The following is a 1,153,433-nucleotide window of genomic DNA, read 5'->3' as shown; positions in this document are numbered from 1 at the left end:
GCTGATAGCACGTTAGCTCCACAATAGAATCCTGCGACAGCCGGCTATAATTATACTAGCGCTAAGTGCGCTTAGCGATAATTATCGCCGGTTGTTGCTGATATGCCCCTTGGGGAATAATTTTCCTTGTTAATTGGAGAAATGTTGTTTAGCGACATTCTCCACGTAAGTTTGGCAAGGTACGCCCACTTTGCATCTCATTAGAGATGCAAAGCTTGGCGTTATGGGAAAGGGCGCTAAGGCAATAATTCACGCGATAGCGTGACCTTGCTGATAAGGCGATAAAATTATCGCCGCTTTTCAGCCGAAAACAGACGCAAAAGCTGCGATAATTTTATTGCGCCTCCTTGATGATATGCCCCTTGGTTCTGACACATTTTGAGTTGTAGAGGATTGTGTGGGCACTGGAGTCAGACACGAGTCAGGTAAGCAGGGTTGTTGGCCAAAGAGTTGGCACGAGTAGGCCATAAGCAAATCCATTCCCATTTCATATGGAACGAAGAGCTTATGACCAGAACGGGAATCCCATTTCTCTTGTGATTGGACCCCATATGTTTAATGGGGATCAGAATTTCATGCAGAATCCAAATTTGGAACAATATACTCAGGGAGGTCAGAGTGTTAGAGAAGCATACTGCATTTATGTATCTCTGTTTAATCAGTTGTGAGTGATAGGAAAGGAAAATGTGATGTTGTCAAATTGGGTGAGGGTTGCTTACTGACCTGTTGTGCAGATGCTCCAAGATATCCCATTTTCGATTTTGTTAGAATACTGCAGAAACAGAAAGTATTGAGGATTGTTTAATCGTGAAAATATTAAGACATCCCGATATGCTGATCTGTCATCGAATGAACCTTTATGCAAGAAATATATTCAGCAATACCTTATGAATCTCTGCATAAAATGTAACATATATTATTTTAGTAGGCATGTTTGATATGATTATTCTACTTATTGGTATTCTTCTTATAGCTTGAGATACATTCCAGCTTATAAAGTTGGGAACTTCGAACAGCAATCTTCTGAGAAATCAATGAGAGACAAAAATCTACATTATATATTCCACGACTCTGAATGGCAATGGCCAGTCCCATAGCTTACCTCCACACAGAGTTTTGAACCTGCCAAAGTCTCGACGATCACCTGTCACTGCTGGAGACCCGTTTAAAAAGTAAGTAAATCACCAATGTCCGACGATTTAACTGCTGAATTCCACAGGGATCATCTGACCTCAGGATGGCTTAAACATTGTCTACATACAAGTAGAACTATGTAGGCATCTAGGTCAGTTTGAGCAACAGTGGTAAGTCTTGCTACACACCACACGAGGGACATTTCTAAGATGAGAAAGTAAGGCAGAGAAAGAATTCAGACCATTAACAATCTATGGTGAGGAGGCATTTGACCACTAACTTCAAATGCTGTTGAAGGTGTGATATCATCAGCTCGCAGACACTCTTATCATTGGCTGGCTGCCATGAACGTTTTGCTTTTGAGTTTGACGAAGAAACGTATCTCAGTGTACGTAGTTTATTCAGGTCTAAATGGATTTACTATATGGACTGATTCAGCATGGTCGCAGGAGGAGAAAGCATTGTTTTCATTGTGAATGGTATCAGATAGTTTGCTCACAATTTATTATAACTGGAAGATGCCGCAGTTTTATTCAAAATAGGAAATACTGATCTAGGTTCCAAATTAACTGATGCTCTTTCAAAAGTTAGGAAGTAATTAAACAGGTATGATAATATAGGTTTAAGTCAAGAGGGAGTTTGACACCATCTGTGTCTTTCCGCTCACCAGAGGGGGTTAATTCTGCTCAAATCTCAACGAAACCCCTTAGAAAGACTACTGCTCTTAGCAGAATGATGCACACAGTTGATATATCATGCACATCTGTGTTTCACCGCATAGTACATCTGCTTTCCGGTTGCTCGCACACTGTAGCCATCCCAGAATAATGATACATTCTTTGCATGAATTCAGAGACCCAGGTGCTGAATGCTACTCTATAATTTGCACTCACAGGCTAAAATTGTGCTAAGCAAACTTTACTCAGACCTCTTGTGACTCCCTGCCTTACTCACATGTAACAGGCCGGTGTCAGTCAGGTGAATTGCTTCCGGGTCAGTGGCGATTGGCGACCTGCGATCGGCGAGAGAGGTGAGCCGCAACCCGCTTCCCGCTCGTGCATGCGGTGTTCAGCGGCAATTCAGCTTGCCCAATGAACTCCCCCATAAGAGCCGTTAGTCGGCAGCCGCAGTGAGTGCGTGCCCTTGGCGGCTTCGCGGAGGCGGCCTGATTAGATCAGGTGCAGCCTGCGATGCCACCCAGAGAGCCCCACTTGCTCTCATCCTCACTCGCCCCCCCCTGCCCACTACAGCCCATTACAGCCCATTGCAGCTTGCCTCCCCAGTACCCTGTCATCGCCACTTCAGCCACCTCAGCTATTAGCAGAGCTGGAGCTAAGCTGATTGTTTAACTCGCCACGAGAGGAGCCGGGAGGAGCCGGGAGCAGCAGAACCTCGGACCCCCGGGTGAGCATTCCAGGTTACGCACAGGGGAGGGGACCCCTGAGCAGGGCTGAGGAGGGCCCTGAGGCTCCTGTGTTTCTCCACCCCCTCCCTCCTTCCCTCCCTCATCACCTGCCCACCACCCACTGTCTACTGCTTACAGCCGCAGCCTTTTGCTCCCTGCCGCCGTATTGCTGCTGAGTGTCGAGACAGGGTGTTGCGCGTCAATCTGACCAGAGAACTCAGAAAACATTAATAAAAGGACAAAAGTTTCAGGACAAGGGCAAAGACAAGAACAGAATGGACAGTTTGAAGCTCCCCGTCATCCTCTGTTGTCTTCTCACCATCTAATAGCACATTCAACATGAAGCAGCAGACCGCACTCTTAATTAGCCATCATTTCCAACTATGAAATCTGGGAGAATCAGGAAAGCCCCCGCTCACCCCCCACAAAAAAATCTAAAGACAAGGGTCACCCACATATATTTAGACACAGCAGCTATGGCCCCAACTCCATCACTAAAACCTGCGACATTACAATCAGGTCCAGTTTTTGAGCACAAGCCACAGGTACAGCAACCTTCAATCCATTCCCAGTCCCCCAAGGCACCTGCGCTCAACAAGCTGCACGGGGCACTGGTAAGCATCAGGCAAATCTTACGTACGAAGAGTCAACCTCGGGACTTCCAGTGACTGGAACATCCTCATTAAAAAAGATGTCATTGAGGGACTATTTTAGGAGCTCCGTCACCGTTACAAAGCTAAGATCTAGTTTACTCGACACACCTCTGACTTTTTCTTTACCCACTCCAGTCTTAGTTTTGCATCAAATACTGGTTCAGCCTATGATCCACGTGACCGCTAGTGGGTCAGACACCAGCGCATCATTATCAAACTTCTCAACGAGGTCTGAACGTCATCCAAAAGAAATCCCCGACGCCCTCTTGCCGTCCCAGGCCTCGACCAGTTTTCCATCGTCTCACAAGACGCCAACTCTTCCGTGGCATCTGCCTCTCCATTAACTTTTACTGCAAGCAAGTTCCCCTTGGCAACTCCTCAGCCTGTTCAGAATCCTAGTCAGTTCTCTCTCTTGGCACTCAAGTCCCCAATTTTTATGGCCCACTTAGCAGGGAGCTCCAAAATTCTCATTCCAGTAGCTGTGTCTTCGGAAAGCTCCCAATCAAGCAACTTTATATTGCCGTCCCCAAAAAGTTCATTAACCATGAGCAATCAGTGCCATCAAAAGGCTCATTCAGACGGGGACCACAGCATCAAGATCAATACCTCTCTTGACCTGTCTTTTTTACCAATGAACTAAAAATGTCCGCAGACCAGCAACCACTCCCATCGCCCGATTTAAATGTACTCTGGCCACAACTTTCCTAACCCCTCCAATCTACGGTGTCAGCACTGACCTACCACTCAGACAAAATGGACCTGCAGGTGGATCTTTTAAACACTGTCGCTGTGTACACAGCTGGGATTGATCACAAATTGGAGGCGCTAAACTTGCTGATAACAAAAGCCCAATCTCAAGTTCAACTAGTTCAATCACTGTGTTGCTGTTCGCCAATTATTGATTCCTTATCATCACTACCACAAGTCCTCTCATCAGTATTAACAGAAATCAAGAAGTTACCAACATCCAGGCATCCTGCCCCTCCATCTCAGGCATTCTCTCTGGGCGAGGCTTTGGGGTCCGACCCCTTGCTCAATCAAACCCGAGCCTCCTCTCCAACAATCAAGGAACAAGCTGCTTCTATTGTAACCACAGACGTAACATCTCATCGTCAACATATCCATCAGCTGTCCAAATGGGAAAAAAAAGACTTCAGAAATCCCGAAATAGGCAAACAGCCGAAACTACAAATACAATTAGGAGTTATTTCTCAAAAAACAAACCTGCGACAACACGGGGTCCGCTCACAATACCCAATGCTACTTCCAGTTCGTCATCAGTAACTCAGACTTTAACGCCTCAAAGAGCTTCTTTAAAACTGAATTTTTCACCAGCAGCAGCGCAGCCTCAAGTCTCAAGGCACTCTTTGCACCCAACCCAGCAAACAACTCTCGGAAACAGTCACATTCAAATTACTGATGAACCGCCACTTGTCAACACATCGGCGATGATCATGTCTCCTCAAAAGTCATCTCCTGCCACCAGAGCCCTTCCCCCAGTCCAAGTGGTAAACAACAGACCAGACATGCACTATACAGTTAACTACAGTAAAGGCCCCGTCGGACTGCATTCGCCAATTCCATCGAGCCAACGCCTTTTGGCGTCCTTGCGTAAACCAGCCCACACCTCATTAACAACTGAACATTTCTGTGAGCAAGCTCCTTTCTTGCACCCTACATCTATTCCTCATCAGTCATTAGACGTAAACCTTAAGCCATCTGAGTCCTCAACAACAGAGGAAGCCTTCAAACCAGCCATTGACAGCACTGAGACCAAATTGCTGTTAACTCCAGAATACGTCTCCCAAGGCCTGCACGACATCTTAAATCGTGGGAACATTCTCAGACTCTTCAAATCGTCCCAGGATCTATGCTCTATGGAATCAAAAGACATATTTGCCATCAAATTCAAACCTCGCAATTGTACTCAAAGAGGAAAATCAACCTTAATCACATTAGCATCTTCTGCCATAGGGGAGCTGGTACAATCCAAAGCCAATCAATTAAAAAACTGGGACATAATCATAACAACCCCCTATGTTCCCTATTATCCATCCATACTTGCAACTTCCCAGGCTCATTCTCCCGGTATAACCTCTGTTCCCTTCTCGGTACTAAAATCAGCCAGAAGCTGCTCTCCAGTCGGCAATATCGAGCAAAGAGTTGATCAGCACGTCACACAAAGAGCAGACTGGTCATGGCTGCCAGCAGCGCTATCCAGGAGTCGGAATGACTGAAATAATACTAATCATGGAGTAACAATATTTTCTTGGAACATTAACGGACTTCTGACGAAATCCCAATCTTCAGACACACTTGGGGGCATATTTACAATAACTGGCGCATCCCTGCATATCAGCAGGGATGCGCCAGTTAATGTGCACCACAGCTCCGCCACCATGGATGCACTGCATTTACAATGCGGCGCACCATGGGGCAAAAACAGCACAGATGCGTGACGCATCTGTGCCGTAAAAGTGGCGCATTGCTGGAGTTGCGTCGCTAACGCGACACAGCTCCAGCAATGCTCTGGGGGGCCCTATCTTGTGAATGCTGCGTCAATCCTTACACCTGCTTCAGGCAGGCGCAGGGTTTTGACGCAGCATGGGCTTAAAAGTGACTGAGTGAAATCTTGTAGATTTCACTCAGCCACTTTTAGGAGACGTTCCTGCGACGGAACGTCCCCCCCTGCCCAGGAACGCCTACTTCTGGCGCAGGGCTTTACAACGTAATGCATCTCCCAGATACGTCACGTTGTAAGTACCCTGCACGATGGCCCAGAATTTGCGCCGCCGCTGCATCACAAAAGTGACACAACAGCGGCGTAAATGAGGCGCAAGGGGATTGTAAATTTGCCCCTTAGTTTTCTGAAAAAACACAACATTATACTCCTTCAGGAAACATAGGTAGCAATTAGCATCCCCGTTGAAGGCTACCTGGAATTCATGTCTCCCGCCACAAGACAGTGTAAGTTCAGCAGACTTTGTGGTGGCCTTTCGATTTATATCACTACTAACCTGTCCACACGCATGAAACAGCTAAAATTTTCATCTGACTGGGTCACCAGCATTGTGGTTGGAAGTTCCACTTCTAACAGCCAGTTACTCCTGTTCAACGTTTACATCTCTCCGTGCACCACTGACAAAAAAAAAGAACTGGATCGTCTGAACGAAATCATCTGCAACATATTAAGAGACTATGGTAGCATACCCTGCTTAGTTTCTGGAGATTTTGATACAAATATTTTCTATAACTCATTAGAGGACCTTGGGATTGTGTTTCCAGCGGTTTCCCCGCACCTCGCCTCACAATCAACACCCGCAGGATACAGACCCACAAAACTGGGTGAATATACAGTTCTTCAGTTTAGCAGACTGGGCTACATTGTACTGAATGGGTGCTATCCCACGGACACCCCCCCTGCCTGGACCAGAACCAACGGTCGAACTAACTCATACTTGAATTTTACATTAGGCAGCAGCGAAATTCTCCCCTTGATCGAGAGCTATTGCATCGCACCACAAGGGGAGAGCGACCACCGACCTCAAATAATAACTCTATCATCCAATATTCCCTGCCAAGAGGCAATTGCACACGCGCTATGAGGTTGCCACTATGAGAATTTAAGTTGAATAAAATCGTTGTCCAGCTCTGTCTTCTCCATAACCGAAAAATGTAGATTCTTATTTAGCTTACTGACCAAAAACGAAGCTGCTATTATTGAGGGATGAGAAGTCCTCGTAAATTGATTAATCAACAAATTTCCATCAACGAGTTGTACCTGGCAGCACACAACACAACCTTGCATCTCACTAGCGACAAAAAAGTTAAAATCTCAAAGAAATTTGGCCCTACACCTGGCTAGGAAATTCCAAGGAAACACAAACTTATTTAACAACTATAAGCAAGCACAAAAAACTTTCAAGTCAGCCATAAACAGGGACAAGCATACTGCGTCCCATCAGTTTTGGCCAAAGCTGGTCCACGCAAGCAAGAATTCCAACGCAAAGTTATTTTGGTCTCTAGTGAACAGGGGCCCTCTAGGTGGAAGCGGGAATGGCCATGCAGATATAAGTGCAGAAGAATGGATTCAGTTTTTAACTAAACACTTCAGCGAACATACAAAAAATGGTCGTCCCTTCGGCCCCCTTCCATCGACTGATTAAGAATCATCTCTTTCTGAAGCCAAATGCACTGGTATGCCTGGGCCAATGAGCTCAATCGTTTACGTTTTGAACACAACAAAAGTTGACGGAAAGGAGAAAAGTGAAGATCTTATGATGGAGAACGCATTAACACCTGAAGCTTTAAGAAATGACATTGCTCGTACGGTCAGGAAAGCTAGTTCAGAAGGAGCTCCTGGTCCTAACGGTCTTCCCCTGGCCCTGTTCAAATCGGACGTAGACCTGTGGTCAGAAAATTCGGCCCCCTTGTTTATACACTGCAAGATTAAACACAACATCCCGGAGTCCTGGCAAAGCGCTATTATCCACCCAATTTATTAAAGTGGTAGGAGAAATTACCCCAAAACTACAGAATGATAGCTCTCCTTGATGTCAAATCTAAATACTACGCCAGTATTTTATTGGAAGAGCTGTCAGACAGTGCTGAATCAACAAAGCGCCTCCCCTTTAACCAGACCGGCTTTGTGGCTAATTCTGGAACAACCAGTAACTTACATGCATTATCGGTTCTGATGGAAAAAGTGGTTGTTCAATGTAACCAACTCCACTGCTGCTTCGTTCACTTCAAGGTGGCCTTTGACCAGGTGCCACGGGTGGGCTATGGCAAAATTAAGAGAACTGGGGCATCCCCCCCTCCACTTCTTAAAAGCCATAAATTAACTCCACTCGAAACCTGCATCAGAATAAAGTTGGGAGAAGGATTTCATGTCTCACGGAAGATTCAAACCAAAAGTGGTGTTAAACAAGGCTGCATGTTGGCTCCACTCCTCTTTAATTTGTTCATCACGGATCTATCTCCCATGCCTGACAATGTCAATTCCAACCCCCCACAAATAGATGGCACCTGTAATAGCAATTTGCTATATGCTGATGATCTCGTATTACTAAGCCACACAAAAGTAGGATCACAGAGGTTGCTTGATCAGCTGCTTCCCTATACATTAAATAACTCAGTCGAATTGAACTTGTCAAAAACAGTTTCTTTAGGGAAGCGGAAGCAGCAGAGTGGAGGGTGGTTTTTCAATAATAAAAACATTGACACGGTAGCACAATATAAATATCTGGGAATCTTTCTGGACACCAGAGGCTCCTTTGTAAAGCACAAAGAGGCAGTAAGGGCAAAAGCACTGTCACTATAGGTCGCTTCAGTGAAACTTCGAAACAGTTACCAGGCCCAAGCCTATCTCCACTGCTAAAGGTGATGAAGGCCAAGATTACCAACGCCCTATCATATGGGCAGGAGATCATGATGGGCGCAATAAGCATTCCACTACATAGGTTAACCACCAAACTTTTTAAGCGTGCATGGTGCTTGCCAAAATCCTCATCGCCAGCCCAAGTTAGACTTGAACTCGACCTACTAGACCATCACGGAGTCAAGGCCAGCTCATTTATCAAGCTCTGCAACAGACTGCACAACTCCCAAGAGGGTAGCCTGGAGGTTAGACTTTGGAATGAAATATTGACCAGCCAATCCAGCCAAAAACATCGGCACCACCTAGACCATTCCTTGCAGCTACTCACCGTCAAGGAATACTGGGGAACAAATCCATCTCAGCCGGCATTAAAATCTGTGATTAAAAGATGTGTCCGGCTGTGGTCCTTTCACTCAGATAGGGCGACACTGTCCGTAAGGAAACATGCCTGGGTTGTCATCTCCAACTTCAAACCAGGGGTTGAATCATCTTATTTATCAAGCATGTTTGTACTTTTTGGGAAGTTAAAGTTTATGGCCCTGAGGTTGGGAGAATGGCCTTTTTTTAGAGCATCTACCTGAATGGCGGCGACCTAGTGTTAGCACCGAATGTAGGGAATGCGGCTACCACTCTGAAGCAATGGAGCATATAGCCTGTGTATGTCCCGCATTGCTCACCGACAGAAGGACCTTATTGTGGGATGAATGGGCTAAACTCGGAGCTCGCACATGTCGACAGGCTATAATAGACACCTTGTTGTCAAATAACATGCAGTTGAACATTTGGTTCACCAAATTCGTCACCAGAGCGGCCAAATTGTTGGAGAAAAACAGGGTCACCAATCTCCCTCCCTCTCGCTGCACTGCTACGTTGCCCTACAATCAACTCACGATCTCCTGATCATCTAGAACAGCTCATACGAACATTGTCTCTTGCCTAATACTTGCTGCTTACACTTTTCTATATGGATTCTTGAAAATGTATGTCTAGCTATTCCCCTCCAGCTTTTAACAGCGTTGCTACGATGGTCTTGTCAATTAAGGTTTTGTTTATTATAGGCAATTAATCAATAGTCGGTTATTTTAATCACACTCCATTTTTTGTGAGATTATTGTACTTTTTCAGTAATAATTCTGCGCCTTTTAATAATTTTGTATTTTGTACATATGAATTGCGTGCTTTTTAGAAAAAAAATTGCTATGGTTTTAAGTAATCACACAATAAACTTGAAATTTGACATGTAACAGTAACTACATCTTGAAGACATGGTAAATAACACTCTACATTAGCCCAGCTATCAGGGAACAGAAGACTTTGAAAAGAGCACATACCTTGACAATGAGTGAGCTACTGGGAAACTTACACAGCAGTTCAGCTGTCTGCATCAATACATAGGGAAGTCAATCCATTAAAGCCAGGATACCTGCTGCATGTCTGACTCATGCCCAAATGTCTGGCCATCAAACAAACAAACCCTTGTTGACCATCAAATGGATGAGGCACCAGTCTATGACATGCAGTGCTGTAATACTTCATGGTGAGCACTCTGAATGTCTGCATGTTGTCTTAAAGGAACTGAGGGAGGAGGATGCACCGGCTAACTTTTTGCTTGTAAAGTGATGTGTAAAATAAATCAGTTTCTTAGTAACTCTGAGAAACGTGCATCACGAATATGTGGATGCTAAACAAAGCCAGACTGAGAGAGATGCCTTTAATGCTTAGATTTGATAGTGATTTTCAATATGTGTTACATAACGTTTTATTGTTGAGTAAAATACAAGTCTAACCTATCTTCTTGGATTTCCTAAATTTTATCCTAAGTCCCATGTTACATAGGTATTTAGTAAAGATTAAATTGGGCCTTGTCAATTACTGTTTAACTCCTTACCAGTACTGTTGATACTTAGAGCCAGATTTCCAAAGATGCCAGGTAATGCCACCCAGCAGTCAAAGCGGCTGTGCTGCGCTGTGTGACAAGGAAAAAGAAGGAGAGCAATATATCTACAGAGATATGGCACTCTCCTCCTCTCTCTAGCGCCAGTGCAAAATCAGGCAACCGTGAGCCACGCACACATGCCTTTGCACCACATGGTACTCTTAATTATTACCAGACATAATGTAACATTTTTCCTTCTTGCATGTGTGCTGTGCAATGCAGCACACATGCAAATTCAGAAAAGAAAGGAAAAATAAAAGTTTTTCTCCATTTTAATGCCTGCTTCAAAGTGACGTTATTGTTTGATGCAGTACTCTGACTACTATTGTGAGTAGATAGGGATTTGCACCAAAAAGCATAGGTAGCATGGGAGCGCCCATGTACGACCCATATAATGCCCCTCTGATGCAGAGTAATGCAAAGCAGGACGTTGCGCTACTTTGTGTTACTTTTAGGCAACTTTCAAGCACAAAACAAGTTTTGCACTGGAAAGTAAAGCCAACAAATTACGTTTTTCAGTGGTGTGCATCACATTTGTGGTGCAAATCTAGCACAAATGGTTTGTAAATCTGGCCTTTATAGTCACGTCTCACTCATCTGCCCTCTACATTTCGATCTTAGAACCCTTCATTTTCGATTAATACTGAGAGAGAGGTTTGCCTTGTTTTGCTCACTTTGGAATGTCCTAAGTAGTTTTGGCAGTACTATAGTTTTTATTTTATGTTGATAAATTACGTTAGTGATTGCTGTCCTGTGTTTATAAGGCATTTTTGTCTAATAAACTATTTTATAAATGAAAACAAAAATATCATCGTTCCTCTTCCTTGTCTCTACTGGTGGTGCCCAGATTTAAGACGAGCAGAATGGGAGGATCAATGTTCTCCCTCCTAGCTCCACAATTTTGGAATTCTCTACCTTTCCAAATAAGATCTTCTCCCTCGTACCTGGACTTCCGGAGCACCCTGAAAACAAATCTGTTCGCACAGGTTTTTAAAACATAAGCTGCACCACTTTCTCTCTCCGGTGTCGTTTCCTCTATAGCGCCATGAAACCGCCTGGTGTCCGAGCGCTCTACAAATATTTTTAAATTCAAATTCAAATTACATTAGCTGTTGCAGGCCAGAATATCATGAAGGAAAGCCCTACTCACAACTGCTGTATAGACTGATAAATGCTAGATGAAAATTAAGCCAAGAAGAAGAAATTAATTTCACCTCATGAAACAAGCAGACTTGTCTTGTTATATATTTATATAGGCCTCGTCGAGAAACACCACCATTTTAAATTTTCATGTTTAAAATTGACGTCTTTCTTAAACGTTGACTCTTCATACACATTTGCATGCACGCACATATTGGATAATATTCTCTGAAATGGATTTGCTTACACTTACACTTCTTCATAAGAATATTATCAGGGCCTTGAATGTTCTGTATCAGGCTTAAGTTCACTGTGCAAAATGTTGATGTTTGTTGTTGTCCGCTTGGCGACAGCCTTGCAAGGGTAGAATCAATAATGACCGCTTGACTGGGGCTCCGGTATGGTAACATGGGTAAAGTATATTGTATAAATGACACCAATCCTTTGTTTAGATAGAGGATCATTTTGCTGTCACTGCCAAGGTTGACCCATGACAGAATTCCACTCCAGCTGAATCCTGTTTCCTTTCCTGAGAAGGATGATGGCCTGCTCCGCGCAAGATCGGGAGCCCAGATGAAACATACCCACAGGTACCTGGGGAGTTAGATCACATTAGGGTATTTTGGCCCGACTCCTCCCCCCCTAAGCCCACTAGCTTAGGAAGCACAAGGTAGGAGTATAGATACGATTAAACATGTATGCTTATAATCAATGTACTTACATAATGGTTGAATTGTTCATCTTCCTTACAACTCTAGTAATGTTGATTACTCTGTTCTGTTTCCTTCTAATAATCTTTGCATCACATATATTTTACACAAGAATCACAATGCTTCAATAAATGATTGAAATGCCAATTTGAGTATTTCTTGTGTCTCCCTTTGGGCATGCATATGTTACTAACGAAAGTTACTGATCTGTTTCCATGATTTCCTTCGGGAGTCAGATTTGTCATGTCCTGAGGTTGCACATGCCCTTCGGTACCTTGTAAGGTTTAGAGGTCCAGTGGGTGCACTGTGAGCTAGCCAGGACTAAGACCAACATATCCTGATGGTGTGCATGGATCCAATCTGGCATAGTTTTGACTTTTATATTGTCCAAACGCACGGTTTTACTGCGCTACCAATGTTCTAGCTTGAGTACTTATTTAAATTGTCCCCCAAGTCACTTTTCTTTTCTGTGCCCAAAGACCCTCTAACCAGAGACGTCAGTGGTGTTAGGGAAAAAATAATCCTCAGCAAAATAGGGAGCCCCTACCCTGGCTTTAGGTTGTTCAAGCTTGAATGTTTAAAAGGATCACCCACAGAAGTATCCTCTCTGAATTCCAGATTTTCACATGGCTAATCCAGCACGAGTGGTTTTGCCACTAAATTGGAAACATTCACTAACACAAATGTTATCAGACCATGGGCTCACCCTGACAGGTGGAGACGTTACCTTTGCGGCAGAGGTCCACAAATCATATTGAACAGAAGTATTCAATTCATGGCTCACATTCCAAGCAGCAAATGCCAACACAGGGAATTTTCACACACACACACACTGAAGCACAAGTACCAAACTATAGACCATAAGAGGATTTAAAAATCCCATTGACATATCAGCAGCACATGAATAGGTTCCTAAGCGCCCTTCCTCATGCAACATAAAATGTTAGACTAGGTTGCCTCAGTAATAAAGGAGCAACATGGCCAGTCCTAGCCAATTGCACATCTTATCCAGAAGCAACCTTATGGCTTCAGAGCTATATGTACTATGCACAGGTATAGTTACATTATATAGACAACTATTATAATTTCTTATGTGAACCATAACAGCAAACCCAGCAAGGGCTGTTCAAGCTGCTCAACCACATTTGGCGAGACCTGGAATTAGTCCGGAGACCATTAACGCAATAATGGGTAAATTTCCCGTCAGTAGGGATGAGTTTTTGTTCTGAAATGCACAAAAAATGAATCAGCTGCAAGCAGTGTTAACCCCATAATGGACCCCTTATGGGGGTAACACTGTGAATTCTCACAATGTGCCTACTATGAGGGATACTTCCCCCGATGGAAGACTGCACCACTTGGGGCACAGATTTTGCTTTAGTCTGTACTATAACACATGGTACACCATCATAATCTGTCTTGCCAGAGGTACTCATACAGATTTAAAATGAATACAGGCCAGTCATTGCCGTGGATTTGGGGATCAAATCAATGGGCAATTTTGCTACATAATCCTTAATGATTTAAGTAATATAAAAGGGGAAGCAGCAGTGTTAGCAGTATGCCAGTGGCTCGCTCAGGTTTCTCCAGTAGACCAGAATACAAACTACTAAACATTATTGCAGCAACCTATTCTTCAATAGGTCAAGATAATTTGGGAGCTACATCTAATAAACCACAACTAAAGGGTAATTCTGAAAAGGATAACCCGAAACAGGTACCAGAGCCTTCTAATCCAAAAAAATGCAATAATAAGAAAAATAAAGAACAGACTAAACCAGGGTGTGAATCTCCTACACAGGAGTCCTCTGACAAGCACTTGTGTAACTGTGATACAATCAAACAGGATACTGATTCACATCTTTCTTGTTCTTTTCAGAAATCATCCGAAAAATGCTTTGAGATAGGAGAACGATCAGAATACAGATTAGAGGAGCATATAAAACTGAAGAAAGACCCACAATAATCTTCTGACTTCATAATAAGCAAGCATTTGTAAATGCATTAGGTTTCACCTATGTGCTTAATAATGAGCTTTTTGTTGTTGTAAGTTGTAGCTTGCTGAGTATATGTACAATATAAGTTACAGAAAGTCTGTTAAAGTGTCATGACTTGTTCATGTACAAAAAGGCAATATACTGTGCTGGTACTAGTAGCATAGTGCAGGTCAGTAGTAGCAAAATGTTGAAAAATTAAAAGAAAGAGGTAAGTCATATAATTAATTGATGAAATAGCAATATTATGTGTTTAGAGGAGTTCTGACAACTTTCGGGCCCGTTGCTACTGCACCTACTGCATCTTTCAAATCATAACCCTGTTGTTTGCAAGGAGACTGCACTTGTGGCTGCCTGTTTAGTAGCAAAATATACTATAGCTCTTGTACATTAACTTTAGGTTTAATGCACAATGTTTATTACAGCATTTAGAATTTTATCACACTGATCAAATAGATTAGTTTTAAAAAAATCAATCCAATAATGCCTACAAAGTGCAAAGATGGTACTGAGACATGAATAGGGAATGCCACAAACGTTTGAAGGTTAAAGCAACTATGTAATAAAATGCCAGCATTCCAGCATGCTGTTAATAGGTGCCTGCCTTTTCTGTGGGAAGAGATCTTATCTTGACAGCAAATGGGGCCTAAATATTTGAACAGCAGTAGAAGAAGTATTGTAAAAGCGTGCAGCCAGGAGAAGTTAAAAAACATAGGGGTGTATTATCAAGAAACGGCGTTAAAATTATCGCTGCTTTAGCGGCAGAAAACTGCCGCTAAAGCGGCGATAATGGGCTTGATAATATGTCGCAGAGAATTCCAATAGAAGCCCATGTTGACACCAGAACATGGGCTTCTATGGGAATTCTCAAGGGCATATGATAAAGTCAATTATCGCGCTTTAGCGGCAGTTTTCTGCCGCTAAAGCGGCGATAATTTTAAAGCTGTTTCTTGATAATATGCCCCATAGTTCCACACAAAAGCGAATGAACATAGTTATTTATCAATGGGAACTGATAAGAGCTCCCTTTTAAGATGTATTAAATACCAGAGATTTCACAAGCACATCACTAGTGCTGTGCAGGCGAAACCTAAAAAGGAAGAAAAACCTCTGTAGCAAAATCCTCACTTTAAAAAGAAGAAATTGGCTGGGATAAAAGTAAAAAATGCAAACACCAAAGGGGATGATGGACAGAGTGTTGAACATTGCAAGCACTCACCCCCAGTCAACTGATCTGGGTTTAATCCATCATCATTCTTTAGCTCACTCCGCCACCCCAGTTCAGATCTCATCAGCCAGGCTATCTTGAACCATCTTGAACTGGGGTGGCAGAGTGAGCTAAAGAATGATGATGGATTAAACCCAGGTCAGTTGACTGGGGGTGAGTGCTTGCAATGTTCAACACTCCGTCCATCATCCCCCTTGATTTTGCTTTATAAAAGTTAAAAATGACACAAATATTGAGGATTCTGCATTGGAAAATGAGGCATTAGTTGTGTGGCTTGCACAAGTAATAGGTCTACATTTGTCCTCCACTGGGAACCAAACACCCCATTGTAGCGCTTCATTTTCATAGGATGGCATTGCAAAGCAGTCCAAGACCTACTCAAATGAGGAGGTGTGGGCTAATAATCACCATTTACAGATACAAAATAACACTCAATAAATGACTATCCAGTCTGTGCTTTTCTTCAGAAAAAGGAAAAGGACATTTATTACACACACACACTACCAAATACTATGCAACAATTTTACATATATACATAAGCCGATGGAAAACCTTCTTGAAGACGTTGAGTGAACAGTAACACCCTTCCCACAGTAGGGGGATCTAGTACCACCACTCATGTAAAGACATTATCTGGTCCCTAAATACCAAGGGTTGACCATAACTTGGAGTGAGGGCCCTTACCACTGGCACCAAACAAGTGGCTGCATTATTTTAACAACCATTTCATAATGGGAACACATGCCAGAGTTACATATAACTCTGACTGAGAACACTTAATACTGACAATAAAGTATAACAAATTTAATCACGGTGGCTGATAGTCTTGTTATTCAACTAAAGCCCTCACAAGAATAACTGTCAAAGCATGACTTGGGAGCATTGTATACTTATCATAACTGATACCATGAATAACGCAATTCGATCACAGCCCCTAAGGGACACCAAAGGGATCATAGCAATGTGCCATTATACTTCCTACACCCCTAAAGGATCCTTGCCACATTGAGAAATACCATTAAAACATGTTGCATATGAACTGCATTAAAAAAAGAATGTCATTCTAAAGCCTATGGCATATGCATAATGTTTGTAACTACATACCTGCACAATTACCACCTCCCACCCCTAGAGAGTGTTTCACAACATGAAAGCTGCCAATGGACTAACTTTGGCCACAAGCCTGCAACCATAATCCTTGTCCCTAAAAGAAATGATCCTCCTCACTGTAAAACAAAAGTTCCAGCACCAGAGCAGCTGAACCAATCAGGTAAACCTGTGAGGGGTTATTCTTTTACAATTCCCGGACACTTATGGTGGAGACTTTTTAATTCGTTTGGGGGTGTCTGCCCTGCTCCTGCAGCACCTCGTACCGTTGCTTCCCTTTGGCAGTGAGCCCATTCTACATGCCACAAACAAGCAGTTTTTCCTCTAAGTATGGCCAGGCCCTGCAGGGCGTTATGAGGTGCTCCGTTGGAAGCGTGCATACTCAATCTCCGGGAAGAGCTGAGCTGGATTTGAGGGCAGCCTAGCGCCACTGTTCACTTTTTCATGGGGTGCCCGGTCTCACCCAGGCACCCCATGTGCAGGCAGCATGTCAGAGAGCAGCTCAGGGAGCCCACCCCAGCTGCTCTTGCCAGCTGCCCGGGCCGCCAGCGCGCTTGCGTGCTGTTGCGAGAGCCAGCACTCCTCATTTGGTCTGCCGGGCCAGCGGGAGCATGGGGCTGCTTCACAGGGAGCGCAACAGTGCTCCCTGGCTTCCTCCAATTCTCAGTGGCCCCTGGCTGTGGTCCTGTCCCCCTCAGGCACCTTCATGGGGGTGCGATGGCAGTCTCCAACTTTACTGTTAGGCACCATCACGGGGGCGGAGGGTGCTCCCTGGTTTCCTCCACTACTCCGGGGCCCAGGGTTGGGAGCCTGGGCCCTCAGAAATCTTCACAGGGGGTTGCGACAGCACTCCCCGGCTTCACTTCTGTGCCCCTTCAGAGGGAGCGCAATGGTACTCCCCAACTCCCCAACTCTCTCTGCTTCTTTGGCCCCCAGGGATGGGATCCTGGGTCCTTTGCCAGATTCAAGGGGAACACAACGGCGCTTCCTGACTCTGTCTTCTTCTGGGGGCAGCCCCCAGGACCCGGCGTACCTGAGGGGCACATCAGACACCGGTCGTCGAGCCCAACACGATTCGTCGTCAGTTCTGCTGAGGTCAAAGGTCACCTACCTTCTGGGGGGCATATCTCAGGCCCAGTTGAGCCGATTTCAATGATCTTGGCCTCTTTTCAATCCTGGTGGCCAGCCCAAGCCACCTAGAGCATCTCCTTCTGCCTGTAGGGAGCAGGTTTTGCTGGCTCCCTGCGCCAGCCTTTCACCTGGTCTGGGTTTCTCTCCTTGCGCAAAAACCCATGATTTCCCTCACTGGTCCTGGACTCCCTCAGAGGCTCAGTCCAGAGTCCTGGGGACAGTCAGGGGGTTCCTCCTTCCAACTGCCCATGGCGTCAGCCTCCAGTCCCAGTGGTCCTCAGAAAACACACATCCCAGAGAGAGCTCTTCTTCCTGTGCCAGACCTTTTAAGGAGGGGCAGGCAATGCTGGCAGGAATGCACCTCTGGCTTATCCTGCAGTTCCACATGACCTCTCTGCCCCTGTTCCCACCTTCCTGGGATACTTCAATATGGCGTCGTCCAGGGGTTCCATGCCACATGGTCTCTGAAAAGTCCACTTCTCCCACTTGCTGACATCATGCCCCGGGCCAGGAACAGGCATGGTGCCTGGCACCGGGTGACAGCTGCTGATTAATGCCCTGCAGCTTCACCCCATCTCTCCCTCTTAGAGAGAAGACCTCCACTCTGGGGAATTCTTGGCATGAAGGGCTAGGCCTCCGATGCTATAGCTTGGGGAGGAAGGCAATTATTGCAGTCTGGCATGGTCAAACAAGGTCTGGGCTCTGGTTTTGAGCTGAGGCAGAGGAATATGGAAATTCTGGATGACCCATTAGTGGTACAGATATGCTTCTGGACATAGCAGAATGGCCCTTTTCACAAAATTTACAGTGCACTTTTGTGCATGTCACACATTGATTTTGACGCTGCCCCATATTTCCAAGGGTGGTATAAATATGGGGCAGCACCAAACTTAAGACCAGGGAAAACCTTGTCTTAACCTGGTGCAATGAGAAGAAATATTTCATTTCTCCTCGTTTTTGCTGTTTCCATGTGTTGTGCGTTGTGCAGCACACATAGAAACAGCAAAATGCCATTGATTGTTTATGTGCAGGAAGTTGTCACTTCCTGCACATAAGCAATCATTAAAAAAAGCGTATTGCAACTTCTATGTGTGCTGCATTAAGCTGCACACTTAGAAGTGTCAAAACGCTATTTCAGAGTGTTTATGTGCAGGAAGGTGAACCTTCCTGCACATAAACAATCCTTCCTCTAAATGCAGGCCCCCTTGCGCTATGGTGCAAAGCTCACTGCGTTTGTGCTAGGCAGCTAAATTAGCGCCTCCACAGGGGGAAACGCAAAGCTGCACCGTATTCTTGTAAATATAGTGCAGCCCTGCATTGCAGAAGTGGCAGAGTGTGGAGTTAAGCCAAGGAGGCTAACACCGCGTTCCGCCACTTCCTTGTAACCATGCCCGAGAGCCCCAAGTCAATTATATTATTTACAGCTTTAGATGGAGGAGGATATACCACGTACTAGTAATATTCTCTCTTGGGAGAACTTGCCATTCGGATACGACATTCTCTTGGCTGAAAAGTTTTGCCACCAAAGTTTGTTAAGGAATGTCCCAACTGGAGAAACAATAATACTACCACCATTTTCCGACCTCATTTTGGAGGTAAAACACACCTCAGCCTTAGTGGGCCCTAGCACAAGCTCGAGTGCTATACCACAATCACACGAGTTGGGATGAAGGATCCCCGTGCCACATCATACCAATAAGGTCTAGCCCACAAGCACAGCCACAATATTCCATTAAGCATGATGAAAGAAACAACTGGTTAGAGAAATACTCACACAACTTAAATTTCAGGATGTAATAGAAAGTTGTATATACAGTTACAGTTGAACAGCGCTACACGCAGTACAAAACCCGCATGGCGCGGCACTAGCGAACAATATAGTGTGCAAAAAATATAAGACCACATTAGGCATTTCAAATGGGGTTTTCTGCCAAAATGTAGCACCTGAAAGCAGGTATATGACTTCATTTGGTGCCCCAGGCTCTCAAAAACAACGTTGGTGATTGCCACAAGGGTATAAGATAAGCTGTTCCAGCCATGTAACGAAACTGTTACAAGACTTTGATGACTAAGCACTGTCCTATATGGATGACATATACTTGATGGATGATGACTTAGCAAAATATTAGGCCAGTGTAGACCACATAATACTAGGGTTTGTTCACAAGGACTATAAATATAATTTAAAAAAATCAAAAATTGCCTATTTTATTGTCCTGTTCTTGGGATACGCTTTGTCAAGTGAAGGCAAAAGTCTAGCAACACATTTCCAAGAGAAGTGTGAGCTTTTACAACCACCAAACACATAGAAAAAACTCAAATTAATATTGGGTTTTCTAAATTTTGGCAGCACATACAAACCCTTTTATGATTCATTTCGTCCAGACTTTTCAAGCACACATACACTGAGATTTTGCGCTCAGTACAAGCTGACATGCTAGCTTCATAACACTTTGAGACGCGTGTTAACACCATGAATTTGGTGATCTACCTAATTGCTGGAACCTCAGGTTCAGATATGTCACATTCAATGAGAGTGACACTGTATCAATTGCATGTAAATCACCCCATACACAAATGCAGAAATGCATTTTGCACCAACAGACAAGATAATGACTGCAGTACAGACTGCTCTAGTAAAAGAAAACAAATAATTGTCGTGACCCTGATTCCAGCCTTAGAGGTTGTTACAAAGGCCAGCGTTCCTAATGTAAATGTTTTACATCCAAGATGGATACAGTGGGCCACTTCACTAACAGCAACAGATGTATATTATGTCTTCAACTCTGCAATATGAGCACGAATATTCTCTTCCCAGTAAAATAATGCCTCTAGATAAGTATCATTTCATAATCTATACTGTTGGTCCTGCCCATCCTGCAGTTGTAACAAAACATCAATACTCAGCCGTTTGCGTTGCGATAAAGGGTAAAATTAGGAGTGGAGAATTCCAACCTCATAAAACATATATGCTGTCACTAGGTCATTGCACTGCACAGCCAACTGAACTGAAATCCCTCTCACACTTGAGAATATAGATCTTGAATTCCCCACACTTATAGTGTGTGATTCCTATTATTGTGTCCAGTCTTATAATGAGTATCTACACTATTGGAGCTAGAATGCATTCAGAGATTCAAAAGGGTACATAATTAAGCATAAAATGCTATGGGCACAATTTATGATGCTGAAAGCAAGTTTGCCATATTATTCACACAATGAGCCACCAACGTGTTGAAATACACATTGCAGGGAATTCACTGGCGGATGAAGCCGCAAAGGCAACTGTGCAGGCTGCTGCCATAGCTGCAGTGGCTCGTTCCAGCACAAGAATAAATAGTGGCTCCCCCTTACCGAAAGGTATTCCAACAAAATACTCCTACAAGCTGTGTGTGCAAAACATTCCATTTGCTCATCGTATTGGAGTGGGGGATAGAGTAATCCCTAATTCTGATCACAGGTTAGAATTAATCGTAGCAGAACATGAAGGTCTAGCATCTGCTATTGCAGGGGTGGCAGCAACAATTTCACTATTGCAGTAACACTACTGGTGACCAGATCTATACAACTAGACAAAAGACTATGGGGTATATTTACAATAACTGGTGCACCTCTGTTTTGCCGCAGTAATGTGCCGAAAAAATTACCGCCATGGTACAACAGATTCCAACGCCATGTTTGTATCTTATTTCAATTTGGAGCACCATGGCATTAGGAAGACGTCGGAGTCGTGTAAACTGGTGCTGTTGTGTGCACCATGCCATTAGGAAATGTGACTCTAATGCTGCAAAAGTGATGTATGGCCAATTTACTTCAAGAAAATAGACGCTAGCCGTCCGAGTGTCACTTTTGTGCGTCTAACGGGAAAAAAATACAGAAATGCTGCTACATAAAAAAAAGTCCACTTTCCTGAAAACAGCAATGGAGCAGCCATCCGTGAGCAGAGCCCAGGTCAACAACCCTTGCAACCCCAGTACCAGCCAGATTCTCAGGTGAAGGGGAAGGGGCAGGTGAAGGGGAAGGGGAAGTTTAGTGAGAATGAGAATGAGATCTTGATCACGGAGGTGACGAAACACCAACACCAGCTCTTCGTTAGCTCCAAAATGTCATTAGGGAGGAAAAAGACCATATGGCAGACCATAGTGGACACAATGAACATGGTTGCCAAAGTCAAGAGGATTGTGAGTGACTGTAAAATGCACTGGCATGATTGCAAGTGCGGGACAAAGGAGAACCTAACAACCAATCTCAAGGTAACACTGCCAGGTTTTCCCTGGTCTTAATTTTGGCGCTGCCTCCTATTTACGCTACCCTTGTAAATAGGGGGCAGCATCAAAATCAATGGTTGTTGCGGTGGAACGCCCACCACAACACCCACTGCCCACCCCTTTCACACTGAGCATAGCGTGAAATGGGGCCTTATTTACAAGGCAGCGTTAAGCCACGTTAAGTGGCTTAACGCTGCCTTGTAAATAAGGCGAAGACCCTATTGCCAGAGAAACGTCACTAAAAGTGACATTTGTGTGTCAGTAGGGGCTTGTGCATGTGCCCCTGAGAGTGAAACATATTTGGTTAACCCTATGTGCGTGTTGACTAGCAAGTAGTTACTCAAGGTTGCAAGCACAAAGTGCAGCAGGTGTCATGCAGTCAGTGTTAATCATGAATGAAGTCATACCAAATGTGCCAGGTCTACCCTACAATCTGGCCTAATGTTTTGAGCACAACATCCCTTCAAAGCATTAACTAAGCTAAGCTAAGCTATAAAATCATTAAGACCACTATTAAAACTATGTATAGCAGGAAGGGCAGAACGGCTCCCTGTAACTAATTTGGCTAGGGTCTTGCCAGTGCCTGCTTCACTTCCCAGAGCAGTTTAATTGCCTGGTCCATCTTGTGCTCAAGCATCGCCACCCACAACTTGAGGTCCAAACAGGTCCTTCTTTATTTTGAGCTCAAATAAGCTAGCTCCTCCTGTGGTCTGAAGTGTAGGGACAGGTGGCTACGCGGGGATGCTGGTGGACATGCTGGGTATTGATGCCTTTGAGGTACCTTTGCCTGCCCATCCATCATTTCCTTTGCTTGTCTTGTCCAAAGTTGGAGGTCCCAGAGGGAACACTTTCCACTTGCACAGAGCCTTCTCCTCTTCATGTTGCTTCCTCATTGCCCTTTGAGCCTTAGCAACTCGTCGAAGGTGAAAGTAGCTTTCCTTCCTGAGATAGATTGTGCTTCCTCAAATGCTCTAGGGTCATGTTGTCTGCCTAAATAAAAAGGAAAAATGTTAGTCAAAGGGTGACTACGGACAGGTGCAAACATCATGAACAATCATATTTTCACAGCATCAACGGTAGCAGCCCCTACAGCCTAAATTCATCTTGCAGCTTAAAGTGAGCATACACATGCCTATTATCTATCATCTCAGATTTACTAAAGCACCATAAGAACCTAAACAGTAGAGCGAGGGTAAGTCGTCCGGCTAGTGAGCCGCATCCACACCGACAAAAACATTTAGGGTTACCTCTACTACAACTTGATGAAGTTCTTTACCAACCCCGGATGGGTGGTTATGTTAAAAGGTACTCCACATTTAGGTTCTTATAGTGCTTCGTATACCACCTAAACTAACTAGGATTCCAACCACTGTGTAGATGTAACACTTGCTTTATGGTCCTGATGAATTGTTAACTGATCACTTTTGTGACAAGCGAAGAAAGAAACATGTTGACCTCTTAGTAGAAGCAACCACAGAACATTATTTAAGTGGTTTGAGAGTTCTGTTTTTAACTAGACAAGTAGACTCACTGATTCAAATTATTTTAGAGTACTACCTAGTCTATTTTTAAATCCTTTTTATGCAGTTTAAACACCAAACACAACCATCTATACGTCACAAACCTTCACTTGCACTTCACATTACGGTTTGGGAACAAAAAGATCTCAGTTAAAGAGCACCCTTTAGGGTGCCCATCGAGCATTGCAGCACCGGCCCGACGAGGAGCAAGCCCTATGATGAAGCATGACACCCTTTTGGGTGTGGAGGGACCCTAGTTCCAAAAGCAATAGACCCCTGTTCTTCCCTTTAGATATACATACACCGACCAACCTGTAAATTCTTTCTCTGTACCCTTAAGGAACTGCATACCTTATTGACATAATTTGACATGTACTTGGGGCTCGCATGCTGGACCAATATGCGCCCCTAGTCCCCCATTCTTTGATGATATATGTTGAGATGTGTCAGATTCCGAATGGTATACCCCTGGCTACAGTACCATGTGAGTGGGCTTCCCTCTGACATACATGGGGCCTTTTATACAAGAGGCATGTACAATTGGAGTCTCATGCGTAAGGACAGTTCCAGTGGCTCTGGCCTCAAAAACACCTGCAGGAGGCCATGCAAAGCCAGCCTGCAGGATTTGCAATGCATTCCGAGGTATGGAGTCACGCAAGCCAGAGCAAAGCGCAGCGTAGCCATAATGGGCATCAAGGAGCCATACCTTTTACATAAGAAATGCTGCTCAAGACCAGTGCTATGTGTTTTGCCACATTCACAGGTTAGCTAAGCTGTGTTAGCCATGGCAGGCCTAATTTATGCCTGACTACTCAAGGGAGGTATGCCAAGGAGGATAATCGGCACATCACTATGTGTCATTCAGTATTGTCTGCATGCTGCATTTCAATGCACACAGACAAAAGTGTCATAATCTGCCTTAGCATTTCTTTGTGCTGAGAGCTATCCCTTCAAGTACAATACAGATAATGGCAACAATGCACACACATGTGCACCATAGGTCAAGGGTGCGTGTATATGCATTTTCTGTGTTTTGGGGGCCAGCACATGACAAATCCCTGTGAAATGCACAGCATCATTAATTGTGAATTGCACTCACCCAGAATTTCTCTGAAAGTTTGGGGCTTTTTTACAAGGCCCTTGCACCACCAGTGCATCCATTTTGATAAGGGAAAAAGTGACATCTCTGTGGCAAAAGTGGCTTGTTAATTAGCCCCTTTCGGTGTATGTTCTGTAATGGCCTATCACAACTGTCCCTGACAAATGCTTGTTGTGAAAGAATCGCCTCTAGAGCTGATCTGCACTACCTGGTCTGTCATCATATGAGCTGTCTGGATGGGCTACGGGCATGTGCATCAGCTCACTGATTCCCTGGTACTCATTTATAGCACCGAAAGGGACAGTAACACTTGGGTTGTCCGCTCAGTGTCACAGATAGCACTGGTGCACATATCGTGCCAGCACTCTTACCACAGCATTTCCCTCATTTGCATTGGGCATGGCTATTTTGAGCAAAAGTAATGTGAACCATACCTAATGTTACCACTATTCATCAAAGATAAATAAGACACATAGGAAAATACACAAATCATGTGTACTTACCAACTTGGATGCCAACGTAGTTGAGGAGGTCAGACTCTCTGCCAATCACATCTGCCCAGTGAAGTTTGAGCTGATTGAGGTTCTGGTTGACTCCAAGCAGCCTCTGCATCTGTTGGTGCACCCTCTTCCAGCATTGCTTCTGCACCTTCACGGGGTAACCCTGGAGCACACATCCCCCACTGGATACCATGATGGGCAGGTAATGGGTCACTAGCCACATGTAGCTCTTAAACACCTCTTTGCTTGTGAGGTTAGACCTACCCTTCCAAGGCATGATCCCACCCAAAAACAATGAACACCCATACAAAACAGAACCCCTCAAATACCTAGAACTACCCCTATGACAACAATACCCCAGGAGCCAAACACCCCACAGCACAGTACACAACAGAATACAACAAGAAAGCACAAAAAGGACTTAAGGGACATGACACAGACAGCAGGAACAACAAACCAGCTCCAGACACCAAAATACTCTCCAGCACAGCCCACACACAACTACTCTCAAGCACAGACAGGAAAACTGTGACTTAAACAGAAAATGAAAGGAACTTTATACTTCCTGGTTTGCAGCATGCATGATCCATCACTTCCCTTTATCATCCATAACATCACTTCTTGGGGGGATGCATAACGTTTTTCAGCCGATGCGTCCTTTTTGACGCTACCAATCAATGTGTCGGTTTCACACAAGGCCAGACAAGGCATCATGCTGTCATTCAGACATGTGGAAAGGGATTCATCATTTTTGGCTGACATGATGGTTGCAAAATTCACGCTTTAGGACATGCATTCTTCTGATTTGATACAATAGGGCAAATGTGTGTATTTTGGTGTATTGTGATGTGCTATGTATGTAATCATTTACAGGGATTGCTGTGTTGGATGTAAATAGCGGAGTTGACCTGCTCAGTGTCTTTCCATGTGTTTACCATGTGCTTTGAAAGTGTACATATGTGTGAGTTCATGCTTTTCAGGGATAATACTATGCATAGGGCCCAATCCCTCTGGTAGCACAAGGGCACACCTTCCAAGAGGTGACCTGTGTGCTAAATTAGCATTAGCACCCAATGACATTGCTTTAGCCTCCCCTAGGGATGCCACAAACTAGCATTGCGATGGGGTCAATGTACCCACATCTACGACAGCGCAGCCTATTGCAAATCAGCGCCATTCCCACAGTGGAGGCAGCAGGCTGTGGGGAAACTTGGGAGGGTTACATTTTCCCTTGCAGGCAAGTGCTGCGATCAGCTGCAACCACCTGGAAGGGGATTTATGGAAGGTGCCAAATGACTAGCTGAGTATAGGTCATTCATATTCAAGGGTCATACCCCACAGGAAAGTAACAATGTCAGCATTTGTGGGCAATATGATTCTCATTCATGCTGACGGTGCTATGCTAGATCATCATGCGTGCCTTGGCGTTTCCTCCTACATATTGCAGACAGTAAGTCTACTTAAATCACACCATACTATACTCTGCATTAAGGCAGTATTGCTTGTGCATAGCAGTGGGTGTTCACATGCAACAGTCATGTAGTTTGACACAGAGATAGGTGATGGGATTCACATTGGACCTGGCACAGTCCAAAACCTGACAGGCATCCCCTGCAGATCCAGAACATGTATGTATCAATTGATGTAACTTTGGCTCATCTGTTTCCATGTGTCCTAAATGCTTTTGCTCACATTGGCCACGTAGAGTTATTCCATGAATCGTTTATGTGCAGGGAAGAGGCGCCACTGTATCATATTGTGGTACACATACATCAGCTGTATGGCTTTGTGTCTGGAAGAAGATGTGTGGGCCGTGCACATTGCAATTGCACATAGTCTTTACCACTAAGAGTAGCCTATGATTTGTGAGCCACAAGGTCAGCTTGTCTAGCCACAACTAGTCAGGTGTATTGCAATAATGAATATGTTTGCCATTGGATCACTCACAATATGTTTCTAGAGGTTTGGTGAAGGCTATGCATTCAGACATGAAGTTCCCCTGCTATTTTCTTGCCACGCTGGAACACCATATCTTGGGATGCATCGGTGCATGGCACCATATCTTGGGATGCATCAGTGCATGGCACCTTGGCTGTATTGACCTTGTTCTATTTGATTTCTGATGCTCAATTATTACATATTCTGAATCTGGGTGCTGTGTCTTCACATTCACACTAAGACTGAGGAGTGAAGCCATTGTTTGTATCTGAGTGCAGTATACCAAGATGATAGGCCACATCACTGCTTGTCTCATTGGCTTATTAGCCTAGTGGGGCAAGTAGGGCTACATTCTCACTAGGTAGACACTGTTGCAATGACAAAGTATAATAGGTAGCATTTGTATGTGTGATATTAGATCTCCTAATGGATGTCATTGGTGGATACAGTATTTGATGTAGCATATGTAGACTGTAGGTGTGGGATTTTGTTCCCATGCACATACTATGTGGATCACTTCACAGTCAGCACACTATGAGTGAATGGACTCTACTATCATCCACAAGTATGAGGCCGTATAAATGTCACACTGTCTACATTACCAAACCATGTTAATTGTGGCTGGCAATGGAGGACTATTTGCTACAGGTAGTTGGCATTGGTTCACTTATAGAATATCGATGCTACAAATATCGATGTCAAAAATATCGAAGAAAATATATAGTCTACAAAAATATCGACTCCCATACCTAAACAGGTAAGTACAAAAATATTGAATCAAAAATATCGATGTACACATATATATATATATAAAATATAATAATATATATAAAATATAATAAATATTAATATTAACAAAATAAATGAAGTATCATATACATTTCTACAAAATATAACACATGAATCTAATAAAAAAAATAAACACACAAAATAATAATGCATACATATATCTATTTACTTAACATATATATATTTACTTTAACATAATTAATAAACTATTATCTTAAATTTATTTTAAACTTTAAAATTATATAAAAATGTTAAATTATATAAAAAAAAATATATATATATATATATAATTTAAAATATAAAATCACATTCTAGAATCAATTAAAACATTAAACAATGAAAAAATAATTAAACTTAATAATTACAATTAAAATGCGCAATGCAACCGGTGCAACAGTAGGGAAAGTGTAGGATAGCAAAATAATTAAATTTACCAGTGAGCACAACAGTAGGGAAAATTTTGGATAAAGATGGGTAAAAAATACTATTCTCACACCAAAGCGTGCAATAGTAGGGAAAGTGTTGGATAGTTGAGGGGTAAAAATTACTATTCCCACTACGGTGAGAGCAACAGTAGAGAAAGTATTGGATAGCGGAGGGGAAAAAATTACTATTCCAACTCCAGGCAATGCAACAGTAGGGAAAGTGTTAGATACCGTAGAAAACAAAATTACTATTCACACTCAAACACTTAAAAAATAATATATATTAAAAATGAAAACAATGATAATTAATAAATAAAACATATATATATATATATATTAAACATATAAAAAGAGCACATATTATAATATTAATTGCATATCACAAAAACCTATAAATATTTTATAAAATAATTAATTTTATTCTTAAATGTATTTCTACAGCCCCACAGATTTTACACGCCGCAACCACAGCTGTTCACAATTTTAATTCGAAATGTCCCTGCGAAGCACAGCAAGTCTCGGACATCGTGTATAACTGCCGCCCAGCGGGGAATCCTCAACCCCCGCGCATGGTAAGCTACGGGTGTGTTCGCCGCTACTGTGACGAATTTATGGCACCAACATAAACATAAAGAAAGGCAAGTTGTGCTTACTCATTTCATGCCACCTATATATTTTCATCTGGGTGACATTTGTTATCATAATGTTTGACTTGTACCAAGTTAGTCACGTCTCAGAAGCCCCATTTTTTCTACATCAAGCCGCCAGAATTGTTCACTTCTGTGACTCTGTAGTGTTCCTGGACATTGCAGCCTTCAAAATAGCTGACAAGGGAAAACGTTCCTCATAATTTGCGCTTTCTTGAGAAATGAATCTCTGCGTGTAGTGTAATGAATGCGCATATCCTTCTATCTTTTTTCTATGTGGAGAACTGAGAATTTCTGCTATTTTGAGCACTTTTTCATTCGTGTATCTCCAATCTTTGTAAAACAGTAAACCCTTATAGTGTTTTATAGCCAGAAGCACAAGTACTTTTGTTTCTGTAATTAATGGGAATCTACTGAGCTAATTTAAAAGCACTTAAATACATAAAATGTAGTAGTTCTACATATCATTCTGTGAAGAGTATTGGCTTAAAGGAGGTCATACCCTATCTAACTGTAAAAGCTATAATTAACTGCATCTGAGGGGCAAACATTCTTTTATGTTTCCTGTCACATTTTTTGTGAATCTGTTTTTAAAGAGCTTTCTCTATTTACTAATTAGGATGTCGATTTTCCGATGTCTAACCACAAGAATGGAAACAAAATCACTAAGCAACCTCTTTTGACAGAGGCTCATAAACAATCGTACGTTATATCCACGAAAGGTCCATCTTCGCCACCATCTCACCCATCTGTACTTACCTCAACAGCAATATCAGGGACAACTATGGAGCGCATTTTACAAGAAATTTCGACAATCAGTTGCCGTTTAACGGACATGGACGCTAACATTTCTTCTCTCACGGCAGAAACCAAGTCAATTAGAGCTGATTTTTTACAATTTCATAACAAAGCAGAAGGGTTGGACCAAAGAATAACTGTGGTAGAAAGCAGACTTGATTCAACACAAACCAGAGATCAAGACCTTCTACTTCTTAGGAGCAAGCTTGTTGATTAGACGACCGCAATACACGAGATAATATTTGTTTTTTCGGTTTTCCAGGAAAAGTTTATGGCCAGAATGCTCAAACTTTTTTATGCAATGTCCTCCCTAAATTGCTTGGCACTGCCTTTGATCCGTTACTGGAAATCCAACGTGCTCATCGTGTAGTGTATGTTCCTATTTCCCTGATAGGCTCTGCACATTGGAATAATATACACTATAGTTTTTGCATAGGACTAAGGTCAGTATGCTGCTATTGAGTACATTAAACTTAATTACTTGTGTGTGCCAGCTAACTCAGAGGTCACTAGAAACTTCTCGAATGAACAAGAAGGGATTAGTTTCTGGCAACTGCATAAACATGGCAAAGTTTGTTTCCCTTAAAATCGGAACGCGTCTCAGAATCGTGGAAACAATAGATAACAGTTTCACTCAGTCAATCGTGCATGCATAGTTTCTTCAGAGTTACATAGAAATAGATAGACGGGCGTTTCAATAAAAGGGATTTATTGAACAGTCTTGTTTCTCATGTAAGAGATATGAGCTGTTACACTCATTAGACAGTAGGAAAGATATAATGCACACAGTGTAAGCAGTAAGAAGAAATAATACTGCAATAGCATTGTTTTTTAGTTATGACATATATTCATATATACATGCATAAATAACACAGGCTAAAAAGTGAATACTCGTCTGATGCTTCTAAATAGTTCTACCATAGTGTACGTAACCTAAGTGTAGTATAAGGTAAGAGTAGGTGCTGTTTTCTATAGTATGATATATACTAAGGGGCAGATTTATGAGCCCCTTGCGCCACTTTTACGTCACTTTTAACATGGGAAAAGTGACGCAAAAGTGGCGCAAGGGGCTCATAAATCTGCCCCTAAGTTTGTATGCCAAGAGTCCCTCTAGGTTCTTGTCAACTCCATAACTTAGAATGAGAAAGGTGGGAATCTCTTTCCGGGTCTCAAACTCTAACACCCCGCGAGTCAGAACACTGGAAGCTGGATTCTCTGTGAGCAGGGATGACAGCGTTTGGTCAGTGCGTCAGGGCGGGATATGGCGTGCCGAGCCGTGCCGTGGTTTGCCATGGTAAGGGAAGGTATATTTATACCTGGAAGGTATTTAGGAATGCTAGCATTGAGGTAAAGTCGGGCAGAGGAAGGCGTCATGGATGAACCCCTAAGGAATAGTAGTTCATGCATAATAGATGAGTTCTTGGAGAAATCAATAATCCTAGCTAGGGAAAGTCCAGATGGCTTCAGGGTCTGGTTTCTAAGAACTCGTTGTGACGTGGGATGGACGGATGTAGGTGACCATGCCTGTATTTAGATAGCATGGCAAATGCCTAAATAAGGACTGGGATTCTATGCCTAAATAAGGACAATGTGAATTGTGCCTATATAAGGACATGATTTAGGGAAACCTATGTACGGGCATCTAAATCGAAACACAACACTCACTCCATTGCCGAATGATCAATATTACTACATGCTAAACATGCTAAACACATAAAATTGAGTATCACATGTTCACTAAAAACATTTGTAAAAGCATACTAAAAGAAGTTGTTTGTTAAAAAACTTTGCTAGACATGAAATGCAAAGGTGCTGCACATATGAAAGCAATGTTTCATTCTAAGCATATATTTACAGTGAATGCTAAATGAATGAACCGAAACACATACACTATGTAATTATATGGTCTAGTTGTACAGAAAAGAAAAAAAGTTCAGAGCCATTTAATGTCATGATTACATAAATGCGAAGAAAGGTGACAATGTATCCCTGGAAGTGTTTTCAAAGAAGTCTGTTCTCTATGAATAGTTCTACAGTAAGCAGAGTTTTTAGCCTTAAAAGAAAAAGTCAATATTCACAAAGAGGTGATCATGGGAAAGTTCCAAATGTAGTCTTTTGGAAGAAAAAGAAAATTGACGGCCGAATTCATAGATTACATGGTACACTGAGAGCCAAATCAAAAGTTATTTGAAGATGCTGGAGAAAACATGAAATCCTCTAATCCTGTAGACAAAAATGCATCTACCGTTGTCGATGATAGGTCTATTACCTCGTTTAGAAGACTAACTGCATATAGATGTGATGCATCATCAGAAGCGGTGTTCATTGCCGATGTTACCTGTGTGCCTGTTGATCCATCTCGTACCTCAGCAGTAGCATGTTGCGTCTGTGAGATCTCAATGAATGCTGTCATCAGGATCGGTAGACTCTGGGGACTACACAGAGCATGGGCCGTTATCGGATCCAGCAGAGTATTGATATCCATTGGCATGACTGATGGGAGTGTTAGACAGATGTCTATCACGCATTCTTCACCGCAAAGCAGGCAGCGTAGAACAGGTAAGATGCAATCTTGCCAGATTGGTCTGAACGACAAAAACCATGTGGTATTTAGTTCTCGTAGATGAGGTAAACCCAATAGTTGCACTATGCGCTCATGACACTTCCTTTCCAGGAGAGCATTCTCCAAGGTGCTGGGAGTGACGCTGGTGGAGTGGCTCACCATAGTGTAACAGTAGGAATAAACACAGGATTCCTGCAACGAGTGCTAGAATTAGCGGCAGACCACCAAACACTGAGTGCATGAAGTTTGGAATGATTCCAAGGACTGCTTGAAAAGGTGTTAACAGTCCCGAACATATGGTCTTAAATACATGCACAATACCGCTCGTATCAGACATGTTTAAGATACGTCCCAACATTTCTGTGAAATGTGTAGGGCAGTTTGTCCTTAACAGAGCCTGTATCTCAGTCGAAGTCCTTGCGACTTGTAGACCATAGGTTTCTTTGGCCGAGGTCAAAGGCACGGTTTGTTGTAAAAGAATGGTTGGCCACCTTTACCCTGGACGCCACCAAAGCTTTCGATAGGGTCAACTGGCCCTACCTGGCCGCGGTGCTGAAAAGATTTAATTTAGGCGACAACTTTTGTCGTGCCATCTCGCTTCTTTACAACGACCCAAGGGCTAGACTTCTGGTTAACGGAGTTCTTACTGAACAATTTAAAATTTCGAGGGGTACTAGACAGGGTTGTCCTCTTTCCCCCCTCCTATTTAATATGTATATAGAACCCTTTGCTCAAATATTGAGAGAGGATAATAACATTCCTTCTTTTGAGTTTGGAGGTTGGGTTAAGCGGATAGGACTCTATGCGGACGACATAATAATTTACACATCGGATCCTGTGAAGGCTCTCCCGGCTATTATCAAGAGAGCTAAGGAATTCGGGCAGTTTTCGGGATACGAAATCAACGAAGCAAAGACTGAGGTAATGACCTGGAATACCCAAAATTCAGACCTGGCCGTTACCCCATCTATGCGCTACCTGGGAATAAGGATCACCCAGGAATTAGGTAAAATCGCTTATACCAATTTGGAACGGGTTTCAAGAGAATGTCGAGCATTATTAAAAGCTTGGGTCTGTCTTCCATTGACAGTTTTGGGGAGAATCAGTCTAGTAAAAATGTCCATCCTTCCCAAGTACACCTTTATTTTTAATACCATCCCTCTTGCTTTTGACCAGAAACAAATTTATAAATGTCAACAAGATATAAACTCCTTTATTTGGAACTATAAAGCCACCAGACTAGCCTGGAAAAAACTGAGGAGGAGGAGGGAGAAGGGGGGGCTCACATTGCCTGATCTACAATACTATGCCTGGGCATTTCAGTTATTGTATTCTAGAATGCTGCTGAAGGCTCCATCAACTGCATCAATTGGTAAAATGTTTAAGGCCATGCTGAATGGGGCTGATCTGCCACCTGATGGTTTTCTTTTCAAATTTGGAGACCGGAAATTCTTCAAGAAGGTGAGATTAAAGATCTTACTATCCTTGGCCAAGGTGTGGATAGCGATCAGAGAAAGGTTGGGGTTGCCATATTATTCTCGGTTCGCTCCAATCTGGGACTCGCCGGGGCTTCCTCTGTGTTTGAGCGATAGTCTTGCAACACCTATTAGAGAGGCAGGGATTGAAAGGTGGGGCCAGCTGTTGGTGGAGGGGGGACTGGTGGGTTGGGAGGAGCTATATAAGAAGGTTGGCCCAACACTTTCCAGATTTAAATACATCCAGTTAGCCAGTTGGTCCCGGGAATTGATTAGGAAAAAGACACACTTGGGGAAGAGCTGCCACCTGGAAGAACAGTTGATAGAGAGGCAAGTGGGGGGGAAAGAGGTAGCCTTTTGGTACTGGGCCATTTTGGAGGAGATGGACGGGGATTTCACTTTACCCGATGTACAGTGGGGAGGGCCAACTGGGATGCAGTGTGAGGATATTTGGATAAGATCTTTCACTCTCCTGTATAAACTGGTCAAGCCGGCCTGGTTGAGGCGGAATCACTTATTTACCCTCCATCGAGCTTACCTATCCCCGCAAAGGCTATCTAAATACCAGCCCGGGAAATCATGTAACAAGTGTAATCTTCCTGCTGCCTCTGATGTACACATGTTTATGGATTGTCCATCTATCAGTACCTTTTGGGAGGAAGTCAAGATCACGTTGGACTCTATCCTCAAGAAGAACACCCCTATTACTCTGCCGCTAATTATATTTGGGGTGGACGATAATACCACAGGCCAGGCAAAGTGCTTTCTGTTTTACGCAATTCTGCTGGCTAGACGGCAGATCTGTAAATTCTGGGTAGACCAGAAGGCACCATCTCACGCAGGTTGGCTAGAGTCTTTATATGACACATCAAAAATGGATATGGCCAGATCATGTCAACAACGCAACCTCTCCTTCTGGAATTTGTTGGTCCAGTGGAAATAAGTGGCTCCGTTGAGCCCCGGGGTTTTTTTTTTTTTTTTTCCCCGGGTCCGATGATTATGCCAGCATACTCCAGGTGCCACGGTTGCCTCTTCGGATGGCCTCCCGAGTTTAAGATGGAGTCCTAAGGGGTTGTGAGCCTTCACATATTTCTCCCTTTCCCCCTACAACATCATCCTCGAGAACGTCTCTCGCCGGTCTACACTCGTTTGATGTCAGGGTTTGGGTTGGAATGGTATCTAGTCCCAGACGACATCTAAGGGGAGTGGCGTTTCTCATGGAGATTGTGGGGCAGGCTAATGAGGACAAAAAAAAAAAAAAAAAAAAAAAAAAAAAAAAAGAATGGCTGTTATTCTACTTAAAGTATCAATTTGTATAGAAGAGATGTTCAGTGAAGGCCACAAAGGCGACTCCCTGACTATGTCTATTTGGGGGAACAATACTTGCATACAGCAAGTGACCCTGAAAGTAACAGTTACTAGATATGGGATGCCTGGCAACATGCCACACAGCTCTGATCATTCAACATGAGGTAACTCCCATTTGAAAGTTGTCCAAACATTGGATTGATCACAGCGGCCAGTGAACCTTGCAGGTTGCAGGATATATTAGCAGTTGAACCGCTACAGGCCCTGTGTAAACTAATATCCCAACATATGAATGAACCGCTTAGTGCATTTTCACAGTGTGTACCACTAATAAACACTTCACGCCCCCTACTCCAACATCTGTGTGTGTAAGGTAAATCCCAGGATGTCCTGATGTATTCTTTATCCAACCTTTCATATTTGCCTACTGGCATGTGTCTAAGGCAATACTGAAAATGGAAAGTTGTAACAGGCATGTATGATCCATTCTGTAGCTGGTTTTTCTGCTACCGTAAATGGCAATTTTTCCAGTTTTTTAATGCTCAGCACTGTATACTTTGCTCCCCTTTGTGCCAGTTCGATCTGTTTATCAGTGAGATTGTAATCAGAAAACAGAGAAGACGTGTTGATAAAACGCCAAGGCACATAGCCTGCACGCAGGTTTTGTAGCGTCCAGCCTAATAACAGAATATAACGTAATTGAGACTGACCATGACGCAGCAGGACCAAATCTTGTTCCACAATGTCTATAGCAGAGGATACAATGTTGCCCAATGAATATATCCTGGATGACAGAGTCGTTAAATCATTGTCGACCACAGCGAGAGATTTCTCTAAATGAATACTATCAATTTCTCATATTCTTTCTGCAGCGTCTGCTTGGGTAACCTTCCATATTTCATTATAAGCAGCATAGATGCCGGCATATATGAAACGTTTTTGATGCGGTTTTCTTGGACCTAGCAAGAATTCCCTAAGGTCTGCGTCTTCTTTAAGTAAAGATAAGTATTGTTTCACATCCTCTAGTGTAGATGTCTGTAGCTAATCAAGGCATAGTTTTCCTACACTGTATGTTGTTCCTACCCCTGGATTCTACCTTGGAACATATCGAGGGTCTGGCCTATTTATTGTTAAACGTTGTATTTTGTTCAGGTATCTTTCTTGACAGATGTTTGCGTCTGTGGGCCAGAACAACCATTTTTCCCATTCGGAATCTGATCTGTTGTTTTGCAAAATAGTGTGTATGTCGACCACCCCCTGTGTAGTGCTATTACTTGCAGGTGTAGGTATGGACGGCGTGTTCATGTCTTTGATCTTGGCTAACCCAAGGCAAGACGTTTGTTGGACAGTGTCATTCAAAAACATTATCTGCTGTGGGATGATGCAGGCTCTAAACAAAGCTTCTATCTCCTGTACTTGCCAATCTTTTGTACCCCAGACAGATTTTGTGTCAATTGTGTTCTTCCAAAACTCAAAACCCTGTCTAAACAGTTGGGCAATAAAGGCTGCAGAATAAATCTGTTTTGTATTAGTTAACATATTTTTCGTTCCTGTTTTGTTCACTTTTTTTTTAATTAAAGTTTTCAAAAAGGTACCAGCATAAAGGCAGCATCATATGCATACATTGATACAGTATAGTCAGAGGAATTGTTGGACTTGTCACTTTTTGCAGGGTCATCCCTGATCAATATAGCTAATACAGACAATTCCTACATTTGACAATGATATTACAAATGGCAGTGTAATACACATATAACAGCACAGTGTGTGTAACATCCGCTAAGTCATAAATTAATATTACATTGCAACAGATAGGCAGCCAGCGGGCCCCAGATGTCAATCGGCTTTGAGCTGCTAGGTAACTCTTCTGCGTAGCACTCAAGTTGATTTCTACAGTATACCATATCTTGCAGCCAACACTTTTTAGTTGGAGCAGGTCTGCCGCCCAATTAATTGATAGCCGACGCTTTGCAAGCACCAAAGCGATCGCCACCAGCCGCCAATGTGTAGCCTTGAGGTGCGCGACTTTACCCAGTAGGCAGATTGACATTAGACACTCTATCCGTTCCCCAACCATACCAGTAAGGGCTTGGGTAACCCGCCCCAAGAATTCATAAACTTTTGGGCATGCCCATGCTAGATGTTGAAAGTCGGCCTCCGGCGCCCCACAGCGGGCTCAGCTGTCGGAGTCTCGTAGACCATATTTATGTAGTTGAGATGGCATATAGTACAACTGATGTAGATACTTAAAGTGAATAATCCTCAAATTACCATTGGATATCAACTTCTCCGTTAGCCCAGAACAGAAGTGCCAGTCAGCCAGTGTCAAGGTTTCCTCTAGGATAGCATTCCCTTTTGCCAGGGGACCACCCACCTCCGTGGTTTCATCTATTTGCGAGGCATGGTATATCCACGTAACTAGTTTAACTTTGGATTGTGTAGTGTAAACCAGCTGCAGAGCACCCAGCATCTGCGGTTCCGCTGGGAACCCGGGATATAATGCTCTCATAGCCGCCCGCAGCCGAACATATACAAAGGTCATCATCGCAGTGTTGTGCCGATCTTCCCTCAATTTGGCAATGCCGATAAAGTTCCCCTCTGAGAACATATCACCCATAATGCAGAGTCCTGCCTCATGCAACTGTTTAAGTGACCCTGTCTCGGTTGTCATGGACACGTCAGCATGGTACAGGAGAGGCATGTCTGGGGCATAAAGCGTAAGCTTACGCGCCCGCTTCCCAAGTTCTCTTCAAGCATGCATAGTACATTGCACCGAGTCAATTTCATTTTTTTCAAATATTGTACTATTGTTAACAAGCATAGCTTTAAGCGGCAGTGAATGGACTGCTCCCGCCTCCACCGCAACGTGTGGAGTATAGTCCGGGGCTTGCTGCCGGTAATGGGCATAGTGTGCTTTCGCGTAGAGATAATACAGCTTAAAGTCAGGGGCTGTAAATCCCCCCCATGGCATATGACAAGGTTAATTGGGCCCAGCTTACTCTTGCCTTCTTCCCCCCCCAGGTGAGCGTGATAAGCAGCGAGCGCAGTGTGGCAAAGAAGTGCTGTGTCAACTTAATAGGAATGTTTAAAAATAGATATAAAAACTTTGGCAGTACAACCATTTTAATTAGCGCTATTCTATCTGCAAGTGATAGTGGAAGCTTAATCCATCGGGATACCTGACTCTCGAGTTTTGTGATCGCTGCTCTGAAATTGGCTCTAATAACCTCCTGTGGGTCCATGCTAACCCACACTCCGAGATATTTCACCGAATCCCCTCCCCATTCCAGTGGGTATCCCTGCTCCATGCGGGCCGTGCAGTCAGTGGGTGGGAGTATGATTGACTTGTCCCAATTGATGCCCAGCCCGGAGTGTCTTTCAAAGCGGATGTACTCAAGAATTAACTTTTCAAGGTGCGGCTAGGGTTCACGGACTTAGAGGACCATGTCGTCAGCATACATCAACACCGCAAGAGGCCGCTGGTGAAAGCGCTGCCGACGCATGCCGCTGACGTAAGATGCAGGCCAGGGGTTCTAGTATCACCGCAAAAAGGAGGGGTGACAGGGGGCAACCCTGCCTAGTGCCCCGTTGTATCGGAAAAGGGTCAGATATCTGTCCATTAATACGTATTCGTGCTGTTGGGTTAGTATATAATAATTTTATCCAATTAGTGTAGATAAAAGGTACCCCAATGCGGTGCTAGACCGCAAACATGTATGGCCATGCAACAGAGTCAAATGCCTTGGCAGAGTCCAAGAGGACCGTCACCGCATGCAAGGAGGGCTCCTATACATGTAGGAGAGAGAATAGTGTTCTGAGGTTGTGTGAGGTGGAGCGCGCAGGCACAAAGCCAGACTGATCCGGTAGGACCATCACCGGCAGAGGGAGGTTCAGTCGATTGGCAAGTACTTTAGCAAGAATTTTAGTGTATGTGTTAATAAGAGATAGTGGTCGGTACGGACCGCATCTGTCAGGCTCTTTCCCTGGCTTCAGAAGCGTTATAATGAGGTCTTCACATAACGTGGGAGGAAGCTGTTGCACATCAAAGGCTTCCATATATAATTCAAGAAGATACGGAGCCAGCTGGTCTATATACTCTGTATAAAATTCTGCCAGCAGGCCGTTAGTGCCTGCAGCTTTCCCATTTGGTAACTTCTGTATCGCCTCCCTAATTTCTTCTAACGTTATGGGATGCATTAAACAATCCTGCTGCCTACGTGATAGCCAGACCAAGGCTATATCTTCTAAATAATGCTCTATTTCTTCCACGCTCGCAGTTGATTTGCTATTATAGCGTTCTTGATAGTACTGTACAAAGTTGCGCACTATTCCCTGCGTATCGTGATTAGTGACGCCCGCGTCTGTAACCGCTTTGACTATATATGTTTTGGCCCAAGGTTCCGCTATTCTTTGCGCCAAGGCTTTCCCCGGTCTGCCCCCTTCTCCATAATATCTCGCCTGCCACCTATGCGATATGTGCTTCACCTCTTGTCTCTGCTGTCTGATTATATTCTGTAACCTTAGCCCTAATTGTAGCAACTTTTCTCAAATCAGCTGAACTCTCATACTCGCGCTCCAGGGCACCTAACTCTCGCTCAAGGTGCCCCATTGTGTTCCTTAGGGATTTGAGCACGCCGGCCTGAAGCCCTATGCAGACTCCTCGAATCATCACCTTAAACGCTTCCAAGAGCGTTCTCACGGTGTCAACGAATCCCATGTTATTACTGTAGTAGTTCGTAATTGCCGAACTTACTCCCTCTCTGAACACTGTATCGAGGAGTGAAGTTGATTGCAGTCGCCATTGGAACTGAGGCGGCATGTACGTGGGCACTGCCATGCAGAGCAAGACTGGTAAGTGGTCGGATAGCGTTTTGGGCAAGTGTCGGACAGTGGTCGTCCATGTGTTTTCATAAGGCGTGGCTAACCAATAGTCGAGCCGCGACCATGACCCGTGTATATAAGAGTGGCAAGTGCCCTCCTGCCCACCAGGGTGACGCAAGCACCAGATATCCAACAGCCCCAGATCCCGCATGCCATCCAATACAGACAGAGCAGCTTTTTTTATGCGCAGTATCAGCAGTAGTCTGCCTATCCTCCTCTGGCACCAGTACCACGTTAAAGTCGCCTCCACATATTAGCGCAGCTGGGGGCATCGCATGCAGCCTATTCCAGAGTGCAGTGTAGAAAGCAGGGTCGTTTATATTGGGACCATAGACATTAACAATAGTCATTTAAGTACCACATAATTTATCCTGTGAAATTATATAGTGCCCTTGATCATCAGCATCCACATGCAGATGCTCAAACGCCACAACTTTCTTAATCAGTATCATGACTCCTCGAGCGTAGAACGAATATGATGACGCGGTGCGTGTTCCTGCCCATTGAGTAGCTGTTGCCCCCGCAGCATGTGCAGTAAGGTGAGTTTCTTGTAGGAGCGCTAGCTGAATGTTGTGACTGTCCAAATAAGCCAGTACTTGCCAAACCTTTTTGGGGTTATTTAAGCCCTGCACATTCCATGTTACACATGTGATGTGACTACTTATTTTACCTGCCATATATTATGCGTCTGTGGATAGGTGTCGTTGTGTGCCAGTCTGTATCACGCCAATATTGACATATTATTAACCATTCCTGTACCATACACGCCAAATAATTAGAATTAAAACATACCCAAACAAACCCCCCCTCCCACTTCAGCATCCCAATTATGCTAAGGACCCCAAGAAGCAACCAGGAAAGTACAACATAACACATCGAGCTACTGCGCAAAAGAACGAAAAAGGCACCAAACAAGGTGTATAGCAAAAAGTACTGGAACTGTGTGGGGTATACCCTTAAGAGGGGGCACCATAGGCCGTCCAAACCCCCAGTGCATTGAAACCCAGGGGGGGGGTCGGAGCAGGAGCAAAACCTTCCATCCAGAAGTTGTAATACCATATCCAGGAAGTGGCATAGAAAGGCTTACTATGAGACGTCATATTAAAGAAGTGGTGTAGCAGTAAAAATAGCACAAAACAGTACAACAAGAACTATGAATTACATTGCTACACTGAGTCTCTCAGCACCGAGCAGTAGAGGGTTCTATCCCACATAATCAGCAACCCGTACAGGATCCCGCTGTCCAGCATACAGTTCTATATGTTGGCACCACCCTGGTCTGGCCCTTGAGTCACCTAAGTCCTACCGTCCCCAGCTGATGGAGAGTGAAGACATTGCCATTGCTTACCACAGTCAGCATCTCCAAACCATGGGTATATACACTGGATTTAATGAGCTAGATTTGGGCAACCAAATACGCCTGCCAGGGGTCTGGTAACATAGCATAACCGTGTTCAACTCAGGCTTGGCCTCGAGGGGGCGTAGGCCCAGGTCAAGCCACAAAGTTCTCAATTTTCACATGGTCCTATTGATCAGATGGTCAATACCATGTCCCTTTCCAACATGCATCACTGATGGAACGAAAAGCGTCAGTCTTCGCCGTCCGCATCGTCAGCAGCCGATTGTGAGGCTGCCTGTCGCTCAACCTGTCGAACAAACTGCATCACATGCTTGGGTGAAGTGAAAATTTTTACTTTGCCTTGATGCTGTATCCTCAAATGCGCTGGCGTACTGTATTTTTAGTGCCTGGAGCTTTTTCTTGGCTGGGTGGAACTCTCGCCGCGCCTGTTGTACAGTGGCCATGAAATCTGGAAACAGCGCCACCTGCACACCTTGGTAAGTCGTGACGCCTTTCTCTCTTGGCAACCTCAGCGCGGTGTCACAATAACGATAATTGAGAAGTTTGGTGAATATGGGGCGAGGTGGGGCGCCAGGCACTGGCTTGGGCACCAATGACCTGTGTGCCCGCTCCACGATCAGCACAGTGGAGAAGTGTTCCGCGCCCAGCTTGTCCTTCAGCATAGCCTCGATGTACAGCTCCGGCTTGCCTGCGTTGTTCGTTTCAGGCACTCTTCTAATGCAAAGGTTGCAGTACCGGGAGCGGGCTTCAAGATCCTCATTTTTTGCCTCTGTGACGGCCAGGAGCTTTTTCATGTGAGCACAGGAACCCGCGATGGCCCCCACCTGATCTTCCGTAGTGGAGATGCGCTTCTCTGCGTCCATGATGCGCGAGCCATGCCGATCAAGTTTCACCGCCATGTTGTCCATCCGCAAATTAAGATTATCTATTTTGCTATCAATGGCTTGCAGACTTTGTTGCATGGCTAGCATCATGCGCTCCAGCTTACTACTAATACTGGGCTCCAGCTCCGCTTCTGTGTCCGATGCGGCTGTGGTGCGCGGCTTAGTGGAGCGCTTTGTCTCAAATGTGAGCTTCTGCTGCTGTCTATCTGGTTTCACCATTTTCGCACTGCTGCGGCTGCAAATGGTCCTTTATCTGGGGCCTCAAGGGTGGCGCAGCGCCAGGGGGGACTCAGGCAGCACTGTGGAGCAGAGGTGTCAAGTATGCACTGTGTGATATAGCCCACAGGGCCTGCCGCTGCCTCTGATAAAGTTTGGTCCTCCGCTGCACGTCAAGGCTGTTGCAGTAATGAACAGGCAATAGGAGCTTACCTGTCCCTTGCCAGCCACAACACATGCTGTGCACCAATCCCGCAGGCAGAGAGCAGCAGAGAAGTACAGTTAATTGCAGGCCAGATGGAGAATGCAGGGCCCAGTTAGAGGTGTCACATCAGCGATCCCCACAGTGCCTTCAAAGGGGCCGCCTCGGTGACAGCAGCTGCCCGCGGGAGTCCGACCTCCTGCGTCCCAGGCCAGCCGCTCGGAAAGCTCCCCGTACTGCCATAGCTCAGCGCTCCTCACCCCGGGGGTTGTCGCAGTGACACCGCCTTCGTAACGCGGCTCCCGCCTTGCCGCCCCTTCGCATTGTCCGCAATCTTTAAATCCGCAGCCCCAGCAGCTCCGTCAGTATAAGCACCACACGTGCCTTCGTTGTGCCGCGACTCACACCTGTCACAGCGACCGCAGCAGCCTCAGCAAGCACACTGGGGCAGCGCAGCTGTCGGGTGCCTCGCGGGCAGCACGTTACTGGCACAGGCGCACTCCAGGCCGATAGTGTACTCTGTAATACTCACTGGCCCGTCCGCATCAACCAGGGCCACACGGGGCACAAGTATAAGCTGTTAGGCTCAGAGGACGAACGTGCTGCCAGCCGTCACCATTTGATTTTGTCTCGGCCTCAGCACTGGGAGCCCGCCATGTTGTAGCGGCCAGGAGTGTCACAGCAAAACCACGAAATCCTGCGCAAGAGCCGACTCTGGTGACATCAACAGCTTCCCGGTGTGTAGGTAAATCGATCCCAGTATCTGCGCTGTCTGGATGGCAAGGATTATTGCGGATTTTGGGTGGATTAATGCTCCGACTGGCAGAGCAGCACTAAAGTGCGGCCATTTTGCGTCGGGCTCTCTTGAGCCCCTCCATTTTGTTCACATTTTTAAAGTAAAACGTTTCTGGATTGGATGTATTGTACCCTGAAAAATATGGAAACTTAATTTCAAAAGTTTTTGAGCTACCCCTTGGTGGTGTAGGACAATGTTCCCATTGGTTATACATAAATACATTTCTGGGTGTTGCAGATTCATGCAAGAAATGATGACCATAGGGGTTGTAACAAAAAAGCTGTTCATATTCTGTTGAACCCTCTAAGTATTCATGGTTAGAGAATGCAGCAGATCTTTCTAGATCAGACATCATGGTCTTAACAGTCTCAAAGTCCCAATCATCAGAATAGGTCCTGGAGGTAATAAAGTCACTTAATGATATCTTATATAAGTGTGGAATCTTCAAAAGTTCTGATGGACCGAATATATCATAATCCGTTTTGTCCCAAACTATACCATCTTGTATAGGAACGGCTGTGATGTTCACTGCTGACAAGTCTCTTGCTTCACGATGGGATGATTTGTGTGGTTTCAAAAGTAAGTTCACATTTTTACTTTCTGTGTCCAAGTGAATATATCTTTCATTTAGCAGCATGCTCAGAGTCATTACTAAGGCTAGCCAAAGCAGAAAGAAAAATATTCCAGAAATAATCCATAGTTGAATCCATGGTGAAACCAGATAAGTCTTTTTCACGTGATAAAAGAATTCTTGTGCTTGTTCTTTGAAAGTTCTTTTGGCTGGCGTCATTTCAGGTTCACTGGGATCCTCAGAAAACATATCAAAATTAATGAAATAGCCAGAGGCAGTTCTGTCAATGGTTGAAATTGCATCAGGATTCGTTGAAATCGCTGGAACCAGTGGATCACTTGCTACGTTGGTGTAGACAGGTGTATCAGGACAAACTGTTATTTGGGTTTCAAGAGGAACGAGTTCCATAGCATTGTTGCTTAGTCCTTCATTTCTTACTGTTGGATTCTCAATGGTGATGAGTCTTTCAGTTTGAACCTTTTGGATAGTAGCTAGAGGAGTGTGTCTGCTACTTGGTCGGAGTCCACAAGGCCTACTGCTTAGTATTGGCCACATAGTGTGGCTTGATGAGGTCGATGGACACAAATCTTTTCTACTTTTTACCAGCAAGGGGCGTCAGAAGCACTGTTCTTGAGCCGTGGATTGCTAGGACAGGTACCGGTTGTCTGTAAGAAGGCCCAAATTCCTTCTTGTCCTTGATCTTCTCTCTGACTAGATCCCCAAGCTTTGGGATCCAGACAGGCCTTGCTGGGACGGTTAGATTTTCCCCAGTGGTGGTTTGTTTCTGGAACACGTTGCTTTGTTTCGATCTTATGGGCATATTATCAAGACAGGCGATAAAATTATCGCCGCGAAAACGGCGATAATGGGCTTGATAATATGCTCTATGGAATTCCATTTGAAGCCCATGTTAGATGTCCTTCACATCTAACATGGGCTTCAATTGGAATTCCATAGAGCATATTATCAAGTCAATCAATCAATCAATCAATATTTCTTTATTCGGCACTTAAAAAGATACCATAAAAGTACATAAAACAGTTAAAACACATTAAAAAACATTAAAAGGACAGTTCAAATCATGGCATTTCTTTTCATTTTCCTGGATCTCTATATACAGGGCATTGCAATCAACCCATCTCTCTCTCGAGTTCCTTATCCTTACCGCCATCTTAATAAAACTCATAATACAGGTCAAGGTATATGCATCATTGGCCTTTTGCAAAAACAATAAGGCAATCTTAGCATGTATAAACTTAGCTCGTTTCAAAATTCCCACCAGGAACTTACGCCTAGTTGATGTATAAAATGAGCATAACAAAACAAAATGAAGGGTATCCTGCGGAGACTTATTGTCGCAGCCGCAGGCACCCTTCTGCTCCACCGTTAAGGTAAAACCAAGAGGATCAGATAATAAATGATGCAAGAGGTTGAACCTAAAGCGGGTCATATAAAATCTGTCCTGTGCATTATGAATCAGTGAAAGATAAGGCTCCCTTCCACTCTCCCATTTCAGTAATCTATAGGCCACAACTGTAGATTTACACTCCTCAGTGGCCACCCTGCTTGCAGTTGTCCATTCCCCAAACTTTTTCTTGACTAACGTTTTATTCTAGGCAATGAGGGCTTCAGGCTCAGTGAAGAGGTTCTTACAACCAATGGCCTCCAAAGTACACTTTACATAGTTTAGCCATGAGATAGAGCTCCCTTTGTCTCGATTCAGACAATCTATAATTATCAAGTCCATTATCGCCACTTTAGCGGCAGTTCTGCCGCTAAAGCGGTGATAATTTTATCGCCTGTCTTGATAATATGCCCCAAAGTTCATTTAAGTCCTGTAAAACAGCCAAACGATCTTTGATATCAAATGGTTTATTTTCTACCACTATGCCTTTACATTCGCGATCAAGAACCCATATTCTTGTCCCAAATAGGACCTCATATGGATTGACCCCTCCCAGAGAACTTCTTTGCACATTATTTAATGAGCGTTGGACCCCATAAAGATGTTTGACCCACCCATCACCTGAACCTAATATTCTAGCTGTTATAGACCGTTTTATGTCCCGGTTTTTCTTTTCCACAACAGAATTTCCCTCAGGATGGAATGGAGAGGAGTAATGCAATGCAACACCCAAACTGGCCATGCCTACTTTGTAAGCCCAAGAGCTAAATGCAGGGCCCTGGTCAAAGTGTAGCGCGGCTATTGCGTATGTGCCGATAAAGACTCGTAAATCTTTTATAAAAGCTCGAGCGTCAGCCGAGCGCTGAGGCCACATCCATAGGAACCTTGCTGTACTGTCCAGCATTGTCTGAGCCAATTCTCCGTTCTTGAGTTGTGTTCTCAGAATTCTCGGCTTGTCTGATCTTCAGACCTGCTACCTTTTTCTTAGTGAATTGAGGTTTTGGTTTGTTTTTCTGAACGTGTTGATCGTCTCTGGACTTCACATGTTCTTCTTTGTGATCTGATCGTCCTCTTCTTTTGGATTTCTGCGAAGATGTCTGAAAGGTACGAGAGGAACGTGTATCAGTATCTTGATACCTGTCAGGTTTTTTCAAATTATTCCTATTCCTGAGGTTATACCTCCTGTCAGAGTGCTCCTTTTGAGGAGACCTACCTCGGGATTGAGAAAATTTCTCTTTTGAATGTTGTTTCTTGTTTTCCCACTTCTTTTTAGAAGATGTAGGGTTGTGTTTAATTGAGTTCTTTTCAGGACCCTTAGACAGTTGTGGTTTAACTGTGTAATTCTATCAATTCTTGTATTTGATGAAGTAATTCCTTATCTAACATAGCTTCAATGTCGGGATGAGGTATGTAGCCAGCTAAAATCGGCCATGTTGCTCCTGGTCTACCTAGTGGACCGAGCCTGGTAATGTGATTGAAATGTTTTAGGGCACCTTTAAACCAGAGCTGATACTCCTGGTATGTGAGTGCAATTTCAATATCCTCGAAGGGAATGTATTCCTCAGGTGGTTCATCTTCTTTGAAGAAGTGAAACACATGTGTTACTGGATTTGATTCTGGGAATGTAATCCACGAATAGAATACCTCTGTCTGAAAAGATTCATGTGCCTCTATCACAAAAACTGCTCTACCACCTCTTGGTGTTAGGCCATGTTTTATAAGTTTTAGAGTGATGGCGTTCCTTAAGTTTGGAAGGATGTTTCTAACACTCTCATCGGTTTCATTTAAACTTGTAGTATTAAAAGCTGTTGCGACTTGGTCAGCTGCAGCTTCATTATTATCCCCGTTTTGGGACATTGTTTTTGAAAATGTAGAACAAGTTTCAAGGAAACAAAGATAAGGTGCACAATATTTTTGAACACTGTATCCTTCAACGTTTAACAAACCAAACAGCTAATACATAGGATTCTCGTCCTACTCAGCTATGGTGGATATTATCCCTACCCACTCCAAACGTCTTATGGAGAATTATGAGTAGGGGTCTCTGAGAAAAGCACGGCTGAGTTAGTTCAGTATCTAGCGTTAAATTAGTGCCTTACCAAATGTTGGGTGCCATCTAGTGTAGTTCCTATTTCCCTTATAGGCTCTGCGCATTGGAATAATCTGCACTATAGTTTTTGCATAGGACTAAGGTCAGTATGCTCCTATGGAGTACATTAAACTTAATCACTTGCTAACTCAGAGGTCACTAGAAACTTCTCGAATGAACAAGGAGGGATTAGTTTCTGACAACTGCATAAACATGACAACTTTGTTTCCCTTAGAATCGGAACATGCCTCAGAGTCGTGGAAACAATAGATAACAGTTTCACTCAGTCAATCGTGCATGCTTAGTTTCTTCAGTTACACAGAAATAGATAGATGGGCGTTTCAATAAAAGGGATTTATTGAACAGTCTTGTTTCTCGTGTAAGAGATATGAGCTGATACAATAATTAGTGTCTACTAGCAGTCCCTTGACTGTATCTACAATTTATAGTGAACATCGTTATATCCTAATTATTTGATTTCAGAAAAAATCTCCTTATCATAGTAGATAAGCGTCTATATTTTAATGCTTGATTCTCCACATATTTATCCCCCTGCATTTACTTATTGATTGTTCTAACTCATTCCTCTAAGAAGATCTCGTGTATGTTAATGAGTCTCACCTTAATCCGGCTTTCATAGAGCGCTATTCTTTTTCATAGGACGAAACCAGTCTGAGTTATCTTCTACCTTGATATTAATCTGTAAAAATTACATCTTTAGTTGTGTTCAAATAGTGATTTTACATAATTATGGTTAAGACACAGTAGATAACTACCTTCTTTCATTGGTAGTGTCGTGGTTATGCCAACACCAGTCTTCTGACTTAAGTTTTGGTCGGTACACGAGGAAACTGCTTGTTAGGAGCCCAGCCTCTGAGAGTCGGCACGTTCGAGGTAAGACGAATAGAGGACAGAAATTTAGTCGGAATATACACTGTTATCTACTGTGTCTTAACCATAATTATGTAAAATCACTATTTGAACACAACTAAAGATGTAATTTTTACAGATTAATATCAAGGTAGAAGATAACTCAGACTGGTTTCGTCCTATGAAAAAGAATAGCGCTCTATGAAAGCCGGATTAAGGTGAGACTCATTAACATACACGAGATCTTCTTAGAGGAATGAGTTAGAACAATCAATAAGTAAATGCAGGGGGATAAATATGTGGAGAATCAAGCATTAAAATATAGACGCTTATCTACTATGATAAGGAGATTTTTTCTGAAATCAAATAATTAGGAAATAACGATGTTCTCAGAATCAGTAGGCAGGGACAACAGCAATGCAGACAAGTGCAAATTAATAAGAGCTTGGATAGAAAATTGGTCTTTCAAATAAATAATAAATACACTTGTTGTTTTTTTAATACTGGCAGGAAACATTGAACATTGAGAGAAAACCCTTATCAATGGTCTTGAGGAAGATAGTGGCATAAAAGAAAGCCAATCGAAACGCGTCGACGCATAGGAGATACACAATCCACAGAAACGGACATCCACTTATAGTGATAAAGAGTGAATACATCCCATAAGTGGTGGAATTCCAGTATTATTTTTGGATGTGTTAACAAATGACAGAGGGTAATGTCTTTTACATGGTGTGTTCTCTCAGTTATGCGGGTTCATAACGAGGTGGTCTCAATTTGAACAATAATTTTTTTTGTGTATTTTGATCATTGGCTTTATGAAATTTTAACTTTGTCGCATTTGTATGTTTTTAAAGTCAATATGTATTTGGATCGAATTCTGGATTGAAATTTATGTTAAGTAGGGACTAGAATAGATTGTGTTTTTAACGGTGAAGTATAATATGCTTTATTTACAATAAATTACAATTGTTTTTCATAATATACGTGAGAGTGTGAATTTTACAAACATCTGATCACTATAAATTGTAGATACAGTCAAGGGACTGCTAGTAGACACTTGCACAAAGTATCCTATTCCCTTGATTTACAAGGGGTCTCTCTCTAATTTATTATAACTGATACAATAATTAGACAGTAGGCAAGAGATAATACGCACAGCGTAAGCAGTAAGAAGAAATAATGCTGCAATAGCATTGTTTTTTAGTTATGACATATATTCATACATACATGCATAAATAACGCAGGCTAAAAAGTGAATACTCGTCTGATACTTCAAAATAGTTCTACCCCAGTGTACCTAACCTAAGTGTAGTACAAGGTAAGAGTAGGTGCTGTTTTCTATGGTATGATATATACTAAGTTTGTATGCCAAGAGTCCCTCTATGTTTTTGTCAACTCCATACCTTAGAATGAGAGAGGTGGGAATCTCTTTCTGGGTCTCAAACCCTAACACCCCGCGAAGGGAGTCAGAACACGGGAAGCTGGATTCTCTGCGAGCAGGGATGACAGCGTCTGGTCAGTGCGTCAGGCCGGGATAAGGTCACTTGCCATGGTGAACCGTGCAGTCAAGTCGTGCTGAGCCGTGCTGTGGTTTGCCATGGTAAGGGAAGGCAAATTTATACCTGGAAGGTATTTAGGAATGCTTGCATTGACGTATAGTCGGGCAGAGGAAGACGTCATGGATGAACCCCTAAGGAATAGTAGTTCATGCATAATAGATGAGTTCTTGGAGAATCAATAATCCTAGCTAGGGAAAGTCCCGATGGCTTAAGGGTCTGGTTTCTAAGAACTCGTTGTGACGTGGGATGGACGGATGTAGGTGACCATGCCTGTATTTGGATAGCATGGCAAATGCCTAAATAAGGACTGGGATTCTATGTCTAAATAAGGGCAATGCGAATTGTGGCTATATAAGGACATGATTTAGGGAAACCTATGTACAGGCATCTAAATCGAAACAAAACAATCGTATTGGTCTTTTGCGCAGAGATTTGGATTCTTGTCCAAGACCTTTAATTGCCTGCTTCTTGAGGCATGAACAAGTAAGACAGATCTTAACTCTGGCACATACACAGGGCTCGTACATATATGATGGGCATGAAATTCGCATGGATAACTGATTTTTCAAGAGAAACCAATGAAAGAAGAAAAGCATTCTTATCTATGAGACCACAACTAAGGAAGATAGTTATCAAATATGGATTGTTTGACCCAGCTCGTTTCCATATCACCAAAAATGGAGAATCAAAAGACTTCTATAATCCTGAAGACCTTCAGCACTTCCTAGACACCATTTTAATACAAGACATGGATATACAACATACTTCTCTTGATCAATCTATCCATAATCCTACACACTCTCCACAACTGCTGGACAACAGACATCGCAACACTGGTGAGACTTGTCATAGTGGCAGGTACATAGAACAAATAATTCGTACACATGAAGACAAATCATCTGCTTTACAGACAGTAACCACTTTCACACAAGGCTGGCATAGAGATAAGTCTAGATCTCCCTTAAAATCTGCTTCAGAGGGCAAATCAGACACTCAAGATATTTACTTTCACCGCTAATATTATCCAAATTCATCTCCTCTTGATGGATATTATCCAGTTTCTTAATGTCAAACTAACCTATAATCTTTATGTTTTGCAGGTAGCTGGATTTTACAACTTGGAGACATAAATGTTATCCTCACTCATTATGCTAAAAGCAGTTTTTGAATTTTTGAATGTATTTACATTAAGGTTATACTTCAGACATTTTAATAGAGGTACTTCTTTCTATGCATTAATTACAGTTCTATATCATATCTGTCATCTATTTGTTTGATGAAGAAAATTTAAAATCTTTTGCTGTTTTACTTTTATTCATCTAGGTATTGCTAATGTTACACAATATATATCAAATTACACTTTTATTCATATCTATAATGGTATCTAAGTCTATATCATTACATGTTGTTTTATAATGTGAAATGTAATATCTATAGCTGGAATTTTTTTGTAATCTAGTGTAATTTATTTTTATCTCTTGAACTTACTTATATATTGTTGGTTTTCTGCGTGTCATAAAGTATATTTATGCTTTTTACCAAAATGTTACAATTTGATTATGTTTTAGATAATATTTGAACTTATGAGTACATCTGCATTAAGGCTATACTTCAGGCCTTTTAATAGGGGAATGTATTACTATGCTTTACTTACGGTTCTGTATCATACCTGCCATCTCTTTAGTTTGATAGAGAATGTATTAATGGCTTGCTTTTTTACCCTTCTATGTAAGATTCTTATTCATCTAGGTATCGCTAAGGTTGTACAATTTATACATTTTATTACAGATAATACTCATATTTATATTTATAATTGCTTCTAGGTCTATAGCATCAAATGTTGTTTTATAATATGAGTGTAATATTTATAGCTGAAACTTTAGTCATTTAAATGCAATTTATTTTAACTTGTTGAACCCTTATTGTTGATTTTATGCCTGTCATAATATATATTCATGCTTTTACCGAAACGAGTTTGCCCTAATAGTTGCTTTTATACATATTCAGGTCTTCGGTTTTTCATACCTCTTTAAATTCTCTTTTTAGACTCCTGGTTAAGATTTTACCCTCCTGGGGGGGTTTGCACCTGTGGTGGTGCTCTAGTGAGCCCAGACCCGCGGTTGAAGTTAGAGGTCATAGATGTTATAGTTTTATTTTTCTTTTATACATATCCCTTTTGTAGGACTATCCTTATAACATTTCCTCATGTCACGTTCTGGTATTCTTCATGTGACTTCAATATACTGAATTATTTCTTTTCTTTATTCCCTCTCACATTTCTGACTGAGCTCGCTTCTTTTCTACAGTTGTTTATATTTTACCAACTACATATAGCAGCACTGATATATGTATATTAACATGGCTAATTCTCGCCCTTTGCACATTATAACATGGAATGTTTATGGCCTAACTCATTATATCAAAAGTTAAAAAGTACTATCTTACTTAAAATCGAAAAAGGTAGATGTGGCTTTACTCCAAGAAACGTATCTTGATGCACTTGAGTCTGGCAAACTATGCAGAGATTGGGTAGGAAAGGTATTTCACAGCAGTTTTCAAATTGAAAACTCCTCAAACGCAGGTCCCACTCGTAAATGTGGTGCGGCAATTCTTATTCCTAAATCTTTGCCATTTACAATATCAAAAACATGTGAAGATCCAAATGTGAGATACGTATTTATCAAGCTCCGTATTGGAGACTCTCATTTTTGTGTAGGATCTGTCTATGCACCAACAGGAGCAAAAAAATCCTGTTTCCTTCATTTGAACCGTTTATTATCAGAGATAAATGCTTCACAATATCTTTTTGGAGGGAACTGGAATCTGGCGAGTTTTTTGGATAAAACAGGCCCTTTTGGTAAGAATAATGCACCAGATAGAGCCCTTTGGAGTGACATTATGGAAGATTATTGTCTGATAGACCACTAGCGTCTTTTGCATCCCAGTGACTCTGAATACACATTTACGTCACCCACACATGGAACCCTTTCACAACTTGACTATTCTTTAATTTCTCAGAAAGTTGTCCAGCTAGTGCAAGAGTCTCACATACTAGAAGCATCCATATCTGATCACTTACTGGTAGTCTTGTCCCTACAAACAGGTTTGGCTAAACCAGAACGCAAACCTTCGCGGATGAATATACAACGTCATAAAACCTCTAAGGGCAAATCACAGTTGCGAGAACACTTCCAAAATTATCTTTCCACTAATCAAGGATCTGTAAACTCAAGTAGAATTTTATGGTCCGCAGCCAAGGCTACTATCGGGGTTCAAATCATGAAGGATGCTGCAATGGCCAATAAACAAAATGCTAATTGACAAAAAGAGTTAGAATATGATATTGAGAAATTTACACGATTATATACTACAAAACTAAGTCTACAACATCTCAAATCCCTAGAGAGAGCTCGTTTGGTGCTAAACAGCCTATTTACTTCCAAAGCTGAATATGCCTTACAAAAAATGAAAGGGAGACATTACGAGCAGGGGGAAAAGGCAGGGAGGTTAATAGCAGCTCAACTACGACAACGGGAGGCTAACATGGCTATATATCGGCCATAAAATCATCTGATGGCAATTTATTAACCCATCCCCAAGATATTGTTAACGAATTTCCTTCTTTTTACAAATCCTTATACACTCCAGGAATTCAGTTAGATAAAAACAAGATGCTCCCTTTTCTTTCGGAGGTAGATTTGCCTTGTCTGTCTGAAGAGGGCAGATCACTCTTAGAGGGGCAGATCACTAAGGAAGAAAAATCACAAGCCATAGCTAAACTCCCATTCCACCTCCAGGAGAAGATGGTTTTACCACAGAATTTTACTGTTGGTCAGGTGATAAAGTAATAGACACTCTACGTGCTGCTTTTCAGGAAGATGATAGCAAAGCTTCTTTAGGATGTATTTCTAACAAATCTGTAATAGTGATTCTTCCTAAACGAGGGAAGGACCTGCTACTTTTCAGCAGTTATCGTCCCATATCACTTCTCAACTGCGATATTAAAATCTTAGCTAGTATCCTTGCATCCCGTCTTAGCAAAGTTTTACCCTCCCTCATTCATCGCACTCAGGTGGGTTTTGTACCTGGACGATCATCGAGGAATCATTTGCGTACTTTGGCGCACACACTTCACTCGGCCAGATCTCTTCAGGAAGATACTTTGGCATCATCACTCGACGCTGAAAAAGCTTTTGCCTGAGTGGAATGGCAATATCTCGTCACAGTTTTGGAAAAATTGGGTTTGGGAACTCAATTTATAGATAAAATTAGATTACTATGTCAACACCCTACAGCTCCGGTTAATAGCGGAGGTTTCATTTTGGACTCATTTCCAATCTGTAGAGGAACTCGCCAGGGATGTCCTCTTTCTCCCCTGTTGTTTCTATTAGGTTTAGAACCCCTATCAGCAGCAATTCGCCAATCAGGAAATATAGTAGGCATACCTCTTCCAGTCGGTCACTCGAAGATTTACCTTTATGCCGATGACATTTTACTCACCATCACTGACTTATCCGGATCTGTTCCATCATTGCTTAAAATTATAGAAGATTTTTCTTCCTTCTCTGGATATAAAATTAACTGGGATAAGCGTGAAGCGCTTCTCATATCGGATGGAACCACAAAGACAGCTATACAAGGCTTCCCCTTTCATTGGCAACATTCGTGTTTAAAATACTTGGGCATTTTAGTAAATAAATGAACAGAGGAAATGATTGCAGACAATATAGGCCCTTTAATCACTCAGATGCAACATGATTTAGAAAAATGGAAGATATTAGGATTATCTTTGTGGGGCAGAGTACAAGCTGTGAAAATGGTAACACTTTCACGTTTTATTTATACACTTGGGATGCTTCCTCTCCAGATCCCTCTACCTACGCTCCATATCATAGATTCAAAAATCAAATCCTTTATTTGGGGTTCTATGAAACCACGTTTAGTTGTAAATAAACTAAAAGAACATCATTCCTCTGTGGGGTTGAGTCTCCCATCCATTGAACACTGTAATCTGGCATTGCAATTATCTCAAATCACACACGTTAGCAGAAAATTCCAATTCTCCACAATGGGTTCACATAGAAAGACATCTATTGTCTACAGATTTGGGTCTCTCTGACCTTTATGAGACAGGCACAAGCCGCCTTGATCCCTACAATCCTTTATTGGTTGCAATGCGTAAAACATGGTAGAGGGCACACCGTATCCTAGGTTCTAATCCACGTATTCATGATAAATCACCAATTTGGAACAACACAGGTATACGCATCAAAGGGAAAACTATATCCTGGTCTCATTGGAAATCAGCGGGCATCCTTACTTTAGATCAGCTTTTACATAATGGTGATCTCAAGTCTTTTGCACAATTGACAGATGAATTTAGTCTCCCATTGCATCAAGCAGCAAATTATACACAACTCAACGGCTACCTTAATAAAATACTTAGATCACACACACGGACAATGCAAACTTCACCTATTGTATCCTATTTATGTACTTGGGGAAACATACTGGAGTTACATCTGGGTTGTACAAAATATTTACATCACACTTATTTTCACACCCATTATCAAGGGATCTCTGCGTCAAATGACAAAAACGTTTATCAGCTCCTTACAAAGATAAGGAATGGTTGGATTTAAAGAAAAATTTACATGAAGGAGCTCGAGAGGCTAGATAAAAATTCTGCCTGTTTAAAATTTTACATGATTGGCACTGGTATCCGGTAAAATTACACAAAGCAGGATTACTTCCACATGCTAATTGCTGGAGATGTGATTCTCCTGGCTGTGACATTGTCCATATTATTTGTGACTGCCCTATGGTTCAATCTCATTGTTCCTACATTGGCCACACTCTACATAACAGTATACCCTTGTCCATACTGTTAACACAATGTACAATTCTTCTGCATGATTCAAGAAATTCTCAACAACTTTCTAAGTCACAATGCCGTCTTTTACATATTGCATTGGCCACAGCTAAAATTTGTATACTACGACAATGGAAATCTCCAACACCGCCATCTCAAGAGTCCTGGTTAGTAGCCATGATTAAAACTGCCTCATATGAAAGAGTCATTTATAACTTAAATTACCAAAATGATCTATTTAAGTTTGGGCTCATTTTTTATGAACAGACGCTGTTTCTATCGTAAATGATATTGTAAATCCGCTGCCGAATATTCAAACAAATAGTTACTTCATTTATGCTAATCTCTCTTTACTTTTCCCGATCCTATTTTATGCTGCTATCTTTATATCTTATTTTTTCTTCTTAACTAATTTAATGTAGATGGAAACAATATAGTGTGATGGATTCAACGTATGTCTTATTCCTACCTAACTTTCTTTAAGGGTAAAGATTTTTCTTGTCCTATCACTCTGTTATAATATTGTTATTATATTTACATTCTATCCTTCTATTTGTCTTCTTAATATGTGCTAAAATGTAACTTCAGAATTGTATTTGATTCCTGGATCTTATTGCTCAGCTTTTTCATATTTTAATCCTTAAACGTATTTATCTTAAATGTCTCCATTTATGTATTATTAATTACCTTGAACTTTGATGAATTTACTTTTTCACTTATCTATATATCACATATATTGACATTTTATGTTCCAAAGTTGTATAGCTTATTTATATATTTATATATCTGATAATATCTAATGCTAGCTATTGTTTTAAGTAATGTATGCCTTGTATGTTTAAAAGGCTAATAACAAATTTCAACACAAACAAACATAAATGTATTTATTTGATTTCCTAACCTATAACACCACACCAATAACAAAACACTCAACATAATTAATTATCAATTAAAAAAATATTATTAATAAAAAACATTAATTGACTACACAAACTTTAACACTATAATATCCACAACAAACACCTAAATTAAACTATTAAATGATAAAACGCAAATAAAACGTAGTTTAAAATTAAAAAATATTACTATTACCAACTAATAATTACATAATTAAAAATTATTTAATACCCACCCTTTACCCCTTTAAAAGTAAAAACAACACACACACAAATTAACAATTGCCCAAAATAAATATCTAATAATTAACATTGACACCTGTATATTAATAAATTAAACACAACTTATTTCCCACTCTTTAATCCTATAGACACCACAACACACACCTAAAATTAATTACACAATTATCATAATTAATTACTAATTGATTAATTTACAATTTATTAGCAACCAATTATTAATTCATAAATTAAAAATAGAATAGTTCCCACCCTTTACACCTATAAAACCCACAACACACACCTAAAATGTATTACACAATTACCAAAATTAATTACAAGTTAATTAAAATTAACAACCAATTATTAATACATTAATAATAATTTACTTTACACATTTAACACCATAACATCTAAATTAAACACATATTAATACATTAAATTATTAAATATTAATACATACAAATTAATCAATAAATGTAATGTAATTAACTTACCTTAAATCGATATTCTTGACCTCGATATTCTTGCTGTCGATATTCCTGACCCACAATATTTATGCCTCAATATTTCTGCTTCTCGTTATCTATGACTCGATATTCTGTCTCTGCACCGTTGGCATGCACATGTAATTTTTTTGTATGACAATTAGTAGCAGCTGTGATGTGAATGTTTTGAGGTGTGACTATAGAATCAAAGTGCATACACACTGGTAGTGCTCATACATTTATTTATGTATATAGCTACACAGTTAAATGTGTCATCATTTTGTGACGTCATGTAAATCACTCATGCATCAGTGAAAACATTGTTAAGTTATGGTCCCTCTGCCGTGTTGCGGCTACTGATGGAACTGCTCGATGTGGCTCCTCATTTTCTCATCCTCAATGTCCGACAGTTCCTGCTCCTCATTGCCATCAGCCCATGATATATTTGTCCTTACACAAATATTGTGTAATATGCAGCAAACAAGAATAATTTTGCATACCAGTGGTGACAAGTACAGCAATTGGCCCGCAAACATATCCAAGCTCCTGAAGTGGGATTTTAGTACGCTGAATGTCTGCTCGACTATCGACTGGGTCTTGCTTAGGGCATGGTTGTACCTCCGCTGGTATTTCATCTGGGATTTTTTAAGGGGAGTCATCACCCATGACTGTACAGCATATCCTTGGTCAGCTGCAATGACAGGAGGGTTAAAATTCTTATAACTCATGACAGGGGATGACCCACATTCATGTACTTTCTGTTATGTGTCCTGAATGACTCATACACCGTGCCTACTGTAAGTGACGTGGTATGACATTGTGTGGCATGCACGCAAGTAGGAATTGAATATGACTGACACTGTGCTACACATAAAGGTCTGTTGTCCTCTGATTCACTTACTATTTTTCATACTTTTGAGTGCCGAGGTCATGCAGTTGATGATTTGTCACCAGTAAGGAGAGTCAATTAGCCATTGAGTAGTCAGATTTCTCACAATCATCTATTGTGTCTGTTATTGTATGCTATTGCCATTCCTGAATGGATTCATGTCTGATTTTACAACCTGTAGCTGGAGCAGGTGCTATGTCGTACTTCAGTCACACATATTCGCCAGTGAAAGTTGGAGTCAATGTTGTTCACTGTGTACTGCCAAGGAAGGATAGTGAGTGGATATCAATGTGGGACATGATATTGTACAGATGGCAATGCACAGCATCCATTATGCTGACAGTAGTAGTAGAAGTATCTTTATTCGATTTTATAAAAATCAAAAAAGTAATACAATTCAGAGAATTCCGAATGCCCATTCTAAAAATAAAATTAGATTCTAAAACATGAATACATCTGCATACACTTTAATTAAAAACATAATTCAACTGTCAGCTCAGTATGGGCTACATCCAGAATTTAATCACAGTTGTTAGTAGTATCATCGGTAAATTATATACACTGAAATGCTGAATAAAGTGCTGTGTGCATTATTTCATCATTATAATTGCTGTGTAAACATTTATTTACAAAAATGGATGAAATTCGCCCCTTAATTCAAATCTTTGTCCATTATGCAGATATTGTTAATTAAAAACATGAAATCTTCCACATACAGTACAATTTAATAAAAAATGATGCACCTATCCCCTGAAGCGATGCTCATTGGGAGTATTGTTTGAAATGTATGGCACAACTATATTAATATCGATCATATGCTTAATAAAGTGTCAAGGGCAATGTTTCATTGTTCTAATTACTACATAGATAATTCCTTGCTGGAATGGATTTAGTTAATCAGAGAATACAATCTCTAGGAAGTCTCCAGTCTTGCAAGTTGATGGAATCACTCTAACTATTCCATAATACTGTATAAACATAAAACACAGACACATGCTATATATCATAATTAGTTTAGTTGTTACTCAAATTTTTCAGCATCCTCGATCTTAGTCTCCATGCATATAATGGGTATCTAGGCACAATAAAAGCTAAGTACTCTGTGCAGTCACTTTTTAAGATCCTCGTAATCTCATTCAGTCTATTTGCGGCAAGAATAGGTATTAACCATGTTCTTCTAATATGTGTATACTTGGAACAAAAGAATAAGAAATGTTCTTCAGTTTCAGGTTCATCCTTACATGCACGGCAACTTGGTGAGAGGTTTGTACCCCTCCAGTTACTACAAAAGCTGTTCCTGATTTAGAAATTCTTCTTGGTACATGTTGTCTTTGATACTAAAAACCCTACGTATCAACTCCCCTGCAATTCCTTAGTTAAGCCATGTGTCATTGACATAGAGCCAGTATCTCCTTTTTTGAATAGTACTAGGTTTAGATGAGAGTTCAGTCATACCCAGTCTATCCAAACAACAGCTCTTAAAAAAATATGCCTCTATATTCTCCCTCTAGTATCGAGTGATAATATTTCGAGTAGAGATTCTTTCATGGGTAGTGGTGTGTTATTTGACCAGATGTGGATCCAGTATGCAAGGGGTCTAAAAGCTATCGCATGAGCAACGATTTTTAGAGCCAGATCCAGATGCATCAGTGTCAAAGGAGCATTCCGAAGGAGCTGCAAAACTGATCTCAAAAATGTGTTGTCAGTTTTTCCTATCACTCCTAAATTGTTGTGGCCCCAAAGCTCTGCCCCATAAACTGCGCCTCCAATGCCCTGAGCTTGGTACACTTTGATCACTGGTGCCAAAGGTCTAAAAATTGACTTCCTTAGCTTTTTGACAAGGGCAGTGCCTACATGCTGATATGAGAGTTGGCTTTTTACTAGTTTGGGGGGCCCAATATTGTGTATTAGTCAGTCTTACCCCCAAGTAGTCAAATTGGTTCATCTCCTCTAGTACAGTAGATCCCACCCTTATATGCCCCCTAAATGTCTTACGTTGATTGAATGCCATTAATTTAGTTTTTGAAGTATTAATTTCTAGTCCAAGTTCCTCACAGTCTACACTAAACGGATGCACCATATTTTGAAGCCCCATCGGTGTTCTAGAAATGAACAGAGTGTTGTCTGTGAATAGTAATGAGGACACTACGTGTCCAGCAAGCTAGGGAGGATCACCTCTACATGCTGTTAGTGATTTAGTCAGGCCATTGATGTAGAGGGTGAACAGGGTTGGTGCAAGGACACAACCTTGTCACACTCCTCTGTTCACCCTAACATGATCGCTCAACCCCCCCTCGCTCCCCCACCTGACTTGGGCGTAGTTGGTTTTGTGGAGTCTCATAATAATCTACAATAGTTTGCTCAGAATTCCTATTTTCTTAAGGGTCACCCAGAGTTTTTTGCAGGGGACTAGATCAAATGCAGCGCTGAGGTCTACAGACACCACATATAAGTGGTCCTTTTTGTTTGTTACATATATCCAAAGGTCCATTAAAAATTAAATAATCGGTCCATGGTGCTTGTGTTGCCTCTAAATCCTGCCTTGAGAGGTGACAGAATATTCCCATCCCTCATCCAATCTAGGAGCCTCTCAATCAATCAATCAATAAATAAATAAATCAATCAAGGCATTTGTAGAGTGCACTACATACCCGTGAGGGTCTCAAGGCGCTGGGGGAGGACGCTGCTGCTGTTCGAAGAGCCAGGTCTTGAGGAGTCTCCTGAAGGTTAGGAGGTCTTCGGTCTGCGGCAGGCAGATGGGGAGGGTGTTCCATGTCTTGGCAGCGAGGTGGGAGAATGATCTGCCGCTGGTGGTCACTCTTCGGATGTGGGGGACTGTGACGAGGGCGCGGTCTGCAGAGCGGAGCTGGCGGGTGGGGGTGTAGAAGCTGAGTCGGCTGTTGAGGTACACTGGTCCGGTGTCGTGTAGTGCCTTGTGTGCGTGGGTGAGGAGCTTGAAGGTTATCCTCTTGTTGATGGGGAGCCAGTGCAGGTCTCTCAGGTGGGGTGTGATGTTATTGTGGCGAGGGATGTCGAGGATCAGGCATGCGGAGGCGTTCTGGATGCCTTGGAGCCGTTTCAGGAGTTTGGCTGGGGCTCCTGAGTAGAGTGCGTTGCCGTAGTCCAGTCTACTGCTGATGAGGGCCTGGGTGACCGTCCTTCTAGTTTCGGTGGGGATCCACTTGAAGCTTCTGCGAAGCATGCGGAGGGTGTTGAAGCAGGAGGAGGAGACGCCGTTGACCTGCTTCGTCATGGAGAGGGTGGAGTCGAGGATGACCCCAAGGTTGCATGGTCGGGGGGTGTGGGGGGTGCTCCTAGTGCAGTCGACCATCAGGAGTCGTCCCAGGCCGAGGGGGTGGATCCAAGGATGAGGACCTCCGTCTTGTCCGAGTTCAGCTTCAGACGGCTGTTTCTCATCCAGTCGGCGACAGCCTTCATTCCCTCGTGGAGGTTGGTTTTGGTGTTGTGGGGGTCTTTGGTGTGGGAGAGGATCAGCTGGGTGTCGTCAACGTAGGAGATGATGTTGAGGTCGTGCCTTCGTGCAACGTGGGCGAGTGGTGCCATGTAGACGTTGAACAACATTGGCCTGAGGGATGAGCCTTGGGGTACGCCGCAGATGATCTCGGTGGCTTCGGAGCGTAAGGGGGGAGGCGGATGGTCTGAGTTCTACCGGAGAGGAAGGAGATGGTCCAGTCCAGAGCCTTCTCTTGGATTCTAGCATCGTGGAGGCATGTTCGTAGTGTGCGGTGGCAGACCGAGTCAAAGGCGGGTGACAGGTCCAGGAGGATGAGGGCTGCGGTTTCTCCATTGTCAAGCAGGGTCCTGATGTCGTCTGTGGCGGCGATGAGGGCGGTTTCGGTGCTGTGGTTGCTGCGGAACCCAGACTGGGATGGGTCCAGGATGCTGTTCTTCTCGAGGAAGCTGGCCAGTTGTTTGTTGACAGCCTTTTCAATGATATTTGCTGGGAGCGGGAGCAGGGAGATGGGTCGGAAGTTCTTGAGGTCCTTGGGGTCTGCCTTGGGTTTCTTGAGTAAGGCGTTGATCTTTGCGTGCTTCCAGCTCTCCAGGAAGGTCGCTGTCTCGAAGGAGATGTTGATGGTTTTCCGGAGATGGGGTGCGATGGTGATGCTAACTTTGTTGAAGATGTGGTATGGACAGGGGTCTTCCGGGGATCCAGAGTGGACGTTGTTCATGATCTTGATGGTGTCATCATCGTTGATGTTGGTCCAGGCGAGCAGGCGGTTGGTGCGGGTGGTGGTCGTGGGAGCAGGGGTCTCAGGGTTGCCGGGGTGGTGATGGCATCGAAGCTGTTGTGGATGTCAGTGATCTTGCGATGGAAGAAGGTGGCCAGCGAGTCGCACAGGTCTTGTGACGGTGGGATGTCGTTGGTGTTGCTCTCCAGCAACTGCCAGCAGAATAATTTAAGTGAGACATCGATGAGGCTGATGGGCCTGTAGTTCACAGGATTACTTTTGTCCCCTTTTTTTATATATGGGCACTATCTTTTCACCTAACTAGGAGTCCGGAATTTCTGCTCCCTTTAGAATGGTGTTGTAGGTGTGAGTTGAAATTGCACCCCAAATTTTGGGTTCAGAAAAATAGAGGTCACCCGGGATTTTGTCAAGACCTGATGCTTTACCCTGTTGCAGTGTAACAATTGCTCCCTGTGTTTCTTCTATAGTGAAGGTAAGTTGGTCTGTTTCCGAATCCGCGACAGGATAGGTAATGGTTGCTGGGCTGGTATCCTTTGGTGCTACATAGAGTTGACTAAAATGATCTTCCCAAACCTATGGCAGTATATGGAAATGTTCTTCTTTAATAAGGTTTTCGACCCTTTGGATATTAAGTGCCAGAATTGTTTACTGTTTTTGGCTTGTGCTGTAACTAATACATCTTTCCAGAATCCTTCATGCCAATTCCTTTTTGCCTCTATTTGGGTGGCTCCATGCCAATTCCTTTTTGTAAATACCAAGGGTCTTGGGCAGGTTTTAATGGCTCCCATCAAGGATTATAGTGAAGTTCTACTTTTGGGAGTACGGGACGACATATTTATGTAAGATTGATGTGTATTTAGACAGCACTAGATGGCGTGAATCTCGATACCAAACTCAAGCAAATTTAACAGTCACGAAAAAATTAGCACATTAAGGAGCAGAACAGACACAAATAAGTCTTACATGAAGCGTCCCGATTGGCAAGCCAAAGAGTATGGGCCCGGCCCTGCCTCCTCCTGCCCCGGACGGCCACAGACGGCCCGCCCTTTGCCCGGGCTTAGCCTGGCGTTGCCCGCGCGCGTTCCCGTGACGCGGGGGGTGGAGTTGTATTTAAAGCGCGTTCAGGCGCGCAATACGATGTCACTGCTTCCGGTGGAAAGTAGCAGAGGAGCCTGGGATTCGTAGTTGTTGGCTCCCTCCACACAGCGGCCGCGGGAATAACCAGCACGACGGCGGGAGGGAGAGGCGATCTGCAGCAAGGATGGCAAAGCAAATAAACCAGGGAGGTAAGCACTAGATTTCCCACTTCGGCCAAATACGTTCTGGCAGCACCCGCTCTGCCGAGGGTGGAGTTGTTTTTAAAGCGCGTTCAGGAGCGCAATACGATGCCACTGCTTCCGGTGGAAAGTAGCAGAGGAGCCTGGGATTCGTAGTTGTTGGCTCCCTCCACACAGCGGCCGCGGGAATCACCAGCGCGACGGTGGGAGGGAGAGGCGATCTGCAGCAAGTGCCCCTTCCCTTTCCAGGGACTTATCTTAGGCAAGAATTGTAGGGGAGTCATGATGTTGAGAGGGAAATCTGTTGTAGATGTTAACCATGAGCACTGATCTATTATTAGTGACTCCTTGCATGCTCAGTGCCAGTAAATCAGTGGATTTTATATCATACTTTTTAATATGAACACCTAGACTGATTTTGGTCCAAATGATGAGATCACCTGATGGGCGACCCTTCTTAGATGGTACAGCTTCAACATTATAATTAGTCAAGCCCACTCTAAAAGTTTTTCAGTAGCCCAAGTCTCCTGAAAAAGGCATATGTTATAACTATCCACAAATTTACCCCAGTCTTCACAGAAAATCTTAGACCTGAGACCTTCTAGATTCCAGGACAGTAATCTCAGATTCTTAGTTGGCTCAGGAATTTGGAGGAATTTGCCTTTCCTCTTGGTTGGTCGAACAAATGATGGTTGGTGATGTAATCATTAAGGTATGGGACTGCCCCTTGGTGTCACTATTCATTTTTTCCCCAGCTACCTGAACTAACTCCGATGGTGTGTGAAAATAAGAGCTTTCCTTTGGTGAGTTCGTTGTGACACAGTCGGTAGACAGTCCTGCCTGACCTATAGGGGTTTAATTTTGAGTGTTATCGATTTGTATCCCGTGCTTTGGATACATTTCCTGGGCCTTGTTTGGTAGGGAATATTTTAACTGGATCGGCGAACCCTTGGGTGGTAAAGTGCGGAGGTCCAGATTGACTAGACCATCTCCTATATCTCAGCCAGCCAAATCCAATATGATGTAATCTAGTCCCTTGTCCATTTAGCAGCGTTTTGCAGCTATTATGTCTGATCTTATGACTGAACGGCAGTGCCTCATATTTCTTATCCAGTGGATGACTTTATTGATTAAAGCTTCATTAGTTTCTGCTGAGCCAACTTGTCAGTTTAGGTACGTTTGTCATAAATAGTCTATTTCTAGCCCCCCCAGATGATTCCACGGGGCTACAATGACTGGCTCCCCTCCAGTGCATCTCATCATCAGTACACAATCTTTCGGGAAATGTATTCATACTTGGTACCCCTAGTGGAATCTTCGCAATGGGGAGACCTGCTCTGGAATTAATTTTCCCTTGGACCCCAACTTGATTGCAAAATCTGCCCTGATTCTGCTGACCTTTGTGTGAGTTACAGTGTATAGTGTTCTTCCTTGTGACCTTCCCTCAGTTAGGGCATGGAGGCACTTGTTTTATTTAGATCCTGCTGGTGTGCGTAATGAATTTCGGGTATATTCGAGGGCGGTGAGATCGTAAATTGTGTAATCATCCCTGTGCTACTATTCCGTCACCCTTATCCACCTGATCCTTCCTCTGCTGATGAGGGAAATTGTCCATTCCCAACCCTCTGTTTGGGCTTGCGTTTAACCTGCTAAGCTGATCTACAAGAGACCCCACCGTCGTTCTCAATGAAAGCACCTCTAAAGTTAATTTCTTAACAGTTGTTTTAAGCTCGCTCAGTTCACTATAAAGAGTACTGATGTCCATTTTTGTTACATTTTTCCCCTTCCTCCTCTTGGCTTCTGCCTCATTGGCCATGGAGGCAAAAACATTCTCACCGGAATTCCTACTGACAGTAGCTTCAGTGGTAACAGTGAGAGGGTCAAACCTATTCATGCATACAATGTCTGGGACTACTGTTTACTTGGCGTTGAGGTTGGTATGACCAGTTCCAAAGGATACAGGTGAGGGGATATACTCCGGCTGCTTCCCGTTATTTGTATCGTTGTACATTGCTAGGCACATAGCAGTATCACTAAAGGCTGGGAGGTTGGGCAGGATATTTTTCGGGGGAATCCTTTGCAGAAAAATGTCTGGAACTTTCTGTCCCAATTTGGATGGCTTATTCTGACCACTTAATAGGCTTTCTACTTCTTTAGTTAGAGTGTCTATATCGCCCACCACACAGTTTGCTGCAGCAATCGCTGCAGACCTTTTAGCTTGCTTAGGAGCCTCATTTGGACTACACTTGGCCTTCCATTTGCCCATTCTCCAATGGTTAGCAGTGTCACCTAAGCTGCAATAAGCAGTAGCAGGCCTGTCAAAAACAATCCCTACAAAGTAACTGTATTAGTTTTACATCTTTTTTGGCTGTGTCGCTTACTGTATTATTGAAGGAAGAAGGTTGAGGGCAACGATACCAGAATTAGTGCTTGGTGGCAGTATCCGCTTTATGGTCTCATTATCTTGAGCCTGAAAACCAAGAGGGGTGGCCCAGCCCAGCCTCCTCCAGGCGTGGACGGGCCCGCTCTTGGCACAGGCTTTGGCCAGGCGCGTCCCATGCACGTCCTGTGCCGCGGGGCCATTCAGCGCTTCAGATCACAAGGTGGGTATGGCCTCCAATAAAAGGTTCTGGGGGCTGTAGTCCTCCCCTCAAGTTCTGATTTCTGGCGTCCTGCTGGCGGTGGCGGTGTCCATTATGCTGACAGTACACAAGAGGTTTGAGATATGTGGAAATCTTGTGCTGAACAGTACAGCTGGTAGACTAACTAACATTGTTTGGGGACAGTGTGGGACATATTTTCCACATGATTCTGTGTCCAGGGTTTGGTACCTGCGCTTGCAGAACATGTGCAACATTGCTCCAAGACAGGTGCGTTATTCCCAAGATGACTGGGCTGCACCTTGCTGCACAGTCTGGAGCCTTGGAGGCCTTGGAGGAATGTTAGAGTGGTTTGTGCACTGCAAAACCGTGTGTACATAGGATGTGATGTGTGCATATGATGAGTGATGTAATGTAGCATATTAGACATGATCTTGTTAGGTTAAAATATGACTATATTTCTCAGTCTCAAAGGTCTGAAATACATCACATGCCTCATGACCATCGGATTTACCTGTGGACACACAGACTAGAAACAGGGAATCCCTTCCTTCAACATGATGTTTGGGTGCATCATTTCACATGGCGTTGGATTATTGTGGCTCTTTCACACTACTGAGTGCACATACAGGGCCTCATTAAGCAGTTGTTGTCACTGGAAGTACTGGATGTAATCTGGCTGTGCAGACCTGCATCCAAAGTGAAGGGGAGGAATGTGCCATATTCCTAACATACAGCACATCTATGGTTCTTCCGCATACTCACCATCACATGGTAGTGACTAGTGCCAACACCCCCCTTTGCACCATGGTGTATATGTGTCAGTTTACTGTCATCAATTAACTTAATGCTTTAAGGAACACAGTCCTGCACCAAAAGCAAAACAATCTATGCTATTACCTCCTTCTATGTGTCCTTTGGAATGCTGGACACATTGTAATTGAACATGACAAAGAGACATGTAACTATATATATCCTCATTTTACCTCCCCTTGGGAGGCATACTATTTGCACAGAGTCCTAGGGTCCCTGAACGTTGGATATGTGTACATGTGTGAGATCTTCATTGGTGTTGGATGGGAAAAGCCACTGCAAATGCCCATAGTACACATCCTTAACATAGGGTGAATTAATGCAGCACTTTGCTGTGGCTTGCCTTACTGCATATCTATGAGGCCATGCAAGGGCACCCAGGCTGACTTTGCATCACATCATTGACATGATTTAGAGTCCTGCTCCAACAGAGCATAATAAACAGTGATGCTCCTGCATCTCAGTTTACCTGTACATGTGGCCAAAAGTGGCGCAGGAGGTCTCAACATGGGTGACTTGTAGGATTGTGTTGAGCATATGCCATGTAGTATGGCACAAGTATGTAGGCCCACACCTACTAAATCTGCAGTATCTTATTCAACCCAACATTAATTTGACAATGTATTCCAACATATTTTACTGTCATGTGGTCAGTCATGTGCTTGAGAAGTACTTACCAACCAGTAGGTCATTCCCATATGTCCACATTCTGTGAGCGCTTATTGATGGTGGAAGATAAAGGAATCATGAGCACTGCCTGGGTACTTAGCAAAGACATTCATGAAGAGGTGCAGATGGTCCACGATTGCCTGCACATTTATGGAATGCATGTGCCTCCTATTGCGGTACAGGTGTAATGTAGCTGCTGGAGGCACAAGTTGCGCATGGGTGCAGTCCATTGCTCCCAACACATGTGCAAATCCTAATGGCATAAAATCCTTGCTTGTATTCCTGTTGGTTCTGCGCTGTGTTGGGGAAGAAGAGGGACTGGGGTGTGAGGCTTGTAATGTCATCCAGGAAGGAGGGGAGGAACCTAGACAAAGATGCCTGGGATACTTCTGTCTCTCTGGCTGTGGTGGGTTGGAACATTCCAACTGCCAGAATGTGTGGGACCGCCAGTAGACTGGCCTGCGTAGGGATGCTGGTCCACTGTTGCAATGTAGTCTGCAGCATGGTGCAATCTGGTGCAGGAGGCGGACAATGGACTTCCTCCTGAGATTGTAATGGACAATGAACTTCTCCTCCCTGAGGTCAATAAGGGTAATCATCTGGCGGTATGTCAGCTCCCTTCTCCTGAGCTAGCTCCGTGGTGATGGTGTTGGTGATGGTGGAGGTGGTGGTGATGATGGTGATGGTAGTGGTGGTGGTGGTATTCTTGGTGCTCCAAGCTAAAGTAGGAGTAGGTCCATGGTGCCATTAAGCTTGTCAGAGTGATTTGGATATGTTCTGTTTTATACCAGTGGACATGCATCGTTCTTACGCCTGCTTTTCCGTAGCCGTAACTTTCTGCCACTATTGGGACTCTGCGCCTCTTTTGTCAAAGTAGCGCCATTTTTCTAAATCATTATAAATACAGCTGCATCTGTTTTGTGTGGCTTTTTCAAGGCAAATGCCTACCTTGCATATCATTAGTGCTAACTGCCTCAACCGGATCTGGCACTTAGAAAAATAGTCGCAAGAGTTGAAAAAAGAGACGCTTAATGTCCCTAGCATCATTTTGTAAATATGGCATCAAAATAAATGCTGGCATGGCCTCAAATAATTGATGCTGTAACAGCGATAGATCCTTGTAAATATGCCCCTATGTCCTTAAATTTAACATCTGTCAACAAATAAAGGTTTCCACCACAGCTCACCCACCGCATACACCTCATTTAACTCCAACAAGCCTCTCAGTTGTGTTTATTTGGACCACTGCGGAAACCTAAATTCTGATGGATTTTATAAATACATCATGTAAGCAGTGAATTCCTGCTTCCGATTTCAATGGGTTTGACCACAGCGATTGGCTGATGCTTAAACTCTTATGAAGTACTTGAAAGCCTTAATCGGCACATATGCAGTAGCCTCATTCCATTTGAACCAGGGTACAATGTTTGCCTCTAGGGCTTGCCAAGACACCATGGGAACATTGTGACTAGGCACTACTCCTCCCATACCATCAGGAGGGAAATCTGCGTGAGTAGTGGAAAAACTGTGACTTAAAGCAGTCTTTAACAGCTAGAGTATTAGGTTCAGGTCTCAGTTGGGTTTGTCACCTGAATGAGGAGCAGAGGGCCTTAAACAATTTGCCCAAAAGATACTTGGGTGTTCGGGCCCTAGACAGTCACAATATAGTGGTAGTGGAAACGCCTTTCAATGTCAGTGAACGTTTGGCTGTCTTACAGGTACTGAATGACTTCCGAGATGGACACAGTAATGAACTATAGAAACGTTCTGCCACTGGTGAAGGGAAGGGAAAATCAACAACTCCTGGTTGTATTCCGAAGATCGGTGATCTACTTCAAGAGAAAATACTGGACAAAAAGGTGTTTGGGCCATCTTACAGACCACCTATGCCTGTCCTGGCTGCTGAAGGTACCAAAACTGTACTTTTACCTCCTCTTGCCAGTAGTAAACACAAGAGATTTGTTTTGATTGACCTCATCAAACCACACTATGTGGCCGGTTCTACATAGTAGGCCTAAAGATAACTTGGGTAGTTACCTGACTCCTTTCACTACCATGCAGGAAATCTCTTTGCAAGCTTTAACTAACAATGAAGTTTCTTCTCCCTGGGTAGGGACAGCTACTACTGAGGCTCACTCCTTCCAGTTACATCTACAAACATCATGTGTGGCTACACAGATTTCAACACAACAAGCAAACAATGAAGTTGCTTAAAATATCCCACCAGTGGATTTATCTACCAGTTCTACACAGCTCAGCGAGCCTCTTACATTTGCACAAACCTCAGGCTACTTTGTCAATTTTGATGTCTTTTCTTTGGACCCACCGGCACTGCATGGATCATGTGCATCTTTAATTTGGCTCAAAAATACATACTTTATTCCACTGTGGGTATACATTTGGATTACAATTTTGTTACTTTTTCTCTTCCTTTGGATTGGTTTTGTGACTGTCTTTTACCTGTTTCTAAATGGACACTATCTCCAAGAACGCTCTGCCGTTGAACAGGTAAACAAGGGTTTAATGACTAATTCTTCATCACACACAGTGCGAAGGGACCTATCCCTGGTGAACATTTCAGCTGTTCTAGTTCCTGATGGAATTGTTTAGGATAAGGTGCCCTATAATATATTTAGACTGCCAGAGGAGCTGCCACCTGTATACTTTCCTTCTTCTTCTGATTTCCCCTGAGCCCTGTGCTCATCCTCTCCCTCCACCCCAGTCCACTCACGCTAAAAAAGACTGGGTGTTGAGATGAAGGTAACTTTGGCCTGAAGTATCTGTTGAGCTATGGCTTGAGTTTGAGGAAGTATCAAAGAAGGTAATGTAGCGCCTCCTAGATCAGCCCCCATATTGTTGGTTAGATTTGTTGTTATGTTGTTACTCAGACAACGACCTGGAGCACACCATCTGGAAGGAAGTGGAGCTCAGGTCATATTTGGAGATGATGGGGTTGCCTTAGTGGGTGTACCTGATCACACGGTCCATTTCAACTCGTGAATGTGGTTAAAAGGACCTGGAGCCTGGAAAAATGACCCAAGTACATGCCAAAAAGAGGATGGACAAGGGGTGTAGGAAACCCATTCCTGAATTTCCCATGGTCTGGGAGGAGAGTGAACCTGAGAGGGACACCCCGGTACCTCAGACAAAGATGTGGTTGAACTGGGGTACCTGCCTGAGCTGACCAACTGGAAGCAGGAAAGGGGGTCCCTCCATGGAAGAATTCTGCAAGGATCACAAGGAGGGCCCTACTCTTGTTAGTCTTCAGCAGCTGACTGAGGCCTAGGAAGCTGGTGACACCACGGACAGCACCTGATCTATTGGGAGAATGATCTCCTGTACAGTGAGCCTAAGGCTCTTGAGCCTGGTACAATACATATGCTGGTGGTACCTTCCTACCGGATCTGGCTTATGATGTGCCACTGGCAGGTCATTTGGGGAAAGACAAGACCTTCGACAGGCTTGTCACCCACACTTATTGCCCTCAAATGAGAAAGGCCTCAGGTGCATTCTGCAGGTCCTGTCCTACCTGCCAGGCGAGAGGCAAATCATGGGGGAGGTGCAAAGCCCCCAGCAACCTTTCCCTGTCGTTAGCACCCCTATTGAGTGGGTTGACATTTTTCGGGCTATGGATCCCAGGGCAGCAATGGGCAACAGATTAATGTTGTTCTTGGTGGAACTTGCCTCCCAGTTATCCCTCTGAGGACAGTGACTGCGCCCGTCGTGGGTAGGTCAATGTTGGGCATATTTTCCCATGTGGGTTTCCCCAAGGAGGTGATATCTGATCGGGATACCAACTTCATGTCCAACTACATGAAGGCCATTTGGAAGGAGTGTGGCTTTACCTGTAAGTTCATCACTCCTTACCTCCCCCAAACCAATAGGTTGTTTGAAAGGTTCAACCATACCCTTATAGGCATGATTATGGGTCTACCCAAACCCATGAGGCATAAGTGGGTCGTCCTCCTGCCATGCCTTTTGTTTGCCTACAAAGAGGTTCATCAGAAGAGAGTTGACTTCAGTCCTTTTGAACTTCCATATGGACACCCTGTGAGAGGACCTTTCAGTTTGCTTAAGGAAGGCTGGGAGCAAGCGCCCAAGAAGCCACCCCAGGATGTAGTTAGCTACATGCTGGCATTCCACAACCAGACAGCCTGCTTCCGGAAGCTTGCACAGGAGAACCTGGAAGATAGCCAGGAGGACAGGAAATGATGGTATGACCAGAATACCACTCTGGTTGAGTTTTAGCCCGATCAAAAAGTGTGGGTAATGGAGCCAGTGGAACCCTGGGCCCTGCAAGACCGTTGGTCTGGGCCTTATAAGGTGAAGGAGCACAAAAGTGATATCACCTACTTGGTGGACTTCACGTCTCTTAAGAATACTTTGAGGGTTCTGCATGTGAACTGCCACAATCCCTACTTTTGGAGTCTGAGATTAACTTCTGATTACTGATGATGTAAAGAGGAGAGGGAACCTCTTCCTGACCTCCTATCTTCTAAAGAGCAGGATGGTTCAGTGTATGGTGTCAGCCTCTCCCCCTACACTGGCCATAGATCAACAGTTAGACTGCCACCAGTTACTGGGCAGTTTGCCTCTTTGTTCTCAGGTTCTGCATGGACTCCTGTGGGCTCAATGTAGTCAGTCTGACTGACACACAGACCATCACCTGATCTGATCAACTCAGATCAGCTTGCAGCTGCCAAATTCCTCAGCACGTTTGACTTAACGTCTGGGTACTGACAGATTCCCTTGACCGAGCGGGCTAAATAGAGTTCAGCATTCTTAACACCAGAAGGGCACATCCAGATCCAGGTCATGCCTTTTGAGTTGAAGATCACCCCTGCCACCTTCCAGAGGCTGGTCAATCAGGTCCTGGCTGGGTTAGAGACATTCAGTGCCGCCTACCTAGAAAACATTGTGGTCGTCAGCTCTAGTTCGGGAGGACCGCTTGAAATACCTCCATGAAGTACTTTGGGCTCTGCAGAGCGAAGGCCTGACTATTAAAGCCAGCAAGTGCAAGATAGGGCAGTGTTCTGTGGTCTACTTGGGGTACCAGGTAGACGGCGCAGGATGGAGCCCTTGCAGCCCAAAATTGACTAGCTTGGGAACCTCCCTCACCCCAAGACCCAGACAGAAGTGAGAGCCTTTTTAGACCTCACTGGATATTACAGGAGATTAATCAAGGAATATGGCACAATGATTGCCCCTTTGGCAGACCTTCCTTCCAAGAATCAACTATGTCAGGTGATCTGGTCAGAGGCTTGCTAGAAACCTTTTAAAGTCCATAAGGAAGCCATGTGCATGGCACCTGTGCTCAAGGCCCCCCGATTTCTCCCAAGAGTTTGTTGTGTAGATCGACGCCTCAAAGCATGGCATGGGGACCGTGCTCTCAGAGCTAAATGTAGAAGGCCTGGATCAGCCTGTAGCCTTCATCAGTAGGAGGCTACTCCTCAGGGAACGAGGTGGAGCGCAAATTAAAGAGAAGCCTTTGTTGTGGTCTGGGCACTGAAGAAGCTAAGACCATACCTGTTTTGCACTAACTTATGGGTTCAGACCGACCCCAGGCCCCTCATATGGCTAATGCAGGGGATGGGTGAGAATCCCAAACTGTTGAGGTGGTCCATCCCCCTCCAGGGAAAGTACTTTATGGTGGAACATCACCCTGGCACAGACCACGCTAATACTGATTGTCTTTCCAGGTTCTTCCGCATTACTGAAGAGAACTCCCAAGGTGTTGGGTTGGTCTCCCCAATTTCAACTGGGGGGCCATGTATTAGGCCTGGCATCCTTGGGATTGTTTCTCCTGACTTTTTGCCTTCTGACCTCCTGTTTTGCTGACCTCATTGTTGCTGGCTTTTTGGATTCTGGGCACTTTACCACTGCTAACCAGTGCTAAAGTGCATATGCTCTGTAGTCAAAACATGGCAACCTTGACTTATCCACAATTGGCATATTTAATGTACTTATAAGTCCCTAGTAGAGTGCACTATATGTGCCCTTGACCTCTAAATTAAATGCCACTAGTGGGCCTGCACCACTGACTGTACCACCCACTCAGTAGCCCGTTAATAATGGCTCAGGGCTGCCACTGCAGAGCCTGTGTGTGCAGTTTTAAACTGCCATTTCGATCTGGCAAGCTAACCTACTTGCCAGGTCCAGCACGTCCCTCTTATGACATATAAGCCATCCTTAAGACAGGCCCTAGGCAGCCTTATGGGCAGAGTGCAGTGTATTGAAAAGGTAGGACATGTATGTACTGTTGAGCTTTACATGTCCTGGTACTGAAAAGCTGCTATATTCATTTTCCATTACTGCAAGGCCTATCTCTCCTATAGGTTAACATTGGGATTGTCTTAAAACATATTTTAAGTGTAATTTCCAATTGGGAAAAGAGGAAGATTTGGAGTTTGGTTTCTCTGGAATCACAGATTATGGTGAAGTCAGATGTTAAATTGTAATTCTGAAAATGCAACTTTTAAAAAGTTGGCATTTTTCTTATTTTAATCATTCTGTGCCTCTGCCTGTCTCCACATGCCTGGGTTGGGTGATAGCCTAGCTTTGTGCATTCCCTCCAGACCGTCAGGCAAAGGGAGCTGGGTGTGACATTTGCATGCTGATGGCCCATCACCAGGCTGATGGGCCTTCCTGGGGTAGGATGAAAGGGAGGAGCTGACACCTCCACCTGAATAGGGCCATGCCTGTCCCCACACAAAGAGCTGCATACTGCCCTGTAATGAGTCTGGAGCCAGGGCAGGAAAGGCAGGGACAGTGTGATCTTCAAAGCCCTCTTTGAAGTATACCCCCTTCAAAGGCACATTTGGGTATAAGAACTAGACCCCTGACTCCACCAATTCAGAACTTTGCTGGAAACCAAGAACATTCTGCCTCGAAGAAGAGCTGCTGTGCTGCAGGAGAGCTGCCACTTTGATACCTGCATAGCTGTGTTGGCTTGCTCCCTGCTGATTGCTGTGCTGTAGGAGGGACTGCCACTTCGCTACCTGCTCTGCTGCGTTGGCCTGCTGCTTGCTACTTCTTATTTGGGAGCAAGAGGGACTGGACTGGTTATCTAGATCTTTGAACCCAAATTTCCCCAGGGGCTTGCTGACTTGCCTCCTGTTATCTGAAGTCTCAAGGCCACGAAAGACATTTTGCAACACTGCTGGACTGCCATCTGTAAGTCCAACACTTGCCTGAGGTGCACCTTACTGCACAAAAACAATCCTGAAGCGTTTTCCTCTTTCTAGAATGCAGTACACATAGATAGAAGGAAAAAAAAGGAACATAACAATATTTCCCCTTGTTGCGTCTCCCCTGGATAGGTTTTTGGCGCATCTTCAGGTTTACAGATTCTTGTAAATCTGGGTATGCATCAAATGCATGGATGTTGTGTGGGAACGCCTCCCTGGTGCAGAGTAATCAAATGCAGCAATTTGTGCTGCATTACATTATTCCAGATTTATGAAGCCATGCAGGGTCATGCAAGTTGACCCTGCATGGTTTCATAAATCTCATTTAACGTTTGCATCACCCTTGCACCACATCGCGTGGTACACGACTGATGCAAAGTGGCTCATAAATATGCCCCCTGGTTCCTACTTAACCAGAGCACAGTAATCAATATTCTCTGTTTAGCTTTTAGCTTTTTGGAATTAGGGGGAATATTTATGAGAGGCTTCCATCACGCTTGCACCACACAAAGTGGTGCATGCATGACACAAGTCTCTAAGTCAGATTTATGAAGCCACGCAAAGCCATAATGCATTGCTTGTGTGACTTCAAAAATCTGGAGTGAGGAAACACAGCACAAATGGCTATGTTGCCTTACTCTTTGCAAGGGAGACATTTCATGGGTATTGTAGTGGGTGTTTCCACACCATGGTTTTTGACACATTCCATATTTACAAGGACTTGTTTACCTGGGAAAGCACCAAAATATTACACCTCCCCAAGTGAGGTGTAACGAGGAGAAATAACTTTATTTCGCCTCGTTTTTTTCTCTTTCTACATGTGCTGCATTCTTCAGCACACATCCTGCACAAAAAAAATCCTGCATGAACAAAGGCACCCTTGCACCATGGTGCAAGGGTGCCTGAGTCAGCACTAGGCTGACAAAATGGCACCAGTGCAAGGGGAGAGGACAGGAATGTGCCATATTGGATAAAAACAGTGGGGCATATTTATAAGAAAATGACACGCGCGGCACCCCAAGCCATTTGGCTTCGTCACACTGCTTTACATTCAAAGCATGCAAAATTGGATGCCGTGCGCCAACGCAGACACCCTTGTGCCATGGTGCAAGGGTGTCTGCGTTTCAGGGGAGATTGTGCAGGAAGGCACACCTTCATGTGAGTATTTTCCTCTTTCTATGTGTGCTGCAGATTTCAGCACGCATAGAAAGAGGACAAAACGAGGAAAAATATAAGTATTTCTCTTCGTTGCGCCTCCTCACACCTCCTCTGGGGAGGCATAGGATTCTGACGCATTCTCAGGCTTACGAAATTTGGGAAAACAGCAGAAACCCTGGGTGTTGCGTGGAAACACCCACAGCAAAACCCATGTCACACCCCTTTCACACAAAGTGCTGCATGAAAATGGGCCGTATTTACAAGGCCATGAATAGTAGGCAGCACAGGGTGCCTTTACGTGGCCTCATAAATTTGGAGCACCACACTGCACGGCCGGTGAGTCAAAAAAAGTGACGCACTTGTGGCGTAAGAGGGTTGTAAATATGCCCCGATGCATTCTAGCTTTTTCCCTGTGATGCAGGGCAGCGCAGCAAGGTTACTTGCTGAGCTGCCATATGCCATTAAACTCCAAAATATGCCCCTAGGCAGGGCCGGCTCTAGGGCGGTGCGACAGGTGCCACCGCACCGGGTGCTGACTTTGCATGGGGGCGCCTGTTTTCTAGTTTATATTGTGTTTAAAAACACACACTGCAGCCTTCCTGACAGCCAGCAAATTTCAACCAACAATAAAAATGTCAACCCTTCTCCCGTGATTGATTTTTTTCCTGGAGAGAGAAGGAAGTTTTGTCTAGTGGAAGTTTTGACTGGGGGATGTTTTGATTCATCATAAGGTAGTGCAGAGTATTAATGTGCCTGCTGCAAAGAATGTGTATCATGCAAATCACGAAAACATAATGTTAATTTGGTCAGGGGGTTACTGCTTTTGTCAGAGACTTCGTTTTGTTACTTGTAGTTTATCAGTTAAAATACTAATAAAAAACAGTGAGCTGTTAACTGTCATCAAAGAACTGAAATGCAGACTTCAAGTACAGATTAGACTTTCAATATTCTAATGTTGTACAAAGTGTTGATTTGGGTAGAAAACAATTCCAATTATTAAAGATAATCCCTAACCATGGTCTTACGTTTTAAATTCTGAGTTTGTGCTTCTCCAGTCCAAGCCCCCCTAAACTTTACTGCCTACCAGCATGGATGACATATAAATTCTACTACTCTGTCTTATGTAATGTTTCCTATACATTGATTTACACAAACATGATTGAGTAATGTGTGTACAATGAAAAAGTGCTCTGACACCCTTCACTGTTATGAGTGCACTATAAAACCTATTAAATGCATCTGAGTGAGAGGGGTTATGGTGATTTAAGGGGTAGTGGTAGTGCGGGAATTCGTTGTGCAGGTGGTCATGGGGGGGCGCCAAAAAACATTGTCGCACAGGGCGCCACCAGTGCTAAAGCCGGCCCTGCTTGTATCACTGTCACACAGGGCCGGCTTTAGGGCGGTGCGACCGATGCCACCGCACCGGGTGCTGGCTTCTTGGGGGCGCCGTGTTTGAAAGTTTATTATGCTTTTGAAGCACCTGCTGCAGCGTTTCTTTCCGCCGGCAATTACCAGGCATCACATAAATGTCAAGATAACTCATGTGATTAATTATCTTCCTGGAGAGAGATCAGCATTTTGTATAGTTGAGGTTTTGACTTTTAGGTGAAGTTAGTGCAGAAGGTTCATATGCCTGCTGCAAAGAACGTGTACCAAGTAGATTACAGAGTGTGTATGATGTAAACAGATCAGCAGGTTACTGCTTTCCAAAGAAACATTCTTTTGTTACTTGCAATTTATAACTTAAAGTCCTAATATAGGATAGTGAGCTATTAACTTTCATCCTAGATCTGCATACATACTGCAAAGTATACATTATTAGAGCACTGATTAATGTTGCGAAAAGGGTTAATTTGGCTAGAAATCGATTCTTATTTTTAAAGAAAACTCCCAACTATGCTTTTTCTTTTTTGACTCTGAGTTTGTGCTTCTCCACACCAAGCACTCTTAAACTATACTGCCTACCAGTATGGATGACATGTGACTCCTACACTTTTCCAGGTGATCCAATCCGGGATTTGCTGACAGGCGTCAGTTGAGGCAGCTGAGCAGCGAGGAGGCAAGGACGCCGCACCGTTCCTCACAGCTCCACTGCTGTACTAGCCGGCACTTTACCGGTATCGGTACCGGTACCGGCACCATACTATTATTCAACTCAGAACGCGGGAGGAACCGTTTGAATTCTCCCAATGCGGCTGGGGCCACCAAGCACTCTCCGCCATGGCCGGAGCGTTAGGCATTTTCTATCGTGGCAGGAGCCGCTTGAATTTTCCCAGCGCGGCCAGAGCAGGAACTGCAAAAAAAGGCCGGAGCCGCCTGACAACATCTTGGCACCACCTCCACCTCCACCTCCTGCGGCAGGAGCCGCCAAACAAACATTGCCCTTGAGGCACACCGCGCCGTACTGTTACGCATCATACTGGAGGAGAGAGGAGAGAAGAGAAGCGGCAACAAGCGGTGAGCTGGGTGCCGGGAGCCGGGTGCCGGGTGCTGGGTGTCGGGAGCAGGTGTGGTGCGGGTTGGGCAGAGGGGCAGCACCCCTGAGTCACCATAACGCCATAACAGCTAGTCAACAGTGCCCTCCCCGTGACCCTGCAGTGAAGCTAACCCCGATTGAGGACACAGACAGGCTTGGGAGGTGGAGCGGGAAGCAGGGCGGAGACAGTTAGGAACATTTTTTAAAAAAATTAAAAAAAGGGGAATGAGGTCGGGGAGAACACGAACAAACCCACCTAAGAATGCAAGGAGAAAAGCTAAAGCCAAGACCAAATCCCCTGCTAGCCCAGCTAAGGGAAGCCCACCTGCACTACTAATTCCGCCGGTATATCCAATTTTCAGTAACATGAACCACACTGGCAGATTTGCCTTTTTGAAAGACCCAGCAACGGCAGTATACGCAATGGCAAATACGCCAACGGGATTACAAAAACCAATGTCACCTAAAAAAATTGAGATAAGGCCAGTAGGATCAACTGCACCAAGGACTCCTCGGAAAGCCCAAAACACGAACGTGGATAGGGCAAACAGAACAGAGGAGACACAAGAATGCCACTCTTGTGAAAAACATTTTTCAATTTCAAGCCCAGGTCCACAAGGAAAATAAAAAGGACAATAAAAAGCACAACATTACTCAAGGGCAAGGACAGGAGAAACCACTAACAATTTTCACAGAATTAATTAAGACCACGGACTGCCAGCATGAAGGACACAAAATAAGTTGCTCCCCTAACAATAAACAGAACGGAGGCAACAAAATCATATCAACATCAGTATTATCAGCCAATGCCATAAACCAAGAGCGAATAATAACGGGAAGCCACTCGGCCCAACCCAGCAACGAAATCTCATATAACTCGAACACAAGCATGTACGAATTGGCACATAAGGTGCCTCTATATAGTCACTCAACCCCTAGACTGGACCAACGCATGAGCCCAGTATTGAATAAATCTATAGAGAGGATAAAGATAAAGGACTTAAACCTTGGTTGGGTGCCCCAAGTACCTAGCCATAATAAAGGAAGAACCATGGCACAAGAAGTTTGCGCGGACAATTATATAATTGAAAGCACCCAGGAGGGACCGAAAATCCGTATTAAATCAATCACCTCCGAAAATGAGGCTCCGGAAATAACTGAAAGTAACTCAGAGGGACGAAAAAACCCCAATAAAGTAATCAATACCGAAAGGATGAATCAAGGAGCAACGGCAACCGGTTGGGGTACAAAAACCTCTCCATCACATGAATCGCTAAGCAAAAACATAGTTGATACATCCAGTGGAATGAACCAAGAGGTGGACATCATTGTACTAACAGACTCACCACACGTGACTCACATTGGTGCTCAAACAGAACCGTCAATCATAGAGATCTCAAGTGCTTCAGCTGTCCCAGACGTGGTAGCAACAAAAAGTCCTGAAACAGGTCGCGAAACAAGACAAAAAACCAAAGTACAGCGTAATGATATAACATCCATAAAGCAAGCCTAAGATGGACTCCGACCTGGCTGCAACGCAGGAGACCGATACCAGCAAAAAAGAGGAAATGACATCGGCGATAATTTGGAATCCATAATCACAATGCACAGTACACTAGTGTGCATATTGGAAACCTCTATTAAAACCCTTAATATGCAGTCGGATAAACTCGACATTCATATACACCTCATGAGTACAATGGCGGAATATATCGCTAACATAAATAAAAAGTTAGACGACATGGCCAGCATTTTTGACATCATCAAGGATCAGACCCAATCGTGGGCACCATCCCAGTCTTACACCTGCCTCCCAATATTGGATAAATTAAAGAATTTGCCATCAATACTTAAAGATATATTGCAGGAATGCAAATACGCTAATCACAGTGACAACAACTCAGCCACTGGATGCGATCTCATCTCTTTTGAGAATTGCAAGAGTACACAAAACGAACACGCAGACCAACCAAATGGACCAGCAAAGCAAATAACAGTGGGAAAAACCTCACAGTATAAGTTGCCAACAAAACCTGACGATATAATAGAGGAACCGAAAACAACTGGCGCAATATCCCTCATTGTACAAAACAACGGTCACAAACTACTAGGACCAGAATCACCCAGCCGAGACGGGGCGAAAAACCAAAACGACCAGAAACGCCTAACAAAGAGGCAAAAAAAACGGGCAAGGAAAAATAGAAATCAGCTGTTAAACTGCCCACCCGCCAATAAACAGACGCTGGTCACTTATCCTATTTTTAGTCGGGTAAAAATGAAACCAAAACTTGAATCCACGTCATAGAGGGGAAACATAATCCATCACTTAAGATAGAAACGGAACACAAAAACTGGAAAGATCGAGAAGACAGTCCAATACGATTATGGATAAGCCCCAAGGCTATACCACAAGTGAAAACATCAAAAAAGTCATCGCAAACAGTGGGGGTCGCCCCCGCAAAAAACTTAGAAGCAGGGAACTCTAGTAACATTGAACTATCGAGTTCAACAACCGCCGCAAGCATTTCTGGCTGTAGCATGGACCAAGGGCTCAGCGTCATTATTCAACTAAACAAAACTTCGGATAATCTGCTGGATGAACCCCTAAAAACTGAGTTGGCCCCAAATCAAATAGGGCGCACTAGTTTTGAAGATAAAAGCCACTGCATAAAGAGGTCTGAGCAAATAAACAGCTATGAACCAAGTAATCAGAGACCCCATTGGGCTGCACTCAAAGTCATGAACAAAAATCAAAAAAAGGTCCCCGCCATTCGTGTCACACTACCAAGCTCCAATGCAACCACAGGGAAAAGTGTCACCATATCGTCTGACCTCCAAACCCCGAGAAAAAGTGATCAAAATACTCATAGGCAAATAAGAACAAAGGCAGATAGACATATGGATGATCAACTGCAACTCACGATATACACTGGCATCAATGGCATGCAAGCAACAAAAGAGAATGCAAATGTGGAAAGGAAAGGACCACCCCCAGGTCCAGTGATTACAACTAGTGGGTACCACCGTGAACAGGCAGGACCCAACAGAATAGGCCGCGAGGTAAAAGCCACGACAAACATGCCACCAGCACCAACTCCGAATGATGCGTATAATCAAATAGTGCAATATCTCCACCTCAAGGCAAAGGGTCATGATGATCAGAAATTTGCCAATAATGAAAAGGCTCAGATCAGTAGCAAAACACCCTCTGACATGCAAATAGCTACTGCAGGGAAGATACTTTTTATTCCCAACTACGAGCCTCAAGGCACTCAAGACTATCTAAATCGAGGGAACATCCTCCACCTCACATCAACCATCCCAATCCTAAGCCATTAACATCCGCGGACCTACTATCAATTGAATTCGTCACATTAGGAGATAACGTGCCCAGGGAAGGCACACTTCCCACCTGGAGGAACTTAAAAGTGGCAAAAAGCATTGTCACAGAAGTGAATAAATTTGAAGAGTGGGGAATTTCTCTGAAAGAACAAACAAAAAAGGGCTACCCGTCACCTCTGCTAAGAAGATGTAGGAAAAGAGAAGATCATACAACCCCGACCACTCGCTCAATATTACACGGTGCCAGGGGGGCCGAAACCCCAATTAATAATCACCAGAGACAGTTATTGGGCATTAATGGTAATTGAACCTATTGCGAGGCAGGTAAAATTGAAGAAAACGTAATAAAACTGCTCTCCTGGAACATCGCAGGAGCAAAAAACATCTTAAACCACAGTGGAAAGACAGCTGCCTGGGACCAATATGACATCATAGCGCTGCAAGAAACGTGGTCAATGGAGCCAATCGATGTACCAGGAAGATTATGTTTCCATGAAAGCGTGACGCGCTCCCGGCGCTATAGCCGCGCAAGGGGGGTTAATCTATCTACGTATCCACTGCATTAAAGATAAACGTCTCGCATATGCCTACATCAGCAGCGGATATTCAAATTATTAAGCTGGAGAGTATAATAAAATGCGTGGCAAGAACAATGGTCTTAATTAACATATATGCCCACCCGAAAAAACAGCAAAAAAAGAACTGTTCAAACGTGTTGTTAACGTTGTAACTTCCATCCGCCTTGACCACCCAATTTGGGAGATTATAGCTACGGGTGACTTTAACTCCAATCTTCTACATCAATCGGAGGAAGAGGACAACATCTCAGTGGCAAATGAAATGTGGAATGTCGAATCCCAGGAGGTCATATCGACCTTGAAGAGAGACAAAGTGGGCAAGCAATTGGTGTGGGACCTGGAACGACTCGGTTTACGGGTAATAAATGGAAGATCCATTCACGACAAACCCCCTGCTGCCACATACATAGGTCTTAATACAAATTCCATCCTGGATTACACATTAGTAACTTTGCCCCTGTTGAGTCTAGTTAAAAAATTCCAAATAATGAGCTCTCTGGACAGCGATCACTCAATGCAACACATTGAGATGAAACTAAGCTCCCCCAGGTATGCAAATGCTCCAGTCATACCAGGTCAACTCTCAACAATCAATCTGAAGCGGTTACAGTGGACAAGCATTACATTACCTCAAATAGTGTTGAACGCTAAGAACTTACTACAAACAGTCACGGCAGAGAAGGATCTATGCTCAAAAACTTGGGCTAATTTCCTGGAAACATTACCAAGATCCAGTAGTAAGGCTAAGAAGCAGAGCAGTCCTACGACTAAAACCAAACTCTCAGTAACTACACTAGCTATGAAGAATCATCTTCAAAAGCTCACAAGACGGATACAAGGTTCAAGGACAAACCAAAGCATCTGGCAAGAAGTTCGGTCGATAAGGAAGCAATATAAAAAGCTAGTATGGATGGAAAAAAGGAATAAAATCAATGACTTTTGGGCCAAATTGGTGTATAACACAAAAAAAGCAGATTCCAGGGCGTTCTGGGTGCAAGTCAACTCCATCAATAAAGCAGCACAACCTATAAGCATGACATGCATCCCTGAAAATGTTTGGACTCAGCACATAGTCGATACATTCTCGGTAAAACAAGTGGAGCATCAGGTCACGATGGCTACAACAGTATCCGAATCTCCAAGAAATATGGAACAGGAAAGCAAGCCTGTTCTCAGCCTTAATGGCATGTCCAACTGCCAGGAGAGCCAGGATCGATCAATGTGGTCAGTTGATGATCCACGAATATCATCTATAATTAAGAAAGGCAAGCAAGAGAGCGCACCAGGGCCAAATGGCATCCCGCAGGCGATCTATAAAGAGGACCCCAAGTTCTGGGCATGCAAATTCAACCTCCTGTTCCGGACAATCGGCAACTCAGGTTGGGTCCCGGAAAGTTGGAGGGGTGCCATCATTAATCCCATCTATAAAGGCGGAGACCGCAAAAATCCAACAAACTACCGCTTAATTGCACTGATCGATGCAGAGGCAAAATACTATGCATCCTTGGTGCTAGCTGATTTAGCACAATGGTCGGTTACGAACAGCAAGATCCCGTTAAATCAGACAGGGTTTCGTCGTGGAACAGGTACAATGACTAATGCAATGGCGCTGTGCTTGATTGGCAAAAACAGTCTACATAACCATCGGGAACTATATACCTGTTTCGTCGAATTTAAGGCGGCCTTCGACCGTGTTAATAGGAATTTACTATGGGACAAATTGAAGCAGCAGGAGTCAATCCTAATGCCGATTATCGACCTGTATAGTAACACCTGGATGCTGGTAAAAATCAACAATGGGCAAAGGCTAACTAGGAAGATCCACACCTTTGATGGATTAAAGCAAGGCTGTGTGTTGGCTTCCCATCTTTTCAACTTATTCATGGCCGACCTAACAGTAAGCCTTGACCTGATCAATGCACATCCGCCTCGGCTGGGCATGCTTCGTGTAACACATCTATCCTATGCCGACGATGTGGTCCTGCAAAGCCAGACAAGAATAGGCCTGCAACGCCTTCTACAGGAGCTAACCCACTATACAAAGAAGAACATGCTAGAAATAAACAGCATGAAAACAAAAACTATGGTCATAACCCGACGCCATAAACCACCAACAACCTTCTTAATAGATAACGTCAAACTGGAAGCGGTTGGAAGTTACAAGTATCTCGGGACACTGCTGGACAAGTGTCTTAATTTCCATGCACAATACACCAGCATGGAAAAGAAGGGCATGGCCCTAATGCACGCCTTCATGAACTTAGCAACTGAACTCAAAGGTCCTTTGGTTTCGCCTCTGCTAACAATAATGAAAGCTAAACTAATTCCAACGATAGCTTATGGGAGCATACTGCATCATGGCAAGAGTGCACAACTTTTGGACAAAGTGCAAATGAAAATCTATAAGCATGTCTTTGCGCTACCAAGTAACGCATCACCAGCCCAAGTAAGACTGGAACTCGGCCTGAAATCTCAAGTGCTGCTGAGAAAGTACGAGACCATAAAATTCTGGTACGATGTCTGGATGAACCAAGAGTTCATGCTCTATCGAGCTATGTGGGAAACTATCACCAAAAATCCAAACTCAAATTATGCCAAGTATCTTAAAACGTCAATAGAGTCAACAAATCTGGCTGGAAGGCAGCCATTAGACACTCATTGCTGGACGACAAAATAGCTTTTAGCCGCCGGTCACATGCTTGGATGACAATCCATTCTTACAAAAAACTAGTGCCGGCGCTCTTTTTGGACCTTGCATTTTCACCCTTTATCAAACGCAAATACCTTAATATAAGGCTGGGTAATCTACCAAATAATGCCGAGTATCCAAAGTGGAAGCCCCAAGAAAGTGAATGGTGTGGGTTATGTGGTGCAGCAAGACAAGACTTTACCCACCTGATTTGTATTTGCCCAGCTCTTATACAGGAATGTCGGAATTGGTTGAAAACCAAGTTCAAGGAGTATGGAATACGTACATGTCGGTCCGCTGTCATACAAACCTTATGTACAGTAGACCCACAATTCATTTGCAGGACAATCAAATTTATTGAACATTTTGAGAAAAAGCAAAAAACATTAGCAAATTGTTGAATTTGGAACATGTCACTTCTTACAGTAGAAAGATATCTGTTTTTACCTTCATTTTTTTTATTTTATTTTTTATTTTTTTTAGCTTTTCTCATTTTCACAGTAGTGTAAATGTTTTGTGTTTTAGCATATCGTCGTATTTATATTTTGTAATGGTTTATATTAACTATACAATAAAGCATTTACTTACTTACATCCTACACTTTTAGTCCTTTGGCTTATGTAACATTTCCTATACACTGATTTACACAGTATGATTGCATCACACACACATTACACAGAGACAATCAATGTGCTCGGACACCCTACACTGGTATGAGTGGTGCTGTATAACTAATTCAATGCATCTGAGAGGGTGTGGTTATGGAGACTTGGTCACTGCTAAAGGGTGCTGGTGAGGGAATCCTTGGCAGAGGTGGTCATTGAGGGGGCGCCAACAAACATTGTCGCACAGGGCGCCACCAGCACTAAAGCCGGCCCTGCCCCTAGGTTTTCAATGTGCTGCTACCTCAGAGAGGTATAATCCTGATGTCATTGATCAAAGCCACCTCCTCAACAGCAGTCAGATAATATTAGTTGAAAAATGTTCATATAGGCGAAATGCAAAACAAGACAAGTCCATCTGTATTTTGTTGCACCGAGGATGAGGAAAAAGTTTATTACAGTTCGACTTTAAACTCTACTGCGACCGCTTACAGAATTGATTATACCATAGATAAACTTCGAGCCACATTATCAAGTAACGGCGATAACATGATTGCCGCTTTAGCGGCAGGAAACTGCCGCTAAAGTGGCGAGAATGGGCGTGATAATATGCCCATGTGAATTCCGGTAGAAGCCCATGTTCACACCAGAACCTGGCGCTAAAGCGGCGATAATGTTGTCGCCGTTCCTTGATAATATGGCCCTTCCTGCGTGATGGATTATTACCTCCGAGAATACTGTTTTTTGACAAATGGGATGCAACTAAATAAATAAATTTTAAAAAACACCTAAAATCGACAGCGATGATCATAAAATAAAATATTTGATTTCGTGATGAGTAGGGCCATGGGCTTTTTTTCAGCAGAGGGATGTACGGAGTCAAAGAAGAATAGATAACCTAATTTCGTTTTTGTTTAATTTTTAGAGATGCTGCTGCAGAGAGTCTCTCAAATGCAGTGCTTCTGACATGAGTGATGAACCTACTGCACCGAGCAGCCGGTCCATTTCCCTTGGAAACACCATCTTTGCACCAACCCGATGCCTCTTACCGTGCTTGCATCATGACCACCTGAAAAATGAGCTCGGAGTAAAATTATATATCATAACCAGGAATGCGTGGCGAAATAAAAGGTCACACACCTTTTTATTTACGATGTTTACGAACACTAGAAGCAAAATAGAATGCCGACTAAATTGAAAAGAGCGATACATGTTTTCTATAAAATACCACATGCCTGCGCATGAGAATGACAATGTAAAAATATAACATGTTCAGAAACCATGCAACAAGTATTTGTCTTCAGTTTGCTTCATTATAGCCTGCAGCTTGAACTGATGTGTATTCTCTAATGCTCGGGCTCAAGCACTGGAGGGCTCACGCGTAAATCGCAATCAATTTCTTCTGTAGTCGGGAGAAAAAAGAAAATATGGAGAGGCCTCACATTATATGAGCTACCTTTATCGCAGATGTAGTATCAAATAACGGTCTTCTCATAACAAGCTGTTTAATTTACACACCGAGGGGCAGATTTATGTTTCCTGGCGCATCCCTGCAAATCAGCAGGGATGCGCCAGGAAAGATGCGTCACGCAAGTTTACCCTTGCGCCACCACAGATGCGCCGCATTTACAATGCAGCGCATCATGGCGCAAGGATAAACAGATGCGTAACGCATAAGGGCAGCGCATTGCTGGAGTCGTGTCGCAAGCACGACGCAACTCCAGCAATGCTCAGGGGCTGCCCATACCGAACATGCTGCGTCATGCCTTACGCCTGCTTCAAGCAGGCGCAGGGTTTTGACGCAGCAGCATCGGAAAAGTGACTCTGTGAAATCTTGTAGATTTCACTGCGTCACTTTTCCGAGGCTTTTTCCGACGGAACGCCCACAGTGCATACATTAAAACTGATACAGCTTTAATGTAGCGCAGGGCTTTACAACGTGACGCATCTCCCTAGATGCGTCACGTTGTAAATAAGGCGCAACATGGCGCATGGTTTACGCCGCCGCTGCATCACAGAAGTGACGCAACGGCGGCGTAAATGTCTCTCAAGGAGCTTGTAAATCTGCCCCCATGTTTTAATCATTCATATAATCTGCCTTCAGAATACATTGGTCATAGTTAATCATTAAACAGGTCCAACCATTTTACATTATTACCAGAGTATTTAAAAAGAAGAAAACAGTCATCCACAATGCCAATTATGCTGGCTTTTGTACGGGGTTAATGTTTTAGTAAGCATCAGTAAAACAAAGAGGGGCAGATTTATGTTTCCTGGCGCATCCCTGCAAATCATCCGGGATGCGCCAGGAAAGATGCGTCACGCAAGTTTACCCTTGCGCCACCACAGATGCGCCGCATTTACAATGCAGCGCATTGTGGCGCAAGCATAAACAGATGCGTGACGCATCTGATGGCATAAGGGCGGCGCATTGCTGGAGTCGTGTCGCAAGCACGACGCAACTCCAGCAATGCTCAGGGGCTGCCCATACCTAACATGCTGCGTCATGCCTTACGCCTGCTTCAAGCAGGCGCAGGGTTTTGACGCAGCAGCGTCAGAAAAGTGACTCAGTGAAATCTTGTAGATTTCACTGCGTCACTTTTCCGAGGCTTTTTCCGACGGAACGCCCACCCTGCATACATTAAACCTGACGCATGTTTAATGTAGCGCAGGGCTTTACGACTGGAAACACTGTTGCTGTCAGGGCCAGTCCAGATTCGCTGCCTGTGTTCTTGCCCCTACACAAGTACCTAGAATAATGGACTTGTTTCCACTGATGGAAAAGTCCAGCTCATATGTTGAGGAAGCCTTGAAAAGGCTCTGTTCCCCTATGAACATTACTTTCCCGCCATTCTCTTCACCCAGTGCGTGAGAGACTGTGGGGCATATTTACAAAAAAAGTGTTGAAGCGTGGGTTAGCTCCAAATTAGGTAACGTCTCACTCTGTCACTTTAGCAATGCAGAGATGCACCATATTTACAATAATACGGTGCCCCCCTGCTTTTCTCCCTGTGCTGGCGCTAAATTCAGCTGCCTAGCGCCAACGCAGGCATCCTTGCACCGTAGTGCAAGGGTGCCTGCGATGAGGGAATGATTGTTTATGTGCAGGAAGGTGTCCCTTCCTGACTGGTGATTTGAAACTCCTATGTGTACTGAATTGTGCAGTTCCCCTAAAAGTTGCAAAACGCAATTATTTTTAATGATTGTTTATATGCAGGAAAAGGACACCTTCTTGCACAAAAACAATAATTCATTGCGTTTTGCTGTTTCTCTGTGTGCTGCAGAATGCAGCTCACATAGAAGCAGCAAAAACGAGGAGAAATAAAACATTTCTCCTCATTTTGTCATGTTAAGACCAGGTTTTCCTTGTCTTAAATTTGGTGCTGCCCCATATTTACGCCACCCTTGTAAATATGGGGCAGCGTCAAAATAAATGGGTGTTGCCATGGAACACCCACCGGAATACCCATTGCCCAACCCTTTCATGCTAAGTATATCGTGAAAGGGTGCTTTATTTACAAGGCGACATTAAGCCACGTTAAGGGGCTTAATGCCGCCTTGTAAATAATGCGAAGACCCTATCGCCCTAAGAACGTCTTTAAAAGTAACGCTCCTGTGGCAATAGGGGCTTGTAAATATGCCCCTTTATCTCATGCCCTACTCCACTTATGAAGCAATGACCCTCGAACTGTGAGTCCAAATATTGTCTATGAAGGTAATAGACCAGATACAATGCTGTGAGTACATTGATGTTGGAGAGGGAAACTCATTTAAACATGTAATGACATGAGAAACCAAATTATGACACTTCTGAGAGAAAATAAATAAACGTGCACTAAATACACATTCAAGAAAACATAACAAAACAAGAGAACCTTACGTCACTGCATTGCAAAAGCATGCAGAAAAGTTGTAGCCTAGATGATATTATTTGTGTAATTAATATAGACTGCGATTTACTAATTGACAAAGTATGATGTTTCATTAACGAGTGCTAGAAATGTTAAAATGGTGGACTCTCACGTTCTGGAATTTACCTCTAATCATTTCTAAAATCATTTATAAGGGTATATAACTAAATAGAAGTAGTCAAACATTAAGATTTAACCTGATTATGATGGTGAATTTAATAAAAAGGTATCTTTGTGTGTGTAGACGTGTGCACCTAAAAGACAAAAAAAAATAAGTGTTACACATTCCTAATTAATGATGCAACAGTGAAACTTTCAAAGATTGTATTTCACACATGTCCTTATAATGTTATACACCTAAAACGAATTTCAAAATGTATGGTTTGAAATATATGTACACATTTGTACATTCGAAAGGCGTAGTGTACCATGCTGACACGGTATTTGTAACAATATTAAATGATTTCAAGTGCATCAGAGTTATTCTTGAATTATGACACCTTTATATTCTCCATGAATGTATTTCTAATAATCATTTATATTTTACATTACATTAGCTCAAACTAATGTGGGTCTAACTGTATATGCGAAGTCTCTTGACTTGCTGAATCTACTGCTCATGAGAGAATTTCTCAATATAATCAATAATGTGAGACAGTGTTTTCTTCCCTGAGTTCTCTTGTACAGTGCAAGACACCTTGCTACATTTTCGCTACAGTCTGGAACAGCTGCCTGGGAAACTGTCTTTTTGAACTCGCTCATGTGCTCCTGCTACAGGGACATTGTTCCGTCATTTCACTTATAGGATTGCTTAAGGACTGCATTAAGTGTCCACCTATTTCTCTACATTTTGTGTCTTATTTATGTCACCTGACACTCATCATATACGAATTGACCAATGAACTGAGTGGTCTGATCAGATGAGGTGACTCCAGGAGGTGTCACCCTCAGAACTTTAAGAATATAATATTACCCAATTGAACTGACAGTTCCACGCATGCAGTCAGATGGGCTGCTGACTATCCTGTGCAGAGACTTTGCGGAACTTTCTTGGCAATCTCGATTTGCCGGATGTGGACTCGCCTGGCTTCCTTTTAAAACTGACGCATACACCAAATGCGCCTAGTGGTCTCTTCCTTCTTGGGAGACTGCTGAAACTGGCATATTTCATGTCCCTTTCTGAACTCTTGAGTTTTGGTGTCTTATTAGAAATTGACCTTATCGTCTAATAACCTGATGCAAATTTACTGATGCACTTGTCTTTTCTTAACCTTTGATAAACTATACTGAAATGTTCCATATCGACTCAGCTCTCATGATTATTTCTATTCAAGTGACAGTCCATTCTAAAATGTGGGTTTATCAATGATCAAGAGAAATTATGTTAGAGAGATCTCAGCGCATCAAATACTAATGCTATTATTCTGTACAGCTTTAACTGAGCTCTTGGTGTGTATGATTTTGTCTCACCTACATTTCTTGAGGAAATTTGGGCTTGCTGTGATAATCCTTAGTCTTTACAGCATTGTTGTGAGAGTTATTTACATGATTTTAATGTGTAGTCCAGTTATCCAATTCCTGGTCCTCCCTGGATGCCTATTGGGAACCTTTATGTCTGACCCCTCTCAGGACAAAACAAGGTCCATCGGAGGACAAAGAGAGTGGTAAAAAATATAAGATAGGAAAGATCAGAAAAATTAATAGGGCCAGGAACGTTACGACTGTTATTCTGGTAGTGTGTCGGATGGTTTGCTGTCTGGTGAAGTTAGGATATAAGGAGGAAGCCCTATTGAGACCCCCTTCAAGACCCTGATTAAATTTGGACTGAATCCAAAGCACTATGTTCAGTTGAAGGTGACCAAGTGGCAGTATTGAAGGAGTACAACAAAGACAACGAGACAGTGGTGTGAGTATTAATAGGGTTGCGTGCTGCTATTGCTTAAAGTTTAGAGTGTGGAAATATGGCAGTGTAAGGTTATGTGAAGTACTTAGACTTTATGTTTGAGTGATGGCCTCTGTGCAGTAAAGTTGAAATTTGTTATTGGGTCCGAAGAGACCTAATATCCCGGGATATACACCTACAGGTGGCCTCAGTGTGGCATATACTGAGTAAGACTGTCTGCTGTGGTCTAGAAGGTACTGTGTGTGAGCCTTCGTCATCAGTGCCACTCAGTGAAGGGAAATTTCCATTAGTGCGGTTTTTGAAAATGCTTGCATTTTGTAAATATTGTTTAGACGAGAATGCACACCAAGGACTGTGAAAAAGGGGTATTAGATCTTAAGGAAAATGAAGATTTTGAAAAACTTAAAGCGTTTGATGCAGGGAGATGTGCCTGTGCCCACTAGACAAGGGGTACCAAAACCACCAGAGGGTAAGCAGCTTTACACATGACACAGTAGAGAGGATGTCACACATGTACATGGCTTGAGAACTGGAAGAAATATATTGAGAAGTGTGGACCTTAAGCTTTTCTACAGTATGGAACATTTAACATTTGAATTCTTGAGAATTTAGGAAGGTATTTTTATGAAACAAATCACCTCCGAGAAACACATAGCCCATCAGAAAGACAAACAAAAAATGTCAGGGAAGATACAAAAAAAGTTTAAATCGATATGTTGAGGCTAGATGGGATGCACAGCAGAAAGCTTGGAGAATGGAAATAGATGAGTGAAATTGTATGTATACTGTACTAGTTGCAGAGAACGAAGAAGGAAAGGAGTGTAATGAAAAGAAAAAATATCTTGAGGATTCCCAGACACTGATACAAAATGAAGATAGTGAGAATGAAATCGATGATGAATTCTTAAATGAATTGCTGTTAAATTGTCCACCACCCTATAATGAGGATCACCCCCAGAGTATAGCAAATTCCTATGGTGGGAAAAGTCTGGGTGCCCCTGTCATGCCGGTAAGTCCAAATTCACACAATCCTTTTCTACCTGTAAATGACATTGTAGGGAGACCTGAAACAAATAATGATACTGAGCTAAATGCTCCAGATGCCTTGTTTGTCACTGTGACAATAGATCCTGTAGTTCTGTTTTACTATTTTGGGAGTAGGGGACAAAACACACATACCTTAGCCGCCCCTACTGGGATAAGTGGCTCAGTTCCTACCTCTACAGACCCGAGATCAGGACAGACCAATCAAGGATCATTAATTACAACTTCAGCTGATGTTCCTAGTAAAGTTTTATCATTTCTTTGTGAAGTGGACGGAAGTCTGCGATTGGCAAAGTATCAATGTCTGGATGCGGTGTGTAAGCTGCTAGGACCAGCTGAGTTGCTCTGTCTCTGCTGAGCAGACTGAGTCTTACTTTTTCTGTGGTGTGTGGGAGGGCACCTTTAAACCAGTTTATATGCTCCTGGTAACTGAGTGGACCTTCAATGTCCTTGTACGGACAGTATTCTTCTGGTGTTTCATCCAGAGTGTAGGAATGAATTGTTTTGTACGTGCATCTTCTGGTGGGAATTCGACCCAAGAAAGAATATCTCCGTTCTGAATGACTCGTGTGCCTCAATCACGATTGTTATGGTCCCGCCTAATTCTGGGACTCCAAACTCTGCTGGTTTTAAAGTAAGTGCATTTCTGACATTTTCAGAAATGTTTATAACACCTTCCTGCTCCCCATCCCCTGCTGCATTTGCATGTGATACAAAGTTCTCTTCGACATTCATTTTGAGTTTCAAGGAAAGGGAGATAAGGTTTTATGCACAATAGGGAACTTTTATCCTTCACGCTTGAATAAACCTACAGCCAATACATAGGAAATTGCTATTCAGCTGCGCTGGATTTTTCCCTTCCCACTCTAGATGTCTCTGGGTATATGTGAGTAGGGTCTCTGAGATAGCATGACTGAACTACTCAGATTTGACCATTAAATAAGAACCAAACCAACGTTGGCAGTGCCATTTCGTGTAGTTCCTAGAAATCTGTATAGGATCTGCGGGTTTGGACAACATAAACTGTGGAATTAGGGTCCAGACTGATTCTAGACACTCCCACCGGATATGTTTGCCTGTATTCCAGCTGGCTGGCAGTGCCACTATGAACCCCTCTTATCAAGGACCAAATAGTTTTTGGCAACTATTGAACATGATAACCCTGACCCCTCAGGGATCGTGGAAACAGTACAGTACCTTTTGCTCAGGCAATCATGCTCACTTTGTTTCAGAGAGATACACAGAATAATCAATAGAGATGTTTTCAATAAGCATTTATTGAGCCAGCATCATTCTAGTGTAAAATACATGTGCTGCAACAACCATGAGACAAAAACAGATGTATACGGTTATAAGAACCAACAGAGTAAATAGATGGTAGAATTCTACTATAGTGCTAAAACAATGGATCTATGCAGGCATATAAACACATGGCAGTAATAATGTGTACTCCTGTTATGCGAACCATAACTAGATGTGCCTAAATGTACCTAGCATGTGTGTAGGTGTATAGCCAAGAATCCCCCTAGGATAAACCCAACCCAAGTACCTGAGTTGAGAGAACGAAGGACCCAGTCTTGGTCTAGAGATGAACATCCCGTGAGGGATGTCAGACCACTGTGTGCTGGAGTGGCTTCGTGCAGGAACCTCAGCATCTTGTGTCAACGTGGCAGCGTGGCAGCATGGAAGTCTTTCTCCTCTGCCCGCCCCAGCAAAGATATGGTGTTTATATGCCCAAACGGTACCCTCAGGGGTTCTACCTTGCTGTGTGTCGTGTCAGCCAAGGATGACGATAGTGATGAACCTTACACACAATTATTATGCAGAAGATGGTAATCCTGCTGTGATTCTGAGAATCCTCATGCATAATAAATAAGGCTAGATTTCAGATAAAACCATGCAACATTTATGCATCACCTAACTAGGTAAAAGGTCAGCCACAAAATAGTTATAAAGTACCATGGCAGGGTAAATGTAGGTGAAAGGTTAGGTGACTACCCAGCCCTATATTGAGGTACATTATGAATCATAACAATGAATGCGGGAAACAACCTTTACAACGCAACTATTACATTGCACTACATTTACAACGCAGGCATTACAACGGAACATCCTTTACAACGCATGACACTACAACGCATACCATTACAATGCATACCATTGGAGTTAGAATAGTCATTTTTAACCCCTACACTATCCAACACTTACCCTACTGTTGCACCCCCTGGAGTTAGAATAGTAATTTTTACCCCTATACTATCCAATACTTACCTTAAATGCAATGTAACAGTATGCGTTGTAATGGTATGCGTTGTAAAGGTAGTATGTGATGTAATGGAATGCGTAGTAAAGGTAGTTTTTTAAAATGCGTTGTAGTGTCATGCGATGTAATGGAATGCGTTGTAGTGGATGTTGCGATGTAAAAAATGCGTTGTAAGTGCATGCGTTGTAAAAGTATGCGTTGTAACGTCATCCATCCATGAATGCAGGTTGAAATGCAAACTAGGCTCAACAAACCACTTCAAATGGGAGCTCTGTACAAAGCCTCAACATTATCTCAATACTTGAAATGGACATGGAAACCCCACAATGGGGAACCCAAAACATAGCACGAAGAACTCTTCAGTTTTGATCACCAGATTCCTATGTGTCCCTTTTACCATCCTCTCCCATTACAGGTGTAGAAGGACGAAGCGAAGATTTGCTTGGGATTACACCAGAAAGACTATACCTTGGGAACTTAACAATTGGATCAGCGACAGAGCTCCTTCTATATACGAAAGGGGTGCAGGAGTCCAAGGACCTACTGTTTCAAACAAAAGTAAGGACAAGACTCTTGATGTAGCAAAACACAAGGTAGAACTAGAAGAAATGATAATGGGAACTATAAGTCCTGCTAGGATACCTGCTTATCAGGACAACAAACTACTGTTCGTATGCAAGGATATTTCCAGACGTGCTAGAAACAAGCATGAGAAATTATCTGAATTGGCACAGAAGTATGGGTTGGACATGCAAAGATCAATGACATTACAGAAATCATACAGATTACACTTTAGTGACAGAGACATTGAAAACATGAGACCTCCGGGAATGAGATTACAAATCAAAGAGTTATTAACCACACTCAGGAAATGGGGAGGGTTGGAAAAGTGGAAAGGAAGGTGGGCTAAAAAGAAGGAAGCAAAGAGAGTTACAATGCAAATTTCCCCAGTCATTGAAGATACTGGAGGTGAGAGAGTAAAGATGCTTCCAATGAGAGAGGTAGCGGGAGGAGGGTATGTACATTTGCCATGGACAAGACCAGATATATCGTCCTTTACAAATGTTTTCCCAAGATTACAAACAAGTTGAAAGATTTGGATACTGTGTTTGACATCATAGTTCCAACTGATTTGTGGGCAGAATGCAAAATGGCTATCAATTGGCCTGAAACTGAACCAGCTAGACATCCACGTACAGCTGCACTATCACCCGAGGTAATGAAGAAATACAATCAAGGCATTGCTTATTTGAAAAGAAAGATCAGTCCTAAAGAGATTGATTGGGTGAAGATTGACAGTACAAATCAGGAGTTGAAGGAGACAGTGCATGCTTATTTTGAACGGTTGTTGCAGGCATTTAAGCTACAAAGGTGGAGGAAAAAGCATTTTGAGTAATTTTGTTGTTTGTCATTAAAGGGCTCCTCCCCTGCTGGTCCTGTTCCACAACCCCTTGCCTTCATCTGGCCACACCAGGTTTCTGTGTGGATATCACTCAAAGCTAATGGTGCTGGGAGGTGCTATGTTATGTAATGCAGATTTTGAGATGGCACTTGCACCTGGGGGAGTGTCCTGGTGCTGAGCAAGGTTGAACCCACCCAAACCCAGGGCCTAGAGGGTCTACTCAAAAAGCTATGAACCCTAGAAGTCAGTATGGGGCTCTTATGTGCATAGGCAGGCTATTCCATATTTTGGGTGTATTAGAGGAGATTACTCGACCACTGGATCTGGTTATCCATATGTGTGGAATGTGTGCAAATTGGAATAAGGACACGTGGAAGTGTATGGAATGCTTGTGAAAGTGATTGTTAAGGTATGTGGTGTCAGTGTTATGTAGTGCCTTGAAAGGTTGAGGAGTATGAATTTTGCTCATTTATATAGGGGGAGCCAGTGCAGCTCCTTCAGGGGCGATGTGATGTGAGTGCAGAGTGGGATGTTAAGAGTAATTCTGATCATCGATTTCTAAATGGTCTGGAGCCTACTGGTGGGCCATTTTAAGCATTGTGTCAATATCGAGGATGACTTCAGACTACAACAGTGTACTGAGCCCACAAAACCTGATCTTCCTAGATAGCACAACCTCAAGATGGCCACATTTGATACTGTTGTCCAGTCTTAGCAAACTTAAAATAAGGTAATGCAGTAGTCTCATCTGACACTGTAGCTTGAGCAACAAAAAGTCACTCTCAGCAAAGCTCAAAAGGTAGGTCTTGTATTTCCCAGGGCTTACCAGTAGCTGGTAGTGGGACAGCTAATCATTCATCTCTCCTAACAGCATTCTTGAGCATTATGATCTCTGTCCCTCCAATAGTTCCTTTAAACACCCCCCAAAAAATTCTGAGGGACTTCGAGAAATATAAGATTTTCTTAACACAAATTCAGACTCACTTCATTTGTCACCCTACAGCTTTCCCTGATGCAAAGATCAGGGGGGATTTCCCAATTCCTTATCTTGGAGGGGATGCTGCTCAATAGTGGATACATTTAGTTAATCAGAATGAACCTATTTTATGAAGCTGGAGAGTATTCACAGCCAAGTTTCAAAATGCGTTTGATTGATGGACAGACACCTTATCCAGGAATAAAGAACTATGGGGCATATCAGCAACACCCGGCAATAATTATCGCTCAGCGCTCTTAGCGTGAGGATAATTATCACCGGGTAACGTGGATTTTTATCGCTGAGATAGCGTGCTATTAGCAACGCTTATCTCCTCAGCGATAAAAATCCTCACGCTAACTGCCTAACGTGAGATTATCGCTGGAAACCCAGCGATAATCTCAGGTAGTGTGGCGTTAGTTTGCTGATAGGGACTCACAAACTTAGCCATGATATCCACCTTCCATAGGATATCATGGCTAAGTCAGTCCTGAAGCAGACGTAAGGAAAGTAGCCTGTGCCAGCAGAGCACAAAGACTTTGTGGACTATAAATATTGGGGCTGTGACCCCATATTTTGGGAGCTTACTTGTAACTTCCAGAACTTCACTGTCAGAAGAGGACTGCTGTGGCCAGGAGGAACTGCCATTGGGGACTGATCTGCTGTCTGCTGGGTGGCTGAAAGGACTGACACTCTGCAGGGAGACCCTGTGTGCTGGCCTGCCTGGCCCTGACCTCGTCTTCTCTGGGGAATCAGTGGCGCGCCCTCCTCATCCAGCTCGTGAAGGGTGCTGTGGGAGCCCTCATGCCCCCGTGCCGTCAGAGAGGCGGCGCTGACTTATGCCATTTTGCCCTGACTGGGGACTGGGCGGGTACCCTCCCCCATGGTATTGGAAGCTGTGCCTGCCTACTCAGCAGCGTGATTTAGGCGCAGCAGTGTGTGCTGTGAAGGCATTATGCGGTGCTGATAATTCTTAGGGGATATGCCTCTCTAATGGCCACACATTTTTGCCCTGGTGTTCTTATGTGTATGGTGACACATTGACAGAGTTCTTGCACCACATGCACAGTGTCATAATTGTATTCCCCTGATGTAAATGTATATGGGGTGTTCTTTTTCCAGTGGTGATATTGGAAGGATATACCTAAGATGTGCACGCATGCCATAGCCAACCAGGAATCCCATTTCTAACAGTACTCCATGTGTATTTAACCCATTTCAATTGGTTAGTTGCTGAAACTGCCTGGTCAGAGGAAACACGATCGCTCTCTTCTTTCAGAGTCTGAAGGATGACCTCAATGATGTACTCACCCAGATAGACCCTCAACCTGCCAGTTGTACTGATTTGATAAACCAAGCCTTACATTAGGAACACAGGTTTAGTAAGACAAGGAGGGATTTGAAAAGAGGGGATACGCCTGCTGAACATTTTGAATGTCACAGCACCCTCGTACCATCCTTTCAAGGATTGATTCTGTTGGACTTTGCCCTTTCTGATGCATCATCCCCAGATTTTTTGCCTTCACACTCCTGTTTTCAGAACCCATTTAGGACTCTGCACACTTTACCACCAATAATTAGTGCTAAAGTGCTTGTTCTCACTCCTATAAACATGGTAAAATATGTTTACACCAATTGACACATTTAATTTACTTGTAAGTCCCTGGTACTAGATGTACCCAAGGACTGTGGATTAAATGCTACTGATAGGCCTGCAGTACTAATTGTGATTTTCAATTAAGGAGCCTTTTAAACATATCTCAGGCCTGCTATTGCAGCCTGCGTGTGCACTTTAAACTGCCATTTTGACCTGACAAAATAAACCTTTTTCCAGGCCTAAACCTTCCCTATTTATACCTATGTCACCCCTAGGGTAGGCCATGAGCAGCCCAGAATACAGGGTGCAGTATATTTAAAAAGTTGAAATTGTACTTTTAAGTTTTACATGTTCTGGTGGTCAAAATCTCTTCAATTTGTTTTTCACTAATGCAAGAACATTCTATCTCCCATAGAATAACATGAAGTTTTCTTATTACATTTAAAAAGTGATAACTTTCAATTGTGAGCCGGTAGACAGGTCGAGTTTGACGTTTAAAGAATTGTAATTAAAAGCCCACTTTTATGGTACAGCTGGAATTTAATTCTGAAAATGCCAATTTTAGAAAGATTATAACTACGAACAAACGGCAATGCTGACTCTATTTCACCTATATCATAGTTTGAATTATGTGGTCACACAACTTGATTACTGTGATCACCATTTATATAAATTGCTATTCATATAAACCATTTAATTTTACATACAACTGTCAACAGAGGAGCAACATCACAAAGAAATAAATCCCTTAACATGAATTTCGTGACCCACCTCCAATCAACGTCAATACATAATCACAACAGTGAATAATTAGACACAATATCAAAACAGACAATCAAAACATGTAACATTTTATATCCCTGTTCTGAAAACAGAAACCAAAGGGTACTAACTAAAATGCCTTTAACAAGCCCCTGTTTTTATGACTAATAACCTAAGGGTGGAATTTAATTTAAGGCTTAGAACAGGGATATTAACATTAAATTATGTGCATAAACAATTCCCTGTATGTATATAATTTTTTATTCCTGTAGACACACTCCCTAGTTCTCTAAAGCTGCTGAGGTGTTTCGAACCCAACTTCACTTCAGGGTTCTCCCCAGGAATCAGAACTGTAGAACACTAAAGTGTATCAAAACAGTGGACAAACAGTGAAACAAAACGGAAGTGTCATTGCAATATGTTCAAAATGTGGGCTCATAACTCACAACAGCACCACTTTTCACTTATTGACTTACAAAAGTAGCAAGAATGGTATCCTATATATGTATTCCTCTTGTCTGTTTCTCCTTAAAGCTAAAAAAAACGAAATAAGGGGAGCTCGTCCTAGACCCAGTCCTGTGTAGAAATGTAATGACTGGTGAACGTTTAAAAAAAAGAAGAAAAAAAAGAAACTCTCTTGTTTGCTTTGTTTCTAAATGAGGCACAAAACTTTTAATGCTAGTTCAATGAACCTGATCTTGCATCTTCTTCACTCCTGTGGTGAAGTAAATGCACAAGAAAGGCATTCTTTCCGTTATTTTTTGAAAAGTTAAAGGAGACAGGCATTAATTTTCAAACTCGTATTACAGGCTTAAATACAGTAGCATTTAAGAAGGTGTTGCATTCACTGTTACGTCATTTGCAATTGAAATTCTAGAACCTCTGCTGCTTTCTGTCTCGATTCTAAAAATATATATGAAACTGTCATCACTGTGTTGTCCTCCACAGGATAACATCAAAGGTGCCGATTACGATCCTGGAAAAAAACTTCCCCGTACGACTCGTATCCGGTCTTTTTACCGTACGAATCGTACAAGTGCCGTACAAACTGCCAATCACGATTCGCATGGTAAAAAGTCCATACGAATCACATTGGGAATTATTCCCCACACGTCCTCGGGCCGGAAAATGTGTCCGACACGTCCCCGGACGATTTACCGTACAAATGTGAAAAGTGAAGTCCGACCGCGGAATCACGATCCATCCCGTGCGTCCGATGTTACAACCGGATGGAAAAAACACAGTCCGCACCGAACTCCCATAGCAACCATGGAGACATGTGCCCGCATACGCGCCCAACACCCCCCCAGCCCTCCTATGTACGAGTCGAATTCCCACCCGTGTATGTACACCCGTGTATGTACGAGACGTACCCCCACCCGTGAATGTATGGAGCGCACCCCCACCCCAACCGTGAATGTACGACCCGTACCCTCACCCGCGTATGCATGGAGCGTACCCCCACCCCAACAGTGTATGTACGACCCATACCCGCGTACGTATGGAGCGTACCCCCACCCCAACCGTGTATGTACGTACCGTACCCCCACCCCAACCGTGTATGTACAACACGTACCCCCACCCGTGTATGCATGGAGCGTACCCCCACCCCAACAGTGTATGTACGACCCGTACCCCCACCCCAACCATGTATGTATGACCCGTACCCTCACCCGCGTACGTATGGAGCGTACCCCCACCCCAACAGTGTATGTATGACCCAAACCCCCACCCCAACCTTCTATGTACGACCCGTACTCTCACCCGCATATGCATGGAGCGTACCCCCACCCCAACCGTGTATGTACGACCCGTACCCCCACCCGCGTACGTATGGAGCGTACCCCCACCCCAACAGTGTATGTACGACCCGTACCCCACCCCAACTGTGTATGTACGACCCGTACCCTCACCCGCGTACGTATGGAGCATACCCCCACCCCGACAGTGTTTGTACGACCTGTACCCCCACCCCAACCATGTATGTACGACCCGTACCCTCACCCGCGTATGCATGGAGCGTACCCCCACCCCAACCGTGTATGTACGACCCGTACCCTCACCCGCGTATGCATGGAGTATACCCCAACCATGTATGTACGTACCGTACCCCCACCCTAACCGTGTATGTACGACACGTACCCCCACCCGCGTATGCATTGAGCGTAACCCCACCCCAACCGTGTATGTACGACCCGTACTCCCACCCGCGTACGTATGGAGCGTACCCCCACCCCAACAGTGTATGTATGACCCGTACCCTCACCCGCATATGCATGGAGCGTACCCCCACCCCAACCGTGTATGTACGACCCGTACCCTCACCCGCGTATGCATGGAGCGTACCCCCACCCCAACCATGTATGTACGTACCGTACCCCCACCCCAACAGTGTATGTACGACCCGTACCCTCACCCGCATATGCATGGAGCGTACCCCCACCCCAACATTCTAAGTACGGAGCGCACCCCAGGCCCCAACACCAGCACCTTCACACAACATCGTGCATGTACGAGTCGTACCAAGCCAGACACAAGGACAGCACTGTACAACTAAATTCCCGAAGTACACACCGTACAAACGCTAAAAACGCACGTACACAACCAGGACAAAGCAAAACAACACAAGAATACACCATTCGAATGGCACAAAGCCACAAAACATGTCCAACAAGCACAAAAACCACACATTCACTGACCTGCAACTGCCAAAATCCCAAACAGAGGCCCAAAACACAACCACTCCTTATAACACACCCACCCAAACTTAAAACACAGCCACACCCACCAATGGACCAATAAAAAGGGCCCACAGACACAAACCATGAGCCTTTGCAACAGACTCACTGCTGCCAGACCCCACAGACAACCTACAGCACCATACTTGAACCTTTACTACACCTTACACTTGCACACCTTCACACACCCACCTTCACAAACACCCCCTCATCACATTCACACACACACCTGCACAACCACACCCACACACCCACAACCATCCACACCCCCCCAACCAACCACACCCACACCCCTCACCATGCCCACTAACAAGAATCCAAAGTTCACTAGCCGAGAGTTGGAGGTCCTTGTCGATGAAATCCTCAGAGTCGAGCCACACCTCTTTGGAACATTGGTCAGACAGACCAGCATTTCAGAAAAAACAGCCATGTGGCAGACGATTGTCGATGCTGTGAATGCTGTTGCGGCCACCAGAAGGACCAGGCATGAATGCCAAGCCAGGTGGTACGATCTGTGGAGGAGGGTCCGAGCCAAAATGACCGACGACCACAACCAGGCCAACGTCACTGGAGGAGGGCCGCCCCGCAGACCCGTACAATACCATCCCTGGGAGGAGAGGGTGATGGCCATACTGCCGGTGGTGGCAGTCGACGGATTAGAAGGACTCCGAGACCCGGGTGAGTACACAAACAACTCACCTCACATGGGGGGAACGTCACCCACAACCAAACTCACAAACAGGCACGCAACCACCCCAAGCTATCACATGACTCAACCACACTCCATGAACACGCACATGCCACTGGCGCCACCATGCCCCATGCACCCAGCTGGACAATGCCAAGTCACAGGCCACAGAAAACACCAACACAAGACACGGTAAGCCGGATGGCGGGAGTGTGGGCCCCAAAAATCACATAGTGCAACTCAGAAGCAGACAACAATGCCCCCTGCACATATGGCCTAGGTCACAGCCAGACAAACAGTGTGTCCCCACACAGGAAAGACTTGCCAGCAAATGGCGGACGCCTTGCATTAACACATGGGGGTGACGGCACGTTTTTGCACATGACAGCAGATATTGAACAGCCAACACTGTGAAAGAGTGGCAGCACACACCACCACAGCAGCAGCGCAGACACAGACACTACACCCAATGGGTGCCTGGAGATCAGAAACAAACTCACATCAACAAGCCAAGGGCCATTCTAAGATCTGCAAAAAGTGTGTGCCTAGGAAGCTGGGCTGAGGTGACAGAGGGTGACACACAGAGGGAGGGAGAGGGGGACAGAGAGGGAGGGAGACACAGGGAGACGGACAGAGGGAGGAGGCTGACACACAGAGGGAGGGAGAGGGGGACAGAGAGGGAGTGAGAAAGGGACACACAGGGAGCCCAAATCAGCCTTGGGGGGTGTGGGAATGTCTGCTCATCAGCAGGTGGACTGCGTGCATGTAGACAAGGGTGGCCAGTGCCAGAAACCCCCTCTTCTCCATGGCAAAACACAGGGCCATGTCTCAACCTGTGCACGAGCACAACGCCAGCTACCTGCATTATCTAAGTGTGTGGAACCACTCCATGTGCCCACGTACAGTGCAACACGGAAGGCGCCAATGCATGGCTCGCCACACCTGCTCACTCCACTCCTGACTGCAGTCACAATTGACGCAGCAAGTAAGACTGTGCCACACATAGGTAAAGTCTCAAAAGCTGTGGCCAAGGGACATACCCATGCACAAGTGCACTGTGAGTGGAATGCAAGACATATCCAAAGTCCCAGAGGAAATGTGCCAACTTAGAAACTAATGAAACATGGATGTTGCATGGAACAAAAATAACATTGTCTCTCTCACACACAGGTCAACGTCGTGGATCACTCCCCAACACTGGGGGGGAAGACTCACAGGACCCGGCTCTGCGGGATGACGGACCCACCGGCAGCGACGACTCTCACCACTCTCTGGACGAACCCGACCCCGACCAACCTGGCCCCTCTGGTGTCCAACGAACTGCAGCACCTGCGTCAGGTACAACTGGGCCAACCACCACCCCCACTTCTGCCACATCCCAGGAGACACCCAGGATCCCTGCCCCACCACCACAATGCAGCCAGGCTGGCCAGGAGGGACACGGTGTGTCGGGCACCCAGGAGGAGGCAGGCGACAACGCCAATGCCACCCCTCAGGGGTCCCGGAGACCCGATGTGCCCACAAGGGCAGGCCAGGTGCAAGTGGGCAGGGGTGGTGGGAGTGGAGGACGGCGGAGGGGCGAGCCTGACCGGTTGGCTGCGGAACCGGTATATTCCCATGTCCGAAGCATCCTGGACACATACCGGCAGGACACCACGGGCATGGCCCAGGTTGTGTCCACCCTCAACGAGATGAAGGGGACCCTCGAGGAGATCAAGACCCAGCAGGCCCAGCAACATGCGGAGCAACATGCCTGTCTACTGCGACACCAAGGGCGGATGGAGGACAGACAGGCTGAGCTCGTGACGGTGTTCACGGGAATTCACAGTACACTCCGTCGGATAGCCGACAACATGGGCAACCCTCCCTGTGCCACCAGGCGTAGAACATCACCACCCACAGGGAGGGATCAGGAGGAGGAGGAGTCATCCGACGGAGCATCCCAAACATCGTCACGGCCTGCTTCTGAGGGTCCCCGCAGGAGGGCGGGTCGTCCACGGAAAAGACCGTGAGGGTCAGCGCAACAGCACCATCTCCCAGGACACCTGGCCTGGCACCTGGCCCACAGGACCAACAGCAGCACAGCAGCAAAAGACATTCTCTGCCACATGGACTTGCTGGTCACTGTCTGACCAATGTTGACAAAGACTGTGGCATGGACTCTGAGGATTTCTAATGGCAAGGACACCAACTCCCCTAGTGAACTTTGGATTCCACATACCCGGAAAGCCCCTCATGTCATACCCCCACCCCCGTACCCCAACCAAAATAAAAAGTTACACCATAAAGAGAAGATGCCTACATATTGCATTATTACCTTACATGTGTCTTGTAAAGTCTAACCATGCCTGAGTTCTCATTTGACTTCAACTATCAACACCCTGGGGCCTGAGTTTGGCACAGGACACACATGGGTATTAGGCAAGACAGACATGGAGCACCATACACACCCGTGATGGGCCCAACCAGCTGAGGGGGTGGCCGCACAACCGTGCCGACAGACATATTGAGTACAGCGACAGCCATGCGCAGAGGTCAGGGATCATGTGGAGTGTCCTGTGGGGCACCCAGGTATGTGTGGACAAGTGGCAGAACCATGTCCTGCAAGCTTGAGTCAGGTGGATGCAGAAAATGGTGGCCTGGCCAACGTTGGATGCATGGGGATGGCACATGTCACAATTCCCACACAGTCATGGACATCATGCACAATACAGTCTAATCCCACACAAACAGCTTGCATCTTGCTACTCTACACATAGACACATAGCCACTATCACGGAAAACCATGCCAGACATGCCGTATGCACCGTGGCAACACACCAGCATTGACTGAGAAGAGGCACCTTTGAGGCATAGGGACACCTTTATTAGTCATGTATTCGGGATTGCAGAGGCAACTCGGAGTACACATGAACGGGTCATGTGGAGTAACATGTGGGTCCCACACTGGAACCCCCCTTCTGCAGCACAAATGCGTGATAGCCATGGAACTGGCACACAAGTGTCGGCTAACAGCTAAACACCCCCTGCTGCTGACGGAGAGGCTGCCATACACCATTGATCCGCTGATGTGGAAGTCCCACACCATGTCAAGCCAATGCAAACCGTATGTGTCCGAGGGCAGTGTAACACACATTGATGCCATCATCACAATCCACAATCCCATCACTGATGACTGTCAACAAGTCTGACCATCTATTCAGGTGTACCCAGCTACATGTAATGTGTCCCATGGTGATGCGACATGTCTGCAGAGGAACCAAACATCGACAGGGGCAGTGTGCACACATCGTAAACAACTGCCACACCCAATACACCCCTGATGCATCCCTTACCCTAAGGAGACTTCCAAACTTGTCCGTGCGTGTAACGCTGAGTCAGCACACGATGACGTGTCCATGAGGAATAGCAGTGCCACAACAATGCAACCAGCAGACGGCATGCGCAAGTACCTGGGGATGAGAGACACACAAGAAGTCAGCCACAAAAAGCACAGCCACTTGCATGTGCATGTACTCGACACATGTAAGGATGACAACAGGCTAGGTCACAATTATGACTGGGGAAATACACTCATCACTGGCACCATCACTCCAGTGACACATCCACACACACCTCTGACTCACGTGGCATACATGCAGATGGACACACACATCGCAACACATGCCACACGGGGACCAATGCGTGCACACACAGACACTGGTACTCACCACTAAGCAAAGAAGTCGCGTATGAGCCGACTCCGGATGTCCTCTTGCGGAACCACATCCTCCACATCACTAGCCCCATTGCCAAGAACTTGGTCCTCCACGGGTGGATGGTCCTGATCATCTTGATCCAGGATGAGTGGCACAGCTTTCTCAACTGCCATGTTGTGCAGCATGCAGCACACCATGAAGATTTTGCAGACCTTCGCCGGGGCATATGGGAGTGCGCCGCCGGTCTTGTGGAGGCATCTGAATCAGCTCTTCAGGAGGCCAAATGTCCTCTCTATCACTCGCCTTGTCCGGCCATGGGCGGTGTTGTAGCGGAGCTGGGCCGGCGTGATGGGGTTGCGGAGAGGTGTGATCAGCCATGGCATGTTGGGATAGCCAGCGTCCCCTACATGGTAAGCACATGGACATTAGTAGGACAGGAGAAGCGGTCGTGCTGGAGGTCTACGCAAAATACAGGACAGACAGAGTGTACCCACCAACAACACATGCTCGTTCGTTGCGCAGCTGCGTCATCATTTCAGGCACCCTGCTACGCCTCATGATTAGGCCTGGGCGGTAAATTCCGTTCCGTTCGCGGAATTTGCGGAATTTGGGTAATTTCGCGTTCCGCGGAGAACGCGAAATTGCCCAAAAATCTGCGTTCCGCATCTTCGCGAAATTTTTGCTTGTTTGCGTTCTCAATATGCGTGTTCGCGAGATATTTCACCCCGAGCATGCAAACAGCGATCGCGAACAAGAAAAAAGTATCGCGAACAAGCAATTCCGCTTGCTCGCGGAATTTCTACATGTTCGCGGAGATTTTTTACCGTTTCGCGGAGATTTGCGTAACGCGATTACGCAAATTCCGCCCACCCCTACTCATGATGTAGGCATCGTGTGCTGATCCTGGAAAACGAGCACAGACATGTGAAATCACCATGTTGGACAGACACACCACAAGGGCATTGATGGAGTGGTAGTGCTCGCAATTCCTGTACGCTACCTCCTGTGCCTGTGGTGGTACCAAAGCCACATGTGTCCCATCTATGGACCCAATGACATGGGGCATCCCTCCCAGGGCATAGAATCCACGCTTGACCCCAGTCAACATTTCAGGGGTTGGGAAATGGATGAACTCATCCAGGTGAAGCAACATGGCCTCTAAGAAATCATGCAGCACACGGCAGAACATGCTCTGGGACATGCCACCAACATAAGCTATGGTATTTTGAAAGGTACCCGTGGCAAGAAAATGTAGGGCTGCCATTACCTTCAGCTTGGGTGTCAGTGCCGTAGGATACCTGTGCAGCGGTTGCAGGTGTGGTGCCAGCCTCGCCGTCAACTCCTCAATCAACGGTTGGGGGAAGCGGTAGCACCAGATACAGTCATTCTCCCGCATGTCAGCCAAGTACGGAATTGCTCGGGGAAGAGGAGGCGCTCTGCAGTAATTTGGAAGTGACAAGGAAGAGTGAGTGCACTACAACAACAATTTTGTGGTGCTGAGCACATGTTAATCTGTCAATACACATATGCGACATACGGAGTCAGGTATGTGCCACATGCCCAGGACACGTATGGCTGCCAGGTGACACTCCTACCAAGACCCAGCTACACACGGAGATTGTGAACCTCCACATGCCATGGCATGGGATTAGCTGTGTCCCAGTGTAAGTGAACAGCCAGACGCAACACAGGAGTGACATACATCAACACATCAGCAGAAGTAGGATGTCGATTTCAGAGACTGGTAGCAGAACACTAGAGCCACAGGTCACATGACATTACACTAGGACAGCCCACACACCTTGCCAATAAGGTGTACATGTAATGACTCACCACACATTCATAGAGAGGATGCAGACATGTCCTTGTTACGCTACTCCGTGTCCCATGCATACATACGCACCTCACATCCGATACAACATGTGGCCTGGTGTGCGTAACAGTGTGCCATGTCCATCTACACACAGACACATGTTGGTTGCTGCAACAGCTGATGCTTTTGAGGGAGCACCAACATCAAGCTAATGGGAACACCCCACACATACATGACATAGTCACATCGTGCACCGTGGGTAGTCACATGTCTGGTGTGGTAACCCCTGTAGCGGCCATCAGGGGACACTTGCGTGTGTTGTTGACTGTGCCATGCCAGTGACGCTCATCCCAAGTGTGCAGTACGACATGCACACATGTCAAAGGAGTGAAGGGCATGCCTGGCACACATTGCACCGTCACACATAACATCTGTACACATCTCATCATACATCTGGTGCCTTCTCGACTCAGGAGTAATGTGCCACATCACAGCCTTTCACACCTCTGCCCCACACATGTAGTACTGCCCAGACAATGCCTTGATGTCCATCCATGGACAAGTATGTCAGCCCTATTCCTTCCTGTGTGCTGCCTGTCACCACTGTGATGTGTGAAAGGCACCGTACTTTCGCTCAGAGGGCCTGTGTACGTTCCCTATCACTATGGGAGTGCTGCCGTATGTGTACCCATAGTGATAGTGAGCGTACGCACGCGTGTACGGTCCGTATCACTATGGGTACGCATATGCGAGAACACCCATAGTGATACGGACCGTACACGCGTGCGTACGCTCACTATCACTGTGGGTGTTCTCGCGTATGCGTACTCATAGTGGTACGGACCGTACACACGCCTGTATGGTCCGTATCACTATGGGTGTTCTCGCATATGCGTACTTATAGTAGTACGGACCGTACACGCGTGCGTACGCTCACTTTCACTATGGGTACGCATACGCGAGAACACCCATAGTGATAGTGAGCGTACAGGTGTGTGTACGGTCTGTATCACTATGGGTGTGCTCGCGTATGCGTACCCATAGTGAAAGTGAGCGTACGCACGCGTGTACGGTCCGTACCACTATGAGTACGCATACGCGAGGACACCCATAGTGAAAGTGAGCGTACGCACGCGTGTACGGTCCGTATCACTATGGGTGTTCTCGCGTATGCGTACTCATAGTGGTACGGACCGTACACACGCCTGTACGCTCACTATCACTATGGGTGTTCTCGCGTATGTGTACCCATAGTGAAAGTGAGCGTACACACGCGTGTACGGTCCGTACCACTATGAGTACGCATACGCGAGGACACCCATAGTGAAAGTGAGCGTACAGGCGTGTGTACGGTCCGTACCCCTATGAGTACGCATACACGAGAACACCCATAGTGATACGGACCGTACACGCGTGCGTACGCTCACTTTCACTATGGGTGTCCTCGCGTATGCGTACTTATAGTGGTACGGACCGTACACGCGTGCGTACGCTCACTTTCACTATGGGTACGCATATGCGAGCACACCCATAGTGATACGGACCGTACACACGCCTGTACGGGCCGTTGCTATGCATTTGTGGTGCCCTAGGCCCCCGGTACGCACCGTACCTGTGTGTGCAAACTCCAAATTACATAGGGGACACATGAGGGATAAGTATAAAGGCCTACATGCATGCTGGTTGTCATGGAGACCAAGTTTTAAGTTTGAATTTTTTTCAGCAGGTGCATAGCAGTAGTCAGTTTGAATGAATCTACTTTGTTGCAATGTGGTTCTGGAGTTGACATCATGCTCAAGAAAAAAACACAATAAGAACCCACTGACTGTGCTAGGTTTGAAGGGATTGGAGGAAACATAGGATGCAAATGTGAGTGACCAATCACTCTGTCCTTCTGTGCATGAAACAGGCCAGCAAGGCAGATATAAGGCAGCCAGGTCCCATGAGGGAGCACTTGCCTGCACATCTTTGGATTCGACGACCCAGCTGCTGCTACTGATTCCCTGGAACCATGTCAAGGTCTGTGGAGAGGTCACAGCCTTTCACCCTGGAGGAGAACCTGGCTTTGCTGGATGTGATCCTCCCACAGTACCCCCTGCTGTATGGGCGACCAGGGTATCAGGTGAGTGCAGAGTCTACTAGCACAGACTGTGTCCCTTGTTTGTGACTGTGACTTCTGGCATTGTGTCCAGGTGTGACACACATGCTATGTACTGTAGGGGGGTTCCAGGGGGGGGAAGGCCTGATGTCTCCCAGCCAGTGCATGCTGTGGTGCATGTCTGCCGTCCTCACTTGCATTGTGTTTACTGTGACAATCACTGCATGGTGCATGCCACATTCTGGCTGTCTTGTCCTCCTGGGAATGTAGCCTCTACAGTCCTCATTTTATTATGTGGTCAGCCCAGTGTGACAGGTGACTGTACCCACAGATGTGTATTAGTTCTGTGTACCTGTGCTGAGAGTGTCCACATGATGTGTTCGTACCCTGGACATCAGTGTGTGTGTAAGTCCCCTGTCATGTGGGTGGGTGCATATGTGGAGTGTGGCCCCCGGCCTGCATGAGGGATGGATATACCCTGCCCATGTGATGTGAGCAGTGGGCAGTGCTGTGTGTCTGATGTGCAGAGCCAGCCCCACACCTGTGAGCCCCCCCCCGTCTAGTGGCACATGTGCAGAGTGAGGTTTGTCGCTGCATTTGGCAATGACAGGTGGATGTCCTGTGCCTGTGTGTGTCTGTGTACTCTGTTGCGGTAGCGTCAGTGGCCTGTGGCATGTGACTGCTTAGAGGTGCTGCACATTATCCTGGTGTACCTTCTGATGCACAGTGTGAGCCTGGATCATTGATTGTGTCGTTGCCCTCATTCCACCTGTGTACTTTCAATGGCACGTACTGCTTTTGCCCTTCCCCAGAGGATCATGTCCCTATGACAAAGGTGCAATGCGTTGGATGCATACTATGCCTTGTTGTAAACAGCTAATTTGTTCTAATATGTCTCTCTGTGACATGTGCCTGGTGTATTGATGTAGTGTCACTTGTTCATCCTCACAGGTAGGCGCCTCTGCCAAGGAGCAGATATGGATGAACACCGTCAGTGCCGTGAGGAGGACGGAGGGTCGCAAGCGGCGCCTGGCCCAGGTGAGGAAACGCTGGCAGGATATCCGGTGCTGGACGCGGAGGATCGCACGGGTCCTGCTGGGGGACTCACCTGAGACCCATAAGAACCGCGGGCGCCGCCGTCTGACCCACATCCACAAGCGTGTGCTGGCGGTGGTATTTCCAGACTTGGACAGGCGCTTACAGGAGAAGCAGCAGCAGGAAGGGGGTAGGTACATGTGTGTTTGTTGTGTGTCACCAGCATTTGTAAGTGCACAGTTGCATGGATACACTGCCAGGGTTTAAAGGTGCTGTGCAGATCCAGTTACCCACAGTATAGCGGTGCTCTCCTGCCTCCCTTCCCCTCCTTGCAATGTGTTCCCTGGTCTGTGTGTAGTCACTACTTCACAAGGTAATGTAGGCTGGCGCTTTCTCCACGTGAACTATGCCTGTAGTATCATGTGTGGGGGTGGTGTGTAACAGGTTTTGGGACCTTGCCTGTGCCCTGTCCAGTTCAGTACATGTGTGTTTCATGTCAGTTGGCACTGATGCTGAGTCCAGACATGGGAGTTAGTCTCTCAAGTGTCATGCCTTACAGCACGCATGTCCTATGTTGTGGCCTGTGACATGATGTGCATGAGTGTGCGATACGCATAGTGCAGGGATGGTGGCGTGTGTTGCAGTCATTCCCATTCAGGACCATGGAGTTGTGTGGCCACTGTTGTCCCCTGGGGCATATTTTCCTAGGTGTCATGTGTGTCATCACAAAACGTGGACACTCTCAGTGTCTACAGCATAGGTTGTGCTCTGTGCCATTGTCCCCTGGCACCATGTATATTGACGTAAAATGTAGTACAAGTGTCCACTGTACAGCCTGACCTGATTTTCCTTGTTCAAACTCACGGTGGCCAGTGCCTGTGTGTCTTGTTACAATCATCTGATGATGACCATTTGTACATGATTATTTGGACAGGCGCACCTTGGGTATTTGGCGTCCAATCTTGCATTTATGCAGCCCCTGTGTATTTCACCCAGACTAAGAGATGTAAGTGCTTCCTGTGTCTCAACAAACTGTCTCATGTAGGGGGTGGTTGGTGCGGACAAAGCCTACATGTCAAAACCTGATATCTCCTTGCTAGGTCTGGCCAGTGTGTGATGTTTGTCTGGACATACACTCAAGGTGCAGTGAGCCAGTCATGGTGGGCATGTTTTCAGTATTACCTATGCAGCATGTGCCTCAAGTTCATGGATATGGTCCCTATTTTCGGCAACGCTGTGTGGTGCAGATGCAGTGCTGGATTGTCCCCAGGGCCTGGCTCCTCTGTCAAACTCCATTTCATGTCATTTGCTATTGTGTCATGCTCTCCATGGTTTTTCAGTGGCATGGTGGGTCAACCAACTGTGTGTTGCATGCCCTACATCTGAACCTTGTTTTGTAGATGTTACAGATCTTTCGTTTCAGGCTATGCACTGTAACCTATGTAGATTGGACTCATGTGACATATGTATACAGGTGTATGATTAATTGCTGTCTCTTCACCTTGCCCACAGCATCGTCGGGGGACACGGAAGGAGACATGAGCACAGACGGAGCGGAGGGACCGAGCACCAGTGCCAGCGTTGACATCGTGGCTGGCACATTGAGTGGAACTGAGGCGGAGGAGAGTGAGGCCGAGGACCTGTCCACTGGCACGACAGAATATGAAGCTGACGGGTCCAAGGATGATCTCTCCGAGTGGGCGGAGGCTGCACCAGCAGCTGACAGCGGCACAACATCTCACCCCGCCCCCTCCATTGCCATCAGCCACCTCCCACTCGCTCGTGTCCCTTCCCAGCGTGCCCGGTCACCACATGTCTCCTTCCTGCCAGGCACCGCACCCCCTGCCCCTGTCTCCACTGCTGCCGCCAATGCCAAGTCTGTGGACATCCAGCGGCAGTTGCAGGTTGGTCAGGCTGCGATGCTTAATGTCCTCCATGGCCACAGCCAAGTGCTGAACAACATGGAGGCATACTTGGAGGGCATTTTTTCATCGCAGGCTGACCAACGCAACTTGCTGAGGTCCATTGACTCTACACTGACTGCAGCAGTGGGTCTCCTGCAGCGCTACGTCCAACCCCCTACCCCTGACCTATCCACACTTCCCACTCCCATGCCTGTCCCACGTACACCCAGACGTCAGCATGCACCCACCACAACAGACACAGGCACCACACCAGCAGGGAAGGTCATACGCACACCTCCTGGCACGCACACACAGGGTGAAGTAGGCACACCCACCGGGTCGGGGGGCAAACGTAAGTCACGCAGCCAGAGTGGGAGTCCGCATTCCACCAAATCCACTCCCTCCAAATCCCCTCCCCTCAGCTCTCCTGGCCACATATCCGGCAAAGACTCCTTCATGGCCGCTCTGTCCCTGAGCCCCACTGTGACACCACCACGCAAGCGGTCAAGGGAGTCCCCGGTCAGGGTGGTTGAGTCCCCCCCCCTGTCCACACCCTCCCCCAGTGGCGCTGCGACCCATCCCTCCGCCCCCCCCCTCCTTGGGGTCTGTGGTTCCTTCGGGTGCAGGGGAGTCGCTGGAGAACCTAGCTAAGGTGTGCAGCGCCATCTTGGCCTCCGCCTTTGGCCCTGACCCACCCCCTGTGGTGGAGTCCTCCATCCCTGCACCCACGACGCCTACCCTTCGCCCTCATGTCCCTGCGGTGCCTGGTCCTTCCCCCCCACATGATGCCCTCCCCGCTCTGGAAGACGTAGGAGTCTGACTCTGCAGGCAAGCTAGGGGACATGCGTCCCACTGTGTCCCCCACCTGGATTGGAACTTTGGATTGCCCTATGGGCATTGTACTTTTTGAACTTTGAAGGGACAAACATATTTTTGGATGCTGATTAAAGCAATTTATTTTTCCTTAGTACACTACTGTCTGTCTGGTATTGCTGTTGGTCGACCTGCCCCATTATTTTGGGTGGTGATTATGTGTTGGGTGTGTGGGAATTGTCGTCTTGTGCTGGTCATAGGGTGGATCCTGGTATCTGTGTGCCATCCCAAGCTGTTGGCTGCATAACTTTGTTCATGTAAGCAGTTACTGCATGGTGACATCGTCCCAAGGTGTGTTCCTTCCTCTGTGTAACCTGACTTCTTCCCTCCTGTGTCTGGGCACTGCTGGGAGGACTCTACACCCACCCCTCCTGCGTCTGGGCACTGCTGGGAGGACTCTGCACCCACCCCTCCTGTGTCTGGGCACTGCTGGGAGGACTCTGCACACACCACTCTTGTGACTGGGCACTGCTGGGAGGACTCTGCACCCACCCCTCCTGTGTCTGGGCACTGCTGGGAGGACTCTGCACACACCCCTCTTGTGACTGGGCACTGCTGGGAGGACTCTGCACCCACCCTCCTGTGTCTGGGCACTGCTGGGAGGACTCTTCACCCACCCCTCCTGTGTCTGGGTACTGCTGGGAGGACTCTGCACACACCACTCTTGTGACTGGGCACTGCTGGGAGGACTCTACACCCGCCCCTCCTGTCTCTGGGCACTGCTGAGAGTGATAGGCACACACCCCTCCTGTGTCTGGGCACTGCTGGGGGGACTCTGCACCCACCCCTCCTGCGTCTGGGCACTGCTGGGAGGACTCTGCACCCACCCCTCCTGCATCTGGGCACTGCTGGGAGGACTCTACACCCACCCCTCCTGCGTCTGGGCACTGCTGGGAGGACTCTGCACACACCCCTCCTATTTCAGGATATAGAACATACACGGGTGTGGGTTCGCTACATGCATACGAGGTGGGGGTACGGTCCGTACATACACGGTTGGGGTGGGGGTACGCTCCATAGGTACGCGGGTGAGGGTATGGGTCGTACTTACACTGTTGGGGTTGGGGGCACGCTCCATACGTACACGGGTGTGGGTACGGGTCGTACTTACACTGTTGGGGTGGGGGGTACGCTCCATACGTACGCGTGTGAGGGTACGGGTCATACTTACACTGTTGGGGTGGGGGGTACGCTCCATACGTACGCGTGTGAGGGTACGGGTCGTACTTACACTGTTGGGGTGGGGGTACGCTCCATGCATACGCGGGTGAGGGTACGGGTCGTACTTACACTGTTGGTGTGGGGGGTACGCTCCATACGTACGCGGGTGAGGGTACGGGTCGTACTTACACTGTTGGGGTGGGGGGTATGCTCCATACGTATGCGGGTGAGGGTACGGGTCGTACTTACACTGTTGGGGTGGGGGTACGCTCCATAGGTACGTGGGTGAGGGTACGGGTCGTACTTACACTGTTAGGGTGGGGGTACGCTCCATACGTACGCGGGTGAGGGTACGGGTCGTACTTTCACTGTTGGGGTGGGGGTACGCTCCATACATATGCGGGTGAGGGTACGGGTCGTACTTACACAGTTGGGGTTGGGGGTACGCTCCATGCATACGGGGTGGGGGTACGGTCCGTACATATCTGTCCCCACGCTATGTGATGCTTGTGCGGGCCGTACCCAGGCCTTTGCCACGTGGGTACAGCCATCCCGCCATTGTTGGGATGACGTAGGTGTGGGCGTGGTACGACTCGTACCCACGCTCTTAAGGCGACGTACCTGTATTGTTGTGTTGCCGGTACGCGTCGTCAAGCACTTCCGTTGTGGCGGACGCTGGCTTTGCTGGACACGCCCCCACCCCCTCATAGTGACCAGGGCCTGGGGGTCAGGTATGTCCAGGGCATGTGTGCTGTGTGACTTTGATGGGGGTTTTGTGGCCTGCCCCTGGTCCTGCCCCCCCCTTTCCCCCCTCCCTTTGTTGTTCTGACCTTCTGCGGCGTCTGCGTCGTAACCTGTAGAGGAGGTCGACTGCTATGAGGGCCGGGATGACACGTAGGTTCGGGTCCATGTCTGTCCGTCGCGTGCAGGTACTCCTTGTTCGCGTCGTCCTGATTTCCCGGCAGTTTTTGGCTGCCGGAAAATATTCACCGTGCGGGATGACGTCGGTGCGAATCGTAATTCCTGGTTCGTGAATGGTAGGCTGCGTGCGTCCCGACGTCACGTCGGCGCTTTCCCGGATCACATTTGTATGTTTATTTTCGTCGGTCGGGGTTTTGTACGATTTGTACGGAAATGGGATTTCCGTGCGAATCGTAATTCCATGTTTGTATATTTTTTCGACTGGGTACGCGGGGGACGGAGAATATGCTCCGTCCGACGGTTCGTACCCGGTTTTTACCGGATCGTGATCGGCACCAAAGTGTTTGTTACATTGAATCTGCATGCTGTACATTTATGATGTAAATTCAGAGTATGCCTAGCACAGTGAAAATATCACAAAAGTAACATAGTCTTTGGAATGAATCCAGGAAGAGTAAAACTGATGCATAGCCGGGCGCTGTCCCGTATATTTTCCATGTTCACCAAACGGCAATTAATTCAAACGGCAAGAGTCTCCCGCTTACTTGATTCGTGCTGGTCTTCAACGTTGTAACACTCACGCCATGATTTGAACAGCAGTTGTGTTAAAAAACACTGTTTTTCCATGCTTAGTTCAGTCATTGTCAATGTAATGCTGTGTAACCATTGAGAGAGCTTATATACTTGAAAAAATCAGTCTGACCCTGTGCCTCATGGGAACAGTCCAGCCCGAACTGCCAAGCCATGTCTTCTCTGGACCAGAAACAAGGTCTCTAGGACCGGTTTCTGGCATTTCAGTCGTCTTCAGCCAGGCTTGCTTGAATCCAGTGGAAAAGTGAGCAAGGGACTCACGTCTGAGCATACCCTGCCAACTTATGGCGAAAAAAGCAAAAACCAAAAGAAATGATGGACGGAGTGTTGAACATTGCAAGCACTCACCCCCAGTCAACTGATCTGGGTTTAATCCATCACCGTTCTTTAGCCCACTCTGCCACCCCAGTGCAGGCATGGCCATATGCAAATCAGTCTGACCCTGTGCCTCATGGGAACAGTCCAGCCCGAACTGCCAAGCCATGTCTTCTCTGGACCGGAAACAAGCTTCCTAGGACCGGTTTCTGGCATTTCAGCCGTCTTCAGCCAGGTTTGCTTGAATCCAGTGGCAAAGTCAGCAAGGGACTCACGTCTGAGCATACCCTGCCAACTTATGGCGAACAAAGCGGTACAAAAGGGGGTGGTGATGGACGGAGCATCAGAACCAATCAAACACTCACACCCAGTCAACAGATCCGGGTTTTATCCATCACCGTTCTTTAGCCCACTCTGCCACCCCAGTTCAGACATGGCCATATGCAAATCAGTCTGACCCTGTGCCTCATGGGAACAGTGCTCTCCATGCCACTGGAATCAAGCTATCCTGGCTGAAGAGGGGTCAAACCCCAAAACCGGTCCTAGGATGCTTGTTTGTCCAGTCCAGGGAGGACCTGGCTTGGCAGTTCGGGCTGGACTGTTCCCGTGAGGCACAGGGTCAAGACTGATTTGCATATGGCTGGGTTCAAACTGGAACGGTATGGTGAGCAAAAAACGATGGATTTAGGCCCAGATCTCTGTACTGGGGTGAATGTATGACATTGTTCTGCATTCTGTCCATCAACTGTTGTTTTGTAGATAATTGGCCGTCATCCAGTCATAGATCATCTTCATGCCATTAGCAAAACAAACTTTCTCAGTCGCTAAGTTTTCCCAATGGTGAACATAAGCTGCATATCATCTGCGTAAGAGATGATCTTGAAGCCTAATTGTTCAGCTGTCCTCGCCAAAGGGGTCATGTAGATATTGAAGAGGGTAGGACTTAAGCAGGAGCCCTGTGGAACACCCCTCTTCAAAGGCATTTTGGGCGAGGAATAGGGACCAAGAGTGACAGTTTGGGTTCTGTCAACCAGAAACTGTTTTAGCCACTTCAGGGCAGTCCCTCTTATACCGCCAGAGGCTAATCTCTCCGCCAGCTTTACATGCGAGATAGTATCGAAAGCTGCGGAGAGATCTAGAAGAATCAGTATCACTGAGCCCCCCCGCATCTACTGTTCATCTAAGCGAATCCGTCACTGCTAATACGGCTGTTTCCGTGATATATCCTTTCCGGAAACCCGATTGTGAGGGGGCCAGAATATCATTTTGTTCCAAATAGGAGCAAAGTTGCCTATTTATGATGCTTTCCAGCAATTTTACGAGAAGTGGTCGTAGGGAAATAGGCCGATAGTTAGCAAGAATTGACGGATCCGCCGAGGGTTTTTTCAATATGGGGAAGACATATGCCTCTTTCCAAACAGTAGGAATAGTACCCGTTGTTATGGAGCAGTTGAAAATATCTCTAATTGCCGGGGCACAGCTTGTGGCTAAGAGGGCCATAGTTTTTGGAGGACACAGATCGTTAGGGGACCCCGATTTCGCTTTGGAAAGGCCTATTATAACTTCTGCAATGGTGGTCAATTCAAAGTGCTCCAGCTGGCCCTTTACTGTCTGAACTCCGTTATTCATTTTTGGCATTAGATCCAGGATTATAGAAGATTCCGGAGGGACACTGTTATAAATTTTAGCTAGCTTGTCCTGAAAGAAGGATGCCAAGGAGGTACAGATATCCTGAGATTCTATAAGTGGCTGAGAGCAAGCTCTAGGAGATGCAAAATCTTTAACTATGGAGAACAGGGCTTTCGAAGAATTACTGGCTTGTAGCCAAAGTCTGTCCATACAGAAGTCTAAATTGATGTTCCTTGTTTGCCCGCCAAGTTCTCTCAAGGCGCCTACATTTGTCTTTTTCCATCCTGAGCTCTTCTGTATACCAAGGAGTCGAAATTCGTCGTATAGCCGAGCTCCGGTTGCTTGGTATAGTTACATCAAAAGCAGATTGAAGAGCAGAGTTAAAAGCTTCCAATTTTTTGGAAGCCTCAGTTACGTTAATTCCCACATCAGGGGAGTTAGCCTTGTTAAAAGTTTCTAGGGTAAGATTCCGCAAGACCCTATATTGTTTTCCTGTTTTTCTTTTTTGTAATTCCCTTTTTTTTCCCCCAGTCTGATTAAAGGTAAAAGAGATCATGGAATGGTCTGTCCAAGTCGGGGGATCAGGGGGGTCACAGCTCAGCTGGTCGTAGTTAGTGAACACAAGATCCAACAAATGGCCAGCTCGATGTGTTGGGCCTACCACTCGTTGAGTAAGGCCTATTGACTTCAACGAGGCAAAAAGTTTAGCAACCTCTAATTTAGAGGTGTTTTCCCCATGAAAATTAAAGTCCCCAAGTAGGAGAAATGTATTTGCTGCTAGGGCGTACAATGCTATATATTCCACCATGAGGTCAGAGAAATTAGCTTTGGGTCCTGGGGGTCTGTACAGCAAGGCGCCATGCCAGCAGTCAATAGGAGATACAGTGACCTTAAAAATTCCTAATTCCAGCCATTCATTTTTTACTGTGAACACCCTATTTACCCTAAGGCGATTCTGATAGGCAATGCCCCCACCTGTTTATCCTTCCCTATTCAAATATATAAATCGATAGTTGTCCGGAATCACCAGATTTATCATGGAGAAATTAGAAGGGTTTAACCAAGTTTCCGTAAGGAAACATAGTGCGGAGGAATGAGAGACAATCATGTCCCAAATTTCGAAGGGGTGTTTGGCGAGAGACCTAACATTACATAGGATATTTTTTGACCCTACGATGGAATGGTCTGAGGCATTTATTCCTGGAAGGTGGTCCGCTGTATGCGTGATGGTAGAGAATTGACATTGCTGACATCCTACAGGTCCTTCTAATATCCCAGGAAAAGTGTGGTTACATATAATTAACCTATGTCTCTTAAAGGATCCGGTGTCTCTTATAGCACGCAATGATTCAGCTGTATAGTTAATAATGTTTTTGTAGTTAATTACCTGGGGAATGACAGCATCTCCGGCCCCTAGGCGCGCACGCGCTGTCATCCTCTTATAACGATGACGGAGGACAACAACTAGCGCGCTGCCCGTAACCCTACCCAGTATGTACGCCCGCCCCTGAATGTTTCACGGGTGTGTAAAGAGTAAAACAGGTTCCCGGTATCTGCTTCGCTCTGGGTGAGTGTGCGTAGAGTAACAGCACTTAGACCTAGGTGCAAATCTAATGGAAGGGGGAGAAGAAGTGACGGCGCAGATTAAAATAAATTGTAAGAATACCAGTGGTTTAAAAAAGGCTCCCGGCTTCCACCTCAGGAGTCAGCCTATAATGGGCTGTGTGCCATTTACTCTTTGCATTACTCTGCACAAGACTCACAGCCTGCAATGTCAGAGAGCATAGCCTTGATGAGGGGTTCCAGGGGAGGTACAATCAGTGCTGCAGCCCCAGAGGACCCTCTTCAGTACCCATGCACTATGTAATAGGTGTACCTCTTACTAGGGACTTACAGGGGAAACTGAAGTTTTGCCAATTGTGGTATAGGTTTAGGGAAAGAATACTGGTACTGGGAACCTGGATAGCTGGGACCAAGTACTCTACAGTCAAAGTTGCATAAAAAACCAGGCAAAAAGTTGGGGAATACTGCAACAGAAACCCAGTTTCCTAAAAAAAAAATACTTTTACTTTACAGTGAGTACATAGATGATATTTGTTTTTTTTAAAAAGTTATTTGTAAACAAAGAATATCTAAAGTATAAACAAGCTTAATTAATAAAAAAATAATTTATAACACACTCAGTATTAAAAATATACCATACAAATTAAATAAAAAAGTAAACATTAGATAGACATAATATTTTGAACAGCAATTTGAAAAACCATTGAAATTCACTGAAAAAACCAAAAAGTACAGGGACTTTGTAGCTCAAAAATAGAATCTTAAAAATACTTAGAAATTCACTGAAAAAACTAAACATTACAGGGACGTTATAGTTAGGCTCAGATTTCCCTTTTGCAAAACCAGTGAAATCCATCCATTATAGTTACTTTAGCTAACGATAACTTACTCCCCCACAATGCACTGCTTATGACCTCACATATTACATCACTCATGACATGGTCAGTGACATCCCTCATGACATCTCAATGACATCACTGATGATCTCATCCACAGAAGCACTCATACCCCTATACAACCTTTCATATACCTGCTCATACAACCATTTGCATACCTATTCACAGACCCATATAAGTACTCAAACAACCTCTCACTCACCCATATAGCCACTCAGATACCCCATTCACTCACTCACACAGCCATACACTCACCATATAGCTACTCACACACAGACTTATTTACCTAATCAGCCACTCACATACCCACTCATACACCATACCGTCTCAAGACAGTTACTCACTCACCCTCACAAGTACTCACACCCACACCCACACAGCAACTTATAAACCCATTTACACATCCATACCAGCGCTAACATATCTGCTCACTTCCTCATACAGTCATTCACACAGACACTCACTCTCCAATACAACCATTCACATACCAACTCACTTAACCAACCACTCACTCAAACAGCCACTCACTCACCCATATATCTACCTACATATCCTGTAACTCACTCAACAGCCATTCAGACACCCACTCACTAACCCATATAGTCACTCACACAGCCCCTCACTCACCCATACAGTCACTAACACACCCACTCATTCACTAACAGACACTCACACATCCAGTCACTCACCCACACAACTACACACATACCTAAGTATACACCCATACAGCCACTCACCCACATACAATCACTCAGATACCTACTGTTGGACCCGGCCTCGTGGCGTGGTCTTAACCCTCTTGCATTGTGCTCGTCCCCCGCACTGGCCTACACGGGCCGCCCTTTCAGGCCGCCAGGGACCCCACCTCCCTTCGAGGCCCCCTTTGGATTGTACCCGTTTTTCTACACCTGCCTCAGTGGCCCCCTTTTCCAGGCCGCACAGGGACCCCTCATCCCTTCGGGGTTCCCCCCATGCTTGCTCCACGCACCAGCCCACGCAGCCCGGCTCCCTCCGGCCTCGGCCCCAGCGAAGCCCCAACATCGAGGCACCAAGATCTGGCCAGGGGGCACCGCATGGCCACTTCACCACTCCCGGAGGAGGAGAGTTTCGATGGGACCCCCACCGTCCCTCAACACCTAGGTGCGATCGTCCTCCGGCCTCCCCGGGCCTGGCGCCTCTCCCGCTGGGCGTCTGGCCTCTCCCAGCCCGGCATCTCCGCCCCCCCAGGCGCAAGGGTCCGGACATCAAAGGGCTCCAGACCTATATCTGGGGCAACCCCGCAATGGGACAGTAGTTGTATCCCGGAGTCAAGAGCCCTGCTGATGGAATCGCGGCTGACCCTACGGAGAAGAACTCTTGCTTGATACTATACCACGAGCCCTGCTGACTGCGTCGCGGCTCCACCTTATTGAGACCAGGAATCTCACGGAACATCGGGGCCCTGCTGACGCTGTCGCGGCCCAACCTCGCTGAAGCCTCCACCAGAGCCCTGCTGACGTCGTCGCGGCTCGAGCTGAACTGAAACACCTTAAGAGCCCTGCTGACTTAGTCGCGGCTCAAGCTCCACGAACTGATCGCCAGAGCCCTGCTGACTCCGTCGTGGCTCGACTACTCCGAGACCCGGAGTCCCTCCAGCTTGAGGATCAAGAACTGGGCCTAAGGTACCCTCGTACCCAGCTGCTACTAAAGACTGTCCCGCTACCCCGTCCCTACCAAAGACTTTGAGACTCTTGCGGATCCCTCGATCCCCCCTTGTATATATCGATAACCGTAACTTCCTAAATGCTGATAAAGAATTGCTCGTCTTGAGGAGCCAAGATGGCGACCGGGACGGCAGCGTAGACTCCCGGCTCCGTGAACCTCCGCATCCCGCACGGATATCCTGCACGAGATCCTTAACCTGTGCTACGCGGTCGTGTCTCTGAAGGAGAGTGGCACCCGACTGTGTGACTCCGAAGTTTCTGGCTGCGGTATCGCCGGAGAAATGGGCATTTGAACTCTGCGGCCTGTGCGGCCCTGGAGCCGGGACCTCGAGCGGACGCCGTGGCCGGGTGGCAGTTCAACAACAGCGGCCTGTTGTGGCTGGGTGGTGTCGGTCCACCGGAGCGGTGCCAAACTCGGCCTACATTTCGTCGTGATCGTCTCTACTGTCTAGCGTGGCGGACCGAGTGCATGCCCGGGGGTGCAATGCTCAGACCCTCCGGTGGCTGCCCCTGCCTTTGATGGTGAGCTGCCCGGCCGCCGCCCGTATCCTGCCCTGATCATTGTGGGCCGCCCCCAAATTTTTACGGGAGCTGTTCCGTAGTGGGGACGACTGTTGCCCGTGACCACGCAACGGATAACTTTTCGCCTGCCCCCGGAACCCGGTCACCAGCGACGTGGACATCGAGACGCTTGTCCCAGGGTCCCGGCCCCGGTGAGGGTCGGGCATACTTGGCGGCCATCTTGTTGCGATGAAGCCTACCATCCTGTCCGCTGGGTCGCAGCGGGATTGTGAGAGTGCAACTTTCGGGAGTGTTGCGGCGCGATCGCAGAGAGCTGTGCCGGGGTACGGCGACCTCCTCGAGGCCCTTGGTGCTCTCCATTCCTCCTTGATTCATGGTGTCGGGGTCTTGGGGAGTAAGCTCGACGGGGTGGCGTCGGCGCTGGGGCAGTGGCGGCCCACCTGTCCGCACGTACACAGGGACTACCCACACTGCGCACAGGAGGACACTTTGGCGGCCACCCCTGAGGTTAGTGCACAGCTGGACACTCCGGCCGATATGCTACAGTGTGTTCGTCCAGCGGAGGACCTGATCTGCCCCGGAGGCATTAGACCTGAGTGGGATGTGGTAGCCTCGTCCCGTACGTGCCCTCCTGCGACCCAGAGACAACTCCAGCAACTATTGTCTGCTTTGGCTGATTCTGCCTTCCTGGACCTGGAGTGCGGTGTATATCCTTGGGCAGCACTGGGAAGCCGGTTTCTCCACGCTGCGGACTGTGTTGATGCTCAGAGACTTCCACCCCACCTGTGTGCGTTGCTCCTCGGACGTTTTTGGACAATCCTCTACCTTGGAACATCGGATATGGTGCTGGGTCGAGGGGTAGGCATGGGCAGACTCCCGAAGAGTGGTCAGGGATGAGGCTGATCCTTCAGGGGTGGTCATCTAGTGGACGGGCGGGCTCAGGGGTTGCGTGCTCTCCTGGCATAGCTAACAGCATAATAGGTGCGTAATGCTCCCCATTTTTCTTTGAGAAGACAGATTTTGTGCCGTGTATTGCTCACTTTGGGGGAAACTTACCGTGCGGGTGGGAGAAGCCGGGGGTATGTTTTGAAGGCCCTCCTCCAGTTTATTAATACTTTCTCTACCCCCCCCGTCTGGTGGGGTTCTTTTCCTACTTCTTCTTCCCTATTCTCCTATATTTCGGGTCTGGTTCCAGGGCGACAGGCACACTGCTGGGGGGGGGGCCGTACTCATCTGCAGAGGTGCAGGGTGGGGGGTTGGGGGAGGGGGTTCTTTAGTCTTTTATCTCTTTTCCATGGCCTCCTTTTTCTTCTCTGATTCTTTTCGTTTTTCTTTTTCTGGGATCAGTGTGATACGCCTCCTTTGCTATGACTCGTTGCCGCTCCATGTGTACCACAATTTCCGGGGTGCTCTCCGGGAGTTCTGGCGTGGGACTGCAGGCGCGACTGCTTATGATATTCTTCCCCATCCTGATGTACTTGTGCTTGCGCCATTGACCTAATGGATTGCTATAAATCGCTTACGTTTATTACCCTGCATACCTGTAACTGTTGTTTGAAAATTGTCTGGCACCTGATCCTTCTGCCTTGTTTCATCATAAAATGAAAACCTTTTTCTCCTGGTGCCCTACCTACGCTGTTTACAGTATAGCATTACGATTCTGCTCCCCGAAGTGCTGCCTGTGTTTACACTTGCCTGTTTTTGCTCTGACTGCTTAGCGGCCGGCCCCGGGGGGTTGTAGGCCCATACTTGTTCTTGATTGAACTGTCAATAAAGGTTTTAAAAAAAAAATAAATAAATAAAAAAAAAAAGAATTGCTCGTCTTGATAAACATCCTCGAGTCCTGTGTGGTGGTGTTACTGTGCTAGTACGGTATAGGAGAAGGACCTCTCCTAGGAGGCTTCTCAGCAGCGCTCGGCTACTTCGTACAGTGTGGGGGCCCCCCTGGGTGGTCTCTCCGACTCCCCCGAGGTCCGCCTTCCAACACCTACTGACACATGCATACAACCACTGACACAACCACTCACTCACCTACAGGCCTAGTCAGATATCCTTTCACTAAACCATACAATCACTCATGCATGCACACACACACCCACACAGCCAATTACTAACCCTGGACAGAGTTCGCGTAGTCGTGCTACGCTGAGCTCAGCGAAGTGGTAAAAAAAACTCCGGGAGCTACGTAGAATTCCGCGAGCACATGGAGTTACTTATTCCACCTGTTCGCCATGCGTTTTTCCTGTTCGGGGCTGCATAATGCGTGTTCACCAATGGGCGCGGCCATCTTATTTTTCACTTGTCCCGCCCATTCGCAATGCATATTTCCTGTTCCAGAACGCGTATTGCGTGTTCCCACCCATTTGCGATGCATATTTCCTGTTCATGAACGCGTTTTGCATGTTCGCAACAATTTTGCGTGCTCGGGGGGGAAATATTGCGCAAACTTGCCCATGCAGTCGCAATGTGCTCGGGCATCTTGTTTTTTACTTTTTTGCTATGGTTCTGGGCCTGCTTTTCTATCCTCCCTCTTCCTTTTCAATGCTTTGTTTCTGGAAACTTTTTTTGATCTTTTTTATTTATTATCGATCTGTCTTTTATCCTGATTCTATATTTAAAATTTTTTCTACTTTTTGTGTTTTTCACTACTTTTTCACTCTTTTTCTATTACAGGCTTTTTTCATTTCTTTTACTAACTTTTTAAATTCCTACCTTTTCTTTTCCACCCCATCCCCGATTACCAGAACCATGGCAAAGGGCAAGGCTCATAGCCACAGCCAGAGCCGCAACTGCCTTCCTTGTGGAAGGCGGTGCCCAAAAGGGGTGCAGGCACGGGCCTTATTTGTAGAGGCGGAGGTGGCCGCACTTGTTTTTTTTTGTGCAGCGCCACCTCCCCTAACCCTGGTAGCAGGCTGCAGGCCTGGGTCTGGGTACGGCTCTGGGAGCGTCACCAGTGGCGGGGAAGGGTGCGCCAGGCAGTGTTTTGCTCTGGGGTCCGGCACACCCCTAACCAGCTTACGCGCTGGTGGTCCGATATCCTGGACCAGGAGCAGGACCTGCTGGACCTGCTAGGAGTTGAGGTCCCGGGGCTTGGTGAGTAGCTGTTTAATATTACTACTTTGTGCTCTTCTGCTCTGTCTTGTATATTGCGAATATACATTTTTTACAAATAGCAAGAATGCTGCTGTTTACATTGCAGGTAAATTACGTTTAAAAACCTTCTGTGATTGTTATGTCACAGGTGCTCGGCGCTACTAATCTTACTTGTTGCAACTTTGCGCTCGCTTGGGCTGATTATGTAAGAATTTACTTTAGAGAACTTAAGTTAGGTAATACTAGAGAGACTTTAGTCCTTCCTTTGTCCTCCTGTCACTAAGAGATAGTGGTGGATTGATAGGTTTAGTTACTTATTAGTATGAGTTGGTCATTTGTTAGCGGTCTGCTTGACGCATCCTTTGTTATGTCACTTGCCGCTGAGTGCTGCTTACCCCAGTCCTTAGTAGAACCTTTTGTAGTTTGTTTAGTGAGTGGCAATAGGTTTAGCATTAGCAGAAAATCAGCAGAAACCAACCAACAATTTGGTGTATGCAAAAATGTATGCATGTGTCCTCCATCTATGCATTTCTGAGGACTAAAATAAATGGAAATGCAGACCTAGTGAACAATTGTCCCATCTAGAATAGGTGGGCTAGGTCAGGCTGTAATTAGGCTTAGTTAGTATTCTGGAATCAGAATGGAACACTGGATTAGTGTTCGTAAATATTAACTAGACAGTCCGCGAATCCCGCGATACTACTCAGATTAGATAGGTTCATTTTATTGCAATTGTAGTTTCCATAATTGTTTTTTGGACTGTTTTTTAAAATATTTTATTTGTTTCACACCAATCATCAATGTTTGTCTCTTTCTTTCTTATATCTTTCATGATCTACATCCAGGGGCAAGAAGACGGAGTTGTTGGGGTCGGTGGGAGCAGCTGCAGAAGATGCCGGCCAGGACCGCTCCTCTACCAAGGGCTCTGCTGCTGGCCCCAGTAAGTCCTCCTGTTGTTAATATTAATAATTATACTTCCCTAACTTTTACTGCACCTTATTTTTTCTGAACTATTATTTCCGTTTCCTAATTCAATTTCTTACCAACTCTTCTTTGATCTAGGCTATCTGTTTCTAAATTCTTGTTATCCCTGCCTCTAACTGCCTCTGCTATGACTCTCTATACTATTACTATTAGTCTGTCTGTAGCTAAGCTTGCCCAGTTGGCCACTCTTTATTTAAAAGGTTTTAAAAATCAGATTCACCAATAGCTCTAGCCACTGAATCCAGTCCTTTGGGTTGTCCTCTTCTAGTCTTCTTAATCTTGAGGCTTTTCAACAATTCCCACCAACAAAATGCCCAACCAGATATTTTACTATTTTTGATAGGATAGGACATACTACTACTAGTCTACTTTACTCTAGTGCCCAATTTGTACTAGTGATGTATGTTGTATATGTATGTATTAACTTTCTTTTCAATCTTGCTAGTGAAAAAGAATAAATATATATGGCATCTAAAAAATGTGTAATGTTTTTTCTAGGCGTCCCGACCACCAGTGCCGGCGCCAGCAGCGAAGGCGAGGCGCCAATTAAGGAGGGAGCAGAAGATGCAGCAGCTGCAGGGAGTGAGCCAGCAGCAGTGGTGAGCAGTTGTAAGTTATATTACTTACTTATTGACATTACACTCGCTCCAAGGGTGTACAATGTACTATTGAGAGAGACTAAGTTGTTGTGAACAACGATTGAAGAAGACACCCTTTACTTAGCATTAGCAATAGCATTAGCGGCGGGAGTTGAGAAACTAATGGCCTCTTCTATCTGACTTCAACTCAGCTGTGAAAGTTTTATGGAGAAGACTAAGAGTCAGATCAGATGACCTTGATGGATGGGTTGAAAAAAAGGGAAAGAAGGCTGGAAGCCAAGGAGCAAGGAAGGGCGAGATGTAATATTTATGACTGGCAGAGAAGGATACGTGGGATGCATGCATAGGTGGCTGATAGGAATCAGATGCATGGGTGGTTGAAGGATAGGTGGAAGGTGAAAGAAAAGATGCCTGCCTGGGTGGGTGAAACTGCATGGGTGGATAGCAAGAATCCACCGGGTTGTTTCATGGGTCAAACTCAAAGCCAAGGCAAGCAAGGAAGGAAGGAAGGACGCATGGGTGGTGGTTTAAAAAAAAAAGAATAAATGTTTGTTGTTGATGAAACAAACCAAGGTTTGTTGAGAGATTACAAATAATGATGGACATATTTACTTTGAATGAATGGATGCCTGGATGGTATTCATCATAGATAGCATAGGTGAAGACTGTCACTGGATGAAAAGTCTCAGGTTGAAGAGAATGTAAAAGAAACTGCGCCAGAGTCGCAAAGCCAAGGAAAATAGAAGTTGTATTTTCAGATTACACCCTTGACTCACAGTAGTTTGCAAACACAGCATATATATTGTGTATGTATGTTGTTATCAAGCGCCTCCCTCTGACTCCGAGGCCCACTCCCTATCTATGTTAATTTATTCTTGCCTGTGTCAGCCTGCCATGGGTAGCCTATCGGCTGCATGTTTATTGTTTACACAATCAATCAAAACAAAGTACCTCATGTCGTCCCATATTTAAGCAATGATCATTTGGATCAGAAATCATCTGCCTTTTTGTAGTAGTCAGGGTAGGGTGAAAGTGAAATTGAGCAGTTGCCCTTGATGTAACAGAGTATTGCCAGTGCCACCCGTAATAGAAAAATACGATGATTGTGTAGTCAGCTTCCCCACCTGCAGACAGTAGTAAATAAAACTAACGTGAGTCTGCGTCACGATTATGTTTTTCTTGGGCACAAGCTGACTGAGCTGGCATGCCGGCTACAACAAGGTTACGTAATTTTGGTAAACAAGAGAGAAGAAAGAGACTGGTGTACTGTGCACTCGAGTCCATAGTGCTAGTATAATGCCTGAAACTCCCATAAATGTTAGAGGCCGAGAAAGTGGGAGGATAGATACATACCACAAATGTTATGTACTGTGCTTGCTAATGCTACTGTGGCACTATGTGTAGAATTAATTTGTCTTACTGTTTTGCTAAGAGTATATTGTTACAATACTCTTTTTTTCTTCTTGATATAGCTACTCCTTCCAAAGGAAAATCCAAACCGGACAGGAAGGAGTTGGCAGCCATGGCCCGGCGCCGGAAGCTGGAAGCCATACAAACCGAATTCTGGCAGCTGGTGGTTCTGGCGGAGGAGGAGGCGGCAGCAGCTGCAGCCTCCTCCAATGCCCTGGGCCCCAGCCAGACCCAATCCCCTCCAGTGGTACGGCGCCATGGTCAGGCAGCCACCCGCCACCGCACTACATCCAACACAGCTGCCTACCGGGGACGCAATTGTAGGGCATTCAAGCGCTGCATGCTCCTCCGAATGGCACTCCTAGAGGAGCACCTAGAGGAGCGGGTAAAGGTCCTGGTGGACAAGCGACTCCCGCCGATAAGAAAGACCCTTTTTTTGGTGGGTGGGAATTGGGCGTTGGGGTTTTATTCACCGGACATTGGTTGGATTTTTCTTGTTGGACATTGGTTGGGGTTAGGGAGAGGGATGGGTCAGGTGTAGGCCTGGGCGAAAATTTCGTTCCGTTCGTGGAAATTGCGATAATTTGACATTTTCGCGTTCTGCGGAGAGCACGAAAATGTCAAAAATTCCGGTTTCCGCAGCTTGGCGATAATTTGTTTCTTGCTCGCGCTGTAAAATAATACATTCTCGCGTGCGCGCGATCGCCTTACCTGAATCCCTGCGTTCGCCGACAAGTTTTCTTGATGCGGTCGCGTTCTCCATGAGATGTTGTATTGTTTTTAGCCATTTGCGCTGTCTTGCGACAGTTCGCACCCGCAGTGACGTCATGCGTCACGCGATCACGTCTTTCTTCTCGCGATCATGCACTGCGAGACAACTCAAAACAAGATGGCCGCGCCCACAAGCAACCACTTGGGTAAGCTGGCGACCCGCAACCATGCAGAAAATCTCGCGAACATGCCGGAAAAAAACTTCCGCATCTTCGCGATATTTCCGCTTGTTTGCAATAATTTTAAACATTTTCGCGGTAATTTGCGAAAGTTAATTTCGCAAATTCCGCCCACCCCTAGTCAGGTGTTGTGGGATTTTTTTACATAGTTTGTGTTTTTTTAGGGGATTTAATTATATTTATACTTGAACGTTACATACGATGTTAATGTTTTGTGGGGGGGTTACTGTTTTACGTCACACCGTTTCCTTGCTGCTGCAGGGCCGCAGCCAGTGTTTGATTTAAAAATAATCTGCCGATTTTGTAACACACAAACAGATAGATGCGGTACCCCTCACTGAGTGACTTGTCCTACTAGTACTGTCAGTTTCTCCTCCTAGTCTATGCACTATGCAACCGGAAGACTCAAGGGGTGTGTGAATTAATTAATTAATTTCCATTATTATGTATACCTTCCCCAAACTTCTTCTCCTACCTGTGATTGATGTTTAACTTAGGCACAGCAATGCCTGCATGGCGATGGTTTGGTTTCTCAAGATGCCATGGTTGTGGTGGTAGTAGTAGACACTGGCAGTAGCATTTGCAAAAAAAGAAAATGAGACAGTCAGTCGCCTGCGAGAGACTCTGGGAGGTGTAGTAGAACGAAGTACAGTACAGTACACAAGGAAACTGCCAAACAATAATAATAATGCTGATTAGTAATGCTAAAGTACAATAAAACATGATGGTGGCGGGGATAGCCTAGTACAACAAGTTACAAACTGTAGTTTTGTCGAGTCACTCGACACAAGCGTAACCATTAGTGCTGTGTAGGAGGATGATGAATCCAATCGATGCTGGCAATTAATTATGATGGATTAGGTTCCTTTGGACAAAAAATGTACTTGCAAATATACTGAACATGGGTGGGCAAGCAAAAGAAGATCCTTGCCCTGCCTTGAAATTGAATTAGTTTTGCATTCACCACATCCGCCCCAGTAAGCGTGTGATCAATTATTGGTGTACATTTAATTTAGTCACACCTCAATTTAAATCACAAAGCATGGGGGAAGAGGGTTAGTGTTTGAGGAATGTTCGGGAAGGGGGGTTTGGGGAAAGGTTTGACAAAGAAAAACACTACACATGGACAAACAACAAAACACAATCTTGGCAGTCGACCATCATATCCATGAATCTGTTAAGGGAGAAAAAGGAAATGCATGCATGATGATGATGAGTTGATGGTTAATGATAAGTAGTGCTTACTAACTAGACTAGTAGACAGTACAGGGCAGCAATATATTATATATTATTAATTATTATGCAAATATTATTCATTATTATGCAATTTGCCATGCCTGTCTGCCCTCAGAGAGACCCAAATCCCATACATGTTTACTTCTGTTGTACCAGGCTTACTTTTTAAAGCTAGCAAAGAAAATGAAAAAATAGCTTTAGGGATCAATTATAAGCAGAGAGCACAGAACAGCAACACACAGCATAATTATTGAAGAGAAAAAATTAATCAAAATATTTAAAAGATGATGAATGTTGATACTAAAGTGTTACTGTATTTTATCCTGGTCAAATTGGGGAGTTGCATCTTGGCATTCCTCTGTTCCTCTTGTTCCTCCCTTCCATGGACGCTGCGTCCGTCAATCTTGGGTGCCACTGCCTGCCTGGCGGATGCGGATTGGTAGGTGAGTGTGTGTTGTTTTTCTCTGTTTAGCACAGGGTAAGGGCTGACCTGTAAGTGTAGATTGAAAAACAAAAGGGATATTTAAAAATCAAGGAGAAAAAAAAAGCTTAAATTATGGAGGAGTGCAAACACTTTCAGAGCGGCATGGATTTTGACTGAGGCAGACAGAGCACACATGTCACATATACAGCAACATAGCATTTTTCAAAGTAAGTAACTAATTCAATGGCATGCACAGCTGTCAGTCATACCACCACTACACTTGTAACTCGACTCCACCACTACACAGACATGTAGGTCTGCTGTGGTTGTTGTTGACTTGTTTACCTTTTATGCCACTCATGAAAAGCCCTGAGTTATTCCATCAATCATCTCCGATCCTACTGACTGACTAAGGAGATATTATGTCACTGTGGTTATATCATCATGGTGTTCTTCAACTCAGTCTGCAGTGTACCGAGTGAGTTCAGATTCCATATTCAAAAATGCAATGGATCGGCCTGCAGTAGAAGTACAATTTTGTTGTAGATAAACAGCAAGAAGGGAAACATTGACTTGAGTCACTTTTGGTGCATAGATTAAATGATACTACACAATGAATTCACTTCATGCACAACAAACAACAACAACACAAACACCAATCACTCAGAGTCAGCATCCAATGCATGCCATCATTACCTGTTCCTTGTTCTCATCTTAAGTTAAGGGGCAGTCTCTCTCGGCTTGGAAAGGAGAATAGCTATAGTAGTCATCATGTTCCACTCCTTTTGGAGGGACTCGACGAGGCAACATTTTCTTGTACTATTCTCCACCCAATCATCCTCTGGCTTGAGGTAAATGGATTTAAGGTGAGTCAGGAGGATGGAGCAGGACTCGGAGGAGTAGACTTAAGTTGAATGCACACAGCTGCAACTCCAATACGGCCATAAAAAGACTAGAAGACAGTGGTGATGGATTTGTTGTGATCCAAAGTTTCGAACCAGAAAGACAGAGACACACACAAATAAAAGTAAGTAAGGAAGAAAGAAAGTAAGAAGTTCAAAGCCTAGTTGTCAGGGAAGTATAGCTCGTCCTCAAACTCTGGTGGTTCAACCAGAAGTAGGTGATCATCTAACACACTACTTCTGTCACCTACGTCTCTGTCCTCATCTTCGTGCATTGATTTTTTTAATTCGGTGGTTTAAAGTGCTGATTCATTTTGATCATCATTAACCTCTCCACGTTTTTGGGCAAGAGGCTGGTCCTTTTTACTGTTACAATGGCACCAGCAGCACTGAAAACAAGCGCAGAAGAGACACTTGTGACAGGGCAAGCCTGATAGTTTATCGCCAGCCTGCTGAGCACTGGTCATTGGCCCCTTTTCCCATACCAATACAACAATGGGTTTTGATCAATGTAGACCTCTGTTGGGTCATCCAGATAGGCCTGGACCATCGCTCAATGTTCAGGGGTGATCCACTTTGCTGGGCCTCTTTTGTCATTGCATCAGCACTGGACCTAGCAAGCCCTTGCTGTAAGTACCAATCCTTTGCCGATTTTACTGGGGCTGATGATCTGGTTTTTGCTTTTGTCAATAGTGTTGGTGACCGCTCTGAGCCGAACGCACTGCCCACAGGCTCTGAAGTTGAACTTGACGCTGGATGCCCTGCTTCAGTACTTGTTGTGGGTTTGAGTAGCAGGCCTTTAAATACCAGCCGTTCATTTTCCAAGTCACTGGCTACCTCAGCTATCCAAGTTTTGTACTGGGCAACATCCACTTCTGAAAAAGGAATTAATGTCTTAGTGTTCAGTTCCGATTTGTACTGTGGATCCAGAATTGTGGCACAAATATAATATTTTTCTGAAACAATGCTAGTTTGCACCCTTGTATATTCAGCTAAGCGACGGGATAAGCTCTCCACCAACTCATATGCTTAATTTTTTTCTTCCACACCTGTGTACGTTTCAGACACCTCCTTCAGCTGTTGTGCAACAATGGGATAGCTTGGCCCATAGTACAGTCCTCCTTGCTGACTTCACGTGTGAAGAGCTCGAATGGAATTAGCATCTCTGTCAGCTGTCAGGCATTTAACTAGCCCCCATTGGTCCATCTGTAGGGTCATGCCTTTCACAGTCGGATACCTTATTCTTTGCATGACATAGTCATTGATTGGTCTGTATTGATCAAACAGACGATCAAGCGTGTAATAACTTGAGGTCCAACGTGTTGGCACCTCCTGGAGGAGTGCTTTGACTGGTATTCTATGCTAACGTTGAATGATCCTCAGCTGCTTCCGGGCTTTAAAAGAATGGCTGAAATGTGTGCATATTTTTTTGCAGATTGTCAGTAAGTTGCTGACTCAAGCTTTTTTCACAAATTCTTGAACAATAATTTTAATGCTGTGTGCCAAACACAGGACCCTGAAATAGCCCCCATCCTGCATGGCCCTAACTATATTACTGCCATTATCCGTGGCAACAAAAACCAATGTTAAGCCCTTTTGGACGCAGCCATTCAAAGACCTTGCTGTTAAACTCTTCCAAAATGTTTTCAGCAGTATGAGATTTCTCCATGGCAAACATGGCTACAGTTGCATGTTTCTGAGTAGCATTAAAAATCTTGGCAGTGTCAACAACACCTGCTTCAGATATTTTTTCTTTAACCCCCACAAAAGAGATCCAGTGTGCAGTGATGCACATGTAGTCAGTGGCTTGGCAACTGGTCCACATGTCTGTTGTCAGGTGGATATTGTGAACAGCACTCTGCTGCAAAGCTTGTCCAAGCAATTCCAGCACATCGTGATGTAGTGCTGGAACAGCAACTCTGGCGAAATAGGACCGGCTGGGAACCTTCCATTTTGGGCAGATGGCTGTCACAAATTCAAGGAAACCCACCCATTCCACAAAAGAAAAAGGGAGAAGGTCCAGCGCTAACATTTTAGCCAGCTTCGCATTGTACAAACGTGCCGTTGGGTGGTTGCGTTCGTACTGCCCCTCCGACCTAAGCATGCTGACAATGGTAGGCTGGATTTTTTCCTTTATGGTGCAGCTGATGCAGGTGACTTCTTGACCCCAGTTAGGCTCAACAACGCACTTTTTTTCATTGCGGTACTCTGTTGCCTTGGTGTCTCAGCCTAACTCTTACTACGGTGCCACTGAGATGTTACTGAGGATGTGGGCGGTACCACTACACTGCTGGGGACAGGGCTAGTTTGTGTACCAGAGAAAATGTCTCCCTCTTGTTCACCACCCATTGTGATCATATTTTCTTCTACTTCTTCATCCCCACCAACAGCAATGGGTGCAGTTTAACTTTTTTACGCGCTATCTAGGTGCACCTCCCACTGGATCATGTGTTATTTTTTCAGATGGGTTGTTTGGCCTCCGGTACCATAGTTTGTACCAAGCTTCCCCCGACTAACACCTTGTCGACAAATTGAGCATATAGCAACATTGTCCCCCTTACTGCTGACCGAAAAGAAGTGCCAAACTGGGGAGGTGAACTTTCTTGTGCTGCTGGAGGTGCCACTTGCAATGCCGGATGAACTGGAGGGTGTGTCTGGAATTTGACTCTGTGCAGTTACAGTACCACTATCCACTGAGGTGGTGGTTGTACTGGATGTAGGTCCCTGCCGAGCCTTTGCAAATGCAAATATGGAAGCTGGAGGTCCAGTTGGTGTTACCTTTGTTGGTGGTATCGGTGCCACATCCCACACAGCAATTTGGGATGGGGTAATAATAATGTCGGTCTCCATCTCCACTGGGGCGGGAGTGATCTTCATGATGACTGGCTCGTCATCATCCTCCTCTTCTACATCTTCCTCAATAACTCTAAGGCTTTCGGGAACATTCCTTTTCCTTAGGCTTGTCGTGTGGCATGCCTCACTCTCAGACTGAGCTGGTGGGTTCCAAGTGGTATCTAGATCATGAGAAGGGGGGCTTGAAGAAGAAGTTGATGAACTAACCGTCCTTTTCCTTGCTGGGGATCTGGAAGACAATAGATCTTCTGAAAGAGTAGCTTGCTCTTCTTCCTCTGCAGGAAGCTTAATTTCCTGAACTGCCCCTACTTCGGGAGGAACAACTACTATTGTGGGCTGTTCTTCTGGCTGTTGTTGCCCACTTATCTGCTGAGTTTCCCCCTGCGTTGATTGGGTACTACTTAGCGATAATGACATTTCAACATCACTGCTTGTTGGTGTTTGCGGAAGTAGACTGGCTACCTCTGCGACACTCATGGGCTTGGGCCTAGGTTGGTGGGGTGGGCCCTCTGATGCGGAGGTGCTTCTCCCAGCTTGCCCCCTGGACACCGCTGCTGCAGGATAAATTTTTTGTTTCCCAAAAAACATCCTGTGCGGCACACCAGTCTTGGTAAGTGCCACCTCTTCCTTCTTCTGTTCCTTCTTCTCACTGGGAACTTTCTTTGTACTGGAGGACCTGGTACCTTTCTGCGGGGCTATCTCCTTCAGATGTCAACAGGACGCAGTTGTACAAGTTGCAGAGATGTCTGTGGTCACACGTCACGTGACATCGTGCGCAGCAGGACTTCTGTCTGGCAGTACAACGGGTGATGATGAGACCTCCTCCTCAGTCTTTTGTGCACCTAAAAGCGAAGAAGCCAGAAGAACATCAGTGAAATGTTGCATTTGTTGTTGTGGTTCAATTAATACTAGGACAAACAAACAAATATAATATATAACTAAGTGTGTGGTAGTCACACTTGTTAGTGTTATATTATTAAATGTTATTAACTCAGTTATTAAAAAAACATAACAACAGTGCAGCCATTTGTGAGACGTTGACAACAAGGGTTTTCATGGTATACTGTGTACACTCAGGAAGGATTGCAAAGAAAAAGAACAAAAACTAAAATACAAATGTAATGGAAGTGGAACCTGTTTGGCATTCATTTGCGCATCACTTCATTCAGGGAGCTGCAGCTGACAAAGGGGATGGAAGCAGTAAGCCAAGAGGAACAAAGGAAAGAAATGGCCACCAGCCACATGGTCACTCACAGTCACAACAAGCAGGAGGCCTTGAAAACAATGAACTGAAGCAGGCCTATGATGCCAGACAAAGGAGGCATGCTAAACAACACAGCTGTAAAGAAAAAATGCGAAAACGAAAATTCACAGGGTTAAAAAAGGTTGGAAATTTACGCAACAACCACACCACACACACACACATCCAACAAAGGCATCTATTTAACACACACCAAAAAAGTGAAATACCCCCCAAAAAACACATTTTACAATTCAGTCAGTCAGTCAGTCAAAACACTTTATTTGATTAATTAAAATCAGAAAAGTACAAAATTCATACAAAAAGAGCAATCCAGGACATATACTGTGCCAATGTAATTACAATAGGTCCACAGAATTAAAACAACATACAAACATACATAAAAAGCATACATTAAAAATTGCTCATTGATTGCACAGGTTGGGTAAAGTTTTTGCTTTGCAGCGCATAACTGCCACCAAGAAATTTGCCACACAAAATATGATACGAGTACTACTCAGCTGTTGGAGAAATAACAGTGCAGGTCTAACTTGTAAGAAGCCAGCTTCCTTCAAAATTGGGAGCAGATATTTTTTGCGGCTTACAGTGTAGAACTCGCAAAACATAATAAAATGCAAAGTATCTTGGGATGAAAAATCATCACAATAGCATGGCATGCTACATTCGGGCCTACCCCAGGACGGATAAAAACCAAGGAGCAGATTTATAATAACTGGCGCATCCCTGCATATCAGCAGGGATGCGCCAGTTATTTTGCGCCCCAGCTCCGCCATCATGAATGCGCCGCATTTATAATGCGGCGCACCATGGGGCAAAAACGGCACAGATGCGTCATGCATCTGTGCCGTAAAAGTGGCGCATTGCTGGAGTTGCGTCGCAAGCGCGACGCAGCTCCAGCAATGCTCTGGGGGGCCCTATCTGCACAATGCTGCGTCAATCCTTACGCCTGCTTCAAGCAGGCGCAGGGTTTTGACGCAGCATGGGCTCAAAAGTGACTGAGTGAAATCTTGTAGATTTCACTCAGCCACTTTTAGGAGGCGTTCCTGCGCCGGAACGCCCCCACCTGCCCTGGAACGCCTACATGTGGCGGAGGGCTTTACAACGTGACGCATCTCCCAGATGCGTCACGTTGTAAATACCCCGCACTATGGCGCAGGATTTGCGCCGCTGCTGCGTCACAAAAGTGACGCAACGGCGGCGCAAAAGTGGTGCAAATGCAACATAAATCTGCCCCCAAGTGAGTAGTGGATCAAATTATATCTAAATCTCAGCAATAAAAATCTATGAAATGGATTGGAAACAATACTTAAATAGGGTTCCAACGAAGGAGATAAGAGAAGCAAAAAATGCACTCTCACACTAGGTTTTAAAAGTTCACTCTCCTCGCGATCCAATGTGACCCTATCTAAACAAGACTGCTTAATCCAAGCAATATCTGCCTTGACTATAAGTGATGGGGCCGAAAAAAGCTCAGGGTGCCCAATGCGAGAGAACGCCGCTCTGACGTACTCCAGCCAGGGTATTCTTTTAGCATAATCTAAGGCTAGAATGTCATTCAGGATCCGATGGTTAAGAGTGATTTCCTGGTTTAACCAGGTTTTCACCCAGAATAACAATGGGGCCATCTTCAGTTTATCTATAACATAACCTAAACCAACCTCCGCGTGAATGGAAAAAACAGGGGTTGATTGGGGAACTGAAAGCAAATGTCGCAGGAATCTATTTTCCACTACTTGGATCATATCCTGCGTAACATAACCCCACAGAGCCGCGCCATAGGAGGCAATAGCCAGGCTTTTTGAGGTATAAACTTTCAGCAGGGCCTCCATTGGTCTTGCCCCCAGCTTCTTAGCAAAACTCAGCAGTGCTGAGGTAGACCTGGCTACAGAGTTATGTTTAAGCTTGATTTGCGGGCCCCAGGAGCCATTCTCATCGAAAAGAACTCCCAAATAGCAAAAAACCTTTACCCTGGTTATCTCTTCCCCATTACAAAATAAAGATCTAGAGTTAGACTTTTTACTCTGTTTCCTCACCACCATAAAATGGGATTTCTTTATATTCACCTTAAGATCTAGAGCAGCCATAAAGGCACCAAAGGCATCCAACAATATCTGGAGCCCCACAGCAGTGCGGGCCAACAGACAGCGTCGTCCGCGTACAGAAGAACTGGTACAACCAGTTCCCCCACACGCGGCGCATCCGCTCTCGGGACCCCCAGAGACCCTTCCAGGCCGTTAATATAGATAGTAAAGAGGAGTGGGGCAAGGATGCACCCCTGCCTCACCCCTCTCTCTGACTTAAAGTGCTTAGTGCATTTCCCATCCTGAGTGACCCTCACTGATGCAGAGAGGTCCTGGTGCAGTGCTGCAAGAAAACTTACTAAAGGAGGGTCAATACCTAATTCCAGCATGATGGACCATAGCTTGGACCGATTAACTAAATCGAAGGCAGAGGACAGGTCCATGAAAGCCATAAAAAGGGACCCGTCCTTCGCCACCGTATATTTACTAATTAAAAGCTGAAGATTTAGACATTGATCCAGAGTCCCCCTATTTGCTCTAAACCCATATTGGAGGTTAGATAGAATGCCCCGACTGTCTAGAGCATCCCTGAGTTTAACGAGTAAGACCCTGCCCAAGATCTTAACCGCAGAGTCTAACAGGGAAATGGGTCTATAGCAGGAGGGATACTCACGTTGGCCCTTTTTAAAAATTGGTATAATTAGTGCATTAGCCCACGAAGCAGGAAACCTGTAGCTCAAAACAGCGTTAGAAAACATTAACTAAAATCTTTGCCCATAGACTAGGAGAGAAGCCATATAGGTCTGCTGGCACTCCGTCAGGGCCTGGCGCCTTGTTACTAGCAGAATCCTTAATGGCTCTCTCCACATCCAGCTGCTCAAAAAATAAACAGGGCATGGAATGGAGTGCTAAAGGGGTGGTGCTACTAGCGGGACTAAAACCACCTGCCCCGTAGATTTTACTAAAGTGGTCGTACCATAGCTCATCCTGAATAACACAGTCCTGGGTGGTGCCCTCGATATCCGAGAAAAAAGGATTATTAATTGTAGCCCAGAACTTTCCACTGTCCCGAAGGACATCGATAGATAAAAGGTTGTCCCAAGCTTCTAATTTTATTGCCTTTTTCCTTTTGGCAATTGCCTCTTTATAGGCCCTTCTCGCATGTGAAATTGCCTCCCTATCCCTAGTGCTCTTTTTTAACGCCTCAAACAAAATCCTATGGGCCCTAGAGCAGCTCCCATCAAACCATCTAGGGGGGTTACTACCTCGGCGAGAATTGGTGAAAGTCAAATCCCTGGAGATCTGTGAACAAATAGCCTCGAAGGCCCCTACCACCTCCTCTGGAGTTGAGTGATCATTCAGACAGGTGGCCCAGGGCCCATCCCATTTTAGCGCAAAGCTCCTCTAGTAAGGATGCAGGGGCTGAGGTTCTTTAAAATGTCATTCTCAGGGTAATATAACAAAGAACTTGGCAAAAGAAGCTGAAATATGAAAAGACATCTTTATTAAACTCAAATGAGTGAGACTACGTCACACAGAAGCCTTAGCAACTGAACGAGGCAGTCTCCAGAACAAAAACCAGTCTTCTCTTTTATACAGAATATTACGCTTTGGGCAACACCGCCCCTGTTTTACAAGTGGTCATTCACATGCTTTCGCTTCAAAGAAAAAGCAGAGTCATGATGACAATCCCACATTTCAGTTCGTTCAGCCCACAATCATTTAACCCAGCAAGGCTCAGAACCCTCATCAGATATCAGCAGACCCCAATAAAACGGGCACCCCCTGCTCGTAAAACAAGCCATAAAGTAGGAAACAGAGTCAGGTGTGAAATAGCTTAGTCAAAGATTGTGTGCGAACAAGGACTTTATGATGGGTCGAGCCCTGATGCTAATCACATTAGGCCGCGAGAAAAGGAACTGGCCGGACAGGATTGACCTCGGGCAGCGGAGTCAGTTTGCACAGGTCAGAGAGAAGTCACAGAAGGTCTACGTGTCCTTTTAGGCCTAGGCATGGCCTTAGTGCGCAGCCTATGTGAGGGCAACCACAAAATGGCTACTGTTCTAAAATGGAACCCAAGGGTTCAATATGTGGTATCGTATGCACGGTGAATTCATCAGTGAAACATGACGAAAACACTCATACATATCGCATTTGACATTTGCGGTTCGCTGATACTGAAATCGGCATGGTGGGACCATGCCACCGACATGGTTCCGAAATTTACAGTACCACAGGGCCACCTTCGCCCATTTGACCCTACGACCCTGATCTTTCACAATCAGGGGAAGATCTCTTTGACAAGCATGGCGCAAACCACCCAGGCTCTTCGGCAAAACCACCTCCATAAATACCGGGTTATGATCACTATGGGCAGATGGAACAACTGTGTGGGCTAAAACCCTAGCTAAAACGCCAGAGTACAAAAAAATATAATCTATTACTGAGCCCAAGGTAGAACCTTTAAACGTAATAGCCCTACCCCCAGCCTCTATAAGATTAGACTCAAAAATGTTGGTGGTGGCAAGGAAAACCTCAAGGGCCTCCCCCTGCTTTGTGTGCTCAAAATGAGGAGCCACAGCGCCTGCAGGCCCCTCATGGGCTTCATGGGGCCTCACATAACACTCACCAACACAAGGATGAATATTAAAATCGCCCATAAGGACGATCTCGAAACCGGTGTTTTGTTTTTGACTGTAGTCTAGCATAAAAGATTGCAAGGCGACCACATGTTGAGTAAGGTCAACGCCGTCTCTTGCATTATAAAAATTAATTAATACAATTTTGAGGGTGTGGGAAACAAGCCATTCAACACAGAGGAAATTGTTTGACCCAGAGGCCAAACGGGTGAAAGTGCCCCCCAAATGAAGTGAAAAAAGAAACATTAAACCCCCTTTGGCACGTCCAGCCCCACCCATGACTGCCGGAACCACAAAGCTAGAATAACCATCCAGACAAAAGTTACTAGAAGGGTCCCAAGTTTCCTGCATGGCAATAATATCATGTTTGCCTAAGAAATCGAGCCAGGATGGGTCCGCTCTTTTAGAACTGGACCCGGCCACATTCCAGCTAATTAGTTTACAACTAGCCCCACCATCAGAATTGTCAATACGAGGATCAGCTATCTGAGCCGAATCTGTCAGTCAATCGTTATCTGCCAAGTCTGATAGTGGGGAATAATAATTATTCAGAATCAAATTAGAGGGATGTGGCAGCAAAACATTATTAGGAGGCTGACGATCTCCAGGCATTAGTGGTACCCCAGAGTTTTGACGCCCCGCCGAATAAGGCAATCTAGACAGAGGATAGTGCTTCAAGGGTGGGGGGGAGTGTATTTAACATTACGGGCTTCAACCCGATGACTGTGTAAACCGGAAAAAGGTTTGAAAGCGGGTGGGTAGAAAAACCCTAGGGGGACTGCTCTCATTCGCCCCTGCCTTACCTCAGACCCATCCCAAAACAATCTATCTACAATATTTGGTCTATTGAAATTAACAATTACACAATCACCCACCAGCCGCTTCGGTCGTCGCCCAACCCACCCCACCCTTCTAGCCATAATGATATTAGGGGAGATATCCAAGCCGCCACAGCTAAAGACTGTGCACCAAGATCTAGTTAACCTCAATAGGTCATGCGTAGGTTCCATCGCACCCTCACGGAGCGGGGGTACCCCGACAAAAACAGCCACCAAGGGAGCCGATTCCAGGGGAAGGTCAAGTATAGCCTGGCTACCCCTATCCTGTTTCATGCTCCGGCCTACGGGCTGGGGAACAACATTGCTGGCCACACACGGCATGTTACTATAGGTATGGTTGGCTAATAGCGGCTGTACAATGGGAGGGGGAGGGTCCAAGCTCAGCTCCCTACCAGGGGCGTTACCCGACCTTGGGGAGCGTGATTGAATCATTGGCCCAGAAGAAACTCCCGTGCCCCTCTCTGACCTAGGTTGGCTATACATAGCCTGACTAGCCCCCACTTGATGAAAACTAAGCTCTTTAATGGAGGCTACCAAACTAGAGCATTTTTTAAGCAGGTCGGCCACGCAGGCATTCAGAGTCTCAACAATGTCTTTAGCGATGCCCACCAATAAAGGTTCCAATCGTGAGGAAATTAAGTTTTCTAATAGGTCCACCGTAGGGGTCCCTAATTGTCCCTCAGAAGTCAACACAGCTTTTGGGGGTTTAGGCCGTTTTGAACTCTTCTTCTTACAGTTCCTCACGGCTCCCGCAGTGCCATGGGCCTGTTGCTCCAGTTGGTCTACCACTCCATGGGTAAAACTAACAGGATCCCTTACTGTGGGTGGATTGGAGACAACCACTACGGGATCCAGAGGGATACTGGGTACAACCACACAGTCACTAGGATCACTAGGATCACAGAGCAAAATAGGAGGTACCAGGCCAAGTTCCTGTTCTGCGTTAGCGATTTCTTTAGATAACACCCTCACAGCAGAAGACAAGTATGAAATGATACAGTCCGATTTTCTGGGGACCTTCACTTTCTTACCGCTCCCCTCCAGTGACGCTGCTTGTTTGCGCTTACCCATTGTAGAGCGTTAGGGGGGTGGCCCGACCCGGCCTCCTTCGGCCTCTGCCGGGCAGTGCCCGGGCACGCCAGTGCGCGTCCTGCACTGCGTTAGCCCCCGCGATGCTTTAAGGGCTCCTGACGCCCTCCAGTGACGCCGTGAAACTGTGAGGCCTTCTGGGCGATGTAGTCCGCAGGTCAGCAAGCCGTTCCCCTCACGGCAACATTGGAAGCGGTGCCGCCGTTCACCTCATGGCTCCGCTTAAGGGCAAAATGCAGCCGTTCCCCTCACGGCGCATGCAACACAGGTAAGCGCGTACCGCACTGCGTTAGCCCCCGCGATGCTTTAAGGGCTCCTGACGCCCTCCAGTGATGCCGTGAAACTGTGAGGCCTTCTGGGGGATGTAGTCCGCAGGTCAGCAAGCCGTTCCCCTCACGGCAACGTTGGAAGCGGTGCCACCGTTCACCTCACGGCTCCGCTTAAGGGCAAAATGCAGCCGTTCCCCTCACGGCACCTGAGCTCGTATTAAGTGCGCTTAGTCCCTGCTCTGCGAACTGGTTAGCTGGGCTCCGTAAAACATGGGCGCAGACAGCGCACCTCTGCGGACCAGGCGAACGTGTTTGGTTGCAATCCTTTCTAGTTTGTGGACTTCCATGACGTGACTGACGGACAGCCGCTTATTTTCAGCAGTCTGCACTCGTATTGTCATTTTGCAATTCAATCCAATGACATCCATGCCCTAAATGATGCTTAAGTTCAACAGACACCACAGAAACAACTGTTTCATGAACCCAAGAGTAGCACTGGGCCTACTAGCTACCGACAATATTTTCTTTTTTTTAAATGATGAAAAGTACAAAAATTGTAGTTGCAGCAACTGCAATGCCCCAATCAAACAAACAACACCAACTTACTTAAAAGATCTCAAATCCAAAGTCCTCAAATCCAATGATATATGATGCAGCAGACACAAAGAGTGAAACTTCTAACTCCAAATCCAAATGAAAAGTGAATAGGACAAAGCACTGGGAGGAGCCTGCTGGACAGGAACAGGAAATTGGCGACTCTGGGGCACTGACTTGCTCTCCAAAAAAAAGTAAAAAAAGAAAAAGGACTGCTTACACAAAAAAGTACAGCCAAATGTCAATCTGAGGAGTTTTTTTCATCTAATTCATCATTTTCGAGAAGGTTTTATGCTGCTAGAGAGATCTTCTTCTCCAGATTGCAAATTTTACGTGTTGGGCATCGCGAGCTTCACCAAACTTCTGTCGGATGTCCGATGGCGCTTCCGAATGACATGTTCGTGATCGCACACTCTTTCGGGATCTCACGGCCGGCTACCAAAATCTCGTGGTGCACTCAAACAATAGGAAAACTTGTCGGCGAACGCAGGGATCCTGGTAAGTCGCCACTGTACGCACGAAAACACATTTTGAAAGCTCAAACAAGGTAAAACCTCCACTATACCGCGCATCGTTGAGTTTTTGGTAACTCCGCGTTCTACAGAGAGGATTTTTCTGCCCAGGGTTACCAATCACACACCTATATATATATATGTGTGTATATATATGTATATATATATATATATATATATATTCACAGAAAAAAACATAGGTTTCAGGGGTGTTATAGTTAGCTGCCCTTTTCACTCGTACAAACCCATAGAAATTCCTCCGTTATAGTTAGCTCTGCTAACTATAACTCACGTGCCCACAATGCACTACTGATGATGTCACATATTGCATCATTCATGACATGGTCAGTGACATCACTGATGACATCACTGATGACATCTCAAATGACATCACTGATGACATCATTGATGACATCATCCAGTGAATGTGGTTTAGTTTGAAATTTAAATATGTATTATATGTATACCAATCTGTATTGAAGATTGAGTGGATATATTACAGTCTGGATGGAGGATTTAGTAGCTGTCAGACGGTCTGTTTAAGTGAGTAATTAAAAGAGTTTCACCTAATACATGGATTAGTAACTAAACTATGTGAATGCGTGTAGCACTGTCTCTGTTGTTGTATAACATGCTGCATCAGTTGGTCACTAACTACATGAGTGTGTATATTAGTTATTGATTAGTTGGGTGAGTATTTGTAGGGGACACTGAGTTTGTGTGTGGTTGGATGGGGTGTGTGTAACTCTATGCATAGATGTGTGAATGGTTGACTAGGTGTATAGGTTTAAGAGTGCATGTGGAAACAGTTGTTTGGGTGACTGAGTGTATTTATTTGTGTGTTGGTGAGTGAATATATGTTTTAGTTGTACATCTTCAACAAAGTAAAAAAATAAAAGGCATTGTATGTGAGAGTTGGTGTATATAAATAAGTATATGTAAGAGTCAGTGATTGTGAGAGTAACTATATGAATGAGTGTATAATTGCAATGGTGATTTTTTAACATATTAACTATGAGTTACAATGTGTTTGAATAAATGAGGTGTTGGATAATTGTGTAAGTGAGTGAATGTAAGTGTGATTAATTTTTTTCATGAGTGAGTAGGATGACTGCATAACCGACTAAGATGACTGCTGATGTGTCAATGTCTAAACATGTGTATAAGTGCATTTGATAGTGTTCTATTAATTAGTGACTGCATGTATAAATTATTCTGTTGATGAATTGGTAGTTGGGTGTGTAGACTTAGGAATCAGTGAGTGGGTATGTAGTAACTGGTATTGGTGTGTCAATGGTTTCAAATATGGTACTCTGTATTTTAGGGAGAGTGATGAAAGGTTATACTAGTGTATGATGAAGTGTATAAGATTGTCACGTGGTGATGTCATTTGAGATGTCATCAGTGATGTCATCAGTGATGTCACTGACAATGTCATGAATGATGCAATATGTGACATCATCAGCAGTGCATTGCGGGCGCGTGAGTTATAGTTATCAGAACTAACTATAACAGAGGAATTTCTATGGTTTTGTACGAGTGAAATGGCCAGCTAACTATAACACCCCTGAAACTTTTTTTTTTCTGTGAATTTTTAAGGATTTTTAAATGCTAATTTCTAACTATAACGTCTCTGAAACCTATAGTTTTTTCAGTGAATTTCAAAGCTTTTTAAAATGCTCATTTCTAACGATAATGTCTCTGAAACCTATGGTTTTTTTCAGTGAATTTCAAAGTTTTTAAAATGCTAATTTTTAAGTGTGATAGTAGTTATAACTATTTTTTGTACTGATTTTCTACAGTTTTTTAACTGTTTATTTATAAATATTTTATTCATTAAATAACATTATATATTTTTCTGAAAACTGCAACAAATTATTATTATTTTTTTAAATCAAACTGAAATATTGATTAATTTTTTGTTTTCATTTATTATTTTAATATATGTATATTATTTTCTTTAAAAAAAAAATCAAATTTTTTTTCGGAGTCGCGCACTCAAAGCGTACACATCACGGTGGGTGCGCGCATTCTAGCCGCCATTTTAGAAAAGTTGTGAAGGATCCGCAAACGGTGTGCGATGGCTGCGTGGTTTCAGTTACATCATACACATTTAATATTACATGATGTGCTCGATTGGTATGCGACCAGCCAGCGACTCCTGCTCCTGCGCATTCGCGACACATGCGCATTACGGTATGAGATGCTTGCGTGGTGGTGGGTCTCGCGTGACGTCATCTACGTGCTGGGGCGTGCTGGGTGCGCGACTCCCGCAAAAAAAAATTATGTTCCAATGATCTGTATGTGTCTTTAATATACATATTAGGGCAAGAGATTATCTAAGATATTCATAATAATAATATATTTGAACTTATGATAAACTTTCGCGAAGTCGGGTGCGTGCATCGTGAGTGCAGAGAACCAGGTCAGCAGAGCTGCTGTAGAGCCAGAGAAACCAGGTCAGCAGAGCCGTTGCAGAGCCAGAGAACCAGGTCAGCAGAGCTGCTCTAGAGCCTAAGAAGCACGTCAGCAGAGCTGCTCTAGAACCAGAGACCTAGGTCAGCAGAGCTGCTCTAGAGCCAGAGACCCAGGTCAGCAGAGCTGCTCTAGAGGCCGACAACCAGGTCAGCAGAGCTGCTGTAGAGCCAGAGAAACAAGGTCAGCAGAGCTGCTTTAGAGGGAGAGAACCAGGTCAGCAGAACTGCTTTAGAGCCGAGAACCAGGTCAGCAGAGCTGCTCTAGAGCTATAGAACCAGGTCAGCAGAGCTGCTCTAGAGGTAGAGAACCAGGTCAGCAGAACTGCTTTAGAGACAGAGAACCAGGTCAGCAGAGCTGCTCTAGAGCCAGAGAACCAGGTCAGCAGAGCTGCTTTAGAGCTATAGAACCAGGTCAGCAGAGCTGCTCTAGAGGCAGAAAACCAGGTCAGCAGAACTGCTTTAGAGACAGAAGTCGGGTGCGTGCATTGTGAGTGCAGAGAACAAGGTCAGCAGAGCTGCTGTAGAGCCAGAGAAACCAGGTCAGCAGAGCCGTTGCAGAGCCAGAGAACCAGGTCAGCAGAGCTGCTCTAGAGCCTAAGAAGCACGTCATCAGAGCTGCTCTAGAACCAGAGACCTAGGTCAGTAGATCTGCTCTAGAGCCAGAGACCCAGGTCAGCAGAGCTGTTCTAGAGGCCAAGAACCAGGTCAGCAGAGCTGCTGTAGAGCCAGAGAAACAAGGTCAGCAGAGCTGCTTTAGAGGGAGAGAACCAGGTCAGCAGAACTGCTTTAGAGCCAGAGAACCAGGTCAGCAGAGCTGCTCTAGAGCCAGAGAACCAGGTCAGCAGAGCTGCTTTAGAGCTATAGAACCAGGTCAGCAGAGCTGCTCTAGAGGCAGAGAACCAGGTCAGCAGAACTGCTTTAGAGACAGAACCAGGTCAGCAGAGCTCTTTAGAGGGAGAGAACCAGGTCAGCAGTGCTGCTTTAGAGCCAGATAAACAGGTCAGCAGAGCTGCTCTAGAGCCAGAGAACCAGGTCAGCAGAGCTGCTTAAGAGCCAGAGAACCAGGTAATCAGAGCTGCTTTAGAGGGAGAGAACCAGGTCAGCAGAACTGCTTTAGAGCCAGAGAACCAGGTCAGCAGAGCTGCTCTAGAGCCAGAGAACCAGGTCAGCAGAGCTGCTTTATAGCTATAGAACCAGGTCAGCAGAGCTGCTCTAGAGGTAGAGAACCAGGTCAGCAGAACTGCTTTAGAGACAGAGAACCAGGTCAGCAGAGCTGCTCTAGAGCCAGAGAACCAGGTCAGCAGAGCTGCTTTAGAGCTATAGAACCAGGTCAGCAGAGCTGCGCTAGAGGCAGAGAACCAGGTCAGCAGAACTGCTTTAGAGACAGAAGTCGGGTGCGTGCATCATGAGTGCAGAGAACCAGGTCAGCAGAGCTGCTGTAGAGCCAGAGAAACCAGGTCAGCAGAGCCATTGCAGAGCCAGAGAACCAGGTCAGCAGAGCTGCTCTAGAGCATAAGAAGCACGTCAGCAGAGCTGCTCTAGAACCAGAGACCTAGGTCAGCAGAGCTGCTCTAGAGCCAGAGACCCAGGTCAGCAGAGCTGTTCTAGAGGCCGAGAACCAGGTCAGCAGAGCTGCTGTAGAGCCAGAGAAACAAGGTCAGCAGAGCTGCTTTAGAGGGAGAGAACCAGGTCAGCAGAACTGCTTTAGAGCCAGAGAACCAGGTCAGCAGAGCTGCTCTAGAGCCAGAGAACCAGGTCAGCAGAGCTGCTTTAGAGCTATAGAACCAGGTCAACAGAGCTGCTCTAGAGGCAGAGAACCAGGTCAGCAGAACTGCTTTAGAGACAGAGAACCAGGTCAGCAGAGCTCTTTAGAGGGAGAGAACCAGGTCAGCAGAGCTGCTTTAGAGCCAGATAAACAGGTCAGCAGAGCTGCTCTAGAGCCAGAGAACCAGGTCAGCAGAGCTGCTTAAGAGCCAGAGAACCAGGTCAGCAGAGCTGCTCTAGAGCCAGAGAACCAGGTCAGCAGAGCTGCTTTAGAGCTATAGAACCAGGTCAGCAGAGCTGCTCTAGAGGCAGAGAACCAGGTCAGCAGAACTGCTTTAGAGACAGAACCAGGTCAGCAGAGCTCTTTAGAGGGAGAGAACCAGGTCAGCAGTGCTGCTTTAGAGCCAGATAAACAGGTCAGCAGAGCTGCTCTAGAGCCAGAGAACCAGGTCAGCAGAGCTGCTTAAGAGCCAGAGAACCAGGTAATCAGAGCTGCTTTAGAGGGAGAGAACCAGGTCAGCAGAACTGCTTTAGAGCCAGAGAACCAGGTCAGCAGAGCTGCTCTAGAGCCAGAGAACCAGGTCAGCAGAGCTGCTTTATAGCTATAGAACCAGGTCAGCAGAGCTGCTCTAGAGGTAGAGAACCAGGTCAGCAGAACTGCTTTAGAGACAGAGAACCAGGTCAGCAGAGCTGCTCTAGAGCCAGAGAACCAGGTCAGCAGAGCTGCTTTAGAGCTAGAGAACCAGGTCAGCAGAGCTGCGCTAGAGGCAGAGAACCAGGTCAGCAGAACTGCTTTAGAGACAGAAGTCGGGTGCGTGCATCGTGAGTGCAGAGAACCAGGTCAGCAGAGCTGCTGTAGAGCCAGAGAAACCAGGTCAGCAGAGCCATTGCAGAGCCAGAGAACCAGGTCAGCAGAGCTGCTCTAGAGCATAAGAAGCACGTCAGCAGAGCTGCTCTAGAACCAGAGACCTAGGTCAGCAGAGCTGCTCTAGAGCCAGAGACCCAGGTCAGCAGAGCTGTTCTAGAGGCCGAGAACCAGGTCAGCAGAGCTGCTGTAGAGCCAGAGAACCAGGTCAGCAGAGCTGCTCTAGAGCCAGAGAACCAGGTCAGCAGAGCTGCTTTAGAGCTATAGAACCAGGTCAACAGAGCTGCTCTAGAGGCAGAGAACCAGGTCAGCAGAACTGCTTTAGAGACAGAGAACCAGGTCAGCAGAGCTCTTTAGAGGGAGAGAACCAGGTCAGCAGAGCTGCTTTAGAGTCAGATAAACAGGTCAGCAGAGCTGCTCTAGAGCCAGAGAACCAGGTCAGCAGAGCTGCTTAAGAGCCAGAGAACCAGGTCAGCAGAGCTGCTTTAGAGCCATAGAACCAGGTCAGCAGAGCTGCTTTGGAGCCAGAGAACCAGGTCAGCAGACATGCTCTAGAGGCAGAGAACCAGGTCAGTAGAGCTGATTTAGAGACAGAGAACCAGGTCAGCAGACCTCCTCTAGAGCCAGAGAACCAGGTCAGCAGAGCTGCTTTAGAAATATAGAACCAGGTCAGCAGAGCTGCTTTAGAGCCAGAGAACCAGGTCAGCAGAGCTGCTCTAAAGCCTAAGAACCGGGTCAGCAGAGATGCTCTAGAGCCAGAGAACCAGGTCAGCAGAGCTGCTGTAGAGCCAGAGAAATTAGGTCAGTAGAGCTGCCTTAGAGCGAGAGAACCAGGTCAGCAGAGCTGCTTTAGAGGGAGAGACCCAGGTCAGCAGAGCTGCTTTAGAGCCAAGGGACCAGGTCAGCAGAGCTGCTCTAGAGCCAGAGAACCAGGTCAGCAGAACTGCTTTAGAGCCATAGAACCGGGTCAGCAGAGCTGCTTTAGAGCCAGAGAACCAGGTCAACAGAGCTGTTGTGGAGCAAGAGAACCAGGTCAGCAAAGCTGCTCTAGAGCCTAAGAACTAGGTCAGCAGAGCTGCTGTAGAGCCAGAGAAACCAGGTCAGCAGAGCTGCTTTAGAGGGAGAGAACCAGGTCAGTAGAGCTGCTTTAGAGCCAGAGAACCAGGCCAGCAGAGCTGCTTTAGAGCCAGAGAACCAGTTCAGCAGAGCTGCTCTAGAGCCAGAGAACCATGTCAGCAGAACTGCTTTAGAGCCATAGAACCAGATCAGCAGAGCTGCTCTGTAGCCAAAGAACTAGGTCAGCAGATCTGCTCTAGAGCCAGAGAACCAGGTCAGCAGACCTGCTGTGGAGACAGAGAAACCAGGTCAGCAGATCTGCTTTAGAGGGAGAGAACCAGGTCAGCAGAGCTGCTTTAGATCCAGAGAACCAGGTCAGCAGAGCTGCTCTAGATGACACTGACTGACTGACACTGACTGACTGACACAGACTGATTGCCACTGACTGACACTGATTGACTGACACTGACACTGACTGACACTGATTGACTGAAACTGATTGACTGACACTGATTGACTGACACTGACTGACTGACTTACTGACTGACACTGACTGACACTGATTGACTGACACTGACTGACTGACACTGACTGACACTGATTGACTGAAACTGACTGACACTGTTCGACACTGACTGACTGACTGACACTGACTGACTGACTGACACTGACTGACTGACGCTGACTGACACTGACTGACTACTCTCTACAACTCTATTACTCACTCTCTACTACTCTCTACCACTCTCTCTCTACTACTCACTCTCTACTACTCACTCTCTACTACTCACTCTCTACTACTCTACTACTCTCTACTACACACTCTCTACTACTCACTCTTTACTTCTCTCTACTACTCACTCTCTACCACTCACTCTCTACTACTCTCCACTACTCACTCTCTACCACTCTCTCTACTACCCACTCTCTACTACTCTCTACTATTCACTCTCTACTACTCACTCTCTACTACTCTCTACTACTCACTCTACTACTCTCTACCACTCACTCTCTACTACTCTACTACTCACTCTCTACTTTTCTCTACTACTCTCTCTCTACTACTCCCTCTCAACTACTCTACTACTCTCTACTACTCACTCTTTACTACTCACTCTCTCCTACTCTCTACTACGCACTCTCTACTACTCACTACTACTCACTCTCTACTACTCTCTACTGCTACTTCCTACTATTCACTCTCTACTACTCTCTACTACTCACTCTACTACTCTCTACTACTCACTCAACTACTCACTCTTCTGCTACTCTCTACCACTCTCTCTCTACTACTCACTCTCTACTACTCTCTACTACTCTCTCTCTACTACTCACTACTACTCACTCTCTACTACTCTCTCTCTACTACTCACTCTCTACTATTCACTCTCTACTACTCCCTCCCTACTACTCACTCTCTACTACTCACTCTCTGCTACTCTCTACTACACACTCTTTACTACTCACTCTCTACTACTCTCTCTACTACTCACTCTCTACTATTCTCTACTACTCACTCTACTACTCTCTACTACTCTCTACCACTCACTCTCTACTACTCTACTACTAACTCTCTACTACTTTCTCTCTACTACTCACTCTCTACTACTCACTCTACTACTCTCTACTACTCACTCTCTACTACTCTCGCTCTACTACTCTCTCTCTACTACTCTCTCTCTACTACTCACTCTCTACTACTCACTCTCTACTACTCTCTACTACTCACTCTCTACTACACACTCTCTAATACTTGCTCTCTTCTACTTGCGCTCTACTACTCTCTAGTACTCACTCTACTACTCTCTCTCTCTCTACTACTCTCTACTACTCACTCTACTACTTACTCTCTACTACTCTCTACTACTCTCTCTCTGCTACTCACTTTCTACTACTCACTCTCTACTACTCACTCTCTACTACTCTACTACTCTCTACTACTCTCTCTATTACTCACTCTCTACTACTCTCTGCTACTCACTCTCTACTACGCTCTACTACTCTCTACTACTCCCTCTACTACTCACTCTCTACCACTCTCGAATACTCTCTCTCTGCTACTCACTCTCTACTACTCTCTACTACTCACTCTCTACTACTCTCTACTACTGTCTACTACTCACTCTACTACTCACTCTCTACTACTCTCTTCTACTCACTCTCTACTACGCTCTACTACTCTCTACTACTCCCTCTACTACTCACTCTCTACCACTCTCTAATACTCTCTCTCTGCTACTCACCCTCTAATACTCTCTACTACTCACACTCTACTACTCACTATCTAATACTCACTCTTTGCTACTCTCTACTACTCACTCTCTACTACTCACTCTACTACTCTCTACTACTCACTCTCTACTCTCTATTACTCACTCTCTACTCTCTACCTCTCTACCTCTCTCTCTACTACTCTTTACCTCTCTACCTCTCTCTCTCTACCTCTACACCTCTACCTCTATACCTCTACCTCTCTACATCTCTCTACCTTTCTCTACACGCACACATATGCACATATGTATATGCATATATATGCATATGCATTTATATATATGTATGTGTATATATATATATATACACATATATATATATATGTATGTGTATATATATATATATATATATATATACACATACATATATATAATCTGCATATCTATATAAATACAAATATAAATGCATGCATACATATACATATATGCATACATATGCATGTTATGTACATGAAAGTTTGAAAAACACTAATACAAGCAGAGCTAAAAAGCCAGCTGATTACTAACAGAATTGCTGTTGGTATTGAAAGTGCATGTTTCAGTCTGCATGTCAGAATTTTTTAATGGAATTGAAGAGAATTTCAGAAGTCAAAATGTGCCCTAATTTTTCTTTTTTCAGCACTGATCATAATTTCTATGGCAAAATGACCCCCTCATTGTGTTCCTTTTAAATTAAACTACTCACTCTCTACTACTTACTTGCTATTACTCTCTACTACTCACTCTCTACTATTCACTCTCTACTACTCTCTACTACTACTCTCTACTACTCACTCTCTACTACTCACTCTCTACTACTCTACTACTCTCTCTCTACTACTCTCTACTACTCTATCTCTACTACTTCCTCTCTACTACTCACTCTACTACTCTCTACTACTCACTCTGTCTCTACTACTCACTCTCAACTACTCACTCTCTACTTCTCGCTCTCTACTACGCTCTTCTACTCACTCTCTGCTACTCACTCTCTACTACTCTGCTACTCTCTACTACTCTCTCTACTACTCACTCTCTACTACTCAATCTCTAATACTCACTCTCTACTACTCGCTCTCTACTACTCACTCTCTACTACTCACTCTCTACTAATCTACTTCTTTCTACTACTCACTCTACTACTCACTCTCTACTACTCACTCTCTACTAGTCTCTACTAATCACTCTCTAATACTCACCCTCTACTACCCTACTACTCTCTACTACTCTCTCTACTACTCACTCTCTACTACTCTCTCTCTACTACTCACTCTCTACTACTCTACTACTCTCTACTACTCTCTCTACTACTCACTCTCTACTAATCTCTACTGCTCACTCTACTACTCTCTACTACTCTCTCCCACTAACACTCTACTACTCTACTACTCACTCTCTACCACTCTCTACTACTCTCTCTCTACTACTCCCTCTCTACTACTCACTCTACTACTCTCTACTACTCACTCTCTACTACTCTCTCTCTACTACTCACTTTCAACTACTCACTCTCTACTACTCGCTCTCTACTACTCTCTACTACTCACTTTCTACTACGCACTCTCTACTACTCTACTACTTTCTACTACTCTCTCTACTACTCACTCTCTACTACTCACTCTCTACTACTCTCTACCACTCACTCTCTTATACTCACTCTCTACTACTCTACTACTCACTCTCAACTACTCACTCTCTACTACTCACTCTCTACTACTCTACTACTCTCTACTACTCTCTCTACTACTCACTCTACTATTCTCTACTACTCACTCTACTACTCTCTACTACTCTCTACCACTCACTCTTTACTACTCTACTACTCACTCTCTACTACTCTCTCTTTACTACTCACTCTCTACTACTCACTCTACTACTCTCTACTACTCACACTCTACTACTCTCTCTCTACTACTCTCTCCACTACTCACTCTCTGCTACTCCCTACTACTCACTCTGTAATACTCACTCTCTACTACTCTCTACTGCTCACTCTCCACTACTCACTCTCTACTACTGTACTACTCTCTACTACTCTCTCTACTTCTCACTCTCTAGTATTCTTTCTACTACTCACTCTCTACTACTCTCTACTACTCACTCTCTACTACACACTCTCTACTACACACTCTCTACTACTCGCTCTCTACTACTCTCTAGTACGCACTCTACTACTCACTCTCTACTACTCTCTACTACTCACTCTCTACTACTCCACTACTCTCTAAAACTCACTCTCTACTACTGTACTACTCTCTACTACTCTCTCTACTTCTCACTCTCTAGTACTCTCTCTACTACTCACTCTCTACTGCTCTCTACTACTCACTCTCTACTACACACTCTCTATTACACACTCTCTACTACTCGCTCTCTACTACTCTCTAGTACGCACTCTACTACTCACTCTCTACTACTCTCTACTACTCACTCTCTACTACTCACTCTCTACTACTCTCTCTCTACTACTCACTCTCTACTACTCTCTCTCTACTACTCTCTACTAATCTCTACTACTCACTCTCTACTACTCACTCTACTACTCACTCTACTACTCTCTCTCTACTACTCTTTACTACTCTCTACTACTCACTCTCTACTACTCTCTCTGCTACTCACTCTACTACTCGCTCTCTACTACTCTCCACTACTCTCTCTCTGCTACTCTCTACTACTCACTCAACTACTCACTCTTCTGCTACTCTCTACTACTCACTCTACTACTCACTCTCTAATACTCTCTCTCGTCTACTCTCTACTACTCACTCTCTACTACTCACTCTACTACTCTCTACTACTCACTCTCTGCTACTCTCTCTACTACTCTCTACTACTCTCCACTACTCACTCTCTACTCTCTATTACTCACTCTCTACTCTCTACATCTTTACCTCTCTCTACCTCTCTCTCTACTACTCTCTACCTCTCTACATCTACCTCTCTACCTCTACCTCTCTACCTCTACACCTCTACCTCTCTTCATCTCTCTAACTTTCTCTACACGCTCACATATGCACATATGTATATGCATATATATGCATATGAATTAAATATATGTATATATATATAAACATATATATAATCTGCATATCTATATAAATACAAATATAAATGCATGCATACATATACATATATGCATACATATGCATGTTATGTACATGAAAGTTTAAAAACACTAATATAAGCAAAGCTAAAAAGCCACCTAATTACTAACAGAATTGCTTTAACTTAAACGAGGGCGAGACCTATTGCATTTTCAATGCTTGTTTACTTTGGTTCCATCAAGAAGGCATTCAGATGTGTCACACATTTGCCATAAATTCTGAATGGTAGCACTCTAGGTGCTCATTAGATCAATGTAATAAAGCTACTGCCCACCAGGGAAGTCTGCTGCTGGTATTCAAAGTGCATGTTTCAGTCTGCATATCAGAATTTTTTAAAGAAATAGTAAAGAATTTGAGAAGTCAAAATGTGCCCTAATTTTTCTTTCTGCAGCACTAACCATAATTTCTATGGCAAAATGAACCCCCTGATTTTGTTCCTTTGTAAATTAAATGTTTTAAGTGTTACCACTTTATAACAATCAAGATGGCTTCAGGTGTGCCATACTTTTGTCATAAGTAAGACTGTTCGCGCTCTACTTGTTCTTTAGAACACTCTGGGACATTCTGTCATTGGGCTATATCTGGGTGATATTTGTGTTACATTTGGGCTCTTTTTTCTCTGGTGACCATCTTGGGAGACATATTTGTTATGAAGTTTCCTAATTTCTTCACCTACTACAGTCTCCTCAGTAGGAATACTTTAAGTTTTTTTACTTTGATTTCATCAAGAAGGCTTTCAGATGTGTCACACATTTGCCATAAATTCGGAATGTTAGCACTCTAGTTGCTTATTAGAACACTGTAGCAAAGCTACAGCTCACCAGGGAAGTCTGCTGTTGGTATTGAAAGTGCATGTTTCAGTCTGCATGTCAGAATTTTTTAATGGAATAGAAGAGAATTTCAGAAGTCAAAATGTGCTCTAATTTTTCTTTTTTCAGCACAGATCATAATTTCTATGGCAAAATGAACCCCCTCATTGTGTCCCTTTTAAATTAAACTACTCACTCTCTACTACTCACTTGCTACTACTCTCTACAACTACTCTCTACTACTCACTCTCTACTACTAACTCTCTACTACTCACTCTTCTACTCTCTACCACTCACTCTCTACTACTCTACTACTCACTCTCTACTACTCGCTCTCTAGTACTCTCTACTACTCACTCTCTGCTACTCACTCTCTACTACTCTACTTCTTTCTACTACTCATTCTACTACTCACTATCTACTACTCACTCTCTACTAGTCTCTACTATTCAGTCTCTAATACTCACCCTCTACTACCCTACTACTCTCTACTACTCTCTCTACTACTCACTCTCTACTACTCTCTCTCTACTACTCACTCTCTACTACTCTACTACTCTCTACTACTCTCTCTACTACTCACTCTCTACTAATCTCTACTACTCACTCTACTACTCTCTACTACTCTCTCCCACTCACACTCTACTACTCAACTACTCACTCTATACTACTCTCTACTACTCTCGCTCTCTACTACTCCCTCTCTTCTACTCACTCTACTACTCTCTACTTCTCACTCTCTACTACTCTCTCTCTACTACTCACTCTCAACTACTCACTCTCTACTACTCGCTCTCTCCTACTCTCTACTACTCACTCTCTACTACTTTCTACTACTCTCTCTACTACTCACTCTCTACTACTCACTCTCTACTACTCACTCTCTACTACTCTACTACTCTCTACTACTCTCTCTACTACTCACTCTCTACTATTCTCTACTACTCACTCTACTACTCTCTACCACTCACTCTTTACTACTCTACTACTCACTCTATACTACTCTCTCTTTACTGCTCACTCTCTACTACTCACTCTACTACCCTCTACTACTCACACTCTACTACTCTCTCTCTACTACTCTTTCCACTACTCACTCTCTACTACTCCCTACTACTCACTCTGTAATACTCACTCTCTACTACTCTCTACTGCTCACCCTCCACTACTCACTCTCTACTACTCGCTATCAACTACTCTCTACTACTCACTCTATTACTCACTCTCTACTACTGTACTACTCTCTACTACTCTCTCTACTTCTCACTCTCTAGTACTCTCTCTACTACTCACTCTCTACTTCTCTCTACTACTCACTCTCTACTACACACTCTCTACTACACACTCTCTACTACTCGCTCTCTACTACTCTCTAGTACGCACTCTACTACTCACTCTCTACTACTCTCTACTACTCACTCTCTACTACTCCACTTCTCTCTACTACTCACTCTCTGCTACTCACTCTCTACCACTCTCTCTCTACTACTCACTCTCTACTACTCTATCTCTACTACTCTCTACTAATCTCTACTACTCACTCTCTACTACTCACTCTACTACTCACTCTACTACTCTCTCTCTACCACTCTCTACTACTCACTCTCTACTACTCCACTACTCTCTACTACTCACTCTCTGCTACTCACTCTCTACCACTCTCTCTCTACTACTCACTCTCTACTACTCTCTCTCTACTACTCTCTACTAATCTCTACTACTCACTCTCTACTACTCACTCTACTACTCACTCTACTACTCTCTCTCTACTACTCTCTACCACTCTCTACTACTTGCTCTCTACTACTCACACTCTACTACTCTCTACTATTCACTCTCTACTACTCTCTCTCTACTACTCTCTACTACTCACTCTACTACTTACTCTCTACTACTCTCTACTACTCACTCTGTAATACTCACTCTCTACTACTCACTCTACTACTCTCTACTACTCACTCTCTACTCTCTATTACTCACTCTCTACTCTCTACCTCTCTACCTCTCTCTTGACTACTCTTTACCTCTCTACCTCTACACCTCTACCTCTCTACATCTCTCTACCTTTCTCTTCACGCACACATATGCACATATGTATATGCATATATATGCATATGCATTTATATATATGTATGTGTATATATATCTATACATACATATATAAACATATATATAATCTGCATATCTATATAAATACAAATATAAATGCATGCATACATATACATATATGCATACATATGCATGTTATGTACATGAAAGTTTGAAAAACACTAATACAAGCAAAGCTAAAAAGCCAGCTGATTACTAACAGAATTGCTTTAACTTAAACGAGGGCGAGACCTAGTGCATTTTCAGTGCTTGTTTACTTTGGTTCCATCAAGAAGGCATTCAGATGTGTCACACATTTGCCATAAATTCTGAATGGTAGCACTCTAGGTGCTCATTAGATCAATGTAATAAAGCTACTGCTTACCAGGGAAGTCTGCTGCTGGTATTCAAAGTGCATGTTTCAGTTTGCATATCAGAATTTTTTAAAGAAATAGTAAAGAATTTGAGAAGTCAAAATGCGCCCTAATTTTTCTTTCTGCAGCACTAACCATAATTTCTATGGCAAAACGAACCCCCTCATTTTGTTAATTTGTAAATTAAATGTTTTAAGTGTTACCACTTTATAACAATCAAGATGGCTTCAGGTGTGCCATACTTTTGTCATAAGTAAGACTGTTCGCGCTCTACTTGTTCTTTAGAACACTCCGGGACATTCTGTCATTGGGCTATATCTGGGTGATATTTGTACTACATTTGGGCTCTTTTTTCTCTGGTGACCATCTTGGGAGACATATTTGTTATGAAGTTTCCTAATTTCCTCACCTACTACAGTCTCCTCAGTAGGAATACTTTAAGTTTTTTACTTTGATTTAATCAAGAAGGCTTTCAGATGTGTCACACATTTGCCATAAATTCTGAATGTTAGCACTCTAGTTGCTTATTAGAACACTGTAGCAAAGCTACAGCTCACCAGGGAAGTCTGCTATTGGTATTGAAAGTGCATGTTTCAGTCTGCATGTCAGAATTTTTTAGTGGAATAGAAGAGAATTTTAGAAGTCAAAATGTGCCCTAATTTTTCGTTTTTCAGCACTGATCATAATTTCTATGGCAAAATGAACCCCCTCATTGTGTCCCTTTTAAATTAAACTACTCACTCTCTACTACTCACTTGCTACTACTCTCTACTACTCACTCTCTACTACTCACTCTCTACTACTCTCTACAACTACTCTCTACTACTCACTCTCTACTACTCACTCTCTACTACTCACTCTACTACTCTCTACCACTCACTCTCTACTAGTCTACTACTCACCCTCTACTACTCTCTACTACTCTATCTCTATTACTTCCTCTCTACTACTCACTCTACTACTCTCTACTACTCACTCTCTCTCTACTACTCACTTTCAACTACTCACTCTCTACTACTTGCTCTCCACTACTCTCTTCTACTCACTCTCTACTACTCACTCTTTACTAATCTGCTACTCTCTACTACTCTCTCTACTACTCACTCTCTACTACTCACTCTCTACTACTCACTCTCTAATACTCACTCTCTACTACTCGCTCTCTAGTACTCTCTACTACTCACTCTCTGCTACTCACTCTCTACTACTCTACTTCTTTCTACTACTCACTCTACTACTCACTCTCTACTACTCACTCTCTACTAGTCTCTACTACTCACTCTCTAATACTCACCCTCTACTACCCTACTACTCTCTACTACTCTCTCTACTACTCACTCTCTACTACTCTCTCTCTACTACTCACTCTCTACTACTCTACTACTCTCTACTACTCTCTCTACTACTCACTCTCTACTAATCTCTACTACTCACTCTACTACTCTCTACTACTCTCTCCCACTCACACTCTACCACTCTACTAATCACTCTCTACTACTCTCTACTACTCTCTCTCTCTCTACTACTCCCTCTCTTCTACTCACTCTACTACTCTCTACTTCTCACTCTCTACTACTCTCTCTTTACTACTCACTCTCAACTACTCACTCTCTACTACTCACTCTCTACTACTCTCTACTACTCACTCTCTACTACTTTCTACTACTCTCTCTACTACTCACTCTCTACTACTCACTCTCTACTACTCACTCTCTACTACTCTACTACTCTCTACTACTCTCTCTACTACTCACTCTCTACTATTCTCTACTGCTCACTCTACTACTCTCTACTACTCTCTACCACTCACTCTTTACTACTCTACTACTCACTCTCTACTACTCTCTCTTTACTACTCACTCTCTACTACTCACTCTACTACTCTCTACTACTCACACTCTACTACTCTCTCTCTACTACTCTTTCCACTACTCACTCTCTACTACTCCCTACTACTCACTCTGTAATACTCACTCTCTACTACTCTCTACTGCTCACTCTCCACTACTCACTCTCTACTATTCGTTATCAACTACTCTCTACTACTCACTCTACTACTCACTCTCTACTACTGTACTACTCTCTACTACTCTCTCTACTTCTCACTCTCTAGTACTCTCTCTACTACTCACTCTCTACTTCTCTCTACTACTCACTCTCTACTACACACTCTCTACTACACACTCTCTACTACTCGCTCTCTACTACTCTCTACTACTCACTCTCTACTACTCTCTCTCTACTACTCTCTACTAATCTCTACTACTCACTCTCTACTACTCACTCTACTACTCACTCTACTACTCTCTCTCTACTTCTCTCTACCACTCTCTACTACTCACTCTCTACTACTCACTCTACTACTTGCTCTCTACTACTCACACTCTACTACTCTCTACTATTCACTCTCTACTACTCTCTCTCTACTACTCTCTACTACTCACTCTACTACGTACTCTCTACTACTCTCTACTACTCACTCTGTAATACTCACTCTCTACTATTCTCTACTATTCACTCTCTACTACTCTCTACTACTCACTCAACTACTCACTCTTCTGCTACTCTCTACTACTCTCTACTACTCACTCTACTACTCACTCTCTAATACTCACTCTCTTCTACTCTCTACTACTCACTCTCTACTACTCACTCTACTACTCTCTACTACTCACTCTCTGCTACTCTCTCTACTACTCTCTACTACTCTCTACTACTCACTCTCTACTCTCTATTACTCATTCTCTACTCTCTACCTCTCTACCTCTCTCTCTACTACTCTCTACCTCTACCTCTCTACCTCTACACCTCTACCTCTCTACCTCTCTCTACCTCTCTCTACATGCACACATATGCACATATGTATATGCATATATATGCATAAGCATTTATATACATGTATGTGTATATATATATATTCATACATATATACACATATATATAATCTGCATATCTATATAAATACAAAAATAAATGCATGCATGCATATACATATACATATATGCATAGTTACATATGCATGCTATGTACATGAAAATTTGAACAACACTAATACAAGCAAAGCTAAAAAGCCACCTAATTACTAACAGAATTGCTTTAACTTAAACGAGGGCGAGACCTATTGCATTTTCAATGCTTGTTTACTTTGGTTCCATCAAGAAGGCATTCAGATGTGTCACACATTTTCCATACATTCTGAATGGTAGCACTCTAGGTGCTCATTAGATCACTGTAATAAAGCTACTGCTCACCAGGGAAGTCTGCTGATGGTATTCAAAGTGCATGTTTCAGTCTGCATGTCAGACTTTTTTAAAGAAATAGAAGAGGATTTGAGAAGTCAAAACGTGGCTTATTTTTTCTTTCTGCAGCACTAATCATACTTTCTATGGCAAAATGAACCCACTCATTTTGTTCCTTTTGCAAATTAAATGTTTTAAGTGTTACCACTTTATTCCAATCAAGATGGCTTGAGGTGTGCCATACTTTTGTCATAAGTAAGACTGTTAGCGCTCTAGTTGTTCTTTAGAACACTCTGGTACATTCTGTCATTGGGCTACATCTGGGTGATATTTGTGCTACATTTGGGCTCTTTTGTCTCTGGTGACCATCTAGGGACACATTTGTTATGAAGTTTCCTAATTTCCTCATCTACTACAGTCTCCTCAGTAGGAATACTTTTAGTTATTTACTTTGATTCCATCAAGAAGGCATTCAGATGTGTCACACATTTGCCATAAATTCTGAATGGTAGCACTCTAGGTGCTCATTAGATCACTGTAATAAAGCTACTGCTCACCAGAGAATTCTGCTGCTGGTATTCAAAGTGCATGTTTCAGTCTGCATGTCAGAATTTTTTTTAATGAAATAGAAGAGGATTTGAGAAGTCAAAACGTGGCTTAATTTTTCTTTCTGCAGCACTAATCATACTTTCTATGGCAAAATGAACCCCCTCATTTTGTTCCTTTGCAAATTAAATGTTTTAAGTGTTATCACTTTATTCCAATCAGAATGGCTTCAGGTGTGCCATACTTTTGTCATAAGTAAGACTGTTAGCACTCTAGTTGTTCTTTAGAACACTCTGGGACATTCTGTCATTGGGCGACATCTGGGTGATATTTGTGCTACATTTGGGCTCTTTTGTGTCTGGTGACCCTCTTCGGAGACTTATTTGTTATGAAGTTTCCTAATTTCCTCATCTACTACAGTCTCCTCAGTAGGAATACTTTTAGTTTTTTACTTTGATTCCATCAAGAAGGCATTCAGATATGTCAACCATTTGCCATAAATTCAGAATGATAGCACTCTAGTTACTCATTAGATCACTGCAGTCAAGCTATTGCTCACCAGGGAAGTCTGCTGCTGGTATTGAAGATGCATGTTTCAGTCTGCATGTCAGAATGTTTTAGTGAAATAGAAGAGGATTTGAGAAGTCACTCAAAATGTGCCCTCATTTTTCTTTCTGCAGCACTAATCATACTTTCTATGGCAAAAGTAACCCCCTCATTTTGTTCCTTTTTAAATTAAATGATTTAAGAATTACCACTTTATTGCAATCAAGATGGCTTCAGGTGTGCCATACGTTTGTCATATGTAGGACTGTTAGCGCTCTAGTTGTTCTTTGGAACACTCTGGGAAGCTGCAGTAGAACACAAAGGAATCATCTGACAGTCTCTGCCCTTGTTGGATGTACATGTTTTACTGAGAATGTCAGACTTCATTCTCACATGACTGAGAAAGATAATGTATATTTACAGAAAATATGCTCTCAGTTTAGCTTATAGATCACCTTCCAAACCTCTGTGGGAAAAGCAGGAGAAAATAGTTTTCTCGCAATCATGATTCATGATATCCCAGCAGAATGTTTTTTCACATGGTAAAATCACCTTAGAACATACCACCATTCCTAAAATGAGTATGGTACCATCAACAAATGATTTATAATGTAACTAAAGTCTTATAACCTTCTATTAACTGCAATGCTTTTTAATGAGGTGCTATCATGTGTATTGGTCCCAAGTTGGCTGCCAACACTTCTTGGATGAAGTGCTGACAGCCAATCAGATCTCACAATGAGAGGTGTGGTTATGCTCCGCCCAGATATATATGTGATTGTACTTTGAATTTTCTTAGGAACTACTGAACGGATTTACACCATTTAAGCAAAAGGCATGACTCTGAACCAAGGTCTACCTTTCTGACAAATTTGGTGTAATTCCGTTCAGCAGTTCGGGCTGTAGCTGCGACTAAAGGTCCCTATGGAAAATTGCATGGGGAAAACACGTTTTGGGACCCCCCTTTTGTCTCGGCCCCCGCTTGACGAATCACCCCGAGATCTTCAGGATAGGAGCGAACAAGAGAGGGCCACGAGTTTTAAAACTTTCGCGAAGATTCGTCAACCGGCGCCAAAGTTATTCTAAATCCAATGTTGCGGATTTCCTTTGGATAATAGGTCCTAACTATAACTACCTACTGGCGTCCGCCAGTAGGTAATATATATATATATATATTACAAGTAGGACATGGATTTTAACTGCACGCACTAATCCCTGCACCCTCACACCACCATAAGGTCACAACTTCACCCCTACGCATCACCTACCTGGGTCCTCTACAATGGATTCTGGGTGTTGGAGTTCAAGTCGACTTCTTGAGCCCTCACAGGTGAGCGGGAAAAATTGGGGGCAGTGCGTTTGCTAATCAGCATAAAAGGAGGCGGGACTTACATTCACGTTGCTGCAGACCTCCTGGACACTTGGGCGCTGACGAAGGCTAGATGAAAAGCCGAAATGCATTCGCCAACATGATTCAAATAAAGTGCTTCCAATGGTTCTTCTCCTGTGTGGCCTCTGCTCTTTCCAAGGATGGAGGTTGTTGGATATTTTGTCGCGTCAGCCAGAGACGCGTACAGAGGCACCCGTTTTACAAAGATGGCCTGGATATCACTGGCTTTAAGCTGCGGCTGCAGTTTTTCTTCGTGGTCCAAGGTATTGGAAGTTCCAGGCACACCTCGGATGCTGGGAGGAAATCAAGCGGTTGTGGGGTATTTACCTCATTTTGGGCGGAGTACATTTGCACTGCGGCCCCCGCCGATACTATTCCTGACTCTGGGGTTGAAACGGTGAGGGGACCGGAGGAGGTGTTCATTTGATTCACAAGTAGGACATGGATTTTAACTGCACGCACTAATCCCTGCACCCTCGCACCACCATAAGGTCACAACTTCACCCCTACGCATCACCTACCTGGGTCCTCTACAATGGATTCTGGGTGTTGGAGTTCAAGTCGACTTCTTGAGCCCTCACAGGTGAGCGGGAAAAATTGGGGGCAGTGCGTTTGCCAATCAGCATAAAAGGAGGCGGGACTTACATTCACGTTGCTGCAGACCTCCTGGACACTTGGGCGCTGACGAAGGCTAGATGAAAATCCGAAATGCATTCGCCAACATGATTCAAATAAAGTGCTTCCAATGGTTCTTCCCCTGTGTGGCCTCTGCTCTTTCCAAGGATGGAGGTTGTTGGATATATATATATATATATATATATATATATATATATATATATATATATATACATATATATATATGCTTCACAAACGACCAAGATTACCGAAGTCCGTGGCCCATAAACAGGTGGCGAGTCGAACCGGGCAGGTCTCCCGATATTTAAATCACGCACAATAATCTTCTTCAAAGAAGGACTCGCACTCAGGACAAAACCAAAGGTTTATTCACCAAGGTAACGCGTTTCGACAGACAAACTGTCTTGATCACACAAAGTAATACACATTTCTAATGAATCTATATAGGTGCAGATACAAAAGAAGGACTAATGTTTGTCAAATGATAGTGGCAAACACGGCGGCCATTTCTAAATGTCAGACACGTATATCTCTCTGACATAAATCAACTCTCCTCGTGTTATGATGTAGCTTCTCTAATATTATGATAGACACAATAGCAAGATTCATATGTTATTTCATGTATAACCTCATATTGGCACATAAACATGTTCAAAACGTATCGTATATCGTCTGCAGTCTAAACACGTGATACGCACACGAGAGCAATGTGAATACAGTGCTACCAGCACTTGATAAAGTTATTGAAGCTATACAAAGGCAATAGTGCCTCCGAATCATTGGAGCATGACATGGACATTGAACATGGATATGTTCTGTATTGCTCTAGAGAACAACCGATACTAATGTATTTAAGGATCATAATATCTCAAAACATATTTAAGCAATAGTGCTGTAATGATCATGATATACATCCAATAATATTGCGTGCTGCATCACGGAACAGACTTTCTAGCGCCATAGTGCCCCTGTAATAGACTGTATGTATCATTCAAGTGTAAATGTACAGTTCAAGAACTTATGTGCCTGTCATCTTAATAACTTGCTGTGTCTTGACAACACACTATATAGCAGAGATTAGTACACTGTTTGTTCAGCCGACAGCAATACATTTATCAAGCATCCTATTAACAGATTCATGAAAACACAGAAAGAAAGTGAAATATACACTAAAACAATTTTAGAAAAATAGAAGGAAATCTTATCTGGGGATGGACCCATAAGACGGGGAAGAAAAGGGTAGGGTGGCCGGAACGGATGAGACAGTCCGCAACTGGGGTAACCCTTCCTTTCTTCCTGTATGAAAAAAATATTAATAAGAAAAATAAAGAAAATTGTTAAAATCTAATGGCAAAAACTATTACAGCATAGTTTGTACCTGTAATAAAATTAATACATCAGTAAGAAAACATGCAGTTACGACAGGTTATCATCTATCTCAGGCTTAATCACAACGTAAATGAGTACTTAATTCTTCATCTAGGTTGTGACCCTTCGGGTACTTAGTTTCGAGTTCAATTATCCACCTGGATTCTCTTTTGCGTAACAATAAAATTCTGTTACCTCCTCTGGGGCCGATATGGACTTGTTCCAATACAAAGTAGCTAAGTAGCGAGCTATTGGACAGATGGAACAGTTCAAAGTGTCTGGCAATGGGATAATGAATATCGTTTTTGTTTATGGCTCGCATATGTTCTAGCACTCTTTTTTTGGCCATAAACGTAGTACTGCCCACATACCACATTTGACAAGGACATACCAAGACATATACACAGTATGTGGAACTACATGTTAAGAATTGATTGATATTCTTAGGAGAGCTATGACCGGGAATTGGCACGGTTTTTTTCATACAGCTGTTCCGGCAGGATTTACAATGCCCACAAGGATAAAAACCTTTAAGATTATGTTCACTTGTAGGTTTGCTGGATGTTATATTGTTGGAGGGAGGCCCACCGGGTAGTCGGGGAGACTATTCCGGCACCTTCCTACCGCAAAGTTATAGCCGAGCGCCGCTGAGAAGCCTCCTCGGGGAGGTCTTTCTCCTGATCGTACTAGGCCCAGTAACACCACCACACAGGACTCAATAGCAGTTGCGAGATTGGATTCCTTATCGGCAGTAATACGTGCAATATTTACAGAGGGATCGAGGGATCCTGTCAGAGTCTCAGTGTTCGTTCAAGAGGATAGGGGAGCGGGACAGTCTTAGTGCCAGCCAGGCATGGGAGGGCTCTGCGCCAGACCTTGGATGCTGGTTTTAGAGCGGCTCAGACGTGGAGAGCCGCGACGTCGTCTGCAGGGCTCGGATGGTAGTTCCGCTTAGGTCGAGCCGCGACGAGGTCAGCTGGGCTCTGGTGGGAAGGTTCAACAAGGTCGGGCTGCGACAGCGTCAGCAGGGCCCCAAAGGTTCGTGAAGGTCTTTAAGCACGGTGGAGCCGCGACGTCGTCAGCAGGGCTCAAGGGGTGGTTCAGGGTGAGTCTTCTTCGTAGGGTCAGCCGCGATCCGATCAGCAGGGCTCTCGACTCCAGGATACAACTACTGCCCTGTTGTCGGGTCGCCCCAGATATAGGACGAGAGCCCTTTGATGTCCGGACCCGTGCGCCCGGAGGGGGCGGAGGGGAGGGGAAGGGGGCGGCCAGACGCCCAGCAGGAGAGGCGCCAGGCCCCAGAGAGCTGTGGGGTGATCACACCCAGGTGTTGAGAGACGGTAGGGTGTCCCATCGATACTGCCCTCCACCGAGAGTGGGAAGGGCTCACGTGGTATCCCCCGAGCCAGGGGTTGGCGTCTCGATGTCGGGCCTCGCTGGGACCGAGGCCGGGTAGAGCAGGGTCATACAGGTGGTCACGTGGAGTGACGTGCAATCCAAGATGGAGGAGCCCCGATGTGCATGGGACCTCGTGCGGCTTAGCGCGGGGAAACAGGACCACGCCACGAGGCCGGCTCCCACACGCGTCCCACCCAGCTGAAGGCAGGGAGAGTCACCCATCTTCTTGGGGGTTCTCCTCGCCGAGGCGGAAGAATCGGGACAGGCCGTCAGCATTGGCGTGGTTGTTGCCGGGCCGGTGTTCAACAGTGAAGTCCATCCCTTGTAGCGAGATGGACCAGCGTAACAGCTTGGGGTTCTCGCCCCGCATTTGCATGAGCCACCGCAAGGGCCGGTGGTCAGTCTGGACCCTGAAGTGGGTACCGAAAAGGTAGGGCCGGAGCTTCTTGAGAGCCCATACCACAGCGAAGGCCTCCCGCTCGATGGTGCTCCACCTCTGTTCTCGCGGCAGCAGTCGGCGGCTGATAAAGGCCACCGGTCGGTCGAGGCCCTTGGCGTCCAGCTGGGAGAGGACTGCCCCGACCCCGTACTCCGAGGCATCGGTCTGGACTAAAAATTCCTTGCTGTAGTCGGGGGCCTGTAGCACAGGGGCAGCGCACATGGCTGCTTTGAGAGTATCAAACGCGGTCTGGCAGCGGGGTGTCCAGTGCACCGCCTTGGGTAGTTTCTTTGAAGTGAGTTCCGTAAGGGGGCCCACAATGCTGCCGTAATCCTTTATGAAGCGTCGGTAGTAGCCTGTGAGGCCCAGGAATGCCCAGACAGCGGTTTGGGTGGCGGGGGGCTCCCACGCCTGGATGGCGTCCACTTTTAACCGGAGGGGGGCCACCTGGCCACTCCCCACCTGATGGCCCAGATAGGTCACAGATCCTTGACCGATCTGGCACTTGCTGGCCTTAATTGTGAGGCCGGCTCTTTGGAGAGCGGCCAGGACTTCCCCAAGGTGTCCTAGGTGCGCGGCCCAGTGGTCGCTGAAGACAGCAATGTCATTGAGGTAGGCCGCGCTGAAGGCTTCGAGACCGGCCAGGACCTTATTTACCAGCCTCTGAAAGGTCGCTGGGGCGTTCTTCATGCCGAAGGGCATCACCCGGAAGTGGTAGTGGCCGTCGGGGGTTGAGAAAGCTGATCGTACTTGTGCGCCGGGAGTGAGCTTGATCTGCCAGTACCCAGCAGTGAGATCAAAGGTGCTTAGGTAGCGGGCGGCCCCTAAGCGATCAATCAGCTCATCGGCTCGTGGCAAAGGGTGGGCATCGGTCTTGGTAACTGCGTTCAGGCCCCGGTAGTCGACACAGAATCTGAGTTCGGGGGCCGTGCCGGGGGCGGCGGCCTTCGGCACCAAGACTACCGGGCTGGCCCACGGGCTGTCGGAAGGCTCGATGACTCCGAGGGCGAGCATCTTGGCGACCTCGGTCTTTATGCAGGCCCGGACTCGGTCAGGCACTCTATAAGCGCGGTGTCGTACAGGGGGGCTATCCCCCGTGTCCACGTCGTGGACGCACCAGGGGGTTACCCCGGGCGTGAGAGAAAAGAGGGTAGAGAAGGGTTGCAGTAGCTTCTGGCAATCATGGCGCTGTTCTGGTGTCAGGGTGGCGGAGAGGTGGATGCCCTCCAAGGAGCCGTCTTGGCTCGAGGACCCCAGGAGGTCTGGTAGGGGCTCGGAGTCACTTTCACCCCCATCGTCGGTAGCCAGTAGTAAGCTTAGTTCAGTTCGGGCAAAATGGGGCTTGAGCCGGTTGGCGTGCAGGACCCTGAGGGGGTTCCTCGGAGACTCCATATCGACCAGGTACGTGACGGGGCTCTTCCTTTCAACTATCTTGAAGGGCCCGGTCCACTTGACCTGCAGGGCGCAGGGGTCCACGGGTGACATGACCCAGACTTGCTGGCCCGGCTCAAACTCGACGGCTGAGGCATTCTCGTCATACCAGCGTTTCATATCTTCTTGGCTGGCTTCAAGGTTGGCTTCTGCCAGGGCACGGAACTTTCGAGTCTGGTTCCGCAAGGTCAGGAGGTACCGGTAGACGTCGGACGGGGCACTCTGGACGTTCGCCTCCCAACCTTCCTTGACCAGGCTGACGGGCCCTCGGACGGGGTGCCCATACAACAGTTCGAAGGGGCTGAAGCCCAGGGACTTCTGTGGTACCTCCCGGTAGGCGAACAGGAGGCAGGGCAACAGGACATCCCATCTCCTCCTGAGGGGCGCTTCCAGGCCCTTGATCATCTCCTTCAGGGTTCGGTTGAACCGCTCGACCAGTCCGTTCCCCTGGGGGTGGTAAGGGGTGGTGAATTTATAGGTGACCCCACATTGTTGCCAGAGGGATCTCATGTACTTCGAAATAAAGTTCGTCCCCCTGTCGCTCACCACTTCTCGGGGGAACCCCACCCTGGAGAAGATGCCCATCAGGGCCCGGCCCACCACTGGAGCGGTCACAGTTCGGAGGCGAACAGCTTCTGGGTACCGGGTGGCGTGGTCGACCAGTACCAGGATGAAGCGGTGGCCCAGGGCGGTCCGGGGGTCGAGGGGTCCCACGATGTCTATCCCCACTCGTTCGTACGGGGTGTGGACGGCTGGAAATGGTTGCAGGGGGGCTTTCACGCGTCCCCCAGTCTTCCCGCTAGCTTGGCAGGTCGTGCAGGACCGGCAGTGCTGGTCCACGTCTCGTCTCATTCGGGGCCAATAGAAATGGGTCACGAGACGGCTGTACGTCTTGTCCCGCCCGAGATGTCCAGCGAGGGGCACGTCATGTGCCAGGTTCAAGAGGAATTCTCGAAATCGGAGGGGGACCACCAGCACCCGGCTGGCCCCTAGTTCGGCGACTTTCTGCTCGCTATACAATAAGTCATTGTCCCAATAGACCCAGTGGGTTCCCGAGGGGTCCCCCGCAGCCTGGGCGGCCGCCTGCTGTCGGGCCCCCTCGAGGGACGGGCAGCCCTTCTGTTCTTGCTGGAATTGTTCACGGGTGGGGCCCCCGTCGTGGCGCCACTGGGCCAGCTCGGTGATCTCGCTGAGGGGAGCGGCCTCGTTGGAAGAAAGTTCGGAGGGCCCGGCCTCCTCGTCAGGTTCCTCCAGGCTAGAGGAGGTGGATGGTTCGGGGCCCGCCGGCTTGTCGGGGGCCGGGGCGCAGCTGGCTGGACGGTCATGGACCGAGTGGTGGCGCAGGCCCACTCGGGTAGTCCTAGCATCCCCAGATGCTCTCGGCGCTCCACCTGGGCCCAGGGGGAGCTCTCTAGGTCGTTCCCCAGGAGGCAGTCCACCGGGGCGTCGTCGCGGACAGTCACTTTTAGGGTGCCGGACACTCCTCCCCACTCGAAGGGGATTCGGGCCATCCGGCACATGCTCTCGGTGTTGTCGGCGGTCCGGACAGGGCAGAGGACATGTGGTAGGATCTGTTCAGGGGTCACCAGATGGCAGCGGACAGCGGACAGCGGTCACACTGGCCCCAGTGTCCCGGAGGGCCTCGGCCCGTCGCCCATTGATGGTGACCCACTGTTGGTACTTCTGGGTGTTGCTTGGGATGGTGGTGCGGGGCACCATTTCTCGGGAGCCCAGGCATACAAGCGACATGGCGGCTGGTTCCCACTCGGGGAACCCGTCGTCGTGGTTCTCCTCCTCGTCCTCTCCCTCCCCCAGGGCTGCGGCGGCAATTTGTCAGGGAGGTGGCCCCGTGGTCCCGTTCCGTCGGTTCACGGGGCAAGCCGGGTCACTTGCATAATGGCCGGTCTGTTGGCATCCGAAGCAGGTTACTGTCGGTCGTGGTCCAGACCGGGCGATAGGGGTCCCTCTTCGGCCCTGGGTCGGGGAAGCGGGGTTGGTTGTTTGCCCTCATGGCGGACTTCTGGGCGGTCCAGCTGAGAATTCTCGACTGCGGTGGGACCCCCCTTCTCCGCTGCGCTGGCGGGGAGGTCCCGTGGTGCTCCGTTGGTAGTCCCCCACGGGGTTCCGGGGGACCCGGGTGTTGACCCATCGGTCCGCTTCGGTGGCGAGCTTCCGGGGCTCGGTCAGTTTACTGTCCAGGAGGTGTTGCCTTAGTTCCACAAAGCAGTTGTTGGCGAGGTGTTCCCAGACAATGAGGTCGAATAGTTCGTTATATGAGGTGACCTTGCTCCCTTTGATCCATCCCTCCAACGCTCGGCTGAAGAAGTCCACGTATTCGACCCATGTGGTACCGGGGATCTTCTTGCAGTCCCGGAAGCGTTGCCGGTACATCTCGGCCGACAGTCCATAGCGTGTGAGTAGGGCTTCCTTCATGTGGTCGTATAAGGTCATCACTGCGTCGAGGAGTTGCAGCAGGGTATCCCGTCCCTCGCTGAGGAACCTCCCCCATAGGCCGGCGCCCCAATCCTTCCGGGGTACCCAATGGGAGGTCATGGCGACTTCGTACGCTCGGAACCATTGCTGGATGTCAACATTTTTATAGTACTCCTTGACGACATCCTTGGGGATGTGAACCTTTGGCTCGGTCGGGGGCAGAGCGTCCCGGGCTCCGGGGTTGCTGGTCTCCCCAGCTTTAGCTTTTAGTTCAAGTTCTTTAAGGCTCCTCTCGTGCTCGAGGGTTAGCCATCTCTCCTCTAGCTCCCGATGCCTTTTCTTCTCCTCGATTTCTTCTTGTAGTCGTAGTTGCTCCAGGGCTATCTTTTTCTCCGCCAGTAGGAGCTCACCGTCCAGCCGGAGTCGGGCAAGATCCATTTCGTGTGTCCGGGCCCTTTCCCGTTCTCGTATCTCTTTGGGGGAAAGGCTGGTGTCTGGGATGGTTCGCTCCCTGTTTGTCGGGGCCTTGGTCGGCAGGTTTCCGTCCCGGGCCGAGGTCCCTTCGGCTCGGGGTGGAGGGGTGGAGGGTTCTGCCCAGGCTTTCGGGCTTTCTGCATTTCCTCCTTGGTGCCCAATCCTGTGGTTGGGATCCCTTTGTCTTTGCAGAATTGTTTGAGTTCCTTGTGGGTGTATTCCTCCAGTTTCTCCAACTGGAAGGTTGCGGCCATGGTTGCTTTTTGGCCATCCATGGTTCCCTTTTTCTCTTCTTGTCTGGTCAGGTAGTGGTTGCGTTACTTGCTTGTACGATTGCGTTTGCTCGGATCCCGCCGCTGGCCACCAAATGTTGGAGGGAGGCCCACTGGGTAGTCGGGGAGACTATTCCGGCACCTTCCTACCGCAAAGTTATAGCCGAGCGCCGCTGAGAAGCCTCCTCGGGGAGGTCTAGGCCCAGTAACACCACCACACAGGACTCAATAGCAGTTGCGAGATTGGATTCTTTATCGGCAGTAATACGTGCAATATTTACAGAGGGATCGAGGGATCCTGTCAGAGTCTCAGTGTTCGTTCAAGAGGATAGGGGAGCGGGACAGTCTTAGTGCCAGCCAGGCACGGGAGGGCTCTGCGCCAGACCTTGGATGCTGGTCTCAGAGCGGCTCGGACGTGGAGAGCCGCGACGTCGTCTGCAGGGCTCGGATGGTAGTTCCACTTAGGTCGAGCCGCGACGAGGTCAGCTGGGCTCTGGTGGGAAGGTTCAACAAGGTCGGGCCGCGACAGCGTCAGCAGGGCCCCAAAGGTTCGTGAAGGTCTTTAAGCACGGTGGAGCCGCGACGTCGTCAGCAGGGCTCAAGGGGTGGTTCAGGGTGAGTCTTCTTCGTAGGGTCAGCCGCGATCCGAACAGCAGGGCTCTCGACTCCAGGATACAACTACTGCCCTGTTGTCGGGTCGCCCCAGATATAGGACGAGAGCCCTTTGATGTCCGGACCCGTGCGCCCGGAGGGGGCGGAGGGGACGGGTAGGAGGCGGCCAGACGCCCAGCAGGAGAGGCGCCAGGCCCCAGAGAGCTGTGGGGTGATCACACCCAGGTGTGGAGAGACGGTAGGGGGTCCCATCGATACTGCCCTCCGCCGAGAGTGGGAAGGGCTCACGTGGTATCCCCCGAGCCAGGTGTTGGCGTCTCGATGTCGGGCCTCGCTGGGACCGAGGCCGGGTAGAGCAGGGTCATACAGGTGGTCACGTGGAGTGACGTGCAATCCAAGATGGAGGAGCCCCGATGTGCATGGGACCTCGTGCGGCTTAGCGCGGGGAAACAGGACCACGTCACGAGGCCGGCTCCCACATATATCATTATGTATTAGGATGTCTCTGATGTTACGACCTTTTCTATAAGTTATTTTAGGTCTACGCTTCAAAGTTTGGCCAATGATAGAGTCACTGGTCAATATATCCCATTTGTCAGCCAGCATTTTACGTATCTGATTGGAGTTTCCATTATAGGTAAGAATAATTCTACCTGTTTCCTGAGAGGTATTGGTTTTATCAGTACTTAATTGCACCTGGGGATCCAATATTTGGGTACGGTCAATTAGATCTACTCTCTTAATGGCTTTTTGGATTACCCACTCAGGGTAACCCCTGTCTCTAAATCTTTGGGTCATGATATCTTTTTCTTTAGTGAATGCAGTAATGGTACTGCAATTTCTTCGCACTCTAAGCAGCTCCCCAAAGTGGATACTCCATTTAAGGGTATCAGGGTGGCTGCTGTGAGCATGGAGAAGAGTATTGCCAGCTGTAGTTTTCCGAAATAAACTGGTTTGTAGTGTATTTACATGAGGTGTTATAAGTAGATCCAAGAATTCAACAGAATGTCTGCTCATATTGCTCGTGAGGGCAATATTTTTGTTATTAGTGTTAAGTTTGTCTATGAATTCAATGGCTATTTTCTCGGTATCTGACCAAATAAGAAAAAGGTCATCATTATACCGAAGCCAAAGTTTGACTTTGGTGAAATAGGGATGGAGTGTAATGTCCTGTTCGATGTCCTCCTCCCACTTGCCTAAAAAGAGATTAGCAAAACTAGGGGCAAAACATGTACCCATGGCAGTACCCCTAATTTGCTTATAGAGAGTACCATTGAACATAAAAATATTATTGGTAAGACAAAGTGACATCATCTCCAATAGCATATTCGTATGTTCAAGATATTCAATGGGACTCGCTTTCACATAGTGATGACATGACTTGACACCTTCAGTCTGATCTATGATAGTGTAGAGTGAATTGACATCTAACGTTATCATAAGGTCGTTGGGTTCCCAGGTGACATTTTGAAGTTTGACTAGAAAATCAGTAGTGTCTTTTACATGAGAAGGGAGTTCCATGACATACTCCCGTAAAAAATGATCCACGTATTTGGATACATTCTCTAGGGCACTCCCAATTGAAGAAACAATAGGCCTACCAGGAGGTACTGTAGGATGTTTGTGGATTTTTGGCAAAAGATATAGAATGGACAGTTTGGGATAATCGCGTCCAAAAAGCCATCAAGAGAGTAGATCTAATTGACCGTACCCTAATATTGGATCCCCAGGTGCAATTAAGTACTGATAAAACCAATACCTCTCAGGAAACAGGTAGAATTATTCTTACCTATAATGGAAACTCCAATCAGATACGTAAAATACTGGCTGACAAATGGGATATATTGACCAGTGACTCTATCATTGGCCAAACTTTGGAGCGTAGACCTAAAAAAACTTATAGAAAAGGTCGTAACATCAGAGACATCCTAATACGTAATGATATAACATCCAGCAAACCTACAAGTGAACATAATCTTAAAGGTTTTTATCCTTGTGGGCATTGTAAAGCCTGCCGGAACAGCTGTATGAAAAAAAACGTGCCAATTCCCGGTCATAGCTCTCCTAAGAATATCAATCAATTCTTAACATGTAGTTCCACATGCTGTGTATATGTCTTGGTATGTCCTTGTCAAATGTGGTATGTGGGCAGTACTACGTTTATGGCCAAAAAAAGAGTGCTAGAACATATGCGAGCCATAAACAAAAACGATATTCACTATCCCATTGCCAGACACTTTGAACTGTTCCATCTGTCCAATAGCTCACTACTTAGCTACTTTGTATTGGAACAAGTCCATATCGGCCCCAGAGGAGGTAACAGAACTTTATTGTTATGCAAAAGAGAATCCAGGTGGATAATTGAACTCAAAACTAAGTACCCGAAGGGTCACAACCTAGATGAAGAATTAAGTACTCATTTACGTTGTGATTAAGCCTGGGATAGATGATAACCTGTCGTAACTGCATGTATTCTTACTGATGTATTAATTTTATTACAGGTACAAACTATGCTGTAATAGTTTTTGCCATTAGATTTTAACAATTTTATTTATTTTTCTTTTTAATATTTTTTTCATACAGGAAGAAAGGAAGGGTTACCCCAGTTGCGGACTGTCTCATCCGTTCCGGCCACCCTACCCTTTTATTCCCCTTCTTATGGGTCCATCCCCAGATAAGATTATCCTTCTATTTTTCTAAAATTGTTATAGTGTATATTTCACTTTCTTTCTGTGGTTTCATGAATCTGTTAATAGGATGCTTGATAAATGTATCGCTGTCGGCTGAACAAACAGTGTACTAATCTCTCCTATATAGTGTGTTGTCAAGACACAGCAAGTTATTAAGATGACAGGCACATAAGTTCTTGAACTGTACATTTACACTTGAATGATACATACAGTCTATTACAGGGGCACTATGCCGCTAGAAAGTCTGTTCCGTGATGCAGCACGCAATATTATTGGATGTATATCATGATCATTACAGCACTATTGCTTAAATATGTTTTGAGATATTATGATCCTTAAATACATTAGTATTGGTTGTTCTCTAGAGCAATACAGAACATATCCATGTTCAATGTCCACGTAATGCGCCAATGATTCGGAGGCACTATTGCCTTTGTATAGCTTCAATAACTTTATCAAGTGCTGGTAGCACTGTATTCACATTGCTCTTGTGTGCGTATCACGTGTTTAGACTGCAGACGATATACGATACGTTTTGAACATGTTTATGTGCCAATATGAGGTTATACATGAAGTAACATAGGAATCTTGCTATTGTGTCTATCATAATATTAGAGAAGCTACATCATAACACGAGGAGAGTTGATTTATGTCAGAGAGATATACGTGTCTGACATTTAGAAATGGCCGCCGTGTTTGCCACTATCATTTGACAAACATTAGTCCTTCTTTTGTATCTGCACCTATATAGATTCATTAGAAATGTGTATTACTTTGTGTGATCAAGACAGTTTGTCTGTCGAAATGCGTTACCTTGGTGAATAAACCTTTGGTTTTGTCCTGAGTGCGAGCCCTTCTTTGAAGAAGATTATTGTGCGTGATATAGGAGTTCTAAGAGAGAAAACACAATAGTTTGCAAAATAACCAATACTTTTGAGGACTTTCTGTCTGTGCTTATTTGTAAAAATTCCTACTAAAATCTGACTGCATATAATCAATCACTAATTGCAATTTTGTTATGCAGCACACAGAAAAAGTAAAAACAAGGAGAAATAAAAGTATTGCTCCTCATTGCGCCAATCCAACGCCTGCAATTCAGTGGCATTAGTTTTTAGTGCTGCCTCAGTTTAACACCTACTTGTAAATCTAGGGCAGCGTCAAAAACAATGGGTGTTTTGGTGGCCTGCCCACAGCAACACCCATTGCACGCCCTTTTCACACTAAGTGATGCGTGAAATGGGGCTTTATTTACAAAGCGGCATTAAGCCAAAGAAAGAGGCATAATACCAATTTGTAAATATGGAGAAGGACATTTCACCACAAGAAGGTCGCTAAAATTAACGTTCTGGTGGAGATATCCCCTTGCAAATTTGCACCCATGTTTCTCCCTTCCAAGTATATAAAGTAAGTGCTTCTTTGTTTGGTGGAGTTGTGGTTTTGTTCCTCAGCATCAAGAACACTTTAACAGATTTTGCGGCATAATCGTCGGGGGGTGTTTTGGTATGCCGCACATCATTTTGGCAAAACACAGATGATTGTGAGGTATGTACAGTAACATGTTGGTTAAATTTATGTCATTTATATATTTCTTAAGAAAATTCGGAGTCGTGCACCCATTGCAACCTGTCCCCGTGGGTATGCGACCCGGGCGCGGTTTCGATAGTAGTAAAACATATATATAGGCACATTAAATGTTTAGTTTAAAGTAAGAGGTTTAGTATTTTTGGGGCATATTATCAAGGACGGCGTTAACATTATCACCGGTTTAGCGGCAGAAAACTGGCGCTAAAGCGGCGATAATGGGCTTTCTAATGTAAATGTAAATTGATACTTGTATAGCGCACTACTCACCCGCAAGGGTCTCAAGGCGCTTGTACGAATACCGCTGTGGAACCCATCCTGGCTTTCCCTGTGAGGCGTCCACTCCTGGGCACCCCCAAGGTGGAGGCCAGGCATCCTTAGCGTTGTGGGGGCCGTTGTGGAGATTAAGCAAGCTATTGCCCAGAGTTGCAGAGTGGGACTCCATGATTGGAATGGCACCGAGGCGAGAATTATCAAGTCCGTGGAATATGCCCTGGAGAATTCCAATAGAAGCCCATGTTCACACCAGAACATGGACTTCTATTGGAATTCTCAAGGGCATATTATCAAGCCCATTATCGCCGCTTTTAAACCGGCGATAATTTTTAACGCTGTTCTTGATAATATGCCCCATGGTAAGGAAATAACAGATGAAAAACTTTGTAATAGTTGATTTAATACTTTTTGCGGAGTTGTGACACTGTCGCACACCGTGCTGACTCAAATTTCCATAGTTGCGCTGGGTACACGACTCCAGCATTACTTTGACAGTAGTAAAATACATATATAGACACTTTTGAGGTCTACATTAACGAAAATGATTCGCGAATAGACTGAGAAAAGTAGTATACTTCGATACATTTAAGATGTTGTTTAAATGCATTTTATGAAGTCGCACCTCTACCGCGATGCGTATCCAATGTGACACAGAAAGAAATGGATTTGATAGGTTAAACACCTTTCTATTGTGAATGCAGGAAAGTCCCACCTCTTTTCTCCATGCTTTAAGAGTGGCTGGGGGTTTTCACACTTTCCTATAGGCAGTCACCATTTTGCATTTTCACTTGGTGTTTTACTTTGTTTTGTTCCATCAATTGAAGATGGTATCTGCTGGAGAAGATGTTGCGCAGCAAGAAGACAATGCTTGCCTGGAAGAAGAAGATGTTCCAAGGAAAAAAAGAAAGCATTGCGTGGCATTTCTTTTTCATTCCGAAAGGAGAAAATAATGTGAATGCATGTAAAGTAACGTTCATTCTGTGTCAGAGGGTTCTGTAATGAAGAAGTGAAAAGAAGTGCTCTTGTGGTACATCAAGTATGTATAAACATCTCCCCACTATTCATGGAACCCATCTGGAAAGATCCGAAATGGAAAGATTAAAGCCAGGAAGGAAGTTCTGCTGGTGCATGAGAAGAAGCAAGCACGTCATCTGCTTCTGGAGCATTATCTGGCATTCCGAATACCATAACGGAATTTGCTAAAGTTGGCATTTTTTGTCCAAAGTGCAGAGCAATCCTTAGTGTAGGCGAACAAACTGTGCCTACTCATGTGCAGATTATTAATGCACACAATTGTTAATTTTTGTTGAAGTAGTAGAGCACTTTCTGTTTTTGTGGGCTTGTTGCTCTAAAGGACATTTCTTTTTTTAGAAGAAACAAAAAAAACACCCAAAAAATATTAAAATGTTAAAATAAAATAATGTATTTATTTAAATGGTTCTTGTGAGATCTATGGTGAAAACAAAAGTATGCAGTTCCTATGGAAGGCAATGTATAGAGGGAAAGGTAGGCTAGTGTACCAGGTGCCAGGCGGTTGAGAAGACAACAGGAGGGATAGCTCCTTTTAGGAGAAAGGGCCCTCACACACCCAAAAGGTGTCATGCTTCATCATGGGGCAGCTCCTCATTGGGCTGGCGCTGCAATGCCCAATGGGCCCCGCCAGCGGGCTCTTTGCTGGAGGTCTTTTCTTTTTGCTGATGTGAAGTATGAGGGTGTGGGGGCAAGGAAGTGATGTGAGTAAAAATGGGAGGGTGCACTGTCATCTAAATTAGCTGTATTGATCCCACAGAATTTCTTTTATTGACTGGGTTCCTATGCTATAGTAAAAACAAGAAATAAAGAGTTGTAGCTAGAGAGGGGGAATTACAACCTCTCAAGCTCTAATTGGTTTGTGTGCAGTGAAAGCAGTCAACATGTTTCATGCCATTTCCATCCAAAAGGATCTCCGCATTTCATCAGGACCAAGGGATCCTCTTCTACTCAGATAGGGATGGGTTTAGTGTGTGTATGTGAAGATCCGTGCCCTGAAGTTTGGACTTGTGGTGTAGTCTAGCATAAATAGATATATAAGGTACCTTCTAGATGCACCTAGAAAGGGGAGGGAAATAACCCCCTCGTGACCTTCTGTGACAACTAGACACGGTAGGTCGTACACCTAGAGGAGCGCTAGTTGCAGCTCCTTCAATCGCCACTGTGCGAACATCCAGAACGTCACACTGTATATGTTAAATGATTTTTTAACAGTGTGAATGTGTCTTGTTATGTCTCTTAGTATGTTACTGAGTTTAAACTGAGTTTAAATTAGTATATGGTTGTGTATGTGATTCAATGTGTGAATAAGTGAGTGTATGAGTGGTTGTATGGGTGAGTGAGTACATCTGAAAATGGTTGTATAAGTGAGTGAGTGAGTGGGTTGTTGCAGGGATTCTGCCCAAAAACAGAACTAGGCGTAGGATTATGGAACATTAGTGTATAGGGACTGAATCATCCTACCACCTTAGTACCCATGAGCCCAGGACCGACTAGCTATAGTGTCCTACTTGCTCTCCTACTCACTCACAGAGTAACAAGTGATTAGACACCCCAGAATACAACACTACCAGATCCTTCAGAATTCGCAGTAGCAAGACACACTCTTTTGCTCGCACTCTTGTACTTGTCCACAATAGGATCTGACAGAGATACAAACAAGTTTAAAATATTTATTTTAACTAACGTGCTCTAAGATGCAGTATACATGCCACAACAAGCAGAAAAATGCATAATGCAATTCCAGTCAGCATAGCAGTTAGTCCATAAATCATGAAAGGAGATGTCATTGTGAAAAGACAGTACAGCCTAACCTCCCTCCCCTTGCATAGAAATAGTATTATTATAGATTAGAAGATCTCTGGGCGTTATCTGCAGACCCCATACCTTAGCCCAGAGGTCTTCAAACTGTGGGGCGCGCCCCCCTGGGGGTCCGTGAATGGTTTCCAAGGGGGGGCGCGAATGGCTCTGCAATTACATCCAAATGAAGGTGGCCTGGAACTCTAGCCTTGATCATTTGCTGCATTTCCAGGTTGTCTTTATTTACATGTAGACCTTTAAATTGGGACTATAAAAAGATTTGGAGTGCCCTGAAGAGAGGACACTAAGTGTCAAGAAGCTGGCTAAAAAGAAAATAAGTAAATAGTCTAAGTATTTTGTAGTTAGCAACTACCGTCACTGCAGAGCAACACATAATTGAACCCTAGTTGACGCTTTGGAGAACAGTGACCTCTGTACTGTTAGTGCTGAGAGGTCGCCAGCCTGTGACAGAAAGCACTGTGGATATGTAAGTTATTATTTTAACCTTCCATTACACACAGTCTAGCATGGAAAGCTGCAAAATGATGCAGTCTTGAAGATAAAACACGTTCCTACATAATATAGGGGGATATTAGCAACAACTTGCGATATTTATCGCAAAACGCGCTTAGCACAATTGTTTTTATCACAGCCTATCGCTGGATATTTTTGCGGAGATAACACGCTATTAGCAACGTTTATCTCCACTGTAATAAAATATCCAGCGATAGCGGCGAAATGCCTGAATATCGCTGGAAATCCAGCGATATTCACACATTAACGCCATGGTGGACTTAGCCTGACAATCCACCTCCCATTGAGGAAACAGGTAAGTCATGTTTTTAGCAGGTGTTAAATACTAGCGATAATCGCGCTTAGAGTGCCTTTTTTTATCGTTTCGCCTGCGTTGCTAATAGGGGGAAGTTGTGTTAGCGACTGTTTTCAGTCGCTTTTAGTTGGGAACGTCTACCTTGCATGTCATTAGCGATAATTATCGCTGGCATGCAAGGCAATAGGAAAACCGGCCGCTATCGCCAGAAAACTGTCGCTAACGCCCGTTAGCGACAGCTCTCTGATAGGGCGATAAAAAAATAGCCGCTTTAGCGGCAAAAAGTGCCGCTAAAGCGGCGATAAAGCCCTTGCTAATATGCCCCATAGTTTTTAGTAATAAGTAATCACACTGTACCTAGTGCAATCATTTTTAAAAAGTATCTCCATGAGTTCAGAGCTCAGCTGATAACACCCCTTCATTAACTCTAAAAACAAAATCTTTGCCAACATGAAACATTAAGCAGGGCAACTGGAATTACGTGGCAAGAGAGGACCAAATTATGCAGTAGGCTTGACTCAATTATGCAAGAAGAAAAGGTCAATTAAGTGGCGTAATCCGGCACATTTTGTGGTTAGCTTTGCTACATTTTATTGTCATTTTTACTCATGGTAACACTGTCAGGAGAAATATTATACCTCATTAGTACCAGTTTAGCATCCAAAATAAGCAACTGCAAGATGACCAATTAACCTTTATTAAGGGCCTTCTACTGCTCCAGAACACCTCGCCAGCCACCTTTAAGTAACTTTTGATTCGTTTGAACTAGAAACAAATATTTTTGTTAAAATCTGCAGATTATGCAACAGATGATGGATTATGTAGCAAATGCGGTAAACCCATAACTATGCAGAAAACGCTACTGCCTCAGAAACATATAATTCCAGTGGCCCTGGCATAGAGGGACTCAATCAATTAATGGCTGGTACGAGGATGCAGCGTTACGGCCAGAGCAGCCAAATTTGAAGCTGGGTAATCAGGTTCAAGTCTTGTCGGGAAGCTCGAGCATCCTGTGTTTCCTGGAAAATCACTTAATCTCCCTGTGTCTGAAAAAAAAAGAACGCTTCAGTCTGTAATGCAACTGGTGCTCATGTAAAATGCTCTGATACCTTCGGGTCGAATTTGCGCTATATAAAACTGCAACCCAAAAATGGCTTGTTTCTGTTTTCAACTGTCTGCACTACCCCACACTTGCTTTCAGGCAGATGCACCTCTAAAACAGTATTTAACTATTCAGGGGCAGTTGTTTTTGTAAAAGGTGAGTCCAAAGGGTGGCAGGGAGGACGTCAGCAGGGTTCCATTCAGATGCAGAGCTCTGATCTTCTTGACCCCTAGGGCCTCAGAGTAATGGTCCAGCAGAAAGAGAAAAAGAGTGAGATTCGTAGATAGACACAAAGAGATGGCCCAGAAGAGGAAGCACTGTGTGGGGGCTCATTTTTATAATTACAAATGGCCAGAGACCGCTTCCTCAGCGAGATATTGCAAGGAAGGGGACGATTTAAGGGAGCCTTTTTTTATATGTATATATAAACTCCAGCTCCAGTTTCCTTGATCAGAAATGGACATCGACACAGGGACAAGATTAAAGGTCTGTTCCTTGTTTATTGATTACGCTGTAATGCGTTTTGGCACTTCCTGCCTTGTTCACACATATATATATCAGGGTCATCCATTAGTGCAGCAGGTAACCCTGTCAGCTGTGTAAGTGGCCACTGCTGCTTAGTTATGGCCGTCTTACCATGAAGGTGAGTGGGTGCCCATTTTCCTTGTTAGCATTAGAGCCCAGGTCACTCTTTCTTCCTTTTAACACAAAGAGACAGAAATAATCATTGGTATTGGAGCCAACCAAACCTTAATTATGGCTGTTTACTATCCTTCCTGGCATTAGGACTTGCCAGTGTTGATTTGGACCTCAGAGCAATAGCCCATGAAGGGGAAAAATTAAACCATGGAGACACCTTTGTTTGGCCTCAGAGAGATGGCAGAGAAGGATGTGTTGCTAGATGGGAGGAGACTGCCCCCTTTGCAAGGCAATAGCTAACATTAGTGAAGCAGGTTGAGCAGCACTGGGGCCCAGGGGTCAGAGGGGACCACTGCATCACAACTATGACGGTCTCACTTCAAAAAAGGAACATGGGAGCTTATTATCTAACATTAGGACCAAGGGCACCATTGCACCATTGCAGATAACATGTGGGAGCTATTTTTTTCTGAACAGGAAAAGGGCCTGTTTCAAGGTCAGAGTGATGGTCCAGCACGCTGGCGAAGGGGTAAAAGAGGCAGAGGAGATAGTCAGCTACTCAGGATTAAAGTTATCATTAGTGCAGCAGGTGTTGCATTGGGTTCTAGGAGTGTGAGGGGCTCACAAATCCTCAATTATGGGAACCAGTATTTTTGGCTCAATAACTGTTTTTGTTTGATTCATTCGCCGTTTTATAAGCCTCCTATTTAGGGGCAATTACGCATCTGGCGGGACTCTTGGTGGCACTGCGGCGGGGAACTGCCATTCCTTGGCAGTGGTGCAGCAGTTAGGAGGCATCAATATACTTTGTGGGACCGCCGCAGTCCCGCTGAACATATCAGGAGTCTCCTCTCTGCCATGGTTTTAATGGTGTTTCCTCCTCTATGAAAACCCTGGTGGAGAGGAAACAAAGGGGGCTCTACAGGGCTTCCCTTCTGCCTCTGCGCCCTGGGCTGGATGCAGGGGGTCACAACATGTACACCCTGTATGCATGTACCCTGGTTCCTGCACAGCATGAACTTTTCAGTCCATGCCGTGCAGGAACTGTTTTTGGTGTTCCTATTGCGGTGCCCATTATCAGAGCACCGCTGTGGGAACATCAAAATTAAAGCTCACCAGACATGAGTTACACTTGTAATCTGCCATGCGGTCCAACCACAGCTTTGGCGGTGAGGCGGTGTGACGGACCCAGTGCTGCAGCGCCAAAAGACGTAATCAGGCTGTTAGTGTGGTTTATGAGTAATAGTAAAAGTTCTCCTAAGATGATCTCATAAGCCATGCACCCTGCGCTCAGACTTTTCCCTTCCCCTCACCCAATCGTTGCCGTAAAGTTTTGGAGGGGGTCCTGACTTTAAAACATTTTTCTTAGGGTGGGTGGTGGGAGCAAAAAAGTTTGAAGACCTCAGCCTTAGCCTATAGAGGGTAGATCTATATCATAGGTGCTGTCTCTCTCTTTCCCCTGGAAAGGTCTCTCTCCAAGTGTGTGCTACATATTTGTGTATTCCAATAAGACCAAAGTACCTTGTCCCAAACAACAGGTGCATCAGTATGTCTTGTCTAGGTGCTAAGGGATGGCCAGAACAAAATAACCAGGGGCATTCTTGGTTGACCTTGACCACAGTGTTCAGACAAAATCCCAGGAACCTCCAGAGAGTGAACACCCAGCAATCGGTTCTCGTGTGAAAGCGGCAATAGAGACAGATTAAAAAATAAAGTCTAATAGTCACGTGTGCAAAGCAGCGGGCAATCTGGAGCGTGCTCATGTTAACTTGGAGAAGACAACAATGTCCCCATGGGCCGTGTGACAGGTTGCGTGAATAAGGGTATGAATGAGTGACTGTGACTGTGTGTGAGAGTTGCTGTATTGGTGAGTAAGTGGGTACGTGAGTCTCTGAGTAGGTCTGTGAATGGGTACTTGAGTCCCTGAGTGGGTCTGTGAGTACATGTGTAAGTGTCTTGGTGGGTCTGTGTCTCTGAATGGGTCTGTGATTGTGTGTGTGAGTGTCTGAGTGGATCTGTGAGTGGATGCATGGGTGTCTGAGTGACCCTGAGAGTCAGCACATTAGTGTCTGAGTAGATATGTAAGTGGGTGTATGAGTACATGAGTGGGTCTGAGAGCGAGTGTGTGAGTGTCTAAGTGTGTCCATGAGTGGCTGTGTAAGAGTCTGAGTAGATGTGTATTGGACTTGGCCCTTTTTGCAGGGTCATCCCTGAACTTTTTGCCTTCCTCCTATATTTTTTCTGACCTGTTGTTGGCTGTTTTTTGACTCTGGGCACTTTACCACTGCTGATCAGTGCTAAAGTGCATATGCTCTCCCTATTGTAAATTGATGTATGATTTGTGATTCCATGATTGGTTGGTTTGGTTTACCTGTCAGACCCTAGTACAGTGCACCAGGAGTGCCCAGGGCTTGTAAATCCAAATGCTGCTGGTGGGCTTGCAGCACTAGTTGTGCCACCCACAGAAGCAGCCTGTAAAAATGTGTCTAAGGTCTGCAATTGCAGAGCCTGCGTGCAGTCTGGTACTGTCATGCTGACTGGACAAGTGCACCCACTTGCCAGTCCCAAATCCTTCCCTTTTTTTCATATCAGACACCCCTATGGTAGGCCCAAGGACAGGGTGCATTGTAGGGATAAGGTAGGACATGCCCTGGTGTGTGTGACATGTTCTAATAGTGAATTACAGCCATTTTCGTTTTTCACTATTGCAAGGCTACCTGTTCTCCATAGGCCAGAATAGGCAGTTTGATTATTACATTTTATAATCCTAACTGACTCATGGAACATGGTAGAAATTCGAATTTAGTATGCCTGAACTCAGAATGATAAAATACATCTTTTAGTGAAGTTGGTTTTAACATTCTGTGTTTGAAAATGCCACTTTAAGAAAGTAGGTATTTTCTTGTCTAACCATTCAAACCTGCCACTGCTAGGCTGTGTATTCCCTGTCTGAAGTTTTGAGTGACAGGGCTGGAGAATTCCAGGAGACAGGGAGAGGTGTCCCAGTGGTGAATAGAGAGATCTGCATCTAGATGGGAGGGAGGAGTTGCATGTGGGACCTGAATAGGGCTGTGCCTGCCTTCCACAATGCTGGCTCCAGCACCTGGGGAGCGGCTGATGTCTCTGCCCTGCACAGTGAATGAAGAGAAGGAATCCTGTCAACAAAGTGCTCCAGGGCTGTACTTGCTTTCCACAATGCTGGCTCAACCTCCTGTGGGGCGTCTGATGTTTCTGCCCTACACTGTGAAAGGGAAGGAGAAGTCTGGTAAACAGAGTGCTCAGGAACTGGTGTGGACTGGGCAAGGGCCCCTCTGCCCTCAGAGGACAAAGGATTTTGGGGTATAAGTATTGGGACCCTGATCCCAAGAATTTAGATGCACTTTGGGAAACAAGAAGAAACTCTGCTGAGGAGAGGAACCAAGAAGTAACTGAGGAGAGACTATCCCTGAAACTGGGGGATTGGCCTGCAGGGGTTGCCTACTGCCAAAGAGAGGAGAAAGGAACTTTGTGTGTACTTTTGCTCAACTTGTGAAGGATCTCCAAGGGCTTGGAAAAGAGATTGCCTCCTGCTGAAGTCTCAGGAACAACAGACTTCACCTCAGCTCCCCAGAGCTCTTTGGAAGTGCCTGCTGCTGTTGTTGGGCCTTCTGAGGGACTGCTTGTCGCAAGGAGCTGGAAGCGCGACTCAAGAAGGAGAAGCGTGCCGCCGTCGGAGCTGTTGTCGTCACATCTTGTAAAGTGTGTCGCCGCTGCAGCATCGCATCGAGCGGAAGTGTCTTGCATCATCCAGGAAGTGTCTCGCAACGCCGAAGAAGTGTGTCGCCATCGCAGCCATCGTAGCTGACGCATTGCACCGCATCAAGAGAAGAGTCGCGCATCAAGGAAGAAGCATGTCGCCATCGCAGCCATCGTAGTTGTCGCATTGCACCGCATCAAGAAAAGCGCCTCGCATCCACAGAGAAGCGTGCCACCGTTGGTGCTGCTGTTGTCGCATCGCGTAAAGGGGCGTCACCACTGCAACATTGCATCGAGCAGAAGCGTCTCGCAAACATCGGAGAAGAGTGCCGCTGCCAAGGCCGCTGTCGCCGCATAGCGTAAAGGGTGTCGCCGCTGCAGCTGAAGCATCGACTCGAGTCTTCTCACAACATCGGAGAAGCGTACCGCATCTGGAAGATCTTCACGTCTTTATTTCTTTGCACCAAAATCTTCAACGCATCAACATTGATGCAACACTTTCGTTGCCCTGCGTGTCGCATCTAAAAGGTACATTGACTTAAAGTGTCGCATTTAAGAACTAAAGAGAATGAAACAAAATTCTACCATCTAAAGTAACAGTATTGTGTGTTTTTGTCGATTAAGGGTCTTGTGGTAAATCTATATAAAGAATACTTATTTTTGATATAAAACCTGTGTGTTGTCCATCTGTAGTGTTGTCACTTGATTACTGTATGTGTTCACAAATGCTTTACACACTGCCTCTGAGATAAGCCTGTCTGCTCATGCCAAGCTACCAAGGGGGTGAGCAGGGGTTATTTTAGGAGTGTACCCCCTTACCCTGACTAGAGGTGAGGGTCCCTATTTGTCACAAGTGCATACCTGTGCCAACTAGAGACCCCCAAGCCTAACAATGTGTGAGTGATTACATGGGTGTGTGCGTAGATGAATAAGTCTCAGTGTATCTATGAGTGTGTGTGTGAATTGGTGAGTGAGGATTTGTTGAGTCACTGTATGGATGAGTAAGTGAGTCTGTTAGTAGTTGCATGAGTGATAGGCAGCTAGAGTGCATGTGTGGATGAAGACAGGGTGTGTGAGTGGCTACATAAGTGAGAGAGGTTGTGTTATTCGCTATTTAGATGAGTGAGAGGGTGGGTGAGTGGCTGTATGGGTAAATGAGTGAGTGAGTAAGTCAATAAATGAGTTAGTGGTTGTCTGACTGGTTGTATGTGTCAGTGTGTGGGTGACTACTGTGTGACGAGTGCAAGGCTGTATGAGTAGCTGAAAGGTGTGAAATTGAGGTTGCATGATTAATAGTATGGGTGAATGAGTGGGTGTGTGAGTGGCTGAATGGGTGGGTGAGAGTGTGTGTCAGTGCCTGTATGGTTGTTTCAGTAGCTGTGTGAGTGACTGTAGGAAAGTGCCTCTTTTAACATGGTTAGCCCCACTTTTTGCTTGATGCCAGATGTGTTTTCAAACTATAAGTACACTGGGTCCCTGCTAACCAGGTTCCCAGTGCAAGATTTCTCTCCCAATATGTACTACAACTGGCAAACCTTGTAAGTCCCTAGCAGATGTTACTCCTGGTACCTAGGTTATGGGTAATGAAGAGGGTCCACTGGAGCTACAGTATGCATTGTGCCACCCCAGAGACCCCTCACCAAGACCATGAAAACTGCCACTGCAGGCTGTGTGTCTTGGTGCAGAAAGAAATGAAGAATCAACATGGCACATAGCCCTGTGTGCCATGTGCTCATGCACTGCATGAGATGTAGATAAGTCACCCTTACTGCTCCTGGCACAATCTGGGATGCTCACGAACGTTTACTGCTGGAACAATGGACTTGGTCCTGTTATCAACTTACTACAAGAAGGTGAACTTCGTGAAAGCACTGACTGATTATCGATGCATTTTAACATTTTTTTTCCCATTGACTTCAATGGTGCGTAATTGTACACAAAAGTAATATATTTTGCGAACTTTGACAAATCATAACTCCGAAAGTACTTAGTGTAGATCAAAGATTTTGGTCTTAAAAAGTACATAAAAATCGATGCTATTTTTGTAAATTGGTCTCTGATTTATTCTTGGGTGTGTCACATTTATTGCATCTGGGAGTACAACGAATGCTTAGCACTATCCTCTGATAAGCCTAACTGCTCGCTCACTCTACCACAAAAAGAGCCTTAGAATTATCTGCTTTTACCTCTGTATACCAATTGGGGACTTTCTGGACTCGTTGCACAGTGTACTTCACTTTAGTACACTATACAGACAGCCAGCTTCCTACAGTGGTTATATGGGTGAGTGAGAGGCTGGGTGAATGCCTGTATGGGTGATTCACTGGTTGTTGAGTGCCTGTATGGGTGAGTGAGTAGTGGGTGCAGGAGTGGTTTATGAGTGAATGACAGGGTGCATGAGTGACTGTAGAGGTGAGTGAATGGGTACATGACTGGTAGCATGAGTGAGTGAGTGAGATATGAGTAACTCTATGAGTGAGTGAGTAGCTATGAGAGTAGCTGTATGGGTGAGTGATTGGTTGTGTAACTGCTATATGGATGAGTGAGAGGGTGCATTAGTGCCTGTATGGGTAAGCAAGTGAATGGGTATTGAGTGGCTGTATGGGTGAGTAAGTGGGCTTGTTAGTGCTGTATGAGCAAGTGGTAGGATGCATTTGTGGATCCATGGATCTAGAATGGGTGCATGAGTGCCTATATGAGCATGAGTGGCTGTATGCATGAGTGAGAGGCTGTATCAATAGCTATATGGATGCATGAGGGTGGATGACCACCTGCATTAGTGAGAGAGTGAGTGTGTGAGTAACTGAATGGGTGAAAGAGTGGCTGTGTAACTGGCTGTATGAGTGAGTGAGTGGGTATACAACTGACTATATGAGTGAGTGAGAGGCTATATGGGTAAGTGAGAGGCTGACAGAGTAACTGAATGAATGAGTAAGTGGGTATGTTAATGGTTGTATGATAGAGTGACAGGGTGGATGAGTGCTTAAATGACTAAGTAAGAGAGTGGTTAATTGGCTGCATAGATTACTACAAGCACGCTGTTGAGCGTTGAGAGTAAATATTAGTGAATCACTACATATATTTGAAAGGTCTCCAATGCCTGAAGCAGAATATATTACAGATCTGTGACTGAGGAAACATTACAGCAAATGATACAGTGCAGAGCACAATTGCATATGTGTTTTTTTCTTCACTTTGATTTACAAGATGTGGTCAATTATACAGTACCCTGAGAACAACCTTTGCATGGCAATTGACAACTAAACTGTTTTCCAAATCACATCCTACGATATCTCACTCATTTTCCAGTTTTTTCATCTTGACACCTTCTAGCTTGTCCTGGTTTGCTTTCTTTTCTTGAACATCAATTGACGCATTGGTAAGTTTTTATTTTGGACACCAGGTGTCTATAAGGAGTAGCTTGTGATCTACCAGTGGCTCTCCCGCCACCTATAAGTCACTCTCCTATGTGCAGCATACTCTACTAATATAGAAGATTTTGCTTCATTGAATTATTATATTTATACTAACATTCAAAAGCTTGTACTCAAGATGAATATGTGTCTATTTTAAAAACTCATAAGCTGATGTTTGGCGAAAACAAAATGTGTTTTTAAAATGTTTTTCAAGCTATCATTGAGTTGCGTTGGTTTATTACTCATATTATCACCGTAGTGCAAGGGGGACTGCAGCTAAGGCTTTTATTTATCACCCATGTGCAGTAATTTCAAATTGTCAAAGGATTTTTTCTTTACATTTGTGCTGGGAACCCTGCCTCGTGCACTGATGTGATCACTGCTGACAATCTTGGATGGGTTAGTCACTATTACATCACTAATATTAGTAGCTGGGGATGATTTTATATTAAATATAATTAGCTCTCATTACAGAAAAGGTTGGAGTCCCCTGGCCTACACATAAACCTTGAGATTTGTGGATTGTTACAGCATTTGCTAGAGACACTGGAAACTGTTGGCGACGCAGCTTCACAAGCATAAAGCATACAATAGATCGGCCAATCAGCTTCACACCATCAATCTGATCAAATATTATAGCTAGGTACTCAACCATATTTCTATTTGGAACATTCATTAAATCAATAATTTTGCTCATAGCACCATTTACTAACCCTTCCTCTACATTTAAATTATGCCACTAAATTACTAAACAGTTTTTGTAAATACATTAACACTTAAAACTTCTCCAAAGAATCCAATTTTGCATGTCGTTTCTTAGTAAGTAGTATTGTTACTCCCTGGTGTTCCATTTTATAGATAGCTGTAATTTCCAAAATACCCCAGCTTCAGTAATTTTGCCTTGAAGCTAGAACACTCTTAAAGTGTAGGCATTAAACAGATTATGCATTTGTCTTTTTCAATTAAATTAAATATTAGTTGTGCTGCTGAGTTGTCAGATGGAAATAGTTTATTGATAAGTTGACTTTCCAAAGTAAGTTTCCTCTCCTTTGTCAGAAATCTTACTTTTATGTCTTTTAGAATATGTTCACATCAGATGCTTGATACATATTCTGTACTAGTTCCTTGTAATCAAAGTTTCACCAAATATTTACACTGCCAATACTTCTCAAAAGAATTACTTGTTCCATCATGCAGAAGTGTCTTGAAAACAGGATGCCCTTTCACAGGGATGAGTTACAGTAGGTCACCAAAGACAATTAAATGCTTTCCTCCAAAGAGCACGTCATACTCTGTTTTAAAAATCTGCTGCATTCCGAAGTGTATGAAGGCAAGCATTAAGTTTGAAACCATGCTCACCTCATTGATAATCAAAAGCTGTTGCTTCATCAATACTCATGACGCCTCATGACAAACTTCACCTAATAACTTCTGGTATTCCAGCTTATTGTAATGGTCAACAGGTAGCATAAGTAGCCGGTGTAAAATTTTCCTTTAATGTTGTGTGCAGCTAATTGAGTTGGTGCCGTTACTACACATTATACATTTAATTCCGTAGTCCTCTGTAGATAAGCAGTGAGTACTTTAATTAAAAAGCTTTTCCCAGTGCCATCTTGACCACCGATATATAGTACTATTGACTTGAATGAACAGCATTCACATTTTTTTCTCGTGCAGAAATCCATGCTCTATTTTATTTTTTACTTCAATAAAAATATATTTCTGTTCATTGTTCAGTTGTGCTACTAACTGTTTGAAATCCACACTTACCTCTCTTGCTTGTTGCATTGCAGGCTCCCCCTCAGTCTCACTCAAGGATATGGCTGCTTCATTTTGAATAATTGGTTGTCCAAGTGGTTCTTGACTAAGTGGTGCAGAACTTAGACTGTTTTGTGACCTCTCCTTAGCTACTTTGGCAGCAATGGTTTATTTATGTTCAACTTTCAACATTTCCTAGAAGTTTGAATACACTGAACACTGAATGCTGTCTTTTACAGCATTGAAAACGTCTTCTTAGCTGTTGTAGACTCCAACTAGTTCTGCTTCACCACACCAAGCCTTGAATAGTTGCAGAAGTGCCAAATAGAAAAACTCTCTTCTGTTTGGCAACTCAGGTTTGTGTGGTTAATTAGATTTTCTTTGCTATATCACACTACAAAACTGTCACAACCAACTACCGCATACTTTCCTTCTTCTATGTTTTCTTTTGCATTCCTTTTGTATCTGTAGTGTATTGAAGTACTTCATAAAAGCACATGTTTTCTAGATGTGTACTTTTTCTTGGATAGTATGTACTCAGCATATTTGTCTTCTCAATGTCTGTACTTTCTGGATCAAACTCTGCAAGATAATACATGTCTGTAAAGACTTTAAAACTCCATTCAGTGTACTTGCTAGGCCTACACTTACTTAAACAATTCCTCTTGACTTTGAGAAGAAACTGGCCAAGCTCAGCCAGTCACAGCACTCATAGAAGCCCGTCCCTCTATGGGAATGAATTTTCAAACTGAAGCTGTACAATTTCCTTGATAGACTCTTTTCTACAGAAATCTCCCTGCACATCTCCTTCATCTCTGTCTTCCCTGATTTAGTAATGTATGAAGTGACGTACCGAACAACATCGATGGAATTGTTTGCAACAAATTGTAGATCCATATTTGCATTCCACATATTCAGAATCAGAGAGTTGTAGTCATGTATATATTTGAAGGTTTCTGTTCTTAGGTTATATTTGTTTTTGGGTGATTTCCGAGTCAAAGTATGTCTGACTGCAGAAATAAAACTATTCACTCTTCCTTGTTAAATCGCAAGTCATGGGAATCCAAATCGACATCTTGTATAAAATTTTCCTTTGCATCTGTATTTTCTTCAACAGTTCTTTCCACATCTATGAGTTTAAAACCGTAGAACTTGTCTTCAGCCTGTTTCACCACCTTATCTTGGGATGGCACATGTTACATACTTTTGTATGAAAGACAAGACAGACTCATCACTACCTGTTCCAAATTTCCGTGCATCCTTTATCCATAACAGCATGTGATTTTGAGAAGTACCTCTTGCTTGCTACTTTTTTCACCAAAAGAAATCAGTTAATTCGTTACTTTTTTTGTTGCAGAAGAAAGAAATCATAGCTTGAAAACTGAGGTTAAAATATATTCAAACATTAGCGATAATAAAGGAACAAAGTTCTCCAGCTGACTTCACTGTGATATTTTTAATGTTAAAGTTTCCTTCTTTCCAACACAGCTGAGTGTCAGAATCCAAGTAGGTGCACGCACCTTGATTTCGTAACATATATTTCAGCTCTCCATGACAGTAATACCAATACTTGTTGGTGCCACGTAGGCACACCATCAATTAATCAAGTTGTATTTCAAGTTTTCGTGCTTCCCGTGAAGTTTGTCAATGAATTCTTTTGCAGACAGATTTTGAAGATTAAGTCCTGTTTTCAGTATATTGTTAACAGCATATGAAAGTCCAGACAAGTCACTCTCAAACAGAAGATGGAATATGTAGGGAATACACTGTCAAAATCTTGGATCCTCTGAGTATAATCTGGTTGACAGGTATTCAGCGGCTGATATCTGTACAGGGTGGTCATCAAAGTGGCCACCTTCTCCAATGGCTAACAGCTGTGGAAAGCAACAAGCGTACATCAACAGTTTCAATATTCTATTTAAAATCTAAAGGCAAGTATACAACTCTTCCCTTAAGGCCTTTCTGGAGGTCAGCTGGTGGCAGCTTCTCTGTTATAGGCTCCATACAAACTATTGCCTGAAATGGGTGTACACATTGTTTGATAATTATCTCATAAACATTTAAATCTCATAGTTCTTGCAGAATAGATACTAATTCCAACTTGCTATGTACTGCTTTTGCTTGCATTTTATTTTCCTCCAACTTATCATTGCAGTACTTCCACATGATTTGTTGTGTTGACAAATCAAAGTGTTCATTTACAGAAAAATATACAGCAATGTGTTGCCAATTATCATTGTTCACTTGTTCACTTTTTGAGTAGAGATCAACATTGTGAGTTTGGCTTTTGTAGTGAGTGCATCTACAACGAATACAAACACTGTTTGTTTTCTCAGAAAGAAACTCTGTTAAATTTCCTAATCTCTTCTGTGAAGCTATTAATAGCAATACCTTTGCCCTTTTCCTCTACCTTTTTCACTTGCGAACTCCTTATTTTCACAACACTCCTCTTCAGGCTCAATGAAACTAAATTGAAAATCTTCACAAACTTTTCTGCCTATGCTACTCCACCATGGAAAAGAGCTCTATTAATTTGTTGTAAACATAGGGCCGGAATTTTGATACAATAAAGCCTCCTGACTAAATGTTGCATTTTAGAATGATAAACAGCCAACACACTTAAGTGGTGAAAGCTGTTTTGCACACTTTCTTTGATAGAGATGCTGGTGATTGTCCCAGTAAATCTATATAGTCCTTGCAAACTGCCAATTTTTGGTTATGCATGGAAAGATATGTAGGAAATTTCTTAGTATATCAATTGGTTCCTGCTGAACACTGCAAATACTGCTACAGTTCACTTTGCTTACAGGGGCCTGTCTATGCCTTCCCTGAACCTCTTAAATATAACTGTCAACATTCTAGGAACTAAATCCTCTTTTGGAATGGGAGCACCATCTACGATCCTTCACCTCATAATATCAACTTGTTTTTTCACCTGCATGCACTAATATGTTCACTTGAAAGTAGATTTCTCCATGAAAGAAAGGCTTATTACTGGAAGTATACTTTCATTCGCAAATGACTATTTTACAAAAATTAGTTCTATTAACAAGTCTTTTTTTCTGGCATTTCCTCTTCATACAGAACACTGTTTTGTCCAGCGTTCTCGTTCTCTTTGCTATTAAGATAGTTTATGCTTCAAGGTAAATGTGTTATCTATTATACTTTCTATGTGTTATTCTTGCTTTTAAGTTTCTGTTCTCCTTTTATACCAGTTTTATTTCTTTGCAAATTGTGAATTACCTTACTTCTAAAAATGTTTCTTCTTAAGTCTTTGTATTGTTTCTGCCTTTGGGTTGTTTCTTTAGAACTTTTTCCACTTTGAACATGAGTTATTGCTTTTCATTTCTGAGTTTTTGGTAAAACTTCCTTTTTATTCACATAATTTCCCACATTTTTAATTCTTCTTATCACTGTTTTAAGAAATTCCTTAGTTCTCTTACCAGCACATGCTTTGATCCTCTGTACATTCTGTGTACCATCTTGTTTTTTTATTCCCAGGTGTCTGTAGGTAGAATTGTTTCTTTTGCTCTTTTCTCCCCTGTTCCTTTTTTGTTACCTAAAATGGTTATTTATGAATAGAAATAGATATCTGAAAACAAATATTAGCATATATTTGAAATTCCATAGTAGAGGAAAATAAATATGCACATAATTCATTATATCAGTTTTTGATTCCATTATACATATATTAAACATAAAAGTTGAGCTTCAGGTGTGTGCAACGTCCTTCATTATTCCTGGATACATAAGAGATGCATGTGTGTACCAGTGAGTATTTAAGGGGTTAGTGTTTTGGTATGTGAATTTCAGTATGGGTAGGAGACTGCATATGTCACTGGAGATATGGGTCAGGAAGTAATTTTGGATAGGTGTGTCAGTTCTAGCATGGGTAGCAGACTGGATCTATAAGTAGAGATATGGGTCTGGCAGTGCTCATGTAATTCAATCAAATGTGAAACATCGGGGCATATTAGCAAGACCGGCGATAAATTTATCGCCGTTTTAGTGGCAGGAAACTGCCGCTAAAATGGCGATAATGGGCTTGCTAATATGCGTTATAGAATTCCAATAGAAGCCCAGGTTAAACGTGTAGGACATCTAACCTGGGCTTCTATTGGAATTCTATAACGCATATTAGCAAGCACATTATCGCCGTTAAAACAGCGATAATTTAATCGCCGGTCTTGCTAATATGCCCCATAATGTCTTATCTTTTAAGATCACAGCCCTTTGGCCTACCTATAGCATATCTCAGGAATGACATATGTTCTGGAAGAGAAGTTTAAGGCTTAGCAGCATATTTTGAATGTGAACTCGGCCTAACAGGAGAACTGCATATACTGCCTCTACTACAAGATGCCCAAGGCATGTTTAAAGGCCTACTTGTCTGGATGGATAAATTGTGAGTGTCAGTTCAGCAGTACTTTTCTGAATGAGTGTCTCAGTGCCTATGTTGGTGTGTCATTGGATATGTAAGTGCGCATGTTAATATATGTCTGGGTGTCTTACTTATTCTATGTTACTCTCATTCTGTATTTAAAGAGCTTTGTGGATCATATGCTGGCTGTCTTAGGGCCTTTAACTGTGTGTGCAACTGCCTGCATTACTGTGGCATACATAAGAGCTGTATTTGAGTGTTAGTGAATGTTTAAGTGCCACTGTCACTGTGTTCCTATGTGTATTAGTGGCTCTATGCTTTTACAGATAGGTGTGCCAGTTTTAGCATGGGTAACAGACCAGCTCTGTAACTAGAGTTATGGGTCTGGAATTGTGCATGTATGATGTAACTCAATAACACATGAAACAACGTATCTTATCTTTTAAGCTCACAGCTCCTTGCCCCATGGCCTACCTACAGCCTATCTCACGAGTAACAGACTTATATGTACTAGAAGAGGAGTTTAAGGCTTAGCAAAGCGTTTTGAATGTAAAATCAGCCTAGCAGGAGAATTACATGTACACTCTCTACTACAGGAGGCCCAAGACATGTTTAAAGGCCTACTTGTGAGTTTTAGTTCTGCAGTTCTTTTCTGAATAAGCGTCTCAGTGCCTATGTGGGTGTGCCATTGGATATGTAAGCAAGGATGCTGATATATGTTTGGGTGACTTAGTTACTCTACGGGATGCTCAATCTGTATTTCAGTAGCTGCATGAATGAACTGCTAGTGTGTGTGCAACTGCCTGCATTACTGCTGCATACATAAGAACTGTATGTGTGTGAAGTGAATGTTTAAATAAATCCATCACTGCATGACTAGGTGCCTTAGTGTCTCTATTCTTTTACAGATAGATGTGTCAGTTTCAGTATGGGTAGCAGACTGGATCTATAACTTGAGATATGGGTCTGGAACTGCGCATGTAATTCAATCAAACTTGAAAGAACATGTCTTATCTGTTAACCTCACAAGTCACTACACTTTGTGTTTTATCTTAGGGATGATTTGTATTTAAGTAAAGGAAAAATAAGATAAGGGGCTAGATATACGACAGTTTTTTGCAGTCGCAAACAGGAAATCGACCAGTTTGTGACCGCAAAAAATTGTCCTGGCATGTACAAACGGTATTTTGCGAATCGGTGACCCTTCTTAATACCGAGTCACAAAAGAATGTACTATTGTTTTTCGACTGTATTTGCGGTCGCAAAAGAGTCGCAGTTTACCACCTATTTCAAGAACTACAGCCTTAGAAATAAAATAGGCATACCAATTGTGGATAACATAACAAAACTATATGTAGGACAGAAAAATATTCACATAATTACTTACAAAGTTTTCAGTCACCTACTTCCAACTACATGACTCAGTACATAACTATATGCTATGTTATGTTATGTTATGTTAATGAGATTTATAAAAGCGCACAGCTACCCAGAGGTTTCTTGGTGCTAGACTCACTGTTTCGTTATCCAAACACCTATATGTCAGACTGTTTACATGTATATATCATTTACTTTTAAAATAGTTACTAGTACCATAAGCACTTCAATTCATATTAAATAAATTATGTCATGCCCTTTTAAGCTATATGACAGGATATGTAACTAATATACAAATGTTATTATATTTAACGGACACTTATAACTAACTATATATATGAATAGATTGTCAATGTTCCTATTTTTAACATACCTATGAATTACCTTTCTTGATGTTTTGTACACACTTTCATTCTCTGTAAGAAAGAACCAGTAATGTCAATTTTCTCTCTCTTTTTCTAGTGATACTAAAGTAATTGGCAAATCAAAATGTTCTCTTCAATTTTTTCTCTTCTTATTCCAGTTTTTATTGGTCAGTTTTTTATTAACTCTTTATTAGTCCCCTGAGAAGAAGCTCAATCTGGTAGTGCCTGTGGCTGGATTAGCAACTACGTTGCAATGCCCAGCACGGTCCCTTGTGCAACTTTGTGACAGGGTTGTGAATACATATGGGAATCCATGAAGAGCATTTACAATAATAGTACTAGCATTTTCCAACTACATTTTGAGATCCTATGTTAGTATTGAATTAGGAAACACATATTTCGCAATATGTACTATTTCTAAAGTACTTTGCTTTGTGGTTTTAAACTACAGTGTATTTACAACCCTTCCATCACACTGTTTTACCTCAGTTACTATACCAAACTCCTTTCAAACACTTTACTGTATGAGTAAGTCAAATAATCAGTTTCTAACAGGATCATGCGGCTTCAAGTTCAACTGTGACAGGTGTGGTCGATTGATGTAGTAGTGTAACATCTCTTAAATGTATCCAGAGCTAATCACAGTTCTACTTCCTTTACCTATTCAATCACAACCAATATTTAGCTACCACATTATTTACAAAACCCAATCAAATATGTCCTTTCCTCTAACCAGGTAAATTACTCAATTTTAACTGCCTTTTCTACCAACCGCCATTCATGTGTAGCCTTCTCCTGTGTGCTACTGTCCCTTCCTTTAAAATGGTTAGAGAGTGGATTGTGGGTCACAACTATGTTTTGTGGCATTGACAGAGACTTGTGCTTGCCTAAAGTGTAGATTACTTGGACTGGCCAGAGAAATCCAGGTTAAAGTGGCACCAATTGCAGTCTTTATTTGGGAGTATTGCAGATTGCCAACATCCAGACCTCTTAATTGTGCACTGTAGTGGAAATGACCTAGGCACTCTTACTGATGTAGGATTGGAAATTGTAATGAAGGAGACATTTGGCCAATTATTTACACTTTTTCCTCGGCAAATGTTGGTGTAATCCAACATTTGCCAAAGGCAGAAATGGAAATGGTCAAACAAATTTGGCCCACAAATAGACAAAGCTAGGAAACATTTTAATAAAACTTTTTCTGCATTCCTTAGAGACCACAACATGGCCTCCATCTACAATAACAACTTTTGCTTTGACACTGAGCATACATATAAAAGAGATGGAGTACATTTCTCTGAGAAAGGCACCAGGATATTCCTTGACAACTTGAAAGAGTGCATTCTATTTTATGTGTAGTAATTATCAACACACAATAAATCCAAAGACTCTTCTAAGAGTCAACCTTTATTTACATTTGTTTTAGAGTTTTATATAGCGAGACATCGGGTATCAGAGTGCTTTACATGAGCACCAGTTTCGTTACAGATGGACACATTCATTTTTTTGTTAGGCCCTGGAAGATTAACTGATTTGCCCAGAATCACAGGATGTTGAGCGTCGTTGCCGAGACTCACACCCAGCTCCGCAGCTTTGAGGTTGATCGCTCTAGCCGTTAGGCTACATCCTCTCCCCTACATACCCTATTACCAAACACTAAATAATTTTCACTTGAAATGATTTTTTAAACAAAAGATTTTGGAGTCACGACTCCATCGTGGATTCACAGAACAAAAGCACAAGATCAATGCACAATACCACATTTAAGATTTATAGTTTTGACTCTTTGAATGTGGCAATGGCTTTCTTGGTATTTTTGTGAAAGTCAAAGTATGAATATCAGTGGGTACCTATCTGAGTGGGTTTGAGAGTGGGTGTGTGAGTGTATTGGGGGTCTGTGAGTGGATACAGTAGCTTCTGAGTGGGTGCCTGAGTGTCTGACTGGGTGCATGACTCTCTGAGTGGGTCTGTGAGTAGGTACATGAGTGTCTGAGGAGATCTGTGAGTAGGTGCATGAGTATTTGAGTGGGTCTATGAGTAGGTACATGAGTGTCTGAGTGGGTATGTGAGTGGGTATGTGATTGTCTGAATGATTCTGTGAGTGGGTCCATGAGTCTCTGAATGGGTCTGCAAGTGGGTGCATGAGAATCTTAGTGGGTCTGAGAGTCTCTAAGTGGGTCTGTGAATGGAGGAAGGGCTATGGAGAAGCTGATAAAACACTGTACAAGCTCAGTCTGCAAAATTATAAACAGCTTATTTTTGCCGCCAAACAAAAGTACTTTACAATTCGTATTGATTTGGCAAAGAATTCAGGAAAGAGCTATTCAGATCTGTTTCTAATCTGGCTTCTCCAGGTCCAGCCAGAGTCCAGCGCAGCCAGGAACTTTGCGAAGATATCGGCAAGTTTTTCCTGATCAAAGTAGGTCGAGCTCTGGGGGGGTATATGCAACTGCAGAGGAACCAAAGTTAGCAACAGTTCCCATCGTAATGTTCAAGAATTTCTCACCAGTGTCTCTTGAAGACATTCAAGAGCTCCTCATGGCTGCAACCTCAGGGTCACCCTATGACCCAAGTCCAGTTGCATTGGCTAAGCTGGCTCCGATCCCTCTTGCGTCGCTGCTATTACCAATCTTTAATGGCATGTATGCAACTGGGCAGTTTCCTACATGTTGGAAATTAGCCTCCATCCTGCCCCTATTAAAAAAAAAACAATTTGGATCCTAACGATCCCAACAACTTCCGCCCCATTTCTAGGCTTCCACTCCCAGCGAAACTGATAGAAAAACATATGAATACACAACTCAGTGCCTTTCTAGTAGAGACACAAGCTTTGGACTCTTCTCAATATAGCTTTAGGGAAGGCCAAAGCACTGAGACTGCCCTCATTAAGCTTTGGACTCTTCTCAATATAGCTTTAGGGAAGGCCATAGCACTGAGACTGCACTCATTAAAGCCACAGATGAGATCAGGGCGGCTGTAGATCGGGGAGCAAGGCAGTTTTGGTGTTGTTGGATCTGTCCGCTGCCTTTGATACAGTCCATCATGATATTTTGATGGACCCTCTAAAGGTATGCGGGTTCCTTGGGAAAGCTTGGGACCTTTTAAGATTTTTTCTATCTGGCAGGAGACAAATTGTTGCACTTGGAGATCATCAGTCGAAACCGTTTGCACTGCCTTGCGGTCGTGCACAGGGCTCTTCCCTTAGCCCCACACTTTTTAATGTTTATGTTTGCTCTTTGGCGCCTATAGTTAGGGCATTTGGATTTGGCTTGACATCATATGAGGATGACACCCAAATTGTAGTGTCACTGCTACCCGGAGAGGAGACTGGTTTAGACAATCAATTCCAAGAGTGTATGTTATCAGTGGGGAGCTGGATGTCAGAGAATAGCCTAAAACTCAACACTGGTAAAACAGAGGTCATGTTGTTTGGAAACAATATTAACTTCTGGACTTAAAACTGGTGGCCAGACTCAATGGGCTCTCTCCCCTCACCCACTAATAAGGTGAAAAACTTGGGTATGATAATGGATGAGGGTCTAACATTTAGGTAACAGGTTCATTCAGTGGCATCTAAAACCTTTTATGTAATTAAAACAATCAGGAAAATATTGCCGTTCCTGCCCCCAAGCAGCCGACAAACAGTGGTCGCAACTCTCATTATGTCGAGATTGGACTACTGTAACAGTTTTTACCTTAATGCTCAACAAAGGCTCCTGAATAAATTCAATCACTGCAGAATGCAGCAGCCAGACTGCTTTTGGGCACACCTCTATTTGCGCCCATTACCAAGGAAATAAACAAATTGCACTGGCTACCGGTAAGAAACCGAGTACGCTTTAAAGCCCTGTGTCTGGTCTTCAAGGCACTGCATGGTTCAGGTCCTGACTACCTAAAACAGTATTTCCACTGGTACACAGCGAAAAGGCCACTACGCTCATTAGGGGCTAGGTTGGTATCAGTGCCACGCATAAAAAACGTTCGATGGAGAGGCAGAAGTTTCACTTACAGTGCGGCCAAGGCCTGGAACGACCTGCCGTTCCAGTTAAGATGCATCACAAACCTCTTAGCTTTCAGGAAGAGTCTAAAGACCTGTGCTCTTTGCCCAATGAACTTATTCCTTTGGCCACAGGAGATATAACTAGCGCCAGGACACCTCCGGGTAGCAGCTGCGCTGTATAAATATCATTAACATTAACATTAACAATGGGTACATGAGTCACTGAATGGGTCTGTGATTGGGTGCATGAGTATCTGCGTGGGTCTGGAAGTAGGTGTGTGAAAATCTAAATGGGTGTGAGTCTCTGAGTGAGTCAGTGAGTAGGTGTGTGAGTATATTATTGGGTCTGTGAGTGGGTACATACACTTCTAAGTGAGTACATGAGTGTCTGACTGGGTATGTGAGTTTCTGAGTGGGTCTTTGAGTGTGTGAATGTGTGTCTGACTGGGTCTGTGAGTGGGTACATGACTGACTGAGTAGGTCTGTGAGTGGGTGCATGAGTGTCTAAGTGGGTCTGTGAGTGGGTACATGAGTGAGTCTTTATAGTGACTGCATGAGTCTCTCAGTGGGTCTGTGAGTGGCTGACTCAGTTTGTGACTGGGTGCATGAGTGTCTGAGTGGGTCTGTGAGAGGGTACATAAGAGTCCGAGTGGGTCTGTAAGTGGGTGTAAGAGTATCTGAATCAGTATGTGAGTGGGTGCATGAGTTGTTTAGTTGGTCTGTGACTGGCTCCATCAATGTCTGAGTGGGTCTGTAAGTGGCTGCTTAAATTTATGAGTCTGTCAGTGGATGGCTATATGAGTATCTTAATGGTTCTTTAAGTTGGCGCTCGAGCATCTGAGTGGGTCAGTGAGTATGTGCAAGAGTCTCTGTGTGGATCTGTGAGTGGGTACCTGAGTGTCTGAGTGGGTCTGTGAGTCTATGAGTGGGTCTGTCACTGTGTGTCTGAGTGTCTGTGAGTGGGTGTGTGAGTGTCTGAGTCGTTCTGTGAGTGGGTGCATGAGTCTCTAAGTAGGTCTATGAGTGTCTGTGTGGGTCTGTGAGTGGGTACATTAGTCTCTGAGTAGGTTTGTGAGTGGCTGCATGAGTCTCCAAGTGGTGAGTAGTTTCATGAGTGTCTAGATAGGCCTGTGAGAGGGTGAATGAGTGTCAGAATGGGTCTTTGAGTGGCTGCATGAGTCTCTGAGTGGGTCCATAAGCTTTTGAGTGGGTGACTGAGGGTCCAAATGGATCTGTGAGTGGGTGCATAAATGTGTGAATGGGGCTGTGAGTGGGTACATGAGTGACTAAGTGGATCTGTGAGTGGTAGCTTGAGTCTCTGAGTAGGTCTGTGACAAAGTGCATGAGTGTCTAAGTGGGTCTGTGCATGGATGTGTGAGTATCTGAGTAGGTCTGTGAGTGGGTACAGAAGTGTCTGACTCGGTTTGTGAGTGGGTGTGTGAGAGTCTGAGTGGGCCTGTGAGCAGGTGCGTAAGTCTCTGAGTGGAGCTGTGACTATGTGTATGAGTGCTGGAGTGGGTCTGTGATTTGATATGTGAGTGTCTGACTGGGCCTATGTTTGGGTGCATGAGTCTCTGAGTGGGCCAGTGAGTAGGTTTGTATCTGAGTGGGTTTGTAAGTGTCTAAGTGGGTCACTGAGTGGCTGCATGATTCTCTGAGTGGGTCTGTTAGTGGGTCTATGAGTGGCTGAGTCAGTCCATGACTAGGTGCTTGAGTGTCTGAGTGTGTCTGTGAGTGGGTGAATAAGTGTCTGAGTGGGTCTGTAAGTGGGAGCATAAGCTTGTGAGTAGGTGACTGAGTGGTTTTATGAGTGTCTGAGTAGATCTGTGAGTAGATGCATGAATTTCTGAGTAGGTGAGTGAGTGTCTGAGTGAGTTTATGAGTGGGTACGTTAGTATCTGACTAGGTCTGTAAGTGGGTGTAAGAGTATCTAAATCAGTATGTGAGTGGATGTGCAAGTACCTGAGTGAGTCTGTGAGTGGGTGCATGAATCCCTCAGTTGATCAGTGACTGGCTCCATCAATGTCTGAGTGGGTCTGTAGGTGTATGACTATCTGAGTGTGTCTTAGAGTGGGTGCATGAGTGTCTGAGTGGGTCTGCGAGTGGGTGCATGAGTTTCTGAGTGGGTCTGTGAGTGGGTGCGTGAGTGTCTGAGTAGATCTGTGAGTGGGTGCATGAGTCTCAGAGTGTGTCCGTGAGTGGGCATGTTAGTATCTGAGTTGGTCTGTGAGTGGGTGCATGAGTGTCTGATTGGGTTTATGAGTAGATATGTGTGTGTCTGAATGCATTTGTGAGTGAGTGCATGAGTCTATAAATGGGGCTGTGAGTGGGTACACGAGTGTCTGAGTAGGTCTGTTCTTCGGTGCATGAGTCTGACTGGGTCTGTAACTGTGTGCATGAGTGTCTAAGTGGATCTGTGCATGGAGGCATGAGTCTCTGAGCGGGTCTGTAAATAAGTGTCTGAGCATTTCTGTGATTGGGTGCATGAGTCTCTCAGTGGGTCTGTGAGTCAGTGTTTAAGTGTCTGAGTGGGTCTTAGTGGGTGCTTGAGTCTCTCAATGGGTCTGAGAGTGGGTGCATGACTATCTGAGTGGGTCTGTGAGACAGTACATAAGTGCCTGAGTCGGTTTATGAGTAGGAGTGTGCATCCAAATGGGACTATGAGTGGGTGCATGAGTCTATGAATGGGGTTGTGAGTGGATAAATGAGTGTCTGAATGGGTCTGTGAGGGAATGTGTGAATGCAAACTGAGTCTGTGACTGTGTGTGTGAGTGTCTGAGTAGATCTTTACATGGAGGCATGAGTCTCTGAGTGGGTCTGTGAGTGAGTGCGTGGGTGTGTCTGAGTGGGCACATGGGTCTCTCAATGGATCTGTGAGTGGGTGCATAATTCTGAGTGGGTCTGTGAGTGGGTGCCAGACTCTGAGTAGGTCTGTGAGTGAGTGTTTCTGTGAGTTGGTGCAGGAGTCTCTCAGTGGGTCTGTGAGTGAGTGCATGAGTGTCTGAGTGGGTCCTAGTGGGTGCATGAGTGTCTCAATGCATCTGTGTGTAGGTGCATGACTCTGATTTGGTCTGTGAGTGGGTGTATGAGTCCTAGTGGGTATGTGAGTGAGTGTGTGTCTGAGTGGGTCTGTGAGTAGGTACATGAGCCTCTCAGTGAGTGACTGCGTGAGTGTCTGAGTGGGTATGTCACTAGGTGTGTGACTGTGTGTGGGTCTGTGAGTATAAGTATTTCTGTGTGAGTTACTGAATGAATGTATGTTTTTTTTAATTATCACGGTTTGCGACAACCGCAATGCTCCACAGGGGGCCATGCTAAGTGTTGCGATGGGTCCGCTACTCCAACCATGTGAAAGCAATGGTTTGGGCAATTTTAAACTCATAAGGGGTCCGTTACACACACCTACAAGGCACGTTGACCCTTCTATAGTTTACTAACTTTATTTTTATCCCTTTGGGAATGGTCCAGGTTTACAAAAGGGAGGTCACAACTTTCACACAGGTTGAGTCCATCCAATCACAGCACATCTCCTGGTGCAATGGTTCACTCAACTCAGCGTAGGCATTGCAAAGGATCCACATCCCTAGACATATAAATTAGGATTTCCTTTAATATCTCAAAAACTACTGGACAGATTTACACCAATTCAAAGAAAGTCGCATTTTGGACCAACAGCTACGTTATTGCCAAATTTGGTGTAAATTCATTCAATGGTTTGGGCCTATGGGAATTAACATCTGAAATGCATAATTTTTTTACCCATTTTTTTCTTGGTCCCCACTTGACAGATCACCCCAAAACTTTCCATGCACAACAAGAATCACACATATATATATATATATATATATATATATATATATATATATATATATATATATATATATATATATATATATATATATATATATATATATATATATATATTCACTTAAAAAAACATAGGTTTCATACATGTTGTAGTTAGGTGGATATTTCACTCGTAAAAAACCAATGAAATTCCCCCGTTATAGTTAGTTCAGATAACTATAACTCGCGCGACCGCAATCCACTGCTGATGACGTCACATATTACATCACTCATGACATGGTCAGTGACATCACTCATGACATCACTGATGACATCTCAAATGACATCACTGATGACATCACTGATGACATCATCCATTGAGTATGTGTTTCTGAACAATTTTAATATGTTTGATATATATAGGGAAAGGCCTGTTGAAGAATGAGTGGGTGTACAAGTGTGTAAATGGATGATTTTCTGTGGTGCGTAACTGACTCTATAAGTGAGTCATTAAATGTATCTTACTGCAGACTAGTGACTAAACTGTGTAAATGTTTGTATGTGTCTGTATGTTGGTGTATAAGTGGCAGCATGGTTTTGTGAATACCTATATAAGTGTCTATATGAGTTATTGATTGCTTGTCTCAGTATCTGTATGGGTTCCTGAGTGTTTGTGTGGGTAGGGTGTGTGTGACTCTATGCATAGATGTGTGAGTGGGTGATTCTATGGGTGCATGGTTTTAAGAGTACATCTGTGATGGACTGTATGGTTGAGTGAGTGTATGTATGGGTGTGTTAGGGATTGAATGTATATCTCAGTGGTACATTTGTGACTAACTATATATGTGAAAGGCAGTATATATGCGTGTAAGAGTATATAAGTGGGTAGATGTGAGAGTGTGTGATTGTGAGAGTGACTGTATGGATGAGTGTGTGCTTGTATCAATGATTCTATAAGAGCGTAAGAATGTGATACTATTTTTATGATTAAGTGAACTTGAGTGTGTATAACCGCATAGGTGAGTACATGGGAGTGTGATTATTTGCATGACTGAGTAGGTGTGAGAGTACCTCTATGGATGATTGGTAGTGTGTGAGTGTCTATATAGGTGTATAAATGCATATGATAGTTTTGTATGGAGTGACTGTAAGTATGAGTGACTGTACAGGTGAATGAGTGGAGGTGTATGTAGACCTAAGAGTTAATAAGTGGGTATGTAGTTATTGGTATTGCAGTATGTATGGTTTTGAGAATGGAACTCTTAAATTTTGAGTCGGTGTATCAAAGGTTATATTAGGGTGTGAGAAGATATGGTAATTTATCACATGGATGACGTCATCAGTGATGTCATCAGTGATGTCATTTGAGATGTCATCAGTGATGTCATGAGTGATGTCACTGACCATGTCATGAGTGATGTAATATGTGACGTCATCAGCAGTGAATTGCGGGCGCGAGAGTTATAGTTCGCTGAACTAACTATAACGGGGGAATTTCATTGGATTTTTACGAGTGAAATGTCCAGCTAACTATAACATGTGTGAAACCTATGGTTTTTTCAGTGAATTTGCAAGGTTTTTTAAATGCTAATTCCTAACTATAACGTGGGTGAAACCTATGGTTTTTTCAGTGAATTTGCAAGGTTTTTTAAATGCTAATTCCTAACGATAACGTGTGTGAAACCTATGGCTTTTTTTAGTGAATTTGCAAGGTTTTTTAGATGCTAATTCCTAACTATAACGTGTGTGAAACCTATGGTTTTTTCAGTGAATTTGCAAGGTTTTTTAAATGCTAATTCCTAACTATAACGTGTGTGAAACCTATGGTATTTTTAGTGAATTTGCAAGGTTTTTTAGATGCTAATTCCTAACTATAACGTGTGTGAAACCTATGGTTTTTTAAGTGAATTTGCAAGGTTTTTTAAATGCTAATTTATGAATGTATTATTATATTTTTTAAATATTTATTTTACAATAAGCTACCTATATATATAGTTATAGATTAACTTTATCCTGTAATATGGAATGGCTCAGTTTGTTAAATTTTTTTTTATTTGGATAGAGTTGAACAGCATAGTTAATATCTTCTATAAACTTATAAACACTTTTATTTATTTTATTTTATTTTTTTAAGTGGTTTTGACGTGCTTCGTGTGCGCATGTGTATGTGCTCCACGCACGGTGTGCGCATGGAGCACGCACGCGCACGGAGCATGCACGCGTGCTCCGTACGCGCATGTGCGCGTGCTCCTTACGCGCATGCGCATGCATGCTTGCACCCTGCGCGTACGCGCATGCACGCGTGCGTGCTCCGTGCGCGCACCGTGAGTGCACGGTGCGTGCACGGCAAGTCATATGATTTAGAAACAACACTTTTCATTGGTTTATAGTAGTTTCAGGTCACGTGATTTAGAAACAACACTTTTCATTGGTTTATAGTAGTTTCAGTTCCAGAAACTTCCAACACCACACCCACTCCCCTCATTATTACTTCTGATTCCCTGGGAGAAGGAGCTGAGCAGCTTTTCCAGTACTGCAGTACTTGAGAATGGCAGAGCAGCAGTCATCTTCTGGGAGTGAGCAGGAGACCCTTGTGCCACAGAGACAGAGGAAACAGAAAAACCCTTTTTATGGCAATTTTTCACTTTTCCAGAGGGGCAGAAGAAGGTGAATGCTCCAAAAGTCACCTGCACTATTTGTAATCGTGTCTTATCAAGAGGAGATCCTAAAAAGAAATACTCTTTTAGTATCTTCACTATGATCAGGCATGTTAGAGATGTGCATCCTGTGGCTTATGCTCGAGCTGCTAGAGAAAACCATCCAGCAGCTCAGCCGAGCACATCCACAGCAGCTCAGCCGAGCACATCATCGGCAGCTCAGCCGAGCACTTCATCTGCGGCGGCAGCTTCACCTGCTTCTGTTCCTCTGGATATACACCCTCTGTTTAAGAGGGTGCATATACGGTGCAATGCGTGCAATGCTCTTCTCTCTTATGTGGACACCAGCATTCCCCTAATAGAGAGCAAGATACAGCAGCACACGTGCGGCACCCTATAATTTTTGTCATTTTTTTGTTCCTCAATTAACACAACGGCTCTTTTTAGAGCCACCTAACATCTAAACACTTAAATTTGATTTTTAATTTTATTTTTTGAATGACTTTTTTTCCGCCGTGCGCGCACCGTGCGTGCACCTCGCGACAGTGCACGCACGGTGCGCGCACCCCGCGATTTTAAAAAAAAGAATAAAATGTTTTTTTCACCCTTCATGGTCCTTCAGGGACCCCCTGACAAAAGCTAGGGGGTCAGGAACTCTGTACCCTGCCCCCTTTTCACATTCTCCACCTTTCTTTTTCACTGTCACACACAAAATGGCGGACAACACTTCCTGATTTCGACCGATTCGAATGTTGACTGACATGTAACCACCAATCAGAATTACGCTCGCGCACGGCACTGTGCGCGCACGGTGCGCACACGGTGCATGCACGGTGCGCGCCTATAGATAAATATGTAATTTTAACTGCAATTTTCTCAGGAACTACTGAACAGATTGACACCATATAAGCAAAAGGCACATCCCTGACCTGAGGACTACCTCTTTGCCAAATTTCAAGTAATTCTGTTCAGCCATTCGGGCTGTACCTTCGACTAAAGGTCCTATGGGAAAATGCATGGGGAAAACGCGTTTTGGGACCCCCCTTTTTTCTCAGCCCCCGCTTGACGAATCACCTCGAGACTTCCAGGGTAGGAGCTGAGCAGAGAGCCCCATTAGTTTTAAAAATTTCGCGAGGATCCATCAACCGGCACCAAAGTTATTCAAAATAGAATTTTCAGATTTCCTATGGAAACACGGTCCTAACTATAACTATCTACTGGCGACCGCCAGTAGATAATATATATATTGCTGCCACTGCCTGCTCACTTTTGCTAGCTTTCCGGCGCTCTCTGATGGTGCGGTACCCCGCGGCAGAGCCCAGCCGTAATCAATTGCACAAATTCTTTCAGACAAAAGAGAGTTGGGTCGCACTCACGAGGGGTTTAAGATAATACCTTTTATTTTCGTATTCCTTTTTACAGGGTGAAAACCAAATCGACGCGTTTCGGTCTACACAGAGACCCTGGTCACGGTAATGATTACGATGTTCAAACCAGCCAATTAACTACATACTAGCTCCAATTGGGTTATTTCCTGTTTACAACAAACATCGCAAAACATTTTGGGAGATGTAGTGATATTCTACCAAATTATACCATTTTCACATTTTCTTGTGTTTAAGTGCCAAATAAAAATAAACGAATAAAAATAATGTGATAGTGTGCAATTAAGTGAAATGGACATAGATTGTTTAGTTTGTCCGGATCCTTGATACTGTTTTATATTTAGCTTAGATTCATTTGACAATTTTACAATTTCAATTAGTTCATTGGTATGACACTTTTGATCACAGATTTCGCCCTCCAGTGGGCTTTTTTTGTGCCATTAAATATTTCTTGCTGTTTTATTCAATTGAGCTTGAAAGGATCAAATTAAAGTCTCTCATGTGAAAAAAACAATTTGTGGTTTCTTTTGTTAAAACATACACACAAGTAATGGGAAGCAAATGTCATAGTTTATAGATGTATGTACAGTTCTTTGCTTTGGTTCAATCCATATGGAGTGAATGCTCACAAATTAAGAATCTGTTGTGATTACTTAATTGTCGGTGTGCCTCCGTCACATAATCATTTTGATCCCAAATGACGATGTTGCCGTCTTTGTCGACCATCTTTATTAATATTTGTTTATTCTGAGTTAAGTTGAAAAGGGCTTCCCTCTCTTGGGGGCATATTCTCAAGGACGGCATGAAACATTATAGCCGGTTTAGCGGCAGAAAATTGCAGCTAAAGCAGCGATAATGGTCTTGATAAAATGCCCTTGAGAATTCCAATAGAAGCCCATGTTCTGGTGTGAACATGGGCTTCTATTGGAATTCTCCAGGGCATATTATCAAGCCCATTAGCGCCGCTTTAGCGGCAGTTTTCTGCCGCTAAACCGGCGATAATTTTAACGCTGTCCTCGATAATATGCCCCTTGTTTAGTTAGATTATCAATTAAATTACAATTACAATTACGTATTACTAAATTCTACCAAAAATTGGAAAACAACCCCACAATAAATTTGAAAAGGGACTTAGATCAAAAACTGATGAAGTGGCTCTCATCAAATCTTATCGATGATGAAGAACAGAAATACATAACAACAGATTTTCCAATTACAGCAACCATGTATTTCCTACCAAAATTGCATAAGGATCCGATAAAACCACCAGGCCGACCAATCATTTCGGCCAAAAGTTCACTCTTGGAACCAATTGCAAAATATATCAGCTACTTCTTAATGCCATTCGTCTCAAGTCTAAACTCATATATTAGGGGTACGAGTGATCTCCTGTGACACCTACAGGGAATACCATGGCAGGAATCATACAGACTCATCACAATGGATGTAGTATCTTTGCTTACAAACATAGAGAACAACATAGGAGTGAGAGCTTGTGAGTTCTTCTTAAAAGAACGTAACATACATTATACCGAGCATAACCAAATGTTACTGGAAATGATCACAATATATATTGACTGAAAACATCTTTCTATTTGAAGAAGAAAGGCAGAACAAAGAAACCACAAGGGGGTTTTCTTTTAGCCCCAGCTACGCATGTTTAGCAATGGGGTGGTGGGAATAAACAAATTGCCTGGCACCAGCAAAATGATGAATTTCTAAATAAGAAAATGATGTAGCTTCAGTTTATCGATGATCTCCTAATCATCTGGGACGGAACAGAAACAGAGTTCCAGGAATAATTAAAAAATGTTAATTCGACCGCAGCAAAATGTAAATTCACTTATACCATCAGAAAAGAAAGATTGATATTCCTGGACACATAAATCTATATAAAAGATAATCAAATCCACACAACTCTGCACCATAAACTGACAGCAACAAATGCAACACTCCATGCGGAAAGCTTTCACCAACCATCACTAATTGAGAACATACCATATTGCGAATTTTTAAGAATTCGACGAATCTGCTCGGAGGAGGATGACTGGAATAAACCTAGCACAGTAACATCAAGGAGATTCAAACAAAGAGGATACAATAAAGGTATAATAAACAAATGCTGGATGAAATCAAATAAAAAAACGAGAGAAGGAACATTAAAAACAAAACCGGCAAATGAAAACAAATACTCCGAAATAATTAGGCTAATCATGGATTACTCAAGAGAATTAAAGGAAATTAAGTAAATACTGAGAAGAAGCTGGAAAATACTCCAATTGGACTTTACGGTGGGCAAAATTATGGGTAAACACCCAAATGTAACATTCCAGAGAGCCAGGAATTTGAAAGACCAGTTAATCCACAGTCATTTTCAAAAGAAGACAAACAAACCGAATCTGTGGTTAAAAACCAAAGGATTTATGAAATGCCACAATTGTAAAGTGTGCCAAATAGCTAAACAAAAAACATAAATAAAAATGGAAAACAACAGAATGTGGCAAATTAAAGAGTTAATCACATGCAAAAGTCAATTTGTAGTCTTGTGATGGAATGTCCCTACCCCCTGAAATATGTAGGGAGCACAATCTGCAAGCTCAAAAAACGGATTTTGGAACACGTCTGTGCTACAATTAATAAAGATCGAGGAAACGCAGTAGCAAAACATATGGAACTACATCACGGAGGGGATTGGAAGCGTTTGAGATTTTATGCAATTGAAACAGTAGCGAGGAGTGATCGTGGTGGAAACAAGGAGAGGAAACTACGTCAAAGGGAATCCCGACAGATTCTTAATTTGAGAACATACACTCCATATGGATTGAACCAAAGCGAAGAACTTTACATACACCTATAAACTATGACATTTGCTTCCCATGACTTGTGTGTATGTTTTAACAAAAGAAACCGCAAATTATATGTTTTTCAAATGAGAGACTTTAAATTGATCCTTTCAAGCTTAATTGAATAAAACAGGAAGAAATATTTAATGACACAAAAAAAGCCCACTGGAGGGCAAAATCTGTGATCAAAAGTCATACCAATGAATTAATTGAAATTATAAAATTGTAAAATGAATCTAATCTAAATATAAAACAGTATCAAGGATCCGGACAAACTAAACAATCTATGTCCATTTCACTTAATTGCACACTATCACATTATTATTTTATTTTTTTAACAACAGTTTTTATTGTGTCACTTGTCAAATACGATGCAGAGCTCTGTAACCCAGAGACATACTGCCACATGATACACAAGAAATATTGCGTTGACTTTTTAGCATATTAAAGTTATACAAAAACTGAAATACCCAAGGAACAAAAGGAGCCCCCTCTCCCCCAGCACTGTCTTCGCACAATATAATTAGAAACCCAAATGTGTCCGCATACAAAGGGTAGAGTCCGCAGGACCCAACATGTCCAGATCTACCCCTCCTGCCCATCTTAACCCTCAACTGCCACATCCCCCACCACAAGGCACTCTAGGTCCAGGCCCTTATATGTCCCCCACCTCTTCCAGATCTTAAAGTGCTTCAGCGGGCAGCCACGAGCCTAAAAATAGAAGACTCCAAACCCATATTGAAATCCAATCGTTTTTTCCATGCCAAGAGCGATGGTGGGGCCCCAGCCTTCCACTTATGGGTGATGTCCCTTTTAGCCAGAGTAAAGCCCAGCAGCATCAGGTAACGCATATAAATGTCCCCCCCACCCCTTCCAGTACATGTAGCAGCACCAATTTTGGGGAGTAAGGGAGCTCCTACCCCAAGACTTCAGCCAGACAGGCCAGGACCCCCCGCCAGAATTTTTTCAATCACCGCGCACTGCCAAATCATGTGAAACAGTGTACCATCCATAGAACCACATCGTAGGCACACCGGAGTCGCTATTAAGCCCACCTTCCACAGCCGGACATGGGTATAGTATACGCGGTGAAGATAATTGAATTGGATCAATCGAAAGTGCATGGCTATAGCCGCTCCTCGTGGAGACGCAAGGGCCTCCGTCCAGTCTTCCCTATCCAGGGGACCAAGATCGTCCTCCCACCATTCTCTAAGTTTATCCAGTGTGGTAGGACAATTTGTCACCAGGGTTTGATATATTTTAGAGATTTCATGGTCTTGTAGGTCACCATTAAACAGTTTAGCTTCAATAGGACTGAATTCGGGGAGAGACTCTAGCTCCACAACGCTGAGAAGAATGGCATGCCTAAACTGCAAGTACTTGAAAAATTGCATTTTCGGCATCTGATATTCTTGTTGAAGATCCAGGAAATATTTCAAACTGTACCGCGTATTACGTCCCCTAGAGTTGAGATCCCGATGTTATCCCAGTCTCGGAAACCCTCCAAGCCCGCAAGCTGCAGCAGTCTGCCATTGGACCAGAGGTGAGTCTCCCTCGTCAACTTACCCCACCACCCCATCCTGCACAGGGCCTGCCTCCACACCTGGAAAACTACCCTCATGGCAGACGGCAGTGTCCTGGGGAGAGACGCCGAGTATAAGACCGTATGTAAGGACGAGGAACCCATGTGGCACCGTTCCACCGCATAGGCGGGGTCAGAGCGGTCCCCATACCACAAATCGTTCAATATCAGAAGTTGCGAGGCCACATAGTAGGACTGAATATCTGAGGTGGCAAGTCCCCCACAATATGTGGACTGGAAGCACATCCGTAGCTCTACTCTAGGTGCCTTACCCACCCAAAGAAGAAATTGTCCTAGAACCAAATTATCCTGGCAAAACCAAGAGGGCTTGACAGGGAAGGGATAGTTCTGTCGTTGGTAGAGCAAGCGCGGCAACAAGACTATTTTAAAGATGGCTGACCGACCGGGAGGGAAAAGGGCATATGTGACCAGGTCCTCAATTCGTTGCGGACCCGCGCCCCAACTGAAGCCACGTTGAGGTCCCAGGATTTCTCAAATGAATCAGACAGAAAACCCCCAAATACCTCATACCGACCGCGGTGACCACAGAGGCCCAGGTGCCCAATTCGACTGGGCGCCCCAGCGTCCACAGCATGAACTTACTCACGTTCATAAATAGACAGGACGTTTCCCCGAAAATTTCCATAATATGCAGCAGTCTGGGGCCCATCTTATTAACGTCAGTCAGAAAAAAGAGGACATCATTTCGTGCAGGGCATAGTACGGAGTTGGCCCTGATCAAGGCCATGGAAGAAGTCAGAGCGGCGGTAGATCAGGGAGGGGTGGCTGTCCTGATCCTACTGGATCTATCCGTGGCCTTCGATACGGTCCATCACCAGGTGTTGATGGACCGTTTGTAGAGGCTGGGGGTGGAAGGTAGGGCTTGGCACCTCCTGAAATCATTCTTGGCGGGCAGAATCCAAACAGTTGAGATGGGGCGGGACAAGTCCAAGCCTTTTGCTCTGCCATGCGGGGTGCCACAGTGGTCCTCCCTGAGCTCCACGCTTTTTAATGTTTATGTCAGCCCTTTGGCGGCATTGATTAGATCTTTCAGGCTGCAGCGAACATCTTATGCAGATGACACACAAATTGTGTTGTGCATTCAACGAGGAACCAAAGATATTATGGCCTCGAGATGTCATGATTGTTTGAAAGACATCTCAGGTTGGATGGCCTCTAATTGCCTGAAATTGAATGCAGGCAAGACCGAGGTCAAAATATTCGGGAACAAACCCAGCATCTGGACTCCTGACATGTGGCCTGAGGCTATGGGAAAACTACCAACTCCCGCAGGCCAAGCCAAAAATTTGGGTGTGATCATGGATCAGAAGCTTGATTTTGGGGATAGGTCAGCGCAGTGGTATCTACCTGCTTCTATCTCCTTAGGATGCTGAGAAATATGAAATGTTTCCTGCCAGTGGATGGTTTCAGGACAGCAGTCTCAGCCCTCATTTTGTCGCGCCTTGATTACTGTAATAGTCTGTACCTGAATTTGAAAAAAAAACCATGTACACAGACTACAGACAGTACAAAATGCAGCGGCGAGATTGCTAAAGGGCATTCCTAGGTTTGCCTCTGCTCGAGAGGGTCTCCGGCAACTCCACTGGCTGCCAGTTACAAGACGATCACAATTCAAGGCATTCGTGTACAGCAGAAAAGTATGTATAACCCTGCTCCTCCACTTGCTGTCGTCGCCAGGAATCCACCCAGCCTAGACCCAACACCAAGGAAGATAATTTAGTTGTTTGGCCGACCGCAGGCGCTCCACCCCGTCGCCAACTATCTTGGGCCCCATCCATCACGTCGTTCCAGTCACCACCAACAGCTGTCACTCCATCCGGGACATCCGTCCACAAGGTCATGATGTGTCCAGGACAGGGGGGAGAGAGCCGTACACACTACCCAGTACCACTCGTTCCTCATAAATAGATCCTTGGATAAAGACATATCGCTCCTGGGTGTCCGCCCATGTCCTGGAGTGCAAGTATGGGACCCAACGATGGATGAGGATAGCCACCCCACGGGAACCCCTCATGAACCCAGAGTGGAAAACCGAGGAGTACCCATATCTCCGCAAGCAAAGGGCCTTGGTCCCTAACAAGTGAGTCTCCTGTAGCATAAGAACATCAGCCTGGTAGCGCTTGGCCTGGTGAAGGATGGCCCCACTTTTAACTTTATCTAGTGCCCCCCTAACATTCCAACTCACAATACGGAGGGCCCCGGCATTAGGTCATGGGCTAGCCACTGTAGCGGACATCTAGAGTAGCAATTAATGCAGGATCTGCACTGACTTGGAAACACACAGCGGAATGAAGTAGCAATACGACAGTGCAGTGTAATCAAAACAATCCCCCAAAACATAACAATGAAAGCAAAGAACATCGGTAGGGCATTGAAAAGACCCAAAAACAATGAACAAGGACATCCCCTCCAGCCCCAACCCCCCACCCCAATACCTCAAAACCGATGAATAATCTGTCGCGGAGAAGGTGGCATGGTGACTCCAAAAGGAGTCCCCAGCCCACCTCTGCCAATGGATCCCCAAAAGCCCATCCATGTGACCCTAAAGGCCGATGGGGGATAGTAGCCCAACCTAAGCTTCGACAACTTAAACACATATGCTTATATATTTGTCTGCTGGTAATAGTGTTAGAGGAGCTATGAGGCCGGCCTCCCCGAGTGGGGCACCGATGCCGACCTGCTGGCGTCACTGTGCGACTGTGATTGTCACGCGAGCGTCTATTCCCCTTGACTTTAGGTTTAGGAGGCTTGCGGGTGGATTCGCTCATTGACGAATCGGACTCTCACTGTCTCATCAGTCCATTGGAAGATGTCCTCAGGGGAATCAAAGAACAGTGTACGTGACTGATACACCACCCTCAGCTTGGCGGGATACAGCAGAGCATACGGCAGCAAGCGGGCCTTCGCTGCCATAAAGGATTGACGCTTTTGCTGAACCAGGCGAGTGTAGTCCGTAAATATGAGGATGTGGGCATTGTCAAAATGCAGGGGTTACTTAAGGCTGTTTAAGGGTTGCGTCCCGATCGTGGTAATTGAGGATTTTTGCTATGACTGGTCGGGGTCGAGCTCCCGGTGGTGGCTTCTGCATAAAGGCCTGATGCGCCCTTTCAATGATAAAGCAATTTGACTTTGATTCTGGGGGAAGCCAGATGACAAGCCACGTGGTCAAGAACTGTTCCATGTCTCCCCCCTCACAGCCCTCCGGGAACCCCACAAAGCGCAGGTTACTTCTCCGCGCCCTCCCTTCCGCATCCTCAACTCGGGAGGCCAGACCCCTAGTAAGGGTCTCCAACGAGGCCACTTTCTTCTTCAGAGTATGACCCAAGTCTTCCACACCAGAGACCCTGTTTTCAGCCGCTGTTATGCGCTCCGTAGCCTTGCGCAGGTCCTTGCACAGGAGTAAGACCTCCGAGCCCACCTCCCCAATTTTGGTCTCGAGGGCCATTCGAGACTGCGTAATTGCTGCCAAAAGAGTAGCATTGTCCGGGGATCCTCCCTGCAAACCCCCCGAGTCTTTATCCTGTGTCATGGCGGCGTTGGGGCTCCAGCCCCGGTGGAGAAAAACGACCACTTCACAGTTCGCACAACACGGCTGCAAATGAGGCCCCAGCCAGTCCTACAGGAGAGAGGTATGTCTCCACCACACAGGGACAGGCCCCATGTCCACCAACCATGCCACCCCATCATGCCACACAGGATATCACAGGAACCCCCATCCACTCACTTCTAGCATGACCCCACCTGTCAGCCAAATCCGTACAGAAGGGGGGAAAGCACCAGAAGAGGGACAAAGGCCACAGCCTCAAAAGGATAATTCTGTTACACGAGGCCAGATGGACCCCCACGCAGCGCCCAAAGCAGCTCATATACCCCCCACTGCTCTGCCAATAATGCGCCGACTCAGTTGAGGGGAGAGAAGTGCAGGATACGGGCCAGGGACCCCCAGAGCAACAGCCGGCCCAAATGCAGGCAGACGCCACTGATGTGCTGCACTCCACAACGCCGCCACTCCCTCACCTCCCAGGCGTGGCCCGATCCGACCACCGATATGGGGCAGGGCGGCAAGGACAGGGTCCGCTCCCCATAGGGTAGTCCTGCCAGAAGTCCTCTAGGTGCGGCTAATCCCACAAGGCACGGAGAGGGCAATGTCCAGTAAGGATGTAAGGAGAGGGGGGAGGGTGCACTGCAAGGCAACCTGACTGCCTCACCCCCTCTGTAGTGGCCCCCGGTATAGAACCTACCGCCGAGCCCTTGCAGACAGGGGTCCACAGCCGGGGCCTGATGTTGGCTCCACAGGGCAAGTGTCCACAGCCCCCTGCGCAGAGGCCGGCTGAACACGCACCACTGCACTGAAAGTGTGCCACCATGCAGCACTGCCACTCCCTCCCCCCCGCGCATGGTACGATCCGACCACCGATGCGGGGGCAGGGCGAAGAGAACGAGACCCACTTGCACTCCCTGGATACAGCAACCGGGAGCCCCAGAGGGCATAGTGTCGCCCAGGCCCAGGACAGACGCGGTACAGTGGAGACACAGGGGGCGGGCCTCCGCAAACTCACCAGGCTGTCTCCCTCCCTCCGAGGTTGGCACTCCCGCGCCGCACTCTCCACAACACCCCAACAGGCAGGGGCCCCCAGTCGGGGCATGAAGTCAGCGATGCCAGGCAGGGCCGCGTCCAGCTCCAGTCACGCACATGGCTGGCGCAGCTCACACTGCCTCGAGTTCACACACGGGGCCCACCGGCCACGTACTTCCTCAAAGCGGGCTGGAGCGCGCCTGGAACCAGTCAATGTCGCCGCCGTCTAACGCCCGCAGCTCTAAGCCCCTGTTTATAGCAGTCCCTCAGCAGAATAGTACGTCGAAGCAGGATGTATCCAGGAAATTGATGACGGGCTCAGCAGAGCTCGCCTACAGTGCGGCCGCCATGTTGGCTCGCTAGGCCACGCCCCCATCACATTTTTTTTTCCATTTATTTTCATCTGGCACTTAACACAAGAGAATGTGAAAATTGTATAATTTTGTAGAATATCATTACATCTCCCAAAATGCTTTGCGATGTTTGTTGTAAATAGGAAATGACCCAATTGCAGCTACAATGTATTTAATTGGCTGGTTTGTAGATTGTAATCATTTTCGTGACCAAGGTCTCTGTATAGACTGGAACACGTCGATTTGGCTTTCACCCTGTAAAAAGGAATAAGAAAATACTCACTCACGAAGATAATACCTTTTATTTTCTTATTCCTTTTTAGAGGGTGAAAGCAAATATATATTCATTTTTATCTTTATATCCAAGCATAAAGGTCGCTCTAACCCGATCCACTTTGGGCTCCTCGGCAGGGTAGCAAGCCCCTATGAATCACAAACCAGCGCTGTTTCTTTTCCTCAAATAACAGGCCCCGGACTCGAAACTGCTTGCAAAGCCTGTTTATTTAATAGCACAACAACTCATCGCGTTTCGGAGCCAAAAGCTCCTTGCTCACGAGTAACTTTGTTACATTCAAAGCACCATTTAAATATTGTATCATGTGACAATACATTTTCTCATAAACACAGAAAACAGACATCCGTTTTTAGCAAATACGACGTACAAGTCAATCAAATTCATTAAACATTATCAACTGATAATACCCATTTCTTCATTACAACAAGTTAGGGCAGTATGAAAAATTAAAATAGTTTAGCGAATTATTTTACAGGGCAGTATGAAAAATTAAAATAGTTTAGCGAATTATTTTACTGTTTACTGAAGCCCATCAGTATTATCCACTGTTAGTGTGACAATAAAGTTTTGAACCAAAATTATCAGCCTCTACTCACAGTTTATATGGTAAACACAATATCTGCTGTCTTATCACTGATAATATTGTCGTGGCCCTGTAGCGCAATGATATAATATTACTTCATTTTGGTAAATAGACATAATATCGAAAAAAAAATATCGAGTGGACAGAATATCGAGTTTTAAATATAGAATGGACAGAATATCGAATTGCCAAAATATAGGGGGGAAGAATATCGAAAAACAGGTAAGAAATATCGATTGCAATAATATAGAAGTAAGTAATATCGACAGTCATGATATAGTTGTTAAAAATATCGATTTTTTTATAGTGTTTTAAGTGTTAGTATATGTGTTAAAAGTATGTATTAATATTGTAATGTATGTTAGTATATTTTTAAAGTAATCAATTTTATGTTATTTTATTTTTGTGTAATTTAATTCCGTAGCGGGTTGTGGGTTTATAGGGGAGTAGGGTGGGAAGTAATTTAATTAAAGTACATTAAATAATAATTTATAGGAATTATTAATTATTTTTAATTTAATTTTGCGTTTTACTTCTGTAGCGGGTTGTGGGTTTATAGGAGAATAGGGTGGGAAGTAATTTAATTGTTATTAGTTAATTATTAATTGGTATTGAAAATTAAGTGGTTGTTGATTAATTATTAATTGGTAAATAATTTGTATTAATTGGTAATTAATTAGTATTAATTGTTTAATTGATAATTATGTTAATTGTATTCATTTAATATTTGTAGCGGGTAGTGTGTTTATAGGGGAATATGGTGGGAAGTAATATAATTGTAAATAATTAATTATTTAATTGATGTGTGTATATTGTTAATTAATATATCTTTAATTTAATTTAGCGTTTTACTTCTGTAGCGGGTTGTCGGTTTATAGGGGAATAGGGTGGGAAGTAATTTAATTGTTATTAGTTAATTATTAATTGGTATTGAAAATTAATTGGTTGTTGATTAATTAATAATTGGTAAATAATTTGTATTAATTGGTAATTAATTTGTATTAATTGTTTAATTGATAATTATGTTAATTGTATTCATTTAATATTTGTAGCGGGTAGTGTGTTTATAGGGGAATATGGTGGGAAGTAATATAATTGTAAAAAATTAATTATTTAAATAATTTGTGTATATCGTTAATCAATATATTATTAATTAATGATTAATTGGTATTATTAGCATTTATTAATGTTTGTTATTGAAAAACAATTGGTTGTTAATTAATTATTAATAGGTAGTTAATTAAACAAAAATAAATTGGTATTTATAAATAATCAATTATTAAATCTTGTGTGATTGGTAAATAATTGTAATACTTGTTTTGGTATTAATAATTAATTAAGTTTTTAACAAAATATTAATTTATTATTTTCCCTACTTTTGCACTTACTTGAGTGGGAATAGTAATTTTTACCCCTACGCTATCCAATGCTTTCCCTATTATTGCACTCTCTGGAGTGGGAATAGTAATTTTTACCCTACCGCTATCCAACGCTTTCCCTACTGTTGCACTCTCTGGAGTGGGAATAGTAATTTTTACCCTACCGCTATCCAACGATTTCCCTACTGTTGCACTCTCTGGAGTGGGAATAGTAATTTTTATCCCTACGCTATCCAATGATTTCCCTACTGTTGCACTCACTGGAGTGGGAATAGTAAATTTTACCCTCCCGCTATCCAACGCTTTCCCTACTGTTGCACTCTCTGGAGTGGGAATAGTAAGTTTTTATCCCTACGCTATCCAACGCTTTCCCTACTGTTGCACTCTTTGGAGTGGGAATAGTAATTATTACCCCTACGCCATTAGACGTTTTCTCTACTGTTGTAATCACTGGAGTGGGAATAGTAAATTTTGAACTCCCGCTATCCAACGCTTTCCCTACTGTTGCACTCTCTGGAGTGGGAATAGTAATTTTTACCCCTACGCTATCCAACGCTTTCCCTACTGTTGCACTCACTGGAGTGGGAATAGTAAATTTTACTCTCCCGCTATCCAACACTTTCCCTACTGTTGCACTCTCTGGAGTGGGAATAGTCATTTTTACCCCTATGCTATCCAATACTTTCCCTATTATTGCACTCTCTGGAGTGGGAATAGTAATTTTTTCCCTCCCGCTATCCAACGCTTTCCGTACTGTTGCATTCTCTGGAGTGGGAATAGTAATTTTTACCCTCCCGCTATCCAACGCTTTCCCTACTGTTGCATTCTCTGGAGTGGGAATAGTAAATTTTTACCCTACCGCTATCCAACGCTTTCCCTACTGTTGCACTCACTGGAGTGGGAATAGTAAATTTGACACTCCCGCTATCCAACGCTTTCCCTACTGTTGCACTCTCTGGAGTGGGAATAGTAATTTTTATCCCTACGCTATCCAATGCTTTCCCTACTGTTGCACTCTCTGGAGTGGGAATAGTAAATTTTTACCCCTATGCTATCCAACGCTTTCCCTACTGTTGCACTCACTGGAGTGGGAATAGTAAATTTAACCCTCCCGCTATCCAACGCATTCCCTACTGTTGCAATCTCTGGAGTGGGAATAGTAATTTTTACCCTCCCGCTATCCAACGCTTTCCCTACTATTGCACTTACTGGAGTGGTAATAGTAAATTTTACCCGCCCGCTATCCTACGCAGAAAATATTGAATATTTTTAATAAATATTACGTTAATATATATGTATTAATTATTTTTTTTACTTACATTAATTATTTATTAATTTTAATGGTATTTAAGTATTTTTAAGTATGTGTCAGTTAATTATATGTATTATTTCATTAATTTTACATTACTTTTAAAACATTTAAAAAATTCGATATTTTGACTAACTATATTATTTACAACGATATTTTGGATTCTATATTTTTGTACTTTCCTGTTTGGAGATAGGGAGTCGATATTTTGGTATTCTATATTTTGGCATCGATATTTTTGTAAGTCTATATTTTTGTAGTCGATATTATGTCAGTGATCCCTTTATTTTACCAGTGTAAAAATCTTTTTTGTTAACACAATTTCACCTTGTGCAACACATCGCCATTATGCCTGATATTTAAGCACCAATTCTGGCCCCAGAGGGCCTACGTGTCTTAATGTGCTCTCTCTGCTCGATAAAGGAAATATCACCAAGATCATTACATCACCACAATTCAGCCATAGCGGGTGAAAGCAGCTAAAGTTACTATTCTTTCTCTCAAAGTCCATACAACCGGGGCATGTTCATAAATGTGATCCGTTGTTTGTGCTGCCTAATAATGCTCTTTGGAGTGGCTTCAGTCTTCTATTAAAGATTCATGTTGCTCATTTGCCTTCCACTTGTTTGAGAATTCACATGGAAATCTGAAAAAGACATTAACAACAATTCATTATTATAAACCCACATGTGTACTTTTGTTGCTACAACTAACGTAAGTGTTAAAAAATGCTAGTGAGGTTAAAAAATATTTGTACAGTAAAAAACATGTTAGGGCTGTCTCAATTCATCCCAGGTGTGCAGACAATTCCTCATCCGCATTATGTCCAATAGGGGTCATAGTATGTACTGTATTATAATCCTGGATTCAAGACGCCTAAGTTCCTGAACCCTATCTCCCTCTCTCTCTCGAACAGGAATAGTATCCATTACACAAAAAGAAAGAAGATTGCTATTTCTGATTGTCCTGTGTTTTGAAATGTCTTGCTATGGGATGTTGTTTAACATCATTTTTAATTGATTGAAGATGTTACAGAATGAATTTTTTTGCCTTGTGTGTAGTGCTGCCTACGTAGTACTTACAACATGGATATGTATGTGTGTATATATATATATATATATATATATATATATATATATATATATATATATACATATATATATATATATATTTCAAAAGAAATTCGCCCTCCTAGAAGCAAAAATTAGGCCTGACCACCGCCCTCAGTACCAAACCTTTATTGAGGCAAACAGGTAGCATGATGCGTTTCGACTTAGGTGAGTCTTACTCATATGCCCTCACATAGTGGCCAGTCGTTAGTCTAATTTAAAACAGATATTCATCAACAGTGATGAAGGATAGAGTCCATTGTACCAATAAAGCATGAAAACAGGCTTAAAATTGTGTCCATGATGACCTCGTAATCAAATAATTACCTTATTCAAGTTCCTAAAAGAAGTCAGTGACATTTGTTGAAATGATAAATGATGCATTGGTAAATCCGTGTTAATTTCCTTTTTAGCATCTCCAATTTGGGCTCACAGACAACAGTTACTAATATTCACGAGTCAGGGACCGCATTACCCATAGTGCAGCAATATTCTTAATCACAATGTCAATGCCTCATTCATCACATCTTTCAAATATCTTTTGTCTTTGTCAGATTTTGGACATAATAACATACCCTAAATTATGCTCTTAAGGGAATCAATTCAGTTTGTGGGATTATGTTCTAGTCCGAGAATGTGCCACTTTTGTAGTCAAACCTCAACGGCGTGCAAGGGTAAATACCCCTACAAATCCTGGCTGAAGTTAAAAGTTTCCAAAATGTATTGGGCAGGCCAGCTTCCCAGCAATGGCCCTGCCTCAAACAAACTGTCCACTTCTTTATTTAGCCTGTGGGATTCCCGTTCCATCATAAATCCAAAAGAAAAGCAATGCATTGGGAAGCCCAACCTGTCACAACTGGACTTGTTGGGTCGCGCAAATCCCCCTATATTCCAAAAGAAATTCCCGGAATGCTGTAGCAAACAGGGCTCCACGAGGTTGACACCCTCTTCGTGATATCTAGCTGAAATTATTTGCAGCTGTGCAAAAGCCTATCATCAACACACTTTTGTTGGATTTAGTTAGCAGGTTTTCCCCAGTCATCCAGAAGTCTTGGGAGACAAAAGGTTTCAAAGTAAAGGGTTTCTCAGTATGGTAGGAGGAGTATACTTTGGCACAGCCCAGGGTCTAAGGACCTCAGGAACAACACCTGGGTGGTGAAGACTCACTGCAACAGAAGCTACCAGCACGGTGCAGGGCAGGTCCAGTTGGAGTATAGCCAATGTTGACATGTTTTAGGAGTCAGTACACATGCACCGTGGCCTGGGTTGCAGAGTTCCAGTTCACAAAGTCACAAAACCAGCAGCACCAGTCTAAAAACGGGGGTGATGAGAAGTCTGTTGGTTTCATAGAAGGTGTCTATGAATATGGTGAATTAATGCATGTGAGTGTGCAAGGTGAGAGGCTCATCAACAGATAAAAAGACTGTTGACAGTGGGCAGCACTTTGGTCATGGTTGACTAAGGGGTGCATCCGAGTACACTGGAGTGTGGTTTGAGGCACTGGGAGAAGTGGATACCTCTGTCTTGGCAGAATTCTAACCTGGTGGCAAGTTTGTATGGATGGAAGGCTCGTTAAAAATTCAGTGGGTAGTGAGCATTCCATAATCAGCATCCATAGGGCAAGTCTTGGAATAAGGAAGCATATTCCTTCCATCTCAGAATGTGTAAACTGGGTTATCAAGGACTTGAGGGTTATCAGAGTGTCATCTAAGGATACAATTGCAGGTCTGACAGAGCACTCTTTTGAAGGGGCTGGATTTGAGGTCTGTTGAAGTGGTCAAATGCACTGCACCAGCATGTCTTATACCAGAGTACTGTTCAGTAGCTGTTGCCTGTGCTCAGGCTTCAATCCAGTTTCAGTTACTATTATATTGTGAAGTTGACTTAGTTTTCAAATATAAAGGAATGCATTTGGTATACTCTTCAAATAAATATGGCCATAGCTTTTTTCCATTGTACAGAGCATCCCTTAATGCATTGCTATTTCGAAAAGCACACTAACTGATTCTACACATTTTAAGGATGGTTATGGTGTTTTAAAAGAAATGTTTGATTTCTTATCTGTGCCTCGCAACATGGTTCCATCTTGGTTCAGTCTCCTTTAATTTTTTTCCAGGTTTCCCCTGGAACGTACCTCTTGTTGCTGATCTTCATGATTTGCTTCAAAACTAACTCAATTAAATGTGTCTTTGAAGCTGTAAATATATTATATATGTTAGCTATGCACTTGGAGGGCAATTGATTATTTATGATCTATATATTTTATGGAACAATTCTATTTATTAAAGTCTGTCAAGTACAGCACACGGCTGTTCACTTACAACCAACGGCCGGCAGCGGGAAAGAATATATATAGCACATAAGACAGTTTCTCCATCCAAAGGCCTGTGTAACCAAGAGGTGGGATCAGAAATCCTATTGGTACCCCAGAGTGAGAAAATCACCTGTTGCACCAACCCCAGAGCTAATGCAACTTGTATCCCCTCGGTAGAGTGTACAGGGTAGGCCAAGTGGATCGGGAGTCCAATGATAGTGTATGCTGGGAACCTTGGGATGGAAGTATTGAAGGCAGTGTCAAAGTCCGTTAGCACTTGGTCCCAGTGCCAAGTGAGTTTTGCACAATGCCATAGGAGGTGGAGGAGATTACCAGTGTTTCTGCATTCCCACCAGCACTCATCTGAGCGCCCCGTGTTCCACTTGCGGATTCGTGCTGGTGTCAGAGACCAATAAGAGCCAATTTTATAAGCAGTGTGTGGGCTGGTCATGTTGTGTGCCATGTCATGTAACCTATAAAAAATATCCTCCCATTCTTTGGTGGTAAGGGCCCAACCAAGCTCCACCTCCTCATGTGTGCCTCTTGGACCTTGCCTGGGTAACCTCCTTGCTCAGAAGGGCATACAGTTCAGTAATGAGACGCTTATCATCTGTTTTAAGAAGTATCCACCTCTCAAAAAGAGACATAGGTCGTCCCGCCTGCCCCCCTTGTACTATCGTGACGTCACCCAATGCAGCAGCTGCAGATACTGAATGCAGTCAGCGTCAGTAAAAGAATAATCAGCTTTGAGCTGATGAAAGCGGATAATCCCCTTTCAATCAAAGAGGCATACTATTCATTTCCTGCCCCTGTTGCGCCACCGCCGAAACCTCTCTGGTTCCCACCCCAGGGTGAAATCAGTGTTGGTCAATATTGGAGTCATCGAGAGGGGAAAGTTGTGAGACCCTGCCTGAAGTGCCACTGAGTATCATACCTTGAGCGTTGAGCTCTTCACTGGTGAAGAGTATAGGCCCCAAGCCTATGCTTGCACAATAGCCAGACTTCCTTCCACACGTTGGAGCTGTTGACTACTTAATCCATGAAGGGACAATGTTTTTCAGAAATTGGGTGAATCCATTGTGATAAAAATAAGGGGGGGCATGGCCTGAGGCTTCAAGATGGCGGACACACTCTAAGAGTGCTCTGGACCCCCTCCGTCATCCGCCTGGCATCTGCCTGTCCTCAGCTGCAACCTACCGTTTCCAGAAGCGGATATTGTTCCCCCACACTGTCTGCTTTGGTATGGTCCCTCTCGCGAGCGGATCAGACTCCTCCTCGGTGAGACCTGTCTTCTTCCTTCCATCGGCCCCGGCCCTCAAAATGGCGGCCCCGGCGGTTCCCCGCGCCTAGGCGGGTGCTCCCCTGCGGCAGCTGCGCCTGCTACAGCTGCCACCGGAGCCTTCACAGTGGACGTCTTCCTCCCGGGGAATCCCCGAGATCCTCCGGTGCTGGGGCAGAGTGAGGACACCGTGGGGGCCTGCACTGCTGCCCCCGCTGGGCTGAACGGTGCTGCGAACCGGTAGTGCCCGCCGTGCCTCGGCGCTTCTGTTTAACACCCCCGCTTGGACCTGCTGCTGATCTGGCTGCCTGGCGGGTCGGTGGTGGCGGGGCTCGTGGAGGCCATCCTTTGGGAGCTGTGCCAGTGCCCCGTTGAGCTGGACGGCGCTGCGACCTTCAAGATCGGGGCTGCTGGAGCCGCTGCGGTGAGCGGGAAGGAGTCACCCTTCACCCCTTGCAGCCCACCGGGGACGCGGCTCTGCTTCTAGGCTGCTGTGTCCCCCCCCAGGGTATCGGGCGGCTGCTGCGTGATCACCGGGACATCAGAGACAGTCTTCGGGCCCGCACAGACGGTGAGTGGGGGGGACGGCCACTAAATTGGGTGGGGTGACAAGGTTGTGCTTCGGCCCCCCCATGTCCTTCCCCTTGGGGGTGCCTCCGGTGGTGTGGTGATGGGCCCTGCTGGGCGAACTCCTTCTGGCTGTCTTGTGCCGCCTTCTCGACCGCTCGGCCTGGTTGAGGGCGGCTGGCCTCTTAGGGGCCCCGGGTTCTGAGAGAGCCCTGCCAGAGGTGGTGGCCCTGGTGCCTGACGCACTGGGGGGGTGGGGATCGGCCACCACATTGGGTGGCAGGCGGAGCAGGAACACCGGCGCTCTGGCCCCCCCTCCTGTGGTGCACTTTCTTCCGGGGGCACCTTCGCGACCACACCGGCCTAGGACCGCATTGCCTTGGACTGGCGCCCTTCCTACACCTAACTGAGTACTCTATCCGGCGCTATCGTACTGGAGCGCCGCGGAGGCCTCCCCTTGCTGCTGTGCCACCGGCCCCTGGGGTATCTAGCCCCTAGGGCTGCGCCGGGTGTTCCGTACTGACTGTGACCCCGCCACCTGTTTACTGCTGCTCCCGCTGCAGAGGCCTGGGTCCGGCTGAAGTCGTTGTGAGGGGTGCCCTTTGCTGAGGAGCCCTGCCTGGTCCCACAGGTGGTTTCGAGACACGATTCACTTCCGTCCTCGCCGGGGACCTGAGGGGGTTGGACTTGGACACCTGTGCCCAAGCATTGATGGCCTAGGGGTCTGGGGGCCCCCCTCCCGCACTCGCACCCCGGCGGATCCGTCACCTGCCCCGAGATGGGCAGAAGCCGCCCCGTCCAGAATCCGGTCCCTCCAACCCAAACGAAAAAGGACCAATTTACCGGACCGGGAGGCGGGCCTCCTGGCACGCGGGCATGGCCGGGGAGATCTCTCCACCATCCTCCAGGCGATAAGCATCTCTTAGGCCTCCGTAGAATCCTAGATCGGCGAGGATGAGGGCGGATGTGGCTCTCATTCACCAGGACCTGCGCAACGCCACAGCGCACATCGGGAAGGCGAAATCTCGGATCTCCACGGCGGAGGACGACATCACCCAGCTTAAGACCCAGGTAGCCCGCCTCCAGACCTAGACCTCGGAGCTCCACCGTAGGGCCGAGGATGCTGAAAATAGATCAAGGAGGAATAACCTGCACCTCCTGGGGTTTCCCGAGGGAGTGAAGCAGGGCCACGCCTGGTTGCACTCCTGGATGCCCAAGGATGCCTTGTCACCATGGTTTGCTGTTGAACGGGCTCACCGATCCCTGGCGCCCAAGCCTCTGTCTGGGGCCCCCGCCTGACCCATAATCTTGAGCGTCCTCAACTTTCGAGACAGAGACGCCATTCTTGGGGCAGCCAGGGCACAGGGGCCACTGCATTACCAGAACAGCAAGATAATGGTCTTCCCGGACTACACCAGGGAGGTGCAGGCCCAACGTCGGTACTACGATGAGGTCAAGCAGAAGCTTCGCAACATGGGTCTCCGATATGGTCTCCTCTTCCCGGCCCGGCTCAAGGTCATCTTCCAAAATAAGACCCTTTTCTTTGACAGCCCCCAGGCGGCGTGGATCTGGCTCACAGAGGAAAGGCCCCTCCTGCCCTGGCTGGCCTCTTCCCCCACCCAGCGGGCTCCCCACGATCCGTGCCGGGCCCTCCCTAAGCCCCAGAGGCGCCGGAAGAGGTCCCGCAGAAAGACAGACCGCCGTGGGGAGACGTCCCGCTCCCTGGTTGCCACGTCCCCGCACCCTCCATCCCGAGCCTTGTTCCGGGGTTCTAACACTCCTAGCCCGACCTCCTCACTGAATGACTTGAGTACCCACCTGTGTCCCTCGAACAGTCTGCGCCACGCCCTTTCCGACTCTGACCTGTCTAGGAGCCCGTTGCTCCGAGGAACCGGAGAATATGAGGTGACCTGAGCGATAACACACGCAAGTGTGCTTCTCATAACCTTCTGAGGTGCCCCAAGGGTAATGGTCTTTGAACTTCCCAGGAAGGAGGTGATCTTATCTCCTCGACACCAACGACTCCAAGAACTATTCCCTCCTTCACTCCATGGACTCAACTTGCATTCTTTGTTGTTTACTTGCCCAACGTGTAGTTGCAGCTGTTCACGATTATCTTATCTGAACTCATGGAGGGGGGTACATCTCTGCCATAGTCATGTTCCGCTAATCGTTTTAGCTTTGCGACCAGTCTCTTGTTGTTTAACTTGTTTTCCTTTTCAGGGCAACAGATGCTTCACGTTCCGAAGTGTAGGGTGGGGGGAAGTGGGGGGCAAAGGGGGGGTGGGAGACCGTTGTCTCCAGTTTGTTTGTTGTTTTTAGCCGCCTACGGGCCGCTGTTCTCTGTTCCTTTTGGTAGCTACACATGCATACACGCTGCTAGCGACGACACAAGACTCACCTCGAAGCACACCTCCTGCCCAGAGGTCCCGGCTGGGGAACACGTTCACACCGGGACCAGACACTGCCTGCGCTTGCACCTCCTCTTCCCTATACCACTCACTATGATGGCGTCTACCCTATCTAGGGCCCTCCACGTGGTTTTGTGGAATGTCAACGGCCTACTAGACCGCATAAAACACACCGCTGTCCTTCAAAGCGCCCACCGGTATGTACCGGATATCCTGTTCCTGCAGGAAACGCACCTTCTGGGCACACAATGTAATTTCCTCGCCCGGTTCTGGTTTGACAGGGTCTGGCACTCTGGGTTCACGAGGGGCTTCCAGGGGGTAGCCATTCTCTGCCGGAAAGGGCTGCCCTTCACCCTGACACAAGCCAACACGGAAGCACAAGGCCGCTATGTGGCCCTGACGGGTATGATTGAGGGACATCCCATTAATCTCCTATGCACATATATCCCTCCCGCCGTCATGGTCCCTGCTCTCCGCTGCCTCTGGTGCTTTCCTCGTTTCCACAAGGCCTGACGGTGATAGGAGGTGATTTCAACGCCGTTTTACAGCCCTCATGTGACACAACGGGTACCCCATCGGCGGCCCGCCTTGCCTTTGCAAAACGATTATCTGACTGGTTCTCGGCCCTGGGTCTCTGCGACGCCCACTCTCATATCGACCTGTTTCTACTGTCAGCCGTGGACTGTCAATTGATGTCCGGGTCCACAATCTTACCCAGGGGTGTCTCAGACCACTCACCCATCTCCTTTCGTCTCAGCAAACCCCCCCGGCATCGCCCAGACGGTATGGTGATTGAATGCCTGGTTCCTGCAGGATGCCAACTTCGTTGAGTCCCTCTGGCAGGAACTGCAGCAATATTTTTCAACGAATGCGGGCTCGGTCCCCTCATCGGGCATGCTGTAGGAGGCCAGCAAGGCCGTGATGCGTGGGGTGGCTAGGGGTTTGGTCCACGCGAAACGCCTGGAATAATCTGCCTTACTCACGCAGCTGGAAGCCCAGGCAGCGCAGCTGGAGGAGACCCAGGCTACCAATGACAAACAGCTTACCCTGATCCGAGAAGAAATTCACTGGATCTCGATGGAGTCCGCTAAAATGCTCTGGCGCTCTTCGGTTGCGCGGGTGTATGGTTGGGGTGACAACAATGGCAAACTTCTCCACAATCTGGTGTCCTACCCAAGCGCCAATCGCATTATTTCCGAGATTCGGGATGGAACCGGAACTCACCACACCACCTCCCAAGACATTGCCCAATACGTTCGCGGGCTGCTACGCAACCCTTTACGCAGCCCACCCCCCCAGTCCTCCCTGGCTGCTCTGCTGACCGAGACCGGGACTCAACTGCCCTGCCTCTCCCAGACGCACCTACAAGACCTGTTTAAGCACATAGTTGAAGTGGGGGCCTTCCCACCAGAGACTGATGTGGGCACCATAGTAGTCCTCCCGAAGACGCAGCCGCCCTCCCTCGTGTGTACGGGCTACCGTCCCATCTCCCTTATCAATACCGAAATAAAACTCTTCGCCACCGTGGTGGCCCAACAGCTCCGTCCCCACTTACAAGAACTAGTGCATCCCGATCAATGCGACTTCATGCCTGCCCGGGGGACCCGACACTGCATACGCCGTCTCCACCTCGCCCTTGCGCATCGCCATCTCCTCACCCCGTATCTTGCACTGCTTTTCCTAGACTTTGAAAAAGCATTTGATACAGTGGATTGGGGTTACCTGGGGGACGTGTTGGAGAGGATGGGCTTCGTCCTCCCTTTTCGAAGCCTCGTCCGGGTCCTCTACTCCACCCCAAGGCAAAGGTCCTCATCAACGGTGTGGTTTCGGAGGCATTCCCTGTCAGGAGGGGCACCCGCCAGGGCTGCCCGCTCTCGCCGCTTCTATTTGCACTAGCAATGGAACCCCTGGCTTCCCTCATCCATCAGGACCCCCTCATCCGGGCCTGGGATCCACACCAGATCAATGAAATTGCCCTGTACGCCGATGACTTCCTCCTTTTCCAGGCAGACCTGGAGAGCTCGGGCCCGCGATGTCTGGACGCCCTTTCGGCCTTCGAACGGGTCACCGGCCTCAGGCTCAATCCGGCGAAGTCCACCCTAGTCCCCTTGGACTCTTCTCGGGCATGCTTCGACTGGCAAACGACCATCGCCCTGCAGAGGCAATCCTTCAAATATCTGGGGGTGTGGGTGGCCCTCCTCTCGGAGCTCGAGTGGGCCCTGAATATCACACCCCTGGTCACTAAAGCCAAGGCGAACCTCAGAAGATGGCAGACCCCTCCCCTTAACCCCCTCGGTAGGAGTGCCCTTTTCAAAATGATGGTTCTCCCCCGCTTCCTATACATCTTGCAAAACGTGACCATTCATCTCCCAGGCGGTTGATTTCGGGAGCTGGACGGAGTCCTTACCCGATTTTTATGGGGTGGAGGGAGAACACGTGTGTCTCTAGCGCATTGCCACATACCCCCCTATGATGGAGGAATGGGGGTGACTAATCTCCATCTCTACTATCTGGCCATGAGGCTGATTGTGATCCATGACTGGTTCGCGGGCGGCTGGTCCAACCCGGCGTACCGAGTGAAGCTCCGGACAATGGATTTTGCGAACCTCCAGGCATACCTGTACGGGAGCCCAGTCCCCCGGGATCTCCCCCTATCCCTAGAACGGTGCTCATGGCATGGTGAACCACCCTACAGTACGTTAAATGGCATCGGAAACTCACCAGGCAGACGCCTCTGTGGAGTGAGGCCTGGCTAGAGGAGGTCTCGTCCCTCCAGCACTTCCATAAATGTGACCACATCGGGATCTCGCAGCTCGGGAACGTTTGGGTGGGGGACCATGTCATATCGTTTGCAGACCTACAACACCGCCACTCCCTCCATTCCTCCCAATTCTACAAATATTTGCAGTTGAGGCACGGCCTCCAAGTCCACATCCCGGCCCCCACCTCCCTCCCTGAATTTAGTCCCCTGGAGGCCCAAGTGATGATGGGGAACCTGGACAGAGGGGGGGTGTCCCGGATTTACCGCTCCTTGGTGAACAATGGTCCAGCGTCCTTAGACTCGCTCTGTGCCTGGTGGGAGGGGTGGTTGGGCCCCCTAGAAGATGCAGACTGGAGGGACGCCCTTATGGCACCCAAGACCCTGACGACTTCCTCCAAGCTGCGTCTAGTCCAACTCTACTACCTCCACACGGCTTACCTCTCCCCGGCACGTATGTTCAGCGCTCGCTTGCGGTCCTCTCCAGCGTGCCCGCGTTGCACCCACACCCCAGCTGATTTTTATCACATGGTGTGGCAATGCCCCACTCTTGCATCATTCTGGGCAGGGGTGGAGCACGAACTTACACAAGCTCTAGGGTGCGAGGTCCCTCATGACCCGCTACGCCTGATCCTGGAGTGTTCGATGAACTTGATGGATCACGGGCTGACAAGTGTCTTTTGGGCACGGCTATGGCGGTGGCAAAGCGTGATATCACTGCGCTTTGGTCCCAGACCAGACCGCCCACTGTGAGGGTCTGGAGGCGGGGGGTGGACTGGTGTGGTACCCAAGAGGAGCCCCTCTTCGAGGCCCGAGGCTGCCCAGAACTCTTTGGCAAAAAATGGGGCAAATGGTTTAATTTATCACCAGTGTGAACGGTCTAAATGGTAGTGTATGTGCTGAGCAACGGGCGAGGGCAGGGTTTCGCCCACAAGTGTCGTTTGAGTCAAATCGTATCCCACTTAATACAATGTATCTGTATAATGTGTATGAATGATACCAATGTGTTTTTGTTCTGAACATTCAATAAACTTGATTATCCCAAAAAAAGAAAAATCTGAGTTGCGAGGCTTGGTAATAGCGGAGCAGCAATGAGACAGCTAGTCCGCCATCGCGTTTCCAGTGGTTTAGCATCTGCTGGTTAAGGCAAGATTTTCTGCCATCCCACAAAAGTTTATTAATACTTTATTGAAGGGAGTGAAAGGCATTGGGTGGGAGGGGTCAGCTGGAGTGTCTGGAACACATACAATATACAGTGTAGAATGGTCATTCTAACTGCTGCTATCAGGCCTGTCCGAGAGAGGTGAAGCCCATTTCCAAAAAAAGAGTGGAATATTTATAAGCAAGGGTATTAGGGAGAGCCCAAGCTAGCTTGATGCCTAAGTAGGGTATTGAGTCTTTCTCACACTTGAAGGGGCACCTGGAGCGCAAGTTTGTGAGGAGGAGTGACTGAGAGGTTTACTCTCCGAAATTTAAGTTTATTTTGAAACCCGAGATCCCTAACAACCTGGAGTTCTTCAACCAAAGCAGGAATCGAGGACATCAGGTGAGTAATCGATAGGATAACATAATCAGCGTAAAGGGTGATGAGGTGAAGGTCACCTCTGAAGGGAATCCCAGCGATGGCCGGGTTATCTTTCAGCTGTTGCACGCACCATAGCCTCCATGTACAGAGAAAACAAAATAGGGGACAATGGGCATCCTTGGCATGTACCCTGTAGTATGGGAAAAGTAGAGAACAGGTCTTTACCCGGCTTTGGAATGACTGGAATGGCAGCCTCTGACATAGAGTCAGTGAACGAGCCAGAGTCGGCGAAGGAGTTGTGGAGACAGGTAAGAAGGGGGGCTGGCTTGTGGCAGAAAACTTTATAGAATAGGGCACTGTAACCATCGGGTCTTGGCAATTTCAACGGTTTGAGGCGAGTAAGCGTTGAGATCACCTTCTCTATTCATATGGATTGGTCCAGAGCCTCAGCCTCCATGGCCGGGATGAAAGCAAGGATGACCTCACAAAGGCAGTGGGAAGGGTCCCCACTGGGGCCATCAGAAGTAGAGTACATAGTATCACAGAAGGCCTGAAAAAGCTGAGGCAATCTTTGCATCTGAGCAGACCTCCGTGGAGAGGCCTGTGCATAGCGCCTTGACTGCCCCAGAATGAATATTACTACAGAGACAATGCGCTAACATACACCTGCAGCGGTTGCTCGCAAGGTAAAATTTGTGCTTAAGAAGTATCAGAGCATATTCTCCTTCGTCAAGATCAAGAAGTTTAAGAAGAAGCCTCGCATTTTTGAGCTCCTGTCATATTCTGGGAGCACCTGTCCATTTGTGGATAGCCTCTAGTTCCGCAACTGATTTCTCGATGAGCTGTCATTTGTCCCGACGCCTGGGGTTCTCACTAGTGGAGACTGCTATGAGTTCTCCCCTCATCGCCAAATTCAGTGCTTCCCAAACTGACGACAGGGATAGCACCCTAGTGTTGTTAGCATGGAGATAGTCCATAATGGTCATTCGGAGGGAATCAACAGTATCATGGGACTGCAACAAGAAGTCTCTAAGACACCAACGTGAAAACAACTATGGGTGACATCTAGCCAAAGAGACAAAGAGTGGGGGGCATGGTCAGAAAGTGACTGAGGGGTAATGGCTGCCTCTGAGACAAGAGCTGAAAGTGTCAGTGTGGCAAGGAAATGGTCAATGCTTGCATACATTTTGTGTGCTGCCAGGTAAAACGTATAATCCCTGTCAGATGGATGCAGCTGACAACAAACATCATGCAGTCCACAGTCTCCCATCCACTGTAAGCCTGATCCAGGAAGGTCTTCTGTTTAGTCAGAGCGCTGTCCCGAAAATTCATATTGGTGTCCATGACAAAGTTTATGTCCCTCCTATCAGGATCAAAGGGCGGGTGCCAGGGAGCTAATAAAAGATTCCTGGTGCTCAATAGGGGCATAAATATTCACCTAGGTGAAGTTAAAGGTACCAATTTTAAGCCTGCCAAGGTGGAGAAATCCCTGGCGTGAGAACCAGTGGGGTTGCATTCTGGGCACATCTTTGAAGAGCAGGTGGGTGTCCTGTAGGATGAATATGTCACTTCTGGACTGTTCTGAAAGTGAGAGCACAGCAGACCATTTGGTGGGATTGTTTAGGCCTCGTACATTTAGGCTAGTAACCTTAAGATCCTGGAAAACAGTGTGAGGAGGAGAAAGCCTGTGACAACTTCAATACCAGGGTGAGCCCAGAGATCGCAAAATGGAGAGCCGAAAGTCAGATCAGTATGGAGGAGCGGAAAGAAACCCTATAAAAAATAACCCTTGAAAACCTATGGAGGAGATATACCACTAATAACAAGAGAAGTCCATCATGGAATGGTGCAGGTAGGAGAGCACGAACCAGTCAGGCCGGGGCATGCTCAGTAATGTTTACACAGTTTGAATACATCCCTGAGGAGGGGGAACTGTTGGGCCAAAGCATGTCCACAAAAGAGCATGCCATTCCCCATCCCTGTCCTCAGTTTACGCCCCTGCTGAAGAGAGCAAAATAGTAGCTCAAGAGTCCCAATGATTTCCCAATGATTTCAGTGCACTTCAGGCTTGTCAATGTCCTCAGACTGAACTGATTGCCTCTCCAACACTATAGATTCTGGGTCGGGCCTTATGTTAGCAGGAGAGCCTTTGGTATGCTGCCACCTTGAGAATATACGTGCTACACGACCCTGGAGGTTTGGCTGGCACCCATCTGTTGAGGGATCAGCAAAGGTAAGCACTGTGTAGGCTACTGTAAGAGATTTGATTTAGTACAATTTCCTGTCAAGTCGAAAGATAATCTGGAAAAGATAGCTCTATGAGTATGATATCCCAGACTCGTACAGGTGAGCAGTATAGGGCAAAGGTTTTGGCACTTCTGAAGGGCTATGGATGCCAGGTCTTGGTATAACACAGGTGTGTGCCCTCGGAATTGGATTGGGTGTGTTTCACGCACCTTGTGCAGGATACTCTCCTTCAGCTGATAGTCATGTACACAAACCACGATATCTGAGGGAGGAGCTTTGTCTGCTTTTGTCAGATCCACCTGGTGGTCTAGGTCCAGCTTTATGACTTTTTTCTCTTAGGCCCCTAAGATGTGTTGGAAGAGGGCCCCAACATACACTCCCATGTCAACTCCTAGGTTGTGGGTGAGGACCTCTTTGATGCATATATATTTATGCTGGGGGTGGTTTTCTAAGTCCTCTTCATGTGTTTGGAGGTCAAGGTGTTGTACTCCTGTTGAAGCCATTCCACTTCTTAAACCAATCTGGACTCTTGTTTTTCCAGGGCAGAGACCCTATACCCCACCTCCTCCTGGTCCTGATGAACCTTGCAAAGTTCAGCTGAGGGATCCTTCATCACTGCTTTCAGGTCGTCCCATAGCGACACGAATAAGGCTAGACCTAGTCACCTGTCCCTCTGCTTTGTCCGATTCGGAATTTGGTCCATGCCAGGTAGAGGTGCCTTGTCGCCCGCTGCTCCCCCAGCAGGCTTAGTCAGCATGTCCCTCAGGGAGCGGTACTTCTTCATCCTGGCCAAGAACATGGTGGGGACCTGCTACCAGGAGGAAGTCATAGAGGATATCAGGCAATGGTGGCTCCTAGAGGGGTCACCTAGTCTCCGGGAAGGTCAGCTCGGTCCCCAAATATTGATGTGACACTTTTACTCCCACCAGAGAGCCGGCTGGGGCAGGGCCTTCATGCGTTGCAGATCAGTTTCACCCCCTACCTCCAGCCTGGGCAGGTGAGGAGCAAAGCAGCCCATTGGTCAGCCAAGAGCGTGCAGATACAGTTCTTCACAGAAGGGGCCGATTGAGAGCTGGGCAGGACACTCCAGGCCTCAGGGACCCACCACTCTAAAGGGCTCGCAGCTAGGTTTTGTGTGCCCCAGGTAGAGCTCTCTGTACCTCTGGCTCCTCTAGAGAAGACTACTGATGTCCGCTCCCATAGGCCGGTGTCCGGAAAGAGGGCCTTCTGTGAGACAGCCTGCCCCCCCTTGACAAATCTGGTAGAGTCAAGGATGAGTGTCTGCCCAGTCCCAATGCTGCAATCACCAGAAGGCAGTGGGCCTGGTACCCCTAGGCCAAGAACCACACTAGTTCAGACGACAATCAGAGAGCAGCACAGGTTCAGCTGCAAAGGCCATGTGGGGCTGCAAGGGAGCTCAATAGGCTGCAGGCAGGCTTTGATCGAGGTAGGCTCTCTAAGTGGCCTACTGGTTAGCCCCACTGAGCCTCATACAGTTATATATATATGCATTTATAGCGCGCACAGATACTCTGGAGTGTCCCGGCGCGAATCTATGGGGGTAGGAGATTGAACTCAAGCAAGTACCAAGAAATCTGTATTAATTACATAGGCAAGATAAGAAGGAGCATCCTTAAACAAACAGAAAGGTTTTCAGCTTTTTTTTAAACGTACCCAAATCCTGGATGGAGCGAAGACTGAGTGGAAGAGAATTCCAAACCGTGGTTGCCTTCACAGTAAAGGAGCTACCGCCAATCCTCTGTCGCTGAAAGCGAGGGACATGGGCCAAATAAAAAGACGCGGAGCGCAAAGCCCGCCCCGGTACATAGAATTTAATCCGCTTTTGCAGATACAGAGGCCCATTGCCATGCAGAGCGCGGAAGGCAAGGATCAGTAGCTTAAATTTCACTCTAACTGCTACAGGTAGCCAGTGAAATGATCGAAGCTGGCTCTGTACACTGTCCCTGGAAGATAGTCCAGATAACAATCTGGCAGCAGTGTTTTGGACTATCTGAAGTTTTTTTAGCAAATATGCCGGAATACCTGAAAAGAGGGCATTAGCATAGTCCAGGCGAGAGAAAATCAGTGCACATATAAGTGTTTGTCTGGCAGAAATAGGCAGTAGGGGAAAGAAACATCTAAAAGATTTAAGTAGACCAAAACAGCCACCTGCCACCTTCATGATGTGTGACTCAAACGATAGGCGCTCATCAAACCAAACCCCTAGATTCTTAGCTGATTTCTCAGATGAGGTTGGACAAGGGTATTCTGGGGGCCAGAGTTGCTCTTTGAAATTAGAGGGAAACTTGCCAAAGAGAAGAACCTCCGATTTTCCTTCATTACATTTGAGCTTTGCCTCCGCCATCCAGTGAAATACTGTGGCCAAGCAGGTTTGGGCTTGGGATACCGGGACAGTATCTGTCTTCCAAGTGAAAAGTAGCTGGGTATCGTCAGCGTAAGCCATTACCTTAGCTCCCAACCCTTCCGCTAGATAAATTAATGGGGTCATATAGATATTAAACAGGAGGGGGCTAAGGGCAGACCCCTGCGGGACTCCCGTAGTGACCCGCTGTTGAGTAGATGAAAACGGTGGTATGGAAATCTGCTCAGTCCGGGCTTCCAGAAATGAGCGAAGCCATTCCCACACTGCCCCAACAATCCCGACCCTTGCCAGGCGAGCAAGGAGCAGTGGATGGGGGACCGTATCAAATGCGGCCGAGAGGTCAAGCAGGATAAGTGCAGCCCTCCCGCCCGCATCCAGACAGTCACGAATGGCCTCGGCCACCTCGACTAGCACAGTTTCCGTGCTGTGTCCTGATCTGAAGCCCGACTGAGCTGGGTGAAGAATTGACTCACTTTCCACAAAGTCGGTCAATTGTTTATTAACCACCTTTTCGCAAATTTTTGCTAAAGCAGGAAGCAAAGAGATGGGCCGGTAATTCCCAGGGCAAAGGGGATCCAGCGTTTGTTTTTTAAGGAGAGGTCGAATTATGGCTTCCTTCCAGGAACGGGGAACAACCGCTTCCTTTAGGGAAAGGTTAATGATGGAGGTGACCTCTTTGTAGATGGTCTCCGAGACTAATGCTAGTGTTCTAGCCGGGCATGGATCGCATGGGGATCCAGATTTTAAGGCCTTTAAGATTTTTTGACATTCATCAGGGACAATCAGCTGAAAATCAGAGAAAACATGTACAGTGCCTTCTGCAGGGCCGGCAAAAGCATCTGATACCTTGGTCGCCTGAGAAACAAAGGATGCTTGAATGCCTATGATCTTGTCCCTAAAGGCTCGGGACAGAGTGTCACACCAAGCTGAGGAAGACGGTAGAGCACTAGAGAGCGCCACAGGGGCCATGAAATTCTGAACAATAGAATATAATTCCCTGGCATTATTATTAGCAGCTGCTATACGGGTGGAATAAAAGAGACTTTTAGCCTGTTTGATGGCAGCGTAATATGCCTTCTGTTTGTCCCTGAGCTTCATTTTATCCTCCAGACAGTAACCACCTTTTCGCCATGCCCGTTCTAAAACCTTGCAATCATGTTTCAGGCTTTGTAAAAGGGTGTTGAACCACGGTTTAGAAGGAGAATTTCTCGAAGGCCTGATCGGCCAGGGGGAGATCACCTTGGCCACTGCCGTCGAAACCCAAGTAGCAAAGTCTGCCGCCTGGGTATTAAGCTCACCGACAAGAATAGGCTTAGAGGCTGCCAAGGCTAAGTTGAGTGCTGTGGGATCAATTTTACCACCCAAAGAAATTTGACTTTTGGGGGCAACGGGTTCAGACCTGGCTACCTCCCAAGAAAAGAAGGTTATAAAGTGATCTGACCAGGTCACCGGACAAGTCTCTACCTCTAGGATGGGGAAATTGGAGCAAATAGGGTCGAGTAGATGTCCGGCTTGGTGTGTAGGGAGGCTGAGATGTTGCTTGAGTTGAGCCAGCAGCAACCCATCCAGTACATCCTGCGTGTCCTTACTGTCAGAACAGTCCAGGTGTATATTCAGGTCCCCAAGAATCAGAAGATTAGAGAAACGAATCGCCCTAGATGTAATGGCATCCCCCACTCTTGTAAAAACGGCCCTGCTGGTCCTGGGGGTCTATAAATTAGTGACCCTCCCAGGGTAAAGTGAGCGGACATTTGTATACTGAAGTCAAGTACTTCGCAGTTACTCCAAGAAGAGCCCTCGATCCTCTGAAGGTTCCAGATGTCTTTGTAGATAACCGCCACCCCCCCCCTCTACCACTCGTCCGATCTACCCGGTTTATTTTATATCCCGGGGGCAGAGCTAGGGCAACAAGGGGGTTGGAAGAGGAGTCAAGCCAGGTCTCTGTCAAGAATAGTAAATCAAGAGAGTGGCTATCCAAAAGGTCAAATACTTCAGCATGGTGTTTTCTAAGGGACCGGGTATTCAGGGAGGCAGCCCTAACCAAGCCGGTGGGGGGTTGGAATGTCCGAACAGTGGTACATCCCATATCATGAACTATGACTGAATTCAGAGCTAGACCGCAGAAATTGCACAGAAAGCTATCGCTGTTGCCAGCATCCCAGCGATCTGCCAAACAGCTGTGTGCAGGTGCCAGAGCCCGCAGGGAAGAGGCCGAATACCTCCTCACAATGCCGGTGGTTCCATGAGCAGCATACCTGGCCCTAGGCGCTTCCGGGGCGCTGGCGGGCGCAGACGGGCTTGCCTTAGGCGCGCCCGCTGCGCCCGTCCGCTGCGCTCCCGGGGCTCGCGCATCTAAATAGACTCCGGTGCAAGAGAGCTAGACCGCCAACTACCTAAAATGGCGGCGCCTCTCGGCACAAACAGGAATCCGGAAGCGCACAGTGCAATGAGCGAGGAGAACTGTGCAAGAACAATGTGCAAAATGGCAAGTGAGCAGCAGATATCTTGTTTTATAGTGCGGGTATGCGGTCACAGTAGGTAAAATAACATCAAGAAATAAAATTATTAAAACACTTCACAAATAATGTTTCCACACAGACTAACAGAGGTAAAAGTCAAAGCAGTCCTACCCCAACGGACACAGAGTCCGGGGCTCGCGCATCTAAATAGACTCCGGTGCGAGAGAGCTAGACCGCCAACTACCTAAAATGGCGGCGCCTCTCGGCACAAACAGGAATCCGGAAGCGCACAGTGCAATGAGCGAGGAGAACTGTGCAAGAACAATGTGCAAAATGGCAAGTGAGCAGCAGATATCTTGTTTTATAGTGCGGGTATGCGGTCACAGTAGGTAAAATAACATCAAGAAATAAAATTATTAAAACACTTCACAAATAATGTTTCCACACAGACTAACAGAGGTAAAAGTCAAAGCAGTCCTACCCCAACGGACACAGAGTCCGGGGCTCGCGCATCTAAATAGACTCCGGTGCGAGAGAGCTAGACCGCCAACTACCTAAAATGGCGGCGCCTCTCGGCACAAACAGGAATCCGGAAGCGCACAGTGCAATGAGCGAGGAGAACTGTGCAAGAACAATGTGCAAAATGGCAAGTGAGCAGCAGATATCTTGTTTTATAGTGCGGGTATGCGGTCACAGTAGGTAAAATAACATCAAGAAATAAAATTATTAAAACACTTCACAAATAATGTTTCCACGCAGACTAACAGAGGTAAAAGTCAAAGCAGTCCTACCCCAACGGATACAGTGGGGCCTAGTCTGAGGAACGGGACGCTTGCAGGGCCGACAGCTGCCTGGGCAGGTGAGGGGCCGAGATGTACATGGAGGGGCCACAGGCCTATAAGCGGCTCCGGTGCCTCCTGCAGGAACACCAATGTGGGGCATGCTGTGGGGTTAAATGCTGCGGGGAGGGACCACCAGCATCTGTCCCCCCAATCTATTAAAAATGGGGCAAAGGCTGCTGAAGGGACATAACTGCCCCGTCCTCACATAGACCCACACGTCTGGCACTGGAGTGGGTTGATACCCACAGCAGGCCCACCTCATAGGCGCATTTGGGCCTCTTGTGAAGCCAACTCTTTAGGAGGTATTGAAGGCTGCAATGATGGGTCCCTCCAGGTACCGAGCCAAAGGGATAACCGGAGGGCCATAATGCCTATGCCCAGGCCAGCAGTTGCTATCTTGCAGCTAAGCATGGCTCTCATCTCCCGTCACGCAGGAGGTCGGCTCCCTACAGCAGATGGGGTCCGCCACGTCACCCACTGTGTCCCCCAGTAATCACCGCTCAGATACGGCTGAGGGGACCGTATAAAGCTGGCAGGGAGGGTGTTTATTGGTGCTAATGAGGTGGCAGGGAAGAAGAGACTGGAAAACGCTTCTCAACTGTCCGCCACCTCCGATGAAAATATTTTAAAAGGAAAAAACTGGAAAATGCAGTCCCCCTTTCCAAAACATAGTGCTATGTAAATGAATTTAGACATGGCTTTCAACAAGCAGTATTTTTAATATACCAGCAACATTTTTACATTAAATTTCTTTTGCCATAATATTGAAAATATTGATGAATGTAATGGAACTCATTTTTACATATTTAATTATTTATATCCTCTAACTACATAGCGACTTCCCCTGTAACAGTCCTGCCTGTCTTCGCGACTTCCTTAGGTATAAGGGAGCCATACCAGTGGCATATTCTATGGCGACCCCTCTGTGAAGGCAATCAGCACCAGCTGGCCCTCTTTGTATGCTCCCCGGGTGCACATTTTCCATGAACCAAGATATGTGTGCCCAATTTTGTGCCATTCCATTTTTAGCACAATTTCTCTTTGCAAATTGGTTCATAGGATAATCAGCCAGTGTGCCAAGGATGATCAAATGAGTCCAAATATAAAACATTTATTTAATATGAAAAAGATAAAGGAAGCTTCATCTGACACAACACAAATATCACAAAGCAAGCCATGTCAAGAATGAAAATAGTGCCTTTAATATAAGTTACAGCAAACGTATGCATTTCACATCACATATTTCTAAATCGCTCATCTGGAAAAATAAGCTGAAAAAATACAGAATGCTGCACTCAAAATATATCAGTGTTAATTTGTACATTATGGTTCTCTCCCTTTTGCTGGAAGTGCTGCTAAATGCACCCAAGAATTGTAACCAGTAATAACTAAGTTGCAATGAATTTAAAACAAACAATAAGGTTTAACAAAAAGTGTAAAGCTACATGCTGCAATAAACAATTCACTTCCCCATGTCTCCATGAAATATGCTGCAGTAGGTTCTAAATCCATGTACATAAACAAAGCTGTTAAACATTGGATGCGTAAATAAAATGATTTGTAATAAAATAACAATGTTTATGCTATTCAAAATAAGTGTTTATTTATAAAAATGACAGATAGGAATACAAAATGTGATGCAATGAAGGGTGGAGAAATTGGCAGGTTTGCACATGTCAACTTAATAACTACTTGCAATATTTAGAGAGATCACTAACATTTACCTCTGAATGAAGAGCTATTGACATGGAATGATGTGGGCAGAATAGCAGAAAATATTATAAATATTATGGCATCTTTAATACTCTGTTTGGGTCCACTGGCCTCATCCACGGTGGACCAAACACGTTGATGATCAAATGAATAATTAGCATATATTGTTATGCCCTTCTTGGATATGAATGAATGCATCTCTTGGGCACCTGGGATTGTAATCTGTTTTATACACCAACATTATAAGGATCTTTATTAGACCGCTAACAATGGTAATATACGATGCGATAAACAAACACTTCAAATTACTTTTTGGAGACACTTGATAATCTCTTTGTTATTATAAAATGAAATGCTGAAATCTTACAGTAAAGTTTCTTGTAATGTTAATAATGGCTAGCTATGTCTCAGATTTATTATACTTGACTTGACCTCAATGGTGTCAAAAGGCCAGGGTACACCTAGGACATTTTAAACCCACGTAGCAACACAGAGAAGAACAAACAGATTGCTTTTATGTGATATCAAAACCTTTCTAGCATCCTATTTACTTTATTTACAGGATTATAAGTACAATGCAGTAGAGTGTAGCATTCTCTGTAAGGCACTATAGGGATAAAACAGTCAGTTGGTATATTTTTTGTTGTACATTTTTCTTCAGATGTACTGTACAAGCATCATACTTCTTTAAATGGCACATTACTGCTAAAGTGTACAATTTTACTGCTGATATTATGCGGAATAGTTGTTATTTTTTAATGAAGTGGGTTAATGTTTAAGTATACCATGATGACCAAGTGCCTTGGTACAGAAACAATAATATATCACATTGGTTTGGCTCCATCTTCCTCAAATACTATAAGATTATTTTCTCAATGATTATTCTGATGTTTTTCTCTGTTGAACTGAAAGCTTTCAATGTGACAAACCGAAAAAAATGAATGAAGCCTTGTATTCTGTCTAAATATGCGGAGGTGTAGAAGTGCTGTCATTTGGGTTCAATAATGCTTTTAGATGGGACATGAAATGGTGTTATACTTGTTTTTTTTTTAAATCTGCCTTAAATATGTTTCACTATTCCTAGATTTATATATAAATAAACGACAGAAAGAGTTTGCAACAGTCTAATTAACTTTGTTAATATTTCCGCATGTGAGATCACATATAATTTACTGTGTAGGATATGTACTAACCTTTTACAGAAAGGACGTTGGCACTGAATTACATGTTTAACATAAGATGATTTTCCTGTAAAATATGTTCTTCTTGTTTTAGGTCAGAAGACTACTTACATTAAAAAAATATTATTATGTGATGTACTTCTTAGAATTGCAAATGTCTACCTCCATATTTGCCACAACCTGTTGTAGCACAGCTCTTAGAATGTGTTGCCATTTAAAAGGTTTCTAAAACAAGCAATGACCTGTTGTACCTAGCAGTAGTGGGTTTAGAACAATTGGAGCATTTTAGTCAATTTACAAGTTCCATTTATTCATGCTTATTTAGCATTAACAATATTTCCCATCTTGTTGTCTTGAATGTGATGCTGAATTGAACATGATGTGGTAGTAATTAACTCATCTAGTATCTGTATTGATTGGAGGCTTATCAGTATAATAGTTCATTGCTGTTTTTTGTTAATCAATACAGAATAGTACATCCAGGAAAAGGGGACAGGAGTTGTGTATGGTATTGATATTGTTGCTATCACTGGCTTTGATTGAAGGATAAATACTCTGATTTTCATACTGTAAGGAGAACACTCTGAATTCCATACTGTAAGGAGATCAACAATGTTTGATACCACACAATAGTTGCTTTACATTTATAAGCAGCAAGTATATGATTTTCTCTTGGGATGATGAAGATGCTAGCATTAGATGTAACCATATACATCTTTTATCATTATTAAAAGCTGGAAATCCCAAAAATAAATCTGATAGCGCTAATCAACAAATAAAGAATTCTCTTGGTGGCTTTGTTAAGTTAACGGATGATGGTTCCTACTGAATTCAGTTTTTTCTATGAGTAAGCTCATATAACTTTCAAAGTGTATGTTTATAATATGAACCATCAGAGCCATATCAGAAATTGGGAGGAAACACTGAAACAGAATAAGAAAGGAATGAAGAAATTGTACATAGCTGTGTGATTAATCAAAAATAATTGTAAAGCATTGCGCAAGATTAAAAAGCACGTATGTCCACAACTGGCAACAAAGAATACAAGCTTTCCAGGTTGGTGATAAAGCCTTCTTAAATGTGAAGGTTTGGGCCCAACTGGCCTTCTTCAGAAACTGGTACACATTCATGCTGTCTTAAACTGCCCTCTCAAAGAAAGAGAACTGAATGTCATCTGATCAATTCTTGCGTCTCATCACTCACTGGAGAAGAGAACTGAGGAGACCAGATAAAACATGTTAAGTTTTCACAAAGTGTACATCGATGTTGCTCTTGAGAACTCAAGTGATCTATTTTCACTTGAAAGAGAATTAGAGACTCCATGAAGTATGGCTCATGAAAACACTGCCATGAATTCAGGGCCTGATTTACAGTTCGGCGGACGGGTTACTCTGTCCGTCAGGATCTCGCCTGCCAATCTCTAAATCAGGCCCTCAGTCATTTTTTCTATTTACCACGTGTAAGCTGTCATCTACTGAGTTAAAAGTAGGATGCAGGATATCTAAAACCAACCAATAAATCAAATGTCCTCAAAAACATTACAGGGCTGGAATTCATTAGGACCTTAAGCCTAAAAAAACATCTAGCATCATCTCCAGATATTAGCATACTTTTGAGTTTGAGGTATATTTCAATTACTCATTAGCTGAAGAATGAACTCTCCCCTAGCGTGGGGCCACCTAATGACATCTGATGAAAGTCTTGAGAGTCTCTACAATTCTGCAAAAAAATCTAGTTGTAGGTGTCTCAGCGCAGTTTTCATTATGCAAGCATCATCGCATATAGAATTCCTTATAGTTGCATGTTTTTTTAGGGAAATTGGTATTTGTCTGACCCATATTTGTTGCAGAGATTGAACATTTTTTTCTGACAGTTTTTGCATTTTTAGGATGAACCATTTCCTTTATCGGTTCTAGTAGACGGTAAAAAAGAAAAAAAACTTTGATGCCATAAATGTGAACTACAGTTATTTATGTGAGGACAATATTTATGTAAAATGCACTTACTACTTGCATTTAGAACGTTAACTATGTGTACTGCGCCTAAACAGAATTATGTGCCTTTGTACAACACTAAGCATAATTCCCTGAGATAGCCAGCGACTGTGCAAGCCATTACTGACAGCAATGGAGCAAAATCACTTGCAGAACAGCTGAGAAGGAGGCAGAAGAAGGGAAAACCGAAGATTTGGTCAATTGGAGCCAAAATTAAACTTTGTAACAAAGGGCCTGATGCAGAGCGTGCAATCATTACAAATGGGAAAAAAGGCATACTTCTTGAGAAATGCACCTGTTCTTGGTGGATCTATCATTTAGCTGAAAAAGATCAGTAGCTCTAACTAATGCTTCTGTGTCACACGAGCCCAGTTTCTCACTGCACCAGAAGAAAAATATTGATTAAAGTCACACATTCTGCAGTCCTCTTGGTATCTTAAGCACCAGTCTGCTGTTGAAGTGGACATGTTAGGAATGTGAAATGGGTTACCCAAAAAACATGAGATATAAAAAGAATTTACAAAACTGGCAAACTAGCCAAGAGAAAATCATCAATATAGGTAAAAATGTATGCACAGAATTGCTTCAATGCTCTCCACCATGAGGACCAAACAGAACCTGACTGAAAACTTTTCTAAGCTGTCCAAAGTGCTCGGCAGGCTTTTGCTCTTGTGTTTCTCTATGTAACTGCTTTTCCTCTTTTGATTGCAAATGCAACTCGTATCACAGAGAGGGGGAACGTGGAGATCAGTGGAAGGTAATGCAGAGCTCATCTACCCATATCTAATCTTTTTTAGTGGTGGCCACGGGTGGGATATGAAGGGGTCCTTTGCAGCTAGGACTTGCAGAGATGCCATTGGCAGAGAGACCATTATGCTCGTGCAGACCACCAACTGTACAGGCCACCCTCATTGGGGGGGTGAGATCATGTCATGTGTAGAGCACACAGAAGAGCTGATGGTCACTTTGCTCTGGGAGGAGTTGGAGTGGCTTGCCAGAAGAAGCAAGGTGTAAGGAAATGGAAAAAAGTTCTCCAGGGCAGTGCCCATGGCACGAGTGTGTGCTGGTGGCTCATTGCAGTGACACAATCTGGGGCATACAAATGATCATGCACTCAAGTGCTCTTCCACAATCAGCAGAAAAGCAGTGCACGGAAAGAGGTGCTTTTCCAAAGTGAGGATTATTCTTTATTTCCTGCATCCCAGATGTACTAAAAATATGGTCATAAAATGTCGCTAAAATTTGTGGAACGACATTTTATAACCACAAAATTATTTTGAGATTTGACCTATACAGAGTAGATCAGTTCATAAATCCAGGAATCAAAGCATGTCGTAATCAGATCTATATCATTAATATTCATCCTGTAGGTCACAAATTGTGACTCACTGTGATTGGTGGCCATTTCACAGATGGTGACCTGAGAAGGTTAGCACGCCACCATGTCTGTGATTGCCTTTAAATAAAGTAAACTTTTTAAAATGCAGAAGAAAACAGGACTACATTTAAAAAAAATGCTTTCTTTTTTCAAAAGGTTTGTTTGGGAGTTAGAAGTGGTCCCCGTTACCACTGTGAACTCATACTTAAACATTTCTTAACATTCACAGGAGAGGAGAGGTCCCCAGCTGACCCATTTTTTGCGTTACCTCCCCAAATTGGGAGTCAGTCACATATCAATGTTTTACAACCAGATTGCGGTTGCAAAATATAGATATTAAATTGGTATTTAGGAGGGAAACACAAAACATGCCTCTCCCAATTGTCAATTCAATATCATTCGCTAAACACATTTGCCAGTTCAGAAAAAAGTTAAAAAAATTCCTCTTTGTGGTTAATAGTACATAAGGAATAGAGCTTTAGCATTCGCGAACCTACTGATATACTGTTTCCAAGTATATGCAAACGCTAAAACTCTTCACTCATGTGGTCCAAAGTTCTGAGATGGGTACCACTGCTGGATACTGTTTGCCACAGCTACTTTAGATAGCTGCACTTCGAAGGACACATATTTATGAAATCTTATTGTGAACTCTGATTTCCAAGAGAAAGCTATTTTACATTCGGGACTCAATGGATGACTTGACTGTGAAAAGACATTTGCTTCTTTGAGGGTCGCTTGCACACTGTCTTTGCCTAGCCTCACGTTACAATGTCTAACCATTTTAAAACATATACATTATTTACTTTCTATTTTCAAACCTACTCCGCTGTTCTTAGTTACTCTGGGTATTTCTTAAAAAAGGACCGAGTTTATTAATACACTTTGGAACACCCTGCCCCTCCATCTATGGCAATCTGCGTTGTTGACCCAATTCAGGAAGGACCTCAAGACCTGGTTCTTCGAGTGAACCTCCACACCCAAACGGATCAGCTGCGCCCCCGCAGAAACCACACCCCCGGGCCTTGAGACCCTCACAGGTTATTAGCCTCACTTTACAAATCCCTGATGGATTTGTATACTCTCAAACTCCTAGGCAAACTTCTCTCCTACCCCCTCCACACTAACTCCTTTCCCCGCTTTGAAGTGCCTTCACTCATCCTACTTGGGATATTTGCTGTAACCTCTCACTTGTATTTTTGAGCTTAGCACATTGTTGTGTTGTTTCATGCACGTTTTAAAAATGGTCGCCATTAATTTGGCTTTTCTCGAATGTATTTTAGCAGAAGCCATCAAGCAATTTTACTCCGCATTTAGGTTTGTTTTCAGTTTAGTTTGTATTTTAATCGTGATGTGAGAGATGCTGAATGCCACAATGAAACTACTGATGAAGATCTCAGCCTGAGGGGAAACGATGCCAGGCTTCAGGCATCCCTTTAACCATTCCGTGATCTTTGATGTTATTTACCTGAGGGGCCGTTTTTAATGCTGATGCACGTTAAAATTATTAGGATCCCACGCTGACACCTGTGAAGTGTTCTTGATTATTCTGATGCAAGAAAGATGGCTGTCGAAGAACTAAAAGCTCATATGAAATGAGGAAAAAATAGAGAAATGAGAAAAGCTTTGCAAATGATAATAAAGGTTTGACTTACGACTTGGCAAAACGTTTATGAAGCACATGTTGACTGGAAAAGGTGGAATCAAGGCAATAAAAAAGGATTACAAATTTGAGAATAAAAACATCAGAAATCTATGTGAGCAGGCTTTTGCGCAATTCATCATTGCAGAATGTAACCACTTTTGTGTGCTAATTGAACAGTTGAATTGGACTGAAGATACAATAAATGGCTCTATCTGTGATTGTTAAGAGAAATGTGTTATTGAAACGATTAATTGTGTTCATTACAGTAAATTCTGGTTCATCTCCATGGACAGCATCATCCTAGAGAGGTATATAGTTAATGCACAAATTAACAACATTTCTTTTGACAAAGTTGGAATAAAAATTGGGCAATTCCCATTTGGCTTCAAAGTCAACATTTTGTCTCCAATTATCTGAAAATAGAAATGGCCTCTTCTTGTCCAATTCCTGCTTCTCCCTAACCATCCAACACTATGTTCACAAGTATAATTGGATGTTTTTAAAATAATTGAAGGGCTTACTCCAGGTAGAATTAAGCATCTACAAGACACCCATGACAATTGTCACAGCCTTTCTGTCCATAAATAATCCTGGTTAGATCACAACGTACTAACCTTTTTCAATCAGAGAGATACAGACCCTAGAATAAAATACAAATATCCTAACTATGGTGTACTGTCTAATTGTTAATATTAAAGGCAAAGGCTCCCTGTCACTTAAAGTTGAAAGGAGAAAGGTGTTTAGTTTAGAAGTGGGTCACAATTCTGTAAACACAATATTGTCTCATCTATGACCGAAGCATGGGAAACATGGACGATATGTAGAATCGATTATTTTACAGCTGCTTCAGCAATCTTATAGAAGATGGTAACTATATTTACTGGATATTGTACTTTGAAAATTAATGATAAGAACTTGCCATTTCAAAGTCAGATAACTGCAGAGTCTGTCCACAAACTGTGTCATAGAGTGAAACCTGCTCCTACCATGTTGATGTCTAGTACTGTTTTTTAAACCAATTCTCTTGACATTATAAGATGTTCTCTATGATGAACCATTATTCCAACATCTCAGTGCTAAAAATAATAAAAACATTTTCAAGAGGAAAAAAGTGAATACATTCTCATTAGTATTTTCAACCATATCTCATTTTGAAATGAATACAAATGAAAACAATTTGTGTGGTTTTCCTACTGTACTACAAAACCTTCCTCGCTCCAAAAATATAAATTACTGCAGGATGAAAAGGAATTATGGATATAAATAAGTTGGTATAAATATATCTTTTTGGCTTTAATGGCTTTCATCTGAGTGAAAATATGCATAAATAAGTATTATAGAAATCATCAAAATGAGAAAACATGAGTATACCCTGACTTTGATGGACTCCGTTTTATAACTTTCATGAAACATACCTTTCACTTTCAGAACACATTACTGGTATCTGGACAGTCAATACTATGACCTTCATCGAAAATGTAACACATCATCTAAAAGATTACAATAGCAGAGGAATACAATTGTTTTCTCCTTCTTGCATTAACTTAAGGAAGGTGCATTATCCTTTATCCACAGTTTAAAATAAGATGCTTCAACTGTTTGGCACATTCGTCATTTGTAATACTGTTTTGTGTACTTGCATATATTTAAAGCTTGCTAACAATAAGAAACAATCAAAGAATAGAACTTTCAAAATGTGATGTCAAGCCAGGATGAAGTACTGAAAGCAATGTTAAATTCACTTTGTTCACACATTTAGAATTCACGTTTTATCACTTGGTATTCACTACCAGAATTTTTTAACGATCTTCTTATCATTACCCATGACAATCTATGGGCAGCGAGGTCATTTACGTTTTGGGAAATTTGATAAACCTGCCACCTACTGCATATTATGTGGATCAGGATTGTAAGGATATGCTTTACCTTTTACCACTACATTTTATGTGGCAATGCTGACCATTTAAAGCATTCATAACAATTTCAATATTGAGACAGTGCCTAAAAAGCTACAAAAATGTCCAACATTACTATCCAGTGTAACATGAGGTAATGATATGTATATGATTTCTTAGCTTTATCGCAACTTCATACAAATGATGTTCTTAAAATGGTGTGTGTTCTGCAAAGGATGCATACAGGAATAACTTTGTGGAAGCTGCTTAGCAATGCATAATCAGATATCTTGCTGGTTTTAGTAATTAACTAGCTTCACACTAGTTGGGATATAATATAATTATTGCATGTTTTGATAAGCACAAGTAACAAAATATATGGAGTTGAATATATTTCTCTTCTCATCTTGCCAAAGGTAAAAGGGCTTCCTATCATAAAATCCAAAATGTTACTAGAAAATATATATAAATCTAAGAGAAAGCCCTAAAACATTATATCGACCAGTGTCTTTATAAGGCATGTAAATGATTTGTTGATACATTTTTGGAACTGATGCTCAAGTAGTGCCCTCTAGGTTTAGCACTTTCCAATTTGTTTACTGCCCATTGTGGAATGATTCTAGCATTACAAGGGAATGGTATTGGTGACAAGCAGGTATGTCCTTTCAATAGCGTAGATAACGTTGGCAATGCTGTGTGTGGTGCTGAAAAGCAGTCATGGATTAAGATAGTAACCATTCTTTGATATTGGCCTGCACAATCAACCAGGGCACTATAAATTCAAACAAAATTCCCAATTAAAATAATGCAGAATGCTGCTCTTTACTAAATTCTTATTTATTTGCCAATTTCCCATATTGAATTACGTCCAGGAAGATCTATCCGCCAGCCTTTCTGTCGATTCACAGATTTTTCAACCTGTTGCCTAAACAGGTTACCTTCAAAACAATTGTACACTGCAAGACTGATGATACCCCATTCTATTTTTCATCTCTTGTACAGAATTTCCATTAATATTTCTTAATGCTGTATCCTGCATAAAGGTCTGAATCTGTGGCAGAGACTGAATTACAAGTGCTCTCCTTTAAAAATAAATAATTTCTGGGCCTTTTCACTTAGAACGTCTTCATTCTTGTTTACTACAAAACCGACTCCATGTTCTCACACCACTCATGGTCTTCGAGGTTATAAATAAATTTTGTCCTTTGTGACTGGTTTTTGGGAGCTGTATCCTTTCCCAAATTGTCCAGGGTCAAAGTGGAGGTAAAGAACTCACTAGTGCTGAGTCCGCCTTCGTGATTCTTTATATATTTTTTATAGTTTTTTCGTAGACAATGCCATGTAGTGGTATACAAGATGAATGCCAAGGACTTCAGGGTTATAGCAATGCTAACATACAGATACCTGTATGCAACATTGTCATACAGTGCACAAGCTCCCTGCTCTCCACAAAATGTACTCCAAAACAGACATGTCGAGTCGATTCCAGCACCAAATATCAACGGCGGAGGGATAAAACCTGTAAAACATAATACATTTATGAATACTCTTTTATCATTTTCTGCAATACTTATAGATATGCTAAGCAATCTTTTGTCTACATAAAGCAATTACGAGCACACATTCATCTATATCTACAGTGTGCAGAAGAAGCTGTGAGAACTGGTTAAAATAAGCTCATCAAAACATGGAAGGAAATTATCCAAAACAATTGACTGGGGAAAATGTTTGATTCTTATTTGCGCTGCACTGGGCATTCAACACCCTTGATGTAATAACAGTCCTATGATCACTGTAGTGCCTCTGCTGTTTGTTTGATCTCACCCACACAAAAACAAGTTGTGCAGTACACTTTATCAACTTCTTGCCAGCAGAGAAGGCAATATTAGTCCTAAAAATAAAATGTGCGGATGAGTAGAGAGGGTTCAAGTCATTAACATCTTTAAACAGCCTCCAATGGCAGACTATTTAGACTGAGGAAAATACTTCAAAAGTATACCAAACTATTCTGATTGAGCACCTGCGTAATAGTACTGTTGGTGATAAAAGCATTATTTCAAATAGATGACCAGCATTTCCTTACCTCTCATTATAATTACCAAAAATGCTTTTAAGTGTTTTCATAATACAATTGCGCTTTTTAAAATGTCACTGCTACTACTAAATTACCCGACATGAAATTGTTATGGCCAAGACTTAGACTTTGATGTAGGCTATGGAAGGAGGTATTAGTCGCCCTACATAAAGGGCCCACCATATGCCCCCAGGCTTCTAGCTGTAATAGGGGGATGATGTGGGGTATCCAGAAATCAGCTCACCTCCATCAGATGTCACCAGACCCGCCTCTGTCACCCCATCACCTCTTCTCCCACCTTCCTTCCTCACCTCATCACTTTCTCTACCACTACATCATACTATCAACGCACATTGCTGTCTCATCACCCTCTCTGCCTCACTACTACTGATTGGTTACGCATTCTAATCTGAAATGCCATACTACACTACACCACATGACAACACAGCTTATAACACATCATATGGCAATGGCTCCTTCCAGATGACACCACTCACTTTCAAATTTATACATCTCATTTTACTGCACAGGAGCACTGACCACCACCATTAATCAAGAACAAATCAATACAACACAACACAATGAATTACATTTCACAATGCATACCACTAGAGCTTAGCACACAACACCATACCACAGATACAGTAGCACTTTCAACACAGCATACTATACATAAAACACAATCCAAAGCAGCATAACATTTCAGACTATGGCATATTCAACACAAAATGAAAAGCCCCCCTCCATCACACCACACAACCACATACAGCATCATATGTAACTTTTCAGGAAGCCAATAACTTTACTGTAAGAATTGGGGTCCTGGTCTCATGATAGTAACACGTGACAGTAGACTGCAACATGCAGCAGCTCACTATGGAATGGTGCATCTTGACAAGGTAATATTACAATGTACCTTGTGCTCTACAAAGTGTCCTTTGTTATCCTATTATACTATAAATACCTGATAAATTGTGTTCTTTCTTTTGCTCCTCTGGTAAGATGTATTCGGAGTCACGCTAAAAAAAGCTAATGTTAGTCCTGGAATTTGTCTCCAATTGCAAAATGGAGGTTGTTGGGTGAAATCACTACCAATAGCAGTACGAACCCAAAATTCTATAAACTGTAAATTTAAGGATGGAATTTTGACTGGAGAAACAGAGCAAACCGGAGGCAATGAAAAGAATACAATTTAATATGACAGCGCCACTTCACATGTATTTAAACCTTTAGTTATCTTTTATGGAAATGTTATAATACCCATATTACAGGTTGTTCTGGTGGAGTTTGCACATTGTTCCACATACAGTGGGTTACGGTAAATGTTACCATCGGTGACATGTTTCTAAAGGATTCCTTCCTATTTTAGGTTCTTGTGGTAGGTTATGCTTTCTTAATGATGTGTGTGTAGGTGGATACAGACGATTCACTAAGAACGTAGCACTTCAAAACTAAATGAAACAGGTTTAAGTGGCTGGATCAAAATGGAATGTTTCACTGAAAGGTAATAGCTGTATGTCCATGTTATGTTGAATGTTATATTGTTGCAAAGGCATCCTTGTGCCTTGGGCATCCTTGTGCCTTGGGCACCCCCACTTTTTTTTTGCTGACTGGTACTGGTGGTAACTGACTCTGACTGTCCCTGTGCTCTGCCTAACTGGGCCCAGGGCCAGTGCTATGCTGAAAACACACTTTGAATACAGTGAAAACAGCTACATACACTAGGGTACACTATGAGTTAGGTTACCCCCTATGATTGGCATGACCTTGCCTATAAGGCCCTAGTACATAATAAGGCAAGGGGATCAAAACTACTGTTATGTCCCTAGTATATAATAGGGCACGGCGTTTTGGATGCCAGCAGCCCTTTCTGCACTTGCATGTGCGCACTGCTAAGGTCTGAGGTCAGTTTAAGAGCCGCCCTGTGTTGCAGGACTGCGGTTACCATGTAAAGTATGCCCAAATTCGACTTTGATGTTTGGGAAACTTAAAAATTAATAAACAACAATATTTTGGCATATTAGGTACCCCCAGGGTCTCCCCAAGGTGTCCCAGTGGCGGGGGGGGGGGTCAGGTACTTATAAGGAGAAACCTTATAAATTAGGTTTCATATGCTTTTGGATTAGTGAAATTGCACATTTCACTTTCCACTTTGCAGTAAAGTGCTTCCCAAAATCGACTTTGGTGCTAAGACAACTGTGGAGTAAGGATCTGCAATATTTTTATATATTCAGAGCCCCTAAAGTCTCCCTTAGGTGTTCCAGGCGTGGTGGGTACTGTAGATATATGCAGAGTCCTTATAAAAGATGTTTTACAGGCTCTGGTGTTGGAGAACTTTTCCAGTGCATATTCCCCATTGCAGATCCCCAGGCACATGGCAAGAAGTTATTCATTAATAATTCCCCTCAGGAGAGTCAGAAAATATTATTCAATGGCTTACTAGAATGGTATTGATAAATTCAACAATGTATTATTGTTGAATTTATCCCAACATGTACAAACAAAATGTTATAAGCCAGATGGCAGGCTATTGGAAGGAATATGCAGATGCCAGGAGGAGGGAGAATATGGAGATGAGCCATCTTGGAGGTTGGTTTAGACAGCTCTTGCCTCTCTGCTCGAATTCCAGCCATATTGAATTTTGCAGAAATAGTGCTTTCTGGGAGACCATTGAGCCACACTTTGGAAGAAATGGTCATGCTCTGGATTGTTGCCCTGCACCCCATTGGACAGGCAGCCCCTCCTGTGTGACCTCAGGGAACACTGAATAAGTGACCTCATTGCATTCCATAGCTCGAGGGAAAATCGAGCATTGGAACTTCATGAGCGCACCAGCAGGCACAAACCCACAACACAACCCTTCCTCTTCCCTACAAAATAAAAAAAACAAGAAGAAAAAAAACGCAGGTTCTACGAAAGGAGAAAATCCCCCAATACTATAAGTCAAATAAGAAACAGTACAAAAAAATGCTGAAAAGAACGAGGCACTGCCAGAGGATTACACTACAAAGTGTGTGATGAGAGTAAGAGAACATCAACATCAAGTTTGACAAATGTGCATAACATAATCATCCAAATATTTTGGTTTAACACAAATCCTCCCATCTCTAGTGACCTCCCCACTCTTAGTTCCTCCCATGTGCCCAACGCCCACACAACTCTCCCCCTCTGTAACATTTGAATTTGCACAGCCTGTTTTGGGTTAGCAGACAGAAGATGTGCACAAGTCCCTGAACCCTGAGGTGAACAGATGGGTAAAGTGAAACACTAACATTGGTTTCCAAGGATGGCCCACTGTCACTAGCAACAAGAGTCGGCCCCGGGAGACAAGCACTCCCTGAGGGGGCAACATCCTCAATACAATCATGCTTTAAGGGACGGACATTTACCCCCAAATCATATCCAACACATGGTCCTGGAGCCAACACATAAAGTTTGCATTGAGCGCACCTTTCTTTAACCTCAAAAAGGAGTTTGCTAAACCTCAATAAATCGATAGGCTCACCTGTGTAACTCACGGGCTGGACATCCGGAATTTCTAACTTCTCACCTATTTTCTCCTTGAATGAGTCTTCCCAAGTATTGTTATTGATGATGGTGTAGGGTGAGCCAGAGTCAGCCATAAGGGTTTCAGACACACCACCAGCCACAATCCTGCATACCAGTTTTTTTCCTTAGTCTGCCTTCAGCCCCGTAAGATACCTCACGTACACACAGAATGTGGGATTCCTCAACATCTGACTCCAAACTCTCCTCCCCTTGCTCAAGTTCAACCACAACACATTTCACTGATTTAGTCTTGAGACAAACGCGTGCATAGTGTCTAGTTAGCTTGCACTTGCCACATTTCTGCCCTAATGAAGGACACCTTTTGTCATGTGCCCAATGAGACGAGCTACCACACCTGTAAGATTTTCCTTTCGAGTCAGCAAACTTGTCCCTCTGGAAAGGTTTGAACCCTGTCCCCCCTTTCCCTGGTCCTTTTCATTTTTCTTCTTCACTTGCTCGTTGATGCTTGAAAAGCTCCCCTTCACTAATGTGACCATGTCTTCACTGTTATCAACCTTGCTTGCAGCAACAACAGCCTTGGTGCACCTGGTAGTAAGTTCAGCTTTAGATATGATAGCGGTAATTTCACATAGACTGGCATCCCCATTGATCCAAAGTTTGTCCTGAAGATGAGGGTTGTTACAATGCATAACTACCAGATCACGGATTAACTCTTCTTCTATAACACCAAACTTAGAAGATAGGGCTAATTTCCTCCAGGCAGCTACGTAACTCTCCATTTTTTTATTAGCGTCTTATTCACGGTGGGTGCAAAATAAGCATCTAAATCCGCTATAGCTTGTGTAAAATCGTTGCCTTCATCACCTGTCCTAGGTCTCTTTTGAATACGATTATAAACCCGTAAACCACCTGGCCCCAAACAATGCAAGAGAATATTATTTTTTCCTTTCGGGGGATAGTTCCTTACTTTCAAAAGTATCACTGTAATTAATTAGGTAATCTTTTCACTCTTCTCATTTAAGACTACTGACCTTGCCGCCCTTCACCATAAAGCGATGTGGAGCAGGAAGATTCAATGTGGCCATAGCTGCACAGTAAATGACAACTGCCAGAAGTATAAGTAAAACGTGCAATGACCCTCTCAGAAAGGATACACAAATGCACTACTGAGGGGAAAAAACAAAAGAAGGGAGAAAGTACCTTGTAGGTGTGCACACCTCAACACATCCAGCACATGCTGTAGGTGTTTGAATGTTGATACGAATATGACACTTTACTCTGAACACGTTTACAACGCGTACCATTACCTCACATTTTTTTACTCCGCAAAATCTTTTACAACGCAGAGCTTTACAACGCAATCCATTACAACACAATTTTCTATTTTAACTCCAGTGGGACATTGTAATGGGGAATGCATTGTAAAATATTTTTCTGGGTAAAAAATGTTAGGTTATGGACTGCGTTGTAATGCAGTCATTGTAAAGGATGTTTACTGTTCATACTAGTGTGACAGACAGGGTGTGCCTGTCACCATGCAAGGATGGATTTGTAGCTCCTCACACCTCTTCAGGAGGTGCACAAATGTGACACACGTGTCACTGTTGAAAAAACATGATGAATTTGCACTCTTCACACCACAGACGGGTAAAATTAGTGACACGTGAGGTGTGGGTGTCACCGTGATCGCAAACGAGCAAAGCTTCCCTTCGGTACCACCAGCTTCTGTACGGCTCTGGGAGTGACACGCAGACTGTGAGCATCACCGTAGTTGGAAATGAGGAAGATAATCTTGTGTTCTTCTGGCTTCACTACAGACACGAACAACAGCTGCTGGAACGCAGGAACAGTAGGATGGCAGACACCTAATCAAGATCGCCACCTCAACATCCATGTTGGGTGCGTAACGTGCGTAAGGACGTCGCACGCTACCTCATCATTCCATCACTGCCAAGGTTCCAGAAGCTGTCACAAGTGGCTTCTGAGAGCCGGGAATGCCTCCCACGCAGCACTGGAGATCCTTGTGTGCATGACGGACAATAACACAAAACTACCTCGGGTCTATAGAAGCACACAAATATGCATCATCATATGTGCATGAGAGAAGGACTGGAGTATAACCAAATCTCCCTTATAAATAGGGAGACAATCTCTTTTAGGACGAAAACCCTCACCCACCATGCTTCATCATGGTCGTATAGACCACTCGAGATGGACCCCACAAAACGTCTCTCCAGTGAGATAAAAAGGATGGTAGATGAGGCAAAGGAAAGAGGCTGGATCACTGACCATGTAGCATCATACTTGGTGACATCCCACTACACCTTATTTCTATGTATTGCCCAAAATACATAAAGAAAAATGACCACCACCAGGGAGACCTATCATCTTGGGTATAGGATCTATACTGGAGCCTTTGTCAACTTTTGTTGACTATTTCCTATGCCCATTGGTACTAAAAATGCCCACCTTTTTACAGAATACAAAGGACCTGTTACGCCTACTAACAGAAACTTCATTCGATGTTGAACAAGACTATTTAGTCTTGTTCGACGTAGTGTCCTTGTACACCTGTATACCCCAGGATGAGACCCTTACCACCATGGAGTCTTTACTTGAATCTCACCCTATGGACAGTATTGCCCCTATACATTTCATCATGTCATGTGCACGGATTGCCAAGAAAGAGAATTTCTTTAAATTCGAGGATGACCTGTACTTACAAACGTCAGGTACATCTACGGGTGGCGTTTTTGCCCCCAGCTTAGCTAATCTTTACGTGCACTATTTCGAGAAAACTGTGGTTTTACAAGAATTGAATCCCTTCATAAGACACATTAGTGTCTGGAAGCGTTACATTGATGATGTCTTTGTAATATGGAGAGGGTCGCCTGACACCATTAAGTCTTTCCATCTGTGGCTCAATGAGAGAAATGATTTTTTAAATTTCACCTTTGAGTTTTCCAAGGATAGTCTACCCTTCCATGATGTCATTTTTTCCTGAGTGTGAAGGCCTTGGCACTGAGCTATACAAAAAACCAATGGCTCGCAACTCATTGTTATCATATCAGAGTTACCATACCAAAGCTCTCCATGAGAACTTGCCCTTTGGGCAATTTCTCAGGATTAGGAGAAATTGCTCAACTTTGGAGAAATTTAAAGAGCATGCTAACAATATCACTAACCATCTGAAAGAGAAGACCTATCCAGTAAACACCAAACATAAATCAAGGAAAATAGCGGCAAATAACAGCAGAGAGGCCTTGATTGAGATTCAACAACCCAAAGAAGCTAACTCCAGGATTACATGTGCGAATACGTTCTGTGGTTACTCCAACCAGATCAAAAAGAGCATCTTGAATCAATGGAACATTTTGAACATTGGAAAAGAAACGCTACCTGTTCCCTTGCTTGCCTTCAAGAAAAGTACTAACATCAAAGACCAACTAGTTCATACCCGCCTGTGACACAAAAAAGATGATGGGCAAGAATCTCTTTGGGGCCTACCACCTGTTAAGGGTCATTTTCCCTGTGGGATATGTGCCGTCTGTCCGCAAACAAAACGAACAACAGAAATTGATATAGGAATGGACAGACCTTGGTTACTATCGAAACACATAAACTGCAACAGTGAGAAATTGATCTACCTTATCTGTTGTCCTTGTGGTCTCCGCAATGTGGGGATGACCACTCGTAAGATCAAGACAAGGATCTTAGAACACAAGAGCACCATTCGGTGCAAGAAAAGGTCAACCAAAATGACAAATCACTTTCTAGATATGAATCATTCGGCAGACAACCTTTTCTGGGCAGTTTTGGAACAACCGTGGATTCCGACGCACATTACAGCCATATCGGGATTACTGTTTAGACATGAACAACGCTGGGTCTTCAGGTTGAAATGTGATACCACATGACTTAATGATGAGATGCCTTGGCTGTCCTTGTGAAAATATACATGTAATATGCAGCACACTAGTGGGGTTGCCTTAGGGGTCTACTTCTAGTATTAGAGTCCGGAGTTGTCCTGTCAACACCTTGCGATTAAGTGTCCTATATCTTCTCATAACACAACAACTAGTGACGCAAAATATGGCGAGCAGCCATTTGTGTGGTTCATTACCTAACATGTGCATTTTGAATTGGTCAACTTTCCATGCTCAGTAGCCACTGTATGTCCTTCATTAACACCATATATGGCTACCAGCCGGATGTCTGGTTTTCTTAACTAATGAGATGTAATTTGAGCTTGTAAATGTTTCGTGCTCAGTAGCCTTTATATGTTTTTCCTTAAATACTCAATCTGGTGCGCCTCCGAAGTACACAACATTAGGGGATTTGCTGATTGCTTTGTCCAGTACCTAAAAATATGCACGATGAGCTTTTATAACTCTTGCGCTCAACAGCCATCATATATTTGTTTTTTTAATACGCCCTTGTAGTGCCAGCAATTCCGAAATGCGTTCTTCGCAATGATTAGCACAGCGGACAATCCGACCTCGGGAGCGTACTACACACGTACATTTCCAACTACCTTTCTAAATACATGCGACATGTATGTTTTAGCCTTAATGAACATAATTCAACTTTTGTTTACTAGCATTGTGCAGTACACCTATCTATGCACATCTATCACATCGATGATTCCTGTGTCTTCAGGGCTATAGTTATTCCTAACCTACTCAAATAAAATGAGGCTTACGTACCCTTGCCTGAATAAAGCTATCTAATTCAAAGCCAAAACATTGGGGGATAGTATTCTATCCAAGCGCATGTGCAATACACACAGTACGTATGCGCAATGTGTATTTTTTACAAATTCTTACGGCAATGTACTTGGGAGGTTATGACATCTATTTTTCATTTGTCCTTAATTTTAATCAAGTAGCGGACTATATGACGATTTGGAAAGATATCATTTTTAAATTCAGTCGACTCGAACAACTGCCACGCATGCGCAGGACTGACCTTGTTCCGTCCCTGTGCACCGGCAGCTAGCTCTGGCACCTACGGGTCTTTCACCAAAAAGCGCAGTGATCTGAACTTTGTTAGGACTATTTAAGAGCTGTCCTCGGTTCCGGTCGATACCTCCGGTGACAGGTCATGTACCGTGACAGGGTACCAATGGACAAGTGAGTGACAGCATATGGTCCTTGACTCTGTGTTTCGGTGGGCGTGTATGTCTGAGTTTGAAGAGGTTTCTCACAAACACTCAAGGGGCTATTTCTACTGAGAATAGCCTTATCAGTAATTACTCGTGTGTAGAGTGATCCTTCTTTAAATGACCCCGCTGTGATTTAGCGCACAGTCGAGTTAATTTGAGTCCCCCCCCTTTGTTAGGATTTTGGTTTAGCCTCCTCGATTACTATGCCTATTTATCAACTTAAGATAAATTCACCAATGTGTACAGGAGTCACACACTTGTTCCCAGACTACTGTGGCTTATATTGATTTGCTCTAAGTTTATGACACCATTGCAAGGGGGTCATATTCCTTAAAGTGCACGTTTATCAATTCCGTTCTGATCCCCCCGACAGTTGTTTTGATAGTTCCTTTTTGTCTGCCACAATAAGAACGAGTGGTTTAGGAAGGGGATTATTATTTCAACCATGAACAAGCCCTTGCCTAGTGGGCAAGGTGGCTATTGTCTCCATCAAATACAACACTATTAAGTCTCCTACCGTTCAGATCCCCGACATTTGTTTTGATAGTTCATTTGTTCTGGCTCAATAAGAAGGAGTGGTTCAAGAAGGGAATTATCATTTTAACCATGAATAAACCTTTGCCTAGTGGGCAAGACGACCACTGTTCCAATCATATACGACAGTGTTAAGTCTGCTTAGTTCTATAGTCTTCCTACACGTGTGTCCTGAATTGTTGGGCCCTGAATGGTTGGGTTCTATGCACACACATCGCTGAAAAGATCAGTGTCCACATTTATAAACGAATGGTGTGACACAAGACCTTGTTTCTTTACAGAGCGGGGCCCCCTTCCATGAGCTGTCGCCAGGTAGAAGTGTGGCCACTTATCCCAACTATAAGAGTAAGTGTATTTTCTCTATATACATTGTGAGAACCTGCTAATGAGGTGAAATGCTCCACCCCATAGCACCATATGCACCACAGTTAAATTGAAGGATTGGTGTCTGACCTATTGCACTTTGTTTTTTGTCCCACCTTTACAGATATTTCCAGTAATACCAACCAACAACGGATATGATTACTGGTTTTGTATTGTTTTTTGTTTTTCTTTCTTAGTAATGATTTGAACTAGCAGTAGATATTTTTTAATTCCTATTGGTCCTGAAGAAAGCCTAGATACACTCCATTGATCATAAAGGCTGAAACATGTCGACCTTACATTGAGTAGTTTTACATCAATACTACTCTTTGCATGGCTTTTTAATCCTACCAGTGCGAGCAAGCCAATAAAGTAGTTTTTTTGCATCCACTAGGTAGTTTTAACCTCACCACTTTATATTCACTTATCACGGCTGATTGCGCTGCACTCTCACCACACCAAATATTCACATATGGGATTTTAGCATCCTAGTTAATGTCTTACCATATTGAAAACATCCCAGAGCTCCTTCCTCATAGTGAGAGATTTGTAGCCCTCAGTGGGACTAGGTTTCCCACTGGGAGGAGAAACCCATATGATGAAGCATGCCACCTATGGTGGGTGTGGGGTTCGTCCTAAAAGGGATTGCCCCCCTGTTTATAAGGGAGATTTGGTGATACTCTAGTCCTTCTCTCATGCACATATGATCATGCATATTTGTGTGCTTCTATAGACCCGAGAAAGTTTTGTGTTTTTATTGTATTAGATTAGGGGATACTCTCCTCATTGGTCTTTAAACGTGTTCCATTGGACCCCCAACCCCCCTTTTATTGTGTTAGCATAACAGACAACAGCCTTTGGTAAGTTCCCAATGGTACAAAGTACAGAAAATATAGAAAATGCACCTTTCCTTAAGCAGCAAATGGAGGAGGAGAAAAGCTCACACAGTTCATTTGTCAGATGCACCTCACTCTGTCACGATTAAAGTTCCCGTAATAATGGGTACAAATGGACAATGGGCGTAATCAATGAGTGGGTGCAACAGGATTCAAGTCGCTCGTCGCCATTGTTGCAAAGCTAATACTCGGAGGCAAAAGTATTTGAATTCACTTTATTGTTAACTTGAATCCAAGAACAGGGTCGAAGAGACACAACAAGACACCTCCTCGTATACCGGTGCTCTATCCTCTGACGACCTCATCGCATTCCATAGCTCGAGGGAGAACCAGGCATTGGAACTCCATGAGCTCATCTGCATGCACAAGCTCACAACACAACTTACCCACTATGCCTTAAAAGCTCAACCTGTAAGTTAGTAGTAAGTCAGCACAGGCTGTGTTGAATAGGAAAACACTCTCTAAGGATTTGAAAGAAAAGCTTGCTTCCTTCCTATAGGATCCTGGCAATTCGCTCATTTAAGGACTGTGATAGTGGAGTTATTGCCATTTCACAAATGATTTGGCCCACTGCTGCACAGCTTTCATACCTGGTGTCCTTTAAACCACCAACCTTGCAGATAATTTCACAAGGTGTTTTCTGTTGTTTTTACTGCGTCTTTCATTTAGCTTTCTATGTTTTTATATTCTGTTGCTGATTTTGTGACTACAAGAACGTGACATGTTCTGGTGCTACCCTGATTGCTTCCTTGCCTTCTCCCTGTTGTAGCGGGAAAATGTGTTAAAAACACTGATGTGCTTAGCCTCACAGTGGGTGGGGTAGTAGTTCTGCCACTAGAAGTCGCAGATGTGACAACAATTTGTCTGACTCATTGCATGGATGTGTTTCTGTCAGTACTGCACTTTCCAGGCTTAGCTCGCCAGAGCTGTTTTTCTCAGGCGCTAAGCAACCTTCTTTCCCTGTGTGTTGTAGTTGTGTGACCTGCGTAACTTCAGAAGTTGTGTGATCTGTGAGGAGTGAGAGGAGATGACATGTCAGTGGCATGCATACGAGTCATGATGTGTCATAATGTGCTGATGGTAAAGTCACATAATGAAATAGTATTCCGGAGTGTGATGCTGATAAAACATGTGGGTCTGCTACACTTTAGCACATTTCGAAAGTGTATTTCTGCTGAAGATATACAACTTGATTACATACCTTGGCAGTTGGATATGCAATCTCTTTACTACTGTGGACTACAAAATGCACTGTGTTAGTGTCCACTTCACAAAACGTAATAAATCTGCAAATATAGCCATTACTTTTGTAAAACGTCTTTGAGAGAGTGGTTTTATTGCTTGTAAAAGTTCAGTGCCTATGCATTTTTAACTTTAAAAAGTCCATGCTTCACTTAATCCATGTTACTTACCTCTGGATGCTAGTTTTTGTTGCGATGTCTCAACGGTACTGACAGCTGTACCAGCTTCTGCCTGAAGTGTGGGCTTAATGAGTTTCCCCAGGGATGTGGGTGGTGCATCAGTACTTGCCACACATTGTTCTGTAGTGTGCAAATGGAGGCTGTACCATCTTGCATATTTCTTCTATACACCTCTTAGCCACACCAACAGCATTCATCCTTTCCTCTGTTTTATATGGAACCATATTTGTATACTTGTAGCTTAAGACACAATATGTGAGGCCTTGCCCAACAGTTTGTAATTATTGGGTGAGCACTCCCCTGTCAAAATATCCAACTCCTGATCACTTAATTTCCTTTTGTGCTTCCTACTGCCATCCTCCTGGGGATTCTGGCTAACCATGGTGCAGGAAGGGGGTGGATGGCAGTGGTTGTGCAGGCTCATTTCCTTTTTTGCTAACATCTTAGCTGCGGACAAAGCAACATTTGCAAATTGTGAATGACACTGATACCTTAATTGTGAATCAATAGTCTTAAATGTTGAATCCTAAGGTAGCACTGTTAAAGGGCTTGGTGTATTTGTTCATAACATTTTGCGACTCCTTGTTAGCGAATCATTATTTCTTGCTAATGAGGAATTGCAAAATATATTGTGCACATTAGGCCCTCAGTCAACTAAGTACAGTGACTGCTTTGCTCCCTCGCCTAAGCCAATCACAACACTGCAATGTAGTGTTGTGATTGGTCTGAGCACTGCGGATCGGCGCTCAGACGGGGAATGGGAGCCTGTGCAAGTTCCTCACCAGGCTGCTTAATGCAGCCTGGTGGTGATCATTCAGAGTGTGCAGGACTCTTTGGCCGGCCTCAGAGGGCAGGCCAAACTGTCATGCTCACTTAAATGCCCACCATTTCTCCCCTTGCTGTCTGTGCCGACAGCCAAACCCGCCCCACCCCGTAAAGCTGCATGACAAAGGGAAAATAAAATTATAATAACGCAGTGTTATTCTAATTTTATTTTTCCTTTTTTCACTGCAAAAAATGCAGTGGGGCGGCGCTCCTCCACCTTAGTGGAGGAGCTGCCACTGCTTCAAGTTCAAGTCAGGAGTCGGGGGATCGGGGGTTACGGCAGCGGGGTTGGCTTCCGTGGATGCGGTTGGATTACAGCTTTGGCAGCGGCATCCTATGGTGAGGAAAAGTGCCGGGAAGAGCAGACAGTGAAGGGGCAGGTGCAGGTGTGCGCAGGAGGCTCTGGTGATTCCCCGCTTGCCTACCCACCACAACTAACGGCAAACTCACAGCAGGTTCCAACACAGTCTGATGCCAGAGAAGCCAAAGCAGCCGGAGAAGTTGGGGGAGAGTCCCCAGTCAGACATAGGCAGCACCACTAAACTTGGGAAAGAGCCCGCAGAAGCTGTTACATGAGAGCAAGGTAGCCTATACGTTAATGTACGGAGCTAGACTCAAAGAGCTAGGAGCAGGGAACAAGGAAGAAGAAAAGAGAGGAGAATGAGGTCAGCACTGGAAGCTGTGCATCTGGGGGGTGGGCTTGAGTTGTGAGACAGAAGGACCAAAGGTGGTATATACTAGACGCTCAAATTGCTGCCCCACTGTCCCCCCAAGCTGTTATAAGCTGCCAAGCTGTTAAGCAGCCTAGCTGACTACCTAACAGCCTTCCTCCCGCTATTCCACAGTAGCACCTCAAAGTTGAACAGTTAAAATTGAAGCTGACAACACAGAAGAGAGACTCTGTGGCTGGGGAACAACTTATACTGCAGCCATCACATTTAAGACCCTCATAATAGCTGTCAAACAAACGGGAACATTGCCAGTGGAGACCCAACAGTATTAGGCACACAACCCCCGCAAACCATTATACAGCAGCACTGACAACCCCTTGTATAATAGCTATAATCACAGTCCTGAACTGCAGTCCAAATGGTGGGAACCTTCTATGCACTAAAAACCTCAAACCCAGCTCAGCTGAGAAATCAGAATTACAGAAATAGCCTCAGTCTAAATGAGGAATCAATGAGTTCAATATGAGGTCTGGGAAATCAAGGGGAGATCAGAGTAAGTAGAAAGGGACAAAGAGACCCAGAACTCCAGATACAATATTTGCAACATGCTACGAGGAAGATGGGAAATCTGATATAGCAGAAACAAACAGCAACCAAAAAAGGGGAGTTAAACAGCTGCTGAAAAAGGTGCAGAAAACAAGATAATGGAGTTTCTGATAGTGAAGAGAAACAACCAAGTGACAATAGCTGATAACACTACATGCTCAACAGGAGTTCCACGAGGGCTAGATAGTCAACAGTTGAACAAGACAACAAGTCCAAAAACACTTTCAGTTCAAGCACATGTGCATAAAGTCAACACATCATCATTTTTTTCACAACAACAAAGCAATAAACCTAAAGACTTTGAAGAAGAGTCAAAGGGATCTAATTTCGCCAAAAAATGTGGAGGTGGTCCAGGAGTCAGAAGCAACTTTCATTAGATCTGGAATCTGTGCCCGACTTTGAAAAAACAATGTGACAGTAGATTCTACCTGGATGACATATATGTGACAATAAGGTAGTTTAGAAGTACTTTGTATTTCAAAGTCAAATCTGGGCACAGTTTTATTTTAAAAGCAGAGCTGCATTTAAAATGACAGCAGGCACCCTAAATTCTGGCAGTGTTTCAACGCAACCAATTCTATCTTGCATTTTACTACTCCTTTGCATAACTTTTATGTCTGAATTTGTAATGTAATAATTTGTGTCAGACTGCATATTTGCTGCCATGACCAGAATTGTTAAGGAATTATCAAGAATATGTGGATTATTTGCTGTGTTTTATCTATTTTATATTCTAGATACATTTGTGTGATATGTTTCTAAGTATTATTTATACTATGGTCAATTGTGACCGGAGTAAATAAAGATTACAGGCACCGTAGCAGTGCACACTTAAGTGTATTAAATCTACTGGGCCTCAAAACCTACATGCCCTACCATATACTAAGGACATACCGGTAGGTTGTCAGTACCAATTGCATTTATACCTAATTGCCATACACCTTTAAAAGAGAGCACTGGCCCTAGGCCTGTTTGGCAGAGCCCAGGCCACAATCAGAGTCAGTTAGCATCAGTATCAGTCAAAAGAATGGGGGAGATCAGGGCAAAAAAGATGACTTTCTCAAACAGCCCACTAGACAAAAAGGGATGGGTAATTAAACTACATATTGGTAGTCCTCACCAGCTAAGTGGAAAAACCTGTAAAGTCCATCTGTATTGGCATGGGCAGTCACAGGTCGGTGTTCCACAGTAAAGTCCATCCTCTATAAGGAAATGGAGTACCTCAACAGGTTTGAATTGTCCCCTCTCATCTGCATGAGCTGTCTGAGAAGTCTGTGGTCAGTTTGGACATGGAAGTGAGTCCCAGACAGTATGGTCTCAGCTTCATCAGAGACCAGACAACAGCAAAGGCTTCCCTATCAATGGCACTCCATCTTTCTTCTCTGGGGTGTAGCTGCCTGCTAATGAAGGCAACTGCCTGAACTAGACCCTCTTCGTTTACTTGTGCCAACACTATCCCAATCCGTTGTTCTGAAGCATCTGTCTGAACCACAAATTCCTTTGTGTAGTCAGAGGGTAGTAACGTTGGTGCTGAGCACATATCCTCTTTCAGAAAGTCAAAAGCATTCTGAAACTCTGGGGTCCAAATTACTTTCTTCAGCTGTTTCTTTATGGGGAGGTCTGTCACGAGAGCCACAATGGTCCCATAGCTTTTCACACATCTGTTTACAATAATGGCACTTGTCCCCTATCGTAGCATACAGCTTAGAAATCATACACAGAAAGGAGGCGGTCACGCTGAATCTGTTCCAAATGTCTACAAAGCTGTCTTTTGTTTGCCAAAATCACATGCCAGCTGGAATTTGGTTTAAAAACACCAAGAGCTGCAAAGAATTAATGGTTTTGTCAAGTTATGCTAGACATTCCGTGCTTGAATGAGTGGCTCCCTGAACAACCTGTGACAGTTCGTTGGAAATAGAGGAGCAAATGAAAATAAAATAAAAATCTTCGGGAGACGACATAGGGTTGGCAATGTAAGCAGTCAGCATTTAAGAAGCCTGGGCTAGCCCCACGGAAAGAGCTGCTTTCTTTGGAATAAGCAATACCTCAGCAAAGTTCTTGTCTCAAATGCAGGACAAGAGCTCATTTGCAAAGAGATGACGTGCTTGGACAGTTGTCAACATATCAGGACTTGAAGCCCAAAGAATAATTGATAACTCATTTCTCCCCGGCTCTAAAACGCGTGTTTATGCTGTTTTTTCAGGTAATTTGATACAAAAGACCTCATTCATGTTCATCACAACCAAGTTGTCGTCTATGAGGATATAAATCAGAGACAATCACGCATATTTGTTGCACTTGTCCAGCAGTTATAGGACGAAGAAGGAAGCTACTTAAACCTGCAGCACACACAAAAAGAGGAAAATGCCTCAGGGGATTGTTTTTGTGCAGCAAGTTGTCCCTTCCAGAACACAAACAATCCTGCTTACAACACAGGAACCCTTGTAGCTTGCTTGGTATAAGGGTGCCTGCATTGGCCAGAGGCAGCACATTGTGCACAGGTGCTGGGAATCGACAGAAATACGTTGTATATTGTTAAGTGTGGTGCATTTACGTCCTTTCCCTATCATGCCATACAGCAAGGTGACTTGCTGCGCTGCATGATTATTTTTTTAAATAGGACCATGTGTTTTGGCCTAACCAGATTGTCTTTAAGTTGGTGACAGTTCCCCCTTTCCTACTAACTTCTAAGTTACTGACAATAGATCATTCAAAATAAGCCCAAAACAGACATATTTCTCTTAGCATGGCAAAACTCTGCTTAGTAAGACTAGAACAAATAACAGACTTTTTGAAATACTGAATTCATTGAATCTGGGATTTCTCCTATAGCTGCTAGGACCAGTAGGAGCGGCGACTTTCAGACTATAGACATCACTGCAAGATTTAATTCAGAAGGCAAGAGGAATCGTGTTCCAGTGCAAGAGGGATAATAGCAGTGGATAGACCTTGTAACCATCGGAGTGGAAAACCCCACATCATGGTGTGTGTGTTACAAAGATAACATGTCTGAGAATGGCAGAGTAGAAACTGATGTCACAATGGGTCCTGCGCTAGGTGAAGCAGTTTAGTTGCAGTGCCAATGCCATATAAAAGACACTAAAGCCCTCATTCTGAGTTGATTGGAGTTTTCCGACCCTGTGCAAACAACTCTTTGCGCAGGAATTGGAATTCTGAGTTTGGTCGTTTTAAAAGGGTGAATTAAATATCCCACCCATCATTAACTTTTGCAGGTCAAACCTGTGAAAATCTAACAAGGGAAAACAATAAGGTATTTACAGTGACGTGTATTTTGGTTCTGTAAATACCAAAATCTGGAAATTTCATGAAGGACTCTGGACTCCTTTCTGGCAAATCTGTATATAATATTTGAATTCCATCTTCAACTGTTTATCAGTATTTATGACAGTATAACTATTCTAGGTCTGTGGCACCGTTCAATTAACTTTTTCTATGGTAGAGCCTTGTTTTTCCCTAAACTTCCTCCCCATTTTAGAAATGAAATAGCAGGCCGAGTGTAATTTAACACATCCTAGTGGCACCAATCTCATTGTTCATGCCTTGGATTATTCTTTTTTTTGAGAGCCTAAAATCGTGCAATTTTAATATCGCATTTACGATCAATGAAACACAACAGAGAACAAAAGGTAATTTCACATATCAAATATTATGAAGATATTGTATATCAATATCACCGTTGACCAGCAAAGTTTGGAACAAAAGGTGCTCCTGGTGACAGCAGCAGTGCAAGTGCAATAGTGTAACAAAAGTGAACATGTGCGCAAGGAAAATGTATATAAAAAAAGAAAGAGACCAATGGCTACTGAACTCGACTGATTCCAGTGCTGTCTGAAAACCAGTCTAGGAAAGGAAAGTGGTAATCTTTCGAAGTTGGAATCTGTCGACCATATTTGTTGATACTCTGCTTTCTTTTTTTGAGACAATTTTATTACAGAAGCGTTACACCGAAGAGGTACCCATCCCTTTATATTCACTACATTGTGTCATAGATCAGCAATATTAGTTATGAGCTACAGAACGTTGTTAGAGTTGCTATCCAGAGGTGGGCTTTACTCTCCTTACTCGTCAGGATGTTCCTACTTCTATCCAGCTGGGGGCCATCTGTATGGCTTGTTACTCTACTTGGCATGTTTCACCTACCCTGTTATTCAACCATCCTAACATCTGTTTCCATCCAGTGTCTATGTTTTCCACAAGACTCCTTCCAATGTCCTGCCATCTTTTCCCTCTAGAACCTCTGCCTCGCTGTGAGTTTTGTCAATTATTACATTTTATTGTCATCATTTATATACAATTATCTTTGGTTTTTGGTGTCTTTCTGTTTTTTCTGTTCTGTTTTTAAGACCATTGATTTCTGCTGCTCTTTGGCCTCTATTTTGCAAGAGCATCCTGAACTTCTAGAGATTCACCTATTCAGTTTCTTAGCTCCTCTCACGCCTTCTCATGCGGATACCTCAAGATCATCTCTTCAGCTCTTTTGGCCCAGTTTCTAATTGGATGGATTCCTCATCACACTATACATCCTGCACTGGCTGTTCACATATGATGTTCTCCGGCCTGTATACCTTTCTGCATGGTGTCATCGTGACTGGATAGCTTTCACCTGTTGTTCCTGGATTGGCCACCTTCACATGCTGTTCTTTGGACTAGATGCTACCAGCGGTTTGCACTCACATTTGGATGCCAAGCCTGCGACCTTAGAGCTGTGCTAGTTTGATCATGTGCTTTCTGGCAACTTCCTCTCCAAGTTGATTGTGTCCCTAGTTTCTGTTTGGAATTTCATGAAATATTTCTTTTCCATGGATACCGCTTCTACTGTCTTGGTACTAATTCCTTCATAAGATCATTTTGGCATGTGGGGTGCAATGACAGAGGAGATTTCTGGGTGTGACTGTCTCTTATAGCTATGACATCATAATGTAGTGATTACTTGTTCATCCCTCTGTTGTTGCAGCTTGTATTAGTAATAAATACATAATGCAGTAGATTCATTGTCATTAATAAAGATTTATATGCACTAAGGCTAGGAAAATGTCAATTTCCTTATACAATGTTTCTGAATGTAATGTTACTTTTGGTAGAATCGTTTTGCAGTCGGCACATCAAAAGTTCTACTGTAAACTGGTACCCCTCCGTTGTTTTATTTTTTTTAGATTGGGATTACTGTCAACATTTATGATGTTTGGTGCACTGATGTAGTGTGATTATCAATTACTGCCAAGGCTTGATGAATGGAATTCATTTATCCAGAAGACAAGATACAATTTTAAATCTGATCTAAGCATTATTACCCCTGATTTGGTGACTTATTTACTATCTGGGTAATCGTTTGGGAGAATACTGTTTTAAAGGCACATAAAGTGCAGATCACAGTTACTCACGCGTTTTGCGGATTTCAGTTTCGTCAGGCCTCAGCCAGTTGCAGATTCTGAAGTGCGAGCACAGGAGTTTAAACTTTAGTCTTTGTGCAAACGGTAACCAATGAAGCACTTTTAGTGCTGGGCTGATTTGGAAATGATTCTGTAGTCTTTATGGTTTGTGTATTTCTTTCTTAAGAACCCCATATTTCTATCCTGGGATAGTCGTGTCGTGATAACGCCAGTCGCTGGTGAGTTGAGATGTTTCAGATGCAGGAGAAGATGGCTTCTTCGTCAGTTAATGGTTGCTCTTTTTCCAACAGTTAAAATTAAGTGCTTAAATGAGAGATTTGTATGAAACCAAACCCTGAAATTTCCTTTTTACTATTTGGGGTTAAGGTTGACATATTTCCTAATTCCTCTTGGCACTTGACTGACAGTCTGCCATATGGATTTTCATGAATCCAGTTATGAAAATTCGGTTGTCAGTATCTTTAGTTTGAGACATCTCTATTTCCTTTAGTAGTAGAAATGTGTCACATTTGACTTTTAGCGTGCTCTAGACATTACCATCGGCATGCATTTGTAATTGAGGTTGGCAAGGGGGGCTTCATATTGATTATGAAAAGTAATGGTTATAGTGCAGAGCTATGTGGGACACCATAAGTAATGTTTATTTTGCAAGACTTGTTTGTATAGAATGTGGCCCATTTTGAATTTCTGAACCATTTTTTCTGGATACATTTATAATTATCCACACCCAGGTCTGGGTGATATTTGAATGCCCAAATGTTTTTAACTTGCAACAGAATGGTCAATGGAAACTGTCTCGGATAAGCGTTCTGTAGTGGGTTGCAGGAAGCATAGTCTATATAATAACAAGAGTAAATTAGTTTAACCCTGAAGAACCACATTTACTTATTTTTGGTGTATTGCAGCACCGCAAGACTTCCTGCTGCGCTGCCCTATGTCAAAAGGTGCACAAGTGGCTGCCTAGTGCCAACGCAGGCACCCTAGCCCCATGTGCAAGGGTGCTTGCGTTGAAATCAGGTTGCTTTTGTGCAGGAAGGCCTACCTTCCTTCAGAAAAACAACTGTTATGCCACCCTGGGGTGGCGTAGGCTTTTGAAACATTCCCAGGTTCACAGCATTTTGTGACTCTGGGAATGTGTCAAATGCCATGGGTGTTATGCGGAAACACCCACCGTAATGCCCTCGGCACACCTCCCTATCACAGTGTGAGGCAATGCAGCAACTTGTGCTGTGTTGCCTCACACCTTATCTAAGAGGCCATGAAAGGCCACTGCAGATATGGCTCTGTGGTGTGCGCTGCCGGGGCATCATTAAAAGTGACTTTCTGGTGGTGCATGGGGCTTGTAAATGAGCCCCTAGGTTTACTTCATCCTCAGTGCTGAGCCGTGTTGCACAGTTCACGCTTTAATCCCTCATACCTTTTTTCAACAAATTAAATTCAAACCAAATGTGCGTCCTTTTCCCCTACACATGCATAGATAACCAGCTTTGCAAATTACACTTGTGTACAGTGAGAAAATACCCAAAAGTTTTTCAAAAACTATGTTTTTTCAAGGAAAACTCAAAAATGGAAGAAACACTGTATGTTGTTTTAAAAACTACTTTGCTAAATTCACCATCTTCTGGGCTTTCTAAAACAGGCTGGAGGAAAGAAATAGATCTGTTTTCAACATTAACCCATAACTTTAGTTTTAGAGGACGAATGCCTTGCACATCTGTCAGTGCTTGTGTAGTGAATAAAATATTAATAACAAAATACACAAAGAAAGGAGATTTGGACCCTTCAGCCATTTATTTTTGAAGTCTCAATCATATTTTGGATGAGCCAATTGGGGAATATTCATTAGTTGGTCCCCTTCAGTCGCTGTTTGTTGGAAGTCTCATTCAGATTTTGGATCATCCTCTTCAAATAGAAATCTACATATGATAGGGTAAGCATGGACAAGCAAAGGAGGCTGCCTCATTGATGTCTGCAGCATTGGACAAGAAAGTGTGACAGCAGACATGTGGTACATCAGCAGATCCTCTGTGGGATTCTGGTGAAAGCCCACCTCAACCTCCCTTCCCTTGCAATGCAGTGGCAAGGCCACTCATGAAAATTAAATCCCGCCTCCCACACATTGTTCTTAATATCCCCAAAAAACTGAAACGGAATATTCATATGTTTACCCTGCTATATACCATTCCATCAGCCAGTACCTATGAAGTCCTTAAACATATAATATATCAGAGAAATTATTAAGAACACACAAAACAATTATTTTATCTATTTTGCAGTTACCAAGGTCCTCATAAAGTCTTTTACAAGGTTATTAAACACATGAAATTACTTCAATGGAGACTGGTGACTTCAATCTCCATTGGAATGACCGGCACGATCAGGCAGTTAACACTCTTACAAACTTCCTAACTGACCTCTCCCTGACTCAATTCTGTGACAGTCCCACGCACAACTTAGGCTCGACCCTTGACTAAATTATCTCCAACCCCAACTCCATTCATCTTGAATCTATTCTCCCCTGTGACTGTTCGGACAATCACTATATCAACTTCCGTTTCCTTGAAAGCTGGAACTCCAAAAGATCACAACCATTACAACAAAAACAGTGGAAAAGATCGCTCCATAATACAAACGATAATGAGCTCATATTTCACTGCAATATCTCCCTAAAATGGCAGACGTTCACGACCTCACTAAACACTATAACAATACCTTGTTGTCTGCCCTGAATGCTACTGCCCCCCTTCAACTAAAAAGAATACCCATCAAAGACCCCAAACCATGGTTCAATGACAGCCTAAATGTTGACAAACACAGTCTGAAATTAGCAGAATGCACTTGGAGACCTTCTCCATCCATAGCTCTTCTAAAATCGCTAAGACTAAAAAGAAGTAGATACAACAAACTCATCAGAACGGCAAAAGAAACCTTCTTCAAAGCCCAACTGGACATAGCCAAAAATGACCCAAAACGACTTTTTGAGCTGATTAAGTCTCAATCCAATATCACCGCTAGCCAATCGCCACACGTCTCCTGCCCTCAACCAAATTGTGATGCTGTTGCTAACTTCTTCCTCAGTAAGGCGTGCAAGATCGAATCGGATCTTAAGTCTGTTCTAATTGAACTTGCACCCTCCCCTGACTCCTCTTTACCAACGCCCCCTCCCACACAGCCCTGTCTCTCCCCCGAAAACAATGCCTCCTGGAGTCAATTCACACCCCTCATTAACACTGCCATCCTCAACATACTCTCAACCCCATAACCTTCTAATCACTTCAATGACCCCCTTCCCCCAAACTTCTTCAAAGATATGATAGGATCACTAGTCCCGCTCTAGTCTAAGATCATCAACGCCTCTCTTCTTCAAGGTGAGATCCCTGACTGCCTGAAAGCTGGCCTTGTGCACCCTATTCTCCAAAATCCCTAGACCCACGGTGGACCCTGAAGACCTTAATATCTACCGACCAATCACAAACATCCCTACCCTTGCAAAATTCCTGGAGAAATTTGTACATGAACAACTGCACAAACGCCTTGAGCAATTCCAACTTCTCTACCAATTCCATTTAGGCTTCCGCACCGGCCACAGCACTAAAACGGCCATCACTCATATAATGGATGATGCTCTCACTCTTCTTGACCATGATGAATCCTGCCTACTAATACTACTTGATCTCTCATCTGCATTTGACACCATCAAACATGACAATCTACTTAACCGCTTGGAATGCAGGATGGGGCTATCAGGCATGGTCCTTAAAAAGGTTTACCTCTTTTCTCAACAACAGAATGCAAAGAGTCAAATCCAATCAATCTCTATCCAAATCCAGATCCTGCACTCTGGGTGTTCCCCAGTGATTCTCATTCTCCCCCACGCTCTTTAACCTTTTCATTGAACCACTGACTGTAATCCTCAAAGAATTCAACATACAATATCACATGTATGCGGATGACACCCAACTGTACATAAAAATATCCTCCCCCGAAGACATCTAATCACTCAACGGAACCCTGCTCAAAACCCTAAATTCGACAACCACCAATCACCTCAAACTAAACACCCTCAAAAAAGGAACTCCCCCTCATCTCACCCACTAAGCTAACCCCGAATGTGGAGAAATATCCAAGTACCTCACCACTCTCAACTGCACACCACACATAATTGACACCACAAAATCACTGGGAGTGATGTGAGAGAAGAACTTTAACATGCAAGATCACATCAGAGCATCTACCAAAGGAGCGAACTTCCAACTGAGCACCCTAGGAAAACCCAAACCCTACCTTGCCCAAGATGATTTCAAATCGGCGGTACAGGCACTAGTCATCTCTAGACTAGAATACGGCAGTGCTACTCTATGGGGACAGCCAAAACTCAGCTTACCCCCCACCCCCCTCAGAGCTTCATTGAATGCAGCGACCAGACTCATCACTGGTTCCAAGAAAACCAACCACATCTCTCCAGACCTGAAATCGCTCAACTGGCTTCCATTTGAGGCAAGGATCCACTTAAAAATTGCATGTATGACCCACAGAGCCCTACACTTCAACACCCCACTCTACCTGAAAAACAAGCTCGAACTCTCCGGCTGCAACAGGCCCTCAAGGAGCACCATCACACTACTGCTTGAGCCGAAGAAATTAAAAAAAATGAAAACATACAATCGTTCATTCTCTGGCATTGCCCCGAGAATCTGGAACTTCCTACCAGCGGAAACAAGACTGATTCACTCAACATTTGCCTTCAAAGGGAAGTTAAGGCTCTCTTAATGGACAATGCGCTGAACTAGAAGTTCTTCTCTGCCTGCCTCCAATCCTATCTAGCTGTTTTAGTTACTAGCTGACATTTGTTACGGCTCGTGTCACCCGCCACTATGTCATTTTGTTCCTACTGTACATTGCTTTTCTTATTCCTTTTGTATATGGTTTTTCTTTCCTTTCGCCTACAGCTATCATCCTATGTCTCCCACAACTGTATGTAGTAAAGCGCTCTGATACCCGCTTGGGTCATGTTCGCGCTATACAAATCTTTTTTAAATAAAAAAATCTAAAAATTAAATACCTATTGTCTTTACATATGGCTGATCCCATTGTTACATACGATTCCTATTAAGCTGTCTGCTTGGATTTCCCCTACGCATCTTCCTTTTGCCTTTAGTTCTTTACTTGTGGGCATCCTAAAGTGCCATGCAGCTTAGAAAGAGCCTCTGGCATCATCAAAGAAGCATTAGAGCTTTCCTGTCCCAACTAAGTAACCAGTGTAAGGAATGAATAAAAAAATGGTGACTTGCAGACCATATTAGAATTGCACTTTAGAATGCGTTTAAATTGCTGCAGAAATGTTTTCACATACGTAAATAACACATAGGAAAAATGTGCTTGCTTTAAAAGTATAAAAGAATCACTTTAGAATGCATTTCAATTTTGAGAAAAGAATGTTCACACATAAAAAATAACACGTAGGGAAAATGTGCTTGCTTATTAACGGTATATGAAAATAATGTGAAGAAACAATTTTTGTACTAGGCCATTATTCTTAAAGTGCCCCTTTATATTAGCTCAAGCGTTTTCTTTTGACTTTAGGATATTTTGCCTAGCACCAGCATCTTGCTACAGAATGAAATGAAATGAAAAAGGTATTTAGTAAAGCGCACTGCGACCAAGCGGCTTCCTGGCGCTAAAACCTGATCAAGACTCACATAAATCAAACCGAAGAGTTTTGGGAGAAAAAGCCTGAGAAAAAAGGAAGGTTTTTAAAGCTTTGCGAAAATGGGAATAGATAGGGATAGAGCGGATGGATAAGGGAAGACTGTTCCAGAGCTGAGGGGCCAAAACCGAGAAGCGAGTGCCCCCGGTTCTGGATTTGCGGAAATGGGGGATGAACAGGAGAGACATGGAAGAAGAACGAAGAGTGCGACAGGGGGCATAAGAAGAGATAAGGGAAGTGATGAAGAGAGGAGCGGACCGAGAATGAGCCAGAAAGGCTAAACAGGCCAACTTAAAAATTGAACGAGAGTGAACGGGGAGCCAGTGAAGGGATTTGAGTGCAGGAGTGATGTGAGAAGATTTAGGGAGGGAAAGAATAAGGCGGGCAGCTTGATTTTGAATGGCCTGAAGTCGGCGAGATTGAAAAGCAGGGATGCCGACGTACAGGCCATTTCCGTAATCGATGCGGGAGATGACAAGAGCCAAGACAATGGTTTTGAGGGCATCGGTGGAAAAGAACCGAGAGATCTTCCGGATAAGACGAAGGGACAGAAAACAGGAAGATACCACGGAGCTAATCTGGCTGTGCATCGAAAGGTCATGGCTGACTTTAATGCCAAGAGTGCGGACAGAGGAAACAGGTGAAGTGGGGGGGCCAAAAGAAAGGGGCCAATGAACAGGGGACCAAGGGTTAGAGGGACCACCCGTGAGGACAAGCTCCGTCTTGTCAGGATTGAGTTTCAGATGGTTGGCGCTCATCCACTCAGAGATAAAAACTAGGGTGGAACAGAATTTGGAAAGGGAATCGGGAGAAGAGGATAAGTCAAAGATGAGCTGAAGGTCGTCGGCATAGTTATATACAGAGACCCCCAGCTCGAGGAGGGAAGTAATGAGGGGTTGGATATAAAGATTAAAAAGAAGAGGGGAAAGAGAGGAACCCTGAGGAACGCCACAGGTAACCGGACGGGAAGGGGCCGAAAAACCAGAGAGGTGGACCGCCTGGGACCTATCCTGAAGAAAGGACGCAATCCAGGAGAGGGCCACACCCCGAATACCAGCTGATCTGACACGGTCGAGAAGGATGGAGTGGTCGACCGTGTCAAATGCAGCGGACAAATCGAGGAGGACCAGAGCTTGGGGAAGATTGAGATCGGCTTTCCCCTTGAGCTCATCCAAGACCGCTAGGACCACCACCTCCGTGGAATGGCCCGGACGGAAGCCTGCCTGGTGAGATGCCAACAAGCCATTCTGCTCGACATAAGAAGAGGGGCAAGAGGTGACGTGTGCTTCAAGAATTTTGCCAAGATAAGGAAGAAGGGAGATAGGACAAAAGTTGGAAAGAAGAGAGGGATCTAGACCAGTTTTTTTTAAGATGGGAAGGACAATAGCGGATTTGAAAGAGGAGGGGACAGAGCCCGAAGCCAAAGAAGAATTGAGAAGAGCAAGAGGAGGGGCAGAGCAGTTAGTGAATAGAATTTTAAGAATACGGGCTGGCGCGCAATCGGCGGGGGAGCCTGACTTGACTTTGGCCAGGAGTTTAGAGAATAGATCCGGAGAAATAGGAGGAAAGGAAATAAAGGAAGAGGGAGGGGGGGGGGGGAGAGACCAGGCAGGGTTGGGACACAGGGGGAATGTTAGCTTTGATCTTCAAGATTTTGTCAATGAAGAAATCATTGAGTGCGGAGCAGAGGGTTTGTGAAGGAACAGGGCCGGGGGTGGAGCGGTCGGATGTAGCTAGGGCATTAACCAAGGAAAATATTTCCCGGGGCTTGTTGACAGCCAAAGCCACTCTCCCAGTGAAATAAGAGGTTTTGGCTGCAGTGATGGCTTTTTTGTATTGCGTGAGGAGTAATTTGTATTTGGCGCGCCGGGAAGGGCTGTAGTTGCGTCTCCAGAGGCGTTCCGACCGTCTAAGATCCAGTTTGAGCACTTTCAACTCTGGAGAAAACCATTTATGAGCGTCGTGGGGACGAACCGTTTTGACCTTTCTGAGCGGAGCAACTAGGTCGCAAGAGGAAGCGAGCCAAGTGCAGACGGTCTCAGCTTGAGAATCGAGAGAAAGGTCGTTAAGAGCCGGAGCAGAAGAAGCTAAAGTGAGCGTGAGAGCGTCGAAATCAATCGAATTCCAGTTACGGGCTAACAGGTTTTTAGGAAAAGAGGGCTTAACAGCCATGCCCAGAAAAATGGAAAACGAAATATTAAAGTGGTCCGACCAGAGACAGGGGGAAATAAGAAGAGAGGAAATATTAGCACAGGTAGACCAGATTTGGTCTAAGGTGTGGCCCTGAACATGAGTGGGAGCTGTGACATAGGGAGTGAAATTGAGGCAGTGAAGGGTAGCAGAAAAATCTTTAGAAGAAGAGTCTTCCCTAGTATCGCCTGGCCAAAAGTTGAAGTCGCCAAGCAAGAGGACTGAGGAGTTATTGACCACCAAAGTGGCCAAAAGGTCCTGGAGGGAAGAAACAAAGGAAGGCATAGATTGAGGGGGACGATACACGAGAACAATTGTGAGAGGCACCGAAAGATTGAGTGAGCGGGCCACCAAGTAATCCACATTAGGTATAGGAGGATAAGTGAGGATTTGGAATTTAAAAGAGGAACGGATGAGCATCGCCACTCCTCCACCGGCTTTGCCTGCCGGGCGATCAGCTCGAAGGGCATAGTGAGAGTCGGGGAGGATGGCCAAGAGGTCAGGGAGAGAGTCGAAAGAAAACCATGTTTCGGTCAGACAAAGGATATCAGGGGAGTCGGAGGTCAAGAGGTTAAAGAGGGCCGTCTGATGCCTGACCGCAGAGCGGGTATTGAGAAGATGAACGGAGGCAGAGGTGGGAGCAGAGTGAGGGGTGAACGGGCGGGAAGTAGGACGAGGAGTGATAGGTGCCGGAAAAGAAGGGGAAGAGGAGAGGATGCCATGTGAGTCAAGGAGCTGCAGGAGAGGGAGAGGTGGGGGAAGAGAGGACGAAAGTGCTGTGAGCTGGGCAGACGAATACGTCACCGCCGGGGCAGAGTGTGGAGTCCCTAGTCCCGGCCCGTCGCGGACGGGCGCAGACGGGCTTAACTTAGGCGCAACTTAGGCGCGCCTTCGTCGCGCCCGCTGCGCTCGTCCGCTGCGCTGCCGAGGATAGGTGGCCATGTTATAGGGAAACATGAGGGGGAAGAGGTCGGTGGGCGTGGCAGGGTGGGAGGAGCCAAACAACAGCGACGCGGCGCCCGGACCCGGCGAAGATGGAAGACCAGCCTGTCCCGCACCGAGAACCAGGTGAGGAGGGGGCGGTCAGCAGCGGCGGTCTGGGGCGCGTGCAGGGGCAGGGCAGCAAGGGGGGATCCAAGAGCGCTGAGGCGAGAGCGCGAAGAGTGCGAGTGCAGTGGCAGAGGATTTAAAACAGCAGCAAAGTCTCGTAAAAGGATGTTGCTCCCGGAGACGCTTCGGGAGATAGGTGGCTGAAAACAGGAATGAGCGCACTCACTGGCGTCCACCTAAAGTACTTGCCAGGGTGAGAGGAGCCAAACAACAGCGACGCGGCGCCCGGACCCGGCCAAGATGGAAGACCAGCCCGTCCCGCACCGAGAACCAGGTGAGGAGGGGGCGGTCAGCAGCGGCGGTCTGGGGCGCGTGCAGGGGCAGGGCAGCAAGGGGGGATCCAAGAGCGCTGAGGCGAGAGCGCGAAGAGTGCGAGTGCAGTGGCAGAGGATTTAAAACAGCAGCAAAGTCTCATAAAAGGATGTTGCTCCCGGAGACGCTTCGGGAGATAGGTGAATGTGCTGACTTGAAGATTATGTTTCCTTAGCTTCATCATATCATATTAGATCAATACATATAACAATGAACCTTGCTGTGAATTCATAATGAATAGACTGTTAGAATGAAAAGTAATTTAGATATACTTTATGTATGCTTAACTAGAACATCATTGATATATTCATTTAGCATATCTTCTACCCTTTGTATTCCCAACAGACATTGAGCACAGCCTTTAGCTTAGGTAAGAAGGTTTTCATGAGAACTTTCCACTTGCAACAGTGTTTTTCTATGTACCTGCGTGAAGGTTTACAGTGAGAATTGGGAGGAGAAGCAAAGGATGTTGACAACACCATTGGGTAAGTGGTTTCCATTGGATGAGAGATTCGGACACCTACTAAGTTTTGTTACATTATTGTGTGATTTTAAATTAATGAGTGTTCCTAGTAAGTTAGAAGGAGATACCCACACACTGACCTCTGAGACTAACTTGGACTCTGCTATGGGAGAGTTACTCTATTGCATCCTTGCCCATTGTTACCGAAAGCTATTGTTAAAGTGACTTTATTCTTACATTTATTCTGATTTTCTCTGGTCAATGCTACTTAAACAATCATTCATCTATTAATGATATTCTGACGGTTGCCACTGCAGCTGTGGGGAACTTGGCTGAGTTTCTAGAACAACTCTTTATGGGAAGTTCTAGTCTTTAACTAGGCTCCAAAATCTTGCTCTTTTCCAAAAAGGAACACTTCATGGGTTTCTCTGCATAGGGTAGATTAGGGTTCTTAGCTAGATAGTGAACAGTTTCTTTATGGAACACTCTATTGATTTATGCTGTCAAAAATCAACCTTTTACTCAATATTTCTGTAAACTGGACTCATTTGAATAAAGATGACAAAATCATACTAATGTTGAAAACATATTCAACCTCACATCATTGACTGAATATCAAGGATCTGGAAGTTGATGATATATGCATGACTTGTGTTTTGTTGCAGCTCCATTTGTAACATGGTGGAAAAGGTCCATCTGCCCTGTCAAGTGCCATCTGGAATCTCAAATGTTGATATCTGTAAGTTTGGTGTTTAGTCCTAAATACCATTTTGTCAGTCCTATAGGCGCTAACACCAGCATGTTGTTGGACGCTTCCTTTCCTTCTATGTCGGGTGTTTAGTCCTAAATACCATTTGAACAGTCCTTAGGCGCTTACACCAGCATGTTGTTGGACGCTTTCTTTCCTTTTATTTCAAGGCTCTCTATCAGAAAAGATAGCACACAGTATCTTTCTCCATTTGAATCATGCACCACAACTACCACCAAACAGGAACACTCCATAACCTGTGTAATACCATGATGAAGGGCACCTACTAGCAAATGGACAAGCAGCACAGGTCAGCTGTGAAATGTATGAGCATTGATGTACAGAGGCTTTGATTGTGTGAGGGACTGGTCGTCAATTGCTGCCTGTCAGTAGTTCCCACTGCTTGTGGCTGATTTGAGTGAGTCCTATTCAACTATGCAGGTTGTCAATAGAAACTCAATATAAGTTTATGGTTTTGTCAGTGTGTGGCCATTTACATCTTTTTCCAATTTTTGAGGCATTCTTGTCAGGCTCTGATGATGTCACATTAGCTTAATGCTTTCAATTAGAACGATGCATTATGGTACTTTTTGCCTGTTGCCATTATAGTGATGACAAAACACATCCACCGTAGACAGGCCATTATCTTAAAATGGTCTGATTTCACAATGTGCATGGGGCCACATGGTAGTTATGCAGTTGTGACTAGTAAGGTGTCAAACAGTACAAGGTATAGAGCGATGTAGCTTTTGTTTGTCATGTCTCTTCTTATCACATGGTCCCAGTCTAACTCCTGTGGTCCAGGACTACCAATAAGAAGAATCTGCCCTTAATTTGGAACCCCAGATGCCATTACCTCCCATCTTTCTGTGCGCATATCTGTATCTGGCAAAATAACTCTATCTGATGTAAACCTCTATCCTTTGAATGACGTGGGCCCCATTGAGCACACTATTCTAACGGTTAGCCTACATAAGTTGAGGCTAATTGTACAGAGACATGCTCAGCATCGATTAAGTGCCATCTCGCAGAATGCCAAGAGGCAATCAGTACACAGTCTCTGCAAACTGTTTCAATGTGAAAATGCATGATTTTCATTCTACTCCACCTTTATTTTTATTTTCTTCATTCCTTTGCCCAGATGCACTGGTTTTGTGGCCATTTAATATCCCATATTTCAATATCACACATTCACATATTCCAGTGCTCTCCTATGCTGACCATGTATCCCTTAATCACTCTACCAAAGCGTTTTCACACAACTTCTTATACCATATCACTAAAAACTATGGAAATCTTGTTAGTAAGCCTGTATTCTTTCTTTAAGAGTAACATCACAGAGGGTCCCACTAAAACCAAGAGTGTGGAGTTAGCAGGTGTTCCAAGGGGAACCCTGAGGTTCCACCGACAAATATGGAATTACCAAGTGTACGGTAATGCAGGATCTGGTGAGTTTGGTAATTCCCCTTTGGTCCCCATGGCTTTTAGCTGTTTTGAAGAACTGTAACCTCAGAGGGAATCAAGACAGGTGTGTAGTGTTTCTGCAGACATCATAATTCTGATGAACCCCGTAACTCTTGGTTCCTGGCCCAACTAAATTAACTTGCCATTCATAGTGGCGGTCTCAAAATCCGAACCACAGAATTTTTTGCCTCATTCTGCTTTTGGAATATACAATCCATCATAACAAACTACATTGTGTGGCTCTGTTTTTACTTCTAGGACAACTATTATGCAGATTGGCAGTGTGGAAAGTATGATATGCCTTTGCATGTAGCCAGACTGTGCAGTCACTTCATGCCTTTTAGTCTATGCACGACTAAGCAACCTTCTCCTCTTTTCCACATCTTTGTGCTGTACAGTAGGCATCTCTGTTACTGTGTTGGCGAGTTAGCGTCAGCTACGAGCTCTTTCTCCAACAAGAAACTTATCTTTGTGATTGTGGCCATATCTGATCTGTCATAATTAGTCGCTCAGTGGTCCTTTATTAAGTTATCTACATTCTCTGTAGTGGAACCATTTGTTCCAAAGCTCTTTAATCAGGCACCTTTCATGCACTTCTACACAAGCACAATTTGCATTACTTTTCTATCTTCAGAGTTAAATAATCTAGAAATTCAGAAAACTAAACGAGGTGAGTTTACCAAACTTAACACAAACGTTTTATATTGTATATTTATATATATATATATATATATATATACATATATATATACATACATATATACATACATATATATATGTATATATACAAATATATTTAAAAAAATTATATCATTGTCGCATAATTGTCTCATACGAAAGAAAATGTATTCAAACAGGATAAACATCAATGTAACTCCTCTATGTCTATGGTGAACGTGTCACAGGTGAATTCAATGTAGTTTGTAATTGCACAGGGCACTCTAAAAATCGAGATGAACGTAGGACTCTGTCATGTGATCAAGGCTCCCGTGTGAGCTGAAACGCGTCATGCCGATATCGCACAAGCAACAATAAAGGAATAAGCACGAATATCGGGTCAGTTTCCGTTACTTGGGCATACCTGGGAAACAGCGGATATTGAGGGATATATATATATATATATTCACTGAAAAAACCATAGGTTTCAGGGGTGTTATAGTTAGCTGGACTTTTCACTTGTACAAAACCATTGAAATTCCCCCGTTATAGTTAGTTCAGCTAACTATAACTCGCGCGCCCGCAATGCACTGCTGATGACGTCACATATTACATCACTCATGACATGGTCAGTGACATCACTCATGACATCACTGATGACATCTCAAATGACATCACTGATGACATCACTGATGACATCATCCAGTGAATGTGTGTTTTTCTGAAAATTAAATATGTTTTATATATGTATATCTCAAGGTCGATGGAAGAATAAATGGGTATATAAGTGTCTAAATGGATGATTTGTTTTTGAAAAATTGATTGTGTAACTGACTGATTAAGTGTATCATAGTGAATACATGGCTTAGTGAGTAATGTTTAAATATGTAAATATCTGTATCAGTCTCTCACTTTGTGTATAAGTGGCTGCATGGGTTGGTGAGTAGCTACATGGGTGTCTATATAGGTTATTAGTTGGTTTTTTGAGTATCAGTCTGAGTGTCTGCATGGTTCGGTGGGGGGTATTACGTAGTGCATAGGTGCATGAATGAGTGACTCACTGTTAAATGTTTTAAGAGTTACCACTTTAATCCAAGCAAGATGGCTTCAGGTGTGCCATACGTTTATCATAAGTAGGACTGTTAGCGCTCTAGTAGTTCTTTGGAACACTCTGGGAAGCTGCAGTAGAACACAAAGGAATCAACTGACAGTCTCTGCCCTTGTTGGATGTACATGTTTTACTGAGAATGTCAGACTTCATTCTCACATGACTGAGAAAGATAATGTGAATTTACAGAAAATAAGCTCTCAGTTTAGCCTATAGATCACCTTCCAAACCTCTGTGGTAAAAGCATGAGAAAATATTTTTCTCTCAATCATGATATCCCAGCAGAAGGCTTTTTCACATGGTGAAATCACCTTAGAACATACCACAATTCCTAAAATGAGTATGGTACCATCAACAAATGATTTATAATGTAACTAAAGTCTTAAAACCTTCTATTAACTGCAATGCTTTTTAATGAGGTGCTATCATGTATATTGGTCCCAAGATGGCTGCCAACACTTCTTGGATGAAGTGCTGACAGCCAATCAGATCTCAGGATGAGATGTGTGGTTAGGCTCCGCCCACATATATATATGCTTTTAAATGCTATTTTCTCAGGAAATACTGAACAGATTTACACCAGACCTGCAAAAGGCACTTCCTTGACCTTATGGCTACCTCTCTGCCAAATTTCAAGTAATTCTGTTCAGCCGTTCGGGCTGTAGCCGTGTCTAAAGGTCCTATGGAAAAATGCATGGGGAAAACGCGTTTTGGGACCCCCCTTTTTTCTCGGCCCCTGCTTGACGAATCCCCCCGAGACTTTCAGGGTAGGAGCGGAGCGTAGCGCCCCACCTATTTTGAAAATTTCGCGAGGATTCGTCGACCGGCGCCAAAGTTATTCCAAATAGAATGTTGCGGATTTCCTATGGAAACAGGGTCCTAACTATATCTACCTACTGGCGACCGCCAGTAGGTAATATATATATATATATATATATATATATATATATATATATATATATATATATATATATATTCAATGAAAAAAACATAGGTTTCAGGGGCGTTATAGTTAGCTGGACATTACACTCATACAAAACCCTAGAAATTCCCCCGTTATAGTTAGTTCAGCTAACTATAACTCGCGCGCCCGCAATGCACTGCTGATGACAGCACATATTACATCACTCATGACATGGTCAGTGACATCACTCATGACATCACTCATGACATCTCAAATGACATCACTGATGACATGCGCGATTGCTATGTGACCGGTACGCGAATGGGGTCCATTTACAACAACATTCTGCGTTTTAATATGCAAGGCATCTATAGGAGAGATGGTGTACATTTTACTGATGAGGGTAACAGAGTCTTCCTCAACAACTTTAGACTCTGTATAGGTACTTACTTATAAGTAGCAAAATCTCTCAATGAACACAGCAGCTCTTTTTAGAGCCACTCAAGATCGAAACACATAAGCTAGATGTTTATCTGCTTGGAGTGGCACACCCAACGTGTTAGAAATCGCGCACCCTACGCAAGAGGAATTGTGCACCCAACACGTACACACCAGGGACTGCAATTGGAATCATGCACCCAATGCTATAGGAGTCATGCACCCAACACGTGCACACCAGGGGTCCGCGCTGAGCGCCGCGTTGGATGCTACCGTAAAAAAAAAATAGCACCTATCACTAATTTCTATTATCCCCGGGGACCCCATCCCCGGGGCTTATAAAATACATTGTGGACCGTGGGGGGAGCCCCAACGCCCCCACGGTCCCAGCCGGCTCCCCGCGTCCTTCAGGAGCCGGCATTGCTTTTCCACATGGGGAGCTGCTAACATGCAGCTCCCCGTGTGGAAAAGCAATATGGTTTGGATTTTGAAAGAGAGAGCAGGTTTCACAATAAATGTCATAATTTTGGATCCGTCACAATCATTCAAAGGAACACATTATCGTGGTGATAGACTAAGCAACTGCCAAAAGTGCAAGATACCTTGAATACCAAGAGGGTCATTAGTCCGCCCGCCATCCTGTTGGATAATGGGACCGCCCGCCATCGGTGCGGGGGTCCCGTTGCAGACATTAGGATGCCCCCGCCACACTGGCAGGCGCATCCTGCATCCCTGACATTGCGGCTGGTGGTGCTCTCAGCACAGCCCGCCACAACGCCAGGAAGGCATGTCGTGCACTTCCATGCACAACGTGGCAGGCACCGCGCGGTGCCTGCCATGTTGTGTATGGAACTGCATGTGCACCCCACCCCCCAGAATCCCTGGGGTCCCGCTACGGGCCACCAATGGCATAAACCGCCTACCTTTCCATGGTGGGAAAGGCACATCCCCACATTTATTCTAATATGGATGGCGGTGTCTCCCTGACACCGCCACCATGTTAGCTGCTTTTCTGCCCGGTCCACTCTGTGACCGGGCAGAAAACCGGCGGACGGTCTTTTTTGTCCGCCAGGGTCCCCCCAGCCATGGTAATGTGGCGGGGGGAATTTGGAAGTGGGCGGATCGCCAACGCCATACGGGCGGTGGCAATCTGCCCGCTATCCAAATGAGCCCCCAAGTCTCTCTCAGCCCATCTTCTCTTAGAATGATTCACCCATGTGATTCACAATTCAATACAGGTAGTGGTTGGTGATTTTTAAAAGTGACTGGAGTAGAATAAATACCTGCCCTGAATAGCACTAAGTGACCAAGCAAAGAGCTTGAGAATAACTACCTCCAGGATGGTTTGGGAAAAGCTTCTCCTACAATGTTTTGACAAAAATGCATTTTACAGCATAATTTCCACTTAAATTTGCTAAAAGAGCCACAGACCTTGAAGTAGCACTCAATGCTTTTCAAGTACTTTGAAGCACGCCAGATGCTACCCAGGAGTGTTGGAGTTTCAAATGATGAAAGTTGTGATTAAATTGTGGTAAATTGTTGCCTTTTTTAGCAAATTTCTTTATTAATTGTTTAGCGTCATAGGTGACCCAGGCATGTCAGAAAATGCAATTTAACAGTGTATATAATGTTCTCTTTATCTTCACCTCTGTGTTTCACCTCATACAAGTTTGCTATCTGCTGGCCAGACCTATTGTTTGCCATGTGAATAGAATGGGCTTTAAGTCACCCTCTTGCCCATGATTGAATGGCTTTGCTTTTTTATCACAGTCCTCACCTCTTGATTTGATGGTTGTCCTTCCTATTCTTGTGTTTTTGCCCTGCCCAGGAGTATTTCAGTCTCACAGTGATCTGATTGTTAAACTTGTAACCTTCCGCTCCTGATGCTGTTTGCATTCACGAAAGTACTTTTTTCTTTTCTATTGGGAACTCTACGGGGTGCATGTGTTTTCTTGCTTATCCCTGTGTGCTTTCTCCCTTCACTTTGTCTCCAGCTTCGCTTGGTCTCAGGTTGCTTCCCCCCTGCTACCCTAGCTCTTCACTGCTTCACCACCCCTCCAAAACAAATTCGGATTTTTAACCCTTTGTTCTCCACCCCTGCAGTTGTATTGCTACCCCACCCTTCTCACACTTCATATTTTTATAAGCTTTTTTTAAATTACATTTTCTAAACTATACCAAGTGCAGGCACTATTTCCTCTATGGAGGGCAGTCCTACATTTAGGCACGGAGGCCTCATTTACAAGAACTGGCGCATCACTTCTTTACGTCAGCGATGGATCAAAATGACTCGCGATTCGCAAAGTCATTTTTAAATGAAATAGAAGCACCATATTTACGGTATGGCGCACCATGGTGTAAAGATCAGGCCAAAAAAGATTACCCTGGCGCTGGCGTGATGTTGTAGCAGAAATTTACACATCAGGAGCAAAACCGACATAAGGCTACTTAGTGGCACTCAGAGTGTGGTTAACCACCCTGGCGTCACTTTTCAGTGTGTCAAAAAACACATTAAAATTACACTTTTTGAAACAAAAATTGGCACACAGAAAGCAGCCATGAGCAGGGAGAACATAGCAGCAGCCAGGGCAACAACCTCAACAACCCCAGCACCAGCCAGGATGTACAGACAGACTTCCAGGGGAAGAGGAGGTGCAAATTCAGTGAGAAGGAGAATGATATCTTGATCACTGAGGTGACAGAGCACCAAAATCAGCTCTTGGTCACCTCAAAATTGCCATTAGGAAAGAAGGAGACCATTTAGCAGTCCATAATGGTCAAGAACAACAACATCGGACAAGCCAAGAGGGCAGTCAATGGCAAGAAACGCTGGCACGACTATAAGTGCAGGACGAAGGAGAAACGGGCCAACAAACTGAAGTCAGCCATACAGAGGAAGCCCCGGCACCACAGGAGGTGCTGGATGCCTTGGAGAAGTGGGTGGTAGTTGTTGTCTCAGAGGGGTTTCTGGCAGGAATTCTGCTACAAGACAGTGGAGCCCATGAGGAACAACAAGACTCACATGGTAATCACAACCAGTGGCAATGTTGGGAAAAGGGTCATGTTGTGCAGTGCAGCTAGCTAGGTCACAGCACTCCACTGTGCTGTGTGCAGGGCAAAGGGCAGTCATCTTGGTCATGTGCCATTAAACAACACATAAATGTAAGTCACGCTTCCCAGTCACATGTGGCACAGCTGAGTCCAGCTCCCTCAGGTTTATCCCTTCTATGTGTGAAGTGCAGCACCAGTTCAGGTTCACATTTGTACACTGGCACCTGTAGTGGAATGTATAACATGAGTCTCCAGAACTACAAGTCCCACAATACAAACCAAAAAACATGGTGCCTCATTTACAAGGTGTTCCTTCCTACACAAATACAATCCTGCCAACAATGCAGACACCCTTACACCATGGTGCAAGGGTGCCTGTGTTGCAACTAGACGGCATTTCATGAGCCGGCTCAAAGGACTGGCATGCACTGTATCTTGTAAATACAGTGCATTCCTGACCTTTCAATTTGGCATAGGGCAACGCAACAAAAAGACTTGCAGAGCTGCCCTACGCCGAATCATTGTAAATGAGGCACTCAATATTTTCAGCATTTTTTTACATATGTATTGCTGATGACATGAATGCAGACTTTTGAGGCAGACTTCTTGTTGACGAGATGTGGTTGAATGGATGTTTACTGGAACTGTGACATAAACGAAAAGACAAGTAATGGCTGCAAACCTTTATGGTCATGTTGAACCTTCACTGCATGTCGCTTGTTCCATCCCAGAACATGTCATTCAAGCAAAAAAATGTTTTGTTGCACAATCAGTGGTGTAGCGAAACTTGTGGGGGTCCCCCGGAAAAGTACATTGAGGGGCCCCCCACCCGACTCACTCAGGAGGTCTTAGGCGAGGGTACTGTGCTGAGGGGGGCCCCTGGAGCTCAGGGTCTTCAGCACTGCAGGGGCCTTTGTTACACCACTGTTCACAATGTGTGCGCGACTATGATTACCAGCCACTGTGGCTAGTCCGCTTCCCAGGGCACATTAGTCTGCACACATATATTGTGCAGAATGGTACAAACAAGTATTATCTGCACACCGCTGGGGGCGATACACTAATCTCCCCCAGATGTTAAGCAGGCCAAAGGTTTGCTCGACAATATTGAGTGTCTTGCTGAGTGCCTGGTTGTAGGCCTTCTCTGACTCTGTCTTTTGATGTGCATGTGGGATCATTACCCATAGCTGAAGCCCATCACCTTGATCAGTAGAGAGCGAAAAGAAAGGACAAGTGTAAATGGTTTTGCTCACTGTTACAGATACATTCAAGTCCTTGTATGCTTTGTGCAGTGAAATTGTCAAGCACATTTCGTACTGATTTTCACATTATGTGTTACACAGGTGGTCATAGGTTTACACATCTCTCCAATTACTCTATGTAATAGAAAACGGTGAGCATGGGTTGATACATTGTACACTTCTACATCCTGACTGTCATGTTGATCCTGAGGCTTTCTGTTATGGCCATTTGGAGATGCTCCTGACCACTCTATGCTATGTGCTCACACTACATGTGTGAAGTGACATATACAGGATCAGATATTCAGCAAGTTAATGCTCCCTAGGTAGGTAGTGACATAGTAGACATGCCTTACACTGACACATCCATATGTCCATGGTAAACCACAGATGTCGTGGTAGGCTACATGACATTGGCACAGGCATTTAAGAGTAGATTATTAGCCAGTGCAGTAGATTAATAGGTGCATGTCAAAGTGGCACAACGTTGTCTATCGGATGATTGCCTTTGTTTCCACTATATGCACATGACAAATGGACCCTGATAATCTTAGAGTGACATTCTGCAGTGCAGCAAGGCACCTTTCTGCGCTGCACTACATAACTGAGAAAGGGCAGTAGTGCACAATAATGATGCCATACAGCACATTTTAGGTCATTCCGCCTACACTTGCACACAAGTTGCCAACATGTGTAGTACAGCCATGAGGTTTACCTGTGGAGGGTTGTTGGTAGATCTGACAGTTTTTGCCTGGAGCCTTGCTGGAATCAAGTGTAGCAGCTGTACAATGGGCTCCCTTCTAAGCCAGTAATAGGGGATTACCTCATCCTCCTTAAAACTAATTAGGGAAGTATGCTTCTGACAGATGCGCTCCGTTCTCTTGCATTGCTGGCAGGGTTGGTGGGTTGTGATCATCCCCTTGCAACTCTAAGCTGCACAATTAGCACCTCCATGGCCTAGTTGAGCTTGCCAAACTGTTTTGTGTGGCTTTTCTTTATGTACCAGAGCCCATGTGTCATTTCCTATGCCTGGCTTACCGACGCGCAGAGAATTTGATACATTTCATGCCACTTGCCAACGATTCGTCACTTTCGGCAAAACTCATAAGTATCACTGCATTTGCTTTACATTGTAAATAACGACAGAACGTCTACCTTGCATATATTAATGCTTACGCAATGCAGCTGGTTCAGGCACAGGAACATTTCGACCCCGGACTCCTAAAAGTGATGCATCAGCCTAGATGCGTCACCTTGTAATCGTCGATTACTGATTGCACCGCCATAGCGTCAAAAATGTTGATGAATTGGCAGCAGAAGCTTCTTGTAAATAAGCCCAGCAGTCTTTATAACCAAATACCTGGGCTACCTGTTTGCACTCTACTCACTATCATTTTAGCATTTGAAATGCAAACACACAGGAGAGCAGACACAACATGATTTCTGCCCTACCTACACCTGTGCTTGTCTGATGATCCGAACTGTTACTGCAGACCCATTGGATATCTACAATTTGTGATTTTTGCTGCAGTCATGAGTCAAGAGTTGGGGTCTGTGTTGTAGTTGAATATGCACATATTCATACACTCATTGTAATGGGGACACACGAGTCACCCAATCAAATGGCTGCTAAAATGAATTGCCTTGGAATCCAAGTTCTTAAAATGACTTACCATGACTTACTCCAATCTCCTTGTCTAGGAATACCAAACCTTTTAGTAGTAAAAAACAACAACTATGTTTTGCTCATGTGGGAGTCTGAAAGGGGCACTCATAATTAAACCTAAAAACCTACATGGAGGTTTTTACTGAATGATATGACACGTATTTCTGTAAATTTGCAAACTTACTTCTCAGGTTGTAAACACTTTAAGGCACCACAGTCATACCTCCACATTTAATGCAATGCATAATAGGAAAAGATGTTCTTTATACAAATTAGTGATTTCAGGTCTAATAAAATATGAATATTCCTCAGAATTTCACATGGCTGTCATTGAATAGGATAAATAATTTCAAACGTCCTTGTTCATAAATTGCCAAAATTAATTTAGTAAATTTGTGCATGGATAATATTAATGGGCTATTAAAAAGATAGCAGTTCCTCGCAGGTCAGTAATGCATTAAGCCAGCTTCTCTTTTTTTGGACGTGAATGTCATTTCACAAGAAGCACTCAAGCGACTACGGACGTGCAGATTTAAATCCAAGATAATGCATACATAATTGGATTCATGCCAATTAAATGGCAAGAATGGTAAAAACTAAATGTCATATTTCCAATAAATAATGTTCGTCTTTTAGAGTGGATATTATAGATAGCTTTAAAGTCGTCACGACAAGGATAAAACTTGAAATGGAACAAAACCTTTATCTAAAGCAGTTAATTCGACGGCACTTTTGAAAACTCTAGTATACTCTTTTATTTATGTATTTTAAATGTAAAAGAAATTCCACATACCTATCAAACGGAGAAGCAGGAATAAAACCCCCAAAGCGTAGGACTTGAGTTCGGGGCTCACTGCCCTGCACAAGAACAAAAAAAAGAGAGAAATGGATTCCAATGGCACTGCTTATTCAACATGCCCTTCATCAATACCTTATTGTAAATCAAAATAGCACTGTCAGCTCTTATGTAAATCCTTAATCGCCTTCCCCTTTCTGCAGAATGGAACACAATTGCTAATTTTTATGAATTCTACCTTCAGAAGCGTTCCTTAACTGTTAAGAACATTAGCAAAGCACGTCACTGTAAGACCTAGTCCACTCCTCCGACATGTCATCACTTATTGCACATTCCTTAAGAAACTTCCGCTCTAGTTGACAGAACACTCTAGTGACTCAAGTCAAATATGCCTTGAGTTAAATGTCTGAATCAAAATGCTTTGTTGCCAGGAAACATTTGCTACCATGTCTCACAAGCACGGCAGCAATGGTGGCATGGTGTGATGTATGTAACATGTCGACAGAGCATGTTTCAAAGAAGATGTGTTCCTGGTCTCTGAGTTAGAATATATGTATTCAATGCGAAAACTGTCTGGGTAATTGCTATCTGGCTCTATGAATGGAAGTAACCTATATTTATCTAAACATGTTGTGAAAACACCCATCTTTTTATTCTGGTTGAGTAGTGAACTATAGTTTTCTGGAGATTTTAAGTTATATCCTATTGGAATAGAAAGTGCCTTTAGGTAACAGAATGACAATCCTTACCTGGTTCAAAAATCTTATGTTGCTTTAAATTATGATGTTAGAAATAATTCTATAAAATCACAAACTGACAGATGACCTCACATATTGCAAGTTTCTATGATCACTAAATATTCCAAAATGTATAATTTGCAAGAAGTCTTCCTATATTAGAGAAATGAGACTTAAAATGTTTTTTTTTTTATCAATTAAAATGTACAAAATCCTAAATGTTGCTTACCAGTTAGAATGAAGACATCAATAGCGAGTGGGTGCCATCTTGTTGTTTTCCAGCTTGTTTGGTTTAATTTCCTGACCTCGTGTCAACAATCCTTCAAAAAAGTACAATAAGAAGTACCAAAAGAAACTAGTCTTTGAACGAGGTCCTTTCAGCCATTAGCTTTCATGCACTTTTTATTGTTTGCCTTTACTTGGATGAATTGTCAATCAAACTCATGGCATTTTGTGGATGGCAGCATTGTCAATTTTGAGTTTCCATGAGGTTTTGGTGATGAATCAAGGAGTCCTTTTGTTTGACAGCTGTTGTATGTTCTTTGATGTGCTGACACTACAACTTTTTTTTATAGCTGATTCTTGGCTTTTTTTTTTACTGTGGAAGTGTATGCTCTTTGGATGCCCAAGCCTGTCATAAAGACATCTTGCAATTCATTAATTGCCCTTGCTCATTCGTTTGTTTTACTTTGCCACCATGATAACATGTTGCTGGATTTATGGCTTTCTCTGTTTGCACGCTAAAGATGTGTGCCCACACTTTTTAATGATGCAATGAAAATACTGTCTGTAAGCCCACAGTATCTATTATGCTATATATTGTTGTTTACCACTTAAAAAGCAAGCTTCATCGCCTAACTTCTTCTCATACCACTCTTCTTATAGAACAAGAGCCACACTCTGCAATTGTTGAGCAAAGGGATACTTCTTCCAGCTGCTGCCGTACCCCATGATTTTTCTCAAGCTTTTTCATTATGGGATTTTCTTTCAAGGATTAAACTATCTTTGTGCTTTCAAACTGGGTCCAGGTTTCCAAGTTGGTAAACAACGTTTACCCCGCAACTTTTTTCCAGCTTGGAATCACAACGAGGTCGTTACAACGACCGCGTTGTGATTCCGCATACCATTGCTCCGCAAGTCGGAAGAACGACTTGCGGAGGGGGGGGAGGTGTTGGATTTAAAATCCAACACCTTCCCTAGTGTCTGCACACACTGGAGTTGGAATAGTAAATTATACTATTCCATCATCCAGCGCCCCCCCCCTCCGCAAGTCGTTGTTCCGACTTGCGGAGTAATGGTATGCGGAATCACAACGTGGTCGTTGTAACGACCGCATTGTGATTCCAAGCGGGGAAAAAGACGGCGGAATAACGTCTTAGATTTAAGTTGGTAAACAACGTTTACCCCGCAACTTTTTCCCCGCTTGGAATCACAACGCGGTCGTTACAACGACCGCGTTGTGATTCCGCATACCATTACTCCGCATGTCGGAAGAAAGACTTGCGGAGGGGGGGGAGGTGTTGGATTTAAAATCCAACACCTTCCCTAGTGTCCGCACACACTGGAGTTGGAATAGTAAATTATACTATTCCAACATGCAGTGCCCCCCCTCCGAAGGTCGTTGTTACGACTTGCGGAGTAATGGTATGCGGAATCACAACGCGGTCGTTGTAATGACCGCGTTGTGATTCCAAGCAGGGAAAAAGATGGCGGAATAACGTCGTACATTCTTCCAAGTTTCTAAAATGCCACAAGTGAATTCAGTAAAGAATGCTTGAAGTTATGAAAAAGATCTAGGAAGGAGAAGGGACTGTGGTTATGAAAGCAAGATATATAACTCTCAGGTTAATAATGCTGGATCTCTCAGATCGTTCTTTGGTAGAAGAATTAGTGCATACCACATTTTAATAAGAAACTGCTCTCGAAGATACAACCCCAAAGGGTGAAGTCACAACACTAGATTATTGAATTGATATAAGGGAGTAATCTCCATCCTCCCACTCACAACACTTCAGCATTAAACAGTACATCAGACTTTATACTGTGTAAGGGGAACCCAGGCACTGATGCAGATAGGGATGAAACTTGAACAGCCTTCTGATCCCCAATGAAAGGCATCAGTCCAAGCAACACGAATGCACTGAATCCTAAAAGCTCTCCAGGCACAAGGATCTCTAACTCTCATAAGGATGAGGAACATTGTACAGGAGCTATCTTTCACTCCATTATTTTTCCTTATGTCACTGGCTGAGATGAGGTTAGAGTTTGACGATCTCACTCACAGCCACTGAAAAGATCGGAAATGGTGAAAGCAGAGAGGTGTCTAACTCCACCTTTTCTCATATTGCAACTAGCTATGTGTAGACTAGAAAAGCTGTTCCCATCCCATGCTGTGAGAAAATAGGTTGAAAGGTTGTTCCATTGTTATGGTAGGCGTTGTCTTGCTCCATAACACACAAATGTCATAAATTCCAAAAATGAAACTGAAAGGTCCTTACAGTGTGTGTAATCACTCACTGAACACAGAGTTCTTTTCTGCAAGCTCCTTCAGTTCTTGATCACAGACTCTTGCAAAATAGGGACACTCTTCAGTTTAAGCTTGAAAGTATCTGCATTGATCTTATTTGTTTTGATATAATTTCCATAGAACTGGACATACAGCTATCTGCTTGGGAATGTCATCTGCTTTCACTTCTGACCAGGTCTTTCATCATGTGAACATCATCTGTGTGTTCATTGGTGAGTTCCATAAAAAAAATTTTAAATCCAACCTTTATACTAATAATTGTATTGGTCAAACACTCATAACCCTCACATGGCAATGTGCTCATCCATCCACTTGAGATAAAGGGGTAAGGAGTATTCGGTGGTGGAATCAAGACTACAAAGTCTTGGTATTTGGCAATCCGACATTCAGCAGTTCCAACCATGAGCTTCTGGGAAATCTTTGGGCAGTGGCACTTATTATTTCACAAATTATGCATTGAATGTTTCACCAATAAGCTTTGGACCTGAATATCATTATGGACTGGAATAGCTCCACACTCTTCTTCAATTGAAATGTATGCAACAGAATTTGCCAACTTTAAGTTGCCAATGTTTTTGGTTTTTGTGGAGAGACAGCATTTAGGAATGCTTTAGCAGGACTTTAAAGGGAAGCCATTAGCCCTAATTAGTGGGATTTATAGAGACGAAAGCATCCAATGGGAATCTAAATTACTCTTTATGAGGACTTCATAAGACAATCATTTCCCCTGATTAACACAATTTAAAGTCTTTGTACTGTTGTGAGGTGGGTGGATTGACTGCAGACATTTCTAAGTTAACACAAGATTGACTGCCATGTTGCTGCTGTTGCACATGTTACTACATGACTTTCCTTGCTGTTTTCTGTGAAATCCTTTTGGAGGCTGTTGCGGCTTATTACGCATACACTCTGTTGGATTAAGATGGCTGGCTCACTGTACACTTCTGTGCCGAGATTTTTTAGCAAAATATTTTTTTTTTTGCCTAGCCCCTATTTACAATTTGTTTTCTTTTTTTAAAAATTCAACAAATTCTAGAAGCTCTTGAACTCTGCTCTCACTTGTTGAACTCTGTGTTCGTCCTATGTCAACATCCAATGGACTTACCAGGGGAGGGTATAGTGAGGTTGGTGGATTGACTGCAGACATTGCTAAGTTTGCACAAGATTGGCTGCCATGTTGCTGCTGTTGCACATGTTACTACATGACTTTGTTTTCACTAAGACTCTGCTTGTGCCTGTTCACATGAGAACCGTCTGCTTTTTGCCTTCCTTGCTGTTCTCTGTGGTTTTCGTCTGCACATGATGTACAAGGTCAAAAAACAATGTCCCTAGTTCTGCTCTGGTCAGCCCCCACACTTATACATAACAGAAAACACAGCTGCACTGCTGAAAATCGAGTGTTTTTAATAGTGCGTTAGAAACACTTGGAGAAAAACCTTTCCAGAGAGAAGAGCTGTGCTTGTGCGGAGATGTAAACCTTTGCATCTAGACTTGGAGGTATGGGGTCCCCCTGACAAAGCCCAGAGGTCTTTCTTTTTTTTATAATAAACTAGTTCCTAGCATGGGGAGGGTGGCAAGGCACAGTAGGCCGTTTTCCACTAGCTTTATAAAATGATATCCCCGTTCATATTCTATGGAATTGTAACAATGCTGACTATATTGTGTTTATGCATTATGCTGATAGTACTGGCATGTGTACTGCATTTTAGAGCACGTTAGCTAAAATAAACATTTTAAACTATACCGTGTCTCTGATTACTCATGTTGTGGACAAATATGAGTGAGTGAGGGAAAGAGTGTTCTTGTACCCGCGATTCCTGAGAGAGTCAGAGTGACATGTTCTTGGTTGTCTAATCATTGGTAGCTTTGCTGTAGTACGGAGAACGAATGAGACACTATAGCTAGTCGGATTGGGATTTTGGGCACTAAGGTGGGTAGTTGGTACACCACTATACATCGAGGTCCTGGTTTCCTGTGCATAGTTCTGTATATGTGTAGAATCCCTGCAACATGGCGCACCCAACATTTGGTCTGGTTCTTATCTGCGAGACGCTTGAGTAGTGCTTGTCCACAATACCCTCACTTCTGTTTCCGTAAACAGCTGTGACGGTGTAGCCTCCTATATTGATGTTTTTATAGGTTCTTTCAAGCTTGATATTATTAAAAGGTGTTTTCTCTTAATTGTTAACCCTTTAATGTGCTGCCACGCATTAGATTGTTATATGTCCTTTGTCTTCAAGGCTGATACAGATATTGCAGCACATAGCTGTGGAGCACTCTGTCAATATTTGACTGCATATGGAGTGCCAGACGCGGGTGTCGATCTTATCTGTGGTGGAAGCTGATCCAACTCAACACTCTGAAGTCCATTATTCTTGGGTCACTTTTCTGGCAGTGGATGGAGACGATAATTTGTTCCATCAATACACTGCCACGGCCCTTTCTCATGTTTATCGACCCTATAGAAATCTTGAAGTTCCGCTCACGGCATGGCAACACCAGATTTGATTCAATGGTGCCCTCCCACACCCAGTGACTCCGATCCGTTTAGGCCCTTTATCTATTGATGGGGCCACTTGGCCCGTTTTGGCTGGGTATACCCCCACCCACGTTATATGACAGTTCGAGTGGAGGAACTCCACCTGATGCACACCTCTTTGGTACGGGTGCATAGAGTTGTTGTACGACACGTCATGCGCAACGTTCAGGTGGGACCACCTGGAGTTGCTGCACAACCAGCTGGGCCTGGCAGTGTGACTATCGGTTCCGTCATGGTTAATTAGGTAATGGGCAAGCCTCCTCAGAATAAGGATGATTTACCTTATTGGCTTGCTGAGAAATTTGACCAGCTGGAGGCGGTATTTCCGAATACTTCTCCTGTGGAGAAACACAGGATTTTGACTATTGGTTTGCAGAAAGAGTTAATTCCCGAGTTAACTGATTGTAACAATTGGGGTAAGGTGTTCGCAGCAGTAGATGCGAAGTGTTTCGGCACTCCCTTAATGACTGTACTCCCCTCCGTGATTAAGCGTGTTCAAGATGAGCACGTCCTGAAGCAGCTGTTGAGTTGGGGATGAGGTTGGTGGGGTGTTCGACGTAGTTGCTGATCTCATCCTTGCAAGCATTAAGGGGGATGCAGCGAACTTCCAGGTAGCTAATGCTTTGGCTCTCGTCCCAGAAGTAGAGAAGCCACAGGAATTGCCAAATATTATTGCACAGGCTTATAAAACCAATGGCCGCAATAGTTTGGGGGTTAAGCCTTTTGCTAAAGTACCACCTCAAACGCAAACACAACAGAAGTCTCAGTCTGATAAAGACAAGCGTCCAATCTTTTCTAAAAAGTATTGGAGAACTAAGAAACAGGGAAAGCAACAACAGAAACAAGGGTCGCGTGCTGCGTCATCGATATCCGAGTCTTCTGAGCGCACTTATGGAGTGGAGTGGTGTGGCTCACTGGTTAGAGGCAGCAGACCCGGAAGCAGAGGACGGCCCGGGACCAGGAGTCAATTCCCGACGCGGCAGGGTCGTGGACCAGGGCCAGCGGACTCGATAATTCTCGCCTCGGTGCCTACTCTAACCAGGGATCACACTCGGCAACTCTGGGCATTAGCTTGCCTCATCTCCACAACGGCCCCCCACATTCGCTGGGGATGCCTGGTTTCACCTTGGAGATACCCAGGAGGGACCATCTCACAGGGATAGCCAGGACGGGTTCCCCAGCGGTCTACAGCGCCACGACGCCTTAGGGCAGCAGTGCGCTTTACAAGACACATTACATTACATTACATTACTTATGATTTGCGCGACTGTGCGAGAATTAGGTCTCCTGACAGGTTTCAGGTTCCTGATCAGCGTTCTCCTCATTACTTGCAGGAAACATCAGGCCCACATGCCAGTGGAGGGGAAGGACAGGATCGCGGCAGAGGTCGGGGTGCAGCACAAGTACGTGAGCAGCCTCGGCAGACTAAAGGAAAGGTAAAACAAGATGAATTTCCTTGTCAGTGCCCTCAGTTTCAGAAAAAGAATTTGAGGCTTTAACAGCCAGATATGCCACAGACGGTGACAACCCGGCTCCTGAATTTAACATGGGCTGTGACTAAGTGTGCCAGGTATGCCCAGACGTGGGTCCTGGGCTCACTGTGCCACTGGAATCAAGCTATCTTGGCTGAAGAGGGGTGAAACCCCGAAACCGGTCCTAGGATGCTTGTATCCAGTCCAGGGAGGACCTGGCTTGGCAGTTCAGGCTGGACTGTTCCCATGAGGCACAGGGTCAAGACTGATTTGCATATGGCCAGGTCTAAACTGGGGTGGCATGGTGAGCAAAAGAATGATGGATTCAACCCACATCGTTTGACTGGGGGTGAATGTTTAGATTTATTCTGCATTCCGTCCATCAATTGTGTGTCTTTTGCTTTCTCGCCCTAAGTGCACCAGGTATGCCCAGACGCAGGTCCTGGGCTCACTGTGCCACTGGAATCAAGCTATCCTGGCTGAAGAGGGGTGAAACCCCGAAACCGGTCCTAGGATGCTTGTTTCCGGTCCAGGGAGGACCTGGCTTGGCACTGGCAGTTCAGGCTGGACTGTTCCCATGAGGCACAGGGTCAGGACTGATTTGCATATGAAGAAAAACCAAAGGGGATGCTTTCTCGCCCTAAGTGCGTCAGGTATGCCCAGACGTGGGTCCTGCGCTCACTGTGCCACTGGAATCAAGCTATCCTGGCTGAAGAGGGGTGAAACCCCGAAACCGGTCCTAGGATGCTTGTTTCCGGTCCAGGGAGGACCTGGCTTGGCAGTTCAGGCTGGACTGTTCCCATGAGGCACAGGGTCAAGACTGATTTGCATATGGCCAGGTCTAAACTGGGGTGGCATGGTGAGCAAAAGAATGATGGATTTAACCCAGATCACTTGACTGGGGGTGAATGTTTAGATTTGTCTCTGCACTCGTCTTCTCATATCATGAAACAAGACCAGACTCTTGTTAACATTTCCGCCTTTACAGTCGCTGATGGCATCGTCTGGGATGCTGTTGATTTCCAAATCTATGGTCCAACGGAGATAATCAATGTACTGAATGTACTTTGTGTTTTAATGGGAGATGTTGTGAAACAGAACATACGTTCAGATGATTGGGATGTCCAGGCAAAACAATCTTTGTTTTCAGATTTAAAATAGTATGCTGCCTTTGATGCTGAAGATTTATATTTAAATACTGCTAATTATGCTGATTTGTATTGTTACCAACATTATGGACACCATTACCTGCATAAAGCTAATACATTTAGAAATGTTTTTAATTACACAGTGGGAACATTGCCCAGCACCATTGGAAGGAAGCTCAAAAACTCTGTTAAAGAAATTTACATATTTTACAGATTTTGATAGGTCCAAACCAGAATCCTATTATTTTATATGGAATACTTCATCTACCCCCAAGGTAATGTTGACCCACACAAAACTATTGTATTCCAATTTGTTCATTAATAAATTGACAGTCGGTGGCTCTGATTTAAAATCTGTTTGGGGCTCTAGGTCCCGGCAGCTTCGAGGCACTGAAGCTTTATGTCGCGGGTGCCTCATCCCAACGCAAATTCTATTTTTAAATGATACCATTTACCAGACTACTTGCTTTGGTTTGGCAACTGCACAACAAATCAATGCCCCTGCAGTTCCTGCTCTGGCTGCATATCAGGGCTGGAGCATGCATACAAATTATTCCATTGAGGACCTGCATGCTTTATTTCAAAATTATACATTTAATGTCTCTAGTTTAGATCCTGCAGGCTGGTTAGTCTGGCAGACGTCTTCTGATGCCTGCCAATTACGTTTCCACAACACAGTCCCTGGTTACATACAGGATAGACCTAATCCTCGTTTTGCTAATACGTATTCGGTTACCAGCTATTCTGTTGGTAAATTATGCCAAAATCGGTTACAGGTAGGCCTGGGCGGTAAATTACGTTCCGCTCGCAGAATTTGCGGAATTTGGGTAATTTAGCGTTCCGCGGAGAACGCGGAATTGCCCAAAATTCTGCGTTCCGCGACTTCACAGAATTGTTTGCTTGTTCGCGTTCTCAAAATGCGTGTTCGTGAAATATTTCCCGCCCGAGCACACAAACTGCATTCGCGAACAGGAAAAAAGCATCGCGAACAAGCAATTCCCCATGTTCGCGGAATTTCTGCATGCTTGGGGAGTTTTTTTACCATTTCACAGAGCTTTGCGTAGCGCGACTAAGCAATTTCCGCCCACCCCTAGTTACAGCACTCAACACTATCGTCCGTGAAACAACATTTATCGTTGTTATCCAATAACATTGATTTGGCCAACTTTATCAAGGGACCTCCTGGTCCTAGAACAAAAAGATTTATTTTCGCAGCTTACAATGAAATATGGAAGCTTTCACAAATTGAAGCAGTGTCACGATTAAGGGAAATAGATCAGGCAAATCTAGAAAAGTTACTTGCTGTTGTTGACAATAGTATTAACACACTGTCTTCCCGCATTTACACATTAGATAATATTGTTTCATCTGTTGTTGATATTGTACAGGATGATGTGTCTGTGTTATATCATGGTCAAAATCAATTGCTTTCTGTAATGCAGTTTGCTTGGACTTTACAGACTCTTAAAATGGGGAAGGTACCATGGGATTATTTAAACGCATCTGCCTTGTTTTCACCATTTAATTTGACAGACAAACAGCAGTTTATGTCCATGAAAGATGCAACGGGCACTCTTCTACATATAGAAAAGATAGAGCCTTAACCATTCTCCATGGCTGAAACTGACTCTGCTGTCTGGCTCATACACAGTGTTATCACTTTACCATTCTCATTGTTTAAATTTAGCTCCTGCATGAAGCATTACCCGCTAGGCCGCTATGAACCCTTAGGAAACATGTTTCTGCATGAAGTGTGGTCCTTGCCTTTCACATACAGATGCCTGAGGGATGAAAAGGAGGTATATCTTACAGGGGAATCCTGTGATTCTACAGTAGGTCGTTCCCTTGTTTGTACAAACATACAATTACACAGGGCCTGCAGTGTTACCGTTCCGAACCTTGCATGTGTTTTAAAAGGTATTGCAGTTCCAACTATATAAAACCCACTTTCTTGCTGCTTGCTAACGGTAGCTATCTTCTTTTAAATAACCAAGATTGTTGCAGTTTGCTGGCTGGCATATTGTACTTTGTGACAGTTTCACAGCATGTAGTTTGCTGTAAAAATGTGCGTTTTCCGCCCCCGCATGGAAAGCTCGATAACTCGATTTGGCCTTCCATACCAACTTTAAAAGCAGACGTCAATAAGTCGAGAAGAATAAGAGCACTATTATTCCAACAGGAAGTCCCCCTTTCTTCTGCGCATGAGACCTTCGTGCTGCAGGTGGCTAGCACCAATTCTGAGATTCAGGCTCTTCTGAATACTAACCACCCACTGCATTTCGGTGAATTGATTCATCGCATTACCAGTGTGTCTGATACACACGGCCTGGCACATTTTTTTAAGGTTGTTGGCTCTGGCCTTGTGACCTCCTTTCAGATTATATTTAGTGTAATACCAGCATTTATTCATTCTATTTCTTTCCAGCGTTTTAGGTGGTTTAACGTTAATACTTGCCATAGCTGCTGGAATCCTGCTATTGATTTGCCTGCTATGCAATGGCTGCTCCTCTTGTGGTCCTGCACAGCCTGGGTCGGCTGGAAATGCTCCGTAGCTGTGTGCTTGAATGCTTTGGCACACTGCCCCTGGCTACACTTGGCGTAGCTTATGGATTGTCTTTCCGCTTTACGCACTAAACTTGCGTGCAACCCGTCTTCACATGTTACGATGTTCCTTTTCATGGGGCGTTGGATATCTGCCTCTCCAATAAGTCATGTTCGGACCCAGATTACGACTTGTTAATGGGTCCCTTAGTGGACCATGAGCAGGAATGTTCCGGAGTTGGCCTAATGGGGCATGCGGCTTCACTTGGCGTATTGGCACAATGGGATGTCTGTGCGGATGCGCAATATCTCCTACAATACAGCTGCATTGAATATCAAGCAAGTCGTCCTGCGATGCTCTTGGACACACCCTATTGTGGGGAACATGAATGCTCATTCAGCTTGCTGAATTGGATGGGATCACTTTTTGCTATACATACACACACACACGCACACACGCACACATATATGTGTATATAGCGCATAATATATAAACAACATATATAGGCTTCTTGACTTCTTGTTTTAGACAGCTAGGTAATATAACAAGTCAAAGTTTCATCAGAGGGTTCCTACATTGAATAAATCAATTTTAAATTGGTTGTCACTTTTCCATCTAGAGGTACAGTCATATTTTACCAACACCGCTGCATTTGCTTGTGTGATTTTGAATCCAACAATCTTACCGTATAAGAATGATAACCGAAGGGGTCTGGGCCATTGCTCCAATCATGCTGCAAACACACATCACACACAGGAATGTAAGGAAGGCTTCTTGGCAACCAGGACTTGGGCATTTTCCAGGCACCACTGTAGTATTTCCAGTAGGAACACCACTGACGCATGCACAGTCAGCATGGCTCTGCAAGAAAGACCAATTACAATGGTTATAAAATAATTTGATTACTTTTTCATCATTCTAAGCAGCATATCAACAGCATTTACCAAATCACAATAAGGCATTCTGTGGTGCTTTAATAACTAACTCCTCCTAATTTACCCAATTAATTCTATTTAATTTCATATTAATATTTTCTACAAGAGATTGAGTTGAGATAATTTACCTTTTTGTGGGGCTCTGCTTTCTTTTCCATTCCCTAAGGTAAATAAAACGTGGTTCACCAAAAGTTTAGCAAGAATAACGTATTAATAAAACGCAGTTATAGTCATACAATACTCATTTCATATTTATTAACTTACAAAATCCAATAGGGACGAATTTAGCCTCAGGCATAATATACTGTCAAATACACTGAGTCCTTTCTCTCACTTTTGTATAAAAATAATGATATTCAAATAAATTACAAAGGCAGTGCAATCATTTTCTGAGATGTTGTTTGCTGTAAATTCTAGATCGGTGTGAAGAAAAAGTAATTGGCTGTTAAGGAACAGTTATAACCTTGTCAAATATACTGACAAACCGAAAACTCATTTAGTTACTCGAATTCTTAATCCTGCGAATGCACATGTTTATTTCACACAAATGGCATAAGCTGACCAGTCCAAGAGTGTAACGCAATCATAACATTGCATAACCTTTACCTTTTTAGGCTTACTCTCACTCTATTAAATATGCCATAATTGGCGTCAATCTAGAAATCCAAAAAGTGAACATTTTAAGTGTATTTTGCTACTACATATGCTGTGCGACAATATGGCACAATTGATGGCAGTGTGCTTAATAAATCACATTAGGAAACTATATATCTGTAAACAGAAGAATGATAAATTATATGTCAGCAATGGTGTTATTAATTTTGGAGGGGGCTACCCCTACTAACTGAATCCACCATTTCTCATTCCTGCAAGCTATATGACACATGCAGCACGAAATCCCTAAAGAAGTGTGTGTTCATTTTAAGCAGTACTAACAATTTTACACTTTAAGAACACGACACAATAACATTTCCAAACCAAGACTGATTATAAAGCTGTTTTCTTCAGCAGTAAATCTCCCAGAACAGGCACTTTCTATGAGCCAGGGGAACATTCTAGTTCTTTATCAGAACTCTGTGATATTCAAAGGCAGCTGTTATTGGAAGAAAGCATTGCGTGTGGTATGTGGGTTGAAACTGTAATTTGGCTTGTCCCAGCTACTAGCTATGAATCTTCTGTGCGGGCTAGGAACTAATGAAAATGCAGCATTTGTGATAGTTTGACAGGGTACAACTGCAATTTACAGCATGATGTAGCAACAGTAGGAAACACAATTCCTCTCTAAGAGGCTGTTAGTGTAGTCCTGGCTCTTAGGTCTGAAATAGAGAAAAGAGCACATCTTCAGTAAGGAAGGGGAAAGGAAAGTGAAGGAAGATGCAGATGGTTGTGAGTGTGGGTGGCAGAAGGTAAGGTATTTTATTTTAATTTGCAACAGTTATGTTATGTATAGCTTCCGTATTATTCCACTGCCCCAGTGTAGCAATTGAAAACAGCAAAAGATGATGTTGGAGGACAGACATAACACTATAGATGGATAAAAGTACAGAATAGTTTTCTTCACCAAGGGGTTCAAATTGACAAAATGGACAACATGAGCTTTGCTCTGGTTTTCTATTTGAAATCACTCAAACTCCTCGGAGAAAGTAATCCTCATCACTCACTGTTACCCATCTATAATTCAATTCAAGGGAAGTCTACAATCCAAATATAAAAAGCTTTCTGTAATATTCATTACTGTTGAGATGTAATGTCTCATGATGTAGCTACACCTCTGTAATAAGTTTTTACTATTGGGTTGTGATATCATAATACCAGCTTTCAGAGCCAGCAGTCAAGTTAAAAGGCAGGTCACAGAACATCATGAGAGCTGTGGTTTAAACAATGAAAACAAGAATGTGTTTTCCTTTTTTATGTTTTGTTTTTCTAAAAGGAACAATAAGCAGCAACAATGAGCAGCAGAAAGGACAGATTCATGGCAACATGTTTATTTTTGCACATAGTTCATAACAGAAAAAAAACAATTTTTGCATATTACTACCTATTCGGAGAAACTAACTTAATTTAATCTGATCTACATTAAATTGATTCAAATTTGTTTTAGCAACAAATTACTAACTGATTTTTGGTGTGTTTAATTACACACGACATATCGCACTTTTATTCTTCATGTCTACTACCCTACTATCTCGCTCACAAGAAAGAGCAAGACCCCAAGGATTTCAGAGCATTGTGAAAAGCGTGATGGTGAGACCATGTTCTATAAGGAATAATATCCCCCCTATCATACATTAAAAGTATAATGCTAAACACATCGAAGTTCCATGACCCTATTTAGGAACTCCTTATTGACTTGCAGTATCCTGGATAAGGTACAGCATCCCAGATACAAAACAAAATATTGCAATTTGATGTGTTTAAGTTTCAGATTTGTTTTAGTACATTTAACACAGTAAGGAATGATGTTTGGCAAATCATACACACACACTGGCACATTCTCAAAAACACTCTTGATACGTATTACAAAGCCAGGTGCCCTTCAAAAGGGGCCAAAATAGATGGGACATGGTAGTAAGGCCTACACTCTCGAGCATTAGTCGACCAACTGTATTATTATTGCAGCTTGCAGTCGATACTATAGCCTTATAGCCCGCCGTAGCGGGCTATACTGGCTGTTAAAGGCCCGCTGCAGCGTTAAAGGCCCGAGCCGAAGGCGAGAGACTTTAACAACAGCAGCGGGACTTTAAAAGCCGGTATAGCCCTGCTACGAAGGGCTATAAGGCTATTAGAACATTCTGCCACTAGAGGGCAGAATGTTCTAACAAAACAAAGCCTTCAGGGAGCGCGAGGGGATTCAAATCCCCTCCGGCTCCCTGAAGTCTTTGTTCACAGCCAGAGCTGTGAACAAAGACACATTGGAATGTTGGCGCTCCGGGCTTATACCAGCCATTATAAGCCCGGAGCACTCCATTGTTTTCAATGGAGCTGCCAACATTCCAATGTTCTAATAAGCATTATAAGCAGGGCCGGTGGAATAATACAGCAGGAGAAGGTCAAATTATGTGGCACGCTTGAGGGAAATATGCAGCAAAAAACAACAAATTATGTGATATAATGCAGAACATTCTGTAATAGTATTACTTCATTATTTTGTCATTTTTAAACTTGGTAACACTATATGGGCATTGGTTGCACTCATTAGTACCATTGTAACTCCCATACGTAGAAATAAATAGCAGAAAGCTAAACCAGTCCAGCTTGTAAAGGTGTGGCAACATGTGTCACTGCATTTTTAGTCACCTTTGGTTCAAAAGAGACTAAAAATGCAGCTTGAGCTAGAAACAATTTATTTTGGTTAAAATTAGCAGATTATGCAGCAGATGATGCATTAGGTGGCAAATGCTGCAAATCTATAATTTGTGTGGAAATCACAGCAGCTGCATAATTCCAGGGGCCCTGATTATAAGTGTGGTGCATGTAGTTCTTGTAAATATTGTTTAAAGGCTAAACCCTTTGAACACATTGATCTCAAGTGCATGATAAGCCATTTCAAAAATTGCAACTCAAATGAACACCTGTATGCTATCTCGTATCCATGCTGCAAGACGTGTGGCTCAAATAACACAAAAAGTGAAGAAACTGCATCTCACAGGACCGTAGACATTGGAACATCAATTATTGAACATTACAAGCAATTCGGCTCTCTAAAGGGTTTGACACCAACCTCAAAAGAAAGTTACAGGACAAAAACCTCCAGTCCAGATGTCAATTTGACAATCTTTCACAATGTTTTTAAGGTATAGTTAAAGATGATATGTTCTTTATGTTAATCATGAATAATGCTAATAAAATATATTCAGTATTCTAGAGTTTATCCAAAGTGTTATATTTTTGCAATTTCGGTACGGTGGCCGATAGCTGGATTACGCTGGGGGGGAAGGGCCTTAGTCTGTAATAATTCCTCCCCCCCTGCAGGTGTAATCCAGCCATCAGCCACTATACCGAAACTGTAAGAATATAATATTTTGGATGAACAATTGGCATTTGTATAACATACAAGTTGTCGTGAAACAAGTGTTTGCCAAAAACATGCTACTTCTTTTTTCTAATTTGTTTTGGGATGTATATTGTTTCACATTTTGACTTTATTAATGTTTTGGTACTGCATAACTTTGGTACTGCACACATATTGCCCTAAATTAAGCCTGTTGACACTGTGCCAGAGCTACCAGGGGTTGAACTCAGGTTAATTTTGTGACTTTGAGGGTTCACCCTGACAAGGGATGTAATTATTCCTTAAAGTGGGTAGTCACCCACCCCAAATTATAATTTCATTCCTAAAAACAAGATTCTCCTGAACCTATTAATCAGCGAACAAAAGGAACTGCCTTAGAGACAGTTGTGGTTTTTTTTGTCTGTGCACCCATCACTTTTTTGCTGTTCATTTGCACTGCACCTTCATTTGGCACACCCATTACCAAATTTGATACTGTAAACGTATTTTCAACAATATAGTGCATTTACTGAAATAAGGGGTATTCATAGCCCTTAGTGGGGTCCCCCAAAATATGAGTGCCTAAATGAATTAGAAGGAACACATTTAATTTTGATATTCATAATTACCCTGGTTCCTTAGAATGTAGAGTTGACCCTAGGTTATTCTCTAATACATTTTTATAGCATTGCATTTCAGTTTATGGAATGATGTGGCAGAAGAATGATGCTAAAAAGATGCAAGCAAATGGACAATTAAACCTATAAATATAGGGTGTATGATGAGCAGTTGGAGGTATAAAATAAATATAGTTTTCGTTTACACCTATGCAAAAAATAATGGGGAAAGAAGCAAGAAGTCACTTGTAGGGAAGAGGTTAGTGATATTCACAAAAGGTCTATTAACTCAACTCTGTATAAATAGACAACAGCCTAGCACTATAAATGATCGAGGATTTTAAGTCATCAAATCAATATATTAGAAATTTGCATTCATATATTTATTTTCAAAACATACACTTATTCAGATGAATAGTTGCTTGCGCTTGTACTGAGACAATATAATGTGCTCCAAGAGTCCCATAGTATTAGTCACAAAGTTACTATAAGGATCTTCGGTAGCCATTCAGTGTGAAAAAAGTAGTGCCCATTGTTTAAAAAAACCCAATGGAAATAAAGTGAGGAAGTTATGCAACCTACTTTAGATAACACTTCCCCCTCAAGAGGCTCCTACATTCTGCTGCATGTTGATACTGTGTACTCTGTATGCTGACCACACGTTAATGGCCACGACACATTTATAAATACTTGGCATGTTACATCTGACAGCTATTCCAGGGAAAGAATGTACCACTTAAAACACTGCCCAACATTGCCTTCTTGCAAAACAGTATTGGAGCAGCACAATATAGAAAACATTGTGACAGTTGCCTATTTTGATATATAAAGGCCACAATACATGTAATGCATGTAGTTTCTTATTTTCTATTTGTGTTTAGGGTATGAAGCCTTAGGTAAAATGGTTACATCAGAGTCATGAACATGTTGCATCCAAAATTCCAGGTCATAAAATTGTTTTTGAAATCACCAAAAGGCAAATAAGTTGGAAGGAACCTGTGCCTTTTTTGCTATGAGCATGAGCAAGTGATTTTTGATTTGTAAGAGGAAAACTGCACAGTAATCATTATCATTTAGTCCACTTTCTTCCATTACGAGGTTTTCAAAGATGCTGCCACTCCAACACATACGTAAAAATAGGAACACATTGAAGGCTGAATGATAAGTTGAACTAGGAATGATTCAAATGCATGTTCATTATCATATCTGGAATATTTTTTTAAAGCTCAATTCATTTAATAATGCAAGTTATTTAAGGCTGCCGGTAAAAGCCATAAACTCTGGCTGATCTCAAAAAGACTACATCATTGTTAAATTTGATGGTAGATATGGACAAAGGTGCAAATTTTGCTGATGTTCCTGTAGACTCTTACAGTTATAAACATAATATAAATATTAAGACATCAGTTAAATCTATTTCAGCATGTCTATAAAACAATATTCACTCAAATGGCAGAAGTGATATCAATTTCTTAGATAGTTACATTCCATTTAATAAAACTTTATTTCAGCACACAATGCCATAAAAGCATCATTAAAAACACCCAATATAATACATTGAATTCATAAAAAATTTACACAGTTTTAAAATTTGATATAAAAATTTGGTATAAAAGTAATCAATGATCCAATTCCTCGTGTAGCCCCTCCCACAAGCCCAAATTATGTCCAGAGAAGTACAATATTTGAGTCGGTCATACAGATTCTGCAATGCCATTCTGGTGGGCCATCTTTTTTAGGATGGCCCTTCGGGTGCACCACATGGTAAATAAAAACCTTGAAATGGAGAAGACAATGGGCATTTGTGTATCAGATTTCAGTAGCCTATACACTTTGCTACAGTGTCTGGGCCCCAGGTTCCTACAAAGTTGGAGTAACCAGCGTGACCTAGCCCTCCTATAAGCCTTACAAAAAAATAACACGTGGAGTTCTGTTTCGTCAGAGGCGTTACATGCCGGACACCCCCCGTTTGTGGCCCCCTCCCACTTACTAGTAAAGGAACGCAGCGGGAGGACTCCGTATCTAAACTGTACGTAAAGATTTTTGGCAAGGAGTGGCTGAATATCGTCCAGCACCAGTTGTAAGCTGTACCTGTTTTTTACTACCTAGAATTCCGCCGTCAGGCAGCCAGCGGTGGATCTCCTTTCGAGCTCGTTGAGCTTAAGCTCTCTGTAGCTCTCGACTAAAGTCCTTCTAGCAGTTATTTGGGAGGTTTCTTCTGCGTTGCTCCATAGATTATCCCTACACAAACCCTCACAAATGCTCTTAATATAGGCCAACCAAGGTATCCTCCCTGAACCTCGCAGACCCATAACATCAATCAATTCATCCCTATATGCAGCTAATTCTGGCATACTCCAAAGATGGCGCCAATAAAGAAGATGACTGAGGGCAACCTTGTCCGCAATAGGTCTAACCCCAAGGTCCAAGTGAAGTGGTGTTAGCGGTGTACTAATAGGGAGGCCCATAAGGTATCTGATAAAAGAGTTCTCAGTATGGACTAACGAGCCCGATGCGCAATGTCCCCAAAGTTCTGCTCCATAGAGAGCAGCACTCCTGGCCTGAACTTTATACATTTCTACCACTGGACTAACCAGTTTTTCAGTGCAGCTCCTATGTAATATTAAAATACCTCCCGTGGTTTGAGTTAATTTCAACCCTGCTTTGTTAATTTGGGCACCCAAATCCATTCTTTCAGTCAGCGTCAATCCCAGATACTCAAAGATGGTTACTCTCTCCAGGGGTCTGCCATGAAAGCAATGTTGGGGCGGGTGGAGTTGCCTACATTAAATGCCATATACTTAGTTTTCTGCAGTTTAATCTCCAGACCCCGAAGTTTGGAGAAGGCACTGAAGTTGTCAAGGGTCCTCTGGATTCCCATAGGGTATTTTGCGAGCAGGAGTGTAACATCTGCAAACATCAGGGCTGGGATCTTGTGCTGTGCCAACCTGGGGGCATCGATGTTCTTCCCTGCATTCAAAGAATCTATTAGGCCATTGATGAAGAGGGAGAAGAGTGTTGGGGCCAGGACACAGTCCTGGCGGACACCTCTCTCTACGGGCAAGGGGGCTGAGAGTTCACCGTTCTTGCCATATCTAATTTGAGCAAAATTACCCTCATGAAGATGTTTTAGCTGTTGGCACAGATATTCTGGTACTCCCATGTCCATTAAAATTGCCCATAATTTGTCCCTCGGTACCAGGTCGAAAGCAGGTTTTAAGTCTACATAAATAATATAGAGGCTGCCCCCCTCAATGTAGACATATTTCCAATATATCAGCTGTAAACTGAATATTTGGTCAATCATTGATATTCTAGCTCTAAACCCGTCTTGTAGAAGGGTAAGAATATTATGTTCCTCCATCCAGACTTGGAGACGCCCCAATAAGACTCGGGCAAATATTTTCTGGCCAACATCTATGAGGCTAATCGGACGATAATTGACAGGCAAGAGCGGGGAACCCTTTTTATAGATTGGTATTATTTCAGCCCCTGCCCAAGTGGTGGGGATTGCCATGCCTTGTAGTATGGCATTTAACAAAGTGGCAAAGTAAGGGGCCCAGATAGTAGGTTTGGAACGGAAGAGGTCGCCAGGGATCTTGTCCAAACTTGCCGCTTTTGCAGGTATTATCTTCCCTAAGGGATCGGCGACTTCTCTTACCGAGATTGGGGGAATACCGTCAGGGTTTGAACCCGGATGCAGCAGCACTCTTGCCACACATGCTTCTCCATCCTTGGCTTTTGTGTAAAGGGTTTCATAATGTGCCTTCCAAACTCCTTCATCTATGTTAGGTTCAATGGCCGGTCTACCAGCCTGAGAACCAGTGTTTATGATGTTCCAGAAGGACCTCACGTCGTGTAAGATTAATGCATTTCTAGCGTCCTCCCATTTTTGAGCTTCCCAGAATTTTTTTGCTTTGGTCGTGGGCCTATATAAGAACCTCTTGCTTCTTTAATTGTTGCCTCGTCACTACTTTTAATGGTGGTGATTAGGTTGAATTTGGCAGCTCGACAACTGGCATTAAACCATTGGTGCTTAGGCTTATTGGGAGCCCTAAACTTTTTGTTTTGATAGAAAAAGGCAGCCAGAGAGCCAACCAGATCTTGGTGATTTTTAGAAATCCTTAGAAGGGGGTTAGGGGCTCCTTTGCTCGCTATTATTTGGGATGTGGTTAAAAGGTATGGAATTACTTGGTGGTAGAGCTTGGCCAGTTTATCCAGCGATTGGGAGATTTCAGCCCATCGGACTCTCCTCCCTCCATTGGTCAGGATCAGACTTTGCGCTGGAGTTCGAGGTTTATGCGGTGCTTTCCTGGTACATGGCAATACTATTTCTAGAATGAGAGCATCGTGGTCACTATCATGGCGGGGACTGATTTTAAAATCTATCACCCTATGCCAAGACTTAGAATCTAGCATAATATAATCGATGATTGAAGTATGGCCCGCTCTGTTGAAAGTGTGATTCCCCGGGCTATCAGATGTGGTGCGTCCATTGCATGCTCTCAGTGAGAAGTTTAATGTTAAAGTGTATATCTGGAGTGCTAGCGGTTTCCAGGCCCTCACTGAGGGAATGTTAGGTTCGGGAATGGATCAATATTGATCCTCCGCATCCATTGTTCCTGCGACCAGACCATTCAGGGGCTCAAATTGGCAGTTGAAGTCGCTGCCAATAATTACCCCACAATTTGGTGGGATGGTTGGGAGAAGAGTATTAAGTTGGTCAAGAGTCATCGACTCTTGGGCCCCGGGACAGCGGATAGTACTATAACACGTGTAGAAATCTTTACAGCTCATACAAATAAAAACATGCAAATCTACTTTTACATATAGGCTATCTAGCCATTGAATTCTCCTCGCACTGCAACTAGCCCTACTCACTCCTAGTTGGATTCATTACCTACCATACCCTATTTCGTGCACTGATGCTATGCTAGTTGGTTGTACGGAGATGTATTTGTCTTGCTCAAAGTACATTGTACTAATAACATTGGTGTGTTTGTGCTACAGAATGCCCTTATTTTGCACTTCTTACAAGCGGTGAGTAACAGGATTTCTCAAAGATTTTAAACAACTCCAGTAGCCAGTTATTGTGTATTGTTTTGTTATCTGTTGGGAGTATATTGAAATATACTGAACTATAGTTGCAATGGATGTAGAGAATGATGTTCTTGTCTTAGGAAGCGCCTACTTTTTCAGTCCTTGCTTAACCTTTTTTTACAACAGCCTAGCAGCATGAAGTTATTGTTTCAGCATATGTCAAAGATGTATGTTTCATGTTCAAAATGTTACATAACATAGCACATTTATTGGTAAAACACATATTCACCCTTTGGGCAGGATGGCACTGAAATAACAGATATTTATTGTTAGCTGACTCAATAATATTCATTTTGTCAACCTCAGGAGGTAAGACTGCGTGGACCCACTGCGATTCGAACCAGTGATCATAAGGTCAAACACACTTCCCTGGAGTGGATGTATTATGCCATTGAGCCGGTAATCATCTTTTTGAGTGCACTAAATGTTATTCCCATGTCTCAGTGTCTAAGGTAAAAATGAGATTTCTATGTAAAGACTTCTTTAAGTAAACATCCTACATACTATATCCAGTTTTGAGCTTGTTCAATCCCTGAGAATGTTCTTAAGCTTTTTTCAAGCGGAATTAAAAAAGTGAATCCCCTGCAAAGTGCCTTTGCCTCCTCTTTCCTGAATGCATTTGATAGATCTAAATGATGCTCAAATAATTTAGTGTAATTTAGCAACCTATCCTCAGTGATGTTTAGGATGTATTCATGACAAATCATGTTTGCTGGTATTGTGAAGAGCAAGATATTCATATGTTTTGTATACTTTTGTGAACGTTTTCACTTAATAGTTGCTTTGATGCAGTTATAAGTACTGTCATTTACATAAAAGTTGCCAAATTAAAATATGTTGATGTTGAAGTGTGCTTGCAAGTACTTACAAATCCTCTTTCCAGGCCTCTGAAATTGCTTTTAATTATATTTCTTCCTCCATTTTATTTTCATTCTAGCTTTCCCATGCCCTTTGTTTGCTTTATTTTGGAAATAAAACGAACGTGAACGGATTATGGTTTCTTTCTTTAATGAAATGTGAACATTGGGAATGTTTATTTGTTGTTCCTTTTTGCATCAGTCAATTCCAGTGTAAGTTTTTATGAGTACCACAATTAGTTAAGTGTTCTCATGTATTCATTGGCAGCTGTACACCTGTAATTTATTGATGTTTTATTTTCTAAAATAAAAATAGTTTAAAGAAATAAAACTATTAGGCATGTGAATAGCTCGAACCAGCAAGGTTCTCTCAGCCTAACACAAGCGACCTCAGCTTCACATTTAATCTCCTCACTGACCGCGTAGACAGATTACGGTATGCATTGACTATAGAGTTTCAGGATATATCACTCACAAATCTAACACACATGGGCAGTATTCCTGTGTTGGCTCTTCCTGAGCAAAGGCAGCTCTGTGACACTGATGTCCTTACATGTCGTATTTTCAGAGTGGTCGTCCACAGGAATGGATCCGTATTAAATCACTAACGCCCAGTGGAGACGAGAGTCAAGATGTCTCTTCTATATGGTAATCATTAGAGTTTGAATGAGTAGGAATAAAGTGAAAGTGTATTTGCATTATTTTCAACCCAGTTCTAAGCAGGTACTGCTGCTAGACCGTGAGATGGGACAAAGCAAGCTTAATTGTTTACTCGCAACCTTCGCCTAAAATGTGATCTTCTTAAAGTGATTCAAATGAACTTCACTATTCTGTATAATTTTGGCTTAAAGTAGCTGATGAACTGACAATGTTATTTTTGAGCTGAGGCAAGGGACATTCAAGTAGCCCTGAGAATAAAGAAGGGCAAATTAATGTAACAATTGATTCCTAGTTGAGTATTTTGCACGTTTACACGTCACCGGCTTCCTGGTTAAACTGTCAGAACAATTACATAGATGCTGTGTCAAGTAAAATGTTATTAATTTTAATTTTGCACAGCATAGCATTTTAATCAGGGATGCATTTTCTATCTACAGAAAGTAAATTCATGCAGTGGCACAACATAAAAGAGGTAAGCTCAAGGACATGCCATTAACACACTCTAGCAGCACAAAGACTGAGATAGGTGTGCATGCACAGGACATGTAATGAACAGATAACGGGGGCTCCGGATTTGTACGGCTCTCTCCAGCGGTGTGACTTCACTGCTTTGGCCCACAGGGCTCTCTTTTGATAACTGTAATCCAAAGAAGACGTTTCATAGTCCCAAATCCACGGAGCGGACAACACGAATCCAAATAAAATTATATATTTTGTTTGAAGGGTTTCTTTTGGTTCGAAAACGGGATTTGCCTCTATGTGTGCTTAAGACTATGTTCGTGTTTTATGAGGCGGCAGCACGTTTTGTCTGGCTTAATAGATGCATTGAAGGCAAAACATTTGTCTAAGAAGGGATTCCTAGTCATTTAGAGACACAAGCAAATATTAGTCAAAAGTGCCTCATTTTGGTTGGCTCTAATTAAATGATATTGTATTCACGTTGTAACTTAATCCAAACGCTGGGAGTAGCTAGATGTTCTTATTTTCTTGTGTGCCTTCGAATGAAATAGCACAAATAATTTTCGAAATCCAAAACAATACTTCTTCAATGCCATGACCCACAACCAGCGGCCACTATATCCCAGTCCCAAAAATATAAAAATGTAGCTGTCGTGTCCTTTATGGATCAGATATGACAAGGACACGTAATGGTCCGTGCCTTTATTACTTAACCCGACTTCTTTCCTCAATCCCCAAACCCTATCTGAAAACTCCTCCCTTCCACCTTCTCCCTTCCGCTCCTGCCTTCTCATACTCCCCGTCCCGGGTCCTAGTGTCCATGTATTTGTCCATACCAGAACACTACACCTCCCCTCTCCTTACACACTTTGAACTGACACCAACAAACAATATAGTAAGTATTTAAAGAAAGAACAAGAGCATAGTTACACTTCTTCAATTAAATGTGTGGGTCTCCGATTAATATGCTGTGGCCGACTGGCACCATCTTGAACAGGTCTTTCACTTGCAGCCAGGAGCAAAGGAGACACGTACTCACTTCTGTCACTTGATTGTCCTCTTTTGCTGCGCTTTCTGAAGCTTCTAATGATTCTCTCGTACCTGGCGTGCACCTCTCGAAGTGCGCAACATTTCTCGCTATCCTCTGGTCCTCTGAGGCGGCTGTGATCATGGTTCCTTTTTGTTTTGTTACCAGTAGGGGATGAGGGTGGTATCAGCTGTCCGATTTTCTTTGTTGTTCTTGACGGACAAGTACCCAGCCTCCTTCTTTGATGGATGACGGTTTGGCTCTCCTACGACTGTCCGCGTATTCTTTTCTCTTGGCTTTTCTAGCACCATCTATTTCTACTAAATCATCATGTTTGACCCCTACATCAAAGGGACTCTACCCAATTCAGTATTCTCATGCTCACTGTGCGACCTAGCATCAAATTCGCTGGACATCTGTCTGTCATGCTGTGAGGTGGGGTCCGATATGCTCTTAACACCTCGTTTAGTGCTGTTTGGATATTTCGCTTGGAGAGTTCCGCCTGCTGTATGGTTTTCTTCAGAGTGGCCATTAATCTTTCGACCATACCATTGGCCTGTGGCCAGAGGGGTGGGTGATCTTCTAATGTCGAAAGCTGAGATGATTTACAAAGGCGGCAAATTGCTGTCCGTCAAATGGAGGGCCATTGTCTGTTTTGACTATCTTGGGGATTCGAATCAGTTGCATCTCCTATTGAGGAGATGTCCCCCTGTGCACTGCGCAAGAATCCCACTAAGACCTTTTTTTGTTGTTATCTTCGGGATTCCCCATGCTGCGAATACTTCATCTAGCACTGATATGGTGGTGGCTGCTCTGGTGGAGGATACAAGGTGAGCAATAGGAAAATGGGAGTATTCATCCATTATGACAATGATGTATATGCCAGATTGTATGGGCCCATAAAATTCTACTGCAACATGTTGCCACACAACCTCCGGTAAGTCAGACATTTGGAGAGGAGCAGGTGATTCCGCTCTACTGACCAACTGACACCGAGGGCAGTCTTTCAAGGTGAGTTCGACCATCTGATCAAGAGAAGGGAACTAGACGTGCTCCCTCAGTGCTCTTTTCCTAGCTGTATTATAACTACAAAATAGAAACCTATGGTCTAGCTAGAAAACAAATTGGAGAGAAAATAATAAGAAGAGAAATCAAGAAGCACGTGAGTACCACTACTAGTAGTACACTACTAGACTACCTCGGTCTTCTGATCGAGCAGGAAGGGGAGGCTCTTGCACTGGTTTTATTTCATCACTTAGACAGAACCATTAAAGCTTCACATCTGTTTCAGTAGATGATTTTAATAGTCACAATCTTCACTGCACTGCTTTTTCACCACCTTTATCGATCACATCACATCTTTGTTTAACACGGCAGATACTACATCCTGAACCGTGAGTTCTAGTCTAGTTGCCCGCCAAGCTGTTGCCTTGTTCAATCTTGATGGCACAGCTAGTGTTACTGGATCCCAGATGATGTGGGTGGCTACCCAGGTGGCTGATGGGATTCATTTCCACTAGTAGTGGTACTCACGTGCTTCTTGATTTCTCTTCTTCTTATTTTCTCTCCAATTTGTTTTCTAGCTAGACCATAGGTTTCTATTTTGTAGTTATAATACATGTAGAATGAGGGGGTGAGGAACCTAGTGGTCACTAAATAATTTTCCCCTGGGCCCCCTTTGATGTATCTGGCAGTGTTCAGATATATTTCAGTTATTGACTCTTTTCCTAGCTACCATGCCTCGATGCCCTTTGTGTGCTAAATTAACGATGCCTTGACGTAGTTGCTTTGGAATGACAATCCTTTTGTCTCGTAGCAGGAGGCCATCCATCATTGGCAAAGGACAGTTCGTCTTTGATATGTCAGAAGGAAGCGAGTTCGAGGCCATCCACCTGATGTTTGCGTCCAGGCTCTTCCAGTGCCTCCAACTGTTTGTCTCAATGCGCCGTTTTACATTCTGCAATGTGGCGTCACCTGCTGTGGCTTCAATGATGGCTTCCAGTGGAACTGCTGGGGTGTTGCTTGAGCCACGAAGAAGTGTATGTATTCCTCCGCCAGCGAAGGATTCGAGCATGAGGACTTCTTAGGATGACGTGACATGTAGTCTGCTGGATTGGCTGCTTTTCCAGGCTTGTGGATGATGGTGTATGTATACTCTTGAAGACGAAGTCCCCAGCGTTCTATTCTTGGTGGCATTTTGGCTCGAGGATTTCCAAATAAAGTTATGAGAGCTTGGTGATCCGTGATGAGCGTGAAGTGCTTCCCATAGATGAAAATTTGAAAGTGCTCACAGGTCCAGACTACGGCAAGACTTTCTTTCTTCGGCTGGGAGTATGCTTGTTCAGTGTCTGTCAGACTGCGGCTGGCGTATGCCACAATGTGACGCTGGTCGCTTTTCTTGTCATACTGAGCCAGGATGGCTCCTAGTCCTACTGGACCGGCGTTCACCGTTATTTCCATCTTCTGACGAGGGTTAAAGTATGCCAGGTTTTTTTATCAGATGGAAGGCTTGATCACAGCTTGTGGACCATTGGAAAGGCTGGTCCTGTTTGGTCCGTTGCCGTAGAAGATAGCTGATAGAGGCAAAGTCTTTGATACATCGGGCACAGTGGCTGGCCATTCCTAGAAATGACCGCACATCCCCAGCATCTCGAGGGCAAGGAGTGTCATTCAGTGCTGCAATTTTGTCAGTGTCTGGTCTCATTCCTGTGCCTGAGAAGATGTGTCCATAAAACTTCAAGGTGGATTTGTGGAATTCATATTTATCTTTGTTGAGTGTCAGATTTGCTTACTACAATGCGTGGCATACGCGATCTAGTGCTTTGTTGTGTTCCTGTACGGTTGCGCCAAACACGATTATGTCGTCACTGTAGTTGAGAGTGTTGGGGATGTGATGGATAACTCTTCTGATTGCCTCTTGGAAGATTTCAGCAGCCGAACAGACCCCAAAACTGAGCCGTGTGTACCTGAAGAGACCTTGGTGAGTCAGAAATGTGGTGATGTACCGTGACCTTTCATGCAATTCGAGCTGGTGATAGCCCTTGTTAAGATCCAATTTGGAGAAGATTTGTGCACCGTTCAGAGTCGTGACCATGTCACTTATATGGGGTCCAGGGTGTCTTTCCCTTTCGATGGCAGTATTGGGTGCTCTCATGTCAACACATAGTCAGACTTTTCCTTTTGATCTTTTCTTAGGTACTACGATTACTGGAGAGACCCAGGGGGTGGGTCCAGAAGTTCTTTCAATGATATCTGCCTTCAGAAGATCCAGTAGCTCTTCTTCCACTGACAGTTGTAGGTGAAATTGTATTTTCCTGTGTTGTTGAGCTATCAGTGTCACACGTTCATTTATCTGTAGACGAAGTTGAAAATTTGCCATTTTTCCGAGTCCTGTAAACAATTTTGGAAATTTGTGAACTATGTCAGGTTCATCATCCACACGATACAGGATATCCACCAGTTCAAGCTGTTCCACTGTGGGCAAGCTAAGAAGGCAGTCAGCTTCGCGCCCCTCGATGACATGAATGTGAGCTGAAACCTATCTGTCTTTGTATGTGAGGGAGGTCTGAAATTGTCCTAAGCAGTGGTTCATTTGACATCCATGTATACACACGCACTGCAGCTTTATGCGGGAGCTGTCATGGATCCATTTAGTTATATTCTGCATCTGAGATGTAATTCAGAGACGCACCACTGTCTAATACAAACTTGGCTGAGTGTTCACACATTTGGAGATGGAGTCTGGGATATTTCCTGAGCCTGTCCGGGTCTGCGACCATGCAAACATATTCCTCACTATCTTGCGATATCGGTGTGAGGGACTGAGATTCTCGAGATTCTGAAGGTTGTGATCTGCGAGAGACATGAGAATAGAGACTCTTACGTGACGAGCTGGAAGACGTATCTCTGTGATCTCGTACTGCTTTGGTGTGATGTTGAGAGCTGTAGTATTTGGATTGCCTGTGAGTGTCCCTGCTGAGGTTCTGTAGCGATCCGAACCCATGAATTCGGTATCGTAGTACTGACACGATTTCGGTACCAATGAACCGCAAATGATCCATTACATGCATAACAGTGTTTTCGCTACGCAACTAGCATGAATTCACTGAGAAATAGGGCATTCTGTTGTAAAGTCATGGCATCCATTTTAGTTACGGCATCCATTTTGTTTCTTGCCCTCACATAGTCAATGAACGGGCGATGACCCCGGCAGAGTCACCTTGTTAAGGACACGTAAGCTCAAGCCCCGAGAAAGGCTGACGCTACATGACTAGGCAGAATCAAGCTGCCTCCCCTGCCTGAGGCCAGTCCTGCTATACTGGTTCTCGTGTCCGTTGTCCTGACTGAAAGGCCAAAGACGGTAGCCATGCCCGTTTATGATCCATAAACACCTCTTATCCTACTTTTCAATCCTTTGCACCTGGCTCTGCTCCTCTCCTTCTGGGCTTTTACAATAGGGAGGTTACGATTTTTATGATGGGGAGGATCGGGTAAAGAATGGAAAACTGTCAAGGGAACCTGATCGAATACCGAAATCCTACGACTAATTATTGTTTGATGTCTATTTACTGTTTGTTTGGGATACCGGGTTGGGCATGAGAAATATTCGTGTAATGTTGCCTAAAGACATTTTTTGTGTATTTAAAGAATAACCCACTTAATACAATTCGAACAGTCTCGTAGATTCTGCCTCTGTGTGGTTCCTATGACTTCTGTGTCCCTGCAGTAAATAAACCTTGGTCTTTGACGCCACCATCGAGAAGCCCGTGTCTCTGTTTATTTGTGCACCGAGACAGGAGGAACTCAGGGGTCTTTGGGTGTTGTTTCCCTGACACCTCTGGACTCTTAAAAGTCCAGAACCTCAAATTGGCGCCCAACGTGGGGCGACGTCATCCGGTACCGGTCCAAAGCCTGAAAAGTTCGAGAAGTTTCGTGTGAAGATTCCGGAGGGAGGTACCCCGCTTCATCGATCCCTGCATGTCGTAAAAGTGGCCCGACGATCTCTTCCACGAGGGTTCCCGTTCCCAGACGGCTACAGAGGACCGCTGCCCTGACTGTCGCCCTGTCTTGGACCCGAGATGCAGACCTTAGTACGGCGAGACGTAGACGGGTTCTCCTTGGTGACGTCTTCCACATTTCAGTTAAGTATTAAGTGGGCTACGTTCAGTTTGGTTGTTCCTTGTTGCTCTGGTTTAATTCGTAGATTATCACCTGGTTGCTCTTGTTTAGATAATCTTTGTTTTGGTATTAGTTCATTTTGGTAGGCCTAAGTTCTTTGCGCATTTTTGGTTGGAATTTGTCTTTGTTTGTCATGACTACCAGTAGTAATTGTTTCTTGTCCTGGTTACGTTGCAACGGGGATTCCCGGTTGGAGGATTCGTGTTCGGTTCCTCCGATTGGAACTCCTACATATGAGCTCTATTGTAAACATGGTGTTGGTCCTATTACGTATAATGAAGTATGGGTCCGTTATACCAGAAAAGATGGTGTCCTTAGTTGGCCACCGCATGGTAGCTTTGAAACCGAAATTCTAGACAATCTAGAAATGAAGTTGTTTAAGAGAAAAGCCCGGCCGGCAATGTTTGATTCTTTTCGCATATGGCGCAAAGAAGCCAAACAGAGAGAAATTAGGAAGACGAAGAAAGAACAGAAAGAAAAAGGGTTGACTTTAATGGAGTCTGCTAGGCAGCTGCATGTCAACGAGACTGAGAAAGCAATGGAGATGGCGAATAGAAAATATAATTTGGCAATTGATAAATGTTACCCTGTATTGCCATCTTGTTCTACTAAGCCGATGGAGGATCATGAGAAGGATCCTCTGTTGTCTTACCTGTTGAATTCACCTCCACCGTATGCACAAGGTATTACAGTACCACAGTTACTACCTGTTGTACAGCCAGCTGCTGGTCAGCCTGGAATAGTTGCTCCACTTCCTTTGATTCCAGCTCCTGTCCTTCCCGTGGTTAATGTTCCTTCGGCACCCCCTCTTCCTGGGTCGCCTGCTCCACCTTTGCCTGTCGTTACGCAAACTGCTTTACCTACTACTCCCACCCTTACTATTTCATCCGCTCCAGCTGCCCTGTCCCCGAACCCTGTGAACATTCTGACTCCGCTTTCCGTTCGTCGGAAAATAACCGACTCTGTAACTAATATCTTAACTCCTCTCTACAGGTCTTTAATTGGGACCCCCGTTTCTGACTCTATACAGAGACGTAGCCAGCTTCCTGGTCCTCAGGAACGAGACGTGTTAGATTCGACAGCTCTTAGGTGGATGTCGAAAGCTGTGAAGTATGATGCACAAAGAGTGTTAGATACTTTTATGCAATGGAATGAACCAACTCAACGTTATGTTTTTGACGTGATGTGTTCTCTTGTGCGTGAAGAATGGGAAGATGATGACTTAGATTCCGTCCCCTCTGATCTGATAAATATTCAACAGAAGTTCGCCGCAGGAATGGTGATAGGTTCAGAAGTAAGAGGAGCGATAGAACTGATTTTAGCCCATAGGGATGATTCCCCTCTTCGAGCGACAAGAGACCCTGATGGTTCACCAATTACTACTAGGAAAAAACGAGGTCAATATCCGATGAGGGAAGTTCCGCCGATATGGCGTGATGCAGTTCAAGCTGATGGGGCTAATAATATTGTAGCTGCCCCGGCACATTTCCAGAGAGTGTGGATACACATCCCTTGGAAGCGGGCCGAAGTATTAGCAGTAAAACAAGCGTTACCAGACCCACCTAAAAATCCTGCTGGTTATTACAATGAGTTAACGCAGACAGTTCAAGCGTGCATCATGAATTTGGCAGACATTGAAATGTTATTTGGTAATGTAGTGCCACAGCCTATATGGGCCAAGATTCGACAAGAGAACCACCCAGTCGCCTTAGGAGGTGATTGGCCAGCTATTGTAGCAGCAGATGCGCAACAAGTTGGCGGTGCTAAACCTGAACCTCTGATTGCTGCCTTGCCTGGCAGAATAATTAATCTGATGAAAACGCTGATGCCAGCGTTACGAGTCAATTGGGATAAACTATCGGCATGCAAACAAAAGAAGGACGAAAGCGTTTCTGACTTTTTCACTAGATTTGAAGAGACCTTCGTAGACAACAGTGGGCAAGATATGAGCACTGAAGGAGGCCAGAGATTGTTCGTCGACAAGTTTGTGTTTAATTTATTACCTGAGCTTAGTAACAAGTTAAAGGATTCTGAAAGTGCATGGGCAGTGTCGACAACAGCACAGATACTTGCAACTGCTCAGTATTACGAGAATAGAGAGAAAGAAGAGAAGGAAAAGTCAGAAAAGAAAACAAAAGATTTAAAGACTAAAGTTCTTTTGCAACAGGCGTATCCGCCTCGTTCGAATCAGTCAGATTCACAGCAGCGACCACAGTTTCAGCAACAGCCACAATTCCAGCAAGGGACGTCCCAAAGATTTAATTATGGTTTTTCCCGACAACAGTTAGCATGGAATCAGTGTGCCTATTGTAAAAAGGAGGGTCATTATAAGAATGAGTGTCCGGTACTGCACGCACAGACTAGTGGTGTCCCAGCTCAGAGAGGTACAGTTGGATTTATGCAAGCTCCTAGAGGTAGAGGACGTGGTACTATGACACCACAGGCCGATCGCCAACCGAATTATTTCGATCAGCGAAATGTACAACCTGCACAACCAGGTAGATCTTCACAGTATCATGTTGAAGATTATCATGATCATAATGAGGAGATTCAGAGAAGCGAGTACTAGGACAGCCACAGGCAAAGAGAGGGAGTAGTATCAGTTCCAGTTGATCAGAGTGGACCTTATGTCGCAGTAGTTACCTCAGGCGTGGTCGAACCGTTTCTGTTGGATACTGGTGCGGCAAAAAGTTCAATTATGCATGCGAAACTCCCTGGCGCACCTTTGTCTGGCTTAACGAACACTTCAGTAGGTTTCTCAGGCGCCCCTGTTCACAATCCTGTTTCTAATCCTTTGCCAATATCTGTGGGGCCATGCAAACTAGAAGCACCCCTTATCCTAACAACCGGTTGTAATGAGAATCTACTTGGTTTAGATCTGTTGAAACGCCTGCATGCGACACTGTACTGTTCTCCTTCGGGAGTACAGCTCACATTAGGCAAAAGAGTTATCTCTCCAATGTATATGTCGATGGATAAGCTCCCACCGGAGCTGCGTTCTCTCCCTGATACTCTTTGGGCAACTGGTCCTAACGATGTAGGCCTCTTAGAAATTCCCCCTTATGTGGTAAGTCTGAAAGCGAATGTTAAATTCCCACGAATCCCACAGTATCGGATTTCGAATGAAGGGGAACGTGCACTCTTACTGATTGTGAAAGACTTAATACAGAAAGATGTGATTGAGGACACTAGAGGAAATGTCTGCAATAGTCCTGTTCTGCCGATTTTGAAACGTACTGACCCTTCCAAGCCTCCAATCTACAGATTTGTGATTGACCTCAGAGAGGTTAACAAAATCGTGATTCCGCAGTTTCCTGTGGTCCCAGATATCACTGCATTATTGACGTTGATTCCTGCCTCAGCCTCATGGTTTACAGTTATCGACTTGAAAAATGCATTTTTCAGCATTCCGATAGCCGAGGAAAATAGAGACATTTTTGGTTTCTCCTTAGGAGGTCGCAGTTTCAGATTCAAGCGCGCTCCGCAAGGTTACTGTGAGAGCCCTTCAATTTACAGCCAAGCATTGAAGAGTCAATTAGATGCTCTTGTACTTCCTCCTGGTGTTGCTCTGATCCAATACGTAGACGATCTTTTACTAGCTGCTGATGACAAGGAAACTTGCAAAATAGCTACAATTTCTTTATTACGTCATTTGTCAGACTTACATCACAAGGTGTCACCTTCTAAACTGCAATATTGTTGCCAAGAAGTGACCTACTTAGGTCATCTTTTGTCAAAGGAGGGAAGAAGGTTGACCCCAGAGAGAATCAAAGCAATCTCGCAGATGACTGTACCAAGCACACAGAGAGAAGTGCGTGCGTTTTTGGGTATTACGTCATACTGCAGGCAATGGATCCCAAATTTTTCTCTCATGGCAAAACCATTGGTAGCCCTGACTGGAAAAGGTGTTCCGAGCCCTTTGCCATGGTCTGATGAATGTCAACAGAGTTTCTCCGACTTACGTGATGCGCTGTGTTCAGCTCCTGTGTTGGGTACTCCTGACTACAGTAAGCCGTTTACTTTATATGTCCATGAAAGAGAAGGTTGTGCGTTGAGTGTTTTAACGCAACAATTTGGTGACAAACAGCGACCTTGCGCATATTTCTCATCCACATTAGATCCGGTAGCCAGAGCATTGCCAAGTTGTTTGAGAGCTACAGCAGCAGCTGCAGTGTCTATTCGACAGTCTGCTGGACTAGTCATGAACAACATGTTAGTAGTCATGGTTCCACATGCTGTGGATACACTCATGAATCGAACGAAAACTCAGCACCTCACCAGTGCTAGACTATCAGGCTATGAGCTGACGCTTTTGGCAAGTCACATTCAGATCAAGCGATGCAACATATTGAATCCAGCAACGCTGTTGCCGACTACTCAGGAGTCGAGTGATTCAGAGCCCCATGACTGTTGTTTTAGAACTGAGGAAGAGACAAAAGGTAGCATTGATTTGAAAGATACTCCGTTACTAGATCCAGACGGCACCTTATATGTCGATGGGTCGTGCTTTAAGTTACAGAATGGTGATGTGACGGCCGCGTATGCAGTTACGACTTTGAGTACGATTGTTGAGACCGCAAGAGTAAGTCAGAATTCTGCCCAAGCTGCAGAATTAATTGCACTAACAAGAGCGTGTGTTTTAGCTGAGGGAAAGAGAGTGAATGTGTTTACTGACAGCCAATACGCCTTCGGCGTATCACATAGCTTTGGACGTCTCTGGAGAGAAAGAGGTTTTCTCACGTCCCATGGGACTAAGATCCAACATGGACAGTTAGTCAGTGATCTATTGGAATCCCTGACCCTACCGAATGAAGTTGCGATTGTGAAGTGCAGTGCACATCGGAAGATTACAGATGATGTTGACCGTGGGAATGCGTTTGCTGATGAGGTCGCCAAAGAGACGGCCAAGAACATGACGAGCCGAATGTATATTGCAACGTCTGCAAGATGGATTGCTGAATCAGGGATGTGTGAGAATACGATTGAAAGTGTGAAGGCAATCCAGAATGAAGCAACTGAAAATGAGAAGAATGAATGGAAGGAGAAAACGGGTAAAATGGATTCAAGTGGATGTTGGGTTGATTTGTCTGAGCAGCAACGTTGGATGTTACCTGATGCGTATGTACTTGCGGTAGTCACGATGGCGCATGGAGCGGCGCACATCAGTTCGAAAGGGATCTGTAAAATGTTAGCTCCAGTATGGAAGAACGATGGAATTACTAAGTGTGCGGAAAGAGTGGTGAAAAACTGCATGATATGCCTGATGCATAATCCTGGCAAGGGAACCCCAACCCCAACTGGTCATTTTGCTCCCCCTTCTTGTCCCTTTGAAGTGATTCAGTTGGATTATATCCACATGGATAGGTGTAACAATGTTAAATACGTCCTAGTGGTAGTCTGTGCCTTTTCAAGATGGATTGAGGCATATCCGTTAAAGGATAACACTGCTATGTCCACTGCCAAAATCCTCCTCAAAGAGTACTTCCCCAGGTATGGTATGCCACGGATTGTTTGGTCGGACAATGGAAGTGAGTTTGTAGGGAAAGTTATGAAGAGTGTGTGTGCGGGTCTGGGTATTACCTAGAAATTCCACAGTGCGAATCACCCACAGTCAGCGGGTTTGGTTGAAGGGTACAATGGCACCCTGAAGCTGAAACTTGCTAAAATTCAAGCTTCCACTGGTCTCTCTTGGCCAGACGCACTGCCTTTAGCTCTACTGTCCACCAGAGCGACTGTACACTCTCGAGTAGGGCTTAGCCCATATGAGATTGTGTTCGGTCGTCCTGCTAATGTTTGGGGAGTCCCTAGGCCAAAGGAATTCAAACAGATTGAATACCCAATGTTGATTGATTATCTTTATGATCTGACTGCTAAATTAAGCCTTATTCATCAACAGGTATTCGAATCCTTGCCTAAACTGCCAGAGAGTCCAGGCCAAACGTTGAAACCAGGCGACCAAGTTGTAGTTCGGAATTTCGAACGAACTCGGAACCTCCAGCCAAGATTCGTGGGTCCGTTCCAGGTACTCCTCACAACAAGAACTGCTGTACGCCTAGCTGGAAGGAAAAATTGGGTGCACGCTAGCCATACGAAGCGTGTCCCTCTCCCACTCCCCTATGACAATTGGGTTAGACAGGGATTTGGTGTATCCGAGACAGAACCTGTTCCTAGGCACATCCCTTTCAGTGATGCAGAGTACATAACGGACCACCCACGAACTGAAACACAGAACTTTGACACCTCAGCAGGAACCGCTCCTTTGAATCTTGGACCAAGTATTGTACAAGGTGAACATTTGCCACCTGTGGAGTCGAACATTTCCGCACCTGTAGACCAGCTATTTCAAGATCAGACAAGACCCGGAAAGTACAGATATAATCTACGTTCTCATGTTATGAACTAATGACATTGCACATTTACCTTTTCTGTTTTATGACTGTTTTGATCTTACTGCATTCCATTCAGTCAGGAAGTTTGCTCTAAATTTTGTATCTTTTTGTTTTTATCACCTTGCCGTCTGGGTTACCGTAGGGTCGTAACGTGTATCTTGTTTTAATTTGCAGGGAATCAGACACAAGGTCGGTTTCTTCTGTCTATCTTGGGAACTCCCAGGGTAAACAGAGGCAAGTTTTTAACAGGTACAAACCATCCGTTGCGAACGGTTGTAGAAGATGGAGCTTCCTGAACTGAGACGGGTTAATGTCATAAATGTGCACAAGACAAAGCTATGTGACATATTACATAGCAAATGTTTTCTAATGCAATGTACTCTGACACTTCTAATTGTTTTGATAACTTTGGTAGGCGGAATCATTTTTGGTATTCAGTTGATCTTTACACCTGTTACATCTACAGTATCTCCCCATGTTCCTGTTTCTCCGACTGTTGTTTCTCTCCATTCTTTCCATCCTTTTCCTGCCCACGAGCAAGCTCGACGCTCTGAGTTTATAAATAACACTTTCATTCAGCTCTTGCACCAACATCAACTAGTGGTTAACACAACAAACTGCTGGGTGTGTGGCTTGATACCACATACCATGGACAGGGGCATCCCTTATCTGGTCCTGCCCTTTAGTTATAATGGATCATTCTGGGCGTTTCAGACCATGTTCGCTTATGCCCTAGAGACCTATCCTCCACGACCTCCGCGTTCTACTCGGTATAACTCTGCTAATAGAGCCTTGGTAAAAGGAATCACTGACATGGTTAGAGATGTCAATAACACTCCGTTCATTCCCAAGGATGAATTGCGAGTTTACATGGGTTGGAATGTTACAGAATATGGCATTACACTGGGTGAGAACAAACGTAAAAGCTCGACTCCGATCTGTATCGAAACATATGTTTTCCCGTCACAGTCTTCCCCTGCATTCTTAGCTGCTAAGGGTACCTATTTTGTTTGCCAAGACAGAGCATACACATGGCTGCCTGCTGACTTCTCAGGCTCATGTTATATCGCTCAACTGCTACCTCCGACATACACTGCTGCACCGGACTATCACAAAACTAGAGTTGTGAGAGGTGTTTTCAGTAAAGAAGATACTGCTGGCCAAGAAGCAGGAGACTTCTTCAAAGGTTTCCTACCGTTCTGGGGGCCTATGGCCAACAGTAGAAACTTACGTCAACTAACACGGGTAGTTGAATCCACTATCACCGAAACTGCGGGTGCCCTTAGTAACCTGACAGCTGAGCTTCAAGCGGATCGCCTCATGACGTTACAGAACCGTATGGTTCTTGATGTGTTACTTGCAGATCGAGGTGGAGTGTGTAAGATGATCCAATCGAGTTGCTGTGTTTTTATCCCAGATAATGCGCCAACGGTGTACAAGGCCATCTCTAAGTTACATAAGATTTCTGACTCTATTCATGTAGAGGAAGGTGACTGGTCATTAATGGGATGGTTCTGGAGCCTGTTGTCTGCGTGGGGATGGAAGGTTCTGATAGTCACTGGTGTTGCGTTGGTATTTTTATTTTCGTGCTGTCTCATTGTTCAGTGTGGTCCTGCCTTATGTAACCTTTGCATTTCAACATGCGTAAGAAGACCACCTGTTTTTAGAGACACGCCACGGGATAGAGTAATGCTTCAACAACATATCAGTGACCTGATGAACATAGAAATGAATTCTGACATAGAGTGAGTTATTGCCTATGTAAGGGCAAAAGGACGGTCTGAGGTTCTGTAGCGATCCGAACCCGTGAATTCGGTATCGTAGTACTGACACGATTTCGGTACCAATGAACCGCAAATGATCCATTACATGCATAACAGTGTTTTCGCTACGCAACTAGCATGAATTCACTGAGAAATAGGGCATTCTGTTGTAAAGTCATGGCATCCATTTTAGTTACGGCATCCATTTTGTTTCTTGCCCTCACATAGTCAATGAACGGGCGATGACCCCGGCAGAGTCACCTTGTTAAGGACACGTAAGCTCAAGCCCCGAGAAAGGCTGACGCTACATGACTAGGCAGAATCAAGCTGCCTCCCCTGCCTGAGGCCAGTCCTGCTATACTGGTTCTCGTGTCCGTTGTCCTGACTGAAAGGCCAAAGACGGTAGCCATGCCCGTTTATGATCCATAAACACCTCTTATCCTACTTTTCAATCCTTTGCACCTGGCTCTGCTCCTCTCCTTCTGGGCTTTTACAATAGGGAGGTTACGATTTTTATGATGGGGAGGATCGGGTAAAGAATGGAAAACTGTCAAGGGAACCTGATCGAATACCGAAATCCTACGACTAATTATTGTTTGATGTCTATTTACTGTTTGTTTGGGATACCGGGTTGGGCATGAGAAATATTCGTGTAATGTTGCCTAAAGACATTTTTCGTGTATTTAAAGAATAACCCACTTAATACAATTCGAACAGTCTCGTAGATTCTGCCTCTGTGTGGTTCCTATGACTTCTGTGTCCCTGCAGTAAATAAACCTTGGTCTTTGACGCCACCATCGAGAAGCCCGTGTCTCTGTTTATTTGTGCACCGAGACAGGAGGAACTCAGGGGTCTTTGGGTGTTGTTTCCCTGACACCTCTGGACTCTTAAAAGTCCAGAACCTCACTACGAGTTGCCTGGCATACTGTTTCGAAGTGGTTTTCTTTGCCACATCGCCGACATTCTGACCTAGTACAGGACATGACTCAGTATGAGGAAAATCTTGGCTGCACCGATAACACTTGAGCTGTTGCTCCCGACCCTTGGTAGCCCGGTCCGGACTGTGACGACGACTTGGTCTTTGAGAATATTCTTAGGATTTGGACGGTCTTCGACCTGCAGAGGAGCGGCGCTGCATGTGTCGAGACTGTATTCGGAAGGCTTGTTCCTGTTTGTCACCTTTACCAGCTTCCATTCGTTTGGCATGTTCTTCTGCTTGAACATTGACTCTCGTCATTTCCTCAATTTCATCCAGTGAGTAACTCTTCTTTAGGAGACGTCTGCGTAAGGATTCGGATTGGCACCCTTCAATGATGCATAGCCAAAGAGCATCTTCCATCATAAAGGAATCAAAAGCACAGTATCACGCCAGCCGCTTAAGGCGCGATATGAATTCCGCCATCATTTCATCCTTTTCTTGGGAGGCGAGATTGAAAGTGTAGTGTTCATAGTCAATGTTACATTTGTGAAGAAATTTCATGTCAAGCGCTTCATGCAGATTGGTGTAGGAAGAGGCAACATCCGCGGGAAACTCCTTGATTATTTGGCCAACTTCTTTCCTAACAAGCATGCGCAAGGGGATGAGTTGTTGACCAACATAAAGTCCTCAAAGTCTTCCAGCCACTCCTGCCAGCGAAGACCCATACCCCCTCCAGGGACGAGAGGCAATGGCGCCGGGGGACGCAGAAAACAAACTTCCCCCATAGCAAAGGTCGGTCCTACCACTTGGGATGAAGAAGTGGGAGACTGGAGCGTAGCTCCCCTGTCCCGTGAATCCGAACGTTGGCCGGTAGTCGCTGAGAGAGACAAGGTTAGAGCTGACCAGGCAACAATGAGCTTGAGGTGAAGACGTCCTCAGAAGGGCAAAGAAGACTGATCCAGCGGGAATGCGTTAACGTTTGTGGCAGAACTCACAGTGTGTAAACGAAGCAGGGTGCAAATGGCGCAGTAGAGCAGCAAGGAAAATGCCAATGCACATTGTGGCGATGATCTCACCTGAACGTAGTTCAGACAGACAGCCTCAGAAAAGCAGACAATACAGCTACCTGACTCCAAAATGGCCGCTCAGAGTATCTGATAGCTGATTGGCTGGGCCTGCCTCACTTGAAAATGGCTCCTGGGCGAGGCTAACAGGAGGCCAGGGTCACACCAGGGCATGCAGCCGGTAAGACAGAGCTACACCCAGCCCCGCAAGCAGGAGAACAACAGGGAGCCACCAAGTAAGAAACAGCAGACGAGTGTAGGCAGGCAGTCTCACTCACACGCTGAGGGTGGGCTCCAGACAGCGTGTCATGGCATCTCAGGGATCTGCAGGCAGGATCACGATCCAGGAACATCCAGACGGACAAACACGCGCTCAAGGTAGGCACTTAGCGCGGCACAGCAAATCCAAGAATCCGGTGGGAAGGAGCAAGGAAAACAGGTGCAGGGAGCTGACGTACACGCTCTCAGGATGAGCTCCTGATAGTGCGGTATGGTGCAAGCACTCGCACCAGAACAGCCCGCAGAGAGTGACCGGGGTAGGCTCCAGATGTCAAGAAGCATGCAGACAACGTTGGGTGGACAGCAGGAGGGCGTGCCCAGGGTAGGCTCCCGAGGCCGAATCAGGAAGGCAGCTGCACAGGTACTGTGTATACTGGTGAGTACCCGACTGCACTCTGCCTAGAAGCCGGGGCCACGAGCAGCAGGCGGGGTCTACCCTCGTAGCCAGATGTCATGTCCTATGTGGATCAGAAACGACAAGGATACGTAATGGTATTTGAATGTGCCTTTATTTCTTAACCAGACTTCTTTCCTCGATCCCCAAACCCTATCGGAAAACTCCTCACTTTCGCCTCCTCACTTCCGCTCCTGCCTTCTCATACTCCCCATCCCGGGTCCTAGTGTCCGTGTATTTGTCCATAACCCAACACTACAGTAGCTATTAAAACAATTATGAACCACTGATTCACACAGACACGTTAAACAAAGAGACACTAATCCGACGCTATATTTAGGGATAATCAACCATTTTAAAATGGCAGGCGCTGTCTCAAACCACCTTCCACCTCTTCCTCCCTGCAATGTAAGTAAGATGGTACCAGTCTTCTCTGGTCTAGCATCACATCTGATAACGGGCATGTAAGCAGATAACACAAACGCCTAAATTCCCATAACAAATGTTACGCTACATGTTACTTCTAGTGAGCCGTAGCTGTGGTATTTTTAGCACAATTTCATAACTGTATCACTTCCTGTGAGGAAACGTGGTTATTTATTTGCGAGTGGTGGGTTACTCCTACCAACTTAATGAATCCTTCCTGGATAGTTGATGACAAATGTCCCTAGAGAATCTCTGTTCAACTCCTGGCAATTGTAGCAAAAGCAGCAGCCAATTTTCTAGAAAAATGCAAGACGGGTTCACGCAGTACCAACCATTTTAAAGCCAGAAAACAAGATAATAATTTTCAACGTTTTAAGTTAAAAAAAAATTTAAAGTTTAGAAAACATGTTAAAAATTGTTAAAGATTTAAGGGAAAAAGCAATAGGAAAAAGTAAAACACAATTGCAAGTCATTGTTTGCTGTTGAACTGGACTTAGGCATGATTTCAGGTTGATCTTGATGGACTATTATGGAGTGGAGGACAGATACACCACATTTTACCTTCTGACTTAGTCTGTGAAATCAAAGTCAAAATCTAGCAGGGTAAAGTCCAAGGCTATGGTCGATGAGGGACCCTTGAAGTTAGACATGTCATTGTCAAGCTCCTGATGAAGCCATTGGGTATGGCACCAAAAGCTCAGGGCAGGGCAAATCTGGGTTTCATTGCTGCTGAGGTTGCTTCATGGATTGGATAGATTTGCCACCTTGCCCCAATTCCAAAATGTTACCTTTGACCTTAGTCACTTTGTTGAAGTCAAAGTCCTCTAGCTGGGAAAGGTGGAAGCTGAAGCTAAGCAGGGCTCCGGAAGGCCAGATAAAATTACAGAGAGGTCGGATGAACCAGGTTTCAGTGCGACAGAAAACACTGAATGGTTTTCCTACCGACCTAGGAGGTACCCTTTCTAGGCAAGCCTCAGCACCTTGTCCATGTTCTCCAGATATGGATAAAATGGCTAACAGTGCATTCTGAAGATCTGCACACGCTATAACAAGTTGTGTTTAGTTCTTCCAAAGCAATCTGTACAGTATTCTTGCTGCCTATGAGAATTTAGTGTCTCAAATGACTACAGAATTCAGGGACTGAGAGTTTCCGACTGCTTTGAGAGTGTGTTCCGCCCATGTTACTACTTATCATCTCACCAAGGCCCATTTGTAAGTTTGAACTGTGGTTGGTCATGAGGGGTTTATCACTGCTACAGATTTGTACGTGGACCTAATGCCTTATATACAGAGCATGTCACAATCCAGATTGTGTAGTGCACAAGAAATAGTTAGCAAGCCGAGCTTCATTGTGTGATGTAACTGATATAGCAATTAGTCCCAACAAAAGATTTCCATCAACAAGAAGTCGCAAAAACTCCTTCCTCCATAATATGTATGAAGAAGGAGCCATTTTATTACTCCCTGCATGCTGACATTTGTTTTAAAAAGCAGCCATTTAATTGATGGAGCTACTTAAAAAATAAAAGGCATGCAGGGAATGAGATTGGGGAGATCAGGGTAGCAACGCATTCTGTGGTCATCCGGGCCGCTGTCTAATCTCAACAAGGCAAGCAACCCCCGTTCACCAGGTGGATGAAACAGATACCACCAAGTTTTTGGTATCAGTATATGCTTAATGGTTTGAGACTGCAACTGCAGGGAATAGCAATGATGAGAATGATGCCACTTTATCAGTCTTTCTTTTTGCAAATTGATAGCGAATCACAAAAGGTGCTTTGTGAGTCACAAACATGTTTTTGACCTGTAAAGGTACTTTTTACAACATTACAGTAGCAAAGCATGTAATTTTGTTAATCACTGGCTTAAGAACCAGAAAGAGATTTTACATTTGGCCCCTACTTCCTACTTTTTCCTACATCTTCAACTGCTCGCCTTTTTACTCGGGTGTCCAGAGTGGTGCCACCCCTTCTTAAATGTAGTTATTGTTACTCCTTTGATTTGATTTGTTATCTAGTGCCTCTTGTATTACAAACTATTTCTTTACTTTGACTCATTTGAAGGGGGAGTTGACCAATCTTGGAATCATATTTTCTAACTTCCTCAGCCTCGTTTGTGACTCCACTGTGGCTGGCCGCAAGGAGGAGGCCTGCGCAAACAATGGGCATACCACTCAGAATCTTTAAGCTATTTTTGTTGGATGGTGGTCCTATGATGTAATTTACATATCTGTTGAAAAAGTACAGGGTGAGACTGAACAATAAGTGTAAATAAATGAGACTACATAAAGATGCAGACTGTAATTCAGTGACATTCTAGGATGAACTAGTAGCTGGATGGGGATCTGTTAGTGTTAAATAAAAAGGGACGGCCACAGAAAAGCAAAAAACATAGAAGGACAGAGCAATCAAGAATTCCAGGAAAGTGGATGAGTCTGGTAGATATGCAGGACTATGAATACGTTTTGGGTGGTTGCTGAAACCAGGGGTGTAATGCAGACCCCTGCTGCTCCTGCAGCGCAGGTGTCACTGACCCTACTGGGCCCTCCAACACTTCAGGGAGTCCGCATTCAGCCCAAGGCCAATGAATACATGTGTGCTGTGTTAAACCCAGGGGCCACTCAACAAATTCCACAGGGGGCATCATCGTTTAGCGTTACTCCACTGGGTGACGCAGCCATTGGGGGCAGAAAGAACCTTCCAGCAGAGTTACCAGGGCATCACCATTGCAAAATGACAAGGGAATCTCTTGCATGTGTTCCCTGGGCTCGTTTAGAGTTTCTCTCTCACCTGAAATGAGCTTTTGTGTGTTTTCCACCTGTGATGAAGAGCATGCCAGGTAGCCAGCTTGATCTTAACTACCAGTTACAAGTGACAGGGCTACAGCAGCATCCTCAGATTGAGTTAAATTAAAGAAACACTTTTCTAGACTAAATGAAAATCAATCCTTCCATTTGAACAATTGTCATTATCAGATTTATAGAGTGCTGCATATCAACCGTGAGGTTATCCAAGTGCTATCTATGTGGGAACGGGGAGATTAATTGATGTGCCCAGAATCACAGAATGCTGAGTGGACGCCGAACCTCGAACACCTACCCCCAGCTTCAAAGTCGGCAGCTCTGGCTGCTGCGCCACAACCTCTCCCCTACCCCAGTAACAACACATCATGCTTAGTTAAACATTTTGTAGGCAAACAGGAGGTGATCGGACGACTTCCCATTTACATTTTTGCTACTTTTTTCATGTACTTCACCTGTTGATTCCTTTTGAATTGTCTTTGAATTATGACCTTTGAAATTAGTTATTAAGTGTGAACTCGAGGTCAATTTTTTACAGAAGTACATTGGATATATTTTAAATCACTCCTATAACATTTTTAAATACAACCTGTTTCGCGTGGATTCCCATTTAGAGCACCTGTATGAGTTAAAACTTGAAAGTGGTGTTTTGCGATTACAGTTGCTGAAGGGATGCAATGAAGAGTTTCCTTTTACCGTGCTCGTGCAGCCAGCAAAGCAAGCGGATAAGTATGTGATACCATCTGCTCCACAAACCGGAGTGAAGGAGTCCGTCTGGCATTCACACTCGATATTGCAAGGGGAGTATGGGTTCAAGGAAGAGCCGGGAACAGAACTGCAAACAGAACAGAGACAACATCATTATTGCATGGGTCATGTTGCCAGAAAATACGCTTCAGTTGTTCAGTTTTTTCATTCTGTGGAAAACACAAATTTAATGGATTCAATAGATCTTGATCACATCTTTCACTCCTAGGTGAAAATGTTGATCTTTATCCTTTCCTAAAACACAATTTAGAATCTCAGGGTGACCATACAGACGCAGCGGGGCAGGAAGGTAGCTCTTGAAAATCTGCATTATTGCTCAAGCAGCATCAACTAAAGCAGCATTTTCCACCAAATTGATTTTAATAGACTAAAGCACGATTTTGTTCACATCATTGTCTACGTGAATATCTGTTTTTGTAATACGGTTACCTTTTTCACAACTAGGCATATCAATTGATTGCTTATATGATCGTATCTCAATAATAACCACTCTCTTAACTTGCTGTGTTGATTTTGTACCACCATAATATGCTCAAGAGGTGGTCTATTCAGAAAAGGTCACACACAATGTGACTGTGGAGTGGTAAATCACAGAAGTAAGTTTTCATTTCTGTCTACAATGATCTTATAATAAATGCCTTATGTCTTTGTGCAATCTTTAAGAATACATCACGTTTAAATGAGGCAGTTCCTGCATCATACAGGAAGCCAATAACGAAACTCACTAAATTCCACATTCCAGATGGCAATTTTACATTTTAGATCCACTCTGCAATTTGCTGTGAATACTCACATGTTTCCATAGGGAATTGTTACGCCAGCTACAGGTCCAGTGTCACAGCCCAAGAAAAGGAAAGAGACATAGCAAGCAGTAGATACCAGGTTCACCAACATGGCCATGCGAATGGCACCCAAGGCAGAGAGGCTAAGCTTCTTTACGAGGAGGCCACCCAGGAAGATTCCTAAGCATGCACACGGGATAGCTGTCATTCCTAAATGAGCAAAATAAATGAGTTAGAGTCTATATTTCTCATGTTTGCTACATATACTTTAGGTGTATTTAGAAAACAAATTAGACAATAAAGGCACAAACAAAATACAGGCATTTTGTAGATAGCACTATTTTTTGCACACTTAAGGCAAGTCAGCAATTACACATAAGGCACAATGGGGCAAACTTGCTCCAAAAAAGTTCTTACTGAAGGCTTCTGGATATGAAAGAGGTTTACAAAATCTTTGATAATAAAGGGACTGACATGTTGTAATGAAAAAAGGTATGCTCCTTCCTAATATGCAGTATTCATTTTTTGAAACCACATTATGAGAGTATTACTATCCATATCTTTAAGCAATTCATTTTTGTAACTGAAGTAGCCTACAATCTGTTTTGAATTAAGTCTGTATTATTTCAATCTGGGGGAATATGGAGTGTATAGACAAGTTCAAAACGGAGTGAGCACCATAACTCAACTAGGGTAAATAATACAAATGGACTCAACTCAAATATGATGGTTTTACTCAAAATGTAAAGCAATAATACAAATCTCAAGGGTTCTGGACTGATTCAAACCTAACTATCAGTTCACATGTCAAACACACCACCAAATCAGGTCTAGCTACCCTTTCCGTCCTCAGACATTTCAGACCTATGTTCACTAAAACAGACTTTAGTTCTTTTGTACAACCTATTGTCATCTAGAAAAACAGACTCCAGTAATGTGCTGCTTATGGAAGCCTAAAAAAGGCACTGGTTCCACTATATGCCTTGCTTGATTTGCCAGATTGGCTAACAACAAACACCAGTAAATTCAATCACATCACCCTCACCGTGTAAGACCTCCAATGGCTCACTGTGGAGGCGGGGATTACATTTAAACTTGCCTGTTTAGAACCAGGTCAACCAACCTATTGTTGCTCGCAGTTCCACATTGCTGATGGGGAAAGAACACCGAGAAGCAAAATATCCCTGCAACTGGAACGCAAAAAATTTGAATCCCACCAAGCCTCACAAAGGCCCTTCAATGGGGTAGCCTCTCACTCTGGAACTTTTTCCCAGACAAACTCAGATGTGACAAAGATTTAGGGACTGATTTATGGCTAGGTAGTGCGTGCTTTGCACATCAGGGTGATAGTAGAGATTATGTTTATCACCCTGACAGACTGCAATATTTAAAGAACAACACTGCCCCAGCAGTGATATCCGTACCTCAAAAGATACTGCCATCCCCCTCTGAAGGCAAAATAAGTATGGTGGTGAGCTGTGTTGGTTTAGGTGGCCGTCAAATTGTAAGTATATTTTTGAAAAGCAAATCATTAATATAGCTATAGCTATAGCTATAGCACCGAGACGGCTCTGCTGGAAGTGGCGGAAACTATACGGGGATGACTGTGGACCGGGGTAAATGTGCGATGCTAGTGCTGCTGGATTTATCCACAGCATTTGATGCGGTGTTGCACCAGATCCTCCTAGAAAGACTAGCATCTCTGGGAGTGACGGGAACTACCTGAAGCTGGTTCCGCTTCTTTTTGGAGGGACGGTCTCAAAAAGTGTTCCTTCGTCCGCATGTGTCCTCTTTCAGCCCCTTAGTATGCGGAGTTTCCGCAGGGCTCAGCCTTGAGCCCTTCTCTTTTTAATGTTTACCTGGCCCTCTTAGCTCCAATAATTGAACAACCTTGGCGTAAAGGTAATCTCGTACGCTGATGACACTCAGCTTGTGTTCTCTTTCAGGGATTACTCAGAGGCGGCATTCACCAACTTCAGGCGGTGTCTGCTGAAAGTGGCGACTTGGATGACTGATAGCTGGATGAAGTTAAACGCAGAAAAAACGGAGGTACTATTTTTTAATCAATCTTCTCCCCCAAGGTCAGAACTATGGTGGCCCTCAGAGCTGAATCCCCCACCCCTTCCTGCAATGTCGGCTAGGAACCTGGGATTTAAGTTTGATTCCAATCTATCAGGCAAATCTCAGATTTGCCAGGTTTCTTCCACATGTTTCTGGAATTTGAAAGCCTTGAGAAGATTCTTGAATCTACTGCCGATGGACTGCAAAGTCAGTGGTCCACGCATTAGTCATTTCACAGCTGGACTATGCAAACAGTCTATATCTCGGTATGCCAGACTACCTAATCAGGAAACTGCAGACTATACAAAATGCGGCAGCAAGGCTTATTAGGAACGTGCCATACCGCCACCACATCTCCCCCCACCTCCGGAGCCTACACTGGTTGCCGGTTAAGAGACGTATAGAGTTCAAGGAGTTGACCCTTGCCTACAGAGCAACTAGAGGCTCTGGTCCACAATATCTCAAGCAAAGACTCCGGAAATACCATCAAACTAGGGCTCTGCGGTCAAATCATATGGGGCTATTGGTAACTCCGCACTTTAGGAAAGCTAGGATTGGTGGACGGGCCTTTTCAGTAAGAACAACCTTGTTATGGAATTCTATGCCGGTACATCTACGGAAGGCCAAATCGGAACGCATATTCAGGAAAGCACTAAAAACGTGGTTGTTTAACTTGATTGAGCACTCTTAGGGCCTCATGTAGGTAGCCAAATACCGGTCGGTAACGGCCGATTTTCGGTAAATATGCCGTTACCGACCGGTATTCAGACAAGTGAGATGTAGGAGTCCAAAAACCACTTTTCGGTAAATATGAGGCGGTAAATACCGATTCATATTTACCGAATTCTAAAATACCGAATCAGAGTTACCGAATACATAATTAACGAATCGGTAAATATGAAGTGGTAAATATGAAGTGGTAAAAAAGAAAATGACATGTAGGAGCACTCGGTAATTAAGAAATCCAAGAAAATCGGTAAATAAGAGTCGGTAATTAACACGGATTGAAAGCAGGTGGTAACCATCAACAATGCATATAGGCAAACCCAAAATGCAACAGCGTGGACAACATGGCCGCCATGTACGTCATTGCAAGGCGCCTACGTCTACAGGCAGCAGGACTGAGGGTGTGGCGACGGGAGGAACAAATCTACAGACAGCGCATCACACTATTCCAGCTGACTGATGCAGAGATACATGAGAGGTACAGGCTACACCCCGAAACCATCATGGACTTAATCAGGGACCTTCACCCACTCCTGGACCAGCCAATAAGAAGGGCGCACGCCATACCCCCACATGTGCAGGTGCTCTGCAGCCTACATCTGTTGGCATCCGGCAGTTATCAGGTGGTGATAGCTGCGGTGGGTGGGGTATCCCAGAGTTGCCTGTCACGTTTCTTCAGGAAGTTCCTGGATGCCATGATGCAGAGAATGCACCACTACATAAGCTTCCCAAACACACAGGCTGCACTGCAGAAAACAAAAACAGACTTTTATCACATGGCACAGTTCCCCCATGTCATCGGCTGTATTGATGGTACACACATCCCAATCTGTCCACCAGCTGATACAGAGCACATCTACAGGAACAGGAAGTCCACCCACTCCATCAATGTGCAGGTGATCTGTGATGCAGGGAACATCATCACAGATATTGTTGCAAAGTTTCCTGGGAGCACCCACGACTCTTACATCTTCCAGAATAGTGGGATCTACACACGACTGAGTGCCGGAGAATTCGGAGAGGGATACCTGCTAGGTAAGTAACAGTGACGCCCCTTGAAACCTGCAAATCATAGTGTATAGAGGCATGTTACTGATGGTTCCCTTTTACTCATCCAGGCGACAGTGCATATGCATGCCGGTCATTCATCCTCACTCCCTACCTACACCCAGCAACCCAGAGTGAGAGACGATACAACGTGGCACATAAAACAACACGCAATGTGGTGGAGCGCACGTTTGGACTACTGAAGAGCAGGTTCCGCTGCCTGCACAAGAGCGGAGGCGCACGCCAGTACAAACCCATCACCTGCTGCAAGATTATTGCCACTTGTGCAATGCTGCACAACCTTGCCACGAAAAAAGGTACAGATGTGGAACTAACATATTTTGAGGACAACGAGGATGAGTCAGGCCAGCCAGAGGGCAACGCAGCTAGAGTGCCAACTGCAATCGATGGGAGAGAGAGACGGGCAGAGATCACATGCAACTATTTCTGAGTAAGTGAGGGGACACAGCGAGTTGTGAGAAGTACTGACGTAGTTTTAATGTGGCACCACGCCATGAACACATGAACAGGCCAATCAGGCAATATACCATCTATACAAGGAGTATGTCCAGGGTTACGTCACCCAATGGGAAGTGGCTTAGCAGGGCCACATCAATGTTTGCGCATACGCGCTGCAGTGGTGGATTGCACGGCCTGTGCATCCTCACTAGAGCCAACCCTAAGCCGCCTGCTGCTCCTGCGTGCTTCTGGGACGGGGGGTGTGATGCTGCTGCTGGTGTCGATGCTCTCCGCAGCATCCCCTGCAGCAGTTGTCGACGCCTGACTAGTCAATAGCACCCCTAGTGCACTTGTCACCTGCACCATCCCCCGAGACAGGTCGCTGCAGCACTGTGTTAGGCCCTCCTGCATCGTCACAGAGCGCCGGCACAGTAGAGAAGTCGCAGTTGCCAGACGGTTGAGTGCCCTGCTGGTAGTGTCCCTTCTCTGGCGTTCCCGGCGCCGTGCTTCGATGTCAGCATCTAATTTGCTGCACAACTGCTGGATTGACTGGGACATGTCCCGAATGCCCGCAGCCATGCCGCTAATGTTACTGTCCATGTTGACTAATGTTGTCCTCATCACCCGCATGTGCCTCTGGACTGACATGACTGCCTTTGATTGCAGGCGCTGTTGCTTCAACATTTGGCCCTCGAGACCCAAGAAGACACCATGGCCGTCAGTGGGTGCTGGTGGACTCTGGACACGCGACCTGCGGCGCCCTCTTGCTCCCGTCTGTGCTGCCTGTGAGGTGTGGGGCACAGTGGCATGGCTCCCTTCCTGGGGCCCGGTGCGGTCTTCTGGGCCCATGCTGTCGTCTGACGAGGTGTCTAAGGCTCGTAGCCTGGCTGCTGGACGCCTCCTCATCCTCACACCTGCAAGCGGAGATGTGGCCGGTGATTCGAACATGAGTGGCGATGCTGGCTCTGGTTGTGGTGATGCTGGCTCTGGTTGTGGTGATGCTGGCTCTCGGTGAGGTGATGCTGGCTCTGGGTGCGGCGAGGCTGGCTGTGTTGGTGGTGCGGCTGCCAGTGGGCCTGCTCCCTGGTCTGTACTTGTGCTGGCTAGAGGTGATACTTGTGGCCGGTGTGCCATCTCTCCTGCAGCATGCCCTGTCCTGCATGATGTCACATCTGTGGACAGAAATACAACATTGGCTCAGTGTCCCCGAAGGGCTGCATTGCAAGCGTCACAATAAAACATTTCACATTCCAATATGTCCTCTGTCTCCTTGTGCCTCGAGTGCGTGACATGCCTTGTTGCCCTGTAACATTTACGTCATGTTTAGTGTTGCCCTGACTACATCTCCCGGAATGCATTGCCTGTCTGCACTGACACGTGTGGACTGCAGTGTGATTCTCGTTTCACAATGGGGGATGTGGGATAGGGGTAGGGGGGGCTACATTGCTGTGCTTTCGTCTTACCTTGGTGTGTTGCGGCTCTGGCAGAGCTGTCGGCGTCCCCAAGACCCACGACGCTCTCCTGCTGGATTGTGGCCGCCACCAGCTCCTCCAGTTCGGTGAGGGCAGGTGCCCTGTTGGTTCCACCTCCGGTCTGGCTGGCCTCCTTCTGGATGTCGCCCATCTTCCTCTTGGTTACAATCCTCAGGTCATACCAGCGCTTTTTGAGGACCTCAATGTCCCTGTGGGTCACTCCCACAGCATTGACCTGCGCCTGGATGGCCAGCCATATGTTGCGCTTTTCCGCCTCAGGCACTTGCAGGGATTGCCTTCCAAACAGCTTCTGGTGCTGCTTCACCACCTCCTCCACCAGCACCTGGAGTTCCTTGGGGCTAAATTTCAGCTTCCTCCTCCTTTCCCCTCCGTCTTTCTGTGTTCTCTGGCTGGACATGCTGTTCGTTTACCCGCTCGCACATGCAACGGCTCCCTGCCTCTCCTCTGCACTCCAAGCCTCTCCAGGGTTGGCTAATTATGTACACCTGCCTGGGTGTGGCCACTTCGGCTAATTATGTACACCTGCCTGGGTGTGGGCACTTCCTGGTTGGGTGGGCTGTCGTTGCACAGGATTAGCTGTTTCGTCAAGTCATGTGATTTTATTTACCGAATCCGTACATACCGATTCGGTATTTTCCGATTCGGTAAATACCACCTCGGTATTTTCCGATTCGGTAAATACCACCTCGGTATTTACCGATTCGGTGAATTCCGATTCGTGATTACCGAATTTTACCGAATCGGTAACTGTTACCGAATTTTTACCTACATATAACTTACCGATTCTAATTTACCGATTCGGTACGGCTCGGTATTTAAGAACCGGTAAATTTTATTTACCTACATGAGGCCCAAAGTCTCCTGGTCACATCGTTGCTCCTGCTGCTAGTGCCGGGACACCTCCGTTGGAGGTAGCCGCGCGCTCTACAAATGGCACTAATAATAATAAAAATAATAATTAATTAACCCCACAAATAGGTAGTCTGTGATAGTCTGCTTCCAAAAAAGACTAAAAACAATTATTTTCAAACAAACATGGAGAGAGAGAAACTGTGAGACGTAGATAGGAGTCATTACATCACAGGCAAATCTTATTACAGTTTTATTGGTAGTAGCTTACTTTGTAGGTAAGTAATTATTAAAATATTTAAATGTATGTAATCCTTTATATATATATATATATCACAAAATTTATGACATGCCAGACAACTCACTCTGTCTATTGCCTGACATGCTTGTGTGGCCTCAGGTACATAGGCACCACCATACACAGTGTAAAGATATGCATATTGGAGCATATGCGTGCTATTGCTAACAAAGATTTAAGTTACCCTGTTGCCCGACATTTTGCTATTAAGCATAAGAGCAACAGGGATTTACTACCGTTTTTTAGCATTGACCATGTCCCGATCCAAAGCAGAGGAGGAGACAGAGTATTGAGATTAAGGAGATTGGAATCCCGATATATTATTGACCTACAAACAAAGAGTCCTAAAGGTCTTAATAGCGGGGAGGAATTAGTGTTACATTTGGGTACTTGATGTGGACAAGTCAAACCTGTATGAAATGTTTCAGTCTGCTGCCCAAACTAATAAGCAATTCTGCCCAAACTAAAAAGCAAATCACAGGTAGGCTTCCTAAAGATCTTTATGTCAAACGACAACACTAGACTCCTATGCCACATACTGGAACATACTAATAAGCTAACAGAACCGGCGGTGGGTATCACCCTAGATGCAGAGAAGGCATTCGATAGAGTCTCATGGGCCTTCCTGGAACAATGCAAGCATACATTTAACTTTGGGGAGGCATACATAAGGAAGGTACTGGCTCTGTACAGAGACCCCAGAGCACGCATTGTCGTTAAAGGATCACTTTCCGACCCCTTCACATTACAACACGGAACTAGACAGGGCTGCCCTTTATCCCCCTCATAATTCCAACTGGCCTTGGAGCCCCTTATCAGAGACATCAACACTAACAATGAAGTGAAGGGGATCAGAATTAACTATGTGGAAGTCCAACTAGCCGCCTATGCGGACGGCATCCTCATCGTGACAAAACAACCTAGGACCTCCATTGTGGGCCTGATAGACTCTATAGACACATATTCAACTCATTCAGGATACAAACTCAACATGGACAAATCAGAATGTAAACCCCTCAACATCCATACCACCAGAGACACCCTAGGGAGCTCGGGCCTGACATGGCAAACAGGCTTCATCAAATACCTAAGGATCCAATTTGGAAAGGACCTTAGGTCCACACTAGAAAAAAATGAGAAGCTAATGTTAGGGACAACAAAGACTCTCTTGGAGTCCTGGTCCCCCAAGTTCATAAGCTGGTGGGGCAGAATAGAAACGATCAAGATGATGATCACCCCAATGATTAATTACCTACTGAGCATGCTACCACTTCCACTCACTGACGACTTTCACCGCAAAATGGATAACCAGATTAATACATTCCTATGGCGAGGGAAAAAAGCGCGTATAAGTATTAAAGAACGTACACTAGACAAAAATCTGGGAGGACTAAACCTAGCAGACTACAGAACCTTTCAAACCGCTTTCCTAGTCAGGCAGGAAGCTTACTGGTTGACACCCCCCAAGGGTACACACCAGTATGGCTAACAATCGAGCGAGGCATCATAGAAAACCTAAACCCACTGATAGTACTAACAGCTAATAAACACATGCACGCCTCCAGCCCAATATTCAAAAACACAAAAATTGCCCTACTGAAAATAGACAAGAAAATGGAGGTCAGTGTAAGGAACTCGAAATGAGAGTCCCTGTGGGCCAACAGCAAGATTAAATACAGGGGGAAGTGCCTATCCATGGACGCATGGAAAATGAAAGGCATCTCCTACCCAGCAGAACTGGAGGAGGAAGGCAACCCCGTCACTTTTGATACGCTAAAACGCAGACATTGGCTACCAGACATCGAGTTCTACAATTTCCTAAAAATCAGAACAGCGCTCACAAAAGCCAAACTAGCACATCACACTCCATCAATTATTCAATATATGACGAAACTCAACAGAATAGGCCATCAGGTGTCACACTTGTATTAACTCCTACGACCAAGGACCACAAAAATTAATGATAAACCATCGAACAACTGAGCAAAACAACACAACACCTCACTAAGCGAACAGGACCTGGCTCAACTCTGGGCCTCCCCCTCACGGAACAAAATCTCCCCAGTACTATCACAAACAAAATTTTGGCGACTTCATGACATACTGGACCCCGGCACGACTAGCCGCACTAGGCCTCAGGGAAAACAACATTTGCTGGAACTGCGACAGCGATAAGGGTGACCTATAAGGGTGACCTAGCCCACCTCATCTTCTACTGCCCCAAAGTTAAAATCTTCTGGGAAAAAATCTTCGTTTTCATTAAAAAAGCGATGGAGTGCACACTGAAACCAGAGTTCTCTACCCTTACCACCGCATTCATGACCAAAGCACTTGAGTCACAACACGACAGGGACCTGGAAGACCTCCTTTTGACCTCGGCAGTGAAAATGGTCCTGTCCAACTGGAAGGATACAGCAAAGACATCATTCAAGGGCTGGTTCAATTGGGTGACACACCTCAGGGGCGCTGACAGCATCGCACTGCAAAACTCACCCTGGAGGCCAGTTACTAGGGGGATGTGGAAGCTGTTGGACGAGTATCTGGACCCCTACGAACCCCCGTGAGATCACTTGGGGGGGGGACGACTGCCCACAAAACAAATAGATACACGCCCAGAATAGACTGCTACGAAAGTAGTCTTCTTGTATCTATCTTCTCTCTCCCTTCTCTATTCTTTCTTTTTCTTTCAGCTGTCCTTAATCTTCTAACAAGACATTGGAATGGGGTACAGTCGAACATGTATATCACCTACCTGTAAACGTGACAACATCAGCCAAAGCATGACTAATACCCTGTAACAGTAAAGCGAATGTACCTGTATGAAAAATTCAATAAAAATACTTTGAAAAAAAAAATGTTTCAGTCTTAACAGTTGAACAATCTGCATACATATAAACGGGCCTAAGCCGATCCACGGCGAGATGTTATTCTGGGCGATACCTGGGTGTTTTAGAATTATGTGTGCCGATATACGGCGTGTTATGTTTGACACTGTTTATATCAAGCATGATATTAGAAATTATAATAGTCACCGGTTTAACATGTGACTCGGAATATGCTGAAGGGACACATGAATCAGGTACAATTGTACTGCTCTAAGATGGCGCTGATTCTCTGAATCATTATGTGAGTCCGCTCTTTGTGTTCATAGCAAGGGTGGCCCTCTGAGAACACATCAAACCGGGATGCCGATTTTCAGCTTAATTTTTAGCACCTAGAAGGATCAAACCCAGTAAGTTTTGAATGAAATGTCATACTGTGGGGTCAATAGTAACAGAAAGAATGCTGTTGTTTTATTGCTAAAGAAACAGGAAACTGATGCGAATGATCAATGTTTTTGAAAGAATGTTTCCGAAATAATATATATGCCGATATTTCAAAACAGCACTGTAATTAGACAGTAGAAGAAGGAATTGGCATGATAATAACGATGTATATGACCTCAAGATGGCGCCGATTTGCGGCAATGCTCAAAATTAAATTTAAGTGTGACGCCTTCCAGTGTGATCTCAAGAACACTCTTCCGTGCGTTGCAGGATTCCCTCCAGAGATGGACATGGACCCAAAATTGGTTCAGAAATGATCATTTTAATGCTCCTCACGAGTCGCCATTACGCGTTTTGGCTCGCTTGAGCCTTGATCACATATTTTTTTCTTTTTTTTCTTTTCAGAAAACCAACTGCGGGAAATACAATTTTACACACCAGTAGCTCATACCCGACACCTCTTATAAGAAGCATCCCTCTTGGAGAGTTTAGAAGATTACGATAAAGTACAGAGTGAGATTAAATATTGTTTTGTCTAAAAGGGTACGCACCTACAATTTTGGGGACAGCTTCTAAAAGAGCAAGAAGTATGAACAGAGAGAATATATTGTTTGAACTATCCAAAACCGCTATGAGAAAGAAGAACAGGGTGCCACACAGCATACACTGGTTTATATCAACATATAATACTGTACATACGAAAATGTGACAATTCTTTTTTTTTTTAAAGCACTGGCACTTTATTAGTGAGGATCCGGTAATAGACAGCAGGCAACGAAACATCCACGGATTACAAACAGAAAATCCAAGTCATTGAGGGACTATCTAGTGAGAAGAAAAAGATTGCTTGGGTGGTACACTAAAACACACTTGGTTTCAACAGGAGGAAGGTTTTAGAAAATGCTTGAAATATAAGGCATGTCAGCATGGGAAAAATATCTCATCTTTTAAAACAAGTTTTTTGCAAAACTGTAAACACAAGGGGATTTTTAACCTGTAGTGCACATCTTGAAGTGTCCGTGCAATAAAGCGTATGTCGGAAGCGGGGGCGTGGCTAACCGCCTAAGATGGCGGACGTGTTTTGGTGAGGCTACGGAACCTGGGGGGAAAAGATCCTGAGCACTCACCAGATTGAGGGCTGTGATTGCTGCATGAACGATAGAAATATGCTGCTTAATGTCCGGTTCAGTGATCATCTTGATCTGGGCCCGTGAACTGCAACGACACCGGAGATATCGGCACTCAGCCGCGTCCGCGGACACTGAGGCCTGCCTGCAATGCTACGCTGGAACTGGAGCGCGGTGTCCCCCGCCTCCCGCCCGATGCCTGGTACCCAGTAAAACACACCAAGTAGCGTGATTCACCCTGCCCGGCGGCTACCCCGCGACAAATATGGTGAGCATACTGAGCCGAGAGCTGATGTGAGGGGCCTTGTCGAGTGACTAGATAGGCCCACTGTGAACGGCTCGAAGTACAAGCGGTGAATGCTGGAGGCCGTGCCGGTGGCTGGGGGTGGCTGAAGCTGATCAGGCCCCTCCCACACTACTAATACATGGCGTGAGGAGAGCGGCATAGTGTTTATCTCGCTGATCAATACCTCTGCATTGGAGTGGGGATTGGGGCGAACTGCACCACAGCGCTGCGGCTGCTTGGATCCAATTGGCCTAACTGCGCACCTCCTAGACCAGGATGACGGGGCTGCTGGCCCGATGGACACGGAGCATAATGTGGGTGTGGTCCGCTGACCCCTGGGCCATTGTAGACCGCGACTGACCCTGCAGGGGTGAGGCCCCCCCTTTCCGCAGCTGATCCAGTATACTGGAGTGGGTCTTCCTTGAAAGCGGGACCATGGAGTGTTGAGAAGGCGCATTGCTACGGAGAATGATGCCCGGGCCCCTGCGACGGTCTAGGAATCATTGTTAATCGCAGATACACTGGTCTTCATCCCATGCCTTACTGGTGATACACACGTAGATGGCTGAGTGGGGTGGTGAATGGCACGGGACAGTTGTGCTCTCCTAGAAATCACGCGACACTCGGGGAGCGCTGAGAGTACTGCCAACCTTACCTTAAGCACTAGCACGCCACAGTAAACGGACATGGCCTGAAGGGTCTGGGGGGGAAGACACGGTGAGCTCTCTGGAGCATTTTGGAGCCCATCTCATAGACCCAGTACCCACAGTGGAGGCTGCACTAAGGATACAGGCGGCTGAGACCACGACGTACGGGGCGGAGTTCCGCCTCTACTAATACCCTGCAAGCGTCAGTCCTCCCCATTAGCAGCGGACCGCCGACATGGGAAGAGTTAAGGGGAAAGTGCTGGATGGCAACCCTGGCACAGGTGGCCCCGCTAATGGGCCCGAATCTAACACCAGACCCCCGTCACCTGGGGCCTTAGCCTCTGACTTTGCTGAGACCACTCCTGACAAACTGGATCTGATCCTAAAAGAAGTTTGAGAATCCCGCATGGTAATAGAGCAACAAATCGGAACTCTCACGACTGGCCTCACCCTTCTCCGAGTGGACCATGGGAAAATGTCTGAGACAGTACAAGAACACAACAAAGCGCTCACCAATATGGAACCCCAAATTGCAGAACATACTACACAGCTTCAAACACTACAACAACAAGTTACTGGTCTCCAGGACAGAGTCGAAGACGCGGAGGGCAGGAATCGCCGTAATAACATACGCGTCATAGGCCTTCCAGATCGCAGCGAAGGCACCAAGGCTGTGGACTTCATAGAAGCCTGGTTCCGAGAATATGTGACCCAGGATGGCCTATCACCATATTTCTGTGTGGAACGGGCACACCGAATCCCAACGGGAGCGCCAAATGCAGGGGCACCCCCACGAACCCTGATTGTCAAAATACTAAACTACAGGGATCTGGAGATGGTACTACAAAAAGCAAGAGAAAAAACACAAATCCAATTTGAGAATCAAAGAATTTCGATGTATCCTGATTACACACTCCAGGTACAACGCCAACGATCATCCTGTCAAGCAGTCAAGAAGAAACTACGAGCGGCCCAACTTAAATATGCGTTGCTATTCCCGGCCAGATTAAAGATTATCCACGACCGGAAAACACACTTCTTTGATAGCCCAAACAACACAGAGGAATGGCTGGAAGTGATGAACCTAGACTCGAGCCAGAGCGGACTATCGGGCTCAGCACGCCAAGGCCCAGTGAAACCTCCGAGACATGGGCCCGACGTACTAACAAGAGCCTAACAGAGTAACACTGCCATTGGTCTGACTCACGATCAGCAGATGGCCGGCAGGGCAGAGGCACTGGCCGTGGCCAGATCTTTTCAGGATAGCATCCCCAAGATCCTGACTGATTCGGAGGAAAGCACCATCAAGTCAGACTCTGACCACAGCCTCACTCTGTTCCGCTCGGTGACACCTCAGACTGGGGACGAGTTAGTAGATAATTGATGTATCTCGCTAACACAAATGTTCAAACTTTGGTCGAGAAGGTGTATGCATATCAGCTGGAACACCAGGCGCACCAGTATCCTTTTAACGGCCCTTTGGTGACTCACCTGAAACGCTGTGAAAGTTTATTACTGTATTGATAATTAAGGCTCGGTTGCCTGATGATTATGTCATTACTATTTTTGGGGTGATGTTATCCTACTCGCTATGTCATGATATAGATGTCTGCAACAAATCATATCTGGTTTGCCCTCGTATACTATTTACATTTACGATGAGTCCATAGTTGCACTATAGCAGAAGCAACTGGCACACCGATACCGTTCACTATCCTATGTCTGTTCTAATCGTAATGCCCTGAATAACTGTGATATATTCTTTTTCTACTGCTGTAAAGTACCCAGCCTGGCTGATAATGCTTCACAGACCAGTGTAGAGGTTGATATCACCTCTCTGCCGAGACGTAGAATGCATAACTAAGGCGATATACATATATTTTGTACTGATTTGTATTTACCCCCACCACAATCCATGAGGGGGCCGGAAGAGTGATATAGCAGAAGTTATAGTTATAACGATATCCTTGTACAATCCTTTGTTTATAGTGGCCAATCTAAACATAATCAAACCCCTTGGAGATGTATTATTATACAGTTCTGTAGTATACAGCTTGTCTACTAATGCAGCGCAGAACTTTATAGCTGCTGTTCTCTGTACGAACTGCTCAGGTAACGTAAAGATATGTCTGAATGAGGCGATTGTACTGTCTTTGCAATTATATGTTTACACACCCCCCCGGGCTCTGTTGAGCTACCAGGACACTGCAGTTGCACCAACCACGATATGGATGGTGGCAGTGACCCCCACTAAGCAAATGCACCGTTACGTGGTACCTATATGTTGGGAATCTTTGTTGGGCCCAGCGTTGTTTGTTGGCTGAGCCGAGAATTATTACTTTTAAGGAAAAGGGGAACTCCTGGTCTGCGACAGTTAAACGGCTCCTCGCTACAAGGAGCTCTTACAATCTGCTGACTTGGAATGTGCAGGGGTTGGGGCTGTACAAAAAAGACACCGTGTTCATGCTCACTTACTTAGGCGCAAAGCCCATGTTGTGTTCCTCCAGGAGTCGCACCTTACTGACTCAGGCTTTAGAGACCCAGAAAAAATGGCGAGGCAGTATATATTCCACTAATTACTCAGCGTTTGCCAGAGGAGTGACCATCTGGATCCGGCATTGGGTCCCATTCGCGGAGCTCGATCATCGCATAGATGACCAGGGTAGATATATCTTATTGAAAGGAACTCTTGATTGCGTAACCGTGCTCCTGGGCTGTATATATGCCCCTAAGTTTGAACAGGACAAATTCTTCCACCGTTTGGGTGCAGCCCTTGTTGGGTGGGATACGATTCCCTGGATTCTGGGAGGAGACTGCAATACAGTACTAGATATAGACCTAGACAGGTCCCACCCCCCACTGCATGGCGCTGGTGCCTGCAAGCAAGCGGACCTCCTAAAAACATGGTTAGATGGATGGGGACTGTCGGATGTCTGAAGATTAATGCACCCTACTCACAAAGAATACTCCTTCAATTCGCCGGTCCATCACCTTCACACCAGAATAGATAGATTTTTATGCTCACACACCATTGCTACACATATCAGTCAGTCCACTTACCTAGCCAAGACATTTTCGGACCACAATCCCCTAGAACTCACACTTACCTGGGGACGAGTACCGACCCCAGTGCCCACCTGGAAATTGTGGCCCCAGTTTACCTGACACCGCGCAGACCCAGGACTTTTGCTGACCGGAAGCAGGAAGGAGAATTCACAGAGGCAGAATCCTCGGAGGAGAGAGGTTGCCGGCTGCCGGCTCTCAGCACACAGCTTTTCAGAGCCTGACTCCGACGCTCAACCCTCGGCACTCAGCCCTGCCCAACTCCGACCGTGAGGCAGTCAGTGAAGACACGGGCAGAACGAGGAACCGCGGGCAGGACAGCGAGGAGCCGCAAGGGAGCCGGCAGGGGGCATAGAGAACCACAGCGGTCACAGCGGTCCGACCACAAGGCAAAAGGCACTACAAGGCACTACAAGGCACAAGGTACCAGGAGCACCGAGGGGGACGGAACGTGGAGTGTGGCGCACTGTGTGTGGCGTGTTTGTCACGCTGTTGTGTGGGCGCTTTATAGGAGCACAGGAGTGGAGGAGAGGCAAGGCAGGGGTCAAAAAGAGCGTGGGAGCGCGGCCATAATTAGTGGCTCTGCCCCCGTTGTTCATACTGTTTCCCGATGCAGACAACTGACACCTAAGTTGGGATGGTATTTATTCACAAAGATGAAGCTGTCAAAGTACATGCTGCCACCTTTTGATAGCAAATCAGGGAGCGACTGAACAACTGTCCCACTTCCCCTGCGGCGCACTCGGAGGATCGCCTGACGAATTCGGCCGCTGGGAGCGGCGGTCTTGGAAGGGTGGAGCCGGCGGGAGTGGTGCGCAGCATACGGCGCTGCCTGGGAGGCGGAGGGAGAGAGGCGTTCACACGAGGTGGGTTCCGGAGCGGTGCCTGGAAACGGGTGCGGCCCCGCGAGGGTGAAGGAACTGACAAGCATAGACCCTTAAGCAGCAGAAAATCGGCTTGAAACACAGGTTGGTGTGCAGGAGGGAGCTGGAAACAACAGCGACATATGATAGAACTGTGAGCTGGACTCCGGCCTCACCTAGTGATACAATCTGCCTAGGAGCTCCATTGGGAACATTGGGGAGCAACATTATCATAAAGCAACAGAACTGTGGGACCTCTTTAGTTAAGTGGTTATCCCCCCCTGGGGAACGACAGGGCGCGCTTTTGCCTGTAGCGGGCAAACAGTTTTACCTGTGTTCTGGTCTCCCAGCAGCAGTTTCTTGGAGGGCCCACGCCAGCAAGCTACGGTGTTCTTCTGCCGCTGCCGCGGTTTGAATCCTCGCGGCCGCAGTGAGCAGACTACACATCCCAGCAACCTTAGCGGGAGACACCCGCCCACGTCAGCAACATCGCGCTCGAAGGCGCATAAATTAGCCGGGAGCCCCCGCGACGCGGGATCGCGCGCGGGTCGGCGCCGGGAGAAGCCCGGGACAAGGGCGGGACCGTTTGTGGCCGTTAGTGGCCGGAAGAGGCTGGGCTGGTCCATCCCTTTGAGTCCCACTCCCTTGAGCTCTGACAGTCTGAAAGGTTTGCCTAACTATTCGTAAATTCTGGCCATTGGTGTAGTACCTATATTCTGTGCTATAGCAAATTGTGATAGGGGAGTGGCTAATATCATATTGTAATTTATTTGTTGTGTATATGTATATGGTTATTTAGCTGGTTCACCATCCTGTATAATACGCTTTAGGTTTGTACTCTTTAATAGAACTTGCACAATGAGAAAGCGTAATACCCATAAAACCTTACTTGCTCACAACCAAAATGCGATTACACCACAGCTTCCTAGCTTAACAGCGATAGACCGTATGTTACAAAAGACGATTGGCGTGGTGGCAAACGCCATTGAAAGTACGGAACGTCGCTTATCATTGCCCATGGGTTGTGTCCCTCCCCTCCCCCATCCTGATCTGTCACTACTTACTACCAATTCTCAGGATTCTACCCTATTACCTTCCTTTGTATTGCTTCCAATGACTTGTCAGGTTCCTGACACCGTAGTTGTGTCTTCTATGGATAATCATGTGTCCCCTAACCCTCCCCCTTTGCCATCCCACTCAAGGCTATCCCAGTCGCCGATCATATCAGCATCCCCTCCAGGTGGTTCCCAATTAATTACCAATTGTTCAAGGTCACTTAATTTGTCTGGGACCTCAGAGGATGCCCAAATCATGAGCTCGCCTCATGTAATTACCCGAGGTCAGTCTGCTAGGCTTAGATCTGAGTTATCTCATGGGGTAAATCCCTTTGACCAAAGATCTAGTGGGGGTAGGGGAAATGCAAAAAATAAAAAGTACCAAAAATCCAAGAAGCGCAAGATATCTCTTGAAAATTCTGATGTTAGTCATTTATCTGACAACCCTATTATAATACCAGAAACTGGTGGTGTTATTCCTGGAGACTCACCCTCACATAGGCTTGAAGCACTAGCAGGAAGACTCCCGGTACAACCCAACAACGAAACTATTAATACTAGTCCCACATTACTCCAGAGTGACGCTTTAAACCGGAAACATCCCCTAAGCCGTGCTCAAGAGGTTCCTCTAATTGACTGTATTGAAAAAACTATGAAGTCTCTTTTACTTCCGGTCAATGAGAGGCTTAAAGCTTTATCTACTAGGTTGGATAAGCTTGAGCAAGATATCCTTGACAACTTCTTCTCCTTAAAATCTCTTATTAAATTGCACGCAAAAAATAGTTCTATCTCACAGGAGCAGAAGTCACAAGATCCATTGCTAATGCATACTGTTGCTATCTTAGAAAATAATAATGTTACCCCGGGTAATGTGGGTAGTGACAACTCTTCTGCATTAAGCTCGAAAAAAGGAAATAAAACGAGCAAAAGTTTAGCAACAAAAACCAATAAGGTGTTCAGAGCCGACCAAGCTTCCCAACCTAAGGCCACCCTCAATATCCCTAACAATGGAGCTATTGCGGGAAGTGAGAGAGTCGGTCCTGCCACATCTTTACAAAATTCTGGTGATAAATCCACTCCTGAGAATGCAATTGCAGTGAGGGCAAAATTGTTAAATGGTGTAGGCAGGGGTGACAATGAACAGTCTAGTCCCCCTAATATTGACCTACCTTCAGCCAGCATGCCTTATGTAGTAGTATTGGTAGGAGTCCCTCAGCTGCCATCTGGTAAGATTGAAGCATACTCGGAATTGAAAAATAAAACTATTTATCACTTGAACAAAACCTGTCCTCTCCCTCGACAGCTAGATGGGAAGGTCCTGTTTGTTAGAAGGGTTGGCTGGTTAGGCAACAGACGCAAGGAGGTCCTTGGTGACTGTATTATAGTCAATTTTCGTGATGCTCAGGCCGTGAAGTTTATCTGTAACCACCAGAATGAGTCCTCTAGCAGCACAATCAGAGTAGTTGGTTTAGATTTCTTTTATCCCTGTCAAGCTTCCCAAATACCATGGCCAGTACAGGGCAATAGATTTCGGGTTAGGCATATGAATGAGCACCACCCTTGTGCTACTTCTACCTATGGCTATAAGGGGGAATTTTTTGACCACAACTTAGGGTTTTGACGTATCCATCAGTCCCCCTCGTATTTACAAATCAACCCTATTGATCCCTTCTCTTTGGTGTCCCATTTAGTGGATATAAGTAGCACTCTGGATCTGGAAACCTCTTCCCATTGTACTCCCACTCTCATTCAAACCAATGTAGTGGTTAACTCCCCTAGAGATCAATCCGATCCAACATTGAATTGCATTAGTCCTACCCTGGAACCACTTAAAATTATTAGTTGGAACTTGGCTGGCATAAATAGGAAGTTGGGCCTGCCAGAATGGAACTCTCTGGTAGAAGATCATAAGATCTGTATTTTCCAGGAGACCTGGAGTCTGAAGCCCCTCCACAGAGTCGGGTATGCTACCTTCTTTCTGCCCGCAATACCCTCAAGTACAGGGAAGGGCCGCCCATCCGGGGGTCTCCTTATATGGGTAAGCGTTACGCTTGGATGTAATATCTCGCAAAAAAATACCAATTGCCCGGATATAATGAGAATTTTACTGAGAGGTCCCAATAGGGGGAGAGCACTGGAAATAATCAATGTTTATGCCAGGGGTCCTAAAAATGGTTCCATTTCCCCTACAGTAACTCTCCTCGAAAATGAGCTCAGAGCCGGCAGTGATGGGGCTCAGGTGTTGGTCGCGGGAGATTTTAATTGCTCATTTGAGCCCCTTGCGACCGAAGATATTTTGGACCTGGTGGAAGATGATCTAAAAAGAGGCATACCACCATTAACCATTAAACCAATTAAAAAGTGGTCCCAAAGGGTGATACAACTAAACGCGTTGACTATGGAGTTCGGATTGAGAGCTGTAAATGGCCGCACTGTCTCAGACTCAATGGGTGCAGACACCTACAATAGGGTGAATTGCTCCTCACGGATCGATTATATCCTACTGGATTTCTCACTTTGGAACTCGGTTCAGGATATGACGGTCCTATCTACTATTGAGAGTGATCATAACCCGCTGTCTCTAACCCTTAATGATCTATGGCTCAGTAAGACAAATGGATTGAGTCATAAGCCTGCCCCTAAAGTTTTACTATCCAATTGTGGGCGGCGTCTAAAGTGAAACAAAATAGCTTTAGACGAAACCAAACTCAATCTTATAGACCAGACCTTGTTGACCTCTCAAACAGAGCTTGATGCTATTTCTCAAAGTCCCCTTGCAATAGGTAGGGTAACCCTAATCTTTGAAGAAGCAATCAAAACTATAGGGGAGATTTTCTTTAAACAAGTGCCCCGGGGCAAAGCCATAACAAATCCACAGCTGAAGGGCACCCACGATTGGTTTACCCCTGCATGTAGGCAGGCAAAAACAGCATTAATTAAAGCAATTAAGGGTAAAACACAATCCCTAATACAGTCCAATAGGACGAATTACAAACGGGTGATAGCTAGTGCCAAAAAGGATTGGGAGGATGAGTACTGGTATACCCTGAAGAAGGCTAGCTCTGCTAAGGATCCTAGACTTTTTTGGGATACTATCAGAGCTAGGAATAGACCTGATAGTAACCATATCACATGCAGTATTACTGGACAAGCATGGTTTACCCATTTCTCCCAACTGTATACTTGCCCACAGGGGTCTAGCATTGGAGCACCATTTGACTACTCTGATTTGGAGGGTGATATGACCGAGCCCGATTATACAACTAAAGAAGTAGAGTCTGCTATTAAAACTATCTTGCCCCAAAAAGCGGCAGGGCGTGACGGTATTCCTGGCGACTTTCTCCGCTATGATATTCCAACGTGGGGGAAGCTTATACATTCCCTGCTTGTTGCCATCCATAAAGGTGCGGCAGTCCCGGAATCATGGAAGGGCGCGGAGGTAGTCCCTATTTTTAAAAAGGGTATAAGGGACGAGCCTTCTAACTACCGCCCTATAAGCTTATTGGATACAACCCAGAAGGTAGTCGGGAAGGTCCTATTGGGGAGGATCCAACAATGGATTGAAGACAATGATATCCTCTCCAATTACCAAGCGGGGTTCAGAACAGGCACGGGAACAATTGAGCAAGTATTTAGATTAATGCTGATCTATTGGAAGGTCGTGGTTATAGGCAAAGGCAGTCTTTATCTCGCTTTTATTGACTTAAAGACTGCCTTTGACCTTGTGCCTAGGGAGATCCTATGGGAGGTCCTCTATAAAATGGGCCTCCCACGCTATATTCTTTCAATGTTGATGAGGCTCCACGATGGTAATTTTGCCCAAATTAGATGGGGTACACAGGGCGAGAAAACAAACAAAATCCCGGTGAATAGAGGGGTCCGTCAGGGATGTGTTCTTGCTCCCACCCTTTTTTCTCTATATGTCAACGGTGTGGTTGAGCATTTGTTAAAAGACCCTTCAGACGAACCATCCCTGGCGGGCGAGCGTGTTCCAACTCTCCTCTTTGCGGATGACACGCTGTTGTTATCCAAATCCCCAATGGGCCTTCAGAAGCTCCTTAACAACTTTCAGACCTTTTGCTTGGAGCGGGGATTGGTCATTAATACTGACAAAACCAAATATTTGGTGATGAACCCCCCAAAAAAACTCGCCCGACCCCCTGTCCTGAATTCAGTACCCTTAGGTAGGGAGAGGGTATTTGATTACTTAGGAATACGCATCTCGCAAACAATGCAATGGACCTCCCACTTATCCAAAATGCTTCTAAATCATAAGAGGGTCACAGGGGCCCTACTAAAGGAACAGCGTCTCTGCACAATAAGACCGATAGCCCCGATTGTAGACATCTATAAAGCAAGAGGAGTTAGTTCAGCTCTATATGGAGCTGAACTATGGGGTACCCAAAATATAGATGAACTTTCCAAATCGGAAAACAAATTTTGTAGGTCATTGATGTTGCTCCCTCAGGGTACGCCAACTTTACCGTTGATGTTTGATTTAGGCTGTCGTTCTATAGCTGATCTTGCAAAACTCCGGCCATTGCTCTTATGGGCCCGGTTGTGGCGAGTCCCAGAACTCGCCAAATACGCAAAAGGACTGTCCGAAATAATGGCATCATCAGGATGGCACAAAATAAAGTGGTTGAGAGATGTTAAAGCTTTACTTATTGCTCTTGGACTAAGTGAAGCATGGGACAATAGATCATCTCCACCAAAGGCAACTCTAAAGTCTCTATACTGGAATTGGGTTATGTCCCGAACATATGCTGATCAGTCCCTGGGAAAATTAACGGAGGACTTCCTGAAGTTCAAGGACTTACCCATTCGGGAACTGTATCTGGACATTATTTAAAAACCGTTCGATAGAGCACTCTATTTTCAGTTTAGAGTTGGGACTCTCCCACTAAGAGCATTTACAGCACGGTGGAAAATCCCGGCACAGACAACTGCCTTTTGCCCTTTTTGTACAACTTGCACCGAGACCCTAGCGCATTTCTTGTTCCAATGCCCGGAATATGTAAAACCCAGGAAAAAGTGGCTCAAAGCATTGTGTCGGCTTTTAGGCACTAGGTCACACATTGAGGCCCTGCGTATCCTAACGTCAGATTCACGCCCACTTTATGTCTGTGGTTTATCTAAATTTTTATCATGGGCCTGGTATTTACGTAGCAAAAGGCTTAAAATTAATGTTTAATTCCTTTTTATTGTTAAATTGCTAATTGCTTTTAACTTGTACAGAATGTATTTATTTCTTTGTTGAAAATTGATGAAATCTAGTGATTCTTGTAAATGTTTTTAAAAAATGGAAAATCTATTTATATTCAGCTTTTATGATATGTTTTTATCGAAATAAAGCCTTTTTGACTTGACTTGACATTTTAAATTCGCTCTCAGTGCTGCAATTTTGGCATGCCCTAAGGAGTTCACCATAGGGGATACTCTATTTGAGTGAATTGGGATAGTAACTTCCAGCATGAAGAACACTATTCTCAGCTGTTTCCTTTCGGTGTGGTGAGGTTACTAAAGTGTTGTTTTCCACATGCAAAGTTATGTCCAAATACTCACTGTAGTCTCTGCTCATCTTATAAGTGAATTTAAGGTTCAAATCCTTACATTCCAAAATGTTAATGAACTCTGAAGCTAACTTGATGTCTCTATCACAAATTAAAAAAAGGTCACTGATATATCTGATCCAAATTTGGATATGTGTGGTGTATTTCTCATTTGTACCCATCCAGACACCCTCTTGCTCCCACCAGACTAGCAAAATATTTGCAAAACTGGCGTGCAGCAGGTGCTCATGCTTTCAAACAGCTGCTCCTTATGTCTCTTGTATGTGCTGCCCTGGGAGCATTCTACATAATAGAGCAAATCGTTCCTGTATAAAGGTGCGCTATGGCACAAACAGGATAAATTAGCCCTATCTATGATAGGACCCCAGGTACTTTCTCTATTTTCTTTCCGCCCCTTTCTCTTCTTCTTCCTTTGGGCTTTTAGCATGATAAATGTGTCTTGTTTCTGTTTTACAAGTTGAAAGTACTGAAACAAAATTATAGGGTGAATTCCTAAAGGGGTCAATACAAATTGTTCATTGATTTCAGAACTTATACTGGAGCTAGATCCAGTTGACAAAAGTTCCTGTTTTTCGTTGCTGTTTTGTTATTTTTAAATCTCTTTGAACCGAATCAAAGCTTTTAAGAAGGGTTATGATTCTTCCTTCAGCATAATCACTGTTGTCTCGTATAAATTTGCATTGCTTTTCGGCCTTTATGGCTTCCTCATAGAAATGAAGTCTTCCTTTTAAAGCCGTTAAACAAATTGACAACACCACTTTCTTCTTTGTGTTGGTCTATTTGTTCTCGTAGATTCAACAGATCTTTCCTATTTGTTTCTAAATCAATTTTGGCTTATTTGATAAAAAGTTCCATCATACCTTTGCATGTCTTGGCCCTAAACTTAGCCCATTCTTTCAACAATTCTGGATTTGGATTTTCATAGGTGGGTATAATAAAATTACGTAGGCCCCAAGGCACCCGGCCAGCGTCTATATATTTTGCTAACGAGGTAATTTCCCACCATTTACCCAACTTTCGCGTTGCTAATTTATCCAACAATGATAGGTTCTGTTTAATCGATAATTCCGTCCGGGATTACTGAACCATTTTACTCACAGTGTCCTCAATATCTACATTTTTATTGAGTAGGCAAAGTGGCTTTTCCGAATCACTCATTTCAAGAAGATCAGTGGACAAATACCAATGCGTTTCACACGATATCAGTGCCTGTTGTTATCTATGAGAGATATTTCTTCAAATATGTTTAAACGTAGCCAAGGCACTACTGAAATTAAGTCTTTTTGTGTTCACCACCTGAAATTCCATTCACAAACAGCGATGTGGTACATAGGCTGCTTGTTAGTTCTGGCAAGCAGTGGATCTACTCTGGGAGAGATTTGAAATGGGTGCAGGCATAGTTAGGCGCTGTGGGAGTAAATTCCATTTTAGAGCCCTCTGACCCTAACCAGACGGGACACTCAACTGCAGCACCCGACATTACCTGCTTACATTATAGTCAGCGTGTTGATTGTTTCCAATTTCTGTTCTTCCACTCGATGTGGGCGAATCAGCATTACATCTACTTCCACTAACCCTGCTACGGTTATCGTGGCAGTATTGGTGGAAGTGTATATTATATATATATATATCCTCCTGGTCCGTGTCTGCTTTGAAGCTGTTCTACGGAATCTGGGGATTATATATATATATATATATATATATATCCTCTCAGCCTTCATGCAGAAATGCCCTCCAATTCACCACACGTCCAGAGGGTGAGCAGAAGAACGGCACGACACAATCCTTTGCGACGAGGTAATTTATTATTTTTTTGTTGAATAAGCCTCCATTTGTCACAGGGCCATGTACAGCAAAGTGCAGAGGTGCATACAAAGAAAGATGACCTACGTGTTTTGGCTTGAGCCTTCTACAGGGTCATATATATATATATATCAAAATTCAAAGTTGCCCTTTCGTGAGATGCACTCACAGGGCGGTTCCGCTGGTAATACCAGGAGGTGCGTTTCAATGCAGGAGGCACTTGTGTGTTACCAGCAGAACTGCCCTGCCAGTGCATCTCATGAAAGGGCAACTTTAAATTTTGGTATTTAGTGGTCCTGCCTGGGCCACGAGATTACACCGCCACGTTACCCTGGTGGGTCTCTAGCTGTTTATTGGGGCAGTGGTCAGTGGAGCTGGACTATTTTCAAGTGTGACTGTGTGGGACACGTTATGGTGCCTTTAAGAACTTTGTTTTGCAATACAACCAATGGCAGCAACCCACGTGGGTAGGAATATGACTACGAGTCCCAGGAGTCAATGCGAAAATACTCACCTTAGCGCAATGCGTTGGCAGAATACCAGGAGGTGCGTGTCCATGCAGGAGGCACTTGTGTGTTACCTGCGGAACCACCCTGCGAGTGCATCTCACGAAAGGGCAACTTAAAATTTTGGCATTTAGTGGTCCTGCCCGGGCAACGAGATTGCACCGCCATGTTACCCTGGTGGGTCCGTAGCTGTTTATTGGGTCAGCGGAGCGGGGTGACGCTGGACTTTTTGCAAGTGTGACTGTGTGGGACACGTTATGGTGCCTTTAAGAACTTTGTTTTGCAATACAACAGATGGCAGCAACCCACATGGGTGGGAATACGACTATCAGTAACAGGAATTAATGTGAAAATACTCACCATAGCGCAATGTGTTATTAAATATGAGGGGATGTAACTGGTGGTCTCTGCTTGCCATTCTTTGTAGGAACTGCCCAGGAAGAAGGGCGTGAGCCCGAAACACATTGGCAGAATACCAGGAGGAGCGTGTCCATGCAGGAGGCACTTGTGTGTTACCAGCGGAACCGCCCTGCGAGTGCATCTCACAAAAAGGGCAACTTAAAATTTAAAAAAGCCACAAGGTATGGTGTGTGTTGTGTGTGTTGGTAAACATAACTGGATTGAATTAGAGTAATATGCCACGTGTGAGAGAGAACCATAACTCACGTTTTGTAAGAAATTGTGTTATTGCTTAAGGGGGGTAGAACCCCCACTCAGGCAACAACCACAATCTTTGCCCACCAAATTGACCTGTGCTTAACCCCATAGTAGCTTGGCATAAAAGCAGTCAGGTTTAACGTTAAGGCACTGTGTAAAGTATATATGCAGCACACAAACAGTAATGAAGTGAAAGCACAACAAAAGAGAAATCTGAAACCAATTTAGAAAATTTGAGTCACTTTTAATAAATAACATGATACCAGAACAGCATAAATCCAATCAGTAGAACCGGACATATTGAATTTGACAGTTTTAAGTAAAAATTGTGGTAAGAAGTAGAGAGCGTCAACTGGGGGTATCTGGTTGCCCTGGACCAGGACAAAGTCACAAGATCAGGCTGACTATGATGGAGTGCAGGCCAGGCACAAGATGAGCACAGGACCAAGTGTGGCTTGCTGGGACTTGTACATTAGATCCTTGGTGCGAGGATGTGTGGTGATGCTTTGTAGGGCTTTGTTTTGCTCTGCATCAATTCTGATGAAGCTTTCAGCTGTGTAGTGCGGTTTTTTGTGGCTTGGCATTATTCAGCTTCAGTTCTGATGACGCTCTCAGCTGTGCAGCGAGGCTTTGCATCCATTGGCGATGGTTCTGATAAAGCTGTCAGTTGTGCAGTGAGGCTTTGCTTAGCTTTGTGTCGCTTCCCAACAGATTTAATTGAACCTTAAGTTAGGCAAAGAAGAGCTCCCTCTGATTCAAGCCCACATCCTAGAAACTGGGGTTGCACGACTTAGGGGTCAGGAACTCATTCCAGCAGAGGCTAGCAGCAGATCTCAGGCAGGTCTAGTAAGTTGCAGGTCCAACCAGGTCCAGTTGCAGCAGACCAGCTGGGCATTTGCAGGGAGGCCTCTGAAGCTTGTTGTGTACCTGTAGCTCACACAGGCAGTTGGTCAACTGACCCTCGGAGTCACTCTGGGTAGCCTGGATGAAGATAAGCAGGACCAATGTACCTTCTCAGACAGCATGTCACTGACCATGTCATGAGTGATGTAATATGTGACGTCATCAGCAGTGCATTGCGGGGGCGCGAGTTATAGTTAGCTGAACTAACTATAATAGGGGAATTTCTAGGGTTTTGTACGAGGGAAATGTCCAGCTAACTATAACGCCCCTGAAACCTTTGGTTTTTTCAGTGAATTTCTAAGGTTTTTTAAATGCCAATTCCTAACTATAACGCCCCTGAAACTTATGGTTTTTTCAGTGAATTTCAAAGGTTTTTTAAATACTAATTCCTATCTATAACTTATCTCTGAAGATATCATGAAAAGCATTCTTTTTTTAAAGTAGGGTGCACATTAGTTTTGTGGAAAAGCATCTTTGTGGTTGGTTAAGAAAAAGCAGTTTCAACGTGGAGTACATATCAAAGGATAACATTTGCTCAGATCAACCACACCTGCTACTTGCATTTGAAAGGCACTGTTCGAACTTAAAACAATCGTCAACTTTTAACCTGCACGTGTCGTTAAATATTCAAGAAAATGTTACAAAAAATTATCGTTAAGTTTTAAAAAATTGATGAACTTTTAACCTGCACGTGTTGTAGATTGTTCTAGAAAGTGTGTTGATAGAATACGTTGCACTTCTGACTTCTATGTGTTGTTCAATATTAAAAAAACGGTTCATATGGAAAATTAAAAAGAAACCAATAGAGAAGTTTTGAAACCTAAAAGAATCAAGGAACTATTCTAATTTATTCTTTACATGTATTTATGTGTGCAGCAACAAAATTATAGACACAACAGCAGTAGGAAGAGGAAGAAGCAGTGAGTGGGGGGAGGGGGGGAGATGGGCAGAATGGCACATATGCACAATTAAGTACAACACACATATAGACTAACAATGGCCAAAATGAAACACACCAACAAGCAGCACAAGTCACACAACCCGCCAACATCACACCACTGAACGAGTATAGAAGTGAAAACCACGCTGCATTCATACAGGATGTGTACAAAGGCCAGTCGTTGGTGTTGTGGGATGTCTGCGACCGTGGTCATCATGGATGAGATGCCCAGCATGTAGCACATGGTCGAGTTCACTGTGTGTTATGTTGCCAAACGGCTGCACCTCCCTCCCACGAGCCCCCACACTTTTGTACGGTGCGCTGTTGTATCTCGTGCACTCGTACAGCACACCATTGTAATGCCTATTTGTGCATGTCCTGCTACATTCCAACTACAACATCACAGTGCCGTTTGGAGGTGGTGCATGCCAGTTTACAACATCAACTGCTGCGGCTCTTGTAGCAGGCCACACCAGAACACAGAGACACACTTACCGCACTTCCTGTACACGGACATGTCCGAGACACCCCGTTCCCCTTGCCGGATAGGCACACCCCTGCACTGACCTGTGAACCCCAGACCAGCACACGCCAGTTGTGTATACAGGAGGATGCGTGTGTAGCTACACATCCAGGCTCACTGCCAACGCTGAGGTGACAGCACACTGTGATGTTGCAGGGCTCGTGCCTATCATGCTAAGACAATGACCACAGGGACACACTTACTAAGACGTGGGTTTGGGGGGCATTGGTGGTCCTGGAGTTGTTGAGATGAGTCTTCTGTCCCTCATGGGTATCCCTGTATCATGCTCATTGACTCTATGGTACCTGTGGGTGTTCTGGTGTGGCTCTTGGCTGTGTTCCCTTTCATGGTGCAGGTAGTTGTCCTGCTTAACACCAGCAGAAAGCAGGTGTAAAATCCCTGGTGCTAACGTGTCTTATCGCCGGAATTTGTTTCGCATTCCAATTGGTGTGAAATTTGTGATGTGATTTTTTTCGTGTGCAGAACAATATACGAACTGAGCAGTGTATCTCATCAAGATCCAGCACCTGACGCACTATTCCCAATCAATATAACTACAATGAGATTTCTTAATAGATTTTGTGTGTACACTGTAACTGCAGCCAATACCTCAATGCAATTCAATACAGGATTTTAGTATTTAGAATAAATCGGAAAGGTGCACCTCGTGTCTTTTTGCACGGGAACGGCTACTCTCCATTTCATTATCAGCACTTTAACAGAAGTAAAGTTGAGATAAATCTAACACACTATTCAGAAGTTAGTGCAAACTGCAGATATAACCAGTATACCAGCGATAAGTCCCCCAAAATTTAACATCATGGTGGACTCCATCAAATAACAGTAATAAGAAAAAGAAAGAGTCACACAGCAGTTAAGAGAACAACCAAAAACGTTATTAATTTTTCTTGCAAACTTTATTTTTTATAATAATAAATATATAAACGAAAAACTATTTTCAAACTTTATTTTTTTATTAACATATATATGAACAATAAACTAATAAACAAAATGTAACAACAATAAAAAAAAACAACAATGCGGAACACTACTGTGGGGACAATGGATGTCGACGAAAGACCTGGAAAATAAGAAAGATTGTTAAAAAAACAACAACATGGTATTCTCAACAAAATACCACAAGAAACAAATCACAGATATATAAAATGCATACAGCTAACAATTTTTTTTTTAAGTTTACCTTACAAAAACTGGAAATGTTGCCGCATTCAAATATTTACTGAATCTGAAGAAAATGTTTTGCAGAAGGCACCACACAAACAACGTTTTTCTTCAGTGGTGAGGAAGTTTTTTACTTTTTCCAAGGAGCAAACAAAGACCAATGCCACCTTCGTCACTCGCAAGATTTGCCAAAGAGTTCTGTTACGAGGAGATCCTAACAAAAAATACTCATGCGGCACAGCAAGTATGATGAAACACCTAAGGACCCTTCATCCAAACAATCTTGCACGAGAAGAGTGCAAACAGATGAGAAACACTCCTGTTCTGTATCTGTAAAAAAGAATCACAAATAAATGTATATTAATAACTTTCAAATTTATACTATTCCATTACTGTACAAACACATTTTATATAAAAACTGGCTATGAAACTGTAGCCCTGAACCACAAGTGTGACGATCATTGAAACACGACATGCATAGTGCATACTACTTTGAAGCAGTTCATGCCCTAAAGCCTACCTCACTAAAACACTACATGCTAACTGGCTAAATGATTACAGTAGTATAAGGAGACACACTTGTTGACTCACAGGGTGTTTGCTAAAAGAGTATGAATACTAACTGGGGAATAGAAGGTGTGAAACACAACTGTGTAGGTGATTAGAGGACTGCATCCATACTGCATAGGCATTTAAAGCAGTCCATGTGCTAAGGCCTGGCTCACTGCATGACTACTTGGGTACTGACTGAATGATTATCGTACAGCAAGGAGAGTGCCTAGGTGAATTTATAAGTGCTAGGCTTTTCGCACAGAGAATAGATTAGTACTTGGTACTGAATGGGTCACTAGAGGAGTGCAAAGGCAGTGACAAGTGCTGGACTGTATGGATAATGACTAGGAAATCGAAAGTGTGAAAGACAAGCGTCTAGGTGGTTAGAAGACTGCATGCATAGTGCATAGGGGTTTGAAGCAGTCCATGTGCTAAGGCCTGGCTCAGTGTATGAATACTTAGGCACTGACTCAATGATTAGAGTACTGCAAAGATAGTATCTTGGTGAATTTATAAATGTTTGGGTTTTAGCACAGTGAATGGATTAGTACATGGTGCTGAATGGGTCACTAGAGGACTGCAAAGAGAGTCACAGGGTATTTCCTGGAAGTGTATGGATACTGACTAGGGAATTGAAGGTGTGAAAGACAATTGTGTAGGTGGTTAGAGGACTGCATACATAGAGGATAAGGGTTTGAAGCAGTCCAAATACTAAGGCCTGGGTCACTGGATGAGTACTTGGGTACTGACTGAATGATTAGAGTACTGCAAGGATAGTGCCTGGGTGAATTTATTAGGATTTGGCGCTGTGAATGGATTAGTACATGATGCTGAATGGGTCACTAGAGGAGTGCAACGGCAGTGACAGGGTGTTTGCTGGAAGTGAACGGATACTGACTAGGGAATTGAAGGTGTGAAAGACAATTGTGTAGGTGGTTAGAGGACTGCATACATAGAGGATAAGGGTTTGAAGCAGTCCAAACACTAAGGCCTAGGTCACTGGATGAGTACTTGGGTACTGACTGAATGATTAGAGTACTGCAAGGATAGTGCCTGGGTGAATTTATTAGGATTTGGCGCAGTGAATGGATTAGTACATGATGCTGAATGGGTCACTAGAGGAGTGCAACGGCAGTGACAGGGTGTTTGCTGGAAGTGAACGGATACTGACTGGGGAACTGAAGGTGTGAAAGAAAATTGTGTAGGTGGTTAGAGGACTGCATACATAGAGGATAAGGGTTTGACGTAGTCCATGTGCTAAGAACTGGCTCAGTGCATGAATACTTAGGCAGTGACTGAATCATTAGAGTACTGGAAAGAGAGTGTCTAGGTGAGTGTTTGAGTTTTGGCACAGTCAATGGATTAGTAGATGCTGTTGAATGGGTCTCTAGAGGACTGCAAAGGAAGTGACAGGATGTTTCCTGGAAGTGTATGGATACTGACTAGGGAATTGAAGGTGTAAAAGACAAGTGTATAGTATGTCAGAACACTTTTATTTGAAGCAATCTATTTGGTACTTAGAAACTGACTAAATAATCAGACTACTTCTAGGACAGTGCTTAGGTAAAACTTTTACATTTTCAGTTCTGCCACAGTGAACAGACTAGTACATGGTACTGCACCTTAGTGTCAAACCCTGACTCATTTTATCAATGCAGAAGCAAAGACTAGCTTCTAATGCTACTAAAACTTGACAACATGAGAGGTTTTAAATTAGTTATCTGTTACCAAATGCTTCTCTCACAGTGGTTCTCAAAGGCACACAGACTCACAGTGTAATTCTAGACAACAACCACTATACCTAGGAGTTTAACAAAAATCATTCACTACTGTGGAAGTGGTAAGCGAACTGCACACAATCTTCATATTTCATGACTGCACTTTTGTGTCAATGCCTGACTCATATAATGAAAGCATAAGCCATAACTGTCTTCTAATGCTACTAAAACTTGACAACATGACAGGTTTTAAAACAGTTATCTGTCAGCAAATACACGATGTTACCAAATGCTTCTCTCACAATCCTTACCCAAATGCACACAGACTCACAGTGTGATTTTAGACAAGCAACACTATCCTAGGAGTTTACCAAAACTCATTCACTAGTCTGGAAGAGTTAATGGTACTGCACACAATCTACATATTTAAGTACAGCACATCAGTGTCAAAGCATGACTCATTTAATCAACATATAAGCAAAGACTGGATTCTAATGCTATTAACACTTCTCAACATGACAGATTTTAAAACAGTTATCTGTCAGCAAATACATGATTTTACCAAATGATTCTCTCACAGTGATCCCAAATACACACTAACTCACAGTGTGATTCTAGACAAGCACCTCTATCCCTATGAGCTTACCAAAACTCATTCACTACAGTGCAAGTGGTAAGGGAACTGCACACAATCTACATATTTCACAACTGCAATTTACTGTCAATGCCTGACTCATATAATGAAAGCATAAGCCATAACTGTCTTCTAATGCTACTAAAACTTGACAACATGACATGTTTTACAACACTTATCTGTCAGCAAATACACGATGTTACCAAACACTTCTCTCACAGTGGTTCCCAAATACACACAGACTCACAGTGTGATTCTAGACAAACAACACTATCCCTAGCAGCTTACCAAAACTCATTCACTACAGTGGAAGTGGTAAGGGAACTGCACACAATCTACATATTTCACGACTGCACTTTAGTGTCAATGCCTGACTCATTTAATCAACGCATAAGCAATGACTGGCTTCTAATGCTACTAAAACTTGACATCATGACAAGTTTTAAAACAGTTTTCTGTCAGCAAATACACAATGTTACCATACGCTTCTTTCACAGTGGTTCCCAAATGCACAAAGACTCACAGTGTGATTCTAGACAAGCACCAGTATCCCTAGGAGTTTACCAAAACTCATTCACAACACTGGAAGTGATAAGGGAACTGCACACAATCTACATATTTCACCACTGCTCTTTAGTGTCAATGCCTGACTCATTTAATCAACACATAAGCAAAGACTGGCTTCTAATGCTATTAAAACTTGACAACATGACAGGTTTTAAAACAGTTTTCTCTCAGCAAATACACGATGTTACCAAACGCTTCTCTCACAGTGGTTCCCAAATGCACAAAGACTCACAGTGTGATTCTAGACAAGCACCAGTATTCCTAGGAGTTTACCAAAACTCATTCACTACACTGGAAGTGATAAGGGAACTGCACACAATCTACATATTTCACGACTGCAATTTACTATCAATGCCTGACTCATATGATGAAAGCATAAGCCATAACTGTCTTCTAATGCTACTAAAACTTGACAACATGACAGGTTTTAAAACAGTTATCTGTCAGCAAATACACGATGTTACCAAATGCTTCTCTCACAATCCTTACCCAAATGCACACAGACTCACAGTGTGATTTTAGACAAGCAACACTATCCTAGGAGTTTACCAAAACTCATTCACTAGTCTGCACACAATCTACATATTTAAGTACAGCACATCAGTGTCAAAGCATGACTCATTTAATCAACATATAAGCAAAGACTGGATTCTACTGCTACTAAAACTTCACAACATGACACATTTTAAAACAGTTATCTGTCAGAAAATACATGATGTTACCAAATGATTCTCTCACACTGATCCCAAATACACACTAACTCACACTGTGATTCTAGCCAAGCACCACTATCCCTATGAGCTTACCAAAACTCATTCACTACAGTGCAAGTGGTAAGGGAACTGCACACAATCTACATATTTCACGACTGAAATTTACTGTCAATGCCTCACTCATTTAATGAAAGCATAAGCCATAACTGTCTTCTAATGCAACTAAAACTTGACAACTTGACTGGTTTTAAAACACTTATCTGTCAGCAAATACATGATATTACCAAATGCTTCTCTCACAGTGGTTCCCGAATGCACACAGACTCACTGTGTGATTCTAGACAAACAACACTATCCCTTGCACTATTTGAAAACACATTTCTTCATCTAGAAGTAGTACTACATTTTAGTATAGAAACATAACATAACTCATTTCACAAATTCATAAACAATGACTGGTTTCTAATTCTACCAAAATATAAAAACTGCACAGTTATCTCTCTACAAACACATGAAAAACACAAATGCCAATCACAGAATGGTTTCTACATGCACACACATTGTAGAGAAAACAAGTACTCCCTACACTTTAGCAGGAAAAATACATTAGTCTGATTAAAATCAAAATAGTCCACATACATCCCCTCACAATTAAATAACTCATCTTTCAAGTTCTTTTGTAGATTAAGGAGTATATCAATCACTCACCATATTTTCTTTTGCAGAATCTCTGCACTGTGCACCTCTCAGCAAAAGCAAAGAATGGAAAAGTTTCCCTTTCATTTTCCACACATATACATGTAAACATCAAATCACAATCCCTCGCACATAAAATCAAAAGCAAACACACATTTCTATTGGTTAAACATTTCAACCCTTTCCAACTGAAATACATTTCAACCCTTCCCCCAATGTGCCTTCTGCCTGTTACCATAGAAACAGGTCATGGAACACTGCACTGAGCTCACAGGTCACAAGTTCAGCACACAATGTTCCTACACAAGACAGGAAGTGTGCTTGACTTTTCAACATATCAGCTTATCATATATAATGTTCCTTACAATCTGTTTTTGTTAACCAATAACAATCATACCTTTAAAAAACAAAGATATACACCCTACCTTTCAGTGTAGAAAGTTGTTAAACAACCAATGATTTCTTGTCTTTTTCAAAAAACGTTGCCGTGGATCCGCGCACCCACCGCGAGAGTATCCGTGCATCCAACGCGATAGAATGTGCGCACCGTGCTCGCATTTCGCCTCTTTTTTTTTTTAAAAAGGGGGGCCCCGGCGGGTCCTTCTGGGACCCCCTAAGCACCTCTAGAGGGTCAGAGTATTCCCACTCTGCCCCCTTTATATGTTTTACGCACTTATTCCCCTTGCTTCTTCAGCCTCGCTTCTACCGAGGCAGAAAATGGCCACCAACAGTTCCTGATTTCAAATGTAGAGAGAAGCTCGACGGCCAATTAGCATTCGGTTCGCGATTGGGAGGGTGCACGCTCGGTTCGGGGAGGGTTCGCGTACGGTGCGGGTAGGGTCCGCGGATCCTCCGCGGCCATAGATATCACTAACTTTTTTACCCTAATTTTCTCAGGAACTACTGAACAGATTCACACCAAATATGCAAAAGGCACGAGTCCGAACTGAGGACTACCTCCTTGCCAAATTTAGTGTCATTCCGTTCAGCGGTTCGGGCTGTAGCTGCGATAACAGATCCTATGGGAAATTGCATGGGGAAAACGCGTTTTGGGACCCCCCTTTATTCTCGGCCCCCGCTTGACGAATCACCACGAAACTTTCAGGGTAGGAGCGGAGCAGAGCTGGCCAAAAGTTTGGAGAATTTCACGAAGGTTCGTCAATCGGCGCCAAAGAAATTCCCAATAGAATGTTGCGGATTTCCAATGGAAAATAGGTACTAACTATAACTATCTACTGGCGACCGCCAGTAGATAATATATATATATATATATTCATAGTAATACATTTAAAATACAAAAATACTTCATAGAAAATTAAATAAATATTTATTTATAAAAACACAAACATATATATGAATATATATGAGCTTGTGTGTTTATGTAAGAATATATAGTATTGAATACCAGTGGAATTTAATTAATTTAAATTATACTACTTTAAACTCTAGTTATATTAAAACAAAATCGATATTTTTGTATATTTTTGGACAACATTAGTGTCAACAATATTTATTTTAAATATTTTGATACTAACCATTAAAAGTAAAGGAGCACAATATTGTGCTAAACACTTCTGAAATTGGCAAGACCTACTGTGTGAGTCATCTCAGTTAGATTTTGAGCCTTCCCATCCAGGGCATGACATCCTGAAGTTAGGTATTGACCCAAATATCTCAGTGCATTGTTAAGAAGGCCCTTCTTCAAGACAAGACTGATCGACAATACAATTTGAGAAATTATTGCTCGTATACAGCTGGGTTCCGTTGGATACCTTAAGATCTAAGTGCTTTAAGGGAAAACCAGTACATCACTGCAGTATTCATACTGTCTACAAGTTGAAATCAAATTATTTGCTATTTTATTGCGGCATTGCGAAGTGCTCTGTGAGATCCACAGCACGACATAAAATAAAAAATATTTAAATGAAAAAAGTATGCTTTCCTTTATGTGAAAATCTATATAAGATAAGACTTGACACTCCTGAACGTAGCAAGAGAATGCTACGTGATCTTTGGAAACAAAGTTATTACATTAACTGGTTGGGAGACATTGCGCAAGCTTCACCCACCACTCACTACTTCTTTCTGGAACTTATTAGTGCAGAGGAAAAGGAAAATCCTCCACGGTCTGGCAGCGCCGTGACCTGGTTAGGGAAAGCCACTCTGGCCCTAGCCTGCAGCCCTAGCCAAGTGGGATGGTTCCCTGGCACCAATGTAGGCTTCATGGACATCTCACAATGGCTTGCTCTAGTGGGATGCACCCTGGCCCTGCCTGGGACTGTCAGCTCAGTCGTTCAGCCCAGTGGTGTTATCTGCCTTCATGGAACCTAGGTATGGGTTTTTGATGTGGTTTAATCCAGCTGCATCATTTAGGCTTATCACAGAAACAATTACATCCTGACTATTAAGCCCTCTAATTGGTCCAAGGAGATGCAACAAGTTGGAGATTGCTGCTCTGGCTGGCCCTCCAGTCACTTGGTATGCCAGTTGCCAAACAGATAGCTGTGGCGAGCAACCAACCATATAGCTCACTACCATTGAAGCCACTGACCAGAATACTCAGCCTGCTGCCATATGGTCATAATGCTGATCTGTAATATAAGTGTGCTCCCACCCTCCATCAGATTATGGTGAAAGGAGAAGATCCACACATTGCAAAATATTTGAAGGCAGCCTACCTCTGACCTGGTCCAAATCCAGCCTGCCAGATGGATGATGGTGTGTGCACCCACTGACACAACAATTTGCATCAGACTCAACAGTGAAATAGCTCATCCGATTCTTTAGAAACCATCAACTGGAATTAGGTTATCTAAGAATGATAGAGTAGCCTCCCAACCCTGGTCATGGAAGAGACGCCCGAAACAGTGAACACAGATAGTCGTGGGACACCACAGACAGTCGCATGCAGCCGGAAATTCTAAGGGATCAACCCGAGGACACACTGGGAGTCTGTCATTCCCATGAGAGGGCAGCCAGCCATGCCAGTTGTGTAGCTCTGTGCCATGACTTGCGATCCTGAAAAAAGCAAGTGGGATCTGATTTTGAGGTACAAAGGAAGCAAATCCACTTCTGATTGACCCAGCCATGTCTTGGAAGACCCTATGGTAACAACCTTAAGGGAAACCTACGACAGGCAACTTTCACAATGAACACCAACCTTCAGGTTCAGGAGCGGTAGGACAAAAGCAGTGCTATCTGTCAGTGCTTAATTTGTAAAATATTAAGTGCCAGGGCTCTGACCAGGAGGCCACTGCAGCTTGCACCACTCATCGCCTGTGTGATTGCTGCCAAAACAACTACAAACCATCTCTCTCACATGTAAATGTGACAGTTCAGATTATTCCAGGTCCCCAAAGCTAAAGGAATGGCTGAGGAGGCAGTTATTAGCAATTATGTTTTAATGTATATTGTTTCCGTAAACAACCGTTATACTGCTCATCTCTAAATTACATGAGCAGCGCCACCTTGTGGCAGACTGCCCTAAGTGTGGTGCAGACAATTAGGTGCCGGTGCTGAGCCGTGGAAACCAATTAAGTGCCGGTGCTCAGTACCGGAACGCACCGGCTCAAATTAAGCACTGCTACCTGTTTACCACCCAAATAGCAAGACAGCTCTGTTCCTCATCATGATTCCCCTCATGCAGGGAAACTCAACAGTTCATAAACGTTTCTCTGTCTCATCATCTCAAGTAAGAACCTACCGGTCTGCAAACTTCACACTTTCTACCACCCCCCTGGAGACAATCTCCCCTTCATTGAGGAATTATTTGAAATCCTTTCTAGCAATTCTGACTCAGCCGTGCCCCAAATCTTCCTCTGTGACTTTAATCTGCACTGGGCTAACTCCATAGACCCTGCAGTTTCAAGCCTTAAAGCCTTTCTAAGTGATCAGGATCTGACCCAGCATTGTGACCAACCAACCCATAATAAAGGAAAAATTCTTGACCTCATTATTTCGAACGGGCAGACCGTCACATTGGATTCTATTACACCATGTGACTGGTCAGACCACCACTACATCCTTTTTTTATCAACATGGAGGTACAGTTGTGGAAGGCCCAACCAACAAAATCAAAGATATGGAAAACGGACCTCAGACTAGTAAACCCTGTTGAGCTAGCCGCCCTCTGTACATCGACCCTCTCCTCTCAAGTGGATCTGACGGAGGTGCAGTTACTCACCGACTCCTACAATGTGACCATCTCCAACATCATGAATGACATTGCTCCACTCAAACACAAAAATGCCTCAACTAAAATATCCAAACCGGGGTATAATGAAAACCTAAACACGGAACGTCGCAACCTTAGGGCAGTTGGATGCTCCTGGAGATCGAATCGCTCCTCGCACCAACTTCAACTCCTAAGAAACGCTAGGAGCCTTTACTACAAACAAATCAGGAACGCCAAGTCTAACTATTTTAGACACCAATTAGATCAAGCGGCAAACCGCCCCAAGAAACTTTTCAAATTGGTCGAACAGCAATCAATTGTAGGTCCTAACCTATCGGAACCTGGAAGCAGTCCACCCTCATGTGACGATCTTGCCTCTTTCTTCATTGAGAAATCTAAACTCATATCATCTGACCTCGCTGCTAAGAATACTGGACTCCTCTCCTCCAGGGCAGCCTCTCCACCTGTCCTCTTTGAAAAGCTCAACTCTACCCCCCTGATCCCTAAGAACAATGCGGCCTGGGACACCTTTTCCCCGCTCAGTGAACAAGACATCAAAAAGATTCTCCTGAATATCAACCCTTCCAATCACTTCAGTGACCCATTACCCCCATCCATTTTCAAGGAAATCAAGAATTCACTCATCCCTACCTGGACGAGGATTGTAAATGCGTCTCTGTCACAAGACACAATCCCTGATTGCTTAAAAGCAGCCCAAGTATCCCCTATACTAAAAAAACCTAACGCGGATAGGACAGACCTCAATAATTTCCGACCTATCTCCAACAAACCCACCCTTGCGAAACTCCTTGAAAATGCGTTCAGTTCCAACTCTGTGCTCACATTGAGAACTACCAGCTCTTGGACCAACATCAATCCGGCTTTCGGACGGGGCATAGCACTGAATCGGCCCTCATTCATGTGATGGATGACTTTCTAAAAATTCTCGATCAAAACGAATCCTGCCTCCTGATCCTCCTTGACCTTTCCTCTGCTTTTGACATGGTCAATCATGACAACCTCTTATCCATCCTGCAAAACAGGATGGGTTTTGGTGATCAGGTGCTACAGTGGTTCTCGTCCTTCCTCCATCACAGATCGCAAAGAGTCAAGGCAAATCACTCTCTCTCCAAGCCTTCGCCTGTTCTCATGGGGGTCCCCCAAGGATCTGCTTTATCTCCTATCCTCTTCAACCTTTTCTTGGAACCATTAGCTAACGCACTGAACTCCATGGATATTCATTTCCACATGTATGCCGACGACACGCAACACTACTTGAAAATCTCATCCCCGGAACACCTCATATCCCTTAACTCCATCCTAATGTATACTCAAAATTGGTTAACTGAGAACCATCTCCTGCTCAACACCTCAAAAACAGAATTCTTGCTCGTCTCCCCTCTGAATTACACCCCCAATCTTGACCTCTGGATGAGCCACCTCACTGCTTTCAACTGCACTCCGCTCATCATAAACTCTGCCAAATCTCCAGGAGTCACCTTGGACAAGAACCTGAATATGAAAAATCATATCAGCAACACATGTAAAGGAGCAAACCACTTGATAAGGACACTCAGAAACATCAAACCTTTCCTTCCACTTAAGGATTTCAAGCAGGTGGTTCAAGCGCTTGTCCTACCGAGGCTAGATTACGGCAGTGCTACCCTCTGTGGCCTGCTCAAATACACCCTGGCTCCGCTAAGGGCTTCACTGAATGCTGCTGCTAGATTGGTTACAGGCACCAAACGCAATGGGCGCATATCGCCAGTCCTAAAAACTCTAAATTGGCTCCCCTATGAAGCATGAATCCAGCTAAAAATTGCCACGATGATGCACAAAGCTATCCACTTCAAGACGCCCAGGTATCTGGCGCAAAAACTTGAACTATCCTGTGGTGTAAGAGCCTCTAGAAGCGCTACTACCTTACTCTTGAAACCACCTATCCTTAACAAAAAGAGAACCTCTAACAGATCCTTCTCTGGAGCGGCTCCAAAGATACGGAACTCTCTTCCTCCTGAAATATGCAGAATCACCAGAACAACGGTGTTCAAACGGGAAGTCAAAAGATAAATCAAATACAGTTGGTCGCACTCTGCTCGTCACACCAGCAAGTTGCCCCAAGGAACTATGGTCAATGTAGTGGCGACGGCGAGTACGCCTGTGCCACAGTGTTTATAAAAAAGTATGTGTTGCATTAGCCATCCCTGGACACGTGTTTCGAGGTAGTTGCCTCTCGTCAGCAGGGAGCAGGTAAGTGTATAGGGGTGCCGCGTGGACTGCCAAAAAGTAATTACAACAGGTAGAGTACCTCTCATGGCGCGCAGGTGCAGGTCCAAGGCTCGTCAGCCCGTTGGCTCAAGGGAGCCGTAATAAATAAATCAAATACAGTTGGTCGCACTCTGCTCGTCACACCAGCAAGTTGCCCCAAGGAACTATGGTCAATGTAGTGGCGACGGCGAGTATGCCTGTGTCACAGTGTTTATAAAAAAGTATGTGTCGCATTAGCCATCCCTGGACACGTGTTTCGAGGTAGTTGCCTCTCATCAGCAGGGAGCAGGTACGTGTATATGGGCGCCGCGTGGACTGCCAAAAAGTAATTAAAACAGGTAGAGTACCTCTCATGGCGCGCAGGTGCAGGTCCAAGGCTCGTCAGCCCGTTGGCTCAAGGGAGCCGTAATAAATAAATCAAATACAGTTGGTCGCACTCTGCTCGTCACACCAGCAAGTTGCCCCAAGGAACTATGGTCAATGTAGTGGCGACGGCGAGTAAGCCTGTGCCACAGTGTTTATAAAAAAGTATGTGTCGCATTAGCCATCCCTGGACACGTGTTTCGAGGTAGTTGCCTCTCGTCAGCAGGGAGCAGGTAAGTGTATAGGGGTGCCACGTGGACTGCCAAAAAGTAATTAAAACAGGTAGAGTACCTCTCATGGCGCGCAGGTGCAGGTCCAAGGCTCGTCAGCCCGTTGGCTCAAGGGAGCCGTAATACATAAATCAAATACAGTTGGTCGTACTCTGCTCGTCACACCAGCAAGTTGCCCCAAGGAACTATGGTCAATGTAGTGGCGACGGCGAGTACGCCTGTGCCACAGTGTTTATAAAAAAGTATGTGTCGCATTAGCCATCCCTGGACACGTGTTTCGAGGTAGTTGCCTCTCGTCAGCAGGGAGCAGGTAAGTGTATAGGGGTGCCGCATGGACTGCCAAAAAGTAATTAAAACAGGTAGAGTACCTCTCATGGCGCGCAGGTGCAGGTCCAAGGCTCGTCAGCCCGTTGGCTCAAGGGAGCCGTACTAAATAAATCAAATACAGTTGGTCGCACTCTGCTCGTCACACCAGCAAGTTGCCCCAAGGAATTATGGTCAACGTAGTGGCGACGTGCAACCAACTGTATTTGATTTATTTATTACGGCTCCCATGAGCCAACGTGTCCAGGGATGGCTAATGCGACAAATACTTTTTCTAAACACTGTGGCACAGGCGTACTCGCCGTCGCCACAACATTGACCATAGTTCCTTGGGGCAACTTGCTGGTGTGACGAGCAGAGTGCAACCAACTGTATTTGATTTATTTATTACGGCTCCCTTGAGCCAATGGGCTGACGAGCCTTGGACCTGCACCTGCGCGCCATGAGAGGTACTCTACCTGTTTTAATTACTTTTTGGCAGTCCACGCGGCACCCCTATACACTTAACTGCTCCCTGCTGACGAGAGGCAACTACCTCGAAACACGTGTCCAGGGATGGCTAATGCGACACATACTTTTTTATAAACACTGTGGCACAGGCATACTCGCCGTCGCCACTACATTGACCATAGTTCCTTGGGGCAACTTGCTGTGTGACGAGCAGAGTGCGACCAACTGTATTTGATTTATTTATTACGGCTCCCTTGAGCCAACGGGCTGACGAGCCTTGGACCTGCACCTGCGCGCCATGAGAGGTACTCTACCTGTTTTAATTACTTTTTGGCAGTCCACGCGGCACCCCTATACACTTACCTGCTCCCTGCTGACGAGAGGCAACTACCTCGAAACACGTGTCCAGGGATGGCTAATGCGACACATACTTTTTTATAAACACTGTGGCACAGGCGTACTCGCCGTCGCCACTACATTGACCATAGTTCCTTGGGGCAACTTGCTGGTGTGACGAGCAGAGTGTGACCAACTGTATTTGGGAAGTCAAAAGATTCCTGCTGAATAAACTCCTTCAGTAATTGGGCTAACCACATGGCCCGTTGACATTGTTCCTACTTCCTTGTCGTTACACTGTACTTTGTTTAACATATCTTCCAAGTGAATTTTCGTGCACTTTATGATTCATTTGTGTATTTAACTTGTGATTGTTACTTTATTAGCCTTCCAGTTCTAGTTTGACTGCAAAGCGCTCTGATATCCCTTGGGATCTTGTTCGCGCTATATAAAACTTTATAAATAAATAAATAAAATAAGATGCTCTAAGTAGGAGCTCCAACTCACTGCACCAGAAAGGTAAGCAGGTACCTCAGTAGCAGAGGCAGGCAGCTCTTCCACTGGTCCTCCCGGGCAGGCATGAGGATGTCCAGGAACAAGAGTCTTCAGTCCACTGCTGAGCCACATGGGACTGAGCAACTAGGTACCTAACAAAAAGGAAGGTTCGCTCTCTGTAATCATGGCTCATTTGCACCCGTCATATCCCGCTGGTAGGACGAGCAGTGTGCGACCAATTGGATTTGTGTTAATATTCAGGCTCCCTTGAGCCGGTGGGGCTGACGAGCTCATGGTTACGCACCTGAGTGCCACGAGCGGTACTGGACCTGAGAACAATTTTTGGCAGCCTACGCAGCAACCCTACAGACATGCCTATTCCCTGCTGACGAGAGGTAATAACCTCGAAACACGTGTCCAGGGATGGCCAACGCGACATTAATTTTGCTTAATACTCTGGCAGAGGTGCACTCGCTGATGCTGACTTCATGGACCACAATGCTTTGGGGTAACACGCTGGTAGGACGAGCAGTGTGTGACCAATTGGATTTGTGTTAATATTCAGGCTCCCTTGAGCCGGTGGGGCTGACGAGCTCATGGTTACGCACCTGAGTGCCACGAGCGGTACTGGACCTGAGAACAATTTTTGGCAGCCTACGCAGCAACCCTACACACATGCCTATTCCCTGCAGACGAGAGGTAATAACCTCGAAACACATGTCCAGGGATGGCCAACGCGACTTTAATTTTGCTTAATACTCTGGCAGAGGTGCACTCGCTGATGCTGACTTCATGGACCATAATGCTTTGGGGTAACACGCTGGTAGGACGAGCAGTGTGCGACCAATTGGATTTGTGTTAATATTCAGGCTCCCTTGAGCCGGTGGGGCTGACGAGCTCATGGTTACGCACCTCAGTGCCACGAGCGGTACTGGACCTGAGAACAATTTTTGGCAGCCTACGCAGCAACCCTACACACATGCCTATTCCCTGCTGACGAGAGGTAATAACCTCGAAACACGTGTCCTGGGATGGCCAACGCGACTTTAATTTTGCTTAATACTCTGGCAGAGGTGCACTCGCTGATGCTGACTTCATGGACCATAATGCTTTGGGGTAACACGCTGGTAGGACGAGCAGTGTGCGACCAATTGGATTTGTGTTAATATTCAGGCTCCCTTGAGCCGGTGGGGCTGACGAGCTCATGGTTACGCACCTCAGTGCCACGAGCGGTACTGGACCTGAGAACAATTTTTGGCAGCCTACACAGCAACCCTACACACATGCCTATTCCCTGCTGACGAGAGGTAATAACCTTGAAACACGTGTCCAGGGATGGCCAACGCGACTTTAATTTTGCTTAATACTCTGGCAGAGGTGCACTCGCTGATGCTGACTTCATGGACCATAATGCTTTGGGGTAACACGCTGGTAGGACGAGCAGTGTGCGACCAATTGGATTTGTGTTAATATCCCATGGGAGACAAGGAACGACCCTTGCGCTTCCAGAGTTTCCTGCCTAGTTTGCATCCCCAAGCTGTGCTGATAGTTCGAGCACCCCTCGCCTCTGGAAGTACCACTAAAGAACTACTGGGATCCCCCACCTCCATCAAGCGACTCATGTGATGGCCTCTGGAATGCATATGTGTAGCAGGGTGACCCCATTGCTCCATATCCCCCTGCAACTGTTATAGTTTGTGCCTGGGGGTCTTTGAGCAGCGCAGGGTCTCTGCCGTGAAAAGCCGGGGTTTACCTCGTGCTCCTAGCTCATTCCCATCGAAGCTGCTGTGCTGTCCATATTGGCCGCTTAAAGCTCAGACAGGCTAGGTTCAGCCACAAAGGGCCCAGGAGCAGGGGAAGGCACTGCAATTCAGTTTCCTGGGACTGTGCTGGGTGAGCATTGGTGAATTTCAGGAGGGCTTTCTGTTGCATCCCCTAATAGTCCTGAGTTGGGCCTTACAGCTTCATTCCCCAGTGCATGTTTTTGCCCATAGAATGTTCTGCTAAGCATGCTCCTGCAGCACCCAGTGTAGAACCTGCACCCCAAGGTTCCTGGCCCATGGGTATCAACTGTTTTCCGGGCAAGAAACCTGTCCTCACCCAACTGCTAAACAGCTACAAACACTTCCACCAACCAACACATAAGGGAAGGGCCAGGCCGTGTGCTTGAGTTCCATCTGTGAGTCAGCCAAGGCTGGGCTTACAAGATCCATTGAACCGTTCCACCATCTATGATTCATCTACAAGTTCAACTAAAGAAACCCACTTTTGCTTCCTCTAGACAGTCATTTGATCATGCTCTCAGCTGTCTGCCAGGGCCAATCTAAGGACCTCATAGAACCATTCAATCAGTAGTAATGGGTGGTGTGTACAAGGACAGGCTCTTACTCAACAAAAGCTTATGACCCACACTCACTAGGAATGCCTTGTTTTTGGGAAATAATTACAATCCACAATCACTTTCATGAATGGGGTTCAGCAGGTTATCCATTCTAGTCAGAGAAGAGTAGACACATACTGATCCGTTCAGAGTAGCAAGTGTGTAGCCCGGACCTCTAAGTGCATCACAGACTTGTTAGTGCTTGCTCGTGTGGTTTAACACTACTTAACCCTCAAGAAACTGACAGCTGCAGGCCACCTAAGTAGTTAACATGAGGAGTTGTGTTCATTATCTAAATTAACCAAATAACATCATGCACTATGACCTTCATAACTGTTAAACAGCTGTCCATATGATATATAACATAGAAACATAGGTAGTAGTGTTCCCTTAAAGGGAAATGTCCGCACATTCAACAAATATACTGTGATTCATCATTTATTTTAGTGTGTAAAGTCAAAATAGCACATTAAGTTATACAAAAGGGTGCTAAGTCCGCCCCAAACACCTACCACCTAAAGGTATTATTAGCACCAACAAATGTGCAATCACTTATTTAAACAAACTGAGGCTCTGGCAGCAAACCATTACATGTATTATTGATCTATAAACAATTTGAGATCAAATTGATGGGAATATTCAATATAAATCCCAATTCTAAGAGTGGACAAGACACAACAATATTGATCTGAAGCAAAGATCCAGAAAGGTCATTGTTCATGCAGTTCAGCTGTCTTTTTTCATGTTGTAGAAAAAGTTATTTTTTATAAAACATTCCCACAACACAATAGGCGACATGTGTTTCATCTTTTGCTAAGACTTTTTCAAGGCAATAACGTCGAAATCTACATGCCAGAATTGGGAACAGCTAGTGTCTGATATAGTTGGACGAAATCTGTAAGAGAAGTTCTCTTGTGACTGGGGAGGTACGAGGATCTGCGGACACACTATTACTTTTTGCTACAGGTTGCAACGTATTATGGTTGCGTCTCTTGGGTCGTGATAAAGGGAACATGTTAAGAGGAGACTGTCGATAAATTCATTGTGCGTAAGCTTCGCTGGGTGTACTACCATCTTTACTGGGGGTCCCTTACAGATTCCGTCCAGCTATATCAGACACTAGCTGTTCCCAATTCTGGTGTGTAGATTTTCGACGTTATAGCTTTGAAAAAGTCTCAGCAAAAGATGAAACATGTGTCGGCTATTGTGTGCTGGGAATGTTTTATAAAAAAGAACTTTTTCTACAACATGAATAAAGACTGCTGAACTGCATGAACAATGACCTTTCTGGATCTTTGTTTCAGATCAATATTGTTGTGTCTTGTCCACTCTAAGAATTGGGATTTATACTGAATGTTCCCATCAATTTGATCTCAAATTGTTTACAGATCAATAATACACGTAATGGCGTGCTGCCAGAACCTCAGTTTGTTTAAATAAGCTGTCAATATGATGCTCTCCTAGTCCGTCAACTATTCGGGGGTCTCCCTTGACCCAAGCTTGAGCATGAGCCAACACTTACAGAATACAGCAAAGAGTGCATTCTATAACCTAAATCTCCTACATAAAATCAAACCCTTCCTCCCACCGAACAATCTAAAAACCGCCACGCTAGCGATGGTACTGTCTAGACTAGACTATGAGAACGCCACTCTCACTGGCAATGCAAAATCACACCTATCCCCCTTAACAGCAACACTAAATGCAGCAGCAAGAATGGTCACCGGAGCAAAAAGAGACAATCACATCTGCCCCTCCCAGAAAATTTATAAATGGCTCCCATTCGAAGACCGTTGCTGCTTTAAAAAGGCCAGCCTCTCCCACAGTCTTCCACACTGGAAAACCAGCAAGCCTTGTGTCCAAACTCTCAAAGGCAGTTCAGACAAGAAATATAAGAAGCACTAACACTCTGCGTCTCATCCCCACAAAAATGCCCTCATGCGCTCCTTACCGTGCAATGCACCCAAAATCTGGAACTCCCTCCCAGTGCATATCAGGAGAAAACCCTGCTTTATGAGCTTTAAAAGAGAATTAAAAGATCTTCTCCTCAACCGACACCTCAACTTTTCGGAGTCCAACTCCTAGCCCACCACTAGACTCCCTTCCCCATTTCATTAGATTCCTCTCTACGAACTACTGCAACCAGACCCTCAAGGAGCTCTATGTCCTCTAGTCTATGCTCTCAAACTCGGCCTTGACTATGTCTTTGTCTGTTAAGTGCTCTGATACCCTTGGGTCTTACCAGCACTACTTAAACTCTTTAAATAAAAATAAATATTAATTAATGAGTTTCAGCTTTGCAACCATACTACCCGCTGATCTCTAAGATTTTAATTTCCTACAAGCTGCTCAGCAGATTGTGGGAATAATCCTGCCAGACATCATTATTTATTGTCAGAACTACAACAGTAACCAATCATCTTCGAAACTCTGACTTTCACTCTTGAATAACAAAAACACTTATGGCAAATGCTTTTGCTTTGGTTAGTCTTGCGCCAGTCCAATAAATGTATCATTAGAGGCACAATACGAATGCCCCTGGATATCCCTCCTACTGACTGCCCCAGTTCCGAAAACCATCAAAATAGAAAAGGAGTCCTATTCCATTATTCCTAGAAGAAGTATTCAGGCAACTGGCCTGCTTTGAAAACTCTCTTTTTTTCAAAATAAATGTTTCGCACCACTAAGACACTCAGACAAGAAAATTAAGGGGGCACCGAGAGGCAGGGTCTGGGGCAAGCAGCAGCTCAACTCCAGGAAGACGGACAGCTGTATCACAAGATCCAACTATGAGCATATTAACTGCAATAAAGTTAACATACAATTTTGTAGATGGCAGAGAGTGATGCTGCAGTGTTTTTGAAAAAACTGAAAACCTGGTGTTTTGTGCAGGCTTAATCCTCTATTGCTCACCTTTCGATCTATGCTGTCTTTTGCCAGGACACTCTTTGGAGTAACTGTGCGTGCTGCAAATTGCGATCATCATCATTTCTGCCATGATTCGTGTACCGAGCGGACTGAGTTGTGGCATGCTATTCACATTATTGTGTTTCAGTGCCATTTTCATTGGAGGTTAGGCACAATGCAGCACTCATCGGCGACATGTTACGGCCCTGCAGGTATGCTATTGACATCCTTGTGTGTGTTTTTGTGCATTTTTATTAGGAAGTTGGGTACCGCGCTAGAAAGCTGGGCGGTAAACTCTGCTACTAGGCGGTTGGCAGTGTTTTTGCCAAACTCCGCACTTGGAGTGGGTGAACTCTGCCGGTGTAGTGGAGTTTACCGCCCAACCATAAACATAACTGAGTTAGCATAGCAACTTTCAAAATATATTGTGAATTAATTGATGGTGTAGTTCTTGTGGAATAACAAGATACATACCCAAAGCAGTAGCATACACAGGACATGCTTCCTGCCTTTAGCTCTTCTGCAGGAGAGCTTCTGGCAATTGTGCACAGTACTCATAACTTCAACAAAATTGCATCATGCCAAAAAATAGCTGGGCAGTCTAAATACAGGGCTCTCACATTAGCCACTCCTTTAGAATTTTAAATACAGCACTAGTAGATAATGTAAGGTAAAGATGTAGTAGGTGGGATTAACTTTACATGAGGTAGCAAGCGTCATTTACCCCAAGGGTCACCTTTCTTCTCAGGTTTTACCAATTTGAACCTGAATCTACAAGGCCGTCAGGTAACTTTAGGGTGACTAGGTAGGAATATGGTGATATGTAGGACTTATAGGGGTGTCCTGGATGATATATTTATAGCTCCAGGACATATGCATGATGTTCCACATAACCACCCTCAGGAAGAACTCTGATTGACACTCTTCCTACCCTTACTAAGCCTTTTGACATCTATTTAATAAATGTGCCAAACTTTTGAAAGTGCTTGTGAATCCTCTGACTCATGAATCAACAAAGTGACCAATTAGCTGAGACAGGTGAGGGGCTGTAGATTGATAATCAGAGAAGATATCCTCCAGACCACACGCATCAGCACAAACATAGTACTTGTGATAGTACAGGTCTCATACTTAAGTCCAGAATTTTAGCCGATTAACTAATATCATTGGAGCTAAGGTTTGGCCGCAGACTAACTCACTGATACATCCCAAATATAATATCACTCACAGATGATCAGCATTCCCATTTCCACCACCCTGTGAAAGACCAGAGTGCTCTCGTCCTCAGCCGCCAACAGTGGAGTTTTCTAATCTCTCACCGATAGACTGACGTCCAACATCTCAAGGGGGCTGTGCTCAGAGAATGGTAAATTCAAGTAACCCAATTAAATCCAGCCACATAAACAGGCATAAAACAGGGGAAACAATCATTAAAAAGCGGATGGCTTGACATTACAATGCAGTTGTTATACCGCAACTACCATTACATCGCAATGCCACTACAACGAGTGGCATTACAAGGCATATGTGTTTACCCCGCATGCCACAATGTATGTATATGGTACGTATATGATTTGGGTTTTAGGGTGTACGGTTATAGCTTTTGGGGTGCCAACTTTTATTTTTATGGTTAAGGTTGGATTTCAGTTTTTGGGTGCCAAGGATAATTTTAAGTTTTAGGGTGGGTATGGGTTTTGGGCTAGCATGGGTAATTTTAGGGTTCAGGGTGGGTTTGGATTTTGGGGTGCTAAGAGTAATTTTAGGGTTCAGGGTAGGTATGGGTTTTGGGGTGCCAGGGGTAAGTTTAGGTTTCGGGGTGTGTTTGGGTTTTGCGGTGCCAAGATTAATTTTAGGGTTCAGGGTGGATATGAGTTTTGGAGTGCCAAGAGTAATTTTAGGGTTCAGGGTGGGTTTGGGTTTTGGGGTGCCATGGGTAATTTTGGGGTTCAGAGTGGGTATGGGTTTTGAGGTGCTAAGAGTTATTTTGGGGTTTGGGGTGGGTATGGGTTTTGGGGTGCCAGGGGTAATTTTGGGGTTCAGGGTGGGTTTGGGTTTTGGGGTGCCAAGTGCAATTTTAGGGTTCAGGGTTGGTTTGGATTTTGGGGTGCCAAGGATAATTTTATTGTTCAGGGTGGGTTTGAGTTTTGGGGAGCCAGGGGTAATTTTGAGGTTCACGGTGGGTATGGGGTTTTTGGTGCCAAGGGTAATTTTAGGGTTCAGGGTGGGTAAGGGTTTTGAGTTCCAAAGGTAATTTTAGAGTTTGGATGGGTATGGCTTTTGGGGTGCCAGAGGTAATTTGACAGGACGTGCATGGGGCCGCCACCCAAGATTCTCTACAGACCCAGGGACCCCATCTCCTGGGCCATATGTGCTCAAAGGGGATCGAAGACTCCCTCCCCGGCCCCGGAAGTCAGGAGGATGGGGGACTGCCATCACGCCCTCCCAATGGTGGTGTCTTTGCACCCGTCCCCGCATTTGGGGTGAGGGTGGGACCACAGCAGGACTCTGCACTCCCCCCAAGGAAGACTATTGGCTACAATGAGAATGAAGCCAGTTGAGTGGGGAGCTGGCTGTGCCCTGAAAATAAATGGAAAAAAACACTAAAGGAAATGTTCACGTCTCCCTCCCCGTGGACAGTGTAACGGCCCATCCTGTTCACTCTCTGTTGCAACCCCATTCTTGCGTCCTCTGAGTTGTGGTCTAGCACGGAGAGCTCATGTAGCTTAACCCCTATACACGCTATGACATTATAATCAATGTATCTCCAACACACTTATGACTGATGCTTCCCCAGCCTCTTTATTACCGATGTCCCCCAACACCCTCATAACTGATATCTCCCCAACACCGTCATGATGCTGCCCCAGTATCTTGATGCCTGATGTTCCCCTAGCACCCTCATCGCTGATGTTCCTCCAACTCCCCCATGATGTTTCCCCAGCATCCCTCATAACTGATGCACCCCCAGCATCCCTCATAACTAATGTTCCCCCAGCAACCTCATTACTGATGCCGCCCCAGCACCCTCTTGACCAATGATTCCCTAGCACTCGTAATTCCATTGTGCTTGCGTCCCTGCATTAATGATTCTATTTATATACAAAATGATCTCTTTAACACATGGTTGGCTGCTCTTGAACCTTTAACCAAGCCAGTAGAATAACCTTATATGGTTCTATAACCACTCTAGGGGATCAAAGGTTATTATGTAATGTCCTCTAGGATATTTTCCATCTGCCAATGTATTGTAAATTAATTCATAGTATTTAGTAGTGTGTGTGTAATAAATGTACTTTTCCTATTTCTAAAAAAAAAGCACTGACTGGACAATTATTATTGAGTGTTATTATTGCAACCCAGTGAATGGTGATTACTAGCCCACACCACCTCCCCTTAGTAAGCTCTGCATCGCTACCCTGAGAGAGTCAATCGCTACAATGGGGTGCTTGGTTCCCAAATGGGGAAATTGTAGACCTATTACTTGTGCAGGCCACACAACTAATACCCAAATTTCCTACAGGCATTCACTTGGTAAAGTTAATTTGCCTCTAGTGGAACCATCAGTAAAGGCATAGAGACCTGCAAGTGGGGCAGGTATCTCTAACATTGGTGAAGGGCTGTGTTAGACCTGGCACCATTGGCGTGGGTTTCCCCTGTATTTTTGCCTTTGCCTCCTGTGTTCTTGCTGTGTGTTGGACTTCGTTTTTGCTGGTCTAGATGCTTTGGGCATTTTGCCACTGCTGTTTAGTGCCAAAGTGCAAGTGCTCCCTTTGTAAATTATTGATATGGATTAGTGATTCGATGATTGGCATATTTGATTTACTAATCAGCCCCTAGTACAGTACTTGTGTGTGCCCAGGGCCTGTAAATTAAATGATGCTAAGTGGGCCTGCAGCACTAATTGTGCTAACCCACATCACATTAGGTGCGTCCTGCCTTTACAGGGTCAGTCAGAGCTGGGCTGAATGGACTTGGGCTGCATTTAGAGTAGGGGGAGGAGATTTCCTTTCACCTGAATGGGCCTGGTCTGCCTGACACAATGCTGTCTCCACCTCCTGCCAGGAAGCTGCACCAGAGGGGACAGAACTGGTTTTGACTGAGCACAGGGCTTCTCTGCCACAAAGAGAACTAGGGATTTTGCTGTATAAAAAGTTGGAGAAACTGGAGGAGGAGGAGTACTGCTCCTCTGATGTGTGCTGTCTGGGGTTGGCCTGCAATGGCTGTTTCTGCCAAGGAAAGGAGAAGGACTTTGCTGGGTGCTGTGTCCCCTGCTTGAGGAAGATGTCCAATGGCTTGAAGTGGAGCTTGCCTCCTGTTCACGAGGTGTCAGGGACATCAAAGACATCACCAAGCTTCTGGGTACTGTCTCTGGAACCGCTGGTGTCAGTTGCCACAGAAGAAAAGGGTAACCGACTCTCTCACTAAGTCAGTCGCAGGATTCCATGTCCTGAAGGCACCGTAGAGAGCAGCGCCTCATTTTGCAAACTAGCCCTGGTCACACCGACTCCCTCAACAAGCAGCTCCTTGCACCACGTCCAGTGGGCATAGCATTCCACACCGCTTTTCTACACACTACACTGATGTCATCGACTCCGTTGCTGCCCGACTCAAACATCAACCGGCTCCGTAGCCGCAACATGACCTGCCAGCACCGCATCGAGCACCGTCTCACCCTGCAGCACAAGCCTTGGTCTCACCGACTCTGTCAATGAGACGCTGCCTGCACTGAGCCATGAGGACACCGCACACTGCACCTCTTGCATCTCACATCGCAACTGCGATGGTTGCCCTGGACCGGCTCATACCATTGTGTCGGTCGCAACAACAAAAGGTACTGTCTCCGAGTCTGTTGATGCTTCAGCCGTATTGAAGCGGTTGGCTGGAATTGTTAGACTCTGTCGTGCTCAGTATCGCGGTAGCCCCGGACGGAGCTACTGAGTCGGAGGAACTGTATTTTCAAGTTTTTCCTGCTATTTAAAGGGCATTTGGAACAGTAACTATTTTTACAGTGTTATATGTTGGATTTTTGTCGTATTTGGTCTTGTTGGTTTAAAGTTTGCTTATTTTTCTAAACTGGTATAGTGTCCATTTGTAGTGTTTTCACTGCACAAATGCTTTACACATTGCCTCTGAGATAAGCCTATCTGCTCGTGCCAAGCTACCGAGGTGGTGAGCAGGGGTTATTTTAGAAGTGTATCCCCCTTACCCAGACTAGGAAGAAGGGTTCCTACTTGGTCAAAGGTGCAAACCTCTGCCAATTAGATACCCCCATTTCTAACAGGCAGTGTTAGAAATTGGGTCTCTAGTTGGCAAAGGTTTGCACTCTGTCCAAGTAGGGACCACAATCCTGGTCATGGTAAGTCAGATATACAACGTAAATCAACCTGTTCTCACCCTCTGGTAGCCTGGCACAGAGGAGTCAGGCTTAAGAGGCAATGTGCTTAGTAATTTTGCAACACTTAAATGATACTGTGAAAACATCACAAAAAGAACCCACGTAGGGTCTGCTAAAAACGTACTTTGTATGAATAAAAGTGTTGAAGCCGAGGACATGATGCGTCAATGTTTTCCTCTCAGTCGGGTAGCTGTGTCGCTGTCAAGCTCCATTGAAATGCAGTGGCATGGGCAGCGAACTTCGTTCCGTTTGCGGAGTTTCCAGAGTTTTCTGCACTCTGCACTCCGTGGAGCTCGCGGAGTGCAGAAAACTACGCTTCACGATATGGAGCAGAGTTTTTTCCCGGCTCGCGATCGAACGATAAAATCGTGAGCCGATCTGCCGCTCAGGTAGAATTTCTACCCGAGCAGCAGGAATACCAGCACAAACTGCAGTTCGCACTGCACTCTGCCACTCGCGGAACTTCGCAAAGTTTTTTTGGCAACTTCGCGGAGTTCCGCGTAGCAAAACTCAGCGAACTATGCCCAGGACTAGAATGAAGACAATGCATCATCGTAGAGCTAGATAGAGCGTCGTTGGACAACACAGTCTGTGGAACCGTTGTCACCGAACAGCCTCTGCATTGAAGGGTGGCGCGTCGGTTCTGACCGACGCAAAGGCGATGATGCATAGTCTTTTTGCAGAAAACAGCTACATAACCCACTGCTGAGGCCCAGGACTGGAGGGGGAACCTCAGGGAAGGGTAGGACTCATAGATGGCAGAGTCGGGCAGCAACGGCAGAGATGCAAGAAGTTTTTTGTGACTCTGAGACTTCAGAAAACAGGTGGCATGCAAGTAAGCTCTTGCAGAATCTTGTGTGTAGAGAACAGGTCCAGTCTTACTCACGCCCTGGCAACAAGCAGCAGGCAGCAGGCTAACAAAGCAGAGCAGGTAGCTAAGTGGCAGTCCCTCCTACAGCAGAGCAATCAGCAGGCAGCAGGTCAACGCAACAATGCAGGCAAAAAAGTGGCAGTCTCTCCTACAGCACAGCAGCTCGTCTTCCAGGCAGAACATGCTTGGTTCCACTAAAGTGCAGATTTGGTGGTGTCAGGGGTCCAGTACCCATACCCAAATATGCCTTTGAAGTGGGGAGATATCAAAGAGGCAGTTGAATATCACAAGGTCCCTGCCTTTCCTGCACTGGCTCCAGAATCATTACAGGGGAGTATGCAGCGCTTTGTGTGGGGACAGACCTGTTCAGGTTCAAGTGTGAGCTCCTCCCTCCCAGTCTACCTCAGAAAGGCCCATCAGCCTGGTGGTAGACTATCAGGATACAAATGTCACACCCCTTCTCCCTCTGTGTGACTGTCTAGAGGGAATTTACAAATCCCATCTGTCACCAAACTCAGACGTGCTTTCAGAGACAGGCAGAGGCACAGAATGGTCAATGTAAGAAAATGCAACTTTCTATCAGTGGCATTCTCAGACTTACATCTGACTTCACCCTAAGTTTGGATTTTAAATTGTGAGTCCTGACATGCCAATCTCCACATTTGTGTCTTTTCCTAATTAGAAATTACACTTAAAAGATATTTTAAGGCAATCCCAATTTTAACCTACGAGAGAGATAGGCCTTGCAGTAGTGAAAAATGAATTTAGCAGTTGTTAACAACCAGAACATGTAAAACTCAAAAGTACATGTCCACCTTTTAAATACATTGCACCTCGCCCTTTGGGCTGCCTAGGGCCTACCATTTGGGTGACTTGTATGTAATTAAAGGGAATTTTTGGACTTGGCAAGTGCGTTAACTTGCTAAGTGCAAATGGCAGTTTGAACTGCACACTCCGGCTCTGCAGTGGCAGGCATGACCACGTTTAAAGGGCTACTAAGTGACTAGAACAATCAGTGCTGCTGGCCCACTAGTAGCAGTTAATTTACAGGCCCTGGGCACATATAGTGTACTCTAATAGGATTTATAAGTAAATTAAATATGCCAATTGTACATAAGCCATGTTACCATGTTTTGAGTACAGAGCATATGCACTTTAACACTGGTTAGCAGCGGTAAGGTGCTCAGAACTGCTGGACTGTTCCCATGGGACAGGTATGTCCAGACGTACGTACTGTCCGCACCATGCTACTGGAGTCAAGTTAGCCTGGCTGATCAGGGGTGATACCCTGAAACTGGTCCCAGGATGCTTGTTTCCTGTCCAGGGAGGACCTGCATGGCAGTTCGAGCTGGACTGTTCCCATGAGGAGAAGGGTGAAGACGGATTTGCATATGGCTGGGTCCAAGCATGAATGGTATGGTGAGAAAAAAAAGATGGACTTTGGCCCAGGTCTCTGAACGGGGGTGAATGTTTGACATAGTTCAGCATTCTTTCCATCGATTGTTCTTTATGCATTTGTTACCACAAGTGGGATGAGTACGGCCAGGCGTGGGTCCCGTGCTCACCATGCCACTGGAGTCAAACTAGCCTGGCTGATGAGTGGTGATACCCTGAAACCATTCCCAGGATGCTTATTTCCAGTCCAGGAAGGATCTGGCCTGGCAGTTCAGGCTGGATTGATCCCATGGGGTGCAGGGTCCAGAATGATTTGCATATGGCTGTGTCCAAATTGGAACAGCATGGTGACCAAAAAAACGATGCATTGCTTCCCACATCTCTGTACTGGGGTGATTATTTGGCATTGTTCAGCATTCTGTCTATCAAATGTTCTTTTTGCATTTGTCACCCCAAGTGGGAGGTATATGCCCAGACCTGGGTCCTGTGATCACCGTGCTACTGGAGTCAAGATAGTCTGGCGGATCAGGGGATTACCCTGAAACAATTCCCAGGATGCTCATTACCAGCCCAGGGAGCACCTGGCCTGGCAGTTCGGGCTAAACTGTTCCCATGGGGAGCAGTGTCAATAATGATTTGCATACGGCTGTGTCTAAACCGGAATGGCATGGTGAGCAAAAGAATGATGGATTTACGGCCTGGATCTCTGTACTGGGGGTGAATGTTTGACATTGTTCAGCATTCCGTCCACCAAATGTTCTTTTTGCATTTGTCACCCTGAGTGAGAGGGGTATGCCCAGACGTGGGTCCTGTGCTCACCAAGCTATTAGAGTCATGCTAGCTGAGGTGATTCCCTGAAACCATTCCCATGATGCTTATTTCCAGTCCAGGGAGGACCTGGCCTTGCAGTTCGGGCTTGACTGTTCCCAGGGGGAGCAGGGTCAACACTCATTACATATGGCTGGGTCCAAATTGGATTGGCATGGTGAGCAAAAAAATGATAGATTTAGGCCCATATCTCTGTACTGGGGGGTGAATTTTTGCCATTGATCAGCATTTCATCCATTTATTGTTCTTTTTGCATCTAAAGCCAGCACAAAAAATATAGTCAGCGAAACAGGAGGTCAGAAGGAAAAAAAACTGGGGAAACCATGCAACGGACGCCTGTTCTAACATGTGTTGCCCAGCTGAAGGTGGGGAGAGCTATTCACCCCCTTGGTAGTTCTCTTCCCTAAGGTGGAAGAACCTGGAAAGACCATCAACATTGGAGTGGTCTATGCCAGGATGGTGTTCCACCATAAAGTCCTTTCCCTGAAGGGAGATAAACCACCTCAATAGTTTGGGATGCTCACCCCTCATCTGCATTAACCATCTGATGGGCCTGTGCTCTGTCTGAACCCGAAAGGGAGTGCTAAACAGGTATGGCCTTAGCTTCTTCAGCGCCCAGAACTGAGCAAAGGCTTCCCTCCCAATCAAACTCCACGTGTTCCCTGGGAAGTAGCCTCCTAATGATGAAGGCTACAGGCTGATCTAGGCCCTCTTTATTTTGATGTGAAAGCACAGCCCCTATGCCATGCTCTGAGGCACCAGTCTGCACAACAACTCTTAGGAGAAATCGGGGGCCTTGAGTATAGGTGCAGTGCACATGGCTTCCTTTAGGGTGTCAAAATCCTTCTGGCATGCCTCTGTCCAGATCACCTGACATGTCTGCATCCTGGAAGTTAACTCTGTGAAGGGGGCAACAATGATGCCATACCCCTTGATGAATCTCCTGTAATATCCAATGAGGCCTAAGAAGGCCCTCATTTCTGTCTGGGGCATCGGGGGTTCCCAAGCCAGAATGGTGTCAATTTTGAGCTGCAAGAGTTGCACTGAGTCACCTCCTACTTGGTGTTCCAAGTAGATCATGAACCCGTTTTTTTTTGTCTGGCACTTACTTGCTTTGATAGTCAGGCCTGTACTATGCAGAGCCTGAAGCACTTCCTGGGGGTGTTTCAAGTGGTCCTCCCAAGTACAGCCGAAGACTGCAAAGTCGCCTAGATAGGCGGCACTGAAGTTCTGAAACTCAGCCAGGACCTAGTTGACCAGTCTCCGGATGGCAGAAGGAGTGTTCTTAAAACCAAAAGGCATGACCCGGAACTGGAAGTTCTCTTCTGGTGTTAAGAACACTGATCTCTCTTTAACCCCATTGATCAAGGCAATCTGTCAGTACCCAGACGTTAAGTCAAACATGCTGAGGAACTTGGCCGCTCCAAGCCGATCTATGAGTTCATCAACACTGGGGATGGGGTGTGCTTCAGTGCGGGTGACCCACGGCTGTCCATACAGAACCTGAGACCAGGTGTGACACCTGAAGGGGCAGCCTTGGCAAGCAACACCACTGGGATGTATGATGGGCTGTTTGAGGGCTAAATAACCTCTAACACCAGCATCTTGGAGTCCGCCTCCTTAATGCTAGCCGTCACCTTATCAGAAAGCCTGTAAATGTTGTTCTTTTTAAAGGTGTGCTGTCCCCAGTATCAATATCATGGATACACCACGTAGAGAGTCCTGGGCTAAGTGAGAACAAAGCGGCAAACTGCCCCAGCAACTGGTGGCAGTCTCTCTGTTGCTCTAGGGTCAGTGTAGGGGAGAGGCTGACACCCTCCACTGACCCATCCTGCTCCTTGAAATATAGGAGGTCAGGAAGATGCTCACTCTCCTCTTCCATCCAATCATCAGTAACCAGAGGCATGGTAATCTCAGACCTCTCAAAGTGGGGCTTGAGGCGGTTCACATGCAGGAACCTTAAAGGAATCCTGGGAGTCTTGAGGTCCCCCAAGTAAATGACATCACTCTTGCTGTGCTCCTTCACCTCATAAGGCCCAGACCAATGGTCTTACAGGACCCGGGGCTCCACTGGCTCCATTACCAACACTTTTTGACTAGGCTGAAACTCAACCAGAGTGCTATTCTGGTCATACCATCATTTCATGTACTCCTGGCTAGCTTCCAGGTTCTCCTGTGAGAGCTTTCGGAAGCGGGCTGTATGGTTGCAGAACGCCAGCATGTAGCTAACTATATCCTGGAGTGGCTTCTTAGGAGCATGCTTCCAGCCTTTCCTCACCAAATTGAGAGGTTCTCTCACAAAGTGTCCATTTAGAAGTTCAAAGGGCTGAAACCAAACCCTTTCTGTGGAACCTCTCTGTAGGCGAATAAAAGGCATGGCAGGAGGATGTCCCACTTAGTAAGGAGTGGTGAACTTATAGGTCAAACCACTCTCCTTCCTCATGGCCTTCATGTAGTTGAACATGAAGTTGGTACCCGGGTCTGATAACCACCTTCTTGGGAAATCCCATACGGGTGAAGATCCCTATCAGTGCCCTGGCCATGACCGGTGCAATCACTGTCCTCAGAGGGTACAGGGTGGGATGGTCCACCAAGACCAGAATGCATCTGTTGCCCATGGCTGTCTTAGGATCCAGAGGCCCAAAAATGTTGATGCCAACCAACTAAAAAGGGGTGCTAATGGCTGGAAAGGGCCTTGCACCTCCCCCTCTGAGTTACCACTTGCTTGGCAGATAGGACAGGACCTGCAAAACACATCTGAGGCCTTCCTCATTTGAGGCCAATAAATGTGGGTGAAAAGCCTGTTGGAAAGATCCAACACAGGAATATATGTACAAATCGTCTTTATTCATGCAGCACAGTACAACAGGTTTGCATGCAAGCTGGGCCACTGGAAACTACAGTTCACTGAGGCATTACAGAACACCCCAGGAGGCAACTGAACTACAAATATATCTTAAAGGTAAACATGCACAAGTATGAGAAGACACATGTAACACATTTCCCCTCTTAAAATAAAACAAAAGAAAATCATGAAACAAAAGAATCTTACCCAAGATCTCCATAATGAAGCCTATACCTAGGCGAAGAACAATGAAGAACCAAACACAATATATACCCACAAACAGCTACAGATCTTCCTTCAAACCTCTGAACTTGACACCTCTCCTCACATTCCACACATTACCATCCTGAGTGACAGTACTGTTTTTATTCACTTTCACCACTTTAAGAGCACGACCAAACTTGGAACCTCATTTTACAGTAAAACCAGGTTTGAGTATCCTCTGCCAATCTCTCACTACAAAAGTGGGTTCTCTCACTTTCTATTTCTCATCATACCTCACTTTCATCTTTTCCTGCTTCTCTCTCACCTTTGCGGCCACCCTTCCAAGATCTGCAACATTCGCCTTTAGTATTGTGTTAGAAGTGGGGGTCTCTAGATGGCAGTGGTTGGCACCCTGTCCAAGTACATATCCTTCCTTCTAGTCAGGGTAAGGGCTTTACATACCCAAAATAACCCCTGCTCACCCCTTGTTACCTTGGAATGAGCAGTCAGCCTTATCTCATAGGAAATGCGTAAAGCATTTGAACAAAACACATACAGTAACACAGTGAAAACACTACAAATGACCAGTTTAGAAAACCAAATATTCGGTGTATATACAAAACAAGACCAAAACGACAAAAATCTAACAATCAGAACTCAAAATATCACTTTTTAAAGGTTTAAGTAATACTGTCCATAGAACTCCACGGATGAAGTGATTTTAGCACAAAGTACCTTTGATGCATCAAAATCCAAGACAAAAAACAGGCACAGAGGAGAGATGCATCAGAAAACACAGCGATGTGTCGGTTATTGAGTCCCAGGGGAATCAAGGCATCAGTTCTGCTGCAAACAGTGTTGTGACAATTTCTTAATAAGAGGCGAGCCGAAGGTAAGTACTTTCTGTGGGGCAAAGCGCTGGAAACTTGGCACACAGGGGCTATTTGTCAAAAATCAGGATGCGCTGGGGTCGATGCTCCCAGCTGCAAACAGCGGATGCGTTGATCCTTCAGCCGCAGCGATGCAATGGTTTTCAGCTGCACAGCTGGGTCTTCATCGGGGTCGGAGATCTCTCCGACATCAGGCTCAAGTGAACATAGAGCCATGCAAACTGGTGCGGTGCCAATTCTCACAGCGGTGAACAGGCGCTGCGTCGATAGTTCGGCCGTAGTGTGGCGATGTGTTGGTTTTTCAACCGCACAGCAAGCTTGCAGCGGGAAAAACATGCGCCCCGGGTTGCCACATGAATTTTCTTCTTTGTCCAGCAAACTCATCCCCAAAGGCCCATAACTGGATTTGGCACCACTTGGCAGGTCAGAATTCCCAGCAGAGGAGTGCAGGGGTTGCGGGTGAAGTCTTTGTTGACCTGAGACATCTTAACAGGAGGCAAACACACACAAGCCCTTGGAGAATCTTCTCAATCAGGATATAAGGCAAAAGCCCAGTTCTTTTTCTCTCCAAGACAGAAGCAGCAACTGCAGGCCAACCCAGCAAATCAACATCTCTCCTCCTGAGAGCTCTTCAGCTCTCCCTAATGGCAGAGCCTCCTCTTGATCCAAAAGTGTTCTAAAAATGTGGGGTTACATGTCCAATACTTATACCCCATTTCATCTTTGAAGTAGGCATACTTCAAAAGATTGTGTTTGTAATGCACAGATTCTGCCTTGCTCTGTCCTGGCACCAGACACTCTCCAGGGGGGTAAGAGGACAGGCACAGCCATATTCAGGTGCCAGTGACAACTCCTCACACTATTCTAGCCCAGGAAGTCCCATCAGCCTAGTGATGGGCAATCAGGTTATGCAGGGCACACCTCATCCCCCTTTTTGTGATTGTCTAAAGTAAATGCACAAACAGCCCAACTGCCAAGCTACACCAGACGTAGATTCTACAGGCAAACAGATATACAGAATGGTAAAGTAAGAATATACCCACTTTCTAAAAGTGGCATTTTCAAACACAAAATTTGAAAACCAACTTTGCTAAAAAATATATTTTTAAATTCTAAGTTCATAGAGCCCAAACTCCAAATCTCCATCTCTTACCAATTGAAAGTTACACTTGTAAGATGCTACAAGGCAGCTCCAATGTTAACATATTGAAACAAATCTCACAAGACAAATGATTGCAACGCCTGGAATAAATGTTGGAAGATAACAATACAGTATCCCTAAGAATAACACTAAGATGTGAAAAACGCATATGATCATATGATATCATTGCGATCACTAAGGTGAATATTGTGATGCATAGAAGATGACTTTCTCTTCCTAAACAAAGGAGAAGTCTTATGTGTATGAAACAGAAGGAGTTTTGAAAAGAAATCCTGGCACATTAATACTCCTGAGTACTGGATTAGTGGTGAAGATAAGAGTTTCACTTTCACAACCATAATTCTATGCACTAGGTGATGCGTTTAAGGGGTGAGAACCTTCATGATATGATTATAATATTTTGCAGGATATCATAAAGAAACCAGTATGACAATAGTACAAAACATTTGTATTACAGGTTAGACCCCAACGGAATGAAAGGGCAAGTATACTCACTGCCCTAGCATACACAAGGTTGCATGAAAGATGTGTACATAGAAAAAAAAGCGTAATAAGCTGAACGACCAGGGAAGGTATACCATAACACCCTAATGAAAGCCCTATACTGATCTAGGCCTTAGGGTAGGGCTGAAACATGTTGGGATGACATAGCATCATAGGATCATCAAATACGAAAAACCCACATATATTGCAATTTTAACATCCCTGACTACTCAACTAATAAAGGGATACCTTGGAGCAGTTGAGGGAATTTTAATCTCTAGCTAAGCCCCCTGGTCTTTTTCTTGGAAGAGCGCCCTGATAGACAGTTGAGCCCACCCTGACCTGAAGGAGTCAGGGTGAACCGATGATGAAGCATGACACTACAAGAGTGTGTGAGGGTTATTTAACCCCTTGTGTGCCCCGCCCTTTCCCCGCCCTGTGCCGGGCGTTGAATTAGCGGGCGGGGTTCATGACGCGATAGTCTCGTCATGGGCACAGCGCAACCGCGGCCCATGACGAGACCATCTCGTCATGGGCACTCAAGGGGTTAAAGAAAAGGAAGTCTTTCCTTCCTCGCATTTAGAAGTACAGTGTCATTGTGAAGACTGGCTTTCCCCTGTAATCAATTGACACCCAACATTTAAGGTGGGATACCAATAGGTTGGACGCTACCTTTCAAATACACTTCACCCTTCACATGAGGCTAACTTGGGCCCACCTTAGAGGTGCCTTACACGTTGTAAAAGGGAACGCTTGGGCCTGGCAAGTGGGCGCTCTTGCCAGGTCAACATGGCAGTTGAAAACAGCACTTGCAGACACTGCAGTGACAGACCTAAATATTGTTTTCAGGGCTACTCATGTGGGTGGCACAATCAGTGCAGCAGGCCCACTAGTAGCATTTGATTTACAGGTCCTGGGCACACAAATGGCTCTTTACTAGGGACTTGCCACTAAATCAAATATGCCAATCAAGGATAACCAAACACAATCACAATTTACACAGGGAGCACTTGCACTTTAGCACTGAACAGCAGTGGTAAAGTACCCATAGTTCAAAAACGAGCAAAAACGAAGTTCAGCATACAGTCAAAAATATAGGTGGTAGAGCCAAAAAGATTTGGGAAACCACACGAAGGATGCCAGGTCTAACACATCTTCTTCTATATCCAACAAGGACATAGCTTGGAAATAGGATCTCTACCTTTCAACAACCTGAAAGGAATTAACTCAGTGACAGAATGAGGAGTAATGCGATATATCCACAGTCTTTCTCTCAATACACTTTTGCACTCACATCTTGAATTACGTGAAACTAAATATCATCTTTGAGGACGTGATTAAAGTGTTCAACCTGACTATTCTCCTGTGTCTTGTATAAAGATGCGGTGAAGTGCCTGATGCCACACTAGGGCAAAAACTATTCCATCTCCTGTGACTTAAGTTGCACACCATAATAAGTTATCAATACTTATGGACACCCTTCATGAGCAAATATTTGTCTAATGAATTCAATCACAATAGAAGACAATGCATGTGTAACAAAATTGACCCAGGCCACTTCGAATGAAAGTCAATCATAACCAAAGCAAATCTAGCTCGCTGGGGAAAACCATTAAATGGACCAGAAATATCAAAAGCCACTTTCTCCCACTGTGAATTTGGCCATGACACAGGTTCACTGTTCACAGACATTTTACACTCCCTCATCATCCTGTCTACCATACATCTATACCAGGCCACCAAAAATTAGCCCTGCTAAGCCTTTTCATGGGTGACATTCCTTGGTGCCCCTCATGTGACAACTCCAAATTTTTCCTTGCATGGCATGTGGAGGAACACACTTTCCTCCTCTAAAGATTAAATCCCCGTCCATTTCAAACTCGCACAAAATTTAAAAGAAAGGCTGCACCTCCAAACTCAAATCTTTCTCTGTGGGCCATCCTTCGGTCAAATATTTCTTGATTATCTGCCAACCAACATCAACACTAGTTTCTCTTTTCCATGCCTCCTCTGACAAACCCTAAAATTATGCACTCACAAAATTACTAACATTTGCAACCATTCCATCTCATTGTGATCTTCACTTCTGTCATCCAGACACAGCAATCTGGAAAGACAGTCGGCAGTAACATTGCATTTCCCAGGCACATACTCAACACTGAATTGTATTTCTGCAATCTCGATGTAAGTCTTGCTATGCTTGCAATGGCAATCGGCCCACCCCCGGAGGCGTATGGTGAGTCTTCAGAATAAACCTTCTGCTCCACACATAGTTCTGGAAATGTTCCAAGGCTCAAACACATGCTAGCCGCTCTTCTTCAATGACCGCATACCTTCTTTCGGTTTCATTGAGCTTTCTGGAAGCAAATGCAACGCACCATTCATACTTACCACTCTTTTGACCCAAAACTCCACCTATACCACATAGAATCACATCTACAGAAACAATGCAAGCTCTGTCAAGGCAAAAGGTTTTAGAATAGGAGCATGTGCAATTTCCTCCTTGATAAGGTGGAAAGTTGCCTGTTTCCTTTCTGTCCAAATGAAATCAGCCTTATTCTTTGTTAATTATCTGGGAGGTTCCGTACTAGTTGCGAACGCCTATATATATTTGCTGTAATACTCACAGCCTTGCAAAAGATATTAACTTTTCCATGTTGTCAGGGGCACAAGCTTTTACAATGGCATCACCCAATGATTTCTTTGGAACCACTTCATTCACAGACAGCGTTTGTCCAAGGTGCTCAACAAAATCACAAAAAAGCTTGCACTTCTCCCCTTTGTGAGTCAGACCATGACACCTCCACCACATGTTCCATGTGTTCCTTTTCATTCCTTGAGAAAATCAGACTATCATCCTGGGACATTTTACTAACTTATTCACATCTCAGAAAATATGAAACATTGCTCTCTGATAAACTGATGTCACAGAGGCCAGGCCAAAGGGCATCCTGATAAATTGGAAAAGGCCTGGTGAAGTAAGAAATGCATTACACTGACATTACTCCTCTGTTGTCCCAAACTGGTGGTATGCAGAATGAAGATCTAATGTGGAAAATATTTTGTGGCCTTCCAGCATACACACAACCTCATTGATATTTGACAGAGGATGACAGTCCACCACCAGATTAGAATTCAGAGCTCTTAAGTCCACACACAAACTAAGACTTTTGTCAGCCTTGCAGGCTAAGACACTGGGGGATATCCAATCAGAGGATTCAACCTCTTCAATTATTCAATTTTTAACCATTTCATCAAATAGGTTTTCCATTCTTCCCTGACATTTACTGGAAAACTTCTTAATTTCTGCTTCATGGGAATAGCATTTTCTTTCACTCTGATTTTATGACTAAACCCTGTCAATTTCTCAGCAATAACATCGGGAAACAGTTGGAAAACACCCTCTTTGTCCATGACATCCCCTACCACCCACACAGTTTCACTACTTTTTGGGTTGAGAATGATACCCAACTGTCATTGGTCCTTCCAGCCCAACACATGACACCTTTTGTGGCCACATACAACTTAATCTGAGCAGCCCGGTCCTGGAATTCAACATCCACCACCTCATACCCCAAAATATGTATGCTTGACCCATGAAAACTCTGAGTTATGATGTCCGTCTCCTTCAAGGAGCCCAAGCACATCTTTACACCAAAACTCTGCAAACAATATTTCTTTGTAATGATAGTCCAGGGTGAACCGGAATCGGCCATCCACTCCAGTTCCACCTTTAATATGTGATGTGAACAACACACTTAGGAGACCTCATTACTCTCTGCTTCTCCAGCCACTCACCAGTGCCCGTGATGGAAGGTACACTTCTCACACTGCCTACACTATCTTCATGAAAGTTGCCCTCATCGCTAACACACAATACTTTCCCTTTAGCATTGGGGGAATGACTTCCTTTCCTGAAATCCCTACACACATGTGCAAAATGCACCACACTTGCTACATTCTTTACCTACAGCCAGACATTGGGGAGATGACGCTATATGATTAGTGTTACCACACGTAAAACAATGGAAACTCCTGTCACTTCTTTTATATATCTGAGAACCACCACGGGCACTGCCAGCACCAATGGTCAGATTTTCCTCACGGACACCTCCAGCATTAAAAGCCTGATTACCCCCACGAGCGCCGCTAGCACTCAACCTACACATATCCTCAGTCTTTCTACCTTCCTTCAACAAATTCATCCACAGCTCTGATAGCACCAAATTTTGTGCAGTGCTAATAGCCAATTGCAAGTTAGTATCACCCAAAACCCACAGATGTTTCTGAACTTTGTTACTCTTAACATGCACAATAATTTAGTTTCTAATCATCTCATCATTGATGGGTCCAAAGTTGCAGTTGGTAGATAGAGCTCATAGACAAGAAGGTAATGCATCAAAACTTTCGCCTACCTCTTTCTCCTGGGTGTAAAACATGAATCCGTTAAGCACAAAACTCGACATGGGCGTGAACTGATGTTCCATCCTCAACATGGCCTCTGTATACACATTTCTGTTACATTGGCTTTCCGTAGGTGATAGAGACCTGTAAAGCATCCTCTGAACCAAAATGATGTAGGAGAATGGTAGTCTTTCTATCTGCAGCCATTCTTTCCCCATCTATCTTCTTAAGATATGTCACAAACTCTTCCTTCCACCTCACCCGTGGGATGGGTTTACTCTGAAGGAACTTAGAGGGACGGTCAAACTGCGTGTCACTGGCAAGTCAAATCCAACTCCAGATACTTAAAAATAGTTTACAGCTACAATAACTGTACTCCACCCAATTACAAAAATAATGCAGAAGCATCCAGAGAGCTGAGAAAATCCAAATCCCCCCAAATGTTTATAAATATCACTGTAGCTCAAAAGTTGATACTTATATAAAATATATCCTTCTTTTTATAATTTTTTTCCGGAGTATAATCACCAACTGCCAAGTTATTTGGTCCCAAAAACAATCTCACATCACTTTCCTCCTAGGTAGAATTCAACACAGTGCTTAAACACCGCTCACTGCAGAGCAGAAATTTGTCTTTAACACAGTGCAGGCCTCCACGGTGAAAATAGTGCTGAAGGGTAAAATAGGACGAAGCAGCACCGCATGGAGCCCTGACGTGCTGGGAGCTGACAACCACCCTGCACGTGCAGCAACATACGTAGCTTTTACAGTGTTGACGAATGTTCCACCTTGCAAGCTTCACAGTGGCACAGCAACACCAGGGTACAGTGCGGCACAATTGAAAACAGCCCAACCTTCTACGTGTTGACGAATGGGCTCTTGTTCCGGCTTCACAGTTACTTAACAAACTTACTTAGCTCTGCCAAAATAATGAAGATCATGGCACGGCTCAGAAGGTGTCCCACGCGGTATTCTAGTTCTGAAATAGATGCATCCATGAGCAGGAGCGCGCTCCTATGGCAGCTGAACCACTGCAAAATTATAAACTAGTTAAAATTGTTCCAAAAGGACATCCAAACTCCCAGAAATCAAGGAAAAGAACTGTAAAAGCTCTGAGGTGAATTACTCTGTAAAGAAAGTGTCCTGGCCTGAAACACAGAGAACCTGTTATAACACTTCTGTGTCCAGTGAAGATGATATCACTCCTGTGCTGCGAATGTAGCCTCTTCAACTCATCACCATTTGTAAAGATCAAACACAGGAATATAAGTACAAATCTTCTTTATTTTTGCAGCACAAAACAACGGGTCAGCATGCAAGCTGTTCCACTGGAATCTACAGTTCATCATTGCTGGCATTCATAGCATTTCACTGTAGCCTTCCCTGCAGTCTTATTGGCAAGGAACCATTTCTTCTTTTCAGCAGGGGGCTGGGAAGTTGAAACCTGGACTGCTACAAATGGGGGTCTCTGGTTGCTCCTCTGTTTAAATCGGGACCCTTCCTTCTAGTCAGGATAAGGGGATACACTATTGAAATAACCCCTGCTCACCCCCTTGGTAGCTTGGCACGAGCAGTCGGCTTATCTCAGAGGCAGTGTACAAAGCATTTGCACATAACTAACAGTAATACAGTGAAAACACTACAAAAGGACACCACACCAGTTTTAGAAAAATAACCAATATCCATCGGTGCAAAAAAGACAAAAACGATAACTTGCATGTATGACTTTAAAATGCAGTAACTTAAAGGCGGTAGCTCCATCCGCGGCTACCACGGTGCTAAAAACAACAGAATCCAAAACTTCCGGACAACCGCGGTAGTGCGGACCAGCGTTAGTGTGAGCAGACTCATAAACAGTACCTTTTGGTTCCAGATGACCATGCAGGTGCGGGCCGGTGGTGGCAACCATTGCGGTTGCAATATGGAGCATAGCGGTGCGGTGTGCGGTGCCCTCAAGTCGTGTTGCAGGCCACGGCTCGGTGATGGTTGTCCAGCGGCGTCGATGAGACCAGGACTGCGGTGAGGAGTGAGGCGTTGCTCGTGACAGTGCTGACAGGTCACAGTGCAAGCGACAGTGCCGGTTAATGGGACCTGGCGTTGGTCCGCCCAGATGACGGTGTGGCACGGGGCGGTGCGTCGTGTGACTTACGAGTGGTGCCCTCAAACCACAGTGCGGTCACGGGTGTTGAGGCCAGCGGGCAGCTACATCGTCGGTGACACCAGGGCAGCAGAGTGAAGCGAGGCAGTGCGGAGTGCGGTGTCCACAGGACGTGGTGCAAGCAATGGCTCGGTGGCAATGGCGGTCGGGCAGCGGCGGTGAGACCAGGGTGGCAGTACGAAGTACAGCAGTGCCCTTTGCGGTGCGGTCCCAGGATGTTTGTTTCCGGTCCAAGGAAGATATGACTTGGCAGTTCGGGCTGGAATGTTCCCATGAGGCACAGGGTCAAGACTGATTTGCATTTAGTTGTGTCTAAACTGGGGTGGCGAAGTGAGCTAAAGAATGATGATGGATTCAACCCAAATCTGACTCTGGGGGTGTGTCTGAAAAGTTTCAGCACTCAGTCCATCATCTACATGTGTTTGCTTTATTCGCCCTAAGTTGGCAGGGTATGCCCAGATGTGGGTCCCTTGCTCACTTTGCCACTATATTCAAGCTAGCCTAGTTGATGAGGGCTGTTAACCCGAAACCGGTCCCAGGATGCTTGGGGTTCGGGGAAGACCTGGCTTGGCAGTTCGGGCTGCACTGTTCCCATGAGGCACAGGGTCAAGACTAATTTACATATAGCTGGGTCTGAACTGAGGTGGCGTAGGGAGTTAAAGAATGATCATGGATTCAACCCAGAACTGTGACTGGGGGTGAGTGTCTGAAATGTTTCAGCACTCCATCCATCATCTACTTGTGTTTGCTAAGTGGATGCACCTGCCAAATCGACATGGCAGTAAAAACTGCACGCAGACACTGCAGTGGTAGGTCTGAGAACCCTTTGAAGGGCTGCTCGTGTGGGTGGCACAAACAGTGCTGCAGGCCCATTAACAGCATCTGATTTACAGGCCCTGGCACTCTCAGTGCACTTTACTAGGGACTTACCAGTAAATCAAATAAATCAATCATGGAAACACCAATCAGCATTTGCACATTAACATTGTACAGCAGTGAGAAAGCGCGCCCAGACACTAAACCAGCAAAAACAGAGTCAAAACTAGGAGGTCAGAAAGAAAAAAAGACAGGGGAAACACACCAAAAGATGCCAGGTCTAACACAGCACATAGAACTATTTTGGAGCCCTTTAGAGTACTCCTTGTCCTTCCCCAACCCTCCTTCATCTGGTGAGGACCCTGCCCACCCTTGTAGTACTCTTTCCAGATACCTTCCTTTGGACCATGGTGCTGACCCAGTGGTCCACCTCCTTAGCAAGTAGCGTTAAAAACTTGGGCTTAATTGTGGATAAATCTCTATCTATGAAACAAGTGGTCAAGGTGACATCTACCTGCTTTACAGTCTTGAAGTGGTTAAAAAAGATTATAAGGCTCATTCCCCTCCAAGCACAGAGAACGGTGATCCAAGCTATTGTGATTTCAAGACTAGAATGTGGTAATGTTCTGTATCTGGGAGCGGATAAATTGACCATCCGTAGACTGCAAATGTTGCAGAACACAGCAGCAAGGGTTCTTAATCGCATACCCAAGTTTGCCTCTGTCTCAGGGATTCAGGATGACTTACACTGGTTGACGGTGTTGAATCGGGTTAAGTTCAAAGCAGTGTGTTATATGTTCAAGATCAAATCCGGTTCGGCCCCTAAAGGATTTGGTCCAGCTATATCATCTCTCTCACCCCTTGACAGATCCGGTTTGTGGTTCCAAAAATCAGACTGGCCTGTACGAAAGGCTGGTCTTTCTTCTATCTTTGGCCGACTTCATGGAAATTCCTGCTTGCATCTCTGAGAGATGAGACATCTCTTCTCGCATTCCGCAAGGGTCTAAAGACCTGACCGTTTTAATCGAGCTTTAAGTGTATTTACTCTTTCCTCCCTACCCTCGTCTGGCACAAGGAAACTCCTTGGGACAGCTGTGCACATTACAAATTTTGGAATAATAATAAAAATCCTCTTTCAAAGTGCAGGCGGGTTGCTGTCTGCACTATGAAACATGGAGAAGCTTCAAAGCAGACACTCAGTTTTTCACCTGAATGCGCTGCCCCAGGGCAGAGCGAATTTGCTGCTAGCCTTGTAACAGCGCATTTACTATAATGCAGCGTTTTTTCCTGGTTAGCCCTGGGTACACCATTTGAAAGATGCACCCAGCGCTAACCAGGAAAATGCACCCATGCTGTAATACGGCCCCAGGAGATGAAAAACTCAAGAGTACATGTCCTACCTTTTAAAAATACATCACACTCTGCCCATAGGGCTGCCTTGGGCCTACCTTAGGGGTGACATATACGTAATAAAAGGGACGGTTTGGACCTGGCAAGTAGGTTAACTTGCAAAGTCGAAATGGCAGTTTAAACTGCACACACAGGCTCTGCTGTGGCAGGCCTGAGACATGGTTAAATGGCTACTGAGTGGGTGGCACAATTAGTGCTGCAGGCTCACTAGTAGCATTTCATTGACAGCCCTGAGCACATATAGTGCACTCAACTAGGGACGTATAGGTAAATTAAATATGCCAAATGTGGCTAAGTAAATGTTCCCAGTTTTGAGTATAGAGCATATGTACTTTCGCACGGTTAGCAGTGGTAAAGTGTCCAGAATCCAAAAGCCAGCAACAATGAAGTCAGAAAAACAGTAGGTTAGAAGGCAAAAAGTCAAGTCAAACCATGCCAAGGAGGCCAGACCTAACTGGCAGTCATCCACCAGAGGAGCAGAGGGCACAGCCTGGACCCTGTCAGGGTCTAAATGATCCCTTTTCTCTTAACGTACAGAAGAGGTACCTATCAAACTGTCTATTAAATTACTTTACTGGCTCCCTCCGAATGCAAAAATTAAATTTAAGGTCCTGTGTACCGTCCAAATACAATACTGGTACAAACTGGCACTGTGCCACGCACCAACCAGAGTGATTCATCCACGTTTATCCATTGAATCAATCAATGATCATTCAAAGGGAAGAAAACCAGAGGAAGACTGGGCGTAAAAGCCCAAATTCTCTTTTGTCCTTAGTCAGATCTGAAACCAACGCATGTGGTTGAGAATATGTTTGAAAATGTAATAATTCAAACTGTCTTCACTTAAATTCAACATAGACTTGCGTGGTGACTAAAGAATGTTGACCACGGTTAATTGCTATTAATTGCCCATCAGTCTAGGGTATCTGTGCACCCCACTCTCAAGAGCTCTGAGGCAGCTGCTAGGAGACATGTTTAATTTTTTTTTTTTAAACGTAATAAATGTTTACTAATTAAATGTTTTACAAAAGAGATTCAGAATATGGGACTTTATAATTGTTTCTGCTAAAAAGAGATGGTAGAGTTGTTAGTATACTCCCTTGGTTTTTTAGGTCTCGCCTGAGACAGCGCTTTAGCGCTGCTCTGGCGAGACTTATAGTAAGCACTTTTGGAAGTGCAAACGAGTGCTTTCAGGCCGCCAACTACTGTGCATGTGTGCCGGGCGCGCGCACCATTTGGCAGCCTGAAAGCACTCGTTGTCTTTCACTTTCGCGGCCGCGCGGCCGCTTTGATGTTTTATCGTGATCGCGATGCTTATCTTTAGATGTTTGTCCTTGTGTTCCAGCAGCAAAGCCTGTTTCTGGGGCTGTCCTCGTTACCATTGTGACGCGCTCTCACCCACCCATTTAAACCAAGCTGTAGCTTCCTGATAGGCCCTGGGGGCGGGGCCATCCGCCAAAGAATGTAAATTCTCTGTTTTTTTTGTTTTGTTTGATTAGTCTCTATTTCTGTTCATCTACTTTATTTTGTAAAATAATCTGTATTACTTGGGACAGTTGTGAAATGTGTATGTGCAAAATTATTTGCCTAGTTTTTACTAGGATTGAGGCACAGTTAGGAAAGGTCACCCACTGTCTGCATTCAAGCTGTGGTGTCTGAATTCCACACGTGCTTATCATGTACAATGCATGGTTTCGCCCTTCACTCCTCGTTTTGAGATGGCTCCATCATATGTAATTTTAACGTGCATTTTGCATTGAGCTACAGGCGACCGAGACCACGTTGTCCCTCTGAGCGGCCTCCTAGTGATAGTGGATGCTTTTTCAATATTATATACAAGCCACAGTTACTGCTAATTTATCTTATGCAGCTAACAACGATTGACAAAGCCAATAGTCCTAACTTGTTGTAGGTATCATGTTACTTGCTGTATCATTATGCCTGGATGCAATGACAAAAGAGACAGCAAAATACAAGTCGTATAGACCCCGCGCAACACCGCCCCCCACCCTCACCCATTTTTTTTTTATCCCACTTAAAGCCCTGGGTAGGATACTCAACAACAGGGCCGAACTGGAACCCCAAAGTAGGCCTGGCAATTATGTCGGACCAGCTGGAGGGTCATGGGGGAGGTTAACTGTGAAGCACTTTTGCTACAGGAAACGCCCGATGCCCGGGCAAGCCAGCCCGGCCCTGCTCAACAACCCCGTTCTCTCCCGCATTTACCTGTGATCAGGCGCGCATCACCCATTGAACTCAAAGGGCTTCAGCCCCCCCCCACCCCACGTCGTGTGTGGCAGCCCGGGATGAGACCGCTTCCTGGGCAGACACAAAGCCGCGCCTGAGCACTTCACAGGTCTTTAAAAAGACCATTTGCATGTTAATGAGGCCTCGCTGTTGGTTCACCCCTTCTAAGAACCCCCGCAGCTCCACTCTGCCTAGATTCAGCCCTCCACCCCCGAAATCAGCGCCACTCTGCCTACTGTTTAAAGATTCAGCCCCCCCCCCCAAATTTTTGCTTAGACCCCCCCCCCCCGAACATTAACTATCAAGTGATTTCGCTGGTCGCTTTTTCACAAGCTCTGAACTTTGGCAGTGATGTTTCCCCTTGATAGAGAAGTTTCAGTTTCTGTATTTGGATTCCATGCCTGTTGGACTTGGCCCTTCTGGCAGGTTCACCCCTGAACTTTTTTGCTTTTTACTGGTGACTTGGTGTGGTGATTTTTTGGTTTCTGCGCACTTTCCCTGTGTCCCAGGGTAAAGTGCGTGCGTGCTCTGAGTGCATGTGGTGAGATAGGCCTGCCCTCCCATAGGAATGCATGGGGAATGTATGTGTCCCTAGTAGTTCCTGATGCGTGGGGTGTGCAGGCCCGAGTTTGGTATGTGCGGACTCGTGGGAGTGAATGCTGCGCGATGATGTGTGCGGCGTGCATGTACCTAGTGTGGAAGTGCCACTTCTAGAAGTGGGCACTTCTGTGTGCAGTGTGTCTGTCGCGTGATTGGCTGGTCATGTCATGTGACGGGCTAGGGATTCCCCAGAGTCAGGATGAGTCACCCAGTGGTGAATGGGGAGATCAGCAGCTAGATGGGTGGGAGGAGTAGACCTGGGTCCTGAATAGGACAGGGTTTTCCACACACAATGCTGGCCCCGCCCCCTGCGGTGCGACTGACGACCCTAGCCCTGCCAATGAATAGAGTGAGGGGCTGAGCACATCAAGGGTGCTCCCCAACCAGCTGCGACTGGTTTTCCCCCTCACCCTGAACCCAGAACAAAGGGGTTTGCTGTATAAAAATGGGGCTGTGTCCCCACAGAAACTGTTCTCTTCCAGGATCCTGAGGGGGGCTGCTGCTGCTGGAGGCCAGGAGGAACCGCCACTTTGGACTGCCTTCCTGCCTGGAGGGCCCAGTGAGCTGGCCTCTGGCCCAGCCTTGCCCCCTGCCCACCTTACTAAGGACTTTGCTGGACTTGGGGGTCATTCTCACCCCAAAGCGCTGGGAGCGCTTCATTTGTCTCCCCTAAACGCCTGGAGGCGCTTTTATTTTACATATAGCGCTAGGAGCGCTTGGTTTGGTGCCCCCAGCGCTTCTAGAGCGCTTTCGCTTTTTGGCCTTAGCGCTAGGAGCGCTTTATGTCTGAAAGCCGGTGCCCACCCGGCGTTTGCCCCGTCTTTGCCGACCTTAAAGTCCCCTGGCAGGTGCCCACCCTGCCAGGGACATCGCCGTGGTCGTTGGCGGGTGCCTACCCCGCTTCCTTCAGTATTTAAACTACGGGTGCCTACCCCGCTTATTTTATTATCTCCCTACGGCGGGTGCCCACCCCGCCGTATATTGCTTTATAACGGGAGCTCACCCCGTATCGCCGCCGCCACTGGGAACTCGGGCCGCCGCGCTGCCTGCGGCGACCCGGAAGCATAGGAAAGTCCCGTCTGGTGGTGGGCGGGGCATTGAAGCCCCGCGCTGTGGGAAGGAAGCGGACGGGAGCCTACCCCGCGTTTCCCTGAGAAGAAGAGAGGGCGAGCCTGCAAGCAGCAGCGTCGCTGCTGCCCGTCTGGAGTGCTGCCGGTCCCGCATAAGAGCGGAGCGGAGACGACGCGGGAGCCCCCCCGAGCAACAGCCCGGTGAGTTGAGCAGGGCTGGGGGGACTCCGTGCGCATGCTTTGATGACTGGTCCGCTCCCCCGCACTATTGTGCCAAGCCTACGTGGCCCCCGTTGCTAGGGGCAGATAGTTGTTTGAGGGCCCCACAGGCTCCAACGCGGGCCGCATTGTTTTGTGAAGCCCAGTGAGGCTCCAGCTGGTTGAGATCTCACGAGCGCGAAGTCGCTCCAACGAAGGGGGCAGTGTTGTTCAGAGCGCGAGGCGCTCCAACGTGGGGCACATCATTTTTAAGCGCTGGTGCGCTCCAACAACGTGGGGCACATCATTTTTAAGCGCTGGTGCGCTCCAACAACGTGGGGCACATCCTTTTACAGCGCTGGTGCGCTCCAACGCTTGGGGGCATTCTTTTTCTTTGCAGAGCCCAGGGAGGCTCCAAGACATGCCATATTTGTTCTAAAGGCCCAGAGGTGCCCAGGCCCCAGTCCCTACAGCTGCCCAGCACTTAGTGGGCAGCTGCAACGTTTAGGTTGTGCAGGGTGCGCCTGGCTTGCGCAACCTGCGCAGTCGCGCCCTGACATTATTGGATTGGTCATTTCTGCACCCCTGAGAGGCCAGTTGGCCTGGGGGACAGTTTTACTGTATTGTGCCCTCCCCTAGGGTACCTGGTGATTTTTATATATGTACTTTTGCGCCTGCGCAATGTCTTTATGATATTCTCCTTCCTAAACTGTGGTTATGCATTGGAGATTGTTTTACTAGTAGTAATTATGCTAGTGTGTACTTGTTTCCTTTCCTGCACCTCTGAATGTGTTTATGTGTCATGTGCTTTACACCTCTAAATGTATTTTATGCATCCTGTGTTTATGTGCTTAGACCCCTACAGGTAGAGTGATACTTAGGTGGTTGTTTTCTCCTTAGTACAGGTGGTACTAGTAAGGTCCTAGTTCCCTGCGTGATATTCCTAAAGGTGGTTAGGGTTGCGTAGGTGGTACTTTCTGGTTACCAGTAGTTACTGGTTGTGTGCTATATGTTCTATTTTTAGTGCTACAGTGATTGTATGTGCTATGTTCTAAAATATTATTCCTACGTTCTAAGTGCTATTTCTAAAGAGTGCTAATTCCTGACAGTGGTCCATGTGGCCCTGTCCCCTGTATATATAATCCCTTGTAAATTCTGCCCGTGCCTGTTGGCACATTGTAAAGTGTGTGTTTTTATCTAATGTGTTGTGTATAATACAAAGGTTATTTTTATATAATACCTTGTGTGGAGTTTCCTTTGTGGTGGGCCTTGGGTGTTGTTGCTGGGTGCGTGCGCAAACGCTTTACACATCGCCTCAGGGATAAGCCTGTCTGCTCGTGCCAAGCTACCAAGAGGGTGAGCAGGGGTTATCTTTGGCGTATAACTTCCTTGCCCTGACTAGAGCGGTGGTTTCTGCCTGACTTTGGCGCAAGCCTTAGCCAACCAGAAATCCCATTTCTAACAATGCCCATTCCTTCTTTGTCCTCTCTGCTGAAACTGCTGTCTGAAGTGTCAAATTTCATTAATACTAAACACAAATCGCACTACCGTGCCAGGGCCAGACTTGGCGTTGATAATGATTGTTTGAAAAGGGAACTTTGTAAGGATACGTACTTGACCAATTCTGGTTTCAAGATATAAGAGAACACTGTAGAGGCATGCGTCTACCGACTGTTATATATAATTTGGGATATATTTCTTAATCTGTCGAGTTCAGCCACTGCCTGATTATATTGTTGTCTCTTTTTGAAACTCAGGAGCAGTAACATTGTCGTGGTGTCACTAGAGCTTCAAGTGGATGCTTTTTCAATATTATATACAAGCCACAGTTGCTGCTAATTTATCTTATGCAACTAACAACGATTGACAAAGCCAATAGTCCTAACTTGCTGTAGGTATCATGTTACTTGCTGTATCATTATGTCTGGATGCAATGACAAAAGAGACAGCAAAATACAAGTCGTATAGACCCCGCGCAACACCGCCCCCCACCCTCACCCATTTTTTTTTTATCCCACTTAAAGCCCTGGGTAGGATACTCAACAACAGGGCCGAACTGGAACCCCAAAGTAGGCCTGGCAATTATGTCGGACCAGCTGGAGGGTCATGGGGGAGGTTAACTGTGAAGCACTCTCTGTCTTTTATGTAAATACTCGGAAAGCATGTTCAGCTGAAAGGTAGACTCCAAATTAACAAGCATTTGCAATGCAATAGGTCTCGCAATTACGCAAGTTTGAGCTATTGGCACTGTAAATGACAATGCCTCTTATTTATGTTTTTGTTTGTAAAACATAAATAAAACGCATTGTCAATTACAATGCCAATAGCTCAAACTCCCGTAAATGCGAGACCTATTGCATTGCAAATGCTTGTTTTTATGTGGAATTGCATACTGTTGACCTTTCCGTGTTTCTCTCGCTTCAATTCTGCTGTCAAGGTTTCAGTTTATATTGCCCACAGACCCATTTAATCTGTCAGTTTGAATAATGCGCATTATAGGTGATGTATTGAACCTAGGTACGCCAGGCTAATTATGGCTACCTTTCTTACTTTGCTACTACACATCACATGGGAATGAAATAACATTTCTCTTTTGAGACAAAAAAAACAATAAGAAAGATCTTCGCTTACCTAGAAGTTGATTGGCAGATGACGTCGTGAGGTTAAACTGCTGTTCAAGATACTTCCCCAAAAATGCAGCAAAGCCTGCCACCACCGCAATCTCCATGCATGCAGCAAGAACTATGCAGGTGAACACAGGGTTTGAGAGTAAATGTTTTGTAACCTTCGGAATAACTGAAAAAAGTCATAAACAAAAGTTGTTATTTACAGAGCCGCCTCTGACTCTTATAAACAAGCCTCTTTTACAACTGTTGATGTCAATTACTTTTCTTCAGAGACAGAAAAGCAGAAAAAATAAGCTGTTATAATAAAAAATGATTACATTGTCTACGACAAAGAAATGGCCCAAATCGTTGCCTATGATTAAGCTTGAGGTGTCAGTCTTGCGGTATTCTGTCACACAGTACATTCATCATAACAGTTATTTCACCATTTATCAACATGTTAAGCAATTTGTTATACAGGACGTGAATGGTGGCAATATAATACAGAGATCCTCCACGGAAAAATGATTGTCGAGACGTTTTATACATTACAATGCATATTGACACCAACAAAACAATTCACATCACCAACTGATATATCGACTTGGAGTCCTGCCATACTGTTCTTAGCTCGGAAGAGCTAAGGACTGTAAAATAAACTAGCATTGTATAATTATAACCCAAGCACTGAGATCACAGGCGCATCCCTTCCTTTTTGTGCAGCTCACCCTCATTGGTGATGTTGGACCATTCAAGATGGGCCCATGAAAGACCACTCGGCAAAACTGTTCCAAAGACTTTATCGATATCATACCAAGACTTCAAAGAAGGTAGATAAAAATAAAAGAATGTAATCACGAAGAGCTATTGAAAGACCATAGAGCAAACCTGATTGTCTGAATAAAAAATGGCCATTAGCAAAATAGACTGCCTACACTCTACGCCTACTGATAAAAGGTCAAGGAACCTTCCTCACAGAACTCACATCACATACAAGTAAGGAGCTTCCTTAGAGACGCAGGTGACACATATGTGCCCAATTCTGGTGATAATTCTCCTCAGGAGGGACGACAAGTTGTAGAATGGACAGCAGTAATTGATAAGAAATATTATTTCGCATGGAGGCAATCCCATTCAAAACGGACCCCCATCTCTTGTCATACTCGGCAATAAATGTATATTCAGCATTGCACTGCCATCAGAGAGAACACATACATGACACAAGATAAGGCAAGCATTTAAGTGGTCTTGGCTTGTGTGGTGAATTTAGGGAACACTAATAGAGCCGATTCCCTTGGCAGAGGCACATCTGTGCTGGACTCCAGTGGACTTCAGTGGCACAACGGCCAAATGGGAGGGGGAAATTGGCCACTCTCTATGTCTAGCCCACCCAAAAGGCACAAATGGAATACTTTCTGTAGTTACTGCCCAGCAGAAAAGAATAGTGCCGCATATGGGGATTGCAAATGTGACACTTTGATGATCCAGGACATGTTAAAGATCTAAAATCAATACACATCTTCTATAACCACCAAAGAATACAAAATAGGTTTGACACCCAACCCAACAGAAATGTCACCTCCAACATGAGGAAAAACAGTTGCCATTCTCCCTAACACCACCAAAGTCACCTTTGCTCAACCCAGAATGACATGAGCGCGGCCACAATAATGCCACATCTGACCGTCAAATCCCTATATGTGTACATCTATGTTTCTATGTACGAAACATGGTGTGGAAACCCAGCTGGAATGGAGTGCTGTTCAGGAGAGCAGTGCACAAGTTTATGCAGGGAGCAGGACAAAGGGCACTGTACGTGAGAGGGGAGTAAGAGTTAATTGGGTACTCAGTAAGGAGAAAAGAAGGACAGGAAGAGCAAGGATAAGGGGATGAAGGATTGGCATCACAGGCCTAAGTGAATTCATCAGTGTTTTCTGAAAACTAGGTATATGGATATTCAGCATGGACCGGAAGTGCAAAGATTGCTGACAATAGGAGGATTTTTTTTTAGGTTTCAATAAATCTTTAGTATCTTTTTCAAATTGTGATAAAACATCAAACATCCTACCGCCAACATCCCTTTCCCTCAGCTGCCAGATAGTGACAGTGCGAGTTCCACGATTTCCACATTTCCAAATGAGGGTTCTTTTTCATACCTCTCATTTGCATATGAGCCTGAGGCTTCCATTTACACTGCTCAATAATCTGGCAAATATTGTTATCACTTACCTCTACACATAATGGGCGTACGCCTCATTAAAAACAAGTCTCATTATTATGTTCTTGTCACACACATACACCCTCAACATATGAGAGCTAATCAGGATTAACTGTCATAAGTTCGAGCTCACTGAGACTTAGTTCAGCCATAGCTCAACCATGATCACTGAGAAACTCTTTTAGCATTCTCTGTTTTTACACAAAAAATAGGGCTGATGTGGCACACTTCAGTCAGTGGCATAACAAAACGTTTGAGGGCCCACCTGCAAAGTGCATGGAGGGGGCACACATGCTCAAGTCCCTTTCAGGAACTCTCAGGCCCTCCTGTGCACAGTGCCGGTGGGGTCCCCTGGAGCTCGGGGTACCCCCTGCACCGCAGGGGCTGAGGGAGCTATTGTTATGCAACTGACCCCCGTACTACCCCGCATGAAATTCTAATTGCAACGTCATCATTCAATGCATGACTGTGTGCTTCACAATAAACCTGGCTCAAATGAAGTTAAGGACCTTATTGAAAACCAAGATTTCCTGGAATTTAGAATGTTAATAAGCAGCTCAACACACGCTGCAGTCCGCAATCAGGATTCAATGTTCATGCATCATGTCAAAAACTCAAACCTACACGCATTGTAATAGCATTCATCAAAGCAAACACAATAAGATAATGGGAGGAGCGCTGAAACTTTTCAAACACTATTAGATCTGGGTTGAATCCATCATCGTTCTTTTGCTCACCATGCCACCCCAGTTCAGACCCAGCCATATGCAAATCAGTCTTGACCCTGTTCCTCATAGGAACAATCCAGCCCGAACTGCCAAGCCAGGTCTTCTCCTGGAGAGGAAACAAGCATACTGGGACCGGTGCTATGCCACTGGTTTCAAGCTAGCCTGGCTGATGAGGGTTGATGCCCCAAAACCAGTCCCAGGATGCTTGCTTTCTGGTCCAGGGAAGACCTGGCCTGGCAGTTCAGGCTGGACTGTTCCCATGGGGAACAGAGTTAAGACTGATTTGAATATGGCTTGGTTCAAAGTGGAATGGCGTGGCTGGCAAAACAACGATGAATTAAATCCAGATCTGTGACTGGGGGTAAATGTTTGACAATTTTCAACATTCCGTCCATCATCTTTGTATTACATTTTCACCCTGAGAAGAGTATGCCCAGATGTGGGTCCCATGCTCGCTATGCCACCGGTTTCAAGCTAGCCTGGCTGATGAGGGGTGATGTCCTGAACCCGGTCCTAGGATGCATGTCTTCCAGTCTAGGGAGGGCCTGGCCTGGTAGTTTTGGCTGGACTGTTCCCATGGGAAACAGGTTCAAGGTATATTTGCATATGGCTTACTCCAAACTGAAACCGCGTGGCGAAGAAATTGACTAAATCCAGATCTGTAACTTGGGGTGAATGTTTCACAATGTACAACATTCCGTCCATCATCTTTTTTTGTTGCAATAGCATTCATCAAACACCTTCCTTCTCTAAAATCTGCTTCAAAGTCCAAGTCCAATCTATCAAAATAGGGTGACATCCTAGCCCATCCCAAACAGCCTATACAAAGTCATTAACATGGATAAATCTAATTAAATATCTGGTATTTTTAAATATGCCATCAATCGAAATATCAACTGATTAAGTTGTAAGACATTCAATTGTTATTTGTTGTGGGTGGTTGTCTACCTCTAGGAGTAACGACACTAACAGGTCTCGATGAACTACAATGACACTAAATAATCACAAGTTTAACCCCCTAGTGGCACAGAGCAGACATGCTCAATTTATGGCAGTACGAAAACAGTCATAAAATAAAAAATTCCAAACACTAAAAATCTCAAATTGAATTAGGAAAACTGAGTACAGTTTAATAATAAACAAAATGATACCAAAACCACAAACATCCAATGGGGGAAGTGGTGAAATTAATTTTTAAAGTTTTAACATTTTGTAAAGTCCCAAAAAGCACTAGGTTATGTTAGTCTATGGAAGTGGCAGACGAGTAACTAGGTGCAATTTCTGGCTGATCATAATGGAGCATACATCAGATACACCTAGAGGGTTCATTCCGGCCAAAGATTTTTTCTTCTGACTTAGGGTTTCATTTTCAGTTTGGTGGATGGAGTATATACTATTGCCATGGCAAGGGTACTTAATTCCCACCATGGCAAGGGTACTCTACCCACCAAATGTAGTGATGTCAGCCAGCCCAGCAGACACATCTTGTATTTCAAGGAACCGCCAGCATGGCAGTTCCTGTAAATCCACTTAAAATGTGATGGATGGCCCCTATAGCGTGGGGGTCATTGAAAGGTTTTCACTTTCACATACTGTCATGTTTTGTATTGTGGTATTTGAAAGAAAAACCTGGCCTTGAGTTTACCCACTCTAAGTAGGATGAGCAGACACATGGCGGAACCTCTGACAGCCCATACTTCATTTAAGTCATAGGAGTTGTATTTAGGGGGTGAAAATGAAGTAGTCTCTGCTGTCTACATACTGAAGTTCCGCCCGACTTTGAATGAGGTGGGCAGAACTACACTTTGGCGGAAGGGGTACTCCATCACCTTAGAAACAGAGGACCCTTGCTGCTGAAGTCTGAATCAGGCTCATAGTCTTTTTATAGGGAGCTCAAAATCCTCCAGCTGGGCAACCCTGAAGTTATATCAGAGGAAGCGGCATCAAAATCAGACACTTTTGCCACAAGATCCTGCTGATGGCTCTAGAAGTCTTGTAATAACGTTCCTGGTTCCGACCTGGGCTGTGTTAGAAATGAGGGGGCTCCGGTTGACGCAGGTGTGAACCCACAACAAGCAGGGACCCTTTACTTCTTGTCAGGGCGAAGGATGACTCCCCAGAATAACCCCTGCTCACCCTCTAGGTGCGTGGCGCGAGCAGTCTAGGCTAAGTCTCAGGCGTACACGGTTAAGCAAATGCAATTACACATACAGTAAACCCCTTGCATGCACCACAAACGGACACCAATCAGGAAGTATATAAAAATAAGCTTTTATGTAGATTCAGCAGATTCAAATACAAGGCCCAGTAACGTTGAACTGATGGGGCCACAATTCTTGGAAATACGGTCAAGTTCTCTTTGTTTTACGGAAAGTTCTTTAGGCGGGCACAAGGTAACTGTAGGCCTCAGCGCACTTGGTGCTGAGGCAGCGCCCAGGAAGCACACAGCAGATGACAGGGAAATAAGAACGTTGCGGACCCTGGATCCGATGCGAGCTCGCGGTCGAGTTCGTGAGTACAGTACCTTGTTTCTTGACGCAAAGGCGGGGGCGGGATTTCAGCGGCCCTTCGACAGAAGGGCGAGGCGGCGTCCGAGGCTCCCACACTTCACGAGGGGGGTCTGATCTTCAGGCTCACGGCAAGAGCGGGGTGTTGCAGGTGGCGGGTGAACAAAGCGGGGCGGCCGGGCACACCAGATACGTCCGGGCCGTCCGAGGCTTGGAGATGCTCACAAACGCCGATTCCGGCGGGAGGGTGAAGGTGCACAGCGAGCCTCCAACGAGCGAGGTGACGGGGCAGCCCAGCACAGCGTAGGGGGAGCGGCTCCGATCGAGCGAGGCTCTTCCCAAGGCGGGGGCGGCTAAGCAGTCCTGGTCACGGCTCAAGGAGGGACTGGGGCACGAGGGTCACAGCTCCGGCGAGGGAAGGGACACCACAGTCCAGCAGCAGGCGAGTGAAGATCAGGTAGAGCCCAATGGTCCTGGGGCTCAGTTCAGGGGGCAAGCTCAGTTCCAAGCCCTTGGAGATCGTTTTGGAAAAGCACAAGTCTTGAAAGTAAAAGTAAAGTGAAAGTCTTCAGCAACAGTTTCTCTTCTCTCCTTTGGCAGCAAGGTCACCACTGCAGGCCAATCCCCCAGGATAGGGACAGTCTTCCTCCTACAGCTTTCCCAGTGCCTCCTCCTCAGGCAGAGATTCTTCTTGGTCAAAAGCGGATCTAGTTTCTCAGGAGCAGGGCTCCTCCATTTATACAGCAAATCTTTTGTTCTCCCAGGCCAGGGGGGCCCTTGCCTAGTTCAGTCCGGTTTCTGAGCACTCTGTTTACGCGATGCAGGCTTCTTCTTTCAGGGTGCAGGGCAGAGTCATCAGACGCTCCACAGGGGGCGGAGCCGGCATTGAGGTAGCAGAGCACTGTCCTATTCAGAGCCTAGGAGCACTCCTCCCACCCATCTACCTGTCGATCGTCCTATTAATTACCAGGCTACCTAGCCCTGCCCACCTGGGTTCCCCCAGCCCTGTCACTCATACCAGCCAGACATCAGATACACATCACGCAGAGGCGGCTGAAAGGTTCAGGCAAGCAAAGGCCAACTTTCTAAAAGCGGCATTTGCAAACCCGGAATATTAAAATAAACCTTGCGAAAAGATGTACCTTATTATTCCGAGTTCAGGCATACTAAACTCGATCTTCTACCATGTTCCCTGGGTCGGTTAGGATCATAGGGTGTAACAATCCAGGCCGCCCATACTGGCCTATGAGAACAGGGTAGCCTTGCAGTAGTGAACAACAAGGTGGCGGTCATTCACTACTAGGACATGCCACGCATCCAGGCTTGTCCTACCTTAGGCTTAAAACGCACCCTGCCCGTGGGCCTACCAGAGGGGTGACTAACATGCAGCTAAGGGAAGGTTTTAGGGACTGGCAAGTGTGGGCACTTGCCGGTCAGCATGTCAGTACCAGACTGCACGCAGGTTCTGCGATGGCAGACCTCAGACATATTTTACCGGCCGCTTCTGTGGGTGGCACAACCAGTGCTGCAAGCCCACCAGTGGTGTTCGCATTTACACGCCCTGGCGCCCCTGGCGCACTTTACTGGGGTCTGACAGTAAATCAAACAATCCAATCATGGAATCCAACCAACATATACAATTTACATAGGGAGCACTCGCACCGCGACACTGGTTGGCAGTGGCACAGCGCGCTGAGCGGCCAACACCATAAAAACACATGAGGCACAGCGACAAAAAGAGGAAGGGAGACTCACGCCAAGATGCCAGGTCTAACACGTGTCCCCTCCAGCTGAAAAGTGGGGAGAACGACCCTACCCCAGGGAGTTCCTCATCACTAAGGCGGAAAAATCTGGACAGACCGTCAGCATTGGCGTGATCTGTACCAGGGCGATGTTCCACCGTGAAATCCATACCCTGTAGGGAAATGGACCACCTCAACAGCTTTGGATTCTCACCCCTCATATGCATCAACCATCTGAGGGGCCTGTGGTCCGTCTGAACCCGGAAGTGAGACCCAAACAAGTAGGGTCTTAGCTTCTTCAGCGCCCAGACCACAGCAAATGCCTCACGCTCAATAGCACTCCACCTTTGTTCCCGTGGAAGTAACCTCCGGCTAAGAAAGGCTACGGGTTGATCTAGGCCCTCCTCATTAATCTGTGAAAGAACAGCCCCCACACCATGCTCTGAAGCGTCTGTCTGAACGATAAACTCTTTGGAGAAGTTGGGAGCCAAGAGCACGGGCGCCGTGCACATAGCAGTTTTCAAGGCCTCAAAAGCTTTCTGACAGGTGTCAGTCCAAATCACTTTCCTGGGCTGCTTCTTCGAAGTCAGCGCTGTCAAGGGGGCAACCATGTTGCCATACCCCTTGACAAACCTCCTGTAGTACCCGGTGAGACCTAGGAAGGCTCTCACCTCCGTCTGGGTTTGGGGCGCCTCCCAATTCAGGATGGTTTCTATCTTGGGCTGAAGGGGGGCCACCTGGCCACTCCCAACTTGGTGTCCCAAGTACACCACGGAACCCTGCCCGATCTGGCACTTACTCGCCTTGATCGTGAGGCCTGCCTTGCGCAGCGCCATCAACACTTCCCAGAGGTGACGCAAGTGTTCCTCCCAAGTGGAGCTGAACACTGCGATGTCATCCAGGTAGGCTGCACTGAACGAATCCAGCCCAGCCAACACCTGGTTGACCAATCTCTGGAAGGTGGCAGGGGCATTCTTCATCCCAAATGGCATAACCCGGAACTGGTAGTGCCCATCTGGGGTGGAAAATGCTGACCTCTCTTTGGCCCCCTCGGTCAAGGCGATCTGCCAATACCCAGACGTTAAATCAAACGTGCTGAGGTAGTTGGCAGCCCCTAGCCGATCGATGAGCTCATCAGCTCTGGGGATGGGGTGGGCGTCGGTCCTAGTGACCGAATTGAGTCCTCTGTAGTCCACACAGAACCGGGGTTCGGGTGTGGCTCCCGGCGCTGCAGCCTTTGGGACCAAGACCACGGGGCTGGCCCAAGGACTGCTAGAAGACTCAATTACCCCGAGTACAAACATCTTGGAGACCTCCTCCTTGATGCATGTCCTCACCCTGTCAGTCACCCTGTAGGCCTTGTGCCGCACAGGTGGACTATCCCCAGTGTCCACATCATGGACGCACCAATCAGTGACACCAGGGACCAGGGAAAACAGGTCAGAAAACTGTCCCAGCAACTGGCGACAATCATTCTGTTGCTCAGGGGTCAGGGTGGAAGAGAGGATGACACCATCCACTGACCCATCTTGCTCCTTGGCTGACAGGAGGTCAGGAAGAGGTTATGTCTCCTCTTCCATTCCAGCATCTGTTGCCAAGAGCATGCCCACTTGGGACCTCTCCAAGTGGGGCTTGAGGCGGTTGACATGTAGGACCCTTAAGCGGTTCCTAGGAGACTTCAGGTCCACCACGTAGGTAACAGGACTCTTGCGCTCCACCACCTCAAAGGGACCGGTCCACTTATCCTGGAGCGCACACGGCTCCACGGGGGCCAAGACCCATACTTTCTGTCCAAGCTGAAGCTCTACCAGAGTGGCATTCTGGTCGTACCACCGCTTCATCTCCTCCTGGCTGGCTTCCAGATTTGCCTCAGCAAGTTGCCTGAATCGCCTAGTCTGATTCCTGAAGGCCAGCATGTAACTATATACATTCTGGGGAGGCTTCCTGGGAGATTGCTCCCAGCCTTCTTTGACCAGACTTAGAGGTCCTCTGACTGGGTGGCCATACAGAAGCTCAAAGGGACTGAACCCCAGAGACTTCTGTGGCACCTCACGGTAAGCGAAGAGAAGGCATGGTAAGAGGACGTCCCACTTACGCCTCATGGCTCCTTCTAGGCCCATTATCATGCCTTTGAGGGTTCGGTTGAATCTCTCAACCAACCCGTTTCCTTGGGGGTGGTAAGGGGTGGTGAACTTGTAGGTTACACCACACTCTTGCCAAAGAGATTTCATGTACTTGGACATGAAATTGGTACCTCGGTCAGACACCACTTCTAGAGGGAATCCCACTCGGGAGAAAATTCCCATCAGTGCCCGTCCCACCACGGGGGCCGTCACTGTCCTTAGAGGAATGGCTTCCGGGTACCGGGTGGCATGGTCCACCAGGACCAGGATGAACCTATTGCCCATCGCTGTCCTGGGGTCCAGTGGCCCTACAATGTCAATCCCCACTCGCTGGAATGGGGTACCGACCACAGGGAATGGCTGGAGTGGAGCCTTCTGCTTCCTTCCACTCTTTCCACTTGCCTGGCAAGTCTGGCATGTCCTGCAGTGAGTATCCGAACTCCTGCGCATTTGAGGCCAATAAAAGTGGGTGACAAGCCTTTCAAAGGTCTTGTCCTGCCCCAAATGCCCTGCCAATGGCACATCGTGAGCCAGCCCCAGTAGGAAGGCTCTGAAGTCCTGGGGTACCACCAGCGCACGGGCTGACCCAGGCTCAGCAACCTTAGGCTCTGTATATAGGAGGTCGTTCTCCCAGTAAACGAAATGCGATCCTGTCTGATCACCTGCGGCCTGGTCTGCAGCCTGCTGCCGCATACCCACGAGAGAAGGGCACTCCTTCTGTGCCTTGCAAAAGTCCTCCCTGGTGGGACCCCCTTCCTGCTGCCAATGGGTCAGCTCCGGCAGGTCTCCCAGTTCAGCTATCTGCTCCCCTGTAGGCTCCAGGGCATCCCCCTCAAGGTCTGCTTCCTCCTGGACCGTGGGAACTTCAGGGGCCGGCTTCCCGCGCCCCTTGCTCCTTCTCTCTGAGGCCGGTTCCTGGGCCTCCCTCTCAGGCTCCAGGACCTCTTGAGTACCTCTACTGGCTGCCATGGACCGTGTGGTGACACACGCCCAATCCGGCATACCCAACATCTCCAGGTGAGCACTCTGCTCCACCTTAGCCCAAGGTGAGTTCTCCAAATCGTTCCCTAACAAACAGTCTACAGGCATGGCGGGCCTCACAGCTACCTGAAGAGTACCAGAGACCCCCCCCCCCACTCAAAGGGAACCTGAGCCACCTTGCAGTGTCTCTCTGTGTTGTCAGCGGCAACAACAGGATAGAATGCATTGGGGACCACCTGCTCCTGAGACACCAGGTGACACCTGACAGCTGTCACACTGGCTCCTGTATCTCTAAGAGCTTCCACTCTATGGCCATTTATGGTCACCCACTGCCTGTACTTCCTAGTGTTCTCAGGCAGCTGGGTTGGAGGGACCACTTCACGGTCTCCTAGCGAGACCAGGGACATCTCTGCGGGACCCCACCCACCTTGGACATCCCTCTCCTCCCCCAAGGCTACACTAGTCACCTGCCGGGATGGAGCACCAGTGGGTGCTGGTTTACCAAACAATGGACACTTTACATCAGAGGCAAAATGCCCCAAATTGTTACACCTGTAACATCTTACGGGCCCCTTTTGAACAGGAGGACCTGTCCGGGCCCCGGTCGGTTTCTGGGGTGGGGGAGGCTGAGAACCCTTCCCTTGGTTCCCTTGGGGACTATTTTGGGGCCCTTTTTGGAACTGCTTCTGTTTACCCCTGTCCCCCCCACTCTTCTGCTGGGGACCCTGCCCACCTTTGGCGGAATCTCCCACGGTACCCTTGTGGACCCTGGTACTGACCCAGCGGTCCGCCTCCTCAGCAAGCTTCCTAGGGTTAGTCAGCCTACTATCGATCAGGTGCTGGCGTAGCTCAGGAAAACAATTACTGGACAAGTGCTCCCATGCCATTAAATCAAGAAGCCCTTGATAATCATTCACCTTACTACCCTTTACCCAACCATCCAGCGCTCTGCAAAAGAAAGTCACATACTCCACATACGTACTATTGGGAATCTTAGTGCAACCCCTAAACCTCTGTCTATATAACTCAGGGGTCAACCCATACCTAGCCATCAATGCTTCCTTCATATGGGCATAAGAATTACGAACATCAGCAGGTAAATCTAACAGTGTGTCCCGCCCTTCACTCAGGAACCGTCCCCACAACCCCGCTCCCCAATCTTTCTCAGGGACCCGGTGGGAAGACATGGCTACCTCGTAGGCTCTGAACCACTGCCCGATGTCGTCATTCTTGAAGAACTCCTTCACTACATCCTTGGGAATATAAACTCTTGGTTCCGCCGGTACTGGCGGTGTGCTGCCACCAGAGGGATTAAGCTCCAAACTTTTTGCTTTCAGCTCCAGCTCCCTCAGCTTCATGTCATGCTCTAATTGTAGTTTCTTTTCTTCCATGGCTAGTCTTTGTTTTTCCATATCCATCTGCCCATGAAGTTTTGCCATCTCCACCTCGTGTGCCCGGGTTGCTGCCCTGTCTGCCAATTCTTCTGGCGACAGGCCTCTGCCAAACTCATGGACACTTTCTGGTAGAACCACTTCCACCTGATTCTCTGGTGCCTTTGACTCATACCAGGCCCTCAGCGCCTTCACGAATTGGGTCTTGTTTTTCAATCCAGTTTGGGCAATTCTGAACTTGGAGCAAAAACCTTTCAATTCTTCATTGCTATAATTCCGAAGTGCGCTTTCTTCCCAATCTATGTCCTCAAATCCAGAGATTATAGAAGCTGCCCTTCGGCGGGAAGTGAACCAGGCATGGTTCTAACAACGGAGATTCTTGGCAAAACAAAAACAAATTCTAGTCTTGTGGCTTTGTTACTGGTCTGCTCTCACTACGTGGTGATCAGTGATTCACTATACGCAAACCACAAATGCAAATCCGTAAATCCCACCGCTGCCACCAATGTTAGAAATGAGGGGGCTCCGGTTGACGCAGGTGTGAACCCACAACAAGCAGGGACCCTTTACTTCTTGTCAGGGCGAAGGATGACTCCCCAGAATAACCCCTGCTCACCCTCTAGGTGCGTGGCGCGAGCAGTCTAGGCTAAGTCTCAGGCGTACACGGTTAAGCAAATGCAATTACACATACAGTAAACCCCTTGCATGCACCACAAACGGACACCAATCAGGAAGTATATAAAAATAAGCTTTTATGTAGATTCAGCAGATTCAAATACAAGGCCCAGTAACGTTGAACTGATGGGGCCACAATTCTTGGAAATACGGTCAAGTTCTCTTTGTTTTACGGAAAGTTCTTTAGGCGGGCACAAGGTAACTGTAGGCCTCAGCGCACTTGGTGCTGAGGCAGCGCCCAGGAAGCACACAGCAGATGACAGGGAAATAAGAACGTTGCGGACCCTGGATCCGATGCGAGCTCGCGGTCGAGTTCGTGAGTACAGTACCTTGTTTCTTGACGCAAAGGCGGGGGCGGGATTTCAGCGGCCCTTCGACAGAAGGGCGAGGCGGCGTCCGAGGCTCCCACACTTCACGATGGGGGTCTGATCTTCAGGCTCACGACAAGAGCGGGGTGTTGCAGGTGGCGGGTGAACAAAGCGGGGCGGCCGGGCACGCAGATACGTCCGGGCCGTCCGAGGCTTGGAGATGCTCACAAACGCCAATTCCGGCGGGAGGGTGAAGGTGCACAGCGAGCCTCCAACGAGCGAGGTGACGGGGCAGCCCAGCACAGCGTAGGGGGAGCGGCTCCGATCGAGCGAGGCTCTTCCCAAGGCGGGGGCGGCTAAGCAGTCCTGGTCACGGCTCAAGGAGGGACTGGGGCACGAGGGTCACAGCTCCGGCGAGGGAAGGGACACCACAGTCCAGCAGCAGGCGAGTGAAGATCAGGTAGAGCCCAATGGTCCTGGGGCTCAGTTCAGGGGGCAAGCTCAGTTCCAAGCCCTTGGAGATCGTTTTGGAAAAGCACAAGTCTTGAAAGTAAAAGTAAAGTGAAAGTCTTCAGCAACAGTTTCTCTTCTCTCCTTTGGCAGCAAGGTCACCACTGCAGGCCAATCCCCCAGGATAGGGACAGTCTTCCTCCTACAGCTTTCCCGGTGCCTCCTCCTCAGGCAGAGATTCTTCTTGGTCAAAAGCGGATCTAGTTTCTCAGGAGCAGGGCTCCTCCATTTATACAGCAAATCTTTTGTTCTCCCAGGCCAGGGGGGCCCTTGCCTAGTTCAGTCCGGTTTCTGAGCACTCTGTTTACGCGATGCAGGCTTCTTCTTTCAGGGTGCAGGGCAGAGTCATCAGACGCTCCACAGGGGGCGGAGCCGGCATTGAGGTAGCAGAGCACTGCCCTATTCAGAGCCTAGGAGCACTCCTCCCACCCATCTACCTGTCGATCGTCCTATTCATTACCAGGCTACCTAGCCCTGCCCACCTGGGTTCCCCCAGCCCTGTCACTCATACCAGCCAGACATCAGATACACATCACGCAGAGGCGGCTGAAAGGTTCAGGCAAGCAAAGGCCAACTTTCTAAAAGCGGCATTTGCAAACCCAGAATATTAAAATAAACCTTGCGAAAAGATGTACCTTATTATTCCGAGTTCAGGCATACTAAACTCGATCTTCTACCATGTTCCCTGGGTCGGTTAGGATCATAGGGTGTAACAATCCAGGCCGCCCATACTGGCCTATGAGAACAGGGTAGCCTTGCAGTAGTGAACAACAAGATGGCGGTCATTCACTACTAGGACATGCCACGCATCCAGGCTTGTCCTACCTTAGGCTTACAACGCACCCTGCCCGTGGGCCTACCAGAGGGGTGACTAACATGCAGCTAAGGGAAGGTTTTAGGGACTGGCAAGTGTGGGCACTTGCCGGTCAGCATGTCAGTACCAGACTGCACGCAGGTTCTGCGATGGCAGACCTCAGACATATTTTACCGGCCGCTTCTGTGGGTGGCACAACCAGTGCTGCAAGCCCACCAGCGGTGTTCGCATTTACACGCCCTGGCGCCCCTGGCGCACTTTACTGGGGTCTGACAGTAAATCAAACAATCCAATCATGGAATCCAACCAACATATACAATTTACATAGGGAGCACTCGCACCGCGACACTGGTTGGCAGTGGCACAGCGCGCTGAGCGGCCAACACCATAAAAACACATGAGGCACAGCGACAAAAAGAGGAAGGGAGACTCACGCCAAGGTGCCAGGTCTAACAGGCTGATAGGGAACAAATGACCCAGACCAGTCCAGCCTGTGACCAGGCCTAAGACATTGTTATGGGAACAGTGTTCACACCTCATTAAGGTCAAATGCTTGCTAGTCAGCTGCTGGCAGGCTAATGCTGATTAGTTCCATATGTGTCAGACTGGGAAAAGGGAATTTTCTAAAAGTCCTGTTTCCTGTGTATTTGTTAAAATTCTAACTTCATCAATTAATTGGACTTTTAATAAACACGAAAACAAGTCTTTGAGTGATTATTCTAGCCATATCATATCAAAACTTACAGATGAAAGTTTCTAATTAGTACCATGACATTTTCCAGAATCCAGCTACACCTCTGCCAGTGAAAATAGCTTGTGTAGTCTAGTCCCTGAAGGAACATGACAATTTCAATTTTCCAGATGCTCCACTTCTAAATATAAGGCAGCCTACCTTGTGGGCAACAAGGTTTACTTAGGGGTGACTTAATAATATTTAAAAACAAGGTTTCCTGCCTGACAAATTAGTGTTTTCCCAGGTTTAACATCAGGTTTTTTCAGTCTCCTGTATTCAGGCTAAACATGGTAGGCCTGATGCCTTGAATACAGGCCTACCCTGTGGATGGCACAGTAGGTGTTAAGGTTCAAAGATGGCAGTTAACTTCCAGGCCCTGGCTATATATCTTACACAATATAATAGAGACTTATAGGCAAGGTAAATATGTCAATCGGGGGCAAGCTAATTGAACCATTTTAAAGGGGGAGAACAGGCACTTTACCATTGTTTAACAGGGTTAAAATGCAAAGATTTCAAAAACTAGCAAACATTTAGTCAAGAAAAAGGTGGAAAATATGGGGTGATTATGCAGAAAGGGCAAAGTTGCTGCAAGTGTACACATGCAAGTATAGACTTACTACAATTAATTCCCCTTACATGTATTTTGTCAATATATCTTTTTTTAAGTTATGTAGATGTGGATTTAAGATTAAACCTTCACCTAACAATATAAATTTACCTCCATGAAAATTTGGCTGTAGTAATTGTCTCTAAGATAATCTTGTTGTGCTATAGGTCTAGAGCGAAAGTTCTGATATATACAACTGAGATGTACAAAACAGAGTAAGTCTGAAAATAATTTGGTTCCAGAGGCACGATGGGTTAGCTTCCAGCAAATGGTTTAATGGAGCATTGTCTGAATGGTAACTAGAGTGCCACAACCAAGAATGCCAGCAACATAAAACAATTGCAAGGATGGAGGGCCTGCACTGAAAGAGGAGGATGGCATCCCAGAACACCAAATGCAATAATAAGGCACCCAATCAAACATTTCCAAACTAAAGTCTGCAGCATTGTAGAGAAGAGAACCAAATCAAATACTGGAAGGATCAATCCAATGTGAACCCATGAATCATTATAATGATATCGTCATGATGTTGAAGACCAAAAATCAGAGATTATTTTAAACACTCCTGAGATGTTACATAGCCTCTCAAAGCACCCCCCCCCCACCTCCTTCTTGACTCCCCCAATCAGGCTTCTCTTTCTTGCAACTGGTGGAAGTAGATGAACTGAAAAACCAAGCTCACAAATCAAAGATTAAACATGGGAGTGAAAGCATTACCTGCAACAGGCATGCAATCCATCCCTATACTTGCAACTGTCATAACAAGCATGATATATATATTCCCCTGGTCCCATGAAACACTACCAGCATCTTAAAGAAAAAAAGGGCAAAACCATAAAAACAAGCAATGGCGATCAATTGCTAAGATGCTCTTGGCCAGAGGTTGATAAGAATGGGTGGAGGTCCATCCAGGCCCTAAAGTGTGAAGCCGAAGACCATGAAAAGTGATCTGTGGGACTCATGATATTAAAAGTGTCATGTCAGTGGTTTCAGCCTTTCACACCAGCATGAATTCAAAATAAAAGAAGAACAAGTCGGCTCTTTATGGTCATTTTTTAGTATCTTTGTCGATTACATTCTCAACATCTCAGATTAGCCAAAGTCTGTATGAACCATTGCCTGAGACAAGTTGCGACTGCTGAAGGTCGTGCCCAAATTCTATGTTGGAAATAAGTCCTATGGTTCCTGAAAACAAGGGAAAATTCCAAATCCACTCTTGTTAAAATTAAGCCTAGCATCTCCTACAGCAATCAAGGTAACCAAGTTTTAAGTTTAAAAAATAAGTAACATATTTTACAGTATATTGGTGATTTCAATAATGTTGTCATAGAATGAACGTACATTTCCTTTGCAGATTTTGCCATTCAAATTATTGCATTGTTAGTTGACATGTAGGCATCCCAGAGTGACAACAAATGTGGTTGAATGAATCAAGTATGGGTTGACATATGTAGTAATTACCAAGTCTCTCATTTATTAAATAAACACAAATAGTTGTCTTTGAACAAGAGAGGTATTTTGTCAGGAGTTAAAGTTTCTTTAGCTGCAATTCCATACAAGTAGTGTTTGTTATTTGTCCCTGAGGTTATAGCTACATAGATAGGAGTCACAGGAAATTCTGGTGCAGTATATCAGCACATTACAGGACCATCAAGGATAATGACAAGAAATATTATGTTGTCACACATTAGCAAATGTCCTATGCCAGAAATGGTTTGCCGAACTGTACAGGTTTGCCATGTATGAGCAGCAGGTGCACAAACGTCAAGATCACATGCCTGTCTTCGAGGAGGCATGGGGCCTCTTCCTGAAGCTAATCCCGGACCTCGACGGGTAATGATTCAAGCCCGTTTCACAGGGTACCAAGGTCACTTGCCCTTGCCTCATCGGGATCGCTGGAGGGGTGGGAGGGTTGCCTGATGTGGGCTGGTATTAGGTCCTAATGGAGGAGCGATCCTGGTCTTGCCTTTGTCTATGGAGGTGCGTATGGGGGCTTCAGAATGGGCTGCTGGGTCCTGGAAGTGTGTCCAGCTGTGTGGGGATCTGGTTGCACAAGAGGAGGGCTGATGAGTTAGCATATAGGTGGTGTAGTGTCAGTGGATATGGGCTCATTCTTAACAGAGTTATGGTGGGCATGCTGTCTGGTTAGACACCCTGTATAGAAGGGGCATAGTCCCCCTCTTTTTTCAGCTTTAACTGCTCATTTACTCAGTCTGTGGTTTTGTTTTTTGCCTGAATATTTTTTCTCACAATTATGTGCCTTATTGTTTCGATTTTAGGACGAGAGCAATAATATTATTCATTAGGGATAACAAACCTCACCATGGTGTAGGCCAGTAGACCATGTATGCACTTAGCAGATTTCATTGTCCTCAAGGACTTTAAAAGGTAAGCATATTTCCATGTCTCCCGCTGTTCGGTAAGCTTTCAACTCAATGGAATGGCCTCATTTTGCGAAGCCTCAAACATGATTCACTCACCCATTCACGTTTGGTTACTTTATGGTGGTCAAAAAGCCCTTGAAAGCAATAGGATGAAAATGGGGCACAGACAATGGTTCTAGCATCTCCTCCCTGAACACCAACACCACTATTGTTGTTTGAATCAAACAGACTCAGGTTCACAGAAGTGCACTTTGAAAAGTTAGAAATGCAGACCTATAGTAAATATCTTGTCTATTCAAGAATTCTCGAAGTATTTGAGGAGTATTCTAATAATGTTCATTTGCATGCAGTACCTTTTTTGGTCTCGCCTAGGACAAGCTGTATTTAGGTATGGACTTGAAGCTCCACCCACTTTCTGCCCATTTTTAGGTCTCGCCTGACCCAGCGCATGCGCTGATCTGGCGAGACTTATTGAGAGGGCTCCAAAAAGTGCTACCAGGCCAGCCTAAGCTACAGTGCATGTGCGCGGGTGCGCGTGCTGCGCTTTACCGCGATTACTTTCACTTTCGCGGCCGCACGGCCGCTTTGATGTTTGAGCGTGATCACGATCGCGATCACTTTCGCCGCCGCACGGCCGCTTAGCATAGCCAATAGGTCTCGCTTTTGGGACCTTATAAGTATTTAGTTATGCACTTATAAGGTCCCAAAGGCGAGACCTATTGGCGATGCCAATGCTTGTTGCAATTGGCCCTTATCACTGTCCTTTCTAAATGGCTGCTTTTGATTTGTTAATATGCATACTAGTCCCTCCTTAGTACCTCCCTGTCTTCTTTAGTATCCTCCCATGAGGACTGCCTCTGTTACGTATGTTCTAACTCATGATGCTACATAGAGAGCTTCAAGAACACACCTTTTACTTTGTTGGCCTGCCTCTGCTGTTAAGTGTTCTGTTTACTTAGGGTCGGGAGCTTAATTTTCCCTGTTTTCATCCATTTAATTTTCCCTGTTTTCATCCAATCTCCTAGTGCCGCCCCTCCCCCCCAACACTGCGTGCCTGCCCCAATCACTCCTTCAAGATCGTTGCATTTTTGGGGTTAAATTTATATTATAATGTGTATACTTTATCTCTGTGTGGCCTTCTTCCCAAAACAAACAATCGCGGCAATCTTGTAGGGGGTTGTAGGGGCGCGCATGTACTGTTGTGGGAGGGATGAGGGATCCCCCCCACAACAGTAAATGCCCACCCCTACAAGATTGCCGTGATAATTTTTTTAGGTCTCGCTTACACGTAGGAGGACCTTTAGTCGTCGTTCTTCTCTTTTTCAAGCACTGCACTCGTGCTTGTGGCGGATCCACCTTGCAGGAGCGCACACGGGCGCGTCACAAGCACGAGTGCAGTGCTTGAAAAGTGAAGTCTGCGTGCGCATGCACGCACGCACACACCACTCCTGGGCTTGGCATTCGTCTTACAGAAAGACCAGCTTCAGTGACTTCTGGCAGCAGCGGGCTCGCGCTTTACCGCGAGCTGTCTGTTTTCACACAGCTACTATTAGACAACATTAAATGCCACCCTGGTAAAATTTGAAACTAATTGTCAGCTTTGTGTGTGGTTTGACATAGTTCAGTAATCTCGATTCTTATAAATTGATGACGTTATCGACCCTTTTAACATAATAACTTTGCCTTAGCCCAGTATTTTAGGAGAAGGTTCTGGATTTGTGCTCAACCACAATGGATACCTGGAGTTCTGAGTATGTATGTATGTATGTATGTATTTGCCCTCCTTTTGGTGGCTTTGTTTCCTGTGTCAGCAATATCACTCTGTAACTGTGGTTTAACTAATTCTTTATTGAGGCTTGCATGGAGTGGCACAATTCCCTTCTGATGTATGTCCCCATAGCGTCCAATATATTAATGCTGCCAGCAGTCTGTCTGACGAAGAGGTGATGGTTGTGCCTGATGATCTGCATACTGAGTTGAATGTCAGTGATCCTAAGCAGTGGAGTCTGTCAGACCTGACTTTTAATGAATGCACAGGGTAGTATCCCTGCCCTCTTTGTATGAATAACCTGAGCCCATTGCTGTATTCAGTGGACATTGTTGTTTCTTTATGTATATGCTTGTTGAAGACAAGTGGCGACTTTGCTTGATCACTATTGATGCAACGTTTGTCCTGCCTTGTCATCATTCTCTAGAGCCGATATCACAGCAAAGATGCATTGTGTTTCCCCTATTCTTTTCTTATTTAGTGCTGCTCCTAGACGTGGGTGACAGTGGGAATAAACAACACATACAAGAACCTAGCCTTCATACTCCCTGCTGCGGAAGGGTGCCTTTTCAGACTTGTGGCAGCAGGATGCGGGACATCTACAGCTCTGGGAGATTGTGCAGTTTATTGAAGCAGTGGAGACTCAGCACACATGAACTCGTGAATGACAAAAGTGCTCCCGCTCGCAAGTTATTCATCTTTGTCTCCCCTTTTTTAACCTCTAAGTGCCCCTCCAATGTTCTGTGAAATCTCTGTAGAAAGTGTGTGACCCAGGAATGTGCAGATGCCCCGGCAATCAGTTAAAACCAGCTAGCTTACTGCTTGAACTCTTGATGTGATTTTAATGATAGTTGAGTTTCAGAACTTTGCTGACCTATAGTTATTTGTTTGCCTTCAGGTGTGCTTTGTTGGCTATTTCTACACTATAATACTATATGTGACATATTTGAAAACCTATGTGCTTGTTTTTCTTCCTTCTGACATTTGTACAATTACATTAAATGCGATTGCTGCTTTTTTTCTCTATTACACGTGTGCATTTATATAGCACGGGTAGGAGCGACAATAAGTGATTTACAAAAATGTACAAAATATTTATTTAATCGAGACTCGAACACGGGTCCCTAGCACCCGAGTCAGCAGCTTGCAGGGAGGATACAGTGCGAAAGGGCGCACTGATTGGCTGTGCGCTCTCTTCCCGCCCTTCCACAACACTACTTGCCCATGCCCACCACTACTCCAAGTTCGCTACTTTTTTGGGGTTTAATTTACACTATATTTTGTATACATTATGTCCGCTTGCCCTCCCTCCCCACTCCCTCATCCCTCCCACAACAGTACATATTATTCTTAATCAATGCACCTGAGATACAGTACAAGGCGAGCGAGTGGGCAGGAGATGCAGTAGGAAAGAGCAGTTTTACATTTTAAATCAGTCCGCTTTTGTTGGTCATAACAACTTTTCACTGTTTTCCATCTCTGGACATTTGCTATTGTAGATCGCTGATGGGGCTCACTGCGCCTCCGTTGTCAGAGACTAGCTTAAGCCTGGTGTGATTCATTCACAGTTCGGGTCCAATTGTGCCTGTTAATTGGTCTGTGAATGCAGTGCATTATGATATTGGAAGTTCTGTTTTTATTCGATCTTTAAAGCACACAATGATCCAGTGAGGAGGCCTTGGTACAGTGAATGTCAGAGCAAACACTGATATAAGATGGGCCTTCACTGTACTGAGCTGTATTTGGGCACCTTAACACTTCAGCCTAAGAATTGGATGTTCTACAGGAAAAAAGACAGCCTTGGTAAAAAATCTGATTTTTGTACTATTCCTCGTTTTCGAAAGTCATTGAATAAGCAAAATGTTCCCCGGTGAAGCTTGTTTCCTGCGTGAAATGTGTTATTCTGATAGCACAATCACGGGTCCGGCACCAGAAAGCTGGGAGAGCTGACCCATTCACAGTCACTGCGCTGTACAATAACGAAAGCCACCCACGGGGCTCGTGACGTCATGCTGCTCAGGTTGGGGTACGCGCGCGACGATAGAGGACAGACTCGTACTTCACGCACGGAAAGCAGCACTAGTATGAAATGTGGCTGTGCAGGTTAAAGACTTGTTAAGGCTGCCCTGCTCCCCATCTTCCATTCATGCGTTGGTAATGATACATAGGTCTTCATACATAAATGTGTCCCCTCTTCAGGTGCAATACTTATTTATATTGCACACCAAATGACGTATGCCGCCACCTAACATTTCCATCACAAACACAACACCCTTTGTACTTAAATTTTCTCCTACTGTTTTCAAACCCTATTTTCCATGGCATTATTGCATATTCGAAATATGCCGCAATTCATGTTTTAAAATGTGTATTAATTAGAGTCCGACAATATCATGTGTTGTGCGTATTTGTAAACACAAACTTTGTACTTATAGTCGTTGCTAATGGGAAGCAAGTAAGGCTGGCAGTAAGAGGCGCGGTTACTGCCAGCCTTGCTTTTCATAAGCAATGACTGTAAGTACAAAGTGTATGTTTACGCACCCCTTGCAGGTTTTCAAAACAGATAAATAAAAGGCATTGTCAATTACAATGCCATCAGCTCAAACTCTTGGAAATGCGAGACCTATTGCATTGCAAATGCTTGTTGTTCTTTGCTGATTGGTAGAATATTATTTCACATGTAGAAACTCCTTTTCGTAGTCCACCATCAATTCTGTGGATATTGGCTCCCACCCCCGCCCTGAGCATTGATTTATTCCTACGTTTGGCAGGAGCAGATATACGACTATTTTCAGGGCAGAAAACTACCTGCTGAAGATTTTTGAGTTTTGTTCATCATGTTTGAATGGTAGAGCCATCCCGGAATGCTCAAAATCCTAGGCCCGAAAGAAATCTTTCTTGCGAGTAAAGTAAACCACCTTACTAACTAGAGCAAAATACCACCACTTCCAAGTTAGTCTGTTAGGAGCTGGGTTTTGCCCATGCAAATGGCCGTTTCGCGGACCTGAATTTCACTTAGATGCACAATTACATTTGAAAACAGGGCCCCGAGTGTTATACGCGCTTACAATTTAATAAAATCATTCTATTTTCATTTGATACTGAAACGAGGTCAGGCATGAAGGGACGAACATTTCCCTGAAAGATGAACTCGGCTTTGAGATCTGCGGGGCTGTAGTCCCAGCGAGGCTTCGGCGACCCGCGTGCAATCAATGCGCACGGAAAGGCCCTGAGCGTCTGCGGAGGCACATCACACACCACACAAATGAGGCTCCGGGGTGCACTCTGCGCCGAGAAGCATCTATAATGAACCGCAGAGCTACTTTGCATTCTCCTTCTGCTAATTTCAACTGCTATTTTTTCTAATAAAAATTGAATTCCTTGAAGGCCCTTCCTTTGATATCTTCAAAAAGGCAGCAGGTGGCTTAGATGATTGGACAAGGGAACTAATGAGAACACATCAAGTTTGTGTTTCGTTGTTTTGTTTCTGAAATTAATACCGTGAAGGAGTATGCAGCGTGCTCATTAAAAGCACCTGCCCCTGAGGAGCCGTGAATGTTCATACACTAGTGACTCAAATGGATTAAACACCGATTTACTTCTAGGACCGAATGGCTTGCAATAATCTGGACAACGGCCAATTATACCTATGTCATAAACCTACACCCATTTGTGCAAAATGGAAACCTTATCATTAAATAGCGGAATGTCAACTGCAGGAAAACAGGAACATCAAGAAGAAAGCCGGCCCGCCTCTGACAACAGCCGTCAGCACGGCCACGTCGCCGGTATTCAGAGGGTGCAGAGCAAATTTCTTAGGCAAACATAGCCTGCTCAAGATATTTTCAAAGGTTATGTCATTTTCACATGAAATTCTGACAGAACCTTGTGAGCAGCTGCTTGGCGGAGAGCAGTGTGATCCCTGCCAGGGCAGCCTGTTTTGTCGCAGGCTAATTGTAGTGTTCACTGAGGCAGAAAATGCGGTATCTGATCCATTAGCCAAATGTCCCTTTGTAAGGTAAGGACTCCTGAACTCGAGCATAAGACATCGACATTGAAAAGCTGGGAAACAAGCATTCTAGGATTCCGTCCATCATTTGTTTGCATAGCACTTTTCACCCTAAGTGGGATGGGTATGCCCAGACGTGGGTCCCTTGCTCACTGTGCTACTGGATTCATGCTAGCCTGGCTGATGAAGGGTAATACCCAGAAACCGGTCCCAGGATGCTTGTTTACGGTCCAGGGAGGACCTGGCTTGGCAGTTGGGTCTGGACTGTTCCCATGAGGCACAGGGTCAAGACTGATTTGCACATGGCTGGGTCTAAACTGGGGTGCATGGTGAGCAAAAGAACAATGAATTTAACCCAGATCTCTTGACTGGGGGTGAATGTATGATTTATTCAGCATTCCGTCTATCATTTGTTTGCGTAGCACTTTTCACCCTAAGTTGGATGGGTATGCCCAGCCATGGGTCCCTTGCTCACTGTGCCACTGAATTCAAGCTAGCCTGGCTGATGAAGGGTAATACCCAGAAACTGGTCCCAGGATGCTTGTTTCCAGCCCAGGGAGGACCTGGCTTGGCAGTTGGGTCTGGACTGTTCCCATGAGGCACAGGCCGTTGCTGCCTCCCTTTCACGGGTACCGCTGCCCCAACTCCCAGAGAGATTTCCCAGGACCTTGTTGTGCGGATCTACGACACTATTGCCCCCGCGACCCAGAGCCTGTGCATGCTGATGGACTATTTGTGTTAGACTTCCTCCAGCACTCCGCCCTCCTTTGGCGCTTTTGGAGGCGTCCCCTCTCTAGCTCCACTCCGTATAATCCGCGCTCAGGGTTTTTTTGTGGGCCTTGACTTGTGTGTGTCCTGTCATTTCGGGATGTTTTTTGTTGGTTCCCTTAACTTGGATCCTCCATCCTGTCGACCCTTGTCCCTTGTCTCTTTCCCACCGCACTCCATTTTGGTGATCCTCGAACATTTCCCTCCACTGCTGGACTGCTCCTCATTCTTAGCCTTACTGTCCTTTTACTCTTACCCCCACTTAGGTCCCCTCCACTCCTCTCTCCTTTTTCAGGCTCCAAGTCCTGGGTTCCTGAGATTACGGGTCCAAACACTGGTTTGCTTTTCGCTTTTCATTTCCCTGTCCTTATCTGCTTTCCTTACCCCTTTTTACTTTTCCCCCTTACCCTCTTCACCCCTTTTGATACTCGGTCCTCTGTTACTCCATGCTCTTGTAATGCCTACTACTGCTTTAACTTTGTTTTGTCAGTTGTCCTTATCAGGCCTGGGCGTAGTTCGCGGAATTTTGCTACTCAGAACTCCGCAAAGTTGCAAAAAATACTCAGCGAACTTCCGCGAGTGTCGGAGTTTAGTGCGAACTGTAATTTGTGCTGGTATTCCTGCCCCTCACGCTCTGGAACTTACCGTTGGGGAAAAAACTTTGCTGCACATCGTGTAGCGGAGTTTTCTGCACTCTGCGAACTATGCGGAGTGCAGAAAACTCTGCAAACTCTGCGAATGGAGCGAATTTCACTGCCCAGGCCTAGTCCTTATTTGCTATTCTCTAGTTACTCTTGTCTTTTATGTAACTTTGTGTGACAAATGTAATCATTTTTGTTTGTAACTTGAAACTCGCTGTTGCGCATGTAAAGCGCTCTAATACCTCAGAGTCTAGCCAGCACTATATCAAACTTATCAAATAAAATAAACAAATAAATAAATATCCCTCAGGCCAGACACTTTCCTCCCATTGATACTAACTTCCTGCACAAATCCCACTGTGTTCTGGCCCTATACTTACACTATAATTGTGCCCCCACCGCGTTTTGGACGGATTATTTCACCTTCTGGTTGCCTGCTTGTGGCGCCGGTCGCCATCTTGGGGGGGGACTTCTGAATCACGCGCCACTTGCCTGAGCGTTCTAGCGCTTTGCAGGAGTTCAGGTGAGCTTCTATTTAAAGCTCACCTAACCCGCGCTGCGGTGACGCGCAGCGGTAGCGCCTGACTCGCGCCGGAGTCAAGCCAGAGTCCTGCCCGTCTGCGCCCGGCCGCGTCCCGGAGGCGTTTTGGCGGCGGGTGGGGCCCTGGTCACCGAGACTGAGCTCTCTGGGCGCCCTTTCGATGCGGTACTCCTCTATGGAGCTGCGCTCCTTACATGTCTGGGAGAGCTGCTGCCGCACTGTTTTTCCGGCCCGCCAGAGGGGCAAGCTGCGATGTCCGGGTTGTGGCTGGCATCCTACCCGGGTTCTGTCATCTACCCCGCCTATTGACATCGCTGGCGCTGAGTACGCCTGCATGCTGCTAAACACCAGGTCGGCTAGCTGCCATGCGCAACACACCTTTGAGCTCCTCGAGACTGAGAGGCCACTCTGTCTTATGTTGACGGAGACCTGGTGGGGTGAAGCGTCTAATCCCGATGTGACTATGGCCATTCCGCCTGATTTTGATATCTTCAGGAAGGACAGAGCAAAGGGCAGGGGTGGCGGGGTCGCATTGGTGGTAAAGAAGGGCACACCTTGTACCATCTTGCCTACTGAGGACATCCGCGGCTCAGAATCGCTGGCTTTTTCTATCGCGCTAGCGCCGCACCAATCAGTGAAGGGACTGCTAGTTTACCGCCCCCCCGGTCCGCTTGGGACGTTCTTTGCTGACCTCGATTTGGTGGTGGCGGGTCTAGCCCTGAGAGCAGAACACTGTTTAGTGGCTGGGGACTTTAACATCCGGATGGATGATCCATCGGACCCCGCCGCTATTAAGCTCTTGGAGGCTATGACGCCGCTGGGCCTGACCCCACATCTACAGGGTCCGACCCACGAGAAGGGGCATACCCTAGACCAGGTTTTCTCGACTTCCCCGCTGGTAGTGAAAGAGATTCTCCCGGTCCTGTGGTTGGATCATTGGCTTGCCAAATTTGTAATCAGTGGCAAGCTTAGGGCGTCGAACCTTGTCTCACAGCAGAGGGGACGAGCCTGTAGAGCATTTAGCAGGGTGACCCCTGAGATGCTGGCCCAGGCTGCTGTGACTCACCCTTGCCCTCTGTCTGGCGAGTTAGAAAGCGACTTGGAGGCCCTGCAAAAGTGGCTGACGGAGAGGCTGAATGACCTGGCCCCTGTTCTGCCCCCCCGCTCGACATCTAAGCGGGTTTCGGCCCCTTGGTTTACCACGGCTCTGTGGGCTACGCGGCAGCAGTGCAAGGTAGCCGAAAGGGCCTGGCGGGCACATTATGACAGCAAGGACAGGTCTGCCTACAAGGCTGTGGTTAAAGCCTACCACCGCGATATCCGCCTCGAAAAGAAAGCCTATTTCGCGTGGAGAATCGAAGCAGCTTCGATCTCCAGTAAGGAGATTTTTACTATCGTTCGTGAATTCATCTCACCTCGGACCACCGCCTCGGAAGAGGGCCCTGTAGAATCCTGGGCAGCAGATCTGGCGTGCTTTTTTACAGGCAAGATTAAACTCATCCAGGACTCCTTTCCTTCGAGTGGACCGGTCACGTTGCCGGTGCCAGAGGCGGGTATGCCCCCCCCAGTCATGCAGGGCGCCATATTGGCTGAGTTTCCATCTCTACCAGCCTCCGCCTCCCTTGCGCTCAGGGGCAATTTAAAATCTGGGTCTCCGCTTGACCCCTGCCCAGCTAAGCTTCTGGGTAAATTGGCGGAGGTGGTTAACCCGCTGGCTCACCCTCTTCTCAACCTGTCGTTGAGTTCGGGAGAGGTGCCGCCATCATGGAAGCAGGCAATGGTCATCCCGTTGCTTAAAAAGCCGGGACTTGACCCGAAAGCCCCAGCCAATTACAGGCCTATCTCGCTGCTGCCGGCTTTTGTAAAAATCTTGGAAAAGCACGTTCAGTCGGTGCTCTCCAATTTTTTGGAGTCTCATGAGATCTTGCACGACTCCCAGTCAGGCTTCCGCTCAAACCGCAGCACCGAGACCGCGCTCCTTGAGGTTTCGGAAACCATCAAAGGGGTACTGGACTCCGGGGGCAAAGTCATGCTGGTGTTGTTGGACCTGTCGGCGGCCTTTGACACCGTCCCCCATGAGGGCCTGCTCGCAAGACTCTTTGAGATTGGCCTGCGGGGGACGGTGCTCAAATGGTTTTCTTCCTTCTTGGCCGGCCGCCGGCAAACGATCTGGACATCATCTGACACCGCTGTAATGCCGCCTTTGGGAGTCGGGGTCCCTCAGGGCTCTATATTGAGCCCGACCCTCTTTAATATCTATATGACCCCTTTGGCGGCGGTGGCGGAGTCTTTTGGTGCCCGGATCGTGTCGTATGCCGACGACACTCAGCTCCTCTTCTCATGTGAGAGGGGTGCTGACTTTGACGGGGAGAGTATCCAGAATTGCCTTGGGGCTGTGTTCGCATGGTTCCAACTGCACAGCCTCAAGTGCAATTCCGATAAATCGGAGGTACTCTTCTTCGGGTGCGATTCGGAGCCCAGCTGGCAGGCCTGGTGGCCCATCGACATGTTCCCTCCGTCCGGCTCTTCTCCCATGGCTAAAAACCTGGGGGTTAAGATGGACAAGGGGCTGACGATGAAAGCCCAGATTCTGGGGGTAACCGGCACCTGTTTCGGCCTGCTAAAAATGTTGCGGAAGTTTCTGCCTCTCTTGTCCGAGGAGCACAGGAGGCTGACGGTGCAGGCCCTGATAGGCTCCAGGTTGGATTATGCCAACAGCCTGTACCTGGGCCTGCCAGAGTATTTGCTGCAGAGGCTTCAAGTGGCACAGAACGCGGCGGCCAGGGCCATCTTTGGCCTAAGTAGACGCATCAGCGCCTCTGGGTTGTTGGTGACGCTACATTGGCTTCCCATCCGCAAACGGATTGCCTTTAAGGCTCTGACCTTGGCCTATAAAGCTCTCCATGCGGTGGGAGCTAAACATCTTCAAAAGAGACTCGCTTTTTACCATCCTACTCGCGCGTTGAGGTCGGAATCTTTACTTCTTGCGGCTGTTCCGCGTGTGAAGAGGGCTCGCCTAGGGGGCCGCTCCTTCAGTCTGCTGGCCCCACAGATGTGGAATTCCTTACCGCTCCCTTTGCGGGGGGCGACTACTCTTCTTGATTTTAGGAAAGGCCTCAAAACCTGGCTGTTTTCTCAATAGGTTTGCTTGTAGCCCCGTTTCTTTTGTGGACTTTTGAACTGTTTTCTCTGTGTTGTGTTATTTTGTAACCTGTTCACCTTACCTAAAGCGCCGGGATTCTCTTTTTGAGTAACCGTTGCGCTATACAAAAAATAAATAACATAACATAACATAACATAACATGAATGTGCTTCAGAGCATCGGGGTCTCTCTCCCAAATGTCCATACCAACTGGGCTGAATGCAACCAGTCCCTCTCGGGTACCTCACCCACATGTAAAACGCTTGCCATCGCCACGGGAGTTGCTAGATCAAGTTCCTTCTCTTGCTAGTCCCTCTTGCAATGTTTTGTGGCACTTAGAAGAAGCCACCATATTGGACTTAAAAGGGTGTCCTTGCCTTCCCTTTTCATTATACTCCTTCCTTGATACACCATTACCATTCCCATGTTTCCAGCGCCCTCCTTGAGTCCCCATGAGAATTACCCTGGCCCTTATCCTTCTGTTTGGAACTAAGCCTGGGCAAAGCACTACGCTACGCTCGCGTAGTTTGCGAAGTTTGCGCTACTTTGCACTACGCGAATTGCACGTAGCACAGTGCGAACACGTGTAGCGTAGTGTTGCGTAGTGCTGCGGTCATTTTTTGCTTGCTCGCGGTCCTCAACGTCAAGTTGGCGACCGCGAGCAAGCAAAATTACATCCCGGCGAGACTTTTTCCTTGTTCGCGATCAGCAACATCAAGTTGGCGATCGCGAGCATGGAAAATAAACCTCCCGGCGAGATTCCCAACGCGAGGATGTCAGGTTTCTCATTGCGAGTGGTCGCGTATGCTCGCGACCGCTCGCGATGAGAAACTACCAGTTCGCTTTGAGAAAGCTGCCGCTCGAGTAAAAATCTACTCGAACAGCAGAAAACTACAGCTCGCACTGTGCAAGATGCCATTTTCAATGATTGCACAGTGCTGGTTGCTTGTCCGCACTGTGCAATCATTGAAAACGACATCTGGCACAATGCGAACAAGGTACTACGCAGTTCGCGAAGTGCTACGCGTAGCTCGCGTAGTGCGAAGTGCACTTTGCATAGCTTCGCGAAGTGCTACTTCGCGAACTACGCCCAGGGCTATTTGGAACCAGTCTGTGGAGAGTTCTCCCCCTCTGGCCTAGAAATATGCTGCTCCAGCTCTTTGTGAACCCTGTTAGCCAACCACCTATCAGCTAAGTTTGGCTCCTTTTGTGTCAAATTTGGCAGGCACTGCCGAGATGGGTTAGAGAATTCCTTTCCTAAGTCGCTCTGTCACCATCAACTGGTTAAGTGAATTGAAACCCTTGGACTTTATTCTTCTTTCTACTCATTCCAATCACGCGATACATCATGAATCCAAGTCTCAAAAGGGACACCATCCACTCTCTTGCAGTTACAGATTCTCTGAGGGTATTGAGCTGGCTTAAGTCTAACCCACCATTTGAGTGCTTCCTTCATTCACTCATAGACCATCTGGTCTGCCACCGGCATCGTCCCAATGATGGCTGCCCCTTCCAATTGTATGCGCCCCATTAGGGCAGCTGACTTAGACACCTCATTTAAGGCTAGCGCTGTAAAAGTGACTTCAGAGCTCACAAACCATTCAAAAATATCCTGATCTTCCACATACACATGCACAAGATCTTTTGGAACCTTGGTCACAACCTAGACTGAACTGGAAGTAGAGTTACTAATCCCAGATAGAGTTGTCATTGCTGCCATCCTAGGTTTCTCTATCTCGAAGGCTGTCCTTTTACTTTCCAGCTCCCTTTTCTTTTCTTTCTGCTTTTCCCCCTTTCTCTCTGTTTCTTCTCTCTCTCCTGCCATTTCTCTTACCGGGCCCCTTTCTCTTGTTTCTCCCTCCTTTTCTCCTCTTGTTCCTAGTGAGCTAGACTCAACCCACCCAAGTGATTTAATCCTGGAATTGGGGACAGGGGTAGAAATTGGTGTGCACACCCGAGATACTGTAGAAACTAAAGGCGGCAAGTGTCTTGGTGAAACTCTGGAAAATGAATTAGGGGACACACTTGGCATGTGTCTGGGATATATCTGTGCTAAGGGTATTCTAGAGAGTGAGTACACAGCGCTCTCTTCTTCTGTGTCTACCATGGCTTCCTCCTTAGAGTCCGCTACAGCCTCCTCCATTTCATCAAGTATTTCAAACCGGTCCCTAATGAAATTAGCAAGGACTTCACTGTCACTACTCCAGGGATTCCTCCACTCCCTGTCCCTACATAAATCCTTCATCTAATTTGTGGACATGGTGCTAAGGTCAATTTCTAAAGCCGGTGTTCTCCATTACCTATCCCTGTCACTCTTGTTGCTTAGAAAAAAAAAAAACTGGACTTATTACAATACTGGTGCAGATTGGACATGGCCAATGCACCTCTTTCGTTTTGACTTCTAAACTTTATGCTCCCCACTGCTGGCTACCAATTGTCAGTACCCGTGTAAGAGGGCTACAGGGCACACAGGGGTTAATGGGCCCAACTGGGGTGGTTGGGGCCTTTTACTCCTGATGTCCTGGGGCCCCACTTACTATGGATCCTGTTCAAGTGGGCCAAGTACCCTTTCTGCACTCGACTCTCAGCGGTAGCTGTGGTCGGGCAGTAAAGGCTTCCTAGTTGGGAGGGGGGTTGTAGATACAGGACAGTAAACATGAGAGTGAACATGACTCACAACTCATAGTGCAAACAGAACAAACAATAAACCAATGTTCAGCCAAATACCATTATAAGAAAAGTTGCATTTTATTTCTAACTCCACACATGCAAAGGAAGACAACATTCAGAAGCAACAACATAATCCCCTTGAAGTCAACGATCTAGTAAATGTTAGGTAAATCCCTGTCACACCCTCCTTCGTGTAACGTGTGCAAGGTTATTCCCCATTCACTGGTGGCCATATCCAAGGTATGCTCACCATTAAGTCGTGCTCAAAAGTTCCTCTTTGACTGTTCAGGGTTTAATAAAAAGGGTCTATGGTGCTGCATCATCGTTAGCAGTGAGTCTTCCGGGGTCCGACAGGGCCAGTTCTGGTATTACCTGCTCGAAGGTATGGAAGTGTTCAGTGGTGCAGCAAGTGCCCTCTAACTTGGTGCACTGGAGCTTATTCTATGAAGATGGGCCGCATGCAGTTCACATGGCAGCACCCGGCAGCACCGGGCAGACACAAGTTTTCTCCTATGTGCAGTGCTGCTGGCTCGTCCAGCAATCGGACCTGCTCCTGTTTGCCCAACGCATGGTAAGTCTCTTTTTCCCTAACAAATTGGTGGTGGGATTCTCAGACTCCCAACTGGAGCTTCAGTGAGGGTGCTATGTCCACAGGGGCATCCTGTGATTCTAGGGAAAACTGTTAGGTGCCCTTGGCAGGCTAGACCACCTGACAAAGCAGTCCAGGCTACAATGCAAATATTTGGCCACAGTGATACTAGCAGCCCCTTCTGGTATACAGGGTTGCGGTGTTGCTCACAATCAGGCGCGGAATCTTTGGAGCGATCGCTCTTAACACAGCTGACACAAGTCTTATGCTCTGGTCTAATTAAGTTCACTAATGGCCCCTTCTGGCATACAAGGTCACCGCAGCACGAAGGGAGCAGTCCTGGTGCTTCCTGGACGGCGCACATCACATGGCTGAAATCTGGCCTCTTCTGGCATACGGGGTTCACTAGACTGTTTCAGCACATGGCAATGATCTGTGCACAGCCTCTTTCTTTACCCCTCGCTTTGGGAGTCCTCTCTGTAATGCTCCCCGCTGGACGTCGCTTCCTCCAAAGCTTTACTCTTCCTCACAGGGCACACTGGCCTTGGAAAGCAGGCAGGCAATGGTGATCCATGCTCCAGGTGGTTATGGGTTCCCAGAGGATGTCCCTTTACCCAGCAGGGAAATTAGCAGGTCTTTGCCCCCAGTCCTGTCACAGGCAGAAATTCTGAAGAGCTTCTCCTACTCGCACAGACCATCCGGTTGCTTGGCAGATTACCATTTTTGGTGACTCAACCTCCCTTTCTTATTGTCCTTTTCCAGATACTAATTGTGATTTAGGGTCTGAATCTTTGAAGTTTTATGTTGGGGCTCTGCTTTTTTTTAAGTGGACACTTCTTTCTTCTTTCCTTATGAAAGAAATCTGTTACAGCAGGCAAGACTCTAAAGCTGCACAATTCATGGGAGTGACCAGAGTTCACACCTGGATGTCAACCTCAGTGATATGTGCATCAAGTGGTTAATCCAAGACCCTCGGCCTGGCTCCTGATTATTCCCTTATCCACCCCATCTTCCTTCCTGAGATGTGTCCAGGCCCCCTTCCTTGTGTTCTATCACTAAATCAAAGAGCAGTCTTATGAAGTGTAAAGGAAGTCTCTTGCTTTTCCCTCCAGTGTGTGTGTGTGTCCCACCCAGCTCCCAGGAAAGCAGCAATGCACAAATCTTTTCGGGGGGATTCCTCTCCTTCTCATGTCTTCACCAGGCAGGCCAGGGAATCCTAAAATGTAACCTAGGGTGCTCCAGGTAATGTACCATTGCGGGCACATTAACTCAGTGAACATTCACAGTACATCTCCATGCATTGTACCATTACATGTACACAAGCATTCAGCATACACACTCAGTCTGCATGTACTGCTCAGCACTGAAGCTTTTTATATATTTAACCAGGGTGTGCCATTTACAAAAATACACTACCAGTACACACACTCACCATGTGCACAACACTTTGCTCTCCATGTATTCTGTACTCCATACAAGTAAATATACACCCAGCACATGCTCTCATTCTGCACACACTGCACAGCACCACATCTTTCATGTCATGTATTCCTCGCAGACATACATACACTAATCCAGGGGTCTCCAACCTTTACTGTAGTGAGAGCTACTTCTGATCAGTGAAAATCGTCGTGAGCTACTAAAGGCAAAGCAACTCGCGCATTTTTTGGAGACACCTCCCACACCCTCATTCATTGTCTTTAAGCCTAATTTCTTTGTGCCCAAACTGTGGTTTGAACAAGATACATAGACCTATGGAGCTGTTCAAAGCTGTCAGCAGACTGAAAATCATAACATAATAAACTGTATATCTGTCTCACACCTCATTCACCACACTGCTACGCACTGTGTCACATAACATGATAACGATAACTGCATCTTGGTGTTAATCAGGCAAGACAAGGAAATACTTCCCACATAGGGTCACAAACCAAAGAAAACACTTTGAACCACCCACTCTACACTTGTCATAGCTTACTAACCATGTAGGTAAGTGCTTCAGTGCCACACCTTAGTAAGCGCTATAAAAATGCTGCAACAAAAGGCTTCCCCTTCCTTCATTATTAAAAAAAGTAAAACAAAGGGAGAAAAGTTATGTTAGTAATACATATGATTTTCTTTCATGTCTGGGCCTTTGCAGACTATTGGAACAACAAATTGAAGATATTTGGAAAGGTGACAACCTTACTTTCTTTATAAAGCACTGCACTCAGTTCTACAACACATGCTTTAACGCTGCAAAGTCAATTTTCAGAAAATGCTTAGTTCTGCAATGTTGAGCAACAGACTGTCTACTAAGCTTTGCACTCGCTGCACAGTCCTCTTCTACTTCCAGTAATAATATAATAGCATTAAACATATGGCAATGTCCCTGAGCACATACCTCAATAAACAGAAAGTTCCATGATTAACTACTCTAATATACAGATCAAATTTATTCAAACTTACACATCATGAAATTTTGAAAACGCTCTAAACAAGTGAGCATGAATTTGTTCCTTAACCCCTTCGATGCTCATGACGGAGCGGTTCCGTCATGAGCATCGGTTGGGCTGTGCTCATGACGGAACCGCTCCGTCATGAGGACAGCCCCTGGGGGAAGCGCTGGCGCTCCCCCCCTGGGGCATCGATCGTGCCCCCACAGATGGGGATGGCAGCGGAAGAGTTTCCGCTGCCACCCCCGAGCCCCTCCACGCTTCCTGGTGACGTCAGCGCGCGCCGACGTCATCAGGAAGTGCTGGGACGCCTGGAAGCCATTTGCTTCCGGGCGTCCCAGCAGCAGCATCAGGTTAGTGGAGTTCTCCGGTGGGGACGCGGGGGCCGCGGTGGTGATTTTGAAAGTATTGAGGCATCGGGGGAGAGGAAAGAGTATTTCCTCTCCCCTGATGTCTCAATACAGGGCATTCCTGTAGCACGATCGCGCACAGCGTCGCGCTCGTGCTGCAGGAATGCCACCACTAGGCACCAGGGATGCGTTTTAGCACTAAAGGAAGCGACCCCTTGGGCAAGGGTCGCTTCCAATGGCCCCATTATCTCTGCAAGACTTTTCTGCCCCCTCTGGGGGCAGATCGGTTGAATTTTCGTGCCGTTTCCGCTCCCGGGGGGGCAGAAGAGCCCACTAGCCACCAGGGATCATTGCAATGTTGTAGGAAGCGACCCCTTGGGCAAGGGTCGCTTCCTGGGCCCCCAATATTTTTGGAAGACTTTTCTGCCCCCTCTGGGGGCAGATCGGTTCAATTTTTTTGCCGTTTCTGCTCCCAGGGGGGGCAGAAGAGCCCACTAGACACCAGGGATCTGTTAGATATTTTAGGAAGCGACCCCTTGGGCAAGGGTCGCTTCCTGGGCCCCCAATATTTTTGGAAGACTTTTCTGCCCCCTCTGGGGGCAGATCAGTTCAATTTTTTTGCCGTTTCTGCTCCCAGGGGGGGCAGAAAAGCCCACTAGACACCAGGGATCTGTTAGATATTTTAGGAAGCGACCCCTTGGGCAAGGGTCGCTTCCTGGGCCCCCAATATTTTTGGAAGACTTTTCTGCCCCCTCTGGGGGCAGATCGGTTAAATTTTTTTGCCGTTTCTGCTCCCAGGGGGGGCAGAAAAGCCCACTAGACACCAGGGATCTGTTAGATATTTTAGGAAGCGACCCCTTGGGCAAGGGTCGCTTCCTGGGCCCCCAATATTTTTGGAAGACTTTTCTGCCCCCTCTGGGGGCAGATCGGTTTAGTTTTTTTGCCGTTTCTGCTCCCAGGGGGGGCAGAAAAGCCCACTAGACACCAGGGATCTTTGTGATATTGTAGGAAGCGACCCCTTGGGCAAGGGTTGCTTCCTGGGGGCTCAAATATTTTTCAAGACTTTTCTGCCCCCTCCTGGGGGCAGATCGGTCTTTTGTGTAGCCGTTTCTGGTCCCAGGGGGGCAGAAAAGCCCACTAGACACCAGGGAATTAGTGTAAATAAAAATCGAATTGACCCCTTGCTTCCAGGGTGCAATTTTTTATAATATGTATTTGGCCCACCCGCCCCGGGACAGAGTAGCCTTTATTTTCCTGCTGTTTTCTGCCCCACCTGGCACACAACTCGATTGACCATTTGGGTAGTGACTTAGCATGTTATAATGTTTATTGTTATATGTTTTGTGAATTACAATTGTAATGGTTTTTTGTTTACTTTTTAGTTCTAGGTGAAGGCGTTTGCTCTTTTCATTGTGCTTGGTGGTTCTGCTGTTTGTGTAGTTTGGTAAGAGACTTTTTTTTGTACAATGTAAATGTGTTTGATTTCTCTGCATGAATTTTTTTTGCAAATGGTGTAATAATAGCAGTATGTTTGTTTTTTGAGTGTCAAAAACTTTTTGCATTGGTGCTCGATGTGTATTTTGTTGTCTTGTGAGTAATTTCTTTTTTTTCTTCTTTCTAGTTTGATATCGTTGGTTTTTGCTGTGTCACTGCAGAGTTGGTTTCTGGTGAGTGCAGCTGTCTCTTGTAATTGGATTGTATAGTTTTTGAGTACATTGATCTTTGTGATAAAGGTACACATTTCTTTACTTACTTGGTTTGCACATTGTTGGTTGTTGTTGACTTGTTTGTGCAGTTTTCTATCTTAGTAAGTATAATGGCTAGCCGCAGGATGACTGCTCAGCAGGTTGTTGGTTTGCTGTTTGAGTCTTCCTCTTATATTGGTTCAGAGACTGACTCTGCATCTGAGGGAGAGGAGGCAGGGGACGATTCTGGCAGTGAGTTGTCTCTCCGTATGGAGTCATCGGATGATGAAGATACTCTTAGTGCGGATGAAGTGCCTGTGTTAGAGGCGGAGACTGATGTGCCGATAGTGCGGCAAGAGGCATCTGGGCTGCAGCCTGGGGCTGCAAGGCTTCCCGTTGGTGTAATGCGGCAAGAGGCATCTGGGCTGCAGCCTGCTGCTGCAAGGCTTACCGTTGGTGTAGTGCGGCAAGAGGCTTCTGGGCTGCAGGCTGGGGCTGCAAGGCTTCCCTTTGAAAGTGATGACCTCTGGGTTGCCCCTGGCATGGTGCAGCCGGCATTGCCAGAGTTTACTGGTGTTCCAGGGTCTAGAGTGAATACTGAAAACTTTTTGCCCGTCAAATCTTTTCAGTTGTTTATGGACGATGTGTTTTTTGCAGAGATTGTTGAGCAGACTAATTTGTATGCCGAACAGTTTTTGAGGGACAACTGTGCCAGTCTTAAGCCACACTCTAGAGCTACCCGGTGGACTCCCACAAATGTTGAAGAGATGAAGAAGTTCTTGGGTTTAACTTTTTTGATGGGCTTGCTAAGGAAGCCATCAATGTCTTCATATTGGTCTAGCAGTCCCTTGATGGCAACGTCTATTTTTCCGGCAGTCATGAGTCGTGACAGGTATTTGCTTCTGCTTCGGATGATGCATTTTGTTGATAATGGTTTAGCGTTGCCACGAGATCACCCTGACTGTGACCGTCTTTTTAAGATTAGGCCTGTCCTTGATCACTTTGTTGATCGATTTTCTGAGATTTATGCCCCTGGGAAAGAAATTGCAGTGGATGAGTCTTTGGTGTTGTTCAAGGGCCGCTTGGTTTTTTTGGCAATACATTCCTAGTAAGAGGGCACGCTATGGAATAAAGCTGTATATGCTGTGTGACAGTAGGACTGGATATGTCTCTAATTTCAGGGTGTACACCGGTAAGGAATCTAGGTTTAACCTCCCTGGTTGTCCGTCCACTTTTGGAGTGACTGAGAAAATTGTTTGGGAACTTGGAAGAGGATTTTTTAACAAAGGCCACCATTTATATGTAGATAACTTCTACACTGGTGTGCGGTTGTTCAGGGAATTGGCCAAAGTGGACACTCTTGCTTGTGGCACAATCCGCTCGAACCGTAAAGGTTTCCCGAAAGAACTTGTTTGTCAAAAGCTTGTGCGGGGACAGTGCAGTGCGTTGCGTTGCCAGGAGCTTCTTGCTGTGAAGTTTACAGACAGGAGAGATGTCTACATGCTGACTACCATCCATGATGAAAGCACTGCACCTGTGACTGTTTGGGGTCAGGTCGCTGAAGCGCGCAAACCTGTGTGCATTTTAGACCATAATAGGCACATGGGTGGTGTTGACAGAGTAGATCAGAGGTTGGAACCGTACACTGCTCTTCGTAAGGCTTACATTTGGTACAAGAAGTTGGCTATCCATTTTTTCCACTTGGCAATGTTTAATGCTTTTGTTGTGTTCCAGGATTCTTGCCCTGAGTCAAAGATGACTTTTGCTAAGTTTCAGGAGTCTGTAATAGGCAGCCTTGTTGTAGTGGAACAGGCAAGTGTTCCTAGAGTTGGACTGGTGGAGGATGTTGCTAGATTGAAAGAACGCCACTTTCCAGATCACATTCCTCCCACACCCGCAAAAGATTTTCCCAGTAGGAGATGTAGAGTCTGTTGGCGAAAAGGTTTGCGGAAGGAGAGTCGTATGTACTGCCCCGACTGTCCTTCTCATCCTGCACTGTGTCTCCCTGCTTGTTTTAGAGCGTACCACACACGAAAGAATTTTTGGGAGGATTCTTGAGTGGTAAAGTGAACTGCCTGGTCTGTATTCTTTGGATAATTTGATTCTGTTTCAAGGTTGGTGTTAGTGCAATGTATTTAGTTGCTGATTTTCTGTTAGAAGATTTGTATCTATTTGCAATTTGTGTGTGTTTTTATTTTTTTCTAAAAAAATCCTAAATGTGATGGCGGTGTGTGTAGGCTTGCGCTTGGCTGTTGGTGTGTGTGGACTGGCACTTGGTTGGTGGTGTGCGTGGAATGGTGCTTGGCTGGCGGTGTGCATGGACTGGCGGTGTGCGTGGACTGGTGCGTGGCTGGTGGTGTGCGTGGACTGGAGCTTGGCTGGCAGTGTGCGTGGAATGGTGCTTGGCTGGCGGTGTGCGTGGGCTGGTACTTGGCTGGCGGTGTGCGTGGACCGGTGGTGTGTGTGGACTGGTGCTTGGCTGGTGGTGTCCGTGGACTGGAGCTTGGCTGGTGGTGTGCGTGTACTGGAGCTTGGCTGGCGGTGTGCGTGGAATGGTGCTTGGCTGGCGGTGTGCGTGGACTGGTACTTGGCTGGCGGTGTGCGTGGACTGGTGGTGTGTGCGGACTGGTGCTTGGCTGGTGGTGTCCGTGGACTGGCGCTTGGCTAGCGGTGTGCGTGGAATGGTGTTTGGCTAGCGGTGTGTGTGGACTGGTGCTCGGCTGGCTGTGTGTGAGTAGTGACTTTCTGCTGGTCACTACACACACTGCTAGCTGAGTGCCACTCCACGCAATCCATCAGCCTGTGTAGTTGCTGTGTCTGGATTGTGGGCGTGTGAAAGTAATGGGCCCTTGAATGGCGCTGTGTGCTGGTGTGAGTTTTGTTATGTGATGGGCCCGCGGCTGGCGGTGTGAATGGTTTTGTATGTCTCACACGTATGAAAGGTGTATGAATGGCCTGTAAAGAGGTTGGTGCCTTGTCGTGGCTTTACAGCTCACGAGCTGTGAGTCAATGGTTCAGTTTCTCGCCCTTTCAATTATTACCAGTGCATTTCATTTCTGTGAAATCACTTGCTAATACAATTGTATCTACTGAACCATCACTCACCCTCGTGCCAAATCCAACCAGTATGTGTGTGTGCTTGCGGATTAGATGGCTGTGCAGTAATATTTGTCTTTCTGAAGCAGGGTGTACCTTGTCCCTTTTTGTTGAATTTTGTAATGTGTTGCTTTTGTGCCTGGTGGTGCGAATGGTCTTGTTTGTATCACATATGAAAGGTGTGTGAATGGCCTGTAAAGTGGTTGGTGCCTTGACGTGGCTTTACAGCTCACGAGCTGTGAGTCATTGGTTTGGTTTTTTGTGAATTTAATTATTGACAGTGCATTTCATTTTTGTGAAATCTCTTGTTAATAAAATTTAATACACTGAACCATGACTCGCCCTCATGCCAAATCCAACCAGTATGTGTGTGTGTTTGAGGAATAGATGGTTGTGCAGGAATCTTTGTCTTTAGTTTCTCTGCCAAGGTACACTTTCTATGCAAGAATAACCCACCAACTGTAGATATTGTCGAAAACCCATGGGAGTTCATGGTGATGTCTCTCTTGTGAATTCAAAAAAAATTTTTATCCCCAATGTCCTGCAAACCTCAAAATGTCTGCCACATTTTCTTTGCAATATTATTCCAAAATTCTCACGCTGTAGGAACAATAGTTAATCTGGTTTTGCAAGGGGGGTCCCTTTGGTTTTTGGCCCGGTGCTCGGCGGCCATCTAGGGAAACCTACCAAACCCACACATTTCTGAAAACTAGACACCCGGCGGCTTCCAGGGAGGTATGGCTTGCATGGATCCCCCAACGTTTCCTTACCCAGAATCCCCTGCAAACCTCAATTTATGCTGAAAAAATCACTTTTTTCACACATTTTGGGGTGGGAAAGTAGTGGCATCACCGGGCTCACACAAATTTACCACCACCCAGCGTTCCCGCAGGTCTCCCGGTAAAAATGGTGCCTCACTTGTGTGGGAGGCCCAAGTACCCGCGGCAGGCAAGGGCCCAAAACATAGTGAGGCGACATCAAAATGGCCTATCGCAAAACCACCTGGTTTTGCAAGGGGGGTCCCTTTGGTTTTTGGCCCGGTGCGCAGCGGCCATCTAGGGAAACCTACCAAACCCATGCATTTCTGAAAACTAGACACCCGGCGGCTTCCAGGGAGGTATGGCTTGCATGGATCCCCCAACGTTTCCTTACCCAGAATCCCCTGCAAACCTCAATTTTTGCTGAAAAAATCACTTTTTCACACATTTTGGGGTGGGAAAGTAGTGGCATCACCGGGCTCACACAAATTTACCACCCCCCAGCGTTCCCCCAGGTCTCCCGGTAAAAATGGTGCCTCACTTGTTTGGGAGGCCCAAGTACCCGCGGCAGGCAAGGGCCCAAAACGTAGTGAGGCGACATCAAAATGGCCTATCGCAAAACCACCTGGTTTTGCAAGGGGGGTCACTTTGGTTTTTGGCCCGGTGCGCGGCGGCCATCTAGGGAAACCTACCAAACCCACGCATTTCTGAAAACTAGACACCCGGTGGCTTCCAGGGAGGTATGGCTTGCGTGGATCCCCCAACGTTTCCTTACCCAGAATCCCCTGCAAACCTCAATTTTTGCTGAAAAAATCACTTTTTTCACACATTTTGGGGTGGGAAAGTAGTGGCATCAACGGGCTCACACAAATTTACCACCACCCAGCGTTCCCCCAGGTCTCCCGGTAAAAATGGTGCCTCACTTGTGTGGGAGGCCCAAGTACCCGCGGCAGGCAAGGGCCCAAAACGTAGTGAGGCGACATCAAAATGGCCTATCGCAAAACCACCTGGTTTTGCAAGGGGGGTCACTTTGGTTTTTTGCCCGGTGCGCGGCGGCCATCTAGGGAAACCTACCAAACCCATGCATTTCTGAAAACAAGACACCCGGCGGCTTCCAGGGAGGTATGGCTTGCGTGGATCCCCCAACGTTTCTTTACCCAGAATCCCCTGCAAACCTCAATATTTGCTGAAAAAAATCACTTTTTTCACACATTTTGGGGTGGGAAAGTAGTGGCATCACCGGGCTTACACAAATTTACCACCACCCAGCGTTCCCCCAGGTCTCCCAGTAAAAATGGTGCCTCACTTGTGTGGGAGGCCCAAGTACCCGCGGCAGGCAAGGGCCAAAAACGTAGTGAGGTGACATCAAAATGGCCTATCGCAAAACCACCTGGTTTTGCAAGGGGGTCACTTTGGTTTTTGGCCCGGTGCGCGGCGGCCATCTAGGGAAACCTACCAAACCCATGCATTTCTGAAAACTAGACACCAGGCGGCTTCCAGGGAGGTATGGCTTGCGTGGATCCCCCAACGTTTCCTTACCCAGAATCCCCTGCAAACCTCAATATTTGCTGAAAAAATCACTTTTTTCACACATTTTGGGGTGGGAAAGTAGTGGCATCACCGGGCTCACACAAATTTACCACCACCCAGCGTTCCCCCAGGTCTCCCGGTAAAAATGGTGCCTCACTTGTGTGGGAGGCCCAAGTACCCGCGGCAGGCAAGGGCCCAAAACGTAGTGAGGCGACATCAAAATGGCCTATCGCAAAACCACCTGGTTTTGCAAGGGGGGTCACTTTGGTTTTTGGACCGGTGCGCGGCGGCCATCTAGGGAAACCTACCAAACCCACACATTTCTGAAAACTAGACACCCGGCGGCTTCCAGGGAGGTATGGCTTGCGTGGATCCCCCAACGTTTCCTTACCCAGAATCACCTGCAAACCTCAATATTTGCTAAAAAAATCACTTTTTTCACACATTTTGGGGTGGGAAAGTAGTGGCATCACCGGGCTCACACAAATTTACCACCACCCAGCGTTCCCCCAGGTCTCCCGGTAAAAATGGTGCCTCACTTGTGTGGGAGGCCCAAGTACCCGCGGCAGGCAAGGGCCCAAAACGTAGTGAGGCGACATCAAAATGGCCTATCGCAAAACCACCTGGTTTTGCAAGGGGGGACACTTTGGTTTTTGGCCCGGTGCGCGGCGGCCATCTAGGGAAACCTACCAAACCCACACATTTCTGAAAACTAGACACCCGGCGGCTTCCAGGGAGGTATGGCTTGCGTGGATCCCCCAACGTTTCCTTACCCAGAATCCCCTGCAAACCTCAATATTTGCTGGAAAAATCACTTTTTTCACACATTTTGGGGTGGGAAAGTAGTGGCATCACCGGGCTCACACAAATTTACCACCACCCAGCGTTCCCCCAGGTCTCCCGGTAAAAATGGTGCCTCACTTGTGTGGGAGGCCCAAGTACCCGCGGCAGGCAAGGGCCCAAAACGTAGTGAGGCGACATCAAAATGGCCTATCGCAAAACCACCTGGTTTTGCAAGGGGGGTCACTTTGGTTTTTGGCCCGGTGCGCGGCGGCCATCTAGGGAAACCTACCAAACCCACACATTTCTGAAAACTAGACACGCGGCGGCTTCCAGGGAGGTATGGCTTGCGTCGATCCCCCAACGTTTCCTTACCCAGAATCCCCTGCAAACCTCAATTTTTGCTGAAAAAATCACTCTTTTCACACATTTTGGGGTGGGAAAGTAGTGGCATCACCGGGCTCACACAAATTTACCACCACCCAGCGTTCCCCCAGGTCTCCCGGTAAAAATGGTGCCTCACTTGTGTGGGAGGCCCAAGTACCCGCGGCAGGCAAGGGCCCAAAACGTAGTGAGGCGACATCAAAATGGCCTATCGCAAAACCACCTGGTTTTGCAAGGGGGGTCACTTTGGTTTTTGGCCCGGTGCGCGGCGGCCATCTAGGGAAACCTACCAAACCCACACATTTCTGAAAACTAGACACGCGGCGGCTTCCAGGGAGGTATGGCTTGCGTGGATCCCCCAACGTTTCCTTACCCAGAATCCCCTGCAAACCTCAATTTTTGCTGAAAAAATCACTCTTTTCACACATTTTGGGGTGGGAAAGTAGTGGCATCACCGGGCTCACACAAATTTACCACCACCCAGCGTTCCCCCAGGTCTCCCGGTAAAAATGGTGCCTCACTTGTGTGGGAGGCCCAAGTACCCGCGGCAGGCAAGGGCCCAAAACGTAGTGAGGCGACATTTTGGATAGGCAATGTTGATTCGCCTCTCTACGTTTTGGGCCCTTGCCTGCCGCGGGTACTTGGGCCTCCCACACAAGTGAGGCACCATTTTTACCGGGAGACCTGGGGGAACGCTGGGTGGTGGTAAATTTGTGTGAGCCCGGTGATGCCACTACTTTCCCACCCCAAAATGTGTGAAAAAAGTGATTTTTTCAGCAAAAATTGAGGTTTGCAGGGGATTCTGGGTAAGGAAACGTTGGGGGATCCACGCAAGCCATACCTCCCTGGAAGCCGCCGGGTGTCTAGTTTTCAGAAATGCGTGGGTTTGGTAGGTTTCCCTAGATGGCCGCCGCGCACCGGGCCAAAAACCAAAGTGACCCCCCTTGCAAAACAAGGTGGTTTTGCGATAGGCCATTTTGATGTCGCCTCACTACGTTTTGGGCCCTTGCCTGCCGCGGGTACTTGGGCCTCCCACACAAGTGAGGCACCATTTTTACCGGGAGACTTGGGGGAACGCTGGGTGGTGGTAAATTTGTATGAGCCCGGTGATGCCACTACTTTCCCACCCCAAACTGTGTGAAAAAAGTGATTTTTTCAGCAAAAATTGAGGTTTGCAGGGGATTCTGGGTAAGGAAACGTTGGGGGATCCACGCAAGCCATACCTCCCTGGAAGCCGCCGGGTGTCTAGTTTTCAGAAATGCATAGGTTTGGTAGGTTTCCCTAGATGGCCGCCGCGCACCGGGCCAAAAACCAAAGTGACCCCCCTTGCAAAACCAGGTGGTTTTGCGATAGGCCATTTTGATGTCGCCTCACTACGTTTTGGGCCCTTGCCTGCCGCGGGTACTTGGGCCTCCCACACAAGTGAGGTACCATTTTTACCGGGAGACCTGGGGGAACGCTGGGTGGTGGTAAATTTGGGTGAGCCCGGTGATGCCACTACTTTCCCACCCCAAAATGTGTGAAAAAAGTGATTTTTTCAGCAAAAATTGAGGTTTGCAGGGGATTCTGGGTAAGGAAACGTTGGGGGATCCACGCAAGCCATACCTCCCTGGAAGCCGCCGGGTGTCTAGTTTTCAGAAATGCGTGGGTTTGGTAAGTTTCCCTAGATGGCCGCCGCGCACCGGGCCAAAAATCAAAGTGACCCCCCTTGCAAAACCAGGTGGTTTTGCGATAGGCCATTTTGATGTCGCCTCACTACGTTTTGGGCCCTTGCCTGCCGCGGGTACTTGGGCCTCCCACAAAAGTGAGGCACCATTTTTACCGGGAGACCTGGGGGAACGCTGGGTGGTGGTAAATTTGTGTGAGCCCGGTGATGCCACTACTTTTCCACCCCAAAATGTGTGAAAAATGTGATTTTTTCAGCAAAAATTGAGGTTTGCAGGGGATTCTGGGTAAGGAAACGTTGGGGATCCACGCAAGCCATACCTCCCTGGAAGCCGCCGGGTGTCTAGTTTTCAGAAATGCATGGGTTTGGTAGGTTTCCCTAGATGGCCGCCGCGCACCGGGCCAAAAACCAAAGTGACCCCCCTTGCAAAACCAGGTGGTTTTGCGATAGGCCATTTTGATGTCACCTCACTACGTTTTTGGCCCTTGCCTGCCACGGGTACTTGGGCCTCCCACACAAGTGAGGCACCATTTTTACCGGGAGACCTGGGGGAACGCTGGGTGGTGGTAAATTTGTGTGAGCCCGGTGATGCCACTACTTTCCCACCCCAAAATGTGTGAAAAATTGATTTTTTCAGCACAAATTGAGGTTTGCAGGGGATTCTGGGTAAGGAAACGTTGGGGGATCCACGCAAGCCATACCTCCCTGGAAGCTGCCGGGTGTCTAGTTTTCAGAAATGTCTGGGTTTGGTAGGTTTCCCTAGATGTCCGCCGCGCACCGGGCCAAAAACCAAAGTGACCCCCCTTGCAAAACCAGGTGGTTTTGCGATAGGCCATTTTGATGTCGCCTCACTTCGTTTTGGGCCCTTGCCTGCCGCGGGTACTTGGGCCCCCCACACAAGTGAGGCACCATTTTTACCGGGAGACCTGGGGGAACGCTGGGTGGTGGTAAATTTGTGTGAGCCCGTTGATGCCACTACTTTCCCACCCCAAATGTGTGAAAAAAGTGATTTTTTCAGCAAAAATTGAGGTTTGCAGGGGATTCTGGGTAAGGAAACGTTGGGGGATCCACGCAAGCCATACCTCCCTGGAAGCCGCCGGGTGTCTAGTTTTCAGAAATGCATAGGTTTGGTAGGTTTCCCTTGATGGCCGCCGCGCACCGGGCCAAAAACCAAAGTGACCCCCCTTGCAAAACCAGGTGGTTTTGCGATAGGCCATTTTGATGTCGCCTCACTACGTTTTGGGCCCTTGCCTGCTGCGGGTACTTGGGCCTCCCACACAAGTGAGGCACCATTTTTACCGGGAGACCTGGGGGAACGCTGGGTGGTGGTAAATTTGTGTGAGCCCGGTGATACCACTACTTTCCCACCCCAAAATGTGTGAAAAAGGTGATTTTTTCAGCAAAAATTGAGGTTTGCAGGGGATTCTGGGTAAGGAAACGTTGGGGGATCCACGCAAGCCATACCTCCCTGGAAGCCGCCGGGTGTCTAGTTTTCAGAAATGCGTGGGTTTGGTAAGTTTCCCTAGATGGCCGCCGTGCACCGGGCCAAAAATCAAAGTGACCCCCCTTGCAAAGCCAGGTGGTTTTGCGATAGGCCATTTTGATGTCGCCTCACTACGTTTTGGGCCCTTGCCTGCCGCGGGTACTTGGGCCTCCCACACAAGTGAGGCACCATTTTTACCGGGAGACCTGGGGGAACGCTGGGTGGTGGTAAATTTGTGTGAGCCCGGTGATGCCACTACTTTCCCACCCCAAAATGTGTGAAAAATGTGATTTTTTCAGCAAAAATTGAGGTTTGCAGTGGATTCTGGGTAAGGAAACGTTGGGGGATCCACGCAAGCCATACCTCCCTGGAAGCTTCCGGGTGTCTAGTTTTCAGAAATGTCTGGGTTTGGTAGGTTTCCCTAGATGGCCGCCGCGCACCGGGCCAAAAACCAAAGTGACCCCCTTGCAAAACCAGGTGGTTTTGCGATAGGCCATTTTGATGTCGCCTCACTTAGTTTTGGGCCCTTGCCTGCCGCGGGTACTTGGGCCTCCCACACAAGTGAGGCACCATTTTTACCGGGAGACCTGGGGGAACGCTGGGTGGTGGTAAATTTGTTTGAGCCCGGTGATGCCACTACTTTCCCACCCCAAAATGTGTGAAAAAAGTGATTTTTTCAGCAAATATTGAGGTTTGCAGGGGATTCTGGGTAAGGAAACGTTGGGGGATCCACGCAAGCCATACCTCCCTGGAAGCCGCCGGGTGTCTAGTTTTCAGAAATGCGTGGGTTCGGTAGGTTTCCCTAGATGGCCGCCGCGCACCGGTCCAAAAACCAAAGTGACCCCCCTTGCAAAACCAGGTGGTTTTGCGATAGGCCATTTTGATGTCGCCTCACTACGTTTTGGGCCCTTGCCTGCCGCGGGTAATTGGGCCTCCCACACAAGTGAGGCACCATTTTTACCGGGAGACCTGGGGGAACGCTGGGTGGTGGTAAATTTGTGTGAGCCCGGTGATGCCACTACTTTCCCACCCCAAAATGTGTGAAAAAAGTGATTTTTTCAGCAAAAATTGAGGTTTGCAGGGGATTCTGGGTAAGGAAACGTTGGGGGATCCACACAAGCCATACCTCCCTGAAAGCCGCCGGGTGTCTAGTTTTCAGAAATGCGTGGGTTGTGTAGGTTTCCCTAAATGGCCGCCGCGCACCAGGCCAAAAACCAAAGTGACCCCCCTTGCAAAACCAGGTGGTTTTGCGATAGGCCATTTTGATGTCGCCTCACTACGTTTTGGGCCCTTGCCTGCCGCGGGTACTTGGGCCTCCCACACAAGTGAGGCACCATTTTTACCGGGAGACCTGGGGGAACGCTGGGTGGTGGTAAATTTGTGTGAGCCCGGTGATGCCACTACTTTCCCACCCAAAAATGTGTGAAAAAAGTGATTTTTTCAGCAAAAATTGAGGTTTGCAGGGGATTCTGGGTACGGAAACTTTGGGGGATCCACGCAAGCCATACCTCCCTGGAAGCCACCGGGTGTCTAGTTTTCAGAAATGTCTGGGTTTTGTAGGTTTCCCTAGATGGCCGCCATGCACCGGGCCAAAAACCAAAGTGACCCCCCTTGCAAAACCAGGTGGTTTTGCGATAGGCCATTTTGATATCGCCTCACTACGTTTTGGGCCCTTGCCTGCCGCGGGTACTTGGGCCTCCCACACAAGTGAGGCACCATTTTTACCGGGAGACCTGGGGGAACGCTGGGTGGTGGTAAATTTGTGTGAGCCCGGTGATGCCACTACTTTCCCACCCCAAAACGTGTGAAAAAAGTGATTTTTTCAGCAAAAATTGAGGTTTGCAGGGGATTCTGGGTAAGGAAACGTTGGGGGATCCACGCAAGCCATACCTCCCTGGAAGCCGCCGGGTGTCTAGTTTTCAGAAATGTCTGGGTTTGGTAGGTTTCCCTAGGTGCCGGCACGGCTAGAGTTCAAAAACTACAGCTAGTCACTTAGCCAAAAAAGGGTCATTTTTCACTGCAAAATTGAGGTGTGACCACGTTGCGTTTTGCGCCGTTTCCTGTCGCGGGCACTAGGCCGACCTGCACAAGTGAGGTACCATTTTTCTCGTATGACTTTGGGGAATGCGGGGTGGGTGGAAATTTGTGGATCCACGCAGATTCCAGAACTTTCCATCCCAGAAATGTGGGGAAAATGTGTTTTTTTTGTCATTTTTTTACGTTTGCAAGGGATTCTGGGTAACAGACCATGGTGGGAGGCAGTCAAGTCACCCCATCCTGGATTCCCCTGGGTGTCTAGTTTTCAAAAATGTATAGGTTTGCTAGGTTTCCCTAAGTGCCGGCAGGGCTAGGGTTCAAAATCTACAGCTAGTCACTTTGCCAAAAAAGGGTCATTTTTCACTGCAAAATTGAGGTCTGACCACGTTGCGTTTTGCGCCGTTTCCTGTCGCGGGCACTAGGCCGACCCGCACAAGTGAGGTACCATTTTTCTCGTAGGACTTTGGGGAACGCGGGGTGGGTGGAAATTTGTGGATCCACAAAGATTCCAGAACTTTCCACCACAGAAATGTGGGGAAAATGTGTTTTTTTTGTCATTTTTTTACGTTTGCAAGGGATTCAGGGTAACAGACCATGGTGGGAGGCAGTCAAGTCACCCCATCCTGGATTCCCCTGGGTGTCTAGTTTTCAATAAATGTATAGGTTTGCTAGGTTTCCCTAAGTGCCGGCAGGGCTAGGGTTCAAAAACTACAGCTAGTCACTTTGCCAAAAAAGGGTCATTTTTCACTGCAAAATTGAGGTGTGACCACGTTGCGTTTTGCGCTGTTTCCTGTCGTGGGCACTAGGACGACCCGCACAAGTGAGGTACCATTTTTCTCGTAGGACTTTGCGGAACGTGGGGTGGGTGGAAATTTGTGGATCCACGCAGATTCCAGAACTTTCCATCCCAGAAATGTGGGGAAAATGTGTTTTTTTTGTCTTTTTTTGTACGTTTGCAAGGGATTCTGGGTAACAGACCATGGTGGGAGGCAGTCAAGTCACCCCATCCTGGATTCCCCTGGGTGTCTAGTTTTCAAAAATGTATAGGTTTGCTAGGTTTCCCTAATTGCCGGCAGGGCTAGGGTTCAAAAACTACAGCTAGTCACTTTGCCAAAGAAGGGTCCTTTTTCACTGCAAAATTGAGGTCTGACCACGTTGCGTTTTGCGCCGTTTCCTGTCGCGGGCACTAGGCCGACCCGCACAAGTGAGGTACCATTTTTCTCGTAGGACTTTGGGGAACGCGGGGTGAGTGGAAATTTGTGGATCCACGCAGATTCCAGAACTTTCCATCCCAGAAATGTGGGGAAAATGTGTTTTTTTTGTCATTTGTTTACGTTTGCAAGGGATTCTGGGTAATAGACCATGGTAGGAGGCAGTCAAGTCACCCCATCCTGGATTCCCCTACGTGTCTAGTTTTCAAAAATGTATAGGTTTGCTAGGTTTCCCTAAGTGCCGGCAGGGCTAGGGTTCAAAAACTACAGCTAGTCACTTTGCCAAAAAAGGGTCATTTTTCACTGCAAAATTGAGGTCTGACCACGTTGCGTTTTGCACCGTTTCCTGTCGCGGGAACTAGGCCGACCCGCACAAGTGAGGTACCATTTTTCTCGTAGGACTTTGGGGAACGCGGGGTGGGTGGAAATTTGTGGATCCACGCAGATTCCAGAACTTTCCACCACAGAAATGTGGGGGAAATGTGTTTTTTTTGTCATTTTTTTACGTTTGCAAGGGATTCTGGGTAACAGACCATGGTGGGAGGCAGTCAAGTCACCCCATCCTGGATTCCCCTGGGTGTCTAGTTTTCAAAAATGTATAGGTTTGCTAGATTTCCCTAAGTGCCGGCAGGGCTAGGGTTAAAAAACTACAGCTAGTCACTTTGCCAAAAAAGGGTCATTTTTCACTGCAAAATTGAGGTGTGACCACGTTGCGTTTTGTGCCGTTTCCTGTCGCGGGCACTAGGCCGACCCGCACAAGTGAGGTACCATTTTTCTCGTAGGACTTTTGGGAACGTGGGGTGGGTGGAAATTTGTGGATCCACGCAGATTCCAGAACTTTCCATCCCAGAAATGTGGGGAAAATGTGTTTTTTTTGTCATTTTTTTACGTTTGCAAGGGATTCTGGGTAACAGACCATGGTGGGAGGCAGTCAAGTCACCCCATCCTGGATTCCCCTGGGTGTCTAGTTTTCAAAAATGTATAGGTTTGCTAAGTTTCCCTAAGTGCCGGCAGGGCTAGGGTTCAAAAACTACAGCTAGTCACTTTGCCAAAAAAGGGTCATTTTTCACTGCAAAATTGAGGTGTGACCACGTTGCGTTTTGCGCCGTTTCTTTTTGCGGGCACTAGGCCGACACGCACAAGTGAGGTACAATTTTTCTCGTAGGACTTTGGGGAACGCGGGGTGGGTGGAAATTTGTGGATCCACGCAGATTCCAGAACTTTCCATCCCAGAAATGTGAGGAAAATATGTTTTTTTTGTCATTTTTTTACGTTTGCAAGGGATTCTGGGTAACAGACCATGGTGGGAGGCAGTCAAGTCACCCCATCCTGGATTCTCCTGGGTGTCTAGTTTTCAAAAATGTATAGGTTTGCTAGGTTTCCCTAAGTGCCGGCAGGGCTAGGGTTCAAAAACTACAGCTAGTCACTTTGCCAAAAAAGGGTCATTTTTCACTGCAAAATTGAGGTCTGACCACGTTGCGTTTTGCACCATTTCCTGTCGCGGGCACTAGGCCGACCCGCACAAGTGAGGTACCATTTTTCTCGTAGGACTTTGGGGAACGCGGGGTGGGTGGAAATTTGTGGATCCACACAGATTCCAGAACTTTCCACCACAGAAATGTGGGGAAAATGTGTTTTTTTTGTCATTTTTTTACGTTTGCAAGGGATTCTGGGTAACAGACCATGGTGGGAGGCAGTCAAGTCACCCCATCCTGGATTCCCCTGCGTGTCTAGTTTTCAAAAATGTATAGGTTTGCTAGGTTTCCCTAAGTGCCGGCAGGGCTAGGGTTCAAAAACTACAGCTAGTCACTTTGCCAAAAAAGGGTCATTTTTCACTGCAAAATTGAGGTGTGACCACGTTGCGTTTTGCGCCGTTTCCTGTCGCGGGCACTAGGCCGACCCACACAAGTGAGGTACCATTTTTCTCGTAGGACTTTGGGGAACGCGGCGTGGGTGGAAATTTGTGGATCTACGCAGATTCCAGAATTGTCCACCACAGAAATGTGGGGAAAATGTGTTTTTTTTGTCAATTTTTTACGTTTGCAAGGGATTCTGGGTAACAGACCATGGTGGGAGGCAGTCAAGTCACCCCATTCTGGATTCCCCTGGTTGTCTAGTTTTCAAAAATGTATAGGTTTTCTAGGTTTGCCAAGGTGCTGGCAGGGCTAGGGTTCAAAAACTACAGCTAGTCCCTTTGCCAAAAAAGGGTCATTTTTCACTGCAAAATTGAGGTGTGACCACGTTGTGTTTTGCGCCGTTTCTTGTCGCGGGCACTAGGCCGACCCGTACAAGTGAGGTACCATTTTTCTCGTAGGACTTTGGGGAACGCGGGGTGGGTGGAAATTTGTGGATCCACGCAGATTCCAGGACTTTCCACCACAGAAATGTGGGGAAAATGTGTTTTTTTTGGCAATTTTTTAGGTTTGCAAGGGATTCTGGGAAACAGAACCTGGTGGGAGGCAGTCAAGTCACCCCATCCTGGATTCCCCTGGGTGTCTAGTTTTCAAAAATGTATAGGTTTGCTAGGTTTCCCTAGGTGCCGGCAGGGCTAGGGTTAAAAAACTACAGCTAGACTCTTCGCAAAAAATGTGTAAATTTTCAGTGTGAAAATGTGGTGTGTTCACCTTAGGTTTTGAGCCACTTCCTGTCGTGGGCACTATGCCTACCCACACAAGTGAGGTACCGTTTTTATCGGGAGACTTGGGGTAGTTCAGATTTGTAAAGCAACTGTTATTACCTATTGATTTTTGATGCATTTCTCCCTTCCAAATGAAAGACATTTTGTAAAAAAAAGTCATTTTGAAAAAGGACCAATAATTGTCATGCAAGTATGAGTATTCCCAATTTCGAAAAAGTGCAAATATACACTGTTTCTAAACTCTGTAATTTGTTCCCATTTCAGAAATACAAAGGTGTTTTTCATACCAATTTTTCCATGTATACATTTTCACACTATAATTGCTATATACCCAGAACTAAAAAAAAAACCATTACAAAATGCTGCTCAGTTGTTTACTCTGGGTTCCTTGGGCTCTTGGTGAACCTACAAGTCCTATATATCCCCACAACCAGGAAGGTCCAGTGGATGTAACGGTACATTGCTTTTTAAGAGATGTCATAATTAGAAGAAGTTACAGGTGAAAACGTTGACTCAAAAGGCTGCTTTTTTCAACTAATTTTTAATTTTTCCTATATTTAACTGGTAGTTTCTATAAAGAAACCTTGATGGATCTACACAAATGACCCCTTGCTGAATTCAGAATTTTGTCTACTTTTAAAAATGTATAGCTTTCCAGGATCCATTATTGTTTTTGTACCCATTTCTACCATTAACTGGAAGGAGGTTGAAAGCACAAAAAATAGCACAAATAGGGTATGTCCCAGAAAAATGTCAAAACTGTGTAAAAAATGTTGGTTTTCTGACAAAATTCTGTCATTCCCTAAAAGCTGGAGAAATTGTGATTTCAGCCCCACAAACCCTTTTTTATACCATTTGCAGAGAAAAACCCAGAAGCTTTCATTTGCAGCCCGTTTTTCCCATTTTTCACAAAAAAAACAAAATTTTGTTGTATTTTGACTAATTTCTGGGAACCCTCTAGGAGAATCCACAAACCCTGGGTACCTTTAGAATCCCCATGATGTTGAAAGAAAAGGACGCAAATTTGGCGTGGATACCTAATGTGGTCAAAAAGTTACAGGGGCCTAAGCGCGCACTACCCCAAATAGCCCAAAAAAGGCTTAGCACAGGAGGGGAAAAGGCCTAGCAGCGAAGGGGTTAAAACAAATGTTAAATCTGATCACCAATCGTGCATGCACACAAACTCCAGATATCTATTGCACTCACCAGCCTGCTTTCCTCCTACATAGGCCATGAGTTTCTAAATCAGGAAAATTGAGTCCTTCATTGAACTTTCTTGTAAGTAACACCTCAAAAACCAAGCCATATAAAGACAGAACATCAATGGGATAAAAGTGCATGGGAAAAATCAGGTAAGGACTAATGAGCCTTGCTCAGACAAATCCCACGCAAGGAAAAATTGCATCATCTCAGACTCGGCCACTAAAATTGTAAACAGAAGCTGCCTGTATTAAATGCACACTAGTATCGAAGTACTCAACAAATCAAATTGTTTTGCATAGCTGTGGTGCACCAAAACACAGCTCTGTGTCACACAAGTAGACCTGCGTTGGCACAAAGGAAGAGTGTGGGAGACGAGAGGCTGTGAGTGACAGGACTGGACATAGAGGTGAACTGTTTTGGGAGGATCGGATCAGTGCATGTAAAGCGCTTTGATTTCAACATCGGCTGGCACTGAGCTTTAAGATTGAAAGACTATATAATAAAGCACAGTGGCATCGGAACTTAAAATCAAAGGGCATGGCATGCACTGAGCTGCTTTTATTGACTACAACACGAAGGCAAATTTAAAGCGTGCTGTAGTCAGTGAAAGCAGTTCACGGCAGTCAAGCACTTTTGATTTTAACATTGGCCTCCACCGTGGTAGCAGCTCAGTGCCTGCAAAGACCTTTGATTTTAAGATCGGTTGCCACCGCGCTTTGTTACTGAAGGCAGATGTAAAGTGCAGTGGCAGCCGATGTTAAAATCAAAGGCCTGTCACCGGACCATGTCATTGCTAAATATAAGGTGATGATCTTTACTTGGCGGCTCCCTGTATCAGCGATATGTGACCCAGAGCTTTGCCAAGCCCTCAACAAGTCCAGCACAGATTACTACACCCTGAATGTTGATACTGCTAGCAACCAAGACATAGAATGAGATGCATTAAAAGTAGTTGAGAGGTACTGCGCACTCACGAGTAGCCTCAATGACCAGGAAATGGAACACAGAACTCTGAGACAGAGACAGAGAGCTGACCCGCCAGCAGAACGCCTCTGGTAAAGCTGCTCAAGCTGAAATTAGACTTGAGGCTCTTCAGGCAGAAATTGTAGAAAAAAACGATGCAGAGAGAACTGTTACTGTTACGCTCTTTTTGTCAGGCAGTGCACTGAGGGAGGGATAGAATGGGATGCCTTTTAGCCTTGTTGTTAAAAAGAGAACAGTCACCTACTTGTATAATGGCCAGTAGAGACACAGAGGTCACCATAGTAACCACAAGAGGGAGGGAATTAATAAGGCCCTTCACACATACTATAAGACACTTTCTAAACTAGCTCAACAAGAGCTAAATAATTTCAACAGCCAGAGCCATTCGGAAGGAATTCGGTCCAAATTTACTTGTTTGAACTACTTCTCATGTTTTATTTAGAATAACGGCATGCACAGGCATCTATTTAAAAAAATAAAGCTCCTCTTCCCCACATACCTGCTGTCTGTCTGGTTCTGCTTAAGGTGACTGATTCTGCTTATGGTGGCTGACACAGCAGCTCCTCTTATTTCAGCATGGAGAACATATTATGCCTTCAAGGCTGCCTATCCGTCCGAAAAACGGCACACGATTATAGAACGGAGACATGCAGCAAAAGGCGCGCATAGTGGTTCTCTGAGGGCAGCAAACTCTGCCCATGCGCTGGCCGACGTCAACCACTTCACCCCTCCCCAGATAGGCTCAAATAGCAGCTGCTTCCTACGGCGGGAGACCAGCAACTGCAAAAGGCCTAAAAAACAAACAAAATGACAATGATAGGCTACTAAAGTGGAAGTTAGGCCACGAGCTACTGACAGGACACCTGCGAGCTACCGGTAGCTCGCGATCGACCGGTTGGCGACCCCTGCACTAATCCCACATGTACTACACAGCATTGCTCTATCCCTGTACAGTACACTTCCCAGGCACCCATACAACCTGCACAGTCACTACTCCTGTGCAGCACTTCACATCCACCTGATGTAGGCCACGGGTGAGTTGAGCCCACGGCAGGGGAAGTTTTAAAAGGTGAGTGAGTCTGTAGGCCTTACTCCACTCACACAGGGTAAATAGAACCTGTTTACTACTACTGATCTCTACACAGTTTGCTGCCACCTCTGTGCTCATGCTGCTTAACTCTTGGCAAAGGAGGTAGCCGACCACAACTATGAGGATAACCCTAGGGATTCAGACAACAGTACAGTTGGGCCCTTAGGGCAGGGGTGCACGTTTCTTGCCATGCAGAGGACTATGTTGTCCCAACAACCCTACTTTCCAAGTTCATCGTCCACCACAGATACAACTTGTTTCTGGTAGCTGTGTAACAGACGGGCTGGGGTGCTGTTGCCAAAGATTCGTTTTCTCCAACCTGTGGACACCAACTTAGAAAGCTATATAGCAGGGCCAAGGGTTAGCTATGGCTCTAAGAGCATGTGCACGCATATCACCCATGCACCAAGCATCACAGTAGAGTAAGATAAGGCTTCTTTAACATTCAAGAACCTGGGTTATTTAACCCGTGGAAGCATTTCACGTCAGTGCATCAGATCCTTTTCAAAAGTCACTCCTAAAGTGAGGCTTCTTTTTCAAATTGATCTGAGAAACATACCTGCCCCACCCTGAACCATACATTTAGTGAACTTAAGAGTTTAATCAGCTATCAAATGTACTGTATATTTTAGATTTTTATTGTAGCTGGAGTAACATTAAAGGCTAATAATTTAAACCACAAAAGAGGTTTTGTACAGCTCACATCTCGCGTATTCGAAAGAGATCCTATTTGTGATAATAAACAAAATGAGTCTTGCTGAAATTAAAGATTTGCCTAGGATCACACAATTTTGCCAAACAGGGAAGCCGGGATTGACACCCGATGTTTCCAGTTTCACCTGGACAATTAAGCCACTAAATAGGTGTCTGTCTGACATCAAAGGTTACTGTTTGGACTTAATGCTTGAGGTAATCAGATTAGCGTATGGGTGGCAGGCAGCATTCACATTATATTTTAGGAAGTTTGATATAGCGTGGACCTTGCCTACGGACATAAGACCACGTCACTGCGGACACACACTCCGTCACATGTTTCGTGTGTTTTTTTGGGGGGGTGCACAAGGAGATTTGCATGTAATTTTGCTTACATTCCACTTTTGGAATTCTCTTTTTGTTTCATAATTATGGCATACAAATTTCTGAACTTTGAAGCAGTTCTAATTCATTTTACTGGGCACTGAAAAGAGATCTCAGTTGTGTTACACATTTAGGCAATTAACCTGCTGTTCACAGGTATATGAGACATGTTTGCTGGGATGTGCTTGCCAGCAGGGTCAGATTGGGATCACAATTAGGCCCGGGCACTCCCCCAAAAAGTGGGCCACATTCCAAAATGGTTAGTATTTTTTTTTTAGCTTTGTACAGTGTGAACTCGGTCCAGATACAATGCACAACATCAAATTCATTTTTATTTTAGATAGATTAAGTGATTTGCCCAGAACAACTGGATATTGAGCAAAGTCCAGAACTTTAACGTAGTTCGCCATTTCCAACGTCAGCAGGTTTGAGACCATAACGCTACATCCTATGTTTTCTTTCCGCCTGGGAACGGTGAACTCACAGTGCGGCCTAAATACTCCCCCACTCCTCCATCAAGGCCTACAAACACCGGGACCATAGTGACAACACCTGGTCCCCAACGAGGCTACTACGTTTACTAACCCCCTCCCCATCCCATTATAGCCTTAGGGTATAACCTGGCAGGGGGAGTCAAGAAAAGCACACAGCTGATGCTGCTACTTCAGGGGGGCTTATGTGAGAATGGCCCCCCTGCGAGGCCCCTGCCTACTCCCACCCTCCCCACACCCATCATGGCCTGAAAGTGATGGCCCAGTGGAGGAAAGACACTGCTTCTGGGCCAGGCCGGCCACACGAGGCAGGGGCGGAGGTGAGAATTTCCTAAGGGCCAGAACAACACCTGGCCCCAGCCTCAGTTTGACAGCATGGGGAAGGCCCGTGGTAATGGTGATACTTCACAGTGGCCTGGCGGGACCGGGGGAGATAGTACGTTTCTATGGGATGGTTTATAGAGGCCCCGAAAAGCGGCCGACAGATGACCTTGAGGCACCGGCCAATCACCCAATGCCAGACTGCCCGCCTTCGCAACCTGACCCTGCTTGCCAGCTTTCAAGATGAATAATTCTGCTTCGTGCACCCTCAGCTGGAATATCTAGTGCATAGGCCGACCAGGGCTATGAAAGCACTATATAAATACCGACAAGACATTCGCGTACTTGGCCCCAGGGTCTGACGTTTGTTACCCACCCATGCATGTGGTCGGGGACCAGTCATACCAATGGCCCTTTCTGAGCAGCGTCTTCATGAATGGCTGCTGCTCGGTTGATTTGAATTATCAAGCTTCTTCACTCAGCTGTTTGGACTCCATCCCAATGTTGTTAGGCAGAAGAGAGGTAACGGAAATGGTTACAGTTAGTAAAGTATCTTGAGACTTCATTTGCACTTAAGCTTCCTTAGGACACGGTCTGTGCTTCCCCCAGACTCGGTGAAATATTCGTGTAATCCAGAGGTTGCTGCACACTGACAAGATTCTACGGGAGTCCACCCAACACAAGGAGTGATGCAGCACTGTGTATAACAGGAGGTCGAGATGAACAATGGAGGCGACCCAAACTACTGGCAGACAGCGCGAAGGGAATGCACTCCTGTGAACGATTTGGTGGTCGCATCAGGACACTAGTGGGAGACAGAGACGGTCAGCTTCGGCCAGGAAAGGCACCTGCCTGGGGCAGCTGTGGTAAATGCACAAAGTGTCATCTTGCCATTGCCCTGCCTACCTGAGACCCTGGGGTCTGGGAGGGCCATGAAGAAGCATTGGTGGGCCATAAAGATAAATGGGGATGTCCAGAGCCCCATGTGTCTGAGAGCTGTGTCTAGGCATGCTGGATGGTCTTGCATTGGTGTGAGCTGTATACCATACCTACTGCCGGCTTCTGTCTACTACTGTACACTGTATATTTCTAGAGATTTAAACCTATGGACTTGATCTTTTCTGCTCCATACCATACCTACTGCCGGCTTCTGTCTACTACTGTACACTGTATATTTCTAGAGATTTAAACCTATGGACTTGATCTTTTCTGCTCTCTATACCTCACCAGCCTTTCTCTCGGTTTCACCTTCCTCTTTCCCTACTTCACCTTCCTTTCTCTCCACTTCACCTTATTACTCTGCTCACCTCACCCTCTATTTCCTCCCACCTCACTCGCTTCACGTCATCCTACTCTCTCTCCACCTTATCCACCTGTTTCCATGCCGTGGCCTTTTATTTTGCCACTTCGCCTCCTATTTTTCTCACCTCATCCCCCTTTCTTTCTGCCTTAGCCTAGATTCTCTCTCCTGACCTACCCATTCTCTCACTGGGCACCAAATTACTTTTGGTCCACTTCACCCTCGTATTCCCACTGCATCCTTCTCTCTCTCACCTCACTACTCACTCTTTTCCTCACCCTTTCTCACTCTTCCTCCCCTCTTTTCTGTCCCTCCTCCTCCCCCCCACCTCTGTCTTTCTGGATCGCCATCCTTCTCTCCCTCTCATCCTCCTTTTTTCTTACTATGCTCCCTTGTGCCTCTTCAGTATTACCCTTCTATCCCTCTGCTTCACCCCAAACCTTTCTCTATTATCAATTTGGGACCCGGGGAGTAATGGCCACGCTTTAATCATGGCCACTGGAGTAATGCAACACGGAAGGACCTGATTATGCAGCAGGGTTGACTAAATTTTGCAGCGTGATGCAAGGTAATATTAATTATTTTGTCATTTTTTACATGCTAACAGTGTCTGCAAAAAAGGTTTTACCCCATTAGTACTTATTTAAAACGCCACTACAGCAGTAAGCAGCTAAAAGGTGATAGGTAAACCTTTGTGAAAGGCCTTCGACTGTGCATAAACACATGGTTGCATTTAGTCGCGTTTAATCCATTTAGATGGCTTTTGTTAATCCTTCAAATTATGGTGCAGATTAAAAAACATTATTATGTTTAAAACACTGTTACTGAAGCATTGCATAATTCCAGTGGACCTCACTATAATCCATTCCTGTCTTTTCAAGTGACAAATTGAGAGAATATTTTGGGAGAGAATGAATGCACAGTCACTGGTTCCCCAAAATGGGGTGTTTGTTCTTTAAATTCCATCTAATAATGCTAGCAAGCTCCATCTTCTGCAAGGTCCTCGAGAGATTGGGAATAGGCAGGACAGTGGCAGCACATGTTGCCAGTGCTGCCATGGAATGGTTGCCAGTGCTTTTCTTTGCACGATAGACACTTGCACTGTTCCTTCCCATTCTCTATGTGTGATATATTGGTGAAACTCGACAAGTATTTTCATTCAAGGAGATTCAAACCTTTGCCATTGTCAGTGATTTTATGCTTAATATAGTACTTCTATAAACAGGGCCATGGGATTTGTGCAATTCTCCACCTGCAGGGTATTCAGCATGATTATAGATTTGCCACATTTGTAACATAATCAATCATCTGCCACATAATTTGCAGATTTTAACAAAAAAAAGTGTTTGTCTCTCAAATGGATCAAAAGTTCCTAAAAGCACAGTAACGTGTTGCTGCACAGTTGAAGGCCCTTTGGAAAAGTTGGCTAATCACCTTTCAGTTACCTTTTGCTGCATTGTGGTGTTAAACTGGTAATCTTTGCCAAGACAGTGTTAAAATATAAAAATGTAAAAATAATGCAGGAAATCTAGAAGGAAATGTGCTGCATTTCAAAGCGTAATTTACTTTTAATGCCACAAAATGTAGTAAATCCTGCAGCGTAATTTGGTTTTCGCAGGCCGCATAATTCCAGTGGCCCTGGCCATAACTTAGAAATAGCGTCACAGCAAAAAGTAAAATATACCACTACTAAGATATACATCTTCTTTGTATGCACATTTTCTGTTACCTTTCTTGAAATGGTACAATCCTTTACACTGTTTCTGCCTTAAAACTGTTTTTAGTGCTTAATTAAAGTGTCACAGGTACTTGCGGTCGATATACGGAGGTATCTCCAATACTCCTATTTACACTTGTGCTGTAATAGCAATCACCCCCTGTGACCTCACCCCTGTCCCAAGGCACTTAAGGTATCCCAAGGCATTGCCATTATAAATGAAAGCTGCACAATTAGGCTTTGATAGCGAGGATGCAGTCCCTCGGTATGTTTCATTAAGTATAAAAACAAAGGATTGTGTCTGCTCATGAATGGGCCTTGAGTAGGCCAAGGAGCTATTTTGGGAGTGCCTGACCCACCTGGCCCACCCTCTAGAACCAGGCCTGATTGTAATACTACTTCCAGCAGGTTACGCTATGATTAGGCTCACTGCTGTGACAAATTTGCAGAACAGACCACCTCAGCTACTGCCTGCTGACCCCCACGCATAACCTTTGCACTGCATTCCCGCCCGAGAGAGGATTTCGAAGGGTATCAGGATTATAAATGCATTAACCTTCCCCTCTTTGCTTGCCTGGGGATGTGGGTCAGGGATCGAAGTGGGGGGGGGGGAGGGGGGTGGCATTTGAGGGGCACTACGTGCCTATACTTTTGTAATTTTAATAAAACAGATCCCCGACTTTTTGTGAAAAGACAACCATCCTAGGACGTTTAATTCCAAGAGCTGAAATCACGGAGTCTACTGTGCCGTGAAACAGAGGGAGACGCAGACAGCTAAAAAAGCCTTCTGGCTAGGATGCCTGCTGCCTGAAACAAATGTAAATGTGTGCAACTGGTCAATCTGCAAATGTAAACAATGCTTTGAAGCAGCTACTGGCTTTAATTGATGGAACCACTTTAAGATTCTTGAAGACACACCATTTTTAGGTCTCGGCCTGACGTAGGCAGCGCATGCGCTGCTTCGTCATACGAGGCTTCTTGGAATCGAAACGATTCCAGAAGCCTCGTCCCAGCTACGCCTTAACTTTTGATTTGTGCGCGTTGTTTTGCGTCACGAATTATGCCAAAGATAGTGCAATGATTGCACTGAAGGCATGTCACTCCCTTATTGTTGCCACCCTGTCTCCTTTTATCTACGCCCTGCGGGATTGGATCTTTTACCCGCGGCGTTACACTGGTGCCTTTATTTACTGGGGAAGCACTATTTGTTTCCCCTTCTGGCTGTCTCTCTGACACGCAGCTCCTTGTTGAACACAGCTCTCAGCGCAACTTCAATTGTATTTGATGAATGTGGAACTTTATTTACAAGAGTAGTAGAGCACTGGATACTTACAAAGCTTAGATTGGTTAGACGGTTAGACTCGGTTACTACTCATGGCGACTAAGCTTTAGACAGTTGAAGTAGCCACTCGACTTCAGCTATGATACTTCTACTATTGGCTACTGAGACTTCGCTTCACCACTGTTCAGGAAAATATTTAATTTTTGAGTAAGGACGGTTCGGTGTTGCCTCTTTTAATACACCTTTATACTCCCATGCTGTCTCCCTGCCCCGACGACGCCCACTCTCGCAGCTGCTGGCACCTGTGTTGTTATGCATCATGAATTATGCCAAAGGCAGTGCAATGATTGCACTGAAGGCATGTCACTTACTTATTGTTGCCACCCTGTCTCCTTTTATCTACGCCCTGTGGGATTGGATCTTTTACCCGCGGCGTTACACTGGTGCCTTTATTTACTGGGGAAGCACTATTTGTTTCCCCTTCTGGCTGTCTCTCTGAGACGCAGCTGCTTGTTGAACACAGCTCTCAGCGCAACTTCAATTGTATTTGATGAATGTGTAACTTTATTTGCGAGAGTAGTCGAGCACTGGCTACTTACAAAGCTTAGATTGGGTAGACGGTGAGACTCAGTTACTACTCATGGCGACTAAGCTTTAGACAGTTGAAATAACCACTCGACTTTAGCTGTGAAACTGCTACTATTTGCTACTGAGACTTCACTTCACCACTGTTCAGGAAAATAAGAGGACGGTCCGGTGTTGCCTCTTTTGATACACCTTTATACTCCCATGCTGACCCCCCCTCTCGGAGCTGCTGGCACCTGCAAAAGCAGCAGCTTCCCCCAGGAGCGTCCCTTTCATCTCGCTGCTGCTGGCGCCTGCAAACAGCCTCACTCCGTCTGCAGGCATTCACTAGAAGCCCCCTCCCGCCTGCTGCCGTCCGCCTGCCCTCCCTCCCTCCAGCTACAGAGACGCATACCTCAAGCCGCAGCAAAACTGTGTTCAGAAACGCAAACTCTCAGGGGCTAGGTTCTCACCCTCTGACGAGAGTGATTGTAGCGGGGACAGGGGCGTTATTATTTTTACTTTTAGCGCGAGGCGCGCACACTAATTACAACATGGACAAAAGTGCCTGTCTTCTACTTTAACAAATATTGAAGCTCCTTAAACAGGTCTGATATTAGTCTTGCAACGGAATGCTGCTATTGGTAAAGCTATTTAGCATTTTTTAGGATATTTTGTACGCAGGTTGTCTACTTTTCCCATATTTCGCTTGTTTGATTCTTATGGACTGGGGGGTCGTGTTTTTTCCAGGCTGTAAAGCATGGTCTGATTTTTGGCTTGTGTCTTCCAGCACACAAAAATTGGTGTTGAGATCGCCTCTGCATGGGATGGGGTGCAATGTCTATTCCCAAAATGTTACTGAAGGCTACCTCTACTTCAACGGCACATGATTCACAAAAAAAAAATCAACAATCTAAAAAGACGGAAGCACCATAAAATTAGGCTACCACAAATCCCAGCATGCCCCTTTACCTTCCACTTAGCCCTAACCCAATCAACAGAATTCCAAGTCAAACACTCAGACAGGAACCAAATACTCACTCTCTACTACTCACTATCTACTACTTGCTCTACTACTCTCTCCTAATCACTCTCTATTACTCTATACTACTGACTCTCTACTACTCACTCTCTATTACTCACTCTCTATTACTCACTCTGCTACCCACTCTCTTCTACTCACTCTCTACTACTCTACTCTCTACTCACTCTCTACTACTCTCTACTACTCACTTTCTACTACTCTACTCTCTATGACTCACTCTCTACTACTCACTCTCTTCTACTCTCTACTACTCACTCTATTACAATCTCCTACTGAGTCTCTACTATTCACTGTCTACTACTCTCTACTACTCACTCTCTGCTACTCACTCTATTACTCCATACTACTAACTCTTTACTACTCACTCTCTGCTACTCACTCTCTGCTACTCACTCTCTACTACCCTCTACTCTCTAATCACTCTCCACTTCTCTCTACTACTCACTCTCTACTACTCACCCTCTACTACTCACTCACTACTACTCACTCTCTACTCATTCTCCACTACTCACTGCCTACTACTCACTACTACTCACTCTCTACTACTCACTCTCTACTACTCACTCTACTACTCTCTACTACTCACTCTACTACAATCTACTACTCACTCTCTACTGCTCACTGCCTACTACTCTCTACTACTCACTCTCTACTACTCACTCTGCTACTCACCCTCTACTACTCACTCTCTACTACTCTCTACCACTCACTCTCTACTAACCACTCTACTACTCTCTACTACTCACACTCTACTACTCACTACTACTCACTCTCTACTGCTCCCTCTCTACTGCTCACTCGAAACTACTCACTCTCTACTCTCTACTTCTCTACCTCTCTCTACTACTCTCTACTCTCTACCACTCTACCTCTCATAAATACAAATATATGCAAGCATACATATACATATATGCATACATATGCATGTTATGTACATGAAAGTTTGAAAAACACTAATAAAAGCAAAGCTAAAAAGCCGCCTAATTACAAACAGGACTGCTTTAACTTAAACCAGGGCGAGACCTATTGCATTTTCAATGCTTGATTGTTTTGTAGAGGTATTGAAAGGGATCTACCAGCTAAACTGTGAAATATGTGCTTTTAAACAACAGTTATACAAATAATATAACTGTGTACAGTCTGCAAAAAAATCTATATTTGGAAAACACTTTTTTAACATCATTTTAGCATCTATAGCAGCCTTCTTACGATGTGGGTAATGCAAGCTTAAAATACTGACTTACATTTTCATAGTGTTTTCTATCACAGACTGGGACCTCGTAGCACTAAACATTCACAAGTCACTATTCTCCATGACATCAACCAGGATTCAATTCTGTGGCCCTCTAATGCAGTGCATTAACCAACAGAGGTTTCATAATGTATGTCAGTGGATCTCTCACTGATTGACATACCTTGCATTCAATTTTCCTCTTAGCTCGGTGGTATTTCATGTTAGTTCATGTTTTAACCTGAGCATTAAATACTGAAAAAAGTTACAGAATATTTTGTATTTTTTAGCCACACCTTTAACCACACCCACTCACCCTGTGTGCAACATCACAGCTCCCACCCTTTTTAATCCACTTTGACATGTGCAGGTGGCTCAATCTCAGACAGTCTGAGCATGAATTGTGTACCTTCGGAGGGCTCAAGACACACCCACTGCGCAGTCTGCAATACATTTGTTCTGATTCTGAACCGAGGAAGCATACAACTTCTGCCTGATCAAATCGAGTACTCTTGGTTCCCATCATGTGGGCGGAGCCAAAGCCCCTTTCTCCTGGTGATGTCACATAATTGTCTGCCGACAGCTGCGTTTTTAAGCCAGAGCATAAAAATGACGTTTTTTTCTACAAAATCATAATAAGTCTCGGGAACAGGTACGTGCAAAGCAAATCTTACCAATACATTCAGATATTTAGATTCTACAGAAGAGACTTAAAATTGATTACTTTGTCATTAAAACCAGCGGTGTTGTCATTTATACAAGATGAAATGATTTCAACTAAAGCATGGTCACCTTTCAGCTGCTGGAAGCAGGAAGCATTGACGTCTGGCTCCAGTGGATGCCCCAGCACCCCATTGCTGGGCTTGGGTCTTTCGAAATCTGTGGCAGGAAGCATGGTTTGCTCACTTTCACAGGAGGGGTCCATGCTCGGAGTCAAGGACTGTGGAAATCCAAACATCAAAAGAGACGAGAAGAAGAGTAAGGCACCACAGAGCAGGAACCCTCCCCACCAGGCACCGATCCACCGGGGGTCATCTGGCGTGATATCAAGCTTACCTATGAATATCAAGGTGAAATGTTTAGCTTAGTGAAAAAAAGCAGTAGTGCTAAATTCATCACAGCAAAACAGAGAACTTTAGCAGGATCAATTGCTTGCATGTTGTAAAAATTGAAATTATCATGCTTTGGGGCCTCAACAATACAATAGAACCGATACAATAGATTACAATGTAACTGTCTGCAAACCTCTATGCAACGTAGGTTTTAAGCAGTGAAGGAAATATTTTCAGCTCAAGACAGCATCCATCCATCTCCTCTGTTGCAGGTTGAACTATCAATTCTCTGTCTGAAAGAAAGCCCACTTCCCAATTTCGGAGCAAAAATACCAATGTGATATTACTTCACCCAGATTTCACCAATACTGCGGATATTGTTTACTCTGGGATGTTGCAATATAAGGAAGTTCTGAATTGTACTCTGTTGGTGCACTAAGAAATGGGGAATTGCTGTCGGAATGGATTTACTGCACCCAAAGTAGAAAGGGAATATTTAAAAGGTTTTGATCAATCACTTTTAAATAGCCCTTATAATATGGAGAAAAGGAAATTTGGTTGGGAACATGGTTGGATACATTCTGTACTTGTTATCAAAGAGCCATACGGTAGCATCTGGAAACAGAAATTCAATACAGTATGTATAATTCCACATCTACCGCAAAAATTCACTTATGGCTGGAATAGAGATGCCATGTTAAAACAACATTTTCAGCTGCATACTACAGAGAATAAAATATCTAACCTTAATAACATTTGTTAGACCTGGGATTTCTGGTTGGCTAAGGCTTGCGCCAAAGTCAGGCAGAAACCACCACTCTAGTCAGGGCAAGGAAGTTACACGCCAAAGATAACCCCTGCTCACCCCCTTGGTAGCTTGGCACGAGCAGTCAGGCTTATCTCTGAGGCGATGTGTAAAGCGTTTGCGCGCGCACCCAGCAACAACACCCAAGGCCCACCACAAAGGAAACTCCACACAAGGTATTCTATAAAAATAACCTTTGTATTATACACCACACATTAGATAAAAATACACACTTTACACTGTGCCAACCGGCACGGGCAGAATTTACAAGGGATTATGTACAAGACAGGGCCACCTGGACCACTGTCAGCAATTAGCACTTTTTAGATATTTAGCACACAAAATATATAAAATCACTGTAGCACAAAAATAATCTGCATAGCACACAACCAGTACTTACTGGTATCGGGGAAGTACCACCTACGTAACCCTAACTACTTTAGGAGACTGTCACGCAGGGAACTAGAACCTCACTAGCACCACCTGTACTAGGAGAAAGCAACAACCACCTACGTATCACAATACCTGTAGGGGTAATAGAACGTTACACATGATGCATCACATTCAGAGGTGTAGGGAAGGAAAACACATGATGCCTAAAAACATTCAGAGGTGTAAAGCAATGGCACATGACGCATCAAAACACATTCAGAGGTGCAAGGAAGGAACACACATGATGCATAAAACATTCAGAGGTGTAAAGCAATGGCACATGATGCATCAACACACATTCAGAGGTGCAAGTAGGAACAATTGCGCAAGACTCCACATGAGCCACCACCTGTGGCAGTCCCTGGGCCAACTGGCCTGGTAGGGGCTAGGACGCCCTGCGTTCAACAAGTCAGGGGCAAGGCTGCGCAGGAGGCACAGTCCAAAACTCCGAGGGCCCCACCCTAAACGATGCAGCTGCCCACTAAGTGCTGGGCAGCTGGAGAAAGCAAGCGTGGGCACCACTGTGCCTGGGAGAACAACTATGGCAATTGTGGGAGCCTCGGGGCCCTACACAAACCTTCTCCCACTGGAGCGCACTCGCGCTCGGAATTGAACAGTGAGGGGCGCGTTGGAGCCTCACAGGCTCGAGACCAATGCCGAACACTGACCCCAATTACGTTGGAGCGGCCCGCTGCCTTCCGGGGCCGCTCTGGACACACAAAAAGGAATGGCCCCCGTATACAGGGGGGCCTCGGGGGCTCACAGTCAATACCCCCTTAAACGTTGGAGCCTCGCAGGCTCGGGGACACAATCACTGCCCCTTAAGAATGTTGGAGCCTCCCGGGGCTCGTAAACACTGCCCCCGCACCCCCAGCACATGCGTAGAGTCCCCCAGCCCTTCTGCACTCACCGGGCCGTTGCTCTGGGGACTCCCGCGTCGCCTCCGTTCTCTCTGCTGTGGGGCCGGGAAGTCACGTCCTCTTCTCCGTGGGGAAGCACGGGGTAGGCTCCCGTCCGCTTCCCTCGATCTCTACGCGGCTTCCTCCTCCTTTGTCCTCAGGCTCCCAGGAGCGCGGGGTAGGCTCCCGTCTGCTTCCTGGTTGGGCCACGCCCCCGTCCCAGTCAGCGCTGCCTGACTTCCGGGGCTTCCCCGGCCGCGGCGGTGATCCTTGGCTCGTAAGAGGGGTAGGCTCCCTCGATAACCACTACCAATAAGCGGGGTAGGCACCCGCCAACGAAAGGACCAGATAAGCGGGGTGGGCACCCGCCAACGAACACACAATGCGGGGTGGGCTCCCGCTCGATCCGATGCCCAAGGGGGGAATCCCTACGCCGGGGATTCCCTCGGCTGTGATGGGGCGACACCGGAGCGCGCTGGCAGCGCTCGGGCCTCAAAATGAAGCGCTCCTAGCGCTATGCAGTAAATCACAGCGCTCCCAGGCGCTACAAGCAAAAGGGTCCAGCAATAAAGTTTTCAAAAGCCAGGGGGGCAAAGACTGGGCCCAGAGCCAGCTCACAGGGCCCTCCAGCCGGGAGGCAGTCCCCAGTGGCGGTCTCTCCTGGCGCCCAGCAGCAGCAGGCCCCCCCTCAAGTGGATCCTGCAAGAGAACAACATGTAAGGGGACACAGCCCCTTTTTATACAGTACAAGGCTTTGTCTAAGGTGCAGGGAAGGGGCGAACCAGTTCCAGCAGGTTCCTGAGCACTTTGTTTTGCTCAGCCCCTCTCCCTATTCACTGGCAAGGCTAGGGTCATTAGACGCACCACAGGGGCCGGCGCCAGCATTGTGTGGGGGAAGCCCTGTCCTATTCAGGACCCAGGTACACTCCTCCCCAGCCATCAACATGCTAACTCCCCATTCACCACTGGGTGACTCCTCCTGACTCTGAGGAATTCCCTAGTCCGTCACCTGACCTCACCAGCCAATCGCCAGACAAGCCACACATTTCAGGCTGCACACTGAAGTGCCCACTTCTAGAAGTGGCACTTCCACACCAGGTACATGCACGCCGCACACATCAACGTGCAGCATTCACTCCCACGAGTCCGCACATACCAAACACGGGCCTGCACACCCCACGCATCAGGAACTACCGGGACACATACATTCCCCCATGCATTCCTATGGGAGGGCAGGCCAACCTCACAACACGCACGCACTTTACCCTGAGAAACAGTGGTAAAGTGCGCAGAAACCAAAATCCATTACACCAAGTCACAATATTAAGCAAAAAGTCTCGGGGGTGAACCTGCCAGAAGGGCCAAGTCCAACACGACCCCCTTCCAGCCAAAACGCAGGGTAGACCAATCACCACCGTGATGGTCTTCCCTGCTTGGGGCGATAAAACACGGACGCAGGCCCGCCACGGCAGGGACACTCTCCGGTTTTACGCCACTCTGAACTCACAGGGTTTCCTCTGAAAAAACTCGGCGGACCAACTGGGCTACCCCCCTGGTACTCCTCAGCTGTCCGTGGCCAGGACCAGGCCCTAGACCACCTAGGCGCCACTGGTCCTGGCCTAACCACAGAGTGGGGGGTAGTAACCCCTGGCACATAGTGACCATTTTCCACTCTACCCCTCATCAGGGCAGTTCTAAACTGCCACTGATCCTCCAGCCTAGGGTCCGTACCCTCAGACTGACCAAAAGTCACGGGTGAGGCTCTCCTCCCCCTACCTCTTCTCCTAGGGTTCCGCCCTCTCTTCCTCTGAGAGGCGACCCCGTAACATAACTTACCAACCAGCTCAGGACCCCTCCCTGAGAACTGGTCTCCCAACTTAGGGTTTAACCCCTCAGGTTGCACCGGGGTCAGAGGTGGGCTCTCCCACCCTCTGCACCCCCTTCCAGAGTCCTGCTCCCTACCAACTGGGGCGGTACCTCTGGAAGAAGAACCGGTCAGGACACTTGTTACAGTAGTCCTACCCTTCAGGTCAGGCTGCTCCTGAACCTGGCCTTCCAACCTCCGGTCTAAAACCTTCGGTGGAATAATTGCCTGGCACTCCAGGACTTCTGGGGATTTACACACCATCCCCCCGAGAGTAACATATGCCTCATATGTTGCATGACCGTCTGCCTGGCGCAGATCTCCCGTCCCCTGTCCACCTGACAGTGCGCGAAGATCCCCCAGGCCAGACGTGTAGTCGCCAAGGTCACTTCTAGGGGACTCAGCCCTCCCGGCTGGTCTCTGACCCACTGGCTCCTCCACCGGGGAACACAGCCCCATGCCACTCCTCTCGCTGGACTTCTGTACCCTCCCTACTGGAGCGGTACTGCCAGACACTAGAACCACAGGAGCCCTGTTTACAGGCGCTCCCGGTCCTCTACTCACTAGGTGATCCTCCTCAAATGGGCTAACAGGACAGCCTAGGTCCCCAACTTGGTGTTCCCTCCTGAAACCACCCAAGTCCTGAGGCAGGGTTTCGTACGTCTGGGGACCCTCAGTCACCCACTTACTCCCGCTCCACTGAGCCAGGCCGTAATCCCCTACACCCTCCTCGCTATACTGGGACCTAGCTGGGCTACACGGAGCCTCTTCCACCACGCTGGGCTGGAAGATCCCTGAACCACTACTTTTGGAGTCACACCCTAATGACTCTAGCGAACCTTGGGCCCTTTCCCAACGGTCTGCTTCCTCTGCAAGGTCCCAAACATCTAAGGCGTCACACCCCAACAGGTGTTGGCGCAATCCGGGATAAAAACTACGGCATAGCTGCTCTTTAATAACCAGACCAAATAGTCCGCAATAACCACCTTCCGGGCTGGCCCTCGCCCACTCAGTCAGTGATTTATCGCAATCATCCAAAAACTTCTCCCAAGACTGGTGAGACAGCTTCCTACTGCTTCTGAATTTCAACCTACATTCCTCCTCTCGGGAACTAGGTACCAGACTGGGGGACTGGGACTTCCTATACTGAAATCTATCTCGCTGCCACCACTGGACTCAACCCTCCCTGGGGAGCCCAGAAAACTAAGACTGCGCGCAAGGGATAATCTACTCTCCAGCGCTGATTTCTCCCTGGCGAAGGCCCTCTCAGTCTCCGCCATCCTCTCCTGCGCTAAGACCCTCTCGGTCTCCAGCTTTTTCTCCTCTATAGTCAGCTGCGCCATCCCCCAGGCATGCTCTAACCTGAGCTTCTCCATGGCCAGCTGATGCTCCCTCTCTTCCCTCCTATCTACCCACTCCTCTGGGGACAGGGAAAGGGATGGGGTGCTGCTCCTGACACTGGACCCAGCAAGGGACTCCCTATCTATGGGGTCTTCACTCTCTACTGGCGTCCCTGTCAGTTAACCTTCCTCCTCCTCAGATTCCTCAGGGCTCCCCTCAGACCCACCACCCTCTCGGCGTGCGGCCCGGGCCCTATCTTCCTCGCTGCGCTCTCGCTCCCACTCCTCCTTTTGCCAAAGGATCAGGTTGTCCCTCAGTTTGGACTGGGTATCTGACTCACCCACCTCTATGTCCCTCTCCTCACAGAACCCTACCAGCTCCAACCTACTGTACCTAAACAGACTACAGAAGTTAAAAGCAGGCTCCATTTTGGCGGACGTTCCTGAGAAGAGTTTAACACAAGGAACCTGAGTGTCTGAGCTAACACAGGAGTACATGATTCAAAAAGGACACCTTTAGGAGAGGAAATAATGGAACTTCAAAACACTAATCCCTAAAATGTGGTTATCTAATGCAGAGTTTTGTGGTGTAGCCAGTCGCTGCTACGGTACAGCGCAAACGCAAGTCCAAATCCCACCGCTGATCACCAATGTTAGACCTGGGATTTCTGGTTGGCTAAGGCTTGCGCCAAAGTCAGGCAGAAACCACCACTCTAGTCAGGGCAAGGAAGTTACACGCCAAAGATAACCCCTGCTCACCCCCTTGGTAGCTTGGCACGAGCAGTCAGGCGTATCTCTGAGGCGATGTCTAAAGCGTTTGCGCGCGCACCCAGCAACAACACCCAAGGCCCACCACAAAGGAAACTCCACACAAGGTATTCTATAAAAATAACCTTTGTATTATACACCACACATTAGATAAAAATACACACTTTACACTGTGCCAACCGGCACGGGCAGAATTTACAAGGGATTATGTACAAGACAGGGCCACCTGGACCACTGTCAGCAATTAGCACTTTTTAGATATTTAGCACACAAAATATATAAAATCACTGTAGCACAAAAATAATCTGCATAGCACACAACCAGTACTTACTGGTATCGGGGAAGTACCACCTACGTAACCCTAACTACTTTAGGAGACTGTCACGCAGGGAACTAGAACCTCACTAGCACCACCTGTACTAGGAGAAAGCAAAAACCACCTACGTATCACAATACCTGTAGGGGTAATAGAACGTTACACATGATGCATCACATTCAGAGGTGTAGGGAAGGAAAACACATGATGCCTAAAAACATTCAGAGGTGTAAAGCAATGGCACATGACGCATCAAAACACATTCAGAGGTGCAAGGAAGGAACACACATGATGCATAAAACATTCAGAGGTGTAAAGCAATGGCACATGATGCATCAACACACATTCAGAGGTGCAAGTAGGAACAATTGCGCAAGACTCCACATGAGCCACCACCTGTGGCAGTCCCTGGGCCAACTGGCCTGGTAGGGGCTAGGACGCCCTGCGTTCAACAAGTCAGGGGCAAGGCTGCGCAGGAGGCACAGTCCAAAACTCCGAGGGCCCCACCCTAAACGATGCAGCTGCCCACTAAGTGCTGGGCAGCTGGAGAAAGCAAGCGTGGGCACCACTGTGCCTGGGAGAACAACTATGGCAATTGTGGGAGCCTCGGGGCCCTACACGAACCTTCTCCCACTGGAGCGCACTCGCGCTCGGAATTGAACAGTGAGGGGCGCGTTGGAGCCTCACAGGCTCGAGACCAATGCCGAACACTGACCCCAATTACGTTGGAGCGGCCCGCTGCCTTCCGGGGCCGCTCTGGACACACAAAAAGGAATGGCCCCCGTATACAGGGGGGCCTCGGGGCTCACAGTCAATACCCCCTTGAACGTTGGAGCCTCGCAGGCTCGGGGACACAATCACTGCCTCTTAAGAATGTTGGAGCCTCCCGGGGCTCGTAAACACTGCCCCCGCACCCCCAGCACATGCGTGGAGTCCCCCAGCCCTTCTGCACTCACCGGGCCGTTGCTCTGGGGACTCCCGCGTCGCCTCCGTTCTCTCTGCTGTGGGGCCGGGAAGTCACGTCCTCTTCTCCGTGGGGAAGCACGGGGTAGGCTCCCGTCCGCTTCCCTCGATCTCTACGCGGCTTCCTCCTCCTTTGTCCTCAGGCTCCCAGGAGCGCGGGGTAGGCTCCCGTCTGCTTCCTGGTTGGGCCACGCCCCCGTCCCAGTCAGCGCTGCCTGACTTCCGGGGCTTCCCCGGCCGCGGCGGTGAGCCTTGGCTCGTAAGAGGGGTAGGCTCCCTCGATAACCACTACCAATAAGCGGGGTAGGCACCCGCCAACGAAAGGACCAGATAAGCGGGGTGGGCACCCGCCAACGAACACACAATGCGGGGTGGGCTCCCGCTCGATCCGATGCCCAAGGGGGGAATCCCTACGCCGGGGATTCCCTCGGCTGTGATGGGGCGACACCGGAGCGCGCTGGCAGCGCTCGGGCCTCAAAATGAAGCGCTCCTAGCGCTGTGCAGTAAATCACAGCGCTCCCAGGCGCTACAAGCAAAAGGGTCCAGCAATAAAGTTTTCAAAAGCCAGGGGGGCAAAGACTGGGCCCAGAACCAGCTCACAGGGCCCTCCAGCCGGGAGGCAGTCCCCAGTGGCGGTCTCTCCTGGCGCCCAGCAGCAGCAGGCCCCCCCTCAAGTGGATCCTGCAAGAGAACAACATGTAAGGGGACACAGCCCCTTTTTATACAGTACAAGGCTTTGTCTAAGGTGCAGGGAAGGGGCGAACCAGTTCCAGCAGGTTCCTGAGCACTTTGTTTTGCTCAGCCCCTCTCCCTATTCACTGGCAGGGCTAGGGTCATTAGACGCACCACAGGGGCCGGCGCCAGCATTGTGTGGGGGAAGCCCTGTCCTATTCAGGACCCAGGTACACTCCTCCCCAGCCATCAACATGCTAACTCCCCATTCACCACTGGGTGACTCCTCCTGACTCTGGGGAATTCCCTAGTCCGTCACCTGACCTCACCAGCCAATCGCCAGACAAGCCACACATTTCAGGCTGCACACTGAAGTGCCCACTTCTAGAAGAGGCACTTCCACACCAGGTACATGCACGCCGCACACATCAACGCGCAGCATTCACTCCCACGAGTCCGCACATACCAAACACGGGCCTGCACACCCCACGCATCAGGAACTACCGGGACACATACATTCCCCCATGCATTCCTATGGGAGGGCAGGCCAACCTCACAACACGCACGCACTTTACCCTGAGACACAGCGGTAAAGTGCGCAGAAACCAAAATCCATTACACCAAGTCACAATATTAAGCAAAAAGTCTCGGGGGTGAACCTGCCAGAAGGGCCAAGTCCAACAACATTCAAGATGCTTTTTCTTTAATGGAGAACATTTGAGTAACTCGATGGTGATCTTCTCTTTACACCACCAAAATTAGAAGCATTTCAAACACTAGTCAGGCCTCCGATTCTTGTCACCCATCTGCCTAAATTTGATCCTTTGCTGTTACCTTTTAAATCCTGTGGTGAACTGCAAAGTGTGCTCATCTCTTCCTGATTCTTGGTCCATTACCTGCTTGATCTTTATGCACTCATATCTCTCAATTTAATGTATAATTTCAGTGGAATAGTGCAAACTCTGCTCTTCGCATTCTCAGACCTCAGCAATCTAGGCCCTCTCTCCCCCAAATCCTGTGAATCCCCTCAACTCTCTCTCCTAGAACTGTTTCTCCGAGCCACAATCCCTAACTTGCCCCAAAAATAAAAGTTAATACAGACAACCTCATCCAGATTGAGCACACAAAGATTCATAATCCCCTGCCACAGTTAAACCCTCTTCCAGGGCTTCCTACACAATGCCAGATGAGCCTTAACACCACTCTCTGATAACCTCACTAATTGAATCCACGAAAGTGGACTTTACTGACCCTCATGAATACAAAATTCTTAGAGTCGACAGTCCAGAGTAGAAGGGGGCCTTGCACTCATTTTCATAGACTCTATTCCCTGTAAATTCTATTCATGCCCTCCTTGTCAACCTTTGAAAATCCAACTCCACTGACCGTTCCTCCACATTATTCTTCCATTTTATGTACATACCTCCAAACCCATCCAATAACTTAATTGTACACATCTCCAAATACATCTCTGTTATTCAAACTCTTTTAAACAACATCTCAATATGGGAAACTGCAACACCGACTGGGGAAACTCCCTCTGAAAACAAAATATTCCTGGACTTTCAGAACATAACAAGCTCTCAACTTGTTGCAACTCATTCCTCAGCTGACCCACACCATAGGCAGAACCCTCAATCTGATTTCCATCAAGTGCGCTGAAAGTGGCATCCGCATTAGTTGGAAACCCAACATGAAACTGAATGAATTTGGAAGGCTTATCCTGATTCATTCAGTTACGGGCATGTTTCTGGCTAATGTGGACACCACTTTCAGCACACTACATCAATTTGCTGGTGACTTTAATTTACCCCTGTTAATTAAAGTCCTATTACGTTTGGCCATTCATCTAGACATTGCATTATTCAATTTACATGCTAATTGACGTTCTTGCACATTTAAACTCCTCTTTGTCCTAATAATGAAAAGATCACTTATTAGGGTCCAAGCGCTGTGATTCTTTTGACAACTGGAAAATAATAATAGTGTTCATACTGTCAGATTACTGAGATTTGTACTCATTATATGGGGTATTGTGCTGCTCCTTTGTCTTTTTCTGTTCTGTAGAAACCTTGCATAGTTTTTTCATCATATTCAACGTGTGTTCACTTGAGCTCTGGGCACTGATTAAATGAAATATGATCAATTTTGAAACAAATATATTCAACTATCTTGATACAAAACTGTTGGCTGACAATTCACATTCAGTTACTTTTGGGATATTATTGATGATCATTGAATGACTAACAACTCTTTTGTGTTCCAATTTGAACCTTTATTGTACATTTGAATAACTTTCTAAAAGTGGCATCATCACAAAGGTGACTTAAAATTTGAGTTTACCAATAGAGAGGGTTTTAAATTACAATTACTTAGACATCAAACATGATATTGCTAACTGTTCCCTATGAAAGTTATCATGTATTACATGTAATTAGGTAACCAAATCTTATCCTATGGGAGAGGTAGGCCACACATTAGGGAAAAACGAATTTGGGATTTTTCACTATCAGGACATGGAAAACTTAAAAGTACATGTCCCAATTTTAAAATTCACTGCACCGTCCTCTATGGGCTGTGTAGGGCCTACTTTAGGAGTGACGTATATGTACTAAAAAGAAGGTTTGAGGCCTGGCAAGCGATTCATTTGGCCAGGTCGTATTGACAGTTCAAAACTGCACACATGTTGCAATGGAAGGCCTGAGACATGTTTTAAAGGGCTACTTAAGTGGGTGACACAATAAGTGCTGCAGGACCACTGGCTGCATTTAAAATACCAGCCCTGGGTACAGTGTACCACTTTACTAGGGACTTAAAAGAAAAAGAATTATGCCAATTTGGTGCACGCCAATTTTACCATATTTTAGGGAGTGTGCACAAGCTCTTTAGCACTGGTTAACAGTGGTAAAGTGCACATAGTCCTAAGGCCAACAATAATGAATTCAGCTAAACAGGAGATGAGAAGGCAGAAAGTGTGGGGAAATATCCTACTAGGCTGACAGGTCTAACAGTGAGACAAACATTGAAATCTGAAATTTCAGAATGACAAAGCGTCACATATTCAGAAGCAAATTGACATTTCTCTTAGCAAAGCAAAGACCTCTTCAATCTCATCAATGAGAAAACTACAGTTTCTGAATATGCTTTTTCTAACCATCGCAATATAATATAATGAATTCCTACAGCTTCTCACTATGAAAGCTATAATAGGAAAGAATCTCTCTTCCTCTGAATCATAAAATCCCACACTCTGTCCTAAAACAGCCAGCAATTTCTTTGATATTTTAGATTAGATGAACATGCCAAAATAATCAATCTTAAGTGACCTACTTATTACTTTAATAGTTATTTGCCTGCCAAGCTACTAAAGGACCACTTCCACCTCTTAGCTCCCTAGAGGAAACCACTTAGCAATGCATCTCTGCAACAAATCACCTAGTCCTTTTGCCTCAAGGCGGTGCAAATGTCACCAATCCTAAGAAAGAACAACGCCAAATCTAGAAACTCCAGAAAAACAAGGCCAATTACCAATGTATGGAGGTTTGGTCAGGCCATTGAAAAATGCATTGCTGTTCAACTCATAAACATATAGAGGTCAACTCATTGCTTTTCCCCTACACAACCAGGATTCAGAGCTGGCTACAGCTGTGAAACAGAAACTATAAAAGCCCTCAATGGCATCCTTCAAATCTTGGACAAAGTGGACTCTTGCTTCCAATTTATTCACAGCATTCAACACGCTCGATCATAATATTCTTATCAATATGTTCAAATTCAATTTAGGCTTAAAATATTCAGTTCTTATTTGGTTCAAATCATTCCTCATCGGGCAATCTCAGTGGGTAAAAATGGGAACCACCACCTCTAAACTGAATGCAGTATCCTGTGGTGTCCTGCAAGGCTCAATCCTTTCCCCTATTCTCTCCTAACTTTACTTTGAAGACCTACAACAATGTCTGTAAAACTCTTGTATCAAACTACATCAATATGTGGGCAACACACAGAGTTACCTAAACCTCTCCTCACTCAAAGACATCCCAACCATCAAGGGAAGCTTAGAAAAGATTTACTCATGGGCAACAGACGATTCCTACTATTAGACTGAAATCTCAATAAAAAGATCGTCAAAGCATTAATTCCAATGTAAACAAGGTGTATATTCATACTCCTTAACTGATATCAAATCTCTTGGATTTGCCATGGACAGTACCCTCTCACTTGAAACACGCATTAAGAAAATATCCCAGTATGCAAATTTCTACATACACCAACTAAAAAGAAAAAAATTGTCTCCAATGATCAATAAAATGTAGCGTCTCACGCTCTTGCTAATCTCATCGATATTTAGAGGCTTCTACTGGCTCAGTTCCAAGGCCATAATTCAATCTAAAATCTGGTGCCTCACATTTAAATTCCTACACCCTCAAACCCAGTTACCTATCAGGTGTCTTGAACATCTCTAGTGGTTTCAGAATTCCGGCAGCAAAAACCCTTCCTGCTCAAGCCACCTAAATTCAGAACAGGGCTAGCTCAAAGACAAACCTACTCTGATTTTGCCTCTGCAATCTGGAGCCTCCTCACAATTTAACTAACAAAGGCCCTTGATCTTCTCTTCTTCAGAAAAAGTATGAAAACTGACCACAACACAAGATACCTACACGAGGGCTACTCTACTCAACCCAAATGCCCACAAGTAGTCACAGCAATCTTGACACTTACCCACACTTCATCCTTACCCACTTCTCTACCTCACCTTCTGACCTATTTGTTCTGTTTGTCTTATAAACCTCAACAATTTGTATTTCCCAATCTTCATTACATCTCCTCCTTTACGCTCTAAACCCCCATGCCTGATGTCTGTTGAACGTACTTACAGTTCTGTTATTGTTGCTTTATTGTAACATACCTGAGCGAAACTGAGCTATAGAAAATACACTTAAATACATAAATAAAAGTTGTGCAGACAGATCGTTTACTGTTATAATGTCACAAATACCTTTTGAGTGCTGACAACTTCCTCATTCCTCTTTCTTGTCAGAGTCCTTATTACATGATGTTTATTCACTCCCTGAAGAGACCATTTTCATTTTCTCTTTAGTCTGCATTTGTGTGATAGATAGTCACTTTTCTTGCAATGAGTATGATGGTGGGCACAGTACCATGTGTGGCCGTTGACATATTCGGCCATATCCCACTGAGCCAGAGATCTCATAGTACTTTCACACAATGCACAAATCTAATTATGGTAATACTTCCCAAGATCAGACATTGGCAAAATTAACACTGGTGGTTAAGAGGAATGAATAATTCATCAAAACTATTTTGATGAAGAATTTGCATCAATCATTGCTTTTATTCATCCAGAGTAACTTTCACAACTGTGAATCTCCAGGATACTCAACTGTGCATTCAGAATATGTCGGCTCTTTAGAGTCATTATATAATGTTTTGGGAGAAATAATGTTTGTTTGTATAAATACAAATTTGTTAATATTTACACATATTTGGTATCGCATTGTTTTAGCTTTTGAATTCTGTCAGAAGGCTTCTTTTCAAACTATATGTAGAAGATGCTGTAGTAATAATCATAGTGTGCCATGACCATACAAAAATGTAGTGCAACTAGACATCAGGTGTGGAGAGCACAAATTTGAATAAATTGTCCAAGTTCCTTACTTTCAGTGAAGTAGATGGCGGTGCTTCACAGCGTGGGGGGCAGATAGAAGGCAGTACCTCCAGCTTTACTTATTCCAACAAAAAATTTGAGTTTAGCTCCATTCGTAGAGAGAAAGCTCTCCTTCCTCCAATAAAATAGTGGTCCAACAATTAGGTATTGTTAGCTTGCTTGCTTGTCTAGTCAGACCTGCATTTGCAGAGGATGCTCTCCTTGCTCCATTGAAACACTGATCTATTGATATATTATTATCATGTTTGTCAGTTTTCATGCAGTAAGTGAATTTGGGTGTCATCAACATATTGCTTATATAAATCGACCCAAGGAGCGTCACCAAAGAGTGCAAGTTGACATAACAAATTAGGGAGCACACAAAATAGACTCTAAGTTGGTCTTGCTTCTCTGTTATAGCTATTCAGAGGGTGCAACATTCTATTATCATTTTCCCATATTATCATAACTTTAGAACTTGGTATGCTAACAGACTAGTTAATCTAATGAAGAAAGACACATTTTAGTTATTTATTTATTAATTAAAGAATATATATACCGGGTTGGTGTTTTCTATGTTACTCCTGTAATGAGAGTCAACTTGTGTATTTTGGGACCACATTGATGACTTCTCTCAAGTGGAGTCCTTTGCTTGCTACAAAGGTTTAATTTCTTTATGTATCACTTTAAATCTTCCTCTCTTCAAAGTGATTCAATTTTGCTGCTGAGGTGTTTGCATGATCCCACATTTTAACCTTTAAAACGTCCTAATACAATTATTAAAAGTAAAATACTCTTTCTAATGGGCATCACTTGAGATAACAGGCTGATTTAAAAAGGAGTTCTTGGTATATTTTCCACATTGTCTCCATTTCCTTTTAGAAAGCCTGTGTCTGAGCACCAACTCTTATTTTATATGAAAGGCTATTCCTTCTTTTAACAGGAAAGGGTAAGGTCCCCATTTCTTCACTTGAGGAGAAATGTATTCACACTTTGATTGTCCTTAAATTCATATGGATATATCTGGATAAGGTCAAATCCTTAAAGAGCACCAAACAGCTCTATGTGTTCATTCATCCCAGAAGAAAATCATGATATTGTCTTATCCAACTCTGAGCAGATGGTTCACTTTGGTACCACTGGGTCAGTGGTCTTACAGATAATGCACTTGGAACACACATCCTTAAGTCTGTTTCTTTTTTTGGAATTAGAGCTGGTCTGCAATTAAATTAAATGGAAAGCAGATATCTTGCCTGTAGGAAATCCACCTTTTCTGAATTGTCAATAAGATTGTTTGTCTTTTTTATGGACCATGTTATTGCTGGCTTTAGAACTCTGCACAGTATAGCCTGGCTAACCAGGAGTAAGGTGCCTGTGCTCCCCTTCTAAACTTTGCTAAATTGGTTAAATACTGATTGTAACATATAACTTACATGAGGCCCTAGCATCTGGTATTGAAACTGCACCAGGGCCTGGAAGTTAAATGCCAAGGGTGGACTATACACATCATGTCATCCATTACGGTGCAAACATGGCTATAGGCCTACCCTGTGTAACCTGACAACTGCCATGCAAAACCTGTAGTGCGACTTGTCAAAATATTGACCTCCCTTTTAAATATTAGCGATTCACCCCTATGTAGACCTTGTAGCCCACATGGCAGGATACATGGTATTTTAAAATGGGACAGGTAGAAAGTTAATATTACCATTTGCCTTCAGCGACAAAGCCCTAAAAGCCATTTTCGCTGTGGCAGGCATAAGTGTAGAAAATCATAGAAAAGATTAAAATACTAATACTGTACCTCCAGAATGGAACCAGCTAGAAAAATATTAAACAACTATTTTTGATAGTTATTAAAAACCCAGTTCAATAGTGAGGTCAGATTCTTTATAAATACTAAGGTGAGGTAACTTTTAAAAGACAGCTTTTCCAAGCCAAAGGACCTTAAAGACTACTTTGTATTAACTCCCCAGTAATTCCCATCCAGTGTTTAGCTTGGGAAGAGTTGTCAAAGAGGTATGAAATTCCTCCCTAGAGCACACAGAAGGGTGACCTGAATGGCCAGAAGTCCATGTTTAGTGAGGTCACAGACTTTATTGATCTTGAAAATATCCTATTTTCAGTAAGGCAAACATGAATTACTGGAAAAGTGGGCAGAGTTGCCCTTGGGAACTTTTACCCAATTGGTTAGGGAGCACCTAGCAGTCACTCCCATCCACCAGCTGGCTTGTGCCAGGCATAAATGTGGCACCACAGGGCACATGGATAGAACACTTTCTGCACCTGTGGAACAATACAAGAGGTCTGGACATGCTGTCTGTGATCTGAGAGGGACCCTGAAGGGCTCAACGTGCTTCCCATTGAACCCAGGACAAAGAAGTAGACTCAAAGGTCCATTTGACTGACCTCCTGTGTGGCTGTAAGGACACAACACAAGAGTCCTTTTCCCTGGGGGTTCCAGCTGAACAGGAGCAGCTAAAATGGTCTGGACCATGCTGGTGGCCTTTGCTGTCCTGGCCCCCAATTGTGGCTCCTGAGATCCTGGGAGCCTCAGAACAGATCAATGTTTCCTCGCTGCATCAGAGGTGCATACATGGCTTGGACCCAGATGCATCACAGTAGCCCAGATCGTATAACTCTGGAGCAAGTTGAGTTCACCCTACTTCCATGGAAAGATATTTCCTACAATCAGAAGAAATTTTGCCTGGCAGAAACTTGTAACTCTTTCCTTATTTGCAAAGCAGAGAGGGTCATGTTATCCTTATGAAAGCCCTAACACTTCATTTGAGGGATTCGGAAGACAGAAACATGTTGACGTATGGAAATGTGTTGAATTGACCCCCATATATATTCTTAATCCTGCCTAGGGAGGATTAGACTCAAGTCTGCCTTAAGGTAGGTTTAAAAGCACATTTCTTCTCCTCGGCTACACAAACCCCACACCACCAGTGGCTCTTCACATCATACATAGCACCCTTCTATTCCCTTGGCAAACAAAGAGCACCTCTGGAGTTTCCTTTTCTAGGTAGTAGCTTTCACCTGGATGTACTAGACCAGTGCTTGGAGGGTCCCTTGACGAAGCACGCCAGCTCTGTTGGGTGATTGCTTTCCATCCGGTTGACAGAAAGCCCAAGTAATACACCGAAAACTGAAAATATTCAAGTAGAATTTGGCTCAGGTCAAGGCATTTTGGTATTTATGTATAATAATACTTCCTTACACCATCCACCCAACTCCTCTTGTGTATATAGAAGCTTAAAAGTGACCCAGAGGAGCTGATCCAGAAACACTGAAAAGTTGGTATTTCAAAACTAAGGCCCTGATTTCGATCTTGACTGATGGGTTACTCCGTCACAATGGTGATGGATATCCCATCCGCTGAAATATAAATCCCATGGATATAATGGGATTTATATTTCGCCGGATGGATTATCCGTCACTGTTGTGACGGAGCAACTAGTTTGCAAGATCTAAATCAAGTCCTAAGTCAGAAGGTAAAATATTTGAATTGACCAAATCTGATTGGTGTATCCAATGCAAGCTCCATTGCATTCAGGCTGAAATCACGCCAAGGTCCCAGTCTATTCTGACCAGAGACTATCATTGGCGCTATCATTGGCGCTAAGCACTTTCTGGCACTATTTCTACATAAAACTTTAAAAATTCATATTTCCCGTTAGCCTTATTGTATTTTTGACATTTTGGTGTCATTGTCCTTTTCTTTGTTAACTTTTACTATATTCTAACTCAATTTAGGATTTTTATTGCTGGGTGGTTTGACTTTATGACTCTTTTGGTACAGCATAAATACTTTACACATTGCCCTAGGTTCAGCCTATCTGCTCTGTGCCATAGCTATCACGACCTTCTGTATGTTATTTCCACTTTTTATAAGACACAGTGGCGTTGTGCCAATTACTTAGTAGCAATCCCCATAACTGGTATTCCCTCTCTTCTTTGTTGCCCTACATAAATGATCAATTTAAATATTTAACGATGGACTGAAGCGACAGTCCCCTGTGATTCGATCCACAAATACTTCAATTACAAACAGCTGAATACACAAATACATTATGATATCTGGTACAGTATGACCAATTTCAGCACGGTGTAGCTAAAGTATACACATCCACTTCTATGCAAGTATTTGTCTTATACCATCACAAGTCTTGTTCATCGAATTTTGACAGATGTAACCTTAAACATCAATGCAAATTTAAAGCAACAAAAACATCGAATATATTTGTTCAAATTACATTTACATGTACAAACTTTATTAAACTTGAAAATATCAGAATCAAATTACTTTAGACATTAATTGTGATTAGTGGTTGACATGTATGTCCTTTAGAATTTGTAATTTCACTCGTGCTAGGCAGAGGAGAAGCGAGAAGAATGCATGTAGGAAATAAACAGCATGGTGAATGTAGTCACATATAATCGTCTTGTATAACCTCATGTCAGCCAGGTCGATGGAGACATATCCACTGCAATGACATACTTACAGAGTAACTTGTTATTCCCAAAAGCAGAGATCCGCGAATGCCTGCAGGATTCTCTTTTCCTTCTGCCACGGTGGCAACACTATTGAAGGCACAGATCATTTGCCAGGCAGATGCCATATTTGATATCCCCTTGGAAAGGTATTTTGTTCTATAAGAGCAAACTTCAAATCTGGAGTTATTTCTTGCAGAGCAAAATAGCGGAAACGTTGATGTACATGAATTCACTGTAGGATTTCCCTACCAACAACCTCCATGTCTTGTACAGAGGTCCCAGGTAGAGAAACAGTGTCATGGTGGACATGCTCTAAGTAAGGAGTGGGAAACCTCACTGTGTCATCTCGAAGATGGGCTTTCAGACCAAAGGTCTCTGACGGAGGGGCCAGTTGGGGCTCTCCCTATAGATACTGTGGTTCCCCCACTGATAAAACTTCGAGTTTGGTAGAACGATGCAGCCACCCTTTCATGACAAATGCATCACTCTGCCAATCTCTAATGATCGTTAAGAGATAAAAAAAAATCAAAAGATGGCTTACATAACCATTAAACATAATTGGCCACAATATTATATTTAACATGTTGTATTTTATGATGAATTCGTACAAGAGAAGTAAAAAAAAAGTCTATGTGTGTGATTTTAACCAGTTAAACAGAGGTGGTATGACCCACTGATCATTTTTGCGGTGGTTTGTAACTAAGAATTCCAGATTCCACCTCTGCTTGCACCATTTCAAGAATTCTGCACAATGTTAATTATGCTGAATTTTCGTACCACAAAAGTTCCTTCCCCTCCATTTCTGAATGACTGCGACATCCTCGTCTTCGCATTTTATAGTTGGAGTTCTCTTAGTTCCAAGAGAGCATTCCTCATGCAAGTGAGAGAATCCCTACTTCCCCTCCGCTTGCACCATTATGGTACATGCACGGGTGCACATGCCCCTCATACAGGAACAGATTTAGAGCTCGCTATTGTGCATTCTACAATAGTAACTATGCATTGAGTACTTTGGTGATAGAAAGAGTCAAGAGGATGTCGGATTACTAAAATGACGTTAAGGGGTTCAGAGATATGGCTGTGCCTAGGGCCTGGTTACGTGTACTTTAATTGATGAATCCAGGTCAGTAGGTGAGGGCTCATCCCTTCCATAAACCAGGGGTATTTAGTCAGGTGCACACTAAAAGAGGAGCCGGGGGGCAGCAGAGTTGTTAAGCTCCTGCTTCTGGCAACTCAAACAAAGGCGTTGTCACGTTACAACTTCAGGATGTTATTTATAGGTTTCCTCAATTTTGATCGGGGTCTCCGAGGTCTCTGGGTGGAGATGTGAAATTGGGGCCAGACAAAGAAGCAAACCAGATTAAGGCAAGAAAAAGAAAAACAGAAATAATGGAGACAAAACTTAAAACTAACTACATGAAAGGCAAACAGAAACAGAGGTGGAAGAAAGGAAACAAGAAAAAGTAAGGTTTGGATAAAAAGATGGGGGGAAGAAAAGAATGGATATGGGCAGAATAAAGAGGAAATAATGGGGACAAGGAAGAATGGGCAGGAGGGGTAGAAAGGAGAGAGAAAAGGAAGGGTGAAGGTACAATAGGAACGAAAGGTAGAAGGAAAAAAGAAAGACGTTAAAAGAGAACCGAATTATGTGGCTCTGCATGCTCGGTAACACGCGGGACCCATTTTAAAGTGGGGGGCAGGGCTTGTTTTAATTTTCTGGCTACTTTCTTCAGACCGCCAACCACACCAGGGAGCACTTTGTGGACAAGAGTGACACCAAAGCAATGCATGGTTGCACTCCCAAAGTGACATAATTGTGTACTGGGCAAAGATTGCTCTGTGCACAACGCAATTTACCCTGCGCCCACCACAATCTATGGGCCAGTGGAGATTACGTCATGTGGTCCATATATTTTTTGCAAACAATCAAACAATGGCGATTACTACATCATCATGTCTGAAACCGAAAAAAACCCTTTTCTCTAGAGTTCCTTGTCTCTAGAATAAATCGAAATCTCACAAGTCGAACACTGAATTAAGTTGAAAAGTAATTAATTCCCAGTGATACTTGCAAAATGTATACGTTACGTTGAGGCTGCAACATTTTTAACCACTGTATAAAATAAATATAATCAAACGTTTCTTACCTGTAGAACTTTCCAATCTTAAAATACAGTAACATGATGCGGTATATAAACGCAGAGTATGTTTATAACATTTGTAATTTGAAGGTATAATAAATCCATAGAAGAACTGCCGTTTAAATTGATGAAAGGGTTTTGTAAATAAGGCCAGCTCTGTGGAATAACATCTTGGTGACAATGTGGAAAAAGAAATTGAATTCCAACGCTCTTGACTTAAAATATTACTGAAATATATGGTCACTTAATCTGCAAACTCCTTCTGATGACTAAATGATGTGCTCGTCTATTCATTATATTAACATTTTTTTTTTTTAAATGACATTAACTAGTCAACTAGTCAACTGCAAACAGTCCCCTACAAAATGTCAATATAAATAAGGTCTACAAACAAGATGATGATAGGAAATTGAACCGATAATCGAATTAGTAAAAATAATAATAATACGTATTGATATATACGAAAATGCTCCATTTAGAATCACTTTAGCTGAAAACTTCATACATCGATACAACTGGTAGATGGCTACAATTTATGACCGGCCAATGCGCCAGTAGACAGGCTTAGACCTCTTTAGGACTTGTTTGCCAATCGTATCTGGATCTACCACTTTCATAAAAACATCTCCATGTAGTTTGAGAGTAACCTAGGGTTTAGCCTTTCAAACAGAACAGACTCAGGTTTCTGGAGTGGTGCAGAACCAGCCACTGCTGTAGTAAAGAGGTATTTAATGACTCTGCGGAATGGGTGAGAAGGGCTTCCCACTATATCTGGCAGCACAGATTTTTGGCACAGACTCTTAATCTGTTGATGAAAGCCCAGCTAAGGATCATCTTAGTCCTACAAGTTAATATAATATATGTGCTGAGAAACAGTTCTCTACACTGCACCTACCTCTGAATTGAAACCCGGAGTGAATAGAGCTCCACTGTACTTAAACTGTATCTATGCTGTACCCACATGTGTAATATAACTGTACCCGCCCCCTTTTCTCTATGCTGTATCTAGATACACTAGTCAAAAGCAAATATGTGATCTGAACACTAAAGGGTCTATTAGGATGGCGGTCGGATGGCCGCCGCTGGGCTGTGAGTGGCAACTCATAAAACCGCCGGTCCCATTAGCATGGCGGTGATAACCGCATCGGTGAGATTTTCAAACCCACCACATTTCTTTCTGCCGGTAACAGTCCGCACGCTTGCCTGGCGGGCAGAGCTGGACTGCTAAAATGGGTCCGGTGCAGGGTCAGGATCCGCCGGCATGATTATGATGCCGGCGGTAGCCAGCCTATCCGCGACGGTGGAACCGCCATGGAAAGGCATGCAGAGAATGTCTCCGGGGGCCCATTGCGGGCCCCCAATATGTTTGGGGGTGTGTGGGTGTACTGGGGGGTACCCATGGTACCCCCCTACATGTCCCTCTACCAGGTAGCAGGCACTGTGCAGCACTCAAAAAGCGTAGAACGTTCTACTAAGTCCCAATTCAGATAGGCACTTTATCACTTTTTTAGAAGAAAAATATTCCCAGACAGGACGCTGCTGAAATTTTAGCTGCAGCTGTGGAATTCAAGGCCTGATGCTTGAAGCAATTTGGTCCCGCTGTAACTTTGGTGATTTCTCACTGAAATCTATTTAAGTCCCAATGCAGAATTGGACTTACTTCGTTTTGTTGAGTTGCTGGGAGCCTTAAGAGGGCTGAAGCTGAAATTCAATCAAATGTTGTGGAACTTCCAGTCAGAGAGTTTCTCCCATGTGTCCTCCTGATGCTCTGGAGAACAATTTTTAGAAGTACACTTCTTAGGCTCTCAATGTATCACACAGAAACTAACAGCAACATCCAGTCCTATTGTTGCTTGTTGGGCCCCAGTAGCCACATGGGAGGTCTGTCAACTACTCCTTGGAGTCCACTTATTTTTACTTTGTCTGGGGCAGATGAGGGAACAGGTTCAGTCCTTCAGACACCTTCTCAGGTCATAGACAAAAGGTTCAATCTGCTTCTGATCTTCCACAGGTCCAGTAAGTGTGCTCAGAAATGCTAGGCGAAGGTCCAGCTTTACAACGTTCATCAGCATGTGGGTAAGGAGCACCCTAAGACCCTCCAACTCACAGGCGCGGTCCATGCAGGTAACAGTGGTGGGGCGGTGGGGCCACGTGGGGTGGGATTTCGAGGGACGATGCCAAGGGGAAAATTATTTATTTATTTAATTTTCCCTTGGCATCGTCTCTCGATATCCCCCCTACGCGGCCCCACCGCTGTTACCTGCATGGACCGCGGCTGCCTACTAGTCCGCTGACCAATGGAGGAAAGGGAGAGGATGTAGCCTTATGGCTAGAGTGGTCGACTTTAAAGCTGGGGAACTGAGTTCGAGTCTCAGCAACGAAGCTCAACATCCTGTGATTCTGGGCAAATCACTTAATCTCCCTGTGCCTAACAAAAAATGAATGTGTCCTTGTGTAACGAAACTGGTGCTATGTTAAGCGCTCTGATACCCGATATCTTCGGGTCTAGTTCACGCTATATAAAACTCTAAAAAAAAAGAAAATGTTCTCAGGTCCTAGGCTACCTACTTCTATCAGTAATTCCTTTTTGCCTTATTGCGAACAGGCCCAAAATGACAGACTAAACTTGGGCTCTGAGAGCTTGGGTTGTGTATGAGAGGGTAGTATGGAAATCACCAGTGTACTCCACATTTAAGACTAAAATCAACTTTGAAGCAGGCTCTTGACCTACAACAAAACAAGAAACAGAAGACTGGTAGGACAAAAGCTGGACCCTTCAGCAACTTCATGGGAAACAAAAGAATTGTGTTCTGGTTCTTTTTGATCCTTTTTCAAGGGCACAAGTTTTTACATCGGCCGCTGGCAGGCCTGTCAGAGAGGATTTGACACTGTTGTTCCTGCAGAATGCAACCCCACCCTAAATATTCTGCTGAATTCAAACAAATCATCCCTGCCCATTCAGGTTGAACTGTCAACCAAACTGAATTACAGCGTAGCACTCAGTGACACCTCATTCAGGAAATATTTTGTCTGACCAGCTGTCAGAGGCTAATGCTAATTAGCCTCCTAAAGGTTCTGGTGGGAAAAGTTCACTTTCTAAATGTTATTTTGCTTAAATATTTATTACAAATCCAACTTCACCATGAAATAGAATTTTTAAGAGCTATCAAAAATAGTAATGTCATTATTTGTGTAGCTGGTCCCATTCCTGGAATAGCAGTATTACTGTTTTAATCTACACTCAAATTCTTTACACAGGACAGCTAAGCCTGCCACAGTAAAAGCAGCTTTTGTAGCCTTTTTGCTCTAGGTATATAGTGCCATTAATTTCCGACATGCCCCACTTTTAAATACCATTCAACCTGCCTTGTGGGCTACACAAAGTGTTATTTTGACAGCTCACACAGGAGGATTTACTCTGCAGCAGTCAAGGATAGGCATAGAGCCATGTTTTCAGTATCAGTGTCACTGTGGTGGATGGCACAATAGGTGCTGCCGTCCACAAGTGGCATTTAAATTTACATGCCAAGGGTGTATTTCTGCACCAGACACTATGACCTTTTCTGTAGGTAAAAGGTGATAAAAAGGTTTTAAGACAATGTTGACATGTTTTAGGGCTACAGCACAAACACTGGGCACTGGATTACCAGCAGGTTAGTCCCCAAAAAATGAAACTTTTGGTGTGACAAAAACAACTGGGTGTGACAATCCAAAATATGCCCACTTTGCAACAGTTTTTATTTCAAAAAGATGAATAGTTACAGAACAAAATCTGTCATGTGATGCAATACAGTGGTAAGCACTTTGCAATGGTTAACCTTACAATAGCTGATTGCTGGATTCAGCCATTAGTGTACTAGTCAGGTGAAACCGTTTACCTGACAGTATTCATGTGCCCTATTGGTGGTCTGAGGAAGGGCTTTTGCCTTTGGAATGAAAGAAATACTGGTCTATTTCAATGTAAAGTGAACTGGGTGTAAATAACTTACATCGCATGAAAATATTTTGCTTCCTTATAAATTCATTTTCATGTCACCAAAGTGCAGACACTTTTCTGCAAACAGCAGCTATATGAGGAGGGCACTGAAAGTGCAGGAAAATCTCAAACATGTTGCTTCTCTTTTTAAGTTATGACATATTGAATCTTATAGTGACTCAAAGCAAAGCACTCATGCACAAGCAATATGTACATTTATGATCTACAGGGTTGTTTTTTACTGGAAATAAGAGCTTCTAGAGACCTAAAGTGGGGACATGAGTTAACAGTTCGAAAACATTACTGGGAGATGCAGAATAAACGAGGCACACCGTTTATTACATGTGTAGAGCAATAGGTTCGTTTTTCGTTAAGTTCAACAGTGTCTGCGTTTCACAAACTATTTCATGATAGAAGTTAAAAGGGAAAGTGTTAATAAAAAGGTGGTCCTATGCTTTCATTCAAAACAAAGTTATCATCATAAACTTTATTTTCGATCAGATGGATCTTATAAGAATGCATTTCACAGGATTATTACAAACATAACAATCATAATTATAAATAGTTTTAAAAAATGAGAAAAAAGAACAGTAAAACATAGAACTGCCTTCCTACAAAGACTGGGGTAAATGGCCCATTAGCAGTATAATACGGCATTGCTATATGAGATGTTACTCTATCCAATCATATATATCCCCATATATGCACAATGGTTCCTAGAACAACATGCATGTCATTCATTTTTAAATAAACAATAAAACAAGGTCACTGACCCAGCCCATACATAAATATTTAAAAGGAAGGGCCTAATGCCTAAAAACATAAATCTGTATGAAAAGAATATTGAAAAACCGTTTCACAGTATTAAATCAGATGTATCATGCAATACTCTTTGAACGTGTAATCTACCAGGCCATCAGGAAGTTTGCTAAACCGAATAACACAACTCTCCTTGTGTCAGTGCTCAGAATTTCGAAGCACTTCAGAGTGGTTTCTGGAACCAATACACCTACATAGAGGAACAATCCACTTGGACCTCAAATTTCTGTAGTAAGGGCAGAAGAATAACAAATGACCAGGGATTCAGCTCCTCCTTCACATGCTGGACACAGATCACTAAGCGAGGCTTGGGTTCGCCATCTACTGCAGAACACCCTGGTAGGGAGTGTCCTGTACCTATAGTGGGGGAACAGTTTCTATGCCGTAGCTGGAACAATCGCATCAATAGCGTGTTCATATTGGGAAAAGAGCTTAATATCTATGAACACTTGAGTAAGCGATCCCATAGATCTGGTCACACTTTCCACCTCAATAAATTCACAGTAGATTTCTTTAACTTTGTCTCTGGAAATCTGAGACATCTTCTCCGGATCTATCCAGTATATTTCCCATCCCAGGTTTCTCAAAAGTGCCCAAAGGGAACATAACCAGGACATTTGCTAACACATGGGGATAGGATAAGATCCATAAGACCCACACGGTAGGGAGCAAGTGCTTCAGTAGATGATACCCGATGTCAAAACATTAAAAGCCTGAACTCTATATTGGGTACAATATTCCTTTGGGCCAGGTTTAGGAAAACTGGGGCTAAAGGGCTACCTGCCGGAAGATTGAGTAAAGTTCTTTTAAAGCAATGGTCAATCACTGATAAACTGTCAGTGTTCCAACATCTCCACAATTCTGCTCCATACATAACTGAACTTAGGGACTTAGTGTTGTAAATTTCGACTGCTGGGGCAACTTTTCTTGACTCAGTTCTTCTATGTATCTTTCTTATATGTGCAGATTGCTAGGTAAGTGAGAGATGTGCTTTCTCGAGATGTGTAGCCCAACGCAAATTTGGGGTGAGTCCTATACCATAATAATTGAAGATGGAGACCAATTCTTTAGGGTTCCCCCTAAAAATATGTGTCGCTTAGATGGCTTCGAAACACCATTGGAGAAGACCATGTACTTTCTTTATATCGTTTAGCTCCAACCCTTGTCATCAAATAAAAGAATTAAAATCGTTCAGTAGCTGTTGGAGCCCTAGGGAAACCTTTAATAACAGTAGAGTTGGCGAAGAGAAGGGCCTGGTCCCTGCACCCCTGACTTTTGGGGCATCGCACCCATCTCTGTTAAGATAACAAAGTATCATTAATGAATAGCAACAATGGAGTGGGTGCTAAAACGCACCCTTGTCTGAATCCATTTGCCATCTTAAAGGGCCCTGTTAGCTGCCCCTTCGCTCCCAACCTGACCTGGTCCATATCATCTGCATGTATTCTCCGCAGGATATCCAATACATTTTCTGGGATCCCCATCTCAGCCAGCACCTTCCAGTGTTTGCCACTTGGCACCATGTCAAGAGCAGTTTCCAAATCCACGAACACTACAAACAATCTGCTCCCTTTTATTATCACCTCTTTCCAATAAATACAGATAAAATGGAAAACCTGATCCAGGGTACTAATATTGGTGCAGAACCCCGCCTGAAAATTGGACAAGATATTTCCTTCTGTAATCCACTCCAGGAGACGCGCCAATATTTGTTTACAAAATATTTTCTGCAAAGAATCTATTAAACTGATATAGCTTCCAGGATTTGCGGTAGCCACGTTCTCGAAAACTGGTAGAATCTCCGGCAGCTTCCAAGAAAGGGGAATCTCCACACTTTTGGGTCTTCCTTGTATAAGTTGCTTAGGATCCTATTCGGGCCTGTGGCTCTGGCTGGGATACATGTGCTAATCGCTGCATAGGTTTCTTTGGGGGAAAGTGCAAGGGCATCTCACTTATTGAGTGGGGCCCTTTCCAGAAGACTAAAATTTTCCTCTTCCTCGCCACTTTCATGTGACTACAAGCCACCAAAATGATTCATCCACTCATTAGGTTGGACTTTAGGACTCCTAAATGCCTTCTGTGAATACCTAAAGACGCAAAGTTAGGATTTTTCTCAGTTTAGGAGTTCTAAAGTTAGAAGTCCTAACTTTACTACTACTAAACTGAGAAAAATCCTAATTTTAAGACTTTCGGTATTCACAGAAAGCGTTTAGGAGTCCTAAAGTTAGGAGTCCTAACTTTACTACTACTAAACTGAGAAAAATCCTAATTTTAAGTATTTCGGTATTCACAGAAGGCATTTAGGAGTCCTAAAGTTAGGACTCCTAACTTGTGAGAATATCGAAATGAGTAAGTGCCTTCTGTGAATACCAAAATGAGTAAGTGCCTTCTGTGAATACCAAAATGGTAGTAAGTTTAGGATTTTGTCTTAAGTTAGTTCTGTGAATCGGGCTCCAACTGTTTGTCTTGGCCAAAAGTATCCCTAATCTGCAAGTATAATGCACCGAGCATGGTTTTCATTTTCTCTATTCTAGGTTCTTTGGGAAGGGAGGACAGAAAATCCACCTCCTTTGTTATTTTACTCTTAACAATTTCAAAGGCCACAGGGTTTTTTCCACCCAGTCCCATTTATAGTCCTTAAATTATTGGCTTGGGACAGTGCCCCCATATCCCTGAAACCCCTGTAAGTGGCTTCATCTCTTTAGAATCATGTATAGTTAGGCTCAAAGAGTTGTGGTCACTGTTTATTCTTTCAACCGCTCCAATATGATGAACAGCAGGCCATACATCTACAGTCAATCACACAGTAATCAATACGACTTGAGTGTCCAGGTCTGTTGTAGGTTATTTTCCCTTTTTGATCTGAATTGGTCTTATTATTGGTAGCTTTCAAATCATATTGCAGTGTTACGGCTAACACCTGGGCTGCTTTTTCTGTCCATCTAACATCTAACAGTAGGTATCTTTATCTGGGGAATTTTCCAATGTGTATCCCATTCTAGAGTCAGATCTAAAGGAGTTGCCGCAAAGGGTTAAAACGTACAGTTGAAATCCCCTGCTGCCACTAGTGGATTGCTGCCCATGTACTCCGTAAGAACGTAATCAAGAACAGTTTCAGTACTAGTTTTATCCTTGCTGGGTCAATTGTACACATTATATCTCTAGTTTTCAACCCAGATGAAAGGTGAGATCAAGTGCCAAAATATTCGGGGACTCAACAGGGACAATTTTGATTTTACATTGGAGTGCAATTTTCACCCAAATCACTAAGCCCACGGACAGTCTCCCTTTCCCTTTCGTAACTGCATTTTAGAAGTAGGTAGCAAACCTACTCCTGTCTAAAGGAGTCGTACTTCAATGTTTCCTGAAACAGACACATATCATGGAAATCTATAAATTTGCCCCGTTCTTCCTCTTGAAGCATCCTTCTAATCCCCCCTACATTCCAGGGCAAGAGTTTTATCTGGGTCTGGTTTGCAAAAGTTGTATTAGGTTTTGGGCACTGGGTCAGTACAGCGTGCCTCATGGGTATCTCCTTTACTGGCAGGAGCCCCCCTCCTCCGGCCCCCACAGCAATTTGCTTGGACAACTGGTAGTGCAACCAGATCCTTGATTGGAACCTCAGCTACCAAGCATTGGGCAGAGGGCAAACAGGGAACGTAGGTGGTGGTGATTCATACAAGGCAGTCGCAGCTATCAATGCATCCCCCTCTGCACTGCCTTCTTGAAGTCAATCATGAGGTCCAACAGTCCACTGACCATGTCTCCCCCCCCCCCCCCTTACAAGTAATTCTTCTATTCAAGGGAGTTACACAGTACCTAATCACAATAGATATATTGACAATAGGAACTGTAAAGAAATCTATGGCCATCAGGGCACCTACTATACCTCTATGGGCAAAGCATACTTTCACCATATCATGTGTCTTACCGGAGTGGATATCCTTTCTACTTGGGTAATATCATCCCTTATAATGGAATACCATTGCAGAGTCTCCCTGAACCAATACGTGACCTTGTGTTTAAGTGAATTGTGATCCTCCCCTACCGCAGAGGTTAGCTTGGTGACCTACATGAGGAAAATTGCAGCTACCTTCCTTTGAACACGATTTTTTAATGTAAAACCATTTTCGACCGCCACCCTCCCACCAATGTGAGGTTGGACATATCTTGTGTCATGAAGTTCACCCTCGTCTATGACCACTTCTCCTCTTTCAGTCCCTCTTCCCAGGCCTCTGTCCTGTGAAAAACTTTGAGAGACAAGGGGCCTGTCTTTTGCCCAAACAGGGCCACATGCTGGCTAAGGAAAAAAGTGTGGGGGGGGCAGGACAGGGATGGAGGCAGTCCAGTGACTCCTGCGAGTAAGCGGCTGATGTACATGCACCACTGGGCAGGGTAGGGGAACAGCCTGCACGCCATTATCGTGCAGAGACCCCTCACATATATTTGCTACCACCTTTGATTGTTTCGCTATGCTCAAAACCAGGTCATTGGCTACCCTTTCCTCCAAATTCTCCGACACTTTTTGCAAGGCTGCTGTGCCCTCCTTAAGTCCCTCAATTGTACCCCTTACACTTTGAAACAGGGTTAGAACATCCTCATTTGGGACATTCGGCAGTGCCGCATCTTATGCCTCTGCTCTGTTGTCCACTACAGATATGGTGACGTACCTACTGCGGCATTCAAGCTGTTTAACCACCTGGGTTCCTAGAGACTGCTCAGAAACACAGGAGTGTAGCTGTTCGCTGCCTCCTACACTACCAGTGCCATTGCGAGTGCCAGTGTGAGTACTCTGGCAAGGTTTACTAACCATTTCTGGAACGCACGTGGCATTTGTCTTTTTTTGGGGGGGTGGGTAGAACATCAGGTGAGTTTGGGATTGGGGCATTTGGAAAATTGAGTGTAGGGGATGGTGGTGGGTTTACTATTCCTTGGCATTCAGATAACAGAGTATCGATCATGTCCAGGAGATTTATACCAGTTGCACCATAAGACAATTTTTCCTCAGGGGCCCCATCCTGGGCATTCCTTTTACCCATTATCACACAAAAAACAAACCTTTTAACACACCCAATACTACGAAATTAGGAAAAGTCACAAGATTCCAGAGGTGAACCTGCACAAGGTGCTTTACTCCCAACCTATCAAGTGGTATAAGCGAAAGGGGTGCCCAAATCAAATATTAAGTCAGAGAGTGAGTACAGAGCAGGGTGGTGCAATAACATACAAGGCAACAAATTGGAACGGCCCTTTCGAGGTAGAGTTATGGCTCGGAGACAAAAACAAGAGTACCTTTAATGAGGGTTGCGTGATATTTCATCTCAAGATGGCAGGGGCACTTTGGTGCAGGGACAAGGGGGTGACCTGGCTCTGCCTCCTCCTGTTGCCGACAGGCACAGGACAGGTCCAGCCTTCACCCTGGCTTTGCCCGGGCAAGGCCTTTGAGTCCCACGCTGAGGGTTTGCAGAGGCACTTATCAGTGTGTCAGCAGCTAGCCATGCCTCTCCTGTGCTGGCTCTACAAGGGCTCCCCCTGGTGCATGCTGGAGTGGGGGAAGGAGTCAGTGACGTAACATAGGCCCTGCAGCCCCCGTGGTGTGGGCCCCCTCAGCACGGTATCCTGACCTGAGAGCCCCTGATCAAGTTTGGAGGGGGGCCCCTTTATGTATCTTGCAGGGGGGCCCCCTCAAGTTTCGTTATGCCACTGGAAGGAGATCCTTGAAGTCAAGATGGTCTGTGGGGGTCAGAGAGCCCTTTGCTGGTAAGCGAGTTGTCCCGCGATGAGGGTTTGCAGAGGCACTTATCAGTGCATTAGCAGCTGGCCACGCCCCCTCCTGTGCTAGGTCTGCAAGGTCACCTCCTGCTCCGTGCTGGAGCTGCAGTGGGAGACAGAGTCCCCTGAAGGCAAGATGGTTCGTGGGGCCAGAGACCCCTTTGCTGGCAAGTGAGTTGTCATGCTCTGTGGATTTGCAGAGGCGCTTATCAGCGTGTCAGCAGCTGGCCACACCCCCTCCTGTGCTGGCTCTGCAAGTGCGCCTCCTGGCATGTGCTGGAGTGGGGGAAGGAGTCCGCTGAAGTCAAGATGGTCCATGAGGGCCATAGAGTGCTTTGCTGGCTATTCATTAATTGTAGATGTATAGCATTTTCAGTAGGATCTGGGGAACATCTATTTGTCTTTTCTCGCTATAACATTTAGTAAACTGTGCCACATAATTTGGTCCTTGACGGCTTTATGTGTCCTGTGACCCTATCTGTACCTAAAAGTGAGTGACTTCAGAGATGTGTCTATCAGTGATGTGTCATGTTTGAGTGGCAGATTTCTCTTTGAAATCAGTTAGCAGTAACCACGAGTGATTAGTACGTCCTTTCATTGTACTAAACTTAATTTTGACACATTGGTTCCCCTTACACCTACTTTGTACCGAGCTATGCATTGCATATTTGAGTCATCAGTGCTAATCTCTCCTCTTGCACCACATTGTACTTTTAATGAGAGCTAAACTCTGTCCCTGCATCTACGCTACAACTATGAGAGGATGTGGTCCGTCGGCTTAAACTGCCGACTTTGGTGCAGGAAACCAGGGTTCGAGCCTCGAGGTCGCGTCCACATCCTGTGATTCTGGGCAAATCACTTAATCTCCCCGTGACTGAATGTGCAATGTAAATATGGTGCTCATGTAAAGCGCTCCAATACCTTCGGGTCGAGTTTGCACTATATAAATATGCAAAAAAACAAAAAAAAAATTATAAAGCACATAAAGCTGCAACTGTGTAAAACACAATGCACATTAAGCTGCATCTATATGTTAACTGTAGTACGAGTAATAGTTAGAGTAACCAGTGTCCTACTGCTGCAGATACACTGTACCTACAATGTGTTGTTGGTGCTCCTACACCCTACCTACCCGTGAATTGTCGATGTGAGAACTCGGAGCACCTTTCCGCCAGCTGCATCTAAAGTAAACCTAAATGTAAATTTGAGTGATTGATTACTATAATGTTATTCGCTGCACCTTATGCTTGGTTTAGCTGCTATGAAACGCAAGCTGTTTAGTAATCTGATAAAAGTACCTTTCTGCAGCTGAGACCTAATCCTGATATTTAGTTAAGGGCCTGGTTATCATTTCAAGACCCAGCTTACATGAGTGAGAGAAAGAAAACCGCCACCCCCCGTGTCCCCGGCCACCACCACCATCACCAGTTGGCTTACATAGCAGCACGGTCAATTTGTGACAAAATTCCACTTTATATTATATACAGCTGCGCCTGCTAGTGTGCTACAGATACTTGACTCTGGACAGACACAAGGAAACCCTAGGGGTCAGACAGGACCAAGGGTAGATATATATTTTAAAGAAACAAAGGTCCCATTCAACAGGGATGGGTATAGTATCACAATTCTTACAATCAAAAATTTGAATTTTCCATGTCCATGATTAGAGAGATAATTATAATTTAATAACAATATGGCGAAAAACAAGTAATATGCAGTGGTATAAGTGAGCAAACCGTGAGTAGGTTAAAAGGAAATCAGCCGATTTCCTTACCGCTGGCAAGTGACTTAAAAAGTGACTTTATAGTGTTTGCAGAATTGAAATTATAGAAAGTCACAATCAGTATAACATCTCATACTCGATTATAAAATACAACGTATAGTTAAGAGTTCAGAGACGTGAGTCGACAACGTTTCGATCCCAATGGAAGTGGTGGGATCTCTTCAGGACTAAACGATGAATCGAATGCCTGGGAAAGTTTGCCTGGGTAGGAGTGGGTGGAAATTAAGAGAGGGATATGGGAAAAGGGAAGGAGGATGGGTATGGACGGGGGAGAGGGAACGGGAGAAATGGGAAGGCATTAATAGAGTACATGGAGACTGAATGCAAGTGAGATTGCAAAATAAAATTGAAGTATGGGCAAGGATAGCGCTGGAGAAAGTGGGAGGTGTGGTGCAATAGTGAAGTAGAGGATGTGATAGTGAGGAGTCAGGTGAAGGAAAAGAAAACCGGGTGATGGCCAGTTAATTACAACGTGTAAGGGTCAGTTACACGGTATTGAGCAGGAGCTGCAAATGGGGGGATAAATAAGTGAGCAGTGATATGAAATTGAGAGAAGTGGGGCTGTCAAGGTCAATTGTAGGTCTAGGGATAGTGCAAAGGGGGGAATCAAGGAAAGAGGGCCCGCTAAAAACGACGGGACATTGCGTTCTTAGGGAGGATCACCTTGATAGAGTGCCTATCAAGGGGAAAAAGCAAGGCGAATGAGGGAATGAGTCGAACTTACTGTGCATGGACAGCGTGAAGGGAGAAACGGCAATGCGTTCCTGGATCCTGAACCCGTTCAGGAGAATGGGGGCAAGGGTATGATACCCGCGATGCAAGGTCCGGGGAGGGACAGGAGGTAGGTCCTGTGTTGGCGCAGACACCGCTTCCGGTTCTGCGAATGAAAATTCAGCGGGGATATGGAGGGTGAAAAGCGTCCTCAGCAAAGGAATTGCAGCATCTGCAGTGGGGGAAGGGGAGAGGTTAAGCCGACATGGAGGGTAGTGGGAAGGAGCAGAATTGCCGAGAGATAGCGCGAAAGTGGAGCATACCTTGATAGTGAATTTCAAGCGGTCGGCGCGATGGTATCTGTAGAGTCACAGCAGTGCTGGGCGCCGCTAGTCCTGGCGCGGATTAGAGTAACGGGGCGGGTTGGGGCGGGCAGTATAAGTACCTCCAATCAGAGAAAAGGAGTTGAAAGAGAAGAGGGGTAAGGCAAGGAGTGGTGAGTCGCGGCCATGTTGGAAAGGGGACGGAGAACGGGTGGGTAATAATGAAAGCAAGAAAAGGTTGGTAATAGTGCGTAGAGTGTCCTGTCCAGGACACGCCATGAAACAATGAAGCGGTGGATGCTGGTAAGTTACGTACCTGGCACAAGGGAGAAGGAATTAAGAGAAGGAGAAGATCAAAACGTCGTCGACTCACGTCTCTGAACTCTTAACTATACGTTGTATTTTATAATTGAGTATGAGATGTTATACTGATTGTGACTTTCTATAATTTCAATTCTGCAAACACTATAAAGTCACATTTTAAGTCACTTGCCTGCGGTAAGGAAATCGGCTGATTTCCTTTGAACCTACTCACGGTTTGCTCACTTATCCCACCGCATATTACTTGTTTTTCACCATCTTGTTATTAAATTACAATTATCTCTCTAATCATGGACATGGAAAATTCCAATTTTTGATTGTAAGAATTGTGATACTATACCCATCCCTGTTGATTGGGACCTTTGTTTCTTTTAAATACAGATACTTGACTATGCATTTGCTACACTTTCCTCGTGAACAGGGCTGTCCAGTACAGTTTGAGTCCCCCCCTCTTTCAAGACACTGGTAGCTGGTGCTTAAAATTTTATAGACACTAACCAGTGAAATTCATCTGACTAGGAATTCTTTCTGAAAACACTTGAATATTGGTGGATATAGGCCTCCATAGAATATGGTGTTGCATTAGTACTTCTCCTCGTTAAACGCGGGGTCACATGTTCAGACAGTGGCGTGTGTGCTCCGCTGCGGATTCAACGGGTCACACATATGATTTGCATGATTAAGTCTCATGCTCCACTACAACCCTCGGACACTCAAGCAACAGACTCTGTGGATGTTTGAAATTAAATGAGACCTTTGGGATGTCATAGTATTCGTTCACTTATTGCACAGCAACATTCATTGGGTTGATCTATGGGATTCAATTTCCTACAGAGACATTCGTACCCCATGGATCTGCAGCGCATCTGTCACTGAGACATCCATTGTGCGTGTTGGTTTGAGAAGGCTTCATGAGCATTAACTTTTAGCTTCTGTCCCCTTATTCTCCAGTTAACCGGTTTTACTATTTATATTCGTGTTAAAGACGGTGGCCCTTCAGAGTTAGCTCTTAGAAGGTCCTTGCACTGTGTCAGAGCAGAGGCTCCATTGAGCTGGACTATGTGTGCGTGTGAATGGAAATAGTGTCCTATGCTTCACAAAGGTCCTGAGTAGACTTGTTAACCTGCAGCATCAAACTTGAGACTGGAAGTAAACAGGTCATTTGGATTCAACTCGACCACTCCCATGATCCTGCTGCTCGTTATTTGCATCATTGGGTCCACATTCACAGCCGGTGAAGTACTGGTACAATAGTTATTAATTGATACGTTTCTGCTGCCTTGCTTATTTTTTAGCCTAAACGTTGATCCATGCAGTGCTTTATTGGTTGTCTGAAATTATATCTGTAATATAGAATGTTAACACAACTATATGGAACTGTGGTACCATAGTTTACGGCTTGTGCACTTGCTATTTTCTTTTATAAGACTGTAATTTATAGCATCATTTTGTGTAGGCTCCACACTTTTTCTTGTTGGCTTTGCTGGTATCAGGATTATGTGAACTATGGCACTGTGGTTCAATGTCACAGCGTCTGTGTTGCTTTAACCCATTAAAAGGTTAAGTAAAATGAATAGTACTTGGCATATTTTGCTTTCAGGTACATGTTAAATTGAAATCTGAAATGTACAGGTTGTGTGTAAGTTAATTATACTATGTTGACTGCAGTGTTTATTTACATCACCCACATATGTGACTAAAATATATAACTCCAGAAAACACTGCTGTGTCCAAGCTAAGCTGCAGTTTAAAGCGTATCCAGTCATTTAATAAAACATATTTTTTATACCTTTGATAAATGACCTCTTAGGATACCAATTAAGCCCACTGAGCTGGCTGCTTAATGTGAAAAAAGGGGTGCATACTTTGGGGTGATTACGATGTCGGTCGGAAAGCCTCTGACCGCAGGTCGGAGGCTTTCAGACCGACATTGTCGGTTTCAATCCTGACTGCCTAATTACAATGTAGGTGGTCATTCCAGCTGGCTTCCGACGGGCTCCTGGGCTCGTTATCCCAATATGATGGCGTTTCTGCCATCGGGATAACAATGTTGGTTTCTGACAGCCTTTCCGTGCCAGCCTTTCTGAAACAGAAAGACTGTCAGAAAGTGACTTGCCTCCATGGCCTACAGTCGTGGGCCTGGGGGTGACTAAAGAGGAAGTGCCCCGACCCATCCCACGCTTCCTAGTTCAACAGACCATAAGTAAGTCCTCCTCAGTGTGACGCTGCTCAGACAGCACCCCTGCAGTTCCCACTGGTTAACCCCCATCCCCTTCTTTCCCCAGTAATACCGACTTACACGGATCCTTCTGTGAGAAAGTGCTTCATCTCATCCAACGCTCCACCACCGATTTAGGCGTACCCTCAGTAAGTCCTCCCCTGGTGCTATGCAGCGCAATTAACACACCCCGGCAGTTCTACTGGTTAACCCCCATTCCTTCCTTCCCCAGTCATATCGTACCTTACGGCTTAATTTCATCTTCCTGGGCTCAAAGGCACAACGGCACTCCTCGGACCCCGGTAAGTGACCTGCCTACCATTGTGGTTTCCCCAGCGGTTGTACCTGTCCGCGCTGCCCTGGTGCACCTGTCCTTGGCGTGCCCTCAGTACGTGCGCTCCCACCCCTCGCGGCTCCCATTCCCCTCGCAGCCCATATTCAGTCACTTTCCTCCTGTGTGGCCACCGATTCGCACACCTGCTCAGCAGACGCTTGGCCTCCTAACAGCCTCACATGCTCTTCTCACCTCACTTTTCGCTTCACTCGTCTGCTGACAATTGCTTGTATTTTTGCACTTACTGTCATTGCTTTCTAATCCTCTGTTCAGGGTGCCCTATCCCTTGGCCATCCCTGTAATCCTTCTTCATCCATTGCGGAGACAGCTCTACATCATTGTGGTTCATTGTTTGATTAATTTAAGCTTAATTAATTGTATAAGTCTCTTCTGTACATTCGTTGCATATCATGTTCTCACCATCTCTTGGTTCAAGGAGCCCTATCCCTTGGCTTTCCCTACTTTTCATTTATTGTGCTTTGTATTATTAGTTGGGATCTATGGTTGATACCATGTTCTCACCCCATGTAGATTCTACCTACTCACACTCTTGTTGTCCTGATGATGATCTGCAACAAATGAGATCGAAACGCAGTCAACTTCTTTCTACAACCAAAACTCCTTCATTGCATTAAATTAATTGGAGTTTTGTTTATTGTTGTCAATGTGATGTATTTTTAAATGTCACCAACCCCTCACTTCACACACCTTCACTATTTTGTGTGAGCACCAGAACTACCCCTTGTAAAAAAGTGATACTTCCTTTATCCCGTTAATAAATGTGAGATCATTTAAACCTTGTGTCCCGTCATATACTGCGCAGCAAGTCCCTCGTGGACTTATTTATTTACTATTTTTGTTTCTTTTGACTAATGCGTATTTAAGTAGTACTAGCCTAGGCTACCCCAGGACCCAAGTGGCCTTGAAGAGATTGTTCTTCTCTACAATATAGATTGCCCCTGGTCTGACTACTGGGGTCCCCTTGTTCTTGATAAAATACCCCCTGTAAATTCCTGCAGAGTGTGGCTGGCACTTTGAGGTGCCTGCCATAGGCTGCAGGTATTTACACAAACTGCAATTTATCTATGGGAGCTTGTGCTACGACCAGATTACGGCCATAACACAAGCTAGCATAGAGAAATAGGACTATGCGACCGCACAGTGTGCGGTTGCATAATAATCATGCGGTCGGAACCACCCACTGGATGTCGGTAGTTCCCGAATCTGCAACGGTGTCAGTCGGAGGCAACTCTGACCGACATCCTAATTGGCCCCTACTTAAAGGAAAGTATGTACCCACAGTGAAAAGTTGCCAAAAAATGTCTGCCCCTGTGTGGACCACGTTACATTACCATTTAACAGCAGTACTGCTTTAATGGATCAACATCCCTCCTGTGCGAATAACATAATCACTAAATACCTGGGTAAAAACAGTAGGATTAATTGCATGTGATGTTTCTGAACATAGGGAATGCCACCTAGGACTGCCATGTGCAATATAAAAAAAATTGTGTCAACAATTGTTGAATCTCTTTGGTATTTGTTTTTTAATACCATTAGAATGATATATATATGTAGAATAGTTTTTATAGTAGAGCTTTGGCATTTATGGTCAAGCTCGAAATGGAAGCATTTTGGTCATACTGCATACAGCATCTGTATTAAGGATGGATGATTTAAACTTAATATCAGATTTACTGGATTTGTTCCCACTCCCATACTTATGTCTTTTAAGTCAAAGAGGTGAACATAATGGTTTGTGGTGGTAGGTTCAGGCATTCTGTACTTAGATGCTGCTGAGTAGCATGGGAGAACAAGGGTACCCCGATATGTGAACCTGGGGTTGGCATGTGTTTAGGAAAAACAGTGGTTCAATGTTGGCCTCAGTGGGTCCAGAGCAAAAACTGTGATCCCCACGGGGGACACTGGAATTCAAGTTTAAGGAGGGTGATTAATCATACTGGGAACACAAAAAGTAGGGGAACATATGTCGTGTAAAATAGACAATTTATTTTGCACAAGTTTTTCTTAGTACTCTAAATAGTATTCAGGTACTCACACAAAGTGAAAGTGGGCATGATGTGACAAGGTGATAGTGGATTAAAAACATAACATCGCATTGACAACAAGCATTGGAACTCCACGTGAGAGTACACAATGGAGGGAGTTCCTGTTGTAGGGGTCGACGGCGTTTCGATCTTAGAATCTTAAGATCATCATCAGGACATATAGTGAGCAGTCTGAAACTAAAGGGGAAAGCAATGTATTGTTATGATATGAACCCTACAATTGGACTATTAATTGTGAATTGGTGCTCCCAGTGTTTGTAACAATTTATTCAATTAAAGCGAAAGACCTCCTATGCTGCGCGAGGTTCGAAGAAAACAATCAATGTGAATGACCATTGTGGGACGGTGCGTGCGGGGCGCCAAGTAGTTGTAAGGGAGAGTCATGCACAAGGACTCATACTAGCAGACTTACTCTCAAAGTGTTGTGAGGGCGGCACTGACCAAGAAGGGGTCACAATTGTGGTCTCAGCAGGGATTCAGGAGATGCCGCTTGCGTGGATGAGGCTGTACCAATCTGAAAGGAGCCAGAGGGTCAGAGGAGGCCAGCGTGGAAAGGTGGCCAGTAATTAATAAGGGGAGCGACTACTTACTGATGGAGCCTAAGTCAGGGCGCAGATAGAGGACTACTTCCGGCGGGAAGTAGTGCACGGGTGTGTCAGTCCAGGCTTAATCTGGGACTTTTTGTGTTCCCAGTATGAGTAATCGCCCTGTTTAAACTTGAGTTCCAGTGTCCCCCGTAGGGATCACACTTTTTGCTCTGGACCCACTGTGGCCAACATTGAACCACTGTTTTTCCTAAACAGATGCTGATGAGTGCGGAGATAGATGACAGACCCAGAGAAAGTAATCTAGGCTACCAAAATTAATTTGACTCAGGCTACACTTGGTTCATACTTATTATCTTTCAAGAGGGGTGCATGGGGCTAGTAATGTTAAATAGCTTTACAGTTTGCTTACTCATTAAATCATTGATTTATTGCCCCTCTAATCCCTCTGTTCGAAACAAAAACAGTACGTGAGAACTGCTTTACTAGTCTGTCTCAAAATAGATTCATTTGATGTTAAAACTTACATAGAACTAGAGCGTTAGGCTTCGACCCCTACTTAAGCTTAACAAACGGTTATTTGGATGATTCCTGTGTTAAAATATAACTCCCATACCACAGAGGCTCCCATCTTTGTGGTATGGCATGAGTATTTGAATCTGTTTTCGGGCAATCATTAATGGTGTCCATTGAGGGAGCCGGAGCATCAATTAATCCATACACACCATCACCCAAATGGTGACAAAGTAGGCGATCCTCTCACCTAGCAGAAGCTGGTGATGGAATGTGGAGGAGTCAGAGAGATTTAGAGATGGCAACTCCAGTTTGCTGATGGAGACATGAGATGTTGCTTCTAGTGATGTCCATAGGTCCACATCTCTTCTCGAAAACAAGTGCTTTAGCTCCTGTGGAGCCCGTTGTGGCTGAGAAAGAAGCCATTGGTGGAAGAACAGCCTGAGAATTGGCAGTTCTGCTGACTTCTTTGTCAACAGGTCGAGCCCAAGCAAGTGCACTCTGGTGTCAGTGTTTTTAAGGTGGTCCAAGAAGGAGTCCGTCTTCTCTCAAAACAGACGCTCACTTTCGCTTCGGACGGCAAGACCATTAGGTTTGACTAAAAATTCACTAAAGGACTTGTGAATTGCATCCAGGAGTTTTGACGCAGAGTAACTGCAATGTCCACCGATCAGGCCACTGTTGGAAGAGAAAATGCTGCAAAATGAAGTTACGTTTTGGTGGTTATTCTGTCAGTATTGTGCCAAAGTTTTTTCTCATTCACTAGCTAGTACAAAAGATAAACATGAAACCTCATTGCCACCTCCCCAAAACATCCCGGGCCTCGAAAAACATCTGAAAATGGTTGAATTCTACCTGCCTTGCTGAGCAAGGAAGCCTGAAGAACTACTGCTCTTTACATGCACCCACGGACTGGACCGGCTCTCCAAGAGTCATGCGGCTGGCCTACGTTTCAGTGCCTCAGGCACACGAAAGTTAGAATGAGAATCTGCTTTGGGGCAAGCTCCAATGGTGTCTATTGAAGGTGCTTGAATGGCACGGATTAGATAATTGCAGATCATGTTCTAGGCATTTTGAAACTGTTAAAATCTGTAACTTGATTGAGACACACTGAAAAAGAAAGAGTAAAACTGCAAAAACGTGCTGAATTTGATTATTTGGCAGTAGGTGAAAATTGCATTACGAATCATATCTTCTATAACGAATGAGTTGTTAGTTATCCTGCTCAAATAAAAAGAAATTAAAAAAAAAGAAAAATTGCATTACATTGATAAATGGTCCTGAAGCTCCCTCTGCATTTGAATAGTGCTATTTTAATGACTTTACAAAGCAAAACACTGTTTTCGAAAATCAATTTAAAATAGACTGAATTATTTAACATTTCACTTTCAAATATGCATTTAAGCCATAACTATGCATTTTAATGAGATCATACTATCACGTTACGTTGACAAAAGGAAACATTTTTGTGTGATGATTATATTGTGTAATGCATCTCCTTACTAGTGTCAATGAAGACAGCATCCACATAGATTTTGGTACAGAAGGAACCCAGAATAAATCCGCAGGCAGGTCCAAATACCAACATGGTGAATAATATCCCTGCAAAAGATAGAAAACATTAATATTTAGTCTTATTAAGTTCAGAGAGAGTGTGTTAGAAGCATAATAACTAATGTATTCTTCTTTCTATCAGTTACTCGTCATACTAGGCCTATTTCCAATTGAATGCTTTTATAGGAGATAATGCATAGTAGAGAACCCAATATTTGCCAGGAACCCTTAAAATAGGCAACATTTTTGATGGGATCCTGTTGAATATGGAAACATTTGAAAGACCGCATGAAATATCAGTTTCATCATTATAATATATCCTAAACCACGCCGCACAGCTTTATTTTGTCTACTGTTCAATCAACAATCTATTAATTAAATGTAAATAAAATTGGAACATTATAATTCCAATTGGAACGTATTGTTAGATGCACCTTAATGAAATCAGCTTCCTAATTCTATTGACAGAATGTTCTTTTTCCATAACAAAGGGTGCATTTTCCTTGCCACTTCTAGCTTAAAATCCTTGGTGTGGCTTGAATACATTGATGACACATCTCTAGTTTGGAATGCAGTAAGTAAGTAACTGGATACATTTCCCACTTTTATTAAAGATATCCAGAGTACCATAAAAATCACCAGTAGTAACAATAAACACCAGTCTCATCTCCCTTTGCTAGATATACTGCTGCTCTGCATTCACAAAAGAAAATAGTAAGAGATCTATGGGCAGATGCTCGATCCATCTTAGCACTCACACATGGGCAACCGTACCATTTGCGACAGCTAAAAAGTGGGGTGGTACAAACCCTATTTTGGGAGTTGGTAACCAATTACTGACTCGCAAAATAGGGTTTGCGAGTCGCTATTAGGAAGGAGTGTGCCAAGGGCATTCCTTCCTAATAGCGAGTCAGACTTGAATGTACGATTGTTTTGCGGTTGCAAAACACTTGCAGTTTACCACCTGCTTCAAGTAGGTGGTAAGCCACTCGCAAACGGGAAGGGGTTCCCAGGAGACCCCTTCCTATGTGTGAATAGATGCAAAAATATTTTTTTTAAGAGCAGTCAGTGATACCACGGACCAAAGCATACTCTTAAAAAATGAAACAGAAACGCTTCATGTTTCTTTTTTGGGATAACGGGTTGCATTTTTTTTAAAAACCTGCTTTATTGAAAAAGCCGTCACAGAAATGGTGGTCTGCTGACCCCAGCAGGCCGCCATCCCTGCAAGTGCTGGCCATTCCCAATGGGTGGCAAATTGCGACCTGCCTCATGAATATTGATGAGGCAGGTCATTTGCGACCCCATTAGGAATCGCAAACAGTGTCTGAGACACTGTTGTACATTCATTTTGCGAGTCGCAAATTGCGAGTCGCAAAGTGTCACAATTTGCGACTTGCAAAATGGAATGTTCGTACATCTGGCCCCTGGAGAAGAAACTAAAATATGCTCATCAGTATTTAAACAAGACTTTGTGTCATCCACGCCACACTAAACTCAGTAACATCTATAGCAAGCTCTTATAATAAGACATACCATCAGCAATAAGAAGACTTGAAAAGAAAATCTACAAGATCTTGCTAGACTATTCCAAATGTATAGTTTTCCTTTGCACCTCATATAGCAACACATTAGCCAATCTTTGCAGTTACCCAAAGAAGTACTTATTTAGTAGACCAACAGCACAAACACAAGTTACAGAATTACATTCGTGGAAGATTGTGTCACACATCAGTTCGTAAGTATAAAAACAAAGTTGAAAAAACATTTCCCATATCGTTCTCTTCTGAAAAACTACAAACGGCTTATCTAAAACCTCCAGTCTTTGCTTATGGCAGATTTCCCAATTTCCTTACTGGGAGACCTGAAATCAAAAAAAGCTGTAGCAAATGAGTGGGGTCAGTGATATTCTAAAAAATACATCAGAAGTGAATGTTTTTAACTAACATAAGTCAAACATTCTCTTATAGGAAAAATGAAAAACAATGGGTTATTAGTTGTGGAGGATGTGGGTTATTCTCATGTAAGCTGTCCACAATTTTGGCAGGGCCAACACATAAGTTCAATAAAATAAACATAGGTTTACCTATTTTAGCTATGGAACAGGTCAGACAGGCTTAAATTGAGAAAAATGCATTACGTTCCAACAATATCTCACAATCAAGTGGGAATCAGAAATCTCTGTTCATGGTTGGCCAGGACCTACACATGAGTTCAGGCTGACAACAATAAAGTGAAGGTCGGATGCACCAAAGTGGATCATGACATTCGAATAATTTACCTTCTGACATCGTCTACTTTATGGAAGTTGGTTGAAGCCTGTATCTGAAGAGGTCCACTTGAAGTTTAGTACTTGTTGACTAAGGTCCCATTAAAGTTGTTGGTTTTGGTGGGGAAAAGCTCTGAGCGGGAAGAGTCTAATTTTTCATTCAGAGAAGTCCTTTCGATGGGCAGATGCTTTTCACACCTTTGCTGTGTAAAGATTTCTAGCTTCAGACTTAGAGACCAAGTTAGAGTTGGGCAAACAACTCGCCATCCACCAGGGAAGCAGAGGTAATGACCTCTGCTGCGCAGGCAGACTACTGCCTGCCTATTAAGAGATCTCCGCCTGCCAGGTAGAGAACTCTTCACCTTTAGAGGTTCTGCCATCATGTTGGCTCATCTAAAGGCATTCAAGGTTTGTTGATAGGCTGCCATGTTTCATGCAGTTTCTCCACAAAATTGTTGTTTTAAACATACAAACTTCGAAAGCAGGAGTTTGATAAAAAAGAAAAATGGGTTAATTATAATTTTTTCCACTAGGCTTTTTCAGACAATCCTGAAGAGAAACAAAAGTGCATCAGATCATCAGCTCTACAGTGGGCAGATGGTCTCATGCACTTATACTGACAGCCCAAGTCTGTGGGCACATCAATGTAAGCTTCCCCACATCACATTACAGCTTACGAGTGAGTGTGGTTGTGTTGTGACAGAGTCCTGAGGCGGAAAGCCGGGACGGATGTTTAACTTTGTTTTCACTTTGCTACAGAAAAAAACTGCTATAACTACTAAATTGCTAAAACTGCTTTATTGAAAGGAAAAAATCATCACTGCCTTTCTTTTTAACTTGCACTCGGTAAGTTTGTATATTTGAATTGTGCACTTACCCGATTTTCACTTTTTATCTGCAAAATACCGCTGTGTGTAGCGGAGCGCGGCCCCGCCCTAAAAGACTCGCCTAGAGCTAGAGTCTCTTCACCTGTGCACCCCACAGCATCCGAGTAGGCGCTGCTTGGGGTCCCGCCATTTTGAACCGGGCGAGCAGACGATTGCTTGGCCCCTCCCCGCCCTCACGTCATCGCCAGGATAAAATGACGTCCTTTCCCGGGGAGCGCAGCGGACGGGCGCAGCGCCTGCGGAGCGCCGATGGCGCGCCAAAGGTAAGCCCGTCTGCGCCCGTCCGCGCCACGACCGGGCCCAGGGCCATACCCCCCGGACGACTCATACAGTATTCTAGAAATACCCTGTTAGGCTTAAATACTAAAACATCTACCTGCACTCCTTCCTTTAACATGGAGAATTGGGCAGGACCATGGTGGTGCAATATATGCACAAACAGTTTCGGTTACACTCAAACAAAGAGCCCCTTAAGCCTTAACAAAATGGAAAACCTACACTGTGGCCTTGTCAATGTCAGGTCCTTGGGCAAGCACGCCCAACATCTCTTTGACTTAATCTTGGAAAGGGAGCTGGACTGTCTCTTCATGACAGAAACCTGGCTAACCCAAAACAGCAACCCGGATGTGACGACCGCTCTCCTGCAGGGGTACCTCATTGCCAGAGAAGACAGACCCCTCCAGAGGGGCGGAGGAATAGCAATTGTCTACAGGGACTCACTGAGTTGCATGACTTTCCCAATCCCAGGTATCAAAGGTGCGGAAAGTATAGGCTTCGCCCTAAGAGTACATGACTCCTTCACCTTCTCAGGTGCACTAATATACCGACCTCCGGGAACACCCACTGACTTCATGAATAGTATAGGAGAAGAAGTAGGAGACCTAGCCCTGAAATCCACAAATTACACGATCTTAGAAGACACTAATATACATCTAGACTCCCTCTCAGACCGCGCCACCTTAGGTTTCACGGAAACAATGAAGGTCCTCGGCCTTAAAATACTCACCACCATGCCCACGCACAATGCAGGTCATATCCTTGACAGCATCTGTTCAAACCTGGACACACTTCTTGTAAAAAAAAAAACAGGAACTAACCTGGTCCGATCACAGCTATATCCCTTTTGAACTTCAAGGAATAATGAAACATAAACCAGGGATTAAGCCATGCGCCCCCCAGGGAGGGCCACACTGGAAGAACTTGATAGGAAATCCGGGGTTTCTAACCAAGGCACTAGAAACTAGACCATCATTAGTAGGGAACCCTGAGAAGGATAGCCAGTCCTTCAGGGAATGGATGGATGCCCTATCTACGGAAAATGACAAAACCACACCAAGATTAAGGTGCAACAAGAAACATAGAACCTCTGCCCCCTGGTTTTCCCAAACCCTAAAGGAAGAACAAAGGAAGGTTAGAGTATTATAGCGGACCTGGCGCAGAAAATATAATACAACTGACCAGTCCAGGTATAAAGTGGCTCGCCAACACTACCATGGGATGATAAAAACAGCCAAAAAGGATTTTTTCACTGATGCCATAACTAATAGCAAGCAAACAAAAAGACATCTTCAATATCGTTAACTCCTACATCAAGCCAAAGAACATGCAGAGAGAAATTCCCCCCTCCCAAACCCTGTGTAACAACATCGCGGACTTTTTCCATGAGAAAAAACAGACGCTCACTAAAGATTTACCACACTCCCCCCCCCCTGGAAGAGTCTCAACCAAATAGGAATAGCGCAACAAACCAGTTGGCCTCCTTTAAGGCAGTCAGCCTGGAAGAATCACAGAGAAAAATCTTAAAAATCAGATCTGGCTCCCCCTTCGACCCTTGCCCCCCCTATGTTCTCCACACCATGGTGGAGATCGTAAATCCCATCATCAACAATATTATTAACTCTTCACTTTCCCTGGGAGTAGTCCCTGAGGAATGGAAACTGGCAGCGGTCAGACCCCTACAAAAAAACCATCACCAGACCCCACCACCCCCACAAATCTACGACCAATCTCCTTGCTCCCTACCTTTTGTAAACTCACAGAAAAGGAAGTAAACCAACAGCTCACCACCTTTTTAGAGGTAAATAATATCTGGCACCCAAACCAAGCTGGCTTCAGAGCAAAACACTCTACGGAATCAGTTCTAATATTCTCCTCGGAAACACTCAGAGCAGCGCTAGACCAGGGCAAAAAAGCAGTCCTTATACTCTTAGACCTGTCCGCGGCTTTTGACACGGTGTCCCACACCATCTTGATAGATCGACTTGCCGCGGCAGGGATAACTGCAAAGGTACTGAGCTGGCTGAAAAGTTTTCTAACAAACAGACGACAAGTGGTCACCTTGGGCCAGTTCAGATCAGAAGAGATCCCACTAAACTCAGGTGTACCTCAGGGCTCATGCCTGAGCCCGACACTCTTCAATGTATATATGGCCCCCCTGATTACCCTCATATCATCCTTCGGCATAGCTACCATCTCATATGCGGATGACACACAACTCATCCTAGTGATGGAGGATGAAACCAGCGAAGCAGAAGTAAGTCTCAAAAACTGCCTATAGGCCATTTTCCATTGGATGAGCACGAATCACCTTAAATGCAATTCGGGGAAGACTGAGATCCTACCTTTTGGAAAAGATAACTCATTCAACCCAAGACTATGGTGGCCAGAAGACGCTACCGTCCCCCCAAACACAGCCAACGCAGTACGAAACTTGGGGATAAAATTTGACCCTTCCCTGAGCTTCCAACAACAAGCAATAGCCGTGGCAGGCACATGCTTCGGCATAATAAAAGGGCTCAGGAAATTTTTAGACCTAATCCCTCTTGCAGCGAGGAAGATGGTGGCGGTAGCCCTCATTACCTCCCGCATCGACTACTGCAACAGCATATACGCAGGAACAAATAGGACAGTCTGCCATAAACTACAAATGGTGCAGCATGCAGCGGCCAGACTAGTGTTGGGATGGAAAAGAAGGACCTCAGCCTCAACAGCTAATACACCCTGCATTGGCTGCCAATTTATAAAAGGGTGCTGTTTAAAATCCTGCTAATCACATTAAGGGCATTTAACAAAACAGGACCCAAATACATCGAAAACATGTTCCAACGCTACGTCCCCTACCGATGTCTGAGGTCCCAAAGTGAGAATCTCCTTACCATCCCCAAGTTTAGACTCAAAACCAGAGGAGGCAAAGCCCTGGCAGTTTTGGGGTCCAAAGCTTGGAATTCACTGCCGCCCCCACTCCGACATATCCCTACAGAAACCATTTTTAGAAGGACCCTTAAAACCTGGATCTACACCCTATCCGATATACAATGCAATAACATGATATAACACTCCAACCATGATACACCACAAGAACAAAGTCACCTGGTTCTTTTACACTCAGAAGGGCTAAGATGCTCCGTGGAGTGTAACCCGCGCTATACAATCACCACTTACATTACATTACATTACATTACAAACAATGGAGGCTGTGCTTGCAGAAACATGAGGCTCTGCCTGACTCTAAGTAGACTGGGCAGCCTGTCAGTTTGGCAGACAGGGTACTGTACCATATGTGTGGCAGAGCAACCTAGCTGCCAAACTGCAGATCGGGACCTTAGTGTCTTTTTTTGGAACTCAGGACCTCCTGCACAACAGACCTGGAATCTTTATATGATGAAGTCCTCTTGGAAGAGGAGTCCTTTGCTGTGAGGACTCACTGAAACTCTGGAGTTCTTAGAGGCCGAAACACTTTCTAAGTCACACTTTTTCTAACTTTTTGAAGCAACTCCTTTTAGTCACTTTTAAGGCTCCCAACAACTTAAGAACAGCAATTAAGGGCCATGACTCACTCCAGCAGGGGCCACAAGCAGGGTCCAGTCCAATCCAGTTGTAGCTGGTTAGCTGATCACTCCAGGAAAAGGGCCTAATGCAGCTTTTTGTTTCCTTGTAACAACACAGGAGTTCAGCCATCTGAACCTTGGAGTCCACTTCTTAGTGCTGGGTACAAGTGGGAACAGGTCTAGACATTCAGGTTTCCACACAGGTCAGATACAGGAGGTCCTGTCCTCTTCTTTACATCCACAGATCAAGGTGTATTCTAAGTAGCTGGGGAAAGGTGCCACTTTTGTAAAATGTACTAGCTGTTTCACTAGCTGCAAACCAGTCCACAATACAGGGTTCTTAGGAAATTCAACATGACAGAACCCTCCTGCCCCTAGAAGAGGCTGATATCCCACCCAGAGAGGTGTCTGGGGAATTCAGCAACCAACCATGCCAAATTGGTTCTGGTAATAGCTCCTCCTCTCACTGGAATAGAATCAACCTGGCTACAGTTGACCCGGGGATTAAATGTCCCCTCTTCACCAAGTCCCAATTTACAGGTAACTATGAATGGGCAGGCTCCACCATGGTCCCCTTCAATTTAATGAACTTGCTGAATCCTCCTCAACTTCCTTTCCTGAGAGAGGATGAGTTATATACCTCACACTCAGGTCTTCTTCCCAAAATGGCCAAGATATTGTTTGTGGTCTGGGAGCACATTTCATACCTCATAAAAGTGAAAGCACTGACAGGGGGGGCGGCTGCAGACAGACGAATGCTAGTTAGCCTGCTGGAGCGTCCGGAAGACAAAGTCTAACTTCCTTTCCTGTATATTTATTACAAATCCGGATTTTCCATTCCAAACCAAACTTACCAAAATAACATTGTAATTATACCTTATTTTTTCTTTTCAAAACACCTACAGTCCTATACAGTGAAAATAGTGTTGGGGGCTTGTCAATGTAGCAACATGACAACATTAAAGTCTTCCAAATAGGCACCATACCTAGTGGACTACAAGGCCTACTAAGAGATGACTTACATAATACTAAAAGTAGGTTCCCTTCCTGACCAAAAGGATTATTTTGATAGGCTCGCCTGCAGGTTAAAAAAGCTGCAACCATTAGGCTACATCTGTAGGCCTGAAACCATGTTTTCAATGTAAGCTTAGTGGATGGCACAAAAGGTGCTTAAGTCCAAAAGGATGATTTAACCATCCTTCTCCTGGAAGAAGCCCTAAGTAAGTTCTAATTTTGTCTCGCTGCAATGTGTAAAGACAAGTTGTGCATTGTTCTGTTTTACAGTAGAGGTTTTTCAAACAATGCCTCAGCTCACAAAGGCCTGGAAAACCAGGAATAAGTCACACTTAAGGTATGAGTAAATCACAGGTACTCACAGGATAAAAATGTTATTGTTGTCTTCATTGTTATGAATAAGAATAATAAATAACACGTCCGTAGTAACAATACTATAAATGAACAACGTTACTGTTGGCAGACCCATCTTCTGTATATTTCTTTCTAAAATGTAAACTTCAAACACTAGGGCGAGCAGGCACAGAATCATTCATTGTCATTACACACGTCTCATGTAGAAATAAGGTATGTCCTTCACCTACTTCACTGCAAGCTCTCTACGTTTAAGAATATTCCGTATTTTGTCTTGAGTAAGTATCTCTCGCTTATCCATCGTATGCAGTTGAGTACAGACACGGAAAGCAATAGCAACAGATTTTTTTTCTTCCAGTGGTAGCAGCTGCAAATCGCATAATAAGGCAATGCTGCCACCTAGTGTGTAAAGCACCTTTGTGCAGAGGCGCATAGAATGACTAAGAATAATTAGTGTTACAGTCTATTCTGAACTAACGAAGACTTATTTGACAATAACAACGACGACACAATGAAATGATGATATTTACTGGGCTTGTTGTGAGTGTGTGTAAAGCACATACATACTCTCCGTACAACAAATTTGCCGCGAAATCTGCACTTTTGTAAAAATGCCGCGATTTTTACAAAAGTGCCAGCGAAATCGGCACTTTTGTCAAAATTACGCGATTTTTTACAAAAGTGCCAGCGAAATTGAAGGAATGCAGGGAAAAGGTTGTTACATGACAACGACAAAAGCAAAACCAAACACTCCTTTAGTACTGGTGCATCCTTTCTCTTCATGTGTGATCATCCATTTTAAATGGAGTCACTGTTGTAACATGAAAATTTGCTTAAAAATATAAAAATGGCATCCTGAATCTAATCCACGCAGGCATGAAACAATAGAAACATACCATCAACATTTTTTTAAAAACACAGAATAATTAAAGCAATGAATAAGCTTACCATTTCCGGAGATAGGGTCTCTCAGATGCATTCCATTTCCCGAACTTGTTCACTACGGCTGTTTGAAAGCAGCATGGCCCTAGCAAGGTCTGCCTTCTGCTGGGCGCTGTGTGCACAGCTGGAGTGCTGTTTGACATGATAGAAGGGGATCATGTCCTCTGCCCTGCCACTACTGCTGTAGGCATAGGGTAAACACCAGGGCATTTCTTAGCAGAGGCCCGCCCTGAGGATGCTTTTTCACATGGAATTGGGGCACGCACAGTTGTTCACTGCTCCCAGCGTTTTGTAAATTCTACGAGGGCTGCTCACAGGCAGGTCACAGGCCCTCACGACTGCCCCTTCACTATGGCCCCCAAGAGCAGACACAACCCACGAGACAAGAGAAGGGATGCAGAGGGGCATCGTGGGATCAGATTTAAAGGGTCCAACAGCAGGGCTGGACTGGCTGCAGTGGGTACCGGGCATTTCCCCGGTGGGCTGCCAGGGCTGGGGCCGGTTTTGGGCCCCTGGGGGCCGATTTTGTTTCAGGGCTGTTTTTGCAGCATAGCTGCAATACCGGCCGCTGTAACAAAATCGGCAGAAACCGGCACTGGCAAACTGCTCTGTCGCACCCCCAACATCCCCGGGGGCCAGCCGAGCACTTTGCCAGGGCCGGCTTTGGTTCCGAGTCTGGCCCTGCCAACAAAGGCCCTGGCCTGGGCTGCCTGACCTTGGCTTTTCGAGCTGGCTGTAACATGGCACCCCGAATGTGGGGGAGACGAGGTGCTCAACCCGCAGCATGCCACACTTTCCTGGCTACCGCGCTGTCTGGAGTGCCTGCTCCAAGCCAGCAAGGTGATGCAATTAATCTGGTGGGTTTTTTCATTCCTCTTCATGAAACCCTCCCTGGTGACATTCTCACATGTTCAGAACTTTTAAAACAGTTGTATAAGCAGCTCATATCGTGCCCACAAAAACTACCTTGTTGCGCCATGAAGGGCAGAGGTAGCAAAACGGGTGCGAGCCCGTGGGGGTGCAATGATCTTCGAAGACAAACAGTAACAGATCAGCAAACCCTGCAAGCCGGAATCAAATAAAGCAGGGGTATCCCAGGTCCTCCACAGTCTAGAGCAGCAAGACGGAGTGATTGTGATAGTAACATCGACTTGTTTGTATGTAGTGCTTCATACCACACTCCTGCCATTTGTAAGCACTGCAAATAATAGCGATTGCTAATTTCTCACCCTGGGATGGATGGATTATAGGCGGGTCTACCTTGCCTCGTATGAACTCGTGACCTTCAGAAACTTCCGCTGCCAGCAGCGAGAGTTAAACTAACGAACACATCTGATGGTTCAAATAGGAGCTCCAGCACTCATTTTTCCCCGATGCATCATAATAAATGTAGTGCAAGATAACACTTTTTTCGGTGTCAAGCTTTAGTTTTTCACCCTTGTTGGTGCAGCCAGTGCTGTGTATCTCTAGACACGTGTTTGATGATAATTGTCCTTCTTCAGTAGAGAGCAACACTTTTTTGGGGGTGCTGGAGATGCTGCCCAAAGTCTTCTCAGGTCCCAGTACCACTCGCTGGGCACAGGTGCATCAACCAGAGCTCGCCAGCTCGTTAGCTCAAGGGAGCCTTTTCAAATAAGAGGGGGGTGGGCACATCTTATGGTTCCATCAAAAAGGTCGCACTGCAAGGGTGGTCAGGGGGCCTCTCAACGCATACCAGGGCCCCTGGTCCCACCCCAAAGGAGGCACTGACTGTCACTGCCCGAGGTCCACTCACAGCACAACAGGGCCCCTGGCCCCACCACAAAAGGGGCACTGACTCTCACTACCTGGGGGCCTCTCACCACACTTCAGAGTGAAACCAGACAATTTGGATAAAATCATGGCTTCCATGCTTAGGCAAATATTTAATTTCACTAAGGTAGGTTCTGGAATGCCATTTCCTAAGGGATGCTACCAGGCCATCTTTGAAGGGCTTCTCAGAACCTATACTAAAGCAAATGGAGGATTGCATTTCCAAGGGATAACAGCTTTCACCTGTGGTCTGCTTCCTCTGTTCCATATCCCAGGTTGCCTATTTCAAAGCGGAATACTCTGCTAAAACAGTTTCCATTGATTTAAGGCTCAGAATGAATGATTATGAGTAAAATAAATTTCCATATTTGTGCTGCTAAATTTCCATATTTGTGCCACTAAATTTGCTAATCCATGCCGCTATATCCTGGGGGGTCTCAGACATGTGTATATGTATAAAAATGTAGTACGTCTAGGCAATTTATTCTTTTGTATCAAGTATCACTAAGCCATCAATATTTTGGCACGTATTGGCAAACAGCATAAAGGTGGAATGCACATGATTTCACACAAAGATTCTTACCTCAAAGTCTTCTCTAACCAAGCGCCAACCACGTTGTTTCTGCCATTCTAGGTCAACTTCGGTTTGTGTCAAGTTCCACAAAAAGACGTTAACATGGCAAGAAGCCACTAATAACACTGTCCGCCAGAAAGACTATTGGCTTTAACACCATTGCAATAATTGGTTGTGATTATTGCCACATGAAGTCCAGTATCCAGGGTAAAACTACGTAATTATTCTTGAGATACACTCACAAAAGCAAAAACACGTGAAAGTCTTCACGTAACCTTCACACAGACTGCAGTGGAGCATATATTGGGAAACTACATATTTGAATTTCAATCGTTAATATAAATCACGACTTCTGGCGCGGATAATGCATCGTATAAATGTCAATGAATTTCATGTGTTTATAAAATTGTGACAGTTGTTGCCTTGTGTTACCTCAGAGTGTCTTGTTTCACTTCAGTAGCTTTGTTTGTTGGTCCGAATATTTAATGTGCATCTTTGAGTGGGTGTAGTAAGGTTAAGGGCGTGGTTTAAAAGGTTTGCTTCGTTTCCAAAATGGAGGTAAGCCAGTTCACTGGGTCGGGGAGTGATTAGTGATGGCTGAGGAGAAGGTAATCAGCCAATGGGGCGGGGGTGGAGTTAGGGTACACTTTACGTGCCGTGAATCAAACACAGTTTGATTCCAGACTGTTTAAAGACTGGAAGCATTGTTGGTAGGTACTTCTGAATGTCTGCGTGCCGAATACCAACCTAGTAATCTTGATTCCCTCCCATGACTTTTTAATCCACCACCAGACATTCCCTGCCACTTGATCTCATTCTTTCTGGTTCGTTTTCATCCCTGCTTTCTTTTTTGTCCCCATCTTTCTAATGATGATAATGATACTGATATTTGTAAAGCGCGAACAGCTACCTCACAAGGAGGTGTCCCGGCGCTATAGACCGCTGGGGAACCCGTCCTGGCTATCCCTGTGAGATGGTCCCTTTCTGGGTATCTCCAAGGTGAAACCAGGCATCCCCAGCGTCTGTGGGGGGCCGTTGTAGAGATGAGGCAAGCTTAATGCCCAGAGTTGCTGAGTGTGTTCCTGGTTAGAGTAGGTACCGAGGCGAGAATTATCAAGTCCGTTTTGACCCTGGTCCACGACTCTGCCGCGTCGGGAATTGAACCCTGGTCCCAGGCCAATTCTCTGCTTACGGGTCTGCCGCCTCTAACCAGTGAGCCACACCTCTTCTAGTCCTCCTTCTTTCCATCTTGTGTGTTTGTCTCTTGCTTGCTCTGGGTCAAAGTCTGCTAGGAAAACTAATATCGGTCACTGTTGGACTTGGCCCTTCTGGCAGGTTCACCCCTGAACTTTTTTGCTTTTTATTGGTGACTTGGGGCCTCATGTAGGTAGCATACCAGTTACCACTTCTAAAATACCGAACGATACCGAATCGGTATTTTAGAAGTGGTAACTCGTATGTAGGTAATGAGTCGGTATTTTTTACCGATTCGTTACAATTCGGTAATTACCGAATCGGTATTTACCGATTCGGTAATGAGGCATACCTTCCCATTGAGGGGAAGGTATGCCTCATTACCGAATCGGTAAATACCGATTCGGTAATGGTGGAGAAAATGCAAGGGTGGCAGGGTGTCACATTGACACCCTGTTGCACCCCTGATTCGGCCATGTGTGCACATGTGGCACACATACATGCCCTAAGGGCATGTATGTATGCCACATTGCACACTGCTACGCGCTTCCAAATGCATACACACATACATTAATTATTTACCACCAACTAAAAGTTGGTGGTAAATACCGACTCATAAACACACACACACACTCCCCCTACATATCATTTCTGAAATCGGAATTTACCGAATCGGTAAAATTACCGAATCGGTAACGTTACCGATTCGGTAATTTTACCGATTCGGTAGTTTTACCGATTCGGTAAATTCCGATTTCAGAAATTGACCCCCTACATACCAATAGCCAATATACCGGTCGGTAACGGTATAATTACCGAAAATCGGCCGTTACCGACCGGTATTTGGCTACCTACATGAGGCCCTTGGTGTGGTGATTTTTGGTTTCTGCGCACTTTCCCTGTGTCCCAGGGTAAAGTGCGTGCGCACTCTGAATGCATGTGGTGAGATAGGCCTGCCCTCCCATAGGAATGCATGGGGAATGTATGTGTCCCTAGTAGTTCCTGATGCGTGGGGTGTGCAGGCCCGAGTTTGGTATGTGCGGACTCGTGTGATTGAATGCTGCGCGATGATGTGTGCGGCGTGCATGTACCTAGTGTGGAAGTGCCACTTCTAGAAGTGGGCACTTCTGTGTGCAGTGTGTCTGGCGTGTGATTGGCTGGAGCTGGCTGGTGAGCCTGGCTCCAGGAGTCTGGTTGGGTCTGCCCCAGTGGTGAGTGTGAGATTAGCATGCTGATGGCTGGGGAGGAGTGCACCTTGGACCTGAATAGGGCAGGGCTTTCCCCCACACAATGCTGGCTCCGCCCCCTGTGGTGCGACTGACGACCCTAGCCCTGCCAGTGAATAGATTGAGGGGCTGAGCACATCAAGGGTGCTCCCCAACCAGCTGCGACTGGTTTTCCCCCTCACCCTGAACCAAGAACAAAGGGTTTTAGTGTATAAAAATGGGGCTGTGTCCCCACAGAAACTGTTCTCTGCCAGGATCTTACCTGAAGGGGGCTGCTGCTGCTGCTGGACCAGAGGACCGCCACTTGGACTACCTCCCTGCCTGGAGGACCAGTGAGCTGGCTCTGGGTCCAGCCTTGCCCCCACCCCTGCCCTGCTGCATGCAGGGAAGAACTTTGCTGGACTTTGTGGTTCTTTTGTCCCTAAAGCGCTGGGAGCGCTTTATTTGGGTCCCCAAAGCACCTGGAAGCGCTTTTATTCGCCCTTAGCGCTCAGGAGCGCTTTATTACTGCCAGCCGGTGCCCACCCAGCATTTGCCCCGTCTTTACCGACCGAGCGGGAGCCACCCCGCTCATTTAATTATTTAATTGGCGGGTGCCCACCCCGCATTGTGGTGTGCTTGCGGGTGCCCACCCCGCTTATTTGATTATACTTACGGCGGGTGCCCACCCCGCCGTATATCACATCTAACGAGGGAGCCTACCCCTCTATGGACCGAGTTTGGGATTAACCGCCGCGGCCGGGCTTGCAGGAAGTCAGGCGGGCCGGGGGCGGGCCTCCGGGACAACCGGAACAGGAAGTAGGAGGACGGGAGCATACCCCGCCTCCCTCCGAAAGCTCGCGCTGGTCTATGCCCTCAAGACCCAGGCGGGAGCCTACCCCGCGCTGGGCCGGTCCGGAAAGAAAACGTGACCCCCGCGACCCAGGCGGGAGCCTACCCCACGCTGGGCTGAACGCCGGAGAAGAAGGAAGGCCCCGGGGAGGATCCTCACGGCGCTGGAGAGTCCCGGTGAGTGGGGGCCGCCTGGGGAAGAACGCACTGCACGAAGGGGGCCTTGTACCTTGCTGAGTCCCCCGAGCGGGACTCCAACGTCGGGGGCATTTCTTTTGCACCCAGAGCGGCCCCGGAAGGCAGCGGGCCGCTCCCACGACCGGGGGCATTTTGATAGAGCCTGTTAGGCTCCAACACGTGGGCACATTGTTTGCTAGAGCCTGAGGGCTCCAATCCATCGTGGGGGCATATTATTTTAGAGCGCTCGTGGGGCTCCAACACCCCGCATGGTTTTCTTTGAGCGCACCACGTTATTGGGGGCCATATTCGTTTGTTTAGAGCCCAGGGAGGCTCCAACACCTGCCCTATTTGTCCCAAGAAGGCACAGTGGTGCCCACGCTCATTCCTACAGCTGCCCAGCACTTAGTGGGCAGCTGCCACGTTTAGGTTGTGCCCCTGCGCTCATTGGCTTGCGCAGCCTGCGCAGTCCAGCCCTGACTTTGTGGACGAAGGGCGTTTGAGCCCCTGAAAGGCCAGGTTGGCCTGGGGACAGTTTTGCTGTGTCGTGCCCTCACCTAGGGTACCTGTTGATGTTTACATATGTACTTTTGCGCCTGCGCAATGCCTTTATGCTATGTTGATTGCTAGCTGTACCTATGCGTAGGGGAAGGTCTTTCCTAGTCTAGGTTGTGCTTTATGCGTCATGTGTATTATGCTTTTACCCCTACAGGTATTGTGATACTTAGGTGGTTTTTCTCCTAGTACAGGTGGTACTAGTGAGGTCCTGGTTCCCTGCGTGATATTTTCCTAAGGTGGTTAGGGTTGCGTAGGTGGTACTTACCTGTTACCAGTAGTTACTGGTTGTGTGCTACATGTTCTATTTTTAGTGCTACAGTGATTGTATGTGCTATGTTCTGAAGTATTATTCTTATGTTCTAAGTGCTAATTTCTACCAAGTGCTAATTCCTGACAGTGGTCCATGTGGCCCTGTCCCCTGTATATATAATCCCTTGTAAATTCTGCTCGTGCCTGTTGGCACATTGTAAAGTGTGTGTTCTTATCTAATGTGTTTTTGGTATAATACAAAGGTTATTTTTATATAATACCTTGTGTGGAGTTTCCTTTGTGGTGGGCCTTGGGTGTTGTTGCTGGGTGCGTGCGCAAACACTTTACACATCGCCTCCGGGATAAGCCTGACTGCTCGTGCCAAGCTACCAAGGGGGTGAGCAGGGGTTATCTTTGGCGTGTAACTCCCCAGCCCTGACTAGAGTGGTGGTTTCTGCCTGGCTTTGGCGCAAGCCCTAGCCAACCAGAAATCCCATTTCTAACAGTCACCAAAATGATTGCTGGTGGTTCAACCTACAACCACAGGCTTAAATCAAGCATTATCTAACTAAACCCATCCAGCATCAAAGCATTTCCTAACTGGTTTGATTGACAGGAGTGTCTAGAATGGAGAGGAGCTAGATTAGGCCCTGCTACAAAGATTGCATTGCGCTTGTTTCAGAACTGGCACCTTACACCCCACGTCACCTGCCTACATTTCGTATGTTTTATGTTCTGTTGATAAGATGTTTGTTTATTAGCTGGGAAAGGGATTCTAATTGGTGTGAACTGGGGTGAACTTCTTCAAACACTTTTTTCTCCAACTTGCCTTAATTATGGTTCAGATAATTTTGAATTTAATTGTAGGTGTTGTTAGAAACACTTGAGTAAGTGTAGTGGAGGGTTTATCGTTATTTGTTTCATTTAAACTGAGTGACAGCTCGACTGCCCAAATGTGCACTATTCTCTCCCTATCAATAACATTCTGTGTAGACCAGTGTGCATACTATCGCTGTGGTCCAACAGTTATAGGTCCAGTTTGTTTTAAGTGAAGAATTATCCAGCGAGATTAATTCAGAATATAAAGTTTGAAAGCAGAACATGGAGAAAGAATACAACCAGAAACAGAGAAATCGGGTAACACCTTGAGTTGTTCCACACTAATCAAGAGGTTACTTCTCTCATTACCCGTAAAAGGAAGAACGTGAAAGATTGCTTGTTAGTTGTATGTTGTAACTTGGGCACAAGCAAGGAACTGTTTGACACACGTGTTTGTTGTCCCTGCTTCTGTCCGTCCTGGCTCTGGCTCACCACCATCCTTTGCATCTCGGTAGAGAGGGATGTGCACTCATAAACACAGTCTGTCTTAAATGCCTTTTCAAATTAGGTTTAAATGCTGATGATGTTGTATTGGAATTTGCTGCTCATAACTCCTGGTTTAAACATTTCAAGAGCACAGTTGTGTATTCTTTCAGAGCACTGGTGTATTCAGTGGACTGGGACACAATGGTAATGCTGCCAGTACACATACCTGTTTTCAAGCGTACTCCCTTGACGTGGGTCTTTCTTAGTAGAAAGGGTGCATTATCCAACTGTGCCATAAGACTGTGCAGAGTACAGAACATGTTTGCCAATATTATCAGGGGCTGGTCCCAACTATAATGTGGTAAAACAATGAGCACCAAGTCCATTGTACGTGGTGGAGCCATTTTCCAACTATATTTCTATCAGTATTAGCTAATGAAGTTAAACACGCAACGTGTACACTGGCATTACGTTTTACACGTCAACGTCTTCGGTGAGTTAGACAAAATGTTTTCTCAATCTTTTTCAGCTTGAAAAAATGAGATGAGACCAAGCAATGCATTATTTGTTTCAGGTAAGAACAATTTCCAGAACAGCAATATCACTTTTAAGTAAGGAACTACAGCTTATTTGCAGTAAAAAAAAAAGATATATCTTTTTAAGACTTACAAGTATACCAGCATTTTATCTTACTGTATTATGGGAATCCTGACCATTGCACAATGCACCGATGCCTGGTTTGGCTCTGAACCTGCCCTGTAATCCTTGTACTGAGCACCTCTCACACAATAACTTGAAGCCTTTAGTTCATACTAATGGCATGGTAATGCATACTGCTGCTCCTTTCTGGGGGCTTCTTGGCTGAAGCAATCCCTTGTAATACATTAACATGCTATCTATCGCAATTAAACACAAGCATTTCCAATGCAATAGGTCTCGCGTTTATGAGAGTTTGAGCTATCGGCATTGTAAATGACAATGCCTTTTATTTATGTGTTTTGAAAACTTGCAAGTGGTGCATAAACACGCACGTTGCACTTATTGTCCTTACTTACGAGAAACAAGGCTGGCAGTAAAAGATGCACAGTTACTGCCAGCTTTGCTAGTCGTAAGCAAGGACTAGAAGTACAAAGTGCATGTTTACGCACCGCTTGCAGGTTTTCAAAACACATAAATAAAAAGCATTGTCAATTACGCGCTTTTGTTTTACCCGCAGTTGCGAGAGGATAGTTCGACAAACTTTTGGCGTACTTTCAGGTGGCCCGGATTTCAAACGCATTCAGCTATCGTGCCTTCGTGAAATAGGAGCTCGTGGCAAGTTGTCGTCTTTCAGGGTACTGGCATTTCTGGCAATTCCCATGGCCCCTGAGGAAGGGACACGGTGTCCCAAAAAGCATTGGGCCGAAGGTCATCAATCGCCACTCTCTGTGTTCACACTGTCACAAATGTTATGATTGTGAAACGTTTTACATGCATTGATTATCATGAAGCAATGGTAATTTTACTCTTATACATTGAATGACGTTCAAATTCTTGTTTTTTTTAAAGCAAATGAAAACTCATGGTAATACCAATGTGAGGCAATTGTTGTTGTCACATGTTACATAAAATTGTGTTAGCATTTGTTCAAAATTTGGTATAGCAAGTGTAACTCTCTTCAGCTGTGCACACGGTCCACTCCAGACTATCTGTCTGGAATTACAGTACACTTTCATGTGGGACTGGCAGCCCTCTGATACCATGTAGCACGCTCCAGTTCGATTCATTTTTGCTTGTAAAAGTTTGTTCACTCTAAGAACAATTGATTTATGCTTTTTTGTGTGCAAGTGACAACCCCCTATTTTGTATTGTCATTTGAAATGCCAGTAGCTTAAACCTTTGCAAACGCAAGACCTTTTGCATTGCAAATGCTTGTTGAGCTGTGAGACAGAGTGTGGCAGCAGCATTAGGAAGGTAGGACCATGATTCCAGGCCATGCGTTTTAAAAGTAGGATGGAGAGATAAATGACACTAAAGCTGAGGAGTCTAATTTAGGTCCAGTAGGATCTATGATAAATTATCAGACTATCAAGATAAAATAAGGTGAATAAAAATAACTCAAACACACAGTCAGTGGTTTGCCTGAATATCTGGCCATCTTGAACGTACAGGGAAAGCTCCTTCCGTTTTTAACTGTAATACACATGATTTATTGGATTTAGGTAGAGTTGTGGTGTTTTAAACTATCTGTCTCTCCCCTCAGCCAATCAGAACAGATCCAGCTGCCTAGCAGGGTTCCTCAATTCGCCAATCTCTCCCCACACTCAGAATTTCTCAAATGAAACACGTCAAAAATGGAGAAAAGCTGCAAGGCTGACTGAGCTGTGCACTGTCCCGTGCTGCAATAGCAGCACTAAAATCTCATCACAGACATGATTCAAACTTTAACCCCACAGAGAATAGTGTCAGGAAACATGCACACGTTCTTGCTGCACACTGTTCGAAGGGGCACTTCCAGTGTTGCCTGAAGGCCAGAGCAATCGACTATGGAACTGGGGAAGGAAGCTCGAGTCCTGGAGTCGGCTCAACATCCTGTGATTCTGGGCAAATAAATCACCTAATACTCCGAGCCTAGAATATAAATCCGACCTTGTGGCATCTAAAAGTAACTGCTGCTTAATTCTCGAAAGCCGCCCTGTTGTCTTCTGCCTTCTGTTAGCGAAATAGACCCCCGGCTGCAGGAATAGTTTTAATTTCACGTCCCAAGGTGGCAAATTCTCACTCGCATAAAAGCACGAGTCCGGATTCTGCAGGTTATTATCTTGCGGAAAGGCGGAGCGCGCTACCTGCGGAAATAATATCCTCTTCCTCCAATCGGATTGAGATAAGTATTGCCAAAAAACACTTACTAGTGTAAGGGCACTGATGCTTGACCTAAAAATGGAGAACTACTTACCCGCTCGCGGTATTACCTTACGTTACATACAGCATGAACATTACTTATCAGTGTTGAGGCATTAGTACACAAACAATGGCTACCAATAGTAAAAAAAATACATGTTTGCATCATATTGCCAATGTAGATTAGCTCTCTTGCCCCAGACGTTCATGCGCGATGCGCAAAGATTCCTGGGAAATTATATGGTAAGAAGCTTGTCGGGCAACGCAGTACACTAATTAAGGTGCTGGGGCACTCAGAGCTTCTTGTGACGGTGAACTCAGGGTTGCTCGCCGGTGTGTTGTAGAAATAGAAAAGGCTGCAACGTCACAGGCACCCCTGACTTTAACTGTCTGTTGTCGGTATAGGATTTACCCCTAAATAAATAGCTTCTTAAAAAAAAGCAAAAAACAAAGGGAAAGCACACAATATGCTTGCAGAGCCATCACCAGACTGCTCGACCCGGACATTTCAGCAAACAAGTGAGGGCAGAACAAAGGCAGGAGAAGTTACTGTGAGGAGGGGGGAAAGAGTACCAATAAGGAAGAGAGCACAAACAAAGACATTAAGCACAATATAGTGACACAAAACAAAAATAAATAAAGAGGAAGGAGAAGAAAACGATGAGCTGCAGTGAAGTGAACCCTGCAAGAGGCATAACAGAAACACACCCCAGAAGGCAGCCAGGCCACAGCAGGTCGTGCAACCATGAGCACACAACCCCAGGCAGGCACAGCGGGTCCACAAGCAAGAGCTGTGGAGCCACTAGCAGGCGCTACGGCACCACCCCAAGTACACAATCATGCAGCGGTATCTCCATTACCCCCATTCAGCGAAATTGCGGACCCTGCGACAGCGGCCAGCGCTAGAAAGCCTGGATAGTCAGCCAACAAACAATTGTTCACAAGGAACTCATTTGGACAACAAATGTAAGAATAAAGCAAGGAGTGTTAGTTCCTTGCATACAAGTCAGAGTTTGTAGTTAGAACGGCAAATTGTATCCTTCTAACACTGTTATTATGTTGGTTCAATAATGAATAAATCAATGTTTTTTGATATTGAAGCCCACAAACAACAAAAGAGATTCTATCAAGCCCACTTCAGCCGAACATGGGCATAATTTTTATTTTGCACAGGAAAATTATAAGAAAGAAGAGTAAAACAATGACTGTGTATCCACACTATATACAAGATAAAAAGGGATTGAGGTGACTTATGTGCCTCAGCGTACTGACCATAACCAACAGTGGCATATTATACAGTGACTAATAAAAAAGAAACAGTTGGTTATTGGAGTAGTGGGGAGGTCCCTTATGGAAATAAGTTTCAATACACTCATTAGAAGGTTTTCTAATGTCCTAGGACTCTCCCTCCTTTTGCAGTCCATGACGTTTTGACCCTCTCGAGTTACGGGGTCTCTTCAGGACAAGGGGTACCAGGGACCCAGGCATTTACATTTGGCCTGTGGTATAGAAAAAGTCTTCTTGATGTCGATGGTCAATATATAGTTACCCTATCATGGGTCATGCTGACTCCAACAGGGAATCATCACTATAGCTTTCAATTAGTTGTCTGAAGTCAAAAGGGCACCTAAAAGAGTCAGGAAAGCTGGTGAGTAAATATAAGGCACTGGTCACCCTGTCAATTACTTTACAGACTTGTACTAGAATCAGTCAGGAAGAAGGGGCACTGGTAACCCAGGGAAATTATGATAAATTTCCTTTGTGCTGCAATCAGCATAGAGGAGTCTCAGTACTCGATTAACGTCTTTCTCGGTGCGGAGCTGCTGGATAGGGCGCCTCAACCACTATTTCAAAGGCACGCGGGAAACTGATGGAACAGTGAAGAGGTCACTGCTAATACACTATGGAGGTCAAGAGATCTACGACTTATTCGAGACACTCCCGAATACAGGAGATGATGACGACTACGAGGCCGCTGTCACCGCGCTTAATAGACACTTTGACCCCCAGCTCAAGCCCGATTTCCAGCGGTTTAAGCTGTTGCAGGTGAAGCAGTCCGACACTGAGTCAGTGGACATGTTCTACGCATGGCTAAGGCGGCTGGCAAATACATGCATGTTCCAGATGTGGGAAACAAAATCACTTTGCGAAAGTATGTAGGAGCAGCAGATCCCGACAGGCCTATACACAAAACCACGTGGATCCACGCAACAACTTCGACAACTATCGATCGACGACCCGCAAGCCCAAGAGGAAGGTGCATCACAAGGGCGAAGCTTCACCATGGAAGATGACGATGACGATGTGTTCGTCATATCCTTTATAAGCTGGTCAGACAAACAGAAGAGACTGCCTCCCATGTTCTCTTGCCAAGCGCTGATTGGTTACTGAGACGTCTGTAAACATCATGGACTCAGAACAATATGAGTGGCAATCTCCACGCCCCCCCCGCTCGCCCCCACAAAAGAAAGGATCTACACATATGGAGGGACTCACACACTTCCCCTAAAAGGGGTGATCGAAACCGAAGTCACCAGCAACAAGCACACAACGAAAGCCAGATTTCACATCACCGAAGGGAAAATGGGGACTTTACTCAGCTGTCATACGGCAGAAGACCTGAGCCTTGTCTTTTTTGCAAATCAAGTACATGACTCCCACGCTGAAACCATTCTGCAGGTGTTCCAGAAACTGTTCGAGGGACTAGGAAAAAGGCAAACAGTTTAAACTACACATCGACCCATCCATCAGGCTGACAGCCCTGAGGCACAGGAGAGTCCCTTTCCATTTGCCCCCAGAGGTAGAGGCGGAATTGAAGAAATTAGAAGACCTGGATGTCATCGAGACAGTATCCAGTCCGACACCATGGGTGTCACTGCTTGTCATCGCGCCAAAGTCCAAACAGCCCGGAGCTATCCGGCTATGCATAGACATGTTCCTCCCGAACCAAGCAGTCAAAAGAGAACAACCTCTAACACCCACCATGGATGACATAGTGGCAGACCTCAATGAGGTTATGTAGTGTTCGAAGCTCGACCTGAATGCTGGATAACATCAGCTGAAGCTTGAGCAGGAGAGCCGCTATATCACCACGTTCTCCACCCACGTGGACCTCCGAAGGTACAAAAGGCTGAGTTTCGGAGTGTCCTCGGCCACAGAAGTCTTCCAAAATGCAATTAAAGAAGCCCTGTCTGGCCTGCAAGGCATCATCAACCTTAGCGATGACATTCTGGTGTTTTCGAACACATCACCACATACACCTGCAAACCACAGGACCAAATGCTACTTCTACCCGGAATCCATCAACTAGGAATGGACCACCGAGGCCAAAACTGCATTCCACGCCATCAAAACAGCATTAATGGACAAGACGGTCATGGCTTACTTTTACCCAGGAAGGCGCACTGAGCTGGTGGTGGACGGCAGCCCCGTCGGCCTTGGGGCCGTCCTTCTCCAAGTGAGCAACAGAGACAAATGGGCATCAGTCGCATATGCCAGCCGAGCCCTGTCAGACACAGAAACAAGATATGTCCAGATCAAGAGAGAGGCCCTGACCATTAAGTGGGCATGCCAGCACTTCCACCTGTATCTCTATGGACAAGAATTTCAAGTGGTGAGAGACCACAAGCTGTTAATCCCTCTGTTCTCAGGAACATCGAGACTGGCACACCCCAGAATAGAAAGGTGGGGGGTACAACTAAAAGCTTACAGATTCAAAGTCATATTCCGCCCGGGAGTGCACAACCCAGCAGACTATCTCTCAAGGCACCCAGAAATGACAGACATGCATCACCTGCCCCAAGATATGGAACGTACTGAAGCATTAGTCAGGATGATCACTCAGGAAGCATGCCCCAAGGCTGTAACACATGAGGAAATTGGGCTTGCCACCGTGGACGAAACACTGGCAAGAGTCAAGGAAGCATTTCAGGCCAATGGCAGACCATCATGCACAACAGCAATTATGGAGAGTCCGCAGTGAACTAAGTGAGGGAGAACATGGAGTCGTGTTGAGAGGCCATGTCATCATGATCCAGAAGAAACTGCAAGCCTGAATCGTGGGGATAGCATACGTTGGCCTCAAGGAATGGTGAACACCAAGGCACGCCTGCAGGGCAAGGTATGGTTCCCAGGTATGGACACCATGGTGGAAGAGAAGATCAGATACTGCCACTAGTGTGCCATACGGGGCGGTGTCTCTGCCCCGGCGCCGATCATTACAGAGGAACCAAGTGAATTACCCTGGTCCAAAGTCAGTATCGACTTCGGCGGTTTCCCTGACGGTCACAGCACTCTGGTACTAATGGACTTGTATTCAAAATTCCCAGTGGTGGTCGCTTCCACAGCATTCACACAAGTTCCACTACCTCTTGACAAAACATTTGCCTTCTTAGGCCTCCTCGAGGGAATCAGATCTGACAACGGGCCCACTTTTCAAGGACGAGAGTTTCAAGAATACTTAGAGAAGAGAGCCATTCGACACCGGAATATCACTCCACAGTGGCCGTAAGCAAATGGCAAGGACGAGCGCTTCATGAGAATGCTCAACCGGGCACTACGCATCGCGGTGGAACAAGGAGAAGGCGTGGAAAGAGCCCTACACCAGTTCCTAGATGCATATAGACAGACCCCTCATAGCCCCACTCGCTGTGCATCTTCTCATCTACTCTTCAGGCGAGCCCCATGAGACAGCATCCCGACTGATTCTGCCTGGAGGCCCCCAGAAAGAGATGACACAGCAGTGCAAGCCTGGAGGGAGGCGACAAATTCTAAATGCCAGTATCGCCACTGGTACCAAGATGCCATCAGTGAAGGTGGGAGATTGTGTCGTGGTCAAAGACAAACAACTCGGCTGTACGTTTCAAACTCTGTATGAGCCGGAGGTATGGAGAGTAATACACGTCTAGGGGACGATGGTCTCTGCGCAAAAGGGCCAGCAGGTGGTCACCAGGAACATGTCATGGTTCAAGAAAGTGAACGGATGTCGCACGGACCAAGAAGAGCCCACTGAAGTAGAAGGAGCAGGAAGCTCCACCAGTAGCAGTCTGCTGAGATCACCAACTCCTGACCGAGACTCTGAATGGACCAGGAATGGAACAGCTGCACAGGCCCCAGAGACTTCCAACCAGAGCACCCAGACTGTGCTGACACCATGTAGCCAGGCTGAAGCAGGGATCAGTTCCAGCTCCTGGAGCCAGAGGTATGGTCTCCCGCCAAACCCTGTGCCAAGCTTGCGATTCAAAGACTTTGTGTGTACCTCACCTTAAGCATGTAACCTGTATGATTGATATTTGCTTAAGAAAAGGAGGGATGTAGAGAGCCATACGGGCACCTTTCAACACTGTTGCATGCGCACACATTCCTTGGGGCGGGCTCATCCCGAGGGAATACATAAACGATGACAGACCACTCAGGGTCTTTCCAGCCACATCACTAACACTGAGTGTGTGTGTGCATCATTATTACGTTAAGCCCCTGCCATCCCCAAGCTCTGCAGTGCCACAGTCTGGACACACCTAATGATCTTGGTCCATTGAAAGTCTTTTGCATAGCCATCCTAAGAGACTGTCAAAAGCTTTCTCAGCATCCAAAACGAAGCTACCAAACTCCTTATCAAGACTGTCACTGGTGTCAAAGAATGCCATAGCCACGTTGACTTAAACTGTTGTATCATCTCCAGGCATAAATCCATGAGGCTGTAGAGAGGCAATATTTCCATAATCCCTCAAGATATATAGCTAAAACTTTGGAGTATACATATGCATTGGAGTATCAAAGCGATAAGACAGTATGATCCTTGCTCTTTCTTCATTATCACTAGTATTCCGTGACAGTGGCAGACCACTCACTATCAATACTGTTGATAACTTCCAGCAATGTTGGTGAAAATACAGGAATGGCATCTTCACCAGTGACTTTTCAACCTAAAAGTAGACTCAGAACTGTTCCTGAAAGGGATGTAAGGATTTAATAAATGAACCTTTTCAGGTACCAATGATTCTACAGAAACTTGAGTCAGTAGGTGTCTACCTCTGATACAGTAGGATTGGTGTCTTTGTAATATAACTGCTTGTAAAAAGACAAACATTGTTTTTCTTCTGCTGGTTAAGAAACAATACTCCCATTGTTTTCTTTCAAAGTTTACATTTTTCCTAGGACATTGTCTTCTTTGATTTTATAAGCCTGTATTGGTCACTAAGCTTCTACATATTTAAACACCTTTCTTCCTAGGGACAGATATATTGCTGCAGCTCCTACCCTAACACATCTGAAAAATTAGCTCTGCGTATTAGAATCAACAATACACTTCCTGCGCATACTTCATGATTTTTTAAGTGGAAAGCCATAGCATTCTCGATCTCCAGCTATCTGAGCCTCTCTTTATTTCTAAATTCATACTTAAACGCTGCCCCACGGATGAATGTTTGTAGTGCTAGAGGCACTCTTGTGGTCTGACACCCTGTGATGACCTTTGACTACCATCTATTTAATTTACTTTGGCGTGTTCTTTTATCCTAGCCTGAATGTACGATGTCTTGCAAATGCCTTGTTTCTCTTAAATGTTTCTATCTTGTAGTCTTTCAGTGGGAGCTGGCACTGTAGAACACCCTTGCCAAGAACAGAACATGTGGTATGTGCATTTGAAAGCATGAGAGAGAGAGAGAGAGAGAGAGAGAGAGAGAGAGAGAGAGAGAGAGGTGTGGAATGTACTTTTGGGTCTCAAAGTGCAGTGTTATGAGCAGTGGTGCACAAATGTGCACTGTGTTGTACATTGAGAGATGAAGTATGTGATGCTATAAGCAGTGGTGCACAAATATGCATTATGTGTACATTGGCAATAATTATTAATTTCTTACCATTGGCTTTGACATGGCCTCATGTCATCCTGAATTCTGACTCTGCCTTGCTCCAGATTCTCTGTGCGCACAGACACGCTTGCAAGTTGTTTGGATTAATCACGTTCAAGGATTGTTTTGTAAGAGATTGTTTAATGTACCCTGGAAGGCTTTCGTGAGTTTCGTCAAGATAAAGGCTGGAACATGCGAGAATGCCGAGGGAACCTAGGAACTCCTTCGTGCCGTAGAATGCTTGCCTGGAAGCTGGCCAGTTCCAGCAAGTGTCCTTGCAGCAGGGAGGAAGACTCTCAAACCTTCTAGTGTGTGTGTTGAGACTATAAAGCTGAGGTTTGTTGACAGCTGAGTTGGGAGCTCACTTACAGAGTAGACAAACTGCTGTAAGACAAACGGAACCTGAGTCCCAGTCGAGAGTCCAAGCCCAGCTGTGAACGGGCACCCCAGCTTGAATTGGCAAGAATGTCAAGTGAACGATCGGGTGAGGTGACTTGTTTCTGACTAGTGCCATTGGGATGCGTGGTTCCAGTGGCTGTGGTCATTTGAGGTGTTTTAGTTTTGATTATTGCCATTGTGATGTGTGGCCAGTGGCTTTGATCATTTGAGGTGTTTTCTTTGTGATTCAGAGTATATATCTTTCTTATCTCTTGCAGGACATCCAGTATATTTGCTTAAGTTTTATCTCATATTATTTGCTGCTTGTATTTCATATTCATGCGTTTAACTGTTGCATTTACCAAGTGTGTTATTATTGCCTGCATATAAATATATATATATATATATATATATACATATCTATGTGTATTTGAATGTGATTCATTTTGGCATCTGGGAAAGCCTTTCTGTTTTAGAAAATTGCATCAATAAAACCCCAAGCCTTATTCTAAAAAGAGAGTCTTTGCATTTTGTAAAAATAAAACCCTTTTCTAGGTGTTGTTGTGTTTTACGTTTTGCTTCGCCGTGTGTTAGATCTGGGGGTCTCTAGTTGGCAGGGTAGGTACCACTATCCAAGTAGGGACCCTTGCTTCTAGTCAGGGAAAGGGGGATACACTGTTAAGAGAACCCCTGCTCACCCTCTAGGTAGCTTGGCCTGAGCAGTCTAGGCTATCAAAGGCAATGTGTAAAGTATTTGTACCAACACTCACAGTAACACAGTGAAAACACCACAGATTTACTCCACACCAGTTTTAGAAAAATAATGTATCTTTACTAAACTTCACAAGACCAAATACTACAGACAAACCAACATGTAAAAAAAGGTCACTTTAAAGATAGTTCAAGAGTTTGCAGAAAGTACTCCAGGATGTAAAAGTCAGTGTCCTGCACAATGCGCCACTCAATGCACAAAATGCGACACTTTCGTGCCCAACAGTACCTGTAGTTGCGATAAGGTTCCCAAAAGCTATAACAAGGAAGCTTGCAAAGGCGATGCGATACTCCTGAGATCCTGGGGAGGCTTTGCAGCAGCCCTGCTTCACGCAGCAGAGGTGGATGCGCCGGCTCCGATCTGTAAGGGGAGGATGCGATGACTTTGGCCTTCGTTGCGTAGGTTTCTTAGGGGGAGGCTTCACGCACAGGTTCGATGCGACACGCTTCGATGTGGCACGATGCGCGGCACAGCGTTGACTTCCGGCGCCGCAACTCTCGATGCGCCACGGAACGGGACTCTGCGTCGACGCACACGATGACTGGAGACTTTTAACGCACCGGCAGTGGTGCGGCCCGCAAACTGGTTCTGCGACGACCCTCGCAATGTCAGGAATCTTCACGCTTCGGGACGATGCTCGACGCACTCGGCGATGCGGGGACCCTGCGTGTTGCGATGATGCCGCGATGAAATTTTCCACGCACTCTCGTTCTTGCGACACGCAATCGGATGATGCGTTGGGTACCAGTCACTCTTGTTCACGCTTCTGCTTCCCAGCTCCCAAACACAGCAAAACGACCTCCTGAGGCCCCAAGACTGGGCAAGCACTCCAAGGCAGGTCAGAACTCTCTCAGCAGAGTTCCAGGGGAGCTGGTGGTGAAGTCCTTTTGTTCCTGGGACTTCTTAACAGGGAGCCAGCTCTTCTCAGGCCCTTGGAGATCAGAATCAAAAGAAGGGGACACAGCAAAGTCCTTCCCCTCTCCTTGGCAGCAAAGCAAAACAGCAAGCAGGCAGTCTTCTCCTCTTCAGTCCTTTCAGCTTTCTCCTTGGCAGAGGTTTCTTCTTAGTTCCAAAGTGATCTAAAGTTTTAGGTGTCTGGGGTCCTCTTCTTATACCCCTCCAAGTCTTTGTCTCTCTTTGTTCCAGTGGGGGGATTCCCCTGCTCAAACCGGTTCCTGGGTGTGCTCTGCTCTGGAGCACCTGGTTCCTTTCAGAGTGAGGGGCAGGGTCGTTAGACGCTCAGCAGGAGGTGGAGCCTTCTTTGTGCCAGCAGAGGCAGAGTCCTCAGCCTGGCCAGCAGGGGGTGGAGCCAGCTTTGTGTTTGTCAGGGGCAGCCCTATTCAGACCCAGGGACTACTCCTCCCACCCATCCAAGGCAGATCTCCCTATTCACCCTGCTGCTGACTCATCCAGGCTCCTGGAGCCACCTAGCACATCACCTGACACCAGTCAGCCAACCAGCACACAGGCACACAGGAAGGTTAAACAGGAGAATAGCTACTTTCTAAAAAGTGCTATTCCCACACAGTGAATTTAAAAACCATCTTGCTAAAAAGATGTATAATTAAATTCTGAACACAGAGATACCAAACTTGGATTTTCTATCTTGCTCCTATGGGAAGATAGGCATGTAAACAGCCTTCCCCATTCTATCCTATGGGCAAGATAGCCTCTCAGCAGTGAAAAACGAAAATGGCTGTAATTCACTACCAGGGCATGTTACACACCTCAGTACATGCCCTACCTTTCAGATACACTGCACCCAGCCCCGGGGGGTACCTAGGGCCACCATAGGGATGCCTGACATGTACAGAAAGGGAAGGATAAGGCCTGGTCAGTGGGTGCACTGGCCAGGTCGACATGGCAGTCCTGGACTGCACATAGGCACTGCAAGCAGGCCTAAGACATCATTTTAGCGCTACTCCTGTGGGTGGCACAATCAGTGCTGCAGCCCACTAGTAGCATTTGAATCACCAGCCCTGGCACCCGCAGTGCACTTTACTAGGTGCTAACAGGTGAAACAAATATCCCAATCATGGATAAGCACTTGCACTTTGACACTGATCAGCAGTGGCAAAGTGCCCAAAGCATCTAAACCAGCAAAAACGAAATCCAGCATAGCATCAAAAAACCCAGGAGGTAGAGGCAAAAAGTCAGGGGTAACCACGCCAAAGATGCCAGGTCTAACACGTGTCCCCTCCAGCTGAAAGTGGGGAGAACTACCCACCCTCTTGGGAGTTCTCATCGCTAAGGCGGAAAAACCTGGACAGACCATCAGCGTTGGCGTGTTCTGTACCGGGGCGGTGTTCCACCGTAAAGTCCATCCCCTGTAGGGAAATGGACCACCTCAACAGCTTAGGATTCTCACCCCTCATCTGCATCAACCATCTGAGGGGCCTGTGGTCCGTCTGAACCCGGAAGTGAGTCCCAAACAAGTAGGGTCTCAGCTTCTTCAGCGCCCAGACCACAGCAAAAGCTTCCCTTTCAATCACACTCCACCTCTGTTCCCTGGGAAGTAGCCTCCTACTAATGAAAGCTACAGGTTGATCCAAGTCCTCATCATTTAGTTGTGAGAGCACCGCTCCCACTCCATGCTCAGAAGCGTCTGTCTGCACTATGAATTCCTTGGAGAAGTCAGGCGCCTTGAGTACAGGTGCTGTACACATGGCCTCCTTCGGGGCATCAAAAGCTTCTTGGCAGGCACTGGTCCAAATCACTTTCTTCGGTAACTTCTTGGAAGTTAGTTCTGTCAAGGGAGCCACAATGGTGCCATACCCCTTGACAAAACGGCGATAGTACCCGGTGAGTCCTAAGAAGGCTCTCACCGCTGTCTGGGTTTTGGGGGGTTCCCAAGCCCGGATGGTATCTATCTTGGCTTGTAGGGGCGCCACCTGGCCGCTTCCTACCTGGTGTCCCAAATACACCACCGAACCCTGCCCTATCTGGCACTTACTGGCCTTGATAGTAAGGCCTGCACTATGCAGAGCCTTCAACACTGCGCAGAGGTGTTGCAAGTGTTCTTCCCAAGTGGAGCTGAACACAGCGATGTCATCCAGATATGCGGCGCTGAATTGCTTCAGCCTGGACAGTACCTGGTTGACCAGTCTCTGGAATGTGGCAGGGGCGTTCTTCAACCCAAAGGGCATGACACGGAACTGGAAGTGCCCCTCTGGAGTTGAAAACGCAGACCTCTCCTTGGCCCCATCAGTTAAGGCAATCTGCCAGTACCCAGAAGTTAAATCAAACGTACTGAGGTAGTTGGCAGCTCCCAACCGATCCACGAGCTCATCAGCTCTGGGGATGGGGTGTGCATCAGTCTTTGTGACAGCATTGAGCCCACGGTAGTCCACACAAAACCTAAGTTCTGGAGTGGCACCTGGCGCAGCAGCTTTCGGTATGAGTACCACTGGGCTAGCCCAGGGGCTGCTGGAGGGCTCAATCACCCCTAGCTCCAACATCTTAGAAACCTCCTTCTTGATGCTGGCCCTGACCTTGTCAGCCACCCGATAAAACTTCTGTTTCACAGGCATGCTATCTCCCGTGTCCACGTCATGGACACACCAGTTGGTGATACCGGGGGTCAGGGAGAACAGAGATGCAAACTGACCCAGCACATGGCGACAGTCCCTCTGCTGTTCTGGGGTCAGGGTGGGCGAGAGGACCACTCCATCCACTGACCCATCTTGCTCCTTAGCTTCCAGGAGGTCAGGAAGAGGATCGCTATCCTCCTCCATCCCTGCATCTGTAGCAAGTAGCATTGTTATTTCAGACCTCTCAAAATGGGGTTTGAGGCGGTTCACGTGTAGGACCCTCATGGGGTTCCTGGGAGATCGCAAGTTGACCAGGTAGGTCACCTCACTCTTGCGCTCCACCACCTCATATGGCCCAGTCCACTTGTCTTGGAGCGCGCAAAGCTCCACTGGCGCCATCACCCACACCATCTGCCCAGGTTGAAATTCCATCAGAGTGGTATGCTGGTCATACCACCTCTTCATCTCATCCTGGCTGGCTTCCAGGTTCGCCTGAGCGAAGGCCCGGAAGCGCTGTGTCTGGTTGCGGATGGCCAGCACATAGCTGAACACATCCTGGGGGGTTTTCCCAGGGGATTTCTCCCAACCCTCCTTCACCAGACTGAGAGGTCCTCTAACAGGGTGCCCGTACAAAAGCTCAAAGGGACTGAACCCCAGAGACTTTTGTGGTACCTCCCTGTAGGCAAATAATAGGCATGGCAAAAAGACGTCCCACTTCCGTCTCATGGGCTCCGTCAGCCCCATGATCATGCCCTTCAGGGTCCGGTTGAACCTTTCAACCAACCCATTTCCTTGAGGGTGGTAAGGAGTGGTGAACTTATAAGTTACCCCACACTCCTCCCACAGAGACTTCATATACCTGGAGATGAAGTTGGTACCCCGGTCAGATACCACCTCTTTGGGGAAACCCACACGGGAAAAGATCCCCATCAACGCACGGCCCACCACCGGGGCTGTGGTTGTCCTGAGAGGGATAGCCTCCGGGTACCGGGTGGCATGATCCACCAGGACCAGGATGAACCTGTTGCCTAAGGCGGTCCTGGGGTCCAGTGGCCCCACAATATCTATCCCCACCCGCTCGAAAGGGGTGCTCACTACAGGAAAAGGCTGGAGAGGGCCTTTGCATTTTCCTCCAGCCTTGCCACTTGCCTGGCAAGTCTGGCATGATTTACAAAAGGAAGCGACGTCCGTCTTCATCCCGGGCCAGTAAAAGTGGGTGGCAAGCCTTTGTCGGGTCTTGTCCTGCCCGAGATGTCCTGCAAGCGGCACGTCGTGAGCCAGACCCAGTAGGAAGTCTCTGAACCCTGCGGGTACCACCAGGGTACGTGATCCACTGGGCTCAGCAAACCTAGGCTCACTGTACAACAAGTCATTCTCCCAGTAGAGAAAAAAGTTCTTCGGATCAGCACCTGCTGCCTGGTCTGCAGCCTGGTGCCGCAGACCTTCAAGAGTAGGGCATGTCTTCTGCGCATGGCAGAACTCCTCTCTGGAGGGACCACCCTCTTGCTGCCAATGGGTCAGCTCAGGTATGTCTCCCAGCTCAGCCACCTGTTCCCCGGTAGGCTCCAGGGCATCCCCCGTAGGTTCTGCTCCTTCCTGGACAGTGGGAACAGTGGGGGTGGACGCACCACGCCCCTTGCCCTTCCTCTTTCTGGCAGGGACCTGGGCCACTGTTTCAGGCTCCAGGTCTGCTTCACAACCCTGTCTGGCTGCCATGGACCGGGTGGTCACACAGACCCACTCAGGCAAACCCAACATCTCCAAATGAGCCTGGCGTTCCACCTCCTTCCACGGGGAACTCTCCAGGTCATTACCTAGCAGACAGTCTACTGGCATGGATGGACTCACAACAACTCTGAGAGGACCTGAGACCCCCCCCCCCCACTCAAAGGGAACATGTGCTACCTTGCAAAGGCGCACAGAGTTGTCAGCTGACACTACTGGGTGAAGTACGTCTGGAATGATCAGCTCCTCAGGGACCCACTGACACCTGACCGTAGTCACACTGGCTCCAGTGTCCCTGAGAGCCTCCACCCTCCTCCCATTGATGGTCACCCACTGCCTGTACTTCTTAGTGTTATCAGGGACAGGGGTTTCCTGGACCATCTCTGTGTCTCCTAAAGAGACAAGGGACATAACTGCTAATCCCTCCAAATCGCTAGAAATTAAATCCCCACCAAAAGCTACACTAGCTGTACCCGGGGTTGGAACACCATTGGGTGCCTGGGATTTCTTGGGACACATAGGAGACTTGTGACCCAATTCCTGACAGTGATAACACCTAATGGGACCCTTGTTATCCGACCTGCCCTTAGGGGGCCAGGTTGGTTTGGGTTTTGACTTGGGGGGCTGGGACTGGTTACCCTGGGAACTATTTTGGGGCCCTTGTGAGAACTCCTTTTGGTTACCCTTGTCCCCCCCACTCTTCTGCTGGGGACCCTGCCCACCTTTGGCAATGGTACCCACAATTCCTCTGTGGACCCTGGTACTGGTCCAGCGGTCCGCCTCCTTAGCAAGCTCAATGGGGTCCGTCAACTTGCTATCTAAAAGATGCTGGCGCAGCTCTGGAACACATAGACTACTCAAGTGCTCCCAACTAATTAAATGTAACAACCCCTTATAATCAGTTACCTTGCTGCCCTTCATCCAACCTTCCAGTGCCCGCGAGTACAGATTCACACACTCCATCCAAGTCTCAGACTCTTTCTTCTTGGAATTCCTAAACTGCAGTCTATACTGCTCTGGAGTAAGTCCATACCTGAGACATAGGGCCTCCTTCATATTGGGATAGGTCATGGTACCTGCTAATTCTAAGGGCTCTAGAGCACTCCTCCCAGAAGCCTCAAAATGTTTCCACAGGCCCGCCCCCCAATGCTGTTCAGGCACACCATTCATCCTCAATGCAATTTCATACGATGTGAACCAGGCATAGATATCCTCACTCCTGTTATAATTCTGCACTAAATCTTTGGGGATATATACTTTACCCCCCTGCACCGGCTGTGCGCTGCCACCATTTGAACCGGACTCCACCTGCTTGGCCTTGATGTCCAGCTCCTTCATGCTCAACTCATGAGCCAAAAGCAATTTTCTTTCCTCAAAAGCAAGGGCATTCTTTTTCTCCTCCTTTGCCATTTCCATTTTCATTTTCATTTTTTCCATTTCATGGTCTCTCACCCTTTGATTCTCCTCCAACTCCTCTGGAGTGAGCCCCCTACTGGAATGGGAGCTGCCAGCCCTTGAGACTGTTCTGCCCATGGGCAGATCTTGGGGAACAAAACCATCCTCTTCATCTGCATCATCCTCCTCTTGGGCCTCCCACCAGGCCTTCAAGACTTTTTGGAGCTCATCCTTTCTAGCTCCACTTTTAAAAGGGCAACCACGGTCTTTGCAGAATCGCTTGAGCTCTACAACTCCGTACGAATACAAATCCGCGATGGAAAACTCCAATTCTGCCTTCTCACTTGTTGCCACCTGAGACATGATGCTCTTGAAGAGTTACTCAAAAATAGAATAAAAAAATATAATATGTGGTTGTCTATTGGTCTGCACTTAAACTAGTGATGTACACCAATTACTGTGGGTCAAGTACAAATACAAGTTCAATCCTCACCGCTGACCACCAATGTTAGATCTGGGGGTCTCTAGTTGGCAGGGTAGGTACCACTATCCAAGTTGCTTCTAGTCAGGGAAAGGGGGATACACTGTTAAGATAACCCCTGCTCACCCTCTAGGTAGCTTGGCCTGAGCAGTCTAGGCTATCAAAGGCAATGTGTAAAGTATTTGTACCAACACTCACAGTAACACAGTGAAAACACCACAGATTTACTCCACACCAGTTTTAGAAAAATAATGTATCTTTACTAAACTTCACAAGACCAAATACTACAGACAAACCAACATATAAAAAAAGGTTACTTTAAAGATAGTTCAAGAGTTTGTAGAAAGTACTCCAGGATGTAAAAGTCAGTGTCCTGCAAAATGCGCCACTCAATGCACAAAATGCGACACTTTCGTGCCCAACAGTACCTGTAGTTGCGATAAGGTTCCCAAAAGCTATAACAAGGAAGCTTGCAAAGGCGATGCGATACGCCTGAGATCCTGGGGAGGCTTTGCAGCAGCCCTGCTTCACGCAGCAGAGGTGGATGCGCCGGCTCCGATCTGTAAGGGGAGGATGCGATGACTTTGGCCTTCGTTGCGTAGGTTTCTTAGGGGGAAGCTTCACGCACAGGTTCGATGAGACACGCTTCGATGTGGCACGATGCGCGGCGCAGACTTGACTTCCGGCGCCGCAACTCTCGATGCGCCATGGAACGGGACTCTGCGTCGACGCACACGATGACTGGAGACTTTTCACGCACCGGCAGTGGTGCGGCCCGCAAACTGGTTCTGCGACGACCCTCGCAATGTCAGGAATCTTCACGCTTCGGGACGATGCTCGACGCACTCGGCGATGCGGGGACCCTGCGTGTTGCGATGGTGCCGCAATGAAATTTTCCACGCACTCTCGTTCTTGCGACACGCAATCGGATGATGCGTTGGGTACCAGTCACTCTTGTTCACGCTTCTGCTTCCCAGCTCCCAAACACAGCAAAACGACCTCCTGAGGCCCCAAGACTGGGCAAGCACTCCAAGGCAGGTCAGAACTCTCTCAGCAGAGTTCCAGGGGAGCTGGTGGTGAAGTCCTTTTGTTCCTGGGACTTCTTAACAGGGAGCCAGCTCTTCTCAGGCCCTTGGAGATCAGAATCAAAAGAAGGGGACACAGCAAAGTCCTTCCCCTCTCCTTGGCAGCAAAGCAAAACAGCAAGCAGGCAGTCTTCTCCTCTTCAGTCCTTTCAGCTTTCTCCTTGGCAGAGGTTTCTTCTTAGTTCCAAAGTGATCTAAAGTTTTAGGTGTCTGGGGTCCTCTTCTTATACCCCTCCAAGTCTTTGTCTCTCTTTGTTCCAGTGGGGGGATTCCCCTGCTCAAACCGGTTCCTGGGTGTGCTCTGCTCTGGAGCACCTGGTTCCTTTCAGAGTGAGGGGCAGGGTCGTTAGACGCTCAGCAGGAGGTGGAGCCTTCTTTGTGCCAGCAGAGGCAGAGTCCTCAGCCTGGCCAGCAGGGGGTGGAGCCAGCTTTGTGTTTGTCAGGGGCAGCCCTATTCAGACCCAGGGACTACTCCTCCCACCCATCTAAGGCAGATCTCCCTATTCACCCTGCTGCTGGCTCATCCTGGCTCCTGGAGCCACCTAGCACATCACCTGACACCAGTCAGCCAACCAGCACACAGGCACACAGGAAGGTTAAACAGGAGAATAGCTACTTTCTAAAAAGTGCTATTCCCACACAGTGAATTTAAAAACCATCTTGCTAAAAAGATGTATAATTAAATTCTGAACACAGAGATACCAAACTTGGATTTTCTATCTTGCCCCTATGGGAAGATAGGCATGTAAACAGCCTTCCCCATTCTATCCTATGGGCAAGATAGCCTCTCAGCAGTGAAAAACGAAAATGGTTGTAATTCACTACCAGGGCATGTTACACACCTCAGTACATGCCCTACCTTTCAGATACACTGCACCCAGCCCAGGGGGGTACCTAGGGCCACCATAGGGATGCCTGACATGTACAGAAAGGGAAGGATAAGGCCTGGTCAGTGGGTGCACTGGCCAGGTCGACATGGCAGTCCTGGACTGCACATAGGCACTGCAAGCAGGCCTAAGACATCATTTTAGCGCTACTCCTGTGGGTGGCACAATCAGTGCTGCAGCCCACTAGTAGCATTTGAATCACCAGCCCTGGCACACGCAGTGCACTTTACTAGGGGCTAACAGGTGAAACAAATATCCCAATCATGGATAACCAATCAATACAACAATTTACCAAGGGAGCACTTGCACTTTGACACTGATCAGCAGTGGCAAAGTGCCCAAAGCATCTAAACCAGCAAAAACGAAATCCAGCATAGCATCAAAAAACCCAGGAGGTAGAGGCAAAAAGTCAGGGGTAACCACGCCAAAGATGCCAGGTCTAACACCGTGTTTGAGCCACTGTGTGGGAGAGTCTGTATTATCTGAAAGGCGGAGCAAGACAATCCTATTAAGTAATCTCACACCATAATCGTGAAAGTTGTACCCATGTTACTGGGAACAAATCCTTAAATTGTTCTTGTGTAGATTCCTTGAATCCATCATCTTCTAGTAGTGCTTTATAAAATGTCCACCGGAATACCCTCCTTTGATCACTGGGCTGTTGCATAATAATTAATAAAATGTTATGTGCATGAGCAGAGTATGTCTATTCCGGGGTCATTGCGCGATAGTATCCTCTATGTATCAGGTAATCCATGCACTTATGCCAATCTTATTAAAATACTTCTTATAAGCCTCATGTGTAAACACAATTTAGGATTATGATCTATTAAAGAACTGAAGTCCCCACACATTATGAAAAGTTCCTCCCACCATTTAAGTACCAGTGTGAGGGCATCAAACATATTTGAATCTTGTACATTATGGCCATAGTGTATATTGTTTGTTGTTGAAGATTATGAATGCAATTGCCCATCACCTACTAACATCAGCTGCTGTCTGGGCTTATTTTACCAATCTCTTCTAACAAAACTTCCTGCTCCTCAGATCAATATCTTGGGTGTAGCAGACAGCAATGTCATACTCCAATTATTGATACAGAGATATTTCTTTAAAATCAATGTAGGTCTGGAGCAGACAGACCACCCCACCTTATAATGATAAAATTCCTCCTTCATCACCCACATTTCATTGGTTCTGTTATGACCTCTGACAATACAGCTCAACATTTTCACATCTGACATTATAGAAAAAGCTGTTGTTTTCAACAAAAAAAGAAATCAAATTCAGGATCTGTTCTAGTGTTGCAACCATGCAGAGCTTTTATATTCCGATACCCCCTTGTTTCCATATTTTTAACCAGCCCATGTGACTCTCCCTGTTCTAATGGAAAATGAATACCTCTATAGCTGTCACAGATCATCTAACAGCCAGATTGTAATGCTACCCAGTCCAACATGCTCACCACTTATACCGACATCTTTACATCTGTTGAATCATATTTATTTAAAGGTCCCTATATTCACTGAGCTGCTCCATTGATGAGGAGCAGTAGCACTTTTTTAACATTTTATAACTCTGTGCTTCTATACATTTTACCCCACACCTTAAACCACAATCTAGTGAGACCATATTAAACTTAAACAGCACTCATATTGCACCTATCTCTTCACATCTCTTAGTCTACATTACTAGTATTGTTAGGAATTTTACAGTCTTTTGTGGTGTTCATTTCCTTCCACTTCTCGAACAATGCCTTGCTTTAATTTGTAAGATGCATAGCTGAGTGTAGTCTTTCTTCAAGATCTTACGCTTAGCTGGCTATTGTAGATAAACCGTATACCCATCTCCTGAAGTGGCATGATTGTTTGTGACAGCTGTCATCTTTTTTACTTGAACAAAGAAAAAATAGTCCCAACCATGACAGGGGTCTTAGGAGGGCCTTGGCATTAATCATCTGTCTCATCAGGATGTTCCCGATGTATATCAAAATTGCCCCAGAATGTGAATGAGGATCTGAGCTTCAACAAAAGTTTAATTTGTGAGCCCTCCAGATTTGTGGATGAAAATCCCAGTACACCAGATTAGAGAAGATCTTCTTAAAGAGAATCACTATAAACTGATGAGGATGATCAACTTCCACCCTTTCATGAGTCCTAAAATCTGGAAGTTGTTCCTGCAGTGGTGGTTTTCAATATCCTGCAGTTTACATTTAGTTCATCTGACTGAGTTCATTTTCATATCGCGCTATTTCATCTTTCTCGATGTATTTACTTCTGTCTTAACTGTTTTTTCCTTGTGTTTAGCTACATGAAAGTGTATTTCATTGTTAAAGTCTGTGATGTTCTAAACAGATTACAATATTTTGAGTCACCTATGCTAACATTCTCATAGTGAGAATGGTTGTCCTATCACTGAGCACATATCAACATAAAGATACTGAGGGTTCACCAGACCTCCCTATTGGCCCTGATTTAACTGGATTATAAATAATATTCACAGAAGGACATTTTCCAAGTACAAGAGAGAAAGGAGTGTTATTTGCCTCATCTCTTCTCTTCGGCTTATCTTTAATTTTTTGGTGAGGATTTACTTCAGTCAATCTCTCAAGAAACATTGCCAGATTGGAGGTCATTTTGCCAATTTTCTCCAGCTCTTTCTTCCCCTCTTTCTCACCCTCTTGCTCTCTCTCCCTAGCACTATATGTGAGACAGGAGATGAAGCGTTGTAGGTTTGCCCCCTTTCTAAACCTGGTTTGTGGCTTGTAAAAGTTGTGTTTGCCCTTAAATTTTTGTGAGAGTGGTCAGGCATGATTTTCTTTTCCTGAATTTTAGCACAAGTCAGTGTCTTAATGTGCCATCATCCAAGTTCCAAGCTCGAGTAATCTTTGAGCCAAGTGTCAAGTGTCTATAATGTCTCACTTTCAGCTGGTGCAGCAGAACGTTTACGATTCTTCTTAGTATTAAATTGCTTGGACCTAGGCTCCAGTTGCTGATCCAGGTTTACCCCCTTTTGCTTCTTACTCTAAGTGGTAGTGCCTTCAGGGAGTGCAACAGGGAGAGGGATATAGTTCCTATCTTAATTACAGTTGTCTGGCTGTGGCTGGGCTGCCAAGCCCCTTCAGCTGCTCACCTTTCTCCCATTTCTGCCAGGTTAATGTCCCACCTCCTTCTTTTTGAGCATATTTTTCCATTACTGTGATTCTGTATACTCACAGTCGGTTAACCACTCTGCCCTGTTGCTCACCCAAGGCAGAAACCAAAATGTTTGTCTCCTTCTAACCAGATTCCTGCTTCTCCAACATGCTGTGATCTGTTGCACAAGTTAAGATCAAGGAACAGTAGCACATAAACAGCATCATACTTTAAAAGCACCACACAAATAATATTTCATTCTTAAAACATGGAAACATATAAAGCCAGTATTTACTACATGGTTGTTTGCATTTATTATTGACACCACATTTAAACAACAAAGATTCTACACCAGTCTTTAAGATATGATGAATGCTTCACTATTAGAAATTGGGTTTCTGGTTGGCAGAGGTATGCACCCTGTACAAACGGGAACCACAATCCTACTCATTGTAAGTCAGATACACACTATAAATTAACCTGTGCACACCCTCTGGTAGCTTGGGACAGAGCAGTCAGACTTAACTTAAGAGGCAATGTGTAAAGTATTTGTGCAACACTTCAACAGTAACACAGTTAAAATAACACAAAAAGACTCCACACCCGTTTAGACAAATAGCTTATATTTTTATAAACCAAACAAGGCCAAACCAACAAAAATCCAAAAAGTATAACCAGTGTTTTTAATTTCGAAGAATAATTAAAATTGTAGTGCATTAAAGCTTAAAGCGCCAACTGAGGCTATCTGGTTGCTCTAGATCAAATATTCAGGCCAACTGCAGTAGAGTGTAGGTCGGATACAGGGACCATCCTTGGCCCACTGAAAATTTACTTAGATGTGTCGTCAACTCAGTCGTGATGCGGTAGGCAAAGAGGCGATGCGTCATTGTTGAACTGCAGGATCGAAGACGATCCAACAGCGCCGAGCTGCGCAAATTCAGAGATGCATCGGACACTAGAGACCATCCGCCGTGCAGTTGGTTGTGCAATGTCTGTTGTCCGTGCAGCAGCAGCAAGGTGTCATCATCTAGGGAGATGCGCCAGTTTTCTTTGGCGCAACGTTGTTGATGAGTGGATTCTGGTAGAAGCAACACTTTATATCCAGTTCCAAGGGCCCAGTCCTGGGTTGGCACCACTTGGCAGGGCAAGACTTGCAGCAAGCAATGTCCAGGTACTGTTGCCTCAAACTTAGAATAGGAGGCATGCCAGCATGCCCTTGAAGTCACTCTGGATTCAATTGAGATGGGTCCAGACCTTCCTCAGTGAGGGCAGAGGGCAGCCACGGCCGGTAGTAGGAGCAACTGCAGGGCGGTGACGTGGGGAGGGGGAGGGGCAGGGTGGGGGGTAGTAAACTATGGATTAGGGAGGTTTACAGGTAAGTTAACATATAAATTAATAAAACAAATTTTGTTGCGTGCACTGCATCGCATTTGGGGATGCAGTGCACGCAACGAAATTCGTTTTTATAATTTATATGCTAACTTACCTGTAAACCTCCGTAATCCATGGTTTACTACCCCCCACCCTGCCCCTCCCCCTCCCCACGTCACCGCCCTGCAGTTACTCCTACTACCGACCGCGGCTGGCAGAGGGTATCAGTCAGCAGGGCAGTACAGCAGAAAAACAGTTCTTCCAGAGCAGCAGAAAAACAGTTCTTCCAGAGCAGCAGTCAACCAGAGTGGCAGTCCTTGTGGTAGCACAGTAGTCCTTCCTCGAGGCAGAGTTCTTCACAGGTCCAGTAGTGTACTGAAGTGGTAGGGTCAGAAGTCCATTTATGTCCCTACCACTAGCACAGTCCAGTGGTGCCTGTGAAATGGGGTGCCTTCAAAGAGGGCTTTGGAGTGCGCAGAGGACCACCCTCCCAGCTCTAGCTCCAGGCTCACCCCAGGGGTGATGCAGCTCTTTATGTGGGGACATGACACAGCCTATTCAGGTGTAAGAGTCAGCTTCTCCCTTCCACCCTGCCCAGGATGACCCATCAGGCTATGGATGGCCACTCACTCACACCTAAGCTCCCTTTGTGTGTGGCTGTTTAGAGGGAATGCATTAAGTTCAGCTGTCACCCATCCCTGTGGTGTGTTGAAGGCAGGCTGTAGGTACACAGGGCTAAGAGCATGCATTGTCAAAAATAATGCATGTTAACTTTTCTTTTTACAGGTTTTGGATTATTTTGTTTGGCTTATGTTCTTATTTCTTGTAGTCTATTCCATGCTCATTATGTTCTCTTCTCTTTTCTCTTTCATTCTTTTCTTCTTCCTGTTCTTTCTTTTCTTTTATATTTTTGGGGAAGACCAAAATCGCCAAGAAAGATGTGGTGATCCAAACGACACGAGGCATGAAGGTCGGAAAGATGATTTATTTATGCTGGGCCATTGGCGGAGCAGTAAGAGCGCACCCTCCAGACAAACTGTAAAACACCAACGACCGGTGTAGAACTAGAACACAGTAAGAGTTCTACACTGATGATGATACCAATCGAGGAATGCACGAGCTCGCTAAACACAGCGACAAACACAAACCACTACAAAACTCTCTCTCCCTTTTTTGTGAACATTCACTCTTTCACTCATATCATGTATTACAACAAGCATTAGTACAGTAAATTGTTTCGTATTTTGTGTCAAGGAAGTTTTATACTGAGCTTCACAATACAACTATGGTACAACCTGGGCCACAGCAGTGCTACCTTTCTAACACAAAAAATAAGCAAATGACAGGTGACAGAAACAAAAGGAGCATCAAATGAGTCTCTCACACACATAGAAGAGGCACACAACAGATATCTAATACACTAAAAACGGAATGAGACATATTAAAGGTCTTTTGTACAGTCTCCATAAACAGACATAAACATAAAAGAAGTACAACACTCCTGGAAAAGACAATACATTTATGTACATTTATGTACTCACATGGTATGATGAACACTTATTGATGTGTATAGTTCAACAGTAGGTTACACATTTAGCACGGGGTCATATACAAGAGACCTACTGTTCACAGGTTTTGCAGTCTCCTAGTTATGGATTCCCTAGTTGGGGTAAGGTTCGGTCCTTTATATTGGTATTTATGTTCATCCTTTATTAAACTGTCAAACATATATTAAAATTGTGTGTGAAAGAGCTAAACGTATATTTTACTGGCATCTCCTTACCACAGGATTATAAACAGGAGGTTCATGCATTGGACCCTGTTTCTCTTTTCTGTCAGCATAATTTGCCATTCAAATATTCAACAATTCAACATTCAAATATTGCCCTTATGGGGTTAGGTGCCTGCCTTCCGCAGGACTATATGTCTTGGCATCACACGAAATATTGTGAATCCGTCCCTGGTTCATAGACCAGGTATTGCCAGTGTATTCAATATATCCTGTGTTTGGTATCACACAGTCTAGAAGCAGTGGAAAGCCCTTTCTCGTAGAACAGGAACGACGTGGGAATAAGACATACTAGCTTCCCTCTTTCAGAGGAGAAGTACAGCTAGGGTACCAGCAGCGTATGCTTTCCCCATGATATTACTCATAGACATCAGGCAGCAACAATGCAAGCTTTGCTTGCACACAGGACAGGTACAATATGCATTAACAAATTAAACCGTCCTCTCTTACGGAAGGCAGAAATTGCAACCTTCCATTTCCTGCAGAATAGATTTTCCGGGGAGTTGGGGGGAGGGGGGGGGGGGTTTATATAGCGCAAACTAGACCCGAAGGTATCAGAGCACTTTGCATGAGCACTGTTATGTTACAGAAGAACACATTCATTTTTGTTAGGCATGGGGAGATTTAGTGATTTGCCCAGAATCACAGAATGTTGAGCGTCCCTGCCGAGACTCAAACCCGGATCCTCAGCTCCGAGGTGACCCGCCCTAGCCGTTAGGGCACATTCTCTCCCCCTCCAGCTGGGCAGACTAGTATAAGCTGTCATCGCTCACAGGGCATGTAGTTAAGGCATGAGTGAAAGGTTACAGACATGTCTCCGGTGCAGGTGCTTAACTTACTGAGAGGAATGTATAGATGGATGAGTACGTGAATATGTCAGTTTTCGGACACCATTCTGAAATGATTTTAAAATTCAGCATTATGAGAGCCCTACTGCTGTCACAACTGAGACCTGCTTTTTGTTTTCTTTGGTTTTCACATATTGAGAAGTACCCATTTCCTAGTAAGTCATTGTTATTTGGGGTGGGTTTTTTACAGCCTCACTAACTATGGTCTAGGCAGGCACAAATGTGCCAAGCTCTTTGCAAAGGTTTTGAATGTGCATACACCATGTGCAAGCAATCCCAGCTTTGGTGCTAAACAACAGTACTTTTCTACTGTTCATCATAAAAGAACAGACATAGATGGGGAATGGACAGGGCCTACTAGACTAGTGGTGCTGATATGGTCTCAAACTCTGCTTAGTAATATATGCATAATTTAATGGAAGTGTGGGGGGCAATGAATGATAGTTACAGAGTAGAATCTACTGGTTTACAGATGGCAGTTTAAGCGAAATATTACAAGTACTGAAAATCTTTGTTTCTTCCTCACTACGTAAAGTCCACAATGATATAGCAGCAGTAGAAATGGGCGGAACTATCTGTGCCTTCTGTGCATTTAAAATCCTTGCACATATTTGCATGAAAACATATGTTTATATGTATGTGTATAACGTGACTTAGTTAAAGCGCATACGTAAAGATGGAGTCGAAGCAGTCCCTGAATCTATCAAATATGGAGGTTATAAGGCTGCAATTTGTCTGAATTCAAATGAGTAAATGGAATTAATTTGACCAAACACCGCCAATAGGAACATACTGTGTCATCCAAAAATGCATATCATTTTAAGTGTTCACTCTTTACCAGTTGGCTCCTTGGTATATAAACATGTGTCTCCCCTCCTTTTAAATATCTCAATGAGCAAAGATACTGTGTCAGGGATCCTAGATGCCTTATTCTGACACACACAGCTGTGCACAGTGTATTTCAGCACTTGTTGAAACATGGCTAAAATGTAAATGGCTGCCAGTGCTGGAATTAGAAACAATTTACTATGGGAACCAATAAATTGGGGGTCAGAGTGTGGCAGAGGAAAGGGGGTGGATCCACAGGGTGGGTAGCTTGAAAAGAGGCTGTATTTTAAAATATCTTACAGAGTTAAGATGCCCGTTGTGGAGATCTTTGTTAGCCCTCCTATTTTGAGGGGATAATAACAGCGGAAGATGTATTTAGTAGTTAACACAGTTCTGGGAGAGTTCTGTGTTTTGTCCAGTCACAGTTTTGATTCATAAAGTAGCATAGAGGGTTAGTCACCCTGCTGCAAACACATCATAGAACATGCAGAGCACAGATTTTATGTAGATAAGTAAATGGGCTACTGTTTTTGACACAGAGACAATTTTGCTACTTCCAGTCCAGTTGCAATCCTTCTGATATAGCACAGTGATCTATTTACCAGCATCAAAGAGATGCACGCAAACTGTAAATCATGAGTTTAATCCTTATTGTTTTTTTCCGCCAATCTGTCATTTGTCTAAGATTGCAAAGAATGGCTGCTCTGGGAATTAATTAAGTATTTTTAGTACAGACAACCACAATCACTACAAAATTTCAGTCAAGTCATAGTTTCTCTAAAGTACCTGTGAAGGAACAAGAGGCTGCCTGTTTTTGTTTCCTTTTAAATTCACTTCCATTGGCATTTAGATGTTAGGCTCCAGATGGCTCTCAGCCAAGGTGATACTTGAATACAAATCCAGCAGGATCCCAGTGCTTTCCACCATTGATGGTTACCAAAAATTATCAAGGCCCTCATAACGATTGTCTTGTAAGTCGACGGTACTACTGCTGATATTGCAATTACGACTGAATTTGCAGGGTTCAGAATCCGCAGAATGCAAATATATAAATTACCGCACAATTATAAAACACGAAATTAAGTCTAAAAAGTCACAAAAAGTGATTAGTAAATTGGGGTTCAAGTAATACAATTTGAGTAAGAAAATATGAACACTAAAGCTGTGTTTTGAATGATGTTGTCCAAAAGTAACTGTGGGTATGTAGCCCATCAGTGACAGTGCAAAGCGTCTGAGTTAGGATGTCTGGTTTGGCTTATTTGGATGAGCTAGCATTTTCAAAACTACCTGATTCAGCAGCTTACATCGAGGAAAAGCGAATAATTAGAGAAGTACCTCCTTATCTCTAGTCTAAAGCTTCCTAGGCGCTGCAATACGATGACGATAGAAGGAGCAACAATAAGATTGCTTTCTCTTGTATGTAAACACTGACTTTGGCCACAAGAGGGCGGTAATGTACCATGAATTAAAACGTAAAACAAGATCACTGCCTCCGAGAAGCCAGTAAATTAAATTACACGTTTGAATTCTTTAACTTTTAACTCTGAAGAAACACACGTAATTAGCAAAAGCACCCTAAATAGGTACTTTGGTTCCGTGTATCAATTCCTATCCCCCCCCCCACCCCCCACCCCGCAGTAAGTTTATGAGCTCATTCCATATCTCCAGAACACAACTTTCCAAGCACTGGACTATTCTTTCACAAGTCATTTTTTTACATTTATGTCAGCACCATTCGCTCGATTTGAGTAAACTTTATAAACCGCAAGGGGATTATTTATGAGAGCCCTGAGTCACTGTTGCACCACGTAAAGTGGTACATGCATGACTCGGGGCTCTCATAAAGATTTATGCAGCCAGGCAAAGCCACCCTGCGTGGCTTCAAGTGGCCTCATAAATCATGAGTAAGGCGACGCATCTCAATTTGCTGCATTGGGGGCTCCTGGGGGTGGCAATCGCAGATTGTCCACCCCCGGGTTGCTTCGGGCAATGGTATGCCCTGACAGGTGGCGCGCGCGTTAGGTAGGGAGCCAGGGCGGCGCGAGCGCTGTGGTGACGTCATAACCGTCACACACAGCTCCTGAGGGGTTACGGAGGTGGCGGTCGCGTTTTGAGGGCGGTCGCGTTTCTTGAGGAGGTAGCGTGAAGAAAGCATTTTCTTTGAGGGGGGTTTTTGTAAACCTGAAGTATGGATGCAGCCGCTTCAGTTCGCGAAGCGCTGCGTGTGCTATGTGAGGCGGGCCGGGAAGATTTGGTCAGGCCTGGAGTGTTATCACAGGCTTGGGTGGGGCTCGATAGGAAGACACGGGGGGCGGCGGGAGGTGTGTCTGCGGCCGTGTTAGCATGCCTGTCTAGTGAAAGTTCTCCGGCTCCTTCGCTTTGTGGGGAGAATGCGAAAGATTTGTCCTTATCACAGGAGGGTGGCGCTTCGCTTCCTCAGGCTCAGGGTGTTGTGCCTGCAACGGCGCAGTTGAGGAGAGGGAGGGGCAGGCCGCGCACACGCGCTAATAAGGTCCTGTTACCTCAGCAACAGGTCACAACAAGTAAAGGCTTGGTTTCCCTGAATTCAGTCGAGGGCTCGAAGGGGAAAGAAAATACGCCATCTGGTGGGCATTGTCAAGAATTACATGTGGCACAAGGAAATAATCAAGCATTGGCGCCACATAAACATGAAATTTTTATATTTAATAAAGAGAAGTTAGGTGGTTCAGTTTTCGCTACCAAACCTCTTGGGGAACGGAGTTTATCACCTATGTTTTCCAGCGCAGGGGGAGAGTTATTGTCATGCTCAGGGCAAGGAGAACGTAAGGGTGGTACAGGTGATGCTGTGACGCAACATGGCAATGAAGGGGAATCGTTTTTAGCGGGGAGGTCGGGGTTGGCATCTGGGCTGGGGGGGGGGGTTTCCTCACATGTTTACACCGGCGACATGGGGGGAAGCAAGAGGCAAGGCGGCCTTGAAGAGGCAGAAGAGGGTCAGTGGGTTTGGCTGCCTAAAGAAATTAGAGATACGGAGCGTCTCTCCCGTTTTAAAGGAGTTGGAGCGACAGCGGCTGCGGGGTCAAGCGCCTTGCAGCCCTCCGTGGGCGAAACGCTGCCATGCACATAAAAGGGCAGTGGGAGTAGACCGACCAGGCTTTTGGCGTCCTGCAACGACCGAAATGGACGAGAAGGGGATTTTTTGGCGAAATTCCCCACGCCGTTGGATCCTAAGAAAGCGTCTCGTTTTGCACAAGGGATCAAATGGAGTGTTTATGATGGGGGTGTTGGGGATGGGGAGCTTCCTGGTTGTAGCTCAAGGGGTGGTAGAGTAGGAAAGGACGGGGGTTTGAAGGACAAGTCCGTTGAATTTGACAATGTGTCTTTAGAAGAAGGGGAAATTGGGGAAGAAGATACCCAGGCGCAGGACTTTTCCTTGTTTCTTGGGGGGGGGTCTACTAAAGAACTTTCCAGAAATTATTTTTCACAGGGAAACACACAGGCTGACGCGATAAAGGGGACAAAGTCAAGTACGGATTTCGCTGGGAGGAAGAGGAGAATGTTGCCGGACGACAGACAGGTTATACCTACAGGTGAGGCATTTGTGAAGTCTCGTTGTAAGATTTTGGGTGTTGATAAAAGTGTGGGCACGGCTGATGAGGTCAAGTCAACGTTAGGTGCGGTTAGTCAGGTGGTTACAGATATAGCGGGCTCTGACGCAAAAAATCAGGGGCCTGTGAGTAAAAATACGGGGGCAAAAACGGAGGTTAGCACACAGCAGTCATCCGTTTTGAAGCGCTTGCCTTACATGGGTCTCTCTATGCCATTGGGTTCTCACTTGTCGAAGGTTACGAAAGAGAAAATTTGGAAGGGGGAGTTTGTGGATGTTCTTAAGTTACTCCACAGAGAGGTCCAGGCGAAAGAGGGCTCCAAAGAAGAGGCATGGGAGTTAGCCAAGAGGCCTAGGGTGCCCACCAACATAGATTCATGGACCTCGGCGTTCCTCATTTTCGCGAGTGTATACTGCGAACGTTTCCCCGATAGGTCAGTGGCAATTTTTAAAAATATGGATACCATCAGGAAAGCGGCCATTGAATTTGGGGGGTATGCCTGGCTTCGGTATGATGAAGAATTCAGGGCACGATTAGTGCTGATACCCGAAAAACCATGGGGTGAGGTGGACAACGAGCTTTGGGTGCAATTGATGTATCCACAAAGGCCCCCGGCAGCCATGCATACAGCAAGTGGTTTAGCAGTTCACAATCGGCCCTTTCAAAATAAGCCCACCCTTGGGGGGGTGGGCAGTTGGAACAAGCAACAAAATTCCATGTCCGGCGCTTGTTGGAACTTTAACAAGGGATTTTGCAATAAATACCCCTGTAAATACAAACATGAATGCTCTCGATGTGGAGGTAGACACGCTGTTACTCAATGTTTTGGGGAACAGCACCATTGGGAGGGGAGCAGCTTGCCAGATAGGGGGAGGGGAGGAGGCTTACAACCTGGAATCAAAGGCTTTTACACCAATTAACATGGACAGAATGGCGGTATATTTGGCGCATTACCCCGACACGCAGGAGGCAGCTATGCTCGAGTGGGGGTTTAAGGAAGGGTTCAAGCTAGGGTATCAGGGACCCAGAATTCACCGTTTTGCAAAAAATCTTAAGTCTGCTGAGGAGTTTCCCCATGTGGTGAGGAAGAAATTGTTCACAGAAGTGGCTGAGGGTAGGATGGCAGGCCCTTTTGTTACATGGCCGTTAGAGGATCTTATGGTGTCACCTCTGGGTGTGGTCCCCAAGAAAGCGGAAGGCGAATTCCGCATGATCCAACATCTTTCGTGGCCACATGGGGCATCTATAAACGACTTCATTGCCAGGGAAGACTCCATGGTTACGTTTGCATCCGTGGATACAGCGCTGGGTATGATAAGGCTGGCACGGCAAGATTCGGAACTGGCGAAATGCGACATCAAGTCGGCTTTCCGGCTATTACCTGTTCACCCCTCAGATTTTTGTTTACTAGGCATTCATTTTGAGGGACAATTTTTTGTGGATAAGGCCCTCCCCATGGGTTGTGCAACATCTTGCAGGCTGTTTGAGGCATTTAGCTCATTTTTACAGTGGTGTTTTTCATGGGTGACAGGTCACACGGGAGTAACACACTATTTAGATGATTTTCTTTTCATGGGTTCAGCAGGTTCCCAGCAATGTGGAAAGGCGTTGAAAGATTTTCAAACATTCACGCAGGAGATGGGTGTTCCTTTAGCACCAGAAAAAACTGAAGGGCCTAGCAGTTGCCTAACTTACCTAGGTATTGAAGTGGACACCCATAAAATGGAGGCTAGGTTACCGAAGAAAAAAGTGACCGAGATCACCAGGCTTCTAGAATATGCCATAAGAGCCGACAAGTTGAAGTTGTGTGAGGTACAGTGTTTGCTTGGTCATTTGAACTTTGCTTGCAGGGTGGTCAGGGCGGGCAGGTCATTTTGCAGAAGATTGGGGTTTGCCATGTCGGGCATCCTGCTGCCTCATCACAGGATCAGAGTTACGGCTCATATAAGGGCTGATTTGGTGGTATGGCTGCATTTTCTGGAAGATTTCAACGGCGTCACAATCTGGTCGTTGGAGGCGGATTTTCATTGGGAAATACAGTTATACTCTGACGCTTCCGGTGCAAATGGTTTCGGCATATTCTGGGAGGGGAAATGGTGTTCGGAGCAGTGGCCTCAAGCATGGATTACTGAGAAAAGGAGTATAGCTTATTTGGAGTTTTTCCCGCTTATAGTGGCCTTGGCCATTTGGGGTCCACATTTGGCTAACAGGGCAGTGGTTTTCAACGTGGATAACAGGACCGTTGTAGATCTGGTTAATGGGCAGAAGGTCAGAGACACAAAGTTGCTGAAGCTCTTGCAAAATTTTATGTTAAGATGCCTGCAGTTAAATATGATTTTCAAGGCCAAACATATTGCGGGAGTGGCAAATAACATTGCAGATGCCCTCTCTCGTTTCCAGTGGGCGAGATTCCGTGGTTTGGCGCCCGGAGCAGACTGGCAGAAGACACCGGTTCCCCGGGAGGTCTGGGATCTGGCGAATTGACCACGCATCGTCTCATCGAGAGCTCATTAGCTACCAGTACCAAGCTGGCCTACAGACGTGCTTGGTTGGAGTTTTTAGAATCAGGAGCTAAGTATAGATCCCCTCATGGGGCAGGTTTCAGACAGCGTAGGGATGACACAATCAGGTTCATAATGGGTAATATCCATAGGAACATATCTTCCACTACCATAGCCGGGAAATTGGCCGGGGTATCATTCTATGGAAAATTCTTTTGGGGCTATGAGCCGTCAGCTGGGGAAATGGGTCGGAGACTATTGCAAGGTTGGGCGAAAACGAAAAAGAGAGGCCAGTACCATAGAGAGCCTATATCGCTCAGATTATTATACAACATTACATGCGTTCTTGAGAGGGATATGTTTTTCTCAATTTGAATATATGTTGTTGAAATTATGCATGATTTGGCTTTTCTTTGGGGCATTCCGAGTTTCAGAATTGTTGTGCACTGCGCATGTTGAGGGTCTGAAAGTGCATTATGTTTCTCTCTCCCTTTCTTCTATTTCTATTTTCTTAGCACAGTCCAAAACAGACCAAGTGGGTAAAGGGTCAAAGGTGGTTTTGCAAGCAATTGCGGGTCCATTATGCCCAAAGCAGGCATGGTTAGATTTCATGTCAGTGGGGGGGGCAACATCAAATTTTGTTTTCATACACCAGGATGGTTCCCGACTAACGGCCTACCAGACGTTAATGATTTTGCGCAGAGCTTTGGAAAGGGTGGGAGCAGACCCCTTTCAATTCGGGACACATTCTTTCCGAATAGGAGCGGCTTCAGAAGCCGCCAGGGGGGTTTTTCGCTCAGTGATGTTAAGAAGTTGGGTCGCTGGACTTCTGATTGTTGCTTGCGCTACATTCGACACTTGGAGAGCGATTTCCCTAAGTTATGATACTAATTGCCTTTTCTTTTCAGGTGTTTGTGCCAACGAAACATTGTCTCAGCACCGGGTGTGGATCATTGGACATTCCTTCATTAAATGGGCCGCTAAACAAGCGGAGAAAAGGCATTTTGGGAGGAATTTGGGGTTTCGTTCGGAAGAGATCCTGTTGTCATGGTTTGGTAAGAGCGGCATGAGGTGGGGTCAGCTTTTGCCTCTGATCAGCAAACTGTCTTGTAGAGGTAAACCGGCATTGTTACTGATTCACCTGGGAGAAAATGATATAATTCAATTGTCAGGTCTGGGTTTACTTATCGACATGAAGACAGATCTTAACATCTTGTTAAAGACATGGCCGGAAACACAGTTGGTTTTAACGGCACTAATGCCTCGAAGAGTCTGGAAAGGAGCAGAAAAGTTTTCTGCAGTTGAAAGAGCAAGGCGAAAAGCGAATAGAGACCTTCATCGTTTTTGTCACAATGCTGGGATAGGTTGGTTGTCTCATGACTCCATTACAAAAGATGACTATCAATTTTTTAGGCACGATGGGGTCCATTTATCTTTTATAGGTAATGAAATTTATCTGTTAAATATAAGGGAAAAAGTTTCAAAGAATTTCCAAATTGAAACATGGTGTTAGTTCACGATGTTTTAGCGACATTCGTTTCATGGATAATATGAGTTATTTTGAGGCTGAAGTTCAAACAGTTTTTACCCATCCAAGTGTGTTTTCTTCTGTCTTTCCCTCCCCCCTTTTTCCCCCCCCCGCTTTTTCACAAAAGTTTTACATTTCACTTGAACCCCTTTTTAGTGCATTAAGGGGTGGTAAGTGTTGCAATGTGCTGCTTGGGGGAAAGCAAACTTTGTCACATACGGAGGGGATGTTGGGTAATGACAAAGGTTGACAGAGTCTAAGAGTCAAACGATTGTTATATAAATAAAATTTCACCTGTTTGGCGACAGCGGTGGCATGTGTTCTCTTAACTGATGACAAGCGTCCAGTCAATGGTGAGTCGAGTTTGATGAAGGGGGGGGGGGGGGGGGGGGGGGGAAACTCCTGTGTTAGGGTTTTTCCCGGTGGCAGAGTTGGAGGAGAGCAAGACAGGCAGGAAGGGTTGGGGGCATCAGGAATAGTTTCGGACAGAGGGAAGCAAGGGAGCGAGGTTGGAGGCAAGGGGTAGGCACGAGAGGTAGATAGGGGTTTGGGGAGGAGGTTTAGGCCGAACAACGTTAGGGGAAGTTGGTTGTTGGGGAAATTTTGTAGGGGTGGGGGGTGATAGGTCGGAATATGTATTTTGTGATATTGTGATTTATTTGCCACCTGTCCAATAAAGCGGCCTTTTACCCCACTTATTGGCTTGGGTCATTATTATTGCCCGATGGGGGCTCCTGGGGGTGGCAATCGCAGATTGTCCACCCCCGGGTTGCTTCGGGCAATGGTATGCCCTGACAGGTGGCGCGCGCGTTAGGTAGGGAGCCAGGGCGGCGCGAGCGCTGTGGTGACGTCATAACCGTCACACACAGCTCCTGAGGGGTTACGGAGGTGGCGGTCGCGTTTTGACCCACCCACCCTCCCTGTGTACATATGAGTTGTTATATTGTTCTGAATATGTTGATAGATATATATAAAAAAAACAAAAAAAACAAAAAAAAAAAACCTTTTTTGGTGGTTGTCGCTTGGCCAGGTGGCAGAGTTGGAGGAGAGCAAGACAGGCAGGAAGGGTTGGGGGCATCAGGAATAGTTTCGGACAGAGGGAAGCAAGGGAGCGAGGTTGGAGGCAAGGGGTAGGCACGAGAGGTAGATAGGGGTTTGGGGAGGAGGTTTAGGCCGAACAACGTTAGGGGAAGTTGGTTGTTGGGGAAATTTTGTAGGGGTGGGGGGTGATAGGTCGGAATATGTATTTTGTGATATTGTGATTTATTTGCCACCTGTCCAATAAAGCGGCCTTTTACCCCACTTATTGGCTTGGGTCATTATTATTGCCCGATGCCTTACTCTGGGGTCGGGAGTCATTCCACGTGCAGTGGGTTTTCCCGCACAACACCCCTAGAATTTGACACTGCCTCAGATTTACCAAGTAATGCAAACCTGGAAAAGAGCCAAATCCATAGCCTCCCAAGGTGAGGCGTAACGAGGAGAAATACTATTTCCTCTTTCCGTGTGTGTTGCATTCTGCAGCACAAATAGAAAGAGGAAAACGCCTCTTTGGATTATTTTAGTGCAACCCTTCCTGCACAAAAACATTACTGCCTGCAAAGGATGCACCCTTGCAGCCGCGGTCGGTAGTAGGAGTAACTGCAGGGTGGTGACGTGGGGAGGGGGATGCAGTGCACGCAACGAAATTCGTTTTATTAATTTATATGTTAACTTACCTGTAAACCTCCCTAATCCATAGTTTACTACCCCCCACCCTGCCCCTCCCCCTCCCCACATCACCGCCCTGCAGTTGCTCCTACTACCGACCGCGGCTGCACCCTTGCACCATGGTGCAAGGATGCCTATGTTTGCTCTAGGCTGCTGAAACGGTGCCAGCGCAGGCAGAAAGGGCAGGAATGCACTGTATTGCATAAATACAATGCATTGCTGCCCTTTTACTTTGGTGTAGGGAAGTGCAGCAAGGCGCCCTGCTGTACTGCCCTATGCCAAAATGCCATAAGTGAGGTCCCAGGGCTCATGGTGGTGGAAGCCAGATGGTATTCCCTGCAGTGAGGTAAATACACCCCTTATGCTTTTATGAATAAAATTCACAGGAAGTACCAAATTCTGTTATTCTGAAGAATGTATTAGTTTAATTTAATTTGACAGCAACCCAAAGGTATACCTGTCAGGTAAAGAGAGCTGCTATCGAGCCAGTCTGCCCCAGCAATCACCAGCAGTGGTGGCTCGCATAGGGCGTGCTGCGGGGCGGTGAGGCGGGGTGTGGTGGGGCAGTGTGGGAAGTTAGTATACTCGGACATACGAAGGAACGGAGGAAAGTCATTTGTTCCGTTGTATGTCCGAGTTTACTACCCCCCACCCTCCCCTGTCCCGTCTCACCACCCCGCAGCATGCACAATGCAAGCCGCCACTGATCACCAGCTAAGAATTCCATAGTGCGTGAGGTCCCAACATCCTTCAATGAGACGGTTTTCTTCCCATATAAAGTCAAAATCACAGAAGCCGAGAAATACCAGCATGAGTTGCCGGAAGACAGAACACAAGAAATTGTGCTTGGAAGTCAGTGGTGCAATAAATAAAGCTTCACAGAGAATAAAAGACTGCCCAAAGCGCCAGTGCAGAAAAGTTCTGCTTCTCCCACATTTCATTATCAGGTAGTTAACCAAGGAGTTTTGTGGATGTGTTTGTGGGGTCATGGGTGATGGGGAGGTGATTATCTACTTTCACTGCTTACCCTTCCTAAGACTACGCAGTTACCCTAGTGAATATCTCTTTCATTAGTAGGAAATGATCCACTTTTCAAATAAAAGAGATGATGCATTAAGGTCAAGGTAGTCATTTAGGGCCTCATTTACAAGATAATTGGTGTCCGGCAGCGCCGCAAGTCTTTTTGCTGCACCTCCTACACCAATCTGATAGGGCAGGAATGCACCGTATTTACGAGATATGGTGTATTTCTGTTCTTTTAGATAGCGCCGGCGCACAATTTGGAGCTTCGAGCCAGTGCAGGCACCGTGGTGCAAGATGGCTGCGTTGTTGGCAGGATTGTTTTTGCACAGGGAGGGGCACCTTCCTGCACAAAAACAATCCTAAGAGGCTTTTTCCTCTTTCTATGTGTGCTGCAGAATGGAGCACACATAGAAAGAGGAACAAATTAGGAGAAATAAATAAAACTATTCCTCCTCGTTTTTGTACAAAAACAATCCTGTCTGCAATGGAGAAATGTGCCTATGCAGCAAATTGTGCACCAGCGAAGGAGGAAAGGACTGGAATGCACTGTATTTCATAAATACGGTGCCTCCACTGTGCATTCCTGTCCTTTCACTTTGACATAGGGCAGCGCAGCAAGAAGCCTTGCGGCGCTGCCCTACGCCAATTCCTCATAAATGCGGCCCTAGATGGTATTTCATGCTACAGGTTGAAAGTCATGAACTTAACCCCCAAACCGCTCTCCTCACTTGAATCTCAGGCTTGCCATTTTGTTCTTTGACTTTTACCCCCTATCGTCTATAGCACACATATATAGAACACTCAAATTCAGCCTGAATGAGAGCTAAAAGCTTTAGCTCTTTTCTAAAGTTTGCAGTGTAACGGTGTTGAGCATAATTCTTTGTGTCGATTACCCTTCCAACTGCTCCACCTTCGTGCCTCAAGAATTAGTGCGCATGCCCGCAGCAGTTCAGTTTAGTCTCTTCGTGGACACCCTTGTATGCCTGCAGCGTGTGTGCCTGTTCCTGATTGGGCTGTCAGATCAGATCAGGGATGCTACCTTTTAGATTCAGACCAGAGTGACCATATTTGCACCCGGCGAATTCGGCCTCCTGGCTTTTAGTCTGTCCTTGGTGAAGTCAAACAAGCCTTGGATGAAAAAGTGACCCGGCATTAGTGAATGAAATAATGAAAGGGTGTGCAGCGCACTCTCCGATTGCAGCACACGAGGGGTAATCAGTAATGTAAACATGTTTGGTCTTTTGTTGTGAGGTGTGTCATGGAGTACATCTCAGAAGGCAGCTCAGCTGGATGTTCGATCCTTGACTCCAGACTCAGAAGACCAGCAGGAGAAACAAAGATATTCTTTACACAACTCAGGCAAGAAATAAACCTCTCTACTTTTACAATCCATCTGAGCAATACAAAGGACTTCTAAAGACTCTGCAGTGGCTTTTACTCGCACATGCAGCAGAACCCAAGCATTTGAGGTTTAGGAGACCTCTGAAAACTGCACTACTGAGACTGACCTCTAACTGAACTCATCTCAAAAGAGGGATCAAAAGCAAAGAATTGTAAACACTGCTCACTCACACTGACAGGAGTCCAACCCCATTAGAAGCAGTAAGCGGCATTTTCCGTTTTTAAGCATTCTGAAGTAAACAAAAAGTTTGACACGCCACTTTTAAAACTCCTTAATAAATAATTAAAAACATGTGTGTGATAATACCAGAAGAACGAAGGGAGCCGCCTGCAATTGTCTGCCTATTACATCTTTAATACAAGCAACAGTAATTATAGTTTATTCTAATATAACATTAAATGATTGTGTTATTATGTAAACTATACTAACAATATACATTTTACAGCACACAATGAAAACTGAATTACTTGTGGCACATATACGCAGGACTACAAACTCCACGTGTAAATTAGAAGAATTAACATTTGCATTATCCCAGCAAGGGTTCTGATATTTGCCTTCTTAGGGCCAGGTGCACAAACGTTTTTGGCAGTTGCAAAAGGAGATTCTGGCCATTTGTGACTGCTACAACACCTTTTGGAATGTACCAACCCTATTTTCTAAGTTGGCAACCTATTACCGGCTCGAAAAATAGAGTTTACGAGTCGGTATTCGGAAGGGGCATGCCAAGAAAGTCCCTTCCAGGGGACCCCTTCCCCTTTGTGAATGGTCACAAAAATGTTGTTTAAGAGCAGACAGTGGTCTCACAGACCTCTGCCTACTCTTAAAGAAAATGAAACACATCCTGTTGTCCTTTAACCCCTTGCATGCCCGCCCCTTTCCCCGCCGAGTGCCGCGCCTTCCATTAGCGGGCGGAGTTCATGACGAGCTGGACTCGTCATGGGCACAGCGCCACCGCAGCCCATGACGAGTCCAGCTCGTCATGGGCACTGAAGGGGTTAAGGAAAATGGGCTGCATTTAAAAAAACAAGTTTCTCTATTTAAAAGCAAACAAAGACATGGTGGTCTGCTGTCCCTAGCAGGCCACCATCCCTGTGCTAATGCCCATTCCAAATAGGTCAGAAATTGGGACCTACCTCATGAATAATGATAAGGCAAGTCCCTTTGTGACCCATTTGAGAATCGCAAACAGTGTTGTACACACTGTAGTACATCGCAGTTTATGATTTCCTAATATCGAATCGTAATAATTCACTGTTAGGAAATCACAAATCCGCGATTTCATACATCTGGCCTCTAGTTACATATATACTTTTGCTGCAGGAACATAATTCACTGAGCTCCATATAGGAACCTCTGAACTACAGATTACCGAAGATCTCTGCAAAATGCTGAAACTCACTCGGCTATCTTATTATGATTTGAATAGTCAACCTACAGGCTACAGGCAGTACTCTGCATCGGGACGTTATTGTATGATTACTCAAGCCTTTCATCAGCAGAATACAACCGATTCTGCAGGAAGTTCAATAACCAACCGGGCTATCATTCCAATATAATGTGTTAAGATTGCTGGAACCGCACAGATCTGTGTAGAATCTGCCTCAACTCCTTACACTGTAATAACAGTAGGAACACAAAGCCAGGTGATGTGGCTCATGGAGTAGATCACTAATGACTGTTCTTACAGTGATAAACTGATTGCAGCTCGAAAGTTACTGACTCAAATATTGTTGCAACCAGATCAGCTTTACATTACTCTAGGGTGACTTAAATAAGCACCAATGAGCAGGATAATGATAATTGTATTTATTGTTGCTAATACAGTTCAAGACTTTGGCACCAATTCATGGGAAAAACACAAATTCGGTGTGCATGTGCGGATGATCTTTTGTATATAAAAGTAAGAAAAGAGAATGGTCCTTGAAAAGGGTGAGCTTTAAGTAAACGGCACCCTTAGTTCACCTCCTAACTCATCAACCTCCTCCAACTGTTCAGATGAGAACCTCAAGATTCCATAAACTACCCATCTCCTGAGGAATGCCCCTGGGACCTCTCCTCTCACCCATAACCTTCAACCTCTACATGCAACGCCTTGCTACCCTACTCACAACATTAAGTCCCATCAATATACCGATGATACACAGCTGTACCTCAAAATCACCTCAGCTCAGAACAGTCAGCAAGCCAAAAATGTGCCTCCAGCTAATCAAAAACTAGATGTCAGGCACATACATCAAGTTCAGCCAGACTAGGACTGACTTATGCTTGTTCGCTAACAATACCAACCAACCTTAGATTCAAGATTGGCTCCTCTTCATAAAGCTAGGTGTATTCACCCTCCTACTTCAGTTGACAACCAATGCAAAACCATATGGATTGACACTCAACACAGGCCTCTACTTCAATGAGCACGTCACCATGAATCCCAAGACTCTTTAGTACCAGCAATTTCTGCTGAAAAATCACTTTCTACTCAAACCTGACTTCAACACAAAAGTACTAATGCTGCTGCGGTCCAACCTGGTGAAGGCAGCATCCTTCTCAACAGCTTCCTGAGCTACTCCCTGGCTCCCTTAAAAAGCTTCTGGCAGACAGTGACTCCTCCTATCAAGAGCTTAAAGAAGTTGAATCACCTCACCTTCACACCAAAACAACTACACTGGTTCCTCCACTTGGCTCACATTAACTTGAAGACCAGAGGCGCAATGAGCGTGTCTGACCACTTTGTGTGCAACCGGGGCATTTTGGTATTATAGAAGACTCTGCAGACAGTGTGTTACCCCTTTTAAAATACAAATCACGTTGGTGCTACATGTGCTTTGGTATGATCTCAAGCAGAACATTGTCTGATTAGCATAGAGGAGTGGCCCCATGAAAGTGAGGGAATCCTTTCTGTCTGTGCTGTTACATAGATATGGTCAAAGAGGCTGTCAAACAGCAAACTGATTGTGTGCCAGATAGTGGTGGCACTCAGTGCACCTCCTGAAGGCTGCCCTTTGAAGAAGTGACTGCATCCTGGAGGCGAGTGCAGGCACTTACTCCACCTGCCTGCAGAGCATATCTCAGCCCCACTGTAAAACACAGGCTGGGTTGCCAGGTCCACAGTGAAAGGCAGGCAAGCTACTTCAAAGAGCTGATCTGCCTTTCACTGGAAACAATGCATTCATTGTGATAGGACACACTGACACGGTCTGCACCTGGCGCAGCCAGTCAAAGGTGCGCCAGGGCAGGGAATCCAACCTGTAACATGGGCCCATCTGCTTCGCTACGGAGCCCTCAAAACAAGGCTCCTGCCTCCTGCATTCCTAGCCAGAAAACTAACCTCGTCATGTGGACACCGCCACACCACAACCCTGGGCACTGCCCTCCTGCAATTCAGGAAGAAACTGAAGACTCAGCTCTTTCCCTCCCCACACAATTGTCACCAACACAGTTTCTGGCTTATAGAAAAGGGTGTTTAATCATATCCCTGGGGTCTCGCCTACGGCTCAGCGTATGATTAGACACAGGCAATATATAAATAAATATATATATATATGTGTGTATGTATGTATCTATCTATCTATATCTATATCTATATCTATATCTATATATATATATATATATATATATATATATATATATATATATATATATATGCAGCAACACGATCCTGTCACACCACATCCAATGGCAAGGCTAGAACAGGTACGGACCACCAAGTGCAGCTTCAAAAAATGCAGTGCTTTATTTCAGGGTTCAAAATTCATAGCAGCCAGTCGATACATGGCTAGTGTTATGTACATACACACCCCTATATTACATACATACTGCTCTGACTTACTGATTTGAACAGGTGTGCTGTCGGTGAGGATTTAGGTTCGTATTTCAAACGAAACCGTGATTGTTAATGAGGAGATTTTGACCTGCGTGATCATTAATTCTGTTTCTCTCTCCCGTCGACATTTTACATATTTCTATAATAAGAGGCTGACAGCTTTGGTTCGGGGGCTGCAAGGGGTGAACCGCTGGAGCAGCCTGTGCGAATGATATACAATGAACCAGGTATTCCCAAACTGACGGACTTCGTTTATTTTGGTACATAAGTGCAGCCGCCGAAGCAAATGGAATTTTAAAGGAAGCCTGGCAGATGTTTAAAAGTGCCTGCAGCTGTTAATTAATGAGGCACAATGTTAAGGCGCTCCACTCTAATACTCGGCTTCCATTCTGACGGAGAGCAGAAAAATTCAAGCCATGCGGCGTCACCCTTAATCTGCATTCCGGGGACAGGCGCCGGCTGCATCCTAAAACGGGAAGAGATAATGCGCAGCGCCTCTCCTGGGACCCGAGGTACCCATGGGTTTCTACAGCCCCTGTACCCCTTGGTGACAGTCGGCGGCCCACACTGGCTGTACAAAGCGGTGTGCCAAACGGACTTTCCAATCTTTATTATTAACTCTTCAGTTTTTACTAACAAAAGTTTCTCCTTCATCTGCCTTCTATTCCGTGAGGGGCGTGTCATTTTAAAGCTGTCTGCCGCACCCTCACGTTAGAAGTCACATGGAGTCTTTACAAAATCCTTCTGTCAGTTCACACACAAAACCAGGGGCGGGAGGGTCGAAACATAGTTGACATAATTATCATAAGAGTTACATTTTGTTTGGAAAACCGGTTTTGTACGTTATACGTAAAGCGTTTCGTGTGCTCTCTGATGAGCGTGTAGAGATATCTTTCTAAAAGAAGTTCTGCATTTTAAAGGTCTGAGATGTTCGACATCAGTATATAGGCGTGTGAGTACGTGATGGTGGCTACAAAGTAATCCCACAGAATGTTCCACAGCAGAGCATGTACTTGCATAAAATGTTACATAATTAGCTTTCCAAGGCCGCTGAATTCAACCAGCTCTGCAACATGATTTGATTTCGCACCACCGCAGGAACGCGCCGCTTCAGCCCATGACGTAGAAAGGCACGCGCCTGCATGCAAGATGTCCGTCAGTGAAGTTCTCTCACATACGCCCACACTGCTGCCCTCTGTCTCCCAATTCCCCTCTCTCTCTCTCTCACACACACGTTCTCTCTACAGATCTCTCTGTTTCCTCCTCTAAACATCTCCCACAGATATGCCTGCTCTCTTCCTTGCTTGCTCTGGCTCCCTCCTCTCACACACAGTCTCTCTGGGGTATATTTATAATAACTGACGCATCCCTGCATATCAGCAGGGATGCGCCAGTTATTTTGCGCCCCAGCTCCGCCACCCTGGATGCGCCGCATTTATAATGCGGCGCACCATGGGGCAAAAACGGCACAGATGCGTCACGCATCTGTGCCGTAAAAGTGGCGCATTGCTGGAGTTGCGTCGCAAGCGCGACGCAGCTCCAGCATTGCTCTGGGGGGCCCTATCTTCACAATGCTGCGTCAATCCTTACGCCTGCTTCAAGCAGGCGCATGGTTTTGACGCAGCATGGGCTCAAAAGTGACTGAGTGAAATCTTGTAGATTTCACTCAGACACTTTTAGGAGGCGTTCCTGCGCCGGGACGCCCCCACCTGCCCTGGAACGCCTACATGTGGCGCAGGGCTTTACAACGTGACGCATCTCCCAGATGCGTCACGTTGTAAATACCCCGCACCATGGCGAAGGATTTGCGCCGCTGCTGCATCACAAAAGTGACGCAACGGCGGCGTAAATGAGGCGCAAGTCAAACATAAATCTGCCCCTCTGTCTCTTACCCTGTCCCTCCGCTCGCTCCCTTTCTTCCCTCTCCATCTCTTTTACAAGGCACAGAAGTCTCTGCCTGTACTAGGCAGAGATGACTGCTAGCTCCCTTGGGCAGAGTAATACTGATGTCAGATGTGAAGAATCCTTCGAACATAGACAGATACCATAAGATGGTCTTCATATACGAGACAGAATCTAGTTCTACTATTGTGTTTTGTATTTCATTCTGTGGTGGTTTTTTTTTTTACTGCAGTTTTCAACTGTCTGTGAATGAAAGAACGGACTATTATGGAATTAAATACCACAAATGGCAAGAGCATCTCCTAGGCGCTAGGATTATCATTGGCCTATCTTCCTCTCCATAGATGTATATGAAACACAATGCAATGCTATCAATTACTCGCGTTACCGATACAGGCACTCAACTACGCACTTCAGTAGCCGGGCTACAGCCTCCTGATTAGGGGTGGGTGGAATTTGCGAAATTCACTTTCGCAAATTATCGCGAAAATGTTAAAAATCTCCGCAAACACGCGGAAATATCGCGAAGATGCGGAAGTTTTTTTCCCGCCCGTTCGCGGTATTTTCTTCGTGGTCGCGGCTCGCCAACTTACCCATGCGGTAGCTCGCGGGCGCGGCCATCTTGTTTTCACTTGTCTCGCGGTGCATGTTCGCGAGAAGAAAGACGTGATCGCGCGACGCATGACGTTACTGCGGGCGCGAACTGTCGCGAGACAGCGCAAATGGCTACCAACAATCCAACATCTCATGGAGAACGCGACCGGATCGGGAAAACTTGTCGGCGAACGCGGGGATTCAGGTAAGGCAAACGCGCGCGCGAGAGAATGTATTATTTTACAGCGCGAGCAAGAAATAAATTATCGCTAAGCTGCGGAAAGCGGAAATTTTGACATTTTCGCGCTTTCCGCGGAACGCAAAAATGGCAAATTATCGCAATTTCTGCGAACGGAACGGAATTTTGGCCCAGGCCTACTCCTGATAAGGTGCGTCCATTTTCTATTACTTGATCCATTGAGAGATTCATGGATATAGCAGAGCCAGCTTACTTCTGGAAGCTCTCATTCCGTCAAGAGCACTATAGCGCCACAGGAGCACTGGGCACTAAATGGCACCGCAAAGGAGCTATCGACCAAGCCAGGAACTGCTCTAGCCTGCGTGATAGGAAGACAAACAATATCTTTTTAGAGATTTTCCAAACTAAGGTGGATTAGACGGGAGTTCCAGATTGTAGTTTTCAGAACCGAAACGGCCCTGCCATCTTTCCTGTGGTGAAATAAACTGCCTGATTCTCTTCCGGCCCAGGGATAATTGCAAAGAGAGCGGGACAGATGAATCGATGCTATCACCCATCACCTCAGAAGAAGGCTAAGGAGAGGAGTCCTGGGTGTCAGCTGTTGCAGGAAGCGGCCCACAGTACAATATTGCAAGAATGTTGTGACTTGCAGAAGCAGTAGCCAAAATCAAAAGTTTCTCAGAGCTGCCAACTTATAGAGCTTGAGTACGAATTCCTGGCGCCTGTTGATACTAAGGGCTCTCCCTATAATGCTTTTTGCAGTAGCATTAGTCACCTCACTACTCCAACTCCAAAGAACTCCCCTAAGATGACATGTCTGAGCAAGAGTCTTGTTCAAGGTAACAATCTGACTCTTCTTTGATTTGATAGCACCGACAAAAAGGTCTAGCAGCCCACTGGCACTCCTCTCCTCCTTGGTGTTGGATGTCTCCATCTTGCCCCTCTATCCTCATTAGACTTCTTTCATAAATATAAAAGTCAGGAGTGAGTGAAATGTCAGTGTTGCCTTTCCAAGACCTTTATTCGGTTTAGGCACAGAGCAAAGAGCTATGACTTCGTGGTAAACAAGAAAGCCCCTCTTGGAAATTTAGGGCCTAGTGTACTATTCTCATTCACAAACCAATGAAGTGCAATGTGTACATAAATTGGTTTACGAATGAAAATGCAATTTGTGATGCGACCTATGTACTAATCAGATACACTGTAAACTGTACAATTACAGGGGGTCGCAAAACAACCTGCCTAATAAATATTAATTGGGCAGGTCGCAGTTTGCAAGCTCATATGATTGGCTGCAAGTTCAACGATAGCGGCCTGCAAGGGACCGCAGACCTCGGTCTCTGCATCTGCCTTCTCAAATGGGAAATGGTTTTGAAAGCAGCCGTGTCTATAAAAGTGACCCGCTTTAAAAAAAGGTTCAGTTTGGAAAGATCATGGGAAGAGGAGGCATTGGTCCTCTGAAGCATTGCATGCTCTCCCTGAGGCCACTGTCACATTTGCCAAAGATTGAAGGTGTCCCACGGGGACAGCTTCCCCTTTGCATATCAGCTCCCACCCACTGTGAGGTACTGGCATTTGATCAATGGTCTGCGGCCATGACTGTGGTCACAACCCATTGATATCTTCATGTTCCAATGGCGGATAGGAATGGAGTGCCATTTTTACGATCCCTCCTATTTGTGCTTCGGTTCCATTTTTATGCTCTGTCCGATTTGCGATTCGAACAAAGTTGCAAAACTCCTTTTATGTGTCATAAAGACTGTTCCAGCTGGCAAAAGGGCGTTTAGAAATAGCCCAAAATAGGTAAAATAGGTTAGTTAGCCGACTGAAACCCTGTCCTTTTGTGAACAGCAGGCTTTGCGATGCTAACATACTTTGCACTTCAGGCGCTGAGTCTTTAGTAGAATTTAAGTCCAGAGTTCTGGAGCACTCCTGTTATGGCTTCTCTTTAGCTTTTGGCTGAAGTCAGAATGTTTGCTCACACCTCTGTCGACTGATGCCCTTGTTCCAGAAGTCCCTTAATCTTTACGGTCAATAATAGAGGGCCCCAGGAGTGCCCCTGATTTTAAAGAAGCCTTTCTGGACATCTCATTCCCACAGGACCATCACGCGCTCTCAGATCTGGGCATACAATAGAGGATGCTTACCACGGCAACGGCACATGTCAAATGTAATGAAGGGTGCCTTGAGGATCGAGCACCAATGTCTATTAACCTGGAGTGTCTCCAAGTATGTGTGCCTGTGTAGCAGCGATGTAACACAGATGCTATGCTGTTTCTGATGCTGGCGCTGGGATTCCTAACAGTGTAGGGGTTCATAAGAGATAGTTAAACGCTCAGACAGACCTCTTCCAGGGACACAAACCCTGTGGCAACGGCTAGAATGATAAACAAGAATGGGAGACGAAAAAGGAAAATAGCAGAATTTAACTTTTTTATTTTAACTTTTTTGGGTTGGAAATGTGGCTACCGTTCGTAAAGGATAAGTAAAGGGGCGTGCTGCTCCAAATACCTAACAATGGCACCACACTGGTAATTGTGAGGAGAGACCGCCTGCTGGAGATGGCTACTGATGTACTCTGGGACCGCCACACTTCAACGGGGGGGGGGGGTGATGGCGTGTAACAACCGGGAAAATGAGCGGATCCCCATACAACCGAGGCAGCTGACTGTTGGCCCTCCCCGATCCGCACAGGTCCCCAGAATGGTAAACACTATTCAAATAGCCACTGCATAACATAACACGACAGCTGCTGCAATGAGTCTTGAGCAAAGTCTGCTCTAAATATAATACTTACTAATTAAACATCACTTATTCATGCACTGTGGAAACAACTGTGCCCTGCGAGCGTGAATGTTATTGTGTTCGCTTGGAGGGATGTTAATTTTGGAGAAATGCCAAACCTGCAGAATCTTGACACTATGAGCATAGGTTTACAAACGTGGTAGACACACAGGCACCCATTCCACAAGATACACTTGAGAAAAAAATACAGGAAGTTGAATGTGTGCCACAGCGATATGACAGCAATGTCACACAAGGAAAAACACAGTCTGCCTGCCAATTCTCTGCTCCTTGTCCACTCATACATATGCATAGGGAGGGCAGCATCAGGCAGAATTGTTGATCAATAGGTGCTTGTGATCTGCATAAGAACCTGTTGTCTCCTGCTGGATGAAAACCGAAACAAAGAGAGCTGCACAAAGACCGAGCGGTGCAATAATAGATGAATGAAACAGCAAGACCCACCCAACAAAGGAGCTAATGGAGGAAACATGCTCTACGGTGGATGGGGCACAATGCGCCCTGGGCTAGCAGTGTGCTTCTTGTACACGAGCAGGCCATTTGTGCCTTCTTCATCCATCGCTCTTTTCCGTGCTCTGATCGTCAACAGAGGACTGTAGTGACAACACAATGCCAAAAATTAACCAAACCACTGATCTTCTTCTTAAAAAGTAACATGACTTTCACGCCGTCTTCTTGTTTTGACCAGGCCTGGGTGGTAAATTCCGTTCCGCACGCAGAATTTGCAGGATTTGGGTAATTTTGCGTTCCGCGGAGATTGCAGAATTGCCCAAAATTCTGCGTTCCGCGGCTTCACGGAATTTTTTGCTTGTTCGCGTTCTCAAAACGCTTGTTCGCAAGATATTTCCCCCTGAGCATGCAAACAGTGTTCGCGAACAGGAGAAAAGCATCGCGAACAAGCAATTCCGCATGTTTGCAGAATTTCTGCGTGCTCGCGGAGATTTTTTACCATTTCGCAGAGATTTGCGTAGCGCGACTATGCAAATTCAGCCCACCCCTAGTGTTGACTCAGTGGTGGCTTGGAGCACAGAGTGAATCTCGGAGATAATCCCGGCAATAGTAATGGTGGAAAATACATAGAGCAGTCGAACAAGCAACAATATATAGGAATTCATTTCACAAGTGAAATAAAGGATCGTAAAATAGGTAGTACTTAAAATGAAAAAAGCTTGAAGAGGTCCCCCCCAACCCCCGGTTCTCCATGATTCCTAGAGATGTTTCACATTTTCAACTTGCCTTCAGTTTTGCTTGACTCACTATTTGTAAGTCTACTGCGTTGCGTGTTAATACCACTGTCACTACCATCTCTACGCTATTTCACTTCTTGATGTAACTCATAGCCTACGGTAGCTGGTGGCCATTGATAAAGGTGAGCTCAAATACCCCAGGTGACAGTAGTGGCAGCTATCTCAATAGAGTGGCAAGGCGGGGGGAGGAGGAGCGAAGGCGGAGGGATGAAGAGATAAAGAAAAATAAAAAAAACCCTTACCTCCCACATCGCACTCCTCTTCACTTCAGGCAGAGGCTCCCAAAGTTCACTGCACCCAATCCTGATGGTGCTTTCATGCTGCTGTCAGTCTGAGAGCTGCAATTTCACACCTTGTACAACTGGCTATAAGTGAAACAGATAAGATCTTATCAGAACAGAAAAGGGAAGGAGAAATCCTCTCAGAATGAGAACCCCCACTCACCATTAGGTGACATGCTTCATCATATGGGTTCCCTCCTCACACCTGGATTGGAAAAATTAAAGGTGTGGGCTGCGACTCCCCACCAGGGAGAAGCTGAGGCGTTTTCTCAGAGATGAGCAGTGAAGAGAGGCGAATGAGGGGCAGAGTGCATAGAAAGAGTGATCAGAGTGATTAATAAAACTATCTCTAGGGGTTCACTTAAGCTTTATTCGGTGGTCTCTAGGATGGAGATAAAAAAGGACTAGGGATTCACCAAATATATCCCTCACAAGGGTCAACATGTTTCTGCCTTTCGTTGGTCCCATACAGGAATCCAGGAGCATTCGTCAGGACATCAAAGTTGAGTAGTCACTCTGCAGGTATTCGTGTTAGTGAAAAAATAATAAAATATAAAACATATATACTGGCCACTACTGGATCAGAGTGGTCAGGTTGGCGACGACCCGTGGGGTTCGTCTTCCTGAAATTCAAAGGTAAGAATGAAAAATTCTTCCCCCTCCATGGTCGGGCATAATGTGAATAGAGTGCTCCATAGGGCATCTTGTAGCTGTTAGGGTTTTATATCTGTGTAAGCATAGTTTACCCAGAAGCAGTCTTACCTATTGTGTGGGATGAGAAAATCCACTTTCCAGCCTTAAGGGTATGCCTATTGGTGCCCAATCTAAAAGATTAAATGTACCGCAATAATAGAACCTGTACATGGATCATCTAAGAATACATACTATGGCAGAGTCAAAAAATGGTATACTAACGCGTAAAGTAGAGGATGATTTTCGCATTAGTCTCCTGGGTGAGTCCCTAATTGTGGATACCCATCTTGTAGGAGTAATGCAATTGCATTACTACTCAGAAGTATTGATGTTAGGAAGGTAGGGGCTTGATGACCATAATAAAGAACGTGGTTTACATGAGATAATGTAGTGGAACTGTGTATGTTAAATCAAAAGATATAATAAAAAAACAATGGCTAATGCCTACGGTGGGGATCAGTTGTCATCCCAGTGTGAAGCTCTTAAGCGGGGGTACAAACAGAGGGCTGTGTCAATGTCCTTGTATCACAGGATTAATCTACAGAGTAGATTCCAAAATGTGGATACCCGTCTTTTAGCATTAATGTACATGCATCTTTACTCAAAAGAATGGGGGAGGGAAGCTTGTTCAATTGTATTAATCGCACGGTTCAATCAGGCAGACAGGGGCTTCATGCCTGTTATAAGGAAAACACGGTTCATAGGATGTGTATGTTTAATCAAAGAGACAGCTACTGCCCGGTGCCCAGATCGATGATCATCCCTGTGTAAAGCTTGTGAAGGGTGGGCAGACAGGGAACTGTTATCATGTTCGAACATTCGCTTACCTAAGTGCTTCAGTGCACCCCCATACGGACGTCCTGGCGAGAGTGAAACTCGGTCGTGCCAAGCGTCCAATATAGATGGAGGTAGTACCTGCATCGGAGGTGCAATTAGTGCATACAGTGCGTGTCATGTATGTTGCTTCCAACACAGGGTTTCTGGACCATGTAGTCTACATCCTACTCTCAGGTGAATGTTTGGAGCGGACCATATCTACGGAGAAGCGGTATTATAGTCAAATTACAGAGTTGAAGAAACGTTTAGTATTTCGTATGGAGAATACTGGTGACAGCGCCCGAGTGGTGTAGAACCGGTGATATACTTGTGTCACTAATAACCCTGACTGTATGTTCAGGCTGAATTCACAACTAGTTTTAAGGTAGTATACAAGATGGTCTAGTGTCAGTGGGAGGCCCTACAAACAAACAAAAAGGACTTGTCTCGATCTACTGAGGTAAAAAAATGATGTAATTATATTTCACAAACAATATGGGACATGCTCACTGATTCTATTGCGGTTAACAGAAAGACACATAGAGAGCTATTTGTCAAATCATGTTTAAAGACATGTAGTTCATGTGTCATTTTCCCAGGCTGTTGTCTGGGGTATCATCATTAACTCTGAGTCTGTGTAGGCTCAATCAGAAATTGTTTATCATTTACTCAGGCTGGCCCATGGGATGTCAACATGAAGTCCCAGCATATCACTACTTAATCTGACAACCCATCGTGTGATCAAGGTCTGTGAAGTGCCTGGTGAGTTTGGTGTTCGTTCACCAGACACTTCACAGACCTCGGTCACAGTCAGCGACATACTATGGATGGTGCTAGACAAACCCAATTTCTCACCCACTATGGGCCCATTAGAAACTGTTTTATTCCCAAGAGAACAACGATGTGTTTTGAGATTGACACACTAGCTACGCTACTGATGACAATTTTTAATTGCCTGCAAATGTAGCAAGGACTTTGCCAGTAGTCAGTGCTATAAACACAAAGAATTGAATTTGAGTTATTCACTGGCGGATCAGGGTAAAGAGGTGGGGGCAAGGCCAGGGCTAATAGATAATTACAACAGGCACCTAGCATGTTGCCTAGTTGAGATATACTTCAGGATCCCATTATTTTCCAATTGCATTAGCACTGGCATGTCAAAACATGCCAACAATACTTTTCATAACCAACACGCCTCAGCAGGGCAACTACACTAACAATGGACAGTACCAACACTTCACCGCAGAGCTTCAATACTACGTCTGGACAATACCAGCATTTCTCAGCAAGTCTGCTTAAGGTGTATACATACATAGATATATATGTATGTGGTTTTTTAATAGCGCAAACCTAGCCAAATGGCAGTGGAGCCCTGTACAGGGTCAAAGACAAACATAGTCAACCAGTGCTGGGAGAGGTTACGTAGGCTTGTGTACCCTATTTGTATAGCGCAAACGTATATGGATACTCAGGGCTTTAAGTGGGAGGAAAAAACTAAGGGGTCTCCCAAAGGGGCGTGGTCAATGTAATTAAGGGCGTGGCTTAAAAACATGTAAGCTAAAAATCTGTGTTTAGCATAGTGTGCTGCCCGACTTGTATTTTGCTGTTTCTGTCATTGCGTCCAGATATATGATACAAGTCACATCATACCTACGTGTCAGGACTATTGGCTTTGTCAGTGGTTGTTAGTTGCATAAGATAAATAAGCAGCAACTATAGCTTGTATATAATATTGAAAAAGTGACACCACGACAATGTGGCTGCTCCTGAGTTTCAAAAACAGAAGGGATATCCATAGAGAAAAAGACTCTCTTTAAAGGATTTCCCTTTCTCTACAAGGCTCACCACGCCAGGAGCGCAGCACCCTTTGAACTCAAAGGGCTTCAGCCCCCCCCCCTCCCCCCCGTCGTGTGTGGCAGCCCGGGATGAGACCGCTTCCCGGGCAGGCACAAAGCCACGCCCGAGCACTTCACATGTCTTTAAAAAGACCATTTGCATGTTAATGAGGCCTCGCTGTTGTTTCACCCCTTCTAAGAGCCCCTGCAGCTCCACTCTGCCTAGATTGAGCCCCCCCATCTCCGAAATCAGCGCCACTCTGCCTACTGTTTAAAGATTCAGCCCCCCCCCCCCGAAATTTTGGGTTAGCCCCCCCCCGAAATTTGGCTCTAGTTGCGCCTCTGCACCACGCGCACATCGAAGTGCTGCTGTCACTGCAAAAAAAAACGGGCCGCCTGTGCCAGGACACAAAAGAGAGCCCGATAGAGACCCGTTTCCAGGCCCCCTTAAAAAAACTGCCGGTGCTCAGACCCGGTGAGACCCGGCCCACTTAAAGCCCTGTGGATACTGCACATCCCCTCACAGGATGGCTGCTCCACCCATAAGGGTCCTGGGCAAACCTAGGAGAGGTGCTTTATTGTATATTGGACGGGAATACATATTCTTGCCATGTTACCTCCTTTTTTCTGTGCGGGGGGGGGGACATCTGCTAGTCTGTTTCTTTTCTCCTCTTTCTCATAAGGGGTGTTCAACTCTGCATTATTTCCGATATAGATCCATGAATCTCCGCAGTCCTTCGTCTCCTGCGCGGGGTCCTTCTCTCAAGCGTTGCTGTTTCCATGACGCGTTACTATCTGCGTCTGCTGCCGAGGGTCTCATCTCGGTTTCCGTCTGATACAGCCGCAGCTAACCTGCAACTTATTAAAGCCAAAACGCTTCTGCTCGGATTGATTGCAGAAACGCGCATTTCCTGTCTCGGTCAATGAAAGAAAATGCTGATCACCCAAAAAGAGCGGCAAGCGGCTTATTCGTTTTTAACCGAGTTTGGTTCAAAGACGGAGCTCGCAAAAAGTGAGAGCAGCCCTCTCCGAAATCGCCGGTTTGTGGAGCCATGCAACACTGGAGTAAACAAGGGTAAAAGCCCTGCCAGAGAATCTTGTAAATCACCCACGACATTTCAGTCAGTACATACACATCGACGACGTAGAGGGGGGCGTATTAGTCTAACTATGGCTCTATTGATGAATATATTTAGTTATGTATTACTTTCTAACCTGCAGACTTTTCTGAAACATTGGTCATTTCGGTAAACAGAGACACAATACAGTTTTGAAGGTATGGCCAAAAAGAAACATGACAACAATCGTGCAGTGTAAATAGGTTAGGGTTCTAGACTTTCGTTGGATCTTACAAGCAGGAGGGTGCTTTAGTAAATTACCTAATTAAAAGATACAATTCAAGTCCTCGTTACACACATATGATGGGTTGGCAGGGCCTTCAAAGAAATACAAGGCACGCCAAACCATAACAGCTGATAGCAGACAAGTGCTGGAAGGCATAAGATAGCCACAACCATATGGTACCATTCTGCTACGGTCGAGCAAGCGTGCCTTGGAAAGTAGTTTGAATAAAATGTTCAGAAGACTGCCAAGATTTCAAACTACAATGTGTGGAATTAGCTAGATGTATAATAAGTAGGACAGGAAAGCACACTGCTGATACCAATGCCTGAAATTAAGCTATTTGTTATGAAGGGTATTTTATGCATGAACTGTTGGAAATTGGGTCACTGGCTAAGGGCGGGTGAAACCATACTCAAGCAGGAACCACGATTCATGTCAGGGTGAGACACAAGCAAACACCAAATTACCCTCTGCTCAGCCCTCTGGTAGCTTGACACAAAAGAAGCCAGAATTAACTGCAAGGAGGAAAGTATGTATGCAGCACTTCAAACAGTAATAGAGTGGGGAAAAAAAACACAACACAAGAAAAAGCTCACATCAATTTTGAAAAATAGAGTAAAATGTAATCAATAAATTGAGACCAAAACAACAACAAAAATCCAATCAGTAGAACTGGAGGTATGCAATTTTGTGAAAATGTTCACTAAAAGCAGAAAGCGCCAACTGTGGTAATCTGGTCATGCCGGACTGGGACAAAGTCACAACTTCAGCCTGACCAGGATGGAGAGTGGTCCAGATACAGGGACCAAGTCAGGCCCGCTGAACAAAGTACCATAAATCCTGGTTTGCAGAGCATTGCGAGATCCTGCATCGAGGATGTGTCGTTCAGTGGTGGTTCCAAGAAAACTGAAGGCTGCGATTCAGAGTCTTGCGTCATCATCGAGGATGCCGTTGACAAGGGGTGTAATGCTAAAGAGACAATTGTTCACAAGGAACTCATTCATTCATTGTAAGCACTGCTTACACGGAGGTCTACGCTACGACGATTAATTCGTCCCGATAACAGATCGGACTCCATTAGATGGGTTCTCCGGCCATTCCAACAACGCTCCTGGTATTCATGGAAGTGAAATAGAGCATTGCTCATACGGAGGTCTATACAACGACGCTTAATTCGTCCTGGTATTGCAGCTAGTAACTATATAACATCAGACCCCACAGAAGGGTTCTCCGTTGAACACAACAACGCTCCTGGTCTCCATGGAAGCGTATAAAAGTTCAGCTATTACGCTGTCCTATCCGCCGATCCCTTTCCAATAACACGCCATATCCTACATTTCCAGGAATCTACATGAAATAGATGCCTTGTGGTGTACCGTCCCTAGAATCGTTGTCCTGAAGAGACCCCGTATCAAGAGTGGGTCGAAACGCAGTCGACAAAATAGAAGAGAGAACCTAAAATAATTCATTGGCTATTGTAGATAGCTCTCCTTCTAATATTCCCCCAATAACCTATTCCTCACCCCCTTTTTTATTTTATTTTTCACTAAGTTTGGTTATGGTCATCTCACTGGGACTCACAAATCACTCACCATGTGTATATAAAAAATGTTTCTATGTTGAATATACAATTAAATGTTTTTGTGGTACAATTGATAAAGCTAAATAAATGTCACCTACTTCGGCTGAAGTATGTAATAGGTGACTACTATTGCGATGGGCCTTTTTTAGTTTGATTAAAATTAAATCAGAGCAAAAAATTTGGATTTTGCATATATCCTTTAACAATGAATGAAAGAGTTCCTTGTGAACAATTGTCTCTTTAGCATTAGTGCTTACCCAGTTCACAAGGACATATGGGTTGCTCTTGTTTCTTGAAATGTTGACAAGGGGTGTGCCATGTGAAGGCCTGCATCGACGATGCACTGCGCATCGGTGGTTCCAAAGAAGCTGCAGGGCTTCAGTGCGAACTCCTACGTCATCATCGAGGATGCTGTTGACGAGGGACTTACAAAGCGAAGGCCTGTGTCGAGGATGCATCACACTGCAGCAATTCTGAAGTGGAGCTGCAAGGAGATCTGTTGCGCTGTGTCGGTTCTGACCACAGCATAACAGCTGGGCTGGTAGAGCACCTTCAGGCCCACTTCTATGGTTCCAGGACTGGGGTGGGACCACTTGGGGGGTGGGGTGGGGCAGACTCACAACCAGGGATGGCTCTAGGACGGTGCCACCGGTGCCACCGGTGCCACCGCACTGGGGCTGAATCGGCATGGGGCGCCTGTTTGCTAGTTTATTTTGTGCTTAAAAGCATCTGCTGCAGCGTTCCTGGACTCCAGCAATTTTCAGGCAACAATTAAAATGTCAAGAAAACTCCAGTGATTAATGTACTTCCTGGCGACATCGGAGTTTTGTCTAGTAGAAGTTTTGACTCATGGAAGTTTGATTAATGGTAAGGTAGCGCAGAGGTTTAACATGCCTGCTGCAAAGAACATGCACCATGCAGATCACAAAGTGAATGTAATGTAAACAGGTCAGTGGGTTACCACTTTTTTCAGAAAGTTCCTTTTGTTAGTTGCAGTTTACAACGAGGTATTAACTGTCATCAAAGAACTGTGTGGAGACTTCAAGGTTTAGAATAGATTGTATGGATTTTTTCCCTAGGCTTTCATTATTCTAATGTTGCAAAAAGGGTTCATTTGGGTTCAAATCAGTTCTTGTTATTAAAGAGAGCCCCAATCAATTGTGTTACATTTTAAATTCAAGAGTTTGTGCTTCTCCAGACCAAGTACTGTTCAACTATACTGCCTACCTGTATGGATGACATGTGAAGCCACCCCTTGTTGTCCTCTGTCTTCTTATGTAACATTTCCTATACACTAATTTACACACCTATGATGGATAGTCTCTGTGTAATGTGTGTGTGTTATTTAAAGTGCTCTGACACCCTTCACTTTTCTGAGTGACGCTATAAAATTAATTAAATGCAGCTGAGAGAGAGTGGTTATGGAGACTGTTAAAGGGTGGTAGGAAGGGAATCCATGGGGGAGGTGGCTATTGGGGGGCACCAAAAAACATTGTTGCACTGGGCACCACCAGTCTTAAAGCTGGCCCTGCTCACAACAGACTGGGTCCATGTGCTGGGTTAAAGATGGTTGGAGCCTTTTCTGTCACTAAGGCGCTTATCAGGAGGCCAGCCAAGTAGCCCTTGAGTCAATCTTGTGGCCCTGAGTTTAAGATGCAGGTCCAGTCTGTTTACTCAGGCAGGAGTGCAGCAGGGCAATAGAGTAGCAGTCCTTCTTGCAGAGGAGCACAGCAGTCCTTAAGGGTCATTCACAGGGTCAGAGGAGCACAGAAGAGTTAGGTATGTGGGTACATTATTTATACTTGTGGCCTACTTTGAAGTTGGAGAAGGTTCTGGAGGTTTTCACCCCCACACCCCCAGAGTTGTTTGGAATTTCCTGCCTCCCTGCCCTGGCTCCAGTTGGATTTGGATCACAAAAGTCTAGTGTCAAACCCTTTGTGAATATGCTCAGGCAAAGCCTTTGTGATGTGCAAGTCTAATAGGTAACAGCTCCTCCCCCTTGTCAAGTCAGAAATGGTCCATCCTGCCAACACCTATTCTCCCTCCGTCTCACTGTCTGGGAGTAATATGCAAAGACCAATGCCAGCTACACCTAGTCAGGTTACGCAGGAAACAGGCTGCAGCCACCAAATGGTTAGGACAAGAAAATGCTAATTTTCTAAAAGTAGCTAACCTAATCAATTAGACCACTCTAATCTTATTTCCACATGAATCCTAGGTACACTTTCTCACTAAGCACTGATGCCTGAAGCTGTACGTTTGTTTTACAACTTACCCAACAATAACTGGCCTGATTTATTTATTTACGCCATGTGACCCGATCACACGTCAAAGGCTTCCTTCTTGTTGAAGTTTCCCAATATTCCCTCAATGAAGAGTGAACTCAATTATGGCAAGCTCCTCCATTCGACTCTCCTGATGTCCAAAGGACTTTTAGCCAGGAAGCATGCTGCCACCATGTAATACAGTCTCTGAATGTTGGTTTTTAGTGCTACTAGTCTTGGTCGCACAGTTCTTAAAACTTCTTTATCACCACTTAGCAGGAAGATGACTCTTTCCATCTCTTGCAACTCTTATTTGAATATTCTATGTTTTTCAGAATTTGTACACCAGCTGTGTAAATTGCAGTGTAGTACTTGTGCAGCTAGTTATCATCCTCACGAGCAGGGTAGCTATGTTATTACTTAACCAATTCACTACTGCTGATGTGGACTCCTGAAATGATCCCGATGCATTAAAACTAGTTTTAGCCATTTGTTCTCTGCTACTTTCCAGCAGCTCCTACTGGCATGACTCCACCCTGCACACAAATAGCACCTTATTGATTTGATGGGCCACACTTTCCCTGCCTATTCTCAATCTATCAGATTCCCCTTTACTTGGATTAATGCCTATGTCTACACACTCACCCCAACTTCCCTTTCCTCCAAGGTTTGATTGCACCTCCCCACAAACTGTCATATGATATGTATTTATCAATGCCAAATAATTTGCCAGGAAATGGTATATAAGTAAGAAACAAGACTGACTATTCATCACAAAGATCTGGTTATTAGAAGACAGTGTCCCAAATCTACACAAAGCAATTCTACCTGGTAACAAAATAATTCATAAAATCCATCTAAACAAAGGAGGGGGGTCTTAGTTGTAGACACAATGATTTCTCCAATGCTGAAAGTGAATACCTTTTTCCCTTCTTTTTAAGAGCAATCTCAAGCAAGCACACTGCACTCTTTTCTGCTTGTCTGCTGAGCCATCCCATACAACACAATCATTGCCAAATCCTTCTGTATGTCTAGTACCTAAATCTAACCATCCTGAACAACTTTCATGGTATCAGAGGCCTTGCTTTGCTTTAACTACATCCCTAGTCGTCAATTTGGGAGCACCACAGTGACACAAGCTCACCGCAGGCCTCTTCATACAAACATACTAGCAATGCCATTTTTACAGACACTGCTATTGTAGAGTTACCTCGAAGGCATTGTCCCTTCCATAAAGTGACAATTATAGTATAGTAATGTCCATGATTTCCTTACCCATATGCAAATTATTAGAAACCACTGCTTCCCAGTCATAATCTAAATCGCATACATGGAAAATCTACCCTCTCTTGGCTCGGACAGATCGCTGGACAAATGTAGATACATGAAAACCACATCTTTATCTTCATCCAAAGCATTTAATACCATAGGCAAACAGTCTACCAATGGTGCTGCTATCATTAAAGCCACTTAACAGCTCGTTGAAGAAATAGAGCAGGCCTCCACAGAAGGCAATGTTACTACAATACTTTAGACTGTACAACGTAACAACGCAGAAAGGTAGTATGAGGTATCACCACAGTCGTGCCATATGCCCATGTAAGAAACTCTTAAAGAGCATCTCAACAGTCAAAAACCCAGAAATTGTCTTTGAAAAAAGTTTACTCATTTAAAAAGCTCTATCATTTACTAGCCAACCATTTTCAGATCAAAGACTGATTAAAATGTCTGACTCTGTCAAAATATCTGATTTCCCAAACCCCCTCTCCCAACTTCACCATCACACATCGTTTCAAGTGCCACACTTAATGCTATTACTCTCTTCTCACCTTCTGTATTCAGATATCTTTGTGCTAAAACTCCTTTTCTAGGAAACCTTGTACTTTAATTATAGCTGACAGCATTAATGAAAGACAATTTCTTTGTCAACACCCAAGCTGGTTTCCATCTAGGTTGCAGATAACAATCCTATCAAATAGCTCACCCACTTAACATCTGTACCCCAAAAGATGTGAAATATGTAACATAGTAGAAACACCCATTTCTTGCTTAAAGTTGCAGCTACTCTTGGACTTGTGCTCTCATATGTGAGTAAACAGCAGGTCCTTGAAATCTCCTAACTTTACACAGTGGAAGTCCAAATTAACACCCTCCTTTCCTTGTCTTCCCTCACCGTTTAAGTCGCCACTTGCTCCATTTTCTGTCCAACCGACTCCTGAGTCCCACCCTCAGTTGATCCAGTCCTATTGTCTTACATCTCACAACTAAAGAGATAGTATCCATGGCACCAAGCTCTAAAACCAGTTCGCCGACACCTTTCCTCCTGACAGTTAACAACCGGATGACCAAAAATCATTTGAAACTGAATTTCAGATTGGAGCAACTTACCCTCCACTGCCTGGCTGTACCTGCACCCTCACCTTTGCCAACCAACCTTTTGCGGAGAACTGAGGAGTCATCCTCGACTGTGGACTCACATTGACTTCAAGAGCAATTCCTTATTTAAACTTTCTTTCATCCTCCTGTGTCTCAGTTGGCGAATCACTCATATCCTAGGACCAAAGCCTTTGTACTCTCTTATTTTTACTATTCTACTGGAATATACCTCATGCACTTGAAAATCTAGTTTTGTAACTGTAACAGTTTTGGTGAAAATCTGGCCCTCAAAGCACCCGACTTCATGCCAGGCACATGGAGAACTTCAATTTAGGCCCTCTACTTTGCATATTGGACTCGCCAAGTAATCAGAACAATGCTCTACTGGCCTTGATAAAACCTATACTCAAGGATTCAGCTCTGGATTTTGATGCCTCAATACTACAAATACTATTTGAGTATTAGACCTGGTACCATTGGCGTGAGTCTCCCTTCCATTTTTTCTGATTGTCTCCGCTGTTTTTGATATGTGTTGCTGGTTTAGATGCTTTGGGCACTGTACCACTGCTATTCAGTGCACAGTGCAAGTGCTCCCTATGTTAAATTGATGTATTGATTAGTGACTCCATGATTGGGTTATTTGATTTACTTGTCAGACCCTAGTACAGTGCACCATGTGTGCCCAGGGCTTGTAAATCAAATGCTGCTGGTGGGCATGCAGCACTGGTTGTGCCACCCACAGAATCAGCTTGTAAAGTGTGTCTCGGGCCTGTTATTGCAGAGCCTATGTGCAGTCTGGTACTGCCATGCTGACTGACCAAGTGCACCCACTTGCCAGTCCCTAAACCTTCCCTTATCTCCATATCAGACACCCCTATGGTAGGCCTAAGGGCAGGGTGCATTGTAAGGATAAGGTAGGACATGCCCTGGTGTGTGTGGCATGTCCTAATAGTGAATTACAGCCATTTTCGTTTTGCACTATTGCAAGGCTACCTGCTCCCCATAGGCTAGAATGGGCAGTTTGATTATTACATCTTATAATCCTAACTGATTCAGGGAACATGGTAGAAATTCGAATTTAGTAGGCCTGAACTCAGAATGATAATATACATCTTTTAGTGAAGTTGTTTTTAACACTCTGTGTTTGAAAATACCACTTTTAGAACATAGGTATTTTCTTGCTTAACTGTCCAAGCCTGCCTTTGCTAGGTTGTGTATTGTGTGTCTGGTTCTGTGAGTGACAGGGGCTGGGGATTCCAGGGGTGAGGGTGAGTCAGCACATGGCTGAATAGGAAGATCTGCATGTAGATGGGTGGGAGGAGTTGCTCCTGGGACCTGAATAGGGCTGTGCCTTCCCTCCACAATGCTGGCTCCACCTCCTGTGGTGTGTCTGATGTATCTGCCCTGCACTCTGAAAGGAAAGAAGGAGTCAGGTAAACAAAGTGCTCCAGGACTGACCAGAACTGGTTTGGACAAGGCAAAGGCCTCTCTGCCTTCAGAGAACAAAGAGAAGAGCAGTATAAATATGGGGACCCAAACCCCAAGACTTTAGATCACTTCTGGAACAACAAGAAGAAACCTCTACCAAGGAGAAGAACCAAAGGAAGCTGTAGGAGTGGACTGCCCCCCTGTCAGTGTGCTGTGTTGCTGGGTTGGCCTACAGTGGTGTCTTCAGTGCCAAGGAGAGGAGAAGGAACTTTGTGTGTACTTCATCATCTTGCAGAATATTTCTCCAAGGGCTTGAACTTGTGCTTGCCTCCTGCTGAAGTCTCAGGGACAACAGACTTCACAACCAGCTCCCCTCTGAATTTCCTTGCTGGGAATTCTATTTGCAGAAGCCTGCGTGTCGCTGGGAGCTGGAAGCGCGACGCAATGAGAAGAAGCGTGTCGCCGCCGCAGCTGTAATCATCGCATCGCTGGAGAAGTGTGCTGCCGCCGCATCTCCCAGAGGCGTGCCCTCGTTGCAGCTGTCTGCTGTCGCATCGTCGCAGAAGCGCGTCGCAACCGTGAGGGGTGCCGTCGCATCATCGGAGAAGCCTGTCGCAGGGCCTGTCGCGGCTCCAAAGTACAGAGTCGCTGCTAGGCTGCCAGGGCGTGTCGCTTCGTCTCAACGTCGTTGCATCAAGGGCGCCATCTTATCGCATTGCACCGGATTGTCGCATTGCATCGTGGCACCATCTTGCCACATCGCAACCGGGCTGCAGCACGAGAATCTATGCATCACCTCCTCACCGGTAAGGATCAAGACGCATCCCCTACTCTGCGCAAGCATTGAGGCACGACGCATCGTCTCCCCCGAAGCAAGGAACCGACGCATCTCCAACGCTGCGAGCCTTTTGTTTATTTTGCGTTACGCATCCAGGTACTTTTGTGAGAACTGTGTTGCATTTACCTTCAACTTGTACTAGGCTAATTCAACCATCTTTAAGTCAATTTTGAGTACATTGTTGTGGATTTTTTGTTGTTTGTGGTCTTGTGTTAAATCTATATAAAGAATACTTATTTTTATAAAACCTGTGTGGTGTCCATCTGTAGTGTTTTCACTGTATCACTGTTTGTGCTCACAAATGCTTAACACACTGCCTCTGAGATAAGCCTGTCTGCTCGTGCCAAGCTACCAAGGGGGCGAGCAGAGGTTATCCAGTAGTGTAATCCCCTTTCCCTGACTTAGAAGCAAGAGTCCCTATTTGGTCAAAGGTACCTAACCCTGCCAACTAGAGACCCACAGTTCTAACAGTGAGAAATAACTTTTTTTCAGCCAAGGCTACACAATTGTGTTAACAATTTGTACCAGTACTGGTATAATGCAAATTAGCTGAGAATCAAAAGAAACGAATATGAGCTTACATGTGGACATTTCAAGCCTGTCTCCTCTTCCAGAGAGCAGTAAAGCTTATTTCTACCCATTCGAGTCATGTAACACCTTATTCAGTTTGCTTCCAAAAATTCTCTGATGTCTTTTGGAGATGTCTAATACTTAATCACTCTCCTACACCATCCTTACACCAGGTAGTCCTCAACATTTAATCCACCACATACAGGAGTAAACAATCACTTTTATTTCCTCTAGGAGGGGTCATCAGATTCTAAAAGTAAAGGTACTACCTATAATACCTAAAACTCTTCTCTGTGACACCTGCTCAACTATTTGAAGCAAGATTGCAATGAGACAAGTGGAGAACTTCTCTGGCCTCCTGGAAAAACACAGAACTTGACAAACCTCCACCCAAGCAAATTCATTACTACGTATGCTTGCTCTAGCTAGTAATTTAATTCCACAAGACCTCAGTGCTAGGCTGTCATGCCGGTGGCTGCTGCATGCAATACCAACACCAGACACCATGACAAAAATAGGATAATAGGACTGCTTCCATGCACTGCCTAGAACACAATATTAAATAATGTCCAAAGCAGGGAGCGGAGCTTGCCAGGCTCCAAGATGGCCGCAAGGGACTAGAGCTCCGGAGGCCCGACCGTTAATCCTGCACAGATCCTGCTCTTGCAACTCGTAACTGGACAAAAAAATCGAGGCACAAAGAAGCGGAATGCGCCACGACCCCAGAACAGTCACTAAACTCGAAGGACCTTGCCCGCGAGTGCCGAAAATACTCTGAGCCCACAGCCCACATCGTGACTAGCATGGAGCCCGCTCCGTAGCCGTCCGCGCTGCAAACTGGAAACAGTCGGACCTTGCTAAGGCAAAGTGAACGGGGGAGTAGGAGGGAACCTTGCAGAGCCTGGCCCCTGTAGCCCAGCTGTGGCAGCTATACCTGTGGAGTACGTGGGAGATCCTGTGAGTCGGTGGCCCACTCTTTGACAACCAGCCAAGTCACAAAGCAGGCAGGCCATGGGGAGCTGGGGCATTGGCGGACGACTGCCCATGAGGCCTACCAGCAGGTACAGCGATTGCCTGTGATCGCACCACAGCAGGGTGCCCACACCATAGAGCGTATACAAACGCGAAGTGAACGCATGGCCCCGGGCTGGTCTATTTTCCTGGGAGGGGGAAACAAGATTGATTCTGGGGCTTTAGTTGGGGCGAGATGAGAGAGGCCTTCCTTAAATGCACTGATCAGAGGAGCATTGGAGGGACAATGCAATATCAGAACCCTTGCACCTCTGGCCTGGGCAGCAGTATTACAGCCACCTCTGGCCAGAAGGGAAGACGTGTGTAGACAAGTTAGCGACAAAAACTTTTCAACCATAAGGGCAGGACACAGGACACTCTGGAGGGCCCAGCGGTTCTCCCACATAGGACACTCAAGGAGGCACTATATATAGTGAATACCGATAAAAGAACAGGAACGTTAAAGGAAGCCAAGTGGAGCCATGGGCTAACCCTAAAATCTCAGCAAGGGGAAGTCAGACAGATCGCAGAATAAGCTCCAATTTGAGGCACGCAAGACCCCGGGGGAAAGAGACCAACACACACAGTATGGATCAAGCGACAGACCCTGATCTCAAACAGATACACCCGGCAATGCAGCAAAGCCCCACAAAGATAGATGGCAAGCTCAACGTGCTGACATTCCGGATGGACAGAATGACGGAGAGACTTGACAAGCATACTGAAAGGTTGGATGCGGTCGAGAGGCGAGTATCAGATGCCGAGGATATCCTGTTGGCTGATTCTGCAGAACAAAAAAAGATGGACAACAAGCTTCAACTGCTGAGAGCTAAAACCGAAGATTTGGAAGCGCGTTCTCAGAGGAACAATTTGCACATAACTGGGGTAGCGGAGACAACACGCATAGAAAATATGGAAGTATTTTTTGAGAAGATCTTGACAACCATCCTCGGCAGAGACATGTTCTCAGACATCTTTGTTGTGGAGCGGGCGCGCTGCTCACTGGCTCTCAGACCTGCACACGGAGCCACTCTGCACTCAAAACATATGCGTGCCTTCTCAATTACCGAGATTGAGGCTCAGCGCTCTGCAAGGCACACTAACTAAAGACCCTGCCATACGAGGAAATGGAGCCTTCCCTGTACCCAGATTTCACTCAACAAGTACAGGAAGTGAGACAATTATTTACTCCAGTTAAAGAGACTACGCGAGTTACAGTGGAATATAACATGCTGTACCTGGCAAAACTCAGCGAACTGGCTGAGGGCAAAGCATACTTCTTCACAAAACCAAAGCAAGTCCTACACTTTTTGAAGCTATGGGGGGAACGGGAAGAAAAAGGAGTTTGTCATGTGGATATCCAGATGGGTCAGGAGAAGAATTGGAGGAAGGGGACTGACAATCGGCTGCTCGAACTCGAGGGACGGAGAGACATCAATCCCCAAGCACTGAATGATGGGGGCGATAAGAGATGCAAGCTACGATGAGGGGCCTGGGTGGGGGAGACACGGCGTCATCATCTGAACTCATATACATAGGTAAGACTGTTCTGATAATATGGTGGCTCGAATCCCTAAGATTCAGAACATAATCTTTTTCCCCTAAGAAATACAGTCGTCATTTATTCCACTCCATAGTGCCACCACGGGCAATATCACCCCAACTGAGACAGAAGGGGTGGTTAAGAAGAAAGTCACAGGATACCATGAATGGGGAAGGAACCATAGCCTACAGACTCACAACTGACCCTTGCATCCGGACTAGTGTGTTGTGGGCGAGACTGTACTATGAGATAACTAAGCGGTCGGGCCTGAGGCAACAGAGACTCACCTAACAGGGAACATCCGCCCCTATCTGTGCACCACCATATGGAACTAATAGACATGGGTTGTTATGGGGTTAAGGCGGGGATACTACGATGGGAGGGGGAGGGAATGTTTTCGGCTATGCCAGGTTGGGGGGCAATTAGCATGGGAGGGGGAGAATTGGGAAATGTTCATGTTTGGTTTCAGTTAGAAAAAAATTAAATGGTGACACGTTACACAAGGCAGCATGACCGCACCACAAAACAAGAGAGACCACCATGGACACTAGTAACCAAGGTGAAAAGAAACGCATAGAAACGCCATTCATAAGACTGCTTATCTGGAATGTGCGCAGGCTCAACAACCATAGAAAACTCAGGAAGCTAGTCGCCTACCTCAAGCACCAAAAGGTAGATGTCCCAATTCTATAGGAAAGCAAACACCAAAGGAAATGATGGACGGAGTGTTGAACATTGCAAGCACTCACCCCCAGTCAACTGATCTGGGTTTAATCCATCACCGTTCTTTAGCCCACTCTGCCACCCCAGTTCAGACATGGCCATATGCAAATCAGTCTGACCCTGTGCCTCATGGGAACAGTCCAGCCCGAACTGCCAAGTCATGTCTTCCCTGGACCGGAAACAAGCTTCCTAGGACCGGTTTCTGGCATTTCAGCCGTCTTCAGCCAGGCTTGCTTGAATCCAGTGGCAAAGTGAGCAAGGGACTCACGTCTGAGCATACCCTGCCAACTTATGGCGAACAAAGCAAAAACCAAAGGAAATGATGGACGGAATGTTGAACATTGCAAGCACTCACCCCCAGTCAACTGATCTGGGTTTAATCCATCACCGTTCTTTAGCCCACTCTGCCACCCCAGTTCAGACATGGCCATATGCAAATCAGTCTGACCCTGTGCCTCATGGGAACAGTCCAGCCCGAACCGCCAAGCCATGTCTTCCCTGGACCGGAAACAAGCTTCCTAGGACCGGTTTCTGGCATTTCAGCCGTCTTCAGCCAGGCTTGCTTGAATCCAGTGGCAGGGAAGACATCATTTCCTTTGGTTTTTGCTTTGTTCGCCATAAGTTGGCAGGGTATGCTCAGACGTGAGTCCCTTGCTCACTTTGCCACAAGATCTCAGGTGTGCAGAGCTTGAGAATTTTAAAGGTAAGACATAGGACTTGAAGTCAACCCTTTTAAAAATAGGGAGCAAATGGAGGTGGCGAACAGCCCAAGCTCCAGAACATGATCTTGAAAGACCAAGTATGGCACGTGCCGCTGTATTCTGGACGCGCTGTAGACGGTTAATTTCCGCCTTATTGGCGCCCAACAGCAAGGAGTTAGCATAATCAAGTCTGGAGAGAATAGTAGCCTGGACTATGAGTTGGCGTGTGGTCGAATCGAAGAACCGGAGAATAGGCCTTAAGCCACGTAGCAGACCGAAGCAGGTGCCTGCGATTTTCTTAGTGTGTGCTTGAAAACTCAGGGTAGAATCGAATATACACCCGAGGTTCTTTACCACCAGCTTGGGGGAAGGGGCAGGGCCCAGAGACGAAGGCCACCATTGAGTGTTCCAAAGCCCCCTATCCCTGCCCACCAGTAAGACCTTGGATTTGCTGGCGTTTAACTGGAGGCAATTCTCCGTCAACCAGCCTGCAACCGCCTCGAGGCCTGTCCGAAATTGGGAGGCATCGTTTGCATGGTCATCCGAGAGAGCCACCATCAGCTGGGTGTCGTCCGCATAGGAAACCAAGGAAAGACCATGGTAGCAAGCGACTGCTGCCAGGGGCTGAACATAAAGGTTAAACAGGGCCGGACTTAAAGCCGAGCCTTGTGGAACCCCCTGCTCAATGGGTTTGATGGAAGAAACAAAAGGTGGAGCAAAAACCTGAAAAGATCTGTCTGACAGGAAGGAGCGGAACCATTCGAGGGCAAGCTCTTTTACTCCTACTTCTTCTAGCCGACGCAGAAGGATCCGATGGGAGACTGTGTCAAACGCGGCGCTCAGATCAAGTAGTACGAGAGCCGCTGTTTGACCTTCGTCTAGGATGGAACGCAGATGTTCACTCACCGCTAGGAGTGCTGTTTCAGTGCTGTGCCCAGCACGGAATCCATTCTGAGACCGTTCTAAGATCAAGTTATTGTTTAGAAAGTCAGAGAGGACCTTATTGACATGTGCCTCCGCCACTTTAGCCACCCAGGGCAAAAGGGAGATTGGACGGAAGTTTGCTGGGTTAGCAGGATCCAAAAGAGGTTTTTTTAGCAGCGGAAGCACCTTGGCTTGTTTCCAAGATGTGGGGACCATTGCCTTACTGAATGAAGAGTTGATGGTCGAAAGTAAGGGAGTGAGAAGAGCGGAGAGGCACTCTCTGAATTGGGCTGGTCTCAAGGGGTCAAGAGGAGATCCCGATTTAACTTTGGTGTTGAGAGCAAGGAACCCCTCCTGTGAGATAGAGGGAATGAACTCCAGAGTGGCATGCGTAGAAGGGATTGAAGGGCACTCTGAAATCCAGGCGCAGTTGGAGAAAGTTTTATAAATGCTTTCAACTTTTTGAATGAAGTAAGTAGCAAGTTCCTCGCATTGTTTTCCGGAAGTGATGTTAGAGGTGGGTGTATCTTTCCTCTTTTTCAGGTCACTGAGGATCTTAAATATGCATTTTGTAGGGTTGTTGCTAGATGCTATCTGATTGGTAAAAAAGGCGGTGCGTGTTAGCTGTATGGCTTTATGGTAGCTTTTGATAGCAGCCTGATACTGTTTTTTCGCTAAGGGACAGTAAGTTTTCCTCCAGGCACGTTCGCATTGTTTACAAACAGTCCGCATAGTGGCGAGGGAATCATTGTACCAGGGATTAGAGCCGGAATCACGGCCTTTAGACCATTTAGCCGGAATGAGGGAGTCTAATGCCGCATATATCCACTCACAGATAGCATTATAGGCTTGTTCTGGGTCGGAGTTATCAAAAGTAGGAGGGCAGGAAGTCAGAAGGGCCAACAAATCCTCCAGCTTAAGTTTGTGCCAACTGCGTTTGAAAGTGGCCCTGGACGTGACTCTGGGCGTGGCCCCTATCTGAGGGAGGAGAATGGTTACAAGGTAATGGTCTGACCAGCAGACCGGGCTGGGGGGTTTGACCTGGAGGGAGGGAATATTGGAGAAGACAGGATCCAATAGATGGCCAGCCAAGTGAGTGGATCCCAGTACCAATTGTTTTAGTTGGCAGGCTTCGAAATCAGCAATCAAGGAGCTGACATCCGAGTCTAAAGGATGGTCAAAATGAATATTTAGATCGCCAAAAAGGCTGAAGTTGGCTGTTCTAGTAGCCAAGACATGGACAGCTTCCATGATGGCTACTTTGAATTCTGTTGAGGGGCCAGGGGGGCGATAGACCAAAAGTCCCGAAAGAGAGAAATTAGCATTGAGTTAGATGGAAAAGCCTGTAATGTCCTCGCGAACGAAAGTGCAGTGGAGGGAGGATTTAAAAAATTACCGCTAGACCTCCACCTCTGGTTGCTCTATTAATAGTGCAAATGTTAAATCCCAAAGGGAGTGCGAGGCCAGGTTCAATAACTGTGTCAGCATTGAGCCACGTTTCGGTGATAAAAAAAACATCTGGGGATTCAGCCTCAATGAGATTATAGATTTCATTGTAGTGCTTAACTAAGGAGCGCGTATTCAGATGAAGTATTTTGCATAAATAAGTTAAAAAGCTGGGGTGCAAGAACGCAGCCTTGCTTGAGGCCTTGCGTGGTAGTTGTAGTCTGTGACAGGCATGATCCATCCCCGATTTTGATCCTGACACATGTGTCAAGGTGCAAAAGCTGCAAGGCCCTGAGCAAGGTGTTGGGAATGTTAAGCAGGGCGAGTTTCTGCCAAAGCTTCCCTCTATCAACCCTGTCAAATGCAGATTTATCATCTATAAACCCCAAATATACTGGACTGACATTGGATTCGGCCTAATCAACCAAAAGAGAGAGTGCAATGAGATTCACTGTTGTCCCGGTGTGACTTGTGAATTCAGTCTGGTTTGGTGGTATCATTTGATTTGTCTCAGCCCATGATCGTATGGAGTCCAGCAGCTCACCTGCAGAATACTTGGCTTCATTATCGATTAGGGCAATCATGCAGTAATTCCCAGGAGATTTTTTGAGCCACCTTTAAAAATCGGAGCGAGAGTCGAGCCACGCCATGATGCCGGAATGGAGTTCTTTTCTAGTATAGATAGATAGAGTGGGGCTAGTTGGGTGGCCCAGAAAGCTGGATCCTCCTTATATAGGGCAGGTGGTATTCCGCCTAGGCCGGGAGCTCCGTCCCTTCATCCCTTTGTGATTTGTTTTGGGATTGAGGCCTCTGAGAAGAAGAGCCTGAGGGTTAACTAGTCATGGATAGTGGTTTGAATTTCCAGGACAGTGCTTCGACCTGTTCAAAATTGCGATCTAACGATGGTTGGGAAGTTAAAATAACATAGAGAAAGAGGTATCACTCCGGCTCTGAGATATTTCAGGAGGCTACCTTGGGAAGCATGCCCCCTAGACCATTTATGGTGCGCCAAAACTTTTCTGAGTTGTTGGTCCTTATATCATACAGTAGTTTAGCCCGAAATGATTTCCAGGTGTTCCTTCTGTGTTCGTGTTTACACTCCTTCAGATATCTTCTAGCCTCACTTAATTTACTTATTATTTTTGGGTCCATTGGTGACGTTTTGAGTTTTCTTCATAACCGATTGATGTGTGTTTTTTTGCAGACCTTATTATATTACTGGAACCTTTCACTTGTGAGGCCGGCATCCTGGCTTTGCTCTGTGCCAGTGTAGCAAGCCGAGCCACCAGTTTTTTGGAAAACATTGAGCAGCTGATGATTGGATCTCCCTCTATTCCATACATCTGAGAGAGAGTGAGTGGATGAACCGACTTAGAGAGTTACCTCGATTTAAAATACCTAACAGATGATGGTTTGACAGTGAAAGCACGTCTGAGTAAGTGGGGTCAGAGGTCTGTCAGACTTGGTACACCTTGAAAAGCACCGCAGTACAGTGGTGTGATTGCATTTCAGTACAGTGGTGTGATTGCATCGTAGTACAGTGGTGTGATTGCATCGCAGTACAGTGGTGTGATTGCATTGCAGTACAGTGGTGTGATTGCATCGCAGTACAGTGGTGTGATTGCATCGCAGTACAGTGGTGTGATTGCACCGCAGTACAGTGGTGTGATTGCATTTCAGTACAGTGGTGTGATTGCATTGTAGTACAGTGGTGTGATTGCATCGTAGTACAGTGGTGTGATTGCATTGCAGTATTAGTAGCGCTTCAGGACTAAAACTCCCACCCGATTTTGAATCGGGTCATATATATTAAAGACATGCTGGGGGAGGCTGCATAGTTTGGAGGTCTCATTGATTACAAGGGACCTACCACTGTGGTAATTGATGTTTCATTGCTGGTTTATTCATTCGCTGCCTTAAAAGACTTCTAGAAGGGGTGCTTGCCTTTAAAATAGGATGGAGAAAACGTATTTCAGGGAATTCCCTTTCCTTGCTGGAAATGGGGTGATGCACTACTCAGATTCGAAAAAATGTCACTGTGTAAGAAACTGTTAAATGGTTAATGTCGTCTTTAAAATGTATCTTCTCCAATACATAACGTGCAACTGTGTGGCAGAATCTAGGGTGTGAATGGGGAACGTGTTAGTGTGTGAATGCGTGTTGAGTCTGAATTTTGAGTTGTGTATAAACCAGTGATTGAAGTAGGGGGAAAAAAGTAGGGGAACTGTGGGCAGAATAACCCAAGGATTGGATCAGTGGGCGGAGCCAGAGGTGTGGCCAGAATGCACAAACAGCCCAATTTTTTGTATTTGTTTGGCATTTCACTGCCCAGTTTAATCAATCAATGGATACACGTGATTATTTAAGGTTATAATGAGTTATTGACATTAAAATATATTCACAAAGTGGGAAATGCTTCTAATCACACAATGTCTCAAATACGATAAAATGTGGAAACACAAGCCATTTGTCTCCGAGCCATGGAGTTTCTCTCCTCAGCACTTCTCCCTTTTTCCACAACAGCAGCTCAAACATGAATGGCAAAATATCCTAGTTTGCAAATGTTTTCTATATAATTATGGCTCTGCCATATTTACCTCATAATGCAAGATCTGCTGCATGATCTGACCATTTAAACTAATAAATTGTTTGTAGCTCAAACATATCAAAAGTTAATAAAAAATGTAACTTGTGTTGCTGCGGAGTGGATGGCTTATTGCAAAGGTTGACTGGTCACCTTTCTAACTGCCGCATTTGTATGTTACACTGGTATTAATAAGGCAAAATCGTTCCAGAGACTGTTAGCATGTGTACACATGTCAAAATAATAAAATATCAAAATATATACTGCATTACGCTGCAGACTTTAATGCATAATTTAGTCAATACTACGGCATAATTTTGTCCTCCTTTGCTGCATAATTAATTCCAGTGGCCCCACAGCAGGCAGCACATGTTAAAAGTGCTTGTGAATGAAGCAGGGAGACTGTGAAGTTTGCGGACTAAGTTTGGTGTGCGTGCAAATCCTGCATTTCCAATCCCTGGTGAGTTGCAGCAACTACTGCTGAAACAAGGCCAATGGAGTTACCAATGGGTGAGGCGGACTGGCCTCAAGGACAGGGCCAGCCTTAGCACTGGTGGTGCCCTGTGCATTAATGTTTGTTAGTGCACCCTATGACCACCTCTGCAATATATTCCCTCACTACCACACTTTAACAGTGCCCCTCAAGTCTCCATAACCATACTCTGTCTCAGATGCATTTAATTTGACAGTGCCACTCATACCATTGTAGGGTGTCAGAGCAATTTACATCACACACATTACACCATCAATATGTGTGTAAATCACAGTATAGAAAATGTTACATCAGACATGACTACAAGGTGTAGGAGTCACATATCAACCATACTAGTAGGCCATATAGTTTAATAGTGATTGGTCTGGAGAAACACAATACTCGGAATTTAAAACGTAATAGCATGTTGGGGGTTCTCCTTAATAATCAGAATTGATTTCTGTCCAAAAGAACACTTTTTTGAACATTAGGATAATCAAAGACTGGGGAGAATACATAATGCACTAATTTATAACTTGCAGTTTGCATGCAGCTCTTAGATGACAGTTAATACCTCACTGTTCTATGTTAGGATTTTAACGTTTAAGCAGCAAGTAACTAAATGATCTCGCTGACAAAAGCAGTAGCCCACTGACCTATTTACATTATGTGCACTTTCTGATCTGCATGGTACATGTTCTTTGCAGCAGGTACATTAACCCTCTGAGCTACCTTTCCATGAGTCAAAACTTCCACTAGACAAAATTCTGATCTCTCTCTAGGAATAACATTAAATCACCAGAGTCATCATGACATTATTATTGTTGCCGAAAATTGCTGGAGGCCAGGAAGGACGCAGCAGGCACTTTTAAAACCATAATATACTTGCAAACATGATGCCTCCACCTAAAGTCAGCACCTGGTGTAGTCACACCTGTTGCACCGCCCTAGAGCTGGCCCTTCTCAAGGGTTCTGTGACCTCAGTAACAGAGTCACTGTTGTTCTAGGTTTTGCTGCTTCATAGGCCTGCCCTCTAGCCTGGAGGTGAACTTCTGTATGGATAGTGGTGGACAAGCCTTTAAGGTTAACCTACACTTGTCATGCTAGGGTCCACCTTCTGGTTCTCTGACACCAGGGCTTCTAAGGTCTTGCGAAGCCTTCTAAGGTCTAGCATGGGATTGTGCTCTCTCAGGAGAGTAGTCTGGTGGACTGGTTATTAAGGCTGAACCTGGTTCCCAGTTCCAAATTCAGCAGCTCTGGCCATAGTGCCACATCCTCTCCCCCACTGAACACTGTACTGCCCCACTGAGAAAAACTCACACTGCATTCAATTACAACCCAATTTTTGCCAGCTATAAACACCTGGATGCGGGTCAATTTATATTACGCACTAGACAAGAGCAATATGCGGCCTACAAAAAAAAGGAACATCATCCTGGAAAAAGCAAACACTTATAGAGAATGCAAAATTTTGCAAACCATGTGAAATGTAAGCAGGAACAACATGGTTACCTTAACGCTTTTACACTCACTATTCAGAAATCAGTGAGTGCTTTTGCCTGAAAAGTTAAGGACATGACTACAAGGCCCTGAATGGACCCATTTCAATGTCCATTGCTTAATTCCTTACAAAACGTAGGCAGCATGCTAAAAAGACCACATCCCTGGACGCAGAGCCGCAGTACACATTTTGTTTTCCAATCCACACATTGCTGTACCTCCAGGATTGGTGCACTAGTTCCAAGTCCAGGGAAAACAAAGACAAAAAAACAAAAATAGCGCTTCACTGGCAAACTCTGTAAAAGTGGCGCTAATGTGTTTGGGTGTTAATAAAATCAATCTGGCCAGTTTGCTACCACTCGGTCTTACTTTATTTAGTTATTTATCTATGTTTCACATTTTTAATATTTTATTCCAAATGCTGCACTTTGAAATTAAAATATCAGAAAAATACATTTCCAGCAAAAGTGTCTTTCTTTTTTGGATCCATTTCACAGGGAAGCAAATAAAAGAAAGGAGAGGAAAGAGAGTGAGAACCCTGTCTTGAAGTCACGGTTTTCAGTAAGAGAAGAACTGCTAGATAGAAAGAGAGGGAAGAAGGAAAGAGTGGGGGGGGGGGCAGCTGAAGCGGCGAGCAGAAGTGGACACTGTCTTTGTCTTCTCTGGGCAAGAAGGAAAAGACAAAGTCCTGTTACTTCTCTGCCGCCCTGCCGTCAGGAACACCAGGAACGCCGATCTTTATAGGCGATGGCGATTCCTTGCGTCCTGGGACGCATTTTCAAAATTATAAAGTTGGGGAACGGAACATTTAGAATTAAAGAAGTAGGGGCACGCCCTGCCCTCCGATCCCGCCCACTTCGACCACTGGTATAAACTTGTCCTTGATCTTTTGATGCAGGTGACCATGTGGTATTATGATCTCTATGTGCGTAGATTTGTGAATGGGGTGGTGGCCTTGCGTGTGGCTGTGTGAGTATACACCTGTGTGTGTTAGTGGTTCTCTAACTCTCGGCCTGTGTGTGTGTCACTCCTGTAGATGTGGGTGAGAGGATGTATCTGTACACCTCTGTTGGTGTTTATAGAGCTATGCACGTGACGTGTGGAAGGTACTCAAGTATTCAGTACAGAGTGTGTATGCAATGGAGCGGTGGGGGCGGGGCATAGTCCATCACGGACCATGCTACTCATATTTCCCTTATACTTTTAATATGTGTGTGAGGACCGTGCTGAACGGTGCCGTGCCACACACCTTTTGGGCAGCTATATGAGGGGGAAACTATAAGATGACCTCATGGAGGTACCTACTGGCGTAACCCCCCCCCCAACTCTGAAGATGTTTTCCCGGCTCTGGCTTCAAAACAACGTACGTAACATTGCTGGGAAGGAGCGGGGTTTTATCAGGTCGATACTTCCTTTTTTCACTCCAGTAAATGTAAATGTTAAAGAGAGTAAATGAATAGTCCATTGTTATGTGCAATAGAAAAGAACAATTATGGACATTTTGCCCACAGGATCGACCTCCAAGCTAAAGGCAGTGAAGCTTTAAATGTGGCATTGCACATCAATGGTAAAAGCAGCTCCAATGACTCCTGTTCCGTGAGCAGTCTCTGCGCGTGCGGCGCGCCTCTGGAACCTCGAGCACTGGGCGGCGCGATGGAGTCGGTGCCGCTTAAAATGATAGTTTTGTTGAGTGGGCGTCTCTAATTGGGCCAGGAAGGAAACTGTCAGCTAATGCTTGTGTGAAGAAAGGCCTGCCAGGCTCGCAGACCAGTGCAAACAAAGAGAACGAAGAGGAACGGAGGTTCAATTGATTAATGAGGCCTGGGGAGCTCAAAGTGGCGAAGGCGCCACACGGCTAAAACCCTTGAACAAATGTAAAGGCAGCAGTGACAGTAGATGTGATGCAGGGCCTCGGATTACTCGAGCAATTTAATACGAGAGTTAAAGGAAGAGTGTGCCTGTTCAGATACTGAACATGGAAGCATTGTGGGTTTCTTCAAATGGCATGTTCAGAACATGCCATTTTAAGAAATCCACAATTCTTCCATGCCTACAGCGAATACCTTTGACAATCCTATATTCCTACGAAGAAGTGTGAAATGCATTGAAGTAACAATAAATTATTTGATATTTACATGGAAAGATGCTTTTTTTAGTGTAAGTAAACGAGAATATCAGCACTGGAAGGGAAAAGAACAAGTAATTACAACGTGTACTCCGTCACTCAGCCCGTGGAACGAAAGCCCGGGGCAGCATGAAGCGCAACACACAACTTCACCCTGGGGTCACAATCACCACACTCCATGCCTGTCACACTGATCAAAGAGAATGCATTAAACAGCGCGCGAAATCAGCTGGCACAGCAATAAAACGTATGTCCCGCCGTAACCGCAAGGATGAAAGGAGCACCTCTGTGTAAATGTGAGCCGCGTGAAGAACGTGTGAAGACTTCATGGCAGTCCCTACTTCGCCAACATGTGACCAAGATATTTTTATGGTTAACTCTGGATGGTCTGCAGTCACCTGCGGGCGTAGATAGTAAAAAAAACAACGATAGTAAATGCATTTATGGTGTATGAGCAATAAGGGAAAATATGTCGGCAGGTACCAAGGGCACAAAAGGTAAAAATACGTCTCCGTGTCTCTTACATTGATTCTAGAATCCAACAAAACACAATCTGGAGGATTGGACACATTCACAAGTGTGTTGTTGTGACATTAATCCTAAAACTTGGATGAGCTATTGGCAAGCACTAGCCCTTTATGTCTATACAGAGAGATCCCGGGGCCCAAGTTTCAGATGTAAAATCGGAGAGCTAAATATACATTTAAAAAGTCTGGCATGTGGAGTGTACCGAATGGTGAAAACAGTGTAAGAGGTGAAACAAAATGGATATTTACTACATTGAATGCTGTTCTAAATCTCTATCACTTTTAATCAACGGACACACTATTACAAGCATTTGCAATGCAATAGGTCTCGCATTTGCAAGAGTTTGAGCTATTGGCATTGTAAATGACTATGCCTTTTATTTATGTGTTTTGAAAACCTGCAAGCGGTGCGTAAACACGCACTTTGTACAGATAGTCCTTGCTTACGAGAAGCAAGGCTGGCAGTAAAATTGGCGCAGTTATTGCCAGCCTTGCTTCTCGTAAGCAAAGGATATAACTACAGAGTGCATGTTTACGCCCCTCTTGCAAGTTTTCACAACACATAAATAAAAGGCGTCATTTACAATGCGAATAGCTCAAACTCTCGCAAAAGGGAGAGCTATTGCATTGCAAATGCTTATTTTTTGTTTTTTTGTTTTGTTGCTGTGATTGCCACCTCTTATTTTACTTTTTCAATTATCCCATTTGTATCTGTAACGTGTAAGTTTGTAAATCTCCTCATGTAACGTACTTGATTCAATTGTAAAGCGCTCTTGACACCTTTGGGTACAGTCTGCGCTATATAAAATTGCATAAATAAATAAGTTACTAAGGGCACCCGACACACCGATATCACCGACGTCAGGAGGACGGGTCAGAGTCAGTGTGCCCAATTACTACTGAGTGTGAGTTAGTTGATGAACATTTAACCATCAGTGACACTTATCTGTCCTTTAACATCCCATGGATGTATGCCATGCATTCCAACAAACGCAGGAAGCCGGATGAGAGATCAGGTAAGCAGGTGTGTATTGGGACAGACAGTGAGGCATAGAGCTGGATTACAGAGTACAGTGCTGGGTGTTTTGTGTGTTGTATAGTATTTAAAACAGTGCCCTTGTGGGAAAAAAACTCTCCATATCTACAGCTGGGGCAGTTCCTGCACTGTCGCCCTGTGTCTGCAATTAATGAGCTCCTAGCCATACCCCTCATGCCCCAAAGGTACACACACCCACACAGTCTGGTGCTTGTGTGCATTGTTGCAGTGCCAGCTCGTCGCCTTCCTCGAAAGAAAGTGTTCTGCAAGTCAGGTCAGTGAGACTTTGCTATCAGCCTAGTTATGACCTTAATTAGTGCCTCACACTCTGTTTTCCTGTGTTGCCATGTTTATGCTCATGTGGGCGATGGCAGTCCAGTGAATCTGCGAGTCACTCAGCTGATTAGAACTCAATTATAAACGTCTTCCAGACAGCTTTATCTATTTTCTGCAATTTTGGCTAAAGTATGATAAATGAAAGTCGTACAACAATTATTTTTTATGCTTTGCTGCAGTTCATTTAGAGTTTCTCGTTGCTCAAATGGGTGGATTTCTGATATTTATGTTTCCCCCATCTTCATTGCTTGATTTTGCTCATGAGAAAGTGTCACTCATAGTCGTTGAAATGTCACTCATAATCAAAGTGAGATTATGAAAATGTCACACACAGCAATCTGAAACCTTGGCAGCTTTGTAAAGCAAACACTGAAAAGGAGATTCTGTAAATTCTGGAGTAGATGTACGTCTTCCTAAGTTTACCCTCAAAGATTGCCTCTCAGCATTGATTAACACAGTAAAGTGGAATTCATCCGATTGGGGGTGAAAATATCTTCATAGACAGTGGAAGTTTATTGTCTGGATTCCTGTAGTTGAAGAAGGGAGAACCAAACACCTAGAAATTCCATGAGGCATTTTGTTTACCAAGGAGATACATACTGGTCTTTCTGAGCAGTGCTATATGGTAGATTATAGGGACGAGGGGTGGGACTACACAGTTGCTGTTTTTCAAGGTGAGGAAGTTTCAGGCCTGTCCTTTGTCTCCGGTTACCGTGTCAGCAAGGAGGACACTGCCAGCTGCGGAGATGTCACACTGCCTTCAACCAGGGAACTCGAGTTTGCTGTCAGTCCCACTGCCGTGAAAGTGGCAGCCTGTTAAAGAGTTGAAAGAGAAACCACCGCACCCCACTGCGAGCAGTATACAAAGTTAAATCGCGCCTTACTTTTTTTTTATTGGTCAGCATGAAATAAAATAATCAGGCTGCACAACCGGAAGTTGGTTGAAGCCTCGCAGGCGCTGCTTGAACCAACCAACTTGTCCAGTAGATGTGTCACTCCTTCATGTGTGTGGGAAATGCCATCGCTAGACAAGTGAGCTGAATTTAACGTGCAGGCTTTTAAAACATCATACACAAGAAAGAGGACAGACACTGAAAAATACGTCTATAAATAAGGAAGGCACAGCAGCTGTGATGAGCAGCGCAAATTTATAATGGTCACGTATCACTTTAAGAACAATTTGTCAGTAAATGCGGCCCAACACCAAGGTAAAGAGCGCACTACGCTCCCCGACAACCTCTAGGGGGAATTTCCCTGAAAGGATAAACAAGCGGCCGCGAAAGTGATCGTGATCGCGATCAAACATCAAGGCGGCCGTACGGCTGCGAAAGTGAAAGTAATACCGGTTAAGCGCGGCGCGCGGCCGCCCACATGCACTGGAGCCCTATCAAAAAGTCTCGCCAGACCAGCACATGCGCTGGGTCAGACGAGACCTAAAAAAGCATTGACAAGGTCAACAGTTCTGACTTTATTATACTCACACATAAAAAGGAATTAAAAAAATATGGTCTGCATGTATCGTCTGCATTACTTTGTAAAATGAAACATACACACGTATTATCGTAGCAGTGATATGTTAGTATTCTCACAGAAAACAACTTGCAAGTGTAATTATTCTCCTTTAGCTCTGTGTGTTGCCTCCCAAAGGCGCCCACGTTCTTGGCCATATCCACCACGACAGCTACATGCCAGTAGAATGCACCAATTTGAAAGTCCCAAGTTCGTACCATTCTATGGCTCTTAAAAATCCTTTCATCATTTACAGTTCGTAAATTAGGTATTTATGAATAAGAAACAGCCAAAGCTAAGAAACACCTGCATCCTTTCAACACCACTGTTGAACGCTACACTACTTAATGCAGCTTCATTCACTAGTCAGAATTGCATGAACAAAATAAAGTTCCTTACCTCTTGGGTTCATCGGTGCACCTGATACCATGATCCTCCCCTGCCTGACTCTGCGGTGGCCCCTCCACATGCCTTCTCAGATACCCACAGAGCGTCAGGCATGCTCAGGAGCGGATGTCACTGTATCAGATCTGTGGTGTGTTTTAATGACAATCCTTATGGGAATAGTGCAGTATTTTGGAAGAAAGGTGCATCAAAAGAGCAAGAAAAGTTTCCATTTTAGCTTAATGATTTGGCAGTGTAACAAACTGAGCCCTACTCTATATAGCTCCTACACTGTAATAGCAGCACTCCCTTGGAAGTGGAATAATATACTGATCAGCGAATGGCACATGGAGGTAATTTAGGGACTGCCAAGGGTCGCAGCTGTGACCCCCTGCCTTGCCCCTTGTGACCCCTGGCAATGGCTTTGCGACCCATGGCCTCAGAGGTGAAAAAATCAAAGCCAGGAACACAGTGGCAGCTTGTCCTTATGGACGTCGGCTGGGGCTCCACTCTCTGTGTTATCTCTCATTTTGTGTACACTAATAGTGAATGATATTTCATTATTCACTATTAGTGTAATAAAAACTGGAGTATTAGCCTTAATATGCCCTTCCCTGGCAACTGAGGTAAAAAAATGTATGTTGTGTGCATGCTTGCGGGTGAGTGTGTGTTCATGCGAGAGAGGAAGTGTGTGTAAGTGTGAATGTGTGTGTTATGTTTAAACGTGTGCATAATTGAAATTGAAGGTCAAAGGCCATGTGATGTCACTTCTGCTGACCCAGGTATTTTGGTGAATTTACGTTCAAGGAATGGCATCCTAGTGAGAGATAAATATTCCTCTGAAGCTTGCTGCATTGAGAGTATGTTTTAAAAAAAGTTGTGGCAAAAGCTAATTTCCACAGCTTAAGCTAAAATGAGAATACTTGCTGATAGCTTCAAGAGTAATCTTACCTTTCTGACTCTTGCAACCATGAACACAACGAATATTAATACTGTATGTGATAATCTTCTACTTGTTGTTGGACTTGGCCCTTTTTGCAGGGTCATCCCTAGACTTTTTGGCGTTCTCCTAGCCTTTTTTCTGACATGGTGTTGGTAGTTTTAGGACTCTGGGCACTTTAGCACTGCTGTCCAGTGTAAAGTGAGTGTGCTCTCTGTGATAAATATGGTAGGATTGGTCTACACCTGTTTGGCCTATTTAATTTACCTGTCAGTCCCTTGTAAAGTGGTATCTCATGTACCCAGGGCTTGTGAATTAAATGCTACTGGTGGGCTTGCAGGGCTGATAGCGCCACCCACCAAAGTAGCCTTTCAAACCTATCCCATGCCTCTGGCATTGCAGGGCCTGTGAGCGCAGTGTTACTGCCGCTGTGACGTGGCACCTAAAGTGTGTGCCATATCTGTGACCCCCTTTTTACTCTATGTCAGTCACCCCCTAAGGTAGGCCCTAGCTAGCCCTATGGGCAGGGTGCATTGTAGGTAAAAGATAGGACATGTACCTTAAGTGTGTGACATGTCCTGGTAGTGACAAACAGCCATTTTGGTTTCTCACTACTGTGGGGCTGCCCTTCCATAGGAATGCATTGGGAATTCCCTAATGAGTGTTTCAGTGGTAATTCCTGATATGAGAGGCGCAGCGTGGTCAATTTGGTATATTTGGAATAGTGATAATAAATGCTGCGCCATGGTGTGAGCAGATTTATTATAACTATTTTAGAAATGCAACTTTTAGAAGTTAGCATTTCTGTGTGCTATGTGTCTGCCTGCCTGATGTGAATTGTATGTCTGGCTTTGGAGTGACAGGGGCTGGTGGGGTGTGTGTGGCTCCAGGAGGGGCAGGGTGAGTCAGCACTAGGCTGAATGGGACATCTGCATTTGGAGTAGTGGGAGGAGAAGTCCCTGGTCCCTGAATAGGTCTGTGCCCAGCCTGTACAAGGCTGGCTCCGCCCCCCCCGTGGTGTGTCTGATGACGAGCCCCCACCTGAAAAAGGGGAAGAGGAACCTGGTAAACAGAGTGCTCCAATTCCCCCCTGAACCAGTTTTTGCTGGTTCCCCCAAGCCCTGTGCCAGGGCAGACAAAGCCAATGTGCATTATAAATATAGGGGCTGTGACCCCATGAAGTTGAGTTGTTCCTGTGCTGGGGAGCTTGCTGCTGCTGGGCCTCAGGAGGAACTGCCACGAGGGACTGCCTTCCTGCTGGAGGGCCCTGTGTGCTGGCCTGCCTGGGCCCAGTCTTTTTGGACTATAGCGCCTTGAGAGCACTCTGCTTTTCTCCCTGCCTAAGGAAAGTGTGGGCTTCGCAGCACAGAGCTGCCGCCCTCTGAGAGAGAATCCCGATATGGGGATTCCCCTGCATTTGTTGCTCTCATTAGCAGGAGTCCACCCCGCATTTGGCAAGCCGAGCGGGTGCCCACCCTGCTTTATCAGTTATTTGGCGTGGCAGGTGCCCACCTCGCATTGTGGTGCCTTTCACAGGTGCCCACCCCGCATTGTGCTTTATTCTAAGGCGGGTGTCCACCCCGCACTGCAGCGCCGAGAAAGGAATCACTGCTGCGGCTCGATCGAGAAAAGCCACTGACCCGGAAGCCAGGCAAAGTCTTCCTGACTGTGGGCGGTGCTTCTGATGCAGAGGACAGGGAGGAAGTGGAGCCTAAAGTGAAGGTGTGCCTGCGCGGGGCTCCCGTGAGGAGAGGGAGAGCACCGCGCCTTCGCTGGAGTCAGAGCCGGAGATTGGGGCTGGAGCCTACCTCGCTTGAGGAAGAGAGCAGCCCAAAAGAGGAAGTCCAGGCAGGAGCCTGCCCCGCCTGCATCTCACCGGTGACGCGAGGAGAGACGCAGAAAGAGTCCTGAACCAGCCCGATGAGTGGGGCTGACTCCAAAGTATTTCGGGTGCGGGAATTGGCACCAGAAGAGCCCGGGGATGTGGGGCTCCCCGAGGCACATTGTCGGTGCCTGAGTGGTCCCGCAGGAGAACGGGCCACTCCAACAGTGGGGGCCATTGTCTTTCAAAGCCCCAGAGGGGGGCTTCCAAGGCACCGTGGTGCCCGGGCTCATTTTCTCCACAGCTGCCCCACCGGACAGTGGGCAGCTGCAATGGTTGGGCAGTCTTGGGTTCCGAGCCCCAGAGTGGGGCTCCCAAGCAGCACAGTTCCGCCAGGGCCATTTGTTTTGAAGAGTCCCAGTTGGGGAGTCAAGGCCAGGAGCGCCAATGCCTGTTTTATTCTTCCGTTGCGCCGCCGCAGGCTACTGCAACATTGGGGGCCAGTTTTTTGTCAGTAAAGAAGGGGTGAGTTGTAGCCCATGCCCCAGCACCGGTGCACACTTTGTGTTTGCTGCCAAGGCAGCCAGGGGGTGATTTGAGAGATCCCCCTAGAGCTCTGACTTTCTGGACAAAGGGTCTTTGAGCCCCAGTGTATGGCCAGATGGCCTGGGGTCATTGTAGATGGGGATTGCATAATGTGATTTATGTGAGGTGTATGCCAAATGGGATCTATGCGCCCTGATTTTTTGCCCCTAAATGTGATTTATGCTTAGGAGGTTATTGCATACTGTGTTTATGCTGGTGAGGCCTAGTGCGTAATGTGTGTATGGTAATGAGGTTTGGGCCTAATGTGATTTATTGCCTAATATCATGCTATAATATTTTAGGATAGTGTCTAATGCTAATGTGATAATGCTTAGGTCATTATGGTACCAGTAGTTACTGGTTGTGTTTTACATTTACTTACCTGTTCCGATGGTTCTGACCGTGGCCCAATTGGCCTGGTCCTGTATATAATCCCCTGTTACTTTTGCCCAGTGCCAGCTGGCACAGTGTACATGTGTGATCATGTTTTTAATGTGTTTATGATAATACAAAGGCTATTTTTTATATAATCTTGTGTGGAGTTCTTTTTGTGGTGTGCCTAGTGTGTTGCTGCTGTGTGTGGGTCTTGCGCAAATGCTTTACACATTGCCTCTGGGATCAGCCTGCCTGCTCGTGCCAAGCTATCAAGCGGGTGAACAGGGGTTATCTTCAGCGTGCAACGCCCTTGCCCTAAACAGAGTGGTGGTTTCTGCCTGGCTTAGGCTTATACCCTAGCCAACCAGAAATCCCATTTCTAACATCTCTTAACCAAGTTTTCTTCTTGACCTTTTTTGTGGCCCTGGTGTCCTGTTAATCTATTAGACTAACACCACTCTCCCTCCCTGGGATTGTTTCCTCCCATAGCACTGCTTCTTTGTTGGTGTCAAATGTCCTCCTTACGTATACTGCTTCTTCTCTGGGTAACTATGGTTAATCTCTTAAATTACTCATCCAATAATCATTATGTATTCAGCCATTTATTCATGTGCATATAAAATTAATCGTCCATTCTGTGCATAGAGTGTATACTAACCCCAATGTATTTCTGGCAGAGCTGAACCCCATAAATGGGTGGGGGTTGGGAGGGGCTGCTACTGCCATGATCAGCATAGGCCTTATCCATGACGACCTCCCCTCTGTCTGACTGGGACCACATCTGCAGTGACCACCATTGGTCCAACCAGGGCTGTGATCATCCTGCTCAAGACGAGACTCAATCACCGCAATCATCTGAGACCACTGTGGCCGGTCTGCACCTGGGCTGGTGCCACGAAATCAAGAGACTGGCTTTGAACAGAAGCGCAAACAGACGCAGTCCTCCCCCAGCTTACCAGATGGCGAAGGAAACTCGCTGCTCACTGCGACACCGACTGGAGGCATGCAAGAAGGCCACAAGAAATAAAGAGGCATGGGAGGACTCATTCCTGCCTACCTAATACACCAGAGGGGTAAGACTTGACACTCAATTATAACCATTTTAAGAAAAATCATCTAATGCAGATCCCAGGTGCTGTTTCAGTTTGCGCTAACAAATGAGACATTACATGCAAACATTGAGCTACAGAAACAGGCCTTTGAGATTTGCCGCCCATTTCTATATTTTGCATCATAAGAAAAATCATCAGTTTATGCTGCTCGCATCTCTTGGACAAATGCCATATTTCCAGCCTCTGTCCCATAAAATTGCCTGGAACTGAAGCCCAATTACAGCAAGATCACTCAAGACGAAGTGCTGCCTTTGCCTGTGGCGTTCCACACTTTAGCTGGGTCGTTCATGTTAATTGTAGTGTTGTTCCCTTTCATACTCACGGCTGCTTGTACAGAATGTCCAGCTCAAAAGCAGGGCGGTAAATAAGACGTGGATAGAGTCAAGACACAACAGGCAAAACTATTGTATTTTATTTACTGTGACATTTTAGGCTGCAGCATACAAATCCTCCGACCGCAAAAAGCCAGTGCTATCATTATTTGTATTTCCTAATCTAATTGCCTGGACACTTCCCCTGCCCATCGCAATGACTCCTATATTATACAACCCACAGCTCAAACATACTATGTATAATAATGGAACGATAAGAAATAACAGATGCCATATTTTTCAAACGCGTATCAGTGTCATCTTTATATAACTTGTGTAAGGGGTGTGGAATTTAGTAAAATATCTACTTGTCCATGGGACAGGTAGCTTCATAAATCTACATGTCCTGTACAAAATCCACTTGTCCCTTTGGTGCCTTGATGTGCACCGTCAAATAATGGCATCACTCATTATAGAAGAGCTCGAATAATAGCCTCTCTGGTTATGTCAGGCTCATAGTATAGAAGGATTTGAAAACTAGTGATTTCCGTATTTTGCCTCTTTTCTGCAGACCTACAAATTTATCCTTTCATTCACTCACTGATATCTAACATTTCACCTTTACATTAGCTTCCATTCATTCTATAATCAGCCTTTCACCATTCTGCTTGTCAATCCATCCATCCGCCCATCCATATCCAAATCTACCCATCCATCCCCAAACATAGCCATCCATCCGTCCATCTTTTCGCTCACCCATTCTTCCTCTCATCCATCAATTTACCCTTTCACTCATCCATCTTTTCGCTTACTGATCCATCCACCCTGCAACCCATCTATCTTTTCACCCTTTCCTTCATCAACACATCCATCGTCCATCCAACATCACTCTCACTCATCCACCCTTTCACTCACATCCATCCTTTCACTCACTCATCCTTACACGTTAATTATGGGCTTTTGTCTGCCGAGCTCCAGACAAAAGAGGCTCATCAAGAGCTCCACCCCGCTGTAGCTGCTAAAGCGAGTGGTTCACAACACCCCAGGCCAAACCTATCCTTCCAGCTCCAAATCTATCATTCAAACTCATCCATCCCTCCTTCCACTCATCCATCCATCCTTTTGCTCGTCCATTCATCCACTTTCACCCCCTCCATCCACCTTTTCACTCCTATCTATCCACTCTTTCATTCATCCCTCCATCCAGCCATCCTTGTGCTCTTCCATCTTTCACTCCTCGATCCCACTCAAATCCATCCACCCTTTCACTCATCCCACCATTCATCATTTTGCTCTTCTGTCTTTCACCCCATCATCCTCCTTTTCACTCAAATCCATCCACCCTTTCACTCATCCCTCCATTCATCCATCCTTTTGCTCTTCCATCTTTCACTCAAATCCATCCACCCTTTCACTCAAATCCATCCACCCTTTCACTCAAATCCATTCACCCTTTCACTCAAATCCATCCATCCACCATTTCACTCATCCTTCCACCCATCAATCGTCACATCCTTCCACCCACAAATCTTCACATCCTTCCACCCATCAATCTTCACATCCTTCCACCCAGCCATCCATCCATCCTTCCACCCATCCATCCTTCCACCCAGCCATCCATCCTTCCACCCAGCCTTCCATCCACTCAGCCATCCATCCATCCTTCCACCCAGCCATCCATCCTTCCTTCCACCCAGCCATCCATCCTTCCATACTTCCACCCAGCCATCCATCCATCCTTCCACTCAGCCATCCATCCTTCCAGCCAGCCATCCATCCATCCTTCCACCCATCCTTCCACCCAGCCATCCATCCTTCCATCCATCCATCCATCCATCCATCCATCCATCCATCCATCCATCCATCCATCCATCCATCCATCCATCCATCCATCCATCCATCCATCCATCCATCCATCCATCCATCCATCCACCCATCCACCCATCCATCCATCCATCCATCCATCCATCCATCCATCCATCCATCCATCCATCCTTTCATCCATCCATCCATCCATCCATCCATCCATCCATCCTTCCACCCATCCATCCTTCCACCCACCCATCCTTCCACCCAGCCATCCAACCGCCCACCCATTCCATCAGCCATTCATTCATTCACTCACTCTCTCTCATTCATTAATCCACCCTTTCATTCAACCATCCATCCTTTCACTCATCCATCCACTTTCACCCCATCCATTCACCCTTTCACTCATCCATCCACACACATCGATCCACTTTCACCACATCCATCCATTCACCCTTGCACTCATCCATCCATCCTTTCACTCATCCATCCTTTCACTCATCCAGCCTTATATCCATCCATGTATATATCCATCAACCCTTTCAAGTAAATTATGAACCTTTGTCTGGAACTGCAGAAAGAAGAGGCCGATCAAGAACTCCACAGCTGCTGTTAGCTACAGTGGCGTGTTCAGATGCCCCTGGTGCAAGCACAAAGTGAGAGGAGAGGCCCAGTGCAAGGCGAGAAATGAGGATTGCATGAATTCCCCATGGGTAAACTAATGAGCTTTAATGTAAGCCCTGGATGAGGTAAGATATGAGAGGCCAAGGGGAGCGGGGTTAGCAATTACAGGCACTGGGTGAAACATAAGGTGCACAGGAAAGGCAAAGTGCAAAGGAGGGTTGTGCAGGGGCTGCAAGAGAAGAGGAAGCATGGGCTTTACGGTAGCCCCCCCCCCCCCTCCCTCGGAGGCGAGGTCAGGAGGGAAGCCGAAGGGTGAAGCACAGAATAAAAGGCTGTGTGTCACAAGGTTAAAGTCAGAGCATGAGCCAAGAGGCCCAGCCTCTTACATTCCAGTGATGTGAGTGTTCTGGAGCTGCATCTTATGCGCAAAGAAAGGGCCAGAGGAGGGCCTGGAAGCCTCGGGAGAAAGCAAAATGACTCTTACCTGACAGTGCTGTGGATGTTTTATATGGAGCTGCAACTCTGAGCGCAGCTCAATCATGTTGTTGTTCTGCTCTGGTGAAATTAAAGTGCAGGCCCCAGCTTTTGAATTGACCCTTTCACTGCCAATGAACTGCTCAGAGCTCCTTATTAACTGGCTGTGACCAAGAGGGTTAAACTGCTGTGTATCAGCTGTGTATCAGATTACCGTAAGCCTGTCTACTTGTCCTTTGGGCAAGTTAGAAATTAAAACCTCTTGCCCTTGTAAGAAATCTAGATGTCTCGGGCGTCGGGAGACGGAATTCCCCACCCCTGCACTGTGTTATACAAGGATGGGTGGGGATAAAGAGAAGGGGGATAGAGGTGGGTAGGACAGAGCGGGAGGGTGTGTTCAACATGAGAAAACGGAACATAAAAAGAAGAGAGAGCAGAAATTAGGATAATAAAGATATTATTAGAGCAGTAAGAGGATGTGGCTTAACGGCCAGAGCAGCCGACTTTGTCGCTGGGGAACCAGGTTCCAGCCTGGGAGAGGCTAAAACATCCTGTGATTCTGGCCAAATCACTTAAACTCCCTGTGCATATAAACGAAGGTGTCCGTCTGTAATCAACTGGTGCTCAGGTAAAGTGCTATGATACCGTTGGGTCGAGTTCACTCTATATAACACTGCAAAAAAATAAAAAAAGTTAAATACTGAGGTTTTGGGGTTTTGTTGTCAGAAAAGGGAGAGGTAATATCAAGAGCAAGACTTACTTACATACATCACGGTTGGAGCAGGACATTAATCTTAAAACGATGAAAAACCTGACTCCAGGAGATGATCCCCAATATATGAGATCAACAGCTCAATTTATGGATTACTGAGAATGGTTGACTCCAAAGATTATTTGCAACATCTAAAGATGTATGAAGTGCTCATCTATGGAATGCCAATGACATTATCCATGGCACAAGTCACACTTCGGTGAAAATGAATTCTCTGGAATTCCTAATGTAAAAGGCCCCGTTCTGGGCACATTCAATATGTAATACATTAGAATTTAAAAATCTTTGTTATTGGGGATGTATGATAAAGAAGAATAAATGACGGATACAAATCTCACCACCTTCTGAATATGTGAATTTAGGACAACATTTAATAAGGACTTGGATACGGGAGCTTGGAACAGCATCTAAATCAGACAGCGCCAGTGAACTCACCATTGAGAAGTCCGAAGCTGTGGACAGGAGACAATATCATATTAACTGAAAAACACGGACAATGTGTAACTTAAACACTGTCATTAATAACATTAATAAGAAAAAATGAATAGATATAGCAATTTCTGCAGCTGTTTCAATATAGCACTCCTCCCATTGCTCTCCTCTGACTTGTGATACCATTATCGTCCCATAGAATCTCCAACATTTGTTATTGTGTGACACAAAGTACAACATTTGTGTATCCAGAAACACAAGGCATCTTTGAGTGCACCATCGGCACAGTCGATGTGAAGTTAAAAGCCAAGATCTAGTTATCATAAAAAACTGCTACTGCTCTGTCTTTCATCACATACAAAAAACTTGCTGATCATTGGTACACCTTCAGACAGGTACGGCGGCACAACAGAGCTCTGCATCATAGAGGCTCATACCAGGCGTGCCTGGAAGCACAGGTACGCATAGGTTAGTGCTGGCCTAGAGAACCAGGGCAGCATTGGCAGAGGGACTGAAATCTGTGATCATCGACCCACCACACACCCTACCATTGCTCACATAAAACATTACACATTTGTCATGCACATTTGAAAATTCATACTACGGTTTGGCAAGTAGGTTTGGAGAAAAAATTTGCTACTGTTTAATTGTTTTAAACCTATTCACAGTTTATATGCAATTCGTGATGCGATCAAACCAATTACTATATATGCTTCAATTAGCAGCACCCACTTCATGCAAGCGTTTTTGTAGTCAGGGTCCCGTTGTGGTTGCAAACACAAGGAGATGATGGACGGAGTGCTGAAACTTTTCAGACACTCACCCTCAGTCACAGATCTGGGTTGAATCCATTATCGTTCTTTAGCTCACTTTTCCACCCCATTTCAGACACAGGTATATGCAAATCAGTCTTGACCCTGAGCCTCATGGGAACAGTCCAGCCCGAACTGCCAAGCCATGTCTTCCCTGGGTCGGAAACAAGCATCCTGGGACCGGTTTCGGGGTAACACCCCTCATCAGCCAGGCTAGCTTGAATCCAGTGGCAAAGTGAGCAAAGGACCCACGTCTGGGCATACCCTGCCAACTTAAGGCTAACAAAGCGAACACAAGGAGATGATGGACGGAGCGCTGAAACTAGACACCCACCCACAGTCACAGATCTGGGTTGCTCTAGGTGCCATACGGTATATAAAGACAAAGGCTACTTTTGCAGTTGAAACCCATTACCTGATTGCTTGTAGTCAAGAATAAAACTCTTTTAAGCGAGCCCAAACGTGTTGGAGTCTGTTCACATGCTGGAGCAGGCAGTTTGATTGATATATATATATATATATATATATATATATATATATATATACACACACACACACACACATCCTCATACAGTCCTTTTCCCCAGCTCGTAATGCAGCAGCATAGGTGTGGACTGACCCGCAGTGACAAGATGACGCCAAATAATAACGCATAAACTCAATGTGCAAGTGAAAAACGGCAGGTGATTTATTCAAGGTGCACACAAAATAAAAAAATAATAACATCCGACATGTTTAGACTTTACACCTTCAACTGGGCCCATATTTTTATATATATATATATAAATTCACTTAAAAAACCATAGGTTTCACACATGTTATAGTTAGCTGGACATTTCACTCGTAAAAAACCAATGAAATTCCCCTGTTATAGTTAGTGCAGGCAACTATAACTCACGCGACCGCAATCCTCTGCTGATGACGTCAGATATTACATCACTGATGACATATGTGTCTTTATGAAAAATAAATATTTGTAATATATGATTAGCTAAAGATTAATGGAAGAAGACATGGGTAAATAAGTGTCTAAAATTAATACAGTGATGTAATATCTGACGTCATCAGCAGAGGATTGCGGTCGCGTGAGTTATAGTTGCCTGCACTAACTATAACGGGGGAATTTCATTGGTTTTTTACGAGTGAAATGTCCAGCTAACTATAACATGTGTGAAACCTATGGTTTTTTAGGTGAATTTGCAAGGTTTTTTAAATGCTAATTCGTAACTTTAACGTGTGTGAAACCTATGGTTTTTTCAGTGAATATATAAACATATAAATATAATCTGCATATCTATATAAATATAAATTCATGCAAACATATACATATATGCATACATATGCATGGTATGTACATGAAAGTTTGAAAATCTCTAATACAAGCAAAGCTAAAAAGCCACCTAATTACAAACAGAATTGCTTTAACTTAAATGAGGGCGAGACCTATTGCATTTTCAATGCTTGCTTACTTTGAGTCCATCAAGAAGGCATTCTGATGTGTCCCACATTTTCCATGAATTCTGAATGGTAGCACTCTAGTTGCTCATTAGATCACTGTAGTAAACCTACTGCTCACCAGGGAAGTCTGCTGCTGGTATTGAAAGTGCATGTTTCAGTCTGCATGTCAGAATTTTTTTATGAAATAGAAGAGTATTTGATAAGTCACTCAAAATGTGCCCTAATTTTTCTTTTTTCCTCACTAATCATAATTTCTATGGCAAAATGAACCTCCTCATTGTGTTCCTTTTAAATTAAACTACTCACTCTCTACTACTCACTCGCTACTACTTTCTACTACTCACTCTCTACTACTCACTTTCTACTACTCTCTACTACTCTACTACTCTCTACTACTCACTCTCTTCTACTCACTCTCTACTACTCTCTACTACTCTCTACCACTCACTCTCTACTACTCTACTACTCACTCTCTACTACTCTCTACTACTCTCTCTCTCTACTACTCCCTCTCTACTACTCTCTCTACTACTCTCTCTACTACTCACTCTCTACTACTCACTCTCTACTACTCTCTACTACTCTCTACTACTCTCTACTACTCACTCTCAACTACTCACTCTACTACTCTCTCTACTACTCACTCTACTACTCACTCTACTACTCACTCTACTACTCTCTACCACTCACTCTCTACTACTCTCTCTCTCTAATACTCACTCTCTACTACTCACTCTACTACTCTCTACTACTCTCTCTGCTACTCACTTTCTACTACTCTCTACTACTCACTCTCTACTACTCACTCTCTACTACTCACTCTCTACTACTCACTATCTACTACTCTACTACTCTCTACTACTCTCTCTACTACTCACTCTCTACTACTCACCCTCTACTACTCTCTACTACTCTCTCTCTACTACACACTCTCTACTACTTGCTCTCTACTACTCACTCTACTACTCACTCTACTACTCACTCTCTACTACTCCCTACTACTCCCTACTACTCACTCTACTACTCACTCTCTACTACTCTCTACTACTCACTCTCTACTTCTCCACTACTCGCTACTAATCACTCTCTACTACTCACTCTGTACTACTCTCTCTACTACTCTCTACTACTCACTCTCTCTACTATTCTCTCTCTACTACTCACTCTCTACTACTCACTCTCTACTACTCTCTCTCTACTACTCTCTACTACTATCTACTACTCACTCTCTACTACTCTCTACTACTCACTCTCTACTACTCTCTACTACTCACTCTACTACTCATTCTCTACTACTCATTCTCTACTACTCTCTCTCTGCTACTCAGTCTCCAATACTCACTCTCTACTACTCTCTACTACTCACTCTCTAATACTCACTCTCTACTACTCCCTCTACTACTCACTCTCTACTACTCTCTACTACACCCTCTACTACTCACTCTCTACTACTCTCTACTACTCTCTACTTCTCACTCGCTACTACTCTCTACTACTCACTCTCTACTACTCACTACTACTCTCTCCTACTCACTCTCTGCTACTCTCTCTACTACTCTCTCTACTACTCTCTCTCTACTCTCTACTCTCTATTACTCATCCTCTACTCTCTACCTCTCTACCTTTCCCTACCTCTCTCTCTACTACTCTCTACCTCTCTACCTCTACCTCTCTACCTCTACCTCTCTACCTCTACCTCTCTACCTCTACGTCTCTACCTCTACATCTCTACCTCTCTACCTCTCTCTACCTCTCTCTACACGCACACATATGCACATATATGCATTTATATATATGTATGTGTATATATATGTATTTACATACATATATAAACATATATATAATCTGCATATCTATATAAATACAAATATAAATGCATGCATACATATACAGATATGCATGTTATTTACATGAAATTTTGAAAAACACTAATAATAGCAAAGCTAAAAAGCTACCTAATTACAAACAGAATTACTTTAACTTAAACGAGGGCGAGACCTATTGCATTTTCAATGCTTGTTTACTTTGGTTCCATCAAGAAGGCATTCAGATTTGACACATTTGCCATAAATTCTGAATGGTAGCACTCTAGTTCCTCATTAGATCACTGTAGTAAAGCTACTGCTCGATTTGGGAAAAAGGGGGTGGTGATGGACAGAGTTTCTGAATGATGCAGAATACTCTTACCAAGTCAAGAGATCATGGTTTTAATCCATCACCGTTTTTTTAGCTCACTGCACCATCCCAGCTCAGAACCTGGCTACATGCAAATTAGTCTGTACCTGTCCCAGTGCATGATGGGAACAGGGCAAACCAAACTACCAAGCCAATTCTTATACCGGGAAGGAAACAAGCTTCCGGGGACCGGTTTCTGGCATCACAGCCTTCGTCGGCCCGGCTTGCCTGAATCCTGATGGTGCAATGAGCAAGGGACTCACGTCTGAGCATACCCTCCCACACTGAGTGTGGATAAAATCGATTTGGGAAAAAGGGGGTGGTGATGGACAGAGTTTCTGAATGATGCAGTGGGTGTGTGAGGGGCTCCTTAGGTCGATGCCATGCCATACACCATCCACAGACCGGACCCGTCGTATCACTGCACCTCTTTGTCACTGGTGCAGCAATCCCGCAGGATAGGCAGCCCCTCACACACCCACTGGGGTACATTGTGACATTTTGGAGGTACTGTGGCGCCCACTGGGGTTTTATTCAAATGGTGAACTACTTAGACCAAGATTCAATGCGCATACGCCCACTGGGGCGGGACATTATATTATGCGCGTAGATCACCAGAGCTACTGTTTCCTTGAGCCAGTGAACAAGGGCGGGACTACGCCCGAAACGCGTTTGGCTTTTTGATATGTGCGAGGAGTGCAAGGCTGTTTGCTCATGTTATCCCCAGATTAAAAGGATTGAACCTGCCGTGTGTGGCCTTCTTACCCGGAGGGAATCGTGTTTTTTGATATTTGCGGCTGCCTCAGCCGCGAGAAGGCCCCACTGCCTATCCTGCGGGATTGCTGCACCAGTGACAAAGAGGTGCAGTGATACGACGGGTCCGGTCTGTGGATGGTGTATGGCATGGCATCGACCTAAGGAGCCCCTCACACACCCACTGGGGTACATTGTGACATTTTGGAGGTACTGTGGCGCCCACTGGGGTTTTATTCAAATGGTGAACTACTTAGACCAAGATTCAATGCGCATACGCCCACTGGGGCGGGACATTATATTATGCGCGTAGATCACCAGAGCTACTGTTTCCTTGAGCCAGTGAACAAGGGCGGGACTACGCCCGAAACGCGTTTGGCTTTTTGAAATGTGCGAGGAGTGCAAGGCTGTTTGCTCATGTTATCCCCAGATTAAAAGGATTGAACCTGCCGTGTGTGGCCTTCTTACCCGGAGGGAATCGTGTTTTTTGATATTTGCGGCTGCCTCAGCCGCGAGAAGGCCCCACTGCCTATCCTGCGGGATTGCTGCACCAGTGACAAAGAGGTGCAGTGATATGACGGGTCCGGTCTGTGGATGGTGTATGGCATGGCATCGACCTAAGGAGCCCCTCACACACCCACTGGGGTACATTGTGACATTTTGGAGGTACTGTGGCGCCCACTGGGGTTTTATTCAAATGGTGAACTACTTAAACCAAGATTCAATGCGCATACGCCCACTGGGGCGGGACATTATATTATGCGCGTAGATCACCAGAGCTACTGTTTCCTTGAGCCAGTGAACAAGGGCGGGACTACGCCCGAAACGCGTTTGGCTTTTTGATATGTGCGAGGAGTGCAAGGCTGTTTGCTCATGTTATCCCCAGATTAAAAGGATTGAACCTGCCGTGTGTGGCCTTCTTACCCGGAGGGAATCGTGTTTTTTGATATTTGCGGCTGCCTCAGCCGCGAGAAGGCCCCACTGCCTATCCTGCGGGATTGCTGCACCAGTGACAAAGAGGTGCAGTGATACGACGGGTCTGGTCTGTGGATGGTGTATGGCATGGCATCGACCTAAGGAGCCCCTCACACACCCACTGGGGTACATTGTGACATTTTGGAGGTACTGTGGCGCCCACTGGGGTTTTATTCAAATGGTGAACTACTTAGACCAAGATTCAATGCGCATACGCCCACTGGGGCGGGACATTATATGATGCGCGTAGATCACCAGAGCTACTGTTTCCTTGAGCCAGTGAACAAGGGCGGGACTACGCCCGAAACGCGTTTGGCTTTTTGATATGCAGGAGGAGTGCAAGGCTGTTTGCTCATGTTATCCCCAGATTAAAAGGATTGAACCTGCTGTGTGTGGCCTTCTTACCCGGAGGGAATCGTGTTTTTTGATATTTGCGGCTGCCTCAGCCGCGAGAAGGCCCCACTGCCTATCCTGCGGGATTGCTGCACCAGTGACAAAGAGGTGCAGTGATACGACGGGTCCGGTCTGTGGATGGTGTATGGCATGGCATCGACCTAAGGAGCCCCTCACACACCCACTGGGGTACATTGTGACATTTTGGAGGTACTGTGGCGCCCACTGGGGTTTTATTCAAATGGTGAACTACTTAGACCAAGATTCAATGCGCATACGCCCACTGGGGCGGGACATTATATTATGCGCGTAGATCACCAGAGCTACTGTTTCATTGAGGCAGTGAACACGGGGGCGGGACTACGCCCGAAACGCGTTTGGCTTTTTGATATGTGCGAGGAGTGCAAGGCTGTTTGCTCATGTTATCCCCAGATTAAAAGGATTGAACCTGCCGTGTGTGGCCTTCTTACCCGGAGGGAATCGTGTTTTTTGATACATATATATATATATATATATATATATATATATATATATATATATATATATATATATATATATATATATATATATATATATATATTACCTACTGGCGGTCGCCAGTAGGTAGTTATAGTTAGGACCGTGTTTCCATAGGAAATCCACAACATTCTATTTTGAATAACTTTGGCGCCGATTGTCGAATCCTCGCAAAATTTTCAAAATAGGTGGGGCGCTCCGCTCCACTCCTTCCCTGAAAGTCTCGTGGGGATTCGTCAAGCGGGGGCTGAGAAAAAGGGGGGGTCCCAAAATGTGTTTTCCCCATGCATTTTTTCATAGGACCTTTAGTCCAAGCAACAGCACGAACGGCTGAACAGAATTACTTGAAATTTGGCAGAGAGGTAGTCCTCAGGTCAGGGATGTGCCTTTAGTAGGTCTGGTGTAAATGTGTTCAGTATTTGCTGAGAAAATAGCATTTAAATCAATATATATATCTATAGGCGCGCTCCGAGCGAACGGTGCCGTGCGCGAGCTTAATTCTGATTGGTGGTTACATGACTGTAAACATTCGAATCGGTCGAAATCAGGAAGTGTCGGCCTCCATTTTGTGTGTCTCACACTGATAAACAAAGGAGGAGAACGTGGAAAGGGGGCAACGAAGAGAGTTGCAGACCCCCTAGCGTTTGTCAGGGGGTCCAAGAAGGTCATAAAAGTATGAAAAATAAATTTACTTTTTTTTAAAAAAAATCGCGTGGTGCGCGTACGGTAAGCTTACCGTACGTGTACGGTCGAAAAAAACATAATAAAACAAATAGAAGTAAAAAACAAATTTAAGTGTTAAGATATTAGGGGGCTCTAAAAAGAGTCGTTGTGTTTATGAAGTGTTTTTTGGTACCTATAAGTAAGTACCGATGCAGAGTCTAAAGTTCAAGAGGAAGACTCTGTTGCCTTCATCAGTGAAATGTACACCGTCTCCTCTATAAATGCCTTGCATGTTGTAACGCAAGTTGTTGTGGTATATAGAACCCATACCATAGTCTCTGAGGAAAGCAGAAATAGATTTGTTGACGTGCTTTCTTGCTTTGTCAATCTGCGGACAAAATTGGTTGGACCAGTTCCACTTTTGCCTTTGGCATATGTTAGAATATACAAAGGAAGATTGAGGAAAAAGCGACATCAATTGTACAAAGGTGTCCTTAATAAGCATTTCCAGACCTACACCAGTTAAAGTGCCTAGGTCATTTCCACCACAGTGCACAATAATAAGGTTAGGCTGTGGGAGATGTTGAAAGGTTTTCACCAAAGGCAATAATTGGTGCCACTTTAACCCTCTCTGACCAATACATTTAATGTCTACATTTGGCAAAGCAAGGTCTCTTACCATACCTCTGTTTTCTGCATACTTTTCACTCCAAAAGACATAGCTGTGACCTACAATCCACACTGTGAACATCTTTCAAGGAGATCTGGATGCACTCAGAAGCGGTCTTTCAGTAGAATGGCAATATGAAATGAAAGACAGTTGTAAAATGGAGGCATACATACTTTTTTTAAATAAAAAGAACTCATTGGCTGATTCAAATCTTTTTACAGTAAAAAGTAGGCTGTATGTGTACATTTTTAGAAGCATGTTTTGTATTGGTTCAGAAAATTGTGTTCCCACAGAAGATTAGTTTGGATTTGCTGTTAGGTTGGACAGGTGAAGCACTCTTGCTCTTTGGATTTGAAACATTGTGTGCTGAACTTCTGACCTCTCTCCTCACAGCAGTGTTCCATGAGCTGTTGCTATGGTAGCAGGCAGAAGTCAAGTTGGGGGATGGGTACATTTGGAAAAGGGTTGAAGTTTTCAACCAATAGAAATGTGTGATTTCATTTGACAAAAAGTGGGAAGCACTGAGATTTGTAATTAACATGTATATGTGTGAAAAAAGAGAGGGAAACTGCCATTTACTGGTTATGGAGAGAGGAGAGAGGTGTAGAGCTCTGATATTCTGACTCTGATAGTCTGCTGTTTGAGTGCCACATTTCTTTCTCAACTAACTAATTTTAAAGGTGAGTAATGAGTTGAAATATGAAAATATGTGTACTGTATTCTAAAATGTATTGTTAAATATTAATACCGTTTTCTTTTTTTTACAGATTGAGAAAGGAAAAATATGAAAAATAAACTTCTTTATAGAAAGTTAAATAAATCACTTATTTTTAATTAAGTTATTTTGATTGGCAGGTAAGTGTGAAATTTCTGCAATTATCACACATTTACTTTAATGCTCACTTTGTTTCACTACTCTTCTCTATGCTTTTCAAATTTTTCTGTAGTAGTCCCTCAAGGACCTTGTAAGGTGATTAAAATTTTTTTGTTTTAAAAAAAAAAAAAATGCGCGTACCGTACGCGTACGGTAAAAAAAAAAAATAAAAAAAAGTGATTAAAATTTTTTAAAAAAAGTTAAGAGGTAAGGTTGGCTCTTAAAAGAACAGTTGTGTTCATAAATGGAAAGAGGAAAGAAAGAATGGGAATACTAATAAGAAACACAGATGTGCTGGTCTATCCTATTGTTTATTAGGGACACACTGGTCTCCGCATGAACAATTAGGCCATGACATCTTGTGCACCTCATTGAAACCCTCCCAAAACGAGGGTTTATATCCAGAGGAGCAGAAGAGGGTGATGCTCCCACCGCAGAGGAAGGGCTCAGCTGAGCTGCCGAAGATGTACTCGGCTGAGCTTCTGCGGGTGTGCTCGGGTGACTTACTGGAGATGTTTCTCCAGTATGTCGAGCATAAGTCCTGGGATGTTTATCCTGAATGTGTCTAACCATAGAGTGATTACCAAAGAAATACTTCTTCCTTGGATTCCCTCTAGATAAGACACGCTCACAAAGTGAGCAGGTGACTAAAGGAGCATTTACCTTTTTCTGCCCCTCTGGATAGGTAAAATATTCCCATACAAAAGAAGTCTTTTGTTTCCTCCTTCTCTCTCTGATGATGCTGCTACCAGGCTCACTCTCAGAAGAGGACTGCTGTTCTGCCATCGTATCTCAAAGACAATTCAGCTCCTTCTCCTAAGGGGTCACAAGCAGTAATGAGGGGAATGGGTGTGGTGTAGGAAGGTTCTAGAACTGAAAGTAGTTTAAACCAATCAAAAGTGTTGTTTCTTGATCACATGATCAACCGTTAAGCTTACCGAGCGCGTACGGTAAGTGTACGCATGCGCGTACGAAAGACACGTGCACGCGCGCATGCGTATAACAGGCACGCTCGAAAACTTCCGCGTAACGTGTGCGCGCGCGTGCGCGTGTAAAGCATGCGCTTACGTGTCGCGTAGGAAGTACGGACGCCTACGCAAATTGCGTAACCATACGCAAACAGAGTAGAAATATTACGTACATAAAGCGAACCGTGCGCTTAGGGTAAGCTTACCGTACGCGCACAGTAAAAAGTTTTTTTTTTTTTTTTAAAGTTTGTTAAAGAGTTTCACTATGTTATACAACTATATCTTACCTTTTTAAAAAAAAAGGTGAAACTTTATATATTGCAGAATGCATTACATTTTAACATAGTGTTTAAAGGGAAAAAAAAGTTTAAAAAAAAGATGTAAAAAACCTTGCAAAGTAAAAAAAAAACCGAAATATTTCACACACGTTAAATTTAAGAATTAGCATTTAAAAAACCATACAAATTCACTGAAAAAACCATGGGTTTCACACACGTTATAGTTAGGAATTAGCATTTAAAAAACCTTGCAAATTCACTGAAAAAACCATACGTTTAACATACGTTATAGTTAGCTGGACATATACTGGTATTGGTATGTCCATTGTTTTGAAAAGTTTAGTCTCTATTTTTGAATGTGTGTATCAAAGGTTATATTAGGGTGAGAGGAGGTCTACCACTCTATCACAAGGATGATGTCATCAGTGATGTCATCAGTGATGTCATTTGAGATGTCATGAGTGATGTCACTGACCATGTCATGAGTGATGTAATATGTGACATCATCAGCAGTGGATTGCGGGTGCGCGAGTTATAGTTAGCTGAACTAACTATAACGGGGGAATTTCATTGGTTTTTTACGAGTGAAACGTCCAGCTAACTATAACGTATGTTAAACCTATGGTTTTTTCAGTGAATTTGCAAGGTTTTTTAAATGCTAATTCCTAACTATAACGTGTGTGAAACCCATGGTTTTTTCAGTGAATATATATATATATATATTCACTGAAAAAACCATAGGTTTCACACATGTTATAGTTAGCGGAAATTTTACTGATAAAAAACCAATGAAATTCCCCCGTTATAGTTAGTGCAGGCAACTATAACTCACGCGACCGCAATCCTCTGCTGATGCTAATACTGTATTTAGACACTTATTTGCCCATGTCTTCTTCCATACATTTTTAGCTATACATATATTACAAATATTTTTTTTTCATAAAGACACATATGTCATCAGCAGAAGATTGCGGTCGCGTGAGTTATAGTTGCCTGCACTAACTATAACGGGGGAATTTCATTGGTTTTTTATCAGTAAAATTTCCGCTAACTATAACATGTGTGAAACCTATGGTTTTTTCAGTGAATTTGCAAGGTTTTTTAAATGCTAATTCCTAACTATAACGTGTGTGAAACCTATGGTTTTTTCAGTGAATTTGTACGGTTTTTTAAATGCTAAGTTACTTTACGCCATTCGTGGCGTGCGCGCCCACTTAACGCAGTTCGTTCCGTGCGCGCATGGTGCGCTTCGCGCACCGTGCGCGCACAGTGAGCACGCGGTGCGCTTCGCGCACCGCGCGCCCACTTTACGCATGCCCACCGTGCACGCACGGTGGGCACGCGGTGCGCTACGCGCACCGCGTGCCCACGTTACGCTAGATGGGCCATGTACGCACGATGCGCTTCGCGCACCGTGCGCACATGGAGGACATATGATGCACTTCGTTTTGAAAGGTAATATTTTAATTTTTCGTATATTTTATAAGCCATGCACAAATGGTGCCCTTCGGGCACCATTTGCACACGGGGTGGAGAGAGTGTGGATAATTTTTTTTTTATTATTATTTTTTTTTATATTTTAGTTTATCTCATCTCTAATAAGCCATGCACAATTGGTGCCCTGCGGGCAACAATTGCACACGGGGTGGAGAGAGTGTGGATAATTTGTTTTTTAAAAAAAATTTTACCGTACGCGTACGGTAAGCGTAATCGGCGAAATTACCGAAAAAATAAAAATTCCGTTTTTGGCCTTGGGGGATCTTTGGGGACTCCCTCAACATGGCTATGTGTGTGGGAGCTGTCTAAACAGCCCCTTTACATGTTTTTGGGCTTTATATTTTAAAAATCACTCTCAGTGCGAGAGAGAAAATGGCGGCCGCCGCTTCCTGGTTTCGGCCGATTCGAATGTTTACTAAGATCTAAGAGCCAATCAGAATCGCGCTCGCGCACGCCACCGTACGCGTATGGTAAGCGTACCGTAAGCGCACCGTAAGCTGGCTCAGATATATATATTGATTTAAAGGCTATTTTCTCAGAATCTACTGAACAGATTTACACCAAACCTACAAAAGGCACTTCCTTGACCTGAGGACTACCTCTCTGCCAAATTTCTAGTAATTCTGTTCAGCCGTTCGGGCTGTAGCCCTGTCTAAAGGTCCTATGGAAAAATGCATGGGAAAAACGCGTTTTGGGATCCCCCTTTTATCTCAGCCCCCGCTTGACGAATCCCCCCGAGACTTTCAGGGTAGGAGCAGAGCGTAGCGCCCCACCTATTTTGAAAAATTCGCGAGGATTCGTCGACCGGCGCCAAAGTTATTCAAAATAGAATGTTGCGGATTTCCTATGGAAACGTGGTCCTAACTATAACTACCTACTGGCGATCGCCAGTAGGTAATATATATATATATATATATATATATATATATATATATATATATGAAACAACCAAACACGTCTTGGGCGTGTCAAGCGGAGAGCACTATAGATATATAGATATATATATATCCTGCTGGCAGTCACCAGTAGGGAGTTATAGTTCGGACAATGCTTCCATTTTTACTTGCCTATAGCTTTGACGTTGTTTGACGAATCTTCATTAAATTCTCTAAAAAATGTGTCAAGGTAGGTTCTGCTTATCATGGAAAGTTTGGGGGTGATCCGTGCAGTGGGGCCAAGAATTGGGGGTGCGAAAAAGGATGTGTTTGTAATGCTAATTTCCATAGGAACATTTAGCCACACCTACAGCCCGAACCGCTGAACAGACTCTCACTTAATTTGGCAGGGAGATAGATGTTGGTTCAAGGAAGTGCCTTTTGCCTTTTTAGTGTAAATCTGTTTTGCAGTTTTTGAGAAATTTAAGCTGAAAACTAATGTGATATCTCTGCCCGTAGACATTTTGCGGTGGTTTGGCGAGTATTCGCAAATGCACGCGCCAACGGGAATGGTCTGATTGGCTGGATGCAACCTAAACAGAAAGTTGCGGCTGCCATTTTATCAATCGGTACATTCGTGGACTAACCAAGGAAAAACGACAACTACCTCTTTCCTGAAGAACTATGACATCATTGCCCTGCAAGAAACTTGGTCCTTGCAAACTATCACCTGGGAGGATTTAACCGTTTATGAATCTCATGCAATAGCATCCCAAGTAGATGGCCACAGATCAGGAGGAGCGTTAATCTCTGTGAAGAACAACCTTACCTTACAGGTTTTCCTACTCTGTAAAGGGCATGGAGATTACATCTTTCTTAAAATACATACATAGCTCTTGGAAAACCACAACTCGAAACCACAAACAATGATCCTCGGCTGTATCTATCTACACCCCTCTAAAACCAAGCGAGAGGCAACTTTGAGCAAAATGCTCCTCGTCGTGAGAGACCTTCTCTCTAACTTTCATAACAATATGTGGCTAATAATGGGAGATTTTCATGCAAACTTAATGGCAACAGGCTTGGACTCCTCTTTCCTAACTTCATTGGACGATCAAATGTGGGCCATCCCGGATATAAGGCACCAGTACCAACGGAAGGACGCCAAGGGACAATGATGGTTACTTATTTAAACCAACTAGGCCTCCGCATCTTATACGGAAGAGTCGACTCAGACTCGCCCACCGCTTATACCCATGTATCTTCCTCCAGAATGGCCACTCTGGACTACATATGGATTTCGTTTGCTCACTTTCATCTTGTGCAGGAATTCATGGTAACTCCCTCACCGGAAAGTGATCATGCCATCCTTATGTGTAAAGTCTTATCGCCGCAGCGCCTCCACCCAGAAATTAATCTGATTGGGAAATAATCCAACTTGGAGCCTGTAAGAAAACTACGGTGGGCCTTGGACCATCAGGACATAATTGAAGACAAGGTGGAACATTTCTTAGACAAATTGAACCAAGAGTCTAGTGACCAACTGACCGCATCATCGTGGGAAACGGCAGTGGTGGACCTTAGAAAAAACTTAGCCACAAAGATAATTAAAAGTCCATTTAACTCCACTTTAAACACACTCCACTTTAGTGAGCACAAGCAAACTACAATGAACATCAAACACAAATTAAACAACTTATTGCGCAGGCGCGCCTACAATGATATAGAATACAAATCTCTACGAGAGAAGATATTGATTACTCACAAGGAATACAGGAAGGAAAGGTTCACCTCCACAGGATGAAAGAAGAACATCGCTGGACAATCGCCAATGAAATTCTAAAATCAAAGAATCAAAGGAGATTCTGGATCTGGGTAAATAAGGGTGTCAGACCTGCCCAACCACCTACCGTTACAAACATCTCTCCTGCCGAATCGGAGGCCCACATTGTCGCACTCTAGACGTAGAACCCAATGGAAACAACTGGCCTAGCCATCACAGCTCTAGCCACATTAACTTCTACTTCGGGCCGGAGCCCACCATCAAGATCAAACCAACCCAAGTCACACTCATTATAAAAAAATACGCGCCCCAAAGGGGCGCCGGGCCCGAATGGCATACCAACAAAAGTATACATAGCATCTATTCACAAGTGGGCCGCACTCTTGGCCACCCTATCTGAGGCAAGCAGAATGGGTAGACCTATTCCTGACTCCTGGCGAGGCTCTCTCCTCGTCCTCATCTACAAAAAAGGTCTGCAATCCTGTCCCGATAACTACCGGATGATTGCCCTCGATGTTGAAGGGAAGGCCTATGCAAGTGCTCTACTTCAAGAACTGACTACCTGGGTGAAAGATCGTAAATTATTACCCTTTACTCAAATCAGCTTCCAAAAGGGCTGCCACATTGAAGACAATTTGATCTGTCTAGCCCACATGATTGAGGGCACGCTTGCTACAAAAGGAAAATCGTTATATTTGGGGTTCATCGATTTTCGAAAAGCTTTTGACAGTGTTGTTTGTCCCAGACTCTAGGAAAAAATAATTGAAATGGGGCATCCCGCAATCCCTACTGAACGCTCTAATCGCCCTGTACACTGACACCTGGGTAAAAATAAGAGTATCCTCTGGATGGTAAACAACCAATAAAATCATGACCAATAGAGGCCTAAAGCAGGGACGCATATTGGCCCCTCTACTCTTTAATTTGTACCCAGCAGACTTGCCCAAGTGGCTGGCTCTCCCTTGAGCATTTCCGCCTAGCATCACATCTATTAAAATTCAATCAATGCAATATGCACACTATATGATTCTCCTCGATCAAACCCAGGTGGGTCTCCCAAGACTCTTTGATCCTTGGCATTGTACTGTAAAACAAATGTTTTAGAGATTAACATAGCCAAAACCAAGGTGATGATAGTCTTGAGACAACGAGCAAGAAAGCGCTCGTGGTATATTGAAGGGAAATCAATAGAGGTAGTGGCCGCATATAAATACCTGGGGGTCTGGATAGATCACAGAGGAAGTTAGGCTCCGGATATTGCTGCAATGCAAGGAGTGGCTCGCTGCCTGGACGGGGCCTTCTCAAGAACCAAGAAAGCCCTCCATTCTCCGGATCTCTCGCCGTTTATCAGCGTGATAGGTGGCAAACTTTTACCGACCTTAACCTTTGGCGCTATAACCTTCAAAGATAAAATGTTCACCTGGTTAGACAGAGCGCAATCAGCCTGTTTTCGCAGCGATCCACCTACCCAACTCGACCTCTCACGCTCAAATCCGTCTGGAGTTTAGCTTGTCATCCCAACACTGGATTATGAAAGCAAGATTTAGTGCCTACTGCTTAAAAACTAAAAAGGCCCGTGACATTACACTAAAGAGTTGCATCTGGTCCCTGCTAAACAATCCTAGAACCACCTGGAGTCAATTTTTAACATACTGCTTGGACGCACTAGAAGCTCAAGATAAATGGGCAAGTTCGCTGCCCACAGGGCTGGTCGCAAAAGTACTGACCAAACAAGTGAAAATCTTGTCAGCGGAACATGATGCACTTGCCGTGAAAAATCTCTCCCATGGTAGCTGGGCGTCAAAACTCTATGATGTTAAAACTCTACCACACTATCTGTCATCCCCCATGAACCCATCAGTGAAACACCACCTAATGAGTTTACATTTTGGCCTAATCCCCCTGATGGCGTACAAGTATGGCGAGAGGTATAAGACAGGTACGCCCTCTCACTGCCGTTTTTGTGGCAACTTAAGAAAACTTAATTCACGTCTTGTGTATTTGCAGGATCTTACTCCCCTTGCAAACCTTTTGGTTGCATCAAATTTGGCGGATCCTCAACGTGCGAACATGTCAAGAGGCCCTAGAACAGTGTATGAAGGGTGACTCAGCTCAAATTGCCGTCCGTTTTGTAAAATACATGTCTGAGATTAAATCTATTTTATCAGTGGACGACTGTCAAGAATTTCAGCCATGTCAGTCATGAACTCTATTTTAATATGAACTCTTTTTTGATAGAGAACAGAAAGAGCTTTTAAGCTTTTTTGTATGAATTGCAATGTTTTTAATTAATTGTGCAAATAAAATGTATCTATCTATCTAATCGGTTAGGTTGAGAAATAGGAGTGTTAGTGACACAAGTTATGTATCTAAAATTGATTTTTTTAATTGTGCGCGATATTCCCAACAACGACGCAACCGCCACCACGGGCCACCCTGTGTACCCTGGCGGGAACGTCGCGACTGCCGACATTGGGAATATTGGTGGAAATATGAAAATATATGAGTGAATCATTAATAAGCATTGTTATAGAGATATTGTTTTTATAGAGTTATTTATATAGTGAGTTATCTACTGTGATGGTTAGAATTAATTATATAGTTTTAATTTTTGAATGTGCTCGAAGCTTAAAGGGACTGAATCCAAGAGACTTTTGTGGCACCTCACGGTAAGCAAACAGCAGGCATGGTAAGAGGACGTCCCATTTACGTCTCATTGGTTCTACAAGACCCATAATCATGCCTTTTAGGGTCCGGTTGAATCTCTCAACCAGCCCATTACCTTGAGGGTGGTAAGGAGTGGTAAACTTGTAGGTTACCCCACACTCCTTCCACAGAGACTTCATATAATTAGAAATGAAGTTGGTGCCCCGGTCTGACACCACCTCTCTGGGGAACCCCATGCGGGAGAAAACACCCATCAGTGCCTGTCCCACCACGGGGGACGTCACTGTGCAGAGAGGGATGGCTTCCGGGTACCGGGTTGCATGGTCCACCAAGACCAGGATAAACCTGTTGCCCATGGCTGTCTTGGGGTCCAGTGGCCCCACAATGTCAATCCCCACTTGCTCAAAGGGGGTAATGACTACGGGAAAAGGTTGGAGGGGAGCCTTCTGCTTCCGCCCACTTTTCCCACTTGCCTGGCAAGTTTGGCAGGTCCTACAATGGATGTCTGAATCCCTTCTCATCTGGGGCCAATAAAAATGCGTGACAAGCCTGTCATAGGTCTGGTCCTGCCCCAGATGTCCAGCTAACGGAACGTCATGAGCCAACCCCAGTAGGAAGGCTCTGAAGCGCTGGGGTACCACCAGCACACGGGCTGACCCAGGCTCAGCAGCCTTAGGCTCGCTATACAGGAGGTCGTTCTCCCAGTAAATCCAATGTGATCCTGACTGATCACCTGTCGTTTGGGCTGAGGTCTGCTGCCTCATACCCACAAGAGAAGGGCACACTTTCTGTTCAGCACAAAATTCCTCCCTGGAGAGACCACCATCCTGCTGCCAATGGGTCAGCTCGGGCAGGTCTCCCAGTTCAGCCACTTGTTCCCCTGTAGGTTCCAGGGCATCCCCCTCAGGGTCTGCTCCCTCCTGGACCGTGGGAACGATGGGGGACGGTTTCCCACGCCCCCTGCCTCTTCTCTTCATGGTTGGGTCCTGGGCCATACTTTCAGGCTCCGGGACCCCATCAACACCCTTACTAGCTGACATGGACCGGGTGGTCGCACACACCCACTCCGGCAGACCCAACATTTCCAGATGCGCTTTTCGCTCCACCTTAGCCCAAGGGGAGTCCTCCAAATCATTGCCCAGGAGACAATCAACAGGCATGGCGGGCCTCACAGCAACCTGAAGAGTACCTGAGACCTCCCCCCACTCAAAAGGAACTTGAGCTACCTCACACTTACACTGTGAGTTGTCAGCAGCTACAACGGGGTAGAATGCATGAGGGACCACCTGCTCCCTGGACACCAAGTGACACTTGACAGCTGTCACACTTGCTCCGGTGTCTCTGAGAGCTTGCACCCTATGGCCATTAATGGTCACCCACTGCCTATATTTCTTAGTGTTACTAGGCAGAGGGGTTGGAGGGACCATTTCCACGTCTCCTAAAGAGACCAGGGACATTTCTGCGGGACCCCACCCACCGGTGGCACCCATCTCGCTCCCTCCCAGGGCTACATTCGCTACCTGACGGGGGGTGCACGCGGCGGTGCATTCGAATCCTTCATGGGACACTGGGGATCATAATAGCGGTGTCCCACCTGCTTACAAACGTAGCAGGTCATTGGGCGCCTGGGAACAGGTTTACCTGTCGGGACCTTTGGCTTCTTTACAGGGGGAGGCTGGGAACCCTTCCCTTGGTTCCCTTGGGGATTACTTTGGGGCCCTTTCTGAAACTCCCTCGGTTTACCCCTGTCCCCCCACTCTTCTGCTGGGGACCCTGCCCACCTTTGGCTGAGTCTCCCACTGGACCCTTGTGGAACCTGGTACTGACCCAGCGGTCCGCCTCCTCAGCAAGTTTTCTAGGGTTAGATATTTTGCTATCAATAAGGTGCTGGCGTAGCTCTGGAAAACAGTTATTAGACAAGTGCTCCCATGCAAACAAATCATAAAGAGCATCATAACTATCCACCTTGCTACCCTTTACACAACCATCCATGGCTCTGCAAAAGAAGGACACATATTCAACCCACATAGTACCAGGCAACTTCTTACACTCTCTAAAGGTTTGTCGGTACTTTTCTGGAGTTAAGCCATACCTTAACATTAATGCATCTTTCATATGAGTATAAGACATCCTGTCCTCAGCAGGGATGTCCAACAAGGTATCTCTCCCTTCATTGACAAAGCGACCCCACAACCCCGCTCCCCAATCTTTCTCAGGGACCCGGTGGGCCAACAATGCTAACTCATATGCTTTGAACCATTGACTAATATCCTCATTTCTACTGTAATCCTTTATCACATCTTTGGGAAAATAAAACCTACTTTCTGCAGGCACAGATGGAGTGCTGCCACCAGAGGGATGCAACTCTAAACTCTTAGTTTTAAGCTCCATCTCCCTCACCATCTTCTCACGTTCAAACGCTAATTTCTCTCTTTCAAAATCTAATCTTTTGCTCTCCATTTCAGCTTCTCTTTAGCTTCTTGCATTCTCTAATTCCAACTGCCCTCCTAATTTAAGTTTTGCCATCTCTAACTTGTACTCCCTCTCCTTCTCCCTGTCTTCCAACTCTTCAGGAGAAAGGCTCTTAGAGGAAACACTGCTGCCAGGAGATGACACGTGCCCATTCATGTCCTCTTCCTCTTCCTCTTCCTCTTCCGGTACCACCCCCGGATCAGAGGGATTTCTGGCCTCTAACCAGGCTTTCAGTGCTTTGAGGAAGTCGTCTCTCAATCTGAGACCTGTGGTAGGAACTTTAAACTGCTTGCAAAATCGCTGTAGCTCCTTTATCTTGTACTTATTTATCAATTTCTTATCAAATTCCCCCACAACAATCTCAGCAGGTGTAGCAGCTCCGGCATTCTCCATGGTCAAAACTGGCAGTGTTTAAAAAAATAAGCTCCAGGAAAGCGGAGAACAATAATAGAAGATCCTACCAAAACAGATTGTGGCTGCGCTATGGTCTGCTTTCACTATGTAGCGTACACTAATCACTGCACATGAGTCATAAATGCAAAGTTCAATCCTCACCGCTGACCACCAATGTTAGAACCGGCGGTCTCTAGTTGGCAGAGGTATACACTTCTGACAAATAGGGACCCACCAACTCTAGTTAGGGCAAGGGGTTTACACACTCAGATAACCCCTGCTTACCCCCTTGGTAGCTTGGCAGAGCAGACAGGCTTATCTCAGAGGCAGTGTGTTAAGCATTTATGACCACATACAGTAATAAAGTGAATACACAACACAGGAGTTATTATAAAAATAGTACTTTTATATAAGGCTTAGCACAAGACCAAATAACGACAAAAATATACCACAATCTTAATAAATACTCTTTGGAAGGAAAAATAGTAGTTCAGGTAAAGTTTCTTCTTAGGAAATAGTTCTTTAGCAACAAAAGTAAGTATTCTTCTGAAACACAGTTCTTGGCAACAATGTGACCCCCACAGGAGTCACACGACGTCGAGTTTACGATATTCCCAAGGTTCGGCGTCGATCGCGAGGAGCGCTACGTCGAGCCTGGAGTTGCAACAGAACCCACAAACACAGTACCTTTGGAAATGAAGAAAACGGTGATCCACGGCGTCGAGATGTCGGCGTCGAGGTCGGCGTCGATCGTGCCTCGGATTCGGGTCGATCCGCTGCGGCGTCGAGAGGTGTCGGGCCGGAGCAGCGCTCACGGCGTCGAGAAGGGCGTCGAGTCGATGCGATCAGCAGCGGCGTCGAGACGGGGTCGCTTAGAGCTGGAGCCGATACTCACTACTCAGTGGCATCGATACCGGCGTCAAGACGGGGTCACTTGGAGCTGGAGCCGATACTCACTACTCCTGGCGTCGCTACTGGCGTCGATCGGGCCTGGCGGCCGGCGTCGAAGACTCAGAACACTGGAGCCGTTACTCACGATGTCGAGCTGGATTCGGCGGCGTCGGCGGCGTCGAGACTGCAGATTTCCCCTGTGCACTGGAAATAACACTTTCCAGCAACCAGCAATTCAGTAGAGGGTGAAGTCCTTTGGCCCTGTGACTTCAACAGGAGGCTGGCACTCTTCCAGCCCTTGGAGATTTTCTAGCAAGCTTTTGAGAGTACACACCAAGTTCCTCTCTCCTTGTTCCTTGGCAAAAATAAAGAAGCAGCTTCAGGTTCCCCCCAGCAAACAGCACACTGGCAGAAGGGGGAGGCAAGTCCTTAGATCAGCAGGCTTCTTGTCCTTGGTAGAGGTTTCCTTGTCAGAAGTGATCTGAGTTCTTGGTTCAGGGGTCCTTCTCTTATACCCCTTTTCTGCTTGTTCCCTTTGTCCAAGCAGGGAAATTCCCCCCATCCCAGGTTTGTTGTGGGTGTTGCCAGGCAGAGGCACCTGGCCTATTCACTGAGCAGAGCAGGGTCCTCAGCCGCCCAGCAGGAGGCGGAGCCAGTATTGTCACTGGCAAGAGCAGGGCTATAAGTCGCCCGGCAGGAGGTGGAGCCAGCATTGTGTCAGGCAGGGCAGGCTATCAGGCACTACTCTTCCCCCACTCTAAGTGTAGATGCCTCATTCACCCCACACTGACTCATTCAGACCTCTGGAGCCACCCAGCCCCTGACACACACACCAAACCAGCAGAGACCGGTGGATAGTTGGACAAGAAAATAGCCACTTTCTAAAAGGGCTATTTTCAAACACAGAATTTAAAAATCATCCATCCTAAAGGGTGTGTTATTAAATTCTGAGTTCAGGGATACTAAACTCGACCTGCTACCATGCTCCCTGAGTCAGATAGATTATAATGGAGTTAATAATCAGTCTGCCCATTCTGGCCTATTGGAGGCAGGTAGCCCTTCAATAGTGAAAAACGAAAATGGCTGTATTTCACTATTAGGTCATGCCACACACATCAGGGCATGACCTACCTTTTACCAACAATGCACCCAGCCCTAGGGCCTACCATAGAGGTGTCTGAAATGTGGCAAAGTGAAGGTTTTAGAGACTGGCAAGTAGGTTTCCTTGCCAAGTCGACATGGCAGTCAGGGACTGCACGCAGGCTCTGCGGTGGCAGGCCTGGGACACATTTTATAAGCTGCTTCTGTGGGTGGCACAACCAGTGCTGCAAGCCCACCAGCAGCAGTTAACTTACATGCCCTTGGCACACGCGGTGCACTATACTAGGGTCTGAACAGTAAGTCAACCAAGCCAATCATGGTAACACCAATCAATGTATCAATTTAACATAGGGAGCACTTGCACTGTGGCACTGATCAGCAGTGGCACAGTGCCCAAATCAATATTCCAGCGAAAACATCGTAAACAGAGGAGGCCAACAGAAAAAAATGGAGGAGAGACTCATGCCAATGATGCCAGGTCTAACATATACCATTGTAAACCTTCAACCCAACCTGTTAAAATAGCATTATTAAAAGGTGGAAACCTTCATTATTAATATTAATATGTCACCCCTTTGCACGCCTTGAGGCCAAACAGGCAAGGTGCACATTATATTATTTGAAAAAGGGATATGTAGAAATTTAAAGTTAGCAGGTCACTAAAGTAACAAGCCTCAAAAATCTAGTTTTACTGTAGACAGCTCTGGCTACCAAATGGGAAAACTAGAGTACAGATTAAAAGAATAATTTCGCTACTTTGAGTATGGGTCCAGCTAGAAATGTAATTAAACCACAGCTGTTAATACTTACTAAAACCCTAATTCAATGGTGAAGTTAAATGGTTAATACATATTTAGGCAAGGAAAGTTTTAGAAAGTTACCCTTTCCCTGCCTAAAGCTCCTGGAGGCTGATTAACATTAGCTTTCGGGAAGCTGTCCACAAGTGCTTGACCTTAGTGAGGTGTGAATTGGTTTTCTTCTGCTCTTAGGGAAACCAGTTGGTATGGGGCCAGGAAGTTAGGGCCTGATTACGAGTTTGGCAGTGCGGGAGACAAGCAGCATGCCACCACTCTGCTCTCACTGCCAAACTCGAACGCCAGCCGCCAGCCAGATTAAGAGTTTCCTCATAGTCTGGTGGGCGGTCCTTTGGCATTCCCAAAAAGGCACCGCAATGGGAATGTCAAAGCCCATTCCTACACGGCATGGACTGTGAAGTCCATACTGTGCAGGAAAGGGGGGTGCATGCATACAGGGGGGCACAACATGTGCCCCCCGACATGCATCCCTTTGTTTTCTCACCGCCACCCCTTCCAATGTCCGATACCATACTCGTAATACGGCAGTCGGACCACTTGTGCGGAGGTTACCGACTGGCACCGCACCTACATCGGGAGTTTGTGGGTCCTATAAACAGCCAAACTTGTAATTAGGCCCTAATCAACTTCAAAAGGGCCTGCCATTCCACAAGTAAATGTTAGGTAATACCTGGAGAGGACTAGATCTTGTCCCTACAAACTCAGTGGAAGGAGAGCTATCAACAGGACTGATAATGAGAAGACAGGACTGCTCATTACCCTGGTCTCAGCTGTGGCTGGGCACACAGGCTCTGCAGTTTTTATTTTAGGAGTGAGGGGGCACTGTGGAACTGTTTGCTTTAGAGCAAACAGGAACTGCTGCAAAATGAGAAGGGTTACCTGTGGGAACATTTACCCAATTGGTCAGAGAGGAGCCAGGACTCACCCCGTCCACTAGCTAATGCCCAGCATAATTGTGGGCTCTGAACTCAAAAAAAGAGACAAGGTCCAAACGCAGAAATCCTGATCAGGCAAAGATGCGTAAAGTATTCTGCCAACACAAAGAATCTCACGGAGAAAAATTTGAATTTTCCCACTCTGAACTTTTCTTCATCAAACCAATAGCTTCATCAATACCTTTTCTGTGAATGTCAATTTGCAATGCTACATATTAGACTATAGCTCACATTCCAAACTGCAGCATTCCCATTTCTGAAACCACCCTGTGTGCAAATTGCACATTCCTGGTTTGCGAAAATTACATTAGGCCCTAAGACTTTAATTGCTTTCCCACTGCCAATTGTCAGAAACATTGTGAATGTTTCCAGGGAGAGTATCCTATAAATAGATGACCTCAAACGAAAAGGATCTGCCTTCCAATTGAGCCTACAGAAAAGGAGAGATTATGACCAAACTATGCGAATGAGTGATGTGTTTTTTAGTCTGTAGAGATTGGGCTGGTTTAGTTACTCTAGAATTATTGAACTATGGCAGTGCTTAATTTGTGAAAAATAAGTGCCAGTGTCTTTGGTATTTCTTCGGAGGCCATTACAGCGTGCACCATCCACTTTCCCTGTCAAAATTAACAAATGCAAATGAAATCTGCTTCAAACTAGACAGATATTGCCACAAAGTGGTTGAATATCATAAACTGCTGGTGCTGTCAGAAACTAGGTGCCAGTGCCCAGCACAGGCAAACACCACCACATATGTAGCACTGAAAAAGGGGCTCTGAGATAGCATTTAGCATTAGTTCTACTGCATTCTACAAATATTGTGGATACATGCCACCTTGCTAGGGCAATATGCTAAAAAGACTGCATGCTTCTCAGATACGGTGCCCGATGCGCACAGTATGAGACAGATGAGTTTCAAATCCACCACTTCTCCTGCAACTATCCCTCAATATATGTTGGTATTTCTATCTCATTAGTAAGCAAGATAAGAAGAGTTCTGCTTCACACCACAAGAAACCTTATATGAGAGCCATAAATCAGTGGATTTTATATATTCATACTTGTATCCAAAATATATATCAATGATTTATATTACGGTAATTTCCTAAACTGTCTGGTTGGGTACAGCAAGGTATTGTGTTTTAATCCATAGGATCCATGCCTAGATATTGCAATTGCAGTATTAACCTAAAAATCCTCCATTCCCCTCTTGCTATTCTGCCTGGAATCTAGGTTTTGATCTGTAGAACGCAATGCTTATTGCATTTTGCATCTCGAAAGGCTAACGTTTCTTTGGCGACTATGAAAACACAAATGAGTGTCTGTTACGTGTCTTATATACACAGTTCTGACTTTCTAAATTATAGGTCAAAATCCAGTAAAGCGGCTGCCCTATTTAGTGTGCATGGTCCTAAAATTCATTCTGTGTATATCATACAAGCTCCAATTGATAGCTACTTCTGCCCTCTTTAATTCTTTTTACCCGTTATTTAGTATTACTGACAAATAATGATACGTTATAATGTATAATCAACATATATATTTTCAATCCTGTTGTCAACTGCCGAAGTACTCGCTTGGCTTCCAGGCTCATGTGCATCGACATTTCAGGCTCATGCTAGCCCAAAGGACCTGCAGATACACTCAACCGTTTTACAAAACAGAAACCACATTCAGAAGCAGACCCTGCTGTAAGCTGACTTGAAACTGCTTTCTGAAGTCGGTATGCGTTAGAGAATTGGTGTCACCCTCTTCAATGAATATCCCACACACATTCAACAATAGTGGATACTTTGCACTTTATGAAGAAAACATGTATGCATAATTTAATATTCCTTTCAAGCATGTCTAAAGTAAATGTAGAAATAAAGAATAATTTGTTCAGCTATGTTAGATAATAGTATATTTTAGACTGTACTTTCTGAAATTTTTGTCACAAGGGAATCCTCATTTCTGCATAATCTAATTTGTACTACGACCATTACAAGTAAAATAAATATTTGCTTACACGATATTAAACTGAGTATTTCAGTACATACCAAGCACAACCACTTGAAGACATAATTTAAAAAGCAATAAATGCATTGATATTACAAATAGTTGTAACAAAGAAGACATAAATAATTATTTCGTAGTATTTCAAACAGTTATGCATTTTTATAACACAGGAACATAAGGTTTAGGAAAAAAAAACAGGAACATAATTTCAGATATGGTATATAACCCTCTGCATGTGGCCTCTAAGCAGAAGCTTACATACCAAGAAGGTTTTGCTTTCAATACTCCCATCTACTAAATGTAATCTGCTTACTAAGGGCCGGATTATGACATTGGTGGTCCTACAGCGGGCGGGGAAATGTTCTGTCCGTTGTATGACTGCCAGAGCTGAGGTGCTGCCACCCGGCAGATTAGGACTTCAGTCCTGGTCTGGTGGGCAGTCCTGTGGCAGTCTGACAGCGACAGTCTGTTAGGCCCATAGAAGAGCCTAGCATGTAGATTGCCACGGCCAGAGTGCTGACTACCCCTGCCTGCGCAGTGTGGCATACATGCCACACCGTGAAGGAACTAGGAGTGCCAATCCAGTGTGCCGCAATTTATGCTTCCTGTACACAACCCCAGGCCCAGAGGCACCAGGGGGTCCCCCTTTGTTGCCTCTCCACCACCCTATTCATGGTGAGCTCACCGCCTTGTAAAAGGTAGTGGCGTGGCAACTCGAAATATGCTCGGCGGCGTCGCTGCAGCACAGCCAGCATATTTCAGCCTCTGACCGCTACACAACTGCAGCAGGATCCTGGATCCCCAGTCGTACCGGTCCTGTGCTGATTCGACTGCCAAGAATATATGACGTTACATTGCGGTCTTCACACCGCGATACGTTTACAACTCAGTCATTACAACGCAAGTTGTTACAACGATTTGCACTGGAGGGCGCTGGACTTAGGAATAGTATGATTTACTATTCCAACTCCAGCCTACGTAATAGTAGGGAAGGTGTTTCAATAGTGAATCATACTATTCCTTAGTGTATAGCGCCATCCAGAACAAGTCGTTGTAATGACTTTCGTTGTAATGCCTACGTTGTAAACATATTGCGGTGTAAAGACCGCGTTGTAATGGATGTCTCCTGACTGCCGCGCTGGTAATACTGTAGGTGGGCCCGCAGTGTTGCGGTGGTCGGACCGCCACCACGAGTACGTCGGTCCTATCGACCACAGAACTCGTAATCAGGCCCTTAGTTGTCTACTTACTCCTTTTCCTCTAGCCACTTGAAACGGACTTGTAAACATACATGTTAATCAAAGGAGGCTGATAGAGCGTAATTCTATTCTTTCATTTGTAGGGGTGCATAATAGTCAATGATAGTTAGCATCCACATATAATATGTCATCGTATTAACATCAGGTTATTGGATTGTGTATTGTAATAATGTGTTAGGGAAGTATTAGGCATTTTTTCTTGTAAGTCAAAGAATTAATGTAGTAAATGTATGTGTTAGATGAAATCTTAAATGTGTAAAAGTGTATTCATGGTTAACAAACATTTTCGATATTAATGTTCCTATAAAGCGTAGATATGAATGTCTCATATATCCATGTATTTTAAATGTGTGTGCTGTTCCTATGTTAGCCGAACTTGGTAGGCCTAACTTTAGTTTCTCCCTGTTCGCTCTCATGTTGAAGGTTGCTAATTATTTATATGTATGTGGAATTTTTCTCTTTTCACATTTCTGTTGCAGGTGCAAGAATTTGTCCTCGTTAGTGAGAATAACATCTTTGTTTCAGGAGTTGGATTGACAAAGGGAGGGGAGAATGTCTTTGAAGAAGCAGAGCTGATAATGTAGGAGATGTCTTCCTCGTCTGGAAGGCCTGGAAACCAAGGTCTTCGAACGGGAGACAGGTGAGCACCATTGCTTCGTGGAAAGTTACCTACAAGTAGGTGTCTAACTGGATGAGGCAGTCTTGTGATGTGTTTGGTGGTGTGATTTTCGACTTTTGTATTGGGGTTAGGGACAGAGTCCTGGAACTTCTGCTTTACCTGAGGAGTGTGGAGCATCTTAGAATGAGCTCTGTAGCTTTCAGCCACTCGACCCATTTAATGTGAGTGCGCATCTTAGGAAGACTTCACGTGCTGACAACTTTCTGGGGACTTGTCTGGGGAAATCTTAAGTAGGGATGTCATGCTAGCAGTAGTGTAGGGACAGACTAGTGTTTTTTGTTTACGAATTGCAAGTGAAGAAGGCTCTTGATGTAATCTCTATAATTATTTGTGTTCTGATTCTCGAATTGGTCATTTTGTGCATGTTGCACTGTGTAAATTTCATTTGTAGGTTTGTTTTTGTAATAGTGCCCATGTACCTTTACACTCTCATCTTGAGGTGTTTGTATGGCCAACCTTTCTTGCTTTATAATAAATATATTAAAATTTGGATCAGCAGTTTGTGTTCCTTTAGTGTCCTGGGCAATGGTAAGGTATAATTGGCTAATGATTTTCTCTCCCCTCCACACTTACGAGCAGGCAACAAAGACCCTTAGCCCAGAGTAAGTTTAGAACATGGAACCCGACTACTTCAAGTCTAAGATGCCAAATTAAACATTTGACATACCAGAAATGCACTTATGCATAGTTGTCTTTTTGCATCTAATATATATAGACTATGTTTGAAAAATGTAAACCTAATTACTACATATATATATGTTTTGTGACAGAAACACTCAAATGTGTTTCTAGGCTAATTAAACCCTGAGTTGTAGGCAATGTAACATGTCTCATTTTTTAGCAATTGTCTTTATTTTTTACAAGTTTGACGATTTGGCGGCAAGATTGTGGCTGAGCATGTTGTCAAGAATGTGTTTCTTTCTTTAGAAATTGATTTAGGGACAATATTTTTAAAAGCAATTGTTAGACCTGACAGCCCAGGTGTGGTTATCCCCTCTAATTTTGACTTCAACCCTCCTGTTTGCTGACTTTGTTTTGCTAGCTTTAGGACTCTGATTACTTGACTGCTGCTAACCAAAGCTGAATTGCTTGTACTCTCTCCTTAAAACATGGTGAAATTGGCTAACACCCAATTAGCACATCTAATTTACTTGTAAGTCCCCAGTAAAGTGATACTACATGTACCCAGGGCCTGTAAATTCAATGCTACCAGTGGGCCAACATCACCCATTGTGCCGCCCACTTAAGGGGCCCTTTAAACCTATTTCAGGCCTGTCATTACTGCCTGTGTGTGAAGTTTTAAACTGCCATTTCAGCCTGGCAAGGTAAAGCTCTTGCCAAGCTAAACCTTCCTTTTTAATACACATAAGTCACCCCGGGGTAGGCCCAAACAGGCACGGTCAGGGTGCAGTGTATTTAAGATGTAGGAGATGGGCTTTTAAGTTTTACAAGTTTTGATGGTGAAAAAATCCTAAATTCTACTGTAAGGTCTACCTCTCCCATAGGACAACATTGTGTTGCCTTATTACATTTGAAAAAGTGATAACTTTCATTTAGGAGCAGGTGGCAGCTTGAGTTTGGTGACTAAAAGAATTGTAATTGAAATCCCTCTTAATGGTTAAGTTGGATTTTTAGTCACAATTCTCAAAATTGCACTTTTAGAAAGTTGCCATTTTCTTGTCCTAACCATGTGGTGATACTAGGTCACAAGCCTAGGTGTAGCTGACCGTTAGCCTTTGTGTATTGCCCCCAGACAGTAAGACAGAGGGAAGATAGGTGTTGGCAGGATGGGCCACTCTGCATTAACGAAGGGGAGGAGCTATCAATGCTAGCAGTGGGCCAATAGCACCCATTGTGCCACCCACTTAACCTCTTCAGTGCCCATGACGAGATAGTCTCGTCATGGAGCACGGTCGCGCTGTGCCCATGACGAGACTATCTCGTCATGAAACCCGCCCACTAATGTAACGCCCGGCACAGGAGGGGGAAAGGGCGTGGCACAGAAGGGGTTAAGGAGCCCTTTAGACCTATCTCACACCTGGCATTACAACCTGTGTGTAAAGTTTAAACTGCCATTTTGGCCTAGCAAAGTAAACCTCTTGCCAAGTTAAACCTTCCTTTTTAATACACATATGTCACCCCGGGGTAGGCCCTAAATAGGCAAGGTCAGGGTGCAGTGTATTTAAGAAGTAGGAGATGGGTTTTTAAGTTTTACAAGTTTTGATAGTGAAAAAAATCCTAAATTCTACTGTAAGGCCTACCTCTCCCACGGACAACATTGTGTTACCTTATTACTTTTAAAAAGTGATAACTTTCATTTAGGAGCAGGTGACAGCTTGAGTTCGGTGACTAAAAAAATTGTAAGTAAAATCCCTCTTTAATGGTAAAGTTGGATTTTTATTCACAATTCTTAAAATTGCACTTTTAGAAAGTTGTGAGGTGCACCCCCAAACGATGGGGTGTGTGTCCCTGGCACTGATTATAGTCCTCGAAAGAGGTTTCCAAATTTATGAAGAAGATCGTTGCGAGTTTTTTTTTACAAAAAGCTTTATTGTTCATTTGAAATTTTCATAAAGCTCAGAATCGTTTAGTGATTCATGTGTACTTAAACAGCTGATACTAAGTTGTATTCCCGTATTTTATCTTCCCAGTGCATTATGAGTCAGTGCTGGAGGACTGCTATCACCACAGTCCAGAAATATTTGTGATATGGCCTACATTGTTAGAAAGACTGATTGCTTTTCATTAAGCAGCCCTTTGCGGTGAACCTCTGTTCAAACGTTTAATGTTGCCAGCACTCTGGGGGCTTTCCTGTGCTGGTTTATTTTCATAGGGGTGCACGAATGGGATTGGGAACAGGGGGAACACTTTTACCCAATGGAAAAGCCATCATATTGAATTTATTTTGAATAGGACTCTGAAAGATTTTCTGTGTTGCATATTACTCTAAAAGAGCAGTTAATTACCTCATGCTAAAGGAAAATGAATGGGAAGTATGTTTTTTGGAAACGTTTCAAGAACTGGTTTCAGTCAACCACCAATGACATATGAAGTGTAACCTTTTAAATATATCTATTGCGTTTCTAGAAGTGGAGACCAAAGCTTGAGGAGGCGACAACGACAACGCCTTCCATGAGACGAATCCCTGCTTTGCCTTGAAGACGTTCTCCAAACCCTTATTAGAAACTGCTGCTCTAGCACTTCTTTCAGACATGGGAAAGACAATCTTTTGTTTGGAAACAAAGATACGTAAGTCTGCAATGGTCCGCCGAGAACTTGCTGTAGAACCACCCTGCTGGAGCAGTGAATGCAAGAAAGAAGTGGAGCCTGCACCAGAGGTAGTTACAGAACAGTATGAAGAACACAGCACAAACTGTTGTGTTACAGGAGGATCTTGCACACCAGAAGCCCAGAAGTTCCTGAAACAGGTGATGCACCTTCCCTTCCTGAAACAGGCCGTAGAAAAAGCTGCTGGTGACTGATAGGTTATCTAGAGTGTTCCGAAAGAAAATCTATTTGTAATATTCATTGTGCATGAAAAATGTAATCTGAGGAATATTGTGCATTTTTTTGCGAAATCTGGTGGGCCAGGCTGACACGTAAAAAAGCTCGTTGGATAGCCTCACAGCCTCCTCTTACTGATATCTTTATCATCTCTACCAAGTTATTCCATAAACCCTATTTGACCTTGTGGGATGCTTATCAGATACAGCTTTTGACTATATCTTTGTGGAGCATTTAGAGTTTCATACTAGCTTCAAAGTCTTTATATAAAGAGTTTGACAGAGCGGAAGTATCAACTGTAGGTTGAAATTGTGCACGCACAGGCCAGACTTGAATTGACACCTGGTGTCACTCAGAAAAACGTCAACCAGGCATTCAACGTGTACTTCCACAACATTTATCCATTTAAATACAGCTCCCAGCTTGGTCATTTCAGATAGTTTATGTTTAAGATTTGTTTCTGACTTCAGAAGTAAAATCTCATATCAAATCAAATCCATTATTTCAGTGAAGCTGTGCACACTCATGAATCAAGGCGATACCAAAGGGGATGATGGGCAGAGCATTTGAGCAAATCAAACACTCACCCCCAGTCAACTGATCTGGGTTTAATCCATCATAATTCTTTAGCTCACTCCACCACCCCAGTTCAGATATGGCCATATGCAAATCAGTCTGACCCTGTGCCTCATGGGAACAGTCCAGCCCAAACTGCCAAGCCATGGATTCCCTGAACCTGGACCGGAAACAAGCATCCTGGGACCGGTTTCGGGTTCATAACCCTCATCAGCCAGGCTATCTTGAATCCAGTGGCAAGGTGAGCAAGGGACACATGTCTGGGCATACCCTGCCAATTTAGGGCGAACAAAGCGATACCAAAGGACGGAGCGTTTGAGCAAATCAAACACTCACCCCCAGTCAACTGATCTGGGTTTAATCCATCATCATTCTTTAGCTCACTCCACCACCCCAGTTCAGACATGGCCATATGCAAATAAGTCTGACCCTGTGCCTCATGGGAACAGTCCAGCCCAAACTGCCAAGCCATGTCTTCCCTGGACCGGAAACAAGCATCCTGGGACCGGTTTCGGGTTCATAACCCTCATCAGCCAGGCTATCTTGAATCCAGTGGCAAAGTGAGCAAGGGACCCATGTCATGGTCATGAATCAGGCATTTTGTGCACCCGTCTCCGGGATTGACCCCTGGAAGAGACACAATAATAGTTTATTTCCAATGGTGAACTTTCGTTTTTCCATATCCTCCTTATTTTGTGGCATTCTTTTTTCTTGAATCTGTGTCTATTTTACTGGATATGGGCCTTTAGTTTCTTTGTTTGAATGTTTTAATGATTGTTAAATGAATCACACCATGCTATTGCGCTGACAAAGTTTTCCTTAAGGCCAGCTATGAAAACTGTTGATAGGATACCTTAATTGTATGGTGTTTACCTCTGTTCGTGCTTCTATTTGGAATGTCGTAGAAAAAACGATCTTAAATACTCATACTTTTCCTCGGTTTTCCCGCCACCCCTAATCCAGGGGAAATAGAGTTGAGGTAGGGGAGTTCAAAGACTATTAAGGATCCCAAACATTAAACTCTCTTCATAAATATTTAGGAAAGAATTTGCATTAGCCTCCAGATGCAATCCTCTCCGTCTCAAGCCCTGAATGATGTGTGAAAAATGCTCCCAGAGCTGAGACAAAGACCTGGGTATGAAGAAATGTTTCTGTTCCTTGAGCAGAATGACCATTTCAGCAGTGCCCAAGATCTTGATTAACTTCCAAGGGGCATTCCTCATCACAGGCAGTTGTCAAATGACATCTGCACAGACCCTTTCATTGATTCTCCCAGTCAGTCATGCTCAAATCCCAGTGAGTAGGGAGCTGGGTTTTCCTAGCCACACCTCTGGAGTCGGCACACAGGCTCTGGACAAGGGGAGAAGGGATTCACCATCTTGGAGTTTGGCAGAGAGCGATGTAGGATTGCTTGGAGTAAACACACAGAAAATGCTGCAAAAGTGGGTAGGATAACCTCGGGCAACTTTTAGCCCAGTAATTAGGAGAGGAGACAGAAGTCATCCCCATTCACAAGCTGGTGCCTGGCATAAATGTGGCATCTCTAATACCCTGTTCATATCACTACTGGATCTGAAGAAAATCAGAAGAGGACTGAACCTGCTGTCTGAGGCCTGAGAAGAACCATAAAGTATTTAGGGCCATATGTAGGTGGGCTAATAAAGGTCGGTAACGGGCGAAAATCGGTAAATTTTCCGTTACCGACCGGTATTTAGCCCTTTGAGATGTAGGAGGCTGGATTGAAGGATTCGGTAATTTACCGATTCGGTATTTTAAGAAATCGGTAAAATACCGAATCGATAAATTACCGAATCCTTAAATCCTATGTAGGGAGCACTCAAGTGAGTGCATTTTTGGTTTAAGGATTCGTTATTTACCACCAACTACAAGTTGATGGTAAATACTGAATACCTTTTCAAAAGCAATTTTGTGCTTTTTTAAAAGTGCCATGTGGCAGACATACATGCCCTTAGGGCATGTATGTGCGCCACATGTGCACACATGCACGATTCAGGGGTGCAACAGGGTGTCAATGTGACACCCTGCCACCCTTGAATATGCTCCCCTTTTTACCGATTCGGTATTTACCGAATCGGTAATAGTGAATGGCTTCCCATTCATTCCTATGGGCCTTCAGGCCCATAGGAATGAATGGGAAGGTATGCCTTATTACCGGTTCGGTAAATACCGAATCGGTAATAACGAATATTACCGAATCGGTAAAATGTACTGATTTTTTACCTACATTCTATTTACCGATTCTTAAATACCGAATCAGTAAAATTCGGTATTTAGGAATCCGTAAATAGAAATTACCTACATATGGCCCTTAATCTCTATTCTTTTGTACCCAGGACAAAGAAGTCCACTTTAGGGGACATATGGTTAACCTACTCTTCAAGTTACAGGAACACAAAAGCTACAAGAGGCCTTTTTTAAAGTTTTGCAACTGACCATTTACAACTGGACTTGCCATGGACCCCCTAAGTGCTGTTCATGTGATCCTGGAACCCTTGGCTGGGTCTAGGGGGACATATCCAATCACCCCGAAAATCTGAGACTTTGAAACTTGTTAACCCCAAACACCTCTGGAAGACTGGGACAAACCTCCCAAGAAGATCTGACCAAGGTTATTTGCTGCTGAGCTGCTGATTCAGGTCTCTCCAGCGATGTGCTTTTCTGGAGCAGCAAATCAGATTCAGTGGGATCTTGTGGAGCGTGTATCCAGAGACTTGATCCAGCCAGTTGAGCCTGCAGCCTTGCCATGCTGGAAGAATCTGAGCTCCCAAAAAAGTGACTAAGTATCAACCTGGTGTGGGACCTTTCCTAGGTACAAAATCCTAATTTCTTAATGTCTGAGCTTCCCACCAAAAATCAACAGGTTCACTGAGACTTCGTCTGACGAGTACCAGCCTTTGTAGAGCCCTTCTCTGTTACAGCCTTCTGCCTTGCCGAGCGGAGCTCGACTTTCAACCAGGTTAAACCTGGTTTCTGTATCTGACCTGCACTCCATCGTGGTCGGCCTCAAATCTTGCCTGGGTCCTGCTCTACCACGACCAGTTTACCACAGTTGGTGTTTAACGCTTTTTGGCACAATTTTTATTTGTAAATTTTTAAACTTTTGTATCTTTGTTTCAAGTTAGAAATGGGGTTTCTGGTTGGCTTGGGTATGCACCTAAGCCAGGCCAAACACACCACTCTAGTAAGTTTAAGGGAGTTACACACACAAGATAACCCCTGTTCACTCCCTTGGTATCTTGGCAGAGCAGTCGGGCTTATCCCAGAGGCAATGTGTAAAGCATTTGCCCAAAACACACACTCACGTGACAAACAAGGCACACCACAAAAAGAGACTCCACACATTGCTTTATAAACAATGTCCTTTGAATTATACATAAATCACATTAGACCACAATCACATAAATCACTTTTGCCAACCAGGCAATTGTCATAACCTCACAAGTTAGTGCAATCAAGTAAATACTTATAGGTTGCATACATTACAAAACCTCATAAAAACTATAGGAATAACACCACCTTACACCCTCATTGTACATCTAATGCAGTTTCTAAGCATAGCAGTAGTGGTCATTCTGATCATGCAGGGCACATCATTAGAGCATAAAAGGCAGTAGTTAGAGGGTGTATCAATCACCAGAAAGGCATATTACCACAACCTCATCATCAGGCGATAGGGCAGCTCACTCCGGTACTTATTATGCGGTAAGTTTAGGTTCGGAACGCATCAGCAGGGATTCCTAAATCAAAAGTTATTTCTCTAAGCACTTCTCTAAGCACCTCGGCCTCCTCAGGGAACTTGGAACCCGGCACTCCTGCCCTTCTAATAACAGGCTTATTGTCCAGACACTGGCTTGGTTACCAGAGGCGTGTTTACGCCCAACTCGGAGGCCGCCAAAGCTCGGGCGCACCTACACTCGGAAATGCAGTAATTGTAAGCACCGCGGCCTCCGTAGAAGATCCGATCCGTAGTGCCAAATGAAGAGATAGGTGTCCTCCCCATGTATGCTTTAACAGGAAAGGGGGGTGGCACCCACGGTAGAAACCCATGGCGAGACATTGTTAGGTTGTGCACCGTAAAAAAACTGCAAGTTGTGGCTGATCCCAAGGACTGTGACCCACACACAGCTCAGAGTTCTCGTCTAACCTGGGTGTTGGCATCAGCCGGAGCAGGGGAATTCAGCTGTGTAGTGAGCGCACCAGCTCGAGGAAGAGGTTCGGTCCCTTGCTCCAGGTAGGGTATGGAGTGCTTCGCTCGTCGAGAGGGATACTCCCAAAGAGGTGCTGACAACACGGAGGGTCCCTGGGGCCTCACAAGATGTCCTCACGCCGTACTAGGCTGCCCAAGTGAAGAGGAGCAGCACTAACACTACCACCCGGAACCGCACTGGTTGTGAGAAAAGGAGGTGCCCACCACGCGCTCCTTTTAACTTTAATACGGGAATCCACAAGTGAAGACACACATCGGAGCATGCAAGGAGTGATTCCAGACCCTCTCTATTGTAAAAGGAAGCACCCAACCTGCATTTGATAGAGCCACTTAACAGCACTCACAATGCACTGAGGGGGGATAAACCCGGAACGGCACACAGCGCTCACCATGTGCTATGGTTTCAGGTGCAGCAGCCAGCACTCTCCACACACTGGGACCCCTGGGAGACTACTAGTAGGGTGAACACAAAGCAGGCAGCAGTAAACAAAGAGGCCAACACCCTAAAAGTGATTCTTCCTCGCAGTCCAGCAGCGCCTAAGTAGTCTAGAGTCAGGGAGAAGGCTAGTAGCAGGGCAATGCAGCAAAGCAATCCAGTGAGTCCCTTTGCAGCTCAGCAGTTCCTTGGACGAGGTTCAGTCAGTAGAGTCAGCAGCCTCTGGTTACCAGTCCGACGCAGTGTCTAAAATCACAGGGTCCAACCAGACCGCCACATACAGACAGCAATCAGGTGGCAAGTTCAAGCAGAGCTGGGTGCGAGTTGTGCGATAGTGGGGCTTTGGTGGGGCTTTGGTACCTGGGAACATAACTGTTAACACTGTTAGCCCCATCTTGTCCTTGTTGGCTCTGACCAGCTTTTCTACTAATTGATGTAGTCATATGCTGTTGGACTTGGCCCTTTTTGCAGGGTCATCCCTAGACTTCGTGCCTTCCTCATAGGCTTTTTTCAGACATGGTGTTGGTGGTTTTAGGACTCTGGGCACTTTAGCACTGCTGTCCAGTGTAGAGTGCGTGTCCTCTCTGTGAGAAATATGGTAAGATTGGTCTACACCCGTTTGGCCTATATAATTTACCTGTCAGTCCCTTGTAAAGTGGTATCTCAACTATTTTAGAAATGCCCCTTTTAGAAGTTGGCATTTCTGTGTGCTATGTGTCTGCCTGCCTGATGTGAATTGCATGTCTGGCTTTTGAGTGACAGGGGCTGGTGAGGTGTGTGTGGTCCAGGAAGGGCAGGGTGAGTCAGTGCTAGGCTGAATGGGACATCCGCATTTGGAGTGGTGGGAGGAGAAATACCTGGTCCCTGAATAGGATGGTGCCTGCGCTAGTGAATGCTGGCTCCGCCCCCCCTGTGGTGTGTCTGATGACGATCCCCCACCTAACAATAGGGAAGAGGTGCCTGGTAAACAGAGTGCTCCAGAACCAGTTGGGACTGGTTTCCCCAAGCCCTGTGCCAGGGCAGACAAAGAGAATACTGGTATAAGTACTGGGGCTGTGACCCCATGAAAAGTGTGTGCTGTATGCTGACTTGAAGCCTGCAGCCGGCAGGCTGCTGGACTGCCAGGAGAAACCGCCGTGGTGCTCAGCTACTGCCTGCTGGGTAGCCGGTGGGCCGCCATCTGCTAGGAGACCCTGCGTGCTGCCCTCCTGTTGTAGATGACTCAGGGACATCAGAGTCTTCCAAGCGCTATACTCTGCTTATTTGGAGTTGCTGGTGTTCTTATGCTATCCTGGAACTCCCTGCCATACTGGAAGCTTCCAGTTGCTGTGCACTACTGTTTGTACCCTAGGTACCATAATGTTGACCTGGAGGGGCCTAAGGAGGGCCTGATGTGATTCTGACGTGGGCACGCTAATAATGTCTGCTATGTGCCCTGTTGGTGGTGTCTATGCATACTGTTTTTTTTTTCTTATGCTGTTCTTGGTGATGTTAGGATGTTCACATCAAGGAGGTGCTAAAGATAGGTGTGCAGCAAGCCTTTGCCTTGGTGCACTGTTGCTGATACTTGTGCCTATGCTAAGTGCAGTGTCTACCAGTAGTTACTGGTTGTGCTTTATGTTTACTACCTGCATTGTGTTGGTTCTGACAGTGGCCATATTTGCCCTGTCCTGTATATAGTCCCCTGTGAATATTGCTAGTGCCAGTTGGCACAGTGTATATTGTGTGATTATGTTTCCAATGTGTTTATGACAATACAAAGGCTATTTTTTATATAACATTGTGTGGAGTTTCTTTTGTAGTGTGCCTAGTGTGTTGCTGCTGTGTATGTGTGTGTTTCGCAAACGCTTTACACATTGCCTCTGGGAAAAGCCTGACTGCTCGTGCCAAGCTACCAAGGGGGTGAGCAGGGGTTATCATCAGTGTGTAACTCCCTTGCCCTGACTAGAGTGGGGGTTTCTGCCTGGCTTAGGCGCAAGCCCTAGCCAACCAGAAATACAATTTCTAACATATGCCCTGCCCCCAAGGCTGATGAAAACTGGTTAATGATTGGAACAGATGATTTGGTGGGCAGCAGAGATCTCTGATTAGAGATACGATTGGTAGTGGGAGCTTGGCCATAGGGTTTGTTTAGATGCTGATGGCACCAGCAATACGTTCAGTTTGGAAGATGAAAGCACCCTCTAAGGAGCATATCATGCCCACCAAGGGAGCCATTGTTGATGCCACAATGGATTTAACTTTGGAACATGGTGCTCTCCCAATACAATTTTGGTGCCTCACCACCCCAGAGATACCAGGCGGTAGAGATGGCAGGCTCAGTGGAAGGGTATGGTGCCCCATGCCCAAGTCAAGGTGCCTCTCCCCAGATCTATTTCCTTGGCGATTGCACCTATGAGCAAGAAATTAATCTAGCGTTGTACCAGTTTGTGGTTTAGCAGTAACACTTTCTTTTTCTCCAGCCAGTTTTCTTTCAACCATGGTTCTCAGTCAAGAAGTAACAGTAGGCATAGTCCAAGATAGCAGAGCAAAGTAGTCAAAGGGCTCACCAGTATCGTTTAGTAGCAGCATCCAATAGGTTCAGAAGGGTTGGCCCTGCCTCTTCCAGGTGATGTGGGGTGAAGACAGGCCCGTTTTGGCCCGATCTTCACCGTGTCGCACGCTCAGGTGCTCCATGCTGCTGGATGCTGGCAGTGCCTTTTAGGGTGTTTGAGTTTGCCCAGCCCCTCCAGGGCGCAATTTAGGTAGGGTATGTAGTCCCCCCTCAGCCAATCACAGAAATCGTGGTGGTTTGTAACAAAGTGTTTGCAGGGAACCGTTACAGTGAACTTTTTGGCGCCTATGTTTTTGTCTGAGATATTTCATCGTGCAACCCACTGAAACACCACTGATCTTTGCTGTAAGTTTCTATGCTTAATCGATCCTTTTGCAAATAAGTTAAAATATCCCAGAATATTAGCTAAGGTAGTGGTACTCCAAGTACGGCCCGAGGGCAGTGGGGGGCCCTCCTGACGTTTACATGCGGCACCCTGGTCAACGCAACAACAGACCTGGGCTGTTGTTAACTCTACTCAACACGAACATTAAACATTTTTAAATAAACAAGTGAGCATTTAATTAAAGGTAAAGACATTTTGCAACAAACCAGTAAAAATATGGTCTTTTCAAAATTTAAAAATGGTATTTCATTAACATGCAGATCCATTTCTACTTAGCATTTGAGATTATGTCAGTGCAGTGAGAAGTATTATTTTAAAAGTGATGGTTTTCAAACATGAATTTAGAAGGATTCATTATTGCACCCACCCTGACAACAATGTCAATTGTGAATTAAGCGGCAAGTCAGGTGTTATGTGGACCCTCTGGGTGGCCTGGGGTTCTCTTATACATAAACATCATTATAGTATATTTAGACAAAGACAGAAGAAGGTATTGTAAAGCACACATCCTGAAGTAATGTATTTCGAAGTCCTCTTATATGTAATAATGAAGAAAAATGAGGGAAAGTGAAATAAAACATTTGCCTACGATCACACAATTTGGTAAGTGGGGAAGCCGGCATTAATCCCAGGTTTTCTGGTTTCACATTGTACAGTTCAGCCACTTGATATATAGATTTAGCTTCTCCTATACCTACCATAACACCAACAACCCCCACGCCACCCCTTATGCCCCCACCCCAACCACCACTGTGCTGGCATCAATTCGGCACTCGGTAACATAACAGACCAAACATTTTGGCCCCTGGAAAAATGTTTGTGAGTACCCATGAACTAAAGCAACATGCCTCACGAAATCTGGAATTTATAGAGGGATGTTTGACTATAATAAACTAAATGGTAGCACAAAGAGGGTGGGAGTCTGTTTAAACTAGCTTGAGCTAATACACTTTAACCTTAACATCAGCCCTTGGGAAACCGAAAGCAAGTAACAGTCTGATATGAAGGTAATGTGTGTACAGCAACCCTGGAAGCTTTCATTCAATATGAACAATCTGAAGTTTTTAACTAACTGAAAGACATTTTTTAGAGTATTTGAGCTTATTATTATTTTGTTTTTAAATCAATCAATTAATTGATAAGAGATGTATAAAGCTCCCGGCTACCCAAGAGTGTGCCACTGCTAGGACCATTATTCACAATAGCCTTGTTATTCTTGCATAAAAGTAAAACAGTGTAAGCATTTTCTAAGGTTTGTGATATACTAAAAAAACAAACAAGGCAGTGTGGCCTGAAGTATCACAATGAGTATAAATAAGTGCAAGGAAAATGTCCTGAAATACGTGAATAAGAGTTGTCTCAATTGCACAAGTCCAGTTCACAAGCACAAGTAAGTGCTGCTAGACTTACCTAAGGCAAAACATTATATTTGGCACAATGTATCAGCAAAGGGAAAATTAGCTTCCACTAGCTGACAACAGGGAGCTCTCTCTATATTTTTAAATGATTTCATCATAATCAAAGGATACTGGAAGTAAAACTACTGCTGTCTGACCTGAACGACATCACAGAAATAATAGTAATAACTGATGTTCTAGTGTACATTTTTGTCTATCAATCTTGTCATTACACAAACTTGTACAATTTTCAATAGAAATGCATATTCTTTCTTACAAGATCAGTAATCTGGTTAATTAGCCGCATGGACTGAAAATCGTGACATGTATCCCCAAACTGAAGGCCTGTTATTTAATCAAACTATTATACCATTTCAAGACAAAAACAAAAGCCCAAAGCTTCTTCTCTCTGGAAGGTCAATTCGTTCAGTATAGCATATTTTAGACGGGAATAGTAATGATTAGATCAATCTTTTTGATGTTATGGATAACGCGGGACTGTATTACTTTTTTACATTTAAGGTAATTGTCACTGACTTAAATATAAAAAGAAATATCTAATTTGCAATTTGACAGTTAAATACACAACTACAATACAATTCCTAAAGGTCAAGAGTTTGATTCCGACCCATAATATATCACATATGATATCAGAGAGAGTAGCCCTCGACCTATAAGGTCAAGCGTGTCATGCCCCCGCTGCTGCCAAGATAGCTCAACATTACTGTCACTCTGCCACAGTCTTCGAGCTCTCTCGATCGAACCCGCTGCCTAGGTGAATCTCACTTACTGAATTTGCCTGCACAGTCTGTCAATATATGTAATTCCTTGTGCCGCTTTGTCCGTTAAGTCTTATAATTCCTTTTGCCGCATTGTCTGTTCAACTTTGTCATTTCCTTTTACCTGCACTGTCTTTTTAACTTATGGAAGTACTGTCTTTTGCCTGCATTTTCTGTTTCATAAGTGCTTTTTGCCCACTTTGTCTGGTTCTGTTGTTTTCCCCAAAAATTGTCATCCATTCCTGCTGTTTTCCTGCTACCTTTCCTCTCATCTCCTGCTCTCTGCCAGCCCCTCCCACCTACAGGACTACTTACGAAGGCTGCTGCACAGCTCCGGTGAGTAGCCCCCGACTACTTATGGAGGCCGCTGTGCAGCCACACCGCTGGCGTGCTAAAGACAAGCCGATCTGCCACTTCACCTGCAGCACCAAAGCAGCCAAACAACACCAGAGACGCTGTACACAGGACCGCACCCACTACGTCTACTGAAACCTCCAGTGTATCCTACTCAACGTACAATCGCTCAGCAAACACGCCACAGAGATTTGGGGCACAATCTCATCCTTCACCTCGGTCATCTTCCTCAATGAGACGTGGCTATACCCCACCTCCGCACCAGATATCACCATCACCACACCTGAGGCTACAAAACAACACACCGGAACCAAACCAACTATCACAGAGGTAGAATTACCATCATCTACACGGACACCATCCGCTGCACGACATCCGCAGATGACCCGAACCCAATAATAGAACACCTCAACTCCACACAGATGAAAAAACACCATGAGAGGCACCCTTGCCTACATACCACAAGAACCATGCCCTAGATTCTGCAACGCCATCGCGGACATCATTGCCCCGATCGCTATCAACACCAAGCCTTACATACTCGTAGAGGACCTCAATTTCCACCTCGCTGACCCCAGCGATGCCAACACAACCGACCTTCTGAAAAGCATGAGCAACATCAACCTCAAGCAACTTGTCACTGACCCTACCCACATAGCAGGACACAAGCTCGACCCCATCTTCAACTCTAGTGGCAGAGTCAAGTGCAATCACGTCACACAGCTCAAGACCTACCAACTCTGACAATGCGCCTTCAGAACCACATGCAGACTGAAAAACAGATATCAGATCAGTGAAACAATGCTCTCTGCTTCCACCTCCCAGACTCAACAAACGATCCAGAACAAGCAGCAAAAAACTTCCCCCAGTGGATCATAGAATGCACAGACATGATCACCCCGCCAAGGCAGCCAATTTCAAAGGACCAACCAAAAGAGCCAGCTGTTTCACAGAGGAACTGAAATCCACTAAATGTAACTGCTGGCAAATAAAAGGAAGTAGGGCTTCAGAGAAAATATGGAAGACCACACCACCTTCAAGATAGTGCTCAATCAGTACTATCACCTCCTGAAAGATACTAAGAAAAATGCCCTAGCAGACCACATTAAAGCTAGCACTAACCACAGTAAGCAACTCTTCACCATCATGAAGGAATTCTCAAATTCCAGTGCCGCTGAGAACATTTCTCCCTTCCAGGACTTCTTCCACGACAAGCTCTCGGCCATCTACGAAAACTTTGAATCCCAACCCTCTGCTGTTCACAGTATCCACCAGTTCCCACCCACAAACACTAACCCCGAACACCTGCTCACCCACTGGGACCTCCTCAACACGCAAGGCACTATCTCCATCATGAACTCCGTGAACTTAGGAGCACCCACGGATCCCTTCCTCAACAACGTCTTCAACCTCAGAAGCAAGATAATCGACAGCAAGCTCAGGAAAGTCCTGAAACCTCCATCACCATGGCCTTCTTCCCTGAGGACTGGAAACATGCTGAAGTGAAGCCTCTCCTGAAAAAAATATCCACTGACCCGCTGAACCAAAGAACTGCCGGCCCATCTCTTTGCTCACTTATCCAGCAATGGCCCTCAAGAAAGCTAGCAATTCACCCAACACCTGGTACATCACAACCTCCTGGACCCCTCCCAATATGGATTTCAAACTAACCACAGCACCGAGACAGCCCTGATCACAGCCACCAATGTCATCATGGCTCTCCTGGACCACAGCAAAATGGCAGCCCTCATTTTCCTGTCCTGTCGGCTGCTTTTGACACTGTCTCGCATCACATCCTGATCAACAGACCGCACCTCATCGAGATACAAGGAGACGCCCTCAAGTGGATCCCCTCATTCCACTCTGGAAGAGCCCAGAGGATCCATCTACCAGCGGTCACCTCAGAGCCCGAGATCTTTTGTGTAGTTCCGCAAGAATTGTCCCTCAGCCCCACCCTCTTCAATACCTACATGACCCTCTTGGCCCACACCGTCATTTTGCACAGACTCAACATCATCTCCTATGCCGATGACAACCAGCTCAACCTTTCGCTGTCCAAAGACCTCTCTGTCACCAAAGCCAGTTTCCACAGATGCATGACGAACGTCTCTGAATGGATGAAGGATAACTGCCTCAAGCTCAGCACCGACAAGACGGAAGCCCTCATCTTTGGTAAGGACACCTCACCCTGGCATGACGCATGGTGGCCCACGGAACTCGGACCCCCCTGCCATGACAGACCATGCCTGCAACCTAGGCATTATCCTGGACTGCAAGCTATCTATGAAAAGGCAGGTCAATGCAGTCTCATCCACCTGCTTCCACACCCTTTGCATGCTTCGCAAGATCTTCTGGCGGCTCCCTGTCAACACCAGAAGGACTGTCATGCAGGTCCTCGTCACCAGCAGTCTGGACTACGGAAACACACTCTACATAAGAATCATGGCACGCCTTCTGAAGAGACTTCAGACAAATCAAAACTCAGCTGCAAGACTTATACTCAAACTCCCCAGAAAGACTTACATTACTACACACCTCAAAAAACCACACTGGCTCCTCATCCAGAAGAGATGCCAGTTTAAGTTGCTGACCCTAACTTACAAAGTCCTGCACAATAAAGCACCAGCATACATCAACAAACACCTGACCTTCCACCAACATACCAGACACCTTCGATCTGCCTCCCTCTTCTTTGCAGACACCCCCCGGATACGACCATGGCATGGAACTACCTAACTCTACACCGCAGGACCGCCTCCTCGCTTTGGCAATTCAGAAACCAACTCAAGACCTGGTTATTTGAATGAACAAATCACCACTCAGTAGCCAACATCACAGCGCCTCGAGATCCTCACAGGTGATTTTCCACGCTTTATAAATTACTGATTGAGTTCTTATGAGATCATAAACTAATATGCAGAGCTGCTTACTCTGCAATAAACCACTCTCCTTGCTCAATGGCAAAAACAATAGCCAGGTATTTTTATACAGAAATGTACACACTTCTAACATTTCCAAGCACTTTAAATATGTGTTATTTGTTATACTTAGTGGCAGGCCATTTTTTTGTGTAGGTCATTATTAACATACAAATATGTGACCCCATACTTTGCCTAATCATATGTTGACGTCTAAAACTATGCAACCTCCCTCTACGACATGCTTAAGTTCTATAGTACAAAATACTCTTTGTCCCACCCTCCCCAGCCACAAAGCGATGTCACTGTACTATATATACAAAAGTGTTTTAAAAGTAAATTATAGATCATCATAGCTCTATTACTGAATCTCGTACTCCGTTTCAGATATGTTTGATTTCACCAACTGGAATTTGAAGCCAAGAAGCAATATCTGGCTTCTGAAACACTTGGAACGCTTCTGCATAATGTAAGAAAGCGCTCAGATGGGAAAATATCTTAACCTCAAAATAGAGAAGTTTCAAAAGTGCAAAAAGAGATATATAAAAAAAAAGTGTTAACGGAGTAAATAGCTGCAAGCCAAACATGCCAATTAAACTGTCTGACTAGGAGGCATACATACACATTATTTTAAGTGGCTACGCGGAGGAGTGAGTCAGTCAGTTAAAAGGCTTTGGTGACTCGTGGGAGCGTTAAAAAGGAATACCATTCAATGGTAATTCATACAGTACCCTTTGGCAGCCATACGACAGCAAACCAAGACCACCACTGAAGAAGTGTAATAGATATGTGTCTTTAGGACACTGAAAATGTCATTTCAGCAGATATGCATTGACTAAGGTTCAAGCAATGTATAAGGTTTGCTAATAAAATATGGAAAGACGTAATGCAATGTAAGGGACGCAGAACTGAAATCTAATGATTTGTGTGAGAGCTGTTCTTGATCTAAAGCGAAGTCCAGTGAGGGCCGGATGCAAGAGAACAGGAGCACTTCAAGGCGTTTTTGGCTCTCACAAAGAATGCTATGTTATGGTACATTAGGTTATGTTCTAGGCATTTGTATAGCACACATTCTGCCATTGGGTCTTTCTTGTAGCCCCTTCGGGCATCCTAAATCTTCCAAGTATCCCGGAACTCATCATCGCATCCCAGAATCTGCTTCAGTTGAGGATTCCTCCTTACATGTACTATATTCTGGATTTATTCTTGGGTGCATGATATCTGCGGAGGAAGGATGGAGTTCTTTTATTGAATAAGGATGGAGCTTTTTGTCAACTGCTTAGGAGTCTCCAATGTTCTGAGCGCGAAAGAAATCCGGAGATGTTTCTGGCTGATGAGTTCTGCTCTTGATTCGGAATTCTATTCAATGCACATTGTTGGATGTCAATGGAGTGGGTACTGCTGCGGACGTCATGGGAGCCAACTATTGGTGTATTTCTATTTTTGATGTAGGCGTGAACGTCAGTCTATCTACTGTCTTCTCTTCCACGTTTTGTGGACTTGATGCCATGCCGTTTATTCGTATTTGATGGCAGGTGTTTTGCTTCTTTTATGCTTATAATACAACCCACCATGGGGCTCATTTATGAGTCCTTGCGTCACTTTTGCGCCGCCGGTGCGTCACTTTTTGTGACTCATCAGCAGCGTAAAAACTGGACCTTGTTGCACCACATTTACAAAGTGACGCATCTAGGTAGATGCGTCACTTTGTAAACCCCTGCGCTACATTATACCTGCGTCAGGTATAATGTATGCCGGGTGGGCGTTCCCACGTAAGTACACCTCGTAGAAGTAACGCAGCACAATCTACGAGATTTCACTGCGCCACTTCTAGGGTGCAAATGTGTCAATATCTTGCGCCTGCCTCACAGCAGGCGTAAGACTGACGCAGGCCCTTTCACATGGGGCCTGCCCCATGTGAAAGGACACATTGCTGGAGTTGCGTCACTTTTGTGACACACTCCAGCAATGCGTCACTTTTGCGCCTACAGATACGTCAGAAATACTGACGTATCTGTGACTCCTTGCGACATGATGCGTCATACTGTAAATATGACGCATCATTGGAGTCGCAGGGAGGGCGCTTTTCAAAAATAAGGCCCCATGTATTTACAAAAAAGAGTGGAGCCAGAGCAGGTCTGGCAATTCAGGTAGGGATATGAGCGGAAGCTAGGCAGCTTTCAAAAGTCTGGGGTAATGATAAATCAATTAAATTATGGCACATCTCCACAATAACAAGTGGAGCAGCAAACAAAGTTAGCAACCTAAGCAGAATACAACTTTCGCCTGCTCGTCCTAGGAGGAAAGAGGTGAATTTTGAGCAGGAGTTGAAGCCCCAATCCTGTTCCATGCTATGAAAGCTGGAACGTCCCTTGCAGTTTTTTGTTAACATGAGGTGATATACTTCAGCTTTCATTAAATTTACACTTGGCACACTCACTTTCAGCAGAGAATCACGATTCACGGCAAAAACCGAGACAGCCAAACAAAGGACAAGCAACGCTGTAGTGAATGAGAAGTACGCACTGTACGCTGCTTCCATTAGTTTGGTCTGGGCAGCAACATGGGACGGATTCGGCATGAACAACGACAAAGACGAGGCTCAAAATGCTCTTTTTCTAAAAATGTATTGATATGGTACCATTAACAGCAACTAAGGTGACAGTGGTATGAGTTACTACGTCTCTGGGAGAAGGCAAGATTCATCTACATGTTGCAAGGTGGATTATGAGTAGCGGTTAGTATGCACCTCCCAATGGCAATAAGGCCATCAACGCAATATAAGGTCCAGGCAAGGTCTCAATAGTTATTCCCTTGCTGAAGCCTTGGTAACTGGCAATGAGCAGGCAGGCTTAATTTAAGAGACAAGTGTGTGAAGCATTTATTTATTTATTTTATTTTGGACACTTGGTATAATGAACGTCTCACTCACGGAGGAGTATTTTGGAACTGCCCTGCTCATAGCAAGGATATATGTTGTAAAACAACCAAGTCTTTAACCTCTTCTTAAAGGTAGTGAAAACTAGACAGAAATGAAGATAAAAAGCAAGTTTATTCCAGTGATATGGGGCTGCATAACAGAAACATTTGCCCCCATGTCTTAAGGTACGGATGCACAGGGTCACCAGGAGCGTCTTATCCAAACACATTGGACATTTAGTATGTAGGTAGATTTTCATTCATGTGGACAGGTAGGATGCGTGAACCTTGTGGATTGCCTTGTGTGTCAGGCAGCGCATAGTTAAAAAATGTCCTAAGGAATTGGACAAGGAGGGCGAGTGACAGGGAAGAATGCAAAGCAGGCATATTCTAGACCAATTGCAGCTTAGACAACAAAGTATTGTTTACTCATACCAACAGAGCGTTCCCGTAGTCCAGGCCACTGATGATAAGAGTTTGGACAAGAGTTTTCGTGGCGGTGTCTGGCAGCCACTGGAAGGCTTTTTTAAGAGCCTCATAGTGGCACAACAGGTGCCACATGTGGCATTAACTTGGTTCTTCATGGATAGTGATTGATCTAGCTTCACACCAGGATTTTTCACTACCTACATAGGTGCAGGGGCTGGACCAAGCTCCCGGGGCCACCAGTCAGATAACTATAACTTTGTGGCTTTGCCAAATAGCATTATCTCTGTCTTGTTGCTGTTTAATTGGAGACAGTTGTTATTCATTCAAACAGTGATTTCCCTCATGCAATTTGCAAATTTGCCTTTCACCTTGTCTTGGTCAGGGTGGTAGGAGATGAGAAGTTGAGTATCATCGGTATGACACAATCTCCACCGTGCATACTTTCTCGATTTAGGCTAGCGGCTCTACATAGATGTTAAACAGAGTTGGGCTCAGGCACGATCCCTGGGTTACTCCCTTGTTCATTTGCTTCACTTGTGACTTGAAAAGGGCCAGGCAGACGTGTTGCATTTGACTGGCAAGGAAGTCCCAGAGCCAGTGTAGCATCATACACTGAAGACCAGCCTCGGGAAGTCTGTAGGTTAGGATGGAGTGGGAGACCCTGTCAAAGGATGCCAACAAATCCAGCAACAACAACATAACCGGGATTCCAACATCTAGAGAGAACCTGATGTTATCAGCAACAGCCAGCAATGCAGTCTCAGTGCTGTGTGGCTCTCTAAAACCTGATTATGAGGAGTCCAAGATGTGGTGTGCTCGAGAAAGGTTAGAAGCCATTTATTAATAAAGCTTTCTAGAGTTTTCGCAAGTAAAGGTACCCGGGAAAGGACATTGGGATTTACTGTAGGTTTTAAAAGTAGAGGAAATACTTTGGCACACTTCCATTCTTTAGGTACTTTGGCTGTGGTCAGTGAGAGATTGAATAAATCTTTGACTACTTGTGCCAAAGAGGTAGCTAGATAAGCCATTGTCCTGGGAGGATGTGGGTCCTGAGCGGAGCTGGACTTGTCCTGGGAAAGCAATTCCAACATCTGATCCACTGAGCAGAGTTTTAAGTCACTCAAAAGGATGTGGCTGTTGGATGAGGGTAGTTTAAGTCAGGTAAATTCTCAAGGCAATCAGGATTGACTGAAAACTTATTGCAACTTGTCTCTATTTTAGTTTTTAAAAAGTTGGCAAGGTCCTGAGAAGTCACAGTAGTGGAGGCACAGGCACGGGGTTTCACAAATCTATATAATGTTTTGTATAGCTCTTTAGTGGAGATACCCACTTTATCAACTTTAGAGGCTAGATGTGCTTTCCGTGCTGCCCTGATCAGATTGTGGTAGACTCCAAGCCTAGTCCGATTCTGCTTTGTCCTTGTAGGATTTTGTAGAGCATCATCTGCATTCAAGGTGTTCCCAAATTGTTTTCTCTTGGCGTAGAGTGTCAGAATACCATGGAGCTGGGCTTCTAGAGGAGACAAATGTGGATTTTTTTTAAAGGGGCTATTTTATCAAAAAGAGGAGATTAGGGAATCATGGTAAGCAAATAATGCTGTGTACACATCCGAATAATGTAAGTAGGGGACCATAAAAAACCTCCTTGAAGGCAAAGGAAGTAACTATTTTTCCAGAGGCACCGAGGACTGTTGACTGATTTCTTTGGTTTTCCTAGGGATCGAAAGTTGTAATAAGGTCCCACATTTCCATGGCATGCTTAGCCATAGATCTAATATTACTTTACAAGCCATCCATCTTCTTAGAGTTGTCCTTATGAATGGGGCTCCTGAGGTACTTAACCTGGTCAAGAATTGCTCCAGGCAGGCTGGAGGGCTAATATATTGAAGACAGTGTTTTGTCCACTCCTAACACCCCGGAGGGTCCTGAGCAGGAAGGTCTGTAAGAAACAGGACCCTGCAGGGATGGCAATCCCTGGCCACAGCTTAGAGAGGAATAATAATCTTTGGTACAAGCCAGCTGAATTTGCTTACGTTCTTTGGTGGAGTACTTCCTCACCGTGTTGGTGGCCCTAGTATCAAGGTCCAGGAATGAAAAATGGGCAGGGCTCCTGACGTCCGCCTCGTCCAGGCGCGAACAGGCACAGACCGGCTTATCTTTGGCATGACTGAAGCTGCTTTTATGTGGCTTGTGAAAGTATGAGCCCTGCATCTAGACCGCCAACCTGGCCAAGATGGCAGCGGCTTGGTGGTTCACAGGAAATAATGACAGCCCTACAAAACCGACACTCTATGCAGCAAACGGCATTAAAGCTGCTGCGGACCACAGAGCGGTGAGGGCGTATATTGCAGGAGAGAGATTAAAAAGCACGACGCAGTGAGTAGGCGGGTAAAACAGTGCAATAACAGACAATGACCAAAGTTTAAAAACAATTAGCGAGGCAGTTTTCAAGCAAATACCCTTTCCAATAGTTTAAAAAGACCGATACATTAAATTAGTAGGGGATAAGATATGATAAAAATCCACAACCAATTTATTAAAAATAGGAAATATTTGTATGATTAAAATGACACCAAAACGACAAAAATCCAATATGGTGAACCGGAGATATGGATTTTTAAAGAATAAACACTTTCCAGTGATTGAAAACATATAGCGCAACTTTGAGACTTCTTGTCTCGCTTGACTGGGACAAAGTCAAAGTTTGAGGCCAACTGCAATGGAGCAACATTTTACCCTCATACTTTTCTGGTAGATTTTCTCTCAACGTCCAGAGTACCTCTCCAGCAGGCTAAATTCGCAGCGGCTTCATCGGCCTGGTTCAGAGGAAGCCCCCGGTCAATTCCTGGAAGTCTTGAACTCTGGAGCTTTCAGCAGGACAAACCTGAAATCCTGGAAGTTTAGCAGCGCAAGATAGTTGGCTTGACTCTCAACATTGGGTCTGTCACCTTATGGAGCTTTTTCTAAATGTTGCTCCAAACTTCTCCAAACTTCTGGAACTTCTTCTGAAGTTCCTCTTCGGGGTTTAAAGTGCCCACAACACAAATCCAAGGTTCCGGAGTCTCTGAGTTGCTACTCGAAAGTTGGGACTACAGTTTCCACATTGCACCTGGTCAAATCATTAAAAGTCCATTGGACGCACTCAAGGAAAGGGACTTCTTGGGGTTGCTGATTCAGGTGAGCTCTGTTAACCTGTTGCTTTCAGGAAGTCCGCTCCTTAATCCAAGGGGAGGCAGTCCTCTGTGCTGTAGTTCGGAATGTGCAGCAGGAGTAGTCCTTCAGAATGCAGTCCTCTGGGGTGCAGACCAAAGTTGCAGCAGGGCAGTCCGTCTTTTCCTTGTAGTTTCAGGTAGCAGGTATGAGTTACTATACAGCTCTCACATATTTATCCAATGTTCCAGGGTGACAAGTAGGGGGGATCCCCTGACCATTTGGGGTACAGAGTGCTAACCAAAAGCATGACAGCTTCCTCCAAAGTGTGGCATTTTCTTGTCCCACAGAGCACTGCACTTTAAAATTCAAGATAGAGAATTCCTCTCCTTGAGAATAAGACCTGGCTGAGCCAACCCACTGGTGTGGCTCATTTCCCTTAACACTCCCATTCCAGCCCTCCTGCAAATTCAATTCCTGGGATTGCCATCGGACAGGGGGTACAGGAAGAGGGAGTAGGTCCGGCTGGCATTCCTTACCGTCCTGCTCTGTTTGAAGCCCAGCTTGATTTACCCAACCCCTTACTGGCCTGCTCTACGCAGTTGCAGAGCTCCCCCATCAGATAACCTCTGTCTCTGTGGAGGCCACCTATCATCCATCAAAACAGTTTGGCTAAGCCTGTTAAGGGCTAGCCAATCAGGAGAGGTTGATAGAAAGCTGAATTTTGTCTCACAGAAAAGAAATCTACAACTTCTTTTCTGTATTATTAATGATACATTTAATGGTCGCAAGTTGTTGGCTTTATCATTACCAATCTTTCAAATCTTTGAACTATTATTTTAGCTCACTCCAGTCAATAGTTATAGTATTCCCATGTTTGTCTATGGAGCTCAAAGTGCTACAATGGGAAAAAACGGGTAGTTTTTCCCACACCAGGGCATATAAAACATATTTTAAAATGTCCCTGCTTATTCGTAGATGGCACCCTACCATGGGGGCACCTAGGGTAGACCACAGGAATGACTTATATGTACATTTAAGGTAGTTTAATACTTTGAAAGTGTTTTTAAATGCAAAGTCGAATTTGCATGTAATTCAGTTTAAAAGCATCTTGCAAAGCACGACTGACTTTTAAAATGACAGCAGGCAACAACGCAGTGCACACTTAAGTGTCTCCAAACTGCTGGGCCTCTAAACCTACATTGCCACCCATATAGTCGGGACTTACCAGCAGGTTGTCAGTGCCAATTGTAATTACACCAATTTACCATATACCTTTTTAATCAGAGCACTAGCCCTGGCCCTGATTAGCAGAACCGAGGGCACAGTCAGAGTCAGTTACCATCAATCTCAGTCAAAAAAATGGGGGTGATCAGTGCAAAAAGGACGACTTTCTCACACTACACAATCAAACCCCTTTCTCATGCTATAATATATGTAGAAGGAAAAAGAGACAGGAAGTGGCATTTATCTGGCCAGTTTTGCCCATGATCTAAATGGCAAGTGGAAGATGAAGCCACTAGGATCAAGCAAAAAGTGGCAAAACTTTGATGGCCTGACAATTGATTGTCAGTTTAGGGATGTCAGCGCTGTTGCTAATAAGTATCAAACACTGACGCTTTGAATAAGATTAGTGAATCCCAGCATTTGTGGCATGCATTTATAACTGTTCTTGTCCCTTGTAACAGCTCCGTGCCTCTTGCAGCTAAAGAGCTGCCAGGTTGGTGTGGAAACACACCAGTATGCCACACCGTGGATTCCTGTGGCAATACACATATTTATGGTTGTGTCTGATGAGCCAAGCATGGTTGTGGAGTGCCTGTTGTCACTTACCATGCCTGAAAATTTGTTGACCATTTGATTACACATATTACACAAATCAGAAAAGTGAAGGTAGGGCAGAGCAGTTTGGCTCTTATTAAACTAGGAATACAATGTGCTAGAGGGTACTGGTATACCTTTGTTCATTATGCTGCACTGCTTTTCAACATCACAGAAACTGTGTACTAATGCAGGGTGGATGATTCAGACATGGGCTGATGAAGGGCAGAAAACTGCATATGGATTCTACACAGTATATAATTGCACACTGTTCCTGAATAAAATCCAAAGTCTTAGTATAGCTTGAGTGATGAATGTTGCATGGACTTTAAAGATATTTCTGACCTTTAAAAAGATCTGTCAACATCTTTATCTGCCAAGAGTGTCTCTGCAATGACAAGAAAGGATTACATTGGTTGTCAACACTTAACTTCCTCCTTTCATTTACATTTGCAAGTATTTTAGTATGAGCATTGTGACTACATCGAGGTAAATTTATTCTAAAGTTCACAGGATAGTATTAAAAGCAAAAAGAGGTTGGGCTGGGCTGAATGGACCCGGGTTGCCTCTAGAGTAGGGGGAGGAGATTTCCTTTCCCCTGAATGGGCCTGGTCCACTTTCCACAATGCTGTCTTCACCTCCTGCCAGGAAGCTGCACCAGAGAGGACAGAACTGGTTTGAACTGGACTCAGACCCCTCCGCTCAAAGAGAACAAAGACATTTTGGGGTATAAGTATTAGACCCAAAACCCCAGACTTTAGATCATTCCTGAAATTCAAGAGGACCCTTTGCCAAGGAGAAGAGCTGAAGAGACTGAGGAGAAGTACTGCCCTTTTGCTGGGTGCTGTGTGGGGTTAGCCTGCAGTTTCTGTTTCTGCCAAGGAAAGGAGAAGGACTTTGCTGTGTGCTGTGTCCCCTGCTTGAAGGAGCTCACCAAGGGCTTTTGTGTGCTTGCCTCCTGTTAAGAATTCTCAGGTGCACAAAAGATTTCATGCAAATCTGCTAGTGCTGCTGGACTCAGTCATCTATGAGCCCTACCCTTGCCTGAGGTGCTTCCTTTCAGTTACAGGGCCTCAGAGGTGGGTTTTGCAGCTAATCTCTGCGAGAACCGGTGCAAAGCATCTGAAAGCTGTGCAAAGTCTTTTGGCACTGACGCCGGAGAACGAGAAGCCTCGCCGAGTCTCATCGGGCAACATGAAGCTCGCCGCGCAGCCCCCAGCACCGATGCTGGACGGCGCGAAGCCTCGTAGACCGACGCATCACCTCTGGTGTGTCACGCTTCGTACCTGTGCACCAAGTTTTTCCACACATCTCCCGCAGACCAGAATCATCTTGGATTTCGACGCCTCACTTCCTTCTGCAGTCCGGATTCGATGCATCACTTCTCCTGTGTGCAGCAGAACTGTCGACTCGCCTCCCCAAGGACTCAGGAACTGACGCATCGCTGTGTTTTCCAATGCTTTCTTTCTCTGTGGCCATTTGGCCTTGTGAATTTTGACACATCTTTAGGTACTTTGTGTAAAAATCACGCATCCATAATTTTCTATTGTGCAAGTTCTTGAAACCTTTTGAAAGTCATATCTTTAGCTCTGTGTGTTGGATTTTTGTTGTTTTGGTCTTGTTAAGTTTAGATAAAGATATTTTATTTTTCTAAACTGGTGTGGTGTCCATTTGTGGTATTTTCACTGTGTTACTGTGAGTGTTGGTACAAATGCGTTACACATTACCTTTTGGATAAGCCTGTCTGCTTGCGTCAAGCTGCCAAGGGGCTGAGCAGGGGTTATCTAAAGTGTGTCTCCCCCTTACCCAGACTAGAAGCAAGGGTCCCTATTTGGACAACGGTACCTACCTCTGCCAACTAGACACCCCCATTTCTAACAGTCGATATTTTGATTTATTATGTGTTCATGTGACAGGTTATTGTTTTAATTTGTTATGATCTGAAAGTTGTCTGCAATCTTCTTTCATTATGATTGGTCTTCCCACAAGCAGTAGTTTCTTCAATGAATATTTGGAAGTGTGCACTCTTTAGGTCGGGGTTAAGCCAAACTTTTTAGGTTTCCAAACATTTACATATAGCATACACCTTTCTTGTAAGGGCATCTTTATCCATTGGTCTGTTGTGTCCAATAACCTTTTACTTTCACCAACTACAGGATTCAACATGGGCCAGTGAGACAGGCCACATGACCCATTGGCTGCCTTCACTGTGAGTGATGGCATTCTGCTTGTGCACACTTTGGACTTGCCCCCAAAAGTTATGTTATGTTAGAGAAATTTATAGAGCGCATGGCTGCCCCAGCAACAGGGCGTCCCAGCGCTAGTGGACAGGTGACCAGGGGAGACGTGGCTAGATGGAAGTGAAAGGGCAGGTTTTGATCAGTTTCCTGAAAGCCTAGTGATTATGGGTGCTGCGGGCAGCCAGTGGGATGGAATTCCATAATACGGGGGCCTGAAATTTAAAGGAGCGACCCCCGGCTCTACACCGGTGGACCCGTGGGATGCACAGCAGATGAAGATCAGAGGCACACAAAGTACGCAGAGGAACATAAGGGGTGCAGAGTCCTTGCAGGATTTGGGGGCTCTGGCCATGTGCAATCTTATGTGTGATGCACAGGGTTCTAAACTGGGCTCTCTGTTTGATTGGTAGCCATTGTAGTCGGTGAAGAAGATTGGAGGTATGACATTTCCTAGAGAGGGCAAACAGAGTACGTGCTGCTGCATTCTGTACCCGCTGGAGTCTTGCAGTGACTGTTTTATTTACGCCAAGCAGAAGACCATTACAGTAATCCAGGCGTGACTGGACAACTGATTGAAAAGTACTTCACTAGAGTGCGTGGGCCTGCTTTCTCAATGTGCACTTATTTTATTATTTATTTTGCAGAGGGCAATCATCTCTCCGGACACTACCCCCATGCCGTGGCTGTTGTTTGCAGTGCACTGCATTCCACGTGGTCACAACATGCTTTGGACATTTTTGCTTGTCTTTTAATCCTATTCAAAGATAGCTCCCTGTGTTTCCATATGCAGATGTGTACACACAGGGAGTCATCAATGAATGCTTCATAATACAAAACATTCAAAGTTGGCTGTCTTTACATAAACAAACACGTCCACAAATGGGCATCAACCTTTGAATGTTTCAGTAAAACTTTATTACAGAAACATAATAAAAAAAGCCACCTGTGTCTAGGCAGATGTGTGCATGTTGTGGCAGCTATTTTTTTATGTATTTTTGTAATAAAGATTTTAAATTATTGTCAAAGCAAACATTTTTTTTCGCCAAGGCATGACCTGTTGTCTTTGTCAATGCTTGTTGTACTTGAGAAGTCTAAACGTCTCTATTGCAAGACGAAGTAATTAATTGCACATTAAACATGTTCGAAAATAGCTGCAAGCTATACAAGGCAAGCAACGTTAGTTTGCACCAATGTGTATTTTCAGGGTGTTCAGTTAACTTGAGCATGTTGCACGTTGATACTTCACGTCGACTCTTAGGTAATTCTTTAAACCAAACAGAGCTTTGAAATGTACGGGACGCTCTGTAAGTGTGTCAGCAGGCAGATGTTTGAGTCTGCCTTGTTCAAGCTTGAAAGAGAAGATGAGGTGTCCATGGCCTTATTCGAAACCTCGCTGTTCTCGAATTATGTATCTGTAGGAGCACATTATTCTGAAAAGTGCTCCCAACAATCATTAGTATTCTTGTGCTGTTGCTTTTCGAACATTCTGAATTTTAAGGTACTTGTACTTGACAATTCATTAAACAGAACTGATGACTCTAGAAAGGAAGGCATGCTTGGTCTCTTATCTAGTCTAATAGACTGTTTTGCCCCCTTGAAATAGAAAGCCAGGCTCAATAATAGAATTGTCACTTTGCAGTGAAATAAAAATCAAGACATCTTCAAATGCCTCTTTACATTCCTCAGTATGAATAATTTGCATAGCAAACTTGTGTAAAGTCACTCAAATGAAGAGCTGGCAGCTGTTCTTGATTATTTACCTTAGCTGTACACTTTACTATTTCTGATTTTTGTCCAAGTTTTAAGACCAAATTAAACATTCTGTTGAGCCCTGCATTTTGCAAGCTGGAAACAGAGAAGGATTGTCAATAAAGAGTTTCATCGGTATGGTGGGAGGTGATGTTAAAATGCTTGCAACTTTGCTCAAAGTCATTTTTAGAGTGTGTTAGCAAACTGCTTTAAATAGACAGCTCCAGCCCACCACCTTGATGTCTCCAGGTTATGTGATTTTCTAGGCCATCATTATGACTGGTGACATGGCCAGTATCAGGAGTAAGGACTCATATTTGTTTAAGATTTAATGAATTTGTGTGAGTATAGCAGGCAAAAAAAAAGAATATTTTAAGAGATTTTGAAATTGAGTAAGGGCAATTTCATAGATGTGTGTACTTTTGGTTGTAAATCCTCTTGATCTACAATGGCATGGAATACTGACACCTGGGTAATGGTAGTGGAAACTGTCAACTTTATAATGTAGTGTGACGACAGATGTTATGTGCGGCCTTTTTAGATACCTCGGATCTCTGCCATCTTTGGATCCCCTAAATGTCTCAATCCTTAAGCCATTTTGGAAAGTGTACACCCAATGAAAGAAAAAACGTGTCTTTTATCCCAATCTTAGGTAATAAACAATCACCAAGAATAAGGATAACAGATTGTCCAAATCTGTTGACCACCTCCTGAGGCCAACGAGGTCTGAGGATTAAGCTCTCTCTCCTGCTCGAATATTTGAAGTTCAATATAGATTTGTTTTTTGAAACCTCTTTTGCAGGGGTGCCCCAGAGAACTTTACTGACCCTTTTCTCCTTCCGCAAAGCCCTGAAAACATACCGGTTTTGACAACATTTCGCCCAAAGATATCGGCCCCATCACTAATAATTGATTCCTCAATATAATAATACTCTTTTTGATTCTTTATTTTTGGTTTAGCGATTACTTTACTTCATTTTTAAAGCCTTTCAAATTTCATTGCAACATGTTCTTTCTACGGCTATATATAAAGAGCACAAACTCTTTTTTGGTGCAGCCCATGGTATATAAAACCATAAACTAAATTAAATAAATAGAAGCTGTCAACCATGGAGTAGCGGAAACAGACACAAGTATGGCAACAGAGCTGTTTCTGTGTGATGCACCTCACCATGATGGCTGCCTGCCCATACAAGCAGCCAATCCCGATGTGGCAGAGACAGGCACGAGCATGGCAAAAGAGCTATCACTATATTGATGTTCTTCTCCAAAAAGGCTGCAAAGCCGTCTGGGATAACGTTGTGTGGTGGCACATGACCACGTCAGCAAATAACTGCTGGTGGCTGCCCCATGGAAAATTTCCTTACACAGGGGGAATCCAGGGTATTCCCCTTCCCTTGTTCAATTAAGTATGGTTTTGATTTCCTTGGCTTTGAGGGAATAGGATAAAGTAGTGATTACAGTCCAAGTGCTGTTATGTTATGTTATACGGACTTATAAAGCGCACGGCTGCTCCGGCAAAGGGGCATCCCAGTGCTGATGGCAGAAAACTGCACAGCTTCTAGCAGGGAGACGGCCTACAACGGAGGGAAGAGGAACGTCTTGACAGCTTTACAAAATGCCAAATAGGTCTTTAGGCGGTGGATAGAAATGGGGAGCACATTCCAGAGTTTCGAAGCCAAAGCACGAAAGGAGTGTCCTCCAGCACGGACTCTCCTCACCCGAGGGACAACCGCCAGATGCTGCTCCATCGAACGAAGTTGGCGGGAAGGGGTGTAAAATGTATGCAGATTGGCCAGAATACCAGGGGATGAAAAGTTCAGAATTCTAAATGTAATGCAAAGGGCCTTGAACTCTAAACGTTTGGCCACAGGCAGCCAGTGGAGCCGACGAATAGCACTAGATGGGGAACACATCCTAGGCAGGCCAAGAAGAGTTTGAGCCGCTGCATTCTGGACCCTTTGCAGTCTAATGATTTCAGACTTATTTGACCCCAGATAGAGTGAATTGGCATAGTCCAGTCTTGACAGAATCAAAGCCTGAATGATAACCTGCCTGATAGAGGGTGTCAAAAAGCCCCAACAGTGGTTTGAGCCCCCGCAGTAGCCCAAAGCAGGTCCCTGTCACCTTCTTGGTTTGGGTCCAAAAACTAAGGGCGTTGTCAACCCAGACACCCAAGTTCTTTACCACCAGTTTAGGGGCAGGTGCCGGCCCCAACATGGCAGGCCACCAATGCTCACTCCACATCTCAGAGTCTTTCCCTAGCAGCAGCACCTGTCAAATCGCCTCAGAGTATAGGGACATTCCTCGGTTCCACCCAGGCCTACAACCAGAGGTCACAGTGATACTTCAAGAATCCTTGCGAACCAGTAAAGGGGGGGAAAGAGCTGTGCAGCCTTTTAGCTGTTGGATCCACCACCACCCTTCTATCTCCTTTCCAGGCTGCCTCCATAGAATCAAGAGCACCGATGTCCACTTGTAACATCATGAGATGCATGCATCTGGTACAAAGTGTTTGGGCACAGTATTCCATGGAGTAGCTGGTAAACTCTCAAACTCCACCCATCACTGAATCAGACAGCCTGGCGCACAGGGTGTTTAGCAGGGGGAGTTAACGGTCTCCGCTTGCCAAACTTGAAACATGTGCCTCAGTGTCCTAAGAACCATAAGCTACGAGAGCCTTTTAATGTTGTACCTTATCTGTTGCAATTAAGGCGTGAGTCATTGTAAATATATTGGTTTACCGGAAAGTGTACAGAAGTGTCTACATCCGGTAGGTTGCATGTTCCTTATTTTACATGGCCCAATTCCATTTCCAATCTGTGGAAAGATTACAAAGAAGAAAACAAATGGGAAAAAATTTTGGTAGCGTCAGTCACCACAGGCCAGGCAAATATGCTCACATTGTTGGCTGCAGAAATTGTGGGTCTGCCGGACTAATCATCAAGTGAGTGTTGTTTGCTTGGTGGTACATGTCTCCATACTTCTCCGACAAAGTTAACCAACAGATATCTTTTTTTTTGGCATATTTAAATAGCTCAAACTCGACCCGAAGGTATTGGAGCGCTTACATAGCACCGTATTTACATTACACATTCAGGCACGGGGAGATTAAGTGATTTGCTCAGAATCACAGGATGTGGACGCGACCTCGAGGCTCGAACTCTGGTTTCCAGCACCAAAGTCGGCTGTTTAGCCGACTGACCACATCAGTGCTTAATTTGTGCCGGTGCATTCCGGTGCTGAGCACCGGCACTTTATTCTTAGGGCCGGGTCTATTGTAGGGGTGGGCAGAATTAATCATTCATAAACATTCAGCACAGGAAATCAAAAGTGATGCAAGCCGAATGCTTCAAATCTAACCCGTTCTCCTTGTTGTGTGGGGCCTGTCTTGTTTCGGGTCTTCTGGTGAGTCCTGCGCTTGTTTTTAGTTTTTATCAGGCTAGGGAAGGGTTAAAGTAACACTGGATCACCGAGGCAGGAGGAGCGAAAGCACCCATGCTTTGCGTGAAGAGCACTAACACCAAGACCAGCCGAGCGGCGATGTACTGAAGTGGCCAAAAACGATGCAAAAAGTGGAGCAGGAGAGAAATAACACACACCCCTCTGCCGAGAACCATGCACACACACAAGTGTACAAGTGGAACAGCAGAGCCAGGCGCTCTGCCCACAAGCTGGGCTGTGAGTTCCTACGGTGCCTTCTAAACTCTGCTGTCCATCCTCCGAAGTTCCCAAACACCAGCAGGTCTGAGATTATTTTATTTACATTGATTGCCCTGGACAGGCATGCAGTGAGAAGGAAACGGTCGAGAACAGAAACTGAAACCATTCAGTACAAGTACTCATTCGCACCTGGCATTAAATGCTGTTTACTGCTGGCATGTTCCTCTGCACGAAGGCCATTCCTGCCCAGCCAGGAACACTCATGTAAAGCGCTCCAATATCTTCAGTCGAGATAGCGCTATATAGAACTGCAGGAAAAAAACATGTGATGCAGTTTTTGAGCATAAATCCCTTATTTCCACCCCCTCTCGCCCTCCAAAACATGCCCAGGGTTCTTCTGAGACACTACAGAATGCTTCTTAAGAGCTGCAGGGTCCGGGGTACCATTTTATGCCAGGTGTGATGTCACTTTTGGTGCACAAGTTTGAAGCTGATCATAGCGCTGTTTGTTTTGAATGGCAGACTGCATCAAGAGAGTTGCTTATATGGTGATATTTATTGGTGGTAAATGGGCAATGGGAGTGTCCAACAACTGCCGTGTCAGTGTGCTGCGCGGAGGGATGGTGTTTTTTCCTTGTTTTCATGCAAGTGTCGCAGAGGGTCCACACACAGTCTTTCCATGGCTGCTGGGTTGTCTTTGGCCCGGTGTGGAAGGTGCAAGCGCAGGGCACATACCACACAGGAGAATGTTCAGTACCTACTATTTGAATCAAAGCTTTCAAAATCTGTGAGACATAGTTTAGGTTGCAATTCTTTCAAATTTTGGAAAGGTGAGCTGCAAAAACTCAGGGAGGTAATGGAAAAGATGAAACACATCAGATAGGTGGCTTGGGGAGGGAAATCTAGAGATGAGAGATGGTATTTTCATTAGCCTAAAATGATTCTAGGCATTGTTGAGAAAATAACAGGAAAGTCAGCAATTTCCAAGGTATATGATGATGGAGAGAGTGCCTGGATGCAGGGCCTGGTGAGTCAGTAGAGTAATGTATTTATTGCATTGATCTGTGTTTTGCCTCATAGTCATAAGTTCAAAACCTTGTGAGGCCATACAGGCTTTCATCCTTTAGACAATATCAGTATTCTTGAGCTAGAAACACAGGAGTGAATATGCGTTTCACAAAAAGTGAGCAACAGAAGCAAGAAAAGGTGGTTCTAATGGTTGATAGCAGGGGCATAGTGACGTGTTGCCCTGGTCTCATCTGTGGACCCTAATGCTGCAGCTTAGTTTAGGAACCTGCACAACACTGGTGAAAAAATGTTGGAAGGCATTGACGAGCTCAGCTTTACGGCTCTCCTCCGATAGCCACAGCACAATAAAATCACACAGGTGTTCTGCTAATTCCAGAGCATCAGGGCATCCCTACGTCTCTGCCAGTGCTGCTCACGCCTAATCCATAGTTCTCACTGGCTGGGCAGTGGCCCTTCACCCACAGCTCTGTTGCGCCACCTCAGCCCCGAACTTGGGCCTTTAACTGACACTTTTATCAGAATTACCAATTGCGATGCCACAAAACATCTTTTGATAGCATAAAACCATAACACAGTTATTATAATTGCTATTGTGTGTCTTGGACAGCACAGCAATGCATTGATGAGACAGGCCAAGAATGATACAGCCCTGTCACCCCTCAACTTTACATAATGAATTACTGTATACGTAATAAAGCAGAGGTGTACTCTTTTCATGCTTTCCCTCAGTATCTACTTTTCTTTCTCCCCTTCACACCTCTCTACTTCCCTTCTCTCCATTCTTCCATCACAATCTGCCTTATGTCCGTTTTTTCTCTTAATCGCTGCCTTTTCACCTTCTTCCCTTTCCCTTCCACTTTCCTTTCACATGCTATCTGCTCTTCTTCCCTTGCCTTTCTCCTATTTCCACTTTTCATTCTCATCATGTTCAACTTCAATCATCCACTCCCAATCTCTGATTTTCCCACTTCTCTTCACATTCTTTGTCTACTGTATCTATCTTTACCTTCAGACCTCTCCTCCTTCCTCACTCTCCCTTTTATGTTTTCCTTCTTGAGCATATAAGTATATCCACATCAGGAATCTGTGTTTGATGTCAGGGTCATAAATTTGAATTTTGATGTGACCTCTCAGTCTTTTTTCTTCCTGAGGTCAATACAATTAGTTTCATTGAGCTGGATAACAACATTTTTATTAAGTGTCAATGCCCCCTCTGGTGAATATGTGCTTTGCAAACATAAACGCTGTGTTAAGGACACAGATATGTATTTTAATCGTTTGTTTTTCAATTTCTTAATATTATTACCCCGCCATTATTCCCTCTGTCCTTCCTTGACCCAGTACCTTTCATAGATGTATCCATTCCCCTGACCTCCTTTCTATCCTTCATGCCATCTTCTTCTTTCCTTGTTCTCTCCCTCAGCACCTCCAGCCATGCCTCCTTTCCTCTTTCTTGCTTCCGTACACCCACATCCATTCCCCATCCTCCCTCCCTTGGTGATTTCTTCCTCCTTTCATTCCATAGTTTCTTTTTTTCCTGCTCCTTCCTTCATCCCTTCTTCAATTTCTTCTTTTCTTACCTTCAACCCTTCCTTCTGCTTTTCTTCCTCATTTTCTTTCTTCTTTCTATTCATCCATCACACATCGCCCACTTCCTTTCTCCCTCATTCCTTCTATCCCTTCATGTCTTCCTTTCACATTCTTTTCTTATTTCCTCCTTCTTTATCCATTACTCATTTAATTCCTGACTCCATTACTCACCTTCCTGCCTGTATTTGTTGCTGTCTTCTTTAATGTACTCCTTCCTTCATACATTACTTTCTTTTAAACAGCACAGTACAATCACATTGTCTTTAGTTTATAAAGCTGCTCAGGCCCTCAAATGACCCTACTAATGGTTCATTTTGAGATTTACACACATTTTCTAATTTGAGTTCACTTTTAAGTTGTTGCCGTAGGCTTCTCAAATGTTTAAACATGTTATATTGATCCGTATAGCGCACTAATCCGGTGAGGTCTTCGATGTGCTTATGTGAAGAACTAGGTCTTCAGCTCCTTGCGAAAGTCAAGTGAGGAGGTAGCTCTAATGTGTTTAGGTTTGTGGACGTGGGTGGGACCAATAAAGGAAGTGGGTGGAGCCACTGGAGGTTGTGGGTGGAGCCGGGGAAGTGGCAGTGGCCTCCTAAAAAATGTGAGCACCTGCACTTCATATTTTACAAATTAAGCACTGGACCACATCCTCTCTCCTTTCCACGAAATTGGTCAATTTCATCTACCATTGCCTTATTTTCATATGTCCTCTACCCAGCCGTAGGATTTTGTATTCTTTTGCTTTTCACTCAGTGTGTCTAGGTACAAAGGATATATCTCTTTTAATTCCTGTGCCCCAGTTACCTTATTTTTCAAACATTGAGAGACCAGAAAAATCACGAACTAACGCTTATGCTCTACATTCACCACAGTAGGAACAGACATGAGATATATAGCTTTAATTAGCAAGTGTGACTTTTACGAAAGGGTGAGGTAGTGTGCTCAAAGCAGAGGGACCAGGGAAAATAACACTTTACAGTCAACTCAAGTGCACAGTTTGGCCTTTAAAAACGCGCTTTTGAAACGAGAAAATGAGAATTCAGGTTTCAAAACGATAAAACAAATAAACATGACCCTAAGCGAAAAGTAGTTCCAAATTCAAAAATCCTGAGGGAAAAATTAGTTTAAAATAACTATTGTTTAATCCCCACACTTTACGAACGTTAGGTTTTTTTTCATTAGATTATGCTTTTATCAAGATCGACGCTTTCTTTTCGCGTCGACCATTTCACTGAACACACTGTCGAAAGTCGGTGAGTTATTGTTTCTGTTCACTCAAATAAACACTAATTCTCTAGGAGTTTACTTACACTGAGCCTAAAGGAGAATGCTTGGTGTGCACGCTTGAAGGTGAAGTAGTTACTCATGATGAAATATTGCGAACAGTTGGAAGGTGACACCAGCGGCTGGTTACAAAGAAGCGTTAATAAGAGCCGAACTTGCAAAGATAAGATTGTGGTTTATGCTTGATTCAGCCGCACAAAAGTCAAACACAAATTAATAATATGCTCTGATGATATGAAGGAAAACAAAGCCTTATCGGGACGAAATCTGTACTGTCTGCAACTGACGGAACAACGAGTTCTTGTGCAGTTAGAGGGTTCCCACCATTTTGCCAACAAGAGTGATGGGTTATGGGACGTTTTATTCCTCGCAGCAAAAAACTTCATGAAAAACGAACCAGTAGAACGCACGCTAAAAGTGGCTCAAAGCTGTGAAAGTACTTCTATATTAAGACTAAATAAAACAGAAGAACAATTTTTATGATAAATATAAATACAGTGGGTATTGCACCCATTTTTACTTACAAATATCCTCGCCAATCTGGAATCAAAAACACGTCATTTTTCTCTTACAAGGTTGGGAGGAGGAGGGAATGCGTATATTACTTTTCTGGGAGAAGTCACTAGGGACATAAAAAAGAAACGTAAGCAGAGTTTCATTCTGTCTCTGCTGACAACACCAGGGCGACTGGCACTGTCCTGGAAGTGGCACTGATGCATCAAAAATTGAAAAGAAATGAAAAAAACACACACAAGGGTAAAGGCAAGGAGAGGGAGCTCAACAGTTCATACCAGCAGTAAGCATGCACGCCCGCGGGAACGAACAATGAGGACACTTTTTCACTTTCTTGAGCTGCATCAGCAATGAAAAAGTCCACCCGTCAAAAGGCATTATTGCAACCCAACGGGAAGCAAAAGAAGAAACATCCCTCAAGTTCAACCTCCCTGGAGCCCCCAACCCAATGTCTCAAGTGATCTAAAATGGTATAGACAGGTACACCGTTCTGCCATGAAAAATAGTATACATTATTCCTTGTTGAAATGTAACGATCCAGCATTCATAAATAATTTGCTAGTCACTTTCAGACATACAGGGATCTAATCTTTGACCGCAAAACAGGTTTTAGGGCAAAGTTATTCTCCTGCTACAAAGATGATAATATGAATTTCCAAACAGATGCTTAGGTCGCAGGCAGGAGGGTAATCTACGACCTTGCCCCCACTGCGGTGCAGGGGGGAATAAACCTTCAGCGCCCCCCATATCTTCAGAGGGCCCCCATTCAACACCACGCCCATGAATGTCGGGGAGATATGGTAGACTAAGGGGCCTCTCTTCACCTTCTATGGGAGGGGGCAACACTTACCCACTGGTCGCAGCTATACTCACGAATTGTAGTCTATGTCTTTCGTTAAAATGTATGCACTGGCCTCAAACCAGCAATCTGCACATTGCCTGTCTTCAGGCAAGACAGTTGTCGGTGAATTGGAGGGTTGAATGATGGGCCACAGAAACATCAGATATGTACAAATGAAAATACGGTATTTCAGAAGCCTTTCCGCTGTTTAGGTCGGGTTACAGAAAGCTTTAAGTATTTATGCTGAAAGAGTCTCTGAGTCTATAAGTTGGACAAAGTACAACAAATGGAAGCACAACACTTGCATAAATGGCCCACAGACCAGTTGGGCAGATATCATGAGTTCGCTATTCAACTAATTAACTCCAGGAAGGCAATTCACTCAGAATAATAAACACATACAATCGGGGAAATGTAATCACACAGACAATCAAATCTTCACTCAGAGCAAAAAGAGCTGCCGACTAGCAGAATTAAAGTATAAGAAAGAAAAGTCTATCCACACGGAAAGTCAACTGAAGACAGCAAGAAAAAATCACAAAAAAATTGTTTGGCAACTAAAACAATCCAGCATAGAGGAAAAATGGAGAATCATTGCTAGCACCCAACAAAAGCAAGGAATTTTGGAGATACATTAATGGCCTATATGGTGGCCATCATATTCATAATGCCGTGCCCGCTATCAAATGGGCTGTTCATGCCAACCTATATGTCGACCAGAAAACAACTATGGAATACATTGTTAAAGATGAAGATCACCAGCATGAAGAGAGCAACGCGGGGGAGCTACATCAAACAGAAAGAGAAATATTAACCATCCTCCAGGGCATCAGGAAGGATGGGGAGCCAGGGCCCAATGGGCTGCCTGGGAATATCTTTAAGGAAGATCGCGAATTCTGGGCAACCCACATACAAACCTTATTCAATCATTGCTATAATTCTTCTGTTGTTCCGGACTCATGGAAAGGCTCCATTCTACATCCCATTTACAAAAAGGGGGATGCATTAGACCCTGGGAATTATAGACTGATTGCACTACTGGATGTGGAAGGAAAGGCATTTGCAAAAAGGCTCTTGAAAGAACTAGAGACATGGATCACGAAAAATCAAGTAATTCCGCACAATCAGACTGGCTTTCGGCCGAACTCGTCGACCATGGATAATGCCATTGCTCTTTCATATCTGGCGACGAAGGCAACTGGACCCGTCTCCCCACCATTATATGCATGTTTTGTGGACTATAGCGCAGCCTTTGATGGAGTCGATCGAAGCATTCTGTGGGCAAAACTGGCTAAATGGGGCATACCACGGAAACTGGTCGCGGCTATTATATCACTTTATACCGGCACGTGGGTGCGAGTAAAGCTCACTAGCACATGCGCAACTGCCAGGATCTTCACAAACCGGGGGTTTAAACAGGGCTGCGTGATCGCCCCCACCCTGTTTAACTTATACACTGCTGATCTGGGAGACGCATTGCTAAAAACTAACATCTTTCCCCCAAAATTGGGCCACCTTAGTTTGCCAATCATGCAGTACGCAGACGATCTTGTCCTGTTGGACTATACAAGAATTGGCATGAAAAGGGCACTAGAGACGCTACACAACTATAATATGGAAAACAAGCTTGTAGCCAATGCATCTAAGACCAAAGTGCTGATATTTGGTCACAAGCCAAAGAAACAAACACTGGCTTGGCAGCTGGGCCCTCTAAAGATAAGCACGACCAACAAGTACACTTATCTAGGAGTACAATTTGCAGACACCGGCAGACCAGCTCTGCAGGTTAAAGCATTGGAGGCAAAAGCAGCTAAACTAACATACGGCTTGTGCAAACTACACCAAAAGCTTGTAAGTCACTCAACGGAGGGGATCCGACGTGTCATGCAAGCAAAGCTACTGCCAACCCTCAGCTATGGCCACCTTGTCTTTCCTGATCTCTTGACTAAAAAACTGGAGGGTCTATACGCAATGGCGTATAGAAAAGTTTTTAAGCTACCACATATGACCAGGCGATCATTGATCAGACTAGAGTTCAATATTACAGCAATGGAAATTGAATGTAAAAAAGATATAGTCAAAGTCCAACACAACGTGACCAATGCAAGTCCGGGCTCTATCAGGGCAGCACTGCAGGTGGTCTTCACAGACAATAACAGTCGTTGGGCGAGGTATCTCTTGAGTGCCAAACTAACACTGGGTCCATCAATCGAACCTCCTACAGATATATCATTAACAAAGGGTAGAGTAAAGATCCTGCTAAAAAAGTGTGGAAAGAATATCTCGAGGCAACAGGACCTTGAACGGATCAGATTGGTCCATGGTGCAGAAGGCCTCACCAACTCACATGAAAGCACCACATGCCAGCCTTATTTAAAAGCCGGCCTTTGAAGAAAAGCCCTACAAAATGTTATGAGAGTGAGGCTCTTAACCCTGCCAATACAAGACTACAGAGCCCACTGGAAAAACTGGTCACCAAGTGGCTCCGGCTGCTGCCTGTGTCAATATCACACAGAATCCGCAGAGCATGTCATTTGTTGTTGCCCAGTCTTGCTTTCTCCAAGGCGCTTGTACCTAAGAACCATGTTCATACATCACAGCGTGAGATCATGTAAGGAGGCCTTAAGGCATATTTACACCACTATTGTCCCGATGGAACTGGCACTAATCGGGAAGTTTTACGCGGCTGCTGAAATGCTCATACGAACAGCCAGAGAAGAGTCAGCTGAATAATCCATGTCCAAGCACCTCCGATAATTGTACTTTGCACACTCCATACGCCAAATTCTGCATATGCTGCCACTAAATGGACTGTTTTTAATCACTGTATAGTATTTCTGCTTTTTACACACGTCTTTTTAATCAGATCTTATGCTTTTAACTTGCACTTTTGTTGCTTCCTTTGTAAAAGATTTTAAATAATCATACAATAAAGGTCTTCTACGGAGTATCTGAGAATGAAGTTCATGAGCTGGAACAGAGGGGAGCACACCATTGTCTGAGTATGCTGGCAGCTCACTATTAAGATATATGTCCAAAGATTGTTAGCAAAAATATTGTTTGCCAAAAATGTTGTGTCCTAAATATCATATACAAAAGTATCATTGCATTGGGTTTATATTTTCTATTATTAACTCCAGGGTGATAGTGTTTTTGTAAAGGATATTTAGTACAAAATACGTCTGTCAGATGATACTTTGGTTATGGTGTTATGGTACCATACCCACTAGACGCTCTCCTTGCAGTGAAATATTATCACACAGTGGATGTTGTGGAGCACCAGATCTCTAGAGTCAGCCAGCAGAGAGCTATGCTGACAAATGACCTCAGGGCACTCTTATATCCTTTTGTTTTTAAGTAACATAGTAAACTAGAGGAACAGAACATTCCTTGAGTCAACAAAACCATTTATGAGTCCTAATTAATGTGTTACCCAATAGGCGATAAAAACCGATTAAACATAGTGACATTACAAAGACCTGAATGGACACACACAGTGCTTAATTGCCAGTGCTTGGCACCGGCATTTAATTTTCAAAAATAGCACTTATCACATTCCACAACCTGGTGGCGCTGTTTCTCAAAATTTGGTGTGAGCACACTAAGAGGCCCATTAGGATGGCTGGCGGACTTTACTCCGCCCGCCACCCTAGCGGTGTGGGACTGGCCGCCGTTGGTGCGGCGGTCCCGCACCTGCAATTAGTATGCCACCGCCACCATGACGGTGGCATCCTCCATTCCCAGTATTGTGGCGGGCGGTGCTCACAGCACCGCCCGCCACAATGCTGGGAATCCACTGTGTGCATTGTCATGCACAAGGTGACAGGCACCGCGAGGTGCCTGCCACCATGTCCATGACAATGCAGGGGGTTACCATAGGTACCCCCCCGTGCACCCCCCACCCCCTCGAACACCCTGGAGTCTCCGCCATGGAAAGGCAATTCCCCGCCATCATCCTAATATGGATGGCGCTGCCTGCAAGGCACCACCACCATATTCCTGGGCTTTTCCGCACGGTAGGCAATCGGGCAGATTGCCTACCAGCAGAAAACCGGAGGACAGTCTTCCCGTCCGCCGGGGTCCCCCCCGCCATCGTAATGTGGCAGGGGGAAAAGTCATGCGGGCGGAGGAGTTTAGCGGGCAGATCGCCACCGCCATACGGTCGGTGGCGATCCGCTTGCTATCGTACTGACCCCCTCAGAGAGTGTTCAATACAATATACATAAATAAAGTAAAAATACCTGGGGCTCTAGCCACTTTTACAGCTTTCAGTGCCCTGGAATAGTCCGAATTGTAGAAGTGCGCTGCTTAGTAGTTGTATTTTTTCTGGCACTGCGCTTGTTTTTTTTATTTTTGTTTTTTATTTTTATTTACAAATTAAGCACTTGAGATAAATATCTCCCTCTTTTATTTTAATCCTGCAGTGATGGGGTGGGGGATGGAGAATCAATACATTTTACCCAACACTGGGACGTTATTATGTTTAAGTTTCATTTTACGGCTGCGGTTGATACTCAGCAATAAAAAGCAACACAATGCTGTGGGCCTTAAATCAGAAGCTAAAAACAGAAGTTAGTCAAACAGAAGGTTTCATTAAAATACATACCCTTTACATGGAATCCTAAAATATAATTAAGAAAAGAAAAACACAAGCGCTCTACATAAACTTCAACCATCAAGCTGTGAGTTATGAAATGTCGTTATGTAAACAGGAGAACATTGTATCACTGCATTTTTGTAATGTAAAGCCTTCAAAAGTTGTTTTAAGGTCGCATTTTTAACGATAATGCCAGACATGAACAAATAATACGCACTATAGACATCATTTCGTAATTAAATAGATGATTTTATTTACAAATTAACCTCCACCATAAAATCCTTTCAGTGAAGCTAGATGAAAACTAAGTTGCGTTAATTTGCACTTTTCTGCTATTGAAATGAGGGTTTACAGAAAATCGTTTTTTTCCAAACAGCATTATAAGGGAAAGCCATCCAAGAACGTTACCTTTAAACGTAAATAATCGTATGTGTCATATGAGTTTTATATTTATTCACACTAACTTAAAAAACAATATGTTAGGTGGCGCATGTTTCTTCCAAGGTCAGTTTCAAATGCAATATTGTTTAACTTTAATCAAATGAAATCTAATAGTGTGAACTTTTAGGGCGATTTAGCTCTTGCTGTAAGGTAACGTAATTGGCCTCAAGTGAGCAATGCTGCTCCAACAAAGCAACCTCTAGGAAAATCCGAACTACTAGTGTGACATCCGAGAGGGAGAGCAATAACCGATAGTTACAGAATTGTGCTTTATCGACCCAACAAACCATTCTATTAGTATATTCAATACAATTCTAGGTCAATGGTGGCATTCATTTGGCTTTTGCCACTCTACTATGCTTTGCTATGGGCTGGCAAGTTGTTTAGCTAAGTGTAAAAACACAAAACTTAGGGCTGAAGCCTTTGCTTTCAAATAAGCAGGGGTAAATGGTGACCGCCCCCTCTCTTCAAACGCTTTCCAAGATATTTGTACACCAGTACACGTTTTAATTTTGTTTGGTCTAAAACTCAATAACCCCTTTTCTACAACTTATGTCCAAATATAACACACCACCTTTGTCTTTTCGATATTGATGGTTAACTTATTTGAACGACAATAAATCCCCAAAGCATTTAATGTTCTTTGAGGTCTAATGACTGTCTTGTCTAACAGGATGGAGTCATTGGGCAAATGGGTAAAGCCTTTTAACCCATTTTTGGTGGAAAGTATTAACATTATCAATGGCAGTGCCAAGGTCTACAGGAGAGGACCCAACACAAAATTCTGCTTCAGGTCTCTGTTGGTATACGTTTCACCTGAGGATATGGTTGAAGCCCCTAGCTTCACCTTGAACCTTGCGTCAGAATATAGCGCTATAATTTTTTCAAACTAGATGAAGAAATGACCTAGTTTGCATTTTTTCCATGATTAGAAGAAAGAACCTCTTTTTTTGTTGTCATCCTCATTTTATGCAGACTAATGCCGGTATTTTGTATGCACTGGGACAATGCTAACCAGGCCGCAGTGTATGTGCTCTGACCCTTAAACATGTCGAATTTGCCTTACTCCTAATTGGCATATTTAACTTTCCTAAAAAGCCGTAGTGTACTGTATATCAATATACATCCGCGGCATGGAAACTTAAATGTCCCCTCTAGAATATGGCAGTACTGTGCCATCCAGTATGTAACAAGACAAACTTTAATCCAGGCCTACCACTGTAGCCTGGCTGCTGCAGTTTTAAAACTGCAGCCGGCGTCCGGAGAAACCCTTCCCTTTTAATATTAGCAAGTCACACTTACCTAAGCCTTTTATCTCTCAAAAGGCATGGTATTTAGAAGTAGGACATGTAGAAAGCTAACATGTTCTTACAATGCCTTGTACCCTTAAGTATTTTTTACGGTAGGAAGGCTGACTGGCAAAAACCAAAGGAAATGATGGACGGAGTGTTGAACATTGCAAGCACTCACCCCCAGTCAATTGATCTGGGTTTAATCCATCACCGTTCTTTAGCCCACTCTGCCACCCCAGTTCAGACATGGCCATATGCAAATCAGTCTGACCCTGTGCCTCATGGGAACAGTCCAGCCCGAACTGCCAAGCCATGTCTTCCCTGGACCGGAAACAAGCTTCCTAGGACCGGTTTCTGGCATTTCAGCCGTCTTCAGCCAGGCTTGCTTGAATCCAGTGGCAAAGTGAGCAAGGGACTCACGTCTGAGCATACCCTGCCAACTTATGGCGAACAAAGCAAAAACCAAAGGAAATGATGGACGGAGTGTTGAACATTGCAAGCACTCACCCCCAGTCAATTGATCTGGGTTTAATCCATCACCGTTCTTTAGCCCACTCTGCCACCCCAGTTCAGACATGGCCATATGCAAATCAGTCTGACCCTGTGCCTCATGGGAACAGTCCAGCCCGAACTGCCAAGCCAAGACGTGAGTCCCTTGCTCTCCATGCCACTGGAATCAAGCTATCCTGGCTGAAGAGGGGTGAAACCCCGAAACCGGTCCTAGGATGCTTGGTTCCAGTCCAGGGAGGACCTGGCTAGGCAGTTCGGGCTGGACTGTTCCCATGAGGAAGGCTGACTGGCCCATAGAGAAACACAGAGAAACAACATTAAATAATATCTCTTCTATATCAGGCCTGGAACCAGCTTGAAAAATGAGGAAATTATTATTTGTAATGTTTATTAAAAGCCCATCATAATGGTTAAGTCATATTTGTAATAACTATTAAGGTAAATGGACTTTTAGAAAATTGCCTTTCGCTGTCTCAAGCGGGAAACAACCTTTACAACGCAGTCATTACATCGCACTACCTTTACATAGCAGTTATTACATCGCAACATCCTTTACATCGCATGTCATTACAACGCAGCCATTACATCGCATGTCACTACAACGCATGTCATTACAACGCATGTCACTACAACGCAGGCATTACATCGCAAGTCATTACACTGCATACCATTACAATGCATAGTACCCTTACACTATTCGACACTTACCCTACTGTTGCACTCACTGGAGTTAGAATAGTAATTATTACCCCTATACTATCCAACACTTACCTTAAATGCAATGTAATGCATTGTAATGGTATGCGTTGTAAAGTTATAATGTGATGTAATGGAATGTGTTGTAAAGGTAGTTTCTGAAAATGCGATGTATGGCATGCGATGTAAAAGAATGCATTGTAAAGGATGTTGCGATGTAAATACTTTGTTGTAAAGGCATGCGTTGTAAATGTATGCGTTGTAACATCATAATTCGTCTCAAGAAACTAGAGGCTAATTTGCTTTAGTCACCAGCTGTCACCCAGCTGGTAAATAAGTCTGATGAGGTGTGAAAACTGCTCCTCAGAAAGAGACAATGACTTGTGCATGTGGAGCTGTCTTTGTTTCCCTAGCAGGAAGTCCAATTGGGGTGTGCCCAGGAACCTAATTAACTTCAAAGCCCAGCCCTGTGACACAAGCAGATGTCAGATGACACATGAACAGGCTCCTTCCTTTGTCTTCCCAGTAAGGCAGGCACAAACCAAGTGAGGGAAAAGCTGGCCCCAGAACCAGTTTGAAGTGCCCACAGAGGAGGAGCTGCTCATCACCCAGGCACAGTGGGTGTGCAATTGTTTGCAGTAGGGCACACTGGAACTGATGCAAAAGGGGGCAGGCTTACCTGTGGGAATATTTACCCAATTAGTTTGAGAGGGGCCCTGAGTCACAAGCAAGTGCCAGGCATCAATGTGGCACCCCAAGACACCTTCTGCACAACAGTCTGGTCCTGTTGGAGAAGGATACCACCTGCTGTTTGAGACTTGGGAGAAGACCTGAAGGGCTGATCTGACTGACTGACTGACTGAGGATATTTATAGAGCGCACTATTGCCGAGGCGTCTTGGCGCTGAGTAATGTGAAACCGGGACAACCTTAAAGATTAAATTTGCATGAAGAGCCAGGTTTTTATACTTTTCCTAATAAGAGTGCGGCAAGACTGGAGTCGCAATTGGACGGGGAGGGAGATCCATAATTTTGCTGCTTGAAATGAAAAACGTTTCCTCCCCATCTTACTCTTTTTATCTTTGTAAGAAGTACTAGTCCAGTGTCAGTGGATCTCAGGCAACGCAATGGGACGTACCGGGGAAATAAAGATTGTAAATCTATCGCTCCTCCTCCATAGAGGGTTTATGCACTAGGCAAAGAGCTTTAAACTCCACCCGCCGTCTCACTGGAAGCCAGTGAAGTTGTTTTATACTGACAGAAGTGGAATGATGCTTGGGCAAACCAAGCAGTGCTCACGCTGCTGCATTTTGCAATGACTGAAGCTTAGTGAGCTGTTTGACTCCAGCGCCTAAATAGAGGGCATTACAATAGTCTATTCTTGAAAGAACTAAGGCTCCTACCACCGTTTTTCTCAAAGAAACCAGAATGAATGGAAGAAAGTTACGTAATACCTTCAATGTAAAAAAGCAGGCTAAGGCCACTAGGTTTATTTGGGGGGCAAATGTTAGATCTTTGTCGATCAAAAAGCCGAGATTTCTAACCTTAGTTCCGGCTTCGGTGGGAAACCATAGTTGGATCCAAATTGAAGATTTCTGACCAAATTCTAAGATCTCGGTTTTTCATTGTTGAGTTTCAGGAAATTTGCATTCATCCACGACATCAGTGAAGAAAGACAGTTGCAAAACCGCTCAGCTGACGTCCCCATTTTGCGTGACGGACACCACCAGCTGCGTGTCATCAGCGTAAGACACGAGCTCTAGACCATGACTTTTGATTAGTCTGGCTACCGGGGCCATGTATATGTTGTACATAGTCGGGGACAGGGCCGAGCCCTGGGGGACTCCACCCGGGAGAGTGAACCGTTCCGACCTAAGTCCCTCCCAGTGTATTATTTGGTCCCTGGAGTACAAAAATGATGTTAAAAGGGCCAGGACCTTGCACTAACCCCCACGGCCTGCAGCCTACTTGCTAATACCGCATGATTTACGGTATCAAAGGCTGCCGTGAGGTCTAACAGTATCTGCTCCCATTGTACCCAGAACACAGAAGTGAAGAACAAGGTTCAGTTGCCTGACCTCCTGTGTACGCTACAGGACCACAACAAGCTGCAAGATGTCTTTTCCTGAAGTATCCAACTGACCAGGACCAACTGGACCTGACCAGGACCCTGTTGCTGACTCCTGCTGGAATGTATCTTGGCTCTAAAGTGCTGTTCCAGAGGGCATGGTACCCTTGGCTGTGTCTAACTGGGCTGCTTGTAAAAACACTGATAACCTTAGACTTAGAACATTTTTGGACTTCAAGACCTTTAAAGGACCAGGGCAAACCAGCATAGCTGATCTGCCCATGGCGTGACCTTGCTGGGCAGAAAAAAAATAGTTTACCCCGTTCAGAGCTTTTCTGCTACAGCTTTAAGTTTCAACATCAGACATAGCCTGCAGCCTAACCCCACTAAGTATTCCAAATCCTGAAAAACAGCCTAAATTCAACAGTAAACTTTTTGAACAGTGGAAGGTGCGAAAGTAAACAACCAGTGAGAGGACTTTTCTGGTCACGGAATTTGAATTTTCCCACTTGGAGTTTTTACCATCAAAACCAACAGTATCACCAGGACCTTGTCCAATGCCTGTCCAATGTCATTGAGCTATCTTCGACTGCAGGCTGCTGCCTTCCTCCGCTGATGGATTTTGACTTCCAAAAAAAACTAATTCCCCACATAAAACCTCTAGCCGGTAGAAATTTGGTTGGTATATCCAACCCACACTCCATCGCGGTCGTCCTGAAATCGCACATATGTCCTAGTCTAATGTGTCTGTTGGACCTGGCCCTTTTGGCAGGTTCACCCCTAAACTTTTTGAATTTATCCTAGCCTTTTTCCCTATGTAGTGTTAGTGGTTTTAGGCCTCTAGGCACTTTAGCACTGTGTCCCAGTGTAAAGTGCGTGCACTCTGTGTTACCTTTAGAGAGACTGGCCTGCCCTCCCATAGGAATGCATGGGGGATATGTGTGTCCATGATAATTCCTGGTGTGAGAGGAGTGCAGGGTCAAGTTTAGTATGTGCGAACTCGTAAGAATAAATGCTGCGCAATGATGTGCGCAGATTTATTATAACTATAGGAGAAGTGCCACTTGTAGAATTTGCCCTTTCTGTGTACTGTGTGTCTGCTTGCCTGATGTGGAGTGCATGCCTGGCTTGTGATTGACAGGAGCTGAGAGGGCTGGGGAATTCCAGGACACAGGATGAGTCCACCCAGTGGTGACTAGGGAGATCTGCATGTAGATGGGAGGGAGGAGTTGCCCCTGGGACCTGAATAGGGCTGTGCCTTCCCTACACAATGCTGGCTCCACCTCCTGTGGTGCGTCTGATGTTCCTAGCCTGTCCTGTGAATAGGGAGAGGGGCTGAGCAAAACAAAGTGCTCCAGAACCAGTTGTAACTGGTTCTCCCCTTGCCCTACAGTGTGTGACAAAGGAAATGTGTGTATAAGAAGGGGCTGTGACCCCATGTAGGTTTTTCTCTCTTGTTCCTAATTTGAGGGGGGCCTTCTGCTGCTGCTGGGCGCCAGGAGGAACCGCCACTGGGGACTGCCTGCCTGCTGGAGGGCCCTGTGAGCTGGCCCCTTGGCCCAGCCTTTGCCCCCCCCTTCATTCTAAAAAGACTTTCTCTGGACTCTGTGACTCCAGCGCCTGGGAAGCGCTATAGCTTTATGGCCTGGTGATCGCTTTGCTTTTCAGTCTGGGGAGCGCTTAATCTTCCATCCCTGAGGAGCGCTTTATTGTGGTGCCTTTCTTGAGAGGAGCAGCGCTCCTATTTGTGAGCTGCCGCAAGGAGCTGGAAGTGTGCAGCGTGCTGCTGCGGTGATTATCGAGGGAATCCCTATGTGGGGATTCCTCTGAGCTGCCAGTGGAAGCGGGTGCCCACCCCGCGTTATTGCTGCCTTGAGGGATTGCTTATCTTAAAGCGGGTGCCCACCCTGTGTTATTGCCGCCTTGAGGGATTGCTTATCTTAAAGCGGGTGCGCACCCCGCTTATGACTTAGTTGCTTAACGGGAGCCTACCCTGTATTGCCCGTGAAAAAGGATTCACCGCCGTGACCCGGGTGTGGAGCGCGAGGCAGGAAGTCAGGCAACCTTCGCTGAGATGGGGGCGGGGTCTGACCAGGAAGAAGCCGGAGCCCACCCCGCGTTCCGGTGGCCAGAGGAAATGCCGGAAGCCGACGGGAGCCCACCCCGCGCTCTGTGGCACGAGTCCAGGCGGGAGCCCACCCCGCACTGGACGGTGCCCGACGGAGTGGAGGAGTGCAGAAGTGTCTGGTGGGGCTCCCGTGCCCTGAGGGAGAGCCCCGCGCCTATACCGGGCGAAGAGGAGTACCCACCAGGAAGAGCCGTTGAGTGAAGCCGGCTGGGGTGGAAGCAAAGTCGAGGCACCACGCCGGTGCCTCTCTCTCTCCAGAGCAGCCCCGCTTGACAGAGGGCTGCTCCAACGGGAGCGAGACGTGCCTGAGCGGCCCCGCCGTTGTGGGCCGCTCCAACACGGGGCACAGTTGTTTATTTTTAGAGTCTGTGCGTGGCTCCATCGGGGGCATTGTTATATAAATTGCTAGTGCGCTCCAACCTGGGGCAAGTTATTAGAAAGGTCCCGGTGGGGCCAGAGGTCACGTAGTGCCAGGTTTCATTTTTAGATACCCAGCTGCCCCACCAGATAGAGGGCAGTTGCAACGTTTTGTGCACAATTGTTTTCAGGGCACAGTGGTGCCTGTGCTTCGTCCTTGAGCGGCCCCACCTGCCAGAGGGCCGCTCCAACGTTGGCATTTGTTCTAAGGGCACATTAAGAGCCCAAGCCTCATTCGATATTTTTAGCTGCCCAACAAGTAGTGGACAGCTGCACCATTGAGGCTATTATTTCTTCCAGGGGCATGTTGAGTTAGGAGTGAGATGCACTCCTTTGCCCCTGACACTCACAGCTTCACAGCACTTAGTGCCAGCTGTATCGTTTAGGCCGGTGCAGATTGCACACCCTTGACTTTCGCTGCCTTGGCAGCGCGCATCGATTTTTGGGACACAGGGCATTTGAGCCCCTTTTTAGCTGGCCAGTTGGTTAGGGGGACTGTTAGGATTGTAGGGCGCCAGGCCCTAAGGTGATCACGTGGTGCTAGGAAATGTAATGTATGTAGTATGTCTTATGCACCTTGTTTGATACCTCTAAATGTGTTTATATGATTATGAGGTTGTTTTGCATATAATGGTTTATGCTTGTGATGCCTAATGTGATTATTATTGCATAGTGTGTTCCTAACTTTTACCAATAGTTACTGGTTGCGCTCTACATTTATTATTTGTGCTACATTTACAATTGGCGATTTGTGATTGTTCTGACAGTGGCCCAATTGGCCCTGTCAGGTGTATATAATCCCCTGTAGATACTGCCCAGTGCCAGTTGGCACAGTGTATATTATGTGATTATGATCTAAGGTGTTTATTATAATACAAAGGCTATTTTCATATATAACCTTGTGTGGAGTTCCTTTTGTGGTGTACCTGCGGTGTTGTTGCCTTGTGCGTGCGCAAACGCTTTACACATTGCCTCCGGGATAAGCCTGACTGCTCGTGCCAAGCTACCAAGGGGGTGAGCACTCTTATCAGCAGGAGTTATCTTTGGCGTGTAACTTCCTTGCCCTGACTAGAGTGGTGGTTTCTGCCTGGCTTTGGCGCAAGCCTTAGCCAACCAGAAATCCCATTTCTAACAGTGTCCAATTAACCTGCAGTGGAGCTTAGTGCTTTTTGGATCTATTTGTACTTAAATTATCTACAATTCATATTTTGGATTCCCCTAATTAGATTTTTGCTGTTTTGGTGTAATTCTTTTATTAAATTACATTATGCTTTTATAAACGGGATTAGGATATGTATTGTGTTTAGTATTTGACTTATTAACTGCTTTTGGTACATCACAATGCTTTATACATTTATTTTAAGTAAAGGTTCTCTGCATTGTGTCATAGCTCCCAAGGGTTGGACTCAGGTTTAAATTACTGATACCATTTACTGGACCTAACTATGGAGCACCCTTAAAACTTGTGGTGGACATCATTTCCCCCCCACAAATTAACCACTTTCTCAAAACAAAAAACCATGATCCACACAGTTATACTCGGACTTAAGGTCAATCGAGGAGCATAAAGAGAATTATCTCTGGTATTTGGTAATTGCTTGATCAATAAGCAGGGAGGGGACCATAAGAGTGTTCTCTGTACCACAATGTTGGTAAAAGCCTGTCTGAAAAAACCCCAATACTTTTAAATTTTTCACCCAGATTTGAAGTTCTTGCAAGAGGATCTCAGAAAAGCATTTTCCTTCCACCTCAATCAATTCAATGAAGCAATAGTTGGAGGGAAATTGTTAGCAGCTTTCAGAAATGGGGTTATTCATTTGGGAGATGAGTACCCCGACCAATTCAATAAACCCTTGGAAATGTGGATACAGGCAGCAGGCAATCCCTAGAGAAGCACATACTTAGTTCAAATAGTATCAACAATTTTAAAGTAAAGACCACAACACAATAAAACAGTACAAGAAAACACACACACCAACATCACGAAAATATGTTAAGGGGAACCAGCGATATGGATTTTTACAGCTTAAGGGCAAAAAATGGCTAGAAAAGGTAAAACACTAGAGACAAACAACAGTTCACTGTGGATCAGGACCTAAGCACAATTTCAGGCCAACCGAATGGAGAAGAGGTCGGATACACCAAGCAGGTTGTCCAGATCAAAGTTTCAACCTGCATACTTCATCACTGTTGGAAAAACCTCTTCTGGTCAGTTCTGTAGGCCCTAGCTAGCTCTCTATGGTAGCCTTCTAGGCATCAAGACTCTCTTCAGCCAGGTCTCCCACTGGCACAAGTTAACTGTTGTCTGCTTGGCCTTTTTGTAGTCAGGATGTCTTTCTGTTATTTGTGTCCGTGAAGCAGGTAAACAGAATGCCATCTGCTTGATCATTGGAGAGCTGTACAGTTCATGGATGCTAGCTGGTTTTAGGGTCCTTGAAAGAGTCCTTTTCTTCCAGGAGGAGTCAGAAGTCAGGATTCTTCTCCCAGCAGGGTCTTCTTCAGATGGGGTCTTCCCTGGTCCAGGAAGGCTTTGAGGAGGTGGTGGAACCAGATTTTTCCTGTGCACTCACCAATGAGTAAGGAAATTCTACTGCCAAATCCTAACAATTTTCTTGCAGTCCCCCACCTCCTTTTGCAGCACTTCCTCTTTGCCTTACTGTAAAATTGCAGCCCCTGTATAAAGATGCCGGGACCTAGCTTCCATAAGGCAGTCCTGTCTTTATCTTCTTGTTCACTACCCTAAATCAGGGGATACAAACTGCTTTTCTCTCCTACTGTGGCAGTAGCCTGACTGTCTAGTGGGGTCCTTCAAAGGAAAAGTAGAATCCCTCCTTTGCATCTCCAAGTTAAAAAAGGAAGTCCTAAAGCTGTCCTTATATTATCACCATTCCTGTCCACTCTCAGACAGTTAACCCCTGCTATGTGGTCAGTAAAAAAGACCCATTGGCCTTTCCTGGTTCCAGATGCAATCCATTGTCCTCTGAGTCAGAGTTGTTAACTTTTGCAGCTAAGGATGTGTATTCTAGCTCTGGAGGTGTGAGGAGTGGCGGAACTGTTCTGATCAGTTCTGGCTCAGGCAACCTAAAGTACAATTTTACAAAGTTAATTTTCTGCTAAGCAGGAAATCACTTTGAAGCATTTTTCTAGCCCTTTCCTAAGTGGTAGTGGGAAATAAAAGTTGAATTCCACATTGGCTAATTAGGGAAAAGTCTTTCCTTACAGAATGAAATAGCTTCTGGCTTTTATTTCACTCTGAGGGCACATTCATCCCAATTTGTACTGTACCCTACTTTTATATATCAGCAGTGTGCCTTGTGGGAGTACACCCAGGGAAACACAAGGGAGAACCCACAAGGGAGTACAACCACAGCAAGACTTGGGCATAACACAGCATAACAATAACTGTTTTCTGCTGGGATCAATTAATGTATTATTCGGTCAACAATAACGAGTCTTATTGGGCATACCATATTCTCTGAGTCTAACTTCTATGTCTAATTGTTTAGTAGTGCACCAAACTTGCATACTTGGCCACCCCTCTATCGGATGGAAATATAGAGTTGGCATGTTATAGAAGTTATAAACTAAATCTGATATTTTTACAGCACATTCATTCAACAATATTCTGTTAAGAAATCGAAATTGTTCAGGCACACCACTTGACGTAAAATGTATTATTAAAGACATCCACTCTGTTGTGTTGCTAAGTGTTCCGTCTCCATGTCACAGAACATATCATCATTAAGGTATAATTAAGCCCTATTATTGCCAATAAATAAGACAGTTTCTTATGTTCCATTTAGAATATGTTTGTCGTGCCACTACAGTGCAGGGTCACACAGTTTGGCCAGTGACTTATGGCCTCCTCAGGACAGAACAAGGTCAAGAGCTGAATAAATCACTGTCATCGGATCTTCAGCATCTCAAATAAGAATGCACACCCTGCTTAGCTGTGTGCACCTCCCAACAACATGGCCACCGATTAATCCACATGTTCCAGGAGTGCTAACACAGGGATGTATGATGGAACAACGACGGCCAGAACATAGTCAGTCTTTACAAAGACGCCTTAACAATGAATTAGGCTTGACCACGAACGTTTTAACAACAACTTTTTTTTACAATGACTATACCTTAAATACGAATGCCTTTACCACAATACTACAAAAAATATCTATTTTACAGGTAAGTATGAACCCTTATATGATGCTTTCAGATGCATAAATGTGGATTCAGCAATTCCTTGACATCACCTTCACTTCTCCGCAGTGCTTCATCTATTATTTCTCTACAGACAAGTTGCTCTTATTCTCAATATCTCATAGTAATGGGATACTTTTGGGTTCCCAAGTTCCTGTATTCACATCTTAATTCCTAGTGCTCTTCCCTTTTCCTTCGTATCTGCTTGGATAAGCAATTCCAAGTGGTTTTAGCATTACAACTCATTACTGTCACTCCAAGCACTTCTGCATTATCCAGCGATTCCAAAAATTTCTAACATACATAACCTTCTGTCTTCTGTCTTCTTCAAAAATGGACTGTTTCTCAATGCCCAGCTCATGGTTTGTGAATATATCTGCTTTGGGGTCTCTGTTTTCCCTCTGTGAGGACCCATGCAAGGGAGAAGGAAATGTAATGCTAGGGAGTACACTTTCACATCAGCCCTACTTGACCTGTCCGATACCCCATCAGACTTAGCTATGATGAGGACTGAGACGCTAGAGACAATTAGTTTAATAGAAATAAATGTTAAAAAGGTAGCTAAACAATCATCCTAAATACAAAGAATGGTAATTTCATACACTTAGGCGTTCATATCCACCTTTTGGTTCTATACCCCTATATTTTTGTCTTGACTGGTTCTGCTGCTGTAGAACTCTGTGTACTTTTTTCCTGATATCCTGTGTTCTTCCTTTCAACATTTTAAAATGTACATGCCCCTACTTGGCATATTTACAGTACCTACACCCTAGTATAGCGCATAAATTGTACCTGGGGCCCGTATGTTAAATGTCACTAGTGAACTGCAGCGTCCATTGTGCCATCCACTAAAGAGACAGTGTAAACCTGTATGCATGCCTACCATTTGTAACCTAGCTGTTGCAGTTTTAAACTGCAATTTTGACTTGTCAAAATATTGCCATTTGACAGGTCAAAAGTTTGCTTTTAAATATTTATGTCACCCCTAAGTAGGCCTTATTGCCCACATGACAGGGTGCATGATATTTAAAAGCAGAGCATGTAGAAGTTTAATGTTAAACATGTACTTAAAGTAAAAAAAAAAGCTCCACAAACTATTTTTACTGTAGCAAGGCTGGCTATTCCATATGAAAAAACTCCTGTATGTTATTACATTTAATAATGCTAATTTCTGTTAAAAAACAACTAGAAATATGATTCAAAGACTCTATAATAGTAATTCAAAATCCATTTGTTATGGTAAAATCTAATTTTAATAACTGTTAGGGAAATGGTACTTTTAGAAAGTTACCTTTTACCTGCCTAACAGATCAGGAGGCCCATTTGCTTGAGATTCAACTGTCACCAGGTAGCTCACTAGGCCCCCTAGATGGCCTTGGGTGGGGAGAGGAGTTGTTGTTTGCTTAAGAGGATGTCCAGTAGGATGTGCCCGGGAACTTGATTTGCTTTAAAGAGACCTACCCTGGTGCAGACAAATGTTAGCTGACACCTGAGCAGGCTCCTCCTTTGTTTCCCAAGTCAACCAGGCACCAATCCCAGTGGGAGAGGAATTTCCTCTTGGACTGGTTTAGAGTGACCAAAGAGAAGTGGTTGCTGGCTTTTAAACCTGGGCCACTGTAAAATACTAATCCTGGAGGTTAGTTCTCCTTGGAACTCCCTATTTCAACAACAGTCAAAGCTTGCAGGATTCTCCTTTGATCTATAGAAAGAGTTATTCATAGTTGTCTTACCCCCAGAAATTATTTCCAGTAGCAGCCTTGGTATTGCTGTGAATTGATTAAACAGAATCATTTCACAATGGCTTGCTGAAGGAAAACTGCAAAGCACACTGACTTCTGAAGCATGTTTTTTTAGAGTTACATTGTTGAGAAATAAATGTCTTTTTTGGGTTGGATCGGTAATCACCACAAGTAAAAAAGTTACTGTCTGGTTGAGTCCAGTCAAAGGTTTAAGTAATTTAAACCCAACCTCAGTTCATAGTAGCTATGGCAGACAGGCTTAATTTGGAGAAAATCTGTAAAGCATTTAGAAGTACTGAAAACTGTTAAAAAGTTGAAATCAAAACAAAATAAAAATACCACTCCAGTTTTTGGAAATAGAGACAAATTTAAACAAAACTACACCAGAAAGTTGAAAATCCAATTAGCAGAACATGATTTTATAAAGATTTAAGTGAAAATAGTGCCAAAAGACGCAAAGCGCCAAGCATAGTTGCTCTGGACAGGGCCAAGGCATGATTTGAGGCCAACTATGATAGAGCGCAGGTCAGTTTCACCAAGCATATTGACCCTGCTAGTGCCTGGAGATAGGGAACTTCAAAGTATCAAGTTAAAATAGACTTTGTTGTTTTCTGAGGAAACACTCTTCTTCTCATGGGATAAATTCAATTTGATACTGTAGAAATGCAGGTCGGATACCTCTCACCCCCTCAAAGCTCTGGAGAAAAGTTTTGAAAAAGTTCCCAAATTTGGTGAACAAACAATCAGGAGTGCACTTCCAACACGCAGAACCTAAGTGGGTGCAATTAGATACTGGTTGTCAGTAAGAGGGGAACAGCAAAGCCCATTCCAAATCCAGTTGCTACTGGTCAGCTAGGATTCTTCACAGGATTGTCCATTTACAGCTTTTGTGTGTTCCTGGAGCCACAGAGGAGATCAGTCTTGTGGTCCTTGAAGAGATTTCTGTTCTTTGGATTTCAAGTCCAAACTCTATTGGTCCTTCCCACATGTCACAGATGCCAAGGTAAGGAGGTTAATTCACCTGGAATCCTATTGCAAGTACAGTACTGTTCTGAGGAAGGCTGGGTGAGGATCTAGCTTTTTAGGGTTCACCAGCTCATGGGTGTGGCACATCCTAGAACACTCCTATTTCCTCACTGACAAATGCATGAACTAAATGTTTTCAGGCGCTGGCCTAACAACTGTTGCAGTATTTCCTGATTGCTATACTGCAAACAGGTCAACAATGCAATGCAGCAGGCAAATCCAAAATGGCATAGGTCTTCAGCCATACTAAACTTGGGTTTTAAGGCTGGGGGTGTGAGTAGGGCGTGTACTATCGTAATCCTATTGTCCTCGTATATCTAAAACTAAAATCTGGTGTGACGCAAGCATTGTACCCAAAACAAACCCAGAGGAAAAAAAGTCTGGTAGGACACAACCAGGGTCCTTCAACAACCGGACAGGTGATACACAAGAAATGTCCTATCAGATTTGTTTTCTTTGAAGGGTGCAACACTTTTAGATGTGCTTTGGACAGACCTGGCATGTGTGATTTTATACTGTGATGTCAACAGAATGCCCACAACCCCCATCCTGCATATTCCATTGAGCTCACAGGAGTTATGACATTCCCTACAGACCATTTTGTGCTGCTGGAAGAAATTTCACACCTCTTTGATTCTTGGGCTCAGCACAGGCTGGGCATTAGCAGAGGCTAATGCTAATTCGCCTTCTAACAGTTCACAAAGGTAAATGGTAACTTTCTAAAAGTTACTTTTCCTTAATGTTTATTAAACATCCAACTTCACCACTGGACTGGATTTTTAATAACTACTAAAAATAGGTGTTCCAATATTTGTCTAGCTGGTCCCATCTCACGAGGTACAGTATTAGTATTTTAATTTGTATTCTGTTTTTCTACATAGGACAGCTTGGCCTTACACAATGAAAAAAATATATTTTAGGGTCTTGGTGACATTAATTTTGTACCTGTCCCACTTTTAAATACCATGCATCCAAGCTTGCTGGCTTCAAGGCGTACTTAGAGGTGACTTCCTAATATTTCAAAGGGAGCTTTTTGTATGCTTAAAAGGTTTATATTGGCAGTTTGCAATGCAGGTTTAAACAGCAGCAGTCAGGCTACAATGGTAGACCTCAAGTCTTGTTTTCCTTGTCACACTAGAGGATGGCACAATAGGTGCTGCAGCCCACAGGTGCCATTTAACTTTTCATGCTATATTAGAAGTATGTACACCAAATACTATGGCCTTATAGAAGAGTTAATAAAGAGACTAGCCGATTTCTACACGTATTAGGGGTCAGAGCACATACACAGGGCACTGGACAGCAATGCCAAGTGTGCAGAGTTTAAAAACCAGCAATAACATTCAGTGAAATGGGGTGACCATGCCATAAGGGCATTTTTCACAACATCCAAAAACCATACTCCTCCAGCACATTGCCTATTTATTTGGATTCTGGTAATACAACAGTTCGACTTTAAAATACTTTGCATGCCACAGAAGACCTATAATGGAGGATTGAATAATTTCCATCAGAATGTAATTCATCATGTGCTGGCCAGGAATCTCCAAATAAAACCATCTCTGCCAGAAGACCAAAAGGCCCAATGGTCAACTGCCTACACCGTTTGATGTCTTCCCCAATGGGAAACATGTTTTTAATGCAGCACCAGTTCCTGTAAGAAGCATGGGCTGCTGTAAAAAAATGTTTCCCTTTTGGGAATGTGCATGCAGGAATGGTGGTGTGCAGTCCCTTGCAGACCACCATCACTGCATGCATATCCAATTGCAGAGGGCCACAAATAGCAACCTGCTTAATTAATATGCATTAGGCAGCTTATTCAGCGATACCCTGCAACTGTGCATTTTGTGATGCAACCAATTAGCAAACAGAATGCATGACAAAATTACAGATATGTCTCAAAAATGTTAATGCACAAATTACAACCACTATTTATGGCTTGACTCAATGGCCCTTTATCACTATGAGATTTGTGTGTCCCTCTACCTGATACACAAGCAGAATGTTGCAAGAAACCATAACAACTTATTTTAAAACTACTGGTGAATTTACTGCAACACAAGTTAATTTAAACTTCATTCCAGCTCTGCTCTCTCATCCAACCTCCTAGCAACTTTCAATTGTATCCATTGGTGGCCAACTTCTTGAAGTTGAACCTAGATAAGATACAAGTATTGATCAATAAAAATAGCATTGAGAAATGGCACCATTTTAATGGCCAGATAATATGTGTTTGGTACTTGTTCTCGTAAAAACGGTTAGCTTTACATTAGAGACAAACTTAATACTTGAACCTTAAATAAATAAGGTTTCAAACTCTTGTTTATAGTACCTTAAACATAAAATCTTGCCATTTATAATTTTTTCTCTTCATAACCACAGAGCCATTACAATGATCTAATCCAGGCTGGACTATGCACATTTGTTAATTATTGCTATCTCGCTCTGCTGATGAGACTATCCAGAAAACATCATCTTTTTCAAAAAGTCGCAGCCCAAATCATTACTAAGAGTGCCATCACAGGACATATTACTCTCAACATGATAAAAGAAAATAGACATCATACAAACCAGCATTCACTTCATGCTCCAGCCTTTTTTGCTGAAAAATGAAACGTTCAACTCGTAATTTATGTTCTACTTACAAACTCAAATTCTTCACCACCTCTTGTAAAAAAGTGTTCTACACCAAGTGGGGGGTGAGGGGGTGGCGGAGGAGCATCGCCCCACTGCTCTCAGAGCAGAAAACAATAAAAATAAAACGATAATAACATTGTTATTATCACTTTACTTTTCTTTGCTATGGGGTTGGGTTAGGGCGGGGCGGGGCTTGTGGCATGGGGAGGAGTGATGTGCACACACTAAGTGCACATGACTGTTTGGCCGGCTGTCTAGGCCCTGCTCATTTTGCATGTTCCCCACCAGACTGTAATACGCAGCCTGGCGAGGAACATGCATAGGCTCAATGTCCCCGACGAAGCGCCGAACAACGGTGCTCAGACCAATCACAACGCTGCACTGCAGCATTGTTATTGGCTTAAGGGAGGAATCCTGGTGCAGGGGACTGCCAGGAAGCGAAGCAACAATGGTGAAATGGCGGTGGGGAAAAGGAACGTTTTTTTAAATTTTTTGGTTCAATTGCCACCCACATTCCCTGCCAGCCACCACTGCAAGAGGGACGATTTACTCAACCTTCTCTGGCTCCCTCTGAAAACCTTTCTTTTAAAAACTGCTTAAATGTGTCTTAATCTTTTCACATCTTTCATACACAGGTTTAATATCGAGGCAAAAAGCTTTGGTGGTCGTGTGCTAAAAGAATACACAACATTAGATTACAGTTTCCACAAACAGAACCTTTTTGATATGGCTACAAACAGCTTTAGCTGTCTGACAGAGCACAGCATCAACACAAAAAAAGCAAGCATGTTTTATTTATTGGTTTTACTACTTTTTTCTCCATTAGCCAATGCCTGGGTGGCTGTCCAGCAATTCGTAGATCAGCCCATGACGTTTGATGGATGCTTAGTTAATGTCATTAAACCTTCCATTGGGGGCACAGTACCAGGACATGAAGTAACTCTGTTATGTAACTGCAGCTGTTATCGTGTGTGAGAATGTTCATAATCTTGCAATGATGTCAGCTGTTTGTCACACTTGAAATATGGTGAGGCTGTCAGCACAAATAACCAGTTATCAACAATCTAGAAAAACACGGACATTTTTCCTCTCTGGCATTCTGAAGTCTGTGCAACACAAAAGTGAGTTTTTGTGTTTGAAGAGATGCTCACATTGCGTTATTCTAAATCACAATATGTTGCCAGAAGGCATCACTCTACTGCCTCGAAAGGCCAATCTCAGCAAAGTAGGAGCGATAAAGCCATGTGGCTCTGATGTGCCACCACTGCCAACTCTCTGTGAGGGCCAAGTCAATGCTTCAGTATCTGCAGTTGTTGAGGCGCTGATTGGGAATAACAGGCAGAGTTGACGCCTACTCTGATCAGAAGAGGGGAGTAGGGGGGGGGGGGGGAGCACTGCCTGAGTGTTAGATGCTTCTGTGTGGAAGGCAGCGTTAAGCTGCTGGCAGACGCAGCTGAGACATGGATATCTCCTAGATGACGTGCAGGGAAAAGATTGTGAGCAAGGGGGTTGGAGACGAACAAGTTGGTGTTCACTGTTTCTTCGGTTTGTTGTGCACTACCAGGGAATAGCAGCGCAGATGACAAGGAGAGGGGCACAGAGCACATTCACATTGTGCGACTGGCGCTCATTTATTCATGGCTGACTCTGGAAGGGAGACTATGCTGAACAGCCATGGGTTTCCTCACAGTGGAAGCATGTAGCAAGTGCAAGGACATGATTGTAGAGAATAATCGTTGCTATTGGAGGCCTGCACAGAAACCTGACCAGGCTCTACAGCTCAAGGACGGGAGGGACCATTGGCAAAGCCAAAAGGTCTGGTATAACGTGCTTACAGGGGAAAACACATGCGAGCACAAATGATGCAAGCAAACATTAGCACATTAAAGTCAGAACTATCGATGTTGCCAATATGTACGTACATGGAAGGACATACAGGCTGTTTTACAGAGTGAAAGATTGCCGGGCCACGTCATTGACTTCTACCCTAGATCTCACATATTTCATGTAGGTGATCTGACCTCTTTCACCCGGAGGGTCGGGTTTCATCTTGCATGTGAACCCAATTTATTATAAATGTAAAGATAAATCTATAAAACCGGTTAATATCCAGCAGTGTTATGTTAATATCAAATAAAACGTGTTTCTACATTGCCATTAGATTTTCCCAAATGAAAAACAAACAAATGCACTGGATTTTCACAACTATATTCAAGTAGAGAGTAGGATAGCAGCTACGAAGGACCCAAACCATGTTATTAAATAATAACATGATAAGCAAAGATGTAAAGCGTTTCGCATTGCTCTACATTTCAATGTAGATCGGTCTGCCACTCTCACTAAAGTTTCAAAGGACCATAAAAAAGACATAAAGCCCGAAAATCCAATATTTTTAAGGAGGCATATGGCATGGTTTAATCTTTTTTTAAGTCTCCCAATGCGTGCTTCAGCCTCCTATGTTTTCTATGCATTTCAGAATCATCTTCATTTGACCACTGTCTATTATGCATATGAATTCCTGTTAAGCCACATTATTTTGCTATATAAATATTTTATTAAGTCATTTATACAGTAACACGCAATCTCTTTCTTTCTTTAGAACAGTAGCGAGTGTTGTTGATTGTTCTTCCTTTTGCTGCTTTTCATGTGATCAAATGCTATGTAGTCCATATTTTCTTCACAACTGATCATTGACCTCCCATATCTGGCTACCATAAAACGTTACTGATAATGTTTCTGCGCTCTTTATCTGAATAGATTTTAGTTGTCAATGGCTGACGGCTGCACTCCTTCCCCAGTGCAGGTGTCGGCCATTGGCTGGCACTGGAGAGAGTTAGAAAGGACCCTCTGGTGCTCTGAACCAGAGGGAGTCCTTTATATTTATATTTTTTGCATCTGGTTGCTTGGGAAGAGCTTTCAGAGCAGACTCATTTTTTTTTTTTTTTACTGCAATGATGATTGGTATGCAGGGTATGGTGGCGCCATTGCAATAAAAGTGAAAGTTAAACAAGCCTATGGGCTCATTTTACTTTCACTGAATCAGTGCTCAGGGGCATAACTCAGCCCCTGAGCACTGACTCTCATGGGAGAGATATTGCTGGAATGAGGAGAGTCTCCCATTTCCAGCTCTGCCCAGTAGATCACTGATGGGGATCACCACAGGACAGCGGTCCCCAAGCAGTGATCCACCCACTTGAAACCTGGGATAGAGGGAGAGGCTTGTGCTCGCCCAGCGGTAAAATCATTATTTCAGTCTTTCTGACACTGCCCGGAGGCAGATGGGACAATTAGCCCAGATCTGTTCCCCCTGGGGAGGGAGGGGGGCAGAAAGCCCAATATATACCAGGGATTATTTTTCTATGACAATATATGGGTGGGGGCTGCCCAGCATGGACCATGCCCCACCCCCATGTAAATGGCCAACAGTCTTTCTGCCTCCCAGGGGGCAGATGAGTGTTATTGCCCCCAATCTGCCCCACCTGGGTGGCAGAAAGTCCACTAGACACCATGGGTTTTTAAAATAAAAATATAGGGATGGGGGCAACTTGATGCCAGGGATGTTTTTAAATTATAGGTGTGGGGGCTATCCACCATGGGCACGGCCATTCCACCATTCCAAGAAAATGGGGCAACAGTCTTTCTGCCCCCCTGTATAAGCAGATGGGAGTTAATATTTGCAGGTTGCTGCCCCAGTAAGGCAGAAAGCCCTCTAGACACCAGGAATGTTTTTAAATAAAAATAGAGGGATGGGGCTGCTCAGCATGGGCATGGCCATGACCCCACCCCTAGGAAAGCAGTCTCTCTGCCCCTCCTGGGGGACAGATGGGGTAATTACCACAAATGCCCCCAGGGAGGGGTGGGCAGAAAACCCTCAAGACACTAGGGACTGAATTCATGCAATATTTCTGGGAAGAAGCACCCCCTCACCCCTGGGAATGGACCCATGCTCCCAACCACAGGGCCAAATAGACGTTCTGCCCCACCTAGGTATGGATAGGGTGTTCACCCCCAACTGCCACTCCCTTACTGAGGAGCAGGGTGGGGCAGAAACCACACTAGACACCAGTAATTTCAAAATGGTGCCAAAATAAACAAAAGGATGGGCCGGCTTACCCTTGCATTGAGGCATACCTTTGCCCTATTCGGGTCAATAGTGCCGAGGGCAAATAGGGGGATCAACCAAGTAGGGGAGGATGCCCCAAACTTGCCCCCGGCCATCTGGCACCAGGGATTTTTCCTTTGCGGCAAAACAACTTGGTGCGGGCACTGCACTTTGGCGTCAGCCGCACCCCACCCCACCCCAGCCCACCTCACCCCAAAATGCACAAACCGATCTTTATGAGTGGGGGTAGGATTACTCTTTATACTATATTACTATGTATTTTACTACCACAATCCACACCTATTGCATAATGCTGACGTTACTGGTGAATTTACCGTACATGTGTCAATCACACCTAAATCACCTACTTGGTGTCCGTAAATTGGTATATATTTAATAGTGCTCCATAGGTACATGTAGGAGAGGCGTGCCTGTTGTCACACAGACTCCAAGATTCCATCCTGGCCTGCTCACCCTTAAATACCTCTGTCTGTCTCTGAATCAGCTACGTCAGCATTAGGGAACAGGTATGAAGTGTGGTAGTATAATCAGTCCTTAAGTAAGCCATGAGCATTTGGGAACATAAATGGCAGAAAATTTTGACCCTAGGAGGATGTAGGGGTAACTAGAGCATTGTGACTTCCTACCTTTTCCCATTTTTAATTATACCGGCTAGTGCCCAGATTAAAATGTTAGAGCTAAAAGAGTAACCTTACCCTCAAGTGCTACCCTATTCCTTTCCAACTAAGTGCCCCCGTGAATCTCACTGGTTGTAGCACGCCCGCTCCACAACGGAACGCAAAGGAACTCTGATGAAGCATGCCACCAAGCACCCCTGGTGGGTGAAAGTTCTTTATAACAAAATGATCATTTTCCCCTTATGTCAACAGGAGGGTTCTTAGATTTATCTATGGCTCTATAGTTTGTGTAAAGGTGTGTGTTACAGGAGGCTTAGCCAATGCTCTACAGCACCTCTTCACTCCCCTTAATTTGTTTATGTATAGCTGGGTAATGACTGGAAATAGGATCTTTATCACAACACCTGGCACCATTTTAAGCTGCAGCTCTGCTGAGCTTTACCAAATACATTTTTCATTCAGGGCCAGCTCTTATGCTGTGAACAGTAAACTGACAAAGGTACAGGCATCTTTCAAGGTAGTGGGGTGCATTTCGGGTTATAAAGTGAGTGTTATAACCTGTTGTGTTGTGTGCATCTTCCTTATTACTATTCTGTCCCTTGCTGCTCAGCCATGAGAGATGTCACTTAGAATGTTGAGTGTGTGGGACGGGAGGAGTTGGCAGTTGGAAGAGATGGGCTGAGCAGCAGGGAGGCTGCTCCTGGTGGGGCTCTCATAGGGACTTAGCAGAGGCTCTACAAGAGATCTAATGAGCTTATATGTGACCTTTGTAACTTGATGAATAAACCTACGTCTTGTTCTAAGCGGCCTGTCTACGAGACATCCTTCATTATTACACTGGCGACGACTGGAAAGAACCTACTTCAATGGACTATGGTTTCTGTTGCTTAAAGGATTTTCAAGAGAAAAGGAAACATTTCAAGAGAACTTTCAAGCTGCTTGCTGATAGAAACTGTACTGAAACTGTGAGTAAAGTGGAATTGAAAAAGGAACTTAAGAGAGATTACAAGTGAACTTTTGGAAGCTGACACTCAAGAGCCCCACCAGTGACCTATCCATCGGTCGCCCTAATATGTAAGTGTCAGTTTCTTTCTTCTGTACCGTGTGCAATGAAACAAGAGATTCTTATACAGACACCCCTAGTCATTTGTGACTATCTTGAGGAACGTATGCGTGAGGAAAGAGACTGTGGTTAAAAGAGCTTAGGAAATGCTGGTATATATTAAAGAAATTGAGAAAAAGGAAAAGGGAACGTGGTCAGCTCTACCTGTGACCATTTCACTGCTCGCCCTACTGTTCAAGTGCTAGTTCCTGTGGCCTGCCGACGAGAACCCTGAGGATTGATGGGGTGTTTGACAGATTTAGTCTGAACACAAGTCTGAAAAACGATGTGTTTCAAAATTGAAGAGTTGGATGACTTGGGATTCATTTTCTCCCGCTGCGAGTGACTTGTCTAAAGTTGCGGCTCTTGTGCAGTGATTCCTGCTATGTATTGTATTGCTGACTGAAGAGACATTGACTTGGAGGTGCACCCTGATGAGACGTTTCTAGTACTTTCAAGTACACGGTGGGCACTGGATCTAAGTTTGATATGAGCTTGGACCTCCTGGGAGAACGCGCTGTGGAGGAATCTGCACCACACATGTGCTTCTCTGAGAAATCTTACCGGTCTATGCTCTCTTGCTGCGCTGTGTCGGGGCCGTTGGTGCGAGACGTGTTCGTTGGTGCTGGAGATGTTCATCCTTCGTTTTCATCGCGAAAATGATGACGCAATGGAATCCTCTTCCTGACTCAGCGACCAGGTCCCAGTAACGTGATGTGCACGGTGCGCGCTGCACTGTGATCTACTTTCGTCATCTGTGAGACGTCAGCACGCTCATGAGTACTTTTGGCATCCATTTTGGATTGGGAGATTTCTCAAGTGTATTTTTTTTTGGCGTCCATTTTGGGTTGGGAGATGAGCGCATTTGAGGAGCAGTTTTTCACACTGACTAGAGTGAACTTGCTGCTGGGAGTAGTAAGGCACTGTATTGTACTACAGTACATGGATCTCATGGACAAGGACTTCACTTTGGGTGAGGACTTCGGGTGAGAGATCGCTCACCGGTGTAAGATATTTTCTTTTTGTTTCTTTTCTTTGCTACATTACTGTTTTATGGGGGTGTGAGTGTGTGCCTCTATCCTGCGGGGGTGGTGTGTGTCTCTGTTCTGGTTCAGGGGTGTTGTGTTAAGGGTGTTGTGTACAATTTTATGGTGAGGTTGTTAGTGGGTAGTGCTTTGGTAGGGTTGTGGAGCTGTGTGGAGCGATGTGTTCAATTTTGCGACGTTTTGGGAGCTAAATGCCCAGTTCTGGATCATAGGGGGTTGTTCCCTTATTACTGTGATTAGAGTTATTAGAGTTTTGGAGTGTCATGGGGAGGTTTATTTTCCCTATTTCTGAGTTTAAGGGAGGTGTTTTTCCCCTATAGGGTGACGTTATTCCCCTATTTCTGTGATTTGCGTTACGGTGTATCATAGGGAGGTTTATTTTCCCTATTTCTGAGTCTAAGGGAGGTGTTTTTCCCCTATAGGGTGACGTTGTTCCCCTATTTCTGTGATTTGCGTTATGGTGTATCATAGGGAGGTTTATTTTCCCTATTTCTGAGTCTATGGGAGGTGTTTTTCCCCTATAGGGTGATGTTGTTCCCCTATTTCTGTGATTTGCGTTATGGTGTATCATAGGGAGGTTTATTTTCCCTATTTCTGAGTTTAAGGGAGGTGTTTTTCCCCTATAGGGTGACGTTATTCCCCTATTTCTGTGATTTGCGTTATGGTGTATCATAGGGAGGTTTATTTTCTCTATTTCTGAGTCTATGGGAGGTGTTTTTCCCCTATAGGGTGACGTTGTTCCCCTATTTCTGTGATTTGCGTTATGGTGCATCATAGGGAGGTTTATTTTCTCTATTTCTGAGTCTATGGGAGGTGTTTTTCCCCTATAGGGTGACGTTGTTCCCCTATTTCTGTGATTTGCGTTATGGTGTATCATAGGGAGGTTTATTTTCCCTAGTTCCGAGTTTAAGGGAGGTGTTTTCCTCTATGGGGTGGTGTGTTTACCCCATTGCTGTTCATTTGTTGGTGGTGTTTACCCATCTATTTAGTTTCCCTAGGGAAGGAGATGGGGTTCATTATTCTTTTGCTTTAGTGATTTTCTTGCAGGTATTTTCTGATTTGATGTTTATTTACTTGCATATTGAATTTTCTGTTTATGTAAGCGATGGAGTTTTTGGTGATATTTTGATTTTGTGCATTTGTATCTTCATACTTTGTTTTCGTAAGGAAGGAAGATGTGTTATAACCTGTTGTGTTGTGTGCATCTTCCTTATTACTATTCTGTCCCTTGCTGCTCAGCCATGAGTGATGTCACTTAGAATGTTGAGTGTGTGGGACGGGAGGAGTTGGCAGTTGGAAGAGATGGGCTGAGCAGCAGGGAGGCTGCTCCTGGTGGGGCTCTCATAGGCACTTAGCAGAGGCTCTACAAGAGATCTAATGAGCTTATATATGACCTTTGTAACTTGATGAATAAACCTACGTCTTGTTCTAAGCGGCCTGTCTACGAGACATCTTTCATCATTACAGTGAGGTTACATTATCTTCCATTGCTGAAACCAGTGAGCTACTGACACCGATGGATTCAGCTCAATGTAGTAACCAACATGACAGCAAGCTCTGAAAGCTAGAAAAAATGGGGTTCATTGACAGGGTAAAAAGCCTGACACTGTGCATCTCACCTATAGTTCTTACTAAGAAAGCCAATCAGGCATGGGGGCAATCTGCAAGCACATGTGCTTTCAATCAATCAATCAACCATTTAAAAAGTATGGCAAATCACATGTGAGGTTCTTGAGGCATAGGAGATGCTGGCTGATGTGTGGTGGATTGATCATTTGAACATAAAGGTCTTGAGTTCTTTCCTTAATTGCTGGAGCAATGGTGCAGTCCTGAGGTATAATGGGAGGTTGCTGCACACTGTGTCTGCAAGGTACGAGAAGAAGCGTCCTATGATGTTGGTTCTGCGGATCTGTTGGGTGTCTGTGAGGGAGAGAAAAGTGGATTAAAGGTATCTGGTCGGTTGGTGGAAGTTCAGGCGTTTGTTGAGGAATGCTGGTCCTTCATTGTGAAAGGCCTCGTACGTGTGGGTCACCATCTTGAACTGGCATCTCTTCTGAATCAGATACCAGTGTAGTTTCTTGAGATGGGGTGTGATGTGGGTCCTTTTGGGGAGGTCCATGATGAGTTTTGCTGCTGAGTTTCGTATAGTCTGGAGTCTCTTAAGGAGGTGTTCAGTGGTTCCTACGTAGAGTGTATTTCCATAGTCCGGTCTGCTATTAATGAGTGCCTGCGTGATGGTCTTTCTGGTGTTGGCTGGGAACCAAGGTCGGTTCACAAAACCAGAATCCATTGGCTAAACGTTTATGTGCAATTCGCATCCACTTTTTTGAAAAGGGTGCTTCAGACATCAAGTTCTTGACTTCTCAACTTGCATAAGCATGAATGATATCAGTTAACATTCAAGGCTGGTACTATAAGACTATGCTGCAGCATAGCCTTACTTTTCAGCTACTTTTACAGAGGGAGAGACACAAATAATTTTTTTAAACACACTAAAGAATTTCTTGATGTTAACACAATGTCCAAAATACCAATGTCAGTAAGTAGAAAATAACTGTCGTAGAAATCAAAGTAGCATTAATATGATATGCTTTTATACTAATTGTCCTACAGGTTGTCAGAAAATAGAACTTGCGAGGGATGACTTGAGCAGCATTTTGGGTGTGTCATGTCCAATGGCAGCAATCCAAATTAAATTGATTGCAATATATTTTTGGGGAGCCCAGAAACGATGCAAACTGAATACTTACCTGTTACCCCAGAATATTCAATTAATTAGGTAGTTGCAAAAGCTCAAACAGCTCCAACAAAGCCGATTTTCTATCACTTTTAGAATCAAATAAAATCAATTGCCATCTAAGTTCTGTGATCCGAGAAACCCCAGAGTGATCACTGTAAGGTACACACCTATTGTGAGTTAGATAACGGCAGGTGTTCAACAATTTCCATGGAAAAACAGCATTCATGTGTTCTCTATACAATAACTGATCAAGAGGCCAAGCATATGGGAATGGAGTCACGTTTTTTGCTTTCTTATGACAGGAGTCAAGTCCCTGATTGGGGTATGAGCCCTCTATGTAAGTGTGCTTAATCAGCAGCACATAGTTGACAGTGCAACATTTTAGCCATGACTATTTCAAGTGTGCTATGGAGCTGATGAAAATTACTAATGGGTGCCCTCAGGGGGACTAATAGTATAGGTAACTTTAACAGCAATGTAATAGTCTTGCTCAGTAGTTCTGCAAACATCATGAATTTAACCCAACTTGTCCCACATGGTTCCTCTGCTGTTGCATGTAATAGTAATTGTTAGTTGTGGTTTGCTAAACAGTCTAAATAATTCTGGACAGTTTGCTATCTGAAAGTAAATGCACAATGATCAAGAATATATCCATCACTCGTATGCAAAATTAGATTTGTAAGACCTGTCAGCCTCAGGGTGGTCTTACCCCAAACATTTTTGCCTCACCTCCTACATTTTTGCTGGACTTATTTTTGTTGGCCTTAGGACTCTGTGCACATTACCACTGCTAACCAGTGCTGAAGTATTTGTGCTCACTCCCCTCAAACATGGTTACATTGTCTATATTCCAGTGGCATATTTAATTTACTTGTAAGTCCCTTGTAGAGTGGAATACCATCTACAGATCAGTCGTAATTGGCTTAAAATATTATAGAGCTGGTCCAACTTGCAGCTGTACAACGTTTCAAGCCAACTAGCCACACATTTTGGATGAGTGGCAGACTCTTGAACTGGTGAAATTGAGCCATTTATAAACAATTGCAGAAAATTGTGTAAAGCCCTTACTGACCAGGTTGCAATTGCTATGTTTGGACTGGCAAACCCTTCCAATTTGTTTCTGAAGTTCAAATAGCAGTCCAGCTTGCAGCTCTACAATATTTCAGGCCAATTACGACTGATCTGTAGATGGTGGTTGAGCAAAGTTTTTTTTACTTGCTCCTTGCTGAATCTCCTTTTAAAGGAGTTTGCAAAGACTGCCAAGAGGCAGAGTAACTTATGCTACAGGATCTTGTGCTTATGATTGGTGCTACCTTGTTTTAAGTCCTGATGATGACCTTGTTTCAAAATAATGCACTGGGGACAAAACGTTGACAAATATGCTAGAGGACTGATTTCAATCAGGATCTTTCACACTAGACTCTGATTCTGAGTTGTGCCATTGAATTTTACATTCATGTCAGCTACTAGCCTTGTACATGTACATTATATATAGCACTTGCTCACTTTGATTCACCCTTTCACACCACTGCACTCTTTCTTGGAGCACATTCTGATGCAATATCTCTACATATATATTTGTATATATTTTGAGAATAATCTCATTATTGTCCATAATAAACTGAATTAATTTCCCAATGACAAGCAATCAGTTCATGGCCATCTTAAAATTGCCAAGGGAGTAGAGGCTTACACTACCCCTGAGGGAACCATTGTTTGCTGCTTTTCAGAAGCAGCACATTCTTTTCAGTGATCCTTCTCCTAAGTGATATCCATTCCTCATTAAACTGTCTTCAGCTACAGCCCTCTGCCTCATCCCTCGGATGATTTTCGACTTCCATTTTGATGAGTAAATCTGAATATAGAAATCTTCACCACGGCTTTAACCTAAGGCCATCCAATCATGAGTCTCCCTCCTCAGACACCTCCTGCAGCCTTGCTCCGCTGAATTTTAACTCCTTAGAAATGTTTTCGCTGAAATACGTCTAAGTCTGAAGGTAAGCACTGACAGAGTCCAATCCACTTCTTTGATCCAAACCATGCTCCATCACGGTTCAGCCATATTTTTCGACCCTTTCTTGGGCAACTGGATGTCCCCAGTTGGCGCCTTGAACTTTTAGGTACTAGATTTTCCTAACAAAATTTTACATTCATAACTCTGGTTCTACTAATTGGATTTTTGTCATTTTGGTGTCAAATAATTTATTACAATTTACTCTTTCTCTAAATTGGTGGGGGATTTTTCTTCTGTTATGTTTTCACTTTATTCCTGTTTGTGTACTGCATAAATACTTTACACACTGCCGCTTTAAGTTAATCCTGACTTGCTTTTTGTGCCAAGCTATCCAGGATTAAGCACAGGTTAATTTAGTGACTTTTGGTGGTTCCCTCTGTAAGGGATTGTGGTTGTTGCTTGACCAGAGCTCACACCTCAGTCAGCGAACAACTCAATTTCCAACAATTTTCTTGTAGGATTTGCAAGGATTACTGAAGTAGAGGAGGATTTCTGGACCCCTCAAACCATGGGGAAATTGTGGCAGTACATTAATTAGCTGCCCATACAGTAAAAAGAGGATTCTGTGCTAGTAAGGTTAGATCAGTTTTGGATTATCTCTTACCAACTTTTAAAACGGTGAGGAAGAAAAAAATTGATCTACACTATAGAAGTCTCTTTGCATGGTTAATAAAACTATCATACTTCACCTGATTAAGATTCTCTAACCAAAACTTTGAACCCAGCCAAATGCAGTTGTTTAAATAAACTAATAGTAGTGAAGATTAATTTATCAGAAAAGCTTTCGAATGGGCAAAGGATCCTATACCCTACCTTGGCATCAAACTGGCTAATTCTGTCTCTAAAAGCAAAACAAATAAAGAAGCAATCCCTTTCCTCGCAAATATTCGTTGACCTAAACACTTGGCACCACCTCTGCCTTTCATGGTTAGGCAGAATTGCGGCTCTCAAAATGACCATCCTGTCACGCACTCCCTACCTCTTTCAAGCCCTTCCATTAGACCCCTCGAAATACACGCTGAACTCTTTGCAATCAGAACCCAACAAGTTTATCTGGGATGATAAGAAACCCAGCCTTCAAAAGAATGTACTCTATCGTACTATACAGGAAGGCGGATTATTATTACCTATGCTCATGCGTTCCTATCAGGCTTCTCAGATACGCTTTCTAGTGCAGTGGAGCAAGCCGATCTCCGAGAAGCTTTGGTGCTTCATGGACCAGGCCGTAGCGGACTCTAATATATAGAAAGAACCCTGGCTTACCCCTAAACATGGGCGGCTCCTCTACTAGGGCGGAGGAGCGTCGCCCCACTGCTTTCTCGCAGTGCGAGAAAGCCAAAACATAAAATGGTTTATGTTTCTTAGTGCATTGCGGGCGGGCAGGTGGGCAGAGCTGCCCGGGCTGGAGTGGTTTGCCGACTCCTGTGTGTGCAAAGACTGTTTGGTCGGCCCTCTCGGGTCACCCAAACCAATCATGAGCACTCTGCACTTATCCATGGAGGCTGCATAGCAGCCTACATGGAGAACATGCCATCCCCTACATCCCCTGGCTGGGCGGCATCCTGACCAATCATAACACTCCACTGGAGCATTGTGATTGGCTCAGGGGAGGGGAGGGAGGCTGCCTGCTTCCTGTTCTGGTCGGAGGCAGGAGAGCAAGAGCAGTGATGACGCGGGACGCAGTGCAGAGGAAAGGTAAGTTTAAAAAAGATTTTTAAATTATTGAGACCCTCCCTTCCAGCGCGACCCCGCGACCGCCCTTCCCCACGCGACCGCCCCCCACCTGCGAGTCATGCCGGTCGCTACTGCCTATTAATATCAGGCACGGGGTCTCTATTCCTCCCTGGTGATTGCTCATTCTTCAGAGTATGGGACACCATTGCGACCAAAGCCAGCCTGACCTCCTTCCCATCTCCTATGACTCCAATCCTGGCCAACTCAGATTCACCATGGGGATGCAACACAAAAGGTTTTGGCACTGGCAAGCGCATAGGTTGTATGTTCGATGCCTAGGTGATCATCCCATTTGAACACCTAAAGTCGGACTACGCCCTGGATGAGACAGACTGTATACAGTACCTTCAGTTACAACACTGGATGATGCAGCCCTCAGTTTAGACCACACCCTGGGAGGTTCCTCACGCCCTTCGAGAAGTGGGTAATTCTCAAAAAAGACGGCAAGCGTCTCATCACAGAGCTCTATGTCCTGCTAGCCAAAGGGACACCAATATCCAAAACTATGTGCCAGAATAGATGGGAGACTGAATTTGGAAGGGCTCTCTCTGCCAAAGACTGTTAAGACATCTACTACAGAGCCAGGCACTCAGTCCACAACATGGCAAGCACCGAAATAGCATGCAAGATAGTATACTACTGGTCTGTAGCCGGACTCCAGCTCAGCTACAGGCTTAGAAAAAGGCAAGCTCGAAAGAGTGTTGGAGGTTATGGAGGTGTACAAACACCTTCCTCCATCTTTTATGGCACTGCCCACAACTTCCCACAACTAGGCAGCTACTGGGAGCATAAACTAAATGACATAGATAAAGCCATCAACACTACAATCCCAAGATTCCCGGCCTATACTATCCTGGGGCTTCCTAATCCCTTGACATACCCGCTTTGCTCCCTGCGAGGAAAACAAATGGCTCTAGTGTTAGGAGCTACCCACCAAGTGATTCTCTCTCTATGGGGCACTGACAGGACTCCTGACTATACCGTTAGGCTCCACAAATTATGGTTTATACATTGTTAGACTTGGCATCTTTGGTGTGGTTTCCCTTGACGTTTTACCTCTATCTGCTGTATTTTTGATGCTGTGCTGAAATTCGTTTTTGCTGGCTTAGATGCAAGTGCTCCCTGTGTAAATTGTTATTATGATTGGTTCTCCCTGATTGGCATATTTGATTTACTGGTCAGTGTGAGAAGGTGGCCTGATATATGCTGTCCACTAGTTCTAGTGGGCACCTTGTATCAGTCCAAACAACCCCTTATGCTGATAGGTTAAAGACAACCTTTATTGAAAGCTATCCTAGTGATAGCTATGGAGAGCAGCCTTCAGGCTAAGTCCTGAAGGAATGTAAAGCAGCTTGTTTTACCAGTCTATAATCTCTTGGATGATCAAATGAAAAGACAACAACACCAGGTATATATTTAAAATATATGTATTTAGTATAAAACACACCCCTCTAGTCTCTTTATGAGACTGGAGTTCGAAGTACTTAGTTTACAAGTCAGCAATTATCAGTAATAGCACAAATACACGTTTGGGCCCTGGGGCGTACCAAACCATATACCAAAAAAGAGGTATAAGAACCACGACTGGAATAGACACTAGACCTATAGCCTCTAGAATCGAAGGGACCCCAAGGAACCACCCAAGGTAGTAACACAGGGGACCCATGGGGACTGTATGCAGTGTATAAACACAACCGCGGGTTCCCGTTATCTTCTAAGGGCAATGTCGCGGTTGGAAATGTAAAGATTAGGGACACTTCTAATCGAGTCAGGACCAAACCCTTTTGGACTTAAGAAGTTCTAGGGCTAGCACCCACGAGAGCACCAGAGTACTCGAGTTACCTCACCCAGGGAAGCCGGGTGAATAGGTGTCTTTTGGTGTCGGGTCGCGTCATCGATTTCAATGGGAGCCTGCAAAGAACTGCTACTGCCGTGAAGAGGAGAAGTGTCCGCAGAGATCCAAGCCTGGATCTGGGATGGAAGGAACCTGAAAGCAGAGGGGACAGAGTCTGGGTCACTTACCAGTGACCTAGGGCAGGATGGACCAATGCCCACAAATATCGGGAGCTTAAGGTGAGTTGATGGTTGTCTTGACTCTGCAGCCACGAGGTCCAGGAGGTGTCGTTGAAGTCCACGAGCTGGATTTGAGCTGTCCCACGAAGTCTGTCGAGTGCTGCGGTATCAGCGACCAGAATGGACCCAACAAGCCTTGACAACGGCAAGTCACTGGAATTTTGAGAAAGGACTGCGGTGCAGACCAGCAAGGTCTGAGGGACTCACCCAGCGAGGGTAAGTCAGGGCACGTCTGGAGCAACCAGGAAAGCCCATGCAGAAAAGGAGTTGCCTTCGTGGGGACCTGCTAGCCAACGAGCTAGTGATCGCGAAGGAGCCTCGAGCGGTCACACTTGAAGCTGGCCCACGGGTCACTCGTGGAGTGGAGGCCAACAATCTTTGGTGCAGGAGGTGCTCAAGGCTGGGACTACTCGGAGCCCAAAGCACAACTTCAAGGAGGAACAGGAAGATAGTGTTGCTGCAAAAGGTCACGGTTCCACGTCACCCACGATAGCCACGGGCCTCAGCTTTGCTGTGGACTCAGGGTAGCCTCGGAGAAGTCTGGAAATCTACCTCTGGTGATGCAAAGAACTTCGGCGTCCGGCGGGAGCTTCAGCGATGCAGACCCGTCAGTTGCTTCTTTGGTGCCTGCCAAGCAGGTGAGTCACTCCTTGACCCCAAGGGAGATTTCTTCCGTCTTCTAGTCGTGATAGAAAGTCGAAGGTCCAGGATATATGTAGCAGAGTTTCGTCCAGGGTAATCTAAAATCCTAGGGACTGGATTCCTATACTTATAGTAAGTTTAGGGGATGGACTAACTCTAAGACCCCACCTATGGGTGGGCCTAGAAAGAGGAGTGGTTACACCCATTTCCTTTGTCCAGTTTCGCGCCAGAGCAGGGGCAGGTAGTCCCTGCAACCGGTTTGAAATGGGCTATGCACAGGGACAGCAAACGTGCCCCCAGTGCAGGACTTCAAAGCACCAGAGAGTGCTCCCGCCCAGCCCCAATACACATCAGCCTGTTTGGGGAGGTGGTCACACCTCCCTTCGACAGGAAACCTATTGTCCAGGCCTCTCCTGCCGGAGTTTTGGTCAGCAGCAGGAGGCCAGACCCGTGTCTGTGGCAGAGGCATCCATTTTGTGATGCCAGGGCTCAGGAAAGTCCTACCTGGTTTAGCCAGTGTGAACATGTCTATCCCTTTAGAAGGGTGGAATGCAACCCCCGCCGCCAGAACTGGCGGGGGGTAGTATTTCAAAGCGTTTGATACCAAACACAACATGTTTTGATGCAGCCATTCCAAAGTTAGCATTTACCGCGAGGTTATAATGCACTTAAGAGAATATGGTATGGCTGTATCACAGAACAGCCATAAGGAAGTATTTCCGAAAGCTGCAGAGGGGCTCAGCTCATGCTTGGGCACCCTCTCACATAAAACCAAGCACTCTGCCTTCAGGATTGTCAAGGCCTGCCATAGGAGTGGCTTATAGGTTTATATGTGTCTGTATAGGGTAGTGATATAGGTAGCCTATACCACTGTAAGGGGTGCAAGCGCACCCTTACCCAGGCTGCATTAGCAGACCTGTGGTGCCATTTTGGAGTGCTTCCCAGGGGTGGCATGATATATGCTGCAGTTCTTGGTAGGTCTCTGAGGTACCTATGCCCTAGGTACATAGTATACCATATACTAGGGGCTTATAAGGCACTCCAGAATCCAATTAGATATGTACCTAATGTACATGGAAACCATTTTAGAGAGGAAGCAGCTAGGCTGTGGTCCTGATTAGCAGGGCCACATCCAGACTAAGGTTGAAAAACAGTGAAACATCAGCAAAAAGTGGGGGTACCCATGTGAAGCAGATCCTACTCTCCTACAGTCAGACCCTAGTAGAGTACACTGAGTGTGTGGGGCTGGTAAATCAAATACTACTAGTGGGCCTGCAGCACTGATTGTGCCACCCACATGAGTAGTTCTGAAACGGTTACTCAGACCTGCCACTGCAGTGTCTTTGAGCATGTCGACTTGGCAAGTTCACCCACTTGCCAGGCCTTAACCTTCCCTTACATTATTATACCCATTGTTTATGCTGACTCTACAAACACCTCTAGTGTGCACAGTGAGAATTTAGCAGAATAGTTTACTGGCAAAATAGAAGATATCTACCGGTTTTTCCCCTTAGATGTCTCTGCAGCAATCCCAGATACTACCACACTGCCAGCTGTAAGCAGCCTTACACCAGCACTCAATGTATTTACTCCGATGTGCCTGCCCGAGTTGTTCACCCTTTGTAGGCAAGTAAAATCTGTCTCACCTGCAGATCCGCTTAAACCTGATCTGTTTCTCAAATTTTATGATTCTCTCCTGTCACTCTGCCTAGAAGTGATTAATCTTTACCTGTCTTCAGATCACATGTTTAGTTTAGGTTATCCCTCTCTTGAACAATCCCTCCCTGGACACCTTCAAACCTGAAAATGTCCATCCTATCTCTCCCCTCCCTTTTCTTGTGAAGGTATTAGAGAGAAAGGTCAATGGGATTTTGACCAAATTCATCGATGACGATGACATACTGGACGCTTCCCAAAATGGATTCTGGACTGGACATAGTACAGAATCTGCGCCTCTCACAGTCACCGAGCAACTCCGTAGTGCACTGGACAAAGGCCGCTCTTTAGCGGCCTATTCAATATGAGCTTCGCATTTGATACAGAGTCTCATAAAATCTTACTGCTTCGCCTACAAAGCATTGGGATAGATGGGGTGGCACTTTCATGGTTTGTGTATTTCTATCTAAGCGCTCCTTACAGGTCCTCTCACCTACCCAAAGTTCTCCTCTCCATTCTCTACCCCATGGCATCCCCCATGGCTCCTCTTTTAGCCCCATCCTGTTCTATGTTTACATTCAATCTCTGGCACAGGTTATCAAATCCACAGGGATTGCTATGATATCCTATGCCGATGACTTTTACAGATAACCCAACACTGCACAGGACTAATTTTCAAAGAGGACTGCTAGCAGTTGCAGAATGGAAGAATACCAACTGCCTCCGCCTAAATGCTAATAAAACTGAAGTCCTTATATTGGGAAAAGACACCCTTTCTGCGGGTAGCCATTGGTGGCCTTCTTCCCTTGGGTCTCACCCCATAGCCATGTTCCCCATTAAAATCCTAGGAGTCATCATGGACAGTGCCTTGGCCTTTGAAGCTCAAGCGGAATCGGTTGTTGGCACCTGTTTTGGGCGTTTGAGAAGCCTTAAACCCATTCTTGGCCTTTTTGATTCAAGCACCCGTCAAACCATCATTCTAGCAGTAATTCTGTCCCAAATTGACTATTGGACCATCTTGCACCTTGGCACCAACAAGTCTGCCGTCAGAAGATTCCAGCTTGACCAAAATGCGGCAGCAAGGCTGCTTTATGCCCTTTCAAAGTTGTCACTGTCTTTGCCCTTCGTCACAAACTGCATTGGCTTCCAGTGTGGAAGCACATCCACTTTAAGACCTTGTGTATGGCCCATAGGATTCCTTTTCTTCCAAAGGGCTCTTATTTTGTCCACACTCCTGTCTTGCCAGAGACCTTCTTGCCCCCTACGTTCAGCTGATCTTAACTTGGCCACTGTCCCCTGAGTTCGGAGGGCCAAAGCTGGAGGCCACTCATTTCACTCCAAAGCTCCCGTTCTTTGGAATGCACTTCCTCTTGCCATCAGGAACATTGAAAACCATCTGCACTTCAGGAAATCTCTGAAGACATGGCTTTTTTTCTACCAAAATTGTTCTCTGAGAGGTCAAGCGCTGGTTAGCTTCCTTGGCGGGGCAGCTATGCGCTCAATAAAACCCCATAACATAACCTTGGTAACGCTGCCAGCCCCTTGGGTTGTAGTAGGGCAGCTGTGTCTGTACACGCCTTGCCATGGCTAAGAATTAACAGATTTGATCCATATATAATTGTAATTAAAAGCCTTCTTTAACGGTAAAGTCAAATTTTTATCACAATTCTGAAAATGGAACTTTTAGAAAGTTGGCATTTTCTTGTCCTAACCATTTGGTGCCTGCAGCCTGATCATGGGTCACATGACTAGGTGTATCTGGAAGTTGGTCTTTTTGTATTGCTCCCAGACAGTGAGACAAAGGGAAGATAGGTGTTGGCAGGATGGGCCATTCTGAGTTAACCAGGGAGATGAGTTGTCACCTTCTACACTTGCACATCACAAAGACTCTGAGCTCTCACAAAGGGACTGCAACTAGTCTATTGTGACCCAAGACATGCTGGAGCCGGGACTGAGAGGAAGGGGATGCCTGGTGCATCAGGGAGGTGGAAACCTCTAGAATGTTCCTCCACTGCAAAGTGAGCACCAGGTATAAATTGTGGACCTCAGACCCAAACTCTTTAATTTACTTCTGGACCTGTGAACTTTGACAGGGATGAGGACTGCTGTGCTGCTGAAAGGGCTGTCATGCTGGAGGACTGCAGCTCTGAAGGACTGTGCCCTGCTGTGCTGACCTGCTGCCTGCTGTCCTCTTGCCTGGGTGATAAGGGCAGGGCCTGCATCTGTTAAACCAAGGAACTCAGAGTGACTCCAATGGCTATCAGTCTGGTCTCCTGACTAAAGCCTCAGGAACAGAAGGCTTCAGCAACCTTCCACCAGGCACCTGAATATGCCATCTGTGAGTCTGACCCCTCCAAGGGGTGCCACCCCAGTCCTGGACCCTTGGAAGAGGGACTGATATGCTCGCCAGCCAACCTCTGGATCCAAGAGAACCAACACATCTCCTCTACTGCACGGTGTAATCCCGAGCAGCACCAATGCATCTCTTTTGCTGCATCTTCAACTTTGGCACCCAAATCACAAACCCTCCTCGTCGGCTGTATCCTTGACGATGACGTGTGACCTCACATCCTTCCCTGCGGCACCTAGAAAATGGTGATACACAATGCATCTCCAACCCGGACCTCACATTGTCTCAGCTGTGTAACGCACCCTCTTCGCGGGACTCTGAAACTCTTCACAACCAGAGTTTAAGTTAGTCTTGTTCAGCTGGCTTAACTGGGTCGCTATATCTGGCCTGTACTCCATTGCATCGACCTTAACTTATGACTCTGTCCCGATCTAGCACAGGCTAATTTGGGATTTCTGGGTGCCTCACCCCGACAAAGATTGTGGTTTCTGCTTGAGTAGGGCTTCATTCCCCTCAACCAGTAATCCAATTTCCTACAGTCATTTATTATATTTGGAAAAACCCCAGATATTTCACCCGCATACAGTGCTGCAGCCTGTCAAATTAATAATTCAACCAATCAGTTGACACTGACTGTCAGTTAAAAGGATGCAAGTCTTCTGTTATTAAAATGTAGTCACTATGCTTTCAAAATGTCACTATCGCAGAGTGCTAAGCAGGCAAATGAAATTTATAACATAAAACAAGCCAGTACTAATGTCAATACTGGCCAAAGGGGCAGTTTGAAACACTTCCGAAGATTAATGAAGCATGTTAAATCTCACACGCGAGTGGGGAAAAGCAGCATAGATGAGAGAGGGAGGGTGGGTGTGGACAAGTAGCCTGGACAAGGGAGGGAGGCTGGACGGGACATGGAGCAAGATGGAATGGGGAGAAGTATACAAGGGATTCAGTTGAAAAAGACACACTCTGGCAGAGTGCTTACACAGAAAGACTAAAGTAGAACCTACAAACATAAGCATGGGGCATACATTGGAAAGAGGGAGGAAGCCAACACCATCTGACCAATAACAATCAAGCACATGAGAGTGAGAAAGAACCTAATAAACTGTAAACAATGGGGGGTCTCTAAGCCCATTGTTGAAATACAAAAGGTCTCAAAGAGATATAGTAAGAGACCTGGGCACTCCGGGGTGCACAAACTACAAAGGCTGGTGCCGCCCAACTGTATTGGGCCTGAAACAACATGGTGAACGAGGCTCAGAGCAGTGTCATGGAGGACCCCTCAGATTCTCTTGGGGATCATGTGGTACATGTCTGAGCCTGATGTTGACTACCTCACTGGCCTGTGCACAGCATGTGCAAAGCCTGGTAGGCTGGGCACATTCCATTCCAACCACTGCCAGTTATACTAACAGAAGTACCTGCCTGCTTACCTGATGGGATAAAGCAATAATTTCATAAACTACATCAAATTCTGGGTTGCGCTTGAAGTGCTTAAATGCAATTGGGTTCAGTGACCATAGTGACTGTGGCTTCAGGGATATAAGATGCTCCCCTTGTAATGTGATAGGTCTAATATATTAATATGTAAACATCTAATTATGAATGGCTCTTTTGTTGGTTATATAACTAGTGCTACAAAGACCCAAAAAGTGACCCTCAAGGGTTAGGTTATCACTTTTGTCTCTTTTAATAAATGGAGAAAATGCAAGTGTAAATAACCGTTAAAGGTCTCTTGATTTAAAAAAGAGAAGATCATTCAATAGTCTGAGTCATAATGATGGAATTCTTCTCAAAAGGGACAGTTAAACTAATATCTTCAGTCTGATCCCGCAAACGTGATCTGTTTTCTAGTAAGCTTGTTAAAGGGTGATGGTTGTGTGTTTTTAAAGCACTCATGCTCGTAATTCCAAAACAGTATAAGGACAAAACTCAAACAATATGCAGTATTCTTTCATTAATTAACTTATAACACATCACTCATACCATATTTTGACCAGCTCAAATTGATTAGTCAAGATGAAATCACATGGCATCATCCATCACTAGGTTATGATCCTACTTCATGCCCCTAATAGCCTTGTTTAAGGCGTTTGGCGTGATCTTATATTAGAGTAATCTGTACTATTATTAATATGGCTAACAAGTAGACTTGTTAATGGATCACTGCCACCTCCTTTTCAGAGAAAAAACTGTGTTCACTGAGGAGGTCAATTCTTTTGAAGGCTCTTAAACAGCAAGACATGAAAAGATGCACCACTGAATTGGTCAAAATTTTTATGTTGTACCCACAACATGCGTTCATGTCAATAATGGCTCATCTTCAGGACAATAATAGAAAGATGTTCACCTTAATCTTCTTAATTCTAGAAATCTTGCTCAAGAAACTGAACATTTAAACATGACTCATCAACAGAACAATTCCAACTGTCCTATAAACATCTGATGGTGTAGGTACCAATAAAGATAAATAGGCTTGATTGGGTACAAAACCATTGTATCTGCATACCTAGATCAATATGTGACATGATTAATTTAAATATTGTGTACACCATTAACAAGTCAGAAATCTGCTTCGCCAATAGTCTCCAATAAAATTGTTATTTCTATTCCTACACTCACTGTAAATGGTACCCCTTCATAGTTCAGGGACAGCTAGATTATGGTTGTGTGAACTGGAAGTGGCAGACAAACCAACCTAGTAACTTATTAACACCCATTCATGGATTTTAAATTAACCCATGGACAAAGAAAGCCTCACCTTTACCCTAAAGGTTCAAAGAACTATATCATAATTGTTAGAAATGACCATGTTGTGTTGGGCATTCCACCAGATGTTTGCTTTCTTTTGATCAATCCGTTTTTCTTGGTCATAGGACTCTAAGAGTGCATTACTTCTGCTACGCAGTGGTAAAGTGCTTGTGTTCTCCTTTTTAAGCATGATCAAAATGGGTATATACCTAATTGACACGTTTTATTTACTTATAGGTGTCTAGTATATGGTACTATATGAAACTATTGCCTGTTAATTAAATGCTACTAAGTGCGGCTGGATGTGCAGTGTCACCCACTAAAGTAGCACTGTAAAGCAGTTTCAGGCCTGCCACTGCAGCCTGGGTGTGCAGTTTTAAAACTGCCATTTAGACACGGAAAAGCAAACCTTTAGTTAGGTCTTAAAGACCTTCCTTTATTATACGTATAAGTCACCCCTAAGGTAGGATCTCAATGCCCATAGGGTGGGATGTATGGCATAAAAAATTGGGACATGTATATTTTATGTTTTACATGCCGTGACAGTGAAAAACCTACAAAGTCATTATTGACTGTGGCAAGGTTGGCTCTCCAATAGGTTAACACTGGTTTACACTGTTACCTTAAATAAATGCTAAATTCAGTTTGAGAAAAATGGTTCAAGGGATTCATTTTAACATTAATTTAAAAATTCAACTTAATGGCCAATTCAGATTTTATATTACTATTTTGAAAAGGGCACTTTTAGAAAGTGTAATTTTCCTGCCTAAAACCAAAAAAAGCTTTCCTGCTTGTGTCCAGCTGTTACCTGCCCCTGATTGCTCACCTGGGGTGAGATGTTTCTTGCTCCCAAACAGTGGACAAAGGCCCTGGGCATGGGAAGGGGAAACTCAGGAAGTCATTTGCCCAGCCCCTTCCTGAGTTTCAAAAGATGTCTACCTTGTCATTAGCAGATGAAGCTCACATCTAGGACTGCCTTCCCTTTATCCCTCTAGTCAGGATTGCAATAAACTCAGTGTGGGCCAGGGACTGCAAAGAACTGATTAAGAGCTGGAAAAATACCTACCCATAACCCACAGGCTTGCACTGGACATTAATGTCAACCCCTACATACCTCTCCCCAGAACACTACTGGACCTGTGAAGTATCAGAAAAAGGACAGCCCTGCTGTTTGAAGAACCTGCAGGCAGACTGGACCAGCTTGCCTTTAACCCAGAATCGCAGAAGAGACTGCAAGAGTTAATTGGATGAACTCTTGTTTGAGCTACAGGGCACAATAAGCTTCCAGAGGCACTTGCCCTTCAACTACCCAGCTGACCAGTACCAATTGGGTCTGCCCTGGACCTTGCTACTCACCTCTGCAGGAGAGAGTCCTAACAGCCAAGTGGTGCCCCAAGGTCCAGGACGCTTGGCTGTTGTTAGAGTTGACTTCTCCTGCCCCCAAACCACAAGAAGTGGGACTTTTTGCCAACTATTTGCTAGGAGAACCAACGGGGACTGGGATCCCCATTGAAGCCACAGCCAATAACATTAATTTACTGGTGAGCCTCAGCTTGCTGGTTTGCCCCAGTGAAAGAGATCTGACTTTCAGAAACGTTTCTAAGTCCAAATGTACAGGGCTTCAGCTGGACTAACGCTGCATAGCCTCTATATTCTAAACCATGCATGTTATGTAAAATACATTTCTAAAGTGTAACTGAGAAGTGAAAGGTATCCTGGTGCTAAGGTACTAGACTAATTGCACAATAAGAATAGCAGTAGGAGCAAAGAAATGATAATCAAATTACAGAAGTAAGCCGTTCTGAGAAGGATCTACCCCCTAATCCCCACCCTCCAAAAGGTGGGCATTGCAACTAAAATGGCCTTCAATAAGCGTAGTTTGTGTGCTGTGTGTAACAAATATATTCTTCCTTAAGCTAGTCCTTTTCCATATAAGGCCTTATGGGCCATGTCTAATGACTTGAAACAGATTCTCTTGACAACTGGTAACCAGTATAAAGTGTTCAGAGCTGCTGAGGCAGATGTCTTATGAGGCTATTCAAAAGCCAGTCTGGTAGTAGCATTCTGAATCTGTTGTAACTATTTTAGAAGCACAGCTGGCGAACAGAGAAATACAGAATTGCAAAAGTCCAAACGGCTTAAAATTGTGGCCTGAACCACTAAAGGGTCTACCAAGGATGAAGGAGTGACAGGTCAGGAACCAGTGATTGTCAAAACAAACACCAAATATTGGCAAGAAAGGGTGACAAGCTGGGTTACACTAGCCAGAAGCTATTAGGGACAGCTATAAAGGGGGAGACACTGGAAAAGAAAGCAGAACCTTTGGATTATCATGACTGAAGTTCAAGAAATGAAGTCATGAGCCAATGGCTATCACACAATCCTAAAACACACCGCATAAGGGTTAGCCACCAACTTCATGATAGAAATCAGCAGCCAGGTATTATAAACAAAGCATCATTTATGAAACTGCCCCCCCTCCCCCTCCAGACCGTATCATATGGGCCAAGGCATAGAAATATAGATTGAATATAGATTGAAGTAGAGCTGAACAAGGAGCCTTGTCCGGTGTCACAGGATAAAGGATTCAAAGTCAAAGACAGATCTAACAGCACCAATACTACTGTATAGTAGTTATCTGCAGACATTTGCAGGTGATCCAAAATAGTATACACGTACACTAATTTCAAATAACAAATCTGCTGTCCTAAGAGGTTACTTAGCAATTTGTTTTTTACTCAAGCTGGATAACAGTACTGCCACAAGGGGAATTTTAATTATGACAATGTCTCATCCACCTCAAAGCTACATAGGGTTCCAGAAGGAAACAATGAGTACTGGCTCTTAGACAAGTGCCATTAGCTTAGAAAGATGCAGTTGGTATGTTTTTTGATAGCAGATCTTGGATTGATCGAGACTCTTTAAGATTTCTGCGTCAAATATAACTTATTTTTTGTTATTCAATCATTCACTGAACCCAGGGCGGTGAGGGCTTGACACATGTGCGCACAAGTCGTTGTTCCCACCGCTCACAGGCCACAATCTTCAATGAAACAATACCAATAGGAAAAGAGTGTATACCCTTCTTTCAATGTTATAAATCAATTATTGAATTTCTCAAAGAAAGTCCAGTCCACAGGCCATTTTTTCAGTTCCAAAGAATTTTTGTTCCGAATGTATTAAAGGAAGAACATCATACAATGTCATTCATTCCATTTCATCAAATCTTTTCAGACAATTTCATCAAATGTTTTCAGCCTATGCGTTTCATCCTAACCCGGACTTCATCAGGGCTGAAAAAAATAAAATATATACACCAATCAATTCCATACAATGTGATTCATTATTATGTTATACATTATACTGATACAAAACCACTACTCACAAAAATCAATTCAAACCCACAATACTACATAATCTTTTAGATGCCTGCCTATTTCCATTCTAACAAATGTACGGATTCCAATTAGTCCAATTGTCATTAACAATACACTTCATTAGTAAATCTTAAAAATTATCAAAAGACTCTCTTCATATTCATTGACATTGTTAACCTCATTTTTACATTTTTGCGCATTCGACAAGATGATGACATTCAAGTAGGCCTGGGCGAAAATGTCGTTCCGTTCGCGGAAATTGCGATAATTTGACATTTTCGCGTTCTGCGGAGAGCGCGAAAATGTCAAAATTTCCGCATTCCGCAGCTTGGCGATAATTTGTTTCTTGCTCGCGCTGTAAAATAATACATTCTCGCGCGCGCGCGATCGCCTTACCTGAACCCCTGCGTTCGCCGACAAGTTTTCTTGATCCGGTCGCGTTCTCCATGAGATGTTGTATTGTTTTTAGCCATTTGCGCTGTCTCGCGACAGTTCGCGCCCGCAGTGACGTCATGCGTCGCGCGATCACGTCTTTCTTCTCGCGATCATGCACCGCGAGACAACTGAAAACAAGATGGTCGCGCCCGCGAGCAACCACATGGGTAAGTTGGCGAGCCGCAACCATGCAGAAAATCTCGCGAACTTGCGGGAAAAAAACTTCCGCATCTTCGCGATATTTCCGCGTGATTGCGATAATTTTTAACATTTTCGCGATAATTAGCGAAAGTGGATTTCGCAAATTCCGCCCACCCCTACATTCAAGTACCCAGGTTATTTACCTAAGAAAAACCTCCATTGCCTCAAAAATGTTCTCAATTTACCCAGAGGCCTACTGTGTAATTTTTAAAGCCTATTCATGCACCCTGTTTATGTGAAACAAGGTACGGTGTATCTATAAATATATAATAAAATAGATAACAGTTGGAGGGGGTGTTTAAATATAAACAGCGTTAATTGTAGGAGTAGCACCCTGATTGGGAAATAAGCATTATCTATGCTTTTTGTCAGTTTATTGGCACTAGAGTATAATATGGGTGTAAATATATTTTTATACAGAACCCAGTATTCGTGAATGAGATAGTGTGAAAATCAGGACGTCGATTACGGATTGATCGTGAAGAATGTATAAGAAATTGGTTACATGAAATAAAGGTATGTTGTTGTTCTAAAAAATAGCAATAGTTGAAGGGATCCATTTTACATTCAAAGTGGTAATTGCAGATGTTATTTGAACTTTCACAGAGGTTATTCATGGGAGTGCTTAAAAAAGAAGCATGTTTGACTTATGATATGAATAAAGGTCTAACAAGAATTAAACAAGGTACTATTTTCAGATTATTTAATGGTAATAGGAAGGTGCATAAATAGGCTTTAAAAATTACACAGTAGGCCCCTAGGTAAATTTAGAAAATTTGGGGAGAATTTCTGACTCTTCCTTAATGAGCAGTGAACAATAGTTAATACGGGCTTATAATAATGCAAAGTAAGAGAACAGAGAGGTCTCTGGTTTTTAGGAGAGAAACGATGAGGCAATGGAGGTTTTTCGTAGGTAAATAACCTGGGTATTTAAATTTCATCATCATATCGAATGCGCAAGAATGTAAAAATGAGGTTAACAATGTCAATGAATATGAAGAGAGTCTTTTGATAATTTTAAAGATTTACTAATTAAGTGTATTATTAATGACAATTGGACTAATTGAAATCCCGTCCTGGGTGTATGTTTGTTAGAATGGAGATAGGCAGGCATCTAAAAGATTATGTAGTATTGTGGGTTTGAATTGATTTTTGTGAGTAGTGTTTTTGTATCAGTATAATGTATCACATAATAATAAATCACATTGTTGGGAATTGATTGGTGTATATATTTTCTTTTTTTCATCCCTGATGAGGTCTGGGATAGGATGAAATGCGTAGGCTGAAAAGATTTGATGAAATTGTCTGAAAAGATTTGATGAAATTGAATGAATGACATTATGGGCCTCATGTAGGTAGCCAAATACCGGTCGGTAACAGCCGAAATTCGGAAAATATCCCGTTACCGACCGGTATTGAGGCACTTGAGATATAGGTGGCTGATTTCTGGATTCGGTATTTACCGAATCGGAAATTAAAGAAATCGGTAAAATACCGATTCGGTAAATACCGAATCCAGAAATGTTATGTAGGGGGCACTCAAGTGAGTGCATTATTGGTGTCTGGATTCGTTATTAACCACCAACTACAAGTTGATGGTAAATGACGAATACCTTTCAAAAAGCATTTTTGTGCCATTTGTAAAGTGCCATGTTGCAGACATACATGCCCTTAGGGCATGTATGTGCGCCACATGTGCACACTTGCACGAATCAGGGGTGCTACAGGGTGTCAATGTGACACCCTGCCACCCATGATAATGCCTCCCCTATTACCGATTCGGTATTTACCGAATCGGTAATAGTAACTGGCTTCCCATTCATTCCTATGGACCTCCAGGCCCATAGGAATGAATGGGAAGGGATGCATTATTACCGATTCGGTAAATACCGATTCATAAATACCGATATATACCGAATCAGTAATAATTACCGATTATTTACCGATTCATAAATACCGAATCGGTAAAATTCGGTATTTATGAATCGGTAATTAGTATGTTACCTACATGAGGCCCTATATGTTTTTTCTTTAATAAATTTGGAACAAAAATTCTTTGGAACTGAAAAAATGGCCTGTGAACTGGACTTTCTTTGAGAAATTCAATAATTGATTGATAACATTGAAAGAAGGGTATACACTCCTTTCCTTTTTGTATTACTTATTGTTGTTGTTCTACCACCAAAGACTCTACTCTAAACGGAAAATACACTGACTTGCGGTACATCAACAGTTGTACCCGAGTATTTTTGGTACTTTCATTGGCCCACTGCTGTTTTCAATGCTCCCTTGCATTATGGTTTAAACTTCCTTAAGAATCCACAATGCAGCTACCAGAGTTGTGCTGAGTTTGTATTTTACAAATGATAGAGCATGTTATGCTGCAGCCACAGACTGGGGAAGACCTTCGACTGAAGAAGCACAGACAATTCAGGATTTCATGTAACATATCAGAGTAGTACCTTTGTAGCCATTCCTTGGTTGATGATGTAGGAGGCCATCACCATGAATGTCTTCATATGGTTTTAGGTTAATTACTATGTAACATGCCAGTAGGCAATGTAAGCAGTTTATCATTATACTCTTTTCTAATACATTTTTATTGTGTTTCGATAGTAAATCATGAAGAGGCGTTTGGGAAAACGGGAACGGTTGGTTTAATCAAACACTTCTACCGGAAGCACAGTTACAGAGTCAAGGTCTGAGGACTGTCTCAAAGTACCATAGTTTTGAGCAACTTTATAAACATTTCTTGGAGCATCATAAAACAATTCATAGATGCTGTTTAGGGAAAAGAATATGGGCCTAATCATGGAGCAAATAATTTACTCCCACCTGATGACAAATGCATGGACACAATGAGGGCCAGTGAGTAACGTGTCCAGATGTCCGGCATGGGGATCGCGTGATAACTACACGTGCTGTGTGTGATGTATCCTGATTGGCTGAGTGTTCCTAATTTCATGTGGCATCTAACTTTATGATCTTTTGGGAGCAATGTGCATTTTATTGGGGCCAATCTTCCTGGACCAATGTGGTGTCGCTGCCTATCTGTGGGACTAATCTGTGGTTTTCATGTTCGCACGTTTGTTATGCCTGGTTATATGCGACCCCACCTGTGATCTGTCAATCAGTTGCCTCAGGCATAGTTTGCAGGGCCTGCCTGACCACATATTTCTGACTCGGGGTTGAGCAAGCGGTCATCTCGGGTGATTTTGACAACAGTTATTCGATTTTGTTTCTATGCACACATGTATAATAATGTACATTGACGTCAATATTAACACCTTGCTAATGCAGCACTGTTGGACTGTTATCATACATAAAACATCTTCCAGTACAGCATAAAACAGTGTTACCTACTGATTGACAAATGTTGTTGCTATTACTGTAGTTGGCTAGTTTGCTAACAAGGTTTAGTTACAATTGATACGTTGTTTTATTCCCCACATTACTATATATTATGTGGCATAAAGCCTTGTATAACTTTTAATTGCTCTAGCAAAATAGGTGATCCTTAAAAAATCCAAATTAGGTGTTTAGAAATTGTCAGCCAGCAGCAGGCGTGTTTTTTACTGGCTTATCACTTTTCCCCTCTGGCTGTTTGAATTCCTGGGCCATTAATCCTATGCATTAATTGGACTTCCGGACATCCCAGAATGGACTTAGTACATATTAGCCTCAGGGAATTTCTAAAAAAGACTCGCAATTGCATGGGACAGGTCATCCATCTACCAATTATGTACATCCCTTTTACAGTTGGCCTGTGGCAATGTTTCTTGTGCTATAATGTTAGTTTTCATTAAATTAGCTTTACATTTATTTGTATGCATTCATTGCAAATCCCTCCTGAATTGCTTTGCAGCTCCAAACTGTCAGTCAATATTTTTAATATCAGTCAACAATTTTAAAGAAATTGGAATGCATTACATGAATGTTATTCAATTTAGTGTTAACAATTCCAAAGTTAGTTTTTCAGATGCCAAAAATATCTGGAATAGACTCATTTAAGTTCAAGGGGATTTTTCTCTTTCAGTTATTGAACAATTTTACCAATGTGGTATTTGATTTAAAATGTTATTTAAGTTCACTTAAAGCTTACATCTGCTATTAACGGCATGTAAACTGATCCCTTATATTTAACTGAAAAACACATAATGTTCAGCTGCTATTTGCAATTATGGTTTGTCCCATTAAAACACAGCTAGTATTCAATTTAGTATGATGCATTGAGCACAGAAATATATCGTTAAGTTCCAGTGTGATTATGCACTGCTTTGAACAGCATAATCTCGCTTTGACTGGTATCTGTGTGCAGGGACCTGAGGGACAATCAGATTCATTGTTGCCGAATACTTGACAACTTCCTCTCCCCTTCACCTTTCATGTGTAAGGGTAATTTCTCCTTTTAGTTGAGTAGATATCTTGTGTCCTTTCATAGAGCACAGATAATGCAAGAAAATGTCTCCTTTTGCATGATCACCCCCAATTTGTTTGGACTGATGTTGCTGAGTTTTTTATTCTGTGCCCTGGAGCTATGCTAACCCTGCCCCAGTGCATGTGCTCTGACTCCTAAAATATTTAACTTACATAGTGGTCCCTAGTATATGGTACAAATTAAACCCGGGGCATGTAAGTTAAACCTCACTGGTGGACTACAGCACATATTGTGCCACCACTAAAGCGCCAGTGACAAACATGACTGCAGGCCTGCCACCAGTAACCTGGCTCTGCAGGTTTAAAACTGAAAATTCAACCTCCCAAAATAAACCCTCCTATTAAACATTAATAAGTCACACCTAAGTAGGTCTAACATTCCCATAAGCCAGGGTGCATGATATTTAAAAGCAGAACATGTAAATGTTTAATGTTGAAAATGCCCTAAAAGCTATTTTCACCGTAGCAGGGTCAGCTGTTTCATAGGAAAGCATTGGGATAAATTATAATATTTAATAAACTTAGCTCCACCTAGGAACCAGATAAAAAGTTAATTCTTTGAATTTTTGAAACATTTATAACACATCCAATTCATTGTTAAAGTCAGATTTGTAACAAATATTTTACAAAAGGTGCTGTTAAAAAAACTCCTTTATCATGCCCAAAGCCTCTAAAAGACAATCTGCGTGAGCTGACTCCCAGAGGTGACACAAAGGCCTTGGGTGTGGGCAGAAGGTGCCTTCCCCTGACAAAATGGCTTGGGGCTGTGCCCAGCCCCTTGCATACCTTCAAAGAGGCCTACTCTGTCACCGGCAGATATAGCTCACACCTATACCATTTATTAGCCACCTACCCAACCATGACAGTGGAGTAGGAGCTACCCAAGATACCTATTATGAGTGACAGGGGAGAGTGGGTCATTTCCCTGGACACACCTGTTGGGTAGACACAGGAGCTGTCCACAGAGGAAAAAAAGTTCTGAAGTGTTGGATTTAGTTAGAGGGCAATTCTGGGATTATTTTCAAAAGGGTACACAGGAGAACCTATGAAATTGGTTAGGGTTACTTCTGAGAACGTTTTCCTATTGGAGAGGCCAGGAGTCACTACCGCCCACAGGCTAGTGCCAGCCATAAATAGGGCAACACTTCAGAACACTACTGAACCCGAGGAAGACAGAAGAAGGATTGCGCCTGCTGTTGGGACTTGTGAGGAGAACCATACGGTCTGAACCTGCTCCCATGTGTACCCATGACTAAGAAGTGGACTACAAGGGTCAGTTGGCAGACCACCGGTTAAACTATAGGGGGGAAATTGCTGCAAGGAACCCACATTCCTGGAAGAGCCCAGTTGACCAGTTTCCACTCCACCTACCCTGGACCCTGCTGGTGTCTTCTGTTGGAGTGAGTCCTGATCCCCAAGTACTGTTCCTGAGGTCATAGAAACCTCAACTCATGCCAAAATGTACTCCTCCTGGCTAACACTGAGCGTGGGACTTGGAAACTTTCTACAAACCTTTTGCCTGGAGAGCCATTGAGGGACTGCAACCAATCTCCCAGACAATCAGCTGAACGTGCATCGCCAGTTGGCCTGACTTCATTATAACTCCTGCTATGTTTATCCCACAACATTGAAATCTGTTGACAATAAGGCCCATATACCCACCCAAACCACATAGCGATGGCTTCACCTCCTCTGGTTAGGATAGCCTTCCTTTAGAAATAGGCCCCCGAATTCAGGTCTAGAATATTCAAATCAGTCTAGTAGTTGCAGGTAGCCTCAGGTGTCATGGCTTTTTGTGTCCAGGTTGTTATCTGGGTATGGATTCTTATGAGGAGAGATATGCAATTACATCTAGTCCTGTAATGGGACCAAGAGAGGGACCCTTTTTAATTTCAGATTACACCCCCTTAAGGTTTACTGGACTAGTGGTCACTTGATGAGACTTTTATGCTATGCATAACACAGATGAAAATAATCTGCTACTTATTTGGTGGGACTTTAAATGCCAAAACAGCGAATCAGTTGGATGCACATAATGAATGTTTTTTCATTTGATCTTCCTGCACTCCATGCCTCCACTGAGGTATCAGATGCTCTGCAGTCCACACTCTGGATCCAAAACAAATGGCACGTTTGTAACCACGATATTTTAACAAAAAGGTATTCATTCAGGTACATTGTTAATTGCGTTCCACAAGTCCTTATTTGTTTAATCAACTTCTGACAAAATATTGTACAGGTAAGGATGCTAATTGCATTGTGTAGGGGTAGAATGTGTAAAATGAGATTGGCTTGAACAAATAAGTGATGAGTCAATTATTCTTCAACAGGAGGCAACCAAAAGACAATCTCCTAACACCCAGGGAAAATATAAAATGTGTTTTCTGCCAAGTCTGATCGTGAAGATCCTGGCATGCTTAGAGGTTGGACTTCTGCAGCACTAAGTTGGAGAATTTATATATACATTCTCTCTGGTAACCTTGATTTATACAGTGAGTTATAAGTTATGTTGCATCTTTCATGCTTCCTGACACGAAAGGCACATCAGTTCTAGAATCTCAATCTTCTGACTGCAGATCCAAAAGCAACAACTATCTCTGCAAGACTAATCAGCTTAGCTGCTCAGTCCTTGAAAGCAAAGCCTACTGTTACATATCCCTGCTATTCCCCACTCCCTCCACTCAATACCATAGCCCATGTTGCACATCCTTTTTCCCAAAGCACCTGCTCATTTCCGTTCAACCTAGAAGGTAGCCAGTTGCTTTCCACTCTGCCATGCATATCAATGGAACAACCCAAATATCTTTTCACCTCTACAAATTTTATTGGCTGTGTTATCGATTTCTTCCTACAGAAGAGTGTTGACTGAAGCTGTAGATTAGCATGTCAGGTTTTTTTTTTTCTTTTTGTAGAGTTATATAGCGCGGATTTGACCCGAGTGTATTACATGAGCACCAGTTACATTACACAAGGACACATTGATTTTTTGGTAGGCACCACGAGATTAAGTGATTTTCCCAGAATCACAGGAAGCTGAGTCGGCCCCAAGGCTCGAACCTCGTTCTCCAGCTCCAAAGTCTGCAGCTCTAGCCGTAAGGCCACAACCTCTCCCCAAGTTGTTCCCCCTATGTAGCGTGTGGCTACCCAGGGTCTCCCAGCACTGCAATAGGCACCATAAATTAATACGGCTGCAAGAGAATTAGTAGCGAAAGAGACAAATCTTCAGGGCTTTATGGAAAGAGAGTTCAAGCTCTATTAGGCACATATCCAGAGGAAGGTGTGCCATAGTTTCAGTGCCAGAAACAAGGTAGAATGCCTGCTCCAACGGGATCCTCAGTACCCTAAATGTATGAGCTGAAGAAGATCTGAGGGTTCTCCCCAGCACGTGTGGGGAGGCTAGCAGTCTCAACAAAGAGGGACCTTTATTGTTGATTGCCCTATGCATAATGCAAAGTGTCTTGAACTGCACTGGGAGTTCAACCAGTAGCCAGTGGAGGTCCCTAAGAGCCGTTTTAGTAGGCAGGTGTCTGGGAATGTTCATTAGAAGTTGGGCAGCAGTATTCTGCACAGTCTGCAGCCTTCTAATGACATAGTGGGCGAGCAGAAACAAGGTGTTTCCGTAATCGAGGCAAAACAACACGAGGGCCTGGACGATCACTCTCCTAGTGTATACAGGTGAAGGTTGAGAACCTTCCTCAGCAGTCTCAGAATGTCATAACAACTGGTGGCAAGCTTTTCTGCTTGATGACCCCTAGTGAGGCTGACGACCAGCGACATCACAACTCTCTTTATTAAGTTTTTGGGGGATTGCAGCTTGCTTAAGACATTGGGTTGGGAGGTTACTGGAGAAGTTATTACCCAGCAGCATCACTTTGGTTTTGTCCTCATTAAGCTTTAGTTTGCAGCCAGCCGTCCAACTTACAACTTCTTAGAGGCAGGGGGGTCAGAGATAGGTGACTGGAGCTAGGGTCGGGAGAAACTGAGACAACCAGCTGAGCGTCATCAGCACATGAGAACAATGACAAACCAAATGCAGGGACAATCTCGGCAAGGGGGAGCATGTAAAGGTTAAATAAAGTGGTGAGCCATTCAGGTGTCCTGCCTTCGATACCGACACTTGAGACTCTCTGGATGAGAGGATGGTGGTCCACGGTATGGAAGGCTGCATTAAGGTCCAACAGGTTAATGGCTGCTGATCCTACTTGATCAAGGAGATGCCTGAGCTCCTTGACCACTGCCAGCAGCGCTGCTTCCATACCGTGTTTCATTCGGGAACCCATTTGGAAGGGGTGAAGAATTTCCTTTGATTCGAGGACGCCAGACATATTTCTGTTAACATGCTTTTCTAGAAGCTTGGACACTCCAGAAAGCAGGGAGATTGGCCTGAAGTTGCTCAGACAGAAGGAATCCAGATTAAGTTTTCTGAGCAATGGCTTGACTAGTGCATGTTCAAAGGTTTAACAGCTCTTCAGTACTGGGACAATGAACTCCAAACCCTGCCTTAAGATATGGGGACGGGCCAGAAAGAAGGGAGAGACAGATTTTAACGTATTTAGGTGATGGTTTACCAGGTTCATGGTGAGCATAGGAAATACTGAGATAGAACCCTCTTGACGGTCGAAGGGGGGTTTAACTACAAGGGTAATCCACCAGGTTGGGCGTATCTGGAAAAGAGCAATACATATCCAAGAATTTCTTCTGGAAAAAAGAGATAGTTTGTTACTATGCTCAGCAGAGGCAACTAGAGAGGAGCTGACTGTTGGGGGATCAGTAATATCTTCGAGGATCTTAAACATCTTTTTAGGAGAGTTGGAGAAATTAACTATTTTAGGGGGGAAGAAGACGGCTTGTGCAGTTTTTATTTCTGCATGGTAATATCTAATAGACTTTCTATATTCGCATTTGCCAGTCTCATTGTAGGTCCTTCTCCTTTTCGTCTCCAAACGCTTACACTCCTCCTTCAGAGCCAATAAATAGTTGCTGAACCAAGGGGGTTTATACCTTATCCAATAATTTGGCTATCTATTCATTAAAGAGAATAGTGACTGCAAGAACGTTATCAGAGGGCTCTGGGTTAGATGCTTCCAACACCTCTAGCCATTTTTCCAAATTAGGTTTGGGCCTGGGAGGTTCCAGCTGTCTAGCCGGAGGGTGAAGAACATGTAAAGGAGACTTGGTAAGAAAAAATCAGGATCAGAAAATGGTCCGACGAGGTTAGAGGGGAAGGAGTCTGGACTTGAACATTCACAACTCAGGATATTGAGCAAAGAAGTTTGACACTTTAGCGATTCCTTTTATATAATTTCTATCCCTCCACCAGTTTTGCCCTGCCTGTCTAGCCTTGCGAAGCAATAATCAGAGGGTAGGGCCTGAATCACTTTAGGCCCAGAGTCCTCTGAAAGCCATGTCTCAGTCAAAAATAGTACATCCGAACTAGACTCAGTTAGAAGACTAAAAAGGTCAAACGTGTGGGCAGCCAAATAGCAGTAGTTCACCAGGCCAAAATGCCAGATAAGGGGTGGGCAGGGAGCAGTGTGAAGCGGACACAGTCCAGACTGAGCTGACCATTCACAGTGGTTGCAGGACCATAAATGTAAGCTGGGGTCAATGATGTGCAAACAGGGCTCAGGTGGTGAAGCGTGGAGAGCTAATAATTGAGCTGAGGAGCATGTTAACTTATCTGATGAAAAAGGGGCAGCTTCCCTGGCCCCAGGGATGTAGGGGCACAGACAGGCACAGACGGGCTTGCCTTCAGCGCAACAGCGGAGAATCTGCACCGCGACCGTCATTTAATGCGAGCCAGACATGGGAACTAGAGCGCCATAAAAAATGCCAGCTCTGCTGTGAAAAATATGCAAATCAAAATCTCAAAGTCCTCACTCCCCCCCCCCCACGTTCTAGTTCTCTGCACAGTCCTCCACAGCAAATAAGACAGATAGCAGCAGTTTCATGAACAATAAAAAGGTAGGTAAAAAAATTAAGCAAGATAAAAGGTAGACAGTTTTTTAAAAGATGAGAGTTTTCATATAAAGAACAGGTGCACAAGCATCGCGGTCAGTAACACCCCCCAGCAGCAGCAGGAACAGTGTCTTTCGCACAGTAATGTATGCAACTACTTCTATTTCTTGAAATATTGCTGCAACCAAAAGCAAAAATGTTCCTAATTGACAGACTGAAACAAACACTGTGCTTTTGAATAATTAGACTGAAATGCAGTGTGTTTATTTAATATTTCAATATTCTTACTGTCGTGTCTACGCACTCTCTCAAAGACGACAGACACGGAGGGTTCTCTATTCACGTTCTTTATTTCCTTCTTTACACCAGCATGTCATTCCCTCAACTGCCAACCTGACCTCCAGCTCCACCTCTTCCTGTCACTCCCGTCCTCCCCTATCTCCGCCCATCCTGCTCCGCCCATACAACCACTAGACCCCTCATCTCTACATCTCCCCTTTTGTTAGCAATGAACGGGGTCACTAAGAGTTACATCTCCTCAATCAGCCGCTTGGGCTGACGGATTGTTTGTCGCGGGCGGAGTGTTCGGCCTTCAGGCACTGTGTCAGATTCTGCTCCGGGCGGCTGCTCCGCTGAACTGTCACCCTTGCTCTGTGTTGCAGGTTGCAGAGTTTGTGGAGTTGTATGTTGCGACTCTAGAGTCTCTTGCAGAACCGGGCTGCACTTCTGAAAGTGAGACACATTCCGGGTCACACGCCTGGTGTCTGACTCTGCTGTCAGCATGGTGCCTTTCTGACGAATGACCGTCAGAGGTTCCGCTCTGAACTTGCTGTCTGTCTTCTTGGATTGTTCTTGCTTGACAATCACGCAGTCCCCTTCATGGAACGAGAGGGAGCGAGCCCGCCGTCTTCCATCTGCGTACGCTTTCATGGTGTCTTTACGAGCTTTGTCAGTGGCTTCGACCTCCCGATGAATACGATTGGGAGAAATGGGTCGCAGCGCTCCCTCCCAAGTGGGTATCCGGGTCCTGACCGGGCGCCCCAACATGAGTGTAGCAGGGCATTTGCCCGTGGTGGCGTGCGGCGTTGTCCGGTAGGCTCGGAGCACATCATTGAGGGCTGCCTGCGGGTCTCTTTTGTCCAGAGCGGCCTGTTGGAATGTCCTTTTTAGGGTGGCCATGAACCTCTCCGCTGTGCCGTTGGCCTGCGGCCACAGTGGTGTGATCCGTCGGTGTCGCACATTCATGAGTGTCAGGAAATCACTGAATTCCCGGCCATTGAACGGAGGCCCATTGTCTGTCTTCACCTCCGCGGGTAGACCCCAGGCTGCAAATACCTCATCCAGGATGGTGAGCGTGGCAGCTGCGTTGGTGGACGGGACGAACCGGGCGATGGGAAACCTTGAGTACTCATCTATTATAACTAGCACATACTTGCCCGATGACATGGGGCCGTAGAAATCCATGGCCAGTTCTTGCCATACTCCTGGTGGCAGGGGCGTCATCTGGAGTGGAGCAGGTGGGTCTCCGTGCCTTACCACTTGGCACTGCAGACAGTCTTTTAGGGTGTGTTCTACCATTTTGTCTAGGAAGGGGAACCAGACACGTTCACGGAGCGCTCTTTTCGTCGTGACTACTCCTCGATGACTTTCATGTGCCAGGTTGACGACTCCCTGTCTCAGTTGTTGGGGTATCACAATTCGAATGTCTCGCAGCAGTAGTCCATCAGGTGTGACGGATAGTTCTTCGCACACATTCCGGAATGCTTGCCACTCCTGACGCCTTGTGGTGTCACCTTGTTCGTCCTCCACCTCTTCGTGCCGCCACCTGTTCGTCCGGACCCTTTGGATTACCTGCTGCAGCATGGTGTCTTGCTGGGTGGCGTCCAGGATGGCTTCTAGGGGAACCGCCGGTGGCCGTGCTTGGTCCACCACAAAATGGACATACTCGTCTGCCATGGACGGTGTGTCTCGATGAGAGTCTTCTGGGTGGCGCGACATATAGTCAGCCGGGTTGGCAGCCTTCCCTGGCTTGTGCACGATCGTGAATGTGTACTCTTGCAGACGGAGTCCCCACCTCTCGATGCGGGGTGGCATCTTGGACCGAGGGTTGCCATAGATGGTGACGAGGGCTTGGTGGTCTGTTACCATGGTGAAATGCTTCCCGTAGATGAACACATGGAAGTGCTCACACGCCCACACCACCGCAAGGCTCTCCTTTTCCGGTTGGGAATAGGCTTTCTCCGTGTCGGAAAGGCTCCGGCTGGCGTGCGCCACAATGTGGCGGTGATCTGTGTCCTTGTCATATTGAGCCAGGATGGCTCCTAGCCCGACGGGGCTTGCGTCCACTGTTATTTCAGTCTTGCGATCTGGGCTGAAGTAGGCCAGGCTTTCCACCGAGCCCACTGCTCTCTTTATGGCCTGGAAGGCTTGCTCGCATTCGAGAGTCCACTCAAAGGCCTGTCCTTGCTTGGTGAGCGTGCGAAGCGGGTGACTTATTGTGGCATAGTCCTTGATATACCTCGAACAGTAACTCGCCATGCCGAGGAAGGATCGCACGTCACTGACGTCAAGTGGACTCTTGGTGCTGTTCAGAGTACTCACTTTGGCCGGGTCTGGTTGCATTCCGGCTCCTGAAAAGATGTGGCCAAAGAATTTCAGTTGCGACTGATGGAACTCGCATTTCTCCTTGTTGAGCGTGAGGTTAGCCTCCAGGAGAGCATGGCAGACCCTATCTAGGGCCGTGTCGTGGGCCTGGAGTGTCGCCCCATAGACTAGAATGTCATCGCTGTAGTTCAGCGTATTTGGGATGTGATGTATCGTTTGCCGGATAGCTTCTTGGAATATTTCAGCGGCTGATGAAATGCCGAAATTCAGTCTCTTGTACCTGAACAAACCTAGGTGTGTTGCAAATGTTGTAATGTAGCGGGAGCTCTCATGCAGTTCCAGCTGATGATAGCCTTTGTTTAGGTCCAGTTTGGAAAACACCCTCGCCCCATTGAGGGCGGCAATCATGTCACTTAAGTGAGGTCCGGGATGACGCTCCCTCTCAATGGCGGTGTTGGGCATTCTCATGTCCACACAGAGTCGCACTTTCCCGGGTGTGCCTTTCTTTGGTACGATCACGACGGGAGATACCCACGGTGTGGCGCCCTCCGTCCGTTCGATGATGCCGGCGTCCAGCAGGTCTTGTAGCTCATCCTCCACCGCTTGTTGGAGGTGGAACGGAACCTTCCGCGGGTGTTGGGCAACCGGGCGGACCTGGTCGTTTATGTGAAGGCGGATCTGACCTCTGTTCATTTTCCCGAGTCCCGAAAACAGTTTTGGGAACTTGTGCACGGTGTCATTTTCACCAGTGACGCGGTACAGGATTTCCACCAGTTTCAACCGTTCAGCGGTTGGCAGACTGAGGAGACAGTCAGCTTCCGGTCCCTCGATGACGTGAATTACGGCCGGAATAGATGTTGTTCGGTGCCTTAGTGTCGTTGAAAACTTCCCTAAGCATGGGAGCGGCTTCCTGGACATCCAGGTGTAGACACGCACATGTGCGGGGTCGAGCCGAGGCCGAGGGTTCATTTTCTGGTACTCGGTCACTGGGATGTAGTTGAGGGATGCCCCGCTGTCCATCACGAACTTTGTGGGATGCGTGCCAACGCAAATGTCCAGCCGAGGGTATTTTTTGAGCTGATCGGGGTCAGCGATCATGTTTGCATACTCTACGGAGTACTCGTGTTCACTCGAAGTTGATTCGGAGTCTCTTGACGGTGATCTTCTAGACCCTCTTGACGACCGTGACTCCCTGCTTGACTGGGAGGATTTGGAGGAGGACTTCCGGCGGTCACGTACCGCTCGCGCGTGGTGGCGGCGCGTCTCACCTCTTGGTGACCTCGTGGAGGCTTTTTCCTTCTCCCGGCGATAGTCACCGCACATGGTCTCAAAATGGTTGTTGCGACCGCACTTGTGGCACTTCTGTCCCAGGGCCGGGCACGCTCCGATGTGTGGGAAGTCGTACCCGCATCGGTAGCATCTTCTCAATGGCGCCTTCTTCCCATTATCCTGGCGCCTGCTTCTCTTCCCCGAATCAGGCCGTCGATGACCGGGGCGACGATGGTGTCTCGATGGCGGCCGAGCTTGTCGTTCCCGCTCTTTCGACCACCGGCGAGGGCGGTCCGTGCGTACCTGACAGACTACCTCCTTGCGGTCCACGCGTCCTGCCTCCATCGTCTTGGCTTGCTCTTCGGTCTGATCATGGAGTCTCGTGATCTCTTCAATTTCATCCAGCGTGTGGCTCTTTTTCAGTAACTTCCTGCGTAGCGTCTCCGACTGGCAGCCGTCGATCACCCGTAGGCGAATGGCGTCATCCGTCGAGAACTCGTCGAACTCACAGTGGCGCGCCAGGCGCCGCAACCTTGTGATGTATGAGCCCATGACTTCATCCTTTTCTTGTCGCGCTCTTTGGAATACGTATCGTTCATAATCTACATTCTTCTTGTGCACAAACTTCCTATCCAGGGCGGCGAGCACATTCGCATATGTTCCCGCGTCCGCGGCGGGGAGTTCCTTTATCATCTTGCTGACATCCTTGCCCACGAGGTTCCGAAGTGCGATCAGTTGATCCTCGTCCCCTGTCACCTTCGAGCCTTTAATGTAGTCCTCGAAGTCTTCAATCCACTCTTCCCAGCGAGGGCCCATGCTGCTCCCGACCACGAGCGCTAGGGGCTCTGGGGGGCGCAGATGCGTCATCCCCATGATGATTGGCTTCACATCTTGGCGCACTGGAGAATGGGCTGGGGATCCATGAATCGACATCGCGGTGGGTGCGTGATGCGTGCAGCGGCAGCGCAGAGCAGGACCAGGGAATCCCTTGTGGAGTCTTGTGCTGTATTTAGGTAAGTCCCCACTGTTTATTTTCTTTCTCTTTTTTTTTTTTTTTTTTTTTTTTTTTTGTATTTGCCTGTGCTTGATGAGATTTCACTGTTGCCTGACTTCAAAATGGCCGCCCGGGCCTTTTTACATGGAGCGTCTGAGAGCCCGCCTGACTTTAAGATGGCCGCCGGCTGGGGAGCGTGTGCAGACGTCCCACGTGGTGTCCGGCTCTCGAGTCATTCATTCCGAGGCAGCGCGCTGCTTGGACGCCTCCTCTCACGGTCTGTTTCATTTATTGTTATTTCTTTTCACTCACGGCTTCACAGGCGGGCGGGCAGTCCTCACGTTCACTGCTCCGATCTGGCCGGGGGGGGAACACGCACGTCGGCGCTTTCGCTTTCCTCTCGCCTGTCACGGCGGCGGTCCTCCTCACCGCAGGGCGCTCACTCAGCTCTTCACACGCTGTCGCGGGTGGCGGCGCTTCGCTGGTTCCTTGCTACCAGCCTCTCATCAGCTTACTTGGCGTGCTGGTGTTTCGGGAGAGCATCCAGCTCCATCCCACCTTCGTCGCCAGCTGTCGTGTCTACGCACTCTCTCAAAGACGACAGACACGGAGGGTTCTCTATTCACGTTCTTTATTTCCTTCTTTACACCAGCATGTCATTCCCTCAACTGCCAACCTGACCTCCAGCTCCACCTCTTCCTGTCACTCCCGTCCTCCCCTATCTCCGCCCATCCTGCTCCGCCCATACAACCACTAGACCCCTCATCTCTACACTTACCAACACTTATTACCAAATGACAGAGATAGCATTAAAACAGCCGATTTTCTGCTGTAATTCAAAACGAAGTAGGACAGTACTTCGACCTATGCAGATTGGACTTGGACAATCCTGACATATGTTTTTAAATGCAACCACCTGGCAAGCTGTAAGATATTCTTCTCGTGTGTGCGTTTGCTCACGCCATTTTGGATGTATACTGTAGCATGAAACCTCAAGACACAGTTGTTATTCGTGTCACACTGCCCGTTCTGTGCAACAAATTAATGCTGAGGTGACATCTGTGCGAATATCAAGGGGTGTTTAGGCGTGGATGCTGCCTGGCACTTATTTCCCTAATGCCATAGCGACCGAGAACATGTTCATCGTCACTGAAAGTTTAGGCTCAGGCATGGTCTCGATATGTGTGGATGTCATTCCCACAAAGGTTTTTGGATATAGGCAGTTTGAAACTTGTTCTTTAAGGGTAGATTCGAAAGGTTTGGCTCATCCACTGTCCTGTATCCTTTATAAATTAGGTGGCAAAGTACAGGCCATGTTTCATGTAGGTTTCTAGCCAGACAATTCAGTTATGTGATGCTATCTTCAGACATTTCTTTGAGGCTTCCTTGATTTAGAGCTGTCTTTAAAAACACAATGTCCTAAGTGAATTCCTAGAATGAACATCTTTGTCACAGCTACAAATGTTCCCCAGAAAGAATACAAATCACCATGCATTTATGACACGTGCTATTTGCCTTCTAATTCGCGAAGCTGAATGGCGACTTTGGAATAAGAGAATAGCCAGCAATGAAACATTTCACCCCACAGATTTTAAAACTCATTAAACAAATGTGCCTTAGGAGTAGACACATTAATGTAGGCCCCGCAGCTTCACTGGTCCTCAACATTCATGCAAGTCATCATTGAATCCATTTACAATATAGTTGGCTCGGGTGTATGTGTGTGTGTGATATACAAAAAGAGTATGGTTGCTTTTGATCATGGAAACGATTAACGTTTCTGCACTTTATGAAAATATGAATCACAATTTAGTCACCTTGTCGAGGACAGTTTGTTTTTTACGCTACTCCTCACATATCTGCTCTTTCCAAACTTTGGCAAATAAATGGCGCCCATAATCCTCACAGCAATTGATGCCTTCAAAAGGGAGAACTACTTTATAACACGATTCTTCTTTTTACTGCACATTTCTTTTGAGCTTTCATACAGCACACAGTGACATGCCTAAGAATGGTGGAAGTGCTACAATATGTTCCATCCACTCATCAGCCCAAAAGTAGCCTCTTTAAGCATGGGCCAGTTAGGAGGCTTTACGATAGCATTCTGACAGCAAGTTCAAGGAAGGCTGCTGCTCTTTTTGGGCAAAAACAAGTGAGACCCATTTTGAGCGTTAGATATAAAAACATGTCATTAATATATGGGATAAAGTACCCCTGCCACACATTATAAGAATATCGCAAGTCGCAGAAGAGTTGCTTTATATTGCAATATCATTTTTGTGTATGGCAGGGTGACTTTATCCCATATAATATATGGTCACACCATCACCTTTCCCACAAACCACTTAAATCCTTGGTGAGATCATGTGAAAGAGAGAGCATATTTGCAAACATGAAGACTAAAACTAAAATCTCTAGTTCAAATTAATCACACCAAAAAGATATCAGTTGCAAAAACTGACACTAGAATCAGTTTAATACATGTTCATAAAAAAAAGCCACTGTAGCTCGGGATATACAGAAACATGCAGAAAGATTCTTACTTTCCTATAATTACCTAAGGAATGCAAAAATATAAACATGTTCTCATATATGTCTCCTTTTATGCTTGTCACTGTAACCTAGAAAAACAGAACAGAAAAAAGAAAAGCAATGTTTTGTTTTTGTTTAAGTAACTGCTTTAATTCCGCTCCATGACATAACTTGCCATGTGCCTTTGGCTGCTGGATCTGGCATTAGGCATTGTGATGTCAGAAGTCAACCGTAATAAGTAATTGTAGTTGAGTTGTAACGTCATATCTTTATGATAGGCGACTGGGTGTGTGACAACTCTCCTATTACAAAGAAATTAGAGATGGGTTTTTATACAGGTATTGCAGAATCCCATGTATCATTCTATGTAAGCAGATGTTGATGTTTAAAGACTCAAGCTCACCTAGGGTCTAACGGAGTGCTGTACATGGAACAAGCGGGTGACTGAAATGGGGAGCAGTGATGAGAGAAGAGCTTCGGTGCAGACAGGCTTAGAGGCAGGTTGAGCTGCAGCTCCTTGCGGACTTCCTTTGCAACCTCTGTGCATGCAACGGAAAGACTGTCACTTATGAAATACAGAATAAAGGGAGCACGTTTTGTTCCAGTTTCTATCACAGTAAGATGTTTGTGCCAGGTCAAAAAAGAAGAAAACTGTGAAACGGTGTGCAACACATCTATTACTTGCAAATCATTTTTGTGAGGCATATAGATTTATTAAAGAAATAATGATTTAGAAAGTGTGCGACATCCTGCAAATGGAAAACACCAGTGGTCAATGTTATGACAAGGGACAAGATGGGACGTGGGTTGGGAGCTGTGGTTGGAGCACTGTGATGCTGTCCCGGGGTGGGTGGAGGGGGGGGGAGCATCCAGAAATGTTATAGGAAGGAGGTTAGGGGATTATGTGGCTGGGATGTCAGCAGGGGATGATGTGGGTTGAGTGCAATAAAAACTGACTGCTATATAGGGCCATTTGCGGCAGCTAAAACATTTTCCCGAGGGTCGCTGAAATTGATCCTGTGTCGCTGATCTTCCTATTTATAAAAATGTCACACCTTTACGCTTTTCAAATTATGCTAAAGGTTTTTTTTTGTCCCAAAAGTTTGAATATATGAGTCACACAGCTCTAGCATCTTGGTAGTCCCAAGGACTTCCCATTGTCTCGGAGTCATCATGTGAAACAATGCAGATTTACCACTTCGACAAAAGACCTTGCTTGCGTATTGTCATTCGAAGTAAGAACATTTGTGATAGTTCTTGGGCATCCTGACTTGGAAATAGCATTACTTTAGGAACGAGATCTCAAAGGCAAATGTCACCCTCCAGTGAAGTTGGCTAAAGTCTGCAAAAAGCTGGATGAAGTACCATAATGCATAATTGTGTACAGCATATTGTCTGAGTATATCTTCTCTACCTACTTTTCATTCCTCTCCTGGGTTGTGATCTGCATTGACGAGAATAGCAGCATTCTCTCACAGTAGCATGACCCGCAATATTTTTTATATATTGCTCGTGTTGTGTATTGTGAATATTTATTTTCACACATGACTGTCGGGAGCTGCTGTCAGCCCGCCCTCTCCTTGCAGTCTGTTGTCGAGCGTCTCTCTTTCGGAATCCAATACTCCTCCACCCCAGTGTCATATTTGTAATCCCAGTCCCAACATTGAAACATTATGAGTATGGGCACTTTGGGGTTGTAGCAGTCCCAAAGAAACACTTATTAAATATAATTTCGAAGAGACTCATCCTCCATAGGTTTACAAATGATGACAGGTCCACAACAAAGCCATACCAAGGGGGGATGCGCTCCGAAAGGCGATCCATACTCGAGGGTCTGTATGATCAATATTGCCTGGAGGTAAACTGGAGTTCACATAATGATAATATTTATTTTGTGGGATTATTTAAAATGGTGGCTTATCAGCCCAGCCCCGGCATGCATGCATGCTGCCTTTGTATTTCACTGGTTAAACATGATGTAAGATACCCAGCGCTCTCTTTGTGTGTGCAGTGTTGCCATGGTGCTAGAGTGAGCCAAAGCCAGAAATGTATTTGTCTTTGCTACAGTATCTATGGCAGCCCAGCACACTGTACGAGGGAAGTTGGGAGTGCACTGCCAGCCGCAGAGAAGTCACGGAAATAAAGGATCTCTGTGAGAGGTCCTCATGTAATGATATTCGTACAGGTGAAAAGGACAGAAGGTTCTTCTGGATAAACTGTACCCAAATGTAAGCGACCGGCTATTGCTGAGCGGTGATGTAAATGAATGTATAATTTAGGAGTACAACCTTTTGGAGTCTCATGACAATACTGCTTCGTCTCCAAGATTCCTTGCACCTGAACTTAAAGCAAACAAAGTGTGCAATCATCGTGTGAAAAGAGTCCAGTATCTGGGAGAACTGTACACAAAAGCTTTGATATAGAAAACATGTTATGACAGGGTGCATTATTGCACAGTAATAACTATCCAAACCTTTTCATTGTGCTCTGAAGACAGAAGAGTTAAAGACACCCTGCGGATAATAAACACGTGTCTTTAGGCTGGCACACTCGCATCCCTGCAGAGGATGAGTTACAGCACGTGGGGCTGTATTACCCTATAGCATGTCACGGACAGTGGTAGAGGGCCTTGGTATTTTGCTAGTTTTCTGTAGCTGACTGGTTTCTCTGAGCCCTCCTTGTAGCCTCGTTCTTTAGAACACGATTCTATCTGAACAGGCCTCTCATCATAACATCTACTCTAATGAAACGTAACGTTTAAGGAAATATTTTCTCGTATTCGGTTTATAGTGGTCACTTTTAATTTTTCATTAGCAAATGCCTATCCCTATTCCACTTAAGCTAACAGTTTTTAAATGTCAAAAATGTTAGTTTTACTAAGTCTGCATTTGTATTGGAATACTCATAACTTCCATTCCTAGTCAATGAATATTCAATTTTACGACTGATCCTGTCACATAAAAGAGACAGACCAGAACAGTGGAGGGCATGGAACAAGGTGAACACATGTTCAAAATTTAATTTATAATAGGGCGGTTTAAAAACCATAAATGTAACAAATGTTTATGCCACAAAATGTATGTTAGAGATTGAAATGTGTTAAATTTTGGGGAAATTTACTGCAAGTTGCGAAACATGGTGTCAAGATTAACTGTGATGGGTATAAGCATCCACTACCGGCACTTTAGTCTAAATTACTTGAAATATTATTTGCATCTATTAAATGAGAATGTAGCCGTCGTTCAGTATGGACAAGCGTTCATCTACTGTCTGTTTCACACTATTTTGCACACATTTCAAAACAGATTTGTTATTGTTGGCTGACCACTGTAAAAAGAAAGTTGAGAACTGTCACGTTTCATTTTAGTTTGCACATTTGTGTAGTGGCCTTAACCTATTGACTCTTTTGAAACAAATGCTCTTACCGACATTTTTCGGTAAAACAACAAACTACATTTCAGGACATGCTGTTACTATTATTTGGTTTGTATAAACTAGCTCTGTTATTTAGTACTGACCTTTAATCTCTTTATCCACCAAAAGTCAAAACTAGTGTAGCTGTCTAATCGTCTTGCACTTGCAGATGCTCACATTTAAAATGTTCTTCATTCGCTAATTAATTGTATATTGATGTTTAAAGTGACAATGGCCAGACATACAGAAACAAACTACTTCAGTGAATCAGTGCATGCTTCTCACAACTGCCCTCTCACAGTCACATCAGCGACTGGAGATTACGTTATTATTTAATTAAAAATAAAATAAAAATTCGTTCATAAGAATCATTTTTTTAAACTCTTTTTAAAACATTGGTTCACGTGACACCAAATTACATGGGAAACCAGAAGCGTTTAAGTGGGTAACTGCCCAGGGCCTGCCCCCATCACCCCCGCCCTCTTTCCTGATAAAGCCAACTTGCCTTGACATTGTCGGACCAAAAAGAGTTGTAAACGTTTCGAACCCACACATGTATGTTACAACAATACTACCTCAAACAAATGCTGCTGCCAGGGGTCAGACCCAAGACTCTTCTTATTTGTCAAGTTTAAGCATCATACATCTGAACACAGTGCCGCTTTATTCTAGCTACATTCCTTTATTGGCGTATGGTATATGAGAAACGGAATTTGTATCTTAGGAACTTTAGTTTAGGGCTACGACCCCTCATATCTCACTCAGAGCTCCACCGCTCTAATATTTTTAAATGGGAATCCCAAATGTGATTTTGTGTATATTTTTGGTGCATTATTGGGAAAAAAAGGGCAGCAGTGACCGGGTTCCCCACCGCAATAAGCTAATGACAACAGACATTGCTCCAGAAAAGTGCAGTGGCAGTAGGCGTCATCACCAGAGTAGGCCGCTGCGACAACCGGAGGAATGTCGATTAGCAGAATCAGCCCCCCATTATAGGCAAAACATTAAAAATGTTCTCTCCTGGAAGCCAGGTTGATAAACCATGTCTAAAATAGACCCGCACAGTCCACAGCCGATGCACTGACTGGATTGGTGGAGTGCTATGCTTCTTTGGTATCTCTTGACAATACTTGGCTACCTCTCAGCTAAGCTAACTCCACGGCTGATCTCCGGCCTGTCTACTCTGCCAAACGCTATTAAAACAGGGCAATTTTCATACGTGATGTGAAACATTTAATGCGCATTGTTGAAAAGTGGCCCTTTTTTGGTGGCCTTCCCATTTTTTTTACATGTTTTGGACTCGCAGGCTGGTAATTTTGAACCCTAACACTGGGACACTGCTATCCACTGCCCAGTGTATGTGCTCTGAGCCATAAAACACATTTAGCATACTTACTTTTACTGTAAGGCCATTGTGTATGGTTTAAAAACTACACCTATGGCAAGTAAAATTAAATGTCACATGGACTGAAGTCCTATTTGGTGCCATCCACTTTGTGACCCTGAAAAGACGACATAGGCCTCCGCTGGTCACCAGCAGCCCCTATGTTCTTATATTTGCAGACAGACATGTAAAAATAAACTCTATTATAGGCCTAAAAACCTGACTCTAAGCGCTAAACAATACACCCCTAAAATTAACTTATTGTCCATAACTTTGGATGCATAGTGCAGAGAAGTGGTACATGTCTAAATAAATCTTAGTACCTACTTACAGGAAAATCATCATCAAAAGCTAGTACTTGGCAAGTATTGAACATGACAGCTCTGTCCCATCAGGGATCGTGGAAACAGTGCAATACTTTTCGGTCAGTCACTCGTGCTTGCTTTGTCTCAGAGAATATACAGAATGAACGGTGGGGACGTTTTCCGATAAGCATTTATTGAACCAGCGTCATTCTAGTGGAAAATAGGTGTGCTGAAACAACCATTAGACAGAAACAGATATAAATGATTAGAAGCACCAACAGAGTAAAAGGATGGTAGATTTCTATCATCATGCTAAAACAATGAATACATTAATATATAAAATACATGACAGTAGTAAATGCGTACTCCTACGATGCGACCCTAACTAGATGTACCTAAGTGTACCTAGCATATATGTAAGTGTAAAGCCAAGAATCCCTCTAGGATAAAGTCAGCCTCATTACCTGAAGTGAGAGACTGTGGGAACCCGCCTTGGTCTTGAGATGAACACCCCGCAAGGGATGTCAGACCACTGCGAGCTAGAGTGTCTGTGTGCAGTAACCTCAGCGTCTTGTGTCAGTGTGTCAGCATGGAAGTCCTTTTCTCCTCTGACTACCTCAGCAAGATATGGTGTTTATATACCCAAAGTGGTACCCTCAGGGGTTCTACCTTGCTGTGTCATGTCGGCCATAGGATAACGGAAGGAATGACCCTTATACATAGCTATTATGCAGGAGATGGTAGTCCTGCTGAGTTTCCAAGAATCCTCATGTTATGTTAACTGGGATTTATAAAGCGCATGTTCACCAACAGGTCTCTTAGCGCTGTGTGAGAGTGGCTAAACCCAGCCAAGGATCAGATGCACAAGCTCCCGGTCTAGTCCTATGCTGTGCCAAAGCCTCTATGAAGAGAAGAGTCTTAAGTTTTGTCCTGAAGGGGAGAAAGGAGAAGGGCATAGGTTCTCTGGTAACCCATTTCACAGTTGAGGGATCACTACAGAAAAGGCTCTACCAACTTTGGAGTTAGTTTTGAAGCGCGGGGAGACCAGCAGGCCTGCCTCGGACAACCGGAGGGTACGTCCTGGCACATAGTTACTGATGCGCTCCTTGATTTAGACTTGGGCCTGGCCATGGATGGCTTTGTGGGCAATGCAGAGACCTTTGAACCTGGCTCTCTGTTTAATGGGGAGCCAGTGCAGCTGCTGCAGTAGGGGTGTAGCATGTGCCCGTCCTGGGAGCCTAAAGATTAGCCTACCGGCGCCATTCATGGCTACTTGTAGTTTAGTTAGCAATTTCTCAGGGAGACCAATGTACAGGTCGTTCCCATAGTCCAGCCGCAACACAATCAATGCCGACACGACCATCTGTAGTGTGGCAAATGAAAGGAGGGGACCCAATTTTCGCAGTTTAATTAGTAAGCCCACGCAGATCCCGACCACGGTGGACACTTGGTTCGACATGTGAGCTTGGCATCTATTTTGATGCCAAGGCTTTTTACCACTGGAACTGGCGTAGGGGTGATACCCAACTCTTGTGGCAGAAGAGGTCACTCCAGGGATTGTTTCCGGTAGTGATGGCAAGAACCTCGGTCTTGTAGGGATTGATTTCAAGTGAATTGGCTGTCATCCAGTTAACCGTAAACCTAAGTAGGTTTTGCTTGCGTGCGTGGGCAAGGGATGAGTTATCAATCTGGAGGATTAATTGTATATCATCAGCATAATCGAATACTTGGCAATCCATGCGGGCCATAGCAGGCACGAGCGGCTGGAGATAGATGTTGAAGAGAAGGGGGGACAGCGCTGAATAATGGGGGAACCGCATGTTAGTGCACCGATATTAGACACCCGGCCAACCAGTTGTACCCTTTGTGACCATTAATGTGTCAGCCCACGGATGATGGATGAGGCTAATTTTCAGGGAAAGCCCCACGTCCTGCTAACAGTGCTGTAACTAGGTAAAAGGTAATTCCCAAGAACCGTTATGTAGTGTAATGGTAGGGGAGAATATAGGTGAAAGGGTAGGTTGCTGCCTGAGCCTATATTGGGGTACCTATATGGAATATAACAGCCACCCACAGGCTGGTGAGACATACAAAGCGGGATCCTCACCCAACGTTCCTCAGAACAGTGGTGCACTTGTGAAAGGACACCAGGTGGTCTGAACTTGTTACACTTGGCATCTGAGATCTGTGAGAAGCGACAAAGAAAGTTGGACACCCTTCCAGTTGAAATCCAAGGAGAGGAAGATCTACAAAGACCATAAGCTGATCTATGGGTTGCTCCTGGAATATAAAAAACGGATGAAGGGGATATTCCTGTGAAGAATTCCAGTAGCAAAACACACAAGATGATGGACGGAATGATGCACATTGGCAAAACATTCACCCCCAGTCACAGATCTCGTTTTAATCCATCGTTATTTTGCTCACCACGCCACCCCAGTTCAGACATGGCCATATGCAAATCAGTCTTGACCCTGTGCCTCATGGGAACAGTCCAGCCCAAACTGCCAAGCCAAGAATTCCAGTAGAACAGTGGGAACTGGACTGGGACTGGACTTTGCTTCTGGCCTCTGCCTAACACCCTGAGAGTCTCGCAGTGCCTACCCCTGAGGTCCTGGGTGACTTATAAGTGTACTCCATTGGTTGCTTGGGCTCCAGAAGAAGGTTTGAACATTTTTGAAATCTTTTCTTCCAGATCTTCCGCAATATCCACTGGAAAATGTACCTGACCATCAGTTCCAAAGAGATGGACTGGATTCCCAGGGACCATGCCTCCCCTTGAAAAATTTAAGGAAAACGTTTCATTTTTTTAGATGCATCCCGTTTTCCTTTATTTCCCTTAAGGAAAACAGGCTGCATTAAAAAAAAAACTTGCTGTATTCAAAAGCAGTCCCAGACATGGAGGTCTGCTGAGCCCAGCAGGCCACCATCCTTGGGAGGGCCAGCCTTTCCCAATGGAGTCGCAAATTGCGAGTGACTCATTAATATTCCTGAGCCTTGCATTTTGCAACCCCATTGGGACTCGCTAACAGTGTCTCTGACACTGTTGTGGATCCTAAATTACGACTCGCAATTTGTGACTCGCACTCAAGCGCAAATTGTGAGTCGCAGTTTAGATTGGCAGTACATCTGGCCCAATGTACCTTTCTGATTTGCGACTTGGAAAATTTTCATCAAGAAATCTAAAAATCTCCAAAGTGACAGTGGGACCAACCTGCCTCAGGCATCCATACAGACTTCTGTGCAATTGAAGCTCGGATCCCACGGCATAACGTGCATCGCCACCTTGCCATGATCTAATTCTTCACATATCCCAAAACGCCAGCATATTCTCGCCAGTTATTGTTAAGATCCGTCCATTGGGCGGCTCTTTTAGCTGGTTTAGAGCCACTGTGCGCCTAATCTGTTCCCGCACGTACATCCAAGGCACTTTTACAATTCAGGCTTGTAACTTAACTGTCCTGATGATGATCCTACTATTGTTTTAAAAGGATCGAAACGTCGTCGACTAATGTAAACAGTATGCACATTAATCCAATGTGATAAAATAAATGCATTGACGTTTTTTTCAAAGCTTGCTACAATTATGCTTAATATTCCGCAAGTTACCTTTGTCTTGCCTGAAATGTTTTTGTCTTAATGTACTTGTCATGTGTTCATGTAGGATGCAGGACTGTGTCCCGCTATATTGATGTGCTCTTATTTGTGTTTTTGACGCTATTGATTCATTAAATTCAATGTCCGGCTGGACACTCGCAATATAGCACTGATTCTGGTCTATATTTATCCTATCCACTTTGTTTTGTTTAAGGACCATTGTTCTAATATAAAGCCATCCTTGGGAGGGCCAGCCATTCCCAATGGGGTCGCAAATGGCGAGTAACTCATTAAAATTCCTGAGGCTCGTATTTTGCAACCCCATTGGGACTCGCTAACAGTGTCTCTGACACTGTTGTGAATCCTAAATTGCGATTCGCAATTTGTGACTCGCACTCAAGCGCAAATTGTGAGTCGCAATTTAGAGGGCGGTACATCTGAGCCAATGTACCTTTCTGAGTTGGGACTTGGAAAACTTTCATCAAGAAATCTGAAAATCTCCAAAGTGACAGTGAGACCAACCTGCCTCAGGCATCCATACAGACTTCTGTGCAACAGCGGCGGCTACAGTTTCAGCATCATCCTCTGCAGTGAAGATATTTAATCTCAAAAAGAGGCCCCTGCATCAACATTTTTTGTCAATGAAGTGAAAACGTCAATTTCTGAAGTGAGACTTTTTGAAACTTTTTAAGCTTTCTGACTTCTAGACTTTCTCAGGGACCAATGCACTTGGTGTATCCATCCCGTGCTCCTTTACAGTCAGCCTGAATTTGCACCCTGGTTCCGGTCTACAGCGACTATTGACTTACATCGGGCGCATTATTTTTCTTGGTGCTTTTTCACTTTAATTCTTTGAACATTCATATCTCCATTTCCCCTTCTTGTTTTTTTATTGTTTGAGTCTTATTTTACTCATAATATTTTTACTCTTTAATATATAATTGGTTATGGAGTTCTACTGAGTTTTGTACAACTTTTCTACTGTTTATGCACTGCGCAAATACTTCACACATTTCCTTTGGTTTAATCCTTACTGCTTTGTGTCACATCACTAGGGATTGAGCACAGATTTATTTCATTTAATTTGTGTGACATCTAGCAGGATGCAGCCTTATCGCTTTACCTGGACTTTTGTCCACCCAAAATAATAATCCACTTTTCTATATGCATTAACTACATCATGCCAACCTTCTTGCAGCACGACGGGGTATTAAAATTGGATGGGATTTACATAAGTGGAACTGTCATGGACACAGCCTTTTTATGTTCTCAGTCAAATATTTAAATTTTTCGTTTCTTCTGAATGCTTGTCAATGACTATGGAATATCACCTGCATAACTAAATGCTTGTGGAGCAATTAGCAGTATGCTGCTTCCTTCGGGATGCTAAATATATACTCACTGTATGCACACTCTCAGTTGCCCTGTGCAGCACAAAGCACACTGTGGCACAGAAATCTTCCTGCAAGAGTGGAGGGGGAGCCATGCAGCAATAGATGTTTTTGTCAGAAGGATGAGCAGCACCTCATTAAAAGGCAGAGCCAACTCTTGCTCATCGGTGTATTTTTTAGTCTGGTTGTCACTTGTCTGGGCCCCACAATCAGGGCACGACCTCATATCAGAAATAATACATTCCCAATTTAGCTTCCTTTCTCAATGAGGTATGAAGGCATAGCTAAAGAAAGTGCCTAAACTAGCTCTGTTCTATTTCCAGGGCATACAAGGGAAGTAATAAATTAGCAGCCTTGACACAACTAGAAATACTAACTCTTTTATTTCACCGTATTCAGTTCCTTTTAAATCCTAGCCGGACATGGAAGGAATAGTAAAGTCATAGGGTCATCCATGCTCAGTCGTTACCAGGGTGTGTTTATAATGTGGAACACCATTACCATTCAAACTTGCCATAATGAAAAAGTCATACTGATGCAAAGATCATTGCCTGAAGTCATAGTAAATACTCAGACACCAGCAGATCCTTTTACACACTTGCACCAGCTTATAATCAGTCATGTTGCTGCTGACATGATGGAAATACATGACTGGGTATTGTAAAAAATAATTTTGTCTGTTTCACATAGGGACAGATATTTAAAGCCAGTACCTACTTCATTCCTTTGAAATGATAGGGGACAAAAGCAACAACAGTTTGGATTTAGACAGAAATAATTCCTCTTGTCACATTGGGAAATATCTAAGCTTCACGTTGGAAACAGATCCAAATAATGCCAATCAGATCGCAATAACTGCCTCCTGAAAAGCATAAAATCAATGTAAAAAGGCAGCACATTACTAGAAGTAAGTCTTGCTTTAACGCCCATGTACTTCAATAATCACAGGAAGGAAGACTAAAATGGCAGGTCTACAGTAGAACATAGATAAAAGTAGCATGGCCACTGAAGTACCAAGTTGTAGACTTTTTACACCAACATCTCCCTCAAATGACAACGACATTTCACACAGGAATGAATTGGGATACAGCAGAGTGAAGATTGAGCCAAATACAAGTAAATACAATTGCTTATTGTTTTCAAAGTCTCCAATGCCACCAACATTGCTGAATTTTGGTCAAGATAAAGTGTTTTCCCTAACAACAACCTTCCTTTTTTGAGGGGTGGGGGGTCTTTCTAATGTTTTAGGCTTCCAATGCATGCTCGAAACACAGATAAGTGTTGGTATGAATTTTCTGCTAGGGTTCTTTGGTGATGAAGTAAGACTTCTGTTTTACCAAGGACCTCCAATAAACAACACTGGGGAAATTTTAGGCAGTTTGGGGTTTTGACTGGAGATTTGGAGGGTGCGGGGTTAGCAGAATATTATATGACATAAATATGGTGGCCTAAATATCTTCTACAAAACTAACACACAATTGCATATAACCTACACTCAATGAAACAATACTTTTAAGAACAATATTTAGTACACGATATTACTTCATAGATATTGTAATGTACACTGGTTTTGAAATGTCAGTGCATCCCTGCCTTTAGTAGTTTTCGAAGGATTCAATATTAGCTGCATTTTGGAGTCCACTCAATACATGTCCAGCAACGTTGTTTAATTCTCGGGGGGTATGCTAATAATTAATTCGTTCTTTTGTGAAACACATATACATTTCTGTGTATATACCTGGTCCTCCTACATATTCTCTGATCCCTTCCATGTAATCCCCTCTTTTTACCCACTCACCACATTTACTGTAGTTTCAGGCGGTGCTGCAACTTCACCTTCTCACTTCATAATTGATTACTCTTCTTCATTGTATTAGCAAGCATATCTTCTAAGCAAAATTGCCTAAGTTGGTGTCTGTTGGACCTGTCAGCCTTGGGGTGGTCTTCCCCTACATTTTTGCCCTTGTGCCTCCCATTTTCACCGTACCTTTTTGTTGGACTTAGGACTCTGGGCGCCTTGCCACTGCTAAACAGTGCTGAAGTGCAGGTGCTCTCCCCTAAACCATTGTGACATTGGTATACCTGCCACAGGCCCCTGCTACCACAGTGAGGCCTAACCCTCCATAGGTTAACATTGGGGACCCCCCTCATGGGATATTTTCTGCCTGGGACCGAATAAGTATGTCATGTTTGGTCTTGTTAGAATCGGGCCGGGGAACCCTTTCCAATGATATATGGGGTTTGGCCGCTATTACTTTAGAAATCCCACTTTTAGAAAGTGGACATTTTCCTGCCTACACTTAGGCTGGACACTGAAGACTCCCCCCTCCCATCAACACACTGATAGCTGCCTGGGTTGGGAGGTGGGAGTGGTGATTCACACCTTCTCCCCTTGAATGGGCTGTGACCGGCTGTCCACTGTAGCCTTAACGGCCCTGTCTTTCGTCACTGTGACAACCAGGTCAGGGAAGGCAGGGAACATCCCAGAACTCCCTGGACTCTTCCAGAAGCCCCTGCCCCCAGACCCTTCCAGAGAGTTACACCACCTTCTAGTAACTGGACGGTAGGGTATATAAGGGAGGGTCCTGGCCTCACATCTTTGTTACACTACTGGACCAGGAAGAATCTCTGCTGGAGTGAAGACTGCTGCGCCAGGAGGATTGCCACACTGCTGAGGCTGACTGCTCCAAGGAACTGCTGCCCCAACTTGCTGAGCTGCCCTATGGCCTGCTGATCTTGCCCTGCCAGGGAGACTAAAGAAACACCACCAGAGTGTCTCCATAAGCTACTGCTGCCTGTTCCCCTTCCTGGTGGGGAATTCAGAAAGGCAACAGCGTTTTCTTCATCTCTAAAAACTGCTCTTTGGAACAACCGGTTCTAAGGACTTATCCTGAAGCTCTGTGCTTGTACTCAGCACCACCGGTGCAGGGAACTTTAGGACTGCCCCTACAATGAAGCCTTGAGAGATGCGATCGTCCTAGGGGCTTTGGGACCACCACTGCTGCTGGCGCAGGTGACTCACAGGTGAAATTGCCTTCCACCGTCACCAGTGCTGGTCCGTGGTGAAAGCGCCTCAAAATTACCCCCAACTTCAATGCCGCAGCCCACGACCTTAATGCGCTGTGTTGCGCTGCGAAGGGACTAGAGCGCTGCGTGCCCGTAATCACCACCGCTGGCCCGGGGCTGTGACAAGCGCTGTGAGGAGAAGGCGCTTTGGGCAGAAATCACCACCACTGGGACTCGAGTGAAAAGCGCATAAAGATCACCCCCGTAACGTTGAGAGCGGGTGACCCAGGATTAGATTGCTCCCGAACTCACCGCGCCCGCCCAGGAGCTGAGGGAAGCCTGGCGAGGATTTTCCCTGTGACGACAGAGACCCGCCGTGCTAGGATTGGGCACAGGCAGAGGGTTGCCTAGCAACTGGGATGCGTCATCGCAGCCAAAGCAGCCGTGGGGAAGAGCTGCACACGTTCCCGGGAGGGCTCTATGCAGCGTCATCACGGGGCAGATGTGCCCAAAACCAAGAGAAGCCTTTGGCGGATGCCAGCTTCGCCTTCGCCCCCCAGGTAAAAGTCAGCGCTACGCTGCTGTGTGGAGCGCTGCCTCGGGGCGGGCTGGGGGCCGGAGGCTGTGCGGAAAGTAGTTTGGAGGACTACTGGAAATGGTACACTCTTATCGCGGGCCTGGCGGGGACAACGGTAATTGAACTGCAGGAAACTGTGTAAACGGCATCTGGGGAGCGGGGGGGGGTGCCCCAGAGAGCCTGACTTCCTTTCCTGGCCGCCTTTGTGCTGCGGGGACAATGGAGGCAAGTTCCCATCAAGATCAGCCGTGTTCTCCCTGTAAGCGCAGAAGGGCTAATCTTAGTGTCAGCTTGACCTCCCTTCTGTGACCGCATTCTCACTGGGGGCACGGCAGGGGAGCATTAACGCCGGGAGGTTAACTCCTGTGGCACCAGGGCCAATGTACTGACTTAGGTTGCTGGAACCCGTTGGCCAGAACACTCGCTCTGACTGACCCTGCACACATTGTCCTTTCATCGCCTTAAAGCCCAAGCTGAACTAACAATTGAACAAACGTTTTGCCTAAAGGAAACTGCCAGAGTTGCTAGTTTATTTGCCCTCACAGAGAACCCTGTCAGACAAGGACTCTGGGCATATGTGAATTCTTTATTATGGATCTTGCCTGAAAAAGAGATAAAAAATCTTTTAGTTATATATAATTCATTGGTGTAGTGTCTTTGTGTGCGTGTTTTACTGTGTACTGTTGGTGTGTGTTGCACAAATACTTTACATATTGCCTTTGAAGTTAAGCCTTCCTGCTCTGTGCCAAGCTACCCTGTCGGAAGCGGTGGTCCCTACTTGGACTAGGGTACATACCCCCGGCCAACTAGAGACTCCGGTTCTAGCAGTGTCCCACTCTGGTAAAGACGGTGTCTTCAGCTAATTGAGCAGTTATTCCTTTGTACGATTTCTGAGCCACTGTAGGTCCAGAAGTATCTCTGGATTGTGGTTAGAGGCTGTTATTACTTCCATAATAAGGGGATGATAATAATTAGAACAGGTAACTTTATGAAGATTTCTGGAAGAAACTAAGGCTATAAAAACATTGATTTGGAAATGGGGCTTTGAAATTCTGGACAGCAAAAAAGTATTTGCCCAACCCACAAAGGTGAAAAAAGATTATGAAGATATGTTTGGGGATTGAAGACGTAGCTTTGTGTAGGCCATGTCCTATTGAAACCGTGCAGGGTGGCCAGGTCTCAGCAGACCTGTATAAAGAAAGCTGACACTGATCACTGTACCAGTCACTGATGTCTGGAGGCTTACAGGGAAGCATACTCCTGAGCTCTGGTAATTAGAAGTAGGCTCCATGGTGATAGACCTTGCTCAAAAAAGATTTTCTCAAGTTTGTGTCCTTAAGTAAATACAGAGTCTTAGTTAATTACTGAAGTTTGCCAAACCATTCATGGACTATTAGGGGAGTTAAGCAGGTATTTTTAACGAATTTGATTGGGATGTAAACTTGTTTAGTGTGTCCCCGGGTTTAGCCTAATTACATCTATCGGCTTGTCCACATCAGCGGGCATTCTGGCACAGCTGTGAAGTGATACTCTATTGGAACAGCAACACTGTTTGATTTGGATGTAAGACTGAGCCTCTGAACGCTGTGGTGTGAAATGCCAAACAGGAGAGCTAATATTGGAGAGCTTTGGGAGTCTCTATGGCAGACAAGGAGGAACAGTCAGTCGCACGATGACGTAAGGCAGGCACCTTTTATTAGGAGAATCAAACTGATGCAATTGCACAGTTAAACTGTCTTTTTCTGTCCATGGGGGAGAGCTCTAGAAGGCGAAGTGTTATTTAACCCTTAAAACTTTAAAACTCTGCAACATTCCTGCAAGTAGGAGGTTGGTAGAGAAGAACCCCTGGCTAACTCTGAAAATTTGTGAACAGAGTCTGTGTTCCATTTTGGTATTAATCCATTTTTACGATAATTGCTGTATGTGGCAGGTGTTTTTGTAATGCACCAGGTTAGGATGGCGGATTGTATCTAGTTGTGTTTGCAGATTGACAGTACCAATGACTAATATTAAAATGTATCAAACTTTACATTAACTTTTTTTTTTAAATTTAGACAAGCCGGAATGGCAGGAAAAATTAAAGCGAATCAATAGATTTCAATGGATATTGTATGGCACCATATTTATTTTCTTTTGGAAGTGCAATTTTTCTCAATAACAGCTATCATAGTTTGGCTTCAAGTCAAATTGACTCATTTGCAAGAAACTGTTTTGTATGCTGTGCCAGATCCTGATAAGCAGCAGCAGTATTTAATTGCCATATGATGTTAAAACGGAAAAGTGGATGCACAGTGTACAAGGTCCATACACCATCTGCTGGGATGGGTAATTTACAGCCTAGCCGCCTGAACAATAAATGGAAAGCAAACATGCTCTCTAGTCTCTAGTTGGTGGAGACACACACCTGCTAAATAGAATTATTTGCAAAAAGATTCATGCAAATGGCATGCCCTGTTTAATCACTGATACTCAAACCAGCGTTGCAGGGATTCTGCTCAGGAACAGAACTTTGCTTGGGACCACAGAACATTAGTAAATAGGGAATGAGTCACCATACCACCTCAAAACCATGAACCCGCGTTCGACTAGCTATAGTGTCTCACTTGCCCTCCTACTCATAACCATAGAGATAAGTGAATTGACACCCCAGAACACAACATTCCCGAGCCTCTGCGGGATCGCGGTGACAGGACACCCCCTTTCGCTCACACACTCATACTTGTCCACAATAAGATATGAAAGAGACACAAAGGAAGTTTGAAACTATTGTGTACTAGAATGCAGAATATGTGCCAAAATCAGAAAACAAAGGTCTAGCAAAAATACCATCAGCATTGTCAATTAACAGTATATTACGAAAAGCCCTGTCATATTATATATTACCCCTTCTAATGAAGCAAACTAATTATACAGCAAAGATCTCTGGCATTAGCAATGGATCCCGTACCTTAGCATACACAGATGAACGTTCTACATCTCCGATACAGCTGTGATCTTCTCTCAGGAAAAATCTGTCTCTCTCTGTGTGTTACATTGCTGTGTAAACCTACATGACAATGTTCAGATGTTCATAAACAACAATTGCATTTCTGTGTTGTGTCTAGGTGTGAGTGCCTGACCAGAACAAAATAACAAAGGACATTGTTATTTGACCTTGTCTGCTGTTCAGACTAAACCCCATGAAAGAACAGAAATAGAAATCCACTGCAGGTTCTGTGTGAAAATATAATGTGGCACAAAAGCAAACATGTTTATATAGTAGCGTGTGCAAAGCTAATGCGGCCTGAGTCGTGCAAAGTTAGGCTAACATAGGGAAAACTACAATGGGCCCTGTATAGAACACATGAACCCAGCATTATTACTAAGATCTTCGAATCAAGCACATTCTTAAAGGCAGAGTACTTGAAATGAGTTAGAAATTGGGTTTCTGGTTCGTCATGGTATGCACCATGTCCAATCAGAAGCCACAATCCTAGTCAGGGTAAGTTAGATACACACTAAAAGATAACTTGTGCTCACCCTCTAGTAGATCGGCACATCATAAGCAGGCTTATCTAAAGAGGCAATGTGTAAAGTGTTTGTGCAACATTCACAGTAACACAATTGTTAGATTTGGGGGTCTCTAGTTGGCACAGGTAGGTACTTGTGACAAATAGGGACCCTTGCCTCTAGTCAGGGTAAGGGGGTACAATCCTACAATAACCCCTGCTCACCCCCTTGGTAGCTTGGCACGAGCAGACAGGCTTATCTCAGAGGCTTTGTGTAAAACATTTGTGACCACCTACAGTAATCCAGTGACAACACTACAAACGGACACCACACATGTTTTATATAAAAAATAAGTATACTTTATATAGATTTACCACAAGACCGTAAACGACAAAAATACACAATGCTATGCTTTCGGAATCTTGTTGCACACTCGATTGGTTGTTATGCTGATGTACCCAATGCCAATGTACGTTGCTTTATGTTTGAATTTCTCAATAAAAATATTCATTAAAAAAAAAAATACACAATGCTATTACTTTAAGATGGTAGTTTTTAGCTTAGCTCAGTTTAATTCTTAAGATGCAACACTTTGAGTCAATGTACCTTACGGTGCGTTGCGCTTCCACGACAAGCAATGTCGCAGCGATGGAAATGCGGAAAAGTTCTGGTGCAAAGAAAAAAAGACGTGAAGATCTTCCAGATGCGGCACGCTTCTCCGGGGATGCATGAAGTTCTCGGTTCGATGCATGGACTGCAGCAGCGACACCCTTGTTCAGAAGTGCGACGGCAACAGCTTCAGCTGCGACACTCTTCTCCCAGTTTGCATGAAGCTTCCGGACAATGCGACAACTACAGCGGCGACATCCTTGTTCAGAAATGCAACAGCAGCAGCTCTGACGGCAGCACGCTTCTCTTGGGATGCGAGGCGCTTTCCTCGATGTGGTGCAATGCGACAGTTCCAGCGGCGACACCCTTGTTCAGAAGTGCGACGGCAGCAACAGCGACACGCTTCTTGCTCGTTGCGAGACCCTTCTCTCGATGCGGTGCAGTGCGGCAACTCCAGCGGCGACACCCTTGTTCAGAAGTGCGACGGCAGGCAGCAGCGACAGCGACATGCTTCCCCTTAGTTGCGAGATGCTTCTCTCAATGCGGTGCAGTGCGACAACTCCAGCAGCGACACCCTTGTTCAGAAGTGTGACGGCTTCGTTGAGTCGCGCTTCCAGCTCCTTGCGACACGCAGTTCCTCAGAAGGCCCAAAACAGTAACAGGCTGAAGTCTGTTGTCCCTGAGACTTCAGCAGGCGGCAAGCTCAGTTCCAAGCCCTTGGAGATCCTTACAAGTTGAAATAAGCACACACAGTCTCTTCTCCTTCCTTAGGCAGTCAGGCAAACCACTGCAGGCCAATCCCCCAAGCAGCACTTCCGCTTAGGGATAGTCTCTCCTCAGTTTCTTCTTATTCCGCCCCTCAGTAAAGGTTTCTTCTTGTTCCAAAAAAGATCTAAATTCTTGGGATCAGGGTCCCACTACTTATACCCCAAAATCCTTTGTTCTCTGAGGGGAGAGGGGCCTTTGCCCAGTCCAAACCAGTTGCTGAGCACTCTGTTTACCAGACTTCTCCTTTCCTTTCACAGTGTAGGGCAGAAACATCAGACGCCCCACAGGAGGTGGAGCCAGCATTGTCGAAGGCAAGTACAGCCCTGGAGCACTTTGTTGACAGGATTCCTTCTCTTCATTCACTGTGCAGGGCAGAGACATAAGCCGCTCCCCAGGAGGTGAAGCCAGCATTGTGGAAGGCAGGCACAGCCCTATTCAAGGTTCAGGTGTAACCCCTCCCTCCCATCTAGATGCAGATCTCTCTATTCACCACTTGGCTGACTCATCCTGTCTCTTGGAATCCCCCAGCCCTGTCACTCACAGAAACCAGACAAGGGAATACACAACCTAGCAGAGGCAGGCTTGAAAGGTTAGGCAAGAAAATACCTACTTTCTAAAAGTGGTATTTTCAAACACAGAATGTTAAAACCACATTCACTAAAAGATGTATTTTATCATTCTGAGTTCAGGCATACTAAACTCGAATTTCTACCATGTTCTCTGAGTCAGTTAAGATTATAAACATGTAATAATCTAACAGCCCATTCTGGCCTATGGATAACAGGTAGCCTTGCAATAGTGAAAAATGAAAATGGTTGTAATTCACTATTAGGACATGCCACACACATCAGGTCATGTCCCACCTTATCCTTACAAGGCACCCTGCCCTTGAGCCTACCATAGGGGTGTCTAATATGAAGAAAAGGGAAGGTTTAGTGACTGGCAAGTGGGTGCACTTGCCCAGTCAGCATGACAGTACAAGACTGCACACAGGCTCTGCAATGGCAGACCTTAGACACATTTTACAAGGCTGTTTCTGTGTGTGGCACAACCAGTGCTGCAAGCCCACCAGCAGCATTTGGATTTACAAGCCCTGGGCACACTCAGTGCACTATTCTAGGGTCTGACAAGTAAACCAAATCTGTCAATCATGGAATCACTAATCAATACATTTATCTACAGTAGGGAGCACTTGCACTGTGGCACTGGACAGCAGTGGCACAGTGCCCAAAGTATCTAACACTGGCAAAACCACATGAGGCAACAGAAATATGGAAGGGAGACCCACGCCAATGGTGCCAGGTCTAACAACAATGAATACACCACAAAAACACTCCACACAGCTTTATAAAATATATATTATTATATTATAAACAAAACCAAAGACCAAAACAACAAAAATCCAAAGGTATAGAAGTTGACATATTGAATTTGAAAGGAATAAATGCAGTAAAGCGCTTAGAAGCAAGTAGTGCAAAAAAAGGTTACTTTAGGTAATGCCGGACACAGGGCTGGGTGAACAAAGTACCTTTTCTGGTCGCAAACAGTGAGATGCGGTGATCTGCTCAACCCAGTGAAGGCGATGTGTCAGTTCCGAAGGCGGGTGCCGGAGTCGAGAGGCATCTAGAAATGCACTGGATTCTGCCACACAGTCGAGGGGATGCCTCGATTTTACCCAGCTGTGATGATACGCTGTCCAATGCATCAATCTCGGGAGGCAAAGCACTGGTTCAGATGCAATGCACCGATTTTACTCCCGCAACCGGGTTGATGCACTGGTTATGCTACATGCAGACGTGAGACGTCCGAAATCCAAGCTGCAAGTATCTAGGTCACTTCCAGTGAGTCATGCACAGAAGAAGGGGTAGAGACTTTAACATTCCTGAGTCTCAAGCAACCGGAGGCAAGCCAACAAGCCAGTGGAGATCATTTGGAGTGAAGGCAGATATTAGCTCCCCTTCAGCTAAGTCAGAGAGCAGCAAGCAGTATGCAGTTTAAATATGAGTCTTTTAAGCAGCACAGTGGTATTTCTGGTGGAGGTCCAGTTCAAGATCCAAAAGTGTCTGCCCGGTTCTGTCTGTCAGGCTATCTATGGGGGGGTGGTCGGAGGGTGGTTGGGGGGGGGTAACTCAACCTGTTGTGTGGAGACAGGAAACTACGTATTTAAGTGAAGTGTTAGCTCCTTTCTATCCTGCCCAGGCAAGGCCATCAGAATGCAGATGTATGTCAATGGATGCGCAGACACATCAATTCTTCCTGTTTTAGGGCTGACTAGAGTGAATGCATAAAGTGTAGCTATCATTTACTCCAGACATGTATTGGAGACAGGCTGTCTGGCAGACAGAGCAGTATGTGCACACAAATGTCGACTTTCCAAAAGTGGCACATCTAAAATAGTAATGCTAAATCCAGCTTCACCAGTGAGAAGGATTTATAAATACAATACCAAACATATGAAACATGAAAAGCTGCTCCTCTCTGATCAGAAATTACAGCTCAAAAGAGTATTTAAGTAATTCCCAATGCTAACATATGAGAGGAGTAGGCCTCACAATAGTGAAAAACGAAATAGGGCTACCTAGGGCCTACATTACGGGTGACTTATATGTAATAAAAAGGTGAGTTTAAGGCTTGGCAAGTAGTTGTAAATGCCAAGTCAAAGTGGCAGTACACTACACACAGACAGTAGTGGCAGGACTGAGACAGTTCTGAAAGGCTACTTCTGTGGGTAGCACAATCAGTGCTGCAGCCCACTAGTAGCATTTTACTTACAGGCCCGGGTATAGGATATACCACCTTATATTGAGTACAAGTAAATTAAATATTTCAATCAATTATACACATGTTTAGAGAAGAACCACATGCACTTAAGCACTGGTTAGCAGTGGTAAAGTCCTAAGGCCAACATAAAGATTCAGCATAACGTGGAGGCAAAAAGTAAAAAGACTGGGGGAAGACCACCATAATGCTGACAGGTCTACCAGATTGTGTTACTGAAAACAACATTTTATGACATGAAAACCCCACGAACGTGAATTCCCCAAAATGCCAGGGACAGGGGAAATGACAGCACATGCCCCTTGACCTTCAATTTTACTTGTACACACACTTACACATAAGACACACATTCACACTTTCTCTCTCACATGAAAACACTCACCCGCAAGCACGCATACAACATACATTCAAAATCATTTGTTTTACTTACTTCAGATACCAAGGAGGCTAATACTTCTTTTGTATTGGACTAATAGTGAATAACAAAGCATTATTCAGTATTAGTGTAATAAAAAAAGGAGAGAAAACAAAGAGAGTGGAGCCCCAACCAACGTCCATAAGGACGAGCTGCCACTATGTTCCTGACTCTGATTTTACCACCTCTGAGGACAGGGGTCACCAAGGCAGTGACAGGGATTACAAGGGTCAAGCTAGCGGCTACAGCTGCAACCCCTGGTGACTCCTCAATTACATCCATGTGGTAAGGTTAGGGTTTTGTTATGGTTTTTGTCATGGTTTTGTTATGGTGTTGCTTTGTTTTGTTAAATGTTGTGCGTGTTTTATGGCGCGCAGCTCACGCATGACAGTATCCAGGCCCTCTGTAGCCAGTGTGTGAGGCCAGCCCTGGAGGGCTTACTTTACAGAGCCAGGTCTTCATCTTATTGTGAAAGTCAAGAACAGAGGAGGAGCCTCTGATGTGTTGCTGGAAGATATTCAAGGCTTTAAGAGTCATGTATGAGAATGTGCAGCCTCCTGTTCTGCTTTTGTGTACGTGTGGGGAGTGCTAGTGAGTGACTGGCGAAGCTGAGGTGTCTGAAAAGTTGGTAGAAATGAAGGCAGCTATGCAGGGCCTGTGTTGTGGAGTACTTTCTAGGTGAGGGTGAAGTGTATGAAGTGTGCTAGCTTGTGTATTGGGAGCTTGTGGAGTTCCCTAGGGTGTGGTGTGATGTGGGCTTGGCATTGGATGTTGAGGACTAGTCTGCTATATTTTGGACTGTTTGCAGTCTTCTTGTAAGCTAGTTGGCTATCCTTGCATAAAGTGTGTTCCTATAGTCTAGTCTGCTGGTGAAGAGGCCTTGGATGATTATTTTCCCGGTGTTGTCTGGTAGCCACTTGAAGATTTTCTTTATTATCCTTAGGGTGTCGAAGCAGGACAAAGCCACTGACTTGGGGGGCCATGTGCAGTTTGTTGTCTATGATAAGTCTGAGGTTTCTTGCTTGTGGGCAAGGATTGGGTGTAGGTTGAAGGTTTGTAGGCCACCAGGTGGACTCCCATGGTGAGGTATCTTTCCCAAAGGCCACCAATTCGACATTGTCTGAGTTTAGTTTGAGGCACTTAGATTTTATCCCGGAGGCCACTTCAATCATGCATGTGGTGAATGTTTTCCTGGTGTTGGTTGTTTTGTTCAAGAGGGACAGTATCAGTTTTGTGTTGTCGGTGTGTGTGAGGATGTTTATGTTGTGAGTCCATATGACGTGGGCCAGTGGAGTCATGTAGATGATGAAGACAGGCTGGTCGAGCTAGGAGCCCTGCAGGGCTCTTTAGATGTGTTCTTGTGCTTTAGAGGAGTAAGTGGGCATGTTACAGTTTTGGTTCTTCCGTTGAGGAAGCAGCAGATCCATTCAAGCTCATATCCCTGGATGCCTGCTTCGTGGAGTCATTGGATTAGAGTAAGATGAGAGATGGTGTTTAAGCCAGTTGATATGTCTAGGAGGATGAGGGCTGCGGTTTCCCCCCTGCCGAGGATCATCCGGATGTCATACCTGGCTGCTATGAGGGCGGTTTCCATGCTGTGGTTGTATCTGAATCCAGATTGTGTGGCGTCTAGAAGCTGGTGATTAGTGAGGTGGTCGGAGGGGCGCTTGTTTATGGCTTTCCTCCAATAACATGGCTGAGCAGGGCAGGAGGTATATCAGTTGGTTATAAAATGAAGAATCTACGTTGAAGTTCAATAGTGTTTTCAAATACTACATCAGCAAAATCACAAATACCTTTAAAAGATACCCGACTAAACTGGAACCTATTTAAACGTAATCTGCAATGGTCCAAATGAGCAATTTCAGCTAAATAATTTGGTGCCTCAAAAATGTTGACGATTATTATAGGACTGTCCATGGACTTTGATAGGGGGTCGATAGGGGTTGCAACTGAGACCCCTGTGCAACTGGATGCGACCCCTATTACTTTGTTTGCAACCCCTTACTGACAGGTAATCACATTGGCTGGTTCAGCCTTTCGTTTCCTCGTGCTTGCTGAAGGTCAGCTCGGCTCCACTGTGCAGTCGCACGCCTGTCTTCAAGTAGAACATGTTGTGCAGCTCTTTGGAGAGAGTGCATGTGTACGTGGGCATATAGAGCTGCTTCGTTCAGCAATAGTAGTCGCCCTGTACTGTGCAATCCCAGAGGGAGATGCACCAGGGGTGTGTCCTCCATACACCCTGCCACGGTGGTCTGAGCTGCCCAGCATTGGAGTTACTTTTTAAAGAACAAGTAGGCCATGGAGTTGCATTTAAAAAAGACTGTAACTGAAGCTATTCCTACTTTGAAGCTCAACCTGCGAGCTTAAAGTAAAAACGAATACCACTCCAACCCTTTTTCATGTTTCTAAAATATTTACAGAAAAGCCTACAATCTCTTACTCTGATTCCATTCCTGAAGAATCTTACATTTACTATAATGAAAAATGTTATTTTTCCAGTGAAAGTGTATCTCCAGCTACAAAACATATAGTGCCTTGATATATACTTTTCATTAAAAAACAGGCTCCTGTGCTTTCTGTCTTCGGTGTCTCCTGGTTCTCTTAGTCAGCCATTTCAGTCTTTCTCTGATGTTGTATATCCCATAAAATATTTCATCTCGCAGAATACTGCTTACAGCAAAACAGCTTCACAGAAAAAAGTGAGACAAAATACTTGACTATAAAACACCTCTCTATGAATGGCAGTGAACTTTTCCTGAACATATTTGCTTGGTGCCCAAAGCACAATATTGAAAACGTTGGAAAAGAACTAAAATCCCCACTACCACTTTTTAGCATTGGCATACTCAGTGAAGGCATGCCAAGTAACAGGGTGCATGGATTGTGTGCAGCTTTTGGAAGTTTTGCCACCAAGTGGTCTGTAAATAGTGGAAAGGAGGTCTAGGTAGTAGCATTTCAGTTATTGCCACAAGAATGTTGCCAAAAAGCACTCTAAGTAGCAGGCAAAGTTACCTCCACTCAAAAGTACTTTTTCTTTCTATCTCAAAACGACGACAGGCTGCCCTAATTAGAATGTAATATAAACTCTGCTGCAGGAGATTAGCCTTCTGAGCAATCCCACTATCAAGAAAGTGTGTTGATATCTCTGTAATTAGCAGCATTATCGTTGGTGCTCTCTCAACTTCGGAATAATCAAAAGCTTACCCATCTGGGATTCAGATTTGGAATCAGCAAGTTCTATAATAATGTCCACATTAATGCATGCATGTCTGTAGCAGTTATCAACCACTAAGTAATGTCATCAGCTCAGACAGAATAATAAAAGACATGTCAATGATGTATTTTAATATGCTTAAAATAAACGCGTGACACACAATTTTAAACCACCTAAAACAAATCAAGAGCAAACTACTTAAAAACATATGGATTCAATAAGTGCTCAGCACTTAACCAGACACTCAGCAAACTCAGCAACGTCCCATATCGAATCCAACACTCTCCAAAACCATACATTGAAACCTCAGATCAGAATGGATAAACGTTCTTATTTTGCTGAGGTGTGTAGCTTTGTTGAAAAATATAAGAATTTGGCCAATGTTCCTCAAAGTGGAGTGATGCTTACTCACCCTGAGAGGTTTTTTCATCAGGTGGCAGAGAGCTCCCTCTGGTCACAATCAGTGGGCAATGGGTTGGATTGTACCACTGTACATTATGACATTATGTAAGCCACCGTACAAAAGGCAGTGTATGTGAAGAACATCTGCATGGCATGGTTTGCACGTGGACCCCACCGTGCATTACCATAAATTACTCATAATACTTTTAATTAGAGAAAGAATTAAAGACACATCATTTCCTTTTATGTAAAACTGAAGAAGGAAAAAGATATCCATCTAGTTGCTTAACAGCACAACATGAAAGTAGGAAAACAGGCAGCAATCCTGGCTTCCACTTGACCAAATTGTGTTTTCCTAAACCAATAACTTATCTTGCTGTGCCTGGTTTCCCTTATCATCCCATTGGGAGCACCTTGACATAGAAAAGTTCAGCATGCACTGTACAGAAACCTTTTTTTGTAAAAGACTTTAATATTGGTGCATCCATAGCAACAACGTAGGCTGCATATTAGCACATATTAGGGCATACATGATAGCTGGCTCTCAGTTCACAAGTGGCATGCTCATCATAGCAGTGGGAAAAGGGACATTTATTGTTCTAGTTTCAAATAGCAAAGTGCACTTGTGCTGAGCATTTTGTGCCATTTGACCTTTCCGTTATAGAACACATAATACTAAAGTTCCTGAGCATTCTATGCCCACTGACCTTCCCATTATGCAACACATTTATATGATAATGGGTAGTTTGGCTTATTGTCCATTGATGTACACTATTTAGGAGGCTCTTACCTGATGCTGTCTTAATTCAGCCCTGTATATGAAGATATGGTTTGGTACTGACACTGTATGTGGGAGCATTTCAATGGGATCTGAAAAAAGTATGTTTGTGTACAGAGCATTTTATTTGCATCTGCAAGAGATTTTCCAACTGCTGTGTGTGTCATAACTAACCAGAGGCCAGATGGCACCAGGTTAAAGGTCATGTGGTGTCACTTCGTGTGATGTCATTGTGGAGGTGTCAAAGGTCAAATGATGTTACGTCCTGGGATATCAGGGGGTTAAAGGTCTTGAATGCCACTTCCTGTGACATCCTCAACGGTCTTGAGACCTTTACGGGTGAGTAGTCACGCTATGCAAGCCTTCCATTCATTGAAAGGATATCTGACATAAATTCCACGGCCCCTGGCATTTTGGCGTATCAATGTCCATGCCTAACCAGAAGAAAAACAAAACAAAGCCATAACGAAACATTACCATGACAAGACACTGTGTTGTGGTATGGAAGTTAAGCTATATTGAGCCTGATTCACAAATATTATTTTGTGAATTGGCCCTGAAGCTTACAGCACCCTGTTAGTAAAAGTGCAAAGTGTGTGCAGTTCTTTCTATTTGTACTAGTCGGGTATGAAGATTCCCATTCTATTCCCGTTTTCGATGTATTTGGGCCAATTCAGAAAGACATCATGCATACTACCGTTGTGTCCTTAAAGCACTGCAACAAATAATACTTAGGATACATCATTTATAAGTAATAGCTGTCCATCTGACAATAGGAGAAATATGAATGTTGGTCTTCTCCCCTGCCAACTTTCCTAGCCAAACCTCTGCCTTTCACCATCTACCCATTCCTTAAACCCATTTCATCTCACTTCTCTGCCTCATCTCTAATAAGCAATGTAAATTGATATTAGTCACTATGCTGCCCTTCTAGAAAAAGCCAATAAAAGAACTATGGATTTAATTGAGAAAGCTCATTGGGTCCAATTAATACATTTTAAGTAGACACACTTTTTTTGCTTCATGATGACTGAGAAGAGAGAAACTGAGTGAAATACGAGAGCTTTTATGTTCATTCTAAGCCAAACATGATGGAGGCTTCCTATTTACAGGCGTTTTTGGAGGATATTGTGGAATATTGTGGACTACTTGAATGATTATTTGATTTTTTTCAGAAATCCCTAATTTTAGTATAAAAAACAAAATACATTAATATAACATAAATGATATTTAAGGTTTTCATTTAAACACAAAAGATTTGAAATGCCTTACTTAAGAAGTCATGTGGTATTAATTTTTCCAATGTTTTGTTAATGATTTCAGATGTGGCATCATTTAAATTTTAGAAGCACTGGCAAATCCAATAGATCTCAGATCAGCCAAGCTGTTGGCCTTGGCAATCACTGCTGCCCACCTCATGAATGCGTGTGTCAAGATACATGAATATGCATGGGTGTCAATTTTTAAATGGATTTTCTATTAAATAAAACCCATTCCAAAATGGCCACCAACACACAAACCTGAACTGTGATGCATGCGCATGTGCATCATTATGCATGTGCATGCATGAGTTTTGATAAGTGTGACAGGGACGCGATGCAGCTTTTTTCAGTTACCATTCTAAAATGGCAGATGGCTATGTTTGAAAAAGAAAAGCATCTGGTAGCACTTTGTAGATGCCAAACCATGCAAATATATAACAAATAACATGGGAGGTGGGATGACGTCTGTCTCAGAGACCATAAGGGGCAACAGGGTAATCTTACTAACAACCATGTATGAAGTTAGTGGCAAAATATCACTGTGGAACAGATAGGCCCTCATAAAAATAATGCAAAATAAAATATATATATAAAACACAGGGAGTTAGTTTGGGCGCAGAGCTGACCACACTGGAGATGGGGTGGTGGGAGAGCAAAAAGAGGCCATGTGGGAAGGGGGAATAAGAGGGAAAAAGGAACACAATAACAAAGGGGGAGAAACCAAGGATATACATGCACTCCATTGGAGTGCTCAAGTGTAAATAAAAGCCTCATGAAGTGTATAATCGAAAGATAGAACATATCCCTTCAGAGCACTGTGAGACAAAAATGGTCCTGAGCGAGAAAATATAGGGATTGGAAGGAAATGCACTGAATCAATAGTAGGCAATTGAGACAGACACCAGACCTATCAAATCATGAGCATGGAGTTGATGCAAAGCACACTTTAAGCATACATTATGCATCTGAAACAATAGGTCAGCTAACAGATAAAGATGCTGACAACCATTGACCCTAAAAAAGCACCTCACAAATACACCACTCATGAGAAGACTCCAGGATTGTGTAAGTCATCAAACACGGATGACGTCAGGGATCACATTAAATGCCACAGCTCTATTTGCTAACATTTGGGGGCTATAAAAAAGGTAAACTAATATTCAGTGATGGCCAATGACCAGGTTTTTGACTGTCTACAAAACAGCAGAGAAATAAGAACAGGAGCTCCATTAGTCATAAACAGTTTTTGCACACATAATATAACACTTCAATGTGTTTTGTTCCGATTTTTTTAATTGCTCTATTTTTGTTATTAGGGCTTGTGCAATTAAAGTCACACAGTAACAAATTACCAGCAATTAACAGTTTGATTTCAATTGGTAAAACTAATTGTGGAATTAAAAAGATTCCTATTTAAATCACCATTCAACAAATACCCCATTTAATTATTCCGCTTTCAGCAGTTGATGAAAAATCATTCAAACAAAGCACAAGATCCAGACTGAATTTGGTTACATCCCTACTAACATACTTGCTGATAGGGGAGCAGAAGAAAAGGTAGGTGAGTGGACATGTCCTAAGTTCAAGCTATGAGACACATTTATCAAGACTTTGCACTAGTGCAAAGTCATGCAAAGTGATGTTAACCTGTGCAAAGTCTTCAAAAATGTACTTACCTTCAGTAACAATTTTTCTGGTGGCTATTCTAAACTCGAAATTCCTCACCTTGTTAATACCCTGGGTGCCAGACTAAATCCAAAGACTTCTCAGCAATTCCTTTGTTCACTGGTGGGGGTCATTGTGCAGCTTTGCGTCGGGTCTTTTGCACCAAAAAATAACACTCCCTCAAAGGTGATGTTAACAAGAAGAAATATTTATGTAACTACTACCTTTTCACAAATTGCAAGTGTGCTGCTCTACACAGCACACATCCCTTGTGTGAAAAGTTTTAAAGTTAGCCTAAGTATACAGTTTTATACACTCAGTACAAAACCTGTGATACACATCGTGCCCACACTTTTGCACTAGGTTGCAAAGGTATGTATGTTGCGCTAGGCAACCAGGTGTCACAGTAGCCCTGGGGAAAAAGCAGCAGCACCATTTCTTAGATATTGCTTTTCAAGCCTCTTTCCTTAGCACAACACAACACAGCAACTGTACTTGCGGCGAAGCCCCTATATACGATGCTGCACATTGCTGCATCTGATGTTAATTTATAGAATAGCCCATTCGTATTGTGGAGATGATGTGCTACACAAGTGCTTTGTCTCTTTACAGTGCTGTTTCCAGGCGTAAGACTAAACAAGCTTCTTTCCTCTGCTGTGACACTTATAAAAATGCAAAGATTTTTATAGATAGATAGATAGATAGATAGATAGATAGATAGATAGATAGATAGATAGATAGATAGATAGATAGATAGATAGATAGATAGATAGATTTTTTAGATAGATCCTCTCTGCTAATCTTTTGGAACGTTCAATGGGAGTAGGTACACTTACAACAGCTACCTTCCATTGGAGTCAGTACCGTGTTGGATCTGCAGAGGGGAGAAGACATGCTGGGGTGCATCCACAGTGTCACATTTCACAGCATTGAGCTCAGGAAGGAGGTCCCTCGTGGCTACTCTACTGCAATGCCAAATAAACATAATATGATGCTGAGGTGATTTTGCATGTGATATCTAGTATGATGAAGTTGACTTGATTATGTCTGTGATGGGTTGCATCAACATTTAACAAACATATACACACAACAAAAAACTCTCAAGGGCTACCCCTTACTTTCAATGTATTGGGTGCAAACCAAGACTACAATGGAAAGAAAAATGCCTCATATTTCTTCCTCTAAACTGTAGATGCAAACAGGAGAGAATGTAGTTTAAATGAACTGGGTACCTGATCACAAAGTTCCCTTGTGTGCAGCGGTTCTTTGCACCCACTTTTGCATCTAAGTTGAATTTGAAAATTACAGACCTGGGTGCAGAAGTTTGTGTGACACCTGGTGTTAACACAAACCGCACAAAGTGAACGATGGATTACCTTTGCATGTGAGCCCATGCCAAATGACAGATTCAAAAGTAAAAAGGTTTCTCAGGAGTTGCCCTAACTGTGGACTACCTTGGAAGTGGCACTAAGATAGGGCATCCCCTGGAAAGTGTTATGGATTGCCCCAGGGACCATCATGGGTGAAGCATTTGCAAACTAGCAAGTGCTTTTGACCTCCTTCAAAGTCAGGATGCTCTTCCTGCAGTGAAAGAGTAAGCACTGGCGTGAAATTTTCTTCCAGTCTTTGACTGTTGTTCTCTTTCCATTGCAGACATCAACTCCTAATGAGTAGAAAACTCCTATTGGGTAGGAAATATTTTCTGTGTTATCAAGTGCACTGTTCTTCTATTCGAAGCTCACTTTTCAAGGTTGTGTATCAATGAAGATGACAATATTTTTCCCATTTTTGTAATACTGTACCAGAGCACAACAATGAAAAATAAACCAACTGGGCAAAGGATGTGTGAGGTGATGGTAGAATGGAAACATCTTATTATTGGGAAAAGAAGGAAGGTCTGAAGCTTGTGGTGAATGGCTTTATGAGGAGATGAGGGTGAGATTTGTAATTTCCTATTTCAAAAGAAGCTGATAAGTTCCAAATATGTCATTGATTTTAGTTTTTTTTAAACTACTTGGATCATGTGAAACCCCAAAATGATAATCTTATTACTCTTGCTGGCAGCGGCTAACATCATGCTTTCAAAAACAAACCTCATACCTACAGTGGCCGAAAATGCATTTGCTGTACTATACTTGGCTGACTTGAATTATTTCTGACAAATCATACTCAAGCAGTTATGATCCATCAATTTGTCTCTAACCCTTCTGATGCAGCTATATGATTTCTCAAAGGTTCAGTTCTTTCTCCTTTTTAAAAAAATCTTTACATTTGTTCTACCTCAAAAACTTGGCTACTTTCTTATATTCTTGTGCGAATGACATTCAATTATTTTTGTTCTTAATGGACAGGGATGTGTTTCTAAACATCGTCCTTCTTGTCTACAAGTTATTAAAAGCTGGTTGGACAGAAACTGGCTAAAGATAAATACGGAAAAACAGAGGTTCACTTGGTTGGCAGGCGACCTGGTCTCATCTCCAATGGTCAAACTCATGTCCAAAACCTAAAACTGCAGTTAAGAGCCTCGGTTTTAGACTTGATTAAGCACTCAAATTGGATATTCTTCGATTGCTGTCAGTGGATGCCAGAAATACAGTGATTACAGTCTGTTAGACCTGGCCCTTTTTGATAGTTTATCTCCAAACTTTTTGCCATTTGCCTCCTATTTTTCTGACCCTTTTTTGTTGGTGTTAGGACTCGTGGCCCTTTACCACTAGTGAGTGCTAAGTGCTCAAGTGCATATGCCCTCTGTGTAAATTGTGATTGTGGTTGGTTATCCATTATTTGCATATCTGGTTTACTGTTAAGTCCGTAGTGAAATGCACTGAGTGTGCCAGGGCTCATAAATCAAATGCTACTAGTGGGCTTGTAGCACTAGTTGTGCCACGCATATGAGCAGCCCTGTAAATGTGTCTTAGACCTGCCACTGCATTGTCTGCGTGCACAGTTTTAAACTGCCATGTCGACCTGGCAAGTGCACCTACTTGCCATGCCCTAACCTTCTCTTTTCTTTAATGTAAAGCATCTCTCAGGTAGGCCGAAGGAACCCCCATGGGCAGGGTGCAGTGTATGTGAAAGGTAGGGCATGTGCTGGTGTTTTGCATGTCCTGATACTAAAATACTGTGCATTTCATTTTTCGCTATTGAAAGGCTGTCTGTGCCACTGGTTAACATGGGAGCAGCCTTGTAACATTTTACAAGTGTAACATTCCAATGGGACGAGATAGAGAAGATAAGTTTAGGCTCTCTGAACATATAAACACCTTTTAGCGAAGGAGGTTTTTAAATTGTATGTTGGAAAATGCGACTTTTAAAAGTGGGTATTTTCTTGCTTTACCATTCTGTTTATCTGTGCCTGTCTGTGTATTCATTGCATGGTTTTTGGAGTGACAGGAGCTGGGGATGTGCTTTCACTCTGGACAGTCACAGGGGGGATTGAGGCATGCCCTGCCTTTCCTGGGTGACTCATAGCCAAATTGAATATACCTTTCTGCATTTGGAATGGTGGGAAGAGTTTTCACAAGTACCTGAATAGTCTGTGTCTCCTTTGCACAATGCTGTCTCTACCCTCCTGCAGTCAAGCTGAGCCAGGGAGGACAGAACTGGTTAGTACTGATCTCAGAGACTCCCAGAGACTCTGAAACAAAGACTTCAATGAGAAAATGGAAACAAGAGACCCTGCCAAGAAGCAGAGCTGCGTGAAGAGCTCTACCCTTTCTGTTGTTGGGAGGTGGGTAGGCCTACAGTTGCTGCTTCTACATGTGGCAGAGGAAAAGGACTGACTCTTTGAGCCCTGCTGTAGTATCCTGCTAGAGAAGATCTCTAAGGGCTTGTGTGTGCTTGCGTCCTGTTGGAAGTCTGAGGGAGATAAAAGACTTCAAAAGATCCTTTTTGCCTGAAAGGAGAGCTGGGAGAGCTGTGTGAGGAGCACTACCCCCGATGTGCATTGGGTGGATCGGCCTGCAGTCGTTGCCGCTTCCTGGAGCAGGGGAAGGACAGGACAGTTTTTTACCTATTTAACCAAGTAAGCATGTCTTGAGCGATTCAATTGTGGCTCAAAAGTGTGGCGAGGGTGCACTTTAAAACCAACACCTGGTGAGCGCTCTCAGAGTACAAACCCAGCTGGGCCCAAGTAGTTGCGGGGAAACTCTCTGCGTTCAGATTTGCTCATTTCCAATACAAGAACCTGAGTAGCGCTCAGAGCAGTGTGTGCATGTTTACTCTGCAGGAAGAGCAGCATGCATACAAAAGGGACCCATGTTCACCCCCAGTGTGATGCACCCAAGTGCTGACTGGCTTCGCTGGAGCGTTACTGGACAAGTAGAAAGTCAATATCCCAGAAGGGGTCCCTTTCTGTGTCACATTGTTGGAGGTCAGGATCACACCTTGCGTGTCACGCTCACACTGCTGCGTCACCCCTGAGGCCAGGGCATGGACCTGCGCTGCAGACTGGTGTAGGTGCCCATCCCTGGTACCCCGACAACAGCATCGCACTGGGCGAGCACCTCCCCAAGGCTGTGTGAGTCCGACAGCTGTGAGCCTCATCTACGCCTTGGGCTGGATTGGTACGTGCCACACAGCTGTGTGTGTCCCTTAGGCAAGGTACTATGCCTACGGGGTCCGGGCGGCCTTGGCTACCGGCCCCTGCGACATCGAGGGCAGGTGGGGGAGGCATAAAGGAGTAACAATACGGTGCGTCTAAAACCATAGAAAAATGTTCTAATACCATGGAGAAGTTTCTGGGCAAAAGGCTGAAGAACTTATCGTAGAGGCACTATTACGAGCCCAACTGAATTGTAAGGCCCTAAAGTTGGCCTAAAGTACCGTATAACATGCAATAGAAAGCGCTGGTGTGCTGTATCTATGGGTTCTCTGCAGTTGAGGGGGATCTACCCTATGTGTCTATGGTTCTATAGTGAAATGTAATGATTCATATGTGTGGGTGCATTATCCAACTGTTTCGTATGGTGTGACTTGATGTATGATGTATGGTGTGCTCAAACCGTATACTGACAGAATAATGACTACTCTTTCAGGACCTACAGATTCTGTTCAGAGAAGATGTTTTTATGACATGTGCAACATATAAGTATTTACTTTATTGGACTAGCTGTACCGGGATGTATGACGATTCAACGCACACAAACACAATGCACACCATTACATCGCATGCACCGTTACATCGCATGCATTCACCACGCAAACCATTACATCGCACTCTGCCTTCACACGCATGCAAAAGACATTTACAACGCACACAAAGACCGCGCATTCTATCACACCGCAAAATTCTCCCTAACGGCCCACCCAAACACAGTACAACGCCCTGACACTTCCCTCCACCCTAAGGTGTAAACAGTTAAGGCAAAACAGTACCATACACTAACATTAACCCTAAGCCCTAACCCTAAAACACACCATATACGACTCCTAACCCTAAGCCCTAACCCTAAAGCCTAAAACACTACCATATACAGCTCTTAACCCTAAGCCCTAACCCTAAAGCCCTAACCCTAAAGCCCAAAACACTACCATATACGACTGTTAACCCTAAGCCGTAACCCTAAGCCCTAAAGCCTAAAAGCCTTCCCTCCACTACACTCCCCATGAACTACCCTAAACCCTAAAACAGTCCCCTCCACAATGAGTACAGCGTTGACCTTACCAGTCTCTTGTCGTGGTTCCAGCGTTGTCTCCCCGCCGCCCCTGTCCCGGCGCCTGCGTTGTAAAAGCGCCCGCGATGTAATGGCGCCCGTGATGTAACGTCGTGTGTAGTGAACGCACGCGTCGTAACATCGCGTGCGTTGTAACGGCACGCGATGTAAACGCATGCGATGTGACGCATGCGTTGTGATGGTCGTTCGCCACTGTACCGTTATGACAATTGCCAAGTTGGCAACGTGATTTAGGGTTTATGTGAATGTGCTCTATGTGTTATACATAATATATGGGAGATTTTCATATACTACTGTGCAGAGTCTCTTTAGTGGTGTACTTGTTGTGTCACTTGTGTGTGTATGCTGCACAAACGCTTTACACATTGCCTCTGGGATAAGCCCGACTGCTCTGCCGAAGCTACCAAGGGGGTGAGCAGGGGTTATCTTGGGTGTGTAACTCCATTACCCTGACTAGAGTGGTGGGTTCTGCCTGGCTTAGGTGCATACCCTAGCCAACAAGAAACCCCATTCCTAACACAGGCACCATAGGCTTGTGACTATCACCCTTATGCATCAAGCCAAAATCCAGTCGGTAAAATACCGATTCGGTAATAGCTCCCGGTATTGTGTGAAAAATACCCAATCCCAATGCATCAACCCAAAACCCGAGCAAATAACGAATCGCTAAATAAAAACCTCGAACATACCGAATCGCTAATACCCAAAATGCTAAGTTACCGAATCGCTAATACCCACAATGCTAATTTACCGAATCGCTAAATACCGAATTCGCAATTACCGAAATCACTATTAGCTCCCGGAAATTGCCAATAGCAAATAACGATTCGCACCCCAATGCAACAAAACTCGCTAATAACGAAAATCCCAAAAATCGCTATTTTGCCAGAGCTAAATAAGGGGAATCAAAACCTGGAGGTAAAGTCACAAAAAAAAAAAAAAAATATTTAAAAAAAATTCCCCACATGTGCAAATGATTGAGGCAATCACTAAACCCTTAAATTTGGCCCAGGAGACCCTGTTGGCTCCCACAAAATGGCTGCCCTCTACGTGCTTGCAAGGAGGATGCGGATCAATGCAGCAGGACAGCGCAGGAGAAGGGTCCAGGAGCGAGTGTTCAGACTGCGCATAACCCTGCTCGGCCAGAATGAGGACGAGGTGTACCAGAAATATCGCCTCAATCGCGCTATGATCATGCGCCTGATTGCAGACCTGGAACCATTACTGCAGCACCAGACCCACCGGACAAATGCAATCCCTGCGCACGTTCAGGTACTATGCAGCCTGCACCTACTGGCCTCAGGGAGTTTCCAGGGGGTAATTGCGGTTGCCGGAGGTGTTTCGCAAAGCGCACTGTCACGCTTCTTCCAAAAATTCCTAGATGCCATGCTGACAATGCTCCACAGACACATCAGCTTCCCCACAACCCCACAGCAGTTGGACCGCACCAAACAGGCATTCTACCAGGTGGCACAATTTCCACATGTGATTGGATGCATCGACTGCACGCATATCCCCATATGCCCTCCGTCAGCAAATGAGTACCTTTTCAGGAACCGCAAGTCATACCACTCGATCAACGTGCAGGTTGTGTGCAATGCCAACAACATCATAACGGACCTAGTGGCACAATTCCCAGGGAGCACACACGACTCATACATCTTCCGCAACAGTGGAATGCACAGGCGACTACTCAATGGCGAATTTGGAGAGGGACTCCTGTTAGGTAAGTAGAACTACGCTTCCCCACACCAACACCACACATGTATGTACATCACCAATGCTAAGTCTATGCTTCTATCTCCTAGGTGACAGCGCTTACGCCCTGCGGGAATACATACTAACCCCATACCTAAATCCAGCAACCCCGCAGGAACATCGCTACAACGCTGCACACATCAGCACGAGGAATGTGATAGAGCGGACTTTTGGGATTCTCAAGAGCCGCTTCCGTATCCTCCACAAGACTGGCGGCGCAATGCTATACCAACCAGACACATGCTGTCGAATAATTGCTGTATGTGCAATGCTGCACAACATTGCCACCAGAAGGGGGATACCCATGGAGGTGGACAGGGATGACGACCCCCAGGCTGACCAACCACCCGCCCAACGACGACCGGCACACATCCCAAACACAGCAGAGGGCCATAGGAGGCGGACAGACATAACGCAAAATCATTTTTGACCCTGGGTAAAATGAGACATTACAAGTTGGAGTTGGGTGCAACTGTTTAATGCACAGTAGCACTGAGGATTGTGCAACAGAACTAGCATTGTGAATCATGCTCCGACTGCATAAATGTAAATAAAAGGTTCCTTAAAGTCAGGCCTGTGCAAACAGAATAATTGGATGGCCATGGTTGCTCCACCATGGACCTGCAGCATGTCCAAATTTCTAGTGGCGCTTGCCACGTACACCAAGCCTCCGCTCAGGTGCATCCAAACCCTCACCACGGCCTGTCCCCGTGGAGGCACGCGAACTTCGGCGCCTGGTGCTGGCCTCTGCCAGTGACACGCTGCTGACACTGGAGGCAGCCTCACTGGTGTCATCCCCTCCCAATGCTGCAGCACTGCATGTGCTGCTCTGAAGTTGTTCCACAGCAGTGGTGATGTGTCCCAGTGACTTGGCAACATCACCGCAGAAGTGCCCAAGGTCCACCTTCAGGGAGACTGTGCGGCGTGCCAACACAGCGGTGCAGTTGCTGTGCCGTTGTATGGCCTTGGTAGCGGCGGCAGAACGCAACATTAGCTGCCGGTTACTCCTCCTCTGGGACTCATGGCCCTCCCTGATGGCACGGGTGAGCTCACGTACCTCCTCCCTCAGCTGAGCATTGCCATCAGCAACCGCAGTGGTCTGGTCCCTGACCGCCGTGCCCATGTCCCTGACCGCGGAGCCCATGTCGGTGACTGCTGCAGTCATGGCGCACATCTCCCTCGCTAGGCGCACGATGTTGCAGCTGATGCTAGCCACATGTCTTCCCTGCAGGTTCTGTGTGCGCAGCATCCTCTCCTCAATTGCAGAGGTTGTTGGGACATCCTGGTCAGCTGAGGAGACGGAACTGCGACGGGCCCTGTGACGCCGTGCGTGTCTTGAGCCTCCATGTGGTGCAGCAGGTGGTGTGGATGTGCGCTGCGTGGGTGCCAATTGCGGGGGGGGGGTTGCCATCTCCTGCAAGGGCGCAACTTGGTGCCTGTGCCTCTGCGGTATTGTGGCTGTACTGGCTGCAGGCTGGCTTGCTGGTGCCGTTGCTTGTTGCGCAGGTGGTGGTGCCTTGGCTTGTGGCGCAGGTGCCTTGGCTTGTGGCACTGGTGCTGGTGCCGATGATTGTGGCGCTGGTGGAGGTGGTGCTGGTGGGGTGGCAGGTGTTGGCGGTGCGTGCGCATCCTGCACAGTCTCCTGGTCTGACTCCACGGGTGTCTCAGATATGATCAGCTGGTCGCTGTCGTCAGAGTCCCCAGGTGATGCATCTGTGTGTGAAACAGTGCATGATTAGTGGGATGATTACACCTACATAGTGTTGTACCCATCAATGTCCCTCTGTGGTCCAACAAATGAACAGTCTACAGCCATGTACAAAATAAGTGTTGTGTGAGGATTTACGCCTGTACCTGCACTCTGGGCTGACTAGACTACAACTCCCAAGATGCAGTAGTGTCATGTGTGGAACTGTCTGTGCCAGAGCAGCAGACACAGTGAGATTGGGCTGGGGGCATGGGTATGGATTTACGCTATGCTGGGTGTGGCACAGGCATGCATCTTACCTTGGGCACTTGTGGCTGCGCCGGACGTATCCATCTGGATCACCCCCACGACGGCTTCCCGCTCTATCGTCCCTTCCACGAGGTCCTCCAGGGCTGTGTTGGATGGTGCAGTGCTTGTTCCGCCTCCAGTCCTTCTTGCCTCCCGGAGCCTCTCAGCAATCCTCTCTTTTGCGCGCTTCCGGAGGTCATACCACCTTTTTTTCAGGTCGTCGATGCTGCGGCTAGTGACGCCAACCGCATTGACCCTCTCACGGATGCGCTGCCAGATGCGCCGCTTCTCGGTCTCAGGCACCTTGAGGGACAGCTTGCCAAAGAGGCGGTCGTGTTTGCTGGACACTCCCTCGATGAGGTACTCCAGCTCCCTGTCTGAAAACTTCTTCTTGCGCTTGCGTGCAGATTCAGCGCTGGATGGCACTTCCTGCGACATGATGGATGTGTGCTGTGACTGGCAGAATCTGTGTGGCCTCACTCTGCACAGCCTGTCCTTCTTTACAGCTCCTGTCTGCTCCTCTGTCGAGGCTATGTGGGTGGGGCAGCAGTATTTCCTGGTTGGTGATGTCATCAGCCTGTTCCCGGAGCGACGCGGCAATTTGCGATTTCGCTATTACCGATTCGGTAATTGCTAATTCGGTATTACCGAACTCGCTATTAGCCAAATCGGTATTACCGAACTCGCTATTTGCTAGTGGGGCCGTTTGCGTGCCCCGCTATTAAGGAATCGGTAAATTTAGCGATTTTTAAGGAATCGCTAAATTTAACCGAATCTGTTGATGCATGCCAATTACCGATTCCTTAATGGCGATTCCTTATTTTTCGCTATTAAGGAATCGGTATTAGTTTGGTTGATGCATATGCCCCTATATTATTATATTTAGGTATATACAAACTATAAATACAAAGACTGCATATGGTTCAAGATCACAGGCTACAATGCAGTCTGCAAGACACTCTAATGCATACCCACTGCTTCCTAGGCTCCAATGGCCTCCAGTTTGCAAAACCATTACCTTCAAAGTATTGTGCATCATTTATGAGTGCATGTATGGATCAGCCCTTGCCTTTTTGAAAAAGCTCATTTCATTTCATACTGCTTAACAATGACTGCGCTCTTCTAAAACAAGTACTTTGCACGTTCCTCATTTTAAAATAACTAGATGGTGCAAGCTCCCTTTCTGTGCTCGCTGCTAAGGAATGGAATCAACTACCACCTTCTCTAAGATTAACTCCTTCATCACTCTCGCTGTTTAGGAAAAAGCTAAAAACCATACTCTTCTCCACTTGATGGTAATGTGTGAGGTTTTACTGGTAGTGTTCGAGCTTTAGCGCCATGAGGTATTTGGGTGTAAACACACTCTATGAAACCGAATAACACATTTCAAAGCGATCAATGTTCAGATTACCAATTTTTTTAACATCATAACTTTCACACAGAGCCATAGGTTTAGATATTTTTAGACAGATTACCGTTAACATCATCACCCTTTCCCTAGAACAGCCAGGTCTGGGGATTCCTGCATTAGTCTTACTTAAGCAGGGCCACTTACATTTCTCCCAGGGCTGCAGAATTTAAAGTTGCAGGTATAAGTCATGAATGCATCTGAGCTGTGTACCTCCACCTATGAGAGGGCATCACTCATTGCTACATTTTAACATGTGACCATGTTATACTAGTCTGTTTAATGTTTAAAAGTAATAGGAAAACAATAATAAAATATGTACCTTTTACTATTTACTGCTTTACATCCTTATGTGTAATGTGCCCTGAGCTAGACAGAAACTGCTTCACTCAACAAAACGCAGTTTCATGTGTTGCAGAGGACTATCCAACTTGATATTTACTACTTGGCGACAGCCTCTCCAATACTCCTTTCGGCAAAGGCCTCAAAAGCGAAGTATATTTATCTCCCACTCTGACTCTCTCAGTATCTTTAAAACCAAGCATTGACAACGCTGTTAAGTCTGGCTTTCAGGACCTATTTGCTTTGCCAATCATTTTAGACATGTGGCACAGCATCCCTTAACAAGGGTAGGAGCAATACAGGGGGGTGGAAGCAACACAGCATTATTGCTGGGGACAGAACCAACACAGGTAAGGAGGGGGGAAAGTAACATGGGGAGAGGACACAAGTTGGGGGATCAAACAGGCAAAATTGAGCAATGTTGAGTTGATTGGGAGAAAGCATACATGTAAACAGACGTGCATGAGCGAAACAGCAGGAAAGCACATGCAGTCTTTTAGCGTGCTTAAAGAAAAAAGTAGTGCCTGAAAAAGTGATCCGTGGAATAACATAGTTCCACTGTAAACTTAATCTACTCTTATTTCACCCCTGACACTAAACAAATGGTGGGAGAGCAAGTAGGGTTGGATGGTCTCAGAAGCAATAACTTGTGAATTTCCAAATCTTCACAATGTATTTACATTCAGCCAGGTCATAGACGCTGTGTACAAAGTAAAAGAGGAACGTGAATGAAGATATTTTGCATAATAAAAGCAGTCCCTGAATCGAAGAGGTGAACGTCAGCTCGTGAGGGTCCTCGTTGGGAAGTTGGAGGTCGTGAAGCACACTTTGTACCTCTTTTGTTCTTTTACTATTCATGGCACATCACAATTGAAGGGCTAAATCTTTGCAGAGCTTGGGTAAAAGGTGCTGGAATTAATTAGCTGCACTTTTTATGTAATACAATACCCGCCAGTGTGATTACCATGGGTCAAAAAACGCTCCTTCTGCAGTGTGGCTGGGTGCTACTGCTGCAAAGCCCCTAACATGTTTCCAAAATGATCACAAAAGATAGGTGTAGGTCAATCAAAGATTTGTTCAGCGACATAGACCCTAAAATGACGTAGAGTAGTGACAGTCCAATCATCTTCATGCCTAAAATGCAAGATTACTCCACCCTCACCTTAAGATGATGATGGAAACTGAGTGCACTTAGGGGGATTCAGAGTGATACTTCTTATCAGGGTTACTGACCATTCACACTTCTGGGTTAAGACCAGGCACACACCCTGATTTACATGTAACTGTTGTGAATATATTTGCCAAAGGGATAAACACTGCTGAAAGGGAAATTAAATTATAGTGTAAAAAGAGGTATTTGGTTTTTTTAGCCACAAACATGTAAATTTGAAAGCATCTTGAAATCAGAGAATATTTTTTATCTGCTGCAGCTTGCTGGTGTAATATTCAGCCTGTCCCTAACCCTGCCTCACCATACCATTAGAGGGATGAAATCACAGCTCAACACTCTCAGAGTGACACAGAAATCCAATCACCTTACCATGCTCCAACACCTTCTCTGCCCCTTATTTCCATCAAGTTTATCAGTACTGTATGAACAGACCAGTCCCAAGCAAGTCAAAAGGACTTAAGAACATTTTCAGACAGGACTCTGTGACGGTATTTAGGGCTTTTTTTTAAAACTAAATATATAGTGGATCTCTGAATTATGGCTTTCAATCCTCAGTGTTACCACACAAAGCCATGCACAGTATTACATTTGACTAAGGTGTTCCTTTGCGAGAAAAGAAATGTAAAAATGAGGTAGGTACAGCGCAAGAAATAAATCACTAACTCCGATTAGGGCCAACTTTCATGGTACTGTGCAACTGATAGCAACAAAAGGAATATTCCACCACATCTCACTGGTTCTGAAAGAAATATATAGGCTTCCTTCGCAGGCCAGAATAACATTTATAATCTACTGTGTTATGTAAAAGGCATTACATTTGGGCACAGTGCTGTATTTGACTTTATTGCTCACCATCGTTAGAGGACATTGGAGGCAAAGGTACAATACATAGCTTCAACTGGAAACTGTGGAATCGAAAACAAATCAAATCAAAGCTTCAGTGCTGCTGCTCTAGTTGACGGAGCTCGCCTTGCTCCTACTCAGGCCATAACCTGACCTCCTTACCTGTAGGAAACGACAGAAAACGAATGGCGCCATTGCTTTCCTCATTCATCTTAAATAGATATGCAGTTACTCACTGTAAAAGAGAGGGTAACTGTACCTGGCATCATTCCTATGCGTCCCATATCCTACCATCACTGCGGAGTCGTCTCAGTAGTCCTCTCCTTTCAGGTCTCTCTCTGATGCGCGGCGGCCAACATGTAACCACAGATGCCTAGAAGGCATCATGTGAGATTGCTGTGGACTTGCTTTGATCTGCGGATGCTCCTGATTTCATAATATTCACCACAAACCCACTCTACAGCACACAGTACTCTTACTAGGAAATTGAACGTTGAGAGGAGTAGCCAAGACAAAGTGACACCTATCCTGAAGGGAAAGTACATCTTATTACACTAAGTGCACATTGCTCAAAATCGACACTTTGAAGACCTTGGTTTTCACCCAAAGAAAACAACTCATCTAGAACTTAACGACCGTTGCTAATCCTTGTTCTTCAGTCTCCAACTTAGAATTAACATGGGATGGGTGTACCTGTACTAAGACTCCTCTGGAAGCATGTTTATTCCCCATATGCTTTCCCTACACCTGACCTGCTGCCTACAGAAAAGATACCACTGGTTCATCCTCTCTCTTTTAAGGTCAGAGCCAATCACCCACTGCACAGGATTTTTCAACTGCCACTTTAAAATGTCTCTAACATAGCAAAACTATTGCATGTGTGGTGACTAAAAGCACATTGAAGTATTCTTCGAAACAGCATATTTTATGCCACCAAATCTACTACCAACATTGTTACTGAAGCATCTGAAGCTAGGCAGCCCAAGATGTCTCCTAAAGCCAATGCTGTGCCTCTGTTTCTGCACGATACTTTGACAAATGTGTGTTTCTGTGCAACAGTTTAATTCACAGATATGGCCAAGTCATGAAACATCCTGCTTAAAGGCCCTGAAATTACTACTGAACACAAAGAAGCAGAATGATAAGAAGAGTGCTTAGCAGAGCAGTTCCCATGGAGATTATCAATATGTTGCAAAGTCATCCTGTGCATTGGGAACCCCCCAATTTGTTTGCTAACTGACACTGGTGGTAACTGACTCTGACTGTCCTTGGGCTCTGCCTAATCAAGCCCAGGGCCAGTGTTATGGTGAAAACACACATGTGGGTACACTATGTGTTAGGGTACCCTATTTATTGGAATGACCTACCCTATAAGTCCCTAGTACATAATAGGGCAGGATGATTGAAACTGCCTCTCAGTCCCTAGTATATAATCGGGCATGGCAGTTTAGAGGTCAACAGCCCTTTCTACACTTGCATGTGCGCACTGTTGAGAGTCTGAGGTCATTTTAAAAGCCCTGTGTCGCATCACTGCTTTTAAATGTAAATTGTGCTGAAACTCGACTTTGGTGGTAGGACCACTTACAAAATTGATAAACTACAATATTTTGGCATATTAGGTACCCCCAGAGTCTCCCATAGGTATCACAGGGATGGAGGGGGGGGGGTCATATACGTATAAAAGATGTTTTATATGACCTGGGAAATTGCACATTTCACTTCTCCATTGCTGATAAATCCAACAATATGCTATTGTTGGTTTTTATCCTGAAATGTACAATAAGGAAGTTATAAGACTTTCTTGTCTGTAGGCCAACATTCAGCCTCCCTGTGGTCTCCCCTGTTTGGTCACAGTTAGGAGGATTGGTCAGGCTACTTTTATTAAGTGATAAGTGGCACTCAGGGAGAGAGTCTACGTGGTAGGAGAGTGTTCAGCTACACAGGAATGACAGAGCAGGGGGGTCGTGAAGCATGGCCTTTAAAGGAAGACTGGGACAGACAGAAAAGGCCAGGTGCATTTACCCCATCCCCTCTGAACCCAGCCAGATCCCTGGCTTAAGGAAGGAATTTGCATCAGGGGGAGCTATGGAAATGAGTCATACTGTAGGTTGGTTTTTACTAGTTCTTACTCTTCTGCTGAGATTCCAGCCACACTGAAATTCGGAGGAATAGTGCTTTCTGGGAGACCATTATGCCACACTTTCGAGGAGGTGGTCCTGCTCTGGAGTGTTTTCCTGCACCTCATTGGACAGGAGTGCCCTACTGCTTGACCCCAGCGAACACTGAATAAGTATCTGAGAGGGGCAGATCCTCTCAGATCTGCTGCTTGAAACAAAGAGAAGAAGAAGGGTCCATGCTGGAAGTTTGAATTGCACCAACCAGGCACTGCACTCTGACTGATTGCGCCTGCTGTACAATCTGGATCTACAGCCCTCTGGATCAAACTTGCTTCAAGGGGAATAAAGAGTGGACTCCTCGCAAGCTCCAGGTTAACAGAACTCATCTGGACCATCACCACCAAGAAGCCCCAGCCTGGCGTGCGTCCAGTGAATTTGTAAAGGGTTGTCCAAGTGGATTGTGGGAACTGAAATCCCAAACTTTCAAGGACCATCTTAGAGATTGCAGACCCTTGGATTGTGTTTTTGGACACTTTAGGACCTCTTTGGAACTTCAGGAAGAAGTTCCCAAAAGTTGGAGAACTTTGGAGCAACCCCGGAAAAAAGCTTAAGAAGGGGATCGACTCAACCACAAGAGCCAAGCAGGTGACCTTCAACTGCAAACCAGCCTGCCCTCTGGTTCTTCCCACTAAAAAGGTCCGGAGGTCCGACTTCCAGAGTTTGACCGGGAGCTCTCCGGAAAGCAAGCCGGTGAACCCTCACCGAACCCGGACTTGTGAAGAGCATTGAGGGACCCCGGCAGAAAAAACTCCAGAAAGGTTTCTAAGTCTGAACGTAAAACCGATGCCTACGGCGAGGGGTAGCCTACTTTGACTTTGTCCCACTCTAGCACGACCAGATGTCCCAATAGGCGCTATAGGTTTCTATGTGCTATAGTGCAAAATCTTTAAAAATTCACATCTCCAGTTCCCTATATTGGATTGTTTTAATTTTGGTGTCATTTTCAAGATAACAATATTTCCTATGTTTATAAATTCGGTGTTGGATTTATATTGGGTGTTTTGTCTTAATTATTGAATATGAATTGGTGTTTTTAAATGCTTTACATAGCTGTCTCTGAAGTTAAGCCTGCCTGCTCACAGCCAAGGTACCAAGGGCAGAGCATGGGAATCATTTTTTGAGACCTATTCTGAGCCCTAGACTGTTTTAGTGGCCTTACTGCCGGTGGCAGATGCATATTTACCACTACTATTAATTCACTTTCCAACACAATATCACCAAAAATCAGATCCATCCTTAGTTCCACCGAAATATCAATCATTTAAGACATTTGTATCTTGGATCAAAGACAATACCAGAAAAGTATGTTTGCAATTTAGGTCACTAGAAACACTTGCACCTTCTGTGGATCAAACATTAAAGGCAACTATGATGAACTCACACCATAGTGACCTAGCACAGGCTAAAAAAAAGGAGTAGCCCAATCCTGTACTGATACCCAACAGAGGTATTTGAACTTGCCACCAAAAATGTTGTCATTTTTATAATGTAGCATTTGAAGACTTTGTTGTTCTGGAAGTGTTTGATCTATTAGCTCAAGCAACCCTTAGTGTGTATAATGTAACATAACATACTATAATATAATATAATATAATATAATATAATATAATATAATATAATATAATATAATATAATATAATATAATATAATATAATATAATATAATATAATATAATATAATAAAACCACTAGCAACCAGGGAAGAGTAAGCAGTTTCCAAAAATGTAAGTAGATAATGGATAATTGAGGTATCCCACCAACATTCCTTCAATAACATTCAGCAATAAAAAGAAACCTACAAACATGCATCATTACACTTCAACATTTACTCTACTAATCAAACGCTGAATGTTTTCTGCCTTTCATCCAGCCCAGGGGAATCTGAATTCCTTCAACTGTACATCATTTGCAATGATTTCACATCTGAGCATTTCTGCTAGAGGTTATGACTGATATTGAAGTCCTTGAACAGCTACAGTATTCAATGCACCAATTACTGCAAAAAGGAAATGGTTTAAATTAATTACATCACAAACAGTGAGAACATGGGTTTTCTGAATTTTTTTTAAGTAACATTACCAAAACTAAATACTGAGTTGACACATCGAAAAGGTTTTCTGTGAATATAGAACATTTCCAAAAACATATTTCCAAAGCACCAAAACAAATGCAGTACATCTACAATTAAAATGCACAAACTTTCTATGCAACAGCCATTGCTTATATTAATACCTTTTTTTTACGTGGATCTGTGTCCAAAGTTTTGTAGGAACCCATCGTCTATTAAAGAATTGTTACGACTGATAACGTCACAACTCTTTGTAGCATTGGTATCTGCTCATAGCATGCAGAAGAAAAAGCAGTTCCCATTCCCTATGTCGTATTGCCTTAAAAGGGTCCAGGGCCAATCCGTTTCTGTACCACATCCGTCTGCTTTTGCAGTTTGGGCCTAAATTTGGAGAAAAACCTCAAACTTTTGTGTATACCGCTTTCTATCTTAAGTAGTAAAACCGAACGACTGTATTCACGTGAAACTAACAATATCCCAATCATAGAAAATTCTAAGTGAAAGTACTAGTAATAGCTCTAATTTTTTACTAAACAAACTTCAACCCCATAAGTAGCTATTCTTGATTTAAACTTTCATCAATCTTATGAGGGTGCTTATATCTCCTCTCTGGAACAAAAGCAAGAGGAGGAGGACAACTGCATGGCCCAGAATTGCCCAGAATAGTCCATATAAGCCCCTTTCATGGTGTGAATCCTGCAAGAATAAGACATTCTATATTATATGGGGAACAGCCTTTACTGCAAGGTCAGAACAACGCATGCCTTAACAACACAGGCTTTACAACACATGCATCTTTACTACGCATGCCTTTACCACGAAAATGTATTTTTCAAGTAAGTATAAAGTCATTTATATATATATGTGTGTGTTTTTATGTGTATATTTATATATACACACATACATATACATGTATGTGTGTATATATTTACATATACTTATGTTAGTATATATTTGTAAAAATACATATATCTATCTATCTATATATCTATGTATATATATATATATCTATATATATATATATATGTATATATATATATATATATATATATACATATATATATGTATATAGATATATATATATATAAATATTTCACCTTATCAAACCCAAACCATAAATGCTACCAACCTTAAACCCTAGTTATATATATATAATCGCTGAAAAAAACAAAGGCTATAAGGACATTATAGCTATGCTCGGATTTCACTAGTACAAATCCATTGAAATTCAGAAGTTATAGTTACCTGAGCAAGCTATAACATATGCCTGCGCAATACACTGATTATACCCTCACATATTACATCACTCATGACATGGTCAGTGACATCACTGAAGACATCTCAAATGACATCACTGATGACATAACTGGAAGTTAAATTACTATTCTTTTTGTACAACTGTGAGTGATACTGTTTCTAAAATATGTCATCTGATTGTCACTCAGGCTGTCTGTATCAGTGTGGAAATGGGTGTTTGAATGGTTGTGTGGGTGTGTGTGTGTGGTTGTATGGGTGAATAAGTTGGTGTGTGAGTAGCTGTATCGGTGAGTGAGTGACTGTGAGTGGCTGGATTGGTGAGTGAGTGGGTCTGTGAGTGGCTGCATCAGTCTGTAAGTATCTGTATGGGTGTGTGTGTGTTAGTGGCTGTATAGGTGACTGAGTGGCTGTGTGAGTGGCTCCATGAGTGGCTGAGTGTGGGTGTGAGTGGCTGTGAGAATGGCTCTATGGGTGAGTGACTGGGTGTGTAAGTGGATGTAAGGGTAAGTGAGTGGCTGTTTGAGTGGGTGTATGGGTAAGTGAGCGGGTGTGTGAGTGACAGTTTTGCACATTAAGTATCTGTGATAGTGGCTGTATAGGTGAGTGAGTGGGCGCATGAGTGCTTGTATTGATGTGTGAATGGGTATGTAAGTGGTTTTGTGGATGAGTAAATGGATGTGTGAGTGGCTGTGTGGCTGAATGAGTAGCTCTGTTAGTAGCTGTATGGGTGAGTGAGTTGCTGTGTGAGTGGCTTTATGGGTGAGCGAGTGGTTGGTCATATGGGTGTGTGAGAGGGTGTGAGAGTGACTGTATGGGTATTTGAGTGGGTGTATGGGTGGTTGTGTGGGTGTGTGAGTGGCTGTATGGGTCTGTGAGGGGCTGTATGAGTGAACAAGTGAGTGAGTGTGTCAGTAGTTGTATGCATCTATGAATGGATATGTGAGTGGTTGTGTGGGTGTGTCAGTGGGTGTATGAGAGGCAGTATGGGGGTGGGATTGGGTTTTTCAATGGTTCGGTGGATGATGTCATCATTGATGTCATGAGTGATGTTGCTGACCATGTCATGAGTGATGGAATATGTGAGGTCATAAGCAGTGCATTGCGGTGTGTAAATTATAGTTAGCTCAGGTAACTATAACTGCTAAATTTCACTGGTTTTGTACAAGTGAAATCTGAGCCTAAGTATAATGTCCCTGTAGACTTTGTTTTTTTTCTGTGAATGTTTATGTTTTTTAAAATTCTAATTCCTAATTATAACATCCCTGTAACCTTTGTTTTTTCCAGTGAATGTCAAAGGTTTTTTAAATTGTATTTCCTAATTGTAACCTGTAACCTTTGTGAGTGGGTGTGTGAGTGGCTGTATGGGTCTGGGAGTCGGTGTGTTAGTAGTCTGTATGTCGGGTGTGAGTCACAGTATGGATGTGTGAGTGGTTTTGTGAGTAGTTATATGGGTCTGTCAGTGGGTCATTTGCTGGCTGTATGGATCTGTAAGTGGGGTGAAAGTGGCTGTATGGATATGTGAGTGGTTTTGTGGGTATGTGAGTGGCTGTATGGGACTGTGAGTTGCATTGTGCCAAAAGGGAGATGCCACCAGGTGATTTTGCACTTTTGTATACTCATAGTCATTTCAATGGAAAACCATGGACTCTTTTCTCACCAGGAGAGGCCAAGAAAAAATCCACTCATCACAGTCACTTCAAATTGCACTCTGATAGATCAACGATGTATTCACCTCCACCAAGGATTTCAGATTGTTTTTCAATCTGGAATTGCCAAGGAAGCACACTTGCTTTGCCCTCGTCAAGCCCAGGAAGCTAGGATCATTTGTCCTTTACAGAAGACTATGTGCTCTCTGTTGGGGTTTAATTTCTGTGGAATGAGCATCAGGGTCAGAAGGGAACTTCACCTACCCATTTATCCTTCAGAGTACATAATTTTGCACAAAATGTCTACCCAACTGCAGTACTATCTGCTGGTTAATTAGTAAGTCCTACCTTGTTGGGTTAAATGTGTAGTCTATATTCTACACTACAGCTGAATAATGGCCCACGAGGAAATATCTTCAGTGACCTGATGTGCGACTCAACAATGTCCAGAAATCTGTGATAACCTGAATTTTCTTATTGGGAAGACAACAAGACTACAAAGAGGTAAATCGCCACCAAACAAGGGTCCTTCCTGTTAACTATATGAAGTAAGTGCTCATTTGTTTGGTGGAGATATCCTCATGTTCCTCGGCATCAAGAACATATCACCAAAATAGGCGGGGACCTTTTGTAAAGCTGTCCATCACCATGGCAAAAAGCAGGAACACATTTGCTGCTATTACTACTGTGGATGGCCAGGGTCAAATTGGCAGAGCTTCCAAATAATTTCAACATTTGCAAATTTGTACTAATGCACAGAAGAACTATGGAGAACAAAGCATTCACCTCCACAAAGGATTTCAGACATTTTTTGAATGTTAAATTGCAGATAAAACATACTTGCTTTGTCTTTGTCAAGGTCAGGAAGTTAGAATCAGTTGTCCTTTACAAAAGTGGAGCTTCAATTGGGGAACCTGCTATTTTTATATGCATAAGTGCCTCTTGTTGAGGTTTAATTTCTGTGAAATGAGCATCAGGGCCAGAACTGAACATCATCTGCCCCTTTATCTAACAAGAGTCTACAGTCTTGTACACATTTCATGTAGGGAGGGGGGCCACCAGCCCACCTCCTGGGCCGATTTCAGCCCAGGGGACCCATTCCCGTAAAGAGGGGAGGAGGGTTGCACCGCCCCCCTCCTGGGACAGATTTTAGCCCCAGGGACCCATCCCCCGGGGTCCGGCCTTTTACAGATGGAGAGGGGGCTTCTTGGTCCCCCTGACTGGGCCGAATTGGCCCCCAGTGACCGAATCCCCCAGACCCTGCCCATTTAAAGTGGGTGCCTCTCACCAATGGGACCGTGAGGGGATCCTGAAGGACCCCATGGTCCCTGCCCTGCTCACTTTTCGCTTTCCTTAGTAGCCTCCCTTCACTTTGGGGGAAAAATAACAAAAAAACGCAACTCGCATGAGGCCCGCCTCCTTTCTCCACCACTCTGCAAACGCACCTCTTTGCACACTGCTGGTTGGGGGATTAAGTCCCCTTGGCTGCTAAGGGTCCTTAGGGGCCAACAGGACGTCCTTTTAACTCCAGTAATCCCCAAACAGTAGGATTGATGAGTGGCAGTCGGCGGCAATGCCCCCTTTCTCCACCTCTCTGCAAATGCACCTCTCAGCACACTGCTGGGTGGCTGAGGTCCCCATGCATCCTGAGGGCCTCAAGATTAAAGAGTAGTTCTTCCCCACCCGCAGCAATGAGCCAGGAGGCACAATTGAGGAGTGGTGGGGAATGGGGGCGTGACTTCTGATGACTTCTCAGCAGTATAGCTGTGTGGGTCTTACTAGAGGTAACAGGAGGGCTAGTTGGCCCTAAATATCCTCAAGAGCCAAGAGGACTTCATCCCACAACTAGTAATGTGCCAGGAGGCTTGTTTGCAGATTAGTGGAGAAAGTGGGCATGGCTGCCAAAAACCTCTCAGCAAACGCCCAAGTACACTCAATAGCCAAGGGGACTTCATCCCCCTACTACTATTATGCCTGGATGTGCGCTTGCAGGGTCTTGCCTCCTACCAGGTTTTAGCAATTCTGCTGTGTAGGACTTATTGGAGTTAACAGAAGGGGTATTTGGCAGGATTGCTAAGAGGTCGTCGGAGGCCACGCCCCTTTCTCCAACATGCTGCAAACGCAGCTCGTGGTGCACTACTGGTTGGGGATAAAATCAACTTAACTCCTGAGGACCTTGGGGGCCAAGAGGCCCTACTGGTACCTCCTTACACAGTGGGATTCCTGAGCTGGTCGGAGTCCCAACCCCCTTTCTCCACCAGTCTGCAAACGTGACTACTACTTAAAAAAACATAGAAATTCAATGAAAAAAACCAAAGGTTACAGGAATGCTATAATTAGGAATTAGCATAGAAAAAACCTTAGAAATTCACTGAAAAAAAAAAAGGTTACAGGTTTGTTATAGTTCGGAAATGGATTTGAAAAACTTGGAAAATTACCAAAAAAACAAAGGTTATAGAGACATTATAGTTAGGCTTAGGTTTCACTTGTGCAAAACCAGGAAAAAACAGAAGTTATGTTTAGCTGAGTGAACTCTAAATCGGGCCCCCGCAATGCACTGCTTATGACCTCACATATTACATCACTCATGACATGGTCAGTGACATCACTGATGACATCTCAGATAACATCAATGATGACATCATCCGTAGAACCTCTGACATACCCATTCACACTCCATATAAACTTTCATGGACGCACTCCAACTTCCACACTACCATTTTCAAACCCATTTAAGCACCCATTCCACTACTTAAACAGCCACTCTCTGATTCTTACTTAGGACTACACACACATCCACTCACTCACTTATACAGCCTCTCATACACCCACTCACTTATATAGCCACTTACATATCCACTCATACACCTATACAGCCACTTACACACTAAGTCAGTCACCCATAGAGTTACTCTCACACCTATTCACTGATAATGTCAATCACACAGCCACTTACAAACCCATACATTTACACACACACACAAACACACTCACTTACTCATACAGATACTAACACATACTCACCCACCAAAACAGTTATTAGCACATGAACACATTCAGCCATACAGCCACTCTCACAATCACTCACTCTCCCATACAGTCACTCATACACTTCAACACTCACCTATACTACCTTTTACATATGCAGTTACTCACCCATATACCACTGACACATCCACTCACTCACCGACACAGCCATACACAATCTCACTCACCCATACAGCGCTTCTCCCACTCTCTCACTAACCCATACAGCCACTGACTCACCAACTCACTCATCCATACAGGCAGTCACACACCCCCTCACCCACCCACACAGACAATCAGACACCCATTCAGGTACGCAGACAACCAATCACTCACCCATACAGCCACTCAGGCACCCACTCACACACCTATACAGACACTTATACACCAACAGACACGCTGATACAGACATTCAGACAACCAGTCACTCACCCATACATTTACAGAGACAACTAATCACTCACTTATACACTGTGATGCAGCCAATGAATCATCCATACAGACACTCATACACCCACTGATTCACAAATGCACCTTGATATATATATATTTAACACTCATTAACTTTTTAAAAACTCTCTGGATGGTGTCATCAGTGATGTCACTGACCATGTCATGAGTAATGTAATATGTGAGGTCCTAAGCAGTGCATTGCAGGGGGGCGAGTTATAGTTAGCTCAGCTAACTATACCTGCTGAATTTCTCTGGTTTTGTATGAGTGAAACCTGACCCTAACTATAACGTCTCTGTAACCTTTGGTTTTGTCAGTGAGTGAACGGAATATATTAAATATACAAATATATTTATATATATATATATATATATATATAATTATTGGCAAATGCAAACATGCTCTCCCTATGTAAACTACATCCTAACTATAACTAGCCGCTGGTGTCTGGCAGTAGGTAATGGTTGTATGAAAGACCCTCACATGCCAATATCATGCATGCTTTAACAACACAGGCTTTACAACACATGTAGTTTACATAGGGAGAGCATTTTTTCATTTGCCAATAATTTTGCCGTCATTGAAACTTTCAGAACTAGTTTTACACACAATTCAGCTGCTCTCCTAAAAGATTCGGGGTGATCCGTTATGGGGGGGAGAAAAAAAAAGGGGGGTCGCAAAATGTGTTTTCCCCATGTTAGTTTCCATAGGAATCTTTAGACACAGGTACAGCTGAATTGCTAAATGGAATTACACCAAATTTGGCAAAAAGGTAGCTGTTGGTCCACAAAGACTACGTTTTAGTAAATTTGTGTAAATCTGTTCAGTAGTTGTGGAGTTATTTAAAGAAATTTCTAGTTGTATATTAAAGGATGCCAAGACTTCAAACCAGGAAGTGCTGGTAGCCATCTTGGGAATCAGCTTGAGCCGAACACCAGTAAAACCTTTTTTTAAAGAAAAGGGGGCAGGGTAATAATCCATATTTATTTAATAATAATAATCCATATTTATAAAGCACAAACATATGACCTCTTAAGGTTTCAAGGCACTAGGAGTCGTCTGGGAAAGCTATTGCCCAGTGTCACATGATGCTGAGCTGCCACTGGCACCAGGGATCGAACCATGAACCCCATGCTCTAGAATAAGCAGGTCTGACAACTGTGCCACACTCCTCCCTCCTAGATGTACCCTGACATCCTAGGCCTCTTGGGGCTGTCTAACAAAGCATTCTTTTTAAAGAAACTTCAGCAGGATTCATTTTGGATCCGCGGATCCTGCCAACATTTAAAAAAAAAACAAAGGCCAGGTCCCGTGAGCATATTAATAAAAAAGGAGGGGGGCACATGGCCCCCCACCACCTGGGGATTATTAATGTCCTGGGGACCACCACCTCCCAAGGGCTTTTTTTTACAAATGAATGCGGGGGCCCCTACAGCCTCCCCTGCTGCCCCGATTACCACCACCTCTCCGGGGCTTAGATACCTTTTAAATGAGGGGGGGAGGGCTATCAGACCCGTCAGACCGGTGAAATGCACCCTCCCTGCGATATTCCTGAAAAAATGTGTGATTGCTGCGCAGACCCCTCTCCGCAGCCCAGGAGGCTGCCACCACCCCTGAGCTTTCATTTCTGTTAACGCGAGGGGTCATGCGGCCCCTCCGCAGCCCCGGAGAGACCACCACTTCCCTGGGGCTTTTGTTAAATTGAATGAGCAGGGTCGCACAGCCTTTCTGCAGCCCCGGGGATCAACACTTCCCTGGGGCTAAATCCAAGAAAGGAAGGGGGCCGCACGACTCCCCTCCCTGAGCCAATAATGGCCTTTGGGGCCACCACCCCCAGGGCCAGCTCCTACTATGTCCCGGTGTGCCCACCCTCAGGACATAGCTGTTTGCTGTGGGTTGGCAGAAGCTTTGCTGCTCTCGCCAAGCGCAGCAAACGCTCCACTTCCAGCAAGCGAGAGCATTAAATATGCTCTTGCTTGCTGGAAGTGGAGTAGAAATGATTTCACAGAGAGGGAGCTGCATGTTTAGCAGCTCACTCTCTTATTCAGCAGCTCACTCTCTGTGAAAGCAATGACAGCTCCTGCAGCAGGCAGGAAGCTGGCAGCGACCGCAGGCAGGAAGCTGGCAGTGACCGCGGGCGCCTACCCCATGGTCCCTAACGAAAGTAACTGGGTGCCCTGGGAGGACCATGGCACCCAGAATAGAGGCCGAGGCCCAGAGGATGGGGTCCCTGTGGCTGTAATCGGCCTGGGAGGGGTACCGCGCAGCCCCCTCCCTTAATTTAAAAAAATAAATAAATAACTAAAACGCTGGGTCCTGGGGGATGAGGTCTCTGGGGCCAAAATCAGCCCCGGAGGGAGGGTCTGTGGCCCCTCTTCCCAAATGAAAAAAAAAGTTACAAAATAAAAAGGCCAGGCTCCAGGCCGAGGAGGGGAGCCACGCAGCTTCCCATTTAAAAAAGGCCTAGTTCCAGGGGATGGTGTCCCCTGACCTGTGATCAGCTCAGAGAAAGAGGGGGCATGCGACCCCCCCTCCCCATAGAAAACCAAAAATTATTTTTGAAAAGCCGCCTTGCAAGTCGCCGGAGGCCCCGCTCCTTTTCACCACCACTCTGCAATCACGCCTCCCGTCACACTAATGGTTAGGGGATGAAGTCCCCTTGCATGCTGAGGGTCCTTGTGGGCAAACAAGCCCTCCTATTACCTCCAGTAAGTCCCACACAGCGGTATTGCTGAGAGGCCTTGAGAGATCATACCCCTTTTCTCTACCGCTTTGCAAACACACCTTCTAGTGCACTAGTGGTTGAGGGATGAAGTTCCATTGGATTCTGAGGAACCATGAGGGACAAGAATCCCTCATATTACCTCTAGTAAGTCCCACGTAGTGGGATTGCTGAGAGATCTTCGGTGCCCATGTCCCTTTCTCCACCACTCTGTAAACGTGCCTTCTAGCGCACTAGGAGTTGGGGGATGAAGTCCCCTCAGATGCTGACGGTCTCTGGGGTCCAAGAACACCTCCTGTTACCTCCAGTAAGTCCTACACATCATGATTGCTGATAGATGGTCAGAGGCCCCGTCCCCTTTCTCCAAAAGTCTGCAAATACACCTCTTGTCGCATTACTGGTTGGGGGATGAAGTCTTGTTCGATGCTGATTGTCCTTGAGGGCCAAGAAGCCCTCTTGTTACCTCCAGTAAGTCCAACATGGCAGAATTCCTGACAGTTGTTCAGAGGCCCCGCTTCCTTTCTCCCCCACTCTAAAAAAACGCAACTACTAGTTAAAAACCATAGAAATTCACTTAAAAACCAAAGGTTACAGGGAAGATACAGTTAGATATAGGTAGACTGAGATTTCACTTGTACAAAACCAATGAAATTCAGCAGTTCTAGTTACATGAGCTAACTATAACTTATGCCCCTGCAATGCACTGCCTATGTCCTCATATATTGCATCACTCATGATCACCGATGACATCTCAAATGACATCACTAATGACATCGCAAACATAAGGAGCTGATGGACAGAGCACGGAAACTTTTCAGACATTAACCCCCAGTCAAAGATCTGGGTTGAATCCATCATCATTCTTTAGCTCACTTCACCACCTCAGTTAAGACCCACCTATATGCAAATCAGTCTTGACCCTGTGCCTCATGGGAACAGTCCAGACCGAACTAACAAGCCAGGTCTTCCCTGAACTGGAAACAAGCATCCTGGGACCAGTTTTGTGGGAACACCCCTCATCAGCCAGGCTAGCTTGAATCCAGTGGCAAAGTGAGCCAGGGACCCATATCTAGTCATACCCAGGATGCTTGTTTCCAGTCAAGGGGAGACATGGCTTGGCAGTTCGGTCAGGACTGTTCCTGAGAGGCACAGGGTCAAGACTGATTTGCATATAGCTGTGTCTGAACTGGGGTTGCAAAGTGAGCTAAAGAATGATGATGGATTCAACCCAGATCTGTGACTGGGGGTGTGTGCCTGAAATGTTTTAGCGCTCCATCCATCATCTCCTTGTGTTTGTTTGTTCATCTTAAATTGGCCGGGTATGCCCAGATGTGGGTCCCTTGCTCACTTTGCTGCTGGATACAAGTGAGCCTGGCTGATGAGAGGTGTTACCCCGAAACAAGTCCCAGGATACTTGTTTCAGATCCAGGGAAGGTATGGCTTGGTAGTTCAGTCTAGACTTTTCCTATGAGGCACAAGGTCAAGACTGATTTGCATATAGCTGTTTCTGAACTGGGGTGGCGAAGTGAGCTAAAGAGTGATGATGAATGATGGATTCAACCCAGATCTGTGACTGGGGGTGATTGAATGTGCATAATCTCCTTGTGACTGCATCACTGATGACATCATCAAGTGAGTGTAAGTGTTTTAAGAGTTTATGGGTGCTAAACATTTATACTAACCTAATAGAAAAGTTAGATTAGTATACGAGTTGTACTAATGATAAGGGATAGCATCTCTAACATGTGGGTGAGTGAATGATATCTGAGTGGTTGTTTCCAACATTTTCAGGAGAATTTGGTGATTTATATTGCTTAAGGCAGATGAAATATCTAAAATTACTATAATTGCTTTGTCTAAAAGTTGAAATAGATTTGTTTGCACATCAAGAAAATTTTCAGCGAAAGTATTGGAACTGACCCATGATTCCCAATTTCCCAGTAGATTATTTTCTTCTAGCTGATCCTAAAGATGATTGGAATTGCCTTTTTCGAGTACTTTGTTTAAAAACAGATCAGATAGAGAGCCTAATGTACGAGTCCCATTTCCAAACCATGGATGAGCAATTTGAACACCGTCTTGTTTGAGACTAGAAATAAAATTTACAATGTAACCTATGTACTAATAGGGGAAATTTTACATTGCAGCAGGTTGTACACCAACTTGCCTAATGAATAATAATTTGGTGGACCACGAGATGTGGCTTGTTGTGATTTATTGTAAATTTAGGCAAAAAGGCATGTAAGAGAGGACAGATCACTATTCCTGTATTTCCATTCCCAAGCGAGAGCCCTCTTGTTACCTCCAGTAAGTCCAACATACCAGATTTGTGGCAACTTGTTCGAAGGCCCACCCCCTTTCTCCACCACTCTCCAAACACGACTACTATGTAGACATTCACTTAAAAAACCAAAGGCTACTGGGAAGATATAGTTAGGCTAAGATTTCACTCGTACAAAACCAGTGAAATTCAGCAGTTCTAGTTACCTGAGCTAACTATAACTTATGCCCCTGCACTGCACTGCTTATGACCTCACATACTGCTTCACTCATGTCATAGTCAGTGACATCACTCATGACATCTCAGATGACATCACTGATGACATCAAGTGGGTGTAAGTTTTTTAAGAGAAAAAGAAATACAGAGATGGTAGTAGATTATTTTATGCAATGGAGTTTTATAACTCTCATGTTTTGCCCAATTAGAGTTGTGTTCTGTAAGAAATTGGGTTATTGATTGAGGGGGTTAAAACCCATCTCAAGCAGCAACCACAATTCATCTCAGGGTACAATCACAAGCAAACCCTAAATTAAGCAAATCTCAACTCTTAGGTAGCTTGGCACAGAGCAGTCAGTCTTAACTCAGAGGCAATGTGTAAAGTAGTGTACAACACTTCAAACAGTAACACAGTGAAAACACACCACAAAAGGATCCCACATCATCTTAAAAAAACGGAGTAGATTTTAATAAATAAAACAAGACCAAAATGAAAAAATCCAATCAGTAGAACTGGAGCACTGGTCAGATACAGAGACCAGGGTAGTCCTGCTGAAAAGTTGCCTTTACAGTCCAGGGCAAAAAGTCCTGTTCGCAGTGTAGAGGACCGCGAGGAGCTGGGAAGCATCGCAGACGGTTCCCGATGTAACGCAAAAGACAGACATGGCATCAAAGACCTTATGTCTGTTTGACATTCTGTCTGTTTGTGCGTGCGTGCACAACACTCTGCATTGGCCTGGGATCACAGACCAGTCCAGGACAGGTCATCTCAGGAGGACCAGGGACCGCCATACCGTACTCACTAGCTGTCAGACTTCAGTCACAAACTCAACAATGCACAGCCAACACCTAAAAATAGTTTTTAAAAACCGCTATCTTTTTGTCGCCTAAAAGCACAATGTTAAAATATATTCTGAGCGCGAACACTGCCTGCCTTTCAATTAACATTAAATACATGTGATTTAATGTTCAAACGTTACATTACGGGACACGAATATGGGCACCGCAGATCGCACATGCATGGCGAGGTTAGTGCATAATTTAAAACATATAAACTCTGAATACTCCAGCTCTCCACTCCTACTTCTGCTGCACATTCAGTCTCATGGGTTTCAGCCTCTGTCCTCTGTTGCCTTCCCCTCGTCACCAAAGTCTGTCAGTCTCTAGACAGAATTAAATATTGGCATATACATAATCAAATACATGCAAATGCTCTATAGGCAAACCAGGTCATTCATAATTTGCTTGTAATTTGCTGCTTCATATTGTGTGAACTTTAATCACACGGCTTAAGTCGTCACCAGTGCTTGTAAATACTTGAAAGGGAGCCGTTTATAAAAGTGATCTTATTTTTTAATTTAACAATTATAGCCGAACCAAACAAGCATTTGCAATTGGTCTCGCATTTTCAAAACTCTGACCTATTGGCATTGTAAATGACAATACTTTTTATTTATGTGCACTTTGTACTTAGAGTCATTGCTTGCAGGTTTTCAAAACACAGAAATAAAAGGTATTTTCATTTACAATACTAATAGCTCAAAATCTCGCAAATGCGAGACCTGTTGCATTGCAAATGCTTGTTTTGTGGAGGAAGCACACAGCATATTTGAGTGTAAATAGGGCTGTGCTCAGTTCTGCCCTCCGATCCTGCCAGTGATGACCCATCCAGGCACACCTAGGCTCTCTATTGTGTGTGGCTGTCTAGGAAGAATACACAAAGCCAACTGCCAGCTACACCCACTCATGTGATCTATGGACAGGCTACATGCACTAAATGGCTAAGGCAGGAAAATGCCAACTTTCTAAATGTTTAACCACAACAGGGGCATCCGGCCTGTCCAAAACCAGGGCCAGTAAATGATATATAAACAAAAGAGGTTCCAGGAAATTGACATTTTGATATTAAAAAAGACAATCAACGAATCCAAAAAGTTTTGTTTGCATAAATTGCAACAAATCATAATTGAGAAGAAAGAAAAAGAAGAAGTAAGAGTGCAAACAAACAGTTTTCAAAAATATATTTAGATTATTATCACAAAGTCCTGCAAGATTGATCGAGCACTCAATGAAGAGAGCCTGGAATTATCATAGGGAATTTTTACTAACACTGAAGACCAATAAAACCATGCAAAGGATTGTGCGTGTAACCACTTTTTGATACAAAGTAATGCTGTCACCAGAATGGTGAAAAAGCATAGGCCACTGATCCAGTCCAAAGTTATCAAATTATGAATCTTTGTTATCATTTAGGAAAGGGCAGAATTTAAATGATCATTTAGTTTGTACAGATCTACCAAAAATAAATGCTGTTGATCTATCCTCTCTACGGGGTCATACCAGGATTGTGTGCCACTTCAAATGTGGCAATTGAGTAACGTGTGATTTCACATTCAATACTAAACAGTTCATCCATGGAAACATTATGCACAACTTGAGGGACCATAAAAACTGCAACTCTCAGAATGCTGTATACGCCATATGGTGCCCATGTAACTTGATTTTTGTGGGACAAACCACACAGAAAATGAAGTCTTGTTAGATAGGGCTGAATGTCGCTCGATTCTCAGATGTGATCACATCATGAAAGGCTTAAATACAATGAAAGAGTGCAACACTGTGACATTACAATAAATAAAACTCCATACTGGTACTCTTTATATCATTTGCGTTGTAAAATGAAGTTGTGGTCATCTATATATACTTCTACAAGGGCACTCAGTAGAATGTAGTAGAATTGGTTTTGGGACCTACAAATTCACCTAGTGATGGATCCAGCATCAGTATGTAGTAAGTCTTTGCTTCTAAATGTGGTATTGTATTCATCTATATACACCTTTATACGTGAAGATCGCTGTAACAATTTGGATTACTTTGATAGGTGTATACATGAAGAACTCTGTGAAAAAGATTATTACTTTTATAGGTGTATATGTTTGAAAAGTAATTGGACGTTTTTAGTAATAAGAATTACGATTGTACTGTGCTAATTTTATGATGGATGAATCAGTCTAAATGCATAACTATGTATATGACTTCAGCTGTTACCATTATGTTACAAGTTCTTCTCAATAAGACTACTATTACATGCTGTTTGGGATATGTTTCTCTACTATATGCTGAACAAACTGCTAATATATTAAGACCTGTAGTTCAAAGAAAATGTTTAGATGCATTACTATGTTTAACTGTTGAAATATTTGCTTGATTTTCACATTTTTACATTATCTGTTTTTCCGTTTTATTGGCCAGGTCATCTCATGGTCTTTATGGACTGTTATTATAGCCGTACTTTACAAGTTTATTTGTCAACATTGGCTGGCTGTTTTAAAAAATCTTTGACATATCCTGAATGCTTTTTTTTCTATGGCCATAATGCACTAGCAAAGAATCGTGTTGCAACAGAATAATGATTCTGTGTCGCCAGATTAAATTATTGAAGTGTAATGGGAGTAGTGTCTCGATATTGTAGGTACACAGTAGTGTTCTTGGGTCCCAGTGCCCCATGTCTCATTATTACAAACTGCGATGTAACATGTTAATAAATATTTTCAAATCAAATGTGGGCTTTTAGTTTTTGGCCATTATCTTGTTTTTTAAGGTTTCCGGAGAACGATGTATAGGTTGTTCTTTGAAGTGCAGTATTTTCTCTATTCCTATTGGGATCAGTGCAGCATAAAGCGCCATTGCTGGCAAAGACCCAAGTTACGCGCCGACCGAATTGCTGCTCACTCGGTGCTAGGAGGATTTATTCTGTAGTAATTTAGTCTGATTTTAAGACTTGCCCTGGTTTGGCGATAAAAGCACATGACCCATATTATGTGCCTAATATATTTCTTTATAGAAGACGTGTTATTGCTCCAACTTTTTAATGGAATTTCGAAACAATGCCGACTGTTCTGATATTGGTTATTTGGTGAGACAGCAGTTATGGTTTTTGACCCTTTGGCTTTGGTTGTATATTTTGGAATATACGGCACTCAGATATTACATTTTTACTTTTCACGGATAACAATGTGGGACCCTTATTTACAGCATACATTGGAGGGCTGTGAGGTCCATACCTTGCTTAGATTAGCAAGGAGCAATTTGCCACAATTCATATGAGTGGTTATATATATATACATATATATATATATATATATATATATATATATATGTGTGTGTATATATATATATGTGCAGGAATTAATAAGTGTAAATATATAATATATATATATATATATATATATATATATATATATATATATATATATATATGTGTGTGTATATATATATATGTGCAGGAATTAATAAGTGTAAATATATAAATTGAAGGTCCACTATATACATTTTAGCTGGATATTCGTGTCTATATAAATGGTTTTTAAGATTTGATATTTATTAAGTTTGATGACCTATTTATATAATGCATTATTTTGCACAAAAAACGCTCGGATTGCACAGTGTAAATATATCAATTAAGGATCTGCTTAACATTGTGTGCGATTTTATATATAATCATGGTTTTTAAATTGATATTTATTGATTTGATTAACCTATTTATAAAACGCATCAAGTTGCACAATATATGCTCATTTTTGCACAGTGACCGATGTTTACATATGTATTAACAGGAATATGTGTTTCAAGGTTGATTCCAATTGAAATGTCTGTTGTCCATGTTTACTGCACTAGCACTTTAAATTGAGGAAAGGGATGTCAGCGCGTCATGTGATCAAGGTCTTGGGAGACCGAAACGCGTCATGGCGGCTTAGCGCATTAAATAATAAAAATCCTGCACCATACAAGAGGTGTCCGTTCCTGCTTTCCGATTCGCCTGCTATTAGAATCTGTTGGAAAAAGGTTACCTCGGATATTTACCAGGACGGCTTCACCGGTGTTAACGGACCCCCTCCCGAACAGGGCGCTGTGGCAGGAAGCTGAATCTGGTGGTGAAACCGGAAGTAATTGTCTCCTGGAGGAGAACGCCACGGCAGCCCCCGGACACTAAAGGAAAAAGCAGCCGAAAACCAACGTGTGGAACAACGGTAGATTCTGAGTCGGAGGACCCGGGAACAACCGTCGAACGTCACCGAAGGTAGGAAACTGCGATTAGAAAGTCCGGTGGGAGGTGTGCATTAACGTGCAAGCATATTATATGCAACTGACACGTAATCAAAGTTTACAGCGCTCAGAATAATGGCTGCCGACGTGCTGCGAAGTAGAGAGGAGGCAGCAGAAGAAATGTTCACAGAAACTACGAACATTCAACATGTAACCTCAGGCAATGAGGAATTGAGCACTAAAGGGGGAAATACCTGTAAAGATTGGTTCAGGAAACTAGAAAAAGCCATGAAAGCGGAGCAAGCTAAATGGTGGGAGCACAAGTCTCTCACCAAATATCTGGAAGTGGGACGGGTCCCTCGTGGACTACGCATTTTGCTGGCCCCCAGCTACGAGAATCCCAACAAAAACATGCTGCAAGAATGGGCTGAAAGTAATTTGGCATCATCAAAAAACTTAATGGAAATTTTGATTAAATATGCACAAATAGATCGTATTGAATTACAAAAGGAAATCGATCAACTAAACATTAAAATTGCTGCTCTAGATGATACTCGTACGAGTGCCAAGTTAAGGGATGAGATGATGATCAGATTAAAGAAGGAAGAAGACACCATCAAGAAAAGAAAAACCTTCAAATTCCAAAGAGATAAGCAAGATTATGAACGAGGACAAATTTTTACCTTCGCTCGGAAATACGATGCAGTGAAAACCTCGTACAAAAGCACGGGGCAAAAGATACGCAATGAACAGTATACAGGCACAACAATGCCAAATCAAATAGCATCATCTGTGTCGGATTTGAGCTCAATATTGGATAGTGAATCCGATATGGACATAAATCAAGAAGTAGCGGGCCCATCTACAAGCAATCAACAGAAACACACACTAGTAGATGAATTGCATTTTTTAAGGGAAGAAAGGCGCCATACATTGCGCCCGAGGATACCAAACGCCAAAACAAACAAAGGAGAAATGCAAGAAGACGCGAACGAAGGAAAACAAGGCGCAAGCATGAAAAAGAACTTCACCAAGAAAACGCAAAAAAAGAACTGGCGCAAATAATAACACCAACAGCAAATACAAACATGTCTATCATAAATCTTGCTAATGTGAACTTAGACAACGCAGAACAACAACTGTTGGCTTTAGGATTATCCTATTGTCCGGAAACGAATTTCGATTATCCTCAAACAAGGGCAGATATATATAAATTCATAAGAAAGTTGAAATTAAAAAAATTCCATCTGCAACAACAGTCTAAGACCAAACAGCCCAATGATACCAATATATCTCATGGGGATGAATTAACTAGCGGTCTTACAGCCCATGATGCAAACACCTTGAAGGACTTACAAGCTTTGGCTAATGAAAACTTGATGCCCTTTCCAGCAAATACATCTCCAGACAATACCCAGAGCCTTCTTGAACAACAAGGAATTATTACTAATCTGAGAACATCAACTAACTTTAAACCCAAGTCTAAATTCGTACCTATCATGCCAAGAGACAATATTGATGTATTCAGTGAGATGGTCACAACACAAGTCAAAAAATTGAATCACAAAATAAAGACCAGCAAAATGAAATATGATTTCACACGACAAAAGTACCACCAACTAATTTCCAAACTGAGAAATAATGACAACGTGGTCATTCGAAACTCTGATAAAGGGGGAAACGTAGTGATTTGGCAAAAAGAAAAATATCTCCAGGAAGCCATGTCGCAATTAAACGATCGAGGTTGCTACAAATTGAGCAATAAACAAACGATGTTAGCAGCTCAACATGAACTTTTTACAAAATTGTTGGCCTGGAAGAGCCTAGGACTAATCAATCAAGACGAATACAGATATATGAAAAATGACTATCCAATAACTCCAGTCATATATTTCATACCTAAAGTCCACAAGAATATTGACAATCCGCCAGGCAGACCTATCATTGCGGCCAAGAACAGCCTATTGGAAAATGTCTCTATTTTCATAGACTCCTTCTTGCAAAAACATGTAAAATCATTGCCTTCGTATGTACGAGACACTACGGATTTCCTGAAGAAAATACAGGGTATAGAATGGCAAAAGGACTTCATTTTACTATCCCTGGATGTATCAAATTTGTACACCTCTATACATCACAGGGATGGCCTACGAGCGGTGGAATACTTTTTGAACAATAGATGTGTGGAGTTTTATCAACAAAACAAAATGATCATCACTCTAATTCAATTCTGCCTCAACAACAACTATTTCTTATTTAACCAACAAGTATACCAGCAAACGAGAGGAGTAGCTATGGGGGCAAGTTTTTCACCTAGTTACGCTTGCCTCCATATGGGGTGGTGGGAAGAACTGATACTAAAGGTAAAATTCACGGATGCTCTTTCAAATAACATAATTTCCTGGATGCGCTATATCGACGACTTGTTTGTCATTTGGAGAGGTTCGGAACAAAGTGCAAGGACATTCGTCGAACAAATCAACAATAATGAACTCAATTTACATTTTACCTATGATATCAGCAAAGAAAGCATCTGTTTTCTAGATGTAGAAATATATATATCTGATATGCAAATACATACTAGATTACATCGAAAGCCCACAGCGGGCAACACCACCCTTCACTCCTCTAGCTTTCATCCTAGGCATACCATAAACAGTATCCCTTATGGAGAAATGCTTAGAATTAAAAGGATATGCAGCACTGAGAAAGATCTTAAAGATGCACAATCCGAAAGCAAACAACGTTTCTTAGAGCGAGGTTACACTGAATTATCAATTGACACAGCCATAAACAAAACTAGAACCTTATCGAGAGAGGAACTTTTGAGCAAACCCCCACGTAGAAATAGGGGACTAGAACATAATGAGCAAACAACATCAGAAACTAGTAGCCCTAGATTAATCTTGACCTATACCAAACAGAGGAACAACTTAAGTAAAATCATTAATAGCAATTGGTACATGTTGACTAGTGATCCTATATTGGGTTCGACCCTAACCACTCGACCCACGATAACATATAGAAAAGCACCATCTACTAGTGACTTCTTGGTGAACAGTAGTCCAGAAGTAGCCAAGGACCGGGGGTGGCTCTCCACAAGAAAAGGTTTTATAAAATGTGCAGCATGCAAAGCTTGTAAGCACGGAGTCAGCAAAACCACTTTTCAGACTGCATTTGACAACAAACCTACCGAAATCGATAAAGCAATCACTTGCAAATCTGACCACGCTATTTACATTTTGGAGTGCCCCTGTGGACTGCAATATGTAGGCAGTACTAAACTGCAAGTCCACAAGCGAATCCTCCAACATTTGAGAGCGATCTCAAATAAGGACACAAATTACCCGGTAGCTCGCCATTTTAATGAGGTGCACAACAATGATGCATCCCAAATGAAATATTTTGTCATTGATACCATTCCACCTCTGAGAAGAGGTGGCAATAGGGAAGCCTTATTACGTAAATTAGAGACAAAGTATATTTTGGAAATGGACAGCAAATGTCCACATGGACTTAATACAACTGAGGATATGTATACGTGGTTGGATTAAAATTTATTATCAAGGATAAAACATGATGATAGAGATTTTTTGATGGTTAATTCTTTTTTCAGGACCAATGTACAGTATCCCCTGGCTTTAAATTACATTTTTGTATAAGTAGATTCTGCAAATTTTCCTCTTACAATGTATCACTTTTCCTTGCATTTTATAAAAAACAACACAAAATATAAAAAATAACCAAGATAAAACAATGAAATAATACACTTGCACTAGGGTGAGCACTTGATATCAGTTAGCATGTACAAGTGATCTACGGACTAACGTATATGTAAGACATTGGTCATGCAATTAATACAAAACGCATAGCGGATACTTTTTTCACACATTAGTAAAAATATATGTATCTTTTTTGCATTATGCAGGAATTAATAAGTGTAAATATATAAATTGAAGGTCCACTATATACATTTTAGCTGGATATTCGTGTCTATATAAATGGTTTTTAAGATTTGATATTTATTAAGTTTGATGACCTATTTATATAATGCATTATTTTGCACAAAAAACGCTCGGATTGCACAGTGTAAATATATCAATTAAGGATCTGCTTAACATTGTGTGTTTTATATATAATCATGGTTTTTAAATTGATATTTATTGATTTGATTAACCTATTTATAAAACGCATCAAGTTGCACAATATATGCTCATTTTTGCACAGTGACCGATGTTTACATATGTATTAACAGGAATATGTGTTTCAAGGTTGATTCCAATTGAAATGTCTGTTGTCCATGTTTACTGCACTAGCACTTTAAATTGAGGAAAGGGATGTCAGCGCGTCATGTGATCAAGGTCTTGGGAGACCGAAACGCGTCATGGCGGCTTAGCGCATTAAATAATAAAAATCCTGCACCATACAAGAGGTGTCAGTTCCTGCTTTCCGATTCGCCTGCTATTAGAATCTGTTGGAAAAAGGTTACCTCGGATATATATGTGTATATATATATATATATATATATATATATATATATATATTATCAGTCCAAGTGAATAATTAACACAGACTCTGAGTTAGACAATCTGACATATAGCACTTTACTGAGATGAGAGTGCATAATGGAATACCTGGCAATTTTTCACTTTATTCTTGTTTTATTCCTATAGATATGAATTGTAGTGTCCATATAGGATGGTACAGAGCGGCTTTGCACAATGGTTTATACCACTTGGTGTAATATTAATATGACTCTATGCATTTGGCACTTTATGTCTTGGTTATTTGGAACCTCTTTGATAATCACTATTTCAGTGAAGAGTGAGATGCCAATACATGACTTAGGTGGTGAAATGCAATGGATCAAGGCATAATAAATAGCCCTGTGAATGTTCATTGCTATTATGTTGCTAATATAACGATCGTGCAAGCCCGAAATACACATTGTAATAGAGATGAGTGCTTGGTCACTATTAGGTACACGTGGACTACGGGCTGTAAGCTCGCAGCGTCCTGTGCTTGAACGGGACAGTACAATGAGTTCAACCTAATGGGTGACAATTTTTTTTTTTTTTTCTTAATTTATTTTATCTTGGTTTGAAATGTAAGACCAAAAAATACTAAATGAAAAATGCTTAAAAATTAAAGGAAAATCAAAAATACAAAAAACTAAAAAAACTGTGAATACAAAACTTTGTTGATCATGCTTGACAAAACAACTTTATTTTTTAGTGGTGTTGAATAAGTTCAATGCACTATCAATTTAATAGATGAGAATGTTTCAATACAAAACTTGAATGTTCTCAGTTGCTCATGAATTGAGTTGCACTGTCACTTTAATGGGTAGGAATGGTATTTAAAGCACAAAATGGTGATATCTCATTGTTGACCGATTTGACTGTCGAAACGCGTTACCAGCTGCCGCAATAAATCACTGATAAAAAAAACAGCGTCTCAAGTCCTGTTTCATGGAGGAATGGGATGTATATATATATAATTTTTTAGGGTATATTATGACACTGAGGTGGTTTTTAATAGTGATTTCCTGATAGAATCACGTTTTGGCACAATCCTTTTTTTTATTTGGTTTGGTGGTGGTATGACTTTCTAGCGTCCCCCTTTTTTTATGGTTGTCACTGGTCAAAGTTTTGGCCAGATGGTATACTGTCATATAGAATGGTTGTCATTATTTATTTCAATTTGTATGAGTGCTTTTGATCTCTTCTAAAGAACATCTTTGTGATTTAATCCTTGGTTGCACTCATTTGTCCCGATGTGAGTGCTAAGGCAATGGTTACAGTACTTTATTATTTTTCCTTTACTATTTATTTTCTTCTATCAAAGGTTCCCCTTATTAATTCTTTTATATTTCTTGTTTTTTTCTGCTCCAAACTATTTTTGTTCTGATGATGACCATTTGAATTATTAGGGTCAAAACGCCGTCAATGCCCTTTCGGCCAATTAGGAGCAGACTGAAATCCATAACTGCCTTCATTTTTGGGACTATTTAGTTGGATTGCAAACCTGTTGCCATTTTTTTCCTTTCCTTTGTTAACACTATGTGATGTCCAAAATCCATTTGTTTGTGTAAAGTGTTGAGTACTAATTGGTTATATATTGGGTTGTAATATGTCTTTTGTAAATAACCTTGACTTTCTAATAATAATTTAAATAATTTTTGAAAACTGTGTGTGGGTATTCTTACCTCTTTTTATTTTTTTATCTTCATTTATTATTTGTTGCAATTTATGCAAACAATATTTTTTGGCTTTATTGATTGTCTTTTCAAATATCAGAAGGCCAATTTTCTGGAACTTCTGTTGTTTATATAACTTTCTAAATGTGGCATTTTCAAAATTTTAATTTAAAATCCGACTTCACCATTAGTTAGACACTAAACATGTACTGCTCACCTGTTACAATTTGAAAATTACAGCTTATTACATGTAATAAGGTAACTCCAATGTGAGTCTACAGGAGAGGTAGGCCTTTCAGTAGCGAAATACAAATTTTCACTATCAGGACATGAAAAACATAATGTTTCGGTCCTACCCTAGGGGTGCCTGATATGTATTAAAAAGGTTTCATTTTGCCAGGTCCAAGTGGCAGTTTAAAATTGCACACACAAGCTGCAATGGCAGGCCTGCGACCTGTTTGAAGGGTTAATTAAGTGGGTGGCATAATCAGTGCTGCAAGCCCACTATTAGTATTCCATCTACAGGCCCTGGGTACATGTAGTACCACTTTACTAGCAACTTACAAGTACATTCAATATTCCTATTGGGTATAAGTAAATTCTCCATGTTTTAAGGAGAGAGCACAAGCATGTTAGCACTGGTCTGCAATGGTAAAGTGAACGCAGTCCTAAGTTCAGCAAAAACGAATTCAGCAGAAAATGGAGTGTAAAGGCAAGAACTTTGGGGGGGACCCTGCAGAGAGGGCCAGGTCCAGCACGATTACTTAATGATATATCTACATAATGGATCCTAGTATTTGCATCTTTATTTTTATCTATAACCAGTTCACATTTTGCCAGTATTGTGCATGATGCTTTGTTTCTGTACCACTTATTTGCCTAACGGAACCTTTCATTTGCCAGTGCATGCAGCCATCAGTTTCATCCTTCCCAATTGGCACTAATGCACTGTTAACAGCGGTCACCTTGTCTGAGCAACTTGGTGAAGCTGAAATCATTTGCTTAAAGTATATGAGCTGAACGCCACAATCTTCCCTGTACAGTAGATGACAAACTCCCACTCTCTACTGGGACAGCAGACTGAGACAACCAACGCAGTTAGTGCTGTTGCATTTTATGACCATAGCCAACTGAGTAAAAATATAGGATTGCAATAACAGCACACCACACAACATCCTTTACCCATGTCATTTTACATGCATGGATTGTAAGAAAACATCGATACACAACAACTGTAATTTTGCGGCATTTACAGAAGAACAATGATTATGCAGCATTTACGCGGTTGTGCTTGCTTGCCATATTGATCTCAAGGAAAAGATGACCTTCATAGGAAATACCCGTTAGAAATGACAGTTCACTGATCCAGATTTTCACCAAATAGATTTTTAAATAACAGCGAATTGCACCAGCACTTCAATGAATGAAAATATCCTGCCTTACCACATTTCAGAGATTCATTAGGGTTTAATGATTACATGTTCTCAGTTGAAATGCACTGTTTACGCAATTCCTAATACAAATTGCCTCTTTCTGTAATGTAACAAAGCCCTGTAATAAAGAACCCTTGTACCTGCATCTACCACACCTAAGTTCATATATATAATTCGTTCTTAAACCATCTACTTGTAACCACAAAGCAGACCACAAAAAAATGATTTATAGGCCACACGATGTTGGGGTATGCGATGGGGTATGCGATGTTGGGGTACACGATGTTGGGGTACACGATGTTTGGGGTATGCACAGTACATACGCGATGTTGGGGTACGCACCGTACATACACAACGCACAGGGGTGTATGCCTGTACGACTCGTACCCCTGGGGACTCTGCTTTTACAGCTGTTTTTGGCTCCCGTAAGAAAAGAGCCATACGGAGTGCCGTAGGGATGAATCGTACTTGCTGGGCTGGAAACCGCTGCTTAAATACATACAGATGTTGCGTGCAAGCTGTTCCGGATCAGAATCGTTGGTTTATTTTAGCTGTATGGTCTTTTGTACGATTTGTATGGAAAGAGGCTCTCTGTACGAATCGTGCTTCCTAGGTTGTAAGAAAAGTTTACCGGGTACGAGTTGTACGGGAAAAACGCTCCATACAACAATTTGTACAGCCTTTTTCCAGGATTGGAATCGGCACCTATATGATGAAGAACACGTTGGGGATGTGGTTCAATTTGCTAATATACTGGGAATATATGAGGATTGTACCAATGACAGTGGTTTATGTCCCAGTTCTAAATGCATGCCCCCCCAATCAAAAGAGATGGTAATAGATGAATTTTATTTAAAAAGTTACACTAGACCTTTATAAATTGGAGGGTCAACATCATGAGTCACACGTATGTGGTCATAACACCTATTTGACAAAACAAGATTTGGCCTTTCTCAATAGCCTGAGAGATGATGACAATTTGGTGGTGAGAGAGGCAGACAAGGGAGGGAATATTGTTCTAATGGACCGTATAAACTATCTTAATGAAATTGAGAGACGGAGACTAACATCAATGTGAAACTGGGGGATTGGCACATGTCTTATCTATTATCTGACCAAGAATACCGGTACCAGAAGGCCCACCATTCCAGGAATCCATGTATCTATATCCTACCCAAGATACATAAAGGCGGATCCTTTCCCCCGGATAGGCCAATAATCTTTGGGAATGGTGGGCCCACGGAACACATTGCAGAGTATGTAGACTCTTATCTAAAACCGATTGTACAAAATCTGCCCTCTTATTTGAAGGACAGTGGAGACCTATTGTGTAAGCTGGAGGATTTTAGTTGGGATCAGACAGATTTGCTATTCGAGATCATGGATGTGGAGACCCTGTACACCTGCATCCAGAAGGAGGAGGGTGTGCGGGCTCTTTCGCATTTTCAATTCAAACGTGGTGCACAACATCTTGAGCACACACAAATGCTCTTGGACATGTCGGTGATGATACTGACACAGAATGTTTTTCTGCTTGACAGCATGTGGTATTTACAAAGACAGGGCACAGCGATGGGCTTCAGGTTTGCTCCATCTTATGTGAAACGTTTTATGGGTCTGAATGAGATGGAGCATGCCTGGGGTCCAGGAGCACAAATATGGAGCAACAGTATAGTGTTCTATGCTCAGTATATTGATGATGTCATTATGATATGGAATTGTTCAATCGAGAATATAAATGACTTTCATGCATACCTGAACACCAATAGATCCAATGTAAAATTAACAATCAGTTACTCTAACAGTGATATTGAATTCTTGCACTTACAACTGTTCATCAATGATTGCACTATACATAGTGACATATACAAGAAGAAGACCTCTTGTAATAGTGTCCTGCATGCCACTAGTTCACATCCGAGTTCCACCATAAGAGCAATACCTTATGGCGAAATGGTGCGTGCCAGGAGGAATTGTAGGCAGGATACAGATTTCATCAGAAATATCCAACAGATTAAAGAAAAGTTTGAAAAAAGGGAATATGACAAAGGTTGCTTGAATAAAGCTGAAGGTAGAGCATTAAAATTAGATAGAAAACAGGTACTAAGACCAACTGTACAGAAGAATAAGAATAAGAAACAACCAATGTCTGAAATTCTGTTTATTATAGAATATAACTCATACAGCAGTCATACATACAATGTATTAAGGACAAATTGGCATTTGTTGGATTCAGACAGTATTCCTAAGGGTCTACTATCGAAGTGACCAAGAGTAGTGTACCGGAAAGGGAGAACACAAAAAAACACCTTGTGTCCCAGTTACATTAAAACCAAAAACAGAGTTGACAAGATTTGGCTCCCTGAAAAGCCGAAAGGTTTTTATACATGTGGAGGTTGTTGTATATGCAAATGTGGACAAAACAAACTTACCAAGTTTAGTTACAATAAATCAAAAGAATACATCATTGGGGATTTCACTTATTGCAACACCACATTTGTGGTGTATGCAAGTATATGCTCATGCAAAAAAGTTTATATTGATAGTAGTGTACGCAGTTTAAAACTACGTATTCGGGAGCATGTGAGAGCTATAAAGGACAATGATGTGAAATATCCTATTGCGACTCACATATCCTGTGACCATCCCAATAATAAGACTATCAAGTTCCATGCAATTGATCATGCAGCTGTACACGAGAGAGGTGGAAACAGAGTATTATCATTAAGACAACTTGAAGCAAAATGGATTTGCCATCTACGTAGTGTAAAGTTTGGACTAAATGTCAATAATGAATTTCATCATTTCTTATGATCTGTTATGGTCAGTAATAGAAAGGCCGCAATTTGGCTTTATCACACTCAAACTGGTGATTAACGACCCTTATGTGTTAATTTAAAATAGAATTGTGTTCCTTACAGTAATATGAATGTCTGTTCCCCCCTCTGACTGATGTTACAATCACTGTGTGTCTTCTGAAATCAAATCAAATGTATTCTTGCATAACGAGACAACAATGATTTTTGGATGTGAATTTAGAACAATGCAATGTAACTATGCCCCTTATGATGATATTGACATCTGTTCTTTCTTCTGATCATTGTTGGTTGATGGATTTACCAATAGTGATATAGATATACCTGTATATTTTTTTTAATATAGTTTTTGCTCACTTTGTCTTAATGATGCCGTACTATGTAAACCATATGATAATGCAAACTTTTACCGTCTTTTTCAAAAACTAAACTACAATTCGTTAGGTATGTTAAGATATAAGATTCTCTATGTATGGAAAGGGACTCCACGGACGGATTTGCATTCTCCAATATGGCGCTCAGTTACCCTTTCTAGTGGTGCCAAACCGGATATTTTCAATGGCAATGTTAGTTTATTGGTAGCACTGTAAATAATGTCTAGCGATGCATAAATATATGTTTTTATAAAAATGCGTGTGTTGCTCCAGGTTATAAATACGCAAAGTGGCAATGAATGACTGTGGACAAATAAGTCCACCACTCCATACTAAGATGGCGGTTATGGAGGTTGACTGATAACCGTCATCAGTTTTTATGTTGGGAATCGTGGCGTTCTGTTTCAATAAATTGAAGCAGACGCCGTGATTGACTTTTCTGGTTACCTAGCCACACTTAAAAGTAAGTGTAGCAACTAACGCTGGACTATGATAACATTCACTGTGTGGCTTTATTTAAATTTAAATAAATGTCTGAACATTATATTCCTTATACCCTTCTCTGGCCCGCTCTTAAAACGTATATGTTTAGAAAGTGATGTAGCTTTATAATATTGTGTGCTTTCCAGAAACTTTCTTCATTAACGATATTTACCTTTCTTTAAAAATGATGGTGATTTCAAAATCACGAGGTAGTTTTTAAGTCTGGGGCTGTAATAATGTATTGTAATTCATTGGAAGCACTATAAATAATCTTATGTTATGGACAATGACATACGTCTATAATAATGCAGGTGCTGCCCTCGGTTGTAAATGTACAGAGGAACAACATGTGATTTAGAACGATTTAGCTCACTACCCATATACTAAGATGGCGCCCATAAAGGCTTACTGATGTCCATCCTCAGTTTCTATAGACACAGGTGGTTCCCGTTCTTTCATCATGATATAAAAATTATGAGAATCATGGTGATCTGTTTCAAATGTTGAAGCAGACGCCGTGATGATTTCTCTGGCCGCTAAGCCTCACTAAGAGTAAGTGTATTAAATAATGCGATAGTATGACAGTGTCCATTTTTGGGTTTAACACAATCCAAATAGATGCCCAAGTAACATAATCTCCTCTGGGCCTTTTAAAACTTATGTGTTTATAATATGTTATAGACTTATAACACTGTGTGATTTTTATATATCTTTTAGTCGCAATATTGCCCCTTTAGAAATGGCGTCTATTATGAAGCCGTGCCTAATGTTGTGGCCATAACATTGTATCGCAATACTGATAATGGACGTCGTTTAACTGTATTGAGTAACCCTGTCTCCAACCTTAAACCCACTGAGTATAGGAAAGTGATGACAAAATGGAGCGTCTATCTAATACTTTTGATTTGCAATAATGCCCTTTTCGAAATGGCGTCCACCTTTTTAGGTCTCGTCTATGCAGCGTGCACGCGCTGCATAGGAGAGACCTTTAGTCATCGGCACAGCTTTGCGGCCAAAAACGTGCACGCGTTCCATTGCCTTCAATAGCAACGCGCGCACGTGTGGCGATACACTTGCGGGAGCGAGCGGCTGGCGCCATATGTTATCAATTATCGCGGCGCCAGCCGCTCGCTCCCGCAAGTGAATCGCGCAAGCCCCCTCCTCTCTCCCACTGCTGCCGCGCAAGCTTGTGCTCGTTTCTTTTCTTGTTCACAAGTATAGTCAATCGCTGGGTCTTCAGACAGTGTATGGGTTAAAGCTGCTCAAGCCCATAGTGGTTGACAGTAGATGACGGTGCTCTGAGCTTAGATGGGATTGCCCACCTACCAGTACATTTTCTATGAGGCTTGTATATTTTAGCAGCTGAATCTCTATTTTGTATATTTAATCCAGTATATACGTTTGAGATTTCAAACATGTCCGAACAAAAATGTGATTTATTTCATACGATGAAAATGAGATTACAGCAGACACGTTTCACTCTGCAAATTGTGACACGACTGGTGACATCCGAGGACCACAGGAGACCAAGGCACTACTTCACCTTAAACTGAAGTGACATCCTCTCTACTCTTTCAGCCTGTTTTGAAAGCACAGAGATGTTATGAAGAAACTCTTGGCGCAAAACGTATTGGCAGTAATCTCCTTTTGGTTTATAGGAAACAAAAGCTTAGATTTTACAACCACATTGTTGTTTGGACCAGTAATGGATGCCCATAGTGTAGATGCATATTGTGGAATATATATGCAAAAGAATACTTCAGCTCAGGCTCCACAACAAATTTATTCAAAAACGTCCATTTAAATGTTACTTTGGCAGCTAAAGAGACCTGTCCTATCAATCACTGACACAGTCTTTCTCTCTGTTAAGGGTTTTCCAACTTGAAGTGGTTGACACACTTTTGAGAGTTATACCTTCTGGCCCAAAAAATAAAATGGAAAATAGGAAAACTATTCACTTTAATGTATGCAGGAGCCAGCATTTCCTATGGTTATCCATAGACCAGTTGAAATCTACATATTCACTTGTTCTACTTGTACCTTGATTCAGAAGTATTTCCTTCCATTGTCACTAGACCGTGCAGGCTGCTGGATGACCATGGGCACTTTGTTTTCTATTTGCTTTCACACTCCAGTTTCCTCGTTTTTTGTTCTTTAATGTAATTGAGATATCACTTACACTATTTTGCACGAGATGTGATCTCAAAATGCATTTAGCTTTCTGTGCAGTCTCAATGATTGTTGGAGAGTTTGTTAATGATTGGTATTTTGTTGCGCAAATGTGTCATTTGAGGAGGTGTTTCATCTGCCATGCGTTGCACAAAAGAAATGATCAGTAAGCGTGTTAGATTATCAGTTGCATTTGCATGTGGTACAATTATTTTATTGTTGGTAAATTGAGATCCTCTTTTTTTTGTTCTGTTTACAACGAACATCTGATATATTCTCCCCGGTAAGGGGTCATGGGAGGACAATGATGGGAGTCTGTAGGCCAGAGGAGGACTCCGCCAAGTGTGGCTGTAGAAGTTAGGAAGTTTATCAAGTTGAGGACCCAGTTGTCAATGACTGAAGAAATTAAGGAAATTATTCCCCACTTCCCCCCACCGACCCCCTCCCCTCGGAAAACAAACCCCATCCCAGGATTTCATTAGCTCTGTGGAGAGCTTTGGTTCCTTTGGCAGACTCATCCATCCATTCCCAAACTCCTTGTGCAGGCTTTTAAACTAGGAGTATCAATACTGTCATTGTTAGACATGTCAGGGATTGTAGCCTTCACAACACCATATGGTAGTAAACTAAAACACATTCATGGGATCTTTTCCTAGATGTATTGCTAGGAAGTCAGGCCATGCTCTTGAGGTTCAGGCCACCATGTTCAATGGGTCATTATGTAGGTTTGTGAGGAACAGATGAGAAAGCACCAGGTATGTGGATTTTCAAACATCTACAATTCGACTAAGGATTGTGTACACAAATAACATCAGTTGGTGTGCATTAAATCTGGTAAGAGCTGCTGCTTTTCTGCTGCTGGTGCTACATGGTAATAATTCTATACAGGTCTTGCTACAGTCTGCTGGGACTTACTGCTGTACATGCCACCTGTCATTGACTGTAAGCAGTTATTGATGGCACTTGCTGCTGGTGCTTCTTGTCATCAATTGTATACTTGTCTTGCCACTTTCGAACTGTTATTAAATGTAAACAAGTATTGATACCTGCTACTGGTTCCACCCATCGTGGAATGCAGATATGTCTGGTTACCTCCCACTTGTAAACCGCGGCTGTTCTGTTTGCTGTTTTTTGTTGTTGTTTTACAGCGTGCACGAGTTTTTAATACAGACACTGCAATCTTTTGTATAAGGTATTCTGTTCCCCGTCTTTTCTCCTGCTTTATCCGTGCTTAATTATTTTTATAACATTGGCTGTTTTCATGGTTTGTACATATGTAAAAAGGAATGTCTGTCTTGATAGCAACTTCGAGAAACATGGGTCTGAGCAGGAAATGACTCCCAGTTTGTTTCATTTCTGGCATGTAGTGGGTGTGCTTTTGCTGTGCAGTGAGTCTCCCTAATAATGTCTCGCCCACCATATCCTTCTGTTTACGTTGGATTGAGCTATAATCTATAGCGCCCACCTCTTCATATCAAAGGCGCTGTCTGTGGACAGCCAGGCTCAGGGACCTGGTCTTTGGGTAGGTCTCATGGTACAGGTAGGGCACGTGCGTTGCACTGTTGTAAAGCCATTCCAGAGGGCTATACCGCTTTGCAGGATGCCATCTAGCAAGGGCAAGCCCAGCTGTGCATGAAGGACAAGGGATTGGGCTAATCTAGGAGGTGCCTGGACGGTTTTTGGGCCTACTTCTAACTATATAATAATAAAAAGCCACAACGCATATCTTGTTTCCCTCCCCTGCCTCCTGCGCTTTTGCGGACTCCAGTGCATGTGTCTGGCACCTCACAGCAGAGCAGAGGCTGATGTGCCCCTACCCCCGCTCCTCTGTAGCCAGCAACAGACCCGCACCCTCCCCTCCGAGCTTTGGAAAGTATTGTATAAGGCATTGTGTTCCCAGTCTTTTCTCCTGCACAGACCAGCGCCATGTATCCAATGGCGCACAATAGCGCTGCCAATAATGACGGTCGGGCAATATGGTATGCCCTTTCTGGCAATGCCCTCAGTGGCTGTTTAGCTTTCCTTTAATACGGCTGGGAGAACCATTTAATATATGTAAGGACATTATTAATATATACAAGTATATATTTGAAGTGCCGTTTAGGTTTTGTTTTTAGCAACAAGCAAATGCGTTTTGTTCGCACACCTCACTATATTAACTTCTATTTTCCGCTAAGAATAATCTAAAAAAAAGCGGCTTGCTCACAGTTTGTAAACTTTTTGTAATAAAAGAATTGCCTTTACAAAAGCTACTGCCTTTGCTTAAACTCGTATCCTCTTTGAAATAAATTGACATTTGGTGCTTGTTTTTGCTATCCTCCTTTAGGATGTTTTTACGACCACCTTTTTTAGGTCTCGCTCAGCCCCAGCGCTTGCGCTGGCTCGAAGAGACATTTTGTATGTGGGATTTTCAAAGTGCTGCTGGCTGGCCTAACGCTTGCGTTCACGCGATCGTGCACGCGCGCAGCCGGCCGCCAGCAGCACTTTGAAAACTCGTGTGCGTCATCGCGATCACTTTTGCTTTCAAAGCGATCGCGATGACGCACACGCACACACAACTCCCGCTTCTCCCCCTACCCCACCACATTTTGCGTCTCCGGCCGCTCGAAAACAAAACACCTCAGCTGTGTATCAAACTGAAAATTGGTGCTACCCAAATGACCAGTGAGTTCACTGCTTTCTAAGTTCTGCTTCCCTCCAGTCCCAATGAACAGAACCGAAGGCACAGTTCGTAAACAAACATCGTCTTCTTTTTTTCAGTATGAAGAGCAGAATAGGTGCCATGAGCCCACAGACACAGAGCCGACGTTAACCAACCTTTGAACGGCACTTTTTGCCATTGAAGGATAAAGTCCATATACTCAGCTGCATCTTTCGCCACAAACAGCACAACACGCACTTCCATCCGGCAGGAGAGTGCGTGCAGACACACACACAAGCGCACGCACATCCACCTCAACACTCCATCTTACCTCACAGTGACACGCATCTAGACACCTACAACTCGCTTTTCCCTATATACATAAAAATCCAAAAGCACACAGCTCTTTTCTTCTCTGGGTTACGGTGATGGTTTTACCAGAGGAAGGAAAATGCCTAGATAATGGACTTCTTACCCCAAAGCAATGCGTCATTCCAATCTAGTACTTTGGGAACAATATTATCATTCTAGTCCATGCTATGGAAACTGTCAGCTGCTATCTCCTACCGCCTCTGCCTGCCCTCTCTCTGCTTCCTGTTCCGGGTCACGAGGGGGAGGCGAGAGCATGGAGGACGGAAAATTGCATTTCCGGCACTGGCCGAAACAAAGACTGAAAGAATTACGAAATCACGAGGCGCGGCTGCAGAGATCACTAGCAGCGCTTCGTTATGTTATCAAATTGCATAATGAAAATGCTGTCGCATGCTTGGCAATGGGAAGAGGGCTGCATTATTTTGTGATGGCTCATTGATTTTAGGCGTGCAATTACAGTTTTAAATTAGGCATTCTAGTTCCCTTCTGTTTCTGGTATCAAATAACGTAGATTTGAGAACAGCGGTGTTCGGCTACTTTTAGTAAGGTGTTGTTATTTTTCACATTTTTTAGCGGTGTCTATACTTCCGCCCATGTCACTTTGCATGCCACTGATGCAAACGGTTCTATGACGTCAGTTACTGTGTTGTCTGTATTTTTGCGTTTATAGCGTGTACCTTTCCCGAACGTGTCCGAGCGCTTTACAGTAGAACCAGTTACATTACATAAGGACTTAAGAGTACATGGATTACGTATAAGATACGAAACAGATACTCGAGTCTAAACACTGAAGGAAAACGTTACAACGGTGTTTACAAACTGTTCAATTATAACTAAAGAGGCTGAAGTTAGCTTCTAATTCAGCTAGCATCTTATTGGAGGTGGAAGTTAGCATCTTTTTTGTGCAGCATCTTATCCGCCCAGCATTTTATTTGCAGGCAACATTTTATATAGAAAAAACCCTTAAATAAGGACTTTTCATTGCCATACTATAAATGTATTGCTTTTCAATCACAACACATACCACTAATATGCCTATCAGGATTTAGTCTGACACAAGCCAGCTTTTCACCAAATCAGGGGACAACTTTGCCACACACAACATTCACAATCATCTTTAAACAAGCATTTGCAATGCATTAGGTCTCGCATTTACGCGAGTTTGAGCTATTGACATTGCAAATAACAATGCCTATTGGCATTGTCATTTACAATGCCAATAGCTTTAACTCGTGTAACTGCGAGACCTATTGCATTGCAAATGCTTGTATTACTTGTGGACACATGTCCCTAATCTGCAGACTTGTTAAAACAGATAAGGCTGTGCAATGGCTCCAGGGAAGTCTCTCCTTAGTTGCACTACAAACCCCCCACTGAGAAGATCGCCGCTTCTTCTTTCTCTGCCACCTCCCCACCCACCACGCATTAGGCTGTTTCTAGGCAGTTACACGAGCCAACAAGCATTGGCATAGCCAATAGGCCTCGCCTTTGGGACCTTATAAGTGTTTAGCCATGCAACAGTTGATGTTGTTGCACCAAGGATATTTTGCTGAATAACTAAATACTAATAAGGTCCCTAAATCGAGAACTATTGGCTATGCCAATGCTTGTTATATCAGGGAGTCGTGCCCAACGTTGTAGTCGTAACATTGTAATGCAATATTGATAATAGCCGCCGTTTAATTGTATCGAGTAACCTTCTCTCCAGCCTTAAACCCACTGAGTGCAGGGAAGTGATATCAAAATGGAGCGTCTATCTAATATGATTCATGCAAATTATGCGATTCATATACTATAGGACGATAAGGCCCTCTGTTACGATAAGCTGTGTAGTATAATTACTATCTGGCTACATGACTTTCGAATATCTTTTCGTTATGGGTCTATAATAAGCTTGAAATAAAATGATAAAACGACAATGTGATATCTTACTGTGTTATTTGCATGTGTAAGAGGGCCCGATATACAATCTTTGTGGTCCGATTCAAATTCATAAGAAAGGCCCATATCTCTGTTTAACAAATGTCACATGTCCCTTCTCTCCAATATAAAATTCTATGATTCATGAGTCAGGATTATGTTGGAATGTTTAAATGCCACAATATGATGGCATATTTATTATAATAAAGTAATCATTGAATGATATCTGCCACTAATAGAATTAACAGCACTGTTAGCATGAATTTCACCTATATGGATCTATGTTGATCCATGTATGAAATAAGAAGGCAACTCATTGAATTTAGAACAAACATGATAGTGGTTTACGTAACACTTAATCATCGTGTTCTTTGGTGACTGTCTCCTTTTTCTCGCTATAGTGCACTAAGATATGTGTATATATATATATATATATATGTACAGATACTGATGTTTTATACTCTTTATGTAAACAAATTGTAAAAGTAAAAGCATGTAAATAGTGTACATATGTGATTTTTATTGTTGTAGGTAAATGCACACTATGCAAAATGTGTGTTACAAGACACAACTGATGACAGTGAATGTCAAAAGTGGACATACACTCTGAAACTAAATTTGAGGTATGCGACTATAGAAATATATCATTATTATTGTAAATAGACAGTAGTGGCTCTTTTTCCGCTTAAGGAAATTCAAGATGTAAAGACAAATGTCATTTTCTCCCCCCTTGTATAGATGACCAAATGAAATGTTACATAATAGCTAACTCCTGAATAGGTCTTAATTTTGGTAATATTTAAAAACATGTTTTTATGTGTCTGCTGGTGTATATATATATATATATATGTTTGCTCAAAGGTTGCCCTTGTGGTGGGAAGCACTCCAACGCTGTTTGTAGTACAGAGACTTTTAATGGTATAAGGGGAAAGGTGTCACCAAAAGCGTAGGCAGTTCAACGGAGTCCTTCCCGCCTGACGCGTTTCGAGGTAAAATCCTCTTCTTCAGAGGCGTGGACGTGGGTGAAAGTTCTGTGCCTTCAGGACTCCTCCTTTAATGCAGGTAAGCCCGCCCTTCATGGGCAGTTCCGATTGAACCGAGCAGGGATTGCTGGGCCACGTAGTCCTGATGGATTATTTCTTTAATCGACGCACAGGTGATTAGCTGCCGCAAAGTTCCAAGCCCTCAGATGGGCCTTGATGCACACGTCTCCCCTCTAAATCCATACAGCGTCCCCAACACGAAGATTGGCCCCCCATTTCCGGGGTGGTGCACTCCCGACGGCTGGGCTGCCGCCAAAAATGCTTGCTCAAAGGTTGCCCTTGTGGTAGGAAGCACTCCAACGCTGTTTGTAGTACAGAGACTTTTAATGGTATAAGGGGAAATGTGTCACCAAAAGCGTAGGCAGTTCAACGGCGTCCTTCCCGCCTGACGCGTTTCGAGGTAAAATCCTCTTCTTCAGAGGCGTGGACGTGGGTGAAAGTTCTGTGCCTTCAGGACTCCTCCTTTAATGCAGGTAAGCCCGCCCTTCATGGGCAGTTCCGAATGAACCGAGCAGGGATTGCTGGGCCACGTAGTCCTGATGGATTATTTCTTTAATCGCCGCACCCTCTCTGTCACAACCCTTTCCTGCGCCCCATGCGTAGTTGTCTAGTGCACACAACTCAGGTTATTTTACCCCTGTGACGCTTTATGGTGCACTATGATACCATGACTGATGTTTCCCAAAACTGGTAATTCCATTGCCTTGAATCCCTGCTAGTGTCCTCCAGAACCTGTTATTTATTATCTTGCACCAGCTGTAATAGGGCCTTGGTGTGGTTTTCCATTGAATCCCTGCAAGTTTCCCCCAGAATCCTGTGAGCCAATGACTAGCCCTACTCCCGCTGTTACTGGGGCCTTGGTGTTGCTTTCCATTATGCACGTTTCAGCGAAAATGCTACATTTGTCTCCTGCTATTTGGTTCCTGTCATCCAGTTGCACCTGCCCAATCCGTAAGGTCAAAGTAAGTGTACTAACACATGTGCTCTTTAAGGGTTTGAGAACGTTCCAGATGGCCATGTGCCCCATCTAGCTCCATCTGTTGAGCTTTCAAAAGGGTGTATAATTCCAGCCTAACCCAGAGTCGTGGCTTGGCCTTGCTCCCTGCAGAACAAGCTTTACCCTTCCCACTCACCGGAAGTCTCCTACTGGAACCGAGAAGTGCTCCAGTCCCTTCAAGTACAAGTGAACCGATGGTTCCTGTGGCTCTAGCTCCCTGGACGTCTTCCTCCTCTCCACAGCTACTCTGGACTCCCAGGACTCCCTGAGTCAAAGCCTCAAGATCCTCTTTGAACTTCAGTCAAGTGGAAGAACTATGCTAAGCATTTGATATATATCAGGTCCTCCTATAGTAATAAGCAGAACTGAGTATCAGCATCTTCAAAGACTATAGACTTTTCCTCCATGCCCTCTCTGTGATTTATTCAAGTGCTTCTTGTGTGTTTATACTCCAGATATTTCCTGTAACCTTGGTGCTAGAACTGTGATTGTGCAAGGATTAAACACTTTTTGTGTTTCTCCTACAGTAGTGCCAAGAGAAAGCACTTCAGAGTCTTTAATATGTTCATGAACCTTGTATTCAAACCTGTGTTCCCAACCTGAGTTCCGAGTTTATCCTTCCTTGGGAGTGCAAGTAACTCCAATCTGTGTTCCAATTTTATCCATGGGAGTGACACATTCCAATCTGTGAGTTTGGTTATTCTTCTCTAATGCTGTGCTGCTGATGAAACCTGTAAGTGTATGCCACTGAAGTTAATTCAAGGCTGTTGTATGTAGAGACATGTTAGTGTACTGATGGCAACTTCCTCCTCTTGTTTTTACCAGTGCATAGCATCATCCCAAAACTAGAGGTTCCGATCTAATACACATCTACTTTGCAGAAGGTCTCAGAAGTGACAAATTCTGTTATGCAGTGTCGCACAGCTGCTAAGCAGATCCAATACCGCAAGTCTTTCTTTTCTTATTTGATCCTAATTCACTTTCTCCCTGGGGCCGTGCGTGACCTAAGAAGTTTGGTCCCTTGATCTTGTGCAGCTCAGAGAGGAATATGTGGTCCACCATCAGTTCCAGTGTCATCTCCACGGTTGGTACCAGGTGAGTGCAAGGCACTGGAGTTACAATAGCCCTCCCGGAGTAATAATTCAGAAAAGACCCTACGTTTGCGTAATCCAGAAAATTATGACCCTTCGGAATTTTCATTACATTTTTCAAAGTACTCTCAAGGCTGGAGCTTCTGCTCTACAGCTGTGAGAGCAGCGTGCTCTGGGGGCTTATTCTAGGGATGCTTTCACTGAGGCCTGAAGATGTTACAGAAAGTCCATGTGGGACAGTGTCGTCTGGGTGAAGTCCATGGCTGCATTTTATTTGATCAGAACGTGAAGCCCTCTAGGTACTGTTTTTTATGATTGCATTTTAGGGGTTTAAAAGTATATGAAAACTCACAGACACGTAAAGTTCATTTCAATATTCATTATTGATAGAATAATGTTGACAGTGATTACTGATCAAGGTGAATAGGCTTTCTTAATATTAATGGTGTTTGATTCCCAGTAAAGGAAAATGGTGGACCTATCACCTGTGCAAACAACACAACTAATAACCCAATTTCCTACACTACATGTTTGTACCGATGCATTGCAATTTTGATGTGACATTTGCACTTATTGTCTACTGCAAAAACAACACTTGCATCAACTGACTGGCACAAAATCGTGTTTTGAGCCGGTCCCTCAGTGCAAATAACATTTTGTTCAAGCTGGTCAGAGCAAAGGTTTGTGCAAAATACAAATGTGGCGCTAAAATTAACACTTAGGTTTGAACCATGTAACAAACATATTTTATCAGATCATCAGAATAACAATATTAAAATGGTTCTCTGCAAATGATTTATTACATTCGACTGTGAGCTTACCTTGATGTTTTCACACACCATAATTGCGCTGGGGAATTGGTTCCACAGCAACAATTGTAATTATGTTTTTCTGTGCTATGCCTTCAAGGTAACATAGAATGAGATGCTGTTATGCATTAATAGCCATCTTGTAATTCATCTCACGAGATGTTGCTTTTAATACATACAGAACGCCTTACAAACGATCCTTAGGTCAATATAGTTCTTTGATCAGATGTAAAAATATACATTGCACTGAAATCTATACATTATAAATGTATATATTTCCCACTTCACGATTATGGACGCGTAATTGCAATTCGATAAAAATAAATACTTGTAATGCCTTTACACTTGCTCATACAGCGACTCAGTTTTGACTATCAGAAAGAATTATTGTAGTGGTCTCTCTGAATGACTGCCATAGCTCACCCACAGCACTGCTTGAGTAGGGCGGCTCAGTGCTTGCGGGGGTGGCACAGGTTTTACCAGTGCAATGTTTGCTGCCTTTCTGTAGCACAACAGCACTTTTTCTTGGCTGCCGACAGACTAAAGCAAGGACTTAATTGTGTTTCACCTAATAATCCTCCATTGTAGTTTTCTTTTTTTTTTTATAATAATTTTATAGTTATCTCTACCAGTTACGCATTTTCCTGTCTGGGATTTCTGCTTAGGGCCAATACACCATGCTCATTTTATAGTGGGAACTTTCATTCAGGGGCACGTCTACCTCCTTTTTATGAAATAGAATCCAGTAAGTGATTACTGATATCATCACACATATTCTGCTTATGGAACGTACATCAACAGAGGGGACCTCACTAAAGATAGATGTATATTGAGCCCTTATAAAACCTTCCTGTTGATTCTCAACATGTGACCTGGATTTCTCTTTATATCCAATTACTTTGTCACCTCTACAATACAGACAATCTGGTAATAATTCTTATAGTTCTATGGCCTCACTAAATCGTAATACAGTGTTACCATTCTTTTCGTGCTTCAATCCCCTTACAGAGACACCTTTATATTTACATCTTTTTACATTTTTCTTCAACCAGTTTTCTCAAATTATTTAGCCTGCTTCTTTATTTCACTCACACACTGCTATATCACGATAATGAATTTTAAATATCCTCCTGTTTAGACTTCTATTTTCTTAAACTGTCTTGCAAGTGAAACACTCCACATTTTCCATCAATGGACTCATTCACAGGCACCTCGCTTTGGATGATTCATTTTTGTATATTTCAGTGAGTCTTCATAAGTGAGAAGGGTATGCCCAGACATGGGTCCCATGCACACTGTGCCACTGGAACCAAGCTATACCTGGCTGATAAGTTCTAATAAAGGCAAATCCACATTGGGTTGCTTGTGTTCTAGTGTAGGAAGGACCAGCTTTTGCGGTTCGGGCATGTATGTCTCTGTTGGAGCAGGGTCAAGACTCCAGTGCATATGGCTAGTTTCAAACTGAGGTGGCTTGGTGTGCAAAATAAAGATGGACTGGGATATGGTTTGAGTGGTTTCTGGTGGCTGAGATTAATTCAAGCATTCCACCCATCACTTTTGTGTATATTTCACTTATATTATAATGTTTACCCAAGGTCAGCACCAATTCTTGAAGAGTCCCTTCTGCACCAGACTACAAATACAGGGCTACACACACCGGCATACATGCTTACTTGTAACCAGTCCAGTGTCTCCTACCCAAACTGCGCCGCAGAGGCTTATCTAACAAGGTGGACACTTGCAGTTGCCATGCTGAGTCAAATTGCCATGAATTTACTGTGAATGAAACTCAGGTAGTAATATTTACCCACAGTAAAGGTTCAACCACTGGTTTTTCATGCAAAACATATTGGTGGACAAAATGAATGAAACCCATTTGCTACACAAAGTGTTTCAAAATCCACAACAAAAATATTAATTAAAAATATGACATCAAACCAAATATTTAAAAGTATAATACATTGTAGAAAACTAGGTTCACAACTGCGAGGTGCCAGATGTCACAATTGTTTTATTTTTAGCCTGATTTGATAGTTACAATTTTTGTACTCATGTCTACCACAGCATACAAGACCTGAATGTAATTTTATCAAAATCAGATGGATCATGGAAGTGATATCTTGGTATCCAGGCTCAATCTGTGAGCTACAGGCAGACCCCAAAAAAATGATAAGTGGGCCCAAATTATTCACTTTACAGAACATTTTTCCCTTCGAATATGGTTGCATAAGTCATTGACTTTAGAGGGCAATTTAAATGTATTTATTTATTTATTTATTTGATGAGTTTAATATAGCGCTGGCTAGACCCGAAGGTATCAGAGCGCTTTACATGAGGTTCTACAAAGTTACAAAATTACATCAGTTAACAGGTTACATCAGTTACTAGTAAAACATTTAAAGAGCATAGGAAGACGAGATAAATGGAGGGTAGATGGGTAGGGGGGAAGGGTAGGGGGAAGGGTAAAGGGGTAGGGGGGAGATACGACGGAGAGACAAATGAAAGTCTGCCAAAAGTCCGGCTGGGTAGGTGATGGCCGAGGGGGAAGTCCACATCCCATCTCCTCTTTAGCTAACAGGTAGCTCCACCGGGCATCGGCCAGCTAGCTAGGTTTCAACAGAGGTAAGATCACATATTTTTTGCCATGATGGGTGAGCCAGGTGGGGGAGGATGGTGGAGGAGCGCCCCTAGCCTCGCTGGTGTAAGCTCGATGAACCAGTCCATGGAGTCCGGTGTGGATGGAGGGGCTTCTCTATTTGCTGTAGTGCGGTGGAGCGAGAACGGGGTGGGTGGTGGAAGGGCTTTGAGAGTGAGGAATAGTAGGTAGGAGCCTAGTTGTTTAGTCCATTTGTGTGGTGGTCATGTCGAGGTCAGGCTCCTGGGTATTCTGAGATCCCTCATCCGCTGCCTCCAGATGCTTCTAGAAGACAGGGTAAACTGCTTAGTAGTCTCTACAGATACAATTGGCCCCACCGGTACCTGCATTAGTAGAGATATTTTGTGGCTTGCACAGCCGCCATGTTGGAGTCAGGCATCCTCCTCCACGAGTGTATTCTCGCCTGATCACTGCACCGGAGGGGAATCTCCTGGTAGTCTGTCACGTGTAGTGTGGCCCAGGCGGTTGGGATTTTTGCCGTGCATGAGAGGTACTTGCTATTAAGTTTTGATGAGGGAGTGTGGGGAGGACGGCCCGAGACCCTCTCGTCCACCCCGCCGAGCTTCTCCCATTGTGCGCTCAGGTGATGTCGCGGCCGTGGGTGCCTGCCACTTGTCTGTGGTGCTCGTAGGGAGACAATCAGAGCATTGCCGCCCCTCTGGTGTTCAGGCGCCCTTCCACTCCAAGCCGATTCTTCCGGCTGCCATTTTGTCCCGGCGGCTCCTCGGCCAAAAGGAGACCCTTTGGTCCACGACCTTGCCTCCCCACGGCTGCACAGCGATCTGTGCTGTCCAAAATAGCAGCGCTCTAAGCACCGTCGCCGTGGAGGAATTCAGCCCCAGATCTTGGGCGGCAGCTCGAGTGCCCCACCAAAGGGGGGGAGGGGGGCAGGCGTCGCTACACCAGCACCGCAAGGCGTCCTCACTGCAGAGAAGGGAGGCAGAGCATCGCAAGCACACCACGGGGAAAGGAGACAATCTCACTGGGGGGAATGACGTCCAAAGCTGCAAGGACGGCAGCCTCAATCCGCCTGGAGGTGGTTGGGTCGATGATCATCCGAGTCAGAGGGCTCAGCGCTGGAGAAGAGCGGCGAGGCAGTCAAGGTAGAGAACCTCAGAGCCCAGGCGGTCATTCAAGCCGGAAAGTCACAAAGGAATCGTAGATCAGGAAACAGGTGGCGTTAGCAGTAGGTATTTTTTTAGGGGTGGAGGTCGGGTAAATAGGGGATATCTGTCGATTTTGAGGTCCCCAACCTGGGGGCTCCAGAGAAGAGCTCCTACCCAGCGGCCATCTTGCATGCACTATCTTTAATGTATGTCAATGTATTAAATATTCCAATACTTCCATGTCTGCTGTGATACCCTGAAACCATCAACGTGCCATTAGAAAATTGTGGGCCTGAAACATCGAAATTCAAATGCACAAAACTCAAAAATAATGTGCTTTAGGAGAAGCTGACCCTATCTGATATGCTGAAAAGAACTGTCCACTGATAATCATACACCAGATAAATAAGTTTTTAATAGCATGCTAGGACATGCTGTTCATCACTGCTACTGTGCGGGCTTTTAGCCCATCAAAATTTCTGTTTCAGAAAATAAAATACCATTAGGATCAATTCTATTATTTGCCAGGGTGTGGGAATCCAATATAGATCTGTTTAGAAAACATTGAAGGGTGAGAGTAGCTCACTTCAGGTATTCTATATGTCGATAGTTCTGTTTTTTTCCCTTATTCGCCGCTGCAAGGAAACAAACCACGAGCACGTTCACTCTTCTAAGAAAGATGTGCCTGTTCCTGGCGGCCAGGGCGCCTTGGCTGGGTGCAGCTTCAATTGGCTCTTTCTTAGAGAAGGATGGTTGCCCATCCATACAGGAAAAATTGACATGCGACTAGTTCTGCCCGTGGGGTAATGCCACTTATCTCACTGTCAAGTTAGCTTTCACAATATTGTGTGCCTTTTCTCATAAGATATTACCTGAGCTTGTTGTCTTACAGTATGTGGCAGCACGCACCCTTCAAGCCTAATGACTGCACTTTTTGAAATACCTTTCGGCTGCAGCATGTAAATACATAGAAATCGGTAACAGATGCAATGATAAGGCTACTGAAACTATTTCAGATGAAATGCAATCTTGCTTCTGCTGTACATCAAATCACAGACTTTCAAGCAGCACCAGGCAGTAGCAAGCAGTTCCCCTAACGCCCCTGATTTGACATCCATGAGCAGTTGACATCAATGAGATTTCTGATTTTCTGGTCTGACAAAAACTATAGAGGGTCCATATCGTGATGAGTTCTTGCAGATCTCATCTAGGAGGCCTTAAATAGATAGTGTGGTATCTTGACATTGCAGCGCTCCTCTACATTGCTTCGTAAGATGGTGAGAGAAACCTGTTGAGCATCAATGCTTAGTAACTAAGCAGGCGTTTCCGAGTCTGCTGCATGAAATCTCTTTAGTTGAAATCTTTCTGGATGATTTCAAATTAGTCTCCCAGTTAAATGCAATGGCTCTTCATTGTTCAGCATTTATTCCGCTTGAATGAATGTCATCTTTCTCCTTAAAGAGACGTCCTACCGTGTGAAGCAGTTTAATAGCTGTACTGAGCTCAAATTAATTTTATTCGCTGCTGCGTTTGACATTGATTTCAGAGGGCTATGCTTGCCCTTGCAGTCTTCTGGAACTGTGCATTTTGCCTCAAGGACTTGAGTATATGAGTACAGCAAATAATTGTGTAGGCCGCTTCAGTTGCTGCCGAAGGGACAGCCATACCTGTCACATTTTGAACAAACAGGTACATATCAGCAGAGTTATCTTAAGGATTTGGGGGGCCCTAAGCAAGGCATATTTTGGTGGGCTCTGTAAGGAACAATTTTTAATTGTATTATTTATTTACTACTATTTCAAGCTCACATGATGCCAAACAATACTAAATTATTTGTAGTAGGTGATTTCAGTACTAAATGATGTGTAGTTGAAATGTATGGTGTGCAGGACCCCAAAAAACTGTAGAAGCAGTCAGAGAGGGAGAGGGGTTTAACTGCAGAAATAAAATAGGGAGAGGTCAAAGAGAGCGAAAGTTCCCTTTCCATTGGGGTCCTTTGGAAGGTGGGGGCCTTGGGCAATTGCCCACTTTGCCCATGCCTTAAAACGTCTCTGCATACCAGATAGAAAAACAAAGCTTGATGTACTCACAGCTGAGACAAGCTTGGCTGCGCTCAGCAACCTGGCACACAAAGGATCACATATGGCTATTGCTGCTGTACAGGCCAGGGTGATCACGAGATCACTGTTTGCTGCAGAACAAATCCCAATGTGGTGACATTGCAGGCGTCTTACCAAGTCTGCTGGCAGCTGCTGCCCTATGACAGAGTGCTTTTGCTATCAGGATTTTTCACTGGGTTTAAAGTCTTTTATGTTGTCTCTACCGTTAGTATATATTTTAACTATGGAATCTCATTCAATGATTTCCCATTTGTAGTCAGAATTAAACAGGCAGTTTAATCACAAATGCTACAGACTTGCAACGCTTCATTGCAGCAGTGTGATTCTTACCTAAAACAGTTAATAATATAATGCTGTATACATGTGACACACATGCTCGTTAGAAACATTGTATGATGGCAAATTAGGGACCATATCAAAGGGGTCAGAGTTGTGTCTGAGCAAAACCGGGAACGTCCTGCCGAATTAAAGAGTGCACAGCCTCAGTCCATACCTGGTCCCCTGCCTGCCTGTGTAAGCATGAGTGCTAGGCACACCAACACTATAGCATCAGTGCGCACTTTGCTTTTGTAATCTGTTTCTTTACAAACATAAGCAACAATATGTGTTCATCGTAGCACCATGACATAATGATATCACCTGCCACATAACACCTTTCCCGGTTCTTCGAAATTAACATGAACTATGATAACATTTTATAACATGGGTCGTTTACATATGTTATAGTGTGCATTAATGAGTGTTTATCAGTCCTGTATGTCTTCAGTAGAGACTTCTACTATCACCCCTCTCTTTGTGTAAACTGAAACCATAATATGGGTGGAATGAATGCCTCTGACAGGGAGAAAGGAGAAGGGAGAAGGGAGAGGTGGCAGCAATGAGCACCCTCATGTGACGCACCTGATCTGGAATGACGCAATGCACGACAGGGATTCAAATCGTCAAGCGGTCATCTGTGCAAACCCAACAGATGGCAAGTTGCCTACCCCATGGACTCATTCCTGTCTCGACGTGGTGTATCATCAGGCTTTACTTTATATTGATCTAGTAGGGACTGCCCCATGATGTTGCTTGGGCGGTCCTCCCACTTCTCCTTTGGTCTGTTGCTAGCATTGTAATTTCAGCTACTGCTAATTTCCGAACCTCGTCTCACAAGGAAGAGTCTGGAGGTACAGCAAGACCTCAATAACATATTTATCAACGTTCTTGTAATTACAAAATACAACACTGCAAATTTTCAGCTGATTTATGTTTTTGGGATCTGGGCATTAAACATAGGAGACGTTTATCGGGTGTAATAATGCACACGTTTACACTTAATTTTGAAAGACTGCTAATGGCAGCTACCAAGTATTCCCTCAGCACTAGGCAGCCCAACACCATGATGAGGTAATTCTACCCCACCGTATCTGCTTCGTGGACAGTCATTAATCATGCCTGGGTATATTTTCCTCAGGTGCTTGGATGCTGAGTATATTACATCTATGTAGTTAAAGTGTAACAGCTTAATGCTTGTGTTACTGCACACTGTAGCTCTGTGGTTCAGTGCTAAAATCCATTCCCCCTCTTTGATCTCCCTGTCAAGATCTGTCACCCATTTATCCCTGCCATCATCTAGAGTGAGTTGAATCATGCCTCATAGTGCAGACCATGATACTGTCACTAGTTTTATTTCATTCTCTTGAATTAATTCTTAGGATAGAATCTCCTACTTGGATGCTTCTTTAGTGTCATACGCTCATGACTGGCAAGCAGCTGTAGTTAGAAGACCATGTGTCAAAACCTGCCCTCCCAGAATGTCACATTTATCAAATGTGTACAATTTGCTGACTTCAAAAGTCTCCCACATGCTGTATCCTTGCTCTTAGAAATGTGTTTTTTGGTTGGAAGAGGTAGGGACCCTGTCCAAGCAGGAACCATAATCCTAGTCAGGGTAAATCACAACACACCCTACATTATCCTGTGCTCACCCTCTGGTAGCTTAACACACAGCAGTCGGGGTAATCCTAATGTGCAAAATATTTGTGCAACACTAAAACAGTAACACAATAAAAGCACCACAAAAAGACTCCATACTAGGTTACAACAATAACGCTTAATAGTATAAATAAAACAAGACCAAAATTACAAAAATCCAATGAGCAGAAGTTGATATATGATTTTTCTAAAGAATAAAGGTAAAATAGTGCTTAGAAGCAATAAGCGCTCAAATAAGATATCTGGTTGCACTGCACTGGGGCAAAGTCAAAAGTTCAGACTGACCACGATGGAGCACGGGCTGGATATAGAGAACAATTAGGGCCCGCTGAACCAAAGTACCTTAATCCAGAATACATTGTCATCAACGAAGATGCGAGGTGTAGCCAAAGCGATGCTTCAGTGTCAAACCACGCAGTAGACGGGAAGCGTACATTTTCTCCACGCAACTGCAGCGATGCCTTGGTTCCAAGTGCAATGCGCTGATTCCGAATGCAATGCGATGCTGTTGCTCCCGCAGTAGGCGATGCATCAATTTCGAAGGCGATGAACTGGTCCCGAAGGTGATGTCCTGGGTTCGCTCCACGCAACGCAGAGGATGTGCTGTTTTCCATGAGAATGCATGAGTTCTGGTTAAAGCAGTACTTTCCTCTTCCAAGCCCACAGGGCTGGGTTGGCACCACGTGGCAGGGCAAGACTTGTAGCAAGCAAAGTCCAGGTGCAGTAGCAGGATGAGTTGGTCTTTAATGTTCCAGAGACATTGAACAAGAAGCAAGCCAGCAAGCCCTTGGAGTCACTCTGGGTTCAAGTGTCACAGTCCCACTCACCTGAAACCCAGCTTCTGCAGGAATGGAGATAGTATGTCCTCTCACCTCCAGTATAGCCCTACACACCAAATGGGTATCAAGTGTGAACGATTAGCCTTAAGGAGAAAGAAGGGAAGAAGGTATAAAGAGAAAGGAACTCTCTTGGATACTTGGAGGATCTAGGTGTGGTACTCGACGCAAGCTCCTCAAGCTTCATCAGGAGCAGGATGGGCCGATTACCCGGGAAGAGGTAAAAGGGTCGATAGCTCAGCTCGCCTGCGGGAAGGCACTAGGTACTGATGGATTTCCGGGTTGAGTTCTACACACACTACCATGCCCAGTTGGCCGCTCGGCTACTGAAGGTATATGAAAGGGTGGCAGATAGCGGGACCTTGACCTTGTAGGCTTCCATGAGGAAAATGTTGATTGTTGTCCTTCCCAAACCTGGGCATGACCCCTCAAATGTAACATCGGATCACCCTCTACCCCTCTTAAACCTGGTTTATAAGGATCTTGGCAAAATCCTGGCCAATCGTCTGACTGCAGTGGTCCCATCTTTGGTGCACTCAGACCAAAACGGTTTCATCCTTGGGCGTAATGCCTTCATTAATCTGCAGTGATTATTCCACATTATGGATTGGGTGAGGCGCACTGAGAAGGAGGGTTGGGCTGCTATTCTAGATAATGAAAATGCATTTGTCACCTTGGGATGGCCTTATCTTTTGGCAGTTGTAATGCACATGGGAATAGGTCCACCCTTCCTCCGATGGGTGGCGTTGTATACAAATCTGGTCGCTCAGGTGCGCACAGGAGATGTGATATCGGACCTATTCCCGTGGCTAGAGGCAAGAGGCAGGGCTGTCAGTGTCACCATTATTTTTTTTTTTTTTTTTTTTTTTTGGTATATGTTTATTGAGAAGTACATGTCAGTTTATAAACAATACATAAAAAAGGGAGTATAAACAAATCAAATTATGGCCACACAATAAATTACTATGAAATGTTACCTTCTCAGATTTTTAAATATAAAAAGGATAATACAGATATCAAAAGATACAATAGTTGAGGTACTCATAAAACCTGGAAAGGAAGGAATAGGAAAGGTGGACTAGGGAGAACATGATAAAGATAGTATACAGTATGTAGTAAACCATGTATTATAGATAGTTGGAAGATAGTAGCGATAAGATCATACAAATATATTATTTCAAGTCAAGATATTCCCACTAACTCAACAATTTCAAATAGGTGAACAGTAAGTCCTAATTCAAATAACAGTGTTCGTGGCTACAGCATCAACAGGCCTAATGATAACATCAACAGCATGAATATAAATAATGATGGTAATGACTTAATAAGGAAATGAAAGCAGAAGTAATTCACTTATTGTAGTTCTTAACTAGAAGAAAAATCTGAAATATTACCAGAAATAGAACATTTATTAGCTAGAAAGGGGTTCCAAATTTGGATGAAAGTTGCAACATTGTCCTGCAATCTATAAATGAGTTTTTCATATGATGCTATTTTATACATTTCAATAAGCCATTCGTCATATGTAGGGCATTGTGGTGTTCTCCAATGTCTTAATATACAAATTTTTCCTACAGTGAGTGCAATAGCTATCAATCGTCTTGTATGGTTTGTGAGATTTGGGAGATCAGTAACATCATGTAATAGAACTAATTTTTCCGAGTGTCACCATTATTATTCACCCTGGCAATGGAACCCCTGGCGTCCATACTACAGTAACAGGCGCCACCAAGGATGGCCCATCAAACAACCCTAAGCTCTCTTTGTGTGTCTATCTAGAGGAAATACACAAAGCCCGCCTGTCACCCAACCCAGACTGAACAGAGACAGGCAGCAGGTACCAAATGGCTAAAATAAGTAAATGCCAACTCTCTTAAAGTGGCATTTGCCAAGCTCCAATTTAAAATACAACTTCACCATAACTTGTCATTTTAAATTGTGAGTCCAGTGACACCAAAAGTCTACCTCTTCACCAATGGGAATTACACTTATAAAATTTAACAAGGTAATGCCAATGTTATCCAATGGGGGCGATAGGCCTGGAAGTGGAAACCGAAATTAGGAGTTTTTTCACTACCAAGACATGTAAAACGTACAAGTACATGCTCTGCTTTTTAAATACATTTTCCCTGCCCTGTGGGTCATACAGGGCCTACCTTAGGGGTGATTTATAGGTATAAAAAGGAAAGGTTGGACCTGGCAAGAGGTTTACCTTGCCAGGTCGAAGTGGCACTGTAAAACTGCACATACAGCCTCTACAATAACAGGCATGAGCCTTGGCTAGAGGGCTACTTAAGTGGGTGGCACAATGAGTGCTACAGGCCCACCAGTAGCATTCAATGTACATGCCCAAAGCACATGTAGTGCACTTTACTAGTGACTTATAAGTAAATTGAATTGGGATTAAGCCAATGTTACCGTGTTTAGGGGAGAAAGCACAAGCACGTTAGCAGTGGTCAGCAATGGTAAAGTGCACAGAGTCCCAAAACCAGCAAAATGAGGTCCGAAAAATGGAGAGAGGCAGACACAAAGTTGGGGGAAGGCCACCCTAAGGCTGTCAGGCCTAACACTGGCATCAACCAAATATGCATATCAGTCTGTTTGTTTATATTGCGAAAAGGCATAGTCTTCACCAGCTAACTTTCAAGCTCAATGCTACACAAACATCTCAAAGTATGTGGATGGAGGGTTCCACATCAGTGGAGGCACTATGCATGCCATTAGTGTTTAAAGAGATGGAGCACCATTTACCTGCATAGCTCACTCATATTCTTTCCCTCTGATAAAGTTTGCCAGTAGTTCCATTGCCAGCAAAAAGAGAAGCGATGAGAGGGAACAGCCTTGTCTGGCATCCCATTTTAATGGCCAATATCTCAAGATAATATGTGCTGTATGGACAAATGCTGTTGGGCTTGTATACAGCAGACATATCTAAGCAAGTACTGCACTGCCAAACCCCATCTGCTTCAATTCTATGAAAAGGGAAGACCACCAGAGGGTGTCAAAGGCCTTCTCTGTGTTTAATAGGCTTCTGCAGAGAAACAATCAACCTCAGATGTTCCCTCCATAAACCAATTCAACTGAAATCAATCAAACAAACAGGATTTATAAATCCCGGTTACTCACCAGTGAGGGTATTCATGTGCTAATAATCTTCATATGTTTGGCGTGGTGTTTATGTCAGGGAAAAATCCCCCTCAATCTAAGTGTACAAGCCATGGTAGCATCCTAAATACCCTACTTCAAAGCATTTTCCAAAGTATATTGTAGTCTGCGTTTAACATAAGAAGTGAACGATACAATCTCGTTTCTTAAGGTCTGCCTCCTGAATATTGAAACCACAATATCGATGGGTCACAATATCAAAGACACAATATTGGAAATAAATGTTGAAAGGTAAGTAAGTCTAGATTTTCTATAACTAACTTCACATATATGTACCTGTGCAGTACATATATCTTCGTGGGAGGTAGATATGGATTTAGGAATACTAAATGTATACTTCCCAATATGCACTTACCTTTTGATATTTTGTTCCTGGATATTCTGTCCTTGATATTCTTGTACTAGAATATTGTTGGTGTCAATATTCGGTACTGCAATTGCTTCTCAATTGTCTTTTGTTAATAAAAATCTTAGTGCCTTTTTTGTGGTTTGTGAGGGAAGCTCCTGGCAGCTAAACAGAGATCCTGCATTTGTAAGGTTACAAAGTCTTGATATGTAACATAATATTCTGCTGGCAAACCCTTAGAAACAAATGTTTCCCCTCTGCTAGAGGCCAGATAGCATTCTTGATCTCCGTTAGAGTGAATGGAGCATTTTAAATCCTTCCTATGCTTCTTGGTTAAGACTTGAATATCACATAGCGCATTAATAAGATTCCCCCTCTCGCAAGTATGAAGGAGTGGGCGAATTTCAAGGCACATTCCGCATCTCTGATACAATTAGAACAAGCATTGGCATAGCCAATAGGTCTCACCTTTGGGACCTTATAAGATAAATTAAAGGCAGTGGGCCATATGTAGAAAGCAAAATTGCGATCGCAAACGCCGAAATTCGCCGAATTTCGGCATTTGCGATCGCAATTTTGCTAAGTGGTATGCAGGAAGGCAAATCTGCGTGCAAAATAAGGAATCGCTAAATTTGCGATTCCTTATTTTGCAATTGCATTTAAGGAATCGCAAATTTTGCGATTCCTTAAATGCAATGTAAGAAGCACCAAAAAAGTGCAATTTGGCCTTAAGGAATCGCAAATTACCACCAACTACAGGTTGGTGGTAATTGGCGATTTATTTCAAAAATGCATATTTTTGCATTTTTCAAAGTGGCATGTGGTGCACACACATGTCCTTAGGGCATGTATGTGTGCCACATGTGCACCCATGCTCATTTCAGGAGTGCAACAGGGTGTCCTTTTGACACGCTGGCACACTTGAAATTGCATTCTCAATTTGCGATTCTCTAATTGAGAATCGCAAATTGAGAATGTCTTCCCATTCATTCCTATGGGCCTCTAGGCCCATAGGAATGAATGGGGAGGTATTCCTTAATTGCGAATTGCAATTTGCAATTCTCAATTCGCAATTAAGGAATATGTAGGATTCGCAAAATTATTTGCTAATCCTACCTACATTACGTTTTGCAATTCTCTAATTGCGATTCCCTAAAAATTGCAATTAGAGAATCGCAAAACACGTTCTACCTACATATGGCCCATTGTTATTTAAATAAATAAAATGAATAAACCTCGAATATCCATTAATCTGAAAAAATGCCCTGCATACTAAGCTTTATTACTTTGCAGTGTGGTAAAAAAACCGCACAACATGATCTTAAATATTTGTTTTTAAGAATGCATGCGTGGGTGACCAACCTCAAACTTCTCAGCATCCTCCTGATACAACAACTTAAGGACTAAAGTATTTTTCAACAAGATTCATGGTCGTATTTGCACCACCATATTAAAAGCGAAACTTCTTGTTCCAGAACGCTACCCGCTGTATTGCAGAAAGTGTAACACGTGGCCTATGGGCACTTAGTAGTTGTGATTTGCAAAGTTAAAACTCCGCATAGAGCTGCCAGTCTATTAGTGCCGCTCATGGGCGAATGGTGGCAAAATGCTACTTAACAAATTATTCTTCTGCCACTAAAAACAATTTAAAACAATGTTGGTTGGTTTACCCCTGAGTTCTCCCACCGCACCATGTATAACTAGCATTATAGTGCAAGAAATATCTTTGGAAATAGTCGCTCCCTTTAGTCTAAGTATTAAAAAAAAGCACTTGGCATTTTCTCTATTCTTCGGACTTCTGAGGTGCGATCAGTAAATATTGGCACCCACGGAACAACATGTTACTAATATTATGAATACTGCAAAAGGATGAGCGATAATAGTAAGCACAGCTAATCTAAGATGTCGACTTGCGTGCTATTGTAGTTTTAGTCATAACAATGGATTAAACAAGCCTCGCAACAATTTTAGGCTGCTTCTTTTCTCTCTTCGTGTTAACTGTAGTTTCGTTTACAAGAGGAGGTGACATCCCAGATGCCAGATGCTGTGAAGCTAGAAAAACAAACAGGAAGTGGGATAAGGGAGGGGGTAGGGAACGTTGCGCGCACTAAGGGGAGAGCGGCATGCAGGCTGGCAAATGGTGTGCACTTTCGCGGCCGCTTTGATGTTCTCACCGCGGCTCACTGAGAACATCAAAGCGGCCGCGAAAGTGATCACGCAGGCTGACAAATGGTGCGCGCGTCCGGCGCACATGCACTGTAGCTGGAGGCCTGAAAAGCCACTAGTTTGCACTTCCAAATCCCGCTTATTAAAATTCTCGCCAGCGCAGCCCTAAAGCGCTGGCTCAGGCGAGACCTAAAAATATGGGTAACTAAATTTGCACAATTGACATTTACAAACCAATGCAAAATCCTAAACTCTTCATTTCCTTAATTAAGATGTACGTCTGTGACCTGCTCAGAGTTTGACTTTCAATCATAACAAGTCATGATGTACTTTAATTTAGAAAATATGTGTTGATTTATATGTCTAAATGTATACGAACGTATGAAAGTTGTTCCTCCAGTGCATCTGTCTCACACAACGTTCTCTGTGTTTGTAGAGTCACAATTAAAAAGTATAGCATTTCAACTATAATACCATTTACCCTCTTTAAAGAAAATTATTCAAATAAAGAAAGCATTGACCTTTAATTATCATCAACATAACCATTTTTCGTTTACTGTGCAGTTTTCCAAAGTGAAAAAAATCACAGAAAGACTTGACAGTTCTTTACAATACAGATGTCTAAGTTATAAGTGTGGAATCAACCGATAAATGTGTCTAACTAACACACAATTAACATAAAACATCAAATTTACAAACATAGGATAACAAATCATTTTTATCAATATAGCAAAACATCTGAGCAGGAAGAGGATGGTGGCCACATGTAAGTGGAAGTGAATTGTAAGAGGCATGAGAGAAAGAAGGTGAGAAAGGTCTCAGTGAAAAATTAGTAACAACCCATGTCTTACCAAGAGTAGCTGGTGATCAAGCTTGGTAATCAAAGGATAAGGGTAGAGTGAAGAGTACAGTAGAAGATACAATGAAGATTTCCAGAGGCAGTTAGTAGGAGTGAATGTAGGGCAAAGAAATGTAAAAAAGGATGTCAGCAGGTGGGAGTGCAAGAAGAATAGCTGTAGAAAGGAAACTTTCATAAGACAGGGACTAATAGCTGCATGTCAAAGAGGATACAGTGACCGAAAAAGACAAGAGAAGGAGGGAAGGCAATTGGTGGGACTACTGTCACGTGATATACAACATGAGCATGTTTCTTGTGAGGCACTAAAAAATTGTTTAAATGGTGTTTTTTAGACAATGTCTATGTCAAAATTGTAAATATATGTATGCTTAGTTTAGTGTGACAAAATAAATATAAATGTAATTTAAAAAAAAAAATAGAGAAATATATATCTCAAAAATGCACTTTTATAAATAATAAAATATACCTTTTGTATGAACTACTCATTCTGTAGAATTGTATTTCTTCTCCTTCGGGGTTATGTTTTGATTAATGAGAGCCCACAGCCTGTAGCTAAATTAAGAGGGTTAGTTTAGAGGTTTTTCTAACAATTTTCTTTTTCCCCCTCCTCTACAACCCAAAAATACATAGGGGGTACCTTTCTCTTACAGTGAATACAACATGAGCATATACATGAATATATAGAATGTATGACGTTACAAAGCATACATTTACATCGCATGCCACTACAACAATTTTTTTTAACTACATTTACAACGCATTCCATTACATCGCATTATAACTTTACAATGCATACCATTACAACGCACACCATTACATTGCATTTAAGGTAAGTGTTGGATAGTGTAGGGGTAAAAATTACTATTCTAACTCCAGGGGGTGCAACAGTAGGGTAAGTGTTGGATAGTGTAGGGGTAAAAATTACTATTCTAACTCCAGGGGGTGCAACAGTAGGGTAAGTGTTGGATAGTGTAGGGGTACTATGCGTTGTAATGGTATGCGTTGTAATGACATGCGATGTAATGCCTGCATTGTAGTGTCATGCGTTCTAGTGACATGCAATGTAATGGCTGCATTGAAGTGACATGCGTTGTAAAGGATGTTGCGATGTAATGGCTGCATTGTAAATGTAGTGTGATGTAATGACTGCCTTGTAAAGGTTGTTTCCCGAATATAGCTTACGAATTGTGGTCACATGCGAGTCTCTCATTTGGACATATCTGTCATTCAAGGTCTATTATAGATCCATCCAATTTCCCAAGTATGATTTTTGGGCGGATTACTGATAACCACAGATGCTTGTTCTGAACATTCAACCTGATGCACCCATCTTTGACTACTAAAAAGGGTCTTGCACTCAAAGTTGGTCAGGTAAAATTGTAAATGTATTATTTGAGGTTGACTGTCCTGCAAACACTGGCTGATCAACCTTTGTCTCCTGCTAGTCCGGAAGCAATTCACATTCCAGGTCAGGATCCTAATATGCTTTACTCCTCTACTTATTCCTCACAAATTCTCTGTTCCTTGTTCCCCGGCCCTATCAATGGAAACCCTCTTGGGTGCCCAATAGATAGAAGTAGAATGAATGGAGAAAAGAGTTGTGCAACTATTTCTTGTGTTAATATTAGGCGAAAAAAGGAAAAGTAACAATATACTAAATGAGAAAAAGAAAGGCCAACATCTACTAAACTGGCAATACAGACATGTTTCTTCTTTTTTTTGTTTTTCTCCAACAGGCTTCCCATTCCTGTGCCCTCCCATGGGAATCCCCCCATCTACTACAAATGACATACTCATCTATGCCTATTCGCACCGTTGCCCCAGAAGGAGATATTGTATTTTTATGTGTGAATACCTACACCTTACTCATAACCCCTATGATAAAACCACAAAGATATATCAGACAAAAGAAAAAATATATTTAAACTTAGACTGATTTAGTAATAATGCAGTGTTTTTTATCTCCTAGTTAATATGACCTACCCACTGTTGACCAGGGATGAAATTTGTATTCTCTTAATGAGATCTCAGGCCTTCTCCATTTGCCTTATATTATACATTTAATTTGTTCCACATCACACTGAGCATGGCTGGAAACCTCAGCAGCACCTTGACCCCTAACTTATGCAGCTCCCCCATCATCTGGCCTAACTGCCACTGTCTTTGTTCCATAGCGCTGAAAATATTGGATCCAATATCATAGGAAAAGCTATTCCTCTTCAAACTTCCCTGTCAAATTCAAAATCGCTTCTTTTGTACTATACAGAAAAAAGTTAATTAATATCTTCCTAGGGTATTCCTGCCCTCCGATCACTTGAATGTATCCTGGTGGACTCTTTGTATTTCCTTTTCAAAGTCAAACTCTGCCTTACTCTTAAGGACCCCTCCCTGAGAAGATTTATAATGAGGCACTTTAGGTCATTTCATTCTGCACTCTTTGGAACATTTCATATTCTTAAATTGTTCATCAGTGAGTGATTGTTTTTAGCTTTCCCAGCCCTTCTTGAAGACTGGGGTTCTGAGAACTGAATGCTCTTAGCCAAGAGGCGTTTGTCGTGACCTCATTATCCATCCTCTCTATATGTGCCTCTAGAGCTTTGGTCCTCTAGGTACCCTCAACCAATTTCTTTTCCAATGCCTGACACACCCCCTGGATTCCCTTTTGATTAGTTTCTAATATCCCAAATTACCTCTGCATCTTCTGCAGGAGATCCAAAAGCATCCCGCTCCACAGTACTGGGGGAAGTAGACAATTCCAGCTAAGAAGGGGTGACCACTTCCAGCTGGGTTACTAAAGCTTTTTTTAACAGGGGGGCTTCTGTTATTGAGCTCTTGAACCAACAGACCTACCAGGGCCTCATATCTGTTGTCCACTAAGACTGGGACAGCTGGCCTATCACAACCATTCCATCTTTGTAAATCACCCTGTGCGACACCTTAAGGGGTCACTATGTGAGCCGGACCTTCTACTTCCTGAGACAATCCAGTATGCTCTACACCTGCTCCAGGCTCTTCAATTCTAATGTGTTCTGTTAAGAGAGTCACACACATTACGGACACACCATTAGGTCCAGGTCGCTTTTTTGGGTCGAACCCTTAGCTTCCAACAGATGTGCAGTTTCTTCCCCTAGAGATCTTTTATTACTGGTGGCCAAAGGTTTTATGAAGGAGTTGAGTAAAGGGGCTACTTTGAGCTTCACAGCCAATGGAACTGGTGAAAGTTGCGGCCCTTCCTGCCCGGACACTCATCCAGAGCCTCGTCAAAAGCCTCTTTTAGGCCACTCAGAAAAGCAACAGAGGTAACACAACCCAGAGGAAGCCTACAGCCATTCCTGGGAGATGAAGGTAAATCCCCTGGAAAGCTACAACTTCTCTGGGACCTCTTGATGTGAGTGATACCAGCCGACTTTTGTCCTATTCCCCACTTATGTGAAAGAGGTGGACCTGCCCTCACACGGGAACTTAGTGCATATTGTTCCGATGTGGAGTCTTTGTTGCTCCACATAGGAGAGCCCCCTTCCTCCATGGTGCCCATGGAAGCCCACCCCCACCTGCACTTGTCCGGCTGAGTCTGAACCAGTCACCCATAGCTGGTCCAGATGCTCTTCCTGTAAAGCAGAAATATTTTTCCACTGGGATCGTAAATCACCACAAATGCACATTCCATATCATTCCATCTTACATGTATTTACTCATTTGTCCAAAATTCACACACACAATCCTGAGCCTGAGTAATGTGCCACAACGTTTACTGACTTAATGGACAAGTTACTTACCTTCGGTAATGCTTATCTGGTAGAGACATGATCTAGTTGCAGATTCCTTACCTTTGAACTTCCAGGCGTCAGGCTGGATCAAGAAGATTTTTCCTAGCAGTACACCTGCCCGCCAGCAGGTGGCGTCCTTTGACTCCACGTGATGTCATCGGCGTCATGTTCATCGTCATCGTGACATCCACCTCGTCAATATTACCGCCACTCCGGCGTGCTGACGTCAGTACTTTTCAGGACTTTCCACGGCAGAAGCACAAAGCCATGAAGTGACTGACCATAATGTGTTAAAAAATGAACTAGGGCCCTGAAGGGGAACGTCCCTGACACTTAAATCAATTCCACAGTGCGGGGAAGATGGGTTGGTCGATAAGGAATCTGCAGCTAGCTCATGTCTCTACCAGATAAGGCGTTACCGAATGTAAGTAACTTGTCCATCTGATAGAGACATCTAGCCGCAGATTCCTTACCTTTGAACAGATACCCAAACAAAACCATCCCCGGAGGAGGGACTGCGGAATGATTTCGACTAAAAAATCCTGTAAAACAGAGAAACCAAAGAGGCCTTTCTGAGGACTTGGGAATCCAGGCAGTAGTGTCTGGCAAACGTGTGCAGAGATGCCCACGTGGCAGCTTGGCATATGTAAGAGACGGGAACACCACGCTGGAGGGGCGTGGTGGCCACATTTGCCCTGGTGGAATGGGCCTTAAGCCCTTCAGGAGGATCCTTCTTTGCTAAGGAGTAACACATTTTAATACAGATGATGACCTATTAGGATATAGTCCTCTTCTGGACAGCACAACCTTTCTTTGCAACCACGTATCCAATAAAGAGTTGGTCATTCACCCGGAACTCTTTGGTTCGATCAAAGTAGAATAGTAACACTCTTTTTGGGTCCAGACAATGGAGACATTCCTCTTCCTTGGAAGGATGAGGGGTGCATAGAAGATGGGAAGGGTAAGTGACTGTCCTAGATGGAAGGGTGTTACGACCTTAGGCAGAAAGGATGCCCTATTCGGGAGTATTGCCTTGTCTGGAAAAATCGTCAGGTAAGAGGACAGTGCCTGCAGTTCACTCACATATTCCTGGCAGAGGTTATAGCCACCAAAAAAGCTGACTTGATGGTGAGGAACCGCAGAGGACAGGTATGCAGAGGGTCAAATGGCGCACCCATCGGGAAAGTGAGCACCACATTAGGGTCCCACTGTGGCATGATGAAGGGGGAAGGAGGAAAATAGGTTAACCCTTTCAAAAACCTCTGCACTAAAGGAGATTTGAATAGAGAAGGCTGATAACGCAGCAGAAGAAAAGAAGAAAGGGCCAAAATGTAGCCCTTCAAAGTGTCCAGAGCCCTGCTGGGCTAAAGAAAGTATAAACAGAAGGACTTGAGATAAGGGAGGAGATAAAGGGTCATTAGACCTGTCGGTATTTACACAATTTGTTCCATCGGCAGGCGTATACCGATTTTGTGGAGACTGCCAAGATAACACCACAGAATTCGAGAGGTTAAAAGCTGTCAACTGTCACCCCTCAATCTCCACCCAAGGAGGCGGAGAGTGGACAGGTTTGGGTAGAGAACCCTCCCCTGCTGCTACGATAGGTGATCCTCCCGAAGAGGCAGCCTGACTGGAGGATTGATGCTTATGTCTAGAAGCTCGGGATACCAAACTCTCCATGCCCAGTCTGGAGCTACAAGAATAACTTGTGCTCGGTCGCTCCTGATCTTCGTGAGCACTCTGGGCAGGAGAGGTATGGGCGGAAATGGGTATAGGAGACCTGAGCTCCACTTGTGGTGAAAAGTGTTGCTGAGGGAGAGCCGCCTTGGAAACTCCAACACGCAAAACTGCTGACATCGCGCGTTTTCTCCAGAGACGAACAGATCTAACCAAGACTCTCCCCATTGCTGAAAGTGCCACCTCCGGATGAAGACGCCATTCATGATCCTCAAGGCACCTTCGGCTGAGCTCATCCGCCCTGGCATTCAGAAAACCGGCCAGGTGTTGAACCACCAGGAAAATGCCCTGATGTTCCAGCCAAGCCCAGAGACGCAGAGCCTCTTGACAAAGGGTCCACAACCCCACTCTGCCCTGTTTGTTGCAGTATCACATGGTGGTAGTGTTGTCTGTAAACACCTGTACGAGACTTCCCATTATTGATGGCAAAAAGGCTTTCAGTGCCAGCCTGAAACTCCAACTGGTTGATATGGGAGCTTGGCTTCCGCCAGAGACCAGAGTCCTCTGATCTCCACCTCCCCCAGATGGTCACCCCATCCCAGAAGAGACGCATCCATCAGTACTGTGATATCAAAGGGGGGGAGGGAGAGGGGTCTGCCCTTGAACCAATCGCGGTTCGTTAGCCACCACTGCAGGTCATATGCAGAACCCTCTGAAATCGGAACCAGGACGGTGAGATTTCCTCAATGCTGCACCTATTGGAACATCAGGTCCCAGTGCAGAGCCCGCATGTGCTACCGTGCATGGGTCACTAGCAGGATGCAGGAGGCCATGAGGCCCAACAGTCTCAGAGTCATTCTCTCCGGGATCCAAGATAGAGGCTGAAACATCAATATGTTACCCTCAGTATCTTGGACTCACCTTTCTGGAGGATATGCCCAAAACTGCCCTGTGTCCAGAACCGCCCCAATGAAAATGAGTGTCTGAGATGGAGTCAAGTGTGACTTCGGCATGTTGATAGTGAACCCCAGGGAATGCAGGATGTTCGCTGTAGCCTAGAGTTGGGAGACAACTGCTTGTGGTGAGCCTGCCTTCAACAACCAGTCGTCGAGCTAGGGGAAGACTGGAACCCCTGATCCCCGCAGATTGGCTGCGACAACTACCATCAACTTTGTGAACACCCGAGGGGCGCTGGGGATATCAAAGGGAAGCACCGCAAATTGAAAGTGCTTGTGACCCACCGTGAACCGCAGGTAGCAAGGAAGGGCCGGTAGGATGAGGATATGAAAATAGGCATCCTGCAAGTCCAGCGCTACCATCCAGTCTCCTGGGTCCAAGGCAGACAGGACCTGAGCAAGAGTGAGCATCTTGAATTGAGGGCTCTGAGGTCTAGGATACGACAGAGGCCTCTGTCCTTCTTTGGGACCAGGAAGTAGTGGGAATGTCAACCGCTGCCTACTTCGGGCCCGGGAACCCTCTCTATGGCTCCCTTGGCCAAGAGGGTTAGGACTTCCTCGCGGAGCAAGGCAAGGTGATCCTCTGTCAGCCGATCATACACTGGAGGCATGGATGGAGGGGTAGTCTCGGAGGGGAGGGAGTAGCCAATTCAGCCTATGTGCAACACTCACCTGTCCATTGTAAGGTTTTGCCATTGGTGAAGATGATGCCATATTCTACCACCAACTGGAGAAAAAGTTCCCTGGGGGATTGGGCTAGTAAGGTTTTGCAGAAAACCAGGGGATGGTGGCTTGGCTCTACTTCAGGTTTCCTGATCCACGAGGCCGGGGTGAACCGTGTCCATGGCCCGGCAGAGGTTGCTGAACTTGCAAGGCCCTCTGGCCAGGATAGGGTTGGAGCAGCTGATAACCCCTTCCGTAGCCACGAAAGGTGCGAAAATTGGATGAAGCCCTGGGGGGGGGGGGGGGGGTAGTGAGGCCCATAGACTTGGCTGTGCCCAGCGAGTCTTTAAAGCCCACAAGGCAGCATCCGCATTGTCTCCTAAGAGATGGGAACCATCAAAGGGCATGTCCATGAGGTTAGCCTGGACATCCCCTGAAAAACCAGATGTTCTCAGCCAGGCGTGGCGACGAACTGCCACAGTCATGGATATCACTCTACCTAGCGGGTCTGTCATCTCCAAGCCACATCTGATGGCGAACTTAGCTGCGTACCCTGCCAGATAGCTTGGGAGAGTACAGCCCGGTCCTCCGCTGAGCACCTGCACTACCGTATCCCATATGGAATGTGAATAACGGCCCAAGAGGCATGCGGTGTCAAGGACCGCAATGCTAGGCTCGCAGAAGAAAACATTATCTTACTGACGTTTTCCAGCCTCTTGGATGCCCTGTTTGGTGGTGCAGAAGGGAAAGCGCCAAGAGTGCTGGATGCTTGGTCCACCAGGCTTTGGGGGTCAGTGGGTGGTGAGGAAAAGTGGGTTGCCCGGAGCAGGGCGATGGCGGTGGGTGATCATCCTATTCACAGGAGACCCTGTGCTGGGTTTGGACCATGTCCCCAGAAGGACGTCTATCAAGGCCTCATTTAAATGCAGTAGGGGTTCTGAACTCGAGACCCCAGGCTGCAGGACCCTCTTCATGACATTCGTCTTGACAGCCACTGTAGAAAGCTCTAGGCCAAGGACCTCTGCAGCCCTACGCACCACCATGGTGAAAGATGATCCCTCCTCTGTAGCCAGGGTAGGAAGGGAAAGCATGCCAGAGTCTGCCGAGGTGTCCAGACCACTAGCCTCACCCAATTCCTCGTGCCTGTCCAGATCTTGTTGTTGCGGGATTTCTAAGGGATCCTGCACCCCTCCCAATCCTCTTCATCCATCCCTAACCCTTCAGAATAGGGCAGAGAGAACGGCATGGAGCCATATTGCTCAATCGGCGCTGTTCTCAGTGTCGGAGGATGCACGTCCAGCTCCGTGTCATCGGGAATGAGGAACAGGGAGGTGCCGCCGGGGGCGACGCCGATGACCTCGGCACCAGATGCAACACCGGGGAAGGTCGCTGTGGAGGTTCGACTGGTGTCGATCCGGAACTGGCAACAGGTCCACTCGGAGACTGTGGGACCGGGGCCAGAGCCGCTGGCATGGGAACCACGGAGACCCTCCGTCTTCCGAGCCTGCTGGGCCTGAAGGAGCGCCGGCAGGGTCAGGCCACCCAAATATGGTGCACATGGCATTATGAAATTCTTTCAGTTGGGCGGGAGTCGCGCCTAGCTTCAGAAAGGAAGGGAAACACGGAGCTGACCCAGGCACCCGCTCTGCAGCGCGGGGCCTCAAACCCAGAGGTTCTTCCGCCGCATCGCAAAACAGGTGGGGCGAAGCCGAAGAACGCTTCAACTTGTTGTGCTTTTTGTGGTGCCTCTTACCTGACTTTGAAGAAGAGGATTTCGATTCACTGGAGTGGTGCTTGGACCTTTCTCTCAACCAATACCTGGACCGGGATAGAGACCAAAAAGGTGACCTCCGCGCTGCAGGACGCCGGGCCGCAAGAAGCTTTAAGGACCTCTCCCTCAAAGCCTTTGGTGCCATGGCCCGTCAGTCTAAGCACAACTTGGAGTCGTGGTCACGCTCCAGGCACCAAAGACAGACCAAATGGCAAGATGACAGGCACTGTAAACCTTGAACCCCGAAGTCTTCTTGGATATGATACCTTAACACACCAACGAAGTCAACAAAAAGTAAAAAACAAAGTCTGTCAAAAAACAACAGGGCTTGCTCTCTTCAACAGATCAGCGCTGATGGCGCGGAAAGAAACGAACTGACGTCAGCGTGCCAGAGTGGCAGGTATATTGATGACGCGGACGTCACAACAACAAGCAACACGATGCCGGCTGCGTCACACAGAGTCGACCGACACCACCTACCGGCAGGGGTACTGCTGAGAAAAATCTTCTGGATGCAGCCTGATGTCTGAAAGTTCAAAGGTAAGGAATCTGCAGCTAGAAGTCTCCATCAGATCTGATGTTTAATAGAATAATTTTAAATGTCACTGTATATGTAAAATAATCTAATCCTTCATGTAAAAAGTAAAACCAGATTTAAAAATACATACAGAAATTAATAAAAGGATTATTTTTGCATAAAAAGTTTGAAATCAAAATCCTCATTCACACCGTTCATAAATCAAGTCAACAAAAATGTAGAAACATTCGAAAGAGTAGTAGAGATTAATGTGCACCGAATTCTTAGGGATTCCCATTCGTAACCCAATAATATGTGCAGGGAATTGAGAGAGGCATTAGGCTCACATAAAAATGATGGCAGTATTATCATAAAGCCAGCCGGAAAGGACAGAGGAGCAGTTATTCTAGACACAACTGACTACAAGTAGCGAGTAACGAAACTCCTTCATGCCGTGGAACATTACATAAAAGTTCCCTATAGGAAACTTGTGGCTTTGAGAAATTAAGTAGATGTGCTGTTAGAGACAGCTGAATACAGTAACTGGATATGTGAAAGGAGTTCAGGTGCTTAAAGAACAATAATCGTATAACCCCTGTGATCTACAAATTACCAAAGATTCAGAAGGATTAAAAAGAAACCTCACCTGAGACCAATTGTCAGTAGTTTAGGGTTGCTTTCGGAACCTTTGAGTAAATACGCTGACTGTTTTTTTAAATCCTTGGTATCCAAACAAAAGTCAAACATTACAGATTCAGCACATATCTCGGTACTTGAGGGAAAAAGCTTCAACAAGGGTACACATAATTTAGTTACCCTTGACAATGAAGCTTTATATACAAACATACCTCAAAATGATACGATTCAAGTTGTTTACAAAAATTTAAAAAGTGAGGAGATACAACGGGTCAGCAAGGAGTTTATCACACAATGTGTGTCCATGGTGTTAAAAAATAAAACAAATGTTTTCAAGGCGAACTATTCTTGCAATGAAAAGGGAACAGCATGAGGGCCTTCTGTGCCCCAAGTCTGGCCTTCCTCTATGTGAATGATTTTGAGACTAAACATACTTTTAATGAGATGACCCCTTTATCAGAGAATGTGAGGAGTTGGTATTGGTTCATACACAATATTCTCTTTATACGGTAGGGCCCTAGAGACACACTGGACGAATTCCTGGAATGGTTAAATCTTTGTGATCCAAACCTTAAATTTACTGCCCATTGGTTCAAAACAAGGGTTAACTTTTTAGATTGTTCTATCAAAAATGTATCAGGACTACTAGAGATGGAATTATATACAAAAACCACTGATAAAAACATCCTTCTGCATTACTCAAGTTACCATCCCAGAACACAGTATGATAATATTAATTTTGGGCAATTTCTTCGTCTGCACAGAAATTGGTCTTCACTTGATGATTTTTACAGGAACTCAGACGCCTTGAAGAAAAAATTTAAAGATAGTGGCTACCCGGAAAAATGTATAAATCATTCTTTTAAAAGAGCCCACTTTTACAACTGAGACATCATGTTCAATAAAAAAGATAGCAACTGTAAGAATAGTAAGATAGTTTTTGTAAGTTAGTTCTCCGGAGTGAGCAATCAGATCAAAAACATTGTGAACAGGAATTGGAATATTTTGAAGGAGGGTGAGGAGGTGCAGTTGGAAAAAATGCTTTTTACCTTCAGATGGAATAAAAATCTGCGCAATGCTTTAGTACATACATACAGAGAACCTAAACCTGAACAACAGATGAACATTGAGCAAGACAATAGAACACACTGGTTTTAAAATAACATCAAGGAGCCTGAATAACAGTCGGAGCAGTAACATTGCCTACCCGCTATTATGCCCGTGTGGACAGGGATATGTGGGCAAAACAGGTCGGGAGTTAAGGCTCCTTCTGTTGGAACACAAGTCAGCACTTAAAACAGGCAAACTTAGGGCCCCCTCAAGTGAACATTATACAAAAGCCAAACATGGATACCTAGATATCCGTTGGTATATCTTAGAAAAAAACATAGGGAAAGAGAGATGCTTAGAACATAAAAGAAAGCTAAGAGAACAATAGTACATCTCCAGGCTTATACGGTGAGGAATGAACTTAACTCAAGGGAAGACTGGATGAAAATCATTAACTGATGGCTACTGTAATCTGTGAAATGTAGGTAAAATGACAATCCATAACACAATGGGCATAAACTTTATATGGTGGACTGGCTGCAACCACAGATCTGTATGGCTGGGGTGTCATCCAAAGAGAGCTCATTTGATGATTGTCAGTATTTGAATTGGATCTTAAGGTGCTTATCATTGATTGGGATGTCCATATTTTTAGGCAATGATGAGCGGTACAGATCAGATTACCCAACAGGAACATTTACACCCTAGTAAAAATAGAGAGTAGATGGATTACGAATAGCTGGGGAAACTTTCCCCGCTATGTGAGTAAGACTGATTTAGAATTAACGGAATCAAATAGCGTAAATTGTTACATGCTGGAAAGACAAGTAATTTCTAAAAATACGTATTAGATTAATCAGAACAATCCGGGGCATCCCTTTGATGAATTACAATGCCGGAAATGACCCCAATTCTGTGGTAGGTTAACAGGGAATAGAGAGACAACAGAGGACATATGAATATGTTTCAAAATGGTGCAATCATTAAGACACAGGCCTTCCAATCATAGTACTACAATATATGATTGATCACATTGGAATTTGTTGCTATGCAAGGAGGCTCGGAATGTTAACGGTGCATTAATTGGAATGAAGTTTTGAACCTCAATTGATTTGTCCGTGAGTTGTCCAAGCCCACAGGGCCCTGATAAGTGAGAATTGGCCAGAGGACAGTATGTAGAGTAGTAAATCAGGGAACAATTACCCATTACAAAATAACCCGACCAATACGATATGGGAACCTCCACGTAAAAGTACATGGTATGTGGTTGGTGGGAAATACAGATGTCATATGGGGAGGAGGTATAAGAAATCCCAGGAATATGGTGTTTCCCTAGTTACGAGGTAAGAGGGGCAGACCTGGGTGGTGGATAAGAACTATGATCCCTGGTGACGAGGGGGGGCCTGTAATATCCTGTAATGAGATGGGGAAAAGGAAAAAAGGGGGTGGATATTGTCAGAAATTACCTAAGCGGTGGATAAAATTATGACCCTCCAGGTCATTGAGGCAGGTTTCGGGATACCCTGTATAGACATGAGAGTAAGGAGGATAGCCTGTGCATTGTCCATTTACTGTGAGGAATGTAGAGGTGATCGCAGTACCCGAGACAATGACTATTATGGCCAAACACGTCTCAATATTGCTCGATGTATACATATCAGCAATTGGCTTCATGTGGTCAAAGCAGAGGTGGGGCAGCCAGAGTGTGGAGAATTCAATGGGAAGATGCTATGGGAGGCTTTTTGCCAGCAGATGAGGAACCGGAGTGCCCCTGCGTCTTCTCTACTAAACAGTTGAACTGGCTGCCCTCAGATGGCAACATATATCACAGGGGGGTCACACCATGCTGTAGCCAGTATGAGAAAGAAAAAGTCGATAACATGCATATGTTTGCTTTCTGCCCACCAAGGCTGTGCAGATTTTGGGAAGGCGGCAGCAGTACATTATGAGGAATCATGCACAGTCAAATTGAGGAAAGACCTCTTTCAATTCCTTTTGAAACTGATGCCCGCTTGGTCAAGATATCTCTCATAGTCAAATGAGGCTGATTGTTTGCTTCATTTTGCTGGCTAGGAGAGAGATTTGTGTGAACTGGTGCAGATAACCCCACCCTTTCTTTGGGCAAGTGGTTGAGAACAGTATGTAAACTGGATTGGAGTGTAATAAAAGTAAGAGGCTGGAAGACCTCTGGTTGCCTTATACAGCATGGAGAGATGGTATCCTAGACCCTCAGTCCTATCATGAAAGCAGATTTGTCGAGAATACTTAGGTGTGGGGATTTGCCTTCCCATACTGCTTTATTCAGCAGTTTTGCTTCATCAGATGGCAATAGCCCCCCCCCCCGCACCCCGTCTTCTTTTTAGGTGGGTGTCATTTTACCCTATCTGATGGCAAATGAGGACAAAAACTAAACAAAACAAAAAAAACATAACCACAGATGCAGGACAATCAAAAAAATAACCTTTTGAATGTAGACAGGTAATTACATGCATTACGGTGCTTGAAGCGCTCAAACGAATGACATGGTGGTTCTCTGTAACAAATAGCTTACACAGGCCACGGTTTGCGAGCTCTTCTTTTTAAATAACCTTTCTAAATGATTGGTGAAGGCAGTAACTAGACTCTAAAGGTCAGCTGCACTCACTTTGTGGTTCAGTTTATTGTCTTGACCTTTATTGACAACTACAGTCAATATGTCATAGAGTGCAATCCTTAGATGCAATGCAGAAAAAAAGCCCCGTGTTACCACAAGCGTTTCCTTAAAAAACACTAGGACTCCATCGGTCAAAGGAAACGCAGTTCATTCCAAAGTGTTAAATGCAAAGAGGAGCAGTGCAATATAGGCCCTCAATGAGGTCTCAGAGCGGTATTTCCATGGGGATACTGTTCTGACCTTGCCTCGCTACGTCGCTCCCCAGCCACTGCGCTGCCCCTCCGTGTGCCGCCAGGTCCGTTTTCATTTTCGCTCCGTTTTTTGCTCCCGCCTGCTGCCCTGTTCTTGCCCTGATTCCTGCTCCCTGTCCCTGACTACTTCCTTGCTGCCTGGTTCCCGCTCCCCCCGCCTCCCGCTCGCCCACCTCAGTTTCCCGCCGCTGCTCCCCTGTGGCCCCGCCCCCCGTACATCCCATTGGCCACCCCACTCCCGCCTCCCAGCTGCTCCTCCCTTCCTCTACCCCTCTTATGGAGGCCGCACAGTGGCCGCGCCGCTGGCGCGCCAAGGGCGCACCAAAGGCAAACCCGTCTGCACCTGCCCGCGCCCGGTCCACGCCCAGCGCCAGAACACCTAGACCCCACGCTTGCCACGACGCCAGACTCCGGTATAATGCCGACTCCCTCCACGCACTCAACGCCGGCCGAAACAACACCTGCTTCCAGGCCGCCCCGAAACGGACCCACGGTCCCTTCGCCTGCCGCACCTGCAGCTTCACCTGCGACAGAGCCACCAAACCTCCAAGGACGAGACCCAACAGCCTCCGCTGCATCCTGCTCAACACCCGCTCTGCACGCAAACACGCCGTCGAGCTCTGGGACCTGCTCGACACCTCCGACCCAGACGTGGCCTTCCTCACCGAGACCTAGAGGAATGACTCCTCGGCACCCGACATCGCCATAGCCATTCCGGACGGCTACAAGATCACCCGCAGGGACCACGCCAACGGAAGAGGAATAGCCATCGTCTACAAGTCCACCCTCAAGGTCACCACCCACGCAGACGACACCCTCAACACCGCCGAACACCTGCACTTCCGGATCCACACCGACCCCAACACCACCCTCAGAGGAACACTCATCTACAGGCCCCCCGGACCCCGGGCTCAGTTCAGCGACTCCATCGCCGACCTCGCCAGCACCCACGCACTTGCCTCAACGGACTACATCCTCCTCGGGGACCTGAATTTCCACCTCGAGAACAACAACGACGCCAACTCCACCACTCTGATCGAAAACCTCGCCAACCTCGGCCTCAGACAACTCGTCACCGCACCCACCCACGCCGCAGGCCACACGCTGGACGCCGTCTTCTCCACAAGCACCCACGTTGCCTTCGACCACACCTCCAAACCCCACTGGACCGACCGCCGCTGCATCCACTTCACCTTCAAAAAACCAACCACGCACCATCGAACCCAACCGCTGCCTCGCCGCTGCTGGAACAAAGTCACCGAAGACCAGCTGACCACCACCCTCACCCAGAACCCACCCATCAACCCCACATGCCCTGACGCCGCAGCCCGCAACCTCAGACAGTGGATCGACGACTGCGTCAACACCCTCGCCCCACTCAAGAGACCATCCAACAGCCACGTCAGCAAGAGAGCCAGCTGGTTCACCGACGAGCTCCTGACCTCCAAACGCGCCTGCCGTAAGCTGGAGAAGAAATGGCTCCACAAACGAACGCCAGAAAACCACGCAGCCCACAAGGACGCCACCCGCAGACATCACCACCTCATCAGACTAGCCAAGAGATCCTCCTTCAAAGACTGTCTGGATAACAACGCACACGACAGCAAAGAGCTCTTCCGCATTGTAAAAGAACTCTCCATTCCCAACGCCAGCACCAACGACATCCCGCCCTCACAAGAACTGTGCGACTCACTGGCCATCTTCTTCCACCGCAAGATCGCTGACATCCACGACAGCTTCAACACCACGACCGCACCAACGGTGCATGACTCCACCCCCCCTGCGATCACCAACAGCGCCAACCGCCTGACCTCCTGGGCCAACACCAACGACGATGAGACATGCAAGATCATGAACTCCATCCACTCAGGATCTCCGTCAGACCCATGCCCACACCACGTATTCAACAAAGCAGACGCGGCCATCGCACCCCAACTACGGAAGGTCATCAACATCTCCTTCGAAAAAGCGACATTTCCAGAAAGCTGGAAGCACGCCGATATCAACGCCCTCCTCAAAAAGCCCAAGGCGGACCCCAAGGACCTCAGGAACTTCCGACCCATCTCCCTGCTCCCGTTCCCGGCGAAGGTAATTGAGAAAATCGTCAACATTCAACTGAACCGCCACCTCGAAGACAACAACATCCTGGACCCGTCCTAATCCGGATTCAGACAAAACCACAGCACCGAGACAGCCCTCATCGCCGCCACAGACGACATCAGACGCCAACTGGACAACGGCGAAACACCAGCCCTCATCCTCCTGGACCTGTCAGCAGCATTCGACAAGGTCTGCCACCGCACCCTAAAGACACGCCTCCAAGAAGCCGGAATCCAAGAGAAGGCCCTTGACTGGACCACGTCCTTCCTCTCCGGCAGAACCCAGAGCGTCCGCCTCCCACCCTTCTGGTCAGAAGCCACCGGGGCTCATCCCTCAACCCGACGCTGTTCAACATCTACATGGCCCCCCTTGCACAAGTGGCCCGCCACCACACCCTCAACATCATCTCCTACGCCGACGACACCCAGCTCATCCTCTCCCTCACCAAGGACCCTCACACCGCCAAAACCAACATCCACGAGGGTATGAAGGTCATCGCCGACTGGATGAGGAGCAGCCGTCTGAAACTGAACTCGGACAAGATGGAGGTCCTCATCCTCGGACCCACCCCTTCAGCCTGGTATGACTCCTGGTGGCCGACCGCTCTGGGGACAGCACCGACACCCACCGACCACGCACGCAACCTAGGATTCATCCTCGACTCCTTCTTCTCCATGTCCAAGAAGGTCAACGCCATCTCCTCCTCCTGCTACAACACCCTACGCACGCTCCGCCGGATCTACAAGTGGATCCCGACCGAAACAAGAAGAACAGTGACACAGGCCCTCGTCAGCAGCAGACTGGACTACGGCAAGTCGGGCAGATGCCAAAACGCCTCTGCCCGACTGATCGTCAACGTCCCCCGCCGCAGTCACATCACCCCCCTCCTGAGAGACCTGCACTGGCTCCCCATCGACAAGAGGATCACCTTCAAGCTCCTCGCCCACGCACACAAAGCACTCCACAACGCCGGACCAGCCTACCTGAACAGTAGACTCAGATTCTACGCCCCCACCCGCAAGCTCCGCTCCGGCAGCCTCGCCCTTGCAGCTGTCCCCCGCATCCAACGTACGACCACCGGCGGCAGATCCTTCTCCTACCTCACCGCCAAGACCTGGAACACCCTCCCAACCCACCTACGACAGACCCAAGACCTACTCGCCTTCAGAAGACTCCTCCAGACCTGGCTCTTCGAGCAGTCGCGGTACCCCCCCCCCCCGTCCCCCCTCAGCACCTTGAGACCCTCACGGGTAAGTAGCGCGCTTTACAAATACCCTGATTGATTGATTGATTGATTGATTGATTCTGGGCGATTCTAGGGTGCCCCCGAGTTCCTATGTGTGAGATTACCAGGGCAGGAAAACCAGGCCCAGAAGACCAATTAATAATCTGGGTCTGATGGGTTATTCCACATTCTGTGACAACTGGTGTAACATAGAGCTTGGAATCAGTAATTTCAGCCTGGTATCTCGCCCTCCAAACTCCTCTGGGCATCTCGGAAGGAGGCCCAAAATGTTCAGTTGATATGAAAAAATAACAATGGTCCTGATTCATTGAGACACTAGGGTTTCGATACAGCATTACCTGCTTCTTTTAGGGATTGAAGGTCATTCTGGATAAACTGGCCAGAGAGTTGGGTAGTACAAAGAGCGGGGTAGTAGATGAAGACACATGCAGAGGAGAACACTAAAAGGGAAAGGAAGCAAACTGGAATATTTTTTCTATAGAAATAAACACTACAGAAAGAAAAGAGAAATGAAGAACAGAGGGAAATAATGTTTGTGTGAAGGAAAAACTAAAGAGGAGAAGCACTGAATGTAATGTGCAGACGGGAAAGAAGAAAAGAGAGAAACTTAATAAAGTAATTATTATTAACTGGTGAAACTAAATAGAAGATATTAAATAGAAAAATGCATATGCAAAAGCAGGCACTAAATATGGATGACCGTCCTGCTAGGTTTCAATGATACACTAAAACTGTTCTGCCCTTTCTATACCGTGACAGTATTATCACTATTGTTACTGTATTGCCCCTATCGTATGCTACGTGAAGTGAAGCACTCAGCTTCACACGTGGCTGGGCATGCGCTGTACAAATACATTTAATTAATACATAAATATACAAAGCAGAGCAACTAAATTTCAGCCTCTCCTTCAGCGGTTGATCTACCCTGCTGGCCCCTCAAGTGACCTTCATGCTTCACCCAGAGGTGTTGTTTCATAGTCTCATAGTCAAAGTGCCAAAGGAGTAGAGTTCTCTGTCTCTGCTTCACTTCTGGTCAGAGAGCTTCTAGGTGACCCTCCTGAAATTCAGCGTCTTCTCACCAGGGGGATAGGTAAAAAACATTATGGAATACTTGATGTCCTTCTTAGGTTCCACTGTCTCCCTGGTTCAGATTACCTCATCCTCAGTCAGTGGCGGCTCCTCCATACGGGCGTTTGGGCGCCGCCCCCCTGCTTTCTCGCAGTGCGAGAAGGCAGAAACATAAATGGTAATAACTACCATTTATGTTTCTGCCTTCTCGCACTGCGAGAAAGCAGAAGTGCCTGATCGGGGGTGGGCGGTCCTGCTTGAGGGCAGGGGGGAGTGGCTTGCCCAGTGTTGTGCATAGGGACTGTTTGGCCGGCCCTGGGGCCGATCAAACAGTCCGTATGCACAACACTGGGCAAGCCACTCCCCCCATGCCCTCGAGCAGCACCGCCCACGGCGCCCACTCTACATAGCGAAAATGGTCCCGGCTGGGGCGCTCTCTACTGCGCCTCAGCGTTGTGATTGGCAGAGCGGAGGGAGGGAGGCTGCCTTTCATTCATGACGACATGACGACGAGAGCTTCAGGACGGCGGGAGCGGCAGTTTGGACGCATCCAGAAGCTGCGGTGTTGCAGGACGGAGCGGGAGTTGGAACGCATCCAGAAGATGTTGCAGGACGAGGATGGTAAGTTTTATAATATTCTTTCCCACCCGCCTCCACCCCCCGTGACGACCCCCACCCCCATCATGCCGGCCGTTACTGTGAAGTTATGAATGTACAAAACTATTTTAGGCCCTCCTTAGGCCTAAAATAGTTATGTACATTCATTACTATTTTAGACCCTCCGGTGCCGTATCAATGCCAGTCAGGGCCGGCTTTAGGGCGGTGCGATCGGTGCCACCGCACCGGGTGCTGGAATCCTGGGGGCGCCGTGTTTGAAAGTTTATTATGCCTTTGAAGCACCTGCTGCAGCGTTTCTTTCACCCCGCAATTACCAGGCCTCACATAAATGTCAAGATAACTCGTGCCGCCATTGCTTCTAATTCTCATCAAGCCATTCCGTTTCGATAACAAAGAATTGTAAATGGAAGCTTTTTGGAAAAAACTGCCAGAGTGATGGCGCGTTCTTCTGATGGAAACAAAGGTTCATTTCTCAGAATTTCAGCTCTGTGTGGAAGTTGTGTCGCTTGTATTGGCGGATGGAAAAGGCTGCAGCCGAGGAGCGGTGCGCGCGTGAAGGCGTCTACGTCACCTCATACACACACCAATAGACCTTTTCTTCTCTGAGAATATCGTGTGATTAATTATCTTCCTGGAGAGAGAGATCAGCATTTTGTATAGTTGTGGTTTTGACTTAGGTGAAGTTAGTGCAGAGGGTTAATATGCCTGCTGCAGAGAACGTGTACCATGTAGATTACAGATGTAAACAGATCAGCAGGTTACTTGCAATGTATAATTTAAAGTCCTTAGTCCTAATATAGAATAGTGAGGTATTAACTTTCATCCTAGAACTGCATACACGCTGCAAAGTACAGAACATTGATCAATGTTGCAAAAAGGGTTAATTTGGCTAGAAATCGATTCTTATTATTAAAGAAAACTCCCAACTATGCTGTTTCTTTTTCGACTCTGAGTTTGTGCTTCTCCACACCAAGCACTCTTAAACTATGCTGCCTACCAGTATGGATGACATGATGTGACTCCTACACTTTTAGTCCTTTGGCTTACGTAACATTTCCTACACAGTGATTTACACATGTATGATTGAATGTCTGTGTGTAATATGCATGTGATGCAAAGTGCTCAGACACCCTGCACTGGTATGAGTGGCGCTATATAACTAATTCAATGCATCTGAGAGAGTGTGGTTATGGAGACTTGGTCACTGTTTTCGCCACCCAATCTTTGGCCCTAATGGAGACCTGAGGTGACATATAGTTCATCTTTCTTTGGCAATAAGGTCAGGCGGCTAACGCCAATGTTCCCTTTTTTTTTAAAATAATGCAGTCAGGCTAAATGGATGGCACGGGTGCAAGCAGGAATGAAGCACGATATGGGACAGTTTTAAATGTGTTTAATTATTTCAAGTCTACATATCCTACCTACTTTTATAAATATTCTTGCTTTCTGAAATGTGGTTTAACCTGCATCCTTTGGGCCTTTTTTTTTTGTTCTTCAAAATTTCCTTGGCGTGAGGGTCCTGCAGTTCCCCTTTAGTCAATCAGGCTCGCTATGACACAAAACACATTTAGACCCTTTTTTTACGCCCCACCACTTTCAAATGTCACCAGCCACCACTGTCCTCAGTAGATGTTGAGAATGGTTTTGCAGTCTTTTGCTGTGTTTTTTTAAGTTGAGCATGAGCAGGCTGTATTCAGGTATGGACTTAAAGCTCCGCCCACTCTCCGCCCATACTTTTTATTGGCTTATGACATTGTGCTTTGTAAATGTTGGCTTCTCATTTGTTGATAGGCTTATTAGTCCCTCATTAGTACCACCCTGTCTTCTGTTGTTACCGCCCATGAGGGCTGGCCCGTTTACATGTGTCCTAACTTGGGAGCTTTCAGTAGCAGTTCAGATCATTTTTTACTTAATTAATGTACACAGCACTCACGGGACGTCAGCTTCAGTAATGGCGTCTGCTTCCTAACAGACTTTTCATTTGCATTTAATGCTTTATTTGAGGCTCATCGCACCACTTTTATTTTTTTCTATGTATTCACTTTCTTTATTTACAGCGGCGGCCGCGTGGGTATGCGCAGCTTGCCAAACTATTTGCCGCTCTGTCATTTTTAGTAACTCAGCGTGACACCCGCTTAATGGGTGTCACACAATAACATTTAAATGCACTCCGTGCCCCACTCCCTCCCCCGCACCACGGACGCCCGCAAAAGGGCGCTGTCTTAATTTTTAAAATGTGCTTGTTTTGTTACAAGCGCTCCATACCGCACTTTCACATTAATGGCAGCCGTGCCCCTTTCGTAAGATGCGGCTTGTCTAAAGAAAGGGGCGTGGCCGCTATTAAAGTAAAACCGTGGCATGGGGCGCTTTTGCAAAAAAAGCATTTGTTTGCCAACTTGACAAGCAGATGCTTTTTTTGTCAAAGCACCCCATACCGCGCTTTCACTTTAATATCCGCTGCACCCGTTTTTTTAGACGAGCCGGGTCCGAAGAAAGGAGGGCAGCCGCCATTAACGGGAAAGCATGGCATGGTACGCTTTCCCAAAAATAGCATTTGCAATGCAATAGGCTATTGGCATTGTCGTTTACAATGCCAATAGCTCAAACTCTCGTAAATGCGAGACCTATTGCATTGCAAATGCTTTTTTCCCAATATGGCTCACAGTGGCTGAAAACAGTAGCCACACCATATTTCAACTGTTCAGGTCTCTTGTCTTCAACATAATGATGGGTGTTCCCTCCTGTTGCTTAGGAAAAGGCCTTTTGATGCGATGGAACTTTGAGCCAAAGAAAAGCTCCGAATGCTCTACAAATATATAAATAGTCGGCATATTCGGCCGGAAGTATGTAGGCTATAGAGGAAATCCTGTTGTCGCTGTTTAGGCGGGGTTGGTCCGCAGTCTCGACTTCATGATTCTAGACCTTGCATATTTTAAAAATAGCTGAGTTCACCATGAAAGTCCCCCCTTAAAACTGAATGTGATGCCAGACAACACCTAAATAGACAATTTTGCGAGGACATAATACAGCTTTTAGCTTTTAAATTGTACATAAATGTGCTAATAATCTATGGCCTTTAGTTTGGGCATGTGGATGTAGAACAGCCAAAATAGCTTTTGCGCAAACTCTGAGAGCCACATGTTGCAGCTGCTCACTGTAAAGATAGAACGTTTCTTTACTTTTTTGCATGGCCAAGTTTAATAACATAAGCACAAAGCACACGTAACGATGAGGTGTATGATGCATAAATGTAGGCTTTCCTAAACGACTGTGCTCTTTCCTTAGACATGTTATTGTTGTGTTTTAGGCCGTAGCCAGTCAGGTCACAATGTTGAGTCTGGAGTCATATTTATCAGTTACACATGTAAGTCGTGTAAATGTAAGTTGCAGCGCACATATGGCATTAAACTTTCACACCACCAGTGTACTTCCTGTGGCAACTTCCTGTAGCCTTAAAGATACGTGTAAATAAGCCAATTGGGAGTATCCAATGTTATCTCATCTCATAGGGTCAGACACGTGGCGACAGAATGGCAGTGTCAAAGTGCCCATAGTCAAAATGCCAGGTTTTTTTTGCAGATGATATAGCACAAACTCGACCTGAAGGTATTGGAGCGCTTTACATGAGCACCGGTTACGTTACACAAGGACACATGAAATTTTTTTTTTTGGTAGGCACGGGGAGATAAAGTGATTTGCCCAGAATCACAGGATATGGACGCGACCCCAAGGATCGAACCTTGGTTTCCAGCTCCAAAGTCGGCAGCTCTAGCCAGCGTCGGACCACATCCTCTCCCAGTAAAACCAATCCACAAATTGTGTAATCTAGTTAGACTGCACAAAAAGACGAAGTACCGTACTTACAGCATCCTCGGAGCTCTGCTTGTTCAGCAAGAGGCAGCATGACTTTGTACAGATGGGCTCTACACCACATTTCTTTTTATTCTAGCTCTTGCTTTGTCGGCTGCCCGACGTCCACGAAGGGGACCATCCTAAGAGGGCGGCCCCTTTAGTGTTACAGGATGGCACCCGGGACAGCCCAGCATCTCGAGACCCCTTTGGGGTTCTGCTCGTCATTTCTGGCCCAGGTGGGGGGGTGGAGGTATAAGTTACTCCCCCACCCACCTAGCGGCCTCTTTTTCCTCACCCCTGACGCTAATCTGGCATAATCAGGGTGGGGGGGGATTTCTAATCTGTTAGTTTGTGTTGTAGGCGGAGTTACAGGGCGATCCAGAGGCGGGAAGGTACTCCGGGGTACCCTCTTCAGGAGCACAAAGGGTGCTGTGGCCTAATATACCCAGGAAGTCTGCGCGGTGGACCCTGAGGTGCGACGGCGCCCCATCTGTCCTACGGGCGGTTGGAAACCTGTAGAACCGGGGGTCGCTTGAACGCTCCGCCCCTCGTGGGGGGGGGGCGTGAGTAATAGGGTGGATCGAAGGTTCACCGGAAGTGGGAGGGGCTATCCCCTCACCATAACGGCTAAGCACCGATTGGCTTAGGCCACGATGCAAGTTGGCCCATCCGGTGGTAGGCCGCAAGGGGCGGCTTGCCTTTGGATCACCTGTAAAATGACCCACCATGTTGGCATAGTTGGTATGCTAAAAAACCTGCAGCAATTTTCTCCACGAAAACAGTGACTTATCTGTTTATTTATTGGGTATGATGCTGCATGAGGGGTGATAAGTGTTGCCGATATTATAGATACATAGCATGAAATGACCCCAAAGTTATAGTATCATTATCATTTGAACGTGTGAAGAATTGTTTCAGTCAACGTGCTTATTAATAATTTAATGAACCTATGGCCCTTAACACACTTTTCCACATGCAAATATTCTGCATAAGGCATCTGATTAGCTCATTCACGTGACAGTCATCGGTTAAAAGCAACCTTCTTAGCTCACGTGGATCACCACTGAAAAGTCATTTCACTGTCAAAACCCTGTTGGAATTCTACATCAAAACAGATTCTAGACAATGCATGGTAGTGTCTTCTAAAGAATCTGGCTTTTCATGGCAAAAGGTTTATACGAGGAAGGGATGTTGTCCTATCAGAGAGATAAACTCCATGTTGCGTCATTATACTGCCATTAAAAGTGGAGCACCCCACCAGCTCAGCACCTCGTCTCACTCTGGGACTCACACCCATAATTGCATGCAGACTGACTGACTGGAAGCGGACACAGTAGAAGCTATCAAAATACTATTGAATATTAAACAGAAACACTATGACCAGAGGATCAGTCATATGACTATGAGAGATAATCACAATGCACAACACATTTCATTAAAGTAATTGTTATTCAAAGTACATTCTCATCCTAAATAGTTAGAAATAATCTTCACAGAATAGTAGATAAAGGCAGCACTAAATTAGCAGCAGCATATGTGCTAGGCAGGAAGAGCTGATTACAGATTTTTTACATACACCAATGAGTGTTACTGTCCATTAACATCCTTAGATTTCTTTGATAGAGTTTAGGTTTTCTGTGCGGAAACGCTTAAACACGTCAGTAATTTGATATATAAAGATACAGTATACCAAGAGAAATGCACTGAACAAGATTTGAAATCAAATATAAAGTAAACCCTATGCTGTGCTATGGGGCAGGGTCAGGACTGATTTGCACATGGGTGGGTCCAACCTGAGGCGACATGCCGTTCAAAATAGCGATGGACTGGGATGAGGACCTGAGTACTTACAGGTGGCTGAAAATAATTAAATCATTTAATCTGTTATGAAGCATGTATAAGGCACAAGTGCAGTTTAATAGGTCTGTACTCAACTGGAGTATTTCATGCTTCAGTTCAATAGTTTGTAACCAAAATCGGATTGTTTAAATAACGGTCATTGATCCCACTGTAGTACACAGTTTGCACGTCTAGCTCAGCCTTTCATGTGTGAGGCCCCACTAGTTGCTAACTTTGCTGCAGTTGTGCAGTGCTGGCAACCCTCTCTTTGCCAGTGCTTTCAGCAGAATCACTATCGACATAGTTTAGGACATGGTAGGTAGGCCTACTCAGCGGACGCCCCTTGAGGAGGTGAGGCCACCAGGTTAGGATCCAATTGGTGCTCATTAGAGGCAGTAGCGGCGGTCTGGGCATGGAGCAGATGGGGTGCTCATCTGGTAGGTTCCGCCTCTCGGCTAGGATCAGGTTTGTGTTTCGGCAGCAACTATAGCTCCTCCAGTGGATTTACTTGTAGTCAGGCACAGTGCTTAATTTGAGCCAGTGGTTGCAGGTGGGGTCCACATCACTCATTATTTCGCACAGCACTTATTGGCTATGTTGGACCTGGCCATTTTTGCAGGATTATCTTCAAACATTTTGCCTTCTTCCTTTTTTTCTGAACTGTTCTTGTGGGTTTTATGACACTGGGCACTTTACCACTGATGATCAGTGCTAAAGTGCACATGCTCTCTCCTGTAAACTTGGTAAGATTGGTGTACGCCCGTTTGGCATATTTAATTTACCTGTAAATCCCTTGTACAGTGGCATCCTATATACTCAGGGTCTGTAAATTAAATGCTACTAGTTGGCCTGCAGTGCTGCTTGCGGCACCCACAGAAGTAGCCTTTTAAACCTGTCTCAGGCCTCTGCCGCTTCATGGCCTGCGTGCACCGTTTACTACCACAGTAACGTAGCATTTAAAGTGTTTGTCAACTCTGAAATTCCCCTTTTACTACATATGGGTCACCCCTAAGGCATACTCTAGGTAGGCCTTTGGGTAGGGTGCTGTGTAAGTAAGAGGTAGGACATGTGCCTGTGCTGTGTAGCATGTTCCAAAAATGACCAAAACGCCATTTTTGTTTGGGGGGACGCTAGGTGGCGCACAGCAAGATGGTTGTGCGGTAGTGCAGCTCTGCCGGCTTAAACACTAATCCAATCCTAATCCTGCTCTCCCGGTGGCATCTGTAGCCGGTAAAAAGAGGGAAAAGTTGCTGAACTGAAGTGGACGGTCTGGGGGTGCTCAACTGGTGGTGAGCTGTCCAGATTAAGCCATGGGACGACCTGGCACACCAGCAGCCTCTATGCGCAACATGGCAGCCATGAAGATGGACGGAGCTTCCGGCAGGGCCTGAGTGGTGCGGCTGCCTGGGAAACACCAGGACTGCTGTCCGAGACAAGGGGGCCCGCAGGAGATCTCTGACTGGATTGCTGACACAGATTCCTGCTGAGAGCCTGCAGTAAGTGCGGGGGCGACGACTTGGTCAGAGGGGAGCTGCTGCACGGGACCACAAGCTCTCCCCCCCTGCTGCTGGCTCTGTGATATCCGTGAGGCCCCCTCCTGATGAGATCGAGAGCTCCCGTGTGAGAAATGGATGAGGCAGTCTGCGCAGCGGCCCGTGGCGGGCGCCCACATATGAAATGATGGTCCCAAGTCAGTCTAGAGTTACGGGGCTATATGAGTATGCGATGCCCAGGCTGCAGAAGCCTGTGAGCACGGCCTATCCCCATCCTTCTTGCACATGTGGTGCAAACATCGAGCCCCCCAACTAACACTGCACTACGCAGCCGTTAAAAACTCTTGACGGCCCAATAATGAAGTAGAGACAGGCGATGCACGCAACAACTGCCACCAAAATTAACCATTGTGCGCGCCTGTAGCGCAGTCCTGATGACCTGGTCTCTCTGCTGCCTGCAAGAAAAGTCAAATGCGGACACTTGGACTTTATAGAGAGGTGAGCTCTGACATGGAGGTGGGCTTCTGAGCACACAAGAAAGCTGGACTCTGCAGTGTGGCCTCTGCATGGGTGTGAAGTCAAGATTGCTAAAACTGATCCTCTGGCCAGGAAATCCTGTCTGTGAACGCAGTGAATGGTAGCCCCAGTCCTTGCGAGTGATACACGTCAGACCGTTAGCTGCTGCCCCCATCTTAAGTGAGGTGCTGAATACTTGTGAGCGAAGCGTATAACCTGCTTGAAAGACAACTTGTCAATACCTCACATAAGCCCATAGTGCACTGGTGTGTTATAAGAGAAAGCAAACATGGGCAAATCTGCAAAAATCAATCTCGTCTCACTTTCGAGTCACGAACACCATGCAAATCGCGGCAGAGAGCTACCTCGGATTCGGAGCTCGACACTCCCTCGGAGAGCCCACCTTCACTTGAATCTATGCTCCTTGCCATGCAGAGCAGTCTGCAGTCAATTAATGGGAAAATTGACGCTCTCAACATTCGGATGGATCACATGTCCATGAAATTGGACAAACATGCCGCCAGGTTAGGGGATGCCGAAAAACGCATCTCTGACACGGAAGAAAACGTACAACAAGTGTCTTCCAAGACACTTAACATGGAGAAGGTGCTCGCTATCATTCAGCTAAAAAAAATGAAGACCTGGAAGCCAGGTCCGACGTAATAATCTAAGGATAACTGGCTTGCTGAAGTCAACCAATACCAGGTGACTGGAATCCTACGTCGAAACAATGCTGCGTGAGATCTTTGGGACAGAGCACCTCTGCCACGTGCCCATCGCTCCCTGGAGGCTCGCCCTCCCCCATGGGCCCCACCAAGACCAATCATTTCCCGATTACTAAATTATAGAGACCGTGATTCTATATTGCGTATGTCCTGTGAAAAAGATAACATAAAATACCAGGGCAATTACTTGGCTTTTTACCCAGACTTCACTGCTGCAGTCCAAGCGGCAAGAAGGGAATATCAATCTGTAAAGAAACTGCTGATAGCAGAGAAGGTACCATATGCCATTTTGTACCTGGCCAGGCTGCACACTGGGACTGAGGGCAACACAAAGATTTTCACTAATCCCAAATCAGCCATGGACTATGCAAAAAACCTTAAGCATAAGAGTAAGGATACTTCTGACGCATTCGACAAAGAGGTCTGATCAAAGTTGACATATATGTATTGTTGTAATTGACAGGTTCTATGGAATTGCACGGAGATGTACTAAGTGTTAGGAGATTTGATTGTTTTCGTGGAGATTTGGACAGGGTGCCTGCTTAGCATCTTTCTCTTATATACCCCCCGAAACGTCCACTAACTTACTGCATTCCAAATACTGTTTAATGATGTAACTAACAGATATATACTTTTGTATCCCTCTCTGTTTAGAGATTTAGTAGATATGGGGTATTCCACAAAGCTATTTTTGGCCACCTCCCTTATCATCTCAGGGGGTTAAAGTGCTCCAGCGTTCCCAAACAGGTTTACCCTGCATTCAATTTTGACTAAGTTTTGCATTTGGGGTGTGTTTTTCTGTCATCTGGATGGCTTTCGCAGGTTGGGGGTGCTGAATTGGTGGGGGGTGGTATTGGGAGGAGGGGTAGTATGCGTCCGTTATATGTGGCCGACTGGAATCCATGGACACAACTGCTGTGTCATTTGCCCGTTATCACAGATGCACTTTGCATATTGCTCAATGTATTAACATGACAGTGCTGGATAAAGAAAAGATTACATGCATGACATGGAATGCACGTGGGCTGAACTCACCAAAATAAATTAGACAAGTATTAGCATATTTAGGCAGGCATGATGTTAAGGTTGCTCTCCTCCAGGAGACGCATCTGACTAGGCAGACTGAGGCTAGGATAGGTTCACAATGGGCTGGGTATCGTCTGGCATAGTCATCTTCATCATACGCAAGAGGGGTAATTACACTCATAAAAAGAGGTCTCCCATTCAGTGCTATTGAATCCTGCACGGATGATGGGGGCCGCTATGCTTTTACTCATGGGAAACTGGCTGGATCGCTTTAACTATAATGAATGTAAACGGACCAATACTGGCAAGCCTAAGCTCTTTAAAAGCCTTTTTAATGTGCTGCTTGAGTGGCCTGAAGCCAAAATTATCTGGGGAGGTGACCTGAATACACACTTAGATCCTAGCAAAGCTAAATCGAGCAGACAGGGAGGACAGTCACCCAAGACAGCCCATGTCATAAACAAAGGGATGGCTGAGCTAGGTCTTGTAGACTCCTAGCGGTTCCGCAACACGGATAGACTGGAAGGCACACACACATCCACAGCGCACAGCAGCTGGTTGAGGCTGGATTATTGGCTTTTGAGCGACGAAGTGAATGCATGTGTATCTACAATAGATGCATTACCCAGAACGTTATCTGACCACAACCCCGCTAAGCTTTCCTTGCATGTCCCGACATGTGTCCAACGACAGTTTACTTGGCGCTTCAGATCAGAGGCACTGCTCGATCCTCTATACGCCACTACGATCAGAGAAGCCATAGCACAATACTTTGATTTAAATAAGGGCTCGGTAGGTGAGGCTGCTACTCTCTGGGAGGCCTTTAATGTCAATATCAGGGGAACATGCATCAGCACCACATCAGGCATACTGAAAGACATCCGTGGCCAACTTACCAGGGTGGAGACTGAACTAGTGCAGCTTGAGCGAGATTATGATGTTCTCCCATGCGCACACACACTAGTACATATCAAAGACCTCATTCTGGAATACAATGAATTGGCGGTTGGGGAGATGCACTACCTCTCTAAGAGACATCTAGCCAGTGCTTATGGCAGAAGAGGTAGGTCCGGTCATAAATTAGCCACCTAGATCAAGTATAGAACAGAACATCATATCATAACAAAAATCACAGATGACACAGGTCGAGACCATTATTCTATGCAAGCAATAGTTGAGCAGTTCCGGATCTGCTACTCCGAGTTGTACACATCAAGGGGGACTCGACACCAGGGAATTAGATGACTATTTGGCAGACATCACCATGGCCTGACTGTCTACAGGGCAGCAGGAGTATCTATGTCAGCGGATCGAAGCCGCCGACATTCCGTGAGGTGATTGGTTCCTACCTAACACGAAAGCACCGGGGCAGGATGGCCTCACGTGTGAATGCTACAAGGAATTTGCAGATGACCTGATACCCTACATGCTGGATATGTACGAGGAAGCCTGTGAATCCGGAAGACTGCCGCCAACCCTTGGAGAAGCATTGATAATTACTTTGTTAAAAAAAAGACAAGGAGCCTTCTTGCTCGTACCACCCATTGTCACTTATTTATACAGATGCGAAACTTTTATCAAAAATCTTAGCCACTAGACTGGTCCTGCCTGACCAATCTAGGTTACCAGACAGATCCACCTCATATAATCTGCGCACAATATTTGCATTGTTCCACATACTTGACCTGATCTCCAGGCTGCAGCAGTTATGCTGGATGCGCCCAAAGCATTTGACTCTATTGAGTGGGGATATATGTTTAAAATATTACAACGTATAGGGTCCCTGAGTATTTTCTAAGATGGTTGCACTTGTTATATACAAACCCCATGGCACGTGTCTGGGTAGATGGACCCATGTTGGATCCAATTAAGATTGGCAGGGGTACCAGACAAGGATGTAAATGTAAATGTAGTGCATTTATATAGCACTCCGCACACCCCCGAAAGGGTCTCTCAGGCACTGTGCACATACCGCTGTGGAACCCTTCCTGGCCTTTCCCTGTGAAGTGCCCACTCCAGGGCACCCCCATTGGTGAAGCCAGGCATCCTAGCGCTTCTGGGGCCATTGTGGAGATTAGGCAAGCTATTGCCCAGAGTTGCAGGGTGGGACCCATGATTAGAATAGGCACCGAGGCGAGAATTATCAGGTCCAGCGAAATTGAGCCCAAGACCCACTGAGGCGGGAATTGAACCCTGGTCCGGGCCAGACCTCTGCATCAGGGTCTGCCGCTCTAACCATTGAGCCACACTTCTCCACTCCAAGGATGCCCTCTCTCACCACTTCTTTTCTCCCTAATGCTGGAGCCGTTGGCTTGTATCATCAGGTAGAGGCACAGAGAGGCAGCCTTACGATTTGCGCACCGTGCCGTGAGCATATCATTATACGCTGATGACATGTTGTTCTTTGTTAGGGAGTCGTGGACGTTCCTGGTGCCGTTTTTACGCGAATATATCAGATTTGGGCTTTTCTCTGGGATCAGTATTAACTGGAACAAATCACTGATAGTACCCCTGACCACAAAAACTGTTGTCCATGCTGTGGAGTTTCCCCTTGTGTGGTCGACTGAGCCTGTTAAATATTTGGCAGTATGGGTGCACCGTGACATGAAAATTATGGAGCTGCATGCACTATGCTAGAACAACAAGTTGCTCAATGGACAGAGATGCCGCTATCATAAGCTGATCGCATAGCCCTAATCAAGATGATCATTCTACCCTGTTTCCTGTACCGGTTTAGTAACATACCCATAAAACTGACCCAGCAATTTTTTAAAGCTATACGATCGCTGTTGGTGAGGCTGATATGGGGCGGGAAGCAGCCCCGCGTGAGCTGGGACACACTTACCTAGGACTACAATTAAGGCGGCTTTGGAGTTCCAGACATGCATCTGTACTATCTATGCGTGCAAGCTCAATATGCACATTACTGGTACAATCATCATGAATTCATTACGCATGTCACGGTTGAAGACGGGGACTCACAACTGATTCCATTAAGATACATAATATCGCATACACACAGAAGTACCCCTAAAAAGGAAATTAACACAACAGACACCACGATTGCAGCCTGGCAGGCTATAGGCCAACTGGCTGGAAAACTCCCACTGTATGCCCTCTCTCTCCCTTTAGCGCATCATGTAACATTATTGGTAACACAAGAAGCAGGGGCTATCCACACCCTTAGAATGGCAGGCATAGATAGCATGCAGGATCTGTTCCCTAATTTGAGTTTCATCGCAGAAGAAGAGCTGCAATACGTACATGACAAATTGCCGCTATTCATGTTTATATTCCACAGGCTGAACAGGCCAGTGCAAGCACACTACTGCACCTTTCATGACGAGCCACCGACACTGCAAACTCTTCAGACACTTCTGATTAGCCCTACAGGACACAAGCTTATAACTAAACTATACAGGACTGCAAGGGACGAGAAAACTCTGGACAGTGACAGGAGTCTATCTAGGTGGAATAATAAAGTTCAACCTCAGTTAATGCAGAAGGAATGGGATCAATGTTGTCAACTTACCTGTGCATTCAGCTCTAACGGCAATTTAAGCATTATTCACTTCAAATATCGTCACCAAATTTATTATACACCTTTCAGATTACATAAATATGGCCTTCTGGAGAGTGATGCATGCAAAAGATTTGAGTTCCAAGGAGCAGACTGCTGGCTCCTGGCCTGGGAATGCAATTGGGTGGCTGAATTCTGGGCGGAAGTGACACATAGGCTTCAAATCATGACAACTGTAGCCCTACAATGTACCTCACAGGTGTGTCTACTGTGTCTTACTCCGCATTTGAAGGGTGTAACCGGTAAATTCATTAGAATTGCTTTGCTGCTGGCAAAAAGGAGGGTGGCGATGAAATGGGAGGGTTTGGCTGCCCCACTGCCAGAACACTGGGTAAAGGACCTTGTGTACTGTAAGGAGAACCTCAAACTGTTTGCCGAGGAGCTACCAGCTCCCTCTTGGCCGAGAGACATATGGCAATCACTACTGCAATACTTGCGGACCAGAGATCAAGAAGCATCATCGGAAAGTGAGGATGGATAGTACTGTACATGTATAGACATCAATCGGACATATGTAGTAGCAAACATGAGTACATTTGTGGGCAAATGGATAATGTAAAAGGGAAGCCACAGGTTGTTTGGGTAACTTTGTTTTTTGCTGTAGACACTTCTGTGTCCATGTATGCAATGTGAGACAACAATAAACTAAAAAAAACACACAAAAAAACACCTATTTGGTTTCCCACTTCTGTGAGGCACCTCTTCTCATAGGTTTGGATTGGGAATTCCCGGATATGTGTTTCAGTGGTAATTTATGATATGAAAGGGGTAGCGTGGTCATGTTTGGATTAGTGGTGATAAATTCTGCTTATTGGTGAAAGCAGATTTCTATGACTATTTTAGAAATGCCACTTTTAGAAGTGGGCATTTCTGTGTGCTTGATGACTCTTTGTGTTTTGCAGCATAACTCCAATCAATGTCTGGTTTAGACTGACAGGGGTTGGGGATGTGCATTCACTCTAGACAGTCACAAGGGGCGTTGAGGTGTGTCCTGCCTTTCCTACCTTTCCTGGGTGACTTGGTCTGCATTTAGGGTGGTGGGAGGAGTTGCCATCTGCGTCTGAATAGGGCTGTGCCTGCCCTTCACAATGCTGTCTTCGCCCCCCTGTAGTGTGTCTGGAGTCAGAGCTGGGGACTGAATGAGGTTGTTGTTCACTTCTAAACATCTTCGAAGTGCCCCTAGAATAAAGACTTTGTGGGTATTAGTACAGAGGCTGTGACCCCATCATTGACTGGGACTTGTAACCAGACGCTGCTGGCTCTACAGACTTCCAAGAGGAACCTCCATTGGACTTGATTGCTTGGAGTGCTGACCTGCTGCTTGCTGGTCGGAAAGGAGGACTGCCACTGTTGCTACAGAGACCCTTGTGATGACCTGCCTGCACCCTGTTGTAGGTGTATTCAGTGTTCTCTAGGATGTGGGTGACTCCCTTCACGTTTCAGCCTTAGTTCTATTTATGGAGCATGATTCTGGAAGCGGCAGGTGTTTCCTACTTGCTGGCATCAGTGCATGCTGAGCACTTCTGGGTTTGCCCTGCCAACCGTCCCTTGTGTCAGGACGGTATTGGCTGCTACAGGAAATTGAGTGTGGCGCTTGAAAGCACTCAAAATTCCCTTTTATTCTTGTATCCAGTGCCATGGTGAGCTGTGTGCTCCCAGGTGCCCCTGGGGCACAAGCAGGCACCTGCCAGGTGATCCCAGCGATTCTTGCAGCAGCGCATGGTGCACGCTGATTCTCGGCCTGCTGCTCACTTTGTTGATGCCACGCAGTGCTGGAGTAGTGTTGCTGTACGGGGGATGTAGCGCAGCAACAGGAAGGAGCCTCACCGCATCTGGGTTGCTGAGACCTGCACCCGAGAGACGTTTGGTTGCTGTGGGTCCCATCTGACAAACTGGGAGACGTCAACACTGCCCCTGAAGTGAGCCATCTTGCCATAGGTTCATCTTGCCAAGTATCACTAGACAGCAGAGTCCCGTGAGTCGGACCCATCCTGATCGGCAAGACAGCCCCAGGGAGGCAGGTTGTTGCTACTGCGAGCTGTACTGCTCTGTGCAACCACCCCGCGTGGTAAGAGAAACGTGGGCGGCTGCCCCACTTTTGCCAACCTCCCACAGCAGGGGACACTGCAAGGTCTCCCAGCTTCATTTCTTTCCGTGTGGGTGTTTCCTCCCCTCCCTGTGGCAATTGTACCGCGGGGTGTACTGCCTAAACCTTGTTAGAGCCTCCTGGGGAGTTGAACAGATGACCTGTGTTTGCTTGCGGGCCGTTGCCTTAGTGTGCCCTGCTCCCCGTGGAGTCTGCCTGGGGAGGGTATCACCCTCGTGTGTCACATACCTTTAGGGGGGAATCAATTGTTTTGTGCTGGCCATTGAGGGTTGAGCCTGTGACGGTCCCGCTGTGGAACTAGCCACACGTTAGGAAAACTTCCTAAAACTACCATAGTCACTGTTGTAGGCGGGCAGAGCAGTGAGTACTGGACTCTATGTAGGGGGGGCCCAGAGATCTCTGTGCCCTACATAAATGCACTGGCTACCATAACAGGTTTAATAGAAGCATATGGGCCCTGTGAATAGTGTTGTTTATTGCAACATATGGCGTTATGGATATGCTGTGGGCAATTCTGCTGTGTTGTGCATTGTCTAACTGCTTGATGCCTATGCTCAGATGTTGTGATGTATGCTGTTTTTCCTCGCATTCCCAGGACTAGCATAGCAGGCCCAGCAGCCATGATTTATGTACAACCTAACCTGCATTGTAGGCCCCGATGTGTTCTAATGTATGTCGTTTTTGCATCACGTTGTTAGGATAACGAGCATTATTTCAGGATTCACATTGTGTGGGCAGGGATGGTCTTGTTATGAGGTGTTCCACTCCAAAAACAGAGAGTTACCCAACATGAGCCAAAAGGGACTGGGTAATTAAATGGACTAAAAAATAAAGAATTCCCTTTTGTGCTGTATGTTACTTGGGCAACCTATGATCAAATAGACTGTACTGAACCGGAAAAATACCAAGGATTATGTTAACCTAAAAAATACACGATTCTGTTTCCTCTATACGTTGTTTATAAAAGATTTATTTTTTCTTTATTATAAAATTATACTTTAATACGTTCACGATATTCTTATTTCATATTACAGAAGCAGATAAAACACCTAATTAAATACACATAATGATTTCATATAATACTCTGTTCAGTGCATACTATTGACTTAATGGGTTAATTCCCAAAATATAAATTATCCGCAATATCTATCTTTATTGTTATATTTTTAAAAGGGGTACCCAAAATGGAGAATCCTCTGGGTGTGTGCATCATGCACAAAAGTTTGCTTCCTATGACACAATATCGGAACTCAGGTCATGTTCGCTTCCACCCATAATTTACCTCTAGGAATTTATAATGTTCTGCTTATCATGTAGCCGTAGGTGTGTTCCGTGGTTTAAATAAAAACACTGTTTGAGGAGCCTCGGCAAGTAGATTATATGGGGCCATTGTTATAATAAACCTTTGTTTCATAAAGTAACCACATACACTATGAGTTTTAAGCCACTTACTTGGTTCACGCTGCTACGGGGTCAAGGAAGAGCATGTCAATTTTGCTTCCATCTATTGTTCCTATGTAAACCCCAAATGTAGTGTAATCACTATACTAATACACAAATAAGTTGATTACCTAATTAGGATGAGAGACAGGTGTTTTTTTTTAACTTACCCCTCATATCTTTCATAAAATTTGATCATTTATGGGTGATGAGTAGTCCTATTTTATACTTTAGAACACTCATCCTATTTTCAATATACAAACGACCCCTGTTTTTCTCTGACTGTATTCTTGTATGTGTATCAAAATATATAGATTTTTTTTTTATTGTAATAGAAGGTATGTACATTGAGAGATCATAGATGATACACGAGAGACAAAATTTGATTGCATTGATATTTTATCAAATTAGGATAATATGTATAAATCTTTTTGAATATAAATCTCCTTTTAATTATGTACTAATACGAAATAAGAATATCGTGAATGTATTGAAGTATAATTTTATAATAAAGAAAAAGTCTTTTAGAAACAACGGATAGAGGAAAGTGAATCATGTATGTTTTTTTAGGTCAATCTACTCTTTTGTTATGTTAAATGTTATGTTAAAGGGCATTTGTTAAGCGCACGTTCACCAACGGTTTCTTGGCGCTAAGAGAGACATGAGGCAGCACTAGAGGAGAGAGCCAGTTGTCGTAGGCCTGAGAGAACAGCCACGTCTTCAGCTGTTTTCTGAACGAAGCATAGGAGGTGGTAGTCCTTAACTCCAGCGGGAGCGAGTTCCAGAGCTGCGGGGCCAAGACTCCAAAGCGGGCACCACCCAGTTTTTTGCACCACCCAGTTTTTTGCGTTTGAATGTGGGGGTGACTAGCAGATTCAGGTGAATGGATCGAAGGTTGCGAGTGGGAACGTAACATATAATTTTAGATGAGTGGAAGGCTGGGCTGTTCCCATAAAGAGATTTGAAGATAGTGCATCCCAACTTGAAGAGTCCACACATGGCCACAGGCAGCCAGTGGAGACCTCTCATCAGAGGCCGAATACGGTGCCATCTAGGCTGATGGAAAATCAATCTGGCAGCCTGGTTCTGGACAAGTTGGAGGCGTCTAAGTTGGTACGCCGGGATGCCTACATAGAGGCAGTTGGAGTAATCAAGTCGGGAGATGACCAGAGCTAAAATTACTAAAGTCAAGGCTTCCTGAGACAGGAATCTGCTGATTTTCTCAATTGTGCATAGTTGAAAGAAGCTGGCAGAGACTACCGAGGTGATCTGGGCTTTCATTGATAGATCGTTGCTGACCACTATACCTAGACTTTTGGCAGAGCTAGCCGGGGGAGGGGGGTTGCCTAAAGAGGATGGCCAGAAGTTGGAGTTCCATGGGTTAGCAGGTCCGCCCGTGAAGATGAGTTCTGTTTTGTCAGGCTTGAGTTTCAGTTGATTTCCATTCATCAACTCGCTAATGAAGATCATAGTGTCTTGGAAATGGGTTAGCGTGGAAGGGTGGAGGTTGATATTGAAAACCAACTGGAGGTCATCCGCATAATTGTATGTCACGACTTTCCTGTCCCGGAGAGAGGAAATTAACGGAGGAGATAGAGATTGAAAAGAAGCGGGGAGAGGGAGGAGCCCTGAGGAACTCCGCAGGAGAGTTCTATCTTCTTTGAGGAGAGGTTGGCGAGGCGGACCGATTGAAATCAGTTACTGAGAAAGGAGGAGAGCCATTTTAGAGCCAGGCCCTGGATCCCAGCATTGTTGACACGGTCCAAAAGGATGTTATGGTCGACCGTGTCAAAAGCTGCCAACAGGTCCAGGAGAACCAGGGCCTGGGTAAGCCCTCTATCAGCGCCCCCTCTAAGGTCGTCCATGACTGTCAGGATGACAGATTCTGTGGAGTGAGAGGGTCGAAAGCCGGCCTGGTGGGGGTCCAGGATGTGATGCTGTTCAACAAAGGAGCTTAGTTGAATTGAGACATAGGCCTCTAAGATCTTTCCAAGGTAAGGTCTTTTGTATTTTTACGGTTCAGTGCACTCTGTTTGATCATAGGTTGACCAAGTAACATACAGCACAAAGGAGAATCCTTTGCTTTTTAGTTATGAGGTTGTTCAACCTATACGTATTTGCTTTCTGCACTAACTGTGATGTTATGACAATTGCCTGGTTGGCAAAGTGATTTATGATCTATGTGAGGTCATGACAATTGCCTAGTTGGCAAAGGGATTTATGTGAATGTGGTATATGTTTTCGATATACAACATATGAGATATTTTTATATAACCTTGTGTGGAGTCTCTTTCTTTTGTGCTGTGCCAAGTGTGTCACTAATGTGTGAGTGTGAGTTGTGCAAACACCTTACACATTGCTCTTGGGATAAGCCTGACTGCTCTGCCAAGCTTCCAAGAGGGTGAGCAGGGGTTATCTTGGGTGTGTAACTTCTTACTAGAGTTGGGGGTTCTGCTTGGCTTAGGGGCCTACCCTAGCCAACCATAAACCGCATTTCTAACAGGTTATCACAAGCCTGTGACCTAGAACAAGATAGAGAAAGACAGAAAAGGGGTAAAGAGGAAGCAAGAGAATGTTAGGAAAACAATGACCAAGGGAGATAGCAGAGAAGAAAAAATCCCTGCAAGAGTGACATAAACAGGCATGCAGTGTATGGTGGTTGATGAAAGAAACATGAAGTGGAATCAAGGCTCTCAATTCAGCAGGCCTGGCTGGGGACTTCTGAAAATCTTTGAGCTCTAGCACTTACTCTTTAACAAATTATGCACTGGTCAGGCAGCAGCAGCATCAGTCCTTCCTGAGTTAAAGTGGAACTGGGCAACACTTTGCTAATCCTCAGCCTTGATTTCCGAACACAGTCCACTGCAAGGGCTGCGATGGGAGAACAGGCAATCCCTCACAAAACCAGATGGCTTTGGCTTCACTCATAAGGTTAGTCAGCAATGTCTGGGTCTTCTGTAGGTCAGGAACACAGTCTCTCCTCCTGAAGGTCCAGGTATTCTCCTTCCCTCTCTAAGAAGGCAAGCAGACAGGTAGATGATAGACAGACGTGCACCTTCTCCAGCAGTGGAACTTATTTCCTTGGTCATCAAGTACTCGGAAATGGAACAAAGTGGGTGGTTTTGTTTCCACTTGTATACACTTTTTCCAGACAGCATAAGAGGATCCACTGTAAAACATTTCAGAACCAATGTGGGATGGTTTTCTTTCAAATGTCATTTCTTCAGATAGAGCCAATGTGCAAGGTGATGGCTCTTACAGCAGGTAGAAATGGGATTGGTTCCTAACAAGAGTATCAACAACAAGGGTACCAATAAAGTGTGGGACAGAAATAAGGGAAGCCGCTGCATAGAAACCTCCTCACCTTGAACACTAGAACCCACAATTCCTCCCAAACCCCCACTATCTATCAAATTGCCGTATTCAAGAAGAACTAAATAGCAGCCTTTTTCTCATTAGGTACTCAAATGGCATCCGTGTTCCCATCTTCCCACAGTTTAGTTTCTGGATTTTCCTCTCTCCATCCACAGAATGCAGTTAATACACTTCCAGTGTCTGGAGAAGCTGTATCATCCTCCATTATATGCTAAACCAGGGGCCATCCAAAATGTACTCCACTGCTCCCGGTACTCGGACTCCTAATACCATTCAAGTGCTATACACTCACTGCACATACAGACTTAACATTCACCCAGCGTGTCAGTGCAAATTTCTAGGGTTCATATAATAGCAGAACTTTACATCAGAGTGATCCTCAGACTCTCGTCTTCCTGACACAAAAAAGTCTGGTCACACTTCTTATTCACAGAAACCTGGTATGACGCAACCATCACTTTACGTTATTCATCAAGGGACTGGACAGTAGTCCTATGCCCATTTTAAGGACATATTTTATCAGCCTCTCCAGGTGACAGGACAGGTCTGGTGCTCACATTACCAGGACATGCCTAGGCTTCTGTGCACATGGTAGATGTGATGTCAGACTAAAATCAAAATTCTAGCTACAAGTTTCACATACAGTCAGGCACACAAGGAAGGAGAACAGGCCTTTTTACCATTCCAGGGACATGCCTGTCCGAACAATTGCACATTATGTTATTCATATGGAAGCTGCAGTGTATAAAGAGTACATCCATTTTTATTTCAACAATACAGCAGTTTTTTTTAATGTTTTACTAAGCCTGGACTGTTGGCTGCACACATGCTTGTTGACTATGGGGTTCAGTTGTTTAGTGAAGTAATTTCAAAATGAAAAAGATGAGCAGTGATTGCTTAAGTTGGTTAGGCTGCACTATGAAAATAATGAGGAAACGTGCAATTTCACTTTTTTCACAATAGTAATAAATGTATGAATTAGTGTGAGTTTCTAAATGTGTTTCCAATAACTCATTGTATTGGGCCGTATTATAGATAAGTATTTGAAAATACCAACCTACAGAGTCCGTTACACCACATATTTATTATAACTTGCTTATTATTAGATTTAAACATGAGACATTGCCACTCTATCATAAATACGTATCTGCACAATTTGTTTTAAAATCACACATGGCCTAAAAACAGTTTCGGATTTAAACTTTAGGTTTATCATGTACCTTTGATTAAATATGTTAAAAAATATGAGTGTATCATAAGAAAAAAAATCTGTAGCAAAGATCCACGATTGCTCTGCAGTGCTTGCCAACATTACTTAGGAGTTTCTTTAAAGTGACAAGACTTTCATTTGTTCAGAACACCCTTTCCTGTACTAACAGAAATGAGTGATTTCTCCCTAGCAGCATACATCCGGTTAATACAGCCATACATATTTCTGCACAGCCCATGTCGTGTGCTTAAATTTAAAAATTCAGTTCACATAAAAAAAACATATTGCAGCAATATGCATTTGTGTTTTTAATGTTCTCATCAGTTGAATTTATTAATATTAGTGTTCTCTTCTAGCATCCAATTGTGTTTAAAATGTGGCCCATTGTTCATCTCACAAGACATAGGTGGGTGGAACTTGCAGAGTTTCTATGTGCAGAATTCAATGGAGCTACATAAAAACTTCGCGAGATGCCGATGTGTTCCACAAACAGGCCGAATTAGGCACTCCGCGCTGCTCGCTCTGAGTTTTAGCTTCGGGAGCTTGTTCCACACTGAAAAATCAGTCTGAACGGCACCACTCAGCGCGTCAGAGGGTGCCGCTTCCACAGTTGATTTTCCTGCCGCTCAAGTAGATTCTCTACTCGAGCAGTAGCTTTCTGACTGTGAATGGCTGCAACCTCCCAAGTTAGGTAAATCTCGCTAGGTGCCCTCCTAGCAACTGAAAATCTAGTTAGGGGACAGCAATTCACGCTTGCGCTCGCCACCTTACCTTATTGAGCCACGCGTGAGAAAAAACTCCACCACTCAGAGGGTGAGAAAATTTGGCTGGAACTTCGCGTTAAATGCATAATGTGGATTGGCCAAAACTTCTCCAACTCCACCGGCGGAGCAGAATTTATGGCCCTCCTCTAGTAAAAAGACGTTGGCACTGAACGTTTGTCGAGATGTGACTCAATCAATCAATCAATGGCATTTGTAAAGCGCTTGGCTACCTCTGCCGAAGAGTCCTGGAGCTCAAAAACAAAGTCTAAGAATAAGCCGGATAGACCTATCTATATCTGGTTGAAGAGCCAGGTTTTTAGTTTTTTCCTAAAATAATACTCGGACTCTGCCATAGAGAGTTCGAGAGGCAAGTTGTTCCAAAGTTTAGCCATCAGTACCATGAAAATTTCTACCACCTCGGTGGTCTCTCGCAAACCTGGGAATGTGCATAGGTCTGAGGTGGTAATATCTTAAGGATCTCTCCTATTGGTATTGACCGAGTCTATTTCTAAGGTAGCAAGGCTCTTTACCCTCAAGAACTCTGAATGCCAAGTTAAGGGCTTTAAAGTTGATTCTTTTTTTAACAGGTAGCCAATGAAGTTGTTTGAGGTAAGCAAGATATGTTGGCAGAAAGGGACCCGCCGAATCAAGCTAGCAGCCACATTCTGCATGATCTCAAGTCTATGGATCAGATAAGCAGGAAGACCCAAATAAAGGCTGTTAGCATAATCCAGATATGCTATCACAAGGGCACAGATTACATCTTTTCGTATCTCCTCTGGGAGAAGGTGTAGCAGCTTTCTCCATGGCTGAATCTTTTTATGTATTGGACATCCATAACAACATATATATTTAGGAATGTTTTTGAAATATGAATGTACAGCGATGGAGTTGAACTTTTTATATGGCCAAGGTAGCTCATTTTTTCTGTTGGAAAAACCAATATAAAGGGTCATCACCAGGGAAGAGTAATACTGGGATGCAGTAAAACGCATAATTTGTTCAATAAGTACAGGTCATCCACAGGTGGTCTGTTTTTCGTAATACACTTCACTGAAATCCCTCTGAAATCCCATCGACGAGGCACTGCAACAGCCTTCCAAGTGTTATCTCGAACTGCCCATGACAAAGGTATGAGTTTGGAATTTACAATGTGTCCTAAAAGGCACCATAGAGTACTGCCTGTATCACCTGCATCGTCTGTTCGGAACTAGCATCACTGCCTCACAGAGTTAAGCACAGTGGAGTTGAAGAAACAGTGCATGGAACATCAAAATCAATACCATCACAGCCCCTTCACCTAGACAAGAAACTTTACAGTGAAACGCTGGTGATCAAAAGACATGTACTTAATATTTGAATTTAGTGTATCAAGGTGGATCCGACTGAGGTTCTGCAATTATAAACCTATGGGTACTTCCCCTTCTACATGAAGCTGGCCAGGCGAACTGCCAATTTAGGGTGCATATCCATTCCCACCAAATTGTAGATGACCTCCTTGGTACCCTCCACTATTAAACAGACTAGTACATTTGATGACAATTCACATAAGTCACAAAAGGCTTGCAATTCTAACATTTGATTCACGTAAAACAGTGAGCTGACATAGATTTTTATAGTTCATATTACTGGGTGAGTGGATATGATATTGAACATCCAATACTGGAGCAGGTGCAAAACGTGCTGCCTTTCCACTTATTTCTCGATGAGTTCAACAGCTTTTCCCCCCGACAAAAAAATCATGACCTAATTTATTCATGCAAGTTTTTACTGGGCATAAAATAACACCCTCTTCTTCTTAATAAGTGTGATAAAGTGTTATAATAACATTTACATATTTTATTCATGTTTCCTGCATTACCAGGCAATATTCTTGTAGGAAGGATTTGGTTCTCCTTTTACAATCTGTAACTTTCTTCTGTTATCCAAAGCAGTAAAGAATAAGGATAAGGCTTGCGCCACCGAAGGGCATAGGCAACTTTGAGTTCGACACCGGGGAAGGCTGTGTTGGCGCGACCGGCATCTAACCAGATCCGGGATCGGATCCCTGGGGCCCCACCACCATTGTGGCTGGAGCCAACAGCATCGAACCCAATGGGGCCCCTTCCTACCCCAAGGGACCCAAAGGCTCACCAGCAGGCTCGTTCCACTAAAATACAAGATGCATGGCCTCATAAAATTTATTTATTTGAGCAGGAGTTGCTCTGGCTCCCGGAAAGAAGGGGAGGCACGAAGTGGACTCTGGCCCTGGCTCCGCAGTGCTCCTTACCTTTCGCGATGACGGATGCCATTTGAGGTGAAGACAAAGTCTGCTAGGACTTCTTCTTCTTGTGCCTCTTCCCCAAGTGTCCCAAGGACCTCGAATGGGAGGAAGAGGACTTATGGCTCCGGGAGTAGTCCTGTGACCTCCTCTTCTTTGAACAGGACAGCGACCTCCTCGGATTCTTGCTTGATGGAGTTGACTGCAGAGCCACGAGTAACTTCATCACTCGCTCCCTCAAGGTCTTCAGAGCCATCGCCCAACAGTCCGAACACGACATCATTTTGTGGTCGCACTCGAGACACCAAAGACATACGCGGTTGGGATCGGTAACTGACATCATGCAGGAACAAGTCCTGCATGGTTTGAAACCTGTCATCCTCGAAGATATCCCTCACACACAGATTCCAAAATGTTTGATAAAAGTCGGGAAAAAGCATGCCAAAAAGCAACAAAGGGGCTTAACTGGCGTGGAAAGAAAATAATCGACATTCGCGCACCTGGGTGGCACCTATATATGCACCGTGACATCATAACCGGCGCCGAACAAGTCACGCGGAGCCGAATGGAGCCACCCAATGAGGTAGTGCTCAGCAAAAGTTTCCGGATCCAGACTCACGTCTGGGAAAATTAAAGGTAAGGAATCTGCAGCTAGAAGTCTCTATCAGATAGGCTATACAATGAGAACAACCAACAGTGGGTAATGTATCTGCCACTTAGTCACTCATGTTGCAGATCACGATGCCCTTTTCGCTTTGTGTGTTTTTACCACTCTTGCTCTTGATAAATGTCTGATGTGGAAAAAAAACTTGACAGTCCACATAAATGAGTCCTAGTGGCCCCTACCACCCACCAATGGGTCAAATTACACACTACTTTCCTAGACAATAGCAGCATTTTAAGATAACCTTTACAAAAAAATCTAACTTAAATGTGCACCCACATGCTCTGCAAGGGTTTATGCGACATATCAAGTGTTCTAGGGGCCTTAATGTAAGGACAGAAATAAGGTCCCCATGTCTCCTGGGTTGGTAGTAAATTCCTACTCTGGTGAAGAGGGCGGTCAGATCAAGAGTCTCTGGGCCACTGCACTTCCTATTCCAGTGATTGCTATGTCCCATACCACATGAATATCCATTGCAAGACTCATACAGGTGTTTTAAATGCAAGTTCAAAGTCAAGGGTGCTTTCAAAGACATTGGATCGCTAGTGTGAAGTAGTAAAATATACCATAAAATAGATTCATGTCTAGGTGGATATTGCAAAGACTAAACTGTAAATGGAAATTGCTCCAGGGAAAGAATTATCCCTTGACAGCAAACAACAAGCAAAATCACTAGATGGCTGGAGAAGGCTTATTGCCCGCCTGCAGGCCAAGACAAAGTCACTTGGATAACTTTTGCAGACAAAGATCAACAACCCAGAACCATTCCATTGAAAATTCCTGTATGTTGTCTGTTTCCCAGGCAGGGGCAGGATAGCTAACTCCTTACGCAGAGAGGATATGCAAACTTAGTGTGCTCCCTTGGTGCGTGGGTGCTTGTAATCTCTTGTCGTGACTGATCAGGGCAAATAGCAGCCTGCCATGGAACACTCACAGCCTTTGAGAACTAGTTGTGGGATTATCGACTCCTTCATTAACTGACTGAGGGTTCCCATAAGCAACCAGTTACAGGGGGTTCCTCTGCAGCCGATGCAAATTAATAGTGAACTTAAGAGGGTGCTTGGATAGAGAATACTAAATAAGCAGGACCACCTTGCTCATTTATCATTCAGTATCCTAACAGTCCCAGCACTTCAGGAGCATACAACATGGGCTGCAGGATACTACCGAACTAGATTCCCAGGAGAGTCCTGCCCTGTCCCCCTTTCAAGAGTTCAAAGTTCTCCAGGCACTGCAAATTCCTCATTGCCCGCTCTTGAAGCCAGTATTCTGTTGTAAGATGAGGGCTCAGCAGATAAGGGCACATGAAATAGGTGGGGTTTGCATTTCCCTTGCCCCTCTACCTGGGGTAAAGTTTCTACCCCTGCAGCTCCTGCTCATACTTCCACAGTGTTTAACCCTTTTAAGAAACTGAATGTGGATAGTTTCCAGGAAGGCTGGCAGGAGTTGCTACTCTCCTGTCCTCTGTGCTGAGTGTGTCCTTGGTATCCCCCACATGTAAATACATTTATAAAATAACGAAGGCAGCATTTTCACCATCAGCAAAGGACAATCCTACAGCACCTCCTAAAAGGAACATATGCTTGCACACCGGAAGAGGCCTCAGCCATGAGAAAACTAGACTGGAGACACTGGCAGATCTAGGGAGGAGGAAATACACCATACTCTCCTCAGCAACTTATTAGAAACAATATATTTTACGGATTATTTTCCACCAATAAAAAAATTTAACCATTCACAAAATGTCATAGGCTAATGTAAAATAAAGTAGACAGCCAAAAGATTTATCGGCTGAATGGTGTGGATACAAACCACATTCTCTGGAGACGTCTCTGCTTACGGCAGACCTAAACAAGCATTGGCATAGCCAATAGGTCTCGCCTTTGGAACCTTATAAGTATTTAACCATGCAACAGTTAATGTTGTTGCCCTAGGATATTGTGCTACATAACTAAATACTTATAAGGTCCCAAAAGCGAGACCTATTGGCTATGCCAATGCTTGTTAATTTCAGTGAGCCTTTAGACTCTGGCTGATTTCAGTTTTAGTGACGGCAGCATGCATGATGAATTGTGTGTCACTGAAACTGAAAAAAATAAAAATTCTGCTGCAAGGGAAGCTCTTCTCTGCCAGCAGGAAGGGCATTAAGAGGCAATCCCTATTGTGAGAGCACCAGAGGGAATTCATGCCCTTAATGTGAGGACCGGATGTTTGCGTCCTCCTCACTGGAAAAGTAGTGTGGACATGAACATTATGTCCTCCACAGATACGCGTTTAAAGTTAGTTATATATATTTTTTAAAAGCTTGAGAGTCTCTATTTGTAATGAATTGCTAACAAATGCATCTTTATAAAGGGTGAAACTTATCTATGTGATAGTACTTTTAAGACACTGATAGTTGAAAGGTGAGGGGAAAATCAATGGTATCCAAAGTCTGCATCATATGGTTTCTTGCCTGAAATTAGGGGGAGCAGTGGTGTTTAAATACAAAGACCTTCCAATCATGTTGGAATACTCTAAGGTTCAGGTTTGATCTGATGTCTGGGGCATAGAGTTCCAGACCCTGGGTGCACTTCTGTTGAATCCTTGAGTTACCCTTCATATCTGGTATGCAATTAAGGTGACAAGAATGCAACAAGATGAGGTTGAGATAGTTCCAATATCTGTTGAAGGTCTTGTTGCTTCTTTCTTTTTTAGAAATTGAATTGATGGTTATGTTAATACTGAAGGACAACCACTGAAATAATTGTGTAACAAATAAGGACCTTTAACAACCGATGCAACTAATGTTATGCTAATAGACGCGTCTAGTGCTTCAAATGGAAATAAGGAAATGCAGGTATCCTTGTCCCAGAGTACCTGTTCTCTGTTGTGAATTGGCGGTACTCTACAATTAAAAGCATTGGAGCAGTGCTGAGACGTGCCGGTGCTATCCCTTCTAAATTAATGCAGTGCAGTTATGGAGTACCTGCCCATATAAAGCACTGGTCTCATCCCAGAGTGACAAGAACCGAAATGCACAGTTACATCAGTAGCTTTTCCTATAGTTGAATCGTTCCTCACTTAATCTGGTCTCCTCGAAGACAAGCGAAGCATGCTTCAATTTTTCTCACGGTACACATATGCCTAAAATTTTTTAAAGATTAAGACTCAAGTAATACTTTGTAACAGCGCATACATGTGACTGTAACGTTGCTGTGGTTCTTTGTACTGTTCATAATATGCTTGGTATGCATCTGTTGGTGTATCACCGAGTTCCGACCTAAATTAAAAATGAAATGCCTATTGCCAAACGAAAAGAGAACAATGAACTATTACAGTAGGCTGAACCAAGATGTCACAAATCTAGGTGCCAATTCTAGAATCAGGTGGGAGGTTTCCAACATGCACCTTACCTCCCGACTCCTGATAGAAGAACTCAGCCATCCAGGCACTTCTCTTTACTTTCTTCGGGCTCCAAAAAACGTCAGTTTAAGGAGAGGAGGCAGCTATCAGAAAGCAGGTTTTAAAACGATTGACAAGTGAAGGGCAGAACTATGATGGTCTTTGTGGTTGTACTGCTTTGTGGGAGCAACGATTGGTTAAAAAAAACGAAACGTATCGAGTAACACCACAAGTAACTGGCACTTTTCTTGTCCGTTCTGGCACCTTTCTGACTTTTTCAGCTCTGACACTGTTTTCCTGTTACTTTTTCGCTCAGGCTTAGACCCATTTAATCTCTTTTCTGGATTTGTTCAAGCTCCACAAATGCTCATTTATAGGGTCGAGCCTGCGAAAAAAATGTGCTAGTGCATGTGTCTTGCTTGCAAGACACTATTGTTTACAAAAAGGGTTTGGAGCCCGCCCAATGCTTAATATTTGTGCCCTTCTCCTCTTTGCAGCGTCTCTAATTGGATAGTCCAGCCGAAACGTCACTTCTGATACTTGCTGTGGAGCACAGACCAAGCACAGATTGATTTCCCTTAATCAGTGCCTATCCGCTGCTCCTCACATGATTGATTTGATATTTATTCCTCCCTTCGACTCCTGCTGCTCCCCTTTAATGCTTTTTTGCTTGTTTCATCAGGCTGTGCACCATTGCAACTCTTTCCCATGTATGAGGGAACTCAGCAGTCACTTTCACCATTCAGCCACCCGTGAGGTCTTGTTGCAGCCGTGTTTAATTTTAGCACAAATCAATGGCTGCTGACAGCATCACAACTTTGAGGCGCTGCACTCCTACACACACGTTCAATAAACTCCCGAAGCTGTAGGGTCGACTCAAGGAGCACTGACTTCTGCTAAGGCCAGTCCCAAATGAGATCTGAGACATTCTTTTTTAAGTATCATAGGGGCATATTATCAAGACAGGCAATAAAATTATCGCCGCTTTAGCGGCAGGAAACTGCCGCTAAAACGGCGATAATGGGCTTGATAATATGCTCTATGGAATTCCAATTGAAGCCCATGTTAGATGTGAAGGACATCAAACCTGAGCTTCAATTGGAATTCCATAGAGCACATTATCAAGCCCGTTATCGCCGCTTTAGCGGCAGTTTCCTGCCGCTAAAGCGGCGATAATTTTATCGCCTGTCTTGATAATATGCCCCTTATTTTCTGAAAGTGTTTTTCGCGCATGTCATGAATTTGTACATCTTCACACGAAAGCTATAGCGTGAAATGCACTTTTAAATAATCACAGGTTATTTATTTGTATTTGTCTTTGTGACACGTTGTTTATAATAATAGTGATTATTCACCTGGTGCAGATTACTGCTTCAAGCTTCAGTATTTTGTGTTGTTATTTACCTCGATGGTACCAGTGTTCTCGACCCAGGAAGGATTTCAGGTTGAAGTGGGCCGTGTTTGGTTGAAACTTCTGGCCTCTTGCTCAATGAAATGGGAGCTCAACCCACTGAGCAAGTTTAGCAACTTGTACTAGAGCTTGTTTTGGGGTACAGTTCTTGTATTTTTATTCTAACAACAATCACTAATTTGAATGTTTTTTTCGCAGTGCAGTGCCTCAGTGCCAGCATTCCCTGAGCCCGCCAAAGGCTGTTTCTCTTTCTGATGGGGGACCCATTGACTCATTAATGCCATTATACAGGTTGTAAATACTGCGTAATCACGTCAGCAGTAAAGCATGGGTTGCACTGGGTTTCCATATTTGTATGCATGTGAGTAAGCATTCTTTTGTCCGTATCCCTGTTTGACTGTGTGACTTTGAGTATATCTAGAGACCACGCTATATTGAAAAATAAATGTGCATTCTAACTTGCTTAAGGTGTCACGCAGCCCGTTCATTCGACGCTCACTGTTTGTCCACCCTGGCTGACCGTAGTTTTCAGAAGCTCTTTTGACAGATTGTGTGCTTAGCAGTACAAGAGATGATTATTACCGCCATAGAAGCTCTGAAGCAAGAAGGGTTCATCTCATGCTGGAGTCATTAAAACAATTGAGGCTCGCGCAGTGCTCGGCTCGGGGGAGTTTTCTTATTTTACCTTTTGGAATGCTCAGGCCGTGTCCAGTTTAATTAAAACTCAGAAATGTGCGGCCTAGGTGCAGTATGTTTTCTCATACAGTGCTGGGGATGCTGGTCTTAGTAAGCACTGGCAAAGCCAATAAGTCTCGCCTATACGAGATCTCTGGATTTGTCTATATGTTTAAACCCTGTTGCACAGCACTGCAACATGTGCGGCCACGAAAGTGAAAGTGATCGTGAAACATCAAAGCGGCCGCGAAAGTGAAAGTAATCGCGGAAAAGCACGGCGCGCGCGCCCGCGCACATGCACTGTAGCTCCAGGCTGGCCTGGTAGCACTTTTTGGAGCCCTCTCAATAAGTCTCGCCAGACCAGCGCATGCGCTGGGTCAGGCGAGACCTAAAAAGGAAGCAGCAAGCACACTAGACTTACTAACTCAGTCATCAAACTAGTACCACAAGCCCTATGATTCCTATAAAACTCATTTGATAATTTACACAAAAGACAGTGATTACGCGTGTCATTTAGGGGATAGCCACCCATGAAGCCTGCCAATACTAGCAGATCCACAAAACATGCCAGTTGATACACACCATAACTCCGGACCATCAAACACAAATGCAAGAAACTGGCAAGACATTGGCGCTCTGACAAAAACTCCAATGACCATACCGCCTCGAAGACAGAGCTCAACAATTACTAACACAGCCTCAAGTCCACAAAAAGATATGCCATCAGATCGCATCAAGGGAAGCGCCAACCACACCAAGGAACTGTTCAGCATTGTCAGAGAGTTCCCTGGCACTTCAGCCACAGAGAGCACGGTCCACCCTTCCCAAGAACTCTGTGACACACTAGTGAACTACTTCTACAACAAGATATCTGCCATCTGCAGCAACTTCAATCCCCAACCCACCAACATCGACAACCTCTTCACACCAACGGACACCACCCACAGCCACCCGCTCACCACTTGGAACACACTCACCACGTAGAACGCCACATTAACCATGATCTCCATCTACTCAGAAGCACCCATGGACCCCTGCCCCCATCACATCTTCAACCATGGACACAAAGAAATCAGTGGTGCATTCACCTCTATTCTCAACATATCCATCACAACGGCTAACTTCCCCGACGCATGGATCCACGCAGAAGTCAGACCCCTCCTGAAGAAACCGTCCCCGACCCCTCTGAACTCATAAACTACAGCCCCATCTTGCTGCTCCTGTTCCCCGCCAAAGTCCTTGAGAAGGCCATCACCTATAACTCACTAAACACCTAGAAAAAAAACAACCTACTTGACTCATCCTAATCTGGCTTCCACATCAACCACAGCATCAAGACTGCCCTGATCGCTGCTGAGGACGACATCAGAAACCTTCATGACTGGGGTGAAACAGCGGCCCTTATCCTCCATGATCTCTCAGCAGCGTTCGACACCGTTTCACACCACACCCTTATCAGAGGTCTCCACCGCGTCGGCATCCAAGGAGACGCTCTCAAATGGATCGTATCCTTCCTCACAGGACTCTGCCTCACAGGAGAGAATCTGCATTCTGCCCTTCACCTCCGAGCCCAAAAGCCTCATCTTTGACATCCCACAAGGATACTCCCTCAGTTCCACACTGTTCAACATCTACATGCCTCCCCTGGCCGACATCTTCAGAACCCATGGACTCAACATCATAACCTATGCAGACGACACCCAACTCATCCTCTCACTCATGGACGACCCTGCCACTACTAAAATAAACTTCTGCAATGCCATGACGAGCGTCACCGACTGAACGAGGACCAACTTCCTGAAGCTAAACACAGACAAGATGGAAGTATTGATTTTTGGGAAAACACCTCCCCATGGGATGACATCTGGTGGCCTCCCAAACTCGGTCCCGCACTCGCCCAAACTGACCACGCCAGCAACCTCGGCCTCATCCTGGACAGTGTTAAAGCGAAAATAATGATTAATCTGATTAAAACAAAACCACCGAAAACGATGATGAAATTTTAATGTGCATCTTCCATGTGTGTAGAAAAACAATATTACAAACAAGTTAAGCTGAACCATCCAGCACCGTAAAAGTGTGCTTGGTCAGTTAGAAAATGGTCGAAACAATAAACATAGTGACATTATTATTTAACATTTCTAAAAAAGATGTCATGAAGATGAAACATGAAAACTTAGCATTTCTTAGCAGAGTGACTTGACAACATGTATTGGTGCAAAAATTTTATGTTACGTGTTAGAGCTTTGACATTTTTTAGTATAGACGTATAAATATTACATAATTTCTAGATTTCTGAAAAAATTTTAGTCAAGTGATTTAAAAAATGTTTTGACACGTTGCTACTTTTGAGAATGTAATAGTAGGCCATAATCACATTTGCACATTTATGTGCATTAATCACCGAGAAACATTACAGAATGGTTATATATGATATGTTGTTTGAGTATTCTTATAATGCTTTTTAACAATAACTAGGAGTTTTACACTAAATAAAGTATTAGTTTTGAAAAGATTTTTGATTTGACTTTTCTCTTTCGTCTGTGTCTTTTTCATGGCCTGATACCATGAACTTTGAAACGTTTCAAATGTTGCTAATTTGTTCCGATCACGCCACATTCCTTAAAGAACAAACCGGACACTTTTCATTAATTCTCCTTTGTGTGGATTTCATGTGAACCTAATCTTTTGACTGCATCTATGGACAGAAACAATATTAAAGCTTTGTGTCATGAAACCTATGAGGATGCAATGTACTGTTCTTTCTCGTGAACTGCAAATATTCTAGAGTATCAATTTGCACCTGCTAAACAGAAGAGTGATCACATGAGATCACTCCACAGTGGACTGACAACACATCATAATGACATATATGCACTATAAAGTCTAATGGGTTTAGGAGGAGGGGGCTCAGTTCTCTGCCCTATCTCTTCCTTGCCTGTTTTGGTTTCCTGAGGACTCTGTTGGGGATGCTCTGAAGAACTGTGGCCATTGCCATGTTCTGTCATTTCCTTGACTCTATCCTGCCTGCCGAACTATCTTGTTTTTGCCATTTCCTTATGTTAATGAACTGGACTATTTGGACCTGTCTGGTGAGAATCAAGACTTGAACTTTCTGATTAAATGCTCCATTCCTCTTTGCCTATACTGATGGATGTTCCAGTAACAGACATTAACTTGAACCCTGTGTCACTTTGAGAGATTTTAATTGAACCATCCTGTTAATTTGGAAACCATTCTTTGCATTAATTTGAATGCATGTTTGGATTTTTACTGCATGCATTAGTATGCACAACAGAAAAATGTTACTTAATTGCATTCACTTTGCATCTCTAATACAATAATTCATTTATTTTAAGATTTGTTGTGAGTCATTAATTTGAGATTTAATGTTCTTTTTCAGAAACTGTGCTTGGGAGTTGGCTACCAAGTAATGGTCCTTATTGGGTAGACTAGCACTAGGTTATCCTAAATTTTTACCTCTCACTACGATGAAGAAAGATCTATCAGAGGACCAATGCCTCTGTGGTAAAGTATATCAAGTAGATTTGAAATTTAGCGCTACTATCGGCCCAGTACTAGATAACCACCTAAAAGTGTGTATACTGCCGCAACAGCAAACTCATCATGAAGCGCCAGGTCAATGCAGTCTCCTCCGCCTGTTTCCACACCCTTCACATGTACAGGATGATTTTTAAATGGATCTCCTAACACCAGGAAAACTGTTGCGTAAGACCTCATCACCAGCTGGCTAGACTACAGAAAGGCACTCTAGTGCGGGACCACCACCCAACTCCTCAATAGAGTACAGACCATACAGAATGCAGCAGTCAGATTCATCCTCACCCTCCCCTAACAGACCCTCATTACTCCCCACCTCAGGAACCTCCACTGGCTCCCCGTCCAGATGAGATGCCCGTTCAAGGTGCTGACACACGCCTAGAAGGCCCTCCTCGACCGGGGTCCAGCATACATTAACCACTGCCTGAACTTCCACCAACCCTCCAGACAACTGCACTCTGTCTCCATCGCCCTTGCACATGTCCCTCGCATCCACTGAAGCTACAGCGGATTTCGTTCATTCTCCTACCTCGCTACCAGATCCTGGAATGACCTGCCCCTTCCACCTGAGAATGTCACCCTTACTCGCAGATTTCAGAAGGAGACTCAGGACCTGGCTTTTTAATTGAGACCAGCGAGACTGAAGTGCCTGGATACCCTCAGGTGTAAATAGCCATGGTCTACAAGTACTGATTGATTGATTGATTGGTTGATTGATTGATTGATTGATTGATTGATTGATTGATTGATTGATTGATTGATAGTTGGCGTTCTTAGCTAATTTTGTATAATGTAACTTCCAAATAGTGATGGAGTAACTTTCACATCTTGTCTGTAGCCAGACCTAAGGGTGAGCATAACTGGTGCAATTCTCTCTAGCATAATTACTTGTAATTCCTGCAAAATTACTTGCAGTTATGCATAACTGTGTGAGAAGCCCAATCCAGAATTTAGCGCTGTTTTCTTAGGGCACAATGTACCCTTGCACCCAAAATGTTCCAGAGTATGCATTTTGCGCTACAAAAATAGCACTAAATGCTACAGGATATGAACAGCACTAGTCAGCAGCTGCTCACTTTCTCTTAGTTCATTGTTCCTGTGCTCTGGTGGTAGGAGTTTTGCCCCAAATTACTCTTAATCATTCAATTTGGCATAATTGCATAATTTAGGTAGTTTCGCATCGCCATAGTAATGTGTAATTACTGAAATTACTCCGCTTACTACGACCTAATTAAAATGTTCCCAAGGCCTACTAAAAAGGGAACTCACTTCACATTTGTAGCTTTTAGCTGGAGATCCAATGATGTTCTCAGGGCCTCTTATCTAGTAAAATACTGCTTGAGGCTGAATTCCTCATGCTATTTGGGATCATAGTTACTGAAAAATGAATGCAACATGGTGTGACGATGTATGTAACAGAATAGGGTGATCCATTGGAACAGTGATAGGACCATATTATGTAAAGTACACCTGGCACTTCGCTGTGGCAGGTGCAATAGCAGTTAAACTGTGCTGAGTTCTACAAAGTGGCACCACTGAAAGAGTAGTACCTCTGGTACATGTCGTCCAATGAGTCAGTAACTTTCTCTAATGTGGATAAGAAATACCACCTGCAATTAAGGAAATACGAATTTGCTAGCACATCTCCATCCACAGAAGGGACTATCCAGTTATTTCATGCATACGGGGGTTTGTGTGCCTGTTGCATACTACGTGAGACAGTCCAAAAGCCATAGCAGAGTGCCTGCCTGAAACTGAATTAAAAAACCTTGAAAAGGCTGCGTCATATGCATTGGTTACTTTCTTCTAAACTGGGCTCTGGGGAATGGATTGGTATGATGGTGGGTGAACCTTAAGTAAACACTGTACCATTCATTGACATTAATGCTAAAACCATTAATATTAATAATGAATACGTTACTGCCTCCTTTTGATCCTCGAAAGGCAGAAAACAGATTTGCAAAGTTCATTACAAACTTGCAGGGGCTGTCATCCTTCATAGTACAGGGTATCTATGACCATAACATAAACTAGTATCACCCATTGTCAGCACATAAGAGAACGTCATATGAATATCTGCATTTACAGGCTGCACTTAATTTGTACTTCTAATAGCACTCAATTTAGGGTGATTTAATGGAAAAACGGCCATTATAGAGCGCTAATGGCGTCTTTCCAAATCAGCACACGTTCATTATGATTACATTTTCAGAAGCTTTTCCATCTTTGCTATCCAAACATAGAACTGAAACGTGTTGTGGCTTAGTTTAGCCCGCAAAATGTAAAACTGCATGGTGTGCTTAATCACTTTATGCCACAACTACCGGAGTAAAAAGGTTGTGCAGTCTGTTGAAATGAATTGCTTGCTATGCCATGGGGAACAATACTCGTTTATATTTCTGAGTGATGTAGACTCTAGCGAAATAATTCATCGTGTATTTCCTGTGCCCCTTTTGAAAGAACAATTGCAACAGAATCAAACCAATACCGGATTACATGCACACCTCTATGTTTGAGGCTTTGAGGCTCGGAAATGTTTTACCAACCCACATCATATGACTGTGCCTTTATAAAAAAGTCGACTGCATGGATGAATCAAAACTTTGTTTTCAGCATTCGTTTAAAAAAAAAACAGGCATGTTTCTTGGCACAAGGTTCAAGCGTTGAAAGGACAACTGTATTCCCTGTGCTGTCGTTCAGCAAAAGCACTAAAAAGCAATCACAATTTTAGGCATTGCCTTCCACACACCAATGTCACAAGCAGCTGTCTGCCGAAACGATCTTTTTCTGCAAACGTGGGCTATACTTTAAGGGCCAGACCGGTCACAACAAGTGGTTGCAAGTTGCGGACCAGCTTTTTACGACCAGTCTATAATTTTGCGATGTGATTTTTGTACCAATTGGCCACTTCACAAAATGTCCAGTCCTTCGGGATCCCAGAAAAACCTGCCTACCAATTGCAGCCCTCTGTGATTGGCTACAAACATAGAGATGGTGGCCTGCAAGGTAAAGCAGACCACCACCCCAAATAAGATTTCTTTTTTTTTTTAAATCAGTGTTCCACTTCCTACTACCCCTCAACCCCCCACCCAGGATGCTGACACCACTCACAAAGGGGAAGGTGTTCCAAACCTTCACCTTTGCTAATCAGTTACCATCTGATGTGAGGTGTCAGTAACTGATTAATGCTGTGTGACTCCAATTGATACATGTTATGCTGAATTGCAATCAATTGTGATTCGGTAGGGCTCTCTTAACCCTGACTTATAAAATAGATTTAATACATGCCAAAAGCCAGTTTACGGTCTCAACTCAACTAATATTGTGAAACCCAGGTGCTAGACTTGGACCTCTCTTCAGGGTCATTTCCAAATGTTATGGCTCTGTGCACTTTAATACTGCTGACCATAGTAAAATTAGCTTACATCCAATTGGCAAATTTAATTTACTTATTAGTCCCTAGTAAAGTGGTACTACATGCACCCAGGGCATGTAAATTAAATGCTACTAGTGGGCCACCTGCTTACATAGACTGTTTAATCATGTTCCAGGCCTCGCCATTGCATTCTTTGTGTATAGTTTAAAACTGCCATATCGACCTGGCAAAATAAACCCTTTTGCCAGGCCTAAACCTTCCTTTTTAGTACATATAAGTCCCCACTAGGGTAGGCAATGAACAGCCAATAGGGTGGGTTGCATTATATTTTTAAAAAGTGTGGGCATGTACTATTAAGTTTTACTTGTCCTGGTAGTATAAAACTTTGAAATTAGTTTGTCTCTACTCCAAGGCCTACCTCTCCCACCGGACAACATTGGGTTACCTTATTACATTTAATAAGTGATAACTTTTGATCGGAAGCAAGTAGGAAAGTCATGTTTTGTGTCTGAAGAATTGTAATGTAAAACCCTCTTTAATGGTAAAGTTGGATTTTAAGTCAAAATTAGGGAAACTTTTAGAAAGTTGTAATTTTCTTTTCTCAATCATTTGGTGCCCGCAGCCTGTTCCTGGTCACATGACTAGGTGTATTTTTCAGTTGTCCTTTGTGTATTCCTCCGAGACAGCCACACAATAGTGGGTCTGTGTTTTGGCAGGATGGGCCATCTCTTGCAGTATGAAGGGGGGAGCAATTCAAAGGGGCTGCCTGAGAACACGCACACAGGACTTCATACTAGGCTATTGTGCCCCAATACAAACTGAGACCAGGGCAGGGAGGCTGGAAAATCCAGACAACTAGATTGGAGGAACCAGGTATAAAAAGGGGAAACTCAGACCCATTCTTCACAACACTACTGGACCTGTGGATACTACAGAAAAGGGACACCCGCTGCCCTGCTGCTTGAGACCTCCCCTGCTTGTTGAGAATGAATAATGGATTTGAACCCTTTATCTCAGGCTGAGTGGCTCCAAGGGTCAGCTGACTGATCTCATGTTCTGAGCTACAGGGTCATAACAAGCTCCAGAGGCCTCCCTGCAAATGCCCAGCTGACCTGCTGCACTAGACCTGCCTGAGACTTGCTGGCCTCTGCTGGAGTGAGTTCTTGCTCCCCAAGCGGTGCCTCCCCAGATCCTCGACTTGGTATCAAAGAAATAGCTCCTCCTGGCCTAACAGAAGGTTCCATCAAATCTGGCACAAAGCGATGTGAAGACCTGCAAAGATTCGCTCGCAGCTGAAAGATTCATTGGAACTGATGCCGGGCATCATGAAGCCACGTAAAGCCTAATTGCACAGCTGCAAGCCTCATTGGAAACGACGCTGAGCAACAAAAAGCCCAGTAATGTCTTGCAGTAACCTGTAGCTCCTTATTGGAATCCGCACAGCGTGATGCAAATCAATGTCAAACAAGAACGCTCGCAAATCAAAGCCATGCAGACTGTGCCAAAGTTGGTCCTGTGCCCAGTCTGCACTCCCTCATGGTTAGCCTGAATTTGTGACTTTGCCCCGGTCCAGTGCACCCAGATACCCTTAGTTGGTGCTTTGCACCTTTTGGCGCTACTTTAATCTATATCTTTAAAATTGCAAAACTCCAGCTCTACTGCTCGGAGATTTATCATTTTTGTCTCAATTTATTTATTGCATGTAACTCCATTTTTCTAAATTGGTGTGGGATTTTTCTTGTGTTCATAGATACTTTACACATTGCCTCTAAGTTGAGCCTGACAGCTTTTGTGCCAAGCTACCAGAGAGTTAAGCACAGGTTAAATTAGTGACTTTTTGTGGTTCTCCCTGACAACAATTTCTCATGTTGATATTGATAAAAACGTTGCCAGTGCTTATAATGATACCCTCGCATCCACGAACAAAATCACATCACTATTATCAACATTGCCCGTCATAAACTCTCCATCAAACCCAGCTCACAAATACGTAATAGGGAGGCGTGGCAAAGGTACCAACCATGATGGCCATGTAGCATTGAAGCTCCGCCAGCACCCTCACAATTCTGGCCATGAAGTATGCATAATGCTGTCATTGTTTCTAGACAATTGCCTGACGTGACCGCCGCTGCACTGGGGGCCGCCACGCTGTGAGGAAAGGGGCTGTGGTGATCTGGAATGGCCGCCACGTTGCTGAGGTCTGGCTGAGGCCTAGCCAGACTTTGCTACAAAGGGCGGGCAGACGTCAGTGGTGCGGCCGATCTGGTGAGGTGCTGTGCCGCCGGGCTGATGGTGCCTGCATATACCCAAGAGAAGACTGTGGCTCAGCCCCAGAGACCCAGCTGGCGCACGGACTGAAGACATCCTGTCTGAAGGAGTCGCGGGGGAGGCAGCTGAACTGAGGTGAGCGGCACTGCTGTAGAGAAGCGGAGCCCGTGAAGAGAAGCGACACCTGCAGGGGAGGTGGCGTGGGGCCAGACAGGAGGCCTCACAAGAGAGTGGTGTATCCAGGACCGAGGTAGGATCAGGCTGGGATTCCCCTAGAGGCCCCACGGTGACAGGGACCATGGGTGAGCCTGGGGGCTGGCCCTTGTGCCAAGTTGGGCCGGTCTGGAGCTGTGTGTGTGCCTCCCAGGGCCTCAGGGCATGCCCTCATACTTGGCTACAACCTGCCAGTCTCGCCTGGAAGCTGGGGAGGCTTGAAGTGCCTTGGCTGAGCACTGTGGATCCTGAACCGCGACGGCTAAGATGTGGTCCCTTGTCATCAGTGACAACGCCTGCATTTTTTTGGAGGCCCCTGTGCATTTGTTGACCTCACGGTGTTGGACTGAGAGGGAAACAGGACCGGCGGTGCACACCGTGGTCCTGACTCCTGGTTGGCTGGCTCACCCTTCCTCCTGCCATGTGCCCATCAGCTCTCTCTGTCACGGATGTGCGGTGACCTGCAATGGGCTTTGACACTGTCTGAACACCCTCCCTTGGAGTGAGACCCCGCTTGCCTGCTGAACTACTTGTACCCCTCTGCGACTTAGCACTATTCCCCAGAACTGTTGAGGACCTAATCTGGACGAACTGGGCATCGTCGACATTGTCAGGGCTGCGACCCCTGCCACCAGAGTCGACGTTTCCATTAAAGGATTTGCTCCATATGCACTATCTGCACAGTACGACATGTGGCTTCCTTGATCTCTCTGGCAGTGCCATACTCATGGAAAAGCTGTAGACCCATCTTCACCACAGCCTGGGACACAGATTGCAACAGTTTAACTGGCTGGGGCCTGATTGTCATTGAACATCACGCTACAACAGAGAATGAACCGAGGCGACCCGAAACAGCGGCGGCTAAACTTCAACAAAACCAGGCCGCCTGGGCTCAGAGATGGCACAGAAGGGCACTGCAGTAGATGCCTCCTGGTGCAGATGCCCATGACAGAGCTGCGAGCGGGTTTTAGAGCCCTGGACAGCCGCTTTGAGACCTTAGACAAATGATTGGAACCAATGGGTGTGCGCCTGCAGCAATAAGAATGGCAGCTTGACATCGTTGAGGTCAGAGGTTTAGACTTGGAGGATGGAGCGGCACAATCGGATAAAAAGCTAGATCATATGGAAAGACTCATGAAGATGATTGTGATTAAAAAACAGGGCCTGGGGGCCAGAAGCAGGTACAACAATATCTGCATTTTAGGAGTACCTGAATCTGCAAACACCGGCCGCCTTGATCAGTTTTTGGAGTAACTCTTATCAGACATGTTTGGCAGAGACTCATTTACAACAACATTTGTGGTTTGGAGGGCCCCTCGCTCTCTTGGGCTGCGCCCGAATCCAGGATGTCCACCGAGACCACTTATTGCTCGCCTGTTTAACTTCCTGGACCGCGCCACAGGTCTGTGTCTGGTGGGAGAAAAGGGCCCACTCATCTGGCAGGGATCTTCTGTCTTGCTATTCCCAGACTTTACCACAATGGCCCAGGATGCCCGTCGAAAATACACTTGGGTCAAGGCTGCAGCACGCAATCGGGGACTTGGATATGGGATGGTGTATAACGTCCAGCTATGAGTGGAGGTGAATGACAAGTCGAATATGTTCGACACCCTGACGGATGTACAGGACTTCTGTCGCCAATACTTTGAGGAGCGCGCTTCGCTCCGGCGCAATTCCCGCGGAAAATCGCAGCTGGATGTCCACTCCGGTGCCAGTGCAGACCTTTTTTCCACAGCCTAATTTCCCCACGCCTACAATGATGCCAACAATACATTGGCTGTGTAGGGGATCATGCATACTGGATTTTGGCATTGGCTGTCTTTAAATGGCATTGGTTAACAACCACTTTTCAGCATATGACAATTATAATGCTTCTATGTATTTTTATTGCCACGGGATGTGGGGACCCAGCGTGGCGTCACCAACCCCCGATTGTGGTTCACACACAACTGATTTGTTATCACTCTATGCTTAGAGAATTTCTGTCTTTAGTATACCTGATGGGGTTGGGTACTCCCAGATCAACGAAACTGGAGGTGGATGGGGGAGTGTAACAGTGTGTCAGACACGGTTTGCGATTCCAAATAGGGTCGTAAATTGCATGCCTCATCAATATTCATGAGGCAAGCGTAATTTGTGACCCCATTGGAAATGGCTAGCACTCACAGGGATAGTGGGCTGTTGGGGTCAGCAGACCACCATGTCTGTAACTGCTTTTTCAATAAAGCAGTTTTGATTTTTTTAAATGCAGTCCATTTTCCTTAAAGGAAAATGGGATACATTTACAAAAGCAAAGTTAAACTCTTCAGTTTCATTTTTTAAGTGCAGGCAGTGGTCCGTGGGACCACTGCCTGCTCTTAACAAATATTTCCGCACCCATTCACAAAGGTGTAGAGGTCCCCTGGGGACCCCTTCCTGTTTGTGAGTGTTTTACAACCTACTTGAAGTAGGTGGTAAACTGCGAGTGTTTTACAACCGCAAATTGGTTGCAAAACAATAGTAAATGGCACGGGAAGTGATGCTCTTTCTTAATAGCGAGAGTCGCAAACACTATTTTGCGAGTCAGTGACTCGCAAAATAGCATTTGTACATGTCATGAGCCTTTTTTGCAGTCGCAAAGGGGCCGATCTCTCGTTTGCAAGTTCAAAAAAGGATCGTAGATCTGGCCCCAAAAAACACACTTTCTGGGTAAAGCTTTATGTTTCTGTCAAATTTGGTGTTATTCCTTTTAGCCATTTTGGCATTGGTGCTATTCAAAAATCCCTAAGGAAACTGAATGGGGAAATTGCATTTAGGGACCACCCCTTTTTCTTGGCATCCGCTTGAGGAATCATCCGAATATTTTCCAGATAGGAGTGGAGATAGATGAAGTTTTTTGGGGAAAGTTTTGTGAAGTTTTGTAAAATAGCGCTAAAGAAGTTACCAAAACAAAAAATGTCATCATTTCTAAAGGCAACTAGATTATAACTTAGAACTACACTGTGGGCAATATATATGAACAAATTGCACAGACCCGGACTTCAAACCACACGCATCCTCGATCTTGTTCTGATGGGGCTACTAGACTTTTTCGAACATATAAATTACAAAGGCGGTGCTTTTTAAAATAAGATTTAGGGATACAACAAAATCTTAGGGGCATAAGCATACAAAGATCATCAAAGTGTTCGGCTTTTATTAGAAGAATTACATTTGCAGTTTTTTTTGGACGTAACGGCACATGATTATGTCAGCCACATTTGAGAATGAACTTAAAAAAACACAAACAGCCTTGAAGAAGTCCCATGAGGATGAAATGCGTTGCGTCGGCTATGGCTATGAACATTGCATTGTGTTTTTTATGAAAAAATCTGATGAAGAAATATCACATAAAGAAGTAAAAAAGGAAATTCATTTCTCACAAGAATTTGAAGATTTGATTCATTCATTTGGGAGATCATTTCATGCTTGATTAGTATTCTAGAAGTTGCACTGCACTATTTTTTGTTGTTACACATTGACTTTTAGGTAGGTGCTCAGCATTGTGTATCTTGTGTTTTTGGTCATCCAAATTAGTGGGAACTAGGAGGGTCAAGTTCTCAGCTCGTAGCACTACCCTCTCTGCCCGTTTTCTCAAAATGTAAGACTTACTGGTGCAGGCCTTAAGTGACCAGACCTTCTATTGTGTGCTATATCAATATATATATGTATATATATATATATCTATATATAGAGAGAGAGATGTTGTTTTAAGTTGACAATACAAATTAAGCAGTCTCTGAAAAAAAAATTGTGTTTCTGTCGTAATCAGTTGACCTATATGCTTATCCTCTGACATTGTCTCAGGTCTGTGCAAGCTCCTTACTTTGAGATATTTAGGAGGAATTCTTTGTGGTGAACCGCTAACAACCAAACAAAAGCACATAAAACTCTTCTCCGGGCAACCTAACCTTCACTCATAAATGTACATAAAGTCAATTGTCTCTGAGCTGCAGGAAATACAATAGAAATGTTTCAATCAATCCTAATCCTAAATTTAAGGAGACACTTTTTAATTCAAGTACCTTCGTATTGCAATGCAAGCAGACAAATACACGTTTTCTTGTAGGACCTATGAGGTCTTAGGTAAATAAAACAAGACACAAACCATCTGCAAGACATTTTTTTTTAGTCCAAAGTAAATAATCTATGTACACTCTGAAACCATAACCTTCAAGACCAGATCATATAATAGTGATTTGAGACACATGCATTTGTAAAGGAATGGTTGACTTTACTTCAAATGATAAGAGGATATATGTAGACACGCACAAGACACTACATATGTTTATCTCATACAGGTCCTTGACATGCATTCTCAACTGGGATTCAGCAATATTCAGCACGTTTTAGTATAGCATGCAGTATTATGAAAGCAACTAGTTAATGAATAATATTCCAATGGCACTCACAGGCCCAATATTCAGTCTGTAAAGCAGATTTGCCAGATCCTGAAGGTCACCCAAAATATTCGATGTTCCATTGCTTTATTTCAAAGCACTTTGGTGCAGGGCAGGCTTCCCACAGGGCAATGTGATCCACTTTTTTAAAATTATTTTGTAACCCTTGCAGGGGAAGGCTACTACCTATACAACAGTATGCCTCTTATTTCTATCAAGTCCTGTGGAGATAGCACAGTGCTCACAAGGAAAGCAGGCGCTTGCTATTAGATAAACCCTGAAGAAGATGGCAGGATCCTGCAGTACAGTAGGACTCTTTTTTAATTAGTTCTTTAGCCACTATGCTTTGCGCCCCCGTTTATAACTGTCATGGTTTACTTATATCCTGGTGCCAAACTGTTGTGTACATTTATTTCCCCTAAACCATGTCACGTTAATCTGGTTTCCATGACTACAGTACACAAAGTAGTTAAATAAGAAGGATTTTGGAAGTCAACACAGCAGTCGTAAACAATACACTGCAATAACAGAAGATGAAATGAAGTAGAAGTGGCTCTGCAGAACATAAAAAAGAAGAAAAAAAAGTGATACCGCACTGATCACCCTTAAAAAACAGATGTACTGCCTCAGGGTTCCTGCGTTCACCGAAAGTGTTCACAAAAAACACAGTGATCTAAGGTGCTACCCAAACATAATACACTAGCCCATCACCACCTCACTCGTGAACTACAGCATACGAAATTCAAATCAAGTTACTAATGTGCAATCATTATACAAAGAATTACATCATGATAAATGTGATTCATCTTACATGACCCATACTAGACATTTTTGCCTTGCTTAATCGTTTTATTGCATCTTTTGTTTCAAGAGTCCTTATGGTTGTTCTTTAACTTTTCCCCCTGCTTTCTTATTCTCTAGTTGGCAATCTTCCCTCAGTTCGTATGTAAATGTATACTTCCGCTTTTATTTTCTACAGTCTCTCAGTTGCCATTCTCAACGTTGTTTTTCATCTCAAAGTTGATCTCACTTTTCTCACATTGTTTAACGGGTTCTTGCTTGCACATTTAATTCTCGTTTGTGTTCTCCTATGTCGCACTCTCTACCTCTTTGCTAGCGAATTTTATGTTTGCCTTATTGTCTCTTGCCCTCGTCACAGTCAAGAAAAAACACAGTAATTTCTCACCATGCTACTCTGCAAATGGGTTCTATGTTTTACACCTGGTTGTCTGACTTTCAGCTTCCTAACTAGGTCACGCTGATACGTTATTTGTTAATGTCATGCCTTGCAGTATTTTTTACTCCTCAGCCTTAGTGTGAACGAATGTTAAATTCAATTGTATACTGCTCAATAATTCCTCCGAATTGTGGTCATGGGGCTGAGACTTATTTTTTCACGTCTCCACTTTGATCCAGTATGTCAGCAATTTATTAGAAATTAATGTCGTTTGTGGTATAAATTAACTTGTCAAAGCTGAGTTTAGTATTTAACATTTAGTAATGTACATTTAAGCATACCATACATTAATATATCATTTGTTATTATATTTCCATAAATTATATCCTCTGTGTTATTAACTAATAATTCTCGATCCATCTTTTTAAAAAGTTAGAAAAGCTGAGTATCGGCAATGTCTATAAAAGCTTGTGATAACAACCCATGTGTGGTCAATAAAAACACAACTACATTTGGTGTTAATGTAAAACAGATTTGAAAATCTACTAATTTTATCGCATCAAAATAAAGGCAGGGAGAATTGTAGATCAAGTTTGATGTACCACGAAGTTATGGTCCTCTTTGTACTGTTCTGGTGTTAGTAAAATAGTCATATTTGTGTTTACGTTACAAATTAATAATTTATGGCCGAAAATGCCTGCCCTCTCTTTCAGCTCATTCATTTTCCACCGTGAAGTTCCAATGCCATTTGTTTCAACCTGGGAAGGCAGATACTGTATACACCTTACAAAATATGTGATCACTGAGCTGCAAACGTCAGCTGCTGAACTGTAGGCAGGACTTCAGTGGATGACGTGGTAGGGCACGGGTGCACTGAATCAACCGTTCCTCCTTCTCATATAACATTACTATTTAGGGAGGCAGCTGGTGCAGTGCAAACCTGCATGTCTATGACATCCTTGGAAGGCGGTCCATGTGCAGATTCCAGAGTGTTTCTGGACACACTCCGACAATCACAGCTACCCTGCTTTAAATTAAAACCGTGCTTTAGGTTCCCAGCATGCCCACGCCTTCCAAATACGCTTTCAATGTATGCTTCCTCCCTTTCTAGTTCCATAAACAGAGCATGGCTTTTATAAAAGGCACTAGTAGAAAAGACAAACAACACATTGGAGAATATTCTACAGGCATTCAGGATCAAAAGCAAAGCTTTGGGCAGCCAGGAATAAACTGAAAGGGAATGGAACTTTCCATGCTTTGTCATGCCCAGCAACTTTAAAAATCATTCATAAAAACTGTAGTGTCCTGCAGGTCACAGGCTAGTGTTCCAGGAATATGCTGCACATACACTCTACAGCCACCCATCATAGGCGCCACCAGTCAGGGGGCCCTGCTACTAAAAGGAGCCGGGGACATGTGTCTTGGGCCAATTCCAGTAACCATACCACTGTGTCCGTGCGCATAATTTCCAGGTATGTGGGCCTAGAGCCCACTACTTTATGACAGCGACAAGCGGGTCAATCCCTGCGTGTGTGTTTGCAGCTACTTTGCTGTTCTTCATAGGGGAAATGTAGCCCACGTATAAGGCCCCCCTGCACCTGCTGCTGAGCGCTGAGAAAGCTGCAGACCCTCACTGACTGAGGCAGGAATCCCCCAGTGATGTCCAAGCCCAGGCGGTCACTGCTGTGACAGAGGAGAGCCCCTGCGACCTCGCTGGGCAGCTGCTGTGCAAGTGCAGCGCCTTCCCTGCCTGTTGTAAGCCGCAGTGCAAAGAACAGTTATGGCAGCCTGGTGAGTGATGCTCTGCCGTCCAAGCAACCGGCAGACTGTTAAGTGTGACACTGTTAGCAGTAGGACGGATCCTGCACCAGCTCTGAATGACCTGAGGCCGATGCATTGCCACCTAAGTGCAAAGTAGGTTCTGTAGTGGCCCTGCCACCTGAAGTGTCCTCGCCCTGCTGGGCTAACTGCTTACTGCCAGTAAGCTCATGTGCTGCATTCCAAGGCAACAGATAGTGGAGGGGCCCGCCTGGTGTGTGCGACCGCCAGAGGAACTGCCTCAGTGGCTGCCGACTACCAGATGAGCACCTTGCACAATGCACATGAGGAGGTGTTAACGCATGATGAATGGCATAAAACCGCGTGACCGGCAGCACACTAACAGCACGGGGAATACCGAGATGCTCCTCCCCTTCACCTGCCACTCGAGTGCCCATGTGACCATGCATATGCAGTGGAGCGGCCAAGGTGCCCACAGGAACGGCTTCCCCCGGACGTGTCCTCTAGTGAACGGCACCGCCTGCAACGTTTTGAAAGGCTGCCATGGCCCTGCACTTTAAGGAACAGCAACACTTGAGCAAACTGTGTGCAGCAGCCCCAACCCAGGCTAGAATTTTGACAAGAGCATCCCTACCGCATCGGCATTGGGTGCCCCTGCGCCTGCGTTTGCGCCCCTGCAGGGCCCAAGAAATCAAAGACAGCTGCCGTGGCCTGAGAGAATGGTGGTTACAGTGCCACCTAGCAGTTCATCAATAAAGCGCACCAGGAAAAGCTAGTGACTTGCATGCGGCCTCCGACGAGGAAGTTATGAAAATGGATAGCGGCCCGCATCGCAATGAGCCTGTAATACCCAAGCATGATATAGTAAAGCACACAAACATGTTGAGTGCAGCCTGCTGTGCTGTCAAACACTGCCTGTGGTGGCTGAAGTGAGTAAAGAGTAATCTGGGAGTGAAGCCACAGGCTCATGTCTCCACCCTGAATTACTGATAGCAGAAGAAGGTCCCAGGCAAAACGAAAAGAGACTGTCAGGAGAATGTCACATGCACCCTGTAAGCGGTCTATTGTTTTGAGCCTCTTTAGGGAGAGAGCTCCATGAAGCCCAAAGCTGCTTCAGCTAAAAAGGCTGCCATGAGTCTAATGCAAGCTAGGGGAGGGAGGCCATAGTCAGCCCAAAACAGCAAAGCCTAAGAAAGCAGCGACCCAGCAAAGAGAAGCAAGACAAGTCCCAACCAGCACAGCAAAGAAAAGGCAGCAATCTCCACAAAAGGCATGAGGAGAACACGTGCAGCGCACATGCCCCTAGTGGCTGTCTGATGGCACCGCAAGCGAGGAGATTGCACCCCCTTCCCCCAGTGGTGAACGGTCACCACCGCAAGCCAGAGGAACGGGCACGCAAAGCGCCAGCAGAGGGTGCCCAGGAAGAAGGACCGAGAGCACAAAGTCAGAGGTGCACAGAGGGCAGCACCCAAAAATCTGACAGCACAGGCAGGAGCCTGGGAGAGAGAGCTCTTTAAAGGCAGAAGCAATGCTGAACGGAAGAGGCTGCACTAGCCGGCCACACCACAGCACCAAATGGTCACAGATGGCCCATCATTAAGAGTGTCACAAGGAGTGACTGATCATGGCAGCATGCCCAAATCTAAGTGGGACCATGTTCCACAACGGCGCAGCCTCGAGGTGAAAGCACTTTGCCCTGGGGCGAGGAGGAGGAGCAGAAAGAAGGTGACCCTCTATCTAAGGGGAGGAGCACCAGATCTTCGAGAGGTTTGCGAAAAGAGGCATATCAAGTCCTACCGACAGGACAAATCTACGACAGGACTGCAGCAAAGAAAGGCACAATCCTAAAAACCAGATGCGACCAGTGAGATGTCCATGTGGAATTAACATGCAACACTTGGCATGATGCCACATCACTACGAGGAACTTGATTAGAAGGAGAGAAGAGCAAGGCATGACACCACATTGCAGAGGACATGAAGAGAGTGGCACGATGCCACAGCGTGAACAACAACCACCACAGGAGCGCAGGAAAAAAGGGAGAAGAGCGATAAAACTGAGATTTCGTATCACTACTGGAGAGAGCATCCATCAACACAAGCCAGCCACCAGGGTGCAGAGACGTCACTGAAGACAGCTCCGTGGAAAGACCAACTATAAGCCGCCAGCAAGCGCAAACCACGTCCAGCCCCCATGATTCACAGTGCGACCGTCCCGCCACCTGTCACTGGCTGCTTGACATAGATGGCATTCCTGCTAGTAACTGCACATGCCGAAGAAGAACTGTAAGTGGCTGCGAAGTTCCTCGAGTCATCGTTACTCCAAGCAAGACATCACCACATGTAGCCCAAATTGTTAGATGGTAAGATCATCATCATTACCTGGAGCATCACCAGAACCACCTAAGGAGCATCGCACCAACAGAGTGGAGCTATATCCCTGCAAAACAACCAGAGGATAACAAGTCGTCCGTGGTGCCATAGGAGGCTGGCCACCCAGAGACCTATGAGCCCCCGCAAACCTGATACCTGCCGAAGAGAGCATACTTGACCATTAGACCGTCCAACCTTGGGGTTGCACAAGGCTTGGTGGTGGCCCTTTTGGAAGTTCCACAGTGACCCCTTTGTGTGGCCTAAGTGATGCCCCGCAGAGCCCAGGCAGTCCCTTGGCAATCCATTAGCAAGGGCCTCATGGGAATTCTGGTGAGAAAGGAAATCCCAGCAAGAGAGATGCATCTGCAGCAACTCCACAACAGGTACCGCGAAGCACTGAAGTAACGGACTGAGACTGGTCACCCAAAGACTACCTGATGAAGGCCCACATACCTGAGACCTGATAGCCAGAGCACACAGACCCTGAGACAACTACCCTTTGTCGCTGAGAGAGCGACTTGGATGTGGCCCTGTAGAGAATTCCTCAGCGACGCCTTTGCAGGGCTTACGAGAGGCCCACACAGCCTCTAGGCACCCAGGCAGAAAGTGTCTCACGGAAATTCCTGTGAAGGGAGAGTCCTGGCACGAGAAGTAAGTCTGAAGCCGTACCACCAGCAGGCACAGGGAAGCACTTAGACCTTCAGGGAAGACTCCCAGTCATCAATATCATCCTCAGTTTTTGCAGGTTTAGCATCCAAGAACCTGAGTGCCTTCAAAGAGATCTACGCTGTGGACTTCACCATCGCTCCGGATGCAGCCCACATTGAACTATGTGCATAGTCTCCAACACAGTGAGACCTGGCCAGCTAAACAACGTTGTCGAGGTGGAATAAAACATCATGGACAGGTGGACACGAGATCCAGTACTGCTCGGCAGATGGCCTGAAGAAATTTCAGTGATGCTGTGTTTTGTTTGTTTGTTCAATCTCACAGGTTGGACTTGTTCATCTCTTTATCAATAAAGTTTGGGAGGGGTGTAATGTCCTGCTGGACACGTTCTAGTGTTTCAGGAATGTGCTGCACATATACTCTACACCCACACATCACAGGCATCACCAGTCAGGTGACCCTGCGAATAAAAGGAGCCGGGTGCACAGGACCTGGACCAATTCAAGTAAACATAGCACATTGTCCGTGTGCATAATTTCCAAGTATGTGGGCCTAGAGCCCACTACTTTACAGAAATCACTTCCCGTGCATGTTTTAATCCTAAAAAAAAAGTGTATTTTGCAGAATCCCTTAAAGACATGACAGGTTTCACACAGGATGCTATTATTTTTATATTTTATTATTATTTTATTAAATAAATAAGTAAATAATTGCTTTTGATGTTTTTAGCAGGCAATGAGGGAACTATGGGGGTGTCTTACAGATTGTGATTTCAGGAATAAAAGGGAATTCAGAAATAACAAGTTATTCTGGCGTGTCAAAGTAACTCCTTTCAGGTGTTGATGGACATCCGTATTACAAAGGGGAATCTTATGACTGAATATATATGTGACAGAGAGTGCCTAAACAAATGTATAAAGCATATTTATTTGTTTTCAGTGAGTTTTGATGAGAAAGCAATGTTCCATTTGTGGTCATATCACAATGATACCAGTCGCGGCCGGCATGAGTCGTGGGGGGGGGGGAGCGGGGTCGCGTGGGCAGGGCTGGGTTAATTTAATATATATATATATTTTAAACGTACCTTCGCCTCTAGTCCTGGACTCTTGTGTTGCGTCTCCTGCTCTCTCTCTCTCTGCTCACAGGAAGCAGAAGCAGGCAGCCTCCCTTTTCTCCCCTAAGCCAATCCCAACACTGCAATGGCAGCGTTGTGATTGGCTAGGACGCCGTCTGTACAGGCGTCTATGGGGAGGCGTTTTCTCCATGCAGGCTGCATGCAGCCTATATGGAGAAAACGGGAGAGTGCTGATGACTGGTTTGGTCGGCCCTGGGGCCGAGCAAACAGTCAGCTCCCATAACATTGTCTGGGTCTCATCATCACTTAAGAGGTCGGGCTGGTCATACATCTCAACTCGCCCTCATTGTAAGGAGTAAGTGGACTCATTTTCACTGCACAAAGCAAAACTTCTCATAGACTTCAGTGAGATTAACCCCCTTGAGAACGCTCCTTACCCAGTAAAAAAAATGTCATCTCCATTGAATCCAATGGTGTCACCATCCAAAGTCATTGGATGTCATCTTTCTTGGAGTCTCAGAAGGTTGCAGAGTATTCGTTTAGAATAAAACACGCTGCAGACGCTACCTAAAATCATCTTTCTGGACCATCTTGGAGTTTTTTTAAAGTGGCTGAGCTGCTGGTATTAAGCACTATATCGTGCAGCAGATTATTGTTGTTCATTCAAGAGGCAGAAAGAAGCAGTGTTATTTTATAACATAGTTTCTAGAAAAGTGACTGGATGGCGACTCTCTCCTACTCCATTCTGTTCAAAAGTATGATATTAATATCTACATGAATTAATAGACTTTGATTTGACTATGTGTGGTTAAAATATAGAAATCCCTAATTAAACAGATGCGGCATGTATACTGTTTTCAAAACTTCATTTTTTCCTTCCGAGTGCCTGCAGAGTTAAAAAAAAATGTTGACCTCATTTTGACACTGTCTTGCCCATCACAAATAACGTTGATGAAATGTTGATATACTGTAGATTGGTCTTCCTTCCTTAGCTAATGCACGCTATTGCACTAACTACAAAACTGAACTCTCTTAAAATCAGCATTCTTGTTTCTCAAAACCTTTACTGTCCCTGTGGCACGAGAGCAAGTTGATAGTGAGTGCCGAAAGTCGCTGGGTGTAAATCAAATATAATTTAAAACAATCTTAACATATCTTTGCATCTTGCCAGATGGGATACCTTTAGTTAATGATTTTCTCCCTATAAAGTAAAAAAGCAACAGATTCCCAAAATGAGAGATCCCAAGCTTAAAAATATAGTTACTAGACAATACGTCCTTTTTTTACAGTTAATAATGGGTAAATGAATTTCCAGCGTCTCAACCAGCCTGAACCATCACCTGTGTACTATTAAATATCTCCAAATACACTACTGAATATCTCACAAGACACAATGTAAAAGAAGATTTGCTACTAAACATCTCAAAAAGCCAATTGACCATTACAAAAATATATCAGAAGAAAGAATGTGTACTAAACATCTCAGCATGTTCTCCCAAAAGACACAAGAAGAAAGAATGTGTAGTACTAGACCTCCAAAAATGTCCAACAGAGCATCTCAAAAGACAGTAGTGGACAGGATGTTCGCTACTAATCATCTCAAAATGCCCTGTAGAACATCTCAAAAGACACAATTAGAATATGTGTAACTAAACATCTCAGAATGTATGAAAGGGCATCACAAACAACACCAGAAGATAGAATGTGCTCTTCTGAGCATGTCAGAATGCTCTAGAGAACACCTTAAAAGACACCAGAGGAAAGGATACCGTAAAATGCTCTTTTCCATGTATGCTATATGACTGTGCACTTAATCTATCCCTCAATTTGAAATACATATGGAATAATAAATGGCTAGCAGTGAATAAAGGAGATATTTTTGATCAAAGGTTTTAAGTGAAATCAAATAGACAAAGAGAGCAGGGTGTCTCTTGATGTAACTCAGAACCCCGAGGTTTAAAACATCCAAGTTATTGAATTTTTACAAAGTAAAGTTTTATGTTATGTATGTCCCCCAAAATATTGTGCCCCTGCTGCCAACTGCTATGCAGGGGCCGAGAAGTATTGTGAAGCCCTTCATAACATGGTTTCTACTCTCTGCCCCAATGTAAAAATAATAAATTAAAATTGGCCCCAATTCACCCTACTCACCTCCCCTAGAACCTTTTGACACCCTACCCTTCAAAGTTCAGCCCTCTGCCCCATCGGATTAAAATGCCAGCACTGCCCCGACTGATTCTCAGGGAGCCCAGCCAGAGCAGCCTGGAATTTCTGTATGATATATCAAGCTTTAGAAACTGTTGTTCACACTAGTGGTTCTCAGTGAGAGCCATACATAGCAAATGCGCCATGCATACTGCAGTACTACAAACAACTGAACTGTTCCCTAGTAACTGGAACTCTGTCTCTAGTTGATCCTGCTAATAGTATTGACATTTTAATGCACAATCTGCTGTACATTCTTGCAGTAGCACCACAACCCAAACTCTTGTTTCAGTAAAACACAAAATATTGTGAAAATAGGTGATGTTTTATCACAGAAAAAGACAAAATGGAGTTCACTGTATTTGTAGAGATACTTCAAGCGTTCTTTCAGAAACAAAAGAGCAAACAAATGTGTATGCATATCCCCACCAAGATCAATACCTAACGATAAGAAGGCAGATGCTTCTCTGACCAGACATAATTACATGAACTCGAATTGATTTATTAAAGGCTTGCGCATGAATCATTCGATTTCATAAGAGCTGGTTCAGCAGATTGGGCAGTCATTGTTTCCACCAGAACTCTATGAACTATTTTTAATATGTGTAAATAACACTCAACTAGCCGATGTGATGCATTTTTATAAAAGCAGATAATTGTTATTAGTTTTGATCCTACCGATATATAAGGATGAATCTTTTCTTCTCACGTGATCATCAATGTAGGAGACCCCCAGAGGCTGCACAGGTGTGGCACCAATTCCGAGGAGAACTTGGGCTCCAATGAGAAGCAAGTACATCATATTTGTGGCAGTTCTGTTCCTGCAAATGAGGTCGGGATCCGGGCCCTCGTCGCTGGCCGTTCCATTGAGGGCGCACACGTCCCTTCCTTCGGCGCCCCATCGTATCTCGCCGGACTCGTACTCATACTGGTGAGTCAGGAATTCAGGCAGGGCTGAGAGCAGGGCCCCCAAGGCCATCACGATCCCTCCGCAGCCTATCAAGCGAGGCCTGTGGCCTTTGGCTCCAAAGTAGCTCACAAAGAGAATGAGGGCCAAGTTCCCAATCTCGAAGCTGCTGGCAATTACTCCAACATCTGCACTCTGCAGGTTGAACCTTCGCTCTAGCGTTGTTAAAACGCTAACCTAAAGAAAGCACAAAAAAACATGAAATCGTTTTCACAAGGAACACATTTTTTGTTAAAAGCTAAAATTGAAATAGATTTTGTATTAGAAATATACAACAATACTTTTTCCGTAATGTTTTAAAACATTTGTACAGATTTGTACTCGTTTCAAAGACAAATACAACTTAGATGGTTGCTTCCTCACTAAATCGTTGAAATAAATATTTAGAGACCCATTCCCAATAAATGCAATCACAGTGTAAAAACCTTTCAAAAGACATCTATCTTCATTCATGAATGTTAGCCAGGCAAAGTTGGAGTGAGCATGGCTCCAACTGTGTATTTTGTAAAAAGAGCCAGAGCAGTCTAAACTACTTTTAGACTCCTTTTTAAATCTTTTAAAAATATGAGATATACATTTTGAAGGCTAGAGGTAGAAGTCTGTCTCTGGCCAGAAATTCTCTGCCCGCTTTTATGATGTCTGTAAGAAAATGGGTTATTAGTTGGGGTAGTAAGTCCAAAATTATAGCCAGCCCAACACAGAAGTCTAATTAATAAACCTGACCCCAACCCCTGGAAGCTATGGCACATAAAAGACAGTCTTAACTTAACGCAAAGTGTGAAAGTATTTACCAGTACCAGTACCAAAAAAATTAAAAAGTCTAAACACAAAACAATAAAAATTCCACAACTAAAACAGAGACACTTCTAAACTATAATAAGCATTTGCTATGCAATCGGTCTCGCCTTTGGGACCTTATAAGTATTTAGCTATGCACCATATTATCCATTGGACCACCTGCACTTTCGTTTTAGTTAAAGCCCATTGCTATCAAACACCCTGTCTTGTCAAGCACTAACTCTGGCCATCAGGCCAACCTGTCGCCCACTTTTGCTACTATTGTCCACCTAACCACTGCATCTCCCACAAAACATTAGGCCAACCGCTCTCCTGCTGAAGTCACTTCCCTACCACCATCACCGTTTACTAATCCCACACTAAATACTTTGTCAACAGTCTCTCCTGTTCAAATCACACTCCTGCCGCATCCCCACCCTAAACACTAGGCCAACAGCCTCTCATGCAGACACCACTCCCCTGTCATCAATATTTCTCATCACGCTAAACCCATAGCAATAGCAACCTTGCTCACGTTACTTCCTTGACATCACTAATGCCCAAGCTACTCCATGCCAACAATCTATTCTGCTGATGTCACTCCGTGTCATGGCCACTGCCACCCTTCATGCTACTACACCTTCTAGCCACTTCCCTTAATTCCCTCCTAGCCCTCCGTACTGTGCAGGTTTGTATCATTGAACCCTATGAAGGCAGCATACAGACCCCAGCCTTCCCATTTTATACCCCGGTTCACTGCTGTTCCTGGTATGGGCTGATACCTGATATCACAATATCACCCGATATCACAATGATGGAGAAAGCTTGCAATCTTGGGGGAATCTCACACACTGCTGGGGAGCTCAGGCTATTGGAGGAAGCTAACACTGCCGGAAAAAGCTTGCAATGCTAGGGGAATCTCACACTGCTCTACTAAAGCAAGTTCAGAATGCCTTGGAAAACTCATACAGCCAAGAGAATCTTACACTTATGGGAGAATTTTACACTCATGGAGGAATCGTACACTCATGGAGGGAATCTCAAGCAACTGGAGGAAGCTTACACTGCCCAATGAAGCTTGCACTGCTAGAGGAAGCTTGCAATGCTTATGGAATCTCACACTGCTCTGCTAGAGGACGTTCATTCTGCTGGGGAAGCTCATACTGCTAGAAGAAGCTTGCAGCGATCACAGTTTCTCTCAGTGTTGCAGGAAAAGGACCATGCTGGAGAATCTCCCATTGTGGGAGCCCAAGAGTAATGACAGAGGGAACTCGTGCTGCTAGGTGAAGCTTGCACTGCTGGATGAATCTCGCGCTGCTGGATGACGCTCGCGCTGCTGATGGAAGCTCGCATTATTGGAGTCCAAGAGCAATGGCAGACAAAACCTGCACTGCTGAAGGAATCTCACCCTGATAGAGGAAGCTTGCAATGCTGGGGGAATCTCGCACATTGCTAGGGACACTCAGGCTACCGGAGGAGAAAGCTCGCAATGCAGGAGGAATCTACTATTGTGCAGGAGAAAGTTCAAACTGCCTTGGGAATATCGCACAGTGCTGAAGGAAGATTGCAAAGCTTGGGGTGCTCACACTGCTCTGCTAGAGTGAGTTCAGATTGCTGTGGGTACCTCAAGCAGCCGGGGTCTCACACTGTTCGGGGATTCACACACTATTGGGGGATTCACACACTGTTGGATCTCTTTAGCACTAATAGTAAACTTTTAGATGAATTGGACATAGCTGAAGAAAGCTGCCATCTTTTAAGTCCTGTCCGGCATTATGGATATTATGTTGGCATAAATATGTGGGTGACGCGCTTTTCAATAGCTCTAGAGGCCACAGGCCCACCTCGAACCCTTCTCTCGGCACCTGGCTCTAGCACTGCCGATAGCTTCTGTGCACCTCAAAAGCCCGCCCCTTCACCGAACCCCCCACCTGGGCCTGTAAGATGTATGATGCCACCACGCTACAAAAGTGGATTTGTCTTGGGTCGGACAAACAGCGCCAAGGTCTATAAATCAGAAGCCGGCACAGTTTAATAAAAATGTATTGACGTACAAGTGATTATTAATCAAAAGTCCATTAATAGCGGCGGCCGCTACCAAGGGGTGCGCAAGAGTGATCGGAAATCCATGGCGGCTGTTGGACGCATGGGTAAGATAGCCGTCTGTATTGCACATGTGTTCTGGACAGGTCAGGCAAAATAGAGTGCAAATTCTCCCAGCCAATCCTAGAACAAGCAAGCATTTAAAATACAATAGGACTCGTATTTACACAAGACCTATTGCATTCTAAACGGAACGATGAAGGCACGAATGGGAGGAGGGTGGTGGTGGGACGAGAAGTCACAGACTGCGGGAGGGAACGGAGGGAGGCAAGGGAACGAAACAGTTTTTAAAGTAAAGGGGCTGATAACCATGGAAGGACCAAAATGACAACATGGCCGTCAGGAGGCGGAACTTACAAGCCGAAAACCAAGCAGAATGCAGCATTTAGGATTTCGCCCAATCAAAAAGATAGGCGGAAAGAGGGTTGAGCTTCCCCTGCAATACTGTATACTGCATGCATCGCAAAGCGAGCAACGCATGCGCTGCAACGCTAGGCGAGACCTAAAAATGACATCAAAACTAGGGGTGGGAGGAATTTGCGTAATCGCGTTACGCAAATCTCCGCGAAACGGTAAAAAATCTCCGCGAACATGCAGATATTCCGTGAACACGCGGGATTGCTTGTTCGCGATGCTTTTTTCCTGTTCACAGTTGCTGTTTGCGTGCTCGGGGAGAAATATCTTGCGAACACGCATTTTGAGAACGCGAACAAGAAAATATTTCGCGAAGTCACGGAAAGCAGAATTTTGGGCAATTTCGCGTTCTCCGCGGAACGCAAAATTGCCGAAATTCCGCAAACTCCGCGAGCGGAACGGAATTTACCGCCCAGGCCTAATCAAAACGACAAGAAGGTATTAAGGAGAACTAGAGATATAACGTTGCTGTAATTTTAGGGCAAAAAGCGCCAAGAAAAAGTAAATTGCCTATCCAAAGTCTGTTTGCGGCTGACCAGAACCTAGGCTGACAGCGATGGAGGGTAGGTCAGATACTCAAAACGGATTGTCCTAGTCAAAGATTTTACTTCCTGACTCAGTCCCTGAAATAGAAGTTGAAATCCTCCTGTGCGGGAAGTAGCAGACTGTATTCAGGTATGTCCTTTCAAAGACAGATAACAGTCCTTTTAAAGCCACTGGATTTGGCAAGAGAGTGGTAAAATCTAAATTGTATGACTGCCAAAGTCCTCTGGTCAGTCAGATTCTTTTCACACCCTCACCTGGTGAAGGTTTCTACCTTGCGACTTAGTCTCTTTTTTGGAGCTCAAACTCCTCTAGAGGAGAAAACCTGGAAGCTGTACTGGTCAAACTCCTTTTGAAGTTGGACAACATTGCAGTGAGGTCCTGCTGACACTCCAAAGGTCTTGGAAGTCGACAAATATTATAAGTGTTTTCAGAATTTCTGGAGTAATTCCCTTTGGTCTCTTCTAAGGCTTCCAGAACCTTATGTCTAGAACTCGCTCCAGTAGATGTCACCAGCAGGGTCCAGTCCAGGTCCAGTTGCTCAGTACAGGAAAAATACATCTTGTAATTTGTTATGGCCCTGTAGCCACAGAGGAGGTCAGCTATTTGACCTTTGGAGTCCACTTCTCAATCCTGGGTGCAAGTGGGAGCAGGTCCAGACCATCAGGTTTCAACACAGATCATAGACAGCAGGTCAAGTAATCTTCTGTTCTTCCGCAGATCCAGAAAGTGTTCTAGAAACCTGGGAGTGAGGTGCCCTTTTATAGGATTCCATAGGTAGTGGCGGACCAGCTCCCCATGTCACTAGACTGGTGCTAAGATGGCTAAAGCAAAGCTCCTTTTTACACTTACCTATGAATGGGCAACCCTCACAGTACCCCCTTTAAAGTTAATGAAGTTCCTGAACCCTCCACAGCACCCCTCCTGAGCTGAGAGCAGTCCCTACCATACACCCAGGACTTCCTTCCAAATGGCCTAAACCATTGTTTCTGTTCAGGGAAGTGAAAGCCACTGACGGGGAGCAGCTTTTGGTAGGCTAATGTGAGAGGATTTGTTCTAATTGTGCAACACTCACTTGGAAGTCCTTTCCTAAAGTTGAAATTATCTTTTGTTAGATTAGGTTATGATTGAGAGGAAGCAATCTGCAGCAACACATTTCACTTTCATTCTCATTCTGCCTGTGGGGGTACTAGTGAATTAATGCTAATTAGCCAACTGGATGATCAGACAGACAAAGTCTCACTTGACCAAAGTTACTTTTCATAAATATTTATCAAAAATCCAGCTTCACTATTGAATTGGATTATTGATAAATATGAAAAGCAGTGGCTTTTATGTATCTTATCTCAAACAAGGTAACAGAGATGGTACTTATCTGAGGTTAACTTTTTCTCATAGGGGCATCCCTATGCAGCCCAAATAGCGTTTGGGGCTTGTCATTTTAGGAACATTGCATTACTAAATTCTTGAATGTACCACTTTTAAAAAATGGGGGCGACCACACATCAAGAGGCAGTTTCTCACAATAAGGTAGTGAAAAATCCTTCCCCCATGTCAATTTTCAGTCTCAACGAAGACTGTCAAATACCATGATCATATTTGAAGGATGACCAAAATCCTGAGGATCAGCCTAGAAATGGTTCTGTGCCTGGCCCACTGTTTATGGGCAATCAGGAACTTAGTTTTGCTTCATGATGTAGATGACCTAATTGGGCCCAGTAGCTAGTAGGCAGGAGGGGAGACTGGCAAGGCTAGGGCCTTTAGGCCTTAATTTTAACGTAGACATGCATACTGTCATACAGATCAGGAAATTGTGACGTAAACACAGGGGTAATTTAACAGTAAGGGATGCTGTATCAGAAAGTGAGAACTATGGGATCAATGCTATTTAAATGATGCTCACAGCAGAAAAGAAGGATGGGCAATGAACAGAGGAAAACTTCAAAAAGACACCGGGCCTGATTACAAGGAACCTTTTGATTCCAATTTCTTCAATGACAGCAGTTAATGGCTTCATGGGATTTATGAGATCCATTTGAACAGCGCAGGCCTGTTTACTTTCACCTTCGGACACTGGAAACAAACAAAATCTCTGAGTGAAAGTTCAGGGGAAGGGAATGAGAAATTACCAGCGGAATCAGACTTTGTAATGTACTGTAATGTAATTGATTCTTATAGAGCGCTGACTGCCACCCTACGGGTATCCTGGCACTTAGACTTAGATATGACCAACATGAGAGCAGACCAGAGTGACACAAGGAAGACTAAGATCAGTTCTTAGGAAATAGCCAGGTTTTCAGGCTCTTTCTAAACTCAGTCAGAGAGTTAGCTTGTTTAATACTCTGGGGCAACTCACTCCATCGACGTGCAGTGACCACACTGAGGGCTCTACCCCCCATCTTCGAGCGCTTGAAGCTGGTGGCTGTCATCGAATTTGCGCTGGAAGAGCGGAGCTGCCTCTTGGGGTTGTACCAGGTAAACTTTTCCTGCAATGGGATTGGTCCCAAATCGTGTACTGCTTTATATACGATACAAAGTGATTTAAAGCAGATCCTTTCTCTAATAGGCAACCAGTGGAGATCTCTCAAGGCCAGAGTAGTAGAAGACTTACGTTGCCAATTTAGCACCAGCTTTGCTGCCAATAATTGGACTCTCTGTAATCCCTGGAAAATGTATTGGGGGGCTCCCAGATATAGAGAGTTACAGTAGTCCAGTCTACTCAGCACCGTGTTCCTTACAACGAGGGGGCGCAGATCCTTTGGGAGTAAAGGAAGAATCTGCCGTAGCATACGCATCAAGGAGAAACACACGCCAATAGTTTTATTGGCCTGTGACTCCATCTGGAGGTTGTTATCTATCAGGACCCCCAAGTTGCGTACTGAGTCGACTGGAACCAGAGTCTCTTCCTCAGGAGTTAGTTTAAATTCCAGTGGTAAATGCCGAGGAGTTCTAGCAGCAGAGCACCTCCGTTTTTCACCCATTAAATTGTAGGGCATTTTTCCTAAGCCATCCAGCAGTCTGACGAATACACTCCTGGAACGTATCCATGGATACCGCTTGTTTCCCTTCCAAGGAAAAGACCAGTTGAGTGTCGTCGGCATAGTTGACCAAGTCAATACCTTTCTCGAATATTCTAAATCTTCTCACATCTTCTTTCTCATCTTCTTTTACCTATCCTTTTAATTTTATTATAGTATTTTACGATTATTATATTGATGGCAGTAACAAAGCTTAGTCCACTCACCTGACATGCTCTGTCTTCTCAGTGTTGCCACCCTCTTGTCTGCCTCAGAGTCTCAGTGTCCCACCATCTTCAAATCTACAGTACTTCCCTGAGAGACTCAAGTGCTCCAACGGGGGACTTGGTTCCGAGTAAAAGAAACTTGCCGACTTATTACTTGTGAAAGATTCATATCCTTCACAATTAATAACCCAATGTCTTACTTACATACTATTGAATATAGTATATTATATATAGTATTTATAATATATTGTTTTACTTTTGAACAAGTTAAAGCTTACTGATGCTCTCAGAGGTCCACTGCCTGCATGGCTACTTATACAATGTTCAAGTTTGTTCTCACTCCTCCTTTAACCTCTAATTAATATGGCCGTTTTGGAATCACGCAACCAATTTTCCTGTATCAGAGAATGATAACCATCCTCAATAAGAAGCTCAATAATTCTCCCTTGGATCAAGTCACTTTCCAGCCTATTACCACCCTACCATTTCTATCACGATTGTCAAAAAAGTGATACTGGACTTGAACTTCAGCATTTAACTAAATGCATCATCATACATCCTATTAAAGCTTCTTTGCATTGTGTCCAGGCCTTCAGTAGAAACTATCAAATGGTTTCACTCCTTTTTGGCCCTCAGATACTAACATGTAAAAACGGGCCCAATTACTGAATATATGGTGCCCCAGGCCTTCTCACTCCTATACTTTTCAACATATACGTTTGTCCTATTTTAGATGTGGTAATGGGACATCAGCTTTCTCTTCAATTATTCGAGGATGACATGCAGATTTATATCAAGTTTTCTCTTCCACTCTTCAAGATATCAAACAAAGGATCAAAGAGTATAATTTCAGATCAATCAAGGTGGAGCTGCTAAAACTTTGCATTATGAAAATGTATTTGCTAGCCACCTTAAAAATTTCTGACATCTTAGGCCTATATATGTACCTACAGAAAAATTAAGGGTCCGATTCCGATCCTGGAAAAACCGGGTACGAACCGTCAGTCGGAGCGTTTTCTCCCGGGAAAAAAACATTACAAACATGCAAGTACGATTCGCACGGAAACACCATTTCCGTACGAATCGTAAAAAACACCGACCGACGAAAAAATACATACCAATGTGATCCGGGACAGCGCCGACGTGGCGTCGGGATGCATTCAGGCTGCGTGTCACGAACCAGGAAGTATGATTCGAACCAACAGCAGTCCGGACGGCAATATTTTTACGGTACCCAAAAAGTGCCGGAAAAGCGAAGTACGCCGCGATGCGAGCGGAATTGGAGGCCCGGTATGCGCCGTCCCCCCCCCAGCCCCACGTATGTAAGCGCCGAACACCCCCCAGCCCCCCATATGTACGCGCCGTACCCCCCTAGCCCCCCATACGTACGCGCCGAACACCCCCCAGGCCGCGGATGTACGCGCCGAACACCCCCCCAGGCCGCGGATGGACGCGCCGTACCCCTAGCCCCCCTGCGGATGGACGCGCCGTACCCCTAGCCCCCCCCGCGGATGGATGCACCGTACCCCTAGCCCCCCCACGGAAGGACGCGCCGTACCCCTAGCCCCCCCCTAAGTGTTCAGATATGAAGCTGAAACCTATATTAAACCCAAAGTAAAAAAAACAGGTTCTATTTTTCAAATTAAAAGTGGCCCAAACATCTTCTTACATTATTCTCTCAAAAGCTGTGGCTCACATACTTTTCAGAACCACGACCCACTTTTTAGAAGAACAAGCTTTTGTGCTGCCCCAACCTTTAATGGACATGAGACAGAGCGATTTTTTAATTTAACTAAAGCAACATGTGGTAGGGCATTGTCATTTACAGAAAGAACGTTTTCACTGACATGGCCACTACATTGGCACAAACATATAGTTTTACTAATAAAACTGTATAGCACACAAATGCTAAAGTGTGGAAATCGGGTTTCTGTGAATATTTATCATTTGTGTTTCCATCAGCAAGTAAGCGTCTCGATTTGTTATGATCCTATGAAAATCTCTGTTTTCAGCACTCTTCAGAATTACAAAAAGAGTGCTTCATTTTTGCTTTCCTAACTGCTGAATGCATAAAGTTCATTCACAGGTATTTACATTTGTTGTGTATTGCAAAAAACAACATCCAACATTGTCACATAATTCACTTTTAAAACTCCTCTCACTTTGCAGTCAGAAAACAAAAACAAACACTGTTTTACTCATTTAACACTTGTTAAAAGAGTAAAACAGCCTGACCTTTAACCTCTGTCTTTGGGGTAAGTGTGACAAGATAAACACAGAACTTAAAAGCATCTTTATTTATTGTTCTGACTTTACAATCCACAAAAAATCAGCTCGGTCACGGTCCACAGTCTGAGAAACACTGCTCTAAAGAATCATACAGTGTTTGTGGGCACCATGATCAATGCAAGACTTGATTAATGCAGAGCCCTTTACATGTGCCTTTCAAGCAGCAGTAAGTCAAGAATGTTGCTGTTTGATCCATGTTTGGCCTCCGTAGAAGAGACTACATTTTCCAGGCCCACATACTTTTGCACATATTGCTATTTGCTTTGAGACCCCATACATGGTCTATATATGTCTTTACCAGTTGGCACTTAAGTACCTGAGTTTTTAAATAACCCCGCAGGTGCTCCTGCGAGAATTACTCAGTGATGAAAGGTTCCTTGTAAAGTTTCAATGATATGGCCTTAACATACAATAAGGACATTCATTTTCTGTAACGGTCCATTACTGTAGACTGTACTACTAGCTTCAGATCTATCAAGAGTAATACCTCATGCTTAAGCATCAGTCAAAAACTGAAGGCTTACCTGTTTGGTTAGAAAGTTGATAAGACAAGTACCAAGATAATCCAAGGGGTGTTGTAGGAGCTGCCCAAATACTGTTAATCAATCCCTATTTAAATCCTGGTTCCATGTATTATCCTCGAAAATAAAAACTTTACATGTGTGTTTTTTCAGTTTTTGTTATAATTTCTTTGTTAGGTGGAAGGTTGATGGTGGAGCCAAGTGTTTCGTTTTTCCCTTGGATACATCTGTGAATAGGTAGTCACCTCTCACGGAACATCCTACACTGCTTTCACTTCCTCATTCCTTTTACCATTTGGCTTTCAAATCATACTTTCTTTAAACAGCATACTGTCATAAAAGTGTCTACCAGCTCCATTTAATACTTTATTTCGCAATTTTATCTAAGTTCTTCCCCGCCACTGTTCAGGTCAGTAATGTATCTACTGCAAAATGCCAATTCTGGACATTTTGCATAACTACTAACAGTTTCTATACATAAAAACAATTGTATTGAGTGTAGTTGATATTCTATTCACGGATATAAGAAAAAGAAAAAAGGTAACATTTTGACATCAGTGCGACACATTCCTATTATCCACATTCAATGTTTCAAAAAGCCAAGAGAGGTTGAGGGTCAAAATTCCCATAACCCTACTTGGTAACTGGAGAGTAAGATTTCCTATGTCCCTAATGATGTGAAACAGAGGTTCTTATGATTTTGACTTCTTTGAATCCCTGCTGACTCATTATGCCAGTGTCCCCCACCTAAATACTTTGTACAATGTGTACCTCAAAACAAAACACAAAAATACAGAATGGCATGTCCACCAAAGGAAGAAAACTCACAAAGAATATGAATAAAGCAATAATTATAATGGGAAAGTTAGAGCTCGTCAAAATGTGGCTTTATTTCTAAAAGACAAAGCGATCAGCTAGACTCTTTTTTTTTGGCTGCTAAGAAACATTTTTGTTGTCAGTACATACTAGTGCTCCTTCAATTGATGCCACAAATCCATACTAGATTCAGTTTTTTGTACTTGAGCTGCTTCCACAAATCAAGAGATGAACATCAACTTTAAATGTACCTTCCAATTTCAAATTCAAAGCATTTTAAAACTTTCAATTTCGCTTTTTTGTATATTTACTTCATAAATTTGCTGAGAATATTTACTTTCCCCCTGGGTAAAAGTCAAAGACCCTCATAAGTCCCCGGACCCTAGGTTAAGAACCACTGATGTAGAATGCTATCACTGTTATACTCAAACTAGCTTTAGCAAACAGCCTTTCAAAAACTAAGACTGTGCCAGCACAAAAGGTATTAAAGTATTTCACTCCACCAAATCCTTTAAGCACATCCTACCTGCACCTCAAACCAGATTACAATCAGGTCTCAAAACACAACCAACATGTGTAAAGTTATTGCAGGTAGAGCATTTCTCCTCACATAAAGAATGAATCCTCTACAACTCCAGCAGAAGTCTTACATTGTACTATTAAGATTTCTTGTAAATATATAAGACTTTAAAAGTGTGATATGCTGTTATAAATATTGTTTGATTACTGAGGTTTGTCAATGTGTGTGCTTCTGAGATTTTAGAGAATTTGAAAAATTATATAATTTTCCAATAAAATGTACAGTACTGTATCCAATACAGTTCCTGCGTACATTTAAAGCAATGTTTATTAGACAAGGAAGGCTTATTTAATTTCCTCAGAGACCTTATGTTACTAGGGTAATGTTAAATAGCCAGAAATAAAACTCCTGCTGCACTTATGAATTCATTTTACTCTGCTTTAAAACATGCTTGCAAAGGTACAACTGAAAGAATATTTTGAAAAAACAAAGCCTTTGATTAGAACTGTGAATATACACATTGTAAACACACCAAACATGATTGGAGGGAGCTTGTAATAAGTCTAACCTCTGGCAATTAATCTGGGTAGCATTCCAACCCATCATTCTTTTGCCCACCGTGCCACCTCAGATTAGACCCCGCCATACGCAAATAAGTCTTGACCCCAGTTCCAATAGGAACAGTCAAGCCCGAACTGCCAGGCCAGATTTTCTCTAAACCGGAACACAAGCAACACAAGGTGGCACCATTTCAATCTTTTTTAGGATGATATTCTAATGCAGTATTACTGAAAATGTACGGGAAAGGTAAAAAGGAGCAGTATTATCGATATTACTCACTTCTTTCACTACAACAGAAATGACAGGAAAGCTAATTAACGTTGGACACGTCCACTGGTGTAAAACTCAGATTGACAGACATAACATAGATATAAACCATGCTAAAAGCACGTAATGCAAATCTTGTGCTAGTGTTTGGATTGCCATGATAGATTAGATTATTTCCAACAAGCACATACCAGTAATAACCTCATTTGATGTTCACCCCTAATCTGGTCACAGATCAGAGATTGTGCCACCGCCAACCACACTCAGGGCCTGATGTATCACCAGCCTGTTCTGCGGGTTGCAAATTGTGATTTTTGCGGCTACAGTTTGTGACTCGCAAAACGGAATGTACTAATGTGTCTCAGACACATTTAGTGATTCCCAATAGGGTAGCAAATGACCTGCCTCATCAGCATTCATGAGGCAGATCACAATTTGCAATCCATTCAGAATGGGCTACTATCACAGGGATGGTGGCCTGCTTGGGACAGCAGACCACCATGTCTGTGTTTGCTTTTAAAATAAAGCAACGTTTTTTCCCAAATGCAGCCCATTTTCTTTAAAGGAAAACAAGTTGCGTTTAAGAGAAAAAAAAGAACAGTTTTCTTTTCATTTTTTATGGACAGGCAGTGGTCCGAGGGACCACTGCCTGCTCTTAAAAAATATGTGGCTGCAGAACACAAAGGTAAGGGGTTCTCTTGGGACCCCTGCTCTTTCACAACTGGCTTACCACCAATTTGAAATAGGTGGTAACTTCGATTGCTTTACGACTGCATTTGCAGTCGCAAAACAATCATACATCCCCCTGCAACACGCTATTAGGAATGGATGCCCTTGGCACGCCCCTTCCTAATAGCGACTCTCAAATCCTATTATGCGAGTCAGTAATATATTACCAACTCGCAAAAAAGGGTTTGTACATGCTACACCCCCTTTTAGCGGTTGCAAACATCCGGATTTTACATTTGCGACTGCTAAAACAGTCGTACATCTGGCCCTCAGTTGTTTAAAAAAGGCACATTTGTAAGACAAGATGCCACTTTTTTGGGACTGCATCCTCAGTTGAGATATGGGCTCTGACCTATTTTAGACAAGTGTTATCAATCCTCCACAACATTTCATAATCACTTCAAGAAGGCATTATGTGAAAGTGAAAAAATATGAATAGACCCACTGTGAAGAAATGTAAACTTTTTGAGCAACAATGGGAAAAATAATTTGGTATTATGTACTTTTCAGGATTAATGATATCAGCATTGTAGCCCTAGGGTGTAAGGCCAGGAGTAGGGATTGGGTTAGTATTCATTATGGCTGGATTGGGGTATTCTAAAGCTAGGATAACAGTCAGTTGAAAGGTAAGTGTTAATTATATATTTTAAAGAGAGAGATAGGGTAAGTATCATTTTTAGGCATATTTCTTTTCCTGGTACTAATCAGAATACTGTCTTCATAAATGTTTTTTCATAAAGGTTCTTGATAAACACTTGTATATAAATGCACTATTACTTTTTTGTTTTTTAATAATCATACAGAACACTTTAAGCAGGCTCTTCAGAAAAAGTCAGATAATTACAGTTAATGTATCCTGAAGTGGTTATGTATTCAGAAAAAAACAGTAAATCATTTAAAAGGCCAGATTATGTTTGTGAAGAGTCTGTTTGCACTGGTTACAGACGATTATCAAACTCTTGTTCCATGTGCGGCGCAGGAAGAGCTCCAATTCTTCAGGGTCCCCCAATGATTAAAGGGCCACCTCCAACTCAGCCTCTGGTCAATAAATATCTGCAATATTTATGGGGGCCACAGGGTCACCTCATAACATTCTGCAGGGGGCGCACCATTTTGTGTGCCTCTACTGACTGGTTCACCTTATACCAACTGGAGCCAGAACTGGGATGTGAAGGTCTGCAATTTGACTTTGTTTGAATTACATTGCCCGAACGGTTTTCTTGGGGTACACTGTTAAATTACAACCTAAAAACTATGGAAGACAGAGTAGAGATATGAAATATAATATGAGAAAATGCTAGGCCACATATGCAACATCCCCTTTTTCATCAGAGAGAGTATTGATAAGTGGTAAAATTTAAACCTTTGGTGAGGTATAATAGTGGCCTTAGACATGATATAACAGTAAACAAATATTTTTAACAATGCTTCATACTCTGGGTGAATGCAAATAAAAAGACATTGCCATCCATCAAAAGTACTTAATTTCTGAAATATCCAATTTCTTTTGCATCTTTTGAAAACTGAGAGGCAATCTTAAAGGAGTCCACCCATGGATTTAGGTTTTTGTATTACTCCTCCTTCAGGAAGACTACAGCACACTGACAGAATCACTGGCTGATCTAATCAGTAATTTCAAATAATGTTGTTATTTAAATATAACCAGTAATGCTATCAATGGTATTATTTAACATGCTATGAGCGGTATAATAGGTGAGGTCATAAGAAGTGCATGAGGGGGGCACAAGTTATAGTTAGTTCATGAAATTATAACTGGCGTATTTCAGTGGCTTTTGGGTTTCAACATTAGTTCCTGTCTCATTCCACATAATTATAACGTCACTTTAACCACTATTATTTTCGTTAAATATAAATATTTTAAAAGACAGTGGCAATAGCCACTGTGTAGTTTTTATTGAGCCACACTTTCTACTAAAAACAAATGTTTTGATTTGCCTATAACTGTTGACCCTGTGGATGGCTTTATAGCAAATCTGGCAATCAATGGTGTAGTTAGTTAACGTCTGCCATGCCAATTTCCATGCACATCTCTACAGGGGAAAGAGGAAGACTGAAAAAAGATGTGTTTTCCAGTTTTATATCCCACCGGGAATTTGTCCTGTGCTAGTTGGGCCCCAGGGACCCTCAGGATTGAAGGGGACTTAATCCCCCAATTTACAACGAGCCATGGGACGGTTTTGCACACTTGTAGTTTCAGGCCCCGCCCCCTCACTGCACCACTGTGCAAATGCGCCCCCTGGCACGTTGTAAGTTGGGGATTACATCCCCTTCAATCCTGAGGGTCCCTGGGGGCCAACTAGCCAACCAGGTACCTCCAGTAACCACCATAGAGCTGCGTTGCAGAGAGGTGTAAATAGGGGCGTGGCCTCAGACCACCTCTATGCAGCACAGCTCTGTGGCGCTTACTGGAGGTACCTGGTGGGCTAGTTGGCCTCCAGGGACCCTCAGGATTGAAGGGGACTTATCCCCCAATTTATAACGCACCAGGGGGGGGGCGCGTTTGCACAGTGGTGCAGGGAGGTGGCGGGGTTTCCGGCGATATACTGGCTTTTGTTGATTTTTTTTTTGAAACTTTTTTTTATAAGGGGCGGGGGACCCCATCCCCCGGGGCCTGGCCAACATTCTTTTTTATTTTTTTGGAGGGGGGCTGCGTGGCCCCCCTCCTTAGGCCAAATATGGCCCCGGGGACCCAATCCTCCAGGTCCAGCCTTTCTGTTTTATTTTTTTTAATTATAATTTCCGGGGCCTGGCCTCTCCGTTGGGGACCGTGGGGGGAGCCCCAATGCCCCCAAGGTCCCGTCGGCACCCTGCCTCCTGCGGGAGCCGGCATTGCTTTTGAGAAAGGGGAGCTGCCGACATGCAGCTCCCCTTGCTCAAAAGCAATTCTGCTTTGCTTCACTGAAGCGAGAGCAGGTTTACCTGCTCTCGTTTCAATGAAGCAAAGCAGAGTTTGCTATGGCAGGGCGGGAGCCAAGCTTTTTTTTTTTATTTTCACCGCAGGATTCGCAACCCCAATGCGAATTCTGCCTTTGTCTTTAAAAAAAATGCCTTTTTTGGCTCTGGGGGTCCTTGTGGGTCAGGGTGTTTCTACCCTGCCCCCTTTTCTTCTTTTTCATGTTTTTTTCCTGATTTCTTGTGACTCGGTTACCAAATTTGGTGTAATTCCATTCAGCAGTTCTGGCTGTAGCTTTGTCTAAAGTTTCCTATGGAAAATTACATGGGAAAAAGGCATTTTGGGACCCCAATTTTTCTCAGCCCCTGCTTGACGAATCACCCCAAAACTTTATAGACAGGAGCGGACCAGAGCGCCCCATTAGTTTTGAACATTTTGCGAAGATTCATCAAACGATCCCAAAGTTATTGGGAAAACAAGAAACGCTTTTTGAATGAAAACGAGTTCCTAACTATAACTACCTACTGGCAGTCACCAGAAAGTAGTTATAATTAGGACCAGGTTTCCATAGAAAAAGCGTTTTTTTTTTTTACCAATAACTTTGGTGAAGTTTGACGAATCATCACGAAATTTTCAAAACAAGTATACCACTCTCTTCAGCTGCTGTGTTGAAAGTTTTGGGGTGATTTGTCAAGCAGGGGCCAAGAAAAAGGCGGGTCCCAATACACGTTTTCCCTAAGCAATTTCCCATAGGTATTTTGAACATGACTAAAGCCCTAACTGCTGGATGGAATATCCCCAAATTTGGCAGAAAGGTAGCTTTTGTTCCAGAAACCACATTTGTATATCTATGGACACGGACCGTCCGCAAATCTTGCCAATTTCGTGCGGAGATCTGATTGGTTGCCAACACTTCAACCGGGAAATGTTGGCAGCCATCTTGAAACGTAGACTCGTACCAGTCCCAAGAAAAAAAGGCAAAAAAATAATAGGGGGGCATGGTAGGAATACCCTGACTCTCTAGGCCTAGTGGTGGGGCCCCACAGGGACCCTGCCAGAGGACCTAACATTGTTTTTTAAAATTTTGCAGCAAAACAGCAATGGATCCGCAAATTTGCATCAACCTTGAAAAACAAAAAGCTCAATTTCCTGCCCTTGTTTTCTATAAGCTCCCTGGATGGGACAGGTCCCGAAAGGTTGATTTTATATTATAATGGGGGAAGGAGTTGCACGTAGCCTCCTGTCCCCCAGGCCAATTTCGGCCCTTTGAACCCCATCCCCCCAGGGTCTGACCTAATATCACAAATATCTCAGGCTCTGGTAGCAATCTGGCAATTACCTTCAATGTACTGGCTATGTCCATTTAAAGCCGTGTGCTTAGTGAACAAATTGGACTTATTTTTGCTGCCTCTGGGGGGTTATGTAAAACAATCAAGGCTAGGCATCTGGAGAGGCTGTAAGACGATGTGGCAAGGTATGAGAAGGAGAAACAAGCTGGGTTTGTGAGAAGCATCATTGGAAGCTTTGAAAGCAGGTGCGAGGAGAGGGCCGGTGGTGCGCTGCTCCGGCTGCTTCTTTCCCAGTAGCTATCCTTTCGAGCCCCGCTCCTGGTTTTTGTGTCCTGGTCTGAGAAGAAGCTGAGAACCGCCTCATATGGACAGCCAAGTGTATCGGACACGGTAGAATGCACATGTGTACCACAGCCTTGTGTGTGATCTTGGAGTTTGTCTTTGCAGGGGAACTAAACTATAGGAGCTAATACCCCGGTCGGCGGCAGGGAACTAATCCTCGGGCTGCCAGTTGCTTCGTTGCTGAGAGAAGGTAAGAAATGGCTTAGGCTTGGCCTGTCTTAATGGCAGTCAGGGAACAAGTCCTGGTAAAAAGTACAAAGTAGCAGGGGGTGGGTGGGTCGGACATGACTGGCATTCTTCAGTGAAATGAAGGGGGCTCGCTGACATGTTTACTTTCCATAGGCTTACCTTGCTCTGAGTGACAGACTTTTTTGCCTGTGCTTTGATACACCACAGATGCCTACAGTGAAACACTGCAATATGCATTTTTTTTCTTCGAGCTATGGGTAATAGTCTAGGGAATGCCAATTAGTGCATATTACTTTACTGAAACCCTTTTTTAGTGGGTAACCTAATATAGAGGATGCACAGTACTATGCGGCAAATATAAAGTTTACTCAAGAGATAGCTTGCAAAACCCTCCTTCCCAGTGAAAGTTCCAGTTGACCAGATGCCATTGCTTTTTACAGGATCTATTTGGTAGTATATGTGTTTTTAGGAATACATTGAACTGCTGGCAAGCCAATTCCAAAGAGTTTTAGTTGCCCATTGACACTGATTAAATGCATCTACCAGCTGGTTGAAATTCCAGTGTTTTTTTTTCTTTCTGTGCAGCGAAGGATGTAACGGAAGCTGTTTGCAAATAGTATACTGAATTTACTGCAGTAATGAGAGACAATTTTAGCAAGGCTTTGGGTAGCCACATGTGACCTGGCCGTGAGCTGTGACCATGTAAATATTTAAATCCATTTAGCCTTTGCTTGGCTGCCCCTGCTTCCTGGCCAAGCTGAGCCTTAATGCTCCATAGCAGGTTAGTATTGGCCAGAATTAATGATAGAATCATTATTCCTGCAGCTGCAATGTCAACCTTCTGCTTTCAGCGGTATTGTCACCTAATGCACAGTGATTGCGTTAATGTAGTGTCCGCCTTTCCTACGCTCAGGGACACAGGGTTTGGACACTGTCTGTGTAGAAGAAAATTCTTCTATTTCTTTATGTTTGTATATTATAGTACCAGCATTTGTATACCACATATTTACCATTTGCAGGGCCTCAAAGCACTTTTGGAACCTGGAGACCTTTTCCACATGCAGTGGTGGAGCAATGGTTTCATAGTACCTTGTGCAAGCAACAACTAATAGCCCGCAGTTGTCTGAGTGGTTCTTTGATCTCTCGCTGTCTGGAGGCACTGAATTCTAGAGTCAGTGTGTTTGTTTTGACAGTGAAATGAAGATCGTCACCAATGACATCACAGTTGACATCATCATTGGGATCACCAGTGACGCCATGTACCATATGTACAATTTACTGTCTTGACATGGTAGTCTCCAGTAATGTAGGATGGCTAAATGCCTCAGATGGTCTGCTGTACTTTTGGTATACATTTTTCCTAGTTATGTTGCACTTTTTCAATTCTCTTAAAGTTATCTCAATAGTAGCTAATGACAGACCTTCATATTGTCTGGTTATCTGCAGATGCACACTGAAAGGTGTATACTACAGACATACACCCTTAGGCTCCGGACGAGGTGAATAGGTCTTTTGCCGAGTGGGGACCCATGATGTGACTACATGGACATTTACCCAAGGCAACGGTGGTGCAGTACCAGTATTATTTACTGTGGAAAACTATTTACAATACAAATTCTCCCTACAGTGTGTAAGTACTGGGCACACTACTCTCCGGAGATCCCTAAGAGACACCAGATGTCCACTAAATAAGTAGCCATTTAATTTAGCTATCCATAAAGGCGTTTATCTGTAGTATGCATTGAACCTCTCACATATTGCTTGTGTTTGCAATATTTTCACCTTGTTTGTATCAGTATAGAAAACACTGGCACACACTAGCTTCTGTTGTAATGTTATGGCTACACAGTACACACTGCACCTTTCTGTTTTTTCCGCTTACACAGGTCATACCAGGACCATGTTTTGGACCATACTTATGGTCTTCTGCTGTGACTAAATGTTTTCTAATCCTCAGGTGGACCCTCTTCTAAGGAAGGTTATTATGGTAGTTTACCAAGTATGTGTGTGGCATGGTATGAATGAATAAATAAATAACCAGCCACCTATTCTCAAAAGGGTATAAGGGTGTTAATAGGGACATACTGATCCTGATGATAGCCACTGGATTGGGGTATGTGGTAGAAACTAGTTGATCGCACTTAAGGCCCAAGGAATGACAACTTTTGCTATATAATATATATATAATATATATATATATATATATATATATATATATATATATATATATATATATATATATATATATTCTGCTCCAAAGTTTGTCCACCTGGTGAGTAGCACTCGGCAGCTTTATTTATGAAAGGCAGGGACGAGGATACACTTGTAGAAGCTGCTCCGTAATGGAATTGCCTGACGTGTTTCGAAGCTCCATATACTTCTCTTCAGAGGCTTGAACAGAGACGGTGTGTGCAAACGTTGAACCCACTTCACCATTTTCATATTGCACACCCACCAATGGGGTCTCCGTTCAAGCCTCTGAAGAGAAGCATATGGAGCTTTGAAACACGTCAGGCAATTCCATTATGGAGCGGCCTTTACCACTATATATATATATTTATATATATATATAGTCACTAAAAAAACATAGGTTTCAGGTACGTCATGGTTAGAAATTAGCATTTAAAAAACCTTTGAAATTCACTGAAAAAACCATAGGTTTCAGGGACGTTAGTTAGCTGGACATTTCACTCTTACAAAACCATAGAAACTTCACCGTTATAGTTAGTTCAGCTAACTATAAATCGCGCACCCTCAATGAACTGCTCATGACATCACATATTACATCATTCATGACATGGTCAGTGACATCACTGATGTCATCACTGACGACATCATCCAGTGACTGTGTGTTTCTGTAATTTTAAAATATGTTTTATAAATATTCCACGGTGTATTGAAGAATGAGTGGGTGTATAAGTGTCTAGATGGACCATTTAGTTAGTAGGTGGGTGACTGACTGTATAAGTGGGTGATTAAATGTGTCTTACTGAATGCATGGGTTAGTGACTAAACTGTGTGAATGTCTGTATCAGTCTTTCTGTTGTTGTGCAAGCTGCTGCATGGGTTTGTCAGTACCTACATGAATGTCTATATAGGTTATTGATTGGTTGTCTGAGTATTTTTGGGGGGAGATTGTGTGTGTGTGGGTGGTTGATTCAATGGGTGTATGTGTTCAAGGGTGCATGTGGAAACAGCGGCATGGGTGCGTGAGTGAGTGTATCAGTGTGTTGGTGAGTGAATGATGTCTCAGTGGTACATGTCCAAGTAACTACATATGTAAACAGGAATGTATGTGAGAGTTGAAGTATATAAAGGACTCTACATGATTTTCAGTAATTGTGAGACTGGCTGCATAGATGCGTGTGTACTTACTTGTATCACTGATTATATAACAGAGTAAGTATGCGTTAGTATCTGTATGGATAAGTGAGGTGGTGTGTGTGTATAATTGTATAAGTGACTAAATGGGAGTGTGATTGATTCTTAGCATGACTGACTAGGTGTGTGAGTAACTGCATGGATGAGTGGCAGTGTGTGATTGTCTGTATAGGTGTGTGAGTGCATATGATAGTGTTGTATTGATGAGTGACTGCATGTATGAGTGATTGAATGGATGAATGAGTGGATGTGTGTGTAGACCTAGCAATGAGTGAGTGCGTATGTAGTAACTGGTATTGGTGTGTCAATGATTTAAAAAATGGTAGCCTGTATTTTACAGTGGGTATATCAAAGGTTATATTAGAGTGTGAGGAGGTGCATCAGATTTTCACGTGGATGATGTTGTCAGTGATGTCATCAGTGATGTCATTTGAGATGTCATCAGTGACGTCATCAGTGATGTCACTGACCATGTCATGAACAGTGTAATATGTTATGTCATGAGCAGTGCATTGTGGGTGCGTGAGTTATAGTTAGCTGAACTAACTATAACGGCTGAATTTCTAAGGTTTTGGAAGAGTGAAATGTCCAGCTAACTATAACGTCCCTGAAACATATGGTTTTTTCAGTGAATTTCAAAGGATTTTTAAATGCTAATTTCTAACTATAACGTACCTGAAACCTATGGTTTTTTCAGTGAATTTCAATGGTTTTTTAAATGCTAATTTCTAACTATTAGGTCTGTAAAACCTATGGTTTTTTCAGTGCATTTCAAAGGTTTTATAAATGCTAATTTCTAACTACAATGTCACTGAAACCTATATTGTTTTTAAGTAAATTTTAAAAAGACGTGCATACTTTTTGTAGTGAAAAACTAATTGTAACAGTAGTGTGTTCTAAGTTATAATTTAACAATGTTTAAAACTTAATTAACACTAATTAACATATAAGTGTGGAAAAAGTGTGATGCAGCAGCTATGATACCTGACTTCGAACAACAACGTTCACAGTTCGATTCCCGGCTCCAGCGGCAGGTTAGCCCACCACTATGTCACTGTGGGCAACACCTTGCTTAATTTTCCCACTGCCCCAAGCGCCGGGACAGCTCTCCGGGGGTAGCTGTATGCTTTACAAATGCCACATTTTTTTTATTTAAAATCATAGTGATGAGATATATTAGCACATATTATTTTTTTCTTCAATTCTGAACGATATTTTTTTATATCTTCTATTTAGAATTACGGCAATTAATAGATGTGTTTAGTCATGAGAAAGGAAATGACACGGTTTGCTGAGTAACAGCTTTTAAGCTCTCCAATGTATGTACATATTAAGGAGCTTATACTTGTGAGGATCGAAATCAAAACCTTTACTGCTTCACATTTTGTAACTTTTCCCAACACGTGCAGAAGTTAAACAGTGAAAACGTGAGCACGTGTCAACTGTAAAATGTGACATCTAAATGGGCGGAGCTGCATCTTCCTTCCATAGACTACTCAGTAACCAAAAAGTATATAAACCTCACCGTTGTTCGATTACTTTCGTTTTTGCGATTTATTTACGTGTGTCCATTCTGTGATGCAGGTTCCGTTTTCTAGCGTCGGATTATTCTTTGTCGACAACAAAACATATTACGGAGTTGTAAGTTGTTTGATTATGGCATAGTAAATATTTATAATACGTAGCTATTTGTAAATATTTAAAGATTTGTATTTTGCAAAAAGTGTTATTGGTTATTTTTTGCCATTTATATGTAACGTCAGCAGCTTGCATTCAGATACAGACAGAATAGAAGAAACACTGTTCCTTTTCTGGCTCCTTTGAGCTCATATAGTGTGACTTTGTATATTTTATTATTTACACTACACTTGACCTCAGATGTGTTGGTGACTCGCGGGCGCGAAGACTAAAGATTTATAAGTAACGTCAGCAGCTTCTGGTGCTTCCTCTGTTTCCCCCTTGGGATCATATAGTGTGAGTATGTATATTGTAATATTCACAGTCCTTATGATCTCAGAGGAGTTTATGACCCGTCGGCGCGAAGACTAAAGATTTATATGTAACGGTAGCAGCTTCGGGTTCTTACTCTGTTTCCCCCCTGGGATCATATAGTGTGAGTATGTATATTTTAATATTCACATTTATACTGACCTCAGAGGAGTTTTTGACCCATCGGCGCGAAGACGAAAGATTTCAAAGTACTGGCGAAAAGAAGCTTTCAACATATTCACCGCTGGAAAATATTTCGTTATTGATCTTGTTTTGTGTTCATGACTTTATTTTCCTTTTCCTTTTCTCTGGCATCAGTGACGCTCTGAAAATCCTAGTACAGTGTCATATTTTCAGAGACCAGGAGTTGGAGATTTTTTCAGTGCCTGGAGTAAACCATCTGAAATACAGCTTACTGACCTCTAGAACTTACTTGATCAGATATTTTTACAGTGACAATATTTTTCAAAATTGCAGTTCAAAAAAGAGTTGTTTGCATAGATACATTCTTACTGAATGCCTTTGATAAACCCTACATTTCTGAATGATATTTTGGTATTTCTCTTTTTCTCTGTTGCGGTTCCTATTCACTTCTCCCAATAGAATACATAAGACCAGTAGTGTATATTATTATACTACTGTCCTATATGTTCTTAAAGGAGTACGTGATCTGTTAGCGGAGCAGTGAGCAACGTCTAAGCACTACGCCAGAACTTTCCCATGTTCTACAGAATAGAAATTGTAAAAATTTTGATTTGTTTGTTGTGGTCCTGAGAAAATTCGATTTTCGATCTCGACCGTATTGACCCGCCATTTTGTAAACCGCCGCCATTTTGTGTTGCCCTCACTCAGGCAGCACGGCGAACTAAGTCTTTTCTGCTTTTCCTGCAATATTGTGTCAAAATAGCCTTCTGCCTCTGTTTACAAAGCTGGTGTTAGGGACTTGCCGAGTACACTAATCCCTGTCTGGTTTTCCTAATCCCTGTCTTAACTATCTGTTGGTTCACACTATTCTCTTCTGACTTTAAGTTATCTTCTGGCCTTCGCTGTCTTCTGCTCGTATTCTCTCGTTTCACAACTGTCCTCCAAAACACACATACTATCTCGCCACCTGAAAGTCAGCTACGGACACGTTAATAGATTAACCCGTAAGGAGGAGCGACAAACACAGTTGAAGGAGAGGCCTCTTCGGGTTACTCGATACTTTGTTTTTCAACCTTCTCTATTGGCTCTATCCTATCCTAAACTTCCCTTATTGGTTCTCGATGTGTGCGCTAGGTGTGTTTTCTAGTTAATGTATATGTCTCCTATACACTATAAAAAATTGCACGCCACGGAGTGAAGGGGCAGTCTCCTGAGAACATACCTTGTGTACTTCTAGGACAACTGTACTAGCTGCAGCTAATAAATTCTGATCTTCTACGCCGACAGAGTGTCCCCGTGTCTCTGTTAGCTGAAGCAGGAGAACCCAGGAGATTAAGGCATACCCTGCGCCGCCAGGCCCAAAAGGTTCTGATTCTTCAACTGGCGCCCAACGCGGGGCGGTTTTAGAGGAAGTGGTTCTGCCTAAAGGTCGTGAGGAACCCCGCAATAAATTCTGGAGGAATCGCGAGCCACGTCAAGCGACCCCAGTATGTCGAAAGTGGTCCGAAGGTCTTTTGCAGCGTGGTTACTCCTTCCTGACGGCTACTGACTACTGCTGCCCTGACTACCGCCCTGCCTTGGCCCTCTTTTTGGTGATGTATGGTAAGGCGAGACGATAGACGGGCCTCTGTTGGTGTAAGAAGACATCTTAGTTAAGTATTGGTGGGTCGCTCCCACATTGGTTCTTTGGTTCTTCGGTTCTTTGGTTCTTTGGTTCTTTGGTCCTTTGGTCCTTTGGTTCTTTGGTTCTTAGGTTCTTTGGGTCTTTGATTCGGGTATTGCAATAACCGAAGCCGAGGGGTAAGTACATTTGTGCTGTGTTGAGTAATTTAACCCCCTTGATGTTTGTGAACAGTCCAGTGAAATAACGATGCCTGGTCTGACTAAGTTTAGGAAGCTTTGTTGCTTTGGTTGTCATAGGGATTCCCGGCTGGAGGACTCGGTTGGAACTCCCACTTATGAGCTCTATTCTAAACATGGTGTTGGCCCCATTGCCTTTAACGAGGCATGGTTCCGATACACGAAGAATGATGGTGTTTTAAAATGGCCAGAAAATTGTAGTTTTGAGCCTGACATACTAGATAATTTGGAAACTATTTTATTTAAAAGAAAAGCCCGGTCGGCAATGTTTGACTCTTTCGGCCTTTGGCGTAAGGAAGCCAAACAGAGAAAAATAAGCAAGAAAAACGAGATAGGAAAATACAGGGTATGACAATTATACAGGCTGCTCAACAATTTAAAGAAGATGAAGTCGATAATGCGATGGAAACTTCAGAGAGACAGCATCGTATGGCGATAGATAAATGCTATCCGATGTTGCCAGCTTCCCCTTCCGATAAAAGAAAGGATTCAGAGGAAGATTCCTTGATGTCTCACTTATTGAGATTGCCTCCGCCCTATGTACAAGGTGCTAATGCACCCCCGTTGTTTCAGCCTGCTTAGCCGCCAGCTGCGCCTCCGCTTGCTCCGGCTCTTCCACATTTGCCCCCTCAAGTATTGCCGCCTCTGCCAGCTTTGCCTTCAACTCCTTTGCCTTCATCTTCTTTGCCCTCTGCTCCCCCGGTAATTACCGATTCCTCTTCAGTTAGTTCGCCTAATACTTTGTCCCCTATCCTTATGTCCAATTCTCCGTCTATGCATAAACGACTCACAGATACGGTCTCTGGTCTTTTATCTCCTTTCTTTGAGGCTTTAAATGTGTCTCCGGCTTTTTCTCGAAGACAGTCTCGTAGTCAGTTCCCAGCTTCCGAAGAACGAGAAAGGTTAAACTCTCTCGCTCGTAAATGGATAGAGAAGGGTCCCCAGTATAGTGTGCTCGACATTATGCCTACCTTCTCACAGTGGAATGAGCCTACGCAGAGATATGTTTTCAATGTCATGTGTGATACTCTCGTTAAAGGATGGGAGGATATGGATTTGGGTTCGGTTCCTCAGGGTCTGTTAGATGTTCAGGCTGATTTTGATAAGGGTCTCATTGTGGGTTCCAAGGTTGAGGACGCCGTAAAGCGACTTGTTACATTTAGAACCTTATTTACCTCACAGACTTTTCTTGACTCCGATCCTTCGGTTAGATTGACACTGAAAAATTACCCAATGAGAGAGGTTCCTCCAGTATGGAGAGAAGAGGTTGCAGCAGCAGGTAATATTGCAGCTATTCCTGCTCACTTCCAGCGTATATGGGTACATGTCCCCTAGAAAAGATCTGAAGTTTTGGCTCTTAAACAGTCTCTACCAGATCCTCGTAAAAACCCTGCAGGTTATTATAAAGAATTGTCACAAACCGTTGATGCCTGTACCATGAATTTAGCAGACATTGACATGTTGATGGGGAATGTAGTCCCACAAGCATTATGGGCTAAAATTCGTAAAGAGAATCATGCCCAAGAATTAGGTGGAGATTGGGATGCTATAACTGCCGCAGATCGAGACCAAGTGGGTGGTGCGAAGCCCGATGCTTTGATTTCAGAACTCCCTGGTAGGATTATTACATTAATGAAAATGATGATGCCTGCCTTGAGAGTTAACTGGGATAAACTAGCCGTGTGTAAACAGAAGAAGGATGAAAGTGTCTCCGATTTCTTCACTCGTTTCGAAGAGACATTCATTGATCACAGTGGTCAGGATATGACTACGGAGGGTGGACAGCGATTATTTGTAGATAAGTTCGTATTCAACCTGCTTCCCGAGCTGTCACACAAGTTAAAATACTCCAAGAGTTCATGGGCTGTTTCTTCTTCAGCCCAGGTATTGGCTACTGCTCAATATTATGAAAATAGAGATAAAGAAGAAAAAGATAAGCAAGAGAAAAAGACTAAAGAATTAAAAACTAAGGTTCTCTTGCAACAGGCTTATCCACCTCGTTATGCTCAGCCCCAGTTTCAACAGCCTTCACAGTTTCAGAGGGTGTATCAAAAGCCTAAGCCATATATTCCGCGACCTTTGTTAGGTCCTAATCAATGTGCCTATTGTAGGGAGGAAGGTCATTTTAAGAATAGTTGTCCGGTTTTATTGCAGCGTAATGGCACACCATCTGCTTCACGAGGTCGTGGTGGCCTCCAGTCAGTAAACAGAGGTAGAGGTCGAGGTATGTTGACTCAAGAACAGCGTTCCCTTCCTCCTCTTAATTCCGTGAACTACTTTGATCAGCAAAACGCTCGGTCCACACAGTACTACAATGAGGATTGTTATGTTGAAGGCGATAATGAAGGTCTTCATGCTAACTAGGACAGCCATGGACAAAGTAAGGGAGTTGTGTCGATTCCAGTAGATAAGAGTGGACCTTATGTTAATGTCACTGCAATGGGTGTTTTGGAGCCATTTCTTTTAGATACTGGTGCGATGAGAAGTTCTATCATTCATTCAAAACTCCCTGGGGCACCTTTGTCTGGCTTAACAAATGTATCTGTAGGTTTTTCTGGCGCCCCACTTCGTAATCCGGTCTCTTGCCCTTTACCTATTGGCCCTTATGATTTGGAAGCTCCGCTTCTCTTAACGAATGGTTGCGGCGAGAATCTATTGGGTTTGGATCTACTAAAAAGAATACATGCCACAATATCTTGTTCTCCTTCTGGTGTATATCTTACTCTAGGACAGACATTGACTTCTCCGATGTATTTGTCTGAAGATCAGTTCCCACCTGAATTGCTCTCTCTTCCTGCGACGCTTTGGGCTACGGGTCCAAATGATGTTGGTTGTCTTGAGATCCCACCTATGTTGTTACTCTCAAGCCCAATGCTGAATTGCCACGCGTTCCTCAATATAAAATTTCCACTGAAGGTGAAAGATCACTTTTGGAAATCATTCATGATTTGATTCAGAAGGATGTGGTGGAAGAAACAAGAGGAAACATATGTAATAGCCCTATTCTTCCCGTTCTTAAACGCACTGATCCTTCTCAGCCTCCTGTTTATCGTTTTGTGATTGATCTTCGGGAGGTAAACAAAATTGCTGTACCACAGTTTCCGGTTGTCCCAGATATCACTGCGCTGTTGACAATGATACCTTCCACAGCGGTTTGGTTTTCTGTTATCGATCTAAAAAATGCTTTCTTTAGTATTCCCATTGCCGAAGAAAGTAGAGATATTTTTGGCTTCTCTCTTGGAGGCAGAAGCTTCCGGTTCAAGAGCGCACCTCAAGGCTATTGTGAAAGTCCTTCTATTTATAGTCAAGCTCTGAAATGTCATCTTTATGCTTTTTCTTTGCCGTCCGGTGCTGCTCTTATTCAGTACATGGACGACTTGTTAATTGCTGCTGATTCAGAGGAAATATGTAAGAATGTGACGGTTGCATTGTTGCGACACTTGTCCGATCTTAATCATAAGGTTTCACCTTCTAAGCTACAATATGTTCGTCGAGAAGTTACCTACTTGGGTCATCTCTTATCAAAGGAGGGAAGACGACTAACCCCAGAATGTATCCAAGCAATTGCGCAAATGTCTGTGCCATCCACACAAAGAGAGGTACGTGCCTTCCTGGGTATTACTTCCTATTGTAGGCAGTGGATCCCAAACTTCTCTCTGTTGGCCAAACCTTTGTTGGCACTCACTTTGAAAGATACGCCTCAGCCCCTTCCGTGGACTTATGAATGTCAGAGGAGTTTTGCTGACTTACGTGCTGCTCTGTGTTCTGCTCCTGTACTATGTACTCCTGATTACAGTAAACCTTTTACGCTCTATGTTCATGAAAGAGAAGGTTGTGCGTTGTCAGTTTTAACGCAGCGATTTGGAGAGAAACAGCGGCCATGTGCCTATTTCTCGGCTATGTTAGATCCAGTAGCTAAAGCACTGCCTAGTTGTCTTAACCCCTTCAGTGCCCATGACGAGCTGGACTCGTCATGGGCCGCGGTTGCGCTGTGCCCATGACGAGTCCAGCTCGTCATAGACCCCGCCCGCTAATGCAACGGCCGGCACAGGGCGGGGAAAGGGGCGGGCACTGAAGGGGTTAAAGCGACAGCAGCAGCAGCAATTTCCATTCGTCAGTCGGCTGGAGTGGTGCTAGATAATACTCTCATTGTTATGGTGCCACATGCAGTGGATACTTTGCTAAACAAAACAAAAACACAGCATCTTACGAGTGCTCGTTTGACTGGATATGAGCTGAGGCTTTTGGCTAGTCACGTACACATCAAACGATGTAACACTTTAAATCCAGCTACTTTGTTGCCTCTTCCAGAAGAGAAAGGTGTTCAAGAACAACATGATTGTTTTCTCCGTACTGAGGAAGAGACAAAAGGTAGAATTGACTTGACAGATACGCCATTAGTGAATCCGGATGGAACGCTATGGGTAGATGGTTCTTGTTTTAAGCTTCCTAATGGAGAGACAACTTCAGCCTATGCTGTTACTACTTTGCATACAGATGTGGAAACAGCACGCATCAGACAATTCAGCTCAAGCAGCCGAACTGATAGCTTTAACCAGAGCGTGTGTGTTATCCAAAGGGAAAAGAGTGAACGTGTATACCCATAGCCAGTACGCTTTTGGTGTAGCGTTCAATTTTGGACGTCTGTGGAAAGAAAGGGGATTCCTTACTTCCCACGGCACTAAGATACAACATGGTCAGTAGGTGACTGACCTTCTTAAGTCACTTGCTTTACCTACCCAGATAGCAATTGTGAAGTGTAGTGCGCACAAGAAGATTACTGACGATGTTGGTCGCGGAAATGCTTTTGCAGATGAAGTAGCGAAAAAGACAGCCAGAGATGCTACAAGTCGCATGTATGTTGCAGGCCCTGCAAATTGGGTCGTAGAAAGAGGAATGTATGAAGACACAGTAGAGAGTGTGAGATCAATTCAAGAAGAGGCTACAGAGAAAGAATTGAGTAAGTGGAAAGAAAGTACAGGAATGTTAGATGAGATGGGATGTTGGGTAGAATTATCAGAGCACCAACGTTGGCTGGTACCAGATGCCTATGTACTACCTGTAGTTACTATGGCGCATGGTCCAGCCCACCTAAGTGCGAAAGGAATATGCAAGCTTTTGGCTCCAGTGTGGCAGAATGAGGGAAAACCGAAATGTGCAGACAATGTAGTTAAACACTGTATTATTTGCTTAATGTACAATCCTGGAAAGGGGACCCCAACTCCAGCAGGTCATTTTGCTCCTCCGACCTATCCATTTGAGGTGTTGCAAATCGATTACATTCACATGGAACGATGCAACAATCTCAAATATGTTCTAGTGGTGGTATGTGCCTTTTCCAGATGGATAGAGGCATACCCCCTGAAAGTCAATACTGCTTTATCCACAGCCAAAATACTTCTAAAAGAGTTTTTTCCTAGATTTGGGTTGCCGCGCATTGTCTGGAGTGACAATGGGAGTGAATTTGTGGGCCAAGTCATGCAAAAAGTTTGTATGGGTCTTGGCATCAAACAAAAATTCCATGCGGCAAACCATCCACAGTCAGCGGGTCTAGTGCTATAACGGCACTCTAAAACTCAAACTCGCTAAAATACAAGCCAGTACAGGCCTTAGTTGGCCCGATGCCCTACCTTTGGCTCTTCTATCCACCAAAACGGCTACGCATTCTCGTTTGGGACTTAGCCCTTATGAGGTTGTTTTCGGGCGCCCAGCTAATGTATGGGGAGTCCCTCGCCCTAAAAAGTACTCTGATATACCATATCCGATGTTGATTGATTATTTGCATGACCTCACAACTAAATTGCGTATTCTCCATTAACAGGTTCAGAGCACTTTGCCAGAGGCTTCCACAGACTCAGGTCATTCCATCCAGTCAGGTGACTGGGTTTGTGTGAAGAATTTCCAAAGGATGAAGAATTTGGAGCCTCGCTGGATAAAACCTCGTCAGGTGCTCCTAACAACCCGTACCGCAGTGAAAGTTGAAGGAAAGAAGAACTGGATTCACGGTGTGCACTGCAAGAAGGTGCCTTTGCCTTTCGATCAGTGGGTCCGCAAAGGTATAAGTGACTCTGAAAGCGAGAAGGTTCCTCGTTTAGTACCATTTAGTGATGCACACTTGAATGGAACACTGTCCGAGAAAGAAAATGACAACATTCTCCAGGAAGCTGTACCACCGCACCTTCGTCTGAATACCACAGATCCACGAACATTGTTTCAGGATCAGACTGTACCTGATAAGGCTCGTTATAATTTGAGACCTAGACCGAAGAAGAAAACTTGAGATTCTCTCTTCCATGTAGTTTCTATCCCGGTTGCAGGGTCACGGTAGGAGTCTTAGGTGTGACCTGAGTAGTGACAATAGGTCTGCAGGACGTGCAGTGTCATAGGACGGCAGATAATCATAACCAAGTGATTGAGGAAGATTGCCGTGAGCATCCACTTAGAAGATGGAGACTACATTAGGAGTAAGAGAGAAAAAGAATAAGATGAAAGAAAACTACTGTAAATTAATGTATAGTTGTTGTGGTATAACCTTATGTATTTTCATATTATTGTGTATTTTTATGGCGTGTATAGGTTGGATTGTTCATGCTATTCAGCAAAAGGTTGTCCTTTCTTCTATCACTGTGCCTTCTTATTCTACTATCTCTCCACATCTTTTTCATACACTTACTCAACATGAACTGATTCGAAGAACCGAATATTACAATAACTCCTTTATCCAATTATTACACCAACACCAATTAGTGATTAATACAACTGACTGTTGGGTGTGTGGACTTATGGCTCATGCCACAGAAAAAGGGATGCAATATTTAGTCCTTCCGTTCTCTTACGAAGGTTCTGCTTGGGCTTATTTTGTAATCTTCTCTAATGCTTATCAAAGCCGATTTAAACGACCTGTCAGTTCTTATATTGGTGGACCAGATTTCAGTCATAGTTCATTGATAAAGGGAATGGTAGCTATGGCTAAAATCATGGAAAATAGTAAAATTTCTATTGATGAGAGAAAAGCATATACTAATTGGAACGTCACCCATTATATCACTAGTCTTAGTGATAAGGTTAAACAGGGAAAATCTCCACCAATTTGGACTGTACCTCATCAAAGCAATTTCTGTTTGAAAATAAATGGTCAGACTGCTGACACCGAACAGAGAAAAAGCTTTTGCTCCCATACGTACATCCATTCATCTCAGAATTCGCCGCCGTTAGTACCATCTCAGGGCACGTATTTTGTCTGTCATGATAGAGCCTATACATGGTTACCAACTGGTTTTTCTGGAACCTGCTATATAGCTTTCCTTCTTCCCCCTACATATACTGCTTCTTCAAATTTTCATAAAAACAGATATGGCAGAGGGATTATTAATTTCAAAGATACAGCAGGACAAGAGGGAGGAGACTTCCTAAAATGATTTCTTCCTTCTTGGGGTCCTATGGCAAACAGTAGGAATATGAGGCAACTGGTTCGTGTTGTAGAGACTACTATAGACATCACTGTAGGAGCTTTGAGTAATATTACAGCGGAACTACAGGCGGATCGTCTTATGACATTACAGAACCGAGTTGCCTTAGATATTATTCTTGCAGATCGTGGTGGAGTCTGTAAATTGATCAAATCAAGTTGCTGTATTTATATACCTGACGATGCTCCGACAGTATACCAGGCCATCTCTAAATTACAAATTATCTCCGAGTCGATTCATCAGGACTAAGGAGATCGGTCATTATTGAGGTGGTTCTGGGGACTACTGTCCAAGTGGGGTTGGAAGGTATTAACATTCCTTGGAATGGTTTTGGCCATCATTTTCTCTTGTTGTCTCTGTATGCACTGTGCTCCCGCTATTTGTGATCTTTGTGCTACTATGTGCATCCCAAACCCTAAGTCACAGAGAACAGAGAATATCAAAATGATGGTGCAACAACAGCTTGATGACCTCACGGCCATTGACATCGACTCAGATTAGCATGAGTCTGTGCATTATTGCCATTTTGTAAACTGCCGCCATTTTGTGTTGCCCTCACTCAGGCAGCACGGCGAACGAAGTCTTTTCTGCTTTTCCTGCAATATTGTGTCAAAATAGCCTTCTGCCTCTGTTTACAAAGCTGGTGTTAGGGAATGGCCGAGTACACTAATCCCTGTCTGGTTTTCCTAATCCCTGTTTTAACTATCTGTTGGTTCACACTATTCTCTTCTGACTTTAACTTATCTTCTGACCTTCGCTGTCTTCTGCTCGTATTCTCTCGTTTCACAACTGTCCTCCAAAACACACATACTATCTCGCCACCTGCGAGTCAGCTACGGACACGTTAATAGATTAACCCGTAAGGAGGAGCGACCAACACAGTTGAAGGAGAGGGTTACTCGATACTTTGTTTTTCAACCTTCTCTGTTGGCTCTATCCTATCTTAAACCTCCCTTATTGGTTCTCGATGTGTGCGCTAGGTGTGTTTTCTAGTTAATGTATATGTCTCCTATACACTATAAAAAATTGTATGCCACGGAGTGAAGGGGCAGTCTCCTGAGAACATACCGTGTGTACTTCTAGGACAACTGTACTAGCTGCAGCTAATAAAATCTGATCTTCTACGCCGACAGAGTGTCCCCGTGTCTCTGTTAGCTGAAGCAGGAGAACCCAGGAGATTGAGGCGTACCCTGCGCCGCCAGGCCCAAAAGGTTCTGGTTCTTCAGTCCTTATTCTTCTTCTCCTGTGGAATACTATAAACTCACCCTGTATATTTTAATACTGTGAGTTTATAGTACTTCAAAGGGGTTGGAGATCTATCACAGTTATTTACGTTGATGAGTTACTACTTCACAGTTTGTAACACTGCTAATGTTTCATAAAATAGTAGTTGCTAAAAAAAGTTGTATACATAGTGCTTTATTTAATGTTTTGATGAAGCGTACATTTCTATGTAATATGACGTTATTTGTGCTTAACTGTTTTTTACTTGTTATTTGTTGTTGTGACCTGAGATGATGTAGTGCAGGAGTGTTTCTTGTAGCACTTCTTGTCTACTTTATCTAAAAGTAACTGATGCCCTCTTATATTAACAAGAATATGGGGCAACATTTTTACAAACTGTAGGCGACAAAAAAACGGGAGGGTGTGGCCACGCTTAAGGGACATTTTATGAATTGTTTTGATTTGTCACCCCTCTGATATATACAGCCACACTTTCTTAAGAAAGTATATTTATGATTACTTGATAAAAACTGTTTCAAACCTAGACTGAAATTTTTGCAGAGCAACCCCACCTACTATTTTGCTGCAAGGAAGTAGCACTCCCCACGACAGAAGTAAGCACGCACTATAACTATACATTATAAGTAAACATTGGTCCCGAGAAGTAGCCTACTCAGAACTTTATTTAAATGAAGACCGCAACAGCACGCTTTGTATTTGCAACCCCCTCCTCCATATTATATTTGCTCCAAAGATATAGAGATCCCCGTCACAAAAGTAAACACCACGTGGCTTGATGCTACTTCTGACCCTTTTGCCACTTTGGCTATCCCTTTCGGATACAAAGTTGCTAGGGCCGATCGTCTAGAGGGGAGGGGCGGTGGAGTGGCGGTCATATTCAGAGAGAAATGGGATTTTGTTAGGGGCGAGACTCATGCTTGGGGGGCGCGGGAGGCACTGGACTTTAGTATCAGGTTCTCCCCCCATTCTCTGCTGGGTGGGACCCTGATCTATCGTCCCCCTGGCTCTGCCCGCTCCGCTTTGCTGTCTTGGGGCGATGCGCTGACCACCAGGGCTCTTCGCTTCTCGCAGTTTCTGTTTTTAGGCGACCTGAATATCCACCTTGATCAGGTGACGTGTAGAGATGCCACTGCCCTTAAAGATATTTTTCAGCTTGCCCAACTGTCGCAATGGGTTGTCCAGCCAACGCACCAGGGCGGTCATATCCTTGATCCTATCTGTTCTAACTTTAGCATTTTAGTGGTGGATCCTCAGCCCCTTGCTTGGTCTGACCATTTTATCACCTTTTTCTCCTGGAAGCTAGCTCCGATATGTGGGGCGGAATCTAACTCTCGGAAACCAGCATATAAAAAGGTGGATCCCGTCACCTTGGCTGGGGCCTTGGCAGCCTCTCGACCAACCCTCACTGGTGATCTCGAGGGGAGTCTTGGGGGTTTCACTAACTGGCTAGCTAAGTCTATGACTTTGCTTGCTACTCCCACTTCTTCTAGATTGTCGAGAGCCACACCGTCTAATCCCTGGTTTTCATCTGATTTGCGCTTGCTCAAACAGGAATATAAAAAGCTTGAGCGGATTTGGCGGCGCTGCGGCTATTGTCCTCTAGCTAAGGCTGCCTTGAGGGGTAGACAAAAAATCTATTATTCAGCCATTTTTCAGGCTAAAAAACAATATTTTACAGACCGTATCGAGCAGGCCCGCAACAATACCAAGGAGATTTTCCATATAGTCCAGAGTTTTATGTCTCCTGTTGCTCAAACATGTATTTGCCCGGCCAAGGTTGGTTGGTGTAATACCCTTTCCAGTTTTTTCCTTGACAAAATCCGTCCGATTCAGTGGACTTTTACTCTTGTGCGGACTCTCTTGTGGGTGTTGGGCCGACTGTGCCACCACAGGGTACTCCTAAACACGTAATGTCAGCTTTTTCCCCTGTGGATCTTGCCAGCTCTTTGAAATTACTTAAGGGCCTAAAGTCCGGTTCTCCCTCGGATCCCTGCTCGGCCAGATTTCTGGCAGCAGTAGCGGAGATCATCAACCCTGAGGTTAACGCTATTATTAATGCCTCCCTTGGTGAGGCTCGGGTTCCGCTGCAGTGGAAACAGGCAAAAAGTCTTCCTTTGTTGAAGAAACCCACTCTTGACCCCTCGATTCCTGGGAACTATCGCCCAATTTCTCTTCTTCCTAGCTTAGCCAAAGTCTGTGAGAAGGAGGTGACCAAACAACTCTCTGAGTTTGTTGAAAAATCTGATGCTTTGCATCCAGCTCAGTCTGGGTTTCGGGCTTCCTACAGCACGGAGACAGCACTAGTTGAGATCTCTGAAGCAATCCGGGATTGCTTAGACGCTGGTGGCAGAGCAGCTTTGATTATGCTTGATCTGTCAGCAGCGTTTGACACGGTGCCACACTCCGGGCTGCTTACCCGCCTCTCAGAGATTGGGGTCTCCGGGTTGGCCTTGGCCTGGCTGAGGTCTTTCCTGGAGGGGCGAGCCCAGCAGGTTTGGCTGCCACCGGCGGCCTCGTCCTTGCAGGAGGTCTCTACAGGTGTGCCTCAGGGCTCTTCCCTTAGCCCCCTTCTCTTTAACATCTATGTCACTCCTTTGGTCTTTTTGGCTGAGGAGTAGAGGGCTAAGATGATAGCGTATGCTGATGACACCCAGCTCCTTTTTATTTGGGGCAAGGGTGAAGACTCAGTTTTGCCTGTGCAGAAGTGCTTGTCTTCGGTATTTGGCAGGCTTGCTAGAGCTCAACTCAAGTGCAACGAAGACAAATCTGAGATCCTTCTGTACGGCAACTTCCCCTTGGATTTTAGAAGTAGGATCTGGCCCCCTGATTTTCCACCTCCTTCATCTAATGGGAAATCCGCAAAAAACCTTGGAGTTTGGTTTGAGGCTAATCTCTCTTTCTCTGTCCAGGTGAATAGGATCTCAGGGTGTTGTTTTGGTCTTCTTAAGGCACTTAGGAGCTTTCTCCCTCTACCCCCAAGGTCTGCCAAAGAAACGGTTATTTGGGCGTTAGTTTTGTCTCGTTTGGACTATGCTAATGCCCTTTCTGCTGGCTTACCTGGCTACTCCATGAATAAACTGCAAGTTATCCAGAATGCGGCCGCAAGGCTGCTTCTTGGAATTGCAAGAAGTAGTAGTGTACATGTTCCTCTTCGCGCCCTCCATTGGTTGCCTATGGTGGAGATGGTCAAATTTAAAGCTTTGGTAATTTCCCACAGGGCCCTTTACAATCTGGGTCCCATTTATTTGCAGAGGCGGTTCTCCTTCTATGTTCCGTCTAGAGTACTGCGCTCTTCAGCTCTTCTGTTGGCTATAGTGCCACGCTTCTCCCGGTCTAAGTTGGGGGGCGGTTTGCTTGTTGTTAAAGCTTCCCAGGCTTGGAATGCTCTTCCATTTTTTCTGCGTAACATTCAAGACCCGCTTTGCTTCAAGAAACTACTAAAAACACATCTGTTTCCGTAGTCACTCACTTTTGTTGACTCTCCTCATGGTTCTGCACTGGGACACTCTTTTTGAGTAGCTATTGCGCGTTATAAAAGTATTTAACATAACATAACATAACATAACATAACATTATAAGTAAATAGTGCTCCTGGGAAGTATCCCACCTGCTGACTTAATAAAAAGAACACCGTAACACACTCTGTTATTTTCCTAACGTGATTTGTAGGCCTCACGCAAATTATATAAATGGCCCTTAAAATATATAAAAAACAATTTTTACCTTCACAGTCCCTGACCACCACCTTGTGACTCCTCTACAGAGTAAATAGTGTTCCTACCCTCCCCTCTACTACTTTTTTTTCCCGTACTCCTTTGAAGTGCGTCACAAAATGGCTGACAACAGTGAACCGTTCCCAGACATTAAGGAGCAAACTTGTACTTGGAACATTTTAGCCAATAAAATGTCCATGGTGTTCTGCAGAGGAGGAGGTAATGGCTGCCAACACATCTACTTGTAATGCTTCACAGCCAATGAACATTAAGCTTGGGAAGGTCATGCTTGAAACACGTTACCCAATCAGATGTCCCTGATACTCCACAGAGAGGGAGGGAATCGCTGACAACACTTCTACTTTCAAAGGTTCGCAGCCAATGAACATTAAGCTCTGGAAGGTCCTGCTTGGAACATGTGAGCTAATCAAATGCCCTTGCTACTCCGCAGAGGGGCAGGGAATGGCTGGCAAACTTCTACTTTCAATGGTCCGCAGCCAATGAACATTAAGCTCTGGAAGGTCCTGCTTGGAACATGTGAGCCAATCAGATGTCCTTGCTACTCCACGGAGGGAGAAGGAATGGCTGGCAACACTTCTACTTTCAATGGTTCTTAGCCAATGAATATTAAGTTTGTTCTTGGAACACCTCAGCTAATTAAACGTTAATTTTGTTCCGTGCACAGGGACAGAACACGCCCTCCCACATATTACTAAATTTCCTCTAACAAAGTGACACTATCCGTGATAAAAGTGAACACCGCATTATAAGTAAACATTACTGCATAATATATTAAAGGAAGGCCGCAATACGGTGCATTGTTGTTTTCCCGATATGATTTCCACAGCCTACTGAACATTGCCGCAATACCGCGCATCGTTGTTTTGCGGACGTGATTTCCACGGCCTACGCAACATTCACACCACCACTGTGTGCACCCTACACACTGATTACTGCAATACGGCGCATTCTTTTCACGACATTATTTCCAGAGCCTACGCAACCTTGCCGTAATACCGAGCACCGTTGTTCTGCGGACATGATTTAATCAACCTACGTACTATTCAAATTCCCTGCCTCTGCACCGTACAGACTGCTTAAACTAAGTCCACACTGTTCCTACTATACCCTCTTATACAATTTTTCTCTTTTTACCCCCCTACTTCTTTCAACTGAGTCACAAAATGGCTGCCAACACTTCCTAGTTTCAACTGTCCACAGCCTATGAGCCGCAAGCTTGTGCTCGTAACGCCTCAGCAAATCAGATGTCAGAATTCTCAATTCTTGATATCAGTAATTTTTTATATTTTTCAAAAACTACTGAACGGATTTACACCATTTGAACAAAAGCGTGCTTTCTTGACCAAGACCTATCTCCCTGCCAAATTTGACATAATTCCGTTCAGCAGTTTGACCTGTAGCCTTGTCTAAAGTTTCCTATGGAAATTGCATGGAGAAAACACGTTTTGGTTACCTCCCTTTCTTCACAGACCCCCCTTGAAGAATCACCCCCAAACTTTCAAGATAGGAGCTGATCTGAAAAAATAATTTTTGGGGAAAATTTCGTAAAGATTCTTCAAACGATGCCAAAGTTATAAGCACATCAAAATATGTTTTTCCTATGGAAACTTGGTCCTAACTATAACTATCTACTGGAGACCGCCAGTAGATTTTATATATATACATCTATATATATATATATATATATATATATATATATTATCTACTGGCGGTTGCCAGTAGATAGTTATAGTTAGGACCGTGTTTCCATAGGAAATCCGCAACATTCTATTTGGAATAACTTTGGCGCCGGTTGACGAATCCTCGCGAAATTTTCAAAATAGGTGGGGCGCTCCGCTCCGCTCCTGCCCTGAAAGTCTCGGGGGGATTCGTCAAGCGGGGGCTAAGAAAAAAGGGGGGTCCCAAAACGCGTTTTCCCCATGCAATTTTCCATAGGGACCTTTAGTCCAAGGTACAGCCCGAACGGCTGAACAGAATTACTTGAAATATGGCAGAGAGGTAGTCCTCAGGTCAGGGAAGTGCCTTTTGCAGGTCTGGTGTCAATCTGTTCAGTAGTTCCTGAGAAAATCAAAAGTAAAATCATATATATATGTGGGCGGAGCCTAACCACACATCTCATCCTGAGATCTGATTGACTGTCAGCACTTCATCCAAGAAGTGTTGGCAGCAATCTTGGGACCAATATACATGATAGCACCTCATTAAAAGGCATTGCAGTTAATAGAAGGTTTTAAGACTTTAGTTACATTATAAATCATTTTTTGATGGTACCAAACTCATTTTAGGAATTGTGGTATGTTCTAAGGTGATTTCACCATGTGAAAAAGCCTTCTGCTGGGATATCATGATTGAGAGAAAAATATTTTCTCATGCTTTTCCCACAGAGGTTTGGAAGGTGATCTATAAGCTAAACTGAGAGCTTATTTTCTGTAAATTGACATTATCTTTCTCAGTCATGTGAGAATGAAGTCTGACATTCTCAGTAAAACATGTACATCCAACAAGGGCAGAAGAGACTGTCAGTTGATTCCTTTGTGTTCTACTGAAGCTTCCCAGAGTGTTCCAAAGAACAACTAGAGCGCTAACAGTCCTACTTATGATAAACATATGGCACACCTGAAGCCATCTTGCTTGGATTAAAGTGGTAACTCTTAAAACATTTAATTTAAAAAGGAACAAAATGAGGGGGTTCATTTTTCCATAAAAAGTATGATTAGTGCTGCAGAAAGAAAAATTAGGGCACATTTTGAGTGACTTCTCAAATCCTCTTCTATTTCATTAAAAAATTCTGACATGCAGACTGAAACATGCACTTTCAATACCAGCAGCAGTTTTCCCTGGTGAGCAGTAGCTTCACTACAGTGATCTAATGAGCAAAAAGAGTGCTAACATTCTGAATTTATGGCAAATGTGTGACATATCTGAATGCCTTCTTGATGGAATCAAAGTAAAAAACTGAAAGTATTTCCTACTGAGGAGACTGCAGTAAATGAGGAAATTAGGCAACTTCATAACAAATAAGTCTCCCAAGATGGCCACCAGAGACAAAAGAGCCCAAATGTAGCCCAAATATCACCCAGATGTAGCCCAAGTATAGCCCAATGACAGAATGTCCCAGAGTGTTCTTAAAAACAACTAGAGCGCTTACTGTCTTCATTATGACAAAAGTATGGCACACCTGAAGCCATCTTGATTGGAATAAACTGGTAACACTTACAACATTTAATTTAAAAAGGAACACAATGAGGGGGTTCATTTTGCCATAGAAATTATGATTAATGCTGAAGAAAGAAAATGAGGGCACATTTTGAGTGACTTCTCAAATCCTCTTCTATTTCATTAAAAAATTCTGACATGCAGACTGAAACATGCACTTTTAATACCAGGAGCAGACTTCCATGGTGAACAGTAGTTTTACTACAGTGATCTAATGAGCAACTAGAGTGCTAACATTCAGAATTTATGGCAAATGTGTGACATATCTGAATACCTTCATGATGGAATCAAAGTAAAAAACTGAAAGCATTTCCTACTGAGGAGACTGCAGTACATGAGGAAATTAGGAAACTTCATAACAAATAAATCTCCCAAGATGGCCACCGGAGACAAAAGAGCCCAAATGTAGCCCAAAATCACCCAGATGTAGCCCAAATATAGCCCAATGACAGAAGTGTGCAAAACACTTATTATTTTGTGTTTTTGCAGTGTTATATAGTGCACACTTGTCAGGTATTGGAGTGCTTTACATGAGCATTGGTTACATCACACAAGAACAAATTCATTTTGGTTGTAGACATGGGGAGACTAAGTGATTTGACCAGAATCACAGAATGTCGAGCTGAAGCAGAAACTCCAACCTGGTTCCCCAGTTGCAAAGTCTGCAGTTCTGGAAGTAACACCACATCCTCTCCCCTAAGTGCAACATTTAATCAAGTGGTCAACTGGATAAAAAAACATAAAGATAACAAATAATTTAAAAGTGCTTTGTCGCTATTTGAAAACTCAGAAAATATGTCCTTATTTTAGTCTTTTAGAGCACTAACCATAATTTTGATGCCAATAAGACCCTCTCATATATGTAATTTCTAAAGGAAATGCTCTAGGTATTACAGTTTTGATTACATCAAGATGACGTCAGGCGTTCCAAACTTTTGTAATAAATATAGAGTGTTAGCAATCTAGTTGTTTATTAGGATACTGTTGAGAGGCAGAGGCCAGGGGCACGGACTCTGAAAATTGAAGGCAGGTAGGAGGGTGCAAAGGCAACAATTTAACCACACTGAGCAGGCAGGAAGGTCCGTGGCAGCACAACAGACTATGGAGGGCAGTGAAAAGGGGGGCAGGGGCAACAAACCAACAATACAGGACTTGCAAGAGAGGCTGTGGCAATGTAATAGACCATTGTGGGCAGAAGGAAGAGGCAATGGTAGTACAACCATACATGCCAACAGACCCGATTCAGCCAGGAAACGTCCAATGTTTTTAAGCTCAAATGGGATTTATTTGATCTGTCTCCTGTCTACAATCTCCTCTTTTTCAATGTAACTCAAAGGGGAAAATCAATACCCCAGTTTTTTTCCAAAATCTCCCTCTTACCAAGTTCAAAATGTTCGCAAGTGTGGTACATTGGATCATGGAAGGAAATGGGGTAGGGACATGGACGTGGATAACAGAGGACAGGAGGGACATGGAGAGGTGCACCAAACTGAACCTGCAGGGCAGGCATCAGGGTTTGCAGCAGCACAATACACCACACAGGGCATGCGGGACGGGAGTGCAGCACAACAATCCATAGAAAGCAAGAGGGAGCGGACAGGACCATGCACATGGACAACAGAGAACAGAGTGACAAGAGGCAATGGTAGCTAGCTGACCATAATGGACAGACAGGAGAGAAAGCTGCAGCATAACAGACCATAAAGGGCAGGAGGGACGGATCAGGGGCATTACAATGGAACAGACAAGCCAGGAGGGAGGGAGTAGGGGTCTGCACATGTAAACAGAGGGCTGGGGGCAAGGGGGCAAGGGGGCAGGGCAGGAGCAGCAAGATAGCCATGGAGATCAGGCAGGATGGGCACTAGAAGCAAGACACGCCATGAAGAGCAACACTGAGACTGTAATGGCATACACACAGACCATGGAGGGAAGGTGGGAGGGGGTCAGGGGCAGCTAACTGACCACACAGGGAAGGTGGGAGGGGCCATGGCAGCACAGAAGACCATGCATGGCAAGTGGGAGGGTTAGTGGCACCACAATGGCTATGATGGGCAAGAAGGAGGGTGCAGGGGCATGCACAAAGGACGATGGAGGATAGAAGGGAGGGTCAGGACCTGTACACAGACAAGAAAGATCAGGGGAAGGGGCCTCACAACAGACCACACGGGGAAGGCAGGAGGAGCAGTTGCAGCACAACAGACCAGGGAGGGCAGAAGGGTGTGGCAGTACAATGGACCATGTAGGACAGGAGGAAGAGGATAGGGGCATGGCATGTGGACAGACAGGGTGGAGGTGGCAGGGACAGGTTACAGTCATCTGACAATGCTAGGCAGGTGGGAGGGGAGTGTGAGCTCAACAGAACACTCAGAGTAGATAGGAGTGGCAGGTCCATGGAACATGGTGGGCAAAAAGGATGGAGCAGGGGCATGCACAAAGACATCGGAGGGCAGGGGGAAGGAGAATAGGGGCAGCAAGCTAAGCACAGAGTTTAAGCAGGAGGTCAATGATGGGGCATAGAATTGGGCAATGGAGGGCAGGAGGAGTGGACTGGTACATCATACTAAATTGAGGGCAGTGGCAGCACATCAGACCATGCATGGCAGGAGGGAGGAGGCTAGTCCATGGATTCACACAACAGAGGATAGGGAGGAGGGGGATGGGGCAGCAAGCTAACTGTTCAGAGAAGGCGGGTATTAGGAACTTTATTGTTTTTAAAACGTGTGTCTGTGCGAACTACTTAAAATATGAACATGTATGCAGCATAATCTCACTTTTATTCAGGAAGAAGAGGACGTTTGTGACTGTGACTCCGGGCTCACTTGGCAGAAATATCCCCTGACCCTCCACCCCCTATCGCAAAATGTAATGCCTGTGAAAAGGGTAGGTGAACACAGTGTTATATAGGACATAGTCCTGAGAGCACGATTGAAAATGAAAACTAGATTGTGTATGGTATAAACTATGCACCAAAAAGTGTGATGTAAGATGAACCAGGCGTGAAATATAATATGCAATACCTTGTGCGCAATTACAGATTCATTGGAGAGCGCGAGATAGCACAGGCACTAGCGCGTGCTATGCGATATGCGCCTTGGAGTGTAATATGCACAGGGCAGTGTTGTGTAACCTAACTAGTCTCTAAAGTTGTAATATAAAATATGTGCTGGGGAGTGTAACGTTGCATATGCACTGTGACAAAGATATGGATCCCAGATTGTAATATGTATGGCATAGCACTGTGCATTATAACATAGGCATCGAGGAAGAGGCACGTTAGATGGGGCAATATAACCCATGCGCAGACAAGTGTGGCATGACATATTCACGGGGTGGTGTTACAGTGCACATGGGCTAGAGAGTGTCATAGCATATGCACTAGCTAGTGGAATACAACACAGAGGTGTGTGGCACTCAGCAGGCAATGGTGGGTGTAACACAGCATTGGGCTCTGCCAGGAGCGCGCTGTGACTCTCAAGTGATGTTCGTCCCCTTTCCAGAGAGTAAAATAAAAAGTATTACACATCCGGCAGTGGATGTGTGTTTTATTAACCGTGAGGGGGGTTTCTTGCATAGTTTTGGTCGAATTTTTGTCGAATCCCCTTTGAACGGCTTGGTGTGCATGTGTATTAAATGTGCCCGTCAATTGCTTCCCATGTTTGTATAAATAAACGACAAGGGTGTCTACCGGGATTAGGCACGGTAGGGCATCAGACATGTCAGAGCTTCACTAGTGGTGTAAATACATTCCACGTGGATTCATTGTATGCATAGTCGCCTTTTAATGAATATTACGCAAATCGTCATGGTGATAGGTACGTACGGTTTGTCCAGCATGTCCTAGATGTGTCTATAAATATATATTTTTTTAAAATAATAAAAAACAGTGGCCGGCCCTGGGGATTGGGGTCAAAAAAATATAATTAGGAGACAGGCCCTGGTGGATGGGGTCATCAGGGCCAATAAATTAGAATAGGAAGGTGAACCACACAGCCCCCCTTCTTAAAAAATTAAAATAAATAAAAGACTGGCATCGTGCCGGAGGCCACGCCCCCTCCTTGCAGCACTCTGCAAACGCGTCCCCTGGCAAATTGTAAGTTGGGGAATTAATTCCTCTTCAATACTGAGGGTCCCTGAGGGCCAACTAGCCCAACAGGCATCTCCAGTATGCGCCAGGGAGCTGCGCTGCAGACAGGTGTTCTGAGGCCAAGCCCCTTTTTACACCTCTCTGCAACGCAGCTCTGTGGCGCTTACTGGAGGTACCTAGTGGTCTAGTTTGACCCTAGGGACCCTTAGGATTCAAGGCGACTTAATCTCTCAACTTAGAACAGCCACAGGGCGCGTTTACACAGTGGTGAAGGGAGGGGACGGGGCCTGAGGTGACGTGTGCAAACACGCAATATGGCACGTTTTAAATTGGGGATATAATTTCCCTTCAATACTGAGGGTCCCTGGGGGCTAACTAGCCCACCAAGTGCTTCCAGTAAGCGCCACTGAGCTGCATTGCAGAGAGGTGGTCCAGGCCGTGCCACTTTTTACACCTCTCTGCAACGCAGCTCTGTGGCACTTACTGGAGGTACCTAGTGGGCTAGTTGGACCCTAGGGACCCTCAGGATTCAAATGAACTTAATCTCCCAACTAAAAACGGACACATGGCGTGTTTACACAGTGGTGAAGGGAGGGGACGGGGCCTGAGTTAACGTGTGCAAAAACGCCCTGTGGCCTGTTTTAAGAGGTAGTTTTAATCCCCCTGCCCTATTATATGCTAGGGGGTTACTGAGGAGGTCATGCTAATCACAGGGGGACCCCAACGCATAATGTTCCCTAGTGTATGTAGGTGTTTTCACTGTATTCTAAGTGTCTTTTAACATAGCACTGGCTCTAGGACTGGTTAGTCAGACTCAGTTACCACCAGTATCCGTCTGAAAAAGTTGAGGGTACAGGATGATTTTGCAACAAGGCTTCTTTCTGCTCTTCTTTTTGTTCTTTCTGCACGTTATCCTTCTTCCTGCACTTTTCTTCGTCTTTGAGGACTTCTGTTGCTTCTTTCTGCACTTCTTTTTTTTCTTTCTGTGCAATTTTTCTTCTTTCTTCACATGTCCTATCTCTGTAGGCATAGTTAGAAATTAGCATTTAAAAAACCTTTGAAATTCACAGAAAACACCATAGGTTTCAGGCACGTTATAGTTAGGAATTAGCATTTAAAAAACCTCAGAAATTCACTGAAAAAACCATAGGTTTCAGGGGTGTTATAGTTAACTGGACTTTTCACTTGTACAAAACCATTGAAATTCCCCCGTTATAGTTAGTTCAGCTAACTATAACTCGCGTGCCCGCAATGCACTGCTGATGACGTCACATATTACATCACTCATGACATGGTCAGTGACATCACTCATGACATCACTGATGACATCTCAAATTACATCACTGATGACATCACTGATGACATCATCCTTGTGATAGAGTGGCAGACCTCCTCTCACCCTAATATAACCTTTGATACACACATTCAAAAATAGAGACTAAAATTTTCAAAACAATGGACATATCAACACCAGTTACAATAACCTCTTCAGTAATTCTAAGATCCACATACACATCCACTCATTCACCAACAGTCCTATACAGTCACTCATACATGTACTCACTCATCATATGTACTCATACACCTATACATCCTGTTACACAATGCCACTCATCCATAGAGTTACTCACACACATAGTCACTCATGCTAATAAAGAATCAAACATACATTTACTTGCATATACAGTTATACACACACCACCACACTTACTTCTACGGAAACTTACACATACTTAGTCTTTTAAACAATCACTTATAGAAACACATACTTATTCATACAGGAACTCTTTCAATCTCTCACTCTCACATATACACACTTATATACACCAATAGTCACATATACTAGTTTAAAACATATCTAGTTACTCATAAAGACACTATTGAGACAGTCATTCACTCACTAACACACCCATACACACACTCATCCACCCATACAGTCCTGCACACATGCTGTCTTCAACACATACAAACAGTGAGTTACTCATTCATGCACCTATGCACTACGTAATACACCCCACCGAACCATGCAGACACTCAGACTGATACTCAAAAAACCAACTAATAACCTATATAGACACCCATGTAGCTACTCACCAACCCATGCAGCCACTTATACACAAAGTGAGAGACTGATACAGATATTTACAATTTAAACATTACTCACTAAGCCATGTATTCACTATGATACACTTAATCAGTCAGTTACACAATCAATTTTTCAAAAACAAATCATCCATTTAGACACTTATATACCCATTTATTCTTTCATCAACCTTGAGATATACATATATAAAACATATTTAATCTTCAGAAAAACACACATTCACTGGATGATGTCATCAGTGATGTCATTTGAGATGTCATCAGTGATGTCATGAGTGATGTCACTGACCATGTCATGAGTGATGTAATATGTGAGAGTGCTACCTGGTTTAGCAGAACTGGCAGATAATGTCAAAATAAGACCAGAAAGATCAAAACTTCAAACAAATCAAAAAGTCAGAGTTACTCCTTCACTACGATCCTATTTCAAGGTTCAAGAGACACTACAAGTAAGAAGTAGTGGCCTTACTACACAGGGAGAGGTCTCAGAGATTTCAATTAATCCCGAGGAGCTGCTAGGAAAAACATTTGTAGAAAATAAGACCTCGAGTAACTTGAGTGGGGACGAGGAGGAGATCTCAAAAAGTGTCGGAGGGGAGAGATTAACGTCCCAAGCCAACGCTATTCCAGTAATCACTCATTTAATGGAGGCAATGTCATCTCAAGTCAGTCCCACAGAGAGAGTCTCAGAACAAGGCTCTCCCATGGCGGACACAGGGCAAGAAGTAACGACAACCGAAAAAATCATGGAAGGGTTTGCCGAGAAAATAGTGGCCGCAATGAATGAAAAGTTCCTGGTTTCTGAAGAGAATCAGAATAAGATACGTGAAGTATGCGAAGGATTAGACCAAAAATTAAATGCTCTGGGACAGAGAGTTACTGCAGTAGAAGCAGTAGTGGAATCTCTCAGTGGAAAGGTTAGTATGAATCAAAAAGAAATTTCGAAAATAAAAGACAGCGAGAAAATAATTAAAGAGAAGCTGGAATCGTTGGAGAATCAAGGAAGAAGAAATAATCTAAGGATACTAAATGTCCCAGAGAACATGGAAGGAGCAGACATAAAATCGTTCATCGTTGCACTTCTCGAAGAATTTTTCCCGTGGGCTAAAAATGATAACGTGATGGAAAATATACAGAGGGTTCATAGAGATCCGTTTAGGAAAAATAAAGAAAAGAAAAAACCCAGGAAAATTCTAGTTAATTTCATGTCCTACACTCTTAAAGAAAAAATACTGAGTGAAGGCTTAAAAAATGGAACATTGAACAAAGATAATTGGTCTTTCAAAATACGCTCTGACATATGCAAAGCCACTCTAGATAGACAGTGGGAGTTGGGACAATATATGCAGGAGCTGAAAACATTGGGAGCAACGGTTCAGATGAAATTCCCAGCAGCACTAAGAATAATGTGGCAAAATAAAATGTATAATTTTAGAGAGCCTCATGATGTAGAGAATTTTATAAAACAGATAAAAGATCAGCCCGTGAGGGAGAATTCAAACTAATTGGAACATTAAGAGAAATCCCTCAAGGAAAAACCCTGCTAAAGAAAGGAGAAGGAAAGAAAACTCTTACAATATATATAAGTTAAAAATCCTGGTAGGTCGGAGCTCAAACTGGGTGGATAATTTCACCCAAAAGAAGAAGGGAGGCTTCCTCAGGGGGGGGGGAAACGAATCTCACAGAAAACTACAATGTAAATAGAAAGCACGAGGGTGGGGAGCAAAATAGGGAAAAAATCCAGAAGAAATATCCTCATAAACTGAATGGAGTCAAAGGATGGCAGATAAAATATGTACAAGAGTGTTTTCACATAGAACCGACTGGAGAACTCATCAAAAAGAAAATGAAGAAATGGAGAAAGAAAAAATAATAAATATACTATCATGGAATGTCAATGGTCTAAGAACCCCGAACAGAAGGAGGAAAATTATAGAATACATAAAGGAGACGGACAGTGAGATTATTATATTACAGGAAACTCACCTTGTCAGCAAGGAATGGGATCAGATAATAAAAAGACTTAACTGGGTCGGATCATGTATATGTACTACTCAAGAATGCAATGTGAAAGGAGTAGCAATTATTGTAAAAAATTCTTTGAAAGGAAAACTGATAAGCAAGAAGGTGGACAATAAGGGAAGATGGGCCATAGCAAAAATAGGAATAGGAGGGTTTATATTGAATATTGTAGGCTACTATGGCCCAAACTTGGATGACCCGGTACCTCTTCAAAACCTTTATTCGGAACTTCTATTGACATCTGACCCCATTATAATAGGAGGAGACTATAACATAATAATAAATCCACAAAAGGATAGATCACCCTCAACTTAGGGGTGGGCGGAATTTGCGTAATCGCGTTACGCAAATCTCCGCGAAACGGTAATAAATCTCCGCGAACACGCAGAAATTCCGCGGACACGCGGAATTACTTGTTCGCGGTGCTTTTTCCTGTTCACAATTGCTGTTTGCGTGCTCGGGGAGAAATATCTCGCGAACACGCATTTTGCGAACGCGAACAAGCAAAAAATTTCGCGAAGTCGCGGAAAGCAGAATTTTGGGCAATTTCGCGTTCTCCGCGGAACGCGAAATTACCCAAATTCCGCAAATTCCGCGAGCGGAACGGAATTAACCGCCCAGGCCTACCTCAACTAAGCAACTCAATTTACCCAAGATGAGGGAATGGCTAAGTATATATAAAAAAGACCTAGATCTGGAAGATATGTGGCCACAAAAGGGAGATAAGATATATCCTTTTACTTATCATAACAAGAAATTGGGACACAAATCAAGAATCGATTTTTTTCTCCTAAACAGATCTTTACAGAATAGAGTCACTAGTATTGAACATATTCCGGCTCATATTTCCGATCACTCAGCGGTAAAATTAACTCTGCTTGCACCCAAACATACAACCCCTGGTAGACGGACAGTAGATCGTTCTTTATTACTTAAACAACAATACATTAATCAACTAGAAATGGCCACATCACAGTACTTTGAAGAAAATACAACGGACATTTCAAAACAAATAACTTGGGATGCTTATAAAGCTGTGATAAGGGGAAAATTGCTCAGTTTAGGAGCACATAAATTAAGAACGAAGAAATTGGAAATAAATAAGATGGAAGTGGATATCAAAAAATTGGAAGTAGAATTAGAGAACGAAACTGTTCCGGAAAGAAAAAAAGAACTGGGGTTAAAATTCCAAAGATCAAAAGAAAATCTAGAAAGTTTTCTAGAAAATATAGTGAGAGAAAAATGGGAAAATAGTAAATTAGCGGATTATGAATATGGGGAAGGCTGCGGGAAGTTATTGGCATGGAAAACCAAAAGTGAACAATCTAGGAGTAATATACCATGCATTCAGATACCAGATGAATCAATAGAAACCTTCGACGACGATAAAATAAGACAGGAATTTTTAAAATACTATTCGGGTATATATGACGAAGATACAAATCTAACAGAAGAACAAATAGGGAAATACCTAGAAGCTATTTCTATCCCTAAACTAACAAAGGAAGAAAAGGCAGAGTTAACCCAAAGATTTAAATCGGAGGAAGTCAAAGATGTAATAAACAACTTAAAAAGAGGAAAAGCCGCTGGACCAGACGCCCTACCAAACGAATTTTATATAACTCTAAATGAGCATCTAGTTAATCATCTAACAGATCTAATGAATTGCATATACATAGACCATGAAAAAATTCCAGACTCATGGAATGATGCGATAATTAGCATTATTTTAAAACCGGGGAAAAATCCAAAGAGTTGTGAGTCGTATAGACCTATATCGTTGCTTAACTGCGACTATAAAATCTTTACATTGGTTATTGCAAAACGACTTGCCAAGGTTATGCCTAAATTGATTAACCCAGATCATAAGGGCTTTATAAAAGGGCGGCAAATCCATGAAATTACCCATGAGCTGTTTGCGGCAATTGATATTGCCACCTCCAAAAAACTTCCCTTAACTATAATTACCTATGATGCAGCCAAGGCTTTTGATAGGGTAAATTGGGCCTTTCTAAACGCAGTCATAGGAAAATATGATCTTGGGGATAGTGTTGCTCATGCTATAAAAGCAATATATAAGAACCCAAGAGCTAAAGTTATAGTTAATGGCAGTCTTACTAATAATATTCAAATACAACGTGGTACAAGGCAAGGGTGTCCACTGTTGCCGTTACTTTTTAATCTATATATTGAACCATTGGCTGTTCTGATTAGAGGTCACCCACAAATTCTCCCTTTCAAATATCAAAACTGGTCCAAAAAAATAGCGTTATATGCGGATGATCTAATGATCTTCACAACAGAATATGAAAATACACATAAAATAGTGGACAAGATGATGAGCGATTTTGGTAAAGTTTCAGGTTACTTAACAAACAAAGAAAAAACGGAAACAATGAGCTGGAATTGTAACCCAACTTCGCCCTATAATAGGGACAAATTAAAATACCTAGGAGTCACTTTAGTCAAAGAACTGGATAAAGTCCCACAATTAAACTTAATGATAATCGCTAAAGAAATGAGAAGAATACTTAAAACATGGTCAAGCTTACCATTAACATTTTTGGGGAGATCAAATGTAATAAAAATGTCGATTATCCCAAAGTTTACATACCTTTTTAACACTATACCATTGGATTTTAAAAAAGAACCCATGAGGAAGATACAAAGCGAAATTGCAAGTTTTATCTGGGCCTCCAAAGGAACGAGAATAGCCTGGAACAAACTAAGGATGAAGAGAGAGCAAGGAGGGATAGCTAGTCCTGATTTATTTGAATATTATAGGTCCTTCCAATTTAAAAATTCTAGATCTCTACTAAGGAAACATCAGTGTTACCCAAGTTTCCTGCAAAGTATGACGGAGAACACAGATCACTTCTTGTATAAATTTGGTCACCCAAAATTTTTTAAAAAAATAAAATTAAAGATTCTTTCCAACGCGGCCAAACTTTGGTTTCAAATAAGAAGTTTAGTAAATATACCCTACTATAGCACCAAAGCACCAATATTGGATTCTCCAGGGACTCCGGATTGCTTAAAAGACTCTCTAGCATTACCACTTAAAACAGCGGGAATACTATTATGGGGACAATTACTAAAAGGCAACGAGATAATTACTTGGAATTCACTATATGACCAAACAGAAGGCAAGATATCAAAATTCAAATATTATCAATTATCAAATTGGGCTAAGTCTTTAAAAGAAGATAACATCGGAAATGAAATTATGGAAAGTGAAATGATAAGATCCACATTAATAAGAAAAGAAATATCAAAGTGGTACTGGACACTAATTGAATCAGGGGAAGAAGAATTCCTAATTCCGGAGAAAGTTTGGAGAAGTGATATACCAGATCAAGATATAGACTTACAAAGGATGTGGCAGGAATCTATGGGGAAATGTTGGTCTTGCATAAAATCAGCACCACTAAGGAGAAACCATCTGTTTACAGTACACCGGGCATATTGGTCCCCAAAAAAGCTGTCAAAATTTAAAGGATCTAGTATCAAGCTTTGTCCCAAGTGCGGAGAAGCAAGAGCCGATGACATTCATATGTTCCAAAAATGTCCCGCAATAAACAACTACTGGGAGGAGATTGGTAAGACCGTGAATAAGATCTTAAAAACCAACATAACTGTAAGTACTTCTCTTATTATCTTTGGGATTTATAGTGGGATAGAGACGGATAGCATTAAGCTAAATAAAAAACAAGAAAATTTACTTTTCGTATTAATGCTATTAGCTCGGAGAGAAATCTGTATTAATTGGATTAAACCAATCGCCCCAAATTATACGAATTGGTTAAATTACATTATAAAAATCAATAATCTCGATGGAAGCAGAGGTCATTCAAAGAGAACAGATTTTTGGGAAATCTGGGAAAATTACTTCCAAAGCAATTGATCGCTTTTCTGGGTTATAAATGAGAAATCCAATGATTAAGGCGTAAACCATAATACCAGGCAGAAATGATTTCTGCCGAGTAGTCAATTTGACTAGCTCTTCCCCACAAACCAATGGTAATATGGGAAAAGATAAAGGGTAATTGGAGGAAAACTGATGGATCAAAGAATGAAAGTGATACTCTTCTATGAGTTTCTCCAGAAAACGAAGGGACTGGTAAGGCAAAGATAAACGAAAGTAAAGATCATCAGACTCCAGAAACCTACTTATCGATTCAATCGCAAAATGAGGATTAAAATATTTAAAAAAAAAAAAAAAATATATGTGACGTTATCAGCAGTGCATTGCGGGCACGCGAGTTATAGTCAGCTGAACTAACTATAACGGGGGAATTTCAATGGTTTTGTACAAGTGAAAAGTCCAGCTAACTATAACACCCCTGAAACCTATGGTTTTTTCAGTGAATATATATATATATATATATATATAAATGTATATATATGCATATCATCTACTGGCAGTAGCCAGTAGGTAGTTATAGTTAGGAACTATTATCCATAGGAAATCTGCAACATTCTATTTGGAATAACTTTGGCGCCGGTTGACGAATCCTCGCTAAATTTTCGAAATTTGTGGCCAGCTCCGGTCCGCACCTATCCTGAAAGTCTCGGGGTGATTCGTCAAGTGGGGGCCGTGAAAAAAGGGAGGTCCCAAAACATGTTTTCCCCATGCAATTTTCCATAGGGACCTTTAGTTGCAGCTACAGCCCGAACTGCTGAACGGAATTACACCAAATTTGGCAAAAAGGTAGCCCTTGGTTCAGAGTTGTGCCTTTTGGTTAAATTGTGTAAATCCGTTCAGTAGTTCCTGAGAAAATCAAAAGTAAAATCACATATATATCTGGGCGGAGCCTAACCACACATCTCATAGTGAGATCTGATTGGCTGTCAGCACTTCATCCAAGAAGTGTTTGCACGCATCTTGGGACCAATATACATGATGGCACCTCATTAAAAAGCATTGCAGTTCATAGAAGGTTTTAAGACTTTAGTTACATTATAAATCATTTGCTGATGGTACCATACTCATTTTAGGAATTGTGGTGTGTTCTAAGGTGATTTTACCATGTGAAAAAGCCATGTGCTGGGATACCATGAATCTTGTTTGAGTGAAAACTATTTTCTCATGCTTTTCCCACAGAGGTTTGGAAGGTAATCTATAAGCTAAACTGAGAGCATATTTTCTGTAAATTTACATTATCTTTCTCAGTCATGTGAGAATGAAGTCTGACATTCTCAGTAAAACATGTACATCCAACAAGGGCAGAGACTGTCAGTTGATTCCTTTGTGTTCTGCTGCAGCTTCCCAGAGTGTTCTAAAGACCAACTAGAGCGCTAACAGTCCTACTTATGACAAACGTATGGCACACCTGAAGCCATCTTGATTGGAATAAAGTGGTAACTCTTAAAACGTTTAATTTAAAAAGGAACAAAATGAGGGGGTTCATTTTGCTATAGAAAGAATGATTAGTGCTGCAGAAAGAAAAATTAGGGCACATTTTGAGTGACCTCTTAAATCCTCTTCTATTTCATCAAAAAATTCTGACATGCAGACTGAAACATGCACTTTCAATACCAGCAGCAGACTTCCCTGGTGAGCAGTAGCGCTACTACAGTGATCTTCAGAACTTGCTACAGTGGTATATTTGTAGGTATGTGGGCACCACTAAGAAGAAAGTCACTAATAAATAATCAAGATATCTATATCTGGGTGACGGTGCTCGCAGGGTGGGGAGAACCACTAATCTCCTCAAAATTAAATCTTTGTGACCCAGTTCAACAAAAACTACCAAAATTTATATGCAAATCCCCAGCACTCGTCCAAACAGTAACTTTTCAAGTGAGAAATCAAGGTGCAACAATAAGTACAAAATTTCAGGAATGCAGGTAATGTTTCTTGTTCTTTATTCCTGTGTTTCTTCCAGGCTGAAAGATCTCTTAAAACAATTGCGCGGCTTGCTGTGACTTACTTTGGATGCATAGCTATTAACAGCCTTATATTCGGAGATTTGATCACGCGCTCGTAACATTTGGTCTTAACCCACATAGAGTTGGGTTCTTGGTACTTTTTGCGCACATTTTTACTGCTATTATGTTGGATCATCTCATGACATGTATGCTTAATATATTTTGAAACGACCACTTATCTAGCGCTCGTTTTCTTAGTTGTGGTACATTTTATCTCCCAGATACTTCAAATGGGATACTGCATGGCATCCTGACCTATTGGACACCGTACGGCCGTATTTAGATGTTTTTATCCCCCGTGGGACGGAATTAGAACCACGAGTTATGTAGGTATTGGACTTCTCCCTCCACCCGTTTATCTTTAAGATTGGACATCATTGGTTGTGTTTCTGGTACTCATTACTTTTTCCTCTGGTTACTTTTGTTGCAGAGGCATTTCACTCTAGAGACAGAGGTATTTGGTCTACAATTTTGCCTAGCCCATCATTATCTGGGTACTCAGGGTACACACTTGGCTTTGATGGACATGTATGACACTTCTTATCAGCACTAATGCATGATAGGTTTTTTGTGAATGATATTTTCACTATTCTCATCGGTCTCACAAATCTCTAGTTGCCACAATCACCCCTATTTCTCAAATTGGTTTTTCTCTCTCACTTTCATTGCTTTACTATCGCAACCCATTCCTATTCCACGATCGTCACTACTCACGTCGGGTGATAAACTACTTAACCTTATTCTATATCTCTACTCAGGACTTTTTAGTCCCTGGTAATCATTGTATTATCTATTTCAAATCGTTTTTGGTTCTTCGCATGATGGCCTCTTAGATGCTTTTATTCTTCATTAATGTTCTCCGGATGTTGTAAGGGGATACATTGATTTGTTTGTACATTGCAGCCTTGAAAACGTCATGGGATACTACCTCTGTTGCGACGAAACACGTGTCGGCTGCCATTGTTTTAAGAGATTTTTCAGCCTGGAAGACACACAGGAATAAAGAACAAGAAACATTACCTGCATTCCTGAAATTTTGAACTAATTGTTGCAACCTGATTTCTCACTTGAAAAGTTACTGTTTGGATGATTGCTGGGGATTTGCATACTACAGTGATCTAATGAGCAACTAGAGTGCTTACATTCTGAATTGATGGCAAATATGTGACACATCTGAATGCCTTCTTGATGGAATCAAAGTAAAAAACTGAAAGTATTTCCTACTGAGGAGACTGTAGTAAATGAGGAAATTAGGAAACATCATAACAAATAAGTCTCCCAAGATGGCCACCAGAGACAAAAGATCCCAAATGTAGCACAAATATCACCCAGATGTAGCCCAAGTATGGCCCAATGACAGAATGTCCCAGAGTGTTCTAAAGAACAACTAGAGCGCTAACAGTCTTACTTATGACAAAGGTATGGCACACATGAAGCCATCTTGATTGGAATAAAGTGGTAACACTAAAAACATTTAATTTGCAAAGGAACAAAATCAGGGGGTTCATTTTGCCATAGAAATTATAATTAGAAAGAAAAATTAGGGCACATTTTGACTTCTCAAATCCTTTTCTATTTAATAAAAAAATGCTGACATGCAGACTGAAACATGCACTTTGAATACCAGCAGCAGACTTCCCTGGTGAGCAGTAGCTTTACTACAGTGATCTAATGAGCAACTAGAGTGCTCAAATTCAGAATTTATGGCAAATGTGTGACACATCTGAATGCCTTCGTGATGGTACCAAAGTAAACAAGCGTTGAAAATGCAATAGGTCTCACCCTCGTTTAAGTTAAAGCAATTCTGTTTGTATTTAGGTGGCTTTTTAGCTTTGCTTTTATTAGTGTTTTTCAAACTTTCCTGTACATAACATGCATATGTATGCATATATGTATATGCATGCATCCATTTATATTTTTAATTATATAGATATGCAGATTATATATATGTTTATATATGTATGTATATATATATATATATATACACATACATATATATAAATGGATATGCATATATATATATGTGTATATGTGTGCGTGTAGAGAGAGGTAGAGAGGTAGAGGTGTAGAGGTAGAGAGGTAGAGGTAGAGAGGTAGAGTGGTAGAGAGTAGAGGATGAGTAATAGAGAGTAGAGTAGAGAGTGAGTAGTAGAGTAGTAGAGAGAGTAGCAGAGAGGGAGTAGTAGAGTAGTAGAGAGAGTAGCAGAGAGTGAGTAGTAGAGAGTAGTAGAGTGAGTAGTAGAGAGTGAGTAGTAGAGAGTAGTAGAGAGTAGTGGAGAGTGAGTAGTAGAGAGTAGCAGAGAGTGAGTAGTAGAAAGTGAGTAGTAGAGAGTGAGTAGTAGAGTGAGTAGTAGAGAGTAGTAGAGAGAGAATAGTAGAGAGTGAGTAGTAGAGAGTGAGTAGTAGAGAGTAGTAGAGAGTAGTAGGGAGTATTAGAGTAGTAGAGAGTGAGGAGTAGAGAGTGAGTAGTAGAGAGTAGTGGAGTAGTAGAGAGTGAGTAGTAGAGAGTAGTAGGGAGTGAGTAGTAGAGTGAGTAGTAGGGAGTAGTAGAGAGTGAGTAGTAGAGTGAGTAGTAGAGAGTAGTAGAGAGCGAGTAGTAGAGAGCATGTAGTAGAGAGTGTGTCGTAGAGAGTAGTAGAGTGAGTAGTAGAGAGTGAGTAGTAGAGAGTAGTAGAGAGTGAGTAGTAGAGAGTAGTAGAGAGTAGCAGAGAGTGAGTAGTAGAAAGTGAGTAGTAGAGAGTGAGTAGTAGAGTGAGTAGTAGAGAGTAGTAGAGAGAGAGTAGTAGAGAGTGTGTAGTAGAGAGTAGTAGAGGGTGAGTAGTAGAGAGTGAGTAGTAGAGAGTAGTAGAGAGTAGTAGAGAGTGAGTAGTAGAGAGTGAGTAGTAGAGAGTAGTGAAGTAGTAGAGAGTGAGTAGTAGAGAGTAGTAGGGAGTGAGTAGTAAAGTGAGTAGTAGGGAGTAGTAGAGAGTGAGTAGTAGAGTGAGTAGTAGAGAGTAGTAGAGAGCGAGTAGTAGAGAGCAAGTAGTAGAGAGTGTGTCGTAGAGAGTGAGCAGTAGAGAGTAGTAGAGAGTGAGTAGTAGAGTAGTAGAGAGTGAGTAGTAGAGTGAGTAGTAGAGAGTAGTAGAGAGTGAGTAGTAGAGAGTGAGTAGTAGAGGGAGTTTTAGGGAGTAGTAGAGTAGTAGAGAGTGAGTAGTAGAGAGTGAGTAGTAGAGAGTAGTGGAGTAGTAGAGAGTGAGTAGTAGAGAATAGTAGGGAGTAGTAGAGTGAGTAGTAGAGAGTAGTAGAGGGTGAGTAGTAGAGAGTGAGTAGTGGAGAGTGAGTAGTAGAGAGTAGTAGGAGGATTATATATATGTATGTATATATACACATACATATATATAAAAGGATATGCATATATATATATGTGTATATGTGTGTGTGTAGAGAGAGGTAGAGAGGTAGAGGTGTAGAGGTAGAGAGGTAGAGGTAGAGAGGTAGAGTGGTAGAGAGTAAAGGATAAGTAATAGAGAGTAGAGTAGAGAGTGAGTAGTAGAGTAGTAGAGAGAGTAGCAGAGAGTGAGTAGTAGAGAGTAGTAGAGTGAGTAGTAGAGAGTGAGTAGTAGAGAGTAGTAGAGAGTAGTGGAGAGTGAGTAGTAGAGAGTAGCAGAGAGTGAGTAGTAGAAAGTGAGTAGTAGAGAGTGAGTAGTAGAGTGAGTAGTAGAGAGTAGTAGAGAGAGAGTAGTAGAGAGTGAGTAGTAGAGAGTGAGTAGTAGAGAGTAGTAGAGAGTAGTAGGGAGTATTAGAGTAGTAGAGAGTGAGGAGTAGAGAGTGAGTAGTAGAGAGTAGTGGAGTAGTAGAGAGTGAGTAGTAGAGAGTAGTAGGGAGTGAGTAGTAGAGTGAGTAGTAGGGAGTAGTAGAGAGTGAGTAGTAGAGTGAGTAGTAGAGAGTAGTAGAGAGCGAGTAGTAGAGAGTGAGTAGTAGAGAGAGTTTTAGGGAGTAGTAGAGTAGTAGAGAGTGAGTAGTAGAGAGTGAGTAGTAGAGAATAGTAGGGAGTAGTAGAGTGAGTAGTAGAGAGTAGTAGAGAGCGAGTAGTAGAGAGTGAGTAGTGGAGAGTGAGTAGTAGAGACTAGTAGAGAGGAGTAGTAGAGAGCGAGTAGTAGAGAGTGAGTAGTAGAGTGAGAAGTAGAGAGTAGTAGAGTGAGTGGTAGAGAGTGAGTAGTAGAGAGAGAGAGTAGAGAGTAGTAGAGTAGTAGAGAGTGAGTGGCAGAGAGTAGTAGAGAAAGTAGTAGAGTAGTAGAGAGTGCGTAATAGAGAGTGAGTAGTAGAGAGTAGTAGAGAGCGAGTAGTAGAGAGTGAGTAGTAGTGAGTAGTGGAGAGTGAGTAGTAGAGAGTAGCAGAGAGTGAGTAGTAGAGAGTGAGTAGTAGAGAGTGAGTAGTAGAGTGAGTAGTAGAGTAGTAGAGCGAGAGTAGTAGAGAGTGAGTAGTAGAGAATAGTAGAGAGTGAGTAGTAGAGAGTGAGTAGTAGAGAGTAGTAGGGAGTAGTTGAGTAGTAGAGAGTGAGTAGTTTAATTTAAAAGGAACACAATGAGGGGGTTCATTTTGCCATAGAAATTATGATTAGTGCTGAAAAAATAAAAAATAGGGCACATTTTGAGTGACTTCTCAAATCCTCTTCTATTTCATTAAAAAATTCTGACATGCAGACTGAAACATGCACTTTCAATACCAGCAGCAGACTTCCCTGGTGAGCAGTAGCTTTACTACAGTGATCTAATAAGCAACTAGAGTGCTAACATTCCGAATTTATGGCAAATGTGTGACACATCTGAATGCCTTCTTGATGGAATCAAAGTAAAAAACTGAAAGTATTTCCTACTGAGGAGACTGCAGTAAATGAGGAATTAGGAAACTTCATAAAAAATAAGTCTCCCAAGATGGCCACCAGAGACAAAAGAGCCAAAATGTAGCACAAATATCACCCAGATGTACACCAAGTATAGCCCCATGACAGAATGTCCCAGAGTGTTCTAAAGAAGAACTAGAGCGCTAACTGTCTTACTTATGACAAAAGTATGGCACACCTGAAGCCATCTTGATTGGAATAAAGTGGTAACACTTAAAACATTTAATTTGCAAAGGAACAAAATGAGGAGGTTCATTTTGCCGTAGAAATTATGATTAGTGCTGCAGAAGGAAAAATTAGGGCACATTTTGACTTCTCAAATCCTCTTCTATTTCATAAAAAAATTCTGACATGCAGACTGAAACATGCACTTTGAATAGCAGCAGCAGACTTCCCTGGTGAGCAGTAGCTTTACTACAGTGACCTAATGAGCAACTAGAGTGCTACCATTGAGAATGCATGGCAAATGTGTGATACATCTGAATGCCTTCTTGATGGAACCAAGTAAACAAGCATTGAAAATGCAATAGGTCTCACCCTCGTTTAGGTTAAAGCAATTCTATTTGTAATTAGGTGGCTTTTTAGCTTTGCTTGTATTAGTATTTTCCAAACTCTCATGTACATAACATGCATATGCATGCATTTATATTTGTATTTATATAGATATGCAGATTACATATATGTTTACATATGTATGTATATGTATATATATACATACATTACATATATATAAATACATATGCATATATATGCATATATATATGTGCATTAAGGGTGGGCGTAGTTCGCGAAGTAGCACTTCGCGAAGCTATGCAAAGTGAAGTTCGCACTACGCGAGCTACGCGTAGCACTTCGCGAACTGCGTAGTAACATGTTCGCACTGTGCAAGATGTTGTTTTCAATGATTGCACAGTGCGGACAAGCAACCGGCACTGTGCAATCATTGAAAATGGCATCTTGCACAGTGCGAGCTGTAGGTTTCTGCTGCTTGAGTAGATTTTTACTCCAGCGGCAGCTTACTCAACGCGAACTGGTAGTTTCTCATCGCAAGCGGTCGCAAGCATACGCGACCCCTCGCAATGAGAAACCTGACCTCCTCGCGTTGGGAATCTCGCCGGGAGGTTTATTTTCCATGCTCGCGATCGCCAACTTGATGTTGCTGATCGCAAACAAGGAAAAAGTCTCGCCGGGATGCCATTTTGCTTGCTCGCGGTCGCCAACTTGACGTTGAGGACCGCGAGCAAGCAAAAAATGACCGCAGCACTACGCAACACTACGCTACGCATGTTCGCACTGTGCTACGTGCAGTTCGCATAGTGCGAAGTAGCGCGAACTTCACAAACTACGCGAGCGTAGCGTAGTGCTTCGCCCAGGCTTAATGTGCATATGTGTGCATGTAGAGAGAGGTAGAGAGAGGTAGAGAGGTAGCGGTGTAGAGGTAGAGGTGTAGAGGTAGAGAGGTAGAGGTAGAGAGGTGGAGAGTAGTAGAGAGAGAGGTAGAGAGAGGTAGAGAGGTAGAGAGTAGAGTGAGTAATAGAGAGTAGAGAGTGAGTAGTAGAGAGTAGCAGAGAGTAGCAGAGAGTGAGTAGTAGAGAGTAGTAGAGTGAGTAGTAGAGAGAGAGTAGTAGAGAGTGAGTAGCAGAGTGAGTAGTAGAGATTAGTAGAGTGTGAGTAGTAGAGAGTAGTAGAGAGAGAGTAGTAGAGAGTAGTAGAGAGTGAGTAGTAGAGTGAGTAGTAGAGAGCAGTAGAGAGAGAGTAGTAGAGAGTAGTAGAGAGAGAGTAATAGGGAGTGAGTAGTAGAGAGTGAGTCGTAGAGAGTAGTAGAGAGTAGTAGAGAGAGAGTAGTAGAGAGTGAGTTGTAAAGAGTAGTAGGGAGTAGTTGAGAGTGAGTAGTAGAGAGTAGTAGTGAGTGAGTAGTAGACAGTTAGTAGCGAGTAGTAGAGTGGTAGAGAGTGAGTAGTAGAGAGTGAGTAGTAGAGAGAGAGTAATAGAGAGTAGTAGAGAGTGAGTAGTAGGATAGTAGAGAGTAGTCAGTCAGTGTCAGTCTGTGTCAGTCAGTCAGTGTCAGTCAATCAGTGTCAGTCAATCAGTGTCAGTCAGTCAGTCAGTGTCAGTCAATCAGTGTCAGTCAGTGTCAGTCAGTGTCTGTCAATCAGTGTCAGTCAGTGTCAATCAGTCAGTGACAGTCAGTCAGTGTCAGTCAGTGTCAGCTAGAGCAGCTCTGCTGACCTATTTCTCTGGCTCTAAAGCAGCTCTGCTGACCTGGTTCTCTCCCTCTGAAGCAACTCTGCTGACCTGGTTTCTCTGGCTCTACAGCACGTCTGCTGACCTGGTTCTCTGGCTCTAGAGCAGCTCTGCTGACCTAGTTCTTAGGCTACAGAGCAGCTCTGCTGATCTGGTTCTCTGGCTCTACAACAGCTCTGCTGACCTGGTTCTCTGGCTGTAAAGCAGCTCTGCTGACCCGGTTCTATGGCTCTAAAGCAGTTCTGCTGACATGGTTCTCTGGCTCTAGCGCAGCTCTGCTGACCTGGTTCTCTCCCTTTAGAGCAGCTCTGCTGACCTGGTTCTCTCCCTCTAAAGCTGCTCTACTGACCTGGTTCTCTGGCTCTAAAGCAGCTCTGCTGCCCTGGTTCTCTGGCTCTAAAGCACCACTGCTGTCCTGGTTCTATGGCTCTAAAGCAGTTCTGCTGACCTGGTTCTCTGGCTCTAGAGCAGCTCTGCTGACCTGGTTCTCTGGCTCTAAAGCAGCTCTGCTGACCTGGTTCTCTGCCTCTAGAGCAGCTCTGCTGACCAGGTTCTCTGGCTCTAAAGCAGATCTCCTGACCTGGTTCTATGGCTCTAGAGCAGCTCTGCTGACCTGGTTCTCTGGCTCTAAAGCAACTCTGATGACCTGGTTCTCTCCCTCTAAAGAGCTCTGCTGACCTGGTTCTCTGGCTCTAAAGCAGTTCTGCTGACCTGGTTCTCTGCCTCTAGAGCAGCTCTGCTGACCTGGTTCTATGGCTCTAAAGCAGCTGTGCTGACCTGGTTCTCTGGCTCTAGAGCAGCTCTGCTGACCTGGTTCTCTGGCTCTAAAGCAGTTCTGCTGACCTTGTTCTTGGCCTCTAGAGCAGCTCTCCTGACCTGGGTCTCTGGTTCTAGAGCAGATCTGCTGACCTGCTTCTTAGGCTCTAGAGCAGCTCTGCTGACCTGGTTCTCTGGCTCTACAACGGCTCTGCTGACCTGATTTCTCTGGTTCTACAGCAGCTCTGCTGACCTGGTGCTCTGCACTCACAATGCACGTACCCGACTTCGCGAAAATATATTTAAAAATATTATAAGTATTTTATAAGTACAAATATATTATTTTTATGAATATCTTAAATAATCTCTTGCCCTAATATGTATATTAAAGACACATACATATCATTTTGGAACATACATTTTTTTTGCAGGAGTTGCGCACCCAGCGCGCCCCAGCACGTATATGACGTCACGCGGGACCCGCCACCGCGCAAGCATCTCGTACCATAATGCGCATGTGTCGCAAATGCGCGGGAGCAGGAGTCGGGGACTGGTCGCATCCTAATCGCGCACATCATGTAATATTAAATGTATATGATGTAACTTAAAAACACGCAGCCTTCGCACACCGTACGTGGATCCTTCACGACTTTTCTAAAATGGCGGCTAGAAACTACGCACCCAGCGTGATGTGTACACTTTGAGTGCGCGACTTTGAAAAAAAGTTGGACTTTTAAAAAAAAAAGAAAATAATATAAATAAATTAAAATAAAAAATTTTAACAATAAAACGAATCAATATTTCAGTTTGAATTTTTTTTTTTTTTTGCAATTTTCAGAAAAATATATAATGTTATTTAATGAATAAAATATTTATAAGTAAACAGTTAAAAAACTGTACAAAATCAGAACAAAAAATAGGTATAACTACTATCACACTTAAAAATTAGCATTTAAAAAACCTTTGAAATTCACTGAAAAAAACCATCGGTTTCAGAGACGTTATAGTTAGAAATTTGCATTTTGCTTTGAAATTTCCTGAAAAAACCATAGGTTTCAGAGACGTTATAGTTAGAAATTAGCATGTAAAAAACCTTAGAAATTCACAGACAAAAACCATAGGTTTCAGGGGTGTTATAGTTAGCTGGCCATTTCACTTGTACAAAACCATAGAAATTCCTCTGATATAGTTAGTTCTGCTAACTATAACTTGCGTGCCCACAATGCACTGCTGATGATGTCACATATTGCATCATTCATGACATGGTCAGTGACATCACTGATGACATCACTGATGACATCTCAAATGACATCACCGATGACGTCACTGATGACATCATCCATGTGACAATCTGATACACCTCATCATACACAAGTATAACCTTTCATCACTCACTGTAAAATAGAGAGTACCATATTTGAAACCATTGACACACCAATACCAGTTACTACATAACCACTCACTTATTCCTAAGTCTACACACACAACTACCCATTCAACAACAGAATCATTTATACATGCAGTCACTAATTAATAGAACACTATCAAGTGCACTTATACACATATATAGACATTGACACATCAGCAGTCATCTTAGTCGGTTATGCAGTCATCCTACTCACTCATAAAAAATATTAATCACACTTACATTTACTCACTTACACAATTAGCCAACACCACCTCATTTATTCAAACACATAGTAACTCATAGTTAATATGTTAAAAATCACCATTACAATTATACACTCATTCATATAGTTACTTTCACAATCACTGACTCTTACACATACTTATTTATATACACCAACTCTCACATACAATGCCTTTTATTTTTTTACTTTGTTGAAGATGCACAACTATAAACATATATTCGCTCACCAACACACAAATAAATACACTCAGTCACCCAAACAACTGTTTCCACATGCACTCTTAAACCTATACACCTAGTCAATCAACCATTCACACATCTATGCATAGTTAGACACACCCCATACAATCATGCACACACTCAGTGTCCCATACAAATACTCACACAACTAATCAATAACTAATATACACATTCATGTAGTTAGTGACCAACTGATGCAGCATGTTATACAACAACAGAGACAGTGATGCACACATTCACATAGTTTAGTTACTAATCCATGTATTAAGTGAGACACTTTTAATTACTCACTTAAACAGACTGTCAGACAGCTACTAAATACTCCATCCAGACAGTTATATATCCACTCAATCTTCAATACAGATTGGTATATATATAATATATATTTAAATTTCAAACTAAACCACATTCACTGGATGATGTCATCAGTGATGTCATCAGTGATCTCATTTGAGATGTCATCAGTGATGTCATCAGTTAGGACCTAGTTTCCATAAGAAAAGTATTTTTTGTTTTCCCAATACCGTTGGCGCTGGTTGACGAATCTACGCGAAATTTTCAAAACGTATGGCCCGCTCCGGTCAGCTCCTATCCTGAAAGTTTCGGGGTAATTTGCCAAGCAGGGGCCGAGAAAAAAGGGGGGTCCCAAAACGTGTTTTTTCCATGTTATTTTCCATAAGAAACTTTAGACACGGCTACAGCTCGAACTGCTGAACGGAATTACACCAAATTTGGCAAAAAGGTAGTCCTTGCTTCAGAAAGAGACCTTTTTGTTAAATGATGTAAATCCGTTCAGAAGTTCCTGAGAATTTAAAAAAAAAGAGGTCGAAAAATGCATTTCCGATAGGAAACTTTAGACACGGATACAGCTCGAACTGCTGAAAGGAATTACACCAAATTTGGCAAAAAGTTAGTGCTTGTTCAGAAAGCGTCCTTTTTTTAAATGGTGTAAATCCGTTCAGTAGTTTTTAAGATATTAAAGGAACTACCCAAACACAACTGTACTATCCTAAACCATAAATCTACCCCAGCATTACCCCCTACACTACACAATCACCACTGCACTACCCTTAACCCTAAAACACTACCCCAGCACGACTCCCTACACTACCCAAACATCCCTGCACTACCCTAAACACTAAATCACTGCCCCCATCATGACCCTCTACACTAACTAAACACCACTGCACTACCCAAAACCCTAACACACTACCCCCAGCATGACCCCCTACACTACCCAAACACAACTGCACTACCCTAAACCCTAAACCTAACCACAGCTTTAGCCCCTACACTACCCAAACACAACTGCACTACCCTAAACCCTAAAACATGACCCCCATACTACACACACACCACTTCACTACACCAAACCCTAAAACACTACCCCCAACATGACCCCCTACACTACACAAACACCACTGCACTACCCTAAACCCTAAAACACTACTCTCTACACTACACAAACACCACTGCACTACCCTAAACCCTAAAACACTACCACCTGCACGACCCCCTATACTACCCACTACCCAAACACCACTATACTACCCTAAACCCTACAACACAACCCCCTACACTACCCAAACACAACTGCACTACCCTAAACCCTAAAACATGACCCCTTCACTAAAAAAACACGGCTGCACTACCCTAAAATCTAAAACACTACCCCCAGCATGATCCCCTACACTACACAAACACCACGGCACTACCCTAAACCCTAAAATACTACCTCCTACACTACACAAAATCCCCTGCAGTACCCTAAACCCTAAATCTACCCCTAGCATGACCCCCTACACTCCACAAACACTAACACCAGCATTACCCCAACACTACACAAACACCACTGTGCTACCTTAAACCCTAAAACACTACCCCCAGCACTACCCCATACACTACCCAAACACCACTGTGCTACCCTAAACCCTAAAACACTACCCCAGCACAACCCCCTACACTATACAAACACCACTGCTTTACCCTAAACCCTAAAACACTCCCCCCAGCACGACCCCCTACACTACACAAACATCACTGTGCGACCATAAACCCTAACACTACCCCCAGCACGACCCCCTACACTACCCAAACACCACTACCCTACCCCAAACCCTAAAACACTACCGCCAGCACGATCCCCAACACTAACAAAACACCACTGCACAACACTAAACCCTAAAAACTACCCCCAGCATGACCCCCTACACTACCCATACACCACTGCACTACCCTAAACCCTAAAACACTACCCCCAGCACGACTGCCTACACGACCCAAACACCACTACGCTACCCTAAACCCTAAAACACTACCCCCAGCATAACCACCTACAGTACCCGAACACCACTGCACTACCCTAAACCCTAAATCTACCCCAGCACGACCCCTACACTACCCAAACACCACTGCACTACCCTTAACCCTAAAACACGTCCCCCTACACTACCCAAACACCACTGCAGTAACCTAAACCCTAAAAAACGACCCCCTACACTACACAAACACCACTGCAGTACCCTAAACCCTAAAACACTACCCCAGCACAACCCCCTACACTACACAAACACCACTGCACTACCCTAAACCCTGCACCTAGCCCCAGCATGACCCCCGCACTACCAAACACCACTGCACTACCCTAAACCCTGAAACACTACCCCCAGCACTACCCCCTACACTACACAAACACCACTGCACTACCCTAAACCCTAAATCTACCCCCAGCACAACCCCCTACACTACCCAAACACAGCTGCACTACCCTAAACCCTAAAACACTACCCCCAGCATGACCCCCTACACTACCAAAATACCACTGCACTACCCTAAACCCTAAAACACGACCCCCTACAATACACAACCACCACTGCACTACCCTAATCCCTAAAACACTACCCCAGCACGACCACCTACACTACACAAACACCACTGCACTACCCTAAACCCTGAAACACTGCCCCCTTCACTACACAAACACCATTTCAATACTCTAAACCCTAAAACACTACCCCCAGCACGACCCCCTACACTACACAAACACTACTGCACTAACCTAAACTCTAAAACACTACCTCCAGCACGATCCCCTACAATACACAAACACCATTGCACTACCTAAACCCTAAATCTACCCTCAGCATGACCCCCTACACTACCCAAACACGACTGCACTACCCTAAACCCTAAAACACTATCCCCAGCATGACCCCCTACACTACACAAACATCACTGCACTACTCTAAACCCTAAATCTACCCCCAGCATGACTCCATATACTACCCAAACACCACTGCACTACCATAAACACTAAAACACTACCCCCAGCATGACCCCCTACACTACACAAACACCACTGCACTACCCTAAACCCTAAAACACTACCCCCAGCATGACCCCTACACTACACAAACACCAATGCACTACCCTAAACTCTAAAACACTACCTCCAGCACGATCCCCTACAATACTCAAACACCATTGCACTACCTAAACCCTAAATCTACCCTCAGCACGACCCCCTACACTACTCAAACACGACTGCACTACCAGAAACCCTAAAACACTACCCCCAGCATGACCCCCTACACTACACAAACACCACTGCACTACCCTAAACCCTAAAACACTACCCCCAGCATGACCCCTACACTACACAAACACCACTGCACTACCCTAAACCCTAAGACACTAACCCAGCACGACCCTCTATACTAACCAAACACCACTGCACTACCTAAAACACTACCCCCAGCATGACCCCCTACACTGCCCAAACTTTACTGTGCTAAACTAAAACATTACCCCAGCACGACCCCCTAAACTACCCAAACACCAATGCGCAACCCTAAACCCTAAAACACTACCCCCAGCACGACGCCTACACTACCCAAAACCACTGTGCTACACTAAACCCTAAAACACTACCCCCAGCATGACCCCCTATAGTACCCGAACACCTCTTCACTATCCTAAACCCTAAATCTACCCCCAGCACGACCTCTTACACTACCCAAACACCACTGCACTACCATCAATGCTAAAACACGACCCCCCTACACAACTCAAACACCACCGCACTACCCTAAACCCTAAAACACGACCCCCTACACTACACAAACACAATTGCACTACCCTAAACCCTAAAACACTACCCCTAACACTACACAAACACCACTGCACTACGCTAAACTCTATAACACAACTCCCTACACTACACAAACACCACTGCACTACCCTAAACCCTAAAACACTACCCCAAGCACTGCCCCCTACACGACACAAACACCACTGCACTACCCTAAACCCTAAATCAACCCCAGCACGACCCCCAACACTACACAAACACCACTGCAATACCCTAAACCCTAAAACACTATCCCCAGCACGACCCCCTACACTACCCATCACCACTGTACTACCCTAAACCCTTAAACACTTCCCCAGCATGACCCCCTACACTACCAAAACACCACTGTACTACCCTAAACCCTAAAACACTAACCCAGCGCGACCCCCTACACTACACAAACACCACTGCACTACCCTAAACCCTAAATCTACCCCCAGCACGACACTGTACACTACTCAAATACCACTGCACCACCCTAAACCTTAAAACACTACCCCCAGCACGACCCCCTACACTATATATATTATCTACTGGCGGTCTCCAGTATTATCTACTGGCGGTCGCCAGTAGATAGTTATAGTTAGGACCTAGTTTGCATAGGAAAAGCATTTTTTGTTTTCCCAATAACTTTGGCGCCGGTTGACGAATCTTCAGGAAATTTTCAAAACTTATGGCCCACTCCGATCAGCTCCTATCCGGAAAGTTTCGGGGTGATTTGCCAAGCAGGGACCAAGAAAAAAGGAGGGTCCCAAAACTTGTTTGTTCCATGTTATTTTCCATAAGAAACATTAGACACGGCTACAGGTTGAACTGCTGAACGGAATTACAACACATTTGGCAAAAAGGAAGCCTTTGGTTCAGAAAGAGACCTTTTTCTTAAATGGTGTAAATCCGTTCAGTAGTTCCTGAGAAATAAAAAAAAAAGTGGTCGAAAAATGCATTTCCCATAGGCAACTTTAGACATGCCTACAGCTCGAACTGCTGAACGGAATTACACCAAATTTGGCAAAAAGGTAGTGCTTTGTTCAGAAAGCGCCCTTTTCTTTAAATGGTGTAAATCCGTTCAATAGTTTTTTAGATATTAAAAGAAAAAAATCTTTGTATATCTGGGTGGGACCTAACTACACAACCACAAGCTTGGCTCTAATTGCCTGCCAACACTTCAATCAAGGAAGTGTTGGCAGCCATCTTGGTACAATGCTTTTTAGGTCTCGCCTAGCGACGCAGCACATGCGCTGCCCACTATACAAACACCACTGCACTACCCTAAAAACTAAAACAATACCCCAGCATGACCCCTTCACTACCCAAACACTATTTTACCACCCTAAAACCTAAAACACTACCCAGCACGACCCCCTACACTACCCAAACATCACTGCACTACCCTAAAACGTAAAACACTACCCCAGCATGACGATCCCCTACACTACCCAAACACCACAGTACTACCCTAATCCCTAACACACTACCCCAGCATGATCCCCTACACTACAAAAACACCACTGCACTACCCTAAACCCTAAAACATTACCCCCTACACTACACAAACACCACTGCACTACTATAAACTCTAAAACACTACCACCAGCACGACCCCTACACTACCCAAGCACCACTGCACTACCCTAAACCCTAAAACACTATCCCCAGCATGACCCCCTACACTACCCATCACCACTGCACTACCCTAAACCCTTAAACACTTCCCCAGCATGACCCCCTACACTACCAAAACACCACTGTACTACCCTAAACCGTAAAACACTACCCCAGCGTGACCCCCTACACTACACAAATACCACTGCACTAACCTAAACCCTTAAACACTTCCCCAGCATGACCCCCTACACCACCGAAACACCGCTGTACTACCCTAAACCCTAAAACACTACCCCAGCGCGACCCCCTACACTACACAAACACCACTGCACTACCCTAAACCCTAAATCTACCCCCAGCACGACACTGTACACTACCCAAATACCACTGCACTACCCTAAACCTTAAAACACTACCCCCAGCACGACCCCCTACACTATATATATTATCTACTGGCGGTCTCCAGTATTATCTACTGGCGGTCGCCAGTAGATAGTTATAGTTAGGACCTAGTTTCCATAGGAAAAGCATTTTTTGTTTTCCCAATAACTTTGGCGCCGGTTGACGAATCTTCAGGAAATTTTCAAAACTTATGGCCCACTCCGGTCAGCTCCTATCCGGAAAGTTTCGGGGTGATTTGCCAAGCAGGGACCAAGAAAAAAGGAGGGTCCCAAAACGTGTTTATTCCATGTTATTTTCCATAAGAAACTTTAGACACGGCTACAGGTTGAACTGCTGAACGGAATTACAACACATTTGGCAAAAAGGAAGCCTTTGGTTCAGAAAGAGACCTTTTTCTTAAATGGTGTAAATCCGTTCAGTAGTTCCTGAGAAATAAACAAAAAAGTGGTCGAAAAATGCATTTCCCATAGGCAACTTTAGACATGCCTACAGCTCGAACTGCTGAACGGAATTACACCAAATTTGGCAAAAAGGTAGTGCTTTGTTCAGAAAGCGTCCTTTTCTTTAAATGGTGTAAATCCGTTCAATAGTTTTTTAGATATTAAAAGAAAAAAATCTTTGTATATATGGGTGGGACCTAACTACACAAGCACAAGCTTGGCTCTAATTGCCTGCCAACACTTCAATCAAGGAAGTGTTGGCAACCATCTTGGTACAATGCTTTTTAGATCTCGCCTAGCGACGCAGCACATGCGCTGCCCACTACACAAACACCACTGCACTACCCTAAAAACTAAAACAATAACCCAGCATGACCCCTTCACTACCCAAACACTACTTTACTACCCTAAACCCTAAAACACTACCCAGCACGACCCCCTACACTACCCAAACATCACTGCACTACCCTAAACCGTAAAACACTACCCAAGCACGACGATCCCCTACACTACCCAAACACCACAGCACTACCCTAATCCCTAACACCCTACCCCAGCATGATCCTCTACACTACACAAACACCACTGCACTACCCTAAACCCTAAAACATTACCGCCTACACTACACAAACACCACTGCACTACTATAAACTCTAAAACAATAACCCAGCATGACCCCTTCACTACCCAAACACTACTTTACTACCCGAAACCCTAAAACACTACCCAGCACGACCCCCTACACTACCCAAACATCACTGTACTACCCTAAAGCGTAAAACACTACCCAAGCACGACGATCCCCTACACTACCCAAACACCACAGCACTACCCTAATCTCTAACACACTACCCCAGCATGATCCCCTACACTACACAAACACCACTGCACTACCCTAACCCTAAAACATTACCGCCTACACTACACAAACACCACTGCACTACTATAAACTCTAAAACACTACCACCAGCACGACCCCCTACACTAGCAAACACCCCTGCACTACCCTAAACCCTAAAACATGACCCCCTACACTACAAAACACAACTGCACTACCCTAAAATCTAAAACACTACCCCCAGCACGACCCCCTACACTACACAAACACTACTGCAATACCCTAAAACACTATCCCCAGCACGAACCCCTACAATACACAAACACCACTGCACTACCCTAAACCCTAAAAAACTACCCCCAGCACGAGCCCCTACACTGCACAAACACCACTGCACTACCCTAAACCCTAAATCTACCCCCAGCATGACCCCCTACACTACCCAAACACCACTGCACTACGCTAAACCCTAAAACACTACCCCAAGTATGACCCCCTACACTACACAAACACTACTGCGCTACCCTAAACCCTAAAACACTAACACCAGCACTACCCCAACACAACACAAACACCACTGCGCTACCCTAAACCCTAAAACACTACCCACAGCACTACCCCCTACACTACCCAAACACCACTGTGCTACCCTAAACCCTAAAACACGACCCCCTATACTACACAAACATGACTGCACTACACCAAACCCTAAAACACTACCACCAGCACAACCCGCTACACTACCCAAACACAACTGCACTACCCTAAACGTAAAACACGACCCGCTACAGTACCCAAACATAACTGCACTACCCTAAACCCTAAAGCACGACCCCGTACACTACAAAAATACCCCTCCATTACCCTAACACTAAAACACAACCCCCAGCATGACACCCTACACTACACAAACACCACTGCATTACACTAAACCCTAAAACAATACCCCTACACTACACAAACACCACTGCACTACACTAAACCATAAAACAATACCCCCAGCACGAACCCCTACACTACACAAACACCACTGCACTACCCCAAACCCTAAAACACTACCCCCAGCACGACCCCCTAAACTACACACACACCACTGCACTACCCTAAACACTAAATCTACCCCCAGCGGGACCCCCTACACTACCCAAACACCACTGCACTACGCTAAACCCTAAAACACTACCCCCAGTATGACCCCCTACACTACACAAACACCACTGCGCTTCCCTAAATCCTAAAACACTACCCCAGCACGACGATCCCCTACACTACCCAAACACCACTGCACTACCCTAATCCCTAACACACTACCCCAGCATGATCCCCTACACTACACAAACACCACTGCACTACCCTAAACCCTAAAACATTACCCCCTACACTACACAAACACCACTGCACTACCCTAAACCCTAAATCTACCCCCAGCACGACACTGTACACTACCCAAATACCACTGCACTACCCTAAACCTTAAAACACTACCCCCAGCACGACCCCCTACACTATATATATTATCTACTGGCGATCTCCAGTATTATCTACTGGCGGTCGCCAGTAGATAGTTATAGTTAGGACCTAGTTTCCATAGGAAAAGCATTTTTTGTTTTCCCAATAACTTTGGCGCCGGTTGACGAATCTTCAGGAAATTTTCAAAACTTATGGCCCACTCCGGTCAGCTCCTATCCGGAAAGTTTCAGGGTGATTTGCCAAGCAGGGACCAAGAAAAAAGGAGGGTCCCAAAACGTGTTTATTCCATGTTATTTTCCATAAGAAACTTTAGACACGGCTACAGGTTGAACTGCTGAACGGAATTACAACACATTTGGCAAAAAGGAAGCCTTTGGTTCAGAAAGAGACCTTTTTCTTAAATGGTGTAAATCCGTTTAGTAGTTCCTGAGAAATAAACAAAAAAGTGGTCGAAAAATGCATTTCCCATAGGCAACTTTAGACGTGCCTACAGCTCGAACTGCTGAACGGAATTACACCAAATTTGGCAAAAAGGTAGTGCTTTGTTCAGAAAGCGCCCTTTTCTTTAAATGGTGTAAATCCGTTCAATAGTTTTTTAGATATTAAAAGAAAAAAATCTTTGTATATCTGGGTGGGACCTAACTACACAAGCACAAGCTTGGCTCTAATTGCCTGCCAACACTTCAATCAAGAAAGTGTTGGCAACCATCTTGGTACAATCCTTTTTAGTTCTCGCCTAGCGACGCAGCACATGCGCTGCCCACTACACAAACACCACTGCACTACCCTAAAAACTAAAACAATAACCCAGCATGACCCCTTCACTACCCAAACACTACTTTACTACCCTAAACCCTAAAACACTACCCAGCACGACCCCCTACACTACCCAAACATCACTGCACTACCCTAAACCGTAAAACACTACCCAAGCACGACGATCCACTACACTACCCAAACACCACAGCACTACCCTAATCCCTAACACACTACCCCAGCATGATCCCCTACACTACACAAACACCACTGCACTACCCTAAACCCTAAAACATTACCGCCTACACTACACAAACACCACTGCACTACTATAAACTCTAAAACACTACCACCAGCATGACCCCCTACACTACCCAAACACCACTGCACTACCCTAAACCCTAAAACATGACCCCCTACACTACAAAAACACAACTGCACTACCCTAAAATCTAAAACACTACCCCTAGCACGACCCCCTACACTACACAAACACTACTGCAATACCCTAAAACACTACCCCCAGCACGAACCCCTACAATACACAAACACCACTGCACTACCCTAAACCCTAAAAAACTACCCCCAGCACGAGCCCCTACACTGCACAAACACCACTGCACTACCCTAAACCCTAAATCTACCCCCAGCATGACCCCCTACACTACCCAAACACCACTGCACTACGCTAAGCCCTAAAACACTACCCCAAGTATGACACCCTACACTACACAAACACCACTGCGCTACCCTAAACCCTAAAACACTAACACCAGCACTACCCCAACACTACACAAACACCACTGCCCTACCCTAAACCCTAAAACACTACCCGCAGCACTACCCTCTACACTACCCAAACACCACTGTGCTACCCTAAACCCTAAAACACAACCCCCTATACTACACAAACACGACTGCACTACACCAAACCCTAAACCACAACCCCCAGCATGACCCCCTAAACTACACAAACACCACTGCACTACCCTAAACCCTAAAACACTACCACCAGCACAACCCGCTACACTACCCAAACACCACTGCACTACCCTAAACCGTAAAACACGACCCGCTACAGCACACAAACATAACTGCACTACCCTAAACCCTAAAGCACGACCCCGTACACTACAAAAATACCCCTCCATTACCCTAACACTAAAACACAACCCCCAGCATGACCCCCTACACTACACAAACACCACTGCATTACACTAAACCCTAAAACAATACCCCTACACTACACAAACACCACTGCACTACACTAAACCCTAAAACAATACCCCCAGCACGAACCCCTACACTACACAAACACCACTGCACTACCCCAAACCCTAAAACACTACCCCCAGCACGACCCCCTAAACTACACACACACCACTGCACTACCCTAAACACTAAATCTACCCCCAGCGGGACCCCCTACACTACCCAAACACCACTGCACTACGCTAAACCCTAAAACACTACCCCCAGTATGACCCCCTACACTACACAAACACCACTGCGCTTCCCTAAATCCTAAAACACTACCCCAGCACGACGATCCCCTACACTACCCAAACACCACTGCACTACCCTAATCCCTAACACACTACCCCAGCATGATCCCCTACACTACACAAACACCACTGCACTACCCTAAACCCTAAAACATTACCCCCTACACGACACAAACACCACTGTACTACCCTAAACCCTAAAACACTACCCCAGCGCGACCCCCTACACTACACAAATACCACTGCACTACCCTAAACCTTAAAACACTACCCCCAGCACGACCCCCTACACTATATATATTATCTACTGGCGGTCTCCAGTATTATCTACTGGCGGTCGCCAGTAGATAGTTATAGTTAGGACCTAGTTTCCATAGGAAAAGCATTTTTTGTTTTCCCAATAACTTTGGCGCCGGTTGACGAATCTTCAGGAAAGTTTCAAAACTTATGGCCCACTCCGGTCAGCTCCTATCCGGAAAGTTTCGGGGTGATTTGCCAAGCAGGGACCAAGAAAAAAGGAGGGTCCCAAAACGTGTTTATTCCATGTTATTTTCCATAAGAAACTTTAGACACGGCTACAGGTTGAACTGCTGAATGGAATTACAACACATTTGGCAAAAAGGAAGCCTTTGCTTCAGGAAGAGACCTTTTTCTTAAATGGTGTAAATCCGTTCAGTAGTTCCTGAGAAATAAAAAAAAAAGTGGTCGAAAAATGCATTTCCCATAGGCAACTTTAGACATGCCTACAGCTCGAACTGCTGAACGGAATTACACCAAATTTGGCAAAAAGGTAGTGCTTTGTTCAGAAAGCGTCCTTTTCTTTAAATGGTGTAAATCCGTTCAATAGTTTTTTACATATTAAAAGAAAAAAAACTTTGTATATCTGGGTGGAACCTAACTACACTAGCACAAGCTTGGCTCTAATTGCCTGCCAACACTTCACTCAAGGAAGTGTTGGCAACCATCTTGGTACAATACTTTTTAGGTCTCGCCTAGCGACGCAGCACATGTGCTGCCCACTACACAAACACCACTGCACTACCCTAAAAACTAAAACAATACCCCAGCATGACCCCTTCACTACCCAAACACTACTTTACTACCCTAAACCCTAAAACACTACCCAGCACGATCCCCTACACTACCCAAACATCACTGCACTACCCTAAACCGTAAAACACTACCCAAGCACGACGATCCCCTACACTACCCAAACACCACAGCACTACCCTAATCCCTAACACACTACCCCAGCATGATCTCCTACACTACACAAACACCACTGCACTACCCTAAACCCTAAAACATTACCCCCTACACTACACAAACACCACTGCACTACTATAAACTCTAAAACACTACCACCAGCATGACCCCCTACACTACCCAAACACCACTGCACTACCCTAAACCCTAAAACATGACCCCCTACACTACAAAAACACAACTGCACTACCCTAAAATCTAAAACACTACCCCCAGCACGACCCCCTACACTACACAAACACTACTGCACTACCCTAAAACACTACCCCCGGCACGAACCCCTACAATACACAAACACCACTGCACTACCCGAAACCCTAAAAAACTACCCCCAGCACGAGCCCCTACACTGCACAAACACCACTGCACTACCCTAAACCCTAAATCTACCCCCAGCATGACCCCCTACACTACCCAAACACCACTGCACAACACTAAACCCTAAAACACTACCCCAAGTATGACCCCCTATACTACACAAACACCACTGCGCTACCCTAAACCCTAAAACACTAACACCAGCACTACCCCAACACTACACAAACACCACTGCGCTACCCTAAACCCTAAAACACTACCCGCAGCACTACTCCCTACACTACCCAAACACCACTGTGCTACCCTAAACCCTAAAACACGACCCCCTATACTAAACAAACACGACTGCACTACACCAAACCCTAAAACACTACCCCCAGCATGACCCCCTACACTACACAAACACCACTGCATTACACTAAACCCTAAAACAATACTCCTACACTACACAAACACCACTGCACTACACTAAACCCTAAAACAATACCCCCAGCATGAACCCCTATACTACACAAACACCACTGCACTACCCCAAACCCTAAAACACTACCCCCAGCACGACCCCCTAAACTACACACACACGACTGCACTACCCTAAACACTAAATCTACCCCCAGCAGGACCCCTACACTACCCAAACACCACTGCACTACGCTAAACCCTAAAACACTACCCCCAGTATGACCCCTATACTACACAAACACCACTGCGCTTCCCTAAATCCTAAAACACTACCCCAGCACGACGATCCCCTACACTACCCAAACACCACTGCACTACCCTAATCCCTAACACAATACCCCAGCATGATCCCCTACACTACACAAACACCACTGCACTACCCTAAACCCTAAAACATTACCCCCTACACGACACAAACACCACTGCACTACTATAAACTCTAAAACACTACCACCAGCACGACCCCCTACACTACCCAAACACCACTGCACTTCCCTAAACCCTAAAACATGCCCCCCTACACTACAAAAACACAACTGCACTACCCTAAAATCTAAAACACTACCCCCAGCAGGACCCCCTACAATACTCTAACACTACTGCACTACCCTAAAACACTACCCCCAGCACGAACCCCTACAATACACAAACACCACTGCACTACCCTAAACCCTAAAACACTACCCCCAGCATGAGCCCCTACACTGCACAAACACCACTGCACTACCCTAAACCCTAAATCTACCCCCAGCATGACCCCCCACACTACTCAAACACCACTGCACTACGCTAAACCCTAAAACACTACCCCAAGTATGACCCCCTACACTACACAAACACCTATGCGCTACCCTAAACCCTAAAACACTAACACCAGCACTACCCCAACACTACACGAACACCACTGCGCTGCCCTAAACCCTAAAACACTACCCGCAGCACTACCCCCTACACTACCCAAACACGACTGTGCTACCCTAAACCCTGTTTTAGGGTTTAGGGTAGTGCAGTGGTGTTTGTGTAGTGTAGGGAGTTGTATTTTAGAGCTTAGCGTAGTGCAGTGGTGTTTGGTAGTGTAGTGGGTCGTGCTGGGGTAGATTTGGGGTTTAGGATAGTGCAGTGGTGTTTGTGTAGTGTTGGGGGTAGTGTTTTAGGGTTTAGGGTAGTGCAATTGTGTTTGTGTAGTGTAGGGGGTCGTGTTTTAGGGTTTAGGGTAGTGCAGTGGTGTTTGGGTAGTGTAGGGGGTCGTGTTTTAGCATTGATGGTAGTGCAGTGGTGTTTGGGTAGTGAAGGGGTCGTGCTGGGGGTAGATTTAGGGTTTAGGATAGTGCAGAGGTGTTCGGGTACTATAGGGGGTCATGCTGGGGGCAGTGTTTTAGGGTTTAGTGTAGCACAGTGGTGTTTGGGTAGTGTAGGCGTCGTGCTGGGGGTAGTGTTTTAGGGTTTAGGGTTGCGCATTGGTGTTTGGGTAGTTTAGGGGGTCGTGCTGGCGTAATGTTTTAGTTTAGCACAGTGGTGTTTGGGCAATGTAGGGGGTCGTGCTGGGGGTAGTGTTTTAGGTAGTGCAGTGGTGTTTGGTTAGTATAGAGGGTCGTGCTGGGGGTAGTGTCTTAGGGTTTAGGGTAGTGCAGTGGTGTTTGTGTAGTGTAGGGGTCATGCTGGGGGTAGTGTTTTAGGGTTTAGGGTAGTGCAGTGGTGTTTGTGTATTGTAGGGGGTCATGCTGGGGGTAGTGTTTTAGGGTTTATGGTAGTGCAGTTGTGTTTGAGTAGTGTAGGGGGTTGTGCTGAGGGTAGATTTAGGGTTTAGGCAGTGCAATTGTGTTTGTGTATTGTAGGGGATCGTACTGGAGGTAGTGTTTTGGAATTTAGGGAAGTGCATTCTTGTTTGTGTAGTGTAGGGGTCATGCTGGGGTAGTGTGTTAGGGATTAGGGTAGTGCTGTGGTGTTTGGGTAGTGTAGGGGATTGTCGTGCTTGGGTAGTGTTTTACGGTTTAGGGTAGTGCAGTGATGTTTGGGTAGTGTAGGGGGTCGTGCTGGGGGTAGTGTTTTAGGGTTTAGGGTAGTGCAGTGGTGTTTGTGTAGTGTAGGGTTCGTGCTGGGGGTAGTGTTTTAGGGTTTAGGGTAGTGCAGTAGTGTTCGTGTAGTGTAGGGGGTCGTGCTAGGGGTAGTGTTTTAGATTTTAGGGTAGTGCAGTTGCGTTTTTGTAGTGTAGGGGTCGTGTTTTAGATTTTAGGGTAGTGCAGTGGTGTTTGTGTAGTGTAGGGGGTAGTGTTTTAGGGTTTAGGGTAGTGCAGTGGTGTTTGTGTAGTGTAGGGTATCATGCTGGGGTAGTGTGTTAGGTTTTAGGGTATTGCAGTGGTGTTTGGGTAGTGTAGGGGATCGTTGTGCTGGGGTAGTGTTTTAGGGTTTAGGGTAGTGCAGTGGTGTTTGGGTAGTGTAGGGGGTCATGCTGGTGAAAGAGTTTAATGGTGTAGGGTAGTGCAGTGGTGTTTGGGAAGTGTAGGGGGTCATGCTGGGGGTAGTGTTTTAGGGTTTAGGGTAGTGCAGTGGTGTTTGGGTAGTGTAGGGGGTTGTGCTGGGGGTAGATTTAGGGTTTAGGGTAGTGCAGTGGTGTTTGTGTAGTGTAGGGGGTAGTGCTGGGGGTAGTGTCTTAGGGTTTAGAGTAGTGCAGAGGTGTTTGTTAGTGTGGGGGTCATGCTGGGGTTAGATGTAGGGTTTAGGGTACTGCAGTGGTGTTTGTGTAGTGTAGGGGGTCATTTTTTAGGGTTTAGGTTAGTGCAGTGGTGTTTGGGTAGTGTAGGGGGACGTGTTTTAGGGTTAAGGGTAGTGCAGTGGTGTTTGGGTAGTGTAGGAGTCGTGCTGGGGTAGATTTAGGTTTTAGGGTAGTGCAGTGGTGTTCGGGTACTGTAGGTGGTTATGCTGGGGGTAGTGTTTTGGGTTTAGGGTAGCGTAGTTGTGTTTGGGTCGTGTAGGCAGTCGTGCTGGGGGCAGTGTTTTAGGGTTTAGGGTAGTGCAGTGGTGTATGGGTAGTGTAGGGGGTCAGGCTGGGGGTAGTTTTTTAGGGTTTAGGGTAGCACAGTGGTGTTTTGGTAGTGTAGGGGGTCGTTCTGGGGGTAGTGTTTTAGGGTTTAGGGTAGCACATTGGTGTTTGTTAAGTGTAGGGGGTCATGCTGGGAGTTGTGTTTTAGGGTTTAGGGTAGCGCAGTGGTGTTTGTGTAGTGTAGTGGGTCATGCTGGGGTAGTGTTTTAAGGTTTAGGGTAGCGCAGTGGTGTTTGTATAGTGTAGGGGGTTGTGCTGGGGTAGTGTTTTAGGGTTTAGGGTAGCACAGTGGTGTTTGGGTAGTGTATGGGGTAGTGCTGGGGGTAGTTTTTTAGGTAGCGCAGTGGTGTTTGTGTAGTGTTGGGGGTAATGCTGGTGTTAGTGTTTTAGGGTTTAGGGTAGCGCAGTGGTGTTTGTGGAGTGTAGGGGTCATGCTGGGGGTAGAGTTTTAGAGTTATGGTAGTGGAGTGGTATTTTTGTAGTGTACGGGGCCGTGTTTTAGGGTTTAGGGTAGTGAAGTGGTGTTTGGGTAGTGTAGGGGGTTGTGCTGGTGGTAGTGTTTTAGGGTTTAGGGCAGTGCAGTGGTGTTTTTGTAGTGTAGGGGGTCATGCTGGGGGTAGTGTTTTAGGGTTTGGTGTAGTGCAGTTGTGTTTGTGTAGTATAGGGGGTCATGTTTTAGGGTTTAGGGAACCAAACTCCACTGCGCTACCCTAAACCCTGAAACACTACCCCCAGCATGACCCCCTACACTACCCAAACACCGCTGCGCTACCCTAAACCCTAAAACACTACCCCCAGCACGCCCCCTTCACTACCCAAACACCACTGCGCTACCCTAAACCTTAAATCTACCCCCTTCATGACCCCCTACCCTACCCAAACACCACTGCGTTACCCTAAACCCTAAAACACTACCCGCAGCATGACTGTTGGCAGCCATCTTGTTACAATGCTTTATAGGTCTCACCTAGCGACGCAGCACATGCGCTGCCCACTACACAAACACCACTGCACTATCCTAAACACTAAAACAATACCCCAGCATGATCCCTTCACTACCCAAACACTACTGTACTACCCTAAACCCTAAAACACTACCCCAGCACAACGATCCCCTACACTACCCAAACACCACTGCAATACCCTAAAACCTAACACACTACCCCAGCATGATACCCTACACTACCCAAACATCACTGCACTACCCTAAACCCTAAAACACTACCCCAGCACAACGATCCCCTACACTACCCAAACACCACTGCAATACCCTAAAACCTAACACACTACCCCAGCATGATACCCTACACTACACAAACACCACTGCACTACCCTAAACCCTAAAACACTACCCCCTACACTACACAAACACCACTGCACTACCCTAAACCCTAAAACACTACCCCTACACTACACAAATACCACTGCACTACCCTAAACCCTAAAACACGACCCCCCTACACGACAAAAACGCAACTGCACTACCCTAAAATCTAAAACACTACCCCCAGCACGACCTCCTACACTACACGAACACTACTGCACTACCCTAAACCCTAAAACACTACCCCCAGCACGAACCCCTACACTACACAAACACCACTGCACTACCCTAAACCCTAAAACACTACCCCAGCACGAGCCCCTACACTACACAAACACCGTTGCACTACCCTAAACACTAAATCTACCACCAGCATGACCCCCTACACTACCCAAACACCACTGCACTACGCTAAACCCTAAAACACTACCCCAAGTATGACCCCCTACACTACACAAACACCAATGCGCTACCCTAAACCCTAAAACACCAGCACTACCCCAACACTACACGAACACCACTGCGCTGCCCTAAACCCTAAAACACTACCCGCAGCACTACCCCCTACACTACCCAAACACGACTGTGCTACCCGAAACCCTGTTTTAGGGTTTAGGGTAGTGCAGTGGTGTTTGTGTAGTGTAGGGAGTTGTATTTTAGAGCTTAGCATAGTGCAGTGGTGTTTGGTAGTGTAGTGGGTCGTGCTGGGGTAGATTTGGGGTTTAGGATAGTGCAGTGGTGTTTGTGTAGTGTTGGGGGTAGTGTTTTAGGGTTTAGGGTAGTGCAATTGTGTTTGTGTAGTGTAGGGGGTCGTGTTTTAGGGTTTAGGGTAGTGCAGTGGTGTTTGGGTAGTGTAGGGGGTCGTGTTTTAGCATTGATGGTAGTGCAGTGGTGTTTGGGTAGTGAAGGGGTCGTGCTGGGGGTAGATTTAGGGTTTAGGATAGTGCAGAGGTGTTCGGGTACTATAGGGGGTCATGCTGGGGGCAGTGTTTTAGGGTTTAGTGTAGCACAGTGGTGTTTGGGTAGTGTAGGCGTCGTGCTGGGGGTAGTGTTTTAGGGTTTAGGGTTGCGCATTGGTGTTTGGGTAGTTTAGGGGGTCGTGCTGGTGTAATGTTTTAGTTTAGCACAGTGGTGTTTGGGCAATGTAGGGGGTCGTGCTGGGGGTAGTGTTTTAGGTAGTGCAGTGGTGTTTGGTTAGTATAGAGGGTCGTGCTGGGGGTAGTGTCTTAGGGTTTAGGGTAGTGCAGTGGTGTTTGTGTAGTGTAGGGGTCATGCTGGGGGTAGTGTTTTAGGGTTTAGGGTAGTGCAGTGGTGTTTGTGTATTGTAGGGGGTCATGCTGGGGGTAGTGTTTTAGGGTTTATGGTAGTGCAGTTGTGTTTGAGTAGTGTAGGGGGTTGTGCTGAGGGTAGATTTAGGGTTTAGGCAGTGCAATTGTGTTTGTGTATTGTAGGGCATCGTACTGGAGGTAGTGTTTTGGAGTTTAGGGAAGTGCATTCTTGTTTGTGTAGTGTAGGGGTCATGCTGGGGTAGTGTGTTAGGGATTAGGGTAGTGCTGTGGTGTTTGGGTAGTGTAGGGGATTGTCGTGCTTGGGTAGTGTTTTACGGTTTAGGGTAGTGCAGTGATGTTTGGGTAGTGTAGGGGGTCGTGCTGGGGGTAGTGTTTTAGGGTTTAGGGTAGTGCAGTGGTGTTTGTGTAGTGTAGGGGTCGTGCTGAGGGTAGTGTTTTAGGGTTTAGGGTAGTGCAGTAGTGTTCGTGTAGTGTAGGGGGTCGTGCTAGGGGTAGTGTTTTAGATTTTAGGGTAGTGCAGTTGCGTTTTTGTAGTGTAGGGGTCGTGTTTTAGATTTTAGGGTAGTGCAGTGGTGTTTGTGTAGTGTAGGGGGTAGTGTTTTAGGGTTTAGGGTAGTGCAGTGGTGTTTGTGTAGTGTAGGGTATCATGCTGGGGTAGTGTGTTAGGTTTTAGGGTATTGCAGTGGTGTTTGGGTAGTGTAGGGGATCGTTGTGCTGGGGTAGTGTTTTAGGGTTTAGGGTAGTGCAGTGGTGTTTGGGTAGTGTAGGGGGTCATGCTGGTGAAAGAGTTTAATGGTGTAGGGTAGTGCAGTGGTGTTTGGGAAGTGTAGGGGGTCATGCTGGGGGTAGTGTTTTAGGGTTTAGGGTAGTGCAGTGGTGTTTGGGTAGTGTAGAGGGTTGTGCTGGGGGTAGATTTAGGGTTTAGGGTAGTGCAGTGGTGTTTGTGTAGTGTAGGGGGTAGTGCTGGGGGTAGTGTTTTAGGGTTTAGAGTAGTGCAGAGGTGTTTGGTAGTGTGGGGGTCTTGCTGGGGTTAGATGTAGGGTTTAGGGTACTGCAGTGGTGTTTGTGTAGTGTAGGGGGTCATTTTTTAGGGTTTAGGTTAGTGCAGTGGTGTTTGGGTAGTGTAGGGGGACGTGTTTTAGGGTTAAGGGTAGTGCAGTGGTGTTTGGGTAGTGTAGGAGTCGTGCTGGGGTAGATTTAGGTTTTAGGGTAGTGCAGTGGTGTTCGGGTACTGTAGGTGGTTATGCTGGGGGTAGTGTTTTGGGTTTAGGGTAGCGTAGTTGTGTTTGGGTCGTGTAGGCAGTCGTGCTGGGGGCAGTGTTTTAGGGTTTGGTGTAGTGCAGTTGTGTTTGTGTAGTATAGGGGGTCATGTTTTAGGGTTTAGGGAACCAAACTCCACTGCGCTACCCTAAACCCTGAAACACTACCCCCAGCATGACCCCCTACACTACCCAAACACCGCTGCGCTACCCTAAACCCTAAAACACTACCCCCAGCACGCCCCCTTCACTACCCAAACACCACTGCGCTACCCTAAACCTTAAATCTACCCCCTTCATGACCCCCTACCCTACCCAAACACCACTGCGTTACCCTAAACCCTAAAACACTACCCGCAGCATGACTGTTGGCAGCCATCTTGTTACAATGCTTTATAGGTCTCACCTAGCGACGCAGCACATGCGCTGCCCACTACACAAACACCACTGCACTATCCTAAACACTAAAACAATACCCCAGCATGATCCCTTCACTACCCAAACACTACTGTACTACCCTAAACCCTAAAACACTACCCCAGCACAACGATCCCCTACACTACCCAAACACCACTGCAATACCCTAAAACCTAACACACTACCCCAGCATGATACCCTACACTACCCAAACATCACTGCACTACCCTAAACCCTAAAACACTACCCCAGCACAACGATCCCCTACACTACCCAAACACCACTGCAATACCCTAAAACCTAACACACTACCCCAGCATGATACCCTACACTACACAAACACCACTGCACTACCCTAAACCCTAAAACACTACCCCCTACACTACACAAACACCACTGCACTACCCTAAACCCTAAAACACTACCCCTACACTACACAAATACCACTGCACTACCCTAAACCCTAAAACACGACCCCCCTACACGACAAAAACGCAACTGCACTACCCTAAAATCTAAAACACTACCCCCAGCACGACCCCCTACACTACACGAACACTACTGCACTACCCTAAACCCTAAAACACTACCCCCAGCACGAACCCCTACACTACACAAACACCACTGCACTACCCTAAACCCTAAAACACTACCCCAGCACGAGCCCCTACACTACACAAACACCGTTGCACTACCCTAAACACTAAATCTACCACCAGCATGACCCCCTACACTACCCAAACACCACTGCACTACGCTAAACCCTAAAACACTACCCCAAGTATGACCCCCTACACTACACAAACACCAATGCGCTACCCTAAACCCTAAAACACCAGCACTACCCCAACACTACACGAACACCACTGCGCTGCCCTAAACCCTAAAACACTACCCGCAGCACTACCCCCTACACTACCCAAACACGACTGTGCTACCCGAAACCCTGTTTTAGGGTTTAGGGTAGTGCAGTGGTGTTTGTGTAGTGTAGGGAGTTGTATTTTAGAGCTTAGCATAGTGCAGTGGTGTTTGGTAGTGTAGTGGGTCGTGCTGGGGTAGATTTGGGGTTTAGGATAGTGCAGTGGTGTTTGTGTAGTGTTGGGGGTAGTGTTTTAGGGTTTAGGGTAGTGCAATTGTGTTTGTGTAGTGTAGGGGGTCGTGTTTTAGGGTTTAGGGTAGTGCAGTGGTGTTTGGGTAGTGTAGGGGGTCGTGTTTTAGCATTGATGGTAGTGCAGTGGTGTTTGGGTAGTGAAGGGGTCGTGCTGGGGGTAGATTTAGGGTTTAGGATAGTGCAGAGGTGTTCGGGTACTATAGGGGGTCATGCTGGGGGCAGTGTTTTAGGGTTTAGTGTAGCACAGTGGTGTTTGGGTAGTGTAGGCGTCGTGCTGGGGGTAGTGTTTTAGGGTTTAGGGTTGCGCATTGGTGTTTGGGTAGTTTAGGGGGTCGTGCTGGTGTAATGTTTTAGTTTAGCACAGTGGTGTTTGGGCAATGTAGGGGGTCGTGCTGGGGGTAGTGTTTTAGGTAGTGCAGTGGTGTTTGGTTAGTATAGAGGGTCGTGCTGGGGGTAGTGTCTTAGGGTTTAGGGTAGTGCAGTGGTGTTTGTGTAGTGTAGGGGTCATGCTGGGGGTAGTGTTTTAGGGTTTAGGGTAGTGCAGTGGTGTTTGTGTATTGTAGGGGGTCATGCTGGGGGTAGTGTTTTAGGGTTTATGGTAGTGCAGTTGTGTTTGAGTAGTGTAGGGGGTTGTGCTGAGGGTAGATTTAGGGTTTAGGCAGTGCAATTGTGTTTGTGTATTGTAGGGCATCGTACTGGAGGTAGTGTTTTGGAGTTTAGGGAAGTGCATTCTTGTTTGTGTAGTGTAGGGGTCATGCTGGGGTAGTGTGTTAGGGATTAGGGTAGTGCTGTGGTGTTTGGGTAGTGTAGGGGATTGTCGTGCTTGGGTAGTGTTTTACGGTTTAGGGTAGTGCAGTGATGTTTGGGTAGTGTAGGGGGTCGTGCTGGGGGTAGTGTTTTAGGGTTTAGGGTAGTGCAGTGGTGTTTGTGTAGTGTAGGGGTCGTGCTGAGGGTAGTGTTTTAGGGTTTAGGGTAGTGCAGTAGTGTTCGTGTAGTGTAGGGGGTCGTGCTAGGGGTAGTGTTTTAGATTTTAGGGTAGTGCAGTTGCGTTTTTGTAGTGTAGGGGTCGTGTTTTAGATTTTAGGGTAGTGCAGTGGTGTTTGTGTAGTGTAGGGGGTAGTGTTTTAGGGTTTAGGGTAGTGCAGTGGTGTTTGTGTAGTGTAGGGTATCATGCTGGGGTAGTGTGTTAGGTTTTAGGGTATTGCAGTGGTGTTTGGGTAGTGTAGGGGATCGTTGTGCTGGGGTAGTGTTTTAGGGTTTAGGGTAGTGCAGTGGTGTTTGGGTAGTGTAGGGGGTCATGCAGGTGAAAGAGTTTAATGGTGTAGGGTAGTGCAGTGGTGTTTGGGAAGTGTAGGGGGTCATGCTGGGGGTAGTGTTTTAGGGTTTAGGGTAGTGCAGTGGTGTTTGGGTAGTGTAGAGGGTTGTGCTGGGGGTAGATTTAGGGTTTAGGGTAGTGCAGTGGTGTTTGTGTAGTGTAGGGGGTAGTGCTGGGGGTAGTGTTTTAGGGTTTAGAGTAGTGCAGAGGTGTTTGGTAGTGTGGGGGTCATGCTGGGGTTAGATGTAGGGTTTAGGGTACTGCAGTGGTGTTTGTGTAGTGTAGGGGGTCATTTTTTAGGGTTTAGGTTAGTGCAGTGGTGTTTGGGTAGTGTAGGGGGACGTGTTTTAGGGTTAAGGGTAGTGCAGTGGTGTTTGGGTAGTGTAGGAGTCGTGCTGGGGTAGATTTAGGTTTTAGGGTAGTGCAGTGGTGTTCGGGTACTGTAGGTGGTTATGCTGGGGGTAGTGTTTTGGGTTTAGGGTAGCGTAGTTGTGTTTGGGTCGTGTAGGCAGTCGTGCTGGGGGCAGTGTTTTAGGGTTTAGGGTAGTGCAGTGGTGTATGGGTAGTGTAGGGGGTCAGGCTGGGGGTAGTTTTTTAGGGTTTAGGGTAGCACAGTGGTGTTTTGGTAGTGTAGGGGGTCGTTCTGGGGGTAGTGTTTTAGGGTTTAGGGTAGCACATTGGTGTTTGTTAAGTGTAGGGGGTCATGCTGGGAGTTGTGTTTTAGGGTTTAGGGTAGCGCAGTGGTGTTTGTGTAGTGTAGTGGGTCATGCTGGGGTAGTGTTTTAAGGTTTAGGGTAGCGCAGTGGTGTTTGTATAGTGTAGGGGGTTGTGCTGGGGTAGTGTTTTAGGGTTTAGGGTAGCACAGTGGTGTTTGGGTAGTGTATGGGGTAGTGCTGGGGGTAGTTTTTTAGGTAGCGCAGTGGTGTTTGTGTAGTGTTGGGGGTAATGCTGGTGTTAGTGTTTTAGGGTTTAGGGTAGCGCAGTGGTGTTTGTGGAGTGTAGGGGTCATGCTGGGGGTAGAGTTTTAGAGTTATGGTAGTGGAGTGGTATTTTTGTAGTGTACGGGGCCGTGTTTTAGGGTTTAGGGTAGTGAAGTGGTGTTTGGGTAGTGTAGGGGGTTGTGCTGGTGGTAGTGTTTTAGGGTTTAGGGCAGTGCAGTGGTGTTTTTGTAGTGTAGGGGGTCATGCTGGGGGTAGTGTTTTAGGGTTTGGTGTAGTGCAGTTGTGTTTGTGTAGTATAGGGGGTCATGTTTTAGGGTTTAGGGAACCAAACTCCACTGCGCTACCCTAAACCCTGAAACACTACCCCCAGCATGACCCCCTACGCTACCCAAACACCACTGCTCTACCCTGAACCCTAAAACACTACCCCCAGCACTACCCCCTATACTACACAAACACCACTGCACTACCCTAAACCCTAAATCTACCCACAGCACGACCCCCTACACTACCAAACATCACTGCACTTCCCTAAGCCCTACAACACGGCCCCCTACACTACACAAACACCACTGCACGACCCTAAACCCTAAATCTACCACCAGCACGACCCCCTACACTACCCAAACACCACTGAACTACCCTTAACCCTAAATCTACCCCCAGCACGACCCCCTACACGACCCAAACACCACTGCAATACGCTAAACCCTAAATCACTACCTCCAGTATGACCCCCTACACTATAAAAACACCACTGCGCTACCCTAAATCCTAAAACACTACCCCCAACACTACCCAAACACCACTGCGCTACCCTAAACTCTAAAACACTACCCCCAGAACGACCCCCTACACTACCCAAACACCACTGCGCTACAATAAACCCTAAAACACTACCCCCAGCACGACCCCCAAATACCACTGCACTACCCTAAGCCTTAAATCTACACCCCGCACGGCCCCCTACCCTACCCAAACACCACTGCGCTACCCTAAACCCTAAAACACTACCCCCAGCATGACCCCCTACGCTACCCAAACACCACTGCACTACCCTAAACCATAAAACACTACCCCCAGCACGACCCCCTACGCTACACAAACACCACTGCACTACCCTAAACCCTAAAACACTACCCCCAGCACGACCCCCTACGCTACCCAAACACCACCGCGCTACCCTAAACCTTAAAACACTACCCCCAGCACGCCCCCTACACTGCCGAAACACCATTGCTCTACTCTAAACCCTAAAACACTACCCCCAGCATGACCCCCTACACTACACAAACACCACCGTGCTACCCTAAACCCTAAAACACTACCCCCAGCACGACCTCCTACACTACACAAACACCACTGCGCTACCTTAAACCCTAAAACACTACCCCCAGCACGACCCCCTACACTACACAAACACCACTGCCCTACCCTAAACCCTAAAACATGACCCCCTACACTACACAAACACCACTGCGCTACCCTAAACCCTAAAAGATTACCCCCAGCATGACCCCCTACACTACACAAACACCACTGCGCTACCCTAAACCCTAAAACATGACCCCCTACACTACACAAACACCACTGCACTACCATAAACCCTAAAACACTACCCCCAGCACGACCCCCTGCGCTACTCAAAAACCACTGCGCTACCCTAAACCATAAAACACAGCCCCCAGCATGACCCCCTATGCTACACAAACACCACTGCACTACCCTAAACCCTAAAACACGACCCCCTACACTACACAAACACCACTGCACTACCCTAAACCCTAAAACACTACCCCCAGCACTACCCCCTACACTACATAAACACCACTGCACTACCCTAAACCCTAAATCTACCCTCAGCACGACCCCCTACACTACCAAACACCACTGCACTACCCTAAACCCTAGAACACGACCCCACTACACTACACAAACACCACTGCACTACCCTAAACCCTTAAACACTACCCCCAGCACTACCTCCTACACTACACAAACACCACTGCACTACCCTAAACCCTAAATCTACCCCCAGCACGACTCCCTACACTACCCAAACACCACTGCACTACCCTAAACCCTAAACCACTACCCCCAGCACGACCCTTACACTACACAAACACCACTGCACTACCCTAAACCCTAAATCTACCCCCAGCATGACCCCCTATACTACCAAAACACCACTGCACTACCCAAAACCCTAAAACACTACCCCACCACGACCCCCTACACTACCCAAACACCACTGCACTACCCTAAACCCTAGAAAAGTAACCCCAACCCATGTCCAATCCCCCTTACCTTTCTCTCCTCGTGGTTCCTGCTTCACATCGTCTCTGAGGGGCGGTGCATGTCGTTGTGAGGAAACGGAACAGCCTATGTTTCCTTACAACGACGTGGATTGTCTACAAATTTTTTAGAACGCATGGTCATTTACCATACATACCTTTACAACAAAATTTGTTGTAAAGGCATGCGAGGTAATTGACCATGCATTCTAAAAAAATGCATAGTAATGACTTCGCGATGTACAACACAAGCATGGTAATGCATGCGTTGTAATGGTATTGCGAAGTAAAAAAGTTGTTGTAGCAGCTGTTTACCAATCGAAGCTGGCCCCTGTTCTTCAGTGAGTCTTTCATTTGATTAGGAGGAAAGAATGTGTTTTTTTACCGAAAAGTGCATTCCCGGCTGTTGTAATGTAAAAGTGTCCGCGTGGCCTAGTTTCACTTCCGGTGAGAGAGTGGAAGAGTCGGTTTCGATCTAAAGGAGTTCTGTTGTTAGACGGGGCCGGAGCGACACGTCGTCAGAAAACACAGCTAATGGAAAGCGTCCTCCCGGAAGTGTGGAGCAGTGCCATGAGAGGTCAAAGAGTGTGCGTCCCACCGCAGTTTGACCGTTCTGTGCTGTTCTAGGTTACGGGAGGCAGAAGCGGCATCCATCGCAGGTCTTCTTGTACACTAAAAGAGGACCAAATGATGCTTTCCTTTCTTTTCTTCTTCTGCTGCACCATCTGTTCTTCCTCCTCTACTGCAAGTGGATCAACTTCGGCAAAACTAGAAGCCATAGTTATATTAAAAATAAACAGGTCTTCTCTCTATCAAGGACAAAAAGTAAGGGAAATATCAGAAGGATGGAACCTCCCTCTTTCACAATGAAATTGATTTCACCCAATCAGATTCCTTTTTTCTTTTGCTGACATGAAGTCGCGTAGGGTGCACACACTCGTCACACACCCTTCGCGCACCCGCGAAAATCATATATATCATTAAACACTATAAATAAAAATTTCTATAAACTTTTAATAAGTATATTTGCAAAACTGTTCAGTCTAATATCATATTCAAATTTTCTATAATCATTTTTTCAACTTTAAAAGTACGCCGATGTTTGGACTTCAGCTCAATCTCAGTGCGATCACGGCACGACCCCGGAAATACGCGTGCGGAGATGTTGCGCACATTAAGCGACTACACCGCGCATTTCGTAACTTTACTTTCATCGAAAATATATTGAAAATAATACTTTAAAAATACTTTTATTAATAAATTTAGACAAACACTTAAAGGAAAACTTTTATTTATAATTAATTTAAATATATTTCATACTTTACAAATTACGCCAAAGTCGCAACCCCAGCGAGACTTTTCAAAATGGCTACCGGAATGCACGCAGCCATCGTGTAGGATGTGCGAAGGGTGCGCGACTTCTGTATAATATTACAAAAAAAAAAGAATGAATATAGTTTTCCTAACTGAAAATTATTCACAATTTTTTAAAATATGTCCCAGCAATGAGCAGATTAATCGATAAAAGACAAAATGTATGTAATTGTCTAAGAGAAGACCGCTTACGACATCGTAAGAGTCAATCGTGTGAGACAGTAGAAATTAGGAGTAGAATACTGTGAATTTAAAACTCTCTAATGTTATAGTGCAAGCGTGTATGTAGCAGTAGTCATAGATCATGCATAACCATCATGACAGTATTACCATTGGTCTAGATGGATTACGAGGCCAGTATGCCTAATTCAAATACGGTAAAACTAGATAAATTCGGCAAATACACATAAAACCATAATAATAATTGTGTAAAGCTGAGTCACCATAGGATAATCATATTGCCCCAGTGGGCATAGAACACGAGATATATCCTCTACTACGTGTCTCTTGGTTAAATATCTACACACACAAAACACTGTCAGGAGATAAATATTCAAATATCACACATATGATAGATGGACTTTTCTGAGGACTGCTGAGCGAAAATACAAACAGTGAAACGTATGGAAAGCTCATTGCTGGGACATATTGTGCAACCTTATTTTGTTTAGTTTTACCTATTTGGGTAAGCCGATCATGAATTTTGATTATTGTCTTGTTTAATACAAATTATGGCTGTTATTCACACGTGTGATCAGGTACAAATTCCTTAATCAGTTGTAACCTTTAGGTTTTGCACAGTCCAAGATGGCCGCCGACTGCTGGTTGTCTGTTTGTCCTGCAGAGATAGTCCTAAGTTGATTTCAATTTTGTTTGACCGTAAGGATATGTAAGACTGCTGTTTGTATTTCTTTTCACACGTGAACAAGGCTGTGTGCCGAAACGCGTTGTGTGAAATAAATCACTTGACCATCCACTATTTTGGGATTCTGTCTTACTTCACTGAGAGCATACTGGATTTTCGTGTTTAATTGCAATCCTCTGCTGATGACGTCAGATATTACATCACTGATGACATATGTGTCTTTATGAAAAATAAATATTTGTAATATATGTATAGCTAAAGACAAGGGTAAATAAGTGTCTAAATACAGTGATGTAATATCTGACATCATCAGCAGAGGATTGCGGTCGCGTGAGTTATAGTTGCCTGCACTAACTATAACGGGGGAATTTCATTGGTTTTTTACGAGTGAAATGTCCAGCTAACTATAATGTGTGAAACTTATGGTTTTTTAAGTGAATTTGCAAGGTTTTTTAAATGCTAATTCGTAACTATAACGTGTGTGAAACCTATGGTTTTTTTCAGTGAATATATATATATATATATATATATATATATATATATATATATATATTTATATATATATTACCTACTGGCGGTCGCCAGTAGGTAGTTATAGTTAGGACCACGTTTCCATAGGAAATCCGCAACATTCTATTTTGAATAACTTTGGCGCCGGTCGACGAATCCTCGCGAATTTTTCAAAATAGGTGGGGCGCTACGCTCCGCTCCTACCCTGAAAGTCTCGGGGGGATTCGTCAAGCGGGGGCTGAGATAAAAGGGGGGTCCCAAAACGCGTTTTTCCCATGCATTTTTCCATAGGACCTTTAGACAGGGCTACAGCCCGAACGGCTGAACAGAATTACTAGAAATTTGGCAGAGAGGTAGTCCTCTTGTCAAGGAAGTGCCTTTTGTAGGTTTGGTGTAAATCTGTTCAGTAGATTCTGAGAAAATAGCCTTTAAATCAATATATATATCTGAGCCAGCTTACGGTGCGCTTACGGTACGCTTACCGTACGCGTACGGTGGCGTGCGCGAGCGCAATTATGATTGGCTCTTAGATCTTAGTAAACATTCGAATCGGCCGAAACCAGGAAGCGGCGGCCGCCATTTTCTCTCTCGCACTGAGAGTGATGATTAACAAACAAAGCACAAAAACATGTAAAGGGGCTGTTTTGACAGCTCCCACACACATAGCCATGTAGAGGGAGTCCCCAAAGATCCCCCAAGGCCAAAAACGGAATTTTTTTTTTTTCGCTAATTTCGCCGATTACGCTTACCGTACGCGTACGGTAAAAAAATATATAAAAAAAAAAATTATCCACAATAACCCACACCCCGTGTGCAATTGGTGATCGAAGGTCACAAATTGTGCATGGCTTATAACAGCTGTGAAAAACGAAAATAATAAAAAAAACAATATTAAAAAAAAAAATTATCCACACTCTCTCCACCCCGTGTGCAAATGGTGCCCGAAGGGCACCATTTGTGCATGGCTTATAACTACTGCGAAAAATTAAAATATTACCTTTCAAAACGAAGTGCATCATATGTCCTCCATGTGCGCACGGTGCGCGAAGCGCATCGTGCGTACATGGCCCATCTAGCGTAACGTGGGCACGCGGTGCGCGTAGTGCACCGCGTGCCCACCGTGCGTGCACGGCACTAACTGCGTAAAGTGGGCGCGCGGTGCACGAAGCGCACCGTGCGCGCACGGAACGAACTGCGTTAAGTGGGCGCGCACGCCACAAATGGCGTAAAGTAACTTAGCATTTAAAAAACCGTACAAATTCACTGAAAAAACCATAGGTTTCACACACGTTATAGTTAGGAATTAGCATTTAAAAAACCTTGCAAATTCACTGAAAAAACCATAGGTTTCACACATGTTATAGTTAGCGGAAATTTTAGTGATAAAAAACCAATGAAATTCCCCCGTTATAGTTAGTGCAGGCAACTATAACTCACGCGACCGCAATCTTCTGCTGATGACATATGTGTCTTTATGAAAAAAAAATATTTGTAATATATGTATAGCTAAAAATGTATGGAAGAAGACATGGGTAAATAAGTGTCTAAATACAGTATTAGCATCAGCAGAGGATTGCGGTCGCGTGAGTTATAGTTGCCTGCACTAACTATAACGGGGGAATTTCATTGGTTTTTTATCACTAAAATTTCCGCTAACTATAACATGTGTGAAACCTATGGTTTTTTCAGTGATTATATATATATATATTACCTACTGGCGGTCGCCAGTAGGTAGTTATAGTTAGGACCAAGTTTCCATAGGAAGAGCATTTTTGTTTTGCTTATAACTTTGGCGTCGTTTGATGAATCTTCATGAAATTTTCCAAACTAATTTTTTTTCTTTTACCAGCTCCTATGTATGAAGTTTGGGGGTGATTTGTCAAGGGGGCCCGAGAAAAAAGGGGGATCCCAAAACGTGTTTTCTCCATGTTAATTTCCATAGGAAACTTTAGACAAGGCTAAAGGTAGAACGGGTGAACGGAATTGCCCCAAATTTGGCAGGGAGAAGGGTCTTGGTCTAGAAGGCACACTTTTGTTTATTTGGTGTAGTTTTGGAGAAATATCGAAATTTACAGATATCGATATTTGGGAATTCTGCCATCTGATTGGCTGAGGCATCACAAGCACATGCTTGCTGCTTATTGACTGTGAGCGGTGCAAGCGGTTGCAACTAGGAAGTGTTGGCCGCCATTTTGTGATTCCGTTGAAACGAGTAAGGGTGAAAAAGGGTGAAAAAAGTAGGAAAGGGGAGGGTAGGAGCACCGTAACGTCTGTGGGGTGTTTAGGGTGTGCTATACAGGGAGTGTGAAGCAAAGTATTTAGTCCTACCGGTGTGAAAGTGCTGTTTTGCCGAGAGTGAGAGGGTGCTGAGTTGAGGTGCCGATACACTCAGGGATGAAAGCGTGCGCCTAAACCGTGAGCTGAGTGCTGTAAACTGATGTGCTGAAGTATTGATCCCTACCGGTGTGAAAGTGCTGTCAGGTGTGTCTAATAAAGTGGCTGTGTGTAATAAAGCGATGGAGTCTCAAAGTTATATAAAGAGTGTCTTTATTTATTATTTAATTGCCATAAATGGATCCACTGGTGCAAGAGGTAAGGCATTCAGTTGAGGCAAATTTCAACCGCTTCTGCTGTATTCAAACATAAGCTCCTGCATCAGTGAATTCCACATTACATGTTACAGTTCCATGTGACATAAACAATACCTATTACACTTGAATGACTCGAAATTCTATAATGAAAATAAAGGTAGGCTACGATTAGCACATGTATCCTTTAAGAAAATGAACAAAAACTAAAATTGCAAAGTGTAATCATCAAACTTCTTCGGTACCCTGGTACTCCTTTGTTGTAACACAAAATTATCAACAGCAATCTCTTGTACGGTAGATTCAATCTGGTGCGTGTCAGAATTGGTAATAGTTGTAGTCACATCGGAACTTTGAGGAGGAACACAAAATTGTGCTTCTGAGAAGCACATTAGGTATGCTTCTCGTCAAACCATACATTATTGTCTTCAGCTCTTTCAAAAAAAAATCTTGTGCAAAGAGCTAAGGCACCCAGCTGAGGCAAACTCCAACCGATTCTTTTATATTCAAATCTGAAGCTGCTGCATCACTGAATTCCACATTACATGTAACATTTCCATGTGACATAAACAATAGCTATTAGACATGAATGACTCAATTCTATAATGAAAATAAAGGTAGGATACAATTAGCACACTGTGCCAACCAGTTCCTAAACAATGTCGTGTTTTTTGATGTTGATCGCCAGCTCGTGAGTGGAGGCTGAGGATGAGTACATTTGTGTGAAAGGGCTTCGTGGATAACAGGCAGGCAGAGAGACGTGTGCACAAAGATTATAGATGGTTTCAAAATGGATGTCGGGTTTAGGCTCATTTAGGAGGTAAATAGCGTATTTGGATAGGCCATACATCACCCATCCCTGGTTAGACTGGAGACGTAAGGGGCAATAATGAAAACAGAGTTCAAATGCCTGAGCATATTTAGAAAGTTATTATATGAAAATAGTTCAATTGAAGTGTATTAAAAAAATTGAAAGGAAAAAGTCAAAAAAGTTGGTAAAAATCAATTCAAGAAGAACGTGAATTTCTCACAAGTCTTGCAGATTGCAGTCGGGAAGTTCTTCAGCGGCTTGAGATGCGTAATGTTCCAAGAGATCATTGTTGCCATCGTGTGAGAAAAGGGAAGTGATCCAATTCATATCTTCGAAGGGACAGTAATGTTCCTCGAATATTGGAGCAGCAATTTGAATTGGCAGGCAACCGGCAATGTTGTCAAAGGTTGTACGTTGCAGTTGATCTTTCGCGGCTGCGCAGAGATCCCATTCCGCCAAGATACCTTTTTGCGTTGCATCCGCCATTGCTCTACTGCCTGAACCATCGAGTTCATGGTTTTCAAGATACTCCATTACCTGATAGATATCGGGAGCGATTGTTGGGATGTTGGCAAGGCATACATCCATTCGCCAGTTGAATGGGCAAGTTTTGCAATAGAAAGATGGTTGGACGCACAATGGAGATGTGTAAATAAATGTCATGTTGTAGCTGGCTCCGATAATAGATAGAGGCAGGCAGCCGAAAAGTAGTTCCATTTTTTCACGGTATTGATGTAGCTTTGCGTAGAGGCGTATTCTGTTGGAGATGCTTGTTACCAGAGGGAGCGCAGTCATTTTTTACAAGCAAAAATAGTAGTAGGATGGCCACGAAGAGAGCGAGAATTTTGGGCACTGTTCCTGTTATTCCAGAGATGATCGAATGAATGAAGTGTCGTATTATACCAAAAACAGTTTGAAAGGCTGTGAGAAGGCTGGAGGAGACCATATTAAAAAAGTGTGCAAGACCTTGAGTGTGAGATGTGTTGAAAACTGGGTAACAATTCACAAAGTGTAATAGGAGATTCAAATTTATAAGGGACTGTATTTTACTGGAAGTTCATGCTATCTGCAGGCGATAAATTTCTTTTGCAGAAGTGATGGACACTTCTGTTCTGAAGAAAAGCGCTTAAGTTTGGTTAGTTTAATGAAATCTGTTTGCAAAGTAGGGATTCAAGGCCAAGTTGAAGTGTGGGAGTTAGTTTGTGTGGGTAGGAATAGACATTGCTACAGGAAGTTACTCGGTTTGAAACAGTAAGGACATACGGTATGCCACCTCACATTCCATAGGAGTGCATGTTATTGAGAAGCAGATAACTGCCGTTAGAAAGCTGTGTGAATGTTGGTGTGATTGTGGGAGTTGGCGTGCTTTCAAAAAAGCAGGCAAGATTGGGGGCTGTAAGCCTAGAAGTGTTGTGCAATTGGAAATTCTTGCATAGTGATGAATGACTGCCATTGTGATCACAGTTTGCACCTGAGAGAAAAACTTCTGTATGCTCTTTAAGACAGCGATATGTAAATGGGAGAAACCACTGCTCATGAATAAACGCGCTACCTTATATAATCGCATACAACATGACAAACAACATGTACACCTATGAGACACAACAACACTACGTACTGTGGGAACCGTGGCTAGCCATGTACACAAAGCAAATATGGCATAGCACCTCTGTTACACAATGCAGAATGCGGGGAGAGATGGGAGGAAAGTATGTGCGAAGGTGGCAAGTGATTCTCGATTATAAAAGTATACAATGGAAAGGGTTGAGGGGATGTTGAGGACAGAGGAGTATGCAGAGCACACACATGTACATGTGAACATACACTGATGGTCTATTGAGTGAAGTAGATAGTGGACGGAACCATAATAGTACAGTCAGTAGGGAAGATTTAGAAAACATAGTGCGTACGTGCCCTTTCCCCCCCAAAATCTTTAGCATAGTGGGCTGGATCGGCGTATAAAAGGCACGTTTCTCTGGGTGTGGTTTCCTTCCGGAATGGCGAACGTGTCAGCCAGGTCTGCGCAGCTTACACCGCCACGAGGTTGACCTTGTGAGTGAAGGTGGCTGCGTGAATGATGCTCTCAGCCTGCTGGCACTCAGAAACCGTCGTGGCCGCTGCGACGCACATATGCCCCACAGTTCACCTTTCGCTATCGTATTATGTGAAAGAGGGTCCACCACGTGCCGGCAGAAGCTCCTGGGGTGAGGTCTGCGAGGTCCGAAGGTTCCTCAGATCAACGCTGGCTACCGTGACACAGGCACACAGCGTTCAGTTGGAGGTCCAGCAGCGTGGAGTGCTCTGTATACTACTAACACAGTAGTCGAACAGGTACCAACAGTGGAACGGTGTCTTGATCCCACAATGGACAATGTTAGAACTGCATCTGAGTGTGGAGATGAAGGTACTCCCTTGGAACAGGTGCAACCAACTCTAGGTCACAATAGTGGAACGGTGTATTGATTCCAGAATGGACGATGTCCGTTATTACTTGCTGGTGGGTTTTCACAGAACTCCTTCTGTTCAGTGCTTCCGTAGGTAATTGCAGCACATGATTATTGGACTTGGCTGCCTGCAGTAGCTGGAGTACACCGCGCTATAGCAGGTCCGAACAGTGAAACGGGGTCTTGATCCCACAACAGACGATGTTAGAACTGCATCTGAGATTGGAGATAAAGGTACTCCCTTCCACCAGGTGCAATCAACTCTAGGTCCTAACAGGGGAACGGTGTCTTGATCCCACAATGGACGATGTTCGAACTGCATCTGAGAGTGGAGATGAAGGTAGTCCCTTCGACCAGATGCAACCAACTCTAGGTCCCAACAGTGGAACGGTGTCTTGATCCCACAATGGACGATGTTAGAACTGCATCTGAGAGTGGAGATAAAGGTACTCCCTTGACCATGTGCTACCAACTCTAGGTCCCAACAGTGGAATGATGTCTTGATCCCACAATGGACGGTGTCCAATATTATCTGCTGCTTGCTTTTCACAGAACTGTTTCCGTTGAGGTGCATCAGTGTCTGTGCTTCCGTAGTTAACTGCTGCATATTTTTATTGGGCTTGGTTGACTGTAGTCGGAGGACTACACCGCGGTACAGAAGGTCCGAACAGTGAAACAGTGTCTTGATTATATGATTGAGGATGTCAGAAGTTAAAGTCTGTGATGATTTCTGTGTATCCCCTCCGACCAGGTGCAACCAACTCCGTGCATCTAAAGGCACTTGGCTGTGAGGTGTTAATGACTACTGCCTCTGGCCTACACTGCAGTCAGCAGGGCTCACAATTCAGATCGAGTGGTGAGTGTTTAGTTACAGAATTCTGTAGGCAACTAACTACAACGTCTTGAAATATACAGAATATCCTGCTAGTATATTTGCTTGAAGAATTATTTTTAGATGAGTTATATGTTTAGTACAATGGTGAAATTCATCTTGCAAGTTCAAAGGAACACTGAATAGTCTACACTGTGGACAGTAGAAATCGCAATTCGAATTGTTTTGATTTATTTATTGCAGAGTTTTCTGTAATTTATGTTGTATTTTGGGACGAGGAAGTGAGAAAAAGTATTAATGGATGTCTGTGTGACTAATGCCTTCAATTTACACTGTAAACAGCAGTGTTCACAATTCAGATCGAGTCGGTATTGTAGATGATGCAGTCCTGTAGGAAAAGACATTGCTGCAGTGCGTTCTGTCCGCACCATGCATACGCGTCATCGCAGGCTTCGCACACGCTTTTTCTTGCTTCGCGTACGACAAACTGTGTAGCTCAAGTCCACCTTACGTAGCTGTGGGTCTTTGCTGACTGCTCTCTCTGGCCTACACTGCAGACAACAATGTTCACAATTCAGATTGAGTCGGTATTGTAGATGACTCAGTCCTGTAGGAAAAGACATTGCTGCAGTGTGCTCTGTCTGCACCATGCATACGTGTCATTGCAGGCTCCGCACACGCCTTTCTTGCTTTGCGTATGACAAACTGTGTAGCTCAAGTCCACCTTACGTAGCTGTGGGTCCTTGCTGACCACTGGTCCTGGCCTACACTGCAGACAGCAGTGTTGACAATTGAGATCGAGTCGCTATTGCAGATGATTGCAGTGTTGATGGCAACAGACATTGCTGCTAGTACGGCCCGCTTGCAGCATGCTTCATCGCTCGCTGTGCACATGCTGAATGCTTTTGATGTGGCTATCTGAGTGCACTAGAACTGCTGGACCCTTTATGATTCAATCTTTTTGTGTATTATTTCAGATCTATTGCCTGTGTCTGAATATAGCACAAGTTGTGGTTCTTTTACAACAGAATATTTTCTGTATTATTTTACATCTACTGTCCCTACCTTACTGCAGCACAAACTATTGACTCTTTTATTAATGAATCTCTATGTGTGATCCAATGATTACTGTTGTAGTTGATGCTAGCAGCAACTATTCTCTCACTCACCCCACACGCATCCAGCACAGTCGTCACTGGATATGTGACCCTGGTAATAAAAAGGAGTCGAGCACACATGCCCGTACCCAGTTCCACTATCTATCTGTGGCTGTGAGGTGTTAATGACTACTGCCTCTGGCCTACACTGCAGTCAGCAGGGCTCACAATTCAGATCGAGTGGTGAGTGTTTAATTACAGAATTCTGTAGGCAACTAACTACAACGTCTTGAAATATACAGAATATTCTTTTAGTATATTTGCTTGAAGAATTATTTTTAGATGAGTTATATGTTTAGTACAATGGTGAAATTCATCTTGCAAGTTCAAAGGAACACTGAATAGTCTACACTGTGGACAGTAGAAATCGCAATTCGAATTGTTTTGATTTATTTATTGCAGAGTTTTCTGTAATTTATGTTGTATTTTGGGACGAGGAAGTGAGAAAAAGTATTAATGGATGTCTGTGTGACTAATGCCTTCAATTTACACTGCAAACAGCAGTGTTCACAATTCAGATCGAGTCGGTATTGTAGATGATGCAGTCCTGTAGGAAAAGACATTGCTGCAGTTCGCTCTGTCCGCACCATGCATACGCGTCATCGCAGGCTTCGCACACGCTTTTTCTTGCTTCGCGTACGACAAACTGTGTAGCTCAAGTCCACCTTACGTAGCTGTGGGTCTTTGCTGACTGCTCTCTCTGGCCTACACTGCAGACAGCAATGTTCACAATTCAGATTGAGTCGGTATTGTAGATGACTCAGTCCTGTAGGAAAAGACATTGCTGCAGTGTGCTCTGTCTGCACCATGCATACGTGTCATTGCAGGCTCCGCACACGCCTTTCTTGCTTTGCGTATGACAAACTGTGTAGCTCAAGTCCACCTTACGTAGCTGTGGGTCCTTGCTGACCACTGGTTCTGGCCTACACTGCAGACAGCAGTGTTGACAATTGAGATTGAGTCGCTATTGCAGATGATGCAGTGTTGATGGCAACAGACATTGCTGCTAGTACGGCCCGCTTGCAGCATGCTTCATCGCTCGCTGTGCACATGCTGAATGCTTTTGATGTGGTTATCTGAGTGCACTAGAACTGCTGGACCCTTTATGATTCAATCTTTTTGTGTATTATTTCAGATCTATTGCCTGTGTCTGAATATAGCACAAGTTGTGGTTCTTTTACGACAGAATATTTTTTGTATTATTTTACATCTATAGTCCCTACCTTACTGCAGCACAAACTATTGACTCTTTTATTAATGAATCTCTATGTGTGATCCAATGATTACTGTTGTAGTTGATGCTAGCAGCAACTATTCTCTCACTCACCCCACACGCATCCAGCACAGTCGTCGCTGGATATGTGACCCTGGTAATAAAAAGGAGTCGAGCACACATGCCCGTACCCAGTTCCACTATCTATCTGTGTCCGTGTGTTCATTATCTATGGATGATAGTATCCCTGTGCCGTACCCCATTACATTGTGCTGTGGATAGCGTATGCAAGCATGTTACCTCTGGCAGTGGGGAAATCTTCGGTTATGTAAGTTTTAGGTGTGGGCCTATCACAGGTGGAAGGCTACTTTACAGAAAATGAATATTGATGAAGATGATGGCTGCATGTTGTGTGTAGTGTAAGATGTGTATATAGCAAAACGTTTTCAAAGAAGCTCTCTAAGCAGAAGAGGTGTGTCTCATCAAATGCTGTAGAGAGAATGACTAAAATGGGTGGTGTTTTCCAACTGGTAGAATGGGAAATGTTATGAACCAATCAATGCTTTTTTGTAAGGTCACACACTCAGCGCGCAAGGAGACTGCACCCGACGCGATTTTGAGAAAATATATTTACTATAATATAAATGTATTAAAGTTAGAAATATACAAATGCTTAAAATATTTTAGATTATCGCTTGCTCTCATATACACTTTAAAGTTATGTAGATATAGTTTTGAGACATACAAAAAAAATTGAGGGAATGGCGTACCCGGCACGGCACCAAAAGGCTGTGACGTAACACAACCCTGGCAGCGTGCAGTCATCGCATACGCAACGTGCAGCGGGCACGACCCCATACGTACATGACGTAACGCGCGGCTTGGTATTGCGTATCCGTCGCATACCAAAGTAGCAGCTGGCGCGACCTCATACGTATATGTTCTTACACGGGACATGGTAACACGAACTTGTCGGATACGAAATGTGCATCATTTCAATATGGCGGATAGGATTCGCGTGCTTTTGGAATTTGGAAGACTACCGGTACAGGACTCTAGTTTTCTCCGAATTTTTTTTTTTATATAAGAATATATTTTTTGAAGATATAAAACATTACATAATTTTTCAAGTTAAAAAAAGGTTTATAGAGTTCCAAAATATAAAAAAAATAGAAAAAATATAGGTTTTAAAATATTAAAATATGAAATTAACATTTAAAAAACCTTCGAAATTCACTGGAAAAACCATAGGTTTTAGAGCCGTTATAGTTAGGAATTAGCATTTAAAAAACCTTAGAAATTCACTGAAAAAACCATAGGCTTCAGGGACGTTATAGTTAGTTGGACATTTCACTCATAGAAAACCATAGAAATTCCCATGTTATAGTTAGTTGAGCTAACTATAACTCGCGCCCCCGCAATGCACTGCTGATGACGTCACATATTACATCACTCATGACATGGTCAGTGACATCACTGATTACATCACTGATGACATCTCAAATGACATCATCCAGTGACTATGTGTTTCTATAAAATGTAAATATGTTTTATATATATATATGCCAAGGTGTATTGAAGAATGAATGGTGAATAAGAGTCAGGATGGATGATTAAGTGTAACTGACTGTATAAGTGAGTGATTAATTGTCTCTTACTTATTGCATGTGTTAGCGACTGATACAGACATTCACACAGTTTAGGTTGTCAGTTGGTGTGTAAGCGATTGCATGCGTTGGTTAGCAGTTAAATGAGGATTTATATGGGTATTGATTGGTTGTCTGAGTATCTGTATGGGTGCCTGAGTGTCTGTGTGGATGGGTGGGGGTGTGACTAGATGTGTGAGTGGATAATTCACTGGGTATATGTGTTCAAATCTATATCTGTGAAGGGCTGTATGGCTCGGGGAGTGTGTGTATGAGTGTATTGGTGAGTGAATGGATGACTCAGTGGTACATATGCAAGTAACTGCATATGTGAAAGGCAGTATATATTAGTGTTGGAGTGTATAAATGACTATATGTGAGACTGAGTGATTGTGAGAGTGCCTGTATGGATCAGTATGTGCTTGTATTAGTTATTGTATTAGAGTGAAAGCATGTGTTAGTATATGTTTAAATAAGTGAGGTGGTATATGCGTAATTGAACAGGTGAGTAAATAAAACTGTGATTGATTATTTCCATTACTGACTACATGTGTGAATACCTCTACCATTGAGAGGCGGTGTGTGAGTGTCTGTATAGATATGTGACTGGATATGATAATGCTGTATTGATGGCTGACTGTATGTATGAGTGACTGTATGGGTGAATGAATGGATGTGTGTGTAGACCTAGGAATAAGTGAGTGGATATGTACTAACTGGTATTGGTGTGTTCATGGTTTTGGAGTGGGTGTATCAACTATTATATTGCGGATACTTACCATCCTGCGTGAGGTTTCTTCTGAGGGGACACCCTTTTGCTTGGATTATAACAGCCAGTCCTGCCGTGGAAAAAGCCCCGCCGCGTCCAGCGGTCCATTGCTGACGCCAATCGACGACAGCATCAATGTGGCAAGAGGTTCATGGTGAGAGTTATATGGTGCAGCCTCGAATGTGCAGAACATTTCGCCAACCCACTTGGGATTTAATTACCGTTATTGAGCCGGCGCTCCAGCACTACAGAGACCACCAGGCCTTGTGCTTGTAGATGCCCACTGGGGCAGGTCTATTGAACTATATCAGGTGCTGGAATCATTTGGCGCCTGCAGGAAAGTTTGCCCATGACTAAGTGTAAAAGAGCTCGAAACGCCTCAGGCACTTGAACTTTGGGAATTGTTGTGCCTTTGAAGTTGCAGCTGTCACTGAATAAATGCGTATACTTATCCTCCTGCATGAGGTTTCTTCTGAGGGGACACTCTTTTTGCTTGGATTATCATGGCCAGTCCTGCCGTGGAAGAAGCCCCGCCACGTCCAGCGGTCCATTGCTGACACCAATCGATGACAGCATCAATGTGGCAGGAGGTGCATGGTGAGAGTTATATGGTGCAGCCTCGAATGTGCAGAACATTTCGCCGACCCACTTGGGATTTAATTACCGTTATTGAGCTGGCGCTCCAGCACTACAGAGACCATCAGGCCATGTGCTTATAGACGCCCACTGGGGCGGGTCTATTGAACTATATCAGGTGCTGGAATCGTTTGGCACCTGCTGGAAAGTTTGCCTATGACTAAGTGTAAAGGATCACAAAACGCGTCGGGCACTGCAACTTTGGGAATTGTTGTGCCTTTGAAGTTGCAGCTGTCACTGAATAAATGTGGATACTTACTATCCTGCGTGAGGTTTCTTCTGGGGGGACATCCTTTTTGCTTGGATTATAATGGCTAGTCCTGCTGTGGAAGAAGCCCCGCCGCGTCCAGCGGTCCATTGCTGATGCCTATCGACGACAGCATCAATGTGGCAGGAGGTGCATGGTGAGAGCTATATGGTGCAGCCTCGAATGCGCAGAACATTTCGCCGACCCACTTGGGATTTAATTACCGTTATTGAGCTGGCGCTCCAGCTCTACAGAGACCATCAGGCCATGTGCTTGTAGACGCCCACTGGGGCGGATCTAATGAACTATATCAGGTGCTGGATTCGTTTGGCGCCTGCTGGAAAGTTTGCCCATGACTAAGTGTAAAGGAGCACGAAATGCGTCGGGCACTTGAACTTTGGGAATTGTTGTGCCTTTGAAGTTGCAGCTGTCACTGAATAAATGCGGATACTTACCATCCTGCATGAGGTTTCTTCTGAGGGGATACCCTTTTTGCTTGGATTATCATGGCCAGTCATGCCGTGGAAGAAGCCCCGCCGCGTCCAGCGGTCCATTGCTGAAGCCAATCGACAACAGCATCAATGTGGCTGGAGGTGCATGGTGAGAGTTATATGGTGCAGCCTCGAATGCGCAGAACATTTCGCCGACCCACTTGGGATTTAATTACCGTTATTGAGCTGGCACTCCAGCACTACAGAGACCATCAGGCCATGTGCTTATAGACGCCCACTGGGGTGGGTCTATTGAACTATATCAGGTGCTGGAATCATTTGGCAGCTGCTGGAAAGTTTGCCCATGACTAAGTGTAAAGGATCACGAAACGCGTTGGGCACTTGAACTTTGGGAATTGTTGTGCCTTTGAAGTTGCAGCTGTCACTGAAAAAATGCGGATAATTACTATCCTGCGTGAGGTTTCTTCTGAGGGGATACCCTTTTTGCTTGAATTATAATGGCCAGTCCTGCCACGGAAGAAGCGCCGCTGCGTCCAGCAGTCCATTGCTGACACCAATTGACGACACCATCAATGTGGCAGGAGGTGCATGGTGAGAGTTATATGGTGCAGCCTCGAATGTGCAGAACATTTCGGCGACCCACTTGGGATTTAATTACCCTTATTGAGCTGGCGCTCCAGCACTACAGAGACCATCAGGCCATGTGCTTGTAGACGCCCACCGGGGTCGGGTCTATTGAACTATATCAGGTGCTGGAATCGTTTGGCGCCTGCTGGAAAGTTTGCCCATGACTAAGTGTAAAGGAGCACGAAACGCGTCGGGCACTTGAACTTTGGGAATTGTTGTGCCTTTGAAGTTGCAGCCTTCACTGAATAAATGCGAATACTTACCATCCTGCGTGAGGGTTCTACTGAGGGGACACCCTTTTTGCTTGGATATATACATATATGTATATATATTGCACTCCCTTTTCTCCTCACAATATATACGAGAAAAAAAGCACTCTCGGGAGCAAACAGAACGTGTTTCGGCTAGTGCCTTACTCCAATGTTTGACAAGTGCACTAAAAGGATGGTGGTTTTTTAAAAGAATCACAATGTTTGTCACATGATGTTATCAAACAACAACAATGGACTACTCATTAGCTTGTGAGCATGGATGCCATATTTGTATGGATACTCTTTACGTATTCATGGTCCCAATTCATTCAAACCGTCTTCTTTGTACGGTTATTTTGCTGTACCATTTAGCCGTAAATCTGCTTGATATTAACATCATTGTTACACATGATTCTTTTTAATTTGTTGTATATTAACAAAAACTTCTTTCATAGAAATGTCAACATTATTATCAATAACCTCGTAATGAAGGGTGAGCATAGACATTACTGTAATGTCATATGACAAACATTGTGATTCTTTTAAAAAACACCGTCATTTTGGTGTGCTTGTCAAACATTAAAGTAAGGCACTAGATGAAACGCATCATGTTTGCTCCTGAATAAATGGATGGAAATAACCCCCATGAGAGTTCTTTTTTTCTCGTATACATTGTGAGGAGAAAAGGGAGCGCAAATAATTTTCTCGTGGACGCACTTCAGCGATTACAGCACCCGTCCGGGAGTGCTCTGGCATTGTGCAATGGAGCAGTGATATATATATATATATTCACTGAAAAAACCATAGGTTTCACACATGTTATAGTTAGCGGAAATTTTACTGATAAAAAACCAATGAAATTCCCCCGTTATAGTTAGTGCAGGAAACTATAACTCACGCGACCGCAATCCTCTGCTGATGCTAATACTGTATTTAGACACTTATTTGCCCATGTCTTCTTCCATAAATTTTTAGCTATACATATATTACAAATATTTTTTTTTCATAAAGACACATATGTCATCAGCAGAAGATTGCGGTCACGTGAGTTATAGTTTCCTGCACTAACTATAACGGGGGAATTTCATTGGTTTTTTATCAGTAAAATTTCCGCTAACTATAACATGTGTGAAACCTATGGTTTTTTCAGTGAATTTGCAAGGTTTTTTAAATGCTAATTCCTAACTATAACGTGTGTGAAACCTATGGTTTTTTCAGTGAATTTGTACGTTTTTTTAAATGCTAAGTTACTTTACGCCATTCGTGGCGTGCGCGCCCACTTAACGCAGTTCGTTCCGTGAGCGCACGGTGCGCTTCGCGCACCGTGCGCGCACAGTGAGCACGCGGTGCGCTTCGCGCACCGCGCGCCCACTTTACGCTAGATGGGCCATGTACGCACGATGCGCTTCGCGCACCGTGCGCACATGGAGGACATATTATGCGCTTCGTTGTGAAAGGTAATCTTTTACATTTTGTCATTTTATATATGCCATGCGCAAATGGTGCACTTCGGGCCCCATTTGCACACGGGGTGGAGAGAGTGTGGATTTATTTTTTTTAAAATTTTTACCGTACGCGTACGGTAAGCGTACGGTAAGCGTAATCGGCGAAATTTTCGAAAAATAAAAAATTACCGTTTTTTGCCTTGGGGCATCTTTGAAGACTCAACTAATATGGTTATGTGCATGGGCGCTGTCTAAACAGCCCCTTTATATGTTTTTGGCATTTGTTTATCAGCTCCCCCCTCAGAGTGCGAGAGAGAAAATGGCGGCCGCCGCTTCCTGGTTTCGACCGATTCGAATGTTTACTAAGATCTAAGGGCCAATCAGAATCGCGCTCGCGCACGCCACCGTACGCGTACGGTAAGCGCACCGTAAGCGCACCGTAAGCTGGCTCAGATATATATATTGATTTAAAGGCTATTTTCTCAGAAACTACTGAACAGATTTACACCAAACCTACAAAAGGCACTTCCTTGACCTGAGGACTACCTCTCTGCCAAATTTCAAGTAATTCTGTTCAGCCGTTCGGGCTGTAGCTGTGTCTAAAGGTCCTATGGAAAAATGCATGGGAACAACGCGTTTTGGGACCCCCCTTTTATCTCAGCCCCCGCTTGACGAATCCCCCCGAGACTTTCAGGGTAGGAGCGGAGCGTAGCGCCCCACCTATTTTGAAAAATTCGCAAGGATTCGTCGACCGGCGCAAAAGTTATTCAAAATAGAATGTTGCGGATTTCCTATGGAAACGTGGTCCTAACTATAACTACCTACTGGCGACCGCCAGTAGGTAATATCACACAAGTATTCTTATTAAAGGTCCACGCTATAATGCAATGCCTTATAAATGTCAAAGCGTATTATTACTTGCACAGTCGATATATATAAATATATACATATACACACACACAAACATATATATATATATATTACTCCTAACCTCCCTTTACCTCTACCCACCCCTAAACCCTAAATTTACCCTTACCTCCTTTTACTTCTACCCACCCTAAAATCCTAGATTTACCCTTATCGCTCGCACTTTATGTCTACCCTGACCTCAACCATAAAATTACCCTGACATCCCTTTACCACCACTCAGCTGTAAACCCTAATATTACCCTTTCCTCCTTTAACATATACCAACCCCAAAAACCTAAAATTGCCCTTATCTACTTTTATCTCTACGCATTCCTGAACCTTAAAATACTCCTTCCCGCACCTTAACCCGCATCTTTTTACATATAATAAAAAATTATAAATACCTTCACAGGTAAAGTATTGTGTGGTAAAAGATGCATGGTTAGGGTAAAAACGTATAATATGCACTTCCCTGCGTGGTACGTACTTGCATGTTAAAGACTATGTGGTAAAGGTCTTGCATGGTTAAGTATGATTTGCAAAGACTGTTACCCATAACAGAGTGTATTTCCCTTCAATTTGTAAAAAGTCCAGGGCATTTTGTAAGTAGCCATCCTTTTGATTTCAATCCCTAAATAAATACCAGATGTATTTCGATAGAGAGTTTTGATCCTCCCTCCAGAAAAATAATTTGCATTTTTCCACCTTCAACAACTGAGCAGGTTCCCACCTTCGAGAAAATTGCTTTGATTCTCAAATTGGTCATGTTCCACATGGATTACATTAATGGGCTGTATACAGGACTCCATCATACATCCCTACCAAAGCTCCAGTGAGTACAAAGCCATGTTGCTTGACTTCTTTTGGCCCTAAATGACATGGTTGTGTCACCTCTGCTTTAAGAACTCTCCAATGGCTCTCTGTGAAGGAAAGAGCATTATTAAAACACTGTCTGGTATACTAGGCACTAAATGACCACACTCTGAATTACATTACCTGGGTTACAGTTAAATATCAACTGAAAAGGCCTGTAGTCACCCGATCAATTCAAATCTAAAGGATATGGTGGTCAAACCCTTCTTCATTTGGCAAACTCTACCTAGAACTTGCTACCTAGCCATCTGAGAATTGAAATGAACAACTTTAAATTCAAGAAATCCATGAAGACACACTTCTTCTCTCTGACTTATGGATAGGCCTGATGTCCCAGAAACTGCATGTCACAGTCGCCCTAGTCAACTTGCCAAAAGCTTAAGATCGGACTACCTATTTACCCCTGAAATCTGGGTTTATGTACACCCAAGGATTTCACATCATGTTAAAGTCTATAGTGGGAATAGTACATGACTTCAAAGCACATTTCCCTAATAAAACTAACAACGAACTAAGACTGCGATGATCACCTATTTACTCTCACTCTTCGAGCACTCTGAGGTCACCAATTGGATGGTTAGTAGAGCTAACAAACTAAATCAAAATGTAGTCCAGAGGGCACCTGAGCAAAGGACTTAAAAGTTGTTTTCACACAGTAGCTTAATTATTTATTACATTTTCGCTGGAGTCATCCTACCATCCTATCTAGAAGGATAGTGTCATTTGCATATAGCATAATTTGTATCACTATTGAATGTAATTTGTGAGAAAAACATTTGGTGGTAGTTAGTGACAGGCTTATGACGAATATATAGGGCCTAATTATGATGTTGGTCAGATGAGCGTCCGACCGACATCGTAGTGGAAATGGACCACCGAACAAGGAGTCGTCAATTCCGCTTTCATAATTTTCTATTGAGGCTTGTGCTGCAGGTTGCAGCACCAGGCTCAATAGAAAAAAATACACTTTTAAAACATCCCTGCACCATGCGTTGCCTGTCACACATTGCAGGGATGTTTTAGGGGGGCACCGACTTCATAGAGGAGACCGCGGGGGGGACGAGGCCCAGCTAGGAGCCTCAAAAGTCACCTTCTAAATGCCTTTCCAAATCAGAAAGGCCGACATGGAAAGGCTGTGGAAAATGGACATCATAATCCCGGCGGCTGTGCCTGAGCAGGCACTGCCGCCATTTGAGGATTATCAGTACTCCCGACACTCCGACGGGCTCAAGGAGCCCGTCTGAAGTGCAGCAGGATTCCCTCGTGGGTTTCCCTCCATCCGCCAGTATTGTAATACGCAGGTCGGTGGGGAACCATCGATGTCAAGCGGAAAGCCTCCAATTAGCTGTTGGATGGCTTTTCGTCCGACATTGTACTCAAAAAAGCAGCAGGTCCTTAAAGGCATGTTTGATACACAGGAGGAAGAATTATTGTTCCCACCAAAGCCTAGAGTTTACCTACAATTATTTTGTTGCATACTTTAGCCTTCTTGCCTAAATGGCAATCTTGCACTTGCTTTTATGATACTAAACAGGGATACTAATATTGCACCACACCAAAATTCCAGAATAGATTACAAAATCCAAGCAGACCTTAGAATAGTATTACAACTGCTGCCACGTACCCTAGACTACTTTTAAATATTGAAAGAGTCAACAAGTTCTAACCAGAACATTTTCTGTGATATAGGAAAATTAACTATGTTGGTCCCAGCAGCTATGCTTCCCTGAATTTTCCACTGTTGCAATTACGCATCTGTACAAATCGTTACTAAATTTTCAGGAATACGTTCAATCCTTGATTTTATATATCTCTAAAAACTCCATTTACTCTGCTTCTCACCCATTAATGCTTATCCGTCTGTATGGATTGTTTGTATTTCTTTTTAAAATCGCCACCACTGCTGATTGAGTGCTCTCATCCATTGTGGTTTTAGCTAGCCAATGCAGTGAAGAGTGGAGCTCTAGGTTTTCAGTGAAAGAATACCCTATTTGTTTCCATTTCTATTACACGTGAAAATGCTGCTTGGATGTTTAGCAATTATGGCAAGAATCATTGCCAAGATACCCACAATTAAATCTCTGTAAAACAAGTTTGATGACTACATGGTTTAATAGACTTATACACTCTTTTTTACAAATATATTTGGAAACAATTCTGGGGTATAAACTACAGTATCAAAGTATGTTAGTGATTGATCAGGCTGAGAAAGAATTAGTGTAGCGACCCTTTACAAAAAACATGCTCAATAAGGTTAGGTTATCTTACCAACAAACACTTATTTATGTTTTTATTGGCTACCAGAGATGTTTCCACTGCTGGCTAGTTTCAAAATTGTTCACAGGCCCCCTCACTATTAGTAAGAATGTAGAGCTGGGTTAATAAATTCAAAGCAGCAATGTCCTAGAACAGTGCTTCCCAAACGTTTTAGAACCACAGCCCAATTAAGAGAATGACAAACTTTTGTGACCCAACTAACGTTAATGGACAAGAGGCGGGCAATTTTTTAATGTAACTAAATCATTGTGCCCACTAAGGGCTCAATTACGACTTTTGACAGTGCAAGGGCGGGAGGCGTGCCACCACCACGCCCCTGGACTGCCAAGAGCTGCTGTCATCCACCAGATTACAACTTAAATGTGGTCTGGTGGGTGGTGTGCCGATTCCTGCGGCGGTGCCTCTTTCCCTCTAGGGCCTCCTTTGTTTTCTCTCCACCACGGTTTTCATGGCAGTGGATGTAATGACAACTGTGGTGGAGAGGAAGCTTGTAATAAGCTTGGCGGGACCAAGGCGGTCCCACCAAGCATATTGCAGCTTCTGGACTACCGTACCACCTCCAGGGAAGGCGGTTCCCTGGCAGGGGCGGTCGTCACATGGTGGTCCGACTGCCAAAGTCATAATGGGTCAGTCAGATCGCTGGTGCGACAGTGGCTGGACCGCTACTGCCACACCATCATGAGTCTGGCTGTCCTTGTACAGCCAGTTTGTAATTGGGCCTTACATTTACATAGACATACCATTTTACTGATAAAACCATATTACACACAAATGATGTGTGGAAATCGTGTTTCAGTGACTATTAATCATTCATGCATCACCAAGTATACTGTCTGGATTTGGTTTGTTTGGATCCCATTAAAATGTTTGTTTTCATCATAATTCAGAATTACAAACTGTTAGACTTGGCTTTTCCAGCAGGTTTATCCCCAGGCTTTTTCTTTTTGGCTTCCTTGTTTTTGACCCTGTTTTGTTGTTTTTATGACTCTGGGCACTTTACCACTGTTGATCAATGCTAAAGGGCATATGCTCTCTGTGTAAATTGTTATTATGGTTTGACGTTTCCATGATTGGCTTATTTGATCTACTACTAAGTCCCTAGTACAGTGCACTGTGTGTGCCTAGGGCCTGTAAATCAAATGCTGCCAGTGGACCTGCAGCACTGATTGTGCCACCCACACAAGCAGCCTTACAAAAGGTTCTCAGATCTGCCAATGCAGTGTCTGCACGCAGTCTCTACTGCCATGTCAACCTGGCAAGTGCACACACTTGCCAGGCCCTAACCTTCCCTTTAATTACATGTGACTCACCCCTGAGTTAGGTAGGCCCAAGGTACCCCTGTGGTGCAGTGTATGTGAAAGGTAGCACATGTACTGATGTGTGTGACATGTCCTGATAGTGAAATACAGTGTATTTTATTTTTCACTATTGAAAGGCTATCTGTCCCATTGAATAGAATGGGAGTTTATTTATAACATCTTATAAGTATAACTTCCCATTGGGACAAGATAGAAGGATGGAGTTTAGTATGTTTGAACTCAGAATGTAAAAAAACATCTTTTAGTAAAGATGGTCTTTTCTTGCTTTGCTTAGCCATCCTGTGTTCCTCTGCTGGTATGTGAATTGACTGTCTGGCTTTGAAATGACAGGGGCTGGGGATGTGCATTCACTGTAGACAGCCGGTGGGGTGTGGGGGGTTTGACGTGTGTCCTTCCTTTTCTGGATGAGTCAGGGCTGGGCTGAATAGACCTGGTCTGCATTTAGAGTAGGGGGAGGAGATTTCCTTGCACCTGAATGGGCCTGGTCTGCCTTACATAATGCCGTCTCCACCACCTGCCAGGAAGCTGGACCAGAGAGGACAGAACTGGTTTTGACTGTGCACAGAGTCTCTCTGCCACAAGAGAACAAAGAGAAATGGAATATAAATATTGGGGCCCAGACCCCACAACTTTAGAATACTTCTGGACTCAAAAGGAACCTCTGCTAAGGAGAACAACTAAGAAAGTTGAACGGGAAGTACAACCCCTTTGCTGTTTGCTGTCTGGGTTGGCCTGCAGCGGCTGTTTCTGCCAAGTAGACGGCAAATACTTTGCTATGTGCTGTGTATCCTTCTTGAAGAAGATCTCCAGGGCTTGAAGTAGAACCTGTTTTGAAGTCTTAGGGACACAAAGACTTCACCACCAGCTCCCCTGAATTCCATTGCTGGGAGCTCTGACCTGCCAAGAGGTGCCTGTTACTGTGTTGGGCCTCTGGAGGTTGTTCCTGCTGTTGGGAGCTGGAAAAGATATGCAACTAAGAGAAGCGTGACGCATTTGCACCCGTTTCCGATGTATCGCTGCCATGCAGGAAGAATTTCCATGCATCACCATCGTCCTGCTGAAGAAACCGATGCAGTGTCTGCCCACGGCTGGAGAAATCGCCGCACGCCAAATCCTGTGTACTTTTCTCTGAAGTCCGAAATTACCGAACCGATTTCTACGCAGGACTTGCTGTGCAGCTGCGAGAACCAATATATTGTGGGACCGTGGCTCAAAAAGGCTGCTGGAATCGGTCTTTAAGGGCCCATTAGCAGGTCCCACTTCACCTGGGGTCCTCTGAATCATGTCCGCGGGGGTACCTATGGCTCCCCCCTTTCAGGCCATGCACACAGGGTGCACGATGATCCCCAACCACCCCTTTTGTCAATGGGAGCCTGTGTCCGCGTTCGGTACACAGGCTCCCGTTGAAGTCAATGGGAATCCGACCTAATCATATCCAGATACATTCAAATGCATCGTACTTGTTCGGTCGGACTCCCCTAACATGAGTCGTACGGAAAGCATTGAAATCCCTATTCCTTCGGTTTTCTTTCCAAACAAGATCGGAATCGGGCCCTAAGAGTATATTCTCCAGTCAAAATCCAACATTTTCCCAAATGTGGTCAAGTCTGGAGTACGAATAGTACGTATGACCCTACCCCCCACCCCACAATAAAGTCCAACACTTTCCCAAATGTGCATATGTTTGAAGTCAAAATAAAAAATCTGACTCCATCAAAGTCCAACACTTTCCCCACAGTGCTTAAACGTAGAGTGGAACAGTAAACCTTACTCCTCCAAAGTCCAACACATTCCCTAACATGGTTATGTTGGGAATAGTAAATCTGACTCCCCTCCCTCCTTCACTCACAGTCCAAAACTTTCATCAATGTGGTTACATTTGAGTGAAACTAGTAAGTCTATCCCCTCCAAAATTCAACACTTTCACCAATCTGATTAAGTTTGGAGTGGATATAGTTAACCTGACCTCTCCAAAATCCAACACATTTCCCAATGGTTAAGGTTGGAGTGGAGATAGTAAATTCGACCCTGTCTCTTCAATCCAACACTTTCCCCAATGTGGTTAAGGTTAGAGTAGAAATAGTAAGCATGACTGCCCCAAAGTCCAACATGTTGCCCTACGTCTCTAGGTTTGGTGTGGAAATATTTAATTTATGTTAAATAGTGTATGATTATGCCGGTTAGTTTGGAGTCAATATAGTTTATTTTATTATGATATCCACTTTATTTAATTTTTACAGATTTATTATCTTTATACATTTTTCTAATTTATAAAACACATTCAGTTTATTGTAACAATTTTTATTGAACATCATACATGTTTTATAAACTATTTAAAAGTTTGGAAACATAAAAAAGTGATATTTTATGCATTTTTATAAGATTTGTTATAAGTATTTACATGCATATTAACACTTATAATAGAAAGGTTTTAGATTGTTCCATTTATATTTTAAACTTTTTAACTAGTTTTCGTTGTATATAAAAAAATTCTATTGATAAATTTGTTTGCATTTTTAGCCTTTTCAAATGGTTTATTACTTTTATAAAACATTTATATATCAAAAATTTTATTGACATTTTGCATATTTTTTTGTTTAAGATATTAATACATTATTTGCATTTCTTTATTTCATATATTTAAAAAAGTAAGAACGTTTATTCCATTTTCATAAATGAGCTAATGTTTTTTACTGCTTGTGAGTTTTGTAGTCTGTTTTTGTTGTTTTTGGGTGCAGGCAGTTGTGCAGGTGAGCGGTTCCTTGTTGCTGTTCCCCAATGAAGGTAAGATTAACTTTAATTTATTTTCAATAGATTTGATATTTTAGGGTGGAATATTGCTAGTTAGGTCAGTTTTTGCATTTATATGTGTTTTCAAGTTACAGTTAATGTATGTGTTTTCTTGTAAATGTTTGGGGTGTGTTCTAGGTCTAATACTGATTTAATCTATGCATAGTTTTAATGTTAATTTGTTTTATGTTAACAATTTTCATATATTTTATATTTATTTTTTGTTTCTTAGGGCCTAATTACGAGTCTGGAGGTCTTGCGACAGCCAGACTCACACGGGCACTGGTCCGCCCACCCATTCCGACTTGAATAGCCGTTGCAGCGGAGGACCACCGATGAGCCATGCAACAGTAGTTCCCTGGCAGTGGCACACCCCAATGTGCCATGCTCAGCGCGACTGGCGCAGTCCCGCTGAGCATATTACGCGCTCCTGCATCGCCAGCAATTTCATAGCAGGAGAACCACCATGAAAAGGCTGGCGGTGCAGGAACAAACGGGGCCTTACAGGCCCCCATGTCTCCCCACCGTTGGGATACATTCAGGGGGATACAACATGTTCCCTTCTGTTCTGTATTCCCCTAAAGTTCCAGCATGCCATGGGCGGTGACTAGGGGTGGGCGGAATTTGCAAAAAATCCACTTTTACAAATTATCGCGAAAATGTTAAAAATTATCGCAAACACGCGGAAATATCGCTAAGATGCGGAAGTTTTTTTCCCGTATGTTCGCGAGATTTTCTGCATGGTTGCGGCTCGCCAACTTACCCATGTGGTTGCTCGCGGGTGCGGCCATCTTGTTTTCAGTTGTCTCGCGATGCATGATCGCGAGAAGAAAGACGTGATCGCGTGACGCATGATGTCACTGCGGGCGCGAACTGTCGCGAGAGAGCGCAAATGGCTAAAAACAATACAACATCTCATGGAGAACGCGACCGGATCAAGAAAACTTGTCGGCGAACGCAGGGATTCAGGTAAGGCGATCGCAAAACAAATTATCGCCAAGCTGCGGAATGCGAAAATTTTGACATTTTTGCGCTTTTCGCGGAACGCGAAAATGTCAAATTATCGCAATTTCCGGGAACGGAACGAAATTTTAGCCCAGGCCTAGCGGTGACGTCCATGCCGTGCTGGAACTTTTTAGCTGTTTCCATTGTGGTGCCTGTTTTCAAGGCACCGCTATGGGAAAGGGGAAGGACCATCCACCATACACGAGTTTAACTCGTAATATGGCTGACAGTCCTTGCATGGGTTTGGCGCAGCTGTGCCCGCTGGAGAGCTGCGCCAATTTCATAATCAGGCCTTTAGTGTTTACACAAGGTATATTTGTTTTGAGTTTGTGCTTTCTTTTACAAGTTCTTTATTAGAAGTCACCGATCTTTTTTGGGATGTATTTTTCTTTTTTTTACAAAAGCCAAAATATTTGGGATTTTTATAACCAATGATTTATTTTATTTTTCATAGTTTTTTTGCAGTTTTTCTAAAGCATTTATACTCTATTTAGTTTTATCTGGTCGTATTAGATCAGATCTAATTTTTGTGTGTTTGTATTCTAGACTTCGTTTTTTATGAATGTCTGATACATTTTATTTTGTTATGGATATCACATTGACTAAGGAGCACTTCAACTGCGAAATTGTGAGAATTGCTATTTTGTATTTATTTTTTGATAGGTTGTAAGTTTTATTTTATTGTGTTTCTTAATAATTGTTCTTTTGTAAATATGTGCAATGTTATTTAGTTTTATCATGTATAGTTGTTATTGATGTGTGATTTCTTTTATTTTGGATTATTTTTATAGGTTATGATTACTTTTTTATTATACTGACATTATATTTCTTTGTTTTTTTATTGTTGTTCGGCAGGATAGAAATTGATCATATTTTAATATTTATGCAATTGTGGAAGTTGCTATGGTTTACTTAATTGATCGAAGGTTTTAGTTTAATTTATTTAATGGTGATTTTTGTATGGCAGTATTCTGGCTATTGTTTTAAGTTAGGGTAGGCCTTAATTGTTAGTAATATTCTCACTTTGATTGCTGGCACTTGTTCATTTATTTTCGTTTGTTTGGATACTTTTGGTTTAACATCTGTTAGAGGTCACTCTAGACTTAGTTCTTGGTAGCTTTGTTCTTTTTGGAAGAGTTCCAGAAATTGGTAGAGTGTTGGATAGCTTCTTCAAAGTGTTTCTGGAAAGGAGTTGTGTCACCTTTCCACTGCATCATTGTCTTTTGCTCCTTGAGACATGGTGCTGTCATAGGGCATTGTGCATGACAGGAATATATTTTGGTTTCGAACTTGTGTCCTGACTGGTGCAGGCAACCTATTCAAGTGCCTTTGAAATAGTACATTAGAGGTGGGAGTATATTTGCATTTCTTTGATAGTATATGGGAATTCTATCAGCATGGTGTAGTTTTTGGTTATCTATTTGACAGGGGCATAGTCTAATTTTTTTACTTCGAAGGCCAATTCTGCTTTTGTGGTGCATTCTATACAAAGGGCCGTATTACCAGTTTGGGGTTCCGACTGCCCGAACACCATGTCCGCCAGGAGACTGCAGCGCCAGTGGTTTATAGACCGCCGTATTATGAGTTTACCGCAGTGTGGCTGCGTAGATTTTGCAGCAGTGATTATTTTTTCATATTTAGCGATGCCCATGTGAGCTTTTCGACTACATATGTGTTGGATACATACATATACATGATACATGTGGACAAATACCACCTACCCATTGCCAGGGTCGGGTCCATATGTGGGCAGTCTAGGCATTGGGTATATGGTACAAAAGGGACTCACCAGTACATTGTCACAAACAGGGTCGTAATCCTTGAGGTGAAGATGCTGCTGTGAAGGGGGGTCCTGAAGAAAGGGATCCATGTCGAACTTTGACCAAAATAACAAGAAAGGGGTGATTATGCACTCCAAATCCTTTGTTTCAGCCGACTTGAAGCTGGTGGTCTCACCACTGCGGGCATCTCGTGGAAAGCCCAACTCGTTATATAGATGACTGTGAAACTCCCCAGTACTGCCCTATAGCGGCTGCTTTTCGCCAACCTTGGGGCTTGCCCACACAAGGGAACCTGACACTAGTCTTTTGGCACACTAGACTTCTTAGAACATTGCAAGGGTAAGGGAAGAACTTTCCAGAACCAGTTGTGGGGGTAGGATAGGAAATCCTATACCACTTCAAGGGCTGTAACCAGGTTTACATATTGAAGCCTCACAACACCACTTCGGTACACTCCTGGACCTGTGGACACTACAGAAGGTCTGCCTTGTTCCCCCAGAGTACTGCCCTGCTACTTGAGGCATGCTTTGTTCCCCAGAGGCCTGCCCCGCTCCCTGGGAAGGAAGACTGGACCTGCTCCGTTCATCCCAGTCTATCCTGAGGGACTCCAAAGGTCAGTTGGCTGATCTCCTGTTCTGAGGCTCCAGAATCCTACCTGCAACTCGCCAGCTGATCTGCTGCAACTGGACCTGCTGGTCCTGCAACTGGACCTGTCTGAGCCCTGCTGGCCTCTTACAGAATGGGTCGCTGATCTTGAGTAGGTGCTACCCATGTCCTTGACCCTTATCATCGGAATGCGTCCTCTGAAAACTAAAGGTGAAAGCCTAAGGTTTTGGGTTCTTTGAGACAATGAAAGAGCCCGTTGGCGCCAAGACTCTGCTTCCTACAACGATTGTGAACGTAAAGCACTGGTGAACCCGACTCTTTGAGCTAAAGCAACCAGCAGTGATGACCAGCAACGTAAGTTTTACACTTAGACCCACAGCTGTGAAAGCCTGTGGTGGCTCTGCAAACACATAGCTGTGGCAAGCAACAACCATCTGAGAAGTCTGACCAGATCTTCATGCTGCCTCCTCCACAGTGAACTGGAGTCTTGGTGCCAGACTTTGCAAAGGTAACTTTTTCAGCAGGGCTAACCTGATCTCTGTTTCAGCCCGGGCTCTATTGCGGTTGCCCTGAACTCGTGACTTCCCCCCAGTCTAGCACAAGCAGATGACCGCAAGTGATGCTTTATGCATTTAGGGGGTATTCTGACTTAAAATTTTGAAATTCAATACCTCTGATTTTTCTAATTCGATTTTTGGCATTCTGCTACCATTTTATTTAGTACAATTTACTCTTTCTTTTTTTCTAAATTGGTTTGTGATTTTTTTTGTTTGTTTTTTTACTTCATTACTGTTCATGTGCTACATAAATACTTTACACTTTTCCTCTAAGTTAAGCATGACTGCAATGTGCCAAGCTACCAGTGGGTTAAACACAGGTTAATAGTGATTTTTGTGGTGCACCCTGACAATTACTATGGTTGTTGCCTGAGTGGGGCTTCCACCCACTTGAGCCAATACCCAGGTTCTTACATTTGTTCAAAATTACTTTTTGGGAAGAAGAATTATTTGTTCTTTGTTTGATTAGTGCTAAGAGTCAGTTCCAGGTACCACTTTGCATGTTTAAAAGCAGTGTATACTAAAGGGATGTTTTTGTTATGGTATTGCCCATGAATAGTGTATATTTGTGTAAATGGTGGTGGTCATGATTTAAGTGTGCCATCCATCATCCATGTCTTGTGCTCTTAGGATTAGCAGGTTATCACAAGTAGAATAGACCATGATACATTTGTTGTTGTTTTCTTTTCCATGTAGTTTAACATTTATGGCTAGTATGTGTTAATATTAAATTTGAGGAGATTTTTATTTTGTCATATATTCTAAGTGCTCTTGGTATTTCTCTAGTGATTCTCTTTGTCTTACTTAATAGTCTTTTTAGTTTTTCTATGGCAGTGAGTTTCTCGAAAAATTGTTCTCACTTCACCTTAGTCCTACATGAAGTGACATTTCAAGGGAGCTTGGGGTCTCTTAAACTTACAACTCTATCTTGGTCAGTGGCAACTCTGCCATAGCAGACACTGGAGTAATTTTTAGTGCATTACCAATGCTTCATTTCAATAGAAGTGCTTTCTTTTCAATAGGTGAATAACTATAGAAACGTTCCCTTTCGTGGTGTGGTGTATATTGCAGTTTCTAACATTAAATGCAGTTTATTAAAATATATGTTAGTGTTATGTATATTATGTGATTGAAACATGATTGTAACAGTTTTGCAACGTGTTTATGCACTTAGATTTTTTGAGTTCCTTCTTTTTTCCAGGGTAGCCTACTCCTGTTTTTCTCGGGGCTATTCTTTTTCTTCTTTTCGATATTCTTTTTATCCTTTTTTGTGCCTATTGTTTATTTTTTGGTAAGTTAGTTAGTTATTAACTTTAGTGGTTAAGTTTTAATTTTTTTGTTATACTTACATTTCTTTTTCTCTTTACTGTATTTTTAATTTTCTAATAGTGTTGTGACTTGGTTTTCTATGTGCACAGTTTGGTGTGCTTTTTGACAGGTTTTTACCAGTCTATTAGACAAATAGGATTTAAATGTTTTAAATTTTAGTGTGAAATAAAATAAATAATTTTTTTGGTTAAGCTTATATATGTTGTAATTTGCGACTTACTTTGTGCATAGAGTGACTTCATTTCTAGAGAGTGATGCAACCTTAAAGGTTGTAGCCTCTGTCGGGCAGAGTATCGGTTTCCAGCAGTGGTCGCTTCTTCTGCAGCAGTTGGTTCGACATTTTCATTTCCTTTTTATCCTCTTTTTAATTGGGAAAGTATTTCTATTTCTTAACTGATTTGGTATTTAGTTTACCTGGTTTTCGGTTTGATAATTTAATCTTGTATACCTTACACAGTAAATGCTCATTAGTTTTTGTAATTTATTTTTCATTTATTTATATCTATTTTTAGTTATCAAAGGAATAAATATAATTATCTATTTTTTATGATTTTAATATTTTAGTAGATTATATTTTTGTTTTCATGCTTTAAGTCATGTTTCTTATGTTTAATTGCAATCTCATTATTTCGTATTTCTATATTTGTGTTTTTGATATTTAGGTATTACAGACATTTTTATGGCAATACTTTGTCATCGATATTTGTGTTTTATGCATAGGATGGCAATACTTGGTATTTGTGTATGTTTCATTTATTGATATCTATTTATAGGTATTTCAAGTAATAAATATAATTATACAGTACTGCATCTAGTTACAATTTAAAGTACTGAGGGACATGCTGATGGCCTCAGTGCTATCATGCCACCACCAGGCCCTGCAAAAAAATGCAGACACAAGCATGACACTTAATGTAAGAAAGTGCATGCCAGCATTACCGCACATATTTGTGGGATTTCCTCGAAAACTTGTATTTTTTCACAAACATAAAGAAGAAAAGAAATAACAAAGACAGAAGACAGATATGAGAAAGATGACAAGCAAGACAGAGGGGATGACAAATTCAAACCAAGACAAGAGATAAAGATATGAGGCTATAATTCACTAGATATAATTGTGATACTGCCATTCAACCTCCACAATGGCAAGCCAAATAGAGACAATGTTGGTGATTTTCAAAGCCAAAAAAGAAGCTGAATTCTTTGTCTGAGGTTTTAAATGTCATATGGGGGTGACCAAGAGTTTTATTTTGGCTAGTCTTTTGACATCAGTCAGGAAAAGTTTTTGGGATTGAAGGAAATATTTTACAAAATATATTTAGTGGAGCGGCACTGTTTCTATTTAAACATTAGTAGCTTAAGGTTTCTGATGCAGGTTACTGTCAAAGAATCAACACCTAGTCCACTGTGAAGGAAAATATGTTTACCAGCGTTAAGGAGGTGAAAATGTATAGTGGTTTATGCACCCTGGACCCAAAGGGAACTGCTTGAAGAAGCTGGAATAAAATTGATTCTCAGGCAGCTGCCTGTTTAATTTGGAAGCTTCCATCTCCTGATTTCACGGAGAAGGCGCAATACTCCTTTGACCAATGTTTACCTATGGGTTTTGCAGTAGCATATTCAGAGTTTAAGTATGCAAGTACATTTCCAAAATGTGGTCCTAAGGCCACGACTGGTCTAAATGATTTGGCCCATTTATTAAAGGATATTTTGTATTTGTGGGTAAGAAAGTCACAAAGGAATGCAGCAGATTGATGTACTCAATCAGGCAAAAGACTGAAGTTAAATGGATCCTGAACAATATCTTTATTGGCTATCAGTGTTGATACAATCAAGGAGTAAATCAGATTAACGGTAAGTGGTGGAATACAAAGCAGAAGTAATACACTGCTTGCTATTAAAAAAAGTCCCAAATCAGTAATTCCAATGCCACATATAGAAATTCAATTTAGTAAAGAAGACAATATCTTGTGCTATGACATTCGTTAGATGCTTTCATACTTCTCTACAAGGCCAATAATATGAGTAGATGTGGAATGTGTGTTCTAAGTGATTAATGTGGTCCCACTCTGGAGCAGTTAGATGGAGATCAGTGGCATATTGGAGTTGTATACAAATGCAGAAGGGAATGATATAAAGATATCTAGACATTCAGAAGTATACATTTCCTGGATTTGCTTCTAACTGAGATGGCCAAGCACATCTGGGGGGGGATTCCTGCAGGATCAAAAAATAGTATTTTCATCAGCCTGATAGTCAATACTCCTTGTGTTACACAAGTGCATACTTAATTGCCCTAATTTTGTCAGGCAATTCAGATAATAATTTTAGAGTGCTTACAACTGATTATGATTTGTATCGCTACATATTTTCAAAATGGTAATGAAAAAGTAGCTGATTTCTTTCTCATTTTAAAATGAGACTCCCCAGAAGCCTGGTGCCAGCACCAACCAGCACAATGTGTCCCACATTAAATGGCTTAGGGCCTACCTGTAAGCTTGTTGAGTTCACCTTTTAAAATTGGAGTTTCTGCTGTCTGGGTGGAAGGCTATCCCCCCTCTGCTAAAGAAAATACTGCTGACCGCATGGCTAAGAAACAGTGCCATGGTGGCTTGGCAGACTTGTCAGAACATCCATGATACCCTGGAAATAAACTCCTAGAAAAAGAATTTTTCTATCTGGAGCTGCAACAATTTACTTGGGGTCCTGGGCAGGAAAAATGTAAATGGACATGGCATTGGTGTTGCTTTAATTGGCTTTCTTCTGTCTTCCCAAACATTTATGGCTATATCTAGGAAGACAAGAGTTGGCCACAAAAGCATTTTAATAATAAGAATAAGGACCGAGTTGGGGGAACGAGAGGACACCTTTTTATAGGAAGTGGGGTATCACTGCACCAGCAGGATAAGTAGAGGTGGAGTCCTTGCCTTGGGTTCATGCTATAGTTTGTGAGGAAAAGCATTTAATTTGTGGATGTATGATCATTTATCTAGGGACAGTAAGGGACAGTGAGTAGTTGGTGGTCAATAGAAACAATAACTACAAGTGGAGAATACAATTCAAGGATTTTGGGCAAAAGAGGACAGAGATGGCTTCAAGATTCCTAAGTTTGAGGCAGATCAATCATCAAAGGGCAAAAAAGTTGTACTGGATGCCAGAGGAAGGGAAATTGTGTGTTCAGCAGCAATCACCAAATCAAATTTGAGGGTAAAATCTCAAATATTGAGGGATATTTGTTCATGAGGCTTGGTCCACAAAGGCAACATAAAATCAATTCAGCAGCTCAGGGTTGAATGTTCCTGGTGCAGTAGCCATGTATGCTCCAACTCGATATCAATATTTGGACTAACCTGTTATGTTTTGCTGCTCAGTTGACCTGTGTCACAAGTCCCACAGGAGGTGCTCTACATTATTTATGTATTGTTCCCAAGCAGAATTCTAGACTCTAATGGAATGTAGGGGTCCACGAAAAGTAGATATCCTTTTAAATGGGCAACCTTAATTCTCATGTCCATGTAATTTCAGTATAGGATGTACTGGTCTTCAAATTGGGGAGGCTGGCTATCCCTGGTAAAATCCATAATGTGTATCATGACTGGGTGGTTCTAGCTGCCGAATATGAGAGGAGCACTTATGTTCATGAATTCTTTAATACTCCAGTACAACCTGTAAACATATAGCCCCCTGGATTGTAGGGTGCTGTACAAGGACAATTATCAAACCTTTCTTCATATACTTCTGCAGTGTTTTCCCTCTCTCCAGTCTACCTTAATCAGCCATTGTAATCGAGGTATGGTGTATCTTGGCAGCTTCAAATCAAACCATTTCCAAGAGGTCAGCCAGTCACATGCGGAAAGGAGCACTTGAACAAAGGACTATGGCTGAAGGCAGTGCCACCATTAAAAATTTGAACAAAGCAGATGGGACGACTCCTAATCTTTAGCATATTGTGTCTAGCTCTAGCATGGAGATAGGAGCCAAGCAATAGTCAATGGTTTGCTGCAGCAGTGAGTGGGTCATGTAAAACAATCAGTTAGTAGTATGGAGTCGCTGCCAGCATCATGGAACCAGAGTGACAGTCCACAATTTGTGTTCCACTCTTTACTATAAACTGGCCATGTAAGCCAGATTTTTAATCTACTCCTTTTAAATCATTTTACTTCTACAGCTCTCTGAACAGAAAAATACAAGGACAAGAGATGTGGCTGTTCCAAGAAAGCACGAAGTACTACACTCCAGAACGGAGGACAAAAAACCTGCTGTATTTGCATTTTCAGTCAAGGAGGTGGAATGCCTTATGAAATGAGAACCTTCATTAATTCATTGTCATAACTGCAGTAAGCCAACCTGTTGCAAGTGCTGGCATAAAGGCTGCTGCCTAAAGAGCAAGAAGTGAAAATAAATAAAGGACTCCTTATAGTGCTGGGCTCCAGAGGGGCCTTTAGGAGTACCTGTCATGTTATTAATATGTTGCATTAAAAGTGCTTCAAGACTTCATCAAAATTAGTTTGGATGATTATATTTAGCCTAGGAGGCTTAGGCTTATATCCTCCCTGGAGGGGACCATTGTTATTGTTTTGCACTCAGTAGTCCAGGTTCCCAGTATTACGGGGTTGCCCCATAATAATTTACTACTTAAAGAGAAAAACGAGCCTGCCTAAGACCAGAGCTTTGTAACACTGCTTAGCATAGGCCCAAGAAGAGTGATTTGATAAATGAAACCTCACTCCATGTTTCACTATGTGAGACTCATGTTGTAGGGCTGTGCCTGTGCAGTGTAAGGGAATAGCCCAATAACCCTATGGGCAAATTGCTCCTTAGTGCAGGTTGCTTAAGTTACTCTTCCTCCTCTGCAGCTGATGCTGCATTTGTAGCAGAGTCCATGGAGACATGGACCTTCTTTGACTGTGAACCACTGCCACTAACCCTACCATGGAAGTTTATAAATCATCCCCACATCTTAAGGAAGAAACATATCCATGGTGCATGGGGCCTGTGTACCAGCCCTCTACTGAACAGTGTCCCAAGTTCTGAAGTCAGACACTCCTCTATAACATTTGGTGATGAACCTTACCTCTGCCACTCTACTCCTCAGATACACTCTAACCACTGCGAGTGACAGAGAGAGCCTCTGAGTCAATGAATATACCAGCAACATAGCTGACACAGCATTTGAAGACCACATAAGAAACAGACTGTGCAATTTCAAGAGAACTCTAACTTTCCCCACAGATAAAAAACATTGCTAAAAAATAACCTTACAGAGGTGCTCCTTGATCCTTACTTGCTGTTGGACATCAGCTTTCTTAATGTGCTAAATTGGGAAAAACAGAGAACCCAGAGAAATTCGGTTGAAATGTTTAACTGCAGTATTATTTTATTTTTACTACGTAATTGAACTACAGAAAATAAATGTCACCTACTTGCATAGGTAATTGAACTGACTGGACAATCCATTCATCATGTGTTGTTTAAGTATGTACTGTATTTGAGATGAACCAATGTCTAAAAAGGATCGGGGAAAATAGGTGACGCTTGTCTATAGGACTGCGCAGGTGCACCATAGTATCTTTTCCATGGCACATGTCCATGACAATCACTATACTAAAAACAGCACAACCCTCCTTCGATCTGTGATATAGGCAATATGCTGTATAAGCTTTTAAAATCGCTGAAGCATCAGAAGCAAAGGCATCAGATTGAAGAACAAGGGTATGAAGATGCTGAGATGGCAGTCCAACTTTTCCAAAAGCTATGCATGTCTGATCAATTATGAACAGTTACAAATAAGACAAATCTAGGCCACAAAAAGCCAAAGAAGGTGGCTCTAACTCTGGAACAGATGCAGTTCAGAAAACGACAAGCCTGGGTTATACAGATCCCGAGACAAGGTCATTTGGATTAGGCTAGGTCAAGGAAGTTCATAAAACAATGGTACTGCAACACCTGACTAGCCACACTATTTATTTATAAAGTTTTGTATAGCACGAACGTGGCCCTAGTGGCTATCAGAGCGCTTTACATGAAGAGAATAAGATTAACAATTGGTCTGGTCAACAGGCAAACATATGAGTGAGAGCCGAACATATCACAAAGTAAAAATAGGATAACAGGGATTGGACTGGAATAAAGCCAGTACAAGGAAGGACAATCTACATAAGAGTTTGGTATCTATACCTTTTCAATGTCACCGATATATTGACTTAGGGTAAGAACTTAGTCCGTAGATAAGAGTTGGCTTCTTTTTTGCAGGTGGAGGTAGAGAAAATTAGGCGACGGTCTGGTGGAAAAGAGTTCCATATCTTGGGTGCAATAGCTGAGAATGCTCTAGCCCCAGTTTTCTTGTTGTGGGTTTGTGTGGGTTCCAGAAGCAAGGTGAGCGCACTTCTGGAGGATCTGCTGACACCTGATCTTTCTAGCTTTTGGGCCAGGTAACAGGGGTTGTTGAAGTGTAACGCTTTGTGCGTCAGGCAAGCAATTTTCAGTTAGATTCTTGCTTCGTATGGTAGCCAGTTTAAGGTGTTTAGGGCTGGTGAGATGTGTGCATATCTTTTAGTTCAGAGGACACGTCTTGCTGCTGCATTGAGGGAGGCTCTTAGAGGGGCCAGTTTGTATCTAGGTAGGCCACATAGTGTGGCACTACCATAATCGAGTCTGGGTAATACTATGGCTTGGACCGCTTGTTTTAGATCTTCCTGTGGTAGGTAGGGTTTACGTTTCCGCAGAATGCTCATTTGGTAGCTTGCTCCTTTGGTGGCTGCACTAATGTGATCTTGCATATTTAGGTGTTTGTCTAATGTAATACCTAAGGATCTGGCAGAGTCTATGATGTGGGGCGAGCATTTGAGGGCTGTGAGATGTTACAACCACAGATCAATCTTGGGGTTGTTACTCAGCGGAGAGATGAGAAGAAATTCAGTTTTATCAGCGTTGAGTTTGAGGTGGTTAACCGTGAGCCAGAGGCGTGTATTTTGTAGGATGGAATTGAGGGATATAATGTCCTCTGGAGAGGACATTTTGAGATATAGCTGAGTGTCATCCGCGTACATACGGTAGTGGATGTTAGAAGATTTCAGCAGGCTTGCTAGTGGTTCCATAAATAGGTTAAAGAGAATGGGGGAGAGAGAGGATCCTTGAGAAACACCAAGAGTTATTGCGTGGGACTTAGAGAGAAATTGATTAATTTTGGCTCTTAAGGATCTGTTTTGGAGGAATGAAGAGAACCATTGTAATATGACCGCTGATAAGCCCATGCTTTGTTCCAGTGGTTTCAGAAGGTTGTCGTGTTTGACAGTGTCAAAGGCAGCAGATAAATCAAGCACTATTAGAAGGCATGATTCGTTATGGTCCAGCATTTTTAGTATGTCATCTACAATATGAGTAAGGGTAGATTCTGTGCTGTGAAGCTTGATTGGTGTTGATCGAGTACTTGAACGTTTTCAATGTGATTGCAGAGTTGGTTCTGTATACATTTTTCTAAGAGCTTTGCCAGTGTGGGGATGTTGGAGATGGGCCAGAAGTTGTTAGGATCAGAGCAGACTGCCATAGTTTTTTTTTAAGATGGGTGTTACTTGACTGACTTTTAGGCAGTCAGGGATAGTGCCTTTGATGTAGTGAGGCGTTTACAATCTTTGACCATAGTGGGAGAATACAGGTTTTGATCTCTTTGAATATGCTGGGAGATAGAGGGTCCGTGAATTGGTTAGATGGGTTTAAAGAAGAAGGAATGTTGTACATTTCCTGTTCACTGATTGCGGAGAAGGCATTCCAAGTGGCATTGTTTTTGGAGGGGGGCCAGGGTGGTTCCTCCATTTCCGTAAATTGGGAGGTATATGAAAAGCTGACTGGGGTAGCTGGTAGTAGCTCTTTCGCTAGTTGAAGTTTGTTCTCTTTCTCTGTTGTTTTATCCTTGAAGAAGGTGGCCAGTTCTTCGCCATTTTGCAGGGTTCTGGATACAGAGTCTAACGGGTTTGATGTGTTGCGTGATTGCTGTTTGACTATTTCGAATAGTTTTTTTTACCTATTTCTGGCTTGGTCGAATTAAATTCTGATAACATTAGCTTTCACTTGTCTTATTCTTCTATTGTATGTATTCCTCATTGATCTTAAGCGATTTAGTGATTCCACAGATGGTGAGTATCTCCATGCTCTTTCTGCTGTTCTTACATTGTGTCTTTCTGTGTTCAAGTTATCATTGAACCATGGCTTTGAGTTTTTATTGGGAATATATTAAAAAGACATGAAAGGAGTGGTGCTGCAGTAAACAGGCCTCTGTATGGGTACTCAAGATGAAGGTATGCCTGCTATAGAATAAGATGACACCAGGAATGTTAGTGCATGGCAAGCTACCACAGGCTGCTCTATTACACGAGTGAGTTTTATTTGTACAGTTGCCAATGGCATTTCCAATTAGTACCTGATATCAAGAGTGTTTTGCACATGTGATAATTGATTTGGGAGCCGATTGTGCTTCTGAAGCAGCCGGGACGGAAGTAGAACCGGTGGTGAGATGTCATCTCTCACCATTTCATTTGTTCTTTAGGGTATACTCACCTTGTTTGATACACAGAATAACCTGTGACAGAGGGTTCCCCCCTTGTTTTCTGTCTATCTGTTTACTCTAGAAACCATAACATTGAATTCTGTTAGCCTAACAGGTATGACTGCCCCGTCCTTTATGTTTACCCTGCATATTTCTCTCCACAGAGTTAGTGCATGCTTTCATACTCTTTCGTCACATCCATTATTTGTACTCTAGCTCTGATTCGGGGGCGACTTTTGGCCCTCCGTTTTACTTTTCAGTAGCCTCACGTCGGGTTCGTTTAAAATCAATGTTCGCCACACTTATGCTATAGCAATGATTATATATACCGCATTTTCTCTGCTGGCTCCGTTTTCCCCTCTATGTTCGCCACAATAGACATAATTGATTGGTAGAAGTACATATTTCTCACCACGTTGGTCACAATTTGAAGCATTTTTGTACATAACTGTCACCTGATACACTGGAGGTTTGATGTGACAATTGAGAGATAAGGGATGTACTTACTACTGACCGCGACTTGGAGTGTCACATCCTGTATGGGTTTTAAATCACCACCATAGCAGTCTCATAACACAATAGGTGGCACGTCTGGAATTAGGATTTCCACATGTGGGTGAGTGTAACGTGTTCACCAGACCTCGCTGTTTGTAACATGTATATGACAATCAGTATATAGTATGATGTTCCGTTATATATCCTTCTAACCCTGAAGACGTCTAAGGGTACCCCATAAGACGAAACACATGTTGGCTGGGCAATCTGTGCAGAATAAAGCGAGATAAAGAACAGAAATCGATACAAAGGATCCAATTTATTTGTGCGAATGTTATTGATGCTGTTTTAATATCCATTATAACCATTAAGTATAAAAAGCGTGTGCATAGGCTTCCTTGACAGTTTGTTGGACTCTGGGGTCTTTTTCATGAGGGGTCAGGGTGTTTCCTCTCACCAGTTGTATCGCTAGACATATAGATCTGCTGTGAAAACTGACGCAGAATTGGTAGGCGCCACTGTCTCCTATACATATAACACCCCCCTCTTTGACTACAGTTAAAATGAATAAAGACTGTTGTTTGCTGACTCCAGCAAGTCATCATCCCTGTGATGGCTGCTATTCCAAAAAGGTCTCGAATTGCAACCTACCTCATTAATATTCATGTGGTAGGTCTATTTGCAATCCCCTAGGAATTGCTAAATTAAACAAAAAAAGTTTCATATGTTGAGAATAGCAATTTCCTAATTGCGATTTGAAGTAAATCGCAATTAGGTAATCGCTATTCCTAATATTGAAACATCTAGCCCCTTGTCTCTTGCCTCAATTGCTATCTTTCCTTTCCTTTTCCTCATGATGTTTTGAGGTCATGTTTACCCTTACAGTTTACCCATAGTTTCACTCCTCTTTTTTTCTGTAGCTGAATAAATATTTTACCAAGGCTCTCCTGTGCTTGGGTCTACTTGACACATCTCTTTCCTCCATCACCTTGTCTCCCATCAGTGTCTATATATCAAGCAAGGCTAGGCATATATAACGCAAGAGTGTGCTAAGTACAGCATGACTGCTGTATCTTTCTCTTTTTTCCACAGGCGGTGTATGAGCAAATAATAGTGTTGCCATTTACTCGGGGGACAGTATTCATTATAACCCCGTGTGGCATAGTGGAGGCAGGTACGAATGCCCTCCGCCTTTACATGGTAAATATAACCTACTACCCTAAGTGCAGAAATCTTTGATTAGAACCACGAAAGGTTGGTGTGTGCCATATGATGATCAAACAGGAACCTCTATTTCTGTTTTGGTTCTGTTTTTATTCTCTAAACAGCCCTTCTGCAATCCCAAAATTACAATTCCAGTGAGGTGATTGAAACCTTTGAAACCCTTGCCCTGATGAATTTGCCAGAACAAAGTTAAGTGGCAATGAAACATGTTGGCCTTCTTTGAAACGGGTAACAACATTATGTGTTTTTACTTTTGAGTGGGCTCACTGTCTTGAATAAAGAGGGTGACTGTGACGTGAGTCTACAACTCAATTTTAAAGATTGCTTTGAACAGTCGTTCCTTGCAATTCACAGGTTTTGTCTTTTCTCTTTCTGCTGGGAACAGGAACACAGCTTTCTCTTGCGGCCTGTTCCCTCTTTTCTCTTCACTGGACTCTAATCTCTTTTTCCCATGAGTGGGCACCCGATGATGAGAAAACGTGGGCATACTAGCGAGAACCGGCTGGCAGCCTCCCTGGTGGTGCGTACGTGAGGGGCCCACTCATGCTTCACCTTCTTTTTTGCTCAAATACTTTTGATTTGTCTTTGTGAAGGTGATGGGTAGTGAAGGGCTGTTTGTTTGTTGTTTGAAGTTTGATAAATTGAGGGCGGCTGGACCTAAATAATTTCTGGATAAGAATACCAGTAGTAGAAGAAAAATAGTTTTCTCTCTAAACAGTTTTTTGGTCCTACGCTAAAAGTTTATACCCCTCTTTGGTGCCTAGCCTTGCTTGATATATTGACTTTGAGTGGAGGGCGGCTTGGCACTTACCCTCTGTAGCTCCTATTTGTGATGTCCCATCAGTGTCTCCCAATTTCTGTCCCAGCAATTGCACCAAATTAATCATTTTCACGCACAGCAGCAACAGAGATCTTGATAGATTCCCAGGACAACTTTCCCTGAGAATTTTAAAGCAGACAAAGTTGCATTATACTACACTCCAAACTCAAGGAGATAGGTGGTGTAATAGGTCATTGTAGCCTCAATCAGAATATACCTGCTAAAACTACCAGGTGGGTCCCATTAGGACCCTGTATATTAGAAGACATTATTTGTAATTTTGCCTTGTTTGATAGGCTAGCTGAAGGAATTATAATATCTAATAGCATGAGTGACCACTCTATTCTTATTATTAAATTGGCAAATACTGTAGAAGAGATTAGTACCTTGAATTTGAACGGTGGAACAATGGAAACGACTAAATATAGTAGCCAAGTAAACTGGAATTCTAATGTGCTTTTATCAGTCAAAGACTTGCTTCCATCATTCACAGACCAACTAAAACAAGCAAGAGACAATACAATCATTAATATTTTTTAACACTGGCTCTTAGTTACAGCATGAGAAAATCATTCCGATAGATGAAAACAATTGTGTTTTATCTAAAGAACTGAACAAGTTAATAAAACACTGATTTGCTGGACCCTTCATCTAACAGAGCAGTCACAATAAAACACCTAAAAAGGTGTAAAAAGAAACATGAAGTCTTTTCACATTTTGGGTAAGTTAAATACTTTTTGTCTATTCACAAACTCAAAGTGTAAGGCATTCCTAAAAAAGTACAGCAGTAGGTCCAGCAACACAAGTGGTCAGTAACTGATACTATAACACCCTCATATAGAACATAATAGAGGTGAAGAATTAAAATTAAGTCCCATAGGAAATAGCGTTAAATTAAAATATTTAAAAGTAAAATATATTATAATGTTAAAAAATAACATTTTCACAATTAATATTTTAATACCTTATTTTGAATTAAACAATTAATGTAACAATATCTGTTATTAAAATATAACTCAATTAATTGTAAAGTATTCTGAACATCACTTTTAGTAATCATTTATGCATAATGATTTTTTTTTTTACTATTCCTCATATCACCAGAGAGCATCTGCAATACTCAATAAACCGCACCGTCAAGCTGTCCGCCCTGCAGTAACTGCATTCGCCCAGGTCCTATTACCATACCGGACCATCACCTTTATTGGTGCCTTGGTGTAATCATTGGAACAAATAATCAATTCTCAGAGAGCTGCACCAGATTGAGAAATCAGTCCATATATCCGGGGTAAGGCTCTGCTCCGTGCCCTGATCAAGCCGCCAAACCTTAATGGCCGCCTTAACCCAGTCTTCCACTTTCAGATGTATAGGGTCCCTCCATTTCATGCATATTTCTCTACTAGCGATTAGTATCAAATAAAAGAGAAACCCTCTGTGTGACCATCTCAACAGCTTGCTGATTTTCTCATCTCCTCCAAGAATTACCAGCATTGCATTCAAATCAATCTCCCAACTAAAAATACCTTTTAGGGCAAGCTCTATTCCTCCCCAGTAATCACTCAACCTGGGGCACTCCAAGAAGATATGGACATCCTTGGCTCCTAGACATCGCACCTTACATACTTGGGGGAGGATGGAGAGCGAACTTGGCGATTTTAAATGGGGTCCAGTACAGATGATAAATGGTGAAAAATGGTTCCTCTTCAAGTTAGCTAGTTTGACAACTGAATACAGGAGGCTCACAGAATTGTCCCAGATTGTTTTGATGTCTCCCTCATGGAAGATTCCACTTCAGACTGAGTAAAGTGGTGCTAGCTTATTTTCCTCAGCTACCAAAAGCTTCTCATACCTCCTTGCAGCCTCGTTACTCTTGATTCTTGTCTTGGAGAGAAAGCTCCAGCTAGCAGTCACCCCAATATCATTTTTGAGGCCGCAAACCAAGAGGACAATTGGATCAACTTAAATCTAGACAGGTAATTTCCTGTCTTGGCTTTTAATACTTCCCATGGATAAACTCTCTCCGATGTCATCCGGTCTATCCATGTTGTAACACCCGCCCTCCTTAATGGTAGACTCTAGCCGTCTTTTAAGCTTACCGGGGTACCGGGGGAATCCCAAACTGGAGCCAAGTCTGAGTAGTATCCAATGCCCCACCTCCTCCTAACCTTATACCATAAATTCAAAGCAGATCTTAAAACTTTTAGTCGATATAGATCAAAAGTGTAGAGAGCAGTGGCATACCAGGTGTCATATGAATATGGGGAAAAGGCTGGTGCATTGATGGCCTGTGAGCAAGGGCAGATAGATTTAGGAACTTTATTAACTGATTAGTTATAAACGATAGAGGAGATGTCTCTGGCAAAATGGAGGACATGCAGGCCTGCCTAGTGTCTTTATTTTCCACACTATATAAGGAAGAAATCTCTCCCAACTCAAGGCCTAGGTGAGTAAGTTGCAGTTGCCCAGTTTACCATCGATGAGCTGTGAGATACTTGACGCTCCTATAACTAAAGAGGAGATTCGTTCGAGTATTGCTAAAAGTAGGAACAGATGCCCTTCCTAAAGTAGTGTATGACCTTTTAACAGAAGAATTGGTGCCGATTTTAGAATCCCTTTTTGATTCGATTTTTTGACAGGGTAAGCACGTCCCTACTACCTGGAAAGAAGCTACAATTGTCCTCATTTTGAAACCCTCTAAGGACCCTTCTAGGGCTGACTCCTATCGGCAGATCTCCCTGCTGAATGCGGACTATAAGATCTTTATGAGTATTTTAGCGGGGAGACTGGCTAAATTTGCCCCTCAGTTAATCCCCTCAGAGTAGAAGGGTTTCATCCCAATGAGACACATACAGGAGCAGACTCCACAGCTAATCGGCACAATAGACCTTGCTATTGAATGCTCATCCCCCTTGGCAGTAGTTGCTTTGGATGCTGCTATGGCATTTGATCGAGTTTGTTGGGTGTTTCTTTGGTAGGTTATAAGAGTTAGTGCATTCAGCCCTAATTTTCTAAATACACTTAAGGCGATTTATGAAGGGGCGTCGGATAGGATTTTTGTTAATGGTACATTAACCCCTAGTTTTAGTATATTAAGAGGGACAAGGCAGGGTTGTCATCTTTCTCCCTTATTATTTGACATATGTATAAAGCCTTTGGCTCAACAGGTAAGGTTGAACACTTCCGTAGTCCCTTTTAGTTCCCCACCTTATTGTAGTAAAGTCGTGCTTTATGCAGACGATCTTTTAATCTACACGAAAGATCTTCTTTCGTCCATTTCGAGGGTGGAACATCTATTAGCAGAATTTGGCTCCCTCTCTGGTTATTCAGTAAATGCCTCTAAAGCTGAGGTAATGTGCTGGAACATTTTGGACTAGGATGGGAAAGTAATCCCCAATTTTAGATATTTAGGAATCACAATAGTGGACGAGATAGATACATTCCCACAGCTCAATCTGCAAGGGGTAGCTAGAGAACTTGTCCACCTATAAACAAGATGGAAAAACCTCCCATTGACTATTTTTGGACGAGTTAATCTAAAACAAATGGTTATTTTCCCTAAATTGACTTTCCTTTTTAATGCTATTCCCCTTGGGTTTTCTAAACTAGGTATTGACAGAATTCAGGGAAAGGTCGTGAGCTTTATATAGCTTTATTTACCATAAAGGTTCTAGGTTGTCCTAGAAACAACTTCGGTGTCTCAATAAAGGTGGATTGGCCCTGCCCGATTTTAACTGGTACTGTGCAGCATTCCAATTTAAAAACATGTGGATGCTGCTGGTGAATGCGAATGACTCTACATGGGGAAATCTTTTGGGGGAGATGGTGAAACGCTGGAACGTGGAGGGATTTCTTTATAAGTTTGGGGCCCCCAGGTTCTTCAAAAACGTTTGACTAAAAGTATTAATGCATAATTAAAAATATGTTTTAATAATTATTAAGGCATAATAAAAAAATATTTTTTCTTTAATTTAAACTTCATAAAAATAATTGCAATATAATATATTTCGATTAATTAAAGCTGTATTTATAAAATTAGTTATTAATGTAGTTTTTTAATTTCTTCTACATTTAAGATGAATATATGAAATTAATTTCCATTAATGTTCAACATAAATATATGTTTAATATTTATTTTTAGTTAAATAAACTTTTTGTAATTTTTTGTTTGTACTTTCCCAGGTGGAGACCTTTGCCCCGACTATTGGAGTTTCCCTATGGTAAAGAACTGAAAAACAATAGACAATTTATTTTACTCAAATATAAATATTAAACTCAGTTTTAAATACAATATTAATGTAAATGCATTTAATATATTTATTTTACATGTAAAAAAAATAGGAAAACTTATGGTTTTGTGAAAAACTATAATGTAAGTAACAATGTTGACTTGATTTCCTCTGAGTCATGGGGTACTTGAAGATACAGATGTTATATGAAGGTTCAAATGAGAGCTTCCTCATCTACACTGACATTTCTATGAACAAATCATCTATTATGCAGATTAGTACCTGGCCATACAAAACTGGTACAGCTTATGGGTCATTTTTACATTTCTGAATCTGTATCATCTTTTTAGGCTATTTGATGTGCTGCTTACTGAGTTTGCAAGAATTTTCCAAATGGATAGATCTCTGTACTGTGCATAGCCAGTTTGTGAAATGTGTATCTCCCATTTTTCCACCGTACACCTTTAAAATATGTACCCAGTGATATCAGGAGTGAACTGAACAAGGCAACGAAATGCCTTAAGGATGATTAACAATTTTTGGAGGTCATATCAGTACAGCACCAACTCCAAGCTGAGGCTTTACCATAGCTGTGTTCCGTCCACAATCTTGTATGGATCAGAATGCTGGCAGATGACAAAAAAACGACACCACGAAATTGTCAGCTTTCCACACCAGTTACCTGAGCAAAACCTTGTGTAATAATAGTCAGGATCCGCTTCAGATGTATATCGTAGGTTTATTGTTAAATACAGCAAGATCCTTAAGCAGCACCAACCGTCTCAATCTTCCTTCAATCCATGGAATGAGTGATGCATCATACCATGCATCACACCATTCCATGACACTGGAAAGATTCTACATTACATCATTAACTCCATTAGAGCCAATCATAACACATCCCCTTCCCACCCAAATGAAAAGAATACATAAGACTTTAAGAACTAATTCTAAAAAAAATTAAAATACAAAATAAGAACAGACTCAAACAAAGCAACATTAGTACAGTACATGGTCCATCATCTTAACATACAATATAAGAGAAGACTCAACCAAGGTAACATTAGTACAGTACATAGTCCTTCATCCTAACAGGTACTCTCCTAGACCTGGACGGATGCTGTTCGGGTTCCCCTCCAATCCATTCACTTTCTGAATGATTACCACCCATCTCGGAAAGGTCAGAACACTCTGCACTCTGGGAACCACCAGTGTGCCTGACCAACCTGGACATACTCCACCAGCAACCCGTGTTAACCTTTACTACATTCTTCTTGGTGGCTACAATGGTAAAGGGACCCAAATAACGCGTTCTACCTTTGAAGGTATGCCTAGGATTCTTCACCAAGACCTGGTCTCCCACACACCATTTCTTGTACTTAACATTCATTCTGGAATCATAACTAGACTTGTATTTGTTTTGATACTCAGAAATCCTAGCTTTCCTAGTTTCAACAGACAACTCTTCCTCCAAACTAGAAGGTAGCCAACTAGGATTTAATTTGGAAGAAGCTTTCCTCCCTCTCAAAACTTCAAAAGGAGACTTTAAGGTAACAGCATTAGGCGTAGTACGGTGAGCCCACCAAGTATCTCTCAAAACAGTACTAAAAGGCATCTTAGACTCAAGAGCCCGTTGAGCACATCCTTTGACCACCCTGTTCATTCTCTCAGCCAACCCATTAGCTTGAGGTGAATATAAAGCTGTCTTTTGATGGATAATGTCAAAGTCTTTAAGGAAGTTGTGCATTTCATGGGAAACAAACTGCACCCCATTGTCAGTAATTAAGAACCTAGGAACCCCCTCAGACACAAAGACATCTTTAAGGAAGTCTATCACCGTCTTAGTATTAGCCACCGATACGCACTTAGTAAGTACCCACTTAGAGGTATAGTCCACAAGAACCAGAACAAATCTTTCAAAAGAAGGTAAAAGCTCAAATGGCCCCACAATGTCCAGACCCAGCTTCGACCACGACTTTTCAGGAACCACCACAGGAGACAGAGGGACATTGCTGGGAATATGAGACTTGTCGTTGGAGGCACAGGACATACAATCTTTAACCACTAGTTCAATCATCCGATCCATACCAGGCCACCAGTATTTCTCTCTCACGGGGGCTTTCGGCAGACTCCTGCCCAAATGTCCCTCAAGGGCAAGGTTAATTATTTTGTCCCTGAACACACAAGGAGGAATCACCCTTCCACCTCTCATGAGATTATCACAACAAAACGACAACTCTTCCCTCACAGTCCAATAAGGTCTCATTTCCTGATCCAGGACTTTGTAATCAGGCCATCCATGACTCACCCATCTTTTCAGGCAAGCAAATTCTTTGTCACCATTAACACCCTCCACCCACTCTTCAGATGAGAAAGCAGGCTCAGCAACCCATGACACACACTCCACTTCACTGCAATCCGTGGACTCCCCAACAGGCAAACAAGAGAGGCAATCCGCAGACTTGTTATTCATACCAGGTATATACCGAACAACAAAATTGAATTCCTGTAGACCTTCACTCCAACGTTTAAGCCTGGGTGTGATGTTCTCATTATGCCTGCATGAAAAAACTTGTACCAAAGGACGATGATCCGTTCGGACCACAAAAGGAATTCCCCAAAGATAAAACTTGAAATGCTGTACCGCCCAGAACACACTCAAGGCTTCCCTCTCAATACACGAGTAGTTTGCTTCTGCATCCTTAAGGGCTCTAGAGGCAAAAGCAATTGCCCTATCCTCCCCATCCACAACCTGAGACAACACAGCCCCCAACCCTTTAAGACTGGCATCAGTTGTAAGTATAGTCTTCCGATTAACATCGAAATGTCCTAGGGTAGGCATTTTACCTATTCCCATTTTTATACAATCAAACGCTTTCTGGCATTCGTCAGACCAAGTAAACTGTGTCCCCTTCTTAAGCAGGACTCTGATCGGCTCAGCAACACTTGCAAATCCATGTATAAACTTGGAATAAAACTCAGCGAGTCCCAAAAACGACCTTGCTTGGTCCTTATCTTGAGGAATGGGTGCCTTCATCACACTTTCAGCCAATTCCAACTTCGGTTGTATCCCCTTCCCAGAGATTACATGACCCAAGTATGTTACTGAACTCACACCAATCTTACACTTTTGTTTTTTAACTGTGAGCCCCGCATCCCTCAGTTTCTCCAATACCATGTAAAGGGTTGTACAATGCTCTCTCTCATCCTTCCCATATGTCAAGATATCATCTTGAAAGAACATCACATTAATTACTTTCCCTAGTACCATCTTCATGACCCTCTGGAAACATGCCGCAGCTGACGCCAACCCAAAGGGCATACGCAAAAAGCGGTAAGCTCCCATGGGTGTTACAAAGGATGTGAGATGTCTTGAGTCTCTATGCAGTACAATTTGATGGTAGGCCGAGGATAGATCCAACACACTAAATATTTTGGCCCCAGAAAGAACACTAATGGACTCGGTTATATTGGGCAAAGGTTGGCGATCCACCCAAATCCATTCGTTCAGTCCACTCAAGTCCACTCACATTTGGACACTTGCCCCACCATCCTTAGGGGCAAGAACCATGGGGGCAAGCCACTCTGAGGCTTCAATTTCCTCTATAACTCCTAAATTGAGCAATCTCTGTAATTCGGCCTTCAGTGGTTCAATCATCATGTTTGGCACCCTCCTTACCTTGTGCACACAAGGAATAGCTTTCTCTTTGAGGACAATACGATGCTCAAATCCCTTCAGACAGCCTAGGCTATCCGAAAATACTTCGGGAAATTTCTCAAAGCATTCAGAACTTGAATCCCATGAATCTACCAACATGACCTGATTATCAGGATCCTTAGCACAAGGGTTAAGCATAATGCCAAGATCACGCTGATGTCTCCACCCAAGCAGGTTGTCACCCCTTTCAGCTACATAAACCTTGCCCATAGTACACCTATCTTTAAATTGAATAGATGCTTGAACATAACCAAGGACATTGATCTTGGAACCCCCGTAGCTGACAGGATTGATATCTGGCCGTAACAATGCTACATTGTCCAGACCTACACACTCATCCCACTGCTTGTTACCAATCATGGTAAAAGGCGAACCCGAGTCAGCCAACACAGAAAAATCAAACCCATCAACCATTATCCCATCCTCGTCGCCAGTGTAATAATAGTCAGCATCCGCTTCAGATGTATATCGTAGGTTTATTGTTAAATACAGCAAGATCCTTAAGCAGCACCAACCGTCTCAATCTTCCTTCAATCTATGGAATGAGTGATGCATCATACCATGCATCACACCATTCCATGACACAGGAAAGATTCTACATTACATCATTAACTCCATTAGAGCCAATCATAACACCTTGCTCATTTTTTGACTGCAAACCGCCTCCATCCAGGATCTCCTCATCAGATGAAAGCAAAAGACCATGTACACCATCATTATGAGAAAAAAAGAAGATAGATAGGGCACACCACTGGAAAAGAACAAGACTCCATCACAAGACAGCTCTCCATTAGACCCCAGAAGGCGTACGGAAGACAGGAAGGCCAAAGTACACCTGGAGGTGAACTATGAAAACAAAAATTAAGATCCTGAACCACAGCTGGGGCACCGTACAGAAACTTGCCCAAGACAGACAGATGTGAAGGTCCTTCCTTGCTGCCCTGCATGCAAGTCGAAATAATGGACAGTAAGTTATCTTGGGAAGTAAACCCCTGAAAATACCCTGAGGAGAGCTGGGCGTGTTTGACACACAATTAAAGTACTGGAATCTTTATAGAGTGCCACTTCAGAATTAACTCTGCAACCTTGGGCTTTTTGGCCAATTTATCTGTAAAATGCAACAGTTTACGCCACTAAAAAAATAATTAGCCACTTGCTTATTTTGTTAGGTTCTGCACAATTATCCAGAAGTGTATCCCAGTGCTTTTGATATGCTGGACTACTCAGAGGAACAAAGAAGTGTGAGCCCTCAGTTACGAGATAAGAGCAATGTGAGTCGACTTGCATCACACAACTTTAAAAGTTGGGCAAATGAAAGTGCAACAGAAAGCATGGTTTGCTAATACTTTACACTGTCCAAACAAATGCACAAAGAAGCAAGAGAATGTAGTTTTAAGTCTCGCTCCCCAGATTCCTGCACGCAGGAACGCATTCCACAAAGATGAATACATACCACAGACAAGTAAAGGGTTATACAGTTTTTGTCTTGAATAAGGGTTTGTGGATATGGCCATGTCTTTGAGCAGCAACATATTAGTTCACTTAGAAATTGCTTACACCAAAAATAACTAATGCCACAGACTCAGGTCACTGATAAAGGCCTACGAAAGGTTCTGAACCTGAGTCACAGCAACCATTTGTTGGGTGCACCTGATCTCCTTATTATGGACAGTCCCACAACGATCAGGTCGAGCACCTGCTAGGGGATCCGATCGAGAGCATAGCACCCATTTGGTGCACCTGATCTCCTTATAATGGTCAGCACAAAAAAGATTTCATAGTGGCAGAGTATGTTATAAAGATTCTCTTTTAACTAAGGACAAACAACAGCAAGAAATACAATGGCATTTCTCCACAAAGCAAGAAATAGATGAAAAAGAGAAACCCTCTCCACAGAAAAAGAGAAATTGGAATCCTGCTTTAGAGAAAAAGACTAACTAGAAACTATCAACAGCAGTAAAAATCCATTCAAACATGATCAGAAAAAGATGAGACTAAGTTATTCAACTGGATGAAAGAGTTTCTTTCCAGAATCTCAAAATTAAACCTCAGTTACCTCTGATATGAGGAGTGATCTCCGAAAGTTACTGGAAACGTACTGCTACCGGGATGAGTGTATAAAAGGATACTGGTGAAGGTAAAGTGCTTAGCCACAAAAGTGGAAGTTTGAAGACTTCACTAGCGAATACAATTCAAAAGGATTACTTGCTACTATTAATACAATAGATTGGTAGGATGAGCTTTGTGTAGTGATTTTGTAAGACATATGCTAAAAAATACTTCAAGATATACTGGACGTGAACAACATGTAACAGGCAGATACAGCAAAGATTAAGAAGGTCATTTAGATCTTAGCGTGTGACCCACCAGTTGGACATGTCAATTAAGGCACTGTGGTAGGAGGTATTTAAACACCTCCATCTAATGAAAGTGTATCCATCCATGTGATAGTTTCACTTTCATTACTGATGAATGCTGAAAGTGTGGCCATGCTGAAGTAGCCCTTGGGAATTATATTTCACTAAGATGTAACAAGCCCAATAAGTGAGCATTTGCTACTGCTGCAAAGCAAGAGACAAATGTCCCTAATGGGCCTGGAGAGTACTTCATTTGTGGCAGAGTAATTTAAAAACTTTCCTTTCCAGGAAGACCTCACTCCACAGGATGGTCGAATGAACAAAGCAATAGTGGTTTTTCTGTGCCTTAGAAATAGTGGGGCACTCATGACTGTGCAGGATAGAACCATGGTTTAAGGATATGCGGAGGTAGAGCTGGCTACCGACAGAACCCCAGTTGTTTCCCCACCTCTAAATGTTGTGGGGAAATATAAAGTTTGGTCAGAGTGACTGATCACCAATAGCGATGCTCCTGCTCCTCAAAAACACTAAATAATTGCTTTGTTTTAGATCCTAAGGGTGTATAAAATGAGTTTGATTCTAAATTACTGCTCCTGGAAAGTGACTTCAGAAACACACATTTACTTACGACAAACCTAATTTTGTTGCTAAGTTTTGGAATGACATTCTGCTAAATATCATGCCATTTACTTGAGAGATCATTCAAAAAATCAATTTGTTTATCACTGGAAGACAGAAATCAGATAATTTAAAAGAATATGCTGTCAATTAACAAGGCATTGGCTACAGTTAAGAGTATGGTCAAGGGGCGAGGCCAAGCCATTGATCGCAATGGCTGCACAGCAGTGAAGCTCTGGAACCCAAAAGCACTTCTCTTGAGGGTTATGGCACCTATCCTCACCTCTGCCAACCACCAATAGGCGAAAAACTGCATTATCTATCCTTCGGTGAGGCAGTGCTTTGCCGGTTTACACTCGGTGCCCCCTCCAGCTGGATCACTGGGTGGTAGGACGCGTCCTAGCCTTCCTGGGAGGACCAGCGGCGGCAGGGTCTGTGGGTGAGCGTGAGGCCGAGGCTGCAGAGCCTCGCTGGGCCCCCTCCCTACCACTGCGCCATCTGTGCCTGGCACTCTGACTTCTACCCTCTCCTGTTGCCAGCCTGTGAGGGTACTTCCCAGCCGCCTCGGAGGGCCCGTGGAAACAGGGGCCGTGGGTGAGCCTGAGGCCAAGGCTGCAATGCCTAGTTGGGCCCCTCTCTGGGTCACCTTTTGCTACCGCATCGGGTCCATGCCCATACTTTCTACGGCCAGCCGTTCACCACTTAGCGGCTGGCTGACCATGCCCGTATCCATCACAGCTCACCAGGGCCCGTGGAGGTGGGACCTGGCTGTCGCCATTTGCCACTACACCAGACGCTCACCACTTAGCGGCCGCCAACCATGCCTGCATCTACTAGCAGCCCACCAGGGTCTGCGGAGGCAAGACCCAGCCAGATCCTCCTGGCCATGCACACACTACCACTCTGCCGCTCTCTCCACGCTGATACCAGCGGCATAACACTGATTGCTTCATTGCCCACTCGGGACGGCACCATCACGAAAGTAAGTACTTGCCTACTGTGCTCCTTGAGACTTGCATTCGATGCTGCTGTGCTCCCTCCAAATGTGCAGGGGGTGCTGGAGCATAGGAATAGTACTGGCATATTCCCCTGCATGGCATTCATTACTCATGGCAGCTAGTGGAATTTCTCACCTTATGCTTCATCATTGGTGCTGCACACCGAAGATCCCTTAAGTTCCCTCTCCCTACACCAGTGGAGCCCGGGATGTTCTCTCCCCCATAGCATGCTAATATACCTAACCCTGGCAGAACCTCTAATCATGATTTGGTCCTGCTCACCCACACTTTCCTACTCAACATAGGAGCTTTCTCACCATGGGTCAGGAGGGACCCCAAACAATGCCAGCTCACCTTTTATCATCCCAAGTCGACTCGACAACCTGACCACCCCCCATCAGATGTTGAGGATGACCATGAGCAGACTGGGTACCACGACCGCCCGAGAGTGCGTCGGTGATCATGGCAGAACTCTGAGCCGGCTTTCGCGTGATTGATGAGTGCTTTGATATCCTTGCATCCCGGATTGACAGCATGGTAGAGTGCCTAGAACAACATGGCGCCAGAGTTTATGCCACTGAGGAACATGTCTGAGGCCTAGCAGACAGTGCCATCTTATTGACCCGTTGACTGGAGAAGATCGAACACCTCCTAAAGACAGTTGGCAATAAAAATGAGGACTTAGAAGCACGCTCATGCTGAAATAACATATGCATAATTGGCCTTGCGGAATCTACCGCTTTGGGGTGCCCTGAACACTTTGTAGAACCTGTACTTACTGAACTAGTTAGCATCCAGCATTTTACTTCTACTTTTGTTGTAGAGCGAACCCATAGATCTCTAGGTCCTCGCCCACCTCCAGGTACTTCACCTCGCCCCTTGATGCCCGCCTCTTGAATTACAGAGATCATGACAACCTAAACCACCTAGCTCGTGAAAAGACCCCTTGCAGTACCAAGGTTCCACGATTTCCATTCACCCTGATTTCAACATTGTCGTTCAGGAGGCAAGGCGAAAATTCAGCGATGCCAGAGCACTGTTCCGAAAACATGGACTTAAATATGGCATGTTATATCTAGCCAGGCTCTGGGGGGTGGTGGATGGTAAGCCCCGCTTCTTCGACACCCCAGCTGATGTCATCACCTTCTGTAAAAAGAGAGCACAAGCAGACCCTCTTCGGCGTGGACCACCCCGGAGCACTCCACACTAGACCTTAACGTTTCTGCTAGCACAAACCTTTTTTCACCCTGGCTGAGCTGCTCCAACACTGTCTGTAATATCCATGCCATTTTATAGAATGTTTCAACTGCAATATAATACTGTAATTTGTCCACTTTACTTCTATTTTGAGCTTCTCCCTACATGTAACCCTGATTTCCACTAATCCATCATTAGCTATCACTCGCCATATCAGGCATCAATTTCCAATGCGTTGCTTGCTCCCCAAGGATGATTACACATTTCAAAATGTTTTGGGTTTCTGTTTGATGTTTGGGTTTTGCAGAGGTTCGCTAAGTTTCCTACACCTAGTGTGGGTGGGTACTTTGAGTGGTCATTAGGATTGTAATTTCTTCAAGGTTCTTCTTCTTTTTTTCTTTACAGCAAATTGGGCAAGGCCATATGTTAATTATGACATGCTTGCAATTACCTCTTCCTCTACCGATGGTAAGCACTAGACAATCCGTAGAGCCCACTCTTCCTACCTGGACCGTCCATGGCCTGAACAATCCCCGAAAGGATAAACTGATGTTGTCATATCTTAATCGACGGGGCATTAAAGTTGCGTTTTTACAGTAAATGCATTTACCTCTGCAATCAGCTACCACTTTTGCGCGATCATGGGGACCCTATAGATATTTTGCAAACTACAGCTCCTATTCTTGTGGAGTTTGTATACTCCCTACATGAAGGTCTCCATTTATTCACCATAATATCATTACAGATAACCCAGGGCGCTTTCTTTTGGTAGCGGGAAAAATGCTGGGGAAGAGAATCCTATTCTTAAAACGTTTATGCCCCTAATGTCAATGACCATTCTTTATTCCAGGATCTATCCACCATTTTAGGCAAATTTGACACAGATGTCCTATTATTAGGAGGCGATTTGAACCTAATTCTTGACCACACTTTAGATTCTACTGGGACTTGTTCAGGAAGTTAACCACGTGCATTAGGTGTACTCCATGATATCATACCCACATACACCCTCAAGGATATCTGGCGCCTTGGAAATCTCAATATCCCAGGGTACACCTTCTATTCTGCACCACACTTGGTATGGACACGGCTGGACTATTGGATCCCCTCAGTGGACGGCAGCTCTGGGACATACAAATGTGACAGCACACACTTTCTGACCATGCCCCAAACAAATTGCTTCTGACCCTTCCATATGGTAGAAGCTGAGAATGTCGTTGTTCCTTCCCAGCTACTGCCTTGTGGATCAGGAATTCCATTCCAAACTCCTTGATGCGATCCATAATTATTTAGAGAAAAACACTGGGTCCATTAGCCATTATGCCACCTTATGGGATGCCTTTAATGCATACATTCGTGGGATCTGCATCTCGAAACATACAGGAGTACAATGAGATCTATGCAACAGTCTTGCATTGGTGGAGCCTAAACTCACGGACAGCAACAGGGGGAATAACCCTCTCCCCTATGCATCTTCTTTACATTGATGCTCGTCTCTTCTAGAGGAATTTTGTGATCTCGCCGAAAGAGAAGTAACAGTTCTTGGCCAATACTCTGTGGCGAGCAGATACGGAGATGGGGGAGATACGGAGATGGGGGAGTGCCCTGGTTGAACTCTGGCACGCCTTATGCGTCCTCCACGCAGTCCCAGGTAAATACCTGAACTCCACTTGGACTCAAGTTACTGTTAATGACTACTTAAATTGTGAGCTAGTATCATATTACAAATCTTTATATACTATGCCCCCTGATGCCGCATCGCGCCAGGCTTATTTTGAAGAGATCGCATTGGTTTGTCTCACCGCCAGCCAATCCCAATTTTTAAGTGAATCATTTACTGCTGAAGAAATTGCCCAGGCTCATTAGATGGAACAAAGGCCTCCAGTCTCGACTGCTTTTCTGGTGCTTTTTGGAAATTGTCTGAAACCATTCTGATTCCCCATCTATTGGAGGTTTATCCTGAGGTTCTGGACAGAGGGGTCCTTCCTCCATCATGTGTGAGTCAGCAATTTCCTTTTAAGTTGACAACCAAAGAAAGTGTCAACTATGGTATGATAGTCATGCTGAGACTACTAGAGTGATATTTACTTACCTAAAACATAGTTAATCTTATTATTTTATTATATGTTATAATTGTTGAATGCCTACAAAATAAATATTTGTTGCAATATAGCACAATGCCTGACCATATGAAAAATAAGCCAAGTGCTAACAAGAAATCCATTCAAAATCTATAATAAACAAGCCCACCAATGCATAGCTCCACTCAAATGAAGATAATGGAGAACACATTTTAATTTCTTTCTCTTTGTGATTAATCACTTAATCCATCCACGAAGTGAAGAGAATGAGAGGTTAGTCACATTATATAACAAAAAATTGTTCAATTTAAAAGGCAAATGTCTGTAACTTGTTTTTTTTTTACATTGTGTGTTACCATTTAAAGTGTCTAAAGTCGAAAATCTATTAGAACCATGGCTTCAATTTCTTTCTTGGCTACAGGTTGGCATTTACAATCCAAATGCATATGGTACATTATTGTTAGGAACCTGCTGTTACTTCATGACAACAACGAGGAGAGAAAAATAAAGTACGAATTCCTGGATTTTAAATTTACATACCAACACTGAACCTGGTCCAATTTTAACAATCTTGCTTTGTTATCTGACGATTGCTATCCAGGTACACCAGAAAGCAGAGTCGAACTAAATCATTTACCCATCAACAAAGATAGAGACAATTCAACCAAGAGATGGCGTTTTTGATTTAAGTTACTTGTTGTGTTAACCCATTGTTTGGTATGCATATCAATTTAAACAATTTCAATGAATATAGGCATGCAGCAGTACTTCAGGAATATTAGTTTTAGCCATAATTGATCCGGGGCACAACCTAGTTCAGAAACAAAAGGAGGTGGAAGATTATCGGCACAGTTAGTTCAGCCCTCTGGAATGCCCTAGTGGTTGAAATTACGTCACTTTCGCATTTTTAAGATATAAGGAAGAGCCTGACATTGTCCTGTACATGAGAAAATATTAAGGCCTGGCAAAAAAGACTATCTTTGGGTCGTAACATCTTCCTGTATAAATCTTCTACCATCTCATGCTCTATACTAAACTACCTTGGAGAAATGCAGTGTTAACACTACACGCTAAATCAATTATATTACCTTGCTATCCTGTTTGTATCAAAATGTAAGCTAAAGATGCAAGATAAACTGAAAGCATACTAGAATAAATAATTGAATGCATTCTTTTCACTTGCCCACTTAATTAACCATTATTAACGGAGACAGACTACAACTTCAATTCTTGGTTAAATAAACCATGGAATGTCTGTGCAGGTTCTCAGTTAATGCACTGGGTGAGTAGTTCTACTGAGATTGATGCGTTCATTTTAGGAACAGGAATGAAAATACCTACCTACTTCATAAATGTCTACGGTGATGAACAAGGATTATTACTGCCATTGGTCCTATTCAGTCTGAAGAAGCTGGAGTGCAAAAGTACAATTACCCAATGAGCCACACTTTTTTCTCTAGTAATGATTATGTTCCATATTGAATAGTCGAACTTTTGCTACAGAATAGCTATATATAGCTGTTTTTTTTAATTTGTGTTCAGTCTCTTGTCGAAGCAGTCAATTCTTTTTGGTAAAAATGCAGGAAAGGCAAAGTAAGACAAGTATTCAGAAGTTGCATAATGCATGACCCAAAGATCAGGACATAGTGTTTGGGATAATGGACAACACATTTTTATGTTCAATTTGTCCACTGGGCAAGTAGGACCAATGTCTTGTAACAAAAAGTATTTGTCTGCAAATTATGTATATATAAAAGAGGAATGCTCCACCCAAGGCAAGATTGTGCCCATATATAAAAGCTGTTAGAACAGGTACACGTGGTTCATTATTTCAAATCTTTTACTATGAGGATGAGTGCTCTAAGGAAATGCTGCAAACTCAACTTGCATTACTGACTGTGGACCCAGTATAAAGAATTTACATGTTTGCAAAATGTAACAAATAGGGGGCCACTAATAATGCTCCTAGAATGCACCTTGTTGGTACGCAACTATATGCAGAAGCCTGAAAGCAAGATTGGAAATTGCTTGCATTCATAATAAAATGTACAAAAAACAATGGCAATTTGAAAAAATCTTTTACTAAACTATTGTACAACTTTAGATACTATGTAATAAGGAATCATTTAATAAAATGTATTTAAGGCATACCTTTGTTTAAAAAAAGATAAAAAATGGAGAATATGTATGAGCCCATTATGGGCAACATTTTGGAAAAACATGAAAATATATTAGGTTCCCAGTTCCTAAAGAAAGACCCAAAAGTACATGCTCTGATCTATGTCATTGCCTTGATGCAAATTTACGATTTTCTGAAAATGTACAAGTGTTTACAGAAGTAGGCCTGGAAACCACACTTCTGGGGAACTTTTGTGATATCCATTTTTGAATGAGCAAATATAATTCTTCGTGTAAAAATCTGCTGTGCCTTGGCAAATTTACTATCCCTACAGCCCCTATGTTCCCACCCTGTCAGAAGTAAATTTCCAACCTTTTCCAGTGCGGAAAGAAATTAGAGAAGAGGAGTTGGTGAATACCCTTAACCATATACTTTTATGGGTGTTCACAGACTTACAGGGCACTCTAATCCTATGAACTAATTATTTCTGCCTCTTCCAGACACTATTTTTAGATTTTTAGAAAGGTGACAAGCGCAGAGCACGTATGACATCCAAACGCTGATAAAATATGAACTCTGGCATTGGGGATGTTATCAGAACTCTAAGATACTGACACAATGTGCTACTTCACAGCATAGCACCAAAAAGGAAAAGAGTTTTTTACAGGGTAAGTAGATTTCTAAAGCATACCATCCCTGGTACAAGTAAATATATATAAAATGTCCTATCGCTGTGACCAGCACATCATGGAGAAATGCTTGTGAATAATTCCCTAGCAAATCTTCGAATAAAAGTAATCAGGTGAACACAATAAGTATGCACAGACCCAGGACCAGATGTACTAACCAATTTTGAGATTGCAAACACTCCAAGTCCCAAACGTAGAGTGTTTGTGACTGCAAAATAGGTACTACTTATGACTGAAGCCTATGTTAAGTATTGAGGAACGTTTGTTGACTCCTAAAATGTTTTTGATTGTTTAATGACTTGCAATTTGGAAGTGGTGTGTTGAGGACATCCATTCCAAATTAAAAAATTTGCACTGTGTTTATCAGTGGTTTGCCACTAAATTCTGGTTGCAAAACCACTGAAAAGTTACTAACTCCTAAATTTGGCTTTTAACCTATTCACAAAAGGGAAGGGTTCCAAAGTGTGAACTGTGGAAAACATTGAAGGGGAATAGGCCAGCTCTCCCAGAAACTTAGTAAAAGTGATTTTTCTCTTTAAAAAAAAGTAGCTTTGTTTCTATTATGGAAAATGGGCTGCTTTAAAAAGAATTATTAAAAATCTATTCAAAGAAACAGTGGCCTGTGACCTTTGGAAGCTGCCATCGCCGCGAATGCCACCAATCGGAGTGAATCGCAATTTATGGCCTACCTTATGAATTTTAATGAGGTAGGTCAGACTGGAAAACACTCCAACTCAGAATTTTTTTTACCGCCCTATTACTAAATAGGTTGATTTGCAAAACTTGGTATTGAACCCACAAACACTGGTTGCCAATAACTGCCACTGTTTGCGACCAGTATATTGATCCGTCTGGCACCTGTTGCTTAAATAATTCAAATCAAGTTTCATGACAGACTGCCACAACCCCAGTTTTTAAATTCAATGTTGCCATCTTTGTGGGCGCTATTGTCAACTCCGATGGCCTCAGGTTATGTTTGATTCTAAGTTTACAGAAACTTAGGTTCTCATGTCCTCGGTTTTCAGTTGTATTTTCTAAAACAAGGTCAGCAATATAATCTCCAACGAAAGACTAAAAAATGAACTCAGAGATAGAAAATGAACTCAAAGAATTGCAATAGGAAAGGTACTAATTTGAGTCAACTGGTTGGATAAGCAGAGGTTTGTGTTGTTAATCAGCAGCCAAGTCAACCAAGAATGCTTTAAATGCGGAGGTAGAACTTAAGAGCAGTCTGATGAATCCACTAACTATTCTTCAAACTGGAAACACAGACATAAAGAGTAAATGAAAAAGAGCCACTAAAAGCAATCAATGAGGCTTAATATACTGTAGTACTCTTTATAATTCAGATGTCTTGTAACATTATTACATTGTCTTATCCAAAAGTGGCCTTTCTGTTAATGTTTTTACTATTTATCACAACAGTATGCAGGACTGTTGTGGGCTATGCTATTTCTATCCCACATCATATGGCATGGGCATACACACCTCTCACAGAGTAAGAATTGCTCACAGACCCTTCTCTTTTCAGAAAAAATCTGAGCTTGAATGGACAGCTTTTAAACGTAATAAATTGGCTGCCCAGTTTCCCTTGCAAAAGGCTTGGTAATATGTGTTAAGGGGACTTTGAAAAAAAGAAAAAGAGAGACAAAGCAGGAGAGACACAAATGCTTACCAAAAAGGTATAACAAAAATTGTACTGATTTAAAGTGTGGGGGATGGTCTACACTCCATAAAGGCAATAGAGTAAAATACTCTATCGCCATGATGGAGTACCCATCCTCTGAATCTAGAGATGTCCGTCGGCCCAGCAGACATTTACTTACATTGGCAGGAGCCGCTGTCACCATGGTTTCTGTCAATGTATTAAACGTTTGATGGATGGCTCAGTCAACATGACCGTAATGTTTGTCAAACTTTCAACCTATTTTTTTATTTGCAAAAACAAAACCCCAAACCACTCTTTGTTTTTTAAAATGAAAAAAGCTAATGACCCCTACACCATGGGAGTTGTCTCCAATGGTACATGGATCATTTTGCAGTTTTCACTACCCCTTAACGCTTCATTTTGTCTGGCAGTAAAGGACAGTAAAAACTAGCCGACTCTAAATCGGGTGGGTAATCAAATGGCCAAACCTCAAATGTCCGTTAGTCCATTAGGCAGTCGGCAGTGTATATCAGTGGTGGTGACAGAGAGGTCTCTTCCGGTGTAATACTTAACATCAATCCAACTTTAAAAGAGGCGGGAGAACCTACAGTTTGGTGGAGTGGATACTCCGTTGCACTTGCATCAAACTCTTAATCAAGTCGAATGTGTGGGAAATGGTAACACAATGTACACTGGATATTTTGGTAGACATGAGCAAATAGGCAGCTGGCAATTGCCCACCTCATGAAATAATCACAACTCTTGTTAGTTTAAACCCCAACAGTACGAAATTAACCTGACCTCACCTCCCTAGCTCCCTAGTAGCTATCCCACAAAGCAGACAGGCTTCACTTAGAGCAATACGGAACTGTAAAAATGACTTTTTAAATATTTAAATGTAAATAGAGTCGAAAAAGCACAAAGCACCAATGGTAGTCAATGGCTGTGGTAGATCAGGGCCTAGGTGACCTAGGAATTTGAGGCTGACCTCCCTGATCGGGTACGCCAAATGGAATTGTCCAAGTGAAAGTATGGAAGTCAAAATGTTTGACAAAGTTTAAAAGTCCTAATAAAACAATGTGCGTTGCCATTTTTTTTTAGAAAAAGCTGTCTCCCTATGGAGCAAATCTGAAATTGCAGCTGGCGCTCTGGAACTGACGGTCAAATAGCTGCAGCAGGCTGGTCCTGTAAAGTGCCTAGAGCTTTTGAGATTTTTGTTTGAAAATGATTCTAAGTCCTAAAATGGAAAGAGACTCTGTAATTTTTTCAGATATGCTGGAGCCCTCAGGAGGATGAATCTGAAATTCATTCCAACGCTGTGGAACTGCAGGTCGGGTACTTGTCACAGTAGCTAGTTTAGGCTCTTGAGAAAAAGTTTTCAACCTTTCCTGCTGCTTAAGCAACCATAGGAGTACACTTCTAAGCCTCCCAGGACCTTAGAGATGGTACCCAGAGAGTGTGAGGGTGCAAGGCACAGGTTACAAGAGGAGAAGAGATAGTCCTTTGGGGATCATCACAGGTCACAGACAGCAAGTCCAGTCCTCTTCTGTTCTTTCGTGATCCAGAAAGTGTTCTGTCCTGGTGCTTTGTGGCGCCACATTTATGCCTGGCACCAGCTAACAGGTGTGGGTGACTTCCTAAACAATCCGGGTAAAGATTCCCCAGGTCAATCATGCCCACTTTTTCAGTAGCTCCTGTTTGCCTTACTGGAAACAGCCCCAAAAAGCCATGAGTTATGGCATTTTCAAGATTTCAAAGTCTTTGGCCACACAAACCAATGGGCTCTGAGGTTTCTGGGTGTGTAAAGGAGCACACTAAAGTAATCATTAGTATCCTCCCACATCAAACACTGAAATCTATTTTGAAGCAGGCACTGTACCCACAGCAAACCCAGAGAAAGAAGCCTGGTAGGACAAAAGCAGTGACACTTAGCAAACAAAAGGAGATACACAATAATTGATTCTGAGTTCCCCTTTCAAGTGTGATGAAGTGTTACATGTGACTCAACAGACCTGTAAGGCAGGGTATAACACTGATTTTATCACAGTGCCCATAGCCCCCGCAATGTACATTAATATTATTAATAAAAATAATACTAGTGAAGCTTGTAAAGAGCATATCTACTTTGGAACAAAGTGTCCCAGCACTGAATGCCCAAAATCCTGTGTCCTACTCACTTGCAAAAGCTAAAGAATCAATTCAATCTGAACAACCAGGTTTTTATTTCTTTTCCTAAAAAGGCGTATATGTTCTATTGAACTCATAGGAGTCATCTCTGCCCATTCAGATCAGGGCCGGACTGGAAACCGAAACTGTATCTAGCAAACTGCTTGGCTGCCCCCCCTGGGGGACAAGGGGGTACGGCTGACCCTTTTGGTAGGGCTGGTTTCAATGCCCCCCCCCAGGGGCCCAAAACTGCCCCCGCGGCCCACCCGGGAAATGCTGGGTGCCTGCTACGGCCAGTCTGGCCCTGATTCAGATCAGCCTATTTTGTGCTCATATGAGGAATTTCACACTTCTTTCTGGGCAAGCACATGCAGGGAGTTGCTGGAGAGTTAATGCAAATCAGCCTCCAGGAACTTCAGGAAGGGAAATGGTACTTTTTGAAAGTTACCTTTCCTTTGTATTCATTACAAATATGACTTCGCCATTGATTTGAAATTCTAATAGCTATTAAACATTGTTGCTAATTTGTACTATGAATTTCTATATTGAACAGCCAGTGAAAATTGCTTTTTGGGCCTTATCACTGTGGGAATTTGGTAATAATAATGATCTACTTAATTATTTTTATAGCTGGTTCCATTGCTGAGATACAGTATTAGCATTTCAATTTGTATTCTTATTTTCTACATAGGAAAACTAGGCCTGCCACCGTGTAAATAGCTTTTTGGGTCTTATCACTGTAGGGATATGGTAATAATAATGTTCTATTTGTTGTAGTTTTAAATACTGCGCAAGATGCTTTGTGGGATAGAAGGCCTACATAGGGGGCGACTTACTAATATTTAAAAGAGAGGTATATACCTGTCAAAAAGGGTTTTTTTGAAAGTTTGCACTGTGGGTTTTACACTGCAGCAGTTAGGCTACACAGGGTAGACCTCTAGCCATGTTTGCACTGTCACTGCAGTGAATGGCACAATAGGTGCTGCAGTCCATAAGCGATATTTAACTTTCACGCCAGAGTCCAATTTCTACACCATACACTAGGGACTTAAAGGCAAGTTAGATGTGCCAATCAGGAATAAGTCAATCTAGTCTTGTGAAAAAGGGAGCCCAGGCACAGTACTCCTGGTTAACAGGGGTAAAGTGCACAGAATTGTAAATCTAGCAAAAATACAGGGTGACTATGATCAAATGGTGGATTTCCTACAGTACCAGAATTCCTTTATCAGAATGTCTAACATAAATATGTGGTTTAAAATATCACTGATAAAATATCCCATTAGAGTTATTAATAGAAAATCCACATCAATCTGAATATTTTGGGAAATATTTAGAACACAATATTTATGTCAAACGATTTTTCTGACAATCATATTCTGACATGCAATCAACTTTCCATGATCTGTTTGGACTATGTGACAAACTCACCAGATGCTGAACAGAACTTCTGTTGCTACAGTGTTTTATACTGAGAAGCAGACAGAGCCTACTAGGAACGACATAAGAAAGTCAGTATCCTTTTTACTGCAGGAAAATATACACTGTTATATTTTATGAATCAACACTGCTATTCATTGTACTGTTTTCAAATAATGTACACATCTCTTCTCTTGCACATTTTGTAATGCTCCTTTCAAGTGTTCTTTCAAATGTTCCAATGAAGTTATTAAGCACGTGCAACTGTTGGAGTATTATGAATATTGGGAATTACATGAAAACTGCAACAGAATGTGACATTCGTCTGCCGTAGATCTTCATAGCTGTGCCCTAGTACAAGCGTCACCAACTCGTGACAGTTTCAAGCCTGCCCCAATATTAAAGATTCCTGTAAATGAGACTTCCTAACTGGTAACATAAACCAAATTACAAATACTGAGAAAGGCCCACTTAGGGTGCATAAATATTTTCTTTTCTCTTGAAACAAAGTCCACTATTCTAACACTCACGAAATGTCACGTGACATGTAAATGTTTTCACATTTTAATAAATGCAATAACGGGGAAGCTGCATAACTTTCAAAAAGCTCCAATCAAGTGTATACGAGTGACTCATTTGGAAGACAACCTTCTCGGTTCATTAAAATCAATACTTCACAGATGATAGGGTAAAACTTCAGTAGAGCTGCTGAGTCATTTACGACAGTGATCTATTTACAGTACTTCTACTGCGTATGATATTTTCATTTTTCAATAACTGTCCTTTAAAAAAACCAAGATTTTCATAGCTACAGGCACTGGAATATTTCCCTAGAAAATTGCAAATCGACATTTACCTTGGTAAAATCAGACCGCTTTATCCCCCTCTTTTGACTTGTGTGCGTAAATATGTCACGCACAGCGTGCAGTACGTCATTCTCTTTCATCAACTATATTAAACCTGGCAAATAATTAGAGCCCACAGTGTAATGCCCTGGGAACTCCTGCGTGTAATCCTTGTATATGCATATCATCCGGGATCAGCAATTAACCAGAGAACATGCCGTGCGCAATAATCTCTCCTTGCCTCTGAAGAGCGCTCTGCAGACGTGTGTACATGCACTGAATTGTATCGGCGATGATGTTACACACTGTGGTGCAGGCCTGAGCCTCACACAACGTCGACGATTTCGAGAGCAAACAGCTCGGAGCAGCCTTCGTGTGTCTATCAGCAATCAGGTTTTAAATGTAGCGTCTCACACTGTACTGTCGTTTCTACGGTGAACCAGCGCCGTGTTTATATCTGCACGGATTGCAATGTTACAGCCGCGATCCATATCTTGCAGCAGTCAACGCCGAGAACACTACAGCTGGTCTGAAACGGGTTTGAAAGGGTAACAGTGCCTCTGCGTGCTATGCAAGATTCGGAAAAGGTAAACTGTAGCAAGGAATAGTGTCGGTCACTGAACGTGTTCTAGATTCACTGCAGAGTGTTGTGTGCGCATCTGTCTACCTGCCCTCACACCCCTGCCCCCAATCCTCCCATCAACGGCAGTGCACATCTGTTAAGCAACCAAAATCTAGTTTGTGCCCAGGTGAGATACGAAGAAAAATTCTGTGAATGTTTATGAGTTTTAGGGACGTCAAGTTTGAAAGGAAATAAATGAAAGGCCTAGTGCAACGCCGCCCCTCACCTTCGCACAACTGTCCCAAGAACAGCACACGTTTGAAACAATTCAAAGAAAGAGTGCACTCGCGTTGTACCTATGAGCTTGAGTTAATGACAGCATCTTGTCGTCCTGGTGCTGTCCTGAATGGAGGAGTGGGGGCGCCTTTATCCTTTTGCTGGTCATGACCACGCAACATCCCAGCCCCTCAACCGACGTTTAATGGGACACTGAGTCATGTCATCAACATGTGAATGGCAAGGACCCTTAAGAGACAGCACTTTTGTCAGACCTCACCCTTGCTATCTCCTCCGATCGCTGCTGAGAGGACAGTGACACCTGCATGCTAGAATGCATGGAATTCCCATATAATGTGTCTCTAACCCTTACAGAGTTCACTGCAAGGTCATGACCCTTATGGAAGTTCGTTATACTATGTCTCCGACCCTTACAGAGTTCACCTCAGGGTCATGACCCTCAAAGATCTAACACCAGCTCAAGACCTGCTGAAACACTCAACTCGGATGACCCGTGCCAGGTGTCACCGCCTAGTAGCCTTCATCTATGGATCCCTGGCAATCCTTACTCCCAAGTATGACATGCTGCCATCCCTCAGTCCTTTGGCTTGTGGACTCTGGCAGGTCTCGTTCCAAACCAAAACCATAGGTAACTCAGACACCAGGCCCGTACCCTGGCAGATCTTATATCCATGTCTCACATGCATGTGTATATTATTATAGCGCAAACCAAGTCAAAAGGCAGTGAAGCACTGTACAGGTTCAAAGACAAAGATACATTGTCAACAAGTGATAGGAAATGTAGCTGGCTTGTGAACAATAATTGCAGCGGGTACTGTGTTCCCCTAGTCTTTAATCGACTCACCTCTCACTACCAAATAAGGATCATGCTATATCTGAGCCTGCCATGTCTGAGCCCTAATCTGAGACCTAATTTGGTACCCTGGCAGTTCGAAGCCCGTGGATAGACACCTGGTGCCCACAGACTCTGCTCCGCCGACAGATTCAGCTCAATGTTTTGGCCCTGGCACCCATAACTCTCTACCTCCAACTCTGGTCCCCTGGTAGATCCGTAATAGATTTCAGATTGATGTCTAAATCAGTGGCGTTCATCACCCCTCGGCACTATTTCACTGTCTGCTCTACTCCATATCTGGGCCTCCGGCACCCCTAATGCTCCGCTGTGATCTCCTGCAGCTGGATCCATTCTCCCCGGCATCATGAGTCGAGGAACCATGCAGTTCTCACGCGAGATTCTAAACCGAGGCAGCTCTCACCAACGTCCCCATTATACAGTGCTCTGCTCTCTCTTAAGGAGCAGGCTCTTGACTGCACTCTATTGCCACCCTTCTTCCCTTGGGTTTGACACAGAGGCCATGGATGTTCTGGCTTCTGTATATGCCCTCAATCATTGGTCAAGTCCGAAGAAGCTCTCACGGTGGGTAAACTGACTCACTTGCGGCTGTTTCCACTCTCGCTTCCTGCAATAATTAGAATGACCCCCCCCCCCCACACACACACACACACTCTGCTTTTAACAAGATATCCCGCGCTCCATCCATTCCAACTCCACCCGCGTTCTGCACCACCAACGTCTCATTGTCACACCAAGCACTAAGTAAGCTGCTCGTGAACCGTCAATGTTGTAGTTAACCACACCACTGCTATGTACAATATTATTGACCAAGCAAGTCCCGCTCCCCGGCTCCACCCCCGAAGTGCAGTAGGGAAGTCTAAACACTCCCCATGCCTCTCCATATCACCCACGTGCCCCACACACCCACCAGAGGCGCCCAAATGCTCCCGAGATGCCACCTAATATTATTGAGGCTCTTCTATCGCTTCCCGTGTGCAACCCGGCATTCTTTGCTAGCCTCCCACACATCATCACTGAATGCTGCCAACATTACCGCCCTCATTCTCCTGCAACAACTCTCCTCCTGGGATTCACCTCCTGGCATTCAGTGGGGGCTCTCACGCCCCCTCCACTCCCGCACACTCCACATATCTCTCCAAGTGCCTGCGCAACACTCTTTCAGACTCTCGCACTAGCCAGGTACAGTCCCTATAATATCAATCGTTCTACATGAACACTGCTAATGTGCCTGCCCTCCCCAACACTCTGCAGGTGCCCTCCCAGCAGTATTCACCTCCCGCCCATCGGCCCTAGGTATCGTTCATTCCCCAGGTGCCACCCGAAACTCCCCGGCCCCTTAACTAGTATCCGACCATTCCCTCTCCTTTACCCCTCCAGCCACCGCACTCACCAGGTACGCCCCCACTGTGCCCTGCGCCAGCATGAGTGCGCACTCGGATACCAGGAAGACCTTGATATTGAGGAAGCAGGAGGGTTTGCTCTTTTTCTTGCTTGGTGTCAGGGGCTCCAGGGCCGCGCCGCCCGGCGGGGGTTGCTTCTTCTGCCCAGGCATCCTGCTCTTGCTGCGCCCGTACACGCGCGCGCTCACTGCGGCTCCCTCGTGCGTCTCAGCCACGCCGCGTGCTGGTTATTGGTCGCATTGGGATCCTGCCCTGTCCAGCGTACGATGCGGATCAGCCGCTTCTTTAGACTTTTGGGGCTTTTTTTGCCCAAAAGTCTGTATTTTTTCACCGGCGGCAGGACCCGAGCGCGTCGCCGCATCTCCCCCGAAGAAGGCAGCCTCAATGAAGAGCCGTCAGCCAATCAATGCGCAGGTCCTACTCACCCATTGGAGCTGGGTCTTCCAATAACACAGGGGGGCCGAGCAGGGAGCGCGCGCTGTCAGAGGAGCTCAAACACGCTCAGGTTGCAACTGACAGCGCGCGCTCCCGATTCTACAGCATTGTGTAGGACGGCAAGAAGAAATGGGGATAATAATGAAAGTAGTGGGTCAACAAAAATGAAAGAGACTATACTGAGCAAAAGGGTAAATAGCAACATCAATGGGCATTGACACAATAATAAAACAATTAAATATGGAAACCAATAATTAATGTAATTCAGAACGAAGCGAGAGAGTAAGGGAAATTGAGGGAAACAATACAATCCTTGATGGGCTAAAGTGTGACTTTCAACAGGATTGCTGTATAATCTCAGAATAACTTGCTGTGGGTGTGCGACTTACTTTCCTTGCTTCTGGCGGTCAATCTACTACATTAAAGCACCGTATCTTAGTGTTAACTTCATTACTTTGCCCGGGATGATTTATTTCTCCTCCATTATAGCTGTGACACAATTTTTATAGTTTTTATTATGAATTACTTTGTTGCCTCTAAGCAAGGTCATCTCTATATAAAAGAATTACAGTGCAACAGATTAATGAAATAAATTAAGCAATGAGGTAAAACAGAGCAAAAATAAAACATTATGTCAAAAAAAATAAAAGCAATATAGAAAGCAAAAGGAAATTTACAACATAGAGCGTCATTCTAAAGTTATAAATTAAGCAATGAGATACATGTGTAGCTTTCTATAGGGACAAGATAGAAAAATGGAGTTTAAGCTCTCTGAACTCAGAATTTATTAACACACCTTTTAGTAAAGGTGATTTTTAAATAATGTTTTTGAAAATACCACTTTTAGAAAGTGGCCATTTTCTTGCTTTACCATTCTGTGTGCACTGGCAGTTTGTGTATTCAGCATCTGGTGTTGGAGTGACAGGAGCTCGGGATGTGCATTCACTCTAGACAGTCACTGGGGGGATTAAGGTGTGTCCTGTCTTGCCTGGGTGACTCATTATTGGGCTGAATAGACCTTGTCTGCATTTAGAGTGGTCGGAGTAGTTTCGCTTGCACCTGAATAGGCTGTGTCTCCTTTTCACAATGTATTGACCTCTGTGGTAATGCTGCACTAGGGAGGACAGGACTGCTTTGGACTGGGTTCAGAAACCCTTGCCACAAACAGAACAATGACAAAATGGGGTATAAATAATAGATTTGAAACCCCAGAACTTTAGATTACTTCAAGAAAAAAGAGGACCCTGCCAAGAAGAGGAGCAGAAGGACTGTGAAGAGCGCTGCCTTTTCTGAGTGAGGGGTGGGTTGGGCTGCAGTTGCTGCTTCTGTCTGTGGTGGAGGAAAAGGACTGACTCGTTTTGCCCTACTCTGGTATCCTGCTTGTGAAGAATATCCAAGGGCTTGAGTGTGCTTGCCTCCTTTTGGAAGTCTCAGGGAATTCAAAGACGTCATGGGAAAGATTCTTGCTGGATCTATAAGTGACTTGCCTCTTGGGAGAGCTGGAGACGCTGTGTGAGGAGCGCCCCCCTGATATGTGTGGGGGTGAGATGGCCTGTAGTTGTTACTCCTAACTGGGACAGTAGAAGAACTGGACTGTTCTTCCCCTTTTTTCTGCTGTAAAAGTGCTGAGCAGCACTTGATTTTACCACCGAGCGCGTGGAGATCGCTGATGAAGGGCCCCTGGTGTGTGGAGCCGCGAGAGGGGAGAGCTTGCTATTGAGGAAGTGCTCTCCCCCTCCTACCAGGCAGCCAGTACATGTGTCTGTGCTCCTGGCAACCACAAAGGACTTCTGTGCCTATCCAGTAAAAGCACGTGGTGAGTGCTTTGAATCCTGTTATCCGAAACCGAAGCATGGGCTCATTCTACAAATGCGGCGGGCACAGTGGAGTGAAGTCGTGCCGGGAGAAGAAGCTGCAGTGCCGGAAAGAGCCTGAGCGCGGCTCCAGCAGGTTGCCATCGCAACGAGGGAGCAGCAGAGGAGACTAGCCCCACACGAGTGTTGCTGGAGCTACCTAAGTGCAGCACGCTGCGCAGACCGGAGAGACAGAGAGAGATCGCACTCTGGCTGTGGACCAGAAATTCTCATTGTCAGGAAGTGAGGCCACCTGAGACCAAGAGAGGTCTCCAACGTGAGTACTTTCCCCTCCCTGTGTGAGGAGATGAGCCAGCTGTGTTGAGGCCCACGAGGTCCGACGGTAGATATTTGGGCCACAAGCTGGCCCCACCACTCTGAGTACACCACATGTGGGCGACCAACCCACAGTGAGCAGGGAGGAGATTGCAGTCTCAAGGAAAGCAGCTGCCCCATGGGCTAGTGAGCAGCGGCCGCAGGCTGTTACACGCGAGGGACTCAGCGAGGTTGCCTCGCGGAGGAAGGTCATGAGTTCTTTTCCGCAGTGTCTGCACATACCTGCGGGGGGCACTATCACGCATTGTTGTGTCAATTGTGGGGCAAGCAGTAAGTTATCACGGTTTTGGGGAAATTACCACACTGCTGATAGTAGGCACTCAGGTGTTTCTGTGGCCTACGTTCCAAGCCTTGCCTAGATTGAGAGATCCAACTGCATTTTCAGGTCCTGATATATCGATATATTTCAGGTTTATGCCCTAATTGTTGTATTTTGGCATGTAATCCACTGTTTCTATGCTGCTCAGCTGCGTGCATGTGAGGTCGTGGGTTTCTCTATGAGAATGTTAGAATGCATGTTTTGAGTGTTTGGCAGTTCGAGCGTGTGCAGCTGACCGGCAAGAAGGTGTAGTCCGATGGGGCGCTTTACGATGACTTAACTCAACAATAAAGCAAGATTTATCATACTTCCTACGGTGGATTCATTCTTCATAATTCAGCAGCAACTACAAAAGTGGCGACGATCGAACCCAGTGTGCAGATCTGACATTTATAGTCCAAATAATTCCATAAGAAGGTACGTGGAAGACTTATATATTTATATATATATTCGGGGGCATACATCGAGCCTCGACACTCAGATGTGTTCTATGATCTTAAAATTTTACTTCTGCCCCATCGGAAATATTTTCAATTCAAATGAAGGTTAATGAACACTCATGTGAAGAACATAAAGTCTTGGAACGAGCTAATTGAAGCGGAAACTGGCAATTAGAATTACCCTTTGATACATTTTGATACGACAACAATTCTGTTTTGGTAACGTTTCATGCAGGGAATTAAAAAATAATTACCTTACAGCGTTGAGAATGTTGTCCGTGATTGCCACAGAACTCGCATCTAAGTTCTAAAAAAAAAAACGCGCTGCCGTGACTCATACAACAGGAAGTTGTCGAGAAGACGCCTCACGTCATCGCGCTCCTGTGTCATCGGTATCGTAGCAACAGTGCCGGCTTACGGAGAAGCTTTACGGATGCTGTTTACCAACCATTTCTGCACGCGTTAAAGTCATTAATACTTTTCAAAGCCTACAGCAGCATTTCAACTGTTTACAACCTAAAGTAAAGTACTTTAAAAGAAATTCTCAGACAACGGTGAGTACATTAATTATTAGAACATGTTTTTTTTGGGGTATATCCAGTAACTTTATTTAACAAACATCATTAACAAACATGGATATTTCAAGATTTAAACATCACAGACTACGGTGACCACATTAATTATTTTAACTTGTTTTGTTTGGACTATTCATATTACTTAATTTGAACAACATTTCTTTTTCCTTTCTCCACCTTAAGTTCTGAACACCAATTTTTTTACGTAACCAGCCAACAAACAAGGACTTTTATTTTTCAAGTATATTAATTTAATGATTTAGTCAGAAGTCTTTTTATGAACAGCTACTTGAAACGTTTAGTAGTTTAATGGTTGTTGTTTTGACATTATTGCATGTTCGTTATTACATTTTGTGATAACATTTTAATATATATATATATATATAATCTGCTACCATGGAAACCAACGCGGTACTAGCTCCACCTAAGTTCTTACAAAATCCAGGTTTACCTCCCATGGCTTGGGAAGATTGGCAAGAATCTTTTGAGACTTATCTCGAAGCAATTGGAGGTGAAACATTTTTAGCCTCACGTAAATTAGCCCTTTTACAACATAACCTAGGGGCGGGAGGAAGAAAGGTTTTAAAAACCCTACCTAAACCCGTAAAAGTTAATGCATCAATAAGTAATGTAGTACTTGGTGATGTTGGTAGTAATTCCACCGATGAAGAAATTGTATTCGATAGTTCCAAAGCAGAAATGTATGTCACTGATGAGTATGTAGATGCATTAAAAGCATTAGAAGAGAACTACGGGAAGAAAACTAGCATCGTTGTCGAAAGACACAAATTTTTCTCAAGGGCGCAATTAACAGGTGAAACGGTAGAACAGTATGTTACTGTCTTAAGAACGCTTGCTGCAACATGTAAGTTCAAAGACTTACATGAAGAAATAATTAGGGATCAATTTATAAACAGGACAAACAATCCTAAAATTCAAGAACGATTATTAGACCTCAATGAGCCTACTTTACAGAAAACCATCAGTGTAGCTAGAAGAATTGAAAATACCTCACGATATGTAAAAGAACTAAAATGTGAAAATCCCAAAAACCAAAGCGATGTAAATCTCATAGATAACCGCACAACAAAGACCATAGCTAGTGTACCAAAAGATCACAATAATGCTTATAAATCCAAACCTAAGTTGAAGTCAGGATATGAATGTCACAATGAATCTCGCACTTATCCCAACAAGGGCAAGACGCAATTGTCTACTCTTAAATGTTTTTGTTTCAGATGCGGTAGCAACGTTCACACCGCCAATAATCCACGTTGCCCTGCCATCAATGTCACTTGCATTAAGTGCAATAAGACTGGTCATTTCTCTAAAATGTGTAAAACTGGCGATCGTGAATTTTGGAAGCATTCCGTAAATACTGTTAATTATAGTAATGATTCACCTCTGAGTGATAATGACAGTGATATTGAAGTATTGGTTATTTGGGACAATGAAGTCAATGAAGTGTCAGGTACATATCAACCACCCAAATGTGTATTGTCTATTAACCAGGTGGAGGTTTCCATGTGGACTGATTCGTGTTCACCTTTCACAATTATAGACAAGCATATGTGGTTATCCATTGGTAAGAGCAGTCTCTTGCCACCAGATGTAGAACCAGTAGGGTATTGTGGAAACAAACTTCCTGTCTTAGGATATTTTGTAGGTAACATATCGTACAAAGGTAGAAACACTCAAGCTAATATTTATGTGGTTGACAAAGGTAGAGCTTTGTTGGGGTGGAAAGAACAAAAAAGTTTAGGAATGATTCTTGATCCCAATCATCCCAACCAAGTATTACTAACAGATGATTCCCACATTTTAGATTGGGGCTTGATATATCCCGAGCTATTTAAAACGAAACTGGGTTGTTTAAATAAATTTGAACATCGCATCATATTAAAGTCTGATGCCATTCCTGTAGTTCACAAAGTTCGCAATGTCCCTTTGATTTTAAGACCACAATTAAAGCTAGAACTTAACAGGTTATGCGAAGAGAACATAATTGAGCCTATCGAATCATCTGATTGGCTTAGTCCGGTGGTTTTGGCACGCAAACCTAACGGTAATTTGCGTATGTGTGTAGACTTAAGAGATTTGAATAAAAATATATGGATAGACCGTCACCCTCTCCCACGCATCAGCGAAATGATAGCTAGTGTCAAGAATGCCAAATATTTTTCGACAATTGATTTGTCTAATGCATACCACCAGATAAAATTACACCCCACCTCGCGTCATCTCACATCATTTATCACTCCTGAGGGTGCATTTCAATTTCTTAGAATGCCTTTTGGATTGGCTTCTGCAGCAGCAGTTTTTCAAAGGAGCATGTGTAGCATCCTCAGGGGTGTTAAAAACATGCTGGTTTTTCAAGATGATGTGCTAGTGTGGGGAAAAGATCGGTTAACTCATGACGCGATTTTAAGTGATGTTCTAATGAAACTTCAACATGCTGGTTTGACACTCTCGGCTGATAAATGTAAATTTGCTGTGACACAGATTGACTACTTAGGTCACACCTTATCGGCTGATGGTGTCAAACCTAAAAAGAACCTCCTTGATGCGATTAATAATGCTCCGTCTCCTGTTGATAAGGAACAACTTCGCTCATTTCTGGGGTTAGCGGAGTACTTTTCAAAATTTGTAAGTCACTTCGCGTCTAAGGTTCATTGTTTGAGACTTTTAATGAAAAAAGGGGTGAACTTTACATGGGGCCCTGAATGTCAAACTGCATTTGACAGTCTAAAAAAGGATATTAGTCAAGCTGTTGCTCTTAAACCATACGATCCTCACAACAAATCTATCATTGTAGTGGATGCCAGTGCTTATGGTTTGGGTGCTGTTTTGATGCAAAGAAGAGATAACAGTGAGTGGGTAGTAGCATTCGCCTCTCGCACCTTAAAAGGTGCGGAAGCAACCTACTCTGTTATTGAAAAGGAAGCTCTTGCTTGTTTTTGGGGCATCAACCATTTCAGAACATATATTTGGGGTACCAAATTTGAATTAAGAACAGATCACAAACCATTGATAGACATATTTCACAACCAAGGGAGCAGGGAAGGCCACCCCCAGAATTGCGAGGTGGTTGTACAGATTACAAGAATATGATTTTCAGGCGGTGTATGTACCCGGCCTTAAAAACGTCAATGCTGACTGTTTCTCACGTTTACCCCTTCCAGAAATCTCCAAGGATGACATTTCTCATGAGGACCTTGATGAAGATTGCTTGATAGCCTCGGTAGAGGACGCTTGCAATGGTGCAATCAGTTTAGAGGAATGGAAACAAGCTACTTTAGCAGACCCGGTGTTACAGCGGGTTGTTTCAGGCCTAATTAATCATTGCAATCATCAAATTTTGGCCAATATGGAGTTAACTGAATACAAAATGATTTGGTCTGAATTGTCTGTTGAATCACCGATGGGTATAGTAAGGAGAACTGATAAATTAGTAGTGCCATTGGGATTACGCTCTAGATTGTTGGAACTCTTACATGAAGGACATCCTGGTATGTCCTGCATGAAAAGAAGGGCTAGATGTGACTTTTGGTGGCCAGGAATAGATAAGGACATTGACATGTGCGTGAGGAACTGTGTAGCGTGCATCTGTAGTGACAAATCACATATATCACAAGATAGCACCATTGCACCTACTGCATTTCCAGAAAGACCGTGGCAAAAACTAGCCATGGACATTTGTGGTCCGTTCAATACTAATTACATAACTGGTAAATTTGCCTTTGTACTGATGAATTATTATACCAAATGGCCTGAAATGGCTTTTGTAAGGGAAATGAAGGCATCCAACGTTATCAGTTTTTGTGAAGAAATTTTTCATAGAGAGGGTTATCCGGAAAGCATCACTACGGATAATGGTCCACAATTTTTAGCTAATGAATTTCAGGAATACATGAAAGTGCATGGTGTTAAACATATTACTACGGCTGTGTACAATCCTAGGGGAAATGGAATGGTTGAGAGATTCAATTGTGTGTTGAAGGAGTGTATACAGTTGGCTGAAACGGAGGGTGAGGATTGTAGGTTATCTGTTAAGAAAATGTTATGGAATTATCGTAACACTCCTCATTCTGCTACTCGAGAAACTCCATTCAGTCTTCTCAAGGGGAGAATGGCTTGTTGTAAAATCACTCCTGCATGGATGCATAAGGAAATTGTATGGAAAATTCCAAGGGAAACTTTAAAGCAAAGAGTCAGTGACTATCAATATAAATATGTTTTGAGACACAATAGTAAGATAAAAGAGCAAACACGACCAATTAAAATTGGGGATTGGGTGAGGACTTCACTTGAGGGGTTGCCCAGGAAAGGAATGTCTAGATGGTCTAAACCCAAGGAAGTGTTGAAAAGAAGCGGGAATTGTGTTAAGTTAAGTGATGGACGATGGTGGAATCTCAGGAAGGTGTAATGAGCAGGAACGTAGGGTGTGGACAAATGATGAGTGCAGCGTCAATTCTCCAAAACCTAGTGATCATAATCCTATCCCCTTCAATAAAGAGTGCAGTGTCAATTCTCCAAAACCTAGTGACCTCAATCTTGTCCCTTCCAATAATAAAATTAGTGGGGATTCATCTATTGCACATAATGCCGGTTCCAGGAGATTATATGGTCGAATCGTTCATAGACCATCTTGGCAAAAGGATTATAATTGTACCTAATTATTTTTTTGTTGTTTAGCATTTTTCCTGTGTTAAAAAAAATATGTTTTATGCATCTTGTCATTGGGATATAGTGTTTTTTAACATTAATTTATCATAGTAGTTTATTGTATTTTCCTCAACTTATCATTGCAATTTATTTTATTTTTATATATAGTTCATTTATGTTATTGTTCTTGAAGAAGGGAGATGTGTTATATTTTGGCATGTAATCTACTGTTTCTATGCTGCTCAGCTGCGTGCTTGTGATGTCGTGGGATTCTCTATGAGAATGTTAGAATGCATGTTTTGAGTGCTTGGCAGTATGAGCGTGTGCAGCTGACCGGCAAGAAGGTGTAGTCCGAAGGGGCGCTTTACGATGACTTAACTCAACAATAAAGCAAGATTTATCATACTTCCTACGGTGGATTCATTCTTCATAATTCAGCAGCAACTACAAAACTAATGTTATAAAATATATGCATAAGTGTGCACAGTGATGGTTTAAGGTGGTATTCTTGTACAGTGATAATGTTCTCATGATGTGTGGGACCTAAAATGATCTAATTCATTCCACTTACTGCTTTGTTTATGAAAATTGTCTAAGGGCAAAGTGATTTATGACCTGTGCAATTTATGAATATATCATAAGTCATCAATAAAACTCTGACAGACTCTGCTCATCTGCAGGACGTACACGTAGGCGTAGTGCGTAGGATGCTCTTCTGCTGCCACCAACACCAACGCTGACAAAGGAATCCCAACGTCATCGGGAGATCGGGAGGCTGGGAAGCCGGTATCCATACCCCGAGTCCCGGTAGGCGAACGTAACCGGTCAGTAAACGGCACGGGCCAAATAAGGCCGTAACCAACGACGGCCAAAGCCAGCTGAGCCAGTCGGGCCGTGCCGGTTCGGTGAAGCCTCCATTGAAGAGTCCAACTCCCCCCAGGAAGACCAGGAGGTCGAGTGGGAGCCGTGGCTATCAGGATTGGCTATTAGGATCGCCTCTATATCCATGTCACCCAGGTGGAGGTGGTGGAAATTTACCCAGGGGGATTGGTGGGCGCGTAGGCATTACAAGGCCAGGGTCGGGCCCAGACCCCGCCTCTGAGAAGGGGACTGTGGGTACTAGAGGCCCACCAACATACGGAGGACCGAGGCCACGACGGCAAAGGCATAACAAAGGAGGAAACTCGGAGAAGGTAATAGCGATTTAAGTTTATTCTATTTTACCTAAGCCCAGAAGATTTATATAGAGTAAAAACCCTTGAAATAGAGTGCAGCAGTAGGTAATAGCATATGGCACCGAAACACAATAAGAGATTTGGAAACCAGGACAAAGATTGGAAGGTGGAGACAGGGTGCAGTAACTGCAGAGAGCATAGAGGCAGAGCAATAAGCAAAGAAGTAGGAACTAGTTAATGGCAGGTGAGCAGAGGTAAGTACTAATTATTCTGATCGAATACAAAAATGTGTGGAGTGGATTGAAGAGTAGCAGTAGGTCGGAAGACAGAGTTGGGACCTACTAAAGCTGCCTGTTTTGGAAATAAGTGTGCCAGAAGGACTGACGAGATAAAGGAAAATATGGCATTTGGGAAAGCTAAAGTGCGTAAGAGACAGAATAGCCGTGGAAAGACAAACAGTCCCACAGAGAAGAGGGGAATGAACTACGGAGTGAGAAAAAAGGAAGACACAAAAATGCTATGGAAGTAATATTCCCGTGCATTAGTGACAAAATCCAGGAAAAACTGCCCCGAATTAATACATAACAACGTACAGCAGTAGGGGGTGAAGGAGGAGAACAGGGTGGTGGAGCCTCAGTCACCAAATCGATAAAGATTTTCGTGGCTAAACATTTTAAAAAGAACTTATCATTGGAGATAAATACAAGTGAGGGAAAACAAGCAGTGTCTAACAATTCCGCATTACAGAACCAGGAGATGCTAGACCTAAAACGGGACGATATTTCAAATATAAGTGATTTGATGTTGGAACCTAGACTTTCGTCATCTCCACGTCTATTCCCGGCACTCGAAAGGCAAAACTTAGAGGAAAGGGAGGTGGAGAAGAGAAATATAGATATGGAACAGGATAAAACCGGAATTGAAGAACAGGAGGAACAGCAGGAAGAAGAGTGTTATAGACTGAGCCCACTCCCAGCAAGGGTGAACGACCACGGTGAAGGGTCCATATCTAACCTCGAAATTACAACCTCATCTAGTGCCTCAATTATAGAAGTAATGTTGATCCTTCAAAAGACTCTCCAAGGACTGCTTGAAGTCTCTGTAATGAATAATGATATCTTGAAAAGTCAAAAAGAACAACTACAAATAATTGTGGGGGAGTTAAAGCAGATAAAGGATCATATGCCCTTAATGGTGAGACCGGTTACAGGTGACGAAATAGGGGCTGAGAGGGAGGTGGAAGAGGAGGAAAAGATTCAGGCAGATAAGGGGAATGTATAAATTTCACGATACCAGATGCTTTAAAAAAAACGGGGAGAACAAGGGTCCACTGAAAGATGTAAAGAAAGATCATGAACAGAGATTGATGATTAATGATGCAATATATATGAATATTAAGGGCAAAAGACAAGATGGCATCTCAAGGGAAAGGTTATTGAGCCCTATAACACAATCTAGGAACAACACCAAGTGGGTGGGGAAGCATCGGGATAACAGCAAAATTGAAGAACAAATGAGGGTAGGGAAAGGATTTGAGAAGAAATGGAATGGGATGGCTAGTAGAACCTGCGAAAAAGGAAATGAAATAGAGAAGGATTTATTGGTATACCTTAAACCGGCAAATTGGGGGAAGAGGGGAAGAGTAGAAAGAAATTAAACCCCTTAAATCGAACACAACTGCTCCATACCTTCTCCAAATGCGTAGGATTTAAAAATATAGGGACAGAAGACCTCAAACATGTGGGATTTACATAAAAAAAGCAGGGACAAGAAGTAACAAAGTTCCTGCTCTATTCACGATTGGTAAACACCGTCCTTTTGAGCGCAGAACTGGATTTACTAGATGAAGGAATCAGAGTAATCCCAGAACAGGAACTAAGAGAGAGTGACCCAGGGAAACATAATTTCCTAAATTACTGTGCAGGACTGGGAAAGAGGCAGGTCCAATTGATTGAGCATGCATATGGGAACAAGGAAGATCTAAAAATTACATTGTGTACTAATGAAAGTCAGGAGCTCAGAAAACGAGTAAAATTAATAAACAGATATAGGCCTTTGACACCTTTGGAGATTGACGAAAGAAGTTGGTTAGGTGAAGTTGATTGGGAGGCAGGGTTGTCGCTAGGCCTGGGCGGTAAATTCCGTTCCGTTTGCGGAAATTGCGATAATTTAGCATTTTCGCGTTCCGCGGAAAGCGCGAAAATGTCAAAATTTCCGCATTCCGCAGCTTAGCGATAATTTGTTTCTTGCTCGCGCTGTAAAATAATACATTCTCGCGTGCGCGCGATCGCCTTACCTGAATCCCCTCGTTCGCCGACAAGTTTTCCCGATCCGGTCGCATTCTCCACGAGATGTTGGATTGTTGGTAGCCATTTGCGCTGTCTCGCGACAGTTCGCGCCCGCAGTAACATCATGCGTCGCGCGATCACGTCTTTCTTCTCGCGATCATGCACCGCGAGACAAGTGAAAACAAGATGGCCGCGCCTGCGAGCAACCGCATGGGTAAGTTGGCGAGCCGCGACCACGCAGAAAATACCGCGAATGGGCGGGAAAAAAACTTCCGCATCTTCGAGATATTTCCGCATGTTTGCGGAGATTTGTAACATTTTTCGCGATAATTTGCGAAAATGAATTTCGCAAATTCCGCCCACCCCTAGTTGTCACATACCCTGGGCATACTTATGTGGAATATCAATGGGTACAATAGAATATCTAGAACAGACAATTTATAAAAAAACAATCAAAAGTTTTGAAATTGTATGCTTACAAGAACCCTGGCGGGGCGACGAAACCCCTCTGCTGGAAGGGTACGTACAACTACATTTAACAGCAAGGAGAGGCAAGCTGGGTCGGCCGGCGGGCAGACAAATAATTTTGATATCAACTAAAATAGCTAAACAAGTGGTGCCCTTGAAAGTTAAAAGTAAATGGTTGATGGTAGGAAGAGTGATCATGCCTCGTCTGTGCGAATGGAAGAATTGAGTCAGATCGGCCAGCTAGTCGCACATTTAAGAGAGGCAACCAATTATGCCCAATTGATTACATGTTTATTCATGCTTGGAATTTTGTATTGTTGAGGGATTTTGAGGTGATGAGGGTTGGAGGAAGTGATCACTTCCCTCTTACCGCTAAGATTGCTGGAGGAATTAAAAAACCTAGAGATACAATTATTCCGATACAAATGGGGTACCCCAAAAGGCTGACTATTCGTATGAAGGAGCAGGGCTTGGAGAAATTGAGAACTTTTCAACAGAGCCAAACACTAGATGATGTCCCACGGAATGGTACCATAGGCTGGTTGCAAATGTAATTACTCAAGTAGTCGAATGTTTAAGAGTTAAACTCATAGGGGTAACCGGTAGAGGAGATATGAATAAAAAAGGTCATAAAGAGAGAGATTGGTTCAGTGCGGAATGCAGGAAACTAAAGGCTAATATAAGAAAAGGGGAAAGAAACTTGAGATTGAAGTACGATATAGAGATGGGGACTACTCTACAGATATTAAAGAAAAGGTATAAAAATGTTTTAAGAAATCAGAAGAGAAATTATAAAGAGAAATGTTGTGGTAACCTCCTGGAGGCAATAGAAACTAATGATGGAAGAACATTTTGGAAATTGATCCAGGAGGGGTAGGAAAAGACACAGGCAACCATGAATTGTGTAATGACAGAAGAAGATTGGAAAGGTTACTTGAGCAAAATATACAGTATAGGAGAACGGCAAGAAACTATGGTACATGTAATCTGGCCAGAGATGGGGCAGGATATCAGATTATTATTTTCTGAAAGTAACATTAAACGTATTGTAGCAAACTTAAAATTGACTAGAGCAGCCGGCCTGGATAATCTTCCAGCAGTACTCATAAAGACTAAATCCGACTGGTGGGTAACATTTTTACAAATATGTTCTCCAGCATACTAGAGACAGGGAAGATGCCCCAGACCTGGAAAGGTGCGATCATTAGGCCCATCCACAAGTGTGGAGATGTAAAAATGCCCCCAAACTATAGGTTAATCAACCTCTTGGACGTGCTAGAGAAGATATTTTCCAAAATAATTTTGAAGAAACTGAGAGAATGGGCAGAGGTCAACCAAGTGATACCCCCAGAGCAGGGGGATTTTAAAAAGGGGCATTCCACTGTAGACCATTGTTTCTCCCTTTGGTCCATCGCACAAAAGTCAGTGGAGCAAGGGGGTAGGCTGTTCAGTTGTTTTATTGACTTTCGGGCTGCATTTGACTTGGTTGATCGCAATCGGCTGTGGGAAATGTTGCTAAAGATCAATATGCCCAAAGATCTTCTGGTTATTGTACAAGAGCTCCATAGAAACAATTGGGTGCAGGTTATCCTGGACACAGAGATAGGGCTGCAGAGAAAGCTGGCTGTGTTTAATGAATACTGCAACCAGAAAAAATGTAGTGTGAATCTAGACAAAACCAATGTTGTAAGTTTTGGCAAGAAAAGGAAGACATTTAGTTGGTTTCTGAGCTCTATTAAAGTGGAAGAAGTAAACAAATATAAATGCTTGGGGATTTGGTTTGAATAATCCCTAAAATGGGAAACCCATCTGAATACAATACGGATACGAGCCCTGGCCTCAGTTAGCGGGTTGAAAAAGTTTAATAGGAAATACGGAGAAAGGTCAAATAAACCTGTCCTAAATGCCTATATAGCCATGATACCGCCTCAGTTTCAATATGGAGCCGAAGTATTGTAGATGAGTGGTAAAAGAAGATGGGAAATTGAAGAGGGAAAATGTATACAAAAAAACTACTATCCCTACCTAGATAATCTATGATACAGGAATGGTATCTTGGGAGGTAATGGTACGCATGGCATTAATAAGGTTTTGGCAATGTCTGGGAAATGGGGAAGAGCAAAAAATAGCAGATTGGTGCAAAAGGAAAATTTTGCAGAGCGAACTGAAATGAGCCTTGGAAAGGAACTAGGAATGAAATTGGACCCACAAGGTTTGCAAACTGATGTCGCACGACGAGACCTGAGGGTTCTGGGCAAAGAAATGTCACGAGATCAGGATTGCAAGTATCTGGAGGGGAAGAAATCGCTGGGTTTCTTGATTAAGTGTTGGAAATCCAACCAACAGTTCCCATATATAGATACATTAGCAAACCACTATCTGAGGAGGGAAATTTTAACATTACCAATAGGAATTAATCCTTTTTATATGAATAACGGGATAAAAGAGGCTATGATGGATCCTGAAAGAAATTGCACCTGCAGCCTAGGTACGAGAGGTGACATTTTACACTTACTGTTAGACTGTCTTAAGGTCCTTGATACACGAAAATTGTTTTTATGACCAGTATTTATAAAATATGGTATAAAGAACCATGCACAGGCAGTAGAATTGTTAACGGAAATGACCTATTTAGATATCGCCTGTGCACTAGGGAGATTTATGTTGGAGGTTAAAAAACTTTTTAATGTATATAAAACCGGGATTTTATGAAAATCATTTTAGGATAACTGGACAGATTAGGAGAGGTAATAACTATTTATTGTAGTATTGTATTTTTTACAAATGATTAACATTTTGTATTATGGAAAGAAGGAAATGTTTCCTTTATTTTTATGTTTAAGGACCAATGGTCTAAATAAATACCTTGACTTGACTTGAATATTTACCTCAGTGCACTACATTTGATATAATGACCATATAGTTGGGTCTGAACTGGGGTGACAAAGTGAGCTAAAGAACGATGATGGATTAAACCCAGATCTGTGACTGGGGGTGAGTGTCTGAAAAGTTTCAGTGCTCCGTCCATCATCTCCTTGTATTTGCTTTGTTCGACCTAAGTTGGCAGAGTATGCCTAAATGTGGGTCTCTTGCTCACTTTGCCACTGGATTCAAGCTAGCCTGTCTGATGAGAGGTTTACACCGAAACCGATCCCAGGTCGCTTGTTTCTGGTCCAAGGAAGACCTGGCTTTGCAGTTCAGGCAGGACTGTTCCCATAAGGAACAGGGTCAAGACTGCATTGCATATGTCTGGGTCTGGGTCTGAACGCAGGTGAGTGTGACCCACTTGTGGGACACCCCCGCGCCGCACGGCCACCAGCTGCTGCGTGTGCTCCTCTGCCCTGCCTAGCTGCCTCGCTGCCTGTCGCGCTGCCGCTGACCGCGCCCCCTCCTCCGAGAGGCGCGGTCCGTGCCTGCCTGCCGGCTGATCGTTTTGGTGCGAATTGTATTCCCTTGACTGTGTGACCTTGTGCTTCTCCTTCTTTGTAACCGTGCCCGTGTTTTTGTTTTAACTTCTGGTAACTGTGCCCGTGTCTCGCTGTCTCCTCCCTGTCTGCCCGCCTACCTCGCCGAGCCCCGCTCACCCTCCCCGCTTCCCGCCACCGCCGCTTAGCCCCGCTTCTTTTTCCTTCTGTATCCCTCCCCGCTTCCCGCCACCGCCGCTTAGCCCAGCCCCTTTTTTCCTTCTGTATCCCTCCCCGCTCCCGCCTCCCAGCTGCCCCGCCCACCCGCGCACTTCGCCTTATATGGCGACCGTGCGAACGCGCAGCGGTCACGCGCAGCGGGCGCGCCGATTGTGCGCCGAAGGCGCGCCAAAGGTAAGCCCGTCTGCGCCCGTCCGCGACCGGATCGCGACCAGCGCCAGGACCCCTGGCCCACGAAGACCCCGACCTACCCGCCTGACGTACTCCGCCGCCACCCTCATCGCACTCAACACCGGCCGACTCCCAGACTGCCACCAAGCCACACCACGACTCACCCACGGACCTTTCAGCTGCCACGCCTGCAAGTTCTCCTGCATCCGGACCTGCCCCGCACCAGCAGCCGCCAAGCCAAACACCAGCAGCACCCACCTCAAGTGCATCCTGCTCAACACCCGCTCCGTCCACAGACACGCCGTGGAACTCTGGAACCTCCTAGACGCCACAGCCCCGGACGTTGCCTTCCTCACGGAGACCTGGATGAACGCCTCTTCAGCTCCCGACATCGCCATCGCCATCCCGGAGGGCTACAAGATCGTCCGGAGGGACCGCAACGCCAACCAGATGGGAGGAGGCATCGCCATCATCCACAGGAACACCATCCGTCTCACGACCAGCACCGACAACGCCCTGACCACCGCCGAACACCTGCACTTCCAGATCCACACCAACCCAAACACCACCCTCAGAGGCACCCTGATCTACCGACCCCCGGGACCACGCACACAATTCAGCGAGGACATCGCCGACTTCGTCAGCCCGCATGCCCTCCCCTCCGCCGACTACATCCTCCTGGGGGACCTCAACTTCCACCTGGAGAACAACAACGACCGCAACACCAGCACCCTGCTCGACAACCTCGCCAATCTTGGACTCAAGCAGCTGGTATCCACCCCCACCCACCTCGCCGGACACACACTCGACGCCGTCTTCTCATCCTGCAAAGACATCGTCTTCAGCCACGCCACAGAGCTCCAATGGACGGACCACAGTTGCGTCCACTTCACCTTCAAGAGAACGACGACCCTCCACCACCAGCAACAGGCCGCCCGCAGAAGCTGGAACAAGATCACAGCAGACCAGCTCGCCACCTCCCTGGGCCAGCACCCCCCTGCCAGCTCAGCGAACCCCAGCCAGGCCGCCAACAACCTCACACAGTGGATCAGCAACTGCGTGGACGAACTCGCCCCGCTGAGGACCCCGCCCAGCAGACCCGGCAGCAAGAAAGCCCCGTGGTTCACCGACAAACTCAAGAGCTCCAAGAAGAACTGCCGAGCCCTCGAGAAAGTCTGGAGAAGGGATCCCACACCGGACAACAGGACCACCTTCAAGCTGGCCACCTGGAAACACCACCAGCTGATCCGCGCCGCCAAGAAAACTGCTTTCAAGGACCGGCTGGACAACAACGCACACAACTGCAAGGAACTCTTCAACATCGTGAAAGAGCTCTCCAACCCCAGCGCAGAAAACAACGACATCACCCCATCGCAAGACCTCTGCAACTCCCTCGCCTCATACTTCCACAACAAGATCGCGGACATACACAACAGCTTCAGCAACCAACCAACGCACACCAAGACCGAACAACCACCCCTCACCACCACCCTCCAAGCCTGGACTCCGATCAGCACCGAAGACACCATCCGCACGATGAACTCCATCCACTCCGGATCACCGACCGACCCCTGCCCTCATCACGTCTTCAACAAGGCTGACGCTGTCATCGCACCCCACCTGCGAGACATCATCAACACATCCTTCGACACCGCCACCTTCCCTGAGAGCTGGAAGCACGCCGAACTCAGCGCGCTACTCAAGAAACCCACAGCGGACCCCACCGAACTCAAGAACTACCGCCCCATCTCGCTCCTCCCGTTTCCAGCCAAAGTCATCGAGAAGACCGTCAACAAGCAGATGGCCGCCTTCCTCGAAACGAATGGATCCCTCGACCCCTCACAGTCCGGCTTCCGAGCCAATCACAGCACCGAGACCGCCCTCATCGCCGCCACCGATGACATTCGAGCCCTGATGGACAACGGAGAAACAGCGGCCCTCATCCTCCTAGACCTCTCCGCAGCATTCAACACTGTCTGCCACCGCACCCTAGTACAGCGCCTCAGCAACGTCGGAATCCAGGACAAGGCGCTGGAATGGATCATCTCCTTCCTCGACGGAAGAACACAGAAAGTCCGTCTACCACCGTACAAGTCAGAGGCCACCGATGTCATCTGCGGCGTCCCTCAAGGATCCTCGCTGAGCCCCACCCTCTTCAACGTCTACATGAGCCCCCTCGCGGCCATCGCACGGCAACACCACCTCAACATAATCTCCTACGCCGACGACACCCAGCTGATCCTCTCCCTGACCAACGACCCCGCCGCCGCCAGAGCCAACCTACACGAAGGGATGAAGGACATAGCCGAGTGGATGACGACCAGCCGCCTGAAGCTGAACTCGGACAAGACGGAGGTCCTCATCCTGGGCTCCTCACCCTCCGCCTGGGACGACTCCTGGTGGCCTCCCGCCCTGGGCACCGCACTCAAACCGACAGACCATGCACGCAACCTGGGCTTCATCCTGGACTCCTCCCTCTCCATGACCAGGCAAGTCAACGCCGTCTCCTCGGCGTGCTTCAACATCCTACGCATGCTACGGAAGATCTTCTGGTGGATCCCCACCGAGACCAGGAGGACCGTCACCCAGGCCCTCGTCACCAGCCGACTGGACTACGGCAACGCCCTCTACGCCGGTACCACCGCCAAGCTCCAGAAGAGACTCCAGCGGATCCAGAACGCCTCAGCCAGACTCATCCTCGACATCCCACGAACCAGCCACATCTCCGGACATCTGAGAGACCTTCACTGGCTCCCCGTCAACAAAAGAATCACCTTCCGCCTCCTCACCCACGCACACAAAGCCCTACACGACCAAGGCCCGAGCTACCTCAACAGCCGAGTCAACTTCTACGCTCCCAAACGCCACCTCCGATCAGCCAACCTCGCCCTCGCCGCCGTCCCCCGCATCCGAAGAGCGACCACAGGAGGAAGGTCCTTCTCCTACCTGGCCGCCAAGACCTGGAACTCCCTCCCGACCGACCTGCGCCTGACCCAAGACCACCTCTCCTTCAGGAAGAAGCTGAAGACATGGCTGTTCGAGCAGTAGCGGCACCCCCCCACCCCCAGCGCCTTGAGACCCTACGGGTATGTAGTGCGCTCTATAAATGTCACTGATTGATTGATTGATTGAACTGGGGTGGCGAAGTGAGCTAAAGAATGATGATGGATTACACTCAGATCTGTGACTGTGGGTGAGTGTCTGAAAAGATTCAGTGCTCCGTCAATCATCTCCTTGTGTTTACTTTGTTCCCTCTAAGTTGGCAGGGTATGCACAGACGTGGGTCCCTTGCTCACTTTGCCACTGGATTGAAGCTAGCCTGGTTATTAAGGGGTGTTACCCAGAAACTGGTCTCAGGATGCTTGTTTCCGGTCTAGTGAAGATCTGGCTTGGCAGTTCGAGCTTGAATGTTTCCATAAGGAGCAGGGTCAAGGCTGATTTGCATATGGCTGGGTCTGAACTGGGGTGGCGAAGTGAGCTAAAGAACGATGATGAATTAAACCCAGATCTGTGACTGGGGGTGAGTTTCTGAAAAGTGTCAGTGCTCTATCCATCATCTCCTTGTGTTTGCTATGTAATGACTATTGCCTAGTGGCAAAGTGATTTATGTGATTGTGGTCTATGTGTTTTACGTGTAATATAAAAGATATTTTTATATAACCTTGTGTGGAATCTCTTTTGTGGTGTGCCTAGTGTGTCACTGGTGTGTGTGTTTTGCACAAACGGTTTACACATTGCTTCTGGGTTAAGCCTGACTGCTCTGCCAAGCTACTAAGGGGTGAGCAGGGGTTATCTTGGGTGTTTAACTCCCTTATCCTGACTAGAGTGGTGGGTTCTGCCTGGATTAGGTGCCTACCCTAGCCAACCAGAAACTCCATTTCTAACAATCATGTTGATCAATATTATTGAGGAGGACTACCATTAAAACTAAGGGCAGTATTACAATTCTGGCAGATGGGATACTCCGTCACAAACGTGACAGATATCCCGTCCGCCGCTTAACAATTTGCATAGGATATAATGGAATTGTACTTTGGCAGACGTAATAACCCGCCATGTTTGTGACAGAGGAAACCTGTCCGTCAATATCATAATCAGGCCCTTAGTCTTCTAGTTGCTCATCAGTACTGCTACATGCATTGTCCTATTGGATTGCAGAAACTCATTTTTGGGCATGTGATTGATCGACAAACCTTGCCAAAATGATTCCTTTTGCCACACTTGCAGTAATCCTTGGCCAAGGCAAGAAAGTTCTTATAAGATGCAACTTGACTAGTAGATACACAATGGTATCATTCCATCTTGTGTCCATCTCAATTGTTTGCTGGCAAATCTATCCTGATTATAGTTTCAAGAGGTTTCATTCTTGTCATGCCCCTGAGCGTGTATCAAGTTAATTTCGCTGTATACGGTATCTGGTTTTTTCAACATTTTGATGCCTTTTGCTGCACGCTCACACCTTTAGATTGTACTAATAACCTTATCTATGGGGGCGATTTTTGTGACATAAGTTTTCCTAAACCTTCACACAAGTAGTGCAAATAACTAATTGGTCCTGAATCATTTCATCCAGATTCTGGAAAGCGCATGAAGAAGGCAGCATATGTAGGGTGGCAGTGTAAGATTTGCCCTGGGCCTGATATCTGTAGTAAAAGTTGTGACGTTCCAATATAATGCTGAGGGCTGTATCGGAGTCATCTTTCATTCTTTGCTTTGCTTTTATATATCTGTTCCAATTTGCTTCTCCTTCAGGTTTTACAGTTGGACAGACATAATCAAATAGATGCCTTTCTACAGTTCCTGAACTATTGTGCGAAAGAGCCATTTTGCATTCAGCACTATATACTCCAGTCCATCTATCACCAGCAGATGCATCTCAAAACTTCATCCATTGCCCCCATCTTGCTCTTGGTGCTCCCGACACTTCCAGGAAATTGTCCGGCGTTGTGATGGTATTCATTACTCCATTCATACTGGATAAGTAATCAAAAGTACTAGAGAGCACAGCACTTAATGTGATTACCACTGTAAGGATAAGGGTGGCGGTACAGCTCTGCATGGAAAAATATAATGTGTGCTTCTGGAAAAATGTAATGTGTGCTTCCTTTCTGGGATGTGAGACCAAAGGTCTCCCTGTCCAGAAATGTCAATGACCAAAGGGTGCAATGAGCAGTAACTGTGCTCCACAACGAACTAGAGCCAGTGGGGACGGCCAAAGGAGCTGGACAGAAGGCGCAGATGGCCGAGCAGACGAGAAGGGCGAAGCTGACTGGCAAGGAGAGGTGCAGTCAGTCAGCGATGACAACGATGGCCGTGCTCGGGAAGGTGGCAGGGTCGCCGGTAGGCGCGGCGCGGACGAAGAACTCAACAGGAAAACGCACTGACTGGGAAGTAGAAGCAGTCAGTCTGCGACGACAACGCTGGGTGTGCTCGGAATGGAGGTGGAGTCGCCGGCAGGCGCGGCCCAGTCGAGAAAGTACGTGCAAAGAAGCGCTCGCCTTCCTGTTGAGACAAGGGTGTAGTGCTGAAATCTCTTGATGTGCCATGGCCAAATTAAAAGCAGAATACCGTGGCCCAACAGGAGGGAGCGCCAGAAGAAGCTGGGCAGCAGGGGGCCGAGGAGCGCCTGAAGGGATGTCCCAGCTCCTTACCAGCAAAATCGCCGTCGCCAGTTAAGATGTTGTGAGGACAGGAGCCAGCATAAGAGGTACGAATGTTTATTATCTCTCAGATACACAACTTACCTCAGAATGCGGCCACCTGTTAAATTCCTCCAACTGTGAAATGCCCCCAACGTTCTTATCTCACATGTGGGATCCATGCACACAACGCAAGAAAAAGGTGATGGAACAGAAAGAGTGACAACAAGGAGACAGTAAGCAAGCAATACTATGACAACATGAAGCACATATAATGCAAACATATTATATTAATAACGTTACAGAAACCACAGTGAAGAAGTGGTGTGTCGCATTTTAACTGCCTGGAACCCAAACCCTCTGCATCCTTAGAGACCCATTCAAATATTCATATTTGCACCATGCCTCAGCTGATCAGAGCTCTCCTAAAGGTGAGTAGGTGTCAATTTCTTCATTGAGTTTTTCTGGTACCCTGAGGTGTAGACAATTAGTTTCAACAGATTTGCTCTTCAAACATACTCTGTCTACAACAACTGGTGAGTCTAGTCTTTTTGGTGCAACTGCTTCATGGTCTCTTTGTCTGGATTGAAAACTCCTGTACATGATAACGGATGTGCACCCCTCCCTTGAGTGCCCAACTGTATAGGTGTCAGAATCCCTAATGCTGATTCTTGTTGTCATAGGCAAATACGTATCATGCGCGTGCATCATGAATTGACCTGTATCATGGAGTGTGGTCTTTTTGGATCAGGAGAGGCACCCAAAGTGCCATTCCTCCTAGTTGTGGAAGGTTACCACCTTCATCAGAAGTTATGCAGCACAAGCGCAGTAGTAGCACTATACAATGTAGTGATCAGTAGGAGTGAACAGGTCCTTTTCAGCCTATGTCACTGGAGTAAAGCCTACATGCTCACTCACATTTTAAAGGTTCTGCTTCTGTGTGCTTAACTCACCCTTGGCCTACATCAGTTTTACTATGAAGTGCTGCACAACACAGAAGTGGTGTACCAGCACTATGTGTATGTGTGCTTGGGAAGTGTGCCATACATGGATAATGCAGTACTGAGTAGTGCTTGCATGGTGTACATATGTGCTGGAGGTGCATGTGCCTATGAGTTGGCACAATACCTGAAGGATATAGCGCTGTACAGTACATGCATATACTGATAGTATTTGTACCTTTGAGTGGTACTGTTGTGTAGTTCCTTGTGATACATTTTATACTGTGTGGGGGTCACGGCTGCATCACTTCCTCCACTGCTGCTGATTTAACTTGTGCAGCGAAATAAGACAGGGTGTACTCTGTCTGGGGTTGAATTAGTGCTGGTGGAGTGCATCATTTATTCCCCTTCACATCTAGGCCTGGGCAAAAATTTCATTCCGTTCGCGGAAATTGCGATAATTTAACATTTTTGCGTTCCGCGGAGAGCGCGAAAATGTCAAAAATTCCGGTTTCCGCAGCTTGGCGATAATTTGTTTCTTGCTCGCGCTGTAAAATGATACATTCTCGCGCGCGCGCGATCGCCTTCCCTGAATCCCTGCGTTCGCCGACAAGTTTTCTTGATCCGGTCGCGTTCTCCATGAGATGTTGTATTGTTTTTAGCCATTTGCGCTGTCTCGCGACAGTTCGCGCCCGCAGTGACGTCATGCGTCGCGCGATCACGTCTTTCTTCTCGCGATCATGCACCGCGAGAACAACTCAAAACAAGATGGCCGCGCCCGCAAGCAACCACATGGGTAAGTTGGCGACCCGCAACCATGCAGAAAATCTCGCGAACATGCCGGAAAAAAACTTCCGCATCTTTGCGATATTTCTGCTTGTTTGCGATAATTTTAAACATTCTCGCGATAATTTGCGAAGGTTAATTCCGCAAATTCCGCCCACCCCTATTCACATCTCAAGCAGAGGTCTTTCCCTGTCCTTCCATCTTACCATCCTTAATGTGTTTATCTTTTATCAGACATGTATAGAGCAGCCTTTCGGTGTTAGATGGTAGGTGCACCATTGATTGATTGATTGATTAGCAGTTCTATATAAAGTGTACCAGACACAGGTGGGGGGGTTTAAGTGCTTCACAGGAGGAAACAAGTGGAAAGTTGCATTTCAACAGCTAAAAAACCTGGAAGTATTAAACCTATACAGAAAAAATTCAAGGCATTGTTTTTAGATTTTGGAGATATTATTTGATTAGTAGGCAGTGGTGAACATAGAAAAAATGTATATTTATATGGTATGCATTGTAAAGGTAGTATGCGATGTAATGGAATGCGTTGTAAAGGTAGTTTTTAAACATGCGTTGTAGTGTCATGTTATGTAATGGAATGCGTTGTAGTGGATGTTGCGTTGTAAAAAATGCGTTGTAAGTGCATGCGTTGTAAAAGTGTGCGTTGTAACGACATCCATCCATCACTGGAGTGCCTTTAAGCTGTAGCACAATTGGAGCACAGTGGGGGTCCTGGCAGCCATTTATTTATGTCATATGTGTGCATTAAAGTTCACATATGACATCTAACTTCCATGCCACCAGGGCAATTCTTGTGACAACAACCTTGGCCTTAGGTGAAATCTTTTTAAGCAAGTGCCATTTTAGTGCTAGAATGCACACATTGTGGCACAGAATAGTAGTGCAGCAGTGCACCGAGTCATAACACCAGTAACAAGCATTGGCATAGCCAATAGGTCTCGCATTTGGGGCCTTATAAGTGTTTAGCCAGAGCTATTGACTTTGCCAATGTCTTCAAGCTGTGCTGTAGAAAAGTGTGGCTGCTGTGCGGATTGCTGAAAAGTTATAATAAAAAAGTGTCAGAAGCTTTTTTGTTACCCTATATATGACCAAGAAGGCATTGTGTACAACTGAACGACCATATTTAACAAGCATTTACAATGCAATGGTCTCGGCTTTGGTAAAGTTAGAGCTATTGGCATTGCTCATGACATTATTTTTGTTTATGTTTTTGTTTTTAAAACATTTAAAGAAACGGCATTGTCATGAGCAATGCCAATAGCTCTAACTTTAACAAGGCCGAGACCATTGCATTGTAAATGCTTGTTGTGGTGTCTGTTGCTGTAATTCGGTGCCACCGACAGAAGGAGCTCTAAGGTTGCTGCCTTACTTCTTCATAACATGACAAAAACATAACATAGTCTTCCTGATAATCACAGGTGTATTAAGTGTACCTGTCCCTGAGATGGATTTGCAGACTCATGCGCCAGGTTATGCCCCAGGGGCAGGGGCAGTCGTTTCTGGGGCCACTAATGGTTATCAGTTACAGTCATTCAGAGCCTAGTGCTGAACTAAGAGGGAGCTATTGTGAGTTGATAAGGTACAGATCCCTACATCTACCCGATGTGTGTTCAGCACCGCAGGTGAAACACGTGCAAGACATTTTACGAGGGGTGTGTCATGTAGTGTATGTTCCCAATATGCTGGTCTGTTGTGGCCTCAGCCAGGCTTCACCACATCACTGTATTGAGTCATCCTCTGCAATTCGTGAACAAACTACCACCAAGTTTTAGGAGCTATGATAAAGCTAGAGAGTTCCAAGGGGTGTGATTATGAGTTGAACTATGCAGGGAAGGGAAAAAGGTATTATTTTAGGAGACGCTTTAAATATGACATTGACAGGAGACAGCAATGTATTTACTCATCCGATATTAGGCAAGCAACTTGATCAGTGTATGTATTTTATAAAGTTTTATCATTTAAGGGGCTGCGATAAGTTTTGCCTTTGTTTATTACACTCATAAATAAAACTTAAGAATGAAGATACCCCATTTCAAAGTTGGCTGAATCCCCCTGAGATTATGGTCACCTCTTTTGTAATCGCAAACACTGAAATCCTTATGCCTGGTGCCCCTCAGTCTGTTTCAGCCACCCCAGGGGTCAACTGCACACCTCAGGATATCCCAAATTAATAATAATAAGAATCCATCAGAGATTATAACACCAATAAAAGCGGATGCCTTTCGGTTCGCGGTTGGAAGGCAACAAACCGTGCAGTCACAGTCCAGAGCTTTCAAGTGCAAAGCGCTTCAACACCTCGTCAGGAGAAGAAGGTGCTATATGAATGCAAAAATAATACAAATGCAATGTGAGAAGGAATCTGGCGTGTTGAGGGGAGTATTGGAAAGTGGTACAATAATTAGTATTTATTGTATAGTGCTTGATGTCATGCCACTGTGCGTTGGTGCCGCAGATAATGTATTTTACTACTATACATCACAACGTTTCTCAGACTGCGTAGGAGCAGACTAAGGTTACACAATAATTACTGCAACAGGTGCATTAATCCACCCAACTGTTGAGAGGCTTTGAGTAAACTCGTGGTGCCAGGCAAATGCGAGAACGCGAGGACGGCACACTTCAGGTACCTGAGAAAGCAGTTTACAATGGGGTGGAGTGTAAAAACAACATTGTTGTGGCACAATGGACAGAAAGCACACAAGTACACTGGAATTTTGACGAGAGTTTTGCCAAAATAGATTAATACACAATGACATTAGCACCGATCGGCTAGCGCCAAAACACAGACTCGCTCTTCCAAGTCCACGCTGCACATATTTCATTGTGTATTTAAGTCCCAAGATAAGATTTGACGTGGTATGTTATGACGTGTTAAACTGAGCTCTGTTAAGTGAATACAGCATGGTGCAATGCATGTTAGGGGCTGCTATAGACAAGGTTACTGTGTAACTGGCTTGTTTTATTCCACAAGAAGCGGCGATATTCCAGGGTGACAGGGCACAAGTCCAGCACAAGTCTGTTGTGCTCAGCAATAAAAACATTTAACATCCCGATGCACTGGTAGTTGTAGTCTTTGGATTAGCGTGCAATGAGTTGTCCTTAGGGGTTTTGCTCCAGTGCAGTTCAATCTCGGTTTGCTGTCTCTCGTTAGTGAAACTAATATTTAGCCATTTAGTGTTTGGCCTGACGTGCGTGTCGGTCCCGTTAGTGCTCGGCTAAAGTCAGTCCATGGCTGCCTATTGTTTAAGTGGCAGCTGCCGGCGCAGCTGAAAGGGTCATCTGCTAGCCTACGAGTGGTGCGCCCGAGCACTACAAGGAATGTAAACAATGCAAATGCCGAGAGATGAAAGCGGGCGCCGCGGCGCCCATGCATTTTAAACGTATGCGTATAGCGGCCCATGAAGCGGCCGCCATGGTGATTAAAAACAAGTAGTCCCTAAACGAAACTGACAAAGCCCTACAGCGCAACAAAACTGTAGTTGGTCGGTGCTGCTTCCGATAAAAACGGAAGTGATGCATCGGATCAACAGCCAACAGAAAGCAAGCTAAGAACAGCAATGCCAAAGTTAAACGAATCTCAAGAGGCAGGAGAAATTACACGGAGTTTCAGCCAATTTACAGATTACTTTAGATCTCGCTGAGACAGCGCATGCAGTGCATGCACTGCCAAGCCGAGACCTAAAAAAGTATTTACAATAAAACATTTCCTCAGTTTTATTTTGTTCTTGCAATGCTGGCAACTTGTTTCTGTCTATTCCAATGGTTGTTTTTTAAGGCTTTTTTTTTGAGGGGGCATAAACAATCGGAGGGTGAAGGTTGGAAACTAGTACCTGTATTATAACACTAGCAGCGGCCAGACGCTAGCGGAGAATCAACAGATGTCAGATTCCGAGAGCAGGCTGAGGTGGTGCTGAGTGATGCTGAGGTGGTAGTGGTGGTGGTGACTGGTGCGGAGATGATGCTGAGGTGATGCTGAATGATACTAAGGTCTTGCTGAGTGATGATGATGTGGTGATGTACTAGTGCAAAGGTTATGCTGAGTGATACTGATGTGGTGCTGAGTGATGCTGTGGTGGTGCTGAGTGATATTGTTGTTGCACTGAGTGATGCTGACGTGGCGCTGAGTGATGCTGTGGTGGCATTGAGTGATGCTGTGGTGGCGCTGAGTGATGCTGTGGTTGCGCTGAGTGATGCTGTTGTGGTGCTGAATGATGCTGTGGTGGCAGTGAGTGATGCAGCTGTGGTGCTGAGGGATGCTGTGGTGACGCTGAGTGATGCTGTGGTGGTGCTGAGTGATATTGTTGTGGCACTGAGTGATGCTGTGGTGGTGCTGAGTGATGCTGTGGTGATGCTGTGGTGATGCAGAGTGATGCTGTGGTGGTGCTGAGTGATGCTGTGGTGGTGCTGATTGATGCAGTGATGGCCTTGAGTGATGCTGTTGTGGTGCTGAGTGATGCTGTGGTGGCCCTGAGTGATGCTGTGGTGGTGCTGAGTGATGTTGTGGTGGTGCTGAGTGATGCTGTGATGGTGCTGAGTGATATTGTTGTGGCACTGAGTTATGCTGTGGTGGCCCTGAGTGATGCTGTGGTGGTGCTGAGTGATGCTGTAGTGGTGCTGAGTGATGTTGTGGTGGCCCTAAGTGATGCTGGGGTGGTGCTGAGTGATGCTGTGGTGGCGCTGAGTGATGCTGTGGTAGCACTGAGTGATGCTGTGGTGGCCCTGAGGGATGCTGTGGTGGTGCTGAGTGATGCTGTTGTGGCCCTGAGTGATGCTGGGGTGGTGCTGAGTGATGCTGTGATGGAGTTGAGTGATGCTGCGGTGGCACTGAGTGATGCTGTGGTGGGAGTGATGCTGTTGATTTTTTCTACTATTTGTACAATGTACCTTTTAAATTCCTTACAAAATTTCTCAGAAGTTAAATACTACAGAACGCAGGCTCAATGAAAGGTTTATGGAGAAGCACAGGATGTGCATTCTTCTGAATGGCACAAAAGTACAGAGAAATTAAGATTAGGATCAATATACACACAGGGCCATGAACAGGAGCTGTTTGATGAATAATAAAAACAACAGCATGTTTCAGTTCTTTAGGGCAGGTGGAGCTGGCTCTAGTTAACGATCTAAATTTAGACAGATTAAAAAGGACTTGGGGCAGATCGAAAGTTGTCCCAGGAGAGCTAAGGCATGGGTCTGGTAGAGTAAGGCTGTTGTACATTAGCGATAGCCTCTTTTGCCATGTTCGTAAGTCACAGTGAAGAATTCCTGGGTCTGTACTAGAGATTGTTTGTCCATATGGCGGAATTAGAATAGAGTCAATGACAGAGTCAGACCATGCACTTTTCTTAGTAGAGCTGCCACTCCTAACAACTGGGAGGTAAACAAAAATGCAGTGAATACACTAAGATCACCTGACCAACATAAATGAATGTCTGTAAGATATTTGGAGCTGAACCTCAATAAGAAAAAAGAAGATTACTATTTATGAAGTTCTAAAAGCAGCAAATAAAGTGAAAATGTTAGAATTTACTGCATACAGGTGCCTACTACAACGGAAGTGGGAGGGACATTTTTGAGGAGCAAGATGGCGGTTGCTTGACCACTGCGAGAGGCGCTCTGGCGCTTTGGCCTTAAGAAAACAGAAATGATGTATTAGTATGCTGGAGAATACATACATCGCTGACCCTTCGTAGCTCTGCAGTGGTGTTCAATCTCGAGGAACACGTAGTGCGATTGTCGCAGCTCTGTGGGTGATCAAGTCAGTGGTCAGCACCCTGCGGAGGAGGCTTGGGCTTCTCCTACTGGAAATGGCTCAGAAAAGCAACAAGGCTGTGAAGGACGCGGTGGGAGCAGTAGCGGGACGGACCTGGAGCCAACCCCACCGAGGTGTCTTAGCCAAGAAGCAGGAGGAAGCTGCTGCTACAGCAGAGAAGGAAGCTGAGAGAGAAACTCAGGGGAAACATCGGAGAACCAGCACGGATCCTGGTGGCTCTAAGCAGCCACTAATAGTGGGAACTTTCTCGTCAGTTGCCATAGGAACGAAGGCTGCCTCTGGTGAGTCGAAGTTGGAGAATGCTTCCTCAGCACCTGCGCAGAAGGAAGAGACGGGCGGGGCTCGTACAAACCTCATCCGTAGATACAATGGTGCCAACGGAAGGAGCGGATATGCTCGGAAACGAGATTTTGATGTCAGATGACGGTCTAGCGGGTGAACAGCTTAGGGGAAAAGGAAAGAGTTATCAATGGATGTACTGGGTTAAAGAACCCGTTGTGATCTCCAGAGCTGGGGGAAAAAATTCTCATTAACGGGTGGTGAAGAGTCAGGGAGCGAGGGCTCATCCTTTAGCCCCGGGTAGGCAGCAGAAAGATACCAATATTCTAAAATGAAGAGTGAAGTCTAGTATAAGCCGAACCAGTCAAGAAACTTCAAGCACTAGACGCGCAGCGTGCTCTGTGGTGGGGGAGGGGGAGGGGCGAGCAAGACGGAGAGGCGGAGCGAGGCACGCGAGCTTGGGAGAGCGAGAGGAAAGCCAGATGGTGCCTCTGCTCGTGCCTGTAGGCATAACCACACGCAGTATGCCAGACAAAAAGCTATGGTAGGCTTTTGTAAGCCCACTCACTAAATGTCTCGCCAGAATAGCGCATGGGCTGGCTCAGGCGAGACCTAAAAATGGGGCCAGGCAAAAAATAAAAATGTCCAAAAAAAAGAAAATCAAGTTTACTACAATGATACAAGTAATTGACAAGTGAGGTAAAAATGTGGCACAAAAGTCAAAATACGGAAATGTGGAAGAAAAGAAAGCAATGAACAACCAAGCAAACCAACTACCAATACAAAACATTGAAAGGAAAATAACATGCAGAGAAAAGACAATTGATGAAGTAATGAGTCGTTGGTAGAAAGTCATCCTTTTGCCCTGTTTCCTCCCATTTTTTTGCTCAATGATACTGGTGTTCACTGACTTTGACTGTATCCTTGGCACTGGTAACCCGGCCCTGGACCGGTGCTATGTGTAAAAAGGTACATGTGAAAGTGTACATTTACAATTGGGAATGAAAGACCCAAGTAGTCCCTAGTGGATAATAGGGCAAGGGTGTGCAATCTACCAATAAGTCCATAGTATATAACGCAGCATGGAGGTTTAGTGGCCCAGCAGATTTCCCACACTTGCATGTGTGTGCTGCTGTGTGCCTGCTCTCCTTTTAAAAGCACCCCTGTCTTGCCACCTGTCTTTAAGAATACATTTTCACAATTGTGATTTACTATAAGTCCCTAGGCCTAGGGGGGTTAAACTACCTATAAGTCCCTAGGATGTAATAGGGCCTGGCTGTTTAGAGGCCAGCAGATATCCTGCACTTGCAAGTGTGCACTGCTGAGTGCCTGCTGTTATTTTAAAGGCAGCCTGGCCTTGCAGTCTGTCTTTAAAAGCCAAATTGTGTGCATACTCAACTTTGGTGGTATGATAATCTATCATATTATTACTAACCCTGGGCGTAGTTCGCGAAGTAGCACTTTGCGAAGCAACGCAAAGTGAAGTTCGCACTACGCGAGCTACGTGTAGGACTTCGCGAACTGCGTAGTACCTTGTTCGCACTGTGCCAGATGTCGTTTTCAATGATTGCACAGTGCGGACAAGCAACCGGCACTGTGCAATCATTGAAAATGGCATCTTGCACAGTGCGAGCTGTAGTTTTCTGCTGCTCGAGTAGATTTTTACTCGAGCGGCAGCTTTCTCAACGCGAACTGGTAGTTTCTCATCGCGACCACTCGCAATGAGAAACCTGATCTCCTCGCATTGGGAATCTCGCCGGGAGGTTTATTTTCCATGCTCGCGATCGCCAACTTGATGTTGCTGATCTCGAACAAGGAAAAAGTCTCGCCGGGATGTCATTTTGCTTGCTCGCGGTCGCCGCCTTGACGTTGAGGACCGCGAGCAAGCAAAAAATTACCACAGCACTACGCAACACTACGAAGTAGCGCGAACTTCGCAAACTACGCGAGCGTAGCGTAGTGCTTTGCCCAGGCTTAATTATTGCACATTTGATACCTCTTTGGGGTCATATAACTATAAGCAGGGGCCTTATACAAGATGTTTTATATGCCCTGGTGAGTGAAAGGCTGTCCATTTCATTTTCCCCACTGCAGATACCTAGCTCCATACGCTAACATTGCAATTTTTTATTTAATTACAAATATTGCTAGGAAAGGAGATAAATATCATTCATGAACTTAAAAGATTGATGTTTTCTCTGTTTATTTTTGTTGATTTTGAAAGAGTTAACTTTTTAAGCATATAGCACATATGTTACAATCCAACATCATCCACTTTTACATAGCCATTTTGATCATCAGAATAAAGACCTCTTGTTATGTTATAATGCTGTTATTTCAATCCAGAATCGTTTTGCAGGGTATATAACGGTGGTTATATGCCCTGAATATGCTTTGAAAGTTACTAAGGTCGACATTGACCAATACACCGCCTAAAGGAACATACCATATAATACCAGTCCTGTCCAGGCTCTAATATAAAAGACGCACAGAAAGAGCACCTTAAAATCTACTCAACCAGAGAAGTGAGAACATTAATATAGCACAACAGATTATTGATGAGCCCTGAAGAATTCCTATAATAGGACGAAACGCGTTGGCTACTTGTGAAGAAAAAAGCACAAAGAATAAAGAAATGTGTGAATAATCTCACTTGGTGGAATTGATTTTCTTGTCTTTAATGTGTGCGGATCAAACCAATTTTGTAAACATTTTTGATGTGAAATTTACTTTCACACGTTGAGAAACTATGGGGTCTTGTTTCTCTTGATCATCGCACCAAAAGTTAATAATTTCCCGAGACAAAAATAAGTGCGGTTTCATATCCAAGACCTCTTTTGTAAATCACGCACAGGAGGCCCTGTAGGGGGGAACAACCTTTACAACGCAACTTTTACAACGCACTACCTTTACAACGCATTTTTTACAACGCATAATCCATTACAACGCATGACATTACAACGCATGACACTACAACGCATTTTTAAAAACTACCTTTACAACGCATTCCATTACAACGCATACTACCATTACAACGCATACCATTACAACGCATAATATTACACTACACTATCCAACACTTACCCTACTGTTGCACCCCCTGGAGTTAGAATAGTAATTTTTACCTCTATACTATCCAACACTTACCCTACTGATGCACCCCCTGGAGTTAGAATAGTAATTTTTACCCCTATACTATCCAACACTTACCCTACTGATGCACCCCCTGGAGTTAGAATAGTAATTTTTACCCCTATACTATCCAACACTTACCCTACTGATGCACCCCCTGGAGTTAGAATAGTAATTTTTACCCCTATACTATCCAACACTTACCCTACTGATGCACCCCCTGGAGTTAGAATAGTAATTTTTACCCCTATACTATCCAACACTTACCCTACTGATGCACCCCCTGGAGTTAGAATAGTAATTTTTACCCCTATACTATCCAACACTTACCCTACTGATGCACCCCCTGGAGTTAGAATAGTAATTTTTACCCCTATACTATCCAACACTTACCCTACTGTTGCACCCCCTGGAGTTAGAATAGTAATTTTTACCCTTATACTATCCAACACTTACCCTACTGTTGCACCCCCTGGAGTTAGAATAGTAATTTTTACCCCTATACTATCCAACACTTACCCTACTGATGCACCCCCTGGAGTTAGAATAGTAATTTTTACCCCTATACTATCCAACACTTACCCTACTGATGCACCCCCTGGAGTTAGAATAGTAATTTTTACCCCTATACTATCCAACACTTACCCTACTGTTGCACCCCCTGGAGTTAGAATAGTAATTTTTACCCCTATACTATCCAACACTTACCCTACTGTTGCACCCCTTGGAGTTAGAATAGTAATTTTTACCCCTACACTATCCAACACTTACCCTACTGTTGCACCCCCTGGAGTTAGAATAGTAATTTTTACCCCTATACTATCCAACACTTACCCTACTGTTGCACCCCCTGGAGTTAGAATAGTAATTTTTACCCCTATACTATCCAACACTTACCCTACTGTTGCACCCCCTGGAGTTAGAATAGTAATTTTTACCCTTATACTATCTAATACTTACCTTAAATGTAATTTAATATTATGCGTTGTAATGGTATGCGTTGTAAAGGTAGTATGCGTTGTAATGGTAATGCGTTGTAAAGGTATTTTTTAAAAATGCGTTGTAGTGTCATGCGTTGTAATGTCATGCGTTGTAATGGATTATGCGTTGTAAAAAATGCGTTGTAAGTGCATGCGTTGTAAAAGTGTGCGTTGTAACGTCATACATCCCTGTAGGGCCCCCTTTGTTTCCTCTCCGCCACGTTGTAAATGGAAGAGGAACCTCCATGACACCGCCGGCAGAGTGGAAACTCGTAATATGCTTGGTGGGACCATGGCTGTCATGCCAAGCATATTGTGGCCTCTGACCGCCGCGTCACCTCCAGGGAACGGCAGTTCCAGGGCGGTCCGACCACCCAACTCGTAATCGGTCAGTCTGACCGCCAGTGTGGCTGCACCGCCACCGCTGCACCCCCGCAAGTCTGGCGGTCCTCGGACTGCCAGACTTGTAATTGGGCCTTTAGTGTCTAAATCCTTCCCCAAAATGTAGTAGTAGTAGTAGTAAAGCTTTATTTCGATATAGAAACATATCATAAAAGCAACATGACAGCATAAAAACAATGGTCGAAACAAAGCAATTTACAATTCCTATTACCATTAAAAACATTTCATATTTACACGGGATAATCTTAAAATTTATGAAAAATCAAAAAGGGACACTTTACTGTATCGTCAGTTGTTTAGCAGATCTTATGCGCCAAGCCCAGCCTAGGAATATAGCCAAACAAATGGCAAAAAAGGGTCTTGTATCTGAGAGCAGTATTCTTATAGCTTCCAGATGTGAGCGAGTTCCCAGGCTCCTACAAAGAGGCTTCAACCACCTCCGTCTAGGGGCCATATAGACTCGACACTCAAATAGAAAGTGTGCGACAGATTCGATTTTTAGCTCGCAGAAGGGGCAATAGGGTACAGTTTGCAGTGGTGGTTTCCAGGTAGAGGTAAACTGACATAAAGGTAAGACCCAAACCCTGAATTTAAAATATAATGCCCTATCATGTGGACTGTGAATCAAGTCCAAATATGGTTCTCTGGAGGGGATATCTTTAACCATCAAGAAGTTGGCAACAGATCTTGGGTGATTTGATTTACCAAGTCTCTCGTTATCCACCCAAGACCAGTAAGCCTTCTTCAGTTCTTGTTTAGGAGGTGCTGTTTTATTTTCCCACGCAGCTCCCAGACCGAGCTTGTATAATGCCCTCTTGACCTCTCTGAGCCAGGCGATCTTATGCCAGCCAGGTAAGGACAGTACATCTTTTAGGGCGTCTGCATAGCTGTGGAGTTCGGGGACGTTCCAAATTCTAGACCATAGTAGTAAGGGGCGTAATTTAGCTTGCTCGCAGATTGGACGGGTACCTGCGTCCAGCAAGAGGGGGATTGTGGGGGTGCTCTGGGGTAGCCTCATCAGATCTTTGTGAAATGTATTTTCTAGGTGGGCCAAAGTATCCACTCTCTGGGTACCCCAAAGTTCTGCGCCATACAGTGCTGCACTCACAACCCTACCCCTATAAATATCAAGAAGTGCCCCAATAGGTTTTATGAAGGAAGCACGCTGCTCTTTAAGTAACGCACCAACAACCCTCTTATGGGTTAGAAACACTTTTTGGTGATGGGCCTTCCAGCTCATACTATCACAAAGACGTATGCCTAGATAGTCAAATTCTTTGACCCGTTCTAATGTGACAGAGTCTAGAGTGGGGGGTTTAACAGATTTCTTAGGGGGGTTGAGGACAAGAAATTTGGTCTTGCCAATATTTATGGCCAGTCCCTTGGTGTCACAGAAGGCCTTGAAGCTGGAAAGTAGTGACTGTATGCCTACAGGTGATTTCGAAATCAGGAGGGTGTCGTCCGCAAACAGGAGCGTCGGGATTTTCCTTCCAGCCAGGGATGGTGCATCTGCAGGATGTTGAAGAAGGTGCTCCACCACTCCATTGACGTAAAGCGAAAACAGAGTGGGGGCAAGCACACACCCCTGGCGGACGCCCCTGTCTACTGGAATACACGGGGTTTTTTCTCCCTGGGCACCCCATCTGATTTGGGCAAAGTTGTTTTCATGGAATTTTATCAGCAAGGCCAACAAATAGGGAGGTAGACCTAACTCGTCAAGGACCTTCCACAATAATGCTCTTGGAACCAGGTCGAAGGCTGTTTTTAAGTCTATAAAGACTAAGTATAAGCTGCCCCCTCCTAGCACCACTACCTTCCAATAGAGCATTAAAAGGCGGAATGTCTGCTCGACTGTGCCTGTCCCTGATCTAAAACCCGCTTGGAAATCAGACAATATCTGATTTTCATCCACCCACTCCAGAATCCTGCCCAATACCACTTTCCCCGCTACCTTTTGCGTCGAATCCAGCAAACTGATGGGGCGGTAATTGGCTGGGTCTTCCCTGCTACCCTTCTTGAAAATGGGGACTACTTCAGCGCTCCTCCAAGAGTCAGGGAAAGACCCCCCCAACATAACCTCATTAAGAAGAGCAGCAATTAATCTGCTCCAAAATGGGGGATTATTTTTTATCAAGTCGCCCGGGATCCCATCAGGTCCTGCCGCTTTGTTAGAAACAATACACCTGATTGCCTTCTCTACTTCCAAGGTGGTAAATAGGACTTCATTTGGTGGGAGATCTGTGGAACTGAGCCTTGGGAGCGGGTCTGGTTGCGGAGGCCCTGTCTGAGCCGAATACAATTTCGAAAAGTGGGCAAACCAGGCAACACCAGGGATATTACAAGTCAGTTGTTGATCAATGGGCTTGTCTCTTGATCTTAGCAAGTCCCAGAACCCCTTAGCATCTTTCCTTGTGCTCGCCTCCGTTAGGTCACACCAAAAGTTGAAATCATATGTCCGCTTGGCCTCAGTCACAGTTTTCCTATAAAGTTTCCTTGCAGACCTGATGGTAGCTTGGTCTTTTCCTTTTACTGCAGCAACAAGATCACCCTTAGCAAGTCGACACTTGGCTGTGAACCACTTTTCACTTGTTCTCAGGGCCCCCTTTGAGGCAGTTCTGGAGCTGGGTTTGGGAATGATGAACAGCCCACTTAATGCCGTTACAGTCTCCGTAAATAACGATAAAAACATCTTGCTATCGCTATTCGTGCTATCAAGCCTAGATTCAGCCTCTAGTAAGATGGTTTCAGCTTGTGACATCCTAGCCTCATCCGCTGAGACTCTTGCCCATTTAAGACGTCTGCCACAGTTTGAGGGAAGAATCTCATGTGAAGCTTTCCATAACTGATTAGTAGCTTCTTGAGACCCAGTTTGCCTGGGGACAGAAATGGTTAAAGCGAGAGGGTTGTGGTCGCTGTCACAGGTCTCTATAACCTCCATGTCTTGATGATATGGCCAGAGGTTATAGTTGAGCATAACAAAGTCAATTCTGGATGAGTGGCCCGTCCTATTGTATGTATGGGCACCCATGGGATCTGATTTAGAACGCCCATTCGTTGCTCTCAAGTTATGCTCCATGCAAAGAGCATTTATATCGATCGCCTTTTGTGTCCATTTAGGGATCGGTTCGAGGTTCAAAATAGGGATGCCCCTCCTGTTATCCTCCTCGTTGGTATCCAGAATATCTTCTTTGGCTAAAGGCTCAAAACAGCAATTAAAATCGCCTGCCAGCAGGACGAGAGAGTCAGCGTCACAGGCAAACAGGTAGTTACTTAAGCCTAAAGAGTTTAGAGATCCTGCGTTCCTATTGCCCCTTAAGTAGAGATTAAATAGTTCTAGTTTCCTTCCCCCTTTGTAGTGCACTGTTAGCCATTGAAGGTCAGGTGTTTCGGTGGTCCTTTGAGAAACACTGAGGTCTAGTGCTATGTTGATCCAGATGAGAAGACCACCGGATGGGCGTCCTTTAGAACCTTGGTGACATACAGCCGGAACATAGAAGGTCGAAAACCCCACTCTATGTCTAGGTTCCTGGCACCATGTTTCCTGTAGCAAGCAAATGTCATAGGGTGCCAGGAAGGTGTTCCATTCCGGGTTATCAAAGTTACGTGCAAGGCCAGCCACATTCCAGCTTAAGACCCTCAGTGAAGAATCGCCTGGGGAGGCAACTCTATCAGGCAGGTCGATCTCCATTGGATTAGATTGTACTGGAGGAGGGGGGAGCGAACAGGGGCTGTCTGGCCTCGTTTCCACTCTTTTGCAATCTAAAATGGCCATTTTGATCGGTTCCATGGCCCGGGGCAAGAGAGTCAGAAGCCCAGCTTGGCTAGTTGGAGGGCCGTTGGTTGGATTTCCAATTATGTCTATAACATGTGGAGACAATGCTTTTTCTAGTTGTGGGCATGCTGGGAACATAGAAAGTCAATCGACCTCCTCCAGGCCTCCAAATCTATTGTAGGTTGAAAGGCCATTCCAGTGTAAAAGAGTATTCTTTTGCCTCATGGGATGGGTGTTCCATGGGTGGTGCTGCACCAAGGACCAGTTATCCGCTTGGGTATGCAATTGGCGTGGGGGGTAAAAATAGGATAGCGGCCTTGGTATGACTAAAGAATCTTCACTAGTTGGCCAGGAACAGATATAGTGCGCCGTATGTGGGTCTTCAAAAGTTACAACTACACAGTCCCCTTGCTTAGATTTCTTGGTTGGGCCCACCCAGGGTATTCTACGGACCATCATTACTCGGCTTCTTTTGCCATTGGGAATCGGTCTGTTGACATTAAGCCAGTGCATAGTTTTATTTTTCAATGACCAGTGGTTTTCGTGTTGGTCAGTGCCAATCACAGGGACGCCTGTCAACACGACCACATAGTCATTGGCCTCTGGTGGAAGGTCTATATAGCCTCCTCTAAAATTTTCTTTTGGACGAGGACCCTGGGTTTCGGCAGGCTGGGGTCTGGCGGATGCTACCAGGTTCGGATTTACTTTTCCAGGCTTAGAGTTCCGTGTGGGAATCTGCGGTTTGGTAGCCTGAGGTTTAGCGGTTATGGAAACTTGATCCACAGCCACAGTCCTCGACTTAGGAACAGGCCTTACAGCAACAGGTACTGGTGGGGGGTGCTGCTCAGCTTGCAAAACAGGGGCTGGCGAAAGTGGGTCAGATAAGGACACGCCCTGGTTTTCGAGACTTCTTAGGCCGAGAGTGGCCAGAGCAATAATGCTCTTCTCCATCTCGAGTAGATTGTTTTCTATCCTAGACAATCTTAAGTCGAGTGGTGAGAGAAGTTTTTTTAATGTTTCCCAGACTTGATCTATAAATTCCTTATCATTCCTTCCCTGGTCTTGTACCTGCGCCCCCTCGTCTACTGGGGTGGTGTTGGCTGGACCCTCTCCCATACTTTGGCATACTGACTGTGTGCTCAAGGAACCCTCAGGTAAAGCATTACGTGCCTGAGTGTTGGTCATTGTGAGCTGGTGGGAGACTGCGACCTTTGCCTTTTTACGAGAGTAGGCTGAGCGTAATTGGCGTTTTCTTTTGGGTTGTGCACCACTAACACGGGAAGTAGTTGGGAATGCTTGGGAAAGGGGATTAAGGGTGGGGGTCTGGGCGAGAAAAGGTGCAGCGAAACTTAGCTCTTCTGTAATGCGTGATTGTTCTAAGGGCGGAGTGAGGGTGGAAGTAATCGGGGGCTGGTGTAAATCAACCTGGGTGGTAATACTATTTGGGCGGGCAGGGCGTGCTGGAGTGACAGCAGAGGCTATATGTCCTAGGGATGATTTTTTCGAGAGGGCAATTACCTCGGACAGCCTACGTGCAGCTACCAATTCTAGGGATACCCGGGTTTGAAGTTTAGATATTTCTTCATCGATGGCTATATTTGTGCGGGTGATGAAGTCGTCCATAGGGCCACAGATTTGTGAACCACCTTTGGAGGCTTTGCTACGTGTCATCCTAGTACTCATGGTGCTTACGATGAGATCAGGGTCATCATTCGACTTACTAACTAGGGAGCTTCAGTTTAAGCTAACCTGTCTCAGCACGATGATACAATAACAAGCAGGTTAGGAGCAATAAGGGGGGTGGGCCTGGGCCGTCCTCTGCCGTCCTCGAACGGCCTCAAATGGCCCGCTCTTAGCCCGGTCTTCGCCCCGGCCGTTGCCCCGCGCGCGTCCCGCGTGCGCGTTGTCCACAGAAGCTATGAAGGAAAAACAAGAGGAAGGGGCGGGAAGAGGACCAGCTGCGGCCGATCCACGCCGCTAGGAATGCTGGTCCTCGCAGTCCCGCCTCTACCCCTGTTGACCAGATGACAGCTTGCAAGGGGCGCATTGGTGCTCAAAGCACGTGAAGGAAGGCAAAAAAGATGTTCCCCAGAGAGAGTCTAAGCCTACGAGCGGCGCCCGCGAAGCGGGGGCCGCGAGGCGTGGCGAAGTGGCCAGACAGCAACAACACAGGAGCAGCGCTTCTTTGCAGGAAGGGTCCCAAGGCTCACTCACTCCACACAGATTTTAAAGAGGAGGAGGAGGGGGCGGGAAGAGGACCAGCTGCGGCCGATCCACGCCGCTAGGAATGCTGGTCCTCGCAGTCCCGCCTCTACCCCTGTTGACCAGATGACAGCTTGCAAGGGGCGCGTTGGTGCTCAAAGCACGTGAAGGAAGGCAAAAAAGATGTTCCCCAGAGAGAGTCTAAGCCTACGAGCGGCACCCGCGAAGCGGGGGCCGCGACGCGTGGCGAAGTGGCCAGACAGCAACAACACAGGAGCAGCGCTTCTTTGCAGGAAGGGTCCCAAGGCTCACTCACTCCACACAGATTTTAAAGAGGAGGAGGAGGGGGCGGGAAGAGGACCAGCTGCGGCCGATCCACGCCGCTAGGAATGCTGGTCCTCGCAGTCCCGCCTCTACCCCTGTTGACCAGATGACAGCTTGCAAGGGGCGCGTTGGTGCTCAAAGCACGTGAAGGAAGGCAAAAAAGATGTTCCCCAGAGAGAGTCTAAGCCTACGAGCGGCACCCGCGAAGCGGGGGCCGCGACGCGTGGCGAAGTGGCCAGACAGCAACAACACAGGAGCAGCGCTTCTTTGCAGGAAGGGTCCCCAAATGATTTAGATTGGAGTGTGAATAGCAAATGGAATCCCTTTAGTGCCCAACATCTTCCCTAGAATGGGTTAGATTGGAGTAGGAATATTAAATGTAACCCCTTTATTGTCCAACACCCTCCTTAAAATGGTGTAGATTGGAATGGGAATAGTAAATCTAACCCGTTTAGTGTTCATCACCTTTCCAAACATGGTTTAGAGTGAAGAGGGAAATTAAATGTAACCCCTTTAGTGTCCAATACCTTCCCCAAAATGGTTTACTTTGGAGTGTGAATAGTACATCTAACCCCCTTTAGTGTGGAACAAACACCATGTCCGAAATTGTTTCTGTTTGAGTTAAAAGAGAAAATGTTATCCTTTTAGTGTGAAGCACCTTTTTCAAAATGGTTTGTAGTTTGTTCTTGTATTTTTTTTTTTTTGTTGAAACATTTTTTATTGTTTTCCAACTCAACAAAACAACAATCATCTCACCATCCCCCCCCGTCCAGGAAATACCACACAGGTATCAGCATCCCCTACTCTCCTGAAGACGGCTCAACCTTCCCACCCGGTCCCCTCCCCCCCCTCCCCCACCCCCTGTCAGTGTGCCCCCGTCCCCTACCCCGTTCCCTCTTTCGACGTGCCCCCCCTCCCTAGTCAAGAAAATACAGGAGCCCAGCCTCTCCCTAAACCAACAGAACCTTCCAGCTAGCCCAGCCAAAGTGTAGGCGGTCAGAGCCCACCGTCTCGCCTCTTCTACGCCCCGCTCCCCACTACCTCCTGCCCGTCAGACCCGCTTTCCTCAGCTCCAGCTTCGGACATCAACCCCTGAAGTTCTACCACCAGCGCTTCCCATGCCCGGGCCGTCGCCAGCGCCTTTTCGTCATCTCTCCGGAGGGCCAGTTGCACCCGGAGCGTGCCCTCGGCCCCCGCCCAACGCGCCAACGCCGATCTCCAGCGCAGGAAGTTAGGTCCCCCCCGGGATTTCCAGTGCAGAGTCAGTTCCCTCTTGGCCATTATCAACCCCAGATCATAAAATTTGCTAGTAACCTTCGTGCGGCGAGTGTGGGGGAACCAAAGCAACAAACAGGTCCCCATATCCGGGGCAATGGAGCGATCAGTTACCTGGTTCAAACAATCCACCTCTGCTTCCCAGTAGTCACCCAGCTGCGTACAGGACCAAAACATGTGTCGAAAGTCCGCACCGTCCACCCCGCATCGCGGACACTGAGAGTGCGCTCCCCCGAAATATCGCAGTATCTTGGCCGGCGTCAGGTATGCCCTGTGTAACGTAAAAAACTGGACTAACTGGAACCGGGCATTCCTCGTTCCCTTCCAGGCCCTCCGCACCAGCGTGGACCACGTGGACTCAGGGATCTCTTTTCCAAGGTCCGCTTCCCACTTTTACCTCAGAGCGCCCAGGGGGAGGAGTCTCTCCGTCGACAGCCGGCGATAGAGGCAAGTGACGGCCTTAGCCGTCCCTGCCGCCATCACCACATATTGGCAACCCGCGGCAGTCGGCGGTTCCGAAAGTCCCATGTTCCAATGCCTCTGGAGGCTCGCCACCAGGGCCGCATGAAGCAGGAAGTCTCCCCGCGGGAGCCCATAAGAGTCCTGCAAGTCCTGGAAAGGTAGCAGTACTCCCTCTCTAAATAAGTCCCCCACCATCTGTACCCCCAGTTCCTCCCAGACCGCTAACCCCGACCAATCTCCCCCATGTGGGAACGCCGTACACATCCCCAGGGGGATCTCCGGGGCATAGGGGTGGACTATGGCGGCCCTCCTCTGGCATCTGTTCCAGCATAACCGGAGGGTACGTTCCTCCAAGGTGAGCTGGGCGAGGTCTAATCTCTGGTGGAGGACTATAAAGGCCAGCACATGGCGCGGTATTAGTCTGCCCTGAGAGCCTTCCGGGCCCCTGTACTCCCTGGCCACCGCCTGTGTGAGCCACTGGAGCTGGGCCGCCAAGTAGTACCACTCAAAATCCGGTGCCGCCAAGCCTCCCTCCGCCCTTGGCCGCCGCAAGGTGGTCAGCGCCACCTGACGCCTGCCCGAGCCCCAAATGAAGCCCGTGGCTAATACCCGCAGCCTCGCGAAAAACGACGCCGGGATCCATATAGGAAGGGTGCGAAAATAGTAAAAAAGCCGTGGCAGCGCCACCATTTTCAGCAGCGCCACCCTCCCAGCACACGAGAGTGGGAGCGTACTCCAAAACCCCATGCTACCCCGTAGGCCTCAAAGTGCCCTCCCAACATTCCCCTCCAGCAAATCAGTCTGGGTATGGTAAATGTTAACCCCCAGATAACCGAGACAGCTGCTTTCCCATCGGATATTGCCCAACTCCCGCGGGGGCTGTCCCCCCTGCGACAACGGGAACAAACACGTCTTACCCCAGTTAACCTTAAGCCGAGACAGCTGACCAAACTCCTCCAAGAGGGCAACCGCTCCTTCCAGCGCTTTCTCCGCGTCCGCCAAGAACATCAGCAGATCATCTGCATATAGGGAGATATAGTGCGTATCCTCCCGCAGGGAAACTCCCACATAAGCACCCCCTCGTCGGGCATGAGCCGCCAACGGTTCGATGGCCAGAGCAAACAACAGGGGGGAGAGGGAACACCCCTGCCTTGTCCCCCTCCGTACCTGGTAGGAGGCCGATATGGTGGCCCCCGTCTTCACTCGGGCCGTAGCATCGCTATAAAGCAACGTGGTCCAGCGAACGAAGCCCTCCCCCAAGCCGAACTCCCGCAGCACTCGGTATAAATAGGGCCATTCCACACTATCAAAGGCCTTTTCTATGTCGACAGACAGCGTGCAGGCCTCCGGGAAGACTTCCCGGTCCATTTCCATCACTCGCAACAACCGTCGCACAGAAGTGGCCGTGCTGCGTCGAGGAATAAAGCCCGCCTGATCCGGGTGGATGAAGGCGGTCATATGACTCAAAAGGCGTGACGCCAGTATCTTACTCAATATTTTATAGTCCACCGTCAACATGGAGAGCGGCCGATACGCCGTGCGCGTGTCGGCCTCCCCTCCGGGCTTTAATAAGGGTATCACAATCGCCTCTCGAGCTGAGGCGGGCAAGCACCCACGCCGCCAGGCCTCGCTGTATAGGACCTGCAGCTGCGGCGCTAACAAATCCGGAAACGCCGCAAAGAACTCGACCGGCAACCCATCCGCCCCTGGGGTTTTCCGACGGGCCATGTGCCTAATCGCCGCACGAATCTCGCCGAGCGATATGGCACCACCGAGATCTTTCCCAATCTCCGGGTCCAGTCGAGGAAGGCGGGCCTCCAGTAAGAAGCCCGCTAGGCCTTCAGGCTCCCCCTCCATAGTGCTATCGTACAGCCCAGCGTAATATCTGGCAAACCGCTGATTTATCCCCTTCTGAGAATAAACCGGGGCACCCCCCGCTTCAACCAGGGAAAGTATCGGTTCCCCCTAGGCCGCCGGGTTCGCCAACCACACCAGAAGGGATCCCACCTTATCCCGTTCCGCGTGCGCTCGCATTAAGTAGCTTTAATGGTCAAAACAGCGGAGCTTCTCCACCTGCACCGCCACGCCCTCACGTGCCTCGGCAACAGCAGCTAACTCGCCGTTCCCTGCCTGATGCGCCCGTTCAGCCGCCCGCAGCAGGGCCTCCGCCCCATCAACCTCCTTCAATAAAGTCTTCCGTACCCCGGCTGTGGACGATATACACACCCCCCGGACGACCGCCTTGAACGCGTCCCATTCCGTCGCCCGGCTCACCGTCGTACCGGAGTTCCGCTCAAAATATTGTTTTATGCAGTCACTAACCTCAGCCCGGAAGACCGGGTCCTCCAGAAGCAGGGGGTTAAGACGCCACGTGGGAATAACCTGCCGCTGCCTGGACCACTGCAGCACCCCCATACAGGGGTTATGGTCCGAGAGAGTTTTGGCTAGATATTCGCTATGCCGCATCAGCGATTGGACGTCCGGGGAACATAGTATACCATCCAATCGGACATACAGCTCATGAGGGGCAGAATAGAAGGAGTAATCCCTGTCCAGCGGGTGATGAGTACGCCAAGTGTCTACCAGACCCCAAGTAGCCTGCCAGCTACGTCGGCTATTGGCCACCCGACGCACCACCGACTGCGCCAGGGGTGGGTGGGACCTGTCCAGCTCCACATCAGTTACCGAATTAAAATCCCCCCCCAACACCACCGGCCCCGTCAGATACGCCGCCAACTGCCCCGACAGCCTGGAGAAGAACGCAGCCTGGTCCATATTAGGGGCATATACACTGCACATGCTCAAGTCCCTCCCGTCCAGCCGCCCCTTCACTGCCACAAACCTGCCCTCTGGGTCTACCAACGTCATCAAGGGTTGAAAAGGGACACCTGCTCTCACCCAGATCAGAGCCCCCCGGGCAAACCTCGAGAAGGTGGTATAGTACAATTGACCCCGCCAGCGCCTCTGCAATGCCTTCCCCTCCTCTCTGTCTAAGTGGGTCTCTTGAAGGAAGGCTACCTGAACCCCTCTCCGCACTAAGTAGGCGTGGACTTTATGTCTTTTCACCATAGAGGTGAGCCCCCTCACGTTCCAAGTCACAATTCTCAATTCAGGGGGGTCCCCATCCCATCGCCTAACTAACCATCCCTTCCCACCCCTCCTAGGCACACTGACAACCCCCTGGAACCCCAGAACACCCCAACTCCCCGATTCCCCACCCTTCCCCAGAACAGGTTCTAAACCACAGTCACCCATCCAAATACTACCCCAAACAGAAACCAAACACTCTGGTACCCACCAGAGTCTCACTATGTCCGTGAGGTTGAGGTGGTGGCTCTACGCCTGACGGGTTTGACGGCAGTCCTCCCCAGAGCATCCACGCCCAGAATCCGCCAATCCTCCCCCAGCGTTCCACTCCCTGCAGACTCCCCTGCCCCCACCCCCAGGACCCCTCAATGATCTCCAGCCGTGGATCCCATCAGGCACCGGTCCCTCCCCGAGCCCCACCAAGCCCGGCCCATCCTCCTTCTCCCCACGTACCCGGTCCTCCCTGCCCATGTCCCTCAGTTCATGGCCCGAGCACTCCCCAAACCTTCAAGCGTCCAACAGTTCATCTGCCGTCCCCGGGGTAACATCCGGCAGCACCTCCGCTTCGTCGATAGCACCGTCCGAGTGGGAGTCCTCTGTGCCCTTCCTGGAGCCCGAATCCTCGCTGGGCTGGGAGGCCGTGGCCCCGGAAATCACAGATACCGCCCGCAGTGCAGCTCGCCTCTCCAGAGCCGTCTGGGACGCACCCGGTGATCGGGCCCCCGCTGTCCTCACCTTATTGCGTCTGTTGCGACGGGCCTTCGTCGGGGTACCCTGCGGCCCCTCCCCAGCAGCATGCGCCGCCGCTCGGGTCCGGGCCGACTCCAGCCAACTCCAGGCTGCCGCGGGGTCAGTGAAGAAGGAAGTCGCCCCATCCATCACAACTCGGAGGCGGGCCGGGAACAACAAAGAGTATTGCAGCCCCTCTTCCCGCAGCGCCCTCTTCACCACCTGGAATGAGGTACGTCTGCGTTGGACCTCCATGGGATAATCCGGGTAAATAGAAACCCGAGCGTTCTCCACCTGGTAGGGTCCCGAAGTCCTGGCCCTTTGAAGGATGATATCCCGGTCCTTGTAATGCAGCAGGCGGGCCACCACCGGCCGGGGCGGGCGGCCCAGGTCTGGGGGACGGGCCGGCACCCTATGCGCCCTCTCCAAGGTGAAAAACCGCGTAAGTCCCTCGGGCGCCACCACCTCCTGTAGCCAGGTCTCCAGATAGGTTAGCATGTCTCCCCCTTCAATCTTTTTAGGCAGCCCGACTACGCGAATGTTATTGCGGCGGTTGCGCCCTTCAGCATCCTCGGCCCTCTTTTCCAGAGTCACCACCCGCCGTAGGAGGTCCGCCGTCTGACCCTCCAATACCTTCTGTGCTGGCTCTACCAGGTCCATCCTGTCCTCCGAGGTCTTGACCCTGTCCACCAGCTTCCTGTGGTCCGCCCGGAGCAGCCCCAGATCCGAGGACACCTGAGCGATATCAGTTTGCAGCGCCGTTTTCGTGTCTGCTATGGCCTGCAGGATTTGGTCGAGCTGTCGCTGCTGCAGGCCCGCCGCAGAGTCGGTGATGGTGCCGCCCGTTCGGCCACCGGTAGAGTCTCCCTCCGACTCCGCTGGGTTCCCCCCCAGCTTGAGTCGCGGCTTGCCCATTCTTCCAGCTAGGCAGCTCGTCAGGGAGGCCCTCCCCAATCGGCCTCCAGGCCCGCTCCGCAAATCTGCGGGAAGTGCGCCCCCTCGTCGGCCTCAGGGACCTGCTCCCCCTTGCCTCCGGACAGCAAGGGCTCCGGCGCACTCCTGCCTCTCACTGTGCGCCCTGACGGGAGCGGCCCCCATCACTCTCCAAAGCCGTCATCGCCGCTGTGGCTGGGAGCACCATCCGGCCCCCACCGCTGTCCTCCAGGGAGCTCTGGGGCTGTCGCACCAAGGTGGGCACCATCCAACAGCCAGGCCCTCAAGTCCGCTACCTGTGGCCAGCCAAGCCACCACCTTCGAGGAGGTCGCAGCGCCGGTCACCCACCTCGCTTGTCCACCAAACACGCGGGGTCCCACTGCCTCCACTCCAGCTCCAGGCCTTCCGCTCTCGGCACAAGCCCCGCGCCGTCTACTGTGTCGCCACCTCACCGCAGTGCGGCGGCCGCCGCCAGCTCAGGGTGTTGCGGGGTTCCCAGTCCCGGGCTCCGCACAGAAGGCGGGCTCTGTAGTGTTCCACCGATCATCAGGGTTAGACCGGCACTTCCGGTGCCCGCAGCCGATTCCGCCGCACTTCCGGCCAGCTCCTCAGGCACTGTGGGCCGCTGCCGCCCGTCCCTTCACAGGCCGCTCAACATGGCCGACGGCCACCCATCTCCGTCGTGTCGCCGGCACCGCGCCAGCCCTCTGCGCCGCGCTCCACCCCGCCCGACTGCTCCAGGGGTCCCGAGTTGGCAGGGGAAGCCCTCCGGGAGCTTCAGATCGCCGGGGGGACTCTCGCTGCAGGATTAATGTCTGGGCTGGATGCGGAGCTCGTCGCTCACGCGTCCATGCCCGTCGGCTGCCAAGCCACGCCCCCATGAACTTAAAAGATTGATATCGATAAATCCAACAACTTGCCACTGTTGTACAGAAGAAAAGTTATGGAAGTTTCTCTTCTGTAAGCTAAAATCTTTGCTAATCGGTCAGCCATTACAGGCTTAGCTAGGCGGTTTTGATTAGGATGATAAGTCACCTGGCAGGAGCAGAGGTCATCTGATGAAGGGAGCATTGCAGCTGGGTAGGATTGGTCCCACAGAGGGGGCTGGGTAAATCAAACTGAGGTCAAAGAGAGAGCAGATCAGTGAGGAAAGCTAGGCGCACCTAACCCCACATCCTGTACCCTAGACAGATGGCAGGTTTAGAACAGGAATTTGCAGATGTCGGGGAGAAGAGAGCTAATGGAAATAAGCCACACAGTGGGTTGGTTTAGCTAGCTCTTACTCCTCTGGAGAGAAATCATCCATTTTGGATTTTGGAAGTGCAGTGCCTTGTGTGACAAGAAGATGCCACACTTTGGAGGAAGTTGTCATGCTTTTGGGTAGCACCCAGCATCTCATTGAACAGAGGGGCCCCCTGATTTTCACCACAGAACACTGAATAAATATCTGAGAGCTGCGTAGTCTCTAAGATTTGCTGCTTGAAACTACAAGTAGAAGGATTGTCATGCTGTAATCTGAATTTGTACCCACAGGCCTGCATTCTGAACAACTGAGCCTGCTGCACAATTACGTACTACAGGCCTTGGGACGGTGCCTTGCTTCAAGAGGGATTAAGGAGTGGACTCTGTGCAAGCTACAGGTCAACAGAGCCCACCTGCATCATCTCCACCAAGAGTCCACATCATGGAGTGCGTCAAGTGGACCTTTAAAGATTTGGCCAGTTGCATTGTGGAAATTGTGATCCAGACATCGCAATGACCATCTACGAGATTTCAGACCTTTGGATTGGTGATTTGGATACTTTGAACCTATTAGAATACCTTCAGGAAGCACCTCCCGAAGTTTGGTGAACTTTGCAGACCTCTGGGAAAAAGCTCCATAAGGTGACCGACCCAACTGTGAGAGTCAAGCAGGCCAACCTTCAACTGCAACCTTGACAGGATTTCTGGTTCGTCCCGCTGAAAGCTCTGGAGCTCCTGACTTCCGGGAATTGACCGGGCCTCACATAAAGTCAATCGGTGAACACTCTCTGAATCCGGGCTATCGTGGAGTGTAGAGAGCAGACAGAAGAAAAAGCTCCAGAAAAGAAGTGTGAAGGTAAAAATTTCACAGGTTCTTCCTGCTTAGTGTATCAGACCAGGGCTCTATCGCGGTCGGTCTGAAACTTCGACTTTGTCAAGCGCGACTAGATGTCCCAGAGTGGCGCTATAGGCTTTTAAGCACTATAAAGTGGTTAATGTTTTTTAATTCATATCTCCGATTCCCTACATTGGAGTTTTGTTGTTTTGGTGTCTATTTGTTCATAAAAATATTTCATGTCAATAGATTGAAACCGTTCCATGACTGGGCAAACATGGCCATGTCATAGATGAGGGAGAAGAGGAGGAAACTGTGCCAGTGCCCGACTTCCTCTATAACAATGTGCAAGATGGGTCAATGGAGGGAATGGTAGTCTCTCCCAAATTGACAGCCCACCATCACAGAGACTGCAAAAAGGTGCTGGGGCAGTTTGCTGGTCTGTACTCTTTGACCCCAGGTATCTCTGATTTGTGTCTGCACCACATTGACACTAGTGACAGCCCACCCATCAAAAATAAACTGTAGACATTTTCTGACCAGTTCAGGGCCAGCATCAAGGAGGAAGTGGCTAAGGTGCTGGAGTTGGTGGTCATTGAGCCCTCTGACAGTCCATGGACCGGCCCAGTAGGGTTAGTGCCCAAAATTAACCCCCGGGGAGGAAAGAAGAAATTAAGGTTTTGTGTGGACTACATAGGACTGAATGCAGTTACTAAGACTGATACTCATCCTATGCCTAGAGATGATGAGCTCATTGATAGGTTAGGTGCTTCTAAGTATCTGAGAACATTTGATTTAACTTCAGTATGCTGGCAGATTGCCCTCACTGAAGGACCAAAGGAGAGGCCAGCATGCTCCACACCAGAGGGATATTACCAGTTCAAGGTAATGCCCTTTGGCTTAAAGAATGCACCTGCCACCTTCCAAAGGTTGGTAAACAGGGTCTTGTCTGGGTCAGAGCAGTTCAGTGCAGCTTATCTGGATGATATAGCCGTATACAGTTCTACCTGAGGGAAGTGCTTCAGGTCATGCAGCAGGCAGGCCTGACTATTAAGGCAAGTAAGTTCTGTGGTGTACCTGGGTCACCTGGTAGGTGGAGGTCATCTACAGCCTCTCCAGGCCAAAATACAAACCGTTTTGCATTTGACAGCTCCTACTACCCAGCCAGAGGTCAGGGCATTCCTTGGACTGACTGGGTACTATAGAAGATTTGTTCAGAAGTATGGCACCATTGTGGCTCTCCTAACAGAGCCTACTTCTAAGAAGAGGCCAAAGAAAGTAATGTGGACCTCAGAGTGTCAGAAGGCATTTGACAGTCTAAAAGAAGCTATGTGTTCAGCACCAATGTTAATTGACACTGTTAAACAAAGGAATTTATGGTTCAGACAGATGCTTCAGAACGAGGGATTGGGGCAGTGTTGGCACAAATAAACATGGTGGGCCTTGATCAGCCAGTTGTCTTTATTAGTAGACAACTTCTCCCCAGAGATAAGAGATGGATTGTCATTGAGAGGAAAGCCTTTGCTGTGGTTTGGTCCCTGAAAAAGCTGAGATCATACCTGTTTGATACTCACTTTCGTATTAAAAATGTCCATGCCAATGTGGATGGACTTCCAAGGTTTTTCCACTTAAAGGATGAGGACTGCCAGGATATAGGTTACTTACCCATCACCTTTTGTTTGGGGGGGCACATTAGAAAGTAATCCTTTTGCTCTGCCCCCCACACCTACATTTGTTTGCTGAATGATACTGCTGTTAACTGTACCCTGGACTCGGCTAACCAGGCCCAGGGCCAGTGCTATATGTAAAAAGGTACATGTAATACGGTACGCTTACCACTGGCAATGATAGACATTATAAGTAGCTAAAAAGGGCAATCTACCTATAAGTCTAGAGTAAATAATGGAGCATGAAGGTTTAGAGGCCCAGCAGATTTTCTGCACTTGCATGTGTGTAATGCTGTGCGCCTGCTGTCCTTTCAAAGGCAGTCCTGCCTTGCAGCCTTTCTTTAAAAGTAAAAGTGTGTGGAGACTCGACTTTGGAGGTAT

General features: G+C 44.7%; 1 protein-coding gene and 1 long non-coding RNA gene across 3 annotated transcripts; one reads left to right on the top strand and one right to left on the bottom strand.

Moving 5' to 3' along the window:
- Window positions 1–246,024: 246,024 nt before the first annotated feature.
- SLCO3A1 (solute carrier organic anion transporter family member 3A1) lies at window positions 246,025–1,102,612 on the bottom strand. Of its 2 annotated transcripts, XM_085644489.1 has the most exons (11): window positions 1,102,198–1,102,612; window positions 941,679–942,144; window positions 527,585–527,683; window positions 486,073–486,336; window positions 421,096–421,260; window positions 343,366–343,564; window positions 342,501–342,639; window positions 310,010–310,042; window positions 309,632–309,807; window positions 297,979–298,043; window positions 246,025–256,170 (listed from the first exon to the last, which is right to left on the bottom strand). In XM_085644489.1, exons 1-11 carry the CDS (start codon window positions 1,102,357–1,102,359, stop codon window positions 255,791–255,793), a joined length of 2,148 nt encoding a protein of 715 aa, XP_085500615.1. In that variant the 5' UTR covers window positions 1,102,360–1,102,612; the 3' UTR covers window positions 246,025–255,790. The 2 variants fall into 2 exon arrangements, with proteins under 2 accessions (XP_085500615.1, XP_085500616.1); XM_085644490.1 differs by lacking the exon at window positions 310,010–310,042 and having other exon boundaries at window positions 1,102,198–1,102,597.
- LOC146860569 (uncharacterized) lies at window positions 265,230–369,052 on the top strand. The gene is made up of 5 exons (XR_014978829.1): window positions 265,230–265,367; window positions 266,215–266,278; window positions 285,791–285,930; window positions 319,896–319,988; window positions 368,904–369,052. It is a non-coding gene; the product is annotated as an uncharacterized LOC146860569 (long non-coding RNA).
- Window positions 1,102,613–1,153,433: the final 50,821 nt, after the last annotated feature.

The sequence above is a fragment of the Triturus cristatus genome, chromosome 3_1, assembly GCF_964204655.1.
Source record: "Triturus cristatus chromosome 3_1, aTriCri1.1, whole genome shotgun sequence".
Taxonomy (NCBI): domain Eukaryota; kingdom Metazoa; phylum Chordata; class Amphibia; order Caudata; family Salamandridae; genus Triturus; species Triturus cristatus.
The sequence above is the reverse complement of the archived record's forward strand: the minus strand, read 5'-3'. Positions and strand labels throughout refer to the sequence as shown.

Excerpts from the sequence above, each read along its gene's own strand:
- SLCO3A1 (XM_085644489.1), bottom strand. The coding sequence starts at position 1,102,359 with ATGCCTGGGCAGAAGAAGCAACCCCCGCCGGGCGGCGCGGCCCTGGAG. Across the intron at positions 942,145-1,102,197 it reads GCACAGTGGGGGCGTACCTG|GTTAGCGTTTTAACAACGCT; the intron begins GTGAGTGCGGTG and ends TGCTTTCTTTAG. Across the intron at positions 256,171-297,978 it reads CCTGCTTCTCCGTTTGATAG|GTTTTATCCCTCCGCCGTTG; the intron begins GTATGTGGAATT and ends TATGTTTTACAG.